The sequence below is a fragment of the Epargyreus clarus genome, unplaced genomic scaffold (assembly GCF_041222505.1).
Source record: "Epargyreus clarus isolate Ecla_fem2 unplaced genomic scaffold, WU_Ecla_fem_2.2 ptg000017l, whole genome shotgun sequence".
Taxonomy (NCBI): domain Eukaryota; kingdom Metazoa; phylum Arthropoda; class Insecta; order Lepidoptera; family Hesperiidae; genus Epargyreus; species Epargyreus clarus.
The window spans coordinates 10,484,975-11,557,899 of NW_027332225.1; the positions used below are offsets into that span (position 1 = coordinate 10,484,975).

The following is a 1,072,925-nucleotide window of genomic DNA, read 5'->3' on the forward strand; positions in this document are numbered from 1 at the left end:
ACTTCTAAGGGGTTCATCGAGCCCCTCTCCATATAATTGCAGCCTTTTCATCGTAAAAAGCGAAAGTAGGTGAGGTTAAGAATAAGTGTCAGTTTAGTACCCCTGATCGATGTGTAAGTCCATGTATTTCAAACTTGTTATGATGTTGACCCTATGATCCACATATCGAATAATAGGCATGTTGAGATTTTTATGCCCAGCCTCTGTACACGATGTACGTAAATCAGCTATGGGGTGGAGTAATAAAATACATGCCTTTTATCTCTGATCGTTTATTTATATTTTAAGCACATGCTGACTTTACATGACTTGGACCTTGGGCTTGGACCTTGGACTTGGACCTTGTAACAGGTAAACAGGTGCTGGGTAAAATTAAGTGCTCGCTTAATTTTATTTTTATGTTTTGTTTTATCTTCCAACCTAACCAATCCTAAAGAATTTCATACAGGCTTGGTATTGGTTAGGGTATGTTGGAACATAAAAGAAATTAGAAAACTATGCGAGCAGGGCGCGGTAGCACCCTGTGAGCGGGTAAGTCAGATTCACGATAATTCGGACCTAAACTATATGATTCGTAGTTACTGTAATACAACAACCAAGACGACGTTGACGTTGATACAACATTAATAATTCCAGTTTAAGATTTACCGTACATTTTTAAAATAACATATTTATTACTTTGACTAACTTTAACATGCTATTATTTATAACTAGGGTTTCTGTTTTCCCGGCATTTTTTTTTTCCTCACCGCCGCTGGAGTCGTACCACAATGGATTTTACCATCTTCAAAACCTACGTGACATCTAAAATGATTCACAACGGACGGGTCTTAAAATCAACAGGGACAAGGCAAACATCATGCCTATGACTTCATGTCACACCCGTATCTAAGGTTGTTGTTATGCGAATGGGGTTACTCGCAGAATCCACCTCAGCTAGTTTACGTGCAGAAAAATATGGAGTGCTTGCTTACCCCGAATTCCTCATTGTCCAAATTGAAAGGATTCGAGCCAGTGACAACTTATGGCGCTAAGATAAGATCAAAGTCGGAAACTCAAAGTCGGAGGGAGCTATGATCGGAATTAATTGTAGCTTAGCCAGCTGAAGCGGCGTTGACCAGCCACATCACTCGATAGGACCGACCGATATAATCAATGATAGTTTCCCCTTCCAAAGACTAAAAATAATTAATAAACACAAAACAAATACTATTTATAAGTTATATAAGTGGTGAAAAAGTCTGCCTCTTACTCGAGGGCTCTGAGTTTAAAATACACCGCAGGCGGACGCACAGCGGATCCTGAACAAAATAATGTTCCAGTCTTAACAATGAGTAATTGAATATCACACCTTTTTCTAGCCAGAGTTGTACTAGGGCTATGCAGTCTTCTAAAGACAATAAGGTTAATGAATGGATGGATAAATAAGAGTGCATTTAGTGCCTTATTTGCAAATGTATTATTTGCATTGACACGATTCTTAATTTTTTAAACATATTTCATTTCCGTCAGCTTGTAAGCAGTACCATTACAATATAGTTGAAACTTCGGTATTAATTTGTGCTTAAATGACATATTCTTACGCGATAAGGTCTACTTTAACATTGTAAATATGTTCTCACCGAGTATTGTATTGTATGTATAATACCTATTTGATCACTCCGACTGTAACATATGCACTGCATATCAACTTATTGTAAAAATATAAATGAGACTAATAGATAACCTCTTTCCTGTGGGAAGTAGGTTAAAATAAGATTTGGTTCGCAACAAGTAGTATCTGACGCTGAAACGTTTAATTTAATGCATATACAAACGGGGTCGTAGCGAGGGCGTAGGTCGTAGTTCGTAGCAGATCCGTAATCTTTTTAATTCTGCTACGAAATATACGACTATGAATTAAAATATTTTCCAATTTGGCTCCGAGATATTCAATACTCAAAAATTAATACATTTTATAGCTCTCTATTGGTGAACCATTTTCATGACATATCTTCAATTATAATATTATATTGTTTTAATGTTATCAAGTGGGTGAATACCAAGTATCTGTGAGAAATTTGTACTTGTGTTATCATAAGAAAATTAAATAATAATATCTGTGTAAGTCAGCATATAGACAGTTGGGGGCTGTTATTATTCAAACTTATTTTAATTACAATAATTAATTTATAAAAAAAACATAGTCAATGGTTTATACGTATACTTTTTATTTATATATTCAAATTAGAATAACAAATTAAACACAATTTTACAAGTTTTCCTTTTCAACTTTTTTCAAATATAAAAACAGAATTACAAAAATAACATTCGTGTACTTAGAACTGTGCGAACAATTTCAAATTATAATCCATTTTATCACTCGACTAAACGCTGTGTATGTCAGTCTTTAGTTACACGAATTATCGGTGATCTTCTAAATGCTTACAGACAGATTACAATACCAATCTGTCGCCGCACTCTACATTTTCTGACCAATCGCACTGCTCCTTGCGCGGATTGAACATAAGATTTGATGGGCACTTAAAAGCTAATGGAAATCCTGTGTAGCATTTGTAAAACTTGTCGCATTGCTCATGAGCGACAAGGATACCATCAGAGCCTTCAGCTGCACAGATTGTAGGGGCCTCACTGGGATCGTCATTTCCTTTATTGTCGTCACCATCTGATCCACCGCCAACCCCGGCATTATCATCTTCGTTAACATCTTCGGCATCAGGGATAATTCTGTCACCGCATACCACATTTTCTGGCCAATCACACTGCTCCTTGCGTGGGTTATATAGGAGGTTTATGGGGCATGAAATTGTTACTGGGTGACCCTCAGAGCATTTGTAGAATTTATTACAATGCTCGTGTGCGACTAAAACACCATCCGAGCCTTCAGCAGCACAGATTGTGGGGGCCTCACTGGGATCATCGTTTCCTCCGTTGTTGTACTCATCAGAGCCATCTCCATCACCACCACCGTTATCGCCTCCGTTACCACCGTCGTCATCAGGAATTATTCTGTCACCGCATGCCACATTATCTGGCCAATCACATTGCTCCTTGCGTGGGTTGTACAGGAGGTCTGAAGGGCATGGAATGGCTACTGGGCGACCCTCAGAGCATTTGTAAAACTTGTTGCAGTGCTCGTGGGCGATAAGAATTCCATCAGAGCCTTCAGCAGCACATATTGTGGGAGCTTGACTGGGATCATCGTTTCCTCCATTATTGTTATCACCGCCACCACCGCCGCCACCGCCGCCATTATCACCATCGCCATCAGGAATAATTCTGTTACCACAGACTACATTTTCTGGCCAATCACACTGCTCTGTTCGCGGGTTGTACAGAAGGTTTGAAGGGCATGGAATGGCTACTGGGCGACCCTCAGAGCATTTGTAAAACTTGTTGCAGTGCTCGTGGGCAATAAGAATTCCATCAGAGCCTTCAGCAGCACATATTGTGGGAGCTTGACTGGGATCATCGTTTCCTCCATTATTGTTATCACCAGACCCACCGCCTCCACCACCACCATTATCACCATCGCCGTCAGGAATAATTCTGTTACCACAGACTACATTTTCTGGCCAATCACACTGCTCTGTTCGCGGGTTGTACAAAAGGTTTGAAGGGCATGGAATGGCTACTGGGCGACCCTCAGAGCATTTGTAAAACTTGTTGCAGTGCTCGTGAGCTATAAGAATTCCATCAGAGCCTTCAGCAGCACATATTGTGGGAGCTTTACTGGGATCGTCGTTTCCTCCATTATTGTTATCACCGCCACCACCGCCGCCACCGCCGCCAATATCACCATCGCCATCAGGAATAATTCTATTGCCACAGACTACATTTTCTGGCCAATCACACTGCTCCGTTCGCGGGTTGTACAGAAGGTTTGAAGGGCATGGAATGGCTACTGGGCGACCCTCAGAGCATTTGTAAAACTTGTTGCAGTGCTCGTGGGCGATAAGAATTCCATCAGAGCCTTCAGCAGCACATATTGTGGGAGCTTGACTGGGATCATCGTTTCCTCCATTATTGTTATCACCGCCACCACCGCCGCCACCGCCGCCATTATCACCATCGCCATCAGGAATAATTCTGTTACCACAGACTACATTTTCTGGCCAATCACACTGCTCTGTTCGCGGGTTGTACAGAAGGTTTGAAGGGCATGGAATGGCTACTGGGCGACCCTCAGAGCATTTGTAAAACTTGTTGCAGTGCTCGTGGGCAATAAGAATTCCATCAGAGCCTTCAGCAGCACATATTGTGGGAGCTTGACTGGGATCATCGTTTCCTCCATTATTGTTATCACCAGACCCACCGCCTCCACCACCACCATTATCACCATCGCCGTCAGGAATAATTCTGTTACCACAGACTACATTTTCTGGCCAATCACACTGCTCCGTTCGCGGGTTGTACAAAAGGTTTGAAGGGCATGGAATGGCTACTGGGCGACCCTCAGAGCATTTGTAAAACTTGTTGCAGTGCTCGTGAGCTATAAGAATTCCATCAGAGCCTTCAGCAGCACATATTGTGGGAGCTTTACTGGGATCGTCGTTTCCTCCATTATTGTTATCACCGCCACCACCGCCGCCACCGCCGCCAATATCACCATCGCCATCAGGAATAATTCTATTGCCACAGACTACATTTTCTGGCCAATCACACTGCTCCGTTCGCGGGTTGTACAGAAGGTTTGAAGGGCATGGAATGGCTACTGGGCGACCCTCAGAGCATTTGTAAAACTTGTTGCAGTGCTCGTGGGCAATAAGAATTCCATCAGAGCCTTCAGCAGCACATATTGTGGGAGCTTGACTGGGATCATCGTTTCCTCCATTATTGTTATCACCAGACCCACCGCCTCCACCACCACCATTATCACCATCGCCGTCAGGAATAATTCTGTTACCACAGACTACATTTTCTGGCCAATCACACTGCTCCGTGCGCGGGTTGTATAGGAGGTTCGAAGGGCATGAAATGGCTACTGGGCGACCCTCAGAGCATTTGTAAAACTTGTTGCAGTGCTCGTGAGCTATAAGAATTCCATCAGAGCCTTCAGCAGCACATATTGTGGGAGCTTTACTGGGATCGTCGTTTCCTCCATTATTGTTATCACTGCCACCACCGCCGCCACCGCCGCCATTATCACCATCGCCATCAGGAATAATTCTATTGCCACAGACTACATTTTCTGGCCAATCACACTGCTCCGTTCGCGGGTTGTACAGAAGGTTTGAAGGGCATGGAATGGCTACTGGGCGACCCTCAGAGCATTTGTAAAACTTGTTGCAGTGCTCGTGGGCAATAAGAATTCCATCAGAGCCTTCAGCAGCACATATTGTGGGAGCTTGACTGGGATCATCGTTTCCTCCATTATTGTTATCACCAGACCCACCGCCTCCACCACCACCATTATCACCACCGCCGTCAGGAATAATTCTGTTACCACAGACTACATTTTCTGGCCAATCACACTGCTCTGTTCGCGGGTTGTACAAAAGGTTTGAAGGGCATGGAATGGCTACTGGGCGACCCTCAGAGCATTTGTAAAACTTGTTGCAGTGCTCGTGAGCTATAAGAATTCCATCAGAGCCTTCAGCAGCACATATTGTGGGAGCTTTACTGGGATCGTCGTTTCCTCCATTATTGTTATCACCGCCACCACCGCCGCCACCGCCGCCATTATCACCATCGCCATCAGGAATAATTCTGTTACCACAGACTACATTTTCTGGCCAATCACACTGCTCTGTTCGCGGGTTGTACAAAAGGTTTGAAGGGCATGGAATGGCTACTGGGCGACCTTCAGAGCATTTGTAAAACTTGTTGCAGTGCTCGTGAGCTATAAGAATTCCATCAGAGCCTTCAGCAGCACATATTGTGGGAGCTTTACTGGGATCGTCGTTTCCTCCATTATTGTTATCACCGCCACCACCGCCGCCACCGCCGCCATTATCACCATCGCCATCAGGAATAATTCTGTTACCACAGACTACATTTTCTGGCCAATCACACTGCTCTGTTCGCGGGTTGTACAAAAGGTTTGAAGGGCATGGAATGGCTACTGGGCGACCTTCAGAACATTTGTAAAACTTGTTGCAGTGCTCGTGAGCTATAAGAATTCCATCAGAGCCTTCAGCAGCACATATTGTGGGAGCTTTACTGGGATCGTCGTTTCCTCCATTATTGTTATCACCGCCACCACCGCCACCACCGCCACCACCGCCGCCATTATCACCATCGCCATCAGGAATAATTCTGTTACCACAGACTACATTTTCTGGCCAATCACACTGCTCTGTTCGCGGGTTGTACAAAAGGTTTGAAGGGCATGGAATGGCTACTGGGCGACCTTCAGAGCATTTGTAAAACTTGTTGCAGTGCTCGTGAGCTATAAGAATTCCATCAGAGCCTTCAGCAGCACATATTGTGGGTGCTTGACTGGGATCGTCGTTTCCTCCATTATTGTTATCACCGCCACCACCGCCGCCACCGCCGCCATTATCACCATCGCCATCAGGAATAATTCTATTGCCACAGACTACATTTTCTGGCCAATCACACTGCTCCGTTCGCGGGTTGTACAGAAGGTTTGAAGGGCATGGAATGGCTACTGGGCGACCCTCAGAGCATTTGTAAAACTTGTTGCAGTGCTCGTGGGCGATAAGAATTCCATCAGAGCCTTCAGCAGCACATATTGTGGGAGCTTGACTGGGATCATCGTTTCCTCCATTATTGTTATCACCAGACCCACCGCCTCCACCACCACCACTGCCACCACCGCCGCCACCGCCGCCATTATCACCATCGCCATCAGGAATAATTCTGTTACCACAGACTACATTTTCTGGCCAATCACACTGCTCTGTTCGTGGGTTGTACAGGAGGTCTGAAGGGCATGGAATGGCTACTGGGCGACCCTCAGAGCATTTGTAAAACTTGTTGCAGTGCTCGTGAGCTATAAGAATTCCATCAGAGCCTTCAGCAGCACATATTGTGGGAGCTTTACTGGGATCGTCGTTTCCTCCATTATTGTTATCACCGCCGCCACCGCCGCCACCGCCGCCACCGCCGCCATTATCACCATCGCCATCAGGAATAATTCTGTTACCACAGACTACATTTTCTGGCCAATCACACTGCTCTGTTCGCGGGTTGTACAAAAGGTTTGAAGGGCATGGAATGGCTACTGGGCGACCTTCAGAGCATTTGTAAAACTTGTTGCAGTGCTCGTGAGCTATAAGAATTCCATCAGAGCCTTCAGCAGCACATATTGTGGGAGCTTGACTGGGATCGTCGTTTCCTCCATTATTGTTATCACCGCCACCACCGCCGCCACCGCCGCCATTATCACCATCGCCATCAGGAATAATTCTATTGCCACAGACTACATTTTCTGGCCAATCACACTGCTCCGTTCGCGGGTTGTACAGAAGGTTTGAAGGGCATGGAATGGCTACTGGGCGACCCTCAGAGCATTTGTAAAACTTGTTGCAGTGCTCGTGGGCGATAAGAATTCCATCAGAGCCTTCAACAGCACATATTGTGGGAGCTTGACTGGGATCATCGTTTCCTCCATTATTGTTATCACCAGACCCACCGCCTCCACCACCACCACTGCCACCACCGCCGCCACCGCCGCCATTATCACCATCGCCACCAGGAATAATTCTGTTACCACAGACTACATTTTCTGGCCAATCACACTGCTCTGTTCGTGGGTTGTACAGGAGGTCTGAAGGGCATGGAATGGCTACTGGGCGACCCTCAGAGCATTTGTAAAACTTGTTGCAGTGCTCGTGGGCGATAAGAATTCCATCAGAGCCTTCAGCAGCACATATTGTGGGAGCTTTACTGGGATCATCGTTTCCTCCATTATTGTTATCACCAGACCCACCGCCTCCACCACCACCATTATCACCATCGCCGTCAGGAATAATTCTGTTACCACAGACTACATTTTCTGGCCAATCACACTGCTCCGTGCGCGGGTTGTATAGGAGGTTCGAAGGGCATCTAAATACTAATGGAAATCCTGTGAAACATTTGTAAAATTTGTTGCAGTGCTCATGGGCGACAAGAATTCCATCAGAGCCTTCAGCAGCACATAGTGTGGGAGCTTTACTGGGATCATCGTTTCCTCCGCTATTGTTATCACCAGAGTTATCTTCTGGTTTCCCATCGTCAATAATTTCGCCTGATTTATCATTGTCAGTGATCCTATCCTCGCATGCCACGCGATCCGGCCAGTCACATTGCTGCGTCTCAACGTTAAAATGTAAGTTATCTGCACATTTACGAGTAACTAAGTACCCGCTTGCGCATTGGTAGAATTTATTACAGCTTTCATGTGGAAACAATCTGTCGATAGTGTGGTCTTCTGGGCACACTTTACTTTTTAAACGCGCTTCATTTCCGAGGACAACTCCTGCCGCGCAGATCAGAATGATTGCTGCGCCTGAAAATATCAGAAAAAAAAAAGAAATTAGTTGATGTTAAAATATAATATTTACGAGTAATTTGAAAAATGGCCCATTGAACTCATTACTACATAGAATTGATCGCAGTTTTCATGTTTTGACAAGATATTAATAATAATGATCTAACAGGAAACGTACATACGTACACATTATATCAAAATTAATCATCATTGAGATTTTATCACTTTTATCGATGAATTGATAACAGATAGTAGATGCTATCCGACCGTTTCACTCGGATAGGTACATGACTACATACAAATGTGTTAAAAAAACGGTTGTACAAAGATGCAGCTTTATGGAACATCAATTCAAAGAAGTTGTACATTTAATTGCTCAATTATTGTTAAGCTTTAAGCTAGCCGATAATTCGCTAGTATCACATGAGTGACAGTTGGGTAAGCTACTAAAACCACTGCTGTTGGCTCGTCAAGTTGTTTGAGCGACCGACGAGCGATATACCCAACAAAAAGTATTTATTCCGTTATATATACTGAACAGCTAAATAGTGTTATTCTAAACAGTGTAATTTCTATTTACCTCTCGTTTTCTATAACATGTGAGTGAGAAACAGATAACTAGCTAATTTGGATTGCAATGAATAAGCACTCACACAGCCATGCATAATGTATAAATAAAATATGCATAATAATAATATTCTGACTATTACAATTTATAAACAATTATTTTAATAAATGTATATTAATTATATCAAAGAATTTAATCCATTAATCTATAGATGACCTTATCATGATAACTACAAGAAATACCCGTATATCTACGTATTTCAGATTTTTAATAGCATGACTCGTTCAATTTGTTATCAAGATTGCATTCGTTGATTATATTCCGATTAAACGATACGTGTATATGCCTGATTAGTGAGTACCTGTATCTGAATCACTAGGTGACACATCTTCGTCACTTCAGGAATGACTTTATTTATTTATTTATTTAATCTTCTTATACCTAGAATATGATACAAAGGCGGACTTAATGCTATAAGCGTTCTCTACCAGTCAACCTTTAGGTTAAGCAGAGATCAGCGAGGACGGCACTAGCAAAACCAAATATATTACTAAAGAGTAAATTCAATATACTAATAATATTGTATACATATACTCGTATGTATATATAAATGGTGATAAAATAAACACATAAGTGCATAAATAGTAGAAAATAAATTAAACAAATATAATAATAATATATATATAATACTAAATTAATTCTCTAGATGTTGTTATAGATAGAATTCTGTGACTTTTGATTTAAATGTCTGCGGGTTCAGAAGTTTTTTAAGATTACAAGGAAGGGCGTTCCAGATACGAGCAGCATGGATGGCAAAGGAATTAGAAAGGAAACCTGAATGGTGTAGAGGAAAGGATAGAGCAAGAGAATCTAAAGGTCGTAGCTGACGCTCGTGGGAATCGTCGCCCACATTCCCACATTTCCACATTCCCACGAAGTTTTTTATTTTTAGCAAACAATTGCTAAAAATAAAAAACGGTAATTATGCAGTTTGGCTACTTTTCCGAAAATCAATGCAATATATTTTTTTTTAGCATGGGTAGCTTCAATTAATCTCCATTGATGATATTCCGTCGGGGGAGGCTAACATTGCATAATTACCTTTTTTTTTCACCCTTTTTAGTGATGGCATACTAAAGTTACTAATATAATATAAAATTGTATAAACTTGATCATTTATAAAGGTAAGGTCTGGATTGAACTCACCCGCTCGCAGGGCGCTCCCGCGCCCTGCTCGCTTAGTTTTATATTGTCTTATATGTTCCAACCTAACCTAACCATGAATTGGTTAGGTTAGGAATAGGAAATGTTAGCCTCCCCCGACGGAATATCATCAATAGTGACTAATTGAAGCCACTCATGCTAAAAAAAAATTTCATCATCATCATCAACCCATTACTGTCCCACTGCTGGGCACGGGTCTCCTCTCAGAATGAGAAGGATTAGGCCATAGTCCACCGCGCTGGCCAAGTGCGTATTGGTAGACTTCACATACCTTTAAGATTTTTTTTTTTTTATAAATCTCTCAGGTATGCAGGTTTCCTCACGATGTTTTCCTTCACCGTTTAAGCAAGTGATAATTAATTTCTAACAATTAATTTAATAAACAATTAATTTAATAAAAAAAATTATTGCATTGATTTTCGGAAAAGTAACAAAACTGCATAATTACCTAAAAAACTCACTTTCATCTAGATAATTGCAGAGAAATGATTAAAAATAACACTCTCAATGGCCATTTTCACAATAGCCATGAAGATGATGATATTGAGCTGAAGTAAATGATCGTGATCGAAGTCAATTTATACGAAATAGAATAGTAATGTGATAAATTACGGTCAAATGTTGAGAAAAGCTTTAGTCGAGTAGTGAGTGGCACAGTAAAGTATCTTCGGTAACCTTGATGATAACTTCATTAGGAAGTTATTATGCTATTTTAGTTGCACTAACCTGCAAAGACTATGAGGTGGTGCAAACGGCTGTATGAAATAAGCCAGGCGTTAAGATCAATCCATTATTTGTCTTATCTTTTTGACAGTAAAAGCTACAGAATTAAGTCTATTATACCGAGATATACGTTATTTATTATATGAGATCTCTTGCTTTCAACAACAAGTATTAGACAATTATTATAAAAACAAAAGACTGCTTAAAATATAGCCTATGGAACTTCAACGCTTTACAAAGAGACATCTCACGTTAAAAACTATCAAGCCAAGTTAGCTGTAGGGCGTGCCAGAGAATGAGACATTCATACATTCAAAAGTACATCGGATAATAATGTTCTCAGGATATAATTAATTTACACTACATACATAATTAATCATCACCAACCCATTGCTGTCCCACCTCTGGGCACGGGTCTCCTCTCAGAATGAGAAGGATTAGACCATAGTCTACCGCGGCGTCGGCCAAGTGCGTATTAATAGACTTCACATACTTTTTTTAAGATTTCTCAGGTATCCACCTGCATCCTTACGATATTTAACATTTACATTCATAATTAATGGGCAATAAAAATAGTAGCTAGAAGACTTAATCGCCTCGAGATTTTTATTCTCAATTTCATTCTCAAATTAAGGGTCTCAGCGCCAAATCACAGGCACAAACAGCTCTTTGAAGATTCAAACTACATATATGTATACATACATATTTCTTTCTAAGCAATATGCTTAAAGGCTAAAGAAAGAATCATGAACTTATATTATGCATGCCATTATTCTGAGAATAAAGAGCATTCGAAAATGCCGTAAGAGTGCGTAAAGTCTACCAATCCGGCATGTGCATAAGCGTAGAGAATAATTGATCTTTTCACTCTGAGGGATACCTATGTCCTGTTGTAGGATTAAAATGGGTTGATGAACTTGATGACGATGATGACTTGCACTTATTTTAAGAGTTGATGATAGATTTAACTCTACAATCTTAATGGATACTGATAAAAGCGCTGATTATCTTTTGCTTTTGCGATACTGGTGCTCCCCACGAATAATTTAATGAGGATTAAGTGATACCTTTAAAAAGCTTTAGTAGCTGAGTGTTTTGAAACTCGGCTTCTCCAATGGGAAATCGGGGATTTCAAAGTTTATACCAGACAAGCCTCTCATTATTCAAATGTATCTGTATATTAGAAATTAAAATATCTTGCTTAAACGGCGTCGGAAAACCTGGTGAGGAAATCTACACGTTCGAGAGTTCTTAATAAAAAAAAAATGTGAGCCGTCACGGGACGCCTGGCAGATGTGAAACATCGACATTATTTTGTAAAAGTAATATGCAGAAAAGAACATATTGTGATAGGAACTAAATATGTCATAATGATAAAATAAAATATTACGATTTTTTTCCAGATAACGATGACTATTTATTGAATAAACATTTATTTTCATTAAATACAAAAATTTACGAATTTATTTCAAATCGTGACTACTTAATTCGTTTAATGAATCGCACAGTCGATTGCGCACGGTACGCGTCGCCACGCCAGAAATCGGTTTTACGTGCGGCTATAGATGTTTCACATCAAAAACTTCTCAAGGGTGTATGAAACTACCAATCCGCACTTGGCCACCATGATTAACTATCCTTACCCCCACGATTAACATTAACGATTTGAAGGTGGTAGAGCCCTTTGTGGTTCGACTCCGGCGGCACCACCGCCACTCCTATTTCTACCTAATAACAGCAGTGTTAGGCGCTGCTGTGTTCCGTTGTGAAGGGTGTGGTAAGGGAGACAGACTTTTCCGAGGTTAGCTCAGGGTTAGCGGCGCATCTGTGGCCGACCTCAGGTAGGAATATCTAATCTAGGGTTGATTACAGATGTCCATGGGCGGCAGTAGCCACTTATCATCAGGTGGACTGCATGCTCGTCTGTTACTCCTATATTATAAAAAAAAAACCTCTTAGTAAAAGTAGTAGTAAATAATGAATAGTCCTAGTAGTAAAGTAAATAATGAATTACCTCTCATAATATGCCTTTCTTTTGTTGTTCGCTGATAATGCACTTGCAATGATAACTGAGTAAGCACTACTGACAGTGGTCAGTTACACCTATTTATATTACGCACAAGTATTATTATCAATCTGATTTCTTTGAATGCATTGATTTTCAGAGATAACATTGCTAAAATGGTTGATAACAAATCTTGCTGTTTTAATCTAAAGAAAATAACTTTAAATCATAATTGTTTTATGGTTGCCTGATTATTTTATTTATGATGTTTTGGTTAGTTCTAAGTTGACAGTTTATCAATCTTACTAAGGAAAACAAATTATTTTGATGTAGAATAGCCTTTCTGGCCCTCTATACTTCTGTTAATGTAAATCTTATAAAAATCGATTTAGGTATTATCAAAATTACCCGGATCATAAATTCCTACTTCGACAAGATAACTTATGTCGTATATAATAAGTTAATCTTATAGAAATTGTTAACAGCAGTGAGATATACCTTTTTTTTTTTGATTTCGAGGGGGAAACCTTCTAAAGGTACCCGACGACGTGGGAGCGACGCCGGGTTATGTGGGATTTATACCGCACTAAAACCCCCCCGGTGGCCGTCCTCAGCGCTTGGTGGAGAACTCCGAGATCTCCGATGGAACACCTCCGAGCGCGATGCTCCGGTTGGGCTCTGCCCTGGGGGGAGCTCTTTACGCTCCTCCCGCACATCTGGTGTTTACGACGGCATGCGACCACACATGCCGCCGTCGTTCCCGAGGTTGTTCAAGGGACGGTTCGAGCTCCCACTCCTGCCGCCGGTAACTCCGGAAGCCCCCTTTTAATCGCCTCTTACGACAGGCAGGGGATACCGTAGCCTTATTCTAGTCCCAGAACTACAGGGACAAGTGAGATATACCTATGTGATGTTATAAAGGCTTTTGTACTGCACTGTTCACAAGTAGATTGAGCTGGAATATGATCTTTTGGCTTCATCCCTTATGTCTCGTGATATAATATACAGGATCACAACCGAAACGATATAAGTGGACTTATCAAGAAGATTTTAGTTTCGGTGACCGTATCCATCAGTGGTACTACGAAGCACTAATCAACGATGCCAAAAAGACAATGAGACACATTTTTACTTTTTGATATGATAATGTATTACTGCCGACCATGGGCTTTAGTAATAGTCAACTCTAGATAGGTTTGGTTTTTTACCTGAGGTCAGCCACAGGTTTGTTGCTACCCTCGAGGAGTAGGTTGAGGTGATTGTATAAGTCTCTCTTAGTTCTTGAAACCAGAACACAGTTTATAACACTGCTATTGATATTGATATTAGACGATAAAGAATAAGTGAGTATTAATTCTATTTAAAAAATGTTACATTACAGGATGCTCCATTTATCAGGTTCGAAAAGCGCCCCACACTTTTTCCACAATTATACTATTTACTGTTCCTTAATTGATTCCTAGACTGAAGTTTATTTTTTGCTTTTTAGTTGATTTTAACATAAAAGCGTGTTTTTTAGTTTTTTAAACTATATTTATTTTATTAATTTTTAGTATTTGTTGTTATAGCTACCACCATCATGTATCGTTTGTAAAAAAATCATGTGTCTATCTATTACGGTTTAAGAGATAAAGCCCAGTGTCACATGTACAGACAGCGGAGGGTTTCGTTTTACCCTTTGAGTACGGAATCCTAAAAATCATTCTACAAGAGGGCGTTATAGATATGTTCTGTCTCAGAACATTTGAGTTATAGGGAAATAACATTATTATTTTCTAAACTAAAAATCATGCTATAACAGTTATTGAAACTAAAAAGCAATTATTTGCAATGTAGTAACTTGTGTCATGATTTCCGAATTTAATAATTATTTTTAAACAATTTTATACTAAAACCTTATAGGTATAGAGTATCCGATCTGATAATTGTGACATTTCGAATTAAGAAAAGAAGAATAGTTGTCACTGTCAGTTTTTAAAAATGGAAGTTAGTGGGGCGGGAGAAAAAATACATTAGATCCATGTTATATTATGTTATCCTGATAATATGTTGTGTTGAAAATGTAGAAATAAAGCAAACCAATAAAGGTTCATTAAAGAAATGAGTGATGATGGAATTAAGATGGTGTCAAATATATGTAACAGTACAACCTGATGTGATCATTGAATAAATATGTACTACATAAAGGTTGTTGTTATTACACTTCAGAAGCGGCAAGAACCCAAAAAGAAGCGGAAAGAACTCAAAAAGGCCTGTATAAGTTTTTATGCATTATGTTAAACTCTTTATATAGATGTTTTCGAAGGTACCTACTTATGTAAAGTCTACCAATTCGCACTGGACCAGCACGGTGGACAGTGTCCTGATCCTTCTCATTCTCAGAGGAGCCTCGTGCTTGGCACAAGGACAGTAATGGGTTGATGATGATGATGATGATATAGATAAACCATTAGGTATTCTTGCTTTTATGAATTGTTTTTAATTGAGGAATTCCCTGTTTCCATGGTTGCCATGAATGAAGATGCTATTATTTGTGTAAAGATTCTCTTTAACATGTAATGATGATGTGTCAAGATGCTTTTAATATGCTAATATTATACTTGGATGTTTTCAGTAATGGTTACTGGTGAACTATGTTTGTTCATCAGGGTAGATAAGAAGCCAGTAAACTATGATTGTTTACCAGGTTATTGTAATGGGGCTGGTGGACTATGCTTGTTCACGGGATTAAAGGAATGAAGCTGTTGAACTATAATTGTTCACGGGATTAAAGGAATGAAGCTGTTGAACTATGATTGTTCACGGAATTAAAGGAATGAAGCTGGTGAACTATGATTGTTCACCGATCTAAAGAGGGTAGTGGGCTATGTTTGTCCATGGGTTTAGAATGATTTATTTATTATTTTTAGTATTAAAGATTTACTTACACGAGAAATGGATACATATATTTACATGGAATTGGATATTTTTTATTAATATTTTCATTTAATTCAATACTCTCTCAAATGAGTTTATAATATTATAAAGTTATATTGATAAAATAATTGTATGAGACTCACTACAGATTTGTATAAAAGCATTTATAAATGTTTCTTAATGAGAATTAGAATGGACAATGTCCCAAGTATACTGTCTATGTTTCAGAGGAATAATGATGTTTAATAATGCACTATGTACTCAACCTGATACTCTTTAAGGCGCCATTCCAAGTCGTGTGGTTGAGATATTGAGAGCCAAGAAGTGGACATATTAAGAGTCTGAGTTCCATCTCATGCTCGGATGATGAAGTTTCGCTTTAGAAGATACGACGAGCTTATAAACATATTTTCTACCAAGGCCAAACAATTAGGTAATAAAATTTGATGTACCTGGGTTTACTCCAAAAATATGAAGAACTAGCTGACCCGGCAAACAATGTGTTGCCATATAAATTTGGTGAACAATCCTTATCACTTAGGGGTATGATTTCTATGATTCTTTTTTATGGAATAGTCAATACTGTTATTTTTTTCATTAGGGATGACTGAGAGTGTTATAAACGTAGGAGTTGCTAAGCTATCGGGAGTTACACATGTTATTGTGAGTCAACCTTAAAAGATACAACATATGCTGTTGTGAGATATTTTTTATATAATCTATAAATAATCTCTGCTCCTATTAATTGTAGCATGATGAAAAGTTTACTATATCCAGATCAGGAATATTAAAAATAATTGTACAAAGTTTTGTTAAAATCCGTCCAGTAGTTTTTGTTTCTATAACGGTTATACATACAGACAGACAGATGGACAGATAGACAGACAGACAGACAAACAAACATTTTACTGATTGCATTTTTGGCATCACTATCAATGCCTAATCACCCCCTGATAGTTATTTTGGAAATATATTTCATGTACAGAATTGACCTCTCTACAGATTTATTACAATGTTATCTTGGAATATGATCCGTTGGGTGGGACATAGCCATTTAACACTAGCTGGAAAAGAGAATCTTAACTAATATTTCATGATAAACTATAAATATTGAATTTGTGCAATATTAGTGGCAAATTATTTTGATTATATTAAGTATATACAAGATGTTTATGTGATTTTGTTTGCATGGATTTAAAAAAAAAATGACAATTAAGTATACCTACAACATCAACTATAATGCTTATAAGCACACCTATAAACTGAAATTAACTGTCCTGGCATATGCAATGTTACGAAGAATAGGTATTTCGGAATTTAAATTGTAATAACTTTTGTGTTAAAGTATATCACTTTAAATAAAATTAAGACTAATGTTAACTTGGTATACTTAAAATTATTGGTTATCCTTTATACCATTTCAAATACAGACAGGCAAAAATTCTAAAAATGTTGTAAATTGATATTATTACTTATTCTCATGTCTCCTAAGTATTTTCATGCACAAATAGTTGTATAATATGTGAAGTTTATATTCTTATCATATAGAATAGATGGTATTCCTCACCGACCAATCAGGAATGGAGAACAGGTATTAAATAGCTTGGAAGTCAATGATTTACTGAACCTTCCATCTTCACAATAGCTTCAACCTTTGATTCAAAAAGACTCCAAAATGTATTTACTAAGAAAAGGTCATCTGGAAGACAATGTTTTAAAAAAAAAAAAGCAACATCAAATCTACATCTTGCTTTCTTCAAGTGTGAGAATGGCTATTAAAAAAAGGGTCCACACATGGAGACATGTTTTATACTATAGCTATACTATAAACTAAATCTATATGACTATTTTATACACTAAAACATTTAACATTTAATTTCCTGGTTGTTATTTTTGAACACTGAAATAGAATTAAGTACTAACTTACTAGTAAGTAAGTCTAGACTTAACTGGACTTAGTTAAAATTTATGACAGTGCCCTGTTGCTGAGGGTTTGGATTTGGGGCCAATCATCAGTATTTCCTCTCTTTAAATCACATGTCAATGAGAAAACGCAAGTATGGGTCTGAAATCCAGACTGCATCGATAATTGAGCTAACTTGACAGATTTGCCATTTGTTTATGTTGTGAGAGATAATTTTAAATTCATTCAATTTCAAATTTGTAATTTTAAATAACAATGTTACAGCTGTACTATTCAATGATTCAGCTCTACTGTAAAATATGTCAGGAAATTCTAATAATTTAAGATTCCTCTGCAGTGAAAACCTCACTTAAATTTTCTTGTGTAACTGATGTAGAAGTTGTATATTGATGTGAGTTATTACTAAATTTATGTAGGTTATAACCCAATTAATTATATCAACCCTATTGACCGTCACACCATGAACTTGAAATGTTCATAGAAGTTACTGATGACTTTATTTGATCAAATTCTTATGCTTATAGAGAATAATGTAGTAACCAATCTATTTCTGTGAGTTTAAAATAAGTATATTTATTTTATTGGTTCTCATTAATTGTGAAATTATTCAATGTACAATTATTTGGGTGTTTTACATCTGTTGATAGCATTGTGGCAGTTATATTTTTATTGTATCCCCTGAATTAAGCATATGAAATCTCGTTGCAAGTTGTCGAGCATAGACAAAATTAAAGTAACTACATAATGTAATATTTATGAAATCCACTCATTTCTGGAGTTGACTGGTTGTTTTAGCTCATTGTATGTAACTTTGATAATGTTTGAAAATAAGTAATTGTTGAACATCTCTCATACATAGTCGCTGCTTACAAACATTTGTCTTAATTATAAAATTTAATTTCAATTAAATTCGAATATAATTTAAAAAAATATAATAATTAAATGTCACGTAAATATAATGTTGTGTAAATAAGTCAATTTAAAACTTAAAATTGCCCGGAACTAAAACTTCGTAAAAAAAAAAAAAAGTGAGTTATAGCAGCTCTTATATATTTAATATGTATTAAGTTTGTTTTTAAATACCCGAAAATGTTCATGCAGGATTTAATAATATGACACTTATGTTGTTATATATTGTAGTAATTAATTGATGCTCTTTAGTAAAAGTATAAACTGAAAAGGTATACAAGTAGGCATTAACATGGATATATCCTTATGATAATCTTTGCAGATTTTATTTTAAAGAATACAGCACGTGATTTATATGTGATGTGAAAAGTGAAGGAAAGATTACTATTTTGGTTTTTAAATGTGGTTTTCTCCAATCTCTTTAATTTAAAATAATAAATTGCAATATGTATTGCTTGCATATTTTTGTCTCTAAGACAAGTTCTTTTTTAGTGGGGTTTCCTCAAAACATAATTCGTGAGGCAAGAAAACTTTTGTCGTTATACTTATGTCGTTAACTGCTGTTTCAATAAGTAAATTTAGTAGTTTTTTATGATATGTATGGAAAAAGGATATTTTATTATAAATACTTAAGTAGTCCTAAGAATTTAAAGCTTATTGTGTCATCAATAAGTACAATTAACATGTTTATTTCTCTTGGTGAATTTAATGATTTTAGCTTTATTTATATTCATTGTCAGAATATTTGTTTTAAATCTTCTTTGGTAAATAGAAATGTGCCATCATCATCGAACAGATGACTCATGATTTCCATTTTTAAAAATAAGTCTATTAAAAAAATGAAGCCTCCAAAATAGTACCTTGGGGTAGACCATTTGTTACCTTTTTACAATTCGATTGGTGGTATTGTGAACCTTTTGTTGTTATACATATTTGGAATATCCAATTACTCTCTGTCCAGTAGGTAAGAATAAATTAGATCAAAATTGAGAGTTACTTTGTGTGTTGTACATGATCAAGGGCTTTTGTGATATCTATGAACAGAGCGACACCAGAAAATTATAAATTGCCATATTTATGCTTTTATTTTTTCCATGATCATAACCGTTGAGAACTGGAAATTTGCTTCAAGGAAATAATAAATACTAATTTAAATATATTTTTCAGTCTTTTTAGAACTATGGTACTAGTCATAGCCCGAGATATTTGTATTTCTCAAATATTAATTATTAATTTAATACCTCGTTAATGAATAAGAACAAACAATATTTGTTACATACAGAATACATGTAAACATGTTTGAGCTGTCTGGGTTTGTTTGATGATAGATTTAAATCGTTTAGCTTACACTTTTGAAATAGTGTCATTGTTATGGTTTTGGATGTTACATTCTGTTGTTAGTATATGTTACATTTTGTTTGTATATGTTAAGTTTTTGTTGAGATAAACCGCGTAGGTCGTGATTCCGTTGAAATAACGGATTAAATTGTTATTATATTTTAAATGATAATTAATTGATTACTTTGAGTTTTTTTTTGAAAGAATTGTTTGTTTCTCATCATAATTGTAGTATGAATTATGGAAGTTTAAGTTAATTAATTTCATGCGTTATTTTTATAACTATGCAGCACCTTTATACCGTAGTCTGTTAATTATGATGGATATTGTACTAATTATTGTTTTTTTTATTGTTGCTGTTGTGTTGGTTTAATGTAATAATCCTACAATTTTAAATAATATCGATTGTCATACCGAATGTCATGATTTGTAGGCGATAAAATAAGCAGATACTATTTCGTTTAGACAAAGTTAAATGTAGTAACTTTAACAAAGTTGTCATTTATTTGTAATTGAAATGTGTTGTAAAGTTATAGTTATTGTATGATGTAAATTTATATAATATTATTAACTTATGGGGATTGTTGTGTGTGCCGGGAGGCGACACACTGTCGGATGGCCGAATGTCATGATTTCCGAATTTAATAATTATTTTTAAACAATTTTATACTAAAACCTTATAGGTATAGAGTATCCGATCTGATAATTGTGACATTTCGAATTAAGAAAAGAAGAATAGTTGTCACTGTCAGTTTTTAAAAATGGAAGTTAGTGGGGCGGGAGAAAAAATACATTAGATCCATGTTATATTATGTTATCCTGATAATATGTTGTGTTGAAAATGTAGAAATAAAGCAAACCAATAAAGGTTCATTAAAGAAATGAGTGATGATGGAATTAAGATGGTGTCAAATATATGTAACAGTACAACCTGATGTGATCATTGAATAAATATGTACTACATAAAGGTTGTTGTTATTACACTTGCGATGAATTTTCTCACAGGCACTTTAACAATTTCGCCTCGAAAATCGTTAATCCTGAGGATGTTGATAAGGACAATGGTACAAAATTATTAAAATCGTGTATTGTCATCGGTTTTTGATAATTGTCATCGGTTTTTGATAATTCAAATCTTCAAAATTTTGAATTAAACTGAACGTTCAAAGTGGATAGAAATCGGGTTCAAAGATTCCATTCTGTTACGTACATACATACGTACAACCCAAGCTAATAAAAGCGTGTTAAAAAGAACCTGATTACTAGGAAAAACGTAGTCAAATATATAGATCACATAGATATAGATATGGCTAATTATAACGTCACCTGAGATTATGTATGCGTCTATCTTTATTGCCGCCTACCAACAGCGGCATAAGTGTTGCTTTGTTCTAATTCGAAGTGTGTATTGAGGGAGACATACTACACAAACTTACAATTTAGTCCTCAAGTGTAAAACCTGTAGCGGATTTTGGATAGAACTCCATTCTTATTTGTTTAGGTTGAATACAGACGTCTATTGGTGGCGGTAGCCATCACTTACATAAGTGGGCTGCGTGCTCGTTCTCTTCATCAAAATAAAAAAAATGTAGCACATAGTACCAAATGTCGGCCTATAAATGAGTTAATAAGGGGTATTATCTTTTTGTAAAAACGGTATATTATGTGTTTCGGTGGCAGAAGCTATAGTTGAATTAATTACGCAAAGTTGCGCTTGCTGGGTAGTGAACTAACTTGAAATACATTATTATTTTTATATGCAATGACTGAGAGGCACTTTTTAATTTCTTAGCAACTAAGCAGGTAGCACCAGATCTATGACTAAACTTTCGTTATTTGAATTTAATTTATGCTAGTAATTTAAGTTACCACTTTAAATCGAAAATGTATGTACCTACACATAAAGTCCTTATTCAGTATGGTCGGAGATAGTATACAAAATATCCCATATTAATAAACTAATGTATAAATAAGTTATAGTTCAAAAAACTAAAAACCACGCTACAGTCGCACACGGAAAATCGTTAATCCTGACGATCCGAATGAGAATGGGACAAAATTATTAAAACCGTGTATTATCATCGGTTTGATACGTGATCAAAATTTTTAATTAATCTGACTGTTCAAAGTGGGTAAAAATGTAGTAAAAATCGAGGACAAAGATTCCGTTACATATCCAGATACATACAGGTCGAGCTTATAAAAGCGTGGTAAAAATTGTAACCAGCTTTCGTAAATAAAATTCTCAAATCTTTCCAACGAATCAACCCTTTTTATCTTCAACGACGTTGTATCTATAGGAAAATATTTATACATCCGTTTGGATTATATTCATATTTACAAGATAATGAGGTTCTCTCGAAATAAATTATCTACGTGATAGCACATTCATCGAGAGATCTCTGATATATAAATTTATCTTGATCGTCATATCTACATACCCATTAACAAATGTCGTATGATTCCGACAAAGACTCTAGACTAAGACCTAAAGACTCGATCGAATCTCCCTTAGATTCGATCGACATTCGATGGGATACTTTTCAAAGTATTTTAATTGTGTTTCTGAGTTACTTTTATCGAAAGAAAGTAACTTCAAAGAACTACCCACTATAGTCTATTGGAATCATTAAAATAAAGTTCGATTTTTCAATGTCAGGTTCAAATTTTTTTCAAGGTCACTAATTTTTTTGGGGCAACTACAAACGATTTTTTTACTAAAAACAACTACTTACCATAGGCTATAGGAATCATAAAAAAAAGTTCAGTTTTCCAAAGTCAGGTGCCAAGTTCACATAGCCTTAATTTAATTGTGTATTTTCGCTACACACATATTTAAATTAGGAATAGTTATAACAATTACCAAAAAGGTTGGAGACATAGAATTCATAATGTTTTGAAAATTACTCGAGTTCCCGGGAATTCCTGGGAAAATGGGGTCGGAAAATCCCGTGGGTCGGGAAGAAAAATATGCCGGGAAATCAGAAACCCTAAAACGGGGTCGTAGCGAGGGCGTAGGTCGTAGTTCGTAGCAGATCCGTAATCTTTTTAATTCTGCTCCGAAATTACGATTATGAATTAAAATATTTTCCGATTTGGCTCCGAGATATTCAATACTCAAACATTAATACAGGGTGGCGCAAAATTAATCACCCTATTTTGTTTTTGAATAACTTTTGTACTGAATAAAAAAAAGTGATTTTGAGTAATGGAAATCTTTACCAGGGCTGTAACTTTTTTTTTGCTGATTAGAAAATATGATATCTGTCAAGTGTCTTCCACCAGCCTTGCTACAAATTTTACCATATTTTCCACAAATTTCCTTAAGATTTCCGCCGGTAAAACTTTGCTTTCCAGTCGCATACTCTCCTTAAGAGCTGCCTGCTGCTGGTATAGACACGTGACTTCAAGTAATCCCAAAGAAAGAGGTCAGGGATGGTTAAATCGGGCGAACTTGCTGGCCATGCCAAATTGCCTAAACGGGAGATTACGCGACCAAGAAACGTTTCCTTCACAATATCCTCTGTGGCGCGTGCTGTGTGTGCGGTTGCACCATCTTGTTAAAACCACATGTTCACCAAGCCCTGATCATCCAATTCCGGTAGAAAAAAATCGTTTATCATGACCCTGCAGCGTTCGCCATTAACAGACACTGTATTGCTGATGGCGTCCTCAAAAGAATACGGTTATCACTCCTCCTGCATGAAAGGCGTACCAGATAGTGACTTTAAGAGGATGTAATGACTCAACAACAGCAACAAGCCTGAGACAATCGCAGCTCTTAAGGAGAAAATTTGAATGGACCGCGAAGTGTTATCGGTGAAAATCTTGAGGAAAGTCGTGGAAAATCAAGCGCAAATTTGTGTCAACGATGGTGGAAGACACCTGACAGATATCATATTTTCTAATTGGCAAAAAAAAGTTATAGGCCCTGGTAAAGATTTCTATTACTCAAAATCCCTTTTTTTATCAGTACAAAAGTTATTCAAAAACAAAATAGGGTGATTAATTTTGCGCCACCCTGTACATTTTATAGCTCTCTATTGGTCATTTTCATGACATATCTTTAATTATAATATTATATTGTTTTAATGTTATCAAGTGGGTGAATACCAAGTATCTGTGAGAAATTTGTACTTGTGTTAACATAAGAAAGTTAAATAATAATATCTGTGTATGTCAGCATATAGACAGTTGGGGCTGTTATTATTCAAAATTATTTTAATTACAATAATTAATTTATAAAAAAATATAGTCAATGGGTTATACGTATAATTTTTATTTATATATTCAAATTAGAATAACAAATAAAACACAATTTTACAAGTTTTCCTTTTCAACTTTTTTCAAATATAAAAACAGAATTACAAAAATAACATTCGTGTACTTAGAACTGTGCGAACAATTTCAAATTATAATCCATTTTATCACTTGACTAAACGCTGTGTATGTCAGTCTTTAGTTACACGAATTATCGGTGATCTTCTAAATGCTTACAGACAGATTACAATACCAATCTGTCGCCGCACTCTACATTTTCTGACCAATCGCACTGCTCCTTGCGCGGATTGAACATAAGATTTGATGGGCACTTAAAAGCTAATGGAAATCCTGTGTAGCATTTGTAAAACTTGTCGCATTGCTCATGAGCGACAAGGATACCATCAGAGCCTTCAGCTGCACAGATAATAGGGGCCTCACTAGGATCGTCATTTCCTTTATTGTCGTCACCATCTGATCCACCGCCACCCCCGGCATTATCATCTTCGTTAACATCTTCGGCATCAGGGATAATTCTGTCACCGCATACTACATTTTCTGGCCAATCACATTGCTCCTTGCGTGGGTTGTACAGGAGGTTTGAAGGGCACGAAAAGGCTGCTGGGCGACCCTCAAAGCATTTGTAAAACTTGTTGCAGTGCTCGTGAGCTATAAGAATTCCATCAGAGCCTTCAGCAGCACATATTGTGGGAGCTTTACTGGGATCGTCGTTTCCTCCATTATTGTTATCACCGCCACCACCGCCGCCATTATCACCATCGCTGTCAGGAATAATTCTGTTACCACAGACTACATTTTCTGGCCAATCACACTGCTCCGTGCGCGGGTTGTATAGAAGGTTTGAAGGGCACGGAAAGGCTGCTGGGCGACCCTCAAAGCATTTGTAAAACTTGTTGCAGTGCTCGTGAGCTATGAGAATTCCATCAGAGCCTTCAGCAGCACATATTGTGGGAGCTTTACTGGGATCGTCGTTTCCTCCATTATTGTTATCACCGCCACCACCGCCGCCACCGCCGCCATTATCACCATCGCCGTCAGGAATAATTCTGTTACCACAGACTACATTTTCTGGCCAATCACACTGCTCCGTGCGCGGGTTGTATAGAAGGTTTGAAGGGCACGGAAAGGCTGCTGGGCGACCCTCAAAGCATTTGTAAAACTTGTTGCAGTGCTCGTGAGCTATGAGAATTCCATCAGAGCCTTCAGCAGCACATATTGTGGGAGCTTTACTGGGATCGTCGTTTCCTCCATTATTGTTATCACCGCCACCACCGCCGCCATTATCACCATCGCTGTCAGGAATAATTCTGTTACCACAGACTACATTTTCTGGCCAATCACACTGCTCCGTGCGCGGGTTGTATAGAAGGTTTGAAGGGCACGGAAAGGCTGCTGGGCGACCCTCAAAGCATTTGTAAAACTTGTTGCAGTGCTCGTGAGCTATGAGAATTCCATCAGAGCCTTCAGCAGCACATATTGTGGGAGCTTTACTGGGATCGTCGTTTCCTCCATTATTGTTATCACCGCCACCACCGCCGCCACCGCCGCCATTATCACCATCGCCGTCAGGAATAATTCTGTTACCACAGACTACATTTTCTGGCCAATCACACTGCTCCGTGCGCGGGTTGTATAGAAGGTTTGAAGGGCACGGAAAGGCTGCTGGGCGACCCTCAAAGCATTTGTAAAACTTGTTGCAGTGCTCGTGAGCTATGAGAATTCCATCAGAGCCTTCAGCAGCACATATTGTGGGAGCTTTACTGGGATCGTCGTTTCCTCCATTATTGTTATCACCGCCACCACCGCCGCCACCGCCGCCATTATCACCATCGCCGTCAGGAATAATTCTGTTACCACAGACTACATTTTCTGGCCAATCACACTGCTCCGTGCGCGGGTTGTATAGAAGGTTTGAAGGGCACGGAAAGGCTGCTGGGCGACCCTCAAAGCATTTGTAAAACTTGTTGCAGTGCTCGTGAGCTATAAGAATTCCATCAGAGCCTTCAGCAGCACATATTGTGGGAGCTTTACTGGGATCGTCGTTTCCTCCATTATTGTTATCACCGCCACCACTGCCGCCACCGCCGCCATTATCACCATCGCCGTCAGGAATAATTCTGTTACCACAGACTACATTTTCTGGCCAATCACACTGCTCCGTGCGCGGGTTGTATAGAAGGTTTGAAGGGCACGGAAAGGCTGCTGGGCGACCCTCAAAGCATTTGTAAAACTTGTTGCAGTGCTCGTGAGCTATAAGAATTCCATCAGAGCCTTCAGCAGCACATATTGTGGGAGCTTTACTGGGATCGTCGTTTCCTCCATTATTGTTATCACCGCCACCACCGCCGCCACCGCCGCCATTATCACCATCGCCGTCAGGAATAATTCTGTTACCACAGACTACATTTTCTGGCCAATCACACTGCTCCGTGCGCGGGTTGTATAGAAGGTTTAAAGGGCACGGAAAGGCTACTGGGCGACCCTCAAAGCATTTGTAAAACTTGTTGCAGTGCTCGTGAGCTATAAGAATTCCATCAGAGCCTTCAGCAGCACATATTGTGGGAGCTTTACTGGGATCGTCGTTTCCTCCATTATTGTTATCACCGCCACCACCGCCGCCACCGCCGCCATTATCACCATCGCCGTCAGGAATAATTCTGTTACCACAGACTACATTTTCTGGCCAATCACACTGCTCCGTGCGCGGGTTGTATAGAAGGTTTAAAGGGCACGGAAAGGCTACTGGGCGACCCTCAAAGCATTTGTAAAACTTGTTGCAGTGCTCGTGAGCTATAAGAATTCCATCAGAGCCTTCAGCAGCACATATTGTGGGAGCTTTACTGGGATCGTCGTTTCCTCCATTATTGTTATCACCGCCACCACCGCCGCCACCGCCGCCATTATCACCATCGCCGTCAGGAATAATTCTGTTACCACAGACTACATTTTCTGGCCAATCACACTGCTCCGTGCGCGGGTTGTATAGAAGGTTTGAAGGGCACGGAAAGGCTGCTGGGCGACCCTCAAAGCATTTGTAAAACTTGTTGCAGTGCTCGTGAGCTATAAGAATTCCATCAGAGCCTTCAGCAGCACATATTGTGGGAGCTTTACTGGGATCGTCGTTTCCTCCATTATTGTTATCACCGCCACCACCGCCGCCACCGCCGCCATTATCACCATCGCCGTCAGGAATAATTCTGTTACCACAGACTACATTTTCTGGCCAATCACACTGCTCCGTGCGCGGGTTGTATAGAAGGTTTGAAGGGCACGGAAAGGCTGCTGGGCGACCCTCAAAGCATTTGTAAAACTTGTTGCAGTGCTCGTGAGCTATAAGAATTCCATCAGAGCCTTCAGCAGCACATATTGTGGGAGCTTTACTGGGATCGTCGTTTCCTCCATTATTGTTATCACCGCCACCACCGCCGCCACCGCCGCCATTATCACCATCGCCGTCAGGAATAATTCTGTTACCACAGACTACATTTTCTGGCCAATCACACTGCTCCGTGCGCGGGTTGTATAGAAGGTTTGAAGGGCACGGAAAGGCTGCTGGGCGACCCTCAAAGCATTTGTAAAACTTGTTGCAGTGCTCGTGAGCTATAAGAATTCCATCAGAGCCTTCAGCAGCACATATTGTGGGAGCTTTACTGGGATCGTCGTTTCCTCCATTATTGTTATCACTGCCACCACCGCCGCCACCGCCGTCATTATCACCATCGCCGTCAGGAATAATTCTGTTACCACAGACTACATTTTCTGGCCAATCACACTGCTCCGTGCGCGGGTTGTATAGAAGGTTTGAAGGGCACGGAAAGGCTGCTGGGCGACCCTCAAAGCATTTGTAAAACTTGTTGCAGTGCTCGTGAGCTATAAGAATTCCATCAGAGCCTTCAGCAGCACATATTGTGGGAGCTTTACTGGGATCGTCGTTTCCTCCATTATTGTTATCACCGCCACCACCGCCGCCACCGCCGCCATTATCACCATCGCCGTCAGGAATAATTCTGTTACCACAGACTACATTTTCTGGCCAATCACACTGCTCCGTGCGCGGGTTGTATAGAAGGTTTAAAGGGCACGGAAAGGCTACTGGGCGACCCTCAAAGCATTTGTAAAACTTGTTGCAGTGCTCGTGAGCTATAAGAATTCCATCAGAGCCTTCAGCAGCACATATTGTGGGAGCTTTACTGGGATCGTCGTTTCCTCCATTATTGTTATCACCGCCACCACCGCCGCCACCGCCGCCATTATCACCATCGCCGTCAGGAATAATTCTGTTACCACAGACTACATTTTCTGGCCAATCACACTGCTCCGTGCGCGGGTTGTATAGGAGGTTCGAAGGGCATCTAAATACTAATGGAAATCCTGTGAAACATTTGTAAAATTTGTTGCAGTGCTCATGGGCGACAAGAATTCCATCAGAGCCTTCAGCAGCACATAGTGTGGGAGCTTTACTGGGATCATCGTTTCCTCCGCTATTGTTATCACCAGAGTTATCTTCTGGTTTCCCGTCGTCAATAATTTCGCCTGATTTATCATTGTCAGTGATCCTATCCTCGCATGCCACGCGATCCGGCCAGTCACATTGCTGCGTCTCAACGTTGAAATGTAAGTTATCTGCACATTTACGAGTAACTAAGTACCCGCTTGCGCATTGGTAGAATTTATTACAGCTTTCATGTGGAAACAATCTGTCGATAGTGTGGTCTTCTGGGCACACTTTACTTTTTAAACGCGCTCCATTTCCGAGGACAACTCCTGCCGCGCAGATCAGAATGATTGCTGCGCCTGAAAATGTCAGAAAAAAAAAAGAAATTAGTTGATGTTAAAATATAATATTTACGAGTAATTTGAAAAATGGCCCATTGAACTCATTACTACATAGAATTGATCGCAGTTTTCATGTTTTAATTAGATATTAATAATAATGATCTAACAGGAAACGTACATACGTACACATTATATCAAAATTAATCATCATTGAGATTTTATCACTTTTATCGATGAATTGATAACAGATAGTAGATGCTATCCGACCGTTTCATTCGGATAGGTACATGACTACATACAAATGTGTTAAAAAACGGTTGTACAAAGATGCAGCTTTATGGAACATCAATTCAAAGAAGTTGTACATTAAATTGCTCAATTATTGTTGAGCTTTAAGCTAGCCGATAATTCGCTAGTATCACATGAGTGACAGTTGGGTAAGCTACTAAAACCACTACTGTTGGCTCGTCAAGTTGTTTGAGCGACCGACGAGCGATATACCCAACAAAAAGGTTTTTATTCCGTTATATATACTGAACAGCTAAATAGTGTTATTCTAAACAGTGGAACTTCTATTTACCTATGTGAGTGAGAAACAGATAACTAGCTAATTTGGATTGCAGTGAATAAGCACTCACACAGCCATGCATAATGTATAAATAAAATATTCATAATAATAATATTCTGATTATTATAATTTATAAACAATTCTTTTAATAAATGTCAACAATAAATGTCAATAAATGTTAATGTAATATGAATAAATTTCGAAGGTGGTAGAACCCTTTGTGGTTCGACCGGCGGCACCACCGCCTCACCTATTTCTACCTAATAACAGCAGTGTTAAGCGCTGCTGTGTTCCGGTTTGAAGGGTGTGGTAAGGGAGACAGACTTTTCCGAGGCGTTCCAACTTAGTCCTCAGGGGTAGCGGCGCATCTGTGGCCGACCTCAGGTAGGAATATCTAATCCTATCTGGGGTTGATTACAGATGTCCATGGGCGGCAGTAGCCACTTACCATCAGGTGGACTGCATGCTCGTCTGCTACTCTTATATTATAAAAAAAAAAAAAATATGTATATTAATTATATCAAATAATTTAATCCATTAATCTATAGATGACCTTATCAACAACTACAAGAAATACCCGTATATTTACGTATTTAAGATTTTTAATAGCATGAGTCGTTCAATTTGTTATCAAGATTGCATTCGTTGATTATATTCCGATTAAACGATACGTGTATATGCCTGATTAGTGAGTACCTGTATCTGAATCACTAGGTGACACATCTTCGTCACTTCAGGAATGACTTTATTTATTTATTTATTTAATCTTCTTATACCTAGAATATGATACAAAGGCGGACTTAATGCTATAAGCGTTCTCTACCAGTCAACCTTTAGGTTAAGCAGAGATCAGCGAGGACGGCACTAGCAAAACCAAATTTATTACTAAAGAGTAAATTCAATATACTAATAATATTGTATACATATATGTATATATAAATGGTGATAAAATAAACACATAAGTGCATAAATAGTAGAGAATGTTGGGAATGTTGCCAGCATTCTGGGAAGTCATCCCAGGGACAGCAATTTAGATGTAGCTTTTTATATTTAATTTAAAATAAAGTTATATTATTACTTATTATTTTTTTATATTACTTTAATTTATTTTAGTTAAAACATTTAAGCGTGTAAATGTCAAAAATGAATAAAGACAATAGTAGAGAATAAATTAAACAAATATAATAATAATATATAGATAATACTAAATTAATTCTCTAGATGTTGTTATAGATAGAATTCTGTGACTTTTGATTTAAATGTCTGCCGGTTCAGAAGTTTTTTAAGATTACAAGGAAGGGCGTTCCAGATACGAGCAGCATGGATGGCAAAGGAATTAGAAAGGAAACCTGAATGGTGTAGAGGAAAGGATAGAGCAAAAGAATATAAAGGTCGTAGCTGACGCTCGTGGGAATCGTCGCCCACATTCCCACATTTCCACATTCCCACGAAGTTTTTTATTTTTAGCAATAACAATTGCTAAAAATAAAAAAACTCACTTTCATCTAGATAAGTGCAGAGAAATGATTAAAAATAACACTCTCAATGGCCATTTTCACAATAGCCATGAAGATGATGATATTGAGCTGAAGTAAATGATCGTGATCGAAGTCAATATATACGAGATAGAATAGTAATGTGATAAATTACGGTCAAATGTTGAGAAAAGCTTTAGTCGAGTAGTGAGTGGCACAGTAAAGTATCTTCGGTGACCATGATGATAACTTCATTAGGAAGTTATTATGCCATTTTAGTTGCACTAACCTGCAAAGACTATGAGGTGGTGCAAACGGCTGTATGAAATAAGCCAGGCGTTAAGATCAATCCATTATTTGTCTTATCTTTTTGACACTTAAAGCTACAGAATTAAGTGTATTATACCGAGATATACGTTATTTATTATATGAGATCTCTTGCTTTCAACACCAAGTATTAGACAATTATCACAAAGAGACATCTCACGTTAAAAACTATCAAGCCAAGTTAGCTGTAGGGCGTGCCCAAGAATGAGACATTCATACATTCAAAAATACATCGGATAATAATGTTCTCAGGATATAATTAATTTACACTTCATACATAATTAATCATCACCAACCCATTGCTGTCTCACCTCTTTGCACGGGTCTCCTCTCAGAATGAGAAGGATTAGACCATAGTCTACCGCGGCGCCGGCCAAGTGCGTATTAATAGACTTCACCTACTTTTTTTTAAGATTTCTCAGGTATTCACCTGCATCCTTACGATATTTAACATGTTACATTCATAATTAATGGAAAATAAAAATAGAAGCGGATTCAGGAATGAGTCCTGGGGTAGCTAGAAGACTCAATCGCCACGAGATTTTTATTCTCGATTTCATTCTCAAATTAAGGGTCTGAGCGCCAAATCACAGGCACAAACAGCTCTTTGAAGATAAAAAATACATATAATATGCTTAAAGGCTAAATAAAGCATGATTAACTTATATTATGCATGACATTATTCTAAGAATAAACAGCATTCGAAAATGCCGTAAAGTCTACTAATCCGGCATGTGGATAAGCGTAGAGTGTAATTTTTTTTTATAATATAAGGGTAGCAGACGAGCATACAGTCCATCTGATGGTAAGTGGCTACTGCCGCCCATGGACATCTGTAATCAACCCCAGATAGGATTAGATATACCTGAGGTCGGCCACAGATGCGCCGCTACCCCTGAGGACTAAGCTGGAACGCCTCGGAAAAGTCGGTCTCCCTTACCACACCCTTCAAACCGGAACACAGCAGTGCCTAACACTGTGCTGACTTGCACTTATTTTCTAATAATCACATATAGAGATTTGCCTATTATTTTGTATGTGAATATTTCAATGGTAAAGTTAATACACTCATATATATTAAACGTTGTATACGTATTAAGTACAATATTTCAAATTGTCCAAAAAAGTCACAAAACGGTAATTTTTAAAGCCGAATATAGATTTTGACAAAAAAGATATAGTTATATCTGAATAACTTATGTGTAAATATTGATCGAACGTACATGTATGATCATAATTTTACCAGATCTCAATATCAAATTTATGCAAAATCCTTAGCAGAAAATTTTAAGAGTTGATGATAGATTTAACTCTACAATCTTAATGGATACTGATAAAAGCACTGATTATCTTTTGCTTTTGCGATACTGGTGTTCCCCACGAATAATTTAATGAGGATTAAGTGATACCTTTAAAGAGCTTTAATAGCTGAGTGTTTTGAAACTCGGCTTCTCCAATGGGAAATTGGGGATTTCAAAGTGTAAACCAGACAAACCTCTCATATTATTCAAATGTATCTGTATAATAGAAATTAGAATATCTTGCTTAAACGACGTCGGAAAACCTGGTGAGGAAATCTACACGCTCGAGAGCTCGTAATAAAATGTTCTCAAGGATGTATGAAACTATCAATCCGCACTTGGACACCACGGTTAACTATCCTCTTAGTTAGGAGTAAATAATGAATAGTCCTAGTAGTAAAGTAAATAACGAATTACCTCTCATAATATGCCTTTCTTTTGTTGTTCGCTGATAATGCACTTGCAATGATTACTGAGTAAGCACTACTGACAGTGGTCAGTTACACCTATTTATATTACGCACAAGTATTATTATCAATCTGATTTCTTTGAATACATTGATTTTCAGAGATAACATTGCTAAAATGGTTGATAACAAATCTTGCTGTTTTAATCTAAAAAAAAAATAACTTTAAGGCTGAGACAGCACTGCGATTGAACGCGCGTTTAACCGCAAGACTGAAACCGCAAAAACATAAAACATATTGCTTTCTATACAAGTGCACGCACTAGTGACTTTTTCAGGCGACTGATTTATTGTTACATTTTGACCGCGGCTTGTTTAAAGCGCGGTTTTTTGTCTCCCATAGTAATTGTATGGTAGCGCATTGATATAAACTAAAGATATGTTACGAAGAAGCAAAATGAAAAACGTGCATTTGTGTGTCAATGCGCTCGCGGTTCGCTCACTTATTTGTGTTGTTTAGTGGGCAGGTCTTTTTTTGGCTTCATTTTATTTCAGTCTCATCATGGATTTCACCAATTTATAGGAAAATATTTATGTAAAGAAAAAGTTTATTTTAATTTATTATTTTTCTCTATGAACTTTTTTTTCTATTGTCTATTTATTTGTGACGTTTAATTCAATGTCACATAAATTTAAATAGAAAAATGTTTTAGGGTAAGCGCGGGAAACGTTCAACTTGGCGGGCGCCTTTTTTGAGATTTTTATCCATTTAATTTATTTTTTAGTAGTTTAAAGATCAGTTAAATAGTGTATTGTAAATATATTTTTATTAGTTTATCTTATTATATATAGTTTTGTAAATATCTCACTTGGGTAAGTCTTTTAAAATATTTTATGGCGGAGGATGGTACCTTCGATCCTGGGGGACCTGAAATCCCCCAGATCGGAGCTAATATTGTAATACAGAACGAATCCAGTATGGACACTGATAGGTCTGAAAGGAAACGTGTTGAAGCTGCGCGCAAATTTTGTAAAAACTGCAATAAAAAGAAAAGGACCGATAAATCAAAACACCATAATAATTCAAATCGTAGCTGCATGTGCTTAAGTGAGGAATCTAGTGGAAATGAAAAGAAAATACATAGAGCCCATAAAAAAGTTGATATTAGCTCTCCTCCATTGAAATCATCACCCGCAGATGTATGTAACACCTCAAATTTGGAAGTATCTAATACCCAGGATACAGTTAGTACAGAACCAACTAGGCGCATTCGTTATTATATTGAAACAGATAATGCTCCTTTCCTTGTACATGTCCAAAAAGTAACACAATCTTTGTCTGACGGCGCCACACTCCACCCTATTACATTTGGTAATTTCCTCAAAAAAAAATAATAATGTGATTAAAAATATTGTTAATGGCAGTCTTAAAAGAATAGGTCGCAATAGAATAAGTATGGCATTTACCAACTATGAAGATGCTAATAAATTTGACCCTTTTAGAACAAAACAAGTTAAAGCTTTTATTCCATCATTTAATGTTACGAGAGTCGGCATAGTAAAAGGTGTTCCCTCAGAATGGTCTGAAGAAGAAATTAAGTCGAATATATCGGTACCAATTGGTTATGGTGAAGTTATAAATATGCGTAGGCTGAATTATAAGGTAATTGTTGAAGGATCACCTGAATGGAAACCCTCTCAATCTGTAGTACTGACCTTCGATGGACAGATATTACCTAAGAGAATTTTCATGTGCTATAGTTGAATAGATATATAGTTCGTGTGGAACTATATATCTATCCAACTATACAATGTTATAATTGTTGTAAATATGGTCATACTAAGGTGCATTGTAGATCTAAACCACGTTGCTGTAAATGCGGTCAGGAACATACAGGAGACACTTGTAGTGTCATTGAAATTAATGCATACTGCTGTTCATGTTCAGGATCTCACTTTGCTATAAATGTTGCCCAGAATTTGAAAGACAAAAAGGATTAAGCTGACAATGGCCCAAAGTTGCATGTCATATCTTGAAGCTTCTAAAATACATCCCCCTATCCTGCATATCAGGTATATCAGGATTGGCAGAGCGTCCATACGCCAAAGCCATAAAAAGGAAAAAAAATATGTTTTAGTGGAATAAAAAACGTTAAATGTCGTTTCTCTATTTTACAGGTTTGTTTATTTATTTATTCATTTATATCATTTTAATTTTATTACATAGAATATAGATTATAGATTATTATTATTAGAATATAGATTTAGTACATAGAATATAGATTAATATAATAAAATCTCTATTTTACAGAACAACAACATTCGTTTTTTTCCACAAGAAAGATCATTATTATAAAACGACATTTAACGTTTTTTATAATAAAATCTCTATTTTACAGAACAACAACATTCGTTTTTTTCCACAAGAAAGATCATTATTATAAAACGACATTTAACGTTTTTTATAATAAAATCTCTATTTTACAGAACAACAACATTCGTTTTTTTCACAAGAAAGATCATTATTATATTTATACATCAATTTGGATTATATTCATATCTACAAGATAATCGGGTTCTCTAGAAATCAATTATGTATCGGATAGCACGGTCCATTAACAAATATCGTATGATTCCAACAAAGATTATAGAAACTTTCCGACTTTGTTGAAACTGGGTTGACACCCGTGAATAGTAATAGCCTAGTAGTTAACAATTTGCCGTCATAATTGGGAGCTCTGAGTATTGTGAACTACTTGGATTGAATCGCACCTCTTATAAGTTATTAATTATAACTTGCCTTAACAGTGTAGCAAATCATCATTAGAAAAGCTGCAGTTCTAAAAAAAGTTATCACGGGTTGTTATCCCACTGTACTTGACCAGCGAGTTGGTATATAGTCCACCGCGTTGGCTAGGTGCGGATACTAGTACGTACATTTATCACCAAAAAACGATTATTGATGATAAATGTACGTACGTACGTTTCAAAAATTAAAGGTGCCTTAGATTCGGATCTCGAACCCCCGATTGATTTTCAACACCTTTTTTTTTTTTCTTTCGCGAGGGGGAAACCTTCAAAAGGAACCCGACGACGTGGGAGCGACGCCGAGTTATGTGGGATTTTTACCGCACTAAAACCCCCCCGGTGGCCGTCCTCAACGCTTGTTGGAGAACTCCGGGATCTCCGACGGAACACAACCGGAGCCCTCCAAGCGCGATGCCCCGATCGAGCTCTACCCTGGGGGAGCAGTTTTCGCTCCTCCCACACCATGTAGTGTTTACGACGGTATGCGACCACACATACCGCCGTCCTTCCCGGGGTCGCTAGCTGGACGGTTCGAGCTCCCACTCTTGCCGCCCGCAACCCCGGAAGCCCCCTTTTAGTCGCCTTCTACGACAGGCAGGGGATACCGTAGCCCTATTCTAGTCCCGGAACTACAGGGACAGGATTTTCAACACCTAGAGCTATCACTGCTCAAGGTACCCTATATCACAGTATAAGGATCTATATATTTGTACCGTGCCTATATGTTTGGTTTGGTTGCTACTCTTTTTATGGCTCACTGAGTCTAGGTCTCTGTCTCAATGTCTATCAATGGTCTCTCATTACTACTGGAGGAGGCGTGGAGGCCTTCTCAAATGGGATTTGGTATAAAGATATAATTTTCCATGAGACCTTCAACATTGTTAAGTTAGTGGTGTCAGGCAATAACCGGGATTGACGGCTTTACGTGCCGTCAAAATTAAGAATTACTAACCATCGTTCATCTCGACATCGCACAATGTTGCATCATAATCTATACAAGCAGTTTTGTGTATCTTGCCCTTTGACTTATTAGACCCAAATTGAAGACAGCAGCGTAAATATTGCCTTGTGATAGAATTAATAATAGATCTATAGAGATCCGCAAAGTACTCTGTCTGTATGCTCTCCCTTTGTATGAGCGCTCTACATGGGACATACTGAATTACTGGAAATGGACACTGTATAAAAGTAAGGATGCGGTCACTATTTGCTATGGCTTACGCTGATATTATAATGAGGACTTCAGTATAACAGTTAAACACGTAAAATCATTAATTATAATCAAACATTGTTATATAGAAAATCAGTTGTATAATTTTATAAGTTTCGAAAGATTTCGTAAAATGATTAAATGGAAGTTTAAAAAATGAAAGCGTGACATATATACCTATGTTATGATGTAATACGAATATATAATATCTTTATAGGGTGGATACCCTAAAGACTTTATGATAAGTTTTGTTTTGACTATTACAGCTCTACCTATTGTACTGACATAATTTCATATATCAATTTTAAAAAGCCTTGGAAATTCTAGTTCTGTTTAATGCCACTGGTGCGTTTTGGTTTAAATTACGGTAAAGGAGAAACACAAAAATATCAAAGAAAAAGATATTTTTTTTACTAGTGTTTACTACTTAGTCGGAATTAATAAAAAAAACTGACGTCTCTATTGTGGGGGCCCCTCTTTTGTGGAGGCCCCGGGGCTACCGCCCCGGTTGCCCTCCCTTTAGCATGGGTAGTAGTTATGTAGACAGTTTACTCGGTCTTTTTCTATTAAAAAAAAAATAATAGGGAAATATATCATACTTAACATGAATTTAAAAAATATAATAATGTATCTAAGTATAATCACAAAATAAAATAATTTGGTAACATGATAATATTCACATGCATGAACAATATTAACGTGGCTCCTGTAAATATTGTAAGAGCAATTTTATGTAAGTAGAAATTTTAATAAAGTGAGGTATTTAAATATTATATTTTATGCATGATCTTATATAATTCGTTTTATTAATAGGTTCATTTTTATACATATGTAGATGTATTGCTAATATGTAAGTATAGTGTTTATACAAATTTTGTTTTACATCCAGTACATACAGTGGGGCAATTTTACATCTAGCTTTATGGTAGTCACGCATTTTTATATAATGTAAATTTAGCAAGCAAACATGCAGTCTACCTGATGGTAGGTGGGTAATACCCAGTGGCGTAGCAAAGAGGGGGCGGCGGGGGCGGTCCGCACCGGGTGTCACCTTTTTTGTGGGTGACACCCACCCGGTCTCAACTTTAAAAACAATGTATAAACAAAAAAAGTCGCTAGCACAATAAGTTCTTTTTCGGGGATTCCCGCAAAAGAGCCTGACGCTGTCGTGGAGGATTCCCTGTACCATACTCGCGATCTTGGACGTCTCAATTGCAACGTTTCTCATTTGTTTCGTGAAGTTTGTTGTGTTTGGTTGGCGTGAATTGTTAAACGTGTATTATTCTATAGTGATAAATAATAAAAAAGACAAAAATATGTTTTAGAAACTTAAATCCTGTTTTGTGAAGATTAATAAGATTGATTGGTTCAAATCTAATATTTCACAGGTTTGATAATTTTATAATTAAATTAAGATTCATATCGAATATTTTACAGATAAGATAACTTTATAATAAGATTAATTTCCTAGTATTTCTATGGACGAAACCTATAGGGTTATGCAGAAATGCCTAAGGTCATATCAGTCATTTTTGCGTGAGAACGTATGGACTGGCACCATAAAGTAATTTACTAATCTTTTATTCAAATAATTTTACAAATTAGTCTATTTTATTAATTTCTAATTTTTTAAATTAAATTTTTAGTAAATTCGTTTCATATTGCGCAACTAGTTTATGAGAAAATACTCTCACATTATAGACCATAACAACTGGCTTTTTATTTTAGTGTAAGAAAAAAACATCAAGTGAAAAATGCCCCGAGGAGTGCATACATCCAAAAGAAAAAGTGGATTTCAGCAAAGTAAAGCCAAACAGGCTAGATTGGATGTGGCTCTGAGTATGTCTGGATCGATTTTTAGGCATGTTACAAAAACTGATGACAGCCCAGGTTCATCAAGAGAAACTGATTTTCACCTTGATGCAATTGCAAGAGATAATTTAGATAATATCAGCTCATCTTCAGGAAGCAACATTGACCGTACAGAATTAATTAACACAAACGAAGAAGATACTGAAAATAATAGTAGTAGTACTAATGAACCAATGAACCATTTTCTCAATTGAATGATTTGTCAGAATGGAGTATTCCTGTTCCTTACAATGTTCGCATTGAAATAATTAAAAAAAGCAAGTGAATATTTCCAAAACAAAGAAGGACCATTTGCCACTGTTTCTAGACACGGAACCAAAATAAAAGGTGACGCTCGTCATGTCTCAAAAGATTGGTTTTATAAAATTGTGCCTAATGGTGAAAAAATCCTACGGTCATGGATGGTTTATTCCTTCACCTCTAATAACCTGTACTGTTTCTGCTGTCGTTTATTTGCTATGGCAAATAATACCAATGTGGGACATTTACGACTGGATTTCAAAAGTGGTGCTGATCACGAATGTTCAAATGAACATCTAGAAAATCTTGATAAATGGAAAACTTTAGAAATGAGTCTAAAATTGAATAAAATAATAGATGATGCAGCTTTGCAATTGATGGACACAGAAAAACAGAAGTGGAAGCATCTTCTGACTAGATTACTGGATATAACTTTATTTCTGGCTAAACAAAACTTGGCGTTTCGTGGACATGATGAAGGACAAGACTCTAAAAATAAAGGCATTTTTTTGGAATTAGTAAAACTATTGTCAAAGTCTGATGTAGTGTTGAAAGAACACATCATGAAATTGGAGGAAGCAATTTTTATTGGTTGTGTTAATCACTCGATTAATTTGTGTGGTCAGCATTCGTTTGCCCAAAATGTATCATGCGTCACATTTTTTGGAACGGTAGAGACGATTTTTTCTTTTTTTTTCCGCCTCCAGTAGCCGTTGGGAAGTGCTTATGAAACACAGCAAATTATCAGTTAAAAGACTCTCAACAACGCGTTGAAGTGCTCATTACCATGCAGTAAAAGCACTAGCAGAGAATTTTGAAGGACTTGTAGACGCAATTGAGGAGTTATGTGATGGACTACAAAATGTAGACACCAGAGGTGTTGCACAAAACCTAATGTGTTGACAAAGCCTGTTGTGTGCAATTACATTTTTTTATGTTATCTTTTCTTCTGGTATGATGTTCTTCGGGAAATAAATGCTGCACATATTGCATTGCAAAGTAAAGGCTTGACTGTTGACGAAACTGCTACAAAAATAGAGGCACTTCGTTTTTATATCGAAGAAAAAGGGGATCACATTGTGGAAGAGGCAATAGATATTGCAACAAAAAAAATCAGAAGACTACGATATTCCAACAGAAAAACGACTTCGGCGTAAAAAACGGATGGTTGGTGAGATGACCAGCGAAGCAGGACTCACATTGAAAGAGGAACTTCAAAAAGATATGTTAGAATGTCTTGATCGATTCAGAGTTGAACTCCAAACAAGATCGAAGTCTCTTCAAGATGTAGCTTCATTGTTCGTGATCGTACAAACTAATGCTTTGCTTTTGGCGAATACTGAAGAACTGAAATTACTTACATCTAAATTTACAGATTTTTATGATGAGGTCTCAGAAACCGAAATACTTTTGGAGATACCAAGACTGCGAAGACACTTAAAAGCCGCTAATGTTACGGTTACTGATTGGGTGTCTCTAGATTTTTTTAAGTTTATTGTAGAATGGGATTTTACAGAGTCTCTTCCAAATCTGCAAATTGCACTGAAATTGTTCTTGACGGTTTGCGTGTCCGTAGATTCGTGTGAGAGAAGTTTCAGTAAATTAAAATTAATAAAAAAACTATTTGCGGACAACAATGACCCAATCGCGGCTTAGCAATCTTGGTATATTAACCATCGAACACGAGGCCATACAAAATATAAATTTCGATGAGGTTATTGCTGAGTTTGCAGCTGTCAAAGCTAGAAAGAAGAAATTTTAATTATATAACAATTCCTTTTCTGTTTTAGTTATTATTGTTTTGTTACTACTTCAATATTATAAATAATAAATGATACATGACCTTTATCATATAAAATTTATTGCTTTTTACTTTCGATGGGGTGACACCACCAACTTCCGCACCGGGTGCCACCCAACGTAGTTACGCCACTGCTAATACCACACATGGACTTCTATATGCAACCCTAAATGCGATTAGATTCCTACCTGAAGTCGGCCACAGATGCGCCGCTACCCCTGAGGACTGGAATGCCTTGGAAAAGTATCTCTGCCTTATCACACCTTGCAAACCAGACCACAGCAGTGCTGGCGCCGGCGGAACCACCACCATACATATGATTGCAGTATAAGGCAATCATATGTATGGTGGTGGTTCCGCCGGAGTCGAGTACTTATTATTCGTGATTATAAATAGTCACATATCTATTGAATGGTCATTAATTAATATAGGTATCTATATTCTATATTAGATTAGGGTAACATAAGCATACAAATTATGCATTGTAATGCGCTTTATTTATCTACTGCTACGCTCCAAGCGTCTCCTAGTTGTGAAGAGGGACCCAAGCCCAGCAGTGGGATATAAAATAATAGCAGTCCTGTGAGTGAAGAAGTATCTTGTCAATTTATTACATTACAGTTTCTGTGCAACTATCATGCATATTTATTAAGGAATGATTGTTGTATACAAGGACTAAATCACGTCAATGAATTTCGTAGACTATTTACACATATTGACTAACATAACAAAAGTAAATGTTTACAATGTATTGTCTCGTCAAATGTATTTATTTGGCGGTAAATCGCAATGCGATCGAATGTGTGAAACGGAACGTGATTGCGCACACGTCAGGCGGAATCAGGCGCGAAACGCGAGGCGGGAGGAGTAGCACGTCACTCGCTCACGTCACCGCCGCGCCGCCCACCCTCCGCCTCTCATCTCCCTCAGTGGCCTCAGTGATTCAGTGATAAACACGGCTCGCCGACGCCTTCTTGTCAGAAATGCAGCGCGTTTAACTCGTCGCCGGAAACTTAGAGCTGCCTTCATGCATCTTTGCCTCCGACACATACAGCACAAGTGAGACTCGGCGTTCTTGTGTGTTTTTGTCCAGTCTCAGCGAAGTCAGCAATAACATGACCTCGATGGCCTGTTACAGATGTCAGCCGTCACCGCACGAGGAGCGGCGGTTTTATCACATCTTGGAAAATGACTGAAGGTCCCCTGAATCGACATGACAAGCCGGTGAGTGCTGATCGCAATAATATCGCACGGATGAGCCGTGGCTGTTGGCGCGTTTCGTGCGTGTGTTGACCGTGACTAAAATCGCGGGGAATGTTAATTATTGCCATTCGGAAAACTAACCGACTGCTCTACGTGAACATTTGGCGCGGCCGTAATTAGTGAACCTGTATTCATACTACGAGTACAATACGTATTGCCAGTTTCCTTATCGCTCTTATCAATTGGTGTTGCTATTTAAATTATCCTCGAGTTAAATATCCAATGAAAGGTATTAAAGAAGCGTGACTAAATGTTTACAAATAAAAAATATATTGAGAGATCACTGTTGTTTGTTGCTATTTAAAAAACCTGTAGCTATGCAGTCGAAGTTAGCGCGATGGCCTACCAAACATAACTGGTTTTAAGCATAAATACTCGATTCATACATGCGCTTTTAAACACATACTCCAGCAAATATCTGGTTTGTACTACACGTATCACTAATTCATTTCCGTATTCTGATTATAGTAATTACATACGTGTATTTTATTCTTTAACCTACTTAGTATACTTATCTGTATATGTCTTGTATGTAATGATAGTTAATAGTTATTTATCAATAAGTACACAAATCTTATCTTAATGATATTTTGAGATGCCCTTAGTCTACATTCTAAGACGACAAATATCATTATCGAATATCTGGTCATTATGTTCATGTAACTATAAGTTAAATAAATAGACAGTTATTAATAATTTCAATTGTTACTGTTATACCTACTTATTATAGATGATCAGTTAAATGTTGTAGCGGCAATAAGAATGGATATCAAGGAATTGGTAAGCTCAGTACATTAGAAATTAGAATATTTTCGTATATTTACTGACGTACATGGATCATTGTTTCATCTGCAACTATTGCAAGGTTTTTAAATTACTCCTTACTTACACACGAAGATGTATTAGAAAACAATTATCACTAGATGTAGGTACCTACCTGAATGGTGAAGAAAAAGTCGCGAGGAATTCTAGCCAAATGTCCTGATTTACCCATAGATTAGTAAAGATATTTCGCCGCCTTGAAATTGAATGAAGCCACAAATGGCTTATTTTAGTAAGTTCTTTTTTTGAATCCTTGACAAATAAAATCATTTTTAGAGAAAATTTACGAATAAATAACTAATTTACGTAATAATTACGTAATTTACGTAAATAGAATATAATAAATAAATAATTATTTCAAATATTTTGGTGACATTGTAGCACGGAGACGTGGCAAAACTTTTTTACGCGACTATTTCAATTCTCAAAACTGGGTACATTTTCTTGTTAGGCGTGAGTAATCTTTACTAATCTATGGATTTACCTAATCATTATATATACGGCAGTTTTTCACCAACTCGTATGTTTTTGTGTGGGTCGGCTACGCCCCCTTTGAAGGTTGCGCCCTTGGCAATCGCACGTTAGGTTCGCCCTACACACAACATGACCGATTACTATTCGCACGTAGTATGTAAACGATGTTATAACTGGATTCAGTTATTGAAAAAAAATACTTTACTGTGTAACATTTAATAGTTGAGATTTGCATCGTTCAAGAGTTGGGATCGTGACAGTATTTGAGAAATATTAAAATGTCTCGTTTACAAGCACTGGCATCACATCTGATTAAACATGATAATCAGATGTGATACGTAAGACATGATGTTTATATTTTGCAAATATAATTATTAGCGAATACTGCTGCTGTTTAGAAATTTCTAGATTACATATGAATATGTTTTCTTTTGTACGGAAAATTTTCAAAGAATTTGTTTTTAGTTTTTACGGAAAACATATCTTTTAGTACTACTTATTTTTTGAAACATTGAAATAGCATGTGTGGTCGCATAGGTATGTGTGGTCGCATGCCGTCGTAACGTCGTAACACCAGGTGTGCGGGAGATGTTCGCCTCATATGTAAATCAGCTTTAATGCCCAATTTTCCACCAAAATGCAAATCACTATTTCACGTTAGAAATAGTTGTGGCAGTGGTTTCTCCCCGATCAAATCATAGGGACTGGATTTACCTTTTGGTTGTGCCGTTTGTACTTTCCCGGTCGAAATATGTGTATCGCTGGACTTGATATAAGTACCTATATCATAGATTAGTAAAGATTATTCACTCCTAACAAGAAAATGTACCCAGTTTTGAGAATTGAAATAGTTGCGTAAAAAAGTTTTGCCATGTCTCCGTGCTAAAATGTCCCTAAAATATTTGAAATAATTATTTATTCATTATGTAAATTGTACATTATAATTGAAAATTACGCAGTATTAGTTATTTATTCGTAAATTTTCTCGAAAAATGTTTTTATTTGTCAAGAATTCAAAAAAAGAACTTACGATAATAAGCCATTTGTGGCTTCATTCAAATTCAAGGCGGCGAAGTATCTTTACTAATCTATGACCTATATGAGTTTTATCGTTGCTTTGCGTATCGCCACTTCGTAAAATAGATGTCAAAAGGTTTTTTATTGAAGTATTTTACACTAACGCAATTATAATATATAACGTAAATATACGTTCTTCACATAGTGAGTACAAAACTACATAATAATATGCATTAAATTATGTCGTAATAAACGTCGTCCGTGTTGGTAATTAATATATTACTCATAGTTGCTATTTCACTTTGTGTCGAACGAATTAATTAGATTTGTACTATAATAGTTAGTTAACATATATTACATTACAAAGTTTATAAATGAATAGTCACTTAAATTACGTTTTCACGCTAAGTCTTTGAAGGTGGTAGAACCCTTTGTGGTTCGTGGCCACACCTATTTATGCCTTATAACAGCAGTTTTAAGCGATGTGTTCTGGTTTGAAGGGTGTGGTGAGGGAGACATACTTTTCTGAGGCGTTCCAGCTTAGTCCTCAGGCGTGGCGGCGCATCTGTGGCCGACCTCAGGTAGGAATATCTAATCCTATCTGGGGTTGATTACAGAAGTCCATGGGCGGCAGTCGCCACTAACCATCAGGTGGATTGCATGCTTGTCTGCTACTCACATATTATAAAAAAGTCGATTTCATCAATTAGAAAAAAAGGAATAATTTACATAACCTTCTTATTTAATAAACAAAAACGTATTAGTCGTATGTCGTATCTTTTGAGGAAAATATTCATGTTAATTTAAAAACTGCTTATCTGCAAACGAATTTTAAGAAAAAATGAACATAAGTAAATATGTTAAGAAATACAAAAGGTTGTCTTATCGTTAGAAGCAGTTATAACTGTATATTATGTCTATTTAAATTTAATTAAAATTAATTTATTTAAATACATAGGTAGGTATAATATACCTACAATATCTATTAATTTATATGTTAAGTAATATTTTAATTACATTGGTATTCAGAATAATTGTATAATGACCTCTACCTTACTTGCCAGTTACCACCATAAGTGGTAGAGAATAAAATATTTCTAAGACACAGGTCGGCAACCTTTTGGTAGTTGCAAAGGTGGCTGCACTTGTCCGGTCCATCGGCGATGTTAATTTGTGACATCATTTTATTTCATACCTAAAATGAATGACAAAGAAATAAGGAAATACATGTCGTATTACCGTCAGGTTTATAAACCACAATGAAATTAAAAAAAAATAGTTTGACAATTGTATTGACAGTAAATATAGTAATAATTCAATTTAATAAAAAAAATATTGATTGGCATCACAGTCTACCTTTTAAAGGTAGGACATTTATTTATTCTGTCTCCTATGTGAATATCAGGTATTTTTAGACTTCATCTATCTGCTGGTGCAGTATGGGAAGCATACTTTACCAGCGAACTGTATACACAGTGAGTTCGTGGAGTACCTATTCAGTGTTTTATAACAACAAGGTTAAGTACTACGTTCTAGTTTGAATTTAAAGAATGAGGGAGATACTTATAAAATAAATAAAAAAAAATATTTCTCAGCGTAGCAAGTAACAACGAATCGGCGAGCGATCTCAGGTAGAATTATAATCCTATTCAGGATTGCTTACCGATGTCCATGGGCGCCAGTGACCTCTTAGTATCAGGCGGATTTGATCCGAACTGGGCTAGTTTGGTATTCTTATATGATAAAAAAGACAATCGAAACATTTACTTCTGCCAAGTTTCTAGCGCCTCCTTACCCTCTTTTTACCGTTTCAACATAAGTAGTTGAGTGCCTCAAAGTAGTTCGTTTTAATTGGTTAATGTTTGTGTTCATGGCCAAGGCTGCATTACAAACTAGAACTGACCTCTGACGTAACAATAAACCGCTTTATTTCGTTACTGACGCTCTCTTCCTTGTAGCAACTCTATATCAAACATTTATCTACGTTTAATTTTAGGTATGTGCGTTAGAAATTAATTATCACTTGCTTAAACGGTGAAGGAAAACATCGTGAGGAAATCTGTATACCGGAGGATTCTTAAAAAAAGTTTTCAAATGTATGTGAATAATATCAATTCGCACTTGACCAGCGCGGTGGTCTATGGCCTAATCCTTCTCATTGTGAGAGGAGACCCGTGTCCAGATGTGGGACAGTAATGGGTTGATGATGATGATGAACCTTAGGCTTAGACTTAGTAGCTAGTTAGAAATCCTAAATGTAGAAAATGACTAAACTAAATGTATAAAACGTAAAGTTTATTTCGTTGAGAAAATCAGTATTGATCGACACGCCTTTCTAAATTGGTCGAATAGTGAGTTGTGTGATATATTAGCATAGAGTTTTTGTCTGAACACAAAAAATATGGACTGTTTGTTATACATTCGACGACGTTTGAATAAGTAATGTTTGCGAATAAATTTAGGAGGTTGCTACCGGCTTATGACGGATTCTTAGAAAACATATACGTAAATCCAGGTTATTTATAATTTTGTTTGCAGTAGTTTTAAAGTTATAATTACTACCATGCCAATCCATGACTAGTAACCATACTACTATCGTAATAACGAAAATACTTTGATATCAAAAATAATTTTGAGTCTTAATAAGCCCTTTGCATAGGAACAGACGGAACATATACGACAAAATATCATAAGTATCACATGCAAGTGTAGAAATACTCGAGGAAGATAAAAATTTACCTAATGTAGACGACTCTGAACTGAAACTTTTTAACACCTAGAGAACATTCTAAATTCATGCACTTAAGTTACCTTTGACCATTAAGGAAGTAGCTAGATTTTAGAAATTTGAGTTAATCCGGCCCCTTTGCCTTAAATGTAAAATCATATATTTACGTCAATTTATGATCTCTTCGATATTACAGACCTTTTTGACGCCGTCCTACGTATGGATGGTACAATTTTTTTGATGAAACCTATCTTCGAACAAAATTACTGACTCAAATGGAAATCCTGGATCTGCCATTCGAGACCAACGCTAATATCCTTAATATGAACGATTTGCAGAATAATCTAATGTGGTAATAGAACTCAGATTCAGTTCAGACTTGCAGGGCACGCTATGATTAATTGATTGATTGTATGATGCCTTGCGCTCCAATATGGTAGATTGTCGTCTTGTTAGCTATGTACTTGTATGAATTACCAATAGGCAAGGAACGGCGAAGGTCAAACTCTCGAATTGACAGTGGCACATAATGTAGTTACTAAAATTTTGTGTTGGTACCTAATCAAAAAGTAATTTAATATCATCTAACATCCGCTTTTGTGATATTTTTATGTGCCTACGTAAAAAAATGCCAGCGAGATAACTTTATTTTGTTCAGTCGTAGGTATATTATTAAATTGTGACGTATTAACGGAGAAGTTGGGAAACCGATTAAACAAATAGATTCGTACGTAAATAAATTGCGACAAATTCATGAGGAAAACTCGAACCTTATTGTTTAAATAGGTACCTATCAATATAATGGCAGTTTTGCAATAATTGTAGTTTTTATCAATTGAACTTATATTAATCGCTATTGTACACTCATCCAATTATAAAAATGTTTTAAATAACTCTGAGGCGTGTAGGCCCTCATGATGTTTTTTATCATGAGCAAGTGATAATTAATTTTTAATCCGCATTAAATTTTAATTAACAACATAGTTTTAATTTTAATTAACAACATAGTCAATATTTAAATTGATTTTTTTGCGCCCTATGTCACTTAGTACTCTCTACTTTCCCCTAAAACTTATACCTACCTTACGGCTAGTATTTAGTTACTAACTAGATATACGTACACCTGAAACTGGTCATACACGGACAGCGATAAGTATCCAGTAATTTCTTATATCATATATTTTAGAATTATCGAACGAGCACGCTTTCCACCTGATGGTGAGTGATCACTGCCATCTATAAACATCTGTAGATGAGCGCAGCTTACATTGGTCACGGATACGTTGCTAACTTTAAGTAGTAAGTTATTAAATCTCGTAATAAGTCTCCCTGACCGCACCCTTAAATCTCAGTAGGTATACAGTAGCACTTATTACAAGGCAGATACAGGAGTAGCGATGGTGCCTCCGGAGTCGAGTCACGGAGGGTACTATTTATTTATAATTATGTTACAGATGTGCGTTCGCGTTTGGCTAGAGGTGGGTCACGCGTGCGAGCCGCGGCGCTCGGCGTCGGGCCGCTCGCTGGCGCTGGACTGGCGCGTGTGGGTCCGCGGCTCGCGCGGCACCGACATCAGCCCCTTCGTGCACAAGGTCGTCTTCCATCTCCACCCGGCCAGCGCCTTCGTCTACCCGAAGCGAGGTCTGTCACGCTATCTTATACGTTCCCGTTAGTTGCAGGGCAACTGAGTATCAGTTCAACACATGTACATTCCTGAACGCAGGTCTCTCCCGACTGGGTGAGGTCTCGAGAATGCACGCTGTATCACGTTGGACGGGACAGCCAAGCGGGTTGTCTTGATGCCCACGGTTCAGCTGTAAAACCGGGATCATGATAAATTGTCGATCAAACTAATGAAACGACTCGGTGCTCGACTTGGCTTCGCAAAGGTAAGGCTTAAAGGACATTTAATAACATTTGTTTAAATGCAAGTCAGTTTGTCTTGACGTAGAGGATATCTTTGTAGTCGGTAGGCACTTTATGCAGAGTTCGATTGTGTCAGTAATTGTTTCGATATAATGCACCTGCAGTGATTGCTACATTTTAACGTTGGTTGATACCTCGCAAAATTATTTTTGATCACTCCCTTCAAATCAGAACACAGCAGCGCTTAACACTGCTGTTATAAGGCAGAAATAAGTAAGTTGATCGTGCCACAAACCATAAAAGATTGTAACACAGTCGAAATATGGCTATTTGCTATACTTTACATAAAATGATGTAGCCATCTCTACAAATATTTACTTGGCCCCACACGGTAATAAGCTAAATTATCATAAAATTATCGTTATCACTTACTTTGCAAACAGATAAATAGTTGCCAGAGCACGTAGGAAAAATATCAGTAACCTACATTTAGCATTATAAATTTTAATTTGCGTAAGTATTCCTTATTTCCATTTAAATCACGTTACTATTTACGTTGTTACAGTTCTTCAAGAGCCGCCGTACGAGATACAGGAGTCCGGCTGCGCGTCGATAGATATACCCATTCACGTGTACCTGAAATGCAGCAACAAACCAAAGAAAATCTGTCTTCGGTACAGTCTGCACATCGAGAACAACAACAAGACTAGTTCGGAGTCGAGATCTGTTTATTACGATTTCGAAAATCCTACGGAGCCCTTGTATACGGCCCTCATGAAGGGCGGAGGAGAGGTCATCAGTCGCACACACAACTGGAAGAAACGCCACAACAAGCTGTACGTCCTCTTCGAAGGCGACTACAAGTCCAAAGACTACATGAAGACGAGAAAGTTTAAGTATATTGAACCCGTCAGATGTAAACACTCAACGATGAGGACTACAAAGTACATAATTGAAGACATTTGCCCCAAGTGCGGTGATTCTATTAACACTGATTTTAAGAAGCAGTTGCGTTCGGTGGCCATGACTGAAGAGGAAATTGAGCGCGTTTCTCATTTGTACTTGTCATTTAGCAGCTACGAGAAATCTGTAAATGCTTTGACTCTACCGCCATTTACGGATCCCATATATGCGGTACCCGAGTTACCGACATATCTCTCGCGTCCCTACTAGTGCTTAGCCAGAAAAGTGTAAGTGCATTTGTTACTGTTTTCCTTGATATTAATTGTGCCATCCGACTATAACTTTTCCTGTTACATAAATTTTATTGCTTTTTAAATTATTTTATTTAATTATATTTATGTTATAGTTAATTCGAGTATGTAAAGCGTGTTTTCGTACCGATTGTTCCGTGTCGTAGATTTTATTTATCGTAGAAATTTTAAAAAGCGTGTGTACTTATGTACGTACGTAGGAAGTTATACTTCTTTGGCGTAGCTAAGAAAATATTTATACATATTCAAAGTAAACTAAAATTAAATTTCATAATTCATCAGCGCGCGTCCCGTGCAAGAACTATGTGTTACGTAGGGATGCGCAACTTCGATCTATGCTAAAAATATAATCATATCGGATTGTATTTTCCTAAACGCTCCAAAAAAGTATAACTTCAAATATATTTTAACCATTGCGTGTTGCTTATGTTATATATTTATATATTTTTTTAATTTAAGTATTTACCAGGGAATAATGCAATATAGGTAACTCGTGCCAAGTAAATATCTAGTTCGACTATTTCATATAAATACCAACATAGTCAGTGAACGCCTTTACTTTGAGTATTTCGAGACTAGCACTAGCTGCTTACTAATTATGAAAAAAAACAGACTGTCAAAAAAAAATTCTGATATTTTTTCTCATAGAAAGCTGACGCTATGTATATTTATTATTTTTTAACAATTCAAAACGTGTGCGTATTAAGTATAATCATGTATATAAACGTATTATGCTCAAATTTTATGATATTAGTTTCAAATACAGAGTCACTGGTCCGACCACGCATAAGTTGACTTTGGTCGTGTGCGACTATGTAACGACGGTTGGTGGAGCCAATAGATCAAAGCAACCGATCAACTACCCCGTGTCCTCATAAGCGATGAGAACTATATCTAAAGACGTTGTACGATATTATGAGTTCATTCTCTGGTGCTGTTTTTAACTCGATATTAAAGGCACTCCCTCACCAGATTTTTTCTCTGTAATGTAACAAACCAAGATGCAATTTTGTTATCTATATCTATACTTCTATACTAGTATTATAAAGAGGAAAACTTTGTTTGTTTGGTTGTTATGAATAGGCTCAAAAACTACTGGACCGATTTTAAAAATTATTTCACCATTCGAAAGCTACATTATCTACGAGTAACATAGGCTATATTTTATGAATATATTTGATAAATAGATTTTGAGGCAGTACAAAGTTTGCCGGGTCAGCTAGTATTATTATAATTTGAACTGTTACATTACAAGAAAAAGCTTCTGGTGAAGAAGCGTCTTAAGATATCATTAGATAAGTTATAACGATTAAGAAGGTACGTGTGCTGTGAGATAGATCTCAAATGTAACATAATTTTATATATGCGCGGAATCACCAGTTGGAAGCGTTGTTGTTACCTGTTACTTCCTTCAGATTCTTATACTTATTTACAAGATTTTATATTCTAGAGAAGTGTTTATTTAATATAAAAATAGTTCGTTAATAAATATTTATATCTATTATAAAGTATATTTTACTTATATACGTAAATAAGTTAGGTATAGTATGTGCTTGCGCATGATGGAGGTTTTCATTTAAAATTATAATTAATATTTATCGTCAGGCATCGCAACTAAATCAGGAGTTAGATATAATTCGGGTAAAACTGCTAGTCCGCTCTGAATATAGCAATGAATCGCGTCGCCATAACAAATTGTATGAAGTCTACACATGCTCGCAACAACTTCAGTGGACTAGGAATTTGACGCGAACTATACATGCATACAAGCCAACAAGAGCTTGACTTAGACGGGGTATTTTTATAACGGTATCCTATAGAAATGTATTAGTGCCTTCCGCATATTTTTATATAATGTAAGATTTATGTTAATGCATTTTTAAGCTAAGGATTTTATGATATACAAATACTATATTTTAGAACATATTTATCAAATTACCAATCACTGTTATTTACCATTGTGTTACATATCGATAAGTCTGCATAACAATATCTGTTGTATCTTGATAGTAGATCTAGTAAATATCCTAGATTATTTCATGTTTATAATATATTGTAGATAGGCAAATTTCTGCGGGATATAATGTGATTTTTAAAATTAGTCACTAGCATGTGTAACTGTGTTGAATTTTATATTTTCTAGTTATTTTCTAGATTTCTAGAAATACAAGTAAATTATGTAAATATAAAATTTAAAAAATATATTTTTATGATTTCGTTGTATTTCTAAATATATTCAAAATGTAGACAATTTAGTTAAACATAAAGTTTGGTCTAAAAGGTGCTACTAATGTTATAAGTAATTAAATGCTCAAATGTATTTTAATATACTTATGAATAATATATTCTTACCCATGTCCTTGAATCGCTGAATTTTAAAAATATATTTTTGTTTTTTGTTCATTTACTATTTTGCGATTCGATGTATTGTCATGTCGTGCCTACAAATTTTTGTATAGTGCCACCAACTTATCTGTTCAGTTGACAGGGTCGCTAGTGCAGCGTCCAATGTTACCATATAATTATATTTGCCTACTGAAGAGGGAGCTCAACAACTTTGAGACCTATGATTTTTACTAGATAAAATATGTAAAAAATATTTAAAAAGATAAATAACCTTCGTAAACATCCTAAAAAAAAGAATTAGGTTAATAATGTCAAATTTTAATTCTTAAATGATATTCTAGGACAGGAAAAATAAAAAGTCCAGAATTATTAACTATAATTATTTATATTTCATAAAAATAAAATTTATATTTTATAAAAATAATTATGGTCATGATCTCTAACTTCGAGGGGCTCCACACCAGACATCCCTGAGAAATAATGACGATGCGCCTGAGGTGCCTGTGCCAAGTGATTTACATAATTCGTCATCAGAGTCACTTGAATCGCTTTCGCTATCACTATGCAACTTAATAATGAATGGTTCTTCTAAATATCCATCATTGTTCCTGTATTTTTCTTCAATTCTTTTTACGTGGTGACAATGGTTTTTCCACTCTTCTTTTGTTATTTTATCGAATGCATTCTGAATTAACTGGGGCATTTCAGCACTAGATTTACCAACATTTCGCTCAGCGACATTTCTCTTCGTTGAACTCCAAACCATCTCGATTGGGTTCAAATCACAGTGGTATGGCGGTAACCTGAGAACAGAATGGCCATGACTTTTTAATAGATTATCTATTTCATATTCAGGAGCTGGTTTATTACGCTTTATTAATTCTTGCAGTTGAGGTTTCGTCATTTGCTCAGAAAATTCTATATTTCTCTCCCTCAGCCACAATTGCATGACAGCCTTAGTGTGGTTTGAATTGGGACATTTATTAACACAAATGCTGTGATAGGGGGCATTGTCCATCACTATAAGAGTATGCTTATGCAGGTTCGGCAGCAATTTCTTAATAGTCCATCTTTTAAAATTATCATTATTCATTTCATCATGGTAGTCACCGCTCTTAGTGTTTGATTTAAACACAAGAAGAGCATTCTCTACAAAACCTTCTTCGCCTCCTGCATGAACTATAATCCACCTATTCCCTTTTGATACTGGCTCCAAATCACCTTCAACATCTGGGCCTTGCCAACATTTGTCAGTTGAGTGAGATGAGTGTATATAGGTCTCATCTAAATAAACGACGGGTTTTTTTTCTCTCCAGACTCATTCTCACGAATTTTTTGTAAGTATGCAGCCCTCCACGCAGTTATGTCATTACGCTCACATAGCACTTTTCTATTTGTTTTAGTTTTTTTTAAAACGAAATCCTATTTTATGCAGCAGTTTTCTAAGTGTTTCACGTTTTGCAGAGAAATCAATTTCTTCTCTAAGTATGTTTAATAATTTTGGTATAGTCGGAATTTCTTTCCTAAATGAATAAAATTCATGAATTTTTCTCCGTATGACGCCAATGTCAAAATCATCAATGTCCAATTTTCCTGTTTTTCTTTCTCTATTCTTACCGGGAGTAGATAGTTTGACATTACTTTCTTCAGCTTTTTTCTTTTCATTCATGAGCTTGTAAACAAATCGTTCGCTTACTCCTGTAGCAAAAATATAAATACATGAAGTATAAAAAAACATTTACTACCAAAAATACTCAGTGACACTTTAACTAAGTAAAATAAAATAACTGAAATATTTACGCGGGACTTTCTATTAATTAATTATCAACACTTCATAGCAACACTAACCTGTCGCAGCTGCGACGCGTTCTGTCACTTTCTCAAACGGTATTTTCGGAGCTAGCAGGCGTTTTTCTTCCCTCATGAAATCTAAAACCTTTAAAATAATGACCCGTGCATCACTTTTGAGAGGCTTAGGCATTTTTAATCACTTATTACAATTATATTCGAATCGAAAAACAAAGAGCACTCACACTTCAAAGAATTGACAGCGGAATGACATTTCAAAATGGCGGTCGGCTTTGTTTTAGTTCCAGATTTGTCTACTGAACAGAAAAGTTGGTGGCACTATACGTAGATAGTTAATATAATTTTTTTAGAAATAAATTGTAAGATTTTGTTGTGTTTACGATTGGTATAGTGTTTATTAATATGTTATTTTTGTAATATCGTCTGAAGGTTAAAAGGGTTTTTGAGTGTGCCGTCGCGATATAACACATTGTGTAATATCCCCCGACCAATATAGTCACGTTAGAAATACAGTAATAATGGAGGAGGAGAATAAGGGTTCATTTACGTCATATACACATTATAGGTATAAGAGAATAATATAGAATATGAGAGTACGATATTTTTTGTCTGTCAAGACCTATTTGAGCTTTTTTTTTTGTTGACGAGGGGAAACCTTCAAAAGGTACCCGACGACGTGGGAGCGACGTCGAGTTATGTGGGATTTTTACCGCACTAAAACCCCCCGTCCTCATCGCTTGCCCCTTTCTTCCAAGCGCGATGCCCCGATCGGGCTCTGCCCTGGGAAAGCAGTTTTCGCTCCTCCCAAATCATCTGGTGTTTACGACGGTATGCGACCACACATACCGCCGTCCTTCCCGGGGTCGCTGGCTGGGCGGTTTGAGCTCCCACTCTTGCCGTCCGCAACCTCGGAAGCCCCCTTTTAGTCGCCTCTTACGACAGGCAGAGAATACCGTAGCCCTATTCTGGTCCCGGAACTACAAGGACAAAAACCTGTTTGACCTATGATAGACTTAAGGAGAACCGTCTCTGTGAACACAAAATTCTTTTGGACTTCTTTTCTGCTGACATTTTTTTTAAAGATGAGTCTATATTCCTTACTTGTACCCTTTGCAACTCCATCTGATTTGTTAAATGCGGTATATAAAAAAAGGCTCATAATATTGATGCAATGCTAAACAAAAAACCGTTGAATGTTTAATATTCTTTAAACTGTTCTTATCTGATCAGGATGAAGTATCTTTTTGGGTAATCATTCATAAGACGTTTTAATATTTTCTAATAGGTAAAACACTTAATATATGTGAAGAATTCATGGATGTCTCCTTTTACACGGTTTTATAGATCACAATAGATGCTTACCTACAACTTATATTAAAAGAACGTACGCACGACTTTATTGTGGATTGAATATTACGTTGAACTATAATGAACTATAATGTTTTGTAATGAATAATTAACTGTAACTATTTTGTTATTTTATTACTCGTTGTTGTAAAATAAAGAATTTTTAAGTTGTTCATTATAATAACTACCCCGTGCACATTATTTGTTAGTAGTTATTTTTATAGTATTGGGTTGATTCGTACTATTTGTAGTTCATTGAAATGTCTTAACGTGCAAAAATCAGAGGATGCAACTTTATTTTTTGGTTGACAAGGGGCGTTAGTTTAAATAATCGTTTATGACGTCCTTGTGCTTTGTGCCGCGGCCGCCATCTTATAAAAAAAGGGTACAAATCCACTATATTTAACTATTTATAACGATTTTATTTGCTAAGTTAAAACTTAGCAGCTTACCAGAATATTCACCCTTACTTCACCAAAAATAATTTACCTACCTATAAGTAACTACTTGGTTAGTAACTTTCAAAGAGTATAGTAAGCTATATAGGACATAACTTTAATGGGTATTATTATACAGTGAAACCTGGTTAAGTGAGACATCAAGGGACCTGCAATGTCGTTTCACTTATAGAGGTATTCCACTTACCCAGTGTCTCAGATATACAGGTATAAATAAATATCTGTCTCATTTACAGAGGGTTCCATTAATAGAGGTGAGAATACAGGTTATTTCAGTTATACAGGTGCGATCATTAAATAAAATAACTTCTTCGCGTGTCTTCCCACTTTCATAAACGGATATTAACTTCAGTTTTTCACGTAATGATAACGATTGTAGCTTTCGTTTTGACATTTTTCAAATAAACATCTGTATGATAGTAAAGCGAAACTAAAACTGAAGCTCAAAATTTGTACTTACGTACTTGGAATTACGTGTGGAATTTGTGGGTAGAATAAGAATGAGTAAACAAACAATGTTATCTCAGTTACAGAGGTTTATGCATATAAAATTTACTCGCTGTCTCAGTTATAGAGGTAACTATGATGATAAATCGAAAGAACAAATCCCAGATATAGAGGTTTACCTCGTCCCACTAACAGAGGTAATTCAGTGCCAAAGTGTTGGGACCTCAGCATGAGTTCCAGTTATGGAGGTTTCTCACTTATCCAGGTCCCACTTAAGCAAGGTTCACTGTATTAGGACTTGTAAAGCCAAATATGATGCATAAAATGCCAAGATTCAAAAACTATTCGATATTAAATCGATTTCTATCTCCGGTTGCTTAGCGAATCGTGGCCAAAGTAAACATGGTTGTACGACCGGGTATTAAAGTTGGAGGTTCAGTTAGGTTGGTCATTGATAAAATTGAGCTGATAAGCGCTAGTCATTAAGCGTATATGTGAAGTTCTTTTAATTAAATAGTGTGCTATTTTCAACGGATTTTTATTCTTCGTAACACTCGTCAACTGAAATATATTGTGCCAGTTCCTTTATTACATCAATTAGCTGTCAACATTTCAACTAAACAGTAATGTCATTTTGTCATGTCATGTGAACTTCATTTAAATCAATAAATAATAAAAATTGCAAATCACAAAATTAATGAATTCATACTAAATAACCTGTTGCAAACAAAATTCGAGAAAATATCCAAACGTAACAACCTTTAAAGCTGAAGATAATCTTATGCGGTAACATAAATTGTATTCAAAATGGTTTGCGTTCCATGTTTCATCATCCCTGTTTTGCTGTTTCTGTGGCATAAATTTATTCAACCCTACGTTCTACGGTTTTGGAATCCCTGGGCGGTTAAGGATGCGGATGGAAACGTGAAGACTGAATTTCCGTTTAAGTGCGAAGGAGGCGTGTGTGCCTTTAGTAAGAAAAATAACAGTGTTCAAGACAAGGAAAACAAAGAGTCCGACGATTCTCCCAAAGAAGTGATACAACCCGACCGACTTAAAGCAGAATAGTTTATTTTTATTTTATAATTTAAAAGTATTTTATCATATATTTATTTAGTTTTTTTTTTGCGTCGTATGGATACAGATTTTATGTTTGACCTTTAGCGTTTATTATTTCCGCGTCGACACAAGGTTAGCAATTTCATGCTGGATTTGGTGGTTGTTATGCATTTATGAAAAATTAAAAGAAGTTATATTAATGTACAATGCCTTTTATTTTATAATTACACCATATACCTGTAATAGGTATTGTTTCTTTAGCATGATGCCTGTTTCATATGAAATTCTTATTGAACATGATTGAAAAATCTTTAAAATTTAAATGAATTTGCGTTGCAGTGTGTTTGCAACAAGTTTCGAGTGTTCTTGTACTACAAAGAACAGGTTTGAGGATTCAGTCAGACAAGAGTACAAAAAACTAGTTATTTTAAGTTTAGAAATAATAAATGTACATACACTTCGCAGTACTTTATAATTATCATCAAATCTGGCTCCTATATGTGCCAATTGATTTCAATTTATAACAATGATCAGGACTATTGAATAAAACACTACATTGGTATCTTAATTTTTATTAATTACTTAAACCTCATCACATGAATGGCCTGCAAGGATGAAGAAGTCATTATCTTAACTTACATATGGCTCACTGACAAAAACTTATTCTAATTAAAAAGCCAATTTAACAAAATGTAGGCAATATTGTACAAAACAAAAAAATATTAGTATTATATTTAAAGAAATTTTTAAAATTTCTAATTATTTTATGACAATGTCAAATGAAATTTCAATGTATGTATTTTATAACAGTGATTGAAACATGCCATGCCTAAGTACTTTTATTATGTAATTATTTTTGAATTTTTACAATATATCATTAACTGAATTACAAGGTCACACATATGATAACATAATTTTGATGAAACTGCCATTATGTACTAATATTTTTAGATGAAAAATTAATTTCCTTTTTGAAGATTTATTATTGTACAACTTACTTATAATAAAAATGACAAATGTGAAGTGGAATTTGTTTATTTCTATTTAATTTTCCATGTTGCTGGTGTGATAATTTTCGAGTGAAAAAGCAGTACTAATGTCCTCAAAGTCAAGTAAAAACATAAGGAACGGCTAATTATTATGCTTGAAACTTTTTGGGGTGCTTTCAAGTGTGTGAAGCCTATCCAAATTATACAACATTGATTTAATGAACAGTTCAAATATAGTAGGATCAAGTAGTACTATAATTATGTATATGCACCTAAAATAGACGAACATTTAGATTACACAGAAAAATATATCCTCATATAGTTATGTCATGTTACATTTAGTGACCCTTTCATGATAACAGAATTTTTCATGGCTAAGCTTATTTTTTATTACGAAGTAGAAGTATAAAAGGTGATAAGCCAAGAATAATCCTGCTAAGACAAAAGTGAATAGATGTTAACACATTTTTATTGTGCAAATGGAATATTTTGTATAGCGACATACTAGATCAATAAAATCCATGACAGTTAAATCTTATTTTAGCCTAACTTCACTGAACTTACATGTAGTAAAGCTAATATGAGCCACCGGTAATAAGTATAACAAAATATTTCAAACTGAAACAAATCAAACATAAATTTAGAGATGTCGGTCATTTATATAATTAGAAATGTTTATGATTTATTACACACAAAAAAATTACAGGTGGCTCACATTAGGGTAATATTTAAAATGCTGTATAGCATCCCTGCTCATTCAATAACATACATTTTATCCAAACAACGTCCATAACATACCAAACACTAAACATATAGGTTGCAATTTATTTTACATTCTTTAATTCCACTTCAAACACTAGTGTTGAGTTTGGAGGGATGACTGGGGGTGAACCTTTCGCTCCATACCTGTAAAAAGAAAAGTTAATAATGGATTTAGGATAGAATTTTTAAAGAAAAATACTTATTTAAAGTCCTTTTTATAATAATATTTTTTGTAATCCGAACAAATTAAGTACATAAGTTCCTATGTAAGTACAAAAGAAATTATACCGATAATGCAGTAAGTAACACTTTATTTTTTAAACAAGATGGCTCTGTTTATAATTTAAAAAAATACTACTATGGAACTTCCGTCGCCTGTTAAAAATACACTGACCTGTTCTCCCCAACGCGCCAAAACGTATACATTTAATAACAGAATTGATGTAAACATTTTATTTAAGATTTAAGCTTTCAAACGAAAAAAAAAGACAGGAACAACTTACGCCATCGCGGGCGGGCAGACGATTTTCCTCTTGCCGCCGACTTTCATTCCGGACACGCCTACATCCCATCCGGAGATAACTTCTTTGGCACCAAGACGGAACTTGAATCCTGGACCCTTCATGCAGTTGTCAAACATCTTGTTGTTTTGCTTCAGGCGACCTTCATAGTATACCTGTGAATAAAGATGCCCAATGAACATAAACATGGTCTATAGTTGCAGGAGAATTCAAGTTTATAAAACACCCAATTTCACAAAATTATCTACATAGTGTACAGTGTGGTCCAAGTCTTATAACTATTTCAAATTGAGATTTCCAAGTTCACACTTAGAGTGACACAATGACCAATAGTTGAGAAAATAAGTATAACACAGTATGAAGAAATGCATATTTGATTCACAGTAAAGGAATAAATAAAATCTACATACCATCACAGTTTTTCCTGGTTTCGCGAGTGGGCCAGATCCGATCTTAAGATCTTCAATGAACACACCACCTGTGAGAGACTTCTTTTCTTTCTTGTCACCGGCTGGCACCTCTTGAGCTTCCTTCTTACCTTCTTTCTTCTTATCTGCCTTCTGAGGCTGGGCTTCTGGTTTTTCCTTCTGTACAAACAAAATCTTAAGTCACTATGCTAAAGCATAAATAAGGCTGTTAGAACACCAGAGTAGCCTAACTACAAAAAACGATTTACAATATGGAGAAAAGTAAAAGTATATAGTCCACTCTGAAGATGTTACGAGGTGTAGTCATACAATTTACTATGGCGACGCGATTCTATATTCAGAGCGGACTAGCAGTTTTACGCGGACCATGCAATCCGCGCAACCATTTGACGACCCGCGTGGCGGAGAAGCCACCATACCGGTCTGACGCGCAAAGGGTCCCGGGTTCGATCCCCGGCCAGACAGATATCTAAATGATGAATTTAGATTCCTGGGTCTGGGTGTTTGTGTATTTGTCTATGTGTGTGACCATGGCACCCATGACACAGGGAATCCTAGTGTGGGGCTGCGAGTGTATAAAGCGTTTAATACAACATTTATAAATTACGAAAATACAGATAGGTCAAAAATCATTAAAATGCAGTTAAGCCACTCTGATTCTAGCAGCCTTATATAATGTTAAATTGTTGTAGTAAAAATACAGGATTCAAATATTTTCAAAATTAATTAATATTGCATATGAAAAAATAGTCAACATTGTATTCTCAGAGAGCAAAGTTGAGGCCTCCACCTAATGACTAACACCTAATACATTTAACTTCAACACTAATTTCAAACCAGAATTTGGCAGCACTTAACACTTCTCTTATAAGGCAGAAATTGGTACACAATAGATATCATCGCATTCAAAAAGCAATGCCATTTAACTAATAATCTATATTTATTATAATAATAAATTGCAAATTTCAAAACTGCTTAAATAAAAAAACAATGAGTAATGCAATGCTTGCTCGATCTTACATTATTTCTATATAGCTCAAGTTTATCAACCTCATAATATTTCTAGCTTACCTTAGCTTTCTCAACGCCATTCACTTGAGCTGGCTGCGCCTTTTTCTGTTGTTGTAGTTTTTTCTTGAGACGCTTCTTCTGTGATTTTGTCAACTTAGAGGTGTCAATCTCCTCCTTGCTGGTGTCGAGTGTGGTCTCCGCTTCTTCTTCATCATCGTCTGCTTCTTCTTCATCACCTTCCTCCTCCTCCTCCTCCTCCTCATCTTCATCATCATCATCATCTTCTTCATCACTGTTGTAAGAAGTTTTAAATTAATATGGCATTTTTTCTATATTTTTTATTGCATTATTCTAAGCAAAACCTGTTATAAATAATAAATAAATTTAATTTTTAGCTTCTAGTAGGCAGACATCGTCAAATTTCAAATTTGGTAGGCAAAATTCCTACATAATATTGTTAAGATCCACCCAAGACCCAATAAAATTCGAAGGGAACTTATGAGAAACAATTAGGAATTAATTTTTACAATTAGGATTGAATTTACATTTTTTAAACTACATCATAAAAAAGAGGTTTCTCAATCGACCATATATATGATTGTTTTTTATCGATTAATGATATTATTTGATTTTTTAAAATTGAAATTAGAGTTTTAACAAAATATTCACCTGTCATCTGTTTCACCAGATGTGTTGACCTTGAAAGAGTCATCATTGTCATCAGTATCCATATCCTCGCCATCTAGGAACTTCTGCAGCTGGTCTTTATCATCTTCATCATCATCAGAGTCTGAACTCTCCTCGGCCACTGGAGCCTTCTTTCCTTTTTTATCTGGCTGCATAGATAAATAAGATAAGGTTAGTCTTAGAAGGAATATAGAATAGATTCAATTGATTAACTTGTAAAAAAAAAAAGACTTGTGGTAACTGTACTTATGATAGGTTTTCTTATTTATTTAAGTCTAGCAGAATCAGACTAGAATTTTTCGCTACTCTAAAGACCATCAAAGCATGAGAAAGACATATGTGAACCCACATAAACAATCTACTAGAAAGAAAGAGATGCATAGAAAAGTCATGTCATTACAATTAATTCTTGAATAAGTGGCCCTAAGCACTCCTGGCCAGGGAGCGTTTTTAATTTTAGGAAAATTAATATGCTTATTAATGGAGTGCTGAATTTTTATTTCAAATTGACTTGCATTGCACATGAATTCACAAACATACTGCCAAAAGGTATAACAATCAATAGAAGTATAACGTTCCGAAGAAAATAATTATTTTTCAACACAACATTTAAACAATATTTGGTCAAAATATCATATTAACTGATTCTATATGTATTTGTTACAATTATTTATTCATTGCTAAATACATATATACATCATAGTTACAAGTAAAATGGTCAAATTAAAATATATCAATTTTACTATTACGGCACACATATGCAGATAAATTTTGACCATTTTGATAAAATTCAATCTAACATTGTGCATCTTTGACCTTCTATTTATTTATTTATTTATTTATTATTTATTCAATGGGCATCTATGGGCAGAATAGTTTTATATTTCAAAGAATTACATGAATTTTTACCTTAGCCTTTTTGGTGGCAGGTGCCTCAACATTGTTAGCCAGCTTCCTCTTATTCTTCTCAGGGACAGGTTTCTCCTCAATTTCTGCTTTTGCTTCTGCTTCTTCTTCCTCCTCCTCCTCCTCCTCAGAGAGCTCCTCCTCAAACTCGGGGTCCAGGTAACCCGTCAGGTGGACATTGCATTTGCCTGTGCATAAATTTTTATTATCTTATTAAATTACCTGCACTACAAAATCTAAAGATGTAAACAATTCTAAATACCAAACTGGTAATGTGAAACTAAAATAATAATTGTGCATAAGCAGTGAGTCCTTTGAATTAAAGCTAGAGGTTTAAATGCCACAAACACACTACTGATTTTTTTGGGCATCTTAGAAATAAATTATCCCTTATTAAATGGTAAAGGAAAACATTATGAGGTAATCTTCAAGCTCATAATTCCTAAAATATTATAGGTTTATAAAGTCTTGCTAATTTACGCCTGGCCATCATGAAGTCTAAAGCATTCATTCTAAGACCACTCCATATAGAATAAGGGATTTGTCAGAAGCTGATCACAGATGCATTGCCACACCTGAGCACTAAGACACACACATCCACTCCCATCAACCAAAACAAAAGAACTACTTTACATTACATTAAATATAATTATGGATATATGAAACATATCAAGGTTATTACCATTAGTCAAGAATGATATAGAGTCGCCAGTCTTGAAGTAGAGATCAAGTGGCACCTGTATGCATTTGGTCTTCTGTAGTGTGCATATGAGGAAGTTCTTCCCGTCAACCACGACCATGACCTGGCAGGACTCGTTGTCCCCCGTGGATATGTCCATAGCTGCTTGGGATATGTGGAACGGTTTTTCCACCACTTGGGTGTATCTTTTGTTTGGCTCCATGATAAGACCTGTGGTAGAAAATTTTTAATTGCTAAATGTTCAAAACTTTCATATTAAATGTTTGGAAAAGTGATGGAAATGTGCATTAATGTGTGTATACTGAAATGTATATATTTCAAGAAACACTGTGCCTGTGTCATTAAATGTGTGGATTCAGAATATAACATCAAGTACACAACCTCATCTATCAAGCTCTGCAATAGCTCAGCATATACGTCATGCACTGTTAGAAAATTTGACGACCTGCGTGATGGAGCGGTCACCATACCGGTCTGACGCACAAAGGGTCCCGGGTTCGATTCCCGGCCAGACAGATATCTGAATGATGAATTTAGATTTCTGTTTCTGGGTCTGGGTGTTTGTGTATTTGTCTATGTGTGTGTCCATGACACCCACGACAAAGGGAATCCTAGTGTGGGGCTGTGAGTGTAGAAAGCGTTTGTTGTTTGTTTGTTTATTGCTGATAATTTTTTTTGAAAATTGGAAATTGCAATTATTTTTTTTTCATTTTTTTCATGTAGAGAGATGCAACGCTTACATTATATTAAGATTACTTATAAGTAATCTTATATTATATATAATATTTTTAGTTTATTAAGACTATGTGCAATAAATCGCAAAAAATGAACATCAGCCAAAACTCTTACATGAGACCCCAAACAATTAATATGTAATATTTGGTTTTTGATCTCCAGGATGAAATTGATTAATCATCTAAAAATATATTGCACCATATTGTAGACTTAACATGTTCATATTTCGCTGTTTAGTAAAATTTCCTTATACATTTTTTTTTTAGTTCACATTATAGTAAAAGTTAGTTGTTTTTCATTTGCAATTCATTTTCATTATTAAAAAAAACTTTAGCTTTTATAAAATTGTATTGTGATATGTAACCTCATTTTTCAACAAAATGTCACTTTGGTTTTAAGTGCCGATACTTTTTTAGAGGATTAATTTGTTAGATCTTCTGAACTCTGCATAATTTTTTAAAACCAAAATTTTGAAATTGTACCAACATGGCGTCACTTGTATCATATTCAATACGTGCCCATCTTTGCATTAAGACAAATTAATGAGTCGTAGAGTGGCAATGAAAACAAAAGTATATTTATCATAAGTGATATTTTTAACCTTTGCAAGAGAACCCATGGGTCGATGTTAGACAATAGATGGGAACCACGATTTTGACATTAATGAAATGTAACGATAAATCAGAATTACTAATAATATCCCTTAGATAAAGAAACAGAAATCCTAATGATAAAACGTAATTAAATACTAAACTAAATTCATGATAATATGTTAAAAAATGTGCTACAGATGAAAACACGTGGTGGTTTGCCGGTTTCAAGACTCACCCCAAAACATCCTGCCGGCTATTTTGATAGCTGTTTACACAAATTACAAATGGAAAATCTGCGAATTAAATTCGCAGACCTTTAATTTAACTATTGGTTGGCACAGAATAATACAGTCGACCTCGCGAATACGCCGGGAAATATATTTTACACAAGGCGCCAAATGAACCTATCGCCGATCCGCAAACGACCGATTTGATTTGCAACCAAAGAGAATGAATTGATTATTTATGCTTTTTCTTTTGCCAGTTTGTCTATGCCCTTGTCTCTGTGCTACCAGAATCGTCAGTTGTTTTATTATTTTAGTTTATTAATCAAACATAGTTGTAAGCATGAGTTACTATACTCTTTGGTTGTAAGTATGGGATAATAAATAATTTAAAAAAATACTTTAAAGAAAATTCTATAAAACCCTTGTACTACGCTTACGAAACTTATTGTATATTATTTGTATTGACCCAAATATTATTAATATCACTGATCATATTTATTATTTAAAAAGTACATTTATTTTTAGGAATCTACAAAATTTAACACCACCATATACCATAAACTAAAGAGTAAATGTAAATGTATACAATCTTGTTTTGTCTGTGTTACTCATCGCTGTCATTTTCTTTTCTGTTACCTGTCAAGTGAGAGCTGCAGTGTTTTCACAATGGTAATTTGTTATTTTCGATAAATCTAAGGAAATCATGTTAATCATGCGTAAATTTTATGAACATATTTGTCTTCGGAAATTATCTGTTTATTTAGATGTACGTAAAACATTTAATTTACCACTTAACCTTTATTTTTCCAGGGTCGTGTTAGGACTAAGACCGTCAAAAAAGCGGCTAAGATTATTATTGAAAAGTACTACACAAGATTAACTTTGGATTTTGACACCAATAAGAGAATATGCGAAGAAATAGCAATCATTCCTACGAAGCCCCTTCGTAATAAAATTGCAGGGTAAGTGTCAGTTACTACTTGTGGTTGAGTTGTTAGTTACGTTCTCTTATAGGATTTTGTCATTGTGTTATTAATTTTATTATGATATATTCCGTTTTGTTGCTTGCATATGAAACCATAATCTTAATAAGTTTCGTTTATTAAAGGAAACACATTTTGTTGTGATAAATAAATAAACATCATGTGTATGGTCAAACATATTTTTATTATAATTTATAAGCTGATAAGCTGACAACTAATTATCTGATGCTAAGTTCTCACTACAGTTATTATATTTATTGAGGTCACCTTAATCTCAGTTATACCATTTCTCCTCAAGATGTCTGAACATTGTACATTATACAGTTCTGATGTCAGAAATCTTATCTTAGTGGATTTTGTATATGCAGAAAAAGTAGAAATCATACTGTCCTGCCTGGACAGTATCAGTCTCCAAATATACTAGCAGATGAGAAATATAGGCCACTCAATTACTGTATTTTCTATCTATTTATTTTGATTGTTTTCATATATCACTCAAATTAATGTGTCACTAAAGCTTCATTATTTAAATTTAAACAATTAATTAAAAAGTAACTTAGAAATCATTCTCTTCAAGCAAGCCACATTTGGTTTAGTAGGTGGCACAATTACTTGTCTGCTAGTATGTGTCTTAACTTTAATTCACAAATGTATTTCTTGGACTATTGTTTAATTTAACTATATTTGATGTTTAATGATTTTTTGCCAAATTTGATTTTTTTTATGTAATTTTAATTTATTACCAATTCATATTTAATTTAATTATCAATGTACAAAATTAGTAATATAACTAATTTTGTTTCACAACACTAACATATTAGGTTAGCCTGTATTGTCAGATGTAAGTTTGATTAAATAAATAAATAAATAAAAATACAAATCACAAACTTGTAATGTCTAGTATTCATTGATTTATCGATTCCAGATTTGCCACACATCTCATGAGGCGTCTCAGACATTCCCAAGTGCGTGGTATCTCCATAAAGCTGCAGGAAGAGGAGCGTGAGAGACGAGACAACTATGTGCCGGAAGTCTCCGCCCTGGAGCATGACATCATCGAAGTTGACCCCGACACTAAGGACATGTTGAAGATGCTGGACTTCAATAACATCAATGGTCTCCAACTCACTCAACCGGCCACCCAGGGCGGTTATGGAGGCAGGCGTAATTAAGGATAATAAACACTAATTATCAAACTTTGTTTTATTTACAATATAATAACACTTCCAACTTCTAAAACTGTTATGATAATCAATGACTATGACGTAGGAGGTCATCGACTACGTATGTTCTGTAAGTAACAGGTTTTAGTCCTTTTTATGATTTGGTGTCTGTCTAAACAATAAAATTACTTTTATTTAGTAAAATTAGTTTAACATATAGATTTATAAAAAGTAAATCAAATTTTTAGGGCATTGCTGAATTCATTCTAGTGTTTTTTGTAAAGAAGTATAAAGAGCTTAAGTCAATTCTGTTGCCTGTTGAAAGTGTTAAAATGAATATTGTTCTATTGTGGATAGGTATCTAAGAATAATCCATGTGTCATGAGTAAATGTTCAGTCCATAGTAATCTGTATTGGTCAATTGTGGTGGCCTATAGCCTCTTACTCTAATGATTCTGAAAGGAGATAAGTGTATATCCTAATGATTGTTTAAATGTAATTGCTCTTAGCTTTAGTAATTTCGTAAAACTATATGGCGACGTGGCGAATCTGAGTAAAGCCATAAATAAGGTAATTGTGAAGTAGGAAATGCATTCGTAGTCAGCTTATTCATTAAAATTAGAATCAGGTTTCCCTGTTACGTACACAATATAATGTACCTACTTGAAATGAATATTATTTTTAAATATGGTTAAATATATTTTTTGAATACATTTTCGTGTTTTCTTAACTCCCAAAATGCCAAAACTTATGCACTGGCAACATTAATGAACTTTGTGCCAAGTGCGAATGAATGGATGCGGGATTCTGTGATCGTAAACTGACAATAATATTTTCTGAAGAATCATACTATTTGTGATTACATATTACATTATTACATATTTTTATACTTATTTTATAATATTCAAATTAAAATGCAAGTGATTGAAGGGGCGTAGCATTACACAAGATATCTGTTCGAAACGAATTAATCTAGCATTGTTGCGTGTATCCGAACGTTCGAATTGTTATGTTTGCTTCATGTTTGCTTGCTCGTTCGCTCACCTACCTATTCAAACTTTCAAAGTGTGAAATAGATAAGTCGCTTTCGATTCGTTCATATTCGGGAGTTCAAGTACTTTGTATTGTAATAGCGCTGCTGTAAATCTTGTTTGATTTCTATGAATTAAAAAGCTGCTCTCATATAGTAAAATATAGATTATAATTATTATGAATAATGGAATGTACGCATTTGTTAGATAACATCAAGGCGGACAGGGATATCATAGTTGAGGACACCACGATCACAAAGAACTTCAACTGTTCAGGTAATAAAATGGATTTGTTTTACATATTTGTGTTGAATTTACACTCGTGGCTTGGGTTCGTGCGGGAAGATGCGAAACGCATTTTTAATGGGAGGTTAGTTTGAAAAATCAATACAGCGGACTTAAAATAATCAGCTGTTCAAGAGGTGCGAGAGGGGGGGTGCGGCATGGATGACCGTGACTGACGTCTTCCGATGCGTTATATTAATTTCAATCACATGTAATTTAGATTGTACGTATAATTAAACAATGTCGCGATGAGAACTCGCGGGGCAAAAATCGATGGCAGGCGAGCCACGGCAACTGACGCCAAATATAATGATCGCGTCGACATCGACGCCACGGATACTCATTACGGAAAACGGAATAACATGACTCACTTACCAAAACATTTACATTATTGTTGGTTTAGATTTGATTTTGCGTAGTTAGGTTAATCTCTGACATCAGCGGCGTATCGAAAATTACCGTATACGATCCAGATAAGCTCGGACTTATTCACGCAGTTACTTCCATATAATGTTATTTTCCTTTCCAATTAACATTTTGTGCATCTTTAACATTTTTTAATTAAAGTACAAAAACCCTATGTAATGTTTATAAAAGTATTAAATTAAATTACAATTAATTGCTATATTACATTATAAAATGTACTTAATAGGTATGATTTTAATCCTTACTGGATCAAAATACCTGTAGCAAATTAGCAATCCACTTCTAATACATGTTTGGAGATATCAATTTTTTGCTCTGAAAATATAATAAAACCATTATTTTCCTAACTCTACTTATAGCTTTCATTTATACACAGTAATGCTTGACTCCTATATATTAACTAGGAACACAAGACAGCACATACTAATTTAAAACGATGCTGATTAATGATTATATAGTACAAAATTAAATTAAACCTTACTATAATTTTGCAGGAATGTATGTTTGATTTGTGTATAATTTAGCACAACAATTAGGTATTTAAATGTAGCCAATTCATTAAAACAACTGTATAATAAAATCCTCACAGCATGACTTTAAAAAAGGAATGTCAGTGAGCAAGATATTAAGATTAAATATAACATAGGTATTGGAAAATTTAGCTACAGATATGGGTGGTTTTATTTCAGTATAGGTTTATAATGATAACTTATGTTTTGGTCAATTCAAAGTTGCTTATAGAATTGCCATATTATTTTTAATACTCATGTTAACTTACTATTATTATATGCTTTACATGCTTACTTTTTTGAAGTGGGGCCTGTAACAGCAACTATCTGTGCTATTTTCCCCTGTTTTATACGTTTTCCTTCATAATTACAGCAGTACTCTTGTCTTGTACTACATGTTAGGCAATCTACTTTCTAGTATAGCTAACGTTGAACAAAAATGTTTGTCAATTTTTTTCCGTCACACAAAGTTTTCATTGCAATGCATATTATACCAAATTATTTACATTTCTTTCATGAGAACTTCAGTATTTTCAAAATTACCTCTATTACTTTTAAGTACAATTTACAAATAAATGTGTTATTATTATCTGTCGCTATATTTGTTTAACATAAATTAATTAATTTTCTCAGAATGTGCAGTAAGGGAACAGAATTGGCTGTGTTTGCAATGTGGGGCTGTTGGCTGTGGTCGGTACATGAACGGCCATGCCAAGCAGCATGCCGAAACATATGACCATCAGCTGTGCATGAGTTGTGATGTGTACTCCGTTTACTGGTAAGATCATATTATATTATGACTGATTATATTGTATGAAAGTAAAAATGAGTGAATGTATCAATGTGTAAACATGCAAGAAGTGAAGCTATTACAAAACAAAAATGTATTACAAAATTATTCATCCATATCATATTATGTATTGTATCACATCATATCAATAAAATGTATAATAATTAAATATTATTATCGTAACCTATTGCCCCAGCGTAGTAGCATCCGTTACAAAAATCGATATGATACTCAAAACATTTTTTCCTCTAATGAAATACTTGGTGAGGTTCCATTTCAAATAAAAAAAATTTTAACAACACTTCATTGCAAATTGCAAAAGATTAAATCATAAAAATATATTTACGAATTCAAAGAGTAAAGACAAACACAGTTATAACTGCTTTTCATGTGTATAAATTTTAACAGAATTTAATTTTCTTTTGCAGTTACAAATGTGACGACTATGTGTCAAATGACGTGGAAGACGAAACAATAGGTAAAATAAGACAAAGTATTAAGCAAATACGTGAACATGACAACAACGGTGATGTGACCAACACAGAAGCAAGCGATGATCTCAGTAAAGACCCAGACGGTGATGGGAGTGAAGGGCGTAACAGCCCTATGTCAAGTACATCCTTACAAAATGACAAGCGCGCGTCGTCACCAGAGCTAGTGACTCCAGAGAATGGTGACGATATAGGGGAAGCGGATATACCATGTAGCTCTTTTAGCGACTTACCTAATGCATTTACGGATATGTCTGAGTCAAGTGAAACTAAATCAACTAAAAAGGTGAGGAAATGTTTTAATATACTTCTATCTATATAATAACTGAAGTTGATAGAACTCTCTGTTGTTCGACTCTGGCAGCACACCTACACCCACAGCCACACCTATTTCTGCCTAATAACAGCAGTGTGAAATGCTGCTGTGTTCTGGTTTGAAGGGTGTGGAAAGGGAGACATACTTATCTAAGCTTCCAGCATAGTCCTTAGGGGTAGCGTTGCATTTGTGGGCTGACTCAGGTAGGAATTCTAATCTTACCTGGGGTGGATTACAGATGTACATGGGCAGAAGGCACTTACCATGAGGTGGACTACATGCTCGTTGTCTTCTCTTCTATTATAATAGGTACATAATTTAAAAAAAGTTGGTTTGGGATAGCATTAAGCTTTTTTTTATTTCATCATGTATTTAATTCAAATAGAAGATGAGTTTTACTTTAAGTTAATCACAAAGTCCCTCATACCGAATTAAAGGTAATAGTGCTTGATACTTCGGTCGTAGGTGCCACTGGAATATAACACTGAACATTGTCCTACCACTTGTACAATAATATATTAATTCCAGTCACTTGATGAACCTGTACGCAATCTACGGCTTCGCTCTCGGAAACGATCTCATTCTGAAGACAGCAGTTCAACAGAGAATGCACCTCAACCATCAAAAAGTAAAGAGAAGAAAGTGTCTCCTTGTAACGGAAAGAGCCAACGGGACAAGAAGATTGTAGGCTTAAAGAATTTAGGTAACACATGCTTCATGAATGCAGTGTTGCAAAGTTTAAATAATATACAGGAGTTCAGCTGTTACTTCAGTCAGCTGCCCTCGTTGGAGATGAAGACTAACGGACGGAAGGTTTACCACTCTCGAAGTTACACACGGCAAGAAGTACATGATGTTGTTATGGCAGAGGAACTTAGAAAGGTAAGAGAATGATAAGCTAACATTAAGATAAAACATTCCTAAATCATCTATGCCTAGTCTTATACTTGTAGTCTAGTCTTCCTTTAATGCAGTATTGTTTTAAAATATTAAGTAACTTACAGCTTGTTACCATCTTGTATCAATCATTCATTATATTTATCATAAGGAGCTATGGCATAACATTACATATTCAAGATTCCTAATCTTGAATTTGAAATGTTGCAATACATGTTACGCATGTTGCATTAGTGCTACGTAATTTTCCTTTTACATTAAGTTTTACTTGTTTGATTTTCAGGTATTAATAAACCTGAACACTGGTGGGTGTGGCTCAAAAGGTGCAATTTCGCCAGAGTGCCTCTTTCTGGTGATATGGAAAGTGGTACCGAGATTTCGAGGGTACCAGCAACAGGACGCGCATGAATTTTTGCGTTATATGTTGGACAGGTAAAAAAAATTGATCTGTTAATTATTAGAAATTGGGTCATGTGAGATTCTTATTGTATCAGGAAAATTTAGAGATCTCAGAGGGATGCCATTGTTGTAACTTTGTTTATGACCCCTGGGTTATTTAACAAACACAAATATAGCACTATCACATCACTTAATCATATCACATCACATAAGGCAACATAATTCTTTGATTAAGGTCATAATTTTTTTTGTAGATTACACACAGAACTTCAGCAGCTACTACCACCGGAGCGCGCGGAGAGTAGCTTCGTCCCCCGCGCCCCTTCAGCATCTATCGTCACAGCTGTCTTTGGGGGAACCTTGCAAAGTGAGGTAGGTATTTTACATAATAGTATTATAGTAGTGAAGTTAGTGATACTTACTATTTATTTGATTGATCACCCATTTCTACGGTAGGCAGATGTTGATTACCTTACTGTTGGTTACATATTATCTTCTTTATATAATTGCGGAAAACGTTTGTCTAGCGGAACATAGACGAAATAACTGAATAGGCTCCTAATACCCATGGTGTTTAGGTGCGGTGCTTGGCGTGCGGTGCTCAGTCGCGCAAGCTGGACCCGTTCCTGGACCTGTCGCTGGAGCTGCCCGGCGCGCGGCCCGACGAGCCCGTCGCGCTGCACGACTGCCTCGCCAGCTTCGTGCAGGTACCGCCCTCTGCCCGTGCAGCCCCACACTCGCCGCTGCCCTGCCCCGCACTGTCGCTGGAGCTGCCACTCTTATGTATACATCTCAGGGCTGTGTCTAGTAACAACTTTACAATTAAATCAATAAATGAAGGGATTCGATATCGAAGTTTGGTACTCCATTGGTGATTTCTAGTCTCGAAGGCTCCTTCTTCACCTGGGCAGTTAACACAGGTAGTCTCTAAACATCAGGTTTACTAACTGGTTTGTAAAACCCATCTATGCCTGAAAATACTATCTAGTGTATGGGGAACTACTAATCATGATGTTAATGTTGCAGGTCGAAGAGCTAGCGGATACAGAACGTTACTTCTGTAGCAGTTGTAAATGTAAACAGAAGTCCACTAAGCAGTTTTGGATACGGAGATTACCCAACGTTCTATGTTTACACCTCAAGAGATTTCGATGGCATAATTATTTCAGGTAATGTGATAAGATAGGTCTTTTAAATCACAGTATAGTTCTGTCGTATGTTGTGTGCACTATAGTAGTCTTAGTAGTAGTAAATTAAGAGACTAAAGAAGGAGAGTGAATGAGTGAAGGGAAAAAGGGGGAGGGGGGAGGACTAACAGAGAATAAGATTAATAAAGGCTTGTAAAAACACGGACATATGTAAATGGAAAAAATATATGAGAAGTTGATAAGTAAGGGAAGGAGAAGGGCGTGAAGGAGGTAAGAGAGGCCAGAAGAGAAAGATAGAAGGTTTATTTTTGTGTGTTATTATTTTTTCGAAATATTAATTTTGTATTTGTCCACGAATTTTACACAGAACCAAAGTGGACACGAACATATCGTTCCCGCTGAGCGCGCTGGACATGTCGCGCTTCGTGCTGTCCAACGTGCCGGACACGCGGCGCTCCGGCCTCGGGAACAACCTGTACGACCTGGCCGCCGTCATCGTGCACCACGGCTCTGGGTGAGTGCAACACGTGGCCCACAGTGCACACGGACATGTCGTTCCCGCTGAGCGCGCTGGACATGTCGCGCTTCGTGCTGTCCAACGTGCCGGACACGCGGCGCTCCGGCCTCGGGAACAACCTGTACGACCTGGCCGCCGTCATCGTGCACCACGGCTCTGGGTGAGTGCAACACGTGGCCCACAGTGCACACGGACATGTCGTTCCCGCTGAGCGCGCTGGACATGTCGCGCTTCGTGCTGTCCAACGTGCCGGACACGCGGCGCTCCGGCCTCGGGAACAACCTGTACGACCTGGCCGCCGTCATCGTGCACCACGGCTCTGGGTGAGTGCAACACGTGGCCCACAGTGCACACGGACATGTCGTTCCCGCTGAGCGCGCTGGACATGTCGCGCTTCGTGCTGTCCAACGTGCCGGACACGCGGCGCTCCGGCCTCGGGAACAACCTGTACGACCTGGCCGCCGTCATCGTGCACCACGGCTCTGGGTGAGTGCAACACGTGGCCCACAGTGCACACGGACATGTCGTTCCCGCTGAGCGCGCTGGACATGTCGCGCTTCGTGCTGTCCAACGTGCCGGACACGCGGCGCTCCGGCCTCGGGAACAACCTGTACGACCTGGCCGCCGTCATCGTGCACCACGGCTCTGGGTGAGTGCAACACGTGGCCCACAGTGCACACGGACATGTCGTTCCCGCTGAGCGCGCTGGACATGTCGCGCTCCGTCCTGTCATAATTCTTACTGTGGATTGATTCATGATGACATGTCGATGTTGCGAGTTCAGTCACGTTATTTTATTAACCTAAAATACTACTGCTGATCTTAGGTTGTTGTTTACTTGGTTAACACTAAATATAAGAACACGTTATCGTTCTTTAATTATGCATTATATAATGCATTATCATTTCGAGAGGCATTTAAGAAGTACTAGACTAATTGACATCTTACTATGAACTCATATTATATCCAATAAGTTATCTAAAAATTTTTTACTTGCAGTGCGGGCTCGGGCCACTACACGGCGTTCGCGATCAACGAGGACCAGTGGTTCCACTTCAACGACCAGACGGTGCGGCCCGCTGACGTCAGCGCCGTCGCGTCCTGCAAGCCCTACATCTTGTTCTACATCCGCCGCGAGCCCGCGCTACCCGCGGGGTCGTGACCGCCACCCGCCGCCACCGACATCGCGGACATCGACATCGCGGATATGAACATCGCGGAGACCAACGCCGCAGACATCAACATGGTTGACACTGACATCGAGATGGCTGACCCTGAAATCATTGTCGATGACTGCGTCTCAAACATTTATGACTCCACTCCATTCCCCGACACTAAAACGCTAAACCCTTCCCACTCCAATATCAATACCAACGAAAACCATTCGAACATTTATCCCATTCCACGTGCACCACTCATTCGCTACTCACGACTTAAGCAATGTGCGAAGACGATCCTCGATGTCATCGAGCCTTACCTGCCAGGAACAATTCGAGTCTTAATATACGGCTGTCGACTTTGGCACGCGTACTATGAACGAATGTCTCGCGGACTCACCCCGCGCTCCCCGAGAGCAGAGGTACCCCCGGACGAATTATGACGTTAATGGCTACTAGCAAAATTATTGGCTTCACCGGCTGTCAAATATGAAGTAAGTTATTTAAATAGAATTAATTAATCTCAGCTAATTCTTAAATTCATCATAAATAGTATTCGTGAGCGCCAAGACGATCGTTGTGATTGACCACGGTGAGTAATTGACATTGTCTGAACTAGCTTTGAGCTTTGGATATGCTTGGGTAAAACGATTATCACTTACCTATTAGTGAAATTGTTTTACTAATGCTTTATAGCCTTTTTCTTGTCACGCGGGTTTTCTGTGCAGTCGAAACCGCTGCAGAGTGCTTCTCCTGTGTACGTGTCGCTTACGTGACAGGAAAGTGTATGTGACTGATAGGATGCGACACATGCGGACCAGATCCGCGGGCCCGCTTGATAGGAGAGAGCCTCTAATCCAAACAGCATACAACAAGATAACAAGCATTAACTACCAAATGAACAACGATCTGGTCATGAGTAGCAATCGTTTCGGAATAGCTTTAATTAAGTGTTTTTAAGATATTCAAATCTACTGAGGACGTATCCCAGATGCCCTGTTATTAATTCGTTGAATTTGAATTTATGGTACAAATATAACGTATAAACGTAGATTTTAAATATTGTGCGAACATTTCAACAGTTGCCTTAAATTTACTGGAATTTATTAAGTGTATAATGTTGGTTAGAATTGTTTGTTTGAAACGATTCACGGTAGCTCTGCCTGTCGATGAAGCGAACGTTAGATAATGGAGTTTGCATTTACATTTTATCCAACTCATTTATCAATGATTTCAGCTGAATGTATGAATTTTTGATGTACATATTTGAAGAATGTTCTGTAAAACAGCCAATGTGAGTTTTGTATCCGTTGGTATAGGGGTCATTTATATTGCATCACTATTAATTTGTGACTAAAACACTTGTTGTAAAATTAAGCAGTTATATATTATTACCTAACTAAAAGAAACTATTTACTTTATGATACATAATTATGTATCATAAAGTAAATAGTTTAAAAAGATTTCTAATCATATTTAAACTAATCAAATGTAAGTGTGATGTCACAGTAGGTAGGGGAATATACAAATGGCAACTTGTGACAAAAACGGGATTAGGTTAAAAAAACTCTTTAGTGTGACGTTGGATGGCCCCTTATAGCAATGTTAGTGAATTCATATAATTAATACGTTGTTACATAGTAATCTAGTATTCATTCATCTTTATATATAATGCATGGTACCCAGTGTATAAGATAAACGAATTTCTTTATCGTTTAAGTTTTAAGTGGACTGTATCTTTTTTAAACTCACTTATGAATTCATGTGAACACGTTTCCATTTCCCGACTTAGTTTAGGCCTTTTCTTGTCACGCGGGTTTATGTTTACATACTTGTCTCACCCGGATGTGTGAATTAACTCGCTGCTTTTTCTGCTAACACATGCGTGGGAAATGTATCTATGAAACGATAGGATAGGAGTACTACACATGCAGGCTAGATCCGCAAAACCCGCGTGATAAGAAAGAGTCAAATATCAAATTATTTGCAGGTAAACGTTCATTGTTCGTGAAGCAATTTAGATTATATTTGAGCTGGTCTCAGTAGTTTTTGTGCGAATGGAAATGGAATTTAATTTTATTTTTTTACAATTTTTTTGATAATGTAATTGTAATGTTTATTAAGCGTTACAGTTGGGCATACTTAAACGAAGTTGATGACCCTTTGGTTTCAGATTGTAAATATAGTTTTCGTCAATAAATCATTTACAATTCCGCCGATTTTCAGTGAATAACATTATATGCTCTATCGGTTATAAAGATGGCGCCGGTTGTCGGTACCGATCAATGTTTACTGTCACAGTGTTCTTAGCAACTCGCAAATAAGAATATAATTAATTTGCACGAACTATATCGAGTATATTGGTATATCGAGTTCGAGTATATCGAGTTGTGAGATTGACAATAGAAATAATATTCTTTGTCAAGTAGCGTTTATCACCTATAATAATACTCATTAAATTGAATACGCAGTCCTTGACAAATCAATGTTATATGGATTGAGTTCAAGTAAATAGAAATGTACGGAAAAAACCTATTTCAAATTAAACGAATTTTATTTAATGAAAATATGACACCGCAAATGTTAAAAGAAATTGAGATTAAAGTTTATAAAAGTAAAAATATTTCCCTTCAATCATGAACGCTTTTTGTCCCTCAGAGCGGTTTTTGTTTCAAATTCACAAATGCCCACTAGGGTTCCCAATGTAGAAACCCTAAAAATAGAATATTGCATAACATTTATAAGTGATTTATAATTTAGAATCGGTTCAGAAATATTAAAATGAACATGGAATTATTAAAATAAACATGATTTGAAAAGTGTTTCTTCCATTACATTCTATTACATTTACAAATGATTCTGAAATAATATTGTATTGTTTTATTTCAACCTCAGGGCCTCTTGTGTAACATGTGATATGGTATTGCATTCTTCACTGAGGTACAAAGAAAGTAAACATGCCATTCGATGCATTTTAGAATTCTTAGGTTAAGTTATATCGACGTTTTTAGTTTCGATGAAATCAACGGATCAGGAGACTCATGAGATTTACATTCCTGTGAACATTTACTATCGTCGGGGTTAGCGTATTGTATAACGCGATGAAATTCATTTAAATTTAATACAAGTGCAGCAGCTTTTGACAATATTGTGTCAGTTTTAGTAGAAATTTTGCGATCTGAATTTAGCACGAGTAAAAAATAATTGAGAAGATGTCGCGACAAACTTCTAGTTCGCTCTGAAGTTGCAACAAATGAAAGATTAAGAAAACGCGCTTCTATTATTCAGTTGATACAAAAAATTTACTGTATTACTGCGAATTTGAATGAGGGGTAAATGATTTCGGCATGAATATATGGCTATTCACATATTCTCGGGTTTTTTAAAACTTCTTATCGTTGCTCAACACTTAGATTCGACAGCGAATTAGAAGTTTGTAAAGTCAAGGCTTGCGCAGGAAGTAACGTCAGATTGGTTTACTCGCCGTCTGTAAAGGCAACATTGTAAATTGCTATATTCCGATCAGCAAATCCATAATATTCGTTTTAAATCGCTAATCCTGTATCTTTCTCATAGCTTTATGAATTATGGTCAGAATTGTGTATGTGAACCATGATGTGATAGTATGAAAATTGAGTGTACATAGAACAATTTGATGGTTTTATTGTGTCGTGAACTTTTCTCTTTTGCAAAGTACCTTATTGAATAACAGGTTTATTTTGTGTAAGTACTTCAATTACTGGAAGTTAATAGTGATTGAATTTAATAAATTCGCAAACTTAAAATCAGTTGAGTTGTTTTATTTATAATTACCTTTTGTATATAACTTATAATGGATATGTATGGAAATAATTAGACACTGCACCTCAGCAAAGAATTCTGACGATGTGCTTTGTCCATAGTCTACGCGTGTACGCTAAAACTGACTACGAATGTACGCTTGCGTGTTTGTTTGCAATAGAGTCACGCGCATGGACTGGTTTCACCCGCGCAGTGGGCGGCGCATACACGCGGCCAATTCAAAGAAGTCTTTGTTAACAAGTGTTAGGCTAAATCAGACGAGGATTTCCGCTACGAACTACGGGACCAGCCCGCGTGGGTCGTCCAGAGCGGACGCCTGCTTTGTGGACATCGTAACGGAGAAACTAGCTACACATTAACACATATTTTCTAGATACACTTCAGATAAAAAGATCTTAAGAAACCACGCCTGTAAAACCCACTTTAGGTTATTTTTATACAATCAAGTCAATAGGTAAAGTTTTACCACCTTTATTTACAACATAAAATACATTTTATAAATCGCTTAAACCATGATTGCTCCGTTGTATCATTCTCCGTGTTGAAAGAATGCTGAATGCTGAATGCTGGTATACTATTTACTGATGAAAAATCTCTGCTCGGATTTGGAGTTGAATTTCTGTCTCTAGATTTTAGGGAATAGTTTCCGAAATTTTCTTTACGTAATGAATCAATTTTATTTAAGGAGTCATTATTATTTTGTTGTTCCAAATTATATTTTAAGTAACTATTAACAAAAACATTTGTTTTTGATCTTCCTGTTGATTTTGGACTAAGGTTTCCCATTTGTTCGTCAAAATAAAAATGTGCGTTTCCTTTATTGATTGCGTCATCGTCATCATCGTTATCATGTTTTATTTCATCATTTTCATTATCATATTCTAATGACTTATTTTGGTAATGGACTATCACAGTGTTGTCTTGCACTTGCACGGATTTCCTCGTATTATTAAGGGAAGATTCATCTGCAGAATTTTCTTCATTTGTTTCTAATGTATTATTTTCTTCACTGTTTGAACTATCATCACTGTGCAATACCCAGCTGTTAATTGGTTTACGTGTTACATCAACATCCTCATCATATATTTCAGTTACTTTAGGAGATGGTCTACTAGGTTCAATAATTTCTGTAACGGTAGGCAACATATATGTCAAAGGCAGTCTTGGAATTATAACAGGAGGAAAAGACTTTGGAATTCTAAAGAAGTTTCTTTTGTAAGTCAGTGCACCTTCGTTAAATTTTTTCCCTGAATTAGAATCAGTACTGGTGTTTGGTGATTCTTTATTTGGTGAGTTGATGAGGTTTTCGTTATTTTCCGGGACACAATTCTTGTTTTTAAACGAGTAAATTAACATAGGGGCTTCTTGAACATAAACAGATTGATCCAATACACTTATAGTTTCGTATTGTGCATCTTTATTGTGAAAATAATTTTGCTTAATTTTATTTGGGCGTTCTTCATCGGAAGAATTATCAAACTCTTCCAAAAAATCATTAATAGTATTATAAAAGTGGTTTCTAACTTGTTCTCTGTTTTCTTTTTCTCTTTCATAGAAAGTTGTATCTATAACATTGGGTCTGAATGTCGTATTAAAACTATGACGACAATGTTGCATATGTGGATGAGTAAAAGGTTTCTTATTATAATCGTAAGTAGTAAATTTTTTACGTCGTGCTTCGTTTATGAAACTAGAAGCGGTATTTAAACTTGTTTCGTGTTCATCTGAATCTGATTGCTCATCGTAGACCGGCGAATTAATTTTGATTAATTCAATTTCTGCATCGTTGTTATGTACTATGTAATCTTGATTAATAAGATTTGTATGCGCTCCGTTATAATTTGTATCTAAAAGTGAACAAATCGGGTACCTATTTAGAATGCTGTAGTGTAATTTAATATGCTGTAGAAATAGGTATGTAATACTTAAGTGAGATAAGGATTCTAAGAACAAAATGTACGTACATGCTATGTAGAGTACGTAGGGTCATTAAGAGAGTGAGAAGTAGGTATATTAATGATATTTTTGAACTTACGGTTAGCCACTAGGGAAGGTATATTGCTTTCCGAAACGTTATTACGAAACATTGAATTGTTCTTTATATGCTTCGCCAGTTTCGTTAAAGATGATGTTAAAGTAAGTATCTACAGGTACTTGAAAATCTACGAAAATTGTTAATATTTTAGCCGTAGATATTTTCAGTTAACAATTGTTCACAAATATTTGTTTATTGACATGCCACGTAATGTCAAATAGGTATGTTTTAAAAAGGAAAAAGTTCCTAAACTAAAATAAATACTTACAAATAGGGAAAAGTTTTTAATTGAACACTGCTGTAATTCCAACAATAAATAAATAATTTATTGATCTACGAATGTAGATCTCTTTTTGTACCCTACTCTACCTACCTCTTGTACTTCTTTTGTAACCTATTATTATTTTATCGTACCCAATGCCCAATGTAAAAGCACCTACTTAAATTACAGAATCAAAAGGAAGAGCATTTCAAATCTTGACTTTCAATAAAAACTTATATCATTATTAGGAAGAATGTACCTACGAAATATTCTCTGACTATGGCCACTTTCATTTTATGAAGAGTTCCATACCAGGCATTGTTATCATGCAGCACATCATAAACTCTATCAAACACAACACTTTAAAATGAAAATTATTGTCGCTTGAAACGCGGGGGTGTAGTGAGAAAAAGTCGGGAAGGCAATTAAGTTGTCGCTAAAAGCTACGAGCGTTGGAAGCGGTAGTGCAGTGTTGGCGAAACAAAGTGTAAATGGATTGATTGCGCCAATTCGCACTCACAAAGGGAGACGAAATTGCATTAAAAGCTCCGTGGCTCGGGCCATTTGGCAAAGCACTTACTCCATTAGGCGTCAAAATAACGTTATCTAGTGTGCCGCTTAGGAAATATTCAGACGGAGGACGCTTACCTGTGACGGTTTATGTAGATTGACCTTATTACACGTTTTTATTTTCTACGGACACTTGCGAAAGTATCGAATGTTACTATAATGCGCAACTGGTGCTTAGTTATACAATAGAGCTTTTTGTTTTATCTACACTAAACGTGTCTCATTGTATTTACTGTAAAAGATAATGATGTAGGTAGGTAGTACCTAATCTGTCCCTGTAGTCTCGGGAATAGAATAGGGCTACGGTATCCCCTGCCTGTCGTAAGAGGCGACTAAAAGGGGGCTTCCGGGGTTGCGGGTGGCAAGAGTGGGAGCTCGGACCGTCCAGCAAGCAACCCCGGGAAGGACGACGGTATGTGTGGTCGCATACCGTCGTAAACACCAGATGGTGTGGGAGGAGCCAAAAGTGCTCCCCCAGGGTAGAGCCCGATCGGGGCATTGCGCTTGGAGGACTCCGGTTGTGTTCCCTCGGAGATCCCGGAGTTCTCCAACAAGCGTTGAGGACGACCACCGGGGGGGTTTTAGTGCGGTAAAAATCCCATATAACCCGGCGTCGCTCCCACGTCGTCGGGTACCTTTTGAAGGTTTCCCCCTCGTAAACAAAAAAAAAAAAAAAAAAAGGTAGTACCTAGTTAAGTTACATTGAAAAGATAGTAAAAGTAGTTAGGTAGGTACCCAGTTACCGTACTTCAGGGTTTATAACGCTTGATTTAACGTGTTAGTTTAATTTTAGGTAAGTTCAAATTTAATTTAGTTTGTAATGGAAAAAATAAGTTCCTACTTGAGGTATATAGTAGGTACCTATTTGTAAAGAGCGTACGTGGGAGCATCCTTGCGTATTTTTTCTATGTGAAAATTTACCATGTGAGTATCTTCCTGTAAACTTTTAAGTTGAATTCATGAAAATGTAATCCAAGATCAAGTAATGAAACCGTCTAAGAATTTTCGTATCAGGAAAATAAAGAATTTAAGGTATGACAGTTGTTATAAAAATCATTTCAAAGGTCGCTTAAATTGTATTTTCTTAACATCCCGGCCTATTGTGAACCTATGTGGAGAATCTTAAGCTCGTGTCACAAAGTGTTCGCGGCTATTGGCGTAACTTATGTTGGTAACTACAAGTAAATATATGCATAGCTTTTATTTAAAGCATAGTACGAGGCCCGCAGCAAAGCGGCTCGCGACAAAGGTTAATGAATCGCATTTGCCGCTTGAGTGTTGCTCGGCACTAATTCGTTAATTGCCGACAGCCCTGTTTCCTCTCTCTACTCGGGATAATTTCTAGCGAGCACGCATTATTGGCTGCGAGCTAAGTACAGGCTTTGAATAAGAATTCGATCACATTTTGGATACTAAATACCTAATGTTAATTAGCTTGAAAATATTATGTTTTATGCACGAGATCTGATATGTGTTTGTATACGTAGTTGAAAAGTCAGCTTGCAGTCCTCCTGATGGTAGTTAAATGGCCAGTGTCGCCCACAGACGGACGATAGACTCTTTTTTTTTTAAAATATCGGGGTAGCAGACGAGCATGCAGTCCATCTGATGGTAAGTGGCTACTGCCGCCCATGGACATCTGTAATCAACCCCAGATGGGATTAGATATTCCTACTAGAGGTCGGCTACAGATGCGCCGCTACCCCTGAGGACTAAGCTGGAACGCCTCGGAAAAGTATGTCTCCCTTACCACACCCTTCAAAACGGAACACAGCAGCGCCTAACACTGCTGTTATTAGGTAGAAATAGGTGTGGCGGTGGTGCCGCCGGAGTCGAACCACAAAGCGTTCTACCACCTTCGTAGATTCTTTTATTACAAATAAATTAATAATATTTTATTTAGGTCAATACCTATGCGCATTAAAATACTGAATGTAGGTCATATAACAATTCCTGTAGGAAGGTATTCATGTTTTGTAGACACATACTTAATCTATACCTCACATCATATACCTACCTAAAATTAATAATAATTCTCGGTCCGACTATAATACAATCACACTCTAAAATAATTATATTTCCATACATTATACCGAATATGTATCCTATAAATTTCCATACACACCTTAATCCACTTATCAAAATGCAGTGAGCCGGCGCGTTTAGGCACCATGTGAGCTACATTAATGCACATGTAATTTGCAATTAGCGTCGCGCGATATTGTGTTATTAACTTTTTTCGCTTTCTTCCTGAATATTTATAAAGTAATTTCACTAAAAGCAAGCGATTACACGTCAGGGGAGTGCTTTAGCGCGGTGTTTTACATGTTTTATTAAAACAAAGACGGCATCATTTTTACTTTACTTCGGTACCTTCATAAAATTGTAGGTATTCTATGTGACAAGTAGGTATTTATATATATACTTTCTTACTGTATGTGTACACCCTACCTTCTTACGATCTCACATTTCTTTAACTCCATCCCAAAGGTTGTCTGGTAGAAATCACTTCTAAGCGATAAGGCCGCCTTTTTGTACGCTATCTCATTTATTTTGTTATATGTATCTTATATGGTGTACAAATAAAGAGTAATTGTTGTTGTTGTATTTAGGAAAAGTCTGATGTAACGATTACTCGTTTTGTGCGTTAGGTAGCTAGGTAATTTTAAATTAGGTAGGTATTAGGTACTTATATATACCTACCTACCAAATGTCTAAAGAGGCGCTTTTATCGCTATAACACTGTTTAGATTTCAGCATCACCTTAGGTGGGTTAAATTCCTGAATTTATTTCCTTTTTTTTAAATAAAATCTATTTATTTAAATCGCCTGGAAATTTTGAAAATTAATTGCTTTGATATTTTCATAATTTTTGATATTTTAATAAGTAGGTGTATTACCGGATTTGAAGCGTAACACTCACTTAGTTAAGTATCGATCTTAAGCCAATAAACATACTCACGCGTAAATATTTGATTTGCATTGGTCACATCGTTTTTTCGCGTTACATTAAGATGGCAGTGTGAAGGCAGTGTAGCTTTAAGTGGCTTGTAGGAAGAGGCACGGCGGCGGCCGCCTCTCTAATTATCCCCGAGATCGCCCGATAGCGCTTGCTTTTATCTCATACACTTCCATTAAGCAAATATACAGCTTGAACCCCGCTAATCATACACCTCAGTATTTTCCAACTCTAAAACCAATTAAAAATGTTTTGATAGACAAAAATAAATTCTAATTACACCGTGCATTGAGCGCCATCACGGCTTGCTAATGGATGGTTTGTGCTATGAACACTAATGTTTTTGTTTCTAGCGCTATTTCTATCAAGTTTTTAATGTAATCTATTCACAATCTTAAAACAGCAATTATTTTTTAATTTTATACCGTAACCGTAATAGAACCTGTTGTGTAATTTGCGGAAATTAGGTAACTCTCTTTTGTTACTGCCTGTTTACTTTGGTTATGATTATAAATAATTGTTTTATATTAGGTGTACATTTTGTAGGTTAGCATAGTATCTCCTGTACACTATAAGAACAAATGTTTCGTAAGAAGTAGGTAGGTATTACCTGTCCCTGTAGTACCGGGACCAGAATAGGGCTACGGTATCCCCTGCCTGTCGTAAGAGGCGACTAAAAGGGGCTTTCGGGGTTGCGGGCGCCAAGAGTGGGAGCTCAAACCGTCCAGCAAGCGACCCCGGGAAGGACAGCGGTTTGTGTGGTCGCATATCGCTGTAATCACCAGGGGATGTGAGAGGAACGTAAATTGCTCCCCCAGGGCAGAGCCCGATACAAGGGCATCGCTTTAGGAGGACTCCGGTTGTGTTCCGTTGGAGATCCCGGAGTTTTCCACCAAACGCTGAGGACGGCCACCGGGGGGGTTTTAGTGCGGTAAAAATCCCACATAACCCGGCGTCACTCCCATGGCGTCGGGTACCTTTTGAAGGTTTCGCCCTCGTTAACAAAAAAAAAAGTAGGTATTACCTATTTAAAAAAAGTGTTTAGTGTTTATCCGTTATTCTGAAGCGGAAGTAGTGTCGCTGAAACTATTGCTGCAACCCTTTTATGTCCTGCTGCAAAATATTAGAGTGTGATCATATAGATCTTATAGAAAACGTTAATCATTTCACCGTGATTTACCACCAGAAAACAGTGTAGGATTATTTGTGTAGAAAGCATTATCTGCATTATTTCGTATTTGATCGTGTTTAGTAAAAAGTTATAGTTTTTAGTGATGTTTGGTCGCGATTGATATCGATGTGCGTGTGCGGGGCGGCGTAAACAACCAAACATTACGGCACCGCACGCTTGGGTAAGAAGAGGTTCGCAACATTTTGATTAAACTCCACAATGTAATTAAGAGATCCATGTTTGTCTTTTAAGAACATATTGGAAGGTCGTAATACTCTTTGTTGTTTCGTTCCGGGGTAGCACCGCCACATAGGTATTTCTGTCTTATAACAGCAGTGTCAAACGCTGCTGTGTTCTTAGTTTGATTATTGCTTGATTGTTCAGGGTGTTTTTAGGGAGAGACACTCGAGACGTTTCAGCTTAGTTCCCAGGAGTAGCACTTGCGGCTAACCTCAAACAAGACTTATTCTATCTGTGGTTCATAACAGATGCTTATCCACGAGTCAGATCAGGAATTACCTACCTACAATTAGGCAAAGTGCATTTTTATTTGCTAGTTCTCTCTTACGAAAAAATAGCAGTAAAATATAAATAAGTATTTTATTTAATTTTATGTTTTGGAATTTTTAATTACCAAAGGTTGCGTACGGCGGCGTAGCGAGCCGTAAATGGAAGGAATGATTTGACACTTTCCAACAAATGTTTTAGGAAACGCCGCCGCCGTTATCCAACGAGGTACACGCGATTCTGGCACTCATGAACTAATTGTCACGTTTTCACACAAAATTACGACTTAATTCGACACTTTCTATAATAATCCGAGTGTTCTAGCACTATTTTTCCGCATTCGCGGTGAAAGGGAACCGAACGGTTTCTTATAATTATATACCTACGTATCTACTCTAACAAACACAATATTTTTGGACTTATGTTCTCGTAAGAATAATATGTAACGAAACAGTTACGTGATTATTACAAGACTGGTACATAAAATATCGCTAAAAACAATCATTTATTGTTCTATGGTCACTCTATTATCATCAAATAATTACCGTCCCACTGTTGGGCATAGATTTAATTGAGGAATATAAATAGTTTAGGCCCAAGTCTACAAGACTGGCTAATTGATCGTATCGATTGAGATACATATATTGAGACACATATTTTCGAAAAAATACGGAGAACTTCTATTCTTCTTCTACGGTGTGATTCCTTACGAAGTTTTCAGTTTGTAGAGTATATAAGATGCTTTACAGTGTCTTCCTAGGCCTTTAACGGGGACGACAGGGCTTTCGTACCAACAAACTAAAATCCCAATCTCAATTATTGCTTTAATGTCAATTTCAACTATTAGCAGGAGCTATCGCTTTACTCAATTTGGACTTATGGCGTCAGTGTAGGATACAATAGTATCTGTAATCGATAATTTGATATCATGTTACTTTTGGTAATAGATACTAATTTACGGCCAATTAAAAAGGTACTGTTAGTCCAGTCGCTGCTTCTGATAAAAATACATGCTTATTAAGTAGTGAGTGTAAGAATCAATTATGATAAGAAAATTCGATCCAATTGGCAGACTCCGTTCTACAACCACCAAATGGCCGATAAACATCGTGAGAAAAGTTTTTACGCTAAACGCAAACTGGAACACGTCAATCTACGACTTATTTATGAATTGGTGACTGCAATTAAGTTTTAGAGAATCCTTAACAGCTTTTTTCACTGTTATCGGGCTGGAGTGTCAATTATTTCATCACTTGGATCTGTCGGGCGCCGTTGCGCTTGATCCTATCGTATTTACACGTCAGCATTATAGAATAACACTATGCGGGCCGCTTTTTGTTTTTTGCTATGTCGGTTTAGTTCTTCATTGATATGCACCGAACGAAAACATTTTATAGAGCCAAATAAACAAGTTGTAGCCTTAATTTGATGAGCCATGTGGTATCGTACCGGTATTGTAATGAGTCAAGTTTGATATTCGTACAAGCTGTATACTTAGTGATAAATTGAGATGTTGCTACGTTTGTTTACTTTACTACTATAATTGTCTGCATCCAAAGCACAAGAAATCCACATAAGGGGTTATGAGTCTAGAAATCACTAATTTACTCTAGTGACTTTAATGTAGGTAGTTATAGAATATAATTATAATCATTACTTTATTAAGTATCATTTAGCATAAATATGTATTTCTGAATAGTCCTCGTGGATAGCAAGGTATGACCAACTCTACATAAATCTTCAACGCTGCGGTGGTAGTCGTTGAAATCTTAGAATACTTGCATAATCTACTAACGCCAAAAAATAAAGTCGTACCAACCTAAGTGCCGTTATTGCAATGTTATGACGCGTTATAACCAACAAAATAATAGCTCTAAATGAAGATTGGCATAAACATATCCTTTTAAACAAAGAGCTTATTTCTACACGAGAGAGCGTCGTGCATTAGCGCCTCTGTAATCACGGCTCGCCTGTAATTTGGTGCCGCCGAACATTGGTTTTGGACCACGGCTTCGTAACACCTTGTCAAATTGCCGACACTACTTACTGATTTTGGGTCAATAAACTTTGGTTTTAGTTGTATTAATTTAAGCTCTAAAATTGCGGCGATTGCAACGCCATCGCTTACTTGTAGGTTGTAGATGTCTTAGTCTCTATATACGTAATTGTGTTTCATTTTGAAGGGTATAGTAGAGAAAATCTTATTTATATTTACGTGTAGTATTGATAGAGTCTCCTTGGAGGTAGCAGCGTAGTAGAAACAATTTCATAACGGTTTTCATACACTTTTTGAAGGGTATATTCAATAAAATCTTGAAGAAAGATCATTAAGACCGGTCCATAAATTTGTAGAAACTTATTGTAGTAGTTGTGTGAGTATTTTATTTTCTCGATATTTCTTCTAAGTATTATTTTTCTAAATTTGAATTATGTTTTACGTAGATAGGTATAAAAGTTCTGTGTAAAACGAATTTCTCGTAGACAGTCTACGCAGAAATCGTAGCATCATTAAATTCAGTAATAGACGCAAATTTATGTATAAGAATTTTATTCCTGTTTTTAGTCTTTGTAAAAAAACTATATTGTACAATATCATAGTGTATTAAAAATCAATCTCAACGAATTTCAAAAGAAATCTGTATCCTTTTTATTTCGATCAAACAAATCATATCGCTACGTTATTCGACACAAACTATTGTTGTAAAACAAAACGCTCGTGAAACTAATTGAAATGCTACATTACGTCAGCCGAATAGGGGCACTGTTCCAGGCTTTACAAATATAAAACAATCATTTGGACAGTTCAAAGCGCCGCGTGGTAACGCAACGTGTATGTTGTGTGGTTCAATTTGATAGAGAAAGCGTACCTATGTATCTATCTACATCTGAGTAAAGTGCTTTAAATGTAAATGTTGTTTAAATGTAACAAAATTAGGTATTACTAAAATACTGAATACTATTGAATACTACAGAAAACAATAAGTACGAACGAAAAAAACACGTAACAAATTATGTTAACATAAGTTACCTAATAACATGTACACACTACAACTACTACAACACTAGTTACCTAGTTACATACGTATCTTGCAGAAGATTCTTCGTTGCCTTTTGTTACGATATGTTCTTTCTTTTTCGCTCTCTCAGTTTTGCATAAAACACATTGGTACAAAAATAGCGGAGTAAATAAAAAACAGACATTAAAGTTTTATCATTATGTTTTCAAAAACATTACATATTATATTACTCTCATAAACATTACATATTGTAAAATTATGTAAAATATTATACATTCTACAGCCCATACCTTGCGCCGCGGGCAGGCTCGCGCCTCGTCATCGCGCGGCGCCTTTCAATTCACATCTCAAACGTTTGGATACTCCCCCACAATGGTGCGACCACAAAGAGAGAACGCGTTTGCCGCCTCGTTATGTAAAATCGGCCAAACAATACCAGCGGTATCGCTTTCGTCAAGAACTCAATCGAATCAAATTAACAATGGCCCTCCAAAACAAGATTGACAACCAATTTTGTTAGGCCTCTTCACTAGTTTTTGACGTAAACGAAATAGGGCGTATAAATACTGGTTGTACGGTAACGTATGTGTCTATGAAGACAATAGCATCTTTCGCAACTTGGCACCTTATTGATTTTTTTAGTTATTCCTATGTTACTTTGTAAGTGATGTATGAGTTTAAATACATGGCATGAGTTATCATTGAGTTATCATGAGGTAACTCTATGGACCTGTTTTACATAGGATCTTAAAATTTCACGTTAGCGCATGTGAAAATAACATACCCAATTGAATTATTGCAATCGGTATCAAGTCAAAATTAACTTTTGATCATGAATCATGATTCTTAATTCTTATGTACTCTCTGTATGTAACTTGTTTGTACGACCATAGTTTTTTATACGTGATACCTACTAATGATATGAATGTCAAATGCTGATTAGGTATTACTAGGTTTTCCACAGGACTCCTAGTGTAACTGTCACTACATGGTTATTATTTTTTGTGTAGGTGTGTGTATTGTGTGTATTGTGTGTGTTGTGTATTGTGTGTGTATTCAGATATTATTAGGGCCAAAAAGTCAGATTTGAGTATAAAATCTAAGTTTATCTTGTGTTTTATGTGTGTCTTATGTAGAACAGAAATACCCAGATCTAGAGGGTGTTGGTATAAAAAAATCTGTTTAAATTCCAGTATATTCGGAATTAGTTTTTTTTCTTAAATATTAGTTTAATATCAACTGCACGAATCAATAAAAACAACTTATATTAAAAAAGTGGTGTTCCTAGTTCGTTTTAAATGCTGCAAGGAAAGGGATGGCGTTTATGTATATTGTAGTTTGCAAGCAGGCAGCCATGTTGTGGCAACAAAGACGCGCCAATCATCGCCGCGCTGTCTGAGTGGGAGTTCGTTCTTTGTTTAAAATTTGAATGATTTATTACTTTCTCGGTATGAGTTTAGTGTTGTGACGTCATTTTAAAATATAAGTAGTTGCGAATGGAATGTTTGCTGAGGATAGAGGCCTTAATTTTGCACTTCCTTTATTCCTGGAGAATTATGTAAACGTTAAAATAAACCTATCACTAGAAATGAAGTCAATAATAATGATATATTCTCTATAGAGGGAGAACTTTGTAAACAATTGAGATAGTAACCACAGATTAAGTTCATATAAGTAACGGTTACTTATTAATGCAAGGAAATAATTAAATACGAAATAATTAAACGACTTTCTAAACAAAAATTCAAATATTAAAACCCTTTGCATGACTAACGTTATTAATACTCAATCTATTCAAAATTCAAAAATCGTAATTAGTCAATTTCTATTATGCAGAAATTTTCAAAAGCGATCTTTGATTGATTATTGATAACAAGCTTAAGTGGTCACCAATGTTGCAACGCAATCGTTCGCGCAACCATTCCACTTTAAACTTAGTAAAAAAGCATTTTCTTTTTTAAGAAACATAAATAATAATAACACCAAGTCAGCTACTCTATTATATTCTGTAGTCTAATTCGCGCTCGCTCCGCAAAGGCGTTTGATACACGCTGGCGTGGCTCTATTGCCAACGCTTTGTTTCGTAGACGTGGCACAAAGGCTGACAAGTGATAAGGATACGTATGGAAAACACTCTTGAATCTTTTCGAAACCGTTATTGAGTTCGGCGTAGACGTTGATGGTGAAAGGTATTTTTCATGTTGAAATTATTTAACCTTTTATATAATTTAAAAAATAGTCTTGTTCTACATTGATAGTCTAGTGCATATAGGTTTCTCTTAAGCTCGAAAACAAATAAAGGAAACTGTACTTATATTCCTACTATTAATTTATCGAATAAATTGCTACAAACTACAATAATATTTAATATGCTCACCCAGATTTTTTCTTTCTATCCTTATAGGTATAAGAATTTTCAGGTGTGTTAAGAAGCGGATTATTTTCCGCACAAACGGCCTGTCGGCAATTCATTTTCAGTAGGTACATATTCTACAAAACAGTACGATGTACGAGTATATACGTCAATTACCCACCAAGTGGGAATTCGCCGTACTATGGTCTCTTGGAGATTACTTTACATGAATTCCGACCGCGTGTACTCGTAATTGCTACATATTTTCGGGCTACAAAGTAGCCTTTATGAACTTCGTATAAAATATTTATCTTTGCGCGAAAGACGCTCAGTCCCATGAGATCATGTTAAAAGTTATTAAAAGAATAGTATAAAATGAATAGTAGGTAAATAAAAATGACAAGGTGTTTAATGGTAATTCTAGTAAATGTTTGTAATAATTTTAGTAATTTGCGCTACACCACGATATAATGGGCAAGTAGGCTATTATTTTGAAGGCCTAAGTATATAGAATTACAGATACTTAGTACCTTTTTTTTATTTACGAGGGGAAAGGGGATCTTATAACTTCCTACCTATATAGCTTACACGATCATAGATATATTATTTGTTTATTATTAGCGTTCTATAAACCCTACATGACTAAAGCCTGCCTCAAACATTTGCATAGTACCTTGGCTAATCCAATCCGGCGCACGTCAGTTACTCTCTACGTGCCTCAAAATTGCCTTTCGAGAGGCTAGTTGCAGGCATTTCGTATGCACACGGCAGATACATGTATCTCTGTTGTTTTACTTACCTTACTAGTTGAAAAACTTAATGTCTAATATCGATTATAATGTGGTAGAGACAATATTCTTCAACTGAGGTGGTACCACCTCGCTCATTTCTAGAGTCAAGTAGTTCTACATTAGGTGGGAGGGAACGGAAGGGAGATCATCTTTGTCTTCAGGCGTGACATCTTATATGTTACATCTGATTTCTTATATCTTATCTTTAAGTAGACTCAGAACTCTATATAGAGTTAGATACAGATGGGCAGCAGTGACTACGAGTACTTAGGATCAGGTGGACAGCAAGATCGTTATAATCGATAATGTAGGTATAAATAGTAACAGGATAGTATTGAATTAAAACTGTCCTCATCATATATATTAAGTAGCCCAAAAATATGTAGGTAGACTTAATAAGGGACTTTCGACCATCGCGACACTAACTACAGGTTAAATATTGTCATAGTTTGAACAATACAAAACTATTTTTATATTTTAGGGTTCTGTATGTAATACTGTTACTAAAACGCCGTTCGTTGTTTTTTCTAATCCTTTCAAAGGGATATCTTTATGATAGATTTCAAGTAGCCGGTTGATATTTTCACTTATCTGGCTGATATAATAATAAATAGGTACGTAAGATAGAAAATCAAGGATTACTTAAAACGAAACTAGTATTTTTGGCATTGTAGTATGTTTTCAGAATTGTAAAAACGGTAGGGTACTTATAATATATAGTGTAATTAGCACGATACATACTGTAGGTAATTAGTATGAGTAAAGTTCAATAAACATTTTAAAATCAAATAATAACCGACCAAGTTTAAGTCGTCGCTAAAAATTCCGAAACAAATTATTAGCACAGAAAAATACGGAACAAATCTTCTTCTTTTTGGAGTTGACTAAAAATATTATAGAACTATTTTTGTGCGAGTCCGACTCACGCTTGGCCTGACACGTCGCGTACCCGCGAGCTCAAGGGTCAGATGGCAGGTCGAAGCTCTCCAACTAAAAGAATGTAAAAGCAAACAAACAGACGAGGAGACAAACAGAGCCATTTCCAAGTGATCACTCGCAGATGGAACTTGAAATGGACCCAGCACTCGAATCAACGCTCGAGTGGTTTGTCTTGCGTTTGACAAAGGCTTGTGATCAACACTGAATGGAAGGTACAAGAAATAACTTGGAAGACATCGATGCTTAACGATTTACGCGTTGGTGCTTTGTGATTATTTTCGAAAACATTTGCGTTTCATTGTCATTTTTTTTAAAAAGTGACGTTTTTAAATGGTTATGAAACATAATTTATTTATTTCAAAATTTATAAACACGAAAACAAAATACAGGAGAATTTGTATAAACACACACGCTACTGCTTATTTCTTACAAAACTTGTATTTGGATACATACATAGATAGGATATATGTTGTTTTAATTTGTCAATCTTTGATGGATATTGTTACACTTACTACAGATGTTTGAGGAATGTAGGTAAATAGGAACTTTTTTAAAATAGTGGTTCCGATCACATGCACCTATGTGCGAAGTTTTTAATTATTGTATGTTGATAACAGGAGCTGAAACTGTATTATCTGTTTATTTTCCTTATTTCATCCAAAATAAAAGAACATAGATGACCCGTGTACAGCAACGGCCACCATAATACTGGTATGTCACGTAAAGGTTTTCGGTTTCGATCCTCAGTTAGGTAGACCAATTAAAATTGCAGTTTAAATAAGAGTGTGTGGATTTTCATTACTCGCTTGACATGGTTATATGTGCAGAAGGTCAAGTAATGACAAGGAAAACTTTTTCTCTAGAGAAAAAGAGTGAAAATGGCGAGTACTCGCAAACTGAAAAGTCGGAAGCTTATATTTTATAATTATTCATAATTCTTACATAGATACCTACTCAGTTTACAACTAAACCATAACATTAACTTCTGAGATATTGTAACCTAATAAGAAAGTAAGCTTTCAAAAGCAAAGATAGGTCAATTACAGGCAGTACTTAGAAGCCCTGTAGATATACGATACGCACTGGTGTCTGTTTGCGCTGTATATGAGATGAAACCCGAAACGGCTCCTACCTTGTTGTCAATGCTCTCCTACGCACTCGCGCGGGAAACTTACGCTTAGAGTTAATGGACATTTTAATTTATTTTATTCATTGATAGTCTAGTAGTTTGATTTCGATTTTGAAAATATCATATCACGTGCGTATTGTAAACTATTTCTCCCTTTAACGACAGAGGCTAAGTATCCAGATCGATGTATTAAATTGGTACGGAAAGTTTTTATATTGTATGTAAAAATAACCTCATCAGATTCCCATAATCCGGGAATAGATGTAAAAATCAATACAATAGTCCTTAAGAGTCCAAGTCAGAATATAAGCCTCCTCTAAAATGGGTTTACTTTAGCCACCGTGCTTGGCTGTGTATGGAAGGTATATTGATGACTATCTTATATATAAAATTCTCGTGTCACAATATTAGTTACCGTACTCCTCGAAACGGCTTTACCGATTTTCACCAAATTTTATATGCATATTCAGTAGGTCTGAGAATCCAGCTACTATCTATTTTTCATACCCCTAAGTGATAAGGGTTGTTCACCCTTAACATTTTTCTTTATTAATATGGCAACACAACGTTTGCTGGGTCATCTAGTTACAATATAAATTGATTAATCCGTATGAAATCAATACTCATTTCACAGTTAATATATTTATCATTTTACACGTTAGCGATGGGAATAGAATAATTAGATCGTGACTCATTAGTATAATATTATTGTCAACAACATGACACGAATCTAAAATATGAGATATCTGTAGCATTATGTCCCGGTAACTCATAAGCAAGTGTCCCCGCCCGCGCCGGCCTGAAGATGTTTGGGCGAGTCGTCTCGGAACGTATTTATTTACACATGTACCCCGATGTGTTTTTAATGAGCTCCTCTGTTTCGGCCACGATAAATAAATGCTGTTATATCAACTACCAGTCTTTGTACGCCGCGACAACTCGGTAATTACGATTGAGACGGAATGTTCAAATATTTGTCCAAAACTTTCGACCATTAATGAGCTACCGATATCTGTTTGAGTTTTTTGAACTCTGCTTACGTAAGGCAGCAGTGGCTTTGTAGTAACTTCGACTTGACATGCCGAGGTCCAAGTTTATATCCGAGACAAATGTAATTTTTTGAAGTTATGTGCATTGTGCACGTTAGAAATTAATAAGCAACTACAAGCTTTAACGACGAAGAAAACCATTTTTAAGATACCTTCAAACTTCGGAGATAATAGCCAGTAATGCCTTTAATATTTTTGTCAAGTTGTGGCCAGTGTGTGGACTATGGTTTAATCCTATACATTCTGAGAGGAGACCAATATAGCAAGAGGTGGAACAGTAGGTAATGGGTTGGAACAGTAGGTAATGACGTAATATTATACCTTTTATAAAATATCTCACGTCAATGTGCTGTCGTGATGCTGTGTTTGTGATGTTTAGATAACGTGTTTATTGTACGCCGTTCGAATGAATTTACTTACCTGGATTTTATTGGAATTCGCAAACAATAACACCGTTGGGAAAGTAAATATCTAAGCGAATCTGGTGATTATGAAATGCGTGACACACAATGAAGCGCAAATATTTAAATTAAATATTGATGTGGGACACGAATTTAAAGGATTATTATTGGTAGGTATTTTTTCTACTAACATATTTTTTTACATTATTATTTTAGTTTTTACAAAAGATGGTTGTATACATGAAATTTAAAGTAAAAAAAGGTAGTAAATTAAATTATAAACTAACAAAAATTAACTTATTTACAAAATTTACAAAAATAGTTATAAATACAACAAGCCATCTAAAATGTTGTAAATAAGTTATTTTTTGTTAGTTTATAGTTATGTTAGTAACATAATTTGTGTAGTTTGGTATGGGTGGTTATCATACAGGTATTCAAGTAAATAAATGAACTTAGGAAATTGCAGTTAATATGCAATTGCAGTGATAGCTTAGTGATAAGAAACCCGTCCTTTCCATCGGGTAAGCCGAGGTTCGAATCTCAAGCACCCCTGATTTTACAAAAATTATGCCGTCCACAAATAACATTCCGGTTATTTTAGAAACATCAAAACATTATACGAAAGCGGAAACGACAAGATTAACCTATTGTTAAAATAGATGCACAGAAATATTTCTCAAGTTCAAGGAATATTAAGTGGGTACTCAATGTTTTACGCGTGATTCATATCTTGCCAGTCAAAGAGTTAACGAAGGCAGGTCAAGTACAAACACTCCCCCGGAGCTTGACCACGGAACGCTTCGTTTGTGACCACTTCAACTGTTTCTTCTGCAGTGATAGCTTAATGATAAGAAACCCGTCCTTTCCATCGGGTAAACCGAGGTTCGAATCTCAAGCACCTCTGATAACAGAAATTATGCCGTCCATAAATAACATTCCGGTTATTTTAGAAACATCAAAACATATTATACGAAAGCGGAAACGACAAGATTAACCTCTTGTTAAAATAGATGCACAAAAATATTACTCAAGTTCAAGAAATAATAAGTAGGTAGGTACCTACTCAATGTTTTACGCGTGATTCATAACTCGCCAGTCAAAGAGTTAACGAAGGCAGGTCAAGTACAAACACTCCCCCGGAGCTTGACCACGGAACGCTTCGTTTGTGACCACTTCAACAGTTTCTTCTGCAGTGATAGCTTAATGATAAGAAACCCGTCCTTTCCATCGGGTAAGCCGAGGTTCGAATCTCAAGCACCTCTGATTTTACAAAAATTATGCCGTCCATAAATAACATTCCGGTTATTTTAGAAACATCAAAACATATTATACGAAGCGGAAACGACAAGATTAACCTATTGTTAAAATAGATGCACAAAAATATTACTCAAGTTCAAGGAATAATACATACTCAATGTTTTACGCGTGATTCATAACTCGCCAGTCAAAGAGTTAACGAAGGCAGGTCAAGTACAAACACTCCCCCGGAGCTTGACCACGGAACGCTTCGTTTGTGACCACTTCAACTGTTTCTTGCTTCATTTATCACAATACCTACATTGTAATAAGATTTGTATACTTACCGCGATGTTTTCTCTCACGTGTATGCTTGCTTTCATTATTTTTAGATCGGACACCGATTTTGGTATATTTTCGTTTTATTATTTGTTGGTTACTGTACTTATTATAAGCTGGTAAATCTTTAGGACTCTGTTTTAGGCATATAACTTACGTTTGACCTGCATACATGACTGTGTTTAGTTTTCATTTTTTATGTTAGAACTTTGTTAGAAAGTATAAAAAAATTTGAATGTGATTTGTCTGATAAGATTGTCCGAGACAGAAAAAATATTAGCAATTACAAATAATTTAAAATATTCATTTTTTCCCTGTTAGTTTGCACAATTTCCATAGAGCTATATCTATAGTTCATAGTTTACCAGATTGTTTCAGACGAGAGGTAAAGAGACGATCTCTATAGTTTGAGACAGAGTCGAGAATAAACTGCGGTCAAACCGCAAGCAAATCTCTTCACTACATTTGCCTTTTACAAAATAAGTGACAAATCGAAACACCAACCGTCATTAAAACCAAAGATTACGAATTCGAAAAAATACAGAAAACGACATCGTCATCTCGTTAAACTGAGTTTCAAAATAATCCGTGGAGGAGAGTGGCGCGCGAGTTTGCGTCCTTTGTCCCGTGTCAACACTCCACAGCTTCCCCGAAGGACCTCCATTGTACCAGCTACGTTTCAAAACTTCACGCCATGTGATATGGGATGGGTACACAAAGGTGACATGCTTTTTTGTGGTCCAAATTGTTGGGTGAAATCACAATATGTGTATAAGTATAATATATTTATAGTATTTTGATTTTCATATACACTACATATAGGTTATTAATATTATACTCTTTGCACTACACTCATAGATTAGTAAAGATACTTCGCCGCCTTGAAATTAAATGAAGCCACAAACGGCTTATTTTAGTAAGTTATTTTTTGAATTCTTGACAAATAAAAACATTTTAAGAGAAAATTTACGAATAAATAACTAATACTGCGTAATTTACGTTATAAATAAATAATTATTTCAAATATTTTAGGGACATTTTAGCACGGAGACGTGGCAAAACTTTTTTACGCAACTATTTGAATTCTCAAACCTGGGTACATTTTCTTGTTAGGAGTGAGTAATCTTTACTAATCTATGACTACACTATAATTATCTGTGTTGGATGGACCATACCTGGAATCAAACAGATTTCGAATTTTATCATTTTGGTATTACCTAACCCGCCAAACTCAGGATTGCTGAAATGGCGTGATAAACGTTAGCTCTTACGGAGTGTTTTTCATCAAACATTGTTCTGGTCCCTGCAATCTGGCCAAGTGCGAAAGTTTAGCTCCGTTAAAACTCGCTGCTATTCAGATTTCCTCACGTTTTTCTTTACCGTTATAGTAATGTGATTGATATACAATACGATTGATGAGTGATATACAAGTGATGATTAATTTTTAATATGCACATAACTTTAAAAATCAGAGATGCTCATATTTAGTGTGTGTAAACCAATAACACACACATTTACGTACAGTTTCATTCCACTAGATCATCACGAGCATTTAACGTATTAATATAATGCATGTGTTTTTTGTAGAATACGATATGTGTGGGTCGCTTATTGACAATATCGTAGCAAAGCAAACAGCGAGGCGCATCGCTCTCATCGAAAGGATTGATCACTGAATAAAAAGCGGACTTGTTTAACAAAATAACACCGATGTCATAGAAACCTCTATCGATGTTCTAAGTGTGGCTTTCGTAATGCTGGGCTTACACTATCGATATACGAAGCTTACGTTTATGATACAAGACGATAGCTTACAATTTTTACGCTCGCAGCCCGTAAGTTATACTATAAGCCTATGTTATATATGAAACGTACACACAAATAATACATGAACAATATGGGCATACATCTAAATTAGTCGTTTAGCTATTTACAGGGGTCGAAGTCGTACATAATAGCTTCCTTGCAAAACTTATGCGGTGACCGCTACGCCACGGGTCTTCTAAGAATATAAATTGGTACAAGTCCGATTCCTTACGGAAATAAATGATTATATAATAATAATAATAATAATTTATTTATTTAAGACATTTAAAATTCATATGAATATGTTAGATTAGGTGGCAAAATTTTCTGGTTTTAGATTTGAAACAAATATTTGAAAAGCGACTCTAAAGTATTTAAATAGGACTTAGGATATATTATTTGAATTCCGTTAGCATCATTCAGCTTCTTCTTAACATCAAATAACATTTTATCTTTATCTTAAAAATGCGCATACATTTTTTTCTCAACTACAGCTTTTACAGACATTCATCTTTTACAAACATCGCCTTCCATTACGATTTTACATAAATATTTGGGTGAAATGAAAATATTTGTTTCTCCAATAGCTAGGCAAGCCGTGATACTACTCTTTGTATTAGCGTGCAAGGTATGCAGTCTCGTAAAACAGGGGGGTTACTACCATCTCTTAAAACAATATTGTTTTTCTTACATTGAAATTTCGTACCACGACCTCGTTAAAGTAAGATTGTTTTTACAATATTACAATTCGCAGTTTTGTATGATGTCGGTCGAAATTATTCATTATTTTTTTGCAGGTATTTTTTTAAAGCAAAATATGACAATTTCAGTTGGTTTTATAGAATGGATAAGCGAAAAATACGTAAGGGCTTAAGTTTGTTCAACTGCATATGACGGAACACAATCAAGGCCGTGATGCGAAAGAGATGACACTAGTTTGGATATCTCGTTTCCTCTTGGATAAGGAATAAGCAAATTACTCATTATTTTACATCACTCGGCAGGAATAAAACAATGCTGTTTTAAGGAGGTCGTGGTACGAAACAAAATAATGTTGATGCAATATTAAAATAAAACTTTCCTGATCTATGATGGCTTTTAAAAGATGGTGGTAGGCCCCCAGGCCTCGTAACAACCCAGCATTACAGCCGCCACGGTGGTCTGTTATTGTTGATAAACACTCGTGAATTTAAACCGGACTGCGATACATTATTTATGTAATTTTATTATGATAGACTTAGCACAAGTATGCTTGTGATTTCAAATGCTACGGATAAATTCTTTGAACAGGAAAAAAGCTTGTAAAAATAATGGGATCTCATTATACTTATATATTTTTGTATTGCAATTGTAGATGTCAAAATTGGGTCAGTATAAAAGTGTTTGTTGAACAAAGAGCAAGAAGATGGATAAATAAATAGGTAAGTTAAGGTATAAGCTTGAATCCCCCGGTTTATTTAAAAGGAATAATTCAACTGTGCTAGATATTGAAATATTTAAAGAATTACAATAATAAACCTACTTAGTTATATCTAACATTCTCTCACGAAAAATCACGCACTGTCCGCGTTTACATCCCAATAAACCCGGAACAAAACATCGTTGCGAATGCGAATAATCAGGCGAATAGGAATAATCGGGACAGATCCGGCTCCCATAATACGCGAGTTAGCGAATCAAATGGCGATTGTGACGTGCGCTAGTGGAGCGTGGGCTGCGGGGCTGACTGGTGGGCCATTGAGACCCACTCGCGTGTGCACATTTAATTGCCACCGCGGGCCAAGGAAGCCCGCTGATTACCGACTGCCGGTTTAGGGGATTTCGCACGGGATTCCGATATTTGTTTGGCTGCTGTCGTAGTTGTAACTAGATTTTTATGTTGTGACATCTTTGCTTAATACACCGATATGTTCAATGTTACCCTACTTCACATAATTATATGATTAAATAATTATACAACAGATAACTCTTTTCAAAGACAGAAAAATATTTAATTTTGAACAACACAAGAATAAAACGTGTTAATGTTAAGAATATCTTAACATTTTGATAGTACCTAATCATCATTGAACTTATTATTATATAAATTATTCTGAATGATGAGGTTTTAGGGCATAATTGTCCATGCCGGCCAAGTGCAGATTGATAGACTTACCACATTTGTCAGGTGTAAGTACGTGTTTCTTATGAAGAAACCTACACATCTAAGAATTCCCTTTTCGTTACACTACTTCTTTTATCTGAGTTTTATTACCTTATACATATTTTTATTTGACATTTCAACCTAACTCATTTAGCTCTCCTTCAATCACATACCTCTACACCTTGGGACCAATGTTGGCGACACAAACATCTGCCTCAAGCAATGCTGTAAAGTCAACCCTTACAAAGTGCGAATGATTGCGGGCGGTCTCTCCAACCTCTTCAGGGTATTTGTTTTGCTAGTTTAAACTGCACACCCTATCGTGTTTGTGGAGTGTTGGCCGTTTGCGTAATAGAGCTCGAGTGTCTCTTTTCGTGGGTATTATGTTACACTGTCATATCTCGGACGCAACGGATGTAACATAGGTAAATAAGTGCTCAGGTAAAATGTATTCAGATTGGTTATACATGTGCAGTATTGCAACTTTAGTTTTTTTTATAATATAGGAGTAGCAGACGAGCATGCAGTCCACCTGATGGTAAGTGACTACTGCCACCCATGGACATCTGTAATCAACCCCAGATAGGATTAGATATTCCTACCTAAGGTCGACCACAGATGCGCCGCTACCCCTGAGGACTAAGCTGGAACGCCTCAGAAAAGTATGTCTCCCTTACCATACCCTTCAAACCGGCACACAGCAGCGCCTAACACTGTTGTTATTAGGTAGAAATAGCTGTGGCGGTGGTGCTGCCGAGTCGAATCACAAAGGGTTCTACCACCTTCAAAGTTATTCCCATCCTCCGTGCTTTTAGCTCTACAGAAGCTAGAGCTAGAAGCACGTATTCCAAGATTTTTAACGATAAGTTCCTATGCCTACTGTGTTAACCACAATTTAATGGAGAAACATGATGAAGTATGCTCAGTTGGATAATGCCCCTGGTAGCAGGACATAAAAATACCAACTATATAAAATACTAGAGATTCATAACTGCGGATTTAAGGTAAATTTGAATCCTGAATCTGTTTATCTACTTTTGAAGCCGACTATACACACTTATAATGATATCAACAAATAATTTCTATTTTGATTAATATTTCTATTATGGGATACCTAAATAGGTACATTACTTAGGCATGTAACGTCCGTTTAGGAGGTGTTACCTAAATCACAATTTACATGCCTTAGTAGTACACTACATCGCTTAGGCAGTGTATCAATCAAATTGAATTGTTACCGACACCTGGCCGGAAGCCACTCTGATTAAATGTAAATAACATTATGTCTTGTCTGATGATACTGCCGTTGCAAATCATATGTATCTATCAATCTCTATCGTTTATGTATTAACGTATTACATGAGCATATATAAATGTGATTTACGGGGTTTGGGTATAAATAGGTCTATGGTACATGCAGCTTACATAAGTTTAGTCCGCGTAAAACTGCTAGTCCGCTCTGAATATAGAGATGAATCGCGTCGCCATAGCAAATTGTATGAGTACACCTGCTCGCAACGACTTCAGAGCGGACTAGCAGTTTGGCGCAGACTATACTTAAGTTAGGTTTAGGTTTAGTTAGTCAATAGCTGTTGTGAAATAAACTGAAATATACGCTCGAAAACACTTTTTTTTTATTATAGGAGTAGCAGACGAGCATACAGTCCACCTGGTGGTAAGTAGCTACTGCCGCCCATGGACATCTGTAATCAACCCCAGATAAGATTAGATATTTCTATCTGAGGTCGGCCACAGATGCGCCGCTACCCCTGAGGACTAAGCTGGAACGCCTCGAAAAAGTCTGTCTCCCTTACCACACCACACCATTTTTTAGAAATAGGTCAAAACACTTTGGGACATACTGGACATATTTTATTTACTCGAAAACCAAAATATTCGCTTCGCAGAGGACTCCATTAGGTGTCCGGCGATGCGAGAATCGCAGATAAAACGTCCACTCCACGAATTGCCTCCCGAATCTAAACGCCACCAATTCCGTCAAGTGTCGACAAAGGCCGACTTTTAGCCCCAACAATGTGAATGAAGCAAATTACCGCTTTTCGACACTTGAAAGCGCTCATCGGGCCGCACCGGCATTGTCGCGGAACGGTTTGCGCGCCGAAACAAACGATAACAATAAACAGTAAAAAGGAAAGTATTGCGTGAAGTGCACAGGACAAAAGGTGCCTCGTAATAGGTGTTAATGTGTCGGAATCGGCGAGCACTCTGAATGGGTCGCCGCGGGCGCCGCTCACCCACCGATCGACATATTTTTATAACAAATCCACGCTACGATGATTGACGATTGTGTTTTTGAAATATTAACGAACTATTTTTGTTTCGCTCATGCATAACCTTTTGTGTAGAATTCGATCTAGCGTTAACTTAATGCGAATAAGTCACAGTTTCTAGTTTGAATGGATATTGAAAGTTTAGGACCAAGTTTTAAAACGTTTTTGACCTCTGATAAGGTTTATCAACTATAACTTAAATATGTAATGACATAAATGACTGCAATAAAATGCCTAATGAAATAAAATAAGACAATAATGGATTTGCGGCTGAAATAAATACTTACTTATACAGTTCAAAACTTAGTTGAACTCTACGCAACTTATTTAGTGCCATTGGGTTTTTGCATAAAAGGCATGGTTAGAAAGATATGTATATTGTTGCTTACATTTAATTTGAGTATTCAACGGTATCTATTTACCTACTTATACCAAACTTTCCTCAGGATTCTTTTAACCTATAACAATTTGAAGTAGGTACCTACCTATTGCAAGAAGAGAAAATCTAAACGAACACATATTTGATACGTAAACTGCCTGGCGTTGTACTCGTACATTCAAACGTTATTCGACTTACGGTAAGGGTGTAGATCCCCTACCAGGGCCATTAGGCTGCATTTACATGCCGCTGGCTCACGTCAGGATTATTCGATTACTGTTGCTTCGGCCTAACGATAGGCAGACACCAAATAGCAAATAGCACGAAAGACTCAACTCTTCGTCTGTCTGTCTCTTCGATATATTTCTGTCTGTTGATTTTACGGATGCAGTAAGGGAAAGAATTATAAGAGACATTTCAATGTAGAATGAATGGGAGGGCAAAGTATCTTTAGCAGACCTCGTGTTGGGTTCCAATCCTATCTGGGGTTAATTTATAGATTTTTATGGGCAACAGTTGCTATTTAACATCAGGATTATAAAAAATAAAATAAAATAGCCTTTATTACTGAGAATATACAAACACTAATATAGCAAAAGGTTTTACATCTTTTCGACTTAAAATAAACAATAAAGATAAAAATATTTAACAAATAACCTCTTATATCAGGTCTCTTAACTCAGTTTGCCTCCTGGCAAAGGCCTCCTCTAATTCTTTCCACTGAGCCCTGTCTCTTGTGACTCTCCTCCAGTATGGTCCCGCTGTCTTTCTAATTTCATCTTCCCATCTGCAATATTGCTTACCTCTACTTCTTTTGGAATCTCTGGGGTACCAATCTGTGATTTCCTTACTCCACTTTTCCTCTTTAGAGCGCATCAAGTGGCCAGTCCATTTCCATTTAAGTTGGTCTATCCTTTGCAAAATATCTGTAAATTTGGTTTTTTGTCTTATATCTATATTCCTAACTCTATCACTTTTTCTGAGGCCAAGAACGCTTCTCTCCATAGCATGTTGACATGTTGCAAGTTTCGTTCTATTTAGTGATGTAAGGGCCCATGTCTCACAGCCATAAGTCAAACAAGGTAAAATACAAGTGTTAAATAACTTGCGTTTAATGGACATGCTAAAGTCTTTATTTTTCATTAAATACTTTAGTGCCCAGTACTTTTTCCACCCATTTGCTATCCTTTTGTTGACTTCTTTTTTCATCTGATCTTTAAATGATATGATTTGTCCCAAATAAACATAATCCTCAACGTACTCTAACACATCGTCATTTACTGCTATCTCTACCTCTACGCTATTAGTCAAGAGCTTTGTTTTTGAATTATTCAGGACTAGACCAAACTTATTACTCTCTTTAGATAAGTCTCTAATCATTTGCTCTAGAACTCTCGGCGATTCTTCCATCAACACTATGTCGTCGGCAAACCTCAGGTGATTTAGTCTCTTACCATTTATACAAATACCAAAGCTTTCCCACTCCAAATTTCGACAGATACTTTCCAATACAGCTGAAAAAATCTTCGGCGAGATTGGGTCTCCCTGCCTGATGCCTTTCTCTATAGGAAATTCATTACCTAACGATTCCAGCTGTATTCTCGCTCTACTATTTGAGTACATTTTTTTAATGATATTTACGTAGATTTGTGGTATACCTTGTTGCTGTAAACTGTCCCAAATTCGTTCGTGGATCAAACTGTCGAACGCCTTATTATAATCAATGAACGCTATATACACTATTTTATTAAACTCTTTGTATTTTTCAATTACCTGTTTAATTGTATGAATGTGATCTAAAGTCGAATAGTTTTTGCGAAAGCCGGCTTGTTCTACTGGCTGTTGTTCATCTAGCTTCTTGTGGATTCTTTCTAAGATAACTTTAGCAAATACTTTATACACATTTGATATGAGGCTAATTGGTCTGTAATTGCCGATCTCTTCTCTAGGTCCCTTTTTGTGCAAAAGAATTATGTGAGATTTGGTCCATTGTTGTGGGATACTGCACGAAGTGAGCATTTTGTTGAAGATTTTAGTGAGGATAGGACTTAATACGTCGACAGTACCTCTCAACATGACGTTTGCAATTTTATCAGGACCGAGGGCTTTACCTGTTTTTTGGCTAAGGATTGCTTTTTCTACTTCTTTAATTAAAATCTCAGGTTCCTGCTCTACCTTTGATAATTGATCTAAAGGCCATGTGTGGGTCGATGCTAACATCAGGATTACTGTATGCTTATTTACTGCAGTATATAAAAAATCCTGCTTCGAATTCGGCGGTGTCTCAGCGTGCTTAAAATTGAGCGGCATTCTTCGTGTGACGAAATAGGAACTTTAAGTCCCTATAAGAAGTTTATTATACGATCCGTGGTTATATGATTGTCTAGAGATATTTATGCTCCAATACGAAGTAGGTTTTTTACTATTTGTCAAAACATACATACGTATAAGCCCATCGGTATGTTCAATAACTTAAAATAAATTAAAACAATAAGGTTAAGGAATGTTCAGTCCAAACATTTACTATTAAATTGGTAAGTAGCAATAGCGAATTTACAAATATACAAGCTGTAGTCTACACTTTGTGGTTAGACTCCGGGGGTACCACCACCAAACCTATTTTTGCCTAATTGCAATGTTAAATGCTGTTGTGTTCTGGGTAAGTGTGATAAGGGAGATATACCGATACTACTAACCGATCTATATACTCGTAGCTCCTTGCACGGAGCTAAATTGACAATTATCTAAATTTATTATATTTTAAACTACAGTCCTAAAGAAAACTGTCCTATTTATGTCCTTGTCCTTTTCCATGCATAGGTTGCCTGGAAGAGATCGCTGCTTAGCGATAAGGCCGCCAATTGCATACAATTAACCCATATAATTGTGTACTATTGTTATGATCTATTGAAGTGTGCAATAAAGAATATCTATCTATCTATTTAACCTATTTTTCATTATTTTGATTTTTTAGACTCTACATTTCCTGAGATAGTGTTTAAATCGAGACGATACATCAAACAATGTGCAATAAAGACAAACCAAACGGCGAATATCAAATATTCGCTAACGCAACGGGCCGGCTATAAGTACGCGACGTGCGTGCCAACACTACGCACGTTCATTAAATACGGAACCCAGCCCTGTAAGGCTATTAGGCCCCATTTACATGCTCTCACAGAACCCGCGTCAGCCATTCATTAGCGCTCATTCGATTAGCAACACTTGCTACGGCTTTGACTTTACGTGGAATAGCAAAACAGCTAATGGGGATTTGGGCGAAGTTGCCTCTAGATACACCCACTCGTATTTACGTCTTCATAATTTGGTCTTCCATTCGGTCAATAAATGTTAGGTATATAAGGTCACATTTATTATTATACCTTATTGCGTTAGTTTAACATTATAAAAATAAATAAAATTAAAATAAGTTTAAAACCTTTCACTCGAAAAATAATGCTGGCCACATATTTAAATTGGCTATAACGCTGTATTCGTGATTTAAAAAAAACAAAAGTGTATTATGGCGGGAAACGGCAGATGTCAAGGACGATGTTTGTGGAGGTGATGGAATTAATTAAAAATAACTAGCTGGATTGAAGTCTTTCATTGGAGATACCCCCAACAATTATATAAGTAAAATGATGTTTTCCAAAAACATAAATACAAAAAATATAAACATAAAACGTTAACGCTTCATAACATAAAATTTGAAATTCAAGATTACTTAAGGTTAAAATTGCGTTTAAATAAGAAGTTATAATAAGAAAATACTTACCTACTTATCTATGAATAGAACCAAAAAATATTAATTTTGTAATTTATCAAAGTTAAAGTTTTAAGTTACGTTACAAATATAATTATTGTTAATCTATCCTAAATGAAAGAAAAGGTACCATTTTTTCAACATTTAGCTCTACCATGGCACACTAACTTTTTCCATACATAATAAACTCCTTTTTCTTTAATATACGATACAATATAATAATTATTCCTTAAGGTTATATTCAACAAATAAATACTCATAACAAAAAATACACCATTTAGTTTATTGTTACTTTCATTGCATAAAACACAAGAAAACTTACTGTGTAGTTATGAACGTAAGAGTACAAACCCAAATACATATCCAAGATTCAATAATCTATGTTTTAAATCACTTTCATGTGAATTTGCGAGACACCTTGCATTACCCAACGAAATAAGACACAACCTTCCTAATGCGGTTCACAAAACTTTTTCTTTATTCTAAAATGTCACCACAATTTTACGTAAAAGTGACAACAATTAGGAGATATGTAAACACGAATATAAAGGTGCTCGTCGATTTTATCTGCGGCTAATCTGGGATAACCGCCAAGTTGCAACAATACCCTTATTGAGAGTCAGGAAGTTGACGCACTACCCTTCCTATGGGCACACAACCTGTTTGCGATTTTACGGATTACGACTAAATACCTCTGGCTGATAACACGATAACATTCAAGCGTTGGGTAACTAGATACGGAATCTAAAATAGGCATTACTTGTTGGTGAGAAAGTTGGTGTTGGGTGACAGGAAATAGGTACATCTTCTAATGACATGAAAAAATAAAATGTTTCATGTTTCGAAATAGTAGGTGCTAGTAGTTCCTACTGATATTTTTTCGCGGTAGCTGCCAACCTTTATTTAGTTTAGTTCCTCCATATACGAGTAGATTGTAATGATTATTTTATACATATATTTTTATTTATGTATGTTTCACGATATGTCTGCAGAAAAATAGTATCTAAGTAAAGATATTACGTAGGTACTTACGTGATTAATGTCTCCCTGGCAGCAGTAACATATTCCAAACAGAGAGTGAAGTTGATTAAAGATGCATTACTAAACTCAAAAGTAACCCATCATATCTCCCTAAAATAAGTCTGTCTGATATAGAAAATGAATAGGTGGCGGTGGTGCTCCCACATACGAAAAAATAAGCTATTCACACTGAACATAACACACCGCATAATTATCTACATATTTAATGAAAGATATTAGAAAATTTAACAGGTTTTTTGATGGTGCGCAATAATTAGGCACAATACAATACCCACCTTCGTATGTAGTTGACTGATTAAAATCTTAAATGGCTGATTCTATTGCATTTATTAAATAAACCGTTTAAATTCCTAAAAACGTGAGATCCCAAATTAGCCATGTACCTACCAAGGCATAGCGTATTGCTCGGGGAATGAATCATTACTCTCATTAGTAAATCAATTAATGCAGTGCTTCTTCATATTTTTACATCTGTTTATTAAAAACTATCTTGTATGTTGAATAATATGTGAAGGTATATGACATGTGTTGGTGATTATTCACAAACTGTGTTTTACATATGCGAAACTTTTGTGGTAAAATAATCAAAAGCAAAATCATGACACTTGTAAATACCATAATATGCATTTTGTAAATAGCTTACTATGTACTTTTCAAAAACAATGTGACTATTTGTACAGGTACTGGACTAATAAATTATATTTATTCGTACAGTTATTCAATTTTTTTTTTCTTTAAACAATGTGACAAATTCAATTTTTTTTTAAATATATTTATGCGTACATTTATTCAATTGGTTAGGTTAGGTTAGGTTAGGTTAGGTTAGGTTTTTTTTTTTTTTTTTTTTTTAAATTGATTTCGAACGGGCTGATGGCGATCGACGTCATTTTTTGATGTTAAGAGCTTAGTTTCTAAAATCGATCGGTAGAGCCGTTTAAAAGTTATTAAAAAAAAACATTTCAAAAAAAATTTTTTTCTACTTTTTTTGAGATTTCTCAAAATCTACCGGTTCGAATCGGATAATAATAAATTGTTTGTCCAGTACCCGTATTAATAATTATAAATTATTCGTACGGTAACCGTATTAATAGACTCAGCCTTTCAAAAAATAGGTAGTCAAAGTTTCGTATAATATATAACTAAAGATTTTTTATGTACCTAAATAACTAAATCAAATCATTACAGTATTGTGAAAATTTTGAATAACCTACTTCAATATTATAGAGATGAGTTCAAATATTAGCAAATGATAAATAAGAACAACTTACCGAAACATCACCATTCCTTGAACGATTAGGATATATTTGTATTTAAGTATGTTCACATGAGAATCCTAGATAATGGTCATGAATCACTTGTACTAAGCACTACATTACCACTACCGCGAAGTGTATTATCTACCTACCTACCTACATACACTAATACAAAAGTTGCGTGGGAAAATCCTCTTTACATACGCCCAACCATTGTTATACGGTATTTACCATACAGTTCTAAGTATGTACCGATTTATCGTTTGCTAAACACTTTGGTGTTACGAAACAAAGGTTTTTAATCACTTGTAGATAATGAGTCGATTTACAAACAACGCGCTTTTTTTACAAAAAATGTGGAATATTCATTAATTAGTTATGTTGTAATTGCAACTGATTGCGGTTTTTGTATTTTTTTCGGTAATTAAAAAATAGGAATGTACAAATTAATTGTTAGGCAATATCTAAAAAAATGTAATTACCTACTTGTGTTGACATTTTTAATCGTTTTGTTACCTACTCACTTCCACAACATTCATAATTCGCGGTTCCATTTGTATTAATTGGATTCGTGTTTACTACCCATTTATATAGATATATGATATAGGTAGTTACAGATATGGTACGTACTGGGACATAGGGTTACGTAGGTACTCAAATAAAAATATTAGGACCTGTCTAGCAAAAAGAAGCCACTTTCAACTAAAACCAAGATGTATCCTTATGTCTTTCTCCTACTAAAATAGCGAAACGGCTATTAAAAAACGAAAAAAAGTATTCTCAAATCAATACAATATTGGTGGTCTGTTTAATCCACGCATGAAATAGCTAGACAACACTTGTCTTCCTTATTAAAAGTCCCTACAAAAACTTTATAGGCATTAAACGCTTAATAGGCAAAAAACACAATACCGTAAAACAAATTGTTGAGCGATGATCGCAATACTTTAGTTTTTTTTTGCAATGTTTTTATTGAGTTTACGATGACCGCACGCGGCCGACCGGGCTTTTTATTGACGCTTGTTTATACAAAAGTATAAAACATATTTAACATGTATCGAATAGACTTTTTATTGGTACTCTATGTTTCAAATAGATTTATTTTAAAAAGCGTATGAGTAATCTCATACAACTTAAAAGGGAGTATGTATTCCGAACGTTGGGAATCAAAAAACTATTAGATATTCCGTTTTATTAAATTATAAAAGTATTAACTTGCTTGTTTTATTCCTTTAAATAAAGAAAAACGTCATGAGAAAAATTTAATGCCTAAACTTTATTTTAATGTCCCTAACTAGTACGGGTGCAATGTGGTATACCATGGCCTATTCTTACTCTATCTTAGAAAAAACCTGAGTTCAGCAATACCATAGCAGTGTACCTAACTTAATTTTGATGTTTAAAAAATATTCCTTAACTTAAGTAGTACCTAAAGTTCATAATTTTGAATAGAGATAAAGCGGAATGTTGAGCTTTTTATTAGATTCTTTTTAATTACATACGAATTGTAAAGGTAATTGGTTAATTAGGTTATTAATGTGTGAGGAAGCCAGGTGAAAAACACTTATATGGAACTAAGGCAGCTAAAAGAGTACCAATTCCAAATTAAATTTTAAGTGTTTTTGTTCAAATTTAATTTTAAGATTAGGTATAAAATGAACTTAAAATGTCAATTGTAAATATTAGATAACTATATTTTATTGAAAAGAACAAAACTTTAAGGGTTAGATATTACTTCCACGATAACACGATGATATGTAGAAATGAAAGATATAATAATTTATACTTTCTATTTATTTAGAGATTTTATAGAGTTGTCATATAGTTATGATTATTCCAATGATTTCTAGTAAATAAACAACATTATGTTTACATGATACATAACAACAATAAGTAGACACCTTTTAATTTATATACAAATAGTTCTAAGAATATAATATCTACAGTCACTTGGTCGTTTTTCAGACTTTACCATTAGATGTATTTCATTAAGTAGAGGTACTATGAACGATATCTTTCATAATAATTCTTAAATAGAATCATGTTGCATTTACAATAATTTACAGTTTATAAAAGATTGAAGGAAGAACAGCGTAGAAATTACAGAACAGATAACGTAATAAATTTTATGTCAACGCACCAAATATATTTCAACGTGATACACTCCACGGATACACCGACATAAATAGGAAAACAATGTTCCTTAAGAGAACGGGAGCAATAGTTACAATAGTTTCGTTTATGACTTGATAATACGACTACACTATACACCTATAAGATTTTGTCCGTCGGATTATTAATACTGAATTTACACTTTGTACAGTACGTCACACTCAAATAACCACAGTTTACGTGTCCGGCGGGTGGTGCTGGTCGGCGGGGCTGGGCGGCGAGAGCGCGGGCGCCGCGTGCCGCCGCAGCTGCTGCAACAGCGCGGGGTCCAGCGCCGGCCACCACCCGCCCAGCAGCGGGTAATGCGCGGCCGGGGCCAGCGGCACCCGGACCTCGTCTTCGTTCGACCGTTCCTCTTGATCACTCGCAACTACATCAATATCTTCTTCGGCTTCTTCTTCACCGCTGCTATCTCGTCGCACCCTCTTCTCGGGTGCATCGTCTGGTGCTAGCAATGAAGCTACATCGAACTGCCTTTTGCGGGCTTGAGCTCCACCGGGGACCCTGCCGGCGCCCCAGAATGGAAGAGGTAACGCCGTCGGCGGCGGAGACTGTGGTGGCGGAGACGGCGAATCTTCCCCATCGTCGTCCACGGCTAATCCCATATGTTTTCTCACTTTCCTTTGCGCTTTGCGTCTTCTGAAATCTCCCTTGCGAAAGTCTTCAATGTTTGCCGGATGGATTGCCCAGTAATGTCCTTTTCCATTCGCAGATCTTCCAGCTTTCACGAAGCAATCGTTCAACGATAAGTTGTGTCGGATAGAGTTCCGCCATCCAGGACCGCGGCTGCGGAAGTATGGATAGTTATCGAGGATGTGTTGATAGATGTCGGAGAGCACCAACTTGCGCTCTGGCGAGCTGAGGATCGCCATGGCGATGAGGCCTATGTAACTGTGTTGGGGTTTCGGCTCCTCGGGTTGCAGGGCGCGCTGCTGCAGCAGGGACATGGAGAGCGCGAGTCGCGGCGCGTACGGTCCGTAGCAGGGCGGCACTGCCGGCGGGTAGAGTCGAAGCCTTTCAGCGACGGCATAGTTGTAGAGTTGGAGTCTGTAGTGGTCGATCGCCGCGGCGGTGACGGCGGGCGCGTCTTTGCTCAGTGGCCAGGGGCCTCCTTCGGCTCCGCTACACATGTCGGCGCGGAGGTTGGAGCGCGAGTGACGCCGAGCCGGCGGCCGGCGCGGGTCGGAGGCCGAGGGCGGGGGCCGCCGCGCTGCAGCCAATCACCGCGCGCGCGCTCCTTGTATACGTGTTTTTGTTTAGCGACGCCCCACTCCGACGGCTTCGCAACTCCACGCGCCCTGCCTTGAGGCTACTGGTACTGATTGCAAATAAACGACTACACCACTTGAAACACTCTTGTTGGGTATGTAAAAATTATTATATAATAATGTTAAGTAAAACGTAACATAATTTCTGAGTAAAATTACAAGTACGAGTATCTACTTCATAATTGTCTTCACATGTTACTCGTACATAGATTCTATAAAATTATTGTGAAATGCATATTTTACCTTTGTACCTTCTACCTTTCACAAATATTGAACCTTCAAATCTTTATTTCTATTTTTATTGTTGATCATTAAACCAGTGTAGCAAATTATATTTATATAAACTTTAATATTTTTTAAAATTAAAATAGCTGTAGTTTTTTAGAAATGTAAGCGAAATTAGTCCTAAGAGGTTTCAATCGTAGTACAAATAAGATATTATTTCTTTTATGCCATGAATTCTTAGTTTATTGATATTTTCTTAGTGTCAAACATTTTTTTGCAGACGCTACTCAGCAAAACCGTTACAAATGACAACTTCGTACCGAGTACTTCCCTGTTATTTTGGAGATATCACAACAAGCAACAACACATTACTTCTCAGGAGGCGAGGGCGAAAGAGACGCAGATATAAAAATACATCTGCCGTGGTCGGAGGGAGAAGGACGGAACAATGTGCAACAGTTTCACATGTCGACTATCCGCTGTGATACAGCTGGATGGGTGATCGTTAAACTTGAAATAGGACTTTAGAATGGTGCCAGTAAGATAACTTTTCGAGCGTATTTATTAAAGTTTTAATGCATTGTTCCTGTCGTGAATGAGGAGCGGAGTAAAGAGCCGGTGGGTGCGAGCGGGACAGCACGAGCGGTATCGATGAGACGCTCGCCCAACAATGCAGTTGCCGCCCATTTAAATACGCCATTTTGTTTACTGTCTCCTCGCCCGAGCTTTTGTTAGAAAGCACTGTTTCGCGGAATGAGGAAATTACAGGAAATATTTATCCATTTGTAGCGTAGACCCCGCTACGACATCCGTAGCCGTTTCGTAGCGGACTTTTTCGTCCACCTATTTATTAGCTTGTTGGCGCTATCGAAATAAACTCGATCTTATTTTTTTTTATATAATTTTCTACTACCTGAAATGAATCAGTTGTGGTTTTTATATTGTTATCAAATAGTTAACGGATATGGTAACGTAAAAAAGGGTCGGTCACAGATGTTGCCTCTAAGTATTAAATTAAACACATGTTTTGAACAATCACCTTTCTACGATACATTAAGTCACAATATAAGCACTTTTAAAACTTATACAATACAAAATTCCTTGTAGTTTACTTTTAAAAGTAATAAGTAGTTACTTATCTCCCATTAGTCAATGTATGTTAGATAACATATTTTAACAACAATGATATTTTTCGCATACTTGCGTGTTGAGCTTTAGCTGATAAGAGTGATAAGTACTTAATAAGGTCGTTTAAACTGATTCCCTTAATGGGGTTCTTAACCTTTAAGTGATTTCTTACATAATAGGTTAAAACAAATGCAAAGATCGAAAGATATTTAAAACAAAATCCTTTTATCCTATTAAGTAAATAATGTTGGTAATTTGGTATAGGTTAAAGTGAAAAAGGAGTAATTGTGGCCTGATAGGTACAGATATAGGTAACCTACTTAATACAATTTGTGTTAATAATGTTCTAGCAAAAATAGACACTGAAATTATTATGGTCTACCTGCACAGAGCCCTGCCTCTTGGTTGGTTGGCGTATTTCAGTTTTTTGAAGTTACAAAATATATATAGTTTGCGCTAATTTATTATAAATAAATAAAATAAATAAATAAACGCTTTCTACACTCACTCCCCACTCTAGGATTCCCTGTATCGTGGGAGCCATGGACACACACATAGACAAATACACAAACACCCAGACCCAGAAACAGACACCTAAATTCATCATTTAGATATCTGTCTGGCCGGGGATCGAACCCGGGACCCACTGCGCGTCAGACCGGTATGTTGCCGCTCCGCCACGCGGGTCGCCTATAAGTATTTAATTAAAAATATTTTAAAGTAATTGGAAGTTTTTGATTACAATTATTATCATTTTGATAGAAAATGTAAAAGATTATTATAATAACCTTGTTTAAATCTAAAAATAAGTTACTTACCTATTTATAAATATTTTGACACAAATAAATTATTACGTTAACCTGATAAACATTCATGGAATGCACATAAGTTTCGGATATAGACTCATTTAAAGTAAGTAGATGACCATAATACGATAAGGTTTGTTAATATTGTACATTTTAATGTGCAATAGTATTGCTAATACTTAGTCCAGACATAGTCCTAAGTTAAATATCCATTAAAGTTTGATCTCTGTGTAGGTGGTCTCGTATTTCGAAGATCATATTAGGTTAGGTTAAGTTAGGAAAATAACGACATCACGAAGTTAACTGGTATTTCCATTTTAGAAAATATTTTTACTAAGTTAAGATTAAAACTACTTCGCAACAATCGGCTAGAAATATGTATGATGGTATGTATATTTTAACCATGCAGTATGTACCACCCTTCCCTCCCCCAAAGGATGCGTGTAGATGCAAAAAAAAGAAAAAATAGGCATACACCACCATACATACCACCACCAACACGTGTTTCTCTCTAAAACGGAGCATCATCGGGGTAAGTTGACTCTTCGACGGTTAATCGTTAAGATGACTTTAGTAGTTTTAATCTTAACTTAATAGTATGGATTTCCGCAAAGTAACGCTTGATACAATTAACTATCTAATATTTTTTACCATGCGAATAAAAGAGCAATTTAGGTATTTTATTCAATTTAGGCATTAGTAGCGATGTACCTTTATATTTTTAAATAGATTTTCATTGAATGGCTTACGTACCTACTTATTTCCTATGTCAATACCATAATGTTGCAATAATATCACATTGATTTATTTACCGAGAATATTTAATATTTTCTCTATTTGTTATTGAAATAGTCAATCTTGTTTTCAGTTATGAAATGTGATTTAATATATCTAAGCGATGTTTTTCATAGAAGAAGTGTAAAACCAGCGGATAATGTTGTATTATCTACTTTTAATTTACTTATGGTGAAATATATTTTGTTGAAGTTCCTTGATTGCGTTTTCATAGTAGATATGTAAGTGTAGTTAAAAATTTAAATATATAGTTACTTAATTCGATTTACGTTCATTATTATCTATCCGATGTTAAGTATAGAAATTGTCAAATTATGATCATTGGTAGACAAAAATCGTACAGATTAATTATTAATAACGGGTATTAACCAATTTTAGTTTGCCTAAATATTACTGCAAACAATTTGACAGTTATTTGAAAATTCGCCCACAAATAAAACTAGTTTGCTTATTCCGACGAAATGGTGAAACATTTACATACAAAAGGGAATTATAAACATGGTCACGAGTGACACGCAAATTTGCACGCAGTGTAAAACAAGCGAATTCGGTCGAAAAACAATGAACTACCGGCACACACCGCGCATTTTAATACGAATGGGGTGAACGGTATATAAATCTATGTCGTATATCTATGTGTTGTATTGAAGGCAATAGTTTTTTTTTTTTTTATAATATAAGAGTAGCAGACGAGCATGCAGTCCACCTGAAGGTAAGTGGCTACTGCCGCCCATGGACATCTGTAATCAACCCCAGATAGGATTAGATATTCCTACCGGAGGTCGGCCACAGGCGCGCCGCTACCCTTGTGCCTCGGAAAAGTCTATCTCCCTTACCATACCCTTCAAACCGGAACTCAGCAGCGCCTGACACTGCTGTTATTAGGTAGAAATACGTGTGGCGGTTGTGCCGCCGGAGTCAATTTTAATGGCGTTATGAGCATATTTTTGTGGTACTACTTACTAGTACCACTTACAATTTCTTGTATAATAAAAAACGGTAACAGACTGTAGTCAAATCGGAAAGTTACTTGATATTGTAGGTACCTAGTAATAAGTGTTTATCGAGAATTTTTAGGTTTCTATAGGTTTAGGTCCCCTTGCAACATTTGTCCTTACTATTGGCTAAAGTAAGTGGGAATTTATTTCTGGTGCATAAATGACTTCGAATAATTGTGTGTTTTATTTCTATGTAACGTTTGTCCTAGAAGTCCAAGCCCTAGAAGGCTGAAATTCTGTTTGAGACAATATACCTACCCTTTATTATAAAAGCACTCTTCCTTTCAACCACATTCCAACTTTTTTATAAAATTGGCAATAACATCAAAAGTCTATTAAAATGAGTATGAGTTCACTATTTACAAAGTGTTTTATTTGTGTTTGTATTTCATTGGGTGTAGATATATTCGCTTAAATAAGAGTAGAGTTTAAAATTTTAAACTAGGTACAGGAATACTAAGTTTAGTAGCTTAATTCAAATAAAATATACCAGATCTATATTCTACGGTTAAACATACATATGCAGGTACATTTTATTATGTAACGGGTACTCACGATGTGCGTTTTTTTACATAATAAAATGTCTCAATGCCGCGATAATTTTAGTCTCAAATCCTATATAGGTACATATGTTGGTATTTGGCAAAGGCTCATTAAAGTTAAAAGTTAAAAGTTGCTTAACGGTTAAACATAGTACCCGCACAAAACTTTAGCAATCGTACAGTCGCACACAGATTCAATACCCGCTGGGTCCTCGAATTTATGTAGATTGATTTATTCAAAGCATTCCTCATTGTTGTTCTAATTGCTGAAGCAAGACGTAGGCGTGCCGCCCCGCCCACCGCGCCCGACCGCTGTGTCCGCTACCCAGCCACTTGTGTAAATTCATTTATTTGCCGCTCACAACACCCTACCGTTTATTTTATGTTTGTATTGTTTATGTACGCGACTGTACCTAGCATTGTTACTATTGACGTTACGATCGAACGATCCCTTTGTTTAGGTGAGAAGTGAATTCGTAACCATGGCCTAAACAAATAAGCACTAAGACAGAAATACGTTTTTTTATACCATAATATACTAAGTAGCTGTAGCAGACGATGCAGTCCACCTAAAGATAAGTGTAATAAAACTCATATAAAAGGACCCATTACCCAAGGACAACCACTGATGCATCTCTATTCTCTACCCTTCAGGACTAACCAAGAACGACTCGGAAAGTATGTTTCCCTTAAATAGCATAATGTAAAGTTCGTAGATAGTAGGTATATTAGTATGTACTTTTATTACTAAATAGTACTACTAAATAGTACATAACCTAATTATATTTAAAAGATAAAGTCAAAATCAAGATCAAAAGATAAAGTTAGCAACGCACCTACAAAAGACGTACTTTAGATACCCTAAGTTAAATTAATTAAATGTACCTATATTTTCTACACTTTCATTACGGATTTGTTATGTAGTCCCAAAATTGAAGGAGAAAGTAAATATTAAAGGGCATTACCAAATTTACAAATGAATCTCTATTCACAAGTTTCATCACTTGCCTGCAACCCTACGTTCCACTGAGCACGGCTCACTGCCCCCAATTTGGGGAGTCCAGTCCCATAATCCACCACGACGCCCTAATACCGACTTGTGGACAATTCATCAGTTAGTCTACACTTGTTTATTTACGAATATTATTATGAAGAAGACTTTGAAGCTGCTAAACTGATTTTTATTTTACACCATTAGAAAGTTAGATTATCCAAAAGTTGCGAAAGCTATATTTTATTTCAGAGATGATATTTTAGTCTGTAATACTCATATTTTAAAGAAAATGATACCGAGCTGGTCTACTCGTTGACATATAAATTTACGACTATTTTTATCATGAAAAGAATTTTATGAAGACACATTTTGTCTATAGCATGTTATATGTAACCCATAGTACCTATGTACGTATACGATACATAATCCCATAATAATTTTACATCGTATACAAGAATAAGAAAGGACGAAACAACCAACATCTTACAAGCGAAGTAGATAAATAAAATGAAGGAAAAACGTCCACAGAAATATCTTGAAAGCTGAAAATTTAAATTTCCTCCGGGTAGCTACTTATTCGCAGGCAAACTCATTCGGCGGTGAAAAATTTCGGAAACTTGCGTATTCGGAAAGCTGTCACCGAAAATAACTTTTCCTCCCATTTAATGCCGCTTGTATATTGAATTACAGACTTTGTGTGGAAAACTGTTCGCAAAATATTTTGGCGTCACAAAGGAGGTATTAGCGGAGCAGGGTACGTCGGCCATGATAATTTTATGTAAATCAAGCGCCGCCGGCGACGGCTGAGTTTCACAGCGGTTACACAATTTGTTTATGTTTAGGTACTGGAAACTTTGTGCTCTTTGAAGGTCTTTACTCGAGACTGCTTCCAAATAAGCCGAAATTATTCTTTATTTGCATAAAGCGTCGAAGTTGTTATATTTACGCAAAATTTACATAAAATTATTTCTCGAACTCTACTTGTCTAAATACGTTTCTAAGTTATTTGCACGTTCGCGTCGTAATGTGCATAGGTATTTTACAAAGGGACTGTAAAATATATGTCGTTGATCAACTTTTAGAATTGTTAAGAATTAAAACATCATATTATGCCGAAAACTCCGACAGGTAAGAAAATAATACTGTGAATAAATCACAGAGCCGTTTTTCGAGACTGGAGATGAATTGACAAGTCGATACTCTCACATTTTCAATGCCCACTGATATGGTCGCTTACTTTACTGGTAACTTTGCTAGGTACATCTACAAAAGAAGGCAAAAATAGGTAATAGGGTAGTGGCATACTACTTACCTTTATTAGCACGTATTGCCTTTACTAGATACATATGGGATCATTCTTATTTTATTACAGAATAATTTTACAATATGAATTCAAATATCAAATCTACTTACATAATGCATTGCTACGTACATTTGCATAAGACTATACTTTTATTAATATTAGACGCGTCACACTAATCCGACATTCTAAAGTAGACATTCGAAGTTTGCAGCATACACTCCCATCAAATTATACATACGTCTCGAGCATTTCAAAGGCTTGTGGAGGACATGTGATATTCTTGTGTGCGAAGCCGTACTCGGATCACAAAGCACGACCGCGGTCGAGTAATACGCTTATTTGAAGATAATCCACCGCCCCTTCAAGCTCCCGAATTGTCATACGACTCGCTCCAGTTTGGTTTGTGCTCGTAAATATATTATGAATAGGTGGCTTATACGTATTTGCGACACATTTCAGTATTAGATTTGCGCTCTAGGGAATTTCTTTTTTAATATATCATGGGGTTAGTTAGAGAATACCGCTCAATGAAATTTTGAATTACGATCATGATTCTTTTAATTTTGTTGTTTATCTGTTTTCAAAATTATGTCTAATATACTCACATTACACACAATTTTTATATTAAATCTAATTTAACTAAATATTAAATCTAAGATCAATGTTCTTTCCTGGATACAGTAGTTTAGAAACCACGTTTATTACTCGTAAATTACTTTATTTCTAACTAGCTGACCCGGCAAACTTTGTACCGCCTCAAAATCTATTTATCAAATATATTTCATATAAAATATAGCCTATGTTACTCGTAGATAATGTAGCTTTCGAATGTTTAAAGAATTTTTAAAATCGGTCCAGTAGTTTTTGAGCCTATTCATTACAACCAAACAAACAAACAAAGTTTTCCTCTTTATAATATTAGTGTAGATTTAGAACGCAGCGGTTGGTAATTTCCTAACTTGTTAGCATAATTTCAAGTTTCTGGTAGAATCTTTTTTGTTGTGCCATACATCTCCCTTTGGTCGTCTAATTACACTGGCTGCCTTTTTACAAAACACAAAACAAAATTGCTAATTCCGAAGGTACGCGATTGTACGTACACAGAGTGTGTTGTTGTTTTCTAGCTGTGTCTGTGTTTCAGGAAAGATGGCGAATGGCAAGGGGGTGAAGGGGGTTAATTAGGAGGAAGCCAACTGAACGCGGCCCCGTCTGCGTAGATTTTACCCCTACGTATCGAGGCTAGGAAAACATAGCGCTAGTATTTCGTAAAGATGAAAATGCGAATAGAGACACATCTATATTTTTGTAACTGCGAATGTTACACTACCTAACCCCTCTATGAAAAAGTCAGGATTGAAAAAAGTTATCTTTACTATCCCGCGTCGTTTATTTATAATTATGATCGCTTTACATCTTTTTCGAAATCAAATTTTACCATAAAAATTACGTCGGAAACTTTGCGAAGCAAAAGTTGAGAATGTTTTTTCTGGACTTGTGATATACCTATTCACATCTACTCTAATTTACCTGGGTAACATACATACATGTAGCCACGTACTTAACTGTCTAAATTGCTTAGATATCAGTATACCCAATACCTTTCACGATAAATCAGTAAACAAATCATTAAAAGTAGTATGCTAGACGCATATTACTTTCAATGATTTCATTGGAATAACATATTTTGATTCGTATTAATGTAAAGAACTTCCCACTGAATATTATCCCTCAAATAATAAGTTTCTCCAACTGTTGTTACAATAAATATTTTATTAGATAATAAATACTTATTTATACAAAGCTATTATTAAGCTTATTATAGCTTTAGCTCGATATGAATTTTGTTGTATGAAATTGAATGAAAATAGAAAAATTGATACCTTAGTTAACAGTGACCTCTCGAAAGCCACATGGCCAATGATGCTTATTCTGAGAACACAATCCCTACACCTTAATTGTTACAAAAAATCGAGTGTCGTGTCGCCCGTTGCGACACTTAAGCAATCATCCTTATTTTATTAGGACAACGTATTCGACACACCACGATATACAGAATACGGTAGAATGAACACAACTGTACTGTCATAAGGTCTAGTTTAGACCCTCGGTATGTTAAGGGTATTTTTGTGCTCCGATCGAAACACAATACCCCAAGCGCCTCGCCCCATTCACTTATAGGTAACCCAATACAACTTGCCACCTCTATTCACTAAGGTTGACACTTTTATACAGCCACGATTAACAATCACAAACGAAATTAGAACCCAATAATATTATTAAGGTTTTTCGTGAACTTACACAATGCAATCCCCGTTTCTTGCGAGTTAATATTTTGAATAAGTAAGCGTTAGTTTGCTCGGATTACCACCTACGTATTTGTGTAAACACAATAAATATTTTTTATCACGTCGCTTTATCTGTGCGAAATGCTGATTTCGAGATACGCTTCTGTAGCTTAAGATGTGGTATGACAGTGAGTTGGCGTATTTTTTCACATATTTTGGTTAAAATAATATCATAATAAATTAAGTAGTCTCCACCTAGAATATTTCTACACAGCAAAGTTTAAATGGAAGGTTTGATTCAGTGATTACCTAAATGGTTGATAGAACTCTACGTCTATATCCTTATACTGTGGTGGAGTTTTTATTCTAATTTATTTATAATATATTTCTAATTTTATTGCATTTCTAATAACGGGACTAACTTTATACACAAGGTACTTACATGTACGCATTGATAGTATGTAATTACCTACGTGTGAGATTTGATAATAAAATATACTTTGATTATGTTTTTCAATATTTTATTTGCCATTGTATTTAAAAAATAAAAGTTTGTAAAATACAATATGATTAAGTTGCGAAAACGTTGTCCTGAATATTTCCATTACCATTCAAAACATTCAAATGAGATTCTAACCACCGCATGGCCTACAGTGGTACACTGGTACCCACCACCAATATACGACAGTTGTAATTGAATTACACTCTCGTTTTGCGACAATGTGCGTACCGATGCGCGAGGATTAGCGGACTTAAGTGGATTAGAGCGTGTGCTTCCGCCCCATTGTGGTACTTGAGTTGTGGCTACTGGGACCGGATTTTAATGCTTGCGGTTAATAAAATTATATCTTTAAAATATAGTACCTGAGCGCGGGTCCGTCTTTCGTCTTGACATCAGACTATACAAGAAAAAGAGTTTTTTATTATTTGTGTGAAATCGATTTTTGTGACAACTTACCTACTTAACGTAAGTATCGCGTTACTTTTAAACATGAAAAGTGAATCTTTATAGCGTTTGTAGAGAGTACTATTTTCGTATTATTTACTAGTATTGAAATATAGGTTTAGACACTTGAATAAAAGAAAAATTAGAAATAAATATGATAAAAGAATATAATAAAAAAAAATAAAAATACAAGAAGGATACTTCAATATACTGTGGTCAGTGTTATAGAGCTTAAATTTTATATTATAGTAGTCATTTTTAATTCCGCAAACCTCTATAAACTATATTATTTTAACGTTCAGTTTTAATGAAGCGCAGAGACAGCACCAGCAGAGCTTTAAAGCTCTCATCTCCGCTCCCTAAATTACGGAAGCTCTTGAGTGGTCGTGGATTGTTCACAATGAAAACATTCGGCCGAACAATACGCGAAAGCCATTGTCGACCATTCTGTTTTGTCAATACGTAAATAGTTCATAAATATTTAAACAGCTTAAAGTTTAACCCTTGGGAAAGCTTTGTGTGAAAGTTTTTGTTCGCGCGCAAAAACGCCCTGCAATTATGTATCGAGTGCCTACTAATGCATCGGATGTCCGTATTTTTGAGTGTTATATTAATTTCTGACATTTTAATTTGATTTTCTATAATACCAATGTAATTATGGTTATAGATACATAGTAGGGACACGGGCTTAAGTAGTAGAGCCGCATCTCGAAGATAATATGAATTTAGGTATATGTAGAAACTCTATAGCTACTCTATTGTCATTTATAACCATAAACGTTCTTTATAAAAATATAGTCATACAATATGTTATATTCCGTCCGTTCCAAATTCCAGGCACGCACCTCTGATTTTTCAAAGTTATGTACGTATTAGAAATTAATTATCACTTGCTAAACGATGAAGGAAAACATCGTGAGGAAATCTGCATACCTGAGTTACCTATAAGTGCATCCTTACACCGTTGTAATTGAAATGCTAATATTTAACTTTTTGAATACCCTTGTACTCTTACAGCGGCAACTGAACTGCATATAAATAAACTATTTTTGCTTCTATTACAGCATGCATATGTATATAACAAACACAATTAAAAGTATCAGGTAGTACAAAGGTCAGTATTTCGGTATCTGTTAACCAAAAACTCTTCCATAACGTTCAATGGCCAGTCCTTATCAAGGGTGTAAGAATACGAGTATAGAACCAGCTGTCTTTTAACAGAAATTTGTGCTTTTTGGCAAAAAATCTATCATGACGACTCCCATAACCTGCACGTGCCAACATGGCAATGAAGTGATCAAGAATCAAATTTCAGGACGAAACTGCCCAGTTGTGGCTGAAACAATCCTGGTGCATACCAAGAACGGAAAACACGTCTCGAATTGTATATAATTCAATTACAAAGGCATTGTCCGAACGGTTTTTGCTCGAGCATTTAACACCGCAACAATGCATTTATTTTGCCAACAATAACTGTAGTGGAGTACAATACCCTCGATCGTGACGGCCCGTCATGATGGTCAGTATTTTTTCAACACTCAAAACTAACTGTTCTTGAAAGGTGATTTCACATTGTTTGTCCGTGAAGTGTTTATCGTCCTGGTCCAGATACGATCTTAATCTGGGATTAGTGGAGTGTTAAAAACTATTGTCAGGTTGTCTAAATGCGTAGTTAAGTGATGGGTTGCCCACCTATGCTACTAGTGGTCTTGAATGGCCGATGGCTCCCACGCACTATAAAGCTTAGGCAAATCTTTTCCGATCATAGTGTATCCGGTTTAATTTTATTTCATATTGTGATCGGATTTTTGCTAAGGGGCATTGGTTGCTCTAGAAAGTTAGCATCAGTGAGTTGCAATTCTTCATATTAATTGTACCTCAATTGCAATTGTAACTCAATCACGAATATAGGGCTAAAAAGATTAAAAGTAAGTTAAGCTTCTCCAACATAACGAAACACCTTGTGAAGTGGCGGTAGATGTATTATTGACATTCAAAACGTGCTCTGTAAAGAAGTTTGAGTAAAAAAAAAGATTTAATTTGATTTTATTTGTACCTATCTACTTTTACAACAATATGCTATATTCAGTTTATGTCAAAAATAAATTTCTAGTCGATTTAATCATAGTATAATGCACAAGCATGTATCTAAGTATTTTTATAACTGGTTAATATTAGTTATCTATGTTTTCAAACTACAAAATCCATGAACGTTGTTCTTAAGGATTGATTTATCAACTGTGGTTTACCTTGTATGGTACAGAATATACATTGGCAATTCTTTCATAAGACAATTTCACTGTGACTTCTTTCATCACAAAATGGTCACAAATACTTGTACACACAATATTGTTTCATTATGTAACAAAAAGTATTATAACATTATACAAATGTTTTAAACGATTTCAAAATGCAATGTATTGTAAAAGGACTAAGTTTTTTCTGTTCCAAGATGTCTATGGCTCAACTGCTGCTTTCTATATTTCTATGCGGTGTGATACATTTATGGTTTCTACAATATGTATACAACTTCGCCGGTAACTTTCACACTATAATGTCGATCGCAAGGAAAAAGAACAATATTAATAAATACCCGAATGATTCTAAATACATCCTTTTATGGAATGATCATTTTATGGGCATCAAAAATATTGAGAGTTATTTTCGAAATCTCAACTGTACGAAACGCAACTGCGTGTTTACTAAGGACAAGAATCTATTTTACGATGTTATGCGTTTCGACGCTATAATTTTCAGTGAATTGGCCCTTAACTCCAAGGATAGGCCAAGTAGACGATCGAAGACCCAGCTTTATATTTTCAGTTCTCAAGAACCGTCCTGTAATTCACCAGCCTGTGAGTTGTACAATGACAAATTCTTCAACTTAACATTTACTTATCGACTCGACTCAGATGTAGTGTGGAGTTATTTTGTCGTGCGAAATGTTTCGGGGGCTGTCGTAGCGCCAAGAATTAACGCCACCTTTAAAACAAGTGTAAAACCTGTATCTTCGGAGATTAAGTCAATTTTAAGTCGAAAACGGAAAACGGCAGCTTGGGTAGTCGATCATTGCCAGGCCGACAGTTCAAGGGATGAATATTTAACAAGACTACAGGAACATCTATTTCATTTCTCTTTAAAAATCGATGTGTATGGCAAATGTTCCCGTATGAAGTGTCCGGATAATAATTGTGAAAGAATGATAAAAGAAAACTACTATTTCTATATGGCGTTTGAGGATTTCTTTACGGAAGACTATGTAACAGAAAAGGTGCTTCTTGGTTACAATAATTATGCGGTACCTATTGTGCATGGAGGTGCAAACTACACAAGGTATGTGATAATACTATTATATATTTTATAACTTATGGTTGTGATAACGATGTAGTAATTGACATCTATATAACTTTCTTTAAACATTATTAGCAACTAAGAGTGATGCACTACACTTTTTGTATATATATATAATACTGCTGCCCATGGACATCTGTAATCAACCCCAGATAGGATTAGATATTCCTACCTGAGGTCGGCCACAGATGCGCCGCTACCCCTGAGGACTAAGTTCGAACGTCTCGGAAAAGTCTGTCTACCTTACCACACCCTTCAAACCGGAACACAACAGCGCTTAACACTGCTGTTATTAGGTAGAAATAGGTAGACATAGGTAGAATAGTTCTATTTAACGTCTTAAATACTAAAATATATCTAAGAATATTACAATAATATTTGCAGTCCAAAGTGTTACTTAAGTTGTGTGACTCAATTTTATTTAGTTTTGACTTTAAGAGTTTTGAGCATTTCAATAGGTACTCTTGATATAAATTCAACCTATTTTTAGCTGCTTTAGCTCAATATTATGCTGGACTTGCTCCATTTACCAACTTATTTTCCAGATTCCTCCCGCCCGGTTCGTACATGAATGCTCGTGAAATTCATCCGTACAATTTGGCCTACGCGATGCACAAAGTCATAAAAGAACCTGCGCTACACGAAACCTACTTCCGATGGACGAATCTTTACACTATAGAGCCTAATTCTGGACCGCATCATCCCTTGTGCAATCTTTGTGAACGGATACAAGATGAATCAAAAGAATCAGTAAAGAACGAGTTTAGGCTTTGGTGGAATGGTTTGAACGGGATGAAGTGGTGTCTTTCGGACGCGTATTGGAAAGAAAATTCTAATGTCAATTTGGATTCTGATCATATCTTTCACTTAGGTTAGTTTTGTGATATCTCGTTTTATGGACTCGTGAATTATTTATTTATATAATTATTGATTCACAATATATTTATCATATTATATATTAATCGCTTTTATTTAAGTACCTATGTCATCTTAGAATTCTCTTAGCATCTGCTTGCTTACATTAACATAATAAGTGAATTCCTTTCTTTAATATCTTGATCTAAAATGTAGCAGCAGACGAGCATGCAGTCCACCTGATGGTAAGTGGCTACTGGTGTCCATGGACATCTGTAATCAATCCCAGATAGGATTAGATATTCCTACCTGAGGTCGGCCACAGATGCGCCGCTACTCCGAGGGTCTAAGCTGGAACGCCTCGGAAAAGTCTGTCTCCCTTAAGGGTGTGGCCCTTCGGAACACAGCAGCGCCTAACACTGCTGTTATTAGGTAGAAATAGGTGTGGCGGCGGTGCCGCCGGAGTCGAACTACAAAGGGTTCTACCACTTATAGATTCGTTCATACAATCTCAATAAGATAGACACTTAAAAATAACGGTATTGTCCAGCAACACAACTTTAATGGCTGGCTTCACCAACGTTTATCGCTCTAATATCAAAATTTACAATTCCAGTCTTGTATTTCAAGACTTACATTTCCAGATATTTGAGTCAGATGTTGAAAGCGTTGCGCCGGTGTCGGCGGCGCGGGGAGCGAAAACAATTACTTTCATTTACATACATCGCAGCGGCCGCGGGCGACCGTACTGCACCGCACGCCGCTATGCTGATTTGTACATAACCCTGTATATAACGGGTTCTTTGTTATAAGAAGAAAAGGTTTTCTTTAGGGAGGTAACTGAAATAACAAGCTAGAAGTAGATGGGTAATCCGTACTTCAACTATTGTTATTACAATCGCCGCTCGTTAACATATCATAATTTGTACAGTTTCGCCTAAGTTACTGAAATTGGTCACCTATTCTAGACGACTAACATAATTAGAAAGATGATACTTAAATAACTTTCCTACCGCATTTCGAATCTTTTAATTCGGAACCCAACCGCACAGTAGTAATAAGATATAAAAGATGTCACAACACTGGCTTAGTTTTAAATTGCAAATTTTATGTATAAGTAAACCAATTGAATTAAAATTTAATGTTTTTTTATTAATTTTCAGAAAGTACCTTAATTAAAATTCACTTTTCTATGTTACTTTGTATCTAATATACCTACCACCTACCAATACCTATCACTATAGGTAGAGAGTGCTTGTGTTTTGCAAATGTCCATCGACTAAGGCGAACTCTGTGGTGCGTGAAAGTGTGTGTGGAACCCTATGGGTGTGAAGTGCTAAAAGTCCTTTTTTCACATTTCCCTTGGCTTTACAATCGCTATTGAAGCGAGCCCGCCACCTAATTCGCGTCAAAGAATCAAGGCAGTCACGCGTGAACATCAATAAAACCATCGTTAATTTGCGAGCATTTAGCCGATAATTACTTTAATGGAGTCGACAATGGATCGGTGAGCGACGAGGACACTCAATTATGTGGCATTCAGGTTCGTTGCTGTTTGCGCTGGTACTCAGTCGAGTGGCACGGCGAACGAGTACTCTCATTGGCTAGCCACCCTCGAGGGAAGGGGCGCCACCCCTAGCTCACAACAGCCTTTGTGGATAGGCCGGCAGGAATTTATTTTTGTTGGCAAATTCCTTTGTGCCCCGCGATTTCTTGTTGCAAAGGTGTTTGAATCTGCTAGTTAGTTAAATATGCATAGCTCGAGACTAAAGTGAAGTATAATTTTAAATACTTACAGTTTGTAATGAAGGTTAAAAATATATCGCGTAAAATAGGTATATAGGTACTTAAAACTTTCAAATATATTTGTTCTTACCATATGGTATAGCTAAATGTATACATATCTATAAAAGTGTCATTGAGTATGTACTTATATACTTTCTTGTAATGCTTGCACAAGAGCACTATCGATTATTTCCAACTAAAATTCAACTAAAGCTGAGTTTCTCAGAAGCCCAAACGTGAAGTACGGATATTCCGAGCAAATCCACGATAATCTTTCGGCTTAGAGAGCGAGTTAGCGACGCAGCGCACCCTGGCCCCACGTACCCACATTAATGTTATTATTTGGCAACATTTACTAAATAATTTGCTCGTTAAACGTCCGCCGATCCGCGCCCTAACTACCGTATTGTGTCGGCGACGATTTGCCCGCTTCTCCCCTGGGACGCCAATACGACTCTACATTAATTACTTCGCCGTCTTTTGTGCCTCATATTTGTAGCAACATGCTCTTTTGTGCGCGATACGAAATTAATAACGTACTGTTATTGTGTGGGTGGATTAGAAAACTATCGCTCGCGTTCGCCGAACTCCTATAAGTTTATATTTGATGAGTTTTCCTTAAGCTTGCGCCGCGCGGGAGTGGACTTTTGTGGCTGCCCTTGTATTGCTGTCATTTATGTTATGAGCGGATTGGTATGAAAGGAAATAATAATAATAATAATAATAATAATAAATATCTTTATTTATCTCTTCACAAAGCTTAGGTTCTAGGTTACAATACAAAACCTTAAGTTGTACATTACATTAATGCTTTGTGAGAGTCTGGAGTCCGTACTAGGATAACCTGTATGACAGATCTCCAGGCCCTCGCCCTGGGTAAGTTTAATATTATAGGAAATGTATTGTTTTACATAATATTATACTACATTAATTGAGAGATTGTTATCGCAATGAAACTGTAACTATTTGTGTGTTTGTAAGCGTGCGTGCATGTGTGTAGGTATGTGTGTATGTATGTGTATGTTTGTATGTGTGGTATAATATATGTTTATGTATGTTATATGTTTATGTATGTATGTTTGTATGTGTGGTATAATATATACATATGTCGGTATACATGTATTATTTAAGATAATACTGCTAATAGGCTTTCAGTGGTATTATAGTCAAGTGTTTGCAGCCATTTTTGTGTTACTATTTTGCAGTGGTGTTTGGATAGATCGTGTATATCGAGATTATTGTTTAATTGATTGTATAGGTGAGCCCCCATGAAACAAAAGAACCTGCGAGAGATTTTTTTGTTAAGTCGTTCTCTTTGGCAAACTATATGATTACGCCTACTATAGCCTAATGTAGAAGATTTAATTTCAGAGTGTTTTTTTAATACTGTATGTAGAATAAACAGTTGACGGACTGTGAGAACTTTAGAACGTATATATAGTTCGCGAGTGGGAAATAATGTAGGGAGAAATGATCTGACTTTAAGTATAGCTCGTTGAGCGCGTTCTAGTTTAATCATATGAGTTTTAGCCGCTCCACCCCAACTAGTTATACAATAGGTGATTAATGATTGACACAAGGCAAAGTAAACGGTTTTTAGAACATTTTTATCAGCAATGTGGCGCAGGTTTCTAAATATATAGATCAATTTACGCAATCTTGTAGAAAGAAGTTCTATATGGAGACGGAAACTAAGATTATTGTCAATGGAAACGCCTAAATACTTAATGGAATCAGTTGGTGAAAGAGAAGGACATGAACATGGAATTTCCATTTTACGTGGACATCTGTGAGCGAAAATTCTGTACCTGTTATCATTCGGTAGTATATTATTATTTAACGAAAAAGACATATATTTAGATTTATCTACATTTAAGGTTAATTTATTTATATTTAACCATGCTAGAACCTTGTCAAAACCGACTTGAGCATTTTTAAAGACTTCGTTCCACGTATCAGCTTTAAAAACGAGAGCTGTGTCATCCGCGAATGAGATTATTTTACCATTAGGCAATTGTATATTACAGAGATCGTTAATGTATGTAAGGAATAGCGTTGGTCCGAGAGTACTGCCCTGCGGTACTCCATGGCAGACCTCTACGTAATCACTGTAAATATCACCAATTTTTACTCTTTGAACTCTATTATTTAGGTAATCCGCAAAAAGTTGGTGTTGTGTGTGCCTCACGCCTAAGGCTTCCAGCTTACGCAACAGTAGTGAAACAGAAACTGTGTCAAATGCTTTCGCCAAATCTATGAATATTACAACTACCTTTTGGTTTGTATCTAAGCCTTTAACTACATAATTTTAATTAAATATCTTTTAAATATAAATCAGATCGAAATAGGAAACAAATTGTAGTCTAGTTATTATATAAGTGATGTGATTTGTTACATAAAGGTAGGTAGGTATGCATAAGAAAATGTTTAACTATTTTACATTTTACATATTTTACGCTTAACTACATAAAACGAAGAAGTGATTATTTAGGTAGTTAAGTTTGTTAGAAGAAGTTTGTTGGTTGTTAGAAGTATGTTTTATTGTCCCTGTAGTACCGAGACCAGAATAGGGCTACGGTATCCCCTACCTGTCGTAAGAGGCGACTAAAAGGGGCTTTCGGGGTTGCAGTTTTGTGTGGTCGCATATCGTTGTAATCACTAGGGGATGTGAGAGGAGCGTAAATTGCTTCCCCCAGGGCAGAGCCCGATAGAAGGGCATCGCGTTAGGAGGACTCCGGTTGTGTTCCGTTGGAGATCCCGGAGTTCTCCACCAAACGCTGAGGACGTTCACCGGGGGGGGTTATAGTGCGGTAAAAATCTCACATAACCCGGCACTCCTATGGCGTCGGGTACCTTTTGAAGGTTTCCCCCTCGTCAATAAAAAAAGGTATGCTTTATAAGGTACTTATCTATTTATAATATTAATAAGTTTACTAATGTGTTAGGTAGGTAGGTATGTGTGATGAGAATATTACGCACATACCGAACATCAGTATTTAGCGATGCGTAGGTACCTACATATAATATCGGCGTATGACTTAGTATAGTTTGAAGAAAACAAACCAGATTTCTCTTCATAAAATATTCGTGTAGCACTAACAGTTGACAAAACATCCCACACCGCACGAAGTCGCAAAGACCCTGTGCCCAAGGGACTCGGAGCCCGCAAACGGAATAGATAATTCAATAACCGACGGAACGCGCGCCTAATCTCAAAATTAGCAATACGATATGATTAAATAGATTTTGGTGGAACAAAGCAGATGGCGGGGGAATACGTCGTGAGGGCGCCCGCGGGGGTGTTTAGCGAGTCATTACGCGGCTAATGAAGGGTTGTGTTGTGCAAAATGTCTTGTTTAAATGTTACGACTATTCTTACATTGTTTATTCGAAGTCTGTTATAAAAATAGAGGTGATAAAATTAACTTATATTTAGTTATAAATAACCTAACTAGTAGGTATACTATTCAAACAAATCATATCAAGTAAATTGTACAGGTATTCACAACAACACAATTAAGATAACATCACCTAAATCAACTTTTATAATTTGAAATCTATAAGAACCTATATTTCATTGTTCAGCATTATTATAATGTTCTTTAAATCTGGCCATGTCGACATTAGTGTAAATAATTTTTAATCGGGTTATTTCTTTGCGATTTATTGTGTATCATCGAATGAATTACGATTGCTACTCCATCTAGTGAAGCAACTGACATACAAAAATAATGTTTACTCAAGGTAAATCAAGTCGTCGTTACAATAAGAATATTGTTTAAATTAACTTTTGAAGAAAGTTGATTTTTATATAACATTAAAACAAGGACGATTAACGATTACCATTTGAAATCATCCCATTCAATTCTTAACGACCCTGTTACTTTCGAATAGCAGTCGTAGAACAATTGACGAGCGTGAACATTGCTAAACGAATATCGCAGGCACGCGCCGCCACGTGCGTAGAACAATGGGAACAAAATGCATTGTGTTGCAGATTGCTTCCGGATGACCCGTGTATCGCACGCATGGAAAAATATTGATACTAACAGCACTGTGGGTGTGTGACAACGATATTTCCAACTTTGGGAAAATAGATACGTTTAGGTATTTCTGCTTGGTTGCTGCGTGTAAGATCTGCATAAAACCTAATATGTAATGCTACACGGATAATCTAGGAATCAATTGAGGAAAAGTAAATTGTATAATTGTGAAAAAAGCGTGGGGTGCTCCACTTATCAATTTTTGAAAAGCACCCCACATCCCAGATTAAAAATTATTTTCTACTTTTTAGTTGATTTTATCATAAAAGCGTGTTTTTTAGTTTTTTGAACTATATTTTTTCATCTAGCTGGTGCCATTTCGATCGATTAAATCTTATACCTACCATAAACCAAAATCATTTTCAGTTTTTTACGTAATCTTTAAATACAAAATACACTATTTTTGTCAGTGGTCAGCGGACTTTCTTCTCCTCCAGTCTTACATTAACATTTCAATACTGTTTTGAGCCATATTACTATACATTGTACATTTTTATGATACTTACGAGTAGATTTCGTGTACAAATACAAGTAAGTATTCAAAAGGAAAGAAAGGCTTTAATATCCCGTTGGTTCGTGGGTGCCGGAGGTAGGGGTGGCGGCTCCCGGGGTCTCGGAAACAATTAGGCGGTGCGCAAGCGCGAGCTTCCTGCCACTGCCTAATTGGCGTCTCTCTGCTACATTCTATTATAATTGACAGCCATGTTGTTATTGCTGACAATACGATTAGATTATCTGAAATGGAACTGCTACGGTTGCTTGCCTTTCAAAGCTTATGAGATACTTACGATTCGTTTGGTAAAACTAGAGATTTTTGAATGTTGACAACATCGACAACCTTTTTATTTTGGCACTTATTCCAATTCGTTTAATGCTAGACAGTTCTTCTTAGAACGTATTTTGATTTTATTTCGAGTTCAATTCCCATGAAGGCCGATGCAAAAATTAACATAACCTTTTGTCTGAGTATTTGTGTTGATAAGTCAAGGGCATAAGGTGTGATAATTCTAGACATGAATTACATTTCACTCATGTTTATTAACAAAGAAAAATAACTTAGATCATGAATATAGTAACTATATTTTACATCAATAGGTACATAAAGGTAAATACACAACTACACATTAAAACGTTAATAGACACAGGTACAAAATACGGTCTGAGTATATTAAAGCCATCTCTTTCAGACAACCTATACATGAAATATAAGAAGAGAACTACTTAAATCAAAGTTGAAAATAAAATGTTAAGCACTTACTGATACGTTCCTGATACTGATAGCTCTACACTCCACATACTTAAAGGAAACATCTTGTGAAGCCATGTTAGGCTATTGACATTAAAAATCTGTATCGAATATACTTTGCTTGAAGTACCTACCCTCATTTTAATTATGAGCTATTGCAATAAATGGATATCCAGATGAAAATATTAAAAGTCTATTATTTTTTAGCTCTCGTATAATTCTAGCATAACCCCTTTTAATATATTTTATAATTCATATGAGACTATGAACAATAATTTCATATCGAAACACGTTATAAACAGTAACATTCGGTATAATTTCGGCTCGTGGTCACAGCGCGGGCAGTAATAGTTCATCATCCGATAATAGCGGGATTAACGCGATCCAACCCTTTGTGGGCGGGTGGAAAAACTTCGCCAAAACATTTGCGCACTCGTTATTTATTCATCAAATACACGCACTTTGTTATCGTTGATAAATCACGCTGGTTTTCGGAATCTGAATTATATTTTATGTGAAAATATAGTATTTGGTGGATGTAAAAAGGATTATGTTTGATATTTAAATATTTTTATTGTACTAACAAAAGATTAGTGACAATGTTGTTATTAGTAAACATATGCTATTGTTAAAAACTGTGACACGGCACTCAATGACTATCTCTATAATACCTAGATAATACTCGTATATAGATGACAGATCACCATCATACCTGTTTCTGTCACATCTGTCACCAGTAGCATAGCGCTGCGGTATCCTGGTTTCGTGAAGAATCAGACTTATTTACATAAGGTGTTACGTCTTAGTATTCAGGGATAGCGGCTCTTTTGGCCTATTGTGAATTGCTACTATAATAAAAAAGTCTATAAGAGCAGGGGATTACCTGAACTGCATTCGATCTCAGATGTCAGCAATATATCTTTTTTCTACAGATGACCACTTTGTGTTTATTTGAGTCAGTCGGCATTTACCAAATATACATATCTATATATCTAGAAAAGAGATAAAGAAATAAAACTTATTATATAGTGGCATCAAAAAAGAAAACCATGCGGTGAATACTGTTTCAAAAACCTTTGAACCGAATGTAACTCATGTCATGTCAGTATTATTTTGTATAGCACTGCTATTTTTCGTGCTCCCCTTCACGAGTTTACAGTTAAGAACGAGTAAGATACAAAATTAAATATTCACATCACACATTTTACAAACCCCCGTTCTATCCTAACAACCACTTTCACGATCGGTTCTGTCAATTTGTATTTGCCTGCAATCATTAATGTAGGCGTAGACACGTAGTGATGTTTTTGCTAAAGTAGCATACAGCTCCACGATTGTTTCGAAGCCACCCTGCCTCCCGGAGAACTCCATCTCCCGGACGACAGCGGGGTTTCTCGTGAGGGGCCATCAGCTTTAATTATAGTGGCCACGACAAGCAAACTGCTCTAGCTGAATGAATAGGTGTCAAGAGTAATGCGTCAGAGCGGGCCCGCGGGGGTGCGGACGTGCTGCGTAACTGGAGCCACTCGCCTCATAATGTTACATAATTCAATTGATTCCCCGACACTACCCGCACGCTTCCTTCTAACTTCGTTTAGAGCGTTTTGATATCGGATACGCCGCTTTGACGCCTCCTTGTGCAATTCCACGGACCCTCAGCGGAAAATAAAAGCCGTAAATCTAGTTGACTAAATTTTTATTAACAGAATAAATAGGTAGTTTTATCTTAACAATGCCTCCAGGAATTTAGTGGTGGTAAGAGATGGCGGGGGAGGAGAAGGAGACCTGGTTGATAGGAGCGGTGGCGTAGGCCACGGGAGCGTGGGCGTAGGATACTGGGGCGTGAGCGTAGGAGACCGGGGCGTGGGCGTAGGAGACTGGAGCGTGAGCGTAGACCGGAGCATGGGCGTAGGCCACCTTGGCGACGGGTGCGGCGTAGGCTACCTTGGCGACGGGAGCAGCGTAGGCTACCTTAGCGACGGGTGCGGGAGCGGCGACGGGGTGTCCCTCGTAGCGCACGACGGCGTTGAAGCCGTGCTCGTGGTCGGCGGAGTAGTCCACGATGCGGTGCACGCCGTCGGGCTGCACGAGCGAGTAGGAGCCCTGCACGGCGTCGCCGGCGCGCGCCTCGTGCTGCTCCTTCACGTCACCGGTGTGCGTGTCGTGCACGGAGTACTGGAACTCGTAGTGCGCGGGCGCCTCGGGCTCCGCGTACGCTACCTTAGCTACCGGCACCACGGGGAGGGCGGCCGCAACGGCGACGACGCACAAGAAAGCAATGCACTGGAAAATAATAACAGAGATTGGTATTATAAAATGCTTGGAATTTAAAGCAGTATTGTTATTACTTGCTTTAAACTAGAATACGTAGGGAAGATATTATAAACAGTTTTTTTATACAAAAAGAACTTGTTAATGTGACCAAAAGTCTTCGATCAATTGTTGATCGAAGCCAAAACTTAAAAGGTATTTAAAACTAAAGCCACAAGTATAATTGTTACGGGAAAACTGGAAATATGTATTAAAATTCTATAACTAGAAAATATAGTGGTAGAAACTACTTCGGTTTTAAATTAAAGACATTTTAATTTTTAGTTTGAAGCTAATTGAAATTTCTCAAAGAACCTAATTAAAAGTTTTAAAAACAATATTGATCGTTTGAGCTACTTACTTTAGCAGCCATGTTGTTTGGTTTGTTTATCGAGTGATAATGCCGCCCTACACGCCATGTAGAGCTTTTATACTTGCTCTGTACTCTACACCACTACCGGCCACACATGACACATCGGCGTACGCAATACTTGATATGTTTGACCGGTGCGAGGGTAAAAATTGGAGCAATGTCAAGCATTATTTTTTTATTTTCATAAGTAAATTATTCGTACCGAAAGTAAATCTATTAAATAATAATGAGTATAAATATAATTTGTTTTTATGTTAACAATTTAACACGGCGAGCATTTAAGACGTAAATAACATAATTTTATATCCATCCAAAAATTTACCAAAATAAATATAGTAACTAAATTACAGATAAAAGAACAAGAAACTTCTTTCAATCGTTTTGAATATTTTTCTTTGTAACAATATTTTCCATTTAAATGAAATGTAGAAGTATGGAATCTTTATTAAATGCATTATATAACTTAAGTAGGTGACGCAATAGGATATAAATAATATAATATTTATAAGCAAGGCAATTATATTGCAATAAATAACTGGTTAAGGGTAGAACGTTAAAATTTTCTATTTATTAAAGCGATTAATTTATACTTGTGTGCATTTGATATTTAAACACCTTGCTTCAAAAAGAGACATTGCATATTGAATTCCTTAGTTAAGATCTAGATCATAATTACAGTATAATACCACAATAAAAGTCACAATGTCTATTATAAGGGCAATCCAAGCTTGACGTTATCTACCGCCATCTTTAACTGAGTAGGTATTCATTTAATCCGATAGTAAGTTGATACTTCGACTAGGTATTTTTGATACTTTATTTCTTGCTGTCAGCTGTTTAATTTAAAGAGCGAATAGAACTTATTTGCAGGTTAGATATTAATTATTATTTCATCTTTATCATCAACCCATTACTGTCCTACTACTGGGCACGGGTCTCTTCTCATAATGAGAAGGATTATTATTTAGCCATTATATATCTTACAAAAATAAAACATCACTAATAGCCGGATTTTAATTTCAATTTTTATCGCATTTTTATTTAATTTGTTTTCGAATTTTAATCGAGCGCGAAAAAGTTAGGTAATGGAATGGATTTCTAAATAAAATTCAAATTTATGAAAAGCAATTAAACTTATTAAAACTTTAAAAGATGGTTAACTTTATACATCACTCTTTTTTGTGAAATGTTTACTAAAATATTGGAGCATAACATACGTCATTTGTTTTCATGTAGAGAAATGCTTATTAAGTATGCTTTACATACAACGATCAAATTGTTTAAACCGGTTAGCTAAATCGTGAACAATCAATCACATTCAAGTCGTGCTTCAAGTTCATTCAAAGTACAAAGTATCAAGACAGCTTGTCGCCTCAGAATGCCTCATGCATTTATTTAGTGATGCAATTAGATAGCTGATGCTTGAGATAGAATCATACCACTTCAATCTAATAAGCATTAACATATTTGTTATTTATTTATCTGCAATCAAAATTTTGTTTTGTTGTATCTATTTTGATTGATAGCTTATTCGCGTATATTATCATATTAAAAAACTGAATGAGATCTAGAATAAATTCACATATTACATCGGTAACAAATTATATTTTTAATATAAATAGGAGCTTAAACAGCAAAGCGTAACATAAAAACAAAGGCATTATAATAATTGAAAAGTCCTTCATATACAAAGAAATAACTAACAATAAATTTAAACAAAGAAATACAATGTTAAGTATTTTGTCATATACTTAATTTGAATCGACTGCAATATTTATTACCAAAATAATGACGCAAGTTTTCTGCAAGTTACAAGTGTATTAATAGGTGGGTATTGATATACCCAACGAACTGCAGGTATGTGTACCAGAAATGCAGCCATATTACACATTATTCTATGTATTCCAGAAGAAGATCATCTCTACTTATTTTGGGCATCAAACGAGATGGCTGTTGTACTCGTTTTCACCACTTAAGGATATAATTAAGAATAGATAACGTATTTTCTTTGGGTAGTAAGTAAAACAAAGCTATACTTACGGAGTAATTAATTGCCAAAAAAATCAGATGACAAAATCAGAAATCTTTCTTTTTGACGACGTTCCTAGGTTTTTTCTAATATACTGGACATAGTTCTGTAAATTTTATTTGTGTTATTGGGCATACAAATATGAACACTTTAAACTAGAGCAGCATTCCTCGTAAGAACGGAAAATGTAACGATATAGGGACATTTTAATGGTTTTCTCAACGTTAAATATGTGAAGCCTAATCGTAAAAATTGTTTATTGTCGTGATAACTTTCCAACAATGTCAACGATTATTGCCTTGGTGCGCCTGTCAAAATTCCATCAATTATAAAGGTGTATTCGCACATATCAATGATCTACATCGTATGTATTAGTGACTTCACTTTTACCTATCTGCCTACCAAGTACCAACCAGAGTAAATTTTCAGTTAAAAAATATCTAAACACATGTTCTGCGTGTATTTGTATGTGTAATTTTTTGTTCATATCGTCCACAAATATAAAATAGATAATAACATAATTCCTTAAGTCTTATTAATGACATACCCTTTGTATGATCTACTGGCAGGCAAGGGATTCTCCTCTAAACTGTAGACTAACTAACATTTACATTGCTTGCTTATGTATCATCACTAAAGAAAAAAACATTTTAATAAAAATATAAGAACTATTCATGTCCAAGTATACTCACATATAGGAAGTACTGTGGAATTGTGCGTGTGTGCACGCACCTCAACAGGCATATACCATAAATCTGGAGCGTGCACACGAACTGACCACCGGACCACACCCAGTGCAATTCGGCCAAGGCTGCCAGACAGCTTTTGATTTCTTTCTCAAAACTTAATCGAGACCTTATTAAATTTCGTATGTGACATGCGAATCTAAAGGTCACTGAGGGGGTCACGCGATATTCATCATGCATCATGCAGGGCCCAATATCAATTAGGTGTTTATTTAAATTCTTGTTATCAGTGCCTTTCTTATGGGTAATCATTATATTATCCTTAAGCTTACCTGTAGGTTAGGGAAGGAAATGCCAGCAAAAATATTTGCAAAATTTTAGGTATGATTTTATTTGTTTTAATAGATAGGTACTATAAACAATAACTTTGTACCTATATATTTTTAATTAAACATATTTTTCTACATTTACTAATCGAAACAAAATAGACACAATAAAATGCGTAGTAGCGTTAAGAAAGGTATTTAATTAATTCTAAATAAGTACGTACCTACTACCTACCTGCTTGAGAGAGATATTACCTACCTACCTAGGTATTTAAATTAAACAATCTATATATCTATCATAATCTGTAACTTACAAAACCTACCATAGCTCATAATCGAAGTAGGCGCATTTAATAATGACATATAGACATGACTTTAATTAAAGTATTCGAAGATAGCCTTGTCGATCAAAACCTGTTGGCAAAAATCCAGCCTTACAGCCTGCAGCCAGCAGTGTCAATGAAGCCGTTATAATTTGCATACCCGTAATAACATTGCTAATTAAATCTTTTATTTAGGAGCATACTAGCTTATCACTCGGCTTCACCTGTGTATACCTATAGTCTTCCTAGTTGAAATAGGACTAATGTTTAATGTTAAAAATTAAAGTTAGTAATAGGAGCTTAGAAGTGTAGGATTAGTGTTTGCGATGCTTTAAGTATCTGTAGAATTTTTCGGATGAAAATTATTTTAATGATACCTTTATTGCACAAACGAAGCGATAGGTATCAATGTATATTAGGTAGGTAGAGTTCTCCACCAAGCGCTGAGGACGGCCACCGGGGGAGTTTTAGTGCGGTAAAAATCCCACATAACCCGGCGTCGCTCCCACGTTGTCGGGTACCTTTTGAAGGTTTCCCCCCTCGTAAACAAAAAAAAAGTACATTAATCTTGTATAATTCACATGTAGGTACATGTACCTACTTGCCTAGTAAGTATAGTTGCATTCATTCAAATATTTAACTGACGCTACTTGAAAATCTGTGACATGAAAATTAAACACAAACAAACAAATAAATAGATTTTCGCACTTATAACATTGGTAAGGAAATCATATTTTAGATAAGAGAGACCTAAATGACCTACGTTTTATAAAATTCGCCTTGCCTTATATATTCAAAATCAAAGTCGCATTTCTTTATATATTATGAGGGATACTATTTACTTTATTGAGGGACTTTAAGTATTCATGGTGGTTCTTGGTGGTGGTCAACTTGGTCTGTCAAGCAGAGGGTTCTGAGTTTGTTCCCTGGCTAATCAAATAAATAATGAATTTAGGAACATCTCTGTTAAGCGGTTTGTATGTACCTATGCATGTAATAAACTTTGTGTGACAAAGGAATAAATAAGAGTAAAGGAAATGTTAGTGTAGGGATATGAGAACAGAAAGCTTTATTACGGAAAAATATATATTATGATACACAATACAATAACTTCGTTAAAAATGATAAAGGTATAGTGTACCTACTTATAAAATTATAGGCTAAGGCTTGTACTTAATATGAGGTTTCCAAAAACTCTAGTTTAAGTATGTGTTCAGTTAATTAAATGAACGCATTGCAAGAATATTACGTGTTTCATTTGATCACGTATTTCTTAGTAGTCAAAAGGTCACTGGATTGACCATTCCGAATTTCTTGTTTTTATTAGGGTCAGATTTTAATCAGATACGAAATATAGGTACACTAAATATGAGCTTGCTATATGAACAAAATGTAAGTCAAGTATCAACATATCTAATACTAAATAGATTGATTAAAGAGTATCTCTTTTTTTACTTGCACACAATATCTACTTAATTTTTGTTGAACGCATCATCTGTGCGACGACAGGGGTGCGTCCGTCGGAAATGCATTAAATATTCCAGCCATCCCATTTATATCATCAGAGCCAATTTTGGCGCGAATAATTAAGGTGAATCATATTGTTTCATATACATGCTGTCTCGTTTCGTCTTTAGGCGAGATGATGTCACACCGGGTCAAACAAGGTGTTCGAATCCGTACCTCGTCGATCTACTTATAAATATCTCCCGAGCGATACAGCGCCGGCGACCTTAACCTCTCCATCAATTGTATGTAACTGGTTAATTAGTAGCGTTCGGCTGTGGCCCGCGGCGAAATACTTGTCACCATGCCCAAAATGCAGCCGATAATTCATGTATAAAAAGTGGTGCAGGACACTCCAAGTCATAGTCAAACTCAGACAACCAAACCAGCAACAATGGCAGCTAAGGTAATACGAAAACAAATTGAAGAAATATCGACATTTTCTGCCATCTATATAAACAGCCTGCTCTCTACTACTACCAAACTAGTGTATCACTATCTCAACATTACATTTAAATATTTAATTTGACGTTAACAGAAAATTTCCGTTATTAATTAACTACTTTAATTTATTATAAATAAATAATCAATTCTTTAATTTTTTGCAGTTCTTCGTCGTCCTTGCTTTGGCCGTGGCCGCCTCCGCCCTGCCCGTCGTCCCCGTAGCTAAGGTAGCTTACGCTGAGGCCGAAGCGCCCGCGCACTACGAGTTCCAGTACTCAGTGCACGATGCTGAAACCGGTGACGTGAAGGAGCAGCACGAGGCGCGCGCCGGCGACGCCGTGCAGGGCTCCTACTCGCTCGTGCAGCCCGACGGCGTGCACCGCATCGTGGACTACTCCGCCGACCACGAGCACGGCTTCAACGCCGTCGTGCGTTACGAGGGACACCCCGTCGCCGCTCCCGCACCCGTCGCTAAGGTAGCCTACGCAGCTCCCGTCGCCAAGGTGGCCTACGCCGCACCCGTCGCCAAGGTGTCCTACGCCCACGCTCCGGTCTACGCTCACGCCCCGGTCTCCTACGCCCACGCTCCGGTCTCCTACGCCCACGCCCCGGTCTCCTACGCCCACGCTCCCGTGGCCTACGCTGCTGCTCCCGTCGCCAAGGTCGCGTACGCCGCTCCCCTTAACCAGGTCTCCTTCTCTTCTCCCGCCATCTCTTACCACCACTAGGCACTAGAATTGTTGTAGTAAATTGTTGTATTTGTTCAAATGAATAGTTACTATTAAATATTATTTATTAAAGATATTTCGGATCTATTATTTGAACCTGACCTCTTCACGGCATGACCCGTACCCAGCAAGAAAATATAAAAAGGGTTACCACTCGTATATGAAAACTACACCCTCAATTGTAGAGCCACTACTACACGCATCATCCGTCATAATTAGATACAGTCATCGTCACGTCAGTCACTCATAAGTCATCAATGTCTGCCCACATCTTGTCCATCTACAATGATAGATTTTACCTGTATATTCTGAATATGGCACCGAACTGAAAATTGAAATACTTCATTACGGCTACCAAGTATAAATATTGATCATAAATATATTTAGTAATACTTTCCTTGTTTACATTCTAATCACAGATTTATTACTATCAATCATTACAATATATTTTTCTTAACTATTTTACAAAATAACCTTTTTCAAAATTGATTACACAATTACTGAGTCGTTATATTGCTTATTGGGCGTTAGAACATCTCATTTGAAACGGCGTAATACCAACTACATCTCATTTTGTAGATAGGTAGAAGAGGTTGATACACTTTTAGTTACAAAGCCATATACCTACACTGCTAACACAAATCGATAGTATCAGTATATGTTGTCAACTTTATATCAATGTCCAGCCGATAGCTGTGGGGAATGCGCGGGGCGGGAGGGGTGGTGGACCGCACCTGAATTATTCATAGAGCCGCATAGTGATTTCATCTCATTGAATCGAGCTGGCGCAGCCGTGATTACGACATCGATACCTCCGACTGGATGTCGTGACAATACAGCTTGTCAACTAACACTGTCAAGAGCGCCAGTCACGCCCAAGAGCCTGAATTTCAGCTATTTTTAGACTAAACTGATGAATAGGATCGTTGCAGCTATTCTAGTGTAGCGATTTCGTACCATAATTGGGCTATCATCAGCTAAAAGACTCCGCCTATCTTTTAAACGTTTCTATGTTAGGTACTATTTTCTCAATTTCTATTTTGCCATACGTGCAACCCTCCGCGTTATACATTGTTAATTATGAAATTGAAAATAAATAACAATAAATAAATGCTTTATGATTTATTAGAATTCATGTTCAAACATTCGGTGATTGAATTTAAAAGACAAAAAATAATTGTAAATTAGGAAAAAATCAAATCATCATACTTACACATTGCATAGTTTATACGAAATAACGTTATCAGCCACATTTGTTTTAACTATTTGGCAATCCATATCAAAGTTATTTATTTGATACAATTTTGTATCGAAATAAACAAAGCTGAGTTTCAACCGACGCACCGTTTATCCGGGAGCCGAGCGGCGCGGCAGGTAAAAATGAAGGGAGATTGGTTTTTATCTGTGCCGCGGCGGCAAATTGAATGTAAAGTTGATTTCCCGGCGGGCCTGGCCGCATAATTCCCCACAAATTAAGCCGATACCGATTGACTTGCTACCAATGTAAATATTTTCAGTAAATGCTCTCCATTATAGCCGTATACTCTACTTGACAACGCATCTCTTTTTGTTCACATAATTTTAAACTTCTATAATCTGTTCTTAGCAGCCTCTTTTTGTTCACATAATTTTAAACTTCTATAATCTGTTCTTAGCAGCCATAGCGTAAAATATCTACCTATACCTATTAACTTTTTAGTAGGTAGCTACCTACTTGTCCCTGTAGTTCCGGGACCAAAATAGGGCTACGGTATCCCCTGCCTGTCGTAAGAGGCGACTAAAGGGGGCTTCCGGGCAAGAGTGGGAGCTCGAACCGCCCGTCCAGTGACCCCGGGAAGGACGGCGGTATGTGTGGTCGCATACCGTCGTACTCACCAGACGGTGTGGCGAGCTTTACGTTCACCTGGGCGGAGCCCGATGGGGCAACGCGCTAAGAGGACTCCGGTTGCGTTCCTCTGGAGATCCCGGAGTCCTCTACGCAGCGACATTTTCTCCGAGTAGTAGGTAAGTACGATCTCTACAAACTAATTCTAAATTACTCACCGTAAGCCTGAGACAATAAGCACCTATAAAGGAGTTCAAATTTACCGTCAAGTTAAAACGGTTCCTTGATATTGATTTTCCTACCTTACCATACCCTTCCAACTAGATAATAGCAGCTACACCTCTGTGCTAGAAGGGACAAATAGGGGAGACGAACAGGCTTCGTCGCTGCCGAACCAATAAGAGATTAAGAGGTTTACAACTCGCATGATGAAGCATTAACTATATCGGATTTTTCAAAGTTATGTGCGTATTAGAAATTAACTATCTCTTGCTTAAACAGTGAAAGAAAACATCCTGAGGAAACCTTATGCAGGTTTCCCCAAGAAATCTTAAAAAAGAGGTTTTCAAAGGCATTTGAAGTCTACCAATTCGCACTTGGCCAGCGCAGTGGAGTATGGCCTAATCCTTCTCATTCTGAGAGGAGACCCGTGCCCAGGAGTAAAATAGTAATGGATTGATGATGATAAATTTATAAATTTGGTGAGCCGCGTTCCTACCTCTGCTTTACTTTTTTTCCTTACATTACATTTGTATGTGTTGAATCTGTCTTAACTAAGTATATGTGATTGCAAGTCTATTAGAAATACCATATTAATGTAGTAATGCATAAAACGTGTTTCAATACTTTTACTACAACTTTATTAGCGGATTATGTGGCTGAATGGAACGCCGTGGTAAGCCGTAAGTAACTATGTATTCGTGGCAATCCTCTTACCAAAAATTAATCAACGGGCATCAGAGAGCCCGCTTACAAAGGGCAGCTCTTACTTTGTGCCCCAAATCGATACGACTAGACGGATCACGGACTTGGGTAGGGTTTAAACAAAGAAAAATGTATCAAGGATCTGATTTGATGTGATTTCGAAGCTTTGAACGAAGCCGGTGACGAGATTTTTTTTTTTTTATATTACAGAAGTAGTAAAACAAATATAGAGAGCACCTAAGTGTTCTACTGCCGTCCATTGTCATACGTATTAGGTACAATCAACCCCAGATAGAACTACAGTCTGATAGACTCCATCAAAATGCTTCCTCAAATGATCTTAAATCTTTTAGAATACCTAGGTTTCGTATAATTTTGCGTTTAGTTCACCACCTTCCACGACCATTCACCTCGATAGTAAAATAGGAAATTATGAGGTATCTAATAGTTCTTGACATACTATAAATACTTCTCGTTTCCCGTGGTGCCTGTAATGCATTCCACTCAATAGCGGGTTCAATGAAGATTGTGGAGACAAATATTTTTTCCTGATTGAAGGCTAGTCTACTTGATGAGTCTGAGAGTCCGAAATAATGGTGGTGATTTGATTCTGAAGCTCTTACGAATCCTCTAATCTTACCTTCTTAATACCTGCTTATACATGGCGCTACATTGTGTAGCCGATTACCTACAGATTTTGTGACGTGGTAATGAGCGATACATACTCGTAAGTCTATGACATGCATACAGTACATGATCCAATAAGTTGTCAAACTTACTCTACTAATCCTAAAGTATCCATTCGGTAGTCAAAGTCAGATAGAGAGCACCAAGACAACTATTAAGTACCCAAGTCTTTAGGAACATTATATCATTAAATAAATTAAAAATTACTAGCAGAAATATATTGGCCTGTGAGAATGATAGCAATCAATTCGGAATAGCTTAAAACATATTATAAAGATTGTAACATCTGTAACTTTTTATTGTGAATTTGTTACATTATGCTCATAAGAACTAGATCTGATGCCATCTAGTGGCATTATGTGCGCAATATGCTTCGTTTAGTCTACGCCACAGGTCTTCACTATAGACAGTGACAGCAAAGTGGTTCAAAACGCGGCAAATAGATCGAGGGGTCCGAGGTTCAAAGCCCCGGTACGCACCTCTAATTTTCAAAATTAGGTCTCTATCATAAATTAAACATCCATACATGAGAGATCTTCTGAAGTCTATGAATACGCACTAGTCATTGCGGTAGCCTATGACCTAATCATTCTCATTCTGAGAGGAGACCTACCCAGCAGTGGGACAGTAATGGGTTGATGATGATGCTGCTTCTAGATACTTTATTATTTGATAAATATATTAATTTTATACCTACAAAAAGTAAGAAGATATTAAATTGTATTACTTACAAATATTAGGAGGGTTGAATTATTTATTATTAAAATACAATTATAATGAAAGATGAACGTAAATTCGTAGGTATTTATTTTGATTCTCATATCACAATACTACTTAATCCAATAAACTACCCTTTATATTAAAAAATACAGATGACTACTATCATTTTTTTTATTAATATATTGATCGAAATATAAATAATCAGAAAACTTCCTGTGCTTCTGAAATTAATCTACAACTTTAAGTACCACTTAACGCGATATGAACTTGATGCTTCTCATTCCGAGAGGAGACCCGTGCCCAGCAGTGGGACAGTAATAGGTTGATGATGAACTTGATGCTAGTTTGCTTTTTTGCTTCTTTCAGTTTAAAAAAACTGTTACCGTAAACGCGAATGGAGACTAGACAGAATAAACGACACTAATTATTATAATAACATTTTGGAAAGGATTTCTTCTAAATGTACTATCTTTTTCACTGATGCATATATTCAAGTTATATAACGAGTTTTTTTTCAATTTTAAATTGGTATACAGTTCAATATTAACATATACGGTCTTTTATGGAAGATCATTATCTTCCATACATGTTACAGACTTGAGAAAACTTAATTCATAGTGTTATTGCCATTAGCACACAATTACATGTATACGACGCATGTTATTTAATTTAAACATATTTTTGCCAACTTATTCTGCTACATATAACTAAAAGATTGGTATGATATTACAATACTATACAACATAATAGGTAGTATAAAAAAGCGTTGTACAAAACTATTCTATCTTAATATAACATTATCTTTTAGGTAGTAACATAAACTTTACAGTATACACAGTTCAAAAATGTATTTCTCATTCAATAAACCAAATATCACTAAGAAGTAGCTTTTTTATTGTAAGGGGATGGACAATCGTAAATGTTGATGCTTTTGTCTTTGGAAACTGATATCACCTTGTCACCTTTAGGGTTGAACTGCACTTGACATACCTGAAATTATAAAGTCAGTAATAGACAAATAAAGGGATTTTCCACGCGAACTGTACATGCGACAGGGGGGTTTCAATACTATTTGTATTTGATTATAGATTGCCATGGGCGGCAGTGACCATATACCATCAGTGTTGATACACAAGTGCAGTGTACATGCGCAACATCAAAATTATTCCAACACAAAAAATAAAAAAAATGGTTGGCATGTAGCGTGTAGCATATCGATACCTTTGTTCGCAAATCAAGCAACTTCACTTTTTGTCTACATGTTTTTTTTTTGTTTATTTTGATTTCGTTCAACGCCATTTACTATCAATATAAGAAAAAAAACATTTTGACAAAAAGTGGAGTTGGCTGATTTGCGAATTAAGGTATCGATATGAAAGAATAAAATATTTAAAATAAGTTGATGGTAACCTTTTCTGCAAATCTTGCAACATTCACAACTCAAACGGTGTCGATATCAGTTATCGGTTGTACATTTTTGTTAAAAGTCTAACTTCAAAAGCCTCTCGGTATTCAATACATACATCATCGTCATGTTCCTCGAAGGTCCTTAGCACCTGCAGACCATCGACCAACGCGAGCATGACTTCCCCCGCGGCGGTGGCGAGCGCGACTCGCTTCCCGTCCGGCGCGAAGCACGCGCTCAGCGCCCACGCCGGCTGGTGCAGCGAGTGGAGCAGGACGCCCGTCTTGCTGGGAACGTTTCGCGGGAAGAGTCAGATATAAGTTTTTTTTTTATAATTTAAGAGTAGCAGACGAGCATGCAGTCCATCTGATGGTAAGTGGCTATTGCCGCCCCTGGACATCTGTAATCAACCCCAGATAGGATTAGATATTCCTACCTGAGGTCGGCCACAGATGCGCCGCTACCCCTGAGGACTAAGCTGGAACGCCTCGGAAAAGTCTGTCTCCCTTACCACACCCTTCAAACAGAAACACAGCAGCTCCTAAAACTGCTGTTATTAGGCAGAAATAGGTGTGGCGATGGTGCCGCCGGAGACGAACCACAAAGGGTTCTACCACCTTCAAGTACTTTTTTTTGTACATACGTATGTACAGAAAAAACAAAAATTGTTTTTTTTTCACAATAAGGTTCACAATGTGGTTCCTTTATAAAATGGCAAAACGACGTAACGCTATGTTCAATATTTAATAAATAAAATAAATAAAATACCGAATAAATAAAAATATGTATATTGAGTCTTAGTAAGCATTTATAAAAAACTGTTTTTTTTTTTAATTTTTCAACACTAATAGTACGACAATATATTAATATATATTTTTATTTCAACTACTGTATAGGTAATATCTTTATTAATGATCTGGTCAAGTTTGAAGTGGCGAAATTTCATTATATTTTTCATCGTTCACCTGACTCTTACACCGCGGTTTTCATCTTATATATAAAATTCTCGTGTCACAATGTTAGTTACCGTCCTCCTCCGAAACGGCTTTACCGATTTTCACCAAATTTTATATGCATATTCAGTTCGGAGAATCGGCTACTATCTATTTTTCATACCCCTAAGTGATAACCCCCTTAACATTTTTTTATTTATATGGCAACACAACTTTTGCCGGGTAGATAAGTATAGATATCTTATCACCTTGTAATTGAAGGAAGCCATTAAATGGCTTAAACGGCTGACAGATGTGACAGCCATTTAATAATAACATTTGATTATTTGTCAATTTTTTAAAATATCATTGTCATCATTATCCCAAATATCTAGAAAATAATAATAACCATATCAGTTCATAATATAAATTAACTTCAATGTTTTAGTAAAAATGAAACTTACACATCATACAATTTGAAAGAACCGTCAGTTGAGGATGTCAGTAATACTTTGGAGTTGGGAGAGAATTCAACACTTTTAATTGACTCTCTGTGGTCTCTAAATCTATGCACTATTTTGCCATGAACTGAGTCCAATACATATACAGTACCGCTTGTTGAACCACTTGCTATGTATTGGTCGTTTGGACTCTGAAATCAAGATTCACATTAGCAGGGTCAATACTTATGAATAGCAAGTGAGAAAATTAAAATTTAAAGCCATATTAAATAGACAATTATATTTATTATATATTAATCTTACAGGACCATATTGATTTTAGTCTTGTCCTCTGGGTTTTAATCATTTCACAAATTTTACTCATACAAAAATAAACAAAAATAAAATAAAAAAATAATACATATAAAAAGTAATGCATGGAATATATACAAATATTATCATTAATTCATTATACTTATTAATAGCACCGTAGAAATGTGACCATGATTTATTTACTACATGTTAACTTTATACACTAAAGTTAAAAAATGTTAAACCATAATGTAACAAAAAATACAAATATTTCATTTTTGGTACATCAAACATTAAATGTTTTATGAAAAGGCACATTAACGTATTATGCCAGTAACATACTTCTTTAAATGCTATAACATAAAAAGTTTATAATACACAATCCTTACCCACGAAACATCAATTGCAAATCGATCCGAAGTATCAATAACGGTGACAACACTCCCTTTCACAACATTGTAAATGACTAGCTCACCGGAATGGCATCCTGTCACAATATGCATGCCATCAGGGGCAAATGTTGCTTTCCAAACACTGGGAGCAGGGATCTTGTGGACTCTCTCCCCACTGACCATGTCCCATACATTTAAACAAAAATCCATTGCAGTTGATACCAGAGCTGAAAATAAATTATCATAAATTCAATTAATTAAAACAAGATAATAGTCAGGTTCTGTAATTGTGTGCTGATTGTGTGTGATGATAAAAGAACATCAGTAAAATTATGTTTACAGGTCACATTACAGTAGAAATACAAGACAGTTTTATTTTTATTATGCACAGATAATTCACAACAATTCTATTAAAACACTATTTGACTTATTCTGCATAAGTTTGTCAATGATGCACTAGATTAGCATTGTGGGCTACAGTAGGTATGGGAGCTGGGCATAGAGGAAAGAATCGTAATAGTCTATTTTGCGAATAAATTAATAATTTTATTAAAATTTTACACAGCTTGTAACAAAACATATATATATATTTATATATATGATAGGAAGAGTCACGTTCCACGATGGAGGTGAACTGTTCCCATGGCAGAAGGCCACCTGCACAAGCGACGCACCTCATCAGAGTTGACCGTTCCTTGAAGGCACGATGCAGCATAAGTACTGTGTAGGGCTAGCGCTATGCAGCCTTAACGTGTAGGGCTGTCCCATACACGCAACTCAGTCTTAAAGAAATACTTTGTCAGAAAGAGAATAGTTTAATTGCAATGAAAATATTAAAATAACAAGTTTTATATTTCACAAGCAATTTTTGTTGGGTTACAGATTTCTTGTGAACACCTAACATACACTGAACAAGTACTAAATGTTGAAATAAGTGTTAAGCAACTTACTCAATCCATCCGGGCTAAATGATAGTGATGTGACGGCCAAGCGGTGATCCTTGAGCATTGTCCTCAATTGTAGCTTGTTGTCTCCCCATTCCCACACATTGATTATTCCCATTGAACCAGCTGTTACTATAATGTCCTTTGGTGGAGCCCTAAATATAAATAATAAATATTAAAACACTTAGAATGGATTATAAATACACATAATCTAATCTAATCTCACTAATCTCATCTAATTTATATAATTTCTTATAATACAATTATATAATTTATATATATTCACTTATTTATAACACTTCTTTTACAAAAGAAATTTCAAAAATCAGATGACATTTCATAATTCAAAATAAAGTATTCCCAAAATATAAAAGGTATTTTTAAGTAACGTAAATTATCAATATCCAGCAAATATGGGAGCTATACATGAATCACTGTGATGTGACTTTAACACAAACATGTGTGTTTACTTATAAAAATTTTGAAATAATTAGTTCTAACATAGTAAGAGGCGAGTGATGTCTATCAATATAGATTTGGGTAGTATGGTATATTATGGCCTAAACTTATCATTTTTAGAGGACACATGTTCCCAGCTGTGGGACAGTAATTATTATATTGGTCTTAATGTGACTACAATGTATAATGCATTTGCAGTAAATTATAAAGGGTGCACTAAGTCTTTGTGGCATTACAAATAATCATTGTAAAATTGTAACTATAAAGCTGTGTTTATTTTTATACTATTATATTATTTATCAACTTAATTACATAAAATTGTAAGAGCATATTAAAATTCAATAAAAAAACGAAAAACCGGTCAACGTAAACACGAATTAAAGATTCCAGTTTGTTTTTGGTTACTGTTAGTACGGAAACCTTTCCATTTATAAAAACTTACGACTCGTCGTCACTAAGATTAGCCTGTGTCCACGCACAACAGTATATATGATCCACGTGTGCATTTTCCTTTTTGTACAGCAAGGAATACTGCAAAATTAATGAAGAAAATAAACAAATTAAAACATATGTGTAAAATTTCGGAATATATTTTAGTATTGTACGATTACTAACTTACCGCTGAAGTAGCAAGCATTATTCCAATTTTAATGTGTATTCCTAGTTATTCTTAATTCCAGTTTGCTATTTATTTGTATTTTTAATGAGAAAATCTGAAAATGTATTTTTTTCCAATGTATTTAGGTATTTGAATATTTGACATTAAATGTCAAATCTTCAATGTTTATATTGCTATGTCATTTTTATTTTTTAAATGGTGTTTTACGGCCTTGGCTTTTTGCCTTTCAGCCTAACTTTATTATATTGCTATGTCAGTTGAGTTGAGACCATAGACTTAGAATTTTTTCCCTACTCTATATCAATGGTTGAGACAACTATCATCAATATCTGGACAGTGTTACCAACATTTATTGCCGTAAGAGACCATTAAAAAAAATCAACATTTATTTTAAAATGCTCTCTATTGCAAAGCCATTATGCTTATTAATACTGAAACAAAACGAGACAAAAAGAACAAAAAATCCTGTTGAGTTATATAATATTATTTAATGTTTTTACATATTTTTACAATGGGCAGTCATAAATATTTAAACTCTTATCTTCCGATACTGAGATAATCTTATTACTTTCTGCATTAAACTTCACATCCCACACCTGAAATAAACAAGGTTTCATGTAAGAAAATTGTTACTTAAAAATAATAAAGTTTATTACATTTTAAGTCATAAAAGCAACATACACCCGTATTTAATTTGCATATTATTTTATTGCAAATAGGCAAATAACTATAGTAATTAAAAAAAGCTTGTAATGTTTTCTGGTAAGTAACAGAATACATTTATTTTTACCTTACCCATTATTCTATTTTATTGTGCCCCAATTAAAATTTAATTTACTTTCCTATACTAAATATTAACATAAAATGATCAATATGGTGAAACCTGGTCATTATGCTCTTTGAAGACATTTTGACACTGCATGCTGTCCAAATCCCACACGCGGACAGTTCGGTCGGCACTACTGGACACAAATCTTTTGCCGTCCGGGGAGAACGCCACAGAGAGAACCCAAGACGCATGGCCTGATAGTGTCCCAGCTAAGTTCGCGTGAACCCTATTGAACATTAATATACGGAAAATTTATAATACACTAAATTGTAGTAATTTTACTCAATAAATAAGTACAATTAATGATAAGAATATGTGAAATTCTGTTAAAAATATGTTACAGTCAAAGATATTTAAACATGAAATGGAACAAACAAATGAAAATATAACTTGATCCTACAATTACACCCACAAACAAATACAGGTCTGTGATTACACCTTTTTTTTTTTTTTTTTTTTTGTTGACGAGGGGGAAACCTCCAAAAGGTACCCGATGCCTTGGGAGCGACACAGGGTTATGTGGGACTCTTACCGCACTAAAACCCCCCCGGTGGCCGTCCTCAGCGCTGCGTAGAGGACTCCGGGATCTCCAAAGGAACGCAACCGGAGTCCTCTTAGCGCATTGCCCCGTCGGGCTCCGCCCAGGTGAGCTTATCTGGTCCACCGCACCGTCTGGTGCATACGACGGTATGCGACCACACATACCGCCGTCCTTCCCGGGGCCGTTGGCTGGGTGGTTCGAGCTCCCACTCTTGCCACCCACGACCCCAGAAGCCCCCTTTTAGTCGCCTATTACGACAGGCAGGGGATACCGTAGCCCTATTCTTGTCCCGGAACTACAGGGATACCTCGCCGGGGACCGCTAAGTACGGCCGCGGCGATTTCTCCTCCGAGCGGGTTCAGCGCGCTCCCTTGCTCGCTCGGCGTCTTCCTTCGCACACATGACCATGTCGCAGAAGGTGATCATGCCGTCCCAGGCTTCGCTGCGCTGAACCATCGCTCCGACGATGGCCGACGGAGAGAGATCCGGTCCCACTTTTTCGACGAGGATCCGCCGCTGCGACTCCCACGCCGGGCAGAACTGCAGCGTGTGCTGTGCGGAATCCTCGTCGTGCCCGCAATGGTAACACCGGGCCGTCTCTTCTCTTTGTATCCTTTTCAGATACTCACCGAAACAGCCATGTCCGGTGAGTATCTGAGTAAGGCGGTAGGTCACTCTACCCCTGCTCTTCAGCCAGGCCCGAAAGTTCGGTAGGATAGCGTCAACCACCCTTTGGCGTATGTTCCTAGGCTCGTGAAGCCGTTCGCGCCAGCACCTCAGAGCTCGCCATTTGGCTCTCCTCCGAAGCGCTCCGATCGTCTCTTCGTTGAAGAGTTCAGTCCTCTGACGGAGGACTCGGATCTTATGAAAGACCCGTGCGTCCATATCCGCCAGAATGTCCAGGGGCGGAAACCGCCCCAGGACTGTCGCCGCCTCATACGAAATGGTACGGTAACCTCGGGCGACTCTGATTGCGATCGTACGTTGCGCGGAATTCAGTTTCCGCGCACGACGCCGGCTGGCAGACAGTTTGTCCGACCATACCGGCGCACCGTAGAGCGCAATCGAGCGTATCACACCCGCGTAGAGACGGCGGACTTCTTCTCTTGGTCCCCCGAGATTCGGCAGCAGTCTGTGCATGGCACCCGCTACCTTATGAATCCGAGGGACGAGACGATCGAAGTGCTCGTCGAAGCACCAGCGGCTGTCCAATATTAGGCCAAGGTACTTCATGAACCTGCCTATCCGGACATCCGCTTCGCCGACACGCACTGAGGTCTCAGCTGGCTCGACTCTTAGCCTACGGCCGTGGAACCATATCGCCTCGGTTTTCTGGGACGCTACCTGTAGGCCCAACCCGCGGATCTTCGCTATGACGCGTGCTACCCCGAGCTCTGCTAGCCGAGCCGTTCTCGAAAAAGACACCCCTTCTGTGAGAACGAGGGTGTCATCGGCGTAGCAAACGATGCTCACTCCTAGTGGGAGCACCGTTTTCAGCACTGCGTCATATGCGATATTCCACAGTAGTGGACCCAGTACCGAACCTTGCGGCACCCCGCGCATGACGTTCCTCTCGTGAACGCTCCCGTAGCGACCTGGGAAGCGGATACGCCTGTCTGATAAGTAGGCCTTCAAAACCTCCTGTAAATAGGAAGGCACTTGATGCGCAGACAGGCCCTCCATGATCGCTCTCCAGGGTAGAGAATTAAAAGCGTTGACAATGTCAATGCTTACTGCCAAGACTACTCTACCCTGGGATATGGCCTGCTCTGAGAGCGTTCGGACGCGGAGAATGGCGTCTACCGTCGAACGACGCTGCCGGAAGCCGAATTGGTTTTCGGAGAGGTCCGGGCCGTGGCACGCTAAGTGCTGGCTAATTCGAGAAGAAATTATCCTCTCGAATAGCTTACCCGCCTCATCCAACAGGCAGATGGGTCTATAGGCTGATGGGGAGTCCCGAGGCTTGCCCCATTTGTGCAACAGCACTAACCTCGCCTGCCTCCACACGGACGGGAATCGTCCATAGCGCAAGCAGGCGGTGAGCAGGTTTTGAAGCCTCCCCCCCAGCACTGTCAGCGCCAAGACCCAAGCCTGGCCTGGAATTCCATCCGGCCCCGGAGCAGTTTTTCGCCTCGTCATGCGCCTTATGGCTCCGTCGAGCTCGCAAGAAGTGACTGCCAAGTCGTCTGACCAACCAGGGAGATCCGGCGACGCGGCGCGAGGACCCGTTTCGTCAGTGGTTCCTGGAAACAGGCTGTCCACCACTGTGTCCACGAAAAGCGGGTCGAGAGTTTCCGTGAGAGGAGGCATCCATGGACGTAACTTGCCGAGCACCATCCTGTACGGGCGTCCCCATGGGTCCCGGTCAAGCCCCTCCACGAGTGCGCTCCAGTTCCGGGCCTTGCTTTCGGCGATTGCGCCCTGAAGCAATGTCGTTGCGACCCGGTACTCCACGTACTTCTCCTCCCTCTCCGCAGCGCCGGCTGACCGGCGACGTCGAGCCCGAGTGTACTGGCGTCTGGCACGCAGGCAGGCTGCACGCAACCGTGCGATGCGCTCCGTCCACCAGTACACAGGACGTCTCCAGGCAGGTCTGACACGCGGCATCGCGGTATCGCAGATGGCCGCCATGTCATCCCTGAGCCGGATCGCCTCCCGTTCGGGTTCGAGCTGGTCATCCCCTTCGGCGGCACTAGACCAGTCAACGACGTGGGCAGCAGCAACGAGCAGGTCTCGATTGAGCCGCTTCAATGCCCATCGACGCGGCTGATCATTTGCACGGCGGGCGTCTACAGCCGGAAGCTGTAACACTACGTCCACCAATATGTGGCGATGGTCAGACAACGTGACTAGGTCGTCGGCCACTCTCCAGCTCGTGACCAAGCGCTCGGCAGAAAGAGTCGCCCACGACAGGTCTACAACCGACTCTCCCTGCCAACGCACGCACGTGCTGACCGAGCCACGATTCAGCAGACGTAGGTCGAGCCCAGCTGCCCATTCGAGCGTTGCCCTTCCCTTGACACTGTCTCGTCTGTTTCCCCAGACCCTCGAATGGGCATTAAAATCGCCCATCACGAGTATCGGTCGGGGAAGACAGGACCGAACGCAGTTTGCCACACGGTCAAGGAACGTCTCGAATGCCGCCAGTGTGCAGTTCGGGGAGACATAGCATCCCAGCACCGCTAAGGGACCCCACTCCACTGCGACTATGCCCCGCTCGGAGTGAAGCCTGGAGAAAGGGGGATCTCCCTCACCGCCCGCCCAGTACACGGCGACGGACTGCGCATCATCTCCTGCCCACCGCGGATGCTCCGGAACTCTATAGGGCTCCGCCACCACAGCCAAGGAAACCGAACAGTCCACGAGGCATTGCTGGAGTAAGTCCTGCGCCCCGCGGCAGTGGTTCAGATTCCCCTGGAGTATCTTAAGTGACGGAGACCTATCCATTAAGAGTCCATCGCTTCCACTGGCGGACAATGGGACGAAGCGCTAGGATGCGCAGGCCCATCTGTCCGTGCTGAGCTGGCAGCTTTGGCCGCATTCTCATCCCCTCCGTTGCCTCTTTTCCTCCTTTTCGGAGGCGTGCACCTCTTGCTACCCAGGCGGTGGTCAGATGGACGACCGAGGTCCACGCATAGGGCGCATTTTGGTGTCTGTGCTTTGCATTGGCTCGCCCTATGACCGGGCTCGCCACATACGTAGCACAGAGCGCTCCTATCCCTGGTGCTGGTGCACTGGTGCCGAGCGTGCCCCATCTCGAGGCAACGGAAGCATTGGAGTGACCTAGCCGGCAGTATTTCCACCCTAGCGGACACCCACCCGACAAGAAGTCGCTTCGCAGCGGCCAGCTTCCGGATGGCTGTGAGGGGACAGCGCACCCATACTGTCCCCAAAGCCGAAGGTCTCTGCCGAATCTCTCCAACCTTAACGTCGGCGATCGCACACCCGCAGGTCGCAGCAATGGCGCTGGCGACATCTTCCTGGGTGACGGAATCGTCTAGATCCATCACCCTGGCCTCGCCCTGTTTTGAGGGCCTCGCCACTTTGACGCCCATCTCTGCGACGACCGCTTGCAGCTTCCCTGCGAGTACGTCAGCCTTCTCGGCGCTGTCCTCGCCAGCCACTTCGAGTAGTAAGCCACCATTGAGGGCTTTCTTTTGGCGCAACTCGACGATGCCCAGATCGGTCAGTTTTATCTGTCCCCTCGCGGTCCTCATCACCTCCGCATAGGTGACGTCTGACCCTTCGGGCACCGTTACGGTGACTGCCGCCGACTTCGGTACTCGTGGGAGCCTCCGCTTGGCCGCCTTCCTCTTCCCAGCCCGGCCCTTTTTGGGTGCCTGAGCCGTCGGTGCCTGCGCAGGACTTTGGCCTTTGGCCGCAGGACGCCGTTGTGGAGCACCCTTTCCTCGCCCGCGACTTGGAGATTGCCTCCGAGCTGGCTCCGCTTGGGTCAGGGGTGGGGCACGCTCCCTCGCCCTAGCTTTGCGCCCCACAACTGTTACCCACGTCTCAGCTTGCGCGGTCGAAGTCGACGCAACCGTAGGCCGCACCGGTGCTTTGACCGCTGTAGGACGCGCGGGCGTTACGGGTGGGGCCTTCTGCCCTAAGGGGGGCCGGATCGCTCTGCCGGGGAAGAGCTCATCCCTAAAGGACGCCAACTTTCGATCTATTATTGACCCGATTTGGTCCATCAAGTCGTCCGTCCGATTTCCGGCCCTCCTCATTTCAGCTCCAGTCGGTTCGGGTCTACTCGAGGCCTTCTCACGGCGCAGCTTATTTAGTTCCGCAGTGAGAGCCTCCACCTTGTCATGCAGGCCAGTAAGCTGGGAACGCAGCGTGGCGTTCTCTTTTTCTAGGTGCGCAGTGGTCGCCCGCTGCACTACCTCCGTTGCTGCTGCCTGAATGTGTCGCACGGCCATGCGGATGGTGCGCATCATATCGCCCTTCACATTACGGGACTTTTCCGCGACCTGTTCGATAATCTCCAGGTTCTCGATTATACGAGAACCTAGGTCGCCTGTAGGCTGCTCAAGCATCTCCCGGCTCAGCTCTTCGGCACTCGGGAGAGCCGCCTTTGCCCTAGTCTTGGCCGCTGGAACTGGGGGGGCCAGGAAACCGTCTTCATCCTTGCCTGACTGGAGCTTCATGGTCTTCTTTTTAGGGCGCTCGCTTCCGCTATTGTTAGCCGGTAGCGCTCTCTTACGGGCGCACATCGACGTGGCTATGGAATGATCCGACACTCCGGACATAAGGGAACAGTCCGATGACTCGTCCCCGTCCGACGAGACGGCTGGTGTAGGTGGGGCTACTGTCCTTCCCTTAACCTGCCGCGTCCTCCTTCGAGTCGTTGGCCCAGCGGGCATTTTATCCATCTCGTTTATCAAATCAGAGTCCGGTATCGATAAGCTTTGGTCGTGTTTACGAAGGTATGAGTAACTCTGCCGTATAGCCTCGGGGATCATTAGAACACGCAAGCCCCCCCACCACGACAAGGTGGCAGCCCATTCGGGGGGGCTGTGATTACACCTAACAGTACTTTTTATTTCTGTGACATGATATATCTTCTATCAAAGCAGGTCAAAATAGATTAATAAGATACACATTTAATGGGAATCTAAAAAATCTTACACGTCATACAGCTTCATGTGGCCATCATCAGAGGCAGTGAGTAGTAATTGTGAGTCTGGTGAGAAACAAAGGCTCCGAATGGGCATAGCATGGCCCTCGAGTGTATGAACAAGCTTTCCTTGTGCTACATCGAAGATGTTTATAATACCATCCAATGCTCCACTTGCTATATATTTGCCATCTGGACTCTGAAAATAGTCAAATAATCATTATATTATGGCAGTTATAAAAAACATGTCCAATGAAGGAATAGTCCTTCAAAATTGATATATATTATTATGTATTGCATACTCAAAATAAGGGGATAAATTTTTTTAGATCCAATATTTCGAATTTGACCTATTTGTGTAAAAAGTAAAATTATTAATTAAGTGTATAAATCACATGCAGGTAAAATCTGACTTGATAAAAGAAGATACATCATATTTTATCTATTTAGGATATTATTCACAATGAAAAATGTTGACCTCTGGTTTTTATATTTGGTATTTAATAATGGGGCCTTCATTCCAACGTACATAGTGAAAATACAATTTAGAATTTCAAACTTACATAAGCAACACTTAAGGTGAACTTTCCTCTTGTATCTAGAACCTGTTCCTGTTGTCCGGTCTCAACTGAGAACATTAGGATCTTGCCAGCGTTGCTGCCAGTGATCACATGTTTGCCGTCGGGCGAGAAGTCCAACGTCCAAACATCTGAAGTTCCTGTTTCCATCGTCTTCAACTTGTCTCCGGTCACAATGTCCCATAGAATTAGTGAGGAGTCTTGAGAACTGCTAGCTAGGGCTGGGAGTTTCAGTTAAACTATGTAATAACAATATTGTAGACTTACATTAAAGTACTTATTAGTATTAGAATTAGAATTGATTTTTGAAAAAATTACCCTTAAACATGCTAAGTAGTGTAGCAAATTGATTAGGATATATAGATTTAAGCTATATTGGTTTTTTATATATTTATTACAGTGAAATATTCAAATGTGTGCCTTACTTTTTCCATCTGGACTAGCCACAACAGAGACAACTCCAAGAGAATGGCCTTCCAACTGGTGCCTCTCCTCTAGTCTCCCGTTCTCCAGTTGCCACACTTTAATGATGTCATCGAGGCCTCCTGTCACAATGTAGTTCTCTGGGGCACTTTGGGAATGTGTGGAGTGACTGTAATTGTACACATATTTTATTAATAAGCTGACTGCACATTTTAGTATAAATTTGTAGTAAATATTTATGATAAAATTAAGATAACCCTAAAAACTTTGTATAACAATACCTCCTACCATTTTTCAATCCTCCTCCTGCAATACCTCATATTATTTAAGTAAACCATAATAGGTCTATCTAGTTGTTTTAAAGAATAAACATAGGTGTTATATTTTAGTTCAATATTAGCAGCAAACTACATCATAGTTCAATAGTATATATTCATAGTATACTTTAAAGCATTTTTCAAATTAATATAAGTTGTAATCACTACGGAATGCTATGTTTACTCTTCCGAAATGTATGTTAACACTTTATGTGACTGTATACCAAAAGTATAGCTTTGGTATACAGTGTTTCAGTATATTTCATATCACATAGGTTATGCTTACTTCGAATTTTCATTATGTTCATCTTCATTGTTCTCTTTCTGTTTCTCACTCTCTATTTGACTCCAAGTGCAGCACCAGATGGATTCGTCGTGCGCGTTCTCCTTTTTAAGTTGTAAGTAATACTGAAATTTGAATATTAAAATTCAGACTATACTTTCTAGGTAGCCGGAACATGCATTTACATAAATAAAATTCAATGCGCACCAACGTAGTAATAGACATTTTAATTAAGACTTATTACAAGGTCCTCTAAATAAGGTTTCTATTTAAAAGTTTTCAAAACATATTTAAATTAAAATACGAGAAAGCCCAAAACTGAACAGTTGTTTATTTTGACTGACATTTACTAATGTGACAGTATGTTCCCAGAACATATCATATGACATTTTAAATAACGTCAAAAAGTAATATTTATTAATTTATTAGAATGAGGTATAGGTAGTTATAATTTATTATAAAAACAATGATTAAATTATTGCTCAATAACTTTTTATAATAAAGTGACATATAATAATAATAATGATTGTTCAGGTACTGCGTGTGTTATTTAGTCTGTGGTTCATCCTTGGCCAAGTCATAGCGTCGACAAACTTGACGTAAACCGTTGACAGCATAACCAAACTTTGATTATCTATGTCTAATGAATGAATTGAACTTGGGTTTGGTTTGTGAATTCTGAATGTGATGCGTTGTATTATTTCTCGTAAATTTATTTAAAAAGAATTCACTGTTTACGTTCATTTTTGTTTAACTTTCATATGATATTTCAATTCTTCACATAGATATTCTTGGGGACCTCCATGACCTGTTCTTCATCTTCAGTTAGTCATTTACTACTTTTACTATTAAAAACGAGGGGAAACTACCATGGCAGTTTCAAAATCAACAAATACGTACAATCGACAGAATTGGGAGGACTCGGTAAATATCTTTATTATTAATATAAAAACCAAGATTTTGTATATTGATGCCTTATCAATTTGGTGTTTTTTGATTTCAGGATTTTCCAATTCTATGCCAAACATGTTTGGGAGATAACCCGTACATTCGTATGGTGAGTTTTTTTTTCATCTTTATAATATAACAAACATTTTGTACCAACAACACTAACTTATATAAATGTTTACAGACAAAAGAAAAGTATGGTAAGGAGTGTAAAATATGTGCACGTCCATTCACCGTCTTCCGCTGGTGTCCTGGCTCCAGAATGCGCTTTAAGAAAACTGAAATTTGTCAAACATGTTCCAAACTGAAAAATGTTTGTCAAACCTGCCTTCTAGACCTCGAATATGGGTTACCAATACAAGTCAGGGATTCTGCACTTAAAATCCAAGATGACTTACCTCGGAATGAAGTCAATAAGGAATATTATATTCAGAATTTGGACAGTCAGATGTCCAAGTTTGACCCGAGTCAGCCGAGCAATTCTGCATTGAAATCCAAAGGAGCCTCAGACTTATTGTTACGTTTAGCGAGAACCGCACCTTATTATAAGAGAAACAGACCGCATGTGTGTTCATTCTGGGTGAAGGGGGAGTGTCGGCGAGGTGAAGAATGTCCATACAGACACGAAAAGCCAACAGACCCAGATGACCCTCTGGCTGACCAAAATATCAAGGACAGGTAATAATTTATTAGACTTTAAGAAGAAAACTTTAAATTTTAAATTAACAATAATAATTGCCATCCTTATGTGCTCATTAAATTTTCATTTTAAAAGTCAATTATTATTATATTGTAACTTATTGTTATTTGTTAATTATTTTCTTTATTGTATTTGCTATACATTTAACCTTCAGTTATATTTTTACAGATTAACATTTAGATATGTGTAACAAACAATATTGAAACACAATACTATTTTTTCATTGTAGATATTATGGAGTAAATGACCCTGTAGCAGAGAAGTTGATGCGTCGTGCAGCTGCCATGCCCGCATTGCCTCCACCAGAGGATAGGACTGTCACAACTCTATACGTAGGGAATCTGCCTGAAAATATCACTGAGGAAGAGCTTAGAGGACACTTCTACCAATATGGAGAGATAAGGTATGGTTCTCTTTTAATTAGAATCATATTATGCTATAGCCTTTTTTTTTAGCCCAGGGATAAAAGCACCATCTTCAGATTTAAAATCAAAAGTATCAAAGTGTACCCTACATTTTTGTTGCACTTGAAACATGTTTTAATTTCATACTGCCTACTATTGTTATTTTCTCATCAATCGTATAATTTGTTCTTTCCTGTACACTCCATGAAAATATCCTCACTTAATGACATCATTACAACCCATTTATATTTTTCAGATCCTTGACATTAGTGCCACGAGCACAGTGTTCGTTTGTACAGTATACCACTAGGAGTGCTGCAGAGCATGCTGCTGAGAAGACATTCAACAGACTGGTTATTGCGGGCAAGAGGCTGACTATCAAATGGGGTAAATCTCAAGGTGGGTATCAAATAAAATTGCTTGTACTTGTATTTAAAAAAATAATTTAACAATACATTTTTTAAACAAATAATTTTAGTGTAAAATTAGCAACATCTTAAATACAAATTTAAACAGATTATTTTTTACATTAAAACCGAATAAAATGGTTGTAAGTGTTTATAGCAAAAAAGGTTAGTTGTATATTGATTTTAGGTAAATATTGTCTGGTGTTTGATTGGTAATACTTGTAATTTTCAAAATTCCAGGTCGTCAAGGCCCTAACGACAAGAATGAGATGGCGCCGGCTTTAGAACCAGTGCCTGGTCTGCCTGGCACACTGCCGCCGCCGCCACCCGCTTTTATGCCATTCCCACCACAGGTACCAATATGTCGTTCATATAACCATTTTATTAAGGAAAACAATCTTTACTATTAAAAAAATAAATTCCATATTTTCATATTTAATACATAAGTAATATCACACAATTACTTTACATATTCTTTTAAGTGCTATCATTTATTAATGTTTTTAAGGGAGTTAAGATCAGATTACTTTAAAGGACAATGCCCATGAAAGTATGGACCGCCGTCCAGAGTTGCGTCAAATTGAAACTTGTTGTGGACGATGTATAATTAACCAAATACTACCACCAATAATTATTTTTTAGATCAGCACCCGGGTTCTGAAGTTATTTACCGAAATGTTACATAACCTCAAAATCGAAAATATCCGACGATAGATTTATGGTCGGTTTTAACTGATAGTAGGTATCTATAATGTAGTTCGACTAACATATTCCATTTACTTTTAAAGGTAGTAGGTAAAAAAACCTAAAATAATCCTAAAAACCTAAAATAATGAAATCCGAGTATAAAATACCGCCATTTTAATTTTTAAGAACAACAATCAACATTTCGTCTTATTTTATCTTAAATGGAACCCCCTTGTTCAAAGAAACTATTCTGATCGACAAACTATGTAAAAAAAAAACAAAAAATAATTTTAATATCACTTTCATTTTGATGCATGAGAAAAATCATTAATCAAAACACTAATAGATCTTATTGAATTCCGAGTATAAAATTCCGCCATTTTAATTTTTAAGAACAACAATCAAGATTTCGTCTTATTTTATCTTAAATGGAATCCCCTGTTCAAAGAAACTATTCTGATCGACAAATTATGTAAAAAAATCAAAAAATAATTTTAATATTACTTTCATTATGACGCATGAGAAAAATCAGTACCAAGAATGGGCATTCTCCTTTTAAGAGTCAATATTAGCAATTTTATTATGTAACGGGTACTCACGATATGCGTTTTTCAATTTCTTTATTGCCGATATTTAAACACGCATATTGTGAGTACCCGTTACATAATAAAATGTTTCAATTCCGCGATAATTTTAGTCTAAAATCAATACTAGCCACCATTTTATTCAGTTGGTTTACTATAATCACTATGGTTTCAGCTATTACCAATCATAATAATACAATATCTACTTCTAGATGCCTCCGCCTCCGAACCGTCCGAACGACTTCTTCAACCTGCACCACTACGCGGGCCCGGGCTGGGCGTGGGGCGGGATGCCGCCGCCGCCGCCCGCGCCGCCCGCCGCGCCGCCCGCCCCCGCCGCGCCGCCCGCGCCCGCCGTGCCGCCCGCCCCCGCGCCCGCGCCCCCCGCGCCGCCCGCCCAGCTCCACTACCCGAGCCAGGACCCCGCCCGCCTCGGTGCCCACGCACACGCCTCTGCACCACACACCTAACACCTGTCGCAACTCGTCTGCTAGCCTCAGCTCACAACAGCCTCTTCAATTGGTTAGACACTTTTGGTACAGTGATCTTAATGTTCAAATCAAATACAAGAATTATGTGCTTAACTGGGAGCAAGTGTATTGTATTCAGTGGTGTAGTGTGGGTCGCAATTTCGGATTTTCGGAATAGATCGAAAATAGATTAATCGTTGACTTGTCAGACAAAAAGAATACGTGTTGTCTGGGAGCCCAAATAGAGTTTTAAAAATCTCCATTTCATAAATACATATTTTAAAATAAAAAGAACTGTAAAATGCAAGGTTCAACACCCACTATGCCACGGCATATGTTGTTTAATGGAAATATTGCAACAAATGTACAATATGTAGTTGTAATACTAATATCAGTGTTATAAAGGGGCTAGCAGACCTACCTGTTATGTATTTTATCCTTTTTGTCTTTCAATTAATCAAGTATATAAAATGATGTGTTCACTTTTCAGGAATAATTTCCGAATATACCACATGGTATAAATTATTGCCCAAATAATAATCTGCAATGCTAAATCTTACATGCCATTTTTGATGCATAGTGAATGCAGTTTTTAATTACACTAAACCTGACTGACTGCACCTTTATTCCATTCACTGAGTTTATAGTTTCAGTGTGTATTCAGTAATTTGTGCTCCAAAGAATTTGCTCATATTCTATAAAATATTAACTCAAGCATACTTTAACTTTTATAGTATTTAAAAATGATTGTCCAAAAGTGATATTTCTTAATATTCTTCGTGAACTACGAAGAAAAACAGCCAATTATGGAACTAATGAGTTTACACTGACTCACACAATTTAGTCTGAGGTATTGATTCCTTATATTAGTTAAAAATGACTCGACAGATGTACGTTTAAATCATATTTTACGTAATACCGAAATTGATAAGTAGGCAAAATTAGAGGTAAAGGATTTATTAATAGCAAATTTGCAAAAAAAAATAATTAGGATGAAATGTTAGGCTGCACGCGCCTTGGAGAATAACTTATTTCTGATGACAAATACCCAATTTCATCACTATAATATATAATAAGATTACTTTTTACTTTACTTATGTTTTGTACCATGTGTACGAATGGATTTTGTGTTGACAGTGCCTGAAGTAATAAAGCAATATAACTGAATGATGTAGTAGTGGCATTGGCAACACTATAGTACTTGGTTGCACTTGTTTGTTTAGGTAAATCCTGTAATATAATATTTCATTTAAGTGTGCAGACCCATTGAACAGGGTAACCTAGTGAATGTTTAGTATAAAAGGGGAAATATGTGAATGCTGCAAACATGACTTGCATTACAGATTAAATGTACAAAAGTATGACTACGATATATTAAAACTACTATTGCCTTAATTTCATTTAGGTGCAAAGATAATGTATCATGCAATAATAGAATATTAGAAAAACAATGTTGTGAACCATTTGTCTTACATACTTGTATGTTACGAGTTGTCGTATCTTACAATTAGTTACTGTTCATTAGATTAAGTATGTATGTAATCTTTTATTTCTCTGCGTAAGGAATAAAATGAATGAAATACTTTTACTATGGTGTTTACTTTAATCCGCTAAACTGGTTATTGGTCTCAAACACCTGAGTTTCTATTAATATTAGGATATTTATGTAGTGATGAGTGCCTAATAATATCTTATGTCCGGTAATGTGGCAAATAATTTAGGGTATTATTTCATAAATATTTTTTAATATTGGAGATAGAAGGAATTAAGTAAAACAAGTGATTCTGAAACTATAAGTATTTAATATTAATCATAAGTTTATAACATGACTTAATCGTTACAAAACAGTAAACATTTTAGATAAATCTACGCGCCTTCGCTTACCATTATCTGGGTAAGGACGGTCTCATAATAATTTACAATAAACTAGGCCCAGATACATAAATAACTAGTTATTGAGTATGTCCTAGAAAGACGCAGTAATGTAGTAGGGATAATATTTATTTTTGACATTTTTGTCAGCGGCTGGTGCTGCAGATTTAGTTTCCAAAATAGTCCAACAACTAGTTTGGTGTATCCTTATTTTTTTCATAACTTATTATACAATATTTTAAGTCTAGAATGAAGTCTTGTGCATCTATAGGATAACATACACATGGGGCAAGAGGAAATATACACAGAGAATTACAATCAAAAGGTAAGTTAACAATTTAAAAGTGTATTATAACTACGATTGTCACACTGAACACGTACTACAATTTCCGAAAATGTCCAAAATATCCACAAAATAGTAATACACTAATAATACGAAATTACACATTTTACCACTTACATGAAAATTCGTAGGACATCAAGATTTATTTACACTGTCCCATAGATTTTGGAATGTTCACAATTATTCAATACACTTGTTTGGGAATTGCAAATAAAACCACAAGTGAACATCATTGATTTTTAACAACACAATAGGTAATACAGAAATAACGCCAGTTCACGACCATGGGATTTTAGTGCAAAGTTTGAATGATGGAAAAATTATTTACATATTATACTTGTTTTTTGGTAACCGTATTATTCGCACTTTAAATCCAAATTGTTTCTATGCACTTTAAAAGTGCACTTTAGTAAGCCACTGACTTTTTGCATCATCACTTCACTTCAACCATGACATAATGGTTAAAGATAATATCGTCGTTTATTTTAACTAATATTTCTTCTCAAATAGATTAATAAGTTTTCCCCATGATCATGATCTTCGGACTCAGGTTATGTACTAGTTTTACAAACAAATTCATAATTATAATAGTAGTTGTAGAGAACATGAACAGACATTGTCTTGAATATGATTGAAGAATATGTACCACACACATGTATGATAGAACCTTTATAAGAATTTTCTTATAAGATTGCCTGACAACATGAAGTCTGGTCAAGTTGCATTTTCAAATTAACATCTCTGACTCAATACTGCCCCAAGCTGATGACTATTACATATTTTCAATATTACGTAAATTTTAAAGCGTCGTCAAGCTCATGTATTCAATAAAATAATGTTTATAACTAGCAATAACTAAATTATACTATTAATATAGGCTTTTAATATATTCAAAAAAAACGGCGCAAAGCATGAAAAATTGGGTATAATTTGATACGATCAACAGAATGATCGGTTATGCAAAATGCCATACTACTATGCAAGAAGCATGGGAGTAACATATACAAAGGGTTCATAAAACCGGTGAATAAACTTTTAAGTGCCACCTCCACGATCGAGTGCATTGCGACGCCATCAAATTCATTTATCGAAACAAATTAATGGCTATATTCCATCGCAAATGTTTTAGTAGAGTGCTGTATACTTGCGGTACACTGTTGTTGTTGGGCATCAATAATTAATATAAATAATACATTTAATTTATATCATATCACAGGACCCCTTACCTCACCGAGAAATCACAGATGGCCTTATCTCGAAACTTTGAGGTACTGTGTAAAAAATGACAAGATTATGTCGATTGGACTTAGCTTCGATCCACTAGGTTGAAGATCTCAACTGTAGCAAAGATGTAAGAAGTAAAATGATTTTGAGTTCCAGTAATACGGATCAGAGTTACCGATCCATGTAATATGGAAGTATCAGAATAGGATAGGGGATTCTTCGCAATTCACTTGGTCCTAGAGGTGGGCCCTATAAACGTGACATGATAAAAGCAATGATGTTTTCGCATAAGTACTATCTTCCTAACTGGCATTGGCCTTACATTGCACTTATAAAAGTTATATTAGGTTAGTACAATTTGTCATCAAAATGCTAAGTCGCTGTAAAGTTTATTGTTAAATAATTCAATATAATTAAGTTACAATTGTTACACAGCCATACGACTTTTGGCCGTTAAATTAAATAGTTCTAATTCTATTAATTTATAAATATGATATAAATGGATTTATATAGTAACATAGTCCGAATAATAACATGTTCAAAGTATAACCAAATATTTGATTGTGATAGATAAAATTGATAGGAATAATAATTTTAGATACAACTATATCATACATACAAATGAAATTTGAATAGGTTCAATGTTAATTTAATACTATGGACAGTAACTACATATTAGACCTCCCGATGTGGAGTTTGATCACAACAGAGGTAGCATAGATGCAATACATAGAGATACAACACACAAGGTACATACAATATTAAATCCAAGAAAATATATTTATATATGAATACTTTATTATATCAGAAAAGCAAACATTATCTCGATTCAAGTATATGATTATGTACTTTCCGAAAGTGCACAATAAATGCTGCTTGATGATTTATGGAATCTGGAATTAAAACATTTTTTAATTACAATTAATTAATGCCTTTTACAATGGGCTCATTTTGAAAACTGTAAGATATATACATATAAACAGTGTATTTCACGAAAGTTTTAGGATATTCCTTATATTATTATTAAATTAAATATAAGTGAGTACTACAAGGAAACTAATTCAATGGCGTAACAGCATCCTGTTTATATGGATTAAATAATCCATAAAAACAGGTTATAATGCTATAGATTTGATTAAATTCCTATAAGATTACATTCCTATCTGAGGTTTTTCATATATGAGTTGCTACCCGTGAGGATTAAGTAGGAACCAATTTGATAAGTATGTCCTCCTTACCACACTCTTCAAAAACACTGCTCTTATCAAGCAAAAGTAGGTGTTTCTTTGGTGCCTCTAAAGTCGAACCACAAATGGTACTACTACCATCGATTAGTATGGTATGGCATAGTCTGATTTATTAGGTGTCCAAGATGTAAACAAAGAAATGTCATTGTCAAAATACTATAACAGGTATTGTAAACCTTAACAAATTAACAACAATAAAAAAATTAACAAACTCAACGAAAAACAAAACTAACACTACACACAATTTAAGAAACGCGCTATTAAAACGAGTCACGAAAATGAATAACATCAGCTAAAAATGTTTTGGATACCATTATCACATTTTATTTTTCTTTTTTTATTATTATTACTGATGAAACGAAATTAAAGATAAATATTAGAAAATGTGAAATAGATTAATTAATTAATTAATTTAGATTTTTATTTTATTATCGTTGAATTACTTTAATATCGTCAAAAATAAGAAACTACCATTTGAGACGCATTTTCTTGATAGGTAAACACCTTCATTTACATTTTGGACATCTAATTATGAATCGGACTTTAGATCATGTTACAATAGACTTTCTTATTACGCCGGTGTCCGTATTTCATTATGTTAACTGTTACGTCGTATAGTACCTGTTTCAGTAGCGGTTCGCGTTCGCGATCTGGGCGTTGACGGCGGCGGCGGCGGCGCTGGAGGCGGCGGTCTGCACGTGCTGGTTGCGCAGGATCTCCGTCGTGAACTCCGCTTGCGCCTTCGCGAGCGACGCGCCCGTCGACCGGTAGATGCGGTGCACCTGGGTATCATACGCAACATTATCATCAACCTTTTTGGGATTACATACCCTAGGGTAATAATTCGCCAATTGCACGACGAACTAGCACACGGAGGGTTCCGTACCACCAAATTTTCATTATTTTTTAATTACTTTTATTCATTTCATTATTTTCAACAATACTTAGTTATATGACAACAATAGTAACATCTTACAACCCCAACATAAATTATTTATCATCTAACCTGTAGCAACAGAAGTTACACTAATTTAAATTATGCGTGTAATAAAAACATTCCAAAATGTACCTTTTTTGTAGTAAATAAAGAGTTTCGATAGTATTTATTATTATTATTTTCCAAATAATCAGAAAGTTAAAATTATTTGATGGCACATCAAAAACCCCATTAAACATTCTTTAGAAAAAATGGCACGTTGATGCATAAAGGTACGCCTACCCTGACATATACCATTATCACCAACCTTTTTCTACCTATTACCACTATGTTAAGTTTGCCATTGTATAAAACATTTACTTTTTAAAAAAGATGTGTGTTGTAGAGTTTCTTTCGCCGCTTTTTCTCCATAACGAAACACCTTGTGGTGGTAGTTGTATTGACATTCATAAAGTCCTTTGTAGAACCTTTTTGAATAAATAAATTTGATTTGATTTGACTGCCTATTTCTCCTACTGCTAGATTTTGCCGTCGTTTTGCCGCTCGCTTTTCCCATCATTATTAACTGAAGTAATTGGTATCTATCGTGTCTCAACACGTGACCTAAGTATCCCAATTGGTTTCTGTAACTATGCATAAAAGCAAGCATTGCATCATACCATCATTATTAAAACGAAGAAACCAAACACACCTCTGACAGATATCTAATGTACAAAAATAATGGTGCTACTAGAGTTGAACAATATGAACTATACTATAAATAATTTCTACTGACTATAATAGACAATAAATAATATAAGTTTAGATACTTTAGTCATCAGCATAACGTCCGCCACAACAGAAGTGATGAAACCAATCGTGACCAACAGCGTGATGATGCCAACGGCTACGTTTGTTTGGAACGCATCAATGCTCGTTATAAGACCGCTGGAAAGTAAAAGCAAAATTTTTTTAGAATATATTTATAATTCAGCAATGTAATAATTAGATAATTAATATATTGTTAAATTATAACTTCAAACTAGAAATCTACTTGTGAATGTCATGAACCCCTGCAACAATGAGAAGACTAACTCATCTGAACCAAATCCAAAAAAAAATATTATTTAGATATTTGTTTGAATTTTCCTATATTGAGCTCATTGCAGGTTCGAATTCAGTAAGCGAATAGGTGTCGTTGTGATAATAACCTTATACACAGACACTTTGCAATTAATTTCTGCCTCATAACAGCATTGTTAAGCGCTGCTGTGTTCTGTTTTGAAGGGTGCGGTAAGTGACACATACTTTTCCCAGACGTTCCAGCTTAGTCCTCAGAGGGGTAGCGGCGCATCTGTGGCCGACCTCAGGTAGGAATATCTAATCCTATCTGGGGTTGATTACAGATGTCCATGGGCGGCAGTAGCCACTTACCATCAGGTGGACTGCATGCTCGTCTGCTACTCCTATATTATAAAAAAAAGAATCGTAATTTGTTATATTAAACAATATCACTCACCAAGAACCACCACCGCGGAATCCAATCGACTGCACCACCGTTATTATGATTTGGAATAGGAAAATGAAGAAGAACACCATGAAGTTGAACGAGGAGTCGCTCCGGAACGCCTTATATATCGGCCGGTACCAGCATATGAAGCTGAAGGGCGTCAGCAAGATGAAGTACAGGATCGAGAGGCCGAATGGCGTGACGGATGTGGTGACGAACATCAGCGACATAGCGCCTATTATGTTAAGCGCTAACACCAGAGAGTGAACTGGAAAGATATATTTTCATTCAATCAATCACTCATATTATTATGTTTGGAATAAGGCAAAGTATAGCATACAAAAATATGTAAACATTTCATAAAGATATTTATTTAAATTATTTTCTTATTTTATATAATGTAGTAAAAGGATTACGCGAACATGTAGATGATGATGTCATTGAGCGAAAGGGTTGATGATGACAAAGTTTAGGTTTAATAAACACGCTTTTATTGCTAATCGAACTAAAAATTTGAAAATAAATCAATCAACCATTAATGAATCGCCTCAAAATAAAATTATAATTAAGTTTAAGTTATTAAAATAATAATTAAATTCGGTTAAGTTTAAAATTTATCAAGCTTCTAGAAACGGGTGAATATGGAGCGGTGGGTGGAAATGAAGATTCTGTTACATACACATATACATGGGCATATTTATACAATGGTTTTAACGGCATATTAAAAATAACCATTTCAGTTTCTTCTCATTGCTTATAATGTTGCAATCTTACAATGTCATTGTTCCCATCTAGGTTGTCTCAGACTTTTATATCCCAATAATCTTTACTTGAAGTAGTGACTTGACCAGTTAATTATTCTAACAATAGATATATAGTGTAATAAAGATATTTAATGTGCATAAATTCAAACATTATCATAGAAAATACATAAAAAATATATATTCATTTGTAATATTCTCAAGCATAGACAACGGAGACAATTATTGCTATAAGGTCTTATTGTATTAATAATAAATATAATAGTTATTTTAATTCACATAGGGTTGTGAACTTGCCGCGAAAGGTCGACTATCAGTAGAATATTCAGGCAGAGAATTGTATTTTGATAAGGACAGACAGATAAGTGTCCCACATAATTCCAACAAAAATATTTTAAATAATCTATTTTACTATTTAATATTTTTTTAATGATCTATTTTACTGATTTAATAGCAGAGAGTGTATTTATGTTAATTATTTTGAGTTTAATATAAGGTATAAGGAAAACATACAAGATGCATTTTTTTAAATAGATGAAGCGCTATATGAAAACATAGTAAAGCGTTTCATAGAAGGTATAGATAATCGAAAAAAATTATAATAATTATAGTTAAAAAACTAAAAACCATGCTAAAATCGCACAAGGAAAATCGTTAATCCTGACGATCCTAATGAACGAGACAAAATTATTAAAATCGTGTATTGTCATCGGTTCTTGATAAGTGTTCAAATTAATTTTAAATTAATTGGACCATTCAAAGTGCGTAAAAATTGATTTCAAAGATTCTGTTAAAAAGTAAAATTGATTAGTTTTTTTTATTTCCTCTAACTATTCCCACGAATTCACGTATTGCACAATCATCAACCACTCGTTATTGAGTAACACCGGTCAAACCGGCCACACAACCTAACACCGTCGATGGATATTATTTTAATTAATAAATATTTATAAATCAATTAAATCTGTAGTTTGGCCATTATGTGGAACCGTTAGTGGCTTGCGTGCGTTTTAGGGGCATAATAGATAAAAATCTATGTAAAGTTTGGAAGCGTTTGTAATTTTATCTATTATAGTCCGCGTAAAACTGCTAGTCCGCTCTTAATATAGAAGTGAATCGCGTCGCCATAGCAAATTGTATGACTACACCTGCTGGCAACAATTTCAGAGCGGACTAGCACTTTGGCGCCGACTATACCTTGTTGCTAAATACTCACACATCCAAAGGTGATAGAGGTGCCGTACGATCCTTTGGAACTCTAGCGGTATATCCACATTGATGTCCTGGTAGAAACACGGTTGGATGGGACAGAAGGCGGGCAACGGAGGCCAGTTGTTATGTCTGCCCGCTGACCCGGCCCGAAGTTCCGCTTCGCGCCTCGCCAACTCCTCCGCCTTACGTTCCAACTCCTCTTGCCGTCTCTGCAGTTCAATTTCAGTTGGAATCATTGTTTATAATCACACAAATACACATTTACACACTTCAGCCCAAATAATTCACTTGCTACTAAACAATTGCATACTAGAACCACTTCAATAGAGACATTAAGGACGTTATTTGTGGAATTCTTAACAGGCAAGTGCCACGAACCCACGCACAGGTAATTTCGTAATGTGCGGTCTTTCACGTGTGGTCTACAATCTAGATTAAACAAATTGAGAGTAGGTATGTTGTTGGGAAAAGTACACATTTGTCAAATTAAATGTCAAGATAGTGTTAAAAAAACACACATAATTATCTAAAGTTCCAATAATAACTAATGTAGTCATACCACAGAAACAATATCTATAACAGTTTTAAGAAAATGTTAATCATGAAAATGTAAACTAAATCCAAATAAAAAAATGGCCAACTTTCTCCCTCAAAAATATATTTGATTTTAACAACACCACCTATTGGGTCAATAAGTACCCTATCTTTCAAGGTGGTACCAACCACACACATTCACCAAGTTTGGATGTAATTGGTAAAACAATTTCAGAGATTAGCGTGTACGAAAACCGTTCCAACATTTTTTTAAGAGTTTCGTACGTCCATCTACTATAGGGTTCACCTCTTGAACCGTAATAGTAGTCAATTGAAATTTTTAGACAGCATATATTAGGTTTTACAGTAATAGTATGGCCTATTTACACAAATTAAATATTTGATTTTAGGGAAAAAAATTATCTCACTTGTCCAATTACACATATTAAGATAAGCTAGGGGCTGAAGACATGCATTAAAACCCATCAAGTACTTATTGTTCTAATCTTAATTTATTGTTGTCCAGAGATAAGTAAAAAACAAAACAAAGATAACACAACAAAGTATATAAACATTTTAGCATTAAGAAGATAAGAGTATTGATAACTCAGGTGACAGGTTGATAAAACAAAGAAACAGTGACAGGTGAGAATGAATCACAATAATAATTTATCAAGTGTGTTTACCTTGAGTTCCTGATGTGCGTTTGGAGAAAGCAAATGTGTATTAGTTGCATGCATCTATATAGCATTGTTTAAACATAATAATATATATGTATCTATTTTTGATTATATGTTGCGGCCATGTAGTTTAATAGTTGTTTAGTTAACAGAGTAGCCCATCACTTAAAATAAATTCAAATTATACTGCCCAAAAGATGTTTATCTGTTTTATGAAGTATGCATCAATTTTAAACTGAAAATGTCAAAAATTGTCCAAATCATTTAATATTGATTCCATTGTGTCAAACCTGTCATTGTAAAACCTGTCACTATTTTAATCCACTTAAAAGGAACTGACCATGCTGGTATTTCATGGATACAAAATTAATTAATAGATTCAAGTGTGTGAAAACATTTTAATTATTTATACTTTTACCATATCTCATTTAATCATACTTTTTGTAGTCTTAAATTATAATGAAATGTAATTTATGAAGGTTGATAATATTTAAAACAAATTAGGTAATAAGTTAGGTCATCAGTTACATCTTATCACAACAATGGCTACAACATATCATGGACAATAAATATAAAATAGCAAGTTGCAGTGACAATCACAATTGTGTATGAACACTAGCTGTGACTATCTTGATGGCTTGCATTCGGGTCAACTATTGGCACATAGTTAGATTTCTATTTATCTGAATATATGGCACTATACAAGTGAAACCACAATACTAATGAACACAGACTATAATAGCCAATTATATTTCTCAAAATGGGCACAAACTTCTAAGAATACTCCTAAGGGTTCACTGTAAATGGGTAATGTTAGTTACTATTTTAATTTCTACTTGTTTGTACTGCAAAATTAAATTTTAAAAGGAATTTTCTAGTTTATAATGTTTATAATTGAGTCAAATATGAAACTATAATTAAAACTTAGTCTATTTAAAAGTTCCTAGGTATATCTATGAACAATGATGTTATTTCTACCAGTTGATTAAATACTAGGTTTATTTTTTTTCCTATAAAAAGACTTTATTCCAATGTTGTAGAATGTCAGTATATTATTTACTTTAAATATAAACAACATGTGTTACAAATGTGATACACACATTTATTATGTATTTTATGAAATGTTGGATGATCTCACATTGTAAATGATGTTATTATTATTTTATGTAATTGTAACAAAAACGAATATAACACAATCACATGTAATTAATTTGTAATACCAATAAACTTTGTGTTCATATAAGGAAACTATACAAAATTACCAATTAAAATTTCAATAAATGACTTATTATTATTTTGCAAAATAATTAATATGACAAGTTAATAGCATAGAGTACCTGGAAGTCAGCAGTAGTGAAGTTTGAAGGTGGTGCTTGGCTCTGTGGTGGGTTTGGCCGGGTGTACTGACCACCAGCTGGAGGAGGTGACACCGCCTGCATTATTGCTGGCTGTGATGGTTGTTGGGAGGGCTAAACAGAAATTATTGTTGTATCATTGCTTATTTTTTTAAATATCTATTACAATAGCGGTTATATAGTTATATAGTGTCAACTTTGTTATTTTAGGTTTATATCGCAATAACTTTATCATCATTCTTCATTAGGTTGTTTTATTTTATTTGTTTCATAAGTGGAAATTTATGTAAAATTCAATCCATCAACTTAGACATTAAAACACAGATATCTGTTAAAAATTAAAAAAAAAAAAACAAAGTATACGTTATCTAAGTATATATATAATTTGTATTGATTATGTAAAAACGTCTTTTAGACTGTCTTTCAAGTGAATAACAAAAAATGTTATAAAATTATAATTACTGATTAGGGATTTCTTTTAAGATTCTCTTATCTAATGATCTTAACTTTCCCTTTACAATCATATCAATGCTAATCATACCTAAACTTACGAGATGCCATTATCAATATCAACCCACAGAAAATCCCTTATGACTAATATGTATACAAAATTTACCGTAGTCTGATTTCCGCCCTGTTGGTCATCGAAGGGGTTGTAGTCGTCCAGCCCTCGCGTCGCATTGTTTGTACTTCGGGCCACTTGCTGGACAGCTGGATCCTAGAATAAAAACCCAGCAAATAATAAATCAGAATCATGATAACAAAATTTTCATTCTCTGAAGTCGACTTACGGCAAATGGATTGTCTATGGTTGGATCACTAAACGGATTATCCTCGAACTTCGACATGTTTCCGATTTAGTCACGCCACTTTAAAGTTTTTGTAATATGCGCAGCACAAAGAAATTCCTTTCACTGTATTTTTAGCATGAAATGCGATAAATACAATACCGACACAATCGAGTGACAGATTACAGCACTGATGATGGTGACGATTACTGACATGACATTTAAGTAATGCAGTGTTGCTATGTGAAAAAACGTATTTTCTATATCGATTTTTGGAAAATTAAGATATTAATTAAAAATCAATTTGGCCGATGACTTATATTTATACAGAAACTCTACTTACCATGAACATTATCATTGCTTTTGTAAACCATAATTATGATTATGATAGTAATAAATAAAATCCAATATAAGTATTCACAGCACGTGAATCCAAGTCGAAATTTTGCAGTTTCTTACTAATATCTTTGATATTTAAGGCAATTAAAAAAAAATGTATAGGATAGCGTTATAACATAGAGTTGTAGTGGAAGTCTGGAAGTCATATTTAATAGAGTTTCTTTACAAACATTATAAACATTCATATTTATTCTTCATTTAATGGTATTGGAACAGAATTAACTCAAAACCTCAAAACGGGCCTCTTAGAGTAATTTTATAAAGTTTATTATATAACAAAATTCTGCGATAAAACTAGAATATATGATTTTCGACAAGAAAGACTTATAACTTAATTATTGATATCCGAGTAATAGTTTATACAACATTTTCCTTTAATCATTATTATATATCCTTTTATACTTAAATCAATAAATAAATTAAATGGCTAATAACTCAGGAAGAATCAAAATAATATGTGTGTAGTTGCTACTTTTTCCTTTAAACTGCATGATAATTTGAAAACTACACTTAAACATTCACTTTTTAGAGTGGTAATCGATACTTTGACGCTGATCGATTTCTTACCAAGGCCAATTTAATTTGCCATACCAAAATAACAAAGTACGCAGTCTACGTCATTACTATCTGATTACGTTATAGTTATTTTCTGTATGTTGGTATGTTGCAGAATGAAGGCGAAAGTAGTTTTGCGATTGGCAACTCATTTCAATTGTCAGTTTATTGGACGGTGCTGTCAAAGTAGGCAGCTGTTTACGTTTTGTATAGTTATTTTGCGATCGTTTTGCTCAACTTTTGTTATATCTTATTGTTTTTATGTGAGCGCCTTTACGTCTATGTTTTTATGGTGAGATATAATTGTGATCTATCCGCTCGGATAAGCCATGTCAGATGTCAAGAGGTGAATAAGTCAAGTTTAGTGTTTTGTGTATAGCGTGTTTGTGACAGTTTAAATATTGTTTGGGATTTGGTGCCATAAACTTGAACGGTGAGTACCTAGTTTTTTATTTACCCATTGATACGGGCCTCATACTAGTAGGTACTTTACTCTTTATAAGTCATGTCACTGTTTACATTTTTTTTATATAAATAACTGATACTTATAAGCAGGAAAATGGTAAGTGGATTTGCGCAATGATGATTATTTAGTGTAGTGGGTATAATGTATTTAGTTTTGTGTTGTGGCCTAGTGGTTGTGGTGGAGTGGTGCGGTGCGCGTGCGCAGGCCGGGGGTCGAGAGCGGCCGCGGCGAAAGTTGTTCACTCTTGATACCTAGGAAGTAACTGAACACTGGTCTTACCGCACCGCGCATAATATTTGCCTAATATAATATACTTGCCCTTACATTCGTATGGATTCACATTTATTTTATTACAAGATTAATTATGAATGTACCCTCATTAACTTATTTGACATATTTTTGCTTTAATAATGCAGTATGGACAGATTTTTTAAACAAATGTTTTTAGAACTCCTAATACCTGTAATATTGCACTAACCAAATCTCATTAAAATAATATAAAATTGTTAATTTTGTTTTCAATATTACTCAGATCTGTCACTCCAGTGTAGGTAATTTATAAATCATTTGTTAATTTATACTACGTTGTCAAGTCATAATGCATATTTCCTATAACATTAGTTGCTAGTGACATTATCATAATATAAAGTATCTAAACACATTATCAACTTAAACTATATGTAACTTATAAAATTAGATTTACACAGTAGTACCCGTATTAACAATTTTTAAAACTTTATCTGTTTTAGATTTGTATTTGTAAAATATAAGTTACTAAGTACTGTGTAAAAATGTATGATGTCTTAACACTTGCATCACTTAACTTCAACAAGTAGAGTTAGTTATGGTTAATTTATATTTGCTATTTTCATCATATTTATTATTCTTAAATAGAAATATAATTTTGATTTCATCCAAATGTTTTATAAAATTTCATTCTCACCTATTCAATAATATTTACTAAAAATATAAATCACAAAGATTTATTAAAATGACATTGTATAGGCAATTTATGAATATTTCCATACGAGCGAAGATTTGCAAGCGAAACCTTGAAAAGAGTTTAAAATACAGAGCAACTTGTGAAATCTACAGCGGTTAGGTAACATTGAACATTTACGAATTTTGACATTTTCTTTTTAACTCAAGCCATTTGTATTCGATGGACATCCAAAACCAATTTGGGTATCGTAACATTCTTAGTTATTCCGACAAAATGCTCTTTCACTCTCACTTCGGTGGCGCTACTGTGCATATTTAATGAGTTGGTAAAGTTTGGATTATTTCATGATAGCAACTAGCAACTATGAGCATGTTGTATTAGAAATGGTAAAGAATTATTGGATTTATGTATGCCAAGCAGTTAATGCATGAAAAAACTACATAGTTTTTAAAGTCTATTTTTATTTAATTGTGTAAATAATAACTATTAAAAATAGTGTCTACCCACATTATCACTCATTATCATTAATGGGTCTTTCCAATGTTTTGCCTCCAAAAGATTGAAGTTTGTCAATTCTTGCCTACTAAGAGTTGTTAAATGTTAATTTGTAGTGGGCAATAATATATGGGTTGATTTTTAGTAAGGAGTGTAAACTACTCATTTCCTACGAAAAAGAAAAATCATCTAGAAATGGAAATCTAGTGATTTCATGTTATGTTTTATGTGGTGACCAATAGTATTATATTAGTAACACAATAATAATGTGAATAAATGAAATTGTATTGGTATAATGTCAATTAAATTCACTCAATATTGTGATGTTTAATTTATTTAATTGAATGATTACATGGCAGATATTAACAATATATATAATGACAATATTTAAAAAAAGTAACAATTTCTCTTATCAATAGAATAATTATTATTTCCATTCTAGAACATATTGTTTTGGGAACAGTAACATTTTTGTGGGTATTTACCATCTCAATATTTATTAAAAGTTTGTGATAAAAGTGCCATGACAAGGAAAATAGAATTAACAAACAAGTTTTGTTATCACTTTTAATACATGAAACTAAAAATTATACATCAAATATTAATTATACATTAAATATATAAAATTATGGGTAGCTAAAATTTATTCATATTTTTTTCTTATAATTTATAATTGATATAGGTCACGACAAGGTTACAAAAAAGTTCGCGGGATGAACTAATTTTGACGGAACTTTCACGAAATAGTAGATGACTATATTAAGGTTACAGTGGCTATTTATTCGGATAATATCTTTTTCCTTGTTTGTAAAGGTTTTGGGTAAATATTTAAACCATAAGGTAGTGGGTAATGCCGTGGGGGGATGCTCGTCAAACATAAATCTCTCTTTTACTCGGGTGCTAAGAGTCGTAATCATCAAACATCATCGTTTACACCGTTTACGGTTTAACTCATTGATACTTCTATATATATTCGTTGACAACGATTCTGAAAGAATAAACTCATTAGATCCTTTTTGCGTCTGTCTCTTACAGACGATTTAACTACTACATCACGGCCACCAATTGCCGCTCCTTAATAGCAATGTGGTCAAGGTGGTGACGGTTTAAATAGGCAGAGTTAAATCTAAATATATATAACTCAAAGGTGACTAACTGACATAGTGATCTATCAACGCACAGCCCAAACCACTGGACGGATCGGGCTGAAATTTGGCATGCAGGTAGATGTTATGACGTAGGCATCCGCTAAGAAAGGATTTTGATCTATTCTACCCCCAAATAAAATAGGGGATGAAAATATAAAATACGCGAGCGAAGCCGCGGACAAAAGCTCGTGTTATATAATTCAGTGGATTTAACAGTTAACAGAATACTTAATTTATTTAAAATTGGAACACCATTTACTAACCGATAAGTAAACGTTTAAAATAACACCTCTGTTAATAATAGTCTTGTTAATATTTACGAGTATGCATATTAAACCATTTTAAAGCGTTGTTTAAAATGTAATGAAAAATTATAGTGTTCATGTAAACACAAATTAAAATATAAAACCGTTTAATAACGTTAAAGGAAAGCTAGTAAAAGAATCGTTAATATTTTTACAACTCTCATTTTGTAAAGTAATATTAGTAGAGTTATTACTCGTATAAGATTATACTACGATTAACAATTATAAGTAGTAAATCAAAATATAGTAAGAAACTAGCAGGCAGTACTCAGTGCAGGTGGTAAACTGTCACTGCTCCCAATGAACATCTGTAACCAACTCGTGTTCCAACCAGGGGTGCCAGGGGTTCCACATGATGCCGATCTCAGATGCGTTACCACCACTTAGGACTATTATGGTCGGCTCATACGTACTTAAGTTAGTCTGCATTCACACTCTTCTATCTAAACGAATTAATTTTTTTATGCTAGAAATAGGTGAGGCGATAGTCCCTCCTGCTCGAACCATACTCGCTTTAAAAACTTTATGCTTAAATTAGATATTAATTCTCTGAAAGGGCAGTCTGGGACTAAAGGGGTAGTGAACTTTATTTATCTCTCTAAAATCTTTGAAATAAACTCAGATGAAAAGGTCAGTTTTACGTTCGCCTGGAGTATAATGAAACGACGTGAAAATGCGTTATGTGGGCCACATTACGCAAATAACCTCGAACTTTCCAGGCCACTGCACCCGTATAGCACAAGTTTGCCGATAAATGGCACGTCGGCGTCATCGTGACGGTGTTGAATGTCGAATCTCGGCGCGAATGGCATATCTCATCGTGTTAAATGAACTAAAACAGGTTACCGTCTTTATTAGTCGATTGATTTCCACCGAGGCTAATGGTCCGTCAGGTTGAACACGAGTGTTCGAGGGTATACCTTTATGTTTTTTGCCTACTACATCTGTTATAATTAGGTTAGAATGCAGTTGATTGCTTTTAACCGTAACAGTGAAGATATTGACGTCATACTCTATTGGAAAACTAGTCAAAGCAACATCGAACGGAGTAAAACCAATTGTTCGGCGATTGCTTTTTTAAAGAAAAAAGTACGCGTTAAAAATAATGTAGCATCTATCCTCTTTTTCTTACAATGTAGAAAGCGTCGTAAAAGTGGTATAGTGTTCGTTCACACAAAAACATTATGGGTCGCGAATTAAGTTGCACTGGGCCCGTGCTTCTGCCCGAGTAGTTTTATTGGCCATAATAACCCGGCGCGTTCTGAAGGGTTATTTTCCAGCATTATCGTAATAGAAATAATAACGGACCGGGCGTTAAATTGACGGGAAAAAATGTAAGCCGAAAATATGATGAAAGTTCGGCCAGGCATTTTCAATTTTGAGGCGTCGTTGAGCCAAAAAAACATTGTTGTTCCCGTCTCCACATGAGGTCAGGGATATATTTTTAGAAAGTAGTTCAATATATAGGTAATTGAATTAAATTTTACTGTATTAACTACTTTATACATTAACTTGAATACATTATCAAGTTTTTGTCTGATTGTTAGTTATATAAACAGTTTTATTTTAATCTATGTCACTGGTTATTTAAGTGATAACAATACTTGGTCATTTAACCTCTATAGTTATAAATACATTGAACAACAATATAGAATTAAAGTTTTAAGATTCTATTATTTTTCTTGTAAATTGAAAACAGATTTGTTATGAACTATGTCTCATTTTTTATAATATAGGAGTAGTAGACGATCATGCAGTTCACCTGGTGGTAAGTGGCTACTGCCGCCCATGGACATCTGTTGTTCGCCCAAGATTAAATTCAAACCTAAGGTTGGCCGCCACCCCTAAGGACTAAGTTGGAATGTCGCGTTGAACCACATAGAACCTACCACTTTCATCATACTATTAAAATAATTTATTATATAATCGTTAACAATTTGAATTAGTTCGATCTGATTAAATACAGGAAGGCTTGAAATAGGCACCTAAGTAGAGTTAACCAACTTTCAATTTCTCGTGGGCGTTTAAGCAAAAGTGACTAATGCAAACCAATTGTAAATTCGCAATACCTACAGTGAACAGTGTGATTTCCTTGTCATTATATAATCTGTGTTATCAAATATAATAAAAGGCGGATGTAAGTGTGTTTCGGTAGTTATAAATTAGCGGTGAACGGTTAACCTTGTTGGTGGATACAAACACTCGACTTGGAGTGTAGCTAACACCGTCTGTATTCAAGGTTTTGCAACACTTTTTGTCACACTTTTTATTGTTCATTCGACCTTTCTTATCCAATCCGTCTAGCTTATTTGATATTGCTATTTCTCTGTCACTGATATGCAATGGAAAAAATATACTTGCTTTGATTACGTATTGTACGCAAAAAGATTCACTATCATGACCTCTTTTCGCAAGCAGTATAAATAATTTATACAGTTAACCTACTTTATTAAATTCGACTAGTTTCCCTGTCGTGGGTGTCATGGATACGCCCAAGGGCAAGTATGTTTAAACACCCACACCCGGTTCGAATATAATTATGTATTATGTATGACATTATGTATAATACATAATTTACAATATATCGGTGAAGTAGTAGAAATTGAATATTCTTTGAAATTTGGTTTGTAGGTCCAGATTTCAAATAATTTGTTTCACATATTATAGTAAATATAGACAATTTTGTACACTATTTGTGTATATTATGTCGTCATATGCTCCACACTCACTTCTTTCTAAGTATAAGTTAAGTATTACTTGTACTTGTTGTTACTCTATTAAATTACCTACTGTTTCGACTACATTCGATTTGCTTTTTCGTAAAACTATTTCATATCACGCAACCTTCGTTTAAAATAAATTGTAATTTATCTATCGCAGTTTCCTAACGTTCCAGCTTAAAAGACAGAGACGGAGGCTCGTATTTTCTGCAGAGGCTGTAATGAGAGTAACCAGAATAATGCAGCTAAAGTGCTGAGATTTATCTTCCTTACAACTTCACAGCTTACGTCCGTGTAATCCAACGTTTTAAAAATGTGTCTTTTGTAACTTTAGATAATGTGGATAGTAACTCAGCTCAAAGTTTTCACAATGACCCATTCGGGCTTGTAAGCTTTATAAATGGGTGGAGTTTCTACGGCGACGGCAGACTACCTGCACGTCTAGCGTGATCGTGTTAGATATGAAAAGATTAAAATATTTCTTAGTCGTCAACTCATTACTCTTCCATAGCTCAGACTTCACACTTTTTCTTCTTCTTCTTGTAGAATCTCTTTCAAGACTGAATTTACAGTACTTAGGCCAAAGTATACGAAGCTATTATAAATAAATGTTAATTAATGTTTTGGGCTAATAACTACCCGAAAAGCAGTTAGCGAGCGGTTACAAAAAATGAGTGGTTTTCGTCACCACTCATTGGAAATACAATTGACCACAGTGGAGAACTAATGAAATTTAATTATGTAATCAAAACCATTATATTTATAGGGCTATAAAGGGAAGGTTTTCAAACAAAAACTTGAATCTCGTTTCACAGTAACGCCATATTGGATTTATTGACGATTAATATATTAATCGTATACTTCCCAGATTTTCATCCTTATAAGTAACACTATCAGATAGGGGAATAATATATAGGGTGTATTTTTTTTTTTCAAAATGAACTCGTTCGATTCCCGGCTAGGGAAAAAGTTATTTTAAAAAAATAATGATGCAGTTTTATTTTTATCAAAATCGACCTCGTAACTCGTTTTAGCATTTTTCGCTAATCCTTATAGTTTCGAAATTGGCCCTGAAGGCCTGTTTGAAAAATTCTATATACGATCAACGTATTACCAATTGACAATACCACGTGAATTACACTATTTCTGTCCACCTCCGGTCTATTACCTATATAGCTATGTAGTTAAAAATGTTATGAAATCGTTCATTAGATACATTTGTCAAATTCAACATGGGGTGCTGCACCCTTTCCCTAAGAGGATTGTGTCAAAAGATAAAAGTCTTGGGTAATTTTACAGAATGTGGATAGTCCGTGCAAAGTTCCCACAATGACCCACCAGGCTTTTAAGTTTTACGACGTTTAATAAAACCGGATTTCATGAAATTTTAATGGCCGCCATTAAAACTTATTATAAATTACACTTGAAAGGATAATTGGTTTTACTTTCGCTACTCTGTTTTACATCGAGACTGGAGTTGAAGGTTCTTTTAGCGATATGACAGATTGTATTTCAATAGATTGGTTGTGTATATGCCACTTTAAAAGGTAGAACCAGTGTGGTTCGACGGGTAAAGTGCCACCGCCATATCTATTCTAGCGTAAAGCAGTTCTTGCTTTTCGGTGGAAGTATGTGAATGCCGACTGGCTCATGTAAGGCGACTATTTTAGTCCTCAATAGGAACTACACTCTTGGATCGGCCTAAGGTATTACACTCTGTTTTATGTGGGTTGGTTACATATATGTAGGTACCTACATAGACGGTAACCACTTACTATCAGGCGGACTAAATGCTTGTTTGTTACTACAAATATTAAAAAAATACTATGTTCTTGCGTAAATTCTCTAAAACCATTGAGATAACAATATTATTATGTATGTTTCGGAGAAAATAATATTCTTAAAATTCCGCGTCTGTTATTAATGTCTACGTGATACGAGTAAGTACTTACTAGTAAACTTATCTCAATGTCAGAGGGCAAAGAATAATTATCTTAACATGGTTAGTACTATTCAGATTTTTTTAAATATCATCTGGAAAGTTTGTTCGATACTAAACAAGTACTTGATGAATATATTTTAATTATTTTTACTTTAAATATATTACTTATATTTTTACTTTTACTTATTTAAATGTTGTGTTATTTTAATATTTATTAAGGTCTGAACCAACTACACCATTTGCACGAATTTATAAACATATTTCGATACAGAATAATTTTCAAGATGATAAAACAGATTGTATCATTATTCCACGAATCCCCATTAAAATATAAGACACTGAACAAATATTTCCGCCTTAAAACAGCAGTGTTAAGCGCCGCTGTGTTTGGTTTGAAGATGTGGTAAGGGAGATATAGTTTTCCGAGGTATTGGAGCTTAGGCCTCAGGGGCCTTTTGAAGGTTTCCCCCTCGTAAACAAAAAAAAAAAAAAAAAAAAAGGGCTCAGGGGCAGCGGCGTTGTAGCCGGTTAAACTAATTTTATCTGGGGTTGATTACAGATTCCCAAGGGCTTGGTAGCCACTTACCATCAGGTGGACTGCATATTCGTTTGCTACTCCTATATTTTAGAAAGAAAAATCTAGTACACAATTCGCGTCGTCGTTAAACACGACCTTCCCATGAGGTCGCGATAAAATTAAGTAATAAACCTTATCTCAGTCAAGTCACATACTTGACTTCCGTGTTCTGTAATTACCGTATTTTTTGTCTTACGTGCTATTGAAGTTATGAATAGGTTATACCGGATTAAAATATTTGTCCCTGGTGGATTATCATTAATATTTGAACATATTGTTTTTTTCAGATATTATGTATGTTTTAATTTTTATAGAAATTCGTTTTTATTTTAATTTCCTAAAATACAAATTGGCCAGTACCTATAGTACAGATTTATCTAAATATCTGTCAAGACTTTCTTTTTCTATTTCAATATTAAATGTTGTGTTTGATTTATTCTATCTAGGAAAAAATCACCCATATAATATTTTTTATTTTTGCCGTACAAACAAAGAAAATAAAGTTAAGTTAATTTTATTATAAAGTACATTTTACACTAAAGATCACACAAAGAAAAGTGTATACATACCTACTTACATCTACAAAATGAATCTTAAATTGTGTTCGAGAATATATGACTATACCTCACAAGTATGGCGATTGAAACAACACAGGTAGTATAGGAAAATTGGAAATATTCGGTGTCATGCATGGCGGCAGACGTACGGTTGAGTCCCGTTGATTATATTCCATTGTTTTGTTTAATCACCTTTTGCTATTCCATGTACACGTATCTCACATAAATGACATATATTTGAATATATTTATTTTTATCTGGATTAGGTGCTTTTCTTTCCTTTTTATGAAATATAATCGACTTTACAGTTCACCTGATATTTAATGGCCAATGCTGCCTAAGGTCATCTGTCATCAAATAACACGAGATTTACCAGTATGGACTCAGTAGGAATGGACGTATTATAAATTTATTCAGTTACTGCGTACCTTATCGCAATCTTCAACCACGCGCTACCCACTGTTACTTTGATTCAAAAATAGATCAAACACGAACAACTATTAAGGTTACCATCCTGTAATGAATAACAGAATTGTTCAAATACATTATACAAAGCCAATGGTATCCCAGTAAAAACAGATGCGTACAAATATTTGAAAAGCGAAATAAATAACTCGAAGTAGCACGTCTATTAAGGAGTATTGTTGTAAATACTCCGGCATTACCGAGCTTCTTAACATTTACAAAAGTCTTTCTTTCGTGTTTTTCTTCCGCTTTGAAAGTTTTACGCTTTGTATTCGTAGCTATTATGGGAATATTTACGGCGATTGTACGTAAGTGTATTAAAGAATCGAAACCTATTAAGTGTGCTTACGGGGAACCACGTCACGCAATTTGCGGCTTTAGTTCTGTTCGTTTAAACAATATAGGCCGAGTTTGTGCAGGAAATTGATAGTGTAATTAGTGTTTTCTTTGTTGTGGCAGTTACTGATATTAAGTGGTCATTGCCGTCAGCGAATGTCTGGCGTTCAGAAATGAATGGAGATCACACATAAGTCTTTGTCTCTCTTCCTGTACACGTCTTAGGAGGCCACAGAGGATTTAAATCCAGTGGGTTAGAAAGCAGTTTCCTTGTTCATTTGTTAAATAAATATAGCCTAAGTCACTGCCACAATTTAGGCAAATCTAATAATATTTCATAATTATGTTAAAACTCATCAAGCCATTTCGGCGCCAGGCCGTGCCAAAGAATGAGAAAAACATACGTTGATAAAACATTACCCTCCGCAGATAAGAATTGAAACATTGCGTGCGCGAGCAATCTTGCACACATTCCTCGAAATGATACATTATTGATCGTATTACACTATAAATATAATACACGTGTTGTTCAATTGATATGGAATTTATCAGAAGCCGTTGATATGTTCGCCTTCGACCTTATAGTGCCGCATGGCTAATACACTATTAGCGAATTGATATTTGCCCTAATTCCATTAAGAGGAAGTGGTTGCGTATAATGATTATTAGAGAGGTTAATTATATCTGGGTCGGATTAACGCGCTTATGTGTTACGCGGATAACATAGACGTGTTCGGTGGAGTTCGGTGTGTCTATATTTGTAGTTTATATTATCAGTTGCGTTTACAAAATTAAAATAGATTTATAGAAACATGAGATAAATAGAGATAGCCCCGTTATAAGTAAATAATCTATCCATATTTGCCTGCCATAGATCAGAATTTGTCAATTTATAATAGAGAGAAATAGTTCACGGTATATCATTAATAAGCCCCACAGTAGAATTTTCTCTTTATTGTAGTTGCTATAAACACATATAATGACCAGTAAACAAAAACCCAGGTCCAAAGCTAAATGAAAATTAAATTCTCATTTAGGTATCGGAGATTGAACTCGAAACTCACTTCGTGACAGACTCGCATATTGACTGCGGGTAGTGGATAGCGAGTAAACTGGGATACTGTGTTTAAGACTTTTAATTACAAAGTCTTAAGGTGGTAGAAGTGCAGGGTTACAAAGTATATAACTAATCTAAATAGAACTAGCTTAAATGTTTAAACTTGAGTTGTTCTTGTAAATTCAAGACAATTTCCGTAAATTACGCAGGTAACATCTTACATGACCGGTTTTTCCTTATCCGGATACTCTTTGCATCATTATCGTCTGCAGGAGAGCATAGCAACCGCGCACCACCACCATTTATACACCAATTATAATACTCAGTGTAAAATGTTAATGTTACGGCACGGCAATCCGCATTGCGTGAAGTACTCAGGCGTTAGCAGTTAACTAGATAATTCGCTTAGGTCGCCTACTCCGTTCACCGTTCGAGTATCAACTAGGTATCGAGTTACGACTTACGTGTCCACACGTCGTGTTTGGAACGGGACTGTGCCGTTTTGGGATAGTCTGTCCCGGTGTCTTCAAGGATAACTTAGGACGCGAAAATGTCCTATTTTAGGACAAATTAATAGGGCAACGGTTAGTGAGCAAAATTTTAAAAGAGAGCGTTTTGTTACCGTCTCGTTGTAGAGAATTTTACATCAGTCCCGCGCGGTGCAAATCCACTCTGTGCTACTGAAATAAATATTCCATATATTTTCACCTGCTAGATAAATAAAAAATATTTCTATTTAGTTCAAAGATTAGTAAAGATTACTCACTCCTAACAAGAAAATGTAACCAGTTTTGACAATTGAAATTGTCACGGTCATCTATTTTCGTGTTTGAAAAATATTCAAAAAAGGTAGTTTTTTGATCATTTACGAATGAAACGGTATTTCTCAGCACTTTTTCTTCGATTTTGTATTTTTGCACTACTTAACTGCGCATGTCGACATTGAACCGCGTAAATGACAGCCATTAAATGGCTGACAGGATTGCCAACCGTTTTAGCTATTTAATGACTTCCTTCATTTATAAGGCGGTGAGATATCTATACTTAACTATGATTTAATTATGATAAGATTTAACCCAAAATAACTCAAGTACATAGAAAAAGTATCCCGTTTTAAAGTAAAAAATATGGTCAGTATAGTTTCGACCCACTTTAATGCGATTGATATAACGTGAAAGGCGATACGCGGTGCACACGTGCAGAAATTGCTTTAGTTTTGGCCGAAATGCGAGCAAAAACTTGCACCAGTATGCATCGAGTTTGTTTGTCGGAGTGATTGAACAAACTCACTAACTGGTTGACTGTGCTGTGGTTGTCTAAAAATCTATGCCACAGCTCAAATAGGGCTTTGAACGATGTTGGAGAAGGAATTGTTGGTGCACTATCATAGTGAATTGTTTGACCGCTCAAAGGTTATACAGTTAACCATATACCAAAACGGTCAGTCAGTCAGCAGGACGTCATACCCTCCGGGTCTCTCATATGCTAAGGCAATGTTAACATAAGGGCGGTGGGCTTGGAATTTCGGGTCTCGAGGATACCCTCTTTGCCCGGGCAGATTCTCAGGTGGTAAATACCCCCCGGATTCTTGATATTTATTCATAATAATATAATGTTATTTAAAACATAATAAAATAATGAACAAATATTAAAAATATCTATCATCCCCCTGTTGAGGGGGTGATTCGGTACTTATGCGTCGCTACCGAGCGGACGGTCGGCCTCCTGATGGTCGGAGGTCGCCAGTCCAGGGAAATCCCGCGGGAGCGGACGCCCCCCAGGTGGTCGATCGTGTAGGGGCGCGAACCCCTTTAAATGGGAGTATGGTCCGGCCTCCGCCCGCTCATACATTGAGCGTGCGAGGCGGACCACAAACTCCTCGCCCGTCTACCAAAACGGTTTGTTAGTTAATAGTATCAGGCGTACCACAGGGCGTTACTAAGCGGAAATCCATGCTGTAAAGTTGGGATAAGAACTACTTCGCAACAATTCGTTACCAATATACATACATATTACATATTGTATACATATATGTATACCTTTTTACATATTGATAGCGGATTGTTGCGGAGTAGTTTTTATTCTAGCTTTACAAAATGGTAAGTAATTTACGGAGTAAACAAGATAAACGAGGTTAGTATGGATACTAATATTCTGTTTAGTGTGTTTTTTAATGCTTTACTTCGTATTCTCTTTGTGACATGTGTGGTGGTTGCTCATACCGCTAATTCTCTCTTATCGTGGATCGTCTAAGACGTAAAGTGTATTCAACATTCCGTCTGTTGAACTTGAGACCCTACCGGGTCCTCGGGTCAGCACGCATTTAAGATTAATAACAGGCATGCCTCTATGCTTCGGAAATTCATTTATTTAATGATCATTATAACTAACACGCGAATCTAAGTAATTAATAGATATTTGATAAAACGATTACGCTATATATTTGTAACGTTATAACACTAATATAAAACGATTATCATAATGACATTTTATCATTTTTACATTAATGAATAGTGCGGTCTGGACCGCGAGATCGTATCTCAACCATTACTAGGTTTACGGTGATCCAGATAGGCCTCATTTCGTTTGCCACTAATTGGTCCATAAACACTTATCTAGGACATTCCATCCCCACTCCATTGCCACCCCGAGCCAAATTGGAAACAAAATAATTCCAGAGCTATAGGAGTATATTGTTACCAAAAACAGTTATTTTGTGACATCGGGTTGCAAATACTCACTGGTACTATTTTTTCAATTTTGCTTGTGATGCATATCACGAGACATACAAGAGAAAAATCAAAATGTTAACATCCCTGTTCGATCCACTTGCAAACAATGAAGAACATAAAGTCTGTGTAACATCTCACAAGACATTTCTCAAAGCACGGAAGTTACTAGGATAATGCAGTAACGCTAAATTTTATTAAAAAGGGAACTCGCCGTAAAAAGCTTAACAGGTTAGCCTTTATACGTGAACCTATTTCTAGAAAGCATAATACGAAGATTACCAGCAACGAAATTGATTCAGCTCGGTTATCCTCCATACACATTCGCTTATTATTTTCAGGGAAATATCGTCGAGATATAAGCGCAAATGACCCCAGAAATTGGAGCGCAACGTAGGAACATATCATAAATTCAACAATATAAGGTTTCCCCGCAGCTAGTTGCCTTTGGAGTGAACTTCCTTTCAGCCCCGGGAATATGTTCGGCTTGTTTTGTTGTGTTTGCGAGTTAGGAACGGCAAATTGTCGGATTACACAACTCCTAAGTTGCACGGTCAACAGTACGGTGGAATCTTCTTATAGTTAAGCTTTACGGCTGGTTTCTCGTTTTTGATGATCAAAACTGTTTATTCTGAAAACACGAGGAAAATACAAAGTGAGCCGACGTTACGGTAATTCTAATAATACCAGTTTGTTGGTGTTATAAATTACGGCTTCTGTTTTGTTCGGAACAACACGAGTTAATTTCTTGAAATTGCCGTCAGGGCGGAACGTTCCAAACCGACAACTTGTTTGTTCAGACGTTTTCTTTTAAAAATAATAACATTTCAGATGTTTGTCGTAAATTCAGTGATTTATGTTTGTTTCCTTTTACTAGCGGGCCATCCGTTTGCTCGGACTTCCTTTTGGCGTGGCCGTGTAAATAAGCTCCCGGCGTTTTGTTTGCCAGTTAACGGCGGTAAATTGTATGAGAAAAACTCTATGTTCACTGTCGTTTTGCGGAAGAGGCCACAGCGTGTTAAATATGTTTGTAGAGGTTCGAAAATCTTTTTAACTTGTGATTTTATAGTATGAAATTAAATCAAAATAATTTATTTTCATAAATAATTTGTGAAAAGTACATTGTTCCTCATTCCATTCCATTGTTGTTGTACCTACACGAAATTCGTATGATGTCCAATTACGTACTAGAGTCACAAATACACATTACGATTTACGAGTATACTCAAACATAGTCAGGTAAATATGTGTATTTTACAGGTTTACTGTAGGTTTAACCGCAAATAATAAATAATTATTTTTATCTAACTGTGAAGGGTAATGTTTTTCGAGCTTATAAATGTACGTCTTATTCTTTGGCACGCCCTGCAGCACAAACAGCTTGATGGATTTCAACGTACGCTGTCCTCGCACTTGTCTAAATCGTAGGATAAGGCCTAGGTCGTAGGTCACTGATTGCGTTCCTTTGGAGATCCCGGAGCCCTCTACGCAGCGCCGAGGACGGCCACAAGGGGGAGTTTTAGTGCGGTAAGAATCCCACATAACCCTACGTCGCTCCCACGACACCGGGTACCTTTTGAAGGTTTCCATCTCGTAAACAAAAAAAAAAAAAAAAGGATAAGGCTAGGTGCTAAGTGAACGGCCATATCTTTAGGCCGGCTTCATAATTATCTAGTCCAGAAAGAATAATGATGAAGAAGGTAGATTTGTCTATCCTTTAAAGTGGCTACATTCCACCGGGAAAGGTATCTTTCCGGATAACCGTCTCTGCGGTGTAAATAAGCATCCCCTACCTTTGTTTCCCGGTTTAACGGCTGTAAATTATACGGTTATAACACACCGGTGCGAACCGGCTCTCGGCGGAAGCAATGCTGACTCTTTACTGCCTTGAATATTCATGGCATTTGCCGTAAATGACTTAATATGCCCAATGGGGTATTCAATATTGCACGGCAATGTAATGTAACGTTTATTTCTTTGTGTAACGAAATGCGGGTAATATTTACCTTTATATATATCAAAATGAAGTATATTAATGTTTTTTTTGGTGTCGTTGAAAGTTGACAATTAACTGAAGGGTGGTAGATTTTTCTATGATTCTAGCATTACTGCAGCGATTGTTATTTTTATATATACAGTGGAGCGGCTATATAAAGAATTCACGGTAAATCAATTATAAACGTTACATTGGATTTACCTATTGTTATAATTATAAACAAGAGCTACCGCAAATAGACGTTAATTACAATAGCTGGAATTTCTTAACTAATTAGAAGAACCGGAATAATGCTATTTTAAGTATTTCCACAGCAGCCGAGTTATGTTGGCAATGCGTACATAACTTGATAATATGCCTTACATAACCCCCGCATATGTAAAGAGAAAATTGAAGTTTAAAGAAATTCGCACTGTTTAAAATGTTTTATATGCATAGATTTCCGATATATTTGTAAAACAAACAGATAGCCCAATTATGTCATTACGAAAGTATTAACGGTTTTGAAAATTTCGCTTTTGTGTTTCCATTTTATTCTCCATGATATAATTTCCTTATTTTTTGCGAGATTGTACACGGGCTGTCTACCGGATGAAAACTGGTTATTGCAACAGTCATCTATATTCAACGGCAAATAGCTAGTCGTTCTAATAGGAGTCGATAACACGTGCCTTGCAGCCACTACCGATTAAGTTGAACATAAAAGTTAGTAAAGTAAAAAACACTTTGATGTTTTACACTGTACTGTACACTACAATCTCCAAACCAGACTACAGCAGTGCAACTTTAGCTGCTAAAAATAAATAGGTATGCGCGTAGTGCTGGCACGGTCGAACCACTAAAAAATTAGCTTAAACCTCTATCCATAGGGATATACCACTTCCGAATACAGCTTCAATTTTTCAAATGATTTGAATAGAAGCCGAAAAAAGGAGCCGAAAATCCGAACGCATATTGAAATATCACCGTTCGCGTCGAAATTCCTTTCAGCGCCATACGTTTAGCTCCACAAATGTGAAGTGTAGAATTGAAACCAGCAAGTCGGTTGCGAAATTTGCTGGCAGCGGCCACCGTGTTCCCAGGCAGGTCACGTCCGCGCTTGTCACGTTGTGCGACTGTTTTTCCGTGGTCAGGAACCTTACGTGGACGAGAGCCGTCCAACCTTTTACGTAACGACCTTTAGTGCCTTGTTCAGTGCACGTGTCTAAAGCCAAACTCGACTTTGTAACTGAATTTTTTCTCGTTTTACGCCGAGACTCAGTTGACATTGTTGAGTGTGAATGCCAACACTTTCTTTATGAGGCCTAATGTTTGTTACTTTGGACAGCTTTTGTGGTATTTTGACGTTGGTTCGGTAGACTCAAAAAACAGTAAGTGCAAATTAAAAATAATACCAGTAATTTTTATATTTAGAAATTTTAAATTACATGGAAACGAAAATTGAGAATGTGATTAGACACGACAACGTAGTGAGTAAGGTATAAATTACGTTAGGTATGCTTCGCGTACCACTATTTCATATGTAGTGTAGTTAATACGTCATCGCTATCCACATATTAATATTGGTTAAGGTTTGTTGCATAAATTTTTTGGTTGTTTTTACTTCAAATTGTAAAAACTGTAAAAATATCTATAAAATGCTTCCATCCAAGACCGTAGCAATTATTTAACAAATAATTCCCTGTACACTCAGGTTGTGTTATTTATATGACGTAATAAAAGAACAAGAATAGCTAGCAAATATGAAAGGGGTTAGTCTACTATAGCAATAAACTGTACTCTTTGTACAATGGCGCAGTAAAAGACCTTCAGCGAAATGAGAGCCTTTAATTTTCCTCCATCCATTTTCATTAATTGTCAGAACAAGTAATTATGAACTGCTGTATATTAAAAGCTCTATACCTGTAAGGCGTAAACATTTCGTTCCCGACACTTGTTACTCCAACACTTTTGGCAGCAGTTTCGTTAACACAAAAGTTGGCGTGTTCCACAGAGATACTTGGGCAAGTTTTCGTTTTGAAACCTATGTCGGAATTGTGCTGTAATTTGTGTTGCCGATTGTACTCGTTGACGTATCTCTCATTGACATAATTCCGAGATAGTTTTTTTTTTAATTTCTAACTAACTAACTAACTAATAACTGATTCTAATTAATAATGTAAAGGTTAATTTATTTATTCATTAGATGATTGCCGTAGAACGATCATACAATACTGTAGGTAGTTTGAAGTTTAAAACCAAAATTGAGCTTAAATACTAAACACCAAATATGTAAAGATTTACATAGGGATTCGAGCGAAGCTGCCCAAAGAAGCTCGTTAAAATGACTATAGCTTATTTTCTTGAAACATAGCTTTCAAGAAAATAAGCTATAGTCATTTTCAGTACAAAATTTCTATTTATTGCTTTGCTGACGTTTTGCATACTATAAATTACAGAGTCGTTCGAATAAATTACTAGTCGTCTGAATAAATTACTAGTCCTCTGTATATTTGATAAAAAAGCGTGAAAATTTCAAACTATTATAATGATACACCGAAGTAATACAAACATGTAATTACAGAACATAAAGAGTGGCGTAGTTACATTACATTGTGTGCAAAATCTGTGTACACACATGATCGTGTCACACACATGATCTTGTCACACATGATTGTGTGGGTGTAACGCAAAGGGCGTCGTGTTTTGACGCATGGGCTGTCATTATCTCATTTTTACACTGAAGTAATACAAACATGTAATTACAGAACATAAAGAGATTGGCGTAAGTTAAATTGTGTGCAAAATCTGTGTACACACATGATCGTGTCACACACATGATCATGTCACACATGATTGTGTGGGTGTAACGCAAAGGGCGTCGTGTTTTGACGCATGGGCTGTCATTATCTCATTTTACAACGGTGATGGCGCTACGTTACGAATGAGCGTGAACGTGATGAAAGGCTTTTTGTGTGTTGTTTGTTTGCTAGGGATGTGGCACTAGTACGGATACGTGATTTAGGCGATGGATACCAATTGCTTTATTTTGTTTCTTATGTACGTTTTTCTAGGTGTTGATACTCTTCTATTATTTGGTCGAATATCCGAAACTTTGGGAAACTTCAGCAAATGGATCAACATTCTTCAGTAGGAAATCGTAAAAAGATTTGTGCGTTTGTATTTGTTTGAAATTTGCTATTAAGTCATCGATGAAATCAAACTGACGCATTTTAGCAAAAACGTATGCCAGTGGAAGTTTGAATAACATGAATATTGAACGGTTACGGATCTTTAATAGTTTCGGATACGAATAAAGAGTTCTATAACATCCCTCGTTGTCAGGTATAGGATTTATGCGATAAAAAGTTACGAGATTTTCAGGAGCCGGTCGGCTGAAGCGTTTCAGGTGTGAGCCGTCATTATCACATTTATACTACGCAAACTTTAATGACACTTGGTTACGAGTGTGCGTGAATGGGGTGTGTGCGATGAAGGGCTATATTGCTGTTGTTTTTACTATATACTTAGTATATGTAATACGGCTGAAGTACCACTATTTTTTGATGTATTTTATACTGTTTGTGTTGCGTTATTGTGTTGACAATATATAATAATATATTTTATACTTTTATAGAATGATATTGCATGTAACAAATAGTTTTTATTTGATATAACGTATCTGTAGATAACTGTAGGTATGGAAGAAATACTGGGGATTGAAGGAAATAATGAAAAACAACGAAATTCATATAAATATTAAGAAAAAACTCTACGAAATAACGATATTGCCTTGTCTAACATATGGATGCCAGACGTGGTCATTGAGGAAACAAGACGAAGATAAAATGGCCATCTGCCAACGTAAGATGGAAAGAAGTATGCTTGGTCTAAAACTATCAGATAAAGTTAGTAATATCAGCATCAGAAAAAGAACTAAAATAGTAGATGTAAGGAAAAGAATAAGGCTACTCAAATGGCACTGGTCAGGGCATATCTGTAGGATGAATAATACTAGGTGGGCAAAACGACTACCGGAATGGATACCAAGAGACATGAAAAGGAAAAGAGGACGACCAAGTAAAAGGTGGAATGACATCTTTAACAAGAGACGTGGACCCTTATGGATGCGTGAGGCACGGGAACGCGATAAATGGAAAAGTTTAAGAGAGGCCTACGCCGAAGAGGCGACTACTATATTTAATATTTAAAATTACTTTTACTTACAATGTTTTGTTAGAAATAGTTTATTTGTTAAAAATCACTAAATATTTATTTTATAAAAAAAGTATGTATAGTAATATACAAGTAAAAAAAGTAAATTGAAAGTTGCTATCTTAAGTAACATTAATTATAATATGTAAAGTATAGGATATAGTAGAAATAAAGGCTATTTTTATTTTATTTATTTATTTATTTATCTGTAGATAACAGGTCCTTGTGTCTGGGATTGTTTACAGATTTATATTAAGAGTTAACCAAAAACTATTTTGGTAGCATTATTTTTACGAAATATATTTTAATTAATTTAACCCTGTTTCGGCTTTTATCCTTTTTATAACCCTTAAATACGGCATGAAAGGTTATTACAATAATTAATATCGTACTTACGGCATATAGTATCGTTTGCGATTTAATGACATCGTTAAACTTAAGTAGCAAGTTAGGGTAATTTGGAATTTAAACAGCTGATAAATTAACTTTATAATACTTTCCCTTTAAAATACTATAGCAGTTTATATTAAAGTATTAATTAAACTTCAAATTTCAGCAACTGTTTCGCATAATATAAGTAGATTAAGGACACAACAGGCTGACTTAAAGTTAAAACAGTCATAATCATCTAAGTTTATATCGCTTTCAATTACCATTTTCATTTCAACAATGTACATTGAATTTTATACTGATAAAGCAACTTTCATTTTCATTTATGAATATTAATAATCTAGTAGAATCCTATTTTATTTTAAAATATCATTTAATACTTATTTGATGAAAAGTTGAATCTGGTTTGATGAGATTTATGCTCAAAGATAATGTACCTAAAAGATTAAATTTATCTGCTTATGATAATGAGAATATTCAGATATTTAGCGTAAAATAGTACCACAATCGAGTTGGCGCAGATAGTATATTATATTGGTATGAGATTAATTCAAATTCTGCTGCAAATTCTCTTCATCCACCCAGGGTTGACTGGTAGAGAATGCCATCAGTCAATATGTTTGCCCTTTTGTACATTTCTTCTTAGAGGTGATGCAATAAATTTTTAAATAAATAAATAAATAATCTGTATATCTTGATGCTTAAGGTTGTGCAATATAACAACAGCTAGAATTGTTAATGCAGTAAGGAAAACTGGGTCTGTCGATGAGATCGTGTATGCGACGAACGTGACGCGGGTCGTGAAGCGGACACCGCGTTGCATTGTAAGCGCTGAGCTGACTTGACTGATGTGGGGTTTGACGCTAAGCCGCTTAGATGACGTAGCACGTGGCAATAAAGCGCTTGTCGTAAATGAATTTTCGTTTTTTTCCACGACACAGCTGGAAAACGGCAAGAGTAGACTCGTACAGTACTTATGCTTCAAGTCTTGACACTTGTTCACTTTTGATCTCGACAGCAGTGTTGCGAAGAAAAGAGCGAGTGTTATCTTTATTTCTACTTCTCGTCTCGTGTTCGATGTCTATCGAAATTGAATACTATGAGTTTGTGTACTCGACGGTCGTGACGCGGGTCGTGAAGAGGAGGCCGCGTTGCATTGTAAGCGGCCACGCTGAGCTGACTTGACTGATGTGAGGTTTGACGCTAAGCCGCTTAGATGACGTAGCACGTGGCAATAAAGCGCTTGTCGTAAATGAGTTGTCGTTGTGTTTCCATCATCCAACTGGGAAACGGCAAGTGCAGAATCGTGCAGTACTTACGCTTCAAGTCTTGACACTTGTTCACTTTTGCTCTTGACAGCAGTATAAGGTTGCAATGAAAGGAGCAGCTGAGATTTAAGGTACATCTTGTTCTTCTTTGTCAGATGCGATGTCTATCGATGTGGAGTAACTATGACGGCTTTGTAACATTACACAATAAGTACAAGCAGAGTCTACCTGCATTGTAAGCGCTATGAGCTTCTTCACTTGATTGATGTGGGCTTTGATGCTAAGCTGCTATTATATTATAGAGAACATGTAATATGAATTTAGTCTTTTTTCTATTATCGTCAATAGCAGATGCGCGGAAAATGAAAATTAATGCAATGAGAAACACTGGATAAACATATGTCGTCTGTCTAATTTGATGCTATTATAGGTGCTTAAATGATATTTATTACTATTTACTGTTCAACAACAACCCATTGTCGTCCCACTGCTGGGTACGGGTCTCCTAGATCTCATAATGAGAAGGATTAGGCCGTAGTCCACCGTGCTGGCCAAGTGCGTATTAGTAGACTTTACATACCTTAGAGTTTTTAAGCTATTGCATAGCTTTTATCGCGGGCTTTGAGCGCGGCGACCGAATCGAGAAATTCCGTAACGAAAATAAGTAACACCTTTGTTGGATATCAAGTCTCCAGGCAACCGAGTTGTTGACTGTCAATAGAAAAATATGGATATAATTGAATAAAGTATTATTTTACATTCCTTATTATTTTATTTGATATTGGCGACGAGATGTCGAATGAACTAAAAAACAATAAGAAAATACGAGCCACATTACGTGGGTTAATGAAACGAACCGAAAATTACATTTCGGGAATAGAAAAAATTGACAATGAAGAAATAAATATACGACTGAATTCTTTACAAGAAAATTTGAACAAATTCTACGCGATTCAAGAAAAAATTGAATGGCTTACAGAAGAAGAAAATTTAGAAGAGGAAATAAAATACAGGTACGAATTTGAAGAAATATATACAAAGCTAAAATTTAAATTTTTGAATGTACAAAAAGAAAATAATCGGCTAATACCTGAATGTTCTTTTATATCGGCAAGAGCGGAAGTTTATTTGATAAACTGTTAACTGTCAAGGCACGCTTGAGACGTACACCTAATACAAAAGGGTTATCACCTTATCAGTTAATGTTCGGCAGAGAGGTAAGAACTTATATGCATGCCTTATTTAAGAAATCCGCCCCACTATCCAGATTACATTACAATGCACCGCCAACGAAGGAGTTCGGACAAGGTGATAAGGTACAAGTCCGCAGTTACACCAATCCAGGAGTTAAATGGGAGTTCGGAGTCGTCATCCGAAGATTAGGTAGACTCCATTATGAAGTCAGAACTGAAAATGGCATACTGGTGCGCCGTCACCTTGACCAAATGCTGCCGGCGCCCCTGGTGGTGTAAGTAAAAATAGCGGTGGAGGACTGTTGGATATCAAGTGTCCAGGCAACCGAGTTGTTGACAGTCAATAGAAAAATATGGATATAATTGAATAAAGTATTATTTTACATTCCTTATTATTTTATTTGATAACCTTGCTTCGTCAACTTGAACACAGATGGCAGTAATACACATTTTTTTATAATCCGTGCGGAAATCTTAAAATTACGTGAAGTATATTTTATAGCTGATATTTGCAATGTCTTATATAATGGAGATATGATAAAATAGTGGATAAAGATGTATTAATGTAAATGTTGATGATTATGGAAGAATGTATTGTATTTCTGGAATTCCTTCTGTGCGTTTTCATAGCATAAAAATGCTATGTAATAGCTTTACCGCGGCAGTCTCCGAGTGCCACACGTTTTTTTTTTAATATAAATCTCTCAGGTATGCAGGTTTCCTCAAGATTTTTCCTTCACCGTTTAAGCAAGTGATAATTAGTTTCTAACACGCACATAATTTTGAAAAATCAGAGGTCGCTGGGATATGAACCTCGGACCCCTCGATCGGGAGGCCGAGTTTCTTAACCACTAGGCTATCACTGCTTCACTATTTACTGTTAGTATCTACTAATTAGCACTTTCTATTTTTTAGAATATTTTTTCCTTAACATGATCCTTATGTTTAAAACGGTCTAGAATAAATTACCGTTTTTGTTTATGATGAGTTTATAATATGGGTTAAAATATGCCTTCGACGATAAACAAATTGAAGTTTAATATTTATTTTGATAGGTAATTCATCAAAGTTATTGACAAGTTTCTAATTATTTTCTACTGCAGGTATTTATATGCACGCAACTCCACTTAACCCATCAATCAAGCGTTTAGCTTGAGTAAGACAGAGTCATTATGACATCCATTAAGCAACAAAGATGAGACAATTTCATACTTGATATTGTGTCTTGATATTGTTGGCAATCCACTGCTAGGTACGGGTCTCCTCTTAGTAGGAGAGATTTAGGCCATGGTCCTTTACCAGAACCTTTGAAATTTAGTTGATTTTGTAGGAATTGTCAGGCGTGTAGATTTTCTTAAGATGTTTTCCTTCGTCGTCATTGAAATTCGTAATTAATTTGTAATAAACATATAGCTTTGAAAAAATCAGAGGGCTGGGCTGGGATTGTAATCTCGAACACTCTTATTAGAGGGAGTTTCAGCCACTGAGGTGTCACAGGAATAATACTGCTTATTCAGATTAAAAGAAGTGTATTTTTTTCTCAAACCCGAAGACAAGGTAAAATGGATATCGCTTCTGTATTGGGCAGACATTTTCGAGCCCAATGTGCTTTTTGCATAAAATCTCCGGCAATTATAACGAGAGTCGTTTGTAAACGGATACGGTTCGAATCGTTTGACGATGGCAATTGTTCCGCGACACAGAATGCATGTTATTTAGACATGGCATTACTTCTGAATGTATGCTATTCTCTTGGGGATAAGTAATTCTAGCTCACGAATCAACTCTGTTCTATAGTCGAAGTTGGTCGCAGGATGACCTGACCCAGGAGGAAAACATTGAATGATTTGTTTATTGTGATTTGTGACCTTAAGTCACTTCCCAGTACTGGGATTTTTTGGCATCCAAGTACTGAAGGGGTAGCATTCGTATGTGCAAAGAATAAATCATTTTTTACACGTATGTTTGTCTAATCCTTAGACATTCCGTACAGCCTAAACAGCTTGATGCATTTTTACATACGAGTTATGATTGGTATCAATCGTGTGATTGACTATATTGACAGGCTATATTTTTAAGCAGTCGGGTATTCTGTTTTTATAAAATTTCTTCGCTATGGTATTAAGCATTTCTGTTTAATATCAGATTCTATGGCTCCGCGGCACAATTAACCGAACAAATTGGGAGTTACACTTAATGCCATGCAAACATTTAATACGCTCGTTAGTTCTTCTGAAAATTCTTCGGTCATTTTAATGGTAATTATTCCAATGCGGTGTTAAATGGCACACGTGTCTTTTGTTTTTGTTCTGTGTTGTTTGTTGTTATGAAACGCATATTTAGGTCTATTTTAAATTATTTTTTGTTGTGAACGTCATTCAAACATCATTTCACGGAATTGACAGTTAAATTTGATTATTCAAACGTTTCCATTTTTAGATTTGACGTAATGTTTTACGTATTATATACGCTCATATGCGTAATTTGCTCTAACAAAGGTTACAGTTATAACTATAAGTAGGTAAGTATTGAGCTAGATATTATATTATTATGATTATTTGGCCCATTATGATTATTTGGTGATAGGATTTGAAGCAGGCACCGTGGATGCGTTGCGACTGGTGTTAATCTATTGTGACCGATCCCTTTACCAATTTTATATGACCCTGAAAATAAAACAGTTGTATGTACGGTGCGATATAGTTTAGAAGTTTAGAACCGCGTTTTTGCAAGGTTGAAATGAATCTAACTCAACTTCTTAATGTAATACGAGTCACGGAGTTAACGAAGATTGAATTCACCGTCACTGCGCTACGTCCGGTCTATGCTCGTGAGACTTGTTCTACCAATTGTACAGGGTCGGCTATCTTATACTAGTCGTATATCTTGCCACGATATCTTGTTTAAAATAGATAACTATTTGACAACTTTTTTATAATAATAGGAATAGCAGACGAGCGTACAGTGCACCTGATGATAGGCAGCTACTGCCGCCCATGGACGTCTGTATTGAACCCCTGATAGGATTGGATATTCCCACCTGAAGTCGGTCACCGATGCATCGCTACCCCTGAGGATTAAGCTGAATCGCCTCAGAAAAGTATGTTTCCCTTCTAGCTTTTGAAAGTCGTCGATGCATTGGCGATTCCTCTGATTTAACAAATATGATTTAACTTTCTATCTAATACCCCGCACGCCTTACCGTTGTATGTGTACAATGTACATAATAATCATAAAAGATTTACATGTATGTAAATTTAAGCTAATTTTATAGTTATCAGTTATAATAACGAGAGTTTTATATCACGCGATAGTCTTATGATTAATGCTTGGTGCCGACAAGTTTTATCTAAATATTTTTTTGTTAGTGAAAGGATTGTAGATAATATTTAATAATATGTTATATAAAGGTTAAAAACCGGTCGCACTGGAATTAATTGGTGAAGGTCGATGTTATAAAAATCTACGAAATATAATTTGTTGCTATCGTGTTCGATCAAACATTGCGTTTAGTTTGCTGTTTAAATTATCGAGACTTTTATATATTTCCAACTAAAATAGGTAGGCTTTTAAAGGTTCTACCACCTTAAAAAACTTTGTGGTTCCTTTTGTGGTTCGACTCCGGCGGCACCACCGCCACAACTATTTCTACCTAATAACAGCAGTGTTAAGCGCTGCGTGTGTTCCGTTTTGAAGGGTGTGGTAAGGGAGACAGACTTTTCCGAGGCGTTCCAACTTATTCCTCAGGGGTAGCGGCGCATCTGTAGCCGACCTCAGGTAGGAATATCTAATCCTATCTGGGTCTGATTACAAATACCCATGAGCGGCTGTAGCCACTTACCATCAGGTGGACTGCATGCTCGTCTGCTACTCCTATTTTATAAAAAAAAGGGTAGATTTTTGTATGGGGTTAATTTGTCTATGTCTAATGGATGGATGGTGTTTGATGATCATTAATGATGTGTAATGGATGTTTTTCACTTTCTTTGGATAATCTCAAGATCTTCTCAGAAATATCGCGGCTGTATGTAAAATAGTTCGTGCGCTAACTTTTGTAAAATGGTTCTACTAATTCACTAAACGTGGCGGGTTAATAAGTCGTCAAGATTTTCATTATTTTTAATTTGTATATATTAAATTAAGGACACGATTTTATACCGTTACTTTGTCGTATTAAGTTCGTCGCTTAATATAGTTATCTTTATACATACGTAATAAAAGTGAAACTTATTTTAATGTAATCCGGTCGAGAGAAAGTAACTTTTTAATGCGCAACGTTTATATTTAAAAGAGAGCATCGTTGAATTTGTTTTTAATAGTGAAATAATATAATAGTAATAACAAATACTATTAATAGCTCATGCTCATAACATTATATGATTTATGTACCCATTTAAGGAATAACTTGTTGCTGTTGTTACTATGTAAGTTAAGGAAAACCTTAAATATAAATGTTTGAAAGATTCGAAGAAGTCGGATTAAGCTCTTACCTAATATAAATATTATACTAAATAGTACAACATCTACATCTATGTCTTCGGCTTTTAATGGTTAAACATCAGATTAAAACATGTTATACATATGTACCTATACCAAATGAAAATGTTACGTATATGAAAAAAATACAATAGTAAACGAACGTCACATGCTTACATATATGACTGAAGTACTGAACATATATTTAAATAGATTCCAAGATTAGCAACAGAATGTTACTTAACATTATTTCAAAGATTGTGCTTCATTTTTAATACGCTTTTATTAGCTTCAGACGTATGTATGTTAGTATGTAACGGAATCTTTGAACATGATTTTAACCCCCTTCAAAACGTCGGATTAACTTGAAATTTGGCATACTTATTAAGGACCGATGACAATTCAATATTTTAAACATTCTGACCCGTTATCCTTACTAGGATAATCAGGATCAGCGATTTTTGTTTTTCTGAGACCCGGATGGTCTGCGTTAAGACCAATAAAGGAATCTACCAGGCGCGCCAATCACCTAACCTAACCTGACCTGACCTGACCTGACCTGACCTGACCTGACCTAACCTGACCTGACCTGACCTGACCTGACTTGACCTGACCTGACCTGACCTGACCTGACTTGACCTGACCTGACTTGACCTGACCTGACCTGACCTGACCTGACTTGACCTGACCTGACCTGACCTGACCTGACCTGACCTCAACTTCGACGCGTCCGTTGTTAATAGCATCATGAAGCGGTGTCTCATCATCCTTATTCATTCAGCACTTCAACATCTGCACCTTCCTTTAACAAGATTTCCACGATTTCATTGTTCGCATTTCTTGCTGCCAAATGTAAAGGCATATATAATTTCAGCTCATCGTCATAGTCACAACTTATATTATTAACTCGAGCTGTAAAATTAATTAAACTACTAACAGTTTTAAAATCTCTGCAGGCAGCAGCAACACAAAGAGAAGAAATTCTAGAATTATTTTTGATATTAACATCATCATGCTGTAATATTAAATCGATGATTGGACGACGTCCTTTTGAAATGGCTAGATGTAAAGCAGTTGACCGTTTTTCTCTTGAGTATTGCCATCAGCGCCTGTTTTTAAAAGTTGCTCTATCATAATTTTTCCGTGATTACTTTTATCCAAGATAGAGGACCTGGGATATGGTATAAATTATGAAAGAAAGCAGTTAGCATTGGCAATTCGGATGTCATTCAACAACTCCTCTGGAATTTTCACGTTAACAATAAAAATAAACACCAATGTAAAACACCACTTCATACAGCTGTGTTAAACAATGACCCAATATTCATTTTTGCACTGCTAAGCAAAGGTGCTGATGCTGATTCGAAAGATAAACTTGATAATACGCTACGTAATAATCGTTAAAATAATCGCTAAAATAATCACTAAAAAATGAAAAATAAATAATAGTTAAAAAAACTAAAAAATACGCTTTTATAAAAAAAATCGACCAAAAAATGAAAAATAAATAATAGTTTAAAAAAAATAAAAAAATACACTTTTTATAGAAAATCCAACTAAGAATAGAAAATAACTTTTTTAAAATTTGAATTAAGAATAGTGTAAATAAGATAAAAATATTTTTTATTGTAAAAAAAGCGTGGGGTGCTTTTTAAGATATTATCAAAATGATAATCCTTCTACTCAATATCTATCAATAAAATATTTATAACTATTGACACCATGCACCCCACGCTTTTTTTACAATAAAAATATTTTTATCTTATTTACACTATTCTTAATTAAAATTTTAAAAAAGTTATTTTCTATTTTTTAGTTGGATTTTCTATAAAAAGTGTATTTTTTTATTTTTTTTAAACTATTATTTATTTTTCATTTTTTGGTCGAATTTTTTATAAAAGCGTATTTTTTAGTTTTTTTAACTATTATTTATTAGATAGAAAGATCGAAAGCGATAATGCGTGAAATCGCTAAAACAATATCATTATAGTGGATGCTTCGTCCCGATACTCCCGATCCAAAGAGGGCTGTTTAATTTGTTAAATTGAAAAGAAACATCGTATTGTTCGGATGGAATTAGGTTTATTTACGAAACGCACTCGCTCGTAACGGCAGATCCCTTCGACGGAAATAAGTGAATGGGATAAATGGAATGCTTTGCAAAATGGATAGGATGCGGCACTTGAGACGAAGTATTCCGCTTATTATACTGCAACCCGCTCCCGTAACGCTAGTAGTAGTAGCCGGGATGGTTCGCGTGTTTCCATCGCGATCCCAGACTGTTCCAGATGTTTCTCGCATATCTTACCGAAAGTTACTTCGTGGAATCGATATGCCGTATTATTTGAGTGTACTGTCCTGTTGGCGGTAATTTTCGGCTTTATTCACATTGAAATGCTTTGAAATTATATTCTTACATTATTTATTGTTCTCTTTTGAACGTATTTTCACAATAATCGATCGTTACGTTAAACTAATTATGATTTATAATTGTTCCTCCTTATCCTTTTGTCCAATAGTGCTGTAATCAATTTTATACCGTAGTTTTCCATGTTGTTTATACATACTAATATTATTTTTATATATTGTATAATAAACTGGGTTACCAGTTACAGCGTACATTCCTAGAGCGATTACGTGAACCATAATGAAATAGGACACGTATAATAGTACAACATTTCTAAGGCTTGCCATTGGAACCCCATAGTTTCATTATTATGGCTTCGGGTATTCCTTTAAGCTATGTTTACCATCGACGATATATCAAATCGAAATTGGAGATTGTAGTATATTAAGATTTATCATTACTTATGAGAAACATACTAAAATATCATATTGTATGTATTTACCCTCCATATTTTATGATTTTCATCCCGACAGATGTTATAAACTCGAAGCGGCTCTATAGATGTCTCTGTTCGTTAAATATGTCGCTATTTACAAAAGCCTTACATTGTGAGGAGAGAGCAGGCACAATACATTTTAACGGTGCACACCTATTCCGTTGAAATCCCCATTTGCTAAGAACGTATCGGAGACAAAGCAACTCGGCTAATATCGCCGGGTTAGCGTCATACGATCATTACAGAGCTTAAGCACTCGCAGAACAGTGCCGAGCCACGGATTACGTCTAATGCTTACATTGTAATATATACTATTTCACAACAACGTTGCAACCAGGATTCCCTAATGAATATTGGACTTAAACAAGTCGTTATGGAATTTCGTCTCGCAGATTGTTTCGTTTTTGTTCGACAAAATCTAGCGAAATAAAAATTTACGCTGCCATTTATTCGGATGGGGATTTAGGTCCTTACTTATAATTTTAAACAAAAACTTCTTGTATGCATTGTTTGTACCGATTTCGATATGATAGGATGCTAGAACCAGAGTCTTTACCTATCTGTATTTTCGTAATTTCAAAATGTAGAGCGCGTAAAACTGCTAGTCCGCTCTGATTATAGAAATGAATTGCGTCACCATAGTAAATTGTATGACTACACCTCCTCGCAACAACTTCGGAGCGGACTGTACACTTTAACTTTTTGCCATATTATAAATCGTATTTTGTAAATATAGGCTACTCTGGTTCTAACAGCCTTATATAACTGTGTGATATTTATAGTTGGATACTATTGCATTTTCCACGTATCCAAATACGCGTTACAAATCGTTATCACAAATATAATCGAAGTTATTCAATTTTATTACTTCTACTGACGTCACACAATGAAAGTTACTTGGCGTTTTCTAATTGACGTCACTCCAAGTTATCCGGCGTCTTCTGAGTCTGAAATAATAATAATCGTCGTCAGGAACTCGACATTTCTAGGATTCGTTTGAAATATTTAGGTGTTATATTGTAGTCTTCTCTCATAGATATTTCTTGCTTAATAGTGAATCAGTATTTACGACTCTGATTGTATAAACATAAGTCCCCGTTAAAGGTTTCCCTTTCATTCCTAAATCCTCGCTTGATTATTGACCAATCGTTTCCAATTTCTTTTCTGCTATTCCAGTCTTTGAACCGAAGACGTCATAAAATGGGTGGTAAATGACGCGTGAAATTAAAAACCTGTTACATAATCTTTGGCTCGTTCCGCACGGCTCTTCGCGAGACATTCATTAATCTTCGGGCCCAGTCACGTTTAAACTCGTATAGAGGCTTGATCCTTGATGCCTTTAAACATTAGGTAGGTATATTCGTAAGTTGCAAAAGCTGCCGCGTGTACGAGGTAAACCACAAGGAAATTAAGCAATCTTTGTTACCTACTAACATAACGCATGGAATGTATACTTTTTGCATTGTGATTTCATTTAATAACTTTATAGAACGTTTAAAAAACGTTTCTAGCAAATAAGCTACTTCGAATTAAGGAACCTGTAATGTTTCTATATGATTTATACTTCCGTTTAGGGTGTTGACTCTCTAAGAAGTGCAAGAAACTTTATCTTATATTTCAAAGGTATCGATAACTTCAAACTTACCTCTTACTTTTTATATTTCTCAGAACTAAGGATAGTTTGTTTATTTGACTTTTCCTTATCATCACAACACAACAGAACAAAAGTTGTTATATGTACCTATGAGTGTTAAATGGATATGCCTTCCCTTTTTTTTTTTTTGTTTACGAGGGGGAAACCTTCAAAAGGTACCCGGCGCCGTGGGAGCGACGCAGGGTTATGTGGGATTTTTACAGCACTAAAACCCCCCCGGTGGCCGTCCTCGGCGCTGCGTAGAGGGCTCCGGGATCTCCAATGGAACGCAACCGGAGTCCTCTTAGCGCGTTGCCCCGTCGGGCTCTGCCCAGGTGAGCTTGACGCTCGCCACACTGTCTGGTGCGTACGACGGTTTGCGACCACACATACCGCCGCCCTTTCCGGGGTCGCTTACCGGGCGGTTCGAGCTACCCACTCTTGCCGCCCGCAACCCCGGAAGCCCCCTTTTAGTCGCCTCTTACGACAGGCAGGGGATACCGTAGCCCTATTCTGGTCCCGAAACTACAGGGACAGGATATGCCTTCCCTATCTGATATTAAGAACTTAATATATTATAAGGATATTCGTAACCAACTTTAAATGGAAGAGGTATCTATATGATATCGATTACAAATTTGAATTAGCCGCTGAGTTTACTTTCATATTTTAAAGCAAATCAAGAAGCACGGGGTACGTTACGAAATTTCGGCAATAATTTAATACACTTTTCAAATCAAAGAATCTAGTACCAAAATTTTTTTGATCTAAAGTAGAAATCTATGTTGTATAAGTAGAAATATGTGTAAGTATAGCATCGTCTGTCCCTGTAGTTCCGGGACCAGGTATCCCGGGCTACGGTATCCCCTGCCTGTCATAAGAGGCGACTAAAAGGGGGCTTCCGGGGTTGCGGACGACAAGAGTGGGAGCTCGAACCGCCCGGCCAGCAACCCTGGGATGGACGGCGGGATTGCTTTCCGTTGGAGATCCCGGAGTCCTCTACGCAGCACCGAGGACGGCCACCGGGGGGTTTTAGCACGATAAGAATCCCACATAACCCTGTGCCGCTCCCACAGCATAGGGTAACTTTCGAAGGTTTCCCCCTCTTTAAAAAAAATATAGCATCGTCAGAATTGTACCAAAAATACTAACATTCAAACCAACAATGAATACTTTAATGAACAACTTTTATCATCTTACAAAATGTGACGTGACTCCGACAACGTAGCGTGAACTTCTCGTTTAAAAATTGAAATTTAACCCGTCCGAAACAGAATTCTGAGGACGACATGAAATTTGGAAGTTCGCGTCGAGCGTTACCCTAACGTGACTTCGCCTAACTTAGTGTGGGCTGCACCGGGTAACTTTAACGTTAACACAAACCTAACCAGCCGTCAGATCTACGGTTAAGCACGGATCTACGGTTAAGTTAAGGTTAACTAAAGAATTGTAACCCACGACATTGCATGGGTGGCATTACTTTAGTTACGGTTACCATGGCGTCATAATAAACACTTAACGTTTGCCGGTCGATTTCGGTCGGTTAAAGTTATTGTTATTTTCAACTTCCGAGTTTGTCAACGTCCTTTCAAAATGTGGTGACGGTGACTGAAATGACGTTAATGACAAATAACTTGTTGCAACACAGAATTGTTACGATCCCTCGCTATCGTCAAAGTTATTGTTATAATTAACTTTAACGTAAACTTTAAACGGGTCTTCAGTGCAACCCACCCTTATAAAGTATACAGTATCTGACTCCGAGTTAGACTCTGTAAGATTCACTTCACATGACTTTCAGCCGTTCACGAAGTTTTGAAGGGTATCGATATAGATACGAGCGGAATGAATGTTAAATTAATTTTCGCGTTTAGCGTTTAATTACGTTTGATTAATGCGCGTGTGTTTGACGTTTGCGATTGGTTTACGAGGTTGTGGAACGGTCGAATCTCCATTAGTATGTTTGAGTATGTTGGAACACTTATGTCTTATTATACATAACGTAAACTTTTTTTATAATATAGGAGTTGCAGTCCACCCGATGGTAAGTGGCTACTGCCGCCCATGGACATCTGTAATCAACCCCAGATAGGATTACATATTCCTACCTGAGATCGGTCACAGATGCGCCGCTACCCCTGAGGACTAAGCTGGGACGCCTCGGAAAAGTATGTCTCCCTTACCACACCCTTCTAAACTGAACACAGCAGCGCCTAACACTGCTCTTATTAGGCAGAAATAAGTGTGGCGTTGGTGCCGCCGGAGTCGAATCACAAAAGGGTTCTACCACCTTCACAAACTACGATACTATACGATGAAAACACATTATTCTAATAATATTGAGATGAAAAGACGATACATACTGATGACATAATTTTCTGCCTGTTAACCATAAGGTTGATGTTATGAAATTCATTATATTGATATCGGCAAGCATATTGTCAACGATGTATGACGATAGACTCAGATGATGGATGATTAACACGTCGGTTGCCATACTGCTTTAATTCGTGAGTTTGATCTCGTGTGAAGATATTTTGTGATCGATGTCTGATGATGCAAATTATACAGGTGAAAATACGGTGGATAAGCTTTTCATGAGACAATACTAAATTATCGTGTGCCTAGCTCGGTTGACCAGTGAATAAGTGTATGAATGTCCAAGGACACCTGGGTACAGTTCATTCATAAATAACTTGTCATTTTTATAAATTAACGCTATTTAATTACAAAGAAAACTTCGTTAAACAACTGTTTAATAAATGTCGGATTGTACCGTTTGCTTAACAAAGAAATCCTTGGACAAAGGTCCGCTAACGGTAAAATTACAGCCAGTGTTTAAGTTCTTTCATTATGAACAATATTTCAGTTGACAGATTCGTGAAATGTTACATGTGCATAATAATGTATTCTATTGTTTCAGGTACGTTGAACGAGCTGGTTTCATCGGTAGGCACGTTAGTGTGTATGCGTCGTCTGTGTGAACTAGGGTTGTCAACAGCACTATAATTTTATAGTGTTGTTCTGTATTTCGGGCTTACATTACTATATGTTGCTGAAAAAGTATTAATTTTAGTTGTATTTAATTAGGTAGCTCTTCGGTATTTTTAATTATTTTCCTAGCAATCAAGTATATTATAAATTATATAAATGATATTTCAAATGAATAAATATTTTCACTAAAATATATTCGCCGTAAAAATAATATTTTAGCAACAAAGAACATTATTATATAAAATATGTACTTTATCTATACTGTTATAAAATGGGTACCTACTATATATTTTTAGTGGACCTATTATACTTTTATAGTTCAAAAATATCATTTCAGAGTAGTGTAGTGTTAGCAACCCTAATGTAAACACGGCGAGGTCGTGCGAGCACCACAGATTCATGTTTACACACACTAGATGAGAAGTGAGGCGTGGGACCGTGGTACAATTTAAAACAATCATTGTGAACACTTGTGTGTGCTAACATAGTTGACGTCTGCTTTGACTCCTCGCTCAAGATGATTTTTTGTTCGCGAACAATAGATAATGTGGAGCGTCGAATGCGGTTACGGTACCGCGAATCCATTACTGTATAGTGTAGTAATATCGCTAAATTAAATTTTCAAGGGTTGTATACGTATATTGTAAGGTAATGTCATACATTTACGAGTACTACGAACTAATTAACAATTTATAATTGTAATGCATAAAAATTAATATTTTGAAGTGGAAATCATGAAATCTATTCACTAATATTAGTACATTACGTAAACCTTTGCTAAACCTCTTCGATTCTGAACAATTTTTCATAAAAAATAATAAAGACTACATTTAAGAAAATTATATCATCATCAACACGTCGCTATATGGGTATGCTTCTCCTCTTAGAATGAGAAGGATTACGCTATGGCCACGTTCGTATACATAATTAGCCAAGTACGTATTGGTACACTTCATATACATTTGAAAACTTTTTGAAGGATCTCTCTGGTATGCAGGTTTTCTCACAAAGATTTTCTTCGCAAAACCCTCAACTTATGATATGGCAACTTTATACTCCTATTCGTGCAATACCTATATAGAGCTACACCCTAATATAAAAATTCCATTAACGGTACAGTACTAAACATTTTAATTAGTAAGCCAGTAATTAACTCAGTCAAAATATCCATTTAGATCGTGTATGCCATGTTGATGCAGATCCTGTGAACCCCTAAGCCGCAGTACGTTACACTAAATATGCCCCAAGGGGTCCTAATGATCGGAACTGCAATGCACTTGCATTGTCACCATCCACATTACCAAAGTACAGTCAGGCACAAAAATATTAAAAGTTCTTGCATTTTGTTAACTGTTTATTTAGCTCATTTCGTAATTTGGTTGAAATGTGATTACTGGAATAGTTACTATTTGTATGCTTATGAATAAATGATCTATAACAGCTAAGTCATGACTTTATGACTAGTTTTTTTTTTACCTGACTGCGGAAGGCAATGTTTTGCGGGCGTGTGTAATGTACCTACATTGTATCCTCTGTCCCCATAGTTCCGGAACTAGAATATGGCTACGGCATTCCCTGCCTGTCGTAAGAGGCGAGTAAAAAGGGACTTCTGGGGTTGCGGGCGGCAAGAGTGGAAGCTCGAACCGTCCAGTAAGCGACCCCGGGAAGGACGACGGTTTGTGTGGTCGCATACCGTCCTAATCACCAGATGTTATGGGAGGAGCGAACGCTCCCCTAGGGCAGAGCCCGATCCGGGCATCGCGCTTGGAGGACTCGTGTTGTGTTCCCTCGGAGATCCCGGAGTTCTCCAACAAGCGCTGAGGACGGCCACCGGGGTGGTTTTAGTGCGGTAAAAATCCCACATAACCCGGCGTCGCTCCCACGTCGTCGGGTACCTTTTAAAGGTTTCCCCCTAAAAAAGGCTACATTATGTTCGTATTCATCAATTATAAGCAGTGGAGTTATTTTTTTTATAATAATAATTTACTTTGTTGTTTATATTTTCTTTTGCAACTTCGTATTCAAGGTTTAATAAGTAATTTATGATTTTTTTTATTGCGAAAATATGCTAATTACAATTCCAACATTTACTATATACCTACATAGGAGTGTGCGTATACTTATTTTTAAAATGAAATATTTTTAGCGATCGCGGTGAAGGTTGTCTGTCAAATTATTTATAAATACATATCTGATTTTATAAATAAAACATACATAAATGGCATGCAATATACATGAAATTTGCATGTGTAATTCTTAATTATGTAACTTACGAAACATAAATTATAATCGCGTAAATGAAAATAATTGAAAGCACTATAATTATTGCTGCCGACTGTACAGTTCCGGTTAAAAGGGAAGGATAATGCTGACGCGTATTGAGCGCCGATGTCGCCAGACAACTTTCAACTGAAGCTTATTATCTGACTGAGCTTACATAGTTTTACCTACATCTATATCGTAGTCATTAAATCCAGGCCCTATACAATTAAAACAAGGGGTAAAATATATTATATATACACGGAGTTTGCAGGTACGGTTGCGAAGGTGTATGGTACTCGTAGCATCAATTGATAAGAGCGTTGGAGAATATACGATAATTATCGGTCGATAAGTGATACTTCATACGTTGATAAGCGATACTTGTAATACTCGTGTGTATACGATATAAGGTATATGTTACCTTATATCGTTCCGTATACCGCGTGTAACATAATATTTCATGTACTCGTACGTACTCGATTTGTTTATGGTTCGACTGCGGCATCACCATTACCTTTTTAATTTTGCCGTCTGTTAGCCTGTAGTGTTCAAGGCTTTTATTTTTTTTTTTTTTTTTATAATATAAGAGTAGCAGACGAGCATGCAGTCCACCTGATGGTAAGTGGCTACTGCCGCCCATGGACATCTGTAATCAACCCCAGATAGGATTAGATATTCCTACCTGAGGTCGGCCACAGATGCGCCGCTACCCCTGAGGACTAAGCTGGAACGCCTCGGAAAAGTCTATCTCCCTTACCACACCCTTCAAACCGGAACACACCAGCGCCTAACACTGCTGTTATTAAGTAGAAATAGGTGTGGCGGTGGTGCCGCCGGAGTCGAACCACAAAGGGTTCTACCACCTTCATTTATAATTTATGATGTCTTTAGACATACTTAGAAATATGTAACGTTCCAAGCTCAATAAAGACAACGAATCTGTAACTTTTGGATAGGCTCGTGTAGTTTTTCCGTAGGTAACATTTATTATGTTATATTTTATATATAAGTTATGTGTAGCATGCATACTTACGTCTTCCAGTACACAAAAAAGTCTAACTGAATTATACGACACATTGAATGTGACCATATATCCTCGGAGAGTTTGAAACCAACTTCGGACGGGGTAGTGTGCAAACCCTTTAATACCGTCTGCCAGTGTTTGTATTGAGCGGCGATGCTGCCTCAGACAGGAACTTCCGCTGTCGACGTTTGCTGTCTCTAAGAAAATTATTTTAGAAGTATCTGGATTAGATTTATATTTTTTCTATGTGTTCAGGCTATAAATGTGAAATTCGGACTTAATGAATGTGATCTTTTAAAATTTAAATTGAAGCAGCAAACGAACATACACCGCTGTTAATGCCGAAATAGGTGTGGCGGTGAGGCCGATATTTTTTTTTATAATATAGGAGTAGCAGACGAGCATGCAGTCCACCTGATTGTAAGTGGCTACTGCCGCCTATGGACATCTATAATCAACCCAAGATTGGATTAGATATAGAGGTCGGCCACAGATGCACCGCTACCCCTGAGGACTAAGCTGGAACGCCTCGGAAAAGTATTTCTCCATTACAACACTCTTCTAAACGGAACACAGCAGCGCCTAACACTGCTGTTGTTAGGTAGAAATAGGTGTGGCGGTGGTGCCAACGGAATCGAACCACAAAGGGTTCTACCACCTTCGAAAACGTGGTCATACAATAAAATTGTTTTGAAGTTGATTTTAAAACAATTCGACATAAAGCTATGTCAGCTTTTGTAGTATCAAATTGTTTACTCATAGCCCTATCTAATAGTCTTGCCATCATTACCTCACCGAACAAACATATAACACAAGACACTGACACTTATTTTGAAATTCAATATGGTCTATTTCGTTTCATTGCTTTAAATTATTATATTACGATTGATATAGTAATAATCTCAAATTACATTAAAGCAAGTGAACGTATCAGATCTGTTCATTACTTGAAACAAGATACGTCTCTTACTACTGTGTTTATTAACAGTCATCTGTAGCGGAATTACAATGTCTGAGTGTTTTTTTGCAAGAATGTTGAGATACAAAATTAATAGACTTCATTTTAATATTTTTTCCTCATTAGCAATTTTTATATATTGGAATACATTACTAAAAACAATAAGCTCAAGTTACATTAAAACCAATGAACACATCAGTTCCGTTCATTACATGAAACCCGATGCGTCTCTTGAATACCGTTCCAGTCTCAACGTCGGCTATATCCGTACGCTGTCATTGTCAGCCACTTCCGGCGAGTGAGATGATGTGAACATGTATTGTGTTGCTGCGTTAGACGCGATCCGATTGAGATGCTTTCAGTTGAGAATGTTGAGATGCTACGTTTTAAACGTTTATTAGCAGGTATCTGTGGGGAATTACTTCGTCGATGTGTCTATGCAGGTATTTTCAGGTGTAAAATGTGATAGTCGTTTTAGTTTTATTAATATGTTTTTTTTTATTTATAATTGTTGTATATTGAAATATATTACTAGAAATAAATAATTTCAAGTTACATCAAAACCAATGAACACATCAGTTCCGTTCATTACTTGAAACCCGATGTGTCTCTTGAATACCGTTCCAGTCTTAACGTCGGCTATATCCGTATGCTGTCATTGTGAGCCATTTCCGGCGAGTGAGATGATGTGAACATGTATTGTGGTGCTGCGTTAGACGCCAGCCGATTGAGATGCTTTCAGTCGAGAATGTTGAGATGCTACGTTTATTAACAGGTATCTGTAGGGAATTACTTCGTCGATGTGTCTATGCAGGAATTTCCAGATGCAAAATATGATAGACATTCTTGTTTAAATCATAATTTATTTATTTACAATCGTGATATGTTGCAATATTACACTATGCAATATATCACTATATCTCAAGTTATCGGTAAAGCCAATGAACACATCAGTTCCGTTAATTACTTGAAACCCGATGCGTCTCTTGAATACCGTTCCAGTCTCAACGTCGGCTATATCCGTATGTTGATATGCTACGTTTATTATCAGATCAGGTATCTGTAGGGAATTACTTTGTCGTGTGTTTTGCGCAGGGTTTTCAGATGTAGAGGGTCGGACAGATTTATAAGCAATCGTTTAATATATTTTTTATTCGTCATACGGTTTATTTTTATGACGTACATTGTGTCTTATTACAAGTACAATCTGTCACTCATAGATATTTATTATGACTGCAATAGGATTAATGTCCTACCGGAGGCTGGCTGCACGTACTGCTATTGATAAGTAAGATTTTTTAGATAAGTGTCTTTCATTTACTCCAACTTTAGAATCAGAACGCATTCGTGCTTGAAAACTACCAATATAAGACCGAATAAGATATGGTTGTGGTGCCACTGGAGTCGAACCACGAGGAATGCTACTATCCTTAAAAGGTAGTTATAGGCATAGCATATGTCCGTAGTCCGTACAATGCTGTCAATGTCAGCCTTAGTAGCTAGGGAGATGTGTATATGTATTGAGAGGAGAACTACGTCATACGCAAGCGTGGTCCCTTCAGCCGTCATCGACAGACGGTTGCCACGTTTATTAGTTATTTGTATGGGGAATAGAGTAATCAGTGTGCTATTTCCAGATGCAGTAAAAAGGGCTTTGACTTTGTTCTGATTAGAGAACAAAGTTAAAGTCCTCTTTACTGCATCTATTCCATTAGGAATTAACAATAATTTCAGCAATTTGGTCGTCAGGAGCAACAACGCATCTATTGTTTTTTGTAGGGGGTAATGTTGGTACCTATTTAACAGACTCTAACAAGACTTTCTTCCAGAGTTTCTGGCGGTTAAGAGTGATACCTTCTTCTGTTCTACTTATGTTCTGAATATATTTTGTATGCTCATTGTTGCGTTAAAGTCTAAAGTGCAACTATGTGTTCTGATGAGACATAGCTATTTACAGAGTAAATGAATGAGTAATGTCGTGTTAGGTAATTAACTTCGTAGCTATAAATAGTCATAAAACTCATAGACACTGCTGTGGAACTATTTATCAATTCAAGACAGATAAACGAAGTTTGTCTATTGAAATTTATTAAAACATAGCATAGTAGCAGACGAGCATGCAGTCCATCTAAGTAAGTGGCTACTGCCGCCCATGGATATCTGTAATCAACCCCAGATAGAATTAGATATTCCTACCTGAGGTAGGCCACTGATGCGCCGCTACCCCTGAGGACTAAGCTGGAACGCCTCGGAAAAGTATGTCTCCCTTACCACACCCGCCTAACACTGCTGTTATTAGGCAGAAATAGGTGTGGCGGTGGTGCCGCCAGAGTCGAACCACGAAGGGTTCTACCACCTTATGTTTATGATGCAATGTTACATATACTTATATGTGTTCTTATTAGCAGTATTTTCTTTTGTGTAACTCAATTCCCGACTGTTTGATCGTATTATGTCAGCATTGGAAGCGGATTATTCCGTCGTCTTTAAGCTAACCGGAACCGATATCGGCTATTCGACTGTGAATGCCGGTCGAATGGCGCAAAGCTCCTTACCTATGACCAACTGGCTATACTAGCTTATCATGATATATGTATAACGCATATTTCTGCCTACATAGTTATTCAGCGTTCGATTTCACATGATCCGGCATAAGCGGATTGTGTGGATTCTATCTAATAGGTCTGTAAAGTTAAGCTATGTTACGGTCTAAAGTTGCTGCGTGTATGCTAATGGCTAAACCTACGTGTTTATGTGCTTCGGAAAGTACCCACGCTGAGCTTTTTGTCCTGGTTAGGCTTAAGGATTGAAAACATCTTAATAACGGTTTGAAAACATCTGACACGGGCTAGCCACCAAACCTACTTTTACATACGTGCCTTTCTCTGCCAGTAGCTCTATTCCATTAGGGCAGCTTGAAATCTTCAGACATCTCCGAGTAGGATCCGTCTCCCATAGTGAAACATAAGAGAGATTGCAGCCAATTAAACCGATAGGTACGTTTGGGTCGTTACTTTGAACGTAAATATCTCCAAGAATAACCGGCAGGTCTGCACTTTATAAAATCCTACTTGAAAGCCTTTTCATTGTAAATGTTATTGCTATCTCCAATAGAAAACTGCAATCGAAGACAGTAATGGTCCATATAACGGCGCACATTAATCGAAACAAACGAACGGAACAAGACAACAGCGACCATAAGTTTCCTTCGAGCTTCGCAACTCGCCGCTCTCGGAATCTATGCCATTAAATAAAAATGTTTGTCTGTGATCTCTAAATAAATTTCATTGCAAGCTTATAATCTTATATGGATGATACCGAAACAAATCGTTTTGTGAGTTATATTGGATAATTTTAGGGAAAAGAAAGTAAAGGAATTTTATACACGTGTTCACACAATTTACTGTACAGAGAAAAGAAGGCAATATAAATGCTTCTAAAATTATTTACATTGTATGAATGTAACTTGGTAAAAACTGTTTATTAAAAAATTGTGTAAAAAAATTATAACTTCTTTATGCTCCTTGTCGTGAGAAATTATTTTAAAGGAGTTGGGTACCTCATTCAAGTAATTTGTTGACAACTCCTTCAATCTTGTATGCCGCCCGTGTGGAAAATCATGTAAATTATCATTGTATCTTATTATAATTGAAGAAATTATCCACTGGACTCCGAATACATTAATATATTAGAGAGTGTAAATCTCTGTAAGTATGCGTTAAGAAGTTAATATTAATATATCACTACCGCCGTATTATTGTTTCCATACGTGATGTTGACAGTATAAGAGCTCGTTGTGATAAATATTTGTATCAATATTTTGAATACATATTTACTTGATGGTACAATGTTTGTGTTTTAATTGTAATGGTTTGTGCAAAAAATCTTGTGCGCAAAAAGATTTTGCGTGATCGCTATGTAAACATGAGATTATTGCAGAGTTGTCAACAATGTTCTGCTGATTCATTAGATCTCTCACGACATGATTTAGGTCACATTATGATTTTTTTTAAATGGTAGCAGATTTGCTAATAATTTTAAAATTGACAGTTGCCCAATACTATGACATCGTCGATAGCGCTAATATATTTAAATGCTTTTAGATACATGTTCTGGCTCTTTGAGAGGCAACACGTACAAAGTATTTTTTACTCCTGGACCCTGATATTTCATCTTAACATACAGATAAACCCTGATTCTGAGAAAATCGGTAGTTGTGCGAATATTGGAAAAGCATACGATTATTATCTTTAATACCCAATAAGTAAATTAAAGTATAATTCATATAGCTTTAAACGGTGACATTAAGAGCAGTTTATCGTTCACGATTGCGAGAAACATATTCGCCATACACATTTTCATTCGGCGACCGGCACAATTTTGTGCATTTACGAAACAATTTGTAACATTATTCGCCGGCAGTAATGACCTGCTTTTATTTTGTCTATTCATTACTTCTGAGCGGTTAACGATATAGATAGCGAGTACCTATCTGTTGGAATTAAATATCTGCAATTGATTTCACAGTATCGTTAAGCAATGATTGATTTTATTAACGACTAGCGTGACAAAATGGTTGATATAAATACTATTTTGGCATAGAGGGTTTGAGGTTTTAATTTAGATCGACAGTGGTAGAGTAGTTATGGGGTTATGGGGTTTAATGTTCGTATACTTTTGATTGTAGAGAACTATTCCCGTAGTTCTGTATAAAAAATTGAAAGTTCCCAGAAGTGCTCGTTACAAGTCCTGTAGGCTAATGTCGAATAAGGACATTAACATCATTCCAAAGTTTCTATGGACATTATGTGTTACACTGCAAGCATCTACTATAAAATATCATTCACCTGGAAACTTGCTATCTAATTTCTTATAGTAGCCAAATATAGCAAGTTGATATAACTATGCTCAATGACTCGGAACAACAAAATGATTTTGCTTATAACTTAAAGAATATACATATAAAAACCCAACATAAGCGCGCCTCGTTATTACACGTTGATATTTCGTCGCCCGAGTGCAGCGGGCGGAACGGTTCCTATCGGCTTTACAGCGTGCTCCAGGCGACTCGTGTTCAAGTTGATCGATTGATGCGGGTCAAATGTTTCAATGTATTATTTTGTATCTTATTGACTTTGTATAAAAGACTCGCTGTTACCAAATTGAAGGGTGGTAATAAGCTTAAAACGAGACTTCACCGCTCATGGTAAGTAATTTCACGTAGCAATATCAACGCTCGAGTGCAACAGGCGGAACGGTTGCTATCGATCGTCGATCGATTGACGTGGGTCAAATATTGGAGTGTTTTGCTTTTGTATTTCACTGACTGTGAAGATGTAAACATGTTGTCTCTAAAATTGAAACCGCACACTGCACGAATGGATGCACAAGTGCTATTTTGCCATCGATTGTGCAGCATGCTCGAGGCCATTCGTGTCCAAGTCGATCGATTGTTACGGTTCAAACGTTTGAGTGTATTATTTTATATTACACTGACTGAATAAGAAAAACTTTTTGCCTGCAAAACTGAAGAGTGTAGGTGGAAATGCAACTTAACGTTAAACTTCACCGCGCTCCGTAATTACACGTGGAAATATCGACGCCCGAGTGCAGCGGGCGGAACGGCGGCTATCGGTGTAAATTGCGCCCGGTGGCTCGAGTACAACTCTATCGATTGGTGCGGATCAAATTTTTGGATGTTCTGTTTTTTTGCTTCTTTATCGAATAATTTATCGGCTTTTTTATATTATATATTATTCTTATAGAATAGTGAACTTTCAAGCGGCATACGAATTTTGACCATTATTATAAAGTTGGACATTTTTAGAATGATCATCATGATTATTAGACAACCCTATAAGATTCATAATTTATAACTACTATTATACAATACAACGCAATAACTCATTTAATAGATAAAGGATTTGGTCTGTTTTGCTACTGAATTTCTGGTTCATTACGTAATTCGGATACTGAAAATCTTATTACTCCGCTTGGTGATTTAGCACGCCATGCGTCATTGAGTTTTCGGCTTTAACGCTCCTATCTTTTCAAGCTTGACCGTAAAAATAACACGTTTCTAGTAAATAAAGCAATAAACATAAAATATTTTTAAAAATTCAAATTAGTATGGATTCTACAGTTTACCATAATTACTGATGTAGGTACTTTTATCACGTGGGTATTTGTAGGTCGTAGGTATATAACACTTATAAAGCTACTAATAATTCGTGTTCGTTATGAAGCAAGGAAGGTTGAGTGGGCACGTTGAACCAGTTCTATTTCCTGAAGCAAACTTTTAACTGCCGGAACGTATCAAGGCGAATTGGCCGATTAAACAACTGAATCCTTCTGCGGCCCGAGGCGAGGCACTGGGCTCTCGTCTTTGCGATGAAATTGTCCGATTCGGTGATCGGACACTTTCAATTTAAAGTTATAATACATTAGATTGAGGCATAAAACAGTTACACTACAATATTTTCTGAACTATACGCATAGAGATTACTTGATTTAATCTTATCGTTTAAGATCAATTTACGCGAGGATGTGTTTCAAGACAATTCTTCGAGCATGTACTTCTCAGTGCTAAAGAAAATATAAATCCATATCTAATTTGACATAAACCCGTGCCGTTTGAACTGGGTACTTAGCGAGCATGTCTCCAGAGGCGTTGAGTGCACAAGTTGGAACGGTGCTATCTGCTAGAGCAAACTTTCCGCGCCGTCGGCCTGTATCGAGGCGAGTTGGCCGATTAAACAATTGAACTCCTTCCGTTGGCCCGAGGCGTCAGGAATTGCGCTCTGAGCCGTCTCTGCAGCGAGATTGCCTGATTACTACTTAATGTTGTGTACATACAGAAATGAGCTTAGTTCTCTCTAGTCTGTAGCTGGTTTCCAGATATGCAAACTTAGGTTTACCCATTCCGTCGATGATGGTTGGTCTCGAAATGTTTTCAATTACTTCTTAGTTTCTTGGTAATTATGTGTATTAAGTGTATTTTAAATCAATTATGCTGAGTTCAGAATCTAATATATCACGGCGAGCAAAAATATACCTTCAGTGTTGTTATCATGTTTTTTTCAGAATCTATTAAAATTACTATGAAATTTGTTAAAAAGGTATTTTGACACAGTTCCTTGTATGTATTCACAAACTGTAGAATATTAGGAAAGTTATTGCAAATCATGGTCCTCTAATTGAGGAATTGAGGTCTAGTAGAATTTTAGTGAGATCCAAATATTTCATCCATAATTTCAGCATCTGGCAATCCGAATACAGCATCGTGTCTGTACGTCGTTAATCGTCCAAACATTTAACGCGAACCAACATCAGCGACCTGATTTCTTTTTATAGCCCGTCTTGAAATGGATAAAGACTTACGACCTCGGAACAGAGATCTTCGTAGCGAGCTTACGATCACTAGAGCTTATTATTTTATAGGTATCGTCATTTAAACGGAGCTATAAAAATTCTATGGCACTGTAATAAGAAAATCATGGTTTGGTTTCGCAAAACCTGGAAAATAAACCTGAAAAAATGGATAAAAATTGACTAGGTTCTTCTGCGATTACTATTAAATATGGCTGTGTTTAGCTTAAATAACTGAAATGTTAAGCTGTCCAGTTCTGGGTTGAAAAGACAATAGAAACACTAATATTAGGAGTTTTATCTGCGTTTATTGCTGTATAATAAAATAAAAATAAAATAAAAAATTGGTTCGTAAAAATAAGATATATGGCTTTTTTATAATATAAGAGTTGCAGACGAGCGTGCAGTCCATCTGATGGTAAGTAATCCACATACCGCCCATGGACATCTGTATGCTTTGAATTCGAACTTCGGACCCATCGATCTAGAGGCCGAGTTTCATCCACTAAGCTATCAAATCAAGACGTATGAGGATCTAATCTTTCTGCAGCTAATTGCGATAGTAATTTGCTACTTCTTATGGATCTTTATCTTAAAGTACTTATGTTTTGTGTGCTTCATGTACCTTGTGTTGTCAGTAATTAAGGAATTTATAATTCTAAACATTGTAGGTACATACTAACATAATAACATGTCTCAATTCAAATGAAACAAATTTGTGTGTGATGTGTTGGTGTACGTGTAATTTTAGTAGATCTATTTTGAGCTTAGTAGTACATACCTTCTTGTTGGTTACACTATGAACCATGAGTGACTTGTGTGGAAGTTAGTAGGTATATACAAAATCCATCCAAACAATGTTCATGTAATCAATAGTCGTGTTCTAACAAATTTCACGTTCTACTGAACCGACTAGTTGATATTACGCAAATTAGATCTCGGTGAGCCGGATAACGATATCCTGATTTTATAAAGGTCAATGTATCTTTGGCTTTTGGGCTATTAATATCTCGGAGATGGATGAATGGATGATCGTATGTCGAGGTCACGTTATGTTATTCGGGTTAACTGTAGGTACTGCTCTAAGTGCTGTTATTTGTGAATATTTTATTTTAAGCACAGTAGTTAGGGTACCTTTTGTGGTTCAACTCCGGGTCCACCGCTGCACCTATTTCTGCCTTATAACAACAGTGTTAAGCGCTGCTGTTTTCTAGTTTGAAGGGTGTGGTAAGGGAGACACACTTTTCTGAGGCGTTCCAGCTTAGTCCTCAGGGGTAGCGGCGCATCTGTGGCCGATCTCAGGTAGGAATATTTAATCCTATCAGGGGTTGATTACAGATGTTCATAGGCGGCAGTAGCCACTTACCATGAGGAGGACTGCATGCTCGTCTTCTACTCCTATATATTATGTATATAAAAAAACATACCTACAGATGCTTGGTAGATTTAATTATGTTTTGATTTTCATTCGGCCTAGCCTCATAGTCTAAGATTAAGGCCTCTAGAGATCAATATATCCAGTGTTTCATTAAAGAGCAGTTTGTAGCAAACCTTGGCCGTAAGCCAGGAACACTTTGTGCTGAGTAAGAGTTATTGTAGCGACTATTATGTTGCTCTGCCGCTTCTCAATAATACAGTTAAATCGTCCGAAGGTTACCTTGAGGAATATGCCTCTTATAAATCGTGTTCACCCGTGTTGAACATATTTCTTAGCAAAAACCAGCAGGCCAGATTGTAAATCATAATGTTTTAGGGCGTTTTCAGGTGCTGCGACTGGATTTTAAAGTGCAATAAAATACGTTTTTATGAGCGACTTCGTTTTCCTCTAAGAAATTTTTGAGATATTTCCAGAATTGCGTCTTGGATTCTTTACAGGTTGCTATACACTTGGATATATACGCTTGGATGGAATAATCTTTATATAAATATTTTAGGTATATGTTTTATATCGTCATATAACATGTAAGAGGAAGTTCTACTATTTAGTAATTTAGTACAATATTGTTGTTATATTCGTAGCACAATAAAGGTTATATAATAGAGGAATTGTAGGTGTACACGAGGACTACTATTTTGTTTTTTTCCCTATATTTTATTTTTATTATTTTTATTTTTATTTAAATCTTTGGTAATCATTGAAAATTCGATTTTATGTGTCCTGTTGATTAACTTAAATCACAGAAAGGCTATTACTTGATTTAAGTATTTGTATAGAAATATTGAACAACGGACGGAACAATTGTTGTACTCAACAACGGACGTAAACAACTGCCATTACTGTTGTAAAACTACTAAAGCTCATTCGGCAACAATGTAATGTGGGTATAAATGACCGCTAATATTCCTAGTCGTGCGTCCTAATCGCATCGCTGGTAGAGGCCTAGGAAAATGTTTCATAACAAGTTATGTTAGTTAATACGTTATGAAGGCTGAAGGCTCGCGTGGAGCACCACTCGCGTGTTTCGCCTCGGAAGTAATTTGCCCCTAACACCATTATAATATGGTCCGACTCGATCCTCTAATGGATCCAAGTATATAATTGACCGCCATTTATATCATAACCCTAGCCCATATTTTTTTATTTCGTAATTATAAAGTGGCAAACGAGGGCGCGTTTGACCCCTTTTTTATACGGTTCAAGCGTCGGTGAGGTGGTCGTTTTTGGTTAGATTCGTAGGCATCAATAAAATCTCTTTAACTAATAACTCTAAACATGATTGAAATAGATTAAACAGTATTCGTTAAATGCAATTCGCCATTGCAGGAAGGGCTTGAGGCGGAAAGTCAGGCTTATCAAAAGACAAAAATTTAGATACGTTTTTATTTCCGTTGTAACTTTAAATAATTTATCAAAGCTGTATGGTAAACAAATGTTTTTATTTACGATTGAATAGAATTATGCAACCACTATCCTGTCAAGGGACTAAAAGGTTATACCTAGTTACCTAACTATAAAACCGTCAGTACAATCTTAAGAGTTGATTACGATTTGAATCCGAGTAATTTTAATAATTAAATTAATTAGCGTACAGTTTCACATTAAAACCAAAATGCCATTGAAGACAAGATACTTAAAAGCAAACGATATTGAAATTTGTTTCAATGTAATTGGTCTCGTCGCCAAATAAATTTAACAGTTCACAAGTGTCGTAACATTTACAGTTAATTGCTGCAGTATAAATGGAGATATTACTGGACTTTGACAAGTCAATTTTATGATGCGGTTTTATTACAAAATGGAGGGATGTTAAATATTCATTCATCATAATTGTATGACGAGGTCTATACACGTATGGTTAAACCGGTAGGTTGAACTCTATGAACTAAATATTACAGCGCCATTATCTTAATGTACTGAAGAAAGAATGCAATAAAGTGGGTGTGGTGAGGGAGACGTATTTTTCGAAGCATTATAGCTTAAACCTCAGGTGTAGCGGCGCATGTGTGGACGACCCTAGTAATATCTAATCCTATCTGGGGTTGATTGAAGATGTTCATGGGCGGCAGTAGCCACTTACCGTCAGGTGGACTGCATGCTCGTCTGCTACTCCTATATTATAAAAAAACTTAAAGGTGGACTACATGCTTTCTGCTACTACCATACTTACTCGTATTCCATTCACGGGCAGAATTCCATTGTTTCACATTGCCATGTTTTATATTCCAATATTATTCCATTGAGTTGCTTTTAATGTCTCACTTGCTAATCGATGTTAGAAAGCACAGCGTCGACAATAAAACAGTAATAGTTTAATGACTTCATTTATCTCGTACTCATCGTTAACACGGTGGTAATCATTTTCCCATTAGGTTTTATGGCTTCCTTGTGAATGTAAGTCGCATACGCTTTTTTGCTGACTTACTTGTTTCACATAAATATGTAAGCGATAGGCGATGGACGATTTTATCGTTGAGGGTGTTAACAAACGTGGTTTGTATAAATTGATTACGGCTCTGTTACTGATTTTTAGCAAAGTTGTAAAAATATATTTCTAGGCAGTCATAGCCTAGGTTGAAACTCGGCTTCTCTGTCGGGAAATCCGAGATTTAAATACTTGGTATGCATTTCAAAGTAAAGTGCGTTTAAGAAATTAATTATCACTTGCTGTAACGGTAAAATAATTAAAAACCTACACGTCCAAAAGTTCTTTAAAAAAGTTCACTAACGTATATAAAGTCTACTTATTTGCACTTGGCAAGCCACGCAAAACAAACCGTTTCTTCTTTACCTTAATCAAAATTTGTTTTCGATACAACTTTATTATGTAAAACTGTAAACTTTCATCCGAATTTCACACCAACATAAACACCGTCAATATCATTCACGTTTGCCGTTGCGAATAGTAATTTATCGTCTATAGGCAAAACAGAATTGTACTCGTTATTCGGCGGCGCTTTAACAGGAGCGTTGCACTCGTCCCGACTCATTGTAGACACTTGAATCGTGTAACAAAAATACACCGAGCCTCACAATCGGTTCTTTGCATGAATGCCCGTGGTCCGGATCATTAGTAGTGCGTAATTGCGCGTTCGCGGTTGAGCCCACGCAGCGGTATGTGAATGGGGCATTGAGATTCTGAATACTAAATAAAGCGCAGTGACGTCTCTGCTCTACGAGCGTACACTGTGTAACGTTTCTGTTTTGTTGTTGAGTTTATTTTCTGCGTAAAGGCGTGTCTCTATGATGTGGGTTGCATTGTGAACTTGATGACCAATTCGGACAATGCTCTGTCCATTCGCGTTATAGAATACTCTTCAAGCCCACAGTCCCACAGTCTTACGAAGAGAACAAAAGTTTGTTCTATACAAGCCATTAGAAGTGTATAGGCTTTATATTAAATAAGATGACTAATCATTATAATTATATTTCGTTCACAACGTTCACAATACACTGATCTTAAAATAGGTAATCATTTAATAAACATTGACTAAAATATTGCTACTAGTATGTAGTAATTTTGTAAGGTTATTCATTGTTACGTGGTACAAGATAAATGATACGCATAAATTTATTGTCAATAGCCTTTAGCAATATGGCAATAAACCTCTTAGACTTTCATGGGTCTAGGCGTTGGTACTTGTGATAGTTGGCATTAACCTAAAGGTCGCGTGCTCACGATTTGATTAAAGTACCCAATTGGCCTTTTGTAGGTAATCAAGTGGATAGTTCGCTATTGCCTTTTCGGTTGCTCAATGTGGTATGTATTAGAGGAAATCCTTTATGATTATTAGTTACGTCTGGAGGATTTGCAAATACGTGTGCCATTTGATGTACAGAAATATTAGATAAATCATGAGGTACCAAATGTTTGCTTCGTGCTTATATTGTCGTTTATTTACTAAACCTTCGATTAGCTGTAGCTAGCAGATGATAATATCTGTTAACTATAAATTATTTTCTCTTAGGCCTGTCTATTTTTATTTAATACAAAATAAATTATATAGTTAACTCTGGATCAGAGGCATTTGAAGGCAATTTTCACATATTATTAAAAATATTACTGACATTTTAGACATTTGTTATAATTACTTTATTGGCTATGTTTTCATCCTCTTAGACTTTTACTTCACTAGACTTTGATTTCTCATGATTTTGATTTAATTCTAATAGGCAAAAAATCACAAATTTTGATTTTGGTCGGCTTAAATCGTATAAATTGATATTAAGTAATAACAGGCATTAATTTGGTTGAAATTGATCAACGTGTAGTTAATTTACTAGTGTATTACGACACTGGTCCGCCAACAAATGAACGTGCAAGACACTACAGATAATTGGAACTGGCACATAGCGTGTTGATTCTGTCAACACTGACTGTACTGGACAATCAGACGATCAAATAGGCTTTGCGTTTAAGATACCACTCTTATGTGTTTATCTTTACAGCGTAATTGCTATTGGAACGCCTAAAAGTTGGAATTAATTTCCAAAGTTATGTATTTGAGCATGCTAAGATTCATAGCAAAATATTAGTATAGATATAGTGTTAAAATGTTTGTTATACAGTAAAATTAAGTTAGAAGAAGAGTTCAGTGGCACGAAACTAGTTATCTATAATTTTATTTCTGAAACGAAAGTAGTGGTTGGTTTTTGAAAGTATTGAATTAATATCGGTGTTCAATTAAGTGTTATCAACGAGTTTATCTTTAATACATTGTATTATGATATTGAAAGACTCGTTAGGTACAATTTAGTTATTAGCAACAGTCAACATTTTCTGTTTCTTCTTGCTATTATTTTGTCGTAAGTATCGATACACTCACGATTCCCAAACACGCCAACACATTATCCAATTACAAATCCATTAGCGGCAGAATTTTGAAAAATTGAAATACTCCTTACTTTCTTACACGGAAACGTACCGAAATCAAGTCGAGGAATTACTATTCCTCGAAGGCGAAGGTTTTCGTGAGAACATTTCGGAAATTATGATAATTTGACCGTTTTCGGCTTAGGGTCATTGAGTTGCCTATAGTTTTTTGATTGCACGTTCGCGTGACGCGGCCGATGACCGAAATGATGTGGGTGGTCTCACCGTACGAACACTCATTTTAGATGCGAGGATAAGCCGACAGGAAAACAAATACATTTCTCCACTTTGGCCATTACTACTAAGTCTTAGAATAAAAGTTGTGTATGTAATGGATTTACTTTAGAGGCTAACAAAAGGTACAAATTTCAAGGGTTTTTGTTTTTTTTTTTTGGAATTATGCATCAGATTTTAATCAATGCATTTTTTTAGTTTCATGTCACACAATGTTGCAATGAATAATGTTTTACCTACTTCAGTGTTTTATTTTATTACTTTTAGACTAAAATTGTATTGCTGTATTAAATTTATATATCCATCTCGCAATTTCAAGTAAGTGTAGGTAATTTCGTACCTTGAAAACATTTCGTTTTTACATGGACAAAATACCACTTATGAACAAAATTGTTCTAGTACACATTCATAGAGGTTACTGGATACATTAAACATGGAATACACTGTAATAGATATGTGAATAAATCATATATCAATTTTGAATGTACAATGTTTATAGTAGAAGTGTTAAGTAACAAAAGCGATTTCACCCGAGAGTTTAGTAACCAAGTAACCGGTTGATTCACGATGCCATTCGACATACCGACCAGCTGTGCGAATTGGCTGCGATCGGGCAACTTATAACGTGGAAAACATAAAACGGCCTCATAGGGTAACTTATAACGCTGAAAACACGAATCGGTGGCATAACTTATAGTGCGGGAAGACACGTATAGGCGTTTTCATAATGGAGTGGCTTGTTTCCCGCCCATCCCTGCCTCGACTTGGCTTGACACCGCCGCTTGGCGCGACTCCAACTCGTCCTGATGACGTCCCGCGCGTTAAATTGATATTGGCATTTAAAACTACGACAGTACTCCCCGACGCTTATGACACCGTCGGCGTCCTTTTCTCGTTGTCTGTTCAGATTTTCTGACGTGAACGCTCAAGCCAAGAACGTTTCGTTCCATTTTCGTTATTAAAACGACGTTGCGCTCTAAGATTTATATCCGATGAATTTTCTGGCACACTGCTCACTGTTTGCAAATTGATATCGCAAATATTGGTGAGAGAATTTTTCAACTGCGGATTTATTATCTTACAACTTTCTAGTAATAGTTTTCGCTGTTTCATCGAATTATCCGTTCACTTTCTGAACCTGTTCATTTAATTTCTTTTGTAGTGCTATTCTTTGTTACGAAGTGAACTTTGCAGTAACATTTCTTTGTCTCTCGGCGTAGGCAATATCAAGGCTAATCTCTATTCGAATAGCGTGCGCTTACTTTTTCCTTTCGAATTAACCAGTTCAACAATCAACGTTTTGCAGTCGAGAGAAATATCGCTTCCATTTATTTGCATAAATAAAATCTCCTGTTTAAAGTAGCTTACATAACGAGCTTCATAAGTCGAACTGCACTAAAGGTCACGGTTCTCCTGCAATACGTTACGCAACTTGCGTTTCGATCACGTGTTACTCGGTCTTGGCCAACGGACGTCCAGCATATGATACGCATAAACAACGGATATACAAAGCAGAATATGCTTTAACGCGACTGGGTAAGGTTTGTAATATGAGTGGGTTATGTTCATGAGTAAAATGTAATTGAAGATGCGGCCATTCGCATGTGTAGTGCGACTCGTAAACTTTTATGTAACTCCTTGATTTCGCTCGTAACCAACTCGACGTGTCGAGAACCCGTGATTCGCGCCACTTAAGGTTGAGTAAGAAATAAGAAGAAACACAATCAAGCGAAACTACTTGTAATTCTATGATGTATTACTCACTGGTAATGTACTTGTAGTTTGTTTCGAGGGAAATGGGTTTATTATGTGGAACTAAGCGAATGGTTGGCGGACTATCAAGCAGTGAGCCTGGTAGTTAAGAAGGTCGGCCTTTTTTTAGGGGGTCCGAGGTTCTAAATCCAGACACGTTACACGTGTGTACTATAAAATAAATTATCACTTGCTTTAACAGCAAAAATCGTGAGAAAACCTGCATACTTGAGTCCATCAATTCACCCTGGGCCTGCACTGTGGACTTTCACCCAAACCTCTTTATGTCTGAGAGGAAACCCATGCTCAGCAGTGGGACGGAGATGAATCGATGATGCTAAGGCCTGGTTAAAGAGATAGTAGAGCTATTATAAGAAAAACTTTTGACGGACGGAGGAAGCCTTGACAATAATTCCCTTGAAATATCCGACTATATCCCCGTATCCCCGTATAAGTTGTAAACAGAGTAGCTGCGTACTAAATTTGTTAATTTGTCCTAATTTCCAAGGAAACAGGACAATGCGACTATAAATTATGGTTAACGACTAAGATATCATCTTTAAATTATATTTAACGACTCCGAAGCATTGTGCCTATGCATGATAAGTAGGTAAAACTCAATTTTCATCTTGCCCAAGATAAGAATAGGGATCTTAGAAGCTGAAATAGTTATAGGCCATCAATGTTATTAAGTGGCAAATATTGCGCTTTTTTCTCACTATATACAGGGTGAATTTTTCAAACGGGCCTTCAGGGCCAAATCCGAAACTATAAAATCCGAAAAGTTATTTTAAAAAAGTAATGATGTAGTTTTAGTTTTTATCAAAATCGGCCACGTAACTCCTTTCAGCATTTTTCGCTAATCCTTATAGTTTCGGATTTGGCTCAGAAGGTCCGTTTGAAAAATTCACCCTGTATAGTTAGTGGAGTTATTTCTTTTTTGCAGATGATATTAAAAATGCAGTAACACTCCGAATTCGATTGCAATTATTATAGATAGGTTCTATATTAGAAATGTATGTGATTTGATTGTGTATCTACGCAACTGATGATGCATTATCCGCACTGCTGTATTTTGGTTTGAAGGGTGTGGCTAAGTAGTTATACTTGTATTCGCCTAATATAGGCCTTGAATGTTGGAAAGCATGTGTGAACGGTCTTATATACGGCGCCTATATGGGCTTGGTAATAGAATTTACTGACATGATGCAGTTCTAGTTAAACTTCAGGGGTATACTATGGCTGTTTTCTGTTATATTATAACATTAAAAATAACAAAACCTTGTCACTCAGGTCAAGTACGAAGGTGATGATGTTGAGAATAATTACAGTGTGCAGGATAAGGCGGCGACGACCGTAGAACAGTACCCTTAGTGTGAGTTTTTACGTTTTTACAAAAATGACTGTTATTGTATCTGTTTGCGTATTTCCCATACCTTTCCTATCAGCGCCCCTAGCGGTCTGTATCAGAACTGATTAGAAATGCCCATACATTTCTAATACGTAATACGTAAACAAATACAAAAACAGTCATTTTTGTAAAAACGTAAATACACATACTAAGGGTACAGATTATTTACACACAGCAAAATTGTACGTAGGTACTCGTACATTATATTTAGAAGCAGTAATAAATACACCTGATATTATTAACCGATAGAATAATACAAACGATATATAAGAATGAAACAGATGTTTAACTCCGCAATTTAATACAAGAATAATTCTTTGATCATAAAGATTTGAGAACAAAGGCTATAAAACCAAACGTAAACGTTTACTTTGGTAGCGTTCCAAAATTTACACTTGCCTTAAATAATAACGTAGCGATGCTATCAGCCATTATTTAGAATGATAGTTTTTAGGGTTCCGTAGTCAAAGGGTAAAACCGAAACCCTGTTACTAAATCTTCGCTGTCTATCCCCCTGTCTTATAGCTTTATTTCTTGTACCGTAATAGATAGACACTAATTTTTTTACAGAGTAGTTATGTATAATGATGGCCGCTAGAACAATGATTATGAAAACTGAAAATTCTACAAAACAAATATGGGTCAACATACACGAAACCGCTATATTTCGTTCACATTGTTACAAGACATTTAGTTCTCTACGATAACAAATACTAAAAATAAATAATAAATATAAATTTGGTGGTATGGATCCCTCAGTGTGCGACTTCGTCTCGCACTTGGTCAATTTTTCTTCTAGCGGTAACTTGCTTATCGGGGGTCGAATACATTTTGGTGGAATTTAGTTGGTGACAGAGATACTGCTTGGCGACTTGCCAGTTACTGCATTGTTGTTCGCCATGTTGGTAAATTAATATCGCCCATAACCGGACGCTACACGGACCCATCGCTAAGTCACCCAAAATGACAACAGAAACAGTAAAAATGGTAATCGAATGGACTCGGAGACAACTTTGTTCGGGCAAAAGTTCTCAATTTATGGAATTGTCATAATAAGTAACATCACACTGAATGTATTCCTACTATGTGAGGATGCTTATAAAAAACCTTAAAGCTAGACGTAATGATTTTAAAGATGAGTAGGTACTCTTTGATCCTCAGGGGATGTGAGATCGTAAATTACTTTGCTCCCGCTAGGGCAGAGCCCGATAGGCGTTAGGAGGACTCCGGTTGTGTTCCATTGGAGATCCCGGAGCTCTCCACCAAACGCCGAGGACGTCCACCGAGGGGGTTTTAGTGCGGTAAAAGTCCCACATAACCCGGCGGCGCTCCCACGGCCTCGGGTATCTTTCCCCCTCGTTAGCAAAAAATATATAAAATGTACTCTTTGATCCTATCATAATATTCGTAATATTCGTAATTTTCATTAAATGCCTATGCTCAGTGGGACAACAATGGAATGATGAAGATGCACTCTACTCTACTTAGGAATTTGTTTAGCGATTATAAAAAACTGAAATTACCAAGCTTCTTTCTACTTTAATTAACAATGTTAAGTGAAAGGCTAAAAGAACAGTTTCAATTAAGAATGTACAATAAGTTTGCATTAAAATAGCACTGGATAAGCTGTGCCCATGTTTTCTAATAAAACCTTGCAAATGTAGTAGCAGTTGTTGTTAGTTGCGGCAAACATTGACTTCAAAGTTTCTCATATGTGCCGGACGTTCGTAATTTATGCAAACCAATGACCAAGCAGATGGGGAACCGCTAGATAAATTGCCGCCCCTCAACTTTGATAAATAAAATAGAAAGATACCTCACCGCCTTGAAATTGGATGAAGCCACAAAATAATAATTTGTCGGTTATTTTTTTTATTCTTGACAAATAAAAAATATTTTTAGAGAAAATGTATGTATAAATAATTAATGGTACGTAATTTACGTAATAAATAAACACGCATTTCAATCATTTTAGGGACATTTTAGCAACGTGACGTGGCAAAACTATATTTACACAACAATTTCAATTCTGAAAACTAGTTACACTTTCTTGTTAGGAGTGATCTATCTATGTATTTTACTCATCTAAGCCCCTCAAGTTAAATCCGGGACAGGCAACAGATTGTGTGCTGACTCTAATCAACTGCGGGGTGCGACTATGAAACTATCGATCGTGCTTGGATGCTTCGATAGACAGCCGATTTATTGTCTGAATTTCTAAGGATATGGTTCGGGAGTTTATGAAAACTGTGCTAGAGCTGCTGTGGTGAATTTGGAAAAATCCGTAGTATTATGAATCCGTTCAGTTTTTTACAGTTAGAAATAAGTTGGAATAGGTGGCGATCAATGATGAGTAATTAGAAACATCTAATATATCCTCTATTATTTTCGTTTGCCTATAATAGCTTCTACTTTTTATTGTATTCGATGTAATTGATGTTAAGTATTATACCTATGACTTAATAACCATAAAGGTAGCCTTCTAAAATCATTATTACGAGAGAAAATAATGGTCAATTCCATGTAAGTGAACTATGAAACTATTTAAGTGTACAATCTCAGCGCGATTTTATATAACAAACCCACCACATTGAAACTACATATCTTACACATAAATAATACAAATTCAATAAAGATGAACCATATATAAGTTAGTAATATGTGTCGGACCTAATATATTCTTGTATCGACGAACGGATGGGAGCTGCCAGATAAATTGCCGGCCTGTTTGTTTCGAGGAACAGATTGCTCGCTAACTTTTGATCTATTTTACATATGTACGCAAGTAGGCTATAATAAAATATGTATCTATACGTATAGGCGTATATTGTTTATATTTACAGACTTTGAAGTTGGTAGGCACGAGCTGTGAAGAAATAGTATAGATTTTACGGTTTTCGTATCGTTTAAATTACCACGTTTTTAAAAAAATGATACTTGTGATTGACCTATCGATTGATGCCATTAAAAGATTTTTGTTCAATTCCCGGTTCGGTTTTCGATGGCAAGCATATTTCTCTGAATTATTATGTCTATTCAAACAAAAAAATGTGAGCCGGCACGGGACGCCTGGCAGATGTGAAACATCGACATTATTTTGTAAAAGTAATATGCAGAAAAGAACACATTGTGATAGGAACTAAATATGTCATAATGATAAAATAAAATATTACGATTGCACATGGCGACGCGTCGCCACACCGTACACACTACTGCATATAGACTGTATATATATACTATCGTATAGTGTGGCGACGCCACGGCATGCGTCGCCACGTCAGAAATCGGTTTTACGTGCGGCTATAGTTGTTTTTTTTTTTTTTTTTCAAATTCAAATTATTTATTGCTCATGCTTATTATTATATAGGTCTTACAAATTAAGTATAGTGCAAGCATGCACCCTGCTAGGGTATTGCAATTTAATATTTACAAATTTATTTTTTTAACACGAAATGTCTTATCATTATTAAACAATTTTTAAAATTAATAGAAAAAATTATATCTATTGTAACATTGTCGAGATAGAATTAATTTTACATGTCAATTATTTTAAAGAATTAATATAATGTAATAATCATAATAGTTAATTAGTCAATTATTTGTATAGGTCAGAATGTCTCTTATGTTAATAATATTATTTAATTGTCAATTTGGTTAAAATCAAATAAAGGAAATCATTAAATAGAGGAAATCATTTGATAATCATTTGAAAAACTCTTGTAGGGAATAATAACATTTGGTAATTAATAGTTTTTTTAGTTTATTTTTAAATTGTACTAAGTTTTCGTTTTGAATATTTTTCGGAATTTTATTATAAATTTTTACACACATGGAGTAGGGTCCTGAGCCACACATAGCCAGTCTTGATGGTGGTACTGCGAGTTTATATGGGTTTCGTGAGCTATATTTATTCATTTCTTTAGAATGGACAAATAAATTGTTATGTTTCTTTACAAAGATGCATGTTTCCAGGATGTACATTGATGTTAACGTTAATATGTTTAAATTGGTAAAATGTTTTCTGCAACTTTCTGTTTGTCTAATGTTTGCTAGTATTCGTATGCATGTATGTTTCACATCAAAATGAATGATTCATTTTAGTGAAATTTGCTATTTCCAGTATTTAGAGTACGTACTTACTCACCTCCCTCACCTCACTTGTGGCGTTCAAAATCCACTCTCTATGCTATGGATGGACATAATAAATAGAGAATGTATACAAATATCTTAGTCTCTAAAATGATAAAAACTAACAATCATTCCTACTGGTGTATTTTTCCTAAGGGTTTTTGCCAATAAAATGAAACTGCGATACAATTTGAGATTATCCACTTAACTAACCATCATCTGTCATCATCTTCATCAACCCATTACTGTCCCACTGCTGGGCACGGGTCTCCTCTCATAATGAGAAGGATTAGGCCATAGTTCACAGCGCTGGCCAAGTGTGTATTGGTATAATTCACATACCTTTGAGATATTTTTTTATACATATCTCTCAGGTATGCAGGTTTCCTCACGATGTTTTCCTTCACCGTTTAAGCAAATGATCATTAATTTATAATACGCACATACCTTTGAAAAATCAGAGGAGCGTGCCTGGGATTTGAACCTCGGACCTCTCGATCGAGAGGCCGAGTTTCTTAACCACTAGGCTATCACTGCCACATCATCTTTTAACATCCAAAAACCTAAAGATTATTGCACTTTTAAATAATGCTAATTATAACACTCTATTTACATTTCAGGTAATCAATTGGATATTGTAGCAACGGGTTCAACGGACGACTTCCTGTAATTTTGTGAGGTAATTATGCGTATCTTATGTTTTTATACTAATTGAAAATGGGCACATATAACAATACAACTTGATCAATTTCGGTACTAATTGCATTGAGTAATAACAATGGCAAAGTAAATCGACAATCAGCCGTGACCTCAATGCACATTCAGTACTTACGTAAACGTTATCAAATGTTATAAAGTAAGTTAAGCAGTACTTAGTTGTAGGTTTAAAAAGTTTAAGGGATTAAATGTGGTAGAAATTTCTGGGGTTCGACTCCGTGGGCACCACCGCCACACCCATTTCTGCCTAATAACAGCAGTGGTAAGGAAGACATACTAGTCCCAACTTATTGCTCAGGGATCCTTAGGGTTTATAATTTTAATGGCATTTACTCGTATATAATAATATTCAGTCGATGAAAATCGAGTTTAAAGATTCCGTTACATACATACATACCTACATACATACAAGTTAAGTTAATAAAAGCGTAGTAGTAAAGGCGTGGTATAAACATACGTTTCTCAATCATTAAACATGGGACACATCAACATTATCCGCATTCCAATCTCGTTGATTGCAGCCAAATAGCTCGACAACAGCAGTTACAAGCGAATTCGAAGATTTCAAGGTCCCGTCGTTCACACGCACTGCATAACAATCAGCTGGGCCTATCTAGACTATTTGCATGCTCCATTATGGCAACGCCATCGGCCACTTAATTTGGATTAAGACTACGGGTAGCATATATAATGGATAATAGTCGGCTTAATAGTGAACGTGCTGAATTCTATTTGGCTGCGTAAGTGTTGTATGCGAATAATACGTTTTGTATCAGTACTTCTATATTATATGCTGCTGTTATATGGTGAAATAGGTGAAAGTTCCACTTTTAGTTTGATCGACACAAAGCAACTACAGCATACATCGAATATGCTAGTTTTTTAAGTTTCAAAATTGATGTATTTCTTCATATAGTACGTAATTGGTATGTCAAATACGACTCTTATGGTTTTGATAAAATTATGATAATAGATAATGTTTTCCCTAGGTTATTTATTGATGACTAAACGAACACGCAAACTAAGACTAAATCACTAGGCACTATATTAACGGCAAAGAGAGGATTTTCGCGAGGCTAGGGGAGCTTGTACTCTAATAATTCAAGACGTTTAAAAAAACTGCGATAGCGTGATTTAGGACAACGTGATGCCATCTCAGCAGTGATAGCCTAGTGGTTAAGAAACTCGGCCTCTCGATCGAGGGGTCCAAGGTTCAAATCCCAGGCACGCACCTCTGATTTTTCAAAGTTATGTGCGTATTAGAAATTAATTATCACCTGCTAAACAGTGAAGGAAAATATCGTGAGGAAACCTGCATACCTGAGAGATTTATTAAAAAAAAATCTCAAAGGTATGTGAAGTCTACCAACACGCACTTGGCCAGCGCGGTGGACTATGGCCTAATCCTTCTCATTATGAGAGGAGACCCGTGCCCAGCAGTGGCACAGTAATGGGTTGTAGATGACGCCATCTCTTCTCGTACATAAATGTCTTCTGTACTAAAGTATTTGAATAAAGGGCGTGTACCTATTTAAGCACTAATGCAGGCTTTGAGACAAAATAATAGTTCTACAGAGATCACGGTCCCGCCATGCTCTTGACACAAATTGCATTATAATCAGCATGTGCCAATTTGAAACATGTGCAGTTGTGCACGATCGATTATAGCGCATCCAATGACTTTGACATGTAATGACAGTTTATGATGTCATGGGCGTTTGGTAACAAATTGAACAAGTTATTGTTTAATATCTTCTATTTGTATATCCATTTATAGATTGATTGATATCTATCTTAACCCCACCTGGCTCAGTCTGTAGACTTCACACACTCTTAAAGATCGTTTTGTAATTGTTTGTTGAATGAAGTTTTCCTTCAACTTTAAGAAAATGATAATGATAATTAACTTCTCACATGCAAATAACTTTAGAATCAGGGGTGCATGCAAGAGATAGGCTCCAGGGCCGAAGTGCCGAGTTTCTTCTTGTCTTATAAGTTATTAAGATATCTTGACAGAAATATAACTTTTTAAATATTTCATGTTTCGACATCGACTCCTATTTCTCTTTTACGGACACATTATATAGGGTACCTGAATTATTATGCACTAAAATACTTATAACATATAATGAGGTTACAAAATTGTAAAATACTTAAAAAATAATAAAATCAATGATAATTGATAATTGATACGTATAATAAAGGCCTAAATAATGCATGCTAATTGCTAATCATTTACCTTTATTAATGCATACGATATTTAACGCTAAACGGGCAAAACATTGTAAACTGACAACAATTACCGCAATACATTTGTTTCGGTGTAGCATACCTCATTCGCAGTGTTGCGGTCAACGTACCGATGTATCGTGCAAATATATTAACAAAACCCTCCAATAGCATCATGATTTTTTTTTTCTAAGCTAAGACAAATTACGCTGTTGAAGCTGCTAACGATAGCAATGTTAGCATTTAGTAACGTATAGCACTAATATATTGATAAAAAACAACATCTCATATTAAAATATTGAGACCATAATTTACCATTTTGGTCGAATGTGCATTGACAGATTTCGCATATTTTCGAGAAGTATTTAAAAGTATGTATACTACAAGTACCGCTAAAACAAATGGGATGGTTCAATTGTTTAAAGTTCTTTGGTGGATGTACCATTGCTAAATTTAGTTTTTCAATAGTTGTATAATAGCAGTGATTGAACTGCTGTTAAAAGTATAAAGGCCTTGGAAAGGGAGCTTTTAAAAGACGACTTTCAAAAGAACTTTCAATTTGTGCTTCAGGGATAGAAACTCATAATTATGCGAATACTTTAGCTAGAACTCCGATCATATTAGCAATTGATTACTGATATTCAGTGACTACTTATCATCCTACAGCTCCATTGTTACAAGGATTTTACAAAAAACTAAATGATGTTAGTCTACGATATTCCCGCTAAACTAGCATTACATTGTGAGCTGGCGCGGGATGACCACAATACATTTGTTTCGGTTTAGCTTAGCTCATTCGCAACGTTTGCGGTTTTGTACCGATGTTGCCCATAAATAAACTAATGCTACACCCATTACGCCATAAAGCTGATATAATTTTATGGGACTGTTATAAAATATCGACTTAACTGTTATTGTTTTACTACGCCCCGTTAAGATATTCAACCGATATTTATTAATATTAATTAATATATTAATATTGGAGTAACATAATGTTTATTGATCAACAATAATAGAGAACTACCTTAAATCTACTTAAATCAACAATAGAGAACTACCGCCCCATTTCGATTCTGAACGTACTTGGTAAACTATGTGAAAGGGTAGTCCATGCTTATATATATCCAATAATTGCCACTTCGATTCCCTCTGAACAACATGGATTTATAAAGGGTCGGTCAACTGCTACTAACCTAGGAGTTTTTGTAGACTATGTAGCTAATAGTATGGATGGTGGGTCACAAGTAGATGTAATATATACGGATTTTGAAAAGGCATTTGACCGTGTTGACCATAATATCCTTCTACGTAAATTATCTGAACTGGGTATCCATGGTAATTTGTTGCGATGGTTTGAATCATATCTGCGCAATCGTTCTCAAGCTGTAGTGGTAGGTAGTTCACGCTCCGACTTTATAGAAGTTCCATCTGGGGTACCGCAGGGTTCCATCCTGGGACCATTGTTATATGCCACGTACTTATATGATGTGGGTAGATGCTTTAAGCATGCAAAATTTTTAATGTATGCTGACGATACAAAAATCTTTATGGAAGTTAAAGGTATTACTGATTGTATCAACCTTCAAGCCGATCTAGATAGATTAAACTGTTATTATATTGAAAATCGTATTGGTGTAAATTTAAAGAAATGTTGTCTTGTATCATTCACTAGAAAAACTAATCCAATTAAATACAATTATAAAATAAATAATTTTACTTTATCTGAATTAAATAGTGTACCTGACCTAGGGGTAGTAATGGATTCAAAATTGACATTTTCTGAACATATCGATACAATAGTTGCGAAAGCATACAAAAATTTAGGTTTTGTTTTACGAGTCAGTAAGCCCTTTTCAGACATTGGATGTCTACGAGTACTATACTTTGCTTATGTCAGAAGTATTCTCGAGTATTGTAGCATAATATGGAATCCTCAATATGTGACGTATATTCAAAAGCTTGAGAATATTCAGTCTAAATTTCTAAAGCACCTACACTTTCGATTTACCGGCTGCTCTTCACATGACAGCGAGTCTAGCCTCCACTACAATTGCATGTCTCTTCAAAGTAGACGAATCTTAATTGATATGTCCTTTCTACATGGCATATGTAATAATTACATAGACTGTTGTGAATTAGCCTTACAAATTTTAACTTTTTGTGTTCCAAGTACACGAACGAGACATACGGCACTCTTTGCTACTGCCCATAAAAGAACTAACTATGCCCAAAATTCGATTGTCAATAGGCTTCACAAAATTTATAATAAAACATTTAACACAACTGATATCTTTCACTCTAGTAAAACTTCATTCAAACGCGAAGTTGCCAAGGTACTTTGTAAGAATTTTTCAAATTATAAACGAATGTAAAAACTTAAATAGTTGTAATACCATAAAGGCAAAAGAGTTTATATAGCAGGTACTTATACATATACATTATATTATATTATTTATATTATTATATTATAAATATAATTTTATTAACATCATGTTTATATTTATTTTAAAATATCGTTATATAATTAAACTTTGTTTCACGTTCAATCACTCACATACACACATACACACACACACACACACACACACACACACACACCATACACACTCTTCCACGTTTAAAAAAAAAAAAAAAAAATCTCGAGCACTTTGTTTATTTATATATATGTTGAAATATATAAATATATATATAAATCTCATGCTTTTATTCTTAAGTAATGTGATGAATACTATGTGACGTTTTTTAGCTTAATAAGTATATTGTAAATCCGTAATTGGCTTCAAGACCTATATTATAAGTTTAGATTGTAAATTGATTGTTACAAGCTGTGGATTTTGTGAATTAAATAAATAAATAAATAAATTGATACTTTGATGAATAAATAACTGTTACTTTCTCATACAGTTGTGCTCTTTATTTTATTATTTTTTATATATATAAACGGGCGATTACCGTTTTGATAGACAAATTGAAATTGACAGCATAGTAAAATTATTATGTAGAAGAACAGTTCGCGTCCACATAATTTTTTATTTAATAATGGCAAACATTTTCTTCCTTAAAAAGTCTTCTGTCTCCTTACATTTTCTCCTCTCCTGTTTTGCCGACACATAATATGTGAATGAAAAATGACAATAACCGCACTTAATTAAAACCATAATTATTTTTTACTTTTTAAACTATATACATGGTTAAACCATAGATTAGTAAAGATACTTCGCCGCCTTGAAATTGAATGAAGCCACAAATGGCTTATTATCGTAAGTACTTTTTTTGAATTCTTGACAAATAAAAACATTTTTAGAGAAAATTTACGAATAAATAACTAATACTGCGTAATTTACATGAATTTACATAATAAATAAATAATTATTTCAAATATTTTAGGGATATTTTAGCACGGAGACGTGGCAAAACTTTTTTACGCAAGTATTTCAATTCTCAAAACTGGGCACATTTTCTAGTTAGGAGTGAGTAATCTTTACTATTCTATGGGTTAAACAGTAATATTGACAATACCATGTAGGTGTTTACATATCATTCGTAATAGTATGTCAAACAGATGTGGCATGTATTTGCGATATGATAGCGCGATTGTGCTTTGAATAATTTGAATTCAATGAATTTTAACGCAACTGTAATGATGTTCGATGCGCTCTAAATAATAAATGCATGTGCACAACGGGGTTTACTGTTAGATAATAATACTATGCAATAGATATGTGTTGGACGGATGTTCATAAATATTTAGCTTTTAACGAATTAACGTTGAGTTAACATTTTGTTTTCGGACCACTTGACACAACACTATTTACTAACGATATGTAAATATGGTCTGTCATTGAGTGTTAGCGAATTTCTGAATTTAATTTTACGTTAAAACATTGTTATATGAATGTTTAATATGAAATGGGCGCAACTTTGCTTGTAGATCTCAATCGTGCTACAAAGTTAAGCAACGCCGAGTGCGATCAGAAGTTAGATGGGTGAACCCAGATGGTAAAAAAATCTTGCACGCTTCTGTTTCGCAGAGCTCATTTTAGTCATAGCTCTATATCACTCTATATCTATAAACCTCATCGGAGGTCTTACAGGCCATTTGAAAATATCTGACCCGCCATCCAACCTCCCCAAGTTATGGGGAGAGACAAGTTATGGGGAAATAAAAATATGTATATGTTATATTTTATGTATTACTTTAATCGGATAAAATAAATAAAATTTCCGATAAAAAAGAACTTAATTAACGGTTCTTTTTTTCATGAGAGTACCTACATTTAATTAAAACACACGTCTTGCCAATTACTTAAACTCGTAATTCCATTACGAAATGAGTTATTATCTAAATCTGACGCAGCAATCAGAGCAAAGCGTATGTATTTGATGTAAGATCAATTACGCATTTCACAAGTATGCAGTTAGTGCGTACGAGTTGAGTTGTCACGTATGTGCAACTGCACGCGATTGTCGCCGCTAACTGGGGCGTGAAATACGTCACGTTTCAAGGTTAAATAGCATTTTACTATTATATGAAGGTAGAACGTTCATATAAATGTAAAATAGGAACGTAGGTTCGTGTTTCGATTCAAATATATTATAAGGAGATATAAGTAGCACTCCGGAATTTTCACCGCAATACCTATTTCTGTTTTATAACAGCAGTCTGGGTTCTGCTTTGAAGGGTTTGGCAAGGCAGTGACATCTATTGGAGGCGTTTTAATTTTGTTGTCGGGGTGCAATATTATATTTCTTACATTTAGGGGTTGATTATCAAAAGTAATCTCATATTTCGCTAACTGGGGCGTATACATACATGATCATAATTATTTTTAAAATTCTTTCTAAGAACTGCAGATTTGATGACGTTAGAAGTAGCTGATGTTAGATTAAGATTACTTTTGATTAGTGCTTTAAATCCGATGGGTTTATATGTGTGTTGTGTGTTCTGCGTTAGTTAGTGTTGGAGTTTGATTAACTCGATGTAAGGTTATTTCTGGTTTAAGGGTGTGTTAAGGCAGACTTCTCGTATAAGGCATTTCCACTTAGTGTTGCTATATGTGTAGTTGACAACGGATGTCCATAGAAGACAGTACCACTTACGATCTGGTTCGTAGACTAAAATAGATGTAGTTTATTTCAATTTATCACTTACGCGATATTCACTTCATTAAATTATTTCTAACTATACTAAATAAAGTAACTATATAAAGTATAAGATAGTTGTGTCCGGGGTTTTTTTATATAATAATTTGTTTAAACATGTAATAATAGGGAACAAATAAGGCCATTAAGAGATAAATCACCATTTCATCCATATGTCAGTGCGTATCCCATGAAATGTAATGTATGGGCAACCAGTTCACTGCAAGCTGGTATGCGTTAATTGGGGCGAAATGTATCACGTTTCAAGATTAAATATTTGAACCAGTGATTGGTTTACGCCTGTTATTAATACTCAGTCTGTCCAAATTTTACCCAGCCAAATATCGGTATAATTTATAATGTCAAGAAATTGTCAAATGTCGATCTTTGGTGGAAACATTGGTTATAGTAATTATTAAAAACGGGGCTTAAGCGGTTAATAGAAGATATATTTTTTAAAAGAGTTAATTTGCTTTGTCTTTAGGTTGTTGTAAAGCTAAAAATATAACAGAAAACATATATAGGAATTGGCAACGCGGCAGTTATCTGACTGTTAAACAATAAATTACCTATTTCACAAGTATGTAGCATGTTAGTGTCTATGTGTACGGCGTGAAATGTCACGTATGTGCAATCAGTGACCACGCAAATTTGGTATCTGTCAATGTAAATAGTAAAACATAAATAAGGAAAAGAACATCTCTTTCAAAGTAATACTTTATGTAATAATATAAATGAAAAATTGGTTCATTAACATACCTACACTACGACTTGGGACTATCTATGTATAACAATAACAAGCCCAAATACGACAAGGGCATTTGTATTGTCGCATCGTCCGATCTGCGGAACAATACCCTTAATAATTTATATATTAAGTCATATAATTATAATACCACTATCTAGGATAAATAAAACCATTTGTAATAGTTACAAAAACATTGCGAGATATGACCCACACATAACAACATGCTTCGCTTTGTAAAAGTATCGCTTGTAATCGCAGGCTATGTTATTAGATTTTATTAATATATCACTATGGAAACTAAAACATGAATTAATAACGGCTCGTCAATGTCCATTCTCTCTCATTCGATAAACGCGTGAATATGTAATGAGGAAGTTTGTTCATCGATTTGTATGGCAATTCCATCAAATTGAAGGCTCTCATTCAGTTTATCAATTGGTTCTAATTTTGCGTAAAATATGTTTAATGTGGTTTGTTCTCGAAATTGATGTAATAATTAAACCACCATTTCATGATTTAATTATTACATTTTAATTACAGTCGTAACGTTTGACAAAAAAATAACTATATATCTAATAGTAACCCCCCTATATATTTAATAGTGCATTTTGAAACAACATAGAAACTACCATACAATCTTGCAGTAAAAATATACAAAAACTTTAAATTAGCTTCTTCTACCGCAGGATACTGGTTTAAATGGAAACTGAGGAATCACTCTAAACAGTAAGTCTAAAGTATATAGAAATATAGAACATTTTTCGTTTGTGCTACACCTATCTGCTTTTAAATTGTTTATATAATGTCTGTGGTTATCCCTTTTGGAAGCTTGTATTATTTTTTTGTTATTCTATTTGGAAAACTAATAGTTTAATTAATATTCGGTATAAAGCGTAGTATGTCATTGGCTTACGAAACAAGTAACAGGACTTTACCTTGCTATTACTTTGCAAATGTTTCAAATTATATCTGATTTCGTTTTCGTTACAAATAATTATTTTTTTCGTAACTTTATCTCGGTTACTTAATCTCTTGGAATAAAAATAAATAATGTTGCTGCTATATCAAATATCAAAATTATTTTCAACTGAAATTTTAATCCGATCCGCTATATATTTAGATTCAATTACTTTCAAAAATGTTTCTAGTCCTGAATATTAGATATACAATACAACATAGGGTAGGCATGCATATTACATATTTAATATTCCAGTTTGAAGCTAGGCAGGCGTACATAAGACGTAACAAATTAGTTTTATTGATAACAAAACTTACTTTGAAAAGTTTACTGAATATCGTATAAAGTGATAACATGATTTTTCGCTGATGGCCAGAACGATATCCATGTAACAATGAACAAAACTTACTTTGAAAAGTTTACTGAATATCGAATAAAGTGATAACATGATTTTTCGCTGATGGCCAGAACGATATCCATGTAACAATCCATGTAACAATGAACAAAACTTACTTTGAAAAGTTTACTGAATATCGAATAAAGTGATAACATGATTTTTCGCTGATGGCCAGAACGATATCCATGTAACAATCCATGTAACAATGAACAAAACTTACTTTGAAAAGTTTACTGAATATCGAATAAAGTGATAACATGATTTTTCGCTGATGGCCAGAACGATATCCATGTAACAATGAACAAAACTTACTTTGAAAAGTTTACTGAATATCGAATAAAGTGATAACATGATTTTTCGCTGATGGCCAGAACGATATCCATGTAACAATCCATGTAACAATGAACAAAACTTACTTTGAAAAGTTTACTGAATATCGAATAAAGTGATAACATGATTTTTCGCTGATGGCCAGAACGATATCCATGTAACAATCCATGTAACAATGAACAAAACTTACTTTGAAAAGTTTACTGAATATCGAATAAAGTGATAACATGATTTTTCGCTGATGGCCAGAACGATATCCATGTAAAACTGGAGCTCTACGTGAAGTAGTTGATCAAAGACGCGTTGCCTATCCTAAAGACGTAAGATAATCGCCTATTTGTTAGTCAACCAGCACTCACACCCTTCCACCGCAAGAATTACTTTACAGTAAAAATAGATATGGAAGTTGTGCCTCCCCTGTAGAACCGTACTGGTTTTACCATCTTTCATACCTCGAAATCACACAAAATATAAAGATACTATAGATAGAACTTGACTTTGCTAATTTAAATTTAAAAATAAACAGTACCTACATGGAAATTGGGCACACATGAGCCGAGTACGAAAGATAAAATGAACGTGATAGTTTCGGGGCGAAATTGAAAATGTCCTTACCTCCGGCTCGATAACTCACGGGCGCTCCTTGTCGCAAATTCAGGATGGCAGGGGACAAGAAACAAATGACGATCAGGAACTTAGGATCGGCGGACCGGCACTAGTGACCAGAAGCGTGAAACGAACTGTAGAGCGGCCTATTTAACTAATTTATTGGTCAATTGTACAAAATAAACAGGAGTTTTCATGATTCGTCATTTTCACGAAAAGACGTGACAAAAAATACTCGGGGCGTTTATAATATCATGTCCTATAGTATGAAACAACAATTAAACTCTGTCTCAACTTTTATATACTCACATTGGGAGAAGCCTTCAGCATACTCTTTCACGTTGCTCCAAGACGGATGTTTTTAAACCGCCCGTGGCTCCTGACTTTAACAAAGCTTAAGGACTTCAATGCAATGCGCATTTCTACTAAGTACCAATATATTTAGCAAGCGTGTAACACAAAAGTGTGTGTTACATCGTAGTAGGTAATGTCATTAGGCATGTCATGAAATAGGTGTTATTTCTATCTAATAACAGCAGTGTTAGGCGTTGCTGTGTTCTGGTGTGAAGGGTGTGGTAAGGGAGACAGACTTTTCCGAGGCGTTCCAGATTAGTCCTCAGCGGCGCATCTGGAATACCTAATCCTATCTGGGGTTGATTACAGATGTCCATGGGCGGCAGTAGCCACTTACCATCAGGTGGACTGCATGCTCGTCTGCTACTCTTATATTATAAAAAAAAAAACTTTTCCGCGACAATTGATTAAACGAAATAATTAGTTAAACGAATTGGAAAGTCAAACTTACATGAGATTTCTGTAACCGCTTTTCGATGCAATCCGAAAATTTCGTGTGTAATCAGCAAATTAAAGAGTAGCCGATTAACCGTTTAACTGGGAAGTCATGTGTGGCGAGCCGTGGCAAGTGGCCGTGGCAAGCCGTGGTTTTACATATTGATTTGAATCAATACATAATTAACTATTCTTATCGCAGTGCTAAAGGCAAAATTTCGATTCCAGAAATTGGATTTTAAATGCACCAAATCGTTTTTTTCTTGCTCGAAGTAGCCATTATACGTCATTCGCGTAGCAATGTTGTAGCATTTTGTAAATTCTGGGTATGTATTAGCATTTTTCGTAGTACATGATCGCGTGGTATTCTCATGGACATATTCATTACACTGTCATCAACCCATTACTGTCCCACTGCTGGGCACGGGTCTCCTCTCAGAATGAGATGGATTAGGCCATAGTCCACCGCGCTGGCCAAGTGCGTATTGGTAGACTTCACATACCTTTAAGATTTTTTTTTTATAAATCTCTCAGGTATGCAGGTTTCCTCACGATGTTTTCCTTCACCGTTTAAGCAAGTGATAATTAATTTCTAATACGCACATAAATTTGAAAATCAGTGGTGCGTGCCTGGGATTTGAACCTCGGACCCCTCGATCGAGAGGCCGCGTTTCTTAGCCACTAGGTCATCACCGCTTTTCATTCATTACACTACATCGCATAAACTATTTAATTGCTCATCAGTACCTTCGAAGAAACTATTGTTATACTTTATGTACAGTATGTTATCTCCGTAAAATTGAGTTTTTAAAACAATCAACTCGGGGAATTTTTTTCTAAGGGATGTGGAGCATAAAGGTGATTCAGAACTGATGTTTTCTGGTTCTTAAAGAGCTAGAGTCGTTACAGCTAATAATAGCTGTACACCAGGTGTTCTGTAATGAATCTGTAACTAACTTTAAATAGGAACCCAGTCTTACTAACACAGGTGATTACATAAAACTATATAAAAAAAATATAATACGTATTAAATCTTATTCACTTTATTGAAACCACGGCAAATATTTTTATTTATTGAAATTTGAAATATATGATCTGACCCATCTAGGTCAAACATTTTTGTCGCAATACGGCAAAGCATATCTGTAGATTGAAATCCATTGTTTTATCAATATTTGCTCGCTGCCCGCATCCCACGTTGTATGTTAAACTTTATCAATTATCGAGTAATGTGGCGAACTTCCCGACCCGAATACTTCACTCGCACACATTGCTGTAGGTCGAGAGCTTGGTGCCAGAAAAATGTCAAATATCTAAATTAACTATTAAGAAGTTTCTATCCTAAAAGCTACTTATAAAAGTTAAAGATATAAAGATTGTAAATCTCTTAATTAAACACTTAGTCTTTGGCTCTATTTTTCATTTTTGTAGCTCCTGATATAAAGAAAGGTGAAAGGTTGTAGAAGTGGTTCGAACGAAAAAATACTACCACCACGCCTTTTTCTAGTTTGAAGTTTTTACGTTTCGGTGGAAAGGTGTGGGTGCCGATTGACTTACATATCGATCGACTAGGTATCTAGAGTTAGTTACTAACGCGGCAGTGACCATTTATCTATTGGTCAATAGGTATACGATTCAGAAATCAATATTTTTTAAGCAAAGCCGAGATAAATTGGAATACCAGCTTTATATGTACTCGTATTTGTATGACTTAAATTGCGTCACTTCGCAAAGCGACTGCCGTGAATGCTTTTTATATAGTGCGTGTAAAACTGCAAGTCCGCTCTGAATATAAAAATGAATCACGTCACCATAGAAAATTGTATGACTACATCTGCTCGCAACAATTTCAGAGCGGATTAGCAGTTTGGCGCGGACTATAGATACCTAATATTTATTAGCATTGAAATGTAATAAATAAAGTTTTACCGTCGGATTTTATATTTACTACACACAGCTCCCAGTTCACATATCCAAAGCGTTAATGCGATATAAGAAAATATTTCCAAGTCGCGTTATTTTCTTGCGCGCGGATTAGCAAACTCACGCGAGATTGTTTTGTGCAAAAATCCGTGCTATCCCTTAGGCTGAGACCGCACTGCGATTAAACGCAGACTGAATAAAAAAAGCTGAAAACGCCAAAACGCATACGAACACGCACTGCGGTTTTCTTTTGGCTTAATTTTATTTCAGTCTCATCATAGATTTCAGGCGAACAGCACGTGTTGTGAGGTTAGAGACTGAATAAAAAACCAATGATATTTAAAACTATAGATATGTTACCTGCCCACAAAACAACACAAATAAGTGTTACACTAAACACACAAATACACGTTTTTCTTTTTGCTTACCCGAAAGTAACTCATTCATTCATACGTAAATATGTACGTAAATTTTGCTTCTCTATTACTACTTGTGGAAGGAATACGTTATCTCTATTTTGTCAGTTACGTAATTATAGCGGACCAAGCACGAAAAACAATCAAGATATAATGATTTCTCCTCATTTACTTGTGAAATGTGATTCCATGAATCTTGGGTATTTTTTTTGCATAATTTGTACATTTAAGCATTGCCTAAGAAGGCATTTTGAGGCTTAGAAGACTAAAATAATGACGTTAAACGTATACAGTGACATACATACGTGTCAGTTACTACGCCGCGCGAGAGCGGCTGGAGTCGATTCACTACAATTGGTGTATTTTGTATATTTCATGTTTTACCCACTAGTAACATATCTTTAGTTTATATCAATGCCCCACCATACAATTACTATGGGAGACAAAAAACCGCGCTTTAAACAATCCGCGGTCAAAATGTAACAATAAATCAGTCGACTGAAAAAGTCACTAGTGCGTGCACTTGTATAGAAAGCAATATGTTTTATATTTTAGCGGTTTCAGTCTTGCGGTTAAACGCGTGCGTTTAATCGCAGTGCGGTCTCAGCCTAATACAAGTTTTGTTAAAGTGTAGGCGTTATATGGACGTTTTATCTTCCTTCTTTAATAGTTGGCGAAAGTTTGCGCACATGTAGTCGGCGTCCCGAGAGGCACATAACAATGAGACCGCGCCGCAAGGAGGAAATATTTTAACACCCGTTTTAGTGCTTTTATATTTCCCAGTAATAGTTAGTAGTTAAATCACGTTTGGGAAAGTGTTCTTTTGTTGTTCGGTACAATGGATTCTGTAGACTTGGTTGAATGTTTTGTCTGTTCAAGACTAAAGAGACTGACTTTATCTATTCTTAAGCTTGTTAGCATTTGCATTAGTACCTTAGTAATGCTAATATTATGTACGCAGAAGTTTATTTTTGTTTTGGGTAACGCTATCGTAGAGATATCATTAGACCTATTTTAATTAAATGTTATATGGAATGAGTTTAAATCTTGAAGAAGAACAATCTATGGACCTTTTAAATAAAAAAAAAAACAACAATTTAGGTGTATTCATTATGGAAAATTCATATTTAAAAAAGTACTGATATATTATTGATCAACTGGACCATAATATATTTCACAAGTAGGACATAATTAATATAATTAATTTATATACAAGTAAATGAAAAATTTGATTCATATGATTGAATATTTTTGTAATGTACCAAACGTAGCAATGTCGTTTGGGTGGTATGTTGGCCACGAGATGACGTCACGCAATTTCTCCGCCGGCTCAATGTCAGGTAACGACGTCCGTGGCGTTTACTTTCACTGGCCGCGTGGTGTTGCGCAATCACCGCGATCCGCGACTGTCCGTGAATTGTGGATCGTGATTGCATTTCTGGATTGTTGACTCTCTTATCTAAATGATAGCGGATTTAAGCAAGACACGTCTGTTTCATGTCCTTGAAAAAATCATAATAATAATGATTTATGTAATTTTGTTTGTAGATGTGGTGAGATGGGCGATTGCGATGTTCTGGCGATAACTTATAAATAAGATGTGTGTAATCATGATTCGAGCGTTATTTTCGATACTCGGTTGATTCTGTAATATAAGTCTTTCCATATTACCGACAATCCATTGTTTTCTCGCCAGAGAAGAACTGTGCCCAACAGTGGGACGGTAATGGATTGATGAACGACGATGGGTTTCTAGCTAACCCGTGTCGGATGTTTTCTGATTTCTTCGGGCGGTACGGAAAGCTTAACATTCTTTCAGAAAAACCTAAAAGGTTATGTTTTTTTTTGGCTTTTGTTTTTTCATGTTACTTGGCATTGCCACAATCATAAAGATGAATTATTACAGAAATCCAGTTAGTCCCCCGAACCAGAACACAATATATGGACAGTAGTTGAGATCACCTGTCCGCCTATAAGTACCCATGTAATTTGTCAACGTCTGGGAAACGTGCAGGCGTCCATTGACCGCATGTCGTGCCTTCGTTTTTACACCTCAGTAGGATTCGGATTTTCTTCTTTACCCACACCCTTTCTATATGATATGTATATGGGTATTTATATACTAACATGAGTGTTAAGAGATTCAGTTTAAGTTAAGATTTTTGTAAGTGATATTAATTGTAACAAAAACGTAGCAATTGTATTAAAAATAGTCCTTGTTTATCAATAACCATCAATTGTCGCAATCTTAGTTATATCCACGGTGTATAATTCTATAATTTTAATGAAGTTGTTTTTACTTGCATGATGTATACAAAAAAAAATGTCACCAAGGCCATCACAGGGGTGAAAACTGAGTAAATCACCGCCATATTTCTATAAGTTCAATTTGACCTTATGACATCTCGGTCGGATTATGGTCGGAAAAAGATGTTCTTTGAAATATGTGTTCAAATAATATAACGCACTATGTACACTAGTACACCTGTGCTCAAACTACCAGGGCGCAATAAACGGACAGTAGTTCGACTCACCTGTCCGACTCTCTCAAGTGCTCGTCATTTGTCAACGTCGACGCAGCGCCCGAGAAACGTCCATTGACCGCCTGTCAAGTCCGCCCCCGTTTTTAAAACCTTTAGAAGGGATGTTTTGATACTTTCAATCTTAATCTCGTGTCCATGTTATGTAATAACACTCAACTTTTACGTTACGTTTTCGAGTATATTAAATCAAAGTTATATAATAATTCAATAATATAGCGTAGTAGAGGCTAGGTAAAAGTAAGGTTGCTTAGTAAAAGGAATAAAATGTGGTCTGACATAAAATATCGCTCTCAAATGAGACTATTTGATACAGAACACTCCAGCATCTGAGCCCAAATTACCAGGGCACAATAAATGGACAGTAGTTCGGATCACCTTTCCGAGTGTCTCGAGTTCTCGCTTGTCATTTATCAATGTCAGTGGAACGCTCGGGTCGGGTCAGCCCACATTTTTAAACTTCAAAAAGGAATGTTCTAATCTAGTTCTCGGACTCTACGCTTTACGGTGATATTACATTTTCTTTCGCCGAGAGTGGACGTGTGTCATCTTCAAAGGGTGCTCTGAAACAAGAAAGAACTGAAGAATGTGTCTTGAAAGAATTTAAATGGTGTTCCATTTTTCTCGTGCACAATGGGGTTATAGTAATAGGGCATAGTTTTCATGATTTTATTAAACTTCACACGAAGTTTTCTGGCTCATTTGAACATAATTACATTAATAGAAGTAAAATGTAGTGTTGTATGAAGTAATGTATGTGTGCGCTGATGCATTGATTAATGCCGTTTCTAGCAATCGTATCAAACTATGCCATGAATGGTAAAACTGGTAAAAATGGTTGAGAAAAATATGAAATAATTTAATTTGTTTGACGATTTTTGGTAAAGAAACGAACTTCCTTCTGAAATATTTTTGGAAATTTGACATGGGGTAAGCCATTACCAACTCTTTTGAACTCATGAGGTCGCCTACCCTATGGCTAGAATTAATGATTATAAAAAAAACACTTAACTTATACTCAGACTGCTAACGGAAAAGAAAATACTTGTAACAAAGACATATTTGGTACTAACAGATAAGTAAACGTACAACACTCTATTGTGTCACATAACATTTGCTCTCATTTCCTCGATGCTATTTATTTATATAGCATTATTAATCACAATAAGGGTGGATGCGAGCTAGCGGAAAAAGTTCTATCTTGATTTCCTTCTGCGGAAATTGCGGATCTAGGCGTCAAGTTAATGAGGAGTCCTCGTGACAAATTGAATGCACAGGTCACAAAAAATAAAAGGATAGCGGAGCTTTGTTCTTACACACAATAAAGGTTCTTAGCTTTGTTCGGGTATTCTGCTATTTTCTTCGCGAAAATATTAAGATCCAATTTGGAAAATTATGTTGTAATTGAATGAATGCCTCTTAAGGTAAAGGTGGTAGAACTTGTATCGTTTGATCGGGAAGGTACCATCGCCACCTGTCTTTATAGCGTGAAGTAGGTCTTGTGTTTTGGTAGAAGGGCGAGGATGCCGGCTGACTTAAATATAAGACGACCTTAATCCTAAAATGTGACAGCTCTGGGCTTGACTTCAGTAACAACCTCTAATCTATGCCGGTTGGTACAGTTATCTATGAGTGGCAGTGACCGCTTACTATCACGTGATTGCTCGTTTGCAAATTAAATTAAATTAAAAAAACATTAATAAGTAAATATCAACTTTTCGATATTCGCCAGAAAAAAAAATATCTTAAAACTTGCTAGTGGCGTATCGGTTCCCAGAAGTTTTTCCACTTACCCTTCAAGGAAAAAACATCTTAAAATTGCAAGCGGAAAAAGTTAACAATCAGAAAGTAATATTACGTATACGACGAAAATCGTTTAAGGGAAGTTGAAAAGTTTATGGGTCGCGATCGCGCAAGGTTAGTTATAGGACTATAGGGCTAGTTTCACTGTCGAAGAGCAGCGATAGAGGATAACTCGGTAACTTTAATAGCGTGATGAGAATTACAGATTTAACGCAATCACTCAAGAACGATACGTATAAAATTGTTGGGTATCTTATATGTATCAACGCCATTGAATAATCACTATCACTCCATGTTATGAACTTTTTATAGACCTTGTAGAGATGTAGTCCCTAATTTTAATAAATGTTTTAAATTCTCATTAGCATTAATTATATTTTATTCCATGCTACATATACGTAAAATATAATTATTAAATAATTATTATGGTACGTTTGACGGAAACATCAATATCAAAGTAATATGAAATAAATAATATGGAATAATATGAAAATATTAGCCTATAGATTGATTCCTAAGGTGTGGATTTAGCTTTACGTCCGCCTTAAAATTAAAATTAATTAAACGTCGTTGTGTTATCTCAGTTCTATTGCGGGGTTTATTGTCTTGGTTTCTTTCATAGCTTCTCGCTCACCCTACCACAGTCGTACAAGTCGGTAAATCACGATAATCGTATACACAGGTGAGATGTTAAGCGTTAACTTCCTTTCGTGAAGCCAGTGAGATCGTAAAAAATAACTTTCATCTCTTTAAGAACTCGTAAAGGAGATTGCTTACTAAGTGATAAGTTGAAGTTACGCCTTATATTTATTGTAGTGGATTTTAAAAGGAAATCGTCGGTTTATAAAGCGGTTACTGAAACCAAACTTTGTAATTGGTATTTCGCTGTAGGAGGACTTTTCTCACATTTCCTCGTATTGCCAATTAAGGGTAAATAGTTTTCGCTACTTTTCTGCAGTATCGACTGAAGTTTTTGTTTAATACCAGTACACTATTTGTGTTTGTATGTAACTTCAATTGAATACTAAATTCAACATATCTAACGAAGGAATTACGATATAAATTTTAACTTTAAATTGACTTCGTTGTCGTTTTGAATGTTTATCTTATATATAAAATTCTCGTGTCATAATGTTAGTTACCGTACTCCTCCGAAACGGCTTTACCGATTTTCACCAAATTTTATATGCATATTCAGTAGTTTTGAGAATCGGCTATTATCTATTTTTCATACGCCTAAGTGATAAGGGATGTTCACCCTTAACATTTTTTATTTGTATGGCAACACAACGTTTGCCGGGTCAGCTAGTAATATGTAAGCTTTTTTATAATACGAGGAGACTCATTTACTTCACAGTTATTTTTGCCTTCTAACAGATGTATTGATTCTGCTGCATTCTGGATTGAAAGGTTAGAGATACCTATTCGATAGGTTTCAATTTATTTTTTAGTAGTAGCAAGGGATCTGAACGGAAAACTTCATCTACGAGTATCTTAGCTTTGTTATTACAAATGTCTATGCCACTTACCATTAGCTAGATTGCATGCTTGTTTGCTATGTCTATACTTAAAAATCATCCTACTAGTATCGCTGGTACAGGGCGGTTGCAGAGTTGACACATAAATAAAATTCCACGTTCAACGGCTCGGATGCGTTACGATAAGCTCCAACAGTCGCTCATACATCTTGTGTGGGATATTTGTTTCATGTGCATATTTGGTTTTAAAAAGATTTGGTTTGGAGTTACTAGGGTTTGAACTAAAAGTGGAGATAAAACAGATATACATAAGTAGATCCATTCGATATTCGAACTTAGTCTTCGGGAAAGATGACGTCAGTATATGTAATTATTTGGTTAAAGGATGTTTTGGGCAGAAATTATTGTCTAAATTCAAGTGCCATGCCTCTCAACTACTTCTATGAAAAAGTTCAAATTACGGGAGTTGGTCAGATGTGACGGTTTTATCCCAATCTAATCCTTCAAGCACAGTTCTGCACCTTTTTCCAACTATTCTCATAAAACACCTTTTTGTTATACAAATTTCCGTTACACAATAGACGAGGGAACGTTTAGAACCTAACTTCCCTCATAAGCCGCATCGGGCCTCACCCCAACAATTACCTACTCATTGTTTCTCATTTAAGTTGTTCGCGCGGCGTGAATAACTCGACAAGTTGTGTGCAACGCTCGTAAGTTAGCGCAAAACTTGTTTGGAGTGTCAATGGCAGTTCCGCTTCGACGTTGCACAGACGCAAACTCAACGTGCACAGTACTGCACAGTTCCGCACAGACTTGCTAGTTGCTACGGTAGCTGCACTTAACTAATAGGTACTTTGACGCAGGCGTGCGCAACGCGACATCACGGTCAAATCTGGGAATTTATACCTGAGGACGTCTAGAGCATTCTCGCGCCGAAGTAATACTTGGGACATGTGTCCACGGCTGCGGTGCTTGCGAGAATTTTGTCGAATAGTTTAAAAAGAAAGGAGAATTACCTACCATAAACACCCGACTGCTTAAAAATAGAGTCGGATTCTCACAATTTACGCGAATTGTTGATCTGTTAGGCTCTAACTTTCTTTGTAAAACTTGTTTTTTGTATTTATAGTGTAGATACATAGTTAGGCAATACATACATAATTGGTTAGTTGAAGAATCAACTTAACCCGATAATGCTCGTTCTGGGATAAAATACCCGGTGCTCACACGCTTATTGTGTGTAACCTGCGTTTGAAAACTGCAATTTGAAGGAATATGTATATCGCGGACTCTTACAATGCGTTTAACCTTTAACTAGTGACGTGACAAATTTATAACACTATAAGGGACATGACGTCTCACAGGCTACTACTTTCAAAGTTAAATTTAAAAAAAAAATGCATTTGGACGATTTAAAATTGGGTTGTTATTTAACAATTGGAATATAATAAAACAAATGTAAATAAATTCAATCAGTTTTTGTTATTATTATTTAAAAAAAAACTACAAATCACAATTACTGGTATCTTTCAGCCTTAATTGATATGAGATCCTTTTGCTGGCATTTTAATACACCCTCTATAAACAAAATAAAAAAAAATACACTTTTTACTTAAAATCTAATCTATAAAAAAACAAAAAAACATAAAAGCTCCTTCTGAAAACAAAAAATAAAAATTCTGACATCTACTCAATTTGGCATAAATCATTGGCAATTTTTGCACAAGGGGCGAGAACATTGCAAACATATGGGATTGCAACATCCGACACACGTGTACGCTGTCATTCTGTGTAGTTTAGCTGGACAAATACTGCATGCCCTTCGCTTGCCTTGGCCAGTTTCAGGAGTTTGGACATCTTCTTCAACCATATCCTCACCTAGAACTCGCTTTATCACTAGTCGTAACTCCCTTGGTAATTGATTGCACACAACACGTCTTTGCATATGGGGTAGGACTAGCGAACGGGCTAATGACTTTAGGAAATCTCCTCTGTCGGTAATCTTTGGCTGATGCATATTATATAGTATATAAGCATTCATGCCGCTCAAGTCAATAATGCGGTAGAATACTACCATTGGCCATCTTCTCGTTCGGCGGCTGCTGGAATAAATGGAGCATTTTTTATCTGCTTCATCAACGCCGCCTTTGGTTTTATTGTAATAAAGTATAATTTCAGGTTTTTTAGTATCCTCGTCAACCTCGTCATCGTGATGCATTGAGGACACAAGTATCACAGCTCTATTCTTCCTAGGCACATATGAGCACATAGTTTTTTGCTTTGTAAAACCAAACAAAGTTGACTGGACAGTTCGACTTTTTTGCGGTTGAAATTGACATGGTATTTCACGTTTATTTTTTTTCATAGTACCTACATAAGTAAACTTATGTTTTGCCAGCTCATCAATTAGTTCTATAGAAGAGAACCAATTATCAGCAGTCACATTCCGATTGCTTCCTTCAATTGGTTGTATCAATCGTAGGACACACTGAGTGGGCACGAGAAGTTTTTGATCTTGTGTGGTCAAACCAATACCATCAGATCCTTTTCCAGTATAAATATATCCATTATAAAAATAGGCATTTTTTGCATCACATAAAGCTCGTATGACCAGTCCATATTTACCTGGTTTTTTAGGCATATATGAAATCATGTGACTTCTTCCTCGGAACTTTACTAGCATCTCATCTACGGTTACACATTCACTCAATTCATATAGTTGTTGAGAATTGTTGATAAACTTGTTGAAAATAAAAGATATAGCTGCCAACTTATCATCTAATTGCCTTTCAGCGCGATCAGCTGGATTATCGAATCGCAAACACAATAACAAAATAACAAATCTATGTTCTGACATGCCACATCTAAATATTTCACACCCTGTACCATCCCTAGCAAATAAGTAATTTGTGCGTTGGTGATTGGATTTCAAGACAGCTGAATATAGTAAAAGCCCCACAAAAGCCTTCAGCTCAGTCAAATCTATGTCTTTCAGTTCAGGTTTATTCTGACGAGTAAACTTTATCCTGTAACTGGAGATCTTTTTGTTTGTCCAAGTTAAAATTTGTTGAAGCATTTCTTCGTCAAATAATTTATGCCAAATGTTGTAGGGATCCTTAGCATCTTCAAGTGTCAATTTCGAAGCACAAGCACGTCTAATTATATTATGTTGAGGTGTGCGAACCCTAGCATTAGGAGGCTTCTTTGACCATTTATAACGATTTTTTCCGTAATAATAATTAGATATTTTTAATTCCGAAAGAGGCACGTCATCATCAGAACTATCGGCGCTAAGTTCTTCTCGAGTGATCTGGCTCTCCACACTGTGTCTATCCTCTTCTAAAATATTCACCTCTTCATCTTGATCACTTTCACGAAGCAGTAAAAGTTCACGATCGGAAACTAAGAACTCGTCAATATCACCTTCACTGTCAGATTGGTCGGAAGCCAGCATAAGGGCATTGAATTCCTCCTCAAAAGATGGACTGTCTACTCGTAATATTTTTCTTTTTGATGAACTCGTGGGCTGGAGTTGACATTTCCTCGCGTTTTCAGCCATTTTCCACTAAAAATAAAAAAGTAGTTCGAAAAAAATAGTGTATGACAACTAGGGACATGTAGCTTCACAGGCTACACCCAATTTTCAAATGAATATTACTTACGTGTTAAACAACCGATGACACAACTACCTTCTTCCGCGGTCGTTTTAGCACTTAAACAAAAGCTACTGAGACGCAGAGTCGCGGTGAGCGGCGGGAAGTGGTCAATTCCAGGAATTTGCAAAACGCGCTACGCCTGTGAGACTACACGTCACTGGTTAAAGGTTAACCCAACTAAGAGTTGTCAGACGTCGGAAATACCGCAAGACGGTGGCCCGTGGAGCCAATATCTTGTAGTTATTAAGGCTCGGTTGCACGGCCGGGGAGGGAACGTGTAGGTCGCCTGTTCTTGAGCACGTCGCCTACTCCTCGCCGTGTTAGTTAATTATTGTCGAGCGTCCTTTATGAAGGCGAGTTTCGAGCCGTATTGTTTTCTCGGAAAACAAAGCGCTTTAGTTTAGGCTTTAATTAGGTCTTGTGCTTACTTTGCTTGTAGTTGTTTGGGAGTTTTTGATTGTTGGCTTGGGTTTTTGGTTGTTGTGTTAAAGCGCTTTTTGTGTCATGTTTATGTAATGTTAAGTGGGGACCTTCCCGCTGATTTTGATTATAGACAATTTTGTTTCTGTTATCGTCGTGTGCTTACTAAAAGACAAGTGGGTAAAATTCCATTATAGTATTACTTGTATTAAATTGACTTTTAGCTATAGTTACCAATAAGTGTATAATGAGTCCAAATTGAGTGGTCTGCGACATGTCAAGATAGCCTTGCAAATCCAATCGCCTTTCACTTAATCCAAACATCTATGAAATTCGTTGTGACTTTAGGAAAGTAAAACCAATCACGAGAGTATGAGGTTTTATCCATTAGACACGGTATATACAGAGTACGGATCTATAGGTAGTAATGACATTAGTGGATGCACTCTACAATAGATCGCAATTATCCCGCGGTCCCCTTTGTAGGCCAGCGCTGCGCTCTACATTTTCATTGCTCTGTGCAATTTATGAAAATGGATTTTATTAATTGCAGGAAACCAATTAACCGAAACTCCATAGGCTGTGTTTAATTTTAGTATGGGATTAGTGGAATCCAATTTATTAACTGGATTTCGGTTTGATTTACTTCGACGGCCTCTTTTTGTTTTATCATAATTGTTTAAATAAATACTAGCAATATTATTTATTTCTCATAAGGTCATCGTATTTAATGCAAAAGCAGTGATAGCCTAGTGGTTAAGAAACTCGGTCTCTCGATCGAGGGGTCCGAGGTTAAAGTCCCAGGCACCTCTGATTTTTCAAAAGTTCTGTGAGTATTAGAAATTAATTATCACTTGCTAAACGGTGAAGGCAGACATCGTGAGGAAACCTGCATACCTGAGAGATTTATAAAAAAAATCTCAAAGGTATGTGAAGTCTACCAATACGCACTTGGCCAGCGCTTTGGACTATGGCTTAATCCATCTCATTAAGAGAAGACCCGTGCCCAGCAGTGGGACAGTATTGGGTTGTTGATGATAATGATGATGATGATTTAATGTAAAATTTATTTGTTACTTGAAATTAATGACAATAGATTATTCTGTGTAGTAATTGATTCTTCTGGTATCAATTCAAAATTGTAGTTACAATTCTTTTCATTGATTCTTATTCTGATCAAAAATAAATTTAATTTCATAAATCGTCGCAATTTGTAGCATTTGTGTTGCGAGGGGAATAAGAGAGGAAGTGTACATATGTTGATTCAATATTAATGTTGCATCATACATCTGCATCACTTTTAAATGCGTCACTTTACAGTTGCACTTTACACTTTCACTATACACTGGCAGTTGACAGCTGCGTCACTTGTAAAGTGGATTGCGTCACTGCACACTTTTTGCAGTTAATCGTCCAGTTTGCACGATATTTCAGGGTGAATATCATGTCAGATATACGCCTTCGTCCGTTATGGTAGTTTCGATCTTTGTTAAATCTGATTTTAGATTTAGATAGGAGTAAAATTGAAATAAGAATTTGATAACAGAAGTAGCTAACGAGCATGCAATTTACCTTTCAGGAAATATCTGATCAACCCCCCCATAAGATGGGAACCATGCCTGTCCTGTTCTGATGAGTATGGGTATGAGTATGAGTTTGAACACCCACTGTCTTACATATCCTTCAAACCATAACACAGGATCGGTTATCAATAGAAGTAGAAGACGGTATTCTGGTTTGAATTACAGAGGGTTTTACCGTCTTCAAACTAACTTACAATCTAGTAAATTGATAACAATAAACTGGATCGCCGAAAGTATAAAAGGCTCATTTTCAAATACCTAAGAACATACAAAATCACGGAATGAATCGTGTTTCAATCCAAGTACAAATTCCGAACTCGTACATCTATATTTTAAGATAAAGTCTTGCGGCAATTTAGGGTTCTCGCTGGCAATTGATCTAGAAAGTTCTTGCCTTCGGGTGTTTTATTACCTGAGTGGAATGTGGATTAAACGTGACATTTACTTGAAACCTTTTCCGATCCGACGGTGTTTTAGGTCGAAAACCTAGTTGGCTAATGTTTCGTGAATACCGTGTGTTCAGTATGCAGATAGCTAATATCGGTTTATATAGGTTAATGTATTGTGCACTATTATATTTGTTTTTAAAGTACATTCAGTATTTTAAGTTGATTTTTAGTGCACATTTGTAGTCTAAGCTTGGTTTGAAATAGGAAGTGTATTTTTTCGAAGAAGGTAGAACACTTTGCGGATCGATTCCGTAGGCTCTACCACCACTATTCCTATTTTAAGCGTTGCATTTTAAGTATACTGCTTTGTAATATACATCTGAACATATTACACTTCAAGTGCTGAGAATCTTTTAATGATGCGATGTAAAAGTTATGTGTATTTTGTATCTGAACGCAAAAACTCCCAGAGCTTCTAATGTTTTAGAAGATACGCTAATCTTTATAATATCAATTCAATGAATCGTTCCATTTCAATTTTGCCAAAAACGAGAAACTTTGATAACTTGAAGTTGCTAAACTAAATATTAAAGGAAGGAGCCTACATATATGTTCGGTGTGTTTATGGAGAGCGCTGGTTAATCGATAGGAAAATCACTTAAAGTGATTCGCCCGGCAGTCCCGGCACCCGGTGTAGGGTGGCCAAGCTATCCGAAATTTTCGAAATTCTAAAAACAGGATAGTAAATTGATTTTCAAATTGGAGTTATTGTTTATGAATATTGGGTACCTCCAACACTTTCAAGAACTTTACCGTATTGACGGATAATACCTGGTTCTGCCAAAATAAAAACATATTTTACAGGAATTTAACTGAAAGTTTTGGTCCAAATTTTCAGATGATTATTTTAATATTTTCAATGAAAATGAAATAAAGTCTATGTATATCGAACGAAGTTAAACCTTGCGCTGTGATATCAAGACATATTTCATACTATTTTATATATCCCTAGATTTGAGTCCTACAAATAATATAAATATGTTTTAATGCACCAAAACATACGACGGATATTTTATATGAGAAGTATCTGGAACCCTATTGTTTTGGCTCAAACCCTTACCGTAATGATTACTCTTACCCTTACATACAAAAAAAAACAAATTAATTCACATCTAATTAAAATGATTTCAAAGCTTGGAAAATCAGACCGTCCTATTCATAAATTACCATGTGGTAACACTAGCGGCGCCTCCCGTTTACCCCGTGTGTGTTGACTTTATTGAATTGGTAATTCTCGGCTGAGTTCCTCGCATTCATAATCTGCTAAAGACTACCGGCTTATACCTATATTAATATGGTTGAAGAGATTCGCTTAATTTACGACCACGTTTACTTAATTGTGCTGAAGATATATGGACCTCTAGAATAGTATACGTTCTGTCTTTTCATGGTTGTCGTTGGACACAAATAAACTGTACAATAGGGAAGGCTGAACTTATTTATTGACTGTGGATAAAATAACTTTTATATCACGGCGTGCGTAAATGGACGTTTTACGCACGCTTCGCGTGCGCAAAACCCCCATTTCCGACCCCGTAATATAAAATTTTATACAACACGCGGACGAAAAATGTTTTTCTGACTCGTGTGATTGCAGTCCTCGCCTGCGGCTCGGCCTGCAAACTCACACTTGTCAGAAAAAAATTTTTCGTCCTCGTATTGTAATGTACTATATTTAAATACAACATGAATCACATGAATGAAATGAATTGTTTGAATCACATGTTACGCTAATCCCCGCCTAACCAATAAAAAGGAACCTTTTGTGTGATGTGTGTGTATGATAGATTCCAGCTTGAACGAAAAAGTGACCTCCATTATAATTTCATATACACAGCATTTACCTACTACCAAGAAATTTTGAAATAACACTATACTTATGAACACGTATATACTAATAAAATACTTCCTGTCCAATCTTAAGCCATAAGATTTACTCTCAGACTAAACGCTAGTGTTATGGGTATGTAAATTAATTTAAGCGAGCACCAAATCCTCAGAATAGTCAATGTTCTAGATTATCAACACCGATTACGTCTTTATTAATGGATTAATAGATAATTGAGATGGAGCGGATTGATAACGTATGCGCGCCGATGGCCAATATCACATGTTCATATTAATCCTTCTATGTAGCTGCTAAGTAATGATAGCGTTGTTCTAAGAAATACTGCTTCGCCATTTGGGGCTTTGAGGTATGAATCTCCGACTCGTACTTCTGATTTTTCTATTATGTGCTTATTACAAATTAATTATCACTTGCTTAAACGAAGGATTTTTTTCTGAGTTCTTTAAAAAAGTTATTATGAATATGTGTAGTCTACCAATTCGTACTTGACCAACGCGGTGAAATATAGCCCAAACCTCTCTCGCTTTGAGACTAAATCCGTTCCCTGCTTTGATAAAGTAAGGGTTGATGATGAATGTAACTGCTTATAGTCCATAGCAAAACTTCCCAATGAGGTATATTAATTGACGTTTAAACCGAATTTCGTAAAGGATCTATTTTGAATAAAATAATGTTGATTTTGATATGACTTTAAGCCTGTTTGAAAATTGAATATGTCAGAAGTATAAAACGGATCTGAAACTTTGGTGAAGGACACTCAAAATAAAACTTTAGAATGCGCAGTTAGAAAAATAGGTTTATTATTATTACTAATACGTGAAGCGAAACTTTTTTACGAATATTTTCGATTTCAATTTCAGTTCGCTCGTTGTGTTCGACTAGTTCTACATAAAACTCTGTCGTTAAGAGATACAAAAACAAACATAACAGCTGTGGAGGGCTTCGTCTAGTCGCTAGTCGCGTGTTCTTTAATTACAAATCGTTGCTGAGTTTACTAAGGCTTCTTTAATTAGCCGATGACTGTAATTTTTGTGTCGTTACAGTTTAATCTAATTACCGAAGTACCAATTAACAGAACAATTTACAAAATAATTAAAGAAACAAGTGTCGAAATCGTAGGGTTGTGTAAGGTGTTAACCAAAAACGTTGGTTGGCTTTATTTGTATGTAAGGGGTGATGTCATTTTTTATAACGATTTTAATAAATCTGGAATTAGATTTTAGGATTTAACCCTGGATTTAGCCTTGTTAGGATTAAATTCAGGAACGCTTCAGGTGACCTTTAAAAAGTAATATACATATAAGATTATAATATAGTTGTAAAGCGCCGTTATTGAAGAGTACATGTCCTAACACAACGAGAGTACCGCAGGAGGTTCATTCAAAGGCAAAAATTATCATGCGAACCGAAAAACCTCGACACGTCAGTGGACAGCTGCTCTCAAATCCGATTGCACTCCTGAAACAGATTGAAGCCCTGAATTGCATTCTGAAGCCAAACACAAATGCGTGGCTAGCTCTGAAGTTCCTATTTGTTTATAAATGTTTTAAGAATTACGTTTAGAATTACGTTAGAATACAGCAGCCCTTAACACTTAATATGAGTCCCTCATTCCCTCATTCCTGTGTCAATATGATTAATTTTAAAACGTATTACCTAACTTCCAACTCAGCATTTTCATTTATCTACTCGTATACAGTGTTAATGAGTTTATGAAACGAATCTAATATCAAGAGTGCTTTACGGCACGGTGTCGCATTTATCCGAATTGGATCTGATTTAAAGCGGAAATCCATTCTGCTCGCGAAACTCAGTGTCGGAAACGTTTCGGCAATTCTATCAGAGCAATCCAACGCTGCTCGTGTTTGTGGATTGATGCAGCGATCCAAAAATGTCCTATATTGCACCAGAATTATTTTATTTGAAGGTGGTAGAACCCTTTGTGTTTCGACTCCGGCGGCACCAGCGCCATACCTATTTCTGCCTAATAACAGCAGTGTTAGGCGCTGCTGTGTTCCGTTTTGAAGGGTGTGGTAAGGGAGACGTACTTTTCCGAGGCGTTCCAGCTTAGTCCTCAGGGGTAGCGGCGCATCTGTGGCCGACCTCAGGTAGGAATATCTAATGCTATCTGGGGTTTATCACGTGGACTGCATGCTCGTCTGCTACTCCTATAATATAAAAAAAATAGCTTTGTTTAGGTTTCTTACTTAAAGGATCCTTGTCTGTTCGCAAGTTGTACGAGTATATTGTTCTGAAATGATTTTATTTAGCTTTTTTGAGTTTTCTACTCAAAGGAACCTTGTCTGCCTGTTCGTTAGGTTGGTAGGTCAGCAAATGATAAGAAAATGGTAAAAACGCTAAAAGTAAAAAAATATTCAACTAAGTGTTTTTATGAGAAATTTTCAATTTATTTTGTTACAAAACAATACACATACGAACATGTGTATCGTACACATGCTTACTTGTTACTTCAACATGTTTAATTTCTATATTAAAAATGAATTTCAGTGTTTTTAACATATATAATAATAACATACAGCGTACATAAAAGCTGTAAATTAATTAAAACTTTAAAATAGGTCACTAGTTAGTTTTCTAGTACCCAGAATCTGGCTTGCAACACACGCATATTGAACTAAATATTAATACACTAGCCGAAACTTGCCATAGCTATTAGTGAACTTCATGAAGCCTCGCTGTTATCGAGCTTGTAAACTAATTTAGTGGGAAAATACATCCGCGACGCTCTATGTGCATAAACCTGACGGCTTTGTTAAAAAATCGATAGTGTTATTTTAACAAAGCTAAATTTAGAGGTGTTTTTTGTAGCTCGCTGGTTATTCGCAGCGCACCGGTCCGTCCGTTTACGACGATATTCATGCTCCGTTTGTTTTTCGATTAAACTTGTCAACTTCGCTGTTATAATACCGTGCGCGAGCCTCGCTGGACGCGGCGGCTATTTACTTTTGTCATTTGAATGTACGAAACCCCTGTTTTGTGATGTTTTGTTTGTTTTCATTGGACCTTTTTGTTACTCGCAAATACTCGTACATCTGTTAAACTTGTCCTGCCCTTATTTATGTTTCGCAATTTAACCTTTTCAATTCTCTGTTCCAGGTACGTTGGAAGCGGGGATTGAGAGATTTTACTTTGAGGACGGGTAAGCGAGATTTAAGATGTCGCCGCGTGCAATTTCGCCGCGGACAATCCCGCAAGCGAAGCGAATGGGAACTCGGGCGGAGTGCAATAAGTGCCGCCATCAATGTCGCGTTAGCGCCAACACAATAAAATAGAAAGTCAATTCGTTCTTTGGGAAAAGTCGGCGAGTCGTCCGCTCCGGCGCTCGCGACCCCAAACCCGCAAACGCCTCGCCGATTGTCAAACGAAAAATAGTTTTCCGGAAGTTTCTCGTGTCCCATTTGTAACGTCATCCACTTGTTCCATTTTCGATCTAGTTTTTTGCGCGAATACGCTTAAACAGTTACATAAAATTGGATCGTGTCGAAGAATAAATGTCGGGGACTGTTCGGCTCATAAATATTAAAGAGGATTTGTAAATGATCATGTACAGCGCGCGTGCTAACGTTGCTGAGATTGGAATAGAATATTTTAGTATTTTTGAATTGACTTGACGTATTCGTGAATTTATCAATCATAGTTCGCTATAGGTATTGAAAGGCGCCAATCAGTTTCTATTCATGTGCCATGTTTATAATAAAAAGTAACGAATTCAAACTTGACACGGTGATTTGTGGAATAAAAGTATGGAACCATAGAAAAACATTTTTCGTTCAAGTTTCAAGCTGTGAAAATTAATGTCATCATTATCAATACACTGCTGTTCTAACAGATCAGAGTAGGGCTTATTAGATTGTTAACTATAGACTTCAATGATTAACACTAATTGGACTACATATAGGGCTATGCAGGTGAAACAACAAAAAATCCTTGGATAACATTCCTTGATAGTAAATTCAATTAAATTCCAAGTCGTGTTTTACCAAATGTATTTCACATTAAGAATACTGAAATGAAACTCATGCAATAATCATAAAATGTTTATGTTGACGAATTCATACGGAATGTGAACGGGGACGGGACACTCGGATCTCGATTATGCGTATTTCGCAAGTTCCTCCGCGAATGCTAAATAATTGTTGGGCATAAACCGGTGCTTATCCGCAGATCTGATGACATTATGTTTCCTAAGAGAGCTGTTTGGTCCTAATCGCGCGGGCTATTAAATTTTCAACGTTTACCTATAACTTTGGATATATAACTACACAGTAGTAAGTAACTTTAAGTTAGATATTACAGTTTACAGTAAGCGAATTCGTTTGAACAGAACTTTTTAAATTTTTACGCATTATTAACCCTGTTCCAGTCAGCTTTTCCTGCAGGACGAGAAAGGTTTACTGCATTCACAAGTACTCTTAAATTCTCAAGTATGTAGGTTTGCTCCTTAAGTTTGCCTCTGATGTTAAAACAAATAATTGTCCATTGCTAATACACTCATAATAACCAGAACCCTAAGTGACTATGACTATCTAACAATTTTTAATGCATGAGTCTTTGACGTAATAAAGAAATCCCATTTAAGACTATTTCGTTTTACTCCACTTTTTGTCATTAAATAGTTATTAGTTAAAAAAATAATTCTTGTACTTCTCGCTAAACAAAACGACTTTCTATGCTACTTATATGATCATTAATAAGTCAAATATAGCTGTATAGAAAAGAAAGGCTAAAACCATATAATTTTTATATCTCTGTGACGTAATGCCAATCGAAATTGGTGCTCCAGTTGCTCGAATCGGATGTAGCGAAAGTGGTTTATCAGGATATACGAGTGGAATGTTTGACTCTTTCACTTTTTTGGCAGTAGGTATTTAATATTTTTTTGTACTGATGGTACTTTAGGTGAATAAAATAATTGGCATAATACGAGTCGAATTCGCACTATAAGGGTTCCGTGATACCAAAGTTTCATTATTTTAAGTATTTGTTAATATATATACATATATATATTATATATATATATATATACAAATAAAACAAGTAGTACAACAACAGTAGTACAGTAGTGTTTGGAATATTATATATATATATATATATATATATATATATATATATATATATATATATATATATATATATATATCTGTATGATAACTGCATAGGCACTCCCTTCTATTTTAAATTTTTTTAAATTTTGGTATTTCAACACAGACACGAACTGACACCGGAGGCCTAGTAATAGGGTTCTACTTGGAGAATATAACCTACGACCACGGCTATTCTCATTCACTCTCGTAGTGTGCTTTGAATGCTCTAAACATTACATAAGAATATTTTCTTTTTTTATTTCGATGCACTATTTTTACAAATGTTATTTCATATGAGAGAAAATATCTTTTTGAATGTAAGCTTCGTACGTATCGGACGAGCTGATGATAACAGAAGCCGCTCGCAGCGGAAATTAAATCTCATCGTTCATTAAGACAAGGATATATCGTCTATATTTACAAACTGTTCTTGGAGTGCTACTTACTGACCATTCTCTGAAATATCTTTAGAGTAGGGAATCTTAGTTGCGAATGGAGAAAAAGTAAAACGTTTTCTCGTTTCTGTACCGTGATTGCTATGGACATGCAGTGCACAAATACACAAACTCCCAAATCTAGAAACGGAAATCTAAATGCATCATTTAGATATCTGTCCGGGGATCGAACCCGGGACCCTCTGCGCGTCGGTGACCGTGACACGTGGGCCGGATTATATTTATTTTTATTTAGATGTACTTACAATTGTGGTCGAGTGGACTTGACTAACAATATGACTTTTTCATATTTATTGTAACTGGCTTTTTCTTGTGTTGAAAAAAATCTGTCAGGATTCTGTCACTTTCTTATTATAAAATTTTACGATTTTTTTACACACCAACACAAAAATGAGGGACACATTTCACATCTAGAAGTTAAGTCAATAATTCCTTAGAAACTAAGTACATGGACATTTTCAAAACCGTAAGGTAATAAGCAAATAACTGATTTTGCATTAATCGCTAATTCAGAGTATAGCCGCTGAAATCCTTAATAAAATAACATTTTAACGGCCCTTTCAAATTTACGTAACTTGGCAAAACCCAATCCGGTACAGTAAGTACCTACTAAACATTCACTAGTTACAATGACGGTTTGTACAAAATTCCCAGCAGGGTTGTCAAATGTACGAGAATTCTCGTATAAATATGAGATTTGTGGTCTTTCGTACGAGGTACCAGGACACTCGTACCTACAAGTATATACGAGATTTTGACATAAAAGGCGATGATATTGATTTCAAAAGGTATTAGCGAATTTTTGAAAATAAATGCGTATTTCAATGATGCCCGGGCGTCTTTTTTTATAGATTTCTTCGCCTATATACCATCTTTCCGGAAGTGTACGGGGTTCAAAAGGCAAGATACGAGATTTTATTTGTTTATGTACGAGAAAAAAAATCTACAGTTGGCAACCCTGATTCCCAGTTGAGCATTCGGCACCAACCGGTAACCGTTCACTTTCACTGCACCACTTGCCACTTAGCGCGATCTTGTTAATCTGTTTCGTTTATGATAAGCAGTAAAAGTGCATAAATTCTTTATACAATGCAAGTGGTCTTATTAAAATAATAATCTTTTATCTCGGCCCGATTAGCGATCCATTTGATGGGCTTTGTTATTGCATTTCTATTAATTATTCTTATGCTCGCCATTGCAATTAGGCCCATTACGGCGCACCAGATTTCCAATATTTACTGTTGTCCAAGATATATTTAATTTCATTGACGTTTGTAACCACTTTCATATAGTGGACTTCTTGAAATTGATCACAAATCTTTGCTACTCCTCAGATTCAAGATCAAAGTATACAAAGCGTGGAACGCTTGAATTGAAGTCTGGTTTACCACACAACTAGAGCAGCGCTTATACTGATCACTTACGCTTTGCATTTATTCATTATTTATTGATGTTGATAGATAATACATATAGGACACTTTTTGAACGTGTACAATCTACCAGATATATCTATCTTTTTGAATGCTTCTACCATAGATTAGTAAAGATTACTCGCTCCTAACAAGAAAATGTAACTTTTTGACAATTGTCACTGTCATCTATTTTCGTATTTGAAAAATATTAAAAAAAAAAGTTTTTATATCATTTACGATCTTAACTGCCTATGTCGGCAATATTCCGCGTAAATTACATTACGACAGCCATTAAACGGCTGACAGAATTGTCAGCCGTTTAACTCATTTAATTTCTTCTTTCAATTACGAGGCGTTGAGATATCTATACTTATCTATGGCTTCTACATAACAATATGTGTGAAGTAAATGTAAGCTACATGCTTACAGTAAAACGTATTCACATATTTCTATGACAAAATTCACCCTTGATAGCCGACGCACCGGTGTCAGATAGTCGACACCTTGTTAGCGTGGGTCCTTTGAGCGTCATTGTTGCGTTGACAAAGGAGGGCAGGCCAGGCCTATCGCGAATATTGTGTATCCTTTGCTTTTGTAGCTTAACGAGCTAATTATGGATATAAATCTCTATTCAGATAAATACTGTTTATTAAATGAAGATATAAGATTTCTTTGATGTTTCATGATTAATATTTGTTTTAGTATTTCTAGTGATTTTGGTTGACGCACAGCTGTGTGTCTAGATTATTGCGTGAACAACAAAAGTAAGTCTGTTCTGAGTATAAAAGTGTGTTGTGAATGCTTTTTTATTATATTAATTTATTGGGCATGTTTACTTTTACTTTTTTTATAAGTTTCAAGTATGAGTATTGAGTATGCCGTCCGCCTGCTTGTAAATGGTCATTTGTCGCATATGGTCATTTGTCGCATATTCGTAAGTAAAGAGGTTCTACTTGAAAAACGAAACACAAAACACTATATCAACTGTATCAATAGGTACTATTAATACCTTCTCGGGGCAACTGTAAAGGCTCTACCACCTTACAAAATACGTGTTTATACATTAAATAGTTATTAAATTTTGAATTAAATCAAGTCTATTTACCATGTTACATAACTTTAAAGGTTTACGTATACGAAACAGAATTCTAACCTCAAAATAGGACGCTCTAAGTGTCAGGTATCCGAGGTACACGTTTGAGGGCTCGTGATGTTCGTCCTACCAGTCAGATTAAGTTTCGATCCCTTATTGACATAGACCTTGTAACCCTTCAAGGTATTTATCTGTATAGTTTAATAGAACTATGTAACCTAATATATGAGCTCTATTGAAAGTTATTACGTCGATACAAGTACTTAGTTACCAATCTTGTGTTATAAATGTATAGCCATTTTGATCGGGGTTTTGTAATATTGTCTTATATGCTAAGCTTATAATTATAGTTTCGTTTTTCATAATACTGAAGTAGTGTGTGTAGTAGTGTGAACAAGTAGGTAGTCCATCTGATATTAAACTATACCGATTACTGTCGGGCATGAACACCTTATCACACTTGGATGCCCTCTTCTAGATGTGTGGCTGTTTGCAAACACCCAAAACGGTCGTTTAATATCATTTAGATATCTGCTGGGATCGAATATAAAACTCCCTAAGAGTCAGACCGGTATGGTGCCAAGTGGAATGGTTAAGTAATTATTAATGACTAGTTTTTGCCCGCGGCTTCGCCTGCGTTTAAAAGAAAATAATATAACATACTACCATACATAAAACTGTAAATTCGTACCTTCAACTTTGCTAAAGATCAAATGCATAGTTTACTATTCAATCCTTACTAATATCGATTAAAATAATCGATGTTTTGGGTCCAGAGGATCGATTCTCCGATCGAACTCTAGTTCCCGTGGGATTTCCGGGATAAAAACTATCCTATGTCCTTTCTCGGGTCTCAGACTATCTTTGTAGAAAATTTCATAAAAATCGGTTCCGTGGTTTAGGCGTGAAGAAGAGACAACCAGACAGACAGACAGACAGACAGAGTTACTTTCGGATTTATAATATTAGTAAGGATAAGGATTATCATCTGGCTATGGTGACAATTTGGGTGAAACATACATACATATACATATATTTTATACTTTTCTCTATTCTTCAAGATGATTATGTCACATTTCGCCATTATGGTCAAGTCGAGATTGGTAGACTAAATAAAGCAAGTGATAAAATTATTTTCTAATACGGATATCTGTTTCTTATTAAATTGCGTACGTGCCGTATTGAAGCCCGGCTTTTGCCGGCTAAATATTATGTAACTCAATGGCTTATCGGGAATCCTAGTGAAGGATTTTTGGGATAGTTCGATTAACCGTAAATACTTAGAGATAACATGAATGTCTCCGTAAATAACATGTTTATGTTGATAATATATGGAGTTACATAGTCAAGTGCCGGGTTGTTACGTTCATAATAACAGTATAGGGAGTATAGCCTATTTACTCTATATCTATTAATTAGTACTTAGAAGTTGCTTTTCGTATAAATACCTCTATCTACTGTGATGGGGATTTTGCCGTATTCACAGGCGGTAGAAGCGTTTGTTATTCGACTCCAGAAGCACCATTGTCAAACCTATTTCTGGTTATTAACAACAGTGTCAAGCGCTGCTGTGTTCTAGTTTGAAGGCTATGGTAAGGGAGACATACTTGTCCGAGGCATACCAGCTTAGTCCTCAGGGATAGAGATGCATTTCTGCCCGGTCGGGCAATATCTGAGGTCTCAGATGGGAACCTAATCCTATCTGGACTTGATTACAGATGTCGTTGGGCAGCAGTAACCACTTACCATCAGGTGGACTGCATGCTCGTCTGCTACTCTTATATTATAAAAAAAAAAATACGTGTGGCACTCGGAGACTGCCGCGGTAAAGCTATTGCATAGCATTTTTTATGCTATGAAAACGCTCAGAAGGAATTCCAGAAATACAATATATTCTTCCATAATCATCAACATTTACATTAATACATCTTTATCCACTATTTTATCATATCTCCATTATATAAGACATTGCAAATATCAGCTGACATTTCATAACTCCAAGCAAGACTGAACATTCAAAAATATAAAATAGAAAAGTATTTAATAAGTGACGTAAAGTATTAACAATCAGCAATATAAATGGATCAATGCGATGTGCCTGTGACATTTGGCCGAATGTTACAGGTACATTGCATTTTTCATTAATAAATGCACTTTGTTTATTCATATATAAAACACTTTGTACACAAATTATTTGTACCATAAATCATAATGGCGTTTTGATTTTGTGCTGTCAAGTCTGTCAGTTGTAATTGTACGTTTAAAAAAAACAAACACTCTTTTACGTTATTTTATCAATCCAGAATTCAACATAGCTTATGTTGATAAAACATATTATTTTGATAATATGGTAATATAATTTTGAATTTTATAATGGGAATATAAAATATACTTCACGCAATTTTAAGATTTCTGCACGGATTATAAAAAAATGTGTATTACTGCCATCTGTGTTCAAGTTGACGAATTAAGGTTATCAAATAAAATAATAAGGAATGTAAAATAATACTTTATTCAATTATATCCATATTTTTCTATTGACAGTCAACAACTCGGTTGCCTGGAGACTTGATATCCAACAGTCCTCCACCGCTATTTTCACTTACACCACCAGGGGCGCCGGCAGCATTTGGTCAAGGTGACGGCGCACCAGTATGCCATTTTCAGTTCTGACTTCATAATGGAGTCTACCTAATCTTCGGATGACAACTCCGAACTCCCATTTAACTCTTGGGTTGGTGTAACTGCGGACTTGTACCTTATCACCTTGTCCGAACTCCTGCGTTGGCGGTGCATTGTAATGTAATCTGGATAGTGGGGCGGATTTCTTAAATAAGGCATGCATATAGGTTCTTACCTCTCTGCCGAACATTAACTGATAAGGTGATAACTCTTTTGTATTAGGTGTACGTCTCAAGCGTGCCTTGACAGTTAACAGTTTATCAAATAAACTTCCGCTCTTGCTGATATAAAAGAACATTCAGGTATTAGCCGATTATTTTCTTTTTGTACATTCAAAAATTTAAATTTTAGCTTTGTATATATTTCTTCAAATTCGTACCTGTATTTTATTTCCTCTTCTAAATTTTCTTCTTCTGTAAGCCGTTCAATTTTTTCTTGAATCGCGTAGAATTTGTTCAAATTTTCTTGTAAAGAATTCAGTCGTATATTTATTTCTTCAATGTCAATTTTTTCTATTCCCGAAATGTAATTTTCGGTTCGTTTCATTAACCCACGTAATGTGTCTCGTATTTCCTTATTGTTTTTTAGTTCATTCGACATCTCGTCGCCAATATCAAATAAAATAATAAGGAATGTAAAATAATACTTTATTCAATTATATCCATATTTTTCTATTGACAGTCAACAACTCGGTTGCCTGGAGACTTGATAGTTGGATATCAAGTCTCCAGGCAACCGAGTTGTTGAAAGGTGTTACTTATTTTCGTTACGGAATTTCTCGATTCGGTCGCCGCGCTCAAAGCCCGCGATAAAAGCTATGCAATAGCTTAAAAACTAAGCTGGTGTTGCTTAATATGTCTCATAAATTTAATAGCATTAATGCTGTTAAATAAATTGAAGCTACATTCATTAAAGTACGTCAAAGCGCGATAGTTCAGACGCGATCAAATAAACGCAGTCTCGCGTGGATGTCAATCTTCATGGCAAATGTATTTGACACTATCAAACACTTGCGAGGAAATTATTCATGAACAGTTGTCGACATGTACAATAAACTTTGTTTTTAATTTGAAGTTTCATATAGAATATGGAAAGGTCTTTAAGACTAGTTTACGTATGCATATTTCATTCTTTGGCGCACCCTGCAGCGGATTTTAATTAATAAGGTGTCGTTTTCTTAGGCAGTGGGGTTTTCTTTTTTAGGGTTCCATATCCAAAGGGTAAAAACGGAACCCTATTACCCTATTACTAAGCCTCTAATGTCCGTTCGCCAGTCACAGGGTTCTATATATAATTATCTTTAAATATAAATAAGATTGAAGTGTCTGTTTTTAATATTGAAATAACCGCTTTTTACTACATGCATATGATATATACATACGGTAAATATACCATTTTTTTTCAATTTTTGTCTGTCTGTTTGTTCTGGCTAATCTCTGAAATGGCTGAATCGATTTTGACGGGACTTTTATTGGCAGGTAGCTGATGTAATACTAACTGTTCACCGCAGTTTCATCCGCGTTGTCTTACATGATTTTGCTGCTCTTCAATAAAAATAATCTTCAATTCAAATAATTCTTCAAATTTCATTCTATAGCGACTGTTTTGAACATAAATCGTGTAGTGAACAAATAAATTTTACACTTAATTTATAAATTGACTAGTTTTTAACGACACATGATTGAATCTATTTAACAGTAATTACTAAATCATATCAGCGTTAATATTGGTGATACGAGCACATAATGACATGTGTTAAATCCCTTTATTACACATTAACCAACATTTCAATGGAACCCGTGTGACGTGAACAAAGTATTATGGATTCAATCAGGCTTTCGGTTTTGAATGATTAAATAATGCGACATTATTATACAGTGTGATAAATTTCCGCGCACTGACAAATAATTCACGGTTCGGTTGCTGTCGGAATTGTCAATCGTTCAACGTCCAATGGGCCATCTCGCTGAGCTGCCGGTAAGAAAGGAATCAATTCGATTTTTCATGTGGAAGTAAGTGAGATATCTACTCATGACGTTTGGGAGTGGATTCTGGACTCATTGGATAGTTAAGGGACTTCAAGGACTAGGCATAGATGTGTGAAATTGATTTTAATCGGCATATACTTTATACAGGGTGATTTTGTACAGTTGTTATAAAAATAGTAAAAACAACATTTATATCACAATGATAATGCGACATTATTATACAGTGTGATACATTTCCGCGCACTGACAAATAATTCACGGTTCGGTTGCTGTCGGAATTGTCAATCGTTCAACGTCCAATGGGCCATCTCGCTGAGCGGCCGGTAAGAAATGATTCAATTCGATTTATCATGTGGAAGTAAGTGAGATATCTACTCATGACGTTTGGGAGTGGGTTCTAGACTCATTGGATAGTTAAGGGACTAAAAGGACTACGGCATTGATGTGTGAAATTGATTTTAATCGGCACATACTTTATAAAGGGTGATTTTGTACAGTTGTTATAAAATAGTAAAAACAACATTTATTTCACAATGATAATGCGACATTATTATACAGTGTGATAAATTTCCGCGCACTGACAAATAATTCACGGTTCGGTTGCTGTCGGAATTGTCAATCGTTCAACGTTCAATGGGCCATCTCGTTGAGCGGCCGGTAAGAAAGGAATCAATTAGATTTCTCATGTGGAAGTGAGTGAGATATCTACTTATGACTTTGTTTGGGAGTGGGTTCTGGACTCACTGGATAGTTTAGGGACTGAAAAGAATAAGGCATTCTTTTGTGAAATAGATTTTAAACGTCACTTACTTTATAAAGTATGATTTTGTTTTGTGGTTATAAAATAGCAATAATAAAATTTATTTCGCAATGATTCAATAATGCGACATTATTATACAGTGTGATAAATTTCGGCGCACTGACAAATAATTCACGGTTCGGTTGCTGTCGGAATTGTCAATCGTTCAATGTCCAACGAGCCATCTCGCTGAGCGGTCGGTAAGAAAGGAATCAATTCGATTTATCATGTGGAAGTAAGTGAGATATCTACTCATGACTTTGTTTGGGAGTGGATTTTGGACTCATAGGATAGTTTAGGGACTAAAGGGAATAAGGTGTAGCGGGTGAAATAGGTTTTAAACGTTACTTTATAAATGGTGATTTTGTTTAGTTGTTATAAATAAGCATTAATGGCCTTTATTTAACACTGATTAAATAATGCGACATTATTATACAGTGTGATAAATTTCCGCGCACTGACAAATAATTCACGGTTCGGTTGCTGTCGGAATTGTCAATCGTTCAATGTCCAATGGGCCATCTCGCTGAGCGGCCGGTAAGAAATGATTCAATTCGATTTATCATGTGGAAGTAAGTGAGATATCTACTCATTACTTTGTTTGGGAGTGGATTCTGGACTCATTGGATAGTTAAGGGACTAAAAGGACTAAGGCTAAAAGATGTGTGAAATTGATTTTAATCGGCACATACTTTATAAAGGGTGATTTTGTACAGTTGTTATAAAATAGTAAAAACAACATTTATTTCACAATGATAATGCGACATTATTATACAGTGTGATAAATTTAGGCGCACTGACAAATAATTCATGGTTCGGTTGCTGTCGGAATTGTCAATCGTTCAACGTCCAATGAGCCATCTCGCTGAGCGGCCGGTAAGAAAGGAATCAATTCGATTTATCATGTGGAAGTAAGTGAGATATCGGCTCATGACTTTGTTTGGGAGTGGATTCTGGATTCGCCGGTAGGTTTAGGGATGTCTATTCTTGATAAAATAAGCGGTAGTGAGTCAAATGTATTTTAAACCTTCCTCTCACTTTTTAAAAGGTAGAGTTATTTCGTTATGAAAGTCTTATTCACTCAGACACGAACATTTTTTATCTTTGTGGATAGAAATTTGCAGTGTGATGTAATTCAATGAGACATATAATTAAATAGCAATATTCTGTTTCTCATTTGTAATAATTCTAGGTTATAGGCACATTTATTGTTGGATGCTATTCGTAAAACTCGCCTTAAAATTCACGCAAAATATTATTCCAGAGGTCGAAATATCTCAGCGCAGGTACGAAGTTATGGCCACCGCAAAAATGTATATCTGGATCGGTGTTCCAGACGTCCCAGATTTACTTTCAGACCCCAATATTATTTTGAACCGTTTTAGTATGACAGCCTTCGAACTTGGGGTTATTTATTGATGGTGCCCAGGTGTTTGGTGTTTTTACGAAGTTTTAATATTTGTCTAGGGAATTGTCTAGCTATTGATATAAATGTTAAACGGTTTATCAACAATGATTTACCTATTTAATATAATAGGGTTGGTATCCTTTACCGTAAAATCAATTTTTTGAGGTAGATTTTATTTTTAAGGACATGAGTGACAATGAGATACTACTCCAGCGACAGTTTTTGTCACGGTCTTCGACGTGGGCTGTCGTTCCTGGATTAGCTCCCTACACGACAAAAATACATCTTGTTGTTTCTCAATAACAAGCTCTACCAAGGTTACTCAAGGTGTTCCGTTCACTGAAAAGCGTAAGGATAGAAGTATATGTGGAACTCGATATAAGTACGCACTATATTTCCTTAAGTATAGCCAATGTTGATTAATTCGGTTTTACTGTTTTATTACTACTTATATCCCTCTTTAGATCGAATAAATCGACAATGTTTACAACAAAACTTACATTGTTACAGATCTATATAAATAAATCATACATTTTAATGTTGTTAGCGATTGAAAGTGAAATGAAGGGAAACACAGTACTTTTGCAAAACAGAAATAGGTGGCAGAAGGCACAAATTAGCAAGTAGAAGTCGTGCGCGAGATGACACCGAGCAACTGGTTTTTTAAAATGCAACGGTACCGAGTCTGTCATTTTTTTATCAAAGTTGCATCTGATTGTTTATTTATTATATGTACGCGTTACTCACATTATGTAGGCGTTGTACGTCATCAACAAATGTTAATAACCTAAAAATGGTACGAGTATAAACTGAAACTCTGAAACGGCTGACTGGTATACAACTGGCATAGAAACACCGATGTAAGACAAATCAATAAGACAAACGCGTCGACAGTTTTATCGTTTTATTATACCCATTCCAAGCACTTGTAGTGTTCAGATTGTTCATCGGTATTGCATTGCGAAACTTGCAAACTCGATTCTGCAACGCTGTTTCGCAATGGTTTGAGCGAGAGTTTGTCCTGTATCTTCGGTTATATTAGAAAGTAAAAGGTTGTTTCGTGTGAAGTATGCTTAACGAAATACGTACTTGACACTATCAAACACTTGCAAGGAAAGAATTTGTGAACAGTTGTCGACATTTACATTTTTTTTTAATTTGAAACTTATATATACAGTCAAAATTACTGTTATCAGGTTTGAAATTGTTATAAAGCAGAGATACTTATGTTAGAGTTTCATTCATCCTTAGATATAATAAAACGAGTAGCTGTCTGGCATAGACTAAATATATTTTTTGTATACACAACAGACAATAAAGGAATATTTATACTTATTATTTTTGATATTAGTTTTAACAAGATATCGATCCTACTTGATTTCGATAACAAAAGCTCTTTAACGACATGTAAATTTAATTACATGGTGCAATGGTCTTTGGTGATTTCAATAACAAATAAATATAGGTATAAAAGACTATTAATAAATTATCGGGTATGAATTTATTATTGTTAATTATTTCACAATTTAGTAACAATAGATGTGTAGGTAGTTTACAATAATTAATATCTTAATTTGGTAATTAACAAGTCAATTACTACTTGTACCACCTACCCTTTTCTATTCTATTCTTAATATGGCGAAGCCGACCTACTTACAAAAGGCATTGCAACTTGATTCTCTTGGTATCTATGCATTGCAAATGGATCACATGACCAAAAGATCGACTTCAGATTTGACACTTGTTTTAATTAGGGAATCGATAGGCGACAGCTCACGATGACGACAATCGCACATTCGCCGATGTCAATCAGCAAGCCTACGATCGTCGCAGCTAGTCGCCGGTAGAATTATCCAACAATCGCAAAGGTGTTAGAACACGTCTGTAAAGCTAGAAAGGTCAAGTCGGCAGAATCACTCGTTTTATATCTCAACATTTAGTGCTCATTTAGTGCTAATTTAGTGCTGATAACAGATATTTGGTGCTGTGATAGGGGGATTAAAAATGAGAACACTGCTAACTTTACATTAAGCTAGCAGTGTACCATTCGTGACCGCGCTATGATACGGCAGAATCACTCGTTTTATATCTCAACATTTAGTGCTCATTTAGTGCTAATTTAGTGCTGATAACAGATATTTGGTGCTGTGATAGGGGGACTAAAAATGAGAACACTGCTAACTTTACATTAAGCTAGCAGTGTACCATTCGTGACCGCGCTATGATACGGCAGAATCACTCGTTTTATATCTCAACATTTAGTGCTCATTTAGTGCTAATTTAGTGCTGATAACAGATATTTGGTGCTGTGATAGGGGGACTAAAAATGAGAACACTGCTAACTTTACATTAAGCTAGCAGTGTACCATTCGTGACCGCGCTATGATACAGTTGGAGCGAGAGGCACATCACCTAATAATTTAGTGCTCAATTAGTGCTGCCTGTACAAGCAAACAGATTTTTCAAAAAAAATTTTTTTCAATTTTTAAGTATAGATAACTGCTGACATAACGATACGAGCAATCTGAAGTCAGTCGGAAGTCTGTAAAGCTAGAAAGGTCAAGTCGGCAGAATCACTCGTTTTATATCTCAACATTTAGTGCTCATTTAGTGCTAATTTAGTGCTGATAACAGATATTTGGTGCTGTGATAGGGGGATTAAAAATGAGAACACTGCTAACTTTACATTAAGCTAGCAGTGTACCATTCGTGACCGCGCTATGATACGGCAGAATCACTCGTTTTATATCTCAACATTTAGTGCTCATTTAGTGCTAATTTAGTGCTGATAACAGATATTTGGTGCTGTGATAGGGGGACTAAAAATGAGAACACTGCTAACTTTACATTAAGCTAGCAGTGTACCATTCGTGACCGCGCTATGATACGGCAGAATCACTCGTTTTATATCTCAACATTTAGTGCTCATTTAGTGCTAATTTAGTGCTGATAACAGATATTTGGTGCTGTGATAGGGGGACTAAAAATGAGAACACTGCTAACTTTACATTAAGCTAGCAGTGTACCATTCGTGACCGCGCTATGATACAGTTGGAGCGAGAGGCACATCACCTAATAATTTAGTGCTCAATTAGTGCTGCCTGTACAAGCAAACAGATTTTTCAAAAAAAATTTTTTTCAATTTTTAAGTATAGATAACTGCTGACATAACGATACGAGCAATCATAGAGCTGAAAGATGACTTTAAAATCGGTATAATAGCAATAGTACTACTTTTAATTATGTAGATTATTGTACCATTTGACCGTATAAATAACTGATTAGAATTGGGAAATAGTCACTATCCTAAGAATTATCTTATGGTTCCAATTACTTTTTTGGGATTATATGTCAGGAATATTCTGTCCTTCTATTACCTTGGGGTATTATGATAGAGATTTTCAATGCGTTGAGTTTTTGACAAATTTTAATAATTTAGTCATTGCGAAGTCATTTCCAGTGACCCTACTAAAAAAAATGTTATCGTGTTGGCAGCATAACTCATGACAGAAAAAATCAAATTGAATCTTATATTTATATCTATGATTGCTCTTATCGTTATGTCAGCAGTTATCTATACTTAAAAATTGAATTTTTTTTTTTTTGAAAAATCTGTTCGCTTGTACAGGCAGCACTAATTGAGCACTAAATTATTAGCTGATGTGCCTCTCGCTCCAAGTGTATCATAGCGCGGTCACGAATGGTACACTGCTAGCTTAATGTAAAGTTAGCAGTGTTCTCATTTTTAGTCCCCCTATCACAGCACCAAATATCTGTTATCAGCACTAAATTAGCACTAAATGAGCACTAAATGTTGAGATATAAAACGAGTGATTCTGCCGTATCATAGCGCGGTCACGAATGGTACACTGCTAGCTTAATGTAAAGTTAGCAGTGTTCTCATTTTTAGTCCCCCTATCACAGCACCAAATATCTGTTATCAGCACTAAATTAGCACTAAATGAGCACTAAATGTTGAGATATAAAACGAGTGATTCTGCCGACTTGACCTTTCTAGCTTTACAGACGTTGTTAGAACTGTGTTAGGTGGTTAGACTCTGGCGGAGCCACCGCCACACCTATGTATTTCTGCCTAATAACAGCAGTGTTACACGCTGCTGTGTTGTGGTTTAACAGGTGTGGTAAGGGATACATATTTTTGATGCATTCCAGCTTAGTTCTCAGGGCTAGCGGCGCATCGGTGGTCGATCTTAGGTAAATCTAATCTTATCTGCGGCTGATTACAGATGTTTATGGGCGGCAGTAGCCACTTACCATCAGGTGGACTGCATGCTTGTCTGCTACTCAAATAATTTAAAAACCTGTCGCTTGTGTGTTACCTCCCTTATACTCGTAGTTGGCTACTTATGCTCATAGATGTCAGTGAACGCCACTCATCGGCATAAAATGTACTTTCGCAATTACCATACTCCCAAGTTTTCGCTGCTTTGTATTGCAAATATCATCAGTCAATGTTCAGACAGAATTTGTGAAATTATTATGCGTAGATAAATGGAGTTGCCAACAATCGTTGCCGAACAAACGTAGGACTTAATTGTGTTGGTTGGTTCGGTAATTTACAAACGGTTTTGCATATCGCATGGAAGCAGGGTCGGATTTAGAGATGTGGAGGCCCTGGGGCAACGAAGGAGTGGAGCCCCCTAATTATTTTCCGAATTAAAAGGAATATTTTTTTCATCAAGTCTTTTAAAAATATTCAACCATTAAATCCAACCATAAAGTCTTGTGAAATATTCAACCAATAAGCCATTCTGTTAAGAAAATTTACTGCCAAGAAATAGAGCTATGTAACATTGTTTGGAAAAGAACACACACAAATTGAAAACTAATTGTACTAATTGAAAATATAACTTGTAAAAAGCTTATAAGCTGATTTGTCACAATTTAGATATTTTCACTATTGCCCCTCTCTTGTGTAGGACCAGAGCCCCCGGTTGCCCTTCCCTAAATCCGACCCTGCATGGGTGCGGAGATTGCAGTCATAGCCCACACACTATTACGTATACGCTGCCTGTTGAAGTCATCGTTTTTGAATGGACTGCAACACCGAATGCATTATATAATACTCGTAGTGTAATCATGAGATCATATGTTTATCGTATTACCTAATAGGCGGTTTATTATATTACCTTATGTTTCATTTTATACTGGTTGCGGTTGAAATTTTTTCGGTTTCGATATGGATGTAGTAACGCTTGTCATCGTCCTCTTAATCAAAGTATTACATTACATTCTCATGAGTTTTTCGTCTGACGTAGATGAAGTCTTAGGGTGCCAGTAGTATTACTTTCAGTATTGGCGATCAAATATTTTGCTGCTTTTCGGAAGGTAAAGGTAGAACGACTTGTGGTTCGACGCCGGAGGTACAGCCGCCACTCCTATATCTCCCCAATACCAACGGTGTTAAGCGTTGTTATGTTCCAGTTGAAAGGGTGTTTTAAGGAAGACATCCTTATCCGAGGCATTTCAACTTAGTCCTGAGGGATAGCAACATATCTGTGGCCTACCTGTGGTAGGACTTTTTTTTATATAATATAGGAGTAGCAGACGAGCATACAGTTCACCTGATGGTAAGTGGCTACTGCCGCCCATGGAAATCTGTAATCAACCCCAGATAGGATTAGATATTCCCACCTGAGGTTGGCCACAGATGCGCCGCTACCCCTGAGGACTAAGCTGGAACGCCTCGAAAAAGTCTGTCTCCCTTACCACACCCTTCAAACCGGAACACAGCACCGCCTAACACTGCTGTTATAAGGTAGAAATAGGTGTTGCGGTGGTGCCGCCGGAGTCAAAGCACAAAGGGTTCTACCACCTTCAGGACTCTAACTTTATTACCGGTTCGTATCTGCATTCGCATCTGCGTATTGCAGATGTACCTACTTAAGCAGAGGTAAGTTACCAGAAATCAAATAGCTACAAATAAGTCAGTTTCTAACGAGGGTATTGCCACACGTGGCCAGTGTGGACACAGGAAGTTGTCTCTGTGTGTTTGCTTTGCGGCGGCGCCGGCTCGCAGTTGGGCGACGGCCGCGGCTGTTTGCCGATTATGTCAATTAGGACTTGTATTGGTATTGTGCTGTGGTTATGTTAGTTCTGCGGTGTGACGTGCACTGGTAGTGGATACTTTAAAGTTTAGTGTTGGTACTATTGTTAATTTAGGTGCATGGGTAAGTGCAGTTGATTGTTATGGACTATGGAAATGTCTATTCAGCAGTTTTTAGAAGTAGACTGCTCAATATTTTTCCTACTTCTACATTATTATTATTTCTACATTATTTGAATAGTGACAATTATTGCTGTGTTTTGGTTTGTTTGCTGTATTTAGGGATATACGTGATGTATTTTAATTTAGTTCTCATATGTATGTGTTTATTAGTTGAATAAAATAAATAAAATAACATTTCAAAGGAATACTTTTCAATTGTTTTTATTGTCAGTGTTTTCCGGATTCTATATACATAAAAAAAAATACAAAAAATGAAGGCAGTGTAATAATACTCAGCTAGTATGTTTAAATAGTGTAGTTTTTATTATTTATAAAAATAATGATATTGCAATTGGATTATTCGCTTTAATATCGTTAATATTACTGTTGCGGTTCATTCCTAATCAAAATAAATGTGGCCGTAAAAAAACCTTAATGAGATAAGCAATTAAGCTTACGAATAAAATGCCTTGTATTTATTTCGTAACGAAATTTAACAAACGTACCGACGGCAGTACATTTGTTTTGTAATAAACCAATTAGTAGGGATTTACATTTACAGCGCTTCAATCAATCCCAGCTTGTTTGTCCACAAATTAAGTTAATGAATACGTTTTTATCGGCGTCGTGACTTGGTTCAAGATGTGGTGTGAAGAGGTGTTTAAAGTTTTATTTTTAATATAGGAGTAGCAGACGAGCATGCAGTCCACCTGATGGTAAGTGGCTACTGCCGCCCATGGACATCTGTAATCAACCACAGATAGGATTAGATATTCCTGCCTGAGGTCGGCCACAGATGCTACCCCTGGGGACTAAGCTGGAACGCCTCGGAAAAGTCTATCTTCCTTACCACACCCTTCAAAACGGAACACAGCAGTGCCTAACACTGCTGTTATTAGGTGGAAATAGGTGTGGCGGTGGTGCCGCCGGAGTCGAACCACAAAGGGTTCTACCATCTTCAAATTATGGCTTAGGCAGATGGACTGCTGCCATGGACATCTGCAACTTACTTCATATATAACAGGAACATCATAGAACAGGGATACTACGTATAGGCGATAAGAGATAATAATAATAAACGCTTTCTACTCTCACAGCCCCACACTAGGATTCCCTGTGTCGTGGGTGCCACGGACACACACAGACAAATACACAACACCCAGAAACAGAAATCTAAATTCATCATTTAAACATCTGTCTGGCCGGGGATCGAACCCGGGACCGTATGCGTGTCAGACCGGTATGGTGGCCGCTCTTCCACGCGGGTCGTCAAATCACGGGTCGGTTGCCTTGCCTCTCCTCTAAACTAAGTTATGAGGTCTAATATGTGAGTTAGCTGCCATTGAAACACAGAACTGCTTCATTCTAGAAATAGGTGTGGTGGTGATACGTCCTCAGTAGAAACATACTTCTATCACACTGAAATATTCTCCACCGCAGGAATTTCGTTCCAAATTCCGAGATCGAATTCTTTCGACATTGGACTGCCGGAATATTGGATGAGAAATACTTCGTATTTCCAAAACGCGGGCCGGGCTGGATGCTACGTGTAACCTCTAGACTAAAGTTGAAGTTAAACTTCCGGACGAACGATCCCGTTTGGTAGTTTATCCGAAGTAAATATATGAACTTACCACAAATAGAACGAAGGAGGTGGAGGCAGAAATGCATTTCTACGAACTAAGTTACTTAGTCCGTCTAAATACTTACGATTCCGTCTAAGTACTAATACGTTACGATTTGTGGAATTAAGATTGATGTACTTGGAAATCATCTAGTTTTAAAAAAGTCATTAATAGTCATTTATTGTAAATAAGGATTATTATTGATTGACTTTACTTCAATGACTTGGCTATTATGATACCATCACTACGCCCAGTTCTGCTTGATACGTTTTAAAACATAAGTATTTATGTTTTAAAACTTGAGGGACTATTCTTTAGGGGTAGCGTCGTATTTGTAATCGACTAAGATTAAAATAAGATTCTAGTTCGATAATGCTATTAGGATCTGTTGTTCTAATCACATCATTCGCCTGGCTTCACGCCAGTTTGGTAGATCTATTACATTTTTGTTTTGTAATCAGTGTAATAATTAAACCTATGTATTTCATCAATTATTTTTTTAATAAACCGTCTGTAAATCAGAGAATTAGCCGGCTCAGCCGACAGTCGTAACGGCCCACGATCCAATCAATCCCCGGCATGTTTATCCACAAATTAAGTAATGTATTCATTTTTTACCGAACGGTGTGCCTGACGTCGGTCATGGGTGAATTACGGGTGAAATTAAATTCGGCTCGTGCCACCGAAATCCATTCGGGCTTTTGAATAATGCATACGGCTTATTGGAGTGTAGGTAGTAGGTACGTACAAACGTAAATATACGAATACTTCATGCATTCCAAACGCTATTGTTCTAAAAAATCGTATCGTACATCTAAACAATTAATTCGCGCGCGCCGTTACATCACCCGTGAAATCGTAATTCAATTGGAATAGACGGTTAGGGGCGCGTCACACGTGCGATGGGTAAGAGAAAATGTTTTCGGAAACGTGTATTAAGTTTCATGGTTTGCATGCGCCCAATATGCTCATAATAGCAGTTATAGTTATAATAGTTATTTATTTGTGTTATTTCGAAAGATGCGATAGCCCAGAGACTTTTACACGAGGCTTGCTAACTAAGTTCTGTGAAGTCGAAAGTAATTTTACAACACTTTTCTTACTTGCTTCTAGTATTTTTGATAAGATTAAAGTAGCGAACGACCATTCAGTCCACCTGATAGGAAGTGGTAATAACATTTGTAACCAACTCTTTATAGTACAGGGATTTTACATGAAGCCGATTATAGATGCGCTTCCACTATTGTGGACTAAGCTGATAGCTTTAATATGTAAGTAAGTCAGCCGGCATCTACACCCTTCCACCCGTCCTTCGCAGGACGGCAGGGGAATTTCTTGAGAAGCTAGACAAACGAATTAGATAAATCTGTTATAAGTTAAGCAATGTATATAAAGTTATAAATAAATAAATAAATAATAAAACACAAGAGTTGCTTCCATTGCAAAAATGCGGCATCTGTGGCGGCGACATATGTTCGATTAAACCATTACAGCTCTACGACCTTTCAAGTTGTCATCTGTGATTCTGAGTTCAAATTAGCTTGGAGTTGCCTCTTGCTGTTTAGTAAACAGTCTCTAAAGGCATAAGATGGCAATCGTTAACCGCTTATTAACCGTACCTGGAACGTCTGCTGTTTAGGCGCTGGCGAAATGAAAATTTGTTTTTTTTTTTTGTTGTCGACTGCCGTGCCGTTTATTGTAATCCATTTATCAACTGCCAGCCCATTTAATACACGACAAGGTTGAAATATGTAGGTGTTAAAGTTGAACCGCATTTTGTGTTAGCCATATACGGTTTACGCTAAATCATTACGGATTTTTTGAGATAACGCTGTTGGCAGTTATTAGCGGTTGATTGCAGTGCTTTGTGTTACCTTTTCGTTTTTGTGGCGAAAACAACTTAGTTAGGTCTCCTAATGAAGAAGTAGGATTTGCGGTATGAGAGCGCTATGTGTAAATACGAGTGTAATAGAGATGTGCAACATCTAGCAAGATGTTACTAGTTTTACGTAGTAAACAGTGGTTTAACTATTAAAATAATAATTACTGTGCAACTTAGGTACGAAAACGTCATATATATTTGATTATGTGATAGACTTAACCGTCTGTTGATATAAACGAGGCCTTAAACTATAGATTTTCTTACATCAACTGAAATTTTAATACAAAAGGATTGTCAATGTTTAAATTAAGTGTTGAGGCTGGGTCTACCGCATGGACGCACAAGCGTTTCGGTGACATAAATCCGACAGAATTACTATGGCGATGGCACTATGACGGGTAGCTCCTGTTTCGTTCCGGATAGCGTAGACTAGTAGTAGAGTAGCGTAGACTCCAGAAGATAGATTAGGGTGCCTTAATTATGTGTGTCTTTTACAAGCTTATATTTAACATGTTACTCCGTTAGTTCGCAGGTACCTATATGAGAGTGAAAAGTTGCAATTTTAAGTCAGTTAACTTACTAAGTTAAATGACAATCCATGACTACATGATACCAGACGAAAAATGGCCACATTTGGGTCAACCCTAAATAGGACTGGAGTGTTACCTGAGTTTGGCCACAGATTCGTTGCTAGCCCTGAGAAGAAATTCAAATTCAAATCTCATTTATCCAAAATTGATTCATATAGAGTACTTTTTGAAAGTCAACAAACTACCGCCGCTTCGGAAGGTGTTTCGCTATGGAGAAGAAGCGGCGCAAGAAACTCCATACGTGTGCAAATTTGCATGCTTTAAAGGGTATTTTTTTTTTATAATATGGGAGTAGCAGACGAGCATGCAGTCCACCTGATGGTAAGTGGCTACCGCCGCCCATGGGCATCTGTAATCGACCCCAGATAGGATTAGATGTTCCTACCTAAGGTCGACAACAGATGCGCCGCTACCCCTGAGGACTAAGCTGGGACGCCTCGGAAAAGTCTGTCTCCCTTACACCCACACCCTTCAAAACGGAACACAGCAGCGCTTAATGCTGCTGTTATAAGGCAGAAATAGGTGTGGCGGTGATGCCGCCGGAGTCGAACCACACAGGGTTCCACCACCTTCAAATAATATACAATTTTACATAGTAAATAATATAAAATTTTACATAGTGGTACATATAATTAATTATTGATATTGGAACTTAGTTGAAATGCCTTTTATACTTTGTCGATATCACTTCCATAAAATAAATTTATCTCAGTCCGGTTATTGCTTCTGAATAGGTTTGGGAAACCACTTTCAATTTCTGTCAAACATAATATTTGTTCATAATGTTTTCAAATCTTAATTTGTAAAGTAGGTTACAAGGAGTGTCACTAATCCGCTACAAAGTTACGAAGGAGGACGTGATATTGTTTTACATAACTGGTCATGTTCTGGTTACCGAAACGCGGCGCTGCGGGGCGTGGAACGGGTTTCTTGTGCAATCACACTTTTCACAGTTAAGTGTGATATATGGGCTTATTCGTTTCTTAGACTATTTCACAGACGACATGTTTGTACACAATGTGTCAGTTAGTTCCTAAAAAGATTTTCAATTTGATTAACAAAAGTATCCGATTTTAATTAGTTGGTTGCAGATTTTCTGTGTCTTAGTTCGAATAGGCTACTAAATAAAGAACGGTATTTTAAAATATATAAAAATTAGAATGTAGATTTAAGTTGAAATGTTGTATCGAGCAGCGTGATGGAGTGTCCAGGCTTTGGAATTGTGAAAAGACTACAATACATCATACTCAAAATTGGTTTATCAAAACGGTATAAATCATTTAAAGAATCAACAAGCTGAAAGGGTACCCTTTCAAGCCCTTTCAAATAATTTCAAGGAAATACCTTATTAGTAAATATAATCTTAAGCTTGTTTTTTAAAGAAATAAACTAAAAAATGTGGTGTTGATAAAACCTTCTGAAAAAATTTCTGTGATCGTACAAAGATTTGAATTATGGCTATCACTACTAGGTAAATGCATACTAAACTGTATTCTACATTAAATTCATGAAACATGATTCGATTAAATACAACGCTGATAGAATCAACTTAACAAGTTGAAAGGCTTCCCCACTTGGAGTGAAGTTTGCCCCAGTAACAGCAACAAGCAACAGCGACCGCAAGACAGCGGCTGCGTTGCGTGCGAGCCGAATGCCGGAATACCGCTTTGATGCTTTTAAAAGCCAAATTAAATCCAACTCGAAATCACGTAAACTAGGAACGTCATTACGATTCCGAAGAGAGTAATGCTATTAGAATTATATACCTATTAGTCTTAGAATAACAGTGTTAAGCTTGTGAAGGTTAAATTAGGAAGGATGTGGTAATCGTGACACTAACATCAGGCTATTGGACATGGCTCTATTCCTAAGAAGGAGAAAAGTATCTGTGACCTCAAAGAGCTCAATACATATATTCATATACCGCAGACACCATCCATCCGATGGACGTCATGCCCATTAGTTACTTATCTACAACGGTTTCCTCAATGTACAGAAAGCATTGTGATGATGGAATGACCCTGTGATGAATGTTACCTATTTCTGCCTCATAACAGCAATGTTAAGCACTGCTGTGTTCCGGTTTGAAGAGTGTGGTATGGAAGACATACTTTTCCGAGGCGTACCACCTAAGTCCTCAGGGGTAGCAGCACATCTGTGGCTCAGGTAGGGATATCCAATCCTATCAGGGGTTGATTTCAGATGTCCATGGGCGGCAGTAGCCACTTACTATCAGGTGGACTACATGCTCGTCTGCTACTCCCAGATTATAAAAAAAAATGTCGAAACATTTGGAAAGTAATAAACTAACAAGCTGTGGCAGTCAGACGTTCTATCTGCTATTCGGATTTATATCTTCTAGCTTCAATATATGGAACCGTATGCATGACGGTTATAACCGTAGAAGCGAATGCAACAGGCATATCCAGGCTTATGTAGGCATAGAGCGATTTGGTGCAGGGGTATGCCTGCAAAGTTTAACCATAAGCCGTTCAGTTGTATAGTCACTGATAAAGGACGGCGGGGATATATTGTTGTAAAAGTAGTTTTAAATGTTCAATAATTAAGTTAATTTATAGTAGTTAATGTCTGAAATATAAATATTGTAATCGCCAAAGCGTCATAATCGTATTGGTGATAAAACCTTCTTTTGGAATAAAAAAATGTTAAAAATGTTAGCTTTGCAATATTTATACATATCCAATATCCAGATTACATTCGAATCATCATCATCATCATCAACCTACTGCTGGGTATGGGTCTCCTCTCAGAATGAGAAGGATTAGGCCATCGTCCATCGCGCTGGCCAAGTGCGTATTGGTAGACTTAATATACCTTTGAGTTTTTTTTATAAATTTCTTAGGTAAGCAGGTTTCCTCACAATGTTGAGAATGACATTGTGAGGAAACCTTTAAGCAAGTGATAATTAATTTCAATACGCAGATAACTTTAAAAAATCAGAGATGCGTGCCTGGGATTTAAACCTCGGACCCCTTGATCGAGAGACTGAGTTCCATAACCAATACGCTATCGCTAGGCTATCAAATGATTGTAACAACAATTTAGTTGCTTACCGGCACCCATGGCGTTCTAAGGCGAGCTGAATTCGTCACCGCTTTAATTGTTCTGTCGCGACGTGAAATCGATTAAATTTAAAGGTCATCATTGATTGGAGACCTTGACTGATTGGAGACATTGTTTTTCCGTAGATTAACAAGTAATTAAGTAGCGGGTTCTGATATTACATTTATGGAACTTTTTCGGTTAAATTAAATTATTTCGAACGGGGAGGAATCACCGCGATACCCATTTCTAGTATGAAACAGTTCTGCACTATGGTGGAAGGGTGTGGATGCCGGTTTGCGTATGAGGCGACCAACTTAGACATTACGTGCTAACTCCCACGAAGTTATCTGGCATACATTAGTGATTTCAGCTTGAAAAATACTTTTGGGCCCGATAGGTAGCGTGAATACTGAGATTATATTGACATAGGAAAATGTCTTTCCGGACCCACTACTTTACTAATGTATTATATGATTTAAAAAAATATTATACATACCTATATCAATGACGTCACTTTATATTAAACTAGGTATTGTACACAAGTAGGACTTGACGTTTTCTACGGTTTGCACGTGTTTTAAATTAAATAAGAAAATGCACAAAAGCGGTCGGACGTGTTAATTGTGTAATCGATTTATTTTTAAAATTTACGGTGCGGTTGATTACGTGCGCTTATAGCTAAATGTGCAACGATCTACGACCGCAATAAGTCACAGGTAAGTCGATGATTTATTAAGTCTTGACTTATGTATAATAGTGTTTACTAGATCACGATTTAAATAAACTTGTCAGTCCCCAATACTGTGAGGTACGTGCGAGGATATCGTTGGATTGGTAGAGTGACTAGTAATATCTGTGTTTCTAACCCGCATAAAAACCAGTGAAAAAAAAATAGATTCGAAATGATGGGGCTCTTTTATTAGATATCGAAGTTAACGAAATAAAAAATAAGAGAAGGAATTTTTAAAATTTACGTACTTAAAAATATATTCGAGGAAATAGCGTTTACTTCTGTTGGATCTTTTAAAAAATAAGGTATGTATTGCATTATCTAGACGTTACAAAAAAACAATGGGGAAAGAATCCCGTAGATTTTTATTAAAATCTCATTTCTAAGAAAACGTTGAATTGTTAATTTTGAAATTATTTTTTTAAATTATGATATTTTAAAAATTGATATTTGAACCTTGAATTTGTAGTCGAGATTCACGAGTAATCCTTACCTGACGCTAAACGTCAACACTGCGGTTATATCAGGGAACTAATGCCCTCATTATTACGTATCTGTGTATCGGTGGGTGACTGTTCTAATTAGACACTGCGGTTTGTATTGTTTGATTTATAGTATTTTGTTGTTTTACCTTACTAATTAATGTGTAGGACATTATCACACTAGTGATTTGTCCACGTTTTTAGTAAACATCCGTCAATGTTGTCGTAGTTCTTTGTGCCCCGTCTTATGTCATAACATCGACTATTAGGGCTCCAGCAGACGAGCTACTCTTAGACGATTTGCCTAATTTTCGGAAGCTAGAGGCAGCGGTCAAACTCTGTGGGTGGTGGGACCCTGCACACGTTTAAACGCCGATCGCTACTACAATTGGACGCTCGATGCAGTAACTGAGCGCAAAAAGCGCGATACAGCATTAATGCATCATCGATGCACTTGTAATAATTCGAATCACCGATACTATAAGTCGCATGTCTCTTAATTGCGTTACGTATGCGACACGGACCACGTTGACGGATTGCGTAACTGCAAACGCACAGAAATCGCCCGTGTAAAAATACCCTTACGCATAGTTTCCCTGTGATTTATTATTGACATTAGGTAAATGATACCTTGCGGCGGTACCAATGTTCTAATATGTAATTATTGGATTGTGTGTTTGTTTGCCGGTGCGTGACTATTCTAATTGGGAACTGCGGTTGTTTTGTTATTTGTATTGCAGTATTAAATTACTTATGTTTTTCTTGTTTAAATTCGTGTTACTATACAACCCTGAATTATAATTTAGTCTTTGTTACTAGGCGCGTGTGTGTGTGTTTTAACCTTAGGGTAATAATAACCATGCGATTGAACGGATTACAATATTAAAAATGTAGCAAAAAGCGTAACATTAAACATTAAAGTGGAATTACTGTGTAATTATTGAACGAACAAAGCCAAATATTACGTGATCGATAACGCAAGCCTTTGTTTAGAGTTACATGTAGCTAAATAGTTTTAAGAAGCAGTTTTTCATGTTTGGTATTTATATAAACTGAGACTAACAAAAAAATAAACAAAGCCTATCGAACAAAAATATTGAGGCATCCGAAATTCTGCCGATTAGACTTATATGAAAGAATCACGCACACTAACACATCAGACTTCCAATTTCGTTCAGTCAGTCAAAGTCAATCACGTTGCAAGTTGTGGTTTCGTGAAAAGTTTGGCGTGGCTTTGTCAATCTATTTTTTAGTCTGAGTTTTCGAAAACCCAACCAAATAGATTATGGTCATTACAAAAAAAATTGAATAGGAGTTCTTCCAAATAAAGTTATAGAATGAACGGTGGTAGAGCCGGGGAGAGGGAGCCAGTGAAATCGGGGAAGGTAGCACTGCCCCATCTATTACTATCTTCAATATTCTTGCGTTTCGATGGAAGGGTGCAGATGCCAGCTGTCTTATATACATGACTATACTATGGTGACTACTTCAGGAGTGGATCGTGATCCGTGATTATCTTCAGGTAGAATCTGCTCATAAATGGAGTGGGGCATAAGTCTCCATTAGGCGGCAGTAACGACTTACCATCAGAAGGACTACGAGCTCAATTGCTACTCCAACCTCATAAAAAGGATAGAAAGGCCTGAACAAATTTCCAAGAATTTACAAAAAACTGATTCTATGTGTATTTAACACAAACAAGACAGAAATAGGTGCGATACTCAACAATAAGCAGTGCTATCGATTCCCCGTTGCCACTTGGTAACGTAGCGGAACTTTTACGTATTCCCGGCTCGTTAAGGACCTCCAATTTGTCAACTTATCAAACGGCACATTGCCCGTAAACTCCCGTGGAACAAAGCCCTCCTTAAAATCATTTACTACCTATAAACATAAAAGGATACCTTTCCAATATCGCCGAATCGCTTCTCCTTGGCCGGTGACCCGTGAATAATAAATTGGCATTTACAAACTGTCCTTTTGTTTGATGTTTCACTTGTTTAACCTGTTTTTGGTGGACGGAAATTGTGTTTTAGGGAAAAGTGTAACGTGCATTTAAAGTGGTAGTTTCTATCGTATTTTCATTGTGATAAGAGATGGCGTTACGTGTAGTTTAAATCATACTATAGACGTTTTATGAACAATAAGTATGTCTATTAAAATTTTAAAATTGTGAAATTATATTAAAATTTTAAAACTAAAACTTTTAAAATTGTGTATTATTATTATTATCTATAAGATATTACCGTCCCATGGACTAAATTTTTTGAGGACTAAGGATCATAGTCCACCACTCTCGCAATAAGCAGATGTATAGACTTTACTAAAAAATATATAAAGATTCAAGATCAGCCCCTCTAGTTCATATTTTTATACGAATAATTGCGTTAAATCGGCGTACGTTCATAAAAGATAGACGAGTAGACTTCCTCCTTCCTTAGTTTTTCGTGACTGGCATGAAAACGTTTCATAAGGGTGCTTGGTTTAAAAACACCGCATTTGCGTTCAGCAAACAGCGGTTTGAACAGTTTAAAATACGACCTCTGAGGTAATTCAGAACGCTATGATGCGGACTCTCGCTCGAAATGTTCGCAATGCTCGCGAAAATTGCAAGGATGTACCTAGGAGGCACTGGCCACGTATGAGGGCGGGTCGGGCCACGAAGTGAGCGGGGTCGATGTACTTTTTATCTTATATATCTACTATAAAGGGTTTATTGTTATAGTATTACTCTGAGTGGATACTTATATTGACGATGCATTCGTGCTTAGTTGCTGCTATGCTTAGTCCTTAGGGGTTGCGGAGCATTTGTGGACGACCTCAGGTAGGAATCTAATCTTATCTGGGATTGATTGGGGTTCATATCCGCTTACCATCAGATCATTTTTTCGTTCAATATCTCAATTTTTCGTTCAATATCGTTCAATATCATAAATTAAAATAGATGACTACCAAACCTTAGTAAAAAGTCAAATGTGCATAGTAAAATTTCCTATAACTATAATTAGTCTAGAAATCTACTAGTAGTTTTAGCCAGATAACGTTGTAACATGTAGCGTAAATTTGTTGTAACATGTATGTATCGTTAACGTTATGTTAATTACGATTGTCAAACAACAGATTTTGCCAATTAAAACTTTCAACAATTAATTCGTGTAGGAATAACGCGTATCTCGTGGCTCCGTTAAAATTTTCATATTCTATGAATGAATTAATTGAAAAGTCAAATGCTCCACGGTTATAACGTATTTACGTAGGTACCTATATGCACGCCTTTAATAATTCATTTCCATTCATTTTATATGCACATAAGCCTTAAATAATTGCGAACTGCCAAGAATAAAATATTACTATGACGTATGTTATGCAGTGACTATTAGAAAAATACATCTAGTATTTAATATCCCAAACTGTTCAAATATTTCCTTTTTTATCCACACTTTTGATGGTGATGGTGGCTTTTTTATAAAACGGAAGTAGCATATGAGCTTGCAGTTCACCAGAAGGTAAGCGGATACTGCAGCCCATTGATAGCTTCATAATATGTAATTAATCACAACTAAGATAAGATCACCTGTTGGCCACAGATGCCTTGCTAACTCTGATTGCAGATACCTCTGAGGACTATTAGGCTGAAACAGATGTGGCGGTTGTGGTACAACCGCCAGAGTCACAGATTTAGTACATACATTTTTATTATAAGTACTCTCTTACTTCACACCAAAACAAAATAAACATACAAGGCACTTTTTAATTAAGACACTAAAGGCACGTATACGCAACGTAAAGCATAACAATAAGGTATAATAAAAAGAAAAACAAAGCGTCAGCGAACGCTTCCGTACGTCAGACTTGGCGGTGTTTGTGTAACGGAGTGGCGGACGCGGACGCGGGACCTCCTAATTAAAAGCGTGCGGTGTCAGTTTCTGTTGACACACGATTAAATAGCGAGGCCTACTGACTCGACCCGACGCTGTTTTTAGAACTGGACGCGTGAAAAAGTCCAGATATGTATTCGTTTTCGAATTAGGAACTTTGCTGCACGTAGCAAACGAGTATGCAATTTTCTTGATATGGCCAATTCTCGAATGCTTTGTTGCAGATGCTATCACACTCTTTGAAACAAAACACAGTAGCCCATTACATGGTTTATTACCCGTGCTTACCGTTACGTGACTCCGCAGTTGAACCACGAAGAGTTCTTAGAGGTGTGAAGTCTCTTATGTATTCTAAGAAAAGAACCGTTTCATGAGTGAACACTGCAAAGTACAAGTGCAACACTGATATATGTTGTCAAGTGCTGATACCTATAGTATGTCCTGATGACAACCGTTTACTTGGCGGGCCTATCTGTACCGGATCCTCCGACGCCTGTTTCACGAGACACCGCCTGAGACTGGAGGCTAGGGGGGGGGAGGTCAACGATTTCCCCAGCGAGCGGTGTCATCAATCAAGTTTAGTCTCGCATTAACGTAATGACCGTCGGCTCGGCCGGATGTCGCCTTATTTTCCTTTTTTTTGCGTCGCGCGCTTCCTACGAGGCAATTTGGTACACGATACTTTCGCGCCAACCTTTCCGCGTTGATGGAAATCTATGAAGGATAACCGCTTCGTCCCGCGCCGTTGTTTTTCCTTTGTTTTTTAGTAAACACTAGACGTTATTCATCGGGCCCCGTCTATCAATCATGCTTGTGTAGCCGTTGTTTAATATCGCTGTTTTGTCAATGAATTACGTGTTTTGATTAACGAAATTGAAGTAATTTTAGTAACGTTTCGTATTATAAGGGCAACTGTTCTATTTTAGACATAATCTTGATTTATTGTAAAATGCCTCGTGTGCCTGTTCTAAAATTGTAATATACATGTTCCGACAACCATTTCTTAAAATAAGTTACGAAATACAGACAATTTGTTAAATAATTCACATGACTATTAATTTGTATTAAACCTATTTAGTTCAGGCAAATCTATATCCATTTAATCGTATTGGCATTATCTAATCATCTCACGATCCAAATACCGAGATAATGGACCAACCGTGTCCTGTCGGTGTACATCACTTGCCGCTCAACTATTTACGTTATGTACTGCCCATTGCTCATATGCTTGGTTGGCCTTTTCATTAGGTGAGGAGATTGCCTTTTCATTATGTAAGTCTAAGCTGACTTAGATATCTTGTGTAATTAATTATTATTAAATAATTTTATGGTGGTAGAAGCATTTGTGGTTTGACTCCGGAGTTATCACCACCACGCCTATTGCTGTTGTTGTGTTCTGATTTTAAAGGAGTGGTAAGGGAATAGTACCTACTCAGGAGTAGCACTCTTATTTTAAACTCTTATTTTATCAGGCATTATTTACAATTTCCTGGGAAGCAGTGGTCATTGACCATCAGTTGGGCTGCACATACGAACATATAAGTTTCTTATGGTTCGTTTATATTTATGCAGTCAATGCAGAACAAAGTTTTCTTTCTTTCTTTTGTTTTTGTCTAGACATCGTTCTAACGGCTCTAACGCAGTTACTAACTATGACAATATGACTGGCTACTTCATGCAACTGTAAACTAGACAATACCTAGTACCTACAGTATCTAACACTCGCTATGTACTGTTTAGCAAACACGGCCATTGTTCAGCCACCGTTAGTATTAGTATTGGCATTAGTTAGCGTGTGCTTGACTGACCGATATCTCAGTTTAAAGCGCTTGGGATGGTTTGGGTTTAGGGTATGCAACAGATTTCAAACTTAATTTTTATGTGATCTGAGTAGTAAATGTGTATGCAGTCCAATTCATGTATTTTTATAATATGGGAGTAGCAGACGAGCATGCAGTTCACCTAAGTGGCTACTGCCCCCCATGGACATATGTAATCAAACTAGAACACAGCAGGGCTACTGTTAATAGGCAGAAATAGGTGTGACGGTGGTGTCGTCGGAGTCAACCAAAAAGGGTTCTACCACCTTCAATGTGTATGGTAAGTGGCCATTGCGGGCTATTGATATCTATAATCAAACTTAGACAGGTTTGGATCGTAGCTGAGGTCGGCCACAGGTGCGTTAGACGTTACCTTTATGTTATGTAAATCTCTCTCCCTTACTAAATTTTTCAAACTAGAATTTATCAGCGTTTTACTCTGTATTGTAATGTACAAATAGATGTGTTCGTGGTGATCTGGAGTCAAACCACGAAGAGTTCTACCACTTGCTAGATAGCCTACTTTAAGTGCATTTCGTCGTAGTTATTGTGCACTTGGTTGTGCGTATTGATAACCGCAGAAAGTAAACAATACATTTAATATCTTACTGATCTTCCACAAATATTTTGCAATAACATAAAACTTGTATTTTTCTGCGAAATTCAATGCGTAATAGTTATTTGTCACTAATTACATTTGACACGTCTTCTTGGGACAAGTTCGTCTTAAATTCTTAATAGTAGACCGAATATATTCAACCTCACCCTATGCCCTATAGATATATTGCCGATTTGAATTCTACGAAGTAATGGACACATGAAACGCTACGTTACGACTGAATGTCGCGCAGTCCTCAATTAATTATGCATTTACTTTTTAAATAATACTGCGCTGGCTAATTATTTATGTAAGAGTCAGCTCTCGTTTCCAGCGGCAACAAATTGGACAGCTGGATTGTCATGAATACGGCAGGTGCGATCTGTTGGCCATTTGGCTTAACATGCATTATTTATGGCATTTTAAAAAGTCAATTTCGCTAAATAGCTTTTTATGTAAGTAGCGTTAATTATTTATGTTGTGTATGTATTTGTTTAAGTGTTTACAGTATCAAATCATCAAAATCAATTCAAAATTTTTTATTCAAAATAGGATCTTTACAGAGCACTTTTTGAATGTCAATACAACTACCGCCACTTCACAAGGTGTTTCGTTATGGAGAAGAAGCGGCGAAAGAAACTCCATAACACACATCTTTTTAAAAAAAATGTTTTTGACAATGTCAACTTAACGTAATGGGACATGTGGAGCTGGAGCTAATTCAGACAACACCGTTTTGTCAGTCAAATAATCACTTACTTTATAGTACGCTTTTTTACATAGCGTAAGTTTAACGACATGTTTGAACTTTTTTTCTGTGAGATTCAAAATGTGGTCGGGTATTTTATTGTAGTAGCGAATACAGTTGCCCATGAAAGATCTAGCCACCTTACATAATTTATGTTTAGGAATTGCCAATTTATTTCTATTTCTGGTATTAAAGTGATGGTGGTTACTATTTTTCTCAAACATATCAGTGTGTTTTCTTACATACATAATATTTTCATAAATGTGTTGACTAGGTATAGTAGAGTAGACTACTACGAGTAAGAGTAGTTAATAGCGTCGGTAATCAGTATAGAAATCTAATGTGAAGCCGATTACATATGTGTTGCTCCACTAAGCACTGTTTCACGCTATTAAATTTGCTTAATTATTCTGACCATGATAAACCACAGTGGCGCTCTATTTGCTATTATTAGGTAGAAATAGGTGCGGTAATAAATTTGATTTCAAGTTTTCAGTTATATTGGCTGTTGTTTCACTTTGTTTGTTCGTTTATGTGCAAAATATTTTAACGCCTAATAATTAAATTTTGGAATATTTAAGCTCATCAAAGTTTTGGTCTTGTTATGAATTTTATTCAGGTACACAAGGTGTTGTTAATTCTAGTTCATTTGAAGCAAGTGGCAACATACTACCGTATTTACTAGGAATCTAACTCACTGGAATGACCACACACTGTAAGACTATCTAAACTTATCTTTTATCCCAATTCTTTGTGTAGGTATCCACCATTAATTTACAATGTCGTATATTATATACGGAAACAGGAGGCACGGTGAAGAAAAGCCGAAAATTGTTACACGCTCTGCCATTAAGGTCGAGGCTAAGCGGATTGTGGCTATGAATCAAGATTACGCTAGCCTGTTTTAAAATAGCTAAACGTAGGTACGTAAACGGCCACTTCGCCGCGAAAAAATTTTTTTACGGGCGTTTTACGATTGATGGATTTACGCTACGGCTCCCGTGTAATTTACGAGCAATTAATGCTATTGAAATGCAACTACTTTTATTCGGTTACGTATTTTTGAGGGATTAGATTGGTTATATATCTGCACGTATGCAAGACTGTTCATGACCGACTTCATTAGTCAATTGAGAATAAAAATTACCCTACGCTGTTTTAAAATAGCTAAACGTAGGTAAGTAAACGGGCACTTCGCGCGCAAAAACATTTTTTTACGGGCGTTTTACGATTTATGGATTTACGCTACGACTCCCGTGTAATTTACGAGCAATTAATGCTATTGAAATGCACCTACTTTTATTCGGTTACGTATATTACAAGGTTTAGGTTGGTTCTATATGTGATCATCTGCTAGGTCGTCCATCACTTCATTAATTATTTAATTGTCAATAATGATTAAGCTAGGCTGTTTTAAAATAGCTAAACATAGATAGGTAAGGGGCCTCTTGGCGCGCGAAAACGTTTTTTACGGGCGTTTTACGATTTATGGATTTACGCTATGGCTCCCGCGTAATTTATGAGCAATTAATGCTATTGAAATGCAACTACTTTTATTCGGTTACGTATTTTTAAGGGATTATATTGGTTATATATCTGCACGTATGCAAGACTGTTCATGGCCAAGTTCATTAGTCAATTGAAATAAAAATTACGCTACGCTGTTTTAAAATAGCTAAACGTAGGTACGTAAACGGCCACTTCGCCGCGAAAACATTTTTTTACGGACGTTTTACGATTTATAGATTTACGCTACGGCTCCCGCGTAATTTACGAGCAATTAATGCTATTGAAATGCAACTACTCGTACTTGTATACGGTAACGTAATTTTAAGGCATTAGATTGGTTCCATATATAGTCAGGGCGTCTATCACTAGTTTAATTAATCAATTGACAATAAAGATTACGCTAGGCTGTTTTAAAATAGCAAAAACGTAGGTAGGTAAATGGACACTTCGCGCATTTTAGGTAAATGTCCACTTCGCGAGCGTAAACAGTTTTTACGCGAGTTTACGAATTTATGGATTTACGCTACGGTACTTGCGTAATTAACGATCATGCTTCTATTTTTGGTTAGTTACGCATTCATGAGGTTTTCGGGCACGACTATTAGCCTGTCTATCACTCTTTTAATTACTTAATTGACAATAAAGATCTCACTACATTGTTTTTATTTCTACCTTATAACAGCAGTGTTAAGCGCTGCTGTGATAAGGTGGAAGTCCGGTTTGAAGGGTGTGGTAAGGAAGATAGACTTTTCCGAGGCGTTCTAGCTTAGTCGTCAAGGGTAGCGGCGCATCTGTGGCCGACCTCAGGTAGGAATATCTAATCCTATCTGGGGTTGATTACAGATGCCCATGTGCGGCATAGCCACTTACCATCAGATGGACTATATGCTCGTCTGCTACTCCTATATAAAAAAAGGTAAATGAAGATAAACGGCGACCACCTCGCGCGCGTTGCTATACTTTTTCTAGGCGTATTACAAATTTATAGATTTACACTACTGATGTCGCGTCATTTAATTTTTAATATAAGGTTAGGTAATACGAAGCGAGTTCTGGGTTCGATTTCCAACCAAAAAGACAGCCATATATAAATTCAGTTTCCGCTCTAAGTGTTTATATACGGGTATTTGTGTCCGTAGAGTGGGGCCATAGTAAAGACAGATTAGTAGGTTAGCTACGGCCGCTCGGCGAGATAATCACCTACTCTTGCAGTGATGCATAGGGTTGTCACTTTTATTTTTAGTTAAATATTATTTGCGTATTATGACAGCACTAGGGTTTAAATAACGTAATATAATGGAATGTTGTACCAATTGTGTTGTAAATAAAATACGTTTTAAATATAACATACATATTTAAATAATTATAATTTGGCACAGAAAAAAAATCTTCGAATCCTGAAAATGCGAAACGCTTTATTGTTGTACCAATTCATAAATGGGTTGTAAATGAAATACGTTTTAAATATAAAATACATATTTAAATAATTATAAATTGGGCACAAAAATATCCTGAAAATGCGGGACGCTTTATTGTTCGCGGTTAAAGTAAAATAGATTCTCATCCTTATGTACAATTTACGCAAAAAAACTTTTAAGGAAACATGTGCAGGGTATTGCAAATTCTACTTTTAATTTCTTTTCGTAAATGGATGATCCGATTATTTATTAATATTTATTGTATGGTCATTTTGAAATTCCTTATAAAACACCTGCTCCATTCTTGAAGTGACAATATGTGATGTGGTATGTGGTATCATAAGTGAATTTCTATCTTTTTTTTTTGTTGACGAGGGGGAAACCTTCAAAAGGTACCCGACGCCATGGGAGTGACGCCGGGTTATGTGGGATTTTTACCGCACTAAATCGCCCCCGGTGGCCGTCCTCAGCGTTTGGTGGAGAACTCCGGGATCTCCAACGGAGTCCTCCTAACGCGATGCCCTTTTATCGGGCTCTGCCCTGGGGGGAGCAATTTACGCTCCTCTCACATTCCCTGGTGATTACAGCGATATGCGACCACACAAACCGCTGTCCTTCCCGGGGTCGCTTGCTGGACGGTTTGAGCTCCCACTCTTGCCGCCCGCAACCCCTGAAACCCCTTTTAGTCGCTTCTTACGACAGGCAAGGGATACCGTAGCCCTATTCTGGTCCCGGTACTACATGGATAAAGTGAATTTCTATCTGTGCCATAATTCTTGTAACGAGTACATGTATCTATTTTCTGAACTGAAGTTGCAAGCAAGCTAAACTGAAAATCAAATATTAAACATCAATCACTCAATCCAACCATATGAGTAAATGATGAAATGAATACCTGTATTAATGCCTACTACATTTCAACGACACACCGCAGCGCGCGCAAATTGTTGCCGCCCTCAACCGTTATCAAACGTACAAGCCGTTATCAAACGATATCAAAGTGACCGCGTTGAATACTTTACAATTTAAGATTAAATAGCTTTTGATTTTAAATACTGAGTAAGCATTATTTTAGGAGTATCGCAATATACCTATCTAAACACCTTGTATGACGAGTACTTTAATTTACTGTCGTGGTATACATTTTGTTAGTACATTCATTCTTTGTAAGAAATAAACACATCCATAATCGGAACAATTACATATATGTGAACTGAAATGCTAAAGATGCTCAGAAAACAGAATGCGCGCGATCATACGCGTGGCACAGCCCGTACTGAGGTACCTCTCGGCCACTCTCGTCTATTTGATTGTGTGCTTAAAAAGTGCGTGCTTACACACATTTAAACCAGCGGAGGCCGATTTGTATGAGTATGGTTACTAAGGTGGGACTATGCCAGTCGATATTTATAATTCATTTATATATAAGATGTTTTATAAACAAAGTAATGAAGTTGAGTTCCCCTTGCATCACAAAGATACGCCCGTGGAGCGGTCGGCCTCGCTCCACACTGCAGGATATAGGCAATCGCGTCGAGCCACTTGTTATGTATTAGGCGGCGGCCTTGTGCGCGCATTTGAATATCTGCTCTCTATCTCATCCGTTTGACGAGAAAATCAAGATATGTATGGGATTTCTGTGAGGACACCGCGCCAGAGGGATGCAACTTCACGTGTGACGTGTGAATATGTGATAGTCGGGTTTTATCGATAAAAGCAGCGATAGCCTATTGGTTAAGAAACTCGCCCGCTCGAACGAGAGGTCCGAAGTTAAAATCCCAGGCACGCACCTCTGATTTTCCAAAGTTATGTGCGTATTAGTAATTAATTATCACTTGCTTAAACGGTAAAGGAAAACATCGTGAGGAAACCTGTACACCTGAGAGATTTAAAAAAAAAATCTTAACGGTATGTGAAGTCCACCAATACGCACTTGGCCAGCGCGGTGGACTATGGCGTAATCCTTCTCATTCTGAGGGGAGACCCGTGCCCAGCAGTGGGAAAATAATGGGTTGATGGTGATGGGTTTTATCGGACTGTCGATGGTGATTATCGGGTATCGCGTTTTGTTTATTTCGGCAGATATTCTTAAAATTTTTGTTCATAAGAAACCTATTCTTATAAAGTTACTTTTGGTTTACTTTAGGCTTATTGTTTTATTAAGCATCAGATAAAAATCGCGTCATCTAAATCTACTACTACATCAGATAAAAATCATACATACAATAAATGATAGTTTTGAAAACATATATCTTTTAATCTGCTTGATTATATTTGTTTGTTTTAATATCCGTAGTACCTACATAAATACTCATTACAAATAAAATCCTACTTCTTCGTTCAATATTATAAGTTCAATAACATTAAGCATAAAGTAAAATTAATATTCCCCTCGACGCTCTTTCAATTAATTCGTGCAATTTAACATATTTTTTAAATGTGAAAGTTGAACCTATTAACGTAATTCAGCCATTAAAATTTCGGAGTAAACAATTTAAAAACATCGCGAAAGTAAACGTTAGCGACTTGAATACGAAATTGAAAGGAGGTTCTCAGGATTTTTGCCACCGGTAATATTTATAAATGTTATTTGGAATGACGTCAGATTGTAAGGTAATATGTAAATGCGTACAGATTATTTTATTTTCATGCCTTTCCCATGTTTGCAGTGGTGCCTTTCACGTGTTTGTAGTAGAATGTATGGATTAGAATAAGATTTTGTAACTATATGACGGTATTAAGAAGTACAGTCGGTTATAAAAATCATTAAAACTTTTCTTAGATGAAAATATTTTTTCAAATTATCACACCTACACAAAGACTTGTAAGAACCTTTTCTTGCCATCCGTGTGCACATCCGCACACATGCCACTTGCATTCTATCGTTACATAGGTTTTTTTCTTGTCATGCATAATTCAAAAGACTATATTAAATAAATCAGTGTAAACATATGTCACTTAAAGCTACAATATTAAAAAACGGGAGCATATGTAAATATTAATGCCAAGAACGCTAGTTTCATACTTAGTTCATCTTTTATCCTGAAGTTATAGAGATTTCTCCGAAGAGGAATTACATTAATAACTTTGTAGACATAACACGAAAAACTCTATCTATTTGCTGTTTACTTTTTATTGTACTTCGCAGCTTCAAATATTCTTGAGCTGCCTAACATCACAAAGAATTTGTAAGAAAATATTTTATGTCCCTAGAAATTTATGCGTAAGTCAAGTAGAAAGAATTTACGCCTCACATTTTTGTATTACAGCTTTTCTGTAGACAAAAATTAGCTTACCGTGAACGTAGCGAAATAGCTAGTTACCTATCCTGAAAAAATACGCCTTATAGTATTTACTTTTTTGACTTAATACGCTTTTGTTAACCTGGACTATTTGTTTTAAATAAAAGTAGTGATAAGATAGACGGGTTATGTAATAGAAAGTAGTCACTGTGACTTATGACAATAACAGAGGAATCACCAATACTTCGCCGGCTTTGAAGGAGATAGCTTTTTGCTCCTTAAGGTATATTATTAACCCCTATTCAAGGTGTCCCAAGTCAGAACGGCCCGAGAGTATCTCGGCAGGATTTTTCTATATCTTAGATTGTGATAGGTTAGTCGTAAATAATAAACTAGTATATGTAAACTAGTATATGTACTTTCAGGTATATTTGTGACAAAATTTCGTCTCGTTGATTTCAGAACGATGGGTTTGACACAAACTCATATTTGAATTTTTATAAAATTACTAGCTGACCCGGCAAACGTTGGGTTGCCTTATAAAATAAAAATAATCTTAAGGGTGAACAACCGTTATCACTTAGGGCTATGAAAAATAGATAGTAGCCGATTCTCAGACCTACTGAATATGAATATAAAATTTGGTGAAAATCGGTAAAGCCGTTTCGGAGGAGTACGGTAACTAACATGTGACACGAGAATTTTATATATATGATGAATTATGAACGTATTTCAAATAATTTTTGTATGTTTATGTGCTAAGAAATTTAACACCATTCGCCATGCGTTATTAGTGCCTATTGAGATAAAAGCCATACAAAATTTCTGTCTGTTGAAATAATGGCCGTGTAACATAAACACGATGATTATCTCGAGCACGGTTGGTTTGTGCGTGAAATGTCTGGGAGTTAGTATTCATCATTCAGATTCGTATTGACTCGGCAGCTCGGTACGTACGTTTGGTAATATGGAGTGAATCGTGTGTGACTGGAATGGCGATGAACTAAAAATTTCAAGCTCTATATAGGTAATGTGTTGTTTGGTCTTGTAAAGGCAGACAGAGAAGAAAAAGCAATAATTCTCGTTATTATTATGTATTTTAAATTTGTGTTTTTGCGTTATAGGATTCTTAATGAGAACAAATTTACGCGAGTTGTTTACACGAATTTTAATACAATTTGCATGAGTTGTTATTCCTTGTACCATCAATGCCGCAATTTTTTGCCGTCCGTACCGACTACAACAGCACTAACTACACTTATTTCTGTTTTCGAAAGGTGTAGTAAAACAGGGGCAGATATATGAGACACGAGCTTTTGCCCGCGGCTTCGCTCGCGTTGCGAAGTAATATTTTCATCCCCTATTTTATCCCCTTGGGGGTAGAATTGATCAAAATCCTTTCTTAGCGGATGCCTACGTCATAACATCTACCTGCATGCCAAATTTCAGCCCGATCCGTGTAGTGGTTTGGGCTGTGCGTTGATAGATCACTACGTCAGTCAGTCACCTTTGAGTTATATATATTTAGATTTAGACTTGGCCCTTAGAGGCAGTACCACATCGAGGTTACCCTTCTTAGGACTTTGGCCCTATTGGTCGTTGGCTATAGAAGTCCAAAAACGGCAGTGACCATTATGCTTAGTTGGCTCGCATGCTCATTAGCCTGACATTTCATAAAAATATTGATGTAATATTCGTCTGACTCGGCTCCATAGTGATACAACAGGAACTTGTTATGTATAAAAATGCATGGAATGTGGTTTTCCTTCAATTTAATACGAACAGCGGTAAACTGATCAACTTTTATATAAGGCATATTATACTTGAGAGGGGATCCCAGTTCGATGCCTGGCAGGGAGAAATTTGGTAATTTGGTTATTACGGTTTGCGTGTTTTATGTTCTTGTTGTTGAGTATATCCATTGTCCATGACACTAAAATGTGACCTTAACAATTATGTGAAGGTCTACAATTATTGCTAGAAATTGGAAAATTATTTTAAGTCTGAATCAATTATGTGTATTCAAATATTATGGTGGATTAAGGGTCCAAAATTCAATGGAATGTATGGATGGCTGACGACCACAACCACGGCCAACTTTTTTTTTTTGTTTACGAGGGGGAAACCTTCAAAAGGTACCCAGTGTCGTGGGAGCGACACGGAGTTATGTGGGATTCTTACCGCACTAAAAACCCCCCGGTGGCCGCCCTCAGCGTTGCTAAGAGGACTCCGGGATCTCCTACGGAACGCAACCGGAGTCCTCTGAACGCGTTGCCCCTTCGGGCTCCTCCTAGGTGAGCTTCAGGACTCACCACACCGTCTGGTGTTTACGACGGTATGCGGCCACACATACCGCCGTCCTTCCCGGAGTTGCTTGCTGGACGGCTCGACCTCCACATCTTGCCGCCCGCAACCCCGGAAGCCCCCTTTTAGTCGCCTCTTACGACAGGCAGGGGATACGTAGCCCTATTCTAGTACCGGAACTACAGGGACAACGACCAACTACCGTTACCAATCGCAATAAGGGTCTTTCAACGGTACATGTCACTTGTCGTTCAATATTCAAAGCTATTTTCCTATTTCATACTGCAAAGTAAAAGTGATGAAAAGTGAGATGTCGCAACGCTTTATAAAAGCGTAGATAAATAACTTTTGATATAAAATTCCCTTGTTTTTAGATGGGCCCATAAAAATTGAATTAATAAATATTCCATAACGAAATAACAGGTACAGCGATATTACCTTGATGCCCGTAAAACAATTTTATCGACGTCGTTTCTTACAAATTACATTACAAAAGTCTCCTGTTGTTTACATTACATTTTGTAAATAAAGCAACACGCTTAATGACGTATAAATTGTGAAAAATGGGATCATTAATGTTTTGGCAAATATTTATGCACGGTTTAATGTGCTAATACCGAAATACAAATGGCTAGTCGTAAAACTGTTGTAATCCCCTGTTGTTGTTGTGTTTCACCTTATTTGTTTTTGGGCCGACCACGTGAAACGTTAAATACGTTTATAACAAACTGTCGTGTGGTTTACTCACAAAAAATATTGTTAAATATTTTCGAAATAAAAAGCGGATAAGGGCGTGTTGGTTTATACAATAAAGGGTTCCGTAATATTTCATGTAAACGTATTAGTTTTGGTATTTTACAATATTTTTTATGAATACTGAAAAATAAAGTTATTACTGCGGTCGCTACACTCAATATAGCGTGTACTCGAAAATAGTGTCATATGTCATAAAACTTCATAACGTTGAATATCTTACTCGAACCAATTTTCGTTGAGTGTTTTTCTGTTCTTTTACTGCTAATAAAAGTTACATAATTTTACTCACGATAGTTAAAGTTGAAAACTGAAAACGGTGGGTAATACAATTTTTAAGATATTAGAGATAAACTACTGACTCAGTATATATTAATTATCAAATCCTATTATTCTCAAAGAAAATTACCTTACGAGATTGTTTTATTTTTCATTACATATTTACAATTTTTTTTATGTTTTGTAAAATAAATTAAATAATAAAGAGAGAAATAGGACATATTTTAAGCCTTTTATATTTTGTAAAGTCACCGGACTGGAGGGCTTATGCCACAAAAATAGTTGGACGTAACCACCGGTATTCTCACTTCATTTGTTTGTAGGCCGACTACGTAAATCGTGATTTAGTTTGCAAATATGTAAATACAATAATTTTATGGCTGAATACAATAATTTTATATTCCATGTTTTGGCAACTTCGTACAAGTTTTATTTATTATTTTTTTTATAATACTAAAGTAACAAACGAGCATACAATTTATTTTATGGTAGGTTAGTGGCAACTGCCGCCCAGGCTCATCTTTAATTAATCCCCGATATGATTAGATTCCTAGCTGAGGTTGCCCAAAGGTGCGTTCTACCCTTGATAACTAAGTTGGAATCCCTCACATAATTATATCTCCCTTCAAACCAAAACAACGCTTAACACTGGTGTTATTAGACAGAAATGAACCTGATGGTGGTGCCACCGGAGTCGAACAACAAAGGACATTAGCCTTTAGGATTAAATTCTTCGGTTGTTTTGTATACCAATGCTGAAAAATAAAATCATAAAATGTATGTAATCCGGTTGTTCCACATATTTGTAAAATGTAAGTCGATTACGTTCACGAACATTAAATACATTTACTTAAACGGAAGCCGTCCGTTGTATATAATTTGTAAACATGGATATTTGCAAAGGAATAATTTATGATGTTTAATGGTAAGTAAAACAAGGCAGAGATGGAAATTGTAAGAATAAGGGATACAGTGTTTTTATTATAATATGGACCGGAAGTTTTCTTAACACACGTTGGTTCATTGACATAAAGCTCTCGTATGTACGTAACTACGTAAATTCACGTACCTACCGTGGCAGATAAAAAAATATTTTCTTATACACGTTATTTATAAGATCGATATAAATCGTAATTCATCCACACAGACACGAGTTTGCTATGAAAATATTTTGCAGAAAAAAATGATTTTTAATCAAATGTTTTGTCAATAGATAATTAAATGAGATTTTAGGGGCGATATATATAAAAGCAGTTCCGTGTCATACCGCCAAAATGACAACGTCAACGGCTGTCATGCAGAAATTTGCGTCGTGCAATGCGCTGTGTACATGGCACTTGTATGAAAATTGACAATTGGTCTCCTCGTGCTATGTAGCAGCACGACTTGCAGCGATGTGCCGCAAGGTTCAGCGCTCGACGGCTGCTGCGTTGCCGTTGAGCGATGGACAGCGACGTACTGCTTTTATATATTTCAGCCCTTAAACCATGGCTGAAGAGTAAAGACAAGGGGTTGGGGGGGTGATTCAATTGCATTATCATCAGATGCCCCTTATGCTAGGTACAGTAAGCAATAGTACCTTTACGTTTACTGCTGGTGTATGTGTCAAATAAAGAGTTGCATGTACCTAATTAAAGCAGTGGACTTATATGGATAACTTAGCCCTACTATACCATTCAAACCAGAACAAAGTAGTCAACACTGTAATACGATACGATATGTTAAAATCCCAAGCACCATGCAATACCAACCTAGCTCCTAACGCGTCGCAATATATCTAAGAACGTTCAAAGTAATCAGATGAGACGCGTAATATTACGCTTCGTAATGTATTGTATCGGGTCCCGAGTGGCGTATAAAAATGCAAAGTGTAACCCAGATTCGGTAAGCGATCTCGGCGTGATTGAACAACAGACCAACAACTTCTGACAATATTAGCATCGAGGATTTGAGAGTGAAAGGATGGGGCTGATTTGCATCCACCATTTGTTTGCGGATCGGGCGGAATGCTTTCATCTCGAAGTGCCGTGATAACTTAAAACCATTGTTGTGCCATTGTTGTATTGTTCTTATTCGAATGACTTTCTTATTGTGTTTTGACGCTGACGTTTCGGTTACGCTTTTTAGTTGTGCTCAAGGTGTTTTTTAGTTTGGGTGTTCGTTTTGTTAAAGTCTCGTTGCTGTTGTCTTGCTGGGTCACCGCTTAGATTGTGAAGATCAAAAACGTTATTGTCAACCAAGTTCACCATATAAAAGGAAAAAAAAATCTGTTCAGAGTGCACGTAACGCTAAGGTGCTAGTGAAACACATACACCACCTATTTCTGTATTATACATGTTATTATTGCACGTGTGTCAAGGGCTACTAGGTTCGGGTTTGAAGTGTGTGGTAGGGAAGATACACTTATACGAGGCGTTAAGTTCTCCGGGATAGCAAGCATCTATGGCTGGTATTAGTTAATGCTTCTAAAAACAAAAATTAATACATTTTATATTGACATCATTACTACACTGAATATCAGTAGATTCTCAACTTATAATAATACACATACAATCCACGCATATTCTATACAAAACTTCCCTTTACGCAGCCATTACGCAGGCAGCATTACTTACTAGCAGAATTCTAGTGTTCAGTTTTAGCTGTTGTTTAAGCTTCAACGTCGTCCGGTTCAGTTAGCTCGAAAAATATAACTCTCAGTCGAATACGTATTTATCTATTGTTTTCCTGTTTGCTGGATAAACTACAGCGGATATAACAATGGAGTTGGGAACTGGTTTCACCATCCGCGAATAGTGGAGGGAGTTTTATTTGAAATAGCTAGCGAAATGTTATGAGTGGAATATAATAAGGACAATAAAATATTGATTGTTTTACAAACAATATTATACGAGTACAGTTTGAGTCTGTCGGACTGATCACAAATACATCACAGATCAAAATTATAAAAAAATTGGTGGATAGGTCATTAAAAATATTTGTTATTTGTATCGATTATATAGGTATGCTTTAATAATAATATTTGTTTTTCTAGTTTTATAGTAGTATGTATAAATAATTTTGTGGAATATGTACTACCTCATATTATTGTCATTAGTCTTCTGGCGAACTTTTGAATCTATGAAAGTATTTATATTTTTTGTATTCAAAATTATAAATGTACGAGTATAATGAGTCAAGGCTCTGCAGCAGAATTATATTCGTTTTCTAAAATTCCATACAGTTATTCGTTTGGTGTGAGACAAGCACCTATACAAACAGGGCTCCGCAATATTTTATGGCTCAAAATAGATGTGTTTTAGTGTAAACTAGGAATTTGCTAAGCGCTTTCGGCAATCATTTAATGTGTCTATTTGTATCATTGTCGGCGACAGCGCACTAATTCTGTGGCCACGTCGCTTCCATAATACTGATTATTTTTGGGAGTTTATTATTAGTTGTATGAGGCGTTTCAATTTAGTTATAAGAGGAAACAGTGAACATTATTAACGTGATGAATTGTATATTACTTATTCAGATATCAACGAGTTTATGACCTAAACTGTGTGTAGTGTGTATAAGACTCTTTCCTAAATCAGGTCGATTAAAAATGCCCATGGGAAGCAGTGACCATTTAACATAATAACAAGTTAAATCGTGGTAGAAAGAGTATTACTTGAACGAGGAGGTATCACCGCCGCATCTATTTCATACGTAAAGCACTTTTTGCGGTTTGGGGAAGGATGTGGTTGCCGGCTGTCTTACATATGAGAGGATCATCACGGTCTGGAGTAGCAACGAATATGTGATCGGCTACAGATAGAACCTCTGTTCTAAATGCAGTAAATTTTGAAGGTGGTAGAACCCCTTGTGGTTAGACTCCGGCGGCACCACCGCCACACCTATTTCTACTTAATAACAGCAGTGTTAGGCGCTGCTGTGTTCCGGTTTGAAGGGTGTGGTAAGGGAGACAAACTTTTCCGAGGCGTTCCAGCTTAGTCCTCAGGGGTAGCGGCGCATCTGTGGCCGAACTTAGGTGGGAATATCTAATCCTATCTAGGGTTGATTACAGATGTCCATGGGCGGTAGTAGCCACTTACCATCAGGTGGACTGGCTCGTCTGCTACTCCTATATCATAAAAAAAGTAACAGTTTACAGATGGCAGTTGTCCACGGCCATCAGCATGTAATTAATTTTCATTATATTAGACGTCTAAACAAAATTATTTTTATAAGTATCTCCAGCGCTTTTTCTCAAGAATTCCTACATCCATAAGCCAATATCCGCAAGAGCGTATCACTAATCCATTGGCAGGAAGCCTTATAAATTGAACGTCGATTACACGTCTTAAGGATTTTCAGCCAGACGCGTCTACGTACTGCGAGTGGCTTAATGATCCTCGATCTAACCATATTTTATTTTTAAACTCTGCTTTTGAACGATCACATTACCTAGAATGAAGCTAATATGGTAATTCTGATGGGACTATAGCGTGGTTACAAATTTTTGAGGTGCGAATCGGGAGGCACCACCGCTACACTTATTTCTGCCTTTTAACAATGGTATTAAGCACGACCGTGATCTGGTTTAATAAAGTACACAAGTAATCGTATCGTTTCGCAATTTTTTTTCCCATATAGGTATAATGTAAGTAATCTTTTACTAGATATAAAGTTGTACTAATTGCATATATACGCTTGAAAAACATTATCCTCGACACTGATAAAATAATACAAAAAGCTGGCTATACTTGTTAGTACAAGTATAGTTCCGCGCGTCAAACTTCTAGTCCGCTCTGAAGTTGGTTCGCGCAGGTGTACACTTACACAACTATGTACCCGTGCGCGAGAGCGGGCAAGCGGACGGGTGCCGGGGGGGTCCCGCGCTGTCTTCGTCCCGCTTATATTTGCAATTTGCTGTTGCGACGCGACTCGTTTCTATATTCAGAGCGGACTAGAAGTTTGGCGCGGACTCTACCATACTATTCATTACACAACTGACGTGTAATTAATATATTGCAGAACAATGTGTAGAGAGCAGTGCGCCCGTCGCTCTCGCTATCGGCATAGATGTATCGGCACATCGGGCGCGGGTCAATACTATCAGTGCGCGATCAAAACTAGTTGCCGCTGGGAATGCTAATTAGTGCGCAAACATTGACCTAGTAAACTGCGGATTTGGTACCAAATCGATGTTTTGCCAGAGATGGAAATTTGACAATTTTTGATTTTGTACAATTGCATTACAAGGTTCTCCCAATACAAGTGTAATTCTCAAATTTGAGATTGAAATGTAAAGTAAAATTATGGACCTAAGACATCTCGACTCTATAAATATAAACGTAACACCGTTGTTGTTCGATGGTTCAAGGTCTGATTATAAATAGGATCTTAGGGTGTGTGTCACTATGGGTTTACCTTTCTCTGTTTATGTTATGTCATCACTATTAGACACAAGAAAATTTGTCACCAGTTTCTGAAATATTCCTCTAGAGATATCTATCGACACTAAAAGTCAAAGTGAATATAAAAGCTCCCTCGCAAAAACTCCTTTACAATTTCATTGCTTATTAAATATCGAGAAATTCTTTACAGTACTCTCCTTGGAGATGAAAATTAAAATCATCTCTTCGCAATAAGAAAGACGGAAAAATATTTACTCGAAGTTGACGTCAACATTTCTTATTTTGTCGCGTAAATTGCGTAAATATTCTCAAAAAAAGCGTGTTAAAAAGTAGCAGTTTTCCAAGAAATTCCGTTTCTCAGTCGAATAAACCCGAGCGAAGGTGAACTGGGCGTCTCCTTTATAGGAAAGTACTTCAGTAAGGGGTAATAATTCCATACATATTTTAAATGAAGGCCTGACGTATAACACGGATGCCTCGCTCGGACTTTCTTTTAGTCAAATGAGGCAGAATGAAATAATGGTAGGAAAAAGGTCCGTCGGAAAAGTTATGAAAGGGAGATCCAAAAGTTTGTTCGCTCGCCCTTTTATATTTTATACATTCTGCTCTCTTCTGTTATTATTTATGTTACATTTTCCCTGACCGCGGCCCTTTCTGTGGTGTTTTTAATTAATGCTACCCGCGTACCTGCTTTCCTAGTGTTGTAATTGTAACAATTATTTCGCGGACCTCATTAAGAGATTTAATACTAAGAAGAAAAATTGTAATGCGTGGACCCAACCATTTTTTTTTGTATTTTTTGTATTTTTATTCCACTGCCCTAGAAGTTTTTCAAGTGTATGTGGAATGTTTGTTACAAAAATTAAAACCGGTTTTGATGTGAAACATCTATAGCCGCACGTAAAACCGATTTCTGGCGTCGCCACGATATACGATGGTATATATATACAGTCTATATGCAGTAGTGTGTACGGTGTGGCGACGCGTCGCCATGCGCAATCGAATTCAATAAATAGTCATCGTTATCTGGAAAATAATCGTAATATTTTATTTTATCATTATGACATATTTAGTTCCTATCACAATGTGTTCTTTTCTGCATATTACTTTTACAAAATAATGTCGATGTTTCACATCTGCCAGGCGTCCCGTGACGGCTCACATTTTTTTATTACGAATCCTACATTGTTGAAAGGAGTGTCTTTCATTACTTTTCAGCATTTCTAAATTAAGTTTTTTTTAAATTTCCTATTACTGATTTTTTGTGTTGTGTTCCGACATTGTATATTTACAAAAATATAAAAAGCTACGGAAACCAACAACAATATATATTTCGCATCACTTTTTATTGTTACGTCTAAAAACAATGAAATTTATGTATCCCTAAAAACTATTCCAATCCGATCAGAGCCATTTCGTTCACTCCACGCTAACTGATTGTTACGGGCTACAAATTTTATCCGACAGTATCCATGTAAACGCACCTCGGGCTCAATAAAAAACACCATATTTTTACACACCCGAGCGGCGAACAGATCATCAGCGGAACGATTCTGTCGTTATTCTGGTCGCTCGTTCATCACTTTTAATCGCGTCGATGTGTTTTTGCTCCTCTGGGCTCAGGGTTGTACAACTGCAATAGATTCCTATTTAAACGGCTATTTGTCCTACAAATGGCGGCATTGACTTACAGGGCTTTTGGGTCATACAAAAATAGCGAAGGAGTAGGAAGACGGTATCCAAGTAATCGCAACTCTGGCTCTATAAAGATACCATATTTGTATCCACCCGAACAGCAAACAGATCTAATGTTAAGCAGTTTTACTCGAGCCTTAGTTTACTACAAAATCTAGCTTTTAAAGTACAGCTAATTTAATCAATGTCATGGCCTGTCAGTGTTTTACCAAATCAAAGCTAACTGGCACTCTATTTATTTATTTATTTAAAAGTTTATTGCATCACCTCTAAAAAGAAATGCACAAAAGGGCAAACATAATGCCTGATGGCATTCTCTACCAGTCAACCCTGAGCTGATATAGAGAATTTGCAGCAGGTGTGTACAAAGAAATAAAAAGCGACAAACAATAAAAAAAAAACAGCAGATATATAATTAAATAAATATATATTATATTATGATATATATATATATATATATATATATATATATATATATATATATATATATATATATATACACATACATAAATACCATTCATCATATATATAATTAAATAAATAAACACAAATAGTAATAACAGTCGATTAAGAGTTTGATGAGGAGTTCAGATAATGTTCACGGACAAGCTTTTTGAACACAGCTTTACTGGGGGCTTTCCGGATATGCACGGGCAAGGCGTTCCAAAGCAGTACCGCCTGAACAGAAAATGAGAAATGATAAAAACCGCTAGAATGCAGTGGAATATCAGCTCTTAAATTATTAGACGACCGAAGCGTCTTGTCATGCGTTGAAAACCTATATTGGAAGTGATCCTTAAGATAAGGAGGAGTATTCGTATCATTCAAGATAGAGTAAAGCATAAAGAGAATCCTAGAATTACGCCTCTGACGAATAGAAAGCCACTTGAGTTGACTGCGAAACTGCGAAATGTGGTCATATTTGCGAAGGCCAAATATGAACCTGATAGAATTGTTGAGAAGGCGTTCTAGTTTATTCAGAAGGGCTTCGGTCAGATCTGGGTAGCACACATCTGCATAATCTATGATAGGCAAAATAAGGGTGTTCACAAGCATTAGTTTGGTCTTAACGGGAAGGAAGTGCTTTAGGCGGTATAAAGATCGCAAGGTAACATTGACCTTACGAGACACCTCTGTAACTTGTGTAGTCCATCCCAAGGAGCTGTCAATGTATATGCCAAGATTCTTCACCGACAACGATATTGGAATTTGCGTACCGTCATAAATGACCGCTGGTAAAGAATTCCGGTCAATCCTAGCCAACAGTCTAGAGCTTCCTACGATGATAGCTTGACACTTGGCAGGGTTGACTGATACCCCATAGCGCATAGACCAACTCCGGAGAGCACTCAAATTAGTGTTTATTTCACCTATTGCACTGTGGATGTTATCAACTTCGGCTTGAGCATACAGTTGTAAATCATCAGCATACAGATGATACGAACAGTTGATAAAAGGAGTGATGGAGTCAATAAATAGAGAAAATAATAAAGGAGAGAGAATACCGCCTTGCGGGACGCCAGCATCTAAATAAGCCCAGTCCGAGGAGGCATTACCCATACGGATGGACTGCTGGCGCCCGCGAAGATATGAAGAGAACCAATTCAGGGCAGAGGGCGAGAACTGTAAGTGAGTAAGAATAGCGAGGAGAATATCGTGGTCGACTGTGTTAAAAGCGTTAGAAAAGTCAACAAGCGCCATCACCGTCAGTTTACGATCGTCCATCCCTTTTCTGACGTCGTCACACACTCTGACTAAAGCGGTGGAGGTGCTGTGACCGGAGCGGAACCCAGACTGATATATACTCAGCAGGTTATATTTCGATATATGAATAGAGACTTGCTTATGTACACAGGCTTCCAGAATTTTAGAAAGGAACGGGAGAATAGATATAGGCCGGAAATGGTTAGGGAGCGTAGGATGGGATACTTTGGGAAGTGGACGTACAAAGGCTTTCTTCCAGATAGAGGGATACTGACCGGAGGACAAGGAAAAATTAATGACATGGGTAATAGCTGGAAGAAAGTTATCAAGGACATTGGAAATCATAGTCCTACTCACTTCATCACATCCTACAGCCTTGGATTGGATACTAAAGACAACCTTTTTGACCTCTTCCTGATTAATAGAAGAGAACTCAAAGGTAGGGACAAAAGAAGATTGCATTGAAGCAATGGAAGCTATAGTGTGGGACCGGATTGTATTGTTCATGTGAGACGTGGAAGTAAAATGACGATTTAAGTCATCCAAAGAGAGAGAGGAACAACAATCCAGCGAAGAAGGTTTTCCCACACCGAGTGACCTCAGAAATTTCCACATATCAGCGGCTGACGAGAGAGAGATATTAGAATGGATATATCGGCGTTTAGCTATCCGTATCATCTGATTGCATCGATTCCGCACAGCTTTAAATGCAACCCAATTGGTTTCAGTGCGCTCCTTCTTAAATTTGCGGAAAGCACGATCCCGTCTGGCCATTGCTGCGCGAATGTCGTTAGTGAACCAGGGAGCAGGAGGACGCCTCAATTTCACCTCATGCAACGGAGCGTGAGCGTCATAAAGCGAAAGAATGGCGTTGTTGAGAAAATAGACTTTATCATCCACCGTTGACGCATCAGTTAAGGGTGAAAAATTGATCGACGAGGCATCTCTCTTGAGCTTGCCCACATCCATTCTTGCGAAATTTCGCATTTGCAATACGGTGGGAATTTGTTTGGGAGACTTAATTTTGTAGGATGTGTAGACAAGATCATGTCGGGAAAAGCCAGGGGCAGAAAGTTGACCATAAGTCACAATGCACTCCGGAGAGGCGACGATGATAAGATCAATCCATGAGTCATCAGTGATGATATTGTGATGAGTAGCTGATAAGGCAAGAGTTGAGAAATTGACCGACTCGATTAAGGATTTAAGTTTTAGGGAACGAGGAGTGCACTTAGACATGTCAGTATTAAAGTCTCCCATTATTAAGCAGTGTGTGTACTCAGATCCCAGGGTCTCTAAAACTGACTCTAGAGTGACAGATGGTTCGACGGATGGAGGACAGTATACTACACCCAGAATCGCCTTAGTACCCATGACATCCAGTTCTATGAACAGATACTCTGGGGAAGCAGTGTAGCAAGACGGCGAAGACGCAATAAGTTTGTACTTAAAAGAGGATCTTAAGTAAATCGCTACACCGCCACCCCCTTTCTCTGTGCGGTCGTTGCGAATCAGAATAAAGCCCGGAAGTGAGAATGTGGATGAGTGCAACGAGGGTTTTAGCCATGTTTCCGAAATCAAAATGGCATGTAAATTATTTACGTTAAAAGTAGCCTATTGGATGGTCTTGGGCTCGTCCTTCCAAATATACACAAACCAAGTCAGACGCTCTACCTGCACGTTTGAATTTGTGACAGTTTGTTGACGTTTGTTATAAGATAACGACTATTAGGTCTAGGGTGAATCATAATTCAGCATTTCCAGCAGCCCTAAAAGCGCGCGGTTCCGACACGCGTATGACGGACGCTCGATCCGGACGAGATTAAGTATTGCGTCACGGACGGATAATTTATGTCGCACATACAAAGTGTCTAGTGGACGTTTGATTTCGACGTAATATAGCCGCGGCTCTGTTGCCATCGATTAATAATTTCCGTATTAAAAAGAAGACGTTCATCACCGATGTGAATTTAGTCTAATAATACCAACAGATGGCACCACCACAGTCTTCACATTTTTTTCGTGCACCTTTTTAGGTGAACAACACACATTTTTTGGTCTTAATTTAACGGAACTACATCGAATTGAGTCACGAAGTCATTAGCACCGCAGTTTACTCCAGCGATCACAGTGCTGTACAAATAGTCAAAAAATAACTTAAAAACTGTTACTTATAAGGTAACAACTGTTAGTTCTCTATAGTTAATCTATAGTGTATGATTCGGCAGTTCCAGCAGCCCTAAAAGCGCGCGGTTCCGACACGCGTATGACGGACGCTCGATCCGGACGAGATTAAGTATTGCGTCACGGACGGATAATTTATGTCGCACATACAAAGTGTCTAGTGGACGTTTGATTTCGACGAAATATAGCCGCGGCTCTGTTGCGTTCGATTTATGAATTCCGCATTTAAAATATGCATTTGTAATATTATTTTTTGTGAACTTTTGTGAAGTGGATGGCGTTTGAACTGTGGTTATTTATTACGTATTTGAATATTCTGTAATCATACCTGATCACACCACCAGATGCTTTACATAATTCCATTTAAATGTTAGCAACGTATAATGAATGAAAGAAAGAATAAAACAGGTCAACACGCAATCAGTTTCGAAGCTTGTACAACTCGCTTTTAAAGATGTTACAGCTTACCCTACAGCACTTTACTACGACCAACCGTTTACTATACCATTGATGGTATTTATTGAATACATATCTCTTCAGAGTGAGAGGTAAAGCCCACCTCGCTAGTCCAACACAGATTTGTAGACAATTCTAAAGCATGTAATTCTCCGTATGATATTGTTTCACGAACAAAAACAGGTGTATTTGCTACACTGGTGTATTATGTTCCGTTTATATCAAACATTGTACATGCCAAACAAACATTGTTCGTACAACTATGAACAAACAAGAATATTTCTCAAAAAAATATTATTTCGTCTGCCAAATCCTATGTCCGGCACACTCAATAAATTAACCTTCACCGATTAAAGATGGTAGAACCCTCTGTGGTTTAACTCAGTTGTAACAGTAGTGTTAAGCGTTGCTGTGTTCTGGTTTGAAGGGAGCGGTAAGGGAGACATACTTTTCCGAGGAATTCCAACTTAGTCCTCAGAGATAGCGGCTGTGGTAGACATTAGGTGGGGATTGATTGCAGATGACCATGGGCGGCAAAAGCTACTAAAAATCAGGTGGACTACATGTTCGTCTGCTACTTCTACATTATACATATAAGCTACTAGCTGACCCGGCAAACGGTGTGTTGTCATATAAATAAAAAAATCTTAAGGGTGAACAACCCTTATCACATAGGGGTATGAAAAATAGATAGTAGCTGATTCTCAGACCTGTTGAATATGCATATAAAATTTGGTGAAAATCGATAAAGTCGTTTCGGAGGAGTACGGTAACTAACATTGTGACACGAGAATTTCATATATAAGAAAGATGTATATAGCTAAAATATCACAGCAAAGTACAAAACGTTAATGTACAAAAATACATCGCTCAAGGAAGGAAGCCGGCAGAAAAAGTTCATTAGTCATTATCAGAGGATAACATGGTTCATTATGTCATCATTATCAGTTACTCAATCTGATGTAACCTCGTGAAAGAGGAACTTGTGCCAAAGGTTTCCGGGTCTGGGAAGTTGCTTTAAGGTAAACGTCATAGTATTGAAGATTGACGAACAGTTGAAGAAAGTTATGAATGGCTTTGGGAAGGACGGTAAATTATGAAAAATTAAGATGGAAAATAATATTTTAGAAGCGACAAGAAGTTGGGAAATATTTTGGATTTTTTTTGCTCTTTGTCTTTAAACGTTGACCATGACATTTTTTTTGCTATTTTCCCGGCAAAGAATTGCCTGCATAATACTAAATTTCGAAATCAGGTATTAGTTACCTAGATGATCAAGTGATCAGCTCTTTTATACATGGACAAGTTTTTAAGTTACAGAGTTTTCAAAAGTAACTCGAGACGATTGGTATCGTCTGATTTACGTATAAGCCGTTCACATTTGTCATATTTGTCAGGATTGGCAAAGCATATGTTATCGGTAGAACGGCTTAAGGACTCCTGTAGTATTGGTTAGAGATGTCCAAGGGTGGCACGATTATTTACCATCAGTTGGACTTTTTTTATAATATTGGAGTAGCAAACGAGCATGCAGCCCACGTGATAGTAAGTAGCTACTGCCGCCCATGGACATTTGTAATCAACCCCAGATAGGATTAGGTATTTCTACCTGAGGTCAGCCACAGATGCGCCGCTACCACTGAGGACTAAGTTGGAACGCCTCGGCCTACCACACCATTCAAATCGGAACACAGCAGCGCTTAACACTGCTGTTATGAGGCAGAAATAAATGTGGCGGTGGTGCTGCCGGAGTCGAACCACAAAGGGTTCTACCACCTTCAAACTGCATCTTTGTTTGCTACTTCATTCTAATAAAAAATATATAGATTTGATTTATAAAGCGTTTTAGTATCATTAGGGAGAAAATGATTTTCCTCGTACTTCTCTACTTCTGTAATCAGACAAGTCGTTAATAAAGATCTTTTGAATAATCCACAGACGACACGTTCGACTTAATTCGATCATTAGAAGACGTAATTTGTTCTGGCGTAGCTACGATTTTCCTTGTGATCCATTTGAGCTCGGCCAATGATAAATGCATAGCTATTGTACTATATGAAGTAAATAGCATACCAGTTAAATCCGCTATGCTTCACTGTTTAGCTCGGTCTGAAAATTATATGGGAATTTTGGGATAAAAATTAGATAAAAACACTCTAAAACGGAAATGTGACGTTGTGTATAAATTTTAAATTGATCCATCGACTATTCAGATTAGTTTTTATTATATAGGAGTAGCAGACAAACACGAAGTCCACCTGATAAGTGACTGCCGCCAATATAAATCTGTAACTAACCCTACATATGATTTCTTCTTGAGGTCGGCCATGGATGCGCCGCTACCCCGAAGGACTAAACTGGAATGCTTCGGAAAACTATATCGCCCTTACCACACCCTTCAAACCAGAACACAGCAGCGCTTAACACTGTTTTCATTACGCAGAAGTAGGTATGTTGGTGGTTCTGCTACTATTGAGGAGATGAATTTTTATGTATTAAAGGTTTTTTACGAAAATATAAGAGGTGAATATAGTTGGTTTTTCGTAGAAACACATTGAAAAGCGAACGCTATCGAATGCTCAGCGATGTACGCAGTAGGTACCGACGTATCGGTATTGGCGAATAAATATTTTTCTTTATGAAAATAACACGATGCGCTTCTTTTGTATATCTGACCCGGGTCAGGTGAACATGTTAAGGTCATGCGGCGGATGAAGTGCAAATAGATACTGCGTCGAAATTATAAATAGACTTTTCAATGGCTTTATCGGATCTGAAATTTGTTTGAAGTTTTTTTTTTTAAATTAAGGTCATCTGATGGTTAGTGGCCACGACCTTCCATGGGCGTGTAATTAGCCCCAGATTAGATTAAGAGCTCTACGTAAGGTCGGCCAGAGATGAGTTACTACTTCTGAGAACTAAATTGGAAATCTGATAAGTATTCGATCCGATATCTCTCATACCATACCCGCAAAATCAGAGCATTGCTGTCATAAGGCAGCAATGTTGGTATTTTATGGTTGTGTATGTGTTATGTAATACATTTTCCGCTAGAATTAACAATCATAATCGAAGAGATCGAAGATGACTTCGACAGTGTTATATGTATTCAAATCTTTGCGAACTTCGGCAATAAGACTTCAACGTCGCATTGTATAAGTATCTTCTAAGAACAACCTCTCAGAACATTATAACAATATTACAATTCAAACATAATAAACACACAAGTTCATTAGTGTGATTAATGAACACGAGTAAGAACTTGCGCACACACTACACAGACACAATTACTCCTATATTCGAACAAATGAGGCGAGCTCCAGCAATCGTGTGGAAACAAACGTAATGGCGTATCCGACGTCGAATAAAGAACTCCATTAACATTCATTAACATACGTCATCTGAGTAAATACATCCCATTTGGTTTATTCAACACCTGACCTTAATGTACTGACCCTGTCTCGAATGGATAGGAATTATTTAAAACAATTGCTTAGGAAAAATGCACGGTTGAGTAAATAGAACGTAAACCACTTTTGTCTCAGTACGTCTTCTCTGTTTTTGAAATCTTTGGTAAAATGAGTAGCAGAGTGTGTAGCCTATATGGTGGTAACCTAGGCTAGAATGACCTTTCACTGGTACTGTCCTATTTAAGTTTAGTTAAATAAGAAAGACAGGAGAGCATTGGTTTTAGTTGTATCTTTTTGAAAACAAGGTTAACAAGGTAAACAAGGTAAGGTTAGCGCTATGACATGGGGCTCTTCAAAAAAGGTCCAAAAAGACCTCTCCTTCAAAGCCGGCGATGCATTGGCGACTCCTCTGGTGTTACAAATGTCCATGGGCGACGTTAACTACTTTCCATCAGGTAGCACGTCTGTCGTCAGGTTCAAATATTAAAAAAAAAAGGTTTTTAGTATTGAGTAGGTTTAATGTATTATTTTTAGTCTTTTGTATTTTCAAAACACCCTTTCATTTGAGACCCTTATCACGTCGTGCATGAAGAGTATTTGGTCCTTAGTAATTGGGCGTCCGCCATATTGGTTTTACAATAACGTCATTAAGCTAATCATGCTTTGTCATACATACCAAATGTACATGCAAAATTTCATCTCAATTCTTTGGGGTTGACTATTTAAAAATTCAGTTTCTAGATTTGACGCCCACAATCTACATACGACGTAAAGATACAAGGTAAATAAATATTAGCTTATAATAAACGTGGTCGCACTCCTTAACACGCATTACTTAAGTCCAATATTTTGTCTGACACATCAATTATCATCTATTGTCAAAGAAAATTAGGAAGGTATCTTAATACATTTATTCTATATCAATCCAAGTATTTTTCAACGAAAATGTGCGAGGAATTCAATATTTTTCGTTTACTTTGCCCTCTGAAGTACTATCGAACGACACACGTGTCTCGGCGTCTCATCTATTGTGTGCGAGATGAAAGGTTACTATATTAATTTTCTTTATAAATCTAGTGCTGGCATTCTCTTCTAACGTTTATGATGTACGTGTGTCGTCGCTCTGTCGAATCGTTGGTAAACTACGTGTTGTATATTCGGCGTGTAACGAAGGATTACATGAGCGAGAGAGTCGCGCTTGAGAAGATTTTGTAGGTATAAGTATGAATTGATATAAACCTTAAGGCGGTAACTGGCTGGAAAAGGACTTGATGAGACGCACGATTATCCAGAAAATGTTCGTTCAACAACAATCCTTTACTTCGTTCCACGTTATTAATATTTTCCCGCGGGCAACACCAGTATATAATTTTTAAAGAAGGAGTCCTAGATTTTTTGGATAAATATGTACTTATGTTTTTCTATATTCAGGCATTTACTATTCAATAAATGTGCCAACAACATAGGTCCAGTAATTTCTAGGAAAAGACCGACAAAAATGATGTTCATGTTTAGAGAAAATAACGTTAGGTAGTGTCAATTAATTTCAAATTACACACGTAATTTTGTAATACCTGAAGATATTGTCTGTATATTTATTCAGAATTTATAATTTTATTTCTTTATTTACTCGTTATTAGTGAGACGCGTGTACGAATCACGTACAAATCTTTTGATATTATGCCCGTCCAACGTCCCAGCCGATTGCGTCTCATTCAGGTTGACGTCACGTTTTCAATTAGTACCTCCATGGCCGTACGTCTTTAAGATATTGTATGGAGCGTTAAGACGGGCGTCTATTCACCCGAGCACCGTACAGCTCATAAACGTGACTATTTGCTACATTTTGAATGGATTCCCTCTTTGGACGGAGGGTTATCTTCGGGCCGTTGCTACTTTATTAAATTCTTCCGTAATAGACGTATTAATGCTGAGACCCGGCTGGATCTAGTGGAAATCCTAGGATAAGATAAGACGGCGGCCTCGTAAAATGTTAGTGTTTAAACGTTTTGTTTGTGACAGGTCTATATTGAGAGTACTAAACCTAATATGATAATGTTGGAGCACTACCAACTTGTAATAAAGTAGTATCGTAGGGTATATACGTTCTGAACGTTCTATTGCAGGAAGAGATTTAATTTTTCATCTAAAGAGCACCACAAAGTTCACCAATTTCGTAGTTTCTTGTACACAGAAGTTTTCAAATGTCCACAATTGGTCGGCAAATCATTACATAAATTGATTATAATTAAAAAGAAATGTAAAAGTACCCATCGGCTGTATTTCAGCATGTAAATTTAAAGCATTTCGACCTGTTTCTGTACAGTACATGTTCATACCGACAGCTTAAATAAATGTGTGCTCGCAATTTCATTTAACAATTTAAGCAGTTGAAAAATGTCGGGAACATTTGTTAGCGAGACTGCCCTGCTTAGTTCGCGATATATTCCTCGTAAGTTTTAACCGGTTAGTTGGTTTTAGCGTACTTAGCGGTTAATTATTCGGTGGTTTTGTTAAGTTTGTTTTCTGTGGAGTTCTGTTGGAGGTAATACGGTTAACCTCGCGGCAAGCTTGTGGCGCTTTCTCCTGTATATCTATCTAATGTAGCTACTTTCGTAATGTATGGTGCTGTATTAATATTTACGATTTGTAATATCATTCATGATTTTTAATTTTTGCTATGAAGCTTTATTGCATGTGTTAAGATAAATATTTTTCTGTCTTTCTTGTGACAATGTGCCACTGATGGTACATATTAGATACATTTAGGTAGAGTTAGAGAATATAATACACTAAGGTAGAAGAGTTGAAAACGTTTAGATTTTTTTGCGTTTAAACTAATTCAAATGTGGAAAAATTCAAAATTAAAAAAAATATCATTGGGATTTTTATTGAACTAATGGTAAATATTTATTGGGATACCCCACGTAATAACTCGGTATTTTGTTGTTGTTTGTTTGTATTTTGTGCACTGTGCACGTCTACTTATGGAAAAAAACCCTGCGTCATCAGTGGGGTTAAAGTGTGACTTTGAAACTTTCACGTTGGTGCCAATATACATGAGTACAAATAATTGATATATTATTAAACTACAAATATCTTAAACATAAAGTATACATACAAGGATTAAAGAACTATCTCAAACGTGCCGAAACACTTCAGCCGAACAAAACGCAGCGTAGCAATGCACTAATGCATTTGTAGAGCGAGAGTGCTCTCCCAACTGTGTGGGCACCGAAATATTGTTATGACAAGACCTCTTCTTAAACCATGTTTCGAAGCGTCTTACGTTATTCAATTCTATTTTACCTCGGCGTGGTTTATTCCATTTGTGTACAGGAAATATTTTTATGTAAATGTATATAAAAGAATGTGCTTTGAGAATGATGGGATGGAGAAGTGTAGGAATGAATGAGTGCTTAATGATCGGAAGAATAAAAAAAGCGAAGGAATCACATTATTGTAATGTGTTGATATGAATTAATGTAACAATGAGTTAATGAATTATTGATTGATTGACTAACGAGTTAAAAATATGGTGCGCTTTTAATGAGTGAATGAATGAGAGGATGAGGAATGGTTTATCATTAAAGGAAAGTGTAGTTCAATCATTTGCCTAAATGAAAAATAACTGGAAAGAATTTGTGAAATTTAACATGTAATTTTACGTACCTTGTAAAACTATTCGTGAAGTACGTTAGCCAATCCACGTGATTTCAGCATCGTTCAAGCAGACACATCTACACTAGGTATCCAGATTTAAATTCGTCTAGGGTTATTTCCTGTACGTAGGCAGGTGATCGCACTGCACACGGAGCGTCAGCTGCCTCCGAATAGATATAGCGTGCGATATCGCCGAAATGGCGAAGTAATGGATGTGCAGGAAGGACAGTGAAAAATGGGCGCAGATATAGAACGGTACGTGTGGAAATACTAGCGTATGTAGGTACGTCGGTTTTGTAACGCGAAGAAAATGCGAATTTCACGTCTTGTTTATCGTTTGGCCATGGCAGTAGAGCTGTCGCGGGTCAGACACCCCGGGTGTCGGGTTCGGGTTCGAACCCAGATCAGACAGGCGTCTTTATTATGTAACAAATCTGAACTCGTATGGGTACTCGTATTTAATTGCATTGTCAACTTTATTTTTTCACAACTTAACTAAAATAATCTATTGATATTGAATAGTATACATAACGAGGTTATTATTTAAACCTCAATAAGATTTAGTAAAACTTAAATATAATTATTACTTGTTTTAATAAATAATGTAATTCAAAATAGCGGCTATTGTGTTCGCTAAGAAATCATAAATAAAACGTGAGGCTAAAATAAATATCCCATTTCAACCAACCTTTTACCGACAGACATTTTACCTATACCCTTTATTTAAACAAGTTATATACGACTTCAAACTAAACTATGATTACCGTATTGAAGCAACGTTAGTTTAATATTTAGCTTTTGTAAGGAATTGCCAACGACTTACAGACGGACACGTGTCGACCCTCGTCTTTGATATAGGCTCCAGTGTATTGTTGTAAACAACGTATTCCGAAGCCAATATATAATTCAACGAAGCTTCACACTCAGCCCACGCTAAGATCAAGATTGTAGTGGATGATATGGACACACATATATATGTAGAACTAGACTGAGAATAAATTAATTATTATGCTACATCTACACACTCGCCGAGTGCCGAGGGAAATAGCGCGGGAAGTGGGCAGAGACGTAGTGTGACACGTTAGTTGTCATGCCGCTCTCCTGTCCGACATATTTTGTCTGGTTTTTCAGCGTGAGTCAGAGGAATGAAGGATTAATGTCGCGTGTAAGCCTGTGTGACTGCTAGAACAATATTTGCAGCAGCGCGACGAGAAGTGCGTGGAGCATAATGTGGCTGTAGTGTTACGGTGTATAGTGGGAGTCCGAGATTTCGCCATGCCTGTCCGGGTTAGGGACAGAATGAGCCATAATTGCCGTAAAATATAAATAGAATGTGTTTTTTAAATCGTTAGTTCCCTTTTCGTTTTATTTTAAAATTATTTTCACATTAAGTACAATTTGTTCTTACCTCTCTGTCATGTATCAAAAATGGTTGCGCTTTATCTAATTTAATTTTCTAGTGTCATTTTTTTTATTTTAGACTAAAATCATCTCTTAGCTTTAAAAATATCATAGTCTATAGAATGAAGAATAATCCAAGCTTATCAAGAACAATATGATTTCTTTATTAATACTGAAGTAATCTTTTATGTGGCGTTCAAATACTGTAAAGTATTACACCACACAATTATTAACTGTAAAATTTAACTGCCTACTAGTTAAATACTAGTTGGAAGGAAGTAACTAGGTGTCGACCCTCGTCCTGATATGGGTTCAGTTGTAATTGTTGTCGTGAGTTATGTACCCGCAGCTAATGTATAAATCACGTGACACTACACCTGTCAAACTTTGAGTGATATCGGTGGCTGACGTTGTAAAGTTCAGCGCACGTACCAACGCGCCTCAGTGTCCCACGTGTTGCAAATATTGTTGAATGTGTAAAAATGGAAGTGAAGTAAGCAATATTTTTGCGATAATTTAAGTTTATTTTCTTTACATTTTCTCTACAATATGTGAAGCAGACATGATATTTTTTTCGCCCTAGCCGAAAATAGAACGGGTTCATTTTGAAAAGAAAAAAAAGCTTTGTATTCTCCATCTAGTAATGTCGCTTGTAAGAATTATAAATGACAAACTCAAGGTAATTTAATTTTTAAGAAAATATATATAGAAACCCATGTAACATGTATATGTTTGTGTGTATTTGTATAAATACACTGTACACATATCTAATATACACACATATACTCATATATAGTCTAAAATAATTATCTTCTTTACGATCTCGTTAATACTTATAAAATATCGTTTAAATTCGATACTCTACTAGAATATTTTAAAAGTCAAAGCTCTTCTAAAATATAGCAACTTTTAATACAACCTTCGTTAAATTTCACCGAGACAGATTTCATTACGGGCTGTCTGTAATTTTTATCACGAAAGCCTTTTAAGAATATCAAATTCCATATCCTTCAGGCGGCGTCGAGACAACAGCTATAATACAAAGGGGAAACTGTAAACTCCTTGGAGATTTTGCAAGTGACTTTTTGCCTTTTTATGTTAGGCCGCGACTGCACTGGGCGTTTGGTTGGCGGTTGACTCTTTGAAGTGAAAACTTCTTTAGCAGCGTTTGTTTTTTTTTTGTAATGGGTAAAACATGTTAAACTCGCGTCAGGGCACGCGGCCTGATCGAAAATTCGTAAGACGGCAACGCAACCTGCTAAAGTCAGGATGTCACCCGGTATCAGTATAGAAAAAATCTGTCAATGGGTGTCGGTTCTAGTTTTTATTTATTTTTTTATTAAACAGGTTAGGTTTCGATAGTTTTCATTTCTGCCAGCAGTCCCGGAGTGCAAACTGTTCTATTTTTTCTAATTTTGCTGCTTTACACATTACTTGACGCATACTTGTAGGATTTTGTTTGTATGTTCATTGAATGCTAGATAATTGGATGCATAAACATAATTGTGTATACGTAGTTCCAAATTTATGTAGGAAAATTAGTTTATGTTTCAAGGTATCTCATAAATGCGTTTGTTAATTTTAGCGAGCGTGTATATTATGCACATTAATATGGATGAATTGTGTATGCGTGGACTACTAAATTACATTGAACACTACCTATATTCATTTTATCATTAAAATTTAACATAAGGTTAGATTTTAAACTCATCTAAAAATTATAAAGTATTTCTAATAACTGTATGAAGAATGTATTGTTTGTACATTTACGCGTTTTGTGAATGTTTGAAGGTGGTAGAACCCTTCGTTGTTCGACTCCGGCGGCACTAAAGCAACTTCTGTTTATACTTATTAACAAAAATGTCAATTGCAGCTATACTTCGGTTTGAAGAATGCGATTAGGGGGCAACACTCTTATATGGGGGGTTCCAACTTAGTCCTTAGAAGCAAAAACGCATCCGTGGCGACCTCTTGTTGCCATTTACCATCAGGTGGACTGCGTCCTCATTTTCTACATTATAATTTTATTTATATTATAATAAAATATATATTTTATTTTTTGTACTCCTAGTATGATCTTAGCCTTACTCTATAGAAAAGTTATTTTGTTCTTTCCAGGTAAGTGGCCTCGTCGTTAGCGCAGCGGTGTTTTGTCCCCAAGTCACCTATTATCTCCTAGAGGCCTGCTGCAAACAGCCCCATTGATATCCAGGCTTCATAGACGGTGCATTCAACAAACAAGGTAGTATACCTAAATTCTCTATTGATGTCAACTGTTTAGATGAGGCGTAAAGGAGTCGCTATTGTTTGGTGTGCAGTTTGCAACAGATATTATGGTTTATAGTTGTTTTGCAACTGTCATGTTTTACTGCGTTGTTAATATTATGTTCTATTACTTTTATGCGTCGAGTATTTCATATTAGAAGAGATTTTTATGATTGATTATTATTGAAGTACACGGGAGCAGGTAGTGAACTACACACTCGTTTGTTATTTGTACGAGTAAACAAAAATATACAAATTATCTTGTATGTTGTACTTGTAGGTAAAATACTAGTCTATCTTGAAAATTTGTGGCAATGCAATTATGAGAAAAGATAGAGTGTGACAGTGGTATTAAAGTACTTGGACGGCACTAACATTCTGCCACAATTAAATATATATCTTCAATGCAACTCCAGGTAGCACTAGGCACTTGTAGAAAAAAATGAGACCAATCAATGTGACTGAAATTACTGCGAAGCCAAAATATTTTACATAGTATTAAAAAAACACTATTTCTAATTCTTTATATGGTTTATATACACGTCACAATTTTGGACTTCACCCGTATCTAAGTTTTAATTCTACGCCTGGCACAATATAGCACATACTTGGCTCCATACATTACACGGCAATGAAGATAGTATTACATTCTAGGTCAACTGTGCTATTACATTCTACTGCGACCGTTTCGCTGTGGAACTTTTAATTCTACATTAAGTTTACGAGCCCTTGTACACCAGTAGTGTTCACTGGAGGAAAGTGAATCATTGTCTTTATATCCCGTATGTTGTTTGAAATAAGCTATGTATTAAAACGACTGGATGTTTGTTACTTGTGAACGCACATAAACAAAGCAAATTCTTATAAGATTATTCTTTTGTTGTAAAACGGTCCAACGGAATATCTGATGTTTAGCTTAAAAGTACGGTTCAAAATTCAAATTTCAGACCAACTATGATTATGGTATCTTAGAAACGCAGGGATCTTACGATTTTGAAATCAATGTTAAATAATAAGTAAATAATCTATGGTTTCTACATTTAACCCTGCGCTAGGATTGTTGAACGCCGTGTCGTGGGTGCTATGAATTCACAATGTATTCAGATCTAGATGCCTGATCCGGAAGATATCCGAAACAGAAGAGCAAACTTATCGTTTGAATATTCGCTCAACTGGCGTTGCACCAGATATCCTTTGTCAGTCACGTGTAGAGTGAGACTTTTGTACCACGCATCATATTGCAAGATTTTTTTAACGTTCGTAAGTTCGTTCGTATGTGTGTGAGGGTCAAATCTTGCAACTGAATCTTAACCAGTTAATCCCAAATTATGAAAATTGTTGACAATGAATGATTAGCTTCGTGACGTCATTCTAAATGCAATATGGCGGACGTCCCAAGATGGCCGACTGATGTCGCGGGGCGCTGTGTTCGGCGGTGTGGTGGTATGCCACGCCGCCACCTAACCTGCGACCGTATAGGGGTGCGGGCGTGATGTTGTACGGACGGCCTTCTTCCGTCCGGCGCCGGAAGCCCGCTCGTGGTGATAGTCGTCGCGTCGGGGAGTTGCGCCTGTCCCGTGCCGTAGAGAGGGGAGGTGCGGGGAAGGGGTGACGTGCAATAGAAACAATAATTGACGTGCAATAGAAACAAGAGTGTAGGCCAGCCAAAGCCTCTTCCCTATCCCGACCTAACCCCTACTTCCTCTTCTTGCGCAGGAACGCTTCCGTCTTCAGATTTTCCTTATTCTCCCCAGGAGTCCTCTTCTTCCCCAGGAGTCTTCTTCTTCTTCAGGAGTCTTCTTTTTCTTCGGGAGTCTTCTTCTTCTTTAGGAGTCTTCTTGATATTCTTCTCTGCTGAGACCATGCTAAGGCCGGAAAACTGGTTTTCTGAGCTACCCCAGAGCAATACCGTAAAGAGAGCCGCGCTTTTTTAGGCCCATTTTCGTGTCATTTTCACTTTGGCTGACCTAGTTTTTCCTCTTTATTTATTCATTTCCAATAGTTACACATATGTATTATACATTATTGGAATCCTTATAATTAGCCCTATCTAGCTACATAAGTTACATTATCATACCTAAATTAATTACAAAGTTATTCGTGAAAATATTCCAAAAATGTACATCTTACGTAATTTTACATGTCAATATTCCTAATTATCTCGAAATTATCACAATTGATTCTGACTAAACTTACATCAATATGAAGCTAGAAACATATTCTAGGAGATAACATAAACTTTAGAAATATAAAACATGTATAAAACTCAAAAACTTAACCCATAATACAATTTTCATAAAAAATACCTAAAAACTCTAATAAAATACAACAAATGCGACCGATAGCGCCATCTACCGTGTCTTATCCCTAAACTTAAAACTTACGTAATGTATTTTTCTTATTCAACATATAAAAACATATTCAGACAGACATAAAAAACAAGTTAATTACAATTCTTAATTAAATAACATCGGTTAGTCGCCGACATCCTCCCCCTCGTGCGTAGCACCAACTCCTGGCCCGGCGACTCCATGCTCGTGGCACGACGTGACGACCGCCTCCCCGCAGTCTGGCTCGCTGGTCGATGCTCCACCGCCTGTGTCGTCGACCGCTTGCTCTTCATCACGCCGTGCTGGTACCAGTAGCACCAACTTGGAGCTGGGACGTTTCAACACGCCCCCCGTAGTGCGCACCTCCAGTACCCTGGTGCGACCGTCGGGCCCAGGGAAGGTTCGGACCACCTCACCCCTCGGCCAGGCTCCTCGTGGCAGCGTGGAGTCCACTATTAGGACCGTGTCTCCACACTGCAAGTCCCTTGTGGCAGCCCTCGCGTCGACTCTTCTCGGGATCAGAGTTGGAAGATACTCTTTCACCCATCTGCTCCAGAAGTGGTCGGCTAGTCGCTGCGCAGTCCTCCATGTGCGCCGGCCGGAGAGGTCTTCGTCGGTGAATGTTCCCAATCTTGTGCCGCAGGATCTCCCAATTAAGAAGTGATTGGGAGTGAGGGCACCTTCTTCATTGTCTTCGTCGGCTTCGATAAGAGGTCTTGAGTTCACCAGGTGCTCCGCCTCCAATAGCAGAGTGTGCAGGACTTCTTCCTTGGGATGCCTTTCCTTGAGGGTGACCGCCAAGGCCGTTTTGATGGAACGGACCAGGCGCTCCCATGCGCCGCCCATGTTCGGAGCCCCAGGTGGTATGAATTTCCACCTGATGCTCATCCGCTCGGCTGTGGTGATGAGGTCTTCTTTGTTGAGGCTGGCGAGGGCTTCTTGAAGTTCCTTGTTTGCCCCCACGAAGTTGGTGCCGTTGTCGCTGAAGATCGTCTTCGGCATCCCCCTTCTTGCTGCCATTCTTCTTAGCGCCAGGATCATGGAGTCCGTTGACAGAGATGCTGCCAGTTCCACGTGGACGGCTCTGGTTGTGAGGCACGTAAACAGAGCGCCCCACCTCTTCTCATGACGCCGACCCACCGTGATGCTCATGGGCCCGAAGTAGTCCACGGCGGTGCATGTGAACGGCGGTTCCCCATGCCGTAACCTTTCCAGCGGGAGATTCCCCATCGGCTGGAGTCGTGGCGTGCCGCGGTACACCTTGCACCACTGACACCGATGAACCGTCGCTCTCACCGCAGACCGTAGTCCCAGGATCCAGTAGCGCTGCCTCAACTCGTTGATCACCGTCGCGTGGTTACCATGGTTGAATTCTTCATGGTAGTACGCGATGAGCAGTCTGGTGATGTGGTGCTTGCTGTCTAACACCACAGGTTTCTTATCTTGCCGAGTGTGTCTTGCCGCGTCGATTCTTCCTCGGAGTCGTAGTAGTCCATCTTCCATGACGACATCCAATTTCTTAAGCCTGCTATACTTCTCGAATGGCTTCATCTTCTTGACGCACCGTACTTCGTCTTGGAAGCTCTCTTCTTGGCTTCTTCGTAATAGGATCTTTTCGGCTTCTTTTATTTGGTCGGGTTCGAGGGGAATGAATCTTCTTTCTTGGGTGTTCTTATTCACGGGCTTCATTGCTACCTTGGCTTTCTTCTTATTTCTTTTCCAGGTAGGATCTTGACGCTCAGACTTGCGGGACACGTTCACTGCGTGTTTCTTCTTTCGGCACAGGTCGACGAACTGTAGTACCCTTGCGGTTGCTCTCACTAGTCGAGTCCAACTTGAGAACTTGACTGGGTTCGGAGTTGGATGCCGATCAACGGGCTTCGTTGCCCCCACAGTTGACCTCTCCTTCTCTTCTCCCGTGGGCTCCGCCTTGAAAGTACGTGGTTTCGGCCAATTTTCCTCCTCTTGTGCCAGGAACGAAGGTCCATTGAACCATCTGTGTCCGCTCCCGAAGTCCTTGGGCACGTCCCTCGTTGCGTCGTTACTATGGAGATTCTTTACCCGACTTTTATAATCCTGCTTCAGTGCCGGATCCAGTCTCTTTTCGATGTTCCTTAACCGGTTTTCCGCTTGCTTGTAATTGTCAGGCATTTTCCCTTCCTTGTTTTTCCATAGCAAGCCGGTCTCGAAGCGCCCATTGTCCAATCTCTTTGTCGTCTCTTCTAAAATTGCCAGAGCCCTTTCTTCTATGTCTGTGGTCGGTCGACGTGGCTGGATCCCCAACGATTCCACGGCGAAATGTTCCTTGATGACCTTTTCTAAATCCTCTTCTTTAGAAGACACGTGCGCGCAGGTTACGAAGTTCACAGGTCTTGATGCTGCTCCATCGGACCCGTGTAGCACCCACCCTAGGTAGGTCAATGATGCTACGGGTTGACCTCTTTTCCCCTTGCGTGTGGCTCTGGACACGATGAGCTCCCAATTATCTTGTCCGATTAATAACTTGGGTGACTCTTCTTCATAATACAATTGTTTTGACATTGGCTTGAGATGAGCGCATTCTTCTATTCTTCTTATTTCCAACCTCTGAGGCGTCAGGTTGATGTCATCTATCGTACGGGCCCCAGAGATGGTTCTCTTCTTGGTCTGGTGCATTCCCTTCAATCTGACGTTGACCTTCATTGAATCTTGCTTGGAGATGGTCTTCCCACCCACGGTCTCCAAGGTGAGTGCTTCCACGGGTCCTTTGAGGCCGATTTGTCTCGCAACCGCAGAGTCAAGAAGCGTGACAGTTGACCCCTCATCCAATAACGCCAGGATCCGGGCAGCTCCCTTCGGTCCATAAAGCTCAACAGGAACCATCTTCAAATATGCCTTCGCTGTCCTTGCAGTGTTCACCGGGAGCATGACGTTATTCGCAATTTCTTTCTTCTCTTCGGGCTTCGGGTGATCCCATCGTTCTTCATGAAGCACGAAGTGATGCCACCGCTTACATGTCTTGCACGGTGGACGCCGACATGTTTCCTTCCGATGTCGTCCTTGAAGACACTTGAAACACGTCTTCGACTTGGTAGCGACACTAGCGACGTCCCACCGTTCCTTCATTGGCAGCTGTAGAAATTTGCGACATTCGAAGAGGTGATGCTCGTACTGGCAATGTGGACAGGTCTTCTTTTGTTCTACTTGTTCGGACGTGGTATTCGTGAATTGACGTCTGGGAGGCTGGCGCGGCAGCTGCGTAGTCTCCTGCGTCGCGTATGGTCCACACCGGTCCGCTTCCCTGTTGAGGAACTTCATTAAATGCACCAGGTCTGGATCTTGATCTTCTGCGTCGGCGGCGAAGTCGTACCACCGATACTGCAATACCGCCGGCATCTTGCTCACGATAATCCTTACCATTTCCGGTGAGTGTAGATACTGCGGTCTTCTTAGCCCCCGTATTGTCGCGACGGTGTTGTTCACTCGACTGGCGAACACGCAGATGTCGCGCGCATTTTCGTTGATCCTAGGAAGATTCTTTACCTTTTCCAGTTCCATCAGGATCAGGGCTTCTGGTCTTCCAAACCTTCGACGAAGAGCTTCTATTACTTCTTCAGGAGGGCACTCTGAATATAATAGGCTCTTGATAGCCTCCCTTGCCGTGCCCTTAATTGACCGCCGCAGCCGCGCCATATTCTGTGCATCCGTAAACAGCGGTGCGGTGTCCTCATATACCGTCCTGAAGGCGATCCATTCTTCGCTTCTTCCATCGAAGTCGGGTAATTCATGTACGTAGTTAGGTTGCGATGTATTCCTCAGAGCAACACTAATGGCCTTCATGATGGCCTCAGCCAATTCCTTGGTCCCGTTGCTTGAAGGTTCCGCTTGGTCTTCAGGCTTGACGATAGTGACTGGAGGTTGACTGGCTCGCCCCTCCCCGGACGCCCCCAGTCGGTGCCCCTCCCCGGGCACCTCCCCCTGATGCCCCTCCCCGGACATCCTCTCCACCGTCGACTGCACCCATGTGTGGATGTTCGCGTTATGCGACCAGTCTTCATCCTCGACCTCGGACTCTTCATTCTCCACCTGGACCAGCTCCCATTGCGCCTTGGCGAGTTCTGCCGCTGCCTTTGCTTCTTCCAGCTGTCGGCGCGCCAATTCCAGCTTGGCTTCCATCTCCCGACGTTTCGTCGACTTCACCGACCGCGTTTTCCAGGTTCCAGCTGTTGCAGCAGTTGGAACAGCTGGAACACCTGGAGCAGCTGGAACAGTCGCCAAGGTACCTGAAGTGACTCTAGACTCATATGTTGTAAGCGTACCCTCAGTTGCGGTGCCCGATGTCCCCGAAGAGTCAGTTGTCCCCTGCGCGCTTTCCGTGGCGCGGGGCGCAGTCGACTGGTTCGGCGGCGAGGTTCCCCTCTGGCTCCGTGTGACTGGCATGGCGGCGTCAGTAACCCGACGATGTGATGACTAGCACGATGATCCGGCTCGAAGGACCAGCTGATGTCGCGGGGCGCTGTGTTCGGCGGTGTGGTGGTATGCCACGCCGCCACCTAACCTGCGACCGTATAGGGGTGCGGGCGTGATGTTGTACGGACGGCCTTCTTCCGTCCGGCGCCGGAAGCCCGCTCGTGGTGATAGTCGTCGCGTCGGGGAGTTGCGCCTGTCCCGTGCCGTAGAGAGGGGAGGTGCGGGGAAGGGGTGACGTGCAATAGAAACAATAATTGACGTGCAATAGAAACAAGAGTGTAGGCCAGCCAAAGCCTCTTCCCTATCCCGACCTAACCCCTACTTCCTCTTCTTGCGCAGGAACGCTTCCGTCTTCAGATTTTCCTTATTCTCCCCAGGAGTCCTCTTCTTCCCCAGGAGTCTTCTTCTTCTTCAGGAGTCTTCTTTTTCTTCGGGAGTCTTCTTCTTCTTTAGGAGTCTTCTTGATATTCTTCTCTGCTGAGACCATGCTAAGGCCGGAAAACTGGTTTTCTGAGCTACCCCAGAGCAATACCGTAAAGAGAGCCGCGCTTTTTTAGGCCCATTTTCGTGTCATTTTCACTTTGGCTGACCTAGTTTTTCCTCTTTATTTATTCATTTCCAATAGTTACACATATGTATTATACATTATTGGAATCCTTATAATTAGCCCTATCTAGCTACATAAGTTACATTATCATACCTAAATTAATTACAAAGTTATTCGTGAAAATATTCCAAAAATGTACATCTTACGTAATTTTACATGTCAATATTCCTAATTATCTCGAAATTATCACAATTGATTCTGACTAAACTTACATCAATATGAAGCTAGAAACATATTCTAGGAGATAACATAAACTTTAGAAATATAAAACATGTATAAAACTCAAAAACTTAACCCATAATACAATTTTCATAAAAAATACCTAAAAACTCTAATAAAATACAACAAATGCGACCGATAGCGCCATCTACCGTGTCTTATCCCTAAACTTAAAACTTACGTAATGTATTTTTCTTATTCAACATATAAAAACATATTCAGACAGACATAAAAAACAAGTTAATTACAATTCTTAATTAAATAACATCGGTTAGTCGCCGACACCGACCAATATGATATAAGTTTTTTTTTTAATATAAATTGATTTATGTTCGTAGGTGGACTTTGTCATTTATGCAAAATGTCTTCTTCGTGTTTTTTAATCCTATTCTCTACCTTTTAGGTCTCTTGAATAACTAAGACGACTCGAGTCACGTAATTCATTAGGGATCGTCCCTAAGACATTGCCGTATTTAGGACTCGAATCATCTGGTAGCGTATAAAAAAGAGCCGGCAATACGTCGAAGATCGGTAGGGACGTTCTAAATGTTGAATACGATGTTTGAATACAGATACAGATACAGTTTGGTAGAAGTACTATATTATGGAGACTTATACATAAAAGTACGGTAATTTTTTTTAAGCCCATTCTTTCTATATCCGGAAAGTCGAGTACGTAGAAGTAGGTTCAGCCGTATCCAAACACTATCATGTAAATATTGAGATGCTAATGTTCTCTTGTGTGGCTTGTCAATTTTGTTTATTTGCTAAATAATTATTATCAAAGCTGTCAGACAATAAAAAAATCACTAAAAATAAATCCTGAAAGATCCTAATGATTAGCTATCGGTTCAATACATACATATGTTCACGCTCGCTTAGGATGATATTTAATGCATTCGATTTAAATGACACTAAATACTCAGAATTCTAACAACGAATACGGATACCAATCTTCGTATCCCGAGAATCCCTAGCGTACGTCGGACAAAGCGCCCCACCCCCCACCATTACGGTAATGCGAAGCTAAACTTGACTGATTACTGCTCGTCGGCTAAATTTTTCCACTGTCACACGCCCCTCTGCGGTGGATATTAGCGGCATTACAGGGATTTCCTTATCCATGTTGTCGATTCGATGCAATTTGCATGGTGCTTAAGTGGAGTGATTGGTTCAGGAGTTACGTGGTGATGAGCGAATTTGGCTTCATTTGGTTGATCTTGATGAAAGAGGTCTGCTTGCTTCTTCTAATACGGTTCCGGCGCACTGGAGATTGAGAGAGATGAATATAGGTACATCCTAAACCGGCTTACCGTTAATGGTAAGCATTAAGCGTGATTGCCGTATCTCGAAGCATCTAGAACTCTTCGCAAATAGGATTAGTGTTTTGAGGACTAAGTTGGAATTCTGGAGTTTTTTTTTATTCTAATTTAAAACTCATCTTTATACCTCAACCTCAACACTGGACTTTGTAGTTTTAAATACTGAATTGGGAATCTCCATGTGCGTCACTATCACCATGATCATTATGCAAAACATTGTTTTATACCTGTAACGTTGAAGTTTTGAAGTAAAATTTTCAGTAAACCAAATTAGTTGAGTAGCAAACTACTAAATTAGTCATTTAACTTGGCAATTCCAAATTAAATAGCCTGGAACAGTAACCAAAGTTTCGTTGAGTAAATTCGTTTTAACTTTACCCAGAATAGTCTTGCTAACCGTCTTTCGGATGGAGGTATGTATACCTATTAGGTAGCAGACATGATTGCGTGGTATATCGCAATCATGGCGTGGCATATCGTTATTCAAAACGGTTTATAGTCGTATCATTATCGTAACGGTTTATAGTAGTATCATATCGATACAAGAATCATAGCCAACAGTCAACGAAAACAACGAATCGGTAAACCAAATAATCAAACGTAAATCGAATATAATATTCATTACGTTTCTTTTCGTTCATTCCTCAGTGAGGTGAGAAAGAAAAACGAATAAATTCAAATTAATATCAAAATAATTAGAACTTACTCGCTATTAATAGCAAGTTTCGATATCGTTCATATCATGTATCATTGATATCTGAAAACGGTTTTTCATATAGATATGAAAACAGAAGAACGGTTGTGTAACCGTTTTCAAGTGAAAATGAAAACGACCATGTCTATTAGGTAGAACCCCATTACATCCCATTAGGTGAGCGCAACGCAGCGTTGTTGTTCCCCGAGTTGCGAACAACCCGTAAACTTACCTAACGCGCGGTAACTTTAAATTAGACATATTTCACTGTCAAGATTATCTAATTTACATGTTATTAATGCGAACATGAATATTCATCGAACCTAAACGTTACGGTGAATTCTAGTTTACAATATCATCGCTCGCTCACAATAGCGGAGATAAATTCTTGGATAGAATCATAGGAAGTGTGTATATTCGACGCTACTAAAATATTGTATGTTTTCCAGGAAACTGGTAATGGTATAACTCCGGATTCTCGTACAAAATGTGTTGCTGTTGCTAACACAAATACGAGTATAATGTCAGTAGTTGATATAATGTAGGAAACAAAATTATTTCGGATGTTGCCACTAAAGTTTAAATAACATTAATTAAACATTATACGTTTTTGGTGTGTACATCCACACATGTATTTTTGGATGTATTTAAGTAGATGTTTGAAAATTTTTAACGAAGATACAGTCATGAAAATATGTATATTAATTTTGAATGCCGTTCTATTTTAATTTATCGTTTTTGCTAATCAATGGTAATATAGTTTCCCTAGCGTTCAAAATTATGAAATCGTAATTAAAAGTAAGATAAGTCAGGATAGCTGACTTATCTTACTTTTAATTATTGCAAAGAAATATCCATGGAACATTACATTACCTACGTAATTGAATAACGATATAAAACCTGAGCCTATTAACCATAGAACCAGACTATGGCTTTTTTTTAATAATATAGGAGTAGCAGACGAGCATGCAGTCCACCTGATGGTAAGTGGCTACTGCCGCCCATGGACATTTGTAATCAACCCCAGATAGGATTAGATATTCATACCTGAGGTCGGCCACAGATGCGCCGCTACCCCTGAGGACTAAGCTGGAACGCCTCCGACAAGTCGGTCTCCCTTACCACACCCTTCAAACCGGAACACAGCAGCGCCTAACACTGCTGTTATTAGGTAGAAATAGGTGTGGCGGTGGTGCCGCCGGAGTCGAACCGCAAAGGGTTCTATCACCTCTAGATTATTGCAACTCTCCTATTCCCAAAAGTATGAAAATCGTGTGTTGGTTTTAGGTACGTGAATGACTAGACACGTTTAAATTAAACGCTGCACAAACTTCAATTAGATATTTAACCACCAAAACGAATTGCCCTGTTCAATCAGTCAGTGGGTTTATTGTGTTTAGCTACCAATTTGTTTTGATTTAGTCTGAAATTGTTATTTTGATCGTGTTATATTTTGAAATTTAATATCTTTAATTTTACAAAAGTCATAGTCATTTCCAAAAACGATCCAACATTTAAAGAACGAGAGATATCAAAGAATGATCTCTTGCGGTAGTGGTGTTTCATTATTACAAATTATGGGAGCTCATCAATAACTAATTACTACTGGCCTTTGATACCCTGTTAGAATAAGAAGGGTTTGCGTAACAATCTCACTTAGTGAAGATTTTTCTAATGAATTCATTCATGTAGAATTATACATGATGTTTTCTTTGAAAATTTATTGCACAATCAATTATTTAGATAAGACACATAATAACAAGGCAATAAAAATATATAAGAAATAAATTTTCTATTAAAGGATAATATTTCTTGCTGTAAGACTATTAGCAAACTTTCGCAGCAACTTCGCCGCAGAAGCGCCTAGTTTATGTTTGCCAATAAACATCGTCATGTATTCAGAACAGTCTGAGCCCTGTATCTATTTGAAACAGATCTCGTCTCCACAATCTAGGATACGGAACATGTCCATACATATTCAAGTGCGGACTGCTGGGACGTTGAACCGCTGAGCACGGACGTGTTGATGCATGGTGCATTCCGTCTTGGATGTAAGGTCTAGGTATCTAAGTACCGATGGACGAAGAAGGTAGGGGATGTTCTTGTTTTGTTAATATTCGATAAGTTGGATCCATTGCTGGTCAAAACGATATGGGAATAACGATTTCGTATTATGTCTTCTCTTAGCCCATTTCGGATTTGGTGATTGCCTACTTAATGTTGCGTACTTTTGTAGTCTTCATCTAGGGTAGCAAGTCTATGATCCATGTAGGATTTCGATTCTGTTTAGGAGTGGGTTTTTAGATGTACATGAGCGGCAGTGACCAAATATTGTAAGCTGGGCTGCATGCCAAAAGTCTAACGATTAAGAAGGAAATGTTGAAATCTGATGAGTCTTCGGAATCGATTAGTATCTAGATCACGTCCATATTCAAACTGTTACTGGAAGGCTTCTTATTTGTTGCGCATCTTCTATCTCGAGGAAATAATGCGATAAGTAGCAATGAGTTGTTACTATATGATGGCAATGTTCTCTGAGAGGTAGCAATAGTCAATTATTGGGATAAGATATGTCCATACATATTCAAACAATGTGCGTAGAATGTCTTACCACGTCGAACGGACGTGTGAATGCATGGTGCATGCCATTTGAGCAATATGCTAAGTCGTAAGATGCCGATGACTTTTGATAACTAAAAATACAGGCGTCCTAAATCCCTATACAGGCGTAATCGCAGCAAAGGATTTCTGTGGGGTTATGGCCCCTGTGACTTCCCCCCTGGGACCGTGCCTGTCCCCATTGTCATAAATGTTCCGTTCATAGGCACTTTCTTAAAAAGAGAGGGATTGAGGTAATTCTACGTATGGATCAAGTGTGAACTAGTCCATTAAAAGCTTTGAAACAATTATAAAGAATGTTTGGTTTATACGCTTCAAATTGTCAATAAAGAAGTCTGTGGCCATTTTACTTCCGACTCAGTTATACCTCAGTCCAGATTTAATTAAGAGCAACTTACGATCTAATCTAAGATTATATACATATATTCTAGGATATATAAAGAAGTATACCCTTGAACAGTAATTCTGATAGGATATTGGAATTAACTCATTATGCACGATTTACGATTAAGTAAACACGATTCATAGCGTGTAATTAGTCTTGGCTACCTTAGACGTCCATTAGACGCTCAATCTGATGTCAGTATTGCCTCAGTAGTTAAATTGATCAATGGAGATCACGTCAGTTTAGCAAAAAGTGAGGGGAGGATAAATTATTTCTTAACAAAAACATACAACCAATCAACTTCTATGTACTACAAAGTAAAAAAAAGAAATAAATGTTGGTTTAGTACATATTTCTGAAGTCGGCGCTCAATATAGGTATTTCGTTGGATAACGATGTAAACAACGTGTCTAATATGAGCGCCGACTTCAGAATTTTTTTCACATTTTCTTAATATAAGCGTTTAAGACGTAATAACGCTAATGGAGTAATTAAGAAGTAATTACATAATTGCATTTTAACATATTAATATATGTTTAACATCTTAATTTTTTAATTAATATCTGTGGTTAATCCAATGTTTGCCCATTCGTATCATAAATGGCCAATTGCGGTCCATCATAGTCATTAATTAGTATTTGAGTACACTGATGCCTGCCTGAACATCTGTAGGACGCCTTACGTGCCTGGTTAATCTAATTCAGGGGTTACCAACCTTTTCTTGGTCCAGGACCACTTTTATGTCATTCTTGTTAAGGGCCACTTCGTTATGGGGGAAACTTTAATTAAAAACTCAGTAGGAACACACAAAACATATTATAATTAATATAAATTAATAATTTTGTATTAATGTGATTTCTGTGTTTGCATGTACTTCACTAGTTTGGCTGACCCAGGATTAATATTCTTACTCAAATCTACACGTACTTCATCACTTCAAGCAGATCGCTGCCCCCTCTATTTAAAATCGTTCGTAGACCATATTTTGGCTTCTGCGGACCACTGGTTGGGAACCGCTGATCTAATCTGTTTATTGTGCTACATTTAAAATCGTCGCCTACCATATCTTGGCTGCGGACCACTGCTTGGGAACCGCTGATCTAATCTGTTTATTCTCTCGAACATTCTCACGCACGCGCCGTCACTCAAGTCAATGCGTGTATTAATTTTTGTTACGGACCATCCGGTTATCATTATTATTGTTTGGTTTCCTCATGTTCTTCGTTTTACCCACCATTAATTAGTATTTGAGTATACTGATGCCTGCCTGAGCATATGTAGGACCTTACGTGCCTGGTTAATCTAATCCTGGGGTTCCCAACCTTTTCTTGGTAAAGGAACACTTTTATATCATTTATAACAAAAGTAAACTGTAATAATCAAATTGAAACTTTAATTTTAAAGTTTAAATAAACAATAGGAACGTACATCAAAAAAATATGGGATAAATTTTGTAATCAATGTGATTTCTGAGCTTTGCATCTTCTTCACTAGTTTGGCTCTCCTAGGACTAATATTGCTACTCAAAGTTACTCGTAAATCATCACTTACTTTCAAGGGGTTCACTGCCCGCTCTATTTAAAATCGGTCGCGGACCATATTTTGGCTTCTGCGGACCTTTGGTTGGGAATGGCTGATCTATTCTCTTTATTCTGTTACATTTAAAATTCGTCGCCGACCATATCTTGGCTGCGGACCACTGCTTGGGAACCGCTGACCTAATCTGTTTATTCTCTCGAACATTTTCACGCACGCGCCGTCACTCAACGCACTGCGCGTATTCATTTTTGTTACGGACCATCCGGTTATCATTATTATTGTTTGGTTTCCTCATGTTCTTCGTTTTACCCACCATTAATTAGTATTTGAGTATACTGATGCCTGCCTGAGCATATGTAGGACCTTACGTGCCTGGTTAATCTAATCCTGGGGTTCCCAACCTTTTCTTGGTAAAGGAACACTTTTATATCATTTATAACAAAAATAAACTGTAATAATCAAATTGAAACTTTAATTTTAAAGTTTAATTAAACAATAAATAGGAACGTACATCAAAAAAATATAGGATACATTTTGTAATCAATGTGATTTCTGAGCTTTGCATCTTCTTCACTAGTTTGGCTCTCCTAGGACTAATATTGCTACTCAAAGTTACTCGCAAATCATCACTTACTTTCAAGGGGTTCACTGCCCGCTCTATTTAAAATCGTTCGCGGACCATATTTTGGCTTCTGCGGACCGCTGGTTGTGAATGGCTGATCTATTATCTTTATTCTGCTACATTTAACATCCGTCGCCGACCATATTTTGGCTTCTGCGGACCACTGCTTGGGAACCGCTGATCTAATCTGTTTATTCTCACGAACATTTTCACGCACGCGCCGTCACTCAACGCACTGCGCGTATTCATTTTTGTTACGGACCATCCGGTTATCATTATTATTGTTTTGTTTGCTCATGTTCTTCGTATTACCCTTTGGATTTATGACAGTATTCTTCTAATTATATCTTGTTTACGTGTGATATGGCTGTAATGCTATGACAGGATATTATATACTGTTTTCGTAGTATTTCTTAGCAGTAGTACTTGCACTGTAGAGGCTAGAGGGGTAAAGAAATGGTTGTTAACTGGTAACCGAGGCTTCAAATCAAATCAAATCAAATCAATTTATTTGTGAATAAGATAACATGTTATAGCTGTTGGATGTCAAAACAATTTTGGTCGATCTCTTATTCTACCACTGAGTGGCTTACAAATATATATATATATGTAGATTAAACAATTCAATTTAAAATTAAAAAAAAATATATTTTCATTATAACAAATTCTAAATAATTAAAATAATTATAATACATGTCAATGGGTATGTCGTCAAAGTAAATTAAATAATGCTTAAAAGTAAAACCATGCACTTAGTCACAAATCGGAACGGCCACTGTTGTCACTTAAGAACGTATTTAAAATAATAAGTCGTAATAAGTCGTTATAAGTCGTCGCTTCGTAAGTAATCATGAAAAAAGTGGATGTATGAAGGACACTTCTTACTATTTAGTGCATTTCTTAAAAGTGACTTTTTATTTGACGACTCTTCAACTTGCAATTAATATCGTAGTTAACTCCTCTTGTTTCTTTCGTACAATGATATAATGTGTATTGTCTCATATGAATTTCGGCGAAAGCAAGCCGCAGACGAAATTTGAAGCACTTGACGTTAATGTATGTAATTATCTCGGGCGTCTCGAGTGGAAAATGGGTTGTATAGAATTTCAAAAATTTTAATTAAGCCATTCAGTATTACCTTTTGCTTCGTTTCTTTTTCAGGTAAGTTGATTTTATTTTTGACCAACCGCGAAGGTTATTTGAGCATATGTATGTATCTATCATTCGTTGGTAAGGCCTTTTTTTTTTTTTTTTTGTTATCGAGGGGGAAACCTTCAAAAGGTACCCCGTGCCGCGGGAGCGACACAGGGTTATGTGGGATTCTTACCGCACTAAAACCCCCCCGGTGGCCGACCTCGGCGTTGCCAAGAGGACTCCGGGATCTCCAACGGAACGCAACCGGAGTCCTCTGAACGCGTTGCCCCTTCGGGCTCCGCCCAGGTGAGTCGTTGGTAAGGCCTACAGTCCAAACGGTTTTGTGAACTTTAACAGATGAGGTGTCAGATTGGGTTTGTCTATATTGTGGGGCATTCCCACGATAGGCTATATTTTCAAGCAGTTGAGTTTATTGCTTTTATAAGAAATTCTTAGTTAACTTGAAAAATATTCGCTTAAGGTTAATTTAGCGTTGCATATAGTTTTGTATGTGTGATATTTGTTTGTATGTATTATATTTGTTGCTATTGTATACTATAGTGGTTCAAATACGAATCTCCATACACGCAAGTACGCCTCGCACGAAGCCCGAAGCATTTGGCGTTAATGTATGTAATTATTGCGAGCGCCTCGAGCGGCTAATAACAGGTTTCTCGTTCTGTGGCGGCGTTGTGTGCGCGCCTCCTTATAGGGATGGCGATTCTCTCGGAGAAAGATCGATTCTTGAATCGATTCCCAAAAAAATGGAGGCCCAAAATATCGATTCTCCGAAAACTGATCTTCGATCGTTTTAGCTACAAAAAGGGCGAATATAGCGAAAAAAGGTCATAAGAACCAAACAAGCATTGAAATACGTATTCGTCAGCAAACAATGTCACATTCAACCAACTTCGAAAATATCGACTTTCGATTTTATAGACTCTCGACTTTCGACTTTCAATGAAAGATCGATTACTGGAAATAGATAAAACTCGTCGATTTTTTTTGGTCAGAAGATCGATTCTTCGACTAATCGATCTCAGATAGCAATCCCTACCTCCTTATGTATGCTGTGCATTTCCATGTCCAATTACGTTGGATGATGACGCATTAATGATACAGCGTGGACTGTCTGTCTCTACCGTGTTCTTGATTGTCTATTAACATGAGTGATTCAGTGATGGAGTTTGCTTGATATTCCATCTACATGTCGATAAATTATTAAGACGCAATCGTGTCTATTGCCTATAATCAAACTGCCTCTAGGAATGCTGCTACGAATGCGTTGACTACTGAAACTTGATGTAAATAATTGATTTGTTTCGTAAAGTCCACAGCTATTTATGCCTTGTAACAAGAGTAGTAAGCGCTGCTGTGTTCTGTTTTGAAGGAGTTAGTAGAGAAGCATACTTATCCGAGGTATTCCAATTTAATCCTTTTATATATTACTTACTACACCCGTCAAAGCGGCTACTACTAACAGCACATTTAAGCGCTGCAAAAATAGGTAGGATGTCTAAATACAAGGGGTTCTACCACCTTGTGTACGTTTGGGATTTCAACTCCAAATTTTGAATGAAGAAGACTGAAATCCATACCGTTAAACTATCTCAAATAGGATGCATGCTGACAGATTTGATTGATGTTGTAGCGTGAACTGTCTGTGTCAACCACGTTACATCATCCAATGAAATTGTGATGAAGTACGCTCTTATGAAAAGTGGCATAATACCTAATCGATATTCGTTGTTATTGTCCCACAGCTGGGCGCGGGTCGCCTCTCGAAATGAGAGAGGTTAAGGACACAGTCCACCGCGCCGTCCAAGTGCGAAATGTTAGACTTCATTCACCCTTGTGAACGTTTCACCCGATTGTGGAGGGTAATTTAACGTTTTTCTAATTCTTTGGCACACTCTGCTGCCCACACACACACACACACACACACATACAGGTTGATGGGTTTAGACAAATAGATTCGGTTAAATTTTAGGAAAGTCAAAGTCTATATTCTCATCAACCATCAAACACTCGAGTTGTTTGTTTTTATAATAAGTACCTAATACGTTTTTAAAGAACTTATAGGCGTGCAGTTTCCTCCCAATGTTTGTCTTAATCGTTATCGAAAATGATAATCAATTTCTAATCTATTGATTGAACGCTATTGTGCTCATTTAGAAACATCCATGAATCGTCTAACTACATTTATCATCCATTACGCATCGTACATAACTAACGCCATTATCACAATAAGGCACGGCTTTAACCTATTCTGATTTATCACGATCGGTACGAGTATTAATGATTTGATGCATGCACCGGCGCCGGTCGTAGATTATCGCGACAATCCGACACGACAATCGGATCTGCGACAATCGGGATTTATGTAATGCAATGTTATGCACGTACCGTGTCGCGGCTCTAATTGAACACCGTTTGTTACTACCGTGCTAATTGCGTGTTTGATGACCCTCCTTAAGGCATCCACGGTGATTTATTGCGGAGGTATGCTAAGGAGCCGCTCCGGGGTACTTAGTGTTACGTTACGTGGTAATGATGAGTTAGTGTAATTGGGTTTTGGCAAACGTATGCCGTCTAACAGCTAAGTGGTGCCAAGATTTGATTGTATGTGCCAAATTTGGATAGATCGGCTGTGGATTTTTTTAAGACTGGAGTAGCTTGCGGTGCACCTGATTGTAACTGGTCACTGCCATGGACATCTGCAGCCGATCCTATATAGAACTGGGATTCAACCAGAAGCTGTTCACAATTGCTTTGTCGCTGCTAAAATCGCTTCATATGTAAGTTAGCTTTAATCCACACTCTCCATGGTGATACTATTACATATAAATAAATTCTATATTTAAAAGTGTGATGTGATGAGTATAGCAAGCAGGCTTAGCAGTTCCATCGCCGCAGTATGTGTCGGGCGAATATTTCCCTTGCTCTAATCGTCGATTGGTCATCTCTGGCACGTACCTGCTTTGAGGCTACTTTTGATAATGGTTTATTGAAATAAAAATTATTTTCTATTGAATATTATATAAAAATGTGAATTTTATGTTTTGTTAGTTAAAATAGCAGTTACTTTTAGAATAAAAAAATAATATATATTTATATCACGGCGTGCGTAAATGGACGTTTTACGCACGCTTCGCGTGCGCAAAACCCCCATTTCCGACCCCGTAATATAAAATTTTATACAACACGCGGACGAAAAATGTTTTTCTGACTCGTGTGATTGCAGTCCTCGCCTGCGGCTCGGCCTGCAAACTCACACTTGTCAGAAAAAAATTTTTCGTCCTCGTATTGTAATGTACTATTCGTTAATAGTCACTTAATATCGGTCTCAGATGTGTTGCTTTCTTTGAAAACTAAGTTGGAATGCCTCGTATTAGTTACTCTATCTTACACCGGTTAATCATAACAAAGGAGCGGTATATAAGGTTTCGTAAGTACCTATTTCAGTAAGAAACTTCACATCACTTTAAAGGTTACGAAGAATTTCAAATTAATTAAAACGAATTCCGTCTCAATAATTATGTTGAAAATGAAATGATTAGTTACACAATTATGTTAATTGCAATTACAGCGTAACTTAAGACCTTAATCCTATATTCAATTTAATTAAATGACATTTTATTAGAAATACAGTTTAAATTATTATGAATAAGTTACCTATTGTATAGTGAATGGAGGCTTATTGTATAAACCGTGATACGTGTTGAGCGACCAGTCCGCGCGCACTAATCGTCCCGTGGTCGCTTGAGGCACACACCTGCGGGGTTACGTACAGAAACACACATTTTTTGTATATAATTTAAATATAATATACGGTAATATTGGAATACACGAATTGGCACGCTATTTGTTAAATTTTACGATATTCATAGATCTTCGCTTAGCTCGTCGTCCGTGGACATCTCAGTTCCATATACAAGTGGAAGTCAGTGACAGATGGTTTATTATTCTTGAATACCACATTGAAACGGAGATCTACCAGAATACGATTACTGATGCATTGTTGTACCTTATAGGACTAAATAGCATAGGCGTTTTATCTAAAATTGATCCCGAATGCGTTGTCTCCTTAAAACATATTTTCGTGGTTGCATTTTTTTTATTTTATAGTTGTTTACAGATATGTTATCTTGTATCTCTGACGGCGCTCTAAACTAGGGAATAAAATCCTAATGAAAGATAGGGCTTTTTTCATAATTATCACCTACTAAGGACACAAATACAATATTTCAAGCGAATACCTTTGTCCATTACCACACTGATTAAGGTGGCGTGTGAATTTTATTTATACGTAAATAAATCGTGTATTTAATTTACGATACATGATAAATACTTCGATGAAATAATTAGCGAGAAGTTCCCGAGCGAGTGCAATGTCACGCGTGTCGCGGCGTCACGGCAGGAGACGTGGAGCGTGACTTTGAACACTTTAGTATCGAGCTAATTGCTATCTTATTTTATATTACATATTTTGCTGTACTGTTTACGCCGACGATAAAGTACTACAGTTGTAAAGACGGCGTGTGCGTGTGTGTAAATTTTATTTATACATAAATAAATCGTGTATTTAATTTACAATGATAAATACTTAGATGAAATAATTAGCGAGAAGTTCCCGAGCGAGTGCAATGTCACGCGTGTCGTGGCGTCACGGCGGGCGACGTCGACCGTGACTTTGAACCCTTTACTATCGAGCTAATTGGTATCTTATTATATTACAGACGATTCAATCTACAAATTATTATTAATAAGATCTACGAATACCATTAGTTAAATAAATGTTACAGTTATTGTGTTTATATTTTCGTTTATAAGTTCAAATGTGCGAGAAAAAAATGTTTTCAAAAAAGACTATTTACACTACTACTATTAAGTAAAATAAATTCGGTGGTGATGCCATTAAAATATATAATACATTAGTATGTAGGTAAATTATGATAGATAGATATCACTGTAAAATCTATAGATACAGGAAACTTGGTAAGCTGCGATTAATTAAAAAATAAGTGCAAAGCCACGAAGTGATCTATCACGTTAAATAATATTTTTAAAATTGGAATTAAGAATAGTGCAAATAAGATAAAAATATTTTTTATTGTAAAAAAAGCGTGGGGTGCTTTTTAAGATATTATCAAAATGATAATCCTTCTACTCAATATCTATCAATAAAATATTTATAACTATTGACACCATGCACCTCACGCTTTTTTTACGCTTTTTTACAATAAAAAATATTTTTATCTTATTTACACTATTCTTAATTCAAATTTTAAAAATATTATTTTCTATTTTTTAGTTGGATTTTCTATAAAAAGTGTATTTTTTTAGTTTTTTTAAACTATTATTCATTTTTCATTTTTTGGTCGATTTTTTTATAAAAGGGTATTTTTTAGTTTTTTTTAACTATTATTTATTTTTCATTTTTTAGTGATTATTTTAGCGATTATTTTAACGATTATTACGTAGCGTATTATCAAGTTTATCTTTCGAATCAGCATCAGCACCTTTGCTTAGCAGTGCAAAAATGAATATTGGGTCATTGTTTAACACAGCTGTATGAAGTGGTGTTTTACATTGGTGTTTATTTTTATTGTTAACGTGAAAATCCCAGAGGAGTTGTTGAATGTCATCTGAATTGCCAATGCTAACTGCTTTCTTTCATAATTTATACCATATCCCAGGTCCTCTATCTTGGATAAAAGTATACACGGAAAAAGGATGATAGAGCATCTTTTAAAAACAGGCGCTGATGGCAATACTCAAGAGAAAAACGGTCAACTGCTTTACATCTAGCCATTTCAAAAGGACGTCGTCCAATCATCGATTTAATATTACAGCATGATGATGATAATGTCAAAAATAGTTATAGAATTTCTTCTCTTTGTGTTGCTGCTGCCTGCAGATATTTTAAAACTGTTAGTAGATAATTAATTTTACAGCTCGAGTTAATAATATAAGTTGTGACTATGACGATGAGCTGAAATCATATATGCCTTTACATTTGGCAGCAAGAAATGGGAACAATGAAATAGTGGAAATCTTGTTAAAGGAAGGTGCAGATGTTGAAGTGCTGAATGAATAAGGATGATGAGACACCGCTTCATGATGCTATTAACAACGGACGCGTCGAAGTTGAGGTCAGGTCAGGTCAGGTCAGGTCAGGTCAGGCCAGGTCAGGTCAGGTCAGGTCAGGTCAGGTTAGGTGATCGGCGCGCCTGGTAGATTCCTTTATTGGTCTTAACGCAGACCTTCCGGGTCTCAGGAAAACAAAAATCGCTGATCCTGATTATCCTAGTAAGGATAACGGGTCAGAATGTTTAAAATATTGAATTGTCATCGGTCCTTAATAAGTATGCCAAATTTCAAGTTAATCCGACGTTTTGAAGGGGGTTAATATCATGTTCAAAGATTCCGTTACATACTAACATACATACGTCTGAAGCTAATAAAAGCGTATTAAAAAACCCCAATTGTGACTTTGAACTTCTGTTAATTGGTTCATATTTTTACAATACAAAAGTAAAAACAAGTAGATCCAGTGTAGTGCTCTCATTATTGATGGGAACCCGTCGTGTGAATCGGAAATATTGTTTGTTTAGTTACACGATGATGGGTATTCTATTGTTGTTTAGTCTATTGTCAATAGTAATGAGAAAATCCATACAAGATGATTACGTAAGATGCTGAGGGCATAACGCCGGGATTATGAAGGATATATTTACCTAAGAGATGTAGGAAACATCCTTAATTAATAGAAATAATCGGCCAAGTGCGAGTCGAACTCGTACATTCGGGGTTCTGTACAACCATGAAATATTTAACACTACATATTTTTAACATAGTGTTTCAGTATTTAACACTAGCTGGCCCGGCACTCTTTGTACCGCCTCAAAATCTATTTATCAAATATATTTCATATAAAATACAGCCCATGTTAATTGTGGATAATGTAGCTTTCGAATGGTGAAAGAATTTTTAAAATCGGTCCAGTAGTTTTTGAGCCTATTCATTACAATCAAACAAACAAACAAAGTTTACCTCTTTATAATATTAGTATAGATAATAGGAGTAACATACACAGAAAAGTCGGGTTTCGCATTTATTCATTTTTAATAAACTATTATAAAAGTATACCGCGTTAAATATTTCACGTTAGCGACATTTACCCTTAATTTACCTATTTTATTACATAAAGATCTTTTACTAACTAGTTAAGTAATTTAAGATAAATTAGTCGGAATTAAAGGATTTATTCGGAGAAGATTCTCGGAGAAACCAAACAACTCCAAAATTGTTTACTGGGAGACGTGATTGGGAGAGTGCGATGTAGGTACTATTTTCGGACAATTACGTGACTCGGGACCAAGTGGGTACAAATTGGTACAATGTAAGTAATTATGACAATGTTGTGACGATTGAATTCATTCGGTCTCATTATCATTTATTTGCAAGTGTGGAGGGAAACACCACAAAGTAGACGTGATTGGAGAGATATTGATAGTAGGTTGTCTTTTATTTTGTTACTTTTAAGTATATGAGTGCATAGCCTTATGGCTTGTATTGATTGTTACATATAAAGTTAAGCAACGTTGGTCGCGATAGGGAGCTGGATGGATGGCCATTAGTGGCTACCGCTAAATTTTATGGTACGTTAAGCTTCGCCTTCGGTTATTATTGTTGGATAACTTACGTTGGGTCTTTAAAATATATTTATTAACAAAATATCGCATGTTAAGATATTGTGAGATGTTCCAGTTTGATGTGTAATTTTTGTGTAAGTTCGTAGATTTTGTAATTATTCAAATCTTAAACTGGCGTTTTATTTGTTTAGTACAACAATTTCATTCTTCCCTTCTTTATTTCTTTTAGATCATGATTTTAAACTTATAAAGTAACGTCATCATCCCTTCTGTGTTATTATTTCTACATCTATCAAGTATCTGTATTATAATCATACTATGTATATGTGTGTACATGCATTCCATAGGTACAGTCAACGGCAAAAGTAGATGATCAAAATCGGACATTCAATACTAATGATCGTAATTTGCGTCAAAATAGTGTGGCGGTGAAGTGTTTCTAAAGCACGAGATTGTCAAGTGTACCAAATATTAACTAATAGTACTGCCGCCCAATATCGATGATCATTCAAATACCCAAAATCTCTAAACTTATTTAGCGTCAAAACTAAGAAATGAAAAATTGTTTCAAAACAAGATGATTGTCAAATATACCAAAATTGGTGATAATACCGGTGCCAAAAATAATGACAAAAAAGTGACGGATGTAAAACAAAATCATAATTCGAATCGATTTTAATGAGTATTCATGCGTTTATTTCGGTTCTCTTTTCAAATGTATATAGAAACTCCTTCGTATATTTAAGAAGTAATTTTCAATATTATCTGTGACACACATGAATAACTAATTGCGCATTAAATATTTAGTTTTTTAAGTATTGAATGTCTCATTTTGATCATCTACTTTTGCCGTTGACCGTACGTGTAGGTATATCTGCAGTAGTAACAATTACACACACTTTCCGTTTGACATCCAAACCGTCGCGTACACGTCAATTTTACGAACGAGAGGTGCCGCGTCGCTTCGAATCCTTTATCCGACATTTCCATACGTTTGATATCGCAGCATTGGACTGAAATCGAGTGCTTTGGGAGTACACTTCACACGGAATGCACTGGAGTGCACTATGATATCTTATACGTTTGAGATGGGGACGAAACAAGGGGAGAGGATCGCAAATGCTGTTTACTGTCTCACTATTCGGCGCGGCCAGAATGTCATGTCGTTCTTTTATATAGGTAATCGAAGTAGCGAGCATGCAGTCCTCTCAGGGTAATCAACTTCATATGTATAAGCTTAGAGTTTTACCTGAGGTCGGCCATAGATGCAATGCTACCCCTAAGTACTATATTGGAACGCTTCGGGTAAGTAGATATGTCTTCCTTAACACACCCTAGAAACCAGAACATAACAGAGCTTGACACTGCAGTTATGAAGCATAAATAATTGTGTAGTAGTGCAGAAATATACAAGTAATTTAAAACCATACAATAGCATTTAACGGAGAATATAAAAGCATGAATCACTTGATATAAAAATTCCTGGAGTTACGAGATTTTGTTAACGATCGTGAGAGAATATTTTGATCGTACAGTCCTACGCCTGCTGGACTGAACGCAACGTATTTTGTGCCTGAGGCGTAGGATTCGGACTCGGATAGCCAACTTGGGAATTCAGCCGTCACTGCTCGACTGGGTGCAATGTTTATAAGTGCAGTGGAGTTACGTAGCGGCATAAATTCTCGCGAGCGGTGCCAAAAACAAAGTGACCCCCATAACTCGACTGGGTAGTTTCGGCGGTTGTCCTAAAGCTGATCGCCCATACATTACTATCGCTTAAGCAACTATAGTAAGTTGTAGTGAATGCGACCATAAATTACTCGGCAATTATTGGGTAGCTGATATTCTGTTGACAGATTTTTCGAATACAATCAAGCATGCACCAAACAAAAAAATCATCATCACATCGGTCGTTCAAGAAATAAAATTGACAATATTATTAAGCGACTGCTCCGTACCTTCAGCGATAATGTAGCTGCATAAGCAACTGAATTGACAGAATATTTGAATAAAATCATCGGTAGATTAGTTGCTCAAAAAACAAACGCGTAAGTGCCCTGCGTTATTCGCTCAAAGAACACTTTAGACGCCTGATAGTGGACTAAGCGACTGCTTAGTAGCTTACGCAACTATTGCTAGTGGTAGTAGCCGATGTGCGGTCACCCTAACGCAACGGAGAAGTTTCGCAAACAAGTGTCGACGATGAATCGCGTCGATGCCAACGTGACGTATGATCTGTTTTCCACTTGGGGATGTCTCGTAAACAAGTGTTATTGCAAGTAAGCGTGCGTCTTTTTTCGGAACAACTTTACGACTTGGCAGCCGTTTCGGATACGGGCGTGTTATGGTCACTATACTGTTTGTCCGAAGATGCCTTACGTATGAACAGTTTTGAATGTTTTTAGTTAGGTACATATTGCTAAAGTTGAACCATGTTCCATTAAATATTTCATTGGATATAATGGTAATATTAAACGTGTTGACGCTATGTAGTATCCGTTAAAGAAGGAATGCAACTTGTAAGAAAATATATTGCCTAACTCCTTACGTATGAACAATTTTGTATATTTGTTAGCTACATAGTATTAAAGCTAAACCATGTTTCATTAAATATTTGGTTGGATAAAATGATAATGTTAAACTTGTCGACGCTGTGTAGTACCCGCTACACTTGAAAGAAAATTCATTATCTAACTCCATATATTTCTGATCTACTGTCGAACTGAATTTATTAAATATAAAAAAATCTGGTAGATTGATTATGATAATTCTTATCAATTATCAAGTTACCTATTAATCAAATCAGTCAAAAAAATCAGTGTAACGGTTTTTAAGATTATGAAATAAAAAATACATTTAAATACTTGAAGCCCTGCGTTATGATTCTCTATATTGAACGCGCAAGATGGCTTCACATACATACACCAACAAAAAATCTCAATTCATCATTACAATATCTAGAGTTAGCGATCGAACTTAGAGCTCTTTCCATGTAAGATACGAGTAGATTCGGTCTGTCGCCACGGCCGTTAAAAACTTTATGTTCATTAAAATATAAATTTGTAAAACAACACAAACAGAACCGTAGACGAATCTAGTTAAATATACAGAAGCTCTGTCTCACTACGCGTTAATTAGCAACAACTCCTAATTACAAAGGAGCACTTGAACCATCCATCCCGTCATATTCAATACACCGTGTTAATTAATTGAGATGTATGTAGCCATCCGACTATAATGTACTCTACTATGTTGCTGTATTATAATGTATTATTGGCTGATTATGAATATATATGAGGACACGCTTGATGGAGCGTGGTGACCTGTAGTAGTATTATCTACTAATCTATATGTTTAAGCTGATGTTTGCCTGTTATACTACATACAAATATACATAACACATACATATACATACATAACATCCCGTATTAAAACTTTATTAGATCTCGTGTGATGAAATAATTTAGGATTACCAAACTCACCTCATAATTATGTTACAATCCGTTAAGCCGTTTGTGCTGCAGGGTATGCCTAAGACTGGACAAATAGATACGTATACATATATCAATAGTATCAATACATATATACACACACATGTGAAAAATATTACCCCCGTCTTCGTCCAATCTTTACTGTCCCACTGCTGGCACGGTACGAGCCTTCGTACGAAATGAGAAGGAAGGAATGAAGGCCTCGCGCTGGTCAAGTGGTAGGCTCCACATACCTAAGAGATTTTTATAAATCTCACAGGTGTGCAGGTTTCTTCACGATGTTTTCGTTCATCATCATAGCAAGGGATAACTAATTTATATAAAAGCACATAGCACATGTCCTTGAGATTAGAATCTCGGACTCCCATGGTCGGGGTTCCTTGCACGACAGTATTAGATGATTGCCATGCAAGCGAAGACGCGGGCATAAGCTAGTAGCTAATAGATTAGTATTGATTTGTTCTCCCTCGTGCTTACTTTGCGGAACTAGAAATGCGTTTATATTTATTGATTGTGACGGGAAATCGTGATAGAATAACGTAAAGGACATAATTTATTTTATTGCTTACATAACTGGAGCGGAACGTGCGTGTCTATAAATACAATTGTGCTAAATTATATAATGCTTATGCCTCGCGATTATCGTAGTTAGTATCTTTTATGCCAGTAACACACGCTCATCGTTACGACAAAGACTCTTGATGTAGATACGAAACATATTTCGAAAAGATTTCGAAACATACTATCGCTTCTCGGCCTTTTGGCTAAGATCTAAGTGTAGTATATATTTAGTAGTAGTATATATCTTGTATTTTACTATACTCGTTGACGTACTCAATCTTTAAAACATTGTGTTTTATTTACGAACGCGAAAATAACTCTCAATTGGTTGGTTTATTATTCATAGTTCATAGTGCTTACAGTTCATAATCCGAGGAAAATCATTTTTTTTTTATTTATTGTCTACAAATTGTTGTAACAAGTGCGTTTAGTTATTACAAAAATATTGAAAAATGCAGGCATCTTATAAGGCGACCGTCTCAATTTGCTTTCTTCCCTCATTAAAAAAAATGCCACAGTTCAAAGGGACAGGCCGTTAAATACAGGAAAGACATTGACGGTGTGTGCTTAATAATAGCTTCAGTACAGCATCATAAAAAAGCAAAATATACCCACCTGTAGCCCGACGGTTTACGTAGCAACGCTATTACGGTGAATTTCCCCAGGTTTTCCCTAAAAGACGCCTCAGAAATGCAAAGAATGCGAACGTCCCCGCGCCGTATGGTGCGCCGGTTCGCGTATGTTTTGTGTTAGTTCACAGACGGCATTTAGCTTTTTATTGTATGTATGAGATGCGTTAGTGGGATCTCTCGTTTTGAGATCGTGACGTCTTTGTTTCATAAAGTTATGTTGAGAGTAATGTATTGTAGCGTTGTAAGTAGGCGAAAATCCTTAAACATATTACGTTTACGTAGATATTTTATGAATACAGAAGAAACAGATCGTACCTAACTGCTATTAACCGATATGGTTAACGGTGGAACCATCGTTAACTTAGTTTTTGCTAAATAATAGCAATGTAAAGCTTTTGTATTAAAATTTTACCAGGTGCTCAGCAGTGGGACAGTAATGAGATGGTGATGATGAAGCAGAAACAAGCGCGAAGGTGGTGCCTTTCCAATGAACCCACAAAGGTTCTACCACTTATAAACGTGTACAGTAGTACAAAGTCAGATTTATAACAAAATATTTTTGTTACAACAATTTTGTTTAACTTACTTAGTTACAGACAGACCAAAATGGCTTCAAACTTGTACAAGCGAAGCCGTTCCCTTGTTAAAATTAAATAAAGGGGATGCGAAGCACCCGTCGTATTTCGTTACTCTACATAAGAATGTTTGCTTTCAGGTGCAAAGTTTTAATGAGGCAACTTTAAGGTGAAACTAACCGTCGCTAACTTTTAATTATGGCCTCTAACATCCGCTTAGAACATCAACATTTAAGAGCTCCCCGGGAATATAAAACGGAGATAAAACAGCTGCGGTGTTAGCCGAACAATTTGTGAAGTTGCCGCGCGCACAATGTTTGTTATGATAGCCCTTGGTTTTTGGAAACGGATGTGTGCTTGTCGTTAAATTATTATTATTATTATTATTCGGCTTCGGAGTATAAGTTTGTTTCTTTAATAGGGTTTTGGCGGCTAGGAAAAGCTGAATAAGGATGCGTTTTTACCAGAGATGTCCGGGGTAGCTAAGCTATGTGTGTCAAATCCACCTTTAATTGATTTTAATTTTTTTCAAGCATTCAAGTTTTTAATATTTTTGATACTTTTTAATACTTTTTAAAATAAACAGGCTTGTAGACGTTTGCTTAAAATTAAAAGATTATCAGACCGAGACGGTCATGGTACCAGTATGTAACTAAGAAGGTTCCGGATTTGATCCCCGGTCGGGCAAACATTTGAATGTCGAATTTAAGTATTACTTCGGAGATAATCTAAACATTTTGTTTCTGCTGATTCTTATATAGAGGACTTTCAAAAACCACAATTGCCTTGATTCCTATGCCTGTGGGTCCTGTCACGTACTGAATTGCTCTATTATATCTGAAGCTATAAGCGAAAATTAAAATTCAAGAAAGAAAGGGGAAACGAAATTGGGGGCGCGAAACTGGGGCGTTCCATCGGCCGGCGAATACATTCAGTGGCGTTATTGCCCATATTTCACGTGCACCTTATCATCGCACTTTGTGTGTAGGGCTGTGCAATCCGAGATTGAGCAGGGAGTAGATTCGTCATGACCGCTCGGTAACTTTTATCGAGTGTGGTGTGGTTTGGCAGCGAGGTTAAGCAACGTTGCGCGGTTGGTAGATGAGTGACTGCTTTTGTCTACCTTTTAATGCGTGCTTCTGAATTTTTGGATGAATTGCGAAATTCAATTCAGGTTGATGTGATTGGATAGCAGTCCTTGTTAGAGGTCTTGAGCGGCTTGAAACAAATTATACGAATTGGTAACTAGGTCGTTCCCTTCATAAATTTCGTAAACAGTAGGTTTATTTCAAGGACTTTTACCCCTAAATTTTAAGTAAACCACGTACATTGCTAATATTTGCCTAGGATATCTATCATACTGAATATATCAATCAATCTTTGAACACTGCTTATTTAAAGTAACTTAAAAGTAATTTATATAGTTAACTACGAATTAATAGTTAACTATATAAATTACTTTTAAGTTGCATGTATGTAAAGTCAGAAATACATTTCGTTTAATTGAACTGAAGAATTGAACAATTCGGAAAAGTACGGAAATAGTAATACATATTACATTTGTGGTATAGTCCGGAAACTCCGTACTTTCACCGCACCAGTCAACCCTAACTTAAACAACTGCGGCCGAGTAGATATTGGAAGTTCATAATTTACCTCCATGTAAATAACCAGCCAATTGAATGAGCAGCCCGCCCGACAAGATTAATGACGGCCGAAATGAAATATTTATTGACGGCGAAGTTTTATCGCCACATCACGTGACATCCGGTTCGGTGTACAAGGTGGGGGGTGGGGGGCAATTGTTCGGGTAGCAGTGTTGTTCAAAGTGGCTTGTAATGACCCCCTGTGTGCGCTTAAGGTCTACAGCGGGTGTAAGGGGCCTAACAGAAATTTAAGGTGTTGAAACAGTTTACGAAGCAATGACTGATTTACATTTCGGCTATGGGAGACCCAAAAATAAAAGGATCATTTGTTATCTATTATTAACATTTTATTTTAATGATTATCTGTCCCTAAAATTATAGGATTTTTTGTCTACCTTATGTAAAACCTTAATCATTTATTTATAGAGCGTTAAGTGTAAAGTCCTCAGTTGCCGATTTCACCGCCACTGTTGTCTAATCGCCCTGGTTGGCGATTTTAGGGGGGCGTTGGAAATAGGTGTGATTTTAAATGTTAGACGATACTTTGAGAACCTCTGGATTAACACTGCTCATCAATCGTCTTGCCATCCGTATTAATGATGGCTGACAGGCTAATACCAACGGGTACATCCTTGTATACTTATTGATACGAAACAGGTTGTTTTATGAACATTTGGTTCATAGATTTGTTTTATTCAACGGTAAAAAAATATAGTTATTTCTGGCTAGTGGCTGGTTAATAAGTGTGAGAATTTCATTGTAGTTTGATTACCTTCGTTACTTAGATTATATATTTCTTCCTTTAGATTTCAAGTCAAATAGAATTTTGTCTTTGTAATCTTGTAAAACTTTTTCTGAATGTCAACTACCTGTCACTGCTTCGGAAGGTATTTTGCTATAGAGGAGAATCTTCACAATTGTCTTTTTTCTGATAAAATAATCAAACGATAAAATAATCATATGTCGAGTCATGCATTTTTTATTCTACTATATTTCCATAAAATTTTGGATCCTTACCACTTAAGGACTAAACCAAATTACAAATAGATCCCTAGAAGTACCGAAGAGCTCGAAGTTAAATGGGAAAACTCCAATCATTATAGACACTAGTTTAATAATAAACTTACGGGCACATAAGAAACAGTTATATCGACGACAAACCGTTACATGCACGACGCTGCAATTAGTAGTACGATGTAGAAAACTTGCGTGTTGTAGGTCTAGGGCCGGATTCTGAGGAGCAGAAGCGGGGCCTCCAAAAGAAAGGGGCCCCCACAATAGAGAAACAAAATGGTCAAGTGCGAGACGAACACGCACACAAAAGGTTACGTCCCACGAAATTGAAATAAATAAATGTATTTCTTATCCTCTGGCTACTGAGCCCTGAAAATATCAAATTTGGACGGGTCGGCAACTACCTTTTTTTTGAAACGGTATTAATTGTATTTTTTTTAAACAGTATTGAAATAATTTTATTTATTTGCAGTACATTTTTAAAATATTTTATTGAAATAAATAAATGTATTTCTTATCCTCTGGCTACTGAGCCCTGAAAATATCAAATTTGGACGGGTCGGCAACTACCTTTTTTTGAAATGGTATTAATTGTGTTTTTTTCAGACAATATTGAAATAATTTTATTTATTTGTAGTACATTTTTAAAATATCTTACGGAAATTGTTTCCTTTAGTTCGGCAATTAATTAGGGGCCTCCACTTGTCCAAATCCGGCCCTGTTTAGGACCTTGGTTAATTATATAGTCATGTGTTAATAACGCTTAAATTGTGTAAAACTTGACGCGTTGTGTTGAAAAACGTTTTATAGCTGGTAATGTTGCAAACATTATGGTCTTTACACATTTATACCGACCACGGTCAAAGCCTACTAATGTGGTTGCAGAAATGAGGGTAGAATACTTTGTTGTTTATTTACAGCGGTGATTCAGTATACTTTCCACCATGTTATTCTTTTTTATTACTGTATTTTTGTGTTAATTTGTTTGTGTGCATGTGTGTAGCCGCAGTGTTTGTGCTTTCGTTGTCTTATTTTAAACGGTTGTTAAATTATGCCTCCTTATATTCCCTTTTCTATTTCAGGTATATTATTGTGGATCCAAATCTATGTGGTTACAAAACATATTTATAATTCGATGCTATTTACCAAAACAGAAAAACTATACTTAGTCTTATTTCTGAGCGCATGAATGTGTGCGACACAAAATACTATCCATTAGAACACATCGCTCTACCAATTCTCACGTTTAATATTTATTCCACGATACGGGAAATACAAACGTGCAAGAAATAAGAGCTTAAGAAATAAGATATTCGTATACGGAATTCGGAATGTTATTGTATGTGGAGACGCTTCGTATCAAATATTCGCGGTGTGACGTTCCGATGTTGTGTTTCATGTTCTAATACAGTGTGCTGGCAGACAATATTCCAGGAATCAACTTATGAGATTGCGTCAAATTGAGGCGTTTTTAAAGCGGGAGCGTTTAGCGAGAATTAATTGCATTCGTATCGCTTTTATTCAAAATCTAATTTTGTAAAACTTGTCGAACGTTTATTTATTAGCTATATAATGCCATAAAATAATATTCGTAGAATCAACTTTTGAGACTGTGTCAAAGTGACGCGGTTCTCAAGCGGGAGAGTTTAGAGGGAGTTAACTTTATTTAAAATTATTATTTTTTAAATTTATTTCCGTGGAACTCTTTTTCACCACTTGTTTTTTAGTAACATTTGGATCAACATAACCTTTTAAGATGTATATAAGAATATAAATTATCAGATTTTATTTACTCCGAGTACGCTTCATAATGACAAGATCTTATTTTATTACACATTAAGAGGTACATATATTAATCAACGAATACAAAACACACTATTAAACGCTTACTTAACTTGAACGCGAATTTATATTAATATTTCATACATAATAAAGCATTATTGTAAGTACAATACGATAAATGAAATAAAATTTGTTGAAATATAATAAAACAATCACTAACTCGTTTTACTTGCGAGTTACGTGAAATATTGTTTAAAGCGCTATGAATGAAATCCGCTACACTTCGACCGTAGCTTTCATCTGTCAAATAAACACCGTTCATAAATTATTATTAAAATTGCGTAGAGTTAGTTGTGACACATTTGAGAGCAATAACTTCTTGACAACTCTTCACCGGATACGCTTTAGCATAATGTGGCCTGACAGCTCTAGTCTAGGCCTTTATGTAAACCTAAAGATGGTAATGAATTACGTCTTTGTTGGAAATTACAATAGCAATATGTAAATTTTGTTGATGAAACTAGTTTACCTTGTAAATTTTGGTTGAATATTAGCAATAACTTCTGTGATAGGCGATAAGGATCCGCCGTACGACCATGTTAAGCTTATCTTTCGACAGACAGAAGACTCTAATCAGACAGACAGACATAATAATATGTCTAAAAGATGAATTAAATTTTCTGTTTTAGGTCCGGATGCTTGTATATGTGTGCAATAATATGTGATGCTACTGCCTCTGGAGTAGAACCTAGGTGTTTTGAAGGTGGTAGAACCCTTTGTGGTTCGACTCCGGCGGCACCACCGCGACACCTATTTCTACCTGATAACAGCAGTGTTAGACGCTGCTGTGTTCCGGTTTGAGGGTGTGGTAAGGGAGACAGACTTTTTCGAGGCGTTCCAGCTTAGTCCTCAGGGGTAGTGGCGCATCTGTGGCCGACTTCAGGTAGGAATATCTAATCCTGTCTTGGGTTGGTTACAGATGTCCATGGGTGGCAGTAGCCGCTTACCATCAAGTGGACTGCATGCTCGTCTGCTACTCTTATATTATAAAAAAAAAGTTGAACCACAAATAGTTCTACAATTCTGAAATGTTTTGCTGGTTTTAATACAATTTTATTTAGTACGAGTATTTAATGTTTACCAGTCAACGACAATAAAATAATAATTAAACGCGTTAAGTACGTTAATAGTGATTATACATAATCAAATCCATAATTCTGGAACTAGTTCAACACACAACTGTTGTCACAACACGCCCAATGTTGAGACAAGACGTTTCACTTCACCCCCAAAGTAATCATATAATTTGTGTTACATCGAATTCGGTTCAAGGCGTGTAATTATTCGGCAACAGCGCCGTCACGCGATATGGCGTGACGTCCCCACGTTCATGAACGTGTAATCACTACATCCTCGCCTCTTTGTCGTTCAGATACGATTGTAGTGTGTCATTGACGACATATTACGATCTCGATTGCTCTCAGACGACTGGAATTATGGCTGTTGAATGCGTTTGGAAAACAACGAAATTTGATATACAGAATATCGATGGTAGTGTATATGATGTATGTGACATTTAGATTTGTACTCGCCGAGTACATATGAAGACGAATACGAGTATATAAATAACTACTTCGGCTCTATTCGCCATGAATACTGGTTTTTTGCGCGCCTATTAGGCATTAGGTTCATTAGGCAATAGAAAATAGGAATAAAATCTAAATGAAGAATGATGACAACCGAACGAATCCCGATGTATGATCTTTATATTTATCAACATCACTGGCATATGTATGACGAAAAATAGGAGGCAATGTAATAAACCTAACAATTTTATTAGTAGCGTAGGGAAATACATGTCCTTTGTTGTTACTCTCCTACAATATGAGAAATTTAATAAACGTAAGTACCTACTGTATTACTAGGGCAAGCATTTACTTGTTATTTTCTTAGTCTCTTATAATAAAAATTGTGAAGATAAATATGGCGTACCTATACTGCTACTTGCGACTGCAATAGTTCGGCGATTGGATGCAATGAAAGGGTGCAATAGGAAATTTTCATATTATGTAGTTTGCAAAGCTTAGCATATTTTGCATCGAGTTGCAGAGTCGCATGGACGAGGAAGAAGTACCTACGCTTTAGTTACGCGACTAGATGTACATTGTAGAACTGACGATAGTCACATGCGACAGGCCATCGTCAATGTTGTGAGGGCTGAGGAAACGACGAAACTGAGCTAATGTTTTAATTACAGCGACGAAACGCGGATCTAAACTACAACGCATCAACCAGACGCAGCGACAAAACGCAAAGTCGCATTGGTTGTAAAATAAAAATTCGAGATAAATTTCGCTGGGACCTAAGTGCCTACTTATTACCAGTGACTAGCGCTATCGCAATGTAATTGGAGGGAAATAGCGCTCCGCACACGTACGACCACGTCCCAGTAAACAGTTTAGGGATGTTTTGCTCCAAATCTTTTTGGTGCGACGCCTTCGCTCCAATAAACTTTTTGGAGCAACACTGGATGCATGCGGTGGAGTCCTATTAGTGGGGATTGCGTTCTTTTTAACGTAATTAAGGTTACGTTTAGTGTGATTACGTAATTCTTTGATTTTGTGTTGAGTATCCACTCGATGTTGACTTAATTATACCGCTAAGTTGTTTTAATTATACCGCTACGTAAATGTTGACTTCACTTTCAGAGTTGTATTAATGTTTGAATGTTAACCGTTATTTTATAAGTGTTTTATCGTTCTTACAATTAAGCGGGGATTTGGTGCGAGCTTAATGTTTTTCCCGATTTTTATTACTTGTTGTTTTGGCTTCCAATTTGTCATCTAACTTCTCCAAGTTTGATGACAAATTAGAATATATATATATATATATATATATATATATATATATATATATAATAATAATATATATATATATATATATATATATATATATATATATATATATATATATATATATATATATATATATAGAATTTATAAATCTAATTTTATTCCTATCTACAGTTCACGATGCTTCAGTCCTTTCCCAGATGTGGGAACTCAACAATGGCACATAGGTACCTAAACTGACTGGCACCCTTGTAGAAATTAAGACATCTACCCACATCTGACGCTCCGAGTGAGAATGACAGTAATAAGTAAGTTAATGTTGAGGAGGAAGGAGGGCAGCTGGTAAAATAATCTCCTGTCGGATAAACGTCAATATTGGGGCGCCGTCGTAAGATGATGGGTTAATTATACCGACCCTTTAATGTGATTATGAATTTATTTAATACTTTTGGCTGTAATTATTTTTAATTACCATTGCTGGGCTTCCGTTTCTACGACTGAAGCAGGTCTGAGGTTTTGACGTTTCATCAACACTGATTGATACTCTTTGAAGAGGTAAGGGCACGTCCATAAGGCTAAAGTTTGACAGAGTTTGAGAAAGTTTTACGACTGCTGTCCAGTGATAAGATGAACAACTGTGACCGACGGCTAAATGTGCCCCTTAAAGTACTGAAGCTTGTACGAAAATCAGCTACCAGCGGTCTCCCATCCAACTACCGAACGCGGCTGACGTTACTTTGTGGTTCGAGATGTATGATATAAATTATAATGGAATTGTACCTAAGTATGTTACAATACCTAATATAGATTATGCTGTTTTCTTTGATAAGTTTCCTTTGTTATATTTTATCTTAACCCCGAAGTAATTTTATCATTTGTATCGCTACTATTCAAGTATCAGTTAATAAATTAATGATTTGTGAACTGAACGCGCTCTGTACAAGGGGTCGCAGTGTTCGATAAGGGTGAACAATTAATGAGAGATTCGGCGATGGCCCCTCGGATAGCGATAGAGGCCCTCAGAGATCTGTATCGCTCGCCCTGATTCTATTAGCGATGAATTCGGTACCTAATTAGTTTGATTATTTGCGATTGGATGTCTCCTATTGTGGTCTGTGTTCGGTTGGCATACAAGCGATTGTTGTCGCTTAGATCGTTGGTATGATTAGGGTTTGTTTTACACTGAAAGAAAATACCCTCATGTCATGTGAGTCGCTAAATGTAGTAAACATATAGATATGAGAAGCTTACTAATCGATGAAAGTATACATATTTTAATTTATATTAATAATGGTTTTATTTTAATATTACTTAAAATGTAATATGTAAAACTAAAGCCTTTTTCAGAAATCTTCTTAATTGCTATAACTAAAGAAATAGGAAACAATTAGGGAATTTCTTTACAGAAATATTCATATCGGTGGTGTAGATTTTTTATATTCAAACGTACAGACACACATATATAAGAATGTTCGTAGATAGCGCTGACAATCTTGACATAATTACACATATACATGTGAGTGCGTCAATTAACAAAATCATGAAATTCTTCGCATTATCAGACGAAGCCGCGAAACAAAGTGTAGTAACTTTATCCACAAATTGGCTGATATCAGCTAATTGTAAAACCGGTCCATATTCCAGTATCTCTCGGTCCACATTTTAAGCAATTAACTATTAACTTTTTAATTACGGAACCCGTCTCGGGAAGTCTCAATTTTCGCCTCATTTCAATCTTGGGGAAACTTTCGTATTTCGAAACGAAACAGCGCTGGAAATCAGGGCGGACCGAACAAAAACATAAAAGTGCCAAGTAAAGTTTCAACTAGTTATTGTAGTACTTTTTAGTGGATAAGTACTTATCAAATAACTGGAAATGAACTAAATAAGGTTGTGTTATTGGAATATTTTGGGTATGGCAAGCTACAGGTTATACATTTGTTTATTTTTACGATCTGTATGATGGAACGATCTCCATATCCTCTGACTTGCAGCGTCTTGCTTTGATATCCGGTGAGTGCTCCAGGTTTGATACCCGGCGAGACTGTATAGTATGATTTTTGCAATTACAATCTGTTCGAAAAAAATAATTGGTATAACAGTTAATTATACCTATGTTCATAGATTAGTAAAGATACTTTGCCGCCTTGAAATTGAATGAAGCCGCAAATGGCTTATTATAGTAAGTTCTTTTTTGAATTCTTGACAAATAAAAACATTTTTAGAGAAAATTTACGAATAAATAACTAATACTGCATAATTTACATGATAATTAAATAATTTATAATAATAATTTCAAATATTTTAGGGACATTTTAGCACGGAGACGTTTCAAAACTTTTTTACGCAACTATTTCAATTCTCAAAACTGGGTACATTTTCTTGTTAGGAGTGAGTAATCTTTACTAATCTATGCCTATGTTGAATACTGTGGCAAAGCAAAAACAAAACGAGGCGTTCCCATTAAATTTTCAGGGGTAGCAATATACCGTAGCCGGGGTAGCAATGCACCGTAGCCGGGGTAGCTATAACCGGCTTCATTGAGGATTCCTCTTATCTTTTGTATGGATGGCAGTTGCCACTAAACGTCACGTTGAGTGAAATTTCGTTTATTCCGATTAGTATAGTTTGTTAATTTTCGATATAACGATTCAGTTTCATATGATAAAATGAGAAATATACTATAATTGCCGTTTCTACAAATTTTACAAAATATGTTGCTTAGCGTTGTTTGGTGTCTTATATGTAAAAACGTCAATTATATTACTCGTATATATCTTGGAGAATACATACGTATATGACGTCATTTTAATACATTAGATCAAATTGGAGTATCACTTTTGCCCCTTTTACAGCACACCTTACTTGAGGTCTAAGTTTTAAAATCGTCTACGAACTTGCCAGCTTTATCTGGGAACTTTTATAGTTGTTCACGTTAGGTATGAGACTTTTTGCTTTTTTGACTTGTGTTTTAAGAGGTGTGATTTGTGTGGTGAGTGTATTTTAATAGCAGTGATAGCCTAGTGGTTAAGAAACTCGGCCTCTCGACCGAGGGGTCCGAGGTTCAAATCCCAGGCACGCACCTCTGATTTTTCAAAGATATGTGCGTATTAGAAATTAATTATCACTTGCTAAACGGTGAAGGAAATCATCGTGAACCTGCATACCTGAGAGAATTATAAAAAAAGAAGATTCAAAGGTATGTGAAGTCTACGCACTTGGCCAGCGCGGTGGACTATGACCTAATCCTTCTCATTCTGAGAGGAGACCCGTGCCCAGCAGTGGGACAGTAATGGGATGTTGATGATGATTTTAAGAGGTTGCTCAAAATGGTATCTAAGTTTTGTATGTAAATTGTGTTTTTATCTTCACTTACCTTAATATTCGTCCCATTACATTGCCAAAGTGCAAAACAAAAAACTCTTTACGAACTTAGAGAAGTAAAGAAATAAAAGAATTGGTTGTCATAATATTAAAGTAATAAAACTACTTTTATAACTTTTATTTTCCATATACTCGTAAGTACTTGTATTTGTAGTTTGACTTGAAAACTTTGTGGTAAAAATATTTTGTATATATTTATAAGCTTATAAAATTATGTTCAGATCAATCGTATTAGGAGGTTAAAATAAAATAAGTTTACTTTCTAGGTAAAGGGAATCAATATAAATACCCGTTATCTCGTAAAAATACTCTCGTTTTGTAAATTTGCTTTTATAGCGAATATAATATATGATGTGTGAATTAAAAAAATAACCAAAATATTATTGGACACTATCAAGTTAAAAGAGGTAATAACTATATATATAATCTTCTAGTCTCGTGTCGTTTACCTAAAATCAGTACTTTATTTTTTCTATTTTATTTCTAATTTTCATGAGAACAAAGCCCACAAAGCGATGCTATCGGTGTCCGGTATCGGGTCGTATCGGGCAATCGCATTTACGTCTCGTAATTAAGTTGTCGTCGTGTCTATTTGCACATAGTACTCGTAATAATTGTGTACTGATGCTTTGATCCTTTCAGTAATGGATTAACTAACACGTTTTTGTTTGGAATAAAGCCGACAAAGAGTATCGGTGTCGGGTATGTCACAGGCTTATCTCACAATTGTACTAATTCATACTTAACTTGTCGTTGAATCTATTTGCACCTAGGTATACGAGATAACTGTGTACTCATCTTGTGTTGCTTTAGATCAGTAATGGATCAACCATCATGTTTTTATTAGAACAAAACCCACAAAAGGATGCTATTGGCGTCCGGTATCGGACCGTATGGGGCAATCGCCTTAACGTCTCGTAATTAACTTGTCGTTGAGTCTATTTGCACATGGTACTCGTAATAACTGATGTACTGATGCTTTGCTCCTTTAGATGAGTAATGGATTAACTAACACGTTTTTATTTGGAGTAAAGCTGACAAAGAGTATCGTCCGGTAGGTATTGGGCTTATCCGATAATGGTACTAATTCACATAGTTAACTTGTTGACGAATCTAATTGCACACAGCTGTATGAGATAATTATGTACTGATGTTTTATTGCTTTGACCAGCAATTAATTGACTATCACGTTTATATTAGAACAAAGCCGACAAAGCAATAATGTTTGCATCCGATATCGGGCTGTATGGGGCAATCGTATTAACGTCTCGTAGTTGACGTGTCGAGTCTATTTGCACATGTTACTCGTAATAATTGTGTACTGATGTATTGCTCCTGTGCATCAATAATAGCGTCTAACTCGTTTTTATCAGAACAAAGCCGACTAAGTTATGTTATCGGCGTCCGGTATCGGATCGTATCCGTCAATCGCATTAACATTACGTAATTATTCGTGATAATTGCGTCGTGATATTTTGTTCCGTATCGGTAATGGAGTAAAGAACTCGTTTTTTCTGAATAGTCATAAGTTTAAAAATATGGATTTATATAAATGTTCGGGTTACTCGAGACAGTGCCAATTAAGCAATCCAAAATAAGAAGTGCTTGGAAGACTTGTGCTTCACAATGTGAGCCAGGTGTGGCTTGGTAGATATTGTTGAGAAAAGTTTAAAAACTTATTTTACTTCACCGTTGGAATAAAATTTACGGTAATTAAATTATTGTAATACGAATACGAAATTAAGTTCAAAAATCAGAAGTGGCTGCAATTCGATCCTCGCACCGGAAGACCAAATTTAATATAGGTAGTTGAGCTACTATTTGACTTTAATATCGGATAGAAATAAAGTAACCTATATACTGAGTGATTATACACTAAATCATTTAATATTACAGATATTATGAGCGTTAATTTCAATTTGAACTGCCAGGAAAACATAACAAAACCATCATTTTATACGCGTCGCTTATGGTTCGTTAATAAAAAAACTTCCAACAGTCATTAAAACTCGTAGCACCGGCAATCCCAGAGCGATATTTCTAACAAAAGCGTCGAGGTACTAAAACACGAGTTGAACTGGCAATTTTTTGTGAAACACCGAACGACAATAAAACGCTGCGTCGACATCCATCGGCGTTTTTAGACGCATTACACGACCCTCGATCTAGCGGCGCGAGCAGCGGAACGGGCGTAAATCATTACGAACGACTGATACATCGAGTCGGCTATCTCGCCATGCCCGACTAACGACGCCGCGTTCGGAAATTGCAATACTCATATGTCACCGACCGTCGCAGCAAAGCATCCGTATTGATGCGGAATGCATTGCTCTCCAGACGACAGCCAGCCACAATGGAGCCTCCCCCACCTCCGGCGACCTTTTATATCCCGCCCGGACTAAGAGCGCTCCTCTTCAATACGACGTGTCTAAAGATATTGGTCGTTTTGTATCGTCCACACCGCATACAGAATGACGTTTATTCGACCGTTTAATATTTCGAATGTTACTTCGCACTGGGAATTCCTATCGGGCTCCGGAGCGACTGATCGCGTATTAAACATATCGTTATGCGCCGCGCGACTGGCACGCCGTCGCCAGGTGTAGTTTCGAGTTGGCAACTTGGAAATGTACAAGATAGTTTGTTGTTTCCCGGTGACTGCGGTCCTGTAATGAAAATGAAGACAAATTCAGTCGGAACTTTAGTTTCTGAGTCGCTGGTAGTGCAGAAAGTACGTAGATATTACGAAATAACAAGACGCAAAGTTCAAAATATGACTCGGTTGCGGTACAATGTCACTGCGGCTACGATGAAAAATGTCTTGCATTTGTGCTTTTTCAGTTTGTTGCATCGTTCTTGCGGAGTTTGCTTGCGTCGTACATCTAGTTGGCGTTTCGCCTTTATCATACTTTGTACTATGTTATTTGGGCCAGGAAACGAATTCCTATTGCGGCAAAACTTTTCGTATGAACAATGATACTGAGAATTCTTTTCAAGCCTGTCGATATTTTTACCATAAGTGTTTGGAAAATGCTATGTTTTAAAATTGCTATTCTAATCTTCGGTTTTAAATATGAATAAGGTTTACGTTTGCAACAGATTGAGTACTCCGTGAGTAGTGTTGTAGTCTGCTCAAAGTTGCGGGGAGAACAATATTTACTCATACATGAGATGTTTAAGCTTACTCCAGAGAAGTTACAAATTAATCAACACGTAGTATATTATATTAACGTAAACGTATGTAGTTTACGTTCAAGTTAATATAATATACTATATTAAGGTAAGCGTAAACTACATACTCGTAGGTACCTACTAGCCTGTATCTATTTGAAATTATTTAGCTCGGAAAAAGTAAAATAATTAGTATTTATAAAATTGGTATTTCTCACTTATTACACATTATCGTTATAATGATAAAAGATTATATTGTGATTTCTAGTAAAATGTTCGTCCACCAGGCGCACCAGTCCTCATCCACTCATCTCTATGCAATATCTAGTAGCCTTTGATTGGTACCTAACCCGTTCAGTCGCATCGCGCCAATCTGTGACACGTCATTGTTATCAATTACGAGTAGTATAGATAAATAATGAAACGTAATGTAATGGACACGTTCGCTTTGTGTGTGTGTTATGAATGATCGATGTGTGGGAGCCTAGTTTGTTTGACTGCAAAATTTTGCGTTTACTATAAACTGGTTTAGATGTTATTTATATTTGCTTCAAAGACAAGATTTTTTTTTTCGAAATTGGATTTATTTTTTAACGCGCAGATATCCTCATGGATTTCTCATGAATACCGGATTCCGGGGCTGAGGAAACGGTAGGAATATGTTCGACTCTTAACCACTACAATTCCACCGCGTTCCTTTGGACATATTGCAGATGCAGATCTCCTGCGGTCTGATAAACCCTAGTCTCATTACTGATCGCGTAATGCACGCTCGGTGCTGGGTTACCAGCAACGTTATATTTGCGGCCCTGCAACATCGGCCGGGTCTGGTGTTAACTCCAGCCAAGACCCAAGAAGAATGAGATGAAGAGAGAATGAATCTCAATTTACCCTACATTCCTCTGTAGGCGATTGACTCAAATATCTATTATTAAGCAGGGCTAAGATGCTAGTAGACCTGACTCAGAAAAACCTTAAAGTAGAAAACTTAGAAACCACGTCAACCTATTAATAAAGGTGGATGTTAGAAGTTTCCCGTTGAAACCAAGTAACCTCAACGGCTGACGGAAGCAACTGGCCGCCTGCCAACATCACGTGGGGACAAGATAGCGGTGTAACAAGCCCCGCTCGTCTCGCTATCGTCGGTATTATGCGATACTCGTTTGCACAAGTTTGTACCGTATTGGATACTTGAGAACTTGTTTCAACTTTACAGTTGTCATTCAACTTAAACCGGATTTCGTTTTGTGATACCCATGTGTTGTCACTTGCAACTGCGGGTGTAATAATTCCTTAACTTGTCATAACGGAGTGGTTTTCTTAAGCAGTGCGGGGTTAAGCCTTTATATTAAGCAGTCATTTCTTCTACGAGTCCATTTATTATTTAGTCATAAAAAAACTAAAGTTGTAGCCATCTGGTCATTCAAGATTGGCACTGGTTTTCTTCTACAGTATTCAAACTTCCAACTGGAGTATCCTTCGTTGCAACATTTCTCCAATGCGAATTAGTGAAGGCCAGAGAACGAAAGTTATCAAATATCGAATTTTCAAATCGTCCAAATAGGTTTCAACTGCTTTTCCAAGATAACTATGGAAACTGGATAACATGCATCAGGTCAGCCATCATCATAACTGGTTTTTATTTAACTCTAGACCGTGTTGCTTAACTCTGTAGATCAGTTTTGGTCTGCACCATAGTATACCTACCCATTGCGTATATTCCAGCTATTACGTTCGTCACCATTTGTCTTAGAGATAAAGCTACTTGAATTGTTGGAATATTCACACATCGGACACATACCACTTCCGTCCAAGTGCGGAATGCTCCCCTCGTGGCCGCCATCTGCGTCTCGAGCAATTTAATTCAGGACTTAGTTTTACGGAGTCCCAAGGAAATAAACTAAACATTTTCCTGTTGAAGGAGATACTTGTGAAGATACGTAACATTCACTTAAAAGGTTATTTGAAAAGATATATTGTATTATGCTAGTCTACGGTGACAACCCGTGTGACGAAACGAACATCATACCGATTTGATGCGCGGTGGGTTCAGGTTTTAATCCCGGTAAGACAAATAAATCTTTTATTGATTGATTTAGATTTCTTTTCTGTGTATGGATGTTTTTGTTTTTGTCTTTGTATATCCAAAATTCTAGTGATACCCCACACGCCAGATAAACCATGAGTAGATAAGTCCTGAAAAAAAATACAATGTCGTTTTACACAAAAATAACTTTTGAAGGAAATATCTTCCTTAGATATATTTCATTGTTTAGAATGTGAAAACTCAATATTCCGAATATTAAATACGTGACATTGACATTGACATTGACAAATCTTCCAGATACGTCGAAGCCGTTGATACATTTTGTTCCTTACAGTCACGCTGTAATCTTCGTCCAGTGTCAGCTATCTCAGTAAAGACATTCAATTGAACACGTCAATTTGCCGGTATTCCAGAATTTAAACATTTCCTTTCGTATTTGAACCGACCCTGAACAAGATGTATGAAAAGATCCACCGCATCCCATTTTAAACGTTTCGGGAGCTTGCTCGATGAAGATAAATGTTTTCAATTTTTGCTCGCAATTCCTCTCTGCTGCATTGTCGGTGGAAAAATTTTGACTATGCAGCGATATGTTTTAATATTGTGTTATTCTTGATATGCTTCTGGTGGGATGTTTGTTTTTTTACTTTCTTTTAGGTTAAATGAACAGAACTTTGAACAATAAAAATATAATATAAATTAATAAATGCATCCAAAGTATTCTAGATATATGTAGCTGATTGGGAAAGGAAATTCACTCTGAACAGACCAGAAAAAAAATAAGGAAAACATCCTAAGAATTTTCTGTAAAATAATCTTCAGTTGCTATAGTAAAATACTTATCTATACAGATTAAACTTTAATAATCAAATTACGATTACGATTGGTGATTAATCAAATTACGAACCTAGATATAGTTTTAAAACTATCTGTTTTATCAATTAACTTATCTGTCTGTTCCATGGATCAGAAAAAATGCAGGCTTTCTGAAGTTCTAAAGCTATAAAAGTACATCCATTGTGAAAATTGTAGTGTCTATCCATTAAAGTTCAAGGATCAATTCTAGAGTCGTCGCAGACGTACAGATAGCTAAAGCCTAATAATCGGATCTCTGTTTACTCTTTGGGTCCCTACGGAACCCTAAAACATTGAAAAGAGGATAACTTGTCTAAAACATACGTACATATATATCTCGTCACAGCCAAATGACTTCGTGCGGGTTATTCCGTAACTTAAACACTGGCCTACTGTTTAACTTGGATGTTACTGTTTATTTGTTCTGTTCATGACGAATATTAGGTATAACTTTAGCGGGAATCCCGACCGAAATTTGCGGTACCAAATTCATTAAACTCTGGGCGTGATTCTCGCAGACATGAAGTGTATAACTGCTACCGCAATTAAAAGTTCCCGCGGAGAATATACGCCAACGTTTTGATTTAAAGTTTGCGGTTTCGACCGGCACTCGAACCCGGTGTCTCTTTTTAACAATGTATAATCTCATTGTTTGGTACGAAACTGTGTCACAGTAACACGTTTGTCTACGTGATATTAGTTTCCACGTTATTATGTCTAGTTGTTGTTGGTGTTCATATTGCAAATTGCGTATACGCAGAAGTATAATATAATATTATGTGTAATCGCCTGATATCTTCCTTATTAATATGTTAATATAATATGTTATTAAATAATTGGAAATATAATTGATTCTTAATGATTTTATTGTACCTCAATATTACAACAGATTCTTAATGAATTCATTTAACGCTTTATTTTTTCTAATTCAGTTATTAATTGTACAAACATTACAGGTTCCATGTAATATTCTCAATCGATTAGTTGTATGACTCTCATTACTTTTGCTGTTGCAATGTACATTTGGAGTATAGTCCTAAAAATGTACTTATTGAGTACATTTTCAGAACAGGATAAGGGTTGATTCACTATTATTCCTTCCGAAGTTTACAGAAACCAGCAATACAGCCTCCTATCCGAAATTCTGGAGCGTAATTGTAATGTCTTGGCAAGAAATCAGGTTGGACGCGAAAACTCATTTGGCTAATTTAAAACGAACGAAAACCGCGCGCAAATTCCTTCGCACAAAACACACACGTATTTTTTAATTAAACGCTTTAAAAATTGTATGAAACAAATTTCGCTTTGCAAGGCGAAACTTGAAAACGATTTTAAATTATATGAAAACATCTAGGCTCGATTTTAATTCCGTTTCACGGTAAAAGCCAGAAACGGTCTTTATCTAATGTGACCGTAAGTCCCGCCTAGGAAAGGATACTCCTCGTTTCTGTTCTGCTGTTTCCAGAGACAACAGAATACTCCCGTCCTTGTATTAAGATGAATCAAAGTAGCTACATTCTTACTTAAAAGATAAATATTAGTCAATTCATTTAGCCCGAAGACAAAAAATAGCTGCCTGGACGTTACCTTACCTAAAATATAATGTAATTTAATTAAAACATTTTTATTTTTGATTAACATATATTTTTTTCTACAAAATTCCGGAAGAGTCCCGCTTCGACGAGTAAAATATATGGTCACGCTATCTATACCGGAATGAATGTAAAATCGAGCGATGGAATTATGTTAAACGTATTTAAAATGGCGTTATTTGCATTTACTTTTGTTGCGCCGGACTTGAAGCCCGCTCTCGTCTTCGCGGACAGACCTTCCTTCCATTTGTAGGAAAGGGGCTACGTACGGGGGTGAGTTGTGGTTATTTTTAATTAATGCCGGCGCGAAGTTACACCGGCAACAGAATTTGTTATTACGTGAACTCATAACCGAGCTTAGACGTGTACTAAGTAGAGCCTTCCATCCCGGTTAGTGCTTATTTTGTATTCCCCGCTACGGTTTTGTGTTGCCAACATTTTTTTGCAAGAAACTTCAGCGTCTGTTTATGTTTTAGTTATGTTTTTACGAAAGTTTCACTTACTTTTCGTATTGCATTTTGATGTGAATATTTTTGCGCGTACTTCACGCTGTGCGAATTTGTTTCTTTTTCGTTTTTAGTTTTTGCTCTCAGTGTTTTGAATACGTATCGTTTCATTCGTAGTTACTTCATATTTAATTTAAATAAGCTTTGAGTTAGCAAGTTGATTGCGATAATATAAAAGCTACATTTTCCGCCATCATACTATTACTGTTCCGATGTTGCACACGGATTGCCTTCAAAATTAAAAGAATGCAGTTCCTAGTCCACCTACCTGGTAAACCCGGTACATGACTGACATACTTGCATATTAGGAAATACTAAGACTTTCTTTCGCTGTCGAATAAAAGTTAATTTATATGTTGTTCAAAAATATTACATTTGTAGATATGTTAATATTTTTACGTGGTTCATGTTTAAGTAGGCGTGAAACACGGATAAGTTAAAATGTGTTTGCAATATTTTATGCATATCCCTTCCTTTTTACCTCTGAACATAAGCTTGAATGTCCTAAATTCAATCCATTAATTGAGTCCTTTGACATTCACGGAAGATAGGACGCCGCGCTTACATCAGTATCATTAAATTTCTGTTATTGGCCATTACGAAACGGTATTTCGAAAATCCGTTGACGCGTAACCGTATTCGGTGCTCACAATTCCGTCGCATGTCCCATTCGAATGATTCCCTCTTTGATACCCAAGAAACCCATTAACCACGATCGGCGTATGATGTCGGATGATTACTGTGATACGATTGGTAGGGATGTGTATAGGAGCTGTATGTATACTCGGATGTGTATACTGTATGGTATGGATGTGTATCGGTCAGACCGTACGCCAATACCTCATTCAAACGCTCACGGTTCGACGGTTCCGTAGAATTATTCGGAAACCACATTTTCAGGTGGTTGCACTGAAGTTTTCGACTGGCGTGACTATAGTGAATACGTACTTGTTGTTATAGATAAGGAATGGTTTGTTCAGTTTTTAGTAAATTCCAGACAGTAGAATGAAATTCTCTATAGAACTCTATATTTTTAATTACAGTAATATAGCTAAAACACAGTCTATCTGAAGTTAATAAGATTTAAAGAGGCTGGAAAGTGTAGTAATTATTGTTTGAAGGGCTGCCCTCTATCTTCGTGAATGGCAGTGTGCTATCTAACTTCTTTTAAAAAGTAGGTTATCTGAACGCACTTTGAATGTGGCACATTTTTTTTAAATATATCGCTCCATATCACTATTATAATTGATTACTACCGTTCATGTATATAAAGATGTAGATAATATTGACAACATGAAACCCAAACTGAATAGCAGGAAACATTAGTAATGTCGATCCCACATGCTTTGTTCCTGTCAGGTCCAAAAACGCATTTTAAAATCGCAGACAACCAATCCCATTCAAACGTGCCTAACTAATTAATAGATTGTCGCCTGGCAGCAATGCAACATGTAGGTTCGCAGCATTAATTAGTCAATGCACACCGAAAACCCTTTTCACGGCGGAACGAACCCGCGCCCGGGGAATTATTCTCAGTTTACATTTCCAGGTGAATCCGCTCGAGGACGGTTAACAACGGAACGCATGGAGAATGTACAGTCCTATCGGAGCTGGATTGAGTGTGACGTCACGGGATTATGTAGCGGAATAGAATTTGTTTAGTCTTATATGTGCTCTATAGAGAAATTGTTATCTTCCAAAGGCTGCATGGCATAGCGAACACCATGCTCGTCTGACGCGTAGTCCGTTCAGGGTTTGATTCCCGGCCTGACAAATACCTAAATTTTGAATTTTGATTTACCCATGGACATCTGTCACCAAACCTGAACCCAATTATAGGAAGCTTTACTAACGTCGATCCCACGTGTTTTGTTCCTGTCAGGTCCAAAAACGCACTTCGAAATCGCAGACAATTCCATTTAAATGTGCCTAACTAATTAATAGATTGTCGTCTGGCAGCAATGCAACATGTAGGTCCGCAGCATTAATTAGTCAATGTACACCGAAAACCCTTTTCACGGCGGAACGAACCCGCGCCCGGGGAATTATTCTCAGTTTACATTTCTAGTTGAATACGCTCGAGGAAGATTGACAACGGAATGCATGGAGAATGTACGGTCCTGCACCGGAGCTGGATTGAGTGTGACGTCACGAGATCATGTAGCGGAATAGAATTAGTTTAGTGTTATATATGCTCTATAGAGAAATTGTTATCTTCCAAAGGCTGCATGGCATAGCGAACACCATGCTCGTCTGACATGTAGGCCGTTCCGGGTTTGATTCACATTTGTCACTAAACCAGAACTGAATTATAGGAAGCCTTACTAACGTCGATCTATTTTGCTTTATCACTTGTGAGGTCTGAAAACGCATTTCGAAATCGCAGACAATCAAGCCCATTAAAATGCGCCTATAATTTTTATGTATATAGATGGTTACCTGGTAGGAATGCAACATGTAGGTTCGCAGCATTAATTAATCAATGCACACCGAAAACCCTTTTCACGGCGGAACGAACCCGCGCCCGGGGAATTATTCTCAGTTTACATTTCCAGGTGAATGCGCTCGAGGACGGTTAACAACGGAACGCATGGAGAATGTACGGTCCAGAATTGGAGCTGGATTGAGTGTGACGTCACGAGATCAAATATTGGAATAAGATTTGTTTAGTGTTATATACGCTCTTCAAAGAAATACTTATCTTTCTATACCGCTGTGGTATAGAAAGGTTACTATTTCTCCGGAAAAGTGTAATCATTTATAGGCGTATAATAAATACGAGCATCTTAATGTATTTAATTTTAATCATCCCATTTAATATCGATCCCTAATTCCCTATAAAGACCCTAATAAAGACTTAAACAAATTTCTCATTATGAATTTAAGCGCTTAACTTTTTTTAAAGACTGCTGATCTGACCGTTTAATATTTTATTCCCGACCCGACAATTAATATCTAAATGATAAATATAGTTTATATTGATTGTGTATGTTTGTGTCTACACATAAAACCATGATGCGTAATACTAATGTGTGTTAGCAACTACCAACTACAATTAATTTGTAGTCAGGCAAAGAAATTAGCTTCTTAAATCTCAGGGTGACTAGAATCAGACTAGAAATCACCTGCGTTCCTAATTGGTATAATAATCGCGCCACGCGGGTGATCTATTTCCAAAACGCCCGTAACTTCATACCACTAAGCTATTCCATTCCTATTCCTGTCCTAGATAAAATACGATTATAATAACGTACCTACTCATATAATAATCTCTGAAAATTCTGAATTAGGATGTCTCTAGCGACTGAAATAGCTGGCTGCACCGCGCGCTAATGACCACGGGAATATTCGGTGTGCAAACATTCATAAACGTATATTAGCACAAGTAGGTTCATATACGTACCTAGTAACGTGCCACATAAAGTGGGGTAATGTTTTATTAAAGGCCATGTGAATAAGAGTAGATAGTTTGAAGGTGGTAGAACCCTTTGTGGTTCGACTCCGGCGGCACCACCGCCACACCTATTTCTACCTAATAACAGCAGTGTTAGGCACTGCTGTGTTCCGGTGTGAAGGGTGTGGTAAGGGAGACAGACTTTTCCGAGGCGTTCCAGCTTAGTCCTCAGGGGTAGCGGCGCATCTGTGGCCGACCTCAGGTAGGAATATCTAATCCTATCTGGAGTTGATTACAGATGTCCATGGGCGGCAGTAGCCACTTACCATCAGGTGGACTGCATGCTCGTCTGCTACCCTTATATTATAAAAAAAAAAGTATTTTGGTTGAGGAAATTTAGCTTTTTTTTTTTATATAATATCATTCTAATGTTATGCTTAACAACGTGCGATATTAATAAATACATAATCAATATTATACAAGGTTTTGTCTACTAAAGTTGTAAATGAACCTTTCGAAAATAAAGTCCTTGTAGCAAAATGATTTCGATTCCGAATACGGTCAAACAAGATATTTAAATTAGAAGAATTTAGGTCTAAGTTTACCCTTTGAAGGTGGTAGAACCCTTTGTGGTTCGTCTCTGGCGGCACTAGCGCCACACATTTTTCTGCCTCATAACAGCAGTGTGTACAGAATATCTAATCCTATCTGGGGTTGATTACAGATATCCATGGCGGCAGTAGCCACTTACCATCAGGTGGACTGCATGCTCGTATGCTACTCTCACATTGTTAGTGTCTGTGTGTTTAACACTATATGAAACAGGCAATTTTAGAGTGAAATCAAATTAATTAAATAAATCTACCCACTCTCTATTCTCTATGCTGGACTTTATCACTCAGCTCCACAACGCAACTCGAGTTGTAAACAAATATAAAAGCGAAACAACGTAAATTCTCCCCACGCTTGACTTTTCATCTACCAAAATATCTTTGTTGTGATAGTTAATGGAATGAAAATGTATGTGTAAGGGCGGATTATACGCAGCGATGGCGTTATTAAGCCCAGACGCGTAAGGAATAACGTATTTGTTTTGTTATTAACTAGCAACGCCTCGCCGTACGTCGTGCGTTTAATTCAATGACGTAGAGACGTAATTGGATTAAATTTGTAGTGGGCATAGATAAGTATAGATATCTGGCCGCCTTGTAATTGAAGGAAGCCATGAAATGGCTTAAACGACTGACAATGTGTCAGCCATTTAATGGCTGTCAAGGTGTAATTTACGCGGAACAGTGCCGACATGTGAAGTTAAGTGGTGCTAAAACTCAAAATCGAAGAAAGAGTGCGGAGAAATAGCGTTTCATTCGTAAATGCTCTAAAACTACATTTTTTAATATTTTTCAAACACGAATATAGATGATAGTGACAATTTAAATTGTCAAAACTGGTTACATTTTCTTATTAGAAGTGAGTAATCTTTTGTAATCTATGGTAGTGGGTATGACTTTAGCTTGTGGTTTGCTTACATAGTAGTAGTAGTGTTAGAATTTTTAATGCTATGAGCGATGGCGTTATTAAGCCCAGACGCGTAAGGAATAACGTATCTGTTTTGTTATTAACAAGTAACGCCTCGCCGTACGCCGTGCGTTTAATTCAATGACGAAGAGAAGTAATTGGATTCAATTTGTAACGGATAACTTTCTTAATAGTAATCCATAGTCTTCAGGAATGGCAACGCGTTTATGATCGCTTTCAGGTAGAACCTGTTCTACATACGACCTGGGATTGTTCAAGTCAAGGGTGAATAGGCTACTTCTAGGCAAGCGTGTTTTACCCAAGGCTGCATCTCACTTAACATCAGGTAACGTTGCAGCCAAACGCAAGCCTATAGTAAGATAAAAAAAAATGTGGCGTTGCGTGAATACGCGCTACCTGGGCCTGAAGTTGCAATGGCCACCCAAAAAGAAATAATGGGCAATAAAAAATCAAAACCAAACAGTATCTATAGTAAAAACTAAGCCTAGGGTCATAGAAAATTCGGCGGTATGGTTAGGCGTATGGAAAAAAGGTTGACTTATTCAATTTTTGCCGCCTACCTGAAAGTGCCGTCCGGAGGAGCAAATTAGGTTTTATAACTATATAAAATACACATTATATAGTACGAAAATACTCGATTTTGCCGCCCCCATTCTGCCGCCCGGGGCGCGCTGTGCCTCTGATTTCTATATGGATTCGTTTGCTATAAGAAATAGTTGTGGTGATAGCACTTGTGTCTTCCGTTTAACTGTTTGCCTTTGTAGACCAGTTATGATCTTACAAGCCGCAATATTTTGCGTGTTTAATTAGACTACGAGATTAGAATACGATGAGAATTACATAGAATATCCGAATCCGTGTCGAGTGTCTAATACGTTAATATTTACAGGAACCCTTTTAGCGCCGCGTTCCGATTAACATTTAAATGTCAATGATCTTTGAGAGAGAATCTTATTGTTACGAATGAAATTTCTCTGTCTGAAGTGTGAATAATTTAGCGTATTTCTTACAACGTAATTTCGTGAGTAAGTTCCTTGTATTTTCTTGGGAATCGAATGTATATCAACTGAGGAAAGGGAATTGGGGAGTAGTGATCATCGTTCATACCAACTTCATTAAAAGCTTTTAATATTTATTATTCATACTAGCTGTGTCCTGCGGTTTCACCCGCATTAAAAAAATCTAACAATATCATAAAGAAAAAGACTAAGTAGCCTAAGTTACTCCTTATTACATCAGCTAACTGAGATTAGCCAGAACAAACAGACATACAGACAGACAAAAGTGGTAAAGAATGTTATTTTGGTGTATTTACCGTATGTATATTAAAAACAGACACTCCTTTTTTTAGTTATATGTACAGATTATTTACTGGTTGTAGCGCTGTAGATTAATATAGAATGAAGACATACAAATTATGAAAGTAATATCATGTCTTGTATTTCTCACATCTCACATGTTAGTTATATTGTACGAATAACGATTGTTCTTAATGTTTTAATATAGTTCGGAATATAATGATATTATACGAGAGGATAGACAAACATTGAGAATACAAAAGCTAAGTCATCTACAGAGTGTTCACATGTGGTTAAACAATTCAAAATATTTCATTCAATGTATAGTCTTTATATTTTATTATTTTTGAAAGTCAATAGCCTACAAACAACTTTAGTCAAATAGGTACTTAGTTATGACTCGCAAAAATTCTTATCATGCATAATATCCTACAGTGAAAATAATTGTATACGTACAACAAACAATGCGTTAAAATAATTAATAAGGAAAATAAGCGGGCACCTGTTACTCAGCGCATTACAATTAAATGCAGTTCGCCTGATTATTTATTCGGACGAAAATCTAGTTGCAAGCCAGTTATTGCATTAATGCGGGCTTGTACAAAGCGTGGAATCTCAAACTTCTGTTAATCAGCCCCTGAGAGCGCTAAGTAAGCTGCCGGTACTGTTTCTAGGTATTTAATTAGATTTTGAGATGGTTTTGAGAATTTGAAATTAAATGGATGTGGATGGATTGAGGTTGCTGTTAAGAGTAGGTGCGCCTCTCGTTAGATCCGCTAAATATTAATTTAACAAAGATCATTTATAATTTAAAAATATAATTTATATTTAATATCTAACCATAATTTATTTTGTTACAGGTAAATTTGAAAACGTTAAGGAAATTTGAAGAGTACGAGGTGTTCTAAGAATTGGGTAAATGATCAACAAATCTTGACTTAAATATTAGAAAATTTAATATTCAAAACAATATGTTTTTAATATTCAAAACAATTCATTCTGCAAATTCTAATTTGGAGAAGAAAAAGAAGTGTTATATGAAGTCCAATTGACTCGGTAATTTAAAAGGTTACCTACATCATACACGAAAACATTACTCTTGTGAATTCTGAATAAATAATGAAGCTGTGTACGTCTATGACGGGATATTCCTAACGGAGTTTGTTATACGGACAGACGAAATATCTCATCTTGTATATTCTTATAAAGCACCTGTTTTTCTGATTGTTTGAGCATTGCGTACACAGCGGAACTGATTTTATTAAATAATTAAATATTTTAATAATTGGTTATCTTATGATGATAGCGTGAGCCGGAGACAACAAAAAACGCACATCCAATTTTTGCCTACTGTCTTTTGAGACATGTTTAATATGTTGCATGCATTTTAATTTCAAATTTTGGACATCTCGCGGATGATTTCGCTGGTATAAGTAATCAATACTTTATTCCAATTGAGATCAAATCCGGGGCAAAAGTACCTTGCCATTCCTAAAGACAAATGATCGCCTTATGTATTAAATCAGCCGGAATCCACACCATTCACGAAAACGCATAAGTGCTTCTCGCTAGAAATATGGATGTCGGTGGTACGTTCCCGGTCATGATACAGGTTCAACCACCTTTCAAAAATATATAAATGTAAATGAATTCTTTGATGGAAATTAACATCACAGTCGAGTCGTCATTTTGCTTAAAAGTATTTCATATTAAGTACTACTTAGATATTAAAGCATTCTGAATTCGTTAGACTCAATTGCAAAAACATTACTCTCCATAATGATAAATTAAAATTTGAAGGAGAGAGCTCGATGCATATTTAAAGATAAATGAATAAGTAAACGTTTTCTACTCAAGGACTCGCCGTGTTGATACACAAACAAAAGTATTTACTCGAAAACCTAGACACTGAATAAATATCTTAAATTATTTAGATATCGAATACCTAATCCTTTGTATACAATTATTTATTGATTGGTATTTGTTTATGAAATTTAAGTAACAAATGCACGTGCAGCTTGCCTCGTGGCTATTCTTCGCCCGTAGAAATTTATAATAACTGCACAAAATTGGAAGTTCTACCTAACGCATAGACGCAAGTCTAGTTTCTAATTTTTAGACTAAATTTTCTTCTTCTTCACGTTCAAAGTATAACAGCAGATATGACCTACCCCTGAGGGCTAAGTTAGAAGGTCTCGGATAAGTATATGTCCTTTGCCACACCTTTCAAACCGAACACAGTAGCGCAAAAGCACTGCTATTATATATTAAGCAGTGGGTAGATGTAGTGGTAGTGCCTCTGGAGTCAAACCACATTTGGATGCTGTTATTAGGCGCCAATATTTTCGATATCACAACAAAGGGTTATTTGATAACGTTGTATTTCACCGTAGTATTGATTTACTCGCAGAACAACGTATGAGCCACCGATACCGCTGAAATATTTGTCTTTCAACCGAACCATTCGCCACTAGTGTGCCCATTTGTAAGATCACTCACCGAGCCCGCGACGTGTCAGGTACAAAGATGGCGGCCATTAGTCATTTCGCGCGTTTGTCCGTATGAAATAAACTCGTGTGTAAATGTTTCGTAGCACTGAAGAGTGTGTAACTGTGTTTATTTTTATTGAGTACCAGGGGGCGTTGTTCTGCCACAAAATAATGTACTCATAAAATTTTCATTGAACGTTAAGCAGTTTTACAAGAAGTAAACACGTGATTTGTATAAATTAAGTAAAAATACCAAATCGCACAAACAAATGGAAAGACAACAAAGTTATGAACTGGAAAAAGCCGCACTTACACTGCGTGCGTACGGTTAGAATTACTGTTTTATTTTGTGACTACTGTAAGACTGGAATTTGGTCGTCAGCACTAGCCGTGAGACTATATTATTTGTACAACTCCATCTGCAATAAAGACGACGTTATTAACTTATAAAGTATCTAAATAAAAACTTTGCTTGAGTACAATTTAGAAATATTTTTTGATCTAGATATAAGATGGTACTATTAACTTAATAGCATTATACTCATCAGACTTGATTGCAATTTTATTTTCGTAGTACATTTTGAAATCTTAAGTGCTTTCTATAAGCTTATACTACAAAAATAATGTTAGATTATTAGATGAAGTATGTACGCACGAACTGAAAATAATTTCTAAAGTTATATTGAAAAAAAAAGCATTATAATATGACATTTAATTTAAAAACTAATTATTAAAATAATGTTTAATGTAATAATGTTGAAGTTGAAAGAAATAAAATAAAAAAACAAATGAAAGGAGCTGGAACCCTTACTGTTTGATCGCACAGATACCACCATCACAATAGGGTAGAGCGTTAAGCAGTTCTTGTGTTTTCATAGAAGGATAAGGAGATTGGTTGACTTACGTATGCGTCGATCATTTTAGTCCTCAGGAGCGGCAAAACATCGGCTTCAAAACTGTTACAATACAAATTAAAGGCAGTTTGCATGACGAAAAGACTAACAGTTTAATCCATGCAGCTTCCCTTGGCACATAGCTGATTATGCGACACAAGCATAAATTTATGGCTCGTATCAGCTAATATGGGATATTATGCAGCTACAACGTTTAGCCACTAATCCGGATTAGTTTAGCCGAAACGATCGCTACTTATAATGAGCGACATGCATTGTTAATGAGTATACGTCCTTATGTTCAATATTAACTTTGGTGTCAGCTTTGGTTCTTAACCTATACTTCTTATGAAAATAACATAAAAAACGTAGCTTCAATTAAGAAGGCCATAGAACCCTTTGTGGTTTAAATTCAACCGCCACGCCTATTACTGCCCAATAAGGGCAGGGTGAAGCGGTGCCCTGTAGTGGTTTGGAGAGTGTGGTAAGGAAGATATACTTTTTCGGCAAATTTCAACTTAGTGCTCATGTCGCCAACACTCAGATAGGAATCTTATCTTAAGCAACCCATGATGGGTTGCTTACGATGTCCATGGACGACAGTAGTTACTTACTATCAGGTGGATTGCATGCTTATTCCCACTTCAACATTATAATAGCTAGATATTTCTTCCAAGAACAGAGTAAACTTTTAAAACATGAAAATCCTGTACGTTGTATAAAACAGGATTAAAATTGTTACTCATTCAATAGAACCGTTTTTGTATACAATTTCAAAAGGCATAGACGGGTCTACGTCGCTTTAATTAATTAATTAGAGGGGAAATTTAATTATTGTCTTTAAGACCTATTGGTGACGTTAAAAGCGGCACATCGTTAAGAGTTTGTTGTAGATGTCTTTTTTGTAAGTCATGTTTAGTGTTTCCATGTATTATATGTGAAAACTGGGACATTTTTTCACGTACATAATACAAATGTATGGTACAATAGTAGGTAGCATTTAAGTTGATTTTAGTCATTGGATTGGTACTTTTGAAAATACATTTTAGCAATTGGTTTTAACATTTTACCTATTAGCTACCTTTGTGCATATGTAATAGGTAAACTTTTATATATGTATCCATGATTATAGAGCTTAATGATTCTATACCTCAGGTATATTTTTTTAAATTAGAAAATCGATGCTATTTTATTTTTGTGATCATTTATGGACGCCTATTATCCCTTGCGTCTCAGAACTAGCCAATAATATCGTTTAATTAAAATGACAACAATTGTTACGTACTGCAGTTATTTGAAATTATTTTGATGATTATTCGACCAACTCAATCAGAAAAAAATACTTTTGACTATCTATCTACAGTGAATGGTCCGGCTAAGCATAAGATTTGCATTCAATTTTATTCTTTTCAAAATGATTCAAACAATTTTACATTTCCCGTAATAATGTCTGTATCGAATATACACAAAGGACGTCCCAAAGAGAACGCAACTAAGGGCCACCCTACACGTGCACGCGACGGCCACCAGGCGTCGTGTGTCACAAAGAGGAAAGTATTTCTCATTTGCCGGAGAGGGAAAAACAACGAGAACGCCTCACGTCCCGCCCTCAATCTCCTTTGGTTCGTGGACAAAGAATATTATTTCAATTAAGCCATCCCCAACGCGGGACGTGACGGGATTGAAATAATCCCGTTTTGTTTTGAAATAGTTTTTTTTGGTAACATTATGTTCTTATTATGGTTGCCCGGCGTTCTTTATGAACGCAATATGGCCAGACCGCTCCTATAAGCTAGAGTACTGGTCCCTATTTAATATGATTTTATTGCATTGATATTTGTTTATTCATTATAGTAATAACATGGTCGTGCTAGTTGATTGTATGGGGACTTACAAAAACCTAAGTTTTAGTTTTAATAAGTAATAGATAATTGATTTTATTGAATTAACTGAATGGAATTAAAGGGTTGTCCTTATAAAATGATTTACTTAGATTCGATATACATGTAATTATTATCAACAATCACCATTTTAGAGCTATCACCACGCTCTATTGACATTCAGAGCGTTCATAGTTAGTTCATGATAATTTATTTGCACTTTTATATATTTCAATGTAGGTACGTAAGAAGTATTTTTTACGTGAACCGCGTATCGTGACTATCCGTTGCATATTAAAATGTCTCAATTCCGCGATAATTTTTGTCTAAAATCCTATACAGATTAATTGTCAACTTGGTCACTTTTTTAAATACCTGATTGCTAGTTTTCAACGATGTAGTCGTTCATAAAGAATGTTTACAAGCCCGTGATCTTTTCTAAATTAAACAACCTTAATTTAGACCATAACATACGAACTCGAGATGAATTCAGATGTTTATTTAGCGAAACCTCTACACACTTGATAATTTGGACAAATGAATCCGATCGCCGGCAGCCAGATAACCAGACACCATAAACGCCGGTCATAACCTACGACCGGCAACCCGTTGATCCGTTATTTATGACGTTAACCACCCTTTATTGACTCGATATGGCAACCCCTTCCGGTTCGTAACGTAATGCCCCCGATGGTTGTAAATTTGCCGATTAATAACTGTAATTACCTATACTTGGGTTTCATAAGTGGCGAGAGATTCGGTTGGTTTGGTGTTTACGTAGAAGTAGTGTGGTCATTAAATGGAATATCGAGTATTTGATTTGTCGTGATGATACTGTACTTGAGCATGGGTTAGTACAATCATTCATCGGCCTTTTTGTGTCCAACAGTGACAACATTGTTATTGAAGTATTTAATAAATTATATTTGATTTCCCCTAAGTGGCGCCACTTCAACCGGTCCCATGCCCTCTGAATCCAGTGGCTTCGGTTTTTTTACGAGTATATAACATGCATTATAGAAATTATTAAAGTTTTATAACTGAAATAAAATTAAAAATTGTTTTGAATTTAATCTTGTTGGACTTCTAAAGTTTGTTCATCAGAATTGTAATTTGCATATTTATATTTGAAAGCATTACGTGACCATGTTCTTATGTATGAAAGTTCATGTATTAGAAATCTTTTTCTTTCTCTATTAGTCATGTTTATACCAAACCATCTCAAACTCGATCCTACCGAATGGCATTGGCTGGCTATTTTTTATTGTAAAGCCTTAATAAATTTGTTAATTTTACTAGGAAGGAGATTTTAAAATCCTACTTATATCTTTCATGAATACTTTAGAAAGAGCTACTTAGACAAATAAAATACAAAAGGAGGGAAAGTGACAGCGTCCCGGATAGGAAATTTAAAATAAAATTGCAATTTCCCAGTGTTGTAACACGAACGCCAATCAATTCGGTGCATGAATATTAAAACGGTTCTTCCCGTGGCCATCACTTTAGTTCGAGGTGTATCATAATAGTTAATGCTAAGTGTATACTGATGGAGAATTCACTATGTATAAAATACTTGATAAGGGCCCCAGTTCCCTTACTGGGACAGTGTAAAGAATGTTTGTTCTGATTTTGTGGAAAAATGTAACACTTTATTGACCTATATAGTTCTGCTGCTAAATTGGCTTAAACAAAATTAGTTCGAAGTCCTACTTTAGGTTGACAACAAATGCGATTCAGTCAAGGACTAAATTAAAACGCATCTTGTAACGTACGTATGTCTGTTTTTTTAATTACTCATTAATTAATCGATTTTACGTGTGTAAACATAGGTAAAATTTGAAACGAAAAAAAATCTTATATGTACTTTTGCGAATTTCAAATTAATTTATAAATAACACTACATTGGATAACTTACAATGTTGTATTTCTATTACAGTTTGTGTTACAAATATTGCGTACTTTTAAGGTGTTTTCGTGTATATTTTCTACACACAGAACCTAATTTATGTCGGTATCTTTTGGTCCCTTGTCATTGTTTAATTTATACACTCTATATGTATGTAGATGCACTTTATATGTAGATTTTCGGCGGTGCAAAGCAAGCTATGGTAAAGTGAGGTACGCGCATCATGGTGCCTAGGGATAGGCCTGAATTCGGCAGTCGACTGATAACGTGTATGGATGGATAGGACGTGCAAGAGATTTAATCTATAAAAATGTTATTATGGAGGATGTAACGACATTTGAACTTGATTTTTTGCTCACCTTGAATGTTTAGTTTAATTCAACATTTTGAACTAATAATTATTTTTAATACTTTATTCCCATTTTTTTCATCACGATCGTCGAGGGCAAACATTTTCGAGGCGGTGTTTGGAGCGATCTAAGAGAAAGTGCATATCAAAGTTACTAAATTGCAACAATTGGGTATATAAATAAATTATACTTACTTTACTAAAAAGCACCGTTTTTTCTTTTGTAACACGTGATGAAGTAGTTGGTTATTGACTGAAAGAACTAAGACTAGACAATTATTCTGTAAAGGATGTAGTTTAAATATAATAATAATTTTGATTTGATTTTGATTTGGATTCAATTCATATAACAGTAAATTTAATATTATTGCTTAGTTCCCGGTATCCGGTATTCAGTTCTCGTAATCTGCGTGGCGGTTGTGTGCGGTGCAGCGCCCGCGGCCTCGTTACTTACCGCTGTTGGTGGGACCGCAGTTTTATTAGCGAATTTGCCGGCTGCATGCAGCTTATTTGGTTATTAGCTTAGTCTACAGAGGAGGCGATTATTAGGTAGGTTTGCTAATAATCTGAACAGGATACAGAGGGAAGAGACGGCCAAGTGCCATCATTGCGGGCACAACGAGGATTCCGCACAGCACACGCTGCAGTACTGACCAGCGTGGGAGTCTCAGTGGCGGATCCTCGTGTCAAAAGTGGGACCGGACCTGTCTCCAGCGGCCATTGTTGGGGCGATGGTTCAGCGCAGCGGAGCCTGGGAGCGCATGATCACCTTTTGCGACATAGTCATGTCCGCGAAGGAAGACGCCGAGCGAGCTAGGGAGCGCGCTGAACCCGCTCGGAGGAGGAGTCGCCGCGGGCGTACATAACGCCCACCGGCGCGGGGTCCCTGTAGTTCCGGGACCAGAATAGGGCTACGGTATCTCCTGCCTGTCGTAAGAGGCGACTAAAAGGGGCTTCCGGGGTTGCGGGTCGTAAGAGTGGGAGCTCGAACCGCCCGAACAGCGACCCCGGGAAGAACGGCGGTATGTGTGGTCGCATACCGTTGTGCATACCAGACGGTGTGGCGAGCGTCACGCTCACCTGGGAGGAGCCCGATGGGGCAACGCGCTAAGAGGACTCCGGTTGCGTTCCTCTGGAGATCCCGGAGTCCTCTACGCAGCGCAGAGGACTGCCACCGGGAGGATTTTAGTGCGGTAAGAATCCCACATAACCCCGTGCCGCTCCTTGGCTCCGCCCGTGGCACAGGGTACCTTTTGAAGGTTTCCCCCTCGTAAACAAAAAAAAAAAGGTTTGCTAATAAGGTTTGTTGGAAATCAAGTTCAGATGGGCTTCACGAGCTTTGTTTTAACACAATTAAATTATCTTAAAATTTAACGAACTTATTATTTCAGCTTCATTACGAAACTCATCCTCTCTCTAAACCAGCTGTTTGCCGTATGACTGAGAATTGTGCTGGAGGCATTATTCCTTCGATTGTACCGTTAACCATAATTTCTCCAAAATAGTTCTGAAAGGTGTGTGAAGTCTAACAATTCGCGCCAGTGCGATGTATTATGGCCTAAACCTTTATTACTCTAAGACCCGTGCGGCATTATTTGAAACAGCATTGGGTTGTCGACGACTCGAGAATTATCTGAAAGACAGAGCCTTGATATAATGAAAGCAGTTCAAAACACACCACATACATAACAATTTGCCGAAAACACACGTACCTACGCAAGTTACTCGTGTGTATGACTTCACTAAACACGGCGTTACAGACCAGTTCAAAGTCGCAAATCGAGTTTCCGCTTCGGTAATTCAACGTAATTTAATCAAGGAACTTGTTAATAGATTGACGTGTAAATTCATATTATGGGCGGTGTACGCTCGTGGGGCCCTACGAGTAAGCTGTATTAAGTTTACAGTCAACCGAAATGCGGTTTAGACACGTATGTCAATGATTTACGCACGCTTTGAACGTCGAGGTGGGGAAATTATTTGTCGCTGGTAAGAAGTTCTTTGGTTTTAGTTCTCTTTGTTTAGGTTCTATGTTATATAAGGAAAACTGAGTCATAGTTTCAATGGGTCTATATTTTTAATCATTTAATGATATAGTAGTACTTTATAAATGTTTGAAAGGTCTTAAGAGAAACTCGTATTAAATTTACAGTCAAATGAAATGCGATTTAGACACGTATGTCAATGATTTACGCACGCTTTGAACGCCGAGGTGGGGAAATTATTTGTCGCTGTTAAGAGGTTCTTTGGTTTTAGTTCCCTTTGTTTAAGTTCTATGTTATATAAGGTAAACTGAGTCATACTTTCAATGGGTCTATATTTTTAATCATTTAATGATATAGGAGTGCATTATAAATAGTTGTGAGGTCTTACGATGAAGATGTATTAAATTTACAGCCAACCGAAATGCGGTTTAGACACGTATGTCAATGATTTACGCACGCTTTGAACGCCGAGGTGGGGAAATTATTTGTCGCTGGCAAGAGGTTCTTTGGTTTAGTTCCCTTTGTTTAGGTTACTTGTGATATTAGAAAAACTGAGTCACGGTTTGATCTAGTCTGTATTTTTAAACAATTTTTTTTTGTAATGTCTGCTGTAATATTGTGAGGACTGTTTTAAGCCTATAGTGCACCGAGATGCGATGGGGAATTTATTTCTTTTAAAAATTTAACTCGTCTGACTCGCATCTGATTAAATTTCGCATCATATGTATAGGCTAGTTGTAACTCATTATCTAGCATTTGTGCGTAGATGTAAAATAGCGTATAAATATAGCATTTTTTATAATTTTGCGAAATTTAACTTTATATCTATGCAAAATGTTTACAATTATGTTTCTGTTATAGAATTTATCGGGACAGTTGTCTTAGGAATAGTCACGAAAGCGAATTCTCATTAAAACGCGACACAGCTTTATTCGCAAGAGGCGCGCGAACGCAAAGCCCTAGGCAAATTAAAACCAGTGTACCAAGTGGAACTATGGGGAATAAACCGAATTTCTCGACGGCGTTGCCTAACCGAAATTGAATTATACGAACTCGGATTTTATATCTATTAGGGAAACGTACAGCGGTCCCGGGGGACAGGATTTAGATACCGATAACTTTCTCATTTCCTCCGGGCGACGGCGCACGTTACTTATACGCGTAAAACTGGGCTTCACAAAACACTCTCCAAGGGCCCGCCGGGCGCGCCGCCGGTCGGATTGAGCCATCAATCTACCACCTGACGCGCCGCTCACGTTTATTGAGCTGTATTTTAAAGAGGCTCCGCTGACCGTCCTATGAACGTTGACGCACCTGGTAACGTTTAGACGTAACCCGACGACATTTCAAACGTTTCTCGCCTCAAACATAGTACAATAAAGCTTAGTTTCTCCTGCTAATAGGCACACATACGGTGTGTGTGGTCGTTCATTCTAATCTCCGCGTGTTGTGATACGCGTGAATACACGATACAAGATTAAAGGCGAGGCTATGGTCGCTCCTGGCCTGACATAATTTGTTTGTGAGAGGTTCACTTGCTCTTCAAAATAATACGTTCAATATCTTCACACTCGGATGCAACATTATAGGTGCTATAACCGACTTCAAATTAGATTCTTGTTCAATTTTTTATCCTGTTTGAAGTCATTTCTCATGCCCATTAATAGCAGTGATTTTATCATGATAGAATTGGATAGAAAATATATTCATATTATAACATAGGTAATAGTGAAAATGTTCCGCCATAAAAATCTATTATCACTAAGTAAATTAAAAACCACTTTACATAAGCGACATTTCGTATTGTAATATCACGACTAGTTCACATACTCATATTATGAAAGCGCATCTCACGTCCTGTGCAAATTTATATGTGGTAGAAAGTCATTCGCATGCATACTCGGTGCAATCATAATGTATTGAATGAAATATTATTAAGCTCCTTAGAGACTCGCTTACGATGTTAGGTCATTTGTCCACCGTCACCGTATCGGCTCGATACCGAGAACGATATTATTTTAGGCCGATTTTAATATGTCGTGACGGCGATAGTTTGTCCACCGCGACCGATATCGGCGGTTTATTTTGTTCCAGCTGTCACGCATGTGACGGCAGTGTATGGACGAGTTCCAACGTGTATTATATTGACGCCACATCGGCGCTTCAAAATCTCGGTACCGATCTAACGGTCACGCCGATCTGCTCAAAATATCGGCGGCCGGGATGACGGTGCTCGGTTGACGGACATACGGTTGACAAGCGACTTTAGTAAATGTATGAACGCTACTTCGGCGCCGTCATTAATTATCGTTATCGGCTCGGTGACGGTGGCGGTGGACAAACGGCCTGACGGTGTTCTACGAGATCTTGAAGCCGTAATTTTACAAGCGTAAGATTTAATGCATTGCAAATTTGTACAGCAAGAACTTATAAGCTACTAAAGATTTGTGGAGCGGATTTGTAACAGTGCAAAGCGTGTGAGCTCGAGGCGATGTTTGAAGTGAACTCGCTCGAATGCAAACTTCATACGTGATATTTGCGAACTACACGCATTTATTATGCTGTAACGTTTTATTTGACGTGGCTAATGCGTTTTGAATGCTATAAATTAGTTTTGGATGTTACTGTTTAATAGCTATTAAATACTGGGTTTGGAATAAACAGACTGAGAGTACGTGCATTTAATGTAATAATGTATGTATGTGTTTATAATTATTTTTCTGAGGAAGTAGGTCTATCTCATCGGGGTTCGACTGCTCCTCGCTACACTACACTGGATTATTATTTATACTTTAATATGCACTGTTGTATTACGTATTAGTAGATATCTATTGTTTATATGAGGCGTTCGAACTTGAAGAGCTCTTGTAGGTATAATTTCATCAAAAAGTATTGGTAGTTGTGCCAAATCAATTAGGGATTTAATACAGGAGCAACATTTCAGTCGCCAAACCCTCGGCGAACTGTCGTCGACTTGCGTCCTTCGTGTATTTACTCCCGTAGCAATTAATACTCGTAATATTATTTACTCAATTTTTAAATAAATTTCCAAGCTATTACGTTATATGCAAATTTTATTAGTTAGTAGCCGTCTTTATCGTAGATATCTTTATCGTAGATTTTGAAGGTGGTAGAACCCTTTGTGGTTCGACTCCGGCGGCACCACCGCCACACCTATTTCTACGTAATAACTGCAGTGTTAGGTGCTGCTGTGTTCCGGTTTGAAGGGTGTGGTAAGGGAGAAAGACTTTTCCGAGGCATTCCAGCTTAGTCCTCAGGGGTAGCGGCGCATCTGTGACCGACCTCAGGTAGGAATATCTAATCCTATCTGGGGTTTATTACAGATGTCCATGGGCGGCAGTAGCCACTTACCATCAGGTGGACTACATGCTCGTCTGCTACTCTTATATTATATAAAAAAAGATACTTATATAATTTGTCTTTGTTATATTTGAAGCTGATAGTTGCTGTAGAGTCACACAAAATCCACTTTACAAAACTCGATATCTTCGTCCGTTCTATTCGAAAATACTTGTTATTTAGACGAAAACTAGACATGTATAACATTCCTATATTTAACGCGAGAATCCAACAGCAAAGTTTTACATGAAACTTTCGGTTCGTTGAGCCGTGTCGCAGCGTAGTGCATCTAGCTCGCCCCGGGCTGGTTTGAAGTTAGATCGCTCCAATACTAGCTTTATTTCTTGTAGTTTACGTTGTTTAGGAGTGAATTTATTTTATTCTTACTTTTCAATATCTCGATTATTGTCAAATTTGAATATTTGGTGGATAAACCATAGATTTAATGTTATTATAGCGTAATACTTTGTAAAACACTAAATTACGTATATTTTTGTTATTTACCTTTGTCGTACTTACTTGAATAATATCGTGATGATAATCAATAGAATAAATTTTGATGAATTCTCGCGTTCTCATTCCTGCGTGTTGTTTAGACGAAAACTAGACATGTACAACATTCCTATATTTAACGCGAGAATCCAACAGCAAAGTTTTACATGAAACTTTCGGTTCGTTGAGCCGTGTCGCAGCGTAGTGCATCTAGCTCGCTCCGGGCTGGTTTGAAGTTAGATCGCCCCGATACTAGCGTCATTTCTTGTAGCTTATTTTATTGTTTCTTTTCACATCCTAGATTGTATTAACTACGTCTTTGTACAGTATAAAATTAAGAATTTAATTATTTATAGACCGTTTAACGGTTTTAAGAATCAGTCCATCCAATGTTTTGCGTACAAAAGATCGACCTTCTGACAATTTCTGCCTAATCTGATTGTAAAAGATGAACGAGAAGACAAAACTTCGATAACTTTGTAATTTCGATTCTAATAATTGTCACAATTTACAACTTAAAGAACTCATCTCTTATATGTAATAGGTATTCAATATTAAATTCTGACTTTAATGAAAACTAGTTGTAGATTTAGCAAAACCACTTCAGTTGAAACAGAAAGAGAAGCAGTGTAACTTCTCAAAACTTACTACGTAGGTTTATGGGGAGTTCAGCACTATATTATGTAAGCTATTTAATCTAAGCTTAGTACTAACTTGTATGAATATTATAAAACTCATTTATCTGTTTGTGCGAGCATCTCTAAAAATTAGTAGGCGAATTTTTATAAAAGTTTTTTTTTAAGTGGTATAAATTTCGTTACAATAACTATCTTGTCTTACTTGAATTCGCGTGTTGAAACAGTTTTCTTTTAACAGACAATGAATAATATAGCTGATGATAAACAACTGAAAATAATGTGTTGTTTTTTTTTTTTATACGATTGAAGGAACAAAATAGGTTGCGGATGGTAAGTGCTTACTTTCTCCACCATCTGTGATCAACTCCATACAAAATCGTTTCTACTCACATCCGATCACAGATGCGTTGTCACATTTGAGGACAAAGATGCTAGCTTCTTCAGCATCTACATTCATCATGTTCATATCTTCCTGCCTTTAAATCAAATCAAATCAATGGCATCCAGGTGCTGGGATATCTGATCCGACCTTCTCTTCGGGCTCTGTCCCCTAGGTCTCTTGCCTTCTACCTTTCCGGTTATATTAGTTTCTCCAAGTTGTTAGTGGGTTTTCTTGCGATGTGCGAGGCGTAAGCTAGTTAACACATAATATACATGGAACGGGTATTGTATCCGAAAGGGCCTCGAGAAACTACATAATTCATACAACTCAATCTGTGACTTGTGGCTTAGTGGAGTTTATGTTCAGATGAACGTTAATACGGCTTCGAGATTAATGTTACCACTAGAGGGATTTATATGAAAACTTTATTTATTTATTTATGACTTTTTGTACGGTGTTTAGACTTGTTGTAGAACGGATTTAATGCTCTTGACGTGTATTCCATTCTACCTTTAGGTAGTTGAGAATGGTATAAAAAGAAAAAAACAACGTTAAGTAGATATTATAAATAAATACTTGTAATACACACACAGTAGGTATACAATATATTTACGAAAGGATTAAAAAGTATATATGTAGGTGTAAACATTTTTTTTTTCACTTTTGAAGCTAGAGTTTATTTAGTAGTGTCTTTGAAACTTTCAGTTTTCGGCTCGAATCCTTAATCAAAAGTCATTAAACCTTAAAACATCTCTGAACTTCGAAGAACAATCGAATGTAAAAAAAATAATTAGAGATTGCTTAAATCGCTTCGTGTGTTTTGATAATTTTGGCTTTAAACATTCTCAGAGGAGTGATTCTATTTCTTTCTACAATATGAAAATAACATTTGTACCCCTTTGTTACTTGAACTAGTAGGTACATAATTAAAATAAAATAAAAAACGCTAAACGCTTTCTACACTCACAGCCCCACACTAGGATTCCCTGTGTCGTGGGTGCCATGGACACACACATAGACAAATACACAAACACCCAGACCCAGAAACAGAAATCTAAATTCATCATTTAGATATCTGTCTGGCCGGGGATCGAGCCCGGGACCCTTAGCGCGTCAAACCGGTATGGTGGCCGCTCCGCCACGCGGGTCGTCGTGTAAATGTAAGTCTCTTGGGGTTAATAGGTATGCTATCAATCTCCGTATCTCTCTAGATCGCGTACATAATTCCAATACCATTTCTACTTATGGATATAAAAAGCAATAGATATGTCATACATCTGAGATTCGTAGAATCAAAGGCAATGCACGCTTGACAAACTATACCACGTCAAAGGTTAGATCTCTTCGATATAATTACTGTACGTCTTTACCGGAATACCTCAGTCGTAGCTTGTTTGAGCGTCTATATCTGTATAGAATATCTATATGTTACCGATAAATCAATCCTTTGAAATCTATGCGACCGAACGGATTAAATGTTAGGTGAATCGAAGCAATACCGTGTTTTCTGATGAAATACAACAGCGATTGTTTGATTAGATCAGGAATCAAAATAGCGTTTAGACTAGGAAGTTAATGTGACAAAAAATAAATATGTTCACTGGTATTGGATGATCGGTTTGTCAATATTTCCAAGTGAAACTTGCTTACTTTCTCCACCATTTATGACCAACTCCATACAAATGCTCTCTACTCACAGCCGATCACAGATGCGTTGTCACATCTGAGGACAAAGATGCTAGCTTCGTCAGCATCTACATTCATCATGTTCATATCTTCCTGCCTTTAAATCAAATCAAATCAATGGCATCCAGGTGCTGGGATATCTGATCCGACCATCTCTTCGGGCTCCGTCCCCTAGGTCTCTTGCCTTCTACCTTTCCGGTTATAATTAGTTTCTCCAAGTTGTTAGTGGGTTTTCTTGCGATGTGCGAGGCGTAAGCTAGTTAACACATAATATACATGGAACGGGTATTGTATCCGAAAGGGCCTCGAGAAACTACATAATTCATACAACTCAATCTGTGACTTGTGGCTTAGTGGCGTTTATGTTCAGATGAACGTTAATACGGCTTCGAGATTAATGTTACCACTAGAGGGATTTATATGAAAACTTTATTTATTTATTTATGACTTTTTGTACGATGTTTAGCCTTGTTGTAGAACGGGTTTGATACTCTTAACGTGTCTTCCATTCTACCTTTAGATAGTTGAGAATGGTATAAAAAGAAAAGAACGTTAAGTAGATATCATAAATAAATACTTGTAATACACACACAGTAGTATACAATATATGTATGAGAAGATTAAAAAGTATATATGTAGGTGTAAACATTCTTTTTTCAATTTTGAAGCTAGAGTTTATTTAGTAGTGTCTTTGAAACTTGCAGTTATTGGCTCGAATCCTTAATCAAAAGTCATTAAACCTTAAAACATCTCTGAACTTTGAAGAACAATCGAATGTAAAAAAAATCAATTAGAGATTGCTTAAATCGCTTCGTGTGTGTTTTGATAATTTTGGCTTTAAACATTCTCAGAGGAGTGATTCTATTTCTTTCTACAATATGAAAATAACATTTGTACCCCTTTGTTACTTGAACTAGTAGGAACATAATTAAAATATAAGTCTCTTGAGGTTAAAAGGTATGCTATCAATCTCCGTATCTCTCTAGATCGCGTACATAATTCCAATACCATTTCTACTTATGGATATAAAAAGCAATAGATATGTCATACATCTGAGATTCGTAGAATCAAAGGCAATGCACGCTTGACAAACTATACCACGTCAAACGTTAGATCTCTTCGATATAATTACTGTAGATCTTTACCGGAATACCTCAGTCGTAGCTTGTTTGAGCGTCTATATCTGTATAGAATATCTATATGTTACCGATAAATCAATCCTTTGAAATCTATGCGACCGAACGGATTAAATGTTGGTGAATCGAAGCAATGCCGTGTTTTCTGATGAAATATAACAGCCATTGTTTGATTAGATCAGCTATCAAAATAGCGTTTAGATAAAGAAGTTAATGTGACAAAAAAAATATATGATCACTGGTATTGGATGATCGGTTTGTCAACATTTCCAAGTGAAAGTTGAATACTAGCCTTGTATAGACAGAACTAAGCATTGCCATTTTAATCTAATTACTTAAACTCATAGCTCATCATAGTACCGCAGACTCAGGTGAAAATAACCACCTAAATACCTTAGATTATATTCTTGGCAAATTGTATGTAAAAACTCCTACAAGGATCATAGTTATTCGGAGTACCTACTACTAACAGTACACGCGACACTGCTTACACCTATGAATTCAATCCATCGGAGAGCGTCAAGATAAGGTAGATCAAAGGTGGGATCGCTTCGATACATTTACGTGTGTGTTCAGATGAAATGCCGCAGTTAAATTTGAATGGAACGTCCCGCTAGAACAGGCACAGGCGGCTGCCGGATCGTGCGGTTTCATCTGGAATCCACTTTCGAGGTACTGGTGATCTACAATACTTATATATAAAATTCTTGTATCACAGTGTTAGTTACCGTACTCCCCGAAACGGCTTTACCGATTTTCACCAAATTTTATATGCATATTCAGTAGGTCTGGAATCGGTTACTATTTCATACCTTTCTTAATATTTTTTTTATTTATATGGCAACACAACGTTTGCCGGGCCAGCTAGTGGAAATATAAAATGAAAGTTAAAGATATCTATGCATTTAAGTTTAACGAAATGTAAAGGGTGGAGTAAAACAACCTGTGAAAGCTTCAGAAAGCTTTAAATCAGAAAAGGAATCTTAGAAAAAATTAAGTAAATACGAGAGGCATACGGGACAAATGTGCCACTTTTTTAAAGTGTCTAAAAATATCCTATCTTCTATTTAAATATTTATTTATTTAACTTTCTTAAAATATAATATTCAAAATGTTACTTTCTACATCCCCTGTTTCCCGTCTAAAATCCACATCTAGACAGTCAGTAAATTGGCAACTTGACTGGCTAAGAGTACGTAAATAGCTTCCTGTCTGTCGTCTTAAGTCCCCCGGGAGTGACACCAGCCTGGCGCGTCAGCCTCAGAACCGCCTGGCCAATTACTTGGAGCAAATGCAAAATAACCCTTGATTCGAGTGTTCCTTTTGTTTGAATTGCTTCGCTAGCTTTAGTTGCAGATAACGTCGTGGGTACCTCGTTTCGCTTAATAAGGGATGTTATCTACGCTTATATATATTTTTGTAATATGGCAGTAGCAAACGAGCACGCAAATGAATCCATTTTATGTAGCCACTTCCGACCATTAACGACTGCAACCAACGTCAGATAAGATTAAAGTCCTGCCTGAAGTCAGCCACGAATCGATCGGAAGACTAAGTTGAAATGCGATGCAAAAATTTATCTTGTATATGATACTCTTCAACAATGCCTTTTAGTTGTGAGAGTTACGTGTTTGTATGTTACGCTTTAACGGTTAAACCGTTGAAACGATATTAGTGAATTAAGATATTATAATAGTTTAATCCGTGTAAGATAATATGGACACTTTATTTTCATAAATAACCTCTGAAATATTTAATGAAAGCTAAAATAGAAATGAAATCGCTTTACTCCTTAAAGCAAGATACTCGTAATTCGAACGAAGTTGCAGGTACTAGCTAAGACGTAAACGCCTATTATTATATATGCCTATTATTATTAGATATGTACGTCAATTGTTTCATTGATTTAAATCATATTACAATACCTGATAGTAGCACTTACCTCTGCTAAATGCACATCTTGGTAGAACGTAAATTGGTCGCCAATCTGCCTCACTAAGAGCATGCAAATGGCTTTCCGTCTGTCGTCTTACGGAGTCACCAGGGAGTGACAGCTACCCTTATTCCGGCCAAGACCTCTTGGAATGCACTTAACCAATTACCGAATACGACAAACAAAGCTCTAGATACAGTGGTGTTGGTTACAATGCATCCTGGTGACCTAAAATGAGGAGAGGGACTAGACTTTATTTGGTATTGCAACGGTAAAATTATTTTAAACACATTTTTCTCTTTTCACATTCAAACAATAGTTAACTTTTATTATGATGATTCCTCTTTTAAACATTTAACCCTCAAGGTTTATTTACAGTATCTTCTTTCAAAGGCTAATGATAAAATTCATATTCTTCACCTAAAATGGCGGGGTCATTTGGTACCCGTATTATGGGATGCAATCAAAATGAATTGCTTAAATATAGCCATAGATTTTGATCTCAGTAGAGTTTGGTGTAGTATAAACCATAGCCAATATATTTACGAAGTAGGTGTAAATTTCGTCCACGCTATACCGTATATGGTTTAACCTATATCGGACAACTAACGAATTATTCGTGCGTTAGACGAGTTTTTGTTATACGAATTTCGATTTTGTAACTGCGTTTGTTTTGTCCGGGGACAAACGGCGTGGATATCCTAGTTGTGTACGCTTGAAAAATGGTCATTCGAACAATTGCGATAGGGAAGCGTAAATTGACTGCTGTGGACTATACTGCTGGCTGATTTGAACGTTTTTTCAGGGTACCGCTGAAGTGAAACGAGATTCGCTTTTTATACTAGTTAAATTAATAAAAAAAAGATAATTTGAGTGTTTACGAGTAAAGTGTAAGTTGCTTCTAAGGGACGAATACAATGACCTCACATACTCAAGCCGTTTGGGCTCCAGGGCGTGCCAAATACATAAGTGAATAATATATTGTTGCGTTGGCAACGATTTAAAATGTTGTGTAGATCTGTATGTATATTTGTGATAAATTTATATCCGACAAATGTTGGACATGTAGTGCACTCCTTTTAATGTTCAACATATGGGCGCAACATCTCTCCCCACATCATGTGATACTTGAAACAAGTTAATCAAAAAGTGTTGTTGAGTAACTTATCTCAGAACTCAGTTACTCAACAACAACAACAATCAAGGTTCAACATGTACCAATGATACGGAACACACAATTTCGCAATGTGTTCGCACGGTCATCAACGTTCACTGGGCGTTAAAATCGCAAAGCCATTCCCACTGGCCTACGAGCGTCGGTGCCGCGTAATGTATGCGAAACGAGCTAATAAAATCGTTAGCGAGATGTAGTGAGAACTGTTGAGTTTTACATATTTCTGTTTTTTTATGCAATATAGGAGTAGCAGACGAGCATGCAGTCCACCTGATGGTATGTGGCTACTCCCGCCCATGGACACGTGTAATCAACTCCAGGTAAACTGCATGCTCGTCTGCTACTGCGATATTATAAAAAAGATAGGATTGCATCGGTCTTATTTGAAGCCTTGACAAATATCAGACAGACTACATATATAAAGGAATTTAAAAAAAAATAAAAAAAAATCTAAAATTGATGGTCATTGTTCCTATACATATTTTGAATGTTGCAGACCAGAATTTTCAGTTTTAAACAATATATTTCTGTAAATGGATTTTTCTGGTATAAGGTAATATACCAGGATTTATTGAATATATAGGGGGCTACCGTCATTTATGCATACCTCACTAATAAAACCGGCAGCTAGATGGCGCTCTAAATTCCAGCGAAGTCGACGTTTATCCGAAGTCTTATCCTTAACAATAATAGAAAGAGAATAGCATAGTAGCGACTGCATTGCTTAGCATTGTCTCTAGAACAAGTTCGTGTTTCGGCTTTACTGAATCTCCAATATTAATAGATACATTATATATTGAATACTACAATTTTTAGTGTATTCAACACTGTATGTATCAATTTAAGTATTTATTACTTTATTATTAATTAAAACGGATGAATGCCTATAACGCTCTTCTACCTATATCTGCTATCTGACATGAACTTGAATATGCACCTACATTCTGTTTGTATGGAGTGGTAAGGCTGTGTGAGTGTGTTCCTATGTGAGGCTCACCAATTTAGTTCTAAGGTTCCACTGTATTATTGCTATCTGTAATAGGCTTGTAATGGACCTGGTATTAGGTGGTAGGTACTTCAGGTTGGATTTCATGGGCTTTATGAACTTGTATAACAAGAAATACTATTTGTAGCCGATCATAGAAAATTGATAACTTCATCGTCATTCACATACACGGTTTGATGATGTTAAAAAATAGATTTACGGTTATTGAAGAACCTTTTACCTAATATTTTTTTACTGTTCGTACTTAACTATTCTTTCAATTTAATTCCAAATAGCTCAATAGAATAGATGTAAAAATAAACTTTACTTACTAAAACTTATCAAAAATAGTTTATCATTATAACTGAAAGTCTGTAAAGTAAATGTAAAACAAGCAATGTAATACAACAGTGCGTGTTGGCGCAGTAAATTGTTGCGTAGGTGACGTTTATACGCAGTCGCATCCCTTACAATAACCGTCGCTGCGATATCGCGCCATTCGTTCTTGTTCCGGGCGGGTGTCGCAGCGCGCCGCGGACAATTCCTTGCCGTTTGGATTTTCATTACACGTTGTTTCATTACACTATGTTGCTATATTACACGCTATAAAAGTAAACTTTCGATAAAAAAATGATTGGTGAGTTTTTTTGTTGTTTTATCATATCACAATTAGTGAGTATTTATATTCCATTCTCTATCTTACCGTCAACTGAAACAAAGCTGCTTTATAAAAAAATAATTGTGACATAAAATCTCAGAGCTTTCCGTTACTTGCGCTGTAATTGTAAAAAGTTTTACTATACTAGACTAGATACTAGGCACTGTCTACTCAATTATTAACTATTAATACGGCAAAGTAATAAACAGGTTAAGATTAAAACCCAGTTCTTCTAATTACCACAGCAAGTTCTATCAGTACCCGACACAGCAAGTTAATAATCGTCTCGAAAGATTGCAAGCAATGTAAAACAATAGTGCGTAGCGGCGCAGTAAATGGTCGCGTAGGTGACGTTTATCCGCAGTCGCATCCCTTACAATAACCGTCGCTGCGATATCGCGCCATTCGTTCTTGTTCCGGGCGGGTGTTGCAGCGCGCCGCGGACAATTCCTTGCCGTTTGGATTTTCATTACTCGAAGTTACTATATTACACGCTGTAAAATAAAATTATCAAGTGTTAACTTCTCACTTACAAGAAATGCGGTGGGCGAATTTTATTGTTTTTTTTTAAATAAAATCAGAAAGTTTTGTATATTCCAGTCTCTAGTTTACCTTCAACTTAAAACACAGCTACTCTAGCAAAATATAAAATCTCAAGAGTATTCTGTGGCTTGAGCTGTAATTGTAAAAAGTTTCACTAAACTAGACTACGTACTAGGCACTGTCTACGCAATTCTACTAAATGACTATTAATATGGCAAGGTAGTAAGAAGGGTAACATTGCAAGCAATGTAATACAACCGTGCGTATTGGCGCAGTAAATTGTCGCGTAGGTGACGTTTATACGCAGTCGCATCCCTTACAATAACCGTCGCTGCGATATCGCGCCATTCGTTCTTGTTCCGGGCGGGTGTTGCAGCGCCGCGGATAATTCCTTGCCCTTTGGATTTTCATTACACGAGGTTACTAGGTCTTACGATATACATATAATAGTATTAATAAACCGTGAAGTTGTTTGAGGGTTGCGCTCGGGTTCAATGAGGGCTGTGGCACAATATGCCACTATGTTGTGCTAATGCGGCTTATGAGGAAGTTACTGATTAATAGCTGACGCATTTGGAATGTTTTCTACCCAAAATACTATCAATAAGGTTTAATAACTTCAGAAAGCCTCCGGAGCGTGAAAATGCGTATGAATTTTTGTCATCAGATCAAGGAGTCAGGGTTCTTTAGATTTCTTTCCCGAAGTCGAAATGTGTACAGTGCTACCACAGTCAAAGAAACAATTGTTTCTTTAACAAAAACGAATTAATATCTATTAGTGTATTTTCTACATAGGTTGCAATACATAAATATAATTTAATTTCATTTCTTTCAAAATCTTTATTTATAAGAACTACTAAAACCGTCAGAAATTGTAAATGTAATGTGGAACTTTACACAAACATACTAAGCTTTAGTATTAGATGGCGAGGCAGCGTTGCAGTGAGCTTTATAACGCTTTTAAAATTCAAAGCACAACTGCGCTTTGTCCCGAGGGAACTTCAAAATGTTTGAACACTCGCACTGATTAAGAATATAGTTAGACTCCTTTATGTAAATAGATATAAGTAATGAACGTAACATTGTGGTAAATTTGTGAATAAAACGGGATTTTTATGATTTTATAGTTTTTTTTTAATTATTTTATTTGATTATTTAATTCAGACACTATAAAGCCAGTTTAAAGTAATTTAACTACTTAGTGCGTATCGCCGTGGACTGTGGCGTTTAAGCCATTCTGAAAAGAGAGAGGAGACCCGTGCCCAGCAGAAGGAAAACCATACCGAGCAGTGAGACAATAATGGGTTCATAGTAAAAATAATGGTAAGAAACAAGCGAACACTTTGCAAATACATAGTTCTCGGGTGTAGTTAAGGTCCAGTCTTATCTGTCTAATCTTATCTAGTCATCAAGGCTGACTTTTTACTGCAATACTAGACTTCTTTTGCAACTTCATAAAAATAAAATACCGAAGTAACTTAAACTTACGCCTAAATTTTCTTATATTCATTCCAATTTTTTTTATCAAACACTTTAAGGAATATAAGGTCAACACACAAGTAAATTCAATTCACTATAAGCATGAAATATGTGAAAGTTTACACAAACGTCAGCGGCGTCGGGATTAGACGCCGGCGATGCTCGGAGCGCGCTTTAAAACGACATTAAAATTCAAAACACAACTACCGCCGCGTCCCGAGGGTACATCGAAAATGTTTAGCTACTCGCACGGCGTTGGTATTCACTGCGACCCGTTTAGGCACTACTACTGCTGAGTTTGGAAGGGTTATGGTGTACGATGTTTTTGGGGCAGTTTAGTAATTACTTGTTCAAAACTACTCGTATGTGTAAATTATTTTTTCTTTTTTTAAAGTGACAAAATTAGCCAAAGTTACGCGTAAGTTTTTTCATTTCTATTTTTATTATCTAACACTCCTTAAGAAATATAAGGTTAACACACAAGTAAACTTCATGCATGAAATGTGTGAAAGTTTACACAAACGTCAGCGGCGCTGGGATTAGACGCTGGCGACGCTTTAAAACGACATTAAAATTCAAAACACAACTACCGCCGCGTCCCGAGGGAACTTCGAAAATGTTTAGCTACTCGCACGGCGTTGGTATTCATTGCGACCTGTTTAGGGGCTACTATCTACTGTTGAGTTTGGAAGGGTTATGGTGTACGAGGTTTTTGGGGCAGATTAGTAATGACTTGACTAAAACTATATGGAGTGTGTGCAAAGACGTCGATGTGTGACGACCAGCAGATGTCATTTGTTTTGTTTTTTTTTTATTGCCAATGTTAGCCAAAGTTACTCATAAGTTTTCTTCATTTGATTTATTTCTATTGTTTTATCTCCTTAAGAATACACTCCTTAAGAAATATAAGGTCAACACATAAGTAAACTTCATGCATGAAATATGTGAAAGTTTACACAAACGTCAGCGGTGCCGGGATTAGACGCTGGCGACGCTTTAAAACGACATTAAAATTCAACACACAACTACCGCCTCATCCCGAGGGAGCTTCAAAAATGTTTAGCTACTCGCACGGCGTTGGTATTCACTGCGACCTGTTTAGGGACTACTACTGCTGAGTTTGGAAGGGTTATGGTGTACGATGTTTTTGGGCCGTTTAGTAATGACATGTTCATACTTATAGTTGGTGTTTATGTATCAATCAAGTGTAGACGTAACAGCACATGTTATGTTTTTTTATTGTTTTCTTATGAAACATTTTCAAAATTAATGACTCCGACAGTCTTATATCATGTTATCTTGTTTTTGCCCAAATTGTATGTTTCCGAATAAAAGTTGATTATTACAAGCTTTTATTTATATGGTTATAAATATATTTACGAGGTACCTATGGTATATTACACCTTGGACCATATTACATATAATTCATTCATTTTATATTGTTTCGCTAAGACGTAAAGCATTTTTAACAAACAAACATTTTCGTTTCAAGGAAATTACTACAGCATACAAAATAAAAACATCACGTTTATTCATCTCTTTAAACAGGCGCTTCACTTTAAATATGCGCTAGTACAAACACCATATCCAATATCATCCATTTACAAATACGAAATGGAATACAAGACTGGGCAAATATTCAAATTCGCATTCAGGAACAAACGGGCTCCCGTCTCGGACGCACTGCTTGTAAGAATGTAAACAAAAGATATGATTCCGACGATATTGCTTTTATTATTTGCACTCGCCGAAGACGCCCCGATATCGATTCCAACGTGCCCATTTGACTTATTTGTGCAAAGAACCGATGAGATTTGGAATTTCGATCCGATGTAGTTCGTTGTATGGAGATTTTGAAGTGTATCGAAATGTCGAAATGTATGTACGAGTATGTTGAATAAATCGAATTTGCGAGTCGCGTATTTATAGGAGATTTACAATCAGACTATATTGTGTGCAACTTCTGAGGATCTGACATTTGCTATCTTCATGTGTAGCTAACATCGTAACTTGTACACATTGGAACCTCTAAAATGTAGAGTCTAAAAAGAATAATATAAAATTTAGAGTTTTATGTTATGTTTATTTTTAAATTTCATGAAGCACGGACCTACGTTTAAAGGTAGAACTTTTCGTGATTCGTATACAGCTGTCACAATATGTTTAACACTACGCTTATAATCAACAATTCGGTTTGTCGAGGTTGGTATAGTCCGCGCCAAACTGCTAGTCCGCTTTGAAGTTGTTGCGAGCCGTAGCCATACAATTTGCTATGGCGACGCGATTCATTTATATATTCAGAGCGAACTAGCAGTTTTACGCGGACTATATCTAGTACTTAATCGTTAACGTATGATAGATAGTAGTGTAATACATACGTTAAGAGTTAAGTTTCATTTTAACAATCAGATACACGAAGTAAATATATCAAATCTTAAAAATCAAATTTAGATCTTCAATCACGTATGAAACCGAGGTAGTTTGATATAGAATGCCTACTTAGTTATCCTAGTCTCATGCTCAGTAGTACGGAAAGCCTAATATGTTGCGGTGAACGTTATTATTCATTGTAATTAAGCACACTACGTCTAGCAGTTTGAGGAGAGCTTGATTTAATGATGCCATGGAATGGTACTACCAAATTGCTGAGTATTTCATATTGGTTATTCTATACTGGTTCATATAACTATATTTTTTTGCAATATTTTGCTTAGGAGTAGATTTGACGTAGCGGTATATTGTTTTTTACAGGGAATTTCTCGGTTTACATTTTTCGGTATTTTCCGTAATAATGTGTTGTTGCATTTGTTCAGTGCTGCTGTGTTCTGATTTTGAGAGTGTGATTACATAAGAGAGCTATATAAAATGTTCCAATTTAGTCTTCAAAAAGCAACGTAGATTTGGCTGAACACAGGTAGAACTCAAGTCAAATTTGGGGTTAATTATAAATTTCTAAGTTGCAGCGACTACTTAACTTAGTCAGTTTGCTTATTTGCTATTTCAATTTAATAAATTAATGTATAGATGTTGAAACATAAAAGGAAATACAAAATATTCGTGTAAATAACTGTAATTCAATCTTCAAACCACATTTCTATGAACAGAGTATAAGGGTCGCTCTTTCCATCCGCATCTGCAATCTATAAGGAAACGCTTAATAAATTGTGGTAAGCGCCTTATTAATTATAATTAAGCAATCTTAGAGCAGTTGAAAGGAGATTTGATTTAACGATGCCTCAAATTGGTTGCTGCAAATTATCGCTTTATTTTGTTTGATATAGTCCGTTGCGTATACATAGAAGATACGGTTTCTAATTGCTCAATACTCTTATAAGAAAACATATTTGTCTTATAATTTGTCAGTTTTAATAATAAAATAAAATCAATCTTCGACATAATTTGTCTGTCGAATATTTTAAAGTACAAAATATTCTCAACCCTGGAATTTTAATTGTTTATGATTAACAAAATAATACACATTGAAGACGTAAAGTATCTTTAGTGATTAGTTTGTATTTAAAAGGAAATACCTATTAGAAGTTAGAGAGTTAGATAGAATGGAGTAATCATGTTAGCAAATATTGAAACTGCTTCAATGCAAGGATCGCTTTACACTCTCCGTACGGTATTTATGAGCTTTGTAAACGGCGTACAACTACGTAGACATCGAGTGTATCCTGTGATCATACAATAGGGCCCCAGAGACCGCCACTCGACATTGTGGCCCCAGACCCCTATCGCTACCAAATAGGTCATTACAGGGAATGTTGACACACTTGTTCATGCATATTAGAGAAGTGTTAGCAGATTCAAAGATTCCTGCTCCGGCTAAATAGAAAATTACGGCATTAAAATGCTACTCATATCTATTTTGTTTATTAAAGTAATTCCGCTGTTTGCGGAAATAAGATTTTCATTTTTTACTAAGTCTAACTCTTGTCTACGAAGTTGCAAGAAATGTTATATTGTCGAACCAGGAACCTTGATAGTTTTTGACATTATTAAGTTTTCGTTCCTTTAAGCAAAACCTCTATTCTTTAAACATGTATGCTTGTATCGCGCTAGGAGCTGTTTAAAAAGCTTGTAAAGTAAATTTCGGTACCACATAACATAGTCTTTTATAGGCCTCACATTTCCCGTTAACGTATACATTTACATACAAAGTAGGCACCTGGAGCTATGACCAAGCTCGAAAGCGGCCTGAAAAGGCTAAACAATGACCTAGAATGACGTAATGTAGCATTGGTTATTCACAAAAACAGCATTTTTACTTATTCATGTCTCCCGGCCCGTAGCACGTGGCGTAGCTGCCGTAGCGATCGTAGCGCGGGGCTACGAACCGCACGCCTTACCGCGTGCCTCGGCATAATAAGCCATCTTAACAATTCCTTTTGTTTTTAATGGACTACAGTTGGCTTTAATAGATAGCGTTCCGGATTTTAGACGAGCGAAAGTTGTATTAAAAATTGTCATTTTTGGGTCAACGGATTTGAATACTTTTGATATCTCTTTATGAATAAGAAATATATATATTTTTTATTTTATACTTTCCACATGAATTATTGAATGATTCTGTTTTAGCTTATGACCTATTTTACGCTGTTTAGACAAAACTCACGCCTACAATACCCACTCAGTCTTGCCTACAATTTTATCTGGAATCTGACAAATGGAAGTGTTTCATCACTTTTATGGTCCTTTATTACCCACTAACTCGGGTATTCCTGAAGTTACGCCCGCGGCAAGTTTCCCCGTTTATTATTACCCTTATCGAGTGTGAGCTAATGTTCAACTTAAACAAAACAAGTTATTTATGAATATTTGTAGGGCGTATTTTCAAGAAATCTCGTTAGTTACTCGACAAAGTTTTAGTTTTGTATACAACTGTTGAACAAGTCGTTTCGGTGTTATTAAATTATTTAACAAATAAAGCCTAGGATTTACGAAAATTGCGGTGTTTATAATAAAGATATAACTTTAGTGATCCATTTGAAAATTTTCTTATCACCATGCGATATTTATGTGTCCGTATTTAACTAAGCTAAGCAGTGATAGCCTAGTGGTTAAGAAACTCGGCTTCTCGATCGAGGGGTCCGAGGTTCAAATCCCAAGCACGCACCTCTGACTTTTCAAAATTATGTGCATATTAGAAATTAATTATCACTTGCTTAAACGGTGAAGGAAAACATCGTGAGGAAACCTGCATACCTGAGAGATTCATAAAAAAAATCATGAAGGTATGTGAAGTTCACCAATACGCGCTTAACCAGCGCGGTGGACTATGGCCTAATCCTTCCCATTCTGAGAGAAGACCCGTGTCCAACAGTGGGACAATAATGGCTTGATGATGATTTATCTAAGAATGTTGTTTTCTTTTCTTCATTTGAAATCTTAACCGTAAACCTAACTCACTCTTCCCAGTTTGTGTTATTTGCCTTCTTTACTTTATATGTTTTAATAATGACACCATGACATACGTTTAATAGTAGAGTTTAACTTTCTGTACGAAACACTAATGGTAATGTGAATAACAAAGTGTGGATGAAACAAAGGATGCTTCTTCACAATGTTTTCGTCATTATCTTGAGAAAATCTTCGAGATGTGGACAAAGAAGTAGGTGCTATGATAATACAATGTTTTTGATCGCAGACTCGTCTGTTTTTATAAGAACTTTGTAGTTTTCTCACGATCCAGTGGTGAGTTTTCGTCGTGTACGAGTAATGTTTTTATTACAAGCGGCCGCTGTTAGACGATGTTCGCGCTCGTTCTGTAGACGAATTCGTCGGAGCGTCGAAACGAGTTTATTGCTTAGATGAATATAAAAATTGAAATGTTGAACGCATGGAAACCTTAAGAAATGTGTTTGGAGGAGCACTTTCATTTTCGCTTTGATACATGGCTTATGCTTGTTTTTTTTTGTCAAAATATTTATTTTCTCTTATTTTATATGTAAGAAAATTGTCCAGTATGTTGATACAGTATCATTCCACGGGTTAGATTTTAAACTTAATTGCCATGTGGAATAACATGATATTTAATTATCTTCGTAGTGGTATTGGAATCTTCTTTGTAGTTCCCTCACAATTCCGTAAAGGGTTTTTGGCCACTGTTCCGCGTTGTTCTCGTCCGTTTCGTGGACGAGTTCGTCGGAGTATCTGAACGAGTTTATTGTTCTAATGAATATGTAATTAAAAATATTGACGTCACACAGTAGTGTTGCAGAATGCGATATTTCATTTATGCGTTGTTTTAGTGATTTTCGTTGTGTTATTCTTTTATATGTTATGATTAGGAACTTTATTAATGCATGATAATAATATAAGATATTAATATTTTGTGTTTAACAATAAACATATATTTTTCAAAATTCTATTGCCAAAATAAAAGACATTAAATCCATTTGTACGAGACCTCAATTTGTAGTTCACTCACGAGCCAATAGCGGGTTCTCATCGGGTGCGCGTAATGTTTTTATTACAAGCGGTCGTTGTTCCGATAAGTTCCGCGCCCGTCCCGCAGTCGAGCTCGTCGGAGCGTCGGAACGAGTTTATTGTTTTGATGAATATGGAAATTGAAATATTGATGTAGTAGCACTGAAAACTTGGGGAATGAGTTTAAAAGATGATGCGATGGTGTTTGAGGTTGATTGTTGTAGATGTTCGACGGTTGTATTATGATTGTCGAATCATCAAAAGGACGACCAACCGATGGTTGATTTATAATGGTTTTGTCGTTAGATTTAGGTATGTAATCCTGGTTGCAATCTTTATTCTATCTTTTGGCTAGGTGTAGAGGAAGGTCTAATAGACAGAAAGTAATGCTGTATTTTTAATACCATATTGACTCGCTCAGAGGTTGCGAGCATTTCTTGAAACCACAAGTACCAAACATACAACAAATATTTATAATTTTGTTCAAACAGCTTTGTTAATCCATTTAACAGTGACTGCTTTTTGCTACGCAACGCTTTGTTTGCGACGGGCGGGCTTGTTTGCGTTCAGCTCCGGGCGAGCGAGCTTACGGATCCAAAACAACTTGAACCCTGATCTCTTCAGCCACTATCGGCGATGAGGGTTCAAGTGGGACTGGCCACCGATGTTGGCCCAGTTCCGTCGAAGATGTTTTATTCATACCGCGATGCTCCACTGCCGCGAATAACCGGCTAATTATTGAGGTGTTCGTCGGTGAGGTTTTGGCGCCTCGAGGAATCCATCGACAATGCGGTTAGGGTTCGGTTATCGGGAATGTTGATGAAAGGTTTAATTGGCAGTGGCGAAACCGATACGGATATTCTGAATCGAATGAACGATGGAAGGCTGAGCGATGTCTTTGTTTTCCGGTGTATTGGTAGCGGATGATATAGTTTGAGACTTTGCGTAGAGAAAAATTAATAATTAAGTTTGAATAAGATTTTCAGTTGTTTGAGATATTTACAAAATTAATTAGGATAATTGTTTATGGAAACTAGTATTTTTAGAAGCTAGATTTATATTGAGTTGGTATAGAAGTTTATTTGGAACGTTATTAAAAGGGCTAATTAGAATATTATGTTATTTGCTCAATAACCTAATTCAGCAAAAGATAATTTTAATATCAAAGTAATATTAGAGATTTTGTTAGTAAACAGATCATATTAATAATAAGCGCTTCCGTAAACAATTATTCTTAGTAACTTAATTTACTTAGTAAATTAATTTACAATTATTCTTAGTAAATTAATTTACAATTATTCTTAGTAAATTAATTTACTAAGAATAATTTTTTACGGAAGCGCTTATTTATGGAAATTATATTTATAATCCCTTATTACTGAAGGATTTAATATCTAATGAGTGGTATCTGTAACTGGCGTCATAGAATCCTTGTCCTATAAAATGTAGGTTACAGATGTTCAAAGGCGATGATAAGTTACCATCTAGTGAACTGCAAGCTCATTTCCTACTTCAATCTTATAAAGCACTATATAAAGTACCTAGTAACATAATGAAACATTCTTCCATATAGTTATTTCTCATTTCATTAAAACTTGGACGTTATCGCTCCAACTACATGCCTCACGTAACTTGTTTTTAATAAAGGCTGTATGAACTCTAAAAATTTTGTTCAATATTAGGAGAATGTTATGAGGAATTTCATCAAATTCCTCCACCATGAATTATAAAATACTGACCTACATATTATCATCGAATAAGAGAAGAAAAAGGTAATTTTGCGCCGTAATTATGAATTTTTTCATAGGCAATAAGTAAGTTATTTGAATATGAGCGTGATATTAGTATTACGTAGAAAAATTGCTTTGATAGCGCCAATTACTCTAGTTTTCAGAAGATTTGATTATTTGAAATTTTAGGTAGGACTTTTTTATAATATAGAAGGAGCGAACGATCTCGTGATAAGCAGTGATAGCCTAGAGAAAGAGCCTTAAGAAACTCGGCCTCTCGATCGAGGGGTCCGAGGTTCAAATCCCAGGCACGCACCTCTGATTTTTCAAAATTATGTGCGTATTAGAAATTAATTATCACTTGCTTAAAACGGTGAAGGAAAACATCGTGAGGAAACCTGCATACCTGAGAGATTATTAAAAAAAATCTCAAAGTAATGTGAAGTTCACCAATACGCACTTGGCCAGCGCGGTTGGACTATGGCCAAATCCTTCTTATTCTGAGAGGAGACCCGTGCCCAGCAGTGAACAGTAATGGGTTGACGATGTTGATGATGAACGATCTCGTAGTCCACTTGACGGTAGGTGGCTACTTACCATCAGTGCTTACGTTGCTGTTATTAGGCGTGGCGGTAGTCGCTCCGGAGTTGAACCATAAAACATACTACCAGGTTTAAATTATGTTAGTTGATTATTCGTTTGCATGAGATGTCCAAAAATAAGTTCTTATTTAAATTATTTTTAAAGGAACCAATAGATAGAGCTGTGGTCGATTTATTAATTAAAATTGACATTTTTACAACGTCAACTTTAGCACTTAAATTCAATTACGGAACCTAGTTTATTTCGTAACCACACCAACTACCGAAAAGGGCAGAACCGCCCGCCCAGCAAGTAATGTTATAAAGGCGAAATGAACTTTTCTTCCGCCAGTAACTTATGTTATTATATGAGTCAGTGATTCAATAACGCCTGTTCGGTATTGGGTACCGCGGGCCTTGTGGTGCTATCCTCATATACTCTGTTATTAAGTGAACCCTGTACACGGCTTACGTTATAATAGTCTCACAGAGACAGAGGAAGCGATGTAAGATTCGCTCATTTAATGTTATTTTCGATTCGGTTAAATATTCACTGACAGTTTGTAAGTAGTAGGCTTACAATGGCCTAAATATTGTTGTATATTCAATTCATTCAGTGTTAAACATATGTTATATTCAATTCATTCCGTATGTCTTCTTTAAAGAAAATCTATATTTTCATACATTACTTGTTTTTATCTATACTAATATTATAAAGAGGAAAACTTTGTTTGTTTGTTTGTTTGTAATGAATAGGCTCAAAAACTACTGAACCGATTTTAAAAATTCTTTCACCATTCGCTACAACATCCACGAGTAACATAGGCTGTTCAATCTTTTGTCAACTGTAGGTGGGTAGAAGCAAATATCCACCAGAGTTGTCTCGCCAATGTCGCTTCGTGCGACCAGTCGTCGTCTTGCGCTCGGCGGGAGCCTACAGACGTTCTGTATGTGCCCTCTCGCTGCTCCTTTCCACGTGGATTACCCTAGTGCCGCGTGTGCATTGTGAAGTGCAGAGACTACTCCTCGGGGAGATCAGGCCGTGCTTGCTTCCTCGAGCCCCGTGACAGCGCCGTGCGCGTCCCCCCTGACACGATTCGAGTCCGCAGACAGACTTGGAAGGCAAGGTTGGTGGTTTTTCTACTCATCTGCTGGGACGAGGATTGGGTCATACCTCTCACACTATACAGTCCACTTATATCATCCCGTGGGATTGCGTGGCCGTGCCCGCATACCTACACACCTCGCGGTCTGGCCTTCGAGCTGGTCCGCACAATACTTTTGGCCTTCGAGCCGGAAGTATAACCCTACAAACCCGTGCGGTCTGGCCTTCGAGCTGGATCGTACAGTATTTTTTGGTTCTTCGAGCCGGATCGTACAGTATTTTTTGGTCTTCGAGCCGAACGTAGAATAGGCTACCTATATAAATTACATTTCATTGCTCACCGCCATCTTAACACGTTTCATTCTTTTGTATCCGCCATATTTATTCTGTATTCCACGTAACACGTTACATTTATTCATATTTTATTCCCTTACAAACTCATTATATATTATTATATTTACTACAATATTGAAATTTAAAATTCAAAATGCCTCCTAAAAAGGACAAATGTTCAGAAGATTCGGAGTTTGTTGACTCAATAGATGTTGATTTAACCGTGTTAATCAACAAAAAACAACGTATTTTTGAGCAAATGCAAATAATTTACGACATGTCAAAAAACATATCTGATAGTAATTCAAAGGAATTATTTTTATTGCGTATGTCTGATATTGATCAGCTACGTACTTCTTTTGAACAATGCATTTTTGAGATTTTTGAACTTGAGTTACAAGCTAATGAAAATACTGTGCTCAGAAATCAGGATTTAAAGAGCTTTGATGAGTTGTATTTTAGTGCAAAATTAAATTCTTTAAATGTAAAATCAAACCTCACAAATAATAATCCAACAAATAAATCTCAATCACTTTTGGAGTCTAGACCACGTCTTCCTAAATTAGAATTGTTTAGTTTTGACGGCAATGTTGAGCATTTTAATACCTTTTATGAGACGTTTTGTTCGTTAGTTCATAACCAGCCTCACATTCCGAAAATAGATAAATTTCATTATTTGCTTACGTGTACTAAGGGTTCCGCCTTAAATATAGTTAAAAGCGTTCCAATTTCTGCTAATAACTACGATATTGTTTGGCAAAGTTTACTAGATAAGTATCAAGATAACCGTATGTTGATCGGTATGTATTTAGACAAAATGTTAAATTTTACACCTTTAACAAAAGAGTCATCTTCACAATTAAATACTTTTATTGAAACCTTTGACCATTCTTATAAAGCTATTCAATCTTTAAATATCGAAGACGTAAATAACTACATCTTTTGTCATATTGCTTTGCGGGCCTTAGATCCATGTACTCGTAAGTCATTTGAACAAAATTTAAATCAAAAGTGTATACCTAAATTTGCGGAATTAATGTCGTACATTAATAACCAAATTAAAGTTTTAAATCATTCAGCCTCTTATATTACTTCAAATAATAATTTTCCACAAAATAAACGTCAACTAGACGGTAGAAATAATACAACGCGTTCAAATAGAACCGGTTTGCTAAAGAATTACTCGCATACATCGTCAGCATCGCATACTGTTCATTCTAATAATCAGTTGTTATCGTCGTTAATAAGAAGCTTGGATATTAACGATATCACATTTTTATAACGTTACATTAAAGTAATAAGTGACTCATTTGATACTACAGTTTAAAAACAGATGCGGGTAGGTGAAGTGGGGACGACACCTTGGCGGCGCTCGAATTAACAGAGAGCGACATTCTGGTCGGAGACTTCAGCAAGAGCAGTCGAATAACGGAGATACTTGTGTAGTTATAATACTTCTAATCACTAGTGTGAACTTACTTACGTATAATTGTTATATCGTTACTCTGTACCGTTTATGTGACTATATTATTACATGACTTCAAGACCTACAAGATGAGTTTGATTTCATCAGAAGTGTACAAGAACCAGCTCACAATCATGGACGGCGATTCGTAAGTACGAACATACTTGACACAGGAATAAAAACCGTGAGTTAAAACATTATTATGTCATATGTGAATTCATCTTGGTAGAATAAGTAAAAATGGGGGTAGATAAATGTCGTTGATGTAAGGGAAAACTCATTTGAATTAAGAAAATGGATAGATGGAGACTAGTAATTCAATGAAATGTTAATACCCTCTGAAAATGATATACTTAAATTTTGTGAACAAACTTTACTCTTATCAAATTACTTGTTAACATTGTAAACTGAGGTGTTTACTTCAAAATAAGTGCATTTTCTGTGAAGAAGTGTCTAAAAGTAATTTTGCAAGGCAGTTCTTGTGGTAAATCTGTCCATTTGGTTAAATTCTGTGGTGTAAAAAGTAAATCCTAATTGTTCTAAAGTTACACCTACTTTGAAATATATAGAAATACACGTACTTATGAAAATATTTTAAGGATCTTTAATCTTAAATGTCAGGCTTTATAGATATGGGAACCTAATGGTTGTTAATATAGGCTAATGTACGCCAGAAATTGCATACAGGTTAGATTTGAATTTATTTTTGATAACTTTTAATGTTTCAAACGGGGTTTACGTATATGCGTTTGTTTTTATTGTATGGAAGGGACTATGCGGTAGCAACAAACGCAGTTACAGAGTACAGTATACCTACTTGATATAAGTGACACGTTTATTAAGTTGCAAAATTTTGATTATTCATAATTGTACAGAAATGTATAATATCTACGTGGTACATATTTAACTGCCTGCAAAAAAGTATCACGACCACGGTATTGAGTGGCTGAGTGTACCCAGGAGGGAAATGGTAAATGAGTTTAAGGTTTATTGTTTTTTTTTTTGGATATTAATTGACTATATTTAAAAATAAACTTGCATTCACATCTACATTGTTCACATTTTCATTTTATAAATCAATGAAAGTTTCCTTTTGATTTCATATACTTGATACGTAATTGTTATGAAAGAAGCATACGTACGTTGCCAAATTTAGATTTCCATCAATTCTAGGCGAATTCACGCAGTACTGTGTACTACTGTGTTTTGACTCCCATAAAGTATAAATGCACATTAGTTAATGATCTATAAGAAAACTGAGAAACTTATGCGCAGCGGTCTTTGGAATATTATATATAAAAATATCTCTCTTATCTCCCATTCTACTTCAGACTGACTCACTTATACATAATATTAAATGTCTGTTTTAAATTTAGTATGCAACGTTTCGTTTTGTATTAATATTTCTTTACATCTCGTAATTTTAAATCTTTAAATTTCAATTTGAATTTGACACATTACACGTCCTTTTGGTTTGAAAATTGGGCACTATCAAATACTGGTAAATGAAGTTTGTACCTTAAACGTTGAGACGCTTAGACTATCGATATTATTAATTATGTGAGCCATTTACGAAATGATAAACGGGATCCACTTTGTATGGGATTGAGAATAAATTATTTTAAGTAAAATAATAATAATAATAATAATAAATTGATGCTTTTATAACTTGAGCTTAGTTCTATTTACAAGTTACAGCAATTAAGTTATTATACGTATTAAGTGAGAAACGGTCACTGAAGCCTACATAAATTTAGATAGTCTCTTGTATACCATATTTAAAATGAGTCTTGCCTGCGACTTTGTTCATGTGGAGTCAGAATATAATTTGAATTGCATTTTTAAAACGAGTCTTGCCTGCGACTTTGTTCATGTGGATTCAAAATATAATTTGAATTGCATTTTTAAAACGAGTCTTGCCTGCGACTTTGTTCATGTGGATTCAAAATATAATTTGAATTATACAATGCCCTCTGTCAAGATCACGGAGTACGTTAGTAATTTGGAATTGTCCATTACCTGGTCATGTAATGTTTTTTAAAAAAAATGTATACTTTTGACATCAACTTCGTAGTTTTGGTTTTAATGCATTTTCAAATATACAAACCGACAGACAATTTTTCTTTTTCAAATATATTCGATGTAAACACGTGAAGATTTCATTCTTATTATATGTATATCATAGCCAAATGAATAATAATGTAATCAAATAAAAGCATAGGTACATTTCGATGGGATTTTCTTATACAATAATTTACTTTTCATATAAATTTCATACGGTTCACAATTGCGTCATGTCTAGGTTTTCTCTATAGAAACATCGAGCATCTCCTTGAGAGTGTTGGTTGTAAATGATACATATTATATTAATATAATCTATATAGATATTACGCACTAATATAATTTTTATTACAAACTATATAAAAGTCAGGTGAAGCCGAGGCGTTTGAAATATATATAATAAATATGAATTGTTCGGTAATAAGGTGTATCATAAGATAGTTTGACTAACTGTTTGTTTGGCTGGCTGGTATAAAATCATGATCAACTTTAATAGACCTTTTTCAGGTCATAGAAATTTTAGGTTGTGATTGATAAGGAGCCACATGTTATGTAAAACAGTTATAGTTTTAAATCTGACGATCGTGATGAGACAAAATTAGAATCGGACAAGATTATTAAAATCATGTCATGTCATAGGTATTTCAAAATTTTTAAATAAATCTGACCGTTCAAAGTAGGTAAAAATCGAATTCAAATATTCCGTTACATACATACAGGTCAAGTTAATAAAAGCGTGGCAAAAATAAAAGCGTGTTTAAAAAAAAATCTTTTATCAGTTGTAGACACAAATAAGTATAGTTAAATAATGGCCGGTTTCTGAAGTCATTTTTCTTGGTAGGTAGTTTACGAGTGTGTATTCAATAACACTATCCGTTTGATAACTACCTACGGAAAAAAAAAATCCGCTTCCGAGGAACTCAATGTAAGACAAGGTCTGTTTAAACTCCGTTTAGATTAACGGACCATTTTAATGTGTTTATTCTTTCCATAACATTATTTGATTTTTTTTTAAAAACGACGTTTGCGTAAAGTCTAGCAAATCTTCCTTAGTATAATGCATAACTTTTACAGTAAAATAGCCCAAACTATAACTTCCTTATGGGAATCTTAATTTAAAACTTTTGGTGAAATAAAAAAAAAAAAAAAAAGTTAAGTAGTTAAGCCATACACAATTGACAAGTATGTCGCTGACGTGAACGCATGGGTCCTTTGCTTTGTTAATTAAATTTTGAAATTCATGTAATAGTATGTATTATTATAACTGAATATAAATTCAATTTAATGTAATGAAATTTCTTTCTGACTTTCAAAAGTGGGTTATGTGGCCCTACTTTGAAAGAAATAATTTGAATTTGTGATAAATAACGTAAAAAAATTGGGTTCATACAACTTATACGTGTTATATTGTGTGAAATTCATGGTTAGTTTACCATTATTTAGTCTTTAACTTTGATATCATTCATTTCAAATATTCACGATATATTATTATTTTGATACTGCTTCATCAGTTGATAAAAGACGTACATTGGAAAGGCAACTATTTGTATAAAATAACATTGTAATAATTAAAAGAAGTACTAAGTAGTAATAAAATAATTTTATAATAGTATTTTGAGTCGCACAGATTCATTTAGTGGCCAACTATAGATCTATCTATCTATCAGTATAACAGTTATTGAACAGGTTGTTGAGCATTCCGAAATGGACTAATAAGATAAACGTCGTTATTCTGATGCGTAACTTTATCGAATCAATAGTTGTTGGAGATTTAACTATTGGACTTAGAATCCAGACATAAGTAAAGTGGGCAGCTAGATGTTGTCATTACTGTAGGTGTAGGAAACTTTTTTTAGTTTGATTTTTATTTATCTGTAGTTAAGATGGATTAGTGCAGATGCCTCGAGCAGTGTAATGTTCGCGGGTGTCTCTTGGTGATGCATATGGTTGGGTGTATGTATGTATGTATGTTGGGTGGATGTATTACATTGAGTGAATATTGCATTTTTAGAGTAAATTTGAGTTGAGCACTGGCCGAATGTTATCGTAAACAAGGTATAAAAACTGCGGTGATACATGACTAGAGTGATCCTATATGAACATCACCTAGTTTAAACCGTGTGTTTTATTATTTAACAATGGTCTAATGCATTCGCTTCAATACCTGTCGCGCATATGACATTTATGTAAAGAGTCCTTATGAACTATGCCTGCAACAGAAATCCGTGGTGAACACTGTTGGGGCAGATTTATAACCTAGGTAATACACAACTAGTGTGATTCTATATGAACATCACCTAGTTTAAGCCTTGGTTCGGATCAACAGTTCGGGCTTTTTACATGCGAGTCGGTATTGCAAGAAAATGCGTAGAGTTTAAGCCATGTTTTTGATAAACAGTTCGGGCCTCTTACGTGCGAGTCGGTATTACAAGAAAATGTGTAACTCTTCTGGACTTAGGCATTAAACAACTGGTTTTCTTTTGCAGCTCTTGCATCAGACCATACACGATCGAGGACGAACGTGTGAGCAGGACGGCCGAATGTTATCGTCGTTAATAAGAAGCTTGGATATTAACGATATCACATTTTTATAACGTTACATTAAAGTAATAAGTGACTCATTTGATACTACAGTTTAAAAACAGATGCGGGTAGGTGAAGTGGGGACGACACCTTGGCGGCGCTCGAATTAACAGAGAGCGACATTCTGGTCGGAGACTTCAGCAAGAGCAGTCGAATAACGGAGATACTTGTGTAGTTATAATACTTCTAATCACTAGTGTGAACTTACTTACGTATAATTGTTATATCGTTACTCTGTACCGTTTATGTGACTATATTATTACATGACTTCAAGACCTACAAGATGAGTTTGATTTCACAGTTAATCTGTTTAAACTGTGGTGACAATCATTTGATATTTCGTTGTGCTCAGTTTCGTAAACTGAACCCTTCGCAGCGCATCAGCCGTGCTGATGTGTTGAAGTTATGTCATAATTGTCTTAAACCGAATCATAATGCTAGGGAGTGTAAGAGCGACTTTAAATGCATGGTTTGTCAGCGGCCGCATCACTCATTATTGCACAGGGATTCGAACCCGGCCGCAGCGGCCGGCAGCGCGCGCGAGGCCGTGCCCGCGTGCGCACCGCCTCCTGCGGAGCGAAGCGACGTTATGAATGCTCGTAGTAGTCATGCGTCATCGTTGCAATCTTATAATAATACCGTGTTGCTAGGCACAGTGATCGTTCATGTTTTAGATAACTTTAATAATTATCAATCCTGTCGCGTTTTAATTGACTCGGGCGCACAGTCAAACTTCATTTCTTTAAGTTGTTTACAGCGTTTAGGTTTGACTCAGCGTAAATGTCCATTTAATATTTTCGGATTAGCTGGCGAGTGTATTCAAAATCATGGTATGACGTCATGCGTCATAAAGCCGCGTCATATTGATAATAATTTATTTAATATTGATGCTGTAGTACTTTCTAAAATTACTTCAGATTTACCTACGGTTAAAATACCGGATCATGTAGTAAGGGAATACAATAATTTATTTTTAGCGGATCCTTATTTCTTTAAAAAATCACCCATTGATATAATTCTATCTGGTGATGTTTTTCCACATATTTATGATGGTAAAAAGTTCATTATAAACCCCGACATTCCTGCTGCACTAAACAGTGTCTTTGGTTATGTCATAACGGGCAAACTAATTGCACCGTCGTCATGTGACGTCACGGATGCAAATGTTGTAGCGTCTACAACATTGGTGTCGTACACCGTTGAAAATAATCATCTGAATGACACTCTCAAACGTTTTTGGGAAGTGGAATCTTTGCCGTGCGAAATTCCCCTAAGTCCAGATGATGAAATAGCTGAAAAAATATTTATTGAGAAACATTATCGTAACGAAAACGGCCGGTATGTTTCACCTATTTTAATAAAACCTAATCATGAACCGTTAGGTGACTCGTATGACACCGCCCTAAGGCGTCTTGTACAAGTGGAGCGCCGTCTCGCGCGCACACCTGTTCTTCAGAAGGCGTATTCCGACTTCATGAAGGAGTATGAGTCACTAGGACACATGGAGCCATATTGCGGTACGGAACCGACGAAATATTTTATTCCACATCACTGCGTATTGCGACCGTCGAGCACCACCACTCCTTTACGTGTGGTCTTTGATGGATCTCAAAAAACAAGTACTGGTGTCTCCTTAAACGACACTCTATTCACAGGTCGAAAACTTCTTAATGACATCTCAAAGATCATTCTTAACTTTCGTCTTTATGACATATGTCTCACAGCAGATGTTTCAAAGATGTATCGAGCCGTGCTCATAGATCCAGGTGATAGAAGTTTTCAGCACATATTGTGGCGTGAACAGCCATCAGATCCAGTACAAATTTATGAGTTAAAAACAAATACGTACGGTTTACGTAGTGCGCCGTACATAGCTATTCGCACGTTGCATCAGCTCGTGCAAGATGAAGGCTTTAGTAGCCTCGCTTCCCGTGTACTTCTAGAAGGCGTTTATGTTGACGACGTGTTATGGTCGTGTCAGTCTGTCTCCGAAGCTTGCACGTTGCAAGATGACTTGACATCCCTTCTTAAAACTGGCGGTTTTGATTTGCGTAAGTGGGCAAGTAATTGCCCCGAGTTATTAAGTCGTATGGACTCAGATCAAGTATCTGAGATTAATTTTCATGACGATACGTTATCGTCTTCGCTGAAGGTCTTAGGACTCACGTGGTTGCCTTCATGCGATTCCTTTTCTTTTAATTATAACCTTAATGATAATAAAGGTACCAAACGCTCTGTTCTTAAACTCCTCGCGAGTATATATGACCCCGTGGGTTTTATTGCGCCGTGTACCTTTGTAGCAAAGTGTATCATGCAGGACTTGTGGAAATTAAACCTCGCCTGGGATGATCACTTACCATCAGACCTACTGCAAAAGTGGGATAAGTTTATTATTCAGTTGCCTCAATTGTCGAAACTTCGTATTGACAGGCACTTACTAGTACCTGCTTTTATTAATGCACAGCTCATTGGCTTCTGTGATGCGTCATCACAGGGCTACGCTGCTTGCGTTTATTTACGCAGCTCAGACAACGAAGGCAATGTTAAAGTTCGATTATTAACTAGCAAATCAAAGGTAGCTCCTTTAAAACCTTTGTTATCTATCCCTAAGCTTGAGCTTATGGCAGCCGTGCTGCTCTCCAAGCTTATTCGTTTTGTCGTACAAAACATTAAAGATTTTAATTTATCTGTTATCGCCCTAAGCGACTCGAGTGTAGTTCTGTCGTGGCTTCAGACGCCACCATACAAGTTAAAGGTTTTCGTTGCTAACCGTGTTAGCGAAATTATTGATACAATTCCCCCGAATTGCTGGTTTCACGTAAATAGTGAAAACAACGCCGCCGATCTTTGTTCGCGCGGCGCGCTGCCCGAGCAGCTGCTCGCCGCGGCAGACGCGTGGTTCAGCGGTCCCGTGTGGCTTGCTGCCGAGCTACGTAGTTGGCCGACGAGTACATTTTTCTTAAAGGACCATACTAATGTTCCTGAACAAAAATCAAATACTGATACATTTACCTTTAACTCGTATAAAAATAGAAACTATCATTATAATGACCTTGAAGATTCATTTAATCAAATCTCTTCTTTTAACAAACTGCAACGCGTTATGACTTGGTGTCATCGTTTCATTAATAACTTAAAAATAAAGAAATCGTGTCGTAAATTCGGCCCTTTACAGTCTTCTGAGTTAAGGCAAGGTCATAACTCAATTATTCGTATAATTCAGAATAACTACTTTCAACATGAAATTCAATTGATAACAAAAAATAATTTTGTGCCTTCGCTTCGTAAGCTATCTCCTTTCATTGACGCTGACGGTTTCCTCAGGGTGGGGGGTCGTATCCTCCAGGCAGATTTACCTTTTAGTGCAAAACATCCGTTGATGTTGCCTAAAAAATGCCATACTACAACGTTAATAATTGAATATTTTCACAAATTATATTTGCATACGGGGCCACGCACATTGCAAGGCATCCTATGTACTAAGTATTGGATAATTAATGCTCGTAGCATTATTCGTTCTGTCCTTTCGAAGTGCAGAAATTGTTTTAAATTTAGACCTTCCGTTACACAGCCTATGATGGGTACGTTACCTGCATCTAGGTTGAAAGCAGATAAAGTGTTCAACCACGTTGGTTGTGACATAGGTGGTCCTTTTCTTATAAAAGAAAGCTTACGACGGAATGCAAAAATCAGCAAGGCATATTTATGTCTTTTCGTATGTTTTTCTACGAAAGCGGTGCACTTAGAAGTGCTTACCGACTTATCGTGTGAATGTTTCTTAGCTACGTTTGATCGTTTCGTGGCGCGTCGCGGTCTCTGTAGTTGTCTGTATTCCGACTGCGGAACAAACTTTATCGCGGCGGCTAAGCATCTTAAAGAGGTTCACAATTTTTTGAATCGCTCAAATATTCGCGATGCTATCCTCGTAGGGTTGTCATCACGAAGTGTCGAATGGCGTACGAATCCGCCAAACGCTGCTTCCATGGGTGGCCTGTGGGAGGCCGGTATAAAATCGGCCAAGCACCACCTGTACCGTGTTATAGGTGACAGGGCTCTCACATTTGAAGAGCTTACCACTCTTTTTTGTAAAATTGAGGCAGTTATGAATTCGCGACCATTATGTTCTCTCTCGAATAATCCAAATGAATTTGAGGTTTTAACAGCCGGTCATTTCTTAATAGGTCGTAATCTGTTAGCTGTACCGGAATATGACATTGAAAACGTTCCTCTGAATCGGTTGTCACGTTGGCAGTCCGTTCAAAGGGCCTCACAATCCTTTTGGAAACGCTGGTCTAATGACGTTTTACATACTTTGCAACAGAGGGAAAAATGGTTTTCTTCTACACCTAACGTAAGGAAAGGTGATTTAGTACTTCTGAAATCTAACTTAGCAAAGCCTTTACAGTGGCCTGTAGGTAGGATAGAGGAAATCCATCCTGGAGTGGATAATGTCGTGCGTGTCGTAACTATACGCACAAAAAATGGGCTCCTTAAGAGACCCGTCAATAAAATTTGTCCTTTGCCATATACAAATTAATTACGAAAATTATCTATTTATTTTATAGCTAGGTTAGGAGTACACTTTACATTTACACTATACAAATCTATTATTATTTTATTTCTCTTGAAGCTTCGTAAGTTTCATATCATTTATTTACTTATTTATTCATACCTACTCACATTACATATTATGGAAATCACCACAGTGATTTCGGTGGGGGGTATGTTCAATCTTTTGTCAACTGTAGGTGGGTAGAAGCAAATATCCACCAGAGTTGTCTCGCCAATGTCGCTTCGTGCGACCAGTCGTCGTCTTGCGCTCGGCGGGAGCCTACAGACGTTCTGTATGTGCCCTCTCGCTGCTCCTTTCCACGTGGATTACCCTAGTGCCGCGTGTGCATTGTGAAGTGCAGAGACTACTCCTCGGGGAGATCAGGCCGTGCTTGCTTCCTCGAGCCCCGTGACAGCGCCGTGCGCGTCCCCCCTGACACGATTCGAGTCCGCAGACAGACTTGGAAGGCAAGGTTGGTGGTTTTTCTACTCATCTGCTGGGACGAGGATTGGGTCATACCTCTCACACTATACAGTCCACTTATATCATCCCGTGGGATTGCGTGGCCGTGCCCGCATACCTACACACCTCGCGGTCTGGCCTTCGAGCTGGTCCGCACAATACTTTTGGCCTTCGAGCCGGAAGTATAACCCTACAAACCCGTGCGGTCTGGCCTTCGAGCTGGATCGTACAGTATTTTTTGGTTCTTCGAGCCGGATCGTACATAGGCTATATTTAATATGAAATATATTTGATAAATATTGTAGAATTTAAGGCGGTACAAAGTTTGCCGGGTCAGCTAGTAGTTTATAAACCTTTAGCCACGCTTGTAATTGGGATTATACAACAAGGTAATTAGGTATAGCAACAAAATGTGGTATTATCAATAATGCTAACGATTAATCGATTTTTAACTGCGTGTGAAAAGAATTTTACGTTATAGCTCTTTGATCGCTTCCCGCTGCTCGCCGGCAGCGAGTGTAGTTCCTAAGCGGGACCGAACCCACACACAGTCTACGCGTCCATTAAATGTCACAATCACGTTTGTCACTGCGTTATACGATCTTAATCTAAACTGTTGTGATTTTGTATGGGATTGACAGTTGGGCTGATAATGGTTGACTTGTAATTTATGTTTAGACTTTTTTATAATATAACAGTAGCGGAAGAACATGTAGTCCATCTAAGTAAGTGGCTACTGCTGCCCATGGACATCTTTAATCAACCCCAGATAAGATTAGATTCCTACCTAAGGTCGGTCGCAGATGCGGCGCTACCCCAGAAGACTAAGCTACAATGTCTCTTTTACCAGTTAGTTCGGAGAGTGTGGTCTCCGAACCAGAACACAGCAGCGCCAAACACTGCTGTTACATGGTATAAATAAGTGTGGCGGTGGTGCCGCCGGAGTCGAAGCACAGAGGGGTCATTCACTTATTGAATTGTGATGTCACAATATACTTTAAATAACGTATGACTGTTTCTGTTGTTAGTTTTGTAGATCTCGAATAGAATAGAATACGAAAAAACTTGCATGAAGAATGAACAAAAAAACTTGTTAGTAAACTAACGTGAACTGACCTTTATACTATATTTTTAATATTTTTTTATACTGGGTTAAATATACAATGACAAAGAGGTATATAAAAAAGAAAGTCACTATATAGAAAAGGTGCATGAGAGTAGAATTTATTTTTGATATTATACTTGTTTCTCAGAATATACACACAAAAGTAAATATTTAAGTATTACGCCTGATCGACTTCAGGAGATTTGGTTTATTCATCTATACTAATATTAAATAATAGTCATCTTGAAGGTCTTGAAGGCGTGTAATCTTATAGTCACATAAAAGGTACAGAGTAACGATATAATAACTATACGTAAGTAAGTTCACACTAGTGATTAGAAGTATTATAACTACACAAGTATCTCCGTTATTCGACTGTTCTTGCTGAAGTCTCCGACCAGAATGTCGCTCTCTGTTAATTCGAGCGCCTTTAAGGTGTCGTCCCCACTTCACCTACCCGCATCTGTTTTTAAACTGTAGTATCAAATGCGTCACTTATTACTTTAATGTAACGTTATAAAAATGTGATATCGTTAATATCCAAGCTTCTTATTAACGACGATAACATTCGGCCGTCCTGCTCACACGTTCGTCCTCGATCGTGTATGGTCTGATGCAAGAGCTGCAAAAGAAAACCAGTTGTTTAATGCCTAAGTCCAGAAGAGTTACACATTTTCTTGTAATACCGACTCGCACGTAAGAGGCCCGAACTGTTTATCAAAAACATGGCTTAAACTATACGCATTTTCTTGCAATACCGACTCGCATGTAAAAGGCCCGAACTGTTGATCCGAACCAAGGCTTAAACTAGGTGATGTTCATATAGAATCACACTAGTTGTATATTACCTAGGTTATAAATCTGCCCCAACAGTGTTCACCACGGATTTCTGTTGCAGGCATAGTTCATAAGGACTCTTTACATGAATGTCATATGCGCGACAGGTATTGAAGCGAATGCATTAGACCATTGTTAAATAATAAAAAACACGGTTATAACTAGGTGATGTTCATATAGGATCACTCTAGTCATGTATCACCGCAGTTTTTGTACCTTGTTTACGATAACATTCGGCCAGTGCTCAACTCAAATTTACTCCAAAAATGCAATATTCACTTAGTGTCTTCAAGGTACTCGATGCCTTGGGTCAACCCAACCATATGCATCACCAAGAGACACCCGTGAACATCACACTGCTCGAGGCATCTGCACTAATCCATCTTAACTCCAGATAAATAAAAATCAAACCACAAAGTTTCCTACACCTACAGTAATGACAACATCTAGCTGCCCACTTTATTTATGCCTGGATTCTAAGTCCAATAGTTAAATCTCTAACAACTATTGATTCGATAAGTTACGCATCAGAATAACGACGTTTATCTTATTAGTGCATTTCGGAATGCTCAACAACCTGTTCAATAACTGTTATACTGATAGATAGATAGATATATAGTTGGCCACTAAATGAATCTGTGCGACTCAAAATACTATTACCTATAACATTATTATATTACTACTTAGTACTTCTTTTAATTATTACAATGTTATTTTATACAAATAGTTGCCTTTCCAACGTACGTCTTTTATCAACTGATGAAGCAGTATCAAAATAATAATATATCGTTTATATTTGAAATGAATTATATTAAAGTTAAAGACTAAATAATGGTAAACCATGAATTTCACACAATATAACACGTAATAAGTTGTATGAACCCATTTTTTTTACGTTATTTATCACAAATTCAAATTATTTCTTTCAAAGTAGGGCTACATAACCCACTTGAAAGTCAGAAAGAAAATTCAATACATTAAATTGAATTTATATTCGGTTATAATAATACATACTATTACATGAATTTCAAAATTTAATTAACAAAGCTTAACGGACCCATGCGTTCACGTCAGCGACATACTTGTCAATTGTGCAATAATCTTAACTACTTAACTTTTTTTTTTTTTATTTCACCAGAAGTTTTAAATTAATATTCCCATAAGGAAATTATGGTTTGGGGGCTATTTTATTGTAAAAGTTATGCATTATACTAAGAAAGATTTGCTAGACTTTACGTAAACGTCGTTTTTTTTTTTTAAAAAAAAAAAATATCAAATAATGTTATGGAAAGAATAAACACATTAAAATGGTTCGTTAATCTAAACGGAGTTTAAACAGAGCTTGTCTTACATTGAGTTCCTCGGATGCGGATTTTTTTTCCGTAGTTATCAAACGGATAGTGTTATTGAATACATACTCGTAAACTACCTACCAAGAAAAATGACTTCAGAAACCGGCCATTATTTAACTATACTTATTTGTGTCTACAACTGATAAAATATTTTTTTAAACACGCTTTTATTTTTGCCACGCTTTTATTAACTTGACCTGTATGTATGTAACGGAATATTTGAATCCGATTTTTACCTACTTTGAACGGTCTGATTAATTTAAAATTTTTGAATACTTATGACATGATTTTAATAATCTTGTCCAATTCTAATTTTGTCTCATCAGGATCGTCAGATTTAAAACTATAACTGTTATACATAACATGTGGCTCCTTATCAATCACAACCTAAAATTTCTATGACCTGAAAAAGGTATTTTAAAGTTGATCATGATTTTATACCAGCCAGCCAAACAAACAGTTAGTCAAACTATCTTATGATGCACCTTATTACCGAACAATTCATACTTATTATATATATTTCAAACGCCTCGGCTTCACCTGACTTTTATATAGTTTGTAATAAAAATTGTATTAGTGCGTAATATCTGTATATATTATATTAATATAATATGTATCATTTACAACCAACACTCTCAAGGAGACGCTCGATGTTTCTATAGAGAAAACCTAGACATGACGCAATTGTGAACCGTATGAAATTTATATGAAAAGTAAATTATTGTATAAGAAAATCCCATCGAAATGTACCTATGCTTTTATTTGATTATATTATTAAACAACATTATTATTCATTTGGCTATGATATACCTATAATAAGAATGAAATCTTCACGTGTTTACATCGAATATATTTGAAAAAGATTTTTTTTTTGTCGGGAGTTAAGATGGATTAGTGCAGATGCCTCGAGCAGTGTGATGTTCACGGGTGTCTCTTGGTGATGCATATGGTTGGGTTGACCCAAGGCATCGAGTACCTTGAAGACACTAAGTGAATATTGCATTTTTGGAGTAAATTTGAGTTGAGCACTGGCCGAATGTTATCGTAAACAAGGTACAAAAACTTCATTTACCAGTATTTGATAGTGCCCAATTTTCAAACAAAAAGGACGTGTAATGTTTCAAATTCAAATTTAAAGTTTTCAAATTAGGAGATGTAATGAAATATTAATACAAAACGAAGCGTTGCATAATTAATTTAAAATAGACATCTAATATTCTGTATAAGTGAGTCAGTCAGAAGTAGAATGGGACTTTTTTTTTAAATATTATATTCCAAAGACCGCAGCGTATAAGTTTCTCAGTTTTCTTATAGATCATTAACTGATGTGCATTTATACTTTATGGGTGTCAAAACACAGTAGTACACAGTACTGCGCGAGATCGCCTAGAATTGATGGAAAGCTCAAATTTGGCGACGTACTCCTTGCTTCTTTCATAACAAATACGTATCAAGTATATGAAATCAAAAGGAAACTTTCATTGATCTATAAAATGAAAATGTGAACAATGTAGATGTGAATGCCAGTTTATTTTTAAATAAAGCCAATTTATATCCATATAAACATAAAACCTAAAACTCATTGACCATTTCCCTCGTGGGTACAATCAGCCACTCAATACGGTGGTCGTGATACTTATTTGCAGCCAGTTAAATATTTACCACGTAGATATTATATATTTCTGTACAATTATGAATAATCAAAATTTTGCAACCTAATAAACGTGTCAGTTATATCAAGTAGGTATACTGTACTCCGTAACTGCACTTGTTGTTACCGCATAGTCCCTTCCATACAATAATAACAAACGCATATACGTAAATCTAGTTGATTCAACATTAAAAGTTATCAAAAATAAATACAAGTCTAATCTGTATGCAATTTATGGCGTACATTAGCCTATATTAACAACCATTAGGTTCCCATATATGCCTCTCTATATCTATACAGCCTGACATTTAAGAATAAAGACCCTTAAAATATTTTCATAAGTTGGTGTATTTATATATATTTCATAAGTAGGTGTACCTTTAGACCAATTAGGATTTACTTTTCACACCACAGACTATAGCCAAATGATCAGAGTTACCACAAGAACTGCTTTGCAAAAATTTTTTTTTTGACACTCACAGAAAATGAACTTATTTTGAAGTAAACTCTTCAGTTTATAATGTTAACAAGTAATTTGAGAAGATTAAACTTTGTATTGTTTTCAGAGGGTATTAACATATCATTTAATTATTAGTTAATTTATGTAACAATTAGGACAATTCGTTCCAGTATTAAGAATTATCGGTATGCACAATTGTACTATATATATATATATATATATTTAAATTGAGCCTCCAATTATAATAGCAACAATAATTATATTAATCAATTATATCTTGTTTTCAACATACTAGTCTCAATCTATCCATTCAAATACTTTGCCCTTACATCAAAGACATTTATCTACCTTCATTTTTACTTATTACCGAGATTGAACTCACATATGACAAAATAATGTTTTAACTCACGGTTTTTAGTCCTGTGTCAAGGATGTTCGTACTTACGAATCGCCGTTCATGATTGCGAGCTGGATTCTTCACGAGCACTTCTGATATTAAATAATAGTCATCTTGAAGGTCTTGAAGGCGTGTAATCTTATAGTCACATAAAAGGTACAGAGTAACGATATAATAACTATACGTAAGTAAGTTCACACTAGTGATTAGAAGTATTATAACTACACAAGTATCTCCGTTATTCGACTGTTCTTGCTGAAGTCTCCGACCAGAATGTCGCTCTCTGTTAATTCGAGCGCCTTTAAGGTGTCGTCCCCACTTCACCTACCCGCATCTGTTTTTAAACTGTAGTATCAAATGCGTCACTTATTACTTTAATGTAACGTTATAAAAATGTGATATCGTTAATATCCAAGCTTCTTATTAACGACGATAACACTAATATTATAAAGAGAAAGACTTTGTTTGTTTGTTTGATTGTAATGAATAGGCTCAAAAACTACTGGACCGATTTTAAAAATTCTTCCACCATTCGAAAGCTACATTATCCACGAGTAACATAGGCTATATTTTATATGAAATATATTTGATAAATAGATTTTGAGTCGGTACAAAGTTTGCCGGGTCAGCTAGTCGTGAATAAAAATATTTCTCTATTTCTAAAAATAAGATAATTACTAGTTTCTAAACATGAATGATTGAATGAACTATGAATGAGTCATACTTTCATACATATTTATATGTTTTCTTCATAATGTTTGTTCATCACATCAAGAGAGATTCTAATTAAAGTAACTATTCTCATAACGATTCCACCGTCTTTCTAACAAGGCCCGCTCCATGTCACAATAATAGAGCTCGACGTTGCATTAAACGGAGACTTCCTTCTTCCCATGGCACCGGCTTCGGTTGCCACTGAATTAATTATCATAATGCCCAACAAGGCCAATGTTGAGATGACGGGGTAACTAAGACAACGAGATTTTGGAACAAATTGAACCTCAATTAGGTGCTTCTAGTGATTTGTTAGTGATATTCAGCGCAGAATTGTGTTACGATACAAAGTTAGGATCTTTCTTTATTACTTAATTGAGCGAAAAATACCAATATCTAAAGATACCAATTGAGCTCTAATGTTTTAGATGCTAGGTTGTGGGTGTTGCCTCTTTTTGGAGTCTGTTACAGATATCCAATGGATGTGTCATTGGTGATTAGATAGGCTTACAGAAGTAACAAACGAGGATACAGTCCACCTAATGGCCTGATGAAGATATTTGGAATCAACTTAGATAAAATTAGATTCCTACCTGAGGTTGGCCACAGGCCACGTTGCTACTCATGAGGGCTGAGTTGGAACGTCTCGATTAAGTATACTTACTAATCACCCTACCCACACCTTTGCATGTGTGCTGCGCCACATTGCATCCACATGCAATTTAGCACGCAAAACACAGTTGCCAAATTAATATGAAAACAACGTTGACCCGCGTTGTACGAAAAAATAAAAAATACCTAATAAATTCTAACCAAAAAATTGATCGGCAACAGGACGTAATAAAGTAAACAAGTTACGGAAAAATCCTTTTAAATTTCCAATTGAAATTTTTGTACGCCAAGAGAATTTTCAATGCTTGGATACCGAATAAATAAATATGTGGCCGTAGGTTATTACCTCGTAAATATTTCGCCTCGCCTGTCTGTGCCGCGATCACGGGGCCCTAATGGAATTATCCCTTCGATCGCATACAATTAATTCGGGCGCCTCCCAGGCCCTTTTAAACATTGTCCCTGCGAAGGTCGACAAATGTGCGCCGCATTTAAAACTCAAATATTACCCTTATGTATGCGTGGGTTTTTCGCCTCTGATTCGATCTCTATAGAATATTAGGTAAAGTGTAATGAAATAATAATTTCTGTAATATAATAATTATAATCGTGGTAATGTGTGGTAAGGGAGACATACTTTTCCGAAGCGTTCCAGCTTAGTCCTCAGTCGTAGCGGCCATCTGTGGCCGACCTCAGGAACATCTATCTGGGGTTGATCACAGATGTCCATAGGCGGCAGTAGCCACTTACCATCAGATGGACTGCATGCTACTGCCTGCACTGCTATTATAAAGAATATGAGGCAGAAATTTAAACTTAACAATTGAATCCGACAACCTACGCTGGAGGTTTTGATAACCTATCGATAATTGATTAATGCAATAGATGAATATCTCAATTACCCTTATAATTTGGTATAGAACGAGAGCCACACCTGTGGCCGACCGAATTCTATCTTGAGTTAATTACAGATGTCCATGGGCGGCGGTAGCCCCCTACCATCAGGTCTATATTATAAAAAAAACATCAGTCGTATTAACACCCTAATACTTTTAACTTTCACTTCACATCGCCACTTGAAACCGACGCAATACAATTTTTGTAACTTTAGACGAATGATACGAATAAGTTATGCTCACACACATAGAAACATGTTCGTTCAAATGTCAGTACCGATATGCTCGACGTTTCCCTCATAAATATTAATACCCGAGCCGCTATTACTAAACTCCAAAGGTTGAAGGTGAGAATGTAACCTTTGGTAAGTGACGTACGATACGATATGTTCGAACTTGAGATGATATACCGATCGGTACGGGTAAAAAGTGATAGTATAGCGAGAGAAAGCGGCGAGTGTTCTACATAATCAGGTGATTTCGTGTGCTTTCAAAAATCAATGTTTTTGTAATTTATGTGGTTTTAAAATAATTCGTGTGTTCGGGATTTGGTGTAGATTTTCTCATTTTAGAGTTATATGTATGGAGCGCTTTCTTTGTAAAACTTTTGTGATGAATTTTATCGTGTGTGCTATAATTTGATATTTATCTGTTATCATATTAATTGCTTAATTTCTATATTTATGAACATTGAACATAGCATTGTAATAATATATAAACAAATATGTACTAATATACATGTCTATATAAAAATAAGCTGTAGTAAATGAATGCACTGATTGTTTAAATACACGCCACTTAGATACATATTTACTTTTAGTTTCCAGAGAAATATTTTAAGTATTTATTAAGAGTTACAATTAAAAATAATAGGAACGTACACGATTTGTGACGTGAAATATCCTTAAACGACATACGAGTTGGTACACCGGAGGATTTTACGAGGATTTCAGCCAGCTATCCTGACGAACAGGATATTAGAATTCCGCGAATCTGTGGAGGACACATCCCTATTTTACGAACATAATCGTAAAGAGCCGAGACTGCAGTGCGGTGCCGCGGTATTCCTTTAAAATGTATATAGGTTTAATGTGAGAACCGCGTATGTTAAGATGTGTGGGAAGTGGCAACCCTGATAATTTCACGTCTTATATAAGTTGTTTGTTTATGAGAAAATTGTTATTAATTAAATATTGCTTAAACACATAGATAAGTATAGGTATCTCATCGCCCTGTTATTGAAGGCAGCCATTGTCAGCCATTTAATATAAAATGGCCGAGGTTAAATGTTAAGTGGTGCAAAAACACGAAATCGAAGACAAAGTGCGGAGAAATATCATTTCAATCGTAAATGTTCTCAAAATCAAACATGAAAGTAGATGACAGTGGTAATTTTGATTGTTAAAACTGGTTACATTTTCTCGTTAGGAGTGAGTAATCTTTATTAATCTTTTCTTAAACATTAACTTGCATACATCATTTCAAAGACAAACACTTATAAGCCGTATATTTTCTTTGCTTGTGAATTTATAAATGAATAAATTCTTATTTTAAATAGTAAATTATATGTAGAAGTATACTGTTATAATAAATTGCTTGAGTTGACCGCAATATTTTATTTTGTTATATCGAGAGATACGACTTACCTCTCTCTTAGCAATCGTAAAATTCAGCTCTACAGTGCGATGTGGTGATATTTTCTAGTATTTTATGTGACGACTGTGGATGTATTTGTGTAAGAGAAGTAAAACATACAATATAACGTATCAAATAACTCTTTTTTGGAAAATAATTTGAAATAAAAATCTGTTTATCATTATATGAATGTGTGCTAATATAATTGATGTTAATATTATAAAGATAAAAGAACTTTTTCGAAAAGAATACACACTACAATGGTTTCTCGAAGAATTAGATTTTGATGTTTGTGGCATACTATTTTGTACCCACAAAATAGAAACTACCCAGTTTCTCAGTAGTGCGGTATCCTTAAGTAGGTTCCGATGTTGTCTACGTATGACGCTCGTTAACTTCGAAAAAAATGTCTCAAAGGGAGACCGACAGACTCCACAAAGAGTCTTGGCAAAGGCTCCGCGCGCGGACGGCGAATAAATTTCCAAATGAAATTTCATAAATATTTTTGATATATTCACGGTCAGGCCTTTCATACTTTGCCCGCGTGGCTTATCTGGATTATCTCGGGATTTCCACCGGATTTTTTTAACTTGTTCGCGTTTGTGCGTCCGCTTATTGCGTTTTATCCGGCGCTTGATTCGCCGCTCCGGTGCTGGTGCCGCTAACAAATATGTTTATGGTGCCCTATATTTATGGTATGGGGTACAAACGTTAAAAATAAACGGTCGACGAGCGCCCGCGATGGGAGTGCGTATCGCTTTATTAAATTTTAATAACAGAGGTCCTTTGTACGAGCTTAGAATAGAGTAGAGCCTCGTTTTAATTAACTGTCGTGTCTACGTGTAGACTTAAGTACCTAAACATCTATATGCTTTGCACCGACAGCATTATAAGCAGAAGTCGCATTGCTATATTCTGCTTAATGCAAATATAGATCCCAAGTGCATTATATTTTAGTTTACTGGAGCCATAATTTAATTATGGCAGACCTCAATTCTGTTTTGGGTTGATACTGCTTATGGACTGTGCAACTACTAAATGCCAATTAATGATATATGTCTGTTTCCTCTTTATATACTCAAATGTGTGTTTGTCTAATGTAGCAGAGTCGGACTGGTCTGTCTTGATTGGAAACACTTTTTGAGGTTGAGCATAGATACATTGCTATCCTTGAAGACTAAGTTGGAATACACTTATATAAGACACTTAGTGTCTTTCCCTTAATATATCATTTAAACCACAAAACACTAACGCTTAACATAGTTGTTGTATAAGAGTGTCGGTCTAACCACAGAGAATTCTACCAATTTTTGACGATGATAATTTCATACTTCAGTGTCTTTAAGAACGTTTATCCTTGTTCCAGGTAGCGCGGCATGAGAAACACGTCGCGCGCGTAACACACAACACCCGGTGATGACATATTGTTGAAGTGCAGCGACGTAGTTACCGCGCCGTCAACGCCAGATGCGGTTGTGATCCCCGCCCCAACGCCCCAACACTGTCATGTTGTCATGGCGCGCGCTCGGGCTCGCCGCGCTGCTGGTGGCCGCGTGCACGTGCCTCCCGAAGGCGGTGTACCACAACCACTTCGCGGTGCACGTGCCCGCCGGTGCGGAGCACGTGGATGACATCGCGACGCGGCACGGCTTCGTCAACCATGGACAGGTGAGTCACTGCTGTAGATTAATTATAAGTAATAATATCTAAATCTTTTTATGTAGGTAGATCATACGTTTTATGGCTACAACTTACAAATGTATTGCGATGTATATGCATGAAAATGCATGGTTTATACCTTGAAAAACAAAGCAAATAATAAAACCTCCTAATTAACAACTTGTACGTGAAAATGATGTCTGTAAAGTTACATGCACACTGTGACGCGCAGTACGTACATACTTTAACGTCTCATAAATAATTGAGTGAAGTACGAACTTGCTGCCATAATAAAACGACGAAAGTTGTGCCGTGTTTAACTTCGAAATAAGTAGGTACTAAGTTGAAACCGCAGGAAGTCTTGTAATGAAATGACTACAATATGCTCTGGAAGATGCTGGCTGGTAAAACATTTATGTTCATTTGAATAAAAACGATACCACAAAAAGGGGATAATTTAATAAATACTTAGATGTGACGTCATACTTAGTTTTCATACGTTTATATAGTTTTCATATCAAAGGATAGTACCTATTCTAGGGTTTCTGACCCTTAGTGTCCTTACTAAGGCCTAGAATGAACACTAGTTCATAATCTAAATGTCTGTCCCTACCTGGCGTCGAACCCATCAAACATGATTTTGCTTGCCTTTTGATAAATTTTTACCTTTTATGTATGTAGATTTCCTTACAATATTTTCCTTCGTCGTTAAACATAGCGATTAATTACCATGAAATAACTTGTATCGAAAATTTTCTCGAAAGAGTTTGATAGGCCGAAATTCATATCCCAAGACTGATCAACGCGTCATCTATATAAATAAATATTTCGGAGTCAATACAAGCGTAATCGTGTAGACACCAATTTGAATATAGTGACGTAATGAACTAAATATAAATAAGGTTTACGCTGTCGAATTAAAGAGCCTTTTTTCACGATTAACTTGAAAGGAAACGGGGGCGTTACAGAATGCGTCGGTAGCATGTTGCTCGGTGCTTTATAACAGTTAGTGTTATCTTATATACAGCTTGCGATTACTGGAGAGAAAGGAAGCGAGTATAGAATGTACGGATAAAGCTTTTTTTATTTATTCGGTGTAATTTACTTCTATTATGCTTTTAAATAAAGAAACGTGCTGAAGTCTATAAAATATCGCGGTTTGAGTAGGTAGGTCGTAACAAATCTACACCATTAAGCATCCATCGGCGTGGTCGGGAATTGGATGGGTAGCCGCTAGTGGCTACTTTCGTATACATTTCAACGTTTCGTTTGAAATGTGGAAGTAGTTGGAACCGATCTATTTTTTATTAATATACTTTTTTGCGGTATTTTTTTAGTATTTTTCAAGGGATATTATATAAAAATCTAAGTCACTCGTCCGCCCGGTTGTCCGTCTTATGGTCGTCCAATTAAGTTTTCTACGTGATTAATGACGCTAATACCCAACTCGGCAGCTTGTTGCTAAACATTTACTCGCTGCAACGCGCTAAAAGCGTTAAACTTAAAATATACCCGTGAGCACGTAATTTTCAAAGTAAACGATAAACCCATTGACTTAGTAAAGTAGACGTCGTGTTAAGTATTAGATTTAAATAAAAAAATAGCTTAGTAAAGTACGCCAAAGTATAAGTATAGCGTTGCTTAGCAATCTGATTGAGGTTTTTTCCATCACGCAGGTGTTTTTGCGTGCGGATCTGACCTGCATATGAATACGTGACTTTCTCTTTCTATTTTCCTAAAAGGACATCTCCCGCCGGGCTCCAAGCTTGTATATAAGTAAGATGCTGAGAAAACTTCGATAACGTGATTCATAATATATAAGGTGCCATCTCTTGACGAGTAGCGATAAATCGTCACACTATCTTTTTGTAGATACTTTTCCTATCATGCACGGGATACGCGTAGAGCCTGCGATAGTTCACGCATGCGATTGACTCACGTATTGACGCAGACATATATCTGCGTGACAAGAAAGAGATCCTTAGCTAGTTTGTAACATTAATACGAAATATGCAGTAGTCCGCGCGCACGAAATCACGGCAAGAAAGTAGTGGGTGGCTTTACCAACTTCCAGTGCCTCGTAGATGGCGAGCAAATGTTTAGCGAAAAGCCGGAGAACTTAGCGCAGTTGGACATTAGCGTCATTAATCACGGGAGAAAACTTAATTGGACGGCCGCCGGACCGGCATCCAGGCGGACAAGTTAAGTTTACTTACACTTGGAGATTCTGATATAAAATTCTTGTGCAGTACAGTACCGTTTTATTTATACATGTACCTACATTGCACGCTAAATAAACAAAGTTGAATTGTCTGACTGTTTTTTGGAGCTCATGCTGGTTGATGCTTGCAACACTTTTTGGTTCACTTTTGGGTACGACGATCTCATTTTAAATTTCCAATGCTGGGTAGTCTCACCTAACAGTATGGCGATGCTTGAAGCGTATTTTATCATGTTGTTGTAATGCGGATTGTTTGAGGGAAAGTACTGGTTAATAGCCAATCCTTGATGTCGAAGTAGGATGTCCTTTGTAGTTATCTCCTGCTGATTTTAAAAAATCACACATAAAACGTATGCTCGGTACTCCAAAGCCCGGAGGAGTGCATGATGCCTAACCACTAGCGGATAACCATCCTATTACTGATACTTTGCTTTGCAAATCAGTGATGATCTACATAGCCGCGGAGGCAAACCCGCTTCTGTTTTGTCTTCATAGAGAGATAGTTATATAGGTTTTTTGGCTGTACCAGTCTCACTATTAGTGTTGTTCAGTTCAAAATTAGTGAGTTGGCGGTCCGCCAAGTACAGTCCGTCCCTTGACGTGTGACATGTGTTGTTGCAACTTAGTTTTATGACCGAATAAGTTGTTTGCAAAGTAACTAATTGCGGGCCGAAACGAATTGTATACTCCGTTGTTATTTATGAAAACGTTTAGTGAGCAGTAAGTTGAATGTAGGGCTTTTAGCTGCCCGCGGTTTAGAATCTGTTGCCTGGCGCCCCGCCAAGTACGATTCGTCCTTTGACGTTTGATGTGTATACTTGGTGGGTTGTTTAATAGAGGTAATAGAAAGGTTTTTAATATTTATACGTAATCTCATACTAGGTTTTTATGTGTTATGGGTTAATTTTCACATACAAATACACAAATTATATATTACTAAAAATAAAAATCTGAATGCCTAAGAAGATAATCTATGTCACTCCGACCTTCTATGTCAATATCCGTCGAATAGTTTGGGGTGCAGGATGCGCCAAATAATAAGACATACATACATACGCCTAAGGGTTCGTACACAAAACTGCGATGCGACGTCGCATCGCAAAAATCTGCGAGCTCCCTCGACGCATCGCAAGAACTTGCGAATTGATTCGCATCGCACAGTGGTTGTTGTTGTTGGTCACCCTGAGAGACGCTACGCCGCACGATATCGCATCGCAGCAATTCGCATCGCAATTTTCTGCGTTGCGAATTCGCATCGCATCGCATCGCAGTTTTGTGTTCGAGCCCTAAAAACATTACCCTCCATATTCGGATAAAAATATAGATACCTATTTCATGATCTTTGTATGGACTTTAAAGTTTTCCTGTCAAACTATCCGTCTTAATACAGTCCTCTGAAAGATTAAACCATCGCGGGCCGCGCTGTTGTGTCAGTACTCACTACAGAGTTAATAATTTAATTCAACGCCGACTTACAGTTGTACTAAGTAGTTTATTGTTGTTCCGCGGCTGTATGAATAGAGGCATTGCTGTTAGTGAGATTGTTCGAACTTTAAACGACTTTGTTGCGTCCGAAGCGATTATAAGTAAGTTTATTAATATGTTTTAAGGGAATTCGTTTATGAAAGACTGTAATTTAGTACTGATGGTTCAGAGATCGTCTTAGTAAATTTAAGTAATAGTTAATAAAAATATCGGCCAAGTGTGAGTCTGGCTCGTTTGTGGATATTTATTGAATATTTATTTATATGTAATTTATTATGTACATATGTTATATGTAATGTATAGGCATATGATCAAATGCCAGTTTACCTGTGCCCTATCAGAGGCTTCACAGTAGTGCTCTATACACAGGCCCTGTATCTACACTAATATTATAAAGAGGAAAACTTTGTTTGTTTGTTTGGTTGTAATGAATAGGCTCAGAAACTACTGGAGCGATTTTAAAAAATCTTTCACCATTCAAAAGCTACATTATCTACGAGTAACATAGGTTATATTTTATATGAAATATATATTTGATAAATAGATTTTGAGGCGGTACAAAGTTTGCCGGGTTAGCTAGTCTATAATATACTGTACAAAGTACATGTTTAGTTGGTTATAGTCATGTAATGTTATAAGATTCGTACTAGTGGACATCGATTAACTCTCAAACTTTCTATTTTCGAAATTAAAGGTAATTTTGGATCGTATCTATCTTCTAGACTTCTAAACATGACTCGATATTGGCATGCAAATTGATTCAATCCACAATACGATCGTGATTGAAATGGAGCTACAGGTTCTCTGTCAATGTATTGGTTAGCGTTTCCGTACGCCTGGTAACTCGTCGGGATAGACAAAACAATTCATAATTCTCTATTCTTATATATGTACGTCCCATGCATTATAAAGATGAAATCTTATATGGGTCGACTCTGGAAGCGCCACCGCTGTACCTAATAATTACATCGCTGTATACAATTGTGTTTTCGTTAGAAAAGCATAGTATTCAATAACACGACGTGATGCAACTTAATTTTAACTTAGTTCTTAGTCCAAAGCATGTGGCCGACCCCACATAAGATTATTGCAAATATTTCTCCATACGCGATGGTTATCACCTACTCAATAGACTCGTTTGCTTCATCTATAACATTAAGAATACCTAACCTACCTGATATTAATTTTAATGTTAGTAATAACATAAAACAAAACATTAAAAATAACGCTAATATAAAGTTTTAGTGTAGCTTGTACATTGTACATAGCAGCGCAAAATGCAGTCTAGACTGTGATATTATTTCTTTTGCTAATAAAAATATTGTCACTTTATATTGCACTTATATTCTCTTTTTATTATCAAATCGTTATATTACTTTACCTAAGACTTTGTAACTCTCACAATATAGACGAATCCAATGACACCCTATTTATTATAATTCGTTTGGGCTGTTTATACAATGTTTGACAATACTTGTCAATTAATGAGACACATTTTACATATACCTATAGTAAAAGCTTGAACAACATTACGCTCCGCAGGTGAGTAAAGATTGAGTAATAATTTCGAAGGAGTAGAATCTTAATACATCCGAGGTTTCTTTGGTTTTCAGAGTACTTAAATAAATATTATAAGTAGGTACATCTACACAAGGTGTTGCTTTTCAAATAATGAGACGCATTATAGATACATATGCTCAAAAACATCACACTTCTAAGGTGGTTTAACGAGTAGAATCTTAATAATATGTTGGTCCATGTAGATATATGTTTTTTCCATTTGTTCTCCTTTTATTTGCCGTTTTATTTGTCTTTAGTAGGTACATTAAACGTTTCTATTTATCATAAACCCATTACTGTCCCACTGCCGGTCTCCTCTCAGAATGAGAAGGATTAGGCCATAGTCCACCGCGCTGGCGAAGTGTGGATTGGTCAATTTCACATACCTTTGAATGTTTTTTCTTTCGACCTTTCTATTAAATAAATATTATAGGTAGGTAGTAGGTACATACTACACAAGGTAATAATTTACGGTGTTGATTTTGAACTAATCGCACCTCTCTCGTCAGTTCTAATCCCTACTTAATGAAATACTCCAGCGTACCGAGAACTCGAAAACTGTCTTTGAGCGCTACAATGTTTATTTAGAGTGATACCTTAGTATTTGCTGTTTCGTGTAATGAGCCGATTGAATCTCTAGTTACTTGCTAAGATACGAATTGAGTTTGTAACGTTTCTTGTTAGTATTATCGGTGAATCGGTGCAACCGTCTCTGTGTCCCACTGCTGGGTAACAATATTTCTACATAACTGTGAGCCTGAGATTAATTCAGGATTTTCCTAGTTATGAGTAAAGTTATTTGAAACCGGGACCAGAATAGGGCTACGGGATCCCCTGTCTGTCGTAAGAGGCGACTAAAAGGGGGTTTCGGGGTTGCGGGCGGCAAGCTCGAACCGCCCGGGAACGACCCCGGGAAGGACGGCGGTATGTGTGGTCGCATTCCGTCGTATAAAAAAAAAGATGTATTTTAAATGCCCAAAAGGCCTTTTCCATAAGTTTCATAAAATTTAAGGTATCGAATGGTGGTGGTGCCCTCCAAATCCTGAAAACGTGCATGAAATTGAGCCAGTAGCGGTCATCCATCAAACTTTTGACCGTATCCATACTATGATACCGTATGATACTAAACTTTGTAGATCAGTTAGACATAAACAAGCCGTGGGTCTAATTTAGCCACTAGCATTCGCCGATCCATCCAATCGACCACGCCCGATTATACTTAACTTTGTTGATGCGTTAAGACATACAAACCGCAGGACTAATAACCACAAGCGGTCACCCATCAAACTCCTGACCGCGCCCGACGTTGCTTAACTTTAATCGAACAAGGTCCTCACAACCGCGCGGCTATCCTCACTTCATAAAGCTCAAATATCATACATACTTAAGTATAACAAGGCAGATACCTACCTATATTTCTTGTCTTTATATTCTTACTGATCCTATTAGTTAATGTGCGTCGCTAAAATTACGAGTACCTTCGCTTCGGAGACAAGATTAACTTGAAGTGTTATTGAATGTTCTTGTTTAGCGTCAAAACATTCAGCCTCTTGAGGTGGGAACGACGATCGATCTCGTATTAAGCTGTCGTTTGCCCGAGTGCTTTCAATAAGTTAATTCTGAATTGTAGATATTGACGATATCAAGATGTGTTTTTAGCTGGTGAATTTTCGTAGTGAATTTCGTTGTGTTATGAGAGTACAAGCATTAAGCTTACAAGCAGTAAGCAAGTGTTTTTAGGTTAAATACATTATTTATAGTAGAACGTCGATTTTATCTTATGACAGTAGTGTTAACTTAATTTCATAATATTGAAGTGGCAAATGAGCAATGCAGTCTACCTGATGTTAAGTGCAAGGATGGCAAGTTAAGATTTTTTCCTGAGCCCGACCACTGATGCGCTGCTGCCCCTGATGACTAAGTTGCAACGTTCAGAATAATTATGTTTACCACAACCTTCATAGCGGAATAAAGCAATGCTTAACACTGCTGTTATTAGGCAGATAGGCGTGGCGGTGGCGCCTCGTAATTCATAATTTACTTTTAAGATTTACCTACTCATTAGTTTATAGGTAATTGATTACTGTTACTCGGAAGCAAACTTCTATTTAGGCATTAAATATGAGAATTTAGTTAATCGTCTTCAGTAGGAAATTCTTTTGTTATTTTGAAACCAAAACACAGCAGCACAATCACGTAACCAAACATATCGTTCAGCATACGCCTGCGCCACAGACCTCCGAATGCTCATGCCTACGGTAAACATCAATTAAAATAAAAAATATTTCAACATAAACATATTAAATGAAATTCACACCAGCTTTAACATAATTTCGAATAACAGTCACGTGAATTTCACAGCTTTGTATACTGTGTACGTACGCACGTTCGTCCCGCTTCTATGATTTTAAAGTAGGCGTTAATGGCTCGTGAATTTGTTTACGAACATTTGCTTCACGGTTTTAAAATATTTTTATTTCCACGTTACGCTGCAAATAGAGAGGTTGAAACTACCCATTATGGGGCAATAATGAAACGGTACAGCTTAAATTTATAGTTGCATTTAGTGTGTGCGCGACGGCTGTGCCCCGATAATTACGCTGGCGGCGAGGCGGTGCGCGTATGAAAACTAAAATGTAAAGGAAAACACGTTCGCGAAGAAAAATCACGCTGCAACATGTTATTATTACGAGTGCAACCGTTCATTTTCCCCGGTCACGATACGGGATAAATGCGAGTCGATGGCGTCAATGTTCGCTCTGCTATTAAGAGACGCAACGGCGATATAACCGACCGCATTGTTTCTACACGTCGGTTAACGACACGCGACAGGCGTCGGCTTCCACACAATGGTCCATTAGCTGCACGACTTGTATATACAATCGGTACAATCACATTACCGACCCGCGGCGTGCTCTCGCACCCGTCGGCTTTGACGGGCGGCGGCGCAGCGACAGCTTCGTTCGCGTCCGCCCGGCGCCTCCGAGAACCCTTTGAGAGACGTAATGTAATATTACTCGCTGAAAGGCGACAGGTGCTCCCGGCGTCGGCGCTACTCAAATCTCGCTATGAAAAATGCGCCGCTCCCGACGGTATAACGTAATGCACGAATGTGTCAACGCGTGGCAATAGAGGCGCGACGCGAATAGAGTTTTCGGTATTCTTTGTGTTCGTAATAAGCAGCAAATATGCCAGATGCTCGCCGGGGGGAGGGGGTTTCCACGAGGGGCGCACACCCGCCATTCTTCAAGCGCATGTGTTTATTATGTCTCGTGTATCACCGTGAATATGATTTTCATTGTGCGTAATAAAGTCGTAATAAGGGCGGGCGGGACGGAAGGAAGCCTAGGCCTTTCCTGTCGGGCGGGCGGTTCCCGGGATCGGGCCGCTCCCGAATACGTTAATGTGTCGTGTGTGAGCTAAGGACGCGGAAAAGATTCGTTAAAAATGTTTTATTGCGAACATTTCAAGTGTACGTGCTTGGTTTACAGGAATTATGTACAGTTGAAAGGAAAAAGGACGTCAAACGTATTTTTTGTATGGAATTAAAATGGGAAATATTATATCGTTTCATTTGTTTTATTTAATAGTAATACTTATTTGACATCTGCATCCCATTATTTTGCTATTTTTGTCTCCACTGGTTAAACATTTTAATATACTCGTATATTGTCTGCAGTTTGTAACTATTGCAGGTGCTGGCCACTAACTTGTAGGTACCTTTCTTATCAGCTCGCATTGATGCGAGGAGGCGAATTGTTCTCCAAGTTCTATCCTTTAATTGCGAGAGAAATTAGTGCTCAGCGGCTGCCAAGTAATAAGTTACTGATGGTGATGATTTTATAGCTCTACCCGCTGTCTCCCTGGGATAGCGACACACCGCGGACTTAACGCACGCACAATACGCACATAACTTTGAAAAATCAGAGATGGCCTGGGATTTGAACCTCGGACCCCTCGAACAAGCGGCTGAGCTTCTTAACCAGTAGGCTATCACTCCTTTTTACTTCTTTATCATTGGACATTAACATATTACAAATAACTTAACAAGAGTTATACATTAACTTATACGTAAAAGGCGATCCGTAGCGATGTATTGTCTATCGGTTCGGGATGGATTACCCGCGAACTCTTATCACGATACGATTTAACGAGTCACGGAACGAGCTTATCGGCTTTGAGGGTTCCGTTGTTAAATGGCGTTACGTTTTATAACGTTGTGTCCGAAGATATATTATAGGTATGTTCTTCGAAAGTTGACGTTGTTTTGTAAATGGCTTTCGGTTTTGTGGAAGTCTTTGCTCAAAGTAAGTATTTATTGTCATACTTTCACTATGAAAAATGACGATGTTTGGTAGGCAGAACACTGGATAGATTGATTATTAATAAAGGGCTTGAATTGGTATTAAACCTCGATACAGTAGTCTAAACACTCCCGTTGTGAAGGAACTATTGTGGATTCCTACCAAAAAGTGTTCGACAATCTAGTCTAACTATTTGTCAGCAGCATAAGATATTTTAGTGGGTTATATCCATTGTCGTTTTGACAAAATAAACTTTTAGACTAATATCATTGCGAAATTAAGACATGCATTTATGGCTATTCACGATAATTTTGGTATTACTTAATATTTTTTTTTTACTTGTATTCTCAAATAACCGCGTGATCGTCGACATCGTTATCATGAACACCGGTTACATATTAAAATAATGAGATTTCTTCTTGTTGATAACATAGATTGTTTTATATACCCGCTTCTCTTCTCTTTTAAATACCATGCGATACAAATCACGAGCGGCGTTAATCCCGCCGCACACACCCATGACGCTCCACGTTTCCGTTATCACACGCTAGATAGCCGCCCATCAGCCCGATACGGAGCATCTGCTCGTTCACACGGCGCCACTCGCGTGTCGCGCTGAATAAGTAATACACCGCTTTCCGCCGGTTACACACGCATCAATGTATCGTATTGAATGTTAGGGTGCTGATTTATGAGAGATGGTACGCGCGGACAGTAGTCCCGTGAGTTCTAATTTTTTTTTTGTAATATAGGTGTAGCAGACGAGCATGCTGTCCACTTTATAGTAAGTGGCTACTGCCGCCGATGGACATCTGTAATCAACGCCAGATAGAATTAGATATTCCTACCTGAGGACCAAGCTGGAACGCTTCGGAAAAGTATGTCTCCTTACCACACCTTTCAAACCAGAACACAGTAGCGCTTAACACTGCTGTTATGAGGTAGAAATAGGTGTGGCGGTGGTGCCGCCGAAGTCGCACCACAATGGGTTCTATCATCTTCCAAAGGTAAATAAGCTATCAATGGTGTTGAAGTCTACCAATTCGCACAAGGCCAGCGCGGTGGATTTGACCACTTAACCTATCTCCCTTTGAAAGAATTGTGCCTAGACTGGGACAGTAATGCGTTGACAAGTAAATCTGTGATCGTTGGATGTTTTCCTCGCTGACGATGGGTGTCTGTTGTCGCCTCTTGTTAGGGACTGATAACGACAGTGGGAGATCGTCAAATGGTTAGTCGCTCGTGTATTAACTGACCGTCGCTCGTGTGTCACCACCCTTAGGTAGAAGTATGGGTATTAGATTCACTGACGCACAAACGTAACGTCACGGAAATGACGAGACGATGGAATATTCACAAATCGGTCGCCGTTGAATATGTAATTGGAGCGCCGTAGTTTCGACTCAGCGGTAGTAAAGCATCTGTGATCGATTTTAGGTCAAAGGTACAAATTTCAATCAGAGGTAACGAAATTGCAGTTATGATACATTTATTTTTTGGAGCGGTGCGGTGACTTGGCGACAAGTCTATCTATATAAAACAAGATACACACATTTTGAACTGTTTGGTCAATAATCAGTCTAGAAACATTACATTTTGCACATTTTCTTAACGTAACATAAATAAATTTATTTTGTGACATAGATAACTATCACAGGATTTTTGACCCGACAGCGTAGGGTCATATTTTTCGAGCGTATGTGTATGTATGTCTCACTCTTTGGCACGCTATATAGCCAAAAGTGCTAACGGATTTTAACATATGAAACATTGTTGGACTCGTCTAAAGTTTTAAATTGTGGGAGTGATGAAGCCATCAAGCACGTTACTTCCCCTTTCAGTAATATTTTATAAGCAGTCGGGTTTTATATTTTACAAAAATTACCCAATTGAAACGTGTAATTAAAGAAATATCCTTCACGGAATCGAAAATAAATTTCCTTTGCTCACTACTCGCAATATGCCATTCGCGAGATGCCAATTTATAGTTGAAAGGCAAAACAATAAACGCGTACCATTGTTTACGTATAATATTATATTTTTTTCACAATTTAAACGTCCGCAGTTTTTGCGCAAGACCGCCCGGGGGAATAAAAAATGGCCAAGCTCAAGTCGAACGCTCACCCGGAGGGTTCCGTACCACCAAAATTTTCATTTTTATTACTAGTATTTTTATGGAATACAGCCATGGAAGTAAATATATTGTGAAAATTTGAACCGTCTACTTATAACAGTTCAATAGTTAGTTCAAAAAATGACGAAAAATACCAGTTTGTTGTATGGGGAGCCCTTATTAAATTCAACATTTTTTTTAGTATTTGTTGTTATAGCGGCCACTGTTATACATTACCTGTAAAAAATCAAGTGTCCATCTAGTCAGGGATACAGCCCTGTGACTGACGGTCAGACAGCGGAGTCTTAATAATAGGGTTCCGTTTTTACCCTTTGGGTACGGAACCCTAAAAACAAATGTCGCCGCCGCGACGCAGCTAATTGTGAAAGGCTGGTGGATCCGTTTCCATTATTTTTATTTCTATTTGCATAAATAAAGATATTTTTATTCGAGTCTTCATTATCTTAATGGCTGGAGATGGAGTCGCCGGCTCGGAGACAACGGCGCCCGCTGTACCGACCATTGTAGCGCGAAAAGTGCACTGTTTTTTGTTTGTAAAGAACATTGTAAACAGTTTTTTTGTTTTGTTTTATTATTTTTTTTATTAAACCCGTGTGCTGTAAAAATGTTTTTAGTAAATGTCATTTCGTAAAAGTAGTTTATGGCGGTTTTATCAGGTGTCCCTATAAAATAATAAAATAATAGTTCCATAGCTTCTAGTTCCATAGGCAACGTACATAATCTCCTTATTAACTTTTTAGCGAAACCACCAGTTGCATGCTTGCTACCTGATGACAAGTAGTTACTGTTCTTCATGGTTCATCTCTTAGTTCATCCGTCGAACCAGAACACAACAGTTATTAAGACAGTAAATTCTAGATAATATTGTGAACATTTTTTTATAATTTGGGAGTAGCAGACGAGTAGGCAGTCCACCTGATGGTAAGTGGCTACTGCCGCTCATGCACATTTGTAATTGACACCAGATAGGATTAGATATACCTGCCTGAGGTCGGCCACAGATGCGCTGCTACTCCTGAAGACTAAGCTGGAACGCCTCAGAAAAGTATGTCTCCCTTAGCAATAGCCTTAGCACACGCTTTAAACCAGAACACAGCCGCGTTTAACACTGTTATGAGGCAGAAATAGGTGTGAGGAAATACCTTCATATATATTACTAGCTGACCCGACAAACGTTGTGTTGCCATATAAATAAAAAAATGTTAAGGGTGAACAACCCTTATCACTTAGGGATATGGAAAATAGATAGTAGCCGATTCTCAGACCTACTGAATATGCATATAAAATTTGGTGAAAGGTAAAGCCGATTCGGAGAAGTACGGTAACTAACATTGTGACACGAGAATTTTATACATAAGATTCTACTTAGTCACAGAAATCACTCTGAGCTACTCGTTCGTTACTCCTCTCAATTTCACGCTCATAAATTTCTATATTTCGACATAATATCCTTAAAATCATACATACAAACGTGAAGGTGTACGGCGCCGCGGAAAGCTAACAACGGCTTTGCAATATGTAATGTTATGAGCTCGGTACACATGTTTGACCCTCTTAACGTGTTTGCTGTGGGGGCGGGGGTAGCGATTTTTCGGTAAACCATTACGTCTCTCGAATAGGCGAGCGTCTTATCGAGGTATGCTTTTGTTACGAGGGTGTGTACATAACATGTGATAGAATAACCAGGTGTTAAAATGTCATGCGGTAACTCGCAATATGTTTGATATGCTATAAGGGTTGCAACACTCTTATATCTCACAACTGGGTATGGTATGGATGTTTTCCTATAAGGGTGTAGAAAGGTACAAGTTGGAAGCCACCACGGATGTTTTCAAATCGCCTCTAAAACCTCCAACAAGTAATGCCTGCTCAATTCAGTGCTTGGTACATGTAGATACTAGCGTCATTCAGTTCCTGAATGCCTCTGATTTATTTTAAATTTGTAAATCGGCACAGATAGTGTTTCCAGACTTACAGAGGTGTATGATGTCGTCCAACGAGCAAGACTATATTTAAGCTTTTAATTCGTCTCATTCTTAAAGAACTACTCAACAGCGGTTCAGTAATGGATTGATGATGTTTAGCGTGTGTAACGCCCATCTCCGTGACTCCATAAATTGACCAATTACAAACTTGAACCGATGTTATCTTTAATTTAACCACAGTGCAGATAACACAACGACGCGAATTACCGCCGGAATGCCTACAGCTTTACCATGTCCCGGGTTAATTATAACGCTAATGACTGCTAAAGTGTGTTTTATTGGGGTTAGTTGTAGCTACTATTGTATAGTTTCGTTTGGTTTTTAATTGGAATGGTCACGGGTTGTCACGTTTTCACGTGACGGTAATTGGTCTGGCTTGTTTACCTCTGGGTGGCTTGTTTAACTAGCTTCTACTAGTGGATTTGCTCGTTTTGAAACTTTATTTTGTAACTTATTAAATTGAACTTTGTTTTGTATTGTAAATGTATTATTTAATGCTAGCATGCAGTCCATCTGATGGTGGTGATCCATAAACAATTCGACATCTGTAAACAATCTTAGATAAGATTAAAACTCCTACCTGAGATCGTCTATAGATGCGTTGCTACCTCTTGAGACTGAGTTGGAACGCCTCGGATAAGTATGTCTCCTTCACCACATTCTTCAAACAGGAACAATTAATACAGACGAACATAACGCTTAACACTGATGTTATTAGGTATCGACCGGCAGGTTGCAATCTCATATTTATTATACAAACGGTGGATAAGAACAATACATCTGTCTGTCACACAGGTTATCCTAGTACGGACTCCAGACTCTCACAAAGCATTAATGTAAACTAGAACTTAAGGTTTTGCATTGTAACCTAGAATCTAAGCTTTGTTAAGAGATAAATAAAGATAAATAAATAAAGATACATCTTATTACACAAACTGTGAGTAGTTTACCCATCTAATTAGCGACCGCGTCCGACGTTGCTTAACTTGCAGAGCAGTTACGATTTACACAAGCCGCGAATACATGTGTGTTTCATGCATGTCTCGGACGTGTGTGTTTTCGTTCAATGCACGATATTCGCAGTACGCAAGGAACAATAGGTCGCTTTAAAAATCCACGTATCAACGTGTTCTTTGTCGAAATTCACGCCGCCGAGAGTAGTTGCCCTCTACAGTAAAGGCATGTTCCAATATACGACACCGTAACTGAAAACAATAACCGTTTGTATTCATATATCGTACGATATCGATACAATTAATATGGCAAATAGCAAAAATAAACCCAAGTAATTAGAAGCAGTACCAAGAAAACCAAATTACCAAAAGCATAATACAAATACTTTCAACCTAATTTTAGCAACTTCTCTGATCTATTTACAAGACTCGCTGGAATCAAACCGAGAAATTATTATAAATAAAATAAAATCAGTGCATTTGTCGACCGTTCGGATGTAAATATATCAGTCCGATATCTGAACAATCTGCTTCTGATATTGATACGAAAACAGTTTACAATATCGATACGAAAACCAAACAACGGCTTCGCAACGCAACGTAGGTAACAGAACGGCGAGAAATGTATATCGCACACCCGAACGATTTATAAAGGAAACAGCTGAGGGTCGTGACGTCAATCGGTTCGAGCTACCACTCTTACCACCTGCAACCCTAGAAGCCCCCTATTAGTCGCCTCTTAAGGTAAACAGGGGATACCGTAGCCCTACTCTAGTAGTGGTCCCGAAACTACAGGGATAACCAGCCTGATACCTACCAGATGCTACTAATAACAAGCTTATTATATCGGTATATGAGAACAGTTTACCATATCGATACGAAAACCATACAACGGTTTCGCAACGCAACGGCGAAACAAAGGCGAAAAATCTACATCGCACACCCGAACGGTTCATAAAGGAAACAGCTGAGGGTCGTAACGTCAATCGGTCGGTATCTGAAAGTCAAAATACCTGCAGGAATGCATAGCTGAACCGCTTAATACAAAGATAACAGGGAGCGAATTCAAACGTTTCGTTTTTTTTTTAATTTTTTAGGTAGAGTTTGGACCTGAATTTTTTGGGTATATTTTTATGCTTACAGTGGGTTTATTGTTGGAGCTACATTGTATATATATTCTTCTGTTAGTTTGTTAAAACGTTAGTTACGTTAGATTTTTATAATGTGTATTTGGGTATCATCATCAACCACATCATCAACATTCATTTATCAACTTTTGGGCACGGATATCCTCTCAGATTGATAAGGATTAGGCACCGCCTATAGCCATAGCAGCAGTGATACCCTAATGGTTAAGAAACTTGGCCTCTCGATCGAGGGGTCCGAGGTTCAAATCCCAGGCACGCACCTCTGATTTTTCAAAGTTATGTGCGTATTAGAAATTAATTATCACTTGCTAACGGTGAAGGAAGAACATCGTGAAGAAACCTGCATAACTGAGAGATTTATTAAAAAAAAATCTCAAAGGTATGTGAAGTCTACCAATACGCACTTGGCCAGCGCGGTGGACTATGGCTTAATCCTTCTCATTATGAGAGGAGACCCGTGCCCAGCAGTGGGACAGTGATGGGTTGTTGATGATGATGATGATATAGGCATAGTCCACAACGCTGGCCAAGTGCGAATTCGTAAACTTCAAACTTTTTTATTGAGATTTCTCAGGTATGCATGTATACTCACGATGTTTTCGTTTAAGCAATGATAATTAATTACTAAAACGCACATAACTTTGAAAAATCAGAGGTTCTTAACTATCACTGCCTTTATTTTGGTTTATATGTCCCTATAATAAATAAAAAATGTAGCTTTTAGAGCATCTACGAATGAAACACACGACAACGACATTTCTCCGCACTTTTTCTTGGATTTCGTGTTGATTTTGCACCACTTTACTGCACATGTCGGCATTGTTCCGTGTAAATTACACCATGACAGTCAGAGACGTAATGGGAAAATCACTGACTGTTTGTCCTTATGACTATGATATGACTTAGTCCTATTTTTTATTCTTACCAGAAACATTTTGTAGAATTATTTCTACCTACGAGAATGTACATTGTTAATCGGTTTTAAATAAGATTGAGGATCTCAATTCGGTTATGTTTTTTATATGAACGTAGGATAATTGTGGAATGTGAATGTGGATCAATGTAGGATGAATATTCATCAAAATAGCGTTCGTGGGGGTGATTGGGAAGCAACGTTTACACAGATTAAAAAAAAAACTTAGACAACGTCTCACGTTACTTTATTGACACTTTATTGGCCTTCGTTAATGATGCGAATCTGAAAATTTTGTGTGAAGACGTGTTTTATATTTGACCACTTAACGACGTTTAGACTACAAAGTGATTAATGACTTAGCCTAGATTTTTTAAACGGAAACAATCGGCATGATTCACATTGTATAAATTTGTGGGCTTAATTTGTATGGAATATACAGATTGGCAGAATTTGGTACTCTTTAACATGAAGTTTGGCAGGCTCCATCTATCTGTTTTCAATCCGAGTACCGTTGAAAAGTGCTGGTATTTTTTCTAAACTGTAAATTACGAATGGACGCACTCCACCAGATGAGTTGCCGTATTCATTTGCAGCAATCAGGGTTCAATAGCGGTACCTCGTTGCTAAACGCAGCAAAATGCACTATCGAAAAAATTGTAAAGGAAAAAATCGAGATTAAAAAACGCGAAGTTCCGGTAAGTTGAACTGTTGTGGCGTATCTACGCACTGTTGATTGGTGGTTGTTGTTGTTGTTGTATTGTTGGATATTGTTTTCAAGAGAAATAAGAATTTCCATATTTGTATGGTGTAATTTTTAACCATCAGATTTTTAGCCGACTACGGCGAAGCAAAAAAAGCCACTTTATCATTTACATCTAATATTAAATGTCTAATCAACTAATCTAACGGTCTAATCAACGCCAGATAAGATTGGAGTCTTGCCTGAGGTCGGCCACTGATGTCATGCTACTCGTAAGCACTAAGTTGAAACGTTTCGTATGAGATTTTCTTCCTCAAAGCACCCTTTAAACTTAAATATTTAATGCACCATTTAATGTTGTTGTAGTAACCCATAAATGACATAGCGGTTATAACATTGCCATGCATTTTCAATAATCACTTGTTTGAAATTTAATTACTAGTAGTACATATTATAACGCTTTTGTTACATTGAAATGCGCTTACAATAGCGAACTTGTTCCAAATTGAAATACCAACCATACTATGAAGCACTTGCTTTATAGTAGCATACATTATATAGGCATGCGTTTACAATGATCAACTTGTTCGAAATTTGAATACAAAATCAATTGTTTTATGATACTAGAAACATAGACATGCGTTAGCCACGTCTCGCAATAGTAAACAATATAAATATAGACATGCTCTTCCAATAATTTATTCGAAATTTAAATATCAGACAGCAAATTTATAATAGTAGATAGTATATAGACAGGCGTTTACAATGATCAACTTGTTCCATATTTAAATACACCGGTGTGCGAACGCGCCCCGCGTCCACTCAACCAAGCGGCCGTCCATATTACGCTCACTAGATAAGCCACGCCTCGTAAAGCCGTAAATTTACGCTTATCTCTCAATTCCCCGTGTACCAGCGCTGTCATAAAACTCTCCCGCGCCTAAAAATCACCGTTTTATTTGTTGCCCAGTTTTTTATGTAAAAAAAAAATCGCCACAATAGACATGTTTTGTCAAGTAAGCGTTTTCAGGTTTAGTGGTCGTTTATTTTGTGAAATTTATAACAAGGGTGGGGCGTATGCTATAAGAAGCATTTATTTTTATTTTATGTAATTTGTAACGTATTAAAATATATATACAAATATTAAAATATATGTACCTATATTAGAACACTGATAATATGCGCTTGAATCAAAATAAAATTATTATTTAGCATCACACAGAAAATTTAAAACGCTATTATGCAAATTGTGTTTGCTTCTAGAATCAGCGATACAATATCTTCAAATTATTTACATCGGGAGCAATAAATTTGAATTTTGAAGATCCTATTATAATAAACAATACATTTATTTATAGCTCCACGTAAAGTTACCATTGTCTCTCATTTAAGCCGTGGAATCTCGTAACTGAGCAACCCAAAGTGCCGACTGATTATCTTAATCCCCTTTCAAAATATAAAGTAAGACGTAAACATAAAAGACTCTGTACTTAAGTTGCGCTTGCCGAAGCCTCGGAATCATGGCTGCTGTCTCATAGATAGATGCAAGCTAAAAACAGACGAGTTGTGAACTATAAATAATAATAATAAAATGATTAAAAACTTAAATCTAATTCACACAATAATATTTTGTTGTGAGCAAAGGAAGAGTCTCAGCTTGTGTTACCTCGTGCAGCGCTGTTTTGTTAAATGATGATGTAGTACGAGTACAATTATAAAGTTCTACTGTCAGTGGTGTAATGGTTAGAATACTGTTATGAACTTTATTGGTTATGTGTTACACGTCGAACACAATTTGAAATCTGGTAAATATACACAAATACCTTTAATAGAGAAGTTATAGGATTTCCTTACGTGTTGCCCTTGCCCTCTTTCAAGTAACATTAGTTTTGGCTAGATCTGGTTTTCATCTGGCTACATTACATTAATACATAACATAAATACGTTGTTTTTTGTCCTGTATTGACGTCATATCCCGTCGTTCGTATCCCACTCCACAGTGGTGGTCTGACAGGTGAATAAATAACGCGAGCCATTACATCACAACTGAGGATGAGTGCTGTAAGCGGGGAGGGTACGTCGAAATTTTCCAAATTTAATTTCGCAAGACAGGGCTTTTACACAGTTTGGCGTCTAAGGTTATTTTTACTCGGGAGCCCCCATAATGTGATATTCATTTATTTTACTTCACGCCGCATGGCCGCGCGGCGGTGGCTCACTCGGAGGAAACAAAGACATTTCTAGGGATGCCACGACATACAGAAAAGTCGGATGTTGCGTTGATATCGATAGATTTTCCTGTCTAAAAGCTACCGAACTATAAACGACTAAAAGTCGTTAAATAAAAATAAAAAGACTGAAATTGGCGAAAAATGACGAAAAAAGTGTCGTCAAAGATAAATAGTCATTACAAGTCAGCGAAAATAATGTTTATATATTTTGTGGAAATTTAAAACTATCAACATTGAAACCGTTACTGATACCGATGACTGTTATCGGTCATCTATATTTTAGGCCTTCGTTATAAATATCGATATTTCAACTTGTATCCCTAGCCATTTCCGAGCAGACGTCGTGCCAAACGGGCGTGCCGATATCGTTTTATTGTTATGGCGCTACTGTGCAGCGCGTTGCTAAGCCGGCCGCTGTGCAGACGCAGTTGTAATAACTTCTTATTGTTCGCCAGTGGCGTGCGTCTTAACCCAGTGCAGTTAGAGAAATTGTCTAGAAGGCAAGGGATGGACAATATTTATTCTAAATGTATTCAAAAGGAAGCTTGTATTCAGAATCGACCTAATAGTCATTTTGTAACGCTTAAAATAAATGCGTAATATAATGTTATTAATAACATTATTATTTATTAAAATATGTCTCAACAGTACTACTGGTTGATATATGGTGAGATCCAAAATAAACAGGAATCTTACCTAACATCGATCACAAATGTTTTACTGTACCTACCTGACTAAGTTAGAACACCTTACCTATATTGGGCTGAGGTTGTTAAAATATACCTTTTCTTCTCTTTATCAAACATTGTGCTATCAGGTTTAACTGACAGTAAGAACATCGTTGAAATTTATGAAATCTGTTCCAGTACATTTAGAGTCCACAAAGTTGTTGTTCATTAAGCTAAACGAGCGGGCCGATATTATTTTACTGTTATTACTGGTTATTGTGTGGCCGCTATGATAATTTTAGATATCCCAAATGTGCCGTTCAATCTAGTAAATATTGTACACATAATCATGACCATGTGTTTTCGAAATATATGTTCAGTTGTTGGTTGATTCGTGGCTGTTGCAATGCCTAATAATAAGTCAAAGAATTTAAATGACACAATGGTTATACTAATTACGAGTACTTATAATTAGATGTTTTGTAAATCTCCGATTAAATATAAACTATCGTGTGCCTCCGACTCGGAATGGGTTCGGAATAAGTAGTGATATAAATAATAATAATAAATAAACGATTTTTACACTCACAGTCCCACACTAGGATTCCCTGTGTCGTGGGTGCCATGGACACACACATAGACAAATACACAAACACCCAGACCCAGAAACAGAAATCTAAATTTATCATTTAGATATCTGTCTGGCCGGGGATCGAACCCGGGACCCTTTGCTCGTCAGACCGGTATGGTGGCCGCTCCGCCACGCGGTCGTCGATATACAAATACATATCTGATTATGTTCAGATTTATAGACAAGTTTATTATTTTTTTTTTTATTTACTCACCGTATTTTCACCGCTTTGACGATATTATTTTGACGGCCAATTTATAGTTCTTATTTTATATATTCGGCGTTTTAAAAACTGTTCGTATATGCCACCTTTCTTGCAGGCTACGCAGTATAGCGACGTAGACGCGGCGATTTAGTATTCCGAGTGAATTTGACAGCCACAATGTTTATTGGCTTCCTTTGTACGAATCTTTTTGTTGGGAATAATTCATGTATACCATATAATAAGCAACAAAAAATATTTATTACGCCGAGAAATCGTTTAGACCCTGTTTCTTAATCTCTGTACTGCTTTTGTCGTATTTCATCGTTTTTAACGTTACGCGTAACTGGTCATGTCAGGCATTTAATTTCAAAAAGAACCATAATGGAAGTATAAATTTGTACAATATTCTAAAAATCTCATTCGTATTTATGATGAGTGGCTAATGGCTCATCGTCTTTAAAATGGAGTTCATTATGAACACTATACTTACATATAATTTTATTGTATTCGCATATTGGTGATTGTGACGGACCCACTGTACCACCGGTCGTACCTCTGGTGGTACGGTGCGTCTGTTCTGTATTAAAACCGTACCACCATAGTGTTGGTCCAATGTCATTATATATGTCTAATTAATTTAAATTTAATAGTGACACTGTGTCTTTATTTAGAAAAAATAGTAAATTATAACAGGGCCTATATTTTGATTTAGTTTTAATATAATATAGTGACCTTAATTAATTCGTTCACGCGTCATGACCAAAATATCGAATAGAATTGTTTTAAACTTCTATTATAAGGCAATATATAATTTAAGTAAACTAACAACTGGAATTGTTTAACAGTTCATCGTATGTATCAAAATATATTATTCCAACAATCGAATAATATTCAAGAGAGGGTTTTTGTTACGAAGTTCCACGGAGTAGCGAAAGTTTTTTGACTCCTTTAATTTAGCCAGTAATTTTATTTAAATAAGTTGATGCTATGTTTTCTCTATACTATTGATTTACCTACTATTGTTTTTCAAGGATACCGTTTTGGGAATTAACATAAAATATTATCCAATAATGTAACACTTTGAACGTTTTCTCTTATCACTTACTTTTTGGTGAGTTTCATAATAGATGGCGCTGTATGTATACAAAATTACGATGGTATTTTATGGAAAGATAAAATAATATTTCGATTTTAAGGTTTTGTTGCAAATTGTGTATTGCAAATTGACTTCGTAGATACTTAAATATTAAGTACCTACATCGAAAATCATTTTAAAAGTAGGTACTCACTAATAACATTTCTATATCAATTGCGCCAGAGCACATGCATACTATAATACATGACTATACTAATCGTTAATTTAGTAAATACATAACAACAACGCGAAATGAAATTAAAATCATATATATTTTTTTATTATATTATGTTAGTGTTAACAAAACCTCCATTTCTAATTTTAAAATGTTGTTAAAAATGTTTGCCAAAAACATCCGACGAGGATGGGATTCGAACCCACGCGTGCAGAGCACATTGGATTAGCAGTCCAACGCCTTAACCACTCGGCCACCTCGTCGCGTGGTTGGATGTTGAAATCACTAGACATTCTCTTGGGATAGTTATGGGCAACGTTTCCGGTTTTTTTTGCTAGAGAAAGATTGATAACTTAAAACATAAATAAAAGGATGAAATGTAAAAAAAACCTGTTAAATGTTTTTTTTATTTAAGTTTCTTTTTTTTCAATAATAACATATAAAATAAGAATTCGTACTTTACTATGATAATAGTCACAACAAATGCCTTTAAAAAGAAAAGTTAATATATCTTAAGATGAATCCCCAAAATCAGGATTAAGCCTATCCCGTGTGGGATAACGTCTTTTTGAACTAGAAATCGGGACGTCCCGCCGATATGGGACGACTACCAACGCTTGCTTGTAGAGTAACAATATTTATACAGATGTACCGTTACTATAAAAGTTAGTGCTATAAATTATTAATGGAAATGCAAATCGTGGCTCATTAACATTTAAAGGAAATTTTACAATGCCCCATTTAGATAATGTAAGTACTATTTATTCAGTTGTAAATTTATACGACGTTTTTTATTTAAATGTTTAAAAACTGCACCGTACGTATAAATAAAAGTTACTTATGTAAAATAAAACTTAACTATTAACCGTTATTTTTAGACTACCTTTACCTAGTTGAAGCGATATTTTGTAAACAAAGTATTATTATCTTATAAATAGGAATTAATAATATTATGATTCACTGGAACTTTCTTGATTTCGCCTCTAGAAGTGCATTGAGAGAAGCGAGAGTACGCGGTATGTAATTGGAGTGTGCAATTATGTCGTAGGCGGCACAACAGTTAAAGAACGTGTGCATAGTAGACCTATAAGAGGGTAAACTTAAAAAAAGTACCCAGTTATGTGGAATTATTACATAAAAACTTAAAAAAACTCTCCCTGATGCTACGCGGAGGAGAGATCTAACGGAACACAATTGGAGTCATTCGAACGCTTGGCCCCTATCGGACTCTTCCTAGATGATCATTTACGCCCATCACACCTACTTATAGTTGGTTACGACAGTATGCGGCCACACATTAAACCGTTCTTCCCTGGGTCGATGGATGGTTGGTAGGATGGATGGTAGGTTCGAGCTAACGCTCTTGTCGCATGTTACCCCGTAATACCAAGGGGTATTACGGGGTAACATGCGACAAGAGCACTATTCACGACAGGCAGGGGATACCGTAGCCCTAATCTGGTCCCAGAACTACAGGGACAAGGGGAATAGTAGGCCTAGAGTACACGCAACTACGCTCCACCACGAGTGCAGTAGTCGTAATGAAATTCGCGAATCGCCACCTCATTCATATTCCTAAGGAGTGTTGTAATTATTCACGAGCGAAGCCGGGCGTATTATGTAAGTTTTAATGAAAGAAAGTACAGGTCCATTAGGAGCGGAATATTCATTATCCGACGGCGCCTTGTCCGCGAATAATAAGTGCACGGTTATTGTTGGGGATGGACTCTAGTGGAACTGGTGAGTTCCAGTTAAAACTGGAACTACCTACCTATAAATATTTTACTACGAGTTTCCACGGTTCGTGTCTTCGTAACGAGTTAGAAGACTTGTGGGTGAATTGTTTTGGATGTTAACGTAGGCCTTTTGTGTGTATTTGAGATGTAATGAAGCCTATGACAGCATTAAAGTGGTCGTTCCATTTTTATGTGAAGTAAGTCTCATTGATTCCTCAAATTCGGTTCAAAAGTGGTTCATCTTTAAAAGGTTCAGGTATTTCAATTTCAACACTTTTGAATAGTTGAAAAACTGCATTTTATGGAAGAATATTAAAATCAGAACCCAGAATTTGGTCTAAAGAATTAACCCTTAACAAAGCTTGCAAAACACCACTTTGTTCACTATGTCCACTTAAGTATAATAATACACAAGTAAATAGGTAGTATTATATTATAAAAATGTTAAGAAGGTCCAACAACCCGTTCAATAATGTGTAGGTTATCTAGGTTAGAGCAGGCACGTAACACACGTCACATAATGAATTCTACGCCGATAGCACGTAAAGAGCACAACAAAGACGATCATCACATCCACAGGTTACATTGCGGCGTACTTGAATCGCCAATTTGGGCGTTTACCAATCAATGACAGGCCCGTATACGGCGTACGGCGGGCGTGCGGGAGATTATCTTAATGGACGCCGACATTGCGAGCACGAATTATGTATTCGTGAGGCACAATCGGCCCAAATGAGAGGCCAATCAGCCGCCCGTGCCCGCGTGAACGGTAAACGGCAGTGACGGACGTGACGACAAACCGAATCGATATTTACGTAAACGAGCCCACGTGCCGCGTCGGTCCCTAATGAGGACCGTCACAGGTTGGGAGGCTGCTGGTTGCTCGCGGGGTAAGGGTAAACATGTGGTATACAGCTCACTCTAATACATTATCCCTTTTTTTGAATCTCACAGAAAAAAAAAAGTTCAAACATGTCGTTAAACAAACGCTATGTAAAAAGGCTTACTATAAACTAAGTGATTATTTGACTGACAAAACGGTGTGGTCTGAAGTAGTTACAGCTCCACATGTACCATTAGGTTAAGTTTAATATTGTTAAAAACATTTGTTTAAAAGATGTGTGTTATGGAATTTCTTTCGCCGCTTCTTCTCCATAACGAAACACCTTGTGAAGTGATGGTAGTTGTACTGTCATTCAAAAAGTGATCTATAAAGAACCTATTTTGAATAAAACATTTTGATTTGATTTGAAAAAAAAATGTTTTTTTATATGCTGCTAGTTATAGTGTGTGGAGTACTATTGACACGGACGTCGGAGATGTATTGGAGTTACTTTATCATTCTATATCGTATAGTTACTTCGTGTTAAGTAGATATTGGCCTTATCGTTAAGCGGTCTTCCAGATCGTAGATGAGAATCAGTATCGTAGACATCTTGTTTACCACTTGTTCATAAGAAATTAGATTACAAATTAAGACCATAACCGTGTACCAACTCTTCTTTAAAATTTATGAGTTTTTGTGTGTACAAAGACTCAAAAAAAAATGCTCATTATATCACGGTAAAACAATTGTGTTGGTGGTTAAACTATTGTATTTAAAAAAGTTAATTTTTGGGGCACAGATAAGCTCTTTTTGAATTCTAATGTTGAAATAATTAATGTTGAAAACGATTATAAACACCGGCTAATATACATTCCTACATCACATAAAAACTTGAACGTTCGTTATTTGTGCATGGTATCACATATCTGACCGCTGGCATGTGGAGTTATACCGACGTACGGCAGAAATGGTAATGCGATGGTGCCGTAAAAAGCTTCGTGCGAAATCTTGGGGATAGCGCTATCGGCTATGGCCCGGTTGATTGAGCCGTTCTTGGAAATGTATTTTCGCTTGGATGTGTAACTGAATACTTACATTTTTAGTTATTTATATTTTATTTAGTAAAAACTTATGATGTTTTGTAATGGTGACAACCTTTATGACAAAGATGATGAATGTATACGTGTTCTTTATCGTAGAGGTATTGTGGCTATGCTAAAAAAGTAACGTGATAAAAAGTTACGTGACTTGATGAATTAGTCGCTGGCGGAAATGTATTGTCGTTTGCATATAGTGTAATTGTGCGTGAAATGGATAAAAGAAATAAAAAAATAAAACCTTCGATCAATTTCAAAGTCATGCGGTTATTTTGTTTACAAAGACATGTGGTGCCGTAAAAAGTGAAATGGAACTGCGTTTGTGAAGCACTATTGCTTGGCGCGGATGGACATTTCTTCACTGGGACAACACGACACGATTTCGTATTTTCGCCTCGTCTCGGTACCGGTGTCGTGCCGTCACAGTAAAGAAGAACTCCAGTGAGTCGTTGTGTCACGGACTGTATTTTTCATACGGACATGGTGCTTCAACGTGTAATGATTGTAAAACAGACTGTACTGCGGTATATAAGTATCTATAGAGTTAGCTATAAAATGAAATATTTAATAGCATTACATACGTGTAGTTTTGATGACGTCAGTAATATCAGAACTGTAAGTAATAGTTGGAAGTCGTAACACCGGGACACGCGTGCTTTTAACGTTATAATACAGATTAAGTGGAAAGTTTGAAAGCGCAAACAACAGTTAGTGACTGTTATGTTTGTTCGCCTTTGTTAGTATTGTTATCTACCTATTTTTACAGGTATTTGTAACAAGTTTGGAGGTTTAGTTTCGCTGATGTCATAATAACAACAAGCAATAGTTTGGAACTAAGGAAATATAGTGCTTTTCGTTTTAGCACCAGTCAGATACGTTCAGCCTTACTTTTGTATATCGTAAAATATTAAACTTTACTAATATTAGATGTAGTAATTATTTATTTTATTATTTAACACAAGAGTTTTATTGTTTTATTAGTTATGAATAGTATTAAAACAATTCGAGTTTCTAACAACGATTCCACGAATGTTGGTAAATTTATTGTTATGTTTTCTCTCCGCTTATTGTTACCTCACAATTGTTACGTCACATTTAATCATTCTGTCCTATATCACAAAAATAATATTTGTACTAATTTATGTATTCTCCTTTTGTTTCAGGTAACGATGTTTCTGGTGTTCCGTCCGCCATTCATGTATGCATATGGTAATATTAAATGTTTTGAAAACTAATAATAATATATTATTAGGGAAAAATAAACAGAAAGGACTTTCTTATATCAATTCATTATTTATTCTGTATTAATATATTTGGGTTAAAAATATTGTCAAACGAGGTCCAGTCCAAATAATAGCGAATAACGCGCTATGAACGTAACCGCTTAATATTTGAAAAAGAAGCAAAGTATTAAAGGAAAATATTCTAACAATTTGTTTATCTATAACGAGCTTTTGCCCGCGGCGTCGCTCGCGTTACGAAGTAATATTATTAACTAAGAAGATTTATAGAAACTTTCATCCCTTATTTTATCCCGTTGGGGGTAGAATTGATCAAAATCCTTTCTTAACAAATGCCTACGTCATAACATCTACCTACATGCCAAATTTCAGCCCGATTCGTCCAGTGGCTTGGGCTGTGCGTTGATAGATCACTATGTCAGTCAGTCACCTTTGAGTTATACGAGTATATATTAGATTATCATTTCAAATTCGTAATAACTGTTAGTATTCATATTAGTCATGGTAAAATCTATGCTTATCAGAAAAAGTCATATGCTCTTTACTGTGGCAACGATAATCAATCGATATTGGACATTTACCTATACTCAAAAATAGAATAAGCAGTCGTATCTGAACTCGGCCACACGTCAATTGATACGCCTGAGAACTAAATTAAACCTTGAAACTACGAATGGAACGATACCTATATCGGAATTTTGATAATAACCTTCGAACCTTAACATCGATAAAGACGACACGATATTATCGTGTCGAAAAAAATTAAAACCCGAAATTTTAAATATTATATAATTTTAAATAAATTCGTAGATTATTAATTTTGAAGTCCAAAAAAAGGACCTACGAGAATATTTCACGAGTTATCGTTGTGTTGTTAACGTCACGATATTTACAATATCGATCATCGATTGTTTCGAGATATTGATATGAAATTTGCATATCCACTTGAAACGCTTCAGTCTCAAGAAAGACAGAAATAGACTCGTCGACCTGCAAAGTTCAACCTTTCTACATACAAAAACGTTCTCGTATAGTATCGCGATGTTCGGTGACCCGTGAACGGCGCAGTTGCGAACTTATCGCGCCTAATGCCGTGTTATTTTTCTCCCGGCGAATGCTTGGATGATGTTTTTATTATAAAGACGTGTCGGGACCGGAAGAATATTTACGGATGCTGAGGGAATATGCCACAGATAGCACTCTAAATAGAAGTGTTGCTTGTACTTAAATATCATCATAAGTGTAGTCACTTTGTGTTTTATTCATTGACACAAATTGTTGTAAACTTCTTGAAAATTAAACATAAAATATGCAAGAGAAAAGTTGGCGCAACTTTTAATGCACGAATTACTTATTTTATAAAGTGCTTCTTATAAAAAGTGCAGCATAACTTGCGAGTCGCTGAAAATATATCTTTATTTAATGTTAAATTTACAAAATCTATAAAAACATTATCATCAGAAAAATATACTGCCGTGTTACCGAAAAAAGGCACAACTTACATTTTTTGGTAAATTGAGTTATATATATAAATATATATATTCGGAATCAGAAAAAAAAGGGCTGCCTGATTTTTTTGTGGATTTTTAGCTACAAAATTAACAGAGATAGCATAAGCTTAAAGGGCACAACTGCACATTTTTTTAAGTTTTATTACAATAAAAGGGCATATTGTGAGATATGACTGTTATTTCACCTTTTCATTTTTAATATATTTAATTGAACTGGCACAACTGACGTATGTTAAATATAAAAGGCTTATGTGGCAATTGTGTTTACTAACTAAACAAACGCAACTTTTAAATTTTACACAATTCAGAAAAAAACACTTTAAACATGTTTTTTTTTAACAAAATTCAAAAAAATATTTTAATCTCGATTATCTCAACATTTGCAAAATGTTAGTTGTGCCTTTTGTAATTGCGACGCAGTATAATGTTTAAGAGAAAATTGATGCCATTTAAAATCGAAATTTAAACAATTTCAAATAAATTAAATTTTACCTTTATTTTTAACTGACTTCAAGAAACGAGGAGGTGCTCAATTCGACTGTATTTTTTATTATTTGATATTCCTTTGAAATATATATAATTAGAAATAATGACCAAGGCATGTCTATTTAATATCTACTCTATGGGATGTGTCCCGTGACGCAAATCGCTCTGCGTTAGAGCGAATGTATTATTTGTTGAACCCACTTGACATGTTATTGATGTCGTATGGTATTTTATTACATGTAATGTACATTACAAATGTATTTAGTTACATATTCACCTTTGACTAACTCTCATTGTTTTACCATAATAAACATTGAATTTTATTTCTTAAATAGCTTTTGTAAATCGAATGTCAGTGATAGCCTAGTGGTTATGTGCGTATTACAAATTAATTATCACTTGCCTAAACGGTGAAGGAAAACGTGTCGTGAGGAAACCTGCATACCTGAGAAATCTTAAAAAAAATCAATGTTTTTAAAGGTATGTGAAGTCTACCAATTCGCACTTGGCCAGCGCGGTGGACCACGGCCTAATCCTTCTCATTCTGAGAGGAGATCCGTGCCCAGCAGTGGGACAATAATGGGTTGATGATGAAAATCGAATGTCATATATTTGAGACATAAAATGTATTAGAAACTTAGCTACTTCAAATTAATTGTAACAAGATTATGTTATATACCTGTTTAATTCTATATTAAAGTTCAAAAATGTCATAGCGGATAAGTAAAATTAAAATGTCTTTTGCTATATTTTTTTTAAACAACTTATTGCTCAAAGTAAAAAAGTGTACCCGCTGTATTAAATGTGTATGTTGCAGGTATGTAGTAAAATCCTGCATATCATCATAAGCCTGGACATACGATCTACTATAGGTATCCTTATTTACCTGGATTGGAATAACTTTTACTTTGCTAATTAGGTACGTTGTATAAGTCGAACTCAGGAAAATCGTTTGATTAAATCAAGCTAGGATTACATACAATCGAAATCGTTTAATTTTAATATAAACTCGAGAATACCATTTGCCGCTAGTCACCTTTTGATGATAAAAATAATTTGATAATATGCCTAGACATTTGTTTAAATGTCAGGTTTTGTCATCCATCTGTTACAATACAATTATACATAATATACAGTGTGACATGTTTACTGTATTTTGACGACTGTGCAGGTCGCGGCTGGGTTTAATTCGCGCAACATGTGATGTTTGCATTAATCCATATTTTTACGTTCAGTTACGTAGTTACGTAAAAAATCACATTTTATGTTAAAATTTTCAGTGTGGAAAAACTTTTGGTTTTTGTAATTTATAAAAATATAAAATAATCGTCCAACCCCAGCAAATCATAGTGTACAAAACTATAGAGTGTACCATAACTTTACAATTACTAGTAGGTAAAAATATAATACAAAAATTCATTACTTCTCAATACAGGTATGTCAGGTCTAATATTCAGCATTTCGATAGTGTTTTGAATTATAGAGTATACGCTATGTATTTTGAGAAAAAATTTTGCCCAGTATTGAAACATAGATGACTTATGTATGTAAGACTCCTACACATTTTGCTAAAATTGACGAAGTAATAAAAAATCTATTATTTTTAATAAGTTTTTTTTTATAATATAGAAGTAGCAGACGAGCATACAGTCCACCTGATGGTAAGTGGCTACTGCCGCCCATGGACATCCGTAATCAACCCCAGATAGGATTAGATATTCCCACCTGAGGTCGGCCACAGATGCGCCGCTACCCCTGAGGACTAAGCTGAAACGCCTCGGAATAGTCTGCCTCCCTTACCACACCCTTCAAACCGGAACACAGCAGCGCCTAACACTGCTGTTATTAGGTAGAAATAGTTGAAAGTTGGACCGTTTATCTGGAGACACGACAGTGCAAGTAAATATTTGTGATTAAAATTTTCAAATATAAATTTTGTCATTCAATGACGATTAGTCTACGAATCTAAATATTTGAATCGTCTAATAAGTTTGTCATTGTTACTCATTCAGTTGAAGTGGTAATAACGGTAAGTATAATATCGGGGACACTCAATAACCTATTTGCCATTCGCAACTGTTTTTACTGAGAGGGGAATGAGCGTGTCATGGCCTCTTAAATTGTTTATTTAAGCGATATGCAAAGTGTTTAGAAGTACCCACTTCACATCTTTTGCTAATGCTACGTCAGGTAGCTACAAAAACTTGAAACTAGGTAAAAACTAGTATGGCCATGCTTTTAGATAAATATAGATTTTTGCGTAGTGATTCAATCTATTATACTCAAACCTGATAGTGTACAGGGGTAGTTCTTTTTTAATATCTAATATATATTTTAAAAAGCGGCTCTTAAGACAAAAAAGCAACGTAAATAATCGCATTGTGAAATTTTAATTGATTTTATATATTTGTAACAGGTTCAAAATTCTCGGTTACTTGATTGACGAGTAATAATTGACTCCAAATTTATAAAAAAAAATCAATTACATAAGTAAGACTTAATTATTTAAATAATGTGATTTAATGCGAATTGGTTAAATATTATTATCCTTATTAAATAATATCATGTTAACTCCATTCATTTGCATAATAGGAGACAGTCCCACGCTTTGCTTGCATCGTGGTCACCCTGTTTGTGGTTAGTTGTGTATAAATTGGCGTGATCCTAATAAATGAATTTACCGCTTGTCCGTGTTTGTGGTCACTGATGGTACTAATATAATGCCATTTGGCATATATATTCTGCTAGTTGCCTAACTATGCAAATTAAGTAAATGTAAGTGTACATATCTCTGTCATTCACAATAAAGTTATTTAAAAAAAGTTAAATACAAGCTTTTTAGTGACGAATTATTTTTTGTTTTCTTCTTAGAAAAAGTTTATAAAATAAGATTCAAATTAGTACTAGAATCCTGCAATGTTTCTACAGTTCTTCGTTCTGTAATCTCTAATCTTAGTTTGCCCTCAGTCCTAATAAGACGCTTTCTACGCTCACAGGCCCAAACTAGGATTCTCTGGGTCCATGACATAGAGGTATATAGACAAATATATAAACGCCCAGACCCAGTAACATAAATCTAAATTCGTCATTTAAATCTTTGCGTGTCAGTCTAGTATGGCGTGAAGGTGGTAGAACCCTCTGAGGTTCGACTCCGGCGGCACTACTGCCACACCTATTTCTGCCTCATAACAGCAGTGTTAGGCGTTGTTGTGTTCCGTTTTGAAGGGTGTGGTAAGGGAGACATACTTTTCCGAAGCGTTCCAGCTTAGTCCTCAGGGGTAGCGGCGCATCTGTGGCCGACCTCAAGTAGGAATATTTAATCCTATCTGGGGTTGATTACCCACCTGCGGCAGAAGCCACTTACCATCAGGTAGACTGCAGGCTCGTCTGCTACTCCTATATTATAAAAAAAAGGTGACTGCTCCGCCACGCGGGTCGTCAATAATAAATAATGCACATAAACATTCAGTAAATGTATTTGATACATGCTTGACCCGACTTGCCATAGAATTTTCCATGATCCAGCACTATTAATTGAATATTAGAATATTATGCTAGAATTAGGTTTTTAAGCATATATATTATATCGCCACAAACGGCTTATTAGTAAGTTCTTTTTTGAATCCTTGACAAAGTAAAACATTTTTAGACAAAATTTACGAATAAATAACTAATACTGCGTAATTTACATTATAAATAAATAATTATTTCAAATATTTTAGGGACATTTTAGCACGGAGACGTGGTAAAACTTTTTTACGCAACTATTTCAATTCTCAAAACTGGGTACATTTTCTTGTTAGGAGTGAGTAATCTTTACTAATCTATGTCTATAATATATATGAAAATAATGTTAGTTTTGTAATAAGGAGAACTGAGAGTAAGCTACAGCAATTTCTATATTATTTTAGAATTTTTGTTTGTGTGTTTGAAATCGCTTCAAACCAAAACTACTAAATTGAATTCTATAGATTAATAATAGTATATTCATAGCCATATCTTCACTAAATATTTATAGTTTTTGTTTAAATAATCTAGTTTATCTGAAGTTAATAGAATTATCAGAAATATTTAGGTAATTAACACTACGTGACCTGTATGTGGAGTGAAAATTCCTTACAAACATGTTTGTCTGAAACATGAAAGAGTGGCGCTATTTTACTTAAAATGTTACGAGCATCGGTGGTTCAGTGGTAGAATGCTCGCCTGCCACGCGGGCGGCCCGGGTTCGATTCCCGGCCGATGCAGAGGTTCCCAACCTTCTCTTTTATTTTTTGTCTTTGTTAAACCGATAAAATTGTTTAAATTTGTTTTTCTGTATTCAAGTGTTTATTGAAGATCTCAACCTAAAGCTGATTTCTTATGCTATTTATATTAAGGTTTACCCGCTTTACATTCTGTCTTCGCAAGTTCGACCATGTCTCCTCTTTTCGGTCAAAGTTACAGTGGCCTCCTATTCGCAAACGAAGACAAATAAGGATACTTTCAACGCTCTTTTCTATCTTATACGATGATCTTTCTCCAGAATATCTGAAGTGTAAATTTCAGTACCTATGTGATAACCATGAACGGCACCTACGTTCTTCCGAGACGCTAACTCTCTCAATCCCTTCTCACCATTCTGGTTTCATGTCCTATTCGTTTGCTGTTCAGGCCGCTCGATTTTGGAATGCGCTCCCTGAAGATCTTAGAAAACCACTCAGCAAATCAGTCTACAAGAAGAAACTTCGTGCATATTTTTTAAATCTAGACGTATGAAGAATCAAAAATAGTATTATTTTTCTTTATTTACGGATATATTATCTGTATGTATTTATATAATAAATATTTGTTGTAGTATATATGTATATATATATATATATATATATATACTATAAATATATATTTGTATATATTATTTTCTTTATGCCGCCATCGTTGTCTTTCTCACTACCCGAAGGTTGACTGGCAGAGAATGCTATATAGCATTAAGTCCGCCTTTGTGCCTTTACATTTCTGTAAGGTTCATAAAGATTAAATAAATAAATAAATAAATATTTTCTTTAAAAAAATAAGAAAATATTATGTACTTTTTATTTTTAAGTCAGAAATATTTAATCATCATTACATCACGTGTATGTAGAGTGGAAAATTCCGTTTCGTGTGTGCTCGATAGATGGCGTCGTACAGTTGACGTTATATTCTGAATGCAAACGAAGTCGCAGACATTGCTCATATATAAATATTGCCATTGTGTATATAAACATGTTTTTCTGAAACATGGAACAGTAGCGCTATTTTACCTAGAACGTTACAAGCATCGGTGGTTCAGTGGTAGAATGCTCGCCTGCCACGCGGGCGGCCCGGGTTCGATTCCCGGCCGATGCAGTGGTTCCTCTAAGTCCTTCCTTTTATTTTTTGTGTTTGTTAAACCGATAAAATTGTTTAAATTTGTTTTTCTGTATTCAAGTGCTTATTGCATATCTAAAGCTAAAGCTGCTTTCTTATTTTGCTATTTATATTAAGGTTATATCTTCTTTAAAAAAATAAGATATATTTTCTTAAAGAAAAATAATTCTCAATTTTCTTAAAAAAAAAAGAAAATATTATGTACCTACTTTTTATTTTTTTTAAGTCAGAAATATTTAATCATCATTGCATGACGTGTATGTAGCGTGGAGAAATTATGTTTCGTGTGTGCTCGATAGGTGGCGTCGTACAGTTGACGTTATATTCTGAATGCAAGCGAAGTCGCAGACATTCCTTGTATAGAAACATCGTGATTTTGTGTACAAACATTTGTGTCTATAAGATGGAACAGTAGCGATTTTTTAACTAAACTGCTACGAGCATCGGTGGTTCAGTGGTAGAATGCTCGCCTGCTGAACATATTTTTTCACATCTTCATATAAATTCTGCTTTTTTTTAAATTCGTATTTTTTGTCTTTGTTAAAGAGATAAATTTGTTTTTATCATTTATTGCCGATCTAAAGCTAAAGCAAAATCTGCTTTACTTATTTTTCTAATTTTGCTATTTATATTAAGGTTATATTTTCATAACTGTATTCAACGGTTAGATATGATGAAAGAAATCCATTCACTATAGTCTGAAGTCAATCCTCGGTTCGAGTGTACCAAACGATTTTCTCGAATGTTCCAGAAATTTCCAGAACGTTCTATCGTGTTCGCTAATGCCCTCGAACACTAAGCCCGGGATTATCCCGTTCGACGCACACCAGGTGGGGATTACTTTGTAATAGCCGGGAATGAGTGGTAACAACTTGGCATCGACTTTGTTTACAGTTTTTATATTGAGAGTTTAGTTTATTGGGTTTTGGGTTCGATCCTTGGTCAAGTAGACATCTGTTATTTCTGAAATTTCAATACTGGCTCTAAGTGTTTTTGTACTTGTTCTTACTATAAGTTGACTTTTCATGTATAAGCAATTCAAAACAACATTTATATTTATTTTGTTATTTCTTTATTTATTTATTATTCTATTCCCGGCAATTTTGGTATTAATATAAAATTTAACTACATTAGTTTTAATATCTGTGTAATAGGTAGTCTAAATACAATTTAACGACTGTAATTTCAGTTTCGAATTTCTATACAAACTTTAGCAACCCTTTTCACCCTTCACTTCACTTACCCAATATCAGTGACGTTTAAATAGATGTCCCGACCCGAATTTAAATAAAATAGGGTGATATTAAACGTAACTTGGAATAATTTTAATAATAGTTTCGTGTAATATATTGTACACAGTGTAGGTATCTGTATAGGTAACTCGTATATAAGGAACAATTTAATTCAATTCATTGCAATGTCTTCACTTTCAGTATATTTTAGTATATGAAGTGCATAGCCTCTCGTGTTAATTTTTTTATAATATAGGAGTAGCAGACGAGCATGCAGTCTACCTGATGGTAAGTGGCTACTGCCGCCCAAGGACATCTGCAATCAACCCCATGTGGATTAGGTAGTATATATATCTACCTAAGAGTGATTTGTATTTACATTTAACTTCATAACACAAAGTAATAGGAAAATTACATCGCATCTATTGGCATTTTCTAACAAACGAAAAGTTTAAACAGTTATCTTTAAGCCAGTTTCTATGAGAGTCGGGCGTGCGGTAATATGGCCGTATCAGGTGCACTGAGCGGCGGCCGCTTGCGAAATGTAACTGGCGCTCGAGAGAAATTCTACTGAATCGGTTGGCATTTCTTGGGCACATCTCATAGTGTATTTAAGTAAGAAATGACGAATTCTACGTATTCGACTTTTATGTTCAAATAATATGAAAAAAATATATATTGAAATTTAAATTTAATGCTTTAAACAATTACGATAGACACATAAATAGTACCTATGTAAAATGTATTTTCAATCCTATAAGTACACATTCTAAAAATTCCGCGGATAGCAACGACTACAAGAACACAGTCTAAAAATCCTATGGATAGCAGCGGATGATGACAGAAATCACATTTTAGTTAAGTGAAAACTGTGTCAAAGAGACCTTTAGTTTAAGCGAATTATTGCGACACGTGGGCAAACAAAATACAACACAAGGTAATAATAAAATTTACCGCATCTATTGGCATTTTCTAACAAACGAAAAGTTTAAACAGTTACCTTTAAGCCAGTTTCTATGACAGTCGGGCGTGCGGTAATATGGCCGTATCAGGTGCACTGACCGGCGGCCGTTTGCGAAATGTAACTGGCGCTCGAGAGAAATTCTACTGAATCGAGATGGCTTTTCTTGGCCGCATCTCATAGGGTACTTAAGTAAAGTGTTTTAGAAACTACGAATTGGACGTATTCGACTTTTATGTTCAAATAATATAAATAAAATCATTTTATAATAAAATTAAAATGTTATGCTTTAAACAGATACTATAGATGCATAAAGAGTACCTTTTTTAAATGTATTGTCAATCGTATAAGTACACATTATAAAAAAACCCACGGATAGCAACGGATGAATACATAAATCACATTCTAAGTGAAAACTTTGTCAAAGAGACCTTTAGTTTAAGCGCATTATTGCGACACGTGGGCAAATAAAAATACAACACAAGGTAATAATAAAATTATACCGCATCTATTGGCATTTTCTAACAAACGAAAAGTTTAAACAGTTACCTCTAAGCCAGTTTGTATGAGCGTCGGGCGTGCGGTAATATGGCCGTATCAGGTGCACTGAGAGGCGGCCGTTTGCGAAATGTAACTGGCGCTTGAGAGAAATTCTACTGAATCGAGATGGCTTTTCTTGGGCGTATCTCATAGTGTATTTAAGTAACATGTTGTAGAAACGAGGATTAGAATTTTCTGTTAAATTTGGTGTATCATTTTATTATTAAATATTCGTTTTACGTTTTGAACAGAGAATAAAACAATATCAGTGTAGACACGTAAAAGGTATTTTAAATATATTTTCTATCGTATACAGATTCTAATAAAACCTGTATATAGTAGTGAATGATGTCAGAAATCTAAATTCACGGAGTTTGATAAATGTGGAAAATGAATATGTGAATAAATATTTTAAATAATTGATAATACAAGTATACCTATGTTTTTAAGTACGTTTTATTATTATTTATACAATTACATTTGGTCCTACAACGACGAAAAGATATAGTATGAAGCTAGTTTCTTCAGTCAAGTGAACGCCGTCTTGCAGTTATCTTAAAGCGATCGGTTACGACGCTCGAGCATGCAGTAATACGGGGCTATATCAGGTGCGTCTAGCGTACCCGTTGCCAGACTAACTGCTTGTGAGTTTACTTAAAAAAATTATTAGTGTAATTGAGCAATTTGAAATAAACATTTTGTAGTTTTGTAATCCATATTTAAGCTTATATTTAAAGAGTCTCATACTTATAGTCTTACTCCGTCACATTCTATATTTGGACATTTAGATGTTGATAATGTGATTTTTTATCATTGCGATATACATAAATAAACCGAAGTGCCTCTTTGTGTTTTCCACACTAAGTGAAGTTATCTTAAAGCGATCGGTTACGACGCTCGGGCGTGCAGTAATACGGGGCTATATCTGGTGCGTCTAGCGTACCCGTTGCCAGACTAACTGCTTGTGAATTTACTTGAAAGAGTTATGTAGAGTTATTGAGTAATGTGAAGTGAACATCTTTACTCTTGAAACATAGGTTTAAAAAAAACAGAGACTTATGGTTTTATTCCTTCACATTCCATATTTGGCCAGAAGGATATTGATAATAACTTAATGACTTCATTTAAACAGCATGCATACTTAACTGAACTGCCTGTATGTGATTTCCAAATTCCCCCTAATTTCTATTTTCCTCGCTTGAGTTATCTTGGAAAACAATTAGAAGTTATTGTTTAGTCTGTTTCAAAAAAAAGTCTTATTGCTAAACATCGATGTTAAAAATCGTAACTCCTGTTAGTATATGCGTAAAATACCAAGAAGACATACAACTTTTTCAAAAAAAATTAGTTATTCTTAACCGGAGCTCTTTGTGTAAACACAGTGCAATAACACTCCGGTTGCATAATAACCGTAGTGGCGCAGGTGCAACAAAAGGGTGCCATTTACGAAATGTAACTACAATTTGGACGAACCCCTTAGGTACTGGTTGCTTGTGGGGCTTAGGGCCTGTTCTCATGAGATAAGCAAACGTGTCGCATAGGTTTCGGTTTTATAATAAGCATTGGTTTAAGATTTTTTTAGTCTTGGTGATTATAGCACAATGGCGATATGAATACCAATACAGGAAACGACCTACAGTTGTAGAAACGTCTTGTTGAATATATTTTGATATTTATAAAAGTAAGGTTGTGTAATGTTATCTTTTGTATAAAATTCTCCTGTCACAATGTTAGTTACCGTACTCCGCCGAAACGGCTTAACCGATTTTCACCAAATTTTATATGCGTATTCAGTAGGTCTGAGAATCGGCTACTATCTATTTTTCATACCCCTAAGTGATAAGGGTTGTTCACCCTTAACATTTTTTTTATTTACATGGCAACACAACGTTTGCCGGGTCAGTTAGTAATCTATAAAATCTTTTTAGCTGAAAGGAAAAATTAAATCCCCTCATGAACTTTTTATGAGTACTGTTCGTTACTACATTAATTTATATCACTTATACCTTCTATTCTGTCTTAAAAAATAACTACCAAAATGTGTTTAATACTTCTGGTGGTTAACCGAAACAAGTACACATTTTTTACTAATCTTTGTTTTCTAATTTCGTTAAATTCGTATAAAAATTATAGATTACTTTTATTTATTCTTAATAATAAATATACTAATCTTTTTTAGTAAGGCAATGTATGCCAACGCTACATGCGAACGCGGTCTTAGTAGTATTTAGGTACGAAAAAGTCTTAATACTAGGGAACTGGGTACTACAGGGAATTGCTACATTTCTTACAGAATTGTCGCTCAGTCGTAAGTCAGTGGAATTATTAGAAGTTTACAGTTTTACTTGTAAGGTGCTCTGTTGTCTCCGCTGGCAGTTACTGCAATTTGGATCGTGACGTCGGGGACTGTTTTTGCAAGACTTTTGCCGTTCCATTTACTAGACGTACTTCTCCGGTTTTTATTTACTTACGGACTTTAGTTCCGTACTAAAGCTTATTAGTAAGCCCGCCTGGACTTAACATAGAATTGCTGTGTCAGTTGAACTGCGTTATGTAGACGGTTGATTATGATCAAAGTATACCTACGTACTAGGGTGTGTTCTTAAAAATAATAAAAATAAGTACTTGCGAAATATTATAAAAACAAAAAACCCGACTGCTTTTAAATATAGTGTATGTCACTCCTACAATTTAGACGCATCCAACGACATGTCATATGTTGAATCCCGTCAAGTTGTATAGGCTGTAGTGTAAGCCAAATAACATGAGTGTGTAACTATGAAGTTATGCTTTTAAATATTACCCTCCGAAGTGGAGTCGAGAGACTCGAAAAATATAAGAGATCCATACAAAGAGCTTCAATAAATAGGCAATAGGCACAAGGTGTACTGGTGTAGCCCTAAACAGTTCTAACGACTTTAATTATTCGCTTGAACAAATCTGTCGTACTTCTCGTTCAAGTTACTGCGAGAATGCTAGGAATATTCTTGCAGGATTTCGCTTCACCAAATTTTGTGTGCAAACATTTTGTTAAGCCAAAACAAAGGGTATGTCTTTACTTATTCACGTGGCCACTATGCGGAATTAGGTGATACGGAATATATGGCACCGTGGTGTCACCGTGGGGTGATGCGATGAGAAAATATCTTGAAGTTTGAAGGGGTATAATGGTGAAGCTGAGTTATGATCGTATTAAACCAAGAAGTTATTTTGTTGCCTTCTAAGGTCGGTTTATCGTAAGCGGTATGTCGTCCATTTTTATTTTGACGGAATGCAATTTGGCTATTAAAGTTTTAGTGAAATTTTACAGTTGTAAATTTCTTCATGATTACACAGATATCTGCACACTTCACTGTCTCAAATAGATTTTTGTAATCAAATCACATATGCTTTGCTCTTTGTAAGGATATAGTTTTTTTCCATCAATTTTTTTAAAATAAGACACAGATACTGCTGTTATGAAGCATAATTAAATGTTTTACTGTAAGTATATTTTATTAATGTTACATTAAATATATTATGTCCTTTGAAAACAGACTTCATGATTAGCAAGCTCTTGAAAATATAAAAGAGTGCAGAAAATATCAAACATAATTCACAGTCACACGAAAAGATATCTCAAAAATGTTTGTAATTCATTTCACATTTTCGCAATACATTTGCTAATGTTACATTACATTTATGATTAAAAAATCTCCTCGTCACTAGAAAACAGACTGGAAGATTAGCAAATTCCGGGAAACGTAAAGGAGCGAAAAAAATATTGTCAGTAATGTAGATTGTAGGTAGAGTAGGACGAGTAGCGGAATGAATTCAGCATTTTTATTTATTTACATTCAAGAACCGCGTTTCGGATTCCGTTTGGCTGTAAAAGAAGTTGCAGATAGCGTTACTTTTTTACGTTTATGATGCCGATGCGTAAAAACTACGGCGCGATTTTTTTTACGACACGCCGTGTTTTGACTTTTTGAGTGCCATAATACGGTGGATGTGTTGTGAAAACGTGACTCCCAACTCGAGGATTTTGATGAACGATCTTAATTTATTTTTTGTGTGTTGTGTCAGGTGAGTTGGGGAAAAATTGAGTTAAACCGGTCGTGGAAAAATTGAAGAGTGTGTTTTGGTGCGCGAGTTTTGGTTTTACTTTTAATTATGCTAATATCTTTGAAATTATCGGTTAGACTACAAAATCTGTGGTAAACGTAGTTTGCCAACATACCCGATTCAAAAATATTTATTTACTACCAGGAATGAAATCCTCTTGAGCAAATTCAATACCACTATATATCTTCTATTTGAGGCTGTTAGAACCAGAGTAGCCTAACTAGATGAAACGATTGACAATATGGAGAAAAGTAATAGTGTATAGTCCGCTCTGAAGTTGTTACGAGGTGTAGTCATACAATTTATTATGGCGACGCGATTCATTTCTATATTCAGAGCGGACCAGCAGTTTTACGCGGACTATACAATATTTTTACATTACGAAAATACAGATAGGTCAAAAATCATTAAAATGCAGCTAGGCCACTCTGGTTCTAGCAGCCTCATTTGGTCTTCGTTATGACCAGCTCGGTACTATGTTGGTTAAGTAAAAGTTAAATCATAATAATATAGAGAATTTCATACATTCAAAAAACCTTTCTTTAATATGCTTGTGGTTAAATTTCTTGTATGTAAGGTACTTTGTTTATTTCTTCTAAGAAATGAGAAAGGTAAAAAGTTACGCCACACTTTATCAAAATAACACATATTTACTAAATTACAGACTTGGTGTGGTTACGTACAATAAAAAATAATACTTACTTCGTAAAAGTATACGAAAGAAAATGTTAAAGTTGCTTTACATTACTCAATATTGACTTGCACAAGTAGTTTGAATTAGAAAGTGCTTCGAAGCCAATTGAATGTTAATAAATTTTTCATAGATGCTATTTCGTAGTTTCTAGCACTTCTTGCATGTAATGTATCGTTATAAAGTTCTGCTTTAAGCAAGATAGTACAACTTTTTATAATTTTTGATTACTTACCTTTATTGATTAGTCTATTGTTCCTAGTTAATGTTACTTTTCTTAATAATGTATTTATTTTGCATACACTTATTAAATGAAGAGATTATTGCATGAATGAACTAGTGTCCTTTATGGTATTAGTGCTAGTTACTCGCGCCAGTTGTTGTAAGCAGTGTAAACAATCGATCGACCATTCGGTACGTAACAATTTAAACGAGGTTAGTAAAATATAGGTTTGCCTTAAACCCTTCGCAATATAGTTTTGTAATAATAAAATTATTTCCTTAATTACAGTGTTTTGAATAAATTATGATGATAAATTAGGATTATTACCACCCTTTAATTTATTATTTATAACCTTTCAAAATAAATCTTTAAATTTACATTTTAAGTATAAATACATTATTTTTTTTAATAGAATTGTGGTCGCGTAAAAAATAACACAAAATACTTTTTTCTTGACATTTCCTCCCAAAATGAAGTCGACTCCAACAATTTTCGTATAAAATTAAAATAAAACAAACATTACTAGCAGGAAGGTAAAATTGGGTTACTATAATGATACGTAATAATGTTTGAAGCGTTACCGTGAGGAAAATCAACCCCTTGCTTGTCTTACTGTGAACGAGCAAGCGAGAAGCGATTTACGACTTTCTTGTCGTCGTCAATTTAGGACTGACCCACTGCTTGACACGGGTCACTCCGCAGCATTACATAATATGTTTAATAATGTATGTTTGCTTCTGATTTCATAAAAAATAACTTAGATAATTTCTCCTGCAGCCTATTTTATTCATCTCATATCTATTCGTATACAACGCACGATAATCTTGGCTACAACTTTTTTATGCCTCCTTTTTTATAATAAACGTTGTAGTAGACGGGCGTGCAGTCCACCTGATGGTAAGTGGCTACTGCCGCTCATGGACATCTGTAATCAACCCCAGATAGGATTAAATATTCCTACTTGAGGTCGGCCACAGATGCGCCGCTACCCCTGAGGACTAAGCTGGAACGCTTCGGAAAAGTATATCTCCCTTACCACACCCTTCAAAACGGAACACAACAACGCCTAACACTGCTGTTACTCGTTTAAGGCAGAAATAGGTGTGGCGGTGGTGCCGCCGGAGTCGAACCACAAAGGGTTCTACCACCTTCAAAAACCTTTTATAATCATACATGAATATATTTAGAGTTAACATAGATCATATGGGGTTAATTACAAGCATGTAGTCTACAAACCGCACGGCTGTATCCTACTTGTATAAAGTATATAAAATAGATATCTTAATTCAAGCATGCGTATTGCTATCTTCTCTATTTCTTTGTCTCTGTCTACTATTAAGTTGCTACTATTATCTTTCGTATTGTAAATGTAAATGATATTGTCTTACCGCTTAGATACTTGTAACATTTCATGATCGTTCGCTACTCGTTACTTGGTGGCGGTGAGACAAGGGTGTCGTCGGCCAGTAATAGATTCATATTCATGTTTCACATTAAAACTTTATTTTTGTTTCTTCCTCTATTTCTCCGCTACACATATGTATCTATAGAATATTAAATAATGCTCCGCATAGTATTATTCGTTATGCTCGTGTTATAGATACTACTGAAGATACGTTGTAAGTTTTTTATTAAAGATTGGATGCCTCAGAAGATACTTATAGTGTAGTAGTAATTTTACTTTTTATTGGGAATTGGGAAATAAATACTAAGGTTTACAAACCTGAATTTTCGAAATTATAATATTATGTTTTCTAACTCACTACCTACCTTACCTACCTTAGCGGTGGTAATTTTATTTTTAGGTCCTATATTATGGACCGGGATTTGAATGCAAAACATTTTCCCTCACTTAATCTTGCTTCAATCTTGCTATAAGGACATTGTCAGAAATCCTGACTTTTCTCAAGGATGTGAGAAATTTACCAATTAGTACCTATATACCTAGCGTGTAGATAAACACTTAAAAATGTCATATACCCACAGGACTCTTGCCCAACAGTGAGATAAATAATGACGTTTGTAGTATACGTTATGATATCATAGTGTAAATAACTTTTATTCGGTCGCGGGTTGCATTCGCCGAAAAAACAATAAAATTGAATTCGTCAGTGGAAAAAATGCAAATCTCATATTTTCCATTTCAACAAACCCGTCAAGGGGCACAGTGGCGCTATTTCGGAAATATTTAAAATAGGGTTAAATTTTATAAACGAACTGTCCATCGTTTCATCGTAATGAAGAGCTACACTATTATTATTGTTTTAAAAAGTTGTTTTATTTTAGTAGTAGGTTACTCTGTTAACGTGAGTTTTTACGTTTTTGCAAAAATGACTGTTTTTGTATTTATTGACGTATTTGCCCATATATTTCCAATCCGCGACCCCAGCGGACTGTATCAGAACGTATGTGATACTTAATACATTCGTAAATTCATGGAATTTATTCAATCTCGACTCCTGTTTCTTTCTTGAGGTTCAACACTTTAGAAGGTGGTTTATCTAGATGCAGAAGAAGCGGCGTAGGTTTACGAAGTTCCAAAAGGTGAATGGTGAATAACTTGAGATAGTGTTTTTTGGTGGTGAGACGTATACCTATGGTACCTATATATGGACCATAGTTAACACTTAAAATTAGCCTACATATCTGTTGGTTACTAAAAATATCTGTAGATTTTCTGTTCATTGGTGTAATAATTTAAATTTTGAAAGATTAATTAAAAGCTTATCCATAAGCAGATTTTAATAATGAGTATTGGTTAATTAGATGAGTATTGTTTAGTTAGGATTTTCAAAGACCATAAATCTAAACTAAAGTCTATAATAAAGTGGTTCGCACCAATAAAATCGCCGGTAGGAACTGACCTATCGAATTCACCGAACATTTTACCGACACATTTCGGAAACGCGAAACAAGTCCATTTTACACGGTAAGTATGAACCGGGGATCGCATTTTTAAAAACGAGCATCGAGTCCGATACAATTCGCATTTCCCGCGTCGGATAAAACGTCGGATCGCACTGAAATACATTTCATTTATTGGCAGCCTCTTTGCTGTAACCGGCAGCCCAGGTGAGCCTGTTCTAAAGCGTATTCGCTATCCGTATGTAAGAGTTTACCGTCGAGTCTCATAGAATTTTAAGACATGTAATCTAAATGTGCAATTTCCTTATGCGTGTTGTAAGATAATTATGTGTGATTTTTCATTATAAACGATTAATGAGTTCGATACCATTCGCATTTATACATCGGATCGCACTGAAATACATTTCATTTATTGGCAGCCTCTTTGCTGTAACCGGCAGCCCAGGTGAGCTTGTTCTAAATCGTATTCGCTATACGTGTGTAAGGTTTCCCGTTGAGTCTCATAGACTTTTTAAGACCCGTAATCTAAATGTGCAATTTCGTTATGCGTGTCGTAAGATTATATGTCTTTTTTCATTGTAAACGATTTATGAGTTCGATACCATTCGCATTTATACGTTAGATTGTGCTGAAATACATTTCATTTATTGGCAGACTCTTTGCTGTAACCGGCAGCCCAGGTGTGCTTGTTCTAAAGCGCTATACGTTCGTTGAGTCTCATAGACTTTTTAAGACCCGTAATCTAAGACTGGTATTTCACTATCTGTGTTTTTAGGTACGTATATGTGATTTTTTGTTATGAAGGCTTATGAGTTCGATACATTTCGAGTTTCCTGAGTCGAATTGAACTAAAATACATTTCAATTAATCGCCTCTTTCGAAAGCGTTTCCGTCCGTGGAGTTTCATAGTTTTTTAAGACTCCTAATCTAAAATTAAAAGTTATGCTATGATTTTGTTGCGCGTATATTTTATCAGCAATGTGTATGATGTTTGAGTGTAATTGTATATTTACGTATACTACGAATGAAACTCATGTGCAAATAACATGGAACTATACAGAAATAAATAATTATTTAAATGAGTATGGATTGTGTACAGTAAATGAGTACATATACATACATATATTTTCTGTATTCGTACATGTCTGTATCCCTTAAATATGTATAAATAAAAAACTATTTTTGTTTATCTTTATGCGCATTTAATACTTGAATTGGACTTGAATTTTTAAGTTTACTGCTTATTAAAAATAAAAATGAAAAAATGTATTGAATCCAATCGCATTTTCGCAGTATTGCTTTCACTTTGTTCTGGAGAAAAGGAGCAATTCTATCACGATACACGGGAGCCAAAGAGAAATCCACGGGAGGAGGCTGGCAAAAAATAAAAATACACGGTCTATTCGTTATTGGCACTTCTGAATTGCATTCATAGCCATATTTTATATTACCGGGCTTTAAGCCTTTATTTCGATACCATTTTTTTGACTGAGTTGTTTTTATTTCGAATGTCGAATTGAATTTTTCCAGGAACTCTCTACACACTCTCGAACATTCGTATATTTTGAAGCTTAAAGAATGAGACATACATACATACATCTGTCTGTATGTGAGTGTATTTTTGGCACGCCCTGCAACCCATACAACTTTGATTCAAAAACTAAATTATGGAAGTGACAGCGGCATACAATTTTAAAGCAGTCGGGTTTTTTTTATTTATATAATAACTCTCTACTAATTTCTTCGATTATAACCTGTCTTCCACGATCCCGCTTGGATCGCCGCAAACGAGCCACGAAACGCTCGACCACCTTTAAAATTCAAGTTACGTAACCCACTAAACTGCAACCCCAACCACAACATATTAATTCAACTTGACAAAACGTCCACAAAAGCGAGGAAAATTGTATACAAAGACTGAACGCGACATTATTCTCCGTGGAAATTAATGAGTGCAGATCTCTCGCCTCGACGTGTCACGGTATAAAGAGATTTTAAACATACAGCAAGGAGCGTTGCTTTGTTGGAATGGTCTAAGGGTGGTATTCGCTAAGCTGCTCTCTGAGTTAGTTAGGATTTGTGAAAGGTGCTGTTAGATGGTTATACTGAATATAGTTTATGAATATTGTTAGTTATCGTGATTCGACTGAGGCGACACGATCGCTACACTTATTTTTGACTTTTTGTTGTACCTATTCCTGAGTTCTCTTTTCTGGTACAAAGGGTGTGGTTAGAGGGTTTACAATTTTGTCATCAATGCTAACAATGCATCTTTGATCCATCAGATAAGATTTACGCCGTAGAATACAGCTGTTAAGGCGGTATAGATGCGGCAGTTTTGGTCGTGTAAGAGTTTTCAAATATATGCTACTTTTAGCATCGGTGATCGACGTTTTAACTGCTTTTCGAAAGTTAGTGATCAACCGAAAGTTGCAAAAATGTGTTGCAATATGGATGCCATCGCCAAATCGCGAATCTCCGAGGATAAAAGTAGCATGCATGCTAGAGTTCGTAATTACGAAGAGTTCTACGGCTTAAATTTCGGGTTTATATCAAACGTGTTATCTGAAATGACAATTACATTGCACACGGTAAACGCGGGCGGTTTAAACACAAAAAAGAATGAAAACAAAAAATCCAAAACGGGACAAATTGTGCACAAAGACAAAGCGTGACATTAGTCTCCGCTGAAATTAATGAGTACACATCTCTCGGCGCGGAGTGTACTCGCAGCATGACATGTCGCGCGTCACCGAGGTCGCGAATTAAACCGCATTGTCTGCTCTAAAGGGATTTAAACGTGACTCACACGTTACAAAGTACGTAACATATTAAATCTTAAGGATTTTTTACTGTCGCTAAAAGTATACACTTATTAACCAGATACAAAGTTTAACGCATTTTCATAGTAATGACTAATGACGTAAGTAAAGAATAAGTATATTGGTATAAATGTTTACTCCTGGCTTAGTGGCAAATGGTGGCCAGTTCTCGTACAAATTTGAAAAAAAGTCTATTGTGAACGGTCAAACGGTGTCGGATTTTCGGTCTTCTAATACCAATATCCGTTTGTACAAACTTATACAGTTAAGTGTGTATTACCTGTAATTTAGTGTGCTTCATACCTTAAATAGATTTAAACGCAAAAATAAAAAATAAAACGGGACATATTGTGCACAAAGACAAAGCGTGACATTAGTCTCCGCTGAAATTAATGAGTACACATCTCTCGGCGCGGAGTGTACTCGCAGCATGACATGTCGCGCGTCACCGAGGTCGCGAATTAAACCACATTGTCTGCTCTAAAGGGATTTAAACGTGACTCACACGTTACAAAGTATGTACGTACGTAACATACGAGATATTAAGTTTTTAAGTACTCTAACTAGTGGCGGACGTACTGGACCAGATACTACGTTTAACGCATTTTCACAGGACAGTAATGACTAATGACTCAGGTAACGAGTATGTATATTGGTATTTATTTCTAGCCTCTTTTTAGTAACGAATGGTGATTTTTTCTTGTACCTACAAATTTAAAAATAAAAACGTCCATTGTGTGTAATCGGTCAAATGGTGTCGGATTTTCGGTCTTCTAATACCAATATCCATTTGTGCGGACGTATACCGTTAAAGTTATGATACATGTAGTTTAGAAGACTGCATACCTTAAACAGATTTAAACGCAATAATAAAAAATAAAACGAGACAAATTATGCACAAAGACAAAGCGTGACATTAGTCTCCGCTGAAATTAATGAGTACACATCTCTCGGCGCGGAGTGTACTCGCAGCATGACATGTCGCGCGTCACCGAGGTCGCGAATTAAACCGCATTGTCTGCTCTAAAGGGATTTAAACGTGACTCAGACGTTACAAAGTATATCAGTACGTATAATACGAGATATTAAGTTTTTAAGTACTCTAACTAGTGGACATACTAGACTAGATACAACGATTAACGCATTTTCGCAGGTCAGTAAGTTACAAAGTACTACGCGAGATGCTAAATTTAAAGAATTTATGCAGTTGATATAAGGCCTTTTTTACAAAATTTGATATTAAGTTTAAAGTAATTCCGCCAATTACTGTTCCACTGCTGTTCACGGGTCCTTTCTTAGAGTAAGATGAGGTTACGTTATATTCCATCGCGCCAAGTGAGAATTGGAAGACTTCATTCACTTTACAATTTTTTTAATAAGTTATGCCTTGTAGAACTTTTTTGCTAACAACTTTCAGGCGTGTAGGTTTTAAGATGTTTTCCTTCACCGTTATATCATATTATAATATTTTTAAATACACACAAAACTTTAACAGAAAATCCTAGCAAGGATGCATTGTAACCACTTCTAATGAATGTAGCAAAAAAAATCCATATGTTTTAGTTTTTGGGAATCAATAATATTCACAATAGGTATGTATAGATAGGTAGGTATAGATTTAATCTAAATTGAACGTATGGGTTATATACTCTTTGACCTATTGAATATTGATTTATATTGCAAGCGATGCCATGCCATTTAATTATCCGATTAACATTATAATCCGAGTTAATCGAGAGCATAACGTCATTCAATGTCAGATCCGTTCATAACTAATTAGGGCTCGGACCTCCAATCGACACTTATCACTAGTGGGATATTACTGTCATATTCAGGTTCGCTCCACTGGGAATAAAACGGGATTAGAGATTGGAGTGCTTTTCAATTATCTATAATCTCTGATTGTTATCAGTGTGTAATTTGAAATCTGTTCTATCTAAATGATGGGCACGGGTCTTTTTTCAGAGGTTTAGAGTTAGACTACGTCTGCCACGGATCCCAATTTTTTTCAAAGCCAGCGATTTATAGGCCTCCGGTTTTATAAATGTTCATTGGTGATGACTACTTTCCATCGGGTGTCTCCATGTGTACATATGTAAACATATGCGCTTAAAGCACTTAATCCCTTGATGTAATAAAAGTACTTGACTGGTGTGTGATTAAATAAATCCACTGAAACACGAATCATTAGAGTGATTTAGTTGTTACTGGCATTCGTGATAACTGACACATTATGTTAACTTTATATTGTACAGATGAAATCTTTCATGCTGTCAAATTTTGTTGTATCGTGAATGCGTATCATAAAATGTCACTCTCACTATTTTTCATAATAAAGAAATATAACTTCAAAATCTTCAAAATCCAAGGGGTATCTCGAAAACCCACGGGGAAAGGTCATAAATCATAATATTACGACACATTTCGATATGGGCTTTCATAGTTTTGCATTTCGACACTCGGCAAAGTTTTACATTGACGAGGGCTCGCCGCCTTATGACGGTAAACTTGGTCGCGGTACCGTCACTAGTGCCCTAAGGGATAGCCCATCCCTTCCTCGGATAACCGTGATAACTGTACTATACGATTATGTGTGTTATGAATTGTTACGCTAGTTCTACACTTTGGGCTTAATTGAGTTAAGTTATATTTCGACGACACGCATGATGCAAAGATTCCTCTGAAAAGTCCTTGGTTCCTAACTAGCTACTATCTTTAGGACGAATATAGATATCAGTTTATTTGTGTTTGTATGCCATCTTGTGTATTTTGTTTTTAAAAACATTTTTTAAATAACTCTAAAATGTGTATATTCTCACGATACTTTCTTTCAACCCTATAGCAATTGATAATAAATTTTGAATATGCACATAACTTTTTGAAAAAATCAGAGGTGCGTGTTTAGGATTTCAATCGATTGAGGCTAACCACTAGGTTATCAGTGCCTACAGAATAATGTATTAAAATACGAGACATAATTAATGTTTGCGCTTATTGGGTAAACGTGTAAACCGAACATTATCCGACGGCGGCGTCGCGCGTCGCAGCGCCCGGGGACCGTACGTCGTACGCGCTGACAAGGGTCCAAATCAGAGATATTAATTTGTAGGGTGCGTTGTAAATTAACCGGCTCAAGTTGGTGTAACCGAGTTACCCGGCCGGTCTACGGGGGCCCCCCGGATAATTTGTAAGGCGACCGGATAATAATTTTCGACAGTTGTCACTGTGCGTAGTTTGATACGCGACGCGTTGGTCGGGCGTTTTATCAGGATTTACACAAGGCCCAGATTATATAGAGATTTCGGTCCAGATTTTACAATTAAGTTCAAATAGGATAAGAGATTTAGTATTGGCCTTATATGTTGCTACCTTTGAGGACTTAGTCGGAACGCCAATTTCCTCATAATACTATTCAAGCTAGAATACTGCAACACTCCACATTCCAACCTCTTATATAACAGAAATATGGTGCTAGTGTCTTTACAGTAGAATCTACTATCGAGCAATATTTTATTTAATTAAAAACATTCACTTTTTATTTTAAAAAAAACAATTAGCATACCTTATTCCAACAACAATTAGAATGTAAATAAATTCTTCCACTTAAAAACTGAGCGCCAGCGTAACGCACAACTTAATTACGAAATGCATAATTAGGATGCAAGACGCAGATTCGTCGAGTCTTAGAAACTTTAAGATGCAAGCTATGCAGCATGCAACGGTATTCTGCATATGCAATAGGGTGCAACGTACCTGCATGCAGCTTAATGTACGGCGAGCGTGTTGTGCGATTTTATTTTCCGTTTTTCCATGCTTGCATCCTAAGCAGTTTGTGTAAACGGCTGATGTTGCTTTTTGCTGTGTTGTTGTTTTGTTTTGTTGTGTAAGAAAATATTTATTTTACTCTGTAGCTATTCCGGGAATAACGTTGAGAAACTTTTATATTGGGGGTCTCGCTACATTTATTGACGCGATATCGAGTTAAGTCGGGTAAATATTTTTTATGACATAAGAGCGTAGATTAATAAGCGACGCATGCGACCGTATCTTATTTTTAATAAGTTGAAGTAGGAACGAAAACATTATACCCAAAATCTTTAAATAAGAAGTAACGGGCGGTAGTACCCGTCGATATCAAAAATCGACTGCAAATGAAATTATTCATCCCTAAGGTCCATTACAGAAGTGGTCTTTCTCCTAAGGACTAAGTTATTGCCAAGTGGAACGATTACAGCAGATCCTTTTGGAAGAAATCCTAACATTCAGTAGCGGATTTCAAAACGACTATATATCTGGACACCCGATTAAGTTAAAGAGCTACTGGAAATAAACTGTAAATTTACGGCGAAATCTCTCTATAGTTTATAAAAATTAAATTAAATAAAGTTCTATCTACAAGTTTATTTATAAGCATTTAGATTTAGGCCGACACACGACCGATAGATCTTCATTTGTCAAAATATAACTTAATTAATCGCCGGTCGGTTCCGTTTATCGGTGGATAATTAAAAGTTGGGGCCCCAAAGGTTTCAATTAGGACAATAAGTTAATTTGGGAGTGAACTAATTGTAACTATTCCATGATGGAAATTGTTAAATACGTACCCTTTGATAGTTAACGAATATTTGACAATAGTTCGTTAACAATTAGTGCCCACAAAATGACGCTAACGCTACACTAGCTATTGTCATTCTAGTCTAGTATTATGGGTGTGAATTAAACATTAAAATTGATTTTAGCGAGATATAATTGCTTCATGTTTTTGAAACTTAAAAAAATGATTAAGTACACCACGGATGCCACCGTATGCCAGCGTACAATTTGAACAGATGACAGTTCTCGTTTGAAAATTAAAATATAACTTATTAAAACTTTCTAAAAGTAAAGCTATTCCTGTTGTGATGGTATTAACGAAACCTCTTCGTAATAAAAATCTTTCAATAGATTACTTTGCGATTTCATTGCGTTTTCAAGGTGTCAATGGTAGCCTGAAAGCTTTAGCAAGATACGTACCTAATATCTGGATGAGGCTGTAAATATAGAAAACAGTTATCATTTAATGTAGACAGCCTGAATAATGCATATCCAATTGATACTTGTATTAAAATTTCTACCGATTCCCTTCGTCAGCGCAGTGAACTATAGCCTTCATCCCTCTCTGAAAGGAGAACGAAGCCTAGCAATAGAGCAGTAATGGATTAACGTTGACTGAAAATATAATAAAATCCTGTCATTCGGTCCAATGAATTTAGGACGTATAATACTCCTAACAAACCCTAAACAAAAGGTCACATTTACCGTTTTCGAATAACGTTAATTGAATTTATTACATAACACAATGTGCGCGGTGTTGCGACATCGGTCGATTCAACGTCGAACAATAGCCGATTATGTATTTACATATATGCCGTTTCGTAACACTTAACCTTCGGTCACACCATTGTTGTGCACTTGTTGGTACTACAGAGTGACGTCTGTACGACATCTGTACCCTTACCAGGAGTTTTTACGTTTCGACAAATATGACGGTTTTGGTATTTGTTTACGTATTTGCCCATACAAATTCCAATCAGCGCCCCTAGCGGATCGTGTCAGAACTAGGAAATCGTATGGGCCAATACGTAAACAGATACCAAAACAGTCATATTTGTCGAAACGTAAAAACTCCTGGTAAGGGTACTGTACAAATGCGGTTGCTATGCGGTTGCTGCTTTTGGGGAGTGATGACAATAAGCACGTGATTTCTTACGTATTTTACTAAGAACGACAGTTATACGTAACACGTGTGCAACGAAATTAATTTCCGTAAGTACAATGGAGTAGATGTCCGATAGTTCGGAAGAAACTACGAATTCAGGCATACAAAGTAGACCTATACCTAACCCTCAACTAAATACATAATAAAAGACGCTTTCTACACTCACAACGCCACACTAGGATTACTATGTCAAGGGTGTTTTGGGGACACACATAGAAAAATACACAAAGTCTGAGAGAAAAATCTAAATTTATCCTTTAGATATCTGTCTGTCTGGGGATCGAACCCGGCACCCTCTGCGTGTCACAACGGTATGTTAAACTTTCCGTCATGCGTGTTACTCCTGAGGAATAAGCAGGAACGCCTCGGAAAAGTATGTCTCCCTTACCACTCCCTTCAAACCAGAACACAGCAGCATATAACATTGCTGTTATGAAGCAAAAAAAGGTATGTCGGTGCTGCCGCCGGAGTTGAACCTTCAACATCTGTATTTATATATATACTAGTTTTTGCCGGCGGCTTTGCCCGCGTTTAAAAGAAAATAATATAACATAGTAACATACATAAAACTGAAAATTCGTACCTTCAACTTTGCTAAAGACCATCACTTGATCAAATGCATAGTTTACGATTCAATCCTTGCTAATATCGATTAAAATAATCGGATGTTTTGGGTCCAAAGGATCGATTCTCCGATTAATCGATCTTAGATCGCCATCCCTAGTTTCCGTGGGATTTCCGGGATAAAAACTATTCTATGTCCTTTCTCGGGTCTCAGACTATCTTTGTATAAAATTTCTTTAAAATCGGTTCAGTGGTTTAGGCGTGAAGAAGAGACAACCAGACAGACAGACAGACAGACAGACAGACAGACAGACAGACAGACAGACAGAGTTACTTTTGGATTTACAATATTAAGTAAGGAGTAAGGATAATCTTAAATCCACAAAACAACGCTTCTTTACGGCCAGGATATGTGTGACAAACGACATTGCATTTTATATACAAAGGGAAGAGATAATAATATATCGTAGCATCGTTTCAGACGTGCTGCATAAATTGAGGGCGATGTGAAAAATAGTGCTGGCGAAGACATCCGACTTCGATATACGATGTAGAATTTCGCAGGTAACCCGATCGCGTACTACAATAGACCTCTGTATTTTCGTCTAAGATAGTCTATGTAAAACTAAAATAAACAAACTCTTTGTTTGTCTATTTTAGTTTTACATTTATTTATATAATTTTCTTGGTCTTATAGACTTTAAAAGTAATAGGAATCTTTGTAATTTCTGCCTAATAACTGCAGAAAACGTTTAACTGTTGTTTTCCAGTTTGAAGGGTGTGGTAAGGAACACAATCTTTAGAGGCCTTCCAATAGTCCCTGTGGAGAGAAACGCAACTGTGGTCGACCTCCGGTTATGAATGGTGTTGTTTACAAATATTTAAAAGCAGCAATTATCATAAATTAATAGAAACGTAGTGTTACTGTCGTGATTTCTTTTAAAATTAAACATAAAAACAATAAAGGAAAAGGTTTAACTTTACCTCATTTGATAATTTTGGATTGTGTTAGGCGCTGCTGTGTTCCGTTTTGAAGGGTGTGGTAAGGGAGACATACTTTTCAGAGGCGTTCCAGCTTAGTCCTCAGGAGTAGCGGCGCATCTGTGGCCGACCTCGGGTAGGAATATACAAATACAAATACAAATACAAAGTCTTTATTTGTAGAATAAGGTGTATACATTGGTGTTACAGTCAAGAATTTTCGCTCATTCTGCCATAAATGGCGTACAAATATAATTTTAAGTCGCATTTTATTCAAATTATTAAATTGTAGATACTAATTTCCAATATTATTAAAACGTTAATAAGATAAAATGTCACATAAAGATAAAAATGAATAATGTCAGTGGTATCACAATAGAAAATGTCAAAGAAGCATCAGTGGACAATAGTAGGTTATTATTGTATTTATAGTTCAATGTTAAGACCAAAACATTTCAGACCACTCAGCAAATCATAAATAATCATATGTAACTATTCGTCACTGTAGTTGAGAAACTCGACTAGACTATAAAAACATTTGTCAATTAAATATGTTTTTAAATTTCTTTTAAAACTGATAAGTTCCTCAATATTGCGTATATTTTTTGGAATTTTATTATACACCATAGGCGCTATTCCAAAGAAACTTTTTTGATACCAGCGACTTTTTGCTGGGATTGCGCACAACTTATCTTTGTGGCGTGCTCTTGGGATAAATTGAAATTTTTCGCTGTTCGTTCGTATGAAAATGGCGCATTCAAGAATGTAGAGTGATGGCAATGTGAGTATTTCATGTTTGATAAAATAAGGCCTGCACGAATCTCTCGGCTTTAAATCCCACATGGCCCTCATGCATCTTTTCTGTGATTTAAAGGCGAAGTCACGGTACATGGAGTTGCCCCAGAAAATAAGGCCATATCTTAGTGTTGAAGTCACAAAACTATGATAGGCTGTTAATACGACAGTTTGGTGGACAAGATTTCTTAATTTACGTAACATATATGAATATTTACTAAGCTTACTACACACCATATCAATATGATTTTTCCATTTTATTGCTTTGTCAATATGAAGTCCTAAAAACTTTATTACATCTGCGTCGTCAATTTTAGTTCCTGAGTAATTTATGTTTAAAATTGTATTATTATTAGTATTGGATGCTTTGTTACTATTAAAATTCATTATTTTCGTTTTTGATAAATTAATTTTTAAATTATTAATTTGAAACCATTGTATTATGTCAATAATTGATTTGTTAATGTCATTTTCTAATTCTCTTTCATCGTCATTTGTAAATAATATTGTACTATCGTCAGCAAATAGGGTCATAGGGTGGTGTATTTTTGCCGGTAAATCATTAATGTACATCAGGAACAGTAATGGCCCAAGTATACTACCTTGTGGCACACCGTGGGATATAGTTTTGCATTCAGATTCATAATATTTAAGACATTTTGTTTCTAAACATAAAGTTGACAATTGAGTGTATTGGTTCCTTTCTGTAAGGTATGATTTTAAAAGCTTTTGGGATGGTCCTCTAATCCTATCTGGGGTTGATTACACATGTTCATGGGCGGCAGTAGCCACTTACCATCAGGTGGACTGCATGCTCGTCTGCTACTAATATATTATAAAAAAAACGATCAGTTATCGCAAGTTAGAAATAAAATTTGTATATTGTAATTTTCCATTTATTTAAGTTGACATTAAATGTAAACGCAGTACCGTTTAATCTTAATTATGTGCCGTAGACAGCACATGTGCACGCATCGGATTATTTGAAGAGTGACAGAGTCAATGTGTAATTACGGGTACAAGAGGGAATTTCATATTAACCTGTCGACCCCTGTTCACCCTCAACTTGTTTGCAGATAAACCGTGTCGAAGCTTTTTCGAAATGTGTTTTCATTCATTAATATATCCTCATTACGGCTTATTAAGAAGTATGTGCAGTTGAAATCTTTATCGATAAATGGTCAATTGGTCATTCAAACTCAAATGAATAAAAAAATGGAAATTATTTTTGCACAATGATTTTGAACGCCTATATATCCTAAAAGGATTTATCTATACCCATATATATTTTACATGAGCATATGCCCTTTATGACTATTGCATTTCACCCACTGCTGGCCATACCTATTTTACACGAGCATATGCCCTTTATGGCATATTGCATTGCACCCAGTTGTATTGCGGTGCGGGTTGAGAACTACCATAAATGTTAAAGGTTCAAAGGACGCAAATACTCTTATAAACATACGGTCTTATTCATAAAAAATGCTTATAGAAGGTTTTAAGCACTCATTAGTTAAAGTGTTCAATAAGCTTATAAAACGTTCTATAAAATTGCTTATTCATAAACGTTCCATAAACCTTCTATAACTAATGTGTCGCTAAAGTCAAGTATAAATGAAAATGTTGCCATTATAGTGAAGTTCGGCGAACAAATTGACGAATATCCATAGATAAACATCATTAAATGACATTATTTCGTACTAAAAAATATTCTGTCTTGACATTCTTGTCAATGGGTTGTCGATAAAACCAAATCACATGTCAGTGTCATTGTATTTGTAAATACCGCGAATTTAAAAATATTTTATTTGTTAAAATGGGATGTGAAGCAAAAGTTGTTAAAAGATAAAGGAGTGAAAATTGGTTGGATATTAATGTTTTATGTAATATTGATATAATTATATAAAGTTAAATTCAATTAAGTTTCGTTTTGTAAACATTCGCAATATCTTATGGCAGTAAACCCTGTATTTCAGAAGGTGTACCAGGACCTCTGCGATCTAATTTACGATCATTACGTACGAGATCAATTATAAAATTTACTGTCGATTTATTAAAGCGATAACGCTTCCTATAGTCTAATGAAAACAGATCACTCTTTGGTGCAATGTTCTTCGAAGTGGATGGTTTTCTAGATTTTTAATAATCTAAGCTTTGTAACATTTGCATTGTAATTTAAAATAGTGTTATAATAATGTTATTTATCGGATATTAAAATAAATTATTTCAAGTTTGTATACAAAATGGACATTGACATAATTTATTAAAAACGTATTGTCAAATTAGGTTAGTAATCACGAATCAGCTGTTGAGAGTCGGCCATCTTTGCCTTATATCACTGTTATAGTAGGGTTCTGGCCTCTATAAGTTATAGAAGGTTTATAGAACGGTTTAGTGCCTAAAATGCGTTTATGAATAACACTTTTTGACAATCGTACTATAGCAACGTTATAAGTGTGCTATAACTTTTTATGAATAAGACCGATAGTCTATAGACTAACGTATGTGTTTGTTTGTCGCGGGAATGTAACGCGCGAATTTTATGTGATTTATTATTTAGGAAAGCTTGAATCTTAATTTATCTCGAGAAACAATAATAATATCCTTTTATTCTGAAACGTAGGGTTAGGTTAATTATTTGTATTGAATGTAAATGTAATTCGTTTCTATTTTCTATAACATCGAATAGATACAAATATTACATAACAGTTCGGTATAACGATCAAACGGTAACGTATGCAGTGGCATATACCTTATTGCATTGCGGAGCGGGCGGCGCATTGATCCTACCATGAACGTTAACAGGTCAGCGGGCGCAAATACCAGTATAAACGTTTATTCTACGTTAAATGTGTATTTTTATTACATAATACGTGGAATGGGATGTTTCTTAGTCACAATAAAGCAATGGGCGAATATTGTGTAAATTTTATAGCGAAAACTTGATCCTTAACCCAGGATTGTTCTATTCCGGAAATATAGTGAATTTTCAAATACAAAATTGATTTAGTCATACTACTTCATGTACATAAGATATATTTGTATTTCTAATACGTCGAATAAATACAAATACTGCAATCAAACGGTAACTTATGCAGTGGCATATACCATATTGCATTGCGGAACGTTAACAGGTCAGCGGGCGCAAATACCAGTATAAACGTTTATTCTGTACGCTAAATGTGTATTTCTATTATACGTGGAATGGGATGTTTGTTCGTCCCGGAAAACGCGATGGAACTGCGATTACAGACCCAGACCCAGCTAATCACCGCTACTAATACATTAATTATTTGTAAATCATGTAAGTACAACATATTTGTACTGACGTAGATAAATATATGGATATAGGTACAACGTTTTTTTTTGTTTACGAGGGTGAAACCTTCAAAAGGTACCCGGCGACGTGGGAGCGACGCCGGGTTATGTGGGATTTTTACCTCACTACAACTACAGGGACTACAACTACAGGGACGGATATAGGTACACCTAGGAATAGAAACTGTTGATTTCTAAGTAAGTAGATAGAGATAGCTATAGATGCACCCAAGAAACGTTGCCATTACCTTAAATTAAATCTTATTTCATAAAGATACTTTAAGAGTGTAAAGAAAAGTCCTCAGAAACACGATCGACAAAGGTTCCGTACAAAAGTGCCACTTTCCACCATTTTCTATAGACAAAGCGTGTCCAATGAATACGTACAATTAATCCGAGCTATTGTGAGCCCATCATTCGTTCTAATAATAGTTCAATTGACTGATGACTGCTGGCCGATTCGATTGAACTAAATTGTGGTAGTAGGTATACGTTATGTGAAAGCATCGGTGCATCGTCAACATATTACTGTCTCTCTACTGGGCACGGGTCTCCTCTCGGAATGAGAAGGGTTTAAGCCATACTACTCCGCGCTAGCGAAGTGCAAGGAGATTGACACTTTCATCTTTGAGATTTTTAAAGAACTTTTTGGGCGTGCAAGTTTCCTCGGGATATTGATTTTCACCGTTAGAGCAAATGATAATTAATTTCTAAAAGGCGCTAATTATTCAAAATCAAAGGTCAATGCCAGGGATTCGGACCTTAGACCCTCCGATTAAGAGACCGATTTTCAACCCTAAGGCTATCACTGCTATAATCGCGGAGTACGTGCGATGAAAATATGAAGTCATTATAACGAAATACATCATCACTAGTTTGCGCCCGGGGCGGAGGTCAAATTCGCCGCCCTTATGAGAATAGGCCGAGAATGCAAGTAGTATATTACGAAAAACTTGTAATTTGTGAGGTTTTACTGCTCTCTGAAAAGTAAAAACCAAAAAATGTATAGTATACTTTAGTGGCCAATCGATGGCAGATCTTATCATAGTGATCATAACGCCTCCAAGTATGTAAGCAACTGAAATGAAATGAAATGAAATGAAATGAAATGAAATGAAATGAAATGAAATGAAATGAAATGAAATATATTTATTTTGTATAGGCCAACGGCGGCACTTACAAATTGTCAGTTACAATATTTTCTTAAACTACTACCGGATCGGAACGCGACCTCTATACATATAGTCCAATGATAACCAAACAGTACCGACAATTTAACATACTGTCGAAGCAAGAAAGAAATATATCTACTACAGGTTACCATCCAACTTCCAACCGTGCCAGATGTTGCTGAAATTGGTCCGTAACTGTACCCTTACTAATACGTGGCCAATACGTAAACAAATACCAAAACAGTCATATTTGTCGAAACGTAAAAACTCCTGGTAAGGGTACTGTACATGCCACAGGACTAAGCGCTTCTCTTATTCCACTTAGTTGCAATAAAAACAGAATTTAATGTACATTTTAAAATTGTATACTTTACGGTAACAGGATTAAAATGATACATTCCACTAGGCGAAATAAACGCGGACAGTTAATAGCTCGGACGTTAAACGTAAACGTAGCGCCTACACCCCATCCCCTTTTGCAGGTGAAACGCCAGGTAATATAATCCGAGGGTAGATGGTCCATAACTTTTGTTTGGCCCGGACACTTCCCATATTCGTACGGCGAGATCGCTTCCAATTCTGCAATGCTGATGAATTGCAATCATCGTTTAACATCTGTGTACTACTATAATAATGCTGAACAGTTATCTTGTCAGAATTTGAATTGTTATCAAATATGTGTGTCGCTGTCTTACTGTTTGACATGGAATATTCGATTAGAATTGTAAGCAATTGTCCACGCTGAGCTAATGCAATGTAGGCTTTATCACTTACACATTTTGCTTTGCCGATAAAACACGTTATTCTTTATACACATATATCTTGGAAAATGTAAACATTTATTTACTTAAATAAGTGAAATTTGTTATTCGTAAAATCTGATAATAATGAATAGTCTACGAATCTGTTTATATACAAAAGCAACTAAATACATAGTCAAGAGCAACATTTGACAGTGCATTAACCACCGCTAAAAGATACCAGTTACCAAATACTTGAATAATGAAGCAATAGTAGCCAAAGGCTTGACATGAGGTTCCTCAAAAAAAGTTGCAAATAAAACTCTCCTTTAAAGCCGGCAATGCATTGGCATTTCTTTGGTGTTGCAAATGTCTTTAGGCTACGGTAATTACTTTCCATCAGGTCGCCAGCCTTATCGTTAGGTTCCATTAAAAAAAACTTGTATGATATTCATTTGCGGGACAATCAAGTCCGTTGTCCTGGAAATTATTCCACATAATTATTTGTGGCCACCCCAACCAGGGGCTATATTTAGGGAAACTTACGCCAACCGCAATAAATTATAGCGGATGTGAAAAATTAAGCGCGATACCACTTGTACCTTCTTGTTCCGTTTTGTTTTTGGAACTTTGGAGCAAACTGCTCCGGTTGTTGGGGCGAAATTGGAGCGAGGCTTTTTTATGATATAATATTTTTTTTTGGTCGCGATTTTTTTAGAATATATTAGAATTTTTCATTAATGACGAAAATGGTGGAATAAATTATTGTGTTTAAAGTTTTGTATTTGTATGTATGTAACAATTGTAAGTACATATATACATAGGTAAGCATATTGTAATTGTTCAGTATAATTTTTAACATTCAACGTACATAGTTAAAATTTTAAAATGGTATGATTGAATCCTTTTGAAAAAAAAAAACTGAATTATACGTGAATAGTGTTAAAGTTACACGCATTAGAACATTCAAATCGCTCTACTGTAAAGTTGTGAAAACGCACTTGCACCAGTTTACGTAGGACCCGTCGATGTATTAGTCTCTTGCAAATATGTATTCATTTCATTAGCCCAGCGAGGCTAATTGATCTTTTTGTTCTTAGGGATTATTCTTAAGGAGGTAACTAACGACCGACAATGATGTCGTCAGCGACTGTCGCTGGCTATCGTCCTCTTGCACCACCGGTCTTCAGCGACTGTTGGCTAATATCGACATGAACTTATATGTGAGCCTTTGAAGATCGATTGGTTCTTTAGAGATAAATTTAATTATGTTTTTAAAGGTTTTTTATTAATTTGGTTTTTAATTGTTCCAGATTGGATCATTGAAGGGGTACTACTTGTTATCCCACCACCAAGTCCACAAACGGTCTACGGAGCCGAGCCACGAACACCATCGAAAGTTAAATGACGAACCACATGTAAGTAGATACAACCATGTTTAAAGTTTTCATACGTCAAAGTGAAAAAACGGAATCTTTTATTATATCACATTCATATTTGAACTTTAGCTTTCACTTAGCGTTCAGTATTCCTAGTCAGATAAATTGCAAAAGGTTTCAGGGTTTCAGGTTCTATTCTTGACTTATTTTTCTTTATTATCTGTTTGGATATCCATCTATATTTTGTGATAGACGTAGTTTGAAATTTTAAGTAGTCAAAGGCTTAAAATATTGATCCGATTAAAAATAGGATAGAAAAACGGACAAACATACGTACAAAGAATCTATATATATATAAGAGATTTCCACGTATATAGTCACTCATCACGATATCTCTGGAACCATTAGAGCTAAAGACTTGAAATTTGGTAGGAATATTCTTTTCACCGAGTAGAGGTCAGCTAAGAACGGATTTTTTGATATTCCACCGTTAAGGGGGTTAAATGGGGGTTGGAAGTTAATATGAAAGTCCGTCAGTTTTAAAGCAAACTAGATGAAAATTGGTATTTAGCTTTCTGATTTAAAGTAATAAAAATCTAATCTAAGGGTTTTTCCAAAATCAACCCTAAAGGTGGTTAAATAGGGGTTGACAGGTTATTTTAAATTTTGCCATTTTGGAAGCCAGCACTATGAAAGTTAGCCATTGCTTTGCTGGTTAGATATAAAATAACTTTAGTTCTACCGTTTTTGGAAAATCAACCCCTATGTGGGTTAAATAAGGGTTGTAAGTTTGTATAGAATTCCCCCAGTTTTGATGTAAACGCTATCAAAATCGGTATTTAGGTTTTCGATTAAAAATAATTAAATACCTATTTCACCATTTTTGGAAAATCAACCCTTAAGTTGGTAAAATAAGGGTTAACAGCTTATTTTAAAATTTGCCAATTTGAAAGCCAGCACTATGTAAGTTTGCATTGGCTCACTGGTTAGATACAGTGGAACTATAATTCTACCGTTTAGAAAATGAACCCTCATTTGGGTTAAATAAGGGTTGTAAGTTTGTATGAGAGTCCCCCAGTTTTGATGTAAACTGTATACAAATCGGTATCTGGGTTTCGATAGAAAATAATTAATCATCTATTTCATTGTTTTTGGAAAATCATCCCTTAAGTTCGTTAAATGGGGGTTGGAATTTTATTTCAAACTCCGTTAATTCGGAAGCAAGGACTATAAAAACTTGCATTTGGCTTCCTGTTGGAAATAATAGAACTTTTTTAACACCATTTATGGAAAATCTATCCTCAAGAGGGTAAAATAGGGGTTGTAAGTTTGTATGAAAGTCCACCAGTTTTGAAGTAAACTGTATAAAAATCGGTATTTGGGTTTTCAATAGAAAATAATTAAACACTTATTTCATTTTTTTTTGGAAAATCATCCCTTAAGGTCGTTAATTGGGGGTTGGAATTTTATTCCAAACTCCGTTAATTCGGAAGCAAGGACTATAAAAACTTGCATTTGGTTTTCCTGTTAGAAATAATAGAACTTTTTAACACCATTTATGGAAAATCTACCCTCAAGAGGGTAAAAAAGGGGATGTAAGTTTGTATGAAAGTCCTCCAGTTTTAATGTAAACTGTATAAAAATCGGTATTTCGGTTTTCGATAGAAAATAATTAAACACCTATACCATTATTTTTGGAAAATCATCCCTTAAGGTCGTTAAATGGGGGTTGGAATTTTATTTCAAACTCCGTTAATGCGGGAGCGACCACTATGAAAAATTATCATTACAATCAATGAAGCATCTGAGTCACAGTTTTTTTTAGATTTTTAGATCAACCCTTAAGACTGCTATAGAAGGGTGTATGCATTATGCCTTTCTGTTTACACATCTGTTTCAGCATTTTAGCAACTCAACAATCAACCACCATTAGGGTACTATTTTTTTTTATACTATAGAAGTAGAAGACGAGCATGCAGTCCACCTGATGGTAAGTGGCTACTGCCGCCCATGGACATCTGTAATCAACCCCAGATAGGATTAGATATTCCTACCTGAGGTCAGCCACAGATGCGCCGCTACCCCTGAGGACTAAGTTGGAACGCCTCGGAAAAGTCTGTCTCCCTTACCACACCCTTAAAAACGGAACACAGCAGCGCCTAACACTGCTGTTATTAGGTAGAAATAGGTGTGGCGGTGGTGCCGCCGGAGTCGAACCACAAAGGGTTTTACCACCTTTAGAAACCTATAAGTAAAGGAAGATTCTTTAAAAACCGTTATTGAAGTTACTTCCTTTGGCGTGTCTGGAAAAAGAACAGAGTGCAGAGAGAGGTTTAGTGTAGGGTGAAATTCCACGGGCCATCGTAACATATATTTTTAACATGGGAATGTATTACGCGTGTTGAAGTGCACATCGAAGGTTTTTTAGGGTTCCGTACATAAAGGATAAAAACGGAACTCTATTACTAAGACTTCACTGTCTGTCCGTCTGTCCGTGTGTCACAGGGCTCTATCTCTGATACCGTAATAGATAGACATTTGAAATTCTTACAGAGGATGCATAACGGTGGCCGCTATAACAACAAATACTAAAAATAAAAAAGTTGAAAACAAAAAGGGGTCCCCATACAACAAACTGCTATTCGATATATTTCCAACTCACTTTTAAACCGTTAGAGGTAGACAGTTGAAATTTTCACAAAATGTGTAAATAAAAATTTTAGTTGTACGGAATGCTCAAGGTGCGGGTTGGACTTGCACTTGGTAAATTATTAGTAACGCGCAGACCCGCGGGCCACAAGAAAAGTCGCGGGCCATACACCACCCGTGGGTGTCGGCTTGCCGACCGCAGGTGTTGAATTAGCTTTCAGAAATTTGATGATAAAGTATTTATTGATACATATGTACATAGGAATGTTTTTGAAATTCTACTAAGGAGGTAAAAGAAGTGTTATATGTATATATACGGGAATCTTTTAGGTTCGAAGTTAGAAACGTAAAATTTCAGATAACGTCTATTCAGACAAATACACGACAACGTGGACGGGTGCAAATTTCATATATGATAATGCGTAATTTTGGTATACTGATTAGGTACATCGCAACTACTTTGGACACACTGCGTGCCAACATTTTGTCCTGCCGTGGGGTATGGTTGTGGTTATGCGTGGATTAGTGATGGTTATGTGATAGACATATAGACCTTGGATTAAAATTTTGGGCTAGAACAGGGCTACAGTATCCCCTGCCTGTCGTACGAGACTAAAGGGGGACTTCAGGATTTGCGGGCAGCAAGAATGGGAGCTCTAACCGCCCAGCCAGCTACCCTGGAAAGAACCACTGTATGTAAGGCCACATATAACATGGACGGTTCCTATAGAATAGAGTAAATAATAATTATTGTATCCTACATGAAACTTATATTTTAAAGAAAGTTTCATTACAGTCCACTAATTAGAATTTTAGTGTATGTTTCTGAAGAAAGCTTGACCAATTTAGTTACACAGTGAATAAAAAAAGCTTTTATTAATTAAATATTAATGCTATTTTATCGTTAAAATTGTTAAAGGTACAAATTTACGATTACAGTTACGAGTATTTGTCTGTTATATGATATTTTTTTTACGCGGGCGAAGCCGCGGGGTTCTGCTAGTAATATAATAACTTCCTGTACATATAAAATGGAACCTATGCTTGAAAGTCTCCCGCCATTACGAAAACATACATTAACCTAAACAAACATGAAAAATATGATGATACCACGAGAGGAGTATTAAAAATGTAGATAAGTTACGTGTTTCCTTTTTAAAAGTGTAATTTAGCTGAGACAACAGCGGTATTTGTAGAACAGCTTTAAAGGAAGCGACGTAACCACCGGGACGTTCTAATGTGATTGTTAATTGAAAGAAAGAAAAGAAAATGGGAAATATGAAGAAGAAATGATAAGGAAATATTTGCAACTGAATATAAGGTACTTGATAATTCGGTTTTATTTTTGAAAGTGCTTTAGACGAAATGATAAGGAAATATTTGCAACTGAATATAAGGTACTTGATAATTCGGTTTTATTTTTGAATGTGGGTTAGTAGTACGAATGAAGTTCAACTGGTGTGGCACCACTCCCTCACCTATCTTTAGTGTGAAGCAATTCTTGCGTTTTCGTAGGTGTGGATGCCAGTTGATTTACATATGAGGATACTTTGTTAGTCCTTAGGGGTGGTAACGCCTCCGGTTGCGTTCCTTGGAGATCCCGGAGCCCTCTACGCAGCGTCGAGGACGGCCACCGGGGAGGTTTTAGTGCGGTAAAAATCCCACATAACCCTGCGTCGCTCCCACGGTGCCAGGTACCTTTTGAAGGTTTCCCCCTCGTGAACAAAAAAAAAAAAAGAAAAAAAAGGGGTGGTAACGCACCTGTAATCATTAAACCATCTGAAAGTTAGGTGTGGTAGCATCCTCTGTGGTTCGACTCCGGCGGCATGACCGGCACACCCACATTTTCCTAATACTTAGAACATAGCAGCGCTTAACAGCAGTGTTAAGCGCTGCTATGTTCTAAGTTTGAAGGGTGTAGTAAGGGAGTCATACTTTTCCGAGGCATTCCAGCTTAGTCCTCAGGACTATTCAGGTGCTCCTATGTATATTATAAAAAAAATCGGGTTCGGGAAGAACCCCTGCTCTTTGTAAGCTCTTATAAAAATATATCTGGGATTGGGTATTTGTGTATATATGTGTATTTTTTGTATACACATGAATACCTAGTGTGAGATGCCTAATATGAGCATAGTGTTATAGATAGCGCTATTGTCGAATATATTAAGGAATTTCGTTACTTTTTTCGTTATTCGCCCGACAACGCTCGTACGTTACACAACAAAAATACGAATTCGGCACACAAGAGATGTATAACAGGAGAAAAAGATTAACAGAGGTCAAGGCTGGCTCCACAATGCGGGCTCGTGCGGCCACGTGTCTGTTCTTCTCGGTAAATTGTCGGTAGGGATGGCGATCTGATATCGATTAATCAAAGAATCGATCTTTTGGGCCAAAAAAATCGATTACTTTAAATCAATCTCCAGTAATGGGTCGATTCAGTGAATCGATCTGTCATCCTAGAAAATCGAAAGTCTATCTTTTCGAAGTTGGTTGAATGTGTTGTAGACATTTTGCTGATGGATTTGTACGTTGCTCGTATTTCATTGCTTGTTTGGTCGTGGTGACCTTTGTTTTCGCTATCTAGGACCTTTTTTAACTGAAAAGATCGAACATCGATTTTTGGATAATCGTTTCTTTGGCCCTCGATTTTTTTGTAAATCGATTATTACACTTCGATTCGATTCGATTCGATTCAAGAATCGATTTTTTTTGGTAAGAAAATCCCATCCCTAATCGTCGGAGTGAAACATTTCTGATTAAAGTAACTTTTTATGTTTAATCCGTTGTTCGATGGTCCGTGATTTCTGTAGGAAAAGTCCAAGGAGTGGAATTTTCCTTATCTATATTTGTATTGGAATTGTGTTTTATTTATTTTTGTTGGTGTCAAATTTTTAAACGTTTTTTTTTCCGAACTCAACCGATTTTGTAAATGTCATTCGTATTTGACGTTTTGATATTGATAATAAATTTTCTTGAAATATTATCTGATTCCACATGAATACACTGTGCAGAATTGTTTATAAAATTTCATTTTTTTATTTAAAGGATTGTAAGGTACCAAAAGCTATTAAATTCCTCGCTGTCAGTTTGTCTGTGTTAATTCTGAAAATGGTTGAAACCAGTTCAAACTATTACGACGATTTCACATGAATATGTTTAGCCACAATGGAGAGTAACGTAAGCTTATTCTAAAATTTCCTGCAATCCAGGCGTACAGTATAAGAGGAATTATGAACAGAAATTCGCTTCGACATAAATTCGTAGCTGCTTTACGTTTTAAGCTAGTACTCCCCGAATAGAAACTGGATTCCATATGAACTCGACTTGAAGGGTGTCAAGAGAATATTTAAGGCACTTCTGCTTTTTTATAACTCTAACTCCAAACTCGAATTCACGCAATTTGAACGATACCAAATTATCAGAAGTCTTCTATTAAATATCATAAGGAGAAGGACCATCACTGTCATTTGGGCTGTGGTAATTCTAATAGCTGTTGACTGTTGAAGAAACCCTATTTCTTTTCTACTTTCTGTACTTTTATAGCAAAAGCAGGCTACGTCATAAGCTTTGTCTAAAATCTTTTGCCTTCTAGGGGTTGAGTATATGGGGGTATAAGAACAGAAACTGGATTCAATAAAATGTTGTTTTCTGTACTATAGCTGAGTGGAACAAATCCGTCTCCGCTTCACGCGAGGGCGGGCGGCGATGAGGGTTTTGTTTCGCTGTTCCGCCCCGACGCTTTCCGTTTGATTGTGTATCGGTATCTGAGGATAAGCTTTACGATCGTACCGTCTTGACTGTGACGAGTAATGAGTTTTTTATCATTCCTATAGTGTTGTCTAGATGACGCGCCGGATCTGGATGATGCGTGGAAGGCCGAAATGAGACATGCTGTAGAATATGGATCGATTGTAAGAGCACCTGGGAGAAATTTATTGTTTTCTAATTCTTGAATTTCAGTTTGGAATTCGCGAAATTTGAACCAAAGTATCTAAAGCCGTTTAAGGATCATCAATGCCATTTGTCTGTGGTAATTCTGACAGATGTAAAAGAAATAGGTTTCATCGGGATTTTATGACAAGAAATTGGCTATTATGTTATACGCTTCGTCTAAAGTATTACACGTCAAGTTTACACATGAGGGGTTGAATATTTTGAGCGCACTTCTTTTTTGATATAATTCTTTCATTAGAATTTTTGCCTACTTTTTGCTTGCTGACTTTTCAGCGACGGCATTATGGTTATAATATATTTCCGAAATCTTATGGAATGAATGAGTAATTTTCTTGTAATGAGTTGATTCTCTTTGACTTCCTAGACAAGTAGCTTCTTAAACGTCGTCATTGTAATCTCCATTTTGAAACCTGATGGATTGAAACTTTTTTTTTAAGATTTTAGAAAATCCTAGAGATTTTGGGACTTGATTACTACTAGGCGGCTCAAGACGCGAATCAATTTCATCATCTTTAGTAGTCTCCTTACCACCACACAACGTACTAGACAATAATCACCCTATTTTGGAATACTATAGCACTTGTTTAAAATTATGCTCGCAATAAACTCGAATGCCAAAATTTCTGTACATGAGATACGAAATATATGTACGTTGTTGATAAAGCACGATAATTATAATACTCGTAGCGCATCAAAATCTTATTACTCAGGTCCCATTTGGATTATCTTTGAGCTTTAACGTGGCAATTTTGTGACGCGTTAATATTGACGTAATCTCTGGGTTCGCGCGTGACGTTATTATCTCTCGTTTTTTATTAACGCTTTTTTTCTGGGGCAAAGAAAAAATGGAATAGCTGTACACAGGTGTACGGAATTGGGTAGCTTGGGGTTTTCATAGAAAGTTTCTTCGGCGAGTTGCGTAGTAGGTCATCGTGGCAATCTAACACGCAGAGTTCTGGGTCCGATTCCCGGCTAGTCAGACACCAAAATAATGAATTCAGATTTCTGTATTTATCTTTTCGTATGCTCCTACTTTACAGGAAATATATGTACGGAGCTAAAGACGTTTTTTTAATAATTTTGAAGTAGCAATCGAACCTGAAGATAAGTGGTCACTGCCTCCTATGATCATAAACATAGAACAAGGGTTCTACCTGAAACGGAATCTACTGATGAGAGCAGACTGAGAAAGACAGACGTCTTGGCATTCGTAAGAACTATGAAAGATGATCGCCTCAAGCATATTAAATCAGTCGGCATGTACATTAATCTATACTTATCCTCGAAACATTAGAACTGCTTCACAATGGTAATACGTGCAGCAGTGCTAACTTCTTGACAAATCCTACTCATTCTACCTTTCAATATACAAGATGCTTATAATTAAACATTACTGCTATTAATAATTGCTATTAATAATTAATTATTACTAGTAGTTGCTATTAATATATCGAACGTATACTGGTTAAATTGGTTACTGGCTATAATCTAACGGTAATTACTGATGGCGGCTAAACCAATAGGCATCGCCTTGTTAGCTCATAATTACAGGCAAGGCGGTGCCGATGGCTTTTGTCATCCGATCTGGTCTGCAGGGCGCAGAATTAGTTTGTAGCTGAATAACAGTTGCTTACTATGCAATAGTGCATCTAGATTGTGTGTCTGTCTTTGTGTGGCTCCATTGAACCCATCTCAGTATTTGAGTAAATGTATTGTTGTACATAGTACATGGTATGTTATATACCCTGTAATGTACCCTGAGAAATAAATGTCACCTGTTCAACTTTAGAGGAACTGCATGCAGACATTCCATTTTATTAAGAACCTGAGGAATTATATGTTAAAATTAACAATTTATAATTTTTAAATATTATTTTCAAATAAGTAATCCAAAAAATAATTTTCACTTGCTAAACGGTGAAGGAAAACATCGTGAGGAAACCTGCCTACCTGAGAGATTTATAAAAAAAGAAGGAAATCTCAAAAGTATGTGAAGTCTACCAATATGCACTTGGCCAGCGCGGTGGACCATGACCTAATCGTTCTCATTATGAGAGGAGACCCGTGCCCAGCAGTGAGACAGTAATGGGTTGATGATGATGATGATGAAATATTATTTTATCTGTATATTTAATTCTTTGTAGTGTTTACGATCACCGAATCAGTGCAAATGCGCGTATTTTACAAATGCCAAGTTTCCTCTGGCGTGCTGAATCAACAGAAATCTTGTGCGTCCTCAATTACAAGCGGAGCAGTGCGCGGCCTTTGCCATTCCATCGCTTTGTAACCAATGCGGAATTAGTGTTTAAGGACTAATTTTGTTTAAATTTACCTGCTCAGGTAATTTTGTGAAGCATTTGAATTGGATGCAGGTTGCATCGCGTTTATCCTATTTTGTAATTCGGAGAATTTGTATTAATCCTTCATCTATTGACGATTTCCGAATCAATAAAAGTGTATGGCTAAAACAAACTCCAAGTTTCAGTTGGTAAGCTGAATAAAAAGAAATACTGGTGCGTCCTTAATTACAAGCGCTGCAGTGCGCGATCTTTTTCATTCTGTCATTCGTGGAATATCAATATTTATTGATTGGTTTTATTGATTTAACTTTCATATATTTACTATCACCGAATCAATATAAATGCAAGCCAAGTTTCCTCTGGCGAGCTGAATCAACAGAAATCGTGTGCGTCCTTAATTACAAGCGGCGCAGTGCGCGGCCTTTGCCATTCCATCGCTTTGTAACCAATCCGGAATTAGTGTGCGAGGACTAAGTTTGGTCTAATTTAAATTGCTTAGGTAATTTCGTGAAGCATTTGAACTGGTTGCGGTTTGTACCGTTCTTGTCCTAAAAGTACGTAATGCGATTAAATTTTTAAATTGTTGTTTAATTGGGCTTGAGTTGTGTTTCAGTATTTACATATTCTTAGTATACGTATTAAATTTAAAACCTATGTTATTGAAAGGTATTTAAAACCTAAGTTATTACATCAATTTTGCCAATTTACTTAACTTGGCAAAATTAAGTTATCAACTTTATGATATTGTCCCAGTAATTCTGGTCATTAGTTACTTCTCGATGACGATGAAAAAAATCTTTATAAAATCAATGATAATGATTAATTATTTATTCTTCATCAAGCGTCAAATAGTTTGCAATATTGTATAATTTCATCCCGAATATATAATTACAAGTATGAAACCACAAAGTTAACAAGTACTACGCTTATGCTAAAGTATCACACAATTGACAGGGAGGCAAACAACAAAGGTAATGGCAATCTGATATCGTTACGCTCGAAGCAACATCGGTGTCGCTCACCCGCTAGTGTTGTCTTATCAGATAACTATTGCCGTAATGCAAACGACTGCAAATTATATGAAAAGCATGTACCCAATTATATGGCAAATAAATTAGATTTAATAATTAAGTATCTGAAATTTTCTAAGCTCTAGTCTTTAAAAATATCCCAAAACAAAAAGTTTTTTTTACCTACCACTGGCGTTATGTGAACGAGATTTAATATATACTTTAGTAAGGCATACGTGTAGAAGTTTAAAAAATGTAGCGTCACACTGTTGTGTAGCTGATGTAACCTAAATGTGATGACATCTACCAGCAAATAAGTTGTGGTCAAGATATCTGGCAATGTTCGAGTTCCTGAAGAAGTTTAAGAAACATCAGAAAACAAGGTGAGGAAGTGAGGAATGAATCATGTAATTTAAATGGAATACTGTGTCAGCATATATCAGAAAAGCTTAAAATATCCTCGTATGCCTCGTGGTACTCGTATACAGGATAATTCGTATAAACGAGAATACGATTGTACCTACTGCATCGGGAATCCGAGAATTTTAAACGCAATAAAATTAGTTAGGTATCCGAAGACGTGTTTAGTGAACGTGTATAAATTCGGAGAATACATCTCCCTGTCAGAAAGATTTTCGGCTTACGTTTCCTTGGGGTTCGCTTTGATCCCTACACGAATGTAACGGGAATTACTGTAAGACGATTGCGTCAGGTAGTAATCGCTCCGCAAAACCCTATAACAAAAGGCCAAATTCCCAGATTGGACGGTGCCAGGATTGGAGGCTTTCGAATTCCTTGCGAGTGAAACATTTTCTCGTCTTAATCCATGAATGTTTTCGCTGGCCATAATTCACAAGTCAAAAATCCACTTATCTAGTTCGAGAAATAAAATCGCGAGGAATGGAGTCGAAGTGTGGAAGTTTTCGTTCACGGACCACGACGATAGGGCCCTTTGTGTGCCAACGGAGTTTGAGACTTGGCGGAGTGGCCGGCGCTAATAAAACTACGGGGCGTGGATGCCGGTTGGCAAACCTTTCTCATGTTGATCAGTAGACGCCTCACCGCTCCTCTACATCCACTTTGAGCCATTACATTCCGTTTATAGCGTAACGAACGCTGTAAATGGGAATTTTAATTACACTCAAACAAATAGACCCGGAATTGGGTCGTGTTGGAAGGGCTCTGTAGGAAGGGCTTCGAGTTTTGTCTTCACTAAGCTTATCAGTCTATTTAATTGCCTGTCTACATGGCAACCTATCCACTACATCTTATAATATTATACTTGTATCAAAGTGATGATTATGTGAATTCCAATTCCAATCATTACTGTGAATACCTACTAATATATTCCTCTAATACTGTTTAAGTAGTATTAAGTCTCATTCACTCACTCTACCCCATTAACTTATACAAAGTAAAACTGAGCTTAGGTAATTTCTATTTCTATTCTTTACCAAATAGTATATATAAGTTAGCCAAAATATAACGGCAATATTTAGATGGCTGTGATATTCCAATTTTTTTTATCGACACCGTCTGATCGTTTGTTCAGTATTCGGATAAAAATCTTTTCCATTTCCACGGCGTGTCGATCCAAAAAATAAATACCCAATGCAATATGAGATTTTTGCCACCAATGGTAGCAGCGGTCCATTTTGTCTAACCTTGAGTGTTAGAACCATTTTAGTTACAAATTGTATAGTTTTCAATGTTTTTGATGCTGACACAGAATAAACAAATGATGTAGCTTGTCTGCACTGCAGGGTGTCTTTTTTTATTTTTACTAAAATACTCTAAATATTTTTAGATAGAAAGTATGTAGCTACCAACGTTAAAGTTTTCTTCGCGATCAGGTCTCGTTAAATAGTTTAAGATAATCCGAGTTTAATTGTTTTTTTTTTTACCTTTTTTGCTGTCGTTAGAATAAGCACGTCACGAATATAGATATTGCTGTTATTTTGGAAATTTAGACGAGAGTAGCAAACATGCTTACAAATCCACCTAATGGTATTTGGCCACTGCCGGCCACGTAAGCAACTCCAGATAGAGTAGGTTCTACTGATCACATATGCTTAGTTAGGACTAAGATAGTCGTGCGGCAGTGATAGCTTAGTAATCGAGGGGTCCGTGGTTCAAATCCCAGGCACGCACCTCTGATTTTTCAAAGTTATGTGCATAATAGAAATTAATTATCACTTGCTAAACGGTGAAGGAAAACATTGTGAGGAAACCTGCATACCTGAGAGATTAAAAAAAAGTCTCAAAGGTATGTGAAGTCTACCAATACGCACTTGGCCAGCGCGGTGGACTATGGCCTAAACCTTCTCATTCTGTGAGGAGACCCGTGCCTAATGGACCTAAATAATAGTGCCTAAATAATAGTGGACGGTACCTAATGGGTTGATGATAAAGATAGTCGTCTCATATTTCAACCTTTCACACCTTTCCATCGAATCGCAAAACTACTTCACGTTCGAAATATGTGCAGGGTGGTCCACCCGCATTATCACCACCAATAATGAATGCTACGCGTGCACTCAAATAATAGGCAAAATCGGATATTCAAAAGCATTTTTGCCCTCACCGAGGACGCCAACCGCACGGCACCGCCACATAGATATCAATTATTTCACGTGTAAACCGATCCTGCCCTCTCCGCGCTAGCGTGTGTTCAAATATATTGGTTAGTCAAAACTGTCAGTAGAAGTGGTGTTGTGGGCTTACATTTGATACTTGTTTTTGTTTTTGCTCATCGTTTCAAGTATTTATGCATCCCGCATTACAGGAGATATGATGAAATTTTTCGTTGCCGGGTTTTTATATGCTGTGTTTCAAGTTTTTTTCGTAGTTTAATAATGGAAATCGATATTTGATATCTCTTTAATTACTTTGCATATGTCATCAATCTATGAAAAATTGGAAAATGAGACATTATTTGAACACAAAATACTTTCATATTAGATTTCACTCCAAGATATTATAGTATTACCTAGATATTGATACTTGATAACATGAGCTTTCGAAGCTTAACACCAAAAACCTTAAAAACAAGAACGATTTTTTTCTTTAATGTTTCATTACATCATAGTACACAAAATTACTATTACTATCTTATCTTAAAATAAAATAAGTTTAAATGTATAACAAATTCCGAGTGCAGTGCACAGCGCACAGCGTGATTTCTTCGCGGGAATCTGTTTAAACCCGTCCGCTTCTCCCCGCCGCGATAGAACCCACTTTATTAGTTTAGGACCCTGTTACGTTACTGTGTTTACACGCAAAGGAGCTTTATTCGACCCCTGTTTTTCGACAATTTACTGTCAAGAGCAAAGAGTGATATATATTTTAATTAGCAAAAGAATATACTTTTGTTATTAACATATTTCTTTCACATTTAAAGGAAAACAATTGCTAATTACCTACGTAGTTTTGTTCAAGTACATGCATGCAGTTTGTCTGATCACGTAGAAGACGTCTCATGTACCTTCTGACTAAATGGACTGTAACTCCAATTAAAGTATAAGTGGCGGACTAAAGTTATCGGAGGCCCTTTTTATCGAGGGGAAACCTTCAAAAGGTACCCGACAACGTCGGGGCGACGCCGGGTTATGTGGGATTTTTACCCCACTAAAACCCCCCCGGTGGCCCCGTCCTCTGCGCTGCGTAGAGGGCTCCGGGATCTCCAAAGGAACGCAACCGGAGTGCTCTTAGCGCGTTGCCCCGTCGGGCTCCGCCCAGGCGAGCTTGACGCTCGCCACACCATCTGGTGTGTACGACGGTATGCGACCACACATACCGTCGTCCTTCTCGGGGCCGCTGGCCGGGCGGTTCGAGCTCCCACTCTTGCCGCCCGCAACCCCGGAAGGCATCGAAGGCCCGGAGCGGAAATGTTGAATGAGGCCCCCAGTCTAAAAAGTCGATTAGATTTTACAAAGTTCCAAATGTGTACAAAATGACTTATTCGCCGAGAAATACGTATTTCAGTGACGCCGCGACCTTTTTTTCGCTGACGACCTTTGGGGTCCCCCACGACCAGGGGCCGACCCTGTCTGCATTTGACTTTAGTTTTAAAGATCTCAAAAGTCTAAATAAGGAGGTCGAAAGGAAATCACTTCTAATCATGAACCACTTAATTTGAAAAACAAATACCTATGTACATAACCATCATCAAATCCGGCTGTACAATACGAAAATAAACGAAATAATCTCTAATTGTTTCAATGTAAACAAACACGGGTATATCTTTAGTGTTCCGCCCAAATCTATTTAAACCCGTCCGTCTAGCTGTCCGCAATAGAATCGGCTTTATTAGTTTAGGACCCTGTTACGCTGCGGAACTTACTGGGTTTTACGCAAAAAGAAACTTTATTAGATCCCATTTCGTCCGACTGGTTTTTACTGGGATCTCCTCTTTATGTTTCGATTCTAAAGTCTGAGTTTGTTGTTTTTTTGTTTGTTTTAAATGTGTCAGAATTTGCGATCGAAGATTACGTCTTCTACATGTTAGTTGTCAACGATGCCTATGGACATCTACCATTAAATTCTAATAGGACAGAAGTCCTATTGGAAGTTATTTAATATCCTGGGAGATGAGAATGCTTTATGTAATATAACACGTTAATTCATCTACTACTTTTGGAATTAGGTCGACAGGAACGGGTAAAATTGATATAGCTTTCTTATAGAAGCAATGTATTCTGCCGTTTGTGTTCTGGATTTAAAGGTGTGGTTAGCAAAGACACTTACACGAAGTGTTTTAACTTATCCTCATGGACGCATCAGTGATCGACCGATTAGGTCCTATCAAATTTAGGATTAATGTCTGGTGTCCATAATCTACAGTGACCCACTTGCCACCAAGTAGACTGTATACATTTTTATTGCCTTAATGTAGTAAAATTATTTTTATCCTCAAAAATACAATACAAGAAAATATAGCTACAAACGAGTTGCAAAACCAATTTCGTTATATCCTAAGCGCCTAAACCGCTCTGTGTGTCTTATTTCTCACCGGGATCTCTCTTGCGATAGTTTTTTCGTAAATTCCGTGTAACTATGTTTAGTTTGGGCCAGGGTTTGCTCAGCTGATGCTGTGCGTAACGACTAACAAGCGGCGATAGAACAATGCGGGGAGCGGCGCTCGCTCGACAAAAAGTGATTTTTAGTGTGCGTTGTGTTATGTACGTTCTTTTTGTTGAGACTGAACGCGAATGAATCAATGTTTTTGTACGTAAATTTTACAGGAGCGAAATAGATATGAAATAATTTCAGTGTTTTCATCAATTTTTTTAGTATACTATTAGAGAAACCGTTAGAGACTGTTGATGTTTTTTCTGAGCATATGTACTAATGTGCCTTTGTATGCATAAAAAATATGCTGCTTAAATGTCGCCTATGGTACTCCCACAATTTAGGAGAATCCAATGACACCTCGTATAGTATGTTAAAATCCGTTAAGCCGTTTGGGATGCATACATACATACACTTGAAAAACATAACATAAATAATAAAAATAATCAATTCATTTAATGATTAGTACATTACAAAAACAGACATCCTTGCGTCTGTAAACGTTTTATTTCTAAAAACAAACCGGCATTGTACACAAGAAATTCCCACACACACTCCCCACAAAGAGTAGTTTACGGTAAGCCGAGAGGCAACCGGGGCGACGCGGTGGATTTTTTTATTAAATTACATCTGTCCCGGGACAAACAGTTTCCCCGATAGTGACGGGATAGCGTAATACAACACGTGTCTACCTCACTGCAACATGACTCCGAGATGTTCTTAATTAAATTACTTAGTTACGGACGGCAGTGACAAGAACTTTTACTCGACTTTTAGTATGAAAGTGTATTAAATTAAGAACATTTATTTAGCCTGAAATCGAGTAGTATACAATTTATTTATTTTCATATTGTAGTTTGTTATGAAAATTGATGAAATGATAAATATTTTCCTAATAAATAAGACTCTTCCGAGGCGTCCCAGCTTAGTCCTCTGGGGTAGCGGCGCATCTGTGGCCGACCTCAGGTAGGAATATCTAATCCTGTCTGGGGTTGATTACAGCTGTCCATGGGCGGCAGTGGCCACTTACCATCAGGTGGACTGCATGCTCGTCTGCTACTCTTATATTATAAAAAAAAACATATTATATATAGGTACAATTTGCGTATTTTTTATAATTGTCCCATTAAATTTCTACCGTAGTCTCTGGCGTAATGCAGTGCTTCGGTGTTCTAGTTTGAACATTATAAGATGTCCCATGAGACGTTTAACATAGACATTTAGCGAACATAATCAGGATGTTGACAAGTTGGTTGGATGTTGACAAGTTGGTTATATATGATGACCGGTGATGATCACACAATATTGGTTTCATATTTATCTGAAGCGTTTCAATAGTTTTTATGATTAGCAACCCATATCTGGCCGACCTCAAGTAGAATTCTGGTCTTATCTGGGATTATAGTACACGTGTGGCGGTGGACACTTACCATCAGGTGGACTGCACGCGCTTTAGACCTTTAGCTATTAAATCATTTAAAACCAAACAACATTTTTACGTTCTCTACTGCCACTCGATTGCTGATTGTTTAAAATAAAACAATAAACAATCGCGCAAAAATAATTTGCACATCTCGACTCACAATGGACGGACAAGTGTGAACAAACAATGGCCGAGGATTGCACAAGTGCTAATTTCCAACGTCACTTCTTTCTGCCGGCGACCCCTCGACGGCTAAATTACACCGTTTTGTCACCCCGACACTTGGAAGCAATGAAACTTGGACAACCGAGTGCTTTTCTCATGCTAATACTGCTAAGAGGAGGCAGTGGTTTCCTTATATAGAGGGGGAATTTTGCAAGTAGGCATGGTAAAATCCAGATTTAGATGTGTTGTCGAACAATGCCGAAAGGAGTTACGAAGTTACGAGGCGAGGAAAAAATGAAAATTCCATCTTCAACATGAGTCTTTTCCCTTAGTTTGGCATGCATGATTATATGCTTTTGAATTGGATCCTTATAAGAGACACTATCTATTGTGTAACTCGTTCGATTCCCGGTCAGGGAAAATATTTTTTGAAAAACTAATGACAATAAACTAAATTGTTATTGCAATAAAATTGCCGTAACAAGGACTAAAACGTAAACAATTTGTTTTGTGTACGAGAATCCCGGAATGTGTCTCCGTGATGAGTAATAAAATAGAACTCGAACAATAATAAAGCCCAAATAAATCTCATTTAAATTTAGAATCGCTCTAAAGAAGACTGCGGATACACTGCCACGCCCGCAGACGGTTTCCAACAGCTGTGAAATTGCCGTGCCAAGGACTAAAACGCAAACATCTTGTTTTGTGTACGAGAATCCCGGAATGTGTCTCCGTGCCGACATTGTACGTGCACGTACCGATTTGAGTGCTCCTAAAATTTTATTGCGAATAGAATGTTTAAGTATGTTATTAAGAGTAGTGAATAATACACGAGTGGCTATACACGTTTTGTATTGACTTTTCACTGTGTGGGACGTGAGCGGGTGTCTATATTTTTCGTTTATCATTGTTGTAGTACGAGATCCTACTGTTATTAGTTTTTTTGTTATGATTTATCTACAATACGAATTTGAAATAATTATTATCTATAATGAAACACATTCAGGAATCAGGGATCAGCTTAATTGTACATAATAATTATTTTTATTGAAATAACTCACTAAACCGAAATGTTGTTGATTATGTTGATTCACAAGTCCACTTTTATTACAGGTAAGATGGTTCGAACAGCAGCGCGAGAAGCGGAGAGTGAAGCGCGACTACAATCCGTACGAGGGCGGTCTCTGGTCTCAGCTGTCGCGGAGACCGGCGCCGGCGCACCGGACGCGACACCGCGCGATCTCGACCGCGCCGTTCTTCTCCGATCCGTTGTTTAAGGAACAGTGGTATTTGGTGAGTCCTAGTTGTATGTTGTATTTTCGGAGTCTACTTTGTTCTTTGTATACGGTATTTTAGTATATGCCTACAATTATTTCTCATCGGTACTTAATCACGTTTTTTAAGCCTAATAGAATATTTCTTAGTACGTCTTCAATATTTTTTTCCGAGACTTCTAATTGTTATTTTTACGTCTGTTAATATTATTTTGTCTTATAACGCTCGTATGTTATGCCTTTATTGCCAAAAGTTTCATTTTAATATATTACAAAGTATGTCATAGGCAAGGCAAACAAGTAAATAAGTATATGATATTTTTTGTCAAATCAACCTTCTAATATTTTTCTCTTTATATCTTTCTCGTTATATGAGAACGTTGTCTTGTTATATCGAGACTCATAATGTTTATTATTTCAGTTATAACGAAACACATTTCTTTTATCTACATTGAAGTTATCTTTCTAAATAAATATTTATTAATTATTGAACAGAATGGTGGTGCAAAGGATGGTCTCGATATGAACGTTTTCCCGGCATGGCAAAAAGGTTACACGGGCAAAGGAGTTGTGGTGTCTATTCTAGATGATGGTATCCAAACTAACCATCCCGATCTCGCCCAAAACTACGTAAGTACACTTATAATTTGTCCATGATGTTCTTGTATGTTTTGTATGAATTATATAGTAATTTTAAATATGTTTCAATTAGGCTTTAATTAATTTTTTGTCAACAAAAAAACAACAGCATTATTTCATTAAATCCTCTGGTATACAAATATGCTTTAACTATGCTCATCGGACAAATTCTTAAATTAATAATTTTTGTAGGATCCAAATGCTTCAACGGATATAAACAGCAACGATGATGATCCCATGCCCCAAGATAACGGTGATAATAAACACGGTACGAGGTGCGCCGGAGAAGTGGCCGCGGTCGCCTATAACCAATACTGTGGCGTAGGAATAGCTTACAACGCGAGTATAGGTGGTGTCAGAATGTTGGACGGAGTGGTCAACGACGCAGTGGAAGCTAGAGCATTAGGTCTCAATCCTGATCACATAGATATTTACAGTGCGTCTTGGGGACCCGAAGATGATGGTAAAACAGTCGATGGTCCTGGACCTTTAGCTAGGAGGTAAGTATATTTATCAACATTTGAAAAGGATATTTACTAGTACGAAATAATATAAATGTTCATTATTTTAGGGCATTCATCTACGGAGTCACAAGTGGCCGACGCGGTAAAGGAAGCATATTTGTTTGGGCATCAGGGAACGGTGGACGACATACAGACTCATGCAATTGTGATGGTTACACAAATAGTATCTTCACCTTGTCAATATCTAGTGCTACTCAAGGAGGTTACAAACCCTGGTATCTGGAAGAATGCTCCTCTACACTGGCTACAACGTACAGTTCCGGTACCCCAGGGCATGATAAAAGTGTTGCAACCGTTGACATGGATGGAAGACTAAGAGCAGATCACATTTGCACTGTAGAACACACAGGAACATCAGCGTCTGCACCATTAGCGGCTGGTATTTGTGCGCTTGCATTAGAAGCTAATCCAGATTTAACTTGGCGAGACATGCAATATTTAGTTGTATTAACATCGCGACCACAGCCGCTACAGAAAGAGACAGATTGGATTGTTAATGGAGTTAAACGAAAAGTTAGTCACAAATTTGGATATGGTTTAATGGATGCTGCTGAAATGGTAAATTTAGCTGAACAATGGGTAACAGTTCCTCCTCAACATATTTGTAAATCTCAAGAATTAAACGAGGAGAAACCGATCGAGTCTTCATATGGATATACGTTGAAGTTGCATATGGATGTTAATGGTTGTAGTGGAACGGTAAATGAAGTGCGTTATCTTGAACACGTCCAATGCAAGATATCGCTTAGATTTTTCCCAAGGGGCAATCTACGAATATTGCTCACTTCTCCAATGGGAACAACATCGACTCTATTATTTGAAAGACCTCGTGATGTCATTAGCTCCAATTTCGATGACTGGCCTTTCTTAAGTGTTCATTTCTGGGGCGAGAAGGCTGAGGGTAGATGGACATTACAAATTGTAAATGGTGGCAACAGACATGTTAACCAGCCAGGTATCCTGAAAAAGTGGCAATTGATATTCTACGGCACGCTTACTGATCCTGTGAGATTAAGATCAAAGAGACCATCATCTATTGTTCCATCTTTTGCATTCCCAACTGCCGCAGAAGGCTATGACTCAGTCGGTGATTCTTTTTACAACACTGACGCGTTTACCAATTACCAAAACTTTCCTACGTTATTTGCCGCTGGATCTAATCCAGAGAAGGCCGTAGCAAGTCTCGATGGTCACAATGTCCCTCTGCCGCATGGGGAGAATGTGCTCGCCGATAGTAATGATAAACGCGTCATGCATGACTGTGATCCCCAATGCGACACACAAGGATGTTATGAAACTGGACCAAGTCAGTGCATCGCCTGTAAACACTACCGCCTGGACGATACCTGTGTTTCCCGATGCCCTCTCAGTACTTATACAAACCAAGGTAACGATTGTCTGGCGTGCCACGAGTCTTGTAAGACCTGCATGGGGCCAGGTCAGGATTCTTGCTTAGCGTGTGCTCCAGCTCATTTATTAGTAGTGGACTTGGCTGTGTGCCTTCAGCAATGTCCTGATGGATACTGGGAAGACAGCGAATCCTCGGTTTGTCGTCCATGCGCCGCACATTGCTCAACGTGCGCTGAACGAGCGAACGCTTGCACTTCGTGCGACCATCACCTTGTACTTCACGACGGATCGTGTCTTGCGTCCTGTCCGGCGTCGACGTACGAAACAGATGACTATACGTGCGCTAATTGTCACCCGACATGCGAAACGTGCAGTGGGCCGGGACCTGCCCAGTGCGTGACTTGTCACGCTTCGAGTTACGCTCTCGACGGCCACTGTGTCAACGTTTGTCCTGGCGGGTATTACGCAGACAAGAAAAGGAAGGAGTGCATGAAGTAAGTTCACGTATATTTCCTCTACACTTTTGTCTGTATAATTACTTTATTTCTTCCAATTTTAACCCTCTCCCACTTTTTCAGGTGCCCCATCGGTTGTTCAACGTGTTTAAGTGCAACATGTCTAACTTGCGACGAAAATTGGGAACTCAACAAAAAGAACAAATGTGTGCCCGTTGGCTCAAACAAGTGTAGTGTTAGGGAGTTCTCCGACGGTGAAATATGCCAGTCGTGTAGCCCAGGCTGCGAGTCGTGCTTTGGAGACGACGATAGTCACTGTCTAACGTGTGCAACGCCTAATCTCTTACAGAATTACAAGTAAGTACTCGTTTCAGTGTTTGTGCAATTGTCAAACATATTTTTAAATCATTTTGAAGCGAAAATTGTAGGTCAATATGGATTTAACAAAATATGTATTTCACAAAAAAATTGTGATATTGGAACAATACAAACAAAAGTAAACAAACCATCGATACTCGACTACCGATTATCTTGCTTGTTAAACTGATGTGAGAGCCCATATGCAGGATTTAAAAAAAATAGTGAAGGATTATATTTTTCTGCTTGCTAGGATTATATTTTTTTAGTTTCAAATCGTAGTCGTTATAAAATTGTTCCATCTTCTTATCAAGATAATAATGCTTACACGCAAAATACAAAATGTTTTTATTATCTTACGTCGCTAAAAAGTTGGTCGGGTGGTACCATGATTAGACAGGCAGTTCTTCCAGGTCGGGGCCCTGCCATTATTTAAATTAACGTTTCTTTACGCAAAGAAATCCTACATGGGTTCCTCTCAGACTAAAACCCCACGGTGTTCCTCTAGACGCCCATCGACGGATTGAGAATTTGTCCGCGGTCTAACCTAACCTAACCTAAATCTATTGAAAGTTTTGCATTACTCAAATACTTATTGTTCTCCCAGATGCGTTCCCGAATGCAGTCGTGGCTACTTCCCGGACGCGGGCAAGTGCGCGCGTTGTGTCCACGGATGTTCGGAATGCGTCTCTCGTTTGAACTGCACCTCTTGTGTAGGCTCCTTGAGACTTCAGTCTGGTGTCTGCAGGACTTCTTGTGCTGAAGGGTATGTAGTTTTGTTTTTTTTTGGACTGTTCTCAATTTGCATATTTATACCATTCCTAATTTCTGATCTTTATTATTATAAGACTTATCCTTGCTTCCTAAAATGTATCCGAATTGAAATTCCATTAAAATATGGCTATCCGAAAAGTTACATTCGAAGACTGAATTAACTTAATATTTGTAATTGTACCAGGTATTACGCAGACCGAGGTTTCTGCTCAAAATGCTACCTATCCTGCCGTACCTGTATAGGACCAAGACGTGACCAGTGCGCGTCCTGTCCTCCTGGCTGGCGATTGGCCGCCGGGGAGTGCCATCCTGAATGTCCTCAAGGTAAGTTAGTCATAATGTACGTGGGAAAAATATGAATTGAAACCTAGTAAACTACCTAAAAAAAACTGAAACTGAACTGATAATATGTTTTCGGAGCGCGTTCAACTGAACTCTTCAAAAAAATCCACACAAGCTTTTCAAATATAATTTGCTTAATAGCGATAAAATTGCGATGATTGAGTGTTTTCCATCTGCACTTGGTCAAGGTGATGGTCTTCGTAATATTTTTCTCATTCACATTGTCTTGTTTTATCATCTTTTTGATGGTACTGGTTGTTGATGATCTTGTCATCGTCTTCTCATTGATGGCTTGGGTTTTCCGGTTGTTGATAATATTATATTGTCCGTTTCAACCAGGTTTCTACCAGAGCGTCGGCGGCTGTCGTCGGTGCCACCACTATTGCCGGGAGTGCGATGGCTCCGGCCCCCTCAAGTGCAAGTCTTGCCCACCGGGCTCCATGCTAGACGGCGGGCTTTGTATGGAGTGTATCGGATCGCAGTACTACGAACCGAACCGCGGGACCTGTCGCGGTTGCCACGACAGCTGTAGGACTTGCTCTGGTCCCGGACAGTACAGTTGTACCGGGTGCTCTAGACCGTTTAAGCTGGATAAGTAAGTACTAATTTCGTTATACATAGTACATATACATAAGTGAGTAGCAGTAATTTTTGTGTAGGAAAATAAGCTTCGACTGTCAAATTATAAAAAGAGACAGACTTTGACACAATTTGACAGAGTTCTTAGAGAAACCTTTGACAATTATGATAATGTAACTACAGGCTGAACAATCAATGCGTGCGGTGCTGTACGGAGCTCGGCAAAGTAGCGAACACCACTTCAGCGTCTGATTGCTGCCATTGTAATCCAGATACTGGTGAGTTTCTCTGCCACTTCTAAAACTCTTATACAATACGTTTTATAGCGGCTTTTATTCAATTGTAAATTCTATATTTCAAATTATTTGATTAATCTAATTTTTCAATTTTCTGCGTAATATGTGTACCAATAATATTATATGACAGATCTTACAATTACTTTGAAGACTTTGTTAGAATGGATTAAGTTACACCGTTTACTCTTCACACGTTTATGTAATAGTGAATCACCATTGAAACCCATAAGGTATAGTTATAAGAGGTCTCCCTGTACTTATTGACATAAACATCTAAAGTATATAACGCGGAATTAAAATATTAAATCAGTTTCCTGTTCATCTTAAACCTGCAACCTCATGAACTCTCATGAAAATCTAATTTAAAAATGCGTTTCCCGTCCGCGGCGGAGGCGGTAGAAAACGCTATATTCATGTGTAATCGGATTCTTATATGTTTGTCTGTGAATAATTCATTGTAACAATAAAAAAATCTTGTTTGTACCAGGCGAGTGCATAAACTCGGCGGTAGCGGGCAAGCGTCGCATCGCGGAGTGGGGAGCGCTACGCACGGAGGACAGCTCGAGCCCTTCGCTCAGCGCGGTCGCCATCGCCGCGAGTGTCGCGCTTGTTGGCGCGCTTGTCGCCGCGTTGCTCGCTGTGCTGGTGAGTCTTAATACTTTATTTAAATGTATTTTACCGAGAGGGAGAGAAGAAAGGGAGTGTGGCATATCGTGATATCGGATGAAGCAAGGGATGGGGACGAAGGTAGGGAGGGGGGAGCGTTTCTGATCCTGCTTTGACTATTTATCAGTCATGATAGTCCTGGGAAACCGACGCTTCGTTTCACGCTGTGCTAGTAATCACGCTCGGAGATACATTTAGAGTGGACAGGGAAACGGGGGAACGCGGCGTTGGTTTGAATATTAGTCAGTCATAAGACAGAGGATGAGCGTTGCATCCCGGAGTAAGGCGCGCTACGTACGGAGGACAGCTCGAGCCCGTCGCTCGGCGCGGTCGCCATCGCCACGAGCGTCGCGATTGTTGGCGCGCTTGTCGCCGTGTTGCTCGCTGTGTTGGTGAGTTTACACTTAATGTCGGGGGAGGGATCGTTTGGGGTGGCGTTACGTTGGATTTAATACTTGAGACAGTGAGTCAGGTTTTTTAGAGACAGGGAGGAGGGAGGAGAGAGATAATGACGAATTTCCAGTAGAGAAACCGGGTTTCGTAGGTTCTCGGTTCTCGGTATGATAGGAAGGGAGATATCTTGGTGCTGCCTTGATTATTCTCGCTGTTTTGATGAGATAAGATAAGATTATAGAAATAAGATTATAGACCTGTTATATAGTATGGTAATATTGCTCTTTCTGTAAATTTTACAGAAATTTCAGGGCAATATATAACGCAAAATCCATATCCGTAACAGTGGGGAATTACGTGAAATAAAAATATTTATAATTTTTTATCCCCTACCAGGTGCGCAGTTCTCGCCGCCCGCGAGTGAGAACTCACGGCGCTGTATACTCGCCGCTCGCCTGCAACGACGAGGGCGAAGTGTCCGTCCGTCTCGCTCGCACCACGTTCCCGGTACTAGAGGACTCGCAACCAGAACACGAACAGGAACCGTTGTTGGAACACGCCACATAGCGAGCGCTGTGATCGTAGAACGTAAGTTATTCAGCAGTTGAAACGTAATATGTAGATAGATGATTGTGGTGTTAATGCCCTGTGCCGACGGGATTTGTTTGTCCCGGTTTTGATTTGAAGTAAATGAAATATTAAAACACGGGTAGAAAATAAAATTGTACAATTTAAGGATTGGCATCAAATACCGTAATATAAAACTGTCAAATGATAATAAAATAAGCACAGTAAATAAAATCAATTAAAGTCGTGTTTGTACAGAAGAAAACAGAAAATATGTCATGGGAGCAATTTTCGCTTCACTTTTACACAAGAATGGTAATCAATTTAAAATATTCGAACGTTTTAACACTACTACACTATTTTGGCGTTAGGGCAATTATCACTACAAACTCGAAATTAATTCGCATTCTGTATCGTGATCGAGATGTGTTACATTAGTAGTAAGTTCAGTTTAGATGATAAATAATTAACAACTGCGATTTCCTGATGAAAAACGGTTTATCGAATAACTGTTGAGGACCATATTATTTTTTGAATTTAGGATAATATGATAATATTTGAATAATATAATTGTGGTTTTGCTGAAACTTGCTATGGATGTGATGAGGTTTGTTATCCTGTAATTATATTGGTAACAAGTAAATCTGCAGGTGCCCGAAATCTAAATCTGTATAAACGCACCCATATAAAAAGAATGACACTTGACCGTAAAGTTTCATTTATTTATATGAAATTTAATGGGCCCTTTTCATACAATCCTTTAAGAAATAATTGTACAGTTAGCGAAATTAGTATAAAAAATGTTCACATTTTTTTAGGTACAAATCTATATATTTTTTCAATTATATTAATAAAGTAATTATTTTTTTGTAAATTCAATGTCAAGTGTCAGAGTAGTAAAACAAACGCATCTTACGATTTTTATATTTACCGATATAAAATATAATATAAATATAATAATATATAAATACCAACACTGTAATTATAGTTAGGTGTAAATTGTAAGTATGAACAAAGGTTCTATTAAGAGGAACTTTAGTCTTCACGACTTCGACATGAATGTACGATCAGAAAGCTACGAAATTTATGTCCCATTGCTGGCAACTTTGGAACATATAAAGCATACTTCACCTTCATTCATTTTTTACTGCCAGTAATTTAGAAAAATAACTTTCTTCATATCAATTTTTTTCATAAAAATCACGTATAAAAATGATTTTAAAGACCGCTACCTATAATTTCCTATTTTATAAGGTCAGTCATGACCAGATCATTTATGATGGTAATTAAATCACGATTTATCGTAAATCGTAGTCGTGTCGTCGTCGCAAAGACTAATGTTCTCGTGACCGGGACAGCCCGGATGCCGTATTGTGATATGACCGCTTAGTTCTAATACTGAAGGAGATTGTTTGCTGGTTTGATTTTTGTTTTCTAAATTAATCACGGGACCTTTGTATTTTTTGAAACTGTTCTTTTATTTGTATTCGAAATCATTTCTGCTTCAATATAATTATTTCGTCCACATAAGGATACATCACATAAGTAAACACTTAGTTTGGTTATGAACCCATTACTGTCTCACACCTGGGCAAGGGTCTCCTCTCGGTGAGAAGGGATCAGGCCATAATCCACAACTAGCTAAGTGCGGATCGGTAGACTCATACGAGTAGATCTCAAAAGTGTATGAACTTTTGAGATATATTTTTTCAAGAACTCAATCGTGTTTTTCCTTCTTCATAATAGTTTAAGAAAGTAATAATGAATCTCTAGTACGCACATAACTTTAAAAAGGTACAGTTACATGCGCGTGTCTGGGATTCGAACTCCGAACTCACAGAATGAACTTGAGAGTTATCATTCCTTTTCTCAAAGTTTATCAACGTAACAAAGTTAATAAAGTTCACTTGACAGATGTTAAAACGAGAATTTAATTAATAACTGCCGTGTCTAATACGGATATCGAAATAATAATATAACATTTCGTGGACCCTCATTCGAATGAACTTCGAACTGTATGGAGTAACTGAGTTACAGTTTGGGAGATCGAATGAAGTTTAACGTCGCTATGACCGGATATAATGTGTGGAAGAGCGTATGATTTTCAAAATATAAGGTTACAAAGATAGGGTTTTAGGTTTTTCGATAGAAAGTAAATTGATAATGAAAATGACAATTTTTGTGTTCATAGCTCAATATTACTATTCTTTATCTAGTGGACGCCAAATACATACTAAATATAGAGAAATTACACTTAGTAAAACCTCGCAGCAATGAATTTATGATTACTGCGAGGTTTTAGTATGTCTTGCTGGGAACGAATCTGGAACTTTCGTGCCACACTTGTGTGTTTATAGTTTGACGCGATTTTCATTCCATAAAAATATAATTGTTTCTTAGGAAATGTATTACATTCCCACAGGTGCGTTGTTAACTTGAGAACGAAGCTGGAATGCCTCATGTAAATATACCATAATTTTTAAACCAGAATATAATAGCTATTTAATCCAATTAAAACTAAGAAGGACCTTTAATTTTTAAATAATTATTTTTAATAAAATAATCGACAGCAAACAATCTTCGAATTATTTCGCGAAGGTCACATTTTCGCGTTTTGTAATTTTTGATTATCTAAACTCATGTGTAAAAACTATAAAATTTTGTACGTATCGAAAACAATAAGCCATAGATGATGCCACAATCGTTCATAATGTAACAATTTGTAATTAATACTTTCCCATTTCGGCTCTCTCTTGCATAAAGTCTAATGATAATAATGTTAATTTAGTTATAAGCCCGAAGTTACCAATAGGCGTAAAATTTCTAACATGAACCCATCACAAAAACGGCTATATTTAACAATGTTTACTAGAAAAATATACATCTTTTACACAAATTACGTATTCTAATCATGCCCTATCACTTGTCTATTTTAAGTAGCGCTTATAAGGGCTGAAACACATGGTACATACGACACGACAGCGTGTCGTGACGCGCTGCGGCGCCATGTAGTGTTTTAACGATGCATGTCGTGTATTTTTACGACACGACAACGGTACACAACGTCGTGACATGTACCATATGTATGTGTTTTGGCCCTAAGACCTTCTTTCAAACATTGCCAGCATTTTAAATTAGTTTTGTCTCGTTCATTTTTAACATTAGAAATACAATAGAGACAAATACATTCAATAGTTACAATTTCTTTACAATAAACATTGGAGCGTTTAACATTAACGCTCTTCTGTAAAGAGGATTTTCTTTTATTTAATAACGATAAATTTATAATTTAGTGTGATTTTTATTAACCCCGACACAAAAATAGCGTCTTTACATCGATGTCAATTTATTTTTTAAAGGCTTCTAAATCGTATTAGATCGAATCTAGATTCAATGTTTTTTATTGTGTTTAGATCCATTAAAAATTAGAAAAACTTTACTGGAAATTTTTAAGGGTTGTTGTTGTGTTGGGGGTTTTAAAATTTTAATTTAAATTTGCTTGTACTCCTCCTTACTCGCTTACTCTTTATCTCGTTCGCTTACAGTTCGCTCGCTGTGGTGTCGAGGCTTTATTTAAATTGAGTTAGGAAAAATATTTTTTAATATGATTTAAATCAAATTATACAATTTTAAGTGTTTATTTTTAAAATATTTTAGTGAATATTAAGTTTGTCTCAAATTGGTGTAACTCGCTTACCTTGCTCTCAAATCTTCACAAAATTCAAGTTACTCTGTTACCTTATTAGTAATATTCGAATATGTGATAATTTAATACAAATTGTTCGGGTCATATACAAACATGGCCGATTGTATGAACCTGAAATGTTACCATCACAAATGTATATACATGTAGCTTAGCTAGAATGTTGATCTGTTTATAAATAAATTATAAAGAAAACTTTACTACGATTTAATTATTAATGTATTGAAAATTAAATTTTGAGTCATTTTTTACAAGTCGAATTGTTTAGCTGATGCTTTGTCAATTATTATTAATGATTATGTATTAAATCATTTTTTATATATTTTTAAATCATGAAAATGGAATTCCAATATGTACTTAGTTCATAAATAAAAATGTTTCTTGGCGTCTGATTTGGTTTTTGTAATAATTTTATTTATAATCAGAATATTTGCATAATTTAGAAGAACTTTACTATAATTTTAATATACAAAAATATAATTTCTATTTATGGATATGTAATTTTGACTGTATTTGCGGTTTTATAGTTTGTTTTAATGGGACTTTTAATTAAGAATGTATTTTTGTATAAAATGTTCTTATGTGCAATTAATATTTATAATAAAAGGAATTCTGTGTCACAAATAAGCTTTTTATTTAAACATCAAAATGTATGATCCTACATCCTACAGGTTTTAAGGTCTGTTACTGGATAAATAATTCCGAAGATGTTGCAAGCTATCATCTAAATTTAATCATTCAGTTACTTCATATGACATCTAAGAAACGAGTAGTGTTCTTCTTCTACACCACCAATACGAAATCTTAAGCGAATGTGGGTACATTTGTTTTGAGCGCATACGTGAGAACCTACAACAAGTGAGTAGTTGAGTTAGTTCATTTCCGACCGTTGCCCCAAACGGACGTATCGGTGCGTTAGTGAGCTAAAGAACACTACTACAAATTTAATGGTATTGGTTTTTTCAATTTCTATATATTAGGCATACCTACTCAATTACACATTGGTTATAATCTACGCAAGCCGCGGGGCCACAGTTCATGTAGGTATATGCATTTTATCCGTACATGATACAGTATAAAATATGTTAGCATGCCGTCAAATGTTATAGCCATGGGTATATAGGGAAAGCTTCAACCCATTCCATATAATGGCAGCCTTATGATAACTAATAACAATATTTTCATACCCTTCTCTCTTTTATGAAGGGTGTTGGAGAGAGAGGTCCGAGCAGAGGTCAGGCTCCGAAGGGTCTGTTATGGCCCCCGCATACATTACAGGACAATATCGGTCCGTATTTACATAGTATTGTCCGTGACCACTGCATTACCATTTAGAGTACAAAGGGCTGATACCTTGTTTTAATGGAAATCTGGATGTAAGGTTATTAGATTAATTTGGACCGCACCTTAAGCTTGGATCTGGTTGTCGAATCGGTAATTTATTGGAATCGTAAGGATCTCATTGCAACTAAGGTATCTTAGGGAGCTTTGGGTTGTATTATGTGAGAATTTAGTAAACAAATTAATAATTCTTATTGGTAATAATTTCTAAATTATTTTTTAAACATGGGTCTTGAATTCCGCGGGATTTGTTGGACTTAGTTTATCATTAGAAATTACAGTAAAGTATTAAACACAATCGACATAATGTTTAAGAGTTAGGACTGATGATGATGAGAATGTATGAAAAAAATGTTTCGATTAGTTAACTAAGTGAAAAGGACTTAGTTTGTCATTTATCATTACCATTATCATTATCATTTCTAGAACCTTATAGGTAGACTGTAGGGCGTGTCAAAGCATGAGAAATACCTACATACATATACCAAAAACATTACTCTCTGCAGTCGGCTACAAAAATAAACGAAATACATACAACTTTTGATCACATAAAGAAACTTAATGTGAATACAATCCAGAATTATTCACAGCGAACCACGTTACATAAAAAAGTTTAACTCAGCCGTATCTTTTTATCGGTTCGTATTATGTGTGGATCCTATATTATTATGACAATTTCCTCTTGCGAAGGGCATTCAAAACACTATAGGTACATTACCCTTTTAACACAGTATTTTGATCGGCGGATCTCATTAACATATAGACAGGGCCCGAAAAAATTCGCTATTCAAATTGTCCCTACTTTATTGTCCCTTCGGGCCTTCAAAAAGATAAATTAGGTCCTCTGGTCACCGGACCGACCTTATTTCGGTTTTATATACAGTTGGAATACGTTTCGAAAATATTTTCAAGTAATTCCCTTTGCAGGACGGCAATGGTAATTACGTTTTGCAATTTATTTTAAATGTTAATGGTTAAAGGTTTTTGCGAAGAGTCGTTCCATTTTTAATGAGTTTAATCTCCTATTTGAGTTAGTCTTAAAATATCCTGGTTATACTATAAGGGTAGGATCAGAGATCCAATGTACCACTGCCTCGTTATCTACGATTAGCGGATTTATGAGTGGCTCTGAAAGAACTCGAGTTCTTTTAGTATTAATTACCGATGACCCCAGATGGTAGAGACCATCAGGGCGACCATCAAGTTTTGTCTATCAAACCAATCTAGGGCAAAGTAAAGTTATGGAAAGGAATCATTGGTTATCACGGAATTTGTTGCCACAACGGTGTCAAGTGGAAGCCATATAACTGTCATAAATCATTGAGATGGAATGAACACATAAAGGATAAAACACTATGCAGATAAACTTTACGCACACTGTTCGTTTCGAAATAATATTTCCCCCTATTTTTTAAATCTAAAAGCTTCATCTATCAGACTTTAGGAGTTTGATGTAGAACATGAGTCCTAATAGACAGAAATGAAACTTATTCAGGTCAAAAATTCTTCTGGTCGCCAGTCATAAACCCTTTATCCCACAAACGATACCTTATATTCATGATAGATCTGCCTTATTATATAGCAAAGGGTTGAAATTGAAACTGTATAATTATATTTCAGAAGCGTTACTTGATAGACGAAGCTTAGTTAGAGACGTCAAAGCGACATCGTTATTTTGGACGCAATAAGTATTCCGCAATAATTATTCGAGGATTCACATTTTGAAATGAATAATGCCTTTAAAGCATTATAATACTCTTGAAGAGACGACAGTTATTTCGTTGACAATCGAAGTAAAGGGTTGATTGATTAAAACTGCTTAATAAAGGAAGTCTTACAATAAATTTCGTAACGTGAAAGAGTATTGAAGGGTGCTCGAAATATTTGCCGTCACGGAGTCATTATATTTCATGCTTTCATGAATCATGCCAACGTTATTCTGGTAGGTGGGAGTTTAATAAATTCCTCATTTGGGCAATAAAGTTTGGGAAATTTCAAAAGTGGAAACACTTAATAATTTATAACTGTGTACAATTATGTAGGATTCATTTTGGATGAATAAGATTTGTGTATTTTAACAAATAAAGAATTGTTTTTTAATGAATACTACTTGTGTATGTCGAAACATAAAATAATTAAGCTAGGAAGATTCTTTTCACACAACTTACAACTACGGAAAAAGGAGGCATATTTATATAGAGTCACATGCCTTAAAAAGAAAATCCTTAAATTTATGAGGGATCTCTGCTTGTTGTTATTTTTTTTATTAACATAATAAGTCTAATTATTCTTAGGGTGAAAAATTTCCTAATTGCCCTGGGAGCCTACCACCATCTTTTAAAAAAAATCATAGTTCAGGAAAGTTTTATTACCTCCTTAAAACAGTAAAATATTCCGTCACACACAGTTGAACAAACTTAAACCCTTATTAATTTTTCGCTTATTCATTTTATAAAACCAACTGAAATTGTCATATTTTGCTTAAAAAGTAAAATTTCCTGCAAAAAAGTAAAAGTATGATTAAAATAATATTGTTTTAAGAGATGGTAGTAACCCCCTGTTGCCGTTGAGTCAAAGTCCCGATAGAATTGACTCAATCGTAACAATATTGCCTGTATTTAAAAAGATATTTGCTGAGAATCACTAAAAACATAATTAAAATGAGAACACCGATAATTGATTTATTAGTACATATGTGTTTACAAACTCAAGTGGTGACACGATACTGTTTTAGCAGCTGGGGATTGGTGCTACATGCTACGAGTAACACGCAAGCAATAGAACAGACCTTGTACAAAGCAATCCATGGATTACTCACTGTTATCATAACCAACTGTGTGTAAACCGGCCGATACAAGTTTAGATTGAACTATTGATCACTATCTTCGAGGGATGAAGTGGGTACAATTGTAACAGTTGGCTCCCTGACCGCAGTTCGCAAACTTATGGATTGAGTTTGATTTAGATTTAGCTACGGTTAAGAGACGTTTAAATAATGAAGCTCTGTGGCATATTGTTTGCTAAGTTTAACATAACATCTACAAAACATATAAAATGCCTTTATATATTTGAGTGTCCGCCCGAACCATCATAACTCGCAAGTATACGGAATAATTTTAATGCTCTGAGTGGTACTTAGCTAAGTTTAAAATTTTGAGTTTCTGAATACCTGTTCATTTGTAAATTTACTAATTAGCGTAATTTTGTTCCCCAGATCTCCAATTAAATCTTTTGGGATGTGTTCTATCATGTAACCGTATTGTACGTATTATTTCCCGTTTATATATTTTTTCTATTTTCTATCCAATATTTTGGCCGGCACCGTAGGTACATTGTTAATGTACATTGTTAATGTACCTACAGTGTAAATTGTGATGTTACATACAAAGATATTAAATTTAATACAAGCTGAAAGTATTTGATTATGTCCTTATTCTTTGGCTATGTTCTTAGGTATGACTAGACGTATAATATTATTAACAGGTCTGTGATTATTATACAACAAATCACATTATTCATAAAATGAAATTACCTAACGTACCTACTGGACACGTAGCAAATATTTTCACCTAAATTGAAGTGTGTTTGAAAAACCTATAAAGAATTGTTTTCTGTCATTAATTGACACATGTCGTGTCGCTTATCGCCGCCATCTTGGACGAGCAAACACATAATAGAATTATCGTTTAATCGCCATATTTGTTGTGTAATGCAAACAGCTTTTTATTTTGCAGAAATTGCAGTTTTACTGCTTTTGACTCGTAACTTTTTTAATAATCTAGTCAATAAAACTAGTATTAGAATTAATATCAAATATAATTATATTGGGGATATCTCCAATGAAAGACTTGAATCCAGCTAGTTATTTTTAATTAATTCCAAGACCTCCACAAACATCGTCCTTGACATCTGCCGTTTCCCGCCATAATCCACTTTTGTTTTTTTAAATCACGAATACAGCGTTACGGCCAATTAAATGTGGCCAGCATTTTTTTCGAGTGAAAGGTTTTAAACTAATTTTAATTTTATTTATTTTTATAATGTTAAAGTAACGCAGTAAGGTATAATAATAAATGAGACCTTACACTTATAGTTCAGCATTTCGTAGCGAAAAAAAGCGGCTACAAAATTATTTTTCTTTATTTCTTAAAAGTAAAGCCCGCTCCACATTCTCGCGAGAATCTCACGAGAATGCGAGAAAGCACAGAACACGAGAATGTGCAGCGGGCTTAAGATATAAAAATAATCAATATACGACAGTATATTGTTAGTAAAACGTAAAGAAAAACCAAATCACGCCTTTATTCCTATGATAATATGAAAGAAACCTAAAAACCCTCAGAGTACTCATAAGTTAACCGCCAACCCTTGTTTAACCTTTATTGTATCGAAGAAACCTTTTGGTTCGCACTCTATTGACCACTTGTTACATTACAAGCGAATAAAATAAAGCGATAGTCTACGTAACTTAATTAATTTAAATTTTTCCTTTTAACCGTTTCGCTCTTGATCAAGTGGTTGAGTTCAACATGTCGTATTGGATATGAGAGCTGATATTGCCTGCCTTACGACATTATGCCAATTTTCCCTTTACTTAAATAATAGATGGTTTCGATAGATTTTAATTCGATTAGCCTATGGCACCTGTGGCTGGCATCAGGTAAGTATCCTACCTGTATAATGTCTGTCATTGATTATAAAATGGTGGTTACTTTTAATCAGGTGGTTGGTTTGTTCGTTTGCTGTTTCATTTCGTTGCAACGTATTTGATTTAAATAGAAATATAATTTAAAGCAGATAACAAAAATATGTGATCGCTTGCCAATACCGCTTTTATATCTACAATATAACATCGTTACGCTCAACCAGTGAGACGATTCCTTACGGCCCTAAGGAAAATATACCTGGAATATGAACGGATAAGAATATAAGGCTGATACGGTCTGACGTTACGTAATTGGAATTTTTCGGGGGTATGTAATCGATATATTAATGCATCGAGTGGAATTCTCATTACGTCGATAGACACGTCAGTGAAGCTGACGTCGTGTAAATTTGTTCCGGCAGACGGCGATGGTGCAAAATTCGGGATAAAATGTAATGTAGATAATATAATTATGTTGTGGTAGCTGTTCATAGCTTCGTGGTTGTGAAGTAATTATGTTAATGCTTTAATATTTAACTCTGAAAAATGGAGATGGATTTACTGGATAAAGCTATGTCATGTGTCTAGCTAATTTATATTGTAATCTTTGTTAGTATTTGTTTAATATGTCTGGTCTGCTAAAATATTATGAACTTTCTAAGATTTAGGTATGAACACTAATTAAAAATATCTTTTTTTATTAATCGGAACTAGAAGATTGTAGACAGGACGGACATTTACACAAAATATATACAATTTTACAGAAAACTTTTATATTTCGGAGTATATAAGTCATATAATTTCGTCACTATGGTCTCCTATCCGACTCCAATAAGTAACATATAAATAACCAAATGTATCTCCAAAAACTTGTCTCCGTTTGCGTGTACAAAAACTTTTTATTTACACCCAAGGGAATAAGGCATAATACACATTTTGTTCAATACCCTTCCCCTCGTATATGTAAATAAATTCAATAACTTGGTTCTCTGACCACGCCGTCAAACGCCCGTGGAGGCCAATAATTCAATTTATATGGGCATATCCATCGGGATGGCTAGGCTCGCAATCTATAGAAATAATGCTTGTGTGTGTATGTGTATACTACAAACAATATTTTGTATAGTTGTATTTGTATATAAATAATGTTTGTTGTGTCCTTCTTCTTACTCAAAAGTTTTTTCAAAACTTTAATGTTTTTTTTATAACATAGGAGTAGCAGACAAGCATGCATTTCACCTGATGCTGAGGGGTTCCTGCTGCCGATGAACATTTATAATCAATCCCAGATAATGCTGACTAGATTAGTTTGCTCCTTCATGTCGGCCACGGTCGCGCCGCTACTCCTGAGGACTAAGCTGGAACATTACACGATTGTAGAGGGTAATGTTTTGGAGAGTATGTATGTCTTATTCTTTAGCATGTCGCTGGATTCGTCTCATATAGGCTATATTTTTAGCATAGGTTTTTGTTTTTATATTTTTTTAATAATTTTCTATTAGATAGAGACTTACATCAAGTTTGGATTGACACTAGACCATCCTTGAGTATATTTGTTTTTTTCTCTCAAACAAAGTTAGGAACAAAAGCATGTTATTGTTGGGGCATTTCTTTTATTTTGTTCAGAATACTTTCGACCATTGCCGAGAGGTCTATGAGACAAGTTGTCTAGTGATATATCTCTATTATTTATTATTAGATATTTCGTAGATCAAGCGTAATGTTATTGCTGACTATGAAAATATCTTAGTGCGGTATATTATTTTAAAGGAAAATATATTCAACTACATATAATGGTTAGGTATCGACTTCAAGAATTTTACATTTTGTTTAATGTAATAAAACATATGGTCTGTCTCTCTGTCAATTTTTTTCTATTGTAAATAGAGGAGAACTATACGAAATAAATATCTGACTGGGTTTTTGCGTTTGTATATTTGCTTACGTCTTTACGAGTTTTTTTCTTATGATGGTCTGGTAAGGTAGATTGACATTCTCAGAAAGTTTTTCACAATGTGATATATGTAAAGTATAGTCGGCACTTGGCTATCATGGTGGATCTTGGCTGGGAAGGTCAAAATCGTTGTGAAAGATAACTGGAGTTAAATATAACGAAAAATTATATTTTGTGCATTGGTTTCAAACCTAATTTTCAAACATAGATTAATAAAGATTACTCACGCCTAACAAGAAAATGTACCCAGTTTAAACAATTGAAATTGTCACTGTCGTGTTTTATGTTCGTGTTTTAAAAAATATTAATAAAATGTAGTTTTTTGAGCATTTACGAATGAAACGATATTTATTCGCACTTTTTTTTTTTTCGATTTCGTGATGTTTTTGCACCACTTAATTGCACATGTCGGCATTGTTCCGCGTAAAGCACACCATGTCAGTCGGAGACATTCTTCAATTACAAGGCGGTGAGATATCTATACTTATCTATGTTTTCAACCTAAAAAGTTGGAAACCATCCCAATAGTGTAATTGCTCTAACAATATAATCGTTAATTAACTGAATTTAGCAGCTATTCAAATATTAAATTTGGGAAGCGGCATGTGTGTTCGTTAATTTTCAAATTAATTAACTGATATCGAATCCAAATTGGATGACACATTACTCTGCATACAATGGAAAATCCATTCTTGTTCAGATGTGAATAATCAATAATTTTATTTTATCTTTTGTAATAAAAGTTCTCTAGAATTTTTTAAATTACGAAGCTTAAGGCAATGAAGATCTATTTCATTCTAAGTATTTCGGATAAGTCTCTTCAGATAATGTATTTATTTTTAGATGAAGTGTTCAGGAGATTTTCGCTACGAGAAAATTAGCTTTTACCGTATTTCGATGTTATTGTCGAGTATACCAACACTGGAAAATACCAAGAATTATTTTATTTATGTCGTTATTTTCTTAATTGAGAAATAAATAATACATTTTTCGAGTATGAGATAAGCTTCAGTAAAACTCTGGTGATTATTCAAAGCCTTAATAAGAGAATTGCCTCGCAGCTAGGTTACCACGATTACATAACAACAGACACTTTGGGCATTAAATAAAAAATATTAAAGGCAGCTTGACGACAATTAATCCCACAGTTTAATTTCAGTTGTTTGATATGGGTTCTGTACCATTAGTATGAGTTTTTACGTTTGTCTGATACGTAAACGGTAAACGTTTCTGAGCAAACGTAAAAACTTATACTAAGAGTGAAGTAGAAGAACAAAAAAGCTAAAAAATAATAATTCACAAATAATCATGATTGGATATATAAAGTACGAGTACTTGAACACTATTAATGATCTGATTAATATTAATCTGATCGTTCAAAGTGGATGAAAATTAAATTCAAGGATTCCGTTACATACACCCAAACATACAGGTCAAGTCAATAAAGCCAGTAAAAGTTAAAATGAAAAGTGTTCTAAATTCATTTTTGAAAGTTTTTACGAGTAAATCGGTAATACCATTTATGAAAACTCTGTAGGTATTTGCATTCGTCATTATGATAGACGATCTTAAACTTACTTCTTTTTAATTAATCAGAGCTTTAACTACAGAAAAATCACTAGCATTTAATTTTGGAACTGGGTACAAGAACGGAATAATGGACAAGGCTCCGGTCAAACTATCTGCGGCTACTGCTGCCGCAACTTGTAACGCTGAAACTTTCGCCATAATGGCGGAAAGTGGAAATAACGGTAGTAAGTAGATATAGTCAAGGAGAGAGGAGTATCTTGTGGATCTAACCTTACATTTAATAAAAGAACATAGAACATATACGAGAGCCATGCTAATAAAAATAATTGAAATTAGAAATTTGATTTTTAACCTACTGTCTTGATGTATAGACTAAAAGTTTATTTTAATTCTTGAAGGACTTAGCCAAATGCATAAAATAAAATAAAAACTTGGGAACTGGGAGCAAGAACGGAATAATGCACAAGGCTCCGGTCAAACTATCTGCGGCTGCTGCTACCGCAACTTGTAACGTTGAAACTTTCGCCATAATGGCGGAAAGTAGAAATAACGGTAGTAAGTAGATATAGTCAAGGACATAGGAGTATCTTGTGGATCTATCTGTACAGTTAGTACAAAGGAAAAGTATACGTAAGTATAATATAAACGAGACATGACTATGAAAATATGGTAAAGATATCTGCGCCTACTGTTGACGTAATTTGTAACGCTGAAATTTTCGCCATAATGGCGGAAGGCAGAAATAGGATAGGGAGGGGATATGGTTAAGTTATTGGCGTTATTGTCTTGGGAAGATAAGAAAATAAGTTTATAATAATAAATAATACATTTTTCGATCAAGGGTATTTTAGTATTTTTTAATTGTTAGATTAATTTAAGTTCAATTTATTAACATATATCGAGTAGAGTAGAATTAGGTGTTTTCGATAAAACAACTTTATAAACATAAAGTTACTTAAAATAACATTAATATAGTATATACAATTTCAATATAATATTTAAAAAAATTCCATTATTCCGCTCTAAATTTAACATATTGTGGCAACCCTACTCACCAGAGCTGTTTCCAGAAACAAAAATAAGCTTATCCTTTCCTCAGCGTAACCGCTTTATTTCTTTTCCCAAATCTTTATTACCCGGCCAATTGCTACAGAAATTCGGTACAAATTAAAATTTAATCTTTTCTACTTTAATCAAAATATATTAAGGTCTCGTTTCATTAAAGCAGGATTTTTATTAAGGCGGTAGCAATAAAATGTTTAATAAGTTGGCTCAGGCTTACATTTTGCGTTATTATGCTTTCAGATACTATGTAACGTTAATGCTGTAGGTTGTAGCTCGTTTTAAAGCAATAGAGTGGAAAGTCAAAGGCTTTTGTTATTATATGGGTAATACACAAGTTTGATTTTTAGAAAATGTAATACATAAGTATTCGAAGGTAATAGATATCGTCGTAGTTTGATCGCTCAAGTACCATCATCTGTTTCTGTCTTATAACAGCAGTGTTAAGTGTGCTGCTGGCTTTTTGGCTTGGAGAGTGTGGTAAGGCGAATATAACGATACATTTAGTGTGTACGAGGTGTTCCAAATTATTGCTCCAGGAAGCATTTACGTTTATTTACGTTAAAAAGGACACTTATATAACAAGTTATATAAGTATCCTTTTTATCCCAAGGGATTGACTACAGATTCTTATGTCTACGGATGGCATTCACGCTAGTCTATTATTTACCTCCATAAAAAATCGTCTTTTTACGTATTGCAAAATAGCTGTAAGCCTTAATCTAAGCAAAATAGCTAAATGCAAGTTCTTAAAAAATAGGTCTAAAAGTTTCCAAAAATAACAAAGCAAGTATTAAAATAGCTTGTAAAACTATAAATAGAAACTGATATTATTGAAGTCTATAACCATATCTTCCAACATTTAGTTTTAATCAGTCGTAAACGTTACATCGTTAGCAATGTAACTTTGCAGAACACAGTCCAGATGCTTTTAATGGGCTTTTAACGCAATTACTTGGACTACTTTGTGGAAAATTTGGGGCCCGGATTGTTTATTATTCACTAGTTTAAGACAAGTCCGGAATTTACCGCTTACTGTCGGATCATGAATTTTAGCTGCGAACAAGTTCGATTACTTCTGCTACATTATTTTCCATTACCAAGTAATGTTCCAAGTTTTTTTTTACTAGAGGAGTAGCAGATGCACAGACCTGATGGTAAATGGCTACTGTTGCCTATGGACATCTGTAATCAACGCCAGATAAAATTAGATTTTTACCTGAGGTCAGCTACAGATGAGCGGTCACCCCTGAGGACTACGCTGGAATGCCTCGGATAAGTGTCTTTTACCATACTCAAACCAGAACACAGCAGCGCTTACCGCTGTAACGAAAAAATAAAATAAGTGTGATCACAGTGCCTTAGGAAAGGTAACTATAATAATAATTATAATTTAATTATTTATTTTAAGTTACAAAGACTAGTAGAGTGTAACCTACAAACCTCCTTTTAGTGTGTCGTGTAAATAGCTACAGAGTATCATTTCCAACGACACACCACTACACATCCTATAGACTTATTTTTTTAATTACAATTAAAATTTTAAGTTACATTACAACTATGAAAGGTTTTATCATCTTTCAATGGATCAAGAAAATCGGTGACAAGATGGCATGTATAGCAAGATACTTTTCAACATTCTCAGTTCGTTGAAACACTGCAAAAATCCACCTTAAAATTGTTTTAAAATTCCGAACCTGTTTCATAAAGCTTCCGTCTTGACTTAGCTCCGTATAAATTTAATTTATAGCAAGTACTTCATCTTGTATAGAGCAAGTGCACTTAAAACTAGCTAAGTACTACATTATGCATGGCGTAGGCAGTTAAAAATTCCCTGCCTGACATGATTTGAATATTGACGCTTGCTTAATAGTGGAAGTTAAGGGCGCATATATTTTACATTAGGGCAATAACAGACGTGCTACTTTTTTAATAACTACTCTGCCCCTACATAGCAGACGAACATGCAGTCCACCGGGTGGTAAGTGGTTACTGCCGCCCATGGATATCTGTAATTCACCCTGGATAAGATTAGATTCGTGCTTGAGGTTGGCCACAGATGCTCTTCTGAGAACTACGCGGGAATGTTTCGAAAAAGTATCTTTCTTATCACACTGATTGCAGAGGGTAATGTTGTTCGAGCGTATGTATGAGTTTATATGTCATTGTTCGACACACCCTACAGCCAAAACGACTTGACGGATTTTAACACATGAGGTGTGTAGGAAACATTACTTCCCTTTTCGGTTAATTATTTTGAAGTAGGCTGGTAATTTTTCGTTCGTCCCCCAATAATAGAAAATTCATTAATCTCCCATTGGTATGTAATCAATTTATAGGAATTATGTATAATTTATTGGTATTAAATAAAACGGTAACCTTCTAATGACATCTTAAGTAATTATATAATGAGGTCTTTAATAGTTATGTATTGGCAGGCATTTAGGTATCTAGTCAGTTGTTTTCTACCTGTTGTAAATTAATTTCAGAATATCGAGTCAATTTCAAATATGACAAGATTGACCTATTTGCAAACGCTGGACATTTTTCGCTGTTATAACAAGGCAAAAAGCATGAAATCGGGACTGTCTGTTTCAAATGTGGAAAGTATTGTCACATCACAACTTCAAGTATTTGTAAGAACGAAATAAAAAAACTCAGAACTTTTCTTTCTTAGGCATGCTCAAATTATAACGTCAAAAATATTTAAAATGTACACCATGCACCTTAATATAGTAGTTACTCTGTTTCGGCCGTTAAAGGAAACTTTTAAACACGCTAGCTGAAGCGTAGCGAGCCATTAATTTCAGCCACGACACTGAGCACGAACGAAAATTGTACTAGGAGCCCGCATTCGCAGTTTCAGAGACATAATGAAGATCGTGGTAACCGTGGTCGTAAGTAGTGGATTTGCAATTGAACGGGTTGAGAACGAAAATTTGAAAAAAAATAGATTTTGGTGTAATTTTGTTTTCAATATTTAAGAACAATTAATATATGTGATATGGCCTTATTCTTTTTATTATTATTATGATATAGCCTTATTTATTTTGTACATAAACATTACGCTTATTTCATTTTATATCTTTTTAAATTAAATGTTCCACAAAAATATCTCAAAACCGATTACTTCTTACATCTACACTAAAATTATTTCCTGGATTTATATCTAAAATCATAGTTAAAATTGTCTTACGCAATGGGAATAAATTTTGAAGTCGTATTATTTTGAGAGGACTTAAAATTAGCAATAATTATTAACATAAAAAAAAATTTAATTTAAATAAATACTCAATATTATTCTGGTAAACATAGCACAGGAAATATTGGGAAAAAATATATGATTAATTTTCTCTTATCCTCAAATACCATACTCTATTTCAAATCCATTCTAAATGCCACAGCCTCTAAACTTGGTAGTCACTATGACACCAAGATAAACTATTCATTGTACCCTTAATTTTAGTCGGATCCAACAATAGAGCCTTATCCCTGCGACCGTGCGACCCGGACCCATACACATGCTTTGAGATAAACAACCCTTACGCTTGATTCTGACAGCTGCTCAACTGTCAGGGATTAGGCAGTTTCACGGTGAGAATAATTCAACGGTACCATTGTGAACTGAAGATGTGTATTTTGGTCTTGAGAACTAGGTAAGCTGCTGACAGCGATTCATACGTTGAGTAATTACCAGTTGAACAACGGAATGTTTGGTATATTTTCATAAGAGGTAATAAACTTGCACCCTGCCGCTTTTAGACGTTTGTACTCCAAAAAATAGGATGGTGTCGCTGATATTATGTATAATCCATCGAATATATGTGTTTTTTTAGATATAGAACTAGAAGTAGTAAACGAGCATGCAGTCCATCTGATGGTAAGTGACAATTGCCATCCATTAAAATACCTAATAGTCAACTCTAAACAGAATTAGAATACTACCTGAAGTCTGCTATAGATGCGTTGCTACAACTGTGAAATAAGTTGGAACGCCTCGTATAAGCCATTTTGCTTACCGCAGCCTTCAAACCAGAACACAAAAGCGCTTAACACGGTTTGTTTTAAGGCAGAAATAACTACCTCTTAAGATTAAGTTGAAAATCTTTATTTATGTATAGTTAGGCACATTTTATATTTAAATAATTCTATAGTACGTGTCGCGAAATTAAGTATCATCCAGTAGATTAATACAAATATTGCTTTATCTTGCTTTATCTACAACATTAGTTTCTACATACATTAAAACTTAGTATAGAGCTAATGCAGCGGCAAGCAACATGGCCTCTAAACAATGTTCATGTTCAACTGTTGAAATGCTTCCACTGTACTAATTAATACCGCAAAATGCCATTATTCGAGCTTCAATATTTTGGTCTAGCAACTCTAGTGTATACTCAGGGTTTTTTTACTTAGTCCTCAAGATTTCCTGTTTTACGGGTGTCACAGACACACACAAAGACTAATGCACAAACACCCAGACCCGGAATAGATAACAAAATTCACAATTTTGTCGTGATGTTTGTCCGGGATTCGAACCCGGAACCCTTTGCGCGTCAGACCCGTATGGAGACCGCTCCACCACGCGAGTCGTCATTATAACAAGTAATTTCTTAATTTTGATACCCTACTCGATGGGTTCGGTTAACTTTTTTTTTTGAAATGAGTTAGTATTTCGCGCCAAAAGTCCGCTATTTTGATTTTTTTCTAACACCTATTTAAGGACACTCGGGTCAGTGAGACGAATATAATGACACCTTAATTGTCAACATTAATTCAACCGTTTGTTAGAGCCGACCAAATAAAGAAAGACAAACATACAAGATACGCGCGAAAAACATAACCCTTCCTTGGCAGTCGGTTAATAAAACAATTCATTCATTACCTAAAACAATGTTTACATTATTTAAAAAAACGTTTACGTTTGATCACAACACACAAAAAATAACCAAAATTTCGAACGTAAAAGCAATACGACTGTTCGAAGCATAAACATTAAGAATAATCATACATTATTTGAAAACGTCTTCAAACTTTTGTTAAAACATAATAAACTCAATATTATATTTCTGTTTGTTAAAACTATCACGTAAAGCAAATACCTGTAGGTCGCAAAAATAGCTGAGTATTCAAAAAGGATAACGTCCCAGACGGGTTTTCTTCAGAAAATGCTAGGAGCAAGACTTACAAAGATATCCGTGCGGTCAAAATCCCCATATGTTTGTAGACTCAGGTCGAATTTTGTTTGAACTTTGTGACTGGATTCTTGTTGAGAGATGCACCGAAAGAGCAAACGCAGCTCTTAAGCAGTATTAAGAGGGTATCTACCAGTGTTGGTTTCAAGATCCGTTACCGTAACTGAAAGTTTCGGATATCCGAAGTAAATTCGATCCGAAACTGTGACCGAATCCTATATAAGTTTCTAATAATTTCGGATACGGACGAAATCTAAATGAGCAGTAGCGCAATAGCTGTAGAGCAGTAGCTTTAAGCGTTCCTTTGCAAGTATAATTAAACTCATCACTTATTGGTATTTTATTTACTTTTACAATTCTTTGAAAATGTAATAATCCGTAACCGAAACTTTCGGATGAACCGAAACAATTTTATATCCGTATCCAGGTCCGAAACTTCATGTCGCACATCCCTAGCTACCGTATATATTCATACTGCGTTTTTGGGTATTATGAAAATAACTTTACCCCTATGTCACTTGGTGGGGAGCGTAAAATTTCTTTTGAATACTAGAAACTACGTGTTGAAAGGATTTATAAGTAGACGAAGAACAGATTAAGTTGGCATAAAATTTGAGATCGCTTTATGCAAGTGAATGTTCGGATTATTTTATTAGAGTTCGTACGTGAAAGGAAGAACCCTTATAATAACACTCATGTGTCATTTTTTTAATGTAAGTACGTATGTATGTAATTATTCAACGTACTTTAACAGTGAAGTTTGTTACACATATAAATATCTGTAAGTGAAATACAGACGTGTAACGTAAAATTATTAAGTTTTGAATTAACTTACAGTTAACAAGCGGAAAATTTGGTTTTATTTTTCAGGCTACTCTGTGACATGACAAATTAAAGATCTTGCTGTGAGTCTTAAATATTACTAGCTGACCCGGCAAACGTTGTGTTGCCATATAAATAAAAAAAATTAAGGCTGAACAACCCCTATCACTTAGGGGTATGAAAAATAGATAGTAGCCGATTCTCAGTCCATATAAAATATATAAATATATTACCATTCTGAATATGCATATAAAATTTGGCGAAAATCGGTAAAGCCGTTTCGTAGGAGTCCGGTAACTAACACTGTGACACGAGAATTTTATATACGAGTATAAGATTATCAGCTGAACTGCACATAAGTTTGCTTCCACAACATTTAAAAACGAATACAACCACAATTGGGTATCTAATAGTACTTCCTAAAAACAAATGTCTTCCAAACTTCCCACTAAGTTGTAAACTACCGTTGCATCATCCAATTAAACACACACACACACACACACACACACACACACACTCACACACTCACACACACACACACACACACACAAACACTCGCATACACAATCCATTCCACAATTTACCCTATTTAACTTATAACTTATATAAATGTATGATTATAATGTATATATTTACAAAATAGCTTACTTTGCATATATTATTATAAATATTCAGAATGTACATACATATGAAATAAGAAAATTAATGTGTATTGAACATATCATTACTGTGTTACCCGGGATGGGCGTAAACACCTGCGACACAGTTTCTTACTATTGCAGATGTTTACGAATTACTGTATTTTTTGTAACGTGTTTTTGTTCAATAAAATCTTTAAATCTTTAAATGATACTTTAGAAGTTAAATCGTTCGTAGTCACTTTTTACTGGGTGTCGGCATTATTATAAAATGTCCCTGAAATTAAAACTTTTCAAACTCACCCCTTGTTCCAGCGATAAAGGTTCCTAGCTCGGTAGTAATGAATTTTTTACGAAGTTAAATCAATTTTTATAAACTTCACGGAGTTTTGGTCGAGATGGACGTGATTCGGTGTTTAATTTGTTTTGGGATAACCTTAATATTGTTACAAGATTGGATCTTTTAAGTCGCGAAAAATATGTACATAGTTTTACGAGTTTCACATAAATATCATTATGGTCGGTTAAAATTCCAATCCCAGGTCATGGTCCCAAGTCCTATGGACCTCTGATTTTTTAAACTTTTGTGTGAATTTAATTATTATCATTTGCGAAGGAGAATATCGCGAGGAGATTTGCCCTCCTGAGAGTTCTTAAAATGTTCTCAAAGGTGAGTAAAGTCTACCAATTCGCGTGGGCTATGGCCTTAACCCTTTTCATTCTGAGAGTAATGGGTGGACGATTTTTTGTTTCAATTTTTTAGTTGACATTGCTGTATATCTCCATTGTAAAATATAATTTAAAATACCTAGGAAACGTATTCCACGTTCATATGTTTATGGCTGCAAGATCAAAAGGAGGAAATAAAAAATAGATATGTCTATCTACCTAGTTATTCATACATTCTAAACAACAATTCAAGTTACCCTACGCAAAATAAATTAAATTTTATGGCTCAATTATAAGGAACAAACCCGACAATTTATACCTTAATTACAATGATTACAAGCGATTCAAATCGGGTTGATTTATTTCAACTGACTTGAAATACGGCTAATTTTCTTTGATATGATTGTGTACATGTTGACATGTAATTAAGATAACTTTATATTATTTATGCATTTATTTGGGCGAGTTAATGGTAGCAAAGCATTGGTGTATCACTTTTGATTTTTGTGTAGTTATATATAACAATACGGCAGTCGGGCTACTTGATGGAACGTAGTCATCGTTTATGGGCATTTGCCTAACTAGAGGAATTGCTAATGTATTGCTGGCTTTAAAATAGAGATCTTCTTGAACATTTTTTGAAAAACCCATTTTTCGTAGTTATTTGTCGTAGCCCTCCAGGATTACCTCAGTATAAAAGGGTAAATTGAACACATACATTTTTAGATCCTATTTTTAAATTATTTTTTAAACTATTTTTGAACTTACCATCCAATTTAATCTAATCTAAGAATTCAAACTAAGGTTTTTAAAAAAATACTTTCCACGTGCAAGTCAAATTACCAGCTGATACGACGTCCTTATTACTCCTCAGAAGTGACAATGCAACTGTATTCAACTTCAGTAAGAACCAATGGGCGCAGTATTCACTTCATCAGATAAACAGCAAGCTCATTTCGTTCTCCAATTTCATAAAATACATTGGAATAATTAGCACACAATACGTGTATGAATGACCCATACATCAACTGATACTGCCCTAGGCTACGTAGGGAGTATAGGGTTCGAAGGCCTTACCTGAAGAACCTCCCTGACCTTAATGGTAGCTGTCTAGTGAAAGTATCGGTTATGACCATCATACATCTAATTACTATTATGTTAATGCCCCATATAACGCTGATGCTGTTGGGGCTGCCCCGCTTCTGTAGCGCATCCAGTATGTTTACTGAGGCTCGAGTGGATAGTTTCCAAACTATCATTCGGAAACGTGTAGCCTCAGTCATGCAGAGGGTGAGGGACAGCAACAACAGTCTCCTGAACACAATATTAGACCATGTAAATTGCCCAATGATTAAGCACTGGAATGCATGCCACATGTGTTTCAGAGGCGCCATATTTAATGTTAAGTAGTAAAGTTCTTTTTATTACTAACATAGATAATAAGTATTTACTAATATATGGATCTTGTCCGAAATAAAGAATTATTATTATTATAACAAGTAACAACATTCTATGTAAGTAATAACATTCTGTTTTAATCCATAAGCGCCTGTAGAGTCGACATAGCGACACCAACAAAAGCTCTATTACAGAAAGCTTACGGTCCCAAGAACGTTAAAATACAACACTTAGCCCTAAAATAAACGTATAATGTATATTTATGGTGCAGACCAATTAAAAAATGAAAAAGATCTGGAAAGTCCTTACGTTTTTGCAGAGCTGCATAATTGTGTTGGCGCTTGATGTCACAAAGGCTTTCGTAGTGTCTCTCCGCAAACGCTCCGTTTTAGTTAACATATCCCTTTGTAGCTTCAAAGGCTTAAGGATAATAATTTGAATAGTAAAAAGTTTGGCTGCAACTCATTATTTTACGATCTGTAGATTTGGGTATGTTTTGGAAAATTGAGAAAAAATTAAAAATAATTGTACGGATTTGTGCTCAAGCCGTGTCTAAAGTTTCAAATGCATATGACCACCGAAAATAGTTAAGACCTGATTATAATCTAACCTTTTTTATAGTAAAGAAATACTAAACGTTTAAATTAGTATAGTCCACGCCAAATTGCTAGTCCGTCCTAAAGTTGTTGCAAGCAGGTTTAGTCATACTATTTACTGTTGCGACGGATCCATTTCTATATTCAGAGCGGACTAGCAGTTTTACGCGGACTATACAATGTATAACAGCAACCCACTGTATTGTACCGATATAGAACAGCGGCGCCAACAACGATTGATTTTAATATAAGAGTAGCAGACGAGCATGCAGTCCACCTGATGGTAAGTGGCTACTGCCGCCCATGGACATCTGTAATCAACCCTAGATAGGATAGGATATTCCTACCTGAGGTCGGCCACAGATGCGCCTATACCCCTGAGGACTAAGCTGGAACGCCTCGATCTGTCTCCCTTACCACACCCTTCAAACCGGAACACAGCGCCTAATACTGCTGTTATTAGGTATGGCGGTGGTGCCGCCGGAATCGAACCTCAAAGGGTTCTACCACCTTCAAACGATAATTGCCTAACAATTAAAACATTACTACCTAACATTACACCTACTGCAATTTCAATCTAGATGATTTGTTCCCGTGAAATGTGTCAAATTTCCTTTGATAATACACGAACACGATACGTTATTAGGAAGGAAACACCCACTAATTACGTGTAACAATGGCCTTTATCAAAGAGCGCGCAAACGGTTATTAATTTCTGTAGGAAATTCACAATTACCGTAACGATGGCTTATGAGACCGTCAATGATATTAGCAGGCGTTGATTGAGTTCCCGGGAAATTGAAGGGAAACAAGGGTTTAATATCTGTGTACAAGTTCCGTTAGTAACGACTCAGTTAACTATGACACGAATATCAATATAAAAGATTTTATGTAATAGAATAATTTGTTAGTTCATATGCGTTTTGGCATGCAAAGAAATGATTCTTAGAAACTTCAATAACAGCAATTTTATTATAACTATACATTTTATGAACGCGAGGACCGTCATATTTTTTTGGCCTTCTACTCCGAAACTCTTGGCTTATCAAATCTATATCAAAAGCCGGTTAGGATGCTTTCTATCCACTTTACATTGGTGAGCATTTCGGGGAACTATTTGACCTGGTGCCTATGTCACCAATCCTTCGTTCATCTTCAGTTCCATCCCCAACAACAAGACTTTCTTACCACGGATATTCAAGAAAATTTACCCTTATAATTCTATATACTCGCTTCTTTCTATAGCATGCAGTCTTCACCTGTAATTGTAATCGCACTCACCTATTTTCTCTAATTATTTCACGCTTTACTAATATATTTACTGTACTATGTTGGAGTTCAATAAATAAATAAAATAAATAAATAGATTGGTTGGTAACAGCAGAATTGCAAATATCATTTCTTATGGTGTCACTTGTGCAACACACACATACGCACACATGCGTACTACACTATATATACAGTTATATATTACATAACTGTATATATAGTGTAGTACGCATATGTGCGTGGCTGCGCCCACCACCACCAGTGTTTTACAAAAATACCATGAAACAGAAAAAACAAGATACAGCAGTGCGTTATAATAGCATATCATGTAACTTATATATTTTTTTGTATAAGTATTTTATGTCCAATGCGTTCTTGCTAAACGTGTTTAATAAATGAATGAAGTTGATTGTCCGCGAGCGTTACAGAATTGTGAGTGTTACAGAATTACAGCAACTGCGTTATGCAAAGCGAAGGGACTCGTAACGTGCCGGAGTGGATTGTCGTAATCCGCCAAATTAGCGCGACAACTCCCAACGCTATCTAATCTTATATGAAAAACTTTTTAAAAATAGAAGTAGTAAACGAGCATACCTACAGTTCATTTGATGTTTTTTTTTATAACATAGGAGTAGCAGACGAGCGAAGAGTCCACCTCATGGTAAGTGGCTGCTGCCGCCCATGGACATCTGTAATCCACCCCAGATAGGATTAGATATTCCTACCTGAGGTCGGCCACACATGCGCCGCTACCCTTGAGGACTAAGCTCGAACGCCTCGGAAAATATATAGATAAGTTTTTCAATAATTTAACAGAATAGCAAGTGCGGTCTTCAAAAAGCGAAGGGACTCGTAACGTACAGGGGGCCTACCACCATCTTTTAAAACCCATCAAAGTTTAAAAAAGTTTTATTTCCTCCTTAAAACAGTAAAATATTCCGTCATACACAGTTGAACAAATTTAAATACTTATTAATTTTTCGCTTATCCATTATAAAAAACCAACTGAAATTGTCATATTTTGCTTAAAGAGTTAAATTTCCTACAAAAAAGTAAAAGTATGATTAAAATAATATTGTTTTAAGAGATGGTAGTAACCCCCCTGGACTGGATTATCGTAATCCGCCAAATTAGCGCGACAGCTCCCAGCCTAATCTAATTTAATTCCACAACTATTTATATTGTAATTTTGTAGAATTCATCCTAGAAGATAAGGTATAACACTGTACTTTATAATATATACTATTTGAGTCTGATTATACTATAGTTTTATTATGAATAGACAAACTTTTAAAATTGTGTCCCGGGTTCGATCCTCGTTCAGACAGATATCTAAATGATGAATTTAGGTCTGGGTCTGGGTGTTTGTGTATATTTTTATTTACTTGCTTGTTCTAGATGATTTAATTAGCAAATCAAATGAATGTGTTTCCTAGTTTCTGTGTTTAGATTTTAACTCTCTAAAGTTTGACAAAAAGTTACTACATAATTTCATTATTTATTCGATTTGTTATTTTAACAAAAAATATGATAACACTTAAAGGGTTCTTCAGAAAAGATGTTCTCCTTATAAGCTACCAATTCCTTGGCACCCCTTTTAAGATGATGGTGACTAGTTAGATAAATAAATCATGAAAAAGAGAAACAAATATAAGTATCACCGAAATTAAAAATAACCCTAGTGTTATGCAGAACCACAAAACTGTGATCGTAATTAATTGATGGCCACCAATCCCATTTCCCACACAACAGTAGGTACTCGACGTGTCCGCTATTGAAGCTTGTGATTGAAACAAAATGGCCACGATCTATCTCTGTCCACATCCAAGTCCGGCTCCTTGACGGGTACAAATGATTTCCTAATTCGGTTATGCCTCCGAGTGTGGTATTGACACGTGATATTCTTAAAATTCCCCTGCTCGAATGCAACGAAATGTTAAATTATTATCGTCCGCTCCTCGTAGCGGGAACATGTGTGCTTGTCAAACTGAGTATGATGGATGTATCAGTGGATAAAATACCGTATCGACTCGCAGTCGAACCCTACATTTAGTACGAACTCAAATTCTAATATAGCCCATATTCCTTTAAAGTTAAGGATGAATAACGCGTGCTGGTTCATAGAAGCTGGCTTTGTTTAGCACGGGCTTATAAATACATTAGATAAGTTTCCCCCAGCTGAAATTAAAATGTACCGAGAGGATGAAAATGGTTCCGTAATCGAAGATAGATGACAGTTATAGCTTGATGGTTTAAGCTATATATTATCAGTATTTCATCGTCGAACAATTACGAAACTCGGCATCGTAATGTCATCTGGTAAACCAGAAAGTTCAATTATTTGATCATAAATAAAAATAATGACCAATTTAATTGGTAACCGTATTTCAAGGACCGAAATTGGATCAAATTGAGACAAAAATGAGCGGAATTCTTTATTCGATATCGTTCATTATTTTTTGTTCTCTAACAAGATAAAGGCCTAAAATGATTCCCAATTCACTTTCGACGTTTGTAATTATATTTCTGTTCCCGGCCTTTGAATTTTCTGGAGTGTTTTTGAATGTTTTTTAACTTTTCTGAATAAAAATGGCTGATAGGGTTTTTTGTTTTAACCTGAAAACGAAAGAATAATTATTTATATTCCAAAATACGACGGAAAAGTTCGTACTTTTGCGTCATTAGTAAGGGAATATTATGAAACATTGATCAATATTTTAGAAACGATTATTTGTTTTATTAAAAAAATATGGAGACTAATCATGTCCTAATGATATCATTTCAGTATTCCTTTGTCTAAGGCATTTTTTCAAAGGTATTGAAGTTGAAAACCTCTTAAAAGCGGAAGCTGAATGTGTCTGACGGATTCATCTATCAATCAGCATCTTCATAATATGAACGTTGAATTATTTACTTATTGAGCGACAACTTTTAGAACTGTAACACACAAACTTAACACAAACTTTTACTTATTTATCAGGATTTTTTTTTAATTTGTTTAATAACGCTTAAACCATAGATATACTACTAATGTCTTTATTAGTAGTAGTCAGTGTTACTAATGTCTTTATTAGTAGTATATCTATGGCTAAAACTTATAAATGCCGAGAAAATAAGTTGAACTGTACTTTCTTTTACAATTTGCTCTAACGAGATTGTGTCGTAATGTAGATAAGACTTGGAGATGTAGTGCGGCTGTAATTAGAATTAAATTCGTCGGATTACGACAATCTGGTCCGACTTCAGTCAAATCGATTAACGTAGTAATTTTTTAAAATGTTGAATTCTCGTAATTTGTAGTGAATGTAAATAATGTAAAATAGTAATTAGACATAAAAAATAATGAATTATCATTTGCTATAACGGCGAAGGAAAACGTGAGCCAGCCTACGCGCCTAAGAGTCCTTTAGCGTGAAAGTCTCATCAAAATGGATAAAGTGACATTAAATCTTTTTTATTACATTTTATATTTTAGTGTTGTTAAAGTAAACAATTTGGCATTCATATTAATTCTCCTAAATTAAAATCAATTATACCTATTTCATCTTTCGGAATGAATTTGTACCGACTTAAAAAAAGGGCGCAGGGTTAATACGACCCTTATTTATATTTATGGAGTACTTTTGATGATCTTTTTATCTGAAAGGGTATAATCCCGGGGTCCTAAATAAATATGACCAAGGTCTAATGACAGGATCAAGTGCCTTTTTATATTATAGTTTTCCCTTATTGTTGTTAAGGATATTCTTTAATAGTAATATTATACAGTAAATTGTTTCTTTAGTATCAATTTGTTTTACTTTACATTGAATTGATATTTACAAATGAAAAAGTTTTTTTGAAAATACTGAAGAAGCAAACGAGCATGAAGTCCTCCGGATGATCAGTGGTTCCTACAGCTCATAGACATCTGTAATCTACCCCAGATAAGATAAAACGTCTTGGGGGTTACTACCATCTCTTAAAACAATATTAGTTTAATCTTACATTGAAAAATCGAACCACGTAAAATAGGATTGTTTATATAATAAGCAGTTTTGTATTATGTTGGTCGAAATTATTAATTAATTTTTTTTGCAGGAAATTTATTTTTTAAACAATATAATTGACAATTTCAGTTGGTTTTATACAATCAATAAGCGAAAAATGTATGGACCCCTTTCGGGTAAAAGCCTCCTCCAAGCAGTTCCATTTTTCTCTGTCTGTAGCTATAGTCATCCAATCTCTACCTCATACAAAACATGACATAAAATTACTATATACTAAAATTACAATATAATTAAATGACTTGTCTCAATTTAAATTAATAAATTAATTACATATAACTTAAAGTAATATTTTGCATCGAATAAAAATTGTAAATTCTTTTAAAATACTATTTATTTAATTAATGTTAATAATTTAATGATATATGAATATTTTTTTGTTATAATTTTTTGTATGGAATTATTTAATAAAGCTTTATTATTATTATTATAAGCGAAAAATGAATAAGGGTGTAAGGAATAAAACAAAACTGTTTTAAGGAGGTCGTGGTACGAAACAAAATAATGTTGATGCATTATTGACATACAATTTCCTGAACTATGATTGTTTTTAAAAGATGGTGGTAAGGCCCCTGGACCTAAGGTGGGCCACAGATGCATTTCTACCTCTGAGACCCAATTTGGAAATATGTACCTGCTATATTATGGTTTGAAGGGCGTGGTAATGGAGACATACTTTTCCGAGGAATTCCAGCTTAGTTCTTAGGGTTACGGCGCATCTGTAACCGACCTCAGGTAGGAAACTAATCATCTGGTGTTGATTATATAGATGTTCATGGGCGGTAGTAGCCACTTACCATCAGGTGGACTGCATGCTAGTCTGCTACTCCAACATTATAAAATAAAAATAGTAATACTATCTAAGATCACAGATACGATGCTCCTTAATGAAATTAACCACAGTCAAGCGTAGATAACAAAGTTGTACTACTTCAGTCCCTTTGGGATGAATTTCTGGAAAGTGGTTTTCTTAAATTTAAAGATAAGGTAAAGGTGCAGTGCGGCATTTTGAATTAAAGTTACAATACAGAAAAAAGATAACGTTACTATGGCAGTTTGGCAGATTATAAAACTTTAAGTTAAAATTGGTACAATCTGTTTTTTATTATTAGCTTAGTAGGTATATGTCAGCGTGAGCAACTGATTTTCATTATGATGGCAGTAGGCATAGCGAATTATTGAAATAATATTCATGGTTATCACATTTCATTGATTTAATTGTACACGAATCCTCTTATTTTAAATTTCCACTGATAAGTAAATGGAATATGTTAATCGAACTACATTATAGGTACCTACTATCAGTTAAAACCGACCATCAATCTATCGTCGGATATTTTCGATTTTGAGGTTATGTAACATTTCGAAAATAACCTCAGAACCCGGGTGCTGATCTAAAAAATAATTATTGGTGGTAGTATTTGGTTAATTATACATCGTCCACAACAAGTTTCAAATTGATGCAACTCTGGACGGCGGTCCATACTTTCATGGGCATTGTCCTTTTCTATAATATAATCTATGGTGTATAAGAAGCATGAATGTTCGCGGGTATTTCATCTCTTTAGTAAGTATACAATAAGATCGAAATTTTGATCAAAAATATGTGAAGTAAAACAAATGTGTTCTAAAACAACTTAACACCAAGAATAGCGTCAAAATCACCGAGTCCGAATTATTTACGTTACCAACACATTACGTTCGGTTCCCTTGCCTCGAATCTTGCGTTCACAATGGCAGCGGGACCCACAATGCCGCTTTTTCAAATATTTATCATGCAATTCCCGCCGCCCTCATTCATCTATGCTGCGATATATTTTTCAACAGAAACGTAACAGTGCTTTTGTACTGGCGTTTGTGGACGCTGTGCAAGGTAGCGCTTTTATGTAGCCTGTATTGAGGGAGTGTGTCAAGCACTAATTACCATACTACGGAGGAGGGTTTTTGGGCGTATGTATGTATGTTTCACTTTTGACACTTTGCAGAATAAACAGTTTGACGGATTTAACATATATGAGGTGCCGTTGGATTTATCTAAATAGTGTCTCGTTTTTTAAGGATCTATATTTTAGCAGCCGGGTTTTTTGTTTTTATTATAATTCAATTAATGCTGTTTATATCTTTGTGGGTTTATGTCAGGTAAAAAATGGAATTCAGGACGTTGACCATAATGTATGTGGTCACGTTTCTCCATCCAAATAATTGAATTAAAATCATTCATATTAATCCCCGGTTTAATAAATACTACAAATCTTGAAATAGTGTTCATACGATTTGCAGCTCTGCAGAGTGTTCCTGTCGGGTTTGGTGTTTATTACAAATTGATTTCGTGTTAGCTATTTCATAAAAAAACTAAACGCAGCGTTCAAAAACCGAGAGTATGAAAGGACTGTAAACCGTGATCCATTTAGAGCGAAACCAGAAACATTTTTCCACTGTACGCGTTGATAAATAAATCTCCACTATGTTAAAACGTGAAAATATACGCACTTTACCGAGAAACTGAATTCTGCTTTATGCCTCAGTACTAAAATGAATACCGTGCATGACGTTTTAAGCTTTTTGCTTAGGATTTAACCTATTTATTATAAATCTTCGCAGTCTGTGTGCAGCGTACATGTCACCCACGTAGACGTTCGGGATTCAATCCCTGGTCAAACATATAATTTTATTTTGTTGCGTGATTTCAGAAATTCAGAGCATTCGCAGCAAAAATTCTAGAATACAAATGATAGCAGCACGGTGGAATTTGCTTCAGACTTTCTCCATTAGTAACCATTGGAAAAATGGTTGTAATAGTAATCGTAACAATTTATTACAGTCCTTATCCATATTATATGAATGTGTAGCGTGAGCTTAAATCTATATTAATAGAACGTGAGGCGATGTGAACTTTGAATTTCTTAACAACACAAAAAATAGATACAGTAGTATAGATAAGAACACGGAAAATTATTTTACTTTAATTGTCCTTTTCTTGGGGTTCTTACACAAAATAAATTGCACCAGTCGATAAATCCAATATCGTGCCATTTTCCCCATAATACCCAAACTCTTAAGCAGGTAACACTCACGAAGTTGGGAAATGTTGCCAGCAACGAAGTTTAGTAATGCAACGAAGTTGGCTTAAAGGGATTATTTTGTATTAAGAGATTTATTATATGCTCTTGAGAGTTGTGTAGTGCATAGGTTTGGGTGTAGGTTCAGTATTTGATTCTAGTGTATTATGTCTGTCAAAAAAATAAATAAAAAGTAATTGCCATAATGGAGCCATTTTCAGTCTAGCGTGCCTGTTCAAGTCTAAATGCTAAAATCATAAAAAACTCTCATCTATCACGACTCAGCGCCCATCATCTATAATCAACTTCAGATAAGATTAGAGTCGTGCATGAGGATTGAGGATATAACCATAGATACGTTATTATCCTTGAGCACTAAGTTGAAACGTCTCGGATAAGTATGGATGCTTTACTACATCCTTCAAAGTGGAACACATCAACGTTGTTATTGACTGAAAAAGTGTGGCGCTGTTGCCGCCGGAGTGGAATCACAAAGGGTTCTACCACCGGATGGTTTCCTTAACCGTTAAAAAAAGAAGTTAACATTTATTACGTTTACGTTAATATTTTAGAAATATCTGTAACATTTTATCCGTTTGTGACGTCTTACTTGTTTTTTCTAATTCGACACTACATCCAGTCCAAAATATTTTGCGCTGACTTTATTTCCAGGAAAATCTAAAATACATAAGAATGTTTGCTTGCAGAAGCAATAAACAGCAACCCTAACTGAAGGCCTGTAACGAGGTTAAGGAGCCGCCGGCGACTCCTGCCGCCTTGGCTAAGTACATCCAGTAATTAAATGAACTGCCAGCAATTTGCTCGGTACCGTTAATTCTCTACTAATTCACTAACATCCCTATGTTTGGGTTGTGTATTTTTGGCCCGAATGTGGGAAAGATTGGTAAGTATTGACACACCGTAATCGTATCCATGGACATCTGTAATCGTACTCTTAACAGAATAAGACGCCTGTCTATTAGAAAGTCTCTTAGAAATTTTGTACTATAAAATTGACTATTAGAATTTCTTTTGACAAATTAAAAAAAAATTGACTCAATGTTAAAACATATTGTAGCATTTAAATATTTTAAAGGCTTTTTTTAAAGGTTTCTTGTTTTCTAAATATAAGAAAAGTAGAAAATTATATACGACATTTTTCACGTGTCTATAAAAACTGAGCAAAGACTTGAACTTTTTGTTGCAGCCACCTAAAGACAGGGCTTCAAGGATTAGTTAAATAAAATGTAAATGGTATAAAAGTAACTTCGTTAATACGACAGAAGGATCCTACTTCTGGTTCATCAGCATTATTGTAATCTGCGAATTATGTTAGTAAAAAATGTATTGTTATGTCCATAACATTAAGCTGATCAAACAATTGTTTTACACAAACAAGTAAGGTAAAAATCTTAAAAATACACTGTCCTCATTCAAGGAATCAATTCGAAAACTCAATAAAACTTCATTACCAGCGTTACTCCTTTATCACGACGCGAGGACAAAACATTTAGTAATTAAGGAGTGTGCAAAAGTTTTCCCTTCAACATTAATAATTTCCGTGTTGGCAGGTATCCTATACAATTTCATAGAACTTCGTGGGAAACTTGTAACGATTACTGGCATCCATCTCCCGAATATGTTGCTCTTAATAAATCACACCACGATGTTATTAAGCAGCATCTTGGTCTTGTTCACACGGGGTGACTTTCTGGCTTAAGATTCGTTTTATGAACTGTGTTTTAGACTGGAAGAAGATACGTTAATTAAAATTATGGTTATGATTTGATTACTATAACGCAGTGACAGAACATAATGGCGATATGAAAAAAATATAAGAAAGAGATGTTACTTTTAATTGTGGTGTTGTGTTAGTTCGTAGGTAAATTAGGTCTCAATAGGATTTTGTTGTCATTTTGATGATACCAAATTTCAAATTGTATTACTTTAAATTAACTTAAAAAAGGTAAGTCAGACATTCACCTTTGTATGTAATTTAGATAAACTTAATTTTTATGTATTTTAAATTAGATAATATGTAAATTGACATTATCGTTCACAATATGACTTAATATATTATAAACTTGATTTTTTATATATTTTTTCAATCATTGACATTGCTTATGTTAGCAGACCTTATAATATGGGGAAAATAAAGAGTTTTACACTTAAAACATAAAACTTACCATTATAAACTTGCGGCAAATAAAGTCATTAATTTGATTTAGTTTAAGTGACATAAAGTTAGCGCTTAACTATATTGGTTTATGCTGTTGCAATCACCTGCACAAGTCGCCGTGTGTGAACATTCTAATACAACTTTTGCTTCTAATTATGTACCGGAGTTATGGTGGGGATTATTTTTTACGACACAATTTGTGTAATGGCCGCTCAAACCAATCTGTTCCCGCGGTTTATATTATGTTGCGAGCGTTTGTTTGTTAAAATTTGAGTAGAGCGCAGAATTTACATAATTTTAGGGAATGTAATAAAAAAGAGCTTTGTAGGAGATTAGTTGAGCGATATAGGTTCGGCTTTACGTGGAGGTTTAATGAGTTGAGTGTGTAGATAAAAATCTACGTGGTGTAGAAAAATACTTACTCCTTTTAGGTTTGGGTTTTCGGTACACAGCCACTTTGAGAAACGGTTGCTTAGGCGAGATTATTTCTAAAACACTTTCGGTAGCTCCCTAGTGCATTTCTACGAGGAACTACATTATCAGTTCTAGAATATACTACATAAGTACCACCTATCCCTCCCTTTTAATTATATTATGAACTTCTAGGTACATATTTTTCAAAATTCTCTTAAGGCTTGCATTATAACAGTTCGCAAGACCAAAATGGTCTATCTATGATCAATCATCATCTATCTATTGTTCTTTGGATCGGTATAATTATTACACGATCATAATATTATATTCTTCAAACCACTTTCTAGACTACGTATAGCGCAATTTAACTTTTTACGTATTTTCATACAAGATTGTTTGTTTTATTCATAAAACGTGAAATTTTGCTGCATATACCATTTCTGAATATAACACGGCTATCAGGTATCTACGCTACGTGCGCGGACTATAATACTAACTTTATTAAGAAACAATCTTGCCCGTGACTTTTCCTGGTTTGAACTATTTCGTAAGGTTTGACTAAAGGTAACATTGGGTACAGAGGCGATAATTTGAAATATGTAAGTTCATCATCATCATCATCAACTTATTACTGTCCCACTGCTGGGCACGGGTCTCCTCTCAGAATGAGAAGGGTTAGGCCATAGTCCACCGCGGTGCCAAGTGCGTATTGGTAGATTGAGATTTTTTATATTAATTTCTCCGGTGTGCAGGTTTCGTCACGATGTTTTATTCATCGTTTAAGCAAGTGATAATTGATGTCTAATACGCACGTAACTTTGAAAAATTATAGGATGCTTGGGGTTTTGAACCGAGGACCCCTTGCTTGAGAAGTCGAGTTTCTTAGCTATTAGCGTTACGATGTTATCTTTAATTGTTATAGTATGTGATAATTATTTTCTAATAGAAAAATGAATCTGAAAATTCAGATTTGCATACGTGAGATTTGAACCCTATATCCCAGAGTGAGTTCAACTTTAAACCATTAACTATTAGGCTGATACTGTTTAAGTATATAGGTATTTCTATCCAAGTTATCTAATACTACCTAGCGTCCACCAAACCAAGCGTCAGGAGTTTAGAAAATCTACTATATAAGTATTATGATGATAAATATATAGGTTATAGATTAGTATTTTAGGTACCTGATAGTTCTTCTATCTGCATCAACTGTTATTTTTATTGTATTAAGTTAAACATCAGAGATATATGAGCTTAAGTCAAAAGTTAGTCAACCATCCCCGGTCTCCCCTATACTTAATTCCGCGTTTTCAAAGTACATTATTTTAATGAATGCAATGTGGTGTAGTAGCTAAAATTGAATTCATGGGTGATAAATAACTCATAGTTAGACAGAACAAAAATAAAATTCATCATAAGAATATCTTGGCTGGACGTCGAACCCGGTATACTCTGGTATTAAATGATGCTAACAAAAACAGACAAACAGATCTACAATTTCATATCCGAGCATAATTTTATGGAAAGTAAGGGATTCATCGGGCGATTGGCAAAGCAGCGTGCTCGTACGTTTTCGCGTTAAGAAATCGGGTACAAATAAGAATTTGGCAAGAACGCCCGTGGAACTTGAAAATTGTTCGTACGTGATGGGAATATTGTATGTAAGAAGCGCAGACGATTCGCCTATTGTCAATGGGGGCCTAAGTGTGTAGCGCCTTACGGTATAGACCAATATGCGATACGAGCGATGAACTCATGTTATTATAATTTTTGTACCATAGCCACGCGTTAGGATCTTTTGTTACGGTGCCACAAAACACTAAGATTCAAAATATTCTTCCCGGTCGAGAAACCTAGGTTGAAGGTGGTAGAACCCTTTGTGGGTCGACTCCGGCGGCACCACCGCCACACCTATGTCTACCTAATAACAGCAGTGTTAGACGCTGCTGTGTTCCGGTTTGAAGGGTGTGGCAGCGTAGGACTTTATTCATAAATTTAACAAGGTCATACTTAATTTATTAAAAATAATGTTTTTTTTTTATTACAAATTAACATATTCACTTTATTGATCATGTATATAATTATTATTTAAAGGTAAAGTATATAAATGGTTATAAAGAAACAATGTATAGAGAAACAATATTCCACTTCATTATAATATTGAACTAGTCAAGATACTCATTTAGGATCTGTTGTGCCATCTGGGGAGACAACCCGTCTCAACGCCAATCTGTTTCTACACAATATTGTATAAAACATCTATAGTTTAGAATAGATCCCTCGAACAGCGATGTTCAAACTTAAGCTGACTTCATGGAAAGCTGTGTTTAATTATACATAGAAATGTATGAAATAAAATAAATTACCTATATTTTCTAGACACAAAGCTCATCCCTAAGAGGCACACACACACGCACCCTAACACACACACGCACGCACACACACACATACATGCACACACACCTCTTCGCAATAAAGTACGCATACACTCAGACAGACTCTGAAGAACCTAAATTTATTATAATGTCAACTTTGCCAAGTAACAATCCCCTAACCCTCTGTGTCCCACACATAAACAGAAGACGATGATTTAATACTATTGTACATAGGTACATAATATGTCTTGGAAAAACGCAATCTTGAAAATCCCAAACCGAAATTTCTGTTTAGTTTATTGGTATTTTTGTTTTCATAAAGACAGTTCTTCCTAAACTAATTTTAACTAATACTACGCTGTTTTGTAAATTAAACCTAAATCTCAGTAGGCTAACTTCATTTGCGTCATTATAGTTGGGGCCACACGACGCAAGATTGGGAACAGCTCTAGATGTAGTCGTTCTAGCCAGCTGCGGACTGTGGCCTATATTATAAACAGGCTGCTGGTATAAACCAGAAGTCCCTTTAGTTAGTGTTTGGGAGTAATTAGATTGGATTTGATGATTTATAATATTTGCTTAATATTACTTTTTTAGCGCAGTTTCGGCTTTAATTTCCAAATGTTTGTTTGTATATTTTCGTCCAGGAATTTCGACAATTTTTAGAGTATACCTATAGTATAATTTCTGCTTTTAGAGATGTGTATTTTTGTTGAAAAAAAACATAAAAATTAGTACAATTATACAATTAAAAGCCCTGACACTCATAAAAATTAAAAATAGTTTTTTCATTATGTTTTAGTATATACTCCACAAATAAGCTTAGAAAAACAAAATTGTGTTGAAATTTCAGCAGACCTTCATTTGATTTATTTATCCAGATTATTCATTAGTACTTCGTAAATTAAACCTAAAACTCAGTTGGCTAACTTCATTTGCGTCATTATGTCGGGGCCACGCGGCGCAAGGTTGGGAACAGCCCTAGATGTAGTCATTCTAGCCAGCTGCGGTCCGTGGCCTAGTTTATAAATAGACCGCTGGTATAAACCAGAAGTCCTTATAGTTAGTATTTGGTAATAAGTTTTGATTTGTGTCAGTATAATCGTATTTTGTTAATCTTACTTTTTCAGTGCAGTTTCGACTTCGAGATTCAAACGCAACTGTGTTGTTAATTCGAAACCAATATTTTTAGAGTATGCTGTGTAACTTGTGCTATTAGACATTTATATTTTTGCTGGAAAATATAATTAATATCAGTTCAGTCATACAATTTAAAGCTCTGACCTACATAAAACATAAAAAATAAAGGGTTTTTCTTTATGTTTTAGTACACCACAAATAAGCTTGAAAGATCAAAATTCTGTTCAAATTTCAGCAGATCTTTTGTTTTATTTCTACAGATATTATTCATGAGTACTTTGTGAATTAAACCTAAATCTCCGTTGGCTAACTTCATTTGCGTCATTATAGTCGGGGCCACGCGGCGCAAGGTTGGGAACAGCCCTAGATGTAGTCATTCTAGCCAGCTGCGGTCCGTGGCCTAGTTTATAAACAGACTGCTATTATAAGCCAGAAGTCCCTTTAGTTAGTATTCGGTAATAATACGTTTTGATTTGAACGAGTGTAATATTTGTTTTAAATTATTTCTTCAGTGCAGAGTCGACTTTGAGTTTTAAATACAACTGTGTTAATTTTTATTTGGAAACCAATATTTTCAGAGTATGCTACATGTAACTTGTACTTTTAGATATTTATATTTTTGCTGGAAAATAGCATTAGGTTCAATTCAACCATAAAATTAAAAGCCCTGACATACATAAAATTTAAAAAAGTTGTTTTTTTTATGTTTTACAACTCCACAAATAAGCTTAAATATTCAAAATTATTTTTAAATTTTACCAGGCCTTAATTTGATTTGTTTATCCAGATTATTCATTAGTACCTTTTAAATTAAACCTAAAACTCAGTTGGATAACTTCATTTGCGCCATTATAGTCGGGGACACGTGGCACAAGGTTGGGAACAGCCCTAGATGTAGTCGTTCTAGCCAGCTGCGGTCTGTGCCCTAATTTATAAACAGACCGCTGTTATAAACCTGAAGTCCCTTTAGGAATTGTAATAGTTGGAGGAGTAAATTTTGATTTAAAGTCGGTAACAAACATATTCATTTCCTATTAGTAAGGTTCTTTTCTTTCGTGTTAGTAATTAAGTATCACTTGGCGAAACGGCGAAGGAAATATTTCGAGGGAATCCGTATATATGATAGTGCTTACAAAGTTCTCAAAAGTGGGTGAAGTCTACTAAAACGTACTTGGCCTGGCCAAGTACGCGATGGACTATGATCTAAACCTCTTTCCCAGAGAAGACCTGCGCTCAGCAGTGGGACAATAATGGGTTTACGGCCATGTTTGCATAGAATGGATTTGTAAATTTATAAAAAATTGGAAATAATAAATATTATTTACTCGTACCAGAATAAGTAATACTTATTATTTTATTTCTAAAGGATTGTCTAACCATATTCAAATCTATTAAATAAACAATTTTGTTAAACAGATATCACGCAAAGGTAGAAATTTACTTTAAAAACATACAAAATAAAAATGATGTGGAAATAGTACTCAATAAACCTTTTGAATAATTATATTGTTTCTCTCCTTCTACTTCAGAATTTGATTATTCGTAACCATTAAAACTCTACAATACACTTCCAATTCTAATAAGTAAGTATTTATTATTTTACAAAATTACAAAAATATTACAAAAAATTCATTTTACGAGATTGCTTTTCTAATATTCGGGTCGGCAGTGACGTGTAAGGAAGGTAACATACGAACGACAGTAAGCTAACATAAACGACAGCCCGAGCTGACGTTCGTCGTAGACAACTATTGGCAGTGACAAACGACATACAGCGACAGTTGACTACAGACGTCAGCTTGTGACAATAGTCGCTGAAGGTCGTAGACTATCGGCATCGACAGTCATCCTACATTTACACTCTCGCCTCGTACCTCGCCTCGTGCTTCGTCTCGTATCACAGCTCGCACCTCGCGCGATTGATGGTAAATGAGTGTCTGTTCACATTCTCGTGGTGAGTTCGAACACTACATTCGCGTTTGTTGCGAGGTCCTTTGACTCGTGCCCAAATTACCGCTCCGGACGCGAGCGTTGCGAGGCGCGAGACGAGACGCGAGGCGAGCCGCGAGCGACTATTTACACTCTCACCTTGTGCTTCGTCTCGTGCCTCGTCTCGCGACTCGTACGCGAGTGTAAATGAGTTATCAGAGGTTGACGTCGACCGTCGTCACTTGTTGTCAGCGACCGACGACAAAACATGGTTGCCGTTTTGTGTTCGCATTTTGACAGCCAACGCCCATCGCGAACGTTCGTCAACTATCGTCAACGACACCTGGCGACGGATACCGACTATCGCCGCATGTCGTCAGCGACCGACGACATATCGCTTTAGAATTCACTGTTTTACGATCGTGTTTTGTCAACCAACGACTGTCGCTGTGTCGCCGACGGCTGTCAACGACAGTCGGTGTGATGCAGGCAGACTGGTGCCGCTTGTTGTTAGCTAACGGAAATGTTTCCATCTATCGTCAGCGCGAGCTATCGCTCATGTAGAAGCTTATTGTCGCTCGTATGTTACATCCCTAATATGTTACGTAATAATTTTTAACAAATTTGTTTTGATGTCGCGTACCAACGTGACGTTAATGTGTTATTGAAACATATTTACTAAGGACCTTTTATATTATGTTATACAATGGCATATAACTGGGATTTTTTGTGTTATCCTAAACTAATAAGTATGTGGCGTCGATTTTAGTCTTCAGGAGTGGCAACACATCTGTGATGGGTTTCAGATAGAATTGTTCCCTTAATTTGTTTGTTTGTTTTTATGTATAATATAGGATTAGTTGATGAGCTCACAGTCCACCTGATGGTATGTGGCTACTGCCGCCCATGGACATATATAATCAACACCAGATAGGATTACTTATTCCTACATGTGATTAGCCACAGATGCGCCACAACCCCTGAGCTAAGCTAGAACGCCTCGAAAAAGTATGTACGCATATAAAATCAAAAATCAGAAATGCCTACAAGGAATTTGAAACCTTCTCGTGAAGTGAGGTTGTCATTTTTTGAAATTCTCTGAAATTCATCTAGCCTGTTACTAGCTAGCTTTTTAGCCTCTCAAATCTATACTAATATTATAAAGAGGAAAACTTTGTTTGTTTGTTTGATTGTAATGAATAGGCTCAAAAACTACTGGACCGATTTGAAAAATTCTTTCACCATTCGTAAGGTACATTATGCACGAGTAACATAGGCTATTTTTTATATGAAAAATATTTGATAAATAGATTTTGAGGCGGTACAAAGTTTGCCGGGTCAGCTAGTATGGAATAAAATCATGAACTATAAGTCGCCAATCTAATCATCCATGTAACTCGAAGTACTATTTAACTTTGCAGCAACTGCGATCCGAGTTACCATTAACCAAAAACGTGTTCTCAGTCACTTCGCAAGTACACCTTTACAGATTACGCAATGCCTAAATGCCTAACCTATTCACACGTACCACAACTACACGTCGCAACGACTCCTACTAATTATCCTACTAATTCAACAATGACGACAATAATATAGACAGACTTTTCCGAGGCATTCCAGCTTAGTCCTCAGGGATAGCAGCGCATCTATGGCCGACCTCAGGTAGAAATATCTAATCCTATCTGGGGTTGATTACAGATGGACAGACAGTCCATGGGCGGCAGTAGCCACTTACCATCAGGTGGACTGCATGCTCGTCTGCTATTCCTATATTATAAAAAAAAAACTACATTGCAACCACAATGCAACTACAAACGATGCCTACGAGATGATTTTTTTTATTCTATTTTACTTGATGATGACTACTTTATCGTAAATAAATGTCTTTGTAGTTACTAAAACGTAGCTACAAGATGCTGACGTAACCGGTACTTATCGACATTTTGTCGTCATACGGTGTGTGTCATCATTAACCCATTAATGTCCCACTGCTGGGCACAGGTCTCCTCTCAGAATGAGAGGGATTCGTTCATAGGCCACCGCGCTGGCCAGGTGCGAATTGGTAGAGTTCATATACCTTTTAACGCTTTTTTAAGATTTCTCAGGTATGCAGGTTTTCGCATGATATTTTCCTTCACCGCTTAAGTCAATGATAATTTATTTTTACTACGCACATAACTTTAAAAATCAGAGGTACGAGTACGTATGAATAGACACTAAGTCCTAAAGCATTAGGCTTTAGGCTCTAGATGTAGACTTTTTATGACAAAACTTTTGGAATGTGTTACAGTCATTATGAACTAACTTACAAATGAGATTTTAATTAAGATGTAGTTTAATTATGTAGCTACGTAACATGAATCCACTTTTAGGTACTAATGCGTTCATTTAGGACCTTCAAGGTCCTTGTAAGGATACAAGGATACCTAGGATACAAGGTTACGTCCACTAGTATTGAGTAACATAGGTTCTATACCTAAATTAGCATTGCAACAAGTTCACACGCGTAAGTTACAACACCCTTTGTAGTTTGACTTCGGCGGCACCACCGCCACACCTATTTCTGCCTAATAACAGCAGTGTTAGGCGCTGCTGTGTTCCGTTTTGAAGGGTGTGGGAAGGGAGACATACTTTTCCGAGGCGTTCCAGCTTAGTTCTCAGGAGTAGTAGTAGGAGTAGTTCTGACTAATATAAACTTAAAATCCTTATTTTAAGGTTGATTTTGTTGAAAACGGCGAACTAGATGTTTCATTATTTCTAACCAAAAAGTTTCGTGGAGCTTTTTTCAAAATTCGTGGATTTATAAACAAATTGTACACGTTTGTATTGTTTGTAAATCGAACTTCGGAAGGATTGACATTTTACATATGTTTTAGAAAAACTTATTACCATGGCCATAAATTGTAAGTGACACATTTTCTCCTCATGTCCTATTACTAGTTGAATGTTGTGCGCAATTTTTGAGATAATTATTAATTATTTTTGATAAAAAAAATCAAAATATAGTCCTTCCTTTATATCCTATACTTCGTGGAAAATATGGTTTTCAAAAAATAAAATATTCAAAATGAAATTGTTCTTTAAATAAACCGCACTATTAAGTTAACTGCAGACTAAGTACTAAATCAATTTGGGGCATAAAACTCAAAGCAATCTGTAGCTATCCCGCTCTGGTGTACGGTTAAATTTATTTCTGTCTTCGTCTGCCCTCGTCGACCATTAGCATAAACGTTTTATCACTTGCCCAGAGAATTGTGCATTCGTTTGCTGGTAGGGTTGGCACGTGTACCGTTTTTTTTAGTTTTTCTTAATTTTTTTTGGGTTATTTTTTATTATTGTGTGTGTTTCTGGTAACCAGTTATTGTGGTTACCTGATTCCCTGAATATAAAGGTAGCACATAAACGTACAGAATAGCATGTTTGCAATTAATTTTAAATAGACTTGGTGTCGTCCCTTTGGTCGAAAAAATAACCGTAGTACTTTACTAACTTACTTTAATTTTCAAACATGAATAATGGCGTTTAATATTGCTATTGTAAACTAGAAATTGGCCGAAAATTGGCCAATTGGCTAGAAATTAATGACCGTATTAAAACCATGAGTGTTATTTTATCTATGGACAAGAGTGACTTACGATCAGAGGGCCAGAATGCTCATTTACCGTTTCAATAAAAATGAGAAACCTGCGTCCAGTTGTACTAAATGTTTCGTCAAATATTGGCCAAATGTTGGGACCAACATTCCAATCCGGTTTAAGTTTGCGACAGCCCTACGTCGCGAAGGATTTGCGAATTGTAAAGATAAGTTGTGCGAAGCCGCTACGACTTTTTGCGTTTGTCCGGGCTTGGTAACCGCTGCAGTATCAGAGTTTTAAGATGAAACTCAACAGCTTTTTATACCGTCTAGTTCAATCTTGTTTAGTTTAAGCTGGGTGTGCGCCATTTTGTAAAGTTATACTGATGTTACGTCAAAAGTTTATTAGTATATTTATTTGAACTTCTTCTACGTGGGTGGTATAAATGAACTTATTGCTACTAAACCATTATTTATATGGTAAAATAGAAACAAATAAAGACTGTACAAAAAGGTGAAAAAAAAACCAAGATTAATTTACAAAAACAATAATGGACATATATTATCGGGTGTCTGATATTTTACATAAAATTTGATTAGTATCTGACTTACTGCATGAACTTCCATCTGAGGTCTATACGAGTGGATATGTATCAACGTTGCTTACCTGTGGACAAATTGCAACATTTCTATTATTTTTGCTCTATCACACTGTTCAAATCCAGTTCAAGTTCTATGTATCATTACTTCACTATCTGCTTTATTGCACACGTGTCTTATGCGCCACACATGAATTCAGACTCACTGTAGTCTATTCGCGATACGTTGCAAGCACCCTTTGAAGGTTTTGTGGTTCAACTTCAGAGGTACACTTGCCCCACAATTTATACTTTATAACAAATATTCAAGGCTATCGTGTTGCGTTTTTAATGGTAAGATAAACATACTTATCTGAGGCGTTCCAACTTAGTCTTCGGGGACAACAACGCATCCGTGGCCGACTTCAGGTCTGGAGGTGATTACATAATCGGTATACGACAGTAGCCTTTTACCATCAGGTGGAAGTAGTCCACTCATTTGTTACTTCAATAGTATAAAAAGTATAAAAAGCACACATGTGGATGGGTCGCGCGTGCAGGCATACACCCCTTTTGAAGGTGGTATTTGAAGGTGGTAGAACCCTTTGTGGTTCGACTCCGGCGGCTCCACCGCTACACCTATTTCTACCTAATAACAGCAGTGTTAGGCGCTACTGTGTTCCGGTTTGAAGGGAGTGGAAAGGGAGACAGACTTTTCCGAGGCGTTCCAGCTTAGTCCTCAGGGGTAGCGGCGCATCTGTGGCCGACTACAGGTAGGAATATCTAATCCTATCTGGGGTTTATTACAGATGTCCATGAGCGGCAGTAGCCCCTTACCATCAGGTGGACTGCATGCTCGTCTGCTACTCTTATATTATAAAAAAAAACCGCACGACAAGAAAAGCGGCTTAACACAGAACAAGTATGAATACTTACATCGTATTCGTAAAAACTCGTAATAATGTTATCAAATTACATCACCTGTGATGTCGTTTGTGGATAACATTTACGTTCACACGCAAGTATTGAACAGAATAAAGAGACATATATTTTAACTCCGAAGCTCGTGGCACGCTATGAAAGATTACTGTCAAACAAACCGCGTAGAATCAATGTGTGGTACAAGGCAGGAGATTAAGCTTGTCAATATTTGGAAGTGCTACTTCTAAATACTTCGAAAAGGATATTTGTTTTGAATGGATTATTGTTTTAACTTATTTGTGAAGAAATATTTTGATTTCATTTCTTCGCAATCTCACATTCATATACATGTCAGGATAACAAATTAGTCTATTAAAAATAATAAGATAAGATATTTTTATTAAAATAGAAATTGTGTATGGCTAAAAAATATTAACAACGAATTTAGTTACAGGTGAATGAGTATCACATATTCGATTAGGATTGTTAATAAACTACAGTTAATATTTTTGAAGTGGTTTTAGTTTATAAATAAAATATAAACAAAAATAACTTCTATATCTTATCTTCTTCCTTAAATTATCTACATCAAGCTGTCTAAGCTACAAATCATAATAAAAAATGGACACTCCACTTACAAAGCAGGGGATAACAAGTACCTACTAAAGTTAATAAATGAAAATTAAACTAAAACGCGTAATGTAACAACTTGGACCACAGAAGAAAGCAGGCCGCGCAGAGAAACTGTTCAATTCAGAAAACACATGTGCGTGTCAAACTGAATATGATAGATGAGGAGGGGTGACCCTCATCGTCACCCCCCACCTGTTCAGAATGACTTGATAGATTGTCTGCGAGAATTACTCTGAATGGTAAACCATTAAACGTTTTTCATAAACCTACATAATATATAAGGGAAGCTAATAAGCAAGGTGAGCGGTTGGTATTCGACTGTCGTCCTAAATACGTAAAAAAATATATTTCGTTTTTTAATTCAATTCCATTCAATATTTTATTGATAAATACTATATAAATAATGTGATCATGTGATAAATGATCAAGTAATAATTAACATATCTTTTTATTAGTTAATAATCTAACATTTACAAAATATTACATTAAATTTGTTTCTTTTACTTAATTACATCGATACTTTGAAATGTTTTGTTTAATCACCTTCAAAGCCCTTCAAGCCAGCTTCAAAACACATCAAATTCAAATTTTCCTTAACAATAAAAACATCAACAAACTTATAAACGTCGCTAATAAGTTTACAAATAAAATAACAAAGATCGATTGCCTTTTAGCAGCTGGCAATTTTGCAATTCAATTTCTGAGTTTCCAGCTTCCAGACTCGGCGGTTCTCGCGAAACGACAAACATTTTCCCGGTCAATAAATCTAGGGGCTTTAATTTGACTGGTAAATTGAGTGAAAAACATAAGGCGTCAATAATAAATAAGGCCCGTTCATTAAAACATTGCCTGTCGCTGTAATGTGATGAATGTTCCGAAATTGTATGCTTTTTGACGTATTACAAGGATTTATTGGTGTGATATTGCGTTTGGTTTCAAGTTTTGTTAGTAATATCTACTTTCCAACTAAATAAATAAAGTTGGAGATTTATTTACTTTTCCAACTTTATTTTTTTATTGCATTGAAGTAGAAAACACGTAGTAAATTATCTGTAATGAATTCCAAATGACATTGTTCTTATTCGGACGCGCGTGCGAACAGAAACACGCGCAACAGAAAAAGCGGTCGTAAAAATAATATAATAAATGTGGTCGTATTTTTTAATTTTTAATAAAAGTTTATCTTATTAAAACCACATAATTGCAACACAAATTACTAAAAGTTTAACATATGCAATTAAAATTTAAATATGAAACTAAGCTCATAAAAGGCTTTCCCACACGAACCGCACGCATTAAAAGCGCAAAAAAGCTCATCTTATGAAAAGCTCGTGCAATTGTTATTAAGTTTTACTTTTGAACCAAGCTTTAACCGCGGCTTTATTCATTTTATTCATGAGAAAATACAAGTTGATTTACTTCTAAATAAATTTATGTATGTTAATCTCTAGGGGTTTAGCGATTTCTGGGGTGTACCTGTACATATCTGTTATAAAAATTGATAGAAATATATGATTTGATAAATGTCTCAAGTCAATTTAAACTAAGCATATAAACTAGAAAATATTAACTTATTGCAAACAATTTCTATATTTGGAATTATTTTGCATATTAATTGTTATTTAAACAAGTTTTTCAGAATTTTGACTACCATTTTGGAATAATTGATCTAATTATATTTATCTGTTTGTATATTTTATGCGTGTAGGTAACAAACCCACATGGTCTTCAATAAGGTTTAACGCTTGCTGCACTCAAAATAATCGAGTCTATAATAACTTGTGAGCACGGAAGCACGCTGGAAATTCAGGTAGAGGTGATGCATCGAACTTCCGATCGAAACTTTTTGACAAATATGACTGTTTTGGTATTTGTTTACGCATTGTCCCATACAATTGCCAAGTTCTTACACCGTCCGCTAGGGGCGCTGATACGAAATTGTATAGGCAAATACGTAAAAAATACCAAAACAGTCATATTTGTCAAAACGTAAAAACTCATGGTAAGGGTACTGGTCCTTCGTTACTTAGCTTTGAAATACAGAATTTAATATGGTCTATACAAGCCGCGGGTGATACGCATCAAATATGTAATTATATTAAACTAAGAGAATATCATTTAGAAAATATAACCTTAGCAACCTTAATGTAATTCGTAACAATAACCTATTGTGCAGAACCCTTCGATTGATCGCCGATGTTGCTACCGAACAAAGTATTCTGATTGTAATTTTACCGATAATTCCACCACAAAATCGAGAGACAGTAGGTCTACTCCATACACGGCGATCTGATGACGACCTAATTTTGAACTAGGATGGTCACATTGTTAAAATGTTTCAATAACATCTATTAGCACATTGTTGAAAATATTTAACTTTCGCTTGTTAATCATAAGAATATTTTAATATAATCAATTTGATGTATACAGTTTCACCATTTCAATAAGAAAACAACATGAATAATCTACACAACATGACGGAAATCAAGGAAAGAGAACAGAAGAGACAACGAACACGGACAGAGCATTGTATTGTATTCACTTTTATACAAAACATACAAACAAAGTAAAACGTACGAAAACGTGCCACTTTTATGTGCCTGTAACTCATTTTATGTCTTAGTACTAGGTGTGTGTCCCGCACTTAAAATAAGGGAGGCCTGGATTATGATCATCATTGTTATCGATAACGCTATTTACACAATGTTCGTGCAGATTAGCGGTGTCAAAGCCACTTCTCAAAATTATGAAATGAACGCCGCACTTTCCCACGCCTTATGTCGCTTCTATGGGGTTTGCAGCAATGCTCCACAGATAGGAATTTTATTACTAGCTTAATAACTTGTGCCATTTATCCTCAATCAGGCCATTCAATTAACCCTCTGCACGCCTCTACTTCTATGTATAGCGATAATTCAGCCGGATACGGAAGTGTGTCACACAGACCACACAACCGGGTTAATATGGGTGCGATCAGCAACTGACTATCCGGAATTTCGTATAATGTCACGTTTAATATCGACGGAATATTTCGTTTATTCGGTGTTCATTTAAACATTAACCCTAAAGTGTTATTAAACGCACGTTTAAACTTACATTTGAATTTGATTTTAGTGTACACTTATTTCAATGAAATTTCGCATCAAAATTTATATAGTAGGTTAAATATTCCTGGAATTTACTAATACTCGTATAAATGCATTATGCATTATTTTATTAAAATCAGTTGCATGTAATTATTAAAGTTAAGGTACTGGGAGTTGATAATCTTTTGTTTTAATAGAAAAGGCATTTTTGTGAGGAATTCTTATCACAAGATTTTAAAGATCTGTAAACATGGTCGCTTCGGTCTTGAACGTCAGCTAACCAGTGGTATGGTCTAAATTTTTGTCAATCTGAAAGGACCCGTATGTGCAACGATGGGACATAACAGGTTAGTGCTTTTTAATTAAATTGAAGTAGAAAACATGCATACGATCCACTTCTTGGCAAGTTACTGACGTCTATACAGTTTACACATCTATTAATAATTAGATATAGGATTGGAGTATGGGCAAGGTTTTATTACCACGAAAGACTATTGCCATTTCCTGCCGCGCGTGTATTCGCCCACACGCGTGTCGTGTGTGTAATGACAGGATGCAAGTGACACGCGCGCGAAAGCACGCGCGTCCTACTGCGCGTGCTTTCGCCTACGCTCGAGTCTCACCACTCGTGCGTGAGACGATAAGATGCAACCGGCACACGTGCTAGTATGACGCGTGTGCTTTGCTCACAGTCGCGTTTCACCACCCGTATGTAACGATAGGATGCAACTTACATGCGTGCAGGTAGACGCGTGTACGGGCGCGAACACGCGCGACGGGAAAAGCATTATTAAGGGTCATTTGACAGTGCGACAGTACTGACCGTACCTATGAAAACATTTGCAATGCTTTACATTTTTAATTACATCACTTTTCGTTTATGAACGTATTCATTTATTCATTTCCAGCCACACATTAAGCCGGTGTATAAAATTCAACGTGGAGTATATTTTTAATTACATTTTTATGATGCCAGAATGTTAATGAAAATACTTTTTATTTGATGAATCGTTGCCTTGTTTACTCTTCCTCTTACTAATCGTCATGAGGGCGGAAATTAAGGGAATGTTGGTTTAACATAAAACATCTAAGCATCTCACAGGTCCAAATGCCACAGATGGTCATAAGCGTTGCGTAAAAGAGGGGTTTTGTTGTATTCACTTTACTTTCAAAGTTGATAGAAACTATTATGGTTTAAATCTAGACGCTCCACTGCCATACCTATTTGTATAAAGCTCTCCGGAGCACTGCTGTGATCCGGTTTGAAGGGCATGGTAAGAGGCGTTCTTAGTTAGTCTTCAGGGTTAACAACTTATCTGAGGTTGGCCTTAAACAGGAATCTAATCTTGTTTGGGATTGATTACGGATGTCCATGGACGGTGCTATCTGAGGCAGACACGACATAATCCATACACATAACCTTACTACAAAAGTCTATAATATACCCGGACATCCGTTAAAAGTTCCAAGCAGGATACTCAAAACAAAGATAAACATAAATATTAACAATTCGTATTGCTATCAACCAATTAAATTTTCAATAATAATCAATTAATACAGAGTAGCATCGTTTCAAAATCAAATTACAGTAAGTTAAGCCGGCCAAATTAATGAGGCCTTCCAGGAAATATTCTTTGTGATGGCACAATACAGAGATATAGGCTGTAGGCTTATTGTGCGCGAGGAACGAGATCGGGTAGCAGTGATAGCTTATTGGTTTATAGCTCGGCCCTGAATGGGGCGGTCCGAGGTTCAAATCCCAGGTACTTCTGATTTTACGTTAATGGCTTTGATACTAATTATAACTTGCTTGGAGGGTGGAGGAAAACACAGTGAGGAAGCCTATATACGCTTCAGAGTTCTTTGAAGAAAAAGTTCTCAAATGTGAAGTCTACTAATACGCGCTTCATCATAAATAAATTAATATCCCTAGAGTGAGAGCGGCTTTTTTATAATATAGGACTAGCAGACGAGCATGCATTCCTGATGGTAAGTGGCTACTGCCGCCCATGGACATCTGTAATCAACCCCAGATAGAATTAGATATTCTACCTGAGGTCGGTCACAGATGCGCCGCTACCCCTGAGGACTAAGCTGGAACGCCTCGGAAAAGTATGTCTCCCTTGCCACAGCCTTCAAAACGGAACCCAACAGCGCCTAACACTGCTGTTATTAGGCAGAAATAGGTGTGGCGGTGGTGCCGCCGGATTCGAACCACAAAGGGTTCTACCACCTTCAAAAGTGGCTAAAGTTATAGTCCACCATACTGGCCTGCTATTAAATAAGGATCGATAGACTTACCTTACTTACACACCTAAGAGAATTTTTTTTTTGGAAATCAAATAAAAAGACAAAACTCTACGAACTCTACAAATTGATTGGATAAAAAATAGGTTAAATTCAGTACTTTCATTGATAAGTTAATATAAATCAAAATACTTATCTTTATGAATAAATAGATATTTTATTTTTGAGTTTTCAAACTAAAACGGGAAACGTGTCATAAATTTGCGTACAAAATGAGTACCTACTGTTACGTACAAAAAACGGACAATTTTATTCTATTACTATTGCTATTTGCTGAAATTTATGTAAGTACGCGATCCGCCGATGAATTACTTCGCACAGCTACAATGAGATTGCATTAAATATTTATCAGGCCCCACATTTTAATATCAAAGCCTTTGAGTAAGAGCGCGAACTGCCTTATTTATGGCATTGTATTTCACTTCCGGCGACGTAAAAGCCTCAGTTTCATTGTTGTTAATGTGCCCACTGGTGTAAGCCCACTGTTGGGGTACGTGGACTACAATACGTAAGTACGAGTATATTCGACAAATTTCATATATGCATGCGTCTTTTGAACGATTTGAAATCTTTGAAAAACATTGAAAAGATTTTACTACTTCCTGAATCTGTTTTATTGCCTTTTAACTGCGAATAAGTTGCCTACTAACTATATTTATTTGTAGCATCACCTTACGTATATTTAAAGATAAGTAGATCTATACTCCTATTAATAGATGTATATATGTATAATCACTATCTGTATAATTGAGTAAAACTGAGCTATATAACTAAGTACCTTAACAAAAATCCAATAATAGGTAAGCTTATTACAGATTTACCAATGTCTACTGAATTGTATTGAAATAGAAAAATACGCAATTTATATAAACGATTAATCTAAAAGGGATTACGCTTGTAATATCCCAAAAATAGAAGAAAATAAATGCACATATTATAATCATCCTAATTTCCCCAATAATTGTAGGATTAAGTAAGGATTAAACTCCCAACTCCGAATTCATTTCCATCTAACATTCCCCAAAATGGATGGCAAAATGGATACGTACTGCTGGCAACATTTGACAGGTGATTGACGCTATCTTGCAGTGTTGCCCGCAGCGCCTAAAGTTTTTCGAAAAGCAAATTTTCATTGCGTCAAGATGCCTTAAGATGTTATTCCGTTATCTGCTTTGACTTAAGAGCATTTTCTGATTAGCGACTTGCTTCAAGTTGGAATTAAAGTTATGAGTGTTCGCAGGGTTTGATGTAAAAGTTTTATCGTCCATTTAAGTAATAACATTATATATTTGTTCATGTACCAATTATCAAAACGGTCAATCTTTGGCCAGACAGATAACTTCTAGATACTGAATGCTTACTTAAAAATAATTTTCTACACTCATAGATGTACATTAGAATTCGCTGTATGTGCTATGTGTAAACACAAAGGCGAGTAAAGAAACACACAGCACACAAACAGTAATCTAAATAAGAATGTAACTCAGTCACTTCGGGGAGTGAAACGGATCAGATCAGATCAGTATCAGATCAATTTAGTTAAATCATTAATCAAAAATAGGGCAAAGTTCGGTGCGTTAAGATAAAATCAGTGTTGTGTGTCGTGATATGTAACCTAAAATAGATTAATCTATCACTAGTACTTGTCAACGGTTTCTACCCGCCACCGCAGTTTCGCCCTGACCACGATCCATGCAACTGGAGCGAAATGGCAGAAAAATAAATTAAATGCCGCGTATTGTAAGTACCCGTTACATATTAAAAATCATTCATCATTCAGAAATCTGAATCCAATATAATGCCACGTATATTCACAATTCCGGACACGCGACTAAATAACGCAGCTGCTCAGTCGCAAGTACGAAAACAGCCTTAGGAAAGCTTCATTAAAATACCTGAGTTATGGCTGGAGGTCTGCAATTTGTCACTGAGATAAAACTGTACGTGAGATGAATTATCTTAAACAGCGTTCGTCTTCCTGAATAATTACTGTCACACCTTTTCGTTGGAATAAAGTGGTCATTTCTTTCTTTTTTTGAAAAACCGTTTGTTGCCGTATGTTCGCTGTTTGCCGTGATTTTAGATACTGAAATAATTTTGACTTGGTTGTTTTAAATGGTTTTTCTAGGCCAAGAATATCTCACTTATCTCTTAGAATAATACCTAATATGTGGTTATTACACTGATGAAACCACTTTTTATGTGATTGCTTAAAAATATAGCTTATGTCACTCCTGCAATTTAGATGAATCGAAATATCCCTCATACGTTAAAATCTGTCAAGCTGTTTGCTGCCAATAAATTAGATAAGTAGAATACAAAATAAGTACCTTTAGAAATAGTGCTTTAGTACTGCACCCGTACTTAAGCCGTTTTACGTACTAATTTCGACTACCTTCCATTTTCTCAGAAGCCTTGATATTACAAATTTAATCTAAAGAAGCACTAATAAGTTTTCGTCACATTCCTACCTACAGCGATGGAAGCAATGAATAAATTTCCCAAGTTCGTTACTGCGAGAATCAGTTGCGTAGCCGCGGTGCCGATGTAAATTTATTTCATACATTTCCCGCTATTGTGAAATCCTTTAATTTTCGGTTGAGGTCGTGGGTTTTTTTTACGTAATTGTACGTGCCCTTCGAACTTTGTAGTAAAATTAATTAAAAAATGTAACAATATGACATCGTAAGAAATTCGGTTTAAAGTAATTGGAAACTCAGGAAATTAAACGGTTGTTCGAATCCCAGGCACAGGCCTCGGATTTTAAAAATTATGTACACACTAGTTTCTGCCCGCGGCTTCGCCCGCGTTTAAAAGAAAATAACATGACATACTAACATACCTACATAAAACAGAAAATTCGTACCTTCATTGGAATGACAGTGGGGCCATCTGGCGAAAATTGGTCGTACCAACTCTGAAACCTTCGTGGGCTCATGGACAACAACTTTGCTAAAGATCATCACTTGATCAAAGGCATAGTTTACGATTAAATCCTTACTAATATCGATTAAAATAATTGATTTTTTGGGGCCAAAAGATCGATTCTCCGATTAATCGATCTTAGATCGCCATCCCTAGTTTCCGTGGGATTTCCGGGATAAAAACTATCCTATGGCATTTTTCGGGTTTCGGGTGCAATTTCATTAAAATCGGTGCAGTGGTTTAGGCGTGAAGAAGAGACAAACAGACAGAGTTACTTTCGGATTTATAATATTTGTAAGGATGTATATTAAAAAGTGTAAGAATTAATACCAACTTAAAAAAAGAAATACGGAATATTATTGAATGTTAACCATATCAATCACAATTGTTTCAATTTTGAATATTTAAATAAATTTCCTTAAGAAGCTTAAAATAACTTTTGACTTAGTTTACATAATAATAATCAGTAAGAAATAGAGAAGAAGCGCTTAGAATGTTTTCATATTTCTGCAGCATTACTTTAGCGGCGGAAACTATGAATAAATTTTCGAAGTTCATTACTACGCGAATCATTTTGAAAGCACTGCGGTGTCAATATATTTTTTAAAGATTTCATCGTATCTAAGTAGATGCATTTAAGTATATATTTCTTGCTTAGTTACCCTAAGTAATTCAATCTCAAAAATAATTATCTTGTTATTTAGTTATAAATTTATTATACTTGTTTTAACATAATAAAAATTTAATCTTAAAAATAATTTTAAGGAACGGCCCAATTGTAAATGATTGTAAAGAACATAAATATAATTTAACCGGTTTGTTTAGTGGTTTCATGTATTTACACTTATGCGCTAAGAGAAATGAGAGTAATATGTTCACTGATAGTTATCGTTAATTTTATTTCCTTTAAATTTATCTAATCTATATTTTTATTATCATTGCATTGTCGGTCTATAAATATTTTTCTACCTTCTCTATGTCCGACGTCAGCACTATCGCAGTGCAATTCAATAGAAATATAAATTCAATTCTAGAAATATAGATAGTAAAGGGTACTTATAACGTTCACATAACATTCCTGCAGCGGAAGTAATGAATAAATTTCCGAAGTTCGTTACTGCGCGAATCAGTTGCGTAGCGCCGCGGTGCCGATGTAAATTTATTTTATAGATTTCCACAGTTTGTGTAGAGGTAGTGTATTTTATAGTAAGACTCATTAAATAAGTGAGTTTATATTATTGTTTTTCTGCATTTAAGGTGTTCAAAGTAAATTGTTCCCACTAATAAGTAATTTGTTCACTTTCTGTTTAATTTACCTATACTGTTATACTGATTGTTTATTATCATTACATTGTCGTTCTATAAATATTTTTCTACCTTCTTTCTGCCTAACGTCAGCACTATCCCAATGCAATTCAATAGAAATATAAATTCAATTCTAGAAATATAAATAGTAAAGGAGTACTTATAACGTTCACATAACATTCCTGCAGCGGAAGCAATGAATAAATTTCCGAAGTTCGTTACTGCGCGAATCAGTTGCGTAGCGCCGCGGTGCCGATGTAAATTTATTTTATAGATTTCCACAGTTTGTGTAGAGGTAGTGTGTTTTATAGCTAGCTCTATACAAATGAAGTGACTTTATTTTATTGTTTTTATGCATTTAAAGTGTTCCAAGTAAATTATTCCCACTAATAAATAATTTGTTCACTTTCTGTTAAATTTACCTATACTGTAATTCTGATTTTTATGACCATTGCATTGTTCTTCAGTAAATACTCTTACTTTTTTTCCTTCCTTCTGTCTAACGCCAGCACTTCGATAGAAATATAAATTCAATTCTAGAAATATAAATAGTATAGGAGTACTTATAACGTTCACATAACATTCCTGCAGCGGAAGCAATGAATAAATTTCCGAAGTTCGTTACTGCGCGAATCAGTTGCGTAGCGCCGCGGTGCCGATGTAAATTTATTTTATAGATTTCCACAGTTTGTGTAGAGGTAGGGTATTTTATAGCAAGCTCTATAAAGTAAGTGAGTTAATTTTATTGGTATTTTAAATTAACTTAACGAACGTTTAAACTACTGAAGTACTTACATGGATATGTTGGAATTGAAATTATCACGTATTTTTTATTTTATGTTTCTACATACTCGTAGTTGTTAGATATTTATGGAATTAATAGATTCATGAGAATGGTCATTGTCCAGTATATGGTCCTAATCATCATCATCATCATCAACCCATTACTGTCCTACTGCTGGGCAAGGGTCTCCTCTCAGAATGAGAAGGATTAGGCCATAGTCCACAGCGCTGGCCAAGTGTGTATTGGTAGGCTTCACATACCTTTGAGTTATTTTTTCTTTTTATAAATCTCTCAGGTATGCAGGTTTACTCACGATGTCTTCCTTCACCGTTTAGCAAGTGATAATTAATTTTTAAGTAGGCTATATTAATAAACTAGGCTATTACTGCTTATGGACCTAATGCAACCTGTAAATTAAATCAATTACAATTTGAATAGTACACTTCACATACCTTCATGAAAATTATGGAACAGTCACACACATATAGATATACTAAACATGTTTTACGTCACCGTTAAAGTATGTCATAATCATAAATAATTTGTTACACTTGTATCACTTCAAAATATCAGAGTACCTTGTAATCGGCCGTAGACAAGATATCGAAATTCATCCTCTTTGATTAAGCTGAGTAGGTATGTACCAAAAAATCCTCTGAGGACTAGTTACGCCTTATTTTTGTGTTATTAATTCAATTTCGTATCGAGATTGGAGCTGTGAGCCCATTATCCTTTATAATATGATTTACTTTGATCTCGAGTTACTTTCCTCGTTGTTTTCTTTTACATTATTCTGTCTCTTTCACACTTTACTAAGAATAAGAAATGCTGAATATATAATGCTCAAGTGCTAATAGGCCCGAAATCACGCCATTCAAATAAATGGATTTTACTTTGTTTTATGTATTTAATCCACTTTTTCTTTTTGTTTAATTATTTCTGAGATATGTTGTGTACTATAAAAAATATAGAACTAATATTAATAAAATATGTTATTTCTTTAATTATAAGTAATTACTTGTGTGAAGAATGTTACATAATATATAACATACTAGTGGTGCCCGCGGCTTCGCTCGCATTTTAAAGAAATAATATGACATACATAAACCGGAAAAATTGTACCTGCATTGGAATGACAGTAGTGCCATCTGTCGAGGAGTGTCTGAGGAGTTCAGTGACATACACATGCACATAAGAAATATATATATAAAGATTGTTAACTGTCGTAGAATCTATAGTTTAATTTCCGGTGGATGTATTTTACAAAAACATTTCATATCCAGGATTATTAATTAAAATTTCAACATTTCAGTACAAATGAGTGAACAACATATTGGTAAATAATTTTGGAAAATACATACTGTCAGAGTGTCAAAAGCACGAAGCTGAAACGGTTCAGAGATATTCCGAATGTACGCACTTATCAATGATGAAATTAATATTGAATTTCAATGATTCACTTCATTCGCAATGGGAAACAGATTAAGCGGTTACCCATGTGCACTGAATACCACGCAGAAGGTAGGAAGAGGTTTAAAGATCCGCTAGGTACCTACATAATGTCCCTGTAGTCTCAGGAATAGAATAGGACTACGGTATCTACTGCCTGTCGTAAGAGGCGACTCAGAGGGGGCTTCCGGGGTTGCAGACGGCAAGAGTGGGAGGGAGCCCGAACCGTCCAGCAAGCAACTCCGGGAAGGACGACGGTATATGTAATCACAAAACGTCGTAAGCACCAGATGGTGTGGGTGGGGCCAAAAGTGCTCCCCTCATGGCAGAGCCCGATCGGCGCATCGCGCTTGGAGGACTCGTGTTGTGTTCCCTCGGAGATCCCGGAGTTCTCCAACAAGCGCTGAGGACGGCCACCGGAGGGGTTTGAGTGCGGTAAAAATCCCACATAACCCGGCGTCGCTCTTAAACAAAAAAAAGGTACCTACATAAATTTTTATGTTGATATTATAACCCTTGAGGACTAAGACTTACGACATTTAACATTGCATTTAACATTGCTACCTTGGCAGACATCGAACCTCGAACTATCGTCATGGCACTGCACAGCCGGCACTATTATTCGCGATTGTATTCGATACAACAATTTATTACTCCACTCTTATACGCTAAATTTACTCTAAACACAATGAACGTGAACAAAACTACTTCTCTTACGTGCATATACCCAATTGTCTCACGCACTTAAACTCTATTGCAGTTGTAAAAGACATTTTCGTTTGAATAGCACAAAGAATATGATTCCATTGGCTCTCATCTCATGCCTATTTGAGAGCTCGAAACTTCAATTGTGATCCAGCCGAAACTTGGGCGGTGGCCAATACAATCTTATTGAAACTTCGCCGTTCTTCGCTCGAAAACGGCCCTCAGTTCCGCGATTCGGAACGATCTTTAAAACAATTTGAAACGCGACTGATTGATTATCTAATAAAACTTTGAATGCCCCCCTAATACAGTTGCTTATCAAAAGCTGGCAACAAGCTCCGAGTTGGCGATTCATTCAATTTTCAAGCGATTTATGGGAAACTTCCGTTTGAGTCGCAGTTGTGAATCACGACTTATAAAAGTATTACATAAATATGTATCTACTTTATTTTATTTCGAACTGTCACTCATATTTCTGAACGCATATATTTCCGTGGCGCTAGTGAATTGCAAAGTACCTATATGCCAAGTAAGGCAAAATTGGGTTTTTCTTTCGGGCATGTAAGGAGTAATTCAATCAATATCTTCATATTATAGCATTTATTATACTTTTATTTTGTTGAATAAGTACCTAGTCATCAGCAACCTCTTACTGCCCCACTGCTGGGCACGCGTCTCCTCTCATAATAAGAAGGATTAGGCCATAGTCCACCGCGCTGGCCAAGTGCGTATTGGTAGACTTCACATACTTTTGTGTTTTTTTTATAAATCTCTCAGGTATGCAGATTTCCTTACGATGTTTTCCTTCACCGTTTAGCAAGTGATAATTAATTTCTAATACGCACATAACTTTGAAAAATCAGAGGTGCGTGCGTGCCTGAGATTTGAACCTCGGACCTCTTGATCGAGAGGCCGAGTTTCTTAGCCACTAGGCTATCACTGGTATCAACCTAGTACCTAGTAGAAAACATAAATTAATTAATTAAGCCAAGTTGTATACTTTTCATAAATAGCATAAAACCAGTTGAAAATGGTTTCTTTAGTTTTTTAATTTGTAAAACTACTTCACATAATGTATGTACCTAATGTTATGTATGCGTATAAATATAGAGTATATGTAACGCCCCCTTTTATATGAAAATCCAATAATGTACAACAGAAAAAAATCGAATCATGTTTTATGTTTAATTTGTAGTAGGTACATAACCATTAAAAAATGGAAATTATTTTGATTTTGATTTAACACTTTCATATATTTCAAAAATAACACTTCAATTACTTTCATTCGTTATTATAGATCGTTCGCAGTACGTCTCCGTAACTGTCAGATTGTATTTAAACCGGGGCCAAATTGCGTACATAATTACCACCGTTAATCTGAGGTATAACCGTTAATGAAACAGAAAACGAGTTAAACTTTTAAATGCCGCCATGAGTGCAAGCTGTTTCTCAATTTGCGTAATTTGGCACTGTTTTGCGAGTTTACGCGCTACGCTGGGTGGGGGTATTTCAAAGAACTGTGCAGTAATTAGTTCGCAGCTGTTATTGATGGTAGTGATTGGTCTAGGTCTTTGAATCCTTTGTCCCTGTAGTACCGGGACCAGAATAGGGCTACGATATCCCCTGCCTGTCGTAAGAGGCGACTAAAAGGGGCTTCCGGGGTTGCGGGCGCCAAGAGTGGGAGCGCAAACCGTCCAGCTAGCGCCTCCGGGAAGGACAGCGGTTTGTGTGGTCACATATCGCTGTAATCACCAGGGAATGTGAGACGAGCGTAAATTGCTCCCCCAGGGCAGAGCCCGATAGAAGGGCATCGCGTTAGGAGGACTCCGGTTGTGTTCCGTTGGAGATCTCCACCAATCGCCGAAGATGGCCACCGGGGGGGTTTTAATGCGGTAAAAGTCCCACATAACTCGGCGTCACTCCCATGGCGTCGGGTACCTTTTGAAGGTTTCCCCCTCGTCAACAAAAAAAAAAGGTCTTCGAATCCTATATACGAATATAAGTAGCAACGCTTTAAACTGTTTCTATGTACATTCGCTGCCACGTGTCACTTGATCTTATCTGTATTGTTGCGGTAGTATGATAGAGTCGTTTTGATTGAAGGGACATAAATAATATAATGTAGCTAGCTGACCCGTTTTTAAATGTTAACTGTGAACAACTCTTATCACTTAGGGGTATGAAAAATAGATAGTAGCCGATTCTCAGACCTACTGAATAGGCATATAATATTTGGTGAAAATCGGTAGAGCCGTTTCGGAGGAGTACGGTAACTAACGTTGTGACACGAGAATTTTATATATAAGATAAACTTTGGTCACCAATCTATAATACTTCTATCTGCTATAGCATATATTTTATAATAACTCCTATTCGCGACTTCGATTGCGGGTAGTTGAGATTATGCAAATCGTGGTCATTCCATAGGTAATTTCATGGGACAAAAGTATTAAGTGCATGGACAAAGTACTAAGTTCTGTCAAGAACATGTTTAGATAGATGTTTCTCGTACAATTTGGCACTTAAATACAATTCATGCACGACTTTTTTCTAAAATTAACTTCATTTAGTCTTCACAAAAAATAATGTTAGAAAATAATACCCATAAAAAAGACGAAATTGTCTTGTCTGCACTCATGACCTGAGGTACATCACCAAGTTCCAATCAATGTGACGTGACTAATTAATCCAGTTGAAGCTCACTTTCAGCTCTTCTAACAATATAATTACACCATTAATAATCTTAATTACAAGCCACGGATTTCAATGATAAAGTTCACTGGATAATGATGTTTGACACACACAATTATTGTGAATTATCGTTGGCGTGATTAGATGTGACGATTGCTTAGACAAATAGGGATGGGATTGTTTTAATCTACCTAAATATGTTAGTACATATGTAATTTATTTCATTAATTTATAATTTGCTTATCATTGTCTCTTAAAGCTTATGAACTAGTGGATATTTTCCATAAATACTAAAATATTATAGCTAAGCCAATAAGCTAAGTATATAATTATTTTATGATTTGATGTTTTATAAAATATAAAAGCAAACATTTATATGAATAAAAATATTTGCTTTAAACCAGTCATTTTATGGATTGCAATAATGTTGAAGCTAACTTTTTGAATAATTTAAGCTTAAGTTTTGTGATTATTAACTGCTACTATGTTTATATAAGTAGAGACAGACTAGAATATTACAAATAGATGTTGTATCTGTGTCTTATTCTCTGTCACATAACATATAGTATATACACAAGACTTAATTATTTTTTATTATATTTTATTTTAATACAGATATTACCTATATGTAACAGTCTGCTAAGTAAATACCACAGAAACGCTTCACTCAAACAAAAGTTTATGCTAGATTAGCCACAAGCGTTCCTACTCTAGAGGGTCTGAATCTATGCATTAATTCTGATGAAATCCTATGTAGCCAATGAAGTGGATTTGCATGGTTTACAGTCGAGACGTTTAGCAAACATTTTTAGATTAAATAATTATATTTACGGGTTAAAGTACATATGTTTGAGCAAATGTAACTACTAAGTACTGTAAACAATAATAAAAGTTTGGAAAATCCAAAAGTGCACGACTCATAATGCTCATTTAATTATGAAATATAAAAAAAAAAAAACATAAGTCGTTCAAAATTAATTGCCGAAAAAACAGCTGTAGTAGGAAGAAGGTACTGCACAAGCGCCCCTGGTGGAATAAATGTACATAATATCTATAGATATATCACCATCCATATGTTAATTTTCTATGAATATAAATAGATGTATGAAATGTAATGATCGTCGATTAGAATTTTTTTTTAAAAATTTTAACTCTAATGATGGATTTTTTCACAAGTTACAGTGTTTTCAGGTTTCACACATGACGGACAGGAAAATTGTTTGACCTATTTTGGTGTTTTTTTCCAATTCTATTGCAGTAAATCAATTTTTAAAAAGTATGGAATTAATCTCCATTAAATTATCTCGACAATAGTATGCAAAATATCTTGATTTCGTGAACTATCAAGGCTATAATAATAAAAATAACCGCCAAAATGAAGCGAAAAAAATTTTTCGATTGTAAGGCACTCTCTGATGCTTCGCATCATGAGTCGTGCAAAACATTCACTGGGAAAATTCTTACATTTACCTCATATAATTGCGATAGTAAGCAGCGAATAATTATAACTCGTATTTAACAAAAATATATTGACCGTTAAGCTGACCCATTTTTAAATGTTAAGAGTGAACAACCCTTATCACTTAGGGGTATGAGAAATGGATAGTAGCCGATTCTCAGACCTACTGAATATATGCATATAAAATTTGGTGAAAATCGGTAAAGCCGTTTCGGAGGAGTACGGTAACTAACACTGTGACACGACAATTTTATATATAAGATATTTTTTGCTGTTTCTTTGTTGATGATTTAAGGTATGATTGTATGAATGAAAAAAAATGTAAGATGGAGTATTGAGTAGATCAATACTCTTTACCATACTCTGGATGTTTTTCGAGCATACTTAAGTATATCTTATTATTTGAGACGCCCTGCGGCGCAAATGAATTAACGGGTTTTAACATAATATGAGGGGTCGTTGGATTCGTTTTAATTGTGCGAATGACAGAAGCAATTTTGAAACAGTCGGTTTTTTTTGTTTTTAAAATAATTCTCTAATAATTATTTTAGGTTATATGAACCAAAAATATCAACTTTAAGTTTGTTCACCAAACGTGACGTAAGTGTGTAGCCAATCTAAGGGGCTCATAGCAGCGTTTAGGGGCTAACAACAGCGCTGCGGGGGACACGAGGGGTCCATTAGTAATACAAGTGCAGCAAAAAGGTTCATGTAATGGATTTCTCGTGTCCCCACTTCGTAAGGTCCAAGTTCGATCGGTAGATCGTTGCAAGATTCGCGCATTTAATTGTGGATAGCAATTGAAGGTGGTATCGATTTGGATTTATAGGTGATAGAACTTGCTTCGTAGCTCAAGTAGGAATATCTAATCTTATATGGAGTTGATTACAGATGTCCATGGGCGGCAGTAGCCACTTAATATCAAGTGGACTGCATGCTGGTCTGCTACGCTTATATTGATTTTAAAGGCTTGTGAAGCACTTATTTAAGAATAAAATGTTTTAAATCGCCATCAACAACCCATTACTATTTCATTAAGGTCTCTTTTCAGAAGAGTTTAATCTATCTATCGGTTTAGACTAAGCCTTTCTCTTTCTAAGCCCACTGTATGAACCTGAATACGCTGAATAACTTCAGGTTGGTAGACTCCACCTTTGAGAACTTTAAAAGTAATTACAGTTGAGAAGGTTCATTACGAAGATTTTCTTCACATTTAAAGCAATTGATAATTTATAGTACTCACAGAACTTCTAAAAATATGCATTTGAACTTCTCTCCCTTCTTTATACCATTTATAACTGTAGTCCTTTAAGTTCAAAATGCCCGGATAACTCACAAATAATGTTATCTTAACATAAACTACTCATATTTTTGGTATGCGAAAGATTTTTTGGAACAAGATAACTTTTATATTAAAGCAAGTAGAAATTCCACTGTTTAATTAGGCTCACGAGGCATTCCACGGTCTTTTATAAAAAGGCTTTGTTTTTCACACAAACCGTAGAATGTTAACTCGTTTTTGGTGCTCTGCCAAAAATACGTTTATAACGGTTTTAGTTAACCACGAATGTTTAACTATTTTGCGTAATAAAGATGCAAAATACGCAAGTATAAAACTGAATGGGTATTGCTAGGGATGCTAGTCAATATAATATCGATGAAAATCGATATTTGTATCGAATGTTGCAATTACAACCGATAGTATCAAAAGTTTCGCGATATTATACATAAATAATTCAAAACTTTTACAATATATTCAAATAGAAAGACCTTTTTCTATGATGACGATGGCGTTCATTATTTATTTATACTTCAAACGATTAGTCATATTTTCTTTAATCTTAGGTACAAATACTCTCGATTAAATATGATTTAAATATAAAAGATCACATTGAAATCGGAGCACACGTTTGAAAGATAAGATGACGTAGATAGATATACAGAGACACACGTTAAATTACTATCACCCCTCTTTTTTGGTGTCGGGGGTTAAAAATAAGTGTTATTTGTTTGATATTTAAATATGTTATTAAATTTTGAAAATTTAAACTTTATATATTTTTGTCTATAAAATGGATGTAAGTATTGATTTTTGCATATTATGACCAACCAATAGTATCTGATAAATTAATATCGTTTATTTAAAAGTTGTCATGGCTTCCTCTAAACTTTAACACTTGTCAAGTACATAGTACCATTTTCAGGATGTTGTCCTTGAGAAGTTCCCACTCAAAGCGATAAGGTAGGGAGAAGTTGGGATCGCTTACAACTTCTACAAGCGTACGACGTTCAAAGGACAAAGCTATCCGTTTATTGTCTCCGACAAAGAATTTCGGTTACTTTTGTTTCTATTTAATGTTTCAGGTATGAAGAATAATTTCGGATAATATTGGTACAAATAATATAGAAATAGCAAATATGTATGGTGTCAACTTTTTATTTGATCTTTAAACAACTAGTCAGGTTTTCTTCAATCATAGCTAAGAACACTCGGTTAGACACACTTTCAAATAAAAACCACTTAAATTTAGGCCATCCGTTCGAAAGCTACGGTGGCATTGAAATAAGACTTTAAGCGTCAGGGTTTAAAGATAAGTAAACATTGGTTTAACATCTAAATGTTAAACCAATGTTTAAAAACAAATTTTTAAAAAGGGTATCCTGTCTGTGGACTAACACTAAGGAACGAATTTTTGATATTATACCCCTACGAGGGCTATTCAGGAGTTGAAAGTTTGTTTGAAAATCTGCCAATTTTTAAGTAATGCAATGCCTATTTCAACTTTTGTTAACGAGGGGGAAACCTTCAGAAGGTACCGTGGGAGCGATACGGGGTTATGTGGGATTCTTACCGCACTAAGACCCCCTCGATGACCGTTCTCGACGCTGAGTTGAGGACTCCGGGATCTCCAAAGGAACGCAACCGGAGTCCTCTACGCATCTTGCCCCGTCGGGCTCTACCCTGGTGAGTATAAAACTCGCCAAATCATCTAGGGTACGACGGTACCGTGCTAAAATAGGCTTAAGGGGGCAAAATAAGGATATTAAGTTTGTATTATATTATGTTATGATTTACGCGTAAAAATTCGCTGGCAAAGCTACTTCCAAAATATATACTTAGACACAAACGTACATTCAACTAAGAACAGCGGGTGGTTTAGAACTAAGAGGGTCGGTATTGTTCACCATTCGTCGCCGCCCCCCGCGGTGTGGTACGCGCTTAAGTGGTTCAACTTACTGAACATTTTCACAATAAGTTTCTAGTTAGGAAAAATCATTATTGTAGTATTAAACGTAATTTACGATCCAAAGTTAATTTATAATGGAAGTACTTACCTACAAACTGATTGTTGTTAGTTAAAATTACTAGAAAAATAATCATGAATAATGTCTAATGCTAAATCTCAAATAAGGTCTTAATTAAAACGACAGAAAACCTCTTATTAGCCATAGATTAGTAAAGATTACTCACTCCTAACAAGAAAATGTACACATTTGAGAATTGAAACAGTTGCGTAAAAAAATTTTGCCACGTCTCCGTGCTAAAATGTCCCTAAAATATTTGAAATTATTATTATAAATTATTTAATTATCATGAAAATTACGCAGTATTAGTTATTTATTCGTAAATTTTCTCTAGAAATGTTTTTATTTGTCAAGAATTCAAAAAAAGAACTTACTCTAATAAGTCATTTGCGGCTTCATTCAATTTCAAGGCGGCGAAATATCCATACTAATCTATGTTATTAGCAGACAAAATTGTTCAAAAAAAATAAACGAAAATCAGTCATTTATGAACAAGACAGGTTACCAGCGGGTATTCGGAAAATAAGTGGTTTTATCGTCCACTATTCGTTTCTAAGCCGCCGTGGTGCACGCTTAAGTGAGTTTCCAGGTTACACATGCCCTGAAATATTTCATGGAGTAGGAGCTGTTATATAAAGATGATTTGCGGGTTTCTTGTGCACTGCGCTTGTACGTGGGGATAAGTTGTGAACTAATTATTGTTGTTGTTTTCAAAAGTACTGCAAAGTTAAAACTAATTTTCTATAAAATGTTTGTTGGGCTTCATGGTGTGGGGATAATGGAGATTACTTGTGTGAACACAAAAAAAAATGTGCTGAATTGAAGAAAGACAAGTAAGTTAAGATGAGATGAAGATAAAATAAGATGAAATGAGACGAGACGAAACGGATGACAAGAAAAAAATGATTCAATTGGTATATTGGTATTTATTGTTAATTTAAAAACAAATTGAAGTTTGAAAGTACAACAATATTTCTTTTATTTGTTGTGCGAACTCATTATTAATAACAAAAGAGATCTAACGGGTACCTACTTATTTCTTTGATGTACAGCAACATAAAAATAACTAATAGATACCGTACCGTACCGTGTATGTAATAAGAAAAACCCATATTAGCGATTGGTTTTGATCTCCCGTTGTGATATGAATTGAGACCTTGTTTCATATAATATTTCATGACCGACGTCTTATTATATCACAGTGGTAGGTAAAATGGTTAGCTATTAATTTATCTCGTGCTTGTGGTTTATATTTTGTTTTGTTTTAGTAAGTTTTCATGTTCCATTAATATGTCGGGTAACGCTTTTTGTTAAACCAGACTTCGTGTGTAGTGGCTAATACAGGCCATGTTTCTGCTATTAAGTACATATTTTACATGTCTTAAAACTGTTCCTGCGTTATATGACATCCGTGAAGCGTATAATTATAATTATCTCATATAAAAAAAACTGTGTTACTTTGTTTCTAAATTTAATGATTAGCTTCTTTCCTTTTTACTTATTTATTCTTCTCCTACTATATGCTATCCCTTAATTTATGCTTGATTTTACATATTAGTAGTTAAAATTTTAATTATTTTGCACCCTACCTATTTTAATTCATACTCTCTTTAACTTCTCACCCTAAGGTTGTCTGGAAGAAATCGCTGTTTTAGCGATAAGACCGCCTTTTGTGTCGTCCTAAATTGTATGTTTTTTTTTTATTTTATGTTCTACATCTGGGTACCTACAATAAAGAATATTATCATTATTATTATCTGCAGTGTGTTTTTATTTATACTTCATATTAAAATATATGACATAGTTCATTCAATAATGTACAGTAATTTTGACGACTATCTTGAATTTGCTACTTTTTATTCATAACAAATTCGTCTGTGACTTTCATACTTATTTAATTGTCTCTTTCAGGTGAATAAGAGTACACTCAGTGGATGTTCAAATAAAATTAATTTTATACGTCACAGGCAAGCTAAGCATTGAATTAACAGCCTAGAAATAGTGTAGCTTATAAGAAAAATATAGTTGTTAATAAACCAATTAAATTATTCCTCATGATCACTATTATCACAAATATATATTATATTGATATATCACAGATATCCTAAAACTTATTTCAGGAGTGAGGTAGAAACTCACAAACCCAACAACCTAGTTAGAAAGGGCGAGCTTACGACAGGCCACTAACTATATTAGACCCAAAAAAGACGAACTGCACTGTTACATAAACAATGGCACCTACACACGTATATAGAACCCACATTACCGTAATAAAGCTGTAAGTGTCGGTTGAAATGCAGCTTTGCTCGTAAACTAACATTAGAGCTTCGTGAAATATGCTTACCCTATATCTCGTGCTTGTGACGTAACATCCTGTTTTTCTAAGGAAATGAAGGTGGCGGGTACAATGAACTGTTTTCCTTTGTAAAATGTAAAAAAATATAATACGTAATAGAATAGCTTTACTTACTCTCGCGATCTTTATAATTTCTTAGGGTTAATATAAAAATGCTTAATTCTTAAGTGGCGCCCATGGATATCTGAAATCAATCCCAGATAAGTTTAGATTCCTGCCTGGGGTCAACACATGCGTTGCTACCTTCGAGGGTCAAGATGGGACGCCTCTATACATAGAGAGGTTTTATAGTACGAATTTCCGATTTCCGATCCAATTTCGATTCGATTATTATATATTAATGACTTGATATTTAAAACTAGTAGCTATCTAAATCTATTACCTATTTCGGCCTCATAACAATGTGATTAAAAGTGTTATTTGATAAGTATAAATACTAACACGAAGTTTTCCGACCTAGTCCTTAGGGGTAGGAAAAATCACATCCATGAGCACGGTAGCGTTTCTCAATATAACTATTTAGTATTATAGTAGTTTTAACTGACAATTACAGTAATTGATAGGCGTTTAAATGACAAATACAATGTATTTACTGGATTCAGTTTAACTGTAGACAAAAAACGAAATGCTTACCAACACAGCATCACCAGTTGTAATTGAGATAATATTATTTTTGCTTAAAAGCATTTTTACGATTGCACTCCAAAAGGCTTTTATTCTTGAAAATTATCTTTTTGACGAGCGTACACTGTCTCTGGGATTTTATGATAACATGAAAATTTTAGTACAAGTGGTAGGACCGTATTGCCGAGTTGTTACACCGAGGTTTATTAAGCTATAGGCGATGGATTATTGTATAGCTTCAAATAAACATGTTATTTTAATGCAATATACTAACCACAGACCTATTAAGATATAGGTCTGTGATACTAACCTATTAGCGCTACTTACCTTTCTTGCCTTATAAAAGCAATTTTAGGTTTTTCGAAAGGTGTGTCAAGAAATACAATTTTTCACGAGGTATTCTAACAGAACTCAAGGTTGTAGTCCACATGGTAATGATTAGCTGCTGCCACCCATGCCCATTTATAGTCAACTCCAGATAAGATAAGAGGGTCGGCAACAAATTCCTTGCTAAACCTGAGGACTGAGTTGAAAGCCTCGGACAATTAAGTCTTCCTTAGCACACCCATCAAACCATAATACAACAGCACTTTACTACCTTTATTAGGCAGGAATAGGTGTGACACAAAGAGCTCTTCCACCTTAATTCTCGCAAAAAACCACGATTTTCTCGCTTACTCGCTTCTAGCTATTAGTACGACACGCCATCTCTTGTCATTCAACGTACCGGCCGTAATACCAAACGTATGTTGTTTAGTGTGAAAAAAGTGGCATAAATATTTTATTTCTTCATATAAACCGCGGGCGAAGGTCGCCTGATCGTCGTGATCCATTACCCCTGCGATAATATGGAAACAATTTTGAGAACTCGATACGAATGCACATTTCGATATTTTTACTTTTATTTCTTAATAAGATCGGAGTTATGGTATGGCAGCAGAACTGATAGCCAAGGTTAAGAAACTCGGTCTCTTGATCGGGACCGAGGTTGAAATCCTAGGCACGCACATCTGATTTTACAAAGTTATGTGAGAAAACCTGCATACCTACCTACTTGAGAATTTAAAAAAACGTTATCAAAGGTGTGTGAAGTCTACCAATTCGCAATAGGCCAGCGCAGTGGACTATGGCCTAATCGTTAACATTCTGTGAGAACACCCGTACGCAGTTAGTCGGTTCCATATAGATTTTAAACAAAACAAAGGCATTTCTTTACCATTCAGCATTTTGAATTACAATCCCTATTGAACCCAGTAACACATTAAATATGTAACACAAATTACCTATCTATATTTAGTTTACAATCCTTTGTTCTATATTCTGAGAGTTCCAAATACTGTACTCGAGTAAACTGAAATAAATTTGCCAACAACAAACTTTGTTGTTTTGTCCGTTGTTCTCAACCGCGGCCTGATGCGAATTTCATAGAACATTAGTATGCGAGTTTGCTTGCGTTTTGTTATAGGTATTATGTGTATGTTAGCAACGACGAATAGCAGTGATAGCCTAGTGGTTAAGAAACTCGACCTCTCGATCGAGGGGTCCGAGGTTGAAATCCCTGGCACGCACCTCTGATTTTTCAAAGTTATGTGCGTATTAGAAATTAATTATCACTTGCTAAACGGTGAAGGAAAACATCGTCAGGAAACCTGCATCCCTGAGATTTAAAAAAAAAACTAAAAGGTACGTGAAGTCTACCAATACGCACTTCGCCAGCGCGGTGGACTATGGCCTAATCCTTCTCATTATGAGAGGAGACCCGTGCCCAGCAGTGGGACAGTAATGGGCTGTTGATGATAGCAACGACGGTAGAAGAAAGAATAATAAATTGTCAAATGAGAGTATTAACTAAAAATAGGCGTATAAAAGGACACTGTAGATCGCCTTCTGGGCAGTTGTTTACCGACTATTGTAAAGAACGTTACTATGCCACTTTTGTTGTCGAATCTATGATTTGTATGCTTACTTGTTATTTTGTTAATAGTAAAGTAAAATTGTGAAGTAAAATGTTATCGGTTTGTAAATGTTGTTTTTAAATAATTTCTTGACGTGTTTTTCTAACATGTAATTATGTTTGTTTGGCACATTCGATAAGTAATAATGCTTTTTAGTCATCCTTGTGAGCTGATACGGGAGAAGGGGGCTGCACAGAACCCTTGAAAATGGTCAAACCCTTAGTGGTTCAACTGCGAAGGCCTTTTTCCGGCGAAATACCAGCAGTGATCAGCATATAAAAGGCGTTCAAACTTCGTCCTGTGATCCTAGTCCTATCCTTAGTACAAAATAGCCTACGAAACAACTCCTATTTTTATTACATTTTAAAAGTCTATAAATGAAATTCTAAAAACTCTATGAACAATTCAAATCAATACAATTGGGTCATTGACCCACACGTTAGAGATTTAGTTGTTAGTAGTAGATTATACTTGGAAAATAATTGTAGGGTGATCTAGGACTCTATTTTTATATTAATCATGTAGTTGTATGATGATATATATTTTGTTTCTTGTTATTAAGGGCTACCGACAGAACTATATGTTATACAAGACTTGCAAGGTTATTTCCTAAATTATGTGCACTAAGCTATCCTGCTTACGGCACATAATTCCATTTACAGGTAGTCACAACATGCAAAATAATAAGTGGTTATAAGACAGGTAGTTAATACAGTTGCGTTTAAATTAGTGTTTTTTTTATAATATAGGAGTAGCAGACGAGCATGCAGTCCACCTGATGGTAAGTGGCTACTGCCGCCCATGGACATCTGTAATCAACCCCAGATAGGACAAGATATTCCTATCTGAGGTCGGCCACACATGCGCCGCTACCCCTGAGGGCTAAGCTGGAACGCCTCGGAAAAGTCTGTCTCCCTTACTTCCTTCAAAAAAGAACACAGCAGCGTCTAACACTGCTGTTATTAGGTAGAAATAGGTGTGGCGGTGGTGCCGCTGAAGTCGAACCACAAAGGGTTCTACCACCTTCAACATATATATTAAATTTGATTGACGTAGAGAGAAAGTTATTTATTGGCTTTATATTTTCTGTGACTGACTTCTCAAAAGACTTTTTGAACTATGAAACAAAAGCGTCGAAATAAGTATTACAATTTTAGACTAGTAAATTGGATACGACGCAAAAATATAGAAGAATATTTAGACCTCTTTATACTTCGGGTGCTTGGATAAATAATAATATGATATGTACACTACTAACGCGATAGACTAGAAGGTTATACCTTACTGGATATACCTTACATCTCAGAAACCACTGGACACCACTGAAGTTCTTAATTATTTTTTTTACATATAATTAATTTGAATACTAATGTGAATTTATATTGGTACCAAATCATATCTTTAAGTGGAAAGGTAACGGAGTTATGATAGGGAAAAACTCGGTGAAAGGTTTTGTGTAGCACACACATAGGCTAGTGCTTTCTTAGGAACTGCTTAAAGGCTTAAATTTTCCCAACGTGTTTAGATTATTTTAATACGTAACAGTTACAGTATATTTTTAAAATTAGGGGCATATTAAATATTAACTATTATTTGCTTGAACAGTAAAAAAAAACTTCGTAAGAAAATTTATATGCGAAGACTGTATACTCTACGCGACAATTAAAGTCCGTTGTCAATACTGAATCTACCCAAATTTAGCTTCGAAAGACTATTTCATCATTTTATCATTTGACAACTTTTGCGTAATTTTTTAAGATACCTACTGCCTACGTCCCTCTCACTATTAGAGGAGACCTGTGCCCAGCAGTGGGAAAGTAATGCGTTGACGACGAGTGGTGGATTGCAGTTTAAAGTTTCCATTTAACTCCGTACAGATCTTGTAAATAATGTGTTTGATCTTCATAACATGTAAGTGGGTAGTACTAAAAATTCTAAATTTATTTTCATGACGCTTTACGACCAGTCGTTGTCTTGCGCTCAGCGAGTTTATACATGCGTTGTATTGTTACTAATTTCTGATAATTGCTTGACTACCCGCGTGGCTGGGCGGTCACCATGCCAGTGTGATATGCAGTGGGTTCCGTGTTTGATCCCCAGTCGGGGGTCTAAATGATAAATGTCAATTTGTGTTCAGGGTGTGGGTGTTTGTGTTTTGGACTTTGTGTGTCCATGGCACCCATAGGTATTTGTAGTGTAGCACAGTCAAGTGGTGAGTGTACAAAACGTTTATATCTGTGTGAATTCGCTGTGTATTGGACGCTTGTGTGTGGATGTGAGCGTAGAAAGCATCTGTGTAATTTAGCCGTGCTATCGTGTTTGCTTTGTGAAGTGCTAAGAGACTGTTAGCACGGACGTTCTTGCCACAAACGTGCAAGATGTGGAATGAACTTCCTGAGGTATTCCTAGAGCGCTATGACATGGGGCTCTTCAAAAAAAATGTGCAAAAAGAGCTCTCCTTCAAAGCCGGCGATGCATTGGCGACTCCTCTGGTGTTGCAAATGTTCATAGGCGACGTTGACTGCTTTCCATCACGTAGTCCGTCTGCTTTATCGTTAGACTCAAATATATATAAAAAAAGACAAAACTACTCCTCAAGAAGACCAGGCTATGGCTACTTGTTCAAGCTACGTGACAACTCCGTACACGTAATCAGACATGATTGTCGGCTGCATATCGACGTTGAAGGCAAGGTTGGTGGTTTTCTTTTCTCATCTGCTGGTGTAAGGATTGTGTGTGATATCTCCTAAAGCCAAAACATTATTATTTTGTTGTTTTATTCCTGTTTCATATAGGTCCTATGTTTATTGCTTTTCCAATTTCGCGACGTATTTTACTTGTACTGTAATTAGTTCTGTACCCAAAGGGAAAAACGGGACCGTATTACTAATTTGCCTATCAAAGATTGGAATTTAATCATTTCTAGCTTACAGACATTTTCAAATAGGTAACTATCGATCTTTCACAGGCGAAAATTTAAATACATTGATTTTTAATGACGGGCGTAGGTACATCAAAGTGTGTTCGAACTTCACCCATTAGTACATTACAATACGAGGACGAAAATTTTTTTTCTGACAAGTGTGAGTTTGCAGGCCGAGCCGCAGGCGAGGACTGCAATCACACGAGTCAGAAAAACATTTTTCGTCCGCGTGTTGTATAAAATTTTATATTACGGGGTCGGAAATGGGGGTTTTGCGCACGCGAAGCGTGCGTAAAACGTCCATTTACGCACGCCGTGATATAATAGTACATTACGATACGAGGACGAAAAATTTTTTTCTGACAAGTGTGAGTTTGCAGGCCGAGCCGCAGGCGAGGACTGCAATCACACGAGTCAGAAAAACATTTTTCGTCCGCGTGTTGTATAAAATTTTATATTACGGGGTCGGAAATGGGGGTTTTGCGCACGCGAAGCGTGCGTAAAACGTCAATTTACGCACGCCGTGATATAAAATTTATTATAACTTAACATAGAAACGTATTTCAATAGAAACAAAATGAAATAAAACGTCGTCAAACATAGAAAAGGGTAGAGTTGCGTTGAACAAAGAGCACTCAATTCAATAAAAGGTGTAGCGAGCTTTACGGAGAACGGCGTTATGCAACAATGCTAAGCTATGAATAAAATCAAAACATAACTACGTAGACATTTTAATAATAACAAAATAGTTTGAAGGGTGCGGTAAGGGAAACATACTTTTCCGAGGCGTTTCAGCTTAGTCCTCAGGGGTAGCGGCGCACCTGGCCGACCTCAGATAGGAATATCTATCTATATATATTCTATCTGTGGTTGATTACGAATGTCCATGGGTGGCAGTAACCACTTTCCATCAGGTGGACTTCATGCTGGTCTGCTGTATCCTATATTATAATAAAGACCTATATTTGAGAATATACTACTTAAGACGATCCGCGTGGTGGTCTGACGCGCAAACGATTCCGGGTTCGATCCCTGGTCAGGCAGATATCCGAATGATGAATTTAGTTACCTGATCTGGGTCTGGTTGGTTGTGTAATCGTCTTTGCGTGTGTTTATCGTATCCACGATGTAGGGTAGGTACTTCAAAAGGTACCCTATGCCGTGGGAGCGGCACGGGGTTATGTGGGATTCTTACCGCATTAAAACCCCCCCTGGTGGCCGTCCTCGGCGCTGCGTAGAGGACTCCGGGATCTCCAACGGAACACCGGAACCGGAACCGGAGTCCACTTAGCGCGTTGCCCCTTCGCCTCACCAAGCTCACGATGTAGGGAATCCTAGTTAGGCTTTAAGTATCGAAAACGTTTTTTTAAGTACCTACCTTTTCCGTGTAGCCGTGTACATAATTATGCAGTCACTGACCAGTCGAAGACGAATGATTACGTAGTGACGCTCTGGTGCAAATTATTATATAATTATTTATTATTTGATAAATAAGACACCTTTAAATACAAAAAAAAATATTATTTAGAACTATGTGCAATCTTGTGTTCAGTTAAAATCAGTATAAGTTTTTTGAGAAAATAGTTCACGCATTTCTCTTGCATAACGCCATCCAATTCCCCATACATATTTTCCATATTTGCTGTGTGTTTTACTTATTGTGGTATAAATATAACACCTTTTGTTCCGTCACCTTTCTTGTTTCGTTTGAAGGTAAGAAATGTTAGTAAATATACCAAGGACATAATGTAGGTTAGAAATATAAGGCATTCATAGAATTATCAACCCTTTAGTGCCCTATTGGGTACGGATTTCCTTTTAGAATAATAGTAAATAGTTCTAAGATCCGAATTAGGGATACCCTTCGCCCATCCGTTTAATGTATTAAAAGTATTTTATATCAAATTCAGTAGGTAGTCAGCCGCGCTGGCTTTGTGCGAATCGGTAGACTTTACATACTTCTAAAAACTTTAATCTTCTTAAAAAACCTCACTCTTCTTTTGCCGTTACAGCGAGTGTTGGGCTAATTTCTAATACGCACAATTTTGAAAAATTAGTGGAATTCGAACCTCGACCCACTGATCCAGAGCTGGACTTTCAACCACTAGGCTATCACCGCATTACTATAAGACGCCACTACGATGAGAGGTCAAATTTTAAACCATTATCTATCATTGTTCAGTTTGACCACGTTATGAGGTAGAAATGTGTGTCAAAGCTCTCGCATATCATGAGGGCTTCTTCCTTTACATGTAACTATTTTTTAAAGACGGTTGGAATGTATTTTCCTGGAAAACGTAAGTTTCATTAGAATAATCCAGGTTCCGTCAATCGTAGTCACGTTGCCCATTTTTCGAGCCTGTACGCTACACGCCGTTGGTAGCTTATTGCGTTCGTAATCCTTGTTAGGGATCGGCTAGGCAACATGTTAACGTGTGGTATAAGGTATGAGTTTGTAGCGGGATATTGTTGAATTGGCACATCTCACTATCATTAAAATTTGGTACGATGGTAGAATTATTGTGCTTCGCTCGAAGAGATTGCCGCCAGCGTTAAGCTTGAAAGATTTTGTCCATTTTAGTGGAACGACCATCGACCATTTTAGTTAGGATTGGCAATGCATCTGTGATTTGTTTAAGTTAGAACCTCCGTTATTTATGGAGTTTGTTATGGATATCCATGGGCGGCAGTGACCACTTATCATTAGAGTGTGTGTTGGCTTGCGACTTCAATCTTATAAAAATCTATAGAAGGTTGTCATTTCATAGTGTACAGAGGTAATGGTTAAAACAGTAGACTTATTAATTCAAATGGACTATGATCGAGTTTGTTCATCCTGCACTAAGTGTTATTTAGATTTAATAAAACTTTAATAAGAAATATTAAAGCAAGTTATGATAATTATTATTAGACACATATAGATCTGAGGGGCGGCGATGTAGTTGTTATACTCATGTTTTACTAAAAATCGATAAGAATATCTGAAGTTCTTAATACTATAGACCATCTATAATGTTCCTTTTAATACTATTTTTTTTATGATATAGGAGTAGCCGACGAGCAAGCAGTCCACCTGGTGGTAAGTGGCTACTGCCGCCCATAGATATTTGTAATCAATCCCAGATAGGATTAGATATTCCTACCTGAGGTCGGCCACAGATGCGCCGCTACCCCTGAGGACTAAGCTGGAACGCCTCGGGAAAGTCTGTCTCCCTTACCACACCCTTCAAACCGGAACACAGTGGCGCCTAATACTGCTGTTATTAGGTAGAAATAGGTGTGACGGTGTTGCCGCCGGAGTCGGACCACAAAGGGTTCTACCACCTTCAATATAATTAATTACAAAAATACGTAGATTGCCTTCAATCGCTTCCGCATGTAACTTGTAACCAAACGCCAGTATATCCCCAGGCAGCAATACTACACAATACCGTTCCGTATCGGGGTTTCCTGCATTCGTGGGTTTCTGCAATTGTCGCTATTCGCACTAACATATCCGTATTATATATTAACAGTACATAATACATGTAATAGTGATATTGTAGATTATGGGTTTTCAAATAAAACTCCAACTTAATCTTCAGTTCTTTTCTTCTTGTTTTATTCCGAGGCGTATACACAATTACATACAAAAAGGCGAGCTTAAGTACTTATTTTGGGTACCGCAACAGGCGCAGGCTCAGTTAGCAACCGCGTCCTATTGCCGTCCCTCTCTAACATCGCCTGTCTTACTCTTACAATTCTATGCTTACACTCTATTGCTATCCTACTCTTACATCTATTCTTATCATTTAAGTAGGACGTATCTATTACAATAAAATGTCTTATTTTCTATTATCATTATACATTAAACTCATTATACATTAACTATGTTTATGGGCCGCTGTCGTCCGTAATAGATATAATACTATATAACACATAAATTTAATAATATTAACATAGTTCTAAGTTGCATCACGTCAAACAAAACTGCCCTGTTATGCCTATAATACTTTGTCCTAAAATTGAGGGAGTATACTTCGATTCGCAGCTCTAGTGCATTGATGGAAGATACCAATCCACGTTGAATCTTCAAACCGTTTATATGGGGTGTCCACAGTAAAAAACTACTTTTCCTTATCTAGTGTTATTATTAAACAATTTACACAGTAATCTTATAACAATAGGTAAGTTTTGTTGGTAACAGTACCAGCGAAGCGGAAGCGTTTGAAGCGTTTGAGCAAACAAGCACGCAGTTCAAGTGGAGTGGTAACTGCTGTCCATGGAATTCTGCATTCAACTCCCGCTTAGAGTACTTCCTGAGGTCGGCCACAGATGCAAGCTACTTGAGTATTAACTTGTTTCAAACCACATGCTTCAAGCCAGAATATAGCAACGCTTAACCCTATTAATCTAAATTTAATTTCATAAAACAAAAACTATATTTCAATAACTTAAAAAGGCCAACGGGGGAGTCTATGTCCTTACCCAGAAGGGATTGCATTCTAGACGTCCAGTGCATCTCTATAAATTAATACCGTTAGCGGAATGGGTCGTTTTCCATTTTTAGGGCTCTTGTTAGGCCGAATTAAGGACAGACCTAACAAAAAACTGTAGATACTGAAAAATAATTATGATTTTGTTATACACGGAATGTTAAAATAATGTGTGTACATATAAATGGTGCCTTATAAGTAGTTTTAGTTAATTTTAAGCTACATATAATTACATATATATGGGATATAGCAAATAGCAATAGAAATTTTGAAACGGAAATCGTTGACATATAAAGTAAATTTATTTATTTCTGTTTATTTTATTAGACAGAGCTAATTAGTAGCAAACAAAAGGTCGTTAAACTTTACAACTTGCATAACCAACCTACATGTGAACCGAGCCTTATTTCCATTTCTGTATTAAGCCACGGTTTCTAAGCAAATGTGTAGAGCAAACAGCCAAGTACAATATAACTCGTGTACGTTGCATGGTTATTTGGTCTTAACTAAATTCATGACTGCTATGTTGCTATGTCTGAAGACTAAGTTGGAACGCCTGTAGTTTACTCTGTAAACCAGAACCATGTACTCTGCGATGGTTGATATAAAAAACTAAGGAATATACGTCTGTTGTTGGCGTTGCAATCTTATTAATTTAATTCACGTACGATTAAAAACAAAAAATAGAAAACATCTTTTTAGGTACCTTTTATGGTTTCACTTCGGAGGCATAACCGTCTCAACCATTTTCGCTTTATAATGGCAATGTTAAGCGCTGCTGTGTTCTAGTTTGAAGGGTAATGAAAACATACTTATTTGAAGCGTGGCAACTTATTCCTTAGAGGCAGCAACGAATCGCAACATAGTTATGTTATCATCGTTAATAAGAAGCTTGGATATTAACGATATCACATTTTTATAACGTTACATTAAAGTAATAAGTGACTCATTTTTGATACTACATTTTAAAAACAGATGCGGGTAGGTGAAGTGGGGACGACACCATGGCGGCGCTCGAATTAACAGAGAGCGACATTCTGGTCGGAGACTTCAGCAAGAACAGTCGAATAACAGAGATACTTGTGTAGTTATAATACTTCTAATCACTAGTGAGAACTTACTTACGTATAGTTATTATATCGTTACTCTGTACCTTTTATGTGACTATAAGATTACACGCCTTCAAGACCTTCAAGATGACTATCATTTATAGTTATGAAATTTCATTTATTGAAAATTACGATACGATTACCTCGTTTCGGTAGATTTTACTCATATGCATAGATTGGTTATTTCGCAGATCTTTAGTATAAATTTACCCTTACCTAATATCTTATTCAATTAACCAATTATTTGACGGATAGGTATATCAATTAGTCTTAATTGAAAATTATTGAAACATACTTTGAAAATGTACATAAAATATACATACATAACATATAGGTAACGTACTCAAGAAGTTACAAACACCCATATTGGGTAGATACCCAACGCTTAATGAGACCGCAATGACCTTCACCTAAATACGGCCCTAAAAATTAGTATAGCAACATTAATTGCAAGGGCAAAGTAGGTACCTGCCTACTTTGTCCAGTTAATATTACTTTCATTCACATAGAAAATTAGACACTTGTAACATTGTATAAAGGCGGTATTCGTGTGTACATATGTGACTTTTCAAAACTTTGTTCAAAACATTTCTCGTTACGGACCGCCCGACAATTTCTGGGCTATGTTTCATTTGCAGGGACATCCCTCATAATTAGTTAACGAAGGGCAGCCTAATGAGTAGGTATATGTAATTTCGGCGAGCGTACTCGATTAATCCTAATGGTTTTGTCTGACGGGCTTGTGATAATTAATGACGACGCCGAAGTAGCGTACATACATTTACTATAGCAGTTTGTCCACCGAACGTCCGTCACCCGAGCACCGTCATCCCGGCCGCCGATATTCCGAGTAGATAGGCGTGACCGCTAGGTTGGCACCGAGTTTTTGACGGGCCGATGTGCCGGCAATGTAAAACACATTGGAACTTGTCCATACACAGCCGTCACACGAGTGACAGCTGGAACAAAATAAACCGCCGATATTGGTCGCAGTGAAAAAACTATCGCCGTCACGACATACTCGTAATTAAAATCGAACCGAAATAATCTTATTCTCGGTATCGGCTCGGTGACGGTGCAGTGGACAAACAGACTTACTTTAAAATCAGTGATCAATCAGTATCAGAGTATAATAATTGAATTGTTTTTAAATATGTTACTGAAGATAAAGGTAGATTGTCAATATTAAATGGACGGTAACGTGTAATAAATAAATAAGCCTCGCGGAAAAAGTTGAATCCAACGAAATTGCATCACACGTTTATGTGAATAAAAATTTAGGAGATCATGCAATGTCGTTTTTTGTATGATGTCCAGTATTTATGCTAATTTGCTAAGTCAATTTGCCAAAGATCTCCAAAGTAGGTATTATTTCGAAATTCGAAACAAGCGGCACAAAAGAAAAAAAAGAATTTAATAAAGCTTAAATTTTATTTTCAATAGATTCAAACTTGATACTCAGGCACAACTTAAACAATGCTAGCGCTAAAAGCGCTTTCATTCGCAACCAAGAAACGATTAATCTTGTTGCACGTTCTCGCGTGTCGGGAACACAGATTATTATATAATACTCGGCAATATTCTACAGTCGAGATCTAGATAAGAAAATGATCTTTCTCTTTCAAACGTGGCTTAATTAAGCAGCATCTGTTTAAAAAGTGTTTTAGAAGCAAGCCAGAAGGAAGAGACGACGGGACAGGATGAATTTATGACATGTGATTCTACTGTCATAATTAAACCTACAATCCTACACCTACCTACAATCTCTTTTGCATTGTAATATATATTTTTTTTAATTTTTGATATACACAGCATCATTTTGTACAGATGATTGGCTATTTAATACAACTACCTACTTATTATTTAAAAATCTATTAGCTAGATTTTTAACGTACATACAATAATTACTATTAAATTACAAAAACAGTGTAATAAGGTAACTTTTAATGCTAGTTCAAATCAAGTCAACAGAAAGAATTTTTATTTCAGCTAAATAAAATGATTGAAACTTAAGCACTAATGGACACGGATTAAACAATACAGCACTAAAAGCGCTTCCATTTGAGGTGAAGAAGCGATCAATCTTGTCGTACGAGACTCGCGACACTACACTGTTTCAGAGTGAAAATAATCCAGTTAATAAATATTAAGTATATAACCACACTTCCTTCCAATTGAAGTTAAGACACTGATAATACATGATATGATTTTGTTTTCTGGCTTAACTAATTGACAATATTTTATGTATTTTTTATAATATAGGAGTAGCAGACGAGTAGGTATGCAGTCCATGTGATGGTAAAGTGGCTACTACCGCCCATGGACGTCCGTATTCAACTTTAGATAAGATTAGATTCCTCCTTGAGGTCGACCGGAGATTCACCTTTGAAGATTGTTGGAACGCTTCGGAAAAGTATGTCTCTGTCGGGACCAACGACTAGATACTGATAATGAAACCGTTTATATACTAAGGTGTTGCTTTATATAAGTAGGATGTTTTGGCAGATGTACCAGAACAGTACCAGAAAATGCATGACTTTTATTAGGTGTTTATACTTATACCAAGCGCCGAGGACGGCCACCGGGGTTTTAGGTGGATGGTAGGGGAGGGGTTTTAGGTGTTTATACTTATAGGTATCAGATTTTTGATACTTAGGTAAACTCAGCGATAAGGCAGATGGACTATTTTATGGAAAGCAGTCACCGTCGCTTATGGATATTTACAACACAAGAGACATTTCTGGAGCTTTGGGGAAGGCTTTGTAGGAAAGTTACATTTAAATCATTTCGAAGCGCCCCATAGCATAGCATAGCTCCAGGAATATCTCAGGAAAAAGTTTATTCCCCATCTTGTGCAGGATTTTTGGGACGACACGATTTGAACACATTAAAGATTTTTGGTGTCTCTGAAAAGTCTGAATTTTGTGAAGTTATTTGTTTATTAAAATACATTTCACCAACTTTTTCAGTGAGCCTAACGTGAGAACCTACATACCTAAAAGCTCTATTATGTCGTCAAAGTTGCGTGAAGCTAATAATCCACACGTGACCAGAGCTGTGGACTGTGGCTTAAAACCCTTCTCATTTTGAGCGAAGACCCTTGCCCAGTAATAAGACTGTAATGATACGATCCCTCTGCGGGGTGTACAGCTTTCGTGTAGGTCTGTACAGTATGTGAATAAAATATAAATTGTGTTATGAGAGGCTCGTTTTAACTAGGTAGCTACCCAAGCGCCACATTTTATTGTCCCGACCGCTCCATTAAAATGAGAATGAATAAAATAATTATAATAATGGCACCCAACTAGGAACATGGTGCGTTACAATAACGAGATAATGGATAAAACTTAATTAGAGATAACCACATGATAACGTAAGTGCATTAATATATATGAAGTAGTTTAAACCTCTCTTAGTTGGATGAACCATTATCATCATAGTGCTTTAGGAAATAAGGCATGTATTACTATGAGGGTTTTATTAAATACAGTAGTACGGACCATGTCGTAAAAACCTTACAGTTGAAGTCCTTAAGGACTGTTTGAGGTACAAAATAAGGTAATTATTCTGTTACGTAAAGTGACCACGTAGAGGTCTCAGTAAACGTGAGGCGTAACAACGTTGTTACGGGACGTAATAAGATCTGGTTACGTCCTTTGATCAAGATTTACGGTCGTAATTAAATATATTGGTGTAGATAAAAGTTAACCTTAGTACGCACAAAACGGTCGTTACAGATTATGGGATGTTTTAACGATTCTGTTATGTTTGAACAGGTAATGTTATGTGTGGAAACTGGTAACCGACCTTCTCATAAGTAGAATTATACGGAATTATCTTAAACGAATAGTGTTCATGCGTATTTTTTGATAATTATTATCTTACTTTAAAAAATGCTACAAATTATAACTTAATAAATCTATCTACCAAGAATCTTCAAAATTAGTGTTAAAATTACTTTGGCGGATCTTTAACGTGAATATAAAGACTGTAATATCATTAACTTACTTTAATAATATGTACCTACACGTTGAGTGTCAATTTTGATAAGAATGTACTTACTTATATAGAATGATGGCTTGCTCAAGCTATCGAACGTCTTAATTATTTTCCTAAAGTTTGTTAGTCCGTGAAAAACTAATTAAACATTTCAAAGCTCATAAAACCATTTAATTCAATAGGAATCCTTAGCTATTAACGTCAGTTATACGTGGATTTTCTTTATATTAATTTAAAAAAGAGCTATTTAAAAATTTGTCACAATTTTAATTAATTTTTGTCCATTATTTTTTTCAGTCCTTGCGGAAGTCATTTGTTATTATATAAAGTTTAATGAGATTTTTTTTATATATCGATAAAATTGACTTGAGGTTTCCCCACAGACCTATCTACGAGTGAATTTTAGGCCATCAAAAACTTTTGTTGTTCGTCTCGCCTCGCCTGACGTCTCTTCTACGTGGCTTACAATTTACTTTAATTTTTCCATAGATTTAATAAATCAGCATTGTATAAATTCAAAATTCATCAACAAATAGATGAAGTTTTAATAAAATGCTTTCAATCTCGAGAATCTACAACACCTCGAGCTGGTATTCAGTTATTCACGCTATTTCTTTGATTGTAGTGACTTAAACTAAAATTCCCGAGTTGCTAAGAGCAAAAATGATTTTATTACAATACAATATTAAATTCTGAAATGTTCCGTCGAGTCTTAGGAGCTTAAATAAATTAATAACTTTGTTTACGTTACACGCAAGCTTTGTTATTTCCACAATCTAGGATAATTTATTCTTGATAACAAAGCTGACAGGCTTTGATACACGAATAGGACATCATTGTTACATAATCAACTTATTAATGTAGCCGTGAAAATTTCAGAATGAGAACGATTAGGCCATAGTCCACCGTGCTGACCAAATATGCACTGGTAGACTTCACTAACCTTTCGATAACGGTTTTTCAAAGATCTCTTAGGTATGCGGGATTTCTCACGATGTTTTTTTACCGTTAAAGCAAGTGCAATAGGTGTGTTAGAAAGGAATTTACTTTCTATTACGCTCATAATTTTGAAGCATCCGAGTTTATAGCCCTGGATTTAGAGGACGAGTTTCTATCACTAAGTTCTCAGTGTTTACTTTACTTTTTTAATTTAAGTAATAATAAACTAATCTTCCTGATGGTAAGTTGTTATTGTCGCAGCAAACATCTCTAATCAATCATATACATATCTAGGTACCTAAGTGGTGCTTTTCATAGATTCGCTACTCCCGAGGACTAAGTTGGAACTCTTCGTAGGTCTAAAAACATTCAAACCAGAACAGCATTTGATACTGCTATAAGGAAATAAATTGAGTTGATTGAATATAAAAAAACCAAGTAACTTTTTAATAATACATTTATTTCTATCAATTATAATAACTTAATGTATAGAAAATATAATAACAATACAAATCTTAATAAGCATTTTTAAAACTAAATTTGATAAATACCTAAATGCTAACTACATAAGTAGCTCGCAGCTATCTATGTAGATGCATTTAGTTAAGTAGGAAAATATTAACTTAAAAATAAAGTTTAGTATTTCACAATATCATGCTTACACTAACTGAGTGAGATAGTGTGATATGAGAGATAATGAGATTAATATTGTCATTTAATCACTGTCTGAGTATGAGATGAGATTTGATAAATATTGAATTAAATGCTAATTCAGAAAATAATTTCGGCTAGATATTGTCAAAAACTACTATTTTTACTTATCACTACCTACTGGTAGTCGGTGCTATAATATTTATAAAGGAGGTATGAAATGTGAGGTATTAGGAAGGGATAATAAAAGTATTTAAATAAAAAAAGTTATTAACATAAAGTCAAGGACAAGTTAGTATCATAAATTTATATTATGTGACAATTCATTACCTACACGAATTAATTGAAGTCAATGGGATTCAAACCTCAGACCTTTAACATCAGACCAAAATGTACTAACTCAACCATCACTAATGAAATGCGTCGTAGACTTAATAAAATGGACAATCGTGTAAGTACAGAGTATGGCATTAATATGCCGCTTTACGTAATCATAAAAAATATTACATTACTTTATCAACATTGCGTCTTAATGTATTTAATCACGCGCCTGACTTTATCAGGGAAAAACAACCATTCGACGTAATTTTACGTCATTTTTTTAATAAACTTGCGGTTGTTATTATAACAGCCACGTAAACATGATAAAATAATTAAATTGAATGTGACCACGAAACAAATATGAAGTAGAAATGTTAAAACAATCATTCGACGTTATTTTAAGTATTTTTTAATAAACTTGCGGTTGTTATAAAAGCCACGAAAATATGATAAAAAAATTGAATGTGACCAGAGAACAAATATAAAGTAGAAATGTCTTTCGCGGCAAATGAATAGGTACAGTTAAAATATATATTTTAAATCCACTTTTATTTCTCGGAAATAATAAATAACGAATGAATGAATATGAGAATCTGATGATTAAGTTGAAAATATATTTTTGCTCAAAATGATAAATGACATTTTTCTCGCGTTATTTATATTATCAAATATATGTATGAATTTAATACAAAATATGCTTACTTAATAAGTATCAAGGGCAGGAGAAAATAGAATAGAACATGTAATAAGAAAATTTTCACAGCCATTCCAATTTAAATTAGGAATGTAATCCAAGAGAAAAACTAAAAAAAACATTCTTAAATATTTTCTTATATTCTAACGTCATAATACTCGTCATAAATGCTTAAAACTAAGATTGTCCTATAAATATAAGGCACTAACGGGCAATAAAATATATTCGATTCTATATTTGTATTAGAGATTTATATTCGATTTTTCAGTATCTAAATAGAAAAATAGTTGCGTCAAAAAAATCATAAGCATGTCTTTTTCTTTTGCTTTGTCTGTTAGTATTTGTTTTTTTATTTAATTTAATTGCTAAAAATCATGTAAAATAAATGGAAATATAAGTTCAGCAAATTGAATCAATAAAAATGATTCCTAAATATTTTATCTATAGTTGAAAAAATTTACTAGTCAATGTCACTAATAAAAAAAAGAGAACAAAACGTGGTCACAGACCACGTCAATTTGTCTATGGATTTGTCTACAGATCAATACAAATTAGTCTGATCAATACTCATAGTCAAGATTGTCATATACGGTCATATTTTCCGTTATTTAAAAATTCATAGACAAATCCATAAACAACTTTTCACTACATAGACAACATTCAAACACAATTTGAGCGTTAACTTATTCGGATTACACAGCATTATACTACAAGTTTTTGTGACAAATATTGTCAAACATATATCGAATAAGTGGCGAATACATTGTGTATTCACCGTTCACACGTATGTACTGCATAAAGCGTACTACCACTAAACACTGACCCAATACTTACCTGAGTTCTGAAGCAAATTGAACTGTCATCAATTGTTTTTTTTTAAACCTGTAGTACAAAGCCGTGTGAACCTAATAGCCATCAAAGCTTACTGCAATTCATTTTTACGGAGATGTTGAGCCGCTAGGAAGGTGTTGTGCATCAACATGGCGACCGTCATGGGACCCACTCCACCGGGCACTGGGGTTATAGCGCCTGCTATCTTGCTCACTTCTGGTTGTGGAGAGGGAGAAAGAAAATTATCAATAAAGGTCATACTCATGTATAATACGCGAATATTGTGCTAGATTTCAGCAGTAAGAAGACTTGATTGTTAATAACGTATAACCTGTATTAATCTCTTATAACACTTATATAACTAAGCATTAATATCTTTAATATTTCTTTAACAACACTTGTAACAATAACAATGGATAAGTACTCGTAACATTTTGATTCGAATGTATGAATCCTAACAACTTTATTCTTCAGGTTCTGTGTACTTATATGGGTAAACGGCTAAATCGATCTAGACCATTTTTTTTGGTAATATAGGGCGACATTCTAAAGAAATATTAGCTCGATAATACCCTGTCCTGCTAAAAAATTAAAGAACATCACTTCGATGGTCGACCATAAAATAATAAATAAAAAGTATTGTTAATGAAAACAAAAATGTTACCTTCATAATCGACATCTCCAACCAACTTGGTTTTGCCGTTCTCATCTGTGATTCTTGTAATGCCAACATCTATGACTGTCGCTCCTGGCTTCACCATGTGACTCTTTATCAATTTCGGAACACCTAAGCAAAAAAAAAATGAGTTGAACCGATCTGCAAAGTCGTCGAACGTGGTCGAGTTGGATGGGTGACCGTTAGTGGTTATAAGTGGTTTGAAAACATCAGATCAGGTCACATTGATCCAGGACTAGTATAGTGGAGTTTTTTTTTTTAATATAGGAGTAGCAGACGAGCATGCAGTCCATCTGTTAATAAGTGGCTAATGCCGCCCATGGACATCTGTAATCAACCCCAAATAGGATTATATATTCCTACCGAGGTCGGGCACAGATGCGCCGTTACCCCTGAGGACTAAGTTGGACGCCTCAGAAAACTATCTTCCGTACCACACCCTTCAAACCAGAACACAGCAGCGCTTAACACTGCTATTATTAGGCATAAATAGGTGTGGCGGTGGTGCCGCCGGAGTTAAACCACAAAGGGTTCTACCAACCTTAAAACTCATAAGAGCGCTCCATGCATCCCTTAGAATTAGTATTAGTGGTATGAGATCCGTGCCCACAAAGAGCCACCGAATATAATATCATATATTTATTTATTATATAAATAAAATGATATAATATTAAAACTATACGATAATATAAATAATAGTCTGAGAAGTTTCCACGAAATATAGAATTAGGTTTGTACCTAATTCCAACAAGTTTCAATTAATACGATAAACAATATTATTCACTAGAGTGATGAAGTTTTCTGAGAATTTGTTAATCGGAATAGTTTGTTTATCTGAAAACTATGTATGGACGAATCTGTAAGTTTCTTTTTTATTATATAGCAGTAGTAGACCATCGTGCAGTCCACCTGGTGGCTACTGCTACCCATGAAACCTGTAATCAACCCCAGATAGGATTAGATTCCTACATGATGTCGGCCACAGATGCCCCGTTACCCCTGAGGATTAAGTTAGAACGCTTCGGAAAAGTATATCTCCCTTACTACACTCTTCAAACTAGAACACTGTAGCGCTTAACACTGCTGTTATTAGGCACAAATATTTCAGAGTCCACTACTATGTTCAGAGTAATTTATAATCTTCGAAAATTCGGACGAAAATACAGATTTCATGCTACCCAATAGACAATTAGAGCATCGATTACTTACCTGTAGCAGTAATGATGATATCCGCATGACGGCAGTAGAACTCCAGCTCATCTGTCGGCGTGTACCGGTGGCAGATGGTCACCGTCGCGTCCATCCCGAGACCGTTGTCGTGATCCTTGTCACTGTGCAGCATCATCGCGATTGGCAGACCGACGTTCTTGGACCTACCCACCACTACCGCCGATTTGCCGAAAGTCTCGATTTTGAATCTAAAAATAGTTGCTCTGTCAGTAGTGTTGTCTTTTGTTATGTGTTACATTTATACTAGCGTCTTTTGAATGTATTTGCTTTCAACTATAATTTGTATTAAATTATTGGCTGATATTGGTATTTAATTATTGGCTAAATGTAGTCAGAAGCATTCTGGGCAAACTGAAAATATTTAATTCTGGTTAGTTACTACCATATTATGATAAAGTTGAAATCTCCACTAGTAGTGATAAAATCACTTGCCCAGTAGTGTTACTAAAATGGTCGCAGCTAAATAGCTGAATACTAATCTGTACTTTACTTTTATATAAAAAACAATTGCCCTTACGGAAATATCGAGTTATAAAACAACGCTAATAATAATCATTTTGCATGCATTTTTAATAATGAACATTAATAAAAATGCATGTTCTATGAAACTATGAATAAATCAATTTATTTTCAACATAATATGTTACCACATATTATAAATATCTTTAGACAAGGAAAATATAAGAAGTTGATTATAAAATCACATTATAGAAGAGCTCAATATCAAAGATATAGTAAACGAAGGTCACGTAATAGTAAGTTACGCACGTGATATATATAAATAGCTGTCACAGTAGTTCTTATGATAAGGATAGAGCAACTATAGTAACTGAGGCAATGGATATTGAAAGTAAGAGAATAGGTAACGAAATTTTAAATATGTATAATACATAAAAGTTGTAAGTTAATATGAAATCATTTGTGACATACTCAGTATGAATATGGCAGAATAATGTAAGATTTCTTAAAAAAAGACATAAATTAACTAAACACATTTTTTGTTAATTCTTTTTCATAATTAATTAAATCTCACTAAATGAGACAAACTATATGAAATGATCAATGAAAAACTTTTCTAAAGCATTCATCCTACAAAATGATAAATAAAAAAATGGTGATAATGATTAAATAAAAAAAGAAAACATACCTTTTCAACATTTCCACTACTCCCAAAGCGGTAGCTGGCACTAACGCTGGCATGTCCAGACACAGCTGGCCAACATTGATGATGTGGAAACCATCTACATCCTTCTCTGGAGCCACAGCATTACATACTCTTCTTTCATCTATCATATCTGGTAAGGGTAACTGGACCAGTATACCATCCACATCATTGTCATCATTCAGAGCCTTGATAGCTGTTATAAGTTCATCTTCCGACATGGATGCGTTATACTTGATGGTCTCAGCAGAAATTCCAACTTCCAAAGCCGATGTAATTTTGTTCTTAACATAGGTCTCGCTCGCTGGATTCTCTCCAACAAGAATACACCGTAAAGATGGTGCTCTGTAACCGTTTGACATCCATTGAGCGATTCTACCTTTCAACTCATTCTTCACCTCCGTGGCTAAGGCCTTACCGTCTAGGACTCTAGCCATTATCCTGGGAAACAAAAATAAAAAAAATCAAAAGTTGTAAAAAAAAGCTACATTCCTATAAAATTTAAAGCTACACGAATAAAACATAAATTAAATGAATAGCCTTTCAAAAAACTACAAAATAAAGTATTTAGTTTATAGACAGAAACATTAAAAGAGACACAAACACAAAAAAAATGTTATAAAACACTCTTAAGCAGTGCAGTTTGCTAATTTCAATCGTTATCATTACCTGGCTACGCCGTAGGAATCGATATATGTGTGACTTCTCATTGTGGGAATCAGTAACGAACTGATCACCCGAAAACAAATGGTTTGCCTCATTGCTTACTGTTGACGCACATAGGTCTTAAGGTCATACGGGCTAAACAACGATAAAGATTTATTTACTACATAGAATAAAAATTACTCGTCAATGTATCCGGATATATCTGCATAAAAACGGTTAAAGGTAATAAATTGGAGCAGATATGTTCCGAAGGTTAGAGATCAGTTTATATCACGAATGCAATACGTATAGGTGTCTAGTTATAACCAGTTTTGTCTTCGATAAGAAACTCAATAAACATCCCACTTTTACAAGTAGTTGATTATTTAAACAACATAATATTCAGACTTTGAACTAATTTCAAGCTAAATACCGGTCAGAAGATATTAAAAGTAAATGTCTATCAGCATTATTTAATTTTTATTTATGTTTATTCATAATTCCATATCTATTATAGTTATTACTTTATGATACTAGAAAAAATGAATATGGTTTTAATTAAAAGACTCTCCAATGTAATAAGATATCTAAAAATCAATTAGCAAAAACATAAAAATATGCAATTTTGCCAGCATACATGAAAAATATACACTCATATTATAAACAATAGTATTAAAGTATAAAGTCTGGTCAACCTTTTACACCTGTATGTAATGTCACAAAATAATTCAAAGCAATACTATACACTCCAATATAAAATTAGTCAAACTTAATACCAAAAAAAATTAACAACTCATGTCAGACAAGTTCCTGATATGACTAACAGCAAAAAATTATGCATTCACTAGTATTATTAGGGGCACTGCTAAAATTTGATCAACATTGATGCTTGTATTCTTACAGTATTTTTTAAACAACTTGAACAGAATAGATGTTTCCTTAGTTTATAAAACAATGCAGGTGTAGGATCTAAACATTTGCTTATATATCATTGAGGAAAATTGGAAATATCTTGGAATGTGGTTACTGGAAACTGTTATTGCTGACAGTAAAACTTGGAGTACATTTATTACAACTACATAATAACTTGATATAATGGATTTTGTTCGGTTGTATTTGCTGTTTGTTGTATGTAGTTTGTTAAACAATGTTGAAAGTCTTCTCACGACTATAAAATAATAATTTTAGGGTAGATCATCTGTTGTTTTAAAACTATCAACAACAATATTTAAATTTATACATTGTGCTTTTCTAATAGAGAATATATTTTTTTGAAATAATTCTATTAATTTGAATACTGCTTTCACTTGTACCAAAGCTTGACTAAATCCAGGTAAGTGATTAGAAAAAAATTTAACATAATTTTTACCACAAACAATGTCATAAGCCCAACATTAGTTCTACACCTATTTTATGACAGGAAAATGTTTTCAAATAGGTACTATTAGATGTCATAAAACGGCAAGAATCAACTTTATTTTTATTTAAGATATAAGATTTTAATAATTTATCAATGCTCTTTAAGTTTTTTACACTTCAATACCTAAGGAATTTGATGAGGAAAGTAAATAAGGAAAGTTGTTCTTAAATTTAATAAAATTCCAATTTTGAACTAAACAGACACCATTATTCTTTCAAAAAGTAAAGTATTTTTTATATAAGACACAATAGAGATTAAATATCAATATTATTTAATATTTCTTGTGCAACGAATAAATTGATGCCTGAAAGAGATCGCTATTCTTAGTGATAAGGCCCCCAATTGTAGATTACTTTATATTAAAAAATTGTATTTACTTTTCATTTTAATTTGGTGTACAATAAAGAGTTTTGTATTGTATTTAATTAAAGTGATTTTCAAATCAACAATATTGTTGTTATTTTATAACTGTTTTGAAATGCTGATTTTGAAACTATGACAAGCTCTAATATATTTAAAATGTATGTTCAATAAGTTGATTTGAAAGGTTTAAAGAGAATAGTATGGAACTTATACAGATATCGGTGAATATTTTCACCTATCTATCAACGCAGCAGGTGGTAGATTTAAATTGCCATACAACATACAATCAAGTGCCTGTTCGTAATTAAATGTATGTTTCAGAAGGAAGTAAGTATAAAAATACCACGTAAACCCATACTAAGATATTAGTTAAACGATGACGAAAACGAATACACCAAACGCATCAGTAAATTTGCTGACGATCTTAATAAAAGTTCAAATGATTTTACGATAACCTCTAAACCTTATGACAAATATTTAAGACTTACCTCTTTACGTTTGGGATTTAATTCCGAGAAAGGAAATATTAATTTTGGCTGTTTTTTAAACAGTTTTAATACTGATAAAACTAATAGAATTTATAGTAAATAGATACAATAATAGTTTAATTACTCTTTCTATAATACTTTGACACTGACGTGTGTTTGACTTGACACTTCTTAAGTTCTTACTGACATGTGCATTTGTGTCCGAAAATTTTTAGGTTACAATCTATTGCGATACATTTAAGTAAAAAAAGATTGTAGCAGTCCAGTATGTACTCAATGTCAAGAGCAATTATTTTTCAATAAATTGAATATAGGCTAGGTAGTAATGTATTTTTTTAGATTTTTCCTGCAAAGGAACGAAAATGTTCAAAAGTAAAATACGCAGCGCTTATAAACGGTCGCCCTATTTGTATGTACTATTTAAAGTAGGTACTTACTTATTTGTTTTTTAAAGTTATATCGATAATAAGTTGATTGAAATTGAGTGTGCAGAAAAAGGTGCAGAGGTCAATGATCAATGATAAACAATGCTATATAATTACAAAATAACGTAATAAATAACGTAACGTAATAATACTTTAGTCTTTAATAAGACTTTAAAAACCTGTTATTAGGTGTGAAAACTGTGAAATTAGAAAATTTTTAGCTTTATTTTTCAATTTCAGTTCTTTCGTTTCAGTACCTATTCATAAACCATAAAACATCAGCTAATACTTAATGTTGCTTACGTTTATTGTTTAATTGTTTATATCAAAATTTTATTAATTAAATTTTTAAAATACTTTAGTCTTTAATAATACTTGGTAACTTCAAAAACCATTCTTTATTTCGTTCATTTAAAATTATATCATAAATTGTGAGATTGCTCTCTATAGGAATATTATATCGAGTAAACCGATTAAAATTTGCCAATAGCATTGATACCTATGGAAAATTGAACATTTCGAAAATTATATTTAAGTCACAGACAAATCTTTAATTTAATTAAAAGAGGATTATGAATTGAGACTTTGTATTATCCTGTTTATTTATTGGTACGGTCTCTTCTGTCAAGTGAGCCAAATGTAAACATAATACCTATCATTCCTATTCTCATAATTTTGACGTTGACTTTCAAGACCTGGTTGACGAGATACATTTTTAGAAGCGATTTCTGTTGCTAATCCAGATCTTATCAAGAGTCCACGAGACGTCAGGAGGCGCGGTCGTGACGCGGGTGGCCGATAAACGATAGGTCAATGTCTGTGATTAATTGAGAAACGGAACGCAACAAAAACAGCATGTTACCACCTATGAATGTTTTAAAAAACATTGTTTTTTTATTGATAGCAATATATTTAGATAATAATATCAAAATGAGCCGGACGTTACTGTCCGCATTTACTTTGTATGTGTTTTTTTTAACTTTACAAAGAAATTCAATCTATATCTAGCCTAGGCTCACTTTAAAATACGTAATAAAGAAGCAGACAGACTTGTACTATTTCAGTTAATTTGTACAGTAATTTCTGAGACCGGTTCGTCGTGATTGCATAGTTCGTCTTAATTGCATTATGAGGTAACTAAACTTTTAATTATATTCATATTTAACTTAATTATTATGTGTATTTAAAAAAACACACACAAGAATGTAATTTAATAAAGGTTCACTTCAGTAAAAATATTTTTTAAATGCGGTAAGAAATGTTTACCCTTTAAAATTGATTACTGCATAGCAACACGAGAAGCTACAATAAATAATATAATAAAATAGCATAGATTAGCGAAGATACTTCGCCGCCTTGAAATTGAATAAAACCACAAGCGGCTTATTAGTTATTTTTTTGAATTCTTGACAAATAAAAACATTTTTAGAGAAAAATTACGAATAAATAACTAATACTGCGTAATTTACATAATAAATAAATAATTATTTCAAATATTTTAGGGACATTTTAGCACGGAGACGTGGCAAAACTTTTTTACGCAACTATTTCAATTCTCAAAACTGGGTACATTTTCTTGTTAGGAGTGAGTAATCTTTACTAATCTATGTAAAATAGTTTCAATAATCTATTTATGTACACAGATAGTTAATTACGATATTTATGCTACATCGTATATACGTTTTATAAATAATATCAGTATTCAGTATCGTGAGTCATGCGCGGTGCGCGTGGTCCTTATCATACCGCGCATTTTGTTTTTACGAGGAAGCTGTGGTATCAGTATATTATCAATATTTGGTATTTTGGTGTAAACTTCTCAGAAAGAAGTTTCTCAAATTCAACTGATGACGATTGATGGAAAATCTCTCTGACGTCACCGTTTTGTAATGAATTAAGATTAATGAACTTATTTTCAACTAAGTTATTCATAAAATGTCGATGAAATAATTAAAATTATATCAATAATCTTAAATATGGTATAGTATACTTAATTTTATTTATTTTTATTATATATTTTTTTGCAGTAATAAACTGTTGATGTTAAAGTTTATTTTTATTAATTACCAAAAATTTTGATCTAAACCTAATGTTATCTAATTTAGGCTGTAGGTATCAGGTTAAGCCGCTCCTAATATTTTTTTTATTTTATCTTTTTAGATTGTAGGCATGTATTGTATGTACTCAAAGGCATGTAAACTGTGAATTATTTTAGCTAGACTATATTATATAGTCATATCTAGACTGGTGGACTATATAGTCAAACTCTATTCACTCTAAAATGATACCTATTATTAATATTTTATTCAGATAAGATTAAATATAATATCTACTATTAAGCAGTCGAAGTAAACGGAACAGCTTATTAAACTCCACTTACACTGTTTTATTTCCGGCAATTAACTACACTTTACAACTGCGCGAACTGCACTAATTGAAATGTATGTTGCAATCATTTAATTTGTTTTTATTTTAGGTCATATTAATATACATATATTAATATACACAAATATTTCATGATATTGTAACCGCAGTGTGGTGATGATTTTATTGTAAAAGTCGATAATTATTTTATCTATGCTTATTATTATCTATGGTATACTATTGTCTTTGTCGGGAATCGACAATTGGCGGTCGGAATTCCAAATTCGTTTTTGAAAAGTTTTGAATAAAACCTTTTTATCACACATATTTGTTTATACAAACTATGCATGTATTCGTAAGTCTTCTCATCCGTACTAGCCGGATCGATTTTGATTAAGTTTTTCTGATATTTAAAAGGTCAGGATGGTTCTTAGTTGGATCCGGTAAGCACGAGTTGTAAATTGTACTAATTATCCGTATTAATTGATCCAAATATCGTGATCCGAAGACCCGAATTTTAAATCGAGAATTTAAAATTTGCGAATATTCAAAACAATCTAAAATTGAACATGGAATCACAAATTTAAACGTAATGTTAAAAAGTAACTTTATAAAGCAAATACAAACAAAAAATAATGACCACATTATTAAAGTTTGTAACTATTATTTAATTCTAATTTTTACATATTAAATTTTGTCACTTTTTATTGAAAGATAAAAAATTATATACTGCAATTGTTTAATGTCAGGTGTGGGGTTCGAACCCACGCTCCCTCTCGGGAACCAGAGCTTAAATCTGGCGCCTTAGACCACTCGGCCAACCTGACTGATAGAAAGATGTCGAAAATTGTCATAGTAATTGCGACGTTCTTATCATAGGTAATATTATTTACTGCTTAGAAAGAGGGTGATGTTTTTCGAGCGTTTGTTTGTATGTGTAATATTTTATACACTATAGCTCAAACAGTTTTATGGTTTTAACATATAAAGTGTTGTGTCGTTCGATTCCTCTGAATTCTAGGAGTGACGTAGATAGTGACGTAGTATAATAATGTAAAATCACAAAAGTGGTAGGTGAATTAAATAACTTATCAAATTACTATATAATATAGGCGAGGAAAAACCTCCATTAAAGAACAATCAACACACATAGTTACGTACGTTTGTCGACTCTTGTGTCACGTTAAAATACTCGTATTTCGTATATTTTATTTCTGTTTTTTTTCATAGATTAGTAAAGATTACACACTCCTAACAAGAAAATGTAACCAGTTATGACAATTGAAATTGTCACTGTCAATTATTTTCGTGTTTGAAAAATATTAAAAAAATGTAGTTTTTAGAGCATTTACGAATGAAACGATATTTCTCCGCACATTTTCTTCAATTTCGTGTCTTAAATGCGCACGTCGGCATTTTTCCGCTAATATTACACCATGACAGCCATTAAATGGCTGACAGAACTGTCAGCCGTTTAAGCCATTTAATGGCTTCTTTCAATTACAAGGCGGTGAGATATCTATACTTATCTATGGTTTTTATATGATTGTTTCAGTATGATACGGACCAAAAAAGTGTTTATATTAAGCAAGCGGTCGTCTAGTGATTTGAAATTTAGCTTTTACACATGGGGTTCCGGATTCAAATCTCAGACTTGCATGTCGGATTTTACGGGTTACTTAGAAATTACTCATCACTTTAGCTTTCAATGAAAGAAACGACGTTGGGAAAAATGCCTGAGAGATCTCTAAAAAAGTTCTTAATGTTATGCGAAACGTAGGAATCCGCACTTAGGCAGCCAAATTCTCCTCATTCTAAGAGGAGACTCGTGCCCACCATTGGGACAGTAATTCATAAGAATTACATAGTTTTACTGAAGTAATTAATTACAATACTTTGTACAAAAACAAGTGTCTATCTATTATGTTTAAAGAAAAAAGAAACGATTTTAATACTCAATTATTTATTACGCATTACGCCAACAAAGCGCTGAGTAAATCTTTTTAAAACAAAGATAAAATAAGCAAATTGCTTTACAAATCTCGTTGTTTATAAATCGTGATTCCATTTCTACTTATTATTTTTATTTCCCTCTTATCTGCCTTCAAACTGTTTAATGAGGTAATTAGATTCGCCGGAAAACGTCTTTGCAAAGGCACCGTTGATATCCCGCCAGTCAGTTGTACGTAGGGTCACCATGATTTGGATAGGACGTCCTGATTTCGCTTTCGTATTTATACGAAATTTATAACGAACTTAGTAAAAGGACATTACCCTCTCTGGTCACGTGAATTTGTAAAAATAAATTTTGTGCAAAGGTAGATAAACACTTTCGATGCACTGGCTATGAGTTAAGATATCAGTCTGATAACAGGATTATAACTAGATAATATTATAGTTCTTTAGTCCGCGCGAAACTGCTAGTCCGCTCTGAAGTTGTTGCGAGCGGGGTGTAGTCATACAATTTGCTATGGCGACGTGATTCATTTCTATATTCAGAGCGGACTAGCAGATTTACGCGGACTATATCTACTTTAAAAATACTTAATTATGTAATTCTAGTAAAATGAAATTAGATCTTAGAAATAGTAATCAGTTGTTTAAAACAACTGCAATTTTTGTAATTTCTTAAATCTCACGCTAATGACAATTGTGTTATTTTAAACACATTTTATTTTACGTATTATAATATTTTAAAAACAAAATGTGGAGCGAAAGTGTTTTACAAAATTGGGTTGGAAAACTTAAAAATTCTAAATTCACTTTCACCTTTTTTTTTCTCGAGGGAGAAACCTTCAAAAGGTACTCGGTGCCGTGGGAGCGACACGGGGTTATGTGGGACTTTTACCGCACTAAAACCCCCCCGGTGGCCGTCCACGGCGCTGCGTAGAGGACTCCGGGATCTCCAAAGGAACGCGACCGGAGTCCTCTCAGCGCACTGCCTGACTTTGTGTCACCACACCGTCTGGTGTATACGACGGAATGCGACCACACATACCGTCGTCCTTCCCGGGGTCGCTACTAGGGGTCGCAATCCGGTATTCGAGATTTCGAAAATACCGGGATACCGGGCCAAATTTAGGTCTTATTAACCCTTAACTTGGCAAAATGCATAGCACATGTTGGTACAGTATTCTGGCAAAGTATAAAACTGAAAATTAACAAGTTATTTATTTTTAAATAGCTTTAGGGGGGGCTTAAATACATGTATTTAATATTTTTTATAACATTCGTTTGTTACTATATACAATATTAACAGTGCCCCAAAGGGCACATCACCAATTTCGCATAAATTAGTAATTACTGTTATTTGTGCCCTGCAAGGCACAATGCCGCTTTTGCCTACAGTAATGTTGACGTGGTTTTATTATACAAAATAGCAATAAAACAATATTTTGTATACACAAAATAAGTAATTAGGATTAATAAGGAAATCACGTAATATCATGATATATTAACAAATCTTATAAATTTTAAACAAAAATTAACACTTCTTACAACTAACAAAACTAACAAAAGTTAAATCTTGTCTAGAATTAACTTTAAACATATAAAAGTAATTACTAGTTTTTTTTTAAGTTTTCTAACTGAAACAGCCTCATTTATGAGATCAGAAATATCAAACGTAAAATATAACACAATTATAAATTATCTATGAAAAAGAAAAAAAATATATAAACTTCTCACAATAAAATTAATCAAATAAATCAAAATAACTGTTCGTAACCAAAACAAACATAGTTGTAAATAGTAGTACAGAAATTATCTACTACTTAGATGTTGTTTTAGGCACACAATAAAAATATTAATTTTGTACTCTTATTCCTTAGTGTGAAAACTTACAAAACAATTTCGGTCTTTTTTTATGCACAATCGCATTTCACATTTAGTACACATAAATGTAGTTTTTCCAGAATTACACTTTCTACAACGACCTTTAGACGTCACGATAGGATAATGATTATGTCCGTCATATCGTGTTTCTTCAGCAGGGCGTACCTTTATAGGGTTAATTATTATGTTTTTAGATGATGGGCCTGGAACATTATGTAAATCCATTCCTAGTGGAGGTTCTTTTTGAGCTTGTAAGCCTTGAGCGATTTTTAATCTAAAATATTTTAATCGAAGGTATTTGTCATCAGTTAACCCATATTCTCGTCTATAGAATAGCCACGCATTATTTATAGATATATCAAGAAGCTGTGAAAAAATTGCCATATACCACTTGTGTGTTTTATAATATGTTCTGTATATAGCAATCAACATATCGGACAGATCCACCCCACCCATATGTTTATTATATTCCTGAATGATTTTGGGACAGGGTATGTCGATAAACCTTTTTGCGTCCTTACTGTATCGATTACATACTCCCATAGGTTCAAGACCCACATATGTACTCGCGATTAGTACAGGTTTATTGTCCAACCACTTTACCATAATAATCTTTTGATCATTACAAATTCTATAATCAGCAGAACCACGTGGTTTCTTTTTCATTGATTTATCGGATTCCAAATCACATTTCCGTATTCTATTTTGTCTGAAAGTTCCGATCGATAAAATGCCCATTTCATCGCGCAGATATGTCATAAGTTCGATACTTGAGAAAAACTGACGAAGGTTTCCGGCCTTTTTTCCTTTATATGGAATCATCATTTCGTCAATTGACATGTGACTTTCTTCTTCAATTTTATTGCAATTCTTTCTAATGGCTTCCACCAGCGGCCTTATTTTAAAATATCGGTCAGTACTGTTTTCAATATTTTCGTTGTTATTAAAGTGTAAATATCTCCTTATTAACTCATATTTCTTCAGTGACATAATTTGAGCTATTTGTTCAATCCTTGTTTTCGAACTCCAATAATCGGAATAGGCAGGTAATTGTATTATACCCATCAATATTTCTATGGCAAGAAAATCTTGGATATCCTGATGTGACAGTGCAATATTTTTGGTACTAGCTTGAAATGCGTACAATGTACTCTGCTCGCGAATTTTTTGTATTATTTTGTCACTAAAGAATAATTTAAAATACTCAATTGGTGATCGAATTCTCTCCGGTTGTGTAAAATTATTTTCTCTAGTGTTATGGACTTCATGCAAAAATAAATCTTTTCTCCAATCTAAATTTTGTGTTTTTTTTGTGTTTACAGTTTTGGTTTTCTTATTCGGGTTTTTATCATTATTTCTTTTCTTTACTTGTTTTGATGATTTACTTTGACAGTTTTTGGATGTTGTAGGTTTGGGCGATAAAGCTCGCCTTTTATAAAACTTAGGTTTGGCTGAAGCACTTAATTTTCTCTTTGACCTCCGTGGAACGATCGTAGTAATTTCATTATCACTATCCATTTCGAGATCACTAGCACCAGCCGGACATGGACTTGATGTTTCTAACGGTGGGGTATTATTGCAGTCAAGTACCATCAATGAAGATTGGGCTTCGCCACCTTTCTGAGATGGGCTATCTTGATACGACGATATTTCGTTATTTGAATTTACAGATGATAAGTTAATAGATATGTATGCTGCTGGTGTCGGTACTGAACTGCAGGGTGAAAAAGTATTGGCGATTTTTTTTCCAAAAATGTGACTGGGGTTGATTGTGCATTGTATATTTTTGGGTGACTCGGGTATCTCATCTAGACTTGACGAATCGGTATCACTTACACAATACGTTTGCTCAACAATACATTTGTTCCTACTATTTTCATCAGAAACGTCAGAATCTGTGTCTGAGTCTTTTTGAGGTATTATAGCATCCATAATACGCTAAAACAAAATGCAATTTATTTAAAAAAAAAGTTATAATGTATGTATCTATGTATATTTGAACGGTCAAAAGTACAAAAAATAATCTATGTAAAATAAGTATGTGACCTATAGGGCACATAAATTAAACTAAACCTAATTGGCAAGGTACCCTGCAGGGTACAAAACAAGTTTTCTATAAAGTTCGCAGCGTACCCTACAGGGCACAGTTAACTTTACAGCGAAATATCTAACAATACATGGTGAAAGCTGATCATATAAAGCAATATAATCATTAATTGACTATTTAACAATAAAAATTTCGTGTAAGATAACAAGTAAAACAACAAAATAAAAAAATACAATTTAATTTACCTTAAGGCGCGAGGTCCGTAATTGACGTTTCGACATTTTGGCGGATAATGTTTAAATGTGACGTTTTACTAACACTATGACGTTGACAGATGAATGTTTATAAAATAAGCTACAGCTAAAATTATTAAAACACATTTGATATTTAATATTTTTTATTGTATTATCTATAAACTGATCCGTGCTTTATAGGGCACATGCCGAAACTCATATCATAATTTCATGTGCCCTCTAGTACACTTGCCAAGTTAAGGGTTAATACCGGTTTTAATTTCACAAAAACCGGGATATTCGGTATTTTCGGTTTTTAGTAAAATAAAACAAAATAAAGTTATAGTCATATAAATTGACTCCAATGGACTCTGGCACAATGCAAAAGTCCATATTAAACAAGCGTTACAATCGACACAACCTATGAAAATCAACAAACATCAGCATTGGATGTCAGGTGAGACTTGGCGTATTGTATAACTTCGTCGGAGAGCTATAGCTATAAAAGGTTCGATTTGAAATAAAAGATCTCTTAAAAAATCCGATGTACCCATCAATTTAAATCCAGAACATGGGCTATTGAGGATTCTGATGGTGTGATTGTTACCGAAATTAAGGAAATCGTCAATGTATGGCAAAATACTTCATATCACTTTTCTCTAATAGTCGACCTTATACACAACATATGCCAAAAAATTTTATACAAAAAGAACCATCTATGTATATTCAAAGATGAAGTACGCGCTGCTATTTAAGATATTCAAACGCGACAAAGCAATTAATATAGATGATATTCCTATTGAAGTGTTTCGATCAATGGATGAACTCGAGGTTGACATGTTGCATACCATATGTAATCGCGTCTGGGAAAATGGACAGTGACCACGACACTGGGCCCACACTATTTTCATTACACTTCATACAAAAGGGTCGACAAGGAAGTGCAGTAACTATAGTTTTATGCTATATTTCTTGAGGCTAGAGGAAGATGATATATTTTCAAAATATTTTATAACAATGACAATTATGACAATAGGCGTCAAGAAACTCTGCATCTGCTGTCGATAGGCTTGATAAGATTTGGAGGAACCGTAACATATCGAAAAACACCAAGACAGACCAATATGGTTGTTGCAAGGGCCGATCAGCTGGTGATCTTCTTGTGTACCTCATTCACCTTTGGGAACAAGCTGTTGAGAGCAATGGGAAGGCATTGGCCGTAAGCCTGGACATCGCTAAGGCCTGTGACCAGCTCTGGCATAGGGTCCTTCTCGCGAAGTTACCATCTTAAGGTCTTCCCGAGAGGTTGTGCACATAGACAGCCAGCTTTCTGTCTGAGCGGCATATTAAGGTCGTAGTTGACGGGTGCTGCTCAGACACGGTGCTCATCAACGCTGGCGTGCCCCAAGGGTCTGTATTATCTCCCATGCTTTTTATTCTGCATATCAATGATTTGCTGCTATTAACCGGTGGCATTCATTGCTATGCAGATCATAGCACGGGAGATGGTATGTACACAGGCCGTGCGGACACCTCTCGGACATTCGTGGAAGAAAGCAGAATCCGACTTGTGTCTGAAATCGAGAACTCTCTGGAGCAGGTCTTGGAATGGGGTCGTCTTACCCTTGTTGAGTTCAACCCCATGAAGACACAAGTCTGCGCGTTTACCGCTAAAAACGTCCTGAACAGAGCCAAGGAGTACTTCACTGGGGGCCAACTCTTTCTGCTTTATGAAGCGCAAGTGAGGCCCCACATGGAGTACTGCTCGCATCTCTGGGCAGGGGCACCACAATACCAGCTTAAACCACTTGACTCCGTACAGAAACGCGCGGTGCGAATCGTCGATGACCCAGCGAACTCTGATCGGTTAGAACCCTTAAGCTTGCGGAGGGACATAGGTTCCCTCTGCGAGTTCTACCGACTTTACAATGGTGAGTGTTCTGAGGAACTGTTTGATCTGGTGCCTAAGCCGCCTTTCCTTCATCGCACGTCTCGCCGAAGGATGAAGTTCCATCCACATCAACTGGACCCGTGGCGGTCCTCCACGGTTCGGTTTGATCGTTCATTTTTGCCGCGTACGTGCAAAATGTGGAATGAACTTTCTCCTGAGGTATTCCCTCAGGACTATGACATGGGGCTCTTCAAGAGGGGTGTAAAAAGAGCTCTCCTCCAAAGCCGGCGATGCATTGGCGACTCCTCTGGTGTTGCAAATGTCCATAGGCGACGGTGACTGCTTTCCATCAGGTAGCCCGTCTGCCTTACCGTTAGGTTACATATAAGACTTATGAAAAGTCTAGTTTTTCCTATCCTTCTCTACGCTGCAGAGACGTAGACGATTCGGATGCAAGATCGCCGTAAAATTGATGCCCTAGAAATACTATTCTCTGGATCTACGATTATCTGGATTAGAATACTACAATATTTCGGCCGCATATTTAGGGACGAGAACTCAGTAGTACGGTTGTAGTTCCGTGAAAGGTAGATGGAAAGAGGTCACGCGGCAGATCGCCTACTCACTGAACAGACCTTATAAAATCTAGCACACAGTGTTCCCTCGTCGAGTGTTGCCGCAAGGCCAGCATAGAAGGCGGTGGCGAAGGATCGCAATAGCGTCTGTTCAAGGCAGCTGTGGATGAGTGACCAGTTGTCATCATCATGCCACAACCACTCTGTCAAGAGTGCACGACTACAGAGATATTTTTTTCCAGCTTTCCACATATATTTTTATATAATTCATTTATTGATGAATTCGGAACTCATAACGTCGTTAATAAATCATAAACTTCTGTAATTAACTTGGTATTAAGTAATAGGACCTATTTTCCTTCGGATTTCCACTAAATTAACATTATATAGTAAAATGCTTAATAAAAATTAGTAACTTTATCTTAATCTCGAAAATATCGAAAAAACCGGAATACCGGGTTTGTCTGGGGTCAGTACCGAAAATACCGGTTTTGCTTAGATGGTCCGGTATTGCGACCCCTAGTCGCTACCCGGGCGGTTCGAGCTCCCACTCTTGCCGCCCGTAACCCCGAAAGCCCCTTTTAGTCGCCTCTTACGACAGGCAGGGGATACCGTAGCCCTATTCTGGTCCCGGAACTACAGGGACAAAATTCACTTTCACCTGAGCGTCCTACAAATTGTTAAAAGAGTCATGGTTCCACTACTGCAGGCGACTTTGATCCTTCAAATTTAATTACATTTTTTCTTACGACTGCCTGTTTTTGGCCGGGAAAACTTGAATACGGCAAGTTTTAAGAGCGTACTGAAGTGCTGAGCTCGTGAAGAAAGTAACTTTGCACGGTCGCTCAGCTGGCTAATATTCAATTAAAAGTTTATAATTTCTGAAACCGTCAGCAATATTTTTCTGTTTACACCCCCGCCGTCAAAGGAACACGATTGTATTATTTCTGTCGACTCATTTATTGTCGGATTTCGAGATATTGTGGAGGCAATTAAAAACTTTTTCACTATTAATGCTATCCAAAATATTGTTGAGTGCTGAGTGTAAAGTTGAGTTTTAAATAAGTTTTATTATTCTGAGTAGGTATATTAAGTGATTTAGCTTTAGAGGCTCTATCACAAACTTTTTAATCTAAACTACTTATTGACTGTTAGCAGCTTTGCTCTGAGTTTCTCATATTTATTCATAGATAAGTATAGATATCTCACCTCCTTATAATTGAAGGTAGCCATTAACTGTCTTAAACGGCTGACAATTCTGTTAGCCATAATGGTTGTCATGGTGTAATTTACGCGGAACAATGCCGATATACGCAATGGTGCACGCATAAGTGGTGCAAAAACACGAAATCGAAGAAAAGAAGAGTGCAGAAAAATATCGTTTCATTCGTAAATGATCTAAAAACTATTTTTTTTATATTTTTCAAACACGAAAATAGATGACAGTTACAATGTCAATTGTAAAAACTGGTTACATTATCTTGTTAGGAATGAGTAATCTTTACTAATCTATGTATTCCTTAATCAAGTGTAATGGATGAAAATATAGTAAAAATATTACCTAAACAAGTACTTAAACAATTGTGATCAATTATTTACTTAGATTACACACACTTGTGTCATATATGGATCAGCTTCCAAATCTTAATAAGGTCGATGAAATGTTATAAGAATTGTCTTCTATACTCCTAAGTTCTGAGTAGACTTTACAATCAATCCTCAATTATCATAAAATAATAAAAAATAAAGTAAATGAATATAAACAAAAAATATGTACCTATTATATATTTTTGTACCTACTGTCAAACGCTAGTCTGAAGTACTGGTTTCAGATACAAATAGCAGAATGGAGATAGAAAGCTGGTGACTTTGTTGGTTTAGCGTACAAATAACAAACCGGAAATAACTGTATGGCGTTGATTGATATGGAAGCGAAGCTCTCAAATTTACGTATTTTTCCCGAATCCTGTTGGATCTCGTTTAGAAAAATACGACGGTCCGTCGGTTTTGCGAAAAAAGGTACGCTGCGATCAGCAAAGCGATTGAATTTTTACGAAAACAGAATTTTTTATATAGTTTATTCCGATGGTTTTAAAATTTAACGTATGTATCCCTCCGCTATGCTAAACAGCGGGATTGGTGTAAATAATTATTTAAATATGTAAATAATAATAAAATTATAAAACATTATTGTTTATATCACTTACATAAAAATTATTACATATATTTTTTTACGAAATGTGAATAATTCGTATTTTTGTTTCGAAAGAACTACAAGGTGTTTTTTTGCGCAAATAAGGTTTATCCTTGCTATATACTATACAGCAATGAAATTGTAAGTATAAAATTATTTTTGAAATAAGCATTTAATATACTATGTACAGTAACGTTTATTAGTAAAAAATGAATAAATTTTAATATTCATAACAAAATTTCCATTTTAAAATCAGACACAGAAAACCACAAATGCGTCCAATTTTTTTGCTAGCAATTCATTTGTATTAAAAAAATATTAAGAAAAACTCTTGTCCCCGATACGCGGTCCTTTTAGGCACGGGGCCAAAGCGCACAAGTATTTATGACGCTTCCATTTGTTATACATCTGGCAGCCGACCTGGTCTCTCAATCCTTTAACCCTGTCGTCAATTGTCCTTAAGGAGAAAATAATATAAGATGGTAAAGAATTTTTTGTCATTTAAAAAAATGTGTGTGGGTGAATAGACTGTTATTTTAATCATCTCATTGGGTTTTGTTATTTAAGTAAACTAGTTTTTAATTTCCATACGATATAAGGGAGTTTTCTACGCTGCTTCTTCCCCATAGTGAATCATATTCCGAAACGGTTGTAGGTTGTTGATGTTCAAAAAAGTTTTATGCTCTTAAATCAATTTTGAATAAATATTTTGAAGAAGATATTGAATATATTATAAACGAATTAATAAATAAAAGATTTGATTTTGAAATTACATTAATAGTAGTCCAGGTAATCCAGGTTATCTTCAGGGGTAGCGGCGCATTTGTGGCCGACCTCAGGCAGGAATATCTAATCATATTTGGGAATGAAGTTCATGGGCGGCAGTAGCCACTTACCATCAGGTGCACGCTTGTGTGCTACTCCTGTATTATAAAAAACATTCTAAGATTTTTTTTTTATTTACTTACTTTATCTTTTAACTTATTGGTGGGATAACTTAATGATGATTAACGAACTTAGATCAAAATGTGTTTAACCTAGCCATAATAATAATCAAGTTACTCCTACTGAACTTATAGAGCAAACTGATACAAAAGGCGTTGAAATTATACTTAAAAAAACATGTGTTGTATAATCACTTTAATATAAATTGAGGCTGCTAGAACCACTCTAGTTCTAGCAGCTTCAATTATAACTACTTTTGACTGTGAAATGAATACAGAAAATTTGATACTCAATAAAAATGGCCGTCCATATAAAAACAATGGAATGTCAATAACGATTCAGTTGCGATTGATTCGTTTTGCTTTTTCCTGTCTAGACTAGTTTTAGCACCAAAAGGTTTGAACAGCATAGTGTTTTAATTGTAATTGAATTGCAAAGTTATTGTTGCACGTTGTCGTTAAAATTACAATTGGCTATCTTCTATCGAAATGCTCTGTACCCTTACCATGAGTTTTTACGTTTTGACAAATATGACTGTTTTGGTATTTGTTTCCCTATTGGTATTTGTTTACCTACAAATTCCAATCAGCACCTCTAGCGGATTGTATCAGAACAATAGTGTCAGTAACGTAACATTAAATGTCTAAATTAACAAAATGGTGCTTTATGTTTTGTCTCACTTTTTTGCGAACATGTGAGGCAGATAAAAAAAATTGAGTACTTACTTATTGTTACGTTTACTCAGTCTACTGAAGCAAACGGAACAGAATAATGGTTTGAGTAAATGTAACTTAAAATTGTGGGATGTTTTGAAAACTCATGGTTAGGGTACTGATGTCATTTTTCTTTACTATACATATATTAGAAAAAAAGTAATAAATGAAAATTGTTCCGTTTAGATATAGGTAAGTATGTTCATTATTAACTTTATTATTTTTGGTCCTACGACAAAAACTTATAGAACCAAAGTCAATTTGAGACGGTAATTGTATAGTTTGCCTGATAGAGTATAAAAACGATTTGCACACCTTTTATAAGATGGCGGTCGAGGGACAAGAGTTGTGACCCCACTTAGGATCAAAATTGCGTTATATACCTATTGCAATTGAAATGTAATATATCAATGGACTATTCTCGTAGCTTATAAGGAGGCGTTCATTAATTCCGTAAGGTGATTTTAGAAATCCTTCGACGCTATCCCCTCTTTCTATATGTGAGATTGCAAAGGATTTAATTATCTTTACTAACATAGGCTAAGTTGTCTTTAACACTAACCCCCGTGTTTTTACGTGTTTTTATTTGTTGTACACTAACATAGATTTAAGAAAATATGTACTAACCAAATCTATGGACTGTAAAAAAAAAAAGGTCTGAAATAAAGAAATTATTATTATTATTATTATTATTATTATCTAGAAAAACAACATAATTCAATAGTTACATTTATGTATGCCTAGTTAATTCGTAAATAAATAATCTACAATCACAGCGGGTTTCGAAACTAGTTTTCTTGGGGGAAAATACCCTAACATTTGTCGAAAATTTCCCTCTCCGTAGTGAGATAAATTTATGTTCCAAAATGTTCTGGTTATTAAAATAGAACGATACGATACGGAATCACGATCAATATCAACGTATTTGTATGTGTTAATTACCATTCAATTCGGAAACCATTCTAAAGGTAATTTTTCTATTGTTCCAGTACGCACAACTATTGGAAATGGTGTTTAATATTATTAAACGCTTAGTAACATATAGGTACAGTCAGCTTCAATAGTAGATTAACAGATTAAGATTTAAAAAAATAGGTACACCCAAGCGTTCATAAGTCGGTAAACATCCATAGCGTCATAATTAGAGTAACATCGCAAAGTGTCAAAAGTAGGTATACATTAGAGCGTCAAAAGTAGATTAACACCTACACCTATAGTCTGATTCATAATTAGGTGTCCAAAATGTAAACAAACAAATGTCACTGTCAAAATTAACAAGAAACAAAAACTTTAACAAACTCAACAAAAAACGAAAACTTTACAATTATTCACAATGTTACAAACGCGCTATGAAAACGATAATACATTCGAGTTTGATTACAATCACGAAAATGAATAACATCAGCTACGAAACTTAAAAATGACTGCACAAGAAATGTCTTGGGTTCCAATTGTGTTACCATTATCACATTTTAATTTTCTACCATAAACCTTGTTTTTTATTATTATTACTATTATTATTAGAAAATTTGAATTGATCTTAATTTATTTAGATTATTATTTTATTATTGTTGTATTAATTTAATATTGTCAAAAATAAGAAACTACCATTTGAAATATATTTTCTTGTTAGGACAACACCTTTGTTTACATTTTGGACACCTAAATATGAATCAGACTATATATATTGTGGGTGTTAACCGACTTATGAACGCTTGGGTGTATACCTATTTTTGAAATCTTAATATGTTAACCTACTATTGAAGCTGACTGTACGTATAACACACCTTATTGATCTGCTTATGTAAAAAATGTGCTACCATTAAAATATTTCATAAATTTACCTATGTAGTATGAGTATTAAAGTACTGAAGTTATTGTTTTTAATTGCGCTGAGACTGCTGTTTCCTAGTCAAAGCTGACTAAGCAATTTAGCGCAGCTGCAGCAAATAAATGCTAACATTATCTGTATTACAACGCCTAGAATATGCCACGAGAATAAAACTGAGTTTTTATATTATGATTTTCAGTAGTAGGTATATATTCTAGTGTGATTCGATTTGGGATACCACCTCTATCACATTTATTTATTTACTTATTTATTTAGAACCGTTTTTTTTACAAGGAAGCCCTTCATGGGTTTCTTTCAGCTGCAGCTGGGTTGCTGTTCCCCTGGACGCCCTTCTTCGGGATCATGGGTACTCTAGTAACACTCGTCCGCAGCCCCGACGACGTTTGTCCGCGTCCGGGCCCATCTCGTTTCGGAATGGAGCTGGACCTGCTCCGCCCGTCATCTTTGAAGTCAGCGCGGGAACATTGCGCGCGCCACCTCGAGGCTTGTTTAGTAAAGAATCCATGTTCTTGGATTTGGATGTGACCACTGACCCACTTACCAATAACCATTTACAATTAAATAGTCTATAAGTTCGTTTATTTCTTTAATTAAGTATTTAAACAAAATTATGGAGTAGTTTTGAATATATATTGAGCAATAGAAAGAATAGACAGGGAACACCTTATATAAACCCTAAAAATACTTCAGGTAAAAGTCACAAATTAAAGAAAAGGTAAGTCAGACGTTTCTAAAAAAACCTAACTTCGTCGAACGAAAGTAATTTTAAAGAAAAATAGCAATGACAAAAAGAAGTTCAGTTTCAAAATTAATTCATCGAGTTCGACAGCTTCATTTTTCCGTAACTTTTCTTAAATAATTAGTTCGGAAGAGTTGGTTCTTTATTAAGAAGTCGAGTCTGTTTTTAAATTGTTCTTGTATTATTAAGGGTTCTTTAAGATGTTGATCTTTAATTTGCTTTTGAGTTTTCCGTGTCGTCACTTGTGGCAGTTGTTTGAGGATTAACTTGTGAGCTCTTTTTTAATTCTGTACCGGACGATTAAACTTATCTACTTTGTTTACCTATTATCATTCCATCTTCTTGTGCTATACTTTTCAGTTTTTTATTAATTACGATTCGAATTTGAGGTGTAGGTATATGGTCTTATACGCCATCGATAAGTTAATAACACTCTATTAGCGTATAGACGTTAACTTGATCAAATAAAGGTGAGCATTCCGGCCTATTGTTATTTATTTCATTTATTGGTATAGGATATTTCTTATACATTTTTGAATAAGAAATATCCTATATCATTTTTCATATTTTTTGTGATGTCTTTCTATTGATCACGAAGGCCTGTTGAATTATTTATGTTATAAAGTCAAGATGTTAGAAAACGGTTTTTAAAATTATTACTAATATCGTGTAAATAATTATACTATAGGAAATCAAACAACTTGTTTCTTCTACTACTTTTATTACTTTTAAAATAACTCTGTACTTATATAACATGTATATGTAAACCTGTGCATAACTATTACAATTAAAAATAAATAAATTATATCGCCGAACGTAAAATATAATTTAACTTGAAAGAAAAAGCAAGCTTTCCTTTTTCATTTTCAAGAAAAGAATTCTTTAAAAATGCAAAGAGTTTTGTGCCGTGCCGAAGGTGAGTTCATTTTTTACTTCTAAAAGTTCGTTACGTAGACTTGTTTAAAATGGAATGTTTTCGGAGAATTCGAAGTTTATAATGGACCGATATATTTTTGTATGCAATTATAGGTTAGAAGGTTGTGGTTAAAATTGAAATAAATGAGTAAACTTGTTAGAGAACAATAAAAAATATTGTATCAATAAATAATTAATTAATCATGCTAATTTGATAAACGCTGAGCGCATACCTCCGCAACTACTTAAAACTGTAAGTAGCACTACCATGAGTTGGCATAGAAACGCCACTATAGAAATTGTAAATAGAAAACTATTGTCATTTTGCTAGTGAATAACATAACTACTATCGTTACGGTATTTCTTGACAACGTCTGTCAAATTAATGACTCATGAGACCGAATTTGTATGGCAATAGATCATAATGACATTCGCTAGCGATTTGATTTCGATAGGTTTTTTACGTATCGAGTTACGCCACTACGGATTTTACTTCTACGAGTAACCACCAGAGGCGCTGTACAATTTTTCATACATTTATTTTACGCAGTCGCTAGCGAGTAATACTTTTGTAAACTCATGGTAGTGCTACAGTAGAGTAACAGTAACATAAAGTAATCAAATTCGGAAGTCGTCGACCGTCGGATGGGTGACCGTTAGTGGCAAAATTTTATGAGCACTTTTGTGCTTGGGACGACACATTTAGCTTTTGTTTATTTTTTATCATTAAACCTTTGAGAGACTGTGTGGGCCGTTTTATACCATTCGACATAGTATATTTAATTGGCGATTAAACTGCAATTTTTATTCATTTGAACTACAGTAGCGTGGTTAATTATACTCTACTCATACTACAGATATTCCACAAATTATACAAGTTTACACTTCTCTGCCTTTCCGAGTTATTGAGATACAAATTCCCGTGGTCAAAGAGACATAAGATAAAAAGAAGCACATGAAATAATAAAAAAGTACAAAAAGAAAAAATACATTTTCATTTGTAGGTAGGACTCCTATCATGTGAAAGTCAGACAATTCACAGTATTCCACAGAGCCTGCCGAATTCACGCTAATTGGAAAAGTGTATTGTGAATGGAAAATATAATTTTCGGGTGAATTAAAAACCTTCAGCTCCAGTATACTGTTACTTGATAAATTACTTCGGAAGGTGGTAGAACCTTTTGTGATTCAACTCCTTCGCACCACCGCCACAGTTATTTCTGCCTCATAACAGCAATGTTAAACGCTGCTGTGTTTAAATGATGTGGTAAGGGTAACATACTTTTTCGACGCGTTCCAGCCTAGTCCTGGAAGGGAAGCAGTGCAATTGCGCTGCAGTGCAGCCGACTCTAGGTAGGAATATAAATAATAAAGTAAAGTAAAATATTTATAAAAAATATTGAAAAAAACAAGGTAGGAATATCTAATCCTGTCTGGGGTTGATTACAGATGTCCATGGGCGGCAGTAATCACCTACCATGAAGTGGACTGCATGCTGGTCTGTTACTCCTATATTATAAAAAAACATATATTCATCATATTTTCATACATATCTAAGGTGAGGTTCGACTTTATAGAGTATTCAATCTTGGAAAATTTCCCCGAATTTTCCAACAAAACAAAGCTGTTTTGAATTGCTGACTTGTAAAAGCTTTTTTGTGTCAACGTTTCGTTGAAGTTTGAAAAATAGGTTATTTTGTTGAGTCTTCGTTGAAACAATGTTTTTTAGAAATATTTTGTTGTTATTTTTATATGGATGTTGGACCTGTGTACATAGAATCAAGAGTCCGTTATATTAGTGTTCACTGAAGCCTATGGGGATCATAAAGACCTTACAATGGTTATTTTTATAGGATATAAAGCCCTGTGGCTCCGGAGGCACAATGGTTAAGCGGCGTATAGCAGCAGTGTTAAGTTCTAAGGGTGTGGTAAGTAATTGTTATCCCAGGCGTTCCAATTTAGTTCTTTGGAGTAGTAACGCATCTGTGACCGACCTCAGGTAAGACTCTTATCTTACCTGTACCCTTACCATGAGTTTTCAAAACATCCCACAATTTTACGTTACGTTTACTCAATCTATTATTCTGTTCCGTTTGCTTCAGTAGACTGAGTAAACGTAACAATAAGTAAGTGCTCAAGTCTTTGTCTGCCTCACACGTTCGCAAAAAAGAGAGACAAAACATAAAGCGCCATTTTGTCAATTTAGACATTTAGTGTTACGCTACTGACACTATAGTTCTGAAACAATCCGCCAGGGGCGCTGATTGGAATTTGTATGGGCAAATAAGTAAACAAATACCAAAACAGTCATATTTGTCAAAACGTAAAAATTCATGGTAAGGGTACTGGGGTTGATGACAGATGAACATGAGCGGCAGTAGCTATTTATCTATCTAATATCTGGGTTATTTATTCTAAATAACCCAGTAAGGCTAAGGGGCAATTCTTCAAAAGGTACCCGCTTCCGTGGGAGTGACACGGGGTTATGTGGGATTATTACAGCACTAAAACCCATCCGGTGACTGTCTTCGACGTTAAGCATCTTACCCCGTCGGGCTCTTGCTTGGTGAGAATAAAACTCGCCAAACCATCTCGTGTGTACGACGGTATGCGGTCATACATACCGCCGCCTTTCCCGGGGTCACTTACCGGGCGGTTTGAGCTCCCACTCTTGCCACCTGCGACCCCAGAAGCCGCCTTTTAGTCGCCTCTTACGACAGGCAGGGGATACCGTAGTCCTATTCTGGTCCCGAAACTACAGGGACAAACCAAGTAACGCTATATCAGCCTTTTACAGCACATCCCATTTTTACGAAACAACAAACGAGGTTACACCGTTCCCCAGGGATATCTACAACGTGTAAGTATTTCTTATAAAACGTCCTTAAAAATTATTCGTTTAAAACATATTTGGTACATATTTGGACCATATTCAGTTACTTCGTCTAAACAACCCTTAACTAACGATGTCATGATAGTTAAAGTGTCCGTATTGTGCTACGAACTAAGTACAAATTGTAACTAACTCGGCGAAGTTTCACCTCTCATAGTTCTTGCATACATGAATACATAACACGAATACAAGTTGCTAACTGCAGCAAATCATATGCGAACTTGAACTGCCATGAATTCTTGGGTGTAAGTTTAAAATGCACTTGAGACTTTTATGAGTGCTTTTAGGTTGGTTTCTTATAAAAAATACGTAAAAAACTTCTTTGGGAATTGTAATATAAGGTAATACTTATCCGAAGCACCCTAATTTAATCATCAGGTAATAACGCATCAGGTAATAACGCACCTGTAGCCAAACTGTTGTCAGGTTGATGTGTTTAGCTGATAGCTACATATTATGTAGTTTAGCGTGGTATAATCCAGGGATTTGACGATCTGAAGAAAATAGGCTACCGCTGGAGGTTAAAGGCGTAGAGCTGGTGCAAGTTACGCCAACGAATGAACGCATGAACCTAGCAATATAAATCCGATCATTTATCGATGGAAGGATAAAACTTGACTCGAGTAGTGAGCATACAGGTTACCATACAGGTTTGAAATGCACAAGGTTCTAGATTCCCAGCCAGGCAGATAAGTCAATTTAATATTTAGATTACTTTCCTGGGGTCTTATTATGCATTTATCTCTGAATGTTTATTTATTTTTATTTATTTATTTATTTATTTTAGACACAACAACAGCATAACATACAAACATTCATATAAGTAACATTCACAAGATATAGGCCAGTATGCATGCCACTTACTGGAGTGTACAACAATCGCCAAATTTTAAACATGTTATTGAAAAAAAAAAGTAATAAACACATATTAAGTACATACATATGAAAAAATAAAATACGTATGGCTTACTCAGGACAGAGAAGATTTATTGGATACACTACAGAAAGTCTTTGTGTAAGTGTGGAAATCATAATTACGTTTTTATTAAAATACTGCTGCAATTTTCATGACATTTAAGTAGCAAACAAGCACGAGTTCACGTTATAGTATTTGGTCCTTAAAGATATTAAAATAGGAATCCCCCATAGACTCTGCTGTCAATGACGAACTATTAACTATCCCTTCTTAACTATTATAATAATCTGTATACCATTAGCGTATACAGCAGCTGCATTTAAGTGTGATACAACAAAACAACGTAAACTAACATGTATCATACCTAATTGTGTTTTTCCAGAAGTTTAGACTATATTGCTATAAGTTATTGCATTGTTTACCGCCAAGTTGCGCCTGTAGAAAGAATAACTTTAAAATACACTGGAAACTGTTAAGTGCTCTTACTTTGTGCAATAAATGTGTTGAAATATCTTAAATAATAAACACTGTGTACTGTGATGGTGTTTAAGGAGGAGGCACTGCCGCGAAACTTATTTCTGCCTTATAACAGCAGTGTTAAACGCTGCTGTGTTCTGGTTTGAAGGTAAGGGTACTTATCTAAAGTATACTAACTTAATCTTCAGGGTAGTAACGAACCTGTAGCCGAACTAAGGGAGGGCACTAATTTTATTTGCGGCTTGCAGATGTCTATCGGTCGTAGTGATCATCAGATTGACTGCATGCTAATTTTTTTTATATATTTTTTATAATATAGAAGTAGCAGACGAGCATGCAGTCCACCTGATAGTAAGTGGCTACTGCCGCCCATGAACATCTGTAATCAACCCCAGATAGGATTAGATATTCCTACCTAAGTCGGCAACAGATGCGCCGCTACCCCTGAGGACTAAGCTGGAACGCCTCGGAAAAGTCTGTCTCCCTTATCACACCCTTCAAACCGGAACACAGCAGCGCCTAACACTGCTGTTATTAGGTAGAAATAGGTGTGGCGGTGGTGCCGCCGGACTCGAACCACAAAGGGTTCTACCACCTTTTAACTTCAACTTCACAAAAAGAAGTTGATTACTAAGAACAAATATATTAGCATATAAAATGTGAATGTGAATTGTCTAAAGCAATGTCATATTAAGTTACGTTTAAAACAATACCAAAAGACCAAAATTGTGCGTCTTTTATTAGATAAGTGGATATTCCGAGCGTACTTGTAAACGTATTTTGATTTATTTTTCCAAGAACGTGCTTCACAAATTGTTTTACCATATAAATTTTCCAAGCTTATTTATTTTCCTTCAAAGGAAAATGTTTCAAGGGTAGATATTAGACACAAGTGCTCTTCCATCTAAATTCGACGCTAATCAATTCGTCCCTTGAAAATACTTTTGAAAATCACAAAAAAAACATGTAGGAAAATCAAACAGCATTTTTGAAGAATTACGTACCGAATTTGTTTGTATTATTCGATGGTATTTGCTACCCAAGGACATCTGTGAAAAACTAGAAGTTTTGCCTGAAGCCGATCAAAAACTCGACATTTCTGAAGACTAAGAATTCCTCATATGTTAATCAGCCGAAATGGACACACTTCCATTGAAACACAGAACTGCTGCATGGTAGAAATAAGTGTGTGGCGGTGTGGTACCACTTCGTTCAACTCCTATGTATCAAAGTTTCAAAGTTAAGTAAAAATAAAATAAAATTTATTTTTTTGTTCATACTCACGTATACACATACTCAAATCAAATCATTTTTTTTTATTCAAAGTAGGTTCTTTACAGATCGCTTTTTGAATGTCAAAACAACTACCACCACTTCACAAGGTGTTTCGTTATGGAGAAGAGGCGGCGAAAGAAACTCCATAACACAAAATCGTATCTCGTATCTAAGATGCCAATATATCTGATTAGGAACGCAGCAGTGGCCAAGCATTCAATGCAGCGAAGGATACCTACAATAAGTCTTTGTTTCATAACAAGATATAACAATTACATAATAAAATAGTAGCCACATTTGATTTTAGACATCAGTTAATTACGAATAAAATTGGTAGAAGTTTCGAAACGAATTTTTTTTAACACGGAAAGTCAATTCTTTTACATTCTCTTACTTATATGGAATTCTCGCAAGAACGTAAGATAAAACGATATAAACGCTTAACAGAACTCCAGAGTATTGCTAATCCAACAATAATCAGGTTTTCTCAGTTTTGGAACGGGATGAAATCTTCTTTTATATCTTTTTATATGTCATCCGGCTTATCTTTTGATTCAAAAGGATTCGGTTATCAGCGTTCCAAAAATGTTGAAACAATTGTTAGTGTTAGACTTTATTGTGTATTTTCAGTACGATACAGGCCCGTTGCGATCACAATATTTTTGAAGTATTTTTTTTTGAAAATAATATATTTGGAAACAAATAGCGAGACTTTTTATTCATATTTATTGCTTTCAACGCTTTATCTCTGTGACTACCAATTATACTTCATTCCTTCCAATTTTCGGAGAAATATACTTTCCGAAATCCTTACATATTCATTAAAACAGGTCTATTCAAAATTCATAGTGGAAATCTGACTGAGCAAAATTTAATAATAAATATTTTGGCTTTTTATACTACCCATGATATCTTTTATCCCCCTTATTTTTTGTCAAACCAGAATGCAACTTACATTGCAGTTAAAGGACAGTAATTTAATACGTGGCCACTACCACGTATTAAATTACTGTCCTAAACCAGCGAACCAACGAACCAACGATTTACCACAATCATTACATTTGAAGGTGGTAGAGCCCTTTGTGGTTCGACTCCGACGGCACCACCGCCACACATATTTCTGCCTCATAACAGCAGTGTTAAGCGCATCTGTGTTCTGGTTTGAAAGGTGTGGTAAGGAAACATAAATTTCCGAGGCGTTCCAGCTTGGTCCTCAGGGGTGGCGCATCTATGGCTGACCTCAGATAGGAATATCTATCCATTCTATCCTACAACTCCTAAATTATAAAAAGAAATGTATTAGTAAATAGCATTCATAACTTATTATTATTGTGTCAACGTAAATTCATATGAAGCCTCCTATCAAAGTGTAGAATGGTTTTCCCATAAAGGTGGTCGGAACAACGAATTATTTATAGGCTGTGGAATGATTCGTGCTATCGACAAGCGCACGCAAAGGGCATACCTGCCAGTGACCGTTTACAAGTGTAGGTACTTGTACTATTACTAGTATTAAGTAGCATTTTTCATAATAAATAATAGCAAACAAGCATGCACTCCATTAGTAATCAACCCAAAATAGTCCTGAGGTCAGCTACAGATGCTTTGTTACCCCTGAGGACTATGTTAAATACTAACCTAATTATGCTTGACTCAGGCAGACCTTATTTAGGTGCAATGTCTTTCATAATATTTTGAATAGAAACATTTTAGTTACTGCCTTGTAGCGTTGTGTCTAGTGCTCTCATTTGTAAGATGTGGTATTGTGGTGTTAGTTTCACGAAGTATTCTGGTTTTACAAAAGCTAATTATGTTATGGTATTAGGGAGATATTACATGAGGGACAATTTATGTTGAGGACCGTCGCTGTCGGTAACAACAGATGATGGACATTCGATCGTGTGTGTTTCCTTAAAAAAAAATTCTTTATAATATTTAGGTAGCAAACTTACATGCAATCCACCTGATGGAAAGTGGCTACTGCTGTCATCAATCCTAGATCACAGGGAAGAGTTAAGTCTTTCCTGAGGCTGCCTACAGATACGTTGTTACCATAGCCATGAATTTGTATGTGGATTTTTCTCCTGAGGAGTAAGTCAGCACTTACCGCTGCTGTTATTAGGTATAGAAATAGGAGTGGCGGAGGTCCTTCTGGAGTCGAACTAGAATAGGTTCCTCAAACATTTCTAAAGGGGCTCACCATGTTCAAACATTACGATGTCTATTCAAACTTTCTTTTGTGGTTTTAGTAAAGAAAGTGTTACTTTTTCATCCATAGCTCCAAACCAGCGAGATTCATTTATCAATCAGCTAGCATGACAATATCAAGATATACGATATCGTGCCACAAAGCGGGTGAGCTGACGGCAAAATTGCTTCCGGGTATTGTTTATAGCATACTATGTTGTTGTTCAATATTGTTGTTTGCTTTTGTAGCGGCGGTGTTTCGTGATTATGAGGAAGGTTTAATCATTAAATATACCTTCTAAATATTATGTTTTCGTTGACGTAGTAAGCAATTGAGAAAGAAGTGCCATTGTGTAAAGAATTAGAGATATATATAGGGTAATTTTACATCCAAAAATATAAGAAATAGCGGAAAAAAATATGCTGTGGTCGATTGTAATCAAAACTAGAACGGTAATAGTTATATTATTTTCTTTACAATATATTTCTACCTGAAAATTTAAAATTGTATATCTGATATTATCGTGAGGATTAAATTCTGCAAATTAATAGTAGAGGGCAAACTAAAGAAAATGCTCGTTTTCAGAAAATATAATTTATTTTTTCTTATATTTCCAAAGCCTAATTGTTGGATATTAGGTAGATACCTAATAGTAGGTACATAATAGTGTAGCCTATGGAACCGAGCATTACCTATATATGCACATACACAAACAACACATATATATATACATATATGTGTATACACAAACTCTAATCCCACGATAAAGGTAATCCTTAAAGTAATACACAATATTGTCTAATATATCTTTTTCACGTTTCAACTCCTCAACTTCTTACGTTCTAAACTTCAAGCCACTCGACTCCGCGCAAACTCGTTTCGAACGAGGCTCAGCGGTCATTGCTTCTTGAAACACATAAAATTTATATGAAAACTTGGAATGGCGCTCCATTTCGTATACGATTTCACAATTACACTGCACGTTTCTTGGGCACGGAAACTTGTAACGGGATCATTATCCATACTTTGAAAGTGTTTAATTATTAACCTTGGCTCACTTTTGTACACGCTGTTTGCATAATCGATCTGTTTTATGGGTAGACGGCACGTAATAATAGCAGTGTTAGGAATACACGTAACATACGAATACCACAGCTTGTATTCTGGTTTGCGAAGGCGTAGTAAAATATTTACACAAGGGATTCCTTCGTAGTCTTCAGAGGAAGCGTAGGTACGTCTGACGCCAGTTGTAGTTAAGAGCTCGATCTTATCGGAGTTTGATACTAAGTATCCATGGAGGCCAGTGGACCAGCCAATATTTCAATTACTTTAAAATACTTTTTTTATATAATATAGGAGTAGCAGACGAGCATGCAGTCTACCTGATGGTAAGTGGCTACTGCCGCCCATTGAAATCTGTAATCAACCCGAGATAGGATTAGATATTCCCACCTGAGGTCAACCACAGATGCGCCGCTACCCCTAAGGACTAAGCTGCAACGCCTCGGAAAAGTATGTCTTCTTTATCACACCCTTCAAAACGGAACACAGCAGCGCCTAGCACTCCTGTTAGTAGGCAAAAATAGGTGTGGCGGTGGTGCCACCGGAGTCGAACCACAAAGGGTTCTACCATCTTCAAATACTAAAGAAAAACAGCGGTTGAAGAAGTTTATCACTACCTATATTATTTTTAATAAGATTGAAGCAGTAAATGAGTTCGTTGTTCATCTGATGGTGAGTGGCCACTGCCGCCAATAGAACATATCTAAATATATAACTCAAAGGTGACTGACTGATATAGTGATCTATCAACGCACAGCCCAAACCACTGGACGGGTCGGACTGAAATTTGGCACGCAGGTAGATGTTATGACGTAGGCATCCGCTAAGAAAGGATTTTGATCAATACTACCCCCAGGGGAAAAATAGGGGATGAAAATATTACTTCGTAACGCGAGCGTAGAACATACTGGAATCCTACATGAAACTCCTGTGGAATCCTACATGACCGATGCGTGTCCTTTCCTGGGGACTGGGATAGTTACCTCAAATGTTAGTCGGCCGGAATCCACATAAATTAAAAACTGCTTCACTCTAGAAATAAGTGAACTAGTCAAACCAGTTTGGTTCTACCTTACATACTCACTTAAGTGTAGTAAAATAAAAGATTTAACGCACACAATTCCAAGACTACCCACACCGCTAAGTAATGAATTCCGAATTACATTTGCTCCGTAGGTACAAATCCTTCGAACTGGGAATTGGAAAGCATATTGAAATAGAAGTGATTTATTATTTATTAACGATTCTACGTTTCTGTGCGGTCTTTTAGTTGGGAGTAAATGGAGGTGAATTTACTGAAATGAACGATTGCGAACACGTGTATTTTAAGATGAAATTGTGCTTATTACTCAATAATAAATCGAATTCTTCTTATTATTTCATTATTGCAACTTCTTCGATCATACTTAATATCGAACACTAGTTAATTGTTCCTTAACAGTATTGAAACCACCAAAGTGCCAAAAATAAAGTTAACAATATCATTTTCATTCTTAAATATGTCTATGTCTACATCTGTGGCCGTACACTAAATTTTGTGGCCTGTATTCAGTCAGAAGACACCCATTTTATTCCGATTCTCATACACGTATTACTTCAATAATTTTTATCTTTATATTATAAGAATACAAAAAACATACCTATGCTGTCGGTCCAGACCACTGCCGCCCATGGGTATCTAGAGCAAAATATAAATAGAATAGGGGTCCTAGCTAAAATTAATCACAGTTGCGTTGCTCCCGTGGGAAATAAATTTAAGGGAAAGTCTCATTGAAATAATTTTACTTTATTACATTATTAAATGTGAAACAGCACCAAAAACAATGACATCTATAGAGGTGTGGAGATGCTACCGCAACAGACATTTTCGACTTAAACTTTTGTGGCGGTTCGTTTAGACCGTCACTCTACTGTTAACTTTATTGTACTACTTTACAGATATTTATAAATGTTTATTATACAACTGATTACTAAATTTAGAATATTATTGTGTCATTAATTATATTATCTAGTTAATTTATAATATTCATTTGTATTTCTGTATCTATGGTAAGTCTCGCATTTCTTTGCCACTGTCTATGGCAACACAGAGGCGTCCATGTTTTTTACACTCTTCGCACATAACCCCGTTCGAGTAAACGTTAAGATTTAAAAGCGACTTTTATTTGCGTAACCCAAAGATTAACACGCCCGCAATTTATACACCAAACTTTCAACATACTGAATATACTTAAATTCTGTTAAATACCTACACGTACTTAAAAAAATACCTCACGTAGTAGGTAAGGTTTGATGGCGTTTATGGTGAAACATGCATGTGTGAGGTGGCTAATCTATTTGACCATTATCACACAAGGCTATTTCATTTTATATTTCAAATGCTAAGTCAATATAAGGAATGAAAATCAAGAAATCGTATTGATGGATTTGTCACATCGATAGCTTAGGTGCCGGCACATCTATGCTGATAGTAAAGCACTTAAAGTTCCTACAACTTTACAAGTTTAAATCTATAAAACAATCACTCTCTGTAATCTTAAAATCTGACACGTCTTTATTAAAATGAAATGTCTCAAAGAATTCCGTAAAAGAATTCCATCTTTGAAACGCGAGTTTTTCCATTCATTTCACAAGTCCTGGAATCAAAAAGTTGGAATTCAGTTGCATTAACTCGAATATGACACGTTTCAAATTGCGAATTGAAACTCGGAGCGTTTTGAAACAAAGGGAAATTAAATCTTGCAGCGTACTCAGTGAAAAGAATTTCAATATCTGATCCGTGAAAGCATGCTGAAGAAATATGCGATAGTTGCCTTTGGAAATTTCGCAATTAGATTAGGCTTTGAATTGAAACAGCTGTAAAGAACAGCATGTTTGTTCTTTTCCATCTTTTTCCAACAAAAGTGATAGAAGTGTCCTAATGTTGTCTAGAATGCGACAATTTCTACCAAATATAAATACAAATCACGTGAGAGAATCAGAGATATGATACTATTTGTCTATTAATATATTGTGTTCAATTTGTCATTTTTTATAGATATAATTTTATAAAACTAGACAGAAGAAATAGGTGTCCGTAAAAAGTACCACAGGAGCCTTACCTCATCTTAAGATATGAATTTATTGATAATAAACTTTTTGCGACATGCTTCCTAAGAAAAATAAAATTTTAAGTACCACTTAGAAATTTTATAGCCACCGATTCAATAAACGCGATAAATCATCTATTGATCGTAATTAATTCTGAACGTTCCTAATTACTCATGAAAGATGTTTTCTGAGGTGTTATATCAATGAATGGAAGAGAAAAACTCGATCTATTGAATGTCTTTCAGTCACTGATAAACTGGCGCGCGGAATATGAAACCGATTTAATGAACGAACGAATGAATACCCATTCATTCGTGAATGTACTCGTAACGTTCGAATTATGCTCACTTCAACGGGCGGCAAAGGCTTACGTTTTGTTTACGTTTCATAATTCCAATCAAAGGATCTGTTTCAAGATCCAATGAACAGTTTTTTGAATTTAAATTAACTCCAAAGGCACTTAATTATATACTAATATTTTCTTGGAAATGTAACAGCGAAAACGAAAAGCAATGACTACTTTCAAAGTTGTTTTAGTATAAGATTTCTAATAGAAACTTTTCAAATAAAAACATAGTTTACAAGGTCTTCTAAAGTAAATAGAACGCAATGTTTTAATAAAAAGTATTTTTCGTTTTAGTTGAAATGGAAACTTGGACTGTTAAAATTCTTGTATTTTTAAACTACAATACAATAGAAGTTTTGATGAAGTTTGCAGATAAAAATATTAACAATGATGATACAAATAATTCTTAATTCAAAAAACCATAAGTAATAGTTAATTACTTCATCATGATTTTATTGATGCGATTCCTCTGGCTCAAACATACATCCAGCAAACCATGTAAATACGAACATTCTCATGTAAAAGTTATTATCATATAAAGTTTCATTTATATGTACAGGTAAAGTAGGTACTAAACACGTGCTGTGGCAGACAAAGTAAAACTAAATAGTATTTAGATATAAACGAACCTTATCATTTCATCTCATTTCTACCATGAAAATGAGCGTAGTACGTCAACTTTTTCACTGCGAAATTTATAGTTTACGGTGGATTCAGCTTTCGAGATGACAAAACGACAACAAGACCTGTTACAAAAACGTAACTCGATATAGCATTTATGGTTGGTTTTATACAAGCATAGATAAATGTAAAGATAAGTCAAGTGGAACGTGCCATAGAGAAAGGCACCGAAGTCAGGTCTTTGAATAAACAAAAACAAACGAACTAGAGCACTGAGCCGAGGCTGGACTGGAATACGATCTAGACATCCGATAGCCTAGTGCCCCGAGCTTGAGTCTTAACGACTTTTGGATGAAAAGGTGCGGAGAAACGACTTAATACATTCATTTTTCTTTTAGCCTCGTTTGCTTCTGCCTCGTCTAAAGTCTAAGGTTTCATGCCCAGGAATTATTTTTAAAATTAAGTGCGTATTGAAAATTGCTTACTATACTTTAAAGTGAAGGAAATCATAGAGTTGTCATCGAATCATCGTGTGCCTCAAAGCTTTAAATAAAAGTTCCCAAAGGTGTGTGAAGTCTACTAATTTGTATTAGGTCTTCGTGGTGGACTATGGTTTACATCCCTTGACCTCCTGAAAGAATTTCCTTCAGAATTTGCTTAATAATGAGATAGTAATAGGCTGATGATTTTTATCTTCTATTACTTCTTGTTAAAGTAACAAGTCTGTATATGTATAATGTGACTAATAGGTACTAGAGGAGTATGATTATGTATGCCTCTACTACGTAAAGAAATAAATGTTTCCAGCAGAGGACGAATTATTTATCGCAAAGTTTATCAAGTAATAAATTCAAAATATTTTGATACAATTTTTAGACTTATAAGCTTCAATATAAATAAAATGAAAGTAAATTACAATCACTATTTGAAAATTTATTTTGAATTTAATCTTTAATGGTTAAAAAGATTCATGTCATTTTCACGTTAGTGTGTTTTTGTAACTGTCACATACAATCAAAATACTTATATATTTGAAAAAGATCTCTAGGATTTAATAAAATAATTTATAGCATGAGTGACTGGCATTGCGAGCAGGCAGTTGAAAAGCTTGCGTACTGTTTTTAAGCTTTAAGAGAAAATGAATATAAATATCGTTGAGTAAACGTATTTATTAAAACTCGAGTGAGATTTTCCCTTTCCTTAATGAATATGAAACGCTTTTAGAGAAAACATGAATTGTTCCGTTCTTGTTTTTTCTTTAGCTCATTTCTCAACGACTCCCTAAACGTGATTTATTTGTGTGTCAGAAAATTTTCAAACGAAATGCTTTTGAATTTTTGAATAAACACAAGTGTAAAAATACTGGGCAAAAGTAGAATATCTACGTACCTGTATCTATCTAATACTTAATTTAGGGCACAGATGCCTTGCTATTCCTCTTTTGTTTTTGAGGGGGAACCTTCAAAATGTACCCGACGATGTGGAAGCGACGCCGGGTTATGTGGGATTTTTACCGCACTAAAACCCCCCCAGTGGCCGTCCTCAGCGCTTGGTGGAGAACTCCGGGATCTCCGATGGAACACAACTGGAGTCCTCCGAGCGCGATGCCCCGAACGGGCTCTGCCCTGGGGGAGCAGTTTACGCTCCTCCCGCACACCTGGTGTTTACGACGGCATGCTACCACACATACCGCCGTCCTTCCCGAGATTGCTTGCCGGACGGTTCGAGCTCCCACATGATCCCACATACATGAATTAGAAAAAAAATACAGTTTCTGCCTGAAACTCGAATACAAACCCAAAGTGAGACCCGTATTCAAACTAAGAGTATTAACTATTTACATACAAAACATATAGAGTTAATATTCACACCTTTGAAAACATATATAGAAACATACATTAACAATAAGAGGACAGAAACTTTCCGTCGTAAAGGAAACACGTCTAGCCCTTTGTAACGCATGAATAAATACATAACAATACGTACGCCGGTCACGTGGTCTCGGATAGAATACGTTCTTTGTACGTATTCTGTGGGGCTTGGCATTGTTTGAGGTAAATTAAGGTAACCCGTGCTTTAGTGGCACTACTGTAACATATATTTGTCTGTAATGCTAGTGCTAAGTATTGGGTTCTGATTTGATGGGTGTATTACAATACTCACACGAAACGTTATAGTTTTCCTGCCTAGAACTCGAATATAAACCACATTGAGACCTATTTTTCAACCCCTAGACTATTCACATATACAAAATATAGAATTAATATTCACGTTGAAAACATAAATGGAAATTTACATTAACAATAAGAGGACAGAAACTTTCCGTTGTAAAGGAAACACGTCTAGCCCTTTGTAACATATGAATAAATACATAACAATAATATGTACGCCGGTCACGTGGTCTCGGATAGAATACGTTCTTTGTGTTCTGTGGGACTTGGTATTGTTTGAGGTAAATTAAGGTAACCCGCGCTTTAGTGGCACTACTGTCACATTTATTTCTTCGTAATAGCAGTGGTTAGTGTTTTTGTGTTATCGTTTGATGGGTGTTTTAGTACATGAAGCGTTATAATTTAGTCTTTAGGGGTAGCAGTGCGGCTGCAGACTTCGGGTAGGACTCAGACACGAAGACAAGTAGTACACGAAGCGTTATAATTTAGTCTTCAGGGGTAGCAGTGCGGCTGCAGACTTCGGGTAGGACTCAGACTGTCTGACACGGCATGTGTCTGATCCGTTCTATGTCTGTGGATATAAACGAAGACTAACATAGCTACAGTATCCATGTTTCAAAATTCGAACCAAGGGTCAATTTTGAAATCATTTATTTATACACTCACGTCTGAGTTAAACTAAAAGTTTAACGTTTTTCATTTCATGTACTTAAATTTCAAACACCATACTTAAAAGCCCATAAAATACTTTTATTAAACATGACTGTGTTATCTAGACTACATCTATCGTAAATCGTACATAATAGCTAAGTGCCCTAATACTTAATCGCTATAAAACCATATAATTTTGCTGCATTTACTTCAGAAATATTATAACGTTATATGTAAGCGAGTCACGTAACTAGATACAATTCTTTGTACGATTGTGCTTCTGTGAGGTCGGGAACAATGGATTCGTGGTCAAAAGACCTCATATGGGGCATTAGGACTTGTATTAGGTTTTTAGATTAGGATTTAGTATTGTTATAGAATTTTTTTGTAGTCGCTATATTTTATACTGTACTATAATATAGAATAGATAGAGGTGTGCCCTTTCGAAACAGAACACAGCAGCGCTTAACGCTGTTGTTGAGACAGAAATAGGTGCGGCGGTGGTGCAGCCGGAGTCAAACCACAAAGGGTTCTACCACCTTCAAAAGTGTGTGTTTTTGTATAAGTCTTATGTTGGACTATGATAGAAGAAGGTTTCATATATGTATGTGTTTTGTATATTTAACAATGATAAAACATTGGAACATTATACTGCGCTTCATATCCAACATGCATGTCTTGTTTGTCATGTCAATATCAACATTGTTTGTACGATCGCCTAGACACGCCGCCCATCACGTACGGGGCTCTGTGAAGGACATTTAGGATTTCAGAAGGTATTTAGGATTCTAGTATATATTCAATGAATTTCTCGAATATCTAATAAGAGTAATTTTCATTCATTCATTCATTCAGTCATTTAGAAATAAAGCTGTGTCAATCTATTGTGCTGGTTTGAACGATGTGGTGACATAGATATATGATAAGGCATTCTTTGATTTTCCGGGGTAGCCCCTTGCCCCATCTTGAGTGAGTTACATAATTTTGTCCTATGGACAACACTGAGCACTTCATTTAGTACGTTGAAATATTATATCAGCTATTTTCAAACCAAATAATAATAGAAATAGTCGTAAGTTGAAAATAGTTTCTACATAGCATAAGTTGTTAAAAAATACAACTCGAAACGACTGAGCAAAAGTTGAATAAATCTTAAGTTGCATGCTCTTGTACTGGGAGCATATTTTTGCATTATCTTCCTTTTCGAATGCAGTGTAATAATCGAGCCAAGAGTTAGAATTTAGGCGTTGGCAGCTTCCAAGCCACGATCGGGTGACATTACAATACGGGGTGCGTTCATATAGAAGCTGATAAGAGTGTTTGGATTGTCGGCGCGATACTTAATCAAAAATTATAATTACCTTCTTCTATACATAGAGATATTAAGAGTAAATTATCTTTTTCCATCATTTGGCTGAGCACGGATTTTCTCTCAGAGTAAGAACAACTTAGGCCAAAGTCCACCACGCTCTAAGCCAAGTAGATACTGGTAGAGTTCGCATGACTTTGAGAACATGTTTTCCACATACGAGTAATTCATGAAGTAAGTGACCTAGTATTAATTTTGAAATCGCATATAACTTCAAATAATCAAAGATGTGTACGATTAAAACCTCGGACTTCAAGCGTGAGAAGCCGACTTTTAAGCCACTGCTATCACCGTTCCCACAGTGAATGTCAGCTTCTATATATGTTCAATCTGCATACAAAAAGTTGTAACGGCAACTCTATGTGATAGAACGCTGTGAACCTTACTTTAGGTAAAATAAGGCTTACTTTGTACCAGACTAGGAATTGTAAAGTCTCATCTGTTTTCTTTTGTGCCATGATTTAAGCCGTCGCCGCCTCCGTGTGACGCAGGAAATGCCAAAGTAACTTATTATTTATGGTGTCTAGCATCTAGATGGCTAGATATTTACGTAAAAATGGGAATTTTTGATACAAGAAATTCTCGTAATATTTGAATAGGTTGCATATAGCGTCACATTGAGTAATACGTTTGGAAAATTAAAACCGAAAATCTAATGATAGTGGCGGTGTTACACTAAAAAGCGCAAAAAGCGCTAAAAGAATGTGACACCTAATTACCGTCCATCACCCGTCGTAGCCTGTTTGAGTGGAATTGCAAACGGGAATGGACGACTGAGCGCTTGGTAAAATTAGTACCTACTGGATCGACTTTCGACATATTGTGCCTACTACAAATTGTTAAATTTCATTTTTTGATACGCAAAATTGGATAGATTGATTATGGTAAGAACAGGCGTAAGTCGAAATACGGTAGGTATATTTAAAATAGTGCAACGCTAAAACTGAATTTTTCTAAAGAACTTGCAAATTATATTATTAATTTAATAATTATAATAACATTTGATTTGTTATAATGTTATGTTTAAAGCAATTTTGAAATTGTTGCATTTAGTTAGATGTTTATCAAAGTGTAAAAAGCTAGTAATTATCCGACCACTTGTGAATTATTATAAATCTTATCTTTTTAAAGAAAAGTATCAGATCTTTTTCATGTCCACGTAACCGCGAGGATCCTTTCTAGCATAAAAAGCGCTAAAAGAAACTGACAGCTTATTACCATCCATCACCCGTCTTGACCTGTTTGAGTGGAATTGCAAACGTGAATGGACGACTGAGCGCTTGGTAAATTGTACTTACTGGTTTACCAAACATCTACATTTGACAATTTCTGCTTACTACAAATTGTTAATTTTTTAAAAGAAGCCGATTTTTTCTTGTCCTCGTAAACCGCGAGAATCCTTTCCAGCATAAAAAGCGCAAAAAGCGCTAAAAGAAACTGACAGCTTATTACCGTCCATCACCCGTCGTGACCTGTTTGAGTGGAATTGCAAACGTGAATGGACGACTGAGCGCTTCGTAATTAGTACCTACTGGATTTTTAATTGAATATGCTCCACTTGAGTGCGGAGATAGGTAAAGGGAATGGAGAATTAATAAAATGTTCCGTGATAATCTTTTTAAATTAATGCAATTTTCTCAAAAGGAAATGTTTACATCGCTAATTAGCTTCAAGATCCTGGGTTGTTTAATTATTTTTATTTAATTACTCGTTAATTTACACTTTTAATCCTGACGTTGTTAATTTAATAAATAAAACATTACTTAATTGAAATTTAAAGGTAGACCACTTAAGTAATGTATTTTTTTAATCTAAGTACAGGCGGTAGTAACAACTTTTCATCACGTAGACGTCTGCTACTTTTCTTTTAATAAGATTATAGTATAGTAGTAATGGGGTTTGGAGTTTACCTGATGACAAGTGGTCTCTACAGCCTGTGGACATTTGATAACAGCTTGGTTATAAAACAGGACTTCTACCTGAAGCTGATGCGTTTGCCAGTCCTGAGGACTAAGATGCAAACTTCATATAAAAGTCAGCTTGCATTCCACGCTCTTCCACCGAAACATAAGAACTGCTTTACGTTAAAAATAGGCATGAACCCCCTCAGTCAAACTGTTCTGGTTCTACCACTTTTATTAAATAAACATCTTTTGTACTCAACCTCAGATTAAAATAAAGTCCTACCTGAGATCGGCAACGGACGCACGCTATTTCTGAGGTTATTAGTGTGATTCTTGTATGACATCGGAAACCTCGCACTTGACTCTGTTATTATTGTTAGCGGTCTGACTAGAACCACAAAGGGTTATAACACCTTCAAATAATAACATAAAAACTTTTATAAAGAACTTTCCCTGTCCCAGTTAAATTGAACTCATATATTTTAATAACCTTATTACTGCGCTATGATATTAAAGACAAAATATAGTCAAAGCATTAATTTTTCACCGAAATCCCTCAAAATCGCTTGACTGAAGCTTAAATTTAAAATTGTGGTTTTGCCGTTTTATCGGCAAAATGTAATATTAAATTCTGATACCGCATCACGTCACGCGTATGAATATATCTATGAAATTAATAATTCATGGATGGATTAATGAAAAATGCAGATAGCGCATATGAACGGACGAAGCTGCAAAAATAACACTAAAGGAAATGTGAATAAAATTCCTATTTAAACAAATCGGTGCTTTAAAATCAGAATAAAGTTTGCAAAAGACAAGCGTGGGCAATGGACATATCTGGAGGCATGGCAGTGCCTCCGCCAAGTCGAGCCAAAAAAAAGCGGCACGGTCGTACTATTCTTTTCTCGATTAGTTTTAATGACTATAATACGCGGATATTCTGGATATTGCAAGGTATTTATTTTCTTTTGTTAGGATCCCTCATTTCTTAAATAAACGATTAAAAATATACTCCTTATATCTAACACTCGTACTATAAGCTAGCCGTTTCAAAGATTAGCCGGAACAAACAAACAGACAAATATATTTTTTTGTTTTAAGTACTGAATTTACGGTCATATCATTTGGTAATAGTGTTATTTTGTCATTATAAACAGACACTTCAATTCTATTTCTTTGTATAGATTAATGTTAGTAAAAGTTCTAAAGACATAAATAAAAGTATGTAAGTATCATAAAAAGTTTGAGTAGCGGTTAGTATCTTTTTATTGGTTTCGCGTTTGTTTTTGCGTACTCCATCTATCTTGTTTTATTTAATCTGTGGTTATTTGTAGTTGTATTTGATGTGGTCTTCACTTTAAAAGGCAATACGAACGCATTCATTACATAGCTTTAAAATTAAAATGATCAAAGGGAATACTATACTTTTGAAAACGCTATTTCTTTAATCTCGATGCAGCCCATTGATATATGCACAGATATGGATATATGTAATTGTTTATCCACCTATATTATAAACTAAAAAGCGCCTAAGAATTTTATCATAAATAAGTCTTTATTGACCCATCAATGAGCACGTCTTTTTAATATAATTTAACAAAATAAACTTATTTGAAAGTTCGATGGGTACTAAATAATATATTAAATTTATTGATTTATTATTATTAAGTCATAATAATATTTAAAACTAAAATAAAATACACTCTGGGGAAGCTCTGAGGAAGACCTCAAAAAGGCTAGCTGCATTGAAAAATAATTTGACCAAAATACCAGCCTTTGCATCTCTCGACACGTAAACCAGACGAGAGATTTCTTTATAGAAGTGCCTCTACTTTAGTATTGACCAACTATAATGTCTTCTCCATTGTACTAAGTTCAATATGCAAAGACAAACCTCCTACTTTAATTCAACGAGTTTATAACGAAACATTACACATTAGGCACTATTATAATGTCAAGTCGTTATAAGCCCGAAACATAGTTCATACGGCCAAGTGCTCGCAATAAAAACAGTTTATCTGTGTAAAGTGTAATTAGTACATAGTTTAATTACGGGCGGCCGCACCGCTGGTTCGGGGCAAATCTTGGCTTGGTTCCTACAATTAGAGCTGGCTTAACAGTGGCCGGCTCCGTCCAATTACCGTTTGGTACAGTTTCGAAGATAGCGCGTTTGGAATACCTTTATCGTTTAAAACCCGTGGTCTTCGCTTTAGTAGCGGATATAAATATAATGATTGGCATCAAGTGTGAGCGTCGCTTGCGTTAAGATTAATTCTATTTAGTTTTTCGAGGAAATTTTAGGACTTTAATTTATATTTCCTGAAAAATATTTCTTTATTAACACTTCAAGTACTGTGCAAATATCATGATTAAAATGTAACTTCACTGTGTAAAGTGTAATTAAAGGCGAATCGTTATAAGTCCGAAACATAGTTTATACGGCCAAGTGCTCGCAATAAAAACAGTTTATCTGTGTAAAGTGTAATTAGTACATAGTTTAATTACGGGTGGCCGCACCGCTGGTTCGGAGCAAATCTTGGCTTGGTTCCTACAATTAGAGCTGGCTTAACAGTGGCCGGCTCCGTCCAATTACCGTTTGGTACAGTTTCGAAGATAGCGCGTTTGGAATACCTTTATTGTTTGAAACCCGTGGTCTTCGCTTAAAAACGGATATAGTTAAAATGATCGACATGGTCAAGTATGAGCGTCGCTTGCGTTAAGACTAATTCTAACTATTTTGGTTTACGTGGGAATTTTTGGACTTTTATTTATGTTTCCTGTAAACTATGAGTAGGGCTCTTCTTTATTTTTTTTTTAATTTTAGTGTCAGTAGCTTGGACAGTATAATTAAAAACTTTAATGCCTATTTATTTATTACCACTTCAAGTACAACAAACAAATCATCATTAAAATTTAACGTTACTGTGTTACGTGTAATTACTACATAGTTTAATTACGGGCGGCTGCACCGCTGGTTCGGGGCAAATCTTGGATTGGTTCCTTTTTTTCATGGACATCTGTAATCAACCCCAGATAGGATTACATATTCCTACCTGAGGTCGGCCACAGATGCGCCGCTACCCCTGAGGACTAAGCTGGAACGCCTCGGAAAAGTCTGTCTCCCTTACCACACCCTTCAAACCGGAACACAGCAGCGTTTAACACTGGTGTTATTAGGTAGAAATAGGTGTGGCGGTGGTGCCGCCGGAGTCGAACCACAGAGAGATCTACCACCTTCCCGACACTTACAATTAGAGCTGGCTTAACAGTGACCGGCTCCGTCCAATTACCGTTTGGTACAGTTTCGAAGATAGCGCGTTTGAAATACCTTTATTGTTTGAGGCTCTTGGTCTCGGCTTAGTTTTAATTAATGGATATAATTATATTAATTATAGTGATCGGTATGGTCAGGCGTGAGCGGGGGTGCGTTGAGAGGGGACTACTTAGTGTTTCGTGCATTAAACATTTTTTTTAGGTTTCCTACAAACTATGAATAAGGGTTTATATTCGTTATTTTTTCAAAATTTAGAGGGCCGTTGCATCCAATGTCTTATTAAAAACCTATGTCTTTTTTAAACACTTCAAGTATTTACAAATTTACTTTATAAAGTGAAATTTGTACATAGTTTAATTACGGGCGTCGTTATCAAAATACGATTTATAAAGTCCTTGCAAAGAAGAATAAACGAATTGACAGATAATATTTATATAAGAAACATCGTATCGACAACTCGTCCTAAACAATAATGGCATACGCTAAAGCCTATAAAATGCTTCCGTTCTTAACCTTTAGCCTTAGTTCGCATGTTCAGGTGTCGTTAGGAAAAATTGTCTTCAGATGTAATTATTGTTTGTTTAGAGCTGATATCTGCTGTACTTTGAATTTTAATTCACTAATGCAACTTTGTCACGGAATTGTAAGGTGGACTTCCGCTAGCAAGCATGAACGTCTTGTGATATTTTGCACTACTTTGTTCGTCAGTCGTATTTTTTATATACAAACACCTGGATCATTTAAAGGTTAAAATATTGAAATATACCGCGCAGAGTTTCCAAGAGCATAGCTTGACTCGGAAGGAATCATACTCTGAACAGTTAGCTCCGCAACTCCGAACCTCAGACTAGCGGAGACAAGATCATCTATCGTAGCAGAAGATCTCCTTTTGCCAAAGCAGTTTATTTTACTTTCTCTGAAGTATCTCAGAATTAGACGGCATTTGTTAAGATTAGCTCAACCGTTTTTAAGATACAGAAACAATATGTTTTACAAGTTTTTTGTCACAAGTATAGCTGATTTAATAATAGTATCGCTAGTTGCATTCACGAAAGTGTACCTTTATGAACGATAAAATATTATTTAATGCAATCAGGGATTAATTTTTAATGCGTTATGCCTACAGTATTTAAACCTCCATTAACACAGATCGGATCTTATCGGCGTTACAATCAAATTGACGACACTGTTATTGCAAATTTTATATACTAATAATGTAATGTATTATAATTTTATAAATGTTAATAGTTTTTAATTTCATGAATTGAGGGAGTCGTCTGTGGCAAATAGAGTAGAACTATTAATTAAATAGTGAAGTAGTTTACGTGATCATTTGTTTTAATCATAAAATTTTAGAGGTAGAAAATATAAAGCAAAGTAGTTTAAATGATAACTTGGTTGAACGCCTCATTTAAGTACCATACATTTTAAACGAAAGCGCATAGTGTTTATTATTGATATCATAAACTCCGTAGGAAAATATCATAAAGATTTCTATAGAATAATTTTATGTCATGATGATATTAAGTTTTGCAAAACTTAACATCATATGCTTATTACATGCTCCATTTAAAGCAGTTTTCAGAAAGGCATTACTTCTACACAATACATCACCATAAGTAACAACGAGTAAAAAATGACACACCAAACGCTCCCAATACTTCACGCCAACAGCGGAAAATAATGAATCCGTTTAACTCACTTCAAACAGCGGGTAACATTCGGAGACAAAGGAATCTATAAATTTTCCGTACAGTCCCGATAGAGAACAATTTCATGCACATTTTCCTATAAAAATTTCTCTTATAAATCGCCTAGCGGATACTCATATCTCGCGGGTAGGGTAATTTCACAATGTAATAGAATGCATACTTTATTTCGCGGCAATGTTTTCAAGTTATGAAAAATGTGTATACAAAATTCGTTTGGTTACCCGCTTTACGTTGATTCTATTTTTGATAAAACGCCTATCGGAAACGAGTTAAAATGACTTATGAAGACAATGAATGTGTATTAAAGAGTGCTTTTAATAAGGGATGTAATGGGTAATTTTGGATATTTGCAATTTTTCGTAATTATTAAATACGACAGTACGAAGTACGTTTGCCAAATTCTTCCATTAACTTCTATAATAAAACGCATAAATGATAGAATACTTAGCGTAACGAAAAGGTGAAAATCGCACAAATTTCTATACAGGGAATAACATATACATTTTAATCTTTCTGAATACTAAGTTCCCACGTAAAAGCGTAAATAGACCTATCATATACAAAACTTCAATAATATATTATTTTAATAAAGTAAGTACCTTCTTTCATATTGAAGCACAAACCGCGGAACATGAGCGATTGAATTTTATATAACGTAAGCGCTAAAGTTACAAAGAGGCACATCAGTCAAAATCTACTTACACGAAATTGCGTGAGGCTGTGTACTTCTAGTTCTTAAAAAAGGCTCGCAAACTTACCCGACAACAGACAGCCAAGTTGAAAAGTTGAAAACTCCGAGATTTTGTTTGGAGTTCATACAAACTTCGACCGAAAGGTAACTTTCCCTTCCACCGCAGCCACAGAGTAGCTAGTGTGGACAGATGATGCTTTTTAAGCGAGGGTATTTGTACCTAATTTTAAAGCGTCAATTGTTGCTTTTTATTTTGGGATTATTAATGGAATTGCCTATTTTGCTTATATTTTTTTGTGATGTACATTTTTTTGTCTTTAAGAATTGACTTGTGAAGACGATTCTTTGGCGTTAAATTCATCCTTCTAATAGAATTATGAACAATAAAGTAATCTATTTATATAAATTAGAATAAATTACAAATATCTTATTTATGATTAAGAAAGTCTTATTAAATTTTAACAGTTTGAAATAAAATTATTTTACTCAAAATTAAAAAATTACTGTTGTTTTATAAATAAATAAATTAACGAATGTTACGATAAATGAAAAATGTTAATAAATAATAAATGAAACAGCGCAATCGAGTAGAGAAATATATAGAAATACTAAACGTACGTCAAAAAAATGTTGCACCTCTACAAATATACGATCGCTGACCTCACCCACGATAGTCACGATGTTTCTACTTACGAAGCAATTTAAATGGGGCTTCTTTTCAACTAAATTTGCATCGGACTCTAGTTCTGCCTATTAGGCGAGATTTGTTCGGAATTACAAGCGGTTGCTCATAAATTTGCTTAAATACATCTTTAGTACTTCGAACTGAGAGTTCCGACTGTGATTTAAGTGCGCGAAGTTTTTGTAAGGAACCTCTAAAGCGATCTGATACGTTCTCGGGCGAGAATTTGTTGAAACTTGGAACTTTTGTATAACTGAGGATAATTATCGCAACTACATATTCTGTGAATAAAGTATTGTCTAATTTTAATATAATATACTATAGTATTTAAATTGAAATGTAATGCGTAGGTAATTATTTAGTAATTTATTTTAGGCAATTGTGTAATTTTAGTAAAAATAATGCACAAAATAAAAATCTCACATTAACAAATGCACAGATTATGTAATCTGTGCATTTGTTAACGTGTGTGCAGATAATGTACTTATGAGTTGTTAATTTATTATTATTTATGCACTTTTATTATGTATACGCTTTTATTGGAAATGTATTTTTCAGAATTCATCATTTTTTTATCCGTAAATACCCTGATAGTTATTCTGAATATAGATGATTGAAGCTGACTGCATCAACGTAAAAGTTTCATATATTTTTCAAAATTTTCCCTTGCAGTCGATCACATAATTGTTTATCGATCAGAAACTATATTCTCTAAAAGCCTTCCCTTGTCCGGAGTTGAGAAGTGAGGACGCGAAGTTGCAGGTGTCAAAGTGACAAGTTTCAGCTTTTCTATTAGCAACTTTTAGATCTCTCGAGCTCTCTTCGATGTTATCGTTCGATTCTGTACTTACAGTGTCATATTGAATTTCGGAATTTAATCTCATCCATAATGTCATAATTTATAATCCTACTGCTTAAGTATTTTTATACTACGTAATGCAAGTATGTAAAGCCTATAAGCCTATGCAGATCATAAACATAAATTGTTGAAAAGTAAGCAATACCTATCTAAAGCCCAATTGATGATCGTCAATACCTAAGTTTACGTTTGCTTTTGTGCGTCGAAAAGTAGGTGAAGACATCCTGTTTAGTGTCACCGCATCTTTCTAAGAGATTTGGGAGCACTTTGAAAACGATTGTCACTGGTTCTTTTTTTAGGCCGTTGCTTCCTTCAGTTTGCATTTTAATAAATTGCTGGATCCTGGGATGTAGGGGGTTTTGTGTATAACCTTCTCGCATTTACTTATATCTGTATTTACAATTTACAAAAAAACCTAAACATAGGACAAGAAAACGCAAGAATAATCATATTAACTGAGAACAACTCGAACAATGACAAGAACAATATTAACGCGAAACACGTTTAACGCGACAAACAAATATTAATACGTGCGGAAACTGCGAGCATCTGTCGCCTCAGGCCGGCTTCATGCATAATGCACGCATTTGATTGTGCGCGCCGCGGTTTCTTTAAGATTAATAGTTCCCTTGATGTACAATACTTATTGTTATCCATGGATGTCGGTAAATAACCTCAGAAGACAGAGCTCTAAAAATTAGTACTGACACACTTTTTCTAAATACGACAGCAACAGCAACTCAGTCAATTCAATTTCAACCTTAATGCATTTCCGAAATAGGTTATACGTTCACAACTTTCAACTTAACCTAAAATCAGCATAACAAAACGCAAGAACAATCATATCAACTCAGAACAACTTGAACAATGACAAGAACAATATTAACGCGGAACACGTTTAACGTGACAAACAAATATTAATACGCGCGGAAACTGCGAGCATCTGTCGCCTCAGGCCGGCTTCATGCATAATGCACACGTCTGATTGCGCGCCGCAGTTTCTTTAAGATTAACAATTTCCTTGTTGAAAAATACTTATTGTTACCTATGAATATCGGTAAACAACCTCAGTAGACAGTTCTCTAAGAAATAGTACTGACACACTTTTTCTACATACGACAGCCACAGCAACCCTGTCTCTTGAATTTTAACTTTAACGCATTTCAGAAATAGCTTGTACGTTTACAACTTTCAACTTAACCTAAAATCAGCATAACAAAACGTAAGGACAATCATATCAATTCAGAATAACTCCAACAATGACAAGAACAATATTAACGCGGAACACGTTTAACGTGACAAACAAATATTAATACGCGCGGAAACTGCGAGCATCTGTCGCCTCAGGCCGGCTTCATGCATAATGCACGCGTCTGATTGTGCGCGCCGCGGATTCTTTGCGAAAACATCCATCCCGTATTTGCTTGGCCGAGTTCTCTTGTATTTTGTATGGAATATTGTGATAAATTCGATGTCTTGGCATATCTGAGTTTCTGTTTCTTGGTATTTTATGGAGTTGAGTAAAATGTTGAGTTGGATATTTAAACGTGACAAAAGACATTGTGTATTTTTCTAGACGTATTATATTTTTGTATATATCTTTGTATGTATCCGTCTGGCCGGTCATTGAACCCGATAACCTCTGCGTGTTAGACAGTTATGGTGACTGCTCCACCACGGTGTTTCCTTATAACTGTGATATGTAGTACCTCATTGTATATGAGACTTCAGGTAGGACATTAAACTTATCAGGGGTTAATTATAGATGTCCATGGCGGTGTTATCCACTTAACATCAGATGGACTGCACGTTCTTTTGCTCCTGTATAAAAAAATCCCATTATAATTGATTCCAAATTAATCTCTAAAGTAATGAAAAACGTGCGTAGAAAATGTTTGCTCCATCAACTCGATGTTATTAATGACACTCGTCGGATGAGGCTTTGATCGATAGGTTCTTTAGCAATTCAATGTAAACCGTAATATAATTTGCGCTCCAGGCATGTAATGATTGACACTGTTTTTAACCGACTTCCCAAAGAAGAAAGGTTATTGCTTTCTTATACAGGGTGAATTTTTAAAACGGGCCTTCAGGGCCAAATCCGAAACTATTAGGATTAGCGAAAAATGCTGAAAGGAGTTACGAGGCCGATTTTGATAAAAAATAAAACTACATCATTACTTTTTTAAAATAACTTTTTCCCTAGCCGGGAATCGAACGAGTTCATTTTGAAAAAAAATACACCCTCTATATTATTCCACTATCTGATAGTGTTGCTTATAAGGATCAAAATCTGGGAAGTAATGATAAATGACAAACTAAAGGAAAAGCCTCAATTTTAAGAAAATACATACTTTTTGATAATAAGTTGGCAGTTAAGTTCCCGCCATTCATCAATTTAAACATTTCGCGTATTAACAATTTTTTGGCTCAATGTTTCAAATCATTCGAAATGGACGTTTTGTTCTTCAAGAATTTATATTTTTATGTCCGACTTAGTTAAGGTTACTTTTAGGACCATTATAATAGATTTAACTTGCTATGGGCGGAGTTTCGTTTAATACAGATGTAAAATTGACAATTTGCGAGAATGTCTTTTTCGAGTCAAATCCGAGTGATAACTAAACAAAGAGATATAGAAAATTATATTTACTGTTGAAACGTAGTTATAAACAACAAACAATAACAATTTACTATTTAATCACTTATCTATTTTTATTAAAAAATAAATCCTAAAAACGGCGGTAATTTACTTGCCAAACTATTACTTTCTCATACTAAGCCGTATGTCACGGTTATAACATCGAATAATTAGTTTATTAACCAACAAATTCTTCAATGGTATGACTTACGTATGTTTCTAAAGAATTACACATAAATCATTTGTTATGTATAATCCTTAAGGATTAGTGTGGCAATGTATGGAAAAATATGTATTTTCTTCAAAATTTTCCTTTTCCTTTAATTTGTCACATAACATTACTTCCCAGAATTTGATCCTTATAAGCGACACTATCAGACGGTGGAATAATATAGAGGGTGTAATTTTTTAAAAATGAACTCGTTCGATTCCCGGCTAGGGTAAAAGATATTTTAAAAAACTAATGATGCGGTTTTAGTTTTTATCAAAATCGGCCTCGTAACTCCTTTCAGCATTTTTCGCTAATCCTTATAGTTTCGGATTTGGCCCTGAAGGCCCGTTTTAAAAATTCACCCTGTATATACAATTTTAGTAGGAACATTATACATAGAGTAGTTTGTAACCAACTCTATGTATAATGAGGGTTCACCCTAAAGCCAAACCAGAAGCATTGCCAACCCTGAGGACTAAGATGGTCTCATATCTAACTTATACAGCATCTTCGACCCTCCATCTAAACCCAAGAACTGATTTACGTAAGCTAGAAATAGATTGGCCGTGTGTTTCAGTAGAAGGGTTCCGGATACTGGATGTCTTACATATGTAAGTACCATATTAATCTTAAGCAGTGGCAAAGCATCTGTGATCGGCTACTGGTAGATTATATATGGTATTGGTCACAGGTGTCCATGGGTGGAAGTGCCCATTTAACCTTAGAATGGATAAACTCGACTCCAAACTTACAAAAAAATCAGAAAGTATATTTTTGTCCCTTCCCATATTGCCATAACATTTCGAACTATTATATAAGCTCTATCATAAGTCAAAAGTTCACGTCTACTAATTGTCAATATAATCCGGATACCGTCTAGTCGTGTGAAAGTATTTCCGTGTATCTAAGTGACTTGCTCGAACTCAGGTAAGAGCGTCTGCAACTTCGTGCTTTTCTATTAGGAACTTTAAGCTCAGCTTTGTTTAGTTCAGTTGGACACCGCTTTAGTTGTTTGATGTTTGAACGACTATATTGAACAGTAAAAGCTCTATTTTGTTCCACCTTTAACGTTTATCTTGAGTTTTAAATTTTTAATAAGCTTTTGAAACGAATAGTTAAAGCTAGATTAAAATGTTAAATAGCGATTACTTTCCAAAGTATGGATAGCATAAGCATTTTATTGAATAATTCGGTATTTTAGATATTAATAAATGTTTCTGTTTTTTTAATGTTTGATGATAATTTATAAAAAAAAAAATGACTAAAGAGTAAAGTTTGAGTTTCGCCGTGACCACGATCCATGCAACTGGGTCGAAATACCGGCAATAAAGAAATTAAAAAACGCATATCGTGAGTAGCCGTTACATAATAAAAAGATTGACTAAATTTTAATTTAGTTGATACTGAAATCATAGCTTAAACGTGGTTACGTTATACCAGACTATAGAGGCTAATGTTCTTCAAGTACAATCTTACATACAATGTTTATATGTCTCATACTGTGGCACGCCGTGCAGCTTAAATGGCTTGAGGAATCTTAATGTTGGATTCGTCTAAAGCGTTCAGTGGCATATGCTATATTTTAAACAGATGGGTTTTTGTTTACGCATGTCTTGATCCCTCGATAATTTGAATCGACGACATATATTAGTAAAGATTACTCATTCCTTACAAGAAAATGTAACCAAATAGTTGCCTAAAAAAGTTTTGCCGCGTCTCCGTACTAAAATGTCCCTAAAATATATGAAATACTTATTTATTTATTATGTAAATTACGCTAAATTACATTTAGTTATCTATATATCAAAGATCGACGATTAAAGAGTCATTAGCAAAAACAGTATCTGTATTGAAAAAAAAACTTAGCATAACTAATTATTTCTACTTTTTCGTCAAACCGTACAACGTGCGAGCGAGTTAGCACGAGTTCATTGCACATCTATGATTTTAATCTTTAATGAGTCGTATAATACGTAAATGTAATTAACTAAATATTCATGCAATTTGCAATTATTGTGGTTAGTAGAAAATTAAATTGCAGTTGACAATCGTTACGAGTTAAATGTAATTTATTTAATTAAAAACGAATAGACTAATTTGGTACAAAGATGAATTGATTAATAAGCTATGTAATGTTGTTAGATTAAATGTGATTGGTACTTTATAACATTAATTAAAAAATATATAATATACAGAAAAGGTTCACTGCGAATTAATATAATTTAGGGAATGTTATCCACATTCCCTAAATTAGAATTAGAATCCCTCTTAGAATTTTTAATTAATATTACGTGACCCTTTTAAGGGGGACAGGTCTTTAAAAATATCATATTTGGTATTTTTAAAGACGTCTGGGCATGGTATTTTTTTCACTTGTTGTTACAGATTTTCTTGCATTCTGGGCGTCACGCAGCAAGCGCTATAGTAATATGTGAGTCAAAATACATAATTTTATCTTTCTGGTCCGGTCTGGTACGGATGATCATCAGGAGGAGGAGGGGGTTACAAAAATGTAAAAACATGTAAAAATGTAGTATGGGTACGTCCCCTACATACTTTTGAGTTTGAGCTGAAGGATTTTTGCTTTATCATAAAAATAAGAAATATACATATAACTTGAAAAAAAATTGCGGTATGTAAGGCACCAATAGATGTCGATATTCAATCAAATAGGCCACTTCTTAATATAACGATTATTAGATTTAGAAATATTAGATATTTCCTTAAAAGGTACATTTCGTGTGCATAAACGAAGTATATTACGCTTATGATAATGCACTATGCTTTCATTATAAGACCCCCTTTCAAAATATACATTAATCATTTTATGCGTAGACGTTTATAAGTGGTTCCGGGTACTCTTGGTACGATGGTTTCTATTTCCTTGAGGATGGCCTCAAGGATGGCCTTACTCAAGGATGACTTCCTTAACAGTTCGTTTATATTTGAGCTTATTTATAATAGTAGTAGTAAAATTATACCAATAATAGCATCACTGACAAGAAATTTAATTGAAACATGCAGGTTAGATTAACTGTGATATTTAATTAAAACTGCTTGTTTTATATCCTAGAAATGTATGTCGAATATATTTTTTAATATAACAATATTGTATATTTAGAACTCATTAAATAAATGTCTTACATCAATAAACAGTGTAAATAAACCGACACAAAAATTTATCATGCAAAATAAATAAGTTTTGTTCATATAATTTTACTCATATAATTTATTAATGAACGTGTCAAATAAATTACTATATTAATTATTATAATCAATATTAGTTTGTCCACTACGTCACGCGACCACAGCGGATGACTGTGTAATTGGGCGGGCGCGGGCCATTAGGCGGGCATTCATTGCAACGGGTCAATTGGCCGAAAAGCTCGCTAATTCCATTGAATTAATTAAAACTACGCAGGTACGATATGCAAAGCTATTGGAGTTACGACGGTCCGGGCTGGGACCGCTTATCTGGGCGGCTATAGTCACTTATATTAGTAATTTTGATTGAAATTGAATTGAAAATATATTACTTTTTACTCAGCTCATAGAAGCAAACCCTATGTTGCTAAAGAAAGATACGTACACTCTATTTTTAGAACTAGATTTACAATGAACTCGTAATTAAACAATGGTAGTTAAAGTAGGTAATCTAGCAGTACTATCTGTAATAATATATAGTCATCATAGTATAGAATGTCACAGTATTCAATATAAGAAGCGAAATTGAACAAGTAACATTGATCGTGCGAAGTTCGCTCGCACATTATAATATTTTAAAATTTTCTAATTGAACTATGCCAGGTGGACGAATTTTGTAACAGCCCAAAGTGTGCGCAATAAAGCAATTAACGAATGGTCAATCGGCCGAAAAGCTCGCTAATTTCCCAGAATTAATTAAAACTGCAAGTCTGTTTGGCAAGCAACTCAAACGTTGAACGCCGAATTCGCCAACTTACTCAACTTGTGCTTTGAATCTAGTTCCGGGACAATGGAAAGTCCGGATTCCGGATGTAGAGACTTGTAATCTGATTTAGCAACTAGGTATGTGTTTTGGGATGTGCTGAGTATATGTAATGATATGGGTAGCTATGGTGTTCGTTGTTTTGTCCGAATAAGTCGTCTTATATTTCTTCCATATTAATAAAAGGAACATCTTAGCCTTTAAAAGTGCTGCGCATCTGTGACCGTCTTCAAGTAGAACGGCGTAGGGATGTGCTGAGTATAAGTAATAGTATGATTTTAAACCATCATCATCAGCAATCTCTTACTATCCCATTGCTCCCCTCTCAGAATGAGAAGGATTAGGCCAGCGCGCTGGCCTACGAATTGGTAGACTTCACATACCTTTGAAAACTTCTTTTTTTTTTAAGATTTCTCAGGTATGCAGGGTACCTCACTTGCTGCGTCAATGCGTCTTAAATCTCTGTTTTGCTGATACGATTTTAGGTCAAGTAGATACCTAAACAAGAAATTTAAAATTCAGTTTTACCAACAAATACTTTAATATGTTACTGCCCAACAATAATTGTAGAGATCATTATTTATTTAATCAATCCAAATTTACTTGGGACGTACCAGTGTTTTACATAATTCCTGTACGTACCGAGGTCTTATTTAAATTAGGGCTATTTGTCTCTACAGCCGGTCGCTCATTCCCGAGGATCGTGACCCGGATGCCAGAGCTGGGCTATCATCTTTCACTTATTATGATTATGAATTTATTTGAGTAAAGTAAGAACTGACATTTGCAAGATTTTTGACATGCCTACCGAATTTGGCCTGTGTCGGCGACCGGTGTTGATAGTCTATGTCGATAGTCGATGATAATGACAGGCGGCGACTTCATATTCATATTTATATATCTTTATTTGCAAATAAGGTTAACAAAAGTTCTTAAAATTTTACAGTTCTCTTATCCTGCCTCGTCTGCATGCAAATTATCAGTCAGTTATGTCTAAATAGGTAGTATGTACACTATAATTTATTTTTAAATAAAATAATAATTATCACAAACAACGCGAGATACTAAATTTCTTCCAAAAGTCAATTTACCGATATAAATTAAATTCTTATAACATTAATGTCAAACAAATAAATAAGTAATTTTTACTCAAATTAATTTTCATTGCATTCAATTATATCTTAAAATCTAAGTACTCCTTAATTGTATAAAAGCATTTTTCTTGTAACCATGTTGTCAATTGGGACTTAAATTGATTGTATGTCAGATATTTAAATGAGTTAGGAAGTCGATTATATAGTGCTTTCGCCGGCAGCAGTCAATGACAGACGACAATTGTTGCCAACAGTTGCAGTTTGTCGCGAGTCGTCGCCAGCAATTGCCAACGATTGCCGCCGACTATCCCGAGCTGTCGTGGGCAACCACCGACGCCTGCTGCCGACTGTCGCCGACTGTCACTAAAGCGCAACGATCATCAGCGCAGTATGTCGATCGTGTATTAGTATACTGTCTATTGCAATTATGCAAAGTTTTTTTTTTTTTTTTGTGAAAGCCATAAACGGTTTTCGAACATCTCAATTCATCATTTTAGTCTGCCTGACCAAGGACTAAATCGAACTCTTTAATTGGTTCACACACGATCGAACAATATAATACAAAGGCCTTCATACCAAAATGTAACGTATTTTAACTAAATATGCAGTAAGGTGCGTTCCCTAATACCATTCCCATTGATTGTGATTCCCCGGAATTTAATGAAAAACGTGCGTGGAAAATATTCGGTCCATTACTTAAGGATTTATGACATCGGGTCCTATAGCTTGATTAATATTGCATTAAATGTATCATAATAGAACTGTCATAAAAAATGATGTTATAAACAGACACACGAGCGCACTCTACTTAACTAATTTGGTGGTTAAGGACTACACGTGTAGTTTAATTGTAAATTCCATGTGGAATCGATTAACATATGTTTCTATAAAAGTTATCAAGGCTATGGAGACCACCGGCACACATATTTCTAGCGTGAATACAGACTGACTTATATTTATAGCTTCTAACAATCCTCAGGAGTGGCAATGCATCTGTCATTGACTTCAGGTCTCTGTTCTGTATGGAATTGATTGCAGATACCCATGGGTAGTGACTACTTGTTACCAGGATGACCGTTAGCTCGTTTTCTACTTCAATCTTTAACGAATACAATCCTTATTGACACGAGTTATACCTACATGGGTATTCCACAAACCAAAGCTCACGAGCCTTTAATTACAGGCTGGCCTACGTGTGTCAACGAGATACGACTTCATCGCATTCACTATTAAAATGAATAAACTTCAACTTCACTCGAACAAAGCAACTGAATTACGTAAATGAAGTCACCACCGAGATTTACTCAATGTATGGTAAATACCGGAGTTAGTTTAGACAACAATGGAATTAATTTCTCCGCGGCGCTGCCCAGTTCGCGGGTTAGGCATGTGGTTGATTAGTGGCGAGCGACGATAAGAGCAACTTAAATAATCAAGCTCAGACATTAAATTGGTTTAAAAATGGAATAAGTAATTGAGCGTGTAGCTCGCCTCATGTGATCACTGCCGTCCATGTATGTGTGTAACTAACTGCATATAGAAAATCTGTTATATCTGAAGCCCATCACAGATGCTTAGCCACTCACTACAACTAAGATGCCTGCCTCGTACGTAAGTTAATTGGCATTCACAGATTTCCACCGAAATAAATAAACTGTTTCAAGGTAGAAATAGGTGCAGTGAAACATTCCACCACCTTGCTTTTTTCAGCTTTGAAGAAAGATCTGAGTCCAGCTTTAAGACATAAAATAACTGAAACCATTACAACTCAGTGACAGTTACGCAAATTTAATTAATCAATCAATAACCAGTATCAAATCCCATTTTGTTTGATCAGAGTTAACGCGTATAAATGAAAATTTACTTAGAAAAAACATTTATCTTATATCGCTTGATATTTTAATATAGAGCAAGTCACTAGTCTATAACAGATAACAATAATTATTTAGCACCCAGACGGGTCGCTGGAGGATTAACAATGACTTTCTAATGGACAATAATTCAATATTACTAAGGGTTCCGTTTTAAGGGCAGGCAATACTAAAAACTAAAAAGTTGGCACTTACGAATGTGTTTTAAGTAGGTATCTGCGATAACAAATTAATGGTTTATGTCTATTATGAAGATATCATTTAGAAATGCCGTAAAATATGTTATGTACTTATGTCTAGAGCAAATAAATATAGTTAAAAAAACTAAAGTACACGCTTTTATAGAAATCAAACTTTTAGTTTGATTTCTATAAAAGGGTGTACTTTAGTTTTAGTTTAGATATAAAATAAACTTAGAAAAATTTTAATGAAAAATTGTTTTAACAAAAAAGATATATTTAGTTGTAAAAAAGCGTGGGATGCACACTCTTGGTAGTTATAAATATTTTACTGACAGACATGAGTAGAAGGACCAACACTTTGATATTTTCAAAAGCACCCCAGAGCGTGTACGTTAGTTTTTTTAAACTATATTAATTTTTATTTTTTAGTTAAATTTCTTATGAAAGCGAGTTCTTTAGTTTCTTTAATTACTATTTATTTTTTATTTATACTGCTGTTCACATTAGGTATCCACAAAGCGTCATAATTATAAGGATGTATGTTGATCTCTTTCTACTGAAAAACGGAGTTACTCACTGACAAACATACAAGTGAAGCTAATATAAAGCGTGTAAAAATGAGTTGAGTTTACCATCAAATTGACCATACGTTAATGCAATCATATACTCCTCTTAATCATATTCTTATTTTGTGATACTTTTTTGGGCGCATCGGTTAAATACTTGCACACATGTCCTACATTATTCATCTCACTTTTAAGTTTATTGTATGAAGGTGGTAGAACCCATTGTGGTTCGACTCCGGCGGTACCACCGCCACACCTATTTCTACTTAATAACAGCAGTGTTAGGCGCTGCTGTGTTCCGGTTTGAAGGGTGTGGTAAGGGAGACGGTTTGATTAATTAACAAACCAATTGTTTGCTGTTAAACTTGAAGTTAAAATCACATACAATAGCCAGCCAACAATCCCTTATACGTCCAACAAAATATTAAAAGCAATTCATACCGTCCAGCCAATTTACGAAGCTACGATCACGTCGAAGATGCTGCAATCTTGGCAGATGTTGTGCATTGAATTATAAGTGACTGCGACCTAATTCCCTGCTCTGTATGTAAGACGAATGAACTAAGCAGACGGTATGGCATTCGTAACATAGGGACGTGAACACAAAAAAATCGAGTAGTTTATAATTGATTTTTCAAAATAAATAGATTTAATAAAAAACTATAAGTGATGTATCAATGGTTGATTAATCGATTTTCCAAACTGAAATAAAATTTGCCGACGAAAAAAACGTCATTTGTCTCTTAAATTTGACGGCGCTTAAAAAACCTTATGAAATTTGCTAATTTTTTATATGCGGACCGCGCTTCGCTGACCGCTTGTTTAAAATAATCGATTTATTAATAAAGATTATTCAAAATCGAACAAGGCACATAAATAATCGATTTTTACAAAATAGTCGATTATTACAAAAATCGATTATTATAAAATCGATTATTACAAAATCGATTATTTTTTCACATCCCTATCGCATAATTTCTCACTCCAATCAGCCGAGTGCCACAAGCTTTAGTTGTACCTTATTTTTGCAAACGAGTGGTTCATGTTAAATAAAATCTGTAATTGGATTCAATTAGGGGTTTTCTGTGGATGCCAGTGAATGAATGAAACTCTCCAAGAGTTGTTGTTCAGTAATATTTTAAAACCAACTCAATTATTATTTTCTTTTATGTAACTTTTAGGAAACTATTTTTATTACATTGAATTTGCGGACGGCTATGCAATCCGTAGAGGTTTACGTAGAGTCGATCACAGATGAGTGCCACTCATACTAAGATCGTCGCCTCATACTCGTACGTCCTACCGAAACGCATGAATTGTTTCTCGGTAGAAATATACATATATGATATAGGTAGTAGAAGACGTGCATGCTTTCCGCCGAATTATGAATGGTAGGTACATTATCGTCCATGGGCATCTGTTTTCAACTCCAAATACGATTGGATTCATATCCGAGGTCGAGTACAATGCGGAGCTACTTCTGACTTGGAACACTAAATTTGGAAAGTTGAAACGCGTCATGAAGTGGTTTTCCCTTACAGCCTACAAATCAAAATACAGCAGCACTAAACACTGTTGTTGTAAGGTGTACAACTGTACATAGATGTCGAAGCTTAGACTTTTAAAGAATAATTTACTCGTAACATTGCCAAGAACTTATGACTGACAATAAAACATAGGTAGAACACAACCAAGTGTAATAAAAACAAACAAAATTACATTTAAAAGCTAAAGCACATTATTACTGTTGTTGGGATACAAATAGGAATTATGAACAACTCTCGCCGGCGGCTGGACGTAAATTATAAACAACGGTTGCTCTTCTCAAAACCGTATTATTCATCGGGAATTGGTTTTTGGAACTGGAAAGTCATGGCGAAGTTCACCAGTTTGCGATTTATGTGCTTTGTTTTTTATTTGAAATGTAATGATAGGTGGCTTGGATTTAATAAGTAACTGTTGCCTAATTTTGCCAGAGTGACTTTTTTATGATATTGAAGTGGCTAACAAACGTGCAGTTTACCTGATGGTAAGTGCCTACTGCTGTTCATGGGCATCTGTAATAAATCCCAGATAAGATTAAAATCCGACTTCAGGTTGGTGCGTTGCTGCCCTGAGGACTGAGTTGGAACGTCTCGAAAAAGTATGTCTCGCTTACCACATTTTTAAAACCAGAACACAATGCTTAACGCTGATGTTGTTAGGCATAAGTAGATGTGGCGAAGGTATCTACGGAGTCGAACGAAGAGCTTATACTTTTAAAAAATGGAGGAACCCTCCGGGTGCGGATTTGACTTCCACGTGGCCAATTATTTCATACGATTGGAGTAGCGAACCAGCATACAGTCCACCTGATGGTAACTGGCTACAGCCGCCCATGGATATCTGCAACCAACTCCAAGTTTAACAGAGGCTCTCTGTGAAGCCGATCACACACACCTTGCTACTTCTTAGGACCGTCTTGGTTGCCTCATATTTAAATAAGCCGGTATCCCTTCTACCCTTCCACCAAAACGCAAGAACGTTGTTACCCACCCAATAGAACCATACTAGTTCTATTCCCTAACGTGGATGTTAAGGTATTACGCAATAGATATTTCGGGTACCACAAACGTTTTCCTACTTTCTTTTGGATAGTAAAGCGACATTGTATATTTATTTTGTACTGTACAAAAACTGTGATCTCTAAAGAAGAACACTTAATATTCATTATATCGTTTAATATTTATTATATTATTATCTTTTGTGGCCGATTCGGCTATAATTGATCCGGATGTAACTTTTGTGCGTACGATTTCAGAACCTTTTGTATTTTGCCTTAGGGCTAAAATGGTATGACGATGTATATTGCATACGATAATCTCGTCTCGTTGTTAATATCTATCAAGGGGGCTGTAAAATAAATGAATACCTACTATGTTCATAAAAAGATAAATGTGTAGCTTAGAAAAAGAGATCAGTTTTTTTAAGATATTAGGTTTAAAGAAATTTATTTCTCATAAAAACATATAGTTTACTTATAATGAGATACAGAGATTTGATTATTATGACTATACAATTGCCTCTGGGCTGTTTATATTCTTATACATAATGACGATTCTGAAGATTCTATTCTGTATTTTGACTGTGTTAGGTATACATCTATTTCTTATTAATTTAGGAAAGGAAAGTGCCACAATACCACATATTATGATGGTAAGACACTTCAACTCCAAATAAGGTAAGAAGATTCACTTGAGGGCCATTTTTTGCCCTTGAAGTTTAAGCTTGTAATCCCCTAAAAGTATTAACGTCCCAGCTCATTTTGATCACTGATGTTGATACTGTTATGCATTACTTTGGATTGTCTAGTGCTTCAAATCAGTATATAACATTACACCCAGGTTTTAAGCCAAAAATATGCTCTCTGGATCTGTGGTATGCCTTTGCGAACTCAGTTATCACGTCTTAAAATACTAACTTTACCTTTCACACAAATGGTAAACCAGAAATACATAGGTGTGGCGGTGGTGCCACTTCAGTCTTTAAGCACCGCAATTAATTGCACCTATTTACCGCAGCCATGATGATGGAACATTATGTAGTGATTCCCGCATCGCTCATAAAGTCCCGATTGCAAATGATCAAGTAAATCGGAACACATTTCACGTGCATTTAGATAAGTTAGAAGTGTCGAGGCTCTGTACAATGTACATACTTCGTAAATTACCTACAAAGTTGTATATGATTGTTACTTCTGCCTCATAAGCAGACAAAAATTGGGGCACTCAAATTTTCATTGTATTTTTTGTCTTTATTATTTGATTTTTGATAACTTAAAAATGCTGCTTTAATGCTGCGTTCCTTTTACTTATACAATAACAATGGAAAGCGTGTAGTCGGCCCAGAATAGGAGCACAAAGTTGGTTCGGCTCCGGAGGTACCACCACTACACCTATTTCTGCCTAATAACAGCAGTGTTCAGCGTAAATGTGTGTCGGTTTGAAGGAATACTTATGGTAACCGAGTCCGTGCAACTTTGGTCAACCTTAGATAGGAGATGATTATCTTATCTAGAGTTGATGGCAGATGTCCATGGGCAGCGGTGGCCACTTAGCACCGGGCGGACTGCACGTTCGTTTGCTATTTCTATATTATAAAAACCTAATGGTTTCAATATATAGAGTGGACAGCAACGTATTTCTGGTGAGCTTGCACTGCGGTTCGCAGCCAAGTATTTTTAGAACTTTTAATATAAAGAGGATTTATAATATACCGCGAAATCAAATGTCAACTTCAAGAAAACAGTTTTTAAAGTAGACCTCTCATATCCGGACCGGACATTTCATTTTCATTCTTAAAATTTTCAAGATTTTTAATCAAATTGAATACTTTCATGCTTTTTGACGCTATTACTTTATAACATTAAGTTAATACCATATTCCTAAAATATCTAACCTATACAGTATCGTCTATTTGATATCACCAGCGTCTTCAATGCCATTTAAAATATTAAATTTTCGTTGAGAACTGAGCTTTTCGTATTGAAAGTAAGAAATATGTCTCCGCATTGCATTAGCTAAGAGCATTCGCGTGTACTGTAATTGATTGGTTGGTTCGACAGGACAATGGTGTAACTGTCGCCTGCCGCAATCCCGCTACATATACGACATATATGATATATACGACGTATATGAAGGCAGATCTTATTAGGATTATGAAAAAAGATTACTTAAAACGTGTCAATCACTGTTTTATTTTTTAAAGAAATGACTTATAGGTATAGGTACGTGTACCAACAGGTACAATAATTATGTATTATCACAAGAAATTATAAATTAAATTTCTGGTTTATAGATTGTACCTTAATTAAATTTAATTATGATTAGTATTTTTTTTTAATCATATAGGAGAAGGAGACGAGCATGCAGTCCTCCTAATGGTAAGTGGCTACTGCAGCCCATGGACATCTGTAATCAGCCCCAGATAGGATTAGATATTCCAACCTGAGGTCGGTCACAGATGCGCCGCTACTCCTGAGGACTAAGCTGGAACGCCTCTGAAAAGTATGTCTCCCTTACCACACCCTTCAAACCAGAACACAGCAGCGTTTAACACTGCTTTTATAAGGCAGAAATAGCTATGGAGGTGGTGCCTCCGGAGTCGAAACACAAAGGGTTGTTTGTCGTACTTTAATGTCGTTGTTCATTATGTATTATTTTATCAGCAGATTTTTCATAAACGACATAGTTTGGGTTTATTAAAATTCATTATTATTTTCTTTTTGACTCTTCGACAAAGCTAAAACAATATTTTTAAAAACCCCTTTTTCTTTCTTTTCTCGGTAACCTTAAAGTCAAAGGAGTTTACATTGTTATATATCATCATTTTTTTATTATTATTTTATAAGAAGATTCAGTTGCAAACGAACGTAATCCAATTGAAATTTAAAATTGAACACAAATTATTCTAGCATTACTTTCCAAGTAGACCTCAAATGCAATTTGTTGTGAAATATTAGAACTTCAGAGGATTCTATAAGTGAATTATCAGTGATAGCCTAGTGGTTAAGAAACTCGGCCTCTCGATCTAGGGGTCCGAGGTTCAAATCCCAGGCACGCACCTCTGATTTTTCAAAAAGTTATGTGCGTATTATAAATTAATTATCACTGCATGCTTGAGAGATTTATAAAAAAAAATCTCAAAGGTATGTTAAGTCTGCCAATACGCACTTGACCAGCGCGGTGGACTATGGCCTAATCCTTTTCATTATGAGAAGACCCGTGACCAGCAGTGGGACAGTAATGGGTTGTTGATGATATAAGTGAATTTTAAATTTATTGCTTATCGTGGTTTTAAACTGAAATAGGTTTTTAGGGTTGTGCGTGATAATTTGTGTGTCTGTCTATTTTTCGTTCGTTCGTTATTGCCAATTTTCATCATATCTACAGATTTCGTTGCAATTAGCTATACGTATGTATTCCTGTGAGGCAACTCTGTTTGTGTAAGTTTAACGTAAATAAATCACATCAGTATCGCGAATGGATACGGTCACTACGATTAGAATTTTCCCGATAAGTCTGAGCAATTTTGTTTGAAATCTTGCATGTGACATGTGATACAGGATACGTGAATAAAAGATAATTCTAATAATCCTACTCGATCCACTTGTTAACAATGAAGAACACAAGCCTATGTAACAACACAGGGGCATATAATAAGGGTTGTAGCTTACGCTTACCTTAGCTAGTTACAGCTACATTAATACAAACTCAAACCACCTCACTTCATATTATTAACGAGTATATTTTTACGGTCAGCTTACGTAAGTACGAACTGTTGTACAGTAACGATGAAAATGCGGAACTAGTAATTGCCGTAAAAAGGCACGTCAGGGCGTTCTGAGCGATCCCGGGGCTCGGGAATTCAGGAGTGATTTTAAATTAGCGCGTCGGAAATGCCGATCGGGGCAGGCATTTTGCAACTCGTGGCATTTTTGGCGCGCCGGCACGGGAATTTCTTTAACTATGTCAGGCGTTTGTTTCTTTGTGCTTGAACAGCGAAAGCTAGGAAGAAAGAGATTAAAGGCGACTAATGTTAAAGTCGTCACAATCAATGGAATAAAGTACTTAGAATTATGAATTTAAGATTTGGGTGAATACTTTTGTAATCTAAACCCAGGCAGAAAATGATAATTTGGAAGGTTTTTTAGTAATATTGAATTGTAGTCCTAAAAATGTTGGTAATACTTTTCGTGATACCGAGGGGTTTGATCGGAAAAACGGCGACCGTAAACTGTCGCTCATGTATTAGGTAAGCCTTCCCTTACCCAAATTGTCATCAAAAGATTAGTTTCAGTTTACTTATTGCTATAACAACAAAATCTAGCAAAACTGTCTTTCAGTAATTTTTGCCGACGAACGAAACGCTCATAGAATTTCGCTTGCCGTTCCTTCATCTTTATGTTTGCTTCCTTACAGGACTCCCTACCGGTCGAAGTGTTGGAGTAAACAGCAGCCTGTGGCCATGATTGCGGAAAACGTCTCACAGGTAACGAATAACTAGTTGCGATAAAAATTAAAACTTAATGCACGTTAAAATAAACGTGTCAAAATCATATGCAGGTAAGATACTGGATGTATTGTAGGCTTAGGTACACCTATATTTAATTAAAAATGTATAAATACATTTTATTACTAAATATCTTTGAGAGGGAATCTAATACATACAACTACAATAATCTACATCTAAATATTCCATAACCGTTATTAACATTTTTTGTTATGTATAATAATAATAGTTAAGTAACCTATACCGCTTAAATATAGCAATCCTTAAGTTAGATGTGTAAAATTTGTGTGAATAATTAAGAAAAAGACATTTCTCTTTTTATTACTCAAAATTGTATGTCGTGTTCTCGCTCTGCATCAGACAAGTGGCTAAGGTTTAGTAAATATATAGTAACAAACAAGATTCACTACAGGGGTTGTATTGTACACGTATGGAGTTTCTTGCGCCGCTTCTTCTCCATAGCGAAATACCTTCCGAAGCGGTGGTAGTTTGTTGACTTTCAAAAAGTATTCTATATGAATCAATTTTGAATAAATGAGATTTGAATTTGAATTTGAATTTGTCGTCACGCACAGTACAGACATGGACTACGGCTACAATTTGAGGTTCGACAAGAAAATGTGTAAACACAGTTAAGTTAAGAATTATTTATAAGTGTTGTTCAAGATTTCCTTAAATTAATCTAATACCTTTAAACGAGGATTTCTTGTATATACATAAACTTTATCTCGGAAACGATTCCTACGATTTTGATAAAATTTAGTATGCGGGGGTTTCTGGGGTGATAAATCGATCTTGATAAGGTTCTTTTATAGAAAACATCGTTATAAAAAAAATAACGTGCTCATCAGGTACTTGAGATATGATGCGGCGAATAGAAAATATGAAGAAGCAAATGACACATAATTATTACGTTTACAATGTAAAAATGTAAATGCGTTTAATATGAATATAAACGTTAGGAATACTAGCGTAATTATTAATTATTAGATAGGTAATTATTAATTATTGTGTGAATTATAAACATTTGCGGTACCGAATTAGCAGATCACTGAATTTGAATTGACTTAGTAAATAAGGCTGAATAATAGGACAAGTAGAAGTCAATTATAATCGTTAAATTATTCTCAACGCTTACTCTTAAAACAGCTTTTAACTATTAACTATTAAGGATAAAAGTTAATGGCGATGGTGCCGGAGTGGAACCACAGAGAGGTCTACCACCTTATGATTTGTCGGCAAATGAAAATCAATTAGCCGATTTTTTTTCATTGTTTATGGCGAACTGTTACGAAAGATTTACGTCTTCTCGTCGCTATCGATACAGTTACACGCTAGACCAACTCGTCGAGCGAAAAGCTATCGAATTGATGATTAGATGGGTAATTAATTTCAGCGTGATTGATGGCGAGCGCTGATGACGCGTCGAATTCATCACCGGATTGCAATAGCTGCGTCTGTTGTTCTTGATCACATGTTTTGTCACGTATGTGTTTTGGTAAATACATTCGTTGGAGATGAAAGGTACCTGCAGTAGTAGTAGTAGAATCAGTATTTTTTTTATAATATAGGAGTAGCAGACGAGCACGCAGTCCACCTGATAGTAAGTGGCTACTGCCGCCCATGGACATCTGTCATCAACCCCAGATAGGATTAGACATTCCTACCTGACGTCGAGCACAGATGCGCCGCTAATCCTGAGGAGTAACCTGGAACGCCTCGGAAAAGTATGTCTCCCTTACCATACCCTTCAAACCAGAACACAGCAGTGCTTAAAACTGCTGTTATAAGGCATAGATAGGCGTGGCAGTGGTGCCGCCGGAGTCGAACCACAAAGGGTTTTACCACCTAATTCTATGGAAGTGGTACCATTGCTCACAGCTATTTCTAGCGGGAAGACGTTCTTGGGGTTCAGTGGAAGGGCATGAATACCGGCTGGCTTACGTGTGACGCAATCATCCTAGTCCTCAGGAGAGGCAACGTATGCTTTATCGGGTTCTGGTTTATTTGAAGTTGTTACAGATGTCTATGGGGGACAGTGGTTATCTACTATCAAGTATACTATATACTCGTTTTCTAATTCAATCTAATAAGAAAAACAACTCGTCTAACTTGCAACCTCGTCTGACGTTGCTTATTTCTACAAATTGATTTCTATCTATACTAATGCAATGAACTGTAAACCCTTTTGCTACTTATATTTCATGAGAAATAAAGATATTAGATATTATAATGAATTTGGTATTAAAAGGGTAATACTCCATGAACTTAATAAATTACTTTTCATAAACTTAGTCTAGTTGCCTCTTATAGGGTTACTAAGATTCAAGAGATATTAAAATATATAAGTTAATGACGTGGTAGACGTTCAAAGGTGGTAGAACCCTTTGTGGTTCGACTCCGGCGGCACCACCGCCACACCTATTTCTACCTAATAACAGCAGTGTTAGGCGCTGCTGTGTTCCGGTTTGAAGGGTATGGTAAGGGAGACAGACTTTTCCGAGGAGTTCCAGTTTAGTCCTCAGGGGTAGGGGCGCATCTGTGGCCGACCTCAGGTAGGAATATGTAATCCTTTCTGGGGTTGATTACAGATGTCCATGGGCGGCAGTAGCCACTTACCATCAGGTGGACTTCATGCTCGTCTGCTACTCCTATAATATATTAAAAAAAAAGTTAATGACGTTTCATTACAAACTATCATAACTAGTAACTACTAAGTTTAGTTTTGACATATTAATCCACGGAGATATCATATTTACTACAAGTTTAAAACTTTAATTAATTTGTTCAACGTGTTTAAAATATTTTTGCTCCAAAATTTGGTTCAAAATAAATAATCTAAAAATCTTTTAATCAGTATTAGTGCTAAAAGAGTATCACAGATTTAATCTAACAGATACAAGATATAGCTTTTTATGCCTATCATGATTGGGCTAATCTGATTTATTTCAAACATCCATTTTAATTAGTAAAAATTTCGTTACTCTAATAGTCTATATAGAATGCATCTAATGAATAAACGGATTATCTACATAAATGATACGAAAATATTTTTTTGAAGAATCCAAAATAGTTGACAGTTTTGAAGCCCATATTAATCATGTTTGTTTACTATGAGCTTTGAAGCTATGTTTTGTTTGTTACATTTGTTTATTCATATTATTGTGGTTTGAAAGACAAAGTTCATTAAATTGTCTTGTTAGGGTTGATGTGAATACAAAAATATAAAACATATAAAACAATTTACCATGAAAATACAACAGAGAAGGATTTTTAAACCAATTCTTAAAGCTAAATATGCTCTCGGAAGTACGAAAACTTATCGGAAATATGAAATTTAGCTCACTTATATGACTCTCGATTGCTTAATTTATACTAAATGCATTCTGTACACTTATACTTAATAACATAACATCACTGAATTCTATTTCTAAACGCACGACTGTGTATTAAAAAGTTTCAGAGATTCCAACCAAACGCACTAGCCTATGTGAATTTCTCTATCAATATGAATACGAGAACATTTCCTTACACGTCGAACAGTAGCGATCAGCCACGTCCGGTCTATAAAAACTTCTTAACGGCTTTAAGAGGTCTCTTACATCTTTAATCGCCTCTAAGAGTTCGTGACGTTTTACTGCAAATACATTTGTACTATGCTTCCTACTTAGTTATACGTCTCGCATTGTTAAAAATAAGGCGGCTATATTTTTTTATATGATATTCAAACATCGAAATTAAATCATGGAGAATTCCGTGACACCACCGCCACACCTATTTCTGCCTAACAGCAGCAGTTTAAAGAGGTGTGTTCTGATTTGAAGGGTGTGGTAAAGGAGACATACTTTTCCGAAGAATACTAGCTTAGTCAGTGGTAGCAGCGCATGGTATCATCATCATCATATTAAGATTTTAATACTTTTCATTAAACAAAGCATACCGAAGCAAATGCTTTACTTTTATGACATTGAGAAACGTTCACATATCCCTATCGCTTGAACAATAGTGAGAACAGACACGTCTGGTCTATAAACATTGTCTAACGACTTTATGATCTCTCTAATGTCTTTAATCGCCTCTTAGAGTCCGTGAGACACTTTACTGTGAATTTCTTGCAAGTTGTCTCGTTTTTGTTCTTAGTTAAAAATCAAAGCAAGTATCGTCCTCAAAATATTTACATATTTATTTATTTGTATTTGCTTTAAGATTTAAATACCCTTAATTAAACGAAGCATACCGAAGCAAACGCTTTACTTCTGTGTCATTGAGAAATGTTCACATATCCCTATCGCTCGAACAATAGTGAGAACAGACACGTCCGGTCTATAAACATCGTCTAACGACTTTATGAGCTCTCTAATGTCTTTAATCGCCTCTTAGAGTCCGTGAGACACTTTACTGCGAATTCGTCACAAGTTGTCTCGTTTTTGTTCTTCAAAATCAAAACTACGTTAAAATCATTGAAGTTTAAATTGGTCTGATTGTAATTTGTTATTGTACTGTTCTTCAAAATAGCAGTACTGTCGCCTATTTTTGGTTACTATTTTTAATGTTAGCTAACCTTAACATTTAGGCCGCCCACACTACCTCGTTCGATATTATCAAAAGGATCCGGATCAAGATATTAGAAAGTTAATAATTTAATTTATTAATTTTACAAATTTAACTGCCTGTATTATAGTTACAGTTCACTTAAAAACTTTGAACAATCTGATTGAGGCGTTCTAACTAAGCCTGGGGAAATAATAATAACTAACCATGAATTTAGATGTATATTTTACAACATGTGGTAAGATTCTACTTTATTTTTTGTTCTGTCAACTATTTTGCATCGCCCGCGAGTATTTTTATAAAAACAAATCTTATTACAAATATACTTTAATAAGCAACGAAGCATATAGCCCTTGTGATTTTATTATGACTATCACATCTTTTTTAAGTTTCACTTCAATATTACGTTTAACGTCGCCAGATTTTAGATTTTAAGTGCTACATTATAAACAAAATAGTGCAAATCGGTCACGTTCACTCCATAAACCTCCGTTAATGGCTCCCAGTTTCTCTAATGTCTTATGGCTTTTAACGTCTACAAGGAAGTTTAAGGTGCTTCCGAAGTTCGCTTCGTTCTAATTGTTATGATTGTAAATATTACAAGTAGCCGTTAGGAAAATTCTAATTCCGCTGCCTTTAAAAGTGGTTTGAATAAAACGTTATCTTTTATGATATCTTTACAAGTGTGCTTCGGGAAAATTCTAATGTCTTTGGCTTTGTGAAGTGGTTTTGTAAAAGACAATTATATTGTTTTGTCTTATATTATTTATTATATAACAACCTTATTATATTTGTCCTCTTTAGGGAATTATTCTTAAAAATATGAGTGTAATCTTCTAGTGTAAGTATAAACCATTACTATCTTCCTCCCTCTTTAATTTTAAATCGTTATGAGATTATCTTTACTTTATGCTTCTTTCCAAGCCTATTTCATTCTTTTTAAGTCTAAATCTAATGACTTTAATACTTTAATGTATCTGGAATCAAAATTATTAGAATTTTCTAATAGTTTTTGCTTAACCCATTATTTTCCTGAGAAAATGCAAGCCAAACAAAAATCAATTTCAATTTATTGAATGTCTTATCTGAGTTCTTTAAAACCTGTTAAACAAAAAAATGTTACACCTCTACGAGTATCTATAAGTAGAACTCTAACCAATAACAATAATATAATCAGTATCTAGTATGTATACATCGAATTCAATTTATTACACAACATAGTTAAAGTACTGCGAACGGTCACGTCCGATCTATAAACATCTCCTAACGGCTTTACGAGCTCTCTAATGTCCGTAATCGTCTCTTAGCGCCCGCGAGACACTTTACTGCAAATTCTTACCGAGTCAGCATGCTCGGGGCCGAATTGTTATTGCTTGTTTTAAATATACGTCACAGTGAAACCGGTTTTATCCGGAACAGGTCTAGTTAAAACTTGTTTATAGCGAATATTTTTGTTATTACTGGAATTTACTGCTAAAATAATGTTCGTTGTAACTAGTTTCATCTGAATAAAAGGATTTTTGTGCAGTGGAGTTACCTCATCAGATACGTTGAGGGCTCTAGCTTCGATACCTGGTCAGGCTATCTAAACATCTATCGATCGGCATCTAAACGATAAGTTTACACTTTTATTCTATATTATATATAGTATTTGTGTGTGTCCATGTGTGTATACACCCATGCCCCGAAACTTTAGTATAAAAATATAGAACCTAAAATTTTATAAGTGGAACAATTTTGAAACTCAAAAGAACAAGCTATTAGAACTGCAATCGCATTTTATTCTACACATTCTTTTAGCATTCCAGTATTTTCTATAAAAGCTTTATAGTTTTTCCATGACTTTATACCCTTTGCACTTTTATCTTTAGAAAAGCTGTAGCGAATGCTTTCCTGGAATAAGGTTGCAATATTATATTAAACTTTATCCACCGCAAACATAGCTCTAAAGCATTGACACGTCGACTTTTGAGCGCTTCGAGTTACAGCTAGAGTAACCATGCTCAATATGGGATTTATTATTTTCTTACCCGGCTCTTAAGGGTAATGTTTTTGAGCGTATATCTCTCATTATTTGGCATTCCCTGCTTAGTTAACCTCAGGTAGGTAGTGCATGCTCGTCTGCATTTCCTATTTTATGCTCGCTTAGTTTTCCATTTTCTTATATGTTCCAACCTAACCTAACCAATACCAAACTGGTATGAATTTATTTAGGATTGGTTAGTGACAGTAGCATATACTGAAGAGTACTATTAAAATAAGAATCAATTAAATTCTTAGCGAGATGAAAGTCCTAGAATACTTGTTAAATGATAACAGTTTTATCGTAAATGTCAGTAGTTTAAAAGATGATTTATCTAGTTAGATTTTCTTGTCAGTATTAAGTAAGCATCAGAACAGAAATTATGAATTTAAGCATATCTTTGTACTTAAAACATTTGTAATGCTATAATTATTACATTCATTATTATTAATTTTATTTATTGGAAAATGTACAGAGACATTTGCCTACCACATACTGAGAATGTCCTACCACATACTGTCGCCATCGCCTAGGGTTGACTGGCAGAGAATGCCATTAGGCATTAAGTCCGCCTTGTAACCCTAAGTTTAAGGTGTTTCAAAAATTAAATAAATAAATGTCCTAACTAATCAAAATACATGGTAATACTACACAATGCAGCAGGGTCAATAGCAGTGCATCCATTGCAAGCGGTACTCAACTTTAGTTGTAACGAATAAAATTCATTTTCAATCCCACATAACATACTCTAGCAGACTTTGATACTTCACACGTTGAGAAATATTGTATGAACTTATTACATTCCAACACGACATCTTGTTCATTTGTTAATAAATAAATGCACAAGCATTTATATTACGCGTTCTCTTTCAAACTTCAGGAATTTATAGTAAAATGTATTTTGTTCTCAAAAAACTGACATTTTTATGTTGAATAGGATGAATCGTAATTGTTTTTTCTGTTGAGGAGGAATTTGAAGCTCTATCCAGAAAATCTTTGACGTCTGTTATAGGCCTATTTTTGGCGTGGTCTCATTTTTAAGTAACTTAACTATTATTCTGACTTCAGTTATAATATGAATGAACTTCTATATATTATTTAATTTCAATAAATATAGAACTAATTGAGAAAGTTTAAAAAATATACTGTTTTATGTTACAACAAACAAAAAAATCATACACGATCATACACAAAAGATTTATTATTTCAAAATGCAAGTATAAATTCTTACAATCAAAAGATTGTAAGAATAACTTTAAAAAAAGTGACCCTACTTTACTTTCAATTTTCTTTTACAAAGCATCCAAAAAGTTCTTTATCCATCTCTAAGATGTTATGAATCCAGTATGAAGTGACATTGAGGCTAGAATGTCTCGTGAATGAGATGGAACTCACCGATTGTGGGCGAGCCACTGAGTATCTTTTCAAAATGCCACTATATAAAGCTAAACTGAAAAAAGTGTATTTATGAAAGAAATTTTAAAACTAAAGATGGGAATTATGATGTTGCATTTTGTAGAACATTTTAGGAGAAATAATGCAAAGGATTAAGTTTATTCTAATTTCTGAATAGATAGTTCAGATATTTATTCCAGGTTTGTGGATACCGTCGTATAATTCTATCGGATTCGCAGGACACATAATACCACGGGATTAGTAGAAATAATTAAAATGGATCAGTCAAAATAAATGATAAAAAAATAAAAATATATTTTTAATAATAGGATTCTTTAAATATATAAGATTGAAGTATGAGTAACAGACAACCTTCCAGTCCACCTGATGGTAAGTGGCCACCGATGGGCATCTGTAAGCAACTCCTTTTTGCTAGCGACTTCGTATGCGTAAATCATACATAATATATAATACCATCTTAAAACGTCTTCTTTGACTCTATAACCTGAAAGCAAGTTTCAAATACCAAGTTTCCAAGACCTTGCTTCAAAATGGGGGAATCTCGGACAAACTTTTCAACCGCTATATCCCCTGAGGGGTGGAATATAGCAAAATCTTTCTTTGGTAGGTGCCCACATCATAAAAGGAACTTATTGACCAAATTCCACGCTTCTATCATCGGCAGTTTGGACTATGCGATGATGAATTTGTCAGGAAGTCAGGATAACTCTTTTTGTTTTAGTTTTGTTACATTTTTAAACCAGGATAAATTAACACTGAAGTTTTTTAAGCATAAATTTATCTGTTTAAATAATGATAATTTTAATAATTATGTTAAAAGAGTAAACTAAAGGTCAGTAACAAATCGTTACGTAAGCATTCTTAACAATTTAATGAAGTGAATAATGTACAAAGTTATTTCGCACAATGAAGAGCAAATAACGGACAAAGAGATTCATTACGCTTTTTGTTTCCATTTTAAGTTCCTCGGAGCATATACAAAGCATTATTCGTGTTTTAGGCAGGTGTTTGACTGATAGAAGGTATAAGGTAAGTAGTGTCACGTGTCATTATTTATTTTTGCTCATAAATTTGTATAATCATACGAACATGCACGTACCACATGCAATGTAGTCGATGTGATAAGTAATTAATCCCAAAATAGGATTGGAGTTTTACCAGAAACCGGTCGCACATGATTTTTTATCTTCATGGTAAAATTGCATACTCGCGAACATACCGCCGCTAACAATGTTGCAAGTACTATTTAAATGTATTTACATCCGAGTTGTGTTTTAAATACTATATTCGTATATGCGTATATTCGTCTGTACTCGGCGAATATCTAATCCTTACGACTCCATGAAAACAGAGCACAGTAACGCTAAATGTTGTCTTTGTGTCAAAGAGACTTATAATTTAGAAAATTTGAATCATGCACTACTCAAGAGAATATGACAACTCTACGGTATCACTGTTTCCTTATTAGTTATAGCTTAACCCTTCATAGTGAAACAACTTAATAAAGTAACACAAGAAAATTTTCTTTCTGGAACACAAATAGGAAAACAGTTTGAAGGCTTCCTTTATTGTGTTTCTCAACTTTGTGAAGTATTTAGATTCGAGAACAAAGATTGAGTCAGTCCAACTTCTGAACAAGTGGAATCGGAAGTTTGCTATTAACAAGAATGCGTTTATCTGAGCTCAAGCGTGAATCTTTTTGCTAAAATTATTCTAGAATTTAAAGAAATCAGTGCATCAGAATGTCTAGTGCGTTTAAATTTCGTTTTCCAAAGGCTATGAGGTATAATTTAATGGCCTATTGATTTTTCAAAGTGATGTCCGTATTATATATATAAATTAATTATTATGTGTTAAAACGGTGAAGAAAAACACCGTGAGGAAAGTTATATGCCTGAGGGTTCTTCAAAAATTTTGGTTAGTATATTAACTCTAATCCGCACTTGGATAGCGCGGTGGAATATGGCCTAAACTCTCCCTTACTCCGAAGGGGAGAACCGAGACCAGCAGTGGGTAAATAATAGGTTGACGATGACGACGACGTAACAAAACATATTTGCTCTATTGCCATAGATTAGTAAAGATTACTTACTCCTAACAAAAAAATGTGCCCAGTTTTGAGAATTGAAATAGTTGCGTAAAAAAGTTTTGCCACGTCTCCGTGCTAAAATGTCCCTAAAACATTTGAAATAATTATTTATTTATTACGTAAATTACGTAATTATTACGTAAATTAGTTATTTATTCGTAAATTTTCTCTAAAAATGTTTTTATTTGTCAATGATTCAAAAAAAGAACTTACTAAAATAAGCCGTTTGTGGCTTCATTCAATTTTAAGGCGGCGAAGTATCTTTACTAATCTATGTCTATTGCACACGTTACAATTTTTTGGAAAAAAATGATGCTTTTGTTTCTTCACATTTTTTTAAAGTTAGGAATAAACTAACAAGATGTGAATGTAAATCCGCATTATAGAAGATTAGTACTTTCACCTTTTTGCGCCTCAGTAGCAGTGAGAGTTTGCCCAGCAGTGGGATATAAAAAGAGTTAAAACAATAGAAAAGTTTCAGAGCTTTGGCGACTACGCTAAGTATTTCGTCTTATTTTTACTATTGACTTGGTTATAGTTATCAAGGAGTTTTTGTTTTCATTTTATAGCATATATTTCTGAAAAAGAACGCCTGATTCTATTAATTATCTAGACTAAGTACATACCTTGAGCTAAATATGAAAATTAATATCAAAAATTTAATAACTTCCGCAATCTACTAAAATAATTTTTTAATGAACAGAATGACTTTGAAGTCAAAAAATATATGAATTTAAACTCATTAGTATACCACAAGTAGATACGGGATCTCGAATGTCTCTAGTGGCGACGAGATCCGTGAATCGAGTACCGACCTTCGGAGTAATGATTAAAAACATCAGCTGTTCAATTACACAAATGAAGGCAATTTACTTACCTATCTCGTCTGGAGACACCGAGGGCTCGGGTGACCATGATACCCGACTGCTGAGAGGAATGTTTTTCGAGCGTATTTATGAATATGTCATTTGTCGTGCGTTCCAGTCCAAATGGTTTAACGGATTAAAAATATGAGGTGTCGTTGGATTCATACTAATTGTAGGCATAACATAAGCTATAATTTTAAGAAGTTGTATTTTTGTTTTCATAATCATTACTAATTTGATTTATGATCATAGCAGAGTTTTCGACCAATAGCATAGTTTGCTATTGTTGTTCGTGTTTCATTTCTGTCTCTTCTCTTCACGGGTTGCGTTTAACGAAATTTCTTTTGAAATAACTTTCTTGCGTCCATTTTTATAATCGAATCTTGAAATAGAAATATATACAGTACCAGATATATTTTATGTATATCCAATGAAAACTAGTAAAACACATCACCCCATTCTAGAAGCAATATTTTCACAACATATTTCAGCACATTTAATTGTTTAAGTATTGTCTCATATTCATTAATACATGACATTATAACTATTAGCACTCTTATTCATTCTACACAAATACGACACATTACACAAAAATGTTTTTAAAATAATCCTATTAAAGTTAGCCCATTGTCACCCTACTCTAGTCTCGATTTAATTACTCCGCAGAGCTCAAAGCAGTGATTTTGAACGTACAGAGAGGTGCACGGTCTGCTTAATTGTTGACGTCATATATTAATCCCCTGGCTCGAGTTAATAATATGCGTTTTAAACTAACAGAACTTTCGCCGTAGTGAAATTATAATACCCTCCGCCTGCTTTATTATGCGAATAATGTGTACAACGCGCTATGCATTAATTTAATAAACGCTCTTGTGGTATGCGCGCAAACTAAGACACAAAACACACACATGCACACACAAAGAATGCACGCACTTATGCTCTATTGCACACACAAACACAAACGCACACGCGCATGCAAGCAAATTCGTACATAGCTGTCATGCAGATATATGCACACAAATGTTTGCGTGAATATGTATACACACATTCCTATCGTACACATACTTATGCAAGCCTATATGCACTTCACAGATAATATACTGTGCAGATTTACACACTTCACGTGACACAGACACACTTATAAATGCGTGCGTGTGTGTGTATGATGACACGCGTGCACACACAAAACAAACGCACAACGTGTTCGCATGCTATATATAAAATCTTTGCGGTACTACCCACCAGCTTTAGTGTAAAAATGTAAAACAAAACCAATTTCTCAACCTTAAGTATCATTTTATTCATCCACACCTGATTAACACGTCTATCGCCCATCGAACCGTCTCAACGATACTGAAGGACGTTATTCTCTGCGGATAACAATACAGCACCTATACACGTACGGATATAAGTCGCTCCTTTTGAATCGTTATTGAAGATGCAAAAAGCACTCAGACGTTCACGGCGATTCGAGTGTTACTAAATGCCTTTAAGGAAAGGGGAGATATTCAAAATGTTGATAATTCATGTTTTTTGACGTAATTCATAAGAATGTTATTACTTTTCTCTTTTTTAATATAAAAGATAACTGTACGATATACCAACAAATATTAATTTTGTAATTTAATTAATTGTTTTACATACATATCTACATGTACACACACATATACAATAAAACCCGCACACATATTAGCTAACGCAAGCATTTATACACATTGCACACATACAGGTACCTGTGCAGATTCACTCACTTCACACGCACGTATGCAAATACAAAATGCATACACTTATAACAATGTAAACGTATGTAACAATAAAACTGTTTAGTGTAAAAATGTAAAACAAACCAAACTTTTCTATTAAGTAAAATTTTATTCATCCACACCTGATTAACACGTGTATCGACCATCAAACCATCTCAACGATATCTCTGAAGGACTTTATTCTCTGCGGATAACAAAACAGCATCTATACAGCTATGTATATAAGTCGCTCCTTTTGAATCGATATTGAAGATGCAAAAAGCACTCAGACGTTCACGGCGATTCGAGTGTTACTAAAAGCTTAAAGGAAAAGCGAAAACTTTAAAATCATTATTTTGCAGTTCTTTCGACTTAACTACTTGATGGAAATTATTATTACTTACCTATTTTTCTAATCAAAGATAAATGTATGATAAAACTATGATAAAAAAAAGAATAATAATTTTATACCAATAACATGTTATTATAATAAAATTGTTTTAGGTTACATATGTAAAATATGATGCTTTGAAGAAATAGCAAGAAAAAGAAACCAGTCCTTTTTTATTTTTGTACAATGTTTGCTTTGAAGATATTTATTCTATATTACGATGATAGGTTGTATATTTTCACAGCGTTTATTTTGATATATTATCATTTATGTGAGCATAATAAAACATAAGTAATATTTACATTGAATGAGTATTTATAAAATATATCATTAAATAAATAAAATGAAATAATATTTCTCTACGTAATAATTCATTTCTATTGAAATTGACGTCACCCACTTTTTAAGAATAACATTTGTGTTGTTACTCAAAAAATATATTTTTTGTATATCAAATTTTGATACGATAGGGTATCGAATTTAAATTGTATGGTGATTCGACTCTAGCACTCGCACAACGGAATCCAATTATAGAGTCATTGTTAGCTCTGGGCCATCGGATCTGTGATTGGAATTGAGCTGATTGTAATGCTTCGCTTATGACCATACACGTTGTAGCTATTGTAAGATTCTTTTGTTATGTTGGTTTTCGTGTTGAGAAGTTGTTGTTGTATTTTTTTTCTTATCACTATATTTAATGATGAAAGTAAACGTCGTGAAGACTGTTGTCTGAAAGTACTCCACAAATTTCTCAGAAGTATTCCGTATTGACCCAGGGTGGTTAATGCTTACACCTGTATAATTCGGAGATGAGACTTGAACTTACCAATTGGGTAGAAAAAGTTATTAAAGCTGGAATGATTTTTAAATGAATATTGTACTATTTACCATGTATCGTTATTTAAGTGAGAAGAAAAAATTATAAAGATTCAGAATAAATTAATGTGTAAATTCATTTTTTTTATTTGCTCAGGAAAAAAATCGTCATAATAGCCAAACTACTTAAATGTTTGGGAACCTTCAAAATTGGTGGTATTTTGCTTTCTTCTTGTTAATTTTCCTCAATATTTTCTCCATAGAAACTTTTTAATTTTAATCCTTTTTAACACTTGAATGGATGTATTGCTACTTTTTTCACGTAACCTAATTAATATTTTTTATGTAAGTCATTCACGTAGCAGAAATCAAATGTAATGGTAAATGAAGCTTTCAAACTAAATTCTTAACTAGAAACGTGTTAAGAATCTTGATACGATCGTAGACGTTACAACTACGGTTCTCGTAGCAACCACACACGTAGCACTTCGTAGCGATCCGGATGTGTAGTAAATGTAGCTCGCTACGTCGTAGAATACGTAGTTTGTAATCAGAAAATCCGTTCGTAACACATACTCATATTGGATTTTTTTAAATATTGTTGGATAAATAATCTCCATGATGATAATGAATTTTGATGTAAACAAGTAAGATGATATTATGATGTAAACAAACACATATAATCAAATATATCGATACAATATCTTTTTCTAGCCATATAAGGCTCAATCGTCTGTAAAAGAAATGTATTTAATTAATTTATTTATTTTATCTGAACCAAGATTCCTTAAGACTAAGATTACTTTTAAACAGAAAAGATCAGTATTTGGTGAATTATAATGAAAAACAAATACCTATACCGCTTCGATTGTGGTTCAAGTTTTGTGTTAAAATATCAACCGGAGATTAAAAAATAATTATTTATACACACCTTTATATCTAACATAATATTTGAATATTCATTTTCAAGCACTAAACCAATTTAGTCTCTCGCAATATTTTTGCATATGCTTATTAACATTTTGTAAACGCGCCGTGACCGAATACCGAAATACCGTAAACCGTTGTCAGCAAAATTAAGCACCGAACTAAATATTAATTTCAAAGGATCATTTGCAGTTTGAAACACGGCGCCGCGGTATAATTATGAGAGGTAATAATATTATTAAATTAGTCCATTCGGAATAGTTTTATGTAGCGGTTGGATGGAGGACAGAATTTAATTAACTGCTTGCACTTGGTAGCCGCTCGCTCCGCTGTCCGTAGGGACGTGGGGTGTGGTGCAAGTGACAGCGGATTCAATTTGGTGTTCTAGTTGTCGGAATAAAAAATATTATACACTATACCTAAGCACTACACAAACACATATAATTTCTTGGGCACTTAAATACGTTTTAAACATAATTATAATGGCATAATTTGGAGGTAACAAACCTCATTAAGGATGAAAAATATGAACGAATTGTATAAAATTAAATCATAATCATAATTAAATTATGTAAGCCACGCATTTAATAGCCAATAAAAGTGTAGTCCGTCTAAGTCAGTGTAAATCTGTGATCAGTTTATTTACCTACTTATCTGTTGCTTACACTACAAAATTATATACCTACTTAGTATCTCGTATATAAACCACAAATTGAAACTTTGAACTAGAGACCAAGACACGCAAAAGTAAAACTAAACCTTGTGGTCAAACCGAGTTTTATCAGAATGTATAGTGTACTTACTTATATTAGACTATACCAGATATCTATAGTTACTACGGCTATCCTTATTTATAAGTAACAAGTTTACGACACACTGCATTGTGTAACTATTTACACTTCCGCGAATGTTTTATTCAGATTGTAGGGATGTAGCCTGAATCCTACATCCTAGTACATTATCACTTACAGTATCATCAATCGCTCCCCGCTAGTCACTTGGGGCTCAAGGCCATACAATACTATAGCACTCACTCTCCCTACATAAGTTATAACCACCCTCATAGTTAAGTTACAACTTGGATTGTGGGTCAGTACATCGTCTTGGGGATAAATATTATAGGGAAAAGGAAAACCTTGTTTACACCGTATAATGCATTCATTCATATAGTTATATTAATTACGTAGAATTATTTTAAAAGCGTTTAACTTGCCTTGAGTTCTTATTTATTTATTGCATCAAATGGTACACAAGATGTTACGAGTATATATTTGACAATGATCTGCATATTTGGCAAATATCGGCATGCAATGATAAAAAATGTTAAATAAAATTAACGTAAATTAAGATACGATAATGTAAGATACAAAACAATAAATTATTAATAACAATAGCATATCATATAATCTATTAATTAACATTTTATGTAGGTATATGAGGGTCAAATATTGCAATTGTTTTGAAATCAGTTAAGCTCAAATGATTAAACTTAAATTTCGCATACACGTTTGGTTTGCATGACAATACATGATTGGCTTAGTGATGTCATTCTTAATTTACTATGGCGGGCGCCTCAATATGGCAAAATATTTTTTTATGCACCTCAACAATGTAGCTACCAAATGAAAGGGTTTACTGTAAAGTATACGAAAACAAATGATATTACAAATATGTTTGGTTTTGAAATAAATGATCTCTACTACTACCTATTTCGAAACAGAACACAGAATAACATAAAAAGTAACATGGAGGTGAAATTTATACAACCTTCTCACCATTTACACAGTGTGCAAGTATGATTTCATTCATAATTTAATATGCTAATATGTATGTTTTGTACAGAATCGATGGCGTAAAAAAATAAGAGACCCAGAAATGGCTGAAAGTAGGTTAAAAAAAGAGAAGCATTTAATTATCAACTTTAATGTTAAATCTAAAGTTTATATAAGTAAGTTTAGTACATTAGTTTAAAGTTTATCAACTGTATAACCACAGTTCATGCAAATCAACATTAAATCTATTTCAAATGAATTGACTCAATATATGCGCATAATTTACTGAAACAGCATGCTCGAATATGTAAATTTAATTTTAAGGGAACATTTTTCAACTTTTCCTCTGTACATGAGTTTGACTGACATAGGTCCGAAAATATTAAACTTTTTCAAACTTCCGAAACAGCTTCCGAAATTGATTTACATTTAAATGTACCATCATTTTACGATACGGTAACGTTGATATCACAAAATTATTTTTACAATTTTTTTTTATTAATACAACTACTTTATTTCTAAAATTATTCATTAATGTAGGTACAGTAGCTTTATGTACCTGTAGTTCCGGGACTAGAATAGGGCTACGGTATCCCCTGCCTGTCGTAGGAGGCGACTAAAAGGGGGCTTCCGGGGTTGCGGACGGTAAGAGTGGGAGCTCGAATCGTCCAGCAAGCGACCCCGGGAAGGACGGCGGTATGTGTGGTCGCATACCGTCGTAAACACTACATGGTGTGGGAGGAGCGAAAACTGCTCCCCCAGGGTAGAGCCCGTTGGGCATCGCGCTTGGAGGGCTCCGGTTGTGTTCCGTTGGAGATCCCGGAGTTCTCCAACAAGCGTTGAGGACGGCCACTGGGGGGATTTTAGTGCGGTAAAAATCCCACATAACCTGGCGTCGCTCCCACGTCGTCGGGTACCTTTTGAAGGTTTCCCCCTCGAGAAAAAAAAGGTACAGTAGCTTTAATATAATAAATAGAAGGTGGTAGAACCCTTGGTGGTTCGACTCCGGCGGCACCACCGCTACACCTATTTCTGCCTTATAACAGCAGTGTTAGGCGCTGCTGTGATCCGTTTTGAAGGGTGTGGTAAGGGAGACATACTTTTCCGAGGCGTTCCAGCTTAGTCGTCAGGGGTAGCGGCGCATATGTGGCCGACCTCTGGTGGGAATATCTAATCCTATCTGGGGTTAATTACATATGTCCATGGGCGGCAGTAGCCACTTACCATCAGGTGGACTGCATGCTCGTCTGCTACTCCTAAATTATAGAAAAATACATACCGTATGATTGTTATAGCATAACTTTTAATTGTGTAATATTAATAATATTAATTGTCTTGAGTGATTAAAATAGAGCTGATTGCATCAACATAACCGTAGAAATTATACTAGGTTACATTAACTTAATTAAAGTAATCATCAAAATTATACTGGAAACAGACCGCTTTCACAATTAAACAAGTAATCAAATATATTAATGGTTATAGATTAGTTATTATTCGAAAACATTACGGAAAAGAGCTTTGATAAGTAAAATAGAAAGATACTTCACCTTGAAATTGAATGAATCCACAAGAGGATGATTTTATCATTTATTGTTTCAATTCTTGACAAGAAAATAACATTTTTACAGAATATTTACATATGAGTAACTAATACTACGTAATTTATATAATAAATAAATACGTATTTCAAATATTTTAGGGACATTATAGAACGTAGATGTGCCAAAACTATTTACGCACACAATTTATTATAATTTACAGTCTCAAAACTGATTACACTTTCTTGTTTGGAGAAATTAATCTATGTTATTTACTCATCTAAGGAAAAGAGCGACAATTTTCACAGAACATATTTTAATTTGAAAAAGATATACCGCGTAATGCGGTTAGGGAAACCGAATGCGGTCTGTTAGAGGACATTTATTTCCGATGCGGTTATTACAGGTTTGGAAGGCGGCCAGGAGGAAACTACTTAACTTTAAAAACTGGGGCTACCTGCTCCTCATGAATACCCTGCGACTAGGATGTAGGAAAACTAGAGAAGGGATGTATAATGTGTCCAAATACAGATGTATTATTTGAAATATATTAGAAATACATGAAGTATGATAGATATATGTCATATAAGTGTTTAAAAGCAAGCTTTGATAAGTAAATTCGGTGTTTTTCGCATTCTTCTTAGACAATCGTTTCATTTATAAATCACGGGATGCATACAGTAATTCGTTCATCATTTGGAGGCGACCGCCATATTGGATTTAGAATGACGTCACTAGGCTTATCGTTCGTTGTTATCTACATCAAACGTGTTAGTTGTTTTAGTTCTTACTTATATATAAAGTATTAAATAGCAAACAGTAAAAAGTAGAAATGTATAATTGAAGATAGTGTATACTACGCATTTTCGTCTTATTCACGATAATATTAGAGAGGTATCAAGTAGCTTCAGAATATTTTAATTTTCTTATTAATTATAAACAATTTTAATTAATTTCAGTTTTTATATTAATAAAAATTCATACATCATAAAATAAAAAGTATACAATAGAAGTTGAAATAACAGGGTATATTTGTAACATTTCTTGCTATTTCGTGGTCTTTTATTACGAAAGTCTTTCAATATACCTCCTCCATTACAGTATATCTTAATTTGATGCTCTTACGTCTAACATATTGCGAGTGAAAAGTTCTTTGATCTATATGCCAAACCCGTTCTAGTGTGCTACAAAATTCATGTTCAATAAGGTTTAAATTTGTTTGCATTTATCAAAGCGAAGCCTTGGGCAGTAATGAAATAGGCTCTCGTGTTAATATTTGATGATTTCAAAGTTGTACATTTACTTTTAACGGGGATTGATTGTAGATGTATCAGAAAAAATATTTTTAATAATAATAATAATAACGGTAATAATATGGTGTCGATGGCGTGTTGTATAAACGCCAACACCTCATTGGCTATGAGTTGTTCAGATCTCATAGCCATTTTCCGTGCAGCAGCGATCGCCGCGCAAATCGCGAATACGAAATATGAATATTCGGAAACGCTGTGTTTGCGTCCGTCACCGAGCGCATACAACACCCGAATAATTTAAGGATTATTTATATTTTTTACTCATTTTTGGAGGCTCGTGTAAATTTTTTAAAAGTTAAGTTCTGAAAAATCTGAAGTGGACAAATATCTATCTATGCTGAAGACTATTTCAAGATGGTAGAAACCTTTGTGACTCCTGAATCACCAACACACCTATTTCGGCTTAATAACAGCAGTGTTAAGCGCTACTGTGTTCTGGTTAAATGGTGTAGTAAAGGAGACATATTTATCCGAATCATCGGAAGTCAACCTCAGCCAGGAATTTAATCTCATCTAGGATTAAAATTGATTAAAGATGTCCATGGGCAATAGTTATATACCATCAAGTAAACAGTATGCTTGTTTGCTACAGTATTATAAAAGAAACACCATAAAAAGTACAAATGCCTTTCATATACTTGGAGCCAAATTACTACTGAAAATACATTGCTATAATATAATTCATTAATAATAAAGACGGTGCCCACTAATGCCGAATCAAAAAAAAAATATCTTTATTTATTTATTTTTAGGTATCGTTAGTTATCTTTGAAAGTTAAGATAACGATTTCGACATAATAAGAAACAGTAAAGCTTAAGTTTTGGGCTTAAAAACTCACTGAATCCCATTTCACGCCTATATAATTACGGATGTTATGCAAAGACAGCAAAACGATAGTATCACAAGGAATACCCAAAATAAATGCAATAAATGTAATCGCAAGCCACACAATAATCATTTGAATAGGAATGTACTGATTTTCGCGGGTCCCTTAACCATTTGTTCGTTGGCTTTAAATATTGCTAGGATTGCTTTTCTTACGGCAAAGCCAATAATAAGCAACATTTAGGTATTTTATCTAACTAAAAACTCCTTAGGTCAAATTACTAAACTTAGGTCTGCTCATAGATTAGTAAAGATTACTCACTCCTAACAAGAAAATGTACCCAGTTTTGAGAATTGAAAGAGTTGCGTAAAAAAGTTTTGCGACGTCTCCGTGCTAAAATGTCCCTAAAATATTTGAAATAATTATTTATTTATAATGTAAATTACGCAGTATTAGTTATTTATTCGTAAATTTTCTCTAAAAATGTTTTTATTTGTCAACAATTCAAAAAAAGAACTTACTAATAAGCCGTTTGTGGCTTCATTCAATTTCAAGGCGGCGAAGTATCTTTACTAATCTATAGGTCGGCTTTTCAATTCTTCAGTGCTAATTCGTGCTTTTTGACTATTTCGCGCTTCTTGAAATTTTGCATATTTTGCATAATTATGTCTATGGACGGCGAAAAAGATTTGTGAGTGATGAAATAATGAAAATTCCGACATTACCCAATTTAGAGATCTTGGGTTTAACAGTACTAATAAAGTGCCAAAAGTCCCATTCGATTCCAAGCGTGCTAAGACAGTTATTCGGAATCAAAGGTCATAATTTTAGGTTTTTTGGATTTTTATCGAAAACTGCAAGTTTTATCGAAAAAGTACCGCAAACCAAAGTAGTATATCTAAAAAATTGCTATAAATTTGGTCATCAGAATTTTTTTCTCTAACACCAACTATTTCTCACATATTTCGCTTATAAGAACCACGTTTAAATGATATGCACACATTTCCACACCACCTTGAGATAGTGTACTCAATGCTTTTTTTGAAGTGGTTTCCTTGGTAGGCCTATTTCACGCACCTTTATAACGTTATTTTCAGGGTACAATACTTATTTAATAGTTTGAAGATTGTTGATATCGGTTATTGAGTTCAACTGTCGTTCTAATTTTTTTGTTACTTTAGTGTGTTTCATACTCTATGAAGAGTATGAATATATTTTTTTTTTATTACTTTAATCTCATTCATACTCTACGAAGAGTATGAATGAGATTAAAGTAATAAAAAAAACAAGTTGAGTATGAGTTCAACTTCAACAATGTTTTATGTGATTAAAAAATAAAAAGCGACCAAGTGCAATTGAAACGGTGAGATACAAGATCCATAGGGACCTGAGAATGGGGACACTGTATATTTCTTATATTCTGAGACGAGAGTATAGGATATGAATGTTTACTGTTATTGCTAACTGGTTTGCAAATGCAAGTACCCATTCAAGTACCTTGTATTTCTATTTTTGTTATTCGAATTGCAATAATAGTTACGGTTTGTTTACTCATGGTTAGTGTATGAAGGTAAAATAGGTTTGAAGATGGAAGAACCTTTTGTGGTTCGACTCCGGCGGCACCACCGCACACACCTATTTCTACCTAATAACAGCAGCGTTAGGCGCTGCTGTGTTCCGGTTTGAAGGGTGTGGTAAGGGAGACAGACTTTTCCGAGGCGTTCCAGCTTAGTCCTCAGGGGTAGCGGCGCATCTGTGGCCGACCTCAGGTAGGAATATCTAATCCTTTCTGGGGTTGATTACAGATGTCCATGGGCGGCAGTACCCACTTACCATCAGGTGGACTGCGTGTTCTTCTGCTACTCCTATATTATAAAAAAAATATAATAAAAGGTTTGAAATATTGACAATAGAAAATAAACTCCTTTGCAAAAAAAACGGGCACCTTACACACACACTTTACCTTAGCTTTTCTATGGGTAAATATTATTATATTTTTAGTATGTCATTAGCTTGGATGACTAGAAATTTCTTATTATCAATGAGAATCTAGTTTTTTAACACTTTTATCCTGGTATCGGTGTTTTAGTCAATGTAAACAGAGAGCCGTGTTAAAATGGACATTTTTATGGGTATAATGAAATTAAGACTACGAGTATTTTTATGGTATTTTAATAAAAGAGACATTAAAAAATAAAAATTAATAACGAGTATGACCTCCTCTTGCAGCGATTACGGCATGTAATCGTCTTGGCATGCTTCCCACCAGGCTTTTGATGGTGTCCTGTGGAATGTGTTCCCACTCAGTCGAGATTACACGTTTAAGCTCTCTGATGTTTTGTGGAGGTGGTTGGACAGATCGTACTCGCCTTTTTAGGAGGTCCCAAACATGCTCAATGGGGTTAAGGTCGGGGCTCCGCGCTGGCCAATCCAAACGACGAATACCGACCTCTTGCATATAAGCATCTACGTCGCCAGAACGGTGGGCCCGAGCATTATCGTCCATGTAAATGGCATCTTCACCAATTACAGTCAGTGCGGGTTGTGCATTTTGAGAAAGGATTTCTGTTATGTACCTATGCGCATTTAGTGAGCCATTTTCTATGAATACTATCTCGGTACGATAGTTGGAAGTTACGCCCGCCCAAAACATAACGGACCCTCCACCATAAGGGGTGATTTCTTCAAAACACACATCGGCATAGCGTTCCCCTGGTCTTCGTAACACTCGCCGACGTCGGTCCTCACCATGCAGACAAATTCGAGCCTCATCGGAGAAGAGTACGCTACTCCAGTTACCTGGTGTCCAAGATAGGCAATTTCTAGCGAACCTCAACCGCGCAATCCGGTGCTCACGGAGTAACTTGGGGGCCCGCGCTGGTCGTCGACTACGTATATCAGCAGCTAAAAGTCTTCTCCTCACAGTCCATAGGCTAACTTGTGCTCCTCGTACCTCTTCAAGGTTTCTTTTGAGGTCTATGTAACTGCATTTGCGGTTCCTCAGCGCCTGAGTCACTAAAAAGCGATCGTCTCGCGGCTGTGTGCAACGTTTTCTCCCAGAACCTTGCCTTCTCTGAACGGAACCTGTCTCTTGGTATCGAGTCCAGGTTCTTTGTACGGTTGAACGACTCACGTTTAACCGCTGTGAGACGTAACATTGGCTACACCCCTCTTCCAGCAGCGCTATAATTTTACTAGCTCTCATTGCTTTTTCTGCCATTACGATAGACACAAAGATATCTGTTTTAAGTCACAATAAGGCAGAATTATGCGATAAACATAAATTGTTGTACTAAAAATAACGAAAAGTTACTTTTAGTTGCTTGATAACCTTTTAACCGCAAACCCGCGAAAAGTGTCACAAAATGAAAAAGGGATTAATAATTTAAAAAACAAAAGTTTTGAATTTGGAATGAACTTTTTTTCATACCCAGACTCTTTATTAAGTGCCAGTAACATAGTTTGGCTATTAAAACCTCTGAAGAACTAAATTATTACCAATAATGTTAAAAAATCAAACCCGCCCGTTTTTTTTGCAAAGGAGTGTATTAAAATATAATATTAATTATTAGGATTTATCTTAGAGATTAATTAAACTTCGATTTAACGATTATCCGATCAGTCAACTGACCCTGATGATGCTCTGTTTTGGAGTTAAAGACATAAGTACCGAATCACCCCCTCAACAGGGGGATGATAGATATTTTTGATATTTGTTCATTATTTTATTATGTTTTAAATAACATTATATTATTATGAATAAATATCAGGAATCCGGGGGGTATTTACCACCTGAGAATCTGCCCGGGCAAAGAGGGTATCCTCGAGACCCGAAATTCCATGCCCACCGCCCTTATGTTAACATTGCCTTAGCATATGAGAGACCCGGAGGGTATGACGTCCCGCTGACTGACTGGAGTTAAAGACGTGTTTGTGGTATGTATGGTAGTGGATTTTTATTTTTTTATTTGTATGCACTTATCCTATATTGAAGGGTGTTTGGTGCATATTGGTTTAAAATATAAAGCATATTGGCTACGGATTGCTGCGAAGTAGTTTGTATCCTAACTTTTTAACTGACTTCAAAAAAGATCTGTATTCGACAAGTATGTAAGTATGTATGTATGTAAGTTTGTATGTCCGCGATTTGCTCAAAAACTACTGATCCATATTGGACGGGGTTTTGGCTTTTTGAAAGCGTATTAGCATACGCTTACGGTGCAATAATTTATACTGTTAATTGATTAGATTTTTTTGTAAAATGAGTTTCTATGGTATATGTAGGAGTACAAAATGTGCAATCACTCTTAATTACGCACTGTACGGTATTGCCTTTTAATGCATGTGTAACTGAATTAGTTTTCACACGCTAAGTAAATTAAAATATAACATGAAATTGTTTCGCATGTTCATGGGTGAGGCTAATTGATACAATTATCCTTGCATGTCTAGTTTTCTATTTAAAGCTTTATTTATATGTAATTAAAATATATTACGTGAATTAATACAGTTTTACGCTTTATGTGATCAAAATTGTTAGATGGATTTGAAAAGTAATTTGTTAAATAGTTTCAGTGATGTTATGACCATGAAATCCACCTGATGGTGACCACCGGAAGGTTACTGCCACCCACGAAGATTTGTTATCGACAAATAAGATTAGTCTTACTCAAAGTCGGCCACAGATGTCTTGTTATCCTTGAGGACTCACGACCTCAGGTAGGACATGTAATCCTATCTGGGTTTGATTACAGATGTCCATGGGTGGCACTAGCGTCTTACCATCCGGTGCACAGCATGCTCGTCTGATACTTGTATATTGTAAAAAATGTATAATATTTTATACCTGTATGTAGTACCCTAGTACGTTCATAGTTCTCTGTTCTCTAACTTCATTCCCTCGACTATAATAATGTCATGGCGTTTAAGCGCAAAAAGCCTTTCATGTTTTACGCTTACTTTTTTGAGCTGCACGACCATTTTAATTAAAGCGCTGATGTAATATTGTGTTAATGTCTTATCGTTTTTCAATATGGTCCTATTAACCTAAGTTAGTTTCAACATTGTACATGCACTTTTATTTTTATTCGCCTGGTTTTAATAGCGTTTACTTTAATAGCCTTTGAAAGGACTGTGAGGTGTTGCGAAGTCTTATAGAGCTTTGAGCTGCTTTGAAATTATTTTTCTTCAATAAAAAGTTATACACGTCGGAGCAAATACGGCAGTGCTCCTATTATAAAATGAAATGATTATTTAATTATTCTACAACTAATTCATTAATCAATAGTAAATTATTTTGTTTGTTTTGAAGATAAATTAATGAACAATGTTAATCACCTGTATCTCAAATATGAAAACAAGTGCACGTGCGCCGGTCTCTATAAAAACGGCCGCTCTGGCAACATCGAGACATTGCTGGTGACGTCACGACTTTAAAAATAGTACGCACAGTGTTACTTCGTCATACATTATTGGGTTTCTTACTTACTTTTAAATAAGTCTCTCGTCTCTATATATAATACTTGTTGTGCCCCGCGTTTTTACTCGCGTTAAAAAGTAATTCTAACGCGGGCACAGCTAGTTCTAAAATATAAGTGGCTTAAGTTACTCCTTATTACATCAGCTATCTGCCAATAAAAGTCCCGTCAAAATCGGTCCAGCCATTTCAAAGATTAACCAGAACAAACAGACAGGCAGACCAAACTTGTAGAAAATATTATTTTGGTGTATGTACCGTAGGGTATTTATGTGCATGTAGTAAAAATCGGTTATTCCAATATAAAAAACAGACACTCCAATTTTATTTATATGTATGTATAGATAATGTTATATTTAAACTGTAATTCTATTAACCGTAATAGTGTTATAATATTTCAGCGTAAAATGTTGTTATCGTTGCATTTTGCGCTGACTTTTTAAGCTGGTTGGACATGAAGTTTTTAATAAATGGTCTAATGTAATATTATGTTACTTAATGACATAGTGTTCATTAGTGGTTGATGCTAAAAGTGGTTGAGTTTGAACTTTTATAAATTTAGTTTTAATAATGTTATGGTCGAAGTGGTTTTTGCGTTGCATCATACGCTGATTTACGCATCACGCATCATACGCCGATTACGCATTTTAAGTTGCAATATAATATTACAAATGCCGTATTTTCACATCGTGTTAGTTAATGTTTTTAACTTTTATTAATTTGGTTTAAATAATGTTATGGTCGAAGTGGTTTTCTCGTTGCATCTTACGTAGATTTCTAAGCTGCAATATAATATTACAAATTCCGTAATTTCACATCGTGTTAGTTAATGTTTTTAACTTTTATTAATTTGGTTTTAATAATGTTATGGTCGAAATGGTTTTGTCGTTGCATCTTACGCTGATTTTTAAGTTGCAATATAATATAATAAATGTCCTAACTTTACATCGTGTTAATTAATGTTTTTCGTAATTTTTATTCCTTTTCCTTAACAGCGTTCTCGTCTCTTAGCGCAAAGTAGTTACAGTTTTTTACGCTGACTTTCTGAGCTGCCTCGACATGGAGTTTTTAATAAAAGTCGTGACGTAATACCCTGTTAGTTAATAACTTATTGTTGTTCACTTTGTTCATACAGTTTTTGTAAAGTTTCAGCTCGTGACCAGTCAAAGCGTACTTTTTCGGATTCCCTCCCAACTTCATTTGAAACTTCCAGAACTATTTTATAACTCCGGCTTTGGGGTTGAAATAATGCTGAGAATTTCGGGGTATATTTTTGTTGGATATTTTTACGAACGTTTTTGCCTCTCAGTAAAAGAGTTTTACATGCAAATTTCTATTCGTTTTCTTTTAAAATAAAGTTTATTTTAGTATATAATTAGCATAACTTTACGAAAAGGAGCATTAAATCCCATGTACAGCTGTAATTGACTAAGAATGTTTTTGACTGTAATCTAAGCTTGAAATCGGTCGCAGTTGCATGGAAACTTACGCTTTTTTCCGCGTGATACCAAATAATAGTAGCCAACAGTTATACCTAAGATAGCAATAAAATATATTTTAGATGTGATCCACGTGAACCACTAAAATATCAATAGCCACTTAACGTTTTAAGTGTTCCCTTACCACGTTTATAACACAAGAAACTATTTTCATATCTTTTATGGTATAGAGATTATGTGATATTGAGAAATTGATTAGTATAATAAGTATTATAATGTGCTTTTACGAGTATATAAAACAAGAAATAATACATAAAAAAAGCAATAAAACGCAAAAACTGAAATAATATAACTAAGTACCTAAAACATTTAAATTTTATCTCAAACCTGTCACAGTGAAACTCAAGGTAAATAACTCATTAAAGTATTCACAAAATTATTGCAATATTGACCACGAAATTTCAAACCGGATCAAATGACCCCGTCTTTTTAAAGAGCAAAGTTCGGAGATGTCCCGCACGATCGCCCAGTTTGTGAGCACTAAGAATGTAATTGGAATTGTTTCTGGACAGATTAGAATGTGGCTAATTCAAGATTTAGGGGCGAGATCCCCCGACAGTTTATAATGGGGTAAATGTCAAAAGTTGCGCCAAGTTTTGAGGGTCAATTCCGTTATACATTGCCTCGGATTGGCGTTATCAAGGAAAAAGTTTTGATATAAACAATTACTTGGAATGTAACTAAATATTTAGATTAAATTTCGTTAAGATTCCTAATATATACTTTTACAAATTTTTAGGACTGCAATTTACACGTACTAATCCTCCATTTTTTAGTATTAGATATTCCTACTTATGGGTGTCCATAGATGCGCCGATACCATTTTATCTCCCTTACCACACCCTGAGGCAGAAATAGGTGTGGCGATGGCCGCCGGAGTCAAACCACAAAGGGTTCTACCACCTTCAAACCTACCACTTACTCTAGCGTGGCATTTTATTCGTAAGTAGGCAAGTATACTCGTAAATTATGAATTATATATTTAAATATTTTATGTCATAACATATTTTATATGAAAAGATACTATTTCTATATTTTATCTCTTTTGAACCTTTGAGAGGTTCTTAGATATGGAAATACGCGTTTTCAAACAAACGTTCTCAAGATCAAGACGTACCTACTATCTTAGCTTAATTTGTATATTTACCTTACATTAACTTTTCCTTTTTCGGACTATATTTACTTATAACTATTTAATTTCTCAACTACATAGTATTAAGTTATTGTATGTAAGTGACCGTAGACTTAAGACGACCAAAACGTCAGTCATTATTCAAGGCATCGGCCTTCGTAAGGATTTATTGGTCGTGAACCGAAATGAAGTAATTTATGCACTTTGCTATAGAGGGCACTTGAGTACAGATGGTGCAATATGAATCTGATTAATGGAATTAAATCAGTGGCTTAGTTGAATCGAGTATGTCTCACTATCGCATCAAAGTGCAAGAATCTATTCAAATTTGAAGGTGGTTCCCTTCGTGGTTCGACTTCGGCGGCACCACCGCCATACCTATTTCTTCCTCATAACAGCAGGCTTAACGCTGCTGTATTCTGGTTTGAAGCGTGTGGTAAGGGAGATATACTTTTCCGAGGCGTTCCAGCTTAGTCCTCAGCAGTAGCATCTACTGAGGGGTGTGGATGCCGACTGAATTACTTACTTGCGACCATCCTAATCCTCACAAGTAACAACGTATCTTTGATCGGCTTCAGGTAGAACCCCTTATCACACTCTTCAAACCAGAACACAGCAGCGCCTAACACTGCTGTTATTAGGCAGAAATAGGTGTGGCGATGGTGCCGCCGGAGTCGAACCACAAAGGATTCTACCACCTTACCTCCTTGTTTGCCACTTAAACTCTTATAAATAAAACTTCCAAGCCTTTATTTGATTGCTCATAAATACTTAACAGACAATCGAATTAGTCCAATTATATATAACTTATTAACTGTAGCCTGTCATGTTGACGGTTACTGTTATGCAAATCATGAATTGATATACATGTTCTCTGGACGTGTCTATTATCTCAATATCGTATAAGTTATGAGCTTAGTATCTATGCTAATGGGATATTCGATGCTCCGTTTGTATCGAGTTATAAATGATCGTTCAATTTATGGTTTCTTACGTTTTAACTTTTATCTGAGTTTTATACAGCTGTGATAAGCTGAGTTTAGAAAGAAAGGTATTTTTTTATTAAATGGAAGTAGTACTGTTTGTTGTTGTTTGTTTGTTGTAGTAGTAAAATTGAAGTATAGTACAGGGCTGACATGAAGAAACGGGTTTGATTCCGGGAAAGGCTTACATCGAAATTATGGTTTAAATTAAGATTTAGTATTTTAGGTATGCATCGTGGAGTAAATCGCAGATAGCCTCGCGACATAATTAAGTCGTCGTCGTCAACCCATCACTGTCCCACTGCTGGGCACGGGACACCTCTTAGAATAAGAAGAATTAAGCCATAGTCCACCGAATTTGGCAAGTATGAATTGCTAAACTTCACATAGTCCGGCCGAGCTTAACAATCTTATATATAAAATTCTCGTGTCACAATGTTAGTAGCCGTACTCCTCCGAAACGAATTTACCCATTTTCACCAAATTTTATATGCATATTTAGTAGGTCTGAGAATCGGCTACTATCTATTTTTCATACCCCTAAGTGATAAGGGTTGTTCACCCTTAAAATTTTTATATTTATATGGCAACACAATTAAATTATGTTGCCATTACATGATTCTCGTATTATATTACTTTAAAAACGATCCGTTGAATTTTAAAGATTGTAAATAAAATATATATACGGTCGAATTGAGAAACCTCCTCCTTTTTTGAAGTCGGTTAACAAATAAAGTCCTAGGAGAAATTTGTCTTATAGAATTACTGAGTTCATTTATTTCACAGAAACGTAGAGAATCCCCGAGTATCTTGCGGTGAAATAAAAAATTCAAAGCCCGATCGACGTAACCCTAGAGATAAGCGTTAAACAACGGTTTTCGAAAATGCAAAAGGTTGAAAAAATAAGTAAGAAGGAGAAATATATTCAACTGCGTCTGACATTGATAAGTTATATGCGAAATAAAATAAGTATTTCAATGATAATATATGATGAAAAAGCTTTTCATAAAGCAGAAAAAGGAAGAATATTAGATTATTCCAATCGCAAAGTTCTATCACCATATGTTTATCATATATTTGTAAAAATAATAAAAACATAGTTTATAATAAAAGGTGGTCTTAATTTTTATTTTCAAAGATCAAGCGCACAACACCATCGCCACTCCTATTCCTGCTTCATAAAAATAGTGTGAAGCGCTGTTATATTCTGATTTTAAGGATGTGGTTAAGGGACAAATTATCCAACTTATTCCTTAAAACCAGCAGCACATCTTGATCGACTTCAAGTATAATTCCTTATATATGGTCAGTTGTATGTCATTGTCGACATCAACTCATTGTTGTCCCATTGCTGGGCACGGATTTTCTCATAGAAATTAGGCCACACATGCCAATTAAAAAACTTAACACCCTCACGCATCCTAGAGAACCTTCTTTAGCCTTAACCTAAACCTAAACCTGCAGATTTTCAGTATTCATCGTTTCAGCAAGATATAATTAATTTCTGATACGCAAACCTTTGAATAATCAGAGATGTGTGCCTAGTATTAGAACCTTGAACCTTCCAAAAAACAGATTGCAATCACTGTTTCGGATGACAATTCTTACTTGAAATCAGGAGCACACCTTTTGCTGTTACAAAAAGTAAAAAAAAATAAACAATGGTCCAATTGCGCCTGACACCAACGATTTATTCACGAAATTGAATGAAGGGGTTGCCAGCCAAATAATTTATCAACAAAATGTGTTACATTACATTGCCCGAGTAAAAAATTGCAGTGAGTGGGGCGACGGGGCGGATTTCTGTTTAAATTGACTCTGTTATCAATATGTGTAACTGTCGTAAAAATAATACCTTTGAGTTATATGTGGTATTTTTACAATTTGCGATTTTTTACTACTACAATGTGTAATAATATTTTTTAAGAAAGTGATACAATCTTGTATAACAATTGAACCAACTTCCAAGTATCGTGTTGACATGATAATTTGTATGTACTTCCGATGGCTTGAAAATAATTTGGAATCTTAGAACTGATCTGATGGTGGAGTCAGGAGGAACTCTTCAGTGGCTACTAGTCTTCAATTTTTGGTTCTTAGTAAAAGCAAAAGCATGTTTCTTAGTTTTTTTAAACATGTTTTAATTTCTGTACACTATGCTTTTTGACTATAAAACTGAGGATAGTTGATCATTATCACTTCTTCAACAGGGATAAATATCTGAAAGCCAAGCGTTTATTTAGTTATTATCAATACCCGATAGAAAATATCAAGTATATACACAGCTAACTCATATTTATTGTCGGTCTTTTGTTTCATTTTCCAAAAACGAATATCTTTTAAATTTCTAAGGCTACGTGCATATTACACTTCGTTTTCCAACGATTTTTTTTTTCTAAGAGTCACTGGCCGACTCGTCTATTAAACTTTTTAATTACCTAAAGCCCTTGAATACCTGCTTCAAGGACTCTACGGCAATGCAAAGGTGAAGTAGTTTTCAAGATTAGCTTTTAGAAATAACAGATATTTGGAAATGACAGACCAATTATATAATTTATTGTAGGTAATTGAAATATTATGACCAATTGCAATATCATTTATTGTAAATAATAGAATAGAGATAAAGGCAATATTAAATATCAAAAAGTAAATATTTACATTTCTAAAATTTAAGGTTTGTGATATCGATACCTTAATTCGCAAACCAGCCAACTCCAATTTGTTTTCAAAATGTTTATTTTATTTATTTAGATTTCGTTCAACGCCAATTTTTATCAAAATTAATAAAAATAAACATTTTGAAAAAAGTGGAGTTGGCTGGTTTGCGAATTAAGGTATCGATATATTTTTTCAGCGCTCTACCTACATGGTCTTTAGTTTCATTTCGACCAAACAATATTCCAGAAACTTAAAATACAAAGGCAGTAGAATAGGCTGTGTAGCCACGATAAATCTTTACAACAATGTCTGTTCTATTGCTGATATTATTCTATTCAAATCCAAACCCCCAGAAACTCTATACGTCAAATACAATATTCATTTCAAAATTGAGCCACAGGTTTCATCGATGACGTGTAACGAATAATGTGTAAAGGAGGAAATAAACACGTACGAATAAGATAGAAAACCCAGATGCACGTACGTATGCACGGGTATACACTTGCTCGAAATAAGCACGCACGCACACACGTGAAGGCTCACGCACACTCGGAAGCACGCGTGCACGCACGTAAAATGAACGAAATTGGAGAATAATTAAAATAATCTGTTTGCATTGCATATTGGGAATATGTTTCATCTAACTTACGTATCTCGTTTATTTCAAACGAGTTTAGGATTTATGTGTACGTTGGATTTATTTATAACTACGTTGAAAACTAATTATCACTTTCATTAAGAAAAGGATGGGGAAATTATTGTAAGATTAGTAATGCTATCCAAAGTTAATATCAACATATATATCTAATTTTTACTGATCATTTATTCAACAAACCCATGCCATGCATAAAACTGAGATACTAATGATTTGATAAATATTAAGATGTAGACTCCGTTTCATATCTACAGTTAAATCATTAAAATAATAGGCATAGCATCTCTTATAGCTTTTAAGCTTGTGGTGAGACTTCAGTAATAGAGTGGAGACTCAATACGTCTCATTTCGTTGAGCACGGACCTCCTCGGGTCAAATAAGTAATTAAATTTAGGTTCTCTTTGGGGACAGTCAAGTTTAATTATTATGAGTCCATTCCTTCCCCAAATCTCTGGGCCGCATAATAAAATTTGCAAAATTCCTCCTATTATTGGGGAAATATCGGCTTTACTATAATTATAAGTGACCTCTTAGAATCCAAACCACGGTAATTAGACCTTCGTTTATTGCAGAGAGGAATCTTTTATTTTTCTTGAGTTCCTTGATATACCAGTTATTATTACTCTAAGGCTATATTAAAGTAATGAAGGCATGGTAGTGAGTTTAAGGAGCAAATGGAAGATTTCCAGCCTGACGATCAATAATATTATTAGTCTCTACAAGAGAAGATTTTCAAATTGCTTACAGAGCTGGCTGGCTTTTATAACATGGGGAACTTGGCTTAAGATCACCATGTAAAACAATGGAAATTGAAAATTCACGGATATCGGTATTGTGATCCTTATATTTGACCTCCCTATATTGCGGGGAGATACATCGGCCTAGCAGTGGTATTTAAAAAGATTTGCAAACAACATGATAATTGGTCACAATAAATATTTAAAAAAAGAATCAGACCTAGCACGGGCATCTAGAATACAAAACTTTAACCATTTAGACTCTTCAATGCATAAAGAAGTCCGGAAATTCCACCCATTACTGCCTAGATATCAGCTTTATTATAATTACAACTGACCTCGGCTTCTCCACGATAAATACACCCCTGAACAAATTTGAAGTGTTCGTTGCGTTCGTAATTATGATTTATTGAATGTTCAAGGAAAATATTACAGTACTCGAGTAATTGGAAATTAAATTATGAAATCAAATAAATTTGATTATGTTTGTGCAATTTTACAAGAGCTAATTAAGGTTTTGGCTGAGATTTTCCGGTTATCTATGCAAATAAAATTTAACTTTTTGAGCTGTTAAAACGCTTAGAAGGAGTTATTCTTTCATTAACTGAGGTCCTTAAAACGTATAGACATTACCTGCTGACCTTTCTTCCTTTTTCAAACGTTAGATGAAGGTTTCAACGGGGGCATTTAGAAATTGTTAAGTAAAATATTTTGTTAATACTTACTACTGTAAGGTCATTATTCCTGAAATACTATTTTATATAATAAAAGATTCAATTACAACTCCATTATTTATTTTCTCTGACATATAGTATCCTTCCTCCTTTTTATATAGTTTCCCGCTACATTGCTGCTCACCAGCAATTAAATAGACTCTGATTAACATAAATTAACTAAAAAGTATTGTAATGAAAATATACCCTTGTAAAAGTATTGTAATGAAAATTGTCTGAGAAAATAAATAAAGGAGTTGTAATTGAATCTTTTATTATATAAAATAGTATTTCAGGGATCAGCTTACACTATTTAGCCCTATTTTTAATTAAAAAACAAGCTTTCGGAAAATAATATTCCAACGTAAACATTCGCTATCGAATACCAATATTTTTTAACCACAAGAATATCAAGAGTGACACAAAAACAAACGTCCCACTAATTGTCCCGAGACCATGGGACCGGGGTCACTGCTGCGAGAAATTGTATTAGCTCGCAATAACACACGCTCTGTCAGTGGTTCCCAACCTTTACTTGCTCAGGGACCACTTTTATGTCATTCTGGCAGGGCCTACTATGTTATCAGCGGCATAGCTTTTGAAGGTGGTAGAAACCTTTGTAGTTCGATTCCGGCGGCACCACCGCCACACCTATTTCTGCCTTATAACAGCTGTGTTCCGGTTTGAAGGGTGTGGTAAGGGAGGCAGACTTTTCCGAGGCGTTCCAGCTTAGTCTTATTCCTTAGTTCCGGCTTAGGTAGCGGCGCATCTATGGCCGACCTCACGTAGGAATATTTATCCCATCAGGGGGTGATTACAGATGTCCATGGGCGGCAGTAGCCACTTACCATCAGGTGGACTGTATGCTCGTCTGCTACTCCTATATTATAAAAAAGCTATACCGTATGAGTGGTAAAGGCAGGGCCCCTAAGAAATTTTCGCTCACGAATACTTTAGTGTTTGTTTGGTCTTCGCGACCTTTTTTCATGCACTTACCTATAAACATTTCGATGTATATTTTTAGCTGATTCATACACATTTTTAGTCACTTTTGTTTATATTCTCTGAAATAAAAGATTATTATTATTATTTTGAGCCCGCAGACCCTCAGGTGGGAGCCCCGTCAGGCCGAGGGCCCGTGCCATTTCGCCAGTCCTGCCATCCTATAGTTACGCGACTTTATGTACTCGTAGGTATAATGAAAATAAATTGTAATAATCAAACTGAAACTTTAATTAATAACTGATCAGGAACATAAAAGTAAATAATAATACTACAGGATAACATTTTGTAATTTTATATTAATGTGATTTCAAAGCTTCTTCTGAGATTTCTGTATCTTTTTCACTAGTCCGGCTTACTTACGACTAATGTACAGGGTGAATTTTTCAAACAGGCCTTAAGGGCCAAATCCGAAACTATAAGTATTAGCCAAAAATGCTGAAAGGAAATACGACGGCGATTTTGATAAAAACTAAAGCATCATTACTTTTTTTAAATATTTTTTCCCTAGCCGGGAATCGAACAAGTTCATTCCCAGAATTTGATCCTTATAAACAACACTCTCATATATTGGAATAATATAGAGGTTTAAGCTTCCTGGTTGGGAACCCCTGGTCTATACCAAGGACTTGGCGTCATAGGCCAAACTGAGGAAAACTCACCCCTATGTAAGCGGCGTTGAACAATAAAATCGCTTGCTGGTTACAACGCATGTTCTTGATTTTAGATCAAGTAATCTTGGTTTGATCGTACAATCAGCCTTTGTAATCTATTGTTTATAGTAGAAGGTAGAACCCTTATAGTACAACTAGAGTAGCGGCGCATCATTGGTAGTTAGGTAGGAATCTAATCTTACCTCATTAAGGTGGTCGAACCCTTTGTGGTTCGACTCCGGCGGCACCACCGCCACACCTATTTCTACCTAATAACAGCAGTGTTAGGCGCTGCTGTGTTCCGTTTTGAAGGGTGGTAAGGGAGGCAGACTTTTCCGAGGCGTTCCAGCTTAGTCCTCAGGGGCAGCGGCGCATTTGTGGCCGACCTCAGGTAGCAATATCTAATCCTATCTAGGGTTGATTACAGATGTCCATGGGCGGCAGTAGCCACTTACCATCAGGTGGACTGCATGCTCGTCTGCTACTCCTATATTATAAAAAAAAACCTGGGGCTGATTACCGATGTCCAGGGGCGGCATTAGTCACTTACCATCAGGTGGACTGCATGCTCGTCTGCTACTAGTATTTTATAAAAAAGATCTAATGTAAACTACTAAATAATAATAAAGCCTTCATTGAGTAGTTCGCACTTAAAAGTTCGCATTTAAGTGCAGATTGGTACAAATTTCACATCGACGAAAAAAATAACAATAATCATGCATCCTGTCTTTATTTTCTTCATTTACAATTAACATTCTACCCCCAGATCTTAAGCACAAAATGTTTAAAACAATAGCAAGCCACCAGTTCTAGTATGCTAGTAGTCTAGTATACTATCACAATTATTAGAACTTTCAACTTGAATGCCAATAATTGTGTTTTTCGAACAGGAAATCGGAAAAAAACAGACATAACGTTATAACATAATAATATGATCGACTATAGAATACGTATTAACAGCATTTGAGCCCGTGCCAAGGAATCAGACTCAACATGTTTACTTCACGGAGGAGAATTTTAATCATCTATCTATATTAAAACAACAGTCCAAAGTCTGCAATTATTTTGTTATTAAAACTGTAAAATATGTGATAGTGTAATTATTTCTATTGATAGTTTTAAAAATACATGTTACCTACTTGTGCTTACGTATACATACATACATTACACACACATAAATATATGTATCTACATATTTGTGTGTGTGTAGTGTCGTGCTTGCTTGCCCGGCTGAGTTTTGAGTGCTTCCTTGCATTTGTGATTACGGGATTGTGTTTCTTATTGTAACGTACGTCTGTGTATATGTGAATGTATTTATATGTCTGTGTATTGTGTGTTTAAATGTATGTATGGGTAACTCTTAGATTCTGTACATACATACATAATACTTACTAACTCTAACTTTGCTTGAAATTCAAGTCCAAGAGGCTAAATCAAACCTAACATACCGGTTTTAATTCGGTAGAGACATACAAACAATTTTTATGTTTCATTATTTTATTTGTTAATCATTTCAACCTTAAACAGACCCGATCAACATTTTATTTAAAAAAATCAACACAAGCAAAGCGGTGTGACGAAGCTAGTATATAATAATGAGAGCAGTAAGCCGCATTGGATCGAATGATCGAGTGTTCTATTCAGTGTGAGTTTGGGATCATCTAAAAGACATAACACGAGTTACTGATCAGTTTTCCTCTTCCGGAGTACAAAAGGCACACCGATTTTCTGAGATCGTTTTCTCATGCAGCTTCATTTTTGTATATAAGAGAAGTATCTTACTGTGCACACTTTTCGAAGGAGATATAACCCTCTGTCGTTCGACTCCGGTCACACATATTTCTGTCTAATAACAGTTGAGTTAAACGCTGCTGTGTTCTGGTTTGAAGGGTGCGGTAATGGAGACATACTTATCGTAGGTATTCCAGCTTAGTACTCGGTAGCGGTGAATTTAAAATTCCAAACTAATCCATATTAATCTCATATGGATCAGAAATATTTCCAATCGAATTCCAAAATTTTATTTGTCTCTAAAATATGTACCTACATTTAAATAATAGAAAGAATATTTCTTACAAATTAAGTTACATAAATAAGAAAATATATTAATATTAATTTCTGTACGCCTTTTTCATTGTCACTAATTCTGCGTTAATTTTAGATAACAAAATGATGTGCGAATATTACCCATATTAAAAATATTAGGTAAATCAATAATTTACAATATATCACACTACGTTTTATAATCGAATAAGCAAATCTGTGTTACAAAACGCAAGCGTCTTAAGAGTTCCGATATTTTTTGTAAACATCGCCTTCGTAAGCTTTGCCTAAATGAATTTTCGAACTCTATTTTCTCAAAGGTTTCGCTTTTATTGTTTTTGCTTGGCTCTCGTCCAAATAGCTTTACTATTTCTTTTTAAGATTGATGTCTTAATACTGGAAAAACTTGGAGGGAAGATGTTAATGCTCTTGTAATTGGTAAAAAAGTGTCGGGAGATGCGCGTTGCCAAGGAGTTTTTATGGCGATGTGATAAGGACTTTTGTACTTTTTTTGTAAACTTCAAGTAGCTAACGAGCATGTAATTCATCTGATGGTAAGTGGTCACTGTGATACCTGTAAACACTCTATATAATACCGGTATTACTTCAAGTAGATCAAATTGCGTTGCCATTCTTAGACTAAGAATGTCATGAAGGTGGTAGAACCCTTTGTGGTTCAACTCCGGCGGCACCACCGCTACACCTATTTCTGCCTCATAACAGCAGTGTTAAGCACTGTTGTGTTCTAGTTTGAAGCGTGTGGTAAGGGAGACATACTTTTCCGAAGCGTTCCAGCTTAGTCCTCAGGGATAGCGATGCATCTGTGGCCGGCCTCAGGTAGGAATATCTAATCCTATCTGGGGTTGATTACAGATGTCCATGGCCGGCAGAAACCACTCACCATCAGATGGACTGCAAGTTCGTTTGCTATACCAGTTTTACATATAAAAGCAGGTAACCTATATAACCTATTTTCATACTACTTGTAATCAGTAAAACGGGTAAAGTATTCAGTAATCGTACAAAACCGAACGGGTTAACTGTAATAAAGCCGGTTCAATCCACTCCGCCTCGAATAATACCTATCGATACGAATGGAATAAAGGACACTGTACACTATCCTCGTGGATGGAAGTAATGTAACAGAGTAATTTGTGTATATAGCGAATACGATTTTCCTTTACGTTGTAGATCACAGAATAAAAGGGTATTCGCTGGGATGTTGGTTGAATAACTACTATTTTGGGAGTAGTAAACGCGCTTATCTGGTATACCACCCGACGGTATGTGGTCACTACTGACCTGCATCTGTAAAACTATTTCAAACTAGAAGCTTGTATGGCGCTGGTACTTCCCAAATGAAACCCTGGCTTTACAGTCAGCTAGCATCCGTCTATTTAAGCGTAAAAAATGAAATTATGCATACTTCCGTCATGTTGAGTCTTAAGAGGGTACGTTGAGCCTTCGATCCCGAATGTTATTATATTGTTGGATTACTGTTGTTGAACCTTATCGCAATCCTTACGGGCCGTTTAAATCACCAGACACTATGTGTCAATGACCCTCACGTGAAGGTGATAAAATAAACTCCAGGACTCCCTGAGTTATGCCCAGCCGTGCTTAGCATATAGCGTGCTTGGAATATTAAATGTGCTGCGCCCATCCATAATCTATTTATAAATGAACCTATATATATTTGAAGGTGGTAGAACCCTTTGTGGTTCGACTCCGGCGGCACCACCGCCACACCTATTTGGCGTTCCAGCTTAGTCCTCAAGGGTAGCGGCGCATCCCATGGGCGCATCTGTGGCCAACCTCAGGTAGGAATACCTAATCCTATCTGGGGTTGATTACAGATGTCCATGGGCGGCAGTAGCCACTTACCATCAGGTGGACTGCATGCTCGTCTGCTACTCCTATGTTATAAAAAAAAAATGAATGTTTGTCTGTATGTCTTTATAGAATCGTAAACTATGCATTTGATCGTGTGATGATGATCTTTAGTAAAGTTGTTGTGCATGAGCCCATGAAGGTTTTAAAGTTGGTACGACTAAATTTCGAGAGATGACGCCACTGTCATTCCAATGAAGGCAATGAAGGCAATGAATGCAATGAATGCAAATTTTCCGTTATATGTGTGTCATGTTATTTTTTAACGCAGGCGAAGCCGCGGTGCTTATAGTAAATCATTAATAAAATAAACAGCTTAAAACTATTATAGCTGTATTAAACAACAACTCGGAATCAGAATATTGATTACAGATTAAAACTGTGTCAGTTAGCGATTGGATACTTTTTCAATTCCCACTCAATTTGTGCCGTAACTGTTGGTAATAATCCCGAAGGAATCGCCTTCGTTGAAAATCGAAATCGGCTCATTCCTCGTTTTATTGCGTCACCAATTTAATGTCAGGTTGAAAGTGTGTCAGGTTTGTAGGTTAGTTACTTTTAAACTAAGCGATGCTGGTGTTAAACTTAGCTTGTATTAGTTCCAGGAATTTCTGACTAAAATTCGATTTTTTAAATGAATAATAATTTAAATGTTATTCGCTTCATTTTTCAATAATATTAGACAGCAAGGCAGGTAATGCTTCTTTATGTTTTATATTAATTGAATTATAAATAATAATTTCTCATTTATTATAAACAGTGAAATTATTCCATTCAGTGTTATATAGGTACTTGTAATTTATGTAAAACGAAATCAGAATGTAAGAAAAAAAATAAACATTAATTAATTCTCCTTCTATCATGTCTTATTTACCGCTATAATTAGAAAATTAATTTATTGATTACTTCCTCAGAATTATTAAATTTTTACATTGTGTAATCTGAATCACACACTATGCTCGACCAGTCTAACCCGAATTACACTTACACTACATAGCCAGTGAACGCTCTCTCTTACAGAATGAGTGTTCGAAGTTGTAATGAATCGAAAAACTTGATTCTTCCAAAGACATTTGTGCACTCACGCCGAGCTCGATACACGAATGTATTCGGACTGCAACGTATTGTTTATATTTTTAAACAGTTTAGTTTTTTTTAAATTTATTAATTACTTATACAATAATATAAGAGAGTATGGCAGTTAATGATTCCTCAAATTACACTACATTTTTACACTAGATTGTGTAATCTGAATCACATTTACACTACGCTCGACTGGTCAAACCCGAATTACACTTACACTAATCACCAGTGAGCGCGGTCTCAAACAGAATGAGTCTTCGAAGTTGTAATGAATCGAAAAACTTGGTTCTTTTAAATACATTTGTGAAGTCACGCCGAGCTCGATACACGAATGTATTCGGACTGCAACGTATTGTTTATATTTTTAAACAGTTTAGTTTTTTTTAATTTATTAATTACTTATACAATAATATTAGAGAGTATGGCAGTTAATGATTCCTCAAATTACACTATATTTTTACACTAGATTAATAATCTGAATCACATTTGCTCCAAGCTCGATTAATCTAACCCAAATTACACTTACACTACAAAGCCAGTGAGCGTGTTCTCTTACAGAATGAGTTCGAAGTTGTAATGAATCGAAAAACTTGGTTCTTCTAAAGACATTTGTGCACTCACGCCGAGCTCGATACACGAATGTATTCGGACTGCCAAGTATTGTTTTGTTAAAGTTCGATCGAAGCGGAATTAAATCCTTAGTTACTGCCACGCTTTCAGTCAGCAACTTAAGAGTTCCGAAGTTAACTCGTATCTTGGGTTTCACGGAAATTAGTTCTATGTATCTTTCGTGTTTTAAAGGCGTGTTGAAATATCTGGTTCAAATACTTCGTACCTACCGTATTCGTACCTAAAATAGATTTATGCTTACTGTGTTTATGCTGCTACCTTTAAGAAATAAAATATAATCGGATATTAAATAGTTAATGGCCGCAATGACCTTTATAGTTATAAGAAAATACAGTAAATATTAGATATTTTATTTTCGGAGAGTTTTTTTGAGAGAGCGCTGTGATATGGTTTCTTGAATTATGCATATATTATAAGACTTATATAACAAATATATAATTTAATATATATATTGTAATTATAGCAAATTACTTGCCGGTAACCACTTGCTATCCCAAGTGACTCATATGCTATATCTTTAACCTTATAGCTAAGTTTCAGTCTATATAAAGCAACAGAAAAATATGTTGTACTAATTTTATCACAGTCGAAGCATAAACCACCAAAACCTCAAACTAAAACAAAAACGAAGTAGATATATATAGCTAGGTAAACCTCTAAGCGCAATATCACTTTAATCTAAGTAAATATACGTTTAATTCCGTACAAATATCTCTATCATATAGTTGAAACAGAACTATCGGCAACGTCTATTACTTACCCTAGTTAAACCCACGAGTCAGATCAAGTGCTTAACCTATTAGAGCGACTAGGCGTTACAAATCACATAGTTACCCTTCAAATGCAAAATTATGAAGGTACGTACCTGACTTGTTTCACGGAGCACTGTTTAATAGTAAGCGATTATTTCTACAACAATATTTAATTTTGCTATTGGTCTAGTTAAACACATAATTACGTTTGTTATTGGTTTGACGATGGTAGAACCCGTGGTTCGTCTCCGGCGACAACAACGGCCTAGTGGTTAAGAAACTCAACCTCTCGATCGAGGGGTCCGCGGTTCAAATCACGCACCTCTAATTTTTCAAAATTATGTGCGTATTAGAAATTAATTATCACTTGCTTAAACGGTGAAGGAAAACATCATGAGGAAACCTGCGTACCTGAAAGATTTATACAAAAAAAAGTCTCAAAGGCCTGTGAAGTCTACCAATACGCACTTGGCCAGCGCGGTGGATTATGTCCTAATCCTTTTCGTTCTGAGAGGAGACCCGTGCCCAGCAGTGCTACAGTGGGTTGATGAGTGAGTCTCAGGCGACAACATCGCCACACCTATTTTATCAGCAGTGTTAAGCGCTGTTGTGTTGTTGTTTGTAGGGTGTGGTAAAGGAGACATACTCTTTCGAAGCAAACATTTTCTCAATCAAGTTTAAATTCCAGGCCACCGTTGATTTCTATACACTACTTGCTGATCCGGCAAACGTTGCGTTGCGATATAAATAAAAAAATGTTAAGGGTGAACAGCCCTTAAGACTTAGGGGTATGAAAAATAGATAGTAGCCGATTCTCAGACCTACTGAATATGCATATAAAATTTGGTGAAAATCGGTAAAGACGTTTCGGAGGAGTACGGTAACTAACATTGTGACACGAGAATTTTATATATAAGATTATTAATATAAATTAATTATCACTAGTTTTAACGGTGAAGGAAAAAATCATGCAGTAACCTTCACGCCTGAGAGTTAGAGTTAAAAAGAGTTTTAAAATCAGGTGGTAGTCATATGAATCACAAAGAAAGCTCTACCTGAAAACTTTTACAACCTGGCTGGCCTAAGGAGCTTTTATTGTCTGTTTTTGATGCGTTAAAAATATAATGGTCCAACGCCCTTCTCGTTAAGCCCTTGATGGGACAAGGCCCTTATCCTGTTAAACTTAGTAGAAAATTAAGTCACTGATGTCTTCTGTGACTAATAGACTAAGCCGAATCCCTTCGATTAAGGGCAATCGGTTTGACTTTCCAACCCTTTAGTATTCATGTGCAATCGCCCCAACCCTTTACGAATGATTTCGGAGGGTTGATAGCGTAATGCGGATTAGCCCATCGCCGGCTATGGGTTAACTTGAAGTTTGAACAGCTTTTGTGTTATGATAAATTGACCCTGAGGTAAGTGGGCACTTCCTTGATGCTTGGTGACGCGGGCAACATAAAGTTTCGGAAAGGTTACGGGTTCGATACCCGGTTAGGCATTTAAATGATGATGATTTAGATTTCTGTTGTGGGTTAATGTAATATTTGTTTCTGTTCTTAAAATGTATATAGAAGCAATGTAATAGAAACCATACACATACCTTTGAATTGTTTTTTTTTAAGAATTCTCAGGTATGCAAGTTTCCTCACAATGTTTTCCTTTACCGTTTTAAGCAAGTGATCATTAATCTCTAATACGCACATAATTTTGAAAATCAGAGGTGCGTGCGTGCCTGGGATTTGAACTCCGGACCCCTCGAGCGAGAGGCCGAGTTCCTTAACCACAAGCTACTGCTACACTCTTGGTTCCCATCAGGGCCGTGTAAGTCATAAACTTCCCTTTTTTATTCAATAAACGTGGTAAAGAGATTGGTTTCCTTCATGTACCTTCGAAGTGTTCGTTACACAACCGTTGCTATCTATGAGAACTATTTTCATTAACGGTTTATTTTGAACAAAGTACCGGCAGGATGTATATTACTCTAGAAACAATTTCAATGAAAGACATCTCGCGACACGATACCGTGGTTGGCATTTCCATTTAAGTAAGATGGAAATAAATAAGTATTTTCATATAGTTTTGTTGTTCCTACTTTTTAAGAAGCAAATTTGATGTAATGTTTGGGAAGGATTATCCATAAAACTAAATATTGATAAATATTGAGCCCGGCGAAACACTAGCTTAAAAATAATATAGTGGCAAAAAGTGAATCTAAAAAACAAATATTAAATTAAAATAGTTCACAAACGCTATGGTGTGGTGATTATGGGGCATGTTTACGACATGTTATTGCGATTTTTTTCCATATTTATTAATAATTTTTGTTGCGTTTTAAATCTAATAACCTGCAAACCTGACTATGCCCTTTATAATTATTATAATGAGCTTGAATAACATAATGAATTTCGATTTTCTACCACCCTATATAAACGTCCATGTTATGAATAACTGAATCTCACGAAAACAGCAAATATAGAAGTATTATTGTGTGCACGTGATTAAAAGTTAAAAAGCGACCTATTCATTTCGGTATATTACGTTTTTTGTCGGATTAATTGGATTAAACAAAATCCACAATAGAGTATTGTGGAATTTAGTACCGGCGGAATTGACGGGTATAAATTCGGGAGTTTACGTTCATAGCACAATAGTAAACTGAAAAATTAACGAAATGAGCCCTGTATGTATAAACGTTATCGCTTTTATTTAACTAACTTTAAATTTTAAGAGCTTACAGTTAATTTACCTAATCGGTGATGACATACATTTTAAACATCTCTTTTTTTTTGTTAACAAGGGGCAAACTTTCGAAAGGTGCCCAGTGTCATGAGAGCGACACGGTTATGTACAATGTTTACCGCACTGAAACTTTTTCACCTGCGATACTCTGCATTTGCTTGGTTGTAAGTGGTTACTTTCATCCATGAGTATTTGACACCAATCACTTATATATAAAGAAGGAGTAAGAAGTCGCCTCATTATTTAAGTCAGTCGGCATTTATACCTTTCGACCGAAACGCAAAAATATGAGTGCTTTATGTTATCAACCTATGATTCACACTGCTGAACACAGGTCTCCTTCTTGAAGCCTATATTTTTTGCTTCACACAAGTTCAAAGGTACACATTTTTTCAGCATTATTAATACGTATTATTTAACCATATTAAGCTATAACAAAAGACGCATATAAACATTATTTGATATACCGTATTATATACGAAACCGTAATTTCGCGTAACTCACGAAATAATTCGTCATACCTAAGTTAATAAGCAAAGCGTGTTGACGCGTTCTGTTTGTACTACGTATTGTTTCAATGCGTGAATGTTTATTAAATAGTGAATTTCATTTGCGATTTGGTGAATGTTTGTGTTTTAATTAAGAGCTTAGTTGAGATGTGTTGTTTGTTGTTGTAATTCACGTCATACCTCATGAATAATTAACGCCTGAGCCGCTAAAATTACCAGTTTACCTAAACACGTTAAATATAGGCTCTAAATTGTAGAACTAATGGTTTACATGTGCTGCCACAGCTGGATCTATTTCTGCCTCATGCAAATAACATGGAATAGATATCAAATGTTTATTTTATAAGATGTAATGTACTTTTTAATGCAAAAAGACTTGAGCACTTACTTATTGTAACGTTTACTCAGTCTACTGAAGCAAACGGAACAGAATAAGGAATTGAGAAAACGTAACGTAAAATTTTGGGATGTATTGAAAGGTCATGGTAAGGGTACTGTTCGTCACAATCAGTTGTGCGTTGCCACAACTGATTGTGACGAACAGTATATCTCTTTTGGCTCTGGGTGTTTGTGTATCCATCTTTTTGTATATCCACAGCTTCCACGACACAAGGAATTTTGTGCTTCTGTGAATCTTGTGCGTGCAAGTCTGCGGCTGTTAATATAGAAAGGTTAATGTTGAAGGTCGTAGAACCCTTTGTGGTTCGACTCCGGCGGCACCACCGCCACACCTATTTCTACCTAACAACAGCAGTATTAGGCGCTGCTGTGCTCCGGTTTGAAGGGTCTGGTAAGGGAGGCATACTTTTCCGAGGCGTTCCAGCTTAGTCCTCAGGAGTAGCGGCGCATCTGTGGCCGACCTCAGGTAGGAATATCTAATCCTATCTGGGGTTGATTACAGATGCCCATGGGCGGCAATGGCCACTTACCATCAGATGGACTGCATGCTCGTCTACTACTCTATATTATAAAAAAAATAGAAAGCATTTTATACAGGCTAAATATCCAAATACTTAAGTCAAAATCAAAAAAATACAATAAAGTTGCACTATTTATTATCTAATCAGTTTGGCAATGGCCAACATTTATAGTGCTGGCTTATAAATTGTCAAATTTTAAAATAAGCTCTCAACCCCTATTTGACAACCTTAAGGGTTGATTTTGAAAAAAACTCTTAGATTCGTTTTTAATTATTTTAAATTAGAAAGCTGAATATTATTTTTCATCGAATCATTCTAATAGCCTAATATTTCTTACTTGAACAGTTAATTGAGTCAATTATTTGCATAGTAAGTTCTTCAATATTCAAAATAAACAGGTTAAAATTCGTCTTCGACTTACAGAAATCAGTGATTAAAGCGGAGAAGGACTGGACTAATTAATACCCATCCGTTTGAAAATATTTTTAATTCCAGCATGGACTCGTTTTTGTTCTGCTGAGAACTGTCTCATTAAAGAAAATCTGTGCTACGTTTGTATATGTTAGCAGTAATTTGTTTTATATTTTATAAAATTTAAATATAATTGGTGTGGTAATGGTAGATATTCTTTTCTTAGTCTTCGTCAGTCCTCAAGGGTAGCGGTGCGTGTATGGCCTGCCTTAAGTAGGAATATCTAATCCTATCTGGGGTTGATTAAAGATGATCATGGGCGGCAATAGCCACTTACCATCAGATGGACTGCATGCTCCTCTATTACTCCTATATTATGAAAAAAATAATAGCAAGAGTGTGCTGTCCAACTGATAATAAATTATAATTTTGAACATCATCATTTGATCATCGACATCATCATCCGTAGCTTTAAATAATCGTAGATACGTTGCTGCCCTACGTTAGAATGCCTCGTGTAATTTGTCTTATAACGGCAAATACTGGTCTATCGGTACCTCTGCAGTACAGTGTATTCAATTCCGATAGGATAAGGTAATGAACTTAATTTGAGTAAGTCGTAAGTAACCACTCGGCAGAAGCTTATGTAGTTAACTAAGTTGACTAACTAAGTTGAAATGCCCCGTGTAAGCGTTTCTGGCTTAACAACTATATACACCCTCCAAACCAGAATACATCATTATTGCTTTTTGGTATCGTCACAAAAAACTTTATTTTACATATTGTACCTGACATACACATGCAATTTTAAGTGAAATCTCAATTAATTAGCGAAATTGTACTTTACGGCATAAAAGAGTCAACAAAAGCATATAATTTTCGAAAAGCGACCGAATCACAAAGAAAACCGCACACAACATGTCCGTGATTCAAATTACACGCCGGTTGGCCCCGATCGTTTTTACAATTGGTAATTGGCACAAATTTTATTATTGCCCGTCAAAATAGATTCATTTGACATCGTTGTACCGATAATTAAATTGCCATTGGGGAAATCTATTTCATTGAATTGTCTTCCGAATCAGTGATATTTTCGCTTGTTGCAGCTCAAGCGAGGCGCGAATTCATGCTAATTAGCGTAAAAATTCAAGTTTTATTAACTTAATTTTTAACGTTTAATAAACTTGATTGCAGTTTACCTGATGGTAATTGACTATTGCCACCTATGGATATCTACAATCAAACTCAAATAAGATTAGATTCTTATTCAACGTCCATCACAGATGCGCTGCTACCTCTGAGGACTAACTTCCTCACCGCATTCCTCAAAGCGTCTCAAGCTGTCAGCTGTTATAAGCGCATAACGTGGCGGTTAGAAGGCAGAAATAGGTGTGGTGGTGTTGCCTCCACAATGGAACCGTCACCGGTTGTGTCACCTTTTGTTTCTTATAAACCTAAATATTTCATGCCAACGCTTCATATAACGCATAGCTTCATAAAATTCTCGAAACAACATATTTTAATAAATATGAAATATATTAAAATATGTTGTTTATTATATTATTATTATTGTTATAATAAATTCGTGCTATTTTAATATAAATTTCAAGTTACCGGGTGGCGCAATGGTGCAAATGCAGTGGTGCAATTTCGAATTACACAAAATTAATTATTATTTACTTTAATGTTGAGGGTAAAATATTAAAGCTGAGAGATCTCAAAGGCTCAAAGGTATGTGAAATCTATGCTCGTAAAACGGAGAGGTGGAGCATGAAATAAGCTGTTTTCATTGTTGTCATGAAGAGACGGTACACAGTCTTAGTTTTGTCCTAATGATTATGTGTATAAAAGGAAACGTGTAAGACTTTTCTTCCGAACTTGGCGTATACACTGCCATGCACCTAAAACCGTTTGTTTTTTCTGTATTTAAAAACAATATTTTCATGAATGCGTATGTAATTAGCTGTTTTGTAACCGCTTTACTCGCTTCTCGAAAATCGTCGATAATAAAACAAGTATTTCACCGTAAAAATTTAATTACACACCATTCTGATTTCAAACTTAAGTGCTGAGAATTCTGTTTAAATAACGAACGTCCGCTCAGAAAAATCCACGTCATTATCAATTATCTCCGAGAAAACGTGGAGCTATTCAAAAGAAGCAGCAAAGTCTTTTAATTCTGCAAATAGATAAAAGATAATATCTTAGAGCTCCGCAGGATAAAGGAAGAAAGAAAATTATGAAAGACATGCTTAAAAAGAACTTGTCAGGTGACAGCCGCAGCCCGCAGCCCCGTGCTTTGTTGAATAAAAAATAAATGTTTATTGCATACGATTACGACACGACATTACGACTTTGGTACTCAAGGATTAATGATCGTATAATTTTTGATATTTTTTGGAACTCTTATATTTTACAGTCTCATTAAATTTATTTTATGTTAAGGACACCGTTAATCGTAATTTGTTTTAAAAATAAATTTAAAACAGAAAGTAATTACAAATCACTGTTTTACAAGAAACTTGTAATAAGACAAACTAAAAATTGGCGGATTAAGTTAAAATTATTTTATTGGGATGATTCTCTTAGCATACTTTAAAAGAAAATAACGGATCGCACATTATGCTTCACCGTATAAAGCAGATCGAAAGGCCGCTTTTTAATAACAAATCAATCTACAATTTTCAATAACTTGCCTCCGACATATCGTGGTCTTGTTGTATAAATAATCATTCACTTTTAAGGCTGTTCGTATCGTGTTCTCAGTACTGGTAGGACGATGACTATTATATTGGATAAAAGAATAATTGAAAAGCAGTTACAGAGCAAAGGTAAAAATTTGAATAGGGCCCGTATTACGTTTGAGACAGACATATTCATTCATTTCGTTCCTCTGTGGTTTTTGCTGTAGGCATTTTGAGTACAATTCGAAAATTTTAAATAAGGATAAAGTGAACAATTAATTTAATTATTTGAATAAATTAAGACTTTAATAAAATACTGGGAAGTTGATATTATTGGAATAAATTGTAATTTATAAAATATCTGCATAACTTTAATTAGTAATATTGAATGATAATTAATGAGAAAAATATTTGTATATTCGTTACCCGGTTTTTTGAGACGAAATGAAGATATTGTTTCTTTTTTCATTCATGCAGTAATGCAGTATTTAAACAGCGTAAAATGTTACACAGGTCCAGTAGAATTATCCAGGTTCGAATTTCAAAGTCTTGCGATTTTCCAAAGTTATGTGTTTATTACATTATGATTATTCGTTCTTTAATAATGAAGTTATTTTTTATATGATACAAATAACAAAAGAGGTTGCAGTTAATCTGACGGTGGGTTACAACAATCGCTCATGGACATCTCTTATCAACTCCAGATAAAATTCCTACCTGAGGCTACAGATGTGTTACTACACCGTACCAGGAATTTTTTACTTTTCGACAAATATAACTATTTTGGTATTTATTTACGTATGGGCCAATACGATTTCCTAGTTCTGACACAGGGGCGACACAGGGGCTGATACAATCCGCTAGGGGCGCTGATTGGAATTTATATGGGCAAATACGTAAACAAATATCAAAACAGTCATATTTGTCGAAAAGTAAAAACTCCTGGTAAGGGTACTGATGACTTAGTTCTAACGCCTGAGATAAGTATATCTCGCTTACACATAATATTCTTGAAATTGTATAAAGTTCATTAACTAATACTTGGCGCTTTCAAGCATGGATGTCTATATAGACATTTTTTTTATAATATAAGAGTAGCAGACGAGCACGCAGTCCACCTGATGGTAAGTGGCTACTGCCGTCCATGGACATCTGTAATCAACCCCAGATAGGATTAGATATTCCTACCTGTGGTCAGCCACAGATGCGCCGCTCCCCCTGAGGACTAAGCTGGAACGCCTGGGAAAAGTCTGTCCCCCTTACCACACCCTTCAAACCGGAACACAGCAGCGCCTAACACTGATGTTATTAGGTAGAAATAGGTGTGGCGGTGGTGCCGCCGGAGTCGAACCACAAAGGGTTCTACCACCTTCAAAAGACCACAACCACATAGACATATCCCAGGGAATATCCCCTGTCCAACAGTGGGACGGTTATAAATATTTGAAAAGCTAAAATAATAACAGTTCTGCGTACTTGCTCACCTTTATTCGTACTGTTTTCAACAAACAATGAACAGCACTATGAATTTAGTGACTTACATGTTTTCGTACAAACTAAGCACTATTCCCGCAATGTTTGTTTAGGCCGCTATTTGTCTCGTTCTTAATAAATATAACAAAAATTCAGGTGTTTTCCGACCTACGCAAATACTTTCGTAATGTTGATATTCTTTATGTATGTAGCTGGAATTGTATGGAATTAACCGTTTTGTTAAATGCGTAAGTTATGGAAAGTGAAAACTTATACGAGGCGTTGAGGGTTGAAAACTACTTTTTGAAAGTGGTATAATCTTTGTGGTTCGACTCCGATGGCACAACCTCCACACCAATTTCTGCCTAATAACAGAAGTGTTAAGCGCTGCTTTGTTCTGGTTTGAAGGGTGTGGTAAGGGTGATATACTTTTCTGAGGCGTTCCAGTTTAGCCCTCAGGCAGCGATGCATCAGTGACCGAACTCAGGTAGGAATATGTAATCTTATTTGGGGTTGATTACAGATGTCCATGGGCGGCAGTAGCCACTTACCATCAGGTGGACTGCATGCTCGTCTGCTACTTCTGTTTATTACATACTCATTTCTCAACATATTGTTACACAGTACCTAAATCGCTGGATCACGACATAACTGTTTTCTTTTATAAGCGCTGACTTCAGAAGTTAGTACCTAACCAACGTTTATTTAAATTATTTTTCACTTTCTAGTAGGTAAATCGAAATCAGTCATTCTATTTTTAATTTTTTTTTAATACATTGACAAACGCGATTTATTCCTTATTTAAAGTAATTATAACGTATAGGTATATAATATCGCTACCTTATCTGTATAGTCATATAGATTTCTTTAGTTCTTAAATCATAAATAAAAAACTAAAAATACTGCATAATTCCCACTAACCAGAACATCATACATTTTTAATACCGATTTAACTTAAATCGGTCGGTTACGAGTATACGGCACATCCATTAGTGAAAAAGTCAAAATGTACGCTTGATCGTACCATACTCAAAGATTAACTTAATAAACTTTAAGCCAATGTTTTCCCTCCAAACAATAGCATTTATGTTTTAGGACCAGTAATATAATTATTAATTCAAGGGCTAAATGCAAAAGGGAGGGAACACTTTGTAAGAATGCATGGTAGAAAGACAGTCAATTTTACAAGAAGTTTGACGTGGAAAATGGCTTTCAAAAGTAGACTTGTAACACTGAATAAAGCATGAAGGTAGTTTACATACGTGGTGACTAGCAACTGTGAATCACGCTATCGAAGTTTTATCAACTTCTTGCATATATGCAAGCTCTGAACTAAGACTGTCTGTTTGAGTACAGCCGTTCCCCGTACCTACATGATCACCTTTTTTTTCTTCTCGTGGGGGAAGCTTTCAAAAGGTACCCGACGACGTCGGACTGACGCCGGGTTATGTGGGATTTACCGCACTAAAACCCCCCCGGTGGCCGTCCTCAACGCTTGTTGAAGAACTCCGGAATCTCCGACGGAACACAACCGGAGCCCTCCGATGCCCCGATCGGGCTCTACCCTGGGGAGCCAATTTCGCTCCTCCCACACCATGTAGTGTTTACGACGGTATGCGACCACATACCGCCGTCCTTCCCGGGGTCGCTTACTGGACGGTTCGAGCTTCCACACTTGCCACTCGCAACCCCGAAAGTCCCCTTTTAGTCGCTTCTTACGACAGGCAGGGGATACCTTAGCCCTATTCTAGTCCCAGAACTACAGGGACAACCTACAGGATCACCTAGCATAGATTGGTTGATTGAATCCTTTGGCAAATATAGGTCATAACCGATCTACGAAGTTGAGTAACATTAAACGCAGTCAGTAGTTAGATGGGTGACCATTATTGCCCTTTCAAACGCGTTGCTATACTTTGGAGAGCATTACCGCTATCTCGGTGGGCTTTATGAGCCATTTGAAAACATCTAACACAAATTCTAACTTTATAATACCATAACAGTGCATAGCGCCTATATTGGGTTAATAATTTGTTATTATTCATCAATTATTCAACCCTCCCAAATTATGTGAAGACACTAAGTACCCATTGTACAAATAATGTACATTTGAATCACAAGAAACAACTTAGAATTTATCACATAGGTTTTTTTTTTATAATATAAGCGTAGAAGACGAGCATGCAGTCCATCTGATGGTAAGTGGCTACTGCCGCCCATGGACATCTGTAATCAACCCCAGACAGTATTAGATATTCCTATCTGAGGTCGGCCACAGAGGCGCCGCTACCCCTGAGGACTAAGCTGGAACTCCTTGGAAAAGTCTGTCCCCCTTACCACACCCTTCAAACCGGAACACAGCAGCGCCTAACACTGCTGTTATTAGGTAGAAATAGGTGTGTACATAGGTGTATTACGAAATAAAATATTATTACCTTTGACGGAGAAATAACTTGATGTAACCTACATATTTGAGAGTTCTGTTTAATAATAATATTCTCAAAGGCACAAAGGTATTTGTAGTAAAGCTGTAATATAGCTCAATATTAAAGCTTCTATTTATTACTTAAAGTTTGAAACAGACGAAGTGCTTTTATTTCTTAATTAATTGAAATGAAACATTAAGGTTGGTTGCACCGAGAGCCGGTTAGAATTTGCGTTTAAGTTAACTGTAACAATAATTTTGACGATAGCGATGGAGTGTAATAATTCTGTTTCGCAAATGATGACACAAATGACGTTAATGACAAATAACTATCATTAACGTCTTTTATGTCGCTTTCACCACGATTTTTTGTTGACGTAGACAAATACAGTTTTGTTGACGTAGACAAATACAAGTTGACATAACAATAACTTTAACTGATCGAAATCGACCGGTTACACTTAAGTGTTAGTTATGACGTCTTGTTTACTGTAACTAAAATAATGCACCCAGTGCAACCTATGTATTTTTGGTCGTATTTTTTATAATATAGGAGTAACAGAAGAGTAGGCCACTGATGGTAAGTAGCTACTGCCGCCCGTCGACATCTGTAATCAACCCCAGATAGGATGAGACTCCTACCTGGAATCGGCTTCAGGTGCGCCTCTACCCTCGAGGACGAAGCTAGAACGCCGCGAAAAAGTATGTCTCCCTTGTCACATCTTTCGAAGCAGAGCACAGCACTGTTTAAAACTGCTGTTATTAGATAGAAACAGGTGTAGCGATGGCCTCGCCGGAGTTGAACAACAAAGGGTTAAAACACTGGTTAGGGTTTTGTTAACGTTAAAGTGACATGGTGGAACCCCTTAATATTATTGTTGACCAGCGTAATCGCATTCGTTTCTGCCAAAGCAAATCCCAAACTAACAATAATGGCTGATGACTTTAATAATTTATGCGCGTTTCATATAACCGTTGTTACCAACTTAATTTGCCTAAAAGCATTCTAAGAACTTTATAGCTGGACAATAAAACTGACACATTTTTCATTTTACCCCCGAATTTATGTAGCACTCCGATATTGGCTCGCACTAATATTTTAATCGATTTGCCAAGTTTTTATTGCGTAAGGTAACGGCTGCCGAAATGTTGGCAAAATTGGGATATTTTTATCGCTAACACCAAGGTTGATATATTAATATGTTGGTATAATGTAGCTAGTAGCTAAATTTATTATGCAAAGTTATCTAACTTCAATCTAATAAGTAAATGATTTTAGGTATTTTTTCACACCCAAAAACATATTTATCTTTTCCATTAAACTAATCCGTTAAGCTTATTTGAAACGCGTTCAACTTTATTTTCACCCTACAAAACGTATGCAAACATTTATTTCGTTTTACGTCGAACGCGAGAAAACAATGTTGAAAAAACGCTGACAAAGTTGCGCTTTGAAGTAACTTTTAAAAATGCGAGTAATTCCACACAAGGACGTTAATTAAAAATGTGGCGAAACACATAATAAGCTTTTGCGCTCACGTGACCCAGTTCTAACTGAAAGAGACGTTCTCAACTACGCAAACACCTATTGCCCGTGATGAAAGTAAGCGATTTGATGCAACGGAGACCCCGAGGCGACGCTGCCGTAGCTCCCTAACAGCCAACACCCTGACAAACGACTATACCCTCTACACCATCCGCGTAAGACTCTCTCGCGTGTCTACACAAATTGGCAGCATTATACCGTTTGAAGCTATGCAAATTCATAGGCTTACAGGAATAGACAGACAACTCGATTTCCCCGTGAATAGCAATTTCTGTGGTAATATCAATCGCATAACATAAGCGGCGCGACCCTTTTCATATCTTTATTGCTATCTGTCACATTCCGATGGAACGGAGATATTGTGAAAATGATACACGATATTCCATGACGCCGTCAACGTCTTATTCTCTTTGAATACTTTAATAATAAGTATTGTACGAACGTTTTTATAATTACAATATCAATAATGAGTAATAATGAAATGTGTGAAAGCTTTATAAGAAAAATTAAAAAGAGTACGTACTAGTATATAATAATTTAACTAATAATTATTATTTTTATAATAATTAATTAATAAATTGTTTTATTTAATTATATTTATTTAATTGGGTATGTAATGTATGTATTTATATTCTTTGGTTCCTACAGCCCAAACGTTTATTGGTTTTTAATATATATGTTTGCGTCCGATTTGTCAAAATTACGTGAATAACATAAGCTACATTACTTCACTTGTTTCAATTTATTCTTACTAAGCGGTGTTTTTTTAAACGAGTAGTTCAGTATTTATTTGAAGCTGAGTATTACGATCCACTCAACACGTTGTCCCCACAGCACTAATTCCTGTTGGACTTAAGTTCGTACAGACTAGAAGCGTGTAGCAAAAACCCTAAATACTGCTGCAATGTAAGCATTTCGCTTTGCCTGGAATTACGACGTTTTAACTGAGTGTTTGTTCCATCTGGCTTGTCTGGTGCAAGCTACACGAATAAAAAGGAACTATTTGGAGAATAGGGTAAGTAGGTACGTGTGTTTATTGCATTTGGCTTATGTTTGTTATTTGATAATCCGGTATCGACTCATTACTGTCCAACAAGCCTCGGGTCTTCTTTTAGAGTGAGAGGAGTTAATGCCATAATCAACCCCTCAGGCCAAATTCAAATTATTAGATTTAACACAACTTTGAGAATTGTTTTTTTTAAAACTATCAGGCGTCTAGGATTCCTTAGATGTTTTTCTCCACCGTTACAGTAAGAGATGAATTCTAATACCTACATAGATTTGAAAAGTCAGAATTCCGTGCCTGGGATTTGAAAATTGGAACTCTCGATTGAGAGGCCAAGTTTCAACCACCACGCTACAAGTGCCATGGCTTGGGTGATACGACCTTTATAAATAAAGCAAGTTATGCAAAATAATTTTTCAAAAATATGTGCGCATAATTTCGTGAAATGCCTGTAGGTACTGCGAAATGAATGCCTGATTAATAAGCCTGATTTAAAATGACTTTCTCATTATTTTATTTGTTGTTATACTTGTATACTTGGATGTAGTTTAAATTAAATGATGATGAAAATACAATATTATTTTAAAACTGACTCTTCTCGCAATATGAAACGGATCGCAATATGAAACAGATTTTACGACGAATAGGTTTTAAACAACTTAAAATGGTTGATATTTATTAATAAATAAATGAAATAATTCTTAAAAATAGAAATTACTGATGTAATACGTGCAATATAAATTTATTTACATATACATGGTGTTTCAATACACATATATAAACTTAGTCACAATTGCGCTAAATTCTTACATTAACTGCTTAGAAACAATTATAATCTGAACACTTCTAAGAAGCATTAAAAATACCTATAAGAAGCGTTAATCAACCCTAAAAAAATATAAATTTTGATTATTATACTGTTTTCCTTTAGACAAAACTTAATTCACCGTTGAATAAAGTGAATAAACTCGACACGCAAAAACGCTCAAAACTTACGCGAGAAGCTCAGAATCTCATAAGTATTATAATAACTGAATTTACCTCGTAACTACGTCGCTTAGTGTTTTTCCTTATTTAGTTGTAACGCGACATTTTAGCGCTTCTGAGATAATACCGTTAGGAATATTCTTCATGTAGTTGCTTTTACATTTTTAGGGTTTGGATATATTAGTTTCTGCTTTATTATAGGAAATAAAATGAAAGTGATTCATTACTGTAATGAAGTTGTCATTGCTCCTATGGTATGATGGACGGTAATGACTTACATTACAAGAGTCGATTAGTAATGTTTAGTTCTTGAAGAAGAAAACTTAAGTGAGAAGGTTGGTCGTATCTCTCTCTTTTCACACTTCAAACTAAATAAAGTAAATGTGTGAAAGAAAATTAATCATATTATTTTGCCCCGTCCCTACTTAGTTTCTAGGGACAACAATCCATCTGTGATCAGTCGTCCGGTAAGATTCCTGCTACTTGTTGCCGACTACAGATATTAATGGGCAGTAAAAAGTATGGGCAGTACATTAGTACTTCCTGTATTAACAGGAAGTATAACATTCAGTAATATTCAACAAAACCATCTCGTCATTATAAGTGATATAATATTGTATTATCTTATACTCTGAGAGAAAACTCTCCATTTGTCTGACAACGTCGCTTACTGTTTTCCTTACTTCGGCGACACGTAACGCGGCGACATTTTAGCGCTCCCGAAAGATAACGAAGTTACCCTCTGCTTCTAGAATGCTGTCGCAATTTTCGTGGTCCGGATAAACAGGGTGAGTTTAGAATAAAAATGTCATTGTATAAATACTTACAGATATCTATATTTTTTAATTATTTATTTATATAAAAACGAAATCACGACAAACCCGGCAGATGTGTCATAAAAAATGATAGTAAATGCATTGAGCGCCGACTTCAGAAATATGTACTAAACCAACATTTATTTCGATTATACTTTATAGTGACATAGAAGTCGTATTATATTCGTCGTTGTCGTCGTGGTATCGTATTTCGTTTACTCTGGTCTGCCATCATCAAACCCTGATTTCCTTATAATAGGACCTTGGATAAATCTTCTTTCCAACAAAAAAATTCATCAAAATCGGTTCATAAATGACGAAGTTATCCGAGAACAAACATAAAAATACCATCTATACGGTCGAATAAAGAAACCTCCTCCTTTTTTGAAGTCGGTTAAAACATAATATTGTGTACATAAATACTTATATAATTGTCAGTCAAGCTTTTAAACCTCTACATACATAAATAATTATTATGATCATTAAAAAATACGTTCGAATTCATAAAATTAAAACACGCTGATATTTTATAGAAACTTAAAAATTCAATCGCTCATTTGACCGTTAATTTTTAATGGATGCGCTTCATGTATTCTTGATGGCTTTCGAAGTTATTCCAATATCTGATTGCAGTATTTCGACACTTCAATTTATTTTAAAATTTTAAGCTTTATTTTTACATTTTTCATCTAAATGTAGAAAGTTACGTATGGATTTTGTTTGTAAAAACCATATTTATACACATATTAGCGATTAGTTCTTTTACATCTACAGACTTTGAAAGTGTCAGACAAATGCCGTACCAGACAAAATAATAATGTATATACAATGAGTATTAATGTATTTATATCTGTCTATATTGTTGACACAAATACATTAATAACTCTATATTTACGACCAACACTACTTACGGCCTTGGATTCGTAGACGCTGACACTTTGTTAAGAAAGACACTTACTAGAAGCTGTCAGTTTTTCTGTCTTGATGCCTGACAAGTTCAAAGTTTGTAAATATAAATTACCCTTTACGGCAAAGCATTGAAATGATATGTGAAATGAGGTTGCCTATTATGTTGATGCAGTAAGGCCTCGGCTGACACGAATATACCCTTTGCCAGTCGGGAAAGCTCTGAAGGAGTGTGGATACTATGTCCCTCAAAGCAATTCATAGCCCATGAAAGAAGTCATCGGGATTGAGGAAATGCAATGCGTCTCCCCTTTCATAAATTGTGTTGCTTGGATTTAGTCACTTTTCCTCTCATTAAGTTGTCTTTTCCCACGTTTAAGTGGTGTTGCCGTGAATACATCTATAGCAGTAGAATCTAAAAATTCAGAGATCTAATTAAATAGATTAGGTATGAATGATATTTGATAATTATGATGTGAATTTTGGTATTTCAGTATACTCATTAAGGTGGGAGAGTCGACATTTGTAACATAAAATAATTATAATCCAATATTTTAGAGCCGCAAAACTTTATTTTTTTTTCGATTATCAGTAACGATACGTTTGTGCATATACTATTGTCAAAGCATATACAATTGCTAAACTGTCAAACTTGTGCATTGAATTATGGATATTAGTTGTGATTTATGACTACAAAAACAAAAAGTTAATATTGTTACCAACTTAATTAAATATTAAACGAAAAAAAATAATATGGCGCTTCGAAATTTGTAGCAAGGGAGCCATTTCGAAGCAACTGTAGTTGTTTACGAGCTGCGAAAATATTAGATGTTGGAAACTCGCAGAATTTTCATAATTTATGACAGAAAAATAATTAAGTAATGTAGGGTAAGTGTAAATAATGCTTTTTATATTGTTTTGTTATGATTTGTGATATATTCGTACTTTGTATCAGTACCTACTATCAGTTTTATGTGCGTATTTCTATCGTGTATCATTCTTATGTAATGATCTTGATTTCATATTAAAGTTAGATATGGCTGGAATGTAATCGAATCCCCTAGATGTATGTGACCGCTCCACCAAGCTGAATGTCATTTAGAAATATTTTTGGCTTAGGAGATCATTTGTATGATATTATTTATTGTCGCACCTAAATAGCTTACATGAATGTCACCGCTAAAGTTTATCTAATAGATAGTATTCAGGTAGTCACGTGTTACACAAAAACAGAAAATCCCGACTGCAATTTTAATTCAGTTCTGTACCCTTACCATGAGTTTTTACGTTTTGAGAAATATGACTGTTTTGGTACTTGTTTACGTATTTGCCCACACAATTTCCAATCAGCGCTCCTGGCGGATTGTATCAGAACTATAGTGACAGTAACGTAACATTAAATGTCTAAATTGACAAAAAGACACTTTATTTTTTGTCTCTCTTTATTGCGAACATGTGTAGACAAAAAGACTTGAGCACTTACTTATTGTTACATTTACTCAGGCTACTAAGCAAAAGGAACAGAATAATGGATTGAGTAAACGTAACGTAAAATTGTGGGATTTTTAGAAAACTCATGGTAAGGGTATTGTTTAACGCGTCATCGAAAAATGACGATGGTCATTATCTCACCCACAGAGTTTGCATGAATTCAATGGTTAAAAATTAACTCTTTGACAATTTCTGGAAAGTCACGTGTTACGCAAAAACAGGAAAATTCCCGCTCTTCATTTTTAATTCAGTTCTTTTAAATGAAACAGCCAGCGCATTTCTGTTGAATTAGTGTTTATAAAAATGTCTGTAGAATTAAATGAGATGAAACATTAGAATGTGCGTATTTTAAAGCTTCAAGTTGTTATAATGCGTTTGTCGTTTGTATAAAAATGTTTGTAGGTGTAAATAGACGCAGCTACTTTTTATAGATACATATTTTGTTACTAAATTTGCCGTTTCTCACTTTCGTCTCAAACTCTACTTAACACAATTTTGACATTGGTGTTGTCTAGAAACACATAGGTTGAACCGGTGTTTCTAGAAACATGAAATTTATAGAGACTTCTCGTTTAATTTTGGACGAGCACTAAGAGAAAACCTTTTTTTATAAAAATTTAAGGATGAAGTTCCATACACACCAACTGGACTCGTGGCGGTCCTCCACGGTTCAGTTTGCACAGACGTTCTTGCCGCGGACGTATAAGATGTGGAATGAGCTTCCTCCTGAGGTATTCCCGGAGCGCGATGACATGGGGCTCTTCAAAAAAGGTGCAAAAAGAGCTCTCAAAGAAAGCCGACGATGCATTGGCGCCTCCTCTGGAGTTGCAAATGACCATAGGCGGCGTTGACTACTTTCCATCAGGTAGCACGTCTTCCTAATCGTTAGTATAAACTATAAAAAAGTGTATAAGTGTGGCGGTGCCGCGGTGGTGCCTTCACATGAGAACTACAAAGCATTCTACAATCTTCCACACTTTTGAAAGAGCATTACCTAATGTAGAGTAATAGGAGATAAATGCTTATGACATTATATATAATATACTATATTATTATATGACATTATTATATAATATACTAGCTGACCCGGTAAACTGTGTTGCGATACAAATAAAAAAATGTTAAGGGTGAACAACCCTTATCGCTTAGGGGTATGAAAAATAGATAGTAGCCGATTCTGAGACCTACTGAATATGCATATAAAATTTGGTGTAAATCGGTAAAGCCGTTTTGGGGAGTAACTAACATTGTGACACGAGAATTTCATACGAGTATATAAGATTTAAAAGTCTTCATCCGTTAGTAAAGAAAAAATGACCTACTTGTTTTATAGATTGTCAAGAAAAAGTTTAATATCAACCGCTTTCTCCCACGGGTATCGTAAGATGAAGCCGAGAAAACCTAAGGGCTTGAGGGTGGGTAAGTCATAAAAGTTATCAAGTTGGTAGTGATTGCGACTTTCTATTAAAAGCTTACTGAAGCAATAACTTCACGTCAACACATCTATCTTATCGCACCAAGCTACCTCACAAGAAGTTTGTGAGGCATTATTTTTCACCTTTAGAAGGATAAAATGTGAATTTATGACTTTTATTATATTCATATCAATTAGACGGGACGAAGTTTAGTATTTACAACAGATTACAGAGATAAAGCTAGATTAAGCTAGGTGCTGCCATGGTTTTCATGATACCAATATTATTGTTATACCTATTATGAGTTTAAAATTTTTAAATAATTAAGCAGATGTCTATTCTTTGAAATGAAAACTAATATTGATGGAACCTCCTTCATTTATATAAAGCTCATTCAGATTTTTATTGATTCGTAATGGATTATGTTTTAATTGTTTACTTTCATTAGTTTAGTATTATTTAGTGAAATTGTAGAATAATTTACAATTGCGAGTTTATTCATAATTATACTAAAGACAGACTGTCGAATTAAAATAAATCGATGTTTACTTAGAAATCTTATAGCTCGCTTTGTCTTAGAGTTATTCTTATATATTCACTAACTTTGTAAGTTGTATCAAATTTCCCGTAAGTATTTACATAACCTTTACTTCTTGTATAAGTTTATGTTAAGATAACCCAAGACATATATTTAAATCATTTAGGAAATATTTAATGTAGTACTAAACTAGTTAAAAAAGGTAAAATAAAAGATCTCTGTGTAAAACACCAATTCGTATGGAAAGGTTTTTTTTAATTTATGCACAGATGGGCAAAAAGCTCCATGTTCTTTGTTTCGTGTTAATTTCAACGCACAAACAATTCTACTTTAAATTCCCGAATACGATACGAAAAAATGACATGGTTTCCCACACATGGTGTAATCTGCAACTGCCGATTACATACAAAAAGAGGCAGCGAAAGCAAAGGGATAGGATATTAAGATGTCTTTTATCCCGTTTTATTCCCGAAGTTGTTTCAAAACGAAACACGTAGCGCAACGAAAAATGCACCGGCAGCTTTGTTCGGAAGAATTGAATTAAAAATGGCGGGCGGGAATTTCTCTGTTTTCGCGTGGCACGCGCGACTGCCCGCAAATGGACAATTAGCCGCTCTCCAGCCGCGGAATAAAGGCGAGTTCTTTAGGTTTCTGAAACACTGTAACTTTCGGCATGTGCCGTAACCTCGCCGGTAATGATCGCGTTAATATACTGAATAGCCCACGTCCCATTTCTATAGCGTTCGACGCTAAACGAGTAAATGTGCTTTTGATGAGGCGGAGTCCTATTTTTTGTAACGAGAGAAGCACTTAGTAATATTTTGTATGTTCGTGTTGCTGTTTACTGGAATATTCTGTAATGATATACTGCGTATTTGTTGAGTGATCACCTCATTAGGCTATACGAGTACGTTTGAAACACGGCGTCTCAATCAAAGGATCCGTTTTTTCCTTTAGATTAGTAGTGTTTTGTTTTGTATTCCTAAAAAATAGTATTTAAGGATGTCTGAAGTCTACTAATCCGTAATGGTCTTCACGGTAGATTTTTGTCTAAGCCTCAATTTACCCTTACCCTTGAACCCTTACCATGAGTTTTCAAAACATCCCACAATTTTACGTTACGTTTACTCAATCTATTATTCTGTTCCGTTTGCTTAGTAGACTGAGTAAACAATAAGTGCTCAAGTCTTTTTGTCTACCTCACATGTTCGCAAAAAAGAGAGACAAAACGTAAAGCGCCATTTTGTCAATTTAGACATTTAATGTTACGTTACTGACACTATAGTTCTGATACAATCCGATAGGGGCGCTGATTGGAAATTGTATGGGCAAATACGTAAACAAATACCAAAACAGTCATATTTGTAAAACGTAAAAACTCGTGGTAAGGGTACAGAATAGAAATACCTATATCAAGGTCGTAAGCACAAACAAAACAGGTACCTATTTATAACTTTAAAACTATATAAATGTAAAAAAATGTAATTAGATTATTATTATTCACTTTACGTTGTAAATAAGTTGTTTGTTTACGAAGCAAAGAGCGGGACTCGATATAATAAATTATTAAAATTGGGAGAGTTTTCAAATCAAAATTTCGCAGTTTGTAAACACCCTCCTCTGAAGTACGTAGCTATGATGCTGCGTATTTCAAAGATATTAATTTCTATTACTTTGAAGCAAGCGTAAATTTTGAATAACTTGAGATACTTTCTTTAATAGAATATTCCTTTGTTCATCATATTATCATCAACCCATTATTGTCCCACAGCTGGTCACGGGTCTCCTCTCATATATGCGGGTTTCCTCACGATATTTTCCTTCACCGTTTTAGCTAGTGATAATTAAATTCTATTACGCACATAATTTAGAATATTTTTAGCCTGGGATTTTAACCTCGGACCCCTCGATCGAGAGGCCGAGTTTCTTAACCACTAGGCTACCACCTTATATTCCTTTGTTACTTTTATATATTACTAGCTCACCCGGCAAACGTTGTGTTGCCATAAAAATAAAAAATGTTAAGGGTGAACAACCCTTATCACTTAGGGGTATGAAAAATAGATAGTCGCCGATTCTCAGAACTACTGAATATGCATATAAAATTTGATGAAAATTGGTAAAGCCGTTTCGGAGGAGTACGGTAAGTAACATTGTGACACGAGAATTTTATATATAAGATTATACAAGTCGCAAATGAGCATGACTTGATGGTACACCCCGTGAGTGTGGCTACTGTTGCCCATGGATATCTGTAATCAACCTCCGATAAGACTAGATGTCTACCCTGAGAAAAAAGTTGGAATGTCTTGGAGAAGTTGCCGTTAGGAACAAGTAGCACCGAAGTTCGAATTAATTTCGAATGCCCAACTTTTTATTCGACATTAATTAAATATTATGTTCAATAATAATTCAGCAATAAAACCTTAACAAAAAGAAGGTTATCTGAAGTCGGTTTCAGATTTCTGGACTGTTGATGTTCTTGTATTTTTTAAATTTAGTCGCATTTTCTAGTAGTAGTTTCTAGTAGTTTATATTTTGAAACAGCAAAATTGTAGACCAAATTAACAACATGAAATACAATTTGAACCAAGTAATACATGAAGCTCGTCCATTAAAACATTTGGGTCAATTGAACGATTGGCACATAAAACACGTAGAAATAAATAAAACATAAACAATTGTTTATATATTTAAAGTTTATATATTTAATTAATGACAATCAATGTAAGGGAAACTTGTACGCATAAAATATTTTCGAATATAAAATATTTCAGTAGAATTGTTGATCCATTAAATTGTTTTAGACTGCATGAAAACTTTATTCAGTTTTTCGAACTCTAAAATCGCATCAAAGTCTTTCGTTGGACGATAACATTGTTATTTTGAGAGCGCTAAAATGCCGCTTGCGAGATGAAATAGAAAATATCATTTGGTAAAATAGTGAACTATATTAATTTGAAAGCAGAAGTTTTAGTACGGTATGTTTTTTTTTTATTTCGACCTTAAGTTCTATTAAGTACAAGACAATAATCCAATCCTAAGTAATAGACAAATTAATATGTTATGTATACCATACAATAACCTATCAACCCCTGTATGGCCCTTCTTAGGAGGAATATCAAAAAAACCTTCCTTAGTTCACGTCATGAGGTTCCCTTTATGACGTGAACGAAATTTCACATTTCTATCTTCAGTAGTTAAAGTTCTGCGATGATGAATCATTCAGTCAGGACAAAACTTTTTAAAAGTATAGATGATGATGATAATGATGAAGATGTCCTTCATTCATCACTGTTTAAAGTGCCAAGTGGGAAAATATATTCAACGGCACAGTTACACAGCTAATTTAGTTAGCATAACGAAACTACAAGTTTTCTCTAGAAAGTTCTTAAGCGTAGTGTTAACTAACTACTCTTACTTATTGAATTGGGTACTTGACACTAATAACAATAAAATATGAAATATGTTAGATATGATAGCTTATAAGTAAACATAAATTATGCAGTATTTTGTTTATTTTTTAATACGTTCTAAGTATTTTAATTTTTAAAAAGAAATTTTCGATTTTTTATCTGTGGATTTTAAATCCCAAAACGGCGACAGTGCTGCCTCAAATGTCATGTGACGTCACTACATCGAAACCAAACAAGACTGAAGTATGTGTGGCGTCGAAGTTTATTTCTATATTTTCAATGTGTTGACGTCACGCTACGAAATGACACTTGACCGCCTGTTTTGGCGTAACGTTCCGTTTACCGTAATAAAAATATGTTTTTTATTAATAAATAGCCCTTTTTTCGAAAAATGATCAATGAAAGGCATATATAATACGTATATGAATTCATTAAAACAGTTTCCCAAAAAGTGTCAAGTAGCCAATTGTGTAAGCAAACGAATAATTACTTTGTGCGAAATTGTATTATCCTCTTTCTATATTAATAATTATATATAAAGTAGCAGTATTTGGCACAGCGAAGTAGTCATTACAAAAACAAATAACCTGACTGTTAAAAAATAATTAACTGCAAAGGCCCGTAATATTCCATAATTTCGATGAATCCAACGAAACCTCAATCAGTAAAGCTCTTTAGACTTTCGTAGAGCGGCCCACAGAATGAGACATACATACATACATACATACATACAAACATACATATGTACATACATACATACAAACAGACATACATTCAAAAAACATTTGTCACCGCAGTCGGATAAAAAGTACACGGTTAATTTGTTTATTGGAAGCACGAAAGTGCATTGAAAAGTAAAAGGTAACATTTTTAGCTTTGGAGAGCGCTAAAATGTCGCAGTTACGTGTCAACAAAGCGAGAAAACACAGTAAGTGACGTCATCATCATCAAGCCATTACTGTCCCACTGGTGGGCACGGGGCTCCTCTCAAAATGAGAAGGGTTAGGCCATCTACAAACATACGCTTGAAAACCATTTCTTTCCACAGTAGGATAAAAAAGCACACGGTTAATTTGTTTATCTGAATCACGAAAGTGCATTTAAAAGTGAAAGGTAACATTTTAGCTTTGGAGAGCGCTAAAATGTCGCAGTTACGAGTACGTTTCAACGAAGTGAGAAAAACAGTAAGTGACGTCATTATCATCAACCCATTAATGTCCCCGATATCGGAATCACGAAAGTGCGTTTAAAAGTAATAGGTAAAAGTCCGCGCCAAACTACTAGTTCGCACTGAAGTTGTTGCGAACAGGTGTAGTGATACAACTTACTATGGCGACGCCATTCCTTTTTATATTCAGAGCGGACTAGCAATTTGGCGCGAACTATAACATTGTAATCCTTTGAGAGCGCTAAAATGTCGCAGTTACGTGTCAACGAAGTGAGAAAAACAGTAAGTGATGTAGACGCGGTAAACTCAGTTAGCATAACACTTACGAGATTTCGAATTTACTCGGCAAAGCTCTTTCGAGGGTTTATTTACTATGAAAAGTGTATTGAGTCTAACTCTGGGTACAAAAAGTAAATGACACAATGCATACCAGTATTTTTAGATTTAAAAGTAAAAATATTTCGATAAGTACTTATTTCTAAAGGGTTTTTATGTCGTACATATCTCATCATTATATTATTGTAATATCACCAAATATTTGTTTAATTACTTACTCTATGAATTTTTTTTTTTTATATTATTTTATTAAATGAATCCGTGTCAATCGTTACTCACTTACTAATTTGTATTAACAGGCTAAAAATTAGCGACGAAACAAAAGAAAAAAAAATAAAAAGCTTTATATATCATTCTAATACACATGGGAAAATAAAAACCAAAAAAAACAGGTTTGAAAAACTTGTCGTAATTATAATGTTGAGCTTACCTCAAGAAACAAAATTAATGTAGACTTCAGGCACGAAGATATTTTGTCGAGATTATTAAGACATTCGAATAGAACCAACACGTTAGCAATGCAGTATATCGTGTATCATTTTCACAATATCTCCGTTCCATCGGAATGTGATAGATAGCAATAAAGATATGAAAAGGGTCGCGCCGCTTATGTTATGCGATTGATATTACCACAGAAATTGCTATTCACGGGGAAATCGAGTTGTCTGTCTATTCCTGTAAGCCTATGAATTTGCATAGCTTCAAACGGTATAATGCTGCCAATTTGTGTAGACACGCGAGAGAGTCTTACGCGGGTGGTGTAGAGGGTACAGTCGTTTGTCAGGGTGTTGGCTGTTAGGGAGCTACGGCAGCGTCGCCTCGGGGTCTCCGTTGCATCAAATCGCTTACTTTCATCACGGGCAATAGGTGTTTGCGTAGTTGAGAACGTCTCTTTCAGTTAGAACTGGGTCACGTGAGCGTAAAAGCTTATTATGTGTTTCGCCACATTTTTAATTAACGGCCTTGTGTGGAATTACCGCTTTTTAAAGTTAGTCGCAAAGCGCAACTTTACCAACGTAGTCTCATTTTGTTGCACTATGTTCGTTTGCAAAAATATTGCTGGTACATTTTTGTATGAGTAGATAGTTTTTAATTTGTAATTTGGGTTTCATCTTTATATTATGTATTTCTATTTTCAGGTTTTCATTTGTTTTAAACGGATAGATTTTTGGATCATGTATCCATGAAAATATTTTATGTAAAGTTTAAAGTTTAGATTTACATTCTATTCTGGATTTATAATTTGTATTTAATAAGGAGAACTTATCGAAATTATCGTCTTTATTTGCACTCAAATATTATATTATGTAGGTTTAAATAAACAAAAGAGTAGTTTAACTAATAGTCAAAAGAATCGTTTTGATAAATACCGCACATCTAGAAAATAATTCGGTCCATTATTTTCTAGATGTGCGGTATTCTAATTTACTGAAGATCGAGCGCAACATTTCTGCCTTGCATATGCACAGAAAAGTGGTGTATGTCACTCTATTTAGTCTATGAATTTTATTTTATCAGGAAAATATTAAGTATATCCATAGTTCAAAACCATTTTATAAACTGTTGCAAGATCTCCCATTCATTACGTTACAGATGTGCGGTATTCATCATTACCATAAGGTATTTGTATATGTGTTTGAGATAAAGTGTAACATTTCTACTAGTTTTATGTCAATACACAAAAAAAAACGTTTCAATAGCCATAATAATAAAGTAGTTGCACAATCTTCCGTGCATTACATTCTAGATGTGCGGTATTCATCATAATGACAAGGTATGTGGTTGAGATCACCACCATTTCCACTCAAATTTATTTAGGAATCTCGTATGTTTTCTACGAATTTTATACAACATGAAAGGGTGTTTTATATCCTATAATCAAAAAATGTTATAGCAGTTATATCACGTAAGTACCATTATAACATCTTCGGTCCATTACGTTCTAGATGTGCGGTATTCATCACGAGGTATTGGAATGTGTTCGAGACAGCGTGAACCATTAATTTCTCCCTTCCGTTAGCATCCAACAACGTTGAATTATATTTAATGTATGCTATGAATTTTATATAATAAGAAATAATTGTATGTTCAATACATAAAAAAAAAATGGTTGCCTGTAAAGTCGGTTTTACGGGCGAAGATTTTACGTGACAACGTCTTTTTCTCGGTAGAATATTTTTTCCAATGCCAAGAACGTTCGAGAAAGACAAAGACAGAGACACAAGCATGCGCCGATTCAATGCGCCTAATTCTCTAGTGCTGCGCGCGCGGTAGACCGATCATAGTTGAGTGGGAGAGAGACGCAAGGCATTCGGCGGGCCTCTCTCTCGTTCGGTGACTCATCGTAACGTTACCGGGCGTTACACTTTTTCATAAGTGACTCCCAGCCGCAACCTAATTTAAGACGTTGTCACGTCAAAAGTTTCAATAGTCATAATAAACAAAGAACATTTGCATTCCGCTTGTTATATCCTAGATGTGTGGTATTCATCATAATGACAAGGTATTCGTATGGGATTGAGACAACGCGCACCATTTGCACTACACGTATATTTAGTAAACGCGTATGTCTACTACGAATTTTATACAACGAGAAAGTGTGGTTTATATCTTATAGTCAAAAAGTGTTATGGCAGTCATATCACGTAAGTACCGTTATAACATCTTCGGTCCATTACGTTCTAGATGTGCGGTATTCATCACGAGGTATTCGAATGTGTTCGAGATAGCGCGGACCATTTCTCCCTTTCATCGAATATAAGTGCGTTTGTGAGGTTAGGGTTTTGTTAAGGGTTTTTTGGGTTTTCTTACGATTTTCTTGTCGTCATATGTATGTGTTTACCTACATATGTACTTAATTATGCTTAGCAGTCTGTCAACGTGAGCAAGTATGAATTCTAATAGTATGAATATAATTGTAGGTCTAACTGCAATTCATTTAATTTATGTAAAACTAGCTGATCCGGCAAACGGTGTGTTACCATATAAATAAAAAAAAATGTTAAGGGTGAACAACCCTTATCACCTAGGGGTATACAATAAAAAAAGATTTATTAAAATCGGTTCACTAACGGCGGAGTAATTCGTGTACATACATGAAAAAAAAAGATACCGGCCGAATTGATAACCACCTCCTTTTGAAGTCGGTTAAAAATTAAAAACAAAATGGCTTCTTTATATTTACCTCACGCTCATTCTCTATAATGTGTAAGCGAGAACATTACACAAGTTTATATTCATTACATTTCAATGATCGCGCCCAAAGTAATGTTTATATTCAGTTAAAATTCTAATAGATCGTTTGAACTGTAAAATAGTTTGTAAACAATTCACGGCTCTTTTATTTGGATCTATATAGAGATGTTTACACTAAAAGACAAGACGTTCATTTTTAACGGTTTACTTTCACTCATTTTCAATGTAATACATTGTTTTAACATAATTACGCTTCTATGGTACATTAAAAATTCTGTAAAATAGTTCAAAACCTAGATATTAAACATTTTTAGGGTTCCGTACCTAAAGGGTAAAAACAAAATAAAACAAAATAACTCTGTAAAGAATGTATGTACCTGTGATAAAATATTTTGATTTTAACACACCGTTTAGTAGAATATTTTCTTAGGTCGAACTTACTTGAATGAAGGTCTCTAGCTCAGATCCAGCTCGAAGGACCAAAAATACAAATCAGGAGAAGATACCTATAATGCATATATTTATCAAAAGACAACTAACTATAACTTCTAAAATGGGTAATATTATGGAGAATATTCTCCACACACAAATAGGAATGCGGAAGGATAGTAAATAATGTCGTCGGTTGTCGGGACTTGACATACTCGTAATACGAAGCCTTATAATAATGAATTAGACTAGCTGACTAGACTGAACGCACCCTTACAATCGGATTAGTAGCTAATGCTGTCTTTCGCTAGGCTCTTGTTTATTGGATTCTGAAAATAGAGGAATAATCCCTCTAATGGTACATTTTCGTAAATAATCCGTAAGTGAGTAGGTATCTAATAATTTTACGAGTATAAATCGTTTTAAAATCTTCTAAGATAGAAGTAATGGTATATTTATATCTTTTTACATAATATACGAGTAGCCGTCGAGCATGCAGTCTACCTGATGGTAAGTGGCTACTGCCGCTCATGGACATCTATAATCAACCCCAGATAGGATTACACATTCCTACCTGAGCCGGCCACGGATGCGCCGCTCCTCCTGAGGACTAACCTGGAACATTTCGGAAAATAATGTTTCCCTTACCACTTCAAACCCTTCAAACTTGAACATAGCAGCGTTTGCTACTTTGATCCCTTAAAAAACTATAACAAAATGAACTACAACAAACAAAACATGATGTCGAGAAAATTGCAAGAAAAACATAAAAGTAGTTGAGAAATTACTCAGTTAATATTTCGTACTTGCGTGTTTTTATCGCGTTCCTGTAAACGAAACGAAACTATTTAAAGTTAGATTGAGTTCGGCCAACTGCGAACAAGTGTTCTAGGGTTTTTGTAAGCTGATGTATTATATAAATTACGCTATTTTTCTCTAGCAAGTAACTTTTTAACTGTATCATTGACGCTGTGAAGTGTGCCGTGTAGTTTTGTAGTTTTTGTAAATAAATGAAAATTTCAATATACTAGTTGCAGATGCAAAAACGTGCAGTTTTGAAAAAAGTGTCTTATAATTATCTTTTCAAAAAACCTTAGCATGAGGTCATGGATGAACTCAAAAAAGATTTATAAAATTAAGTATGCAAGAGGGTTTGAAATCTTCTGACAATTTTGCTTGGACATACCATACAATACTCATATTTACCACAACTAAATATTTTTTATAATATAAAATTAGCAAGCGAGCATCTATCCATCTACCATCAAGCCAAAATAGGATTGGAGTCCTGCATGATGTCAGCCACGGATGCGTTAGTACCCTGAAGACTAAATTAGGACGCCGTATAAGTGTCTCCTACACGGCCATTATAAGGCAGAAAAAGTCCACCGGTCCTACCTAACACCATTTAAGTTTAAAAAAGTCTACTTTAAGTAAGTTGTTACTCACTCTCTCGTAAAATATATTTAAACTCTTGAACACGTGGCGGAAGAAAATACCTCATGTCAGTAACATATACCTCTTTAATTTCCGGTCTAAATATAAAAGTTATATTTATATGAACTCATCAAAGGAAGGAAAATAATACAATTTACAACAACAAAGTACGCCATTCTTTACAAGTAGCGTCGAATGTATGACTTAAAACAAAAGCGGAGGCGATTTGGTGACTTGGAAGAATTTTGTCGTTTGAAGAAGAGGAGAGTCAGGTTCGATTTTTATAAGAAAATTTAAGTAATAAATTGAATGTCCTGAAGTCTGGGCTGTTATGCAATTACATTTTTGTTTCTTTGTGTGCCTGCAAACAATACCTACGTGAATGTAATATGTAAGTAATGTAATGTGAAGTTTATGGATGTTATATAAAACTATTTTTGCTTTTCCATTTTTCGGTGGGCTTTCATGGGCAAGAATAGCTTTCATAAGATGATCAAACATACAATCCCACAGACACAAATACCAAAATTAGACTTGTAACTAGATGCAAATGTACACAGAACCTTTTTTTTTTTTTTTTTTTTTTGTTTACGAGGGGGAAACCTTCAAAAGGTACCCGACGACGTGGGAGCGACGCCGGGTTATGTGGGATTTTTACCGCACTAAAACCCCCCCGGTGGTCGTCCTCAACGCTTGTTGGAGAACTCCGGGATCTCCGAGGGAACACAACCGGAGTCCTCCAAGCGCAATGCCCCGATCGGGCTCTACCCTGGGGGAGCACTTTTGGCTCCTCCCACACCATCTGGTGTTTACGACGGTATGCGACCACACATACCGTCGTCCTTCCCGGGGTTGCTTGCTGGACGGTCCGAGCTCCCACTCTTGCCACCCGCAACCCCGGAAGCCCCCTTTTAGTCGCCTCTTACGACAGGCAGGGGATACCGTAGCCCTATTCTACTCCCGAGACTACAGGGACAAAATGTACACAGAACCTGTACTAAACATAAACAGACAACAGCTATCATATACGTCTACGCAATAGGTAGCAATTACTTTGATTTGTATTTACAAATAGTTAGTATAGTTGTTATTTGTTTCCGCGACGTTTTTAAATTGTATAATTTCTTGTCACTTGCACCACTCCAACGAGCGGCCCCAACGCACTAAAGGCAAGACACACGTCAACGCTTTAATGGAAACATCACGTTTGACGTACCGGGTCCCAGAGTGCGGACTTACCCGCGATATTATATGATAATACGAAATTGATATCGCCATATGGGAATTGCAAATTCATAATAGCCTGTCAACTACGTAATGTAAACGAAATGTATTTTAGCTTTTTACAACGCATTTATTTGCTTGACCAGTATATATGATAGTTATGGACATTTCGTAGTAAACTTATTATTAGATCCGAGGAATTATGTTACATTACATATTTCTACTAATGTTAATTACAATACTAATAATACTACTAAAGTTCCATGAATGTTACCAACTCGCATGCAGAGTTTCGTGTCACCATTTTTTTGTATATTCATAGCAGCTACATAGATGTATAATCATTGTAAAATATTTGTTAAAAGTTTCTATCAATTAAGGTTTAATACGTAAAACGAAAAACGCCGAAAAAGCTGTTTCTTTTATGGGGAACTCCTTTAATTTTAACTTTTACTTATTATTTTAAGGATTTTCATTGTACCGACCAAAGTACTGCACCCTTAGTATGATTTTTTACGTTTTTACAAAAATGACTGTTTTTGTATTTCTTTATGTATTTGCCCATACATTTCCAATTAGCGCCCCTAGCGGACTGTATCAGAACTCTTTCAAAATATCAAGTGTCTATATATTGCTGTTTAAATGCAGCCTTGTGGCAAACGGACAGACAACTGAGACTTAGATAATAACAGCATTCCGTTTTTACTCTTATTGTACGGTATCCTAAAAAAAGTCTAAGCGCCTCTATTACAAATAATTGTATTGGCAACATACTTTATGTCATATAAGGGTCTCTATGTCATAGTAGGGTAATAAGTTTTGTCCTCTGAGAGATAATACGTCCATATGGCGTGGCTACTTGAGCGATGTCTGAAGACCTTCTTTATTAACGTAATATTTTTTATGTATTTATACAGTCTCTTGACGATAAGTTACCACAGTAAAAAGCATCTAATATAACAGTAGGAATACTGTATGTAGCCGGCAATTTATGTTTATTTTACTTATTTTAATGTGTTGTAGTTTTGGATTTTCGACTCCAAAGGTGGTAGAACCCTTTGTGGTTCGACTCCGGCGGCACTTCCGCCACACCTATTTCTGTCTAATAACAACAGTGTTAGGCGCTGTTGTGTTCCGTTTTGAAGGGTGTGGTAAGGGAGAGGTACTTTTCCGAGGCGTTCCGGCTTAGTCCTCAATGGTAGCGGCGCATCTGCTGCCGACTTCAGGCAGGAATATCTAATCCTATCTGGGGTTGATTACAGGTGTCCATGGGCGGCAGTAGCCACTTACCATCAGGTGGACTGCATGCTAGTCTGCCACTCCTATATTATAAAAAAAAGTTTATCATCATTGTGAATTGATGTAATAGGCAATTGTGTTTATAATTGAATGTGTATGTATCTTGTATGTATTGTATACCTATTCTTGTATTTTCATAATCAGACGATAAGTTATAGTATTTTCTATTTATTTAAATGTGTTAATTACAATTTTCAACTCGTAATTCGTCATTTGGTATTGGTGATCGATTTCGTATTTTTATTTGTTTATACGTGTTGTTATATTCACTGCTTTTGTCCTGAATAAATGGTTTTCTACTTGTTGATACAGAATATAGTAAAGTGACATACATAATGTAAAAAAAATACATTATAATCAACATAAGTCTTAGAATAAAAAAATATCAATTGGCCAGTTCAACAAACTATAGGTATTCTCTATAATTGAATGTTCTGTAACCTTCATTCATGTGTTACGAACTATTAAACATAATTTAATATAATCAAAATGAATGAGATGCAAAAAGTAATTTAACTAGAAGTTTATTTGTGAAAATTCATCCTATGATAATCTTGTGAACTTGTTTGCGAGACTTCAAAGCCTTTTGGAAATGAGACATCCATCTTAATTTTAAACAACAAAAAGGAAAATGGTGACCGAAACTTTCGTCCCACCGGCCACGGCCTTTATCTTAGACTTGTAAATAGCTTTACGTCTGAATAGATTTTTTTAACATATGATTCCACTTTGAAAGAATCCGTCGGGAAATTTAAGGCTATAAACGTATTAAGGAACTTGAATAGACTCAAGTAGTTTTTGGAAGTCGTAGTCGTGTCGTTGTCGTATGACCGAAGTTGTATTATCATAAACGTGGTAGATTAGTATGTCCAAAAATAATTCTGTGAATGATGTACTTTTATTCATCATCATCAAGCCATTAATGGCCTATGTCCGGTGGACTATGGCCTAATCCTCTCATAATGAAAAGGATTAGGCCATAGTCCACCGCGCTGGCCAAGTGGTATTGGTAGACTTCACATACCTTTGAGATTTTTTTTAATCTCTCAGGTATGCAGGTTTCCTCAAGATGTTTTCCTTCACCGTTTAGCAAGTGATAATTAATTTCTAATAAGCACATAACTTTGAAAAATCAAAGAGCTCGGATTTGAACCTCGGACCCCTCGATCGAGAGGCCGAGTTTCTTAACCAGTAGGCTATCACTGCCATTTTTGTACTTTTATTGTCAACTCGAAATAGTATTCAAGTCGCTAATGTCGTCAACATACACATACTTCTCCAAAGCATTCCATCTTAGCCCTCAGGAGTAGCGGGGCATCTATGGCCGAACTCAGGGAGTAATATCTAATCCTATCTGGGGTTGATTACAGATGTCCATGGGCGGCATTAGCCACTTACCATCAGGTGAACTGCATACTCGTCTGTTTTTCCTATATTATAAAAAAAGAACTATATTTTTAATGCATTTATATATGTTTTATAAGTTTTTATTTTAATATGTGAAGTTCTCTGAATGTCCACACCCACATGAGGGCAAACCCACATTTCGTTCGAATTTATAAAGTATGCAGTACGTGCATTGAATGTGTTATAATGCTTTTAGAATATTGGCGGTTCGTCTACCGTTTCTTAATATAAGTGCCTCTTAAACCCTTGTGTTTTGGTGTCGTCTTCATGATAGTGTTGTGTCGAATCGAATATATTATATTAGATATTCGATTGAATACAATGGAATCTCTAACTGGGACGAATAACGACAAATTTTGTTGAAAGTTTGTAGTTATTTTCTGCCATACAACATAATTAAGCGTTACTGCGTTCTGGCTTTAAGAGTGTGGTTAGGTGACACTTGTACACCAGGACTGGAAAGGGCTACGGTACGCCTGTCTGTCGTAAGAGACGACTAAAAAAGGACTTACGGGGTTGCGGGCGGCAAGAGTGGGAGCTCGAACCGTTCAGCAAGCGAACCCAGGAAGGACGGCGGTATGGGTGGTCGCATACCGTCGTAAACGGTAGTAACGGAGGGGGCGATCGCTCACACTTCGTCGGTTACCTTTGGAAGGTTTCTCCCTCGTAAACATAAACAAAAAAAAGGTAACACTTATACAAGAAATTTTAATTTTGTTCTCATGAAAGTCATGAGTGAAACTGTTACTTTTCCCACTACTTTTTACCCCGTATACCTCCAGCATATTTTTAAATTAAAATGTGACCTCATAAAATAAAAAAAAATCTCAAAATAAAACCGACTTCGTTAGTGAAGATAAATGGTTAGAACGGAAAGTTTGCTAAATTAATAACAAGTATAAAAACAACTTATCTTTTAATATACCTTTTTTTTTTTTGTTTACGAGGGGGAAACCTTCAAAAGGTACCCAGTGTCGTGGGAGCGACGTAGGGTTATGTGGGATTCTTACCGCACTAAAACCCCCCCGGTGGCCGTCCTCGGCGCTGCGTAGAGGGCTCCGGGATCTCCAAAGGAACGCAACCGGAGCCCTCTTAGCGCGTTGCCCCGTCGGGCTCCGCCCAGGTGAGCTTGGCGCTCGCCACACCGTCTGGTGCGTACGACGGTATGCGACCACACATACCGCCGTCCTTCCCGGGGCCGCTGGCTGGGCGGTTCGAGCTCCCACTCTTGCCACCCGCAACCCCGGAAGCCTCCTTTTAGTCGCCTCTTACGACAGGCAGGGGATACCGTAGCCCTATTCTGGTACCGAAACTACAGGGACAAACCTTTAATATACCTAATAATATAACAACCTTCAATCCTCAAAATAAACGTCCAAATATCCTTTTTCTAAAGGGGAGATATCCACACGAATCCCATCGCGCTCGGAAGAGCGGAATAAAACTCCACAGCGTTCTTCTGGATGATCGGTACAGATACAGATTTGAAAGGTAGACCCCTTTGTGGTTCGACTCCGGCGGCACCACCGCCACACCTATTTTTGCCTTATGACAGCAGTTTTAAACACTACTGTGATCTGTATTGAAGGGTGTGATAAGGGAGACATACTTTTCCGAGGCGTTTCAGCTTGGTCCTTAGGGGTAGCGGCTCATCTGTGGCCGACCTCAGGTGGGAATATCCAATCCTATCGGGGGTTGATTACAGATGTCCATGGGCGGCAGTAATCACTTACCATCAGGTGGACTGCATGCTCGTCTGCTACTCCTATTAAAAAAAAACGATACTGGTGTTAACGCCAACCGCGTCTCGAGAGAAAGGCGTTTCTCTCTGGTCACACTCACGGGGTAAGCGGGTAGAATAGATTGTAGTGGATTCCGAAATCAGTCTTAATTTTCTGCTGAAATGAAGCATAAAGGATTTAATTTGAGTCTAAAAGTACTTCTTATGTACAACCAAAAACATACATAGCGATCTATTTTATAAGTATTTATCTCTTTATGTTTCCAAAAAGTTTCCTGACAGTTTGACATTCGCTGTCCGATATCAGCGTACTCCTCTCCTGAATAATAAATTCATTCTTCAAATTCCAGTATTCCAGTAAATTCTGTTTAAGTACCCTATTTGTTTCAGCCATTAGGTTAATTGGTTACAGAATAAAGTGCCGTGTAGGTGAAAATCTTGGAATCGAGGGTCTAATAAGGGCACTTAAATATATGCCTTATTAACAAATTTCCAAATTAAAGGGATATTTAGCACGTGTTTAAAGCTTCCCTATCTGAAACGACCTTGAGATATTGTTATTATTAATAATAATTTGTATTTTAGCATACGTGGTATGTCATATAATGCGGGCTTACTGATATGTAAATATCATTGTACACATAGGAAAATTTAACATCAGTATTACTGTCCTTTTGCTGAGGACGGATCCCCTTTGCAGTGAGAGAGACTTAGGCCACAGTCCACCGCGTTGGCCAAGTGCGAATTGGTAGACTTAACACATCCTTGAGAATTTGTAAAGAACTCTCAGTTATGTAAGTTTCATCACGATGTTCTTCTTCAACGTTTAAGCAAGCGTAATTAATTTCTATTACACTCGTTAGTTATTCTATTACTTTAAAAATTAGAGATTTGATATTCGAACTTCAGTCTCCCCGATTTAGAGATCGAGTATCAACAACTAGACTTGAAGGTGGTAGAACCCTTTTCGGTTCGACTCCGGCGACACCACGGCCACACCTATTTTTGCCTAATAACAAAGTGTTGGCCGTTGCTGTGTTCCGTTATGAAGGATGTGGTGAGGGAGACATACTTTTACGAAGCGTTCCAGCTTAGTCCTCAGGGGTGGCGGCGCATCTGTGGCCGACCTCAGGTAGGAATCCCACCTGGGGTTGATTACGGATGTCCATGGGCGGCAGTAGCCACTTACCATCAGGTCGACTGTATGGTCGTCTGCTACTCCTATATTATATAAAAATATCTTTTAGAAAAGTTATCAACAGATTCCTTTTTCACACATTGTAGGATTTCTCTATAAGACTGTTTTATATACTTTTTTATCCCGAAGCTCCCATGGGAAATATCAGACTGGCCGGGTTTAGTTACTTATCAAATAATAAATCGAAGAAGATTGCAAGTGTGTTTGATGTCTTTGATTCAATACTACTTGCTATAAGATTTGCAATAGGAATTTATATGTTTTAAATACAAAATAAGTCAAGATTGAAGTAAATAATATTTTTATCATAATTGTTACTAGTGCAAGCAGTTCTAAATTGTTGCATGCCGTCCAGCGGCATTTGAAATCAAATTCAAATAGGATGAGAATTCTATCTGAAGATGATAGCAGTTTCATTGTTACTCATGACTTCCATGAGGACAAAATTAAAATGTCTTATATAAGTGTTACCTTTTTTGTTTTTGTTTACAAGGGAGAAACCTTCCAAGGTAACCGACGAAGTGTGAGCGATCCCCTCTCCGTTACTACCGTTTACGACGGTATGCGACCACCCATACCGCCATCCTTCCTGGGTTCGCTTGCTGAACGATTCGAGCTCCCACTCTTGCCGCCCGCAACCCCGTAAGCCCCCTTTTAGTCGCCTCTTACGACAGTCAGGGTACGACTTGTAGCCCTATTCTAGTCCCAGTGTACAAGTCACCTAACCACACTCTTCAAACCAGAACGCAGTAACGCTTAACAATGCCGGTGCCGCAAACAAATAACTACAAACTCTGTAAACGACGACTAAATTAGGAAGGCATTCGTTCCTTCATGTTTCCGACACAGTAAAAACTAAAAGGATGCATATTTCCATTAAGCACGCAATTCACTGGAGTATTATGCTCCGGCGAATACACTCGAATTTAAAATTTAACCCGAGCTATTCAACGGGCGGTTTTCTGGTGAACTGGTAATTATCTCAATTGACTGAGTAAATGCGAAGGGTTATGCCATATGCAGAGGATCTACAGTTCAAGTTGAGTGGAGTGGCGTCTATAACTTGGCCTAGGTAATTAAATGAGGCGTTCCAACGTAGCTCTTAATAAAGTACCGTCTATGTACTTCAAGTAGAATTCGATTTATTGACTCCTATAAGAACCATGTTTAAATAGCGAAATAGATCGTCTTTGTTGATAACATCTTATTGTCCCACTGCTGGGTATGATTCTTCTCTCAGAGAGAAATGGATTCGGGCATAATACATGGCGCTGCCCAAGCATGAGTTCATCTACTGTATATTTTACAAACCTTTGATAACTTTTGTTAAGTACATTCAGACCTGTAAGGTTTCTCACGATGTTTTTTTTCACTGGTAATGCAAAAAATCATTCTATCAATGCGAGTACGCGAGTATGCGAGTACATTACTTTAAATAATAAAAACAAATAATTAATAATTACATATCTTTTTTTATAAATAGTTACCATAAACATATTTTTCATTCATTAAATATAAAATATTATATCCATTTTCCATTAAATCTTTAAGATAAGTATTAAAATCCCTAACATTTTTTATTTATTCTTCGTTCTTCGCTAAATAAGGACGTTGCATAAATATCTGCTTATCCAATTTTAAAATGCGCGAATTGGAATCTTTAAGCTCGGCAGTTATTTATTACTAGAAATGGAACTGGGAAATAATATTCTCTCTCGAAATTTATGATAGCACGCGAATACTAATTGGTGGCTCCTGTTATAAATAACTCAATTTTAGATAGAGATAGTTGGTATGAAAGTACGTTTATGTCACAAATTTGAATATAAAATACATGATTTAATATTTACAACACATATTTACAACATTGAATGTAAAGTATTTATTACAAATATTAATTTTGTATGTGACGTTACGTTATAAAGGGACGGAGGAACAGACAGTCAGACAGTTATATAAATTACAAAGACGTTTTTAGCCATTTGCCAGTGAAAACGCAAAATCAAAAACTACTAACGGCTCTCAATTAATAACGGCTCTAATTCTAAAAATGAGTTTACTAAAATAAAACGAACCAACAATGATACAATTCCATTGGATTTTTTTTGTTTTTCACATACAATTCCAGGAAAAACCAATTAGTGAGGGAAAGTTCCCGTATACCACCGACGATCGTATATCAAATCTTCGATGAATACCCAATCGTTTTTTTCAGAAAATAGTAACAGTATTCGACTAGCATTTTATTTTGTACAATTGCAAATTCTACAACTTCATGTTTTTCTGTTTAATATATTGTATGGTCGTAGAATCCTTTGAGCTTCTACTCCGGAGACACCACCGCGTCACTTATTTTTGCCTAGTAACAAAAGTATTAAGCAATTAGGTTTGAAGGGTATAACAAGAGACACATACTTGAGCAATTCATCTGTGGCCAACTTCAGGTAAGACTCCAATCTGGAGTAGATGACAAATGTCCACGAGTGGCAGTAGACACTTATCTACTTCAATATAAAAAATAATTGGAAGCGCCTAAAAGGCAGTAGATGCATGAAGCAATTCCACGTCTTGGTGTATATTATATATGAGACCATCATCTAAGTCGCACGGCATGGCAACGTATCTGTAATGGGCTTCAGGACCATTCTATATAGAATTGGTCACAGATGTTCATGGAGGTCAGTGACCATTTACAACGAGATGGACTGTAAGCTCTTTTGCTGCTCCATTCTTATAATTCTTACAATATATTTATCCTTACCTTTTTTTTGATAAACTCGAATAAAATAATTTCAATCACGATAACTTAACTAAAATCACTTTAGCAGAATTGGATTACTATTCAATAGGTATTACCAGTAATATTTACCTTAGGAGAAAAACATTTATACAAGAAAAAATAAAAAAATTAGATAGCGCCCAGTCTAGATATGGTCTGACTGAAGCTTGGAGCTCGCCACCACTTAGGATTACGCAAATTGCTTGCTCTATCATTAACATCTTGCGTTAACAAAATCAGTTTAGTCTCTCGAGTTAATATTTTCTGAGTAAAAGTAAAATTCTGAGTAAAGATTTTCTAATTTTAAATTGCTATGTGCAAATTATAGTAAAACAAATCGGAGTCCTAATATCAATCTACTATCAAGTAGAGAAAATACTGAATCGAAAATACGACTATTGAATTAGCAAACTCGATTAAAAAAATAAATTAACAAAATTCCATTTTCCGAATACATTCAACTTAGAACACGCAATCTTTGAAACCATCCCACTTTGTCAATTTCAATTTAAATCGAATGAATATTTAAATGAAACCCCTAAAATCAAATCGAAAACAAAAGAACTGCGCAACTTAGTTCGTTATTCAAATCCGACTGTTAAAGTCGTTAAAATTAAAAGTTGATTAATTGGATTACTTTGATGAACTGTTACAATGTTACGTAAAATATGAAAGAAGTTTACAAAAATATTTTGAAGTATCTTTTTTTTTACTTAATTAAGTTCTAAAATCTTGGAAGAGTTGCGAGATACGAAAAATTAATAAATTCTGCTTTAACGAGCATGAGTTTAATTAAAGTTTGTCAAAATAGCTATTTCTTATGACAAGATGTCTAATACTTTTTTCAATGAATGTAATATCGTCAGTAAAAGTTTTGAAAGTTCATAGATTGCAAATGATCTAAAAAGTTAAATAACCATGGGTTTTGTTCGCGACTTCAGTAAGTGGCCAGGTGGACAAATTACATGTTTACACAGTTTCATGTTATGAAGGGGCACGTAACGTCACAGGACTAGATTGTTATCATTCGACAGAAATCTTTATACCTTGTTGGAGACCTTATGAGCGTCTTGAAAACATTACACTACGGTCGGAGAAAGGAAAAGCCTCAATATTAAGCACTCATCACTCACATCATCATCATCGACCCTTTATAGTCCGACCGCTGGGTATGGGTCTCCTCTCAGAATGAGAAGGATTAGGCCATAGTCTACCGCGCTGGCCATGGCATAGACTTCACATACCTTTGAGATTTGTTTTTTTTATAAATCTCTCAGGTATGCAGGTTTCCTCACGATGTTTTCCTTCACCGTTTTACCAAGTGATAATTAATTTCTAATACGCACATAACTTCGAAAAATCAGAGGTGCGTGCCCGGGATTTGAGTCTCGGACCCCTCGATCGGGAGCCCGAGTCTCTTAACCACTAGGCTATCACTGCCTCACATCACTCACATCACTCTTTATTAATCATCTATTTGTCATTATTGGTTACCATATCTTACTTACTTTACTAAATCCGAGACTGATGCGACTTATAAATCAATCATCTATAGTATAAAGGGTTCTGTAAAGAGCCTACTGGAAATGACAATGGAAATGGATTTATCCCAAAATGTGCCTTAAACCTTGGCATACAAACAATTGCATCTGATTAAGCTTTTATAAGTGATTTATGTTCGGTTTGTTATTCAATTTGTGTTTCCCCAATCGACAACTTTGGCGCGGTTGGATATGTCCGCTGTAGAGAACGGATATTAATCTTATAATCCGGATAATATTGGTTGAAATGATTGTTTTTGTTGTTAAACTGATTTAATATTAAAAATACGGATATTTTGTCATTCCACAAATTCCACAAATTTAATTGAAACAAATAATATTTAGTGAAATAATGAATATTTAATGTTAATTCGCACCTACAAAAAATAATTGAATGCTTAAATACAAAATTTTATTCTTCATTTACATACGCATTTTTTACATTATTTCGTTTTTAAATGTAATTGTATTTTTTTCATTTATATTGCCTTTTTATAATGGAATGCGCATATAATCATCATTTTATTCATTGTTATAATAACATTTATTGTAAACTCAATAAGAAATATGATTGCTTTTTAGAAACATATTCGCATTCTACATTGACATCTATTGATGTTATCTGATATCATTATAATTTCCAATATAATATACCGTTGCTTCAGTCATATTTTGTTGGACGTAAATTGATACCTCGGTCACTGATCGCTATCACACGTCTCGAGTGAAAGTCTATTTTGGTATACACGTCTAACTTGATATTTTCCTATTATTTTATAAGGTTTTGTCCTCACGAGGGGTTATAGAACATTAACCTTTTCTATACTCATATTAGTCTGGATATATGTTTACCTTCATGTGTCAGTGTTCGTTCTCCGAAACCGCTCTTCTGATGTCAATGAAATTTTGCGAGTATGTCCAGTCAGTTTAAGCTTTTAAACCAAATATTTGTCGTATTATCCATTTTTTTTGCAGCAGGCCATTTTTTATTAGTGCCTTAACTACTTTACTTAATTATGGATGTTTATTATAACATAGAAGTAGCGAACGAGCACGCAGTCTAAATGTAAGTAATGCTTACATGACTATTATTTTATGTTACACTAGCTGACCCGGCAAACTTTGTACCGCCTCAAAATCTATTTATCAAATATATTTTATGTAAAATATAGTCTATGTTACTCGTGGATAATGTAGCTTTCGAATGGTGAAAGAATTTTTAAAATCAGTCCAGTAGTTTTTGAGCCTATTCATTACAATCAAACAAACAAACAAAGTTTTCCTCTTTATAATATTAGTATAGATAACATTATATTATTAAGTATGATAAGTGGCTACTGCCGCCCATAGATATAATCAACCCCAGATAAGATCAGATTTCTAAATGATTGTGGCTCTAGAAGCGTTACCCCTGAGGACTGAGATAGAATGCCACGAAAAAATATATCTCTCTTACTACATCAAATACATGTATATTTTTGCTCGTGTCGTTAACCTTCCTGAATATATTTCTCTTTATTTTTGTAATAAATAAATCCTTCTCTTCTTAACGAAGAAAGGAAATAAAGATAAGAATATACTTAGTATGTATCAAATCTAAACCTAGAAACTCAATGTAGGCTCTTCAAATACTACTTCTACCGAAATATAAGTTATACCTTTGTTAAACAAAATATGACAAAGGTAACAAAGATTATTTATTTATAATAATAAGCAAGCAATTCTGTACAACTTACCGTTGTATGTTGTTAAGAGCCACTATTGCATACTGCGGCTTTCATTTTCTTTGAACAAGTTTCGATTGTACGCCGCACTCTAGAATGTAGAGGCTGTATGATACAAAGAAAACTTGCATAATATTTTGAGGATTAGTATTACTTTATTTTGCTAAACAGAAGTCTATTTTACTAACCGTAATACAATATATAATATGATAGTATCTATTTATATAATATTTATAAGGCGGTAATAATTCTTTATGGGTCGACTTTGGAGGCACCTTCGCCACACTTATTTCTGCCTAATTATAAGTTAAGCGCTGCTGCGTCCCAGTTTAAAGGGTGTGATAAGGAAGGATGAATATCATCCTAGGCTTAGTTTTTTATCAACTTAGTCCTCAAGGATAACAAAGTATCTTTGGCTCATGTAGGAATCTAATCTTATTATTATATTTGGGGTTGATTGCAAATGTCTATGGGTGGCACTTTACTATCAGGTCGACTGGATGCGTGTTTTTATTTTAAAGTTAAAAATATGTGTATTGTATAAATAAAAACACGTAAGTTTAACCAATATTGTGTATTTTTAATTTCACTCAGTGGGCCATGGATTCGAACCCTTGACCTCACGACTAGATCGAAAGTGGTGTCTATCACTAATCTGTAATTAATCTCGCGATTCATTCGTGTCGATCAATCGTTATTCGTAACGTGTTCATGTATTGGTGTTTTTGTCAGGGTTGCGTGTTAATTTCCCTGGAGCGGTCGATGTCGCGTTATCAATCAACGTCGCTCTTGTGAGCATCCTGAATGTTACAAATCTAATACATGTATAGGAAACTTGAGTACATAAAACCGCTTAGTCTCCCAGGGCCCACCAAGCAGACCCACCGGTGGGTCTGTGAAGACTGATATGTCTGGTGTCCCACCGTCTGGTGGGACCATTGAGACTATTTTATTTTATATCTTCTTAGACCCACCACGAATTTGCTGAGTGTATTAGGGTTTATAAATATGCGGTAGGCATACACCATACACCTAATGGCAGGTAAATCTTTGATGTACAACTGTAACAAAAAATACTAGAGGTGACGGTCCTACCGTACCACCGGCCGTACTCCTGGTAGTACGGTGGGTCCCTCAGGATTAAAACGGTACCACCGACTATACATAGTATTGGCAATATCTGATTTATACTCTCTATTAATTAAAACATTGTTGGTATAAGAATTCTGTATTTAAATACACAAATAATTAATGCGTTTAAAATACAGCCTTCAATTAATAAGAAATAGATATTCTTTGATAAAGTGATTTCCAAGTTTTAGTTCTTATACTTAGTGGTATTAATCCCAATATAATGAGGTTCCAATTGGATATTACATTGGTTAGGTTATGTTAGAACATAAAAGTTAATATAAAAAGGGTAGGTTCAATTCAGGTTCGGTTTTCATATTAAGATTGTATTTTGTAATAAAATTATTGTCGCTACTACCATTATCGTAACCATTTTTTTTTAAATTACATAAAGTCTCTATTAAATTTTATTAAATTACGTGGTACAGTTTTAATACAGAACCAAAGGTTACTTACTATAATACTCTTCGCCCACCGTACAGCTAGGGGTACGGCCGGTGATACGGTAAGTCCATCATGGTTTTGAAGATGCTCACCCTGTGTCACATGGGATTAGAAATCATATAGATTAGGTCCGAATTAACGTGAATCGGACCTACCCGCTCGCAGGGCGCCTCCGCGCCCTGCTCGCTTAATTTTTTTATTTTCTTTTATGTTCCAACCTAACCTAACTAATCCTGTATGAATACTATTAATAATTTAAGCAGGTATTATTTTGGAATAGTGGGTCTTGGAAGACAAACAAAACTCACAGGACCCACCAGTGGGACAAGTGAGACATATCAGTCTTCACAGACCCACCGGTGGGTCTGCTTGGTGGGTCCTGGAAGACTAAGCGCATAAAACTTGGGTACATCGAGTACATAAAGGTAGTAGAACTCTTTACGGCTTTGTGGCGTCAGCGAAAGCATTACTACCGTCCTACTGCTGCGCACAGGTCTTCTCTCGGAGTGAGTTAGGCTGTAATGCACTGGGCGGGCCAAGTGCAAATTCGGTAGATTTCACAAACATTTTTTAAGATCTCTCAGGTATGCATATCTCCTCACGATGTGTTCTTCACCGTTATGCAATTGATAATTAATTTAAGTATAATCATAACATTAAAAAATCCGAGATACGTGCATGAGGTTTCAGCCTCGGGCCCCCCAATTGATGGCCGGATTTCAACCACTCTCTTCATGTTTACTACCCGTAGTGATCAGTTACCATTAATTGGACCGCACGCTTTTTTGCTACTTCAATCAAATAAAAAAAATATTTACGTCTCAATCAAAACTCAAGGTCGGATTAATCAATCAGCAACAGACATTATCATTATCTAATACTCGCGTGTTTTTGTCGTGAGCTCGTGTTATTTCCCCTAAGAAGTCGATTACTGTCACACTATCAATCAAAGTCTCGCTTCTGAACTGTTCAAAGTTACGAACCGTTAGTAGTGGATAGAAATAAGAATTGATTTAAGTGACTAGAAATACCTTTAAATATGTTAGAATTTTTTAAAATTACTTATCGATGTTTGTGTTAGCTATGAGTTTGAAAAACAAATTAGGCATATTTTTGTTAATATTAAACTAGCCAACCGGCCTCATATCTGCCTGCAATGGTGAGCAGTCACTGCAGTCCATAGGCATCTGTTAATCAATAACAGTTAAACTAACGCTATGTAAAAAAGCGTACTATAAAGTAAGTGATTATTTGACTGACAAAACGGTGTAGTCTGAATTAGCTCCAGCTCCACATGTACCATTACGTTAAGTTAACATTGTCAAAAACATTTTTTTTAAAAAGATGTGTGTTATGGAGTTTCTTTCGCCGCTTCTTCTCCATAACGAAACACCTTGTGAAGTGGTGGTAGTTGCTTTGACATTCAAAAAGTGATCTGTAAAGAACCTATTTTGAATAAAAAAATTTGATTTGATTTGATTTGAAATACTATTTAGGATATATGTCAGCCGGCATCTATAGAAACTCTTCCATCGAAATATAGAACGCTAGAAATAGATGTGGCGATGGTGCCCTCCAATCGAACCATAGGTACTCTTTCTACGACCATTCAAACTAGAGTAATATAAAATAAATAGTTTAAATGTGAAATACAAGTAAATAAACCAATGTTAATCGTCTTTAATAAGTAAGTTAGAGCTACCGCAATTGAACCAGTTAAAGTACAGAGAAGTATAAACAATAACATTTATTACCACAGCTGGCAACATGTCGAATGAATAATCAAATTAAAATAAAGTAAAGGAAGTCAAAGAACATAAAACATACCATTAAGCTGTTCTATTTTAGCTATAAACATAGCCAAGGTTATGAAAATACGATATGAACGAAATGTTTCCTTAGTCGACGCTCAGAAAAAAATAAAGTGCTGAACATAAGTCATTCGGAAGATTAAACACATCGTTTGAATATAGAACGTAAATATTTGGCTCTGTATTTTTTGTCCCGCATATCGGGTATTTACGGGGCGCAGAGTATCTATACAATAGAGAATACAATGTTTATGTAGACTAATTTTATTTAGGTCTACAAAAGATAAATTAGAAAGATTTTGTTTGAATAAAGAACGTTAATACTTGGCTTTGAATTTTAGTCCCACTCTACGGATATTTACAGCGTACAGATTAGATACACAATAGAGATGAAAATGTTTATGTGGAATCTTAGATATAGAATTTTATAAATATTTTGTTTGAATAAAGAACGTGATATAAAGTAATATTTAGCTTTGTATCTTATATGTCTTTGGATATTTACAGCGTGCAGATTAACTTCACAGTAGAGATCAAAATATTTACGTAGAACCTTTTTTATCTCGAATACGGGACAATTAACATTTGTCTTTAGTATAAAAATAATAATTCTCTTTATAAAATTAAGATTTTTTTTATTATAACATTTCAGATTTATAATAAAAAGGACGGTATAAACAGCTTTTTAGTAAAAAATTAAGAGTAAACCTTCAATAAATATTATTTTCTTACATTAAAGGTTATCTTATAGAGATTTCAGTTATCTCGTCAGTTTGTAGAAAAAATAGTATCTGAAAATAAATTTGTATTTTATTCTTCTAAATTCACAACCCATTAAAAAAGTAATCTTTCAAAGTCAATACAAATCGAAACACCGATTATGGGGATTCAATCGTCTTGCAATTTGCGTTTAAAATAAGTTTGCTGTTTTTTACAATATACTTATATTTCTGTTTTATTTCTAAAGTGAACTCGAATTGATAGGGTTACCATAAATATTTGAATGTACGAGTGAATGTTTAAGTGTACGAGTATAAAGATGTTAATTATAATAATCATCATCAATCCATTACTGTCCCACTGCTGGGCATGGGGCTTAGAGTGAAAAGGATGAGGCCCTAGACCATCGCGTTGGCCAAGTGCGGATTGGACTTCAAAGACCTTTGAGATTTGTTTCAAGGACTTTTAGGTTTTCCTTCACCACATAACTTCAAAAAATCTTTACCTTCTAACTAACTAACTTAAATACTTGCCGTTCACAAAATCTACGATAGACATAAATCGTACAACATGATTTGATTTAATTGAAACTTTGGCAAAATTGCAACTTTTGTTTCTTGCTCTTAGCACATCTCTTTGAAGAAATAGGACAAATACTTTACTGGTTACACTATTAAAACGTGTCTCGGAATGCATCACTGATTTATGTGTTGAAATTTGCAACTATAGTTACGGTTAACTTGTTGCGGTAAATTCCTGACCGCTTTTTCTCAAATTCCTTTTCCTACTACTATTACGTTCCTTTACTAAAAATTTAGTAAGTAGTCTCTTTAAATGTCAAAGTGTAGCGTATCTTGCTGAACAAACTTCTTTTTTAGATAAATGTAAAGCAAGATACTGGAGCTAATGCTTTATTAATTATATGTAAAAATGATGGCATTAAAAAAAGAGAATAATTATTATTAAAAAAAAAGACAAACCCGCTGAGTTTCTTACCGGATCTTCTCAGTAGAGGTCGCGTTCCGATCCGGTAGTAGTTTAAGAAAAATATTGTACCTGACAATTAGTAAGTGCCGTCGTTGGCCTATACAAATAAATATATTTCATTTCATTTCATTTCAAATACTATTTTTAAAAGGTCTAGTGTGATATATTTCACTTCACCTCCTCCCCATCACCATCCCGTTGATATATAAATCAATCAATCAATCGTTGATATATTGCACAGAAATTTAGTTTCAACTAAAAATACTATTAAAATAAAATCAGGACTACTTAAAAATATAGCCTATGTCACACACACAATTTTGAAAAGTGCAACAACACTTTATAAAGCAAAATTTTTCAAATTGTATGAACTTAAGTACCTGTACCAAAGAATGAGATATGTATGCATGCACGTTTACGTGGTGGGCATTTCAAAAGGTGAAAGAACCCTTTTTAATCACCTCCTAAATAACTGTAACTAAAACAGCCTCAAAAAAATTCTCATAAAGTTTACCCAATAAACGCTTTAACAATCATAGCATGTTTTCCACTATAATAGTACTAACCGCTAGTTATCCTCTAAGGAAACATCCTCGTTTACTTACGAGGCCATCGTACCTTCATTTATGCCCCGGTCAGGGTCAAAACGGTCCCAAAGTGGCCCGAAGCATTGATGCGCTATTCCAAGGTCGGGTTGCTACCGTTGGGTTGACATCAAAAATCGCTTAAAGTCTCAAAAAAGGCACGTATTCTTAGATTGAAAAAAATATATAGATTTCGTTTGATACCATGTGTTCTATTTTGGACGCTTCAGGATTGATGATTTTTATATCGTTTAGAAATCAAATTTAAAAATCGTTATTCAGTATATCATAATTTTAAATACGGCTTACAGGTTTAATGCAATTTTTATGTCAATTAGTAGGATATGTTTGACGTTATCTAAGTAATTCTATATTCTACAAATTTCACTCTATAATTTTATAAGAATAGTAAAATACGCAAAATGTGCTTTGTTAGAGGCTCTTTCCCGTTCACTAGCGGTGTCACAACAGTCATATTTTCTTAAAGCAGCAGTGTAGCTCCTGCCTGTAGTGCAGTTTGAATTATGAAATTAGGAAGAATCATTTAATCGAAATTTACTTCAGGTAAGACTCCTATTTTAAATATTATTGTTTACAGATGTCGATACACAATTGTACTCATTTACCATCAAGTAGATTTCAGTTTCCTACCCTTATTAGATAAAAAAATGTCTTTAAGTCCTTTTATAAAATATATTCATTAGCTAGGTTCCAAAAAATATTTTAACCAGATAACGTTACAATAACGCGACATTTTTCTCAACGTTACAACGCCATCAAGCCCATTCATTTTCAAGTTAGTGTCGAACTGGTCCCGTAGTGCCCACAAACACACCAGCTTACGGTTGATAGGGCCACCATGAGTCTGATTTTTGTTGGATATTTATTGTTAAATTAAAATAAAAATAAAAATTTAAAAGTACTTTACAGAATTCGCTTTAAACACTGTTTATGCAACTGACGAAAGAAACTCCATGACACATAGTATAAATTAAAAGAGTTCTATACCAGAGTCTATCAAATAGGTATTTTCTATGTGACGATAGTGACGGTAGCATTGCACTTTCGAATGTCGAGATGAAATGTACACGTGGAAACTTAAACATTCACGGGATGCATTTGACATGCTATTAAATGCCCGAATGTTGAAATTCCTTGTTTCCGAAACATGAACTCACTTGTCATTATCAGTCGCCTCAAAGCAATTGTAATTGTTATGTATCGAGATTCCAATTCGTATTGATATTTAAGAATGCAAATATACATCAAAAGTCGATAATATCGATACTAGAATATCGAAATTGAACTACTCGTATGTCAAAACATATGTATCGATAAAAATTGGAACCACTGCTTTTACGAAAAGGTCAGCGAAAAAAAATATCAATTTTTAGAAGCTAAATATATTTCGATAGTTTTTGGCCTTCAATATAAGTATCGATATATATATCAATAGTATTGAGAATTTCATCAACTTTCACCACTATTAATAACGTGAAGCCAATTAGTGTTCGCTATTTTAATGCATACGATTTCCGAGAGATTTAAAATACATAGCATCATTAATCCATTAAAACGTTAGGCTTTGAAAACGGTATATTCGATCCAATTCAAAAATTTCGCCTAAATCCGGAATTTCTATTTTTGTACCTGGTAACAATAACTGGGGCTTTACCGTCTTATTTGATGTTAAACGGGTAAGTAATAGACTTTGAACGTCTTCGTTGTTGAATAAAAAAAAATTCTTTTCATAGGTTTTATATTTTTAATAACTAAATAAAAAGGAGTACTGATTTTCTTTTATATGACCGAAATAGCAAACTAAGGTGCAGGCCAGCTAATGGTAAGTGGGTACTGCCGCCCATGTACTAAACTTAACTTCAGATAAAATTAGAATCCTACCTGTGGTCGATTATATATGCCTTGCTACCCTTGAGGACTAGGTTGGTACACCTCGCATAAGTACCCATATCTCCCTTACTACACTCTTCGAACCGGAACACAACAGCGCTTAACACTGTTATTGACCAGAAAAGGGTGTGGCGGTGGTACCTCCAGAATCAAAAGTACTCAAATGTTGCAGAAATATTTACAACTAGCTGACCCGGCAAACTTTGTATCGCCTCAAAATCTATATATCAAATATAGTTCATATAAAATATAGCCTATGTTACTCGTAGATAATGTACTCGTAGCTTTCGAATGGTGAAAGAATTTTTAAAATCGGTCCAGTAGTTTTTGAGCCTATTCATTACAATCAAACAAACAAAGTTTTTCTCTTTATAATATTAGTGTAGATAATACGTAAAACAAAACAAAATTATCGTTATATTAGCTACCGATATCCAATGAAGCAAGTTCCTAACAACATCACTCGACATCCCAAACCGCTTAGCTGGTCCCAAAGCACTACCTTGGCGTAGTTTATGTCTCCCACGTTATAAAACATTAGCTCTACGCTTACTATGTGAAGGCTACGCTTACTTTTGAAGGTGGTAGAACCCTTTGTGGTTCGACTCCGGCGGCACCACCGCCACACCTATTTCTACCTAATAACAGCAGTGTTAGGCGCTGCTGTGTTCCGGTTTGAAGGGTGTGGTAAGGGAGACAGACTTTTCCGAGGCGTTCCAGCTTAGTCCTCATGGGTAGCAGCGCATCTGTGGCCGACCTCAGGTAGGAATATCTAATCCTATCTGGGGTTGATTACAGATGTCCATGGGCAAAAAAAATGTGACTCTTTATAAGGTAACAATATATTTATGCTGTAGTGAAGCCGTTTTTGGAATCGTTATTATAATATTATAGCTAATCTATACTTAAATAGTTTATAACAGACAAAATATTGTTATAGTGCTTACTACATAACATATCCATGACGTTATAACGTTGTATTAAAGAAATGACGTAACCGTTATTAAAATGTGTTGCTATTATAACCAAATACATCGAAAACGTTAAAAGCTAATACAGCAAAGCGGTAACTAAGTTAAAAAGGGGACTGTGTAAACATTTCCCTTAAATTATGAGATATTGATTCGATTTCCTGATCTAACGGCGCGTGAGGACCATCGCAATGCCAATCAGCTACCCAATAGTAATAGCTAAGCGAATATTCATGCAGGACCCTTCAAAATACCCTACACCCAACGGTTTTAAGCGAAAATCCCCCTTCAATACATGCGTGAAATTATAAGGTAAGTCGAGTTTTGCTTGCTAATAAAAACATTCAATATTTTGCAGCGTATAGTTAGGGAGTTTTATTAAATTATGTGAAAAGAAAAAAGCTGGAGTACTAAAGCTTATTTCGTAAATATAAAGGGGAAATAAACATGTATAGCACTTAGCGACTGCAGCCTACGTAACGTACTACGTACCTAACGCTTAAGAATATCAACTATTCCCTTAATATGAGTTTTTACGTTTTTACAAAAATGACTGTTGTGGTGTTTGTTAATCAGCGCCCCTAGCGGATTGTATCAGAACTCATTGGAAATATATGGGAAATACGTAAACAAAAACGGTCATTTTTGTAAAAACGTAAATTCATACTAAGGGTACTGGTTACTCCGTGAACCTAATCACAAAACTGGCTTGATGTGATAATGATGTGATTCTGGATTCTACCCGCGGCCAGGCAAACATTTTAATAATCTCTAGTTTTTTTTTCTTTTCACAGTGGATGATTATGTGCACATCTTTGTTTGTGTCCACTACATCTACGATACAGGAATCTAGTGTAGGATAGCAATGGGATAGAGAAGTTATAACCATAAGAAAAAATATTGTAACTGACAATTTTGTAAGTGTAAGACAAAATATATTACATTTCAGTGCTCTAGGCTTCTTCCGAATTCGTAGAAATTCGTGTTCTACAGTGAAACATAAAATTCATAAACGTTAATTCTACTCTATATCTTTTAATTAATATCAACCGCTAAAACCAATGAACACTTTTTTCGACTGTTAAAAACCGTTCAATATTTTCCACATAACTGGACTTCAAATATGGACAGTTTCTACTGAATACAGATATATTCGGTCTGATAATTTTATTAAAAACGCAAATATATCGTATTGAACGTATCAAATAGCAATTTACCAATTTATAAATTGTGTTGGCTTTGTTCTGTACAATTGGACTACTTTTTTGATTAACAAAGGAAACATGTTTTCCGCTATTTAATAAATAACGATTTAATTTATTTATTTGTGAAGCTCAATAGCTAATACCATAAATAGTTTCATGCCAATTTATAAATTGTGTTTGCTTTGTTCTGTACAATTGGACTACTTTTTTGATTAACAAAGGAAACACGTTTTCTGCTATTTAATTAATAATGCATTAATTTATTTATTTGTGAAGCTCAATAGCTAATACCATAAATAGTTTCATGCCAATTTATAAATTGCGTTTGCTTTGTACAATCGGACCACTTTATTGATTAACAAAGGAAGCATGTGTTCCGCTATTTAATAGATAACTCATTAATTTATTTATCTGTGAAGCTCATATCATAGCTATTTATCAATTTAGCAGTTACAATATTTTTAAACTATTCAGTCTTGCTTTGAGTCAGTCAGTTATGAGTTGTGAACTGATTTTTGCAATATCTTTTATAATGGACGTGATAAATTAGTGGATAAAGATGTATTATTGTAAATGTTGATGATTATGGAAGAATATATTGTATTTCTGGAATCCGTTCTGAGCGTTTTCATATTTGCTATTGAGAAATGCTTTTAGATAATTCTAGATCTAGCACTATATTTATCGATATAGCGGAACCGTCAATACGACGTGACGCGGCATACATCGCTGGCTCTCAACTTAAGTTATATGTCTCACTAGCAACGAATTACATATAGCGAGTTGTGTAAGAAAAAAGGTAACGCTATGCTAAAAATATAGACATTAAATTATTAATTTCATTGAAGTAACACTCAAACATACAGTCCTGATGATAATACCGCGCCCTTCATGTATTCAATGCCTAAGATGGGCTGCAAATGTGTTACTATTACTGAAGACTTAGCTTAAGTCTTTGTGTTACTATATCATCAAAACCAAATGAGTAACACTTAACACTGTGCTATTAGACCGAAATAAGTATGGTGGTAGTAAGTACTATATCGATAGTCGAACTTTCTAAGAAAATAGATAAATATCATTCCAAGCATCGCATAATAGTTAGGAGCTCACGGTGCTACAACTACCTTAAGCATATCGAGGAAATATATCGTATTCAGAATATCGACTACGCAAACTGAGTGACGCCCGTATTATGGGAACTGAATACCCAGGGCCGGATTTGAGAGAGAGCAGGCATGGCTACTGCCCTGGGGCCTCCACAAGATAAGGGCTTCCACGATAAAAACATCGACGGATCAGTATTTTGTAGGTTTTTTTCAAACAGTATTTTTTCGCACCGACAATACTTGTACCAAACTAATTATAGCATTGTTGAAATAATTTTATTGTTGTCAATATTTTTTAAAAGACAGGAAAATCCTTTTCTTCTGAAAATAATTAGTTCGTTGCCCCAGGGCTTCCAAACCTTTCCAAACCTCCAAATCTGCCCCTGTAAATACCATAATATAATCTGAACATTTTAATTTAATTATATCACGTTATAGAATATATCATACAATTTATTTTATAGTACTTTATACGCTCAAATCAATTAAGTCGGCTACTATAACAATGTTAATTCGCTTTATTGTAGTGCCACTTTCTGTCATCGATAGCCTTTATTTAAAAATGAATGCTTTTAAATGTAATTTTGTATAGTGATAACATTTGCTTTAAGAATGAAACGCGTTGATTCCAAGACTGGTAAGATATAAGGCGTTCTAACTTAGTCTTAGAACTCACGGAGCGTTTTTATCCGCCTCCCCCGCGGCACGCCACGTCTATGAATATCATAACATACGAGTTAGCGGACGAACATGCAGTCCACCTGATGGTAAGTGGTTTCTATCGGCCATGGACATCTGTAATCAATCTCAAATACACCTAGAGTCTTAGGTGAAGATGGACAGAGATGCTATGCGACCCCTTAGGATTGTGTTGTCATGCCTCGGAAAAATATGTCTCCCTTACTATACCTTTCAAAGCGGAACATAACAGTGCTTCATACTGCAGTAAGACACGAGGTAAGAAGGTAAGTGTGGTGGTGGTGCCGCCAGAGTTGGACCGTAGAGGGTTCTCTTACTTTCAAAGAAATAAAACACAGGTAACCCTTTTGTTGTTCACTACTCAATGTATTTATAGTATACTAATATTATTATATTTAAAATGCATGAAAATATTCAATACTATTATTTCGATATCATAATATAAAGGTACAATTCGCGGTGTAAGAGTCAGATAAACGTATGTACATTTTGTCAATTTTACAGGAGAGCACAAATAGTGTGAAAATCGCAACGTAGGAGCTTTTACGTTGAAATGGTTCATAATTATGATATTGTGAACAAACAATATTCTATGATTAAAAACGTATTTTTTGCAAAAAATCTTATAGGTCTAACAGATAACATGATAATTAAAACTAATTTAACGGTACTCATAACACGTTTTTCTGGTTCAATCGAAAGTGGTTCTTATGTTTTTTAGTTTTTTTGGAACCTGTGAAATGTTGAATATAGCGTTACGTCGTTTTGCAATTTCTTAAAGGACTACATTGTGAACCGTTTTGTGAAAAAAAAACGATGTTTTTATTTTTTTGTACATACATTCATCTGACTCTTACACCGCGAATTGTTCTAGAACAGTGCTGATGCGTAGGATGTTATCGAATTTTAATGGAGACAAAAAAATTGTGTTGATACGAAGCGCTGTCAAATAAATTTTCGATTTACTGAGCGAACACTATTCGCGCTTTCAACGCTTTCGTGAAATAAAGTATACATAAATTAGGGGTCGTTTCCAAGTAATGGATATTCAGATGTCTGATGGTATTTTGGGCATTTGGTATACGTATATTGTGCTTTTTCAAACTCAAACAACAACAATCAAACATTTTGTTTTTTATCTCCTTAGAACTGAAAACTGTCGGGTTTTCCATGTTTCACTGCTGAACTTGAGTCTTATTCGATAACTTAGGAAAGTTTGGAGCCTTATGCACACACTTGGTGATCCATCAATTGGTGAACGAAGGTTCAGGTTCGTGGTGAAGTGGTACCAAATGTATTCAAACTGCCTATAAACTTCCAACGAAATTGAATAGCTGCTGTTCGGATAGTATCATCTCAGATCTCATTGATTGACAATTTAAGTTACAAAGCTAAATGTAGCCAATAACAAGCTGTTGCCCATCCAAGTCCTGACTGCACCCGACGTTGCTTAACTTTGTAAATCATTTAGGGCACAAGCATATTAGTTACCTAACAAGACTATTCAGAAAATCAAAAATGTGATCAACTCAACAACATTCTCAATTAACAGTCTGTAATAGCCCTTACAACCGTATGAATTTCAAACCTACTAAAGTCAAGAGTTCGCCAAACACTTGGCCAAATACTGTAATGTTTTTTTTCAGCTCTTGTTTGCTCCGCCCCGACAGAAGTTGGCCCGGACTGAACGCTCCAAACTCGATCTCTCAATGAAGTTAATAGGCCATTATGTCTAATATTACTATTTCTTTTGAACAAAAGTATTCAAAAAATAAAAAATGTGATCAACTCAACAACTTTCTTAATTAACAGTCTGTAATAGCCCTTACAACCGTATGAATTTCAAACCTACTAAAGTCAAGAGTTCGCCAAACACTTGGGCAAATACTGTTATGTTTGTTTTCAGCTTTTGTTTGCTCCGCCCCGACAGAAGTTGGCCCGGACTGAACGCTCCAAACTCAATCTCTCAATGAAGTTAATAGGCCATTGTGCCTATTATTACTGTTTCGGTTCTAGGCATGTCTCCACTACTAGTCGCCTTAGTTTTAGAATATTGCCTTATTTCTAGAGTCAGGCGAAATTCAGTGTTTACTTAAAATACTATTTTGCAATATTACATTTTAGTGGATCTATACAAACGTCATATGGGATCGTTCACACTACTCTACTTTAGTCGAAATCTTTGTAAATAGTTTCTGTTCATCTTTGTAGGTACTAAGGTTTCAATAAATACGAATGAGTAAATTGGAGGCTGAAATCATTTACCTAATACTTGTTTATTTCTAATGGTATTGGAATTTAGTGGTTTACCTATTTTAAAAAAGACGTAACCAAATTAGACGTTGTTTATCCTAAATGTCAACTTTATGGATGGTCAAATTATGTTCGAATTGACTGATGTAATACCAGGTACTTATTCCATTTCAAACACTACCTCTACAAACCTTATTTTACCTAATAGGGTCATAATTAACAAGTAATTACTACAAAAACAAAGAACCTTAAAATAATTAACTGGGAGGGAACATAATATAAAGTCTGTATCACATCCATAGTTTAGACAAATCCAATGACTCTTTTATGTTGAAATCCATTAAACGTTTTGGACTGGAGAGTGTGCTACAAATAAGACATACACTAGATGAACATTACCCTTCAAAGAGTAAAAACCTTTAACGGTTAGTATGTCATCCATATTAATTGCTACTGGCCTTAATTAAGGGCAAAGGAGAGAATCGTAACCTAAAATTTATTTCTATTCTAGCACTAATAAAAGTACTTAATACATCTATCCGAAATAATGTCTCTACTTAATTAAAACTACGACTAATAAGAGCTTAAAGTTGAGTAGCTTAGTTGATTAGTGAAATAAATTCTAATGTATTTGTAGATCGCGTCTGATAGACTTCTATTAATTAAATTTATTGAAACATTAATTGTAACGGTAGGGAGAGACTATTACCTAGAATAATTAATAGATATCATATATTTTCCACAGACCTGTTATTTTACATTGTTGTTAATGATTTATTTATTTATTTATTTTATTGATCTAATTAGAACGGCCGAGGCCACTTACACTAACTAGACAGATCTAACATACTGACAACTCACAAAACTCCAAGCATACAGACATGATCAGCTTCCAGTCATCAGCAAGCACATCACAGTTCGGATAATGATCCATGAGCGCGTTCAATGTCGCAAGTGTGCGCGGAACAGGTGATTTAGCGCGCGACACAGTGCGGGAAGGCGGAACCACAAATAACTTGTGCTTTCGGCTTCGTTGATAATTGTCTGGGACAAATATTTGGCAAAGCTGATTGTGAAGTTCCTGCGCCTAAACAGCATTATGTAAAATCTTGCACATAATTTCAATTTGGTTGAGGTTTCTACGGACCTCTAAAGAATTAAACCCTAAGTGACCCAAGAGGAATTTAGTTGGGTACAGATACGGGTAATAACCGTATTCTAATAATAATTCTGATATAATTGTATAAAATATATACCTACTTAATATTTAATTAAAGTTATAATTGAAATATATTTTATACAGAAACACTCAGTAAATTCAATAACGAGCAAGCTTTTCCATACGGCAAAAGAGAATACATCATTTACAATAATAAAAATTTAATACTAAATATGAAATAGTAAAAACCTTACTCATTAATTGTGAGAGACTCATTTATTATGAGAGGGTATTTCCTCATACTATTTTACCCATAAGGTTGATAAAAAATAACGTTAACATTAAAATGCGATTTTAGTATAATGAGTTACGTGTGAGGTACAGCCCTACACGTCAAGGCTATAGCCTTAGCGATATATCGCGCCAGCCCTAGTCCGTGCTTACGCTGCATCGTGTCTTCGCCGAACGGTCAACGCTGACGAGGCGCGTCCCTCGTGCAGGTGGCCGTCCGCCATGGGAACAGTTTACCTCCATCGCGGAATGTGACTCTACCTATCACATCATATATTTTTTTGTTACAAGTTGAGTAAAATTTAAATAAACCTATTAATTCATTCGCGAAATAGACTATGTCAATTCTTTCCTCGACGCCCAGCTCCTATAATTAATATGTATATAACAACCATTCAAGGCATGCAGTTTGTTGACATTCCAAGGTTTATAAAAAAAACATATGGTATTTTTACTATTTTCACATGTTATGTTACGCGGTAGACGTTTAAAGCAACAAAGGCATCACAATAACGGTGGACGGCGATAAATCCATTGCTCGCTGCATGTGACGTATCACGTCCGAGTGACGCGCTCAACGCCACTGCCTGGTTTATGACGGACCCCGCTCCGTAAAAGTTTTGATGCGGTGCAAGTTACAAGCGAAGATAGGTATCTTAAAGTTAAGGTAGCAAAAGAGCTTGCCATGATATTAATAAGCGGTCAATATCGGCCATGGATATCCGTAAACAAATCGAAATAGAAGCTATTCTCAGTCTAAATTCAGCCAGAGGTGCATTGCAATCCTTAAGAACTTAGTTGGAATGCCCTTAAATCGGAGTGTAATAATTTATACTCCTTATGTATATATGAGATACAAACACTCACTACTATTATTTTCACAGTATAACAGTAAACCAGACGTTTGAAGCAACAAAGGCATCACAATAACGGTGGACGGCGATTAATCCATTGCTCGCTGCATGTGACGTATCACATCCTAGTGACGCGCTCAACGCCACTGCCTGGTTTATGACGGACTCCGCTCCGTAAAAGTTTTGATGTGGTGCAAATTACATGCGGAATCGTTTTTATTTTATATCAGTAAAGTAGTAAGTAGTAGCTAAAGTATTATTTTAAAAAGCAAAGCAAGATGTAAACATTACAATTTGAGACTAATTGTCCTATGTGACTAATACTTTGCCTGAAGGGCGTGGAATCGATTTATACTACTTTTTTAAAATGGCCAAGAAACAAGAGCGACCTCAAAAATTTGGGTTTAGCATTGCATTAATCCCTCTTTGATATGCATAAAGAAAATGACATCCTCTAACTTGTACGAAAATGCAACAATTTAATGGACTATTTACATTATATTGTGCCTATTGAATATTATATATATTAATGTATAAATATTTTATACATATATTGATACTATTGAATAAATAAATTAAACTCCTATAACTTAGACCGCAATCTTAATGGTCCCAACGAGGCGTACCGTAACAGCGACCGACCGTCAGTGTTTCGTAACGTCTAAATATCTTACTTACGACCACTCATAGTGAGTTTGCACAAATAAAAACAACAATAACATATTGTTATATTTTATTACTTTTAGACTTGTTTCTTTAGAAATTTAAGTTTCACTAGGTAGATGCAAATGTACATATCTACCATGTAGACTGGTCCCAATTTGAATCCCGGTTATCCACATTACAACAATATAAACAGACCACAAAATTACAGTAACAATTGTCAATATAATTTAAGTACCCTTTTGCGGATCGACTTCGGAGGTATCACCGCCGCGCCTAAGTGCTACCGTGTTCTGCTTTTGAAGGATGGTCACACTTATACCTTTTCGAGACATTCTAATTTAGTTTTGAAGGGTAGCAAAGCATCTGTTGCTAATCTCATGTAGGATTCCTGTCTTATTTGGAGTTGATTATAGATGTCCGTAGACGGCAATGACCTTACCAAGATTAGATTGCATGACCACATTTGCTACTTATTTCATACGCAATGTTTTATTATTTTGGCATTTTCGTATACTGTTAACTTTGATCTATCCATTTATAAGAGTGCTTTTCCTGTCACGCGTCACGCACACGGATAAAACGATACTGCAGTCTGTCAATTCATGTGTACGAGAAGGACTCACATACAGCAACCGACGCGCGACAGGAAAATCTATTTTCATACAGCACACAAACAAAAACCAACAAGATAGAAATCCCTAATATACATTTTGCTGAATTCTACGCGCAAACACCACAATTGGTTTGGCACGGCACTACGAGCATTCTTATTTCGTGCCGTATTTTCCAACGTATTCACAATATTTCCCGACACTCAACAACCGAGACAAACACGTATGCGTCCAAATTGAAAACTAAGGAACCGCACTTGGCAGTCGCTGGATGTGGAGCATGGATACGTGACGGAAATGAAACACCTATTTTAGTTTTGGTCTATAAGATTGAAGTCTCATCTCCTCATCAAACCCTATAGTCTCGCTAAACATGGGTCTTAGAATAAAAAGGATTAGGGCATAGTCTACCGCGCTGGCCAATTTGTAGAACTCATACACCATATACATATGTAGTTCTTTTTTTAAACCTCTCAGACATACCGTTTTATTCACGATGTTTTCCTTTAGCTGTAACTACATGATAGTAATTGGTTACTCCGTGTTTAACAGGAATTTTACATACAGTCGATCACAGATACTTTGCAACTCATAAGGACTATGGTGGTCGCCTTAAATTTAAATCAGCCGTCATCCACTCGTCACCTTTCTAAGGAAATGCAAGAACTGGTTCACACTGGAAATACCCAAATATAACCTTCCCAGTTGAACTATAGCACCACCACTTATGATGTATGCAATATTGGAAAAGTGTTTAATGACTGAAAATTTTTGATTTTCCTTTAAGATATTAACCGTCCATTTTAAGTTCAATAACGAATCCCATAACACAAAAATATACCTTACAAAGTAGGTAAAGTTCGTTTTTCATTTTCCGGCACAAATTTCAGACTATTCTTTCATGCTATGAAAAGCATTTGAAATGAACTGGGAATCAACGTTGGGTTCAATTACTACTACTCAGTTCAGCCGGAAACCCTAAAGGTGCTTCGCCGCGACGCCGGAGAAAAATGGATTTTTGAAATCCAGTCTTCCATATTTCATTTTGCACAAGCTTCGGCTTTGAGATCTGTCCACATAGTGTAAGAATAGCTTTTCAATATTTACAGAAACTTTTTTACGTGTTGTGGAGAGAGTTATGGGAGCTGGGCGTCGAGGAAAGAATTGAAATAGTCTATTTCGCGAACGAATTAATAGTGTTTATTAAAATTTAAAACAACTTGTAACAAAAAAGATGATGTGATAGGTAGAGTCACTTTCCGCGTTGGAGGTGAACTGTTCCCATGGCGGACGGCCACCTGCACGAGCGACGCGCCTCGTCAGCGTTGGTCGTTCCGCGAAGGCACGATGCAGCGTAAGCACGGTGTAGGGCTGCGCGATGCAGCCTTAACGTGTAGGGCTGCCCCTTACACGTAACTAGAGTATGTTTGTTGAGCGTATAAAAGTATGTATGTCTCATTATTTGTATCAAATATTTACTGTCTGTGTGTGTGTGTGTGTACTACGAACGACACAATATTTCTTTTATTATTTAATAATTGTAAGTTTCTCAGGAAGGGATTTTTGTAAAATCTTTAGAGAAAATAAACGTGTTAACCGTAACCGTAAAAATTACGTAATTTTCCAAAAATAATAATTGAATTAAGACCGTAATATGTAATAGTTACGTAATCCAGCTACTACATATAACTTTAGATATTTATTCATTTTCATATAGTTCTTTTTATAGATATAATAAGTATATTTTTTATTATAAATCATACTTATTTCTCTAACTCTATTTTTTAAAGAAAAAGTCGTCCAAAATCCAAATTGTCCAAAAACAGACTTAACATTATAAAAATAACATCCTGTATACACAGCAATATATTGTAATAATGAAACGGACTGAATAATTAACACCTTGTTACTACGAAGGCGAAGGGCTTAAGACCCTAAATAAGGATTTCCTATTAAGTATGTGAGCTCTGAAATATATTAGGAACCCTGTTCAGGCAAGACCCCAAGTTTAATAGAACATTGTTATAAAGCGAATTTCCTTTGCCTTGCTTTTATTAATTAATATTTCATGAACATATGTTCATTTGTTCGTTATGAAGTACTTTATCGTTAACTTATTGTTGTGCTGCTGGTTACGGTTCCCTTTCAAAATGAAGGTTTTAGGTTTAGAAGTTACTGCTGTTAATGCTGCAATTACACCTATGAGAACTTTATTAAGAAAAATGTTTATTATATAAATACTAGCTGTCCCGGCAAACTTTGTGTTGCCATATAAATAAAAAAATGTTAAGCGTGAGCAACCCTAAGGGTGATAAGTTACTTAGGGGTATGAAAAATAGATAGTAGCCGATTCTCAGACCTAATGAATATGCATATAAAATTTGGTGAAAATCGTTAAAACCGTTTCGGAGGAGTACGGTTACTAACATTGTGACACGAGAATTTTGTATATGTAAGAATTATAATAAACTTTTAATATATTGTTTGTCTTCCTAAATACCTGCCACCATTGATCTGTAGTACGTAGGGTTCCGGGTTCGATACTCAGCTGGACATGTACGTAAAGATATATTACATGTCTATTATGGGTGTCTTTGTATTTGTTTCAATACCTTTTCGTGGACACAGGGATTTCTAGGCTAGGACTTCAATGTAATAGGCGATGCATTTATCTTATTATATTTCCTATATACAGCTATCGTCCGAGTAAAGAGAGTGTGATGTAAAAATGTATGTAAGTGTGTGTAATAAGATACATAAGGAATTTTTCGATCCAGTTTTTCCCGAATCCGTCCGTGACTAACGGAACGATGGCCTAAATTACAACTGTCCTTTTTCCACTTAGCTACAGAGAACCAAAAACAAACGTTATTTTAGGCCGATAACACAGTTCTAGCCACAAACACATTCAGAATAAACTCATTTCGTGTCTGCTTACTTTCACAATACGCTTTAGTTTTAAAACATTTATTCACCATTTGGAATGAAACTTAAAATAAACTGTGTTTAACGAATAACAGTTTTATCTATCGCGTTTATAAATAACAGTAACATGTTATTTTGAAGTAGTTAAAACTGTGTTTTGCATTTTTAACGAAAAGTGGTATATTTGGATGTATTTTTTTAATGTATTTTATTGGACATGATAGTAAGTAGCTACTGCCACCTATGGACATCTGTAATCAACAAGATAGGATTAGATATTCCAACCCGAAGTCAGCCACAGATACGTCGCTAAGGCTAATACTAAGCTGGAACGCCTCGGAAAAGTATGTGTCCCTTACCACATCCTTCAAAATCTGAACACAGAATCGCCTATCACTGCTGTTATTAGGCAGAAATAGGTGTGGCGGTGGTGCTGCCGGAGTCGAACCACAAAGAGTTCTACCACCTTTTACTTCCTTCGAATACTCCACCAAGTCAATCTATACCTTAGCCACAAAAATCAATAGTTAAAAGTAAACGTTTCTGTGATAACAGTAATACTAATTTCACGTATACGTTACTTTCAGGTTACATGAGGTCTTATAAAGCGGATATAACCATTACATATTCACCTACACATATCAATGAATATTGAATCCCTTTAATTATTAAGATCATAATCGACCTTCTATTTACAACATTGTTTAATATTTTTTAATCGGGTAATGCTCTTTTGTAAGTAATAAATAAATAATAATTTCGCTTACAACTACAAATGTAATCTATCATATCAGATTCAATATCAGTATTTTAAGTGAACTGCTTAAGTGCTTAGTAGTTTTCTACTTTAATTTCTTAAATGAACGAAATGTATTTATTTTATAAGTTTATGAGAGGTCACTTGTAAATTGTTAGTAAGAATATGTTTTTTAAAGTTTTTTACTCTTGTTATTTTATTCGATACCTACTAGATCTAGATCTAGATCTGTAGTAGGTATCGAATAAAGATAGTAAACAACTACTACGAATAAATTGAAAAATATTATTTAACACCAAGCTAGTTAGTGAAAGAGTTCAATCAAAATTAATTAAGACTGATAGAGCCATCACTAGCTGAGGGGTTATAAGTAGACAATAATTCATTAAGGTCTTTACTGGGCCATAGTGTTTTTAATTAATGAAGTTTCAAGTTAAATTAATGAACGTTCATACTGTTGACTTTGTTTCACGTGAGATTGGCAAATTACGATGATTTTCGCACATTTTGTCTGTCATGACTATATACAATATCGGTTTGAAACGCAAAGTAAATAAATAAATGATAATAATTATAACTCTATTTTAATATAGTTTATGTAACATGCATGTATAGTTTATGTATTATGTAGTTTTAGTAACATGCGTTTATGGCACGATTTGTGGGACTATGAGTGATTTTTTTTATGTGTATGATATTTTTATGTATGATTGTTTTTTTTTAAGTTTTATGTAAAACAAATAGTCCTATCAAAGCCAGTCAAATCAAAAATCAAATCTCATCCTGAAAAGTATGAGCCCATTAGTGGGCAATTATTATTTATCGCAAATTGTTTATATTTGCCTACGTACATATATTTCTATACGTAACTTTGAAGAACTCGTGCGGGATGGGATTTGAACTTCGGATCCTTCAATTAAAAGGCCGAGTTTCTAACTGGCTTTCAGCGTTCTTCAGAATAACTGTCAGTTAAAATTATTTTGATCAAAAAATACAAAAAAAGCTACATATAATCTCTTATCCACTATTCCCGCTATTTTCAGGTCCGTGGCATTTATAACTTGCATTTCCACAAAATAAAATTCTATGGGATGTTTTGAATTCACTGCCCACGCCGGTTGCGGAAGTGGCCGTAAATAAGTGCTTTTATGGAAAAAAGCTGGAAGGGGCTTCGGTTTTATTTTTTCATAATCTCTTCTACAATTACCGGGCAATTTATAATGGGTATAAGCTGCACTACACACTGCATAGAACATTTATTATTTTGGTTGCAGTCAAATTTCAGTTTAACATACGAGTAAATATAGTTTTTTTTTATAATATAAGAGTAGCTAGCAGACGAGCATGCAGTCCACCTGATGGTAAGTGGTTACTGCCGCCCATGGACATCTGTAATCAACCCCAGATAGGATTAGATATTCCTACCTGAGGTCGGACACAGATGCGCCGCTACCCCTGAGGACTAAGCTGGAACGCCTCGGAAGAGTCTGTCTCCCTTACCACACCCTTCAAACCGGAACACAGCAGCGCCTAACACTGCTGTTATTAGGCAGAAATAGGTGTGGCGGTGGTGCCGCCGGAGTCGAACCACAAAGGGTTCTACCACCTTCAAATAGTACGGCTTAGTGCTTAGTCCTCAGGAGTATCAACGCGTCTGCGGCCAACCTCAGGGCACTTACCCATCGCTTTGATAGCTACTTTTCGAATGAGGAATGATTCAAGTCATTCCCCCCAACGATTGGAGCTCTTTCCTCACATGTATCACAATTTTGTATCTAACATCTTGACTAATTATAGACGTGTACTCTAATTAGAAGCATACAAATGAGAATATTTTTATACATATTGCGTTAATTTTGTCTTAATTATTAATTTACGTTTCAAATGGCGTTATAATCATCTTAATTTTTACATTTCGATCTCCAAAGTCCCATCATCTAAATTTGAATTCAAACCTAAACTTCCTATTGAATTCAGATGTCACGAATTGAATGTAAAAAGATTGATTCGTAGTCGACAAATTGCTTTAAGACTTCAAATAAGGCCTCGTCCTAACAATCCTGAATCGGCCATCGTTGATTCATTAATCATCAAATCTCCTTTCAAGCCTTTCAGTCAAGTATCCTTGTAAGAGAATTTTCTATTAACGTGCCGTCTGATAATGAAATGGGAAGCGATATAATTTCGTATAATTAATATAAATAAATATAATTAATTCAAATATTTTTGTACGTTTTGTATTGATTAGAATAGTATTGTAAATAATGAAACAAATTTTAAGTATATTTATTGGTATAATAAAATAATAATAATTGAAATTTTAAATGCTATAGAGACCCTTTAATAGTAAATATCCATTATCTAAGTCAATCAATAAAATTTCACTTTATATTTCCGAATGTATGTTATCATTATGCTTTATTTACATTAACTTTTAAAGCTATTACATTCTTCTTGTTTATATTTATATCTATATTCTTTAGACATACTTGGTCTTCTCTATTGATTCAGTTACTTATTAAAATATTGATATCTTACACTCCTTTTTATGTAGGCGCCTCTTTTGTTTATATTTTTATTTATTTTTTACGTAGATAAACGTATTCGTTAAAAATCTTACTTAAAACCATTTTCAAACCAGGCGGAGTACACACGTGAGTAAAATACACACTGTCACTCATTCTTCGCTACTCGCTCCTCGCTAGCAGCACGACGTTTCTTCTAATAGAATTTTCTACTTATTTTGTTGCAAAAAACTATCAATCATTCAGTCGAAATTGGGAGCAACGACCATTTGTCAAATATTTCGCACAGCCTCACTGTTTTGAATTACATGCTAAACGGTTTCTGCTTTGAATATTTATGGTGGTACGTGACTTATTGGATTTCTGAGATTTATTCTTTGATTGAGGGTCGACTTGTTATTTATGAGAGGATTTCTATCTTAATAATTTGTAGGATTCCGCATTGTTTCCAAAATGTTCCTATCTTTGTATCAAAATATTCGTAGTAGTTGTGCGTGATGTTTTGATTTGAAGAGGTATCGATATTGTATTGTATCAAGTGTTCTAATTAATTCCTCAGGGACAATAACTTCATGATTAATTGCCAATCAACAAATAGATGTAATTAATAAGTATTTTTATGGTATTCCAACTTAATCAGCGCGTCTGTAATTAAGCAATGTTGTTACAATTGCTAGCAAGTTGCTACTAATGAAGTAAAATAATATTTCCAAAAATACCAGAGGTGTACTCATAAAAAACGGACATATTTGTAAATACGTAATTAGTGGAAGAAATACTTAAAAACTCTTAATAGTCTTGTATGGAAACGACCTTAAAAGATCTGTAAAAGTTGTATTAGATGAAACCGAGTAAAATGTTAAAGGAAATTCGCTTCCGAGAATCCAGCCATTTACAACACAATTCAACGGACGATTCCCACTGAAGCCAATAGATCTGTGCAGAAACTCTGATAGTGGTATAAAGCAATAAAAGTTACCACATTCGGACATGTTGTATGTCGTTACAAAACTTTTTGTTTCTTTCCATTCTCCGAACAATGTATTGAGATATCTTTTAGTTGGAAACCGATATGACGGGATGTCTCACTGACGCCCATTGTGTGAACTTTGCTGATAATGTGGGTTATACGCGATCCGTGAAAATTGTATTTTGGAGAATGGAGAATAGTTACATATTTTGTTGATAGCTTAAAAATAGCTGATTTAAAAGAGCCTTAATGTTTCTCATTTATCATTACTTCCCAGAATTGTATTCCTAGAAGCAATACTATCCAATGGGCACAATACAGATTTTCTTTGCAAAATGAAGTCGTTTGATTAGGAATATAGATTTTAAAAATCTAATGATGTAGTTTTAGTTTTTATTAAAATTGTACTTCTTTCAGCATATCGCTATTTCTTAAAGTTTCGTATTTGCCACAAAAATTCACCTGTTCCGTAACTGAGGTCAAATTTACTTATTCTTAGTTGGTTTGTCGCCGTTTGATCTGAAACTCCTTTTTGGAATTAACTCAATTGTGCAATTGTGTAATCTAGTGCTACATCAAGTAATATTTAATTATCACTTATTGTATGTATAAGTGTGATTTGAAATGGAAAATATGCACCATACTTAAAAAATATTTTGTGTAAGGCAGAGTCCATGAACACATCCAAATATGACAAAACTTTCGCTTAAAGTTCATCACCAATTCCTTGTGTTTACGTCTTTGTGTAAAGACCTTTATTTTTCTTTCGGTTGTAATCGAAGTAGCGCAATAAGATCGGCTATAAGAGAAGATTTGATGGAAATCAGATAGTACAAGCCAATGAGAGTTTGGAGTTTCGTAGCTGTTCGGAATGATGAACAGTATAATGTTATGTACTTTTATCAACAAAACGTATAAAGAAGTTGAGGATTCTACTTTTGCAATCATAGTTGTTGGTGGGTACTTGTGGTACTACCCATCATATACTAAAATATAATATATGGGAACTACCCATCGTTCGTATAATAAGATGTGTTGTACTACCCGCGGTTTTGTAATAAATGTGAGATTGCAACCCGTAGGTCGATTTCAGTCAGTCCTACTCCGGTAGCGGCGAGAGACAGACGTGTCGTAAGCGCATGAATCAAATTAAATATTTCCAGAATTCCAAGTTCTGTGGTCGAATCTCAAGTCATAACAGCAGTTATGGCTTTTAATTATAAAGATTATTACTTTATTAAAGGTGTAGAAGAGTAAGGTAGAGTTATATGCCATTCAGTACGGATCGACATTAAAGCAGTTCTGCATTTCGGAAACATATGTGGATGTTGGGTTACTTACATAGGAGCCGATCGTTCTCAGGAGTGCGTTGTATTTACAATCAGCTTCAGGTAGTACCTATATATATTTATACTTTTTTGTATGGTCACAGATGTCCATGGGCGGCAATGACCACTAACTAGGATAGACTGCAATTTATACGATATTGGATTCTATTGCCGACTGGCCTAGTTAGCTTTAAACAAGCTTAGAGATTTATTTTGCTCGTTCTTCACTTGTTTATTTATTCATAAATTCATTTCATTAATCAATCATTCATTTATTCACTCATTAATTACTCAATTAATATATTAATTTCTGGTAGCCTAAGTGCCCGACACAAAACTAGATAAAGAAAAATATGACTAGAAATGAAATATATTTATTTTGTATAGGCCAACGGCGGCACTTACAAATTGTCAGTTACAATATTTTTCTTAAACTACTACCGGATCGGAACGTGACCTCTACTGAGAAAATTTGGTAAGAAACTCAGTGGACTTGTCTTTTTTTTAATAATAATTATTATCTACTTTTTTTTTAAATGCCATCATTTTTACATGTAATTAATAAAGTATTAGCTCCAGTATCTTGCTTACATTTATCTAAAAAAGAAGTTTGTTCAGCAAGATACGCTACACTTTAACATTTTCTTAATTAAATAATAATTTTGTTATTGATCAGTCTCAAGAAAAAACATAACAAAAAATGTAAGTGCTGTAAAACCTTACTTTAAATCGGAACCTATTTGAATATTCAGTCGTTAAGTATGTATAATTAATTTTCCGTAATCGCGGAGATCAGAGAGAGCGCTGCGGATTACAGCTAATTCCCTTTTAGTTAAGATGTTCGGTTTCCACAGTACAAATCAGCAGTATAAAAGGTAAATTACGAATAAAAAAATATTAGATTTAACGTGCAACTGGCAATATTTTTGTACTACTTATGGATTAAAATATAGCCTAAAAGCTTTTACTTCTTTGATTAAGATAAATTATATTTATGCGTACTGTTTACATGTTTATAGTATTGTAAACGAAATTAATTGAATAAAATGATAATTTACATTTATAACCAACTTCCCAGATAAAAAATTTAACTAAAAATTGCTTTTTAACAAAAGTAAACAAAAAGGCCTTAAAATCTCGTCAATATTGATTTATTATTTATTTTTCGATTATGCGGGGTGTAATCGGGTGTAATGTGAGATGGGTCTAATCCAAAAAAATAGTAAAATTAAAAATTAAAAGTACTTATACAAATAATACGTATAAAATCCTTAAATTCGAACTGTAGCCGTACAAAAGACATATGTACAATTGCACATACATAACTTAATAATCTGGGAAACATGTATAATTAATTTATCGTAATCGCTATCCGAGGATTACCTTCGAACCGGAATCGATACCGCAATTTACAGCCTGTACCACATTAATTATGTGTTTTAAACCGCCTAACACCGTCTAATTCCAATCAAGTTAAGATATCTCATTGGTAAAACGTAAATAACTACCGAATAATTACTTATATTTTTAATATTTCATTGGTAAAACGTTAATAACTACCGAATAATTACTTATATTTTTAATATTTCATTGGTAAAACGTTAATAACTGCCGAATAATTACTTATATTTTTAATATCTCATTGGTAAAACGTTAATAATTACCGAATAATTACTTATCTTTTTAAATCCCGCTACGCTTTTGTTCTCTAACATTATACATTCAATATAAAATTAAAATGGAGAGAAAGAAAAAATGAACCATAAAACAAAACTTAATAAATTAAAAAAATAATATAAAAAATTAATATACTTATATTAATTATAAATATTTTGGCTTTATAACCAGAACAAAAATAAAAATAAAATCAATGTACATTGAATATAAAGAAAAATTAAAAAGCAGAAAATTTAATTAAATTTGACAAAAATATTAAATGAAACATAAGATTTGAATATTACAACGTAAGATTTGAATATTTCAATCGAATTAATCTTACTCACAAGTATCTCGGATTACCTTCGAAACGGCATCGATACCGCAATTTACAGCTCGTACCGCATTAATTATGTGTTTTAAACCGCCCAACACCGCCTAATTTCTCTCTAGTTAAGACATCCATTGTTAAAACTTGGATATCCAATAAATGTTTCTTAATCCTCTTGCCAAAGATCTGTGTAATTAGTTATCTTTTTTATGCTGCACCTCTCTAGTTGACTATTAATAATAATGAAAATAATTGATTTTACATCTAGATAACATCTGGGTAATAAAATTAAACTTGTGGACAAAATAACTGCATATTAGTATATTCCATAAAGAAATAAAAAAGAGACTTCTGGATATTCTAAATTTAAAATAAAAATCAAATTACCTTGTATTTGAATTAGAAATTATATTACATTTAAAAATGAATTTAAAATCAGAACACATACAAATGAAAAAGAGTAAACAATAAAACACGAATTAAGAAAAATAAATGAAAAACACGACAAAAATTAATCGCTTTATGCGCGTTTTACACGCAACAAAATGAGTAATTTTACGAAAATAATTAATGACGAAATATTAGGTTTGAATGTAACGATCTAATTTATCTTACTCACAAGGTTGTCGCGGATTACTGTCGAACCGACATCTATACCACAATTTACAGCTTGCAACGAATTAATTATGTGTTTTAAACCGCCTAATGCCACCTAATTCCTCCTCAATTAAGACACTCCATTTGAATACCGGAAAATATCCCGTAATCCTCTTTCCAAAGATCGCTTCAATTAGCGGTCTTCCTTATTTATCGGGTATCTTTTTGTTTCTTTGTAAGCGATGTTGAAATTATTCAAAATTGTAACATTAGATGATAAAGCTCCCTAAATTATACCAATTATAATTACATCTGAAAGAAAAGTCGTAGAAACGTGTTAAAAAGACAAAAATATTTGGCTAAACACTGTAACAATATTTATACATACTCTTTTTAGACTTAAGCATATGATGAAGCATTAACCTCACTCATTCATAGAAATCGGTTAAAACAAATGCGCAAGAACTTCTGTTCCCTTACCATGAGTTTTTATGTTTTGACAAATATGACTGTTTTGGTATTTGCTTACGTATTTGCCCATACAATTTCCAATCAGCGCCCCTAGCGGATTGTGTCAGAACTTGGAAATTGTATGGGTCAATACGTAAACAAATACCAAAACAGTCATTTTTGTCTAAACCATAGATTAATAAAGATTACTCACTCCTAACAAGAAAATGTACCCAGTTTTGAGAATTGAAATAGTTGCGTAAAAAAGTTTTGCCACGTCTCCGTGCTAAAATGTCCCTAAAATATTTGAAATAATTATTTATTTATTATGTAAATTACGCAGTATTAGTAATTTATTCGTAATTTTTTTCTGTAAATGTTTTTATTTGTCAAGAATTCATAAAAGAACTTACTAATAAGCCGTTTGTGGCTTCATTCAATTTCAAGGCGGCGAAGTATCTTTACCAATCTATGGTCTAAAAATAAAAACTCATGGTAAGGGTACTAGACAAAGAAAGGAAGAACGCAACCTTTCCTTCAAGATCATTATCATTGATTAGAAATAGCAGCGTTATCTACAAACAGCTTGTAGGTAATACATACATAAGGCAGTACATAAGTTGCTTTAAATCATAATTTCGATTTTTTAATATAAAAGTAAATTTAGAATCTTCGTTGTAAAGTACTGAGTATTTTAATATTTGATTCTATCGCATACAGATTTTTTATACGTTTGATATTCGTTATAATAGAGCATCACACATTTAATAAACAATCACAAAGCTATCTTAATTCATATCTAATCTATCGTCTCAATTTATACCGATAATATCGAAAGTACAACCCTAGTCTACGCTTCTTTCGATCTTTACGCTTACCTACCTCGTAAACGGGATATTATTTTAAGATATTGGTCCTCAATTACTGAAATTGGAACAGCACTGTCGTAATTAATGAAGACGCCGATGAGCGGCTTCGATGATCCTCACTGATATCTTGAGATATCTCGTTAGCTCCGTGTATTTATAAGGTCTTCGGTTTCTAGACTAGACTAAATGGCTTCACAAATTTACCCGTAGTATTACGGGTTATCCTGAGAAGATATTTTATCATTAATTTTATTATTGATTTATTCGTGCATGCTGTTATAAATATCTATGATATTATAACTGCATGCACGAATAAATCAATAATATTATAAATATCTATGAGATTCAATAAAAATAAACGCACAGATATTAGTTATTTTAATTTTTAAAATTATTTTTATATTAGGTTGAGTAATTGGTATTTAAAAAGATACGTACTTTCTATAACGTGATTGATTTAGTTTCTTTTTATTTATAATAATTTATCAAATTTGTCAAAGAAACTAAAAATACTACAACAGTTTCATGTAATACATTTAATGTTACGTAAAAGTTACATCGTAAAACATTTGTAGGTACATTAGAACACAGATATAAAATACAAGTATAAAAGCGTCGCTACCAACTTAGATTTAATAACTCGGTTTAATCTCACAGCTTAATGCCTGTAGACTCAAATACGGCTTGGTTTAGTGACGAGTGGGTTCAGGGGGAATTACTGCTTACCTGCAGACTTATTATATGAGCACCTTCGTACGGTATATGGCAATGGTTTATGGAATGATATAGAGAGGTTTGTGGGATGAGGAAATTATATGGGGAATGAAATAGAGTTGCTGGTGTGTTTAGAATATGTATGGGGTTAAAGTTGCGTATAGAATGTATTATCATTTTTTTATTATGAAATAAACGATTATGTATTTTTTAATTTATTTCAAATTAAATGAATGTTATTGTTATTTACTAAATTGGAAAAATCGGAGAAAACAGGGCGCATTCGTAATTTAATACAATGTACAACAAAACGACGAACAGTTTTGTTATTAATACATATTAAGTAATTTATATAAAAGTGAGATCATAATATGATAATTATCATCACCAACAACCTATTACTATCCTACTGCTGGGCACGGGTCTCCTCTCATAATGAGAAGGATTACGCCATAGTCCACCGCGCCGGCCAAGTGCGTATTGGTTGACTTCACATACCTTTTAAAACCCTATTTTTTAACATTTCTCAGGTGTGCAGGCCTCCTCATAGGTTTATCAAATCCTAATATAAAAATATTTAAATTACTCGTAGTATGTACCATAAATGACAGCATTAAGTCCTTCAATACCCAAATCTTACCATAAACACAAGGCTAGTTACATCAAAGCTTTATCCTTTATAGATTCGTAATTAAGACGTGCATTACATGAGAGAATAACGTTCTAAACAGTTCTATGACAGGAAACACACTTAAGTACCTGTGTGATTCAGCAATGCGCAAAATTGCACAGTGTATCACATTTTTGCTTGTCACCCATTAACAGAGCACTGCGCTAAAGTTATATTTAACAACCGCACTAAAGTTGTGTAAGCCTCATATTATATTTCCCATAGACCTAGTATAGAATAGACAACCACTATGACAGTAGTTACTAGTCAGTATGATTGTTATTGTTCCACTGGACCTTCAAAAAATTGGACTAATTTATATCACTTACCGCATTTTTATTAGTCCCTTTCGTTAAATAATATCCCAATTGTCTACATTTATTAGATATTCAGATTCACTTAACGTCACGTATGATGTATAAATTCATTATATTTATGTCATCTGTATATTTACAAACAGTTTGAATAAAAATATCCTTAAAAGTTCAATTATTGTAAGACTTTCACTACAACATACATAATGTATTGCAGTTAATTATTATACTCAGTAAAATTTCTGTAAGTAAATTTGTGCCCGTGATATTATATAGAGAATACAATACATGCAAATATTGTAGAACTAGTAGTGATTGAACTGAAACCGCAAACCACTAACATCTATTTACCATAAAGTGATGGTCCTCACTACTGTGGTTGGGTTTTAGAGTCGCAAGCGATAAGGTAAGGTACTCATCTAAATGAGGGGTTTTAAGTGAGTCAAAATAGCAACGCATTTCAGATTAACTGCAAACGTAACTAAAAGTAACTAAATTGGAAAGTGCGTTGTAAATTGTCTCCCTCACCACACCTTTCAAACCAGAACACAGCAGCGCTTAACATTGAAAATATTAGGAAGAAATTGGGGTTGCAGTACAGGAGTGCAGTACAGGAACCACAGATGATTTACACCTAAAAAAGTTACAAAATAATGCTACTGTAATTTAGCTGCTTTAAATTAAATGAATATAAAGTCCTTTCTGTACGTTACCTGCGCTATGGTATCCCCGACGGCATATTTACAACACATTGCCAGAATTCATAATCTCACGGGCGTTCGCAGATTAATCTTTGAAATTACTCTGTAGAGGCAAAAAAGACCAGTTTCACGGCTCCATTCGCCAATTATATTTGCCAAATAGCGGCAAATTGGCCATTTGCGGCGAAGAATTCCTTCCGCTTTGCATAGTTAAATGTTAAATGTATCCCGTTTTTCTACATTAACGCTGAGTTCGAATAATGAGAGCGCTAATGGTTCTCTTGTTTGTTGAAACCAGTTATAAAATGGACAAGTTTTTCCCATGGGATTGATACGTTTTGAAAATTTAGAAACTAAAACTATTTCATGAAATAAATCTTACAATGAATTTTAATGTCATTTAACGGAGTAGTGCCACATTGCCAGTAGCTACTGCCGAACATGAACTTCTATTATCAGGCCCAGATAAGATTAAAGCTCTACCTGATACTTGCCACAGAGGGATAGCAATCCCTGAGGATTAAATTGGCATGCCTTAGACAAGTATGTCTCCCTCATCACACCCGTTAAACCGGAGCCCTTAATACTTATTAGGCGGAAATCGATATAGGCGGTGGTGCTTTCGATGTCAAACCACAAAGTTCTATTACCTTCAAACATAATATACATATGATGTCATCGTTCATAATTAATTTACATGCGCACCTGTAGGTAGATGAGTAACAATTTTAAATTCTAACGTTATTTCTAAATCCTGCCTTCATTCCTATAAATTAGGATAGTATCGTTAACTTTTAAATTCAATTACGTATCAACGTTTATCCGAGAGTAATTTTATTGAATTTTACCCACAATTACAATTTAAAGGGCTCCAATCTATCAACTATTAAACATTACCAAAGTTTTAGCGAAACTTGAGGGTTCAGGTTAATTCGGGGTTGTTCAAGGGATTAATCAAGTTCCCAATTCGGGATATCCGAATCTTGCGGCAGCTTCGTTATGGATCTAGCTCAATTGTTTCTATTCATATTTTATTAAGGTAATTAATGTAGAAGCTTTTTGTACTTTAGGTAATATTTTTCAAGCATGTATGTATCTCATTCAATAACACGCGTTGCAGCCCAAAATGCTTGATAGATTTTAACATTTGAAATGTCATTGGATCAACTAAAAATGTTAAGCTATGTGCGCCAAGCTACTGGCGTCAAAATACGTGCATAAAGCTTCGAGCGTCTAGCTACGAGCATTAAGCTACGAACCTTAAGCTACGAGTGTCAAGCTACGAACATCAAACTACGAGCGTCACGCTACGAGTTCCAGACTACGCGGTTACGCTATGAGCAACTAGCTACAAATGTCTAGCTATGAGCACCAAGCTACGAGCATCAACCTACGGGCATCAAACTACGAACCTCAAGCTTCGAGCATCAAGCTACGAGCATCAAGCTACGAGCATCAAGTTACGAACACAAAGCTTTTAGCGTCAAACTACAAGCGTCAAGCGATAAACATCAATTAGTATTAATCCGTAAGAAATTTTCACGAAATCTACAAACGAAAAGCTCAAATAGTCTCAACAGAAATTCAAGTCTCTTTGAGATAGCAAAGTCTTGTAAGCCCTTACAAACATAATACTGGTAAACTATCTTAGTTATCATCAGATAAATTATATTACGAGTTACTTTAAGAACCCAAACTTAATAACATGGGTTAATTAAATATGGACCCTTCTGACTCGTCTGTGGAGATACATTTTGAACTTATGACAGCCGAACTTGTGACGGCTAACTTACATATTTGGCGATAATTTTAGTGCTCGTAAGATAGTAGAATCACAATCATGGTTCAGATGTTCGTCGATCTTTGTGGTTCTAATACTGGTTAAGCGCTACTGCGTTTTAGTTTGAAAGTTGTTGTAAGAGTGACATACTCGAGTATTTTTCGAGAGTAACGGCGCATCTGTGGCCGACTTCACGTAGAATCTTAAAACCTATCTGGGGTTAATTACAGATGTAAATGGGCGGATTATTATAATCATAATCCATAATCCATTATTTCATCCATTATTATATCCATTTAAATTAAAGATTACTCGATTAAAGAGTAAATTTATTTCTATTATGCTTTAATTAATATATGCCATAAAATTCAGTGATAATGAGACACCTTTGTTACAACACTCCAGCCGACGGATAGATGTCTCAAATGAAACTCGAGACGCTTTGATATCTAAGTTACGATTTGAGCGACTCTTCAAACTATTACTCTAGTTAGTGATATAAGTTGGAACTTAGCTCGCTGAAGTTGAAACTTAGTACTAATTAATAAGCAGGTAAAATATATAAAATGGGCCCAGGATGCGCAATTGAAATATAATTGAAATATTTAATATAAAGAATATATATTAATATTCATTTAGAAATAATATTCGCATCTTAAATGAATTGTAAGTTACACGAATTTAATATATAAAATATCAAACATATTTTGTCAAGACAAGTCAATTATAATCATTATTATTTTACATCTATCTCATTTCAACCTAATTTTCATAGTTAAAATTGAAATTACGATACAAATATTCTAACTTTCCCTTCAATCAGCTATAAGTGTAAAAAATATAAAAAGTAGTAAACATCATTTAAGAATAATCCATATTAATAATCTGGTATCATGTTCTTACACCTGCTCAGAAGCTTTCCAATAATATATTTCTGCGTATTATAACGCACAAATTCAATCTACAACGTAACAAAATCTATAAAGGAGAAATAGATAATCATAATCATTAACATTACCAACGAAATATCTTTAGCATATTGTCACGCCCCAAAACCCTCGCATATAAAGCCTTTGTCTGACCAAACGGCATTGTTCTTACTAAATTAACAGCCCACAACCGTAAGTAATAGCCTATTACGTTTCTTAATACACTCTCTTTGTTATTGTTTCGCCTATAAACTTTTACCACTTCGAGTCAAAGGAAGCGAGATGAGTATAGCATTAAAACATTCAAACTATGTAATTCCGCGATTCAAAATCGTATAAAATTATGGGTTCATTTTCCTCTGTCTCGCTTTGTCGCTACGGTATTTGGGATCTGGTTTCAGTGACCGCGTGATACGAAAAGCTAGTTATGAAAAAAAATACAAATTAAAAATAAGTACGTCATATAAGTATTTTTTTGTTTATGTTACTCTTCTGGTATCTTTATGGTTTGAAGTGTGGACTTTCTTATGTTTTCTACAAAAGTACCTAGCATTATGTATTTAAGGACTTTTCTCATGATTATTCAAGATGTCTTCTCACGAACCCCAAATTTGTATTGTTCATGGTGAAATATTGCAAGAAAAACTACATTGCTGGAAGTTTCCACAAAGATCTGATAAATATGTGGTATATTTCACCACTACTTGGGCATCGTAGTGATTAATAGTTTGAATGCTTACGATTTTTAAGTAAATTTAATGTTATTGTAACATATGCCTAACCGTAAGGTAGTATCGGATTGATAAAAAAAAATATATTAGAATTAAATTGCAAAATTAATTTATATTGCACATAGCTTCTACTAAAATTAAACGCTCCATCGCTTATAATGCAGCCATTACTTATAGAAGTTGTGGAGACGGGTAATTTCACTGTTCGTATAATAGATCGTAATCAGACTGAACAATAAAGTCTTTGTCGCTTTCTTGAAGATTTCTAAAGTCTGTTTATCTTGAAGTGCAGCCAACAAACAACAATATGTAATTTGGAATGAAATAAAGATAAGCCTCAATTATTTATTATATAAAATTATATTCGTATGTTCTACATAAAACCATTATCTCATGTCATTTCATTTCATCTCATCTAGTCCCGTCTCATCCCGTTCCGTTCTATTTGTTTTGTATTTAGAAACTCATTTATTGAATTTAATGAATTATTTCATTTTATTTGTGGTTGGAAAGTTTCCATCTCGTCTTTTCATGAACTTTTTTAAAGCGCAATTGATTCTAAACTTTAAAACAACTTATGTTATTCGATATAATTTCATTAGATCTCATCTATTCCCATACCGTTTGGAGTATGTGCGTATTTACTTATTTAGTTTTGTTAGATATTAATTACTTTCGCCTGAAGTATAATGGTTTTCATCGCTTATTTTAATATGTCAAATTTATATTTTCATCTTATTTTTTGAGGGATATTTGATAAATTAAATAATGTTTTAATATCACTACTCCAATCTAACCCTCTTTTCATCCGTCAGCTAAAAAAACTTGCTTTAGCTGAATTCTTTTAACAACATTACCTAAATCCGTGCCAATCGCGAAAAAACTTTAACGGTCCACTAATTAATCCGAATGATAATTAGGTGAGATAGATGCTAGACTTCGGAGAAAATCTAGGTAACGCAAACGGCCCAATTAGTAGTGCGTCTACTAATTAAGAGTTGGATAAAGTCTTACTACTAATTAGAGGACTTTCCACTGCCCAATAAAACGAGATGGTTATTTTGACGACGCTATTTATTTTGGAAGACATTTCGTAAATAGTGCTTGTAGTGCTCGTTTGTGAGCTTAAAGGCATTTGCTCACTGTCTGCATGAAATATGATAAACTTGTTGTAAAATTTTGTGAGTGCCTGTTTCCTGTCACGCGGGTCTACGCACGCATAAATGCTCGATACAGTATCTTCATGTGCGTGCTCATGACAGAAAACATCTTATTAATAACTAGCTGACCCGGCAACTTTGTACCGCCTCAAAATCTATTTATCAAAAATTTTTCATATAAAATATAGCCCATGTTACTCGTGGATAATGTAGCTTTCGAATGGTGAAAGAATTTTTAAAATCGGTCCAGTAGTTTTTGAGCCTATTTATTACAATCAAACAAACCAACAAAGTTTTCCTCTTCATAATATTAGTATAGATATACGAGTAGCAGCCGAGCATGCAATCCACCTGTTGGTTAGTGGCTACCCATGGATCTGTAATCAACCCCAGAGAATTTTTATTTAATACCTGAAATTGGCCGCCCATGCGCCGCTACCTCTGAGGACTCAGTTGTAATACTTCGGAAAAATATGTTTCCCTTACCACACCTTTCAATCCAGAACACAGCACCGCTTAACACTACTTTATAAGGCAGAAATAAGTGCAGCGATAATGCCGCCAGAGTCTAACCACAGTGGATTCTACCACCTTCAAATTCACAGGTACAAATTTGTGTGACAAAATATACTCTTTACCAGTGAATAATATCTATGTAACAGCTTAACTAACATTATGGGTTACGAGCTAAACCCTTATCTTAACCTGAGAATACGCCATTCAGTAGAAACGGGTTGAAATTAAAACAAACATAAATAATCTTCTACAAAAACTTACTTCTCATACAGATAAAAATATAACCAGAGAATTCTTGCATTTAAATTGAAAGCTTTGCAGTTGGAGATTAAAGTAAACATGCTCATATTAAACGTTACTGTTTACGTTTACTTACGTGTATTTTAGAGCTCTGTCATGCTAATGCTATGAAGAGGTCTGAATTCAAAGTGTTTATTCACTCTACTTTGTTTATAAGTCAGCGGCAACGCTGAGATACTTAGACATTTTATCAACATAATATAAAAGATTATACGTTTGTCTTGTAATTCCATAAATAATTTACTATTAAAAACCAAAACTTAACATTACATGGGCTAGAAACTCAAAAGGTCTTAAAAATGGTGGCACAATGTTTTTTTTTTTTACTTTAAGTGGCCGGTTCTCTTTGTTTGATTTTAGATGTAGTGATTACTTGCCATTCGTTTACAAATTTGCACTTGACCAGCGCGGTGGTGCGGTCCAAACACCTCTCACTCTGAGAGGAGACCCGTGCACAGCAATGAGACAGTAACTGTTTAAAAACAATCACTTAACTTAACATAACAATATTCTAACTTGGTACCGATCGATATATGTAGGACACTTAGCTACAATGACTTTAAACATTTGCCCTGTACTTAATTCCTTTGCTCGTACAGTATTCGTTAAGCCATGCGCGACGTACTTTTTATTCCATTTAGTTTTTCTTGGAGTTCTTTCATAAAATATACAAAAGCCTCGTTCTAAGGAAAAAGTCTTATTCCATGTTATTACTGCTTCTTAAGGCGTCGCTATGGAACCTACACAGTTTCTAAATTTCTATTAGTTTCAAATTATTATATCATTTAAAATAAATTTATGATATGTGGTTTAACTACGCTGTAACATCACGAAATTAAAAGATCCTGTAAATTTCTGACTGCTACCTTATAAGATCCTCAAAATCGTATCGATACTAAAAACAGCCAATTTAATAGCTTCCAAGACAAAGATGAACACCTTATTCGTTCCATTATCACCTTCTTCAATGAAGCCAGCTTGTTGGCAACAGACGACTTATTTCAATATACTTATGTATACGAGTATAAGTATTCCATACATTCATTCATTCCAATTCAGCTTTTCAAAAAAGCTTAAGGTTACCAATAACATTCACTTGGTAAGTGGTAAGTCGAGAACACACTTCTATGCGTGTTTATTTTTACTTAAATGTAAATTTAAAGTAAAAATAAACACGATAAAGCCAGATAATTCGTATTCACCCAAAAAAAAACATAAAACAACAATTCGCATTCGCAATTCGCAAACAGGCTATCCAAACATTGGTTCTTCGTACGTATTGACAAAAACAGAGGTTATTTTTTATCAACAACCGCCGGTCAGTCGCCACACTCATGGGAAATCTAGCCACCGTTGATTCAATAGATTTTTTGCCATCCTTCAGTAAGTTACAATAAAAATTGCGAATAAAAATTTCACGAATCGAGCGCTTGCCGGCGTTTGTTCGTAGCAAGCGCTCGCATTGTAAGCGGTGGGATTTCAATATCTGGAATTGCAGCCAACAAGCCGGTAATAAAGTGACCGCAGGGACAATTTTATTGGGAATATTTTGCTCTCGTGTTCCGTGTTTCTAATAAAATAATATTCGAAGTATGCACACTAGAACATCCTATACTTTTTTCATCTGAGCATAGATTTTTTCTGCAGAAGAATGGTTGTTGATCTGAGTAGACGAATAAGCTCGAAAGATACTGCTTCTATCTCCTTGTCTCTTTTGCTTATTGATTTCACAATAAAATACAGATACTACATGTATTATAATGGGAAGAGAATTAGGGGAATGACGGTAGAGGCGAAATGATGCCATATAACATCAGTTATATTTCGACTATATCTATTTCCATATTATACACTAATTTAATTAATTAATTTAATTAGTGTATAAAATGACGCTCTAAATTGCAACAAAGGAAATATATTGCTAGCAATTCGCACTTATATTATAGCTGCCGTTTGTTAGCGCAACATAATACTGAACTAAGCGCAGAACACGAATATCAAATTCTATTCCCCAGCGAATATAGAACAGGCAAGAAATTTAGATAAAACCGCCGACAGTCGACGCTGAAAACTTGTTTAATCTAACTTGCGACGTTTCCGCAATTTTTTGCCACCAAAGAAACGAGTTGATGTGATGACGCGTTCAATAATTTAAGCCTTTAGTATTTTTAAACTTCGTCCTGACCACAGTTTCAAAAGAAGCTGCCTGGATATTCTTAATTTCGTTTTACGTTTGAGATCCTTTTACAGAAAAATATAATTTTCCGCTCTTAACAAATTAAGGTTAATTTAATATTAGATGTACTTTTGTACAATTTAGATACGAAAAAGATTTTATATTAATTTACTACATAGGTGCAATGTTTGCGTCCAAGGCAAATTTTGGCACGACACGCCCATATTATACCAAATCTTGAAGCCTTAATCTAGGTATAACGCCCCCACAAAATAAGTGGAAGATTCGTTTCACTACAAGGAAGCATTTATTTTAGTCTATTTTTATATTAAAATACTTTGCTTTTGAAGGATTTTAATATAAAATACTTTTAGGACAAATACTTTTAGGAACAGCCGAAGACTACCCAAATTTCAACCTACTACGGATTCCAATCGAGATGGCAAATGGCCTTGCGGAGCAAAAGCAATAGTAATACTACTTAACATCAGTGACCATTCGCGTTCGAAACTTCCGTTATACACATACCAGTTTCAGTATTAAAGTATCTGTATAATTAGCATGACTGGCAGGACGCCAAGGCATTGTATGGCTTCGTTTTACAATTTCAATCGTGACACCCTAACGGGGTTATGGGTTTGACTCCAACGTCCCTTGCTACACTGTTGATGGGTTTGTTATAAGCAACTGTTTCTATGAAGCATCGTTTATGGAATTGCGTGGATTAAGTATACGGGCATACGTTGTAAGCGCATAACCAGGATGATAAATTGATTATACTAGGTATATTTTTTCATTTCATGATTGATGGTAAGTGATAACTACCTGATGGATTTTTTTCAAAAACATTTGGCTGCAACGTCTCCTGTAAGGGACTTTCTTATAACACACATGACAAAAATAATGCATAAGTGTGCAACATACCTGTTGTTGGCCAGAAAAGTTGATGATGGGTTGACTTATATTAAGTAAGAACAATGACAAAACATTCTATCATATTTGTTGTCACTCTTGATATGTATTTAAATTTTAAAGATCAGAAAATAAAGAAAAAGTTGAAGTAGTAGTAACGGTAAGAATTCAAGTATTTATCATGACAGTAGGCAATGAAACACGTCATTTAGTGATGAATGACGCTTCGTCCTTTTTGAGTACGTTTTCAGCATGGGATTAAGAGGTTCTGAGACCATAATAGCTGCCTACTGATATACGAGTAGTTGGAACGTTTTTAGCATTAAATTGTTTCCGTGAATTTTCAGAGTCAAAAATTGTTTATCTATTATACATAAACTAAGATGGAGTTATTTTTATATGATAACTGGACCCGGCAAACATTGTGTTGTCATATAAATAAAAAACGTTAAGGCTGAACAACCCTTATCACTTAAGGGAATGAAAAAATAGATAGTCGCCGATTCTCAGACCTACTGAATATGCATATAAAAATTTGGTGAAAATCGGTAAAGCCGTTTCGGAGGAGTACGGTAACTGACATTGTGACACGAGAATTTTATATATAAGATGTATAAATATGTACCAATTTGTATGTTCAATAAATATGTTAATAAGGAAAATAACGAAAATTTGTTAAAACTATTTTGTAAGCCTCTGTATTGACAGTCCTATATTATGAGTACTTATAAGGGTGTAATAGTTTAGTGATAGGCATTTATAATAACTTTAGTCGCTTACAAAGTAATTTAAGGTTACTCATTGCTTACAGAGTATCGCAAAGCATCAGATTTTTAATTTAATCTAGAATTAATGAAATAACTAGCAATTTTCTCTTCATGAAACTATTGTTCGTGATGCGAAATACACGGTTCAGTGATTGTAAACAAGCTAATAAAAATCTAACGTTTAAAATTAAAACTGTCCGGTACACCAACTTTTCATTCAATAAAAAATAACAACTTGAGAACTTGTTGTAATTATATTCATTGGGTAAAATTACTTAAGACTATTAATATACTTAGAAAGTACTTGCTAGTATTATGACCGATTTTCTAAAGTAATGAGGTTATAAAGTAAATAAGTATATTCTTATAACATTAAATAGCTCGAGTGTTTCTGGACCAATATTTTTTACATGTTAAAGAGTTTAACTCACTTTTTAAATCGTTTATATACTTCCAATTGAATTATTTGTTACTGTATTTATACAGAAAACGGAACTTTTAAAGGTTAGTTTTGAAATTTACTTACTTGGTTAAAAATGGTTTTATGATGCCTAATGTCTTAAAAATAAATAATATTTTTGAAGATCAACTAACAACCAAATTTATTTTTGCCTACAGTTTTGAAATATGTTTTTATGTACTTACTCGATGGCTTCCAACTTAAATAAGTCCTAAAAGATATATATAAGTCCAGTGTCATAAGAGTGAAAATGCTTTTGGTCAAACTTACTCGTACTTATTACAAACCTAATAACAAGTCCATCGCCTTACTAACATCGCCTCCTCTAAGCGAAACAAACTAATATTGTCAATTTACGCTCTTTATTCCTTGAAGAAACTTCTGCGAGGCTGCAACACCAAAGTTCTTCGAAGTTTCTCTGCTGTTGTGATTGCCCGTAACCCGTAACACTTTTAAGGCTAGCGCATTGCGGCGCAACCGAAACTTATTCAAAGTGGATAAAACTCGCAACAATGTGCAATAGCTTTTACGGGTTAAGTCCTTTAAAATTTATTCATAAGATACTTATCAATTTTCGATTATTGTTAAGTAATCTGTCGACTCGGGAATATGTTTATATTACAAAAAAATATAAATTAACAATTTAAAAAAGTAATGATATATTCAGATGCGTTAGAAGATTAATGTAACTTGCCCAACAAACTCAATAGCAAGTGAATTTTGTTTACAACTAATATTACTTTTCCAATAAGCGTAACAAAATATCCGAGCTTTGTCAATTTACGCTCTTTATTCCTTGAAGAAACTTCTGCGAGGCGGTAGCACCAAAGTTCGAAGTTTCCGTGCTGTTGTGATTGCCCGTAACACTTTTAAGGCCAGCGCATTGCGGCGCAACCGAAACTTATTCAAAGTGGATAAAACTCGCAACAATGTGCAATAGCTTTTACGGGTTAAAGTAAATAAACCCTGTTTATTGAATGTATATTTTGTAAAGATTCTGGGGTTAGTTAGATGTTATTGCTAAAGATTTTTTTTTCTTTTTATCATAGTGTAAATTTGAAATATACTGTGTCTATACAATGCTTGCTTGGCTCCTGAAAATTCAGGCTTCTAGCTTCATATGCAACGAAGTTACAGGGGGTCAAAAATGGGCCGAATTGCTTCGAGAAAAGAATGCTACGGCCGTGCCGCTTTTTTTGGCTTTGGCTCGACTTGGCCGAGGCGTGCCGTGCCGTGCCGTGCCGTGCAGATATTTACGAAAAATTATTGTAAGCATTTCAAGCAATCAACTTTTCACAGTTTAGTCAGTTTGTAAGTTCAAAGAAGATTAAAAAATATTCGAGACATAAATTAATATTGCTCACCTTATTTTCTAACGAGACGTTTGAGATAAAATATCTTTTTCTTAGCAGAAAAAGCCTCTGCTTAGTCTTTTCATGTCACCCGCAGTCCGTGAATTTATCAGACGTAAGTTTGAACTGTAAGTCGCAACCCTTTTATTGTACATCTTAGCTTCAACAACAATGGCGGAGACCAACAATGGCGCTCTAACCACAGCTTATCTTCGCGGATATCAGGAAGAAATAAGTCACAAGGAAATAATTATTTGGTTATGACTTATTTCCTACTGTTATTGTTAGAGGGTTGATTTCATGTTATTTTTTCCCTATATCTGAAAAAAAACAATACTAATAAAAAGCTACTAAGTACTAAAATAAAAACTTATATGAATACGCATTTAACTAAAATAATTACCTTGTGTACGCAACTTTTCATTCATTAATTAGAACTAAAAGGTCTCCTTATATTTAATTCACATCTGATAAATTCATCAGCTGTGAGCGAAGCTGTGTAAAGGAGCAACCCTTTCATTGCACGTCTTAGCTTAAGAAACAATGACTGAGACCAACAATGGCATAACAACTAGCGCTCATTTTGGCGGACATCAACAAGATATAAGTCTTTCTTGAATTTCTTGAATTTATTTCTTAGTTTTGAGGATTCATTTTTAAAATCCGTCATGCATTATATTTCTCTATGAAAAACATGGCAATAAGCTTATAAAAATATATTTTAGGACGCATGGAACTAATTTCTTACTTAACTTAATATATTATTTTGCGATAAGTGTCTTTTTTATGTCATTCACAGCTTGTAAATTTATCAGGCTCGACTGGAGCTGTATAAGGTAACAATCCTTTCATTCTACGTCTTAGCTGGCAGAACAATGGCGGAGACCAACAATGGCGTAACAACAAGCGCTCATTGTGGCGGACATCAACAAGAAATGTCTTTTTTAATTTCTTAATGTTACTTAATAAGATTAATTTTTAAAGTCTGGTTTTTTATTAACATATTTTTTCTTTTAAATAAGGGCATCACCGGAAAAAAGAAAATCCACATAGGTAGAAGTAATTTCCCAATTGCCTTAATGTATATTATTTAGCAAAAAACTTCTGTTACGTCATTCGCAGCCGGTAAATTTATCACAACTGAGCGGAGCTGTATAAAGGAGCAACCCTTTCATTGCGCGTCTTAGCTTGCAGAACAATGGCGGAGACCAACAATGGCGTAACAACAAGCGCTCATTGAGACGCGAGTCTCGGAGTGAGCCCTAACTAAGTCACTTTTTATGTGGCATTTCTTAAACTTTTCTCTAGATGTGAGAAATTACAACTTTTCAAAACACTTTGAAATGTGTATCACATTTAATGTAATTAAGATGATGGGTACGTGCATACACGCGCAATCCGAGAAAATTTTAATTAAGTAACGCCTTTATGAGATGTTGCTATGCCTCACCAGAATTTTTCCTGCATCGTAGGCGCCATATACACACACTAAGATGAACACAAACAAGCAGATTTAGATCAGAAAGTTAAAATCAAGATTTCTGTCCGATCGGGAATCGATCGGGAGGTGACAATTAGGTATATACGTACATACTCGTACATATCTAGGTATACCTATACCTAGTAACAAAATTCAAGTACTTTAAATACTAAAATTAATCCATTATTACAAACATTCGCTTTTTGTCACAAGAAATTAAACTCAGCAAAACACACACGTCATATTACCGCAATTGCAAATTACGATTCAAATAAACCATTCAAAAGTTATGGGGTAGCAGATAAACACATTCTCACCCTAAACAACAATACCCTCGGGGGTAATTAAGGCTGATATCGGAACCTTGTACCCACTTTATGACTACAATCCATCCATCCTTATCAAAGTTGCTCAAGAGGTGAAGAGAACTTCTTGGGTCAGCTTAGAAGAAGCAAGCAATACTCGTGTCTATTACGTGTACGTACATACTATTTTCGTATGCATAAGCGTTTCTTGGTTCTAATTTCGCATCTAATTTCAAGAATCTTAGGCTGTGGTTTCATCTAATTGTCTGGTTTTAGACATTTGGAACACACTCTAGGGTATCATTGTGAGAATGGAAATTAATTAACGCAATTAATATAGACGCACTTGAAATGTTATATTTTATTTAAAATACTGACGTTACGAGTACCACGTAAATTAGTACTACTTATTTCGCTCGTACCATATAATTATCGAGTACATACGATATTTTTATTCATTTATCCTACAGAGTACTATATGCAACCTTTATTATTTCTCTTTAGAATCGATATAGAGCTGTGTTTTTTATAGAAATAAACTTGTAATGTAATTTCCTTAATGTCAACTAAGTTAAATGATTCACGAAAGTATTTTTGGTTACCTTTTCAAATATCCATCAGACCCACACATAAATACATACAATCAATTTAGAGTGGTTTTATGTCTATTTGAAATCTTAGAATTTATTATCAAACTCTAGAATTATTTTAAAATAAAAACAATATACACTTATGTTTGTGATTATACTTCTCAATACATTTTAATACTTCTATATGAATTTGTGCTTACTTGTACATCCAATATCGTTACACATAACCCTTCACTTGCAACAATTAACAACACGATCTAAGAATGACTGGTACAATGTCGAACAATGCTCAGAATAGTCGAATTTTTGATGGAGGCAGACTCCGGACGTTGATTAATGGCTCGGTCTGGACCACAAGGGGATCAACTGCCAAGGTTTTTAAAGCCCCCGTCAGTACGTATCAATGCGAAGCCGAAAAACCGCTGAAACTGCTATCAGGAAACTGTTTCTTTTTGTGATATATTGCGGTTCTGAAGATCGCGGTGAGAAATATTTCGTCTATTAGTACGAACGCTTCAGCTTATATTTTATAGGTCTTTTTCCAGAAATTAACCAGCGGTAATTTTTGGCAAGTAAAAAATACATTTTTTTACTTAAAGTACTTACTATAATTATGTATGTATTCACGTCAATGAAGTATATGGCCTAATTACTAAGTAACGTGGCTTACCAAAAGTTAAGTCTAAATAGGAATTTAGCTGGGGTAGGAACCTCTGCTACTTCCTAACCATTGCTCCCCCTGAGAAAATGAGAATATAGGTAGAACATTTTACAATTCTTAAAATAATTAAAATCACTATACATAATATACAAAACTTACTATGTTATACCATTATATTATGTGCATCAATCTCTCTATTAATCAATCTAAAATGTAATCAAAGTAAGCACATTTTCGAACAAAACTCATCCAATGCCGTCCAGCTAATTCCGACCGATTACCGTTCAAATCCAGTCGAAACCAAAACAAAAGCAGTACTCAAAAGATTACTTCAAACTCGAAATTATTAATTCTCGAACCGTCAGATAAATCACAAGGCAATTCGGCGACGAATGCTCCGAAATGCTCTGTTTTGTTTAAGACCATCGTCGTTCGTGATGAAGTCTATTGTTTTAGAGTGCGAAGTCAGAACGTAAAGGATTATTCATTTCGCTCAGCATCAAAAGGCAGCTTTTAAAGTTCCACTGTTCAACTGATGATCTTAATAAATTCATGTTTGAATGGACGCTTCCACGATTCCGGCCGTATTTTGATCGAGCTAAATAAATGTTTGATGCTTGTTTACTGTCTATATACGTATTAAGAATTCATGAGCCTACACTTAACTTATTGCTTATGTACACAACATGAACATGGACACGCACACAACAATAAGTACCTACACGATGGGAAATGTTAGTAGATAATTGACGATCAAAAATAATTATGTAAGGATCTACTTTCAACAACATATTTTTGATTTCATTTAATTTGAAGTACTCGTATATAAACACTCAGGACAAGCACATAAATCTAAATCTATCTTTTTACCCGACTGCCAAGGAAGGGTTATGTTTTTCGCGCGTATCTTGTATGTTTGTCTTTCTTTATTTGATCCGATCTAACAAACGGCTGGATGAATTTCAACAGTTAAGGTGTCATTTTATTTGTCTCAATGACCCGAGTGTCCTTAGATAGGTCTTAGTAAAAAAAAAACAAAATGGCGGATTTTTGGCGCGAAATAGTAACACATGTAAAAAAAAAAGTTTACCGAACCTATCAAGTAGGGTATCAAATGAAAGGAAATTAAACGGAGATTATAAAAACATATTTGTATATATATAAAACAGCAAGGTGACTGATTGACTGACTAACTAAATGACTATTTCATTTTTCAGAAATCAACGTACACCCTAAACTAAGGACCTTACAGTTCTGAAATTTTGCATAGGTTCTCTATATAGCGTGAATAAGTACTAAGAAAAGCCTTTTGGAAATTCTACCCTTAAGAGGGTAAAATAGGGGAAAACAGTTTTTTTGAAATCCTTAAATTTTGAAGCAACTACTATAAAATTTTGTATTTGGCTTTCTGGATAGGAACAAGGACGCACTTATTTATCCCCATCCGAAAAATCAACCCTGTAGAGGGTAAAATAAGGGTTAAAAGTACATTTGAACAACCGTCAATTTTGAAGCAAACAGTATGAAATTTTGTATAAGGCTTGTTGGATAAAAATGATGAAATTCTACCTCTAACGAGGTAAAATAATGACCGTAACTTTGAATTACTGAAGTTATATATATATAATATATTATAGACCGGAAATGGTGGACCTTTTCACGAAATAGTAACACGTTTTAAAAAAAGTTCATCAAACCTATCGAGTAGGATGTCAAAACAAAGGAAATTAAGAGGAGATTACACATACATTATATAATATATCTTTTATATAAAATTCTCGTTTAAGTTACCGTACTCCTCCGAAACGGTTTCACCGATTTTCACCAAATTTTATATTCATATTCAGTAGGTCTGAGAATCGGCCACTATCTATTTTTTTACCCCTAAGTGATAAGGGTTGTTCACCCTTAACATTTTTTTATTTATATGGTAACACAATGTTTGCCGGGTTAGCTAGTACATATATACTCGTATATATACATCGAGATGACTGTCTGACTAAATGAGAGAGTTGCTGTGCCAGAGATCAACGCAAAGGGAAACCGCTGAACTTAAGCGTGTTGGAATTTTACACATAGGTTCTTTATATAGCGTAAATGAGCACTACGAGGATAAAATATGATAATATTGTTTGAAGATCTTTTGTTTTTGAAGCAGACACCTACTATGAAACTTTGTATTTGGCTTTCTGGATAAAAATAATGAAATGCCTATTTCACTGCTTTTGGAAATTCTACTTCAGCCTTTTTGGGGCAGTCGGGTTTTTTGATTTTTTAAATTAATTACTTGTTAAGTGTATGTGCTGGAAATTGATCCCTTAACACTTGCTTTACAAACGATATGCTTGCTAGGATAGACGTGTCATCAAGATAAAAATAAAATAAAATAAAAATAGTTTATTTCTTTCAAATGGTGTCTACAAGAGAAGTAGCAAAGGGTGCACTGGGTTGAAAAACCTGTGTTACTGGGTACACCGCTCTTCCAAACAAGGCCACATTAACAATTTCAAATCTAAATTTATTCACAAAAATATCATTGGTTACAATGGTGATAGGTGCAAAGATATGTTATAAAAGGAAAAAGTGTGTGGGAGGGTGTGTGTACGTGCATGCGCGAGAGTAAGTAACTAAGAGATAAGAAGTTCTGTTTCCTCATAATTAAGGGACAGAAGAGTTTTTATTAGGGTATTTTTAACTACGACATAAGTAAGGGGATAGATAATTTTCCAATATGTCCATAGCTTCAATAAGTCATTGATACATAACATATAGCACCAGATTTGAATCCCAGACCTCAAAAGAGGCACCAATAGGCACATACCCCTTTGAACGCTTTCAATTTGTGCCACTCGGTCGGCTACATTCACACTTTACATAAGATTGATATTACCATTAAATTCCAAATTTTCCTACGATCGTACGTTTGCGATTTCAATTAAGATAGGGCTTTGAATCTGGGCCCGAATATCAAAGGATTTAAAACAGATTTCCAAGGTAAAAGAAGTCTGTATTCAGCTCCCAGTATTTTTGCTGAAAATGTCGCCCATAAATCATGGATGAGGTGGGAATAAAATTAAATCCTTGTGATGTTAAGGTAGATCATAATCCTGTGAATGTAGGGCAAGTGTGTTTGTGTGTTCCTTTGTGTTACGATTGAGGTGGTAATGCCCGCACATATTTCTACCCTATATCACGTTCCTACTCTTGAGAACTAATTTGGAATGCCTCGTGTAGGCGACACTTTTTAATTATTAATATAATTCCTGTAGTAATTAAGTTTAGTTTAAATAATGTTGTATCTTAGGGCATTAGAGGGGTATACAGCGGGGAGCGGGTAGTTCCGATATAGTTGTCATCGTGAACAGTCGTATGTGCTTGAATGTCGTTTTATATCGAGTCATTCCACGGACAGTCAAAAGTGTGAATTTGTGCTATATTTTCTGTTGTGCTGAGGACATTAAACCTGGTTTAAAAAACGTGTTCCCTTAAACACGTTTTTAAATTGAAGAACAAGTGCAACCCGCTTCACCTCGTGCACTTAACATTGCTTAGCTATTGATGGTAGTAAGCTTTTGTGTCCAATCATGATCACGAGGTCTGTCTTAATCACTTTGTACTCGTACCTTTCAAAGCCAAATCTCCCTTTTTATTACTTTATCATAAAGAGGGAGATGTGGCATTGAAAGTTTGAACCATTTCAACCAGGGAGGTACTTTTTTTATAATATAGGAGTAGCAGATGAGCATGCAGTCCACCTGTTGGTAAGTGGCTACTGCCGCCCATGGACATCTGTAATCAACCCCGAGATAGGATTAGATATTCCTACCTGAGGTCGGCCACAGATGCGCCGCTACCCCTGAGGACTAAGCTGGAACGCCTCGGAAAAGTCTGTCTCCCTTACCACCCTTCAAACCGGAACACAGCAGCGCTTAACACTGCTGGTGCCGCCTTCAAAGGGTTCTACTACCGTCATACCCATTTCTACCATGAAGCAGTCCGATGTTTTGATGAAAGGGTGTGCATGCCGACTGACTTACATATGAGGCGACTTAGTCCTCAGGAGTAGCAACTGTGACAAATCTGTGATGCGTTTCTTTATACTCGTAGTTGATCACACACAGCTCGTTTGCTATTAAAATTATAAAAAAACATACCTACTTTAAAACGTAAAGATTTTACTAATCTATGGAAGTAGGTTTGTTTATTATCCTAACTAGAAAATGTAAACAGTTTTGACAATTGAAATTGTCACTGTCATTTATTTTCTTGTTTGAAAAATATAAAAAATGTAGTTTTTAGATCATTTACGAATGAAACGATACTCCACACTTTTTCTTCGATTCCGTGTTTTTGCACCACTTAACTGCACATGTAGGCATTGTTCCGCGTAAATTACACCATGACAGCCATTAAGTGGCTGACACATTGTCAGCCGCTTAAGCCATTTAATGGCTTCCTTCAATTACAAGGCGGTGAGATATCTATACTTATCTATGCCTGTATACGTACTATCTTGCTTCAATGGTGATTGGTAGGATATATTTTCTGTTCCGTCTCCGAACCGGCTTAACCTCCACAGATATACCCATAATTTAACAAAACTAAACTCAAATTCGACCAAAATTATCAAAAATATTGCTAGTTAATAACCAAGTTATGTCCCAGGCGTCTGGCGCCATCTCGGTGTTTTACGATGTGTTAGCGAAAGTTTCGAGTCCTCGCCATTTAGTGCATCAATAAAGATTATGGCGGAACTAATAATGACACTAAATCAAGAGCTCCAGGCCTGATAGCTTGGGAACTCTATTCGTTTATTATGTTGTATAATATTTGGTTGGATGCTGTAAAATACTTTTTAATACATGTATATTTAATACATTTATAACTGATGTTCAGATCATAATAGTTGTTTAGTATTTATAACCAACCCGTGATCTCAGCTTTTTAGTAACCCAGGGTAGGGACAACGAACAAAAGAGTCACACTACAAAAGGCCTACCTGAGGTCTATTATTGTCGCCACTTCTCTAAGTAAGTCTGTGTTAACATTGCCATCAAATAAGAACACAGCAACAGTAGCCTGGTGCTAAATTCATATAAGTAAAAAAAATACTTGATATAATTACCAAGTATTATTTAAACTAAACTGTTAAGCCTCATTTAACGACAAACGTTTTCTATTCATAACCTTAGTCGACTACGTTGTGGGTCTCTACACAATTCAGTACACAACACCCAGACGCCTAAAATCAACATCAAAACAGCTGCAAAAAAATCTTAGTATATGTCGTGACAGGGACACGAACTCAGAACCCGTAAAGTTAACTACTGCGCCATTTGGGTTATTTCAGGTCACATATCAAGTCACAAATGTGACAGTACATAAACAGAACATGCAATAACAATTCACAGTATCCATCTTGCAAGTTTTCGAATAAAACTTACTGAGCCGTGTTGAGTTGCAAACAAAAAGTCAACTACAACACTTTTATCACGACACCTAACTTTATGTAACAGTTCTCTGGGTTCCGTATACAGAAATAGAAATAGAAAATGTCCATGTTTCTTTGCATTTGAAGGTGGTAAAATCCTTTGTGGTTCGACTCCGGCGACATCACCTCCACACCTATTTCTGCCTAATAACAGCAGCGTTAAGCACTGCCGTGTTCTGGTTTGAAGGTTGTGGTAAGGCATTCAAGCTTAATCCTCAGGGGTAGCAGCGCATCTGTGGCCGACCTCGGGTAGGAATATCTAATCCTACCTGGGATTGATTACAGATGTCCATGGGCGGCAGTAGCCACTTGCCATCAGGTGGACTGCGTGCTTGTCTGCTACTCCTATTTCATAAAAAAATGACTTTAGCTTCCAATGACAAAAAAGGGTGATATAAGTACAAATATGGTTGTATGTCTTTTTTAAGGCAAGCAAACATACAGACATTTTATCAAAAGGGGGAACCGATATAATTGTGACTTTTATTTCATAGAAAACCGATTTATATATGTATGTGTGTCTCATTCTTTGGCACGCCCACAACCCAAGCGGCTGAAAGGATTTTAATACATATCATTGGATTCATCTAAATTTTGGCATGGGATATATTACTTCCCTTTTCATTATTTTCGGGTTTTTCTGTATATTTAATAATTAATAGTTACTGCGATGATTCAAGAATTTTATGTAAGGGATGATTGCTAATGATAATTACAAGTATATAAATTACAAATTTAATTAATCATACAGCAATATGTGGCTTCCTTTCGTTCAATAGCAGGTAACACAACAAAATTAATTAATCAGAAATATTTTAAAACATTCCTTTGTCACTTCTAGAACTTAGACACGTGCAAAGAATAAGACATACATACATACACTCGATAAACATTACGCTCCGCAGTCCGTTAAAACACTTCACATGTTAAAACATGCACAAAATACCCAATCGTTTTCACATCCACCATTTAAACAGACATTAACAAACAAAAACAATCATACGGAACCCGCGGCGTTTAACTGCGGCTCTTTACACCCTGTCGCGTGTTTACGTGCCAGGGGGAACGTTTATCCATATTTAGATTTACACGTACGTACGGACGTACAAACATGGTGTAATCGGTCTCGCCGGTCCCACCATCACCACTAATATCTTTATAGCTGTGCCAAATGTTTACGACCCCTGCCCTTTATTGTGCGAACACACGCCACTGATGCGATTTTTCCCATAATACAAGATTTTTCTGTTGTGTGCGTGAAAATAAGTGTGGTTTCTGTTTGTTTTATTTGTTGTACGGAAATGTTGCGTACCCCTGCTGTAACTTATGATTATTATTATTACGATTTTTATTTATATATCGGCTTCGTTTGTGTCCGATTCGAAAAGTAGTCGAATTGACTTGGAATTTGGAATTACACACGTTTCAAAATTCCCACAAAAATATGCGACTGGGTCACATCGAAATCTCGCTGACGTTGGCTACTACATTTCTTATATATCAATTTTTAAAATTATTTATTAAGGATTAGTCAGATGGTTTGTTACAAAAAAGGATACCCATATATCTAAACTTGTCAATTTCAAAAATGCAGAATTGCAAAGAATTGACAATGTTCAATCTTTGGTAGACAAGACGTAAATTAAATTAATTATTTAGTATCTCATAACGCACCTTTTAATCAAAACAGAACAGTGCTAGTACGTGATAGTTTACACCGGTAGTGGTCAAGCCTCGGCAGTTGGTGGAATTTTCTACCACTTTTCAACATCGTGCTATAGTTATATAGTTACTAAAATAAAAATATTTTTAGAAAGTTATCAATCTTCGAATAAGCTTGGTTGAGTATGCTATACACCTCGTTAGGTGTGGTAAGAAACCCGTTCCCAGCAGTGGGATATAAAAAGTTAAATCATAAATAAAATAAGGCGTTTCTACTGTCAAGCTCGTCATCATACCTTGATACCTGATGTTCATTACGAATCAACCCTTAGGAATTCCGTTCGCGTAATATATGGAAGCCACAAAACTGTCAAATCTACGAAAAGTTGAGTCAAGCCTGAATCTTATCTAGAAAGGGATCCGTACTAAAAAAAGTCAAGGCAAGCACTTGAAAATGGTATTTTTTCAAAATCAATACATAATATTAATGAATTTAAGAAAAAAAAATATTTTCTTAAAAATAAAAAATGGAGTTTGTTGTTCATTATCTAGTAATTATAGGTAAAAGTTTATTTTAAATCTTACTTTATAGTTTTTTTATCAGCTTTAAGTCTTTTTGGAGCGGTTTTACTTTGAAATTGTGTCATTCACGCTCAGTTGCAAAATATTATATTAACAGACTTAGACTCGATGTAAAGTCTGGTTTAATACCAAACTAATTTAAATGCCATTAGACTGTATCTGAAGGTATTTAGGAGTATTTAGGTATCCTGCGAAAAGTTCTTAAGTAGGTACTTATTATAATAATTATAGTATTATAATATTTTTCATTTTATTATTAACTGCCTACGTTATATAAATTTTTACTTAAAATTTAGGAGACGAACATGATAAAATAGTCCGTAAAAGTGACGTGAGGGATCAAATTTGCCAAAAAATCTATGAAGCAAACATACATCCAAATATGATTTCTTAGAAACATGACTTCATTTGATATGTAATAAATCTTAAAGCACATTAATTTTAAATTGCAATCATAAATGGTACGTCATTATAGAGCTTTTTCCTTTTTGTAGCACTTTTAGATTGGACATTTTTGAAACTCGAAGTCAAATAGTTGATAAATCAATAAACATTATTTTCTTTACCGGGAAACCTATTCCTATCAAAAAGTTCTATAAATATTAAGACAAGCATGAAGACCAGAGACCGTAGCCTTATTTTAGCCTTACTTTTCACGGAACCCTTAAACTACGCGGAAATATGGAATAGCGAAGGATATTTTGACCCTTGTCAAAAAGGGCTCGCCAGAAGTGATGTTATTTGCGAATAAATAGTAAATTTGCATGGGATCCAAACTTATTATTATCAAGGCTTTTATCTTGAAGCGTTGATGTGCAGGTGTTCCGTTTGAAGGTTTCCTTTGTTACCTCTATCATGAGGATTTGCCTTTATTTTTGTGTTCGGAAAGAAATGTGTTATTACCCAGAGGGTGTAAAAATAGAGTGCTAATAAAATAAATTCACTTTCATGTTTGAGTGTATCGGATTTTACGGTAATGTAACACATAAACTCGATGTCAATATTCATTGATGACTTCTTCAAAATTTACTTTACGTTCCGATTCACATCGATGTAATTCTCACCTTGATAAAAAAAATATTTTAATGAATAATAAGTCGTCTGGCATTGATTTACTAATAGACAATGTTAACCTTTAACCTTTGTATCTCAAATGCTTTTAAGTATTATCTGTTATATCGCATAAATCTTTTTTTTTTTTAATTTAAAAAAATAAAAGAAGTAAAAAAGTATTTTTTTATCATTCCCATAAAAGCATTTTCCAAGACAAGGACAAAACATAATGGTAAATATACAATTAAACTACATAAGAATAGTTCTTATATTTAAATGACCTGAAATTATCGTAAAAAGCAAGAGAGAAGTAAAAAAGGAATAGAAGCAAAGTGTTCGTGAACACTTCTGCATATACAAACACATGACACTCGTTAGTTTATATTATAAACATTATTTTTTATTGGGAGTCTATTTCTTTAGTCCGTCGTACATGCGTAAAACTGATGCTTAGCAACCGAATATTATAATGCTAGACACGTGTTTATATCTGTGTGTGTATATTATCTATAAGGGGAGTCAGCTATATCGGAACGTTTTGCCACGAAAGCAACGTTACCTATAGGCAATGTAAAAAATGTTTTAACCTAAATTCTTTCTCAAAGAGTAGAGAGTTTCTCAAAGAGATTTCAATGACTATTATCATATATATATATATGGTTGGCACTTCGTGTATATTTTTTATGAAATTAAGTAGCAAACTATCATACGACCATAATTATAGTGTATCTATTTCTTACATCTAAGATCGCAACATACTGAGAATCAATCGATTTCTATCTAACGCACATACTGTTGTATACATGTTCTATTCAAAATGACTAACAGATCAGTTGAAACTATTATAATAGACGTAAAAAACATACAACTAACAGTAGTACATAAAATATTTATTTATATCACGGCGTGCGTAAATTGACGTTTTACGCACGCTTCGCGTGCGCAAAACCTCCATTTCCGACCCCGTAATATAAAATTTTATACAACACGCGGACGAAAAATGTTTTTCTGACTCGTGTGATTGCAGTCCTTGCCTGCGGCTCGGCCTGCAAACTCACACTTGTCAGAAAAAAATTTTTCGTCCTCGTATTGTAATGTACTATTTTATTAGGAGTGACGGAATGATGACAAATGATCAACAACCCATTACTATCCCTCTGCTGGGCACGGGTCTCCTCTCATAATGAGAAGGATTAGGCCATAGTCCAGTGGCCAAGTGCGTATTGACAGACTTCACATACCTTTGAGATTTTTTTTATAAATCTCTCAGTTATGCAAGTTTCCTCAAGATGTTTTCCTTCACCGTTTAGCAAGTGATAACTAATTTCTAATACGCACATAACTTTGAAAAATCAGAGGTGCAGGTCAGGCGTATCTGGGATTTGTACCTGGGACCCCTCGATCGAGAGGCCGACTTTCTTAACCACTAGGCTATCATTGTTTTTTGTAATGACTAAAAATACATAATAATTAGATATTTATTCAGTCAGTATTTTACTTATGTCTGTATTTGTATACAGCATACAGTACAGTACAGTACCTGTAATATATTCGTGCATAGTACCCCTAAGTAGGAACAAAACTAGTACAAAGTTTGCCTAAACAACAATATTAGTAACGTACCTATTTTCATAATGAGCTGCTTGTATGCACGTAACGTATGTTAATACCCAACTTCATAGTAAAATCTAAGCTTAAGGAATTTCTCGTACAAATTTATTCATATAGATAAAATGACGACCCTTATGTTTCACACTATGGCAGTATATGTTAAAAGTTCCGAGTTTGATTCCCGAATAAAAGTGAACCTTAAAATGGTTACTTATACAATAGTGGACTGAAATCTCTCATACTGAGAAATATATAATAGTAATAGAATTGTAAAATTGTAATGGTTGAAGAATCTAATTGATTTTGGTGACAGTGATGATGATGTGGTTGTTAACTAAAATGAATATCATAATGATAATGATTATGGTGAAAATGATGAGTCATTTGGTGATGAAGGTGATATTTTGGATGATATAATCGAAGAAGTTATTAGTTATAATAATTACGTTATAACTGCTATATATTAAGCCATCTCTGTGCCCATAACATAATTATAAAATTAGGCTTTAATAAAGGATGCAATTTATTCGTATGAAGAATAAAATATTTTCAGTTAAAGGTTTAAATTCTAAATCGGACTCACGGTATAATCCCGAAGTATTCCCACTCATGAACTATTCAGCTTAGCCTGTATAAATAGTAGGACTTGCTAAACTTCCAATGCAACATACTGATAAAGTCTGGTCAGCTCACCTCGTTCGTTAAAACTTTGTCTGTGCATCAAGTTATTAGCCAAATATGCATTCAAATCTGCTACGGTTTCATATAGAGAATACTAAGAGAATCATATACTTAAGTATCTTCATCACTAGACTTAACGGTAGATATTACGATTTGATTAGGTGTGTTATAGAGGGGAAAGAGGAGAACAGTGGAAATGAAAAAAAAAATCCAGAAATTAATGCAGAAATTTAATTATAAAAACTTGGTTATGATAATGATGGCGTTGGTGACAAAAGCGTGTATACATGTATGAAAAAATATACAGATATATGTATAAATAATACGTGTGTATAAATACTACATTTTGTATAATACAATTATGAAGTCGGTTAAAAAGACCCTGGTTAATATCTCAGTCAGTGGTCAACTTTGAGATATGCTAAATGTCAGTTGTTATTTTCAATTACAAATAGTACCTAACGTTAGTAAGCTCGTAACCTAAGGCAAATCAAAAAGTAAAAAGCTAGGTAAGACATTTTAATCTCCACAGATTTCAGATGAGTTGCATCTACATAAAATGAACGAAACTTTCCCAGTTACCTATTAAATGTTTGTGCTAACATCCACTGACTCTAGATCATTATTAAACAAATAACTCAAACTGACCGGAAAACTGCTTGGAATTCACATAGCATATTCATGAAAGTACTCTGAAGAACCAATATAACCAAATTGCATGGAAGTTAGTAAATTGGTTGCGCAGAATGTCTAGTTGCTTGCAAACCATTTGAAGCACCTAGCGCAAATACTGATAATCAAAATATTCTATATACCTTTAACAAAAACACAAATAATAGCAGCATGTTTTTAATGAAACAATGGATTAAACTAGTATAGTGTAAAATAATACGTCATAGTGATGCAATCAGCCTTTTGTTGTTCCTAAAAATAAAGTCAAAGCAGTCCACTTCATTGTAAGTAATCAATGCTTCTCAAACAATATCACTGTAGAGGAATCACGAAAGTTTTACCACCTTCAGTTAAAGGCGTTACAAAGGGATATTAAGGAATACTGAGCAAGATCGATGAAGTATGTTGAAACAAGCAATTTGAACTTGTTCAAAACAAATGAAAATACTCGTAAGTAAAACATCAGTAAACGTAAGTAAGTCATATTAAAAATACGAATCCAGTTAATCACAAAAAATATTACACCAAGGTACCATAAAACGTACTTTAGAAATTTTATACAAATTCAAAATTCATTCAGTTGACCCGTCTGTCGTCTAATGGCTAATCCGACAGCCAAGTTTTACCTCCAAAACATAAAACCTCATATCACAGAGAGCATCTGTCTCAACAATTTTAGCGCTCCTACTAATCCCCAGCAGAATGCAAAGTGGGTCAGTTTGTTGGGACTTCAAATCCCTCAATTAATAACCTTGTCGAATAACAAAGAGAAATTGTGGTTCTAAGCTATGGTTCCAAACAAAGAACGTTGCCACTTGCAAGTGAGTGGGGTCGATAGTGACTTTAAATCCACGAGCCCAGTGGGTCGGAAAATTGAGAAGTGGATTAGGCAAATCACTTTTCATTCCATCCCGCACCCGACGAAGTTTGCCCTTTTAAATTTTATTATCTTAGAGTGCGCCGTTTGGTGATTATGGTCGCTTTGTGAGCGAGCTCCAAACAAGTTGTTAGCTCCAATTTTTCTATGAAGCGATCGTTCTCTTGAAGTTTCGGAGTCCGTCTTTTTATAAATTCGAGATAATTAATTTCGACGGGCTATTTGCATTGCTTTCAGGTGCTGTGGGTTTGGCTATTTTCTTTTCTTGCGCTTTTATGTTACCTAATTTTAGCTGGATACATTTTAAATTTTATTAGGCTTAAGTATACTTTCTACAACAAAATCTTCGAGTAGTATTTAGGCGTTGCAATAATATTGTTTGTTATTGCTTACCTTCAAAATCGACTTTTAAATCTTAAGACGCCTTCAATGTATCCTTTTTTTATTTTTGAATCAATCATTAACATGTTTATTTGTGACAAACCAAAGAATTTTATCACTTGCTGACACTTGGTCGTTTTCCGTTTATATGAAATTGAATTTAATCACGATAGGCCGACAATTCGAATTCGCCAATAAAGTGAGTCAAGTTTAATTTTAATGCTTTAACTCATTAATTGTACGGTCTCGCCGTCGTTCCGTTATATTGTTTGAATTGAATGCTGATTCCGATTTATTCCTATTATAAATGCAATGCTGTGTTAAAGTTTTCGTTCATGGAAATATTTAAATTGTTTGACGGCTTGAGAAGTAATTTAGACCCAAATTTATTCTAGGGAAATCTGGCAAAGATTGCTTGATTAAAAGCAAAAACATGTATAAGAAATATGGTATTATTTATTATCTGCTTTCACAATTTCCAATAAGTAAACAATTTCTGCAAAATTATCACATTAGTCCGGAAAAATTGTGACCAAGGGGCTTTTGGTCACATTTTTCCTGGACCTCGATTACCGTTTGGAAAAAATTGAAGGAAGAAACACGTTCCTACAGACACGTGTAAAGCCTTCTTGCTTCCTTCATTTCTTTTGAAATAAGAAAATCCCTGACAATCTTTTTAGCAATGACCAGTCCCGTTAGCCCGTATGTAACAAAAATACAAAAATACTTTTATCCTGGTAAATACTTAAATGTTGAAATGTAGATACACACTTTTCCTAATAATATTATAACAATTTATAGGCAGTAATAGCTTAATACTTGTAGTTCAAGTACTCTTGTCATAAGATAAAACCATACAATAACGTAAATAACTAGTAGTATTTTTTCTTATTATTATATTATCAAAGAACATAAACATTTTGGTTAAACTCATCAACACCTAACCATATTCCATTTATTTTATTTACACATCTATAGCAGAAATAAAGATATTTGGATGAGATTGTGAGTGTTGAATTATTGATTTGTTTTGGTCGGACCTTTTATGACTTTATCCAAAGCTTCTGAATTACATTAACCTTCAGTAAATCTTGTAGTTTTCTGAAGGGCTCTAGTCTTAGTAACATCTCAAAGCAATTTATAGAGATACTCACTTTTAAGTGTGTCTAAGTCATGTCCAAATTTAGAGGAATAAATAAGAAATTTTAAAAGCTGCGTACAAAGTTTACATCAATTAAGTCCTTAATTTGGAAATATATTTACAGATGGTGATATAGATGGTAAAAACATACTTAAAACTTAATCGATTTAGTAGTCAGGATCGGCACTATTCTTGGTAGGACAAATGATTTTGGGTCCGTTTTTTATTAAGACAGGAATCTAAATGTTTATGAATTATATATGATACTAGACCTACTATAGATGCTGGAGTATAAACGTCAATCATTATTTTGTGTAAGACTTAGATTTATTTCAGAAAAATCCTTATCTTGGAATATGTTTTTACAAAGTATTTACATAGTATTCGTAGTATACAAATAACCTAAATTTTAGGAACTTGTAATATTTCTATGTCAAAATCAAGTTTTTTCGCCGCCAATCAGCAATTTCTTGTAGGCTAGGATCAAACGCGTTGTTCAGATGATTACAGAGAAGAATGTCTGGAAATTTTTCTACGTAAAATTGTTTTCATTGGACCTCGAATTTTTCGGTCCCTTTGATTCCCTCGAAATGGCTCGGGTGGCATAGTTTTTACGGTAACGGGAAACCAAATTCTCCAACTATCCTTACTTAACTTTGTACAAGTTTCTTTTGGATGTGGAAAAAGTATTTTATTCGAGTAGGCAGCTCTGTCGAATTTTTGCTAATCCTCAATGTTTTATAATATGTTTGCAAATGTCCTTGCATTTGTTATTTTTTGTTTGTAGTTTGATAGTAACATAAGCACTAACACACGAATATCTGTCTTGTAACAGCAATGTTTATACCGTTTAGGTTTGAGCACAGTTACTTATTAGACCAGTTCAACTTTAATTCAAATCGATTTTTAGAAATAAATATAAGCTATTCTCTTAACTATACGTAAATCTCCTGTAATAATGAGAGCAGTTCACATACGTGTATAGTCTGCAGTATTACCTACATTCCTATATTTAGGTTTGTTTTTAAATAACACAAATAAACGACAAATATTTTTTACACATTTTCTTAGAATCACGAGTTCGATGAATAGTGAATTGTAATCGCCTTAAAATTTTAGGCTCACGGCTTATGCATAGATCCGTCAGTAAAATGCTGTGTAATATCAGGCATGCCGTCAGAAATTAAAACTCAATACTATGAAATAACAGATGTATTGTTAAAATTTTGAATACCAGTACCAAACATTAATCTTTGCTTTAGTAAAAGTAAGGAACTTTAATTTGGTATTCACATTTAACACTCCAACCAATTAACGTGAAACTTAATATGCATAACTATAGATACTGTTATTTCGAACCCTATTTACTCTACAAAAAAAAACCCAAAAAACCTACCTAAAGAAGTTTTCACTTCAAAACAAGATTCCCTAGTAAAATTTCCATACTAAAACGAAAGCGAAAGTAACCTAAACGTTAAAAATCATGAAAGCGAGCATTACGCTATTTGTCTCCGTGACAAATACTGGGGTCGTCCAATAAATACGGAATCCTCGCATTGTTTCCAGATTCCTACCATTAATCATTTTTATGTTCGTAATTAATATAAAGATCGTAAAGATAACATGGTAGTCTTCTCACCGAAAGCGAGTAGCTTAAAGCGAAAGAATGAAATAATAATATATTTCATGACTAAGGAAGGTACATATATATCTTTAAAGGAAAACTTGTCTATTCGGTTGTTGGAACACGTAAATTAGGAAACTAGAAATAAAATACCAACTGTGAAAGATAACATAAAGTATCCTATAATATGCTTCAGAGTTCTTCATAATATTATCCTTAGTCAGGCGATATAGAAAAGATCCATGGTCATCCATTGAAAAGTGTGGAGTTGTTGATAAAGGTCATGCAGTGGATATCACTTTTATGGATGCTCTAGAATTAAATGCAGAAAGCGTTGAAGAAAAGTTTCGCAAACACACTAATTTCATTTTTGGAAAATCACCTTTTATTCACTTCCAAGATTTATAATTTCAATTCTGATATTTTTTGAAGGAGTCGTTAATTTTTTTGTGGATTATAAGGTACTGTACCGTATTAGGTACCATTAGGTATTAGGTTAGGTAATATTAGGTACGATTATAGACTTTGCCTGGAAATATAATCGTTCATAGTTTATAGTTTACCGTTCAAAGTACAACAAGTCGATATGGGTGTGGCTCCGTTATTATTACATTGAGATATCTGAGATCATCTTTTCTTTCATTAGTTCTACAATTAATATTATATCATTTATCTATAGAAAGCAATATCCTCTTCGTAATGTTTGTGTTTTATTAATTTGACTAATCTTACAATATCCTTTATTAATACCACAGCTTTGTAACATTTCGTGCTATGAAGCGATATTTTAAAGACATCAAATTAAGTGGTTTTGTTGTTAGATTGTATAATCATGTATAAGGGTGATAAAAACGCCAGAACTGATTACAAAACTATGTCTTGACTTAAGTGAACCTTTCGTGTTTCGACTACTTACTAAAGATTTAAATGTAGCTATTAAAAGTGCTAAGTGCTACTATGTATTCATTTGAAAGATGGTATGGTTCATTTGTACTTTCTTATTTAGTTCTTAGTGTACCCTCCAATACTTGTCGTAACTCTTTTGTGGTTCTATCCTAGAGGCATAGATTAGTAAAGACACTTCATCGCCTTGAAATTGAATGAAGCCACAAACAGCTTATTATAGTAAGTTCTTTTTTTGAATTCTTGACAAATAAAAACATTTTTAGACAAAATTTATGAATAAATAACTAATACTGCGTAATTTACATACTAAATAAATAATTATTTCAAATATTTTAGGGACATTTTAGCACGGAGACGTGGCAAAACTTTTTTACGCAACTATTTCAATTCTCAAAACTGGGTACATTTTCTTGTTAGGAGTGAGTAATCTTTACTAATCTATGCCTAGAGGTAACACCGTCACACGTATTTCTGCCTAACAGCAATGTCAAACGCTGCTGTTTGAACGGCCACATCGTTCAATTATTTTAGGGTTCATACACACAATAATGATAGTGTTAGGAATAACGGTAAAAGTAAGAAAATTCAATTGTCAAATGAGGGTATTAACTAAAAGTGGGCGTATAAAAGGGTACTGTAGATCGTCAACTGGGTAGTTATTTTCCGATCATTGTATAGAACGTTACTCTGCCACTTTTGATGTAAAAATTGCGTTTAATTGTTATAAAAGTTTGTTTTTAAATAATTTCCTTACGAGGCTCTTTATAATAGTTTATTGCGTGTACGAACCCTAAAAATACGAGAATCATAATAAATCCGAGAAGGCCCGTTTTAAAGGCAGTTGTAAAGTTAATCCTCCTTAAATATCACTTTTTCATGAAGTTTAAAACCAAACAATAAGCCTGAATAAATTATCGTGATGCAGCTCGCAAATAAAATTAAACTTTACCGAACGTAATCCTTATCCGTCCGTATTAACGATTGTTTTATCTGTGCATTAAATGTTACCGGTTTTACTGAGTGGGAATATATTATTCGAGTTATAATTGAGCAACTATTACTTTTTAATGATACTTTATAACTGTTATTGTTATTCGTTGTTTCAGACTGTGATGCGCTGGTTTTTAAAGCAGTTGATTTATGTTACTTCTAGTGCTTATAATAACGGCTAGTGTGGTACATCCCATCCCATACACAAACCTGTATGTCGTAATATTTTGTTAGAAAAACGTCACATACTCCTATATACATACTATTGTTTGTTGCCAACGTTTCATACCAGCCAGTTCCGGTGACACGGTGGTCGTTTGTCAAAAGTTTGCGATACAGTAACAAGCACGTTGATTAACGCTGAAAGCGGGTTTACAATTTTACATAAGACAACCCCGTGCAGACCCCGTGTACGAATATTCAATTTTTACACCAAACTCAATATTTTTAGGTGAAAGGGAATTTATAAGACTTCTTATTTCGTATTGTTGTATCAACGACTTGTCATTCCGATTTATATAAAATCAGTTCGACCGTATTTAAGCTTACCCTTACAAATCAACAGTTTTTTACAAATGTCTTTATTATATGGTTCAAATCGTCTTGATTATAACTATCTTATTAACATTAAGGATAAGACATAATATTGAAAAATTATCTTAAATTGTCAGGATAATGGTTAACCAAAAAAATACGAATTGAACTTCGAAAAATCCTTAAACCTTGGCCCTTTATAATTTAAATTTGAATTATATGTTATTCATGACAGAACAGCTTATTTTAACTCTATCATTAAGCATACAAATTTAAAACACAGTCCATACCATGACACAAAATAAAAATTAAATTTAAATTTATAATCACATTAATATTATTCATCATGTTACTCCTTTTCAAAGCCCAAAAACTTGTTATAATATTAGAATATAGCAACCCTAACGGGATTTGGCTAGGTCTCAACTTTGAAAGTTAATCAAGTTTATCTACGGGATTAAATGCTTTGCTAAACAAAGTTAGATCTACGAAGTAAATTTCATTTGTGTACCTATTATGGCAACTAACTTTAGTTGTACCCTTTAGTTCTGCTTCAGAACGTCCCTAGGTGTTTAGACGAAGCTCGTCTGTCGTCAAGTTACTGTTGTGATAAAAATAGCAATGTGAATACATTATAGCATTATAGTAACTTATGTTGATAATTGTCTTATAAGTTGTTACAAGTACATTCATACTTATTCGATCATAAATACTTGTATCATACTTAGTTCTTAAAGTTAGCAACGCATATGTGGCCAATCTCAAAATTGAATCTTGCCTTATCTAAAGTTTGATTATAGATGTTCATGGGCGGTAATTCTTACCATCAGGTGAACTGCATGCGCGTGTGATCCTTACTAATATTATAAATCCGAAAGTAACTCTGTATGTCTGTCTATCTGTCCGTCTGGTTGTCTCTTCTTCACGCTCAAACCACTAAACCGATTTTAATGAAATTTTGTACAAAGATATTATGAGACCCGAGAAAGGACATAGAATAGTTTTCATCCCGGTAATCCCACGGGAACTAGGGATGGCGATCTAAGATCGATTAATCGGAGAATCGATCTTTTGGACCCAAATCATCGATTATTTTAATCGGTATTAGTAAGGATTAAATCGTAAACTATGCATTTGATCAAGTGATGATCTTTAGCAAAGTTGAAGGTACGAATTTTCAGTTTTATGTTTGTTAGTATGTTATATTATTTTCTTTTAAACGCGGGCGAAGCCGCCGGCAAAAACTAGTAGTTTATAATTTTAAAAAATAGTTGTTACACTGTACCGGTCTGATACACAAAGGTTTCGGTTTTATGTCATCCGGGCATCTAAAAATATGCATGTCAACTAAAATACCAGACTTGGAAATGTATCCTCTACGCTCCTAACTGCTCTCTAAAAGGCATAATTTGGAACGCATCATGTTATTGAGTCTGCCTCAGCACAAGTTTCAAAGCAGAACACAGCACCACTACACACTACAAAGACTACTAATAGCTATTACACCAACAAAACCCGACTGCTTAAATTAACTACGTGAAAAGGGATGTATTGTTGCCCATGTAACTCCCACCAATTCGAAGAATTAAACGATACCTCATATATTATAATCCATCTACCCATTTGGGCTGCAGGTACAGGTAGGTGTAGACAAACATACGCGCAAAAGACATAACCCTCCACAATCGAAAATAATTTAATAGTTGGTATTTCGTAATACCCTTTCACTAATGCCAGCAACATTTATATTACACCAGTTTATTTTAAAACACGTATTTTCGATAACCCCGGATTTAGGCGCTTTAATAAAAAGCGGGGTTTATGATAAAAATAAAAAGCAGAAATAACACCTGCGGAGTTAATTCAGTGGGCGCTTAGAATAAATCTTCGTGAGTTTCATTTGTACCTTTTTGTTTTTCAGATTGCTGCAGAAATGGACATTAATGTTCGTTATGAGCGGTGGGAGACGAGTGAGCCATTTATACGACTGTGGGGAAAAGTTTGGATTTATGTTTTGGTTGGTTTATGTTCTGGGTTTCTACGCCAATATTTTAACTGTATGTTCTTTGAATTAATGAAAAATAAGCACACTACGATGAACAATTGGATTTAAAAGAAGTGACAAGCTTACGAATCGGAGTATCAGGTAAGTACTTAAAATATATGTATGAGCTTATACTACAACAAAGATAAAATATTGAAAATAAATGTAATTTTCTATTTGTGTTCATTGTATATTTTTTGCCGAATATTTTTTTTTCTTTCTTTCTTTCCTTCTAATTATCTTGTAACATTTAATTGTAATTATTATCTATCAGCTGTCATATACATATAATGCTTTGCAAAATCAAAAAATACTCGTGCATTTAGTTCCGGGAATAAATCACATGTGCTATGATGAGTAAAAGTTTCAGATTCTATGAAATTCTCGACAAATGAATTCCGAATACGCAAAACTAAATATAAAAGGCTAGCAATGTAAACTATAACGCTGGTTCGCGGAAGCGGACGTTTGTGTTACAATGATATCCACTTCTCATGTTCAGAATTTAGTTAGGTGGGATTGTAAATACAACGAACTCCATTCAGGCGAAATCTGGAATAGTCAATTGTATAGTCGTAAAAAATTTCATCGTGTACATATTCTTATTCCGCTGTTGAATATGGGTCTCAGAGTAGTCGTCAACCCATTACTGTCCCACTGTTGGACACGATATCCTCTCAGAATGAGAATGATTATTCCATAGCCACTGCGCTGGCCAAGTGCATATTGGTAAAATTGCTTTGAGATTTTATTTGATAAATCTCTCAGGCGTGCTGGTTTCTTCACGATGTTCATCATTTTCATCGTTATAGCACATATAAATACATAACTTAAAAAAACTGTGGTTTATTTAAACCTTGGTCTCGATCTAAGTCTCGCTCAAACATAAATCGATCAAAAATTGCTAGTATTCTAAAATATCATATGAAAAAAATGTAAATTGTAATAATTATATGCTATAATTAGTAAAATATGTTAAACAAACAATTACAAAAATATTGAATAAACCCCAAATATCACACCTAGTTGTAATTCTCTTCTTTCTCTTCGAGATTTAGAAGCACGTGCCAATGGAAGCGTGAACCCGAGTCCGTTCACTACCGCAGCGGAAGCGCAGGCTTATTTTCTCACAGCATTTGTTTCCTTCCGGAAGATGTATTTCGGATGCGACGCTGTTTATCTCGCAAGTTAGTCATGGGACACACGGGTCGAACGAATTGACTGTGACGAGTAGATTCCTTTATTTGTTTGTTGCCGGTTCGCTATAACATGGACCTTTTAAGTCGACAATGTATGGATAAGTACATCCCCCTAATAATATACATTATCTTTATTTAATTTAAATCACAGATTATCACAGAAACGAATAGTGCATAACAACTCTGTATAAATATCAAATGAGTATATTCGTAATAATTTCAGATTATAAACCTCTAAAACAACAATTTAGTCCTCAGCTTAGTATTCAGGGGTAGCGGCGCATCTGTGGCCGACCCCAGGTAGGAATATCTAATCCTATCTGGAGTTGATTACAAATGTACAGGCGACCAAAAGTGGGCTTTTGGGGTCGCAGGTGGCAAGAGTGGGAGCTTGAACCGCTCGGCCAACGACCCGGGGAACGACGGTGGTATGTGTGGTCGCATACCGTCGTACGCACCAGACGATGTGGCGAGCGTCAAGCTCACCTGGGCGGAGCCCGACGGGGCAACGCGCTAAGAGTACTCCGGTTGCGTTCCTTTGGAGATCCCGGAGTCCTCTACGCAGCGCCGAGGACGGCAACCGTGGGAGTTTTAGTGCGGTAAAATTCCTACATAACCCTGTGTCGCTCCCACGGCATCGGGTAACTTTTGAAAGTTTCCCCCTCGTGAACAAAAGAACCGTGAAAAGACCTCATGTTATAATAAGGCCTCACATAATCACGCCTCTAATTATACGTAACCACTTGTAACCTCCCGTGTACTCGTATTTTAATTGTATTCTGACAAAAACCGTGTCGCTACTTAGAAATTCAAATTATTTAATCGACCATGTGTATCGTGGGTTACGTATTGTTGTCAGGGCTGACGGTAATCTGTTTTTGTACTCACCCAAGAAATGAGGTCACTTTAAGCGCGAAGGAGTTGGTAATGAATATTAAGTACAATTTTATACAATTATATGGAAACAGTCTTCAAATATAATAATCGATAAAGTTTTGGATCCTTTGAAGACTTACAGGTCTACTTTTGCCTTATAGCAGCAAGCAATGTGTCGAAGGGTTTCGTCGACAACCGATTAAAATATCCCACTGCTGGACACGGATTTCTTCTCCCTGGGAAGAGTTTAGAATATAAATATAGTCCAACGCGGTGGCTACGTGCGGATTGGTAGACATCACACACTTGAGAACTTATTTTTAACAGGTTTCCTCGCGAAGGTTTCTTTCACCCTATAAGCGAGTTATAATCAATACGGAAAATATTTTTGAAAAAATCAGAGAAGTGTGCCACAGCTGCGAACCTTGAACCTTCCAACGATTTATCAAAATAACACAACAACTTGTTTGAAATGTGCGATAAGAGAGAGGCATTTTATTTGAGTCTTTCTAGTAAGTCCATAATATTACTAGAAGCAATGTAGAAATAATGTCAATATAAGCCAGTTTCAAGAGACCCAAATAATAGGTCAGACAAACAGACCATGTGTTACGAAGACGCAAACTGCTAACAAAATTATCGCTGATGATGACCAAGTAGGAACTGCTGAAATAAGGGTTCTAAGTTTCAGTGACAATGACATGTCCGGGAATGGTAAACACTTACTAGGCGGATTAGTTCAGGCCGTATCCGTACGTATAATGCTGGAGATATTTCTTGTCTGTACATAAATGAATCACTTGACTATGATTATTTTAAGCATGAACTTTATTATATTCATCTTATAAAACCTTTTTCTCTTTGATATTCATATCATAGGGGTGTATCTAAGCAATTAATTGGTCCACCATCTCGGGTCTTCTGCCCAAGAATGACGACTATAAACTAATTAATTGCATTATCAACCAAACTAAACATGAATAAAAATACATACCAAATAACAAGATAAATAAATGAACAAGAACTAATATATATTTCAGATTAGACAGCTGATCACTGCCCATGGTAACTAGAACTTTAAATTGAACGTTGGAAACATTTAACGTAATTTTAACTATTGGGGGACATGTTCTGTTAACCTAAGCACATTATTAAATGAAACAAGACTGACTTTACTGTTTATGACGGTTCCGAAACACGTAGTGTTCAACCAATCATCTACAAAATTTTAATGATATTTCTAGAAAACATAGGTACCTGGCAATAACAATCTAATTCAGATATAATAACCGTTTTAGAACAAAAATAATTATCAAGAATAATCTAAATAATCAAAATAATAAGTATTTTATGAATAATAACAAAAACGTCTAGAAAGAAATTCAATTAATTCATCCTCTAAACCTTTTCAAGTTGACATCTGACGTTTGTTATTATAGTTCACTCAAAATGGTTACAAAACACAAAGGGTCCTCAAATTAATATTTTCCCATTTTTAGGTGAAAAACAATTAAAGAGAAGCCAAAAATTAATTACAATTTTTTAATTTCACAAGAACTTTGACAAAAAATTTAATTAGCGTACCATAATTACTTCGTAGAATTTTGCTTTTGTTATTAATGGAATGTTTTCTTGGAGAAAACTTACCAGCTGTAAGTAACGTTGTTGGGATGTAGAATAATATATATTTTTAATAATAGTAAATATACATTTACTCCCTCACGGCTCCGTCCGCCGTTTTTTATATATACTAGCTGACCCGGCAAACGTTGTGTTGCCATATAAATAAAAAAAAGTTAAGGGTGAATAATCCTTATCACTTAGGGGTATGAAAAATAGATAGTAGCCGATTCTCAGACCTACTGAATATGCATATAAAAATTGATGAAAATGGGTAAAGCCGTTTCGTAGGAGTACGGTAACTAACATTGCGACACGAGAATTTTATATATAAGATTTTTTTTTATGAACATGTCCTTTTAAGCGCTGCTGTGTTACGCTTTGACTGATGTGGTAAGGAGGACATACGTAACCGAGGCGTGTTAATTTAGTTTTTAGTTATAGCAACGTATCTGTGCCCAACCTCAGGTAAAACTCTAATGTTATCTGGGGTTAATTATTATACAAACAGACCTGGGCGGCAATAGCCATTTATCATAAGGTGTATATCACGCTCATTTTCCGTTTTAATATTTTAAATAATAATAATGTAATGGTAAGTAATTACAGTCAGCTAAAGTCGCCTCAATCACAAGTGTATAAGGCTGTTGATATAATCTGCTTATCATATAGTTGTTGCTTCTACGTCAACCAATTTCTATCCTGCTCAGCACGGATCATTTGGGCTTAGGCCATAGTCCCCCACACTGGCCAAAAACTATCAGACACCACGTCTGAAAGTTTTTCAGACGTGGTGTCTGAAAGTCCCCACGACGTTTTTTCACCGTTTAAGCAAGTGAAAACGTGTATCACCTAATGGTATAACACCAGTATTACATTAGTATTACCAAGTACTAGATTTTACACTTTGTCTTATCATAACATGTACAGAACCCTTTGTGGTTTGAATCCGGCGGCACCACCGCCACACCTATTTCTTCGTAATAACAGCAGTGTTAGGCGCTGCTGTGTACCGTTCGAAGGGTGTGGTAAGCGAGACAGACTTTTCTGAGGCGTTCCAGCTTGGTCCTCAGGGGTAGCGGCGCATCTGTGGCCGACCTTAGGTAGGAATATCCTATCTGGGGTTGATTACAGATGTCCATGGGTGGCAGTAGCCACTTACCATCAGGTGCATGCTCGTCTACTACTCCTATTTAAAAAAAAAACTTCAATAACATTGCTGAACTTTCCATCAAACAAAAAATTGTATTTTTTGTTCACTTCAGGAATAAAGACCACAGAAATGTACTTTAATTTACAGTTTCATGCAAATAAAGGCATCGGCAAACTTTGCAAGATAAAATATTGTAAAAATATTTATTCAGAACATGTATTGAACTCGTTACGACTTTAATAAATTAACATTCGTATTTAAATAATACTTTATATTTTCGTAAATCTTTATATTACTATCTATAAGGATATAATATCTACTCATATAAGGTACTACGGTATAAGGTTTAAAGATATTCAATTTCGGGAGTGTATTCCTTTAGGATATAATGAGTTGCATTAGTCTTAAAATCTTTCAATAATTGTTTTTCCAATTTTATGCAATTAATTAAACCAAGAATTTACAATAACAAAAGTGTTATTAAAAAAAATACATAATGATCCACCTCAGTGAGATACAGCTCCTACCTAATATAGGTAAATCTCATCTTACTGTTCAACCTTTGAATACTTTCTACTTAACGGAACGGTGGAATGAGAAGCCTCCTGAGGTATTCCCGGAGCGCTATGACATGGGGCTCTTCAAAAAAGGTACAAAAAGAGCTCTGATACAAAGCCGGCGTTGCATTGGCGACTTCTCTGGTGTTGCAAATGTCCATAGGCGGCGTTAACTACTTTCCATCAGGTAACACGTGTGCCTAATCGTTAGGTTAAACTATAAAAAAGGTATTTATTTTAAATGCATCTAAATGTGATTTCAGATAATATTGTTGAGTTATATTGGAGTAGTTACGGACACCAGTGATGCAAATAAAAGAAACAAAATTCATCATTTTAATGTGTTTAACAGAGAATCGAACCTGGAGTTTTATCAGAGCCATATAATAATTATTGCACAACTGCGAACTGCGGACTTATATGTCTGAGCTTTTAGAGTAATTGATTCAATTATAAATCTGTTAATGAATATATTGAATATTATAAGGGTTCATTACAAATGAAACAACATAAGCCGTCATAAAAACCATCAATATATTTACACTGTAACTATTTACATATTTACACAACGCCGTTTACAGTTTACAGTAGTAATTGATTTATAATATATACACGGAGTTCCAACCAACACGTCATACAGAAACAAACAGCTAAATTATTGTAGATATGTTATTTTTATAATCTAGGCTTGAAGGCGTAAAGGAAATACTTACAATAATTTATTATTTAGGGACGCACTTGTAAACTTTACAAGTTGTTAGTTACAAAATATCCACGTCAAATAATAACGGCAATAATCATTCATATTCATATTGCCCGACTATGATTTTGTTAAAGCAATATGGTTATGTCATGTTCATATTGCTTTTGAAATAATATCAATATGATATTGCTTATCATTGGGCCATTGTAATGACATTTCATGTCGGCTGTTCCAATTACTTAACCATTTTTTCTGCTATTTTTGTTTTATTTTTATAAATAATGTTTTTAACAAGATATCTCAATGTAAGTATCAAATGAAATGAATACGGCATTCTGCTACAACATAGTGTAATTCTCAAAAAGTTTTATGGAATTTAAACAGAACAGAAGATGTATGGAACAGATGAACAGATGATGGAAGAACAGATGTATGGAAAGGACAATATATATATATATATATATATATTTATGTACATTGTACATACATACATACGTCCTGGGATATTGTAAGTTACATTTTCTTTTTAATTGCATTTGTAAGGCTTTATTTGTGTCAAAGGCCTTTCCATTAAATTATTAAGAGTTTTTATGTTTTATTTGTAAAATTTACAAGTGCAGAGTAAGGGTAAGAAGGAACAAATTTGGGTCCCATACAAAGATAGTTTAAACTGGTCGTTGCAGTTTCTATAAGGCTTGACGTAAAATGAGTTATACAATAATTAACAATAGCAGATTTACAGGTTCATATACGACTAATAAGTACGACATGATTCCATATTGTATGACATGAAATGTGAAAAATAAAAGGCCATTTTTTAAAATGGCGTAAACCTTAATCGTTCGAGAAAGTTTAGCAACGTCGCAATTGGTAGTTACATGAGTGACTTCTACTAATACAATAGCATTTATTCTTTGAACATATTTCTTGAAAGAAGCATCAATGATACATTTATATCATATTCCCTATTCTCAAATTTCAGGTGTAAAAGGAAGATCAAATAATTTTGGACAAAAGTGAAATTAAAAGCTATCAAATTCCGCTACTGAAAGAAATTAAAAAAACGTTAGGCCAAAAACTCAGTTAATTAAGTCAAAAAACTTTTGAGGGAAATAATTCAAACAATTTTAATTTTCTCACATACTTCTATAGCGGGTTGTGATGAAATGACTTGTCCTATTGCTGACGAGTAAGCGATAAACGATGAAAGATGTAATTTAAAGAAAGTTACAAAACAAAGTCTATGCATAAATTAAGAAAAACATTAAAAAATATGATACTAATTAAAAATGTGTACACTTAATCGAAATATTTATAATGTTGCAATATTTATACCGTAACTTGATTTTTCATGTGTATTCACAAACACATCGTTGTTTTGTTGTTTTGATTTTTTACATTATGTAAAATTATTCTGTTAAGGGTACATATTACCATTTCCATCATGAAAATACGTCTGTAATGTGCGACGGCAAAAATTTTCATTGAAATACATCATTCTATGGGTAAACGAGACATTAATAAGAGACATTAATATGTCTCTTTTACATATACCCCAAATTATCATTTCTTCGTATTGAAATCGCTACTCGCTAGCCTGTCAGTATAAAACAAGTCCTTGACTAAAACGTTATAATATATAATATTGAGAAAAAATGAATACGCCCACTTATTGCCGGGAATGTAATTAAATTTCTCTGCTAAGCGACTATAATTAATATTTTCATAGACTTTTTTATGCTTGGAAAATTTGATCAAAATAGCGGAAAAAATTCAATAGAAGACTGTAATAAATTAATTAATGTGGAACTAGAACAATTAAACTGAAATCAAAGAAAATATATTCATAATTGATTCAATAATTGTAATTAAATACATTTACTATTTGACCTGTTTCTAGAAATTAATATAATAAAACTTAAGTAAATACTAAATTGAAAATTAATGTGATCATAACTTTAATTAATAATAATAATTAAGTTTAAAATATTTACAATAAGCACGTTTTACTATGAGTGGATAAGCGGCAATAAATAATAGAAATAAAACAGATTGTATTATCAAAATATGAATTGAAATACCATTTATGCGAATTAATGCCATTTTTTCATTGTCATTATTTAACGGCTATTATACGCGCAACTTTACATATACCATTTGATGTCTATGTAAAGCTTTTCGTCGGTCATGACTCGCTTCCCGCTTCACAAGTCTCGATGAAACGTGTCCTTTAGATTAACTTTCCGTGTAATATTTAAATATAACTTCATAAACATAGTAATACGACTTCGACTAGATTATGCAAGAGAAGAATTGACTGAGGAACTATCGAACAGTCTGAACATTAACATTAACATAACGCTAAATTTACTTGGTCATAAAACATTTAACTAAGATCTTAAAGATATTCAAGGATGTACCGACAAGGACTTATTGGATTGGTATATTGAATCCAAAGTATTTGAAGTAAATTTTCCTAAGTAAAAGAAGTGAAGATAGTCTCAACAGTGGGATAAACATGAGCAACCACACTTGAAGATACAGTCAAAATAATAATGCTTTGAAAATTTCAACAGTTACAGAAATTAAAATATTATAACTTTTCAATAAAGGATGTAATTTAAAATGACACCTTTCGTTTGCTTCCCGCACACATTATAGAAACCAAGCGAGAGGCAAATATAAAAAACATCATTTGAAATTACAATCCTTAATGACACAAGTGACATTTCAATTGATCTAAATGTTATTCGATTAATCGAGTTAGTCGATACATAAATTCCTAGTCGGTACATCAATGTCATTATTTGTTAAGAGCAAACATAAAGTGCACAAACGTCAAACAGGACACATAATAACATTTTAAATGCATTGCTATCTACATCTACATCCTTATCGTGACGGAGAAAACAGACAACTTATGTACTAGCTTATGCTCGCGACTTTGTCTGTGAATAACATAAAAAACAACGCTTCCTACACCAAAATTTTCCAAAAAACCTAAGACTGGGATACTCTGTGTCGATGATGCCATAAACACACACAAAGACGGTTACACAGACACCCAAACCTAGAACAGATATCTAAATTAATCATTTAGATGTCTGTCATGCCACTAATCGAACCTGGAACCCTTTGTACGTGAGACCGGTATGGTGACCGACATCACATACTATACTGGACATAATTATAAACTTTGAGTTCTCGCTGTGTAGGTACTAATAACTTCAAAACTTTTTCTGTCTTTTATGTGTTGTATATAGCACCTCCAGAATTATAATGACGAAAGTGCAAAAAATCTCAAACGGACTTATAAAACACTTTAAAAAGAACCATAAACCACGAGTCTCTAATCCGCGTAAAACATTGTATTGTGTCAAAAAGTACTTTCAATTTCGGATTTAAAATATTTTGAGTACTTGGTATTTTATATATATTATCTTATTGCAATTATAGAGATGCGATATACACTCAAAAGTGACCTGATAGTATCTGGGACCTCGGAGAAGGTAGTTCTTGTTAAATATCTAGAAAAAAATCTAGTTACGATGACGGGAGCGTCTAATCTGAGATTTTATACGAAAAACTTTGTTTAATATTAGTCGCGTTGTTTTTGAAGAATAAGCGGACAACCAAACAAATAACTTTAGAATATTATGTATATATAAAATATGTGGACACACGAAGCGTGGTGGCCAAATAATTTGGCAAACATCGTGTGTCTATTTATTAAGACGAGTATTTTCAGCAAAGCCTTACGTATTTTTACAATTTTGACCAATTTTGGGCCAATAAAAAGTCAAATTATAGTGCAGGCGTTCCGAATATTAAGTAGCGACGGAGCTGTTAGAACTTCAATTTAATCAAAAAAATTAGGGCTATTACATACCGTGAATATTTTACGACATTTTAATTATTTATCTTAAGATGTAAAAAGATAAAGGTTAACGCTATAACGCACTACAAAGATAACAAGATAAAATCAGTTTTTAATTGGGAGTCCATGGGAGCAGTGACCATAATTAATCCCTGTTGCCTCAATAAAAAGAACCTTATATCGCGATAAAGATCATAAGGTTAAGTCACCTAATGCCGAGGGGTTCTGAAACTGGCACCATATTCCGTGGTATTTAAAAAAACGGCTTCTATAAACTATTTACCAACTCATTTTTAATAAAAGGTATGTTATTTAATAGATAATTTATCACTCTATTGTCAAATGGCTATCGTAATAGTATTATGTGTATGGTTTTTTGAATAATCGAATAGTTTTGCATTAGTGCCTCCATCAAACGCATGCTTCATACATTTTGGGCCTTTTGCACGTGAATGTCACGATTTCGCAAATAGTGATTTTTTCAGTAAATTTGCATGTGTGTGATAGTGTTTCGATGAAAACATTATATTGAATATATATGAAATAAGTAAAAATAAGTTTAAAAATACAGCGGCGTTAGGTGCCAAATATTTTAGGCTGTCCCTAAAACTGAGGTATACCACGGAATAGCAATTTCATAGACTTGTTTTTAATTTCAATTTATGTTGTTGTTTTTATGAATAAGCACGTCTTGCTTCGGATTTGACAAATTTAATACTCAATTAATATCGAAATCATTTTCCGTGGTACTGCATTGTACTGCATTACCTAATTATATAATATCAAAGATGACCTATTTATGTACTTTCCTAATTTTTTCTATGGGACAACTAAGGAGACAAAATGAAGTTCATCCAGATATGGATGTTATATTGAACAAGTATTGTATATTATTATGTACATATTTGAATAAAGCATGTTTCTCTCTCTAAATTGTGTAAAAGTATTTTATTATTTAATAATCGGAATTTGGAAACGTGATTTTTAGTTATGAAACGCTATTCCGATGTATATAAGTCGGAATTAGGTTATATGGGCACATTAATCCGCGGCATAACCGAAAAATACTATAAAGGGTGTTTAAAGTTTTCATCGGTTTTTAAGAACATTTCTATTGTTTGTATCCGTAATTCGCTTAATCCTAATTAATGAAGAATTAACATTGTTATACGATTATAACGGATAATTAAATAAGAACTAGAACATTTTACGACGTTTTCATTTGATAAATTATTTAAAATGAAATAATTCTATAAACCTCATGACGGTATTCCATATTATTATTATTTATGGTGTACGATAATAAACCTTAGTAAAGTACACGAAGAAGAATGTCCAAAATTGTATTGCAGATACACGAATTGACTGCAGTTTAAAAAAAAATACATAATATACATTAGTAAAATTAACCAATCAAGAAACTATACTATAAAAAAATGTTTATTTCGGCAGCTTCCCTTTAATCATAGCTAAGAACAATTTTGATAAAGCTACTCTTTAACTAATAAAAAAAATTGAATCGAAATTGAAACTAAATTCAATAAATAATTTATTTTTATACACCATGTAGCAGTCGTTCTATCTCTTTCACTCCCTTATTTTGTATACTCGGAATTAGGAACCAAATACATCGGAATAAGGATTTTTACATCGGAATTAGGGTTTTCTGCCTTGGTTCATATTTATTTAAAATACACATTTAAATCAATATTTAATCGTAAAATGTCGAGTTTATTTCAAGAGTACAGATAATAAAGCTTCTGATAAAATTATCTAATTCCTTATTAAGCCGTAGCAAATGCTTAATATCTGACGCTCTTTCTAGTTTTGGTGAAAATACCGCGGAAATAGGTGACTTTACCTTAAATTATTTTAAGATATGAAAATATTTTTTATTAATTTTTATTTATTAAAAATATTTTCATCGTATGTAATTACCCTTAGGGTGTCCAATCACTAGATTTAATCGACTTAAAACAATACAACAGCTCGTAGCTACTTAGCATCAGAGCCTCTATCCGTTACCAACCAAACAATTATGGCCTCATGGAAACCGTTACGTTATATGTACAAATATTGAAACTACGTATCAGTCTGCGGTGTAAATTTATTCTAATTGTATTGACTTTTAAATTGCTATGTTGGTTCCTCTTCCCTCAACTTGTCGTTGGTCACTGTTAGGGTGGTGACGTGTGACGTCAGAGCCACGAGGTCCTCGTCCACGGTGGTCAGCTGGGAGTACACCGTGCGTGGATACAGCGACACTTGTTTGCGTTTTGACCTTATCTGTAAGAGGAAATTTCTTGAATAACATTGTTGAAGGTTGCAATTTTTTTGTGGTTTGACTCTGGCGGCACCGCCTAAAAAACGTGCCTAGTAGTGAAACAGTTAAGGGTTGACGACAATATATACGAAGCCTAGAGACGTACATACATGACCCGATGTTAAGGTGTCATTGACATTTGTGACCTGAACAGAATTCTGGCCTTTTGAGGTATTTTGGGAATGCTTTGTTAAATTATTATCCATTAAAAGTACCTATAAAAAGAACCTTAAATGCTAAGGAAGGCGCTTATTTATAAAATTACTTTAATTTAGTGTTGACGGTAAAATTATAAGTCAATTATAGCTTAAATGAGCATAATATTTTTAGAAGGTCGATTCTATAAAAGAAAGTAATTTTCCTAACCACAATCGTCAAAACACAGCAGCGCTTACACTGCTGTTATTAGGTAGAAATAGGTTGTCCCTGTAGTCTCGGGAATAGAATAGGGCTACGGTATCGCCTGCCTGTCGTAAGAGGCGACTAAAAGGGGGCTTCCGGGGTTGCGAGTGGCAAGAGTGGGAGCTCGAACCGTCCAGCAAGCAACCCCAGGAAAGACGACGGTATGTGTGGTCGCATACCGTCGTAAACACCAGATGGTGTGGGAGGAGCCAAAAGTGCTCCCCCAGGGCAGAGCCCGATCGGGGCATTGCGCTTGGAGGACTTCGGTTGTGTTCCCTCGGAGATCCCGGAATTCTCCAACAAGCGTTGAGGACGACCACCGGGGGGGTTTTAGTGTGGAAAAAATCCCACATAACCCGGCGTCGCTCCCACGTCGACGGGTATATTTTGAAGGTTTCCCCCTCGTTAACAAAAAAAAAAAGGTAGAAATAGGTGTGGCTGTGCCGCCGGAGTCGACCCATATACGTTTCTACCACCTTCCAAACGGAGGGTCTTTCAAACCGGGACGTATGGTGACATTAGGTATAAGTACAGTTGTCCCTGTAGCTCCGGGACAAGAATAGGACTACGGTATCCCCTGCCTGTCGTAAAATGCGATTATAAGTGGGCTTTCGGGGTTACAGGCGGCAAGAGTGGCAGCTCGAACCATCCAGTAAGCGACCCCGGGAAAGACGGCGGTATGATTGGTCGCATATCGTTTTAAACACCAGATAGTGCGGGAGGAGCGAAAACTGCCCCACGTCGGGTACCTTTCGAAGAACCTCTTCAAGAAAAAAAGGTATAAGTACGTCAGGTCATAACTTACGAATAAACTCACCCTTAATATAATAACAAGCGCGACCGCCACAAGAAAAGTGGAGCCGACACTCCACACCAACAATAAGTCACGATTCAATATATTAGGCGGGTCCTTTGCGTCGTCGACAAAAAACGACGCCGTCATGTGTGCCCCGATGTTTTCTGCAATGCGACGCTTGCCCGCCGATGACCCGTTCAAACAACCACCTGGTAACAGAAATGGTAGGAGGAAATGTGTATGTGTGATCTGAAAGGGTAGAATAACTGCTGGTCTTATTATTCAATATCATTCGCAAGTAACGGATTTCGTAATTTTTACATTTTTACATAAGTGATATTCTACAAAGCTACGATAATAAATATAGAATCTTCTGTATCAATTTTTAGTTTTATACGTGTTCTTAGATATAGGTATCTTTTTTCTATGTGACAATTTAAGTTAATATGAACAAGACTAACTTGTAGTGAAATTTTATCGTGTAACAGCCCTTATTACTGAGAATAAATTAAAATTAAAACAAAATCAATTTCAAACTTAGATTATGTGTTCAAAAATATACTAATCGTAGGCACTTTAAAACCATCAATTACTTACATGTCATTGGATATATTTTCTTTGCAAAGGATATCTCGCATTATAGAAAATACTAAAAAAAATCTAAAAACACACGTCTCCATAAATATTTGGCCTGGAGCCTTTAAAACATACTCCATCGCCATTCATACTTCCAATAGCTAAGTTGATTTTATCGCGAAGTTTATTTAACCCGCAAACCAATGTATGAAATATTCTCCGGAATATTTATTCAATAGAACTAGAAAAGAACAATGTGGTTGGTGAAGCTAAATTATTACAATGAACGTTGGCTTGTATTTTCATTATTTACAAATGATCCGAACTCACAACCAGATCAAGCGAAGAATATCAGAATTTTGCTTTCACTCTTGTGTGTCTTGAGATATTCAAGATCACAAGCAAAATGATATAGATTTATCGCAAAGGTTTTAATCGCCGTAATTGTAATCAAACACGGTGCTTCAAATGTACTAATCAACCTGATGTCGAAAAATATTACAATATACGCAGACTTGTTCTACATTATTCACAAATGAATCGAGCTCACAATGGATCAGATGGATCACAAATGGATATCAGAAAGACAGCATCATTACAGGAAATAGAAGTAATTCGAAACGTTACCGCTTATTAAGTTCAATTTAATTGTGAATTGAAGCAAATAGTAAAATAATTTCGCAGCTAGTCAAAAAAAAATACTAGGAGAAATGGTAATAATAGATGTGTAGAAAGGATTTTTCTTCTTTTATATTTGGTGAATAAGGAGCAAGAAGAATAGAAGTGTCTTCTTAGATATTGTTCTAAACTACCACCATCACGCCTAACCAAAATTCGTACTAAGAACATATATTTTAAAGGTCAGACTATCGAATGTTTAGGGAAAAAGTAGTGGCACTTGGCACACATCTAACCATATTATGTGCGTACATAAAACCCTCGTAAGTGAACAACTTATCGGAAAGAATAAAATAACCGGTCCACGACGAATACCCGGCTTTGCTACGTTCGCGACAAATGTTCTATTCAGTATATCTATCTTTTAGCAATCTTTTAGCGAGTTGCGACTGCCAAGAATTCACTAATCAACCCGATGTTACAATCGACACCATCATCATCAAAGAGAAACAATAAAAAAAAATTTTAACAAAAAAATAAAACCGACTTCTATGTCACTACAAAGTAAAAAATAATTGAAATAAGTGTTGGTTTAATACATATTTCTGAAGTTGGCGCTCAATATATTTCGTTTGATAATGGCGTAAACAGCGTGTCTAATATGAGCGCCGACTTCAGAAATATGTATTAAACCAACACTTATTTCAATTATTTTTTACTTTGTAGTGACATAGAAGTCGGTTTTATTTTTTTGTTAAAATTTTTTTTTCACCCTTTTTAGTGATGATATGTTAATGTTTGTATTAATATTATGTAAAATTGTATAAAGGTGATCATGAATAAAGGTAAGGTTTGAATTCATACGAATTGGACCCACCCGCTCGCAGGGCGCTTCCGCGCTCTGCTCGCTTAGTTTTATATTGCCTTATATGTTTCAACCTAACCTAACCAATTCAATACGAAACACTATAGGCGAGGCTACATGCAATTCTATATTGTTTGCTAGGTTAGGTTGGAACAGAAAAGTAAATAAATCAAACTAGGTGGTAAAACTCTGCGAGTGAGTCGGTCCAATTTATCTTAATTCAATAGTTAAGGAAAACTACAGCGTATTCATTAATCATATTTTATATTTGTAAGAAGTGATTGTCAAGTTACTGTTGTTTAGGCCAGCAGTGTCCCTGCGTCACTAGGATTGAAGACTTTACGGTCAAAGTTATCAGGGTTAAGACCTTCATATGTGTGTATCATATGTGTCTGCTTAGTGACGTTAATATATATATGAAAGCACAAAATGGCTAACTCCTGTGGTTTAACTTGAAAGCACACCAGCATTATCAGAGTGAAAGAGTTGAAGGTCATTTTTTTCATTACATGTACCTGCTTAGGACCTGTAAAATATGTGTGAAAGCACTAAATGGCTTATTCATGTGGTTTAGGCTGGAGGTACCTCTGCATCATCAGATCTAAGGAGTTGAAGGTCAAATTTTTCATCATATATCTCTGTCTACCAACTTCATTACAACAAATGTCTTTACATTGGAGGCACCTCTGCATCATAAGGATTGAAGAATTGAAGTTCATATCTTTCATCATATGTCTCTACTCAAAGACCTTATCATATATTCGTAAGCTTCAAATGCCTTACTTGTATGGTTTAGGCAGGAGGCACCTCTGCATTATCAGAGTTGAAGAGTTGAAGGCCAAATTTTCCATCATATATCTATATATATCAACCTTATTAAATATCCATAAGTTCCAAATGCCTTACTTGTATGGTTGAGGCAGGAGGCACTTCTGCATTACCAGGGTTGAAGAGTTGAAGGTCGAATTTTCCAACATATCATGTTAATCTAGATACTCAATGTTCATTTAAAGTTTCATGAGAATTGAGTGGGCAGAAGGAAAGTTGTCATAAAATATGTAAAAAGCAGGGGTAGTGATGATGAGTTCCACCCCATTACTTTAGTTCTAATCATCAGAGCATACTAATGTTATAGTTGTAAAGTACCGCAACAAAACACCCTTTCATATGAAAAAAAGAAAATTGAAATTGGTTAAGAAATACTCGAGTTATTGAAGTTTATATCGGGAAAGAAAAGAAAGAAATCGGGTTTTTCCAATTTCCCGGGAAAACTGGCGAAAATTTTCAAATTTCCTCGAAATGGGACCCCCTGTGAAACTAGCCGCATACAATGGTGTATGAATGATGTCGATCGGTCGCGGCATCGTGAAAAAATCGCCGAACAAACATAAAAAAAAAATATATATACGGTCGAATTGAGTAACCTCCTCCTTTTTGGAAGTCGGTTAAAAATATAAATTAAAGGTAATATGACCGATAAAGGCAATAAATGAATTTAAATTGTCTTCAATTTAATTGTGAATTGAAGCAAATAGTAAGAGAATTTAACAGGGAGTCAAAGATTTTTACGAGAAGGAATGGTAGTAATAGATGTCTAGAACGGATGTTTCTTCTTTTGTACATTGGCGAATAAGGAACAACAATCAAAAGAAGAATAGAAGTGCCTTCTTGGACATTATTCTAATACTAAGAACTATTTGAAATGTTAGATTGTCGAATGTTTGAAGGAAAAAGTAGTGGCACTTGGCACACATCTAACCATATTATGTGCGTACATAAAACCCTCATAAGTGAACGACTTATCAGATAGAATAAAATAACCGGTCCACAACGAATGCCGGGCTTCGCTACGTTCGCGACAATTGTTCTATTCAGTACATTTATCTTTTAGCTCAATCTTTTAGCGAGTTGCGATTGCCAAGAATTCACTAAGTAGTGTAGACGTGGACCGTATTGCTTGTTTCGCTAATGAGACTCGTAATGACATTGTTTATGCAGAATGCTTTAGTAAAATCGCTACAGAATAAACATTACATTGTTTTGTCTAAGAAAATTAGTAGCATATTACTATCATAATTTTGGTTAATCTATCCGTTAGTTATTAGAGAAATGCGAACATTTCTTCGTAAGGTCTTTAAATTTGTAATATTCTTTTTATTTAATTACAGACTCTGTTGTAGTCGCCTTCTTTAACAGTAAAAAGACAACTTCAAATCTTTATATTTTTTTGTAAAATTCCCGTCAAAAATTTAGTTACTTTCAATTATTTCGGATCAAGGGATAGTAGAAAGTTAAAAGTATTTTTTTATGTAATAAAATATGTTAAATAAACGTTAATATAACTCACAGGTAACCGCCTCAATATGAACAAAACTGCACAATACTCCCACCCATAATATCAACAAAGGCTTGGATCATACTCTGCAATCGTAAACTCACCTATATCTTTGTCGCAATGGCAGCAGTCGGTCGTTTGATTAGTACTTAAGTAGAATGAGACCATGCTTTCTGTACAGCAAGGCAAGCATTTGTGGTTCACCCTGCAATCAATATCCATTATTTACAATCACAAAGGAAAATTTTCTACGGCGCTCAAAAGATTACCTACTTTATTTAGCTTCAGAAACAAAATACACTGAGAAATATTTATCTTCTTCAAACATTAACTTCTATGAAATTGTGAACGGCTTTCAATAAGAGATAACATAGTTTTGTAGTTCGCAATGGATATAACTTTGTGGTTTTGCTGTTGACGTATCTGAAGTTTAAATCTGTTGACCTACTTTTGAAAGAGCAGAAGTTTCTAGATTAAGAGTATAATCTCACCTATCCAAGCGGAGTGGGTGGGCGCACGTCACACAACTCGTTGGTCCAGGTCCTGAGCAGGACCTACAAGAGTCGTGACAAGGTCGACAAGTTCTCGTCCTAGGTTCATAATATTGGGAACTAAGGCACTCCACGCAAAGACCGCTTTCCAAGGAAAAATGAGGTGGACAGGATGTGCATCGCTGGGGACCAGCCCCGTGACAATCCTGGCAGTAATGATGGCAGCGACGACAGCTGTCACTCCAAGAAAAGAAGTTCTGAGGACACTCTGGTCTGCATTCCCCGGCCGCTAACCGCCAGTCTGGCGGACAAGACGCACACTGGTCTCTTCTCGGTCCAGTGCAGGTCTCACATGATAAATAGCATTTCGAACAGGTCCCTTCATCCGGATAGTATCCTGGAGCACATGTCACTCGACACGTCCCCGACTGCAGTCTCAAGGCACCAGAGCACGACGTGCAATTCAGCCGCGACACGCACGCCGTGCATGTATGCGGACATCGGGAACAACTTCCAGCTGTCTGATAATACCCTTGTCCGCATTCCGCGACACACCTAAAACCGGAATGTTTGTTAACCGAATTTTCGACACGGGTATGGAAGGGTCCGGCTTAATAAAGTACCCTTACCTCGATCCCTGCAATAACAGCGGACTTGAACAAGATAAACAGTCCCACTCATTTGGTCCGCTACATTTCTCACAAGTGGAATGACAATTTTTGCAACGTCCGCCTTCGTAATATTCGTCTGAAAATAAAAACCTTTTAAACAAAGGACTCATCTTGACACGGGGTAAAAAGCTTTGGTATCTCATAAATTGACATTTTTCAACCTCCCCTTAGCGTTTATGTCGGAATTCTTTGTACAGCTTTTATTTGTATATCGTTTCTTCGTTTCTGTGCAAAGGTTTGAAGAAATTCGTGTACAATAAATCCGCGCTTGTAGGAAAATGTGATATAAAATAGCTTATAAAAAATATGTTATTTTTCTTCAAGTTCAATTCAAGGAAACAATAAACATAGCAGAGATAATTTAATTTAGAAAGATATTTTAAAGAGATGTTGATTTTTTGTCATAAATTGATGTTTCAAAATATATGAAAAAGTATTTCTATGTATTAAAGCACATAACAATGTTGTATACACATTCAAGTCAAAAATAAAGTATAAGAAGCTCACAGACACCAGTTATACAGTATTAAGTTTAACAAAGAGTGCGTATTATGCCAAAAAATATATTATGATTTAAAGTTAACATAACGCAGTGCAGATTTCCAAAAGAGCAGTGAAACATGAAGGATTGTTTACGAAAGATTACTCACTGGTGTCGCATTTGTCATTGCCATCCGGAAGACAATTTCCTCCTTTAGTGAGAATCCATTTCTCTTGGCAAACAGAACAAATGACACATGTGCAAATTGAACATCCGATTGGGCACCTAAAATAACAGAGACATTTCCTCTTTAAAACGGTAATGGCAGCAATAAAATGAGAACAAAGCAAGCTGGGTTGTACTCACGATATGCATTCTCTTCTTTGAACGTCCGCGTAATTTCCGACGGGACATTTAGAGACACAACGACCGTTGAATGCGTAATTTCCGATCCGGCACGATACACATTCTGTTTCGCTCGGGCCATTGCAAGACTCACAAGTCTCATGACATTCCATGCAACCGAAATCATCCTTTTGATAAGTACCGGGCGGACATGTGGCCAAACACGATCCGTTATACAGAACGTAATTATGAGCGCACGATGCGCACATATCAGCCTTATCAGTGCAAGTGTCACAGTGCTCGGCGCATGGAAAACATGCATTTGCATCTGGATCTTCGTAATAACCATCTGGGCATTGCTGTAAACACACTGCTAAGTCTATTACTAGTAAGTGAGCTGGGGCACATGTTAAGCAGGAGTCTTGACCGGCTCCAGCACAGGTTTCACATGACTCGTGACATGGCCAGCAAACGCCTCCCTGATTAACAAAACTCCTAGGCGGACATCTTGATACGCAAGAATTATCTAAGCGGTAATGTTTACATGCAACACACTGTGTCGGACCTTTCCCGTAGCAACCCTGCGAGTCACATTCTGGGTCGCAAAGTCGCTGTACTTGCTTATCATTAGCGTCCGCTAACACATTTTTCCTTTGTGCCGAAGGAATGTTTTTGGGATAGCTATGTCTATCCGACACACCCAACTCAATTTCGTTAAGGAACTGCGAATATTCAGAAGCGTCATAAACATCGTTAATATGGTAGGTCTTTTCGTCCTGGTAAACGTTATTGGAGTTGAAATAGCTTTTATCTCGTAATCGAATAGGATTCGTAGCGGTGCCGTAGAAAATCAGCTGCCATTTTTTCAGCACTCCTGGTTGGGTAACATGATTATTCCCAGCGTTTATTATCTGAAGAGTCCATCGTCCTTCGGCGCTTTCGCCCCAAAAATGTACGCTCAAGAACGGCCAGTCGTCAAAGTTGGAACTCGTCGCGTCATGGGTCCTTTCAAACAAAAGGGTGGACGTCGTCCCCATTGGCGACGTAAGCAGTATTCTTAAGTTTCCTCTAGGAAAAAAGCTTAATGAAATTTTACATTGTACATGTTCCAAAAATCTGACCTCATTCATCGTTCCACTACACCCATTCACATCCATGTGCACAGATATAGTGTATCCAAAAGAAGTTTCAATCGACTTGTCCTCGTTTATTTCTTGCGACTTACAAATGTGTTGTGGCGGCACATTTATCCATTGTTCCGCCAGTGAGACCATTTGCGCCGCGTCCATTAGTCCGTAGCCAAACTTGTGACTTACTTTCCTTTTCACACCGTTCACAATCCAACCTTCCTCTTTATCTAATGGCTGTGATCTTGAAGTCATGACAATGAGATGTTGCATATCTCGCCAAGTTAATAACGAATTAGCTTCTAATGCTAATGCACATATTCCGGCAGCTAAAGGAGCAGACGCGGATGTGCCTGTATGATCTACTGTACATATGTGATCGGGCCTTAACTGAACGTCCATATCGACGGTCGTTACACTCTTATCTCGCCCTGGAGTACCGGAACTATAAGTAGAAGCTAAAGTGGACGAACATTCTTCTAAATACCAAGGTTTGTACCCGCCCTGAGTCGCACTTGATATAGAAATAGTAAATATACTATTTGCGTAACCGTCACAATTACAGGAGTCCGTGTGTCGCCCGCCGTTCCCTGAGGCCCATATAAAAATTGAACCCTTCCCACCCCGCCCATTTGTGACGCCATTTATAAACGCTCTGCAACAAAAAAGGAACGGTTCTTAATGAGCATGCCTGTAGCTATTTGCCACGTTTGTACGCAATTAGACAATACCTTCTAGCTAGGGGGCCAGGTCCGTCGACAGTTTTACCGTCGTCCTCGGGGCCCCAGGAAGCGCTGTAAATATCTATGTGATGCGTGTTGAAACTTAGGGCTTGAGCTTCCACTGCGTCGTTAACAAGTCCGTCTAGCATTCTAACGCCGCCTATGCTAGCGTTGTATGCGATACCTACGCCACAGTATTTGTTGTAGGCGACCGCGGCGACCTCTCCAGCGCACCGGGTTCCATGTTTATTATCTCCATTGTCCTGTGGCGTCGGGTCCGTGTCGTTTCCATTTATGTCCGTCGATGCCGCCGGGTCCTAAATATCGGGTTTCTAATTGAATATAATTCACGTGGACTTAGGGAAAAAGGGAAAATGTGGGTTCAGGAGGTAATTTTCGTACGGTATATTAGATACTCTACGCAAACACAATTTTGCCTACCTAACAATACGAGCCTTACAATTAACGAGAAACGTATATCAGGCAATAAATATTCTGCTTCATTTTCCTTTGAAATAGAACAATATCAGTTGTTAATCACGTAGATTCATTGTGTCATTCATAGAACGTTTCACAGTAAATAATATTTGCTGGATGAGAATTAGTGGTCATAGTGTATTAATAATTTAAATGAATGAACATTGTGATGCCCAAATTGTAATTGTTATAGTTAGGGTCTAGTTCAATAACCACATTAATTGCCGTACTAATATCAATACGGGCAGTGTCAATGTAGCGAAATATTACGCTTAATTGACCTCAAAAGAATTAAATGTTATAAATGGGAAATATATTTCGTTCGGAGACTTATTTAGTAACTTGCAATATTTTACTTTTATTAAAGTCAGCACTGCTTATAAAATGAAATGTTGACTTCTGAAATAACTTATGCAATATTGAGACAATACTTGTAATTAATTCAACATTAATCATAATAATAAGATTTTTCATTACAACCCACACACATAACTATAATGTAATTTAGTAATATTAATAATATAATTAATTGTGGAAAGATTAATTAGCAGAAATTAATAAGGGAATTATAAATTCACACATAACATATTAAATTGTATTAATATTTTATTTCTATTAAATTAACAGACACGAAGTGATGGACTCTTATATTTTTTAGATACTTGTTAACTACAAAACATGAAAAAGAGCGATAACTTTTTCATTTGATTAGGTTTTAATCAATCGATTAGGGAATCAATAACAATTCTTCTAGTATTAAGTGCGCCTTTTGAACCGATTTCTAAGTTATGATAAAGTTTTAAATAAAGAAATAAAAAATATGAGGGTTATGTTCAAAATACTTACGTAATTTTGAGATAAATCTGGATGGTTAGGTTGTATGCCATCATCCAGTATGGTGATGACTACTCCTTTCCCTGTATAACCTTTCCGCCACGCGTATCCCACATTCATGTCCAATCCATCCGCGGCGCCACCATTCTGTTGAAAAAAGTAATTGATTAAAGGCTAACTTAAACTATAATGTGGAGCTCTTATGTAGTAAAACATAGTAATTATTATAAAACACAAAAACCCGACTGCTTGAAAATAAACTGAAAAGGGACGTTATATAACTTATGTCACTCCCACAATTTAAATGAATCCAACGACATCATATATTTTTTTAATCCTTCAAGCAGTTTGGGCAGTCGATTGTGCCAAAGAATAATAAACTTACACACAAGCTCTCCAAAAAAAATCTTTTTGCAGTCTGATAAAAAGACTGATAACAACATACCTACCAACTACATACCACAAATATAGTGTTTCGTTTGTTTTAAAACTAAGTACATAATCATATTAATCTTGTCTCAAGTTCTTCTTGCAAACTCAAACACCACTACCCACACCGTCCCAAGAAAATTTATGACGAAGGGTCCTCGCAAGGTGCAAAGATAATAAAATTACAGCCACCACTGCAAGTTTCTGTAATCTTGTCTTGCGAATTTTAAGATTCTGGGACATAAACTTCATGATTTAGATGGCGTTTCTTGGAATTCTGAATTCAGTTGCTCCGTGAATTGTCGCTTAATGTTTTTTGTCTTGACACTTCTAGAGTACGTTGACTTCACACTTCTAGTGTTTTTTGCCAAAATGGAAGCTGCACAGATCTGCTTTAATATGATTATGGAAAATGTTGAGCGCGAACATGATTTTGCTAACTTGAAAGAATTATTCGAGACTGTTACGAAAACACGTCGTCTACGGTGGTAAATCAAAACAAAATTAGAACGAATACTTCTGTACAAAGTCTGAGTATGACCTATCACAGAGATTGTATTTACATTGCCAAATCCTAAGCTGAACAAAATAGGTAAGCAGTAAGAAGCAAAAATAAGTCTGATGGTAGAACTCAACTCCGGCATCACAACCACGCCTATTTCTGCTTAATAACAGCTGTGTTAAGTGGAATTGTGTTCTGGTTTGGAGTATTCCGAGGCATTCTAGCTTAGTCCTTAGAGAAAGCGGCGCATCTGTGGTCGACCTCAGGTCGGAATCTAATCTAATCCATGGTTGATTACAAATGTCCATAGACGGCAGTAGCCACTTACTATCATGTGGATGCATGCTCGTCTGCTAGGTAAACTACAGCGTCCTAATAAAAATAATACTATCTTCAAATTTTAAAGACACCGTCGAAATATAAATTACATTTTATCGATCTTATGTGAGGTTTGTGTGAGCTACCCTTAATGTTGAAGTGCTATAAAAACACGTCTAACACATACTCGCTACATTCAATTCGTCGATTTAGATCGGTATCTCGTACAAGTTGATCAACCACATGATTACAGTGGCTAGTGCTATGTAAATATTGAAAGTAGGACAACTGTATTAAATGTTTCTTTTTCATTTAGTTGTATGTTTTGTATTCTATGTAGATACCGTTGTCAACTCATTACTGCACCACAAGTAGGCATGGGTCTCCTGTCAAAGATAGAACGGTTTAGGCTATATAGTCCGCATACTAGGCAAGAGGAGATTGGTTGATTTCACACACCTTGGATAACTTTTTTAAGAACCCTCAAGCATGATGGTGTCCTCACGATAGTGTTTCCTCACCATTTAAACAAGTAATAATTTATAATCTGGGTATAGTGATATGAATTAATATAAGTCATAGAAATAAACAGTAAAGGTGATATGTAAAGTGATAGAAATAAACATAAACTTGATTTGATTGCAGTAGCAATAGACCTACTATTTTTTTAGTATTAAGGAAAGGGTGCAAAGCTTTGGTTATCCAAACTAATAGATATAGAAGGTTACAAAGTAAAACAACCAATAATAGAATAAAAATAATAATAAGATATAACGGTAGTAGAACAAATACTAACATAACCACCATATTATTTATACCGATTCATTTGTTATAGATGTCATGATGATACAAAATAACAGGTAACAACATTTCTAATAAATCTAATGGAACCTAAATACCAATTCATTTTTATTGTGACATATTACTTACTTAAAATTTATGGGAAAATTAACTTAGAATTTCATTTATTTGTGTCATTGAAATACAGTTCTGATGGATAAGAATCTATTGACAGTATTGTGGAGTAATTGGCAATACAATGTTTCCGAGCGAAGAACTCGGGTAAGTTGGTCAATTGCTTTCCGAAGATGTTATCGGACTTGAGAAATCCGGCCAGTTACAAAAGTAGGACATGGGAATAAAACCTACATTACCTGGCGATGCGATAGCAGGGGTTAAGATTCTTGAATAAAAAAGGATAAAGGTAGATATTTTTAAAATAACTTTTAGTAACAGGTATCTAGAGGTAGAGGGGGCTAGAGGAGCTAAAGGTTTTGTTGTGCAAACTGTTTACTTTAAAATATTAACTATTGTTAGGAACGTCAACAGAAGATAGAAAATGTAATCTTAAAATGAGGGTATTCAGTAAAAAGGGGCGTATAAAAGGGCATTGTAGATCGCTTTCTAGGCAGTTATTTTCCGACTATTGTAAAGAACGTTACTCTGCCACTTTTCTTGTCGAAGCTATAATTTGTATGCTTAATTGTTATTTTGTTAACTTTGTAAAGTAAAATTGTGAAGTAAAATGTTCTCGGTTTATAAACGTTTCTTTTTAATTAATAAATTCCTGACTAGTTTTCCTAATAGTTGTTTTTAAATTATTTACTAACTAATTTTCCTAATATCAGAAGTGGGATTGTATCCGCCCCACGTTCTGATCCACCCCCCTTGTATGTTTGTTCTTAATAATTAAATAAGTAAGCAGACCACGTGTATCCGTAAAACAACAACGGAAGTCGTGATCAACAGTATTGTGCCTGTACTCCAGAGGTTATATTGGTGAGGTTATATTGGAGGTGAAATTGGTGAGGTTTTAGCGTTATAAAAGCGGCTTGCGGCAAAGGAACATATTGCGTCAACCATGTGCATCACCACCGTGGCGCGGCTCGAATCTGTTCACTGCTGGTGGAATGCTCGGGCATGTTGTGGAGCCTAAGGTGGAGGTTATTGCTGGCAAGTTAGAACATTTTATGTTTATGTGACAGACAGAATATTAACTTTCTTGTAGGTACCTTTTTGCTAGTAGCATTTAATAAATCAATGGTACCACACATTTTAACATTGTTAGTATCTTTTAAACATTTTTTAGTCCTTTATCCATTTGGTTTTGTAAATAACAATCTGTGTAGTTGTTAAAGAAATTGTTTACGAGAAACTAGTGGATGACTAGAAATCGTTCAAAACATTTGTACTCAAATTATTTAAACGTTAAAAATATTATTTTACATTTGTATTTTGTTAAATAAAGTTTACAAGATTCGAGACTTTGAAGGCTAATGATGGAAAACTGTACCTTGACTTAACATGTACGTAAATCGGGGTCAGGTTTAGCCGAGCGATGATGATGAAACTTTTATTAAATTCACTGCACTACATTCATGTTATGTGTACTGTCTTGTAAATAATTATTCTCAGTGTACAGGTGAAATAGTGACACGTTTGAGCCCAGTGCTGACTTGTGCGTGTCGTCGCATGCCGTTGGGTAGCTGTGCGCTCTGCGGGCGCCACTGTGCTGTGCGGGCGCCACTGTGCCGCGCGGGCGCCACTGCGCCTTGCGGGCGCCACTGCGGTCTGCGGGCGCTGCCGCTCTCTGCGGGTGCTGCGCTCTGCGGACGCTGCCGCTCTTTACGGGCGCCACCGTGCAGTGCGGGCGTCACTGCGCCTTGCGGGCGCCACTGCGATCTGCGGGTGCTGCTGCTGTCTGCGGATGCTGCGCTCTGCGGGCGCTGTCGCTCTTTACGGGCGCCACTGCGCTGTGTAGACGCCACTGCTGTCTGCGGGCGCTGCCGCGCTGTGCGGTCGCCGCCGTGTTCTGCGGGCGATGCTGTGCGGTGCGAGCACTGCTGGTGCTAACGTGTGCTGCATGGTCTACCGTGCGATACTGGCATTAAGGGTACTTCAAATGGAATTTAAATTGGTCCTTGGTAAGGAATTGGACGATTTGAATTTGAACCTGGGTGAGTTCAATTAATTTACAATTTTATTATTGTTACACTTTTGTTACAATGTGCAAATAAGTTTGTTCTATCAGTATTTTGCGTACTCGTTGCTATGTTTGCTATCAGCTCAATATATACGGGTTTTGTAATGACTTGGGAGGACGGAGCGTGTAAGGCCTAACGCGACTACGAGAGGACCAAGATCATTCATGTAATGCCTGGAGGTCAACAACGGGTTGTGGATTGGTATAGAAGACTCTTCGAAAGATTGTTATGCTTTCGAGGTGACTATATCCCACGTAATGCCTGGGTACTGTCACTTCAATCACGGGACGGGTTATGGTTCTTGGAAGACGCAGTGTAAGACCCGCCGTGGCCTCTGTTGACCAAAATCATGTAATGCCTGGGTATCGTGCGTACAGGACGGGTTTTGGTACTTGGAAGAAACAGTGTAAGACCCGCCGTGGCCTCTGTTGACCAATACCATGTAATGCCTGGGTACTGTTACAGGACGGGTTTTGATACTTGGAAGATACAGGTGTAAGACCCGCCGTGGCCTCTGTTGACCGAGATCATGTAATGCCTGGGTACTGTGTTGCAGGACGGGTTTTGATACTTGGAAGATACAGGAGTAAGACCCGCTGTGGCCTCTGTTGACCAAGATCATGTAATGCCTGGGTACTGTGTTGCAGGACGGGTTTTGGTGCTTGGAATGATACAGTGTAAGACCCGCTGCGGCCTCTGTGGACTAAGACCATGTAATGCCTGGGTACTGTCCGGGACGGGTTGTGGTACTTGGAAGGATACAGTGTAAGACCCGCTGCGGCCTCTGTGGACTAAGTCCGTGTAATGCCTGGGTACCGAGTGTTAGGGCTATAATAGTGACGACAGCGTGACGATATTGGCTGAGCTTGTAATAAGACATTTTTAGTATTTAGCACATTTACCGCGGGTCTATTGAACATGTAACAAAGTGTAACAAACTGTGTAATATTTATAGCAAGTTGGAAATAATAAGAAAAATAATGGTAAACGTATTAGTTAGTGTATTCAACTACACAAATTAATGTGTAGGACTTTGTTCGTAAGTAAAGTTCACTCTGCGGGTGCATATGAAACATACCCTAGCGAATGCTGTTTTGCTTTGTGTGCTCGGACGCTGTCTTGGAGTCGCTCAGACATGTGGTCCTGGAGCTGTGTACAACTGTACACGCAGAGTGAACCCACGGACACCTGTGATGAGTCACTGTTTGTGTGACGTTCGTGTGGCAAACATTTTGTGTTTTTATTATAAGTTTGGGTTGGAACAACCTTTTATGGGTACCGATTCACACATGCAAAGTTATGTCTCATTCGTAGACCCCTAACGAGTTATGAGGGTGCACTCCGTAGACAGGAACTGCCCCGGGTGATTGGTACTCGTATCTGTTTGTTTTATATCCGCTGTGTTTAGACATTTCTATATGTCCAATTGTATCGACTTAATAGAGGTGGGCATCTTTATGCTTTACTTCCCATTCTTTGCGGTAAGGCTGAGGCGGATTCGGCCGGATTTTGCTTCTCTTACCGCATAAGCGATGTGTTGCTAATGGTCATTGTATCGGTGAGCATTGGGAATACAGCGTGCTACTTTGTTAGAGCGTTTTCTGAACGGGCTAGCCATTGTAATAGTGTCGTGCTTGTGCCTTGAATTGCGCAGTTTGAGGCATATGTGCGACATTCATCTTTATTGTCTTCTCTTGCCTAGATCTTTGTTATCTCTTTTCAAAATTTCATATTGAATTACTTATTGCTGATGCTTGAGTGCACGCTTGCATCTGTAATGAGGGTTCTGAATTGTTGTTTCTAATTACTTTCTCAAAAACAAAGATCTGAGGACATTACACACAAATAAGTATGAAACCTTAAATGTGTCTGTTCAATTACAGAAGGTGAACAATCTAATCCTCTGAATGCAGCTGGTCGAGGCATGCTGCTGTTGGGTGATGAAGCGGTTGAGGACGCCTCGCCATCAGAAACAGTTGTATTACCGAATCAAAGTTCCTCTGGCGTACTTTGGATCGGTAAGATTAGATTAAGAAGGTTGAATTCTGTCAGTTTTCTTTATATCGTTCTTTCATCTACAGAGTTTAACATTGAAGACGACGCTACACCACCTTGTCTAGCCGTGGCAACAGCTCCGTCTGCTACTTCAGTCAGGACAGTCAACGCGCCTGTGCCACTACTGCACGCGTACGAGGCAGTTCCTGGATCTACGAGACGTCTACAGGTGCATGAGAAGAGTGTGTCGAGGACGCCACACCGTCAGGAGAGGCCGTGTTAGGAACGTCAACAGAAGATAGAAAATGTAATCTTAAAATGAGGGTATTCAGTAAAAAGGGGCGTATAAAAGGGCATTGTAGATCGCTTTCTAGGCAGTTATTTTCCGACTATTGTAAAGAACGTTACTCTGCCACTTTTCTTGTCGAAGCTATAATTTGTATGCTTAATTGTTATTTTGTTAACTTTGTAAAGTAAAATTGTGAAGTAAAATGTTCTCGGTTTATAAACGTTTCTTTTTAATTAATAAATTCCTGACTAGTTTTCCTAATAGTTGTTTTTAAATTATTTACTAACTAATTTTCCTAATACTATTTTATTTGAGTTAACCAAAATGTGAAATACTCATATTTTAAGAATAATATTATTGCAAAGCTTCATTTCAATACACTATTCAATTAGTGTACTATTATTTATTGTAGAACTTATTTCACACGTGAAATGAATATCCGTAGTACTTACATGTCAGCGTATCGGTACTTAATTTAAATTCAAAATGTATCTTGATTTCTGTTTGTATTTTGTGAATTCGGTTTTTAACAAGTAATAAATTACCACAATCAAGTATTATCATACTCGTATACTCGTACATAGCTCGTACATAATTATCATCTGGTATATTTGCAATTATTTGTATAATATTGTAACTGTGGAAAATTGAGATTTTATAATTAATTATAATATCCTGCATATTTGTTACAATTATTTTATACCTATTTTACTACATATTGTCTTATCCCGTCTTCGTAGAGAAAAGTCTGATATTGGAACCTCGGATTACCTGATTGACAGGGCTAACTATAATTGCTCCTTTAGATACTTTACCTTCTAAATACCTTTTAGCAGCAATAAGCAGTGAAAGTAGCAGAACAAAGACTATTTTGATAGCAGCGGCATCTCAGCCTTAAAATAACGTTGTAACGCTTTTGTTTTCTAATTTAATAGGTGTGGAGTAGTCAACTTCAGCACTTGTTGCTCAACTACTTTATAAGGCAGATATTTTAACATCATGATAGAATTATATTAACAGAGATCTGAATTCCTTACATACTTCTTTACTTTATACCATTATAACAAGACACTTACCAAGTACCATTGCTCTTTGAACAATGGGTCAGGGAAGGATGGTGAGCTGGACTGTCGCATTACGTGACGCGGCTTCGATTGGTGGTCCCGTTTCCTCCTCTTCAACTCTCGCTGTTGCATCACCCATCTCACCTGAACAGACACAAAACGATTTTATGATATTCTTTAACTATTCGAAATCATTTACTAAATTAAACTCGCTCTACGTTGATAATTTTGTTTTTTCTCGAAATTTTATTTAATTTGGTCAGTTATACATTTTTGAAACCGAATTTCAAATATAACACAATATTAAAATGTTTAAAAATCCTATGACATCATTACAAACATTTTCCTAAAGTTTCGTTCTCATTTATTTTTTCTCTCCTATTTCCATTCCTACAAAATCTATGACCACATTTAAATATTTACACGCTGCGAGTAAATTTCAAATCCGTATGCAATGCCCGTGGAACCTGCTTTAAGTTTATCTTTATTGGTCGGAGGTATGGAATATTTATTCAGAGCATTCGAACCGTTTGGTAAATCAAGTGCCGGTTGAGAGAGTTTTCTGGAATTCCACCTTAGCAATGCAGAAATAATATTGCGGATTCATACGGGATACTTGCTTCCAAGCAAGTTAAAGGAATACAAAGATAATAAACTATGTAACATTGATGATCTCTGTTAGTTAGTATCAGATTTCTTTGCAACATTAGCTCTGGTTGTATTTTATATTCCTGATTTCTCCAAAATAAAACCAGTGTTAAGAAGCAAGCTAATTACTCTGCATATATAAAGTATACATGCGTATATAAAGTAGCTCAGACAAATAGCACAAAGAGATGACAATCATAAAAAAATACTCGTAAGTCGTATCAATTGACTGGAAAATGAAGAGAGTTGTTCAAGAAAGCGAATGAGAAGAAAAATAAATTACTGGACATAAAGAGTATAATAGCAAAAATACGGAGCCTTAAAAACTAAAATGCAACCCACATTATGTCCTGCGATGAGATTTCATGATAGTATGGTAAAATTGTTTTTACAATGGTACCCAACTTTTTCAATCAAAACAAAAAAGAAAAAGAGGAATTTGCATAACAAAAGCCGAACTAAATTTTTCAAATAACTTAGCAAAACTGAAGTTGAGTAGACAGTTCTTCGAACTTTCTTGGCATAGCCATTGACCTTCTAGGTATTCAAAGTAAAAGTCGGTCCAACATTTACATCTATTCGCTACTCGATTTTAAAAACAAAAAACTATATCAGGAACCGGTTTTACTTGCTGAGTAACAAGAATTTAGTTTTGTTCCCCTTGGAAAGTAGTGAACTTGTTTTTTCGTGTCTTGAGAAATTCATATACTGGTAGGAAGACATTTGATGAAAAGCTCAAATCCAATTAAAGTTAATGAGAAAAAATCTTAAAGGATGTGAAAAGAAATCTTCTCTGTTGAAAATTGCAACATATTGGTCACTTCTCCAGGTTAAAACGTCCATAGAATAGTTGACCAATTTCCATAAGACAAGCTGTTTATCAGTAAGTTTGACAAAAAAGTCTGACTGAGATACTGTCACCAATTCTCATTAGATGGTTTATTTTCGTTATTGCTAAGTATAGCTTCAAAAATATTGATCGTTCCATACAGACTGTATATCGCTAAGTTCCAGAAAATGAGACTTTGACCAATTCTCATCAGTTAGTCTATTTACTTTATTGCTTATACCTTAATTTTTATAGCTTCAAAATTATTGCTAGAGTGTCGATCACCTACTCACACAGAAACAACTCAGTAAGCAGGCAACAAACTGAAACATTCAATCTCGCCTTTGATCTTATTCAATTATTCTTGTGATTGGGAATTGACGCGAGTGACGCTTTGTCGAATCACGACAATTTATTGCCTTTAACAAATTATTTCCGAAACAATAGCTTAACCACCCTGATTTGTTTACGGAACCCTAACCTTTGTTTTGCAGATCTTAATTAAATTTCTGTTTGGGGTATTGGAAGAATTATATTAGGATGGTCATCGAGATGTGGAATTATTACTGCTACTTTTATTAAATTGTGATAGTCACCCAAATGTTAGGTAATTATTGCTGCTTTTGGAAATTCGTCAACTCCTAATTCATAGAAGAGGAAATTAATTAATTAATTAGAAATTCATATTTCAAACTCACAGCTTTAAGTTGGTCTACTTTCGAGGACAAAGTTGTAAAAGTAAACCTAACAAAGAGTGTAGGTTCCATCAGAAAATCGGTGTTCTTAAAAAATGGTGATGACGTCATCGCAATCGAACCATGAAGAGTTCAAAAAACAGCTATAGACATATATTTCACTTTAAATCGTGCCATTGATGTCTTAACAACTAGAAGTCATTAGTACTTGTGTCAGTAATTTCTTTGAATTTGAAATGACTGAGCGCTAACTAATAGTTCTTAATTGCGACTTCGCAGTTCCTTAAAGAAGGGAATAGTTAAAAGGTGTTTACTTTGCATTAAGTTTTGAGCTAAGACACTGGAATTTGCATTAAACCGTTCATTGAGTTGAAAGAATAGAATATTTTTAATTTAAGAAAAGAAATTCTACAGCGTCAAAATGCTATCAACGCGTATCTTATCTTTTTATATATTAATATAGACGTAGTAGACGAGCATGCAGTCCACCTGATGATAAGTAGCTACTGCCGCCCATAGACATCTGAAATCAACCCCCAAACAAGCCCGCTTTCCCACCTGAAATCAGAGCAGATGCGCCGCTACCCTTGAGGACTAAGTTGGAATGCCTCGGAAAGGTATGTTTCCCTTACCACACCCTTCAAACCACAACACAATAGTGCTTAACACTGCTGTTAATAGGCAGAAATAGGTATAAGTTAACTGGCACCCACACCTTCGCGCTAAAACGTAAAAATTACTCCACGCCTGAAATAAGTGTGGCAGGGTTACCTCCCCGGTCCAAATATATAGGCTCTACCACCTTTCAAATACATTATAATATTAACAAGGTAATTCATTTACTACATAATTCTTAAAAGGTAATTACTAAAACACACTACAAAGTACACTAACTTCTGATAAGTCTTTAGACTTGATAATATAAAGGGAAATAATTAATTTTCGTTGTACCGGTTTTAATTAAGATCGCTTAGTTAGGACTATAATTTTAACGTTCTTAGCCTCGCTTAGTGTAATGTTGAGTAAAGTATATATCACACCATCCGACCTAGAATTTAGAGAATACTAGCTTAAACCCGCGGCTTCACTTGCATTCAAAGGTATATTTAGATCGCTAAGGATCGGGATCTCTATAAAATTTCTTAACAATCAGTTATAGACTCAATGCGTGACAATGTAGCAAGCAAGCATACTCACATTCGCATTGATAATATTAGTAAGGACTAACAAAAAAATATGTGTGATCTAAAGGAAATGTACCTACAAAGCAATACAAGATTTTTATTTGTCAATCTATTGATAGTCCGCGCGGTCTAAGCTGAGCTATGCATTAGTGTGAGTGAGTGAGTGAGTGCACATTGATAGTGTAGGTACACACCTACACTATCAATGGTACACACCTACACTATCAATGCATGACTACACAGTCACATTACGTGTTTTAATGATTTAAACCGGTTTTTACTGCTTTTTGGCAATCGTGCATCTTTCTCACTTCTTGTGCTGGTAGCAGAATTGTTTAATTTTTAATTTTTTGTTTTTGTGCTCGATTTTTCAGAAAAATATCATCCAATATAAATAAACGTGAATGTGGCAAATAATTTAAAATAACACAAATATTTTTTTAATTAACTAAAATGTTACGTTAATACTTGGTACAATTCATGAAATTGAAACTTATAAAAACTCGCGGACTATACCATGATCTTATTTCATAGTGTCAATTCTTCGCCATACAAATATATCTTAATGGTGGTAGAACCCTTTGCGGTTCGACTCCGGCGGCACCACCGCCACACCTATTTCTACCTAATAACAGCAGTGTTAGGCGCTGCTGTGTTCCGGTTTGAAGGGTGTGGTAAGGGAGACAGACTTTTCGGAGGCGTTCCAGCTTAGTCCTCAGGGGTTGCTGCGCATCTGAGGCCGACCTCAGGTAGGAATATCTAATCCTATCTGGGGTTGATTACAAATGTCCATGGGCGGCAGTAGCCACTTACCATCAGGTGGACTGCATGCTCGTCAGCTACTCCTATAATATAAAAAAAAAAAATCTTAGTCTACGAGTAGGTAGCTCTAAATAATTAATTGGCAACATAATTTGAATGTTTTATTACCTCCACTATGTCATTTCACGGAATTCTTAAAGTACTCGCAACTCATACCCGGTAATTCTAAATATACTTTTAGCTAATAGCTTCCATTAACAAGAATTAACAATAAACAAAAGTACGCTATCCATTTTCTTAGCCTACGTATTGTAGGTATACCGCTCTGACTACAAGAGTGATGGAAACTAAGTACCACTGGATTTTATCAGTTATACCTAGATTTCTTGGAAAAACTTATATGATTTTGAACTGCATTTATCACAAGATTTCGCTTACAATAAATTAAAAAAAAACCTATTGTTATAGTGAACATAAGACGCTTTCTCTTAATAACGAAATACTTTGGAGGTAGAAGTATTAACATTCAAAAAGAGCTCTGTAAATAACCTTTTTTTAATAAAAAATATTGTTTTGATTTGAAAAAAGAGCGGGCATACAGACAATAGTCATAAATACGAGTATGCATCATATTTTAAAGTCAAACACATAAGTGTTTTTGAGTATTGCCGTGGTAGTTGAACATAGAACAGAAAACAGTATGATGGTAACTGATATCTGACATTTGTGATCTACTGATTTGAAGGTGGTACAACCTTTTGTTGTTAGACTCCAGCGGCATCACCGCCACACCTATTGCTACATAATAACATCAGAGTTAAGTGCTGCTGTGTTCTGATTTGAAGGGTGTCGTAAGGGAGACATACATTTTCAAGGCGTTCCAGCTTAGTCCTCGGCGATAGGGTTGCATTTGTGACCGACCTCAGGTATGAATCTAATCCTATCTGAAGTTGATTACAGATATCCATGGGCGGCAGTAGCCACTTACCATCAGGTGGACTGCATGCTCGTCTGCTTCCTGTATTATAAAAAAACCAATTCCGTATAAAACAGGTTTTACCTGAAGTCGATCACAGATGCATTGTACTTCCAAAAACGAAGGTCGCCTTATACGTAAGTCAACCATCATATAAAACCCACTTTCGAAACCGCTTCCAATCATACTTATAACTTTTCAAAAACCTAAGCTTAATTAGAAAAATGTTAATGTAATAAATCTATGAACTCACCTGGGGATCATTTTTTAATCTATTTACATATTCTGCACTGCGATTTGCGGATCTTTTACTGACGTGCGGATGTGAGAATAAGAAAAAATGCTTCAGGTTTCCAATCTGTAACAAAGATAAAATTTTATTATTTTACGTATTTATCTTGTTTGTTTTTTACAACATTTAATAATAGTAACAACAATGTATAAATATAAATATAAATTTAAACAAAATATTACTAATCGATTAAAATAGATTTATAAGATTTTTTGTATGTCGTTTGATAGATGGCGCTGTACTCAATAATCTCGTAAAGTTAATTGTATTCCAATTATGTATCAAAATTACTCTTATTGGTAATATACGTAACGTATATACATTTAGATAGTGCCAACAATACATTTGATAGCATTAGTCACATTATTGATTATTTAAAAAATTTACATTTTCTCAATCTCAACCAAGACATTTAATTGCTAAATCTGACTTATCGCGCCATCTACTGGAAGAGCAGAACATCTATCAAGCAAGTCACATGAAATATGGCGACGTGCTCACAGCTGACCGCAGGACTCCGGTGAAGGATGTTGGATTGCATACTACTGCGTTCTGGCAATCACGTCCTTTAATCAAACTAGCACTAGCATCAAGAATGGAGAGGACACAGATTTACTACTATTATTTTTTAATTCGATTAACTCTTACACGGTTAAATTTATTACATTCCATCTTTTCAACAATTTTAAAAGAAAAATCTTTTTTTTTTAATTTCTAATTATTTAATTTTTAAAAATGTCCAAAAGAAAAGATTATGTATGTATACTTCGTAGTTCGTACACAATAATGTTGGACAATAATCATATTTTCTTGTCTCTACTTATTAAAACACTAATTATACACAGTCTTCATATTTTAGAATGCTATTTTTACGTAATCAGCTTTCAGGTTTAAAACGAATGTCCCTGTAGTTCCGGGACTAGAATGGGGCTACTGTATCCCCTGCCTGTCGTAAGAGGCGACTAAAACGGGGCTACCGGGGCTGCGGGCGGCAAGAGTGGGAGCTCGAACCGTCCAGTAAGCTACCCCAGGAAGGACGGCGATAAGTGTGGTCGCAAACCGTCGTAATCACCAGATGTTGTCGAAGAAGCGAACGCTCTCCCAGGGCAGAGCCCGATCGCGCTTAGATGACTCCGATTGTGTTCCGCCGGTGATCCCGGAATTCTCCACCAAGCGCTGAGGACGACCACCGGCGGGGTTTTAGTGCAGTAAAAATCCCACATAACCCGGCGTCGCTCCCACGTCGTCGGGTACCCCGACGGACACGGGTCGGGAACAAAAAAGGTTTACAACTAATATTCTTTAATCTTCAAACTAATGTAATCTTTAACTTCTTTCAACATTTTTGTGTCAAAAAGATGGTAACATTAGACATTCTAACTTAGTCCTAAGGAAAACGCATCAGATAATGTTATATTGTAAATATAAATACCTACACTTCAAATAACCAAAGTGTGAAAAGCACGGGAAGATAGAAATAACTTTGTTTTTATTTTCGGTTCAACTGTCCCACACGAGGTTTTATTTTAATTTATTGTGTGTACTTTAACAACTTTAGAAGCCGTACTTTAGTTCGGACGTTTTAATTCAGTCAGTTTATTGCTGTATTTACTAACTTCTTGGCTAGCTCCCAATTTTGTTGGGTCACTGATAATAAGTATGGCACTCATTAAGTACATTAAAAGAAGCTAAAAGTTCGCTGTGCTTTAGTTGAACTAGTAGCGTAATGTGTGGTATAATAGTCACGGTGATTCCAGTGAAGTTCCGGGTTCGATTTTGGACAAGGTTAAACAATGAAATTTGATTAGGTACGTTTTTTGTGTATCTATAATACTAGGCATACTATAGGTGTGACTTTATCAAATAATGTATGTTTCAACCATTTAACTATAGTTCTGTATCTTTATCAAAATTCAAAGTATAATGCCCGTTATTAATAATGTATCCAATGTTTTTAAAATGTCATGGCAAATATTTTAGGATAGGAGATTTAACGTGCAATCAATGCAATTAATATCTTAAAACTTTACTGTATACGAACATCGTTTTATGAACAACATTTGAAAAGTTAATTCGATTTACAGCCCGAACAAAGTCCAACTTTTTAATTTCGATAACATAACATTTAGAACCATCACAGCCGATTTTAGGTAGGGAAGGAAAATATAATAGAGTAATAGAGTTTTAAACTCTAGGATTTATTAAACAGTGCTTGTTTCGACCATTTAAAATTTGTTTGCAAATTGAAAAACTATACAATGCTCGTTATTAATTATCTATCTATACAATGTTTTTAACGATCGTTCGCTAATTAATGATACCGAAAATTCAATGTGCAATCAATGTAATTTATTATATCAAAAACTCCACTTTAAATGAAAAACATTTTCTAAATAGCACAAGTTACTCGTAATTCGATTTACAGCGCCAACAAAGCCCAATCATTTAATTACGATAACATAACATTTGAACCTTCCATAACCTTAGAACCGATTTTAGATAGGGAAGGAAAATTATTATCGTAAAATACACATAGAGTGGGTAATTTTATTAGCTCCAAAACAGATCGGCAGTACAAACATTTGCATTTCGCCCCAACAATGGGATGAGCGGAAAGTATTGACCGATATCAAATATTTACGGAGCGGTTAAGATCGCCCGCGTTGTATATTCTTCTACTATTTCAACAATAAGTACATTAGAAGAAGCTAAAAGTTAGCTGTCATTTAGTTGAACTGGTACTGTGTGAGGTATAGTCATTGTGATTTAAGTGAAGGGTTCCGGGTTCTATTTCAGGCAAAGTTAAATACTAAAATTAGACTAGGTACTTATTGTTTTAAAGTATCTATAATATTGGGAATTCCAAAGTTGTAGGTAATCTCCATATTTTAATTAATAGTGTAGGTATTGGCCATTTAACAATGGTTTGCAAAATGCAAAATTATATAATGCCTGTTATTAATAATTAATCTATACAATGTTTTGAACGATGTATCGCTAATATTTAATAATACCGAAGATTCAATGTGAAATAATTGTAATTTATTATATCAAAGTCTACATTGTAAATCTAGAACATTTCCTCAATAACACTTAAAAAGTTAATTCGATTTACAGCGCGAACAAAGCCCAACCATATATTATTAATTACGATAACATAACATTTGAACATTTACAACCGATTTTGGATAGGGAAGGAAAATCATTATCGACAAAAACACGTAGAATGGGTAATTTTATTAGCTCCAAAACAGATCGGCAGTACAAACATTTGCATTTCGCCCCAACAATGGGATGAGCGGAAGGTATTGAACGATATCAAATATTTACGGAGCGGTTAAGATCGCCCGCTTAGTATATTCTTCTACTATTTACGGGGTACGTTTCCTTATTATCTTTTTAAATTGTGCTCTAACCTTTTTGTTCCAGTTCTGAGCACGGGTTTGTTTTAAGTGATTTTTAGATATTTTATATGGCAATGTATTTTCTATGTAAAATTACGTGTATATTGTTAGTGAACAAGCGTGCAGGCCATCTGATGATATGTAGTCTCGGTCACCCATTACACCTGTAATCAACCTCAAATAGAATGGTGTCCTACCAGAGACTAGTCACAGTTATGTTACTCTGAAAACTAACTTCGAACGCCCCATCTCAGTCTTAGAAGGCAGGAAGACAGAAATATATAAGAATGTCGATGATGTATAGAGCCGAAACACAAATAACTCTACCACCTTCAATATGTTCTATCACCTTGACGATTAAAAGTGTTATTTTCGTAATTTTTCGAACGTTAAAAGAAAGCAAGATATTGTTATGTATATGATAAATACTAAGCATTTATGAATAACGAATATGAATATGTAACACAATTTTAAATCTTCATATCCCAACCCTTATAATAACACGATTTAACTGACCCGTAAAGACTGCACGTGTTACATGTAGGTACTCTCTACACTTGTCAACTTAGAATCGGTTTAAGTTGATGATAAAAAATTATGCCACTCATAGAACAGTAAATAACGTAATTTGCATCATGTTGACCTTGTCTGGTATAAAGGAATAACTCTGTGGAAAATTAATTTGACATTGAGTGTTATTTTTTACTAATTGTAGGTTAACTATAAACTTAATGTCTCTATCAAAGGTCCAAGGTTCAAATCCTAAGCCTTTTTTTTATTTTGCGCGTATTAGAAATGAATTAACAATTGCTATGATAGCGAAGGCGAACATCGTCAGGAAACTTGTGAGCCTAAGAGTTAAAAAAACACCGTCAACAAACACTGCAGTAGTTATTCTATTGTAGGAAGGACAATTAATTTTTGGCACATTAGTATATGCAGTAAAATAATCTATACCAAAAAGACGGATTACAGATTGAAGCGTTGTATTGAAATCAATTGTGCGTCGATATATGGAGAGACCCTTATTCCTATGGAAGACAATAGGCGCTCCCGAGAGCAAACGAGAATATTAATAAAATCTCCCGTAGATAAGTAAAAATAGACACGAACTGTGCACACAAGCGAGCGAGTTTGTGTGGGTATGGGTATATAAACAAAAGATTTAAATGAATATGACATTGTGCCGTAAGGGAGATATATTTTTCCGAGGTATTCCAGCTTAATCCTCAGGGCTAGTCGTATCAAGTGGACTGCATACTTGTCTACTACTCGTATATTATATAAAAAAGACAGACACGAATTTACATCACTGTTTTGTGGCTGAGGATCGCGGCGTCAAGCGCGCGTACTTGGGGCGTCCAAATGGCCGACACCCTGTTGGCCGCCCAAAATACCGCTGGGCAGACAGGGTCGAGGCAGATTTGCGCGAACTTAAAGCCAATAACTGGCTTGTGACTGCGCAAATCAGGGACAAGTGGCGTAATCTTGTGTCGGAGGCCAAGATTCACTTTGGGTCGCTGCGCCAGCGGAGTAAGTAGTAAGTAAGTTTTGTGCCTGGTTGTGTGTGTCGTCTTTGGGAGAGTGGCCCCCACAGGAAAATTTTAGTACAGCTTTTTGATTTCATTTTTTTGCTCCTTTTTAATTAATAACTATGGATGATTATTTTTTAAATCTACTTTACATTGTAAAGCAGACAAATAAATAAATATCGCATTAATTGAAATGACACGCAATACTTAATTAACATAAGATTTTAAAAATAATTCACATCTTGGTAAAATATCATAATAATATTAAATACGCAAGCCATTCATAGAAAAAAATCCATTGAAAATAACACCTTTTCCAATTATATCCAAATTACTAAGATTAAAATCTAGGTATTTATCGTCGTCAAGTCGCAAATTCTATACCTTAGCACTGAGTTATTTATGGTGATATACTAAGGGTCTGTACACACGCTCAATAAGAAATAGGTAAACTTCACACACTTAAGAAAAAATAAATATTATTTCATACTTAAGGGGCTTACGTTTGCTGTATTAATATAAAATTATAGTATTTTATGTAATTTAAGTAGTAAACAAATGCTACAGGCTAGTGGTTAAACCGGTCCTCTCAATTGATGGGCCAAGGTTCGAAGCCCATGCAGGCATCTCTGTTTTTAACACGCTATTTTAAACAATATGGGCGTATTTGAAGCTACGTAGCACTTTTATAAGGGTGAAGGAAAACATCGTTAGGAAAACAGCAGGCCATAGTTCTTTAAAAAAAAAAACAAAGGTAAAATCTACCAATTCGCACTTATCGAATGGGGTGTACTGAAATGAAATGAAATTAAATGAAATATATTTATTTTGTATAGGCCAACGGCGGCACTTACAAATTGTCAGTTACAATATTTTCTTAAACTACTACCGGATCGGAACGCGACCTCTACTGAGAAGATCCGGTAAGAAAGTCAGTGGGTTTCTTTTTTCATTTTTATTATTCTCTTTTTTACTTTTTTTCAATGCCATAATTTTTTACATATAATTAATAAAGCATTAACTGCAGTATCTTGCTTTACATTTATCCAAAAAAAGAAGTTTGTTCAGCAAGATACGCTACACTTTGACATTTTCTTAACTATATCCTAAACCTCTCTAACCCTGTGAATCGCGCCCAACAGTGGGACAATATGTATTACCGATGACGTGACCAAACACTTTATTTCTCACGAGCTTTTGCCCGCGGCCTCGCTCGCGTTACGAAGTAATATTTTCATCCCCTATTTTATCCCCTTGGGGGGTAGAATTGATCAAAATCCTTTCTTAGCGGATGCCTACGTCATAACATCTACCTGCATGCCAAATTTCAGCCCGATCCGTCCAGTGGTTTGGGCTGTGCGTTGATAGATCATTACGTCAGTCAGTCACCTTTGTATATATTATATATATTTAGTTTATATATTTAGATTAAGACTGTAATACTTACTACTTTTACATCATAAATAAGGGTAACGTTCCTATTTTAAAATGTTATTTTTAATTTTATATCTCAGTTATTTATGCGTCGTGTGCCACCACCCTAAGTCATATTGACCGAGTTACTTAGGAAGGTCGAAAGTTTAATCGCTGTACCGAAATTATTTTGATTGCTAGAGGCATATTCACGTCATTACAGGCTATTTGCCACGTAGCTTGACCTAGCCCATAATTTTATATTATTCACTAAAATATTTTCCATCAAGAACACGTTATTTTACTAATTATGCCTATTTTTGCTTAGTTATATTCGCTAGGAAAGTGTTTTTTGAAAGTGGCCTCTCAATAAGTTGAGCTGATTATCTAATTTTAGGCACAAATTATTGTCGTTATTATTAACTTAGTCCTCGGAAGCTTAGGTAGAACTGATGTTCTATAAGAAGAGATAGCCTAGTGGTTTAGAAACTCGGCCTTTCATTCGAGGGGTCTCAGGTTCAATTCCAGGCACTTCTGATTTTCCAAAGTTCTGCGCGTATTATTAATTAATTTTAATTGTTAAATGCTCAAAAAGGAATACATTGCAAGGTAACCCGCACGCCAAAGAAAAATAAAACTCAAGGGTGAAGTCTACCAATTCGCACTTGGTCGGCGCAGTGGACTATGGTCTATGCCTTTCACTCTAAAAAGAGGCCCCTGCCTATGGCAGTTTTTACGTTTTGACAAATATGACTATTTTGGTATTTATTTACGTTCTTGTCCATACAATTTCCAATCAGCGCCCCTAGCGGATTGTATCAGAACTATAGTGTCAGTAACGAAACATTAAATGTCTAAATTGACAAATGGCGCTTTATGTTTTGTCTCTCTTTTTTGCGAACATGTGAGGTAGACAAAAAGACTTGAGCACTTACTTATTGTTACGTTTACTCAGTGTACTGAAGCAAACGGAACAGAATAATGGATTGACTAAACGTAACGTAAAATTGTGGGATGTTTTGAAAACTCATGGTAAGAGTACAGTAGTGCGACTTGAAACGTTTGGCACGGATATTTAATTTTGTACAAGCTTTAGGCACTAACAATTTGTAAGTAACAAAGCAACCATCCAAATACATACTCTATGTACGAGTACATTACATTTCATCCCATGTACGTTTAGCATTACAGTACAGCAGTACATTACTTAACAAATCGTTGACCCACATAGATGCATGTGTTACATTTCTAATTCTATCCACATGAGACAATAGCCGCTTGTGAAGACGAGAGAAAATTAATTAAAACATACACACATAAATGAAAATATTCACACATGCGTGAAAACAATGGATGTGTGATTCGACAATGGGAGGATGTAAATGAAATATTTTTAAGTGATCCTTGTACCATTGCTTGAAGGTGGGAGAACCCTTTGTGGTTCGACACCGGCGCCACCACCACAACACATATTTCTACCTCATCATAGCAGTGTTAAGCGCTGCTGTGTTCTGGTTTGAAGGGTGTGGTAAAGAAGACAAAGTTTTTCGAGGCGTTCCAGCTTTGTGCTCAAGGGTGGCGGCGCATCTGTGGCCGACCTTAGGTAGGAATATCTAATCCTATCTGGGTTCATGATGCTACTGCATCTTACCATCAGGTGGATTGCATGCTCGTCTGCTACTTCTATGCTATAAAAAATGCTGAGCAAGAGGCTCCCCACTAGTGGGGTAGATCTGGAGAATGCATTACCTGCTGTAATGTGAATTGGTGAAGAAATCGTACTGATTACAGAACAACTACATATTTTAACGACTGCTTCCGACTAATAATAAGCAGACACGGAAGAAACAGCAGAAACAGAACTTCACCTGCCTGCCAAAGCCCAAAAGAAGCGGAAAATTAACCACAAGTGGTACCCATCCAATTTGTGACCGCGTCCAACGTTGCTTAACTTTATCGACCAGCTACGATCTGCACGAGCGGTTAAGCTCTTGAAGCTTGAATATTAAGTAATTTTAGGCCGAATATTGTCTTTTAGACATGGTATTAGTATATTTTTCAAACTAAATTAAGTACTATATTACCCAACTTTAATCAAAAAAATAATAACAATAAAACAAACAAAAATAACTTAATTCAAATCTACACTTTATTAATACCAAACAAAACCAAGCAAAACTTTTGACCCTTACAGAACTTTAGTGTATACGTGTAACATTCCTAATCTCACGAACAAGACAATAAATGCTTCTAAGGACAAGCGAGAAAATTAATTAAATCCACTCACACAGAGACAGTCCACACAGACAGTGTCTATGTGTGGGAGATTCAAATGAATATGATGGAAATAGTTGGGTGCTTAATCCGGTCTATCTTTTGAGTATTTTGTGTTCTTAATTAACGCAATGAATGCCAATTGAGACAAAGCAGTGTTTAATTTGCTTATACTTTCAAATTGAATTGCTTATACTTTCATCATATATCCATTACTTTCTCACTACTAAGCATGGGTTTCCTTAGATCGAGAAGGATTAGGCCGTAGTCCACCGCGCTGGCAAAGTGGAAATTGGTAGACCGCACATTGCGTCAAGAACTTTTTTAAGATCTCTCAGGTACGCCAATTTCTTCACCATATTTACCACGAATTTGAAGCTCGGACTTCTCGGTTGAGAGAGACTATTCTATAACTCGACACTCTCCTCATATCGTTTACCGTATTGTAGGTTTACTTCGATTTTTCTCTTAATTTTATCACACAAATCAGCGTTATTGATATCTGATCCATTCATTGCACAAGTGACAACCAAACCGCCATTGTAGCCCATTTTATAATTTGTAGCACCTTTAGTTCAGACTCTTTCAACATAAACACGAACTCCAACAGTTTGTAGGTCAGTACTATACCTACACTTAAAACTAAAAGCTTTTCATAAAACATTAGCAACCATTAGAAACCATTAACGTAAATTCTAGTTCTAATAAAATCGTGAATTCGTGACTTGACATAATGAACTACAGCGAAAACTCCATAACCTCCAATTTATGGGATTGAAGTAAGCCAATAGAATAATGTCTATAAGGACAAATGGAAAAATCTTGTAGCTAAAGCTAAAAATCTTGTTACTACGGATTCAACTTCCCTTTGTGCGGCTGTTGTAAGGCACTTGTTGGATATCAAACGTGTAACTAGCGAGCGAGCATATATAATAAAAGATAAATAAATAAATATAATAAAAGATAGATAAATAATGATTATAATACTTACTAACACTAGATTTAAGTTCTTACTAACACACATGGATCAATGTAATATGTTAAATTAAATTAAATATGTTGATGATTAAAACAACAGATACAATAGAAATCTGTTATAAGTGTTTGTTTGTCTGTTAATTAACAATTAATTTCTAATACGCTTTGTTCAACATAAGTGCGTGTCGGGGATCTGAACCTTGGACATCTGGTATGAATAACGCAAAATAAGATTGACATCCTATTTGAAATCGATTACAAATGCATAGCTACCCTTAAGTACTCAATTTGAACGGCGAGAATGCATCTGTTTTCCTATAACTTTGAAACCAAAATATTATTAAAAAATCTTTTTATACTTTAATTTATCATTATATTATAGCTTATCACTTACCTACTCCTAGTATTACTAACTTAAATGATTTCTATACACGAACCTGTTGCCAACTAAACAGAAAATATTATATTTCAATTTGGAGGTGAACAACTTTCTACCAAGAAGTGGACGATATTTCAAACATAGTGATACAACTAATCAATTCTAAATAGGATTGGAATTTTACTTGAGATACGATGTTACCTCTGAGGACTAAGAAAGTCTTATGTCTTTATTAAAAAACTGTGAAGCGAAATGTTTCTTGAGCATTTTTATGTAAGTTATTTTATGTATTTATGTATGTTTGTCGTATCCTTTGGCACGACCTGAAGGTGATATACATATGAGGTGTCTTTGGATTCATCTGAAGGTGGGAGCGAGTAAGGGAGAAGATAGGACATAGGATAAGATATAGATATAGGACATAGGATAGGATTTTTTAAGCAGTCGTTTGATTGCTTTTATAATAGTTATCTAATGTTTGTATTTAGACACTTCCAGAACACAAAGGTTTTGGTACCACTGCTGTGTAACCACGAAGGGTTCTCTCATCTTAAAAATTATAGCAACCTGATAGAGTTAAAGTAAGGCATTTTATAGTAATATATGGTATACGTTCTCTTTACCCACATAATGTTAAATTTAAAACTTCACGATTATCAAAGTTAGAAGTGAATCACATCGTACTAAAAGATTCAATTTAGAACATTTAAAACAAAAGTCGAGGGAACAATTCATAAGTTTTCAGACAAATTATGTCTAAAAAGTTTAGAAGGTGACTGTGACAATTTAGATTTGTAAACTTTGGACGAATACTTGAAAGTAAAATCCTTTTACTGTGATAATGTATAAATGAATTAGTAAATATTTCAAAGACAATAATAATCACAGGAATTCTGGAATAAAATTGGCCTTTCCAATTCTACTCTATTGTACCCATACAATCTAATAAGTAAATTATAACTACTATTTTAAAATCGTGGCTTAATCCAATCACGCTTTGACTCAATTTTATATAATCCGTGAGAATATCTGGAAAAAAGCATTTAGAAATACCTCTATAGTAATATAGAATCGCAACGTTGTTTAAAAAGTTGCCTTATTGATTACGTCTCGAATTTTGTAGGTATAAACTTACAATACAAATTAACTAGAGGCTTATTATAAAAAATACCCGACTGCTTAAAATATAGCCAATATAGTAAAATTTAGGGTAGGAGTGCCTACAGTATAAACAATTCAAACGACACCTCATTTGTTAAAATCTGTCAATCCGTTTAGGCTGCAGTGAATGCCAAATATTGAAACATACATTCATACATACACACACATACATACATACAGTAGCGAATTTAAAAAAAATGTAAGGTCTAGGCTGTACAGTTTTTGCCGCTCCTGCTTCTACAATTGTCTTGTCTTACTAGAGGTGAGGTGTATATACTGGAATAGGTTTAGGGACTAGGTAGTTTCTGGACTAGGTAGTATATCGGACTATGATGCGGTTCCCGTTTTTTTTTTTTTTGCTCGTCACGCCGGCTGGGCTCGTACTACGGTTCCCTTTTTTTTGCTCGTCACGTCAGTTCATGACACGTTTAAGGCATGAACGAACTAGCTTCCTAATTAACAAAAAAAAAAAACTTCGGTCCCCAAATTTGCCGCCCCAAAAATCTGCCGCCCTAGGCTGAAGCCTACTCAGCCTGCTGTTAAATCCGCCACTGCATACATACAGACATACAATACTCCACATAACTCTCCGCAGTCTATAAAACGGGTCAAAAATGTCCTTTGCGCAAACCTCCATAACTTCTGACATTCAACGCCATCTGTTGACGGCCGTTCCAACTTCAGTTCGATATGGAAACTTAAAATTAGATTTTTGACTGAACACAATATTCCCTGATTTGCATTATTTACAGATTTACCTAAACGAGAGGTTTGTGTAATGAATTGACCTACATTTGGCAAAAAGTAAAGTATTACGCTGTGAATAAGACTTAAAGTAAAAAAATATTACATTTATCATTTTGGAATTTTGAGTACCTAGGTGTATTTGAGTTTTGTGGATTTAAATATTATTTCTAACCATAACATATTATAGATAACTTTGGACAGTTATTGTGAAGGTGGTAGAACACTGTACACTTAGTTCGACTTCGACGGCACCATCGCCACATCTATATCTGCCTTTATTTTTTATGTTTTCTTTTTCAAGGGGGAAGCCTTCAAAAAGTACCCGACAACGTGGGAGCGACGCCGGGTTATGTGGAATTTTTACCGCGCTAAAAACCCCCCCGGTGGCCATCCTCGGCGCTTGTTGGAGAACTCCGGGATCTCCGACGGAACACAACCGGAGTCCTCCAAGCGCTATGCCCGGATCGGGCTGTGCCCTTGGGGGAGCGTTCGATCCTCCCACAACATCTGGTGTTTACGACGGTATGCGAACACACATACAGCCGTCCTTCTTAAGGTAGCATACTGGACGGTTCGAGCTCCCACTCTTGCCGCCCGGAACCCCGGGAGACGCTTTTAGTCGCCTCCTACGACAGGCAAGGGATACCATAGCCCTATTCTAGTCCCGGAACTACAGGGACAACATCCTATTGCATACAATTAACCTATATAATTGTGTACTATTGTTATGTTCTATTGAAGTGTGCAATAAAGAATATCTATCTATCTATCTATATCTGCCTAATAACAGCAGTGTTCAATGCTATTGTGTTCTGGTTTGAATGGTGTGGTAAGGGAGACAAACATTTCCGAGGCATTCCAGCTTAGTCCTCAAGGGTAGCGACGCATCTGTGGCCGACCTCAGATAGGAATTTATCATATCTGGGGGTTGATCATAGACGGGCTGCAGTAGCCACTTACCATCAGGTGGACTACATGCTCGTCTGCTACTCCTATATTATAAAAAAAATCCGTAGCACCGCGCCGTAGCTGAACTATAAAAAGTTTTATCACCTTGACTTAAATTAAATAAAGTCATTAATGTTTTACTTCAACTCTTTTAAGTATATTTTTAAGTTAGCTCTCACCCACGTTGAGTTGGACCGTTATTTTTACATTTATAAATGTTTGCACCTATTTTTATCTTGTTTTGTTTTAGTTACTTTCTTTACTCTTTGGCCAACTCTTTTACGTGAATAGGAAATCCTAAACTATGTAGTATAAATTGTGCGCTTAGTAATTCTTACTACAAAATATCATTGTTACCAAGTCACTTAAATTAATATTCTAAGATATTACTTTGATAAGACTGAAACAATTGTACGAGTATCATAAAATACTTCGGTAGAGATTTAGTTGATGTTATATAATACTAGCTGACCCGGCAAACCGGGTGTTGCCAAATAAATAAAAAATGTTAAGGGTGAACAATCCTTCTCACATAGGAATATGAAAAATAGATAGATTCTCAGACCTACTGAATAAGCATATAAAATCGGTAAAGCCGTTTCGGAGGAGTACGGTAACTAACATTGTGACACGGGAATTTTATATATAAGACGTATATATATATATATATATATATATTAATATATATATATATATATATATATATATATGAATTTTATATATAAGACGTATATATATATATATATATATATATATATATATATATATATATATGTGATTTTTAGACACGGCCCACAGGACAGCGAGTTTAATGAATTTTAGCATATGAGATGTCGCTGGGTTCGTCTTAACTTTTGGAATGACATAGGCTATATTTTTAAGCAGTTAAGTTTTTCTTTTTTATAATAATGCTCGCGTTCCTCAACATGTTTCTTAACACTTAAAAACGTGATAGTTCATACTTTAGTACAAAAAATTATCTTCTTTCCTCCCACTTTATAAATAGTTCTTACGAGAAAGTTCATCCAGTAAACAAAGTCCTCCATAGTATTTTCAAAATACCTCGGTTTATGTTCTCAAAGCGAAAGTGCATAAAATCAAAGTTATAAGCGTCGAGCAACTAAGGAGAGTGCTGTTGAGTTGCTAGAATAGAGTATTTACTTGACTATACAGTATAGAGTCCTACGTTATAGTTTAACTAATGTTTTAAGAAACTTTTAATACATAATAGCGTTAGAGAAATTAGATTTTCTCTAAAGTATTGTAACGAAGTATAAAGTTAAGTGAATTATTTATTAATTTTCTCCAAACTATTTGTACGAAATATGAATTACTCTGTAGTTTTTAAGATTGTAAACCCGTTTGTAGTTTTGCTCCGTTTAGAGGTCACGTAGAATAACGCCTACAACTAAAACAGAAATCTTTATTAATTTAAATGTTTGCCTAGTCGCGAATCGTACCCGAAACTCTGCAATACCGACAGGTATGTAAACTTCAGCACGGCTTCAATTTGTTTAAGACCAACTCGTGGGCTTGGGTATGTTTCAATACCAATCCATATTGTCCACTTAATATGGTTATTATAACTAGCATTAATTAGTACCAAAAACTATAAATTTAAAACGGTACGCCACATGCATCTGTAATGAGTATAATCTAATCAAAATACAGTAATTATAATAAATACAGAATAAATTAATTCAACACTAGAATGCAATATGTTAACACTATGCTAGAGCAAGTTTTATTGACAACAATAGTTGAAGGAAAGTGCATACGATCAAAGTTATAAAGAGCTTTGCAACTATTGCTGTGGAAAGTGCAGAGCAACTACAGAGCGTATTGCGAGTTACGAGAATAGGGCGATGGTGTTAGAAGTTGGACTATTTAACACCTTGACTAGCGTAGGAATTATTGGAAGACTACAATTAAAGATTAAGTCAAAACTGGCTTATAACAAAGAATCGTGCGTGGTGACTTATAATTGGAAAGTACAAAAGAATTTAAAAATATATAAGTAATTTAAATAAGAAGCAATAGGACGAAAACCTCTACTCGTACTACCAAATGTTCTGAAATTCGCCTACAGTAACGTGACAAACCAAGACTATATCAATACAGACATACAACGTGTCAGACACGTGCCGTTAGAGATAAAAGTGTTCTCCTATACAATGTGTATTATATTTTGTGTCCAATATTAACATTAGATAAATTAAGAAGGTTTAATAATAATAATAATAATCACATGACAATTATAATTAGACAACACAAAACAGTTTTCAAAGATAATTTACTTAATATTTATTTTTTTAATACGATGTTCAGTCATAGAGCGTGCCAGACCCGTGCCGTGGCAGTCAAAAATGTTTATTGAATAATATTTGTTATATCTCTTATATATAAAATTCTCGTGTCACAATGTTAGTTACCGTACTCCTCCGAAACGGCTTCACCGATTTTCACCAAATTTTATGATGTCTGAGAATCGGCTACTATCTATTTTTCATACCCCTAAGTGATAAGGGTTGTTCACCCTTAATATCTTTTTATTTATATGGCAACACAAAGTTTTCCGGGTCAGCTAGTTATTTTATAAATTTATAAAAATGTACTGTAACATAACCGCCCTGACACGTCCCTTGCTTCAAAAAATTGTACAGAAGAGAAGCTCGTGCCTGTCACGTATATCAGTATCAATATCCTATAAACGAGCCCTAACGTGCACACTTCACCATTGATTGATTACATTGTATTGTCTATACAATACGGGCATTTTTCTTACAAGGACACAACCCAACCCGATAGAAACTATAACATAACTTGACAATGTATGTGGGTATCATAAATCATACATACCAAAATGGGTTCAATAGCCAGGGGACAGTTAAGTAATTGATGGATTGTGACGATCCAAGAGGTATAAGTTGACCTGATCATTTATTTCTCTTTGTTCGCTCCGTCATGCTAGGCTTGTTAGAAAAATAGGGGGGTTTGTTTACGTATTAATGTCTCGTTAGGATTAGGCTCTTGTCGTACTATCGGAGTTTCAGATAGAAAGTAACTCTTAGAATTAACAGGATTTTATTGTATATTTTTCTTTTTATGACACGGTGTTGAGTGGCTACTGCCACTTATACAAATATGTAATCAACCCCCAGATAAAAATAAATTCTGCTTTATGTTGACGACAGATGCGTTGCTGCCCCTAAATAAGTTGGTACACCTTGTATAAGTATGTCTCTTTTACCATCTTTTAACTCAAGCCGTTGTCCTACTCCAGATTCTAACCACAAAGCGTACAATAACATATGAGATATAATTATTACGAAATAAATATTATTTATTTCTATTTAAATATATATTTGATTGAGAACGAAATAAGAAAACATAAGTAAAAGTAATCAAAAATCGAATTATGTTACAACGCGCTAAAATAATTATCAGTAAGTATCTTTTGGAAAAATTACTATTTACATAGTTTGTAGCTCATATGCATTTGGTCGTACCACTGTCTTAGGCCATCTTTGAAACTGTAGCTCGTCCGTCAAATGAATTTTTGGTTCGTCGCTGAATTCACAAAGCTTTGTGCTTTCGTCCATTTTTGCTTTTAGTGCGGTGACGTCATCCATGACGTCACTATTGTGCTCTTTTTGGTGCTATTGGCTAAATGGATCACACGTGGCACGTGAATTCGTGAGCGAACTTTGGAATGTGTGGTCTTGTGGAATGTGAGTTGTGATCAAACGCGGAAACTTGTCGAATGTGTGATTTATTTTAATGTGTGATGAAGTAGAATGTGTGATGTCGGTATATGTGTAATGTCACAGAATTTGTGATTTTGCAGAATGTATCACACGTAATGATTAATCTGGCAGATTGTGGGATATCGCAAAAGATGTAATCTCGCAAAATGTGTGATTATTGGTAAGATAGAAGACATCATTAGAAAAGTAACAATTTATGTTAAAATCAGAATATTACTATATTTGAATGATTTACACTAAAAACCCTTATCAGAATACTGGAACTTAAGCTCCTATAAATTATAGATTAATTACTAAATCATATCTATTTTTGCTATAAAATCGTTACGACAGAACTCACGATTATTTTCAATACAGACAATACATTTATGTGTATAAATGTTAAAATAATCGTGTATCAAGTCGTAAAAACAAAGTGTATACAAAGTCATCCTAATCTTGCATAATGCATGAGCTCATGTTATCTGAAAAACATTACGACGTCGCACAGAAAGAAACTTATCTCAAGTTTGTGAGAGATGAGTTATGATGTCTTGATGGGGTACTTGATGGGTAACGGCTGTGGTTGCGACTGAGATTTTATACTATCTTCAAGGGGATCTTTATTGTGACGACACGACATACTTTAATTTAAACGACGCTGACACGACACGAAATGGTTTTGAATATTAATTATAACATTAATTATTAAGTGAAAGAATAATAATTAATTTATTCACGTAACTAATATTTTAATACATGGATAGTTACTTGTGTAAATGACACAAATATGACACGTTATTGACACACAAATTCCGTCGACAATTGTCTGCGCCGGGTACAGACAGCGTGTATAAAAAACTTTCATTGACTTATGCGTCCACTGATATCTGACATTGTCGTGCCGGCGTCGTGTCGTAACAATAAAGTAGAGCCCATTACCCGTCGTTCAAGTGTTTGTGTTTTATTACATAGTAGTACCAACAGAGCATGCAGTCCACTAGATTGCAATTAACTACCGCTTGTTGAAATCTATTAACGACCTCAGATAAGATTGGATTCCTACCTAAGGTCGGTATGATGCATTGCTACCTTGCAAAACACACAAGGATTACGCTAATATGCCTAGTATGTTTCTTCCTTTGTCTTTCTTAGTACAAATCTAGAGGGCTAGAAAACATCAATTATGTTTCCGTAAATGTCTTAGAATGAGAAGCTCGATATGATTAGAAACTTCTTCGTACAAAGAGGAATCAAATACAACGGATTAGCAACAAAGTCTAACCATGTAGTCTGCCCGTTCTGTAACTATGTAGGATGAGATCTTGCTTTAAAGATATAAAACGAAGTACCGATAGAAAAGGATTCCAAATGAGAAGATTGGCAGAAAACTCCGGTATATTTCTAGTTCGTCATTTCTTTTTCATCATCATTATCAATATCTAAAACACAGCCGCATTCGACACATGACGTGGGTCTCAAGTTATGGGTACGGCTCGGTCTAAGGGGGAAAACAGCCATAAACACAATTCCAGTCCCATAAATGATGATATCCGACAAAGTAGAACGGAGGGGAGTTTGTATTATGTTACGTGAATGTTTTGTTTAATATTTTTATTATTCTTTTTTATGGCGAGAGGAAATTGATGTTTAGTGGGGAGACATGAGTCATTAAGTAGAAAGTTATCAAACACGATGAAGATGATGCGCAAGAGATACTCTCTTTTACGAGGGAGGTTTATATTTAGCAGTACAGTTTTAAAAGAATGATATTTTTTCTCTATTCGGATCAATGCGACTGCTAGCCAATCTATTTATGTAATAGGAATAGCTATATGCCATGCAGTCCATCTGATGATCAATGGATCATTTATTAATCTTATCTGATAACATAATGGGACTTATACGCGGGAAATATCAATATGCCAACATCAGTAAAGCTCTTTCCTACCCTCTGGCGTCAAGAACGTCAATCAGTTTTCTGCTAGCCGCCGGCGAGTGCGGACGTGTAAAGAGCGCATGTATAAGATACTCTCTATCACTGTCTAAGTATGGATGTTTATTACTACGTAGTTCCTACGCAATTAAAAAAGAAAGTAGATATAACAAAAATCTACATATAACGAAATATTCATACATATCTTATTACCTTGTAGATTATCTTACAGAATGAAAACGAATATTATAAGGTTTATTTTGTTTGTACTAACAAAGTTCCTTTACAATTCTACTAGCATTTACCGAAACTTTATTAACTTTGAGCGATCTAAAATCATATAACTTTCACAACATGTAAGGGATTATTCACGGGAAAGATCTAGATTCATAAGTTGAACTGCTCAAAATGTGGCTGCCAAGAACTCTTTTACAATATTTCATCTCAAACTATATCTAAGAATGGATCTGATAAAATTCTTCACAAAACCACGACTACAAATTTTAAGTTACTTATCCGTTAGCCAATTGTTCCATTGTGGGAATAAATGCGATAAACTTTATTAACCACAAATTAATTATTAATTGAGTACGTATCTTAGGACTTCAATGTCTTACTGGTCGATGCTTTTTCGTGGCAAGTATATGGCACAACAATCATGCCCAGTATCGACAGTAGCGCTGCTATATTTTCAAAAGATGGTAAGTGGAAACTGCCGCCCATAGAAATCTGTAATCAACCCCATATTTAATTAGATATTCCTACCTAAGGTCGGCCACAGATGCGCCGCTACCCCTGAGGGTCCTCAGGGAGCTGGAACGCCTCGGAAAAGTATGTCTCCCTTTAAACAAGAACGCAGAAGCGCCTAACACTGCTGTTATTAGTAATAAGTGTGGCGGTGGTGCCGCAGGAGTTGAACCACGAAGGATTCTACCACCTTCAAACGAACATGGTTGTAGTAACCACTTAAAACTTGTATCTTTAATTTAATGAATTTGCTTGTTTTTATATAAACAGGCAAACTAAAAACATCGCTTGACAACGATCGAACATAACCCTAATCTAGCCAGGTATTCATACTTTTTAATCTTAATAAAATCTCCAACGTACACTGTAATATAATAAAGGTACGTGACAGTGATAATACGTGACGTAGTCGGTTATTGTTCTGTAAGTAACCACGTCACGGCGACTGTCGTTACGACTCCAAATGCTTTTTGACTAGTTCATCTACACTTTATGTTATTAGACTCTAGCTACCGCAAGATTGTCCCACTGCTTGCCCACCTTTGAGATAGTCAGATACTCCACCATGCTACTCCAATGTGGATTCATGATAGAACATGGCAAATAGTGATTATAAAAAATTTTGTTGTTGTTATCCTAATTTATATAAATTAGAAAGGAGTCCATTAGGGGTCTAAAATAATCATGACCATTTTGTTTCGAATTTCGACGCATCAAGCTATTTAAGGGTTCATTAGGAGTCCAAAATAATCATAATAAGAGAACCATTTAACGTCGAATTTCGACGAAACAGGCTATTCTCAACGGTCATCTTTTCGCCGACCGATCAGTATGCTGTGAATTCAACCGCTGCCACCCCCTTAACTAACATAATACGTAGAATAAGGAAAGATTGAGAAAAAATAGTAAGTTTTTCATGCATTGTAAAACCATAATTCGTGCTTATTAAAAGATCAAATATCTAAATATTTAAAAGATGTCTCCCCTTTGAGTCATTTACGATATGTCTATATCAAGATTCTGGGAATAACTCAATTTTATAAACCAATATTTCATAGGAGTAAAAGCGGCTACATTTACAGTAAGGTGCTACAAATTTTCGGTTTTACACATTTCTTTCAGCTCGTAAACAGGTCGTAAAAATTGAATTTTGCTGGAAGTTTTGCTTATAATGTTGCTTGGCTATATTGCTGATACCTTAGGCAATATGTTATTGAAAGAAATAAATAAATAATTTATTCCCAATGCATACATCCTTACAGAGATAAAGGTAAAATGAGTTGCATTATAACGTTGTCGACCGCGGCAATACTACATTAAACTATTAGTATCTAACTTTACTATTAATGGTTTGTGCTGAGATTGCAGCAAGTATTATTAAGTACATTCGATATTTATCACTCTTACGCTGTACTATTGTAGTTAGTAATTGCTACAATACTAGCCCATTTAACAATCGTTGATTTAAATTTAAGTCGTTGTTTCAATGCCATAGATACATATTAACGTAAGTAACAGTAGTAGTAGAAAGTTTTGAAGGTGGTAGAACCCTTTGTGGTTCTACTCCGGCGGCACCACTGCCACACCTATTTCTACCTAATAACAGCAGTGTTAGGCGCCTCTGTGCTCCGGTTTGAAGGGTGTGGTAAGGTAGAAAGACTTTTCCGAGGCATTCCAGCTTAGTCCTCAGGAGCCTCCTAATTCGCCAACCCGTGTCAAAAGATATTCAAACTTCTTTATAAGGCCTACGAATCCGCTCATAAGACTAACTAACTACATCTAAACATTGTTATGAATCAGGACCGACTACCTAAAATACCATCCGGGGGTTTTCCATCCAAACACCGACGGCGCATCGCAGCGTTTAACGCTGCTGTTATGAGGCAGAAATAGGTGTGGCGGTGGAGCCGCCGGAGTCGTACCATAAAGGGTTCTACCACGTTCAAAATATTATTTCACAGTAATCGCTAACCCACTTAGATTCTGTATTTGTCTTATATTCGACTTTCAGCGGGGGAAACTTAAAGAAAATTATGACTTTGTTTGTTCGCGCTCCCTTTATTTATTCTGCTATTTCGACGCTTAATATACGAGTAATTATGTACTTTAATTTACTTAAAACAGTAAAGTTATTTACCTTATAACTTTCATTAAATTTATATTAACTTTATATTACTTACTTTAAATTGAAATGAATTGTAAGAACCTTAAAAGACACTACCTTATCTGCCTGATAACAGCACTGTTTAGCGCTGATTAATTTAGGTTTAAAAGAGGTATTTCAGTTTTAAAAGATGTGGTAAGTATTATTTATGTGAGGCGTTCTATCTCAGTCATCAGGGGTAGCAACGCATCTATTGCGACTTCAAATTAAAAGGTAGTAGAACCCTTTATGGTTCGACTCCGGCGGCACTACCGCCACGCTTATTTCTGTCTCATAACAGCAGTGTAAAACGCTGCTATGTTCTGTTCTTTGAAGGGGTTGGTAAGGAGATATACTTTTCCGACGCGTTTCAGCGTAGTCCTCACGAATAGCGATGCATCTGTGTCCGACCTAAGGTAGAAATATCTAATCCTATCTTGGGTTGATTATAGATATCCATGGGCGGCAGTAGCCACATACCATCTTGTATTATAAAAAAGTACCGCTCTTGTATTATAAAAAAGATACACGAACAATTCGGTTTATATTTATATAATGTTACATCTAGCTCGTTTGTTTCTTCATTAACGTCGACAAAATCTTCTAAGCACCTCAACGGACTAACTCAGTAAATTACTACGGGACATAATAACTAATCCCGTCCTAATCACTTTTCTAATTACGCTGGCCACATAGCGTTAATTGATACACGAAAGATGTTGTTTTAGAAAATGTATTATGGAAAAGGAGTTTTGAAAATAAGATTGCAAAATATTTACTGAGAGTAACTCGGATTGATTGACGTTTAAAATATATTTCAGAAGTTGTTACCACTTAGTAATAAGTCATTGATATCATTGTTCCGGTCTATTACTACTCTATAGTGGAATTTCTTTAAATAAATTTTAATCATAAATCATGACAGGGTAAATATTTATAAGAATTCGCTTGATAGAGCGCTCAATACTCAATACTTTATTGCAATCAAGGTTAGTTATACAATTATTCTATAATTAATTACAATTTTAGGAACACATGAATCTACAATAGTACGCGCTTGCACGGAATAGATAATAATATGTTTAAGGTCCCAGCTTTGATTCCCAAATAGGTAAAAAATATTTATATTTTCTTTTAATAAATATCTAATAGAAAAATAGAAATGCTGCCATTTTGAATCATAATCTTCATTTAGACAAGTTAAACGTCTTTCTTGATAGAAACTTCCAACCCTTCGTATCCTCCCTCAATCAATATCACAATACTCGTCAATACAAATACATACATTACACATACATGCCATCGGACAATGTATCAATCGGAAGAGATTTGTCAGATTTATCTCTTGCCATATCCGTATATACAAATTGAGGAAAATCTGTATTTACGTAAAGAAAGTAGGTTAACAAAAACACCGAGACCTTTGAAGCATGAGATCGTATTCGTAAATTCAGGAGACCAATTTTCAACTTATTCAATATAATCAATAAAGAACAACAGTACCTATCTGATAATTTAAAAATATTGTAATAATATTTATAAACTTAAGAAGTATAACAACATTATATGTCAAGGACATGTAGTATTCATGTAACTTTGTATAAAAGAATTAAAATTTCAACTTTCCAAAAAAGCCCTGTTCCACTTTTACGTGTCGATATTTGTGTAAAAAATTACGAAAATATTTTCTGGAAAATTGACAAAAAAAAATACCTAATTAAGTAACCTTTTGTTAAATTAACGATCAAGTTCAATGATTTTCCAGTTAAAAATTAATTCAGATTTACTTTATAGGCTCTTCGTTGTAGTTGAAACAGTTGATTACCACACAAGCCGCGAAATAAATCGCGCTGTTATTTATCTTTTATTTACACCTTCAAATTCTACGTATATTGTTGTCCCACGTTCATGCACAGAAATGCTACGCATGTTGCGGTCCCTCACCCACACATGGATGCAACAGAAAAGTACTCAGTGGATTCAAGCTCTAATTTTCATCCAAATTTGAGTATTGTCTTCGTACACCACGACACAAGTAACCGAAACATCACGGCGAAATAAATCGCGCCTTTATTTATCTTTTATTTACACTTTCAAATTCTACGTATATTGTTGTCCCAGGTTCGTGCACAGACGCAGCAGAAAAACGCTCAGTGAGTTCAAGCTCTAACTTCCATCCAAATTTGAGCATTCTTCGTATAACACCACGACACAAGTAACCCAAACATAAACACGAGTGTGTAGGTAAGTGTCTCGTGTAGAAATTCCTCAAAAAGGTTAATAGAACATTCCTTATTACAAATTGAGGAAAGTGTCCTCGCCTCGAATACGCCGCCCAATCATTTCGTTTACGCTCGTTTAGTTTCACAAGTAGGGATGGCGATTCTTTCCGCAAAAGATCGATTCTTAAATCGATTCGAGTCGAAGTGATAAATCGATTCACAAAAAAATCGAGGCCCAAAGAATCGATAATCAAAAATCGATTTTCGATCTTTCCAGCTAAAAAGAGAGCGAATATAGCGAAAAAAGGCATCAGTAATTGTAAATGTTCAATCAACTAAAAAAGATCGACTTTCGATTTTCTAGGATGGATCGATTCACTGGAGATCGATTAACATAATCGATTTTTTTGGTACAAAAATCGATTCTTCGATTAATCGACCTCATCGCCATCTCTATTACCAAGTTTGTTCGCAGTCACTTGAGAGCTCACGAGCCGTGCATTGTTGTGGTGAACAGCAGTATTATGCCTGAAAATTGACTATAACCTCTTGGCGTTATTTTACCGGTAAATTGAACTTTTATATATAATATAGAATTAGTAGACGAGCATGCGGTCCATCTGAAGTTAAGTTGCTTCTGCCGCCCATAGACATAGAACTCTTTTGCTATTACTAAACTAATTACTAACATAATTACTAAAGGTAGAACCAGTACAGTTTTTATGGGGGACGTACCACTGCCATACAAATGTCTAGTACACTCTAGAATTTGTTATAAGTGTATTGATGATAGCAAACGAGCATTCTATTTCAATTTTATAAAATCGATACGGACTGCATATTCACTTTTGAGCCCAGATACATAAAAAAGGTATGGACTCTGTTCAATTACATACAATGCTTTGTTGTCTCACTGTGAGACTTGCTAACATTTTTACGCTCGTCCGCCAACCGGATGTTTTGTTTCTGTACTCTTCCTCCCGGACCGCCGCAAGGTGTAAACGTGTATAATCACTGTTAATTAGTATTTACTTAAAATAAATTCAAATTAAGTGAAAATAATCTAGTTCAAAAAATAGGAGTGCAGAATTCATCAGGAGTCAACGTCATACGTCTATTAAGTATAAGCAGCAAATTCCCACACGTCGCAGTCAGCCTGGTACTACTGTGCTTATCGGCTACGCAGAAGGTACTGTGAATCTTTTGTCTCATAAACCAGCGCACACGCATTAACGCCATCCTTGTCTAGGCTTAAGCCCCGCCCACCGGGCCCTGATTGGCATAAAAAAGGGACGGCGTGACCTATCTCCTTAGTGAGAAAGAGAGAACACGTAGCGTTGACATCTTGCAACTTATTGCCTGGTACCTTCATGAGCGCATCTGACAAGACTCCGACTAAGTCCCATACCTATAATAGAATGGACCGCACGCCGCCAAACTATGTCGCTCAGCGTAATAAACGGGGCAGGGAGAGTGACTGTGCGCATGATTTTAATACTTTTCGTAACGAAATAAAAATAATGATTTCCGATTTGATGACTGCACAACAGGAGGAAATCAAGAAAATACACCCTACACTTATGGAAATAAAGGCTACAAATAGCGATATTCAAAACTCAGTTGCATTTCTTACATCCCAAAATGAAGAGTTAAAAAAGAAAATTGAGCTACTTGAGACGCAAAATAAAAAGGACAAAGACTACATAACACTTCTAGAAGAAAAAGTAGAAGAATTACAGCGTGAAAACCGAAAAGCTAGCATCGAAATTAAAAATGTCCCAAAAATACATAATGAGTCCAAGGAAGATCTAATTAAATTATTCTTAACTCTGTGCAACAACATTGGATGCGACATTGAAAAAAAGGACATAAGAGACATCTACAGAGTCCACAGGAAAAACGACACAAACAAAACACATTTAATTACTGAAATATCATCAACAATGTTAAAAACTGAGTTCCTCAAACAGGCCAAAAACTACAACATAAAATATAAAGAAAAATTATGCGCCAAACACCTGGGTATTACAAAAAACGAATATGAACCAATTTATGTATCGGAACAACTAACAGCGAAAGGGGCGCGCCTGTATTTCCTTGCCCGTGACCTTGCTAAATCCCAGGATTACAAATTTTGCTGGACATCCTACGGCAAGATATGTGTTAGGAAAAATGAAAACTCACCAATAATTGTTATCAAAAACGAATCTCATGTAAACAGCTTGCTGCAAAAGTCATGACTATCTTTGGCATTTAACTTATTTTTATGTAAGGCTAATAATTTGTTATTATCACTTATCTTTGTAAACTGTAACTTTTATTCTAATTATGTAAGTCTAAATCTGATTGTAAAGGTTAAGCATTCACAAACATACATCATTCACTTTTATAAACAGTCACTCGCCATATATACACACACAAACTACACACTTAATATCTACTTATTAATTATTTATAAACAAAACCTTACACCACAATTAAACACATACATAAGCACAATTAACAACATGAAGTACATAAAAATTAAATATTTGACTACACATATATATTCATATTTCATTTACATACATATTTTTGACTATTACGTATTCAAAAACTTACAAATAAGTAAGAATAAACAACATACTTTAGAACTATTTTCTCCTACAGCAAAATACACTAATAGATTTAGGTATCTTATGTGCACAATATTAATATATCTACAAGAATTATCATTGACGAATATAGATATGACACTAATCTTTTCTGAACAAATAAATTATGGATAGTACACTGAAAGTGATAAATGATATTGACAATACTGAAATTGCACAATCAATAATTTGTGAACCTGAGGAAATAGGTAACTTTATTAATATACACAATACCGATTTAACTATCATTTCTCAAAACATTAGAAGCATCCATTGTAACTTTGACAACTTTTTAGTAACCCTTTCGTGTCTAGGTTTTAATGCCGACGTCTTAGTATTGACTGAGTGTCGCTTAAACTCTGATAAGTCAATTCCACAGATACCTAATTACATTTCTCTGGCCACTAAAAGTCACTTAAACCAAAATGATGGGGTTGTAATTTATGTGAAGGAAAAGCTAAAACCTATAATCTCTGAAATTAAGCTTGACGATGCTTCTTGTATACAAATACAGGTTCTTAATAATATTATATTATGTATTTACCGCTCCCCATCAAACTTAAACGCATCCAACTTTATATACTCCCTTAGCAACCACTTAGAAAATATGAAATCAAATAGCAACATAATAATAACGGGTGATTTAAATATAAACTTAATTTCTAAGCAAGCTAATGATTGCAATAATCGTAACAATTATTTAAATATGCTATGTATGTATGGTATTATGCCTGGTCACGTAATTCCAACGAGAATGAACAGTTGTCTAGACCATTTTATGCTCAAATTGAATAAAAAGAAACATACTGCTAAAATAGCCGTCCTAAATACTACAGTAACAGACCATAAAACCATTTTTCTAAACCTATCGAAATCGAAACAAAGTAACCGGGGTCCTAACACATATGAATTTACTGACTTTAATTTAGCATATAAACACTTACTACAAAAGAACTTATCAATACTACTCCTTTCTCAAGATCCGGATTACATCGTAGAAAAATTAATTACAAATATAAATGAATCACTAAAAGCTAGTAAAAAAATTAAATATTATTCTAGACAAAAACAATGCTTGAAACCCTGGATTACACCCGGAATTTTACGTTGTATTAAGAATAGAAATAAGATGCAACTCAAACTAAGATCTGATCCTGAAAATGTCATATTAAAACTCACTTTTAAAAGATATCGAAATTATTGTAATAGATTAACCAGGAATCTAAAGAATAACTATGAAAAAAACTTACTATCCCAATCAAATACGCCTAAATTAATTTGGAATGCTATAAAGACTATAACACACACTAAAAACATAAAAACTCCTAATTTAGAATTAATTAAAATAAAAGCTGATGCCAATGAATCAATTAATTATGTAAACAACTACTTTGCTACAGTTGGTGCAACACTTGCTCGAAAATTAACAGTAAATAATTCTCCTACTATTAGGAATTCTTTAACAACAGCCCGAAGCAATCACTGCTCTTCGTTTGTTCTTCTAGCAGCAGATGATATTGAACTTCATAGTATTATTATGAGTCTAAAATCAGATAGTGCACCGGGATGGGATAATATACCTACGAAATTTGTCAAGTTAGCTAAAAATATTCTTATACCTATAATGTGTCATTTAGCGAATTTGTGTTTTACTAAAGGAGTATTTCCCGCTTTACTTAAGCGCTCACTCATTACCCCAGTTCACAAATCTGGCAAGAAGGATGACATTAACAATTACAGGCCAATATCTGTTATATCGGTTATTTCAAAAATTATTGAAAAATTAATACACAGTCGTCTTACTACTTATCTCAATAAATTTGAAATTTTATCTAACTCTCAATATGGTTTTAGAAGCGGTCTGTCAACGGAAGACGCAGTCTTAACAGTTACTTCATCAATATCTGAACATCTCGATCAAGGGAAAAAATGCCTCACTATCTACCTCGATCTCAAAAAAGCCTTTGATACAGTGTCACCTTCTATTCTTGTCCAGAAACTTGAAAACATAGGTATTCGGGGTACTCCTCTTAAATTATTTGAAAGTTATTTACATGGACGTAGACAAAGAGTTAAAATAGATAATTATATAAGTGAGGATGCTGAGGTGTTATTAGGGGTACCTCAGGGTAGTTTATTGGGTCCAACCCTGTTTTTAATATATATTAACGAGCTCGCTAATCTACACATTGAAGGAGGTAGGATAATTTCATATGCAGATGATACCGCTCTAATTTTCTCGGGTGACTCGTGGAACTCTGTATTCGAAATCGCTGAAAAGGGACTATCAAATATAGCGAAATGGTTGAAGGCAAATTTACTTACACTTAACATATCTAAGACAAACTACACCTGCTTTTCCATAAATAATAGAACCCAACCGAATAGTGATTATAAACTAAGAATACACAACTGTATTGAAAATGAGTACAATATTTGTAAATGTGACTACCTTGAAAGAGTTTCATCTACAAAATATCTAGGAGTGTACATTGATCAACGCCTAACCTGGCACACCCAAATAGAATTTATTAGTAATAGAATACGCAAACTCATTTGGACATTTAAGACGCTTCGTCATATAGCTAGTCCAAACCTTCTTAAGCAAATATACCTTGCATTGGCGCAATCTGTACTAAATTATTGTATCCCGGTATGGGGCGGGGCTTCGAAAACTATAATTCTTAAGGTTGAAAGGGCACAACGATGTTTACTCAAAACCATTTATTTGAAACCATTTAGATTCCCTACAAATGAATTATATAACATTTGCGAAGTACTAACTGTGAGAAAATTGTACATTTTAAAATCAATATTACGGGCTCATAAAAGTTTGCATCATGACGATTTAGCAATTGGTAGGAGAAGAGATAATATATTTAAATCTAAACTATTAAAAACAAAATTTGCTCAATGTCAATTTTTAGCACAATCCAAACATTTGTACAACGTAATAAACAAAAAACTAAATATTTGCAAATGCTCTAAATGGGAATGTCGACTCGCTGTTTTTAACTGGATAATTTCGCTGTCTTATGACGATACTGAGTCCCTTATAAAATACACAAAGTAAATCTTACACGTACACACACACGCACACGCACGCACACACGCACACACACACACTTAAACACACACACACACACAAACACACATACACACTCACACACACACACCATACTTATTATATAAATTTATAGATATATATTTTATAATATTTGTAACATAGATAACTTGTTACTTGATACAGTTTGTTTTTATTTCTTATAACTATATATGATGTCTAGTTATAGAAGAGCGGAGCCGCCTAACACAGACATTTGTTTACTAGGCGGCTCCAAACAACTTATTACGTAAACCAATTAATTGTTAAAGAAATAAATATTTTTGTATTTTTTTTGTATTTTTTTGTACAATATATTCATCGTCAGCTACTATCCCACTGCCACACTGGCCTAAAGCAAATTCGTAGACTTCACATTCCGTCGAGATTTTTTTTGAGGTCTCAGTAATGCATGTTTCCTCACGATGTTTTCCTTCACCGTTTTAGCTAGTGATAATCAAATTCAATATGCATATAACTTTGAAAAAACAAACAGTCTGGGATTTGAAACACGGACCCCCGAATGAGCCTAATTTCTTAACCACTAGGCTATCACGATCATGTATGGACTTTGTACCCATTCGATAATTTAATTACATGCATACATTTTACATACAATTCTTTGTTGTCTCCCTGTGAGACTTGCCAACAGTTTTTACGCTTGCCCGCCAACCGGATGTTTTGTTTCTGTACAATATATTATTCTATAGCATTTCGCCCGTATCGGGGGAGTTCAAGCTGAAGTTCTGCCCGTCATTCCGTACAGTCTTGGCAGTTGTTCTTCATGTTATTTTTGAGTGATGTTTTTCTCTAGAACGGTTGAGTGTTTGTATTTGTAAGATAATTTGTGTTATCTTATTTGTGACGAGCTTTTGCCCGCGTTACGGAGTAATATTTTCATCCCCTATTGTATCCCCTTGGTAGAATTGAACAAAATCCTTTCTTAGCGGATGCCTACGTCATAATATCTACCTGCATGCCAAATTTCAGTCCGATCCGTCCAGTGGTTTGGGCTGTGCGTTGATACATCACTATGTCAGTCAGTCAACTTTGAGTTATATATATTTAGTTTATTTTAGGAATTAATATTGGTAAAAAAGGTAACGCTTTGTACACTTATTAATGCTTGGATTTTTCCTGTATTGAGGGTGCCTTGGACACATACAAAGACAAATAATTTAAAGGTGGTAGAACTCTTTTTAGTTCTACTCTAGAAACACTACTACAACATTTCCATTACTACCATTTCTGCCTAATAACAATAATATTAAGCGCTGATGTGTTCCACTTTAAAAAAGTGTAGAAGACTCATCTGAGGCGTTCCAATTTATCCCTCAGGGGTAATGGGTGAACAACCTCGGGTAGCAATCTAATCTGGGATTAAAAAACACATGTCCATGATTAGACTGAACTGAGCATGCTCGTTTGCTAGATAAAAATATTATAAAAAAAAAGATATACAAAACTCTAAACCTAGAACATATCTAATTCCATTTCTCTTTTGTGAGATTTATGTTACTGTATAAAAATGTTTTTCAATACGACTTATGTGATTTTTTGTAACAATTTCTTGTATTTATATAAAAACATAAAAGATTCAAAGAACGAGTCAGCAGTAATATATAAATGAAACCAACAGAAATCACAATATCACCCACAAGAACACTTAATAGCTTACAAAAAGACTAAACGAATAGAACGGTTCGCCCGGTCTTGTTGACTGTCAAGTTGCTAATAGTCATCAATAAAATCGTTATGAGAACAATTGACACGCGAAATAGGTCAACGAGGCGATTTCTAAATCAATTTCCGAGGTTAGGTTGATCTCGTTTTGTTAAACACGTTATTGTGTCGAGGTTCTGTTACGAGTGTCCAGATATATAGATATACGTGTTTTTATACGACTGAAATGAGTTTGGTTTTTTTTTGGCTAGAATTCTTTGTGACTTTCTTAGCTTAAACGTCTTGACCGATATCTACACTAATATTATGAAGAGGAAAACTTTGTTTGTTTGTTTGGTTGTAATGAATAGGTTCAAAAACTACTGGACCGATTTTAAAAATTATTTCACCATTCGAAAGCTACATTATCCACAAGTAACCTAGGCTATATTTTATATGAAATATATTTGATAAATAGATTTTGAGGCGGTACAAAGTTTGCCGGGTCAGCTAGTTATAGTATAAGGTCATAGACTTCTTATAGGTCATAGTGGTAACGGCTATCCATGGATGTTTTTACATATTGCATGTCGAATCAAACACAGGTTAAAATGGTACCGCCCTTTCACTCAAATTAGGTACTAAGAATCTACTAATTACCAAACCAAATAATACGTTACTACAATAAAATTTAAATATTAAATATCTATGATTAGAGTTCTAATAAACACTTTTATATTATTAGTCCTAGAAGCTAAAATAACCAAAATATTAACCCTAAAATTAATTCCGAATCAGTGAACCAATGAAACGCTTTATTACCGAGCACGAGGGCTTGACCCTTCATAGTACCTTTTTAAGGGCTGTATATTTTAAGGCGTATTTTAATACAATATTATATTTAGAAGGCTACCGGAAATTAGCAGAATACATTTTGTTTATTGTGGCATTAATTAAATTCGTCGAGCGTAACACCAAGGTTTACTTACACGATATGATACAATATGATATGACGCGATACGATACGCGTATATACGATATGTAGTAATTTAATGTATATTACGTACATTATCTATTTTTATATTATTACGTAATATAAAAAAAAAATATGCAAAACGCATTTAAAACACCTGATAATATTTCAAAATATAAAAAAGAAAAAAAAACAATTCAAAGTATGGACAGCATAAAAATTAAAAACCATTCTTAGAGACGTATACAATAGTATTCAGAAAAATATTACCAGTCAATTGCTTAAAGACCTTAGATCCTACTTTGTCCTTTGTAGTAGCCTTTTTTATTATCAGATAGACTGTAAGCCTTTTTGAAACTTAAGAAGTATATGCTACAAATTACCTGTAATTAATTATTATTAGTTAATTGTTCCATCATTGGCTAGGGCCATTGGTATAGCAGGGAATATTTGAAATACTATATTTTTTCCAATGTATACTTGAAAATACATGTCCTAATAACACATAATACATCATTCATATCAATTTACATAAAACATGAAGACATCACAAAGTTATACCAAAATATGAAAGGGTATATTTTATAGTTACGATATCGGACAAGTTTCGTAGAGCGAGCTACGAAACTCTACGAGCTCTACGCGTTGCTACGATTGCTACGCAAGTTCCGTACTGCGGAGAGCAATATAAATAACTGGAATATTTATGGGCTTCGTCTAAGTTTACTCTGGGTCATAGATCCCTTTTTATGGTGACCTAACTGGAATAGTATGAACGGTAGGAAGTTTTTATTGTAGAAGCCCAAGCTATGCATCTTTCCGTCAACACTTAGAAGTTGATTCGACTCCGGCGGCACCGTCGCCACAACTTTTTTCCTATATTTATAACAACAATTAGAATGCTGTAACTAAGCTAATCATGCGCTGTCATGCATTTAATACATAAATAAAAATAAAAAATACTAAACATGATCATCATCATCAACCTGGGCACGGGTCTCCTCTCAGAATGAGAAGGATTAGGCCATAGTCTAACGCGCTGGCCAAGTGCGTATTGGTAGACTTCACATACTTTTAAGATTTTTTTTTATAAATCTCAGTTATGGAGGTTTCTTCACGATGTTTTCCTTCACCGTTTTAAGCAAGTGATAATTAATTTCTAATACGCACATAAATTTGAAAATCAGAGGTGCGTGCCTGGGATTTTAACCTCGGATCCCTCGATCGAGAGTGCGCGTTTCTTAACCACTAGGCTGTCACCGCCGCAAAACATGCAGGTATGAAAAATATCAGCTCAATCAATTGAAATTAAGTGGTTTAAAATACATGCATGATTTGATCCCACATTCCTACTAATAAAGCAAGTATAATAAAATATTTTAAAACGACTGATAACGAAATACTAATAACGTCTCATTATATTATTTTCTTAGAACGACTTTTTTATCAAAATCCTTATATAAAAATGGTATATTAGGTTATTTGTGCGATCGGACCTCGATGTGTCATCCTCAAATATTCAGCCCCGAGGGATCCCAATAAATTGGCCGTAGTTCTCAAAGTAGACCCTTGATAGGGATCCGATAAATATGGGGCCTGGGAAATAGCGACAAATGTTTTCTAAGTTTTTATGTGAATCAACATTTCTATTGAAATAACAATGTATTTTATTTCATTTGAAATTACCACTGCTGAACCCCTCGTAGTTAAATATCACCTTCAAACTCTTAATTTTATTAAATTTTATTACTGTAATATCTTTTTTTTTTGTTAACGAGGAGGCGCCTTCGAAGGGTGCCCAATGCCGTGGAAACGACACGGGGCTATGTGGGATTCTTCAGACCGGACAGTTCGAGTTCCCACTCTTGCCGCTGGTAACCCTGAATAGGTCACGACAGACAGGAGATACCGTAGCTCGATACTGGTCCTGGAACGACAGCAATAAAACTGAGATATTCATAGTATAGGATAATCCACACACTAAGATTCCCTCAGTTAAAGCTCAAGTATATATTGTAATATATAAAATTCTCGTGTCACTATGTTAATTACCGTACTCCTCCAAAACGACTTTACCGATTTTCACCAAATTTTATATTCATATTCAGTAGGTCTGAGAATCGGCTACTATTTATTTTTCATACCCCTAAGTGATAAAGGCTGTTCACCCTTATTTTTTTTTTATTTATATGGCAACACAACGTTTGCCTGGTCAGCTAGATGTAATATAGAAATAGGTGTGACGGTGATACTTCCCCGGTCGAACCATAGTCGTTCTTCCACCATGATTACTGTGTCCATAAACAGCGTTTTATCTCCAGCAATCAACGACTATATATCAATTATATCACAAACATTACGTTTAAAACTACAAAAGTGTTTGAAAGTGTGGCACCCTCAATTATTTTCACGTTTCAAAATTAACGTTGTTTTTGGTAAACGAAAGAATGAGCTCAAAGAAAGGCAAACTTGTATGCTTACGAATGCGAAACCGCATACAAGTCGTAACGACTCACACAAGTTATACATAGTATTAACCACAACGTCATTATGAAGCTCTTGTGAGCAACTTTTGCCAACATCATTAAAATTGCGCACAGTATGAGAACACGTATGAAACAGTTCAAGGTTATCTAAAGTGTAGTGCAGGTACTATTAGTGTCATATTAAGTGTCATTCATATTTCATTTCAGTACTCTTCTGTACTAAAATTATTCATAGTATCACCACAAGTCTACTAATCTTTCTGCTAAGGTATGAAGCTGCTGATTTTAAGAATTCCCAGGAAAAAGTTCTTATATGTAATATAATTTAATGCTTAAAGATGGCATTACTATAATGGCCTTGAACTTCCTGCTAAACTATTCGCGAGACGTTTGGACTCTTCAAAAAGTTGCAAAAGAACTCCTCTTCAAACCAGACGAAGCATTTCCATGATTTCCAAACGATAGCCTGTCTGGCTTGTCGCTTATGCCTTATTTTAGGTCGAAAATTATTAAAAAGAACCAATTAACTCCTATGAATAGTGGTTACTGTACAATGACATCTGTTACCAACCTTAAATATGAATTGGGACCCTATCCAAGCTTGGCGATATTAGCGTCGATACCCTTGAAGACTAATCTTAAAACACTTCCAGTGACTCTGGTTTACCATACCCTGCAAAGCAGAACACAGCAGCGCGTAATACTTTTTTTTGTTTTTATATGTAACCTAACGATAAGGCAGACGGGCTACCTGATGGAAAGCAGTCACCGTCGCCTATGGACATTTGCAACACCAGAGGAGTCACCAATGCATCGCCGGCTTTGAAGGAGAGCTTGCAATACTGCTGTTATTAGGTAAAAATATATGAAGATTATCTATCAAATCTATTATTATCTGGTCAAATCACTAAGATTTCTACCACATTTGTCACATAAACAAATGGCATTTAAAGTTACTCAAATACTAGTGTTTATCGTAACATATTGTTTGGATTCCGTAACCAAAGGGTAAATTATTGTCTAGTGTACCCACCGCCTTATCTATGAGTACTTTACGTACACTCACATAGATAGCAGACATTGACCTATTTTTACGGCGAAGTATTCCCCTTTGCTCATTTTCCCACTTTTTCATTACTTACTCACTATTATAGTGATGTACGATACTAATAGTTGATAGTGCTTTCGTAACCTTGAACCGTTCTGGCATATTTGTGCTTATGTCGCCAAGTTTAGGCACTTATCTTTGATAAGTGGAATAGAAAGATACTTCACCGCCTTGAAATTGAATACCACCACATACACCAGCCACAAAAGGCTGATTCGATAATTTATTTTTTGAATTCTTGACAAATAAAAAAAATTTTGAGAGAAAATTTACGTACAAATTACTAATACTACGTAATTTACGTGAAAAATAAATATTTCAAATATTTTAGGGAAATTTTAGAACGCTGACGTGGCAAAACTTTATTTACGCAACAATTTCAATTCTCGAAACTGGTTACACTTGATTGTTAGTGATCAATCTAGTATTTTACTGATCTAAGCTTATATGGGGTTATTTTCGTTGATATATTTATAACCACTTGGAACGTATCATAACATTTAGCAAAATTAGCAAGGAAACATAACTAAAAGTGAAATAGTATTCGCAATATTATTAATAAGGAATAACAATAACATGACATAAAATAACAATTGATATATAAATAATTGTAACAATAATAATACAATGTACGTAAAACCAATTATGTTTTATCTTTTGTCTTCCCTTCCAAGAATCAATACTTTATTATCTTAACTTTGACTATATACTTTTTAGGTACATGATATACATACATCCTACACTATTTCGAAAAAAATCGATCAGCCCAAGGTTCACATCTTACACCCAGACAAAAGATAATATCTTATATATAAAATTCTCGTGTCACAATGTCAGTTACCGTACTCCTCCGAATCGGCTTTACCCATTTTCACCACATTTTATATGCATATTAGGATAAGGGTTGTTCAACCTTAATATTTTTTTATTTATATGGCAACACAACGTTTGCCGGGTCAGCTAGTTTTTTTATAAGATTGAGGTAGCAAACAGGCATGAAGTCCGTTTGATGTTATGGTTGTACCTATAGCCGATTACAGCCGTTCCCACTCCTGAGTACTTACTGATGACCTCTCATGTAAGTCGGCGGAAATTCTCACCTTCTATGAAAACACAAAACTACTTCTCGCACCCAGCGTACCCCGGAGTGAATCCACCAAATTCTTACCAATTCTTACAACATAAACCATTAAAATCAAAAACACGGAACATCGAACATTAATGAATAAAAGCAACCTTATTAACGACGAGAGAAATAATGTACATAAACATTTTGCTCGTTAAGGCATCGGAGGTCTACAAAAGGCTGCTTCATAAAATTGGATTACGCGTACAAAGAAATCATTGAATTAGTCTTCGTCGTCTCGCAATGAACGCTGGAATTACGATAAGACGCATGTCTCACTACCAGCTAGTTGCGATAAACGCTAAATTATTAATATAAAATAGCCTTTTTTGTCGACAAGGGGGGAATCCTTCAAAAAGTGTCCGATGCCGTAGGAGTAACTAGTTTATGTCAGATATTTAAAAAGAAGAAGAAAGCACAAGAAAAGAACAAATATGGTGTGGTTTCACGAGTACAGGTATTTGATAAATTCAATTAGTTAATCATAGTCATTGCCCCTATTTTCTAGATCAATTGTTATGTACTAGCATTTTAACATGCTTTTTCTTTCCGATATGAATATTTAAAGAAATGTTTTGACTGCTAAAGATTGAAAATTGACATTTTCTTTCTTCTAGTAATTATTAAATTCTGTAAGAATCCGTGATAGGGAAAATGTCGATGGATAATTTATTAGTAACAGGTATTAATTGAAAAATCGATTTAATTTTTGAGAGGAAAAGCAGCGGGACAAATAAGTATTTTATCAAAATATTAATTAAGTCACAAAATTAATTTACTAATTCTTCAGAGAGACTATATTATTATTCGTTAAATCGCGTTACATCTCGTTAAATTATTTTACTAATTCTTCCGAGAGACCACATCGATTTTCGTTTTATCGCTAGTAGTGTTACCAGTCTGTTAATATAATAGATGACAAGTAGATTAAGTTCCTACACTGCGACTAGGTAAAAGCAGGCTTTATGAAATAATTCCATTTGTTGTTCTTGTAATATTGTTGTGTTGTATATTTTTTTGTCTAATAAATGAAAAAGTAATGTATGTGTACTGTAATGAACAGAGAAAATTAGTTTACAGCGATGGTTTAAGCGCAGAAATAGAAGACGAATTCGTACAAAGAGGCATACTGAAAATAAATAAATAATTGGTCAAGTGCAAGTCGAAGGGTACCCGGTGCTACGGTACCCGGAGGGTACCGTAGCACCACAGTTTTCATTTTTTTTTATTTGTAATATTTGTTATTATTGCATAAATTTAATTGCATACATTGTGAAAATGTTAACTGTGTACCTATAACGGTTCAACAGTTAATTAAAAAAATATCGAAAAATACCAGTTTGTTGTATGGGGACCCCTTTTTATATTCAACTTTATTTTATTTATTTTTAGTATTTGTTATTATAGCGGCCACCGTTATACATTATCTGTAAAAAATCAAGTGTGTATCTATTACGGTTCCAGAGCTAGAGCCCCGTGACAGACGGACAAACGGACAAACAGCGAAGTCTTAGTAATAGGGTTCCGTATCACCAAATTTTCATTTGCTTTTTATTTTCAGTATTTGTTATCATAGCAGTTATTACGGTTGAATAGATAAAGCGAAAAACGTTAAAAATAATGGTTTCTTGTATGGCGACCCCATTTATTTTCAACCTTTTTATTTTTAGCATTCGTTATAGCGGCCACCATTATACATATTCTGTGAAAATTTCAAGTGTCTATCTATTACGGTTCTAGCGATAAAGCCCTGTGACAGACGGACAGACGTACAGCTCAACAGACGGACAGACTGGCAGACGGACAGATAGCAGAGGCTTAGTAATAGGGTTTAGTTTTAACTCTTTGGGTACCGTTAAAATCGTGAGATAAAATTGTTTCCGTGAAGTTGTTACTGGTTTACCTATGCTGTTCTAGTGCTATTGTTACCGACGATTCTCTATCTGCATCCCGATATCAAAGAGTGGAATAACAAGAGAAACAGATTCCTTTTGTTAGCATTTTCATTGAGATCAAATAGACTTCTAAGAATGTCGACTTATACGTCGTCCTAATAGGCAAGAATAAAGAAAATCTCAAGTGGTGGTATATAGGTTCTTCCTTATTTAAATATTAGTATTTAGTTCTGTGTTCAGTTATATTTGTTATTAAGTCTTTGTTTTGTATTTGATACAAACTACAAGTTCTAAAAACGTCTCATGTTCCTGGACCTCTCATAATAAAATAGTTATGTAAAAATGTTTTAGGATCTCCGCGTTCAACTATAATTATTTTATCTCCTTTCTTTTGTAAAGATGAACGATAAACAAATATCTTCACATATTTATAGAAGTAAACTACTCTACTAAATTTCACAAACATTTCCTTGGTTACTCAGATATCTCGTTACGGACAAATTTTTACCTGAATTCGAGATCAAAGAGCAGAATAACCGGGGAACAGCCGTCGAAAGACTTTGACAGCGGCTCTGATCCAGCTCAGAGTATCCGCAAGGAATTTCAACTTACAGCTTCAAATATGATTTATTATTGAATCCTATGTCAGACTTCTCGAAAATATTCTCCATAACACCTATGTTTCTCATTTATTTTATTAACAATGCTAAATATTATTAACCTTTCATTTAGCTTCTTTTAGTAACTGACATAATAAAATACAGTTTTTAAATACAATTAAATATTATTTAAACTAAATTTGTCTACTAAAATTTTATTAAATTATTTTAATATTTTTTATTTAGCTGACTTTGTTAGTTCATATGTATGTGAGAGAAAATCTTGCAATTAAATTTTAAACCAATTAATTGAGCTGCCAGTTGAGCTGAAATTTTGCATATACGGCTGGTTTAGATAATAATGCATGATTAGTTTAGTGACGTCAATCTAAATTCAATATGGTGGTCCAATTATTTTTTATGCAACCCATACAAATATGGGTATCAAATGAAAGGGATTTTGCGAAGCAAAGGATAAACATATTAAGTTACTATAATAATATCAATAAACATAAAACATAGTTTGGGTGTTTGTCAGTCCTTGGCACCCATTACATGTAATCTTAGTGCAGGATTATAAGAGCACAAAACATTTAAAAACATACATCATTTCGCTTTTTTTATTATATACTAATAGTGGCTACTGCCGCTCATATCTGTAATCAACCCCAGATAGCATTAGATATTCCTACCTGAGGTCAGCCACAGACGCGCCACTACCCCTGAGGACTAAGCTGGAACGCCTCGGGAAAGTATGTCTTCCTTACTACACCTTTCAAACCAGAACGCAGCAGCGTTTAACACTGCTGTTATAAGGAAAAAATGGGTGTGTCGGTGGTGCTGCCGGAATCGAACCACAAAGGATTCTACCACCTCCAAACCTCATATACTACACTATACAAAATTTTAAACTAACTAATATCGTAAAATAAAAACCTTTTAAGCCATTTCGCAGTCCATTAGATACCGTATTTTCAATATTGACCAGTTATTTGTCTCGATAACTTTATGCATTAAGGGTACTAGAAATCACTGTCGAAATTCAATTTATCTTCATCACTGTCAATTTGTGAAACTAAGCTGGGATTGAAGTTTCAAACAGTCACAGTAAATAGCGATGGAAATAATAAACATTGGAATTTATCATCTAAATATCGAGTTGTGTTATTGATAAGTATTTGTACAATTAGTGACCCACTGCTGTGCACGGGTTTCACAAAGTGAGGAATGTTTAGGTCATTGTCCACCGCCACATTGGCCCACTGCAAATTGATAAACTTGACACGCCCTTGAGATCATTTTTTTGTATTTGTGAGATATCTTAGGCGTTCAGGTTTCCTCATTGTATTTTCCTTCACCATTTAAGCAAGTTTGTTTTTTCTAAGTAACTCTAGTAATATATCACTTCACATAAACAGTTACGTCTGTTTGTTAGAATTTCATAAAATACATCATTATTTTAAATTGAATAAATAATTTAATTTCATACATTATGTGACGTTCATGTACACAAATATCTAATAATCGTAAATTTAAATTTATCTGCTCCTAGGAATTAAATTACGAGTAGAACTCAAAAATAACACAACAATAAACGAATCATGACAAAAAAGAGTAAGTATGAAAAAAAAATCAGAATCCATAACTTAATATAAAAAAAAACTACAGAGAAAAAGATTTTCCACAAAGAAATATTTTTGTTAGATAAAACATTCTAGCCTAGGTTAAAAATTACGGTATAAAATGTGCCTTTTTAGCCGTAGATATTATAGAAGTTACAGTAACAACGTCGTTTAAGAGCAAATTCTAGCTCAAACAATAGTCTAATAATAGTTTCGAGAAAAACTCCATTCCGTTAGCAACATTGTTCAGTCTAGATCTTTGGATCGTAGATAGTAAATATTTCAGCAGTTTGAGAGTACTGTGAAAGTTAATAAATAGTTAAGGAGTGACGTAAACTTGTAGCACAGTGTAAATACAGAAAATATTTTGGGTATCAGTATTGGTTTTATTTTTAGCAATGACATTTTATTTATACTGTGCTTTTTATTCTTTAAAATTCTTATTTCCGTCATATGTTTTTTTGTTTATTTTTAGTTTTTGGTTGATATTTTCCTCATATACTATTCTCATTACCAATCGTTATAATTATTTTTTGTCGTCTTCTCTTGTAACCAATTTAATGAAAGTGTTATAATAAGTTTGTTATTTAGTTAAAAGCTTTTGATAGTCAATTGTTAACAACATACCTACATTTTTGATGCATTTAATGAAGAATTTAATTTCAGAACTAGGTTCATACAGGAAGCCTTGCCCCAAGAATGTTAATCAAGTGAATATGCGGCAGGAATTTGTAATGTGGGATAAGCTGAATATGGATTCTCTTGCGGATGATACTTGCTCGGAAAAGCGGGAAGAGTAGAAACACGGGATAAACATCTGGTAGAAATGATAACGAATGCACGTTGGCACATAATTGTCAGTCAAATAAAATGTAATTTGTTGTTTTACGAAGAAAAAGTACGGAATACGAGACAAATGAGATTAAAATTGTGAAGTTGCTACGTGTTTTTATTCGTTTGTCGGTAAAACAATAGTCACGCTTTATTATACGTCTCTTTTCACGTTTAAATTGGTTGTTAACAGAAATTATTTAATGGCGCACTCTCAATCTTAAATTAGACTTTTTATATATTTATTGATGTTCATAACATTTTTTTGGTAGCAACAACTAATCGGTTCGTTTGAAAGATTGCTGAATCGGTCGGTAAAGGTATTTAGAGAAAAACAGTGTCCTGAAATGGCAAAAGGCAAAAGAAATACAAGACTGACAAACTGAGAAAGACTCAATGGGATACCATTGATTAATTGGAAGGATGAATTCATGAAGAAACATCTCATATTAAATTATCACTTCAGTTCTTAATATCATTTCTACAGACCTTCAATAGGACTACTTTGTTTATAAGTAGGATATGCGTTCTACCGTTTAGTAACTAAAAGCAGATTCCATTTAAATAAGACCAAAGAACAAGATAATTAGAAAGCCATTTCTATTTGTTACCAGTTCTGTGGCGGGGAACATTAAAACCCGCTGGGAACGAACTGGGTCAGATGTTGATTTTCATGAAAAATTTGGATTCAGTGCCTTAGCGCTATGAAGTTGGCGATTGTCTGGGTACCGGGCTGGGAAAAGTTTCTTTAGGCTTTGGTAGAAAAGTTCAGTTTACTTCTGGTCTACTTCATTCAATAACTTCCCGCGAATTTGTACCCAAAATACTGTTTTGTAACTGTCTTTTGTTTATGAATATGCTTCCTTAGTTTCTCAAAAGATATGTAATACAGACAATACCATTGAAGTATTCGTTTGTAGTATCTAAATATAGATATCGATGTAAAGTTTCCCAGAAAAATATTTTATCCAACTGATGTTCCTAATCAAATAATACAGCGCTTAGTATTTATATGTGGGTGAGTAGCATGGATAAAAAGATGTACATATAAGTACACATACATCTTATGACAAAGGTCTATATTTAGCAATAAGATATCTGCCTGAAGGATTAACAATCTCGGAATCGTTGGGAATGATCATTGCTGCTTTGCTATTTAATATGTAAGTTCTTTTAAGTTATGTTATGTTACTATTTGATATTTTCTCCACATAGATTGCTTGAATTTAAGATTTATTTGTTCCATTATTCAAATGTTACTAAATGTATAATATACTATTATTCATAGTAACATTAAGCGTTCCGTAAAGTTTTTATCAGAAATGGGGTAATGTATTTGTAAGCGTTATTTTATTTGTTGATGGATCATGCCTTGGATCAGCAATCGACGATATAATAGACGCGATCGCTGGGAACACGGATACCTTATTTCTATCTTTATCTAAAGGTTAGAAATTAATCGACCTATATGTGATTGGTCTATTATTATGCGTCAATGATCATTAGGACGAATAAAAGTCGTCATCAACGAAGATGATTTCTATAATATTCTAGTAAGGTTTTGCTCAAATGTACAGATATTGGTGCAACTTTTTTTTTATAACAAAAGTGTAATGCAAACTTATAATTCTCAATTAGAAGAAGTCATATCTTCAAGACCTTCAAAATGTTGACAAGGTTCGTGATTACGAGTGGAAAAATATCTTCATTTGAAATTTTTCCTTTAAAAACATTTGCGGTTTTCTTTCAAGAAACATACCTGCCCATGATTGATGAACCCATGTTTGTGGGCGAGATCGTCGGCACGTCCATTGGGCACGTGCAGCGCGAACTGATCGTGGTACAACGGCACACACAAGTCCAACACTGTTAGCAGCACGATCACGCCGAGCGAAAGCATAACTCACGTCGCGCATTGCACGTTCCTAGGACAACTTGCATTTACGAACTATTGGATTTGGAACTTATTTTTTTCGCAGAACACTCGCGTACGTTCAGTACTCGTTGTTCGCGTGGGCCCGTCACGTCCGTCCAGGACGACGTCCAATCGGCAACTGAACTCGCGTGACTGGTCCCTTGCCTCGCTCCCTGAAACACGCATGCGTACGACTTGGCGCCCTTTCTTCATAGTACTTGGTATCCAAACGTATTGTGTGCATGGCATCAATTGACTCGAATACTTAATTGGATCGCGGCTTGACGTTTCTGGTACCTGTCTATTGTTGGGCACATGTGAAGGTTTCGGTATTAATTATTGGTACGTACAGTTGCTTTATCCATTGTTCTGTTGAACCAGTCGATTCTTTTGATAATGATAATTATTTTTTTCTTGGCAACTCTTATTTGTAAATCCAATGAAAATTCCTTTAGCGAAGATATTTTCGTGTCGATACTTGAAACCTTTATGCAAGAAAATGAATGCATGTATTGTTAGGCGATTGATTGAGTTGGCGGTTGGCTTTTGTAAGCATGATATTTGATACCTTGTAATCCTTTGTCTCTCTACATCAACACTTCTTTCATTAAGTAATAATTTGAATTTTCTAAATTAATTTATGACATAGATATTACGAGTTTATCTTTCATAATTATATGTGTACTTATATATCTTAAAATGAAATAGGAATTCTGTTTGAACTCGAATCAGTAGCCATCCCTGAACACTGATATGTTAAATATACACTGATATGAGAAATATAGATTTAACTGGTTTTCTCGAAATGGTACCACTCTTATAAAAGATTCAATTCAGTGAATGGTGGCAGTGGTACCGTTCGTTGTTGTAATGGTAGTGGTCTTCGTTGTAGCAACAATCTACCCCAGAACGGAATCAGTCAATATATCTACAATCTACGTACATCAGTTTAAGGTACCCAGAAATTCAACACTTTCACAATTTTCACCCAAAACCATGTGCTCAACCTATGCCATATATCTCCCGCTATCACCTATAGCGTAAGTGGCCTATTGTGATAGTTATTTACGGCTGATCGTAAATGTCAACTGAGGGCTAAACAGTAAGCGACGGTAACCACTATGTAATTGTTTATTTAGGCTCCTGATAGGCTTCGGATCAAGACCCGAATATATGGGTCCATAATTCACTCGAACCGTTCTGGTCGTGGGGATCTGCTGATAAGTATGCTAAACGAGTTGCGTACTTAGCTTTTGTTGGCTTTGTAACGATTTTTAATTAAAACATACTGGTGATTTTGAGACCAAATGCAATGGTAAATACTAGTTACTGCTAGCCCTATGAGACTGTCCTGATGCCTGATGGTATTTTATTGTGGAGAATTAACTTCGAATTAAGTTTCCAAAGTGATTTACGTGGTCGCAAATTATCGTTTTACTGTGAAGGAAAGTACCGTAAGGTTTACATACCCGAGAGTTCCGCAAAATGTTTGCCAAGTTTATTAAATCAATTGCCTACAATAATTAATATAACAATGGCCTATTTACTCTACTTATACTGGAAAAAGGGCTTATAATATGGGATCTTGAATAAAGGGAATCTTATAATGGCACGATGGTGTGATTGGTATTTTGATGATTTCGTACAAACTAAAGCATTTATAAACGTGTTACAGTTAATTGGTCAACCTTGTTGACCTAGTTAGAGCCGCATCATGCAAGAATTTAACCTTTCGTCAGCACTCATTACACTTCTATTTTATGAATTTGATTATTTTTCTATATCTTGGTCTGTAGGTCGCGTCAACTTAATATTATCACAGTCCTAGGCATAGGTATCTGTAGTCTCGGGACTAGAATAGGGCTAAGGTATCCCCTGCCTGTCGTATGAGGTGACTAAAAGGGGGCTTCTGGATTGCGGGCGGCAAGAGTGGGAGCTCGAACTATCCAGCAAGTAACCCCGGGAAGGACGATGGTGTGTGTGGTCGCATACTGTCGTAAGCACCAGGTGTGTGGGAGGAGCGTAAACTGCTCCCCCAGGGAAGAGCCCGATCGGGGCATCGCGCTCGGAGGACGCCAGATAGAACACCATCGGAGCCCTCCGAGTTCTCCATCAAGCGCTGAGGACGGCCACCAAGGAGGTTTTAGTGCGGTACAAATCCTACATAACCCGGCGTCGCTCCCACGTCGTCGGGTACATTTTGAAGGTTTCCCCTCGTAAATAAAAAAAGGTCTCTGCGTAAGAAAGGTTTAAACCATAGCCCACCACGCTAGCGAAGTGCGAATTAGAAGACTTCACACATCTTTGAGAACAACACAGGTCATTCTAGAATTACATGTGGAAAAATCATTAAATATTATTTATTTATACATACGAGTATAAATTACTGATCTACGTAACGACACTATAACGAAATGGTGTCAAAGTGATATGGTAATAAAACATCCATACTACGATTACACGAGGTATTGTAATGTTCTGGTTATTATGTTATTTCTGTTACTTTATTTACTAAAGCACAAATTTGTGTATTTCATTGTATTGACTCAGTACTTTGACCTTTAGATATTGTATTTACTCAGTAACTTGACGAGAAGGTCACAATCAGATTTACTTAATTTTAAGTATACAGATATACTTCTTTATATTCAACTGACTAATCTTCATATTGCTGAAACTTCGTTACTATACTTATATAATATTTTTATTAAGTATTATTTATGTAGCAATTATAAAGGACGCCCTTTAGGCACGACTATTACAGTGGAAAAAGCTTTTAAATTAGTCTTCAGGACCAGTAAGGTATTTGTAGCCGACATTAGGAATCTGGCTTGTGACCAGTACAGAGGTCAATGAACCGCAGTTATCACACTTACCAACAGATGGACTACATATTATATCTCTACTTTCTCTACAATTTTATAAAACAACAAAAATTAAAAACTTGTAGCAAAAAGTCTACGATAGTCTACGTCGCAGGCCTGAGCATATATGTAGTGCTACGTCGTAGACCTCTACGATGTTATTAAATTTATTATAAACGCTTCTAAAGTACATCAAGAGTCTTCTTTTCTATTTCAAGTTAGTTATGCATCAATTATTTCAGTTAACTATTACAATCACTAAAAACATTATAATATAACGAACATTTCACACTATTACATACATTTCCCTAAAATCGGTCATAGAATTCCTGAAATCGCATTATGTCTGCACTGACGATATTTAAGCGCCTTATATTTTGGGAATTAAAATTCACATACAATAGTTACAGCGAATGAAATTCAACTAGAAGCTCTGTTCGTAAATAATCCTTATAACAGTGTTATTAGCAGTGGATATTACCTAGACTTAAAACTAGGTTTAGTTCCTATTTACCACATTTAGTTCCTATTTTCCGTAACATTATAAAATCTGGATATATTTTGAAGATAAGATATCTTTGTAATTCGACTCCAAAGGCACCACTGTCACATTTGTTTTTGCCTTATAACTGGAGTGTTAACCTCTGCTGCCTTCCGAATTGAAAGGTGTAATAAGGAAAACATATGTAACCGAGGCGTCTAACTTAGTCTTCAGGGGTAGGAACGCGAGGCCACAGATGGCCAACTTAATCTTATCTGGGGTTAATTTGTTACTTATGTTATGTTCATTATTGTCAACATTGTTATGTTCTTGGACTGCAATAGCCACTTACTGTAAGGTGGTGCTACTTGTATATTATCAATACAGTAACGTCACGAAAAATCTAATCGCCTGACAATATAAATATTTCAGAAAAATATATTTTCGTTTAAACTTATCTACATTGCAATACGCTGTATTATAGTACACTACGTACAAACTACGATAAATTGCATGGAATTACAATACACACACAAAATCACCCAAATCACGAACTAAACTAAAACGAGTCATAAACCAACATCTCAAAGTGGAACGTAACGCCATCTATACTTCGGCTTCCAAACTCCAAGTTGTGAAGTTCGCTAAACAAACATCTGTGTTCGACTTTGCAATGAACTCGCAATTTTACATAACAAAACTTTTCAGTGGTGAAAAATGTTTCAACGAGCCTATTCAAGCGGCATTTCAAATGAGCTCGCAACATATCCTTAATATACTGAAAATTTCTTGTAGACTTTATTGTCATTCTGATGTTGCGACTGAGTAGGTATGGGGCTTTATTAATTTAATGTTTGACTACTGGGCACGGATCTCCAAAAACACTTAGACAAGACTAAAGCGTACTCCAGCACGCCAAAGCAGCTGTTCCAAAGCATATTATATGAAGAGTTTACCGAATGGTAGCAACTCCTATAGAGTATTTTAATTCCCCTTAATATTCTATCTAAAGTTAAAAAGTGAACATAAAATTTATGCTTTTAACGGTCACCCATCCAATTTTCAGCCAAGCCTCACGTTCCTTTACTTTCCGCATATACATTTGGAATCAACCCCAGATTCTACATCTTTTCACACTCAATTATATATTTATTATTTTTTATTGTAATATCATATAAGTTAATATGTTTCACAATATATTTTACAATGTTCACCTTTATTTTATAACATAACAATAACCCATAAAGAAGTGTATTTAGCACCAAACCCACACCATCAAATGCCCTTAACACTTACAAGATGGTGTGTCAAACTGTCGTTAATTACACTGGGTGTGTGAGGAATATGCTTCACCGCATACTAACGGCGAGGAATATTCATCGCGGAGATTATTATGTACATTAAAAACGATAGATTAAATAAGAATGCACCAAAGGAAATGAAATATTTTTACAGGGCACAAATAAGGGACCTTTTTGTAATATAATAGGATAACCAGACGAAAATGTAGGTCATCTGATGTTATGTGGCTACTGCCCTCTGTCGACATCTATATTCAACCCCAGATAAGATTGAGGTCGGCCACAGATGCGTCGCTACCCCAGAATACTAAGCTGGAATGTCTCAGACAAAAATGTTCGTTTACCACACTCTTCTAAGCGTAACACAGCAACAATAACACTGCTGTTATTACGCAAAAATAGTTGTGCCATGTTGCCGCCAGAGTCAAACTACAGAGGATTCTACCACCAATAATAATGCGATGAGCTAAACATATTCGCCTATCGCTTCTCTCGCGTAATGAAACAACTTCGTTAACAGCACATACTTCGCGTCCCCACTTCTGACACTTGGTGATTAATTTAATATTCCCCGCGTCTACAGCTCACGTCAAAATATGATGTAAGATATTTCATATGATCAGTGTTATTTCTTGTTTGTTACGCTAATGTATGTAAAAGGTTGTGGAATAATGAGGGATCGGTAATTTATGTTGTAATATTTGTAAGGGTGATATTGCGTCCTCGCGGTCCAGTCCCACTGCTGGGAACGGATTTTGTCTCGAAGTGAGAGGGGTTAAGATCACAGACCACCGCTCAGTCTAGATTGATAGACTTTTCCTAGACCTCGAGAACTTTTATTTTTTGCAGATCTCTCAGACGCGCATGATTTCTTACAATGTTTTCCTTCACCGTTTTTGTTACTGAAAATTGATGTCTAAGATGCATATAAGTTTAAAAAATCATAGGTGCTCGCCTGGGATACGAACTTGGGACTTTCTGATCGAGACGCCGATTATAACCACTAGGATATAACTGCTTCGGTTGCTTTGAATTTAATACCCATTTTTATTCATCTAATTATTCAATTACTTCTAAAATAAAATACAAGCAACTTATTTTACACCAACCGAAATGAGAAGAAGATATTTTTATTTTCTTAGACTTCACAATAACTTGAATATTCTTTTCCATTTTCAAAAATGATTCCACTTTATCGAAAGACCTTTGACTTAGAAGCTAAGCGGTAGATAAAGCCATCTGCCATTCCAAAGAACAGAAATGTGACAGGCATTGTGTTCTGAACGGCTTAAATGAGTGTATAATGAGCACCCCAGAATAGGGTCCAAAGGGTATTATTATAAATTGTGATAGAGCCTCATTTCTAAGGAGTTGAATACCACCTACGTCTTGAATGGGCCGACTTTGTGGATTGAATTGAACGTATTGTTAAGATGAATGCCGGTCATTATCGACAGATATCTATGGTTACAGAGGATTTCGTAACGTTATTCGGTTTATCATACGGATTTATGTAACGGCGAATGAGATATGATTTAGGTAATACTGTACCTTTAGTACGAGTTTTCAAAACATCCCACAATTCTACGTTACGTTTACTCAATACATTATTCTGTTCCGTTTGCTTCAGTAGAATGAGTTGTCGAAAGCACACCACCGAGTAAACGTAAAAATAAGTAAGTGCCTACCTGTTGTCTGCCTCACATTTTCGCAAAAAAGAGACAAAACATAAAGTGCCATTTTGTCAATTTAGACCATAGATTAGTAAAGATACTTCGCCGCCTTGAAATTGAATGAAACCGCATAGGCTGATTGGTCAGATTTTTTTTTTTTAATTCTTGACAGATAAAAAAATTTTTTAGAGAAAATATACGAATAAATAACTATTACTGCGTAATAGTTATTTAATTAAAAAAATAAGCATTTCAAATATTTTAGGGACATTTTAGGACAGAGACGTGGCAAAAGTTTTTTACGCAACTATCTCAATTCTCAAAACTTGTTACATTTTCTTGTTAGGGGTGAGTTTCTAATCTACGATTTAGACATTTAACGTTACGTTACTGACAGTTCTGATACAACCCGCTAGGGGCGCTGATTGGAATTTGTATGGGCAAGTACGTAAACAAATACCAAAACAGTTATATTTGTCAAAACGTAAAACTCATGGTAAGTGTACTACACACTAGTTGGCTACTTCAATATTATAAAAACCTTATCCGCCTCTGCAAGAGATCTTTGCTCACCGATGGCACAACGGGTTGAAGTTAATTGACCTTTAATTTAAAAGGAAGTAACTTTATAGGTTACCAGAAAGCAATTTCCCCAGGTTTTAACTTTGCAGAACTCATTACCTTTGTCTTCCCGGTACTTCAGTTACTTTCTAGTTACTTTCAGTTACTTCCAGTTAAACGGCAGTGACTTGATATCTTAGTTTGTGCTCTGATAAACAATGTAACTTTTGTAGGATATATTTTATACAAGAAGAATTTTGTGCTTTATACTAATTAAGTTGAATAAAATATAATCAAAGTATTTGTTGAACATAAACCCTTATAATATTTATTTTTGAGTGAAAGTTATGTAAGTTGTCAAAATAAAGAACTTCTTTTAAATGATCTGCCTGTACCCTTAGTATGAGTTTTTACGTTTTTAGAAAAAATACTGTTTCTGTATTTGTTTACGTATGTCCCATAGATTTCCAATCAGTTCTGATACAGTCCTCTAGGGGCGCATAGTAAGGGTACTGTACACTTGTGTATCCTACTTGGCATTTTTTTTATATAATTTGTGTACTTTTCAAATTGATTAAGTAATTTTTAAATTTACCAAGGTTTGAAACGGTTACTTATGATATTTCAGAATCTATAAAAACTAATCTTACACAGCGAGGTTAATAGAAGCTTAAGTGAGTACTGAGCTTAAGCTAACTGTAATTGTTTTTAATTCACAGACACATACCATTTTTCTTTGCAAATTTATTGACAAAGAGAATCAAAAGAGATTAAACCTCTCGAACGTTACTTCATCCTTTAAGAAATGACAGTACAATACCCACTATTGGTTATTCTGTTAGGCACTTCCTGTAATCGGAGGAGTTGTGCTAAATTGCATTGTTCACCGTTTATGTTAGTTCCAAGAACGTTCGAATGTAATTTTGGAGCATCAATGCATACCACTTATTCCTTTAAACCGTTTTCCTAATTTATTTTCTTGGAAAACGTTCAATTTTGACAAGCAATAATAGATATGATGCCTGATTGCTATCTGAAATTAAGTTCAAGTTTTACAGATTTAAAATTAGTAGTAGATAGTAATGAGTGAAGGTAGAACCGTTTGTGGCTCTCCAAAGGCACCACCGCCACACCTTTATAGCCTCATAATAAAAGTGGCGCTGCTGGGTTCTGTTTTGAAGAGTGAGGTGGAAGATATTTATACAATAAATTTCAAATTAGTCATCAAGGCTAGCAATGCATCTGTTAGTAATATGAAACAGAACCCCAATTGTTAGGGCGTTAAAAATGTCGACGGCAGTGACCGTTTACCATCACACAAAATCCCAATAGTTTTTATCACGAAACAAAAGTTTAAACAAAACGCGAAATAAATTCCCATATTATATCACAAGAGCGTGCGGCAACTGGGAATTTTTCCGGAAAACAATGGCGAAATCACTAAATTCCCAGTGAAATTCGTGATACCGCAGCGAAAACACTTTTTCCGCGTTATTTCTCCCCGATGTGTATATTTCGTCGTTTAAGCAAAACGAGTGGGTCCCGTGCCGGTGTTCAGCGCATTCTGAAATCTGCGTACGAGTTGCAAATATTTTCGCTTATAATTTCATGTTGGTTTTTAAGCGACTTCAAAAAAGGATTTTCAGTTTTCCGCCGCTATATCTATGTCAGATTATATGACCGCGATTTTATTGAAACTATTTATCCATTTTGGGAGTGGTATTCGTTATTGCTATTTATTTCTTTACTTTGCCTTAATTTGCCTCATAGCATAACATTATAGCATTGAAAATTACATGTTTTTTAGTAACTTTTGCTGTATTTTTTTACATACAACTTGGATATTATCGCGGCTAAAACTTTTAGTCAACAGGTCCACATTCGTAAAAAAAACGCTTTATACCTAAGGTAAAGGTAGTCCTTACCACCACTCACTGAACTCACACCGCGTTTTCCCCTAGTACACATATTTTATTATTAAGGCAAAATGAGCTTCGCACCGTACGAATCCAGCAAATAAAACAACTGTATATTCATTTCATAATTAAATCTTCTTAAATTAATGTAATCTAAACCAAAACGTTTGACCTTTATAATTATGAGACGATCATCATAGTCCTAAGGAGTGTCAACATATTTGAGACCAACTTCAGGTAAAACCTCTGTTCTATATGGCATTACTGTCCCACTACTGGGCAAGGGCCTCCTCTCAGAATGAGCATAATTAGGTCATAGTCCACCGTGCTGGTCAAATCCGAATTGGTAGACTTTACATACCTTTGAAAACTTTTTTTTAAGAATTTTCAGGTACGCATGTTTGCTCACAACGTTTTCCTTCGCCGTTTAAGCATGTGATAATTAACTTCAAATAGGTACGCACATAACTTTAAAAAATCAGAGGTGCATGCCTAGAGATTTGAACCTTGGACACCTCGATCAAGAGGTCGCGTTTCTTAACCACTAGGTTATTACTTCTTTACTTACTCACTCGCAAAACTGTCAATGTTTGCCAACGACTTAATCAGTGATTCTTCAAACATCTTCGTCACAGGAGGTTCGTATTAACGGGGTTAGATTAACCGTCTTGCCTCGTTCTAAGGAGTTTTATGACAACATAAAACCGGTATAAATCCGACCATTAAACCAACAGAGTCACTTTAAATTGACCAGAAAAATCCTACGTCATTGTTTTATCCGACAACATAGTAAAGATTTTATGGACGATACAATTTTGTGGTGTCTTCTCAGTTTAATTGATTAACTTATATTGATAACAACTTATTTACTTTGTATAAATAATCTATGTTTATCACTATGTTTAACTTAATACGTGTACTTACATAGTTCTCTACCAACATTTGTTTTTTCAGCGAAACATTACAATTTCAGCAGGGCGTTGACATCTGTAATTGAACCTAAATAGGATTAAAGTTCTATTTCTGGTTCTGTTTACTTAACGCCACGTTCAAGTATTTTTACCGTATCATTTCCTTCAATGTACATTTTACAAATAAATAATTTAAACAGAGTAGGTAATAATCAAAAGTGTAATATATTTTGTTTTGTTTAAAAAACTAAAATTCATGCTAAAATTGTTATACTGACAATCCTGATGAGAAAAATGGAACAAAATTATTAAAATAGAGTATTGCCATCAATCCTTGACAATTGTTCCAAATTTTGAAATAATCTGACCATTCAAAGTGGGTAAGCAGTGAGTTCAAAGATTCTGTTACGTACCCAGATACTAACAGGTCAAGTTGATAAAAGCATTATAAAACCTGCCGTTTTATAATGCGTTTAACACTGCTATCACAAAGTACATCATAAGGTCTTTAAAAGAAATTTCATAATAAAATACTAAAAGGAATTTATTGCAAATTACATAGGTCTGTGCAAATTACCGTTTTACAGTCTGACAGCCCCTTAACAACAGATTCCGCGTTTGTCATTCCAATTACAAAGTAGCCGCGACATTTTTATTCGATATCCATTGAAATGCATACTAGACGAGGTAATAACGGGACCGCCGACATTAAGCTCAATTTACGTGTCAGCTTCGATTGTCAATTCGAGTTTCAAATGAAATAAAGTGGCTCTCGGCGTTTCTATTTCAATTTTTAAAATGCTCTATCTGGGTAATTCCATTTTTGAATTTATTTTAAGTTCTTTGTTCAATATGATAGCTGTACGTGTACTTATGGTGTATTCGTATGTACAGACATAACAGACACAATGCGTATTTACATCTGCCGTAAAAGCACCCTTAGTATGAGTTTTTACGTTTTTACAAAAATGACTGTTTTTGTATTTGATTATGTATTTGCCCATACATTTCCAATCAGCGCCCCCTGTGGACTGTATCAGAACTGATTGGAAATGTATGGGCCGTGTTTGTCAAAATGTCAGAATTGTCTGACACGACACGTTCAGTGTCTGTAGAAATAAGTGGTGCCTTAGAATAAAAACGACTTAGGTATTAACTATTAAACCACTTGCTTAAGTATTGGTAAATTGCATATATTTTTTAGAACATTCTAGAAAGCTTTCAAGCATAGATTTATGACATATGGTCTTTCGCTTCGCATGGTCTTTCGCTGACAAAAACAGTTCCTAAAACAACACTTTTTACTACTTTTTATTTTTTTGTAATTTAAAAATGTACTCTACATACAAAACTATGTACACTATGCTTCGTATTGTCACGGTGGCTGTGCTCTTAGTTTTATTTTCCAAAGCTTTGAAACAAACATGACTTGTTTCGCCCACTGCGAAGGGTATTATCAAATGCAATAAACTAATTGACCATTATGATAATTAATCTCATTGCACTGTTGCTTGGTCAAATATGATTTGAGTTGGATTAAGCTGATGTTGACTGAGATACAGAGAATATATAATCTAGGTTTAGCATTAACGTAATAGGATAGAAAGCAGCCAAAATATAGTGGCGAAATAGTATGGCGCTTCATTGCGGCAGTATCATTTGCAGCGGCTTTGGTGGCCGAAAGCTGTCAAGTGGTTGGTTGGTGATGTAAACTGTGCTTCTCGATCAAGAGGTCCGAGGTTTGAATCCCAGTCAAGCACCTGTAATTTTTCAAAGTTATATTATATTACAAATTATTTATCGCTTGCTATAACAACAATGTCACAATGGTCGGATGCTTAATACTGTAAGTTAAACATCGAAGTAGTTATAATAGAATCAGAATAGTAGTAATACAATTTATGAAGATATAAAATCTAATGAAATCATACAGTAGGTCCAAACTATTTTTTTTTTATAATATAGGAGTAGCAGACGAGCATGCAGTCCACCCGATGGTAAGTGGCTACTGCTGCCCATGGACATCTGTTATCAAACCCAGATAGAATTTGATATTCTTACCTGAGGTCGGCCACAGATGCGCAGCTAGCTGGAACGCCTCGGAAAAACATGTCTCCCTTACCACAACCAGAACACAGCAGTGCCTAACACTGCTGTTATTAGACAGAAATAGGTGTGGTGGTGGTGCCGCCGGAGTCGAACCACAAAGGGTTCTAACACTTCCCAAGAACTCTGTGAAGCGTAAAACTATTTGAAGAATTTTAGCGTTTGTTTACTGTTGGTTTACTTATGTTTCTATGTATCTTTATCTATCGCTGGAACAACGTTTATATTCAAATCGGTAAATAAGAGACACTTTCATTACATATTCTAAGAACCTAAGTCACGTTGCCATACAAATTAACAAAACCCCTCGAAAATAAATATTGGACTGTAAAAAACAGTCGCCGGGCATTTCCAATTACTTAGAAAAGAATAGATGTACAACAATTGGATCAAACGAAGTCTATCACGAAATCTAATCTATTTCAATTTAATCAAGTCTAATTTTACGAGTTGTAAGAAATAAACTTTACGACGCCCTCCTTTTGAGAATACCGCCCTGTTTTACAATCGATTTTCCCTTTAGTTTTAACAGCGGTGCTCAAAGTTTAGATTAATTATTTCCGTGTAGAATACGAATATGTTCGATCGTAAATTGTTCTCATAGTTGTTAAAACCAAGTATGTTCTAAACTTAAATCCTGATCCGAATTTGAAGTACTCTGATTTATTTAAAAAAATTGTAATTCTGATTCCAATTCTAAATTTAAAAAAAAAAGTACATATGTAAATTAGGAAAAAATAGTTTAAGAAAAAGGAAGCTTATTAAATTCAATTGCTGTATTGATGATTGCCTATTATTATTCGTTCTATTAAAACACCAAATTATAAAGCAAATCCTTATTAAATTTCGTTACGTCCTTTTCTTCAAAGGTCCTTTCTCGAATATCTTTTAATTTAAATAAACTTAGCTCGCTCGGCAGGTACTAAAGCGAACGGTAAAATACTAAAGTTTGAGCATCACTGACGTAAGACATTTCCGTTCATTGACTCTAAGTGCTTGGTTTATGACAGGTTGGTTGTAAAATTTAACTTTTATTGAAACAATTCACTTACTTTTATACACGATGATGTCGTTATAAAAGTATTTCTAGTATGTTTTGCGAAGACGAAGTAGAGTTCAAATTTACTTGGTTTTTTACGACATTATAAATAGAAAACGAGAATGCAGTTCATCTGATGACAAGTTTTTATTGTTGCTCATGGACATCTGTAACCAACTAAGTTCATCGTCGACTTAAACATTTGAAATGGTCGCATCATATGTTTAAGTCGGTACATCTATACTCCTCCAGCGAAGCACAAAAACTGCTTTATGATACAAATAACTACAAAGTCCAGTACCTTGCCGATGAACCATACTAATACTACTAGTTTGGAATTTTGAAAATACTTAATAAAGAATTATCGTAGGTTCGCAGAAGGCTTTGGCAAGGATTTGGTTACGTTGTTTCGATTTAAAGGGATATGTGTGCTTAAGGCATTCTAACAATCATCAATATGCTCAGGTAATGCAGAACTAATTAACTGTAAAGCTTACTTCACATATTGACATGCCGCATCGAATCGTATTACAAAATCCCCTCAAATTAATAACTATTTCCCACCTATACATTATATGCGGCACTGTCGCAAGAAGAAACTCAATTCGTTACTTCGACACCCCGTAACATGCGCTTGCCTTAAGACCTACAGAGCTCAACTGCTCATCTCTATTCAAAAGTTTCCGCCGTTAGTTTAGCAACTCTTACATCGTTGCTATACGAGGCTTAATCCGGTTGGATGTCTCAAGAAATATTTGCATAAAACTCCAACCTTCATTAGAAGTTTCGTGGAATTTTCATAAGTTCCAATAAAAGTTCCGTAACACAATATACGTAACAAGCGAAGTTAGGAATAAACATACGTTTTCTTTGTGGAAAGACGAATTTTTATTAAGTTGTTTATTGATGTATTTTTAGGTATGATGGGGTAAGAAAGTTTCACAAAAGGAGTACACGGTATCTTCCGAAGACTCGACTGAAGAATACAGTGGGTAATTTGTTTACTCGGTGAATTCGGTCAGGTAGGAATATCTAATCCGATCTGGTTGATTACAGATGTCCATGGGCAACAGTAGCCAGTTACCATCAGGTGGACTGCATGCTCGTCTGCTACTTCTATATTATAAAAATAAATTGTCCAACTTTGTATTTTTAACTTAGTATTTGTTGTTGTTTAACTTAGTATTTGTTGTTATAGCGGCCACCTTTATACATACTCTGTACAAATTTCAAGTGTCTATCTATTACTTTAGACAGCGGAGTCTCAGTAATAGGGTTCCGTTTTTACTCTTTAGGTACAGAACCCTATATAGTATACCTATCTCAAAGACGAAAACTTGCGTCTTTGAGATAGGTATACTATATAGCTGTACCTTGTTAAGTCTAACTCCAATTAATTTTTAATTAACGAAGTCTCCATTCACATAATCCAAAATATCCTCCGGCTAAGTAATTATTACCCAAAGCAAACACGAAACGTACAAAGTAACAGCGTAAACATCTGTGGACGAATTTTGATAGGACGCCGGCGTTAACTACTTTTACTGGACCTACTATATGTACTGTATATTATACTACGGCATTTTTGAGGTAGCGAAACGAAATTTGAAATTCGCGTTAATTAGATTTTAAAATAACAAGTCTGCTCTTAACATGATGGGTTTTCTTTCTTGCCTTTATATGATATTCCCAGGCAGATTTGAAACATATTTTAGTCTACTCTAAAATATATTATAGAATGGGCAAAATAGCAAAATGCAAAACGATGCAAAAAGAGCTTTCTTTCAAAGCCGGCCATGCATTGGCAGATCCTCTGGTGTTGCAAATGTCCATAGGCGGCGTTGACTACTTTCCATCAGGTAGCACGTCTGCTTAATCGTTAGGTTAATCATAAAAAAAAGAAAAAAAATGGTCAACGTCAATCCATTACCACCTCATTCCTGTTCATAGGTCTCCTCCCAGAATAAGACGGGATTAAATCACAGAATACCGTGCTGACCAAGTGTACATTGAAAAACTTTACACACCTTTCAGAATATTTACTTTGGCACTCAGGTGTGCAGGTTTTCTTACAATGTCTTCACTCGTTAAAACAGATGATCGCTACTCACTGTGATCCAGAGAAATAAGGGGTATATGAATATATTGATAATTTTGGATTTGGTAGCAAAGAAAAATTTTACATTCCAAATTGATATACCATTCGTGATGCGCATCCCAAAATACCTCGCTTATGTATATTGCTACGTACATGGCCTACCGATTACCGCCACGTTTATTACATGCAAATAAATATTCTAAACGCAAATATCTACGCCTTGGAGGGCGCCGACCAAAACAGCGCACTCCCCAATCCCTCGCCCCATTACCCCCCATTACTCCCCATTACCTCTCCATTTGCCCCACGGCAATATGAAAAATATTAGCCACAGCGTGAAACGACATCACGCGTCGCCCGTGAAACATCTCGTTAGTTCCAAATTTGAATATCGGCCAATCAACGCGCGACTCGGCGGTAGGACGAACCCATCCAAATTCAATTATAACGGTTTTTATTGGCCTTCGCCGAGTAAACAACGTTACCTAATATTTATCCAATTTATCACTAGTTCTATTTTTGTTTCCTTTGGATTGTAGGCTGGGTTTGTTATTGAAATAAAACTCGTAAAACTGATACTGTTTTTTAAATAAAAATATTTTTTTCAAAGTGCTCCTATCAGTCTGAAAACGATGGGATCAACTGGTGATACCGTAAATACTTTTTGTAAAATAATTTCATGTTTGATGTTATCATTAATATCGTTAGATTAAAAACGGATATGCAGTTACAGCATTAACTATAGAATGTTTAGAAATGTTAAACGTCTAAAAATACCTACGTAACGTAAAATAATTTAAAGAAAGAAAAAACAGTTTTTTATTGCTAGCGAAATAATGCTAATACAAGTAGAGACATAAGCTATTACAATGTCGCTTAAATGACCAAACGATTAGCCAATTTTAGTAACTTTCTATTTAACAAAACGTCCCTATCAAGAAAAACCGTACAAAAGCAAGCCTAGTGGAACTAGACAAACGCGCACTCCATAAGCGTTTCTTTTGTAGAAAAAGAAACGATTGGGCGCTAACCACTTGTCTGTACCCACCTTCTAACTATTTTCTGTGGAAACCCTACATGGTTTCCTCTCAGCTGCGGGGACAGCGGAGAGAATATGCCGGACTGCTACCGGCAATAACTCCACGCTTCCTCTGGACGCCTTTTGTCTGTACCACGAGTAGCGGGTACACTAGTAGCACTCGTCCGTGGTAAACCCACCTTCGATCATACGATAACTTGGAATGCCCCGTATAGGTATACTAATGAAATATAATGAGAGAAATTTCTACCACTCCATAAACTGAAGGTAAATTTTAATATACTCATGAACAGAGGTCCCAAAGCTATACAAAAATACTAATTTCTATTAAAAACTACAAAAAACCAGCTGTTTCGTATTCTTAACCGCAAAACCCTTTCATTTGATATCTATATCGTAGGGGTGCATAAAAAATAATTAAAAGTGGTCTACCATGTATGTAATCTAACTTATATTTGTGTAAATAAAGGATTTTAGATTAGATTTTTTTTATTTTGAGTGCGTCCGCCATATTAAATTTAGAATGACGTCATTAAGCTAATTATGCAGTATCATCTAAACCAAACGTGCATATAAAATTTCAGCACAGTCGATAAGACTTAACCCGCACATGAATAAAAGCTTGCAATGAAGTCAATCAATACAGTCAGTAATAGGCAATAATCCGATCAATGTTTCTCAATTAACCGATAGCTCGTGGTGTTGGGGCTTAGCAGTGACAGGCCATGGCCACCAAGTCAGAGGTCTCAACGTCAAACCCTAAACGATCAGAACCTGACGTGATAAGCCGTGCTCTTAGAATGTAGGAAATATGTAGATGGCACAAGAAGTAATGCCATTTGGTTGGTGAGGCTTGTTTGGTTGTCGGTACATTAAAATGACTTAAATGAGTGTAGGCAAGACATTATCGACTGCTAAGCAGGCATGTCTCCCTGCTGATTGTGAGTAGAACAGTGGTACCACAATGGACTAATGACCCTGACTCTACATTAGTTCTTGTATTATAAGACTGTAGTCTCTTTTCACATTGATAAACACATTATAGGGTAATCTATGCACGCTGTGTTCCATTAATGTTAAAAACAACATATTTATAAAACACAACTTTGTAAAGTTCAAAATTGCCTGTGATTTAAACTTCCGTTCCTCAGCTAAGAAAACGAATACTAAATAAGCATCCTAAACCCGCTACGTCGTTCGATTGACGCCATTTCAGTGGAACTGTTATATTCTAAGGTAGTACTTAACGTGATGAATCAATCTGCTTAGATAGATGACCCTGGGATTAAATCGGAAAGGGATATTGGTATAAAGACCAAATTTAACTTGGAAATAAAGAGTTACGAAGAGCCAGTGTGACCATTCCATTGGTGTGATAACGTCATCATTTTTTATAATATTGAAGTAGCAAGCAAGCGTGGCTATGGTTGAGGACTAAGTTGAAACGCCTCAAAGAAGTATGTCGCCTTTACCACACCTTCCAAACCAGAAAACAGAGGCATTTCATACTGCTATAATTAGGCAGAAATAGGTATGGCCGCGGAAGCCGAACCACTTAATTATTTATTAATAAATTTTATCACTGAATAATAAAATAATTATTCATTTAGCGATTTCATTCCGACCAATTCAAATGTGTATAAATTATTGTAATTCATTATTATTACCAATCTTCTGGTTTTAATATACAACCGTATTTTAATTATTACCATTTAAAATTATACAACTCAGATGATTAAGTAAACACGAAATCAAGGGTATTAATATAAATTAATTTAATCATAGCAAATTTAATGGAATATTGAAATTATTAAAACGTTTTTATGGAAACATCTACAATAAAACTTACGTGTAATATTTTTTGTTATTTTGATAAAATTTTACTTTTGTTCTTCCAATAATGAAATACATGAAAATATAATTAAATAAATCGACGAGTTGATACATATTGTTATGTAGTAGATATTTGTTTTATAATATAATATGTATCAATATAATTTAATCAATATAATCACGAAGTAGTGCTAGAAAAAAACTATTTTAGACCCCATAAATTTTCATTTTTTTTATATTTTCTTTGCTATCGAAATTCGGACCCCCGGAAGCCAATTTGCAACCATAAGGCTAATTGCTTACTTTAACAACAAATTCTTAATTGTACTAATTCCAACTGTTTACCAAAACTCATTATTATTATACCGGTTTACTTAAAAAGTAATAAAAATAACGTGACTGGTTTAACTTTGGCATACTTCTTACCTTTTCATGGTCTCGAACTTTTGCAATTGCCGTTACTTATTTGAATTGTAGAACGAAATTTAAATTCAAAACGAGATTGTACATTGACTGACTTTCTAAGAGAGTCAGTCTTTTAATGGACATTTTACTAGTGCTGTGTTTAAGATGTTTACTTTTGTAGCTTTGTCTCTACGATATATTTTTTCAATAAAGGCGTAGGAGATGAGCATGCAGTCCACCTGATGGTAAGTGGCTACTGCCGCCCATGGACATCTGTCATCAACTAAAATTAGAGCATTATTATTATATAGAGGTCGCGTTCCGATCCGGTAGTAGTTTAAGAAAATATTATAAATGACAACAAACAACTTGTAACATGAACAATTTGTAAATGCCGCCGTTGGCCTATACAAATAAATATATTTCATTTAATTTTATTTCACTTCACTTTACTTCATTTCACTCCTAATGAGATCGGCCACAGATGCCACGCTACCCCTAAGGACTAAAATGGAATGCCTCGGAAAAGTATATCTCCCTTACCTTCAAACCAAAACACAGCAGCGCTTAACACTGCTGTTATTAGGCAGAAATAGGTAGGCGGCCGGAGTCAAATCACAAAGGATTCTACCACCTTAAAAACATATAGCATAATAAATATCTAGGTTTTTTTATCTTTAAGATAAAGTAATTTTGTAACAAAAATACATCTGCGTTTTCAAATGCAGCGGCTTTGAGTGCGCGCTTGGAGTGTGAGTCGATTCGTTTGCAGCCGAGTGTAGTTCAATTTCAGGATAACCTTGATGTGCAATATTTTGACACTATAAACCACGAGATATTCTTTATTATTTTGACGTCACAATTTACATTAAAAAAATATGTTTTTTAATTAAATTGTGTGGAAGTAAACCGATGGCTTTTTCTTTAAGGTAACGTTTAACAATTCATTAATGTAAAGTTTCTTAGATTACAATTTTCGATTTTTCCTTAGAAATACAAAATCTAAAACCAACCTTACAAACTTTACGATACTGTCTCCTTACTTTCCAATTCTTGTAAAAGCCAATCATATGTAACGACGTTCAGGCCAATAGCTTATAACGCAACCCGATCGCTTGGGGATGTGGAATGCGTTTTTTATTAGACCGCACCCCTTCCCTATGGCGTTACATTCTGAATTGCCAAGTGAATTGAAATCTATCATAGGCACTTACCAATGCTATTTCATTATAAAGCCAATCAAATATCAGTGTTTTTACGGCTATTTAAACAGTTATAAGTCATGGAGCTTATCTTATACATAAAATAACGTTTGTTACCGTACTCCTCCGAAACGGCTTTACCGATTTTCGCCACATTTTATATGCATATTCAGGTCTAAGAATCAACTATCTTTTTTTCATACACCTAAGTGATAAGGGTTGTTCACCCTTAACTTTTTTTTATTTATATGGCAACACAACGTTTGCCGGGCGAGCTAGTAAGTTATAAGTTTTTAAATTTCAGTGCAGTAGCTTATAACGCAATCCAATCGCTTGGGGATGTGAAACGCGTTTTATTAGACTGCAGCGACTGCACCCAACAAATGAATTGAAATATCCATCATAGGCACTCGGCACTTATCAGTATTATCATCGTTTTTAAGGCAATCAAATATCGTGGCTTATACGGCTTTTTAAAAGGTATAAGTTAGCTATATACTACTATAGTTATAAGTTTTTACGCTAATCTTATTAAGCGCGTTCAGAGTTAGAAGTTACTTATTAGACACCTTGTAAACACGGAGTAGTGGCTGCCATAACTTCTAGAAAGAATTATTATGACCCCTACTAGCCTATTACATTCATGTTAAAACAAGAAGTGTAATAGTGTCTAAATCCCTATTTACCTCCTCCTTAGTAGGTATAGTATAAGGACCAATATAAGAATTGTGATTTTTACACTTTCAGAATAAGCTCTTTCTGTGGACAATATATACAAACACAAAGAAACAAATATGAACACTCACACACAGAAAAGGAAACTCCATTGATGAGATCAAACAATGTGTGCGTCCACTGCATGCGATCACTTGCATAAAACATCAATTTAATTGCACACCAAAAATCTATAGAAATCCACGTACATTTTCAGATATAAACGCAGTAAACAATACGCACTTTCCATACATTTCAATTTATTTACAAAACCAACTAGTTAGTGGCTTTGTTCATGGTATTTCATTGTTAGAATGTTTTAATGACTTGATGCATAGCGTCACTCATAACGAGTAGTGTATAATTACGTTCCCAAAAATGCTGTTGAATCTCGAAATACTGTTTTTTGTGATGCCACAATGTTCACAGTTCAAAGACCGATGTTATGAGTACTTACTCTTTTGTTTACAGAAATATAGTGTTCTTTTTTTGTTTTTATAATTACTACAGAGGAAGCGAAAAGATCATCGGGTCTGTCACTTAAAGATTGCAATGGCGGATGAACCGCAAAGTCATCCGCAATGGTACCTCTCCCTTTCTTCTTAGAGATAAGAGAGGGTAATGGCATCTTCAAGAAGGGGAAGATAATTTACTACTGTTCTATCTTCTGTGATTACCAATATATTTCTAGTTATGATCAATTAAGAGAATGTATTGAGCAGTGAATCAAGAATTATTGATGATAAGACGGATCGAAAGGTTTAGGCCTATGCCGGTACTAACCGGAAAAAGAAGTGAGGAAGAAATTTCGTCAAGTAATATTACAAGCTGAAATAAATGTAAATCCTTCTTGATTGAAATCTTGATTTCAAAGGAAGGACGACGTTATGCCGTCAATTCACAAATACGACTGTAATCAGCCTGATTGTACTATTTTAAATATTATTAAAGGAGAAAATACAGAGCCAGAATGCACTAATAAAAGCGACTATTCTTGTCGGTGACCGTAACCCGAGGTCGCTGGCGACGGATGGTGGCCATCGGCGGCAGTCGCTGTTGAAGGCCCGCGACAGTAGGCGAAGATCGTTAGCGAGCGTAGGTGGTCGGTTGCTGATGACAGACGACGACGATCGGTACCAGCGTAAGGAGACAGTTGGTAACAGTCGTCAGCTACAGTTTCCGAGTGTCGCCGCCTACCGTCACCTAACATCAGCCTGTAGCATTACCATGTTGAAACATCAAAACTATTGTCATTTTGCTAGTGAATAACATAACTACTATCGTTACGGTATTTCTTGACAACGTCTAATAAAACACATCTAGAATTTTCCACAGACTGACATTTTTATTCTTTGACTTTGACAACAATATGAACCCACACGAGTGGCCAGTTACAAAAACATCTAATAGATGGAGTTAGTAGATATTTTGTTACATGTATATTAATTTTAACACCCTCTCTTAACAAAATATCCCATCAATTACAAAGTCATACTAAAATTGTTTACAAAATAGTAATCTCTAAGCAAGAATATATAACTTCTATTTTACATTTAAATTTGTTTTATTTATTATTACTATTATTAATTTTTAATTTACTTCCCCTATCCCCAGCAGGTTCATAAATTTATAATGCTTGTTAGCACACAGTGCTTTAGTAAATATATCTGCGGGCATTGAAGAAGTTTGCAAGTAATTAAGTTTAATCTGCCCATTCGCAACACACTCTCTGCTGAAATGATGTCGAACATCAATATGTTTTGTTCTTTTGTGAAATAATGGATTGGAAGCTAATTTTAATGAACTTTGACTATCACTATACAAGCTCAATGGTTTATTTTTATGAAACATACCAAGTTCTGACATTAAATTTTTTAGATATATTGCCTCTTTACAAGCTTCTGAGAGGGCCATGTACTCGGCCTCTGTGCTAGACAATGCAACTGTTCTTTGCTTTCTAGATTCGTAACTTATTACACAGCCTGACAGCACAAAACAATATCCTGTATAGGATCTACGGTCAATATTGCAAGATGCCCAATCTGCATCAACAAAACCATGTAATTCAGTACAGTTTTTCTTAAAAATTAAGCCTAAATGTTTAGTTTTTTGCAAGTATCTTAACAATCTCTTCAGATGCTTCCAATGTATTTCATTATAACATGTATTATATTGGCTTAAAAAACTAACACTATACGATATATCTGGTCTAGTAAGTACTGATAGATACATCAGGGATCCAACCAATTGCTGGTAAGGGTAAGTTTCAGTACAATTATTATTAATAGCTTTTTCTAATTTTAAATTTACTTCCATTGGAGTATCAGATGGTTTACAATTTGTCATATAAAATTTTTTCACAATCCTATCTATAAACTGTTTCTGATCTAAAGTGACACAATCCTTTTTTTTTTTTTTTATTTTTTTTTTATAATATAAGAGTAGCAGACGAGCATGCAGTCCACCTGATGGTAAGTGGCTACTGCCGCCCATGGACATCTGTAATCAACCCCAGATAGGATTAGATATTGAGGACTAAGCTGGAACGCCTCGGAAAAGTCTGTCTCCCTTACCACACCCTTCAAACCGGAACACAGCAGCGCTTAACACTGCTGTTATTAGGTAGAAATAGGTGTGGCGGTGGTGCCGCCGGAGTCGAACCACAAAGGGTTCTACCACCTTTAAAACATAACTTTTTTTAACATTGACATTCATACCAAGACAATTTTTTATCTCTCCTAGGTCTTTAATTTTGAAATCTGATTCTAAAATACTTCTCATGTTATTGTAAATACTTTCACAATTATAGAACACAAAAAAATCATCCACAAATAATGCTACATACACTTTGACATTATCATGACATTTCATAAAAAGACAAGGTTCATACTTAGATTTAGATAAACCTAAATTTAGCAAACAGGATTCTACTTTAGTGTACCAGGCCCTAGCTGACTGTTTTAACCCATAAATAGCTTTTTTTAATTTCAAAACTTTATTATGACAATTCTCAAAATTTGAATTTTCTGGTATTTCCATATACACACATTCATCAATGTCACCATTAAGAAATGCCGTTGGTACATCTAAATGATTCATTTTTAAATTAAGTTGAACACTCAACCCAAACAATAACCTCAAAGTTGAATAACGCAAGACAGGTGAAAAAGTTTCATTATAGTCCATACCTTTGATTTGAGTGAAGCCCTTGGCGACAAGGCGGGCTCTGTAGCGTACATTACCATCACTATCACATTTTTTCTTAAACACCCACTTGTTTTTCACCACTGTCCCTTCACTAGGTCTGTCCACTACCTCCCAAGTATCATTGTCACTAAAGGATTTGAGCTCCTGTTGCATAGCATTACACCACTGCTCTCTATCCGGTCCTTTGAGAGCTTCCTCTAGGGATATTTGATCACTAGTAAAGTCCTCAACACACATATTCAAGAAACCGAATCTATCTGGTGCCCGTCGAACACGTTTTTCTTTTTGAGTACCAGCACCACTCTGAGAAGCAACCACCATATCTTCTGTTGTCATACACTCGCTATAATCTTCATCATGTTCACTTGACGAGTCACTTGCAACATATGTTGGATCATCGCTGCTTGTTCTCTCACTTTCTCCAATGGTTGTCAAACTGTCCTCTAGGGTTGTCAACTTTTTGTCATCTTTTTCTGGCTCTTTCTCTTGAACCACAACCTCAGTTGTATCATTTTTAACATTTTCCATCACAATAACATCCCGTGCCACAGTTATTTTATGTGTATTTTTATCATATAATCTATAGCCTTTTGTGTTTTCTGAATACCCAACAAGTCTCAGCATTTCTGATTTCTTGTCCAACTTGTTTCGCTTTGCTTTGGGAATATGCACCATCACTGGGCTTCCGAATACTCTGATGTGGCTAAGATCAGGTTTTCTCCCCGTCCACTTTTCATATGGAGTAGTATTGTTGTCCAAAGCTACAGTTGGAGATCTGTTTTTCAGATATACTGCTGTATTCACAGCTTCTGCCCATAGACTTTTCTCAAATGATGCTTCATACAGAAGACAGCGGGCTTTTTCAATAATTGCTCTATTGTACCTCTCACTCACACCATTTTGTTCTGGTGTGTAAGCAACTGTCTTTTGATGAATTATACCGTGTTTCTTCAAATAATTTTCCATTTCCGCAGAGCAGAATTCTCCACCATTATCAGACCGTAGGATCCTTATTTTCTGAGACTGTTGATTCTCAACCTGCTCTTTGAACTCTCTGAAATATTTAAAAACTTCATTCTTTTCTTTCAGGAAATAGACAAAACACATCCGGGTATAGTCGTCAACAAACAATAGGTAGTATCTAGCTAAACCAAGTGATCTCTTCTCCATAGGGCCACATAGATCTGTGTGAATGACTTCAAGGACTCTGCTGCTTATGTTTGTACTGGGAGAGAAAGGCAACCTAGTTTGTTTGCCTTCACAGCAAACCACACAATTTGATTTGCTGATATCACATTTCTCAAGATAAGATACTCCTTCAACTGCCCCTTTCTTCATTTTTTCAAGGTCGTTCATATTAATATGACCTAAACGTCTGTGCCAAGTTTCGCATGATGTCTGTACTGCTGCTGCCAATAACTGCTTTGACTTTTCTATGTTTAATCTGTACACATCATTTTCCAGGCTTGCAATACCAATACATATATTCTGAGCATTGTAAATGTAACATCCATTCTCATTGAAGGATACTCTGTTACCATTTGCAATCATTCTGCTCACTGACAGCAAGTTTGTTGTAAGTGTTGGTATGCACAAAACATTATTTATTTCTATTTCGTGTGTGTTTGTATTTACCCGTGTCGTCAATCGAAGATTTCCACAACACATCACTGGCACTTTTGTTTGATTTGCAACCATAATATTTTCAACCTAGTTACGTGTAAGCGACAGCCCTACACGTTAAGGCTGCATCGCGCCAGCCCTACACCGTTCTCACGCTGCATCGTGCTTGCGCTGCATCGGGCCTTCGCGGAACGGCCAACGCTGACGAGGCGCGCAGGTGGCCGTCCCACGCGCGGGTGGCCGTCCCACGTACAGGTGGCCGTCCACCATGGAATCAGTTCACCTCCATCGCGGAAAGTGACTCGACCTATCCCATCAATTTATTTTTTTAAATTTCATTTTTGTTAAAACTTGTGTAAAATTTGTGTTAAATTTAAATAAAAATTTAATTTGTTCGCGAAATAGACTGCAATTATTTCCTCGACGCCCAGCTCCCATAACTGGCGCAGTCGAAAACGGGAAACCGAACCATTGAACGAGATCCGGACGTCGGGGAACCCTGCTCAGCTCGCTACATCCAAAAATCGATGTGCAAATACGAGATGAAGCTACTTCTGAGGCTCTACTGGAGCTTGACGATCAACACTATATACTATCTTTTCAAACCCCCACGAAAGTACAAACGCTATGTGGACAGGAACGCCATCAAATCATCGAGGGTAGTTTCCTTGCTACTATACCGAGAACCTGCAGCATCAGAACAACAGAATTCACTATCACCAACGTCAACGATAAACTCCGTGGACAGCATTTCGAAATACTTACATTCACAAATTCTGAATTATTAGCCTTGTCATCTTCAAGGAATCGAAAAGCTCATTTCAACATAACTGCAATAGATCTTAATAAACTACATGTCATTGAAGACCAAATATCAATGGAAACTTCACCAAAAGTAACCGACGCCACTTCGATGAGTACTTACCATACTACTCTTCCTCTGTACCTGTTAATCCTACTGGGTACAATTGCTCTCGCTATTGCGTACATAAGGCGATACCGGCGAAATAGAAAATCAGAAGACATATCAAAATCGAATGTTGAAATATCTCTTCAACCGTGTGCAACCTCAAGTGAGCATCACTCGTCGACAGCTACACGAGAGGACAAGAAGGCCGCAATATTTGCACTAAACGTAGGCAAATAGTTGCTCAGCTGGGGCGGGAGAAGTTACGTGTAAGCGACAGCCCTACACGTTAAGGCTGCATCGCGCCAGCCCTACACCGTTCTCACGCTGCATCGTGCTTGCGCTGCATCGGGCCTTCGCGGAACGGCCAACGCTGACGAGGCGCGCAGGTGGCCGTCCCACGCGCGGGTGGCCGTCCCACGTACAGGTGGCCGTCCACCATGGAATCAGTTCACCTCCATCGCGGAAAGTGACTCGACCTATCCCATCAATTTATTTTTTTAAATTTCATTTTTGTTAAAACTTGTGTAAAATTTGTGTTAAATTTAAATAAAAATTTAATTTGTTCGCGAAATAGACTGCAATTATTTCCTCGACGCCCAGCTCCCATAACTACCTTCGGTTCGTAAGATATGTTCGTCAACAAGTCTTTGTTTGACACCATGTGAGCGCTAGCGCCAGAGTCGATGTACCAGTCATTCTGATCGAACTCTCGCGTAAGAAATACGGCACTGAACACATTTGGAGTAGATTTTTGTTTTTCTTTATTCAATAGGCGGCACTGGCTTTTATAATGGCCAATCTTTTTGCAATGGTAACAGCGGATTTGCTTTTTGGTTACGTTTACATTCCCTTCGTTGACAGATGACGGGTGCGTTCCGTTACTTCTATTTCCGCCACTAGTTTGCACTCGCGCCGGTAAGGTGCGTTTCTGTGCATGCGCAATAAGCGCGCCCTCTGACTTAACCTCAAAATCTGAACTCATATCTAATAACTTTGTCTTTATAGCATCAGCACTGATCTGCAGCCCTGAATGTTCTATAGCCATAATCATGGGACTAAATCTTTCAGGAAGTCCTGCTAGTAGGAGCGAACCGATCCATTCCTCATTAATTTCGAAGCCGGTTCCCTTCAACTTTTGAGCCGTTTCCACAAGCTGATTAACGTAACTAGTCATACTATCACAACTCTCCAAACGTATTGAAATCAAGTTCCTCAGAAGAGTAATCTTGCGTGTATAACCGTTGTCGTCGAACAAAGATTTGAGTTTGTTCCACAAAGCTTTTACTGTGGTTTCGGTTTTGATGTGAACAAATAGCGATGGATCTATAGTCATGATCATTTTTGCCTTCGCCTTCTTATTTTCAGAATCCGATAGCTCCGTCGCGCTGGTCACGTCCACACCTTCGAGGATCATGAAGTTTTCGACAGCAAATGCCCAATCATCGTAGTTTTCCCTGCCTTTTAATTTTGGGACGTTTACTACATAATTTCCCGACATTTTAGCACTGATAGTCTATAAAAACACACCGAAAAGTTTATATTTATGGGTCTGGGCCCATAACCTAATAAAACACATCTAGAATTTTCCACAGACTGACATTTTTATTCTTTGACTTTGACAACAATATGAACCCACACGAGTGGCCAGTTACAAAAACATCTAATAGATGGAGTTAGTAGATATTTTGTTACATGTATATTAATTTTAACAACGTCTGTCAAATTAATGACTCATGGGACCGAATTTGTATGGCAATAGATCATAATGACATTCGCTAGCGATTTGATTTCGATAGGTTTTTTACGTATCGAGTTACGTCACTACGGATTTTAGTTCTACGAGTAACCACCAGAGGCGCTGTACAATTTATCATACATTTATTTTACGCAGTCGCTAGCGAGTAATACTTTTGTAAACTCATGGTAGTCCTAATGGTCATTGTCATGAACCGCTGATCGTGTATCAGCTGGCTTTCACTCATATGTTACCTTTGTTATATTACATACGTATTTTATGTCATCGATATGCTTTGCCGACCATCAGGTTACTGGTGAATTTTTCAGTTTTTTGTCATAATTATTACCTGAACCCAGGCGAAACTGCATCCAAAGTGCGGGTCTCAATTATTTTGAACTCTACAATAAGGTGCATCATTATACGATGGAATAATTACATATAAGGGTTCTTATTTGTTCCTGTAAAACGCAGCAGGTCTGCAAGGGTTGGATGTCTGGACCAATTATGCATGAGTCTTTTGTACGAAATCCTTAAGGGTGGTAAATTCACTCAATTCAAAAAGTGCTCGTTACATCCACTTGTAGTGGGGTAAGTTACATGAAATATTTCATGAAAATTAACCTACGGGAGAAATAGATGTCTGTGATTCAAACTACCTTCATTTTATTTGAGCCTGCCGTGGTCAAAACTGTTGAGTAATGTTGCCAACTGGACTGTTTTAACAGAAACCTTCTCTTTTTTCAATTCTATTCCTGTTTACAGATTTATTTAGTGTTTAATGTTTTATCAGGACATCTACTATTCACCATTTTTTTTTGCCGACAAAACGCATTTTAGAGATTGTACTGTATGGACAACCTTTCTTCAGTCGACTATTTCGTCTTAATTCGTCGACTATTTCTCCATCTAAATACACATATAATAAAATTTTATTTAGTTCACAGTTTATGCTGTTTTTAAGGATAATTTACCTGTAGTGAATATACGGTAAAAAATATTTGCGACTGTACTCATTTTACTTGATATTTCCACGAAAGCGTAAACCAGTCGAAAGTATTATGTACTTTCTGTGTTTTATAAGAGGATCCAAGTTTACACAGAATAATTAATTCGTATAAATCATGATACGAGTAATTCTTCGGTTTTTTCAAATATTAGTGAATTGCTATTATATTTCAATTCCTCCGAACATTTTACATCAGCTCGTATAAAAGGAAAAATGTAATATATGAAGATAAATAAACCTAAAAATCTCCCCCGTTAAAAATATTTATTAAACACAGGTAAACGGTAAAAGTATTCGGTGTATTAATGGCCGTTATGCATATAGGGTTCCGGGTTCTATCCCCGACGAAATGATGATTTAGATTTCACTTCTTTTTGTTAGTTGTACATATATGGTATTTCTTATATATAACTTTCTCGTGTCACAATGTTACTTACCGTACTCCTCTGAAACGGCTATACCGATTTTCACCAAATTTTATATGCATATTCAGTAGGTCTGAGAATCGGCTACTATCTATTTTTCATACCCCTAAGTTATAAGGGTTGTTCACCCTTTACATTTTTTTATATGGCAAATTTATATGGCAACACAACGTTTGCTTGGTCAGCTAGTGTAAATATAATAATGTGTTTCCGTTCTGGGTCTGGGTGTTTTGTGCTAGTCTCTGGACATGGCAGCCACGTATAAGCTTAGTGAAAGAATAAATAATGCATTTTTCATAATGAATAATCGGAATTAAGATTACTTTTCTTGTCACGTGGGTTTATGTCCACGCATGCATGCTTACACATATTTACTCGCTGCAGGCTTTCCACAACCTGCATATGTATGACAAACGTGACAGGAAAAGTATGTATGAAACGATAGACTGCGAGTATCACGAATGCGGTATAGAATCTATAAAAAATAACCCTTAAGGGAGGCGTTCCAACTTAGTTCTCAGGGGTAGTGGCGCATCTGTGGCCGACCTTAGGTAGGAATATATTATCTCATTTCGGGTTGATTACAGATATCCATGGGTGGCAGTAGCCACTTAAGATCAGGTGGACGGCATGCTCGTCTGCTACTCCTATGATATAAAAAAAAATAAAAAAAGATCCGCACGCTTGTATACACCCGCGTGATAAAAATACCCATACTCATAACTCATTCTCATTGTGACTTATTACTGCTTCAGTAAGCTTCCACCCTTTCCCTTACGTTCCAGACAACTTCAACAAAAAGTTTCATCCACTGCCCGTCAAACCAAGGTCAACACGAAAGGTTGAGAAGGGCTTGGAGTGATTTACCGGAAAAACCTTAAGGTTCTATTACAAAGGGCCCGCAATCTTCGCAACCGCTCTTTACCCTTGTCATTGCGATACAAGGGCTGTTTGTCTGTCTCTCACTGTTATATTCAAGAAATCTGTTACGATGTCGCTTCTTCACATCGCTAGGGACGTGCCGTAGCTTAAAAATAAAAAAAGAGTTTGAAATTTATTAAATCTTAATAGATTCCATTAACTAAATGACCCGTACAATGTGTATTTAAATTCTGTAATTATAAATAAGTCTTAAAAAGCTTTATTTCACTATCAAATTATAATTTTACCGTGGAATCGAATTCCGAACTCTGCATGGGACATGGTAAACTTTTTCCATTATATCACACGTTTCATCAAAAAGAGAAGAATAAATGACTACTTCAGAAGAATGTACATTAATTGCTTAAATCCTATACTTCACTACACTTCGCTTGGAAAGTCTTGAGTTTTAATTAGTTACTGATTTATCTATAAATGAAGCAACCGCTCGTTAAGCTGGAATACCCTAGTTTGTGGATTTAAGCAACATAAACAGTATGCAACTACGGAAAACTTGTTAAAAATATAGGAAGAAATTGTAGACTTATTCGAGAGTTATTGTAAATTACAATTATTTTGCAAAATAAAGGGATTTGATTTTATATGGTGAAGTAGTACCTAATTTGTTACCTGGATAATATTTTCCTAGTGTATGTCATCAATCATCAACAACCCGTTGTTGTCTCACTGCTGGGCACGGGTCTCCTCTCATAATGAGAAGGATTAGGCTATAGTCCACCGCGCTGGCCAAGTGCGTATTGATAGACTTCACATACATTTGAGATTTTTTTTTAAATCTCTCACGTATGCAGGTCTCCTCGCGATGTTTTCCTTCACCGATTATCAAGTGATAATTAATTTCTAATACGCACATAACATTGAAAAATCAGAGGTGCGTGCCTGGGATTTGAACCTTAGACCCCTCGATCGAGACGCCGAGTTTCTTAACCACTAGGCTATCACTGCTTCTAGTGTATGTACGTATGACTAATTCTTATGCGCCCCCTGCATACCAAAGGCCTGTGTTGGATTTAAACATTGAGATGAAGCTTCGTCTCAATTAAGGAAGTGACCTAGACCGTACTTTAAGCAATATGGTATTTTATTATTATAATAATTATGTAATTAATTTCTAAATTAAAATTATTCTTACTTTATATTAAAGTATGCCGTGTGAAGTCTGTTTAAAATAACACTAATTTCTCCGCGAAGAGGCGAATTAAAAACCTAAAAGTTCGGAATGCTATTTTTACCGTCTTCAGTCTCTCCTTACTTAGCGTTTAATGGAATTATCACATATACTGGAGAGATCTTAAAAATGTATGTTAAGTGCCGAAAAACATAGACTTGCTAGCTAATGAAGAAAGTCTAAGCTAGTATGTTAGAAAATAATTCGTGACAGTATTAAAAAGACCAGCCTTTTCTGAAAACAAAATTATATGAAACATTTCCTGAAAGTAAAATGTACAAAATATAAATGCTATGCATTTTTTTAAGCTTTTATTAGAGGATTCTAGTTTAGACAGTCGCAATTAATCTGTATTAAAACTCGATCTCTGTAATCTGTTCTCAAAGCGTTGGCGAACTGCTATTGAATTTCCCAAGCTGTCGATATTTTACATTCGCATGTTTAGATCGGAAAATTGGGAATGAAAATGAAATAATTGAAATGAAGTATGTATATTAAAGAAATAAATGAAGTATTGACTGAAATACAGATTTCAATGTTCGAAATAAATTGCTATTGGAAAAATGGGTATGGTATAGTAACGATTTTTCTTAGAGTAAACACGTTTTTTAAGTTCTTGTCGACTTACGCCCGTTAATAAAATTAATCTATCATTTTTTTACGTATCAAAGATCGAACGTTCTAGTAAGCAAACATTTAGAAATGTCAATCTCTGGTAGGCAAAACTATGGATAGGTTGATTATTAATAACCGAAGTAAGTCGACATAAATTGAAAAACGCGTAGTAGTTGACATTGCTTTGCGCTATTTCGAATTCGGAACACCTGCGATTTAACTTTCTTTAATTTTCTTGATCTATAAGTATTTAACTTTCTTTTATATCTTTTAAATTATTTCATAATAAAAAATCGAAACGAGTTGTTTATAATAAGATTAAAACAAAAAATCACTTACTAATTCTTTAAAAAATAAAAAGATAAAACTGCGCACATCACTACGCTACTCAAAGACTTAGGTACTCGTATTGTAGGAGTATAAGATCCAATTTTTAAAGTGACTAATGTAATTATGTTGGCTTAGAACTCAGCTGTCTGCACTTGGATATGCTACTTAGCAAGATATTTTCTAAATATAACGAACTAGCCAAGGGTTTATTTAAACTTGTGTATACCCGCGACATCGTCCACTTAGTGGAGATATTTTACTCTAGTGAATTTTAACATATATAGGTCCGAAATTATGATTATGATTATTATACTAAATGTAGGTAATTATGTATATCAGGCAATATATTTAGTTGAGTTATATAGTAGATATACTATAGTATGCGAGTCATTCAAATTCATAATTTAATTTCTATTACTTGCATCGTTCAGTAAAAATATACAACCTACCGCAGTAAAACCATATTATTATGGAAAGCATATCCTCTGAATAGATTATATAACATTATTATAGATTTTAATGAAAATACGCTTCCCAAAAATTTTAAGACTTTCTTTTCCTTATTTCTTATAATTAAATTTGTATAATATTAAAAAAAATCGTTTCATATAACTTTATTAAAGAAATAAATATTTTTTTTTCTTCCCTCCTTTAAAATAAATCTGAGTCCACATGAAACTTTAAAGTAAATGAGAAATCAAGAACGTAGTTATTTCAATACCTATACATATTATGACGCATCTATACAACGTTCAGCTCACAAGGAATTGTCTCACTCAAAGCTTTACATATTTACACGTACGATTCCACCACAAACCTACAATAAACTGACCCCCTTAATTAACATAACACCAGTGGCAGATAATGAGCCCTATTTATAGACCCCAACAGCCATAACTCTGTTTAATAGAGTCATGCGTCTTACCTGTAACGACTTGTATACTATTTGCTTTTATTACACCACAAATATAGTCAGGTTCTCACTTACTCGAGGCGACGCTTCTCTCGAGTCTCTCTAGTTTTGAGTGTCGAGTCTATACTCGTGAGGTTTGGTTGAAGAGGTCGGTGGTGTTGTAATGCATATTGGCAAGAGGTAGAACTAGTTGTAAGAAAAATCGATACGCGTAGTCAAGCGCTGCTCCGTTATTTGAAAGATAGTAAAGTTGGGACTCTTATAAGAGATAATCCATCTTAGTCCATAAAAGTAGTAGCGCATATGTTACTGACCTCAGTTAGAACTCGTATTTGGGGTAAATTACATATATTTAGGAGTCACAGTGCTCACTTACTATCAGGAGGCACGGCAGTGCCTCCGCCAAGTAGAGCCATTTAAATTAAGCATACAGTCAGAATTAAGGGTTTAATCATTCTTAATCAATAATACGTGATTTTAGAACATTAACAAATAAAAAGGTATTTAAATTTGAGCTACGTTCCCACAATCAGTTACACAAATCACAAATAGACATGTTAAACTTATAACAAATCTATTTCCACGTCGGGGAATAAAAACAATACTTCACAACCTCCAGATACCAATCGATAACAACGTCCCTACAATCAAAGGTAAGATCTTTAACAGATAACAAAGTGATCAGGAAAGGTCGATAGAGATCCCTGGATTAAAAGAATTACCACTGATTTCCTCCGCCTTGTAAACTTAAAGATTGGATGTGGTTACTTGACTTAGTGATAAAAAGATTACATTGACATAGGATGTTATTATCCATGAAACCTTGATGTAGTAGACACATAAGCGAGATAATTATATAGACTCCGAATTCAATACATTAAATTTCAGGTAACTAATCAATCAAAATTATTTGATGTAAAATCCTGTCTGTAATCAACAAAATTACTACATTTTAAAGGCATATTTCATGTACGATTTTTATACAACTTTTCTGCTAACTATTCACGTAGCGTTTTCTGGGCTACGAATGTTCGTAGCTCTATGCTAGGTCCCCGTATCATGGGTACTATAGAAAGCTTACAAATAAAAGAAATCGCTCAAAACCGAAACCGTAATCAAATATAGTGTCTGTCGGATGTGAAATGAAACTCGGACCCAAAACAGATTTATTCGATTATTATTTCCGTAACATTCAATAGAGATGTATTAATTCCCGAGATACTCGTAGCAATCGGAATAATGTGCTACTATAATAAGCGGGATGACCACGTTCTGTAATAACATTAATTGATTTCCGTTCCATACACCTGCTCCCTTGTACCGGTATAATCGGGACACTATTGTATGAATTTGGTTATTGTTAAGGATATGCTATTTCTATTTAAACGGTTAAATCATAATTTCGGGCAAATCAGATAATAACAATAATCATAGTCCGTAAACTACAATTATATTCTGTAAAAAACAGCTTACGTATGTATGTATAAGATAAACTCAAAAAGTAGAATTGATTAGATTTTTTTACACATAATTATTGTTTCCATATAAAATATTCAATAGAGATGTATTAATTCCCGAGATACTCGTAGCAATCGGAATAATGTGCTACTATAATAAGCGGGATGACCACGTTCTGTAATAACATTAATTGATTTCCGTTCCATACACCTGCTCCCTTGTACCGGTATAATTGAGTCACTATTGTATGAATTTGGTTATTGTTAAGGATATGCTATTTCTATTTAATCGGTTAAATCATAATTTCGGACAAATCAGATAAAAACAATAATCATACTCTGTAAACCACAATTATATTCTGTAAAAAAACAGCTTACGTATGTATGTATAAGATAAACTCAAAAAGTAGGATTGATTATCTAAACAATAATTATGTGTAAAAAATCTTTTTTTACACATAATTATTGTTTCCATGTAAAATATGCAATAGAGATGTATTGATTCCCGAGATACTCGTAGCAATAAGCGGGCGGATGACCACGCTCTGTACCCTTACCATGAGTTTTTACGTTTCAACAAATATGACTGTTTTGGTATTTGTTTACGTATTGGCCCATACAATTTCCAAGTTCTGATATAATCCGCTAGGGGCGCTGATTGGAAATTGTATGGGCAAAGAAGTTGTTTGTCAAAAAGTAAAAACCCATGGTAAGGGTACTGTAATAACATTAATTGATTTCCGTTCCATACACCTGCTCCCTTGTACCGGCATAATTGAGTCACTATTGTATGAATTTCGTTACAGTTAAGATTATATTATTGCTGAAAAACCAGTTAAAATGCAAGTGTCTACAGAAGAAATGAAATAGTATAATCTGTATGAACTTCAGAATGTTTACACATCCTTGCTTTTATATGTTAATACGTTTTATATAAGTATTTTTTTATTTGAAGGTTGACACGAAAACGCGATTCAAAATTTCGCTAGAATACATTAGACTTAACTAATAAATTGTAATATACATACATATTTTTTCTAATACTTGTTACGTCGTTTCTAGCTCAAGTGCACACAATTTGAGATACGAGTAGATAAAAAATTAAAAACACATTCATATAATTTATCATTTCATTTATTTTTTAATGTTCATATATTTCGAACTCTTTTAAAGAAAGCGAGCTATCAGCTCAACCGCAAATAGTGATAATTACATTTTATGATACGAATACAAACAGATTTTCTAATTTGACTGATCCTCCAAATAAAATGGTATTCGGTTAGTTAAAAGTTCGATTTACGAACATGAATCGAACATGAATTGTCATGACAGAACGTGATGAAGTTTAAAATTATTTCGATCCCTCACTACAAAACATCCTACATTTGATAGAGTGCTCCCTATTTTTCGAGGCGAATTCGGTATTATTTTCGGACATTAAAGTTTTATACATATGAAGCTAGCGTTGTGGACTGAGACGTGTCTATTCACACATACCACAACAACACCACACGACAGCGACAAGCGCTGAACGACAGATGTGTGAGTGGCATTACTGTAGTTTTTTGTCGTGCCGTTATGATCACCACAAGATAGTCACAAAAATACCATTTATCATCAGATGGACAACATACTCGTTTGATTGTAAGAAGTCAGCCTCTTATCCACAGTGTCACTTATGCAAGACGGCAAAATGAATAAAACGATGTGAATAAAACTATACATTTTCATACAAATATGCGTCCGCCCACTCAGTTGCGTTGTGGCAACGTGTCGTTGTAGTGTGTGTGATAAAGTTACACGTGAATAGGCACTTTAAACTACTGTGAAAGGAAATCTATGCTGAGCAGCGAGCTAGTAATGGTTTGGTGTTATTAAATCTCCGTTACTAAAAGCCTTACATTTCGCACTCATGTCCGTAGAAGCTTAAAGATTACTCAACTAAGCAAATATTAGTATTCCTAATTACATAGTGCAATGCAAGTCTATAGTATAAATATAAAGAATATAACGTTTATCTATTATTTCGATTTGAAAAGGTCCAAGCTAATGACCAAACAAGGTATTGAAATTCAAATAAAAATGTCACAACAATTATGATAATAACGTCAAAACAATATTAGATACAATTTTGGTATAATATTCTCTATCATTATTTCATGTTTTTAAGGAATTTGGTATTATTATTCGTTACTAATTCAATTATATCATACCTAGTATCTAAGTATATTCTAAGTATATCCTAGTATATTCACAGTGAACAGCAATTATCAGCAATGACAATATCGTTTTAAACCGTTATTATTCGATCTAAAACTGCTAAAAATCGTTTCTAACCGATACAGTCCGATAAAATGCGTTAAAATGAGGTGAGGCCCTAAGTCACTTGTTTATAAGTGCGGAACATTATGGAAATATCATCTGCCGAGCAACGAACCTTCGCTCCGGCTGATTGGCTATTATGCAAATTCGCCGCCTCGCGGTGTTTAGTACCCCTGGATTATACGTCATGCCAATAATAAGTGACGCCAACCGAACCGTTTGATGTGATGTATTGCAGGGGTGGGTAACATTTGGTATACTTTGACGTATTTATATCAGTATGTACTATGAAATGTATCCTAAAATTTGGCTTATGTAGACAATAACACTGAAACAAACAAGGCATGTGAAAATCCCGAAGACTTTTCGTTACAACCGAGTTTCTGTGTCGCGAAAGAAAAGCTTATAATTTTTTTTTAAATATTTCGTTACTTGTAAAATTATTACAACATTGTTATAGTAAGTAGATTTTATTTTAACAACCGTTTCGGATACAGCAGATAACGATACGTTACCATGACAGTCGTTTATTATAATTTTGTTAGTGAGGAAAATTAAATAATATAATCCCTCAATGAATTTAATAAATTTCAAACTACAAAAACATTATAAACAAATATCGCAATATTTGTTTCGCAATATTTAGCAATTTCGTTATTTGTCAATTCACTTGCTGTTTTTTTCTTTATAAATATGTACATATGTTGACTAGTTGCGGTGCAACCGAGCAATATCAAATGCAAGCCTTTATCGTACAAAGTTTCCTAAAACGCGCTTTATAAAAGTGGAGTCAAAAGGCAACAAGGATACGCCTTTGACGCTCCCTTGTTACAACTTTACTTGTTAGGAAAATTCTGTTATAAGATAGTTCTGTTCGCATCACTTTACCCTGTTGAATGTAAAACGGACATATTATCAATTATAGTTTAAAAACTAAAAACCACGCTAAAATCGCACAAGGAAAATCGTTTATCCTGATTCCTGATGATCTTGATGAGGAGCATGGGATCAAATTTATAAATCGTGTATTGTCATCGGTTATTACAATTGTTCATAATTTGAAATTAATCGGACCGTTCAAAGTGAGTAAAAATCGAGTTCAAAGACTCGGGTAAACATATTTTCGTTATAATAGTTCTGATAATTCCCATAATCTTATATATAAAATTCTCGTGTCACAATGTTAGTTACCATACTCCTCCGAAACGGCTTTACCGATTTTCACCAAATTTTATATGCATATTCAGTGAGTCTGAGAATCGTTTACTATCTATTTTTCATACCCCTAAGTGATAAGGGTTGTTCACCCTTAACATTTTTTTATTTATATGGCAACATAACGTTTGCCGGTTTAACTAGTATAACATAAAATCACTTAATTTGGCGGACATACCTTTGAGGTCAATAAAGGACTGCATATATTATAAATTAATTTAATTTATAATAAAAACGAAAAATCCGACTACTAAAAATATAGCCGATAACACTTCCATAATTGAGACGAATCCAACGATACCTCATATTCTAAAATTCGCCAAGCCGTTTGGGTCTTACCAAAAAATACGACATAGATACGAAAAACATTACTCTCTACAGTCGGGCAAAAATATTTTACAAGATAGATATTTTTTTATGCTAATTATAGGAATAGCAGACGAGCATGCAGTCCACGTGATGGTAAATGGCTACTGCCACTATGCACATCTGTAATCAACCCCAGATAGGATTAGATATTCCTACCTGAGATCGGCCACAGATGCGCCGCGACTCCTGAGGACTAAGCTGGATCGCCTCGGAAAAATATGTCTCCCGTACCACACCCTTCAAACCAGAACACAGCAGCATTTAACACTGCTGTTATGAGGCAGAAATAGGTATGGCGGTGGTGCCGCCGGAGTCGAACCCCAAAGGATTCTACCAACTCAAAACAATTTACGTAACCAATATCAAACAATAAATACATTATTAAATAAGGTTCGTTTAAAGCCTTTTACAACAAATAACAACGCAACAGCCCTTTAAAGCTTGTTATAACTTTACTTGTTAGTAAATACTGTTATGAGATAGTTCTGTTAGTATCACACTATAGTCTGTGGTCTGAAATGTAAATATAATTAAAATAATTAACTTAGTACATCATTAGCCCGAGAAAGGACGATGATGAAATAGAAATGGAATATTGTGACTAACTGTATACTGTAACTAAATTTACACTTTATGTAAATACAAGTAATACGTGTTTTTCGTTAATACAATTGTACAGTGAGCGTCATAGTCCTTCTTTGATTAAAAAAAATAAAATAATTTAATTGTACTGTATTTATTTGGGAAACAAACAATTGTACTTTATAACATAGTTAAATGGTTCATAGACACAAACAGAGGAATAAACAGTTTCCACTATATAATTTTACAATAAGTCAAAAAGCAAAATGAACATGAACATGAAGTACCACAATGATATGTTTTTAATATGGTGCGTCCATTTTATCAATTCATTGTTTTTTACATTAACTAGAATGAAGTCTGTCTAAAAATAATAAGTAATTCTTACATCAAAGCATAGAATGTGTTTTAATTCAGATTGACTAAATATCCAAAATTCTCCAAAATATGTTAGTCCCCTAAAATTTGGTATGCTTAGTACAAGGTATGCAATTACTTTCCGTCCAAGGCATTCTCGGTACATTACTATATAGGGCCCTTAAGAATGCAAAAGGAAAAATCTTATTCAAGTCTGAAAATGCCATAACGAATTATAATGTTAAAAATGTTCGAAGACGACGATGAATAAATTTCAAAAAGTAACTTATCTGTCTTACGTATTAAGTTTCATTGAGAAAAATTAAATCCACACACTAAATAGCCTAAGTTAGAATGCCTTACGTGCTGACTTAACTCTTACAGATACTTTAGCAGACGAGCATGCATTCCACCTGATGATGAGTACCTATGGATGCCCATGTCAGTAATCAACTCCAGATTAGATTAGATTCCTAGGTGCGGTCGGTTACACATGCACTGCTATGCCTGAGGACTAAGCTGCAACGCCTCGGGATAGCATGTCTCCATTACCACAACCTTCAAACCAGAACACAGCAGCGCTTAACCCTGTTGTTATTAGACAGAAATAGGTGTGGCGGTGGTGCCGCCGGAGTCGAACTACCACCTTCAAAACAATCAGGATTGGAGCAGCGTATTGAAATACTCCAGGCGTTCTCCAGTTGTAGATACCATTGTTAATGTATATAAAAAAGTCTACACTTTACAGTCCTATACACTTATATTACACTATATATTTACAGTAAAAGTCACAATATTTCCGACGGAAAATCTCAAAACAATTTTTGCTAACAAGTAAAGTTATAACAAACAAGCGTCAAAGGATGGTGCATCGTTATCTCGACTACAGTTTTATAAGGCTCTATAAACGATCCTAGTTGCTCGATCTCTAGTGTTTAACGTTGGATATTGGAATCACAAAATAAAATATTGTATTACACAAGAAAATACAAATTTGTATTTTGTTATAAAATGAACACGGTTTAAAGGTAGAATCCTCTTTGGTTCGACTCCGGCAACACCGCCACACCTATTTCTGCCATATAACAACAGTGTTAAGCGCTGCTGTGTTCTGGTTTGAAGGGTGTGGTGAGGGAGACACAGTTTTCCTTGGCATTCCAGCTTAGTCCTCAGGAGTAGCAGCGCTTCTGTGGCCAATTTCAGGTGGGAATTTGGTCTTATCTGGAATTTATTGCAGATGTGTATTGGCGGCAGTAACTACTTAACATTAGATGGACTGCATGCTCGTCTGTTACTTTTACGTTATATATTTCAAAAACATTTATTGAAATCCAGAAATTGGCTTTAGATCTTTGGTAGACAAAATTGGACAGATTGATTATTAAAACGGGTGATAGTGATCACTACGACATTGTAAAGCGATGATTGTGATGATGATGATGATGATTCATCAATAATCAATATCAATTATTTCTTCATATCTAAAAAAATTACACTAATGTTACATCAATGTGCAAATAAAATACAAATGTTTCTTACTCCAAGACAAGATACAAATTATCGATATTTTTTTTAAATGATCTCCAATTTTATATATTTTTACTAGCTGACCCGGTAAACTTTGTGTTGCCATATAAATAAAAAAATGTTAAGGGTGAACAACCCTTATCACTTAGGGGTATGAAAAATTGATAGTACGATTCTCAGACCTACTGATTATGCATATAAAATTTGGTGCAAATCGGTAAAACCGTTTCGCAGGAGTACGGTAACTAACATTGTGACACGAAATTTTTATATATTTTTATAATATTTGGCCATAAGATAGTACTGTTTGAAGTGATGTAATACGATTACAGGCTTTCAAGTAACCCTATATCTCATTATAGTTGAGTATGATTCCCTTTGAGGCCCTCTTGTTACGTTTTACTAGGAGAATTCCTACTAGTCCAAGAGCCAATTGCGTGATTACTAAATCCATCTGACTTTTTAACAAACTTATCAATATAAAATTTGAAAATGCTAAGTTACCTTTTCTTTCAAGTTTCCTATGGTTGCAAGTACCATTTATAGTATTTTTATTGCTAATTTGTGTTTAATATAATTACCATAAATAGTTATACTTATAATCTCTCTTCAAGCCTTATTTAATTAAGATAACTTAATATTAGCTCAAAAACACGACAAAATCTAATTAAAATACATTTATGTTGAGTGATGAGTACTTGCAGCCTTACTGTGATAAGCAAAATAGCATACCTATAACTATTAACAATTACCTAAAAATGTGCTTTGATTACAGAACAGATGGATGTAGTAATCACGTAGTAGGATCTCGGACTATGATATTTTATACACCTACGAATAACGGTTTCTGGTCCTGGAATTCGATAACCTTCATGCTGTTGTCTCTAAGAGGGTTCAAATGAGAAATATTATTGTTTTCTTGTATGTTTGTATATTCACAATATTTATGGAGAAGAGGAGAGATAGCATTCGCCTGATTTTACTTTTTGTCCTAATTTGAAGAGCTTCGAGGGCAGTTCATAGGAGCTTCCAAAAGTTTATCTTAAACCCGAGCACTATTTGTGTCTAGATGAATTGAAAGATTAGCAAATACCTAAAGAAGTCCAAGACGGGTCCCCGAAAACTATGTTGGAACGATTCAAGCCAGCGTCTCTCTGACTTGCCACACCCTTATACTTGAAATATCACACGAGCATGCAATTCAAAGTAGTCACGGCCACTCAAGCCCCAAGTAATATTAAGCAATAATATTACTTGGTATTAGTAATTTTGAAGGTGGTAGAACCCTTTGAGGTTCGTCTCCGGCGGCACCACCGCCACACCTACCTAATTATATAATTAATATTTCTAATTAATATTTCTACCTAATAACAGCAGTGTTAGGCTCTGCTGTGTTCCGGTTTGAAGGGTGTGGTAAGGGAGACAGACTTTTCCGAGGCGTTCCAGCTTAGTCCTCAGGGGTAGCGGCGCATCTCTGGCCGACCTCAGGTAGGAATATCTAATCCTATATGGGGTTGATTACAGATGTCCATGGGCGGCAGGAGCCACTCACCATCAGGTGGACTGCATGCTCGTCTGCTACTCGTATACTATAAAAAAAAAAAAACTCACCAAAGATTTTCCTAAGGACTAAATGGGAACGTCTTGTGTACATTTCAAATCAAAACGCAGTAACCTTAAACATACCTGTTATTAAATAAAGTTTTGTGTAATGGCCTGGCAAATGTTACAATTCTACCACCTTTAAAACTATAATATTTATACACTAATAGACATAGCTATGATTTCTCACCTCTTCAAACAAGAGAAGTATCAAAGTAAATTTATCAAAACATAACTATTATAAGATACAAGATATTCATTATTCGGTTGCTAGGAAACACACAATTTCAAACAAATTGCTATGAGCAAAATCTTTGTGATTTGATATCCTTTACGTTATTTTCCGTTACAAAAATAACACTGCATTCGGTGGTGTCGGTTACAAATTAGAAAAGTTCCGGGAATGGTGCTGACTGAGGTAACCGAAAATATACGTCATTTCTGTTAACTAAACAACCAAACAGGAAGTTTGTATGGTGTTAAAATATTTAGTGATGTGGTAAACTATATGTTTAGTTCTTTATTCAATAAAACTATTTTGAAGTAATTAATATATAGCCGTTTGTAAGTTGACTGTGATAAATTTTAAGTGGCAATTAAAAGTTTTTGAAAATGTTTAATATACTACTACCAAAGGTATGAGAATCGAGAAATATGTGTTCAAGATTCATTAACAATGTTCCATATTATATGTGTACTGAGCTACGAAACAGTCAATAAATAAATAATACAACACTTTTCAAATCTACAAAGTACTCGTAACACACTCATCTAGCTACAAAATAGTTAATGAAACTCATTTCAAAACTACAAACTAACGCAGTGATTTACCATCCCAACCCTCAAATTGAGTCCTAACCAGAACATGCCCATGAACCGTAAAATAAGTGGCAGCTTAAAAAACGCGCAATAAAAAACAGGGACACTGCAATGAATTTCGGGTACGCATGGGTCTTAATAAGATAAAGTCGTGGTAATCCCACACGGAGGTTGTAAATTGTCCCCGGCGATGGGGACCTGAGATAAATCAAGTTCCTTGTAATCTCGAATCGCAAAGATATAGAATCGATTCTTCTATCCACTGAGCTGGAAGGAGGGATCGGCTGGATTTTGTTTAACGTTCTATTTCGTTGTGATGAAGAATTGACTCGAAATATTACCCTTTTTACTTATATTGAAGTCATGATCGTGCCAAATTTTATGAAAAGTGATAAAAGATATGCTTGAGTTATCGACATAACTTGTGATCGTTTTTGCATTTTCTTTAAAAAATATTTTTAAAATATAATTATATATTTTGGTTAAAAAATCTTGAAAGAAGAACCTTAATTATAAAGTATTATGAGTACAATTAACTTTTGCAAATAAGTACAAAAAAAATAGTTTTCAGACACAGCACAATGACGTCTTATCAAATATAGAGATAAGACCAAAGCATTTTGTCGTCCTGTATTATAAATTTAGTTTTTTTAATTACTTTCCCTTAAAAACGTATAGTAGGGTTTTATATACAATACTACCTTATGTAGCTAGTTATATCAAGCTAAAATTTCACGTATCATTCAAAATTTCAACATTTTAAAATAACAGAACTTTTCGTGGTTGGCCTGTATTATGACCGCCTCATCTATTTCTGTCTATTGTAAGCAATAGCAGCATTTATGCTATATTCTAGAAAATCTACTATACACCTGCCTGTCCGAAACTTTGCTTCGAACAACTGTCAAATTAAATTTTTCAGACGAGTTTCGATTAGACACATACAAAGTAAAGTTTAGCTGTCAAACCGTTCATACTATGTCAAGCCCGTCTGAAACGGATATCCGTGTGAACTCAAATAGGAAATGTCCTAAACTTCGAACGAAACTATAAATTTCGTGCATGCCATGTAAGTTTGAAAATGGAATGACGTTATAAATTAGACCAGAGTAGCAAGGCATCATGGTCGACTTTTTTTAATCTATCGTCTATTTAAAGTTAATTACTTACAAATTAGAGCAATAATAAGATATAGATAATAAGATCCAAGTGTAGATGTGTAGACTTCACGTTTTGAGAACTTTCTTTAAGATGTCTCAATATACAGATTTCCTCACGATGATGTCACCGTTGAAGCAAGTGATAATTAATTTCTAACATGCACATAACTTAGAAACTTGGTGCGTTCCTGGGAACCGAACCTTAAACGTCTCGATTGAGGGACCGAGTTTAAACCACTATACCACTAACGCTAAGTAATTGATAATCAAAATCCGGTAATCCCCAATCGAAACCATGACGTGTCTGTCAGTTCATTTAACAGGACAGGTTTAATTAACGTAATTGTTAGCATGTCTTGGGAGGCGTCGATTAACTGATACGCAGAATCAATTATGATAGAGTTATGACTATTGACTTAAGCCTTTATGACGCTGACAGATGATTGGTATTAGTGAGGGATGGGAAATTATGGTTTGAGTGGCAAATCATCGTTGCCGTAGATATTTATTCCGTCTTGTAGTTTGTAGTATGTAGTACAACCCTAGGGTTGTCTCATGACTAATAAAAATCTTCTACTACTTGTAGTACAAAGCTACAATATTTTAGTACATGAGTACAATTTTAGTATATGTTAGTCAATTGTATTATATACTATAGATTAAGAAAATACGTATATCTCATACTATATTTGTAATGAGTAAAGATATCTTGGGGGTCCTCTGCAAAATCGCTTCATGAGCAGTGGTTTCCATTATTTAGATATTTATCGGTGAAAAAAACATGAAGCAAGAAATTCAATTCAAATAAATCCGTATTTTTTCCCAAAAATACTACATTTTTGCTGTTTCAAAGAAGCACTATATTTTACAAGTATTATAAGATTTATGTCTCATGTAGTAAGCCAAACTTGGGTACGTTTGCCTAAAGGGTTAAATAATATTATTTAGACTAAAACACAACAGCAGTACATAAAGTTTAACCTTAAATAAAGCAAATAATTAAAACGTTCAATGTTTATATTCCTCTTATTCTTGGCAAGAATAAAAAAGCTATTACCGATCGCTCGCAGGCTTCCGTTTTCATAACCGAGCGATCTTAGAACTGGAGGCAAGAGGGGAATTTTTAAACCCAATGAACCGGATCTTATTCAGCTTTTTAGCGATCTCATTGGCTGCAACCTGTTTTAATGGACAGAATCTTGGCTAACTAAAAGCAAACCAGGTGTACCACGATACTCTAGTTTAATAGTCGGTTTTTTAGCAATGCGAAGACCTGGGATTGTTGAATAGGGTGAATAGGCTACTTCAAGGCAAGCGTGATTTATCCAATGTTGCATCTCACTTAACATCAGGTAACGTTGCAGCCAAACGCAAGCCTATAGTAAGTTAAAAAAAAACAGGTGGGCTGCACGGAGAGGGTCACAGATTGCCGACCGCTCAAAAGAAATTTGTGTTAGTGTTAAGTAATATCAATCTTAAATACCTACATTTCTTCCTTTGTGTTGATATTTTCGCAAGTACGGGTATTTTATGAGTATCAAACTCTTTGTACAAAGATTTTTCAATTGCAGTCAGTAACCCTCCATAGACAGAGGTTTAGTTTTTTCTGTTCCATACTGTTCTTACAGTATTCGTTCATTTTAATGTTTAATACCTTCAGGTACGAAGCACTTATATTGACGTTGAAACGTTATCTAAGGAATCTTTTTGTATAATAAATTAATATTGAAATAAAAAAAAATGTTTGTAAAAACAAACAAAATTTCTAGTAACATGTTTTTATTTTCAGGCATGAAAATAGCGCAGCGTTCTCAAATTACTTACCTTTTTGCGGAAGTCCGCCATATATTTAATATTGGACTTACAATGACGACACCAAGCTTATCATGAATGTAGTTGCAAAATTTGAACCTCACATACGTAATAACTAATACATAGTTAAATAAAAGCTTATAAAAGAATAGACTTGATTTTAATATTATTTAAACACTACATGTAATAATGATTTCTCTGTTCTGTTTATAATCAAAATGACAGACATCGGTTTAAATTAAATATATTTTGTCTTCAAAATTTAAGCATGGATACATCGTTATAAAATTAGCATAGAGAACTTCGAATGCCTCAAGGACTCAAACTGTATCGTAATAAGTCATTGGCACAGAAATTCAATACACTCGCAAACTTTGAGAAAGTTTAGTGAGATTGTACGCAGTTTGTATCGCGATATTACTGATTTCATTGAATAACTTTATTTTGCTGGTGTCGGTAATAAACAGCTGGTTATTGTATGTAATATGTTAAGGGTTGCAAAATATAACAAAATAGAAAATGCATATGGAAGTTTAACCAACGAGTGTGCAGTACACACACTATTACATATGTCGTGTATATGGACACACAAAAACAAAACAGAGGATTAAATACCAGTCAAAACAAAAATCTAAATTCGTATTAGATAACTGCTTGACCAGATTTCAAACTTGAAATCTTATTTATTTATTTATTTTATAAGTTTTTGTACACGGAAAAAAACAATTATTAACAGCAAACATTATGAAAATAGAGTACAAAGGACTGCTTATTTCAAAATGAAATCACTTCTTCTTCATCTTCTTCTTCTTCTTCTTCTTCTTCTTCTGTATAACAGACCAGCATGATGACTACTGTTTCATCAAAGTCGTCATTACATTAGAAATTAAATATCACTGGTTACACATCGGAAGGAACGTGATCAAATCTACAGAGTTACTACGAGACTTCTAAAAAAGATTGCATGGTATAATGCATCAGTCTTTAACACAATAACCCAAAAGTTATCTTTTGTTGTCTATCTCATGATAATCATATGTGGTCATTGCAGTATATGGAGTACTGTAACCAACTCCATATAAAACTGGTTCTATTTGTAACCGATCACAGGTGCGTTGCCACTCCTTAAGATGATTTTTTTTCTTTATAATATAAGAGTAGAAGACGAGCATGCAGTCCACATGATGGTAAGTGGCTTCTGCCGCCCATGGACATCTGTAATCAACGCCAGATAGGATTAGATATTCCTGAGGTTGGCCACAGATACGCCGCTACCCTTGAGGACTAAGCTGGAACGCCTCGCGGCAGTATGTCTCCCTTACCACACCCTTCAAACCAGAACACAGCAGCCCTTAACACTGCTGTTATGAGGCAGAAATAGGTGTGGCGGTGGTGCCGCCGGAGTCGAACCACAAAAAGTTCTACCACCTTCAAATGGTTGCCTCATAATGTAGGTAAGTCAGCCGAAAATAATCAAATTAAAACTATATTCTTCAAGGTGACCTGCATATTTCAATAGCAACAACTATTCAAAATCAAGGGCTCAAACGAACCCCAGTCAGTTAATCGATACTTGATAACTAGATTCATGATCTAGATCATGGAATACAATTACACAATTGACTAGTTTCAGTACTGTAACTTGTAGTGTCTGGTTTAGTGAATCTGGAACTCAGTGTTTTAGTTTAAATGTTATGCGTCTGTCTGTTCGTACTATGTATATTAGGTACAACATTTGCTATGGTTTCACCCGCTTACGTGAGAAGCATGTTGTTAACTTTCTTCGTAATTAGTTTTTGGATGATTACGATATTATTATTAAGACGAATCGCGTACAGTAGCATTAACTACTACTACACTACCGATCTGACACCCGTAGATCTGGGTTCTATTTACACCCAGCAAACATCAATCTATATAATAATACTATTTATTCCATATTAATATTAAAGTAATAATCTACCAATTTTGACATTGTATTCTTTATTATTTTATTGCTTTTGACATTGTATTCCCTATCATTTTAATGCATTTAAAATTGTAACTATAGAGCTAGGTATATCACCATACGAAAATGTAAAATTAACGGATCCTAATTAAAAAATTTAAATTATTGTTATATTAGCTTAGTATGTTTAATTACAATTAATTTAAATTGCTACACCCTTACAGGGTTTCATGCCACTGTATCAAAATTAGTAACACCTTTATATGTATGTGATAACTGCATGATGCAATAAAGATTATGATTATGAAAATAATTATACAAGTAATTTTGGACGAATGTTATCGCGGAATCGGAACATTTTAATATGCAAAGTGTACTCACGACACGCGATTTTTTATTGCCGATACCGAAAGCGTGGATCGTGGTCACGGCGTTGACAAAACTAGTGACAAACTAATCTATCTACGCTCGAATTCTTTTTTCTTTTCTATGTTCCATTTCATGCCAAACACTAACTATATTTTAACGCACTATCTGTAACTTGCATAACTGCTCTTCGTATAATAATGGTGACTACAACAGCAAGAAAAATATAAAGCGTTGATTGTAGAATACGTTATTTATCAAATATAACGTAACAAGTCATTGATATGTAAATTCTCTGCATAATCACAGACAATCTGCGGGCGAAGTTTGTGTGTAAAGGAAGTTCCCGTACAGATTGATTCGCGTTGCTTATACAAACTTATTGCCCGAAGCGTCGGAGTTATTGAATAAGTTTGTAGCGTGTCAAGTAGCAAAATGGGTGGAGTTTTAGACTGATGAGTTCTGTTTTCTATATATGCCATAGTTACAATTAATGTAACAGTCAGTGGCACATACAGTGGCGCCCTCTTATTACCTATTGAAATTAGTTATCAAAAACCAGTTTTAATCCAGTTTAAAACCAATTTTAACCAAAATAGTAAAAAAATCTTTAAGGTATGTGAAGTGTACCATTACGCACTTGGCCAGCACGGTGGACTATGGCCTAATCCTTGTCATTCTTAGAGGAGACCCGTGCCCAGTAGTAAAACAATAATGGGTTGATGATGAGTTTTAATCGATATGTAAGCTTTTACTAGCGTATGTACTTATATATGTATGTGTCATTATTTGACACGTCCTGCAGTCTTTTTGGTTTTGTTTTAATAATGTTTTGGCTTAATGTACAACGTACTGTATATATTGTTAAAATATTACGTGTATCGCTGTCGGATTACGTCATAAATAAATGAAATTCTATTTCGATAATAAAACTCTTTTAACTTTACCGTAATCTAATCTTGACTTCTATGTTATTAGGCATAAGTCCATAGAAATTTCTATAGACCACGTAGAAATTGTAGGAAAATTTTAAAACAGTAAAATAGTAATTAAATATAAAAACTCGATAACTCATATCCATAAAGGCAATAAATGCAATTGAATTGATGCAAAATGATCATCGATTCATTATGTGTTATGAATATTAATTAATCATATCGTTTCGTTATAATTAGCGGTCAATGAATGAAAAACAATAACGTTTTACATTATTGGTTTTGACTAAATGTATTTACAAAACCGCATTGTAAATTGTTTGCTGTCATCATTATGTTACTAGTTTTAAACCGCGGCTTTGCGTGGACTTTATTTTGTATTACGAGTTATTAAGTCGTTAGAAGGCCAGATGAAGAGAAAAGGATTTCTTAGAAACCTTTTCGTGAAAAAATTAAATATGTATACATAATTTGTTGCTGATCGGCTAAACAGTGTTAGTTTAACGACCTCTATATTATTAATCAAGACACATTTTTACATCATCATCATCATCATCAGCCCACGTTAGTCCCTTACTGGACATAGGCCTCTCCCAAGGTAGCCCGGTCTTCAGCTCGCCTCACTTAGCTAGTTCTCGCCTCCCGGTGCAGATCGTCGCACCACCTTGCAGGAGGGCGTCCCTCACTACGTTTGCCTAGACGCGGTCTCCATTTTCGACATTTTTACATATGCCTATAAAATGCACAAAATGGCCTATAACAGTAACGGTAACAAATACGATTTTTCTAGTCAAGAATGCCTTTTAGCACTTACTTTAGATTTAACTTAACTTTAGATTTAACTTAACTTTTTAGATTACATTTTATTACTTCATTTGGGTTGTAAAGCCGGTGAAGTAAAACGTTGAAATAATTTAATTTTCTATATTTCCTTCCTTTCTTACGTGCATTTTATTCCTTATAAATGAAAATTTAAAGCCCGTATTTTACTTAAATTAATTAATAAGTTAATGAAGTCGGTTAAAAATACCACTTACCACTCTCACCACTACAAAGACAAAACAGTAGTAGCTTAGTTAGATACTAAATATCCACTTAACGGATATTAAATTCTAATTCCCTTGTAGCCTATTAAAGAAGATCTGTTAGTAGTTACGGGAATTTATTCCCTGACGCTTGTGGAATACGAACCCTTAGTACTGTTTTTAATTAAATCCCGAACGTGGCTAAACGGGCTCGTTATTAACTAAACCCGTTAAAAGTTTTGTATTTTATTATGCGGACGCAAAGCCAATAGGGTCGTGTATTTACTAACTTTCTTTGCTAGCGATGTACTATAAGCTATATATAAAATTTGTGACAGAAGCTAGATGATAGGTCTGTTTGTTCGTTTTGTTACAAGCTTAGTCCTTTAACTTCTGAATTACGATCCGGTTATATTTTCCGTCATTGAAAGTGTCAGGCCCGGGTGGTGGCAGACAAAATTATTCAAACCATTTTTCTATACAATATTTTGACAAACACAATCTATAACTTCACGGCTGTGTTACGTTCGATAAGACCACAACATATTGTATACTTCTTTGTCTGCTAAAGCGCACGTCTGACACTCTCTATGACTATAAATGAAAAGCAACCCTCAATTTACTGCCTTACTTCCTTATCTAATTAGTACGTTTATAATAAAACAAAATGTAACCAGTTCACTTCATTAAGTACCACCAGGCAGCAGGTGCATCGACTGGCGATCAATTAACGTTATTGCCATAGACCGTCTGGCTCAGTAATTGCATCGGCCAGTGTAGTTTGTCATAGCCTTCTACTCTTTTTAGATAACTGGTATGTTTCAGGGGGAACTGCCTATTAATATCCATAATCAACCGCAAATAACTAAGATTAACTAGGAACATGTAAATGTAAAGATTGAATTAGATATTTAAAAATATCAAGTGTTATAGGAAATACAAATAATATTATACAATTTAAATTAAAACAAATCTCTAAAAAAGTATTTAGAGAAAATTAAGCATTTTTCCCTCCACTGCTCTATTAATAACAATTATAAACTGATTACTGAACTACTGTATCCATAGTTTTTACTGAAAAAATTAAATACAAGCAATTCTTTATCTCCAATTGCCCCAAACATAAAAAGCATAAACTCTCTTTTGAGTACACAACAAACGTTTTCATACCTCTACTTCGTGAAAATACGAACTTCAATGTAATTTATTCATTAAACCAAAGTTGTGGTTGTGTCAGGAATCGAACCAGAAGCAATATACAGCACACTACGAGTGACCATTGTCCCATTCCAATGGTAACATAGCAGCAGGTGCATAGAAAGGAAATCAATTAATGTTATTGCTGGATAACAGCCAGTAATTTGCATCTTGGGGCTTATTGCCCAACTGTATTGCCCTGGGACAGGTGGAAATGTTCCTATTACTACTTTATAGGCCCATAAATGTCCAGTGTACATTAGGAACTTCAACAGACCGTAAGCATAACAAAAATGTTTCCGTTAATACGATATAAGTAGACTAATTTCGTCGACACTAAAGAACTAACAAATATTATGTATTATAACTTGTTAAACATTACTATTTGGTGTTTTAGTTCCTCTTACTCTACATGTAATAGACGTATTACGAAAATACAACAAAACACTTAAACAGATTTTTAAATTCATCCAACCAGAAATAAAGTAAAAAATCCCACAGTACGTACCGTTATTTATACCACAAACATCACCGTGCATAACCTATTTACTTTAAAATGCATTAATATCCCACAGACAGTTCAATATTAATATTTATGGAAGCGAATCCCATATAGAGAGCAAAAACTCACTCATATTGCAAACATTAGCCGGAGTACTATATTGGGCTGATTTATACGGCACTCGCAAATATAAACATTACTTAACCACGTAAAGTTCAACTTAAAGCTTTGGTAATAGGGCTTAAGGGATTGGTGTTGTAAATTGTGTTATAAATTCAAAGTTTAATAGCTCAGTCCCACTGTGTAAAGGTAAAAGATAGGCGACAATATTTATTGTAACCAAAGTTATAGCTTGAGTTTGAAGGGTAGAACAAGTTTGGTTTGACCAGGGTGGTACCGCTGCCACACCGTATTACTGATATAAAAAAAGCTTTTACATTCAGATAAAAGAATGAGATTTAACTTTCATATGCAATGATCATCTCAATCCTCTTGATTAGCTGCTGCAGATCTGCTGCAAGTAGGGTACTTGAAGGTGGTAGATCCCTTAGTGGTTCGACTCCGGCGGCATCACCGCCACACCATTTTGTGCCCAATAACAACAGTTGCTGTCATCCGGTTCGAAGGGTCTTGTAACGGAGGCATACTTATGTGAGGCGTTCCGACTTAGTCCTCAAAGGGAGCTGACCTAAGATAGCTCTTACTTTATCTGATTACAAATATCTATCTTACCACCACATTAAGTACTTACTCGTTTGCTACTTAAATAATATAAAAAAATTAACAAAAAAATAAAACCGACTTCTATGTCACTACAAAGTAAAAAATACTTCAAATAAATGTTGGTTTAGTACATATTTCTGAGGAGAAAAGTACTAATGAAACACCCTTTCATATGAAAAAAAGAAAATTGAAATTGGTTAAGAAATACTCGAGTTAATCAAGTTTAAAAGAAATCAGGTTTTGCCAATTTTCCGGGAAAAGTGGCGAAAATTTTCAAATTTCCACGAAATGGGACCCCCTGTGAAACTAGCCGTGTACAGTGGTGTTTGAATCATGTCGATCGGTCGCGGCATCGCCAAAAAATCGCTGGTCATACATAAAAAAATAATATACATATACGTGTCGAATAGATAGCCTCTCTTCCTTAGGGAAGTCGGTTAAAAAAGGTAGGTACCATGTCCAATTTGGTTAAAGATAAGCAGGCGACAAAGTGGTCATTCACCACTGCCGTCATGATACGTACCATCAGGTGAATTGCGTTGCCTCTCACTATTTCCCCATAAATAAATTGTAGATAAAGCTCTAAGGCAACCAAGTCCCAGCTTCGAGCTGTGGTTATTCCGTTAAAGTAGCTAGGTAAAATCGGATCCCACTCCGGATCCCATCTTCGGATCTAACGCATCCAACGTCTTCGATTTCATTTAAGGCGGATTACCTTCTTTTCTGGTATTGAAAGAGTATTCAAAGACGTTTTTGTATTAAAACGTTTACAGGTAACAAATATTTTGTCAAAAATATTATCGTGAATTTTAGCTTTTCAAAATGACATCCTGTACTAAATTTCCTGATAGTGTCGCTTATAAAGATTAAACTTTGGGTTGTTATGATGTATAGCAAACTAAAGGAAAACTTACTATTTCTAATACATAAATAAATTGTAAGATAAAGCTCTAAAGTAACCAAGTCCGGGATTCGAGCTGAGGTTATTCCGCTAAAGTAGCTAGGTAAAATCGGATCCCACTCCGGATCCCATCTTCGGATCTAACGCATCCAACGTCTTCGATTTCATTTAAGGCGGATTACATTCTTTTCTTATACTGAAAGAGAATTCAATGACGTTTTTGTATTAAAACGTTTGCAGGTGACATTTATTTTATCAAAAATATTATCGTGAATTTTAGCTTTTCAAAATTACATCCTGTATTGCATTTTCTGATAGTGTCGCTTATAAGGATTATACTCTGGTTTGTGATGATGTATGACAAACTAAAAAATATGGTCAGTCTTCAGAAAATACAGTTTGTTTTCATACATTCTCATACAAACCATATTTTTATTTTTCTACTTATTAAAGTTTGGCCAGGATAGTTTTAGTCAACCCACTTGCTTTTTTGCCCACATGTTTTATATGTACAAACTTTCTTAAAAAAGAGGTTTTATACATTAAGCGGTGAAAGTAATCCCTAATTCGGATTTTAGACTAAAACCAGTAAAGACCAAACATGGTTCATGACTAACTTATTTGCCACTAAGACTATCTTTGATTTGGAGTTGGACTTCAGTTATATAGAAGACTAAATCAGATTTTGCAAAGGCAACCGTAGGAAATTCAATTTAGCTGGGATCGCATGCGGATGTAACGCATCTCCAATTCCTAGAAAAGCAGATCATGGATTCGTATTTCTAAGTTGTAATTTCTTATCATTGGTTTATCTTAATCGTAAATGTTATTAATCACATAAATACTTATCTATTAGGTACGAGTGCTATTGTAAAGATGTAGTTTGTTTCCTTCGAATATGTAGGTATTCGATGTAAACTTCAGGTCTAACACAATCAAACATTGTTTGTTTTAAAATTTATGATTAGCGTTAAAGACTGGTATATTTTAAGAATACGTTCGCTTACGCAAGTTCTAACGCCTCGGATAAGTTTGCCTCCCTTTCCACACCCTTCAAACCGGAACACTGCAGAAATAAACACTGCTGTTATAGGACGGAAAAAGGTGTGACAGTAGTGCTTCCGAAGACGAAATCGCATGGGTTCTTCCACATTGAAAATTAAAGGTGTCATATTGTACAGGATATATTTATTTGAAAAATGTACGGTGTACCTACTATTTCATTATGCTTCTGTAATCCTAAGATATAGGCACTATTATACGGACACTGGGCAAAGTTTCCAAAATTTGTCCCCCTTCACGACGGACATCTGTAACTGTAGAATCCATCTACATAGTTTAGGGCAACTGTTCCTAAAATTAATAATTTGAATATGAATAGAACGTGATTTAACAGACAGACTTCATTAAGTTTCAGTAACATCTTTAGTATCAGATAGATTATTTAGACCTAACGACACGACTTTACAACTATTTTAGTAGAAATTCGTAGCTTGACTGCCACTTCAACTAGCCACTTCTTTAGTAGGATCTTAAGACAAGCAATAGTACAGAACTAAAACACAAATACGCTACTTCCCTTCAACACAACTTTAACTTAGTAAAGCGGTTTATCTATGTCCGTACCACACCATACTCTCCACACAACTAGAATAAAGCAGCAATCTACTATGTAGCAACATAGCGTACAATGCTAATGTCGTAGGTCGTAGTCGTAAGATGTAAAAGTCCTTCAAAGATTCAAAGGCGAAATAGCAACGCGAGGTCGCTCGGCTGTATGCAGGCTGCATTTAGACATTTAGATAATATAATTGGTTTTACCCGTGACTTCATTATGGTGGATCGTGTGGAAGCAGCTTAATTCCCGTAATTGACACTATTGAAGCTGGGAAATTGTTTCCCGGCAGTTTCTGTTGAGGAATTATATTTTAGCGCTACGGAATATTAAGTTTATGCTAAACGCAAGTTTGTTTGAAGCTTTTTATTGGTTGTTTTGGTAGGTTGGACACATTTTTGGTCAATAAGTAACAAAACATGGTGCATAAGCAGTGACAGCCTAGTGGTTTGAAATTCGTCCTTTCAGTGTGGGTTCCGACGGATAAATCCAAAATACCATAATGGTAGTGGATTACTATCTATTTAGTAATAATTTGTCGTATACATGTTCATAAATATATCTTTGAATAAACATAAAGTTGCTCAGATAATTATATACCTACAATGTAGGTATATAATTATCTGAGCAACCTACATATATTAACCTTTACTACATTTCTAGGTAATATTTCATTTATTTCAATTTTTGTATCATACATTAAATGTGTAATACCATTTTAACAATACTTAATAACCAATATAATTAAAACAAACGACGACACAACGACAAATTGTTCGAAACATCACGCGGGCGACTACGAAATCTGTATACGCCTTGACAAATTGAATTTGTCGTGAAAACGACGCGAAATTAACAAATAAAACGTTGATTGAGTTCCCAGGAATACAAGCCGGAGTTAATTTTGTGAATGACGTCACCACTAATTATTCCGCTGATGTTCTTATAGCCGATTTTGAAACTTGCTTGATATGCCACTGAACACAAAGTACGTTAAATAATAATTTAAACAGTCCTTAAATGCTAATGCGGCTGGAAATACTTACATTGATATTTTAATCATAAATTTACAACGTATTATTTTTACAACCACACAAATAAAGCCATTCGACTTGTTAAATTAAGTACGCTGGATAATGAGACGGACATGCAATAGAAACTCAGTCATCCAAGCTCAATATTTTAACAAAACCAGACAATGAATTATATGAATTTCATTTGTAATAAAATATACAAATTTTAACCAATATAATTAACACAAACAACGACACAACGACAAATTGTTCGGAACATCACGCGGGTGAGTACGAAATCTGTATACGCCTTGACAAATTGAATTTGTCGTAACAACGACGCGAAATTAACAAATAAAACGTTGATTGAGTTCCCAGGAATACAAGCCGGAGTTAATTTGTGAATGACGTCACCGCTAATTATTACGCTGATGTTATTATAGCCGAGTTTTATACTTTAGTAATATGCCACTGAAGACAAAGTGCGTTAAACAATAATTTAAACCGTCCTTAAATGCTAATGCGGTTGGAAATACCTACATTGATATTTTAATAATAAGTCAACAACGTACTATTTTTACAACCACACAAAAAAAGCCATTTGACTAATTAAATTAAGTACGCTTGATAATGAGACGGACACGTAATAGAAAAAAAAACAGTTGTCCACGTTCAATATTTTAACAAAACCAGACAATGAATTCTATGAATTGCATTGTAATAAGTTATACTAATTTTAACCAATATAATTAACACAAACAACGACACAACGACAAATTGTTCGAAACATCACGCGGGCGAGTACGAAATCTGTATACGCCTTGACAAATTGAATTTGTCGTGAAAACGACGCGAAATTAACAAATAAAACGTTGATTGAGTTCCCAGGAATACAAGCCGGAGTTAATTTGTGAGTGACGTCACCGCTAATTATTCCGCAGATGTTATTATAGCAGTTTAAAACTTTTGAGTAATATGCCACTGAAAATAGCTAAGTACGTAAAACAAAATTTCAGACTAAAAGCTTGTTAAAAGTTGGCTAAATCTTTTTTGCGACGCTTTTAGTATGTGCTTTTTGGTTAGTGAAATAATTTTCGAGGTCATGTGTGGGTGTGTTTTATTTAAATATGCGTTTAGTCTGTGATTTTATATAGCTGCTCTAAGGTCATATGCTTATTTGAATAAAGTCAAAATTTCCTATTTATGTATTTTATTATTTACTTATGGTGATGGACGGTAATAATGATAAAACACTGACAATTTCCCCATACCAATGCTGTCTTCGACTGTCTGATATGACTGAGTACTATTCGACTGGGAAGGTACCGCCGTTAAACCTAATACTAGCATACTGATTTATATATGAGGCGACGATCCTTCTGAGTGGAAACGTACAGGATTCGTGATTCGTTACAGGATTCTGCCTCTGTTCTATATGAAGTTAGTCAAAGATATTTATGGACGGCAGTAACCAGACGGTTACTGCTACTACTGTTACTACTAACTACTGTTACAGTAACCAGACGGTTACTGTCGATGGTAGATACCATCAGGTACACTGAGTGTTCGTTTGCCACTTGAATCTTATCTTTATATATATATTTCTTATGTGCGTGTGTATGTCACTGAACTCCTCCTAAACGACTGGACTGATTTTGATGAAATTTTTTGTGTGTTTTCAAGGGGACTTGAGAATGGTTTAGATTCACAATTTAGTCCGTGGGAAAAGGTTATTTTAATTATTTTTTAATTCGGAAGTAGTTATAGAATCGGAAACTATGCATTTGATCAAGTGATGATCTTTGGCAAAGTCGTTGTCCAAGAGGCCAGGAGGGTTTGGGAGTTGGTAAGACCAATTTTCGACAGATGGCACCACTGTCATTCCAATGCAGGTACAAATTTTCCGTTTTATGTATGTCATATTATTTCTTTAAAATGCGGGCGAAGCCGCGGGCACCACTAGTGAGCATATATAAGTTAAGAAATTACCATTAAAAGTTTCGCGACCCTTCCACAACTTGGAAATTTAACCAATCAAACTTTTTAGGATCGCCCAACAAAGAAATGAGCAATAAAGCAAATAGTAAACTACAGTAGCGTCTATAGCAGAAAGTGTCCAGCGGCAAATGAAAGAAAATGTATTTTCCTCTTGCAATTTTTTGTTTGTCTCCCAAAAGAATAACGCGGCTTGCTCTGTCCTTTGTGTCTTTTTGTAATAAAATCTGGCGTGACGTCTGTCCCTCGCTCCCTTTAGGACGGGCTACTTTTCTCGTTGTCACCAATATTTTATTCCTCTATAATTTACTCGAGATCCTCGGTTTCATTAAATTTCGGCAAGTTTATGGGCTCAGGGACGTGTTTTTCAGGTGTAGCCCGGCCAACGATAAGAATGGATGGCTGTAATTAATTTACAAGAAGCCAATGAATTTGAAATTCTATTGTAGAAACGCGCACCAATCTGTATTTGAGCTGAATGGTGGAGTATGTATATTTAGTGATTGTAGGAAGAGTAGATCGTAAATAAAAAGTGCAGTTGTAAATATTGATTTAATTGAATTTATTTCAAATGAAATATCGGTCATTCGTTGCAAAAGTAATTAAAATATACTCCACGAAAATATATTTAAAGACTTAAAAAATAATACTTATTATAGGTAAGTATTATTTTTCAAGTCTTATTGACTTACGCATATCTTAAAATTGATGTGTAGACTTTTTAAAGGTACTAGAAATACTTAATATTTCTATTTTCATTTGCAATACTGAATACCTATACTTTCTTTGTTCAGGAAATAACTAGAACAATCAATAATCTCTAATTTGGTACAATAAACATTTAACTCACGCTCTTTTTTTTAAATTTGTAAATATATGCAATGTCTTCGCTTGCTTTATAGAAACAAATTACTTGATAATTCTTTATAATTTAACATTGACTAAATAACTATTTCCCCTACATATGAAAATCACTCGGGACGGGAAATTCGCGGCGAAATTATATTTTCATCTAATCCAACGCGGGTTTTAATGAAATTTAATTAACTTTAACCCTAGTTCAATTTATTATCGTCCATAAAATCTAAAGTGTTTGCGATAAAACGGAGTACCGCTGCGTCTCGTGGCTTGCGGCCGATGGGATTAGTGACACCAACCGCATGTAAATTTGGGGACAAACTTTAATTATTAATTTTAATTTTCTATATAATAAATATAAAATGGATGCATTGAACAAGCATGGACATCGTTATCAAGATATTACTCTCCGCCTGCTTTACACGTCATTCCTCTTAGTTAGAAAGATTAGAGGGAGAAGGAGGTAGAAGGAGTTAGACCACAGTCAACCGCGCTGGCCAAGTAAGAATTGGTGAACACAAACCATTTGAGATTTTTTTACAGATCTATCAGGTATGCAGGTTTCCCCGCGATATTTTAAAACATGGAGCTCACCCGTCTCTGGTGAGTATCTGTAATAAGCTTCAAATAGATTTAAAGTCCTATCTGAGCCGATCATAATTATAATGCTCCCCCTGAGGGTTTCATTTGTATACCGCATATAAGTGTTACTCGCTTACCTTTAATGCAGAATGCAGCAACAGCAGCAGATATCAAATTAATAAACTCAAATTTCTTTTCTGGATCTGGGTATTTTTATATATCTATTGAACCATGAGCATCAAGGACTAGCACTTAAACCCTCATATCTATAATTAAATTAATATAAATTATATCTACTTTTTGTTACTTTGGATACAAACAACAATGCTTTTCTTTTCAACCCTTTACTTGCACGTGTTACTTGAAATTTGGAAAACCCTTATACTACGCAAAACGCATGACACACTACATATGAGGAAGTATGCCGATAAATGTGAAATTTGTGGGGAATAAATGTAGAACGCGCGAACGAAATTAATTATAATGTAGGTTTTAAAGCAAACGACCGAATATTGAAATAAACCGTTTCCTTGAAACCCGCAATACATATTTAATTTTATTAATGTTTGTGACGCAATTGAGAGTATAATATGATTTGTGTCAATACTTTTATGAACCTTATTGTCTCAAATTATGAAGAAATATTTTCAGATTTCCAAAAATAAAATCCTCTAGTGCCGGAGTTTTCAATCTATTATTGAAATATAATAACCTGGCACAAACTAATGTAGACAGTAACATGTTATGTCGAAATAGTATTTAATAATAACTCAAATGCAGTGCAAATGCTGTTTGGCAAGCGCTGTTGGATAAATCTCAAATATCTACGTTTTCATATTTCAGATTTCAGGTTAAACAGAAATTACAATTATTATCTACTATATCTATCTACAGTTTAGTGGTAATACAACTTCACTGCAAATACCGAATAAAACTGGTAAGGACCGGATTAGATGTTTAAGACAATTAAAATAGTGAAATTTATATATGTATATTTTACAATTTGTACACAAAATATTGTACTCGTACCTATAATACGTAAGATATGACAGAGTTTCTCACACACAACTGTTAATCTCATCTTATGCGGCGCCACTCGTATTTTACTGTCAATTTTTACAGAATACGAAATTGACATTTTATTATGCTCAGCTGTCGAAATTGTAAAATGATCTTTGATACAATTCCAACTCCAACTTCGAAATTCGAGTTTGACAGCTTAATTCAGTGCTTTGTTACATTTTAGTCACAACACTACATTCTGTAGAATATTTTTCACGGGAATATTATTTAAAATCGGGTTCATTTCGAAAGTTGGCTCATAAAAACCGCGCTATCCGGTTTAATACGTCGCCCGAAGAATTAATGGCTGTCCGCTTCGCTCTTGCACGTAAAAACGTGGGACCAACTTTGTCTCCTTAATAATTTATTGTGGGTCCTTCTTCGGTTCTCGTTTCTAATTGCTACAAACAATTCCGACAAATGACCCTGATAGTTACGGCTATTAACTAAATGTCAAATTCAAAATATTCGATTTTAATAGTGTTTTCAATGTACCAAAAATGTTGTCAACATTATCAATTCCTTTAAATATATTCATATTGAATAAATTAGGTTAAGTTAGGTTAATAACATAATCGTTCACCTTTACTTTATCACTTTATCACTTCTAAAATATTGAACAAAAACCTATGCTTTAATGTTTCGATTATGTCAATTGTTCAAAATTGGTGTTTTAAAAAATCTATCTGAAATCAGCTACTTAAATCTTGAATTTCCGGTGCTGTATTAACGCTTAACGCTACGCTTCTACACTCACAGCTCCACACTAGGATTCCCTGTATCGAGGCTGCTATGGACACACACAGAGACAAATACACAAACACCCAGACCCAGAAACAGAGACCTAAATCATCATTTAGATGTCTGTCTGGCCGGGGATCGAACCCGAGACCCTCTGCGCGACAGACCGGTATGGTGACATTCCGCTACGAGGGTTGACAATGTAATTTAGGTGTTAAAAAATATCGGTTTGGCTAGGAATCGAACCCGTATTTCCCGTTTTTAGTCGTCATCAAAATTATGCAAGACAGAATGACGTTATATTTTTTTATACTCTCGTTCAGACTGTGGGTTTTTATATTCTAAGTGTGGGTGACGTTTTAGTAGATAAATGGCCAGCGACCCCTATTAAGATTCATCCCATACCGGCCTCTTCAGATGAAAAAACACGAGATTGTTTTTGGAAAATTCCATGGGAATCCCTGCGCTCCTGATTGGAATTTCCATGCCAAACTTGACATTCGAATACTTATATTTCCATTAACGGTTTTCAAAAGTTTTAATTTAAAAATTAAATGATAGTTTTTCTTACTTTTCTTTTTCTCTCTGCATTAGAAATATAAAAAAAAACAGTTTCGATCCTTAACTGTCAAAAGATGAAGAGCTATTTGTAATTATTTCACATTTTTTTATAATATAGGAGTAGCAGACGAGCATGCAGTCCACCTGAGGGCAAGTGGCTACTGCCGCCCATGGACATCCATGATCTATATAATCAACCACGGATAGGATTATATATTCCTACCTGAGGTCGGCTACAGACGCGCCGCTACCCCTGAGGACTAAGCTGGAATGCCTCGGACAAATATATCTCCCTTACACCCTTCAAACCATAACACAGGAGCGCTTAACACTACTGTAAATAGGCAGAAATATGTGTGTTGGTGATGCCGCCATAGTCGAACCACAAAGAATTCTACCACCTTCATATATCCATGGGCAAACTGCAAGCTCGTTTACAACTTCTATATTATAAAACGAAAAATATTTCATTTTATTTATTTATTGAGGACTACCAATATAAGATACAGCAGTGACTATCATATACAGAACAATTATATCTATTATCTTAGTGAGTAACTGTTCTTACTATTACAGGTAATCACAACATGCATTGGATGTACATACTTAAAATAGAAAATATAAATATTAAATTCTGTGTATCTAATATAATTAATAACATTAAAATTAAATTTAAATTATGGAGGGGTACTATGGTAATGTAGTGGATAAATATAGGTAAAAATATAACACATACAAAACTCCTCGCTATAAAAAAGATCTCAAAAAGTCGAAAAGGAAGCGTTAATAAAATTGAGCAAAGCAATTTCTTCGCAGTATGTGGTTCCTGAAATCGTCAGATTGTAGCCGCTTACCATAATGGTGAACAAGCGTTATCTCACCTCATTCTCCGTACAGGTTCCGTAGGCCATTTCCAAGATAATTTTCAGTCTTGACACATAACCATCAAGTGTAATGAACAATTTCCACACGAAGAGACATTTCAGGCCGTTCTAAAAGGCCTTGTTGTACTTAAAAACAGAAGCGACGAGCGAGCTATACTATGTAAATTAATAATAATCATATTGCGTCAAAGTCAATCCTCAGGGGTAGCAAGTGTAGCAACGTATCCGTGGCTAACCGTAAGTTGGCCACTAATCCTATTTGTGATTCATAGTAGATGTTCGTGAGCGTCAGTGGTTACTTACCATCAGTTAGACTGGAAGCTCGCTTTATAGCAAAATCACAACATATTCCAAAATTCTTTTTTCTCAAATAGTCTTATGTGTCATTGCCTACTTGTTCTACTAACAGTAGAACAGTAGAACTATTAAAACAACGATAAAAAACATTGTATTTTAATAGAACTCTATCTAAAAGCCTTATAATAAAGTCAACTCTTTATTGAATTATTTATAATATAAAACTTTTTTAATAACCTGCATCGCTTCTACACATACACTCACAGAAGAACAAGCGATTAACTGGTAAACAACAAAGTAGAGATGGATTAATTTTATTGTAATTTTTTTTTTATTTATTTCAATGAAACTTTATCAAAAGCTTTTAAAATTTTTCATCGCTTCCATATAACGACTAATAGTAGAGCAAGCGATTAACTGTTAAAACAACGAAACAGAGACAAATTCATTCCAGATTTGAGAGTGCTCAGATTGTGACGGCCGTTCCTTTGTAACGGTAATGGAGTCACGTAGTAGGAGAGTAAACTTTTATTGAATCCATCATCCGTCAGAATTGCACGTGAAACAAAGTACCCTTTTCAAAAAGTTTCAAAACCTTTCCCATATAACCTTTATTTAATTTTACTCGGGTATTGAAATTGTTTTCTGGTGTACAGTCCCCATATACATACCGATATAAAATAGATATATCCTAGTATTAAAACGCTCAGAACGGATTTCAGAAATACAATATATTCTGCCACAATCATTAGCATGTACAGCAGTGTAGGGCGTAGTTAACTAGTTAGTTTGTAATCTGGTTACTAACTACGATTAAAAGTAGTTAACTATCATCGTAACATAACTTAACTATAGAAATCAAACTAGATGATGTAGTTATTAATTTGATTGCTGCAATCAAGTAGTTATAACTACTGATTATTTGAATTCTATGGACTTATATTTTGCAATGAAATAAAACGTGGAATAAGAGTACGATTCGATTCCCGCCTATGGTCTGGGTCTGTTTGGTGGTAGGACTTAGCGCTGCTCTAACATGCTCTTAACAAACTACTCGTACCTAGGAAACGAGAAGTAAGTACATGAACAATTCGCGCGCTTGTATGCGATTTTTAAAGGCCCAACATCATTTTATATATGTAGTTATGAAAAGTAATCATGTAATCGTGATCGGAACTGTAATTAGAAGTTAGTAATCAAAATATTACTACCTTGTAATAAATATGTTGTAAACTACTTTTACGATTACTTTTTGTAATCTGTAGTTATAATAACTGATTAGTAAGACTGAATATTCCAAAACTATTATATACAAATTCTTAATTTATAAATAATCAGCAATGATTTAGTCTATACACGAATTAATACCACATTAATATGTGTATAGACTACATAATTGCTGAGTGAGTGTAACTGTAATACTATTAATCTCATCACATATTAATAAGATAAGTTACAGGCAAGTATACGGTCCATCTGATGGTAAGTGGCTACTGCCGCCTATCGTCATCTATAATGAACCCTAGATAAAATAAGATAACTACCTGACGTCGGCCACAGATGCGCCGCTGTCCCTGGGAACTAAGCTGGAACGCCTCGGACCCTTTTAACCAGAACACAGTAGCGCTTAACAATACTGTTATTAGGTTGAAACCTTATTTAACACTTATCCAAAATATACGCGAGGAATTGATAACCTCTTTGGAAAGACGCTTCAAAACAAACGAAACCCTCACATATACATACACAATTTGTTCAAAACTCAAACTAATCGTAACTAAAACGAAATCTAGCGGAAATAAATGGCGTCCGTACAAAGATTCGTATAGAGTTTCATGACTATTTTGTCTCCGTCCAAACTTCGCGGGTTGTAATAAAATATCAGACGTCCTAGGATACAGGAAGCGGACATTGATTGACATGAAGCGCAGTTTTAACTTTGTTACATTCAACTTCACGCTGTTTCCTTTATATAGAACTTTTCTTAAGAAATTGAAGTAACAACTTTACCTGCATAAGTGTTGATACTGTAACAAAATGTTAAAATTGTTATCAACCGTAAATAGGATTAGATTTTTGGTCAGTTACAGACACAGACATGTATATGTTTTGTAATTACAGATAGGAATTGAAGGTCGTAAAATATCAAGTGCGACTCTGGAGGCATCACGGTAATTTTTTTTATATAATATAGGAGTGGCAGACGAGCATGCAGTCCACCTAAGTAAGTGGCTACTGTGCCCCATGGACATCTGTAATCAACCCCAGATAGGATTAGATATTCCTACCTGAGGTTGGCCACAGATGTGCCGCTACCCCTGGGAACTAAGCTGGAACGCCTTGGAAAACTGTGTCTCCCTTACCACACCCTTCAAAACGGAACACAGCAGCGCCAAACACTGCTGTTATTAGGTTGAAATAGGTGTGGCGGTGGTGCCGCCGGAGTCGAACCACAAAGGGTTCTCCCACCTTCAAAACTCTTATTTTTTTGCCTAATAACAGCAATGTTAAGTTCTACATTCCGGTTAAAAGGGTGTGGTAATACAAATATACTTATCCAAGTCCACTGAGTCCTGAGTGACAGCAACGCATCTATTTGTGGTCTCTGGTACTTATTAATGTTATGTTATTTTATTATTATAAGTATTTATCTAATTTAGGATTAGTTACAGATCCATGGACGGTAGTAGTTACTGGCCATCTGGCACTGCATTCTCGTTTGTTCATATATTATGAAATAGATGTCTTAATATCACGGAAAATAGATTAACTCTATTTAATGAACTGCTGTGTCTGAATTGAAGGGATATACATACTCGTATATTCGAAGCGTTCCAACATAGCCTGCAGGGAAGTAACGCTTGTGTGGCCGACTTCAGACCTTACCACATTCCGAAAATCAGAAATTTATTGCTCTCTACCACAAGGAAGGCTGCTTTATAGTTCGTACTATGGAGTAGAACTAGATGTTCCATTTTAAAGCAAACTTAAATCCTCATTCTGTCAGTGCAATTTTATTTAATGACACCTGTGCTTTTATCTTAAAGTGGCACTACGGAAGCTTTAGCGTCCTGGTCTGCTATAGCCACTTATCATCAGGTGTCCTGAGAGCTTTTTTCTAAGTCCTTTCTAATCTCATAAGCTTCGTTCAAAGCTTTTTTATTGTACTATCCGTTTTATATTAAATTTACCACCTGTTCGACTTTGACTGTAAGTCAGTTATGTAAGAACTTGATCAGTAATTACGGGGTTAGTATAAGAAAATAAAGGTGTATAAATTCACCTGTTTCGAAGGTACCATCGTCACACAAGTTTCTGTTGTAAGACATGAGTTATTATGTGCTTTTTGGTTATCTAAAACAATATAGTCCAAACGAATCAAAAATAACAAAATTGAACCCAAGTTATGGTTATCTATTAGAAATGTCCTTAAGCATTAATTTATATAATACGATTCGTATTGAAACATTAGCCAGATCCGGAAATCCGTAACAAATAACAATATCGATACTTATAACGTTAAGGTACTTGTCACATAAAGTACGACGCAAAGGCAAAAAAAGCACCAATCTGGTATTAAGCAAAATATTTTCTTTCCAGTAATATTTTAAGGGAGGTATCACATGAGAAACTTACATCGTCAGCGACGTTGTCGACAAAAACTGTTGCTAGTGTAATAACTTCCTAAGAACCGTAGCTTTCATTTTACAAAAAAAATCAAAATTAATTTTAATTTGAGGGGACAATATTGGTTATCCAAAGTTACGATTCAATATACGAAGCGTTATTGAATTGGATTTATGCATTATGACATTGTTAATAAAAAATATGATTCAGTACGTTGATGAACATGAAAATGGAAAATCCTGAAGAACATGAGAAAAATATTAAAATCCAGTCTGTAAAAGTTCCGGTTAACTAATACATTATCATCATCAGCTGCTGGACGTAGTACTCCCCAAGGCTCGTCAAATTTCTTCTACTACTATAAAGTAAACTAATACAAGAATTATTTTCATATTTTGATCCTATTTATAAATAACTATCGTTTACCCACAGAGGTTTTATCTATATCTCGAGAACAGCACTTTTTATCGCGATAAAAGTTACCCTATGTCTTTTTGTAGACCCCAGACAACGTACTTACAAAATTTCATGACAATCAGTTAAGTTAAGGCGTGAAAGCGTGACAAACAAAAAACTCTCATTCAAATTTCTAACATAATCCACACTACTTAGTAATATTTTTTATGTAAAAAAGACAAACCCACTGAGTTTCTTACCGGATCTTCTTAGTCGAGGTCGCGTTCGGAACCGGTACTAGTCTAAGAAAAAATATTGTAACTGACAATTTGTAAATGCCTCCGTAGGCCTATACCAAATAAATATATTTTATTTCATACGACTGCTTATGTCAGCAAAAAATCGCTTACCGCTAACCGCTTCACAATAGAACACGTAAGTAATATTGAAATTGGCCTATCCCACTTTACATAGAGCCCTCATCTTATTCAGGCAGATGTCAAAACAATACACGGAACATGTCAAAGAAATTTTATATAACGATATTCTGCGCTTGATATTTGGGAAAATATTGAACGCAATATCCGATATATTAAGAAACTTCTTCTAAACGGATTTGGTTTTGGGTTCCAAACTGATATGACTGGCGAAGTTTTAAGCATTGTGTTAAGCTGCTCACACGCGTTCAATTAATAGACGCAGAGTGTGTAGCAGTCACGGGTGAGCAACCAATTTTTAATGTATCAATTACCATACGAGCATAATAATATTATGATGTCATAAGCATAGATTAGTAAAGATTACTCGCTCCTAACAAGAAAATGTAACCTTTCGACAATTGTCACTGTCATCTATCTTCGTTTTTGAAAAAAAATAAAAAAATGCAGTTTTTAGAGTATTTACTAATGAAACGATATTTCTTCGCACTTTTTCTTCGATTTCGTGTCTTAACTGCGCACGTCGGCATTGTTAAATAAATTACACCATGACAGCCATTAAACGGCTGAGAGAAATGTCAGCCGTTTAAGTCATTTAATGGCTTCCTTCAATTACAAGGCGGTGCGATATCCCCGATACTTCTATTTCTACTTAGCATACCTTTTATCTGCATGCATTCTAATAGATAACTAAAAGTCTTTGTGAATTGTCTGTGCCACTGACACTTCTGCCCTATTATTAGGTTATTTTTGCCTTATAAAAGTTGTCAGGTGTTTTGCACTGATTTTTACGGCGCAGTGTGTGTAACAGGAGCACGCGATACATTCTAAGTTATACGTCTTCAATTACTGAAAATGATTATACTGTAATGATACAGTATAGTCATTTTCAGGTCCTGCGACCTGTCCTGTCATATATAGCACAGTAAGACAGTTGACATACGCAACAACCACGCTTTAGAATCGCAGTGATGTTATCACACACGTAACATACTCTCTTCACGTTGCATCACATAACTGGAAACATTTCGCAAATCACTACAATGCCGCCCTTAAATGCATTCGCGCAAACAATCCATTAAGTGTGACCGTTTTCAGTTAAATTTAAAAACCGTTATGTAACCGATATTGGATTCCGTACCGATATGGTAAAGGAAACTTTTTACCATATCGATAACGATAGCTTCTCATATGAAGTTCAACTTGTTACTGATATCACTTCAGTTCCAATCTACAAACGCAGTGTTTTTGTCACAATAATATTCAATTTATTCGCATTCTTAATGAGTATTGAAAGACAAACAGTAGGACTACCATGAGTTTACAAAAGTATTACTCGCTAGCGACTGCGTAAAATAAATGTATGAAAAATTGTACAGCGCCTCTGGTGGTTACTCGTAGAACTAAAATCCGTAGTGACGTAACTCGATACGTAAAAAACCTATCGAAATCAAATCGCTAGCGAATGTCATTATGATCTATTGCCATACAAATTCGGTCCCATGAGTCATTAATTTGACAGACGTTGTCAAGAAATACCGTAACGATAGTAGTTATGTTATTCACTAGCAAAATGACAATAGTTTTCTATTTACCATTTCTATAGTGGCGTTTCTATGCCAACTCATGGTAATGCTACAGATACTTATGAAAACTGTAAACCCGTTATATTTCCTAATGTTTGTTTATTTATTAACCGATTTTAGTTTTATTAATTTAAAAAATGGTTTTTAGTTATAGTACATCAGTACCACAATACCAATACACACATTCGTACATTCACATTATCGCGTGTCCAAAATTGCATTCACCCGCTTCAAATTATAAACGTTGCCAGATTTCGTAGTTGTTTGTAAATACGCGTAATTAATGCGTCTGTGCGTATGTGTTGACTATCGTACGTGAAATGTTAAGCAAATAACGCGTATTGTTACGCAAACCCGCGGAAATGGGCATTCAAAACTTTGATTAGTAAAAACATAGATAAGTATGGATACCTCACCGCCTTGTAATTGAAGGAAGTTAAATGGCTTAAACGGCTGAAAATTCTGTCAGCTATTAAATGGCTGTCACGGTGTAATTTACGCGGAACAATGCCAACATGCGTAGTTAAGTGATGCAAAAACACGAAATCGAAGAAAAAGTGCGATGAAATATCTTTTCATTCGTAAATTATCCAAAAACTACATGTTTTTAATATTTTTCAAACACGAAAAAAGATGACAGTGACAATTTCAATATCAAAACTGGTTACATTTTCTTGTTAAGAGTGAGTAATCTTTACTAATCTATGAGTAAAATAGAAAGATACTTCACCACCTTAAAATTGAAGGTGGTAGAACCCTTTGACAGCAGTGTTAGGCGCTGCTGTGTTTCGGTTTGAAGGGTGTGGTAAGGGAGACAGACTTTTCCGAGGCGTTCCAGCTTAGTCCTCAGGGGTAGCGGCGCATCTGTGGCCGACCTCAGGTAGGAATATCCAATTCTATCTGGGGTCGATTACAGATGTCCATGGGCGGCAGTAGCCACTTACCATCAGGTGGACTGCATGCTCGTCTGCTACTCTTATATCATAAAAAAAAATTGAATGAAGCCACAAAAGGATGATGTTTTCATTTATTGTTTGAATTTTCGACAAATAAAAAACATTTTAGATACAGTTTACATTTCATTAACTATTACTACGTACTTTACGTAATAAATAAATATTTCAAACATTTTACGGACTCTTAGAACGGAGACGTGGTAACACTTTATTTACGCAACAATTTCTATTCTGAAAACTGGTTCAAATCCCAGATTTTTCAAAATTATGTGCGTATAATAAATGAATTTTCACTTGCTTAAAGGGTGAAGGAAAACATCGTGAGGAAACCTGCATACCTGAGAGATTTATAATAAAAATCTCAAATGTATGTGAACGCACTTAGCCAGCGCGGTGGACTATGGCCTAATCCTTCTCATTCTGAGAGGAGGCCCGTGCTCAGAAGTGAGACAGTAATGGGTTGATGAATCTATGTATTTTACTCGTCTAAGATTCAGATATGTCATGATGAAATCACGCGCCTTTATCCTAACGAGGTACGAGGCAATTAGTTGTTGATTTGGAACTAGTAAACAAGTCTATAGTATATCGATTTAGTGGTCAACGCTCGTAGACATCAGTAAACAACTTCAAATATATCGCTATCAATATATTCATTCGCAATGAAAATAGATACTTCGAAACAAAATGCGTACATACTCGTATTATACACACGAAACTTTGAAAAATAACTCTTATATAATCTATTTGATAGAGTTGCTTATAATGATCAAACTCTGTGAAATAATGACTAAAGGAAAAGGCTCATTTTAAGTATTTTTTATATGTGCAATGTGCATACATTCACAAACTAACATTTTTTTAATTTTTAGTTCCTCATAATCTGGCCAAATTTTTTTTTAAACCTAATCGTAATACTGATTGTGGTAGACCCTTTGTGGTTCGCTTCCGGCTTAGTCCTCAGGGGTAGCGGCGCATCTGTGTCCGACCTCATGTAGGAATATCTAATCCTATCTAGGGTTGATTACAGATATTCATGAGCGACAGTAGCCACTTACCATCAGGCTGTATGCTCGTCTGCTACTCTTATATTATAAAAAATTATATATATTTTTACATACAATATTAAATGTAAAATAACCCTAACCTATTAAATCATATTACATCCCTAGTTTGCACTTAAACTTAGAATTTCTTTCAATAACCTTATTAGAAAGCGCAATGGGAATTTGATTCCCAGAACAGCATCATCCATTTGAGAAAGAATACGTCACGGTCTTCTTAAAATCTCACAAGTTACATTCAAATACACACTATAATATAAGTAGGAAAAATACTCTGTGAACCTTGTTCTGTTCTTTGTACTTGGGTAATACGGTTCGTGTTTTCGAATAGTCGAGGTAATTACATTTAAAGCTAATTAGTACTAACGCGGTATTACGCTGAAAGCAGAGCAAACTGAATTGCAGAACTGAGCTTGTTTGTTCCCTACAACCGCATGTTAATACCGAATAATTATTTTGTGCTTTATACTTGTTGGTTTAAATATTCTTTGCTTTGTCATGGAGAGTAAACAATAAATAGTTTGAATACAAAACCTATTAAGCATTTTTCTTTACCGCACAGATGATGCAGTTGATTTTGAAAAGAGAATGAATAGAGAGCAATATATGATTTTAGACTAAAATTATCGCGGAATTGAGACATTTTATTATGTAACGGGTACTCACGATATGCGTTTTTTATTACCGATATTTCGACCCAGTTGCATGGATCGTGGTCACGGTGAAACTTAGGTGGAGGAGAGAAACCGTTGACAAGTACTAATGGTATATTAATCTATCTACCCAAAGTCTAGTTCGTTTTTTTTTATAGGTTTCATATCACGACACACAACACTAACAATATCCTTACGCACCGTACTTTGCACTATCTGTGATTTGCATAAACTAGCCACTGAATTCCACGTTTGGGCTAACTTAAAACCATCTTCTCTGTTGAAGTACCTAGGATATTTCTTGGTCTCTATTGCTTCTCTTACTAAACGAGGAAAGTAATGACGCTCAGTGGAGATCACCTGAGGTTTGTGTAATTCAATCCAGTGGTTACAAGCTGATTAGAGAGCATTCTTCTTTTACAATATTCATACGTTAAAGTCCATTGCTAGATAGAGATCTCCCCTAAATATTAAGCTTATCGCTGTAAATAAATATATTGCAGAATTAATCGATGCCCGTCTCATAGTTGTCTTAATACCTTTTCAAGAAAGTATGTTAATCGGGCTACCATGACCCGTCTAAGCAATTTAAATATATTTTCAACTGAGTCGAGCAGAGTTGAGCTGCGTAGAGGACTCCGGGATCTCCAATGGAACGCAACCGGAGTCTTCTCGGTGCGTTGCCCCGTCTGGCTCCGCCCAGATGATTATAAAGCTCGCCACTCCATGTGGAGCGTACGGCGGTATGAGGTCACACATACCATCGTTCTTCCCAGGGTCGCTAGCCGACCGGTTAGAGCTCCCACTCATGCCGCCCACAACCCCGAAAGCCCCCTTTTAGTCGCCTCTTACGAAATGGCAGAGGATACCGTAGCCCTATTTTGATCCCGGAACTACAGGGCCAAACTACCAAAGAGCCATACTACGAAACTACCAAACCATACCATACTACCCAACCATACTACCAAAAAGCTTTTAATATCCAGTTGTTACTGAACATGAGTAATACAGCGCATGAAGAAAATGTTTCATTGAATCAGGGTTCAAGGAAAGAAAAAATCATTCTGAAGCTTACAAAAAACAGCGATTGAATCAAACACCACAATTTTCTTCCACATCCTGCAGACAACGAACGAACGGATTTTAAAATTCATATCGTCGTGTCAAAACCATAAAATTGAATGAAAAAGATTGTGAAACCAGTGCAATGAACACTGGGCGATCCAGTGGGAATGTTAACTAGGAACGCTTAGATGAGTAAAATACATAGATAGATCACTTCAACTAGAAAGTGTAACCAGCACCCTTACTATGAGTTTTTATGTTTTTACAATAATAACTGTTTTTGTATTTGTTTACGTATTTGCCCATACATTGCGAATCAGCTCCCTTAGCGGACTGTGTCAGAACTGATTGAAAGGGTACAGATTTGAGAATTAAAATTGTTACGTAAATAAAGTTTTGCCACGTCGCCGTGCTAAAATGTCCCTAAAATTTTTGAAATACTTATTTGTTTTTACCTAAATTACGTACTATTAGTTATTTACACGTACATTTTCTCTAAAAATATAAAAAAAGCTGACAAAAATTCAGGGTTTTGTGTTCATTTCATTTCAAGGCGGTGAAGTATCTTTCTATTTTACTTATCAAAGTAGGAACGTTTCAAAAGGTCTGGAAAAGATTCCTGTCTAGTTGGAATAATAAGAAAACAAGCTGGAGTAATAATAAGACGTGGAATAAATTAGTGGCGGACTTCGAATAGAGATGGAATCGAATACTTGAATTCAATCGCTTTCAATGCTACTTCGAATCTGTATTCAGTCAAAAATCAAGAGCTTTGTTCGATAAACAGGCGATTGGCACTTGTACCAGGAGGATTTTACTTTCGCTTTATTGCAAGTTTTAAGTATGAAAATATTTTTTCTAAATACCGCCTCTGTCTCCCATACACATTTGTAATCAACAGCATACAGAACAAGGTTTCTACCTGACGCATGTCAGCCGATATCTACCTCCTAACACCGAAAAGCAAAAACATATAATAGCTTACAAATCGTGTTTCACACATCTACTTTACTAAAAGAGACCTACGTCCATCAGTCTATGCAAAATTCAACCATTGCCCAAACACAGATTTTCTTATTTTTATATGAGGTGTACTCGTACAAACACATTCTATTTTGTCTAATCCAAACTATATACGATGAAATATAATATATTCTACATTATATATAGGCTCGTGCTATAGCTAGTCAAACTCCTCTAATCGTAACTCAACAACTTAACGCCAAGTTACCTATACATCTGCACGTGATTCCACTAAACTGCTGATCGCTTGAAACAAATACCCACAACTTTACGACTGAGATAAGTTTGAAGTTTCGTAGTTCCACAGGTGCTTGAATCACTGACTTCAGTAATTTACAACTTAGCAAAGTTTAAGTAGAAAGGATTAGGGTTTTATGCACTGTGGTTTGTGATCAGATTCTCCATTGAAATGACGAAGGTAGCGGGAACTTTATTGATATGAAAAGAAATGGACGATCTTTCACGCAGTTTCTTCGCTGTTTTTATCGCTTAGCTTAGCTTCACTTTTAGTATGATAGGATAGAATAGTGAGGGAAGACACTATTCATTGAGATGCTTAAATTCGAATGCAGTTTTACCGACCATGCCAAGACTTTAACTCGTACTTTCAGGGAAGAACACATTAGAGAAAGGTTCTAAAGTGGAATTCCTGTGCAATGTACATGTGATTATCATCATTGGCATGTAATTGTTGTCTTACATAGTGTTGGCTTTGATTTCCTTTTGAATTATTCGTCTGTTTGTGTGTGTATGGGTCTTTCCGACTGGAGGCTGAAACTGGCAGAATAGTTTTATCTATACTTTCTCCAGTTTCGCCATAGTCCTGCAGTTTTCAGGAGGAGCCCATGCTCAGTAGTTACTTAAAAGTAAGTAAGCCATGCACATGCTAATGCACGCATCATTAAATCTAATGCCCCTTTAAAGTCTAAGAGTCAATCTCCAGGCTGCAGGTGTCGAAATACCATCACCAGGTTAGTAATATGTCAAATCAACACCACATATAAAACAACCTTTAGATCTTTTAGTAGCCCAATATAAGAGAAACTTCTCAATCGGGAAGCTCCATATAAATATTGTTGGGTCAGCAGTGTAACGCAATTTGTTTGTGCGGGTAATACACGGCGCCTCGGGCAGGAGCCAACTAGCTGCGGAGAAATGTTCCACCGAATTTAAGTTAGAGGCGAAAGCGTATTTACATTACTTATCTAAATAAAGCATTAACATTTGATAATGTACTTTAGATAAGCAAATCATGTCATTCAAATTGGTATTTCATAGAAGCAGCAATTTTGCACAGCATGCTTACCTATATATGTACATTGTACATACCTTCGCAAAATATGTCAGGATCTCCACCAGAGAAAGATCACAGATGAGATGCTGCCTACGAAGCGTATAACGTCTAATATCCTGGCTAAACCTAGCAAGTTCAACTTTATATTGTTATCAAGCAGAAACAGGCGAAAACATGGCAGTCGAACTACAATCTATCAAGTTCAGGTAAATAAGCGCTTTTAACCAGCGTTTTATATTTACAGGCTTACATTAGGTTTAATTGGTTCTTACACTAGGTTATTGAAAATTTATCTCACTTCTGAATATTTTTTATATTTTTGGAATATTCAGTCTTGCTTTGAGTTATGGAATGTCATTTGATTTTTACAATATCCTTTGTAAAGGAAGTGTAATAAATAAGTGGATAAAGTTGTACATGCTGATGATTATGGAAGAATATATTGTATTTTTGGAACCTTCTGAGCATTTTAACTTTAGATAACTCGTGCAAACATTTCCAATCATTCCCGCTCATCTTATAACTTACATTCGTGCATTAAGCTTCTCCAAGCCTGAAATTAAATCGGCCGTGTGATTTACATTTTAATATGGTGAGGGACTCACCTGTAGTAAAAACAAATTTATGGTATTGACGGCGCAGTATCCGTTTGTTCGTAGGAGTCTATCGTGTTTCTTCCCGTGAAATTTTATGCTGATCAAATTAGCTGATCTACTTTATCTTCTTAATGTTCGCTCTTACCTTCTTTCGCTAAGGCAGTTCTTCTCAAAGTGATAAACTCACTAAGCGCTGGAGGTGTATAAGGTGAAGGCAAAGGGAAAAAAATGGGGTATGTCTACCTATATTTGAAGGAGTAATGGTTGTTTTTATTGCTAATATTTAGAAGTAATATCAGAAACTTATCTATTCCATTATTTTTTTAAGTACTTATTCATGTTTTGGTGTACTCATTACGCTACTATTAACTGAAATTAATAACTGTGATTATAATATTGAGATGTAATAATGCTAAGAGTAATGCAAAATAATTAATACTCGAAGTGGTCGACGAAATAAGTTTGAGAACCTGTGCTTAGGGCTTACAGAGAATTAAATTAAGAGCATTTACACTTGTTCTTTACTTATTCCCATTGTACGTAGAGTCGACTTAAGAAATAAGTATTTTAACTTGTAAGGTAAAAAGTTAGAAAGCTACATGGAAAAATGTATTTATTTACACCTGTTATGAATCAATACTGTTAGTTTTAATAGTTGGAACTCGACTTCTCCGTCCTAATGTCCAAAGTTCAATTTCTAGACACCTCTGATTTTTCAAAATTGTGTGAGTATTGGAAATTTATTATCACTGGCCTATAAAGTTAAAGGAATAAAACGTAAGGAGACCTACATGTTTCCTAAAAAGTTTTTAAGGTGCTGTGAAGCTTCGCACCTGCAAAGTGTTGGACTATGGCTTAAGTTCTTCTTATTCTGAGAGGAGACCTATGCCCACAGACCTGTATCTAAACAATACAGGTGCCTGTAGTACCTGTGCCCCTGAGACAGTAATGGGATGACGTTGACGATGCAAAGTTCCATCTCGCTTTTTATAAACGTGATAGAATTCATAATTAAATTTTCACAAATACGCCCTAGCAAAGATAGGATTGAAATTATGATAAGTAGTATATATAAAATATAAATATAATGTTAATAATACTTATATAAGACCCAGATCAACCTGAGTTCTGAGAAAAATCGTATTTCGAAATCTCAGAAAATAATCTCTTAGTATCCGCCATTTTCATTTTTATTTTTATTTATTCCGCAACTTGAATTGCAGACTTCGAAAAAATCTTAGACCAGAAAAAATAGACTCTCTTATTAACCCTTAGCCACTTGTATATAACATACACACAATTACTTGTAATTCAATGCGAATCAAGCAGATAACACTCACAGTATACACAAAAGTCGTCAATCAGTTGGTAATTTTGTTATACGATATGAAACGCTTAAAAGGCATAACATACCAATGAAAAGTAAAACACAATTTAAAGCCACATAGAAGTTCCTTTAAAACAAAGTTAACAAACATCTCCATGGATTTCGAAATCATTCATGCAAGCGCATACTCTGTTTCAATGCTATAATATAATTTTCGAGGTGTTGTCTCTTTTATTTAGTCTGTGGAAACAACAAGATTATGCAACGAAAGAACGGCTAAGCGCTACAGTATTTAGCACATTCGAAGGAATCCTAGCCGCAGTAAAGATGCAAAAGATACCGTTTCGGTTTTCTGAAAGTTGATAAAACAGAAAATAAATGTCAACTGCCATATTCCATTTGAATGGACAGGTTACAGGGGTTCTAACTTGAAGATAGTAGTACCCCTTTTTGACCTTCTAACAGCAGTGTTAAACGCTGCTGTGTTCTGGTTTGAGTGTGTTGAGTGTTTAAGGGCGCATACTTTTCCGATGCTTTCCAACTTAGTCCTCAGGGATAGCGGCGTATCTGTGGCCGATCTCAGATAGGAATATTTAGTCCGATCTCAGGTTGATTACAGTTTTTTTTTATAATATAAGAGCAGCAAACGAGCATGCAGTCCACCTGATGGTAAGTGGCTACTGCCGCCCATGGACATCTGTAGTCAACCCCAGATAGGATTAGATATTCCTACCTGAGGTCGGCCACAGATGCGCCGCTACCCCTGAAGACTAAGCTGGAACGCCTCGGAAAAGTCTGTCTCCCTTACCACACCCTTCAACGGAACACAGCAGCGCCTAACACTGCTGTTATTTGGTAGAAATAGGTGTGGCGGTGGTGCCGCCGGAGTCGAACCACAAAGGGTTCTACCACCTTCAAATATCAGATTCCATGGGCGGCAGTAGTCACTTACCAACAGGCGGATTGCATGCTGCAACTCCCATATAACATAAAACAGCAGCGCTGCTGAGTTCTGGTTTAAAAATGTAGTAAACGAAACATATTTATTCGAAACGTTCCAACTTAGTCCTCAGAGGCAATAACGCATATTTATTGGTTTATTTATTAAAAAAACAATTGCCTGAAGCGCTTACAGCAAAGCCAACACGCACAACAAGTTAAGACAAATACAAGTGGAAATATTAATAAGTTCTGTTTAACTGTATAAAATGTTCACAATAATACAAAAACAATTTGAGTGACATATTAAAAAACGTCTACATCAGGTTCCTGAGCAATTAAAGCGTTAAGCAATCGTACGGCTTAAGCTGTCGGGTCATGCCGCGCGGTGACCAACCTTAGGAACCTTATCTTATCTAGGTTTGATTCTGTAATTAACCGCTGAGATTAGACTTCCATACGTGGTAGTAGTTACTTAGCATCAGATTGGATGCATGCTCGTTCGCCACTTCAATATTATAAAAAAGACTTTTGGAGTCACCTGCTGGCAATAAGTCCACAACCGACTTCACGTTATCAGTTCGACAACATGCTCCCTTGCCACTTAAAGTATTTCTAGAAAGTTTTTTTAAATCTAAGTATAACTTAATTTTAAGCCACTTATTTCTAATTTATTTGGAATTATTTTGTACTCTTGTAAGTAACTAAAATAATTCCTACCATCCTAAGAACTGTTCACATATTTTAATCATGTTTATAAAGAAACAGAAATATTACTGTCTCCATTTCCCATCTCATCAGTTTGAAACCCACGTAAAACATACAGTAGGCCGAAAACAGCATAAAAAGCTAATCTACTGCACATATTTCAAATGTAAGGTAATTGCGCCGTAAAACGAATTCGTGACAGCCTAAATGTGTTTCAGCAAATTTCCGAGTTATTTCTTTACATAAATAAAACATTACGGGCCTTCATAACGGGCACTAGGAAAGTGAAATTAGGGTAACTCGAGATACAGTTTAGTTAACACGTTCACTGCTGATCACACACAATCAGCCCGATGCTTACGTTGGACGCATCATCACCCATTATTGCATGGCTCACACCTGAAAGTGAGGCCTTAGGCTAGATTGATAGACTTGACGCGCGTATCTCTCAGGCATGTGATGGCAAGTTATGGTGATTTCTTTCTTCTGTTTGTTTCTAAAACGTAGTCGAAAAACACGAAGTGATGACAGGCCTGCCCCAGATTGTATACGATGGTTCAAAAACAAATTTTCTCAGTTATGCACTTTTTGTCACCTCTAAGAATATGACAAATAGTAAATTTGCCACTTTATGCTTTTCTAGAATTACTCTAGGGCTGCAGAGGCACGAAATTTATAACAAATAAATTAACTGTATAAATAAATCGCATAGGGTCTTTTTGACCGTAGCATAGTGTATGAAAATATTCCTCATAAGGTAGGGCAGGTCCATTTTGGTAGACCGCTTTAAACCTATTGTCGCGTCAGATGAAAATAAGTGTATATTATTAATTTAAGTAATTCACCTGTAATAATTTCTTTTTTTCTTTCTTTTCATATTTCTATAGCAGTGAACGTGTTAAGGATATTACCGCTATTATAACCTCAGTCGCTGGCCATTAGCTCGGCTGGGAATTGTCGAGGTAAACCAACAAACTATTGTAGGTATGAAGGAAATTATATTATTAGTAGTATTACCGTTGTGGTAGAATTCAAGTAGAGTTTAAGTGCGCTGGCTTACAGTGTAGTGCTTTAGTGTTAAGATTTTAAAGGTGTGTTACATCAATGTATTGCAATGTTGAAAGTCTCATATTCAAATGTCCTGGGGGGTTACTACCATCTCTTAAAACAATATTATTTTAATCATACTTTCCTTTTTTTTGCAGGAAATTTAACTTTTTAAGCAATATATGACAATTTCAGTTGGTTTTATGCAATGGGTAAGCGAAAAATTAATAAGGGTTTAAGTTTCTTCAACTGTATATGACGGAATATTTTACTGTTTTAAGGAGGGAATAAAACTTTCCTGAACTATGATGGTTTTTAAAAGATGGTAGTGGGCCACCTGGTTGCTATCATTGACTTGCTCAATATACCTTCTCGGAGGCCTTGTTGTTGTAACGTTGTTTTGAATATATTAAGGCCACAAGGAGTAACTGGAATTGGACTACATGCGTTTGCTACTTCAAGCTTGCTTTATCCAGAAATTGGTTGAAATTGGTGAAAGGGAGTTCACCAATTCGCATTTGACCAACATTATGAACTCAGGCTCAGACTTCGCCCAAATTATAGAAGGATCTTTTCCCAGCAGTGGGCTAGTAATGAGTTCCAGCAACCAACCACGTGCGTTAACCCCAAACCGTGTTACCCGCGCCCCATAAGAGTTATTACCACCATTACTATGTCCGCGCTACGTCACAAAATAAACTATCTCCCATTACGCGAATGAGAGTTTAAGTCTGCGGCGAATGTGCCCAAACGTCGTCGGAAAACAAAACATCTAGTGAACAAACAATTTTTAGTAGAACTGTCCTCATTAATGTACGATTTGAGACTATATCAAACATTTTTCATTCATATCAAAATATCCTTATGGTACTCATATGTAAAGTACTCACATGGTCACATGGGCCTAAGGTCGTCTACAGAAGCATTGACACTACTGAAGACTAAGCTGGAACATCTCAAACCATCTAGGCATTCCGCATAAAGCTTCGTTAATTTAAAGTTACCTAAACACCTTATTTTCAGATGAAGAGAAAGACGAAAGTGTCTGTAGAAGCCAATCTTGAACACTGCCGATTTTGACACGGTTCTTACTGTAGATACAAAACTTTACAAGTGTTTCCTGTACCCTTAGTATGACATTTACGGTTTTGTCAAAAATGACTGTGTTTGTTTTTGTTTACGTATTTCCCCTATATTTCCAATCAGTTCTAATACAATCCGCTAGAAGCGCTGATTGGAAATGTATGGACAAATACGTAAACAATACCAAAACAGTCATTTTTATAAAAACGTAAAAACTCATACTAAGGTTACAGTAAGTGCTCTTACATCAAAATAAAGTCGATTCCATAAAAAAAATTTCGAGAGCAACTGACCAACTCTTCCTAAAACCTGACAAAAACAATAGACTACACGATTTTACTCTTACTAAAAATAGGGTAGCCATTTCTACTATTTATTTACTCTGTGGTCGCCAACCACCGCATTATTCATGAGGCTATTTATTTGTATTGCTTACTTACCTGCTTTCGTCTTGGTTTTTGCACTCGAACGCTTTCCGTGTAAAAACTGGGAGAAACGACTTCTGTACGCCACAAATTCTCGCCCGGGATATGTAAAAATAAGAGCTTATTTGCTTGTCGTGTTGCCTTGGGCGATGCCCATGTACTGGTCATTTTATATTGTAATCTTATACTGACAGGAGGTGTCAATATTCTTGATACGGTTTCAGTGAATTTATATATTCGTCGAAAATACAAATGACAAATGGCGTAAGAAAATTTAATCTGTCCGTAAATAATTTTCTGATTCAAAACACGTACTTGTGTAATTACACCTGAGTAATAAACCTTGTGTTATAAATTTGTGATTCAAGATGGCAAAACTATCGATTCGATCGATACTGCTACATCTGATTCTGACACGAAGCAGTTCTTGCGGTTTGGTAGAAGAGGTTGGCTACCAGCTAACTTACATATGAGGCAAACATCTTAGTTACTTAGATCTCGGGAGTGTCAATGTATCTGTAATTGACATCATGTAGATCGGCCCTTCTATATAGACTTGGACAGATAATTTCAAGTGATAGTGACCACTTATCATCAAGAGAACTGCTCGCTCGTCTACTACTTCTTTGAAAATATAAGATACCTGAAAAACATTATCGGCATCCAAGATGTTTCTGTGATAGCAAAATTAAACGCAAGGAAATTGACAAGGAAAATAAGCACGAAACGTCCGTTAAGAATCACAGGGAACCAATTTATCAGATAACAAAATGTAGGTAAAACAAACTTATTATCCATTCAACAGCCACTTCGTTTAAGTGCCTGAGTATAAGAGTTCCCTTATTATTTATTTCATGTTCCCTAAATTCAATTTAAACAGATTGAACAGGACAGACGGTTTCATCAATTCTCGTTCAATTTTATCATAATGCTGCCTTTGCAAATTTGTTTGCATTTATCATCGGAAGAATCTTTTTGTCTGATGTTGAACAGAAATTTTGGGACATTATGAGGTATCTGATTACTACGTGGAACAATTTTAGAATGACTTCAATTTGACGTAATTGGATCTAGACAACTGTCTTTTTTATTTTTCCTTAGATTGATTTTTGGAATCTATTATCTAATCTTAGAAACCTAATCATTGTCCAGATCGATAATTCTTATTAAACATTTGTTTATAGTTACATTTGTAGATATTCCATAAATCTCTTAGTATAAGAACTACTAAAATTTTTGACTCATTTAACTTAATCAATCAATCAATAATATGTCGCGTTCCACCGAAAAATTGACACAATCTTTTGTATTCGTCCGCTTTCAAACACTACGGGACTCCTGGCTTTAAATTTGATGCAAACCCCATACCATTCAAATCCGAGTTGACGACTCCACAGCCAATCTCAGCTGATATTAGGGTGTAAGTATGGGAAAATAAAAGCAAACGTTAACCACGGTATCTTCTATCTTCTTCCGGACCATGTGTTTTCCCGAATGGGTGCGACTCTTCATGATTTCGCAATACTACCTGATGTTTAGACGCAGGAAAGGAAACTGAACTCTGTCTTTTTAGAATAGAGTTTATATTTAGCTGTAGAAAGTTCTAACAACACTCATGCCTTCACATTCAGAATTATTGCCAACATTTTGCACGTTAAAGTTGTTTGAATACAAATGTTTGTGCTTTAACTGTTTCCGATACCACCTGCTTTATTATTATTAGTTACGCGAGGGTCTAACTGGATTTATCTTAGGGGTCCTATTTTCGGTTCTACTTGTGTGTTTGTTGGGATTAATGAAAATTAACGATGTTTTTATTAGCCACCATCATTGTAATTAGGACGATTATCATTACATTCAGACTTTCAGGGTACTTACATGAGGATCTTTAGGATAATATACCAGTTTTTTTCTACGTGATTAATCATTATAATTAATCATTAAAACCAAATTATTCAAAACCTACAAAAGATACATTAAATAAAACTCAGATTAAACTAAAACTAGATTCCCAAACGATAAAAAGCTATTACGGTCGCTCGAAATAGAAATAACCGCAATATTTTAAATTTGATATTAATGAGTGCAGAGTCTGCAGAGTGAAATTAAATCAGCACTTATCTCGCTGCAGTAAATTTCAGTGAAACTTGCGCTTTCTCGCTATCTTGCCTGTGCATAAATATCTTATTTCATAGCAATATTAATCACAACCCATATATAAACATTTCGTACTTAAATATGATTACGATTACTGTCTAGCTAAGTCAACCAATACGAACTTCGCCAGCGCAGTGGATTGTGGATTATTCGTTCTAATTCTGAGATGAACAGTAGCGAAATGATAAGGAGTTGATTACGACGACAATTAGTACATTATGTATTTTACAAGCTTTCATACCCATTTGCTTTCAGGCATATACAAAACGTACGTACCAAACAAATCATATTAGTCTTTAAAATACATATGTGTTTACAATTTTTATCTTGTTACTAGCTTTTTTACCTGTCATTAATTAATATAAACCGATTATAAATTTGTTCTAGTTGTAATTTTTCTTTAGATTTCCAGTGCACATACCTAATGTACAGAATATAACTCATGAAACACGTGAAAATTTATTCTTTTGATAAAGTTTAATAGTAATATAAGCAAAGACTACTCGATGAGGGTTTATTTTTTCGTACAACCCGCGTGGCGGAGCGGTCACCACACCGGTATGACGCGCAAAGGGTTCCTGGTTCGATCCCCGGCCAGACAGATATTTGAATAATGAATTCAGATATCTGTTCTGGATCTGGGTGTTTGTGTATTCGAGTGTGTCCATGGCGTCCACGATACAGGGAATCCTAGTGTGGGGCTGTGAGTGTAGAAAGCGTTTTTTTCTTTTTTCGTACGTATTTCGTACGACTTTATACCAAAAATTCTATTCCAGTAGAAGCAAAAAGTAAATAAAATCTTAGCTATATACCTAATAATATTAATTTACTGCAACAAAATATTTTTAAGAGACATTTTTAATTAAAATTTCTACAAATTCCTCTAAAGCACGGAGTAGTGGAAAGTTTTCTTAAGAGCGCGACTGAGAAACAAATAGCTTCTGTTTTTAATGACGACGTAAGTATGCAATATAGGACCTGAGAGGCTTACTTGTAAGTACGCTTTAGAATATATGTCCACTCTTAGTCTAAAGCCTTAGTACTTGAAAATGTAAAGCATTTTATACATTTTTTTAAATATATTATACGTACTACACGAGTTTGCAGTCCACCTCATGGTAAGTGGCTACTGTCGCCCATGGACATCTGTAATCAACCCCAGATAAGATTAAATTCCTTTTTTTTTCTTCTCGACGGGGAAACCTTCAAAAAGTATGGTGCCGTGGGAGCGCCACGGGGTTATGTGGGAATTTTACCACACTAAAACCCCCTCGGTGGTCGTTCTCAATGCTGCGTAGAAGACTCCGGGATCTCCAAAGAACGCAACCTCAGTCCTCTCAGCGCACTGCCCCGTCTCCGGCCAAGTAAGATTGAATCACCATAGCGTCCGATGTACACGACGGTATGTGACCACAAATACCGCCGTCCTTCCCGGGGTTATTGGCCGGGCGGTTCGAGCTCCCACTCTTGCCGCCCGCAACCCCGAAAGCCCCTTTTAGTCGCCTCTTACGACAAGCAGTGGATACTGTAGCCCTATTCTGGTCCTGGAACTATAGGGTCAAAGATTAAATTCTTACCTGATGACTAAGTTGGAATGCCTAGGATTAATATGTCACTCTTTCCACACCTTTCAAACCAAAATACCAGCATTTAACGCTGCTGTTGTTAGGCAGAAATAGGTGTAGCGGTGGCGCCGCCGGACTTGAACCAGAGAGAGCTCTACCATATTCAAAACTACTTCTTACAATCGATACATTTTTTCCATGACTTCTTTTTAATAGCTGGTAAATCATTATAGTCTACGACATAATATAGAAAACTGCAACCTACATAAACAACTTTTCCATCTGGCACCAAAAACAAATCGCCCATATTTGTTAAACCCGGAATCACCATACAATATTTCAAAGGCACGCACAACCGCAAAAACTGTACCTACCCATCAAACAAGCAAAGGGGTGGTTAACACGGCAAAAACTCCTCTTGGTCATATATCTTACGTCCAAAATAACACAACGGGATACCAGATATAAAACCAAAACATTGAAGTTGAAGAGATAGATTTCTGCCACTAGATGGCGTTTTACGTAGTTTTTGTGATACTTTCAATAATAGTAATAGTACGTTTTTGTAACAATTTATGGTTTTAGATTTAGACCTACATACGTCATCAGAAACCTAAAACCAATAAATATTGAACGCTAAATAGAACAGTAGTCTATCTAAAGTCTGAAGATTACAAACAAACACGTTGCTACTCGCATGTATCGGAAAACTGAACATAAATAGAATTGTTAGTTAGTTAATATTTTTAAGTGCTTACTAGCCCATGGACCAACTACAAATTGGGTAGGAGTGCTAGCTAAAATTGATCGAAAATCCGCTGGGATAAACTGAAAACGAAATCTGACGGTACACCCTTTAAACCTTCTACATAGCTGCAATTAATCAAAAACTAGTGTAAGAGCTGAGTGCAGTCGAACGACTTTTATTAAAACCACCTTAAATGGATTAAAAATTAAAAAACCTAAACGCTTCTGTCGTAAACAAAGATATTGTTTTGTTCTCTAAAAAACTTACGTAAATACAAATGCCTTTCCGATTTCTTTTTAAACGTCCATTGCTTAAACGTTGGCCTATTGTCCGCTTGGCCTCAGGTCCGTGTCCATAAATCCTCGGATTTCGGCCCAGGCCTGCGTTAACTGCAGCGAGGCAATAACCTGTCTACTCGTGGCCTGATTTACGTCACTCGGTGACGTCACGGACCCATAAGACATTTCTCGGGACCTTCCGTGATATATCGACGTTTTGTGGGATTGTCGTGTGTGTTTGAGTAGGTAATGGCATTTATTCGTGACCTAGGCGGTCACGGCGGTTCGATGAGTATGTACTAATTCAAATTAATGTTTAATAAAGGACACTAAACTCAAACATAAAAACTAAATTGTCTGTATATCTGTATATATAACTGAAGTTAAAAAGTACTTTTCACTGTCAGAAAATACATTTCTAAAAATCTTTTCTGGAGGTCACTAATGTCAAAAAACTCTCTATTCAAATATGACCTTTCTGGCTCCTAAAGCTCTTTGCTGACTACTTTCTGTGCATTAATAAGTGTAACAGAATTTTTTATACCAAATAAAAGATACTGAGATTTCCAACGTTACCATTTTACCTTAAAATATATTTTCACGCTTTAAAACGAAAAATCTTGCTAAAAAACTCGACCTACGAAAATAACCGATCCCAAAAAGACTATTCAAAATCCCAACTTCGCACCATAAATTTTTCATTTCCCCCAACACGACACGAAAAATCAAAATTTATACGGCGTCGATATTTTGCACGCTGCCTTCAAACAACAAATAAACACTTTGAAATGCAATTAATCAACGAAAGAGCGAAGAGTAACAAACATTGGCCCGACTGCTCGACTAATGAAAATAAATATCAAATCTAAAAGATTGGATCCTTTGTTGCGACTGTTTTACACAGGGGTAGATTTTAAAAGACATAAAAATCTACATAAAGGAGTACTTATGTCTTTTTTACAAGATTTAATTAGCAAATGAACTCACTGCCGCCCATGGACTATGACCAACTACATATCGAACTAGGGTGCAGACTGAAGCCGATCGCAGATGAGTTGCCACTTTTGAGGGTTAAGATGACATAAGTCAACTGGCATCGCCATCCTTTTACTGAAACGCTAGAACTGCTGATTTAAAAATAGGCAAAAAGCTGAAAATCACATTTAAAAAAACATACAGATAGACATTATGTAGGTATATTTTTTGTATCATTGAAAAATACAATGAGAGGGTCCAGTTTAAATAAAATATTCATGCGAACAAAATTGTACACAAAACCTAGTACTTTTAAAATGAAAAAGATTTTTTGAATTCTATTGTAGAGTACTTCTCTGTGAAGGGTTAGTTATTAACTAATGAAATTTTAGAGACGCGACTTAAATACAAAATTTTTGTATCAACAAATAAAAATATGATTTTACTCTACAGCAGTAACTATTAAAAATAAATAAATACAAAATCTTTAAAGTTACAAGAAATAATTATAGTTTAAAAAACTAAAAAACACGCTTTTATGATAAAATTAACTAAAAAGCAGAAAATAATTTTCAATCTAAGAATCAATTAAGGAACAGTAAATAGTATAATTGTGGAAAAAGTGTGGGGTTTCCATTTATCAGGTTCGAAAAGCACCCATGTACGTAACATACATACATACAAAGTACAACCCAAGCTAATGAAAGCGTGTTAAAAATAGGGGTAACAGAAGAGTAGGCAGTCCACCTGAGGCAAAAATAAGTTTGGCGGCAATGTCTACGAAGTCGAAGGGTTCTACCACATATAAATAAATTTAAAAATTCTACCAAAAATACTAAAACACATTTATTTTAGTATTTATCCAACTTAATGTTTATACTTCAAATTTCTTAGTAGGTAACATTAACTCCAACAAAATAATCTTAAGAAAACTAGCATTTCTTTATAAATTATTCCTTATCCACTCCGTAAAAATTAACCCAAGATCAAAAACATTACAAATAAAAATGTTAAACCTGAATGCGTTACACCTTCCCGTCCATTTTCCTAAGTGCTTAAATTAAAGAACCTTTCCACCTAATTTTGAAAACCTTTCTTTTTCGCACGTACGTAGTTTTTATTTTTCGTCTAAGCCAGGTGCTCGGAGTTAATTAGACAGGGAATTAACAGCCAATGTTTTTATACAAATGAATTCCATATTCATTTGTTATTTTGTTAAAATTGAAAGCGAACGAGGAATCTATCTGGGGTTTTATTCTTTAGCAATAAAGCGTGAATAAAACTGGATTAAAAGAAAACTGGATAAAACTTTAACGCCATAAAAGGACTTATAAGATCCTTCTTTCCTAAATAAAAACTAGTTTTAGACAATTGTACTAATTACAAAAATATGTAACGCAATAGTAGGCTTTGTGTGTTAGCGGTTCAAAAGTAGATTGAGCGGGAATATCCGAATTTTGCATTTACTGTATGATCCGTGATATACAAGATCGTAATCGAAATCACATAGGCTTTTCAGAAGTATTGGATTCGTAGTACGGTCTGAAATCGAGGTGCTACGATGTTCTAATCAACCCGATGTAGAGACTAAACTAGTCACGAAGGAAAACAATAAATAAAGTGTAAATTGAAATTACTTGTAAATTAATTAATTTTGTTGTTAAAGACCGACATTTAACAACTTCTGCCTATAAAAAATTTGTCAAGTTCCGATATTTGGCGGGCGAAAACTAGAAAAATTGGCTTTTAGCTGTACCTAGATTTACAAACTTCACTGTGGTAATTAGTAGACTCCACACCATTGAGGACATTACGGAAACCCAAGAATGACATAACACTTATAACAGAAACAAAAAAACTCATAGAATAGACTTGAAAAGAGAGCGGATGGTGTGGAAACTAATTTGAAAAGACTCAAAGCTTAGCGATTCAAATCTCGATGAATTCAGGCCATTAGCACCGGAGCTGCTCCAATTACGGAAGAGCCTCAAATAGGCTCCAAATTTTAAGGGTACAACTTCCCAAGATACTTTGTGAAAGGTTACTTTGTGGAAATCCATGTTAATCGCGAAATTAGGATAAAAAGATAAAAGTACACTCAGCGCCTCGGTTTAATAAACCCACATTACAACTTGTTGTGGATATCATTGGTAAATAAAATACCCCTATTTATGCCTATTTATGCCTAATAACAGCAGTGTTAAACGTTGCTGTGATCTGGATTCAAGAGTATGGTAAGAGAGACATACTTGTCTGAAGCATTCCAGCTTAGTACTTAGCTTGGTAGCGGCGCATCTGTGGCCGACCCCAGTAGAAATATAATATTATCTGGGGTTGATACAGACGTCTATGGGCGGTCACTTACAATCAGATGGACTGCATGCTCGTCTGCTACTCTTATAAAAAAAATAAACCCAAAACAAGCAACCTATTTACATTTTTACCTCACCGGGGATCATATCTGGAACATATTACGTGGCAGAATACGATCATTCTTCAACCCAGGTCCCACTGCGCGTGTTGCCTTTCAGAAAGAAATGAGGTCATAGTTGGTGGACTATGGCCTACAACTCTTTTCTTTATAGCCATGTATGAATTGGTAAACTTCACACAACCTTAAATGAAGCTACCCTACAACAATACTCCGTTCGACATAAGGGCTAACAAATTACAATTTTCCTTCACTATTAAAGCAATTGATAATTATTTCCAATACTCGATGTAAATTGAGAAAATAATAATATTACGTTACAAAAAACGTATTACTTAAAATATTTTCATGCATATACAAACCATAATATATCATTTATGAAGGCATAACACAACTTTCCTTTTATTCCATGTAGCGCCAAACAAAAGAAAATTTCAAAAACTTTCTCCCCTTAACTGGCAATAAATAAAAGGGCGCTCGGATTTTTAAGGTAAAAAGATTAAAAATCGAGAAATGTAAGAGTAAGTGGCGAGAGAAATTCTCAGCATAATTTTCAGTTGAAGCTCACAATTCATAAAAAGTAGTAATGGCACTTTATCATGCGATCTTTAGATGAAAGAAAAGGCATGTAAGTTTTAAAAACTGCCACCTTTTTAAATGACTATGATATAAACTCATATAGACCAAATCCTGATTCATAGACCAAAGAATTAGCATTCGCGATTAAAGCCAAAGTTTGTGAACCAAGATTGTGATCACTAAACAGTAAAAAAGCAGTTGGGCGCGGTCACGAAGGATGTGTGACTTCTAGAGGTATTGTTTCTTATCCTTTTTTAGAGGCATAGAGAGTTTCGACGGTACTTTAGACGTCAGTCCCGATTTATTACATTAGACAGCACCGTTAAACTATGTCTTTTTGAAGGTGATAGAACCCTTTGTGGTCCGACTCCGGCGGCACCACCGCCACACCTATTCCTGCCTTATAACAGCAGTGTTAGGCGCTGCTGTGTTCCGTTTTGAAGGGTGTGGTAAGGAAGACATACTCTTCCGAGGCATTCCAGCTTAGTCCCCAGGGGTAGGAATGTCTAATCCAATCTGGGGTTGATTACAGATGTCCATGGGCGACAGTAGCCACTTACCATCAGGTGGACTGAATGCTCTTCTGTTACTCCTATATTATAAAAAAAGCTAAATGTTAGCAGCCTTACAGAAGTCCACACCATAACAGTCTGACGCGCAATGGGTTCCGGGTTCGATCAACAGCCAGTTATCTATATTTTAAACCTAGAATTATATTCTGGGTGTTCCTGGATTTGCCTGTGTGTGTCTATGGCAACCACGATACAAATCCTAATGTGGAATCCTAGTGTGAGGAAGGCTGTGAGTGTAGAAATTATATTTTTTATTGTTAAGAAAACTCGACACGGTTGTTTCTAAAAATATTCATAAATAAAAGATTTTAATCTAAATTAGCCGTATTTCTAACCTCCCATTGTACGTTTTATATTATTAAAGCGAGACACACATTATGTTTAAATACATTTTTCACTACGTTACTTATAAACAATATTTTTAAAGAATTATTATTCACATTAATATTCCTAATGTTATGAGTACTGTATATTTAATAGTATTTAATTCAGCGACCCCGTACAACAATAGTCTAATACGTAGATGGAAACAACCCTGCTACCATTAAGATAATAAACCCTCGACCCCTTACTTAGTTTATTATTTTTTTAATTAAACCCTCTGTAATGAAAGTGTTACTTGATTCTAAAAAATATATATAAAACTAGAACTGTGCGTTATACTCAACAGAATTAAACTAAATCTATTGTACCAAAAAAACTAAGAATAAAGTCTAATATTTGACAGATCTGAAAGCTTCAAAAGAAGTTAGATAACACTACCGGTCGTAGTAACCTATTACTTTTCCAAAGCTGGACACAGCTCTAAAAGTTCTTAAAAAATCTCAAGCATGTATGAAATCTACTAATCTGCACTTAGCCAGCATGGACACAAATGAACCTTAATGGATTGATTCATCATCATCATCATCAACAACCCATTACTGCCCCACTGCTGGGCACGGGTCTCCTCTCAGAATAAGAAGGATTAGGCCATACTCCATCGCGCTGGCCAAGTGCGTATTGGTAGACTCCACATACTTTTAAGATTTTTTTGTTATAAATCTATCAAGTATGCAGGTTTCCTTCACCGTTTAGCAAGTGATAATTAATTTCTAATACGCACATAACTTTGAAAAATCATTTAGGTTTTGGGATTTGAACCTCGGACCCCTCGATCGAGAGGCCGAGTTTCTTAACCACTAGGCTATCACTGCTATTCAATATCAATGGATTCTATATCAATGGATTGATTTTATGTACCAATAATAAAACTGATAATTTTCTAAGAATGCAAAATATTAATGCAGGTGGTTCTACAGTTGAAATTGTTTTAAACGAATCTTCAAAGGTATGTTATGGGAAAACTACTAGTATTGAAAAGACTCGAGTCTCCAGAGATAGGCATTAAAAGGAATTTGTAAACTGCACAGGTTGCACTGTTTTCTAGAAGGTATAAAAGTCTAAGATCTTACTGCATGATCTGTACATCCATCTGTTTTTAGTCAAAAGATATTTGATTCTAATTAAAATTTAATAGTGTTTTAAATTTTAATGAAACCAGTAATAGAATAGTAAGGCGAAGTACATTTAAGGTTGTTTTTTTATAATTTTTAAATCAATAAATAATTCCTTTCATAATAATTGGTCTCGGATCATACCTTTCAATTACTTTTAAATGTTATTTAAATGAAATAGAAACGTTTTTTTGTTCACGAAGGGAAAACCTACAAAAAGTGCCCGACGCCATAGGGAGCGACGCAGGGTTATGAGGGATTTTTACCGCACTAAAATCGTCCGTGGCCGTTCTCAGCGCTTAGTGGAGTACTCGGACTGTGGACGGAACACAACCTGAGTCCTCCCACCGCGATGCACCTATCGGGCTCTGCCCTGGGGGGAGCAGATTTCGCACCTCTCACACCATGTTGTGTTTACGACGGTATGCGACCACACATATCACCGCCCTTCCCGGGGTCGCAAGCTGGGCGGTTCGAGCTCCTACTCGTATCGCCCGTAACCCCATATTTATTAAAACGCAGGTGGACATAAAAATCACGTAGCCGGATCTCATACTATTGTAGGAAAATTTTGTGTGGCGAATATTTTGGTCCGTCAAGCATTCGTAGGAAGCAGTCGTGCTTTGCAATTTATAGATTTACACTAAGCGATTTCTATTCTAGGTTTTGTGAATGGAAATCACATACATATAACTGGTATAAACTACAATTCTTTGTTTCTGTAGCAAAAGCCTTTAATCCTTATGTGTTCTATGCAGGTGTGGTAAGGCAAAGGCGCTAATCTTTGAGGTTTAAAGGCATTATTAACCGATCTCTACTCGATGATATTAATAGCCGGCAATGACCACAAGAAATCCTCAAAAATATGTGAAGTCTATGAATACGCATTTGGTCAGCGCTTTGGACTATGGCCTAATCAATCTCATTTCTGAGAGGAGACCTGTGCTCAGCTCGTCAGTAAAGGGTTGAGCACCAATGACCAATTGCCATCAAATGCACGATCATTACATAGTATTATTTAATAACAAAGAAGATAAGTAACAATTCGATAAGCCAATACAACAGATCCGGTCTCACAACAAAGGCTGTCATATCAACGTAGCCTTTGTCCTGTCTATTACTATAAAAAATATTGTGGGAAAGAAATCCCATAAACGACCTTTCCGGGCGTTTATCTGATATATCTACATAATATAATAAAAAATGAGTACTTAATGTTTTTAATGAAAATTGTTACTATGTTACTTGCAAATTTTAGAGCAATCAACTTCACAATACCAAATGTTTACAAATGTTTTTTTACAATGCCACTTATAAAATAATTATTTAACGTCTTATAATCTTTATTGCAGAAATTTCCGAGCGTAAGTCCTACAGCACACATCCGGCAGTTCTCGAACAAGTGTCTAATCAGGCTCCATTCTGATTCAAACACGACGCAAGCAGAAACTTTGACGTCAGGTGGCTTCCGTGCGGTGTCGCCGGATTCCAGCTTAGCGGTTACTTGGATTGGAAATACCGTAGACATTTACTTTGTGAACTGGAAACATATGTAAATGTAATAACGAACTTACATATGATATCGACTTTGCACTTTAAAATGCCATTTTATTGTAAGTTATATTAGAGAGCAGAACAAAATAAACACACACTAATTAAGAACGAATAATAACAATAATATATATAAAAGTAGTAATAGCTGTCATTATGGGACTATAGCCGCACTATTGCGTTACCTTTTTATAACAATATCATTAATCACACACGGTGAACCAATTTGTGTTCAGTAGTGGAGTGGTCGTAGGATCAAGATAAGTTTAAAAATTACTTATGTTGAAGTAAAATAAACCTTCTGATTACAGAAAACTTGGATTTTAGTCACTGAGATATATTTAAAATCTAACTAGGTAGTGATGTAATAACGTATATTACAGAAACATCTCAGCATAAGTCCTACAGCACACATCCGGCAGTTCTCGAACAAGTGTCTAATCAGGCTCCATTCTGATTCAAACACGACGCAAGCAGAAACTTTGACGTCAGGTGGCTTCCGTGTGGTGTCGCCGGATTCCAGCTTAGCGGTTACTTGGACTGGAAATACCGTACACATTTGCTTTGTGGAATTGGGAAACATAAGTAAATAGAGTCACGTATTTACATATGATATTGACATTGTACTTTAAAATTCCATTTATGATAGGAAATGCTAGGAACAGTACCCTTAATATGAATTTATACCTTTTGACAAAAATGACTGTTTATGTTACGTATTTCCCGTATTTTTCGCTTATCGGAAATGTATGGGCAAATATGTAAACAAATACAAAAACAATTATTTTTATAAAAACGCAAAAACTCATACTAAGGGTACAGTACAAAAAATACACACTAATTGACGAGAAATACGTAAATGTAGAGCTTGCTAGATATGTCAACTGAGCTATTAATACTAAAGGTATTTCAAGTTACTTTTATTTGAGCCTATAAATATAGTAGAACCCTCTGTGGTTCGACTCCGACGGCACCACTCCCACACCTATTTCTGTCTTATAACAGCAGTGTTAAGCGCTGTCGTATCCTAGTATGACAGTAGAAAGTATCATAAGCGAGACATACTTTTCCGAGGCATTCCAGTTTAGTCCTCGCGGCCCCATAAGCATCTGTAATATAAGGTACCGACGGAAAGCACTGCAACCTCTAAGGACTAAGTTGGAAAGTCTCAAGTATCTTTCCATATCTCACCATCAAACCACAATACTACACCATCACCACTTCAGTCACTTCATAAATTTCGTAACCAAAAAACTTATGAAATGTATACTAAGTTTTGCAGGTGGTAGAACCCTTTGTGGTTCGACTCCGGCGGCACCACCGCCACACCTATTTCTGCCTAATAACAGCAGTGTTAGGCGCTGCTGTGTTCCGTTTTGAAGGGTGTGGTAAGGAAGACAGACTTTTCCGAGGCGTTCCAGCTTAGTCCTCAGGAGTAGCGACGCATCTGTGGCCGACCTCAGGTAGGAATATCTAATCCTATCTGGGGCGGCAAGAGCCAATAAAAAAAATCAACCATTTTATGGCCCACTGCTGCTTTACCCTACAAGTAAGCTGGTAGAAAATACTCCAACACACTGTTCCATTGCAGATTGTTAAAGAAGCCAATTAATTACTAATATTTAAGTCCCAGTGGCGCAGTAATGCGTCATTTAAACTGAGATCGATATGGGGTAGAGCCTCTAAATTATGGGTCGGTTTGCAACTGTTAAATTTAGCTGTCGTCGCTAGTTACCGACGTACTAACCGCTATGGTCTACGCTCACTATAGATCGGTTAAAATGTAAAGAAACCAAAATCAGAAATAAAAATTTCGAAAATTAATACTTATCCTTCATTGTTTGATTGCTTAGTACAGCACCCTTACTATGAGTTTTTACGTTTTGACAAATATGACTGTTTTAGTATTTGTTTACGTATTGGCCTATACAATTTTCAAGTTCTGACACAATCCGCTAGGGGCGCTGATTGGAAATAGTATGGGCAAATACGTAAACAAATACCAAAACAGTCATATTTGTCAAAACGTAAAAACTCATGGTAGGGGTACAGGTCCCGGTAAAAGACGAGTTTAGGTCATAGTTGCTGGCCTAGAACTGCCGCTTATTAACATCTGTTGCCAATCCCAGGTGAGATTTCCTATGTCGGCCATAGATTTGTTGCTGAGGACTACGTTGGAACGCCTCGGATAAGTATGTCTGACCACATCCTTCAAATCGGAATTGAAAAAGGTGAGGCGGTGATGTAACTGTAGGGAATTTACGCTCCTTCCACACCATCTAGTACTAGCGACGGTGTGCGGCCACACATACCGCCTTACCGGGGTCGCTGGCCGGGCGGTTCGAGCTTCCACTCTTACCACCCGCAATCACGGAAGTTCCCTTTTAGTCGTCCACGACAAGCAGGGAATACCAAAGCTCTATTCTGGGCCCTAGACCACAGGACCTTTGGTCTATGTAGGGTTTATTAATTAAACAAATTATGAAGGTGGTAGAACCCTTTGTGGTTCGACTCCGGCGGCACCACCGCCACACCTATTTCTACCTAATAACAGCAGTGTTAGGCGCTGCTGTGTTCCGGTTTGAAGGGTGTGGTAAGGGAGACAGACTTTTCCGAGGCGTTCCAGCGTAGTCCTCAGGGGTAGTGGCGCATCTGTGGCCGACCTTAGGTGGGAATATCTAATCCTATCTGGGGTTGATTACAGATGTCCATGGGTGGCAGTAGCCACTTACCATCAGGTGGACTGCATGCTCGTCTGCTACTCCTATATTATAAAAAATAATAATAATAATTAAACATTACCCACAGTGCGTAGGGACCCTCTACAGTGTAGCACGATCGTTCCAACGATTTACGTCCGGCGATAACGACTCCTTCCTGAATACACATCGTTAAATAGAATAGATAACATTTGTTTTTCACCTTGCTTGTTAATCTTATGAAATTTGACCACGGGTAAGGAAAATTTAAATTCATCAACCCATTACTGTCCCACTGCTGCGCGCGGGTCTCCTCTCAGAATGAGAAGTATTAGTCCACCGCGCTATCCAAGTGAGGTTCGGTAGACCTCACAAACCTTTTAAATTTTTTTCTTGTTTTCCTTCACCGTTTAAGCTAGTGATAATTCATTTCTAATATGCACATAACTTGGAAAAATCAGAGTGATTCAAACCTCGGCCCCTCGATCTAGAGGTCAAGTTTCTTAACTACTAGGCTATAACTGCTTTTTTAAATTTAAAATAATAAATTAAATTAATATTAGCATAAAAATGTTCCCTGAGCTTATGACAATCGCAACCAATCTAGAAAAGTAAGCAGCGTCATGCGCGGTCGATGTGCAACCGAGCACTCCTAAGGGTACATTAAGTCGGTCCCGATTATTGTCATTGAATAGTCGTTAAATCACATTAGATAACCTATGTAAGAAAAATCTAATTTGTTTGTTGGGGAGTCCCTATGAAGGTCAAGTCTCGGTCTCTGACACAAAGGTCGGAAGTTCCGATTTGTATTATAAATCTGCAAAACCTACGGAAACCTGCATGCCTGAGAATTATTGATAAAGTTCTCAAAAGCGTAGAAAGTCGAACCTTTTGCAATTTGACAGGTCAATCGAGTAAACTATCACTACGATAGTAACCTAAATCAATTCTCGTATACTGTTATACTCGTATACTGTTTTCTACTTGGCCAGGAATTGAACCCGAAACTCTGCTTTTCAAACTACACTACGTGAAACATCCACTACGCATAAAACGTCTCAAAAACTGTAAGAAATAATAAACATGTCCGCCATTAATAATCTTGTACAGTATAACTTAAATAACTTGTACATAACTAGAATATCTAAGTAGAGCGAATTTTACAACTTAATCGAGTCACGCCGCACTTGACCGCCTTTGCCGTAACTTAAGCTATTCTACTAGCTTTCTTCTTTGATATCCGTAATATATTCTAAGTGTTGACTTGCTAAGCATATTTCAGACCAAAGAGTTATTATGTGACCCGAAAAGCTGTAATAAATTTTGCAACAATCGACTTTGTCCAAATCCATTGCGGGTTTTCCTCTCTGTAATAAATTAAAGTTGGTTGCAAACAAGCGATGTGTGTTAAAGTGGGCTGGTAGCCAGAGTTATAAATAACGTGGTGTTGGGCAGCTGTCGGCGCCATGGTCGCGCATCCCAGTTATAAATCACAGGTCATTTCAACACTCCACTAGTATAAGCCACACGAATTTATACCTATTCCAAATTCTAGATTCAATTCACAAGTCGGCATGTACCACGCACCGCATAGACCGCATCGTTTGAGCTACCTTAATATAACTTCGTATGAAAATTTATTTCATCTGTTTATAAAGTTAGAATTATTGAGTTAAGTTGGGTATATTATGTATATTTTATGTGTGACGATCGGTCTGACATACAGGGTCCGATGTATGGTCAAATAAACATCTAAATCCTGAATTTAGGTGTCTTGGTGTTTATTTAATCGTAATTTTACCGAAGATGATAAGTGGTCATTACTGGTCATTGCCGCCTATGGACATCTGTGACCAGCTCCATTGACCAGTGACCTGAAGCTGTTCATACATGCATTGCTACTCCTATAGACAAAGATTGTCACCTCATCGTCAAGTCTACTAGCATCCACATCCTTCCAACAAAACAGAACGATTGCACGTTAGTGTTAAGTATTGCGGTAGTACTTCCATCGAAACTTACTGGTTTGACCAAACAAAATTTTTTTTAATTACCAATATACCACAATTACTACCAAAATTAATCAGTAAACACAACAAATAAACAACAAGTATCTCAGAGACAGCGACAATTAATTGCACAAACAATTCTAGAATTAACTAAAGAACAGTTTTGCAAAGCAGTTGCCCCTATGCTCTGAAGATTTATACAAAATGTGCACATTTCAGACTATTCCAGTGAGGAATTGCTCAAACTATGTCGACTATTTTAGTATATGGTTATATATTTTCCTTAAAAGCAGTGATAGCTTAGTGATTTGAAACCTTCTCTTAAGTCCTAGAATCGAATCACATGCACCTTTGATTTTTCACGACACAGTACACTTACTGTCTTCATTGTACCTAAATGAAAAACGAACTAAACGCAGTGTACAAGTACATAGATTAGTCTACCACTAGTAAAAGTACTACACTATAGCACTAGCACTAGCACTATCAAGTAGTAGTATCAAATACTCCCCGCTACCGCAATTTCGCCGTTACGATACATGTAACTGGTCGAAATATCGGCAAAAATAAATTAAAACTGCGTATCTTGAGTAACATATTTTAAAAATTCTTAGACGTTTTGTCTGCCTGTCTACCCGTCTGTTACTTTCGGCTAAACTGCGAAACAACTGAACTGAATTTGACAGGACTTTCATAGGCAGTTAGCTGATGTTATAAAAAGCTACTTAAGCCTCTTTTTAAAAGTTGCGAGCAAAAAACTTAAACCCCATGAAAACTATTTACACTATTGCAGCTGAAAGGGAGCACAGCTCGAACATAACTGTATAAAATATTTCATAATAATATATTACAGAATATTCAAAATATCTCTATTTCTGTCGCGGTCAGACAAATCCCTGGCGCGGCATGTCACTTTACAGCGTGCATTGCGAATACGATAAACTTGCGAAAAATGAAACCCAAGGAAAATCCGATCCTTGTTTTCATTTTGAAGTAATTTCATTTATGATGATAAAAAGAAAATGAATTTAAAGAAATGTGAGTTGAACTTTAGTTTACGTGTGTTTTTTATACAAAAAACTAGCTGACCCGGCCAACGTTGTGTTGCCATATAAATAAAAAATGTTAAGGGTGCACAACCCTTATCACTTAGGGGTATGAAAAATATATAGTATCCGATTCTCAGACCTACTGAATATGCATATAAAATTTGGTGAAATCGGTAAAGCCGTTTCGGAGGAGTACGGTAACTAACATTCTGACACGAGAATTTTATATGTAAGATGATATTTGTATCGATTTTTAACCAACTCCATATAAAACGGGAGTTCTACGTGAAGTCGATCACAAGTGCATTGCCACTTCTAAGGACTAAGATGTTCGCCTTAAGCAAGTGAGGTGGTATCCATGCCCTTCTACCTAAATGCAATAACTACTTCATCCTAAACATTGGTTTAACCTTTTTTTTTTTTTTTTTTTTTTGTTTACGAGGGGGAAACCTTCAAAAGGTACCCAGTGTCGTAGGAGCGACGCGGGGTTATGTGGGATTCTTACCGCACTAAAACCCCCCCGGTGGCCGTCCTCAGCGTTGCCAAGAGGACTCCGGGATCTCCTACGGAACGCAACCGGAGTCCTCTGAACGCGTTGCCCCTTCGGGCTCCTCCTAGGTGAGCTTCAGGACTCACCACACCGTCTGGTGTTTACGACGGTATGCGACCACACATACCGCCGTCCTTCCCGGAGTTGCTTGCTGGACGGCTCGACCTCCCAATCTTGCCGCCCGCAACCCCGGAAGCCCCCTTTTAGTCGCCTCTTACGACAGGCAGGGGATACCGTAGCCCTATTCTAGTCCCGGGACTACAGGGACAAAACATTGGTTTAACCTGGCCCTTACCATACTTGATCTACCAACTTTTTCGTAACAACTTTAAAATGGCTAGTTTTTACAAATCCCTAGCAATCACCGAAACCATGTATGCAGTCGTTATATCATCCCCCCTGCGAGAACGATAGTCCATATTTCCGAATATCCGAAAACACTTATAGAATTGCAGCGACAGTAAATTTCAACCGGACATTTTCGAAATATTCATGAGAATCGGAATATTCATGAGAATATGATATCTGATATATTCATACCAGTAGACAATTCTTGCGACGCAGTTAAAGCTTAGATGAAAGTGGATCATCCAATCGGAGAGTCCGAGGTTCAAATCCCTGAGTTACATCTGAGGTTTCAGTTATGTGTATATCAGATTTTTTTTTTTATAATATAAGGGTAGCAGACGAGCATGCAGTCCACCTGATGGTAAGTGGCTACTGCCGCCCAAGGACACCTGTAATCAACCCCAGATAGGATTAGATATTCCTACCTGAGGTCGGCCACAGATGCGCCGCTACCCCTGAGGACTAAGCTGGAACGCCTCGGAAAAGTCTGTCTCCCTTACCACACCCTTCAAACCGGAACACAGCAGCGCCTAACACTGCTGTTATTAGGTAGAAATAGGTCATAATAAATAGGTGGTCATTAATAAATTAATGATCACATGATATATCGGCGCGTAGGTTTCTTTTCCCTACCTACGCGCTTAAGAGTTCTGTAAAATAAACTCTCAAAGTGACTACGTCAGGTTTACCAATTCGCACTTGGACAGCTTTGTGTACTGTGATCTAGACACGTGCCCAGCAGTTGGAAAGTAAAGGGTAGAGTACAAACTACAAACTATCACCATCAATCATCATCAACACGGGCACGGGTCTTCTCTTAGAACGAAAAGGATTAGGCCATAGTCCACCGCGCTGGCCAAGTGCGTATTGGTACACTTCACATACCTTTGAGATTTTTTTATATAAATCTCTCAGGTATGCAGATTTCCTCACGATGTTTCCCTTCACCGTTTTAGTAAATGATAATTCATTTCTAATTCGTACATAATTTCGAAAAATCAGAGGTGCGTGCTTGGGCTTTGAACCTCGGACCCCTCGATCGAGAGGCCGAGTTTCTTAACCACTAGGCTATCACTGCCTGCGCAGTATCTAACTTACACTATGCTATTATGCTCTAATATTTTTCTCTATTCAATACATGAAAATAGACTTTGTCCTTCATAAAAATACAGAGGTGTTTCCCAAAGGAGCTCGTTCCTTCTCTTTTAGTAAAAGGATGCCGCGAATATGATGTGTGGATTAAACATTACCCAACTATTTATAGACGCTCCGAAGATCTATGGACTTACTTGTGGTTAGGGCTGCCACAACCACAACTATATTGTTACTACTTCTTTACACTAGTTAAAATTATGATAAACTTAAGATAAATAAAGATAATTAAGACCTAACAAAACATATAAATATTAAATTATTTGGAGCAATAGATGAATAATATTATAAAAATAATAGGCATTTGTATAGATGTTTAGTAGAATACATATCGTTGATGCCCTTTTTCGAATTTAGGTTAATCAGAAATACTTAAGTTATTTCTTTAAATGTGTTAGTAAACTTCATCTGAGGGTGACTATCAATAAAATGGTTGGATTGATGCTTATGAATACTGAAGGAAATCAAAACGAAAATATCGCTTTCTACGCTCAAAATCTTTTACTAGGATTCCCCTACGTGAGTACACTCAAAAACACTCAGTTAATTTCTGGAAAAAATCTAATTTCATCATGGATGCTTCACAAGTTTAATGCACTATAATATAGAAAGATAGATAGAATATTCTTTATTGCACACTTCAATAGAACAGAACATCAATACACAATTACTAAACAGCGATCTCTTCCAGACAACCTATGCATGGAAAAAGTAAAGAGGAGAGTGAGGAAAGTGGGAAGTGTGTGTGAAGTTGGAGAAGGAATATGAAACGTCACATAGTTAAAATAGTACACAATGATAAATTAAACAACAACAGCAAAAAAAATACATATAAAATAACTAATTAAATAAAAAAAGAAAAAAAAAGAAAATAGAAACAAGCACAAACGCATGAAGCAAAGCACATAAGACATTAACTATTAGCATACAAGGTAAAATAGATGTAGTATTATATCTTCAATTATAATACTACATCTATTTTACCTTGTATGCTAATAGTTAGCTAATAGTATGATATAGAATATCGTCCTAGCCATCCCTACCGCAATCCCTAGGGCAGCGGAACTGTAATATTATTTATCCGGGCACGTTTATTTGCAAGTTGTGACGGTTCCCCGGGCGCCGACCCGCACTTCGCGGTAAAAGCATACGACATAAGTTTGCCTAGGTATAACCCTTCGTGGTTCCACGCTGGTGCCACTACCACACCTATTCCTACTTTATAACGTTAGTGTTAAGCGCTGTTGTGTTCTGATTTGTAGGATGTGGTAAGGGAATGACACCAAGCAATTTAGTAGGTACCTACTTATCTGTGTTTTGGCTGCCATTACTTGCGCCATTAGAATTGATAACTGTTTATTCGGGAAAATATTAAAAAAAAATCAAAGGTTTGTGAAGTCTACTAATATGCACTTGACCCGTTCCTATTGACCAGCAGTGGAACAATAATGGGTTGACCACAAATGTTTATGGGTATTTTTCACTTGTTAATATTAATATTATTCGCTGCTAGTTATTATGTACAATCAAAACGAAATATGAACAGCACCAATTACCAATTACCATACAACACCAATTAAAATAGACAAGTTCAAACATGCGAAACCGCAGAACAAAATAAAAGGCCTGCAACAGCGCCTGCAAAAATATAACAGCAACATGTACTTTAACCAATTTTGCTAATTGACGCTTAAAACATATTAATTGCCGCATGGCCGCCTGTTGCTTTAGCCGATGTTTGTTTTCGAAACCAATTTGTAAACCTCACCGCATATAAATTGGAAACAGATATAATCTATATAATGAGACCTAGATGAAATTACGGGCCTTAAGACTAATATGGCGAAGAAACCGGCCGGCAAATCGTCATGTCGCCTTTCGATAAAGAATAGCAACATTAAATACAAATACAAATACAAATCGTTTATTTGCTTAAATGTGGTTACAAAAGATGAAATGATTTTATAGATATCGAATCTCACATTTACCATTTTCGGTGTGCAAATTATTATTAGTTATAATTAATTACATTAAGATTTACAATAATTTAATATCATTATTCCGACAAGTATTAATATAAGTTACATATTTACGTCAATTTGCTTCAGATTACATTAGGTACACGAGTCAATAAATATAAATATAATATCATCTTATTCTATTTATGTCAGTTAATAACAATAATAATGATATCTCATCCCAAAAATTCTTTTATTGAGTAAAAACATTTTTCTGATAGCCAGTGATGAACATGTTTTTTGAATTTTAACAATTGTAATCTCTTTAAGTCGTCAGGGAGTCTATTGTAAATCTTTACACACATGTGGTATGCGTTCCTTGATCGCATAGCGGTTCTACTAATTGGCAGATAAAGTTTTTCGGGATGTCGCGTTAAAAAATTACAATTATCCTTCTTTTTATCAAATAGTTGCATGTGGGTTTTTACAAATATACAGACTTCATAAATGTACATACTTGCTAAGGTCAGGATTTTAAGGTCTTTAAAAAGAGGCTTACAGCTTGTTTCTGGAGAGACACCACATAAGGCACGAATACAGCGTTTCTGAGCTATAAAAGCTTTGTTATGATCTACCGAATTTCCCCACAGCAGTATGCCATATCTCAGATTAGAGGCTACATAACCATGATATGCCTTAAGAGCTGTTGGTAAGCTACTTATTTTTGGAAGACGCCATAATGGGTACACAAATCTACTTATTTTAGAGCACAGTTTATCTATGTGTTCCTTCCACGTGCAACACCGATCTAGATGTATCCCTAAGAATTTAATTGAATCTGTTTCAGCTATGGTTTCACTTTTGTATTTTATATTTAAATTAAGTTTATTTGAACCTCTGTTTCCGAATTGGATATATTTAGTTTTTGCCACATTTATTTGCAAATTATTATCATTTAGCCATACTACTATTTTATCAATTGTTTCATTAATTGTCTCATTGTAATTATCAGAGAGATTGTCAGGAATAACTAAAGCTATGTCATCTGCGAATAAAGAATATTGATAGTTTGAAGTTTTTGTAATGTCATTTATATATATGATAAATAGGAGAGGCCCTAAAATACTACCTTGTGGTACGCCTACTTTATTATATTTTATGTCCGATTTAAAATATTCTTCTTCAAGAGTGATAGGATTAACGCTACTTATTTCTACATATTGCTTTCGATCAACTAAATAGCTTTGAAGCCAGTCTAATGGACAACCACGGATACCGTATAGGTTAAGGGAAATAATGTTTTTTAACTTTTACAAAAGCTTACAGCATACGCAAGGTTTGTGTAAATACTAAACGATCCTTAACTCCTAAACCTGAAGTCTTATGGTTAAGCAACGTGGAACGCGGTAGGGGCTTGGATGGGTGACTGCTAGTGGCTAAACTTTATGCCTCCCAACTTCCGAGGACATGCCACTCCGTCGGTCTCAGTTTTTATCATTAAATAATTTCTATACAACTTTAAACCATATTCGAGGTCTCATGGACGCTTTGAACATATACAAGACCAGATTACGAGGACCACAAACTTCCAACTTTTAAGAAGGTAGAATCCTTTCTGGTTTGACTCCGGAGGCACCAACGCCACCCCTGTTTCCACTTAATAAAACCAGTATTATACGCTGCTGTATTCTAGTTTGAAGGAAATGGTAAGGGTGACATACCTGCTTTCTAAGGCGTGCCAACTTAATTCTTACGGATAGCGACGCCGGCAAGGTCTGTGGCTGACCTCAAGACTCTAATCTTATCTGAAGTTGATTACAAGTATCCACTGGCGGTAGGAACCACTAACCATGAGGTGGAGTGCATGCTCGTTTGTTATTCATTTTTATAAAAAAAATGCCCTTTACCACTCCGCACTAAAGATAGAATTTTATTTTTAATTTTTTTTTTTTATTTATTTAGTATTTTTTTAAACAAAATTAGTTGTGGTAACTTGTCCTATGTTCCTTTGATCTTTGAGAGAATTGTTTTTTTTTTATAAATTTACTAAGATTCAAATACGAGTTCGTTTGAAAAAACAATTTTGATCGACACTAGTAGATGGTTATCCGGTCTCTACGTCTATGGTGTCGCACTGATTGCGTATTAACTGTAGATAAAATATCAATAATTATTGTTATCTAAATCCTAAGAAGATAATCCGATAATCAAAGCAAATAAAAAATATGAAACGCAGTGATTTTATGATTAAGAAATACATTTGGATGTAGGTTCGACTCCGGCGGCACCACCGCCACACCTATTTCTGCATTATAACAGCAGTGTTAAGCGCTGCTGTGTTCTGGTTTGAAGGGTGTGGTAAGGGAGACATACGTTTCCGAGGCGTTCCAGCTTAGTCCTCAGGAGTAGCGGCGCATCTGTGGCCGACCTATGATAGAAGTATCTAATCCTATCTGGGGTTGATTGCAGATGTCCATGGGCGGCAGTAGCCACTTACCATCAGGTGGACTGCATTCTCGCCTGCTACTAATATATTATATAAAAAGTAGTACATTAGTGGTACAGCTTGACCAGCGCGGTACCACTGTCACATCTATTACCAAGTTGAATAAATTCTTGCGATTTGGCGAAAGGGTGTGTATATGCTGTCTAACTTATATTAGTTAGAAGTGACCATCTCAGTCCTCAGAGATAGCAAAACATCTCGCTGTTTTGCATGCACAACACAAAAATAATAATTTTATAGGAGAGCCACTTTAAAATTAAACAATGATTTTGTTTCAACCTTTTAGTAAATGAAGTAAAATTAATGAAAAATATATACTTAAACCTATCTAAACTATACCTATAACCACAGCATAGTTAGATACGTTAAAATAGGAACATATTTTTGGATTAAACTGTTATCAACAGGATAATGAATTTTAATTTGCAACGTTTATTAATGCAAAACAGGGATCTGTGATCGACTTTAGGTAAAACCTAGATCGAGTAAAACCCGTGGATCTTGTAAAACCCACCAGACGATGTGGCCAGCGTCATGCTGACCTGGGCGGAGCCCGACGGGGCAACGCGCTAAGTAGACTCCGGTTGCGTTCCTTTGAAGTCCCCGGAGTCTTCTACGCAGCGCCGAGAACGATCACCGGGGAGGTTTTAGTGCGGTAAGAATACCACATAAACCCGTGTCGCTTTCATAGCATCAGGGAGCTTTTAAAGCTTTCCCGCTCGTTAAAAAAATGACACCCTGGCTTCTTCACAAATAGCGAATACTGAGCTCCAGCAGCTTCTTCAGAAATCAAATACCTATAATACAAAAACTAAATGTACATATTGTGTTAGACTTAATGTTAAGGAAAACTGCAAAGAACTAATTGGTATTATTCCGAATATATGTATATTTGTGTACGGAAACACAAAAGGGTAAAATCGGAACCCTATTACGGCCTTAGCTGTCTGTCCGTCGGTCGGCCTGTCACAGGGCTCTATCTCTTGAACCGTAATAGATAAACATTTAGTTCAACCGTGTTAGATGATTTTTTACACAGTATGTATACATACATACTGTGTAAAAGTATGTATGCATACGGTAACCGCTATAAGAACAAATATTAAAAATAAAAAGTTGGATATAAAATTGTGTCCCCATACAAGAAAACGTTTATTTACGGCGATTTTCGCTTTATTTATTGAACCATGATAGGTAGACACATATTTTCACAATGCATTAACTTCTATGCCTGCTACGATAACGAAAACTAAAAATAAAAATAAAATAGTGGTACGGAACCCTCGGTGTGCTAATTTGATTATCACTTGACTAATTATTAAAATACATATTCATTTGTGGGCATTTCTATTTAGTTTCCTCCGAATATTTAACCACTAATGAGTTTTTTAATTATATCGGGTTCTGTAATAACTTATCAACGGTAGAACTAGCTACCGGTAACACGAGTAGTCGCCAATTGCCTTATAATTATTTTATTATCATTATCTACTATATTTTAATGGAAATCAAATCTTGATAGTGATAAAACTTCCGACTTCAACTAAATATGTTTAATTGTACATTCTAATAGTTGTCGTTATGAAATTGTTAAGTGAAAAAGTAATTTGAGTGGCTTAAAATGTTCCGGACTGGTGTATTATTCACTTTGGTTATTTTCAGTGATTTCTGTCTTATATTGTGCAGTGCCGAAAGAAATGGAGACAAACTCAATGATAAAAATGTTTGTGGGGATCTACCGCCGTGGAATCATGTTAAAGATAGTGACGATTCGGTTTTTTTAACACCACGTAATGTTACAAGTTGTATATATTTCCGTTTTAATTGTACCAACGTGGGTATAGTGGAAGCAAGTGTTGAAATAGATTTAGTATCTCCTGATGATCGTGCAACATTTCTAGTGTACAAAGCAGGATATGCCGACGGCGATAATGTTATCGGCGAAGATAATATCAACGGATCTGATTCTAATTATGCCGATAGATCTCGGATACTGAGTATTTACGTGAATGACGTCATCACCGATGGATATGTAAATATACCCAAAATTATTTTACTTAAGAAATGTTTACGTATACGGTAATGCTTGATTGCACCTCATATATACATACACAAATGAAAATAATTTCAACAACTAAATATACAAACATATACATGTTATTAGTCCAGTCAACAAATTGAAAAACGTGAAAAATAGAGATTAATATATGATATGAAAGAATCTCTAAGTAAGGGAAAATGTAGATCAGTGAATAAAATATTGTGTCGCTATTTATCCAAAGGGAGATTTGGAAAAAAGACGTTAGTTAACACACGTATAACATTTTGAAAAATCTACTTTAATGGAAAAAGCTAATAGGATTTTATTCCTTCAAGTATTCGGTTAACAAGTTTTTTTTTTTTTTTTTAAGTTTATATTTAATATAATAGTAAAAACAAACTATTTCATGCGGTATAGGTACTGTTAGCCAGTAAATCATCGATGTCATTACGGCGGGTTGAGTCCTATGTTCGGCGTTAAATTTAAGTAGAGTAAACATTTGTAGTAGAGTTTAGGGTATTAAGAAGTTCTTAAATTATTCAAGTCCTAATAGTTTTTCACTTATTGACGAACAACTAAATTCAATTTGATTACATTTTATTTTGTTTAAAAAATGCATGTTTATGTGCTGAGAAATCCTTCCTTCCTTAAAATCCTTGAGATACATTTTTAGGGTTCCAAAGGGTAAAAACGGAACCCTATTACTAAGAATCTGATGTCTGCCCGTCTGTCACAGGGCTATATCTCCGGAACCGTAATAGATAGAAACATTTTTTTTTACAGAGGATGCATAACGGTAACCGCTTTTACAACAAATACTAAAAATAAAATATAAGTTGAATATTAAAGGGGGTCTCCATACAACAAACCGGTATTTTTCGGCATTTTTCGATCTAACTCATAAACCGTACTTAGAAAACGGTTGAAATTTTTACAATCCGCAATAATGCTATTATTGGTATTATAATAAATACAAACAAGAACCATGAAATATATTTTAACATAGTTATTTTAATTTTATTATACGTTGTTAACGTATTTTTCATCATCACCCCACGCTATCTATTTTTGTGTTATATAACTAAATATTGTTGAGAATGTATGTATAATGAGTGGGTACGTACTCGTACGTACAATGAATGGTGGTACGGAAGCCTCAATGTGCGAGTTCGAATCGTACTTGGCGAATTATTCTATACACCATTCAGAAAATCTGAATCAAATCGTATCGAATCTCGTATTTTCATGAGCATTATCTATGTTTTACGTTTTCCAACTTGTTGACTAGACTATATCATTATTTCTACTCAAAGCAACAAACGAGCGTGCATTTCACCTCATTTAGTCATTGCCGCCAATGCAACGCTAGAACAGACTCTAATCTCAAACCCAAACTGCTTTGTTATGCTTCAGAACTAAGTTAGAATACCTTTTATTAGTATGCCATTGCTACCACGCCAACAATAATACATTAAACATTACCGTCTTTAAAAAATATAATTATAATAATATAAATTACTATTGTCCGTTTTCTTTGCCTTTATCTGGTGTTATTTATTTATACATCGGAAACCTTTATAATATAATTTTAAATTTGTTTAAGGTACTTTTGATTGGACGAATAACAAAAAACTCAACCATGAGGGTTAAGTCAATAATATACAAATATAATTCAATCGAAACAAGACCGACAGGGAAACGTTTGGACTTCCCGAAACAACTAGATATGGATACTGATAATTATCCTCATTCATCGTCACTAAAAATTAACAATTTGTTCCCAAGCCTAACGGAATCTACCGGGAAAATAAAAACTGAGTTGGATAAAGCGGATACATCAAAATCGAAGGAAGCTGTAGAACTAACAAATATTCTTCCTGTAACTACAACTGGATATACTACTGACACAAAATTTGAACTTACTACTGAAACAATGAATTCAACTGAACTTGAGAATACTGAATATGTGACAACTGAGAGTATCTTTGAACCCAAAATACAAGTGATACCTAGAAGTAGATTTGAACGTTCATCAGATGAGGCTGAAACGTTACCTGAATACCCAAAAACAGTAGCTACCGAAACTACGTTTGAACCTACGACAGATATGGCTACTGACATCACATTGGAATCTATAACAGATATGGCTACAGAAACGACATTCGAATCTACAACAGCTATGGCCACTGATACCACATTGGCATCTACGACAGATATGACTACTGAAACGACATTCGAATCAACAACAGATACGGCCACTGACACCACATTGGCATCTACGACAGATATGACCAAAGAAACGACATTTGAATCTACAACAGATATGGCTACTGAAACGACATTGCAATCTACAACAGATATGGCCACTGACATCACGTTGGCAACTACGACAGATATGACTAGTGAAACGACATTTGAATCTACGACAGATATGACTGCTGAAACGACATTCGAATCTTCAACAAATATGGCCACTGACACCACGTTGGCATCTACGACAGATACGACTGCTGAAACCACATTCGAATCTACGACAGATAAGACTACTGAAACGACATTGGAATCTACAACAAATATGGCCACTGACACCACATTGGCATCTGGGACAGATACGACTGCTGAAACCACATTCGAATCTACGACAGATAAGACTACTGAAACGACATTGGAATCTACGACAGATATGACTGCTGAAACGACATTCGAATCTTCAACAAATATGGCCACTGACACCACGTTGGCATCTACGACAGATACGACTGCTGAAACCACATTCGAATCTACGACAGATAAGACTACTGAAACGACATTGGAATCTACAACAAATATGGCCACTGACACCACATTGGCATCTGGGACAGATACGACTGCTGAAACCACATTCGAATCTACGACAGATAAGACTACTGAAACGACATTGGAATCTACGACAGATATGACTGCTGAAACGACATTCGAATCTTCAACAAATATGGCCACTGACACCACGTTGGCATCTACGACAGATACGACTGCTGAAACCACATTCGAATCTACGACAGATAAGACTACTGAAACGACATTGGAATCTACAACAAATATGGCCACTGACACCACATTGGCATCTGGGACAGATACGACTGCTGAAACCACATTCGAATCTACGACAGATAAGACTACTGAAACGACATTGGAATCTACGACAGATATGACTGCTGAAACGACATTCGAATCTTCAACAAATATGGCCACTGACACCACGTTGGCATCTACGACAGATACGACTGCTGAAACCACATTCGAATCTACGACAGATAAGACTACTGAAACGACATTGGAATCTACAACAAATATGGCCACTGACACCACATTGGCATCTGGGACAGATACGACTGCTGAAACCACATTCGAATCTACGACAGATAAGACTACTGAAACGACATTGGAATCTACAACAGATATGGCCACTGACATCACGTTGGCATCTACAACAGATATGACTACTGAAACGACATTCGAATCAACAACAGATATGGCCACTGACACGACATTGGCGTCTACGACAGAAATGACTTCTGAAACGACATTCGAATCAACAACAGATATGGCCACTGACACCACATTGGCATCTGGGACAGATACGACTGCTGAAACCACATTCGAATCTACGACAGATAAGACTACTGAAACCACTTTGGAATCTACAACAGATATGGCCACTGACACCACGTTGGCATCTACGACAGATATGACTACTGAAACGACATTCGAATCAACAACAGATATGGCCACTGACACCACATTTGAATCTACAACAGATATGACTACTGAAACGACATTGGAATCTACAACAGATATGGCCACTGACACCACATTGGCATCTGGGACAGATACGACTGCTGAAACGACATTCGAATCTACGACAGATAAGACTTCTGAAACCACATTGGAATCTACAACAGATATGGCGACTGACACCACGTTGGCATCTACGACAGATATGACTACTGAAACGACATTCGAATCAACGACAGATATGGCCACTGACACGACATTGGCGTCTACGACAGATATGACTACTGAAACGACATTCGAATCTACGACAGATATGACTACTGAAACGACATTCGAATCTACAACAGATATGGCCACTGTCACCACGTTGGCATCTACGACAGATACGGCCACTGAAACCACATTGGCATCTACGACAGATATGACTACTGAAACGACATTCGAATCTACAACAGATATGGCCACTGACACCACGTTGGCATCTACGACAGATATGACTAGTGAAACGACATTTGAATCTACAACAGCTGTGGCCACTGATACCACATTGGCATCTACGACAGATATGACTACTGAAACGACATTCGAATCAACAACAGATACGGCCACTGACACCACATTGGCACCTACGACAGATATGGCCAAAGAAACGACATTTGAATCTACAACAGATATGGCTACTGAAACGACATTGGAATCTACAACAGATATGGCCACTGACACCACGTTGGCATCTACGACAGATACGACTGCTGAAACCACATTCGAATCTACGACAGATAAGACTACTGAAACGACATTGGAATCTACAACAAATATGGCCACTGACACCACATTGGCATCTGGGACAGATACAACTGCTGAAACCACATTCGAATCTACGACAGATAAGACTACTGAAACGACATTGGAATCTACAACAGATATGGCCACTGACATCACGTTGGCATCTACGACAGATATGACTACTGAAACGACATTCGAATCAACAACAGATATGGCCACTGACACGACATTGGCGTCTACGACAGAAATGACTTCTGAAACGACATTCGAATCAACAACAGATATGGCCACTGACACTACATTGGCATCTACGACAGATATGACTACTGAAACGACATTCGAATCAACAACAGATATGGCCACTGACACCACATTTGAATCTACAACAGATATGACTACTGAAACGACATTGGAATCTACAACAGATATGGCCACTGACACCACATTGGCATCAGGGACAGATACGACTGCTGAAACCACATTCGAATCTACGACAGATAAGACTACTGAAACCACATTGGAATCTACAACAGATATGGCGACTGACACCACGTTGGCATCTACAACAGATATGGTTACTGAAACGACATTGGAATCTACAACAGATATGGCCACTGACACCACGTTGGCATCTACGACAGATACGACTGCTGAAACCACATTCGAATCTACGACAGATAAGACTACTGAAACGACATTGGAATCTACAACAAATATGGCCACTGACACCACATTGGCATCTACAACAGATATGACTACTGAAACGACATTCGAATCAACAACAGATATGGCCACTGACACGACATTGGCGTCTACGACAGAAATGACTTCTGAAACGACATTCGAATCAACAACAGATATGGCCACTGACACCACATTGGCATCTGGGACAGATACGACTGCTGAAACCACATTCGAATCTACGACAGATAAGACTACTGAAACCACTTTGGAATCTACAACAGATATGGCCACTGACACCACGTTGGCATCTACGACAGATATGACTACTGAAACGACATTCGAATCAACAACAGATATGGCCACTGACACGACATTGGCGTCTACGACAGAAATGACTTCTGAAACGACATTCGAATCAACAACAGATATGGCCACTGACACCACATTGGCATCTGGGACAGATACGACTGCTGAAACCACATTCGAATCTACGACAGATAAGACTACTGAAACCACTTTGGAATCTACAACAGATATGGCCACTGACACCACGTTGGCATCTACGACAGATATGACTACTGAAACGACATTCGAATCAACAACAGATATGGCCACTGACACCACATTTGAATCTACAACAGATATGACTACTGAAACGACATTGGAATCTACAACAGATATGGCCACTGACACCACATTGGCATCTGGGACAGATACGACTGCTGAAACGACATTCGAATCTACGACAGATAAGACTTCTGAAACCACATTGGAATCTACAACAGATATGGCGACTGACACCACGTTGGCATCTACGACAGATATGACTACTGAAACGACATTCGAATCAACGACAGATATGGCCACTGACACGACATTGGCGTCTACGACAGATATGACTACTGAAACGACATTCGAATCTACGACAGATATGACTACTGAAACGACATTCGAATCTACAACAGATATGGCCACTGTCACCACGTTGGCATCTACGACAGATACGGCCACTGAAACCACATTGGCATCTACGACAGATATGACTACTGAAACGACATTCGAATCTACAACAGATATGGCCACTGACACCACGTTGGCATCTACGACAGATATGACTAGTGAAACGACATTTGAATCTACAACAGCTGTGGCCACTGATACCACATTGGCATCTACGACAGATATGACTACTGAAACGACATTCGAATCAACAACAGATACGGCCACTGACACCACATTGGCACCTACGACAGATATGGCCAAAGAAACGACATTTGAATCTACAACAGATATGGCTACTGAAACGACATTGGAATCTACAACAGATATGGCCACTGACACCACGTTGGCATCTACGACAGATACGACTGCTGAAACCACATTCGAATCTACGACAGATAAGACTACTGAAACGACATTGGAATCTACAACAAATATGGCCACTGACACCACATTGGCATCTGGGACAGATACAACTGCTGAAACCACATTCGAATCTACGACAGATAAGACTACTGAAACGACATTGGAATCTACAACAGATATGGCCACTGACATCACGTTGGCATCTACGACAGATATGACTACTGAAACGACATTCGAATCAACAACAGATATGGCCACTGACACGACATTGGCGTCTACGACAGAAATGACTTCTGAAACGACATTCGAATCAACAACAGATATGGCCACTGACACTACATTGGCATCTACGACAGATATGACTACTGAAACGACATTCGAATCAACAACAGATATGGCCACTGACACCACATTTGAATCTACAACAGATATGACTACTGAAACGACATTGGAATCTACAACAGATATGGCCACTGACACCACATTGGCATCAGGGACAGATACGACTGCTGAAACCACATTCGAATCTACGACAGATAAGACTACTGAAACCACATTGGAATCTACAACAGATATGGCGACTGACACCACGTTGGCATCTACAACAGATATGGTTACTGAAACGACATTGGAATCTACAACAGATATGGCCACTGACACCACGTTGGCATCTACGACAGATACGACTGCTGAAACCACATTCGAATCTACGACAGATAAGACTACTGAAACGACATTGGAATCTACAACAAATATGGCCACTGACACCACATTGGCATCTGGGACAGATACAACTGCTGAAACCACATTCGAATCTACGACAGATAAGACTACTGAAACGACATTGGAATCTACAACAGATATGGCCACTGACATCACGTTGGCATCTACGACAGATATGACTACTGAAACGACATTCGAATCAACAACAGATATGGCCACTGACACGACATTGGCGTCTACGACAGAAATTACTTCTGAAACGACATTCGAATCAACAACAGATATGGCCACTGACACTACATTGGCATCTACGACAGATATGACTACTGAAACGACATTCGAATCAACAACAGATATGGCCACTGACACCACATTTGAATCTACAACAGATATGACTACTGAAACGACATTGGAATCTACAACAGATATGGCCACTGACACCACATTGGCATCAGGGACAGATACGACTGCTGAAACCACATTCGAATCTACGACAGATAAGACTACTGAAACCACATTGGAATCTACAACAGATATGGCGACTGACACCACGTTGGCATCTACGACAGATATGACTACTGAAACGACATTCGAATCAACGACAGATATGGCCACTGACACGACATTGGCGTCTACGACAGATATGACTACTGACACGACATTCGAATCTACGACAGATATGACTACTGAAACGACATTCGAATCTACAACAGATATGGCCACTGACACCACGTTGGCATCTACGACAGATACGGCCACTGAAACCACATTGGCATCTACGACAGATATGACTACTGAAACGACATTCGAATCTACAACAGATATGGCCACTGACACCACGTTGGCATCTACGACAGATATGACTAGTGAAACGACATTTGAATCTACAACAGCTATGGCCACTGATACCACATTGGCATCTACGACAGATATGACTACTGAAACGACATTCGAATCAACAACAGATACGGCCACTGACACCACATTGGCACCTACGACAGATATGACCAAAGAAACGACATTTGAATCTACAACAGATATGGCTACTGAAACGACATTGGAATCTACAACAGATATGGCCACTGACACCACGTTGGCATCTACGACAGATACGACTGCTGAAACCACATTCGAATCTATGACAGATAAGACTACTGAAACGACATTGGAATCTACAACAAATATGGCCACTGACACCACATTGGCATCTGGGACAGATACGACTGCTGAAACCACATTCGAATCTACGACAGATAAGACTACTGAAACGACATTGGAATCTACAACAGATATGGCCACTGACATCACGTTGGCATCTACGACAGATATGACTACTGAAACGACATTCGAATCAACAACAGATATGGCCACTGACACGACATTGGCGTCTACGACAGAAATGACTTCTGAAACGACATTCGAATCAACAACAGATATGGCCACTGACACTACATTGGCATCTACGACAGATATGACTACTGAAACGACATTCGAATCAACAACAGATATGGCCACTGACACCACATTTGAATCTACAACAGATATGACTACTGAAACGACATTGGAATCTACAACAGATATGGCCACTGACACCACATTGGCATCTGGGACAGATACGACTGCTGAAACCACATTCGAATCTACGACAGATAAGACTACTGAAACCACATTGGAATCTACAACAGATATGGCCACTGACACCACGTTGGCATCTACGACAGATATGACTACTGAAACGACATTCGAATCGACGACAGATATGGCCACTGACACGACATTGGCGTCTACGACAGATATGACTACTGAAACGACATTCGAATCTACGACAGATATGACTACTGAAACGACATTCGAATCTACAACAGATATGGCCACTGACACCACGTTGGCATCTACGACAGATACGGCCACTGAAACCACATTGGCATCTACGACAGATATGACTACTGAAACGACATTCCAATCTACAACAGATATGGCCACTGACACCACATTTGAATCTACAACAGATATGACTACTGAAACGACATTGGAATCTACAACAGATATGGCCACTGACACCACATTGGCATCTGGGACAGATACGACTGCTGAAACCACATTCGAATCTACGACAGATAAGACTACTGAAACCACATTGGAATCTACAACAGATATGGCCACTGACACCACGTTGGCATCTACGACAGATATGACTACTGAAACGACATTCGAGTCTACGACAGGTATGGCCACTGACACCACGTTGGCATCTACGACAGATATGACTACTGAAACGACATTCGAATCTACAACAGATATGACTACTGAAACGACATTCGAATCTACAACAGATATGGCCACTGACACTACGTTGGCATCTACGACATATATGACTACTGAAACGACATTTGAATCAACAACAGATACGGCCAGTGACACCACATTATTATCTACGACAGATATGACTACTGAAACGACATTTGAATCTACAACAGATATGGCCACTGACACCACGGGGGCATCTACGACAGATATGACTACTGAAACGACATTTGAATCAACAACAGATACGGCCAGTGACACCACATTGGCATCTACGACAGATATGGCTACTGAAACGACAGTCGAATCTACAACAGATATGGCCACTGACACTACGTGGGCATCTACGACATATATGACTACTGAAACAACATTTGAATCAACAACAGATACGGCCAGTGACACCACATTATCATCTACGACAGATATGACTACTGAAACGACATTTGAATCTACAACAGATATGGCCACTGACACCACGTTGCCATCTACTACAGATATGACTACTGAAACGACATTTGAATCAACAACGGATACGGCCAGTGACATCACATTGTCATCGACGACAGATATGACTACTGAAACGACATTTGAATCAACAAGAGATATGGCCAGTGACACCACATTGTCATCTACGACAGATATGACTACTGAAACAACATTTGAATCAACAACAGATACGGCCAGTGACACCACATTGTCATCGACGACAGATATGACTACTGAAACGACATTTGAATCAACAACAGATATGGCCACTGACACGACATTGGCGTCTACGACAGATATGACTTCTGAAACGACATTCGAATCAACAACAGATATGGCCACTGACACTACATTGGCATCTACGACAGATATGACTAATGAAACGACATTCGAATCAACAACAGATACGGCCAGTGACACCACATTATTATCTACGACAGATATGACTACTGAAACGACATTTGAATCTACAACAGATACCGCCACTGGTAACACATTCGAATTTACGACCGATATGACTACTGAACCGACATTTGAATCTACAACAGATATTACTACTGAAACAACGTTGGAATCTACAACAGAAAATACATCTGAATACTCTACTGAAAGTACGACAGAGTATACAAATGTTACGGACACAAAACCAGATATAACTACAGATGCGACCGATATTACTCCTGAAATGACTTCAACTATGCTTGATACAGATTCTACAATAGATTCGACAACTGAAACTACGACAACCGCCATTCCCGAAGAAACTGATCCTATATTTTGGACCCCTCTTACAGCAACATTAATAGGCGCTGCCTCTTTAGTAGTATTAGGGATATTTATTTTTGTTATTTATAAATTAATTGCAATTAAAGGAGCGATGGCAATTTCGTCGATACCTCTGCAAGAAGAAGCTTTGCCGAGACTTATGACATTACGTAGATGTTCAGACTTAGATAGCATAGTATAAGTACTTAGTAAATTTATGTTCCTTAATAAATATATAAGTATTGTTAAAAATATTTTGTTTCATTTGATAATTGTGGAATTAATTGAAAAAATCTATACATCTATTAAGAACCTGTCCTTTTAGATATTAGTGAAAATACAAGTAAGTAATTATTATGTAATTAAATACTAATTATGGCATATTTATACATGTCTATGTTGTACCTATTTACATCAAAGTAAGCAAGTGAAACGATTATTAGATGTTATAAACGGATTACGTTTATAATTTCACAGACAGAGAAAGACACAAAAAGGCATGTAAGTTTTTTGGGAAACTCTTGGAAATTAGAAATTTTCGTGATTTCGCTCGAAAACATACAATTATTATTAAAAGGTACTTTTTGCTACCAAAATAACTAAGAATTTCTTTGTAAATGCTGAATATATATTGTAGTGGACGAGGATGCAGTCCACAATATGTAAGTGGCTACTACCACCTATGTACATCTATAATTTACCCCAGATAAGATTAGATTCCTACCTGAGGTCGGCCACAAAATCACCCCTACCATCACCATCATAAAAGGTTCTAGCATTTCAAGACATATTTGAGAGTCTCAAGACGTACAGCAAAACAGCAAGTCTTATACATGTAGTTTTAATGTTTTTAAAAATCACTCTGCACTTGTAAATAGGTATTTTCGTATAAAAACAATGCAATTTATAAGGTAGTGATTATCTACAATCTAGTATGCACTTTCATGTGCCGCCAAATCATTAGCATTATGGAGTTACAGATATAAATTTATCGATATCGTAAAATTTTGATTGCTCGGTAATCAGTTTAGCTGCCTTCCAGTTCCATCTGCTACCATAAAAAGGGGTACTTCGTCGAATTATAAAAAATAAAACGTCTCTCTTCGCAAACTTTCTTTTTAACACGCTTTTATTTCAATTCAAATTCAAATGTTTTTTTTTACTTTATTTTCGTAATTATTGTTTCTTCCAGTATACCTCATTTTAAAATATCTTATTGCTATTTTAATAATTATATTCTTGTTTTCCCTCTTTTAATTAATTAGTTTTAGTGACTCGGGTTTTTTGTTTTCATCATTATTTATTTAACTTCATGCTTTTGGACAGATTATTTCAAATAAGGTTATTTATTTATTTATTTACTCACATCTTACATCTAACACTACAGGCTTATCTAATGCGTTATTGTACTTCATCTAATAACCCAATCAGTTACAATTCTCCAATATATTATAGAGTTAAGTATCATAATTCTTTATATAGTTTTAGAGTTATATACCATATACTTACTAGTTTCAGATTTACATTTCTGAATATGTTACTCCCACAATTGAGAAGAATCCAACAACATCTTATAAGTTAAAATTCGTCAAGCCGTTGAAGATGTAGGCCATATAATGACATACATACGTATTACGTATTACGTACCCTCCTTGAAAGGTAAATCAAATCATGTTTTTTTATTCAAAATAGGTTCTTTACAGATAACTTTTTGAATGTCAATACATCTACCACCACTTCACGAGGTGTTTCGTTACGGAGAAGCAGCGGCTAAGAAACTACGGCGCAGGTGTTCGGGTAAAAACAATTCAAGAAAAAGAGTGGGATGCACCGTTAGCCTTAACCATAGATTTGGCAGCTGTTTGAGGTTTTGTTAACATTGTAGTTACATGGTGCAACCCACCCTTTATGTCCTAACATATTGTCAAATATCTTACCTAGACTGGTCATTGGCTGAATGCTATTAAAATAAAAGTTCACATGCGACTGTTTATGGACAAGTGGACCATTCCCATGCATTATAATTATTATATTGGCATAATAGGTTCATAAAAATTTAGCATTTAAAATTAAGCGTTTTGCATACATCACGTGTATGTTCATTTAGTGTCCACGGAAAACAACACCTAATCGTAACTATATTTAATTAATTAAATTTTCCTATTTATAAATATTTTTGCGGTTACTGAAATTTTACCTCCATTCAATTCAATAGGATATTGGCAACCAGTGAATTATTACATTCATTATTTTAAGTTTTTCAATAAAATTTAATTAACTATGGTGCCATCAAAGTAAGTGGTCGCTGCCGTCCATGAAAATCTCGAATCAACTACATATAAAGCAGGTTCTATCAGAAGTCGTTCACAAATGCGTTGCCGCGCCTGTGACTTTTTTTATAATATAGTAGTAGCAGACGAGCATGCAGTCCACGTGATGGTAAGTGGCTACTGCCGCCCATGGACATCTGTAATCAACCCCAGATAAGATTAGATATTCCTACCTGAGGTCGGCCACAGATGCGCCGCTGCCCCTAAGGACTAAGCTGGAACGCCTCAGAAAAGTCTGTCTTACCCTTACTACACCCTTCAAACCGGAACACAGCAGCGCCTAACACTGCTGTTATTAGGTAGAAATAGGTGTGGCGGTGGTGCCGCCGGAGTCGAACCACAAAGGGTTCTATCACCTTCAAAAAACGTGTCATACAGTACTGGTACTAATGATAAATCTAATAAGATTTGTTAAAGTGTTTAACGCGGCCTCTCGATCGAGGGGTCCGAGGTTCAAATCCCAGGCATTCACCTCTGATTTTCAAATTTATGTGCGTATTAGAAATTAAGGATCACTTGCTTAAACGGTGAAGGAAAACATCGTGAGGAAACCTGCATACCTGAGAGATTTAAGAGAAAAAAAAAAACTTAAAGGTATGTGAAGTCTACCAATACGCACTTGGCCAGCGCGGCGGACTATGGCCTAATCCTTCTCATTCTGAGAGGAGACCCGTGCCCAGCAGTGGGACAGTAATGGGTTGATGATGATGATGATGATGAAAGTGTTTAACACTTATAACCCAAACCATTATAACCATTCCTGATTTCGTTATTTTAAAGTAACGAACTTTAAAGTAACGAAATCAGGAATTTCCATATTAATAAGTAGTAAATATTATATCTAGAGTTTATTGACATTTATACTGTCTCAAACAATAAACAATATTTCAATTAATTCTATTATTTTTATGATACATGTGTAAAAGTGATGTCATTAAAATATTATTAGTAACATATAAAGACGATAAAAAATGCGATAACATCACTAAATCATCGGGCGTTCCGACAAAATTCTTGTTAGGGGCTTTACTCAGATAGGACTCAGTCGAGATTGGATGGGGTCAAGCAGAATTTAAACAGTTCTACATATAGAAGCACATTCACAATCGAATCGACCGCCGACTGAGGAATTAGCATAAAATATATATCGTTTTCTTCAGATTCATAAAACGTTATCTTATCCACGATAAATTTGAATATCTATGATAATATTAAGGCTTAAATCATAGAAATATAGTTACAATCGAAACAATTAGAAGTGTTACATAAAGTTCTTGAAATTCGGAAATGCGTGATTGTGTCGTAGCCGTATTCGGTGTCCTATTGTTCAGTTCCAGTGTTATTTGTGAACTTTGTGAGACGGTCGACTTTGAGGATGGAATCGATGGGAACTTTATTAACGAAGGGTTGTGCGCTGGTTTCGACAAGTGGGTCGAAGGCACATACGCATCTTTGTCGATGGAGAGCCCACATCCAAATAGCACGATCTTTATAACTCCGAATACTGGATTGAGTTGCGTCCTATCCTTTTCTTTCGAGATGGGGCCAACCGGAGCACTAGAAGTAAATGTGTTTATGAAATCATCTGAGCCTTTTGATCAAATAACAGTGTTGGTGCACGAAATAGTAGTGGGTGGTAACGATGGGATGGTCGGGAACTTCATGTACAGTCCGTCATTGCCAGGATTTGTTGATGGATGGCACACGTTACAGATTCCTATTACAAGCTCGGGAAACTTCGAGGGATATGTAAGTATTGTTGAAAACACTTTAAAATTATCAATGTCACACAACACACGAACATAATACACAGAGGCCCCGGAATATTTTAATGATAAGTTTTGGTACGACCAGAAACAATGTTAATGACATTACAATCAAACTCGCGATTAGACATTTTGAACGAATTTAAAATGATTGATAATTGGGTATTAAAAATCAATTAATTTTGGACATTCGAAATGAACGTTGAAAATGTACGGCATTATTGCTATTTATCAAATTCTCAATAAGTAGTAAAGATAAAATATGTTTTAAGATAAATAAAGTTTCTATATACGAATGTAGCCGGCTAAAAACAGTCATTCATTTTTATGCTCCTGTATGTATGCTACTGGAAAAACCCTTAAAATATAAGTAACTTCCCGTCCTTCTGTCTGTCTGTAAAAAAATCGGCTAAAAGGTACGACAATAATACAAATCGGACAATGTAACGTACATTGGCATGCATATCGCTACTTCAAAACAAAAGGGCCATAAAGCGAATAGACCTAATTTTACAGGAGAGCCATTTAAAGTTTTCAAAATCAGTTTTTGTATAATTGCTCTGTAATTTTAAAACTGATAAATAAGTGTTATACACTGTTAGAAAGATATTTTTATTCTGCTTTTAATGGTGAATTCGGATATGTGTATTTTTTTCTAAAAAAAAAGTTATGAGCAGATAAGTCTCTTTTGTATATAAATATATTGTTTAAATTATGGGGAAAATTTAATAAAACAGTCACAATTTTTAAAAATAATATGTATTCATGGTTCTTTTTGTGTCACTAGCTTACACAAATTAGAAAAAATACATTATAAACCAAAGAAAGTGACTATTTCACATAAAAATAATTACTAAAATAACTTTTTGCTTTTGTAAAATATAAAGAATGCTACTAAAAAAATACTCACTTGGAAAACAAACAAAAACAAATAAAAAATCAATAAATAACTACAAAGAAGTAGTAGTAGAAGAAGTTTTAACTTATTAGGTAACTTAAAAAAAATTAGTTATAAAATTAATCTCAAAATGAAATTGTACTTACTGAAAAACAATTAAAATACAAAAGTAATGCTATTACCTACGTAACTGAATTTTATAACTTCAGCGATCAACTTCAAAATAATAATAGTATGAAAACTAGACTTTAGCCAAGTATAAAACCAATCTCAAAAAAACAATGAAAAATAATTAACCTTACAAAATAGAGTAATAACATAATCATAATCACAGAACCAAAATTATTAGTTTTTGACATAGACGCATATGCTTGACCACTGTTACTGAGTATTTTCTTCACCATAATTGTGAATTCGCTTACCTTTTACTACTCTTTCTTTGAATATTCTCATTGTTATCACAAGGAGATGGCGTATTAACACTTGATATTGTATCAACGCTAGGAATCTGAATATCGTCATTATTTGGTGCTGAAAAATCGAAACTCGATGACTGAATAATAACCGTTTTAGAAGGTGGTCTCAATAAGACCTCATCAGGTTTAAGAACTGATGCTGACTCGTTATTCAAACCAGAAGTTCCAGGTTTAGGAGAAAATTGGTGATCTTTGATGTTATTATCGTCATCTGAGCTAGAATCAGATAACCGCAAGTCGTCTCTAATTTGAAAATCTGGATCCTGGATACTTTCGTCGGATGAAAAATCACCATTGCTTGAACTTGAATCAGAAATGTCACTATCATAATCGGTATCTTCCATATCTACGTTTGGTCTATTATTTCTATAACCTGGTTCCAACTTCGGTTCGCTGTTCAGAGATAAACTGAAATTATATTGACTATCAGGAATGGAATCACTGTCCGAGGAGTCATCTAATGCTGGTGCGTTATTCATCTTCTTAATACAGGGATCACTTTTAACGTCGTTGTTTTTAAATAAAGTTTCATCATTGTCATTTAGTTTGATTTGGTTTTTGTACTTTAACATGTTGAGTATCCTATGCGCTCTGTTATTCATTCTATATAAATATAACTATAATATATAAAATAAACCAGGAAAAGATTTAGTTTATAATAGTATAAACTAAACCTTTACCTTAATAAAAAAACTTACAATAAAATAACAAGCAAAAATAGACCATTGAATTCATAAAATAATATGATTTTACTTTTAAAAATAAATATACAATACAAATGTATATCAAAAAAAGAACTTTTATTCATTAATATTTACTATAACCTAGAAAAAACCACCAGCAAAACGGACGTATTCCTAACATGTCCCTTTTGAAACAACGTAATTATTATCTCCTAAATGCATTTTCTATGCAAAACATACTTATTACAAAATATGGTACTTTTGTTTTTAAATTGTTATTACAACTCCCATAAAGTGTTATGAGCAAAACAGGCTTTTTTGTAATATGGTCCTTTTGATTAAGTAAAATATGTGATACTTACATGAACATTATATGCAAAACGGGCATTTTTCAAAATATGGCACTTTTGTTTAAATAATAAAAGCTTATTCAAGAGGTTTTTTTTGCGTTATGGCCCTTTAGCACCAAACAAACGTACGCTCTCGTCGACTTCCGGGCCGCAACTAACAAAATGGCGGCTTTGCACAAATTTTGCCGCATAAATTCGAAAATACAAAAAAGACGTCAGTAGTATTTTTATTGCTTAAAGTGTAAAATTCATGGGAGTCTTTTTAAATTATGAAAATATAACCGACAAAATTTGAGTTTTTACAATAAAAAGGATTTTGAAAATTTTTGATTTGTGGCCCTTTTGTTTTAAGGTAGCGATATGTGTGTAACACCACAAAACAGAACAAAGGAATACAAGGATTTCAATATGAGGCATTTAAACTAAATCGTAGGATACAGAACGCAGCTGTAATCAACTCTACGTTGGACTGCTTTCGTATTTAGGGTACGGCATGAATCACACAGGTAGTTCAAGTTCGTTTGCAGCCTTGAAATAAAATAATAAAAAGGTAAATAACAAATACATGTAGCCGAACATAGAACCTCCTTTCGAAATCAGTTAAAATTCATTCAAAAATATACAACAAAGTAATATATTTGTACACTTATTTGTAAAGTAGTGCCATTTGAGCATCACTAAGCTACTAATTCTAATCACTAATTGTCCAATTGTCAAATTTGTCCAAATGTCCAATTGAAGGTATTCGGCGGATTATAGTTAAGTTAAAAAAATATAACCTCTGTTTTTCACAATGTTTCTTTTCACAATTGTATGTGTTTCACAAACACGTTTATGTTCACAATTTCACAACTTATTAGAAATAATGGCCCTAATAATGAAGGAAACCGTTATGATGGAAACTACATTTTATTTTTTGAGATGATACTATTTACTCTATTATATTATCATATTACGATAATTATGATGATGTGTCCTTAGTAATGAAAATGATAATTTTGTAATATTGATGATGAGAACAGAAAAAGTAATAATGATCATTGATCATCCTGTAGCAATAAATATGACACTATAATGTTATGCTGTCGATTCAAATCTTAAAAGAAATACACATACCTAATTACAACATAATCAATGTTAAAACATGAAAAAGTAATTAGAACAAACATGTTAAATTATATTAGATAATAAAATGTTATCTTTAATTAACAGTTAAATGCATAATCGTTTTATCACATTCTGTCTATGCATAATGGACTCATTATTTTAGACATGCACAAAGACTATAAGTAGGGCTGCCACCCTTAATATAAGGTACAGGGTGAAATTTTTATCTACTGGAAATAGTAAATTTCATTAAAATAAAGCATTCATTTATTTATGATATGGACCTCTGTATTCAATTATACTTTTGTATCTTTGTCTATATTGTCTGAAATAAATGTTTATTATTATTATTTATGAAATGACACAGGATCAGGGACAGAAACTTCTTAGGAAAAGAAAGGTTAGGCCATAGGCCGTAGACCAAGTGCGTATTGGTAGGCATACCTTAGAAAACTTTTTTAAGATCACTCAGGTACACAGGTTTCATCGCGATGTTTTCCTTTGTCCTTAAAGAAAATTATAATTTTTAATACGCACAATGCACATAAATTTGAAAAATCAGAGGCATGCACTAATGTAAAATAAATAAATTTTGATTATAGACATAACACGCCATCTAGAGTCAATGTTGTAAACTATGTTATAAGAAATTTGAACACGCGCTTTATTATTTATTTTAAATATGAAAAAAATAATTAACTATTAGATCTTTTATTACTATTATTATTTTATTATTAATTTTTATTACTATTATTTTATTACTATCATTACTATATTGAGTACTTCGATCATTAAAAAAGAAATGTGACCTTTTAAAATAAGTGATTTATGTAAATCCATCAATCCACTGTTATCACACGTAATAAAAGTTTCTTGGTACAATAAGTTCAAAGAAATATCATTATTCTTATGATTGTGTTACTTCATTTTTATAAATAAGGAATTGCATACAAATGCTAATCCGATAATACGTGATATGGTTTCGTGTATGAATGAATCATTGATAGCTGTAGCAATCCATTATTGCCACATTGGGAGGCTACTCTCAAATAAGATTCTTAAGGCACGGTCCACCATGCTGGCCCACGCTCTATGTTCTTTTTTTATAAAATAAGAGTAGCAGACGAGCCACATACAGGCGCAGGTGTATTGCATGTCCACTTGATGGCAAGTGGCTACTACGCCCATGGACATCTGCAATCAATCCCAGGTAAAATTAGATTTCTACCAGCCACAGATGCGCTGCTACCTCTGAGGATTAAGCTGAAATGCCTCAAAAAAGTATGTCTCACTTACCATACCCTTCAAACCAGAACGCACCATTTAATGCTACTGTTATTAGGCAGAAATAGGAGTGGCGGTGGTGCCGCCGGAGATTGGTAAGGGAGACAGTCTTTTCCGAGCGTACCAGCTTAGTCCTCAGGGGTAGCTGCATATCTGTGGCCGACCTCAGGTAGGAATATCTTATCCTATCTGGGGTAGATTACAGAAGTCCATTGGCGGCAGTAGCCACTTGCCATCAGGTGAACTGCATGCTCATCGTATCAAACCAAAATTAATGCATTGAATTCAATAGATTTACTACTAGGTACTTATTTATAGTCTGTATCTTACCTTAACACTTAGCTTTATTTTATTCAAATAGATATGCTCTGGCAAAAGTTACTACAATGGAAAGTAGAAGTACAAGTATTTTCAACATTAGAATATTTCAGTTTCTTTATTTAAATCAATGTATTTACAAGTACATTGCAAATTAAATAAGCAAACACAGATGTTTATATTACATCAAAGTAAAAAGAATGGTCAAGAGTGAGTCGAAATAGCGTACCATAATATTTGTGAAATGTGTTGTATGCAAAAGTATGTTTTCTTTTGCATATAGGCATGCATACTTATCATTACTACTTACTACTTATGATATATAATTTTGATCTTTAGTAGGCAAAATATGGATAGATTGAGTATTAATAACGGACCTTAAATTAGGACAGACAGACAGATTGTAAAGGTTTAGTGATAGGTTTCCTGTATGTACGGAACCTTAATTAATACGGTTCTGTGATAGACGGGTTAATGTTTAACGAACTCCGATAAGTACGTATTTATAAATATCTGAAAGTATCTGTTATTCAATCACAGTTTTTGTTTTCAATTACTTATCACAATTCCCGATTGTGTTGTATCTACTTGTATTTATAAGATAATGAAGAATGGTGACTTAGCAACACATTATGTTTAAAATATTTTAAACTAACATCCAATTTGTTAATTAATTTAAACATTTTATACCTTAAACTAGTATTAAGCCTGTAATATCCTTTTGATGTTGTTTCTGGAAAAATCTTAACAAATAGAATGGGCATGATGACAAATTTTGAACTTCTATAATGTAGGTACACTACTAATTCCAAAAGTCGTATTATTTCGGCAATAAATGCAATATTAACGGAAATATTAGCACTTTTAAAACAAATTTTGAATTAAGCGCGAAAACGCTCACGGGTGTCATGGCGTCCGCGAGTGACGTCACGCTTCGATATCCCATAGAAAAGTTCTAGCAATACAGTGACACGCCAAAAAAATGACGTCATTTCGCCCCGATTAGCGTTTTAGACAAAATGGCCGACTGCATTATTTTATACTTTTATTTTATTGAATATATTATAAATCTTGAAGTTTTCATTAAAACTGGGCTATTTTTGAGAATGCTTTCAACATATTGTTTTTAAGTAAATCATTTATTCTTCGATTTTTTAATACTGTCATCTTGCCCATTCTAATCAAATCAAATCAAATCATTTTTTCTATTCAAAATAGGTTCTTTACAGAGCACTTTTTGAATGTCAATACAACTACCACCACTACACAAGATATTTCGTTATGGAGAAGAAGCGGTCAGTCAAGTCAGCGGTAGAGTCAAGTCTATTACGTTTTTTTTGTTATATTTAAAAAACCCCACACACTACCCCCCACACAAACCCCTACACATAAAAGGTTCCATTCTCTTCGATTGTATTGATTTGTTGGAAATAGTAATACACTACACTATCCACAAAGTGTACACATACAAACGTTATATTTTCACATTATATTTTCTTTAAGCTGTAATATTAAGTTCTTTTAGTTTACCTGCTCGGTACATTTTAGTCAAATTTTATTATTAAACATCACGATACCCTAGAAAATAGTAATTTCAATTGTTGACTCTCATTACTTCTTTCTATCAGGTCACATTCATGGGAATGGCCGCGGAGAATTCTACAGTCCTCATCGACTCATTTCGATATCTCACCCCATCAACCGACGAAGATTTTTGCCAGATATATGAAGATAATCAAGACACAACCACTGAGACACCATATACTACGGAGACAGATATTGGATCTACCACTGACTCAGAAACTACGACAGAGACAGATGTTGGATCTACCACAGAGGAAGATGTTGGGTCTACTACAGAGGAAGATGTTGGGTCTACTACAGAGGCAGATGTTGGGTCTACCACAGAGGAAGATGTTGGGTCTACCACAGAGGAAGATGTTGGGTCTACCACAGAGGAAGATGTTGGGTCTACTACAGAGGAAGATGTTGGGTCTACTACAGAGGCAGATGTTGGGTCTACTACAGAGGCAGATGTTGGGTCTACCACAGAAGAAGATGTTGGGTCTACTACAGAGGAAGATGTTGGGTCTACTACAGAGGCAGATGTTGGGTCTACCACAGAGGAAGATGTTGGGTCTACCACAGAGGAAGATGTTGGGTCTACCACAGAGGCAGATGTTGGATCTACCACAGAGGAAGATGTTGGGTCTACTACAGAGGAAGATGTTGGGTCTACTACAGAGGCAGATGTTGGGTCTACCACAGAGGAAGATGTTGGGTCTACCACAGAGGAAGATGTTGGGTCTACCACAGAGGAAGATGTTGGGTCTACTACAGAGGCAGATGTTGGGTCTACCACAGAGGAAGATGTTGGGTCTACTACAGAGGCAGATGTTGGGTCTACCACAGAGGAAGATGTTGGATCTACTACAGAGGCAGATGTTGGGTCTACCACAGAGGAAGATGTTGGGTCTACTACAGAGGCAGATGTTGGGTCTACCACAGAGGAAGATGTTGGGTCTACTACAGAGGCAGATGTTGGGTCTACCACAGAGGAAGATGTTGGGTCTACTACAGAGGCAGATGTTGGGTCTACCACAGAGGAAGATGTTGGGTCTACTACAGAGGCAGATGTTGGGTCTACCACAGAGGAAGATTTTGGGTCTACTACAGAAGCAGATGTTGGGTCTACCACAGAGGAAGATGTTGGGTCTACTACAGAGGCAGATGTTGGGTCTACCACAGAGGAAGATGTTGGGTCTACTACAGAGGCAGATGTTGGGTCTACCACAGAGGAAGATGTTGGGTCTACTACAGAGGCCGATATTGGATCTACCACAGAGGAAGATGTTGGGTCTACTACAGAGGCAGATGTTGGGTCTACCACAGAGGAAGATGTTGGGTCTACTACAGAGGCAGATGTTGGGTCTACCACAGAGGAAGATGTTGGGTCTACTACAGAGGCAGATGTTGGGTCTACCACAGAGGAAGATGTTGGGTCTACTACAGAAGCAGATGTTGGGTCTACTACAGATGCAGATTTTGGATCGACTACAGATGCAGACGTTGGATCTACTACAGAGGCAGATGCTGAGTCTACCACAGAGGCAGATGTTGGGTCTACCACAGAGGCAGATGTTGGGTCTACCACAGAGGAAGATGTTGGGTCTACTACAGAGGCCGATATTGGATCTACCACAGAGGAAGATGTTGGGTCTACTACAGAGGCAGATGTTGGGTCTACCACAGAGGAAGATGTTGGGTCTACTACAGAGGCAGATGTTGGGTCTACTACAGGTGAAGATGCTGGGTCTACCACAAAGGCAGATATTGGGTCTACCACAGATGCAGATGTTGGATCGACTACAGATACAGATGTTGGATCGACTACAGATACAGATGTTGGATCTACTACAGATGCAGATATTGGGTCTACTACAGATGCGGATTTTGGATCGACTACAAATGCAGACGTTGGGTCTACTACAGATGCAGATGCTGGGTCTACTACATATGAAGATGCTGGGTCTACCACAGAGGCAGATGTTGGATCGACTACAGATACAGACGTTGGATCGACAACAGATGCAGATGTTGGGTCTACCACAGAGGCAATTGTTGGGTCTACTACAGAAGAAGATGCTGGGTATACCACAGAGGCAGATGTTGGGTCTACTACAGATGCATATATTGGGTCTACTACAGATGCAGATGCTGGGTCTACCACAGAGGCAGATTTTGGGTCTACCACAGAGGCAGATGTTGGGTCTACTACAGATGAAGATGCTGGGTCTACCACAGATGCAGATGTTGGATCGACTACAGATACAGACGTTGGATCGACAACAGATGCAGATGTGGGGTCTACCACAGAGGCAATTGTTGGGTCTACCACGGAGGCAGATGTTGGGTCTACCACAGAGGCAGATATTGGGTCTACTACAGGTGCAGATGCTGGGTCTACCACAGATACAGATGTTGGATCGACAACAGATGCAGATGTTGGATCTACCACAGAGACAGGTAATGGATCGACTACAGATGCAAATATTGGATCTACCACAGAGTTAGATGTTGGGTCTACGACTGACTTGGAAACTACAGCAGATATTGGATCTACCTTTGATCTAATTCCAACCGGGGAAACAAGTGTTGGATCTACCACTGATATGACTCCGACTGCAGAGCCAGATATCGGATCTACCACTGTAGTACCTGACAACACTACAAATCCAACGGACCAGACAACACCGGGAGAAAATACCACAGAAAATCCAGAGGAAACTCCCGATGATGATGGATTTTGGACCCCATTAACAATCACGTTGATAACGCTACTTATTTTAATATTCATAATTATTATAGCGTGCATATTTTATAGAATTGGCAGATGGAGAGCCAAAAGGGACAATCCACCGATTCTATTGGATGAAGATCTTCCCAATCCAATCACTCTACCCAGAGTTACGAGGGTATTCCCCGGGTTTAATAGATATAGTGACCAATATCTTGTGTAATTTTATAATAATGTTTATACATATTGAACTACTTAACGACGTCGATGCACAGCGACGTCCTAACTTGGTCCTACAAACTGACTAAGTCCTACGATGGCTGACTGAGTGCTCGTGATTTCCCCTAGCAACGCAAAAGTTAATAATATTGTTAACAACAAATGGTAGGTATGAAATGAAAACGACATACCTACTTATATTTCACACTTAATACTAAATTAATATCGAAATCATTTTCCGAGGTACTGCATTATACCGGATTACCTAATTATATACCTAATATCAAAGATGACCTATTTATGTATTTTTTTAATTTCTACTATGGGACAACTGAGGAGAGAAAATGAAGTTCATACAGATATAATGTGTGTTGTAGACACTGTTTTGCCGTATTTAAATAAGGAAAAAATGTAATATTATTTTTTGACTGATAAGTTTATTATATTTAATGTAAAATTCTTATTATTACTTGTTTAAGAACATTACATAATAGTGTCAAATTGACAATGTACCATTAAATTAGAAGATGATATTTATAAAGTCGCAGATCCGACTACTTGAAGAGTATTATTTCCTCTATTGAATTGTAATTAATATAAATGAGTTGTGACAATAAATTATACTAAAAATATAAATAATATCTGCCATATATTATGGTCACTTCAAAATAATGTACAAAAATATATATTTTTATAACATAACAGTTCGGATCTCGTATCTACTATAAAATTACTTTGTATACCCAAAAAAGTTCCTAGTTCCTACTAGTCAGCGAGTTTATTATCAACTTAACTGTTACCAGTGCAGATTAGCTGAATATTCAGAGAAGTCGCAAAGTTTATCGCGAATGATACCCGTTTTACAGAGGACGATAAAAGTTATCGTAATTTGTAAAAATCATTTATATTTGTAATTTTATAAAACAGACTGCACTTAGAATCAAAAACTATGAGTGATATAAATATGTGCTGGAAATATTTAACAAAAAAGTACATATCCATAATTTTTTTATATTTTATTTAATATTTTTTACACTTTTATCGCGTGAGACTTGCCACTACCTTGTGATATTAACGTTTAACGTTATCTATTCATAAATATTATGTACTTATAGCATAAATTAATTGTAAATAATATATTTGTTATGTTTGTTATTAAATTATTTTGTAATAGAAATGTTTCTTTTTTAATTACATCAAAAACAGTTTTTTCTAAATTCAAAAACATGGTTGAATAAAATTAGTTTAGGTTTGTCATAAAAATAACTTTAACTCAATAAATTACTATTTCGATTTGTACAATTATTAAATTCAAGCTTATATATTTGAAGGTGGTAGAAACCTTTGTAGTTCAACTCCGGCGGCACCACCGCCACACCTATTTCTACCTAATAACAGCAGCGTTAGGCGCTGCTGTGTTCCGTTTTGAAGGGTGTAGTAAGGGAGACAGACTTTTCCGAGGCGTTCCAGCTTAGTCCAGCTTAGGGTTAGCGGCGCATCTGTAGCCGACCTGAGGTAGGAATATCTAATCCTATCTGGGGTTGATTACAGATGTCCATGGGCGGCAGTAGCCGCTTACCATCAGGTGGACTGCATGCTCGTCTGTTACTCCTATATTATAAAAAATATATATATATCTACATTTTATCTACGACTATGTGAAAATTGATGAACCAATTTTGACGGGATTCTATAAAATATGATACCACCTGTTGTTGCAGCTCGCGAATTTCTACTAATATGCTAGAATAATTTGTTAACGATCGGAGTGAAAATATCCTGGTGACATTCTACGCACGAAATTTCTGTCACATTTTGCCCAAAACTTGTTAAAACATTTTAAACTTTAATTTTCAACATATCATAACTATCGGGTTTCAATAATTTAAAAAGAAAATAAAAGTGATTTAAGTCTAACCAAACGTAATCCAACGATCGCTTTAAAATAGTACCTAAGTTGTATGATTTAAAATAATACGCCGCCTGAAAAATATTTTACAAAGGGTGAACTTAACCTTTAGTATTTTTTGCTAGTATGAAGTTGGTAGGAAAAACATGTATGATGTTGCTAATATGTATGATTCCACCAATTTTTGGAAACAGGGTAAATTTAAAATGCAATTACGCAAACTGTAATTTGTAGACACACTAGTGGATAGAGCCAATGAAAGCCATACTTTTGTGTTATAATAATATATTTTTTTATGATATTAGGTACATTGGGTATATCGTATACAAAATATCGTAAATATATCGACTACAAAAATTACCATGAAAAATTGTAACAACAACAAGTTAATCGTTCAATATTGACAGTTTCTCAATGTATCAACACCTATCACCAAACACCATTAACGGATATCACTCATATTGGCTTATATTCGGCTTTCTCAAATGCTCAACTAATCCTAATATGATAAATGTGTTATTTATCAACGGTTTAGGTATAAATAAGTAGATACCTAGCACGTAGGTATGTTACAGTTTGAAAATTTCGTGTTTATAGAAATTTCACAGAGATTAAAGTGAGATTAATAAAAATGATAAAAATCAAGAATTTTATCAGATATCAATGAAGTTTATGAATTACTTGTAGATTAAATTTTTTCACGTGTTCTAATTAAACCTATTTACACAATTTTCGGAAATCAGATACCTATCTGTTGTAAAACATGTTGAGCGACCAGTAAAACGTAGGTAGGTAGGTACCTACCTAGGCGATACACTAAAGTTTCGTTATTTTGGTAAGTTATGAATTATATTCAACAATATTACGACATAATTGAATGGATTAAAGTTATCCTTAAAATATTGGAGAGCGGTAAAAACCCAATTACATACGAGTATGAATCTTTTCAAGGGACATGCAAACGTAATCCATAGGCCACGGTGATTATTTTCCTACACATAACTCGTCTCGTCTATTGTTAGGTAGAGTTGCCAGATGGTTTCTGAACGGAACATAGGTACTCTATAGTTTTCGTTATCAAGATTTTTTTAAATATAGAAGTAGCAGACAAGCATGCAGTCCGCCTGATGATAAGTAACTACTCCTGCCCGTGGATATCTGTAATCAACCCCAAATAGGATTGGATATACCTGAGGTCGGCCATAGACGCGCAGCTATCCCTGAGGACTAAGCTGGAACGCCTCGAAAAAGTATCGTCTCCCTTACCACACCCCTCAAATTAGAACACAGCAACTTAACACTGCCGTTATGAGGCAGAAACAGGTGTGGCGGTGGTGCTGCCGGAATCGAACCACAGAGGGTTCTGCCATCTTCAGTCAAGTAATTGTTGGACTAATATAAAGATTTTACAGTTTTTGTGAAAATTCACCTGCAACCAATTAACAAGTAAACAGCGGATAGGTTATACAAAACATAGACAGGTTCTTATTATGGCAGAGGGATTTGTTACCGAGTTAATTTATTAAAATGGCTTTTTTGATTTTCAAGTCATTAAAAAATGAAAAAAAATAGTTTTATCATATTTGGTAGAGATGTTATATTAGGGTTATTTTTACGTAATCCTATTATTGAATATATTAGCTAATAATAGCTAATAGCTAGCTTAATAATATACGAATTATGATACCATAACTATTATAGGATATTAGGCACATATTAGTGAACCGATCACTATTAGCTACTCAATGTAATATTGATACCTGAGTAGATAATATTATCTACAATAATTAATATAAAATACAAGATCTCGAGAATATGCACGATATTAATCACGTAGGTATGCCTATTACAGAAGTAAACCGGTGAAGGTGATTAAATTTTCCTTCATGCTTTAACAGGCTTAGTTGTTTTCAGGCGCATGTCTGTGTGTGCCGTTTCGAACGCTTGTAGGGAGTTTCCATACTGGTCCATATTTTTACTGTTGCCGCTCGGCGAATGAATGAGAGGAGATGACCGCGGCCGGCAAATCATATTGTCATAACGAGGCGACTCGCCTACTCGCCTCGCTATTACGCGTCGCTATTATTTAACTAATACCTGGTAACCTATTACTCTATATATTCGCCTATCCTAATATGAATATACATGGCTTGTATTATAATACCTGTACCTATTACTAATATATTAGTCACACCTCTACCGCGCGGCGTGTGAATATTGTCATAACGAAGCGACTCTAGCGACTATATTCGCCTATCCTAATTATGATACCTGTACCTGTTACTAATATATTAGTCACACCTCTAATATTTGGTAACCCTATTGTTAAGTACACTCGTAGATGGAACTAAAAATACACGTTATTGGCAATATTTTATTACATTAAAAATACATAAATAAATATCATATTAAAATTTAGCAATGTTAATTAAAATTATTACAATGAATAACAAGAAAGCGAATCTTTAGTTTTATAATTCATTTGGTAATTTAGTGGTATTGTTCATAAGAGTCCATCAGTCAAAAAAGTTTAATATTAATAAATTGCGACATATTTTTCACATTCCACACTTAATTAATTATCATTAATATACGGCGATAGTCACGCCATCTAGATTATATAGAAAGTACTTTTAGCAATAGAACAATACTTACACGGTATCTGTATGTTATCGGGTTAATCATGTAAATTTGTTATTGTGTCGATAGATGCCGCTATATACAAAGGTAATTACTACATACATCGATAGATGGCACTGCTTACCTAGTAAAAAGTTATATAGCTCAAGCCGGGTATCCACTATGTTCGCGAAACTCTACGCTCCACGCTCCTGCAACTTTTTTTTTAAATATAGTAGTAGCAGAGCATGCAGTCCACCTGATGATAAGTGGCTACTGCCGCCCATGGACATCTGTAATCAACCCCAGATAGGATTAGATATATTTCTACCTGAGGTCGGCCACAGATGGGCGGCTACCTCTGAGGATTAAGCTGGAACGCCTCGGAAAAGTCTGTCTCCCTTACCCACACCCTTCAAAACGGAACACTGTTATAAGTTATAAGGTAGAAATAGGTGTGGCGGTGGTGCCGTCGGAGTCGAACCACAAAGGGTTTATTTTATTTTATTTTACCGTCTACCACCACTAAAACCACCTTAAAAAACTGCTGCAACTGCTCCACATAGTAGATACGTTCGCGCTCCTGGAGCGTGCAATAGTGCGCGCTCCGCGCTCGGCGCTTCACTCGGTGGCGGTTTTTCTGCGAACATAAAGGGGAGCTCCCTTACCGTCTCTATTAGGGCGATTGGGGATTAGAGTTGCGCAAAATGTATCACTAAAGTGAAAAGAGTGATATATATCTTTTGAACTCAGTGATATATATCACTCTTTTAGCTCAATAGCTCACTTTAGCTCAGTAGCTCTATAAAGATATAAGCGACAAAAATAAAACACGAAGACTTAAAATTAGTAACGATGGAAAAAAGTTTTATAAAATTAAATGACTTACTCACACATTAACAGACACAATAGTCTGCAAGACAAAATTGTTTTGACATTTTTGATTCTTATAATCAATACAAAACTGGCAAGAAATTATATATGAATTACCACAGCCAACGCTATTTGTATATCCCGGTTTCCATGTTCTTAGCAATAAAATATTTTAATTTAGTGTTTAATACGTAACCGTAACTGTTATATATCTCAATCAACGCATTTGACTCGAATCAGGCTCACTACTCACTCTCAGTCAGTCGCTCATTTGACTCATCGCTCACTAGCTCGCGGCTAGTATAACACCGTTGAGTTGAAGAAGATCTTATATCCGGAATCGTTTGAATCTATGAACTAAAACATGTGATGCGGATATAAAGATATAATTCAAATCCGTCGGAGTTGATGAGTGATTAGCTCTTTGGTGAAGATATATATCTTTTATATCACTCACTCGCGAGCTACACAATTCTATTGGGGATGCGCGGAGTACAATTATTTCGCGAACCTAGCGGATACCTGGCTTTACGTCAGACTTTTTTTGTATACTTAATATAGGGTTAGCAGACGAATATGCAGCCCACCTAATGTTAAGTACCTACTGCCGCCCTTGGACATCTGTAATCAACCCCAGACAAGACCGGAATCCACCTGAGGTCGGTTACAGATGCGCCTCTATCCCTGAGGACTAAGCTGAAACGCCGCAGAAATGTCTCTCTTACCACACCCTTTAAAACAGAACACAACAGTGCTTAACACCGCTTTTATTAGGCAGAAATAAGTGTGGTAGTGGTGCCGTCGGAGTCGAACCACAAAGGGTTCTACCACCATCATTGCTATGAATATTTATGATTCTGCATAATTCCACACGGGGAGTAAATTATGTCCGCTAGGCCGGCATAGTCGGTCGCCTGTAGTCTCGGGAATAGAATAGGGCTACGGTATCCCCTGCCTCTGAGTGGGAGCTCGAACCGTCCAGCAAGCAACCCCGGGAAGGACGACGGTATGTATGGTCGCAGACGGTATGCGACCACACATATCGCCGGCCTTCCCGGGGTAGCATACTGGACGGTTCGAGCTCCCACTCTTGCCGCCCGCAACCCCGGAAGACCCCTTTTAGTCGCCTTTTACGACAGGCAGGGGATACCGTAGCCCTATTCTAGTCCCGGAACTAAGGTATTTCAACCTAGACATCTGAGGTAGCAACGCATTAATTTTTTAATCTTATCTGTTTGCAATTTTATTTCGCTGCTTCCTTGTTTGATAACATTTCATGTTTTTGTAATGCATTGAATATGCATAACTAAATCGAATTTAAAAATAGTTTTTAGATTCATTTTAGATGACATTCGAGTACCTGACATTTATTTTATGTATGCTATTTTTAAAATCTTGGGAAGGTTGATCTATTGTTTCTTATCGCTTTATCTTATGTTTAATTTAAAGGACCTGCTTATCGAAATCGCTTGCATTGCCTGATAACATTACTAAGCATATTCTACGGGTTTTCGCGAGGGGCGAACAACTTTTATCAGGCTGTAAATATTAATGCAATTATTGATAATATAACACTCATTGATACGGTATCGACAGTGTATCTCGTGCCTTCCCTGTAATGTTATTCCAATCATGAAATGTTACGTTTAGAGGTTTTTCTCTCTATGCTCGTGTTAGCAACAACTCAAGACTTGCTAGGTGTTAATTATTCCTTCGACGTAGATTTTTATAGAAACTTTGATAGTAAAAAATGTGAAAATGAAAGTGTGTGGCGACTTGAGCGATACGAAGCTCTGGAAATAGATCCTCCCTTCGCAGACAGTGATAAGGGATTACAAGCTGTAGGAAAAAGCTGTGCGTCGTCTTTCCCTATAATATTTTTCGGTGGAACTTTGGAATTTCATGTTTATGTTCGCGTGTTCTCACAAAGACACAGGATAAGCATAGAGGTGCTTGATGAAAATGACGCACCAATCACACGTTTTGCTTACGGACTATCGAGTGAAGGATATGCACCAGGCTGGCGAATATTAAGCCTTAAAATTGACAAGTGCGCTAAAGGATATGTAAGTAGAAATTGTTATGAAACTTTCTTTTTATATACCTACACATAACATAAATAACAAGTGTTTTAGGCGTTTCTTGGTATGAGGAAATCCACTTGTATATTCCCTTTGCATTACGCATATAAAAGCAGAATCACTCAGGTCCAGACCCACATTAAATACAACATATTATGTATATCTAATTCCTTTTATTGATACTACTTGTCTTCGCCTGTCAGAGTCGAAGTTTGGACCGCATTTCGTATGGTTTATGACCATTGAACCGAAGTGAAAAGAACACAAAGTCAAAATGTGAAAAATTCATCTGTAGCTTAGATTGCCGATAGTCGGTTGCATTATTAATGATATCGTATTTTTTTTTATGTACTTAATATAGGAGTAGCAGACGAGCATGCAGTCCACCTAATAGTAAGTGGCTACTGCCGCCCATGGACATCTGTAATCAACTCCAAATAGGATTAGATATTCCTACCTGAGGTCGGCCACAGATGCGCCGCTATCCCTGAGGACTAAGCTGGAACGCCTCGAAAAAGTCTGTCTCCCTTACCACACCCTTCAAACCGGAACACAGCAGCGCCTAACACTGCTGTTATTAGGTAGAAATAGGTGTGGCGGTGGTGCCGCCGGATTCGAACCACAAAGGGTTCTACCACTTTCAAATTTAATTATTTATGTATCATTAAAATCTTCACATTGTTTGATATTAAAGGTAATGCTTTATATAAATCGTATTAATTAAATTAAAATACATCATTTAAAATTTAAGATTTCAAACAACATCTATAATGTTCGCAAGAGGGTTGAAATTAATATAAAAAGTGAAATTTTCAGCACCTACGGAAATATAACAAATATATTGTGTAACATTTGTTGCAATGCACTTTTCTATTTTAATATCTCTAATGATATCTTTACAGATAAGGCTGCGAGGAAGAAGTCTTAGTAATGAAACCGTTGTAGTAGATTCATTCCGATATACACCAAACAGTACAGCTCATTATGATTACAAACAAAACATCACAAGTTTAAATCACGAAATTGAAGACGAAGATATCATTTTCACGTACAAAGATCTAAATATTGAAGAGGAAGATGTGATTGGAAACAGTGATCTTATAGATGAGGAGCTCGGCTCGGGAGAGACCCCACCAGACCCGGTAGACCCCGAAGTAAGTTCGGTCTGGACTCCGCTCACGATCTTCTTAACTTCTTTTGGTGTTGTGGTAGTTGTTGCGGTTGTAGCCGTTAGTGCGTATCATTGTGGTAGTATCAGGGCCAGGGATAACGCGTTCCCAGCGTATGACGATGTACCGCCCTCGACGATAACTATACCACGAGTCGGCACTCCAGACAGCCGTTCAGATTTTGCGAGATTTTATTAAATTGACTTAGATTACTTAGTAAAAATGTAAAGAAACTGTATTTATTACGTAGTTAAAATAACAAACACTATCTTGCTGTCAATTTTGTGGTTAGTCACTGCCGTCCATAGACTTTAACTTCAGAGTTAGAGTCTTAGTGAGCCCCACATGCGTCAATACCTCTTAGAATTCAATTGACGTGCGTCATATAAGTGTATCCTTTACAACTATCTTCAGAATACAGCCGCGCTTGACACCGCTAATAACTAAAGCAGATATAATGTAAAAGTGGTTCATTCAAAGTCACAGTCTAACAACTTTAAAAAATACATTTACTTTTTTTAACAACTTTTTGACTTCCTTTAAATAAATTACTATCGAAACTGTTCAATTGTAATGAATTTTAATTCAAGCACATACAAGAAAATGCGTGCATGCTTACAATATTACCTATAGTTCTTAATCGAATGTGAAAAATAAGGTTGTCATTTGCAATAATGGATCAGACAGGATTAAATTGTAATCCGGATAATATTGTGATAATATATAAGTCTTTATTAAATTGACCCACTGCATATAGGTAAACGATAAGCGATGGGCGATGTTTTAAATAGAATTGAAATTAGTAGTTTACCGTCATCATCAGTAGATGTCGTGAAGCGACAATGCCATTTTTTTGGGGATATAAGTCTCATATTCTTATAGTCTCCAAAATTAGATGAGCATATAATTAATATTCATAAGCCTTTTATTTATTGTGAACGCCGACATGGTTGTTCAGCAGCGCAAGAATATGTAAGAAAATATTAATTATAAATTGATCTACTAAATTCATACATATATGTTTCTCGTTTTCTGGCAGCAACTAATAGTGCTGCTACCATTAAAAATACCCATTTCATTTTCGTTTCTAATAACCATATCGCTGCTCCTTACTCGCTGCCACTGTAACAACTACCTTAAGCTGGTTTCCGGATTACGTATACATTTATTATTGTACAATTGTGTATTTTATTTATCATATAATACATCATAATTTTAATAGACATTTTTAATTATATTATACTAGTATATCGGAAATAATTCTCTTAAACTGTAGATAAATAATCGTTATAATTATTTAGATCCTATATATAGACTACCTAAAATAAATATGCGGGAGTATTAATTTATTCAGACTACAATTAACTATAATATTGTGTATTGAATGCTAATATAACTGTGATTCTCTGAACAGCAGTTTAATTTTATCACCTTGATCACCTCATCATCAACCCATTACTGACGGGCACAGGTCTCCTCTCAGAATAAGCTATAGTCGCACCGCTCTGGCCAAGTGCGAATTGGTGGACTGCACAAACTTTTGAATATTTTTTTTAAGATTTCGCAAATATGCAGTTTTCTCACGATGTTTTCTTTCGCCGTTGCAGCAAGTGATAATTAATTTCTAATAAGCACATAACTTTGAAAAATCAGAGGTGCGTGCCTGGGATTTGAACCCCTCGCTTGAGAGGCCGAGTTTCTTAACCACTAGGCTATCAAAGCTTTACCATTCACCATTGAGTACCTACCCCAAAGGTCCACTAATGGACAGTTTTAATCAATTTGGAAGCAGTGATAGCCTAGTGGTTAAGAAACGCGGCCTCTCGATCGATCCAAGGTTCAAATCCCAGGCACCCCTGATTTTCAAATCAGTAGTGATGATGATGAATCAATTTGGGTGTACCAAAGATTCATTGCTACTACTAAGGACTAAGTTGGAAAGTGTAAGTACCTGCCTTACTTTACCGGCCCTACCACCATCTTTTAAAAACAATCATAGTTCAGGAAAGGTTTATTTCAATATTGCATCAAAATTATTTTGTTACGTACCACGTCCTCCTTACAACAGTTTTGTTTTATTCCTGTCGAGCGATGTTAACTTAAATCCTTATTCATTTTTCGCTTATCCATTATATAAAAGCAACTAAAATTGTCATATTTCGCTTAAAAAAATAAATTTACTGCCAAAAAAAAAATTAATAATTTCGACCAACATCATACAAAATTGCTTATTGTAATATTACAAAAACAATCCTACTTTAACGAGATCGTGGTACGAAATTTCAATGTATGATTAAACTAATATAGTTTTAAGAGATGGTAGTAGGCTCCCAGGTCGTCGTGACAATCTTTACTGTTCGACTTTTCGGCACGGGTTTCCTAACGAGAGCGATCTTAGGCCACAGGCTCTCGCGCTAGCCAAGTTTAAATTCGGTCTACCAATTGACACACATTGAGGCAGTACTATTATTTCAATTAAAGGATACGATGTCAAATAAAACCAGTAAGTAACTACTAAGTAACGCCCACACATTTTTACTGACTCAACTTTTACTGACTAACCGACCTCGTCTCGATTAAAATCTGTGACAAAGTTAGAGGCCACCATGATGCTGTTGATTGACCATAGTACAGATTTCTCGTGGCTATATCTAAATTAGCAATAATCTGGTAGAATAAATTCTTCTGATGAGCTTGTGAATGGGTTTGAATCCAATATCTAAAAAAAAAGTTGTATAACCCTTTGTGGTATGAATCCGGCATCACCGCAACACCTAATTCTGGCTCATAATATTAGTGTTAAGTGATTTGATGGTAAAGGACTAACGGAGTCTTACTTATCCGAATTCTAACTTAATCAAGGATAGCAACGTATCTGTGGCCCACCTCATACAACCTTAACGACATAACTTACTGGGTAAAATATCGGCTTAAAAAAATCCGAGATACAATTTGATCTCACCCTTCTATTCATTAAGGAGGTCAATTTAAATGGCCCATTTTTTCAAAAATATTTCGTATTCAAGAACAATGAGGTGCAAAGCTAGTTCACAATATTATAGGTGTTGACGAAACAATAACAAAGCATTTGCTCCCGCACTTACTATGCACTTCGGCGTGCGAACGTGCTTCGATTGCAAAGAACTTGAGGATATTCGAAATATTTTGTCTCCATTAAATGCAGTTCAATACACGCTGTTCTACATATTTATTTTTAACCTCCTTAATATTCTTTTTATTTTTAACTGCAATGCCGTTTTTGTGGCAGTCTAACAAAAATACCTATATTTTAGGTATTCTTGCAAGTCACTTATTTTGTTTTATGTAGTTCGAAACCAAACGAGCATATAGTCAATGTTGTACCCAATTTGAACATTTCTAAAGACACTACAGATGCAGACGCTACAGAACGTGTAAGTGTATCTCCCTTACTATGCTTTTCGGTAAACTAAAGCAAATATTACGGCTACACAGTTGTTATAAGCACACAGATTTTTTATACTATAGGAGACGAGCATGCAGTCTACCCGATGGTAAGTGGCTACTGCCCCTCATTGACATCTGTAATCAACCCCAGATAGGATTAGATATTCCTACCTAAGGTCGGCCACAGATGCGCCGCTACCCCTGAGGACTAAGCTGGAAGGCCTCGGAAAAGTCTGTCTCCCTAACCACACCCTTCAAACCGGAACACAACAGCGCCTAACACTGCTGTTATTAGGTAGAAATAGGTGAGGCGGTGGTGCCGCCGGAGTCGAACCACAAAGGGTTCTACCACCTTCAAGTACGAGTATATTTCTCAACACAGACTTCAACACAATCACTATGTGAAACACTACTCACCACAGCGATCAGTTCCGATCCCAGTGCACGTGCGCTGGCTGCTAAATGTGTTAGAAATATTCCCAATGCGTAAAACTCATCTATTAAGAAACCACTAACTGCTCTTAAAATAGTCGATAGCGTAGAGGATTTTTAAGATTTTCTTTAAATACAAAAGGGTAAAGAAACTCTTTTACTAAGTGCCTGACCACTAGAAACTATAGACAGTGGCCGTTTTCTAAATATTTTACACAAATAAAAATATTAACTATACAAAATGTTAAGAAACAATTTAAAATCACATGTACAAATATAATTATATTAATCCAGTGATATGCCGTATTTTTAATTAGACAAGTTTCTGTGAAAACATAGAAATACCTTTGTTTTCCATAAGAACTTGTGTAGTATCTACAGTGACAACTTCTAAATCTAGCTTATTACTTATATTTCCCGACAGACTTCAACACAATCGCTATATGCAACACTACTCAACTCAGCGATCAGTTCCGTTCCCAGTGCACACCGCACGTGCGCTAGCTGCTGAGTGTGTTCGAAACATTCCGAACGCGTAAAACTCATCTAATAAGAAACCACTAACTGCTGTTAAAATAGTCGATAGCATAGAGGATGTTTCCTACTTCTTTTCGGTACGAGAGTAAAGAATATTTCACTTTAAATTAGAGAAAGCGTCGTTTTTTAAATTTTATAAAATGCACTAATGACTTAATGAAACATTTTTTCGATTTTCGAAAACTTTATTTATTTGTCTACCCTTTAGTAATATCTAGTAACATCTTTAGGTGTAAGTTCAAAACACAGCATATTTCTTCATAGATTTCAACACAATCAATGTGCAACACTCAACACAGCGATCAGTTCCGCTAACAGTGCACGCCGCACGTGCGCTGACTGCTGAACATGTTCGAAACATTCCCAATGTGTAAACTCCTCTATGGAACTGAACTTTAAATAGTCGACAACGAAAGATCTTTTTAAAGATTTTGCCCAAATACATGCTAAAAACTCATCTGTAATGAAACAGTTACTTAAAGTTTCAGGTTTTGATATTTAATGTACCTACTAGTAAATAGGCAATAAGATTTTGTGTCGGAGCTTTAAACACAAAAAGATAAGTACATAAACACACACTAACACACAGAGAATAAAAATCTAAACTTGAGATACATCTGAAGGTGGTAGAACCCTTTGTGGTTCGACTCCGGCGGCACTACCGCCACACCTATTTCTGCCTAATTACAACATTGTCAGGCGCTGCTGTGTTCCGTTTTGAAGGGTGTGGTAGGGGAGACATACGTTTCCGAGGCGTTCCAGTTCTTAGTCCTCAGGGGTAGCGGCGCATCTGTGGCCGACCTCAGGTAGGAATATCTAATCCTATCAGGGGTTGATTACAGATGTCCATGGGCGGCAGTAGCCACTTACCATCAGGTGGACTGCATGCTCGTCTGCTACTCCTATATTATAAAAAACTGCTTGACCAGAGATCGAATCCCGAACCCTACACACTCACCGGTTTACTGACCACACGAGATGTCAGTTATCAAGGATGTTGTTGAAAATGGTAATTTTGAGGTATGCCAAGGTCTGGCAACAATGGAGTCACGTCAGTACAACGGAACCTGTGACAGGCGTACAAAAGAATTGTGCTGACACACAAACAAACACAGGAACCTTATGTCAACGTAATTGTAGTTACACGTTTCAATTACAATACTTTGGTACTATAATACTATTATGGAATGTGAGATGAAGTTATGTTTAGTATAAGAATTGATAGAGCTCATAATAACTTTGTTCTCCATTATTAAATTTATCTACAGCCGAATGCAGATTTTTGGAAATTGGTGTCCGTAAAACTTCTAAAAATAAAAATAAAAACACTAATATTATATAGGACAAAAATGTGTGTACCTATTGGGTGTAGCTTTGTTGACTTTGGTGCCTCTAAACTAAAATTGTCTCACCTTTTGAAAATAATCGGGAGTTTTTAAAAGGTATAAATCGAAGGCGCGAGTAGCAGTCTTTTTAGAGAGTTTCAAGTTACTTCTAGGCTGTTTGGGCGCGCTATACCGCGATTTCGAGATAAGTGGCGTTCTAAAGGCTGATAGGCTGATAAGGTTATATACGACCCTAAGGGAAGTTTTAAAGCATACTATGCGGATCAAGGTCATAAATGGCCCCAATAAGGCGTCTAAGAATTAATTTAACATTTGAAAGCGTGCCAATTCGCCAGAAAAATACCCATTCAAAATCAAATGGAGGTGGATTCCAAAATAAAACCTCATTGGAACAGCGGGGCTCGTTATTTCGCGGTCGCCTCATCTCTTTGTCCCCAGTAGCTTTTGTGGTCCATAAGATGAAGTGAACAATTCAACTCATATTTGATGTTCCTGCTAATTAAGTGCGACATGATTCTTTTGTAAATATGACCCAATTATTATTAAGTCACGAGTCGTTTCTGTGGATTTTATTTACCGAGCTCTTGTGTTTAGTTCCGAGTGAGTTGTCAAAGCATTGTTTTGATGTGAGGGCAATTTAAAGAATCATTTGTGTTAGAAGTTTTTTGTAATTCATTTGAAGAAATTGTTAATTATTTTTACCTTTTGTAGGTACATGTAGTTTCAGTTATAGATAAATTTGGCAATTTCATTGCGGAAGCACTGCCCTTAACTGTTCCTCAGAGCTAACAAATACATTTAAAACCTAATTTAATATAGACATACCTGGCCGGGGATCGAATCTGGAACACTCTCCGTAGGAAACTAGTATAAAGCCGCACTGATCATCAAATAATTGTAATGTTAAGCATTTGAAGGATATCAACAACCTATATATATCTTTTTATCGTACGAGGCTGTACCGATGTTATCTATCGTTCTAAACCTATCAAGGTACCTACATTTACGTGAGTCAAAAGTAATATGGTAACCTTTTGAATTAAAACATACCTATTTATTATTATTATTTATTTTTTGAAGGTGGTAGAAACAGTTGTGGTTCGACTCCGGCGGCACCACCGCTACACCTATTTCTACCTAATAACAGCAGTGTTAGGCGCTGCTGTGTTCCGGTTTGAAGGGTGTGGTGAGGGAGACAGACCTTTCCGAGGCGTTCCAGCTTAGTCTTCAGGGGGAAGCGGCGCAACTGTGGCCGACCTCAGGAAGGAATATCTAATCATATCTGGGATTCATTACAGGTGTCCGTGGGCGGCAGTGGACTGCATGCTCGTCTGTTACTCCAATATCATATAAAAAAAATTAGAATATCTCCATAAAAAATCATAACATAGATAAATGAAAAAGTCGGTTAAAAATGAGTCAAATTCGTTGTGAGTGTCTTATTAAAAACGTGAATGTTCCATTAATCAGATACACTCGAATTGAAAATTTGAAACAGATATATTCCCGTTATTAATTACTCGTAAAAAACATTCGAAATACCCCTTTGATGATCCTTTTCACACGTAAATATTTCATCAAACGGTTCTATAATTAATGTTAGATTCATGGTTAACGGTAAGCGAATGAAATTTCATCAAAAATCGTTATTACGCGTTGATGTACCAAGTAATTAATTTTTGGTCTGACAAAAACGCTCGAAATAAAAATAGCTAAGTACTACAAAATAGAAGAAATACTACAATAACGGGACAGTTATTAATTGCTCTAGTAAAGGACGAAATAACTATATCTAATACTCTTTCGTGTAATAAAATTACGTAAATTGAAAATAAAACAAAATTATGGAATGCTAATAGGCCCTAGCAAACGACAAAAAACTTAGTCTCTACATATATCGAGTAAATCGCCTATCATTCAAGCTGAAACCATACACATTTACAAAATTTCATTAAAATGTTAGCCGTTAGCATATAAGAACACAGTGACACATAATTTACATAATAATCGTTATAAAATGAAGGTTAGAAAATTCGTGGTATTCTACCAAATTGATTGGTTACAAGTAAAACATTATAATATCCAATCAAAGTGACATAATTGTTTTCTTCGCACATTTTCCTAAATACCTACTACAATTAATAGTAGAGTTATTAATACAATGCATTTGACATTCGCTTTTAAGCCAAAGTATAATTCGGAGAGTATCTTCTTCAGAAGACTATTATAATTGGGACGGAATGAAATTAAAACTCCCAAGAAATTCCCCACCAACCGAGATAATTGGTCGCGAAAACAGAAAAACAAGATGAAATTAATGTGCCACCATCAAAACACTTCAACAGTTCTTAATTAAGCCCCCACTTAAGACGCCCTGTTTGTAATACTTTAGCTAAGGAATACATTTTTTCTTCGGCGCATCACTTAGGACCGTTGGTCCCCAAAGTTTCATTATTTTGGAGTGAAATTAATCAAATTAATCGCTCCTAATACTATAATTCCATTAGTCAAATTGATCGTAAGGAATGCACTAATTAATGTTGTTATTTGTATTTGGTTAATTATCAAGCCAATTAGCATAATGAACTTAAGTACGTTACGATCGACTGCAGTAAAACAACAGTGTTAGCCTAGTGTTTGATACTCGACCTCTCGACAGCCGAGGTTCGAATCCCTGGTATTTAATCCCTGGTACTTCTCATTTTTCAATGTTAGGTTAGGTTAGGTTAGGTTAGGTCATTTTTCAATGTTAGGTCTATAATAGAAATTAATTATCACATGCTTTAACGATGAAGAAAAATATCATTCAGTGGGACAGTAATGGGTTGATGACGACAAATTGACTGATGTTACGATCCTTTAGACTCATAAGCACTACTTTCCAAAATGATCATCTCTTAAAAGAACAACTTCCCATAAAGTATTTTTAAATATATTTTTTATTAAACGACGGTGCCAATGAGTCATGAATAATTCGCAAAAAAGTAACACGCAGTTATTTAAACTCTTGACCATGTAGGATTTAATTCACCGTTAAGGCAAATTATAATTAACGAGTTTTTGCCCGTGGCTTCGCTCGCGTTACGAAGTAATACTATTAACTAAGAAGATTTATACAAACTTTCATCTACCTCATAACATCTACCTGCATGCCAAATTTCAACCCGATCCGTCCAGTGGTTTGGGCTGTGCGTTGATAGATCACTATGTCAGTCAGTCATCTTTGAATTATATATATTTAGATTTCTAATTCAATTTGGACATCGAACTACCTGCGTGAGAGGTCATATTTCAAACCATTACACTATTATGGTTATCATCTAAGTTTAATATTTGATTAAGTAGTAATTTATATTAACAAGTTTGTTATAAGTTGAGAACCGCTGATGTTTAGCCGTTTTTCGTTTTCTTCGGTTCCTCTAATTGACGACCACATTAAATTGACGTTTCAAAGAAATATGAAACTTTTACCAAAGTTAAACTCGAAAGATTTAATTATGAACAAAATTTTGATGACTGTTTAAAATGTTTTAAGATATGAATTATTTTAGAATATCACTTAGAAAATAGGAGGTTTTTTTTAATATACAAGGATCAAACCGGTGTACAGTCCACCTAATGGTACGTGACTACTACAGCCCATGGACATCTGTAATGAAACCAAGATAAGATAGGATTCATACCTAAGTTCGACCTTAGTTGCTATCCCTAAGAACTAAGTCGGATTGCCTCAGATAATTTTCCCTTACATCAGTCATTTGCCTGGAACCCATCAGCTATATACATAAATGTAGATATATACATAAATGTCATATCGAACGGTCGAAAAACATTGCCCTCCGTAGTCGGGTAAAACTGCTATATATTTTAGTAACATTCTTAAATAGCAATTTCGGGCCCCGTAAACTATTCCACGTCACGATTCTTTTAGACCGTCGCATCATTGAAAATTATGCTCAGTTTTTCACTTTTATAACGGTTATTTATTATTTACTGGGAAAGAAATGGGCAGTTCGTCGAAAACCCAATTTTCCAGACAACACCGACGAAATTGTTTTCGCTTCACGATATTAACATGGAACGAGATCGTTTAGAACGCCCCAAGTTATATATCACTTGGTTTTTCTCTTTAAATACTACATAACAACTTTTTATATATTATAATATCAGAGTAGGGGAGCAGCATGCAGTCCTGATGGTAAGTTGCCACTACCGTCCATGGACATATGTAATCAACCCCAGATAGGATTAGATATACCTACCTGAGGTCGGCCACAGATGCGCTACCCCTGAGGATTAAGCTCGAACGCCTCGGAAAAGTATGTCTCCCTCACACCCTTTACACCAGAACTCAGCAGCATTTAACACTGCTGTTATAGGGCAGAAATAGGTGTAAATAAAAACCTTCTACTATTATTACGTATTTGATAGACCAATAGTGACAGACTAGTATTACCACCTTATTAAGTGATAGAGCCACTGTGGTTTTAGACCGAGGAAGCATCACCGCTAAACCCATTTTTAGCGTGAAGCGGTTCTTTTGGCGGACATTTTGGTCGAGGTGTGTGGATGCCAAGTGACAC

General features: G+C 35.9%; 21 protein-coding genes and 4 non-coding genes across 29 annotated transcripts; 12 read left to right on the forward strand and 13 right to left on the reverse strand.

Moving 5' to 3' along the window:
- Positions 1-2,387: 2,387 nt before the first annotated feature.
- On the reverse strand, positions 2,388-13,023 carry LOC140748900 (uncharacterized). Its single transcript, XM_073081811.1, has 2 exons — positions 12,970-13,023; positions 2,388-8,458 (listed from the first exon to the last, which is right to left on the reverse strand). Exons 1-2 carry the CDS (start codon positions 12,974-12,976, stop codon positions 2,436-2,438), a joined length of 6,030 nt encoding a protein of 2,009 aa, XP_072937912.1. The 5' UTR covers positions 12,977-13,023; the 3' UTR covers positions 2,388-2,435.
- An 11,412-nt stretch (positions 13,024-24,435) lies between these two features.
- LOC140748901 (uncharacterized) lies at positions 24,436-33,239 on the reverse strand. The gene is made up of 2 exons (XM_073081812.1): positions 33,193-33,239; positions 24,436-29,122 (listed from the first exon to the last, which is right to left on the reverse strand). Exons 1-2 carry the CDS (start codon positions 33,197-33,199, stop codon positions 24,552-24,554), a joined length of 4,578 nt encoding a protein of 1,525 aa, XP_072937913.1. The 5' UTR covers positions 33,200-33,239; the 3' UTR covers positions 24,436-24,551.
- Positions 33,240-41,978: 8,739 nt separating this feature from the next.
- Positions 41,979-51,340, forward strand: LOC140748925 (protein AF-9). Its single transcript, XM_073081887.1, has 4 exons — positions 41,979-42,171; positions 42,251-42,336; positions 48,871-49,057; positions 49,848-51,340. The coding sequence occupies exons 2-4, from the start codon at positions 42,301-42,303 to the stop codon at positions 50,453-50,455; spliced, it is 831 nt and encodes a 276-aa protein (XP_072937988.1). The 5' UTR covers positions 41,979-42,171; positions 42,251-42,300; the 3' UTR covers positions 50,456-51,340.
- A 6,159-nt stretch (positions 51,341-57,499) lies between these two features.
- On the forward strand, positions 57,500-58,169 carry LOC140749175 (UPF0729 protein AAEL015238). Its single transcript, XM_073082220.1, has one exon. It carries the CDS (start codon positions 57,711-57,713, stop codon positions 57,969-57,971), a length of 261 nt encoding a protein of 86 aa, XP_072938321.1. The 5' UTR covers positions 57,500-57,710; the 3' UTR covers positions 57,972-58,169.
- Positions 58,170-59,775: 1,606 nt separating this feature from the next.
- On the reverse strand, positions 59,776-63,777 carry Fkbp45 (45 kDa immunophilin FKBP45). Its single transcript, XM_073082287.1, has 7 exons — positions 63,747-63,777; positions 63,270-63,454; positions 62,372-62,509; positions 61,734-61,928; positions 60,645-60,821; positions 60,217-60,389; positions 59,776-59,857 (listed from the first exon to the last, which is right to left on the reverse strand). The coding sequence occupies exons 1-7, from the start codon at positions 63,775-63,777 to the stop codon at positions 59,776-59,778; spliced, it is 981 nt and encodes a 326-aa protein (XP_072938388.1).
- A 242-nt stretch (positions 63,778-64,019) lies between these two features.
- RpS17 (ribosomal protein S17) lies at positions 64,020-67,700 on the forward strand. Of its 2 annotated transcripts, XM_073082219.1 has the most exons (4): positions 64,020-64,181; positions 65,636-65,644; positions 66,332-66,483; positions 67,430-67,700. In XM_073082219.1, the coding sequence occupies exons 1-4, from the start codon at positions 64,035-64,037 to the stop codon at positions 67,674-67,676; spliced, it is 555 nt and encodes a 184-aa protein (XP_072938320.1). In that variant the 5' UTR covers positions 64,020-64,034; the 3' UTR covers positions 67,677-67,700. The 2 variants fall into 2 exon arrangements, with proteins under 2 accessions (XP_072938320.1, XP_072938319.1); XM_073082218.1 differs by lacking the exons at positions 64,020-64,181; positions 65,636-65,644 and adding an exon at positions 66,066-66,190.
- Positions 67,701-68,682: 982 nt separating this feature from the next.
- On the forward strand, positions 68,683-77,033 carry LOC140748966 (ubiquitin carboxyl-terminal hydrolase 3). Its single transcript, XM_073081940.1, has 10 exons — positions 68,683-68,974; positions 70,552-70,696; positions 71,137-71,485; positions 72,044-72,397; positions 72,696-72,844; positions 73,066-73,183; positions 73,390-73,518; positions 73,838-73,980; positions 74,327-74,473; positions 75,476-77,033. The coding sequence occupies exons 1-10, from the start codon at positions 68,884-68,886 to the stop codon at positions 75,636-75,638; spliced, it is 1,788 nt and encodes a 595-aa protein (XP_072938041.1). The 5' UTR covers positions 68,683-68,883; the 3' UTR covers positions 75,639-77,033.
- A 35,743-nt stretch (positions 77,034-112,776) lies between these two features.
- Positions 112,777-114,176, reverse strand: LOC140749189 (uncharacterized). The gene has a single exon (XM_073082235.1). The coding sequence runs from the start codon at positions 114,174-114,176 to the stop codon at positions 113,223-113,225; it is 954 nt and encodes a 317-aa protein (XP_072938336.1). The 3' UTR covers positions 112,777-113,222.
- Positions 114,177-126,650: 12,474 nt separating this feature from the next.
- On the forward strand, positions 126,651-128,583 carry LOC140749173 (alpha-(1,3)-fucosyltransferase C-like). The gene is made up of 2 exons (XM_073082217.1): positions 126,651-127,669; positions 128,233-128,583. Exons 1-2 carry the CDS (start codon positions 126,747-126,749, stop codon positions 128,561-128,563), a joined length of 1,254 nt encoding a protein of 417 aa, XP_072938318.1. The 5' UTR covers positions 126,651-126,746; the 3' UTR covers positions 128,564-128,583.
- An 8,731-nt stretch (positions 128,584-137,314) lies between these two features.
- Positions 137,315-138,317, reverse strand: LOC140749107 (larval cuticle protein A2B-like). The gene is made up of 2 exons (XM_073082131.1): positions 138,288-138,317; positions 137,315-137,899 (listed from the first exon to the last, which is right to left on the reverse strand). Exons 1-2 carry the CDS (start codon positions 138,297-138,299, stop codon positions 137,363-137,365), a joined length of 549 nt encoding a protein of 182 aa, XP_072938232.1. The 5' UTR covers positions 138,300-138,317; the 3' UTR covers positions 137,315-137,362.
- A 5,021-nt stretch (positions 138,318-143,338) lies between these two features.
- Positions 143,339-144,350, forward strand: LOC140749039 (larval cuticle protein A2B-like). The gene is made up of 2 exons (XM_073082047.1): positions 143,339-143,575; positions 143,778-144,350. The coding sequence occupies exons 1-2, from the start codon at positions 143,564-143,566 to the stop codon at positions 144,339-144,341; spliced, it is 576 nt and encodes a 191-aa protein (XP_072938148.1). The 5' UTR covers positions 143,339-143,563; the 3' UTR covers positions 144,342-144,350.
- A 4,217-nt stretch (positions 144,351-148,567) lies between these two features.
- LOC140748942 (uncharacterized) lies at positions 148,568-607,650 on the reverse strand. The gene is made up of 8 exons (XM_073081907.1): positions 607,640-607,650; positions 154,001-154,122; positions 153,824-153,912; positions 152,929-153,077; positions 151,976-152,205; positions 151,299-151,486; positions 150,021-150,189; positions 148,568-149,487 (listed from the first exon to the last, which is right to left on the reverse strand). The coding sequence occupies exons 2-8, from the start codon at positions 154,016-154,018 to the stop codon at positions 149,374-149,376; spliced, it is 957 nt and encodes a 318-aa protein (XP_072938008.1). The 5' UTR covers positions 154,019-154,122; positions 607,640-607,650; the 3' UTR covers positions 148,568-149,373.
- LOC140748941 (uncharacterized) lies at positions 154,469-162,946 on the reverse strand. Its single transcript, XM_073081906.1, has 7 exons — positions 162,799-162,946; positions 162,595-162,716; positions 161,994-162,160; positions 161,554-161,789; positions 161,002-161,189; positions 154,884-155,055; positions 154,469-154,596 (listed from the first exon to the last, which is right to left on the reverse strand). The coding sequence occupies exons 1-7, from the start codon at positions 162,814-162,816 to the stop codon at positions 154,507-154,509; spliced, it is 993 nt and encodes a 330-aa protein (XP_072938007.1). The 5' UTR covers positions 162,817-162,946; the 3' UTR covers positions 154,469-154,506.
- Positions 163,228-168,379, forward strand: LOC140748954 (pre-mRNA-splicing factor RBM22). The gene is made up of 7 exons (XM_073081928.1): positions 163,228-163,515; positions 163,595-163,648; positions 163,724-164,217; positions 164,469-164,642; positions 164,900-165,042; positions 165,291-165,403; positions 166,534-168,379. Exons 1-7 carry the CDS (start codon positions 163,462-163,464, stop codon positions 166,789-166,791), a joined length of 1,290 nt encoding a protein of 429 aa, XP_072938029.1. The 5' UTR covers positions 163,228-163,461; the 3' UTR covers positions 166,792-168,379.
- On the reverse strand, positions 170,694-179,466 carry Scamp (secretory carrier membrane protein). Its single transcript, XM_073081745.1, has 8 exons — positions 179,237-179,466; positions 179,062-179,163; positions 178,428-178,559; positions 175,881-176,085; positions 173,913-174,171; positions 173,224-173,341; positions 172,099-172,259; positions 170,694-171,123 (listed from the first exon to the last, which is right to left on the reverse strand). Exons 1-7 carry the CDS (start codon positions 179,291-179,293, stop codon positions 172,104-172,106), a joined length of 1,029 nt encoding a protein of 342 aa, XP_072937846.1. The 5' UTR covers positions 179,294-179,466; the 3' UTR covers positions 170,694-171,123; positions 172,099-172,103.
- On the forward strand, positions 180,341-535,505 carry LOC140748871 (furin-like protease 2). The gene is made up of 15 exons (XM_073081744.1): positions 180,341-180,620; positions 240,983-241,041; positions 446,870-447,171; positions 509,981-510,085; positions 527,734-527,913; positions 528,390-528,524; positions 528,726-529,033; positions 529,105-530,901; positions 530,986-531,219; positions 531,827-531,985; positions 532,178-532,317; positions 532,675-532,930; positions 533,098-533,192; positions 533,698-533,855; positions 534,666-535,505. Exons 3-15 carry the CDS (start codon positions 447,010-447,012, stop codon positions 534,834-534,836), a joined length of 3,900 nt encoding a protein of 1,299 aa, XP_072937845.1. The 5' UTR covers positions 180,341-180,620; positions 240,983-241,041; positions 446,870-447,009; the 3' UTR covers positions 534,837-535,505.
- LOC140749244 (uncharacterized) lies at positions 339,130-343,404 on the reverse strand. The gene has a single exon (XM_073082288.1). It carries the CDS (start codon positions 343,402-343,404, stop codon positions 339,130-339,132), a length of 4,275 nt encoding a protein of 1,424 aa, XP_072938389.1.
- Positions 469,795-469,876, reverse strand: TRNAS-GCU (transfer RNA serine (anticodon GCU)). Its single transcript has one exon. It is a non-coding gene; the product is annotated as a tRNA-Ser (tRNA).
- On the forward strand, positions 480,687-480,757 carry TRNAG-GCC (transfer RNA glycine (anticodon GCC)). Its single transcript has one exon. It is a non-coding gene; the product is annotated as a tRNA-Gly (tRNA).
- On the forward strand, positions 481,807-481,877 carry TRNAG-GCC (transfer RNA glycine (anticodon GCC)). The gene has a single exon. It is a non-coding gene; the product is annotated as a tRNA-Gly (tRNA).
- An 11,692-nt stretch (positions 607,651-619,342) lies between the features above and the next one.
- Positions 619,343-630,249, reverse strand: Nmdmc (NAD-dependent methylenetetrahydrofolate dehydrogenase). 4 transcript variants are annotated; one of them, XM_073081919.1, is made up of 6 exons: positions 627,385-627,565; positions 625,138-625,269; positions 624,454-624,909; positions 623,286-623,494; positions 622,065-622,187; positions 619,343-621,616 (listed from the first exon to the last, which is right to left on the reverse strand). In XM_073081919.1, the coding sequence occupies exons 2-6, from the start codon at positions 625,227-625,229 to the stop codon at positions 621,492-621,494; spliced, it is 1,005 nt and encodes a 334-aa protein (XP_072938020.1). In that variant the 5' UTR covers positions 625,230-625,269; positions 627,385-627,565; the 3' UTR covers positions 619,343-621,491. The 4 variants fall into 4 exon arrangements, with proteins under 4 accessions (XP_072938020.1, XP_072938021.1, XP_072938023.1 ...); XM_073081920.1 differs by lacking the exon at positions 627,385-627,565 and adding an exon at positions 625,809-625,931; XM_073081922.1 differs by lacking the exons at positions 625,138-625,269; positions 627,385-627,565 and adding an exon at positions 630,190-630,249.
- Positions 630,250-630,916: 667 nt separating this feature from the next.
- TRNAL-UAA (transfer RNA leucine (anticodon UAA)) lies at positions 630,917-631,000 on the reverse strand. The gene has a single exon. It is a non-coding gene; the product is annotated as a tRNA-Leu (tRNA).
- A 222,251-nt stretch (positions 631,001-853,251) lies between these two features.
- Positions 853,252-921,118, reverse strand: LOC140748873 (furin-like protease 2). The gene is made up of 12 exons (XM_073081746.1): positions 920,840-921,118; positions 877,374-877,478; positions 872,039-872,170; positions 864,458-864,592; positions 863,144-863,451; positions 861,307-863,067; positions 861,110-861,225; positions 860,418-860,535; positions 859,789-860,343; positions 859,402-859,502; positions 854,925-855,112; positions 853,252-853,668 (listed from the first exon to the last, which is right to left on the reverse strand). The coding sequence occupies exons 1-12, from the start codon at positions 920,978-920,980 to the stop codon at positions 853,519-853,521; spliced, it is 3,810 nt and encodes a 1,269-aa protein (XP_072937847.1). The 5' UTR covers positions 920,981-921,118; the 3' UTR covers positions 853,252-853,518.
- Positions 902,033-903,598, forward strand: LOC140748874 (uncharacterized). The gene has a single exon (XM_073081747.1). It carries the CDS (start codon positions 902,413-902,415, stop codon positions 903,280-903,282), a length of 870 nt encoding a protein of 289 aa, XP_072937848.1. The 5' UTR covers positions 902,033-902,412; the 3' UTR covers positions 903,283-903,598.
- A 139,897-nt stretch (positions 921,119-1,061,015) lies between the features above and the next one.
- On the forward strand, positions 1,061,016-1,062,799 carry LOC140749245 (uncharacterized). Its single transcript, XM_073082289.1, has 2 exons — positions 1,061,016-1,061,417; positions 1,062,335-1,062,799. The coding sequence occupies exons 1-2, from the start codon at positions 1,061,016-1,061,018 to the stop codon at positions 1,062,797-1,062,799; spliced, it is 867 nt and encodes a 288-aa protein (XP_072938390.1).
- The last annotated feature ends 10,126 nt before the right edge of the window (positions 1,062,800-1,072,925 follow it).

Bases quoted from the DNA above. Each gene is read 5' to 3' on its own strand.
- LOC140748925 (XM_073081887.1), top strand. From the start codon at position 42,301: ATGACTGAAGGTCCCCTGAATCGACATGACAAGCCG. The intron at 42,337-48,870 runs GTGAGTGCTGAT...ATTATGTTACAG, and splicing joins TGAATCGACATGACAAGCCG to ATGTGCGTTCGCGTTTGGCT. The intron at 49,058-49,847 runs GTCTGTCACGCT...ACGTTGTTACAG, and splicing joins CTTCGTCTACCCGAAGCGAG to TTCTTCAAGAGCCGCCGTAC.
- LOC140749175 (XM_073082220.1), top strand. From the start codon at position 57,711: ATGGTTTGCGTTCCATGTTTCATCATCCCTGTTTTGCTGTTTCTGTGG.
- Fkbp45 (XM_073082287.1), bottom strand. From the start codon at position 63,777: ATGAATGCTTTAGACTTCATGATGGCCAGGC. The intron at 63,455-63,746 runs GTAAATTAGCAA...ATTTATGCACAG, and splicing joins AGACTTCATGATGGCCAGGC to GCAAATGCAATGTCCACCTG. The intron at 60,822-61,733 runs GTAAGCTAGAAA...TTGTTTGTACAG, and splicing joins ATGGCGTTGAGAAAGCTAAG to AAGGAAAAACCAGAAGCCCA.
- RpS17 (XM_073082219.1), top strand. From the start codon at position 64,035: ATGAGGAAGTTCTTCCCGTCAACCACGACCATGACCTGGCAGGACTCG. The intron at 66,484-67,429 runs GTAAGTGTCAGT...TATCGATTCCAG, and splicing joins CTTCGTAATAAAATTGCAGG to ATTTGCCACACATCTCATGA.
- LOC140748966 (XM_073081940.1), top strand. From the start codon at position 68,884: ATGGAATGTACGCATTTGTTAGATAACATCAAGGCGGACAGGGATATC. The intron at 70,697-71,136 runs GTAAGATCATAT...TTTCTTTTGCAG, and splicing joins GATGTGTACTCCGTTTACTG to TTACAAATGTGACGACTATG. The intron at 73,981-74,326 runs GTAATGTGATAA...AATTTTACACAG, and splicing joins CGATGGCATAATTATTTCAG to AACCAAAGTGGACACGAACA.
- LOC140749189 (XM_073082235.1), bottom strand. From the start codon at position 114,176: ATGTGTAGCGGAGCCGAAGGAGGCCCCTGGCCACTGAGCAAAGACGCG.
- LOC140749173 (XM_073082217.1), top strand. From the start codon at position 126,747: ATGCAATGTATTGTAAAAGGACTAAGTTTTTTCTGTTCCAAGATGTCT. The intron at 127,670-128,232 runs GTATGTGATAAT...CTTATTTTCCAG, and splicing joins GGAGGTGCAAACTACACAAG to ATTCCTCCCGCCCGGTTCGT.
- LOC140748942 (XM_073081907.1), bottom strand. The intron at 153,078-153,823 runs GTAAGTTTTTAT...ATTTATATTTAG, and splicing joins AATCTTAGTGACGACGAGTC to GGCTCCACCAAAGGACATTA. The intron at 152,206-152,928 runs GTAAGTTGCTTA...ATTTATTTTCAG, and splicing joins ATTTAGCCCGGATGGATTGA to CTCTGGTATCAACTGCAATG.
- LOC140748941 (XM_073081906.1), bottom strand. The intron at 161,190-161,553 runs GTAAGTTTGAAA...GACTATTTTCAG, and splicing joins TCACCTTAAGTGTTGCTTAT to AGTCCAGATGGCAAATATAT. The intron at 154,597-154,883 runs GTTTCACCATAT...TGTTTATTTCAG, and splicing joins TCAAAGAGCATAATGACCAG to GTGTGGGATGTGAAGTTTAA.
- LOC140748954 (XM_073081928.1), top strand. From the start codon at position 163,462: ATGGCAGTTTCAAAATCAACAAATACGTACAATCGACAGAATTGGGAG. The intron at 164,218-164,468 runs GTAATAATTTAT...TTTTCATTGTAG, and splicing joins GACCAAAATATCAAGGACAG to ATATTATGGAGTAAATGACC. The intron at 165,404-166,533 runs GTACCAATATGT...ATCTACTTCTAG, and splicing joins TTATGCCATTCCCACCACAG to ATGCCTCCGCCTCCGAACCG.
- Scamp (XM_073081745.1), bottom strand. From the start codon at position 179,293: ATGTCGAAGTTCGAGGATAATCCGTTTAGTGATCCAACCATAGACAAT. The intron at 179,164-179,236 runs GTAAGTCGACTT...TTTTTATTCTAG, and splicing joins CCATAGACAATCCATTTGCC to GATCCAGCTGTCCAGCAAGT. The intron at 173,342-173,912 runs GTGAGTGATATT...TTTACTTTCCAG, and splicing joins TTCCGCGGTGGTGGTTCTTG to CGGTCTTATAACGAGCATTG.
- LOC140749244 (XM_073082288.1), bottom strand. From the start codon at position 343,404: ATGCCAGTCACACGGAGCCAGAGGGGAACCTCGCCGCCGAACCAGTCG.
- LOC140748871 (XM_073081744.1), top strand. From the start codon at position 447,010: ATGTTGTCATGGCGCGCGCTCGGGCTCGCCGCGCTGCTGGTGGCCGCG. The intron at 510,086-527,733 runs GTAAGTAGATAC...CTTTTATTACAG, and splicing joins AGTTAAATGACGAACCACAT to GTAAGATGGTTCGAACAGCA. The intron at 533,856-534,665 runs GTGAGTCTTAAT...ATCCCCTACCAG, and splicing joins CCGCGTTGCTCGCTGTGCTG to GTGCGCAGTTCTCGCCGCCC.
- Nmdmc (XM_073081919.1), bottom strand. From the start codon at position 625,229: ATGAGGCAAACCATTTGTTTTCGGGTGATCAGTTCGTTACTGATTCCC. The intron at 624,910-625,137 runs GTAATGATAACG...TTTGTTTCCCAG, and splicing joins GATTCCTACGGCGTAGCCAG to GATAATGGCTAGAGTCCTAG. The intron at 623,495-624,453 runs GTATGTTTTCTT...AACTATTTTTAG, and splicing joins GTAGTGGAAATGTTGAAAAG to ATTCAAAATCGAGACTTTCG.
- LOC140748874 (XM_073081747.1), top strand. From the start codon at position 902,413: ATGAGCGCATCTGACAAGACTCCGACTAAGTCCCATACCTATAATAGA.
- LOC140748873 (XM_073081746.1), bottom strand. From the start codon at position 920,980: ATGCTTTCGCTCGGCGTGATCGTGCTGCTAACAGTGTTGGACTTGTGT. The intron at 864,593-872,038 runs GTAAGTGTCTTG...TTTTTTCAACAG, and splicing joins TCAAAGAGCAATGGTACTTG to AATGGTGGCGCCGCGGATGG. The intron at 863,452-864,457 runs GTAAGTATTTTG...CCCGATATTTAG, and splicing joins CAGATTTATCTCAAAATTAC to GACCCGGCGGCATCGACGGA.
- LOC140749245 (XM_073082289.1), top strand. From the start codon at position 1,061,016: ATGCTCGTGTTAGCAACAACTCAAGACTTGCTAGGTGTTAATTATTCC. The intron at 1,061,418-1,062,334 runs GTAAGTAGAAAT...ATATCTTTACAG, and splicing joins ACAAGTGCGCTAAAGGATAT to ATAAGGCTGCGAGGAAGAAG.